An 843,242-nucleotide genomic window follows, 5' to 3' on the forward strand; every position below is an offset into this window, starting at 1 on the left:
TGTGTCATAGTAGCTGTTCAAATGCTGCAAGGGAGAGAGTGCTACAATTAGTGCACATATCAAACACTGCTGCATGTGGGCTGCTGTTCACGTGCATGTACACACGCAGGAGATTTAGCGAGGCCACACATAGCTACTAAACATGCACAGTAGGGGCCGCATGTGGCTCTGGTAAGTGGTAACATGTTAGTTAGGGCATGCAGGAGTAAGCAGTTAGTAACGCCTTAGGGTTCAAGAGTTTTGGGGGGGGTTTTGGCTAGTAGGTGCCGCTTTCGCTTTAAGCCCAAACTATTGCATTAGAGTACAGATAGGGAGCATGGTAAATGAGGAGGGACACAAAGCTTGTAGTTGTTGTTTGGTTATTGGCCCACCCATTGACTGCCAATGGCCATGCTAATCCCCATGGCCATATCCACCCAGTTCCTGCCCCTCCCTGTCCAAAACACCTCTTCATGGGAATTCTTTGAGCTTGCTTTAATCAAGCCTTACCATCAAACTTTGCAGTGTTTTCTCAGAGCAGCCTTCAAGAGTTAAGGACTTAATTGGAGCTGTAAACCCGCTAATGGTGTAATAAAAAATGCCTTAGGTCTGCCTTCAACCCCTATGTGTGTCCTTCACTGAAGTCCTCTTAAATCTACATTCCTTGTTAAAACACAGCAAAAGTGTTCCTCTTCTGATTGTACCAACCATGACAAAGACCATTGTGTGGAAGGCTATGAGAACTCACCTATTTGCTCATTAATTAAGGGAGATGGATTGATGGGAGATGATTTCAGGTCACCAAGTGACGGTTTTCCACCATAGACTTTCCTATAGCGAAAAATGTGTTTCAGTTGCTTAAGTCCGGTTTCCTCTAGGGAAGTTATCCGGGACTACAACTCCCAGAGTATTACAGCAGTGTGTATGTTACTTTAAAGCCTAGGTCTTGCAGTGATGACTCAGAGTCATATGTTCCCCCTTTCACCTGTCCCACCCACCTTATGACTGTGAACCTGGTCTACCACTGAAGGCGGTTCCCATCTGGACACAAATGCACTATATTCTTGACACAGACCACAGCGTGGTTCTCCAGAACTGCACTCAACACAGCTATGCATTTACCTTGTCATGTCCCTCCTGCCCCACTACCCTTCCCCTCCCTTTCGCATCTGCCCGAGTGCCTGGAGACCATGCACATGGCATTGGTGCGTGGCACGCGTTGCTAAGGGGCATACCTCCTTAGCTGGTGTTTCTCACCTCCTTCCGTACCAGCTCTGTCACCTGCAGCAGCTGTCTCCTCTCTGCGCTCTCAGAGGTGTGGACAAACAGTTCGCGCGGAGCCCGGTTTTGCTCAACTCGCCGCTGCCACACGGTCGGAACCTCCCCTACCAGGCACTCAGGTAATTCCTCCTACACCCACCACCGGCGTGCCGCCTCCTTACATCAACGAACACATACGCAGTATGCACTACGGTAAAGGTCACTTTATTTAGGTCTTCGTGGCTTATCCATTATAGGTGTCATGTCAACATTTAAAGTGACCCAAAATCCCCACAATTTACCCCATCCATTCTGCAGTATTACTGCCTCCGCTCCAACTTTCCCAGTGTTCTTTGCAAAGCTGGATTGTATCATGACATAAAGTGCTGGCTTTTGTGGGAAGCGGCTTAAAGCAAAATTAAATGGACTCACCTGGCAGTGGCACTGGCCGAGGAAGATCGAATTCTTGTGTACGCTGAAGCCCAAGGGAAGAGGATCGACTTCCACTGTGCCTTAGCTGGCACTTCTTGAGGGTAGCCTACTAGCTAGCTGCTGTTACAAGAGTGACACAGGCTTGCACGCAGAACCGCCACAGCAAACGTCCTGCTGCAAAGAAAGTTCAGCTTTGGACAAAAACCCAGCAGCACCGAGATAGTGACGCCGCCTGGTAACTTACAAAAGCGATTACAAAGCAATTTGCAACTTGCAAATGTGCACGGCCCGGCTCGCCCAGGACTATGATGTTACTTACAATTCACTGGAAGCGGGCCAGGCTGAGGCAGCTGCCCCGCCTCCTCCCAGCCCGGCTGCTCCCATTGTTTTGTTAAATAGTAACATTGCTGGCGCCATGCTGTTGCAGCAGTTGGCTCAGGGGCTGCTGCAGCAGGCACTGTGAGCACAGTTGACTGCAAAGGCAATCAATGTAACTTACGTTACTTAAAGTAACGCAAGTTACATTAAACCAAACCAGCCCAGGCGTGGGCTTCAGAAACCGGCCCCCGGAGCCTCGCCCGCCTCAAAAATGATTTTGGCCCGGCCACGGGCCGAATGGCCGACAGCCTAATCCCACCCTGAGTGGTAGCTCTAAGGAGGATGTGCACCCCATTACCTCAAAGTGGAATGATAGAGACCATGTACAAGATAGGGATCTTCAAAGGGATTGGGCAGTTCGTTTCCAGGACAGAACTAATCAACAGAATCCGGATATATCTAATAGGCCTTTTTTTTACATCACGATGCAGAGGACGAGGACACTTAAGAGGACAAGATCCCAACTCCCCCAGGATTACCAGGAGTCAAGGGAGGGGGGAGATTTCCCCCACAGAAATATTAGTGATCAATCTGTCTACTCATGTCCTGTCCACTTGTGAACTCCAAGTGCTTCAAAAAGGACTTTGTTTTGTACCCATGGCGCATTGTTGCCCTTTTTAAACGTGCATAGAATTAGCCCAACTCATGCGTAAGATTAGACTCAAACAGCATTTTGGTGATCTAGATGTTGGAGAGTGCCTCACCGATGCCACCGGGTTACATGTAAAAATTGAAATTTGATCCTACTAATATATCTGCAGAGCCCATTTTCTTCAAAGGGGCTCTGTCATAATGATGTTGCGTGCCTGGAATGTTGGCTTGTTTGTGAGACAACATTCCAGGTTGGCACAGTTGGTGGTTAAGCTGGGCTCGGTGGCAGTGTGCTTCGGGGTCGGCCAATAAAGGCACTTACATTCGTTATCCCTGAGGTGTCTTGCATTTCTTCACTGGCGACCAGGATGGGAGCTATTTAGAGGGACAGACCCCGCACAGCTACCTGCGTGTGCAAGCCCTGGCATTGGCGGATCGAGCAACGAGGGCAGGATCTCCCTCCACGGCGGATTGCACCCCGCGCCCCTACATCCCGAGTGAGGTGCCAGGTGTTTCCTGTGTGCCGTGAGCCGCATAGCATAGGTGGCCAAAACAACATTTTGGGGTGTGTGCGACGCAGCGCGGCGCGTGTTGTGGCTCGAGGAAAGGACCCAGAAACGCGGACACGCTGGCAGCGTGCACTGGCGTTGCCTAGCAACGACAAACAAAGGTCGCACTGAGGGGAGCGCGAGCACTGAGAGGCGGCAGTGGAAGCAAGGCTGTTATTCAACGAACCGAGGTGAGAGGGATCCGCAGCCTTAGAGGCAGAAGGCACTATAGCCGGGGAAGCAGGAAATGTGAATGTGAAGGCAAGGCACGCCTTTCATATGGGACAGCAGAAGATGTTAATGTGAAGGCAAGGCAAGCCCTTCATCTGGAAACCGTCTAATGGGCAAGGCAAACTGTAAAGGCACGTTCTGCAGCTGTGCACTTTTGGTCATAGGGAGAGAGTCCAGTCTTGGGCTGCAGTACTTTCTTTGCTATTTTGGGCAGCGTGTGTGAAGCGGCGTGGGCATTTGGTTGCTGCAGGGAGAATCACGACCAGAGAAAACGTGATTGGCTGGGGTTCCAGTGAAAGGGAGTGAAGTGAACCTCACTGCTACCATGCAACACACCAACACCGGACCCCCTCTGGCTTTCCTAATGGCCCCTGGTGAGCTGCCAGTTTCTTGGGATCAGTGGGTAGACGCTTTCGAAGTGTATTTGAGGGCCAGGTGGAGCCAGGTATATTGACTATGAGAAGGTCGGCATAGAGGGTTTGCGGATTTTCAGACATTTACCAGGGGAGGATGTGCACATACCAGGAAGTGGAGAGGGAGAGAGAGTGGTGAGCGCGTATGAGACTGCGTTGAAGAAGTTGGAGGGGCGATTTGGCTAAAGGATTAATGTGGTGCTTGAGCGTTACCACTTCATCTCCAGAGCACAGGGGCTTGGGGAGAACATTGACTCTTATGTCACCACGCTGCGGACACTGTTGGCCACGTGCAGGTTCACTGGAGCCCAGGATGAGTACATGGGGATCAAATAATGATGAAGACCAGCAACTCCAAGGACAGGGAGAGGCTGTGGATAGAGAGCGATCCCCCCTGGAAAAAGTGATTGAGATCGCCAGGGCAATAGAGGCGTCACATGCAAGCGTCCAGATTGTCACAGAGAAGACAGAGAGGCATGTTCAAGGAGAATCTGTACAGGCGGTCTTGCCATCGTACCGGAAGGGCGGTGGCAACGTCAGAAGGAAAGCAGAAAAAGCTGAAGGGCAAGGGCCCAGGATGAACAAAGGGAACTGGAGTGGCAATTTAAAGGAGGCCTGCAAGAGGTGCGGGTGGTCCAGTCATGCCACGGGAGCCAAGGATTGTCCGGCCGGAGCAGTCGAGTGCAGGCGATGCAGGACCAGAGGACACTATGCTAGGATGTGCAGAGCTAATATGGATGAAGGGGGTGTACAAGGAAAACAGACAATAGGGATGATTGAATCTGATGGGAGTGCAGTGTGTAAAGAGGTGGTTGAGAGCAACGAAATGAGTCAAGGGGTGATTTTGCATGTTGAATGCCTGACCAAGAAAGGGCCATGGGAAGTGTTGACAGTCAATGGAGAAAGTCTGGAGATGTTGGTAGATTCCGGATCTCCACACCCCATGATTTCCCCTGAAATATATGTGGAGAAGTACGGTAAAAGAGTGGCAGATCTCTACCCTCCCGCCCCCAATATTAACCCCAGTGCTTACGGGCAGGTGCCCATTAAGGTTATGGGATATGTGTGGGTGCAGATTGAATTTAAGGGGCGCAGCACACAGGGTAAGCTCTACGTGGCGCATAAGGGTGCCAGTGTTTTGGGTTGGGATGAGCAGGCTGCGTTGGACATTGAAATATGCCCAGGCAAGAAGGTACCGGTTTTGAGTGTGGAGGAAGGGCCTGAAGTGGGATTGTCTGCGCAGTATTTGCAGAGTAAATATCCTGAAGTGTTTGCTGAGAAGTTGGGGATGCTACATGGATTCTCTCATCGGATTGTGCTGAAGAGGGGGGCAGTACCCAAGGTGCATAAGGTCAGAGGAGTCCCTGTGTTGGCCAGGGAAGGGTTGAAGTCTGAGCAGGCAAAGTTGAAGGCTGCGGTTGTGATAGAGGAAATTGAGAGCTCGGAGTGGCTATTTCCTGTTGTATTGGCCAGGAAACAAGATGGAGGTTTGAGGATGTGCATCGATCTGAGGGAACGTAATGCCAGCATTTTGGTTCATCGCATCCCTTACCAAACATGAATGAGTTGCTTCTGACGATGGGGCAGGCAAAATGGCTTTCTACCTTTGACCTTCTTGTCAGCGTACCACCAAATTGATTTACACGTCGAGTCGCGGCCATTGACCTCTTTTGTGACATCATTTGGCACTTACAGGTTTTGCTGCATGCCTTTTGGTTTGGCTTCGGCCTATGCTGTTTTTCAGCAACTCATGCAAGAGTTGTTTGGGGATGTTGCTGGGGTCAGTTATTTCCAGGACGCCGTTTTGGTTGGGGCAGGAGTAGGAGCGAACATGATGAGAGGGTGCACCAGGTTATGCGGGTCCTACAGCAGAAAGGATTGACAGTGAAGATATCCAAGTGTCAGGTGGGGGTGCCTAGTGTGTCATATCTAGGGCATGCTTTGGGTGTTGATGGGGTGAGGCCTAAAGATGAGCTTGTGAATGTCATGAGGGAAGCTCCGTCTCTCACGAGCAAGGAGCAACTTAGGTCCTTTTTAGGTTTGACTGAATACTATGTAAAATTCATTGCATGTTACGCTGAAAAGACAGTGTGCATGAGGGCACTATTGAAAAAGAATGTTAGATTTGAGTGGTCCCAGGGGTGGCAGGATGAATTCGAATTGTTGAAGAGGGATGTGGACGAGGCTCCATCCTTGAGATCTTTTGATCCAAGGAATAGGACCGTGCTTACGGTGGACGCTGGTGAGGTGGGTGTAGGTGCAGTGTTAGAGCAGTGGCAGGATGGTGTATGCAAGCCCATTGCTTTTGCGTCTAGGGCTTTATGGGAGGTGGAGGGGTGGTATTCGGTCATCGAGAGAGAAGCCTTGGCGGCGATGTGGGCCTCTAAACATTTCAGGACGTTTTTGTGGGGGATCCCGTATATGATTAGGACGGATCATAAGCCTTTGGTACATGTGCTCACGACCAGGGGGGTGGCGTCTGTGTCTCCCAGGATAGCTAGATGGGTGGTGGACTTACAAGAATTTAATTTTAAATGATTCAACAGCTATTCAACAAATGATAGCACTGGTAGTAGAGGAAGCAGTAAATGAAGGACATATAAACCAAAAAGAAGCAGAATTCCCAAGTCCACCTTTTCTCAAGATCGCTGCTTTTTATGCCTTACCAAAAGTTCATAAAGGCTTATCACCACCACCTGGCCGAACAATTGTGGCCGGCATAGAATCTATCTTGGATCCTCTCTCACAGTTTATGGATTTTGTTCTAAAACCGGAGGTTTCAAAGATGCAATCTTTCCTGAAAGATACCACTGCTGTTCTCAATTTGGTCAAAGATCTTCGATTTGATCCTAATAGACAGATACTGGTCACACTTGATATCGAATCATTATATACAAGTATTCCTCAAATGGAGACCTGTTGGTTATTGATTAATTGTAATTAGATTTTGGAAGAAAGAACTCCACCCATTGAATTACCTCGCCTCTTCCTTCTACAACTAGCAGTATTTGCTTTAAAAATAAAAAAAATACTTCCTAATACATGAAGTGATTTAACAGCTGTCTGCAACTGCTATGGGTTCTACTTTTGCCCTATCGTTGGCCAATCTATATGTGGCAGATTTCGAGACGCAGTATATTTATGTTAATGCTAATCCCTTTAAGGACCAGATCTCCCTCTGGACTCATTACATTCATGATACCATCATGATTTTCCATGATGACCATACAACATTTGAGGAATTCATGTTCTGGGTAAACAGCGGAACAGGTATCTAAAATGTACTGCTAACACCAGTAAAGAAATGGTTCATTTTTTAGATGTGAAAATTGGTGCCAAAGATGGCAAGTTAAAAACCACTGTATTTAGAAACAAATACGGACAGAAAGTCACTTCTGTAATATACAAGTTCCCACCTAAAGAGTTTACTGGACAATATGTCCTTTGGACAATTCCTCATATATAGAAGAAATTGTTTGGAGCTATCTGAATATAATAATCGGGCAGCTGTCTTAACATTGCGTTTTCAAGAGAGACGGTATCCCCAAAAACTTTTGAAACACAGAAACAACGGGCAAGAAATATACCATAAGATATTACATTACTGTAAGACGAAAGACCTACTGAGGACCAGAAAATGATGGCAGTACTTAGTTATTCTTCAAAAGTGAACGTACTTAAGAGCTTCTCTATTTGTGGCCAACCTTAAATGTGGGGACTAATCGCCTTCCTATACCCAGATTCGCCATGAAAAGATGAAAGAACTTACGAGACAATCTGGTACAGTCTTACCAACCTAAACCAGTCTTAGAATTACAACCAACTCTGTGGGATACTAGTTGCCCACTTGGTCACTCTCCTTGTGGTGTTTGTTCAGTCTGCGCTCAAACATCCCGCACAACTACTATTGATTTGGGTTTAAGATCCCCCTGGAGACAACAGCAATTCATGAATTGTAATACATGTGACGTGGTGTACCTTATTACATGCCATTGTAATTTAAGAGTACATAGGGATGACCAATAGGCCTGTAAAGAAAACAATTATAGACATAAATCGTGCATTCACACCAAACGCATGAGTGCACCTCTAACTGAACATTTTCATCAACATCACATTCTGAGAATGATCTCGGATGGACTGAAATGGAGAAAGTTTTCTGTCCACCAAGAGGGGGAGACATGCATACAATTCTCCGGAAGAGAGAGCAGAGAGGTATTTTTCTCAAAATAGATACCATGGGAATAAATGAGATTATTAATTGTCAGAACTTGGCAATGACTAAACATTCTGGAGACAAGGCACGTACCTGTGATCATTCTGAGTGAAGGACTGGTTTACAGTATGGTTCGTTTGTTTGTTTATTCACTTTTTGTGCGCACCAGACCCAGGGGTAACCGGCCGCAATGGTAAGAAGATGCAAAGCTTACATGGTTACAACATAGCATGATGTATAGTATACAATACAATAAAGGTCTCTAGAACACAAATAATTAAAAGATATACAGTGTACAGGTATGGTCAATCAGAATTACAGAAATGTAGCGTAAAGAATTGCTGCAAACGATTACAGTAGGCGGTAGGTGGCACAGGTCAGCTAAGGTCAGTAGAGGTGAAGGGTTGAATGACATTTTTTCTGAAATTAAGGTATGGCAAGTCCACTCTCAGGGATGACAGTGTCACTACTTGCGGTAGTGAGTTCCAGGTTTTTGCAGCCTTTACAGGGAAGCTATTTCCTCCGATCGTGGTGAGTCTGAAGTTAGGTATTGTCAAGAAATTAGAATTAACAGCTCTAGTCGGCCTGAGAGATGTTCTCCTGTGGAATTTGTCAATCAGGTATCTAGGGGCAGAGTTATTAAGGGCTTTGTGGGTCAGGGATAGCATCTTGAGTTTTATTTTATTGTCCGTCTTGGTGATGTCCCCTTTAAGGCTTTTAGTCATGACCACGTCATGACATGCTCCTAATAAAAGGAGCCTCAGCCAGAACGTGCAGTTAGCAGTTACCCTCGGCCCATCACAGCGAAGACCGTGTGAAATCAGCTCTACTGTGACAAGACCACACAGACCATGAAGAATCCAAACCCACTACTGCATACTCAACCCAAGAAGATGGAGTAATGAGGCTCAAGCCTCGGTATCCAATAATCACAGCTGATGGATCAAATCTATCATTAAGAAGAAGAAAGACAGACGTGCAGTTAGTACAGCAGCAGACTCCATGAATGGAAAACAGTGTCCGAGTCATTAATTGCATGCAAAGTTGTGTGATCACGGCAACCTCCCATCGACCCGGCAAGTTCAGGTGCCTCCGGCAAGCCCGCAGCACTGTCATCTTCTGCGTGCCCACAGCACTGGAGTGACTACGAGGCCAGCCGGTCCCAGCCCGATAACAAACAGTATATATAGAACAAAGTGAAAAAAGCACATCTTTGGTGCCATGATGAGAAATCCGGCCTTCTTGATCTGTAAGAGGCCGTGTGGTACAATGTCTTCAAGGGCATAACATCGTTTTTGATTGTCATAGATGTTAACAGCAAGGATGAGTTATGTTGTATTTGATTTTGCTGCTGTTTAAAAAAAACAAATAAGGGGTGGATTATAGAATTTTAAAAAACGGCGTTTAGGTTACGCTGAGGAGGCTGTATAAAATATAGAGTACTTTAAATAAAAGAACAGCCCAAAACGCCCGTATGCGAAGTTTGCACACATTTCGGTGCGCTCAAACGTCATCAACCAATGACGTCACTATGAATATATCAGCAACGGTCTGAGACAAGGGACACGGTAATGTTATTTTTAAAACGCGCATTGAGCATAGTACTGAGAGACTACTTGGGGTGAAACCGAACTCCACTGTTGCTTAGTTACCATGCATATGCACACAACATCCGTAATGTTGCGACTTCCGTGCACGATCACGTGAAAGAGTATGTTTTTTCAAGATGGACGTAAATATGAGTCTAATACGTAAAATCACGTGATATATGCCCACATTTCCGCCAACGCACGAGAGCAAGTGTTTCAGGAAGCTGTCGGGGATGGCGCTCTATTAAGAGTGGCACAGGACACCCAAAAAGGGTTTGGGTGGTTGTGCCTAAATAAAGTGGACAGAGAAGCACACACACAGCAGAAAGGAAAGAGAACGAAGAGTAGGCAAGAGTAGCAAGGAAAGGTACAGAATGAATTCCCTCTTGGGGTGTATGCAGATATAGGAAAAGAGTATTCCACGAACCTTAGGAAATACTCAAGCCTTCTGCACAGTTTGCTATAACAGAGGCCCACGCTGTTTGCTCATGACTTGGAACAGCAGCTATGGGTGTCTGTAATGTAGAAACGAGACAAGGGAAGGGGCAGAGGTTGACTGATGGGAACCAACAGACAAGCTCTGTACAAAAGGGTCTACAAACAGGACAAGAGAAGATACTTACAGACAAATCCAGGAAAAGGAGGTTGATAGCAAACTCGCAGAAGGAAATGAAGGGAAAGTCGTGTAACAGGATAGGATAGCAGAGGACAATAAGGAACAAGGTTGAGAGCTCAGAGGAGCAGGAAAGCAATGAGCAAGCCCACAGGAGCAGGGCTGTAAGGTAGAGAGCCCAGAGGGAAAGGGCTTAGGGCAGCAGAGTAAAGCAGGCTGCACGGCAAGGAACCCAGAAGGACCGGGCAGCAAGGAGTGAGCCCTGAGGGGCAGGGCCGCTGACCATAGAAGATTGCAGAGGACTGTAGAGGGCTGCTAGGCCGAGAACCCAGCGGAAAAAGGTAGGTAGTAAGCAGCGGAGCGTGATCAGCTGCAAAGTAGGAAGCCCAGAGGACAAGGGCTGTAGGCAGCCGGAGTGAGGCAGGCTGCAGAGCAGGGAGCCCAGAGGACAAGGGCTGAGACTGGAAAGCAGCAGAGCGTGATCAGCTGCAATGTAGAAAGCCCGGTAGGGCAAGGGCGGAGGCTGGAAGGCAGCAGAGCGTGATCGGCTGCAATGTGGAGAGCCCGGCAGGGCAAGGGCGGAGGCTGGAAGGCAGCAGAGCGTGATCAGCTGCAATGTAGAAAGCCCGGTAGGGCAAGGGCGGAGGCTGGAAGGCAGCAGAGCGTGATCGGCTGCAATGTGGAGAGCCCGGCAGGAAGCAGAGCGTGATCAGCTGCAATGTAGAAAGCCCGGTAGGGCAAGGGCGGAGGCTGGAAGGCAGCAGAGCGTGATCGGCTGCAATGTGGAGAGCCCGGCAGGGCAAGGGCGGAGGCTGGAAGGCAGCAGAGCGTGATCAGCTGCAATGTAGAAAGCCCGGTAGGGCAAGGGCGGAGGCTGGAAGGCAGCAGAGCGTGATCGGCTGCAATGTGGAGAGCCCGGCAGGGCAAGGGCGGAGTCTGGAAGGCAGCAGAGCGTGATCAGCTGCAATGTAGAAAGCCCGGTAGGGCAAGGGCGGAGGCTGGAAGGCAGCAGAGCGTGATCGGCTGCAATGTGGAGAGCCCGGCAGGGCAAGGGCGGAGGCTGGAAGGCAGCAGAGCGTGATCAGCTGCAATGTAGAAAGTCCGGTAGGGCAAGGGCGGAGGCTGGAAGGCAGCAGAGCGTGATCGGCTGCAATGTGGAGAGCCCGGAGGAGCAGGGCTGTGAGGAAGAGAGCCTGGAAGGCTATGGCTGTAGGCAGCGAAGAGTAACAGGCTGCAAGGCAGGGTCCAAGCAGGAGTGATGGTAAACAGCATACAAAGATCCGTAGAAAGACACGAAAGGTGGAGGAAGGTCTCTCAATGCAAGAGGCTGAGCCACTGCAGGCAGCAGCCTTTTATACTGCCTAGCCCAGCACAGAGGCAGGCTAATTGGTTGCACCCGGCTAAGCACACCTGCAGACAATCGGCCACCTCCCTCTCTGTTCCTGAGTTGGTGGAAGCAGAGCCAATCCCTTTGGCTTCTGGGGGGTGTAGTTCCTTTGATGACCAATAGGAACAGCCAGGAATCGAAGCTTATAGCCAAGTACATTGTGGTATGCGTAGTTTGTTGGAAAAAATAATAAAGCACCAAAGTCTCGCAAATGGGAAATAAAGTCCCCAAAGTAAATATAGATTGATCCAAGAGTCTGTTGTAAATAAATGATAAACAAATAGTCCATATTGAGCGCAAATGGATGCGCCCATGGCGCAGGCATGACAGTATGCCCCTCTCCAGGCCCCTCTCCAGGCTCCCTGAAGACCGACCTACAAGAAGAATGTCTGTCACACCGTACAAGAGTCTTAATCCAAAAAGGCACATCATGAAGCACCAGAAACGGTTTAAGGTTGCAAGGTGAGAGTCTTGAATGACGGAGACAGTACAAATGTTCTGAACTTTAGATGTAGAAATCAGAAAAGACGAAGTCTTTGGAACACAAACCCCAACTGTGTGTGCATAAAGAGAGGAACTGCGAAAAACTGCTGCAGGCTCCATGATAGATTTTGCTTTGACGGGCAACAGTATGATGCTGGAAGGTGGAGACATAGGTACAGCAGAGTTGGTAGCTTTAGGAAGGTTTTCCAAGACATCCGGAGCAGCCATGACAACGTTAGGGTTAGCCGCAGAGAGTTCAGGAGTCACAGCGGTGGTTTCCCCATGATTAGTAGACAGTTCAGAGGTTACAGCAGCAGTGAGATCTTGAATGGCTATAGAGAGTATCGAGGCTGTAGCAACTGGGTGTGTGGGTGCCATGAGAGAACCATTGGGCTGGAACGCACCTAAGACTGGTAGAGTAGAGTCTGGCAGTCTTAGTGCTATAGATACACCAGCAGGAACGACTGGAGCAGTAGTCTTAACAGGGAAACCCTTCGCTGACTTTGCAACAGTTAGCATGGTGGATGTAGGATCAGGAAGAGAAGGTGCTGCGGGATCAGGTTGTGTAGCAGAGGAATCTGCTGCAGCTAGCACAGCTGCGAAGGAAGTAGAAATCTGGGCATCGGGAGCATCAGAATTAGCAGTAGCTTCAGGAATCACAGTAGCTATAGCAACCTCAAGATTTGCAGCAGGGACTTCAGGAGACTCAAATGTGGCAGGGAGTTTAGGAGCCACAGCATCAGGAAGATCATGAATTGCAGTTGGAAGTACAGGTGCTGTAGCAGCTACAGACAGTTCAGGTGTTGCAACCAGTGGTAGATCGGGTACCACAACCACTGGCGATTCAGGGGGTATCGAAGAAACTGGAGATGTGATTGCTCAGGAGTGTTGTCTGATAGCACAGCCACACTTTGGCAAGCCCCGCTTGCCAACTCAGCATGCTCGGTGTGAACTGCGCCAGTCTCCTCAGCTGACGTCATTCCAGAAGAGGTTGTAAGTGTGAGTACTGGACAATAGGCAAGGGTGAGGGCGGAACCATCCTTTGACTCAGAGGGATTTCCAATCAGAAGACCACCCATGGCTGTGTGAGTGATTTGACCCACCGGAGGAGTTAATTCTTTTCTGTCAGTACAACAACCTGAGTTTCTGTGGCTGGAAGGTGAAAGCGCTGTGTCAGTCTTTAGAAGGGATACATATGCTATATTTAGGTCTTCTATCTGCTTGGTATAAGTCTGTATACTTTTCTGCGTGGCAATTCCAGGCCTTATCATGTCGATCTCTAAAGATAAGATGTCAGGTGTTGGACATAGTGTCAGATGGTCTGGTGACTTGTGTCCCTTCATAAGATTCTTATAATGCAAATAAACAAAGTCATCATAGAGGTCTTCGGTCTTTCTTTTAAGGCGTAGGAGTTGTTCGTGTAGCAGGTAAGTATCATTAGTTTGATCTAAAGCTTCAGAAGCTGGTGTGGCAGAAAATTCGGTTGTAGCAATGGGAATACTGACCTTAGGGTTATTGTGGTTAGTAGATACTGTGGAAGCATTAAGACAACCGATGGTTAGTATAGGTCTTTTGTACCCAGGACCAGATGCACAAACCTCAGGATAATGACTGCCTTGTCCTGTCAAATAAGGGTTTCCAGCATTCTGGGGAGCTTGCCAAGCTGATCTTGCGCATATCACTCTGGCAACAGCGTATTCTGGTTTAGAGTCTCCCACAATGAGTGCTATATCCATGGCTGTTGCGGTGTTAGAAGGCTTGTCAGAAGACGCAGGAGTGTTTTTCACTGTTTGGTTTAACAAGATCTGTAAGAATTCATTATCTTGCTGTAGCTCTGCAACAGATAAGGACTGCGGGTCATAGTCGCAAATGTCATAATAATTGTACATGGAAGAAGGGTCAACTAGCCAGTGAGTATAGTACTGTGCTTGTAAATCTTTGTTTACTAAGGTGAGACTGTCCTTTAGACTAAGGTTCTTGTTTGCTGTCTTTAGGGAAACCATAGGTATATGCAAAGGTTTCTTAACCCGAAAGGAAAGCATCTTTGGTCTGTGTGTGCCTTTCCGGCCTATGGAACAAGACATTTTTGGCTCTTGCATTCTGTCAGGGATGGCACTCTATTAAGAGTGGCACAGGACACCCAAAAAGGGTTTGGGTGGTTGTGCCTAAATAAAGTGGACAGAGAAGCACACACGCAGCAGAAAGGAAAGAGAACGAAGAGTAGGCAAGAGTAGCAAGGAAAGGTACAGAATGAATTCCCTCTTGGGGTGTATGCTTTTTTTTTTTTAATTATTTATTTGTTTATGGTTTTACAAAGAAAACCTTTACAAAGTATAAAAGGGAATGAATAAGAGAGCAGGCAAAAAGAAAAAAGCCGATCAGGAGAAAAGAAGTGGAAAGGGCCCCCCAGGGCAATGAGGTAACAGTTCAGGACTTCGATTAGACAAGCACACCCATCGGCATTTTAGCTGTATTTTGTTAGGATCAAGCAATTTTCCAGGACCCTAATGACAGCCGTAGTGAGCATGACTTCTTGACCAGAGATCAATCTGTCCCAGAAGGAGTCCTGTGTTAAGGTCTCCTCTCTAGAGACGAATCTTCCAAGCAACTGCAATCTTGCCCTCCAGGTACCCTCGCATTCTAACAACAAATGTCTCAATGATTGTGAGTTCGGTAGGGCGCAAGACCTACAGAGCTTTATGGCCTTATCGCCCTGGTTTCTTTTAGCCAAGATTTCTCCAGTGTGAGCCAAATTCAATCTTAATCTAAGAAAATTATTTCGAATGTTCTGATCAGGAAATTTTTGGAGATAACGTGGTAATGTGCCTACTTTTCTCTCAACTTTCAGAAAAAGGTTCGGTGGTTTCAAAAGTCTGACTCCCTCGATCGTGCGGATCCAGTCACATATTTCAAGTTGTTTTTTGATTTTCAGGGGGTTAACGAGGAGTATTTCTGTTGTTAGGTTCAACCTCAATAAAATATCGCCCACTTTTCTCTCCAGACCAAGAAGTTGTTTCGATTTGCCCTTTTTATGATGTTCATTTACGTCGAAGAAGAGGGTAGAAGGTCTGGCAATGATAATGTCCCGATAAAGCGACAAAAGCTTCCAGTCCACACGACAACCCAGGGAGATCAGACCCAATTCAAATCTCAGACTGGTGAGGGGGGGTGCATGCGGGTAGATGTAATACCGCTTTCCACAGCCTACCCTCAATTTTGTTCCATTCGAAGTTCCAAAGTAAAGGTTTCGCTTCTAAACCGTAGAGGAGGACTGGTACCGCTTTACCAATATAGAATTTAACAAGTGGGGATAATGAAAATCTACAGAACTTCCCTTTTAAATTCTTCATCTGAGCCATGATTTTACAGGTCTTTCCGAGGGTGACTGGAAGCAGCTTGCTCAAGGATGGAGATGCGAGAATTTCGTAGCCCAGGTAGATGAGCTCTTCAACTCTGGGAATTTCCATATCATCTAGAGACCACTTCCTAGACTGGAGGTTTTTCCTCAGATGTTTAAATATCAAGATTTTAGATTTTGAAGGATTGATTAATAGGCCATTTAACTTGGCATAGTCGCCTAGTTTGAGGAGGAGCCGTTGCAACCCCAATGCCGAGCCATCTAATAAGACGATATCGTCTGCATAGGCCAGCCAATGTATGCTTCTCCCATTGATCCTCGGTGAAATCATAGATGCCGAGGCCAAAAAGTTTCCGAGGTCTGCCAGGAAGAGATTGAAAAACAGGGGGGCACCTAGGCACCCCTGCCAAACTCCCTTGAGAACCTGTATTACCTCGGAGAGGTTGCCTACATCATCCAGCCTTACCCTGATGGTGGTGTTCCTGTGTAGTTCCATGAGCATGGCCAGTAGGGGAGCTGGAATCCCCCAATTATGAAGCTTCTGCCAGAGGAGTGACCTGTCCACCAGGTCGAATGCTTTGGACAGGTCTACCCAGGCCCCAAAGAGTGGAACGCCCTCCTTCTCGTTAGAGCCTTCACTGAGTAAATTCAGGATAAGGCCATTTAAACTGGTAGAGAGGCCCTTCCTGAAATCCGTTTGATGCCGGGAAAGAATGTGTTTGGTGTCGACCCAGTGTGTAATTTCTTTCAGAAGGAACCGCATGAAAAGCTTGCTGTCAATATCCAGGAGGGCAATAGGACGATAACTTGCAGGGCTAAGCCTGTCGCCCCCCTTGAAGAATGGAATAATTAATGCATTCTTCCATGATGGTGGGAAGATCCCGTTCTCTAGGATTTCCTGAAAAAGGTGATACAGAAGCTTTGCCCACAGAGAGGGCTGATTTTTTAGAACCTGGTAAGTGAGTCCGTTAGGCCCTGCAGCCTTTGATGTAGAAGCAGAGAGGATAAGCTCTTTAATATCTTGTTGGTTGAATGACAGTGTCCAACTAGTCGAAGGTCCAATGAAATCTCTGGAACCTGGATGTTCAAAATTCTTGGTCAGATAGTCGATCCAAGTTTGCTCTGAGACCAGGTTGCAGAGTGAGCTATTACGACCTGTTTCCAACTGATTGAGAGCTGCCCAAAAGCTTCTGCAATTGTTTGCGTTAAGTAGGTGAAGCATCTTTTCCCCGTCTTCTTGTTTTAGTTGATGTTTGTGGTTGCGGGACCAATTTCTATAAGATTGTTTAACTTTCCTGATTTTTTGCAAATTTTCTTGTAGGTCTCCTCTTCCTTTTTTCTTTATGATGCGTATAGATTGACAAAGTGATCTCTTTTGCATGTATATTTCTTCGTCAAAATGATGAATATGTGTTTGTTTCCCTATGGCTTTTATTTCATTTGGTGGACAAATTGACCACACAAATTTCCCAAATTTTTCTGGGTGGAATTCCTCGATCCACAATGGAGCAGGAATTGCTTCTAGCAGTTGGTTCAATTTTTTCCCTCCAAATTTATATTTGGGCACTCTCAGTTTGCCCTTGAATGCAGCTAGTTCCTCCGGGCGAAGTAGATTTGAGGCTCTCTGTTGGACTGGAAACCGAAGTTCCAGACAGGCATGGTCACTACCTCCTTCCCAGTTGAGGGTGAGGGTCGGGCAGAGCAGTGAAAGGCCTGGTGTCACAAAAATATAATCTAATGTGGATTGCCAGGAACCCTGGCGCCATGTATGATTTCCTGTTTCCTTGCCCCCATTTTGCTCGAGAATCCTTTCAAAGTCCCAGGAGGAGAGGAAGTCCTGCCATAGTTTACCCTTTTGTAACGTGGCCAGCTTGCGATGTGCGACCTGACTATTTCTTGGGGAAATAAGGTCTGCGTTCAAGTCTCCTGCAATGAGGATGAGAGCTCTCTCGAATTCGGTCTTCACGACTGTTAATATATTGTGTAGGATTTCTGTGAACTCTTGAAGGTTTATGGTGGCTTGGTTCCAATAGATGTTAATAACCACTAAGGTTGTTATTGAGTTATCTAAGTCAAGCTCCACTTTGCAGGCCTGAATGCCTGCTGCATTATTGCATAGTGGGACAATTTGTTTAATACTTGAGTTTTTAAGGACCATTAAAAGTCCGCCCGCAGGTCTCCCTTTAGATTTTTGTGAGGCCCCGAGACTTAGGACTGTAAAGCCCTCTATCTCTATGGGGTTAACAAGCCAGGTCTCCTGGAATAATAAGATATCAAAATTTTGTAACAGCTTGTTTTTTAGTAGTTTTTTTATTTAGAAAGCTAGAGCCTCTTGTATTCCAGGAGATTAGTCCCAGGCCATTTTGCCTAAAGACTATTTTGTTCCTCACCTAACTTCAGGAGAATTTGAGAAATGATCTCAGGAAGTTTTGTAATTAGGTTTTCATTTAGTTTGAGACCAGGGGTCGGGATCCTTGAGTGTTCTGTCACTGGACCAGCTGGTCCTCCGAAGCTTGGACTGACTTCTCTGTTTGTAAATATGCTGGAATAATTTCTGGCTCTATCTTCCTCTTCCCGCTCAAACACCAAGAGGCCTGATCTGGCAAGGTCGATTTTGTTCCTGATAATTGCCTGATGGGCTCTTCTAGAAACAAGGCCGACCTCCACAAGAAATTTGTCATTCGCCGCTGGAAATTTGACATATTCGATGTCATCTGACGAAAAAAGGAACAGATTGTAGTTTTTTCTAATTTCCGTCAACAGTACTGATCTACAGAGTGATGTATACCTATTAGGTCTTTCCAGTCTTAGCCAGATCCTAGGAATTGAAAAGTCAACTATTTCTGGCTCTGTAGCCCTCGCAGGTGTGGAGAGAAGAGGGCCCTCTAGTTCATCTTCCACTACTCTGATGTGTGAGCGCAGCTCTAGGCTTGACGATTTTCCCAGACCGTTCCGACAGACCGCTTCATTAAGCATGGGCCTAGTTAGTACATTGTCGAGGATAGGCCGAGGCTGGAAGAAGGCGACCGTTGGTATTTCAACTGCCGGTTTCGCAATGGCGTTTAAGCAGGCAGGCGCCGGTCTGGTGTTACTTGAACTTTTTTGCAGGGCCGCACAGCTGATGGTGTCTTTTTGGGTTTTATTTTTTAGGAAGATAGGTGCTAACTTGATGTTCATCTGAGCCGCTTTTGGGCTTTGATAGTTGGAAATTCCACTCACAGGGCTTATTGGCTCAGTTTCTATGGCCATGTTTGAGGTTTGTACCTTAATATTAATTTGAGCCTCCCCTGCTTTTACAGAGACCTCTTTTTTTCCGTTTTTGCCCTGTCCCCTTGTAGTGGGCCTAGAAGAACTTTGGTTTTCACTCTGAGATGGTCCAGCTACTGAGGGTATTTCAGCTTCTAGGTCGGAGGTCTTTTCCTTGGACAATGTGATTTTTTTCAGGAAGGCATTGGTTCCAAATTTTTTTTGGGTTCTGTTTTTTTGATTTTTTGATTTCTTTTGGGTTTTCTCCGACTGTAGGTGAGAGCAAGAGTCTTTTGCAGTAGGCTTCTTTTTTTGCTGGTTCCTTCTTCTTCTAGAATAACATGGGGTTGCAGGATCAGAGATCGTTTCATTGTGTGGGGAGACTTGAATATTTGCTACAATGATGTTTATCGGGCTCTCCGGGATCTCTTCAATGCCTTCCAAGTCAACATTCGCTAGTCTTCGAAATTCTTCTAGAACTGAGTTTGATAATGGAGTGTCATCGAAGCAATCTATGGGGTCCTCTTCTATCTGTAGTTGGTTCTTAGATATAATTTCTTGAATGACCAGGGGGAGGTTTTTTACGAGCTCTTGTGTTATGAGGTTGTTCTTGGCCTCTTCCTTCAGTAAACAGTAAATTTGAGTGAGGTCCAGACCTTGTTTCACTCCCTCTATTTGTGAGTCTTTTATGGTCCGAATCAAGATTGTATTCATGATGTTATTGAGGGCCGTTGTTGTTGATTCGTTCTTTGACACTTCATTCGCAAGTTCCAGTAAGACACCTGCTTGTGTTTGGACCTCTGTTTTTAGAAGTTCAAATACGGACACTAGGGAGTTCAGTACAAAGCTCAGTGCTGTCAACGTATTCTCACTGGCTGTCAAGGGTATCCCTTGTAAAAAAGAGGTACGTCTTTCTTGTGCATCCCGTAGTCTGTTTTCTGGTGCTTTGAGTGGTGACAATTCCGAGGGGCGGAGGCAGTCCGTAGACAAGGATGGAGGGAAGAAATTTTCGCCCTCCTCGTTTGTACAGGAGGACTGGCTGGAAGTGACAATTAAATCAGCTAAATCATTGGTACTCTTGTTTCTTTTTCTTACAAAGTGATCGTTGATTCTGCTTTGAATTTTTTTAGTTGTTAGAGTGTATTCCAGTCCTCTTTTCCAACCTTCCTGAATAAGGGGTGGGGGGACGCAGGATTCAGAAGCCGGATGACTATCAACATGAAAGATGGCTTGGATAACATGAGTGGGAGTCTGGGATGTTCCTGGTAGGGAGGGGGCTGATGCATCAGGTGCAGCAGTACCCTCTCCCACGAGATATGAGCCTTCCTGGTCTACCATATCTTCAAGGAGGGGTGTGCTCCGGAGTCTCATTTATCAACCTCCTCTCTTCTTTTATAGATCAATAAGTAGGAAAGATGAAACCAACCCCGGAAGTAATATTAGACTAGATGCTGCCACTAGATTTGCAATTGTACAAGGTAATATGAAGAACAGTAAAGTGTACCTTATGCGCACCTCCGCGCAACAGCCGCTTAACAGCCCAGGGCCTTTACCCCTGTCGGGCTTAACGCCGCAAGGGTGGCTGTGTCCGGCTTTTGCAGCTGGGAAAAATCACGTGCTGCAGTCACGTGTTCCCCCTCCTGGGAACGAGCGCAAGGCAGCAAGAGTCTCCAAGACTCGCAGTGCTGGGCTGGATGCTCAACACAGTCACACGCGTTCCTTCCTGTAACGTGAATGCAATTGACACAATGACCTTGTGGTGTATGCAGACATAGGAAAAGAGTATTCCACGAACCTTAGGAAATACTCAAGCCTTCTGCACAGTTTGCTATAACAGAGGCCCACGCTGTTTGCTCATGACTTGGAACAGCAGCTATGGGTGTCTGTAATGTAGAAACGAGACAAGGGAAGGGGCAGAGGTTGACTGATGGGAACCAACAGACAAGCTCTGTACAAAAGGGTCTACAAACAGGACAAGAGAAGATACTTACAGACAAATCCAGGAAAAGGAGGTTGATAGCAAACTCGCAGAAGGAAATGAAGGGAAAGTCGTGTAACAGGATAGGATACCAGTGGACAATAAGGAACAAGGTTGAGAGCTCAGAGGAGCAGGAAAGCAATGAGCAAGCCCACAGGAGCAGGGCTGTAAGGTAGAGAGCCCAGAGGGAAAGGGCTTAGGGCAGCAGAGTAAAGCAGGCTGCACGGCAAGGAACCCAGAAGGACCGGGCAGCAAGGAGTGAGCCCTGAGGGGCAGGGCCGCTGACCGTAGAAGGTTGCAGAGGACTGTAGAGGGCTGCTAGGCCGAGAACCCAGCGGAAAAAGGTAGGTAGTAAGCAGCGGAGCGTGATCAGCTGCAAAGTAGGAAGCCCAGAGGACAAGGGCTGTAGGCAGCCGGAGTGAGGCAGGCTGCAGAGCAGGGAGCCCAGAGGACAAGGGCTGAGACTGGAAAGCAGCAGAGCGTGATCAGCTGCAATGTAGAAAGCCCGGTAGGGCAAGGGCGGAGGCTGGAAGGCAGCAGAGCGTGATCGGCTGCAATGTGGAGAGCCTGGCAGGGCAAGGGCGGAGGCTGGAAGGCAGCAGAGCGTGATCAGCTGCAATGTAGAAAGCCCGGTAGGGCAAGGGCGGAGGCTGGAAGGCAGCAGAGCGTGATCGGCTGCAATGTGGAGAGCCCGGCAGGGCAAGGGCGGAGGCTGGAAGGCAGCAGAGCGTGATCAGCTGCAATGTAGAAAGCCCGGTAGGGCAAGGGCGGAGGCTGGAAGGGAGCAGAGCGTGATCGGCTGCAATGTGGAGAGCCCGGCAGGGCAAGGGCGGAGGCTGGAAGGCAGCAGAGCGTGATCAGCTGCAATGTAGAAAGCCCGGTAGGGCAAGGGCGGAGGCTGGAAGGCAGCAGAGCGTGATCGGCTGCAATGTGGAGAGCCCGGCAGGGCAAGGGCGGAGGCTGGAAGACAGCAGAGCGTGATCAGCTGCAATGTAGAAAGCCCGGTAGGGCAAGGGCGGAGGCTGGAAGGCAGCAGAGCGTGATCGGCTGCAATGTGGAGAGCCCGGCAGGGCAAGGGCGGAGGCTGGAAGGCAGCAGAGCGTGATCAGCTGCAATTTAGAAAGCCCAGTAGGGCAAGGGCGGAGGCTGGAAGGCAGCAGAGCGTGATCGGCTGCAATGTGGAGAGCCCGGCAGGAAGCAGAGCGTGATCAGCTGCAATGTGGAGAGCCCGGAGGAGCAGGGCTGTGAGGAAGAGAGCCTGGAAGGCTATGGCTGTAGGCAGCGAAGAGTAACAGGCTGCAAGGCAGGGTCCAAGCAGGAGTGATGGTAAACAGCATACAAAGATCCGTAGAAAGACACGAAAGGTGGAGGAAGGTCTCTCATTGCAAGAGGCTGAGCCACTGCAGGCAGCAGCCTTTTATACTGCCTAGCCCAGCACAGAGGCAGGCTAATTGGTTGCACCTGGCTAAGCACACCTGCAGACAATCGGCCACCTCCCTCTCTGTTCCTGAGTTGGTGGAAGCAGAGCCAATCCCTAGGGCTTCTGGGGGGTGTAGTTCCTTTGATGACCAATAGGAACAGCCAGGAATCGATGCTTATAGCCAAGTGCATTGTGGTATGCGTAGTTTGTTGGAAAAATAATAAAGTACCAAAGTCTCGCAAATGGGAAATAAAGTCCCCAAAGTAAATATAGATTGATCCAAGAGTCTGCTGTAAATAAATGATAAACAAATAGTCCATATTGAGCGCAAATGGATGCGCCCATGGCGCAGGCATGACAGAAGCAGACAGCTTTGTTTGTTTATAGAACTGAGCTTGCACAGGTGAGTTATCCTTTTCCTCGTGTGGCAAATCTGGGTGCCGTTTTAATGTAGACTATTTATAGTGATATTGCCGTGTCTGCAGGCATTGTACATACCTTTACTCACTACATTGGAGCCGATCGGATTTTTTTTATTTTAGTGTGCATTTGTACGGCACTTGTACATCAAGTACATTGTGTTTCAACGCGCCCTCAGGGAGGGAACATGGGAAGAGAGGTACATATATAACCATGAAAGAGTGAGGAGTCCTACTAGGCCTTGTGAGCATACAGAGCGTGGGTGTGCTGTTATATCTAAGGTGACTGGATCCCAGATAAGCGTTATGGGACTGTGTTTTTAAACATGTAATGTACCCGTTTTGCTTTAATTTTACAAGCGCATTCAGTTTACTGCAGTGTAAGAGTGATATACCATGAATAGAGTAGTACAGGTGGTTTTTTTCGTGACCTCTCCGCCCCCGCATCTTTAATTCTGGTCATCGGCATCCTGCATTATTGGGTGGCTGCTATAATCCCGGACTCTACCCTATGACAGTGTCAGAGGTTGAATCTACTTTCTATCTGATTTAGGCGGGTGGAACCAGTACATAGCTGCGACTTGATGAAAACGTGCAAATCGGTTAGGTCTCTCTGCCCTTTGCGACGATATTAGGACATATTAAAATGACTCCCTCTTACGTACATAAGGTTAGCTCTTTGTTTCCAATCTGCTACCTTCCATCCCACTGTTCCAGGCATCGTGCCCCTGCTGGAATCCTTCCAGTCTTCCTGTTCCAGCATCATTTCAAAAAAGGTAGCTGGCGCTCCTCTCCAGAAAGAACATGGCATGATGACCTGTTCTGAGGTGAGAGTTTGCAGCACACGCTTTTTGCTCACTGCCCATGTCAAAAAGGAAGATCTTCCTGGAATCATTCTTGAGTCATCAGGTGACTCCATCCTAGAGTCATCCATGGCTAGTTCAGGGAGATCATCCGAAACCATCCTGAAGTATGTGTATAGGCCGAAATATTCAAATGAGATGACTCTAGAGTTATCACAGAAACTACTACAAGAGGAGTTCTGATTACTTCCAGTGATGATCTTGTATTACTTCAGGATGGGTTTGAAATTGTGAACGATTATTGCAGACAATTTCAGGAGGCTCTTTCTTTCAAACGATTTAGGAAAAGGGGTTTGATTCCTTGTGTGTAAGATGGGTGGAATTACTATAGGGTTAGACTTATGAATAGTGTACTGGAAAACATGGAATTTGCAGCTCTTACTTGCCTTCTTTGCTAGAGCACTCAAATGTCATTAACTAAGGTTTGCTGCATTAGTATACAAAACTACAAATCCACCCCACAATGCCACAAACCAACCTCTAAACTCCCTCATTTCATAGTTCACCTCTAGCTAACATGGCATCACACCCAATAAACTCCCACAATTACAAATCACTGCACTAAAATAAACACTTTCAGTGACGTAAACAGAATCCGTTAAAGGTCTACCTGCATGACAAGATTGCCGATCACTTCACCCAATATCACTATGAGCAGCTAGCAATTAGTTCGACCATTCACCACAGCCAAGAAAACATTAGCTGACCCCCCCTTCCCCCCCAACAGAAATCCAATAGCACAAAAACATGTACCATTTACAAGCGCTACAATTACATTGTAGATCAGTAGCAGGGGCTGACATAGCAACCAAACTCACTTGTGGGGATGTTACAATTCCATATTCTTTTTAAAAAAACATAATTTGACAGATTGCACAGGTGTGTGGTAACATGTAGGTGTTACTTCATTGTCCAAACAGGCATGACAGTCATACTGTAACAAAAACACACTGTTAAGGAGACGTGGTGATAGAGTTCAGCTTGTCAAATTAGATCTGTCCAACAAAACATTAGTAGCAGTCCAATATTTTGCAGTTGTTGCACAGCTACATCGCCAGGAACTGCAACATTACACAGACATTTGCAGATTTAATGCTGTGTCTATCAATTGTCCAGGTGATGTAAGAGGCAGGTTCTGAGGAAGGAATGTAGGAGGAATGAAGAACACTAGCCATCCCTGCCAATAGACTTAGGTTTTCCAGCTTTTGTGAACAGGCATTAATACATTTTGGAATAGTCAGTTTTCAGCCATCAGCTTTCACAAAATAATTCTCTTTTTTTCACTGCATCTTCTTTTTCCAGATTCCACTAGTAGCTGCTTTTTCTCCTCTTCCTTTCTTTATAAAGCCTCAATTTTAGCTTTTCGTTATTTCATCAAATGTTTCATTTGTCTTAATACTGTTTCATGGCTGCGGGTATGAAAAAGGCAAGTTGAAACTTCATTATGTGACTACCAATACAACAAACATTTTGCCTGAGCTGTACACTGGGGTGACTCCCCTTAAGCGCGATCCTATCCACCCCCTTGGGGTTTTGCTTATTATTGCTCTCCTTGGCGCTTTCCCTCCCTCCCCATGCAGCTTCCCACAACTCAGTGTAGCTGCACACATAAAAGTGTGTCTAGGTACATACCCTTGAGAGTGTGCTGTAACCACTATAATTTATACATAGCGGCAAGCTGCGTCACCAATTCCGCATGGTCTACTTATAAAGACCTTGAATGAATAGGACAGAAAACGGATTGGTATTTGCGAATCGCAATCTATCTTGGACATTCTAGATTGGTTCCCCAACCTGTGGACTAAACTTTCATTGCATCTAAGGTATTAAAAAAAAAAATCTAAAGATATAGGAATTTCGATTTGGGGAACCAATCCAGGATGTCCAAGCACCACTAAAAACTTTTAGCACAACGCGCCAGCCATTGACAGGTCTTTCAACCCTTTATCATCAAGTACCATCAGAGAATTGTTTCAAGATATTTTCACAATCAACTTCCAAACCTGGTCACCATACCAAGCGTTCAATTTCAAGGCCTTGAAGACGGCTAAGGTCGAAACAATTCACCTACAGATGACCCGATATTGTTTTACTTTCATTCTAAAAGACTGCATACCTAACTTTAAGGAGGTAGAGTGCGATTCGCCAATACCAATCCATTCTCTGTCCTAGCTGCACACATACTCTGACCTGGACTACGGACACCGAGGGCATTCAACACATAGCACTCTATACTTTAGAGAGTTACTCTAGAGGAAAGAGATGCTGTAAATGAGGTGGGCATTGTGCAGCATTCATCTGTATGTGTGAAAAAAGGGAACGACTCCGCATAGGGACGTCAGATGTACCCTCCTCCCCCAAACAAAAAATAGATGAACCAAAAAAAAAAAGTTTGCTTACCTGACTACAAAGCATGACTGCCTTGAAATCCTTTTCTTCACGTATTTCTCTTCTACTTTCATCGATACCCTCTATCAGCAATATACAATTAACTTCACCAGGAATTGCAAAGGCTCAAATTCCCCATTCTTTCAAATGCAGAGAATTGTCGGAATCAAAAAGAGTGCCATGATTTGAGTTATTATCTAAAAGAAGAAATTAAAAAAAAGTAAATTTAGTATGCACCAAGGATTTGTGAACCAGGTCTGTACCCAAAACCATTAATTTATAGTGGGCTTGCTATGGATGTTCCTACCTGATGTGTCCAGATTTATGAGTGATTGGTGCTTGGTTAACTTCCTCCAAGACTTCCCCCCCATTGTGGCTTTAACTAGTTGCATCTGTTTGCAAAATTAGAGGTGGGTGTTCCGGAGAGGCAATACGTTCTTAACTGCAGAGCTCTTGTACCTAGAATGCTGCAGTAATTTTGTGTGTGTCCTTTAAAAGACAAGCACCCGTTTCAGTTTCTTAAACGGACATATCAACCAGCTTGCAGACAGCAACATGCACAGGAAATAGGAGGGTATGCAGGGACAGAACCCATTACCAAATTGATCTTTACTAGGGCAACCATCAATATTACACCTTAGCAGGAAGGCCTTTGCTAATATGAGCCAGGCACTAATCTCCAGAAGAGTCAGATGTCTCCTCCCACCTAAACCCCCCCAGCCCCTGGGGTGGAGGAATTATTTTACCTGGGAGGGGGGGGCGGGGGTCAGAATAGAAAGGCTTGAAGACCACTGCCATAAGGGAATAAAGTGACCTCCCGCTTTCAAATAGCAAAGCAATTAACAGCACTCTTTCACGCCCATGTCAGAAAACTCCCGCTACCGCACCAGTCCTCTGATACACAAGGCTGCTTAAAAATCCAGACAAGCATGAAAATAGCTCAAAATCGTCTAATGAGAATGAACTGGTCCCATCATTAGAGAAGAAGAAAAAACACAAAAAGCATTCACCCCAGATCATAATAAACAATGATCAAAGAAGATATTTTCAAAATTAATGACATGGATCACTATCCCTAGCAAGCATTCAATAAAGTTGGGCTTCGCGCGTGGACTGGGAACTTCAGCAAACATTCTTCTAATAAGTGTTCTGAAGGCAAAAGCACTTCAAGCCAAAACACGATTAGGTCTAATCTTCGTGGACTTGTTGCAAGCTTTCAACAGGGTGAATAGAGAAATCTTGTGGCAAAAACGGATCCATCGAAGGTGCCTGAGCTCAATTTTACAGCCTATCCAGACTTGTACTCACAGACCTCAATGAGAGTAACGCTAAACAAAGCTGGCCTGTTATCAGATAAGATCGTAACAGCGCGTGGGGTGAAGCAAGGATGCACTATAGTGCCAGCTTTATGCAACTCTACATTGCTGACTATAGGAACTCCCAGGAATTAATTCGAGCCTTCCTGCCGTCATTGGGAAATACAAAAATCCCAAGAATCCTCTAAGTGGACGACATAAGACTGCTTAACCAAACCCCTGTCGGGTTACAAAGACATATGGATAACTTGAAGGTCTACCTGAGAGACAACAACTTGGAACTCAACGAAACAAAAAAAGAAGGTAATGTTTAGGAAAAAAAACAAAACAACACACCACACCACAGTCTCAAACTGTTCACGGGGGTTAAGAGGCTGGAAAACGACACCACTTTCAAATACTTGGGGATAATACTGAACAACAGTAGAGCTGAAACACCAATGCAAGACCATCTACGAGCAAAGATGAGAACTTTAATAGTCCAAACAAAAATCATGAACAGAAAGTTTGGACGTTTCTCATTAATGCCAATCCTGAAATTCTTTAGATTAAAGGTGATCCCAAGTATAGTTTTTGGAGCTGAAGCGATGCCCTCACTTCCAGACTCCATATGGATTAAGCTTGAGGGACTCTTTTGGCACCAAGTGCTGTCATTGCCACAGTCGACACCTATGGTGTTTATTCGACGTGAACTCAGTTTGTCCTCCCTGAAAGCGTCGAAAGAAGCGGTCTGATGCTATACAGAAAGATCATTCAACTGGCTGCGAAATCAATTCTGGAGATAATCAACAGAGCAATGTTGAACGATGAAAACCAAATGCTCAAAAATGGAGATCAAAGAACAGGAGCTTATTGAAAAAAGAAAATAAATAAATAAATAAATCGCAAGTTCAGAAGGGCACCTCCTCGCAAATCCAGGGAAAGTCAATAAAATGATCCTAGAAATTGATTGGATAGAATGCAGCCTGACAAAGGATCTGCCATATAATCCAAAAAAAGTAAACAAGATTATACCATACCGCGTAAAAATCCCAGACAAAGCTCTAAGAGCAAGTTTCATGAGAATTCACCTGAACTTAATCAGCACAAACGAGATCTTAGCGATCAGGCGACAGGTGGACTCAAACAAATGCCGCTTCTGCATCCAAGATAATCAAATCAAGACAAGAAGGCATCTCCTCCTATCCTGTAAAGGCCTCTCAAAAGAAAGATCCACATGGCTAGGCCAGCTGCTTAATAATGTATATGTTTATGATGAACAGGAATGGTGGGCCCGCTTAATAAGTGGTTAAAAGTCGAACTGGGTCATCGCAGTGGTGGGTTTCTTCAAAATGATTGGCCTGGTCGCATAAGTGACAAAAAGGATCTGACCGATAAAGAAATATTCACTTGTTAGTCTAAGCTGATGAGAGAGTAAATACGCGACTACATAGCTAATGAACTTCATAACTAAGCAAATGCACTGGAGAACTTGAATTGCTTCTTTTTGTAAAAAAAATGTTCACACAACTAAATCATGGTTTCCCCACAGACTATCTGCTCTTTCACCATTAGCTAGAGTAATTGCTCTTAACGATTCTTTCACAGTCTGCTTAAAATACTGCTCTGCAAGAGCTAAGATCACAGTGTAGACCAACATTGCTGTTGGTAGTTTAGGTGCACAGATGGCTGGTACAGTTTGCTCCTGTGTACATGTGCGGGGCGGACTGTGCCATAGAATTGTCTCGGGCACCAATGAAAAAGTGGCCCATAGTTGTAAATGGCAATTAATTGCTTTTCTAACCCTGTTTGAACAGTACGGGGGGGGTGCAGAGTTATGAAATGGGATGCAAATTGTGCATTTTAAAGTATATTTACACAGCAACGCTGGTCAAAACTATATTAACATAGTGAAGTAACATCACCAGCGCCATGGAAGTGGAATTGATATATAGTTTGGAAAAGCAGCAGCATGAAAGAAATTGCGACGTTTAAAACTATTATTTTGGACATTTCCTTTGATCGGAGGTCAACTGCCAGCTCTGCCCCCTTAACCTCTGCCCTCACCCCAGCCCTTGTGGGAACCCCACCCCCCCCAAATTGTTCTCATTTCCACCACTGGATAAGGTGGTAGATGGTGGCAGGCGAATTTGCCATGAAATAAATGCCCTCGGCGTGTGCGGCCGCACGGCCATAAAGCACTTCTGTTTGGGGTTGGGTGGAGCCGAGGATGGGGATACCAACCAAGAAGACACACAAAGATCCGCTGTTGGTGCAACTAAAATCAAAATAGGAAAAAGAAACCCATCAGTGTTTTGTTCGCCCCCGTTGCCCTCCCTTTCCGCTGTGAAACACCTGTGTATGAGCTCGATGTAAATAAAAATACCAAATATACCAGGTGCTTTGTCGAGATGAATAAGCGCCTTATAAATAAATACCTGCCCGTGGAGCGCTCCTTCCTCCGCGATCCTCTTCCTAAGCACGAAGACGACGTCCCACGTGAAAACGTCAGGACGACGTAACAGATACACGGCGTTATGCCTTAAAGGCATTTCAGAAACTATCGGCAAACTTTAAAACAAACACAATGCTAGCGGGTCTCATAGGGACTTTAAATGTGTGATTGATAATGAAAGCAATAGAAGGCCTCCGTTTAGCCTTCTCTTGCACACATTGCAAAGGGGTAAATGCACAATCCCCTCCCCGGGGAATTCCAAATGGCCCCCCATGCAGGAGAAATAAGGAACTGAACTGTTATGCTGGTAATTCGTACCCATATGCGTCTGTCTGCATAAGACACATATCCCCATCTGCTGCACATACCAAATCCTGCAACCCCCTCCCGCCTTCCCCTCCAGCGGGGAGGATAACTAGCCGTTCCCTGTACTGTTCACTGGTGCAGTGGAAGTCCCATTGGTATGGGAGGAACGCACTGTGCCCAGCCCCACGCCATAAAACACATCTCCCACGGGCAAATCGCACATCTGCACGAGAAAAGCCCAAAACCAACTGAATCCACATGAACTTTATCTCACCCCCCAAAATACACAGAAATACCCCATTCCCAATATTGTCTCACCCCTTTGATGCACGTTACATATCCTCAAAAACCACTGAAATTACGAAAAAAACGAAAACTGAATCCGCCTGTACTTTAAGTAAACCTCACCCCTGATGCACACTACAAACCAGCAAAATACACAGAAATACCCCCTTCCCAATATTGCCGCTCTGCATTAAAGTAACAATCTACAAGAGATAACTTTAAGACTTATCAGAACCCAAATAATCAACTATATGCAGTGTTCTGTGCAACGGGGGAATCGCTCCGCAACGCCGCCTTGCCTTCCCTCTCATGCAAAACAGATGACGATGTGAACTCTTAAACCCACCTCGCCTTCCCTCTCATGCAAAACAGATGACGAAGTGAACGCTTAAACCCACGTGATACAGAGCAGCCCACGTGATGAAGTGGACTTTGAAACCCACGTGATGCAGAGCAGCCCACGTGATGAAGTGGAGCCGAGCGTTGCTAGGGTTCTTTTCTCGAATAGGAACTAGAAAACTACCCTTTAGGAAACGCGAATGTTTTGGATTGGGAAGCGCCTGCGTTGGTCCGCCCACATATTCCATAATTAAGAAGAAGAAGGTGAGTGTATGCGATCCAGCTCTTGTAGTGAATTTTATATGCGTTTCTTTTAGCATCCATCAACTTAGACGTTCTCACCCCTTTGTTGTTATATTGTTAAGAGGAGCCCTTTTGCCACCTCTAGGAATGCACGTTGAAGCTGTAATTCCTTGTATTGTACGTATCGCTTGTTGAAATTAAATATTGTAAAGTAGGTGATTTTCTAAGCATCCGGTTTTGAAATTACACGGGGAAGCCTCTTGTTGGTATTATAGACACAGTAGCTGCTCGAAGCTCATTTACGGTAGGGTTCAGGCTCTGCAATGCTCGCAGACGCAGTAACTGCTGTGCAGCTACTACACAGGCCGTGCTCTGGTGTAAGTTACTATATATATATATATATACATGTGCCGGATAATGCTCGCAGACGCAGTAACTGCTGTGCCACTACTACACAGACAGTGCTCTAGTGTAAAAGACTACATATATAATAATATCAGCACAGGCTAATGCTCACAGAGGCAGTAACTGCTGTGCAGCTGCTACACGGACCCTCTGGTGTAAGTGACTATATATATAATACCTGCGCTGGCTAATACTCGCAGATGCAGTAACTACTGTGTAGCTACTACACAGACCCTCCTCTGGTGTAAGTGACTATATATATATGCGCCGGCTAATGCTTGCAGAGACAGTAACTGCTGTACAGCTGCTACACAGACCCTGCTCTGATGTAAGTGACTACATATATAATTGTACCTGCGCAGGATAATGCCCGCAGAGGCAGTAACTGCTGTGTAGCTACTACACACACCCTGCTCTGGTGTAAGTGTCTGTCACAAAGTGTGCAGGGGTGATGGGAGTTATTTCTGTGAATTGTTTGCCGATTCTGTGGCGTAGTATTTATTTATTTTTGTTTGCTTTGAGGACTGTTTCTTTGTACAGTTTGAGTTGTCTTTGGTATTTTATTTAGTCTTGCCTGGTGTATTGTTCTCTCCATTTTGTTTCCATTTTGCAGTTGTTTTTTTTGGGACATTTTTTCAATTCTTCTGTGAACCATTTTGCTGCCAGTTTTTTTGGCGTTGCTTTGAATGTTTTAGCTGGTGCTAATTGGTTAATGGCCTTGGTGATCCAATTGTTGAGTGTGTCTTCTGTTGTATCTATGTTTGTATCAGTGGGATCTCTTTCACCTAGGATGTTGTGGGTTGATAGCATGGCGGCCTCGTCCGCTAGTTTTGTTGCAAAGTTGGGGTTGTAAGAAGATGGTTTGTAGATCAGTAGGAATACTATGTTGGATTGGTGGTTGAGTTCTATCTTGATTTGGAGGGATTCATAGTCTTCCGCGTTGGTTGTGATGATTCAAGATGCTCAGGCGTGTTTTTTGTGTATAATTGCGATTCCACCTCCTCTTCGGTTTTCTCTGTTGACGTGTATTAATTTATAATTGTCATGTATTGATTCGTTCGCGATGGCTTTATAGTTATCTGATACCCAGGTTTCAGTAAGGAAGAGCACGTCTGTGCCTTCTTCGCTTAGGAGGTCATTGATTTTTGTTGAGTGGTTTGCCATGGATCTTATGTTGAGGAGGCTGCAGTGTAGTTTGCTGGATTTACCTTTTGTGTTGTTGTTAGTATTGTTTGTTCTCACCGGTGTGGTGTTGGTTGGGTTTCCGTTCCAGGTGGGTTTTTCGTGGTTGAGTCTTTTGGGTGGGGTGGTTCTTTGTTGGTCAGTCTCTTTGTCGAGTAGACCGATGAGGTTTATGGTGGGGTTGGTTCGTTTCCGTGTGCTAAATAGGATAGCTACCCCTCTGTTGTTCCAGCCTTGGTGATATAGGGGGTGTAGAATGAGTGTGATGGTTTCCAATTTGTTTGTTGTTCTGGTTGGGGTATTGTCCATGGTGGAGACCGGGTTGTGATGGATTATTAGTTGTCATCCGTTTGTGTCCTGGTTGGGTCTGTATTCATGAAGCTTGTTGGCTGTCGATTCGTTGTTGCTGTGCTGTTTTGGTTTACCACGTTGTCGTATGTGGACAGGTAGCGAGCAGTGTAGTCTGTCTTTGCTCTGTTATTTGTATGTCTCCATGGGCCATCTCAGATGTTTGTCGAGTTTTTTTGGGGTTGTGGGATCATGCTGGTCCGTGCCTTCTCGAGTAGTTTGGGATTTCTTATTATTTCTGTTGTCTTTTCTGACTTCTTTGTCTTTCTTGTGGCGAGGCATGATGCATGGGTTGTATTCCTTAGTGGACGTCCTCTTTCGATTGGTGTTTTTCATGGTCTTTTGGGTTTAGTCTTTGCTGTTTGTTGTTTCTTGTTGCTTGTATTTGGTAGGTTGTGGGTAGTTGAGACCTCGGTTGATGGGACTTTGTGGTTCCGTTTGTTTATTGCTTCTTTCTTTTTTGGATCATTTTCTTTGGTTTTTGTTTTTTTTATCCTGGAGGTACTTTTCGTTATGGTTGTTGATTATTGTATTTTGCGCAAAGCAAACATGAATAATGTGTGCAAGAGTGCATGTGAATACTGCCATATATTGGTGCAGTGATGTTGGGGAGAATTCTAATTGCTGTGCTAATTCCCTTCAACCTTAGAGATCCCCAGCTCTTTTGCTGGACTGTAGGATTTTTTTAATTTTAACCCTGGAGTGAGTGAGACCCTTTTCCCACTGCCTCATGTGTTTTGACCTTTTGGATTATGTGTTTTCACTGTTTTTGGAGTCTGACAAACTACATATGCATCTACTTTTTGTATGGTGACAAACAGCACCTTCAGTGCAGTGTCACTGAGAAATCCTTTAGATTTTTCATAAGGTTTAAAATACCTGAAAGGGAAATTGACTTTAATTACCTTTTCTCTTTGTGGGTCCAGCACACACCATCTTAAGTGGAGTGCTGGGGGGTTACCTAGTAGCTCCTTATCCTACATTCTCATATAACATTTGTATGTTGCCCTCCCTACTTTTAAATGGCATGGGGCAGTGGTTTAATTTTTCCTACCATTGTGCTTTTCTACAGCAGGCTGAACCCCCAGCTGCAGTATAGCACCCAGGGGTGACCATTTTATAAAAACGGCCCCTGTCTTCTTTTTTTGCAATTTTCTGTTTGTGAGGTCTTTCTTGGGTTTTACTCTGTGCGTCGAACAGATTGGAGCCCTTTGTTTGTCTTGCCTTTGGCGCACTTCAGCCCTGAGGCCCGCCTCTGTTTCCAGTGTGTCTGGAAGGACAGGATGTGAGGGAGGGTCCCGAAACTCCCCTGTCCTTTGTCTCTAGGAATGCCTGAATGCAACCAGCCCTGAATGGCTGTCTGGCTGGCTGTCCTTTCAGGACAGCGACCCTGATGTGTCATTGACAGCCTAAGCTGTTCATGAATGGGAGAAACCTGCTTAAAAAGTGAGGGTTTCTATGGAAAGAGATCGAGGAGTTTGGGGTCCTATCGGGATTCAAGGTCAAGCTATCCAAATCTTCAGCATTACCCATTAACCTCTCCAACCAGGAAAGGGTCTCCCTCACCCCACTCTCGCCAATCCCCTGGGCCAAGGAAGCAATTGAATACCTCGGGGTCCGGATCTCCAAAGACCCAATGCGACTCTACTCGACCAATATCCCGCAATTAATCAGCGACCTGCAGAACGACCTCAAAAGGTGGAAGCAGCAGGAAATCTCCTGGTTCGGGCGAATCACCGCACCTGATCCCCAGGTGGCTATACCAATGCGCAGCACTACCAATACAAATCCCAGGCCCCGCCATTAAGATTCTACAAAAGAAAATACTAGAATTTGTCTGGGGGGGGGGGGACCCTGAATCAACAAACGTATCATGCTGAAGGGGAAATCACAAGGGGGGCTGGGAGTCCCTGACTTGGCCAGATACTCCCTTGCCGCTCAATTGGCACACGCATTCTCCTGGGTGCAAGAAGTAGACCCCCCGAAATGGCGACAAATAGAGTCCTGGTGCCCGGTTCCACTACCCGATCTCCCGCACCTACCATCTATGAAGCCTCAAGCAAACAGCGGGCCCCTATCTGCCACAACTATAACAACCCATTGCTGGAAAAGCACAGCACGGAAATGGGGAGTACGCTGTGTCCTGGGCCCCATGTCCCCCATTTGGAACCCCGAATTCTCCCCGGGAAATCCCCCAAGGGACTTCCAAGCCTGGACAGCAGGGGGCCTGGCGAAAACTAGCAGATTTTCTAGAAGAAGGTCTGCCCATCACATTCGAAAAGTGCAAAATCAAATTCGGAGTAGGAGAGCGGGAAAGATTTCGTTACACCCAAATCAGACACTGGTTTTCACACAGAAAAACCTGAGAAAAATGCTCCAGAGATCCAACGGCACTTGAACTTACCCTAACAACACCAACCAGCAAAGGCAGAATGTCCACGATCTATCGGCTCCTAGACAGGTCAGACCCTACAAAAAAAGAAAAATACATGACGGAATGGGAAAAGGATCTGGGGCATGAGAGAGCGGTAGAAGAATGGGGGAAAATATGGACTAGATTGCACAAAAGCTCACAATGCATCACAAACAGGGAAGGGGGTTACAAACTGTGCTACAGATACTATATCACTCCTACTCAAATCCACAAAACCAACCCAGAAATTCCTGACACATGCTGGCGCGGCTGCCCGACTCCCGGATCTCTATCCCATCTGCTATGGTCCTGCCCAAAGGCGGAGGCATACTGGAAGGAAGTCCTAAAACACACAAAAGACATTTCCGGACTCTCCATTCCCTGGGACCCAGGAATTGTTCTCTTAGGCGAAACCGGAGATGGAGCATTCCCGATATCGGGACTAATCCCTCGCCTATGCAATCATCTGCTACTAGCCGCAAAAATCGCATTGGCCCGAATATGGAAAGACAAAAGTGGCCCCTCGATTGCCCTATGGTGGGCCAAATGCTGGGACATAGCGCTATCTGAAAAAATCACAGGAATACGAACGGACTTCCTAAATAGAACCTGGAATATATGGTACCCATTTCTGGATTACGCAGCCAAATTTCCAGCCCTTACTAGGAGCCCACTTTACTGAACCCCTGAGATCCCCTAAACACGCCTGAGTCAAGGCGGTCATCTATCTGGGACCAAGATGACCCGTCGTCAATGGCCATGAGACCAGCATCATTCTCAACCCCAACCTACAAACACTCCAAGAGACACTTACTCATGATTTATCATATAATTATTGTGTTGCAATGTTGTGATGAATATATCATCTTGTAAAAACCAATAAAATGTTATAAAAAAAAAAAGCAAATGGTTTTGGGACTAGAGGCAGTCGACCACTGGGAGAAACACCCGACGAAGAAACCGTGAACGAAGCTTGCTGCATCCTCCTGGACCTTTCATTTGCCTGGTGAAGCCCTGCTGCTGTGCTGAAACTCCCTTTTCAGACAGAGAAGCTTCGGAATGGACGACTTCTCCCCTTGGTTACTGGGACCAACTAACCCAGAGATGAACTCCACTGGACCATCTTCCCTGTCTGGCTGTACTTCTTCATTGCTGCAGGAACCAACTGCCATGGGTCGAGTAATTCGTAGTCGAGTGAAATGTCTGAAATCCGGCTGGAAGCTCCAGGAGTCTCCTAAGGACCCTCCAGAAGCAGGACGACCCAGAGCTAGAGTCCTCTTACCAGACCCAAGGAGTGAAGGAAGCCCAACCGGTACCAGAGATCAGCAACAGTGCTGTTTACTAAGCGCTGAAACAAAAAAGAGCCCGTAGCTGCCAATGACCTCCGAAGTACCACCGCAGGAGCCCTACAGATGTCCTCCCTCTTGTCCCCACAACTAAGGCTCAGGAACACAGGGTCTGTAACGCTGTAGCAGGACAGAAGCCAGCTGGACCACTCTTCTTCAAACCAGAGGTACTGTTTAGACTTGGGGTATTTACCTCACTGTCTTGTAGCCTTGCTTTTCTCAGTTGGGAATTGCAGTGGCTTACTTTTAGAGTTGATTCCAACTCTGTTTTCACAGCTTGTGACCCTACAAGTGATTTTCTAACTAACTCTCTATCTTTGTGCAAGCCTTTTGATTCTAAGAAGTACCTCCGCTCCAAAGACTGTTTCAAATTGACTTTGGCTGTCCTGGCTCCCTGCAGACTCTTCTAGCCCACTGACTTTGATATGGTTTGTCCCTCATAGGTAGTAACTTGTTTTAGACTGTTACTGCTAGGAAAGGCTTGTCTAGATTTCATTGGAAGATTTAGTTGTCCTCACATATACTGAGAACCTGTTTAACCTTTTTCCTTCCTTTAAACCTTTCCTTTCTGCAACCTAGTGTGATACATAAATGGCATTACTGTCCTTGTGATTGAAGTTACCCCAGGGTGTAGCAATTGTGTATGAAGCATATCCAAAGATTATCCACTAACTTGCTCTGATTCTGAAAAGTAATTTTAAAGTATATTTACATTGTTATATGAATTGCACGCTTATTTAAAAATTGATGTTCATTAAATAAACAACTATTTATAACTGAAACCTTGAGTGTAAGTGTTACTTGGCTACTTGTATTTACAGATTTCATTTGTACAGCTCTACAGCTCAGTTATCCCTCTTGAGATAGGCCTGGCTGCTCAGTCACACTGCCAACCTGTGTAGTTCAGACCTATACCAAAAGGTGGGTTTACCTAATACCAAGCAGATAAGTCTTGTGTAGTCTCACACAGTGGGACTACACCAATTTGTACCTAACAAGTCAGCATGGAAATGTATTGATTGTGAGGGTGCTGGGTTCCTGCTTTTGACTGGGATGGCAAAGGATTCTCACCCAGTGGGTGCATGCTATGTTTAGGCCTCTTTCTTCCACTTTGGCCCAACATAGTCTCAGGCTTTATCCATGCCACATTGGGGCTTGTGAGGGTGATGGGTACCTGCTTTTGACTGGGATGGCAAAGGATTCTCACGGGTGCATGCTATGTTTAGGCCTCTGGCTTCCACTTTGGCCCAACATAGTCTCAAGCTTTACCCATGCCATGGTGGGGGGTCATTCAGCATAGGTGCAACTAAGCAAAAGCAGAATGACAATCTGTATTGGTCTGCATATCATCCTACAAACTTACTGTTCTGAAGTAATCAGTAAGTCATCCCCAAATCATCAAGAACAAATCTGTTTCATGGCAATGCTCTTGAAGTAATCGGCAGGTCATCCCAGAATCATCCCCAAATCATCAGGGACAAACGTGCAATCTCTTGAAGTGATCAGTAGGTCATCCTAAAAGCATCAGGAACAAAGAGTTTTCTAAAATGGGGATGATGTTAGCATATTCATTAAGTCATCCTAAGCTCATCCCCAAATCATCACCCACCATTCTGAGTTGTTTGCTGATGACTTTAACAGCGTGATGACGTCTGATGATGTGGGAATGACTTCTAGTGTAGTTCGATGATCATCAGATGACCCCAGGATGATCTCTAAAGTCATCCTTTTAGACCAGGGTGTGCCTTTCACAGGTGGGAAATATTCATTTGCATATCAGTCTTTGTCCCGCCCACATGGGCAGTCCAGCACCGAAATGCTATGGCAATTCCTCTCTGAACAAGAGTACCAAAAGCAACCACATACACGTGTTTCAGCCTTGTTGGGCCTCATCAGTGAAGTGAAGCTTTGCCTCTCTGAGCACAGTGAGCAGGGAGTCCACGTCTGGTTGCCCCCAGGTAATTCAGGGTGACCAACCCCAAGTTCCTTGCAAATATTTCAAAAAAGGTAGCTGGCGCTCCTCTCCAGAAAGAACATGGCATGATGACCTGTTCTGAGGTGAGAGTTTGCAGCACACGCTTTTTGCTCACTGTGCCTTTCACAGATGGGAAATATCCATTTGCATGTTCCAGCATTAATCTAAGGATCTCGGCTGCCTAGCTAGGAGTGTAGATTTGTGCGCGCGCGTGTTTCATCTACTCGTGAATCTCTAGAAATGTACTAATCCTATTAGGCGACCGTTGCTTACTTTATTGACGCTACTGTGAAACTATGTAAGCTAAACAGTGCTGTGCATTATTGGCGTCCTCCGCCCCCTTTAGGAAAGTGGCATCAAGGTGCTTTGCATTGCTGCTGTGGCAAAACTAAAACTTTTTTCCCCTTTTGGAAAGTTGCACTGGGGTGCATACATGCATACGTTGTTCACTGCGCATTTCTTGGGCCTTCTGCTCCTGCAGTCAGCCAGACTTTGTGGGTCCCCTGCTTGGTGGGTCCCCTGCTTGGTGGCAATCTTCTGTTGATTGTTTTGCTGTTGATCTGTGCCCTTGGCTGATTAGCTACCTGTGTGACCCCCTTGTCCCCTACTGTTACCCTCCTGCCCACTCTGCATGGCCTGAACTGCAGCCTGCGCTCCCTCCTCCTGCTTGCCTCCTAGCACCCTCTATGGTGCTCTCCGTCTTTCTGGTCTTCTCCAACTGCTATCCTATCCCTCTCACTAAGTCTGGAAAGAAGAAGTTTAAGAGGGACATCCGGGTCTCCAACCCAGGTCTCCCCATCGCTGATGCCTACACCAGTGCTTCTTGCAGACACTCTTACTGACATCCTTTTGTTGTTCCCTCTCATGACCTATGGACCCCTCATATGGTCTGTTATCTCTCCTTTTTCCTACCTCCCATTAATGGTGGAACCCGGTGGGAGGTCCTCTTGGCTTCCTTCCACTCCTCCAAGACAATTATTAATGTCTATCTGAACGGGACCGTCTGGTTTGTGGGCCCTGGACCAAATCTCCTCCTTTTTGATAGGCGCTTCCCACGTCTTATCAACTTCCTCCCTTCTCCTGCTACTCCTTCCACCACCGCCCTGGCACCCTTCTCTTCCTCTGCCCGAACTCCCCTGCAGGGCATATGTCAATCTTTACCCTTCATGTAAGTCTTTCAACTGCGACAACCTGCTCCACGTCGCTACTCTCAATTCTCACTCTGCTGTCAAACACTCCTGTGACATCTGTCACTACCTTGCACAACTTCTCCTGGATGTCCTCTGTCTCACTGAGATGTGGTTCATTAGCTTTGACACTCTCCTCCCTGAGGGCTAAAAGTTCCTCTCTGAGCCCAGAACCAACCGTCCTGTTGGTGGAGTAGCCCTGATCTTTCAGGAATGGGTCCTGCCTCTGTCATCCCTATGCTCCAGCGCATCCCTGATCGCGTGCGCTCCCTTGCAATCCTACACCAGCCATGCGTCCTTGCTCCCCTGTGGGCCCTTACCTTCGCCTTCCACTGTCCCTTCTCCCAGCCGTTTCCCTGTCACATTGTGTATTGCTCTGTGCTCTTCCTTTTTCTAGGTTTCTTTCATCGACTGCCTGTTTTTGATGCCCTGTTATCCTGATTGTTGTTTAAATCATACTGCCCTGTGTTCTGTTGTGCCCTTTCTTCTTCTAGGTTTCCTTTTCTGTCGACTGCTCTGCTGATTACTGTTCTCATCGAATTGCCTCCATTCTTGTTCTCGCTCTTTCCTCTAGGTCCCCTTGTTTTGTTGTTCTTTAACTTGGAGTTCTACTTCTTGGTTGTCTCCTCGCATTGTACTGCCTGCATCCATCTTGCATATTTCTTTCTTCTAGGTTCCCTTAGTCGTCTGCTCTGTTAATTTTTTAAAAAAATGTTTAATTGATTGCTGTGTCCACTCTTCCATCTAGGTCCCACCTTAACTTAATTGTCTATTGTTTCTTCTGAGTTGTCATTGTCTGCTTGCTCCCCCTCCTTATGTACCAACCCTAGTGTTCTCCGCCCCCCAACCCCTCTCTTGCATCCTCTATGGTGCTCTCTCACCTATCTTCTCTAACTGCTTTTCTGTTGACTATCATATCCTTCTCATTGTCTGAAAGGCTCAAGTTCAAAAGGGATATTCTGGTCTCCAACCCAGGCCTCCCTATCCCTGATACCTACACCAGCCCTTCCTCCAGACATACCCCCGCTAACATCCTCTTTGTTGTTCCCTCTCCAGGCCTATGGACCCTCCATATGGTCTCTGTGCTCTCCTCTTCACCCATTAATGGTGGCACCCGGTGGGAGTCCCTCCTGGCCCCCTTCCACTCCTTCAAAACCATCATAAACGTTTATCTAAATGGCACCATCTTGGTCCAAAGCCCTCTTACCAACCTCCTCTTTGATAGATGCTTCCTGTGCCATTTATCAACTTCCTTTCTTCTCCTGCTGTCCCTTCTTTCCTTTCTCTGACTCCTGTGCCACCTCTTTGGCACACTCTACTGCTTCTCAGGCCGCCCTGTTGCCTCCCTCTTCTGCCATCCTCCTCCTTGGCTACCTTGCCTTCTCTGCCTATCCTCAGGCTCTTTCTACACTTCATCAGGGCATACCCAGACCTGCCCCCCCCCTACCCCCAGGAGTCTTTCAAACATGGCAACCTGCTCCACATTGCAACTCTCGCTCAGCTGTCAAACACTCCTCTGACATCTGCTCTCTCGCTCGCTCTCATCTCGAGTCTCCTGAAGAACTCAACCTGGATGGTCTTGTTCTGACCGAGACGTGGTTCACTGCCAGATCTCACGAGTTTTGACATTCTCCTCCCTGATGGCTACAAGAGCCTCTCTGCGCCCAGAACCAACCAACCCGGTGGGGGTGTAGCCTTGATCTTCCTGGAGTGGATCACTGCCTCTATCATTCCTATGCAGGACTACTCCTCCTTTTGAAGGCCTGGTCTGCAGGCTCTCTCTCACTGTGGCCACTATCTACCAGCCGCCTGGCCAGGTAACCTCCTTCCTCTCCGAGTGGGTAGATCTCGCCTGCTCCCTCCTTGCCTCTACCTCTCAACTTCTCCTTCTCGGAGACCTCCGTATCCACCTGGATGCTTCCTGTGCTTTCTTTCTCTCTCTGCATGGATGTTCTGATTTTCTCCTCTCTTCCCCTGGCCCCCCCACCTTATCGGTCATCCAATCCATGAAGCGTGTCAGTTGAGGCTTCGCCGCCACTTTCTCTCCTCCTTCTGCACCTTTGGCTAACTCGCACCCTGACACAGCCCTTTCTAACCATCACTGCCCCATCTCTGACACTCTTGATGTACTTGCAAATCCAAGTGCAACTCTTGGTACGACTCGGACCTCGTCACTCTTACACGCAAGTGTAGGGTGGCTGAGAGGAAGTGGAGGGCAACAGGTACACCCTCTGACAAACTGGCCTGCTTTCTTCTCCTAAGGCAATACAGACTCTCTGTCCTTGCTAAGAAGAGCGCACATCCAAGCCCACGTCTCTGCGGCATCTAAAAAATTATCTGAACTCTTGAAAAAAATCTGCAAGGCACTGGCCAATACTGCTGCAGTCTCTACTTCTCCTGTCTTCTCCCAGGCCCTCTGCACGGCCCTGGCTTCTCATTTCATCACTAAAACCTAGGACATTCTGTCCACCATCTCCTTTCCTGCGGCCGCCTCTCCTCCTCATTTCCTTTGTTCACCCCTGACAACATTTCTGGACAAGTCTGATCTATGAAAATCTCGTCAAAACGGTTTCTTCCCTGTTCTTCCAAAACCATCAAGGACCACATTGACACCCTTGCTCCTGCCGTGGCCGATTTCTGCACTATCGCCACTGGAACCTTCCCCTCCCCTCTAAAGCACTCCCTTCTTAAGAAACCTGCTGATCCCTCCTGTCCTGCCAACTCATTTCCTGGGCAAACTCCTGGAAAAGCTGACCATCTCCCAGCTTAACCATCACACTGAATCTGTTGGATGTCTCCATAACCATCGGTCTGGCTTCAGAGCGGCCAGAAACACTGAAACTGCTCTCCTGAACATCCGTGAAGACTTGCTCTCAAACCTCGATTCTAACCTTCCTTCTGTCCTCATTCTTCTCGATCTTTCGATATGGTCAACCATGCCATCCTGCTCAACCGGCTCTGTGATAACCTGGGTATCACTGATAAGGCCCTGGCCTGGCTGACCTACTTTCTCACTGATCGACCCTCCCAGGTCCAACTGGGGTCTTTTCTCTCTCTCTCTCCCTCCCTGTGGTGATCGCCAGATATTTCTTAATACCTGGCACCTCTTGCCCACTGCATAGCTGCACTCTGTTCCAACTTCCAGTGCTATGCAGATGACACTCCGCTCTCCTTCAGGCTCCCCTCAGCCACTTCTACGCCTTCTCTCATTCCTTGCAGTCTGTCTGCAATTCAGGAGTGGTGTGCTTCCAATGATCTCTGCCTTAATGCCAGTAAGACTGAGATCCTCCTTTCCTCTCACTCTGGCTGCCCACCTTGGACCCTCTTCCTTCTCCTTCCTGTGAAGCTAAGAACCTCAGGGTCATCTTCGAAGCCACACTCTCCTTCGCTTATCACATCTCTGACGTCTCTAAGAAGTCAAACTACCAGCTGCACCTCCTCAGAGGAATTCGTCCCTTCCTCACTTTCCCTCAGCTCACTGTCTCCAGAGCTCTGATTCTCTCTAGGCTGGACTACTGCAACAGCCTCTCTAAATCTTCCTGCCTCTACACTTCGTCATCTAAAACTCATCCAGCACAGTACTGCAAGACTTGTCCTTGGCCTCAAACCCAGGGATTGCATCTCTCCAGCTCTGAAATCCCTTCACTGGCTACCAGTATTGGCAAGGATCAAGTTCAAGACCCTTTGCATTGTCCACATGGCTTTCTGGGGCCTGGGACCACACTACCTCCAGCTCTCTCTTCCTAAATATCTGCCTTCTCGAGCTCTGCGCTCTTCCACCTCCAACTCTCTGAGGGTCAGTCACTTTTCCAAACAAAGAGTTGGGGGCTGATCTTTCTTCGGCTGGGGCCTCCCTGCTTCTGAAACTCGAGCAGAACCATCTCTGTTTCCGGAAGCAACTCAAGACCTTTTTCTTCTGCCTTCTCTCTTCCTCTCCCTGGCTGATCACCTGCCTGTTCCATGCACTGGTCCCCTGGTCGCCCCCTGAATTCTGGCCCAGGTCCCTGCCTGTCCAGCTGCAATCCTGCACTGCCTCTTGGCTCACCTGCACTTGTGGTGTGTATCTGTAACCCTACAGTCCCCTCTCTTGCACTTATTTGCCACCCGTTGAGTGATGAGTACCCGCACTTGCCACCCGTTGGTTCACTCATGTTGTTTTCTCCATGTCCCGCACTTCTCCCTCCCCCTTCCCTGCTCTTGCGCGATTTGAATGACACAAGACCTAGTAAGATCGTTGTTTGTCCTCCCCTTGTTTCCCCCCTCCTTGTCTTTTCGCACATAGAAACACTTGTGTACAGGTGCGTTATAAATGCCATATCATATCATGCAGGCCTACTCCTTTGAATGCCGGGTCTGCAGGCTCTCCATCTCTCCTGGCCTCGCTAACTGTGACCACCATCTACAGGCCACCTGGCCAGGTCACCCTCTTCCTCTCAGAATGGGCCGACATCTCCTCTTCTCTCCTTGCATCGATCTCTAGACTTGTCCTACTTGGAGACCTCAGCATCTATCTGGATGCTTTCAACCCCTCTGCGGGGCTCTTCCGCAATCTCTGCAACACTTTCTATTCTACCCTCTCGCACAACACACTCTGCCGGGCACACCTTGGATGTCCTCAACTCTTCTGACATCCCCCTCTCCCCACTCTCTTGGACTGACCACTTTCTGCTCTCCTTGCATCTGAAGCTCTGTCCTCCCAGGTGAATCCTACCACTACACTACCATAAACCTTCTCGGTCATCCGACCCACAAAGCCTGTGTCAGTGGAGGCCGTTGCCACTACTTTCTCTCCTCTGCCACTCCTGCAGCTGACTCCCTCAGACAGATGCAGGGTAGAGAGGGCTGTGTCAATCACGAACATTCTTGATGTTCTTTCCCCTGTCATGAGAATCCGCCTGAAGCCTACCTCCAAGTGCCACTCTTGGTATGACTGTGCCCTTGCCACTCTTAAACACAAGTGTAGGGTGGCTGAGAGAAAGTCAAAGGCATTGGGTACATCCTCTGACAAACTGGCCTATTGCCTGCTCCAAAGGCAATACAGACTCTGTCCTGTCTAAGAAGAGAGCCCACATCTAAGCCTGCATTTCTGTGGCCTTGGACAATACAGACAAACTCCTCAAAATCTGCAAAAGAAGTTGACCAATCCTGCCACAGTCTCCACCTCTCCTGTTCTCTCTGGCTTCTCACTTCCCTACCAAAACCCAGGACATCCTGTCCTCTCTCTTCCCTCTACCTCTCCTGTCCCCCTTTGGGCAGCCTCTCTCTCGCCTTTCTTCTCCTTTTCTGTAATCACTCCTGATGACTTTTCTAGGCAAGTCTGATCTATGAAAGTGTCACCTGAGCAGGTGCTCCTCTGCTCCTCCAGAACCATCAAGTACCACGTTGACACCATTGCCTCAGCCATGGCTGATTTCTGCAATCACTCCTTTGCCAGTGGGACTTCCCCTCCCCTCTAAAGCACTCCCTTGTGCACCCCCCTCCTGAATAAACAGTCTACCGATCCTTCCTGCCCGGCAAACTATCTCTCCTTTCCTGTGCAAACTCCTGGAAAAGCTGGCCATTTCTCAACACTGAATCTGTTGGTTATCTCCATGCCCATCAGTCTGGCTTCAGAGCAGTAGAGGCACAGAAACTGCTCTCCTGAACATCCCGACTCTAGCCTTCCTTCTGTCCTCATCCTCCTTGATCTTTCCTCTGCTTTTGACAGTTAATCATGCCATCCTATCCGTGGTCTTTGTGAGAACCTGGGCATCACGGATGAGGCCCTCAAATGGCTAACCTCCTTTGTCTTCGACCGTCCCTCTCTGGTCCAACTGGGGTCCTTTCTTTCCACTACCTCTCTCCACATGTGGTGTTCCCCAGGGCACCAATCTCTCACCCTGACTCTTAAATGTCTGTGGCCCCTTTGGCCCACCTCCTCTCTACCTCCTCTAACTTTCAGTGCTATGTGAATGACACTACGCTCTCGTTCAGGCCCCCCTCTGCCTCTTCTCTCTCGATCAATCCTGACTGTCTATTAGTGATTCAAGAATGGTGTGCCTCCATGCATGCGAGACTGAGATCCTCCTCATTGGGACTCCCGCTTTCCCTCTGGCCGCCCTCCTTGGGGCCCCTCCCGAGGCTCCTTCCTGTGAGGCAAAAACTGTGGTGTCAACTTCGACTCCACTCTCTCCTTCTCTCCCCACATCACGTACATCTTTAAAATCCCACTTTCAGCTGCACCTCCTCAGACATTCTTTCTTTTCTTACTTTCCCCCAGAAGCTCAATGTCTTCAGAGCCCTCGTTCTTTATAGGCTGAAGTACTGCGACAGCCTCTTTCTCAACCTACCTTCCTCTACTCTCCGCCCTCTGCAACTAATCTAGTACAGGACTGCAAGACTTGTCCTTGGCCTCAAGCCCAGGGATTGTGTATCTCCAGCCTTGAAATCTCTCCACTGGCTCCCAGTGGCTGCAATAATCAAGTTCAAGACCCTCTGCATTGTTCACAAGGCTTTCTGGGGCCGGGGCCCATGCTACATCCAACTCTCTTTTCCTAAACATCTTCCTTCTCTGGGCCCTCCTCTCAGCTACCTCCAACTCTTTGACGGTCGGACGCTTCTCCAGGCAAAGAGTGGGAGGTGGGTCTCTCCACCCCAGGTGCCTCCCTCTGGAATGGCCTCCATGCCCCTCACACTTGAGCAGGATCACCTCAGGTTCCGGAAGCAGCTCAAGACCTTCCTTTCTCTCTCTGTAGGTGGTCAATGTGCGAACAATGAGAAGGAAAAACAACGGAAGCGAAAGAACAAAAACTATCAGACTCGAGACTTACAGGTGAGGTGGAAGTGAGCTGCCTTATGGGGAGGGGGCACAGTGATGTGCACTTCAAATGTAGGTTCTCCGCGAGGGGGACTTTAAGTAGAAGTTTATTGCCAGGGGAGATGTGCTGCATAGGGTACTACAAGAGAAACACAAGGAGTTGGTGGCGTAGATGTATGATATACTTGCCGAGAGACAGGTGGGAAATTGGCTTGTTTTTGGCTGTGAATGGGGCTCTGGATTAAGATGAGGGCAAAACCTAGAATGGTCTTGAGGTTGACGATGTGGGCGGCATAGGAAAGGAACGAGTGATGCTCTACTCAACCTGCATCCAAAAAGGAGGAAGTGGTGTGGTTGAGTAGGTGGGCCAGATTCTGGGGAGGGGCATGAATGGGCTTGACACTTGGTTTGCTATCTTCAGTGGCTCTTTCTGGCATTGTGGCTTGACTAGGCAATGAGATGGGAGAGCCAGGGATTTCTGAGCTATGGCCGATCCAGGTGCTCTAGCTCTTAAGGTCAAACAGGAGCCGAGACCGGGAAATAACACTTGAAATAGGAGAGCTCTGTGTCCGGGTTTGGGGGTCATAGAACAGAAGCTGGAGTGACAGAAAAGGGCTGCTAGGGGCTGAGAAAAGGGGTGCAAGGGAACTGGGTGGCAAGTAAAGGGGGCTGGTGTCTAAGAATGGGTGCGAGGGGGCTGAGGTCCAAGAAGAGGTGTGAGGGGCTGAGAAAAGGTGCAAGGGGCCCAAGAAAAGTGGTACGAGGAGGCTGAGGGGCAATAACAAAGCACCATTTACCTTTGAATTCGCCACTGCATAACAGGAGCACGCTCGACTGACTTCCTGCCCATCCCGGCCGCCTGATCTCCTTTGGCCCCATCCCATCCAATAAATGAGTGACTGGGGTGGGACAGGAGGTAAGGCAGCCGTGACTACACAAAGTCGGACAACCACGTTCCTGTTGTGCGTTCGGCACTTTCTTTCTTTCTTTCTTTTTTTACATCTGAGTTTGCGGGCAGCTGGAAGGGGCTTGTGGCCGGCCCCTGCTTTGGGCAGGCACTGAACCGAGGTGAGGGTCATGCCAGTGCCCAGGCTGGCCCAAGACCCTCTCAGTTTGCCCAACTCTAGCAATGCCTGGAATAATGAAAAAGGCATACTGGTCATCCCTGACAGAAATAGCCACACAGTACGTTAATAAATGGAAATCTTGAATCCAAATTTGCAGGCAAATTAAACAAGATGCTATTTGACACGACTCTTTTATATTCGTGTTGTCTCGTCAGTTGCACTAAAACACACAATTAAAAGCATACGTATTGTGATGGGCATTACATAGAACTGCATTGCGCTCTAATCGGTGCCAATAGGTACAATTACATTTTTATACATGCCTGCTACAGGTATTTCATCCAGCTGTGACTGACCTTTTTTAATATTTCATTTATATTGTCAGTGTTTCCTTTTCTCTTAATAATTGTATTTACAAATAACAATAATTGAGCAAAACGGATCCAATACGTATGGCAAACCCATAGCTCAAACTCAATGCATGTTGTAGATGCCAGTAATCTTAAATCAAAAGAACTGATGAAAAAATAAAAGCAACACCCAGGAGTGGAGTAGGGTGCCCCTGATAACATGAAGCCCCCTGGCAGCCCTAGCCCCTTGAAAGATGCTCCTCTGGCCCATTGCCCCTTTGCGCTTTGGCTCCCAGGTGAGCCACACTAATACTTGGATGCTCTGGTCATTTGCCCCTTTTGTCCCACAATGCTCGCTCTCCTCTGGTCCCTTGTGAGTTGCTCCTTTTTGTCTATTGCTCCTCTAGTCCATGGCTCCCTGATGAGTGGCCTTCCCCCTTTTTTTTTATTTTTAAAAATGGAAGCAAAATGCTTCATTGTTCTCTATGCTTTTAATGCCCAGTGCACTTTGAAAGCCCAAATTCCCTCGCTAGCTTAGTGTGTCCATGTAATCAGTCAGCACTGATTGAAGAAATATATGGTAATAATATCCACTTCGGAATCTTTCTTCTTCCCACCCTATGCAACAATACATCTCAATGTACAACTCCACCGAAACACTGGTTCCACAATAAATGTATAACACCCGAAGGTTAATTTACCATAAACGCCAAGCTAACCTAGCTCGGATACACCTACACAACCTTTTCCACTCTTCACTGCCTGACAGACGCCACCGACAACCACACATTGCATTAGCAACCTGGAGTGCACTAACCATTACTTCAGACCGCTCACACAATTTCTAAAACTTAAACCCCATAGTGTGCTTTCTTTTGGTATCTGCGCCCATTAATATTGCAACAAAGAAATCTTGTCTGGCGGATCCTGAAGCTTCTAGAAACTGTACAAATTGCAGTTGTGCTATACAAGGCTTAATAACCTAGCATAATGGGGCATATCACTCATTCACCTTTGGGGCAAAGCTTTTGATGGCCAAACAACTTCGGTGACTGTCTGCAAAAGAGGAGTAGGTTAATGTTGGTTCTGCCATATTTCTCCCCACACACCCTGCTATACTCAAATCGTTGCATTGACTGGCTGGTGAGAACATATGTCTGCATTTCAAATCAAGTGATATGGGACTGAAGGAAGACCAGTGCAACAATAATAAAATTATAGGTGACATTCTCAGGGGCCACTACCAAAGGGGGACGAAGGTACACCATTTTGTCCCTAAAATCCTTAAATCTGCCCGTTTGTTAGGGTGTCTATTTATTTTCAAATAGTGCAAGCCTAATCACTTATAGGACTTGATTTTGCCTAGACCACACACTGTCTAAACATTGATGCATGCTCTTTAACACACTCTGCAATTTATGATCTTGACCATATACCGACCAAGCTTTACTTGGTACAAATATTGAAGTTTTGGATTCCAAGGCCTACAATAATGCTGTCTTATAGGATTGGCTTTTAAAATGCACAAATACCACAGTAAAGCAACCTAATGACGGGCAAATCCATATTGAAGCATTTTAAGCCAAAACAATCACATTTTAGCTTCATTTTCCAGGTCCTGAATGGAAAACCATTCGCCCCAAATGCAAAATAATGCAAGACTACAGCATCTTCCTTTTTAACACCATTGTCCTTCTTTCATCACTAAGTTGTGTAATAAACTGTTAGGTATGTAGATTATTTGTTACGAACGTGCAGCTTGTTGTCATTCATGATAACATTTCACCATCGACATAAAAGACAACCTTTTTATTTTTGCATTTTAAGTTGATAGACATCATGTATATAAACCAATCTTTAGATGGCAGTTACAGACTTCAACTATCTCAGATTGCTGGGTAAATAGTGCAAAAAGTTGATCATTGCGCTAATTTTTTTTCCTGGCGGATTTAAAGAAAATGTTTGGAACCATAGTCTCGGAAAGCACAGGCCCTTGAATCAGTGTGGCTCTCAGCACTCCAGGACTAGTAGAATTATTTGGGGATGGCATTAATTCTGAAGTACATTCATATGTAACAGGCAAGCGTGGTGATGACGCACACTGATCACAATATTCTTTAAAAACTGTGAAGCCCAATTCTAGTTTTTTCGCTGTTTTGTTTGTTTGCTTTAGGTTTTTATAAGCCAATAAAAATAAAAAATAAAAATAGTGCTTTGAGGCCTTTCAGTTGGAAATGTTCCCTGACACGAGAGAGGTTCTGCTGAGAAAACGATTGTTCAGGTGCTGGCTACACTGTGTCTGTGTGGCACACCTTTGGTGTGCTTTGGACAATGGGCAGTGGCTGATCATCCGAGCCAAGCAGATTCTAAATTTGTCTTGCAAGAAAGACATCAAGAATCTCCATGTGGGCCTTTGAACTAAAGGTACACATTTGAGAAAATGTTAACTTTTGGTATGGCGTACCATTTACATTGCAGATATTCTAGGCAGTGAGAGAGCTAATATGCCGTCAGGCTTCATATGGCTTCATATGGCTCTCTCTGGCCAAAGGCTGGTTGGTTGATGGGTTGTTGTCTATTGAACTCTGTACTTAGCCTCTGACGGTCTCAAAGAACTCCTTGCGTTCGCGTGTACTGACAAAAGGACGACCATATGGTCCTTATAGAGAAGCTGCTGTGAGCTTGTCTACATCTGGCCGAGACCTGGTGGGTGAAGAGGGACTTGATGGTGTAGATTTACCACCCCTGACTTGAATGGATGCTATTTAATCTCTGCATTTCCATCTCCCCATTGCTTAATGCGTCCTTTCCAGGTTATAAATTGGTACCCTGGAATGTGCCGGGTTTCCAAAGACGCATGGCTGATTCGGATTGGATAAGCTTTATTCATGGCTTTGACTTGGTCTGTCTGCAGGAAAGACTAGGTTGTTGACCTTGGTAAGCCCCCAAATTAGTTTAAATTTCACAGATGGGCCACAACTGGCTTTGATCTGCAATGCATAGAAACATTCACTAAGGAGTGTGAGGGGGGTCAGTAATGAGAGGCGGACCCAAAGTTGCAATGTTTTCAACATTAGCCATTTTATTAAAATAAAGGGGTTTGGATAAAGGCTGTAATGTCCCTATCCTAAAGAGTTTCTGTGCCCAGTGAACTAAAACTAAAGATCAGCCTGTGCCTCATCGTCAAAATTATGCGAATTGTCCTTGTTTCTATAACGTATTTGGCCCTCACACTAAAAACAATCAAAAGGTGCAAGGTAAATGTGTCTGCTTTAAATTCAGCAAAAGTGTGCATAAACCAAATACGTAAACCCCGCTCTTTCTTCGCTCGAGAGAAAAAAAAAAAAATTCCCTGTATCCAGGGGATGATTCCCTTCCCCTGAACTGTCTCTCCACTGGCTCCCGGTAGCTCGGAGGGTGACCTTCAAAACCCTATGCATATCTCACCGAGCAATGCATAAAACCGGACCTCCATACCTTCAGGACAAATTAAAACCTTACCATCCACCACGCACTCTGAAATCAAGCTCTGCCCGCCTCCTAGTGATACCAAAAACCAACAGTCATGTTGGATGGATCATCGTCCTCATCCTTAGCCCCCACCCTGTGGAACTCACTTCCGACTCACCAAAGACCTCATGTCCTTCCGCAAATTACTGAAAATGTGGCTCTTCCCTTAAAAATCGACCCTCAGAACAGACAGTATAAACAACCACAATAAGCAGAAACCCTAGGCTGCCGATTCCAAAAAAGAAAAAACAGCATAGAATCTCGATCGAGAAAATGAAAAACTAAAACTGCCATGTTCAATTAGAACATTATAAACTGAGCAGAACGAACAAAGTGGATGCGAGGAATGAAAGGGGCTCAGTGGATAACTGATGCATTGAACAAAACGAATGAAGTGGATGAAGAGGTTGATGTGGATGAAGAGGTTGATGTGGATGAAGAGGTGGACGGGGCGGATGAAGTATATAGAACAGACTAAGTGGATGAAGCAGATGGTGCGGATGGAGCGGATGGAGAAATTAAAGTATATTAACGGAAGTGGATGGAGCGGATGAAATGGATGGAGTGGATGGAGCGAATGGAGTGGATGGAGCAATTGAAGTATATAGAACAGAAGTGGATGGAGCTGGAGGAGTGGATGGAGCGGGAGGAGAGGAATGAATGGAACCAGAATGAAGGAAACGAACCGGGTGCTATAGTTGTAATTAGAAAGAGTGCCTAATAGCGTCACCGTGTTAATGTTGAATCTACAAAGTGTACCCCATTGGCATCACTGGGTTAAAGTTGAACTTAGAAAGGGTGCCTAATGGCGTTACTATGTTTAAAGTTGAACTTAGAAAGTGCGCCCTAATAACGTCACTGTGCTAAAGTTGAACTTAGAAAATGTGCCTAATAGCATCACAGTGTCACAACTGAACTTAAACTGCGTGCCCTAATTGCATCACTGTGCTATATTCCCAACATCATTGAGTATCCCCAATAACGTCACTGTGTTAAAGTTGAACTTAGAAATATGCCCCAATAGCGTCACTGGATTACAGTCGAATTAAGATGGTATCCCCAACATCATTAAATGTGCCCTAATTAACGTCACTGTCTTAAAAATCGAATTTGGAAGGTATTCCCAACATCATTGAGTGTGCCTGGTCGCTTACACTTTACTGATTACCACAATATCACACTACTACGCTTACTCTCTTCTATACACCACCATTCAACTAGAACACAACAGTACTATGACACATTCGGTAAAGCTGTTCTCATACTAACATGACTCATCAAACCACCCATCATCCTAATCAAACAGAGCTAGCTAGTACATATCGGCTAGCTTGGGCGTCTCCTCAGGCCTAACGCAGCCCGAACTCAGTCTGGATGTCCACCCTCCAGACTGAACACATCCAACTGATCTCCTCAGCACCACACCTACCGCTAAGAAGCAGCTATCATGCAACAACCACAGCAGATGCACACATACCTGGTGCGCCCACGCACTTTACGACTCTCTCTCTCTCAACTGACTTTAACTACGGTTCCCGAGGGCGTTCAACCTACCAGCGCTTTGAGATCATACCGATGGTACATAAGGCGCTATACAAATGCAAAATAACATAACATAGAATATTGAAAATGTTCTGTTCAAACAAGTCTTTAAGTATAGTAGACATGTCACTTTCACACAACACTTTCTTAAGCATGATGAAAAGTGTCTTTTTCCAAGCAATGGTGTTTGAAAGGATGGCAAAATTGTCTCTTACACAACAGATTCTTAAAGGTGGTCTCCTCGTATACTCTCCTGCCAGGAATCCTTTCACAAAGTATTTTCTTTTCACATACTCTAGATGGATTACCTGGTGTCCTCCCCTGCCTGGAATCCCCCTATGGGCTTTGTAGATCCCCCCCCCCCCTGGTGTACTCTCTTGCCCGGTATCTTTCCCCCAAAGGCTCTCTGCCTGTTGCACCCCCCCAGCCCCCATATTGACATTTCATATATGGAGAGTTGTTCAAGCTTTGTTAACATCAATATTTGATTATTTGTGTTCATTGGCTTGTTGCAATACTTGTTCCAATCTTCCCCATATTGACATCTCATATATGAAGACTTGTGCACAGTGCTCCAGATAATATTTTGAGGTGGGAGTATTTTACTCCCTGTTTTTAAACTTTGAGAATAAATGTGATTTTAAGACAGTAAAAATGACTTTTCTCCTTTGCAAGAGAGTAAAATGCATGTGACATCCAGCCGACGCATGCACAAACTGTATGGAAATAATTACTGTACGGCAGCTTTCTGCATTGTGACAGAATACACCTTTCATTATTTCTTTAAGGTCTGGCCATTTGATCTCTCCTGTATATACTTAAATGTTGAAATCACAAAAATCTAGCCAATGACATAGTAAAGCAAACATTAACTGTATTGTGTGTTTTGAGGTTCGATAGCAGAATTGTCATTTGATGTTTAATGAGTCCTCATTTTCTGGAGCTATTACTACCTAATGGTATGCCAATGTTATGATACAACAGTGCAGAAAGGCAATGTCTCCATGCTAAATTCTCCATCTAATCTAATGGTGAAATGGTTATTTATATAGCGCTTTTGGCCAAGCGCTGTACATAGAATTATCACCAAACCAAAGTCGGTACTCCTTTATCGACCTCGAAAGGATGAAAGGCTGAGTTGGACTTGCCGGGATTCGAGCCTGCAACCTACAGATCACGCACAGATTGCAGCAATGAGTGCTCAACCGGCATTTTACAGCACATCTTTTGGAAAAATATTCGATTAAAACATGTATCTGGAACCAAGAATGTCTGTGGCAATGTTTTTTTTAAGGTAGCCCCATATTACACTGTGTGAGTAAATGTAGCAAGCCAGCACAAACCCTCAAATTAGTATTTCACGGTTTAAACATGACAAAATACCAACATATAATATTTGTTAATGTTGAGCAATAACCTGATGGAAGCTTTATAACAAGCTCCTTACTACAACTAATCAACCTACACCTCCATGAGAATTAACAGAACAAGCGCCTCAAGACCCACCAGAACACCCTACTCTAACCGACTGATGGTCCCTAGAGTAAAACAAGCCAGGACTGGCGGGGCAAGCTTCCCTTACATTGCGGCGAGGCATTTGAACTCTACTCTCGGAGCTGAACCCTGCCTTCCGCAAAGCACTAAAAACTTGGCTATTTGTCTAACCACCAAACTGCTGATTTTGCCTGCAATATATGTTGGACTGTATGTTTACTTGTAACTAAGCCACGTTCCTCTGTAACAGCGCCACGATGCCCACGGGCTGCTTGTGCGCTTTGGCTTTATAAATGTAAAATATTCTTTTTCTGAAGCTCCGGTACCACAAGTGCCTGATGGAAGCCTGGATTTCTCCAATTGAAAAAAGAAAATGTGGATCCTGCTGTTCCCGCTAACTTTTGGCCTATAACCAACGTGCCGTTTTTGTTTCAGATTCTTGATGACATTTCCTATCAGCACTATTATTAATTCATTGAGCAACAAGAAATACTTGGGACGTGTCAATCTGGTTTTTGCTCAAGCACAGTACAGCAACTGCTTTGTTGGATTTTAAGTCTAATATCGCAAAAACTAACGGTCACTTTTGTTGCTCAACTTATTAGCTGTTTTCGATAGTCGGATCATGACCTGATTGATAGACTTGTCAGGATAGGGAAATGCTCAGATAATGCTGCAAAGTGCCTTAGTTCTTTTCTTGGGCCCAGACAAGCTAAAGTTATTAAAAATGACCATCGATCCTCCCCTGTGTTTCTTACCTGTGCTGTGCCTCTGGGATCATGCCTTTCTCCTCTATTTAAGGTTTGCATCAGGTTATGGAACCTTTTGGATGGTCTGGGTGTTCAGGTCGCCAATTATGTGGATGACACCCAGATCCTCCTTGAACTTTCCGGGGTTTATTCACAGGATGTGGCCAGGGTTAATCAAATCTTTTTGGCGATTGAGTCATGGACGGCACTGAACTCCTTAGCCTTGAATGATTATAAGTCTGAACTGATACTAGATTAAAGAAAATGGATTCTCAATATAGCCAATTTATGATTGCGGGCAATGCTATCCCTGTTGGCCAGCACTAAATTGTGGCACATCTGAGTTCATAGTGCTTGTACATGACTAGACAGGTATGGGCGTATCTGCCACAACAATCTGAACAGAATAGGGCAGTAGTGGCTTTTGACACCATCAATGCAAAACTAGGTTATTGTAACAGTCTCTTGGTTGACACTTCATAGTCAAATATTAAAAAATTGTAAGTCATCAGAATGGTGCAGTCTGTGGGCTTGAGAAGGCGATATCATGTGTCCATGGCCCGCCAAAAGCGACATTGGCTTCCTGTGGAGCAAAGAGTGAGGTTTAAAGGTATTAACCTTTGTGATCAATCCTGCAGCTCCCTCACTAAAACCCTGCCTAAAGTCTCCTCCCAAGTGTCCAGGGAAAGGCAGACTCTTCCTGATCCTGTCCTTGGGGGTGGTGTTCTGCGGGAGGATAGCCTGAGAGACCAGGCCAGTGGGGAGATGTGTGGGATGAGGCAGAGTGTATGTATTTAAAAGGTAAGAACCTTTTTTACAGGTACCAAGGCATGTAATGGCTTATTGTCGTTATGGTGTATTTGAACCACACAATAAGGTGGTAAGGTAGCTCAGTGGGTTGAGCGCTCGCTGCTGCGATCTGACCGTGATCTGCAGGTTTGCTGAGGTCGATAAATGAGTACCAATTTCGGTTGGGTGATATTGAATGTAAATATGTGCTCTGTAAAGCGCTTTGGATAAAGGCGCTATTTAAATAACACATCATTATTATTAAGCCCTTTGATGTGGGTAAAGCTGGTGTGAAGTCTCTAAACATCCTAGCAAAGAAAAGACAGTTTGAGACTTCTATGCTTAAAAATCCCCCTTACTCCCAGAGGTTCTGTGAAAGGAAACCTATAAATATAATGGCTTGAACAAACTGCCTTCCCCATTTCAAGTGAACTCTTGTTATGTTTCCGTAAATGCATTTAAGAGAAGTAAATCTGCATTTAAACAGAAAGCTGACAAAAAAAGCCTAATTCTGTTAGTCCCAACCAAGTCCAATAATTCCCTAAATACTGGGATGAGGAAGAGGGCTCAAGAGCAATGTTGCAAGAAAAGTCTGCTTGTGGCTTATGGCCCACACCTGAGGAAGTAGAGCCTTAAAAGGCCCCCCTTAGGTGCAGGCCATTAGAAGTAGATAGAGAAGAAGTAGCTGCAGAGGAAGGAGAGCATGTTGTTGGCAGTCCAAGCAGAAGTTGGCAGAAAGAAGGGATGTCAGGACTTTGAACACACAGATTTCAGCTGCCTTTCCTGAGAGGGGCCTGTTCTACCCCCTCAAACCCCCCCCCCCAAATCTGAAGTGCAGAGGTTGTGCTGCAGAAGTTGTGAAGGAAGACAGATTTTCCTCATGTGAACCTGATTGCAGAGATTGCCCATCAAAAAGCGTGGCTGAAAGTTGGTGTACAGCCGAGGGTCCGAGGAGCGAGACGAGCTCCGTGACTGCGTGGAAGGAACAAAGACGCCTTCACCAGAGAATTGTGTATGTTCAAACAAAGCCAGAAGGGACCAAGATAGAAGCAGGTGAGTGTTACTGAGGGTTCTGATCCCTTGCATGAACAAGGGCAGGCAACTGTAGCCAAGCAGAATCACTTGCGTGTGAGTGAAGGCAGTATAAAACTGACTGTTTATTCTCGGACAATGGAAAGCCACAAAAGTAGCACTCGCGTATCAACTTTTTAAATAGCACTTGTGTAAGAGTAAAACACTCATAACCATGTTAATTGAATACTAAAACAGCAGAAAACAGATGAAAGACTGGTTGCGTGTGCTTAACTGGGATTCTGAGGTAAAGGTTACAGAAGAGTCAATTGTGAAGCAGTTGGAAATAATGTAGCACTGAAGTGAAGTAACTGAGCGTTGATAATTGTGAGTTCTAGGGAACAAGCATTGTTATGTTAGCAATTCTTATATATCGCACGTTCACCCGAAGGTATCATTTCCCAAAGCCAAGAGGGGTAGAAGTATTGCCAAAGCCTAAAGTGTTGTACAAACATTGTTTGAAGTCAACAAGGCATACATTTAAGCTGCTCTGGTTGACGCGAAGTGAACGGGCGAATGCAAGGTTGTAAAAAGGTGAAGCTTGCTGATTGTGACGGTTTCCTAAAAGTTTGTATAACTTGTGTTGCTAAAGCCACAAGGAGGAAAATTAGAATTGGATGCTTGAAAGCATTTTGGTGGTTGGTGTTACAGAAAGACAGTAATGGCGAAGAGGCTGCCCTTCTGAAAGGTGAATGTTCAGAAGAAGAGTGCCTTGCTTACTTGGAAGTGTTGAGGGGCAATGAAGTGAATCTTGTCGTTTCTGAAAAGTTGTTCAAAAGTACAAACTGCTGAAGCTGTGGTAAATTGATGATGCAGAAAGGCAAGTGGCAAAGAGACTGCCCTTCTGAAAGGCGAATGTTCAGAGGAAGGAAGAGTGCCTTGCCTACATGAAGGCGCTGAGGAGCACTAATGTTAATATTGCCTTTTCTGATGAATTGCTAAAAGTCACAATGTTGCAAACTAGTGAAACTGTGGTAAAATCTTTGGTTGTCAGTAGATTTAAAACTTCAGAAGCGCAGTTGAATGTGGAAAACTATCCGGCAGGCGAGTAGACCCGCATGGTGAATCCTTGCAGAAGTTAACCTGCTATGAGAGTAATCCAGGTGGAAGCAGAGGTGCTGTGAAGTCATTCTGACAAGGATATAATCTGCGATTTATGATGCTAGAACGAGAGAAATGAGAAGAGCTAACCAGAAGCTGTGTTTCTTTAACCTTGCCAGAAGCTGTGTTTCTTCTTTGACATTCATAAGTTGTGGCAAAGCATCTTGACACAGGACACCATTGATGCTATTTGAAGTGGAAATCGTTATTCAAGGAAGAGAAATCTGTGTGTGGCAAAATACTCAGGATCTGCTTGTCGGAATCAGCCTCTGTCTTACTGGAGGTGCGGCTTGACTAGCGCTCTGTACATTCTGCACACTGTGAGGTACTTTCCTCTGGCGCTCGGTCCCAGCGTGTGCCTCCTGGCGAGTGGGTCTTTGGGGGCCATGAGAGTCGGAGGGTCTTGAGGACCATAACAGAACCAGTCGCTGCAACAACAAAAAAGCAGTTCCAGCATGAGGCCAGGTGAGTGGGGGTGTGCAAGCAACAGTACCAGTGAGGGCGTCTCTGACACTACCATCATGGATACATGGAGTATATTGGGGATCTGGTAAGCTGTGAAGCAGGGGCAAAACGTGGCAGTAGGGCCTTGCTGCCCCATATTGTCCAGTGTTGGCATTTAGGTTTTTTTTTTTTTTACTGTTCAGCTAATAAAGAAGGGTCAAAGGACCTGTGTTCACGCTGTCACACCAGCGACGGAGTATATGGCAACGAGGCATTTACTCGCCAAGCATCTCGCCTATAGTGCCAGTGAGCGACACAGTGCGTCTCCTAGCTTCCTAGCTAGCCCAATAGTCCCACGCCCTCCCCTCAAACCCCCCCCCCCCCTCTTGCTTTTTGTCAACCAAAGTAATTTGCCAGGATGGACAAAGCTAGTGTTGTGGCAGTCGCGAGGGCCATCCTATCTGACAAAAGCAAAAAGGCAAGAGTGCGTACCAGAAAGATGGCAAATAAGAAAAGTAAATGCAAGCAGTCTACAATCAAGTGGGCTTTACGTAGTAAGCAGATCTTAAGACCGGTCCAGCTTAAAATGTCATCACCTGCTAGGCTGGACAAAAGAAGCCCTGTGAGATCACAGATCACTGAGTGCAGCATCCTTTGGCTCAGAGGTACTGGGAGTACCAACTCTGCTTAGCACTTGAACATATCCACACACTATGCTAGAACCAGTTCTGGCAGCAGCCAACAAAAGAATCTTGCTGGATACAGGCTCATGCAGGGAAGGTGTGCTCTGTGCACCTGCGCCTTCACTGCATTTAACTTCTCCAATCTCTATGGCACCCCATTTTCAACTGTCTTTGCAACCTGACTCCAAGGGGGCCCATCTAGTTTTGGGTCAGATCAAGAGGACGAGGGTTTGGCCATGCCTGATAGCTCGTTAACTTTCACAGATAATATTGCAGACAATACTGCACTACTGAGAGGCTCATCCTTTGGGGTTCCAGATATCGACACCCTCTGAGTATCTTTTCAACCCATTCCTACCATTTCAAGTGTTATTGTGGATTGCTCTTCAGAATTAATGTTGGGGTCTCCTGACGATCCTGTAGTGATGTCGGCCTCCCAGTTAGTGCGCCAGTCCCACCCGCAGCTGCAGCCTTTAATGCAATCCGACCTGCCTGATGAAAGCATGAGGGGGCGTCTGTCACGCCTGGACCTGTATACGTGCTCGGTAAACGCAGGCACGAAGTCTATACCAGCAGACCCAGTGACCCATGATGAGCTGATGGACTCCTTAGGCGAAAATGGTCCAGAAAGAATTCTGTGCAACCCACGTTTTTTTTGGTCAATTGCTTAAATCGACTAACTAATGCCTACCGTGAGATGAATCTTCCTCTGTGCTCACTCACAGAGCAAAGGTCAAAAGACATGGCTTATATGGACTAATGTCTGGATATAATTGGCTCAATGACACATTTGATGGCAGATTTAAAGGAGCGGTCCGTCCCGAAGTCTTTGCCTGAGCCTGTTGCCAGTGTAGACACCCCTGCGATGAACGCAAGTGCAAAGGGCACTTCGGAGCGCACTAGTCTTCTAAAATCATGTCCCTGTTCTGGACCGTCTACTACTTCCAAGGAGGATGGGAGGTATGCTCTGGATTAAGCGGTAACTTAGTCCATCTCCCCTGCTCCTCTTCCAAGCTCACAGCCGTTGGCTGTCTCTGGATCAAAACCGGAACAGCAGTCTGCAAACCGTGGGACACATTCAATGACTTCTCAACTTGCAATGCCACAGCAGGCATTGAAACCCAGGGACTTGTATTTAATTGTCGACCCATTAACAATGTCCTATTGTGCTTCAAGGGTCTAACACATGGATACAAGAACTCCTATTCGAGAATGCTAGTCAAAGTTTTGACTGATGTTCTCCGAGTAAATGACATCTTTTTATTGTTTCCCTGTGTGCGTATTCTCTTGGATTGCATGTATTGCACGGGCTGTAATGTCTGTTTTTCTTTTGCAAAGACCCACCTTTGTTCATGCATACTGTTGCAAGGTACTGGCAGATAAAGGAAAAGGTATTGAGGTCTATAAGGATGTAAGGGCCTCACTCTGCCATCTGCATGACTCTTGGCATGTCAGTAATGGCCTTGCAAAACCGGTTGCGGGCTCCAGCGCTGTAGGAGCGGACACTCCTGCTCTCTTCATCTTGGTGGATGGTCTCATTATAGATCTGACTAGGGAAGAACTGGAATCAAGACTGACTTGCCACCCCCCACGCGGCCAATATTTCATGACAAGCCAAGGAGTCAGTCTTGTCCAACACGCTATGCCCATGGGGGTCACTCTAGCCGGAGACCAATTAACTCAGCAGCCCGGCAGTGCCCAGCTGTACTGTGACTAGTGGGTCGGGCTGCAGAGGGAACGATATGGCCAAGTTCAAGTATCTGCTGTACGTCTGCTAAGCAGGAATGTGGCAGGGGTGGCTAACAAACTGGATGATCGTGACTGGTTAATTGGCTAAGAACCTTTGATACATTGTGTCTTGAAGAAACATGACTGTGCAATGACTCATTGCTGGTAAAATATTTTCTGTACTACTGGATGCTGGCAGGCTATGCAAAAGCCTAGCCACGCTGGTGGGAAGTGGGGCCCCTTACAAGTCTGACCAAATTTGGCTGATAACCATTACAGATGGCTAGGGGGCGGATTCCAAGCTCCTCATAGGGAATATCTATCTTCACCTAAAGGAGGAGATGAGTATTATTCTATTGCTCAATGGATGGCTGGTGGATCTCTTGCTAAGTGAATGCGAATCGAGCATGATCATGGCAGGTGATTCTTATGGTAAATTATCAGATCAGGATGCCCTCCGCGAGGCTGCTACTTGAGGATGCTGTGGGGATCCCAAGGAGGAACAAAAACAGACCCCTGGTGATCCACGTGGCACACTACTAGACTCTTGCTTGAATGCCACTGCCCTGGTCGAATTAAATGGGAGGTCTGCCGGTGATGACCCAAACCCCCCCCCCCCCCCACAGCCATTCTGAAGTTCACTATCAGCCGTGCTGGCAGTAACTCTGGTTGATTGTTACTCCTCTTGGAGGGTGGAGCATTTTGAGGTATGCCCTTGCCCAGAAAGCGACCGTGATCCTATAATTCTGGGGTGGAAGATGGAGGCGTCCCTCCCTGCTGCCAAGCCCACTCTTATGGCTGACAATCGGCTCTCAGCTTACCGCTCTAGAAAACTGTCTAAAGCAAAACTGGCAGAGATTCTGGATAATGCGCACCTGGTAAGGAGCGACTTTCTCTCACAAATATTGACAACGGATCCCATGGCAAATGTATTAGCTGGCAAGAAACTGATTACTTTTACCTCTGAAAGGTGTAGGTTTTCTGGAAATCATGGATTAGCCGACCAATCGAGGAGATAGTCTGGGCCACGAAAGGACACAGCATGGTTTCACGCAGACTGTTGCAGAGCTACGTTTGCCCTGTGGACAGCAGCCAGAACAAAGAACACAACTGCTGGGACCAGGCATATGGCTAAGTGCGATTGTAAGAAGCTTTTGAAGCTAAAGAAAACAATCTTGTGAATTGCAAAGCATCCATACGGGATAGATATGTAAGGGGCTTTTCCATGGCTTCTGGGGAGGTTAGGCAGGATGTGATCTGCCCAATATCGGATTGCGAAGGAATGGAGCACTTTGTGGCCATTATGTTTGAAGATGGTGCAAAAAGCGCTCCTTTGGGGAATGAGGGCACAGGCATTGGGTTTTCAATTGGGGAAATGGAGAGCGCCATTTCGGGGACCAAGACTGTTAAGGCACTAGGGCCAGATGGCATCAGGCCAGAAGTATATAAGTGGCTCCCTGAATGGTGGTCCCCAATTCTATTAACACTCTTTAACTCAGTTGCTATGTCAATGACGACTCCTCAATCTTGGTCTGAGTCTAAACTTATTTTTAAAAGGACTTGAGGCTAGACCTGCACTGCAATCGCCCAATTTCATTACTCTACAGCATATCTAAAATGGTTAGGCTTGAGACTTGGGCGGTGGAAAATAACATACTTCCTATCTACCAGGTGGGATTTAGAAGGGGCTTCTGTACAACTGACCATGTCTTTCTCTCAGCCATACTAGATAAATATGTGAAGATCAGAAGAGGCGTGGTGTATGCAGGCTTTTTAGATCTAGCCAAAGCCTTTGCTTCTATATTGAATGCCAGCTTCTCGAGATTGGGAGTTCCTGTCTCCTTATTACAACGGATTGTGCATCTGTACTCGGTCACTAGTGCCACTGTAAGAGATAATCCCAGAGGCAGTCAGACTCATGTGTTCTCCACTAATAAAGATGTGTGACAGCGGTGCCCACTGCCTCTGCTCCTGTTTTGTTATCTTATCAGATTTTATGTCGTCCCAGGCTGCTTCCCACCTTCACCAAATGTGGTAATGTAACCCACCCTTCTGTATGCTGATGATGCTACATTACTGGATCAGACCGCAAAGGGTTTGCCAACAGTCCTTAATCATGCATCAGATTATTTCAAAGACAATTGTCTGAAACTAAACTTGAAGAAAACTAAGGTCATTGTTTTTGGCAAAAAAAAAACACCACCTATAACTGGTGCATTGATATGGTTAAGTTATCTGCGGCTGCCTCGTACTGCTATACATTCTCAAGCAGTTGTCTGTGGTCTGCCCATTTAGCATCGGCAGAAAATCTCCTAAAGACAAGTCAGGATGGGATTAGGAGATTCTACCATACATTTGGGAGTTTCCGATTCGATAAGCGTATTTAGGTTTAGGAAGCCTAGATTTATTCCGCCATACTGTATGGCAGCGAGATCTAGGGACGAGTGGGTTGCACCTCTTTGAACTGTACATTATATATCTGTCTGCGGAAGCTGCTGGGTGTGCTGCGCAGCACTCCGGGACCTCCCCTTGCACTGGAGGCCGGTGTCCCAAATATTGAAGTACAGGCAGAATACAGGTTTCTGGAGAACTAGCAAAGGCATCAACATATGCTACCTATCCCTGGTATAAGAGGTGTTCAATTTTGTGCAAAAAATGGGACATCGCTTTGAAGAATTAAGAGGAGGCCAGATCACAAAACAATATTTGACTATGAAAGCCTGAAGGAGGGAATTTGATCTGACATTAAACAGTATGACAAACCTAGTGTCTCTTGGACACTCGGAGGGCTTGTCGCATTTTTATTACGAGAACTTTTCACAGAGTGTCATTTGCTCCATGGTGCAAAGACTTCTCACTGTGATGATGCGCCTGAATGTCTGCCACTGAGGTCCCGGATGACATGGCTGTTCAATACAAAGCTCTGTACTTGCGGAATTGGGGCGGATGAGTATCTAACTCATGTTTTTCTTTATATGCTGAAAAGTCTCTAGATCTCCCACGTGTATGACTATGGAGCCATTTTAGGGCTAATAATATTAGGCATGTGATTGATGCCATGAATTTTGTATGGTCTTCTGTCGATGGCTGTTTTATTAACAAGTATATCAGAGGTTTTAAACGCTTGGGAAGAAAATGTTAAGCTTTATAGAATTGTGTATATTTTAAAAGCTTAGTTTTTGTATAATGAACTGTATCGTTTTCACTTGTGGCAGACAATGACTTTTTTTAACTGTATTGTCTTATATTCTGATGTAAATGGTGAAAACCGAATTAAGTATTTATCTATCTCTTTGACATTCATAAGTTGTGGCAAAGCATCTTTATACAGGACACCATTGATGCTATTTGATGAAGTGAAAATCGTTATTCAAGGAAGAAGAGACACCTTTTTTGAACATTGGTTACCAGAACTTTCCTTAAGTAAAGGAGCCAAGAACTGATTTGGATCTTTGTTGCAAACCCGTGTTTCCTTCTTGGAACTGAATTTAACTTGAAACCTGGGGAAGGGGAGTTCACCCGGGTTCTGAAGGGAGACTGCAAATACAATTGTTGATGCTGTTGTGTATTTTCTTGTGTAGCGTGAGGTCCATATATCCTTTGTTGGAGTGTTTGTATTTTGATGGGCTGGAAAATTCTCATCGGGGTAGGGAAAGTGAGACGTTTGTTGGAACCTCTAATTTAATAAAATGGCACATTTTGGCAATGTATACACGTTGTCTGCCCCACTTTCTGACCCCTCACACCTTGTTCATAAGCGTTGGTCGGGCAATGTCCTGTTGTACCTTAGTTCTCGTATTTAAAAAGGCATCTATAAGACCAACTCGGCTTTCTAATAAGGGTGCCCTTCTGGCCTGTCCAGGTTTCCTCCTAAAAATGGTTTGGGGTACCAGCTTTGATACATGGGCTCCTTTGCTGTGGAACACTTTGCCTTTTTCTTTGAGGACAATCCCCCTCCTTGGCCCAGTTTAAGAAAGGCCTGAAAACTTTTATTTTTGATAAAGGTAAAGAGTAAGGGGGCTTCGGTTTCAGGAGCTCTAGGGTGTGTGTTTTCTGTTTTAGTCTTGTCGGCACTCTGAGGCCTCTCGGTGTGCGGCGCTATATAACAAAACTAAAAGATAGACAAATTAATATAGGGGCTGAGGAGAGATGGAAGGAAAGGGGCAGGGAGACTGGAGTCGAGGGTGAAAGGAGCAGAAGACCATGGTTCTCAAACAAGAGGCCCACTGGGAAATCTCCAATATTCCCTGCTCTACTGTACCTCCGTTGTCTTGGGTGCTATTAATAGCCGGGTGCTCGTACATGACCTGTCGGGCAGATTTAAAATGCACCATCATACTCGTGTGTCGGGGTTCGGTTTAGTGTGCCAGTTTATCAGTTTACACATTACCAGTCCAATATCCAAGATGGTTTTGTACTGCCCTATTTAATCGCATGTTTCAGTGGGACGATCCAAATTTTGCCCCATTTAAGAATGTTGCTATGCTTGATGTGGGTGTGCCGGAGAGTTCATGGATAGAGGTGAAACACAGATGAGGCTGTGGTCTGGCTTGGCTGTAAGAGCCAAACGCGAGCCACGCTGGAAAGCATCCCACACTTGACTCCCTTCGTCTCCCACATCACAAAACCCATACATGTCCACCTGTCTTCACACCCCCACGACACACGTCCCTATCCCACAAACACAAAACCCATACCGGTCATAGTTCCTACCTACCCACAACACAAAACACATTCCTGCCGTACTGCCTACACATCTGTTCGCAACACAAAACCCATACCGGGTGTCACAATTTTGGCTGATGTGACATCACACACACTTTTTTACGAGGTAAAGCTGTTATTTACGCCCAGTCTGTGTGTTCTAGCCACATATCTTCTCAGCTCTCGTTGATATAAGCATGGTGAATTTATGGTTTTAAGAGCTAAATTAACTGTTTCACAGAGATACTTAAAAAGTACCCACATGACATTATAAACCCATTTTTGACAATTTAAGAACATACTAGCTTTTTCACCACCCGAACTGTAAGACTAAAAGTACCAGAATGTAAAGTATGTTTCCTTAAAATCTCAGAATTTTGCAGCAGTACTTTCAAGAATTGGTCAAACAATAACAAACTGTTTTCGTTCTTCAGTACTTCAACGTTTCTCTCACCTCTCTGTGTTTTACTTCACCCTTGATGTGTTTTGAAAAGGGGTTGACATTTTATTGTTAATAATACCATCCTGGTTTTTATGGGTTGTGTCTGTTTTATCTACCAGTGGAGGATGAAGGGCTGAGTCTGCATGCAGGTAATTGAATTTGCAGTAAGTAGGCTAGCTCCATGTCTCCAGCAAGCACATTGCTCAGTGATGTATCCTTGCTGTATTCATGTCTATTTGCTTTTCCCGGTTTTACATGGGGTTGCGTGTGATATGGAGTACATTTTTGTTTAATGGGCAAGTTTGTTGAATGCAGCAGATGAATGCATTTTGGAACTGAACCGTGTCCAACAAATAGCCAATGGCGTTAAAATTATAGCTGCCTGGAACGTATCGATCACCTATTTTGGTAAACTAGCAACATGTCTTCTTTGCCTGCAGTTTTAGCTTCTGCAGTGAATGCTACTCACTTCTCCTGGCAATCTTGGATTATCAGATCTACTTTCTGCAATGAGATGAGCTTCCATATTATGTTATGTGCCGGCTTAAAACTGTGCATTGCTTGCTACTGCAGTTTTTTAAAAGTAATATACACCATACTACTTTTTTATCAACCATAGACTGATAACATGTTTGACTCAGCCTTTTTATTTCTGAAGGGGCTTTATTCTGCCATCATGATATGGCATTTATAACACGCCTAGTGGTTCAAGGCGCGATGAGGTAATGTCGGGGGAACAGAGGGAAGACGGACACGGTTCTTACTAGGCCAAGTGACATTGAGATTGCATAAGTGCAGAGGTAAGGGGGCGGGGGCAGTGCAGTATATGGGAACAACAGTAGAATAAATAAAGCAACAAGTAAAAGTGCGGCACGCTTGTAGCAAGTGGAAGTGCAGACATCAGGTGTCAAGTGCTGGTAGGGGGCTGTAGGGATACAGAAAACAGTCCCCAAGTGTGGGGGATGCCAGGGAGGCAGTGCAGGGTTGCAACTGGCGGGGGAGGGGAACTGGGGACATGACTTTATTAATCAATTGATTAAGACTGGACTTGCTAAACTGCAGGATGGTTTCCGATGACTGTTATCAATATCTATATTTTGTATCGCAAGCTCCGATGCATTCATCTATAGTTCCTGTATAGCTAGTGCTCTCAACCTCTACTTTCATGCTGCTCCTAGGATGTGCAGGGCCGCTTGGTGAGCAGGGCTCAATCGTCCCCCTCACTGTAGCAATACTCATCACACACGCCCCACCTTGCCGTTCTCTAGCTATTACTTTTCTTTGCTCTTTTGTCTGCATCTGGCGAACATACAACCTGGGGCCTGAGTGTGCCACCTTTTACGTCCCCATCACTCTCTGACCTGCAAGTAGCAAGGGATTGTGCTTACTCCTGCCGCTGCCATTTGCTTGTAAAGTATGTTGACAAACTATGCTCCTGAATAGGAATTGGTAGTTTGAATTTATGCAATGGTGTGGATTATTTGTTCCTAAAGGGAACCTCCAAACTGGGTTCGGTCTCTGGTCAGTTCCACCAATCCACTTGCAGGGCTATTCGTTTTTGACATCCAGTAATTTGACCAAAATAGCCTGTTATAGTACTTTCAAATTCTTAATTTGTCTTGAATTGATGCTCCCAAGGCCTGGAATATCTGCCAGCAATGTCGCAAGCTCAGCAAAAGAGACCCTCTTTCCATCCAAAAACTCATTTAAATTAGATTTATCTTAGTTCTAGAGCTGGCACTTAAATGGCAGACTAGTTATTTTTCTCCTACAATCCCTCATTATCAAAAAGCGTAACTTGCCAGCCATTTCAACAAATCTGTCCTTGGTGGGGGAAAGGATTGTAGTGAAAGACCTTAACCGCAACATCCCCAAACTGACTTTCCGCATCTAGTCCAACTTAACCATATTAAACCATGCAACAGAAAACTTTTGAAGTTCATAGTCCTCTTTTGGAGGACCGGATACTGGGTTCTGGACTGTCTCTTCAGTTTATTTACCCAGAACTACCTGTTACCAGTACAAAAGTCTTCATATAATCACCACCACGGTCTCCTCATTAATAAATCACTGATTTGGAGAACTATCTACTACATGAACTACCACCCTTCAAGTTCCTTGTGCTGTAGCGAGGGCCCACTGTATAGACCGTGGACTTGTCACCTGTGCATCAGGCAAAAAGGACTGACAAACTGAGATATGTTTGAGGGTTTTATTTACAAGCTTAAATAAATCGTAGCGTTGCGCTCTCTAAATTCAAATGCTACACATTTCTGGATAACTATGGCTGAACAAATTATTAAGATGGTCAGGGAGATGAGGTTCTTCAAAGAAAGCTATAAGTAGTATTTCAGAAGTTTTTCCTCCAAGTGGGGCTTCAGGGTCAGGGATTCTTATTCAAAATAACCAAAGGCAAGGCCCTTTCCCTGTTGGTATCAACGTCCCAATGTGCAAATGGAGAATTAGATCGGAACACATGAGTAAGTAGGATAAAGACACTGTGTGTACCCTAAGCAGCAATGCAAGCTATCATTAGAAACACTGAAGGTAGTAATCTTAAAATTATAATGTAAGCCCATCTGACATTTTGTTAATTGTGCAACATATAGAGTAGGCCTCAGGGCAAAAGCAGCTCTGTGTTCCATTAAGAATTAATCGGCCTTACAAGTGCATGGATTATTTCACACAGTAAAATGCACCCAGTTTGCTTCATCTTTCAGAGAGACATACACGTATAAGGTCAGTGGCCTTGGACAGGTTATAAAGCCATGATTGCGATTGGTCAGAACACACAGGCGCAGCTCGTTCCAGGCTTTGAACGGGAAAGCAGAGATTTAATCAAATATTGCAATTTTGAGCAGACCCCATGAGGGAAGATGTAAGCGCGCCACACGGATTTGCTGAGAGTAGGAGGTGCCGCCCATTGCTTTAGAAAATCACAAGATGAAGGGCACAGCCCAGTGAGAACGTGGTAATGAGCAGGAGGGTGCACAATACAGTTGATCAGGGGAAAGACGTACACTTCGCCCTGTAGGGAAACATCCACCAAGGAGTGGGACCACGAATACTGAGGAACATGAGCACCCCAACCAAGAAAGAGATGGGTATTCATGATTACAGAAGCATCGAGTTCATTAAGTATTATATGAAATATAATAGGGAATACATAACATGGCCTGTTACCCATTAAATTGTGTTGCTAAGTAATAGAACTACTCCCGTCCACGTACACAATTGAGATGTGCACATGGCCTCGAAGTAAAAGCCAGAGGCACACACCATCAAGTCAAGCAGACACATCGTAGGAAAGGATGAAGGGTTGGGAAGGGCAACATGTTTCCAACGAGAAGTTGCAATATTAACTGTCAGTTTAACAATCACATGGATGGAAACAGTAAGTTGGTGCCAACCTTTGGGACCCATGAGAAAGTATGTTGAACTGTTCTTTTTTGTTGCCAAGCTGTTTACACCTCACAAAGTGATTGGTCAATTGTGGTGGAAGCAACCCACCCAGGAACACTCGAGATGGATCAACCAAGTTATATGTTGCAACATATCCACCGGTCTACTGTCCAAAACTGTGAGAAACCCATTATTAGTTAATTGTGAAGAGGAAGCCATTGGCATGGTCACGAGGAATAGGACAGCCCTTTAGGGCTAGGCATTGTATAGATTCTTCTATAGCACAGCCAAGACTGTCCAATCGGCGAATGTGAATTTATATGCAACTTGAAACATTGTGTGCAAAAGCAACTCCGCTTCTCGCTATATACATCGCCATTTAATGATGTAATGTTGAATGATTCCTGAATTGTTTCCAGCTGAGGTTGCATGTAGTAAATGTTGTTTTTCTTGCTTCGCGTGAACTTTAATTGGCTCATAGGATTATTTTGATACGTTTTGGACCTACAGTACACCCCTCTATATGCCAATATTCCCCCCTTTTTGCCAAAGGGATTCTGTACAACAGTGTTCAGCATTTCAATACATTTCCATATGGTGACAATCCAATCAAAAATGTCCACCAAGGTGCTTGGGTGCCCAAAACAAACGTCTCTTACATTAAGTCTTTCAAACAGCCGGACGCCTCTCTTGCTCCTGAATGCATTTGGAGGATGCCATTCTTCCCCTGCTCCCTTCTTGTCCTGTGAATAATCTGCTTCCCCGGTACCCTCTGGGCGATTATCCTCTGTTTTTCTTATACAACCAAACCTCTCCCTCCAACTGGTTTTCATGTCTGGGGATTTCTTTTCTATCTGCCGCTATATCAGATTTCCCGCTTCTTTCCCTGTGGTTTCTCCACAACTGTGTCCAGTATGAACTCTCTAGTTTCCCAGATGATACCCCTTGTTTCCCACACCAAGATGGTAACCTTTCTCCCTGTATCGGGTTCCTACAGTTCTCTCCTACTGCCCAAATTGTACCCCTGGTCTCCCTCACCAAGCTGGTAAACTTCCCCTCTAGGGTGTGTGTCTCTCTCTGTTTCTCCCCCCCCCAAAAACCAATTCTCTCACACCCCCCCCCCCCAACAAATTCTTCAACACGTTCCAACCCATCTCCAAGCTTACCAGTCACCAGGGCTTCTTCCCTGTAGTGCTTTGCTGTCCAACTCTCCATTGGATTCTTTCTTACCAGGGCTTCCCATTGTCTGCTGCTTTCTAATGGCCAGTTCTCCCTAGCTCTGTCTTCTTGTTGCCGAGCCTCCCTCCTTGTGCTCTTCCAGGATCTGCCTTCATTACGAAGCTCTTTCAAGGGTTGCCTGGGCTGACTGCTTTTTCCTTGGTGTCTTCTCCACCTCTGAGCCTGTTTTTTCAAGGGAACATACTGCATCTGTGGTGAGGATGGATGGTGCTGTCTCCCGATTGGGCTGTGTTACCCTGTTTAAGTGAAAGTTTAGTTGGCTGACCTAAATCTATATAGTGCTGTGATACCATTTTTGCTTTCTTACTGGCCTCAGTTATGTGTGTCTTCTCATTCCAATTGCCTGAGCAGATCTCTTATACTCCTTGCTGCCTTCTACACGCCTCTGTGTGCCCAGCATGTGTTTTCTTATAACCGAAACATTCTGGCAAGCCTGTGGAAATGCTAGATACATGTATTCCTTCTACCAGGGATTTCCTAGTTGAGAATAGCTAACGTTTATCACAGATTGAAACTATGGTACTTTGTGTCAACAGGTGGTTATCGAGGAGTTTCCCCTCACCTGGGCAGCTCAGGTTTATTTTTCTTCTATAGGTGGAAGACTGGATACATCAACCTTGCATGTGTCTGGAGTGCCTTACTCATGCAGAAACTGTCTGGCAATCTCAGTTGCAGCAACACCTAAATGGTCATAGTCTCCTTCTTAGAATAATACAGTTTTCTCTTAAGGGTGCTTTCTGATCTTTGGAGCTCTCCAATCAGTGTAGGTACAGGCATCCTTAACAGGTATTTGCCCTCAGAAAGGCTGCCCCATCACAGTCTCCCATATACTCGCTTCTGCGCAGGGACCTCAACGGCTAACACTCTGCTTGTGGATGATTCTCATTTCCCAGTGCTGCCCTCAGCCACTTATACTCTTTGAATACTGAAGATGTCTTCAGCTCCCTTAACTAACTTAACCAACCAACCTAAAAATAACATCAAATTTGGATCCACCAATAACACACATATAGAACCTCATAACTGAGTTTGATCATGACCTGATGGGAATCACAGAAATGTGTCTCAACAATAACTATAACAATCACATTGACCTTTCTCCCAGAGGGGTGACCTGCTTTAGCCAAAAACAGGTACAACAAAATATAGGGGTTCCCCCGATTTTCCAAAGAGACATAACTTATAGGCAGCAGAAAAAATGAAGTATCTTTTTGGCCTCTGGTCTTTCTAGTTTCTACAAAGCTAATTACCGAGGGGTAATTACCATTTGAGATTATGGCTACATCACTATTTCATGGTTTGCTGGTTAGATACTTCTGATCATGTGGAGTTATACCAACACCTAGCATCTCGCTTTTATATTATTTACTTTGAAACTTGATTTCGAAAATAGTCTAGTAACGGAAGCACTTCTGTTATAGATGCAAACAGATGTGTGGTCATAAAAAGGTTTACAAAAAGGGTATGCTTGTGGGGTTGGTTTCTCTATTCAGTTCCCCTAACGCTGTCATGCTGTCTCACTAAACAAGCCAAAGGTTTGCCTGCTAAACCAAATGGGAGCAGAGACAGCCCTGCCTGGTACCTCTTGTAAGAGAAAATGGGACAGATTACATTCAGGGTATGACCCTACCCAAAGGCGATTTGTATAGTTTGAGGGAATGACATCTGCGAGAGTGTGAAGGCCTTCACTTTTTAATTTTTATTTAGAAAATGATGCAGTAATTCTGTTTCTGAAGGGGAGGTCTGCTAATCACACACCCTTTCATAATGCTCCATGGCAAAATCGTAGTGCACTCGTCGATGTACCTTTGCTGAAACTGTCTCCTGACGTCCTCGGCACCAGCACAGTAGGTCCAAATGTTACATGGGCCTTCCTGACAGTTGCTGGAATACAAAGTTCCAACAGGCAGAGGTTAGAGTTTTACTAATCTGCACTTCTGATTCAAACTATAATAATTGTGGGCTCTAGCCAGCATGATGGTATGCTAAACGGTAAATATAAACCATGTTTGTGTAGCTACATCATTTGTTACATTAGTGTTCGCTTGGTGACCAGTGATTCATTCATGGCAGGGCAGGTGTGTATTGGGTGTCTCTACAACAGCCATTTAGGACAATGCCCAGGAAGCTGCTTTTGGTCCACCTGGGGAAATCGCCCAACTTCCTTCAGGGCACAGGAATCTTCCCTAGGAGGACCGCTGGGAGCCGATACTTCTAAGGCAGGCCTGACATAACAAAGCCATTCTTACACCAGGGTGCTGATCAATGGAGTCCTTTTGCAGTAGCTTATGGGAAGGAAGTAGAGTTTGAGTAGCCAGAGGAGAGGGTTGGGCCAAGAGAGGGGTTCTATCATCTTGGATTCTGCTAGGTTTCCATACACTTCCTGCAGGCAAATCACTCTGGGCGATGCCAGAAGGCAAAGGACACTTGTTGCAGCAATATTCGGACCTCTGAAAGCAGGCTTGCTTTGGACTAATCCCCTGTAACATATAGCATTTTGCCCTTAGAGGGGAAGTAGACCCTTCTCTTAGTTAATTCATCTTTGGACTCGAAGAAGGATTTACTGGAAATATGTTTGGAATACATTCTATGGCAGACAGCTTTGAAATAGAAGTGAAGACGAAATGCTCCAAAGCAGAGGCAAGCTTTTCGATCTACCCATCTTTAAGGTTTTTGAATTGTAATGTTTTTGACGAATACAGGGTATGAAATGCATTCTGGGTTAGCCCAGAGCAGCAATGGACATTTTTCTTCCTCAGTGATATCTGCATTGGAATGTGAAGTCTGAACACTGTCTGTATTCTTTTATTTCGCCTATGCTAGTTTGCAGTGCTTATAGGGTTGCTTTGAATAAAGGTACCATCTAGTGTCTGATTACATTGTGGAGCCGCGAGAGAGTTATGCTGTCTGTCGCATGAGAAAGGGAATAGTTGACCTCTTCAAGGGACCATTGGTCATTCGGTCGATGATCCATGGGAACTGGCAACAGGTTGAAGCAACAGGTGAAACTTGGAAAATACCATCACGCAGTTGCGCATGGCTTAAAAATGCAAGGCATCCACGCCGTGGGATGGAGAAAGCTTCTTGGAAGGGGTTGGCGCACCATCATCTGGCCCGTTGTGCTTTGAAGATCTCTCTGCCTATTTGGTGTGGAGCTTGGTGAGATGATGGTGTGCCAAGAGTGAAGTATTTTTTTTCTAAGCTATTCTTATTTCTGTTTGTATGTTGATGGCCTTGTGTTGTAGAATTTCAGGCATCTTTGAATCGAGGATGCATGATGCAAGTTTTTTTTCTTTTCTTCTTTATTTGATGTGGGATCCTGGCTGTGTTAAGTGTTTTATGTGTGAGCGCTTTGTGTGACTTTATTGAGGCTGCAGTGGGTGATTTATTGTGTGTAGATCGTTTTAAATTGCTTTCAATATGCGTTCTTTGTTTAAGGACAGTGATAAGAGTTCTTCCGCTGGCGGGGATTGCTCTGATGTTCTTCCTGGCTGGACTAAACGCCTATATTATTCATTAGCTGAAGAGTGGGCTTGTTGCGCTGGGTTAAATGAGCCGTGGGATGAGACTTCGAAAGGTGCTGGGCCAGATGAGGTTGTCTTGTTTACATCAAGTTTCAGTGAAGAAGGGAATTGAATTTGGTGTCCTGGGGAGGAGAGGATGGATCCTCTTGCACGCCTGCAGAACAATGCATCAGATAAATGGGGAACTGGAGGCAGAGGTCTTGCATTTTAGAAAACTAATTGGCTACTGAGAAACTTTTCTTTAATGCAGCAGTTGCAATTAAAAATGTGGCATGACGAGGTTGCAGAGAGAGCAACTGTCAGTTGCTCGATAAAGAAGCATAGGGGCAATGTTAACCAGAGGAAGGTTGCCGTTGTCATTGCTACTGCAGAAACTGACTGGGATCCTGATTAAAAAGGGATGGTGACATTTGGAATTTTACTGATTCAACTGTAGCTCACAGGAGGAAGCAGAAGTTCAAATAAAACAGAATCAAAAGGTTGTAACTGCTAAGCCGGTAACTAGATGCAGGGTTGGCCCACATCCACACAATCAGGGAGGAGGTGTTGTAGATTTGACCACACTGGATGATTAGACACAATGGGAGGTTGATGAGATGATTACTCGATTGAGGCAAAAATAAAAGTTAGGGGAGCCCTTATTCACCTGAATGGTGCGCATATATGATGGAGGTGCTGGTGGCCTGTTAGATTCTACAGATTCCCAATGCGTCCTGCCTTTGTCCACTGACCCAATATACAAGAAGTATTGGGAACTGGGCCTCCTCCAGATGCGAATGGCCACGATTCACAGGTGTCTTTGTTGCACGTAGCTGCTGAGTGTATAACCACAAATATCCTATTACCATGGATTGGCCTAGTGAAGAGAAGTAGTGGTATACTTTGAAGGAGGCAGTTCAAAAAAATCAGAGAACATACTATGAAGGAAGCAGTTCATGAACATGGGGGGTGGTGCCACTGTCGGTTTCAAGTAGAAATATGTTGATCAGAACTGCCCCATCCGCATATAAAAGTGTCATTATGACTTTGTTATTGGGCATACGGCAACTGATGCAGTGGTAGATGCTATTTGGCGATTAGAGAGTATTAGGAGGTAAAATCATCAGTTTGGAGTGAATGCATTAACTTGTATACCAGTTATTTTAGGCAAATTTGAAAATCTCTCCGGCGCATGCGCCTTTGGCCACAAAGCATGTGTCTGTGAAGCAATAACGCATTCCCGGGGGTCATAAGGAAATTTCAGACACAATGAAAGAATATGTAGAGGCAGATGTATTGCGCCCAGCCTCTACTGCTTGGAACAATCCTGTCTGGCCTGTGGAAAAAGGGGGAGTGAGCTGGCGCATGACTGTGTACTATAGAAAATTGAACAAATGTACTCTTCCTTTTAGTTCCTGCAGTCTCAGACAATGTCACTCTGATTGAGAACCTACAGAAGTTTGAGGGAACCTGGTACACTGCGTTAGATTTGGCAAATGCCTTTTTCCATGTGCCAATTGCAGAAGAATGCCACAAGTTTTCATTTTCTTGGGGTGGGCGTTGGTACACCTTCACAAGATTGCACGTGGGGTACTTGCATAGCACAACATTTAGAACAAGTAAGCCTGACATACAAATCTCACATTACATTGATGATATCCTGATTCAGGCAAAGATTAGCGCAGTGTGCTAAATCGCTTGGAAGGAAACATTGACTGGTTGAAGAAGGAAGGTTGGGAGATTAACCCTTGGGAGATTAACCCTAACAAAATTCAAGGGCCAGCTGAGACTGATATTTTTGGGAATTCAATTGCATAATGGGCCCCCGAGAGATGGTGCCAAAAGCCAGACAAAAGATACTTCAATTTACCACTCCAGTGAACAAGAAACAAGCTCAGCAGTTCATAGGGCAGCATATACCACATTTAGGGAAAATCTTGGCCCCACTTTACAAAGTGACGCGAAAGAAATATGAATTTGAGTAGTGTGAGGAACAGCAAAGAGCATTTGTTTTGGTAAAAGACATGGTGCAGCGTGTCCTCGATTTGTGGCCTTTGAAGTCAGGAGTAGTGGAATTGAATGGGTCTATACAAAATAATTATGCTAACTGGATTCCTATGGCAGAAGCAAGACAATTAACTGGTTCCTTTGAGATTTTGGAGTCGCAAAGTCCCTGAAGCGGGTGATAAATATACTCCATTTGAGAAGCGATTGCTAACATGCTATTGGGCTCTTTTTGACACTGAACTGACAGTGTGTCATGATGCATAGATCTGGCCCGAAATTCCAATTGTGCAGTGGGTCTTGAGCTCTCTTAAGATACTGGACATGCTGAGGAAGCCAGTATAATTACATCGAAATGGTACATTGAAGACAGAGCAAAATCAGGAAAGGGTGGGGTTACAGAACTGCATGAGCATGTGGCTAATCTACCACCCACAGACTACATACCGCAGGAAGTGACAGAAATACATGGTTCTCCAGTGAAATGGGGAGTACCTTATGGGGATTTGACAATGGAGCAAAAAGAACATACCTGGTTTACCAATGGCTCTGCTCGCTACATAGGAACTGTGTGCTACTGGAAAGCTGTGTCGTATAATCCCAAGACAAGAAAGATCTTAACGTCCGGTAAAGGAAAGCACGGTAAATTTGCGGAACTCTATGCAGTATATCAAGCTTTGAAACAAACACCTGGTCAGTGTCATTTGTACAGATTCATGGTCAGTGGCCAATGTGCTAGCTGTGTGGTTGCCAACATGGCAAAAGAATGGGTGTAAATATATATATATATATATATATATATATATAGAGAGAGTTGTGGAGAAAGGAACTGTGGCAAGCTATTTAGGAAATGCTATCACAAAGTGAAGTAACGGTGTATCATGTGGATGCACAATGTACTACAGACTCATTAGAATGCTGGTTCAATTCTGTTGCAGATGAACACACCAAGATTTCATCTGTGGATGTAGAGGCTTGGGAGGTTGATTTGGAGGGTTTGGGCAGGTGGGCTCACCAGAAATGTGGACACCTGGGAGAAAAAGCTACTTGCAGGTGGGCACAAGCTCGGGGGATCAATGTCCCTTTAGCGGTAGTGAAAACAATAATTTTGCAATGTCCTGTGTGTCAACCTCAACAGCATAGCCCATCCCTCACATTGTCCAGGGTACTTTACGAAGAGGCAAGTTGCCGGGGGAAATTTGGCAGATCGGTCATATCTGACCTATGCCAATTAGTAAAAGTTGCCAGTATGCATGCACAATTGTGGGTACATAAACTGGATATTTGATGGTACTGTCATGCAAGAGAGCCACACAACTGAAAACTATTAAATTGTTAGATCAGATTACCTTATTGTCATGATGCCTACCCCCGGAGCACCAGGCCAGGCCCAGCACCCCCGGAAGCAGGCATCATGCCCTCGGGTAAAAGCCCAGCGGCCCCTTATAGGGGCTCTTTGGACTCAGTCCTGGCGCCTTTGGCGCCAGGCTTATGTTGGACATCAGTCCTGGCGCCATAGGCGCCAGGCTCATAAAGGGAGGTGTTTTGTGCACTTACCTGGTGCAGACCATGCTGCACGCTTCAGGCCTCCCTGAGACCTGAAGGGGACTATATTTTTTCATAGGGACTATTTTTTCACTCTGGCGTGGCCAGGGAAGGATACATACCTAGTTGGGGAAGGATACATACCTGGGACTTCTTTGGAGGCTATTTAAACCACGCCCAGACAGCAGCTCATGCTTCGCGTTGTTCTGCTTCCTGCAGCTTAACGCTCACCGTGTCTGCTCCTGGACTCCAGCCACGCCCGCCTCGAACCTGGAAGACCTGCAAGGAAGGAAGAGAAGAGAAAGGTGAAAACCAAGGACTATTTCAAACTTCTTACCTGCATCCGGAATCTTCTCGCCAGCATCCCTGAAGAAAGACTTCCATTTAAAAGCATTGCGTTGCTCGCTGCAGCGCCATGCTTCACTCACCTGTCCTCGAGACATCTCCCGGCTCCATCGCGGCTGTCCGCATCGGACGCCACATCTCTGCACCTAGGGGAGAGAGGAAGAAACAAAAGGTGAGCAGAAGGAACACAGAAGGAAAGCCTGATTAACAGCCATAATACTTACTGGCTTTTCTTCCACATTTCGGGTCGGCGCCGCCCCGTTGGCAGGAACCGTACCCCGGGCCCTATGGGGAAAGGACAAGAGACATTTCTGGGGAATGATAAGGACATTTAGAGGGATCGCCCTCATCACTACTCACCTCGGCAGTTTAACCCCTCGACGCATCGCCTTCATTCTGCACCTGAAATAAAGGACGGATCACAGGTTAGAAAGACAACATAAAGGGGGCCTCACTTGAACTTTGAACTTTCATACTTACGGCGCATCGCTCAGGAAAGTCAAGTGGATTTTGCCAGCGCCATTCTGAAAACCAGTGAAGTAACTGGACGAACACGTGCCCCTGCACCAGAAGCAGGATGGAGAGTTCATCCTTCCAAACCATAAGGTGAGCTTAAACCGGGGTTTGGAGGAAGTTAGAGAGGAACGAAGGGGGAAAAGGGGGGAGCTAGCACACTATTCTGCAGACTGTTAATCCCCTTTCTCATCTGCAGAAGGATATTCCTACGGGCCAGGCAAGCACGATTTGGAGGTCCTGTCCAATCGGTGTTCCGGGTCCTGCGCATCACGCTAGAAGAGGCCACAGCAATCCAGACTAGACCAGCGCCCCCGTGGGAACCAGGTGAGCGTTACACTTATATTGCGTCAGGCCCTTGCAAGTTTAGAGTGACAATCGCACGGCTTTAAGTTGATTCAGGAGTAAAACATTAAATGGCTTTATCATGTACCATATCGCCCAGAAGCGGCAGGTTTCATTGAGAGAATGAATGGCTTCTCTCCCGCGCCCCCCGCCCCCCGAAGCTCATTGTCTCCAGAGCTCTGGACCTCTCTAGGCTGGACTACTGCAACAGCCTTTTTCTAAATCTGCCTGCTTCTACTCTCCGTCCTCTAAAATCATCCAGAACAGGACTGCAAGACTTGTCCTTGGTCTCAAGCCCAGAGATCATATCTTTCCAGCACTGAAATCTCTTCATTGGCTCACAGTGGCGGCAAGCATCAAGTTCAAGACCCTCTGCATCGTCCACAATGCTTTCTGGGGCCGGGGACTCCAACTGAGATATCTTCCTACTCGGGACCTCTGCTCCTCCAACTCCAAGAGGGTCAATAGCTTCTCCAAGCACAAGTTGCGGGCAGATCTTTCTTTGACTGGTGCTGCCCACAGCCTCTTTGAAACTTGAGCAGGACCATCTCTGGTTCCGGAAGGACCTCAAGACCTCCCTCTTTGCTTCTGCCTCTCCCCTGCTGATCTCCTGTCTGATCCATGCACTGGGCACCTGGCCACACTCAATGTGGGCCCAGATCCCTGCCTGCTGCAAGCCCGCACTGCCTCTTGGCACCCCCCTGCTCTTGTGGTCTGTATCTGTAACCCTACAGTCCCCTATTAGACACTCTTTTGCACTTATGAGCAACCGCACTTGCCAACCGTTGGCTGCACCACTTGTTTCCGTTTTCCTTGTCCTGCACTTCTCCATCCTCCCATCCCCCCGGCACTTCTCCCCTCCATGTTCCCTTGCACGTGCACGATCTGAATGTCACTAGGCCTAGTAATATCGTTGTTTTTTTTGTCCTCCCTCTGTTTCCCCCTCCCATGCCTTGTCGTTCCTTGAAACACTCGCGTATAGGCGCATTATAAATGCCATATCAAATATAATAAAGAACAATTGCGTAAATCAGGCAATGGCAGTTTGGTAGGCTGGCGTGATTGTGTGTTGGCTGCTAAAATTCTGAATAACGGGCCATCAGCTGAGAATTACATCTTTTTGATGTGCCTGTTAACACCTGCAGTGCAGATGCAACCTAATTTAGCGAAGTAGATTATGGTTTACTGGGAGATTACGCCAGGTGCTTTAGCTCCATACCGTGCAACTCTAGAGTCTGCAGGAGTAGACTTGCATGATCACCAAGAAATCCGATTAGAACCCAAAGCTGTAATAGTCGTTGAAACTGGGATTGGAGTACACATTCCCCTCAGAACATTTGGGATTGATTGCCCCTAGATCTGGATTAGCATTGAAGGGCATCCAAGTATTGGGAGGAGTGATAGATGCTGATTACCAAGGAGAAATCAAAGTCATTTTAATGAACAGTGGAGATCAAATGCTGCCTATCCATGTTGGAGACAGGATAGCCCATCTGATTGTCATAGCTATAAAATTGTCCATGATCAGAAAAGGGGAGCCCCTTACAGTGTTAACCACTTGTGGGGACCGTGGTTATGGCTCATCAGACCGCATGGTACTGGTAACTAAGGTGTGGGTAGAAAAACCAAGTGGCCCACCCGTACCCACAGATGTCATAGCGTCAGGAAAGGACCAAATAGTTTTAGTTATGTTATTGATCATTTCTATGGTGCCTTTTACCATTGGTATGATCTCAAAGCGCTGTGGGTTGAATGCCCTCGGGGACCACAGTCCAGGTCAGTGGAGAAAGTAATGGGTGTGTGTGCGCACTCCCTATGTGTGCAGCTAGGCCGGCAGAAGTCGGTAGCTGCATTTCATTGTTTGTGGAGATGTGGGTGTTGTATGAGAACAGGCACTATGTGTGCAGCTAGGCCGAATTTTTCATGGGTAGCTGCCTTCTAGTGGAGTCCTGGTTATGAGATTATGCGTGCAGCCTGGCAGGAGCCAGTGATGGAACCTGGCATGGAGAAAGGGGACTATATACCCGCAGACAAATGTTATTTAAGAGAATGATTATCAACACTGATATGTCTTTTCTGGATTTGCTTTACAGAGTCTGTGTCTGGCTGGTATAATTGTAATACTACATGGACGCCATTCAGAAAAGTCAAACTACACTTCAAGCAGTCGTTTTTGCTCAGCCAACCATTGCAAGTATGACGATGCAGAGGAATGATGTTCGTGGGTCGCCTAATGCGGACTCTGATAAACTAGACCCAGAAGGCATGCAAAGTGTTGAGGATAAACCAAGAACAAGCTGCACAGCAAATATATTCACTGATGCGTACCCAAACGGAGAACATGTGGGCATATCTCACACGGAAAGTCTTGAATATATCGTATTTTTGTTTGACGGATGTGGATGTGCACATTGCAATGGACCTACTGACATGTCTGGTAGTGGTACCAACACCTGCTTCAACTTTGAGACACCTTTTTGGAATTCTACATAATTACTCTTTAGTGGAGGCATCCGATGTGCGACAATCGTATTCTGTCGACAATTATTACAAATTCTGCCGGGAAACAAACCAAACATGGAGGAACATAACCCAAATAGTGACTTAAAATATCACCAAAGGTGATGTCTGCTTTATAATGACTTGTCAGCCAGAAGAGGTTGGCAGATGTCATTGGATATGACCAAAGATGCGAACCCGACTTTGTTTGAGGAGCAGCTGTTTTCTTGCACTCCAAGCAAATGCACCAACGCTGGTAACACCATGATTTGTAATCATACAGTTGTAGCTGATGGTCATTTAAACCATGTAAAACCTTCCAGTTGGATGACCTTTTTCATGTGTAAATATAACCTATACTTACATTTCAGCTAACCTCATTGGCGGACCTTGTGCACTAACAGACTTGCCCTAATGATGTTTCCTTTGCAGCCGGCACTACCTAGACCCAAAAGATCCTTTTTTGAATCTATATGGCTATCCCCAGACTGTGATTTAAATGTACACCTGTTATCTGAAGGTCAAGTCTTAGCTCTTGCATATTCATTGGTGTGAGTTTAGGGATTAGCTGCTGGGGGCTATACATCTTTGATTGTTAGCATGTTTAGTAGTTAAGGGGTTAAATCCAACCTCTCAAGCCTTAGAAGAATCCCCCGTGCATTATATGCCCTGTTCTCTACGGCCATACACATGTCAACCTCAGCAGGGCACTGGCTTAGCCGAGGGCATTCCGGAGCGCCCCACATTGAGGCAATAAGCCTTTTAGTCAGTCCCAGCGTTACAAACGCTTTTTTACAGTTGGTAAATCTTGCCTTCCCCCAAATGACTAGCAGCACAATTTACGGTTCTCTCGGCTCATCGGACGCAATGACCGCAGATAATCTCTCAAGACATTTCCCCGAAAAGATCGGGATCAGATCACTCCCACAACACGTGGAGAAAAGTGCCCGCCATCCTCCCGTATTTTAGACTACGATCGCGGTCTGTCCTACCCCAGGCAAATAACACTGTGCCGGAGTAGTAGACCTGGTGCAGAATCTTAAATTGTATGAGATGAACTCTAGCTGACATCCCAATTCCTCTGGGAAACACAGCGCTTCCACCGATTTCTCTGCAGCGAATGGACCAATATCTCTATCCCATCTGTCCCTGAGGCAAGTTAATTCCTTAGTCGCAAACGCAGTGAGTACTTGTTACAGAGTGGAGGCAACCTTGGGATCTATGCGTTCAGGAAGGATATTGGCGTCTAGGGGGGAATGCTGTGGGACCTCATTTAGCGATGAGAACTGAGCGCCCATGGCATGTGTTAGTTGCATATATCGAAAACACTCCGTATTCGGGCGTTGGTGCACTTCTCGCAGCGTCTCAAAAGGGGGGAGGGGAGGCGTCCCTCCTGCACCACATCCGCTAGGGTTGATATTACACAGTACTCCCAGATCCAGAAGTATCCCATTTTGATTGTCTCAAGCATGTATGCATTGTTCCTGAGGGGCTGAACCAGGGTGGATTTACCCCCCACCCAACGTGTGTATGTGCTTCAGCCCAAACCTGCTGAGTGTCGGGTCATATGTGGGGGTGCAGACTGCAGCCTTTTGCCCCCATAAAGTACTTGTATAGGAGGTTTCCCCTTCATACAGCCTCTTTCTAGTTTAATATGGGGTAGTCTGGGATCTACTTGTAACCATCATTTACCATGCTTTGTTGCTCAGCCCAATAATACTGTTGTATGTCAGGTAGGCCAATCCCACCCTCCCCCACTGAGCGTTGTAGTGTTTTCAGGGTGATGCGTTGTTGCCCTAGTTCTCCCCCTCACGAACCACTGCTCCCCTCCCCTCCTCCCCCCAGGCTCAAACTGAGATATAGGGCAATGGGCCCCTGGCCGAACTAAAAAAAACACAAAAAGCTGGTGTGGGCCACTTGTTTGGCCAATTTGAGCGGGTTTGATGAGTTAGTTCACTCTGCGGCTAGTAGTTTTGACCATTGTTGTTGAATAAATTACCTTTTTAAAAGGCACAATTTTCATCACACTATCGAAAAAACTCTCCCATGGTTACTATTCAAACAGTGTCGCAAAAGGAATGAATAGCCATTTGAAATTTCGTTGGCGCCCGAGACAATTTTATGGTCCAGTCCGATGTGTCAGCTTCCAGACCCAATGTTTGCAGTTCCGTGAGATGTGGTAGAGCTACCGACTCGATCACTCTCAACCCCTCAGGTTATAAGTTGTTCCCTTGAGGCGCTATATAACTACTCCTAGTATGCACTGAATTTGTTAGCTATGTTTGCATCTTCTGTTAGAACATTACTCTTGTCATGCAACGCCTATAGAGCCAGTACCCATCTCTTAACATCTTGCCTGCTCTAGCCCTGGATTCATGGGACTGTGCTTAACCCAGTATGCTTGCTTAGCGTTTTCTAGTGCTACATTGCACAGCTCTTCCTGGGCCTTTAGAAGTGCCATCTGAGTCGTTGGGGACCCTGTGACCAGGAAGTCTTGTTCTGCCACCATCGAGGCAGATTCCGCCTCCCTTATTACTAACTTATGCTGATTTTGTTTTGCCGCCACCAATGAAATTGATTCCCACCCCCCGCACCCTCCCCCTGAGAACTGCTTTATATTCTTCCCACAAGGTAACTGCACTAACCACAGGCCCTTCATTCGTAGTAAAGTATTCAGATGTAGTGTTAGATAGTGCCTGTGTGAATTCAGGGAAACCCAGGAAATACTTATTCAATCGCCACCTTGATGTGGGTTTTGCATGCCCACTTTTAAGTTCTTTGAGAAGCAGAGAGTGATCCGATATCCCTCTGGCTCAAAACCCTGCTGAGAGAAGCTCATGACTATCAGATAATTGTGGGATGAAAAAATAATCCAGTCACATTATAATTGTGAGTAGAAGTATTTGGGCACTCGGTGTTGAGTCCACTTGCGCTACACTTAGATACTTTCTGGTGTATTTGTTTAAAAACATTAATTTTACTGATTGGCTGCAAGATCATTGGTTGTGTAGGTGTTGCCCACACCTTTTACAGAATAGTAATTGTGTGTTTCCCAGATACCTTGCACAAGAAACAAAGAGGAAAGCGTGTTCCTTGTATCTTTGTTTGTAAACCATTATGTTCTTTATTAATAGGTTGATTTCAGTGGTCAGCTGACATGTGTTTTGACCTCTCTGGGGTCTTGATCAAGGCCAGTAAGTTTGGGTCCATTAACCGGTTGGTTAGGTTGTTCCCGATGATTGGTTGAGATGGATATCTTCCACTAGTGGTACTTGTGGGCTGTGTAGAGTTGGGCCCAGCTGAGCATTTGTCTGGCCAGTTGGCCTCCAGCTCCTTGATGAAAACGTCCGGATAGCACTGCTGGCGTTGTGAGACTGACATTTATAATTGTGAGATGAAAAAAGAATCCACCCTCGACATTGACCCATGAGCCCCAGAGAGAAATGAAAACTCCTTTTCCGAGCTGTGCAGCAGTCTCCAAGCATTTTACGGACCCAATGCCTAGGCATGTGCACAGTTTAGTGGAGACATCATTGGTTTCTGAAGATCATTGAGCAAATCTAATGTGGGGGGGAGGGGTATGCATACACTTCTACAATGCCTCATACAACTCCCCACAGTCCCGACCTCCGGACCCCCTTCCCTGCACCCCCACTCGAGCAAAACAAAATGTCCCCAGGAATCCGGCCGTATCTCTGTTTCAAAGGGGATCCTTCTATGTACAAGAATCGGTGTCCCTTCTCCCCTATAGAATCCTGCATGAAAGGCTGATTTGTAGTTGGTTCTAGTGAAGAATTTGCATTCCGCACCTGCCAGATGGGTTTCTGTAAGCAGGACAAAATCTGGCGACTAACTAAGACTGCAGCACCAGACTGCGTTTGATACTGGAGCACAGCCCGCTCACATTCCACGTCAACAAGGAAACCACTCCATCATGTATCATCTTCCCCCGATACCCTAGATCAGAGGTCTCACATTGGGAGAACCCTGCCCTCCATATAAACTCCTGGAGGTAAAGAAGCTCCTACCCAACACCCGCCGCCAAGGCCAGGCATTATAGTTAAACCAACCAAATAAAACTACCCTAACGCCCCCAACCCCCACACTTAACCCTGAAACACCTGTCGCCCTAAACCCGCGCCAGACGTACAAAAGCAACCTGAATCAAACATGTGTGGGGTCTGCTGAAACAATTAAGGCACACAAATTTCCTCTTTTTGCGCTCATAAGCGCATAGGCTACATAAGTTGGAATTGCACACATTTTTATAAAAGATTGATTGCGCCTGAGTGAACTAAAACCAAACACACAGAGTGGGCCTCTTCGTCATCCGTTGTTTGCTGCCCCACAATCTTCACAATTGTCCTCAAACGCCACTGCCCCTGTGGGTTCAGTGAGGCAGAGGTTGTCGCCTGCTCCCGTGCTGGTCGCTGGGCTCCTTTCTGTGATGCTCCACCTGGTTCGCACTGGATTTGGGTCTCGTAACAATCCCACACCTCTCGTGGACTGTTAAAGAGCAGGACCTTCAACCCATGATACACCTTCTCTTGTGCAGGAAAAAAAAGATCTTATCTGATGCCACGAGAAACCAGCTTCTTCTTTATAAAGTCAAAGGATTGCTGCACCTCTGGTGTAATCCGGGAAAAATCCAATCCTAGAGCCATTATATGTGATCACTATTCAGGGCGGAAGGCTGCTAGGGTGGACCACTTGTCACCGTAAATTGATCCATTTTGCACTGTTGAGACTGTTTCCTGAGCTTGTCCTTCACCTTGTTGTCTTGTAGGACGGTCATATTGAGGTGCCCGTTGTGAAATCACCCTACAGGAGGATAGATGCAGCTACTATTGTTAAGACCTCTGTGTATGTGCCACTGGAGCCCAGACCGGCCTCGCTCATAATGCTCTGCGGGCAGCTCCAGGGACACCAGAGAAATGTGTGCTGGCACCCACAGACACCACTATGCTCTAAAAGGGCATCCGTAAAGAGGAAAGTCTAAAGCAGCAGGCTCTTTGCACAGCAATATGGCCTCCCAGAGTGATGTAGGACCTGCAGTGTCTCTCTCGAAGTGCTCTGCTAATTGCTGCTTTCCCACAGCACAGAACGATAAAACGCAAGTCAGTAAGGCCTGTGGTGCCCACAATGGAGGGAGAGCTTGTCTGGCGGGGAAGGGAGAAGCACACAAAAGATTAGCATAGGTGTGGAGGACCCCCGCCAGTCTGTCCGTGCTCACGACCAACAAGCTCCCACAGTGAGCAGCTGCTCTGTATGCCATGCACTGAGCCGGCCGCCAAAGGAGGTGTCGGCGGTCCGCTGCCATGGGTCTGCTCACCTTGATTGGCGAGTGCCAGGGCTCCAGCCTCTGCCTGCAGCCGCTTTGGGATGGCCGCCGGCCCAAGGAGCTGCTACCCTTCATCACCGGTCTCCAGGATCCCGCACCCCAAGTGGTGCAAGGAAACGCCAACGGCTCTCGAGCAAGTTGGATCCTGCAGGTGCAAGGATCTTCACCGTTTAAGGGCTTCCCGGCATCAGTCTGCTGCGAAGGATCGTGGAGCCAGAACACTCTATCTTGCACCGTGCAATATGCATAAAAATACTGTAATTCCAACCAGGATATTTATTACCTTACTGGGAATTCTAGAAACTAACGGTTCACTGCCAAGTTGCCAAACCCCTATGTTGGAGAACGTAATCCTCTCCTATTCACGTTTGTGTGGCATCTAGATAGTTGGGCTCCTTCTCTGCACGGTGTTGCTACATCACCCAAATTATGAAATGAAGATGTTTTGAAGAGGCACTGTTCCTCCACCTGGCCCACCGTAATGAAACATAGTGACTCTTCAGCCCCCTTTCTTTGCTTTTTAAAGACATTTCCTTAAACATTGACATTGCTGCTGAAATGTTTTGTCTGAACACCCTTGTCTATCAACCCCATGGAGTCCTTTATTCTCAAAATCTATCTGTGTTTTTTTTACAAGGTTGGTTCTATAGTGTTTTTAATTAGTTGTATACCACTGTACTCCGGTTGTTTGTGTTGCAACTGCATCAGGTCACTTCCACCCCCCCCCCCTAAAGAGTAAACCCTGTCCTCGTCCCACTTGTATACCTATCGGGCTGTTACCGTTCCATTTTTATGATTGGGATTACTGCTGGTTTACTTGTATTGTGTGGCTGAGTAGGCGTTTAAAACATTTATCACAATCCGTCTCACTGATGAATAACCCAGTCACTCTTACGAGGTCAAGAATAACCCCTTCATATGTTTTTTATGGAGTTTTTAAACAGAAAAAAACTTTAATCATTTTAACATATATTCTACAAAGTCAATAATTCCAAATTGCACAGCAAGTTGCTGTTATGTTGTGTACGTATATTTTAAACCAAAAAATATAATTCTTCAATTCATCATGTGGAAGAGATCTCAACATTCAATTTTAGTTTTCTCATAACGTACATGATCAATAATGTACATGTATGCATGCAGATAATTCTGTGTACAATGCAAGCAGTACGACTTCAGTAAAAGTTTCCCTAATGAGATGCTTCCCGTTGACACCACACTATGCGTTTCAGGACCCTCTGTCCACAAACGGAATTCCAAAATCGTTCATGTTAAGTTCATCAGTGAATTGTTTTAGTTGTAACTTGGTTCCCTTCCAGACAAGCAATATATCGTCTATGTACCTTGCCCTTGGAAGTGCTCCTTTCTTGTAAAGTTTATTAGTGTAGACAGCAGTGTCTTCAAAGAGCCCCATGAAAAGGTTTGCCAATGCTGGCACAAATTTGGTGCCCATTGCTACCCCTTGCACTTGCCCATAGTACATGTCATTGAAAATAAATTTGTTATATTGCAATGTAGCCTTCAGCATTTCCATGAGCATATTGCGTTGGTGGTAGTGAGATGCAGAGACATCTCTAAATATGTATTCAATTGTCTTAAGTGCTAAATCCTGTCTAATTGATGTGTATATGGCTAAGCCGTCTAGTGTGACCAACACACAGCCATTTTCCCAATTTATTGCAATGTGTCAAGTACACTTGTAGAATCTTTTAAGGTATGAAGGTAGTTGCTCTACAAAAGGTCTGATCAGAACATCAATATAAGCGGATAAATGTTCAGTGGCCCACCCTATGCCCTGCAGTATGGTTCTGTCTTCAGGTATCTTTTCAAACTCTTTTGTATCTTGGGGAGAAAATACATAGTCGGATGTTTTGGTTCCTTTATTCTTAAAAAAACTTGTTCTTCCTCAGTAATCTGACCTTTCCTATAACAATTGTCAGTCAGTTCCTTCAGATGCACCACAACCATCTTCGTGGGATTCCCCTTTAATGTAATGTAGCTGAGTAACTGAACACTGGTAATATCAGTGGGCGGTGACCGCACGATTACTCAAACATGTGCAGATGACACATCTAGCGAACACGCGCTCTAAGATAAACCTTATAATAATACATGCCAGTACTGTTTAAGACAATTGTCCATACATAGTCTGACAGAGTAATTCTAATGAGGGGAATCGTGGTTGCTGACATTACGCAGCCTATCAAACAGTGGCAGATCATATGTGCAAAACGGCATGTAGTAATATGGCTGCAGACCTATAAACAAATAAATATATTGTGAATCGCCATACAATGGGCTGTTTAAGATAGTAATTTGGAAATTCGTATTCTCAACACAGCATGACCAGGGATTAACCCTTTTACTGAAGATGTTTAGAGGGGAACCAAGTATGCTATTTAGCTGAACTGGTGAGTTACACATGCTAACTGCATTTTAAAATAATCTGGAGATTACTTATTTTTTGTAAGTCAATTGAACAAGTGATTACTAATTATCCATTATATTTTCATTTTTCCTTACCTACTGAATCCTACCCTATTCCACTCCCTTTTTGTCTGTGATACACTGTTTTACACATTTTGTCCTTTTAAAAAAAAAAAAAAATCTTTTTTTTTTTTAAATGTGAGCTTGTGATATTTTATGTCTGGTTTTGAGAGAGGTTTAAACCGAAACATGCGTCAACCAGGACTTTTTGAAAATAGCAATGAGAGGACTTTTTTGACACATGAAATGGTCTTTTGTGAAGTAAAATCAGGGATACCAGTGAATCATTAGCAACTAGAATTGATCAATAAGTACAAATAACAATTTGTATAACTTGATTCGGAACCAAAAACAAAAAGATTACCAAATATATTGCCGAGCTCAGCGTGCACTTGGGGAACACCATCTGGGACATTAAATGCTTATATGAAGGAGGAGGTACAACTTCATGGTGTTCTAAGTAGCGGCGGGCTGATTGTAATATTCATTTACCAACGGCGCAGTGATGAACTCCATAATACCCCTAGCTATTATTAAACAGTACATAATTATGTTAATTAACTATTTAGGGTAAAATGTACACGTACAATGTCTAGTTTTAGCGTCAAACCGGACCTTAATCCGGCACATCGTTTATCATCAAGCATACAGCACACATACCAACTTTAATCGCATAAATATTATGGAAAACTTTGCATACATTCTTTTTTTTTTCCTCCCCATTGTCTCTGTAAAGATGAGCAACCGTCTCGAACGACGTATCTCAGTAATAGAAGCGTAACTTGCTTATGTTCGGTTTCATTTTGGTGGATCTTATCAATTCTTTGTGGATATTCAACACATTTTGTCCTTTAAATTGTTAGCACGGGGGATTCAAGGACAAATAACGAGACCCGTTATTGTGTGTTCCCGGCTTGCCAAAGGAAGGTTTCGTTTTTGGGACCAAATGCCACAAAAATTAACAGTATTATTTTCTACTTTCAATTACAAGCTGTTCAGTGAAACTAATGAAATATTTCAACTATTCCACATAACAAAATATTTACTACCATTTTTAACAGTCTCAAGGCGTCTTGTCCCACCTCGATTTGGGCTACTTCAACACATGCAGCTAGGAGAGTTGCGGAACATTGACACCACACATTGCTGTGTGCTCATGGCATCCACCAGTCATGTGCCCTGGGCATTTATGTATTGTTTGTTAAAAGATGTCCTGAAGAGATGGCCATCCTGCAGCAGTGGGGTGCAGATCTGTCTGCCCATATGGTTCAGATCGGGCTAGGTGGTGATTGCATTACTGTTGAATGTTTTTACAAACATGTGCCAGTCTTTCTTCAATGTAAAGTCGGGCAACCCAATCACAACGAAACCAAACAGTATTGTGCCTGTACACATCCAAGCCATCTCCTCGCTTTTCAAAAAATAGAATTTGAATACACACCATGAAACCCCGCTTTTCCAACTCAAACCCAATACAACTTCTGAAATTCTGTCCATCGGTTAAATCATGTCACCCTTGGGACTCTGCCACCTATTGCAACATTACTCAATGCATCTGCTTCCCAACACATGATAAGTATGTATTGCTGTTTGTTAATTAGCTGTTCGCTACCCACCTTTAGTGTGGATCAAAAACTCTCAAACTCATTTTTACAAATCATCTCTGACATAGAGAGATGGTAACAGCGCGAAATCTGATGCATGGATATTGATGGATAAAAAGCGGTGAGTTGATATGTAGAGATGGCATTGGCAGCGGACCAGGGGCAAAGGGGTATTTGCACACCAGGCTGTCTGGACTGTTGCTACCAGGGCTACAGGTGCAAAGGGCAAACAAAACAAGAAGGAGAACATCTTTAAAATGTCAGCCTGCCTAGAATGAGCTGAGTTTTGAAAGGCTTTCTGGCTTCTCTGAAGATGTAGTCAAGCAATCGCCTTGATTTCAGCAATGCTGCAGGAGCGACTGCATGTCCTCCACAGTGAGATGGAAATGAGCATAGACCACAGGCGCATGTTCATAGTGCACATCAGCAAAGTATGCATTTAAATGACATCTATTGTCACCCTGGATGCCAATATTGGCTAACACTGTGGCCCATAAACCTTTGGTCTGTTGCAATCCACAGCCACTTACCAAGAATCCTACTTGCCAAGGAAGTTGGACTCCATATCTTACAAGAGTTTTTCCTTGCTTTGATCTGTGTGACTGCTTCTCCTCTGTTATTTGGACATCTCTGAGCACTTGTGAGCTAATTACAGCACCATGAATAATAACCATGAATATTACAAGTGTGGTCATTTGTGGTACTCCCTTTTGGGCACAGTTGAATAATACGCACAGAAGGGTGTAACAGTAATGTATACTTACTAGTAGAATAATACCATTACTGGTCACATTTTATGCACATAATAGTGAATAATGTACCTTTTTTAAGCATTTCCCGTGAAAGGCTGTGAGAATGTGGGCATCTGAGATGCCATCCTTTTCACCCCTTTACGTGGCACTTTCTAAGTGTTTTGTAGGAAAACGCCTGTGCTTCCTTGAAAACCCAAATACATATTGGTCACTCTTACTCCGTCTCCATATCCCAGGATGACACCCCTCGCATTTCCTTCTGCTTACATGAATTCAAATATGCAGCAAAGTTTACAAGAAAGTACAACATGTCAGCATAATAAATGCCACATCCACTCAGTGCCTTTCACTGTGTTGTCCATGTGCAGACCCCATAGCTTCAATTACGGCTTAAGTTTAGCACAAGATGACGGTATCCAACCCATCTGTTTTGCATGTGTAAATGTGAGAAAAAGGATAGAATGCATCAAGATATTAAGTTTCTCTGTCATTTGGCCGAACGCCGTCGAGGGGAACTGAACTCCATGGACCTGGTATGGTGATTATACACCAGGACATTGACTGCACCCATTACGAGAAGTGGCAACCCCTAAAACCCAGATGGGATTTTTTTAATGTTCTTTACTTGTCCAGCTTTGAAAAAGGCCATTGGCCGAACACATGCCGCATTCTGGGCACACTACATAACTATCCTCCAATAAATCAGTGAATAAACGTTTACAAGTTAACTGGTGCAGAAAGCGTGGTGGCATTATTGATATATCTCCAGAAATCTATTTACAAATGAAATAATAGGTTAGAATGTAAATTAAATATGGCACTATTAATTTAAGGCCAATGATGGTGTATAATGTAATACACTCTACACTCACAACAGCATCTAATAGAGGTGTTTACATGCCTTTCATGATACAGATGATACAGATTACCACAGAAGTATAGGGAATGTGTTATACTTACCACTGATAGGAGACCAGAGAACACTGACAGAAATCCCCCGAATAATTTCCTATGATATCGAGTTTTTTCGAAAGGAACAAAACATGTTGGGTCAAGTAGTCTTAGTTTTAAGGCTAAATGTATTAGAATTGAATTAGCACTCCAGCGCTTTAGCAAAAGCTATTAGACTTTGTGCTATATAAGAACTATTGTTATGTGCAATATTGTCTGTGTTGATTCATTATGTTTTAGATTAACAAATTGTATTGTTTTAGTAGATACTGACTATAGGAAGCACTTTTTGACTTGTCTGTATTTTTAATTGGTATACTTTTTTTTTTATAGGAATATTAATAAATTGTTTATCATGTAAAGAAGGCGATGGAGAGCAAATTGAATTCTTTTCACTCTTTAGTCTTCAAGTTGTGGTCTGCTGTATCCATGATTTATAGCATTGTTATAGTTTAACTATAGTTTAACAATAGTTTATATTTTTTAACCAGGACCGACCTAAGTGTATTTATTTCTGGTGTCCCTGTTAGTATTAGAAGATGTATTGGGGGGGATTTTTATTTTTTTACACAATAGATCTATGCTCAAAAATACATTCCCGATTGATTGGGCCAGTAAAAATTTCTGAGTGAACTTGCCCTTTACCGTCTACGAGTGTCCCTGCTTTGTAATACTGTCCTATTTTACAAAGGGCCATTTGAGCCTTATTAGCTGCGATCATATTAACTTGAAAGGGAACGGTCTGTAGTTTCCTGAACTTTTTATGGGAATTTTAGAGACTTGCTTTTGGCTGACCTTTTCTAGCTCAAGAGTTCTTAAATTTTGAAGCCTTGCAGATTGTTTGATCCATAAACCTTGCAGGGTTGTTAACAATCCCATTGTATATCTAATTGGATATTGGGCGATGCGTTCGCTACAAAGAAGCGCTTACTATCCACCACTATTTCCTCTTAGATTTTTTAAAGAACACTGTATCGTGTGGGATAAAGACCTTTCTTTCGGACCATTCCTCATAAATCTGAATTCCTAATTTCCCCCACGCCGCCAGGTTAGTGTTTTAGGGAGGTCTCCAAGACACCATGGCTATTCAATTGTACGTGTGTCTTTTAGAAGCATCCTAATAGACCTGACCTCATTACAAATGTACACTGACAATACTTAGTTGATCTTTATAGTTGGCAGAAACCCAAGTAACTCACTAAGAATCTCCTATTAATGGTGCAGTTATGTTATGTTACTGTCACGTGTAAAAAAAAAAAAAAAGTGCACATACACCCCAGGGCATCTTGGCCCTGACTCGGACAAGTATGCAAACATGGCTCAGCTAAAACAGGTACATTTTTAAGAAACTTCTTAATAATAGGTGCTGTGGCACGGAGCTCTCTGGGATGAGAGTTCCAGAGTTGAGCTGTGGCAACAGAAAAGGACTGGCCACTGATGCAGGCAAAATGAAACTGAAGGACTGGAACCAGGCATGTGTCATCGGAACAAAGCGTCCGCACAGGAACGTAAGTGTGGAACTTAGCCTGTGGTATTCGGCTCCATAGCCATAAAATGCTTGGTGGACAAGGCAGAGAGTCTTAAACTGAATACGTTTGACAACAGGGAGCAAAGGAAGGCAGTGAGGAACAGGAGAAATGTATGCGCCCCTGGGCGTAGAAGTGGCTTCTCTGGCCGCAGAGTTTTGTAACGCCTTGGGCCACTGGATCAAGTAGGTTGGCAACCACAGGTGTGCGGATACACATAGACCCATGAAGTCTGGGTGGACAAAGCCTACAGGTGCCGCCCCCCTGTCATATTTAGTTGGGATATGACAGCCAGGATTACACCATGTCATCTCAGAAGGGTGAGGGCCAAACGTTCCTACCATGGCCAGCCTAATTAACAAAAGCGCCATAGATCCACCCTGTTCTTTTATTTAGCCTTGCAGATGGAAGGCTGCAATTTACATAATTAACAAACGAATATTGTACTTCAAATAGGCCCACATGAGGCCGGCCGCAGAGGTTAACAAAGCAGAAAGGCAGTGTGTCAACCTGAAGCCAGCCCCCGCCCTTGGTATCAATAGACCTTGAAATGTCATGTCTGGGACTGAGTGTATTACAGTAGTGATCCCCACAGGGTGACCACATTCAGAAGGTACGAGTATGTGGATTGACGGCGCCAGAAAGTCTGGTCCCTCCGCAGCTTCAAGGGAGACCTGCCGCTTTAATCGGGAACAACAGAGTTCCATTGACCAGAGGGAATCTTTGATCAGCAACATACATGAAGAAGGGTGGGGCTTAGTATTACATGTTTTCAAGTTTTATTAATATACTTTCAGCCAAAAGGGTTTGTAAATATACATACAACATAAATCGCAGCCAAGTATACCAAATTGCACAATTAAAATCACATTAGTTTGCTCCAAAAGGCCCTTAAAAATGTCCACAATTTGCAGATAAAGACACAATAAAATAGATGATAATCACCTAGCATGAATTTACAGCATACATCAGAAATGTTGGTAAAATCAAACATATAATTTTAACTGTATATATCGTTAATATGGCATGTGTACGGTACCCCGCATTTCTCCCAATGAATACACTTAGTGCATTTGCTGATACTAGACGGCAAGATTTTAATGGCAATCCCACTTCAGTTTGTCATCAGTTAGGACACCCAAATATTTGTGTGGACTTGTTCTAATCTCTTATCACTCAACTTCCACACATAATTCTTGGGTATCTTTTTTGCTGGAAAAATCATCACCTTACTCTTGTCGATATTGATGGTCAGGCTGTTGGCAGAGGAGTGCACAGCTAGAGCGTCAAGCATTTGCTGCAAGCCCGTAGCCGCGTAATCTATCAGCAGCAAATCATCGGCATAGGCCAACCTGCCAATCACAGTTGTTCCCACCTTCTTTGGATTGGCCCTGATTGTTACCAAACCCCTTTTCCATATCTGCCAAGTACAGATTAAAGGGTTGCTGCCACAATGCATCCTTGTTTGACGCCACTACTGGCGGGCAACATTGCGGATAGTCTCCCTGTGGCATTCAATCGCAAATGGACATTTGTATCGGAATAAAGCAACATCAGCATTTTTAGCAGGCCTTTAGGGATGTTCCATCCATTTGAACTTTTGCCAGAGACGGTTCCTCATCACCGTATCAAACGCAGCAGAGAAGTCAATGAATGCACAGTAAAAATTGAGCTCTCTGCGCTGCCATGCATGTTCTATAACCGATGTCAAAATCAAGAGGTTATGAGCGGTAATTGCCTTAGATCTGAATCCTATTTGATTAGAAGGTAAGATTTTGTTTTCAGTTATCCATGCATTTAATTCGAGAAGCAGGACAAGCGCAAAAATGTTTGAGGGAATGTCTAACATAGCCAACATACGAAAATACGCCCGGTTATCCCAAGATCCTTTCTTAAACACTGTAAGTAAGTGACTTCTAGTCCATGACTTGGGGATCATACTCGGTTTGCCTATTTGTGTGAATAGTAAATGTAGAGCCGCTGCCCATAGTTCAGGCTCCATTTTCAGCAATCGGTTACAAGCCCCGTCCGGGCCAGCCGCCCGAGAATTATTAAGCTTTTCTATTATCACTATTAAATATTACACTGACACGTTACATTCCCAACTTTCAATCGGTAGTGGAAAAATGTCTTTTACATCTTCAGAACAGCCAAGGGTAGCTTTAATATAGGCACTCCATTGCACTTCTGGGATGCAATTTATTGATAAATCTCGGTTTTCTGCTTTGCAACAATTGCCAAATCCCTAAGGTGTTTTTAGTGAGTGCAAGATTGGCGATGTTTTGCCATTACTCAATCTCACACTGCCGCTTGTGCTGTATTAACTATTTTCTAGAATTCTTTTTCACTTCACGAATAATAAAGGATATAGACTTGGCCTCTATTATGTTATTGCGTAGAGCTATAATATGCGTTCTCACTACGCATGGTCTTTTTAGCTGCCCTTACCAACTTATAATTTCCTTGCCTTTGGGGACCAAGTTTATTTGATCTTTCCATACTGGTTTTGTATCGCCGTTCCAACAGCACCTGCGTGTGCATGATATCCATCATTGTTGTGAAATTAGTTAAAATCATTTCATTAGTGTTAACCCCATTGGGTCCCTCTGATATAAATTGTGGGACCAGATCTTTAACTACCCTGTTTGCAGAGTCTAGATTTTGTTGATGCCAATGTACACGGTTACGACCCTCATTAAGATAAAATTGACCATTACGATCATAATCGACACTTTTCGATCTAATATTTGAGACTGCTAATAAGGAGCATAACATGAGGTGATCACTCTCCTCACGACTAACGACACTCATGTCTTGAATTTTCGCTAGTCCACCATTATTAGCAAAAACATAATACAATGTGGCAGCAGACCTACCATCTATCCTAGTGGGCGCAGAACCCACATCACTAGGGGTAAGCCCATTGAGTTTAAGTTTATGGGAAGCCAACAGCTTAATCCCTTGCTTATTAGGTTTGATCTCAACTGTAGATGACAAGATCCTGTTATTGCAAGGATCTTGCACTGGAAGTGCACTGATCCTTGCATTCAAATCTCCCACCAGCCAAATGGGATAATGGTGGTTAAACTGCTTTAATATGTCTCCAACTACCTTTAGATTCTCTCTGCTTCTGACCACTTTCGGGGGGGGGGGTCATATATATTCATCAATATGACCACAATGTTTCCAAGGGTAAGCTTTGTGACTAGTTTGTTGGAGGAAGATTGTTTTAACCTATTTATTTTCCCGGGGGGTTTAACTATTGCCAACAGTCCACCTTTTGGTCTCCCTTTTGGCCCTTGAGTCACTACCTGGTGAACAGTGCTGTTCTCATCGAATTGCACCTCAGCCGTGAGCCATGTTTCGTGTAAGGCTACGATTGAGAAAATATCTAACATGACAGCCCCTCGGCTTCAAACGGATGCATGTGTCCTCTTGCTTTCCATGAGTACATTAGGTCCCATTTATCAATGTCATCGACGTTCCTCAGTGAAATAAGGTTTGAACGCTGCGGGGAGCCACTGCCAATAGTCATCAAGCACGGAACTGTTCCTGGCCATAGCCGAAGGGTTTGAATCCACAGAGACTATTTCAGTAGCATGTGTCTTGGAGACAATAGAACCATTATTGGCCAGTTGCTTCTTAGATTCACCCTCGTTTCCCACTCCTGGCTGCACAATTATAGGTGCCGTTGGAGATTTATTTTGACAAATGTTTCCCATTTTAGGCGGGCGGTTTATAATTCGTGGAAAGGACACTAAGGTCACAGTGTAACCAAACCTCAATATATCAACTTTGTAGCCCATAACATAGTTAAGAGCAGTATCAGAATGAAAATATATGTTCGTGATCTATTTATTTGTAAGTTCGACTTGGTCTACGATCCGTATGTCTTGGGGTGAGATTACCCTTAAAGGTACGATAGCCTGAAAAATGCTCATGAACGCCCTGCTGTTTAATGGTATCTACAAGCCATCGCAAAAAATGTTTGAGTTGCAAAGCCCTCGGGTGACTCCCATTAGCTACAGTTATGTTATCTTCAGGATGTCCCTGTTCCTTAGCACTGTTGTTTAACAGCTTCCTTAGCTGGGTCAGAGTGGATTGGGCATGGTAGGCAGTCTTTAACAACCTCTGGTTTACACCTTCTGTGTCAGCCATTTTTTGAATGACGGGCAAAGATTGTTCAACCAAAGGCACTATAGTGTTACCAGCTGTTAACCCATTAGTCTCATGAGTATGGGTGTCTAATTGGTCGGCACTAACCTCGCCCCGGGCACATGCAGCTACCAGATTTTTTGCAACAGTTTTCTTTATGGGTGGTAATTTGTTTTTGAGCAAGAAGGTTTTTTTGCTATACATGAAGGCATGGTGCACATGGGGTAGTCTACCCTTTCCATTTTGTTTTTGCAATGGTCGGCAGCTGCCTTATTAGTCTTGTCATTTTTTAGAGTATTAGTCATATTGTGTATCTCTGTGCATTCTGGGAACATACTAGTACTTCAGTGGCAAACAGAACGATTTTTAGACCTTAAGCTTTGATGGATCAATAATGATTGTATATCAAGTTTAGTTTACAATCTTTCACATTTGGGAGCAGGTTCTCAAACGCATTAAACATGTTGTCAGAGGACATGCTCACCTCATCCCTGCTGACATTTAGACTCTCACACAGTGCATTTATGGCTTTTGAATGTGTGTTTAACTTGGTGCCATTACCAACACCCTTTGGCATGGTAATGTTTCTATTTCGGGCATCGATCTTGCATATAGCGCCAGTAGGATTTGTATTAGGCTCAAACTTAAAAAATGGGATTTGCAGCTGAGCATTAATATTCAGCCCTTCACCGGGAGCATGCACGATAGTAGGTGGTGACGACATATAGGGAGTTGATACAGCATCAACAAAAGATATTTCTTTGTTGTTTCCCATAAATTCAATGTTAAGTTCTTCTAGCATGGAACTAGCAAGATCGATATTGGTGTCAACTGTGAAAGACAAACCCGGGGACTCTGTGTGCACCGTGGCATTATGTGTGTGCACATTACCTACAGTATTGGGGATTTTCTGCTCACTAGCAGTAGGTTTAAAAGACTCTTAACATACATGTCATAGAGGAGATGTCATGTTCTGCAAACACCATATCTGATTTTACTTTTTCCACTGGATTGGCAGGAGCAGCCAAGGACATGTCTGTATTTCCACAAATAACATCACTAATCAGTCTAGAACTAACACATCCCAAATCATTAGTGAGCGTGTCTACTAATTCTTTTGTCGCTACATTCTTCATAATAGATATTGATGATGAAGTCTGCGATATGGATGGCAACAATTTTGTATAGTTTCTGTCAATTGTTTACTAAAAGTCAGATTCTTTTTAGGATGAGAGATCACTTTTGGTATGCATATATGTCTGTTTCGCAGCGCCTTATGTGTGGCGAGCTCACATTCCATGTCAACCATGCTGGATCTCTCTTTACAATATCGGTGGTGGCTTAAGTTGTATGAGAAGTTTGTTATATAAGAACCTAATTCTCTCAAACCACTGAAATACCGGTCGTTTGATTTAGCTTAGCGTAATCTTGCTATTGCCAACCAGTGGGTCTGTAATATGAAATTCCAACAGGAATCGACAACTAGCAAAACCGTAGTTACTTTTGTCACAAGCTACCTCCAATTAACATGAGCGTAACATGGCAACACTAGTTAGACGGTGCTAATGATATATGTTCACAATTCATGCGATAGCCCGCATGACAGAGTGTAAAATTGCCATAGCTGGACAGGCTAAATATATACGTGTCGAATCAGACCAGTTTAACAGTCAACAATCGGGCTAACGGCTGACTGACTGGCTGGTGTGCTGCGCTGTGAGCAGCGAACAGGCACTTGCTCTGAGCGCGCACCACACCTTTTTGTGGGCTTCTGGGAAGGGGGCGGAGCCAATTTCTAAAAATGAAAATAAAATGAGTATTTAGACTCTATATTTATGGTTGGGACCACTAAATTGTATATTGTTCAAAAGTCCATAGACGTTGCATTCCACTCCTAAGTGTACCAAATCGGAGGTGTGGCAGTGTCGGCTGTCTTCTGGAGCGTGATCCAAAGGTCCCAGCCGACCAGCCACTTACAGAGCCACTTACATGTTTTTACCCCTTACCTTTTCTGTTGCAAATCATTCTGGTTATGACCACATGCATACAGGAGATTGTTGGTGTGGACCCAGGATTGGCCCATTTGGCTTTAAAAGAGGGCTGAGCCTCTCTTTTGGGGGAGATCTGAAGGATTTGCAAGGAGTAGGAAGAACTACTCTGCGTTGGACCCTGTGTGCCTTACATCTTCTGCCAGTGAAGGAGGGCCAGGACCTCCAAGAGGGAAGCAAGATACCTCCCTTAAACAGCTCCCATGGAACAGAGGGAGATGCTGAATCCAGAGGACCTTCCAGCAGCTCCATAACCAGTACCCAGCCACCACACCGCGTGCCCTGCTAGGCTCTGCAGCAAGCTTCCTATGTGGGAAGTGGCAGAGTCTCTGAACCAAACCAAGGACAACACAGCTGCCTGCAACACTCAGCTTTGGGCTGTCCGCCTTAAAGGGTGACACAAGCCCAGTGAAGAAGCCAAGTGCATCAACAAACATCTATTGACGTCTGCCTTAAAAGACATTTTCGAGCCAGTCAAACCCCTTGAGCTGCAACCGACTGCACCGCTGACTGTTACGCCGCAGTCGCTAAAGCCGTCCGAGACACATCGACCAGTGCCTACCAGCACTGACCCAATGATTCCTGACCCCCAAGCCACCGCGTAGGCCAGCCTGCAGCCACCTGTCCAGCCTTGCTTGCCGAACTGCCATCCGCCCGATACCCGCAGCTGTGTCCCGGCTTGAACTCTGTCGCAGAAGCTGCAAAGCACCCTGCAACTGACTCGATACTGTCGAGCACCAAGAACCTCTACAAGTAGTGCTCCAGATAAGATTTTGAGGTGGGAGTATTTTACTCCCTATGTTTAAACTTTGAGACTACATGTGATTTCAAAAGAGTAAAAATTAGCTTTCTCCTTTGCAGGAGCCAAATGTATGTGACTTCCAGCCAATGTGTGCAAAAACTGTATGGAAATCATTACCATGTGGAAGCTTTCTGCATTACCTTTCATTATTTCTCTAAGGTCTGGCCATTTGATCTCTCCATTGCATTTTTAAATGTTGAAAACACAAAAACCTAGCCAATTGCATAGTAAAGCAAACCTGAATTGTATTGTATTTTGAGGTTTGATATCAGAATTGTCTTTAGATGTGGAAGTCCTCATTTCCTGGAACTGGTACTACCTAATGGTATGCCAATGTTATGATACAACAGTGCAGAGAGGCAACTTCTATACCTAATTTCATGGTCAAATTGTTATTTATATAGCGCTTTTGGCTGTACATTGAACAGATTTATCACAATTATCACCAAACGGAAGTTGGTACTCCTTTATTGACCTTGAAGGGAAGAAAGGCTATGTTGGCCTTGCCAGGATTTGAACCTGCAACCTACGGGTCCCGCACAGATCACAGCAAGGAGTGCTCAACCGGCTGAGCTATCTTATTGGCTAACATCCTTCAAAGGTCTGTCAACGGAGTATAGACTGAACTATAATAATCACACTGCCTAGATGTTGGACGAACCATGCACAAAGCGCTACATAAAGTTAAATACCTATCTGGATTATCAGAGGGACAGGTTTTGCTGAGTTTCTATTTCATTTACAAATGTAACTTTCATTTGTTTTTGAACAGCGCTTGCACTTCCTGGAGAGTCTGGTTTTGGAGGTTTTAATTTTAGTCTTGAAGATTTCAGACGCTCTTACACCTGTGATTGGTGTAATGACAATTACTCGCCCTTCAGCAAAGACTGCTGCCACTGACCACTTCTAGTAGTGTACCCCATTGACTGCAAGGTTGAATGGATGTAAACTAGACTGTGCATACTCGTAATTTTATACTGTTTTTTTAATAATTAGAGTGTATATTAAAGTATAGGTGTAAACCTGATCTGCCTCCGCATGATTATGCACAAAGCACAGGAACTCTGAAAAATGTAATTGTGAAATACTGCTTTGCTTTCACGGGGGGGAAAAAGCATAACTTGTGGACCTCCCCCTCTGCTGGCGGAAATGTGGTGCAGAAGGCACGTGGGAGCATATATGATGCGAGTGTCCGAAAATTTTGAACTATTGGGCCGGGAACAAGGATGCGCTTAACCAAGTTCTGGGCTTTGATCAAGGGGGCAACAAAGGTCTCGCGATGCTGGGCCTGGGAGGGTCTCTGGCTGCAATCAAGACTAAGGTGGACTGCAAGCTCTATGTAATAATGATGATGGCGGCGGCAATGGTACTAGCTTGCCGATGGAAATCAAAGGACCCGCCAAATGACTATGAATGGGTGGCAAAGATATGGAACTTATTGTCACTTGAGTGGCTCACGTACTCCATTCATGGGGAGCATCTAAGATTCAGGTCGGACTGGGCTTCCCTATTGGCGTATCTGGTCGATGGTCCGAGGCAGCGCTGGTGCCCCCGGAGCATGAGACTCTTGGGCACAATAACCGACGCCCCCGGTGACAGTCTCTTAAAGGGGCTTACCCATTTTGATCAGTCTATCCTATGAGTTCACGAGGGGGAGGAGGGCGGGAGCTGACCAACTGAGAAGCGCTGCAGCACTGGACTATTCTCGAACCCTGGGTTGGGTGGGAGGTTGAAGGGGGCGGGGGTGTTGGGGTTCTTTTGTTCTTTGTTTGGTTTGATTATGGAAATGCCGATAAAAATTTAATTGAAGAAAAAGCATAATTTGTTACAAAAGATTAATTTATTTTATTTTTATTTATTTTTTATTTTTCCATCTTATTAATTATACAATCCTAAAATGCTAGGAAAACAAATATGCACACTGCTTCCGATTGCTCCAGGAGCATCTACACCCAACACAGTTGAAGCTGAACAGAAAGAAACCATTCCCTTCATCACTGTGTGCGTTTTCTTTTTTTGAAAGGCTTCAGAGAAAAGAATTGTTTCACAAGCTTTTCTCCATGGCATGCAATTGCATCCATGGAGATAAAAATCAAAAGAAGCGTTCTGGTTTCTGTTGAGTAACCCGACCATTGCACTGCCCTCGGCTCTAAACCTGTGCATAAAATCTACGCAGGAAAACAATAAAGCTGTCATATTTACAAGATCTTCATGCGTAAAAAGGCCTTGTGTGACTCTTATCTGGAGGCCTGTCTACAAGGTACATTGTCATTCTGTCCCCCTGGTCCTTCTCTGAAGGCCACTAGTGACATTTTACGACCCATTGCTCCCTTTGTGTTGAAACCAAGTATCCTTGAAGTATTGCGATTAATTACTATACCGACTACCGTCCTGTCAGTATCCAGAGTGCATTCCTTTTCCTTCTTTGAAACGGTCTGTCCCCTGCATTCCTTTACAGGGTGGGTTGTATTTCGTAGTGTGCCTAGAACTGTCTGTTGTGATAATAAAGTACATATTTTTTATACAAACTTGAATGGAATGGACAGTCCCTTTATTCAGTAATAATTGCATTTTCGCTGTGTTGCAACTGACCAACGATCCACAACCTTGCTGAGATAAGCCTGCCGTTTCGTCCACGTTACCAAAATTGGTTAAGGAGGTTTAGAATTAGCTTGTGTTTTCAATCTGTTTGGATCCATTTTAGTGTACTAGAGATGTGGGGCTGATTGATGGTTTAGAAACAGATGTTCATCCCTGGACCACTGGTGCCCCACAAGTTGATTGGCAGGGAGGAAGATACTGCAGTACCTCACATAAGAGTATTAAGTTGGAAATGGCCATTTTGGCATATCGCACTGATATCTGGTGATGGAGCCTGATATTTTAATCCCCAGATCCTTTACCAATGGGACAGAAGTAGCGAATGGATCAAGTGAAAGATTCCAAAAGAGGCTAGTCTATTGAGCACATGCTGAAGAGGGGGGGGAGGGGCACCACCTCCTCCTCCTCAGTTTAGCTTCAGCCAGTTGTTGCACATCCAAACTCCCACGGCCTCCAGTCAGGCCCTAAGCCTAATTGCAGTCTCAGGAATTGAGTTATCAAGACGACCAAGATTTGAGTGTCGTCTGCATAAGAATAACAACGGAAGCCCTGGGAGAGGATGAGTTTGGTGAGAGGTTGAATATAGATGTTGAACAACACCGGGGATATGGCGGACCCCTGAGGGATGCCACAAGTGGGGGCAGAATGAAAGGGTACAAGAGAAGGAAATTGTGAACGCCCAGAGAGATCAGATGTGAACCAGGAAAGAACGGCACCCGAAAGGATGGCCTCCGCGAGGCGATAAAGCAGGACCCCATGGTTGATCGTATCGAAGGCGGCAGAGGTCAAGCAAAATGAATGCACCACTGCCGCCCTGATCATGCAGCTGAGCGATATCGTCTATGGCAGAAGTCGGCACACTCTTGCTACAGTGTCCTGGTCGAAAACCCAATTGAGCAGAATCAAAAAAGGAGTGTGCCACCAACAGGAGCTTAATTGAGGGCAAACTAAAGATTCTAAAAGCTTTATGATAAATGGAAAGAGTAATTAAGGGTGGAAAATAGCAGGAATGGTGAGATCCAACAGCATTTTTCAATAGACCTACAGCTAAGGTGTTTGAGAGCAATAGGGATTTGACAGTAAGGAATGAGTTAACTGCCTGAGTAATCTGGGGGGCTAACCAAGGTATGGTAACCTTCAATATATTCCATGTCTTAAAATCGCGGCAAAAATGGCTGTGTATACAAATGGCGCCACAATCATGTAAAGGATGCGGGGGCAACCCCTGGACCCATTATACCATTTAAGGGGAGCGGGGGACACCCCCGCAACCCTTGCTCCCCTTAAATGGTATAATGGGGTATACATTTACCGGGTCAAACCACTGCATTTTTAAACCAGCGAAAAGTTTGCTGCGATTTTATTACCTGATACCGTTCAACATCGACAAAGGGTTGGGGTCAGCAGGAGAGGCCGGCTTTGGCCTGATTGTGGCAGCAGTAACCACCTTGGGGGTAAATATTTGAAAGGAGGCCCAGCACTGCTGGCCTGGGGAGATGGCACAACTGTCCTGTGTTTCCACAGACCTTAGTCATGTAGAACAAATATTTTCCTGGATCTTTTATGTAGGAAGTAATTTAAAAGAGAATCGCACCAAGATTGAGAGGGAGAAATAACCTGAGAAGAAACTGACGAGAAAGAGCGCACAACTCTAAAAAGCTCTCCAGCTCTCTAATGTGGGATATCAAGGCCTAAGAAAATCTCTTACCAGACAGTTTAAATTGGTCTTGGACAGAGCAACCATAATAATGTTGGGTTTAAATAGAAGTGACAATATAGCCCCTGCCATGGAATCACATTGGTGGCCCCAAATTGTTTAAAGGATTGACTTGAAAAATGGTCCTGAAATCTACGACCAACCTGTTACTTTACTACCAACCAAAGAGACTGTTTCAAGACATGAAGTCTGAAGCATAAGCCTGCCAACAAAGTGAATATGGCTCCAGTCCTCGCTTGCTTTCGGAAGGATTTACTGTGTGATCTGAAACAAAAATTCAAAAGTCGATTAATTGGGGACTGAAATTCTTGGGGTTAGCTGTTGGATAAATGCCATGATTTGTTTGTCCCTGTAGCCAGAAACCTGGCAGACCTGTCCCCCTTTCAGGGATTGAAATAGCTGGGAGCTATCTAGTTCCTGCTTGTAGGCTAGAAGAGCCTGGTTAGCTTGACACCAAGATCTACCAGGAGCTACGTTTCACTCCCCAAGACAACTGCTGCAATGCAAACTTACCTATGTGACATTAACCCAGTGTGTTTGGGAATGTGCGCAAAGGAGCATTGGGGTACTTCTAGAAGACCTTTTAAAGCGTACTGGGGCATAATTAAGTGACAAAAGGTGTATTATGTCCCACGTGTAGTTGGATTTGCAGAATTCTGTGTACCCTTGCTCCCCAGACGTAACTCTTAGGTACTGGGTGATGCCTATACCTTTTTTTTTTAGATTCTTTTAGCTCGTGCTCATCACATTTTTACGTTGATCCATGTCTTTGACTTTTCATCTGGTCGAACATGCCATATCTTCTTGAGCTTAATTTATTGAATAGGTCCTGTGACTTGGCTTTTCTATCGTATCTCAGTTTTACACCTTTATGTGTAAAGTAAGGGCCAAGCTCAAGGGCCCACAACAGAGAAACGTCTTATCACCCCAGGTAGTGGTTTTAGAAGGGGGAATTACCAACAGAACTTTCCCCATGGATCGCAAAGTCCGAGTAGGCTGATGACTCGCAGTTCTAGATGTGAAGTAGGTAGGAGCAAGGCTGTGAATACATTTGAAGACCAGACCTAGAACTTTAAACTGTATTCTCTGCCGTACTGGAAGCCAATGAAGGCTCTTCCGAAACTCTGAGACCGATGTTCTATGTGGTAGTGTGAGAAAATCAATCGCACTGCGGAATTCTGTGTAACGTGAAGCTGGTATTTGGGTATACTGGGCAACAGGTCATTGCAATAATCCAATTTGGTGTTCTATCGTATCTCAGTTTTACACCTTTATGTGTAAAGTAAGGGCCAAGCTCAAGGGCCCACAACAGAGAAACGTCTTATCACCCCAGGTAGTGGTTTTAGAAGGGGGAATTACCAACAGAACTTTCCCCATGGATCGCAAAGTCCGAGTAGGCTGATGACTCGCAGTTCTAGATGTGAAGTAGGTAGGAGCAAGGCTGTGAATACATTTGAAGACCAGACCTAGAACTTTAAACTGTATTCTCTGCCGTACTGGAAGCCAATGAAGGCTCTTCCGAAACTCTGAGACCGATGTTCTATGTGGTAGTGTGAGAAAATCAATCGCACTGCGGAATTCTGTGTAACGTGAAGCTGGTATTTGGGTATACTGGGCAACAGGTCATTGCAATAATCCAATTTGGTGTTCGTAAGAAGATCCCACCAAAATTGGATGATCTTTCTCAGAAATGAGCGGGGGTAGGGGTTTGAGGTGTTTCATCTGGCAATAACAGGCCTTGATAATTTGATTTATCTGTAAGTTACAACTAGTACTGGACTGCCAGATAACACCAATATCTTTTACTGTCTGTGTATAATTGGCAGCCAACCAACACGGGGGTGGGGAGCACATTGGTCAGTTTCTTTTTAGGGCCCAGGACGATGATCTCCGTCTTAGAGGGATTCAATTAGAGTTTGTCCAGCATTCATATTAGAATTGTTTCCAGTGCATTTTAGTATGCGCTCAACTACCTCTAACTGCTGTGTGAGCAAGGACCATATCACTGTGGTAAGGGCTGTCAAGGAATCGGGGCTCCTTTCCTCCTTTTTTTTTTCTTCTTTTTTTGTAACTTTTTTTTCTTGCACATGGTACAGTACATCGAAAAGAAAGTGGATTATTCTGCTCCTGAGGTCTATCAACCCAGTGGGCCATAATGATGTGGAAAGAAAACTGCTTTGTTTGTCAACTCCTATAGCGTTGCATAAACCTTTAAATTTTGTGAAAACAGCTTTGAAAATTCGATCAAGGCTCACTCAGTCTTATTAAGAAGCAATATGTTCTTTTATGTATTTTATGCTGCTGAACACCACTGCATTTTATAATTGTTTACTCATTGCAATATTTTATTGTTGGTTTTATTGGTTGTTGGTACATAATTGTGTATTATAACTTAAAATAACATTGGATTTTTTTGTAAAGCTTGGATTTTTTTATTTTTATTAAAATTATATAGTTTATTTCTAAACTTTTCATTTGCGTGTATTAGATATTCTCACTAAAAGACAAGCATAGCAAATTCAAAGGAACATTCATCCTAGAGCTACTGTATCTTCTTTTGTTATGTTCTTCCAGAATTGAACAATCGTATATACTAGTTTTATTTTTTCCCAACAAAATTTGAGCCCATCGTTCTTTTGGGTCCAACTGTAATGTAGATGTCCAGAACATTACTTTAAAAAGATTTCACTTTTCGGTTAGTGGCTTGCATTCCATTATTACATGGAAGAGGGATTCTATGTTTTTCATTTCTTTACAAAATCGGCAAAAAGGCTTGAGTAGTCGAAATTTGCTTCGTTTTTGATAGTTCTCGCGTTGGAAGTAGGTTGAGACGGAGTCGTACGAACAAGTCTCGAATCGCTTTATCTGGAAAGAGCATTAGGTATTTCGGCAAATGGTTGATTGGCCTTATCTCACATTCACAATTTAGGTCCATTTGGTATCTTTAGATGCAGCGTAGATAGCCAGTCGTTTAGCATTATTCTTTTTTTTGCATGTTGTGGACGTAAGGTTAGCATTTCAATCGAAATATCAGAGCTCCGCAGGTGATCTTCCACAGTGCTTTTCCAGTCATTCAGGGCGTGGTTGTTAAAGGCAGCAGAATTCGTACGCAAGATATGAATGGCTGGGATTTTATCTTCAATCAAGATTTTCCTGTACAGATCTAGTTGCTTCCAGATCATTATAGATTGCAACGACTGCGTAGAAATGTCATAGCGTGTACGTGCAATGGGGAACGAGGGAGGCAGCAATAGTACTTTACGCCAGAAGATTGATTCTAGGTGTTGCCATATTGTGGTTTCGAGTTTGCTCATTGATGCACCTCCATATGCTAGAATTGCTACCACCTTTTGCCTAAAAAAGGCTACTGTTGGTTTCAAAGAAGACTTTCTGTACTTACGCTGGATGAAAGCGCCTTGTCTGGCTAAAGCATGTGCTTTTGATTTCAGGTGTTGAATCCATTCTGCCTCCGATTTTGTTTGGTTAATCCACATGCCCAAGTATTTCATTGTTTTTACTTGTGATAGTTTGTTTTCCAGAAACCAGGTGAATTGCGCCTTCGTCCGTTTCTTGGTTAACGGCATCATTTTCGTTTTTTGGTTGTTTTTTTAATTCATTCAACCTCATGTAGCTTTCCAGTTGATCGAGCCATATCTGTAAACCCCTTGGGCTTTTGTTGAAAATAACAATGTCATCTGCATACATCATCTGAGGCATTTGAACAGTGTTTAATTTCGGGGGATTACGAGTTGGTATCTTCATATGGTCATCGAAGTCTGAGGTGAAAAGGTTAAAAAGGGTGGCCGCAAGGGGGCACCCTTGTTTCAGCCCATTCCATGTTTTGATCGGCGCTGTTACTATGCCGTTTGTTGTCATGCGAATTCGAATACTGGTGTTGTTGTATAATGGTTTGATAGGCTCCACAATTTCACAAGGACATTCCCAGGATTTGAGTTTGTCCCATAATGCTTGCCTACTAACCATGTAGAAAGCAAGCAGCAGATCAACAAATACTGCGTATATCTGAATTTGGTCTCTTATGGCCTCTCGCTTTAGCAGATTTGATAAAAAGAGGTTGATGTTGGTGCCGACTTTTCTGGTGAATCCTGTCTGTTTTATCGCTTGTTGGTTGTTCCTCGCAGCCCAATTGGTTAACTTTTGTAATAAGAAGGAAGCGAAGATTTTCCCCAAAGGGTCTAGCGGAGCGATAGGGCGGTAATTGCTCGGGTTCTTTTTATCGGCTTGCTTAAAAAATGGGGACAAGTATCGCTAATTGCCATGTTCGAGGTATGGCATTTGACTCCACAATCAGATCGAATAATTGTATGCACAATTTTGTCCAATATTGAGGATTCTGTTTAAAGACTGCATTGGGCAGCCCATCCGGTTCTGGCGCATGGGGCATATTCAATTTGTTGATAAGAGTTAACATGTCTTTGTGGGTATATTTGAGTATCCACTTGTTTATTTGTTTTCCAGGTACAATATCACATTTGGTACCTCTTTCCTTATATAGCTCTGTGAAATGGCTGATCCACATTGCTTCCGGTACATCTGGGATTGTTCTGGCATTGATATTCGTTTGTTGGTTAAGGATATTCCATACATTTCTGGAATTTCTGTTCTTTAAGGCGTCAAGCATGTTTTCCGCATCTTGTTGAAGTACAAGAGATCTGTTCGCTTTAATCCAGTTTGTGTACTGTTGTTTTTTGACCCTGATCATTTTATGTTTGTCTTCTTCAGTGCCCTTTACTATAGCTCTGATCTTCCTCTGTAATTCAGATTTCTTTTCCTTAATCTCCGGATTGAAGCAGTGTATATGTTGTGATCTGTCATTACTCTTAGTAATTGTTTTTTGTTGAAAGGGGCTTAAAAGCCATTCGTAGTTTCGTTTATCTGTCCCTTGCCGAGTCATCATTAGGAGGCTATCGGAGAGATTTCCAGTTTGGTTTTTGGTCATTCGTAATCTGGTTAGCCTTCCATCGGGTTCTACCCAAAGCAGTGCACGTTTTGATCTTATTGGATTCACCATGGACTAAGTTACAGATAACATCCAATGGTCACTCTTGCCGGAATAGATGGTATCAGTTTTGAGGAGCTTCTCTTCAATCCCTTGAGAGGTGTGGATGTAGTCAATGGTCGCTGTGGAAGATCCTCGTGACCAAGTGGGCTGTTTTGTCCCACTTTCATTTAAGGGGGTGGCCGTGAGACAAACATTTTGATAATCCATTTCTTTGGACCATCGCCGTGCTCTTGGTGTCAACTGTAATACATTGTATCTGACTCCTAGTTGGTTGTAGAGGTGCAGATTCAAACCACTGGATATGATAAATTCGATCTGTTGGAATCGTGCAGTGGCGTTGTCAATTGCCATGAAGACCGTGTCTATGGTATAGTTCGCTCTTGATCTATTATCGATGTAGTCATCGATGTGCCATTTTGAGGGTAGATTTCTCTCTTCCGCAACTCTAAAGGATGTTGGGGTCTTCTTTTCATCGTTTCTTGTTACTTGATTTGTTCTGTACTCATATTTGCGTTTCACATTTCTATTGTAACCATTTTCTTCTTTCGTATGCTCATTGTATTTGCTGCAAAGAAAGCCCAGTTGGTAAATAGATTTTTATGTAGCAAGATGTCATCCATTACAGTTTTGACGTGTAGATCAATCCATACAATATTCAGGGAGCGCTCCTCCAACAACTGTACCAATTTCAGGTCTCTCAAGCGTATACAATGTAACTGAGTAATAGCATGTAGCAAACGTAAGATGTTAGTTCTGTTTAATATCAATCCATCATTGAGTTCTGAGATTTTTTCTAGCTGTAGTCTGTTTGTACTTTTCTTGTTTTTTGCATCTATAAAGACGGGTAATGTCAATTGATTGTTATTCAGTGAATGTTTTGACTTTGACTCTTGTCTTTGACTTCTTGGAGTAGCAGATGTTCTATTCTCCGCTATTGACCTCTAATTTTCAGAGGTTAGGTCAATAATTTCAGATTGTTTCTGTGTGTAACATCCAGGTCATCATTTGAAATATCTTCACCAGAGAGATTTACATCTTTATAGCCTAGGTTGTTGTTAGGCAGAAACCTGTGCAGTTCCCTCTGGGACCACTGCAAAAGATTTAAGACTACAGGTGTTTGGCAGTAAACCAACTTGGTAGCAGTCTGTACCACACAGATTCACTTGGTAGCTTTGGCTGAGCAGTCAGACTTCCCTCAAGAAGAGTTGGGCAGTATACAGAGCATACATAATAGGTACAGAGGCACAGTAGTACAAGCAAACACTGACTAGAGCTTGGTGTAAAAGTATATCATTATTTATTTGAAAGACACACTTGTAAATTACACTAGCACAAAAAGGTAAGTAAGTTCAAAACACAGTCACTACTACTATATGTACATCCCTGATTACTTGTTGGACAAGTCTTAGTTAACACCACTTATTTCCAGACAGAGGTGAGCGCTTAACGTTAGATGGCACTCCAACAAGTTGGTTAAAAAGGGAGGGAAAAAGGCAGAATTTAGAAAGCAGCAAGGCAAAACACTTTTCAGAGAACCACAGCAAGTTTTAGGAAGGCAGTCTACTGAGGAGCAAGGAAGTTCAGTTGCCAGGCCCACTTTAGGGAGAGCAAGGCGAAATATGCCCAAGATCACACAATGTCAAAAAGTCTTCAAAAGTCTTTAGAGGTGAGTAGAAAAGGTTTTGCTAAGTTCAGAAAAGTTTAGTTAGGGTGTCCCAGGCTAACCCAGGTTCGAGAGCCGAGGGCTAAATCTACCTCGTACAATTGGTGGCAAGGGAAGCCAGGCGGAACACAGTACCTTAAATGGAAAGGATCCTCCAGCGGGAGCAGTTGTTCCTGGCAGTGGGTGCAAGTCACGGCGTCGTCCAGAGGAAGAGAAGATCTCGATGTGGAGGAAAGCTGAAGGTCGTTGCACTGCCAGGGAAGAAACCAGCCGCGGAGTTTTCCGGTTAAAAGGATGTTACCCTTTATTCGCGGTAGTGGTAAAACGTGGTATCCCGGTTGCCGGGGTGCTTGGCACAGGCAAGGCGGCCACGAGATGATCCAGGGAGGTGAAAAAGAAGGCAAGACTGGTTATCCCCACCAGTCAAAGGAAGAAGACTCTCCGGACTGGAGATCTCCTCTGTCGTTGGGAAGTGGTGAGACGGTTCAGCAGGGCTCCACCGGTGGTGTCGTCGTTGCAGGTCGGCTCAGCTTCTCCCTCTTCGGCTTCTTAGGTCCTGAGGCGACTTCTGAAATTCCAGTCCCCAAAGCCCTGCTTTTATGCAGCAAACCCCCATTCACTAGTCCGAGCTGTCACTCAAACATGCTAAGTGGTGAGCCGGGGGGCTCACCACTGGGCCAATCACACGAGTGCGACTTGAGTTGCCAAGGCAACTCAGTCCAGGGTGCCTAAATCCCCCTCCCACACATCCTGTAGACTCAGACACAGTGGCACCACTTTGGAGGGCTTCTGTGCAGAAGCCTGCCAAAAGTGGAACAAAGGCTCGACTTGGGTTCAGGGTTACTGAAGCGAACACAGATGCCATTTTGGCCGCAAGTTCTGGCAAAAAATCCCAACCGGTGAATTAATATTAAATAAATAAACCGGCGGTATCTTTAACATTGCACCAAAAAGTGGTGCATTAAAATCAATGGGAAATCCCATTGGGAAATATTCAGCTGGAATATTTCCGTGGTATCCACTGCCACCAGCCAGAAACTCGGCGAGGGGGGACGGGACAGTACCCCCTCTACAACAGACCCAGGGGCAATCTAATTGCCCCTGCCAGTACTTCCACAGTATGATGGTTTGTACTGGTTTTGTTCACAATTTAAGACTAGTAAAGTCAATGGTGACTTTACATGCCCAGGGAGACAGTAGTCCGTCCCAGGGTACGGAGTCTATGTTTGGGGGTCACTATGACACCCCTGTGTTACTGCACTGAGGGTGCTGTGTAACACACATTCAAAAACCAATGATAGCCTATGGGGAAAAATACCCCATAGCCCATGAGCACATAACAAGTCAAGGAAACACACTCAAATCATGTCCAAGAGTGAGGGTAAAAGAGTCTCACTCTTGGCAGGAGAAAAAAATAAACCCTAAAAATCCAGCAAAGTTGCTGGGGGACTCACTAGGTTAGGAAATTCAGCCTAAACGGAGAATTCTCCCTAACACTTGTCATCTGTTATGTCTTCACAAGAAAGGTTTGTGCTAACCGAGTCTTAAGACCCATCCTCATATTGGTCAATAATTATTAACGATCCGTTATTTCGGTTTGAATCGTTTCCACTCGTTGATAACTTTGCCAACTCTTGGTGTGTTGACCGATTATTGGGCAGTTCTTGGAGAGCTTGGTTATCTTGCTGCGTTACTTGGGGCATCTGAGGTACTTCTGGTTCCGCCACAGGTCTAGATAGTGCATTATTTCTTTGATCAGGCGGGAGAGTTTTTTTATATTGTTGGTTATTTAAAGCCGCTTGGGGTAGAGAAAGATTTTGCAAGAAGGCTCTTGAGCCTTTCTGTTTTCATTTTGCTTTCGACTTTATTTCTTTATTTGTTTTATTTTGAATAGTCTTAGGCATGAAGATATTAAAGGTGTCTTTCGGTCTCTGTCCTTGTTCCATAGTTTGTGAATTCTATGGGCATTTCTGTAGGACTTCAGCTGCTATGTCCCTATTGGTACAGATTTCATCTTTGTTTTGAGCAGATGTCACTTTCATGAGGCTGTCTTCTTTATGTCCTGCATTTTCAGTTCTATTTATTTTCTCATTACTGGACTTATTCATTGGTTGCTTCATGACAGGGAGTAGAATTTGGTCTGGTACTCCATTCTTTAGCTGCTGACTTAGTTGATTGTTGTTTTTCTTAATGGAAGAGAGCTCGTCAACCATGTTATGGAGTTCAGCATGGACAGTAGTGCACTGTTCATCTGTGATTTTTCTGTTCGATCATTTCTTGCTATTTCGAATAGTCGATTCTGCCACATCGCACTTGCTTCGGCTTCAATATTTATGCGTTCTTATTTTCTGGACATAAATGCTTCTGCATACATTTGTTTACAGTGAATAAGTGCCAGCAAGGTGGCTTGATTCTTCATGGTCTCAATATTGGTTTCATGTAGCTTTAAGAATGGAATCAGAGCTTGAGTGGTGGTTGCTATCAGAATGTTCTGTAGGTCCATCATTGTTGTTGGAATTGGATCCTTTAAACATCCACTTGTTGAGCTGCATTGACATTTGTCGTTTGGTTTCACAGGGGCTCGTAAGGCTTCCGTTGATTGCTATTTCAGGTTTTCCTTTTTCATTGTTTCTGCTAGTAATCGGTTCTCATTCTGACAAATTAGTGGAGAGGCATGCTGATTCCGTGGTTGCCGAGGAGGGCTAATAGCCGTCGGTGTTGAAGTAGGACGTTTGCCTCTGAGTTCCTTGTCACAGATCTCACAGAAAACCTCTTTCCTTTTCTCGCGATTACTCATGAGTAGTTTGATTTCCGTGATATCAAGTGATAGGCGTGCTGCGCGTGTGATTGGAGTCTGGTTAGTTAATAACATTATGTTTTCGCATTTTAGTCTTCGATCTTGTTTTTTTTGCCATTGTTGTATCGCCAATATGGCTTTCTTTTTTTGTGTCATTTCCCACTTGATGGGTGGCAATGAGTAACTCAGGTCAGAGTCGTGATCAAACGAGTTGATTGATGGTCAGATCACTGGATTATTGATCTGGGGAGTTGCTTTTGTTTGAGTATTTGGCATAGGTTTCGATGGCTGATGTAACAACATGACCTTACTTTTGTTATTAGTTATTTTGGTCAGCAACACCTTCAACGTTGTGTCAATTGGACTATTATGTGCCATATCAATGGGATCAGGACGCTCTGTTCCTACGTCTTGGATGTCAAAGGATTCGGCCTCTTCCTTCTGAGGGCGGACATGTTTGGTTCATCGCCTAATTCTTGAATAGGGTTGAAGTCAGCATGTGTATTTGTATTTTTTTATTATTTGTATTGCGCACCAAACCCTGAGGTAACTGGGCGCTTGAGAAACTTACAGGCATGTACAAGGTGTGGGCATAGATTCAAACATTAAAGATAAACGATGGAAGAAGGACCCTGGTTACAGGTGGGTCGGTGCTTAAGAAAGGAGGCGAATAGTCACATACGAATAGGAAGAATAAAAGATGAGTTAATTCTTAAATAAATTGTACATATGCAAGGTAGCGTTCTATTGATGAGACTTGCTGCTCAACCAATTCTTTATATTGGCTTTGAAGGTGAGAAATGAGGGTTCTTGTCTGAGAGGGGTGGGAATGGAATTCCATCGTTTGGCAGCTTATACTGGGAAGCTGGCTCCTCCCTGCTGTTTTTAGCTTGTGTCTTGGTACTATCGGGTTATGTGAGTGAGCTGATCTGGTAGTAGGAGTGGGAAGGTGTTTGCAGAACTTATCAGCCAGATATTTTGGGGCAGAATTGGTTAGGCATTTGTGCGTGATAGCTAGGGTGCGTAATGTGATTCTATCCCGTATGGGTAGCCAGTTGACATTCTGTCTGTGACTGGAGATGTGGCAGGCTCTAGGGAGGCTGAGTGCTGCTCTCAGAGAGTTATTCTGAAGTACCTGGAGTTTGCTTAGGTTTTGTTCAGAAGAGCCCAGGAAAAGGGTGTTACAGTAATCAAGTTTGGAGAGCGTAAGAGCTCTGGCCAGTGTTAGGCATCTATTTGTTGACAGGTAGGCTTTACAACTATAGATCAGTTTGTTGGTTTAGGCAGTGGAAGATACTAGGCTGTTTACCTGTTTTTTGAGGGAGAGAGTTGAGTCAAGGTAGACCCCCAGTGTTTTTATTTCTGTGGAAACCCTAATAGTGTTGCCATCAATGACGAAGGCGGAGTAGTTGGAATTGAGTTTGTTCAGGCGTGCCTGAGTTCCTACGATCATTAGCTTTTTTTTTTCGTCATTGAGACACAGAACATTAGTCGCAATCCAGGCCTGAATTTCGTGGTAGATGGTGTTTAAAAGTTTGGAATCCTGGTCATAGAAGCCAGTAAGGGGGATGAGGACTTGGGTGTCATCTGCATAGTTGGTGTAGATGACACCCAAGTGGTCCAGACGGTCAAAGAGTAGCTTTGTAAATATATTATACAGTGTGGGCGACACACAAGAGCCCTGAGGTACGCCACATAGGATTGGTGTAGGGTCAGCTGAAGCTGATGGGGAGAAGACTCTGGTAGTCCTGTTGGATAAGAAAGATTTTATCCAGTCAGAAGCATTCGTGGAGAAGGCTGCTGCTGTGATGAGATGTTTGGTAAGGATCTGATGGTCGACGAGGTCGAAGGCAGCGGAGAGGTCAAGGAGTAGGAGGATAGAGAGCGTACCCTTGTCCTTTGTCTCGTCCATTTGGATCTTTAGGTCCAGAAGGGCAGTCTCAGTTCCATGTCTGGGTTCTGAAACCTGATTGTCTGAGGCCAAGGAGTTAGTTATCCTCGGTCTAGGGTCCACAGATGTCATCCGGACTGAGGGTGTGAGATGTTGAATTACCTCTTCAAATTCAGTGCCAGTTGGTTCCATTAATATCGGATTTGGGGTATTCTGTAGGACTTCTCTCATTTCTATGTTGTGCGTCTGTCACCAAATGTTTGCTTTGATCATTGGTGTTTGCTGTTTGGGGCACGGCAGGCCCCCCACTGGGGACCGACGAGTTGCGACTGTCATATTGGTCTTCCCGAGAGTGGGCAGGTGAATTCATTGTGTGTCCCTCCCAGGCCAGAGCCGTCAGCGCCGCCAGAGCAGTAAGCTCTTCCGCACTAGGCTCCCTAACATCAGACACGTGAGCGTGTACAACTTCACAGTCATTCTGCGGCTCAGAGTTAATATGGATCACATTGTGTGAAATGTTTAGCGGTGGTAGGAGGAAATCGGAGACCAAGAGTGTTTTTAGGTGTTGACGTGTTAGGGGACCATTAGGGAGAGCCATCTTGGTGGGGGGGCGGGACGGGGGCGGGAAGAGTATGCTAGGTCAGCAACTTAAAACAATCCCGATCTTGACGGTTCAGAACGTACTCACCCGCTGGGCGTAGGCTGATGGATACTAATGTGTAGAGTCTTGCCGTAAAACAGCGCCTCTTCGTCTCGCCCGCAGAGCCGACAGACCACAAGACTCTGCACCCAACTCCACGGCTGCTCCGCGCGGCAGGGGTCGGGTAATGTAGAGAGTTAAACAAGCACAGCAGTAGAGAGAGGACTCCAAGAACGTAGTGCAGGCAACCGGCACCACAAGACTCTGCACCTGACTCTGCCGACTTGGATCTCGAAATAAAGCTATGTGATGATGAATTTGGCTCGAAGTGGCAGTTAAGCAGATTTATTAGTGAAGATTGGTTTCAAACCCACACCCAACTCCACACTGCTTCCTTCTTTTGATCTCTGGCACACACAGAGAACCCTGGAAGAAAAGAAGCAATGAATTCAGAATTAGCACCCAAACCATACCTGTTAGCTGTTCCAAAAGAGGCAATTTAATTATTTTTTTCATATTTCTTTTTTTTTGTGGTGAGAATTGTGCAGTCCTTTTTTTTTTTTTTTTTTTTTTTTTAAATGAGCATCTTATTGGTGGGTAACACACACACTGATCATTGTAATTAGTTAATCTTGCAATGTACTGTGTAGATGGGGATGATAATTGGGAAACAGTATGGTTTCCTGTATTTTTCAATTTTTTGTGAGATAATGAAGTGGGGTCTGCGTGTGACACACCCAGCTCATCTGTTTTATGGGAGTTGGAAAGAAAGTGGAAACATTTCACTACCCCACCTAGATATCCTTATGGTTTATTGGGAAGCATAGAGCTCGATTTTAAAAACAGCTGCCCGAATCAAAGTTAATTATTGTCTTCACAGCAGAGGTCAGAAACAGAAAGTTGTCCCTCTTCGTAATGAAACTTGCGATCTGATGGCGAAGTACACCTCTTTGCAAAAACACCTTCGTTATTGATCTGGAAACTCTGCAGCATTCAAATTAATCTGCTGAGCAATCTCATGGGGTCAGCACAAAAAGACTACTCCCTGACCTGTGCAGCAGGCACATTCTCTCAGCTTTTCTTTTGTTTACATTTATTATTATTACATTTTTTTTACTGTGGTTGGAACCTGTAAATTGCACACGTCTCTGTGACAGGACCACTAGGCCCCTTGGTAGTCTGGCATTAGAACCTGTGACCCATCCATCTCTATATCCTGCACACAGACACTCTGGGATCTCTCTATTTGGCTTTTAGGTACAGTCGCCTTGCAATATAAAATACTGACATTCACGTGGAGAACATTTGAGGAAAAGAGGTCTGCCTTGCCTGGAGGTAACGTTACTGGCCCTTTGAGTTCTTGTGTAGCGGTGAGTGGTCCTGGCCCTTTAAGTGAGAATGCCCCTACCATTGTAAACTCAGTGTAGCGGGGCAGGGATTGTACCACGCACCTTATAGGGGAACAGGGGTAGGCAGGCAGGCACACCATATACTTTTTTCTGAGGCTTGTGGAATCTGCTTAGATCACATGCTGTGTGTGCATAGGCCGACATCGAGTATTACAGTTTGTTTTTCGAAATTCGAAAATGGGCGTCGACACAGGGCGTGCCAGTAATACTATCCCTAGTGTGACGTCCACTGTACCCAAGATCCCTCACGCGTCTAGGATCCTCAGATTGTTTTTTTCCACCATACTGGTCGGAAGCATTTTGCGGAGTCCCCTGGCCTTAGCCATATTCTTGCTAAAATTAAAAAAAATAATCTATTGACATCCTTCCCCACCCCAACGTCGAACTTCGACACTCGACGCCGGCTGGAGAAGAAATCGACCGTCGGCTGCTGCACGGCGGATTTGGGCCTCGGAAGGCCGCTGGCCTCGGCCCGGGCCTGGAAGGCCGCTGGCCTCGCCCCTGCAAGTAGGGAGAGTGGGGGGTGGTACATACTCTACACTCTTGGTATATAGGTACACCTTCTACATTTCCTACACTTAACAGCCCGCTGCCTCAAGGTGCGTATGGAGGGTACCCCTTTTCAATTCTGCCCCAAGTGCAATCGCAAATACCCTTGGGTCGACAGGCACGCCACGTGCAATCTCTGCTTGCCGAGGGACCACCCCGAAGCGAACTGCAGAGCGTGTAGTAGGTTTAAACCTAAGACACTTAAGGACCGTTCGACGAAGCGTTGGGCCCACCACGCCAGCCAGGCGGCCATGGCAGCGGAGGGCGCCTTCAGCGATGGCAGCGACGCCGTACTTTCGGACGGCGAGGGTATTACGGCGTCGAAAGACAGCCGAGCGCAGGTCCCCGACCTCGGAAGGTCGTCCGGCAGGGCGGCTATGGGGAAGACCCCCGGCGACACAAGCGCTTCACATACTACACACACTACACACACTAAACACACTAAGTCCAACCGAGACTCGACGACGTCGAGTTCTCGGAAAGAGGCACAGACAGAACGGTCCGATTCGGTGTCCTCTGGGCGCTCTCGATCAAGATCGCTGCATGACTCCAGGCAATCATCCACTCTTGCCAAGAGTGCCTCGCTCCCTAGGCTAACAGAAGTTCGATCGTCGGAAGACGAAGACGACTTCCACCCCCAGGCCGCGCTCCAGGAGTCTGAGCCCGCAGTTAAAGCCAGCGAAGCCCCACGCTCGAAGGACAGGGACACCTCTCCCGATCCTCGACGCCAGGCGTCGAAAAACTCCGGAGCCACTAAGGGACAGGGAAAACATTTTTCTACGCACGGGGAGGGGGGAAAACAGCAGAAGAAACTACCTGTGCATTCTTCCACACCTGTGAAACACTCCACCCCCCCTAAACAGACAGGCAAGCCCAGGTCTGCTGATAGGTCCACAACCAGCAAAGCTACTCAAGAGAAATCCCATAGACTTGCTGAGAGAGTCATTGCCAGTTCCAAAAAATGGTCCAGTGAAGACATAGATAGGGTCATGTCAAGAATGTCTTCTTTGGCTGATTTTTATGATAAAAATCCAGAACATTTCCTTTCGTATGATCCACAAGGGGCCACACCCTCAGGCTCTACTGATCCTATCCCCCTGAGTAAAAAGGCCCGGTTTGAAACTCCAATGAGGTCAGAACCCTTCGAGGTACAACCTTACGCAAGACCATACTCACGGTATCAAGGAGAGGCTTCCTTTTGTGAGGACCAAGAATTTGGTATGATAGAAGAGCAAACCGGGACGGGCTACTATGGGGATGAGGACCAGGAAGAAGAAGAGGTTGACCGGGAAACATACAGAGTAGATTCCCGGGTAGTGAACGAAGCCCCGGTTACCGACTCCCCGGTCGATAACCAACCCCTCCTAAATGAGGTTCTCGCTCGCGCAGCAGAACATTTCCACATTGACACACACGGTGTCCAGGAGGAAAGGGACTTCGCAGAAGAGTTAGTGGGAGAAAGGAGGCCTGTTGCCCAGAACATCCCTATCCTTAAATCCATTCAGCGGAGAATAGATCCGTCTCTGGTGAACCCAAACCTCACCAGAGCAGTCAATCCCAGGGTTGAAAAACTTTTCAGGGCGGCACAGTCTGACCCTCTCTATATAAGAGGACATCTGAAGCCAGACTCCCTAGTTGTCACCAACACTCGTAAGAGGGCTGGGACACCCTTGTCTTCGTCAGAAGCTCCTCCCGACAAGGAGAGCAAAAAACTATACGGTTTCGGCAGGAAGGTAGCCTCAACGTCCGCCTATCAAGCAAGGATTGCGAACTCCACCACCCTGTTGGCCAGCTACAACTGCCATCAGTGGGAAGAAGTCGCGGGCACTCATAGCCTCTGCTCCTGAACCGTTAAAGGGCCAATTAGCTCGGATTTCCGCAGAGGGGAGAGCCGTGTCTGGTTGCATTTTGAAAGCAACCTTCGACGCCGCGGACAACGCAGGCAGATTGATAGCGGAGGGCACTGTTATCAAGAGACATGCATGGTTAGGGCAGTCTGGTTTTAAAGCAGAAACCCAGGCATCATTGTTGGACAAACTGGTGGAAACCGATCTGTTGTTTGGTAAGGCGGTCGAAGACGCACTTAAAAATGCCAAGGACGAATACGAGACACTCAAATCCCTTGGCCAGTTAACCAATAAACCCTCTAACCAGAGAGGGAATAGTAATTTTCGTCGCCCACGCGGCCAAAATTCCCAGAGAGGATCTAACTATTCACAGGGGCAGGGTACACAGTGGAACAACAACCAACAGTCTACCCAGGGTTACGGCAGAGGTAATAGGAGAGGTCGTGGTAAAGGCAGAGGCAGCCCCAGCAAGGGAGGCGGCATGCCTCCACCAAAGCAGTGACGCTCAGTTCAGGGTCCCTTCTCACGCAACCCCAGTAAGGGGACGCATTTCAAACTTCACCCAGGTTTAGGAAGGGATCGGTTGGCGAAACAGTGGTCTCAGGCAAGTGGTCAGTGGGACGATCTAGTGGTCGTTTCGCCAACATTGGTACAAAGCCTTCACTGGTGGACAAGAGAGAATCTCGCACAGGGGAAACCCTTTTACGATCCCGAAGTACAGGCAGTAGTCACTACAGATGCATGTCTGACGGGGTGGGGAGCTCACCATCTCCACCACACAGCTCAGGGTCTCTGGTCTCACTTAGTGACCAAGAACCACATCAACCTGCTAGAGCTTCTGGCAGTATTCAGAGCGCTTCAGGCGTTCGAGCCCCACCTACTAAACCTGTCAGTGCAAATCCGGACGGACAGCACTACAGCCATGTTCTACCTGAACAAGCAAGGAGGGACTCGCTCGCCAAATCTGTCCAAGCTTGCCCAGAAAATCTGGATATGGGCACTCAGACAGAACATCTTCCTGTCATCACAACATGTTCCAGGGGAGCTCAATTCCCTAGCGGATGCTCTGAGCAGAGACTCCCTTCCAGAGGAACACAAATGGGTTCTTCACAGAGAGGTCGTAGAACATCTCTTCTCTCAGTGGGGTTTCCCCACTATAGACCTATTCGCCACAAGCGAAAACAGACAATGCCCAGGATTTGCATCCAGGTTCCCCCAACCAGACTCCCAGAGGAACGCCCTGTGGATGAACTGGTCAGGGATGTTTGCGTACGCTTTTCCACCAACTCCTCATCAGGAAAGTGGTGAACAAGATGAACAGGGAATCGATGACGCTCGTCCTAGTTGCTCCCATGTGGGCAAGACAACCGTGGTTCCCACACCTACGCAGGATGGCGGTGTGCGAGCCCATCAAACTTCCAGCCTGGTACAACCTACTGTCCCAGCACCAAGGTCAAACAGTGCACCAGCAACCGAACTCAATGAACCTGGCAGCATGGCTCGTGAGGTCATAGAGTTTGGACACCTCAATTTGCCACAGAGGTGTATGGACATCCTAAAAGAATCTAGGAAACCAAACACAAGGCACTGTTACTTTGACAAGTGGAAGAGGTTCGTTATCTGGTGCCAGAATAGACCAATGAACCTAGTTGATTGCACTCCTTCCACTATTGTTACATACATGCTTCACCTGCTAGATGCAGGATTGGCTTTTAACTCACTGAAAGTACACCTGGCAGCCCTGTCTGCTTACACCACTTCCCATAGCAAGGTTTCGTGGTGGAAAGTACCAGTAGTTAAAGCCTTCATGGAAGGAGTAAAGAGACTTCACCCTCCTATTTCAAACCCACCACCAGGGTGGGACCTTAATGTGGTGCTGGCCAAGCTCATGGGCCCCCCTTTCGAAACCATGCATAAGAGCAGTCTCAAACGCCTGACTTATAAAACGGCCTTCTTAGTAGCTATTACTTCTATAAGAAGGGTCAGTGAAATTCAGGCTCTGTCAGTGCAGGATCCCTTATTTACTGTCCATAAAGACAAACTGGTTTTACGCACACACCCTAGGTTCTCACCTAAATTTATATCAAAATTCCATGTAAACCAGTCCATCGAGCTTCTGGCTTTCTTCCAGAACCCGCAAAGCTCGGCTGAGGTGAAATTACACACCCTAGATGTGCGTAGGGCGGTCCTCTACTATGTAAATAAAACCAGACCGCTAAGAAAAACAGATCAACTGTTTGTCTCCGTAGCTACAGGCAGAGAGGGGGATCGAGTCTCGAAAGGTGCTATCTCGAAGTGGATTATTAACTGTATCCAGCTGTGTTACTCACTCTCTGAAAAAACTGCCTTTCACGCCAAGGGCCCACTCTACTAGAGGCATTGGGGCCACTCTGGCTTTCATTGCAAATGTACCCCTTGACACCATTTGCAAAGCAGCTACTTGGAGCTCTATTCACACTTTTACTCAGCATTACTGCGTTGACACACATTCCAAGGCAGATACACAAGTGGGACAAGCGGTTCTAAGACACTTATTTGCTCATGACCCTTCTCACATCCCACCTCCTTCTTCTGGTACTGCTCGCTAATCTATGCACAGCATGTGATCTAAGCAGATTCCACAAGCCTCAGAAGGGATACATTACTCACCGTAATCGTATTTCTGATGCTTGTATCTGCTTAGATTCACATGCGACCCACCCTTCCTCCCCTCTGAGAGAAGGCGCATGATTGCTTGCTGTCTTACCTTTCTGTCTATCTGCTTGGATTATCTGTACTCGCGCTACTCCTCATGCTACCTCATGTCAGAAAAAATACAATCTGAGGATCCTAGACGCGTGAGGGATCTTGGGTACAGTGGACGTCACACTAGGGCTGGTATTACTGGCACGCCCTGTGTCGACGACCCATTTTCGAGTTTCGAAAAACAAACTCTAATACTCCGCAGCTTCCACTAGATGTCGGCCTATGCACAGCATGTGAATCTAAGCAGATACAAGCATCAGAAATTCGATTACGGTGAGTAATGTATCCCATATCTTTACTGAAAGTTTGAACCGGCTCTTATCTTTCTCCAGCCCCGCTTACCTGGGTCCACGATCACCCCGGTGAGCCCCGTTGGGACATGCAGAAGGGAGGAAAAGATTACGGCTGGGTTTTCCCCAAATACTCTTAAGGAAAGAAGATGCAAGGTTAAAGTAACTTGCACACAAAAGGAAAGGGGGGGGGCAAAGGCATGCTGGTGTAGGGTTCTTTCAGTTGTATGCTTTCTTATACATTTATCTTCCGGTACACCAGTAGACACTATATACAATTAACTTAACCCTCAGCAACTGCATATCTAATAACAACTTCACCAATATAAAAATGGTCCTTTCAAATAGTTCTCTTAAAAAAGAAAGTCTTTATAAAAAATATATACAAAGTACTGTATCAAACACTATATTTTAAAACGCCTTACTTCAGAGACAGCCTGGATAGGGCTATCAAGTTCCTTGATGCTGCTCTTTCTTGATGTTCTTCTGTGTTGAGTGGTCTTGATGCTCTCTTGAGATGGTTCTGGCAAGCAGTTCTGCTTTGCAGGCAGTAGGCAGCAGCAATAGTGCATGGGGGCCCCCAAAGTCTTTTGTGTAGCTGGGCAGCTTATGCAAGATGAAGCTCAGCAATCTGAGGCAGCGTGCAGAGCCCCACACAATTCTCCTCCACCTGGGCAATGTCTGTCTGTAATTATGCACAGCTCAGGAGGGCTTAAAACGTTGGGTGTTCCCCTGCTGTGGGGAGTGCCGTTACTTGATAGTGCTCAGGGCCAGGCAGTGACAGTTGGCCCACCAGGACTCTGTTAGACGTGGCCCTGGTGGAGGAGAGTTGTGTGGGGCTCCCCACGCTGCCACGGATTGCTGGGCTGCATCTTGCATAAGCAGCTCAGCCATATAAAAGACTTTGGGGCCCCCACACACTATTGCTGCCTACTGCCTTTAAAGCAGAACTGCTTGCCAGAACCATCTCAAGAGAACATCCAGACCAGTCAAGGCAGAAGAACATCAAGAAAGAGCAGCAGCAAGGACCTTGAGACAGCCCTGGCCAGGCTGATTCCAAAGTAAGGAGTTTTTATATATAATTTGCATATACATTTGAAAGACTTTTCCACATTTTTAGAGAACTATTATAACAGACTATTTTTAGATTGGTGAAGGTGTTAGATGTACAGCTGCTTAGGGTTAAGTTAATTGTATAGTGTCTTTGTGATTTCCTCTTTTTATAACAAACAAAAAAAACAGAACCCTGCTGGTGTACTGGAAGAGAAAAGTATAACCGTACACCAGCATTCTTTTGTCCGACTTTCCTTTTGTGTGCCAGTTACTTCAACCTAGTGTTGTCTTTCCTTAAGGGTATTTGTGGAAAAATCCTGCCTTAATCGTTTCCTCCCTTCCCCATGACCCAGCATGGCTCACTGGGGTGATCTTGGACCCAGGTAAGCGGGGCTGGAGACGGTAAGAGGCAGGTCAAGTATTCAGCAAAAATATATAAGTATATTGTGTGCCTGCCTACCTGTCTCCCTAGAAGGTACGTTGCAATGATCCCCTGCTACACCAGCACAACAGAAACTTAAGAATAACATGTCCTGCCTTTGCACAAGGGGAGCCTTTTGTTGAATGTTGGGGTGCAGGCGTTTGTGGATTCATTCCCTTAAGAGAGTCACCTCTTGCACTGGGGAATGTACTATTGAATTGAAGCTGTGATGCAGTGTTTCCCCCGTCACCGTACAAAAGCCATGTGTTTACTCATTAAGCTGATAGTTAACAACATGGTCCCTTTAAGGGAACGGGGCTCGGAGACTCAAAGCATACTTGCAGCACAGCAGCCTTTTTTCCCCCTCTTTTTCCATGGCTAACTTCAGGGCTTCGCTCCCACTTAAGGAGGCTGTTGGAAGGTGTCTACAAGACTTGCATTGCCCGCCCATGTGGAACGAACGATCCGAGAACATCTTTTCTTACTACATCCTACGTGAACCAGTACAGACAAGAAAAATATGCTGCATTTCCTTGTGGCACTCCTGCTGCAAACCTGCTTGATCAAAGAATGCAGCACTCTGTTTATGGCAGCACAACACTCTCGGGTAAACTTTGCTGCCTCAAATAGCGTCTTCACTCACCATTAGTGCAACACTGCAAAAGCCATCAGCCTGAGCACTAGAATACACACACTGTCTGTTAGGGAGACTTTTTGTGCAACCCTCTGACGGCTGTGTGACCATCTAAACCGAAAGGTAGAACAGTGTTTCACCCAAAAGGAAAGGACCATCCTGCTTCCATGTACTTACCGCTGGTCCCTCTGGCATCGCTAGCAGCTTCCTGTATCCACGTAATCGCTGGAATCCATGCCCCTTCCTACATGGCGGCATTGAGACACCAACAGTCGCGTTCGTGCCCAGCCCAAGATGGCGACACACACGTTTCTGCTGACACTCTACATTGAGCTTAGATGCGAACATTCGGTATGCCTCAACACTAAGGTTTCCTTTTAGTTCAGCGCTCCTGCATTCTTTCTTCCTCGTCTTCTCTGGACCCTTCATTTTCTTCTTGCTCCTTTCCCTTGTTTGGCCCTTTCTCTGCTCCTTTCCATGCTTCCATCTTTTTGGATATTATTGTTACCAGACTTATCAGCTGTCAAGTTCCTCCCGCACTTAAGATCGCAGATCATCAACTCTCTATCTCGGATTCATCCAAGGGTTTTTCCCAGGCTGGTTTTTTCACCTTTGTATGAGATCCTCTGCCGACATCATCCGCTTGTTCCCATTACACAAGCAGGGTGGCGTCCAGAGAGGACCTTCCCTTTCTTCACGACACTCGAACAAGAATCAAGCAGCGGAACTGCTAGCTCAACCTCAACAAAGGAACCATCAGAAAACAAGAAAAGAATTGGTGCAAATTCCTACAGCGCATCTGACCTTGCCCTGCTCAAGTAACTGCGTGCTACACGCAGGCGACTGATCAATACTGCCAAGGCCAGCTACTCCCATAACACCATAGCCAAAGCAAAGCCCTCTACAAAGCCATCAAGCACTGCATCAACCCTCTGCCCAACCCACCCGTAGTACACTCCATCAAAATATCCACTGCCATTAACTCTTTCTTCATCAACAAGATCAACATGATCCACCAAAGCCACAACTGACAGCACATTACACATCCCATCTCGCAAAACCACAACTACCTGGACAACTTTCAAGGCCATAACTATGGAAGACCTTACTGCCACCTTAGCATCCCCTGAGGCCACATTATATGCAGATGACATCCTCCCTGCCTCCTCACTCGAGGCCCTTCTGGCAGAAGCACTCATCCCTTATCTGACAATCAGCAACAGCTCCCTAACTCAAAGCGCCTTCCCCTCGACCCTCAAGACCGGACACATCCTCCCACTTCTTAAGAAACCAATAATGGACCCTGACGATCTCGGCAACTACTGCCCCATTACCCATCTTCCCTTTCTAGGTAAGATCCTTGAGAAAGCAGTAGCCACACAACTCCTCCAACACTTTGAAGCCAATACTCTTCTTGAGTCCTACCAATCTGGCTTCAGACCCAGATGCAGCACAGAAACGGCTACCATCCAGGTGATCCACGATGCCCTTAAAATCCTCGATGATGGCAATCCTTGCCTACTAGTTCTCCTTGACCTCTCAGCAGAATTTGACACAGTAGACCACCTGACACTCACCGACAATCTACAGCGCTGCATGGGGATCAGCAAGAACATCCTCAGCTGGTTCAAATCCTACCTTGCACACTGCCAACAGTTTGTACAAATGGATTCTTCCAAATCACCTACTCTACCCATCACCTGCGGAGTCCCGCAGGGATCCATCCTGTGTCCTGCGATCTTCAATCTTTACATGGAACCACTCGGAACACTCCTCTCTCCACACAACATCCACATCCACCAATATGCAGAACTACCCTAAAAAATATCCTCCATTAAAGACGTCCACAGGCTGAAAGCCTGCCTCGTATTGATCCAGTTCTGGCGGTCTAGTGCTTACCTGAAGCTCAACCCCTCCAAGACTGAATTCTTACTTTTGACCAATAACGCCAACACCATGACATCCAGACCTGGCTCTTTGTTATGAACTTTGAGGGATTTACACCCAGCTGGCCCCCTGTGCGAAGTACATTGGGTTCAACATCAACAGATGCCTCGCATTCAAACAGCACATTGCAAGGAAGACACAAACGGCCTGGTACCAACTTTCTCTCTGGCAGGAAATCAAGCCCTTTATCCCAGAAAACAACGCGAGATCTGCTGTCCAAGCCTTGGTCCTCTCCTGCCGGGATGGTGAAAGTGCCCTTTTGGAAGGCCTTCCGACGACTACCCTGGCACTCCGGAAATGTGTCCTCCAGTCTGCAGCAAGACTCATTAAAGAACTCTGCAAATTCGACCACCCACGCCAACCCTCATCAAACTGCACTGGCTCCCACTTCAAGCCCATATCATCTTCAAATCCTGTTGGATCATCTACAAGGTTGTCGTTCTGAAGTCCCCAAGCTAACTCGCTGAGAAATCGGTATCCCCGGAGGCCTGCGATCTGCCAGAAGTATAAGAAAATGTGCAGACTTGAATTACAACGGTGCTGGAAAGAAAGAACCAGAAGACCAGCCTTCTCTGTCTACACTCCAAGACTCTGGAACCTCCTCCCCGTCAACATCAGACTTGCCCCATCACTTCTACAGTTTAGGAAAGAGCTCAAGACCTTCCTCTTCAAGGAATGGGTCCTCCTTAATAGCTAGGGCCACACACGCAGACTCCCTACCCTACCTGTGAGACTGTGATCTGCTCCCCACTGCCCCCACCCCCATGCTCCCAATTGCCCACCTTTCTCTGTTCTTTCGCCAGTGATTGTAAAGCGTTCTGTTGCTTCCCAGAGCTAGGTCTGCGGTCAATAAATACCCTAATAATAGGAGGGGATGGGGAACGGGTGTTGGTGGAGAGATCTGGGGGAGGGTAAACCCTGCCGAAGTAGCCATTTCCAGCCCTTGGAAGGCGCACCAATTCAGCCTACAAAAAGCAGCCGTTTTGTGATGCAGCCATTAACGGGCAGGAAATAGACCTATAACTACCAGAGCAGAGACTCCAATTTTAGCTGTAACAAAGTAATACAATTTACTTTAGGGCGAAAGGCTTGCAGTGAAGTATGGATCTTTCCAATAGTCTTTCCCCCCCCCCAAAGAACACCCTGCACTATTATGCTGAAAAAATACACACTTTTATTGCAAGGTCGCTCTTAGGATAGCTATTTGTTTAAAATAAGTACTTGGGGAAACTTAGCACACAGTAGAGCATAATGCAGTTATAAAAACAGTAATGGTCAGTAAAGACCATCCTCTCGACCTTCCAATGCAAACCCCTTACCTGATGGTAGACACTATAGATATAGACTAAGAGAGATGGGAAGAAAAGGGAACGGGGAATCGTACACAATGGAAATACTCATGTCTTCATATACAGGAGCCAAGGTGCCACAGAGAAATTGGTCCTTTTTTGCTGTAGGACAAAGTAGTATGAATAGTACATGTGCACACTACACAGTTGTATAGCTCCTAGAGCGAGGAAATGTGAGTGCACAATTTTCAAAGAAGCCGGGATGGAGGAGCTACTAAAGTTCAGGGTAGGTTTATGCTTACACTAGCTCAACTAATAAGGTCATATTGCACCCTAAGAAGGGAAAACCTAGGTAGTGTTGTGGAAAATTTCCAGTGGATTAGTGAACAATGTATTTGAGGGCAAGCAACAGGACAACAAAAAACCAATGACTGTGCGAGATGTCGACACAAGTGAGAAACCCCCGTACCCCCGTACCCCCTCCCTCCACACACCTTTCTCAAAAGAACACATGCATATCAGTAGAAGGGGAGGAATCTTACTGAAACAATAATAAAAGCAGGGAACAAAGCCCCACTATGCAAGTCTTTGTCTCACATGCTGAGACTGTTATCAGGGAGGACAGCATAAAGTGATATATTTAGTGGAGCTGGATATACTTCTCAGAGGTTCACGCACATTCTGAGGCAGGCAAGCATGCTTACAATATGATGACATCTGTCTGCTATAGCCGCTTTTACTAATAAAGCAGGAGGCTAAAACACAGCTTTATATGCCGAAAGGGAAACGCGTTGGAAGCAAAAGATGTGGAGGCGAGCATGGCTAGACACTAGGCGAAGAGCCTTCATCGCAAGGAAATGCCTAGTGAAGCTGTGATAAATCCTGCAGCGTCATCCCTGAACCCCAGCCTAAATTCTGAACCCATGTGGCCAGGGGAAGGCAGCCACTACCTGATCCTGACCTTGGGGTGGCATCCGGAGGGAGGATCACATGGGAGGAGATGGTTTTCAGAGGGAACTGGTGACTCACTTGGGGGAGACACAGTATTCTTCTTATCAGAATGAGAATCCTATCATCCCCAAATATCTAATGGCATTCTGTCACTGCGCAAGTCCCCCCCCCCCGTGACAAAATCCATAGAACATTCTATGAGAAATCACCTAGACCAAGTTATATACTTTGGAGATTCATTAATCAACTGTGACATCCTCTAATTATCATGTTTCTGTCCTAGGTAAAAGTCCTAAACCCGATACTAACTCCCTTATTCACAAAACATGTCCAAACTCTCATTCAGTTCACAAATCAATCAGAACTAAAGAGACATGAAATAGCCTTAACCACTACAGCCTTCAAGATCCATAATGCCTGTTGTACTGGGACGAGGAAGCGGGACACAGTTTGAGGATCAAAGGTGCTACTAACAGGAATGTGCGGTCTAGTTGTTGGAAGTCAATGCACTTGAGCAGGACATTTAAACGTACCACAGCCTGGGGAAGGGGTAGCAGAGGCAGAAGCAGTTGGAAAGGCCGAAACGGTTGAAACTGAAGCAGGAGAGCGAATGCCAGCAGAAACCGTTGCAGGAAGAGAAGGGATGCGGTTTTGTAGAGTTCGTCGGCAACGGTGAGAGAAGCCCAGCTGTGTGGGAAATGTGCTCCTGACGCGAGATGCTCAGAGGGTGCTGGAGGACAAGGAGACCCGATGGAGCTGGTGGAGCTCCAGAGAAGGGCTGCGCAGGTGGTGGCAGGTACCGGAGAGCCGTCCACAGGAGTGCCAGTCAACAGATTGTCCGTTGCAGCAGCCAGTGAGTTGACATGCAGGACAAGGTAACCCTGGGGCTCTCCGAGCAGAATGTTTACCTAATAGCAGACAATTCTGAATACCACGCAAGCAGAATTCAAAGTCAAAACTGGTGCAATTCTCATTTTATGAACAGTCAACTTGGGGAAATCTGTAAACCATTTTGCCAACAGCCAATAGACCATAAAGAAGAAGACTACAACAAGGAGGTAAAAGGGCAATACGGGTGCAAGCAATTTTCCTTTCCTGAGACATCAGTTTGGGGAAATCTGTAACCCATATTGCCAACAGTCAAGAGACTCTAAAGATAAGCAACCATTGTTCAACCCTGCTCACATAGGATACTGGTATGGAGCACCTTAGAACAAATATTGCCACTAACCGAACAGACTAATCGTAGTAATGGGAGTTTGTTCTTCCTGGCAAGCGAGTAAACCAGGAAAGGGACCAGTTGTAGTTAGTCCTGGCAGGCGAGTATACCAGGAAAGAAACAGTCGCTTTGAGGAAATGTGGTTGTGGTAAGAATGTGTTGTGGAAAGAATCTGTTAACTTTATCATCCTGACAAACTGCTGCATCACAAAAGGCAGTTGCTGTGCTATCCTGACAAAGGTATTCCATGGGAAGAATAAATGTGATATACTAATATCATCTTTACATCCTGGGAAGGATACTGTGTGGAGAAAAACAATTGCATAAGTGTTTTTGTGAAAGAGACATTAACTTTACCAAGTGGAAGGACACATTGGATGGAAAAGACATTTTGTGTTGAACTGAACAGAACGTTGTTGAAACAGAACTTTTTCAAGGGCTTTCCTGAATTGATCCAGGGGAACAGAATCAAACCCTGGTCACAAGGAGTACTTGAGCTATACATTTGAATGTGTGCACTGTTTTTTTTAAACTGCAGTCCGATATATTTACTTTGTGCCTTTTAGCTATATGTCTTGGTGTGAGGGTCAGATACATTTGGACTATAGGGCATCCTTCTTTAGTTTTAGTTTGCTAGGTAGGAACATCCTCGTTGGGATTGGGATAGATGGGCGTTTAGCTCGCTCCTCTTTACTTTATATAAAAATGGCAAACATTGAGAAAACTACAGCTTTGTGTCCGTCTCGCATTTCTGATTCCTCACAGAAGCGTAAAGCCGCACCTTGTACGGACAAGACACAGTAGTTTAAACATGGCAGTTTGCAGAACCTACTCATTATTGCTAGGGGAGTACATAGCATTTTCAGTGCCAGACTTTGGGGGGAAAGTTCAACACAAAATGTCTTTTCCATCCAATGCGTCCTTCCACTTGGTAAAGTTAATGCCTCTTTCACAAAAACACTTATTCAAAAAACCAAAGCAATTGTTTTTCTCCACACAGTATCCAGAATTCCTTCCTATATGAGACCTTCACTTCAGTCTCATTACATACATCTTTATGGGAGCAAACATCCCATTCCAGCATATCATAACCTATTATTTATTCAGTAGCATGAACGTAAAGTACTTGGGCAGCCTGAGAGACTTCCGAGCAGGTGGCGCATGCTTGATAATAGAGACCCTTACAAGCCATCATCAGACAGGACACATCATCAGACAGGACAGATTTAGGATTAGGACTTGCTAGGGCTGGGCGATATATTGGGTTTTGGAGATAAATCGATATATTTTCAAAATCGATATAGGATGAAACAATATCGCCAACATAGAGATATATACATTATTACATATACTATATTTTTATTTACATTTAGATATTTACACTGCTGTGTGTATTCTCAAACAGGAAGAGGAACCCTGTATTTGCTCTTTAGTTTGATAAATGAATATAAATAAAGGTGTTTGTGACATCCCACATGTAGTTGGCTTACAACTGAGCATTTAACCCACATAAACAATATCTGTGTGTGTGTATATATATATATATATATATATATATATATATATATATATATATATATATATATAATGACAATACAAGGCAAGTTACCAGATATGTCCATCATCAACTTAACATCACGTGATTTCTCGCCTGAAGAACAAGAAGTACTGAAACTAGGTTTAAACTTTTGCCCTTCCTCTCCCTACAACTATGCTGAAACAAGAATAGACTTCGATAGATATATGCGCAAAATACGCCTGAAGAAATTCTTTGCCATCAATCCCTCTAAGCCAAAGAGGAAGGAACCCTTGAGTGGTTAGGCCTCTGTGGTAATAGAAGACGCACATATATTACGAGATCTCATCCATCTTGAAACCGAATGGCTAGACAATGAAGATATAAGTGACCCACAATGGGACCTTATGGATATACGAACTGATTGGCCCAGTAAAAGCGAACTAAAATCGAAGTCACGCTTTAACCCTATGTTCAATCCAGGAGGGAACATTGAGGCCTTCCAAGATCTGGTCGTAAGAGATTTAAAGAAATTCAGAAAAACAAAAATTGACACCAAAGATAACCTTGCTCGCTGTGAGCGGGAGATCCTGTCCAATATATGTAAATTGGATGACTATGTAATAAAACCATCGGACAAGGGCACCAACATAGTCATAATGAATCGGCAAGATTATATCAATGAAGCCAACAGACAACTCAGAGATTCAGAATGTTACAAGTTATTGGACATTGATCCCACAGCACACATGAATGATCAACTATTCGAGCTATTGAGTAAATGAAAAGAGAGAGGCTTACTTGATGAAGACATGTGCAAATACTTGCATCCAAAATTTCCGATGATGCCCACTATTTACTTTTTGCCCAAGGTACATAAAAATAAAAATAAACCACCAGGGAGGCCCATAGTTGCACTCTGCGGAGCACTTTTAGAAAATGTGTCTAAACTAGTGGATGAAACGCTAGTCAGATTTGTAACACGTTTATAGTCATACTTGAGAGACACTAAAGACTTCCTGAATAGAATAGACGGAATACCTTGGGGAAAAAACGTATTTGCTGGCTACACTGGATGTGGTCTCCCTTTACACATCCATCAAACATACGGATGGCTTGAAATCATGGGAGTATTTCTTACAGACCAGATCACTAAACAATTTAGAACATGGGAAGATGATCTTAGAGTTGACCAATCTGTTTGACGAGCAATAGTTTTCTGTTCAATAAGAACTTTTATACACAGTTGCAAGGAACAGCCATGGGAACGACTTTTGCTCCCTCATACGCCAATCTAACTATGAGCTGGTGGGAGAAGTTTACAGTCTGGACCCCCTACTAACAGTCACTATACAGATAAAATTGTACTCTGGCTACGCTGTATAGATGACTTGTTTGTAATTTGGGATGGACAGACTGTTGAATGGTTGGAGTTTAAGTCACTAAATGTGAATGAACTAAACTTACAATTCACTGAGTGCCACAGCAAGACTGCTATCGTTTATTTAGATATTCTTGTAACTGCAGCACAAGGTGAAGTTGTGACTGAACTCTACCGCAAACCCACAAGCTCCAACGTACCCTTACATGCAAAAAGTAACCATCCCACAGCCCTCAGCCCTCAAGTGGAGCATACCCTATGGCAAATTTATTCGAATAAGACGCAACTGTTCCAAACCTGAAACTTTTGATAAGGAATGCAGAAACATGGCTTTGAAGTTCCAACAAAGAAGTTACCCTAAGAAAGTGCTGGAAAGGGCGTACAAAAAAGCATGAGAAAAGGATCGCTCTACCTTTTTGATGTCTAAAGTTCCTACCCTGGCAGACCCAGATGAAACAGACACAAGACTCATCTTGACGTATAGCAAAGCCTCTAATAACATACGCCACATAATGCAGAAACACTAGCATATACTCCAACAAGATGAACATCTGGGAAGTATTTTGGGTAAAAACATCAATATAACTTTTAGACACTCTACCTCGCTCAAGGGTAACCTAGTATCCAGCTTTATGAGCCCTAAAACCATCTTAACAGGTCAAGGTTGTCTTAGTGCCAATTCAGAAGGCTTTCAGAAATGCATGAAATGCAAGGCGTGTAAATTTGCCAAAAATACCAAAAACTACCTGCATCCGGTACTACACAAAAATAAGATCATAAGATCGAGGATCACCTGTGAAACAGAGTATGTTGTGTATGTACTTACCTGTCCGTGTGGGGAGTAACATTGGTAAATTGAAAAGGAGGATACTACAACATATAAGAGCCATAAAAAACATTGCCCCCACATACCCCATGGCCTTACATTTTCAGGAAAAACACGGAGGGACACTCAAAGGTTTTTCCTATTTTGGCATACACACTGTCCTGAAAGCACCGCGAGGAGGTAATCGGGAGCTTCTCCTCAGACAATCTGAGACCAGATACATCCTAGACTTGGAGACAAAGAAACCAAAGGGCCATAATCTGGACGAAGAACTTTTATACTTTCTTGGGCACTTGAGCACAATGATCGTATTTGTATTTGAAACCTATCATGAAAGTACCCTGTATAGATTCTAGATACATTTCTAGCATGTTCTTATCTTTCTTCTTCTTACAGAGACTTCTCATACTGACAATTTTTAACAATAATCTTTTGTAACCTTTAGTATAATCTTAAGCATGTCTAACGTTCTTTACACTGGTGGTTTTTAAGGAATTCATTTTGAAATTGTTTAATTGCACATAGGGGCTTATATAAGGTTGTAGCAGGATAGCTTTCACATTAGCATTTAGGATCGAGTAATCATCAATTCAATATTTCACTCACAATAAGTAATTGAATGAATTTTAGATTCTCCCTCTTTTTGCTATCTTATTTTATACTTCCTTCTCTGTATATGGTGAGCAATGTTTTTTGCTTTTACATTTGGGAACACAGGCTAACTGGAAGCTCAATAATTTTAAGCACTCTATTTATTCAGTCCACCTCCCCTTTTAACTGCACATATGGCCAGTAAAAATCTTAGGTGTTTTATAATGTATTAAGGTTTTCTACGGTGCTTTTATTTGCTTTTAACTTTGTACTCCTATAACATCTAGCTCATTGAGTGATGCAAAATATGGTTCGTCTGTCTTAATATTACATGCGCTAAGCACTTTATGTATCCCCATTTAGGGAATATTACCGTTTAGCTGCTAAATGCACTCTGCACTTTATCAGTATTAATCTGAATATTGCATATTTGCACAGACTGTACTAATAGGCATTAACACTTTAATAGGTAACTCTCGACATAGGGAATACCAACATTTAGCTGCTAAATGCACTTTGCACTTTATCAGTATTAAGCTGTATATTGCATATTTGCACAGACAGTAAAAATAGGCAGTTGCACTTTGAGAGGTAATTCTCGACATAGGAACCTAAATATGGCATTACCACGAGCACTATGCACTTTAACTTAAGCACCTAGTATCCTTGTGAGGACTCCATCTAATGTGAAATATACCCAACACCTTTAGATTCCACTGGTCAGTTAATACATTAAACTTACATCAACTATTTTTTAAAAGGCATATGGTCAGACACAGACCTCTCATTGTGATGGCAACTCCCCGGACTTGTGGGGCTGGACTCAATGGTTACCCTCAACACGAATATACTCGATCTGTGTGTCCAATTCATTTAATTGTGCACAGCAACAAACGTTTAAATTGCCGTATGCCTTCCCGTATTTGGAACGCAAATGGCAAATGTATGCAAAGATACTGCACAACATACATTGCACGTAAGCCGTAGCTGCAAGGGTTTATTTCTCATATTTTGGAAATAATATCCAGGTTGTGCAGTGTTAACGTCAAACAATGTTTATAAATGTGGCATATCGTTTGACCATTTTAATGACATTTATGCTTTCTCCTTTGTATACATTCATTTGAAACTACAATGTTGTATCAAAATTGTACAATGTTGTATCATGTTATGTGCAATGTTCAAAGATGGTGGCTCCTGTCAACAGGCAGGCTTTATGAGTGCGTCGTTCCATACATTGGAACCATAGAGAGTAAACCAGTTTTTAAGTGTTTCCTCTGTGTTCATACCCTGAACGTGATCAAGCAGTGTGTTTGCCGCGAAACGCGTCGTTTTCGTGTGTTTCTTTCTTTGTCCTTGACATTATATTAATTAAAGAAATATAATTTTCTACCTGGCAACCTGGCTTCCTGACTCAAATGTTTGGTGTGGATCGCACACTCTGAACTGCTTTCTGGAGTGCACTCCATTCACTTTGTACGGCTGTTCAAGGGTTCTATCTCTCTCTCTATTTATCTCTCTCTATCTATCTATATATATATATATATATATATATATATATATATATATATATATATATATATATATATATATATATATACATATATATATATATATATATACATTCATTCAACCCAAAAATATTGAGATAATGACTCGTGCTATGAGTAAGATCTGGCTAATGGACACACCCAAAGGTCCCAGTAGACCCTCAAGCCAAGACCCAAATGTCCAGGAAGTCTCCGGACTGATGTGAAGGATGCTTAGTGTGGTGAAATGTGGGTAACATGTCAGTAATATTAGTGGCGAAACTGGGTATGATATAGCACTTGTTGTGAGGTGCTGCTTCATCGCCGTTGAGGTGACAAATACGGGGGCTAGTGACCTTGCCAGTTGCCGCTTTGTTCAGAGCTATTGGTTCTTGGGAGCTCTTCCACTGGATCGCAGAGCATACTGTGATGAATCCGATGAGGTCACTCCTTCCCCGTCGGTGATCTATCCTGCTGTGCTCTGGGGACGGCAGCCGCTACCTGACCCTGGGGGCTACTTTTGAGGATTCCCCCTCCATTCCCCATGCCTTAATGGCATATTGTCATACCTTCCCACACATACTATAAGGGGTACTGAGAATGCGTTCCAAAACTCTGTATACAAGTCCTCAAGAAGTGACTTCCCTTGCCCTCTATTCAAAAGTACTGTAACGAGGAAGTTGAGCCGAGTAATGAAGAGCAATGAAGGCCAAGAGACCAAGCTGTGCTCTCTAGTTGTTGCTAGAGCATACTTGATGCTGGCACATTTAAACCGCTGAACTATCTGACGGAGAGACGCTGGCGGGGGTATTCTTGCCCTCTCTGTGTTGACCGTTGTGCTGGTGCGAGGTCTGTGGAGCCAACCGACTTGCAGGAGATGGTATGCTGTGAGGACGCCAGAAGAGGAAGAAAGGCTCCCAAGTGTTCACGGGTATCGAAAGTCAGCCTCCATGCCACCTGAGCACAGGGAAAACCAGAGCAGGCAAGTGGGAGCTGCGAAGGGCACAGAAGCCACTGAGCAGACGTGGCAAACCCGAAGATGGGGATCGGGACGCTGAAGAGCCGCTGCACGATTGCCGCGGAATAACCAATACACGTGACAGAGAGCCGGTGAGTCCACCCAAGGGAAGCGTGGACACTGAGGCATTTCGACAGTCCTATCAAAGACAAATAAAAGTAAATGAGGCATATGAGGGAGAACGAGAGATTCAATATTTCTTAGACAGAACAGAACAAATATAAGAGACTGTCCAGTTTGCAAGTGTGCGCAGTGTATATATGAGAAAAGCCCTGGTAGGAGAGTATACCAGGCAGATGCAAGTGTATTCATATAAGAAAACCCTAGCAAGAGGGCACAACTGGCAATGTCAAGTTGAAAACTGTAAAGTACATTGCAGGAGAAAACCCTGGAAAGCATACATTAGGAATAACCAAACACTGCTGATATATGGGGAGACGAAACCTGGCAGGAGAGTACACCAGGTATCCTACCAAGATTCAAACTAACAGCCAAGTTGTTTTGCATACCAGTTGTTTTGTTGATCAAAAGAAACTTAAAGAACTGATATTGTTAAAAATATAAAACCAAGTGAAGAGAAATCCAGGGGAAGGGAACCATGCTCTGGAACTGTAAACGTTATCCTTCTGGAACATTTGCGTTGGAGTTACGCATTTCTTCTTTGAACATTTGTACACCACTCAAGGCCAAGGACCTTTCCTTTACACCTGAAGAGTTGATTTTTAGAATCTGAGGGCCAGAGTAGTTGTTACTCATCACTCCATTCAGGTCAAGGATAGAAGACAACGACCTTGGAGATGATAGAACTGCAAGAATCAATGTTCGGCCTTAACTTCCAGCCCCCTGAGTTCTAGACTCAGGCTTCCTCAAAGAGGGGCTCTTTTCCACAATGTACTTCTCTGCTGTTTCGATTGGGACGGACAGAGGTGTCAATTGAATAAAAGAGCGGGGAAAACACGCACCGCCATTACCAATGCTGCAAAGGAACACAAACAATATTACACCGTTGTTTGAGAATATTTAAATAACCAAACAGCGGAATAAGGCAATGAAATAACTAGTAAGTATTGGAGCGGGGCTTCCCCGGAATGGATCTATGAAGATAAGGAGTAAGGCTTTGTGAATAGAACCGTGGAAGAGATACCCAAAAGAAAAAACAGTATGAACCAAAAACAGACCTGAGTAGTGGATTCTGACAGTATTGAAAATAGTCCTTCTTTGAAGACAACGGTAGGATAAAATAACTAACAGGGATATTAGTATAGGGAAGTAACCCGGGCGGCACGAGGGTCGCACTAATGTCGGGTTGGTGCAGTATCAGGAAAGCGTTTGGCTGCACTTTGATGGTAAGTGTTCAAATTAATCCAACTATCAGTAACAGGCAATCAGAACCAGTTCCCACAATACAGTAGATTGAATGAAACAAAGAGGGTGTTAGCTGAACTCACCCAGATACCGTGGAGCGGATTCCGTGGAACGGATCAGCGCGAAAAGCTTCGGGTGGATGTTCGCCGGTAGTCTGCGGATGGCAGCTGAAACAGGAGGAGTCTGCTCGGTGACTACCAGGCGGAATGGAGCCGCGAAAGGCTATAGCAAGCAAAGAGAAGTCCAGTAGCGTTCCGTGTTCAGAATCAGGAAGGTACGACGGAGACCAGGGGAGCGAGAGGAGCAGGTCAAGAGCGGTCCGGGTCAAAAGCCGTAAGTATCAGTAAACAGTTCCAATGAGGGGGGAGGAGTTTCAATCCAATAGCCAGGCGAGGGGTCGGAACCAGGAAGGCAAGATAGAATTCACAGGAGATAGGAAGGACGTAACCGCGGTAGCGAACAACGCTAATTAGCAGAAACGAGTACCCGCGAAAGACGGCGATTTAAAGCTGTATGAGGGCATGTCTTACTGTACGTCTTTCATGTACAAGCCGTGTCAGCTGACACGGGTTCCGCCGTTGTTTATGCAGGCGCCATGGCAACCTGTACCGGCTCCACAAGAGCGTGCAGATGGGCTGAATGCTGCAAAGAACGCTGCGTGGGAGCCCGAAGTGTAACAGCATCCTCCCCCAAAGACACCGGCAACCCTCGGGCGTAATGAAATTCCCTCAACAGTTGTGGGCAATGTAGATTAGCTAAAGGCTCCCAAGTACGGTCTTCAGGCCCATAACTTTCCAATCCATGAGGTAAAAAACCATACCCCTCGACGTTCTGCAGTCCAGGATGCGTGAAACCTCGTACTCCTCTTCGCCCTCCACCAAGATCGGTGAAGGACGCGCAGGCAGGCGAGTACCCCGGAGGAAAGGTCTGATCAGGGAGACATGAAAAACCGGGTGAATGCGCCATGAACGCGGCAGAGTTAATCTGACCGCCACAGGGTTGATCTAGGTAGAAAGGAACGTTTGCCCGCAATCCGCAGGTTACGGGACGACAACCAGACCTTCATACCGCTTTGATAACAGGGTGCTGGAGACCGATGCGCATTTGCAAATTTTCTGGCACGGTCCTGAGCTCGGAGCAAATGACACCGTGCATCCCGATGAATCCGGTCCAGATCTCTTACGCAGTCTCTTGCAGCCGGATTAACAGGTGGCAATACGGGATCGAGTGGGGAGTGCCCTAGGCTGACCACCGTAGAGAGCAAAGAAAGGAGAAACACCCGTAGATGAATGCATGGAATTGTTATACGCGAACTCGGCGTAAGGCAGAGAATTGAACCAGGATTGTTGAAATTGGAGACCTAAACATCGCAGGAACTGCTCGATGGTAGCGTTGGTCCTTTCGGTCTGCCCATCAGTCTGCGGATGGTATGCCGAAGAGTATCTGTCCTCAATGCCTAAAGAGGTCATAAGAGCCTTCCAAAATGGCGAGGTAAATTGGGACCCACAATCAGAAACAATGACCGAAGGTAGTCCAAAGAAACGAAAAACATTTGTCCTGAATAGTCTAGCCAATTCAGGAGCTGAGGGTAGGCCGGAACAAGGGATGAATAGAGCATATTTAGTGAAATAATCCACAACCACCCAAATGGTGTTGTGCCCCTGGACGTCGGGCAACTCCACAATGAAATCCATCGACGCCATCTGCCAAGGTTTGTACGGAACAGGCAAAGGCTACAGCAACCCCACTGGTTTTGCTCTGGAGACTTTGCATTGGGTGCATATGGCACAGGTCAAAATGTAATCCTTTACATCACGTGCCATGAAAGGCCACCAGGCCCAACGTCTCAGTGCCTCAAGGGTTTTCTGGTTTCCTGGGTGTGCCGCAACTAAAGAGTTGTGAGACCACTGGAGAGCCAAGGTTCGAGCCTGACCTGATGGAATAAAGACGCGTCCTTGGATAAATGGCAAACCCTGAACCACCTCCAGGTTCAAGTCCACGATTTCCGATGGATGGGTTGAAACCCATGCAAGGATCAATGAACGTAAGGACGGTTGAACCGAACACCCACAAACAACCTTATTAGGTAGAAGGGGGGGGTGCTGCGGTCTGTTGGGACTATTCACTTGGATGAAGGCGTGAGAGGGCGTCAGCAGAAACTTGGGCTTTGGCAGGGCGTTAGGTGATAGGAAACTGCTACTGCGAAAAGAACAAATGCCACCGTGCTTGTCAGGCCGTAAGGCATTTCATGGATTTGAAGGCCAATAAACCACGGTGATCAGAATACACCGTTACAGGGTGTTTGGCCCCCAGGAGGTGATGTCTCCATTCCAAGAAGGCATCTCGGATAGCCAAGAGTTTGCGTTCCGTAATGGAATAGTTTCTTTCATAAGGCGTCAACTTGCGTGAGAAGTAGGCAATGGGATGAATGTCACCCGAAAGGGGACAGGATTGTGACAACACAGCACCGATGGCATAGCCCGAGGCATCAGCCTCCACAAAGAAAGGGAGATCGGGATCAAGATGTTTGAGAACCGGGGCGGAAGTGAAGGCGGCTTTTAGCTGGTCGAAAACCTCCTGAGCCTCGGGGGACCACACATAAGGCACCTTGGCACTGGTCAAAGAGGTGAGGGGTGCAGAGATCTCTGAAAAGCTGTTAATAAAGCGCCTATAAAAGTTCACAAATCCCAAAAACGATTGTAGAGCTTTGACCAATTTGGGTAACGGCCATATTAGATCGCACTGATTTTTGATTGACTCATACGAATCCCGTTGCTGGTGAGGTCATAGCCCAGGAATTCCACCTCTGAAACGTGAAATGTACACTTCTCTGCTTTTACGAACAGTCTGTTTTCTCTCAGACGTTGGAGTACCGTTTTGACATGTAATACGTGTTCCGTTAGATTTTGGGAATAGACCAGAATGTCATCCAGGTATACCACTACGAATTGATCAAGGATGTCATGGAAAAGATCGTTCATAAACGCCTGGAAGGTGGCCGGGGCATTGCAAAGCCCAAAGGGCATTACCGAGTATTCGTATAGACTGTAACGCGTCTTAAACGCAGTTTTCTGTTCATCCCCAGTTCTCATACGGACGAGATTATACGCCCCTCTGAGATCTGGTTTAGTGAATACTTTTGAGGATCCCAATTGATCAAGGAGAACAGAGATCAAGGGAATGGGGTACTGGTTCTTTACGGTAGCTGCATTTAAGGCACGATAATCAATACAGGGGCGTAAATCTCCCTCTTTGGAACAAAAAAGAGCAGAGACGCAAATGGTGATTTCGAAGGACGGATAAATCCCATGGCCAGAGCCTTGTCGATGTATTCTTTGAGTACTGCGTCCTCTTTGAGAGTGAGTGAATACACCCTCCCAGCTGGAACCTTTATCCCGGGTATCAGGTCTATTGGACAATCATAAACCCGATGCGGGGGTAAAGTTTCTGCCATCCCCTTATCAAAGACATCTGCATAGTCTGCATATTGAGAAGGTACCACAGAGGCGACGTGATTAGAAACGGCTCCGATGTGTAGAGATGGGGACACCAGTGCCCTGGCAGGACTATCTTGGCTGATTCCAAGCAGGGAAGTGCACCGGGTATTACAGATGGCGGAAGGAAACTGGATCTGAGAGGTCGACCAGTCGATGACAGGATTGTGGAAGTGCAGCCAGTGAATACCCAGGATGACTCCGTAGGCAGGAGCTTTAATGACATCGAAAGATATCTCTTCAGTATGGCCATCGTCTGTACTCATAAACAAGGGAACCGTCTGATGGGTTACCAGTCCAGAAACCAGTACTAATCCGTTCACTGTCTCTGGTATGGCCTTGCGAATCAGTGGTATTCCAGAACTGGAGGCAAAGCAGTGGTCGACATAATTGCCTGTTGCTCCCGAGTTCATCACTGCCATAGCCTGGAAAGAAACGCCATGACTCCCGGAAAACGTAACAGGTAGTCGGACTAGTTGTACCGAGTTTTGCACTGGGGAGTCCATGAGTGGTCTTCCCGACATAGGGACTCCGTCTATTGTCGGGGTTTGGCGTTTCCCGCCTTTCTTTTGGGTTTCTTGGGACAATCGGGCAGTAAATGATCGGAAGCCCCACAATACATGCAGAGATTGTGCGATCTACGGTATTCCCGTTGAGCAGGGGTACGTGGACCCCTGACCACACCAATCTGCATAGGCTCTGGCACAGTAAGTGCCGGGGCGATCGTATCCGCAGGAGGCGAATTAAACAAAGGTGTTTTCTTTTCTCCCCGTCTTTCAGCCTTACGGGCATCAACCTGAAGGACTAAGTCAAGCAATTCCCCAAAGGCCGTGGGAACCACCGGACCAGTGGAGAGGATGCCCTTCAGTTCATCCGAAAGGCCTTGATAGAAGACCGCAGTCGTCTTCTCTTTGGGCCAATCCGTTTCTGCTACCAGCTGATTGAAACGGGCCATATAAACCAAGAGGGGGTTGTTCCCTTGCCTGTCTTTTAAGAGTTCCAAATCAGTGGCTTGAGTCGTGTAACGTGTGTCAAACACCTTACTCATCATAGCCAGAAGAACATCACAATTGTAATGAGCATGACTGTTCGATTCTAGCAAAGGATTAGCCCATGCAGCCGCAGTGCCTCTCAAATGAGACAAAATAAAAGCTGCTTTAGTTGTGGAAGTAGGGAACGAGGCAGGACGGCACAGGAAATGCAGTTTGCATTGGTTAATGAAAGTTCTGTATTGTTTGGGATCACCCACAAATCTTTCTGGAGGGGCCAGAGGGAACTGTGTTGTAAGCATAATAGGGTTTGATTCCTGCTGGGAAGGAGGGAACCCAGATCCCGAAGCAGAAGCACCGGCACCCGCCATCTGTGGGGCTGGAGTTGTAACCAAGGCCTGAATGGCGTCCATACGTTGGCGCAATGCCTCCTGTGCGTTGGTCAAATTGGATCGTAGATCCGTGACCATTTGCACAATTTGATTCAATGCATCGCTGGCCTCCGTGGACATTGTAAAGGCTGCTAATTATGTTACTCACCACTCCGTTCAGGTCAAGGATAGAAGACAATGACCTTGGAGATGATAGAACTGCAAGAATCAATGTTCGGCCTTAACTTCCAGCCCCCTGAGTTCTAGACTCAGGCTTCCTCAAAGAGGGGCTCTTTTCCACAATGTACTTCTCTGCTGTTTCGATTGGGACAGACAGAGGTGTCAATTGAATAAAAGAGCGGGGAAAACACGCACCGCCAATACCAATGCTGCAAAGGAACACAAACAATATTAGACAGTTGTTTGAGAATATTTAAATAACCAAACAGCGGAATAAGGCAATGAAATACCTAGATAAGTATTGGAGCGGGGCTTCCCCGGAATGGATCTATGAAGATAAGGAGTAAGGCTTAGTGAATAGAACCGTGGAAGAGATACCCAAAAGAAAAAACAGTATGAACCAAAAACAGACCTGAGTAGTGGATTCTGACAGTATTGAAATAGTCCTTCTTTGAAGACAACGGTAGGATAAAATAACAAACATGGGATATTAGTATAGGGAAGTAACCCGGGCGGCACGAGGGTCGCACTAGTGTCGGGTTGGTGCAGTATCAGGAAAGCGTTTGGCTGCACTTTGATGGTAAGTGTTCAAATGAATCCAACTATCAGTAACAGGCAATCAGAACCAGTTCCCACAATACAGTAGATTGAATGAAACAAAGAGGGTGTTAGCTGAACTCACCCAGATACCGTGGAGCGGATTCCGTGGAGCGGATCGGCGGGAAAAGCTTCGGGTGGATGTTCGCCGGTAGCCTGCGGATGGCCGCTGAAACAGGAGGAGTCTGCTCGGTGACTACCAGGCGGAATGGAGCCGCGAAAGGCTATAGCAAGCAAAGAGAAGTCCAGTAGCGTTCTCTGTTCAGAATCAGGAAGGTACGACGGAGACCAGGGGAGCGAGAGGAGCAGGTCAAGAGCGGTCCGGGTCAAAAGCCGTAAGTATCAGTAAACGGTTCCAATGAGGGAGAAGGAGTTTCAATCCAATAGCCAGGCGAGGAGTCGGAACCATGAAGGCAAGATAGAATTCACAGGAGATAGGACGGACGTAACCGCGGTAGCGAACAACGCTAATTAGCAGCAACGAGTCCCCGCGAAAGACGGCGATTTAAAGCCGTATGGGGGCGTGTCTTACCATAAGTCTTTCACGTACAAGCCGTGTCAGCTGACACGGGTTCCGCTGTTGTTTATACAGGCGCCATGGCAACCTGTACCGGCTCCACAAAGGAGCGTGCAGATGGGCTGAATGCTGCAAAGAACGCTGCGTGGGAGCCCGAAGTGTAACAGTAGTGCTTTGGACACAGGACATCGACAGACCCTTGGTTTTGTCTTAGGTAGTGAAATGCCTCTAAGAGCAGGGAAAGAGAGGCATTTTCCAACCCCCCCTTTGTTTCAATAAAGTTTCTGGTCAAAACCATAAGTCCCCTGTTTCCACGTCTCATTCCTGGCTCCTTCAGAGTACCTTTTGGGGGATGTGTTGTGCGATCCAGGGGGTGGGGTCAGGCACTGAAGGTGGTACATCAGAAGTGAGGTCTGAATAGTTTCCTCTGGGGCTTCGACCTACTGACGAAGGAAACTCGGCAATAGCTGCCGCTGGGACCTCACTGCGTGGTAGAAGTTCAGAAGCTGTGTGGTCCTGGATCAGCACGTGAGCAAATTGGATGATTGAGGGCCGCACCCTTGTTTTATGATACTGGCCATTCCGTTCCAGCGGCCCTGGAAGGGTCTGACATCGGCAAACTACCTACAACATCTCTGGTGGAGTAGTCTGTTTGCTGTGGGACCGGAGCCAAGCCAAGGACGATCGGTCGACGCAGAGGTGGTTTCGACTGGGGTGGCCATCTTGCAACAGTGTGCTGCATGAATCCAGGCCGGGATCCCAGCACATTTGACCGCTGTGTGTGTAGTTAGGAGGACCTGTAATGGGCCACACCACCTAAGCTGGAGCACAGATTTCCACTGATGGACCTTCACCAGGACCCGGTTTCCTGGCTGTAAAGTGTGGCAGGACTCTGTAACTGGTTCAGGCAGGGCTTCATGGGCCTGCTCGTTGAGAGATCGTACAGTTTTAATCAACATGAAAAGTACCATCCTCTAAAGGCAACCTTTGGGTGTGGGGGACTGCTGGGTTGAAGCTCCCTTTCTCATGGAATGACCTGTGAGAATTTCATGCGCAGACAGTTTGTGTTTATGCTGTGGATTATTGTGCATGGTAAACAAAGACGGGGCAAAGCTTGCAGCCATTTCAACACTGTCTCTTTACACGCTTTAGACAGCCTTAGCATTGGAGCGTTCTACATGCACGCTAGACTGGGTGATGAGCGCAATGTAATTGTTGAGCTATTCCTATAGCTTTGCACACTTCTTTAATAACTTGACCAATACAATGGTTCCCTTGGTTGCTGTCTATACTGAACGGCAGTCCGAATCTGGGTATAAACTCTGCCAACAGTTTTTTTGCCACTTTAACAGCGTCTGCCTTTCTACATGGGTAGGCCTCTACCCACCCAAAGAATACATTTACCATCACTAAACAATAAATAAAGTTCATGCAGGTCGGGAGCTTCATGAAGTCTGTCTGCACGTGCAGGAAGGAATCCTCTGGTACTGGACATGCAGACAGCCTCATGGGTACCATTCTCGCATAATTGTGTTGTAAACACGTAACGCAGTTCTCACAATATCCTTGAGCCATAGAGGCTAAACCAGGGGCCATCCAATCTCGATTCAATATGGTAATCATAGATGTTTTACCTGAATGGCTTAAGCCTTGAACTTCAAGGACCAGGTAGGAGAGGAGTACCTTGGGTGGCACCAGGCTGCTGTCTGGGGAACACCACAGGGAGTCTACTCCATAATTACAGTATTGTTGGGTCCAGGTCACCTTTTTGGCTTTGGAGGCTTGGTTTTGGAGAATTGCCAGGCTGGAAAAGGAGGCGATCAGTGACCTTGGGACTGCAACACAAACAAGAATATAATTGGAAGAAAGAGGCCCATTTAAGACAGCTGAACAAGCTGCACCATCTGCTAGTGTATGTCCTTGGGCTGTGAATGACTGATGAGAATCATGTCCTTTACATTTAACAATAGCTATAGCTGCAGGATGTAACCAGGTATTCAATAATGCAGACACATTTTCCATTCAATATTGGGGTCCCAGTAGATGTTAAATAGCCATGCTACTTCCAGTCGTGTTCAACCCCATGAGCATACCTGCAGTTGGTATAGATGGTGGCTGATCTATCCCGGGTCAAGGCACTGGCATTGGTGAGAGCTACGAGTTGAGCAGCCTGTGCAGATATGGGTAATCAATATGCTTCTACAACAGCATAGGGTGTACATACAGAATAACAAGAGACCAATTCCCTAGTTTCTGTGACACGGATGCACGAGCCATCCACAAAAAGGATAAAATCGGGGTTGAACAGTGGCACACATGATAAATCAGCACAAGGGGTTTGGGGACCTAAGCGTCTCCACAACAGCCTGATATTCATGTGGTTCCCCGTCCTGCGGGGTAAGCAGCAAAGAAGCAGTATTCAGGACTGAACATCGGTTCAAGTTTGCATAATCAGCAAAACAGAGCAACTTTTCATAGAAAGATGGGAGTTGGACACATGCTGTGTCTTCCCTATAAGCAATACTGATAACACGCCACGGGGAACTGAAATTGTGACAGGATGACCTTGTACTAGTGAGTCAGCCTTTTCTATGAAGAAATTGCCAGCAGTGACTGCTCACAGACAAGCCGGGAGTCTGACGGCTGCTGGATCTAAGGCTACACTGTGGGTAGGACACGGGCCGATGCTTGTCGCCATGTAAGTGGGGCAACACATGTTTAGCAAAACAGTTGCGTTAGTCGCAGTTACAGCACTAAGGGTTTACTATAATTTGGCAAACCTAAAGGCGTAGCCGTTGCGAGTGCTTGCTTATTGTGACCAAGGCATCTTCTGCTTCCTGAGGCCATGGATGAGGCTCGGGGGGGGGGGGGGGGGGGGGGGGCGCTCGAGGGAGGTGCGGGGGGGGGGTCGAATTGTGAGTGAGGTTTTGAAGGGCCTTAACTATGGTTACATATCCGGGACCCCCTGTCTACTCTACTTTAACTGACCATCCAGAGGAACCCTGTCATCTGCTTCCTGGTCTGGGGCTTAGGGACTTTCTGGATCGCTGTAATCCGATCATGGGACTAATGTCATAACCCAGCTGAAATGTTATGGCCCAGGTATCACACACGAGGCACACAACTGTAACTTGCGCTGTAAACAGAATGAGAGTTATCCTTGCATGCGACCAGAGAGGGGAAAGCTAGGAGCCGGTCGTCTACATACTGCAGCAGCGTTGACGCTGCTGCGGACTGAACAGAGCCAAGGGCTCTTTACAATATGGCAGAACAGGGTACGACTCTGTATGTATCCCTTTGGACGATGAGTGAACATATACTGGGTGGATTTATGACTAAATGCAAACGGATTCAGGCTGTTGGGATGGATAGGTATGGAGAAAAATGCTGAACACAGATCTACAACAGTGAAGTGCTTAGCAGAGTAGGGAATGCATGACACGGTGGTAGCCAGGTTAGGTACAACAGGAAAAGCTTGTAGCGCGGCTTCATTAACCTCTTTGCCTGGCTTCCTTGTAGGCAGAATCAGTATATTGCAGGGACTACGAGTTGGTGCAACAATACCTTGTTGGATAAGGGATTCCATTACAGGATGAATGCCTTCTTCAGCCTATTGGGGAAAAGGGATACTGAGGTACAAATGGCAGGGGCTTGGTAGAATTAGGGTATTTTTTACTGGCTCCGCATTGACCATGTGACGAGCGTTATTTGCATGGGTTGGCCATAATTTGCCTGGGACTCGGACCAACAGTCCCTGTCGTGAACATGGTGTGTGGCCCGATCTCAAGGGTTCAAATGGTCTCTAGGGTTCAAATGGGTATTTTCCTGTAATACTGCCAGCAGCTGATGCTCTCTGAGCGGGGATGTCAAGTTAAATACACCATAAGGAGAACCGTGAGTAGAACAATTTAGCTTACACAATAAATCTAATCCAAAGAAATTCACGGGAGAAAAGGGACTCAGCAAGAATGCATGGTGGTCAGAAATTTGACCTATTGTGACCAAGCATAGTAAACACAGGCTTATGTATTTGCATACCCTCTATACCTATCAGAATGCATAATTTGTGGAAACTGAGGCTTTTAATGTGGAGTGTGATGCTCCCTTTGGCAACCAAAGATGAAATCTTTTGACCAGCAATAACACAATCCATATACAGCGTAGTAGAATCAATCAGTATGAGTGGTGCAACAAGTTTGGAGACCCCTTGGCAATCCTAACCGTCTGGAGTCTTTTCAGTGGAGGCCGGGACCTAGTAATTCCGCCTGGATGCAGTTGGCTGTCCGCCTCAACTGTCATACTGAGGTTTATGGGGCACTCAGCTTTCCAGTGTCCAAACTCTTTGCTGTAATTATACTGATCACTGTACGAGTTTGTGTAATACCTCTCAGCAGTTTGCCCTGGTTCATGTGATGGGGTGCTCCTCTCCTTCTTCCCTGTCCTTGCCCTTCTGGAGTGGGGCTGAACCCTCCCTTACCCTGTGAAAATTGTAAATCCTGTATCTGCAATGCCATAAGTTTAGCTTTAGTCGTTTTTCTGTCTTTCGACTTTTTCCTGGAAGTGCTGTGCAGCCAGTAAAAACTCTACCAAACCCTTTCCTTCCCACTCTATTAGCACTGTTTTAATTCCCTCCGATACCTTGGGTTGCAAACCCATAACAAACTGAGCCGCCACAGCTTGAGGCGCTATTTCTGCTTCAACGATCCCAGAGTATTGTTAAAAGAATAGTTTGACGCTCAAGATATTCTGCAGGATTTTCACCCTTGGCTTGCTTGCATGCATTCATTTTAGAACAATCGGTCTTTTGAGGGCAGATTTCAGTGATAGTTTAAACCAGCACAATAGTTCATGTTTTTAGGTCCCTGCAGGTGGCAGGTTCTTCTGCTGGCCAGTTGGTGCGTACTTTCAGCAGGGTAGATGTATCTGTGGGCAGCACTGCTCGCAACAATTGATTGCGATCACCCCACGTGGGTTGATTTGAATCTATTATAACCTGAAGCTCCTCTTGGAATTTAACTTGATGCTCTTGTATCGTTGTGAATTTCTGAATTCTATTGAACAAATTGGTGGCGCTCGAGGGGGCATGTATTGTATTACACTTGTCCTTTATATAACTCCAATTTTACCATTATTCTAGTCTCAATTCGCTGTTAGTGGGAACACCCTAGGAGGACCGAAGTCCAGAGTGTTGGAGGTCCTGGGGGCACGATTATGGAGCGCGTGTGCATTTGGCCGAAAAAGGCTTTGCCGGGTTGGCTAGGCTCTGGTAGAAAAGCAACCCATGTAGTCAGGCATGTAGATGGGTGCAAAAAAGAGCAGGGGTGGGGTCAGTGCTAGAGACTCGCTGTGTGTTCAGCGTACCCAAATTTATCGTAGGTCTGCGCTGCATTCTGCTGTCAGAGGTGTTGAGGCGTAGTCTGGTGTAAGTAGGTTGACGATTTTATGTGAACAGCACGACTGCATTTTTGTCGTAGTCCTTGCTGTATACTGATGTGTGTGGTTAGCCATGCCTGCGGCAGTGGAGTGGTGTAATATCATACCTTGGAGGCGCTTTGATGTTAGAGCGTCCGCTCAGGTATTTGGTCTGTTACTTAATGGTTTTAGCACTGCCGCAAGAAACAAAGTATCGCCTCCTCCAGTGAGGTGTTTGAGCGGGAATGCTCCAGTACAGGTATTGCCCGTCAAAGACAGGAGCCCTTCAAACGTGGCTGAGGAAGGCAAAACAAGTTTTGAGATCTGGTCTTGTATTTCAGGGCTGAGATTTTCTTGGGGGTCTTTCAGTTCCCAGGTCTTGGACTGTCTCTTAGTAGCTTCGGTATCCCAGTCTAGATAGCTATCCCATTGCCCTTGGTGTAGACGTGCACTTTTATTTTTGAATGCCTTAAGTAGGTTTGTTATCTTATCTAAGTTAAATATGCCTTCCCTGACGAAGTGTCTAGGTGACTCACTCTGTGTATATTCGTGCCATTTACCCAGGTACTTGCATGCTTTCGGCGAGTAGTGAGTAAACATGAAGTGTGCTGGACTTCCTTTAGAAGGAAGTGGCACTTGTCTAGACTGACCTGAACCCATTCTCAAAGGGTAAGACAAGGTATTACTTATTACAGATCCATGTCCGTTCCTAACTCGGTCTGCAGCAGGACGTTATTGTGGCGGATTTGGTACGGCTCATAGCTGACTGCTCTGCCGCATCTATCCAGAGGCTTGGGTATCACCACCTGACCTCCCTACCCCCGCACCCCCCCCCCACAGACAATTCAGTGACACTCGCAGGTGTTAGTCAGATTCAGATGATTTCTGGTTCACAGCCTATATCCCCCGTTACGCTAACCACAATGCAGATCAGTATTTCAGCTTGTTTCAAAGACGTGGATTGATGAGAGTCAAAGGCAAGACCCATAATCTGTTGAAACAAAGCCTTTTTACAGCTTCCATACTAGAATAGGGGAGAGTGAAATCTAAAGCAGGGTCGCATCTGAATTGCACATTTAGGGTTTCAAGTATCGAGGTACTGGTTTAGACAGGACAACCATGGGGCTTGCATCCAAAAGATTTTCTTAAAACCTACATAATACAAGTTTCTTAGCCAATAAGTTAAATCACTCTTGAAGACTCAGCAGGATTGCAGCAAAAAAAGGGGATATCCCCCAACTGTGAAAATATTTCCTTTTAAAAAGGCAATAAGGGCAATTGACAATGATAAATGACCACCCATCATCAAGCGCTTCCATAAATTGTCCACAATCACAGCACTAGAAGAATAAACCAACTTCTCAAAATAAAATAAGCAGCGCTGTGCCAAGCACGTTACAATCAAGTATTAAAAGTCAGAGTTTCAAACTTCTGTTTTACATATGCGACCGGTCCTGTTTCCTAATGGAAGACCTGCACGAGGACCAATCTCCTCCAATGTATGTAAGCAATTCAGCCTAAATTTTTTAAACCATACTCTGATCGCGATGGGGGCTTTACCGCAGAAGGCAGCGGGGCATGGAAACCAGATGAAGTGTTCAAGTATTCTCTATAACGTTTTTAATTTTGTGAACTGTCCCAATGATCTATCTTCCATTCTTTTAGCTTTTTTGTAGTTGGTTTCTCTGTATCCTGCTCAATAGCAGCCTCAGTTATTAATTATTCACACGTTTTCATAAATTTCTTCAGGGAGATATCCAAATCATCTCGGTATACCTCACCCAATTTATAAAGAAGTGTAGATCCTTTGTCCTACTTGATTTTAAAATACTGCCTCCATTTATTTTGTTTATAAGTAAACCACCAAGAGGTCAGCCCTAGCTTTAGTCATAACTCCAAAGGGCACTGATGGAGGAAGATCCAGAACTGACCGCCATATTTTACTTTAAAGACTCCAAGCTATTGCTTAGTCGTAATAGGTAAAAAGCCCCTGGCCATTATCATTGGTGTCACCATAAACGTATAAAATTCTATCACGGGGAAGAAAGAATATAGGCAACATTTTGCTTGACTCTTCATTTGGGTGATAAAAGTCAATCCTTGTTATAATTTCTATGTGGTTTCCTGAGGCAAATCTAAAACCCAAACAAACCAAGGCCTGAACCTCATCAATTCTTTTACCATTGATACTCCAGACGAAAGATTTATACTTGGACTTTTTATTGTAAACTAGCAAAAAGTACCCATACTCCGCACCGGTTCTGTAGACGGACATAACATTTTCATCAATTGTTGAAAATCAGTGATCCTGTAGGTCGCTGTTCCGAGTCGCATATCGCTTGATGTGCTTTGCACTCAAAAGTAAACTGCAATGAGAATGGGCGCGTATGGCTGGCTGAAATACCACCGAGCAGACAATGCGAGAGTTTGCTTGCTGCAGCATAGTGGGAACTTCTGTGCGCTCTCCCCACCTATTGCCTCACTCTGGCGCAGTGCAGATATCTCAGAAACAGTGCGTGTTAGGGCCTTGAAACGTAGTTTTTTTAGTTTTGTTCCTTGCGCCAAAATGCTTAAAATTAGCTTTGTCTGGTCCTTTTACGACTACATTGATGTTTCGCCAATTTGAGGTAAGTCTTGTGTAAATGAAATCTGGGGAAAGGGGTGAGGTGTCCAAATGTCATATAGCCTGTAATGTCCGGAGGGTTCTAACTGGTAACTATGCAAAATTTGATGTAGATTAGTGGACTTGTGTGAGGAACAAACTAACCTATATTCTGCTTATTCTTAGAATATTGTCCCACAACATTGAGTGACCTTTGCAAACCAATAGGTGTAACATCGAGTAACAAATCGTCCGCATAAGCAAGCCACCCTACCACTAAGGTGCTCAATCTTGGTGGAAGATTTGCTACTTTCTGTAATGATAGAGGAAGGTTGAAATGTACAAATTAAAGAGTTGGCGCCAATACACATCCTTGCCTTAATCCTGTCTCAACCCTAATCTCCCTAGACAAAGCCCCCTTAGTGGTTAAATGAACTGTGCCATAAAACAACAATAACATATTTGGAATACAACAATAACCTATTGAAAAGGCCCGATAGAATCCCCCAGTCAGAGAGTTTACGCCAAAGGTGACCGCCATCTACCCTATCAAAGGCAGCTGACATATCTATGCTTGTAGAGTAAAGCGTTTTTGACCTATCATGATTGGCCTTCCTCTGACGCAATGTAAGAACCAACTAATTCAAAGTCGTGCCCATTCCCCTTCTAAAACCTGTTTGAAAAACAGAGTCTGTAAGTACTATCCATCCACTCCACAAGATCTTTTGGGATAATGCCAGCTAAAATCGCACTGAGTCAATTAAGGAGAATAGACGATCGCTACAGGGATGTTGTCTTGAGCCCTTTTTGTACATTGGTACTATTATTGACTTGTGCTAGGATTTAGGTAGAGTTAAATTATGTGCTATTTCTCCAAACAGAATTAACAAAATATGTGCCCATAAATAAACTCTTCACTTAAGGACCTGATTAGAGACGTCATTTGGGCCACTTGCTCTGGAATTCTTTTATTTCCCTATGGCAATTACCAAATCATGAAGATCACACTTAAATTCCCTTGATGTTTATGACAAACCAACCTCAATCCCACACGCGAGGGAACAGTTATAGAGCAACTTGGAAAAATGTACCTCCCGATCTCCAGCATTGAATCTTTCATGGATTCACATGCTGTGAATATTCCCTGTCGTCAGCTGGGAATTCCTGGTTACTTTAATTTAGTAATTTTCCTATGGGAAAAACGTGACCCCTTGAGTGTCCCATCGACGTAGTTGTGGGTGCTTATGGTCCCCACCAATAGGACGTTGAGTGTGTAGCTCTGCCCCAGTAGCTTCCCCTCAGATTTCAACTGTCTTTTGAGCTGGTGGGATTGCTTGCGTTCCTCTCTCCTTAGAGAAAATTACGTTCCTCAAAAGAATTAATATATCTTCAACTTTTTCTCCATCCGGAGCAACCGACGGCTAAATATACAGTCCCGTTCACGACCATGCAGATGTCTGGACCGAAAAAGTCCTTATTCAGGCCTTGTTACACTTGTGGCCTAAAAAATGTCTACAAAGGCGACAGGCATGCAGATTGTCTTTACTGCTTCTACCCTAACTATTCCGCAGAGGAATATGATACCTGCCAGGGTTTTTCACAAAAATCCTTAAGGACCGAAACCGGTGCCTAATTTGTTGACTTAACGAAGGAGCATACCCAGCATCGGAAGGGGGTTCGTCAAGGAGTGGGAGAGCTGACAAGAGATCGCCATCACGTCAGAGATCCAAGTATGAGGAACCGTTGGCGAAAAAACAAAAAAACAGGTGAGCCAAAATCGTCCATTGGCCACGATAAGGCCAAGCACTTCTCCCCTGTTAAAAAAACACCAGGTAGTGGTGAGGGGTCCCATACCTGGTCTAAACACTCGTCCAAGGTCCCGTCGAAGAAGACGCTATCGGAAAACCCGAGGGATAAAGGCTCACGCCCATCGACAAAACCCAAGTCCGACCCGTCGAGAAGGTCCTCTCCAACGACGGACAAACAGATCCAAGTCATTCACGAAGACCTCGTCTTTGTCTTCTGCAAAAAAGAATCACCACTTGTCCTCGGAGTCTCGCAGATCCTCCCCTGGACAAGTCGTCCACAAGGCACCCTCCGACGACCAAATAGTTGTCGACATTCACTCCAAAGATGACATCGACAACGGGACATCACTCGTCGACGACCACCTTGTCGATGACCAAAAAAGACAAATCATCCAGGAGTAAGCCTACACAGCCTTCAACCCAGTCGACCACTATTATGACAGAGACCACGGTGCAACCCATACAGGACAGAATATCATCCGCCAAGGGTATACTAAAAACCCTGACAAGGGACTCGGAAGATCATGCACATGTTCCTCTAGGAATATCTCCTATAAGTTACCCAGACATCATGCCTGGGGACATTTTACAGCATGAAATCACTTCAGATTTTGAGGCCTCCACCAGAGAAGTGTCCAGGGGTCACGGACTTCGATCCTGAGGAAGGTACTTCCCAGCCTCACAAACCCTCTGATTGCCTACCGTCAAAAGGAGAAGACACACCTCTAAGAATTCAGACACCTACTCTACCATCAACACCGTCTGGAATGGGAGGTATGAATCCACAATACCCACTACTAAACCCACAATCCGTGCTCTCCCTGCAAGTGCTTTCCACACTACAGTCACTATTGGGGCAACTCAATGCCAGGCTTCCACTCCAGCAGCCACAGACAATCCAGGTATGCAGAAAAGACCAGGGTACGCTAGGTCAGCAGCATCAGAGATCCAGGCAACCCCTCCACGGAGAAAGACAAACGTCCAAGAGCTCAATTGCCTCCTAGACCACACAAGGCCCAACAATGACTGCCTCAGGGGCAGACAGGTGGGAGGAAATTTGCCGTTTTTTTCTCAGCAAGTGGCAAGCAAGAACAAAAGACACGTGGGTGCTAGATGCCATCCAGCACGGTCACTTGTTGGAATTCAAACGCCCACAAATCCTGTTACCTCCTCAAACCCACTCCTTCAAATTCTACAACAGAGGTGTGTCAAATTTTAAAGAAACGGGCAATCAAGAGTTCCTCTTTTGGCAAAGGTAAAAGGAGTATACTGCAGGTACTTTATCGTCAGGAAACCAGACTGGAAGTGGTGTCCTATCCTGTACTTGCGAAAGTTAAACAAAAGCATCAAAAAGCAAAAGTTTAAGATGGTGGCACTTCAGGACGTCATAAAGGCTATACAACCCCGCGAATTTCTGGCGGTGTTCGACCTCAAGGATGCATACTTCCACATCCCAATACATCCAAGACACCGGTATTCAAGGTCTGCAAAAGCCATTGCCAGTTTTGAGTACTTCCATTTGGCCTAAAATCAGCACCCAAGACATTCACAGAAAACAGGGCCACCACATCTTCCCATATCTAGACGACTGGTTGGTTTGAGGTTCAACATATCAGCTAACCCTGTTTTCTCTGAGACAAACGGAAGCTCTTCTCCAACAACTGGGATTTGCGATAAATTACACCAAATCTTGCACATGTCCCTCAAAATGTTTGGTGTTCCTGTCGCTCAATTCCTCACGAACCAAAGCCTCGTCAGACCCTCATCAGACAGGGTTATCAATTTTTTCACCCTAACAAATTCCTTCACTCCAAACAAGCTAGTCACGGTGCACACATACATGGCTCTCCTACGGACCATGTCTTTCTGCATCCCGCTAATATCTGATTGCAGGCTACATATGCGACCAGTGCAAAGGTTTCTAGCTACCAGATGGTCCAAACCCAGGGGTCCTGGTCAGACAAGATTATCATCACTCAGACTTGCACAAACACACTAAAATGGTGGACATACCCCTACAACATCCCGAAGGGGATGCCCCTTGTGGAGCCCAGCTACCATCTCACGTTTGTGACCAATGCCTCCCTGGCAGGATGGGGAGCTCACCTGGACAAACACCAAGTGAAAAGCCTATGGACCCTCGAAGAAGCTGTCCTCCACATAAATGTGCTGGAGCTGCGGGCAGTACATTGGGCCCTAAAATCATTCCTCCCGCTAATCAAAAATGTGGTGGTACGAGTCCTCACGGACAACACAACCACAATGTTTTATCTGCAGAAACAAGGCGGAACACGGTCAAACACCCTGTCCCAAGAAGCACAGACCATTTGGCACTGGGCCATTCACAACAACATTCTGCTTCAAGTCTTCCACCTCCCAGGGATAAAAAACAAACGGCTGGACACCCTCCGTAGGGATTTGTCGCAGTCCCACGAATGGCAACTACACAACAACCAACTATCCAAAATATTCTCGACATGGAGTCATCTTCCTCTGGACCGCTTCGCCACTTAGATCAACAAGCAGTGCAAGAAATTCACGAGCAGGACCCCTTCATCCCGACTCTCAAGGGGACGCGTTCTCATTCCCATGGACCGGCATGTTCGCATATGCGTTCCCGCTATTCTCTCTCATCAGGAAAACAATCCATATGATTCGCAAATATCACTGCAAAATAATCCTAGTAGCACCGTACTGACCCAGACAGACGTGGTTCTCGGACCTCCTCCAAATGATGGCAGACCATCCAATCCATCTAGATCGCACGCCAATCTCCTGTCGCAGAACGACGGGTTGATCCTACCTGTTCACGAGGAATTTGGCCACTTAAATATCCCTCAAGACTCCACACAACCACAAATGGAAAAGGTTCTGTACATGGTGTGCGCAGCAGCCCAACTTTCAACCACTGTCCATAAAGCCTCAACAGGTTCTTCTCTACTTGCTCAAATTGGCAAAAGAAGGTCTAGTGATCTCCTGTATAAAGGTGCAGTTAGCAGCAATTTCTAGATTTACAAGGAAAAGAGGATCGCCTCCTCTTTACAGCGACAGGCTACTCAAACACTTCTTAAAAAGGCTCTTTCGTACTTTTCCTCCAAAGAAAAGGATTCCACTGGTATGGAGCCTGAATCTCGTCCTGTCTGGTCTTACGAAAACTCCTTTCGAACCTCTATCATCAGCACACATCAGATTTGTGACCTGGAAAGTGGCATTCTTAGTAGCCATTACATCATCTAGACGAGTTTCGTAACTACAAGCTTTAGTAGTAGATCGCCCCCCATCCCGTATCTCCCGATTCGCGAAGGACAAAGTGATACTTTCCACCAACCCTCACTTCATTCCAAAAGTGCCATTTGTATTTCACACAAATGCAACCTTAACTCTGCCTACATTCTTTCTAAACGCCACTTCCCCAGCAGAGAGAGCCCTTCACTCTCTGGACGTGAAAAGTGTGTTTAAAATACTATCTTGACCAGACAAAATCATAAATCATTTAGAACTACTAAACACCTTTTTATCGTCTTTGGCCCTCGCCTTTGGCCCATCAAACAAGGGAAAATCCATTTCAAAACAAGGCATCGCCTGGTGGATATCCTCAGTGATTTCCTTCTACGACACGAAGGCCAACAGGCCTATGCGAACTGCGGCTAGATCGCATTCTACAAGGGCCATGGCTGCCTCTGCCCATCAGACATTTGCCAGGCCGCAATATGGGCAGTGCCTCATACATTTACCAGGCACTACTGTTTACAACCACAGCACACTGAAGACGTGCAGATGGGACGAGCAGTCCTTCAACGGTTGTTCCAGTAAGGTAAGCCCTCCAGCTTCCGGGGTATTTTCTTGTACTTCCGTTTGTATACTTCTCGCATTAGCGCAGACAATTGGAATGTTTGCCTGGTTTAACTCATCCTAACATGTATACTGCTATAAAATCTATTCACAGCATGCAAATCCATGAAAGATCCAATTTATGAAAAGGGAGTCGTTTCTTACTTGTAACTCATTTCTCCAGTGTTGGTATCTTTCATGGATTCACATGCGCCTCCAGCCTACCCCTCCAGGCAAACATCCTCTTCATGGGCATATCCTTCAACTGGAGTGGTTAATATCTGAGGGGAAGCTGCTGGGCGGAGCTATACACTCAACGTCCTATTGGTGGGGACCAAAAGCACCCACGACGACGTTGATGGGACACTCAAGGTGTCAGGTTTTTTCCATATGAAAATGAATTACTAAATTAAAGTAACCGGTATTCCCAGTCTGACGACTGGGAATATTCACAGCATGTGAATCCATGAAAGATACCAACGCTGGAGAAATGGAGTTACAGGTAAGAAACTATTCCCTTCTGCTTCCCTGATAGTTAACTTGGGTTGACCTTTGAAATAATTCATGACCAATAGGTACCCTCCGCATACCCTGATTATCATGAGAGATTAGCAATTTCATTGGCTTCTGATTTGCCTCCCTCTTTCTTCCCCACCTAGAGCTTTGTCAGACCTTATTTTCTAAATATCCCACCGCATTGATCTCTTGCGGTCCCTTATCAACAAATCAAATATATGTGCATGCTTTGCATCAAAGGGACGTTGCAGCCAACTCATGTCGGATGCAATCAAACCCACCCAACTGCCCAATGCAACGTAAGCATTTTGTTATTTTTTTCATGCTGTGACCATCTAGGCAAATCATCCTGAACTCTCTAATTAAACTCCTTATATTGGTACCAACTTGAGTATTCCGGTTACTTAAAATACTTTATTGTGATACAATCCAGAAATTGGATTTTACACAACTGATATCATATATATAATAACTCAGGAGAACACAATTAATAAATTTCATATACATATACACAATGAATTCCATAAAAACAACCATATAAACACTGGCTAAACACCCAACAATATAATGGTGTCATATCAATTGTTCCTTCAATGAAAATGACCGCTTTTTCCCACGATCCCATGTATCAGCAATAAAGAAATCATTTTATTCTGGGGTAGGGGGGTTATTGTCGCTGGAATAAGTAAGTAAGGGCTTTATTTGTGTCCATACCCTAAAAAGGGCTAACTGAAAACTTAAGGAAACTGGGTTCAAACATCCATACCAAAACGCTTCATCTTTTATAGCATCATAATTATGGACCCATTTTCCATAAGCATTCATATATATTGGGCCAAGTTTTGGACACAAAGTTAGAACATGCCGCGCAGATTCCAGCGCTCCTGTCCCCTGACATATTCTACAAGTCCTAGTCTCCCAAGGGATTTTTAACCTTGGCCCAATTATAGTAAGAACCGGGAGCTGGTTCGTTCTTAATTGAAGCAAAAAGCATCTTACTTTAGGCGCTGGGGATAACAGAAGGAATGCCTGGGGTCTTAAATATCTGAGTGACATGGGAGACAGCTTCGTATCCCTTAAGCTTGCTTAAATGTTCTGAGTTCATACACCAGTCCCACTCGTTAAACTTATCTTGAAATGCTCTTTTCTGATGAATGTAAGGCAAGTGTTTTAATTTTTCATATGGCCAATCAATCTCCACAAACAATGATTCATTCAGCTCTTTGTATGAACAACCTTTAGGATGTTTTTCTAGGTCGTAGCTTTGTCCTGCCAACCTAAGCAGTTTACATTGAGGGTTTGCTAAGGCTTTCAAATAAAAAGAACCTTGTGCCCTCAGTGCCATTCCTCTCAGCGAGATTAGGCCCAGTTCCAATCTTAAATATTGTACTGAACATGAGGGTCCTAAGCCAAAAACACTCCGCCAATAGCATCCCTCTAAGATGTTTAACCACGTCAGATCCTGCATTGCCAAAGCCTCCAGACCATATACCACGGCAGGAACAAAGCATTGTAAATACAGTTTCATAATGCCAGCCATACTAAAGCCTGCAGTGCCCTTAGCAAATCTACAGGCCTGATGGGTTAGCAGTTTCGCTCTCCTCTTTTTGGTTCTAACAATGGCTTCGTAATCCGAGGGCACCTTAAAATCCAGCCCCAAATATGGGTATTGCTCCACCACCGCAATTGTACCCAGATTGGTATCAATCTCCGATCGTCTCGGCCCTTTTCTTGCGATCGCCATTATTTTTGTGTTTTCCAAATTTGCCACTAATCCTAGTTGTGCTGAATATACCTGCAGTTCATTGAGTACGTTCTTAATACCCGTTAATGTGCGATCAAAAAGGATCAGATCGTCTGCATATAGCATTCCCGTGATAGGTGTTTTATTCAGTTTAGGTGGGCAATTAGATTTTAATGCCATACGGTTCAGCAGGTCTGCTATATATAAATTATATAGCATAGGGGCAGTTACGCATCCCTGCTTTACTCCCATGTTAGTACAGATCTGTGCTGATAGCTCACCCCTGTCATTAAGACGAACCCTTGTTGAGGTATTACTATACAGGGCTATCTATATGTTTACGATCCAACTTGGGCACTCCATTTCCTTTAACTTGAGCCACAGTATGTCCCGGTCTACCAGGTCAAAGGCACTGGTAAAATCTACAAAAACCATAAAGAGTGTAGCCTCCTTACTGCTGGTGGTGTTATTAATCAGCTGATCTAGGACTCTGATGTTATGAGTAGTACCTGCCCCTGGCCTAAAACCCGTTTGTGCAAAGTGTAAAATCTGTCTTTGTATGGCCCACTTTTCGATCTCTTTGAGGACCAAGGTATTAAATATTTTACTACTCACGTCTAGCATCGAGAGTTGGCGATAATTAGCGGGTAGAGTACGCTCCCCCTTTTTATAGACTGGTATCAATACAGACTTCTTCCAAGTAGAGGGTATTTGGCAGGTTCTGCATATCCTAGAGAATAGAGTAAGTAATATCTGCGCCCAGTTATGTGGATCCTGCTTCAATACTACATTGGCCAGACCATTTGGTCCTGGTGCATTTGAAGATTTTAAATTCAGTATAGACGATTTAATACACCTATAACTAAGGGGGAGAGGCCAATTTGAAACCCCCGTAAAACAATGCGAGTTGGATATAGTATCTCTATAGAACTTATTAGAGATATATTCGACCCATTTTTCACCAGAGATAGGGTTTAACACCTTCAAATTCTGTCCCCCCCCCCCGCCCGTGCCGGTATTTGCCATATCCTACGACTATTTTTACTACTGAGGGCTTCCGCAAACTTTTGCCATTGAGTTCTTTTTTGGGACTGACGATACCTTTTTAACCAACTACGATATTTACGTTTAATCTGCAGTGCCTCAAAATTACTCAGATCACCAATAACATTAGTGATTTTACTAGCTCTTTAGTATCTTAGAGCTCATCGCATCAAGCGTTTCTGATCTCTGTTTGCGTCAAATGTAAGAGTGCCCCCACTCTTCCAGCTTATCCGCGGGGAGGGAAGTGCTTTAAACATAGAGTGTGTTAAATTCGTAATCCAATTTTCAATTTCCTCGGGACTCATTCCCCACATTAGCTGCTTGATGGTCTTATGGCTAGGGAATGCAATAATATTCATTTTTTCAATATGTCTTTGGGTCCATCTAATCCTATTTCCCGCATGATTTGTTACCAACTGTCTAGTAGAGTCCACCTTTATCAACTCCCCCCGCCCCCCCTTCTACACCCAATGTGAGAGTTCCATGGTCGCTAAAGTCATTAAGCTTGATATTTAGGAGCTTAACGTATGGGAGAAAGCACTCTGATACAGCCATATAGTCAAGCACGGAGCACTTATTCCCCACTGACCAGGTCGCTTTCCCTGGTATATCTCCCCTTACACGACCATTTAACATTGTCAAATTCCACTCTTTAAGTATATCTAACCAAAGTCTCCCTTTGTTGTTACTCTTAAGCAGGGGCATATCTCACACATTCTGAACGTAAGGATAGTTCCCACTACCCTCTAGATCACAACATTTAGCATTCAAATCGCCTCCGAGTATAACTGCCATGTTATTTCCTCCCATACTCCAGGCGGTCATCACAGTGTCCAATTTATCCCCAATAGCTTCTGTGTAGTGCTCCCCCGGGGGGTCATAGATGTTAATTATCAGGACCTCCTTACCGTCTGCCCAGCCACCTGGAGAATTTATTTGGATAGCCAATACATTTCCTCCTGGGTTATCCATGTAGATCAGTTTAGGGTTATAGGAAGACTTAGCACCAATTAACAGACCCCCCTTGGGTCTTCCCCTTTCTCCTCTAACTGCACCACATTGGAAAATTACATAACCATCAAATTCCAGTTCAAAAGTAACCCAGGTTTCTTGCAATAAAAATAAGTCAGCAGATAGTAATACATTACAGGACTGTCCCTCATTTAACCAGGGGCTATATCCCCTCGTATTCCAACTGATGATAGAAATAGTTGTCTTTTTTTTTTCTGTGCAAACATTCCTTGTAGCCACTCCCACCCTTGTGCATCACTGAATCTTTGAGCAATTTTAGTGGTCGCAGGAACCCCAGAGCTAATGGTGCAGGCACAGGACATTTTTTTTACATTTTTCTTCCCCTACCAAAATTGGTATGGGTACATCTAATTTGTATTCCAAGGACGACCAGTTTGCCCTTATCATAGCCGCTGTCTCGGGTAAGCAGCTGTGGATTGTTGTAAGTTTTGTTCCCTTTAAACGCGAAGGTTCCACAAAGTCGACATCGCTAGTGTTCAATATACGTAATGAGGGTATTTTTGAGAAGAGGTCAAGGAGTGTAGGTCTATTTAGTTGGATACCCATTTTCTCCCCCTCAATGGGAGCAATAGTTACTTTTTTAATATCCAGTTTCACAGGCACTAAAGGATCCTCACAGCCCAAACCGGGCGTTTTAGTGGGGTTATGTTGTGGACGGGACACCTGTTCCCGTCCGGCCGGAGATCAAGGATTTTGCGTAGCTGTGCCTGATTCAGTGCAGGTTGACAGCTAGTCATCCAAATGTTGGCTAGTATGTCCCTGTTGCTCATCCATTAGCCAACTGGTTAGAGTGCCCGCTGTGCGGGCTGATCTTCAGCCCTTTTACGTTGTTTTTTAGATACGTTTTTTTACTGAAGGTCGTGGGGTGGAATTACGGGGAGGGGAGGAGGAAGAGGGAGAAGGTTATTGACTTTATCCTTACTTTTCTTTGTCTGTCTTCTCTGTTTTCTAGAGGGCAAAGATCTATTTTCCAACTCCCCCTCACCCACATGTATAGATCTAGGTTCCTCCTCGGTTGTAGTTTCCTTATCTGAGGTTGGTGCTGGGGTTACCCCATCTCGTTCCTTTATTGGAATGGCAGTGGGTAATATTCCTCTTAGATCGATACAAGGAATGTTAGGTTTTTTGACCGGTGTACTCAACAGTTTATAGAGGGCAAGAACCACTCCCCCCTGAGCTTTTTGATCTTTGTGTATAGTACCACATAGTTTTAACAAGATTTTAATAGCAAAATTAAGTGTTGTAATTCCAGTTTGTGAAGTTTCATGGGTACTATACTCCGTTGGTATAGGATTATGCAGGGAATTTCCAGATTCAAAGGCCATATTTGGACTGGCCGATAGTCTCGGCGACTTTGGTGAGGTTGTCGGATTTGTTAAAGGTAGGAAGTGGTAGTCTGTTTGCGAAGCAGCGGGAACACGAGTAGGATATACCTCTTCCCCTACAAGCGGAATTTTTACAACGTATTCCGGTTACTAGAATTCATTACCACCAGATTTTTACAAGTGGAGGGTGTGCAGTAGTCTTTTACCCCAAGTCAGAAGCTTAAGTTTCAGAACCAATATTGCATAACCACTTTTGGTATTACGCAAGACCACGAGTGAATCCATTATCTCCATCATGGTGTTAGTTATGAAGACACAATCAAGAGTAGATTGGGAAAACTGGCCAAACCAGGTAGCCTGGCATCCCCAGTCACCATTGGCATTCTTGTTGATCCTACCCATATCCCATTTCTTAATAAATGTTGACCATAATAAACCTCTAGCACCTTTCTTTTCTAAGGAGACCAGACATTTTAATTCATCAGAGGCATAAAGAAGACAAACCTCATTCTCCAAACTAGCAGGATCAGGGCAAAAACAATTAAAATCCTCTGCACATATGACCATCGATAAAGGATATGATATCCACTCTAACAATATTTTTACTAGTTCCGACCTTATTACGTCTTCATAGCGCTGAATGGTTTAATGTAAACATTAATTCATAAAAAAAAATTCTTTACTAAGCCCATGGTGTCGGATAACTTCACAGCCAGAATAGAATCAGATTTTGACTTCCACAGTTCAGGTTCCCAATTAGAGGTATAGTAGATGGGCGGCCACTGTCTCCCTCTCTTGCCTTTTTCGTTAAAGTTGTAAAACCATCTATCACTGCAGTCTTGGTTAACCAGGTTTCTTGAAAAGCCAGGAAATCAAACTCATTCGAATCTTCCAGTATTTTAACATTCATAAAACTGTTAAATTCCCTTGTAGTCCAGCTCAACAAAGGGATTAAACCTGGGTTGGAATCCTCGAAGTGGTTGCCTGAGATTCCTAAGTTTTAGAGAGCCATCCCCATTCCTGTTACGTGGTAAGTGGGTCTTGAAAGGCAAATACGGCTTCTGTCCCCGAGAATCAATTTTACATTGTACACCCAGATGGTTAAACTTGCCTAAACCCTCCCCATATGTAATTTTACAGTATCCAGGTCGCTCCTACCTTCCTGTTTGGGTAAATAAGTATCCTAGCCTCTCTGAAGAAATTCCTCCTGGGCAGCAATCACTAATCCCTATGCTAATTCCAAAAAAAGTGCACAGTTCATTCATTGGTACTGCTCTCTTGGCACTGTGCACCTGGCGACCCACTGTCCCCCGGGCCCAGGTACCTGCTCACCCTGCCACCCTTCGCACTGGTGACTGTATCTGTAACCCCTACAGTCCCCCACACCCCTTTTTCTTCTTTTATGCACTTATCAGACTTGCCCAGTTCTGCTGCCGTAAACACAGCTCTTGCCACTTGCTGACCGCACTACCCCTGTTTATTGCTTCATTATCTATTTATTTGTATTTATTATTATTTATCTGTTCTCCTCTGCTCTGCATTTTCCACTCGCCCCCTTCCACGCACTTGTCCCCTTTCCCTTTCCCATGCACTTGCACGTTCTCAATGTCACTGGGCCTAGTAAGATTGTTGTTTTGTTCTCCCGTTTCCCCTCCCTTGCCTTGTCGTGCTTTGAAACACTTGTGTACGAGCGCGATACAAATAAAATCTCATATATCATATCATTGAAGAAAATCCTCTTGCGGTAATTCGTAGAGGAATATTTTTAAAAATTGCCATAATTCTGGACCTATTCATTGGTGTTTCAATTTCATTCCGAAAAATAGAGATTTTAATACGGCGTGGTGGATTAGCATTAACCCCCCCCCCCCCCCCGCCCGCCCGTCCAAATGTATACTTATAGTTAATTAAAGGAACTTCTTCCCTCTTTCTCAAGCATGGATCATCTGCACCTTCATTGCCCATACCCAAACGCCCTGCCCAACTTCTCACAGTGGTTTCCCCTAAACCAACATTATGGGTAATTACATTGCCCTTTACAGAAATGTCTGGGCTAGACAACATTTTAAATGAATCCTGGGACTCTAGATGTTTTGTCGGGGTGTTTGTGCAGAAAAGAACGTCTCCTTTCTTTGCTATTTTCTTTTTTCTTGACCCCACCCCCACCCCCCCTGACTTTTTCTTACACACTTGTAAATCAGTGACAGGATCTTTTCCTAAATCGATGAAGCTCTAGCCTAGAAGGATGGGGAATTTGTACCTTGTTTATGGTAAATGCAGTGGCATTCGAAGATGGTATAGTTTAAAAAGGGGTTGAATGAAGAGTTATCCTCCAATTGCTCGCTTGCCTGGGTTCTCTGGAGATTAGTCCTCAGAAATGAATGCGGCCCCCGATCGCCTATACAGCAGCCCACTTTTTTTGATTTTTAGTTTTTTTTTTCTCTGACGATTTCCCTGGTTTTTGTTTATTCCACCTGTTTGTTTTACCACCAGACAGTCCTGTAGGTTGTGGGGGGCGGGGGAGGGGATTTAAACTCTCAGCTGGAGGATCAGAATGACCCTGAAAATCATTTAGTTTATATATTGGGCCCTTCCTGTCTCCTTCAGACTAGATCCTATGATCCATTAAAATATTCTTTTTGTCTTTTAGGGTAACTGTGTGAGGCCTTACTTCCAGTTTTATGTTGTCGTAGAGTCTCACTAGAGCTTGGAGCACCAAGGTGAGTGCTGAAATGGCACTAGCCCCTCCTCCCCAGGGTCGATCTGTCTTTAAAGAATGAATCCTCTCCTCTGCCTTGTGAATGATGCCCCGAACCAGAGAGACTCCACCAGGTCTCCATTACAGAACATTCAGCTCCTTCCGAAGTAGTCTGATAGTGGACAAATAAATAAGGAGATGCACTAAGATTAGTAGCAGGAATGTACAAATCCAAAATGTAATCTTCCAAACTTAGGCAAGCACTATTAGTTATCATGTACCTCGTTAACATCGGGTCGCTGTAAACCGGTCTTCTCATGCCCCACATTATCTGTAGTTTGCTGTAGATCCATTACATGTTGAGGCGAACTACCATCCGTCCCTCGCACAGGGTTTTTCCTGCACCACTTGACTGAATTTTCATGCTTGTTTGAGGGAAGAACGCAGTTATTTTCTATCTGGATGAGGCAGGAGTTACTCGTGCTATCTTTCTTCAAAACCTGAGATACTTCCTTGTCCAAGGGAGTGGCCTCTTTACTCCTTAAATCCCCCCCCTTCATTATTAGATGCTATGTATAGTTTAAATCTTGAACAATTTTTTGGCGTGGGAATTTAATTGATTGATGCTCATTAATTAGCCATCAAGACACCAATAGGCAACCAAGTGAAAGTTGTAGTCACATGGTACGGAGCAACTTCTTAGCTTATAACAACTTCAAGCAGACAGACACAGGTCGTTCACAATTATTAGGTCTCAATCTGGAAAGCCGGGCGAGACAATCCATAGCAATCCAGTGAAAGCGGAGGGAAAGTTCCTACCTTAGAGGCTCTCGATAATCAGAAGCCTGGTGTAGCTCCAAGGGATATCAGAGAAACTGAGTCAAACTGCAGTACAACTGCACTTGATACCGCCACTTCGCGATGGAGCTATGTGCTGCCCGCAGTTTTTACAACCAACTTCCTCCTCTGCCTCCATGCTCACAGGGACCAACATCCGCTTCCTCTGCAGTACAATTGCAATTTAATCGCTACTACGCCAAAGTATACAAGTATTTGATACCAGCTGCGTTCTCACATGTTGAGATAGTTGTCGGTGAGGACAGCATAAAGTGATAGCTGGTGGAGCTGAATATACTCTGAGGTTCTCAAACAGCCTGAGGAAGCGAGCATGCTTGCAGTATGACTTCCGTCTGCTAAAGCCACTTTTCCTAAGAAAGCGTGAGCCTAAAACAAGCTTGCATATGCCAAAAGGGAAACCCGTCAGAAGCGAGAGATGTGGAGGCGAGCATGGCTACACACTAGGCGAAGCACCTTCATCGCAAGGATATGCGCAGAAAAGTCTAAAGCCTCACCTTGCACAGACCAGAAACAGTTGTTTAAACATGGCAGTTTGCAGTGCCTACTCAATATTATAATGCAGCAGTGTGCTAGGGGAGTACATAAAACTTTAAATTCCAATCTTTTCCCCCAGAGTAGCAAGGAAGTATATGCTAACTTAACAGGTAGGGGTGTAATACAAAGGTTCAGAAATGTACAGAAGTAGTTAAAAATCCAAGTCTTGGTGGAAAACTCCAGGGACCCAGGAAAAATCATGCTATTCGAGGAAGCACCTTAGATGGCTACTTTGTAGGGATTCCCAGTGTTTGTGAAAGTGTCCCATTGTTTCCTATGGGGCAAAGTCTGTAGGTGACCCGCAGTCATGGTGGAAAGCCATTTATGTCCCAATTCTACCCCACTGGTGCTGGGAAGGCAGCAACCTACCCCGCTGGGACACAAGACCCTCAAGTAGAGTTCCAGTGACAGGTCTGAGAACCAGCAGCCCCAGGAAGTAAGAAAGCGCAGGATTAGGACCATGGCCATATGCGGCTGAAGGGGTTCTGCAGAACCCAATGAACACTAAGGCTGATATTTTGGATAATCCACCAACCCAGGACCCATAAGTAGTAGGTACTTACTGTGGTAGCTCCCAAAAACACTGCTCAGGAATGGCAGAACAACCTAGTGAGTACAGGTCTTGCTTTGCAGGTCAAGTTGCAGGACCTGGTCACCCAGAGAGTTGCACCCTGGCTCGACAAGGATCCCAGCAACCCAAAATGAGAAGAATCTACCTTCAAAGGAATGGTCCCCATCAGTTAATGGTGGAAACAATTTTCAAGATGACTCGAGGAAGACCGAGGAACCCGGCCAAATAGATTCCGGCGGCTCAGTGGAAAAGACTGGGTAGCTAGACCGTAAATTACTGTCTGACGGACACAGTTATGCCAACACAGGATGGCCCAAACTAACAGAGGTGGGATCAGTGGAGTAACTTTGCTGAAAATGTTGGGGGGACCATGACCTCTAAATGAAAGGTCCCCTGCTAGATGAGTGGAACAAAATGGTGTCTCACAAAAGTTGGGGACGGGGGGCACAAATGCCTTTGTCCGCCCTACAATTACGCCCATGGGTGGGATAGTGGTGTTCTAGAGCCATTGTGGATGGCGGCAGCTTCCTACCCAGAGGCGCACAACTAAGGCGGTAAAACAAAGAAGCAGCAGTATAACAGCTAAAGGTGGTCCCATCATGGAGACTCTAGCCAATATGACATGGAGGACCAGGTGGAGGACGAGAACAGTCCAGGAAGGACATCTAGCAGCCAGAAATCAAAAACTGAACACAAGGAAGGACACAGGACACAGCCAGTATTGCTATTCCTGGTCTTAAAAAAAATGCAGCACTGCTTCATGGCATCCTCCAGCAGGCAAGTAAACCTGCAGAAAACTAGCCAATTTTATGGTGCAGTTGGGATTTCCCTTCGACCTCCCGATGCACTCATGAGCTGGCTGAAGCCCGCCCTGAATGGCAACCGGGCCACCTAAGCAAATGTTTTAGTGGCTAGCCAGTCTGGTTAGCCCCCAAAAAAATACAGGCCCACTGCCACAGAATGTGTAGTGGCCTGCCTAGGGCCATGGACTGGTTTAAACCAGTCCAAACTACAATAGCTGGTGTAGGGCTAGGCTCAAATTGAGACTGTTTGTGCCCTTTTGCCATTTCAAGCCTACTTGTCGTTTTCCCCCTAAACAAAGAAAAGCCCCCAAAACATAATGTCGTAGAGCAGGGCTTAAAAAATGCCTTATACCTGAAAGGTGACAAAAGGGTTACATTGGGTTAAGAATGCAGTGAATCAGCTTGCACCCCTGGTGAAGCCACAACTAAATTACAGCTGCCACCATCTACTGCCTAAGATCAATCTAGGGTGATAATAATTGATGTATTTATTTTTACATTTGTTACGCACGCAAACCCCGAAGGCATCCAAGTGCATTACATCCAGTTACTTTCACTTAAGGGAGAGAAAAGGGGTGGGTGGGCAAACGGGGAAGGAAATGCATAGTGTCTGAGTGTCATTGGTTTTAGGCAAAGAGCCAGGTTTTGAGTGCTTTTCTGAAAGACCGGTACAATTGTTCTTCTCTCTGGTGTGGTGGGAGTAAGTGCCATTGGGTGGCAGCTACGGCAGGGAAGCTGGCTCCTCCACTTTTGGCACGCTTGGATGTGGGCACGACTAGCCTGTGGACGTATGCTCTTCTGGTAGGTCTGGAGGATTGTACTTTAGTGAAGCTTTGAAAACAGTAAGGGGGTGCAGAGTTAGGTAGGATTCAGTGCGTGATCGAGGGAGTTTTGAAAATGATCCTTTCCTTGATAGGATGCCAGTGGGCATTGATTGATCATATAAACAGAGGAGGGGGAGAGAGACTTTGAAGTGGTGGTAGAGGATCATCAAGAGGGGTGGAGAGACACACAGGAGTCAGGGCGACACTAGGAGGAGGTGGTAGGAGTACATCAGGATGTGGATTGAGGAAGGGATACTTTCTGGTGGATGTAGGGGAGTGCTAGGAGTTGGAAGGCAGAGAGTATCAGCAGATGGTTGAAGATGAACGCCAGGAGTGGTAGTAGTAACATTTCTGGCAGACAGGAGAGAGAACCCAGCCAGTCAAAGTAGGAAGATTTGAGATGAGGGGTTTAGCCCCAGGCAGGAATTAGGTTGTGAGGCCCCAATCTGAAAGGGCCCAGTCCACGGTGGGAGAAGGATTGAGCCTGACGTGTGGCGTCAAGGAAGAGTACGACCAGCACACGAGTAGGGAAGTGATGAAGAGGGTAGGAGTCTGGGCATGGAATTGACTGGCTCTTTTAAAAGCCGTCCCTGGAGAATGGTGTGGAAAACCCTTTTAACACAGGACTGAGGGTTAAGTGGACGAGAATGCAAGAAGCTCAGCGAAGAAAGATGTCGGAACCCTTTAAGCCCAAGATTGCAATACCAGGGGAGAGAGGATCCTTAGCAAATAAGAGAAGAAGGGTGCTGTAAACCCTTTGACCTGAGCTATACTGAGCTGGGAGAATACCACAGGCAGACTGCCCTTTAAGATAAAGGGACCAAAAGGTGTGTGAACCACCCATATTTAGGCTTTCATGGGTGACCCGAAGACCCCTTTAGCTTTCCTGGTTGATGTTGTAGCACATTGTTTGTTGTTTGGACCACCCAGTAGTATAGTCCCAAATAAAATTTGAAAAATAGCATTTCTGTCTTTGCTTGTTTATTAATCCTTGTCTGCGTTATGACCTTACCCGACATGTGTATGTCTAGACGGTTTATTCTTTCACTTGTCAATCTTCTACTGGTGTGACCAGGTTCTAACACTCCTGGAGAGGAGTTGATAATGAAATATTTCCATTGTGTTTTTTTTTTTTTTTTTTTTACTTCACGATTCTGAATATATCAATGTGTATATTATCCTTTGCAAAAACAGTAAGTAGCACATTCTGGGTTTTAATAGAAGCAAGTAAATAAGATCCTGAGACAGAGCGACCCCAGAGTGAAGGGGTGCATGAAATATACTTGGGATTGGGGTAAAGAAGTAGACTACTATGAGAAAACAAAGAATAGAAAAATTAGGCACTAAGAAAGGGAAACCTGCAAATTAAGGGGTTTCCTTTTTCAACTTTCCCTTTGATTTCAATGGATACCCCAACATATTTATCTTTGTCTTGGTATTCTGGCTGATTCTGGGGTGAGTGTGGTCTGTTTAGCCTCACTCACCTGCTCAACTTGCTTTAAGAGGGTACACTGCTCAGTCAGCCTTAGGGCTACCAATGCAGGGAGAGTTTTTCTCCAATTTGCTTTTTCCTGTGTTTTTTACTTTGTAACACAAGACACCTTCAGTGGAGTGTTGCAGGGATACTTTGCTTCCCTTTACTTTTTGTTTGGTAACATTTCTCATGCCTTTTTGGTGTGCCTGGGGCAGACTGGTGGCAGTGAACCATGTTTTGCATTTGTTTCCGGTGCACTAGTGTGTATTGTTTTTTTTTCCTGTAATAATGCCATTTTGGGCAGATCTAAAATGGCGGCGTTTTGTGTTTCTAAGTCCTGTACCTTTATCATCTTGCTTTTTGGAGGACTTCCTCCCCTCTAAGTTTGGAAATCCATAAATAAGGGCACACACTTTTGCGGGATCCAACCTTGGATTCCCGGTCAGTGCTTTGTGTGACTGGAATGTTTGAATCTTGGATTTGAACTGGCTGGTCCCAAGCCACACTTCTGCAAGGGAATGCCTGTTGCTGGGTAGATGTGTGGCTGACCATGATTGTACAGCCACTTCCTGTTTGAATGGTGTGGAGCATTCCTATTGATGGTCTGTGGAAGCCCTCAGCCTGTAGTTTGGATAATAGAGGTTCTGATGCCATTTTGGAGGTCTCCCATTGGGGCCAAGAGTCCAAATAAAAAAAATGCTGCTCAGAAAAGCCTAAGTTCTGCTGTTGAGGGAACGCACATTGCTAAAGCCAGCCACTGGGGATGCTTTGGACCATCTTTAATGATGAAAGAAGACCACCATCAGTGCCTCCCTTCCCTAGGCTTGTGGGCCTTAACATTCTTGTGTCCTGCACTGCTGTCGGTGGCCTTCAGAAGGATCCCTAGAGCATCATGGGGACTGACTATCTATTGAAGGAGCATCAACACTGCATGGGAAACCCAGGCACCTTTGTATCTATCCTCATCTATCCAGCTCTGAAAAACTTCCTGTAATCTCTGCTCTGTCTCCTCGACTAACCTTGTGGCTCCTCACCCTTCCTGTGTCCCCTCTCACTTTCGCTCCTTCTCTTTTTGCTCCAGTTGCATGGAATTCTCTTCCCCAGGATATCTGAGAAACTGTCTGCATAGATTTGTTCAAAACCAAATAAAAAGCCTACCTCCTCCCCTCCGAGTTACCCTCTTAACCTACCTCTCATATGCCTGCTAGCTAATCTGTCTCCTATAACCTGCCTCTGTCCCTCACTTCCTCTGCCTCCACTCTAGCACCCATCATGGTCACATCCCCAGCACAGCTGGCCGTACCGCCTACCTGCACTTAAAAATCTTCATTGTCCTTAAACTATGTATGTCTACTTATGTATTGTCCCCGGTGACTGTTCCATTTACTCCCCTCTACAACCTGGTCGGAATGTCCCTCAAACTCACCCCATTGTAAGAAGCTCACTGCTTCCTGTCAAATCTGATTTTTATCAATTGTACATTCATGATCAAAAGAGCATTGTTCCTCTTGTAAATAAATAAAATAAATATCACCTTGATGCCTGAGGTTTAGCAGATCCTCCATTTGTGGCCCAGGATCCTTGTCTCCTGCAGAAGCTTCTGTCCAGATTCACGAAGGGCCTGTGTTTCCGCACTGCCAAGATCCAAGCCTGTCTGACCCTGATTGGGTTTCATCACCAACTCACTGCACCTGCAATGTCCTGGGATGATCCTTCATTGTGAGAGTAGCAGTGGTTGTAATTCAAGGTGGTCTCTCCTGTCCAGCTGGGGCATCTGTGGAACCACGTCTACTGTGAGAGATTGGAACCGCCACTAGCCAGAACCAAACATGACACCAGCTTCAACCACTGCACCTGGAACCCCTGGAACACCTGCAACAGGACCAGTGACCTGAGTAGTTGGCTCCAGTGAGTCTTACTTGCCAGAGGCTGATCGTTTTTAGAATTGAGTTTGGGGGGCAAGTGTACATGCCACTCTTGGTACCTTTTCTTGTCCTTTTTGGATTCGATTCAATGGGTGCAAAGTCCAATCTCTAACACTACCCTTACCAGACCGTGGGCAGTGGAGTTCTGGCTGGGAAATCCTTCCTGGGGACCCTTCAGTGTGTAGGAATTGGCAGTCACAAGGATCCCCCCCTTTCCTTTTTTCTTCTTTTTGAGAAACCGATTTGACCTAGAAGTGTGCTTTTACTTTTAAAGAACTTGCTTGTTCGCTTTAGCCAAGTCCTGTTAAAGGGGGAGGGGGGGCTTTAGTGCTTCTTACACCCCTACCCATGTACTTACCTATGGACTTAATCCTTTAGAAAACTGGGAACATACTTATTATAAACTGTGTAATTGTAGTGTGTTGTGTAGTCCCCCCCCCCCTTTTTGGACTACCTCGTGTGTAATATATACTACCCTTAATATTTACGTGCATGTGTTGTGGCCTGATGAATAGTATGCTTCTATATCTGTGTGGACCTCTATTAATTGTACATGCATACCAAATTCCTGATCTTCAAAAGCATCACTGCCCAGCCTGTGTTGCCAAGAGAAATTGTGGTTAGAGGCCTTCCTGAAGGGTGGCCTTCCTAACCCCTACACCAGTGTTAGTTTTGAAAATCTCTCCTAAAAGGAGAATACTAGAGGGCGGAGATGGGAGAACGACCTGCCTGGATAAAGAGAGATCCTGGAGCATGTCATGAAAGACAATGGAATCATACAGTTGGAAGGTAAACCTAAAGATGAGATAGAGACCGTATTGTTTGGGGAAAATAATCGTAGAAATAGAGAATCTAGCATCAGAATTCTCATGCTGGGCAAAGCAACCTAATACTGTAAAATAGGAAATGTGGAGATCTAGGAGTGGTGTGAGGCTGCAATAGTGGCATATTAAGACACAGAGGTGTGACAAATGAACCTAAAAAAAAAATGGGAAGACGATCTATAGGGCAGGACTTGGGCAAATTACAGGAACACTCTGAGGTTGATAAAGAGGAGGGATGCAGGTGTTGAGACCTGGTTAGAGTGGTGGAGACAGAACTGAGTTCCCCCGTCCCCCTGGTTCCTTATGGTTTTATTGGGCAACTCTCCCAATTACCCACTCTCTTAAAGATCAACTCAGAAAATATTTATTTTGGCTTGGGCCACATAAAAGTAGCGCATCACGGGTAGTGATTACACCTCCCAGAGTCTAATATAGATGTTCTTGTTTTGTTCGCTCAGTCTTGCAAGTCGAGGTACAGTGGTTTTGCTGTGGGCTTATCGCAATTGTTCAGCTTTTCTTGTACTTGCATGACGCGTCAAACAAGCAAAGGCACTTAGTCTGGTGCACAAATGTACCTGTTGGCAGTTGCACAGCCTCTGTTAACCCCTTGCAAAACTGTCTCTATAGCCTAAAATGACTCTACCGTGTAGTAATTAAAATAACATTAGAGTAGGTGGTGTCTTGGTCCAAAAGTCAAACAGCACATGGCTGTGCCTCTGGGTGTTGCTGAGTGAGGGTTGGCTGCAGTGCATACTTGTTGGCAGGTGCAGAGTATTCATTGAAGGCAATGCCTCCTTTTTAGTTTTTTACATTTCACACACTGCCTGGCAATCTGAGGACCTGGTTAGGTTTATAGACTTTAGGCTCTTGTGGCTGTTAACCTCCTCCCCTAGGGGCCAATCAGATCTTGTCATCGACCAATGGCTTCTTTTTTCTCTTTCCAGCAGTAGTCCTTGCCAGAGAACTTCCATGGGACCAGGACCTTCTAATTTGCATGTTACAGACCATTTGTATGCGTGTTTGTGCAGAAATGTGAGACCCTAAATCAAACTAATATTGTTACAGGGATATGCAGTTTGTTTCCCATAAGGAGCTAACGAAGAAATTGTATCCATATACCTGGGATGCTAACTATGCTTTTTTTGTACAAGCAAAGTGCTCTCTGGCTTAATAAAATAATTGTTTTGCGAAGTATGACGCGATACAGCCTTATCTAATGCGCTTTCCTAAAAAATACTATGAGGTGTAACTGCTTTTCCGCTTCAACCTTTTACTACACAAAGGAATTAGGGCAAGGCAGGGTCTCCCTCAGCCCTTGGGAATTTGTCGTTTTTGTAAAGAAAGTGATTGTTTAGAAACTCTGAAACATCTATTCATGACCTGTGCAAACTTAGATTAAATAAGAAATAGGCATTTGGGGCACTTTGTTAAAAATCTAAAAATCTGTATATGTTGAAGAGGAATGTAAGGAAGGCATGGTATCAACAGTAAGACAGTCACAAGTGACCACAGTTCAAGGGTGTTTATTGAACTTCAAAAAGGGTTTGAAAAATGCCCATCTAATCCTAAATCTACAGATGGGAGCATGCTACGACGATCCACTCTTAATGCAGTCCTAGTGGTGTCTTGTCAAAATAAAAGGGCCTATACTAATAAACCTATTGCCAATCCTTACCTCTAAATACAAATAGCGTGGGAACCAATGTTATGTAAAAGAAAGAAGTGATCAAAAAATGTGTCGGGATGTTCAGGCCGTTGGCCTCCCTTCCCTACGTTTGCAGCACAGGATAAAGCAGTACACTCAAGCTTCGCGCAGTCTCTGGTCTCTCTGGCACGAGGGCGCAGTTCGAACATTAGCATCATGGCCTTTTGTGCCCAAGTCTCTTTGCCTTCCAAAGCCTCTTCTTGCAGAGGGCCCGATGCGATGCAGAAACAAGTTCTTTTCCTCTCTGAATTTCACACGTACTCAATATCTTGGGCAATTATTCACCCCGGACTCCCCTCAGCCGGGCTCAGTGTCATGATGCCTACCCCCCGGAGCTCCAGGCCAGGCCCAGCACCCCTGGGAGCAGGCATCATGCCCCAGGGTAAAAGCCCAGCGGCCCCTTTATAGGGGCTCTTTGGACTCTGTCCTGGTGCCGTTGGCGCCAGGCTCATGTTGGACATCAGTCCTTGCGCCATAGGCGCCAGGCTCATAAAGGAAGGTGTTTTGTGCACTTACCTGATGCAGACCATGCTGCAAGATTCAGGCCTCCCTGAGACCTGAAAGGGACTATTTTTTTCATTGGGACTATTTTGCCACTCGGGCGTGGCCAGGGAAGGATACTTACCTGCAACTACTTAGGGGGCTATTTAAGCCACGCCCAGACAGTAGCTCACGCTTCGCGTTGTTCTGCATCCAAGCAGCTGAACGCTCACCGTGTCTGCTCCTGCATCTGGTCTCCAGCCACGCCCGCCTCGATCCTGGAACACCTGTAAGGAAAGAAGAGAAGAGAAAGGTGAAAACCAAGAATTTTATCAAACTTCTTACCTGCATCCGGAACCTTCCTGCCAGCGTTCCTCAGAAAAGACTTTCATTTAAAAGCACTGCGTTGCTCGCTGCAGCGCCGCGCTTCACTCACCTGTCCTCGGGAATTCTTCTGGCTCCACCGCGACTGTCTGCTCCGGTCGCCACATCTCTGCGCCTAGGGGAGAGAAGAAGAGACAAAAGGTGAGCAGAAGGAACATATGAGGAAAGCCTAATTTTCCGCCATAACACTTACCGGTCTTCTGTTGGTGGACCATTCCTCATTTCGGGTCGGCGCCGCTTCGTTGGCAGGTACCGCACCCCGGCCCCTATGGGGAAAGGACAAAAGACATTACTGGAGGAATATAAAGACATTAAGAGGGGTCACCCCCATTGCTAACTCACCTGAGTTTACCATCGGCAATTCAATCCCTCAACGCATCGCCTTCATTCTGCACCTGAAATAAAGGACAGATCACAGGTTAGGAAGGCAACAGAAAAGGAGGCTCAACACTTGAACTTTTGTAATCTTCATACTTGCGGCGTTCCGCTCGGAAAAGTCAAGTGGATTTTGCCAGCGCCATTCTGAAAACCAGTGAAGTAACTGGACAAACACGCGCCCCTGCACCAGAAGCAGGATGGAGAGTTCATCCTTTCAAACCATAAGGTGAGCTTCAACCGGGAATTTCGGAGGAAGTTAGAGAAGAACGAAGGGGTTAAGAGGGGAGCAAGCACACTATTCTGCAGACTGTTAATCCCCTTTCTCATCTGCAGAAAGATATTCCTACGGGCCAGACAAGCAAGATTTGAGGGTCCAGTTCAGTCGGTGTTCCGAGTTCTGCGCATCATGCTCGAAGAGGCCACAGCAACCCAGACTAGACCAGCGCCTCCGTGGGAGTCAGGTGAGCGTTACACTCAGATCCTTTTTAACACAATGTTCAATCAGTCTCCCTCCGCCGGATTCGGACCAATTTAATTTACTTTAACTCAAACTTGCTTTATCCCGAAAGCTTTCAATTGATCTCCCTCGTTCGGGCTTGGACCAACTTTCTCTATTTTGTCATCAACTTGCTTGGCAGTATCAACATCGAAGACTTTCAATTGTGCACTGGATTTTGCTTTACCCGTGCAGGACCACTTTGATGTACAGTTCTTTGCCACCCTTTCTCAACTCTCAGTTGGATACTTCACAAGACCTTCGAATGAGCACACCCGCAGTGCCGGACCACTCTGCCAAGGGTAATTCAAAGTTCAATCTCTCATCTGTTGTTCAATTTTACTCGCATTGGTTATCACATGCGTTTCATACACTTTTCGCTTCAGCGCTCACCATACAACGTTGCTGCTTGCAAACTTGGTTTCAACACAGACCGGTCTGGTATCAGTCTCCCCAACTCACCGGCTGTGTTGCTTTCACTGGCACTGCTTTGTTGTAGGAGCCAAGGACAGTACCACAGCGGCAGGCAAGTCTCTCCACCTTAATTATCGACGAAGCAGGGCCCTGTGTCCCTCCGACACACAATGCAGCATTCTTCAGCCTGGTTTCTGGGTCTTACGATTTCTATTCTTGAGGTTTCGTAAATCGTCAAAGGTCAAAGGCACTTCCCTCCTTGCGATCCCCTTCTGTTTTACTGTCTTTCTCCTCGTTTTAAACTGCTGTCTTGCAACTGCTGCTTCCTTGTGTGCTTTGCCTTGCTCAGTGTGTGCTCTCGTGCTCAGCCTTTTATCTGTGTGGGGAAGTGTAATGGAAGTCAGATGTAATGGAAGTCAGATGTGTGTGTAATGGTCAGTAATTGTCTGACCCTGCCTGACCATTGTATTGGGACAGGTCAGGTATACGGCTCGGGTGTTAGTCCATTTTCTCTCATAGCGAGCTGTCTGTGAGAAAGTGTTTGTGTTGTAAAGTTGGGGGGATGGCTTTGAGTTCCTAAGTATCCTGTTACAGGGAAGGGGATACCACGTCTCGCCATCCTGTATCCCACTCACCGAAGACCCCTCACCCGGTCCTTCTGCACTGGGCCACCCCCAGGAACTGCATCCAAAAGTGTGCTGGCCATCTGGATGACAGATCCCTGTGGACTAGCTGGTGAGACGCCTTCAGGTTTCTCACAGGAAGGAATGCTGGAAACGCCTTTTATTTTGGATTGATTACTGCTGCACCAAGGACGGAGTCTTAATTATCTCAATTTTGAAATAAATGTGTTGCCAACCTTGCTTGCTTCTTGGCAAGCTTGGAAAATCTGATAATGAGATATAATTTACTTAGTGCTGGCAGGAGCATGGAGCCTTGCTGAGCAGTAACCCTACGTCTTTAATCAAGGCTCTAAATCTGGACATGCCTCCACCATGCACGATCAATGGTGCAACACCTGTACCCCATGGAAAAATCACAGCTATTTTTGCAACATGTGTGAGGTGAAAAAGTCTCCTTGCAATTGTCTTGCTGCGGTTCTCCAAGCACAGTGAGTAGTGTGCTTGGATTTGGGGAAACTATTACTCAGATTGCTAATCGGGATGATATGTTACCTGTTGATAATAATTAATTATTGGATACGTACATTGAGTTTCAGAATGAAGTGATTGCTGTGAGGAGATGTACAATTAAGGAGGTACCTGAGAGAAATGTAGTTAATGTGTCTGAGCCCAATTTATCAGCATCACTGTTTTGGGAAAGAATATCGCAAGAACTGCACAAACAATAAGCAGTGAAAATAAGCGATGAATCATCTTCAATACCTAATGCTCCACATATGAATCAAATCGCAATATGCCTGAAAGCACTAATGGCTGGATGCATTTTAATACAAGCATCACAGAAGAAGCAGCAAGTACTATTGGAAAGAATACTTGAGAGGGTGGATGTTAGCCTGGTAATGGATAGTCCTGGCTTGGCTGCACTACACTGTAGTGTATTATAATTGCTTAGTTGAGTGGATTTCTGATTAGATTTCTCTATTTCCAATCTTGTGGAAATAGTCAAACGACAGCAAAGTGTGAATAAATCGGTTTTAATACATCCGAGGGTGAGAATTACTTTAATTTGCACTGCAATATCGATGGTTAGTGGATTGCAATCTCAAAAACGGAACAGGAAAAAGCAAAACAATAGATGGTCGAGGAAAAGGACAAAAAAAGTCAGCAAACCTCCTAAAATAAATACATAAATAGTTAAAAGTCAAGGATAGACGTAAGCCACTTGCCCAAACTTCCATCATGAGAACTGTCAATGATGGAGATCAAAGGGAAGTTTTTACTGCAGGACAAGAAGCAGCTGAAAAATAAAGGGAGTGGAAAGCCTACAAAAAAGCTCTACCGACTGGACAATTGGGTCACCGGCACTAAAGATAGGGATGAGTTATGTGAGATTATTATGTCTCCTGACTGTTGGCTTCATGACCAACCTGTAACGCCCAAGCTGCGTTGGAGGCAATGGTTGAAGAATCGATTTATGATAATACTGGGAGCTAGCTGCAGGCCGGATGTTGCCCTGATGGCCGGAGGAGGAGACGGGCGAGGTGTGGCGTGGAGCACCTTTAATTAGCACCAAGCTCTGAGCACAAGTGGAGCTGGCTGCTGGGCGGGCTGTTGCCCTGCTGATTGCCTGACTGCCTGCAGGCTGCCTGTTTGCTTTGAGCCCGGAGCGGTGGGAACTCATTCGAGTACAGGTGCTTAGAAGTAAGCAAGTTAGCGTGACTGGGAGCTGGCCGGGTACCAGCTTTTGCCGTTTACCATTTTGCTGCTTGCGACACCTGCAGGGACGGGACCCACTGTCTCAACGTTTTGTGTGTTTTGGGGAGTTTTGGGCTTTCTGTCATTGGATTCGTGGTCATGGTCAATATTTGTATTGGTCGTTTCCCAATTAGGCTCAAACTCACTGGGGGTAACAGTCCTACAGTGTTAGTCAGGTCTTGTCTCCCCAAATTGAATGTAGATGATCTACCGCGTAGGCTGAAATGGCAGCCTAATCACCATGAGAAGCTTTTGAAGGACATAATTCGGGGGAATTAGCGCAAGCTAGATATTTTGTTGGTCGAGCAGGGGGTCCAGGGATCAATTTTGTCTTTTTTTTTTTTCTACTTTAATGTTCTACCTGGCAGGTACTTTTACGAACATGGCAAGTGAAGGGAGTGAGATTTATTCATTTATTAGGATTTTTAAAGCGCGCATCAGCCCAGAGGCATTGTGGCGCTGTTACAGCAGGCATGTTTAGATATAACAGTAGGAAAAATATCATATCTGGTTACAATGTAGTAATGCAGAATGTACAAGAGCTCAATGTAATCTGTTTGCCAGATTAAAGGACCCTCTAGCTTCTAGAAGGGATATTGTTTGTGACCGAAGAATTTTCAAGTAGGTTATTGGGGAAAGACAATGGGATATCGAAGCAGAAGCCTGGGATGAATGGGTTAATGCGTCTTCGAGGAATGATTCTAGATGCTTTTGGGAGATCGTAAACAATGGTCCTTTTTTATAGATTCCAGCGGAATGGCGTGGATGCCACGGTCTCGGATGAGGCATGGGTGGATCATTTTACATCTTTGTGTAGTGCAGGCCCTGAAGAAGTTCTCCATGAGTGGCTGTCAATCTGGTCAACGTCAATGAATTTGGGTGGAGCTCTTGGTGAATGGACGAACTTCTCTTAGAGGAGGTTCGATCTGCCTTAATTTGCTAGTTTAGAAATGGGGCCCCAGGATCCGGTAATATTCCAGCTAACTTTTCTTTGTGAGCCGATCTTTGGGACCCTGTTTTGACCGTGGGTTTTAATGCAATTTCTGCTAGGTGCATGGTCCCGGTTTCTCAGTCCTAAACTGCATTCAACCGATTTTATAAGAAAGGGCCCAGGTAATCTCCAGCGTTTTATGGGCCCTCTGTCTTCTTGATTCGGTCTGCAAATCTTTTGGGCGGGTCCTATTAAAGACACTTCAAATCTGGGCTGAGAGTGTTGATATTCTTTCCTCCATCCAGCTTGGTTTTAGACCAGGTTTGGGAACTTCGGAACAGTCCCTGAATCTTTATTTGGTGGTGGCACGTTCATTGTTTATCAAAGAAGAGCCTATTTCTCTTGCCTTCATGGATCTGAGCACGCTCTTTGATAAGGTCAATCGTTTGAAGCTTTGGCACGTGCTCAGATCCATGAATTTCCCAATTGTTCTGATAGACTTGTTAGTTAAACCAAGGCTTGTTTGAGAGGTCGGGCACAAGGGGGTTGCACAGCCTTTTTCTCTGTGGAGCAGGGCGTGCGTCAGGGCTGTGTCCTGGCGTCTTTGTTATTCTGCTTGTACATTAATAGATTGTATGGAAATTTGTTAAAATCAACCAGACATTCCAAGGCTGGGTAGCAGGGTGCTTCCCCTGCTAGCATATGCGATTACACAGTACTTCTGGCACTTACTCCTCATGCATTAAAGCGGCTAATTGATGCTTATACCTCATTTATGATTTTGCTAGACTTTAAAGTAAATGTAGGCAAATCGGCAGTGATGGTTTGCCAAAGAGGAGAGCATCCACTTCAGTTTGAAGCCATGTTTAGCAGGGAAGAGCCGATACCTAGAGTCCAAAGTTTTGATTATCCTAGTGAGATTTGCCTCCAATGTTCGCCCTGAACTGCATGTGTGTAAACAAACTGAGATTTAAGCAGGCCATGGGGGAGTTGCTAGAGCAGGTACAACCGGTTTATTTGACACTCGGAATATATAATGGGAATGCGGCCTAAGTCGCAAGATATGGTATGGCCTTGTGGGACTATAGCAATGTAAATTCAATCCAGGTGGTCGAGAATATATTCTTCAAGAAGGTACTGAGGCTTCCGGGTTTGGCAGCCAATTTTGCAGCTCATTAGGAATTGGGGTGTATGTTCATTAGTGACATCATTTCATCCCAGCCAGTATGCCATTGGCTCAGACTTTGGGGTAATGCAAATGCTGTTTTGTCCCAGGAGTTAATCACATTTTTGGTGAACAAGAATCCCATCTGAAAATCCCTTGGTTGAAGTTTGTTAAAGCCAAGTTGGCAGATGTTAACTTAGTTCATCTGTTTCCCCCCCAGGTATTCTTTCGGCTGGCCCTCTTGGAGGTTCGAAATTAAGTGTTTGCCACCATCTAGTGGAGGAAAGAGTCTGGAGAGATATTGAAACCGGCTAATAGAAGGCATATGATCATTGGAGGGCCTGCAATTCAAAGGTATTTGTTATGGGTAGTGAACCCCTCTCTGCGCGTCCCTATAACTGGGGTGCGTTTTAACTGCATTTGTTTGAGATGCGGCGACAGCCTGGTCCAATGACACCTTGATTCGCTCTTATCTTTTGTGTAACTCACCTAGAGAAGATCTGGCACATTTCTTATTTTTTTGTCCTGCATACTCTGGGGGGGGATCACATTAAAATTAGTTTTGTGGGACATGGGGTTTTTACAGTTTGAACCTGCCTTATTATATCAGTTGTGGGCTGATTCACCATGTATGGGTTGGGCACTTTTATTATATTTAAAGAATGTTTAGGTTTAACGAAGTGTTTACTGAACTCACTGGAAACATGATTTATTATTATTTGAGTTTTTTATATATGAACCTTGTTTTATATTGTTGTTCAGCATTTATATAACGCCCTATATATCATTGGTATGATCTCAAAGCGCTTGTAGGTTGAACGCCCTTGTGGACCGCAGTCCAGGTCATTCGAGAGAGTAGGGTAGGCTTGGGTGCACTCAATATGTTTGCAGCTAGTGTGATTGCCTGATGGTAGCTGCATCCTAACATTAGGTGGGGTGCTAGTGAGGGATCAGTCGAATGTGTGCAGTCGGGTGTTTGGTCTCCGAGATTGCATTCTGGCGGCATTAGGCCTGTGTAGGATGTTTGTGTGCAGCTAAGCCGATTGTGTTAGTGGGGTATAGCTGCGTTCTAGCAGGATGTTGAGGTACTCATGGAGTATTGTTTGTATGTGTGCAGCTAGGCCGAAATTGATTGAGGGGTATAGCTGCACTTTGTGTGTTGGTGTAAAGTAGAGAGTGAGCATAGCGGTAGGAGGGGTGAGTGTCTGGATTGGATGATTTACTTTTACAAGCCCACTATTCCTGGATTACATTCTGGATCTGGACGAGCTGGCAGTGGTTTCGCGATAGCGTTACTCTGAGGTAGATTCACAGATGGGGCTGTGGTAAGTTATGTTTCGCTCGGTCAGAGGGTCCTTATTCATAGAGTTAGCACTGTGTCTTTGCAGTCCATTTTCCAGGTCTCTGGTTGTGGTTTATGGTGGGATGCAGGGTCAGTCTAGGCAGAATACTTGGTTATAGGACAGGAGATATCTATCTTGCACCAACGTGGTCACAACTGAGGCAGTGATGCTAAAGGACAGGCTGGACGTTTGTCAGCCGGCTGTGACATTAGTCGGCTGGCTGTAATTATTTTCCAGAGTAAGGTCGTTGAAGTCATGAATCATAATGTTGGTGGGTTTCACCGGCCCTACATGGACCTAATCATGGTTTACGGAAAGAGCCAGGTTTGTAGAGCTTTGCGGAACGCCATTTAGTCTTGGATGTCTCGAATGAGCGGAGGGAGAGTCGGACCAAACCTGAGAAAGCGGCCCCTCCAATCCTAGTTCAATTGTAAGCTGGAATCGTTAGTAGGAGGGCAGTGCTTGACCTCTGGGTGTGTGCTGGGAGGTAGGGTTTAATCTGCTCTTGTAGGTAAGCTGGGCGGGTCATGTGCACTGCTCGGTGGGTAATGCACAGGATTTTGAAAGTGGCCCTTCGTCCAACGGGGAGCCAATGAAGGGTGCAGAGAGCGGGGGAGATGTGGTCCCTGTGTCCCAGAGCAAGGAGGAGTTTGGCGGCAGCGTTTTGGGCTCTTTGGAGTTGAAGTTGGTATGCCGCTGCACCCAGGTATAAGGAGTTGGCATAGTCCAGTCTCGACATCACAGTGGACATTATAGCGGCGAGTCCGTTGGGGCAGGTGAGATAAGGGAAGATGCGTCTCAAGAGTTTGAGGTGGTAGTGACAGGATTCTGATACTTTGTTGATCTGATGGGAGAGGGTTAAGCCAGAGTCCATAGTGCAGCCAAGATTTTTGTTTTGACTATATTGGAGGTGGGGGGGGGGGTGCCAAGAGAGGGGGGCATGGGAGAGGTTGCGGAAGAAGTGCGGCCTTGCCACACACCTTGATTTTGTTTTATTTGGGTTCAGAAGGAGGTGGTTTCTCGTCATCCATTGGTCAGTATCTCTGAGGCAGGCTTCATGGTCGGGGCTTGGGTTAGGGCTTGTTTTGGGGATTCTCAGGATAATTTGGGTATCGTCAGTGTAGTTGTAGCAGGTGAGGTTGTGTGTGCGGATGATCCCCGGTAGAGTTGTCAGAGGTTGAAAGGGAGAGCAGAAAGGCAGGCCGCTTGGGGTACTCCAGTGTTCATGGTGCGAGCGGTTGAGACAAAAGGGGAAATGAAAGTGATTTGTTTCCTGTTGTTGAGGAAGGAGGCAATCCATTTGATTGCCGAGCCTTGGATTCCTGTAGAGTGGAGTCGGTCAAGGAGGATAGGATGGTTAACCTTGTCAAAGGCTGCTGACCGATCAAGGAGAACCAGCGCTGCACAACCCTCCGAGTATGCCGCAACTTTGAGATCCTCCCAGATCGAGATCAAGGTGGTTTCTGTTCCATGGATCGTCCTGAAGCCTGATTGAGCGGGGTCGAGTAGTTTGTTGGATTCTGTGAAGCGGTTGAGTAGAGCGTACGCAGCACGGTCAATGAGTTTCGCCAGGAATCTGATGTTGGAGCTCGGCCTGCAATTCTTGGGGTCAAGGGGGTCGAGAGATGCCTTCTTTAGAAGCGGTTTGACATGCGCTATTTTAAACGCCTCAGGAAAGATCCCAGCGGTGAGGGAGTCATTTAGTATGGACCTTGCTAGTTCTCCTGCAAGTCGAGGAGAATATTTCTTTCAGAAAAGAGGCAGGGTAGAGGTTAAGGGGGGGGGGATCCAGAGGGTCTGCTGCCAGATAGATCAAGGAACTCGTCTCTTAAGATGGGGTTGAAAGAGTCGAAAGATGGGATTGCGGTAGTTGAAGCAATGGAATCCGGAGGGGCTGGTGTGGGGCAGGGGATGAGGGCGGAAAGTTTGGTATTAAGGGTTGCCATCCTGTCTAGTGATGTGTTGTAGAAATGCAGCTAGAGGGAGTCGCAGAGGGTTTGCGTGGGCGATGTCTGGGTAGTGGTGCAAGTGGGTTTCACGAATTCGGAGATGATCCTGTGGAGCTCTTAGCTGCTGTTGCGACAGTTCAGGATTTTTTTGTTGTAATTTTCGCCTTTCTGAGCTCGGATTTGTAATTATGGTGGTGGCGTGCAAACATATATCTGCTGACAGTAGTTTTAGATGTTCGCTATTTGCGCTCAAGAATTATTTTGGCTTTTGAAAGTCTTCAGGTGAGGAGTGAACCATTTGGGGGACGGTCCATTGCGAGAGGGTGCTGGGCGTGAGGGGGTCAGAGGAATTAGTGATCCTTTAAGCCAGGAGTCAAAGGATTCGATGGTTGAGGGTCTATCTGAGGTCGCCGGTGCTTGGAGACTGTGTAGCAGGGTTTCAGCTAGGTCAGGTAATAACCTGACTTTTTCAGTATTTATGATCATGGGCGAGGCCCGGGAGAGTCGTGGGTGGAGGGGGTGGTGTGTGGACAGAGAAAGGGATGCCGGAGTGGTCTGTCCAGATGAGCGGTATGGGACTAGATACAGACACAAGGTCATAGGAGCTGAAGATTGCATCAAGGGTGTGACAACCGGAGTGGGTTGGACCAGTGGTATGTCGGGAGCGGTTGAGTGCCTCCAGACACATCGAACAAGATATTGAAGTCACCCAGTAATGTGAGTGTTGGGTTGTTTACCTGAATGGTAGCTAGCGAGTCACAGAGATTGTTGGCAAAATGTGTGTCATATCCAGGGGGTCTGTATAGGAGTAGGAAGCTGTTGATGGTTGAGAGAGTTTTACTAGAAGGGATTCAGTTAGCATTGCATATCTGGGTTTTCGGTGAGTGAGATGGCGAAATTAGGTTTGTAGAGGATCGCTACTACGCCACCTCTGGAAGGTCTGTTGTGGGGGATAAGTGAGTAGCTAGGGGGGAAAGCCTTGTGCGCGACTGGTTCATAACCGTCGTTTCATTGCTGAAAATTAGGTCAGGATTGTCAGAGATTTCTTGCCACAGAGCAGGCATTGAAAGGAAGCAGGAGAGGTGTAGTTATTTTGTTGACGCTCGTGGCTAGAAGGGCTTGTTTGGATGAAGAGGCAGGGGGTAAGGAGATAGTCATTGCGATGGAAGGTGTGGTCGGATCAGTCTCGATGGCTGCGACTGGCTGCAGATTTGTAGTGGGGGTTGGGGACATAAGTGCTCTTTGAGCAGGGTGAGTGGGTTTGGTCGATGGGGAGCGGGAACAGTAGGCGGGCGGTGGTAGTTATGTGGGAGATGTGGTGGGGAGGATCAGGGAAGGGAGACAGGGCGGTGATTTGTGCACCTGTGGTGTGCAGGGTCAGGAAAGTTGCTGCTTGTGGATAGAGTCTGGAGGGTGCTAGGGGTTTCGGTGTACTGGCTAGGAGGTCGAGTTAAAGAGGGTGCAGATGGGGGGAGGCAAAGGGGGGGCCTAATGGCAGGGCTGGAAAAGGATAGTAAGTTGAACCGATGAAGAGCAGGTGAGGTATGGAGAGACGAGGGAGAGGGCTGGTCTGCTTTTCCGCGCTTATTGCGTTTGGATGCAATAGGGTTGTGAGAGAGGGTAGGTGGGTCGGAGGGAAAAGGGGATGAAGCAACGGTTTTAGAAAGTGCAAGACGTGCTGCTTTGAGATGGAAAGGGTTTGAAGGGTGAGGTATGAGGGGGGAGGGGTTGGATGTGTGGGTGATAGCGCGAGAGGGTTTCACAGGTGAAGAGGGGGAGTTGCTGAGCTGTGCGGAGTTCGGGGGGTGGAGTTGTCTTCGTGGGTCTGTGCTGTGAAAGACGCTGGGATTTCGGAGGAGTGGTGTTGGTGGAGAGGAGGTGTGGGACTAGTGTGTGTGGGGGGAATGGATGGAGTTGGTGGAGGGTTGGTGTGGCGTGGAGCTTTACACAAGTGGGCAAGTGTTAGTACAGGGGGCAAAGGGGTTTTGGCAGGGGTGTGGTATGCTGAGGTTGGTGGGACTGGTCTGGGGGGGTGGGAGTTCCTGCGAGATCCCACGAATGTCGCGGTAGTGGCGAGGTGCTCTTGTTTGGCACGCCAGAGAGCTCCTCTGGCTTGAAAGTTGGAAATAGCGCTGGGTGCATGAGTGGGGGCTAGGGGGGTCATTCTCAATAGATGCCTGGGGGTAGAGGGAGGGCGAAAGGGGGGGTTGGGTTGAAATGTGTGGGATGAGTGATCATTTTGGCATCTCTATAAGCCTTAACTTAAACTATATAAGTGATAATGGTTCACTGAAGGGTCACCTACAGGTTAACAGCCAGGGGAATAGGCTAAGATGGAACTATGGCCACATTTGCAAGATTAATTACCTAATTATAAGACCCAGAACTATTGAGTTACTATGGGGGAATGAATGGAAATATGATGGTAAATAGACTGTCTGAGTTGTTGCAATTGAACTTGGAAAAAGACCACGAGGAAATCAGCTGGTTGTGCAAATGCTAGGTACAAAATGATCTCCACATACAGCTATTAGAGAACTTAGAAGAAGTATTAGTAAGGTTCATAGTAATTTAACTGCATCTGTTGAAGCAAAACAAAGAACTATAACTCATCTAAACACAAAATACAAGAACGGGTTGTGTTGCTACAAAAACTCCTTGTATAATGTGCAATGGCAATTAATGTACTTCACAATAAGAAGCAACGATATCACATTTTGGAGATTGGTAAATATTTACCGTAACCATAGCGATCAAACAGTGATTAGCCCAATAAGTGAGATTCAATGGGAAAAACAAATTAATGAATCATATTATATCCACAACCGCTCTGATGCAAATTGTGGTGTGAAAGTAAGAACACATTGTCGATATCCGTTTGATGAAGATTACTTTTATAAATGCATTCTGGACCTTCGTTCATTAGTTGCTACTGGCCCTGATGGGTTAATTGAATAAAGTTTTTTGGAGTTGCCCCGGGCGATGGACAAATCTTTTAAACATATTCTATAAACGGATATATACAATTGCCATAATACCTAGTGCCTTGAGATTATCTTAAATTATACCTATCCATTAGAAGGGCCCAAGAACTGACCCCACTAATTATAGACAATTGGCTTCACAAGACGTCATTGAAATATATTTCAGAGTTTGATTCTATGTGAAATGGTTGCAAGTGAAACAATTGTTACCTCCAAATCAGACTGGCTGTAGAGCTGGTCATGGAACATACAATAACATCTGGACCTTGACATGGACCTTGACATTTTCTATATCTAATGTAAAACTGGAATCCGGGGACAAATTGTATCTAGCATTTGTGGATTACAAATCTGCTTTTGATGCTGTGGACAGGAGCAGGTTGTGGCGGAAGCTGGAATCCTGGGGCATGCCATACCATCTGTTATGTTTCACTGTATAGTTGTCTTATAAATGATTTGTCGGGATTCGCCTAAATGACAACGGAGAGTCATCTAAATGCATTTGCACTAACGACAAATTGAAACTGGCGTATTGGCACCCCTACTGTTTAACGTATATATAGCTGACTTCGATAACCATGTTAAATGTGCGAATAACTACCCACCAAAAATCAATAGTAAGCATTGTTCGGAAAGACTTCTCTAAATGCGACTTTCAAATGGATTGTGTACACCCACGTATTCCTTATCTTTGATATTCTCCAGCATTGGATCGTTCATGGATTCACATGCTGTGTGTGGATTCACATGCTGTGAATATTCCCAGTCGTCAGGCTGGGAACCTCGGTCTCTTTAACCTAGCGTTTTCCTATGGAAAACTTCGACACTTTAGTGTCCTATCAACGTCCTTTTTGGGTGCTTTAGTCCCCACCGATAAAACGTAGGCTATAAATAGCCCCGCCCCCGCGGCTTCCCCTCAGATTTCAACCGTCTCCAAACTGTTGGGATCACCTCGTGTTTATGTTTTTGCACGTGCATGTGCTCTTTTGCATTTTGAGATGGCTTCTGGGGCTCCGAAGAAATATCTGTTCCGGCCCTGTGCGACTTGTGGGTTGAAGAAGGTTTATGAGGGTGACTGGCATATGGATTGCCTCTACTGTCTTTACCCTCATCACTCTGCTGACTCTTGCGAGATCTGTAGAGGGTTTTCGCAAAAGACTCTTAAGGACCGCAATCGGCGGTTGGTTTGTTGGCTTAATGAAGGCACCTACCCGGCCTCGGAGGTGGGGTTGGTCCGGAGCCTGTCCTCAGAGTGGCCTGTGCAGTCGGCGGAGCATTGCCGGGCGGCGTCAGCCGAGCCTCTGGCTAAGAAACCTTGTCTTGCTCCTGTGTCGGAGGTGGGGTAGAGCGGTAGAACCTCTTCGAGTAAGCAGCTGTCGAAGTGGGCTTCTTAGTCCAAGCATGGTTGGTCGGACCATTCCCGAGGGTCTGATGGTAGGCCCGAGAAGTCGGCGTCGCAGGAGAAGGCCAAGAAGGACTCCTCGTCGAAGCATGCCTCTTCGGGGGACCGTCACAGGTCGTCCTCTAAACACCGGTCCAGCGCTGCCAGGCTCGCCTGCAAAATCTACACCACAGGTGGCGGTTCCGACGACTTCCGCGTCGACGGGGTTCCGTTGTCGACGGTTGCTCTCCCATCTACAGTTCCATCATCGACGGTTGTGTCATCGGCTACGGCGACAACGGTGTAGGCGCAAGGCCCAATGTTTTTCTCGTCGTCGAAGATGGACACGGACGGTTTGTTGCCGACGAGTGAGGCTTGGCAGTCTTCCGCTTTTGACTCGCTTCTGCCGGACACATTCTACATCAGGAGCCAGCAGTTTTTTCTGTCATTGGAGGTGGACGACGACCGGGAGCCGGTGTTGGGCCCATCGGCCTTGGGACTGCAGAGTGTTGGACCATCAACGTCGGTGGGTGTGGGTGCTGGTCCTGCTAGTTACCCACTGCCGAACCCGCATTCTATGCTCTCGCTCCAGGTTCTGTCCACGCTGCAATCATTGCTAGGCCAGCTGGATGCGAGGTTGCCTCCGCTGAGTGGGGTCCCGGTGGGGCCTGTCATGGAAGTGGCTGGTGTTCCGCCGTGTTCATTGGCCACGGCTGGGTTGCCGCGGCCTGTGAGTGAAGATCGTCCATCGTGAATTAACGGAGTCGGATAGTGTGCCTCGAGACACCATGTCTACTGGTTCGTAGTCGCTGACGAGGGTCCATGCGTGGGATACGGACGGGGAGGTGGAACAGCCCCGCAGTCCGGTGCAGCCTTCCCCTCCCAATGATGTTGGGGCGTTCCACGCCATGATGGCAAAGGCGTGTGTGGAATTTGGGCTGACGCTTGAAGAAGAACGGAAGGAGTGTTTCCTGTTCGATCACATGGCAAAGAGACGAAAAGCGGTATTCTCTGTGCCTATTCTGGACCACGTGTGGCAGGAGGGCCTGCGCACGATGCAGCATCCCTTTTTCGGAACCGGCTGTCAAAGGGAGGCTGGAGAAAAAGGTTTAGGCCCCAGACTCTACCCCGAAGTGCTTAGTGTCACAGCCCACTCCTGAGTCTGTGGTGTCGGCGGCGGCCAGCTGTAAATCCCGGGCAGTGAAGCCAGGAGACAGGATGCCTTCGGGAAGAAGGTTTTGACTGTTGGGGCGATGACGGTGAAAGCGGCCAATTCCTTAGTGATCATGGCACGCTATGATCGTGAGATGTGGCATCGGCTCGCACCTATTTTGGAACATCTGCCGGAGTAGCACTGCAAGACCGCCAGCCATGCTTTTGGTGCGTGAAGGGGAGGAAGCTTACAATCACGGTAATATTGCTGTGGACCTAGCAGAGTCCGGCTTTAAGCAGATTAACAACGGCGTTGTGCTGCGTTGCCAAGCCTGGCTTAAGTGCACAGACTTTCGCCCGGAGGTGCATTATAAGGTTCTGGACATGCCCTGTGAGGGGGAGCAGTTGTTTGGCTAGAAAATTGATGAGGCCCTGAAAGGGATGAAGGAAGACACAGAGACTGCTAAGTCATTGGGGGCTTTGCAGAGTGGGTGCTCTTTTTGCTCCTTTCGACCATCCCGGGGGGCTTCGGGTAATGCTCGGTTTGCTTCGACCAGAGACCAGGGTTACGGTCGGTCAAGTTATTCATCCCAGGGGTATCGGACAGCGGCGCAATCGGTGCAGAAGAGTCAGGACTTTCAGGCCCAGCGGAAAAGGGGTTTGCAACCCTCCACCTCTAAGAGGAGGCAGTCTAAACCACAGCAATGACTGCATTCAAGACAATCTACTGGGGGGCAGGGTGGCGATGCACGTGGACGAGTGGTGCAAGATTACATCGGACCGTTGGGTGTTGGACACAGTGCGTCTGGGCCACTCGCTGGCGTTCAAGTGTTCCCCGGTTTCCATTCCTCCAGTGTACGCCGTGCAACCACACCTTCACATCCTGCGGCAGGAGGTTGTGCTTATGCTACAGAAAGGGGCTATAGAATGGTTCTGGTGGCCGAGAAAGGCCAAGGGGTTTATTCCCGCTACTTTGTGGTGAAGAAACCCAACGGCAATCGGCGGACCATTCTGGATCTTCGGGTGTTGATGTTGAACAAGACTCTGCAATGCCTGAAGTTCAAGATGCTCACTCTTCAGGAAGTTATCCGGTTGGTGCAGCCGAACGAGTTTCTGGCATCTCTGGATTTACAAGATGCATACTTTCACATTCCCATACGTCGACGGCACCACAAGTTTCTGCGGTTTGTCATAGGCGAAGATCATTACCAGTTTCGGGTACTCCCGTTTGGTTTAAAATCGTCCCCCAGGACAGAAGTGTTTGGCCCCAGTGGCGGTGTGGCTCCGACGGGAGGGTCATCACGTATACCCATACCTGGATGACTGGCTGGTACGAGGCTCGTCATCAGGGGAGGCACAAAGTCTAGGGGCTACCATGCAGCTGTTGCAACGGCTAGGCTTTGCCGTAAACTTCGAGAAATCCTTTCTGTCACCTTCCAAGGACGTGGTGTTTCTGGGAAGCTCCTGCGAAGGGCAGCAGAGTGGAAGATCGGCGCAAGGGTGTCGGTCCAGACCTACATGTCGCGGCTGGGGGCGATGGCGTCCTGCATTCCTCTGTTGCCAAACTGTCTCTTCATTAGGCCAGTACAAGAGTTCTTCACGGACCGGTGGGCTCAGAGTCGCGGCTCTTGTTGAGATAAGTTGGTAATCGACGGCGCTCTGGTGGAGGCTCTTCGCTGGTGGCAGTGCTCGGAAAATCTGGTTCGGGGCATGCTGTTGCTGGAACCGGAGTTCCAATTTACAATTGTGGCGGATGCCTCTCAGACAGGATGGGGGGTGCATTTCGGCGGCTCACAGGTTCAAGGCCTGTGATCTCGGGTGGAGTCTCGGTTCCACATCAATGTGCTCGAGATGAGAGCGGTACATTGGGCCCTAAAATCGTTTCTGCCACGCATATGCGGTTCAGTGGTGAGGGTGTTGACAGACAATACCACCACAATGTTTTATCTCAGGAATCAGGGGGGGCACGCATTCCAGGGTGCTGTCGAAAGAAGCACAGGAACTTTGGCATTGGGCTCTGTTGCACGATATTGGCATTGTGGCGTTTCATCTGCTGGGAGTGTTGAATGTGGAGGCAGACGCGCTCAGCAGGGATGTAGGCCAGCTCCATGAATGGCAGCTGAAGGAGCAACACATGCCCATGATCTTCCAGAAATGGGGCCATTCTCCGTTGGATCTCTTCGCAACGAGGGAGAACAAGCAGTGCAGGGAGTCCGCCAGCAGGTGGGCTCACCCGAGTCTCTGAGGGATGCGTTCTCGTTCCCATGGATGGGCCGCTTCGCATATGCCTTTCCTCCATTTCCGCTCATCCGGCGGACTCTCCAGTGGATTCGGAGATGCCCATTCCATGTGATTCTGGTGGCTCCGTTCTGGGCCAGGCAGCCGTGGTTCTCGGATCTTCTTCACCTGTCAGTGGCAGAGCTGATTCGGTTGCAAGTGATGCCAGACCTTCTGTCTCAGGACAAGGGTGCAGTGCGGCACCAAAATCCGGGATCCCTCAGCCTGACGGCTTGGCTCCTGACTACTCCGAGTTTGACCTGCTAAGGGTTTCCAGTGACTGTCGCCGGATTTTGGAGGCGGCAAGAGCACCGTCCACGAATGTCTCCTATGCATATAAATGGAAAAGTTTTTGTGTGTGGTGTAAGGGCCAGCCGGGGGTGGACCCTTTGAACCTTTCCCCTGAACAAGTTCTTCCCTACCTGTTGCAGTTGGCGAAAAGGGGACTGGGGACATCATCCAATAAGGTACACTTGGCAGCGATTTCTAGATTTACTCGGAGGCGACATGAGGCTCCTCTGTTTAGTGATCGCCTAATCAAGCATTTCTTGAAGTGTTTGTTTCGTACTTTTCCTCCGGTCAAGAAGTTTGTGCCGGTGTGTAGCCTTAATGTGGTGCCTTCGGGGTCTGATGAGACCGCCCTTTGAGCCACTGTCGATGGCTCCTTTGCAGTTTCTGTCATTGAAGGTGGCTTTTCTGGTGGCCATTACTTCGGCCAGGAGGATATCAGAGTTGCAAGCATTGTTGGTGGACCCCCCCATACTTGAGGTTCTTGAAGGACAAGGTTGTGTTGGCTACCAATCCGCACTTTATCCCTAAAGTGGCAACGACATTTCACAAACTCTCTTCTATTGTTTTGCCCTCGTTTTTTGCTTCAGCATCCACGCCTGCAGAACGGACATTGCATTCGCTGGACGTAAAGAGGGCGTTGAAGTTTTATTTGAATCGTACTCATGATTTCAGGAAATCTAAGCAGCTATTTGTGGATTATGGGCCGTCTGTCAAGGGACAGGCCATCTCCAAGCAAGGACTGGCTCGTTGTGTGTCCTCTGCGGTTTCGTTCTGCCGCACTAAAGCTGGGAAGCCTTTGGGAAGGACTCCGAAGGCACACTCGACGAGGTCTACGGCTTTGTTGGCAGCATTCTGGTCGGGGATTCCGCTGGTGGACATTTGCCAGGCGGCCTCCTGGGCATTGCCGCATACCTTTACCAGACATTACTGTCTGGGCCAGCAGCATGGTGATGATGTGCTGGTGGGACGGGCGGTCCTGCAACGCCTGTTTCAATAAGGTAAGCCCCGCAGCGTCAGGGTGTTTATTGTTTGAACTTCATCACTGTATGGGGTTATTGGTCTTATGTATGTGATTCTGTTTCTGTATTGGTTTGCCTTTGCACTCCACCATGCATGATTGGTACTGCTATGTAATCTATTCACAGCATGTGAATCCATGAAAGATCCAATTCTGGAGAAGGGAGTAGTTTCTTACCTGTAACTCCATTTCTGCAGCGTTGGTATCTTTCATGGATTCACATGCGCCCTCCGGCCGCCCCTGCAGGCAAACCTGGTTTGGGTTCCTCTACTTTGGAGGTTAAAATCTGAAGGGAAGCTGCAGGGGCGGGGCTATTTATAGCCTACATCCTATTGGTGGGGACTAACGCACCCAAAAAGGACGTTGATAAGACACTAAAGTGTCGAAGTTTTCCATAGGGAAATGCTGGGTTAAAGTGACCGAGGTTCCCAGCCTGACGGGGAATATTCACAGCATGTGAATCCATGAAAGATACCAACGCTGGAGAAATGGAGTTACAGGTAAGAAACTACTCCCTTCCAATATCTAGCTTTGCTGCTTCGGAAAAAAATTTCAGCAGGGGGCACTGTGCGTCGAATCCTGTCGACTCGATGACCCTCGGAGGCCTCTGTCTTGATGTCGACGTCACCGAAGGTATATGTAGCAGGCACAGCACCCGTTAGCTACAGTTCAGTTTTTCTGCGCTTACGCTCTCGGATACGGTATGCTTCGTTCCCCGAGAGGAAAATCTTCAATAATTTCTTCGAGAAAATTTAAAATCTTCGAGAGATGGCTTCGTCATTGGCGTCTTCCACTCCCAAGTCAGGCTTCAAGAAATGCTGTGACTGCGTTGCAAAGATGTCCGTTACAGACCCACATAGAATATGTCTGTCGTGTCTGGGGTCGACTCATCCTGTCATCGGAGTGTGAGGACTGCCTGTCCATGACGGCGAAAACCCTCCGAGAGCACAGGGTGAAGCTTGCGGCAGGTAGGTCCCAAAAGTCCCCTTCGACCCTATCAAAAAAACAACAGACCTTGGACCGAGTCGAACAGTTTCTCCTCGCTGCAAAAAGACCAAACGATAGAAACTGCGCCATAGATCACCATCTTCCTCGTCTTCCAGTTCATCACCGGAACGGGTCATTTGTCCCACTAAATCTGCCTCACCGGCCCAGTGGGAAGAGTTTAGATAAAAAATGTTAAGGTGTTGTAGAACGCGGCCTTGACCCCTCGACTACACCGAAGAGCCATGCTCCAGTCGAACGACCTCACAAGCATAAAAGCTGTACGTCTTCGGACCCGGCGGGCAAGACTCATCGAGAGCGGTCAAAAGACCCCTCGAGTCGAGGAAAAGTCCCCTCAACGCTGAAAGACTCGGCGCCATCAGGGTCGATAGGTGCGTCATCGACGCCATTGGTGCCGAAAACTAGTGAAAAAACATCTACGCTTCGAGCACCGAGCTCCTTGACGCCTCATATGTCGAAGCTATCGACGCAGCCTTCGAAACGTCGGCTACAATTTCGGCTCCTTTGACCACTTATATTATGACACATACTACAATGGAGAAGATGTATACTCCTTTTCCCAAATCTGACTTTCAAGTTCCTCTCCTCTATTAATGAGGATGCAGAGGAATCCTCTGACGAATCTAGACCTTTTGGTCTACAGTATGGGACACCATCAGTGCACCATCAGTGCCTGAGGCATTAATTTCAGAAGAATCTCGAATAAAAAAATGTACAGGAATGCCTCCATGATGCCAGTGGGTTAGACGCCTCACCAGAGGTGGAGTTCGACAGGGCAGACCCCGGTGATCATGCAGAAGTAACATACAGGCAATTGATGTCTAGGGTTATGGAATATATGGGTTGGTCAAGACCAGCTAGAGTCTTTGAACAAGACGATTTAACTGATATCTTGGACAGGGGACCCCAAGAGGAAAGTCTTACAAAGGCGTGTAGCTAGCAACTGGCAGCCACTTGTGGTTATTCCGGCCGTCAACAAGAAGTTGACTTCAAAATATAGAGTTTCAAACTTGGATCCATTTTACTTGTCAAACATCCAACACCAGAGAGTCTGGTAGTTCAAGGTGCCACCTCAACCAGTAGGCAGAATGCCTACCCTACAATTCCACTCGATAGGGACGATAAGCGTTAAGATCCCCTGGCCAAAAAAGTTCGGCTGGGAGTATGGCCTTGAAATTGGCTAATGCTATGTGCACGCTGGCAAGGTTTGCTCACACCCTTTGGGAGTGCATTTCCATGGCGCCCGACCATTTGGGAGGAGCGAAACAGGTTTTTAAACTTTGTCAAGGATAAGAAAGATCAGTGGCGTAACACAAGATCTGCCCCCCCCCTTCCCGCGAGCCATGCTGAGGGGACCCCCCCAGCCCCAACTCGGCAGCAAATCACGGGTCGTGCCACACTCTGGCCCGGCCTAGATTAGCACGCTTGCGCAATACGCATGAACGTGCTGCTGACGGGGTATGCCGCAGACTGCACTAGGAGAAAGATATAAATGTGTTTTAATGCAATATACAGCACACCGTCTGAGAAAAATTGGCTAAAAAAGCCAGTGTTTGCTATTGTTTTGTAGGGTAACACCAATCCAATACATGCAAGTTACCAACAGTGCACAGGAACATTAATGATTTGCTATTAAAAATGCATGCCACAATGAAAACCTGTCCAACTGGCTGCACAATGTAGACCAGTGTAGACACGTAATAACATTACAGTAAAGCATGCCAGGCCACATTTAGACATACCTAGACTGGTTGCACCAAAATGCCAGTCGAAGCAATAACACTCATCAAGAAGAGAGCACACATTCAAGACTGCGTCTCTGCGGCCTCGAACAACACAGCCAAACTCTTTAAAACCTGCCAATCCTGTTGCAGTCTCTACCTCTCCTGTTCTCGCAACAGACCCTCTGTACAGCTTTGGCCTCTCACTTCTCCACTAAAACTCAGGAAATCCTGTTTATCTCTTCTTCCTCTCTCGGCCCCCCTTTGGCCATCTCTCCCTCTTCTCCTCCTTTCTCCTCTTTCTCTCTAACACCTGACAAGCTTTCTAGACCAGTCCCATCTATGGAAGTGTTGTTGAAACAGGTGCTCGCCCGCTCCTCCAGAACCATCAAGGACCACCTTGCTCCGGCCTTGGCCGATTTTTGTAATCATTCTTTTCCCACTGGAACTTTCCCCTCTCCCAAACTCTTGGAAAAGCTCTCCATCTCCCAGCTTACTCTCCAAGCTGAATCTGTTGGTTGTCTCCATGACCATCAGTCTGGCTTAAGAGCTGCTAGAGGCACGGAAACTGCTCTCCTGAACACCTGTGAAGATCTGATCTCTAACCTTGATTCCAGCATTCCTTCTGTTCTCATGCTCCTTGAACTTTCCTCTTCTTTCGACACAGTCAACCACGCCATCCTGATCATTCGACTCTGTGAGAACCTGGGCATCATGGATCAGGCCCTGGAGTGGCTGACCTCCTTCCTCTTGGACCGCCCCTCCCAGGTCCAATTTGCCCCCTTTCTCTCTGCCACCTCTCTCGACCTGTGGCGTTCCCCAGGGCTCTATCCTCTTACCCTGGTTTTTCAACCTCTACTTGGCCCCTTTGGCCCACCTGATCTCTACCTTCACCTCTAACTTTCAGTGTTATGCGGATGACAATTAGCTTTCCTTCAAGCTCCCCTCGGTCTCCTCTCCTCTCTCGCTCATTCCTGGTGTCATCTTCAACTCCACTCTCTCTCTCTCTCGCTCCTCACATCTCGGACGTCGCCAAAAAGTCCCACTACCAGCTGCACCTCTTCAAAGGGACTCTTCCCTTTCTCACTTTCCTCCAGAAGCTCACTGTCTCCAGAGCCCTGGTTCTCTCTAGGCTGGACTACTGCAACAACCACTTTCTCAATCTGCCTTCCTCTACTCTCCGCCCTTTGCAACTAATCCAGAACAGGACTGCGAGACGTATCCTTGGCCTCAAGCCCAAGGACTGTATCTCTGCAGCTATGAAATCTCTCCACTGGCTCCCGGTGGCTGCAAGGATCAAGACCCTTTGCATTGTCCACAAGGCTTTATGCGGCTGGGGATCCACACTACATCCAACGCTCTCTTCCAAAATACCTTCATTCTCAAGCCTTAAGGGTTAGATGTTTCTCCAGGCCTCTGGAATGGCCTCCCTGCTCCTCCCAAACTTGAGCCGGACCACTTGAAGTTCCAGAAGCAGCTCAAAACGTTCCTCTTCTCCTCTGCTTTCTCTCTCTCCCTCCCCTGCTGACCTACCTGTCTGCTGTACCAACTGGTTGCTTGGCTACCCTCAGTCTCACTGAGTCCAGGCTCTTTCTTGATTAGTCACCCTTGCACTGCCTCTGGCCCTACAACGCAGTTAGGGGCTGTCACTGTAACCCTACAGTCCCTTGTTTTCCTTGCACAACCCAGAGCCGCGCTCCCCTGGCTGCACTTACTCAGAGCATTGCTGCCCTGTTTTCCCCTCCCCTCTCCCTTGCACTTCTCCCCTCCCTTTCCGCTTGCACTTCTCGTTCTCGCACTTGAACGGTCTGAATGACCAGGACTAGTAAGATCATTTGTCTAGTCCTCCCTGTTTTCCTTCCCTTGTCTTGCCGCGCCTAAAAACAATTGTGTACAGGTGCGCTACATATGACGTATTATAATCATATCATCATTTTATCACAGATGCCCAAAAAAATATACAATGCCCCAGTAAGAAACGGCTAGATTGGCAGAACCCAAATGCCAGTCTAGCCAGGTAATTACACTTCGCAGGACTGCTTTATCAGAAATGCCCAGTTAAAAAAAGTCATACCAAACTGAGGAATGACTAGACTGGCTGCACCAAAATGCCTCTCTAGCCACTAATACCACAATCCTGCCCCCCACAAATCCCCTCTCCCTCCCATCACCTACCCCAACCTCCAAAATCAGCTCATTGGCCCAGAATTACCTTCACGCGCCTCTTCCTTGTCCCAGTGCTTACGTATGAGGCTCATTGCCACATAGGTAAGCACTGGAATGAGGAAGAGTGGGACTAGGAGTAATGAAGATTACATGTAGCTAAGTCAGGCATTACCGTCATGTACCTCTACCTCATCCCAGTACTTGTGTATGAGGCGATCCCCCCCTCCCCCCCCCCTTTGAAATTGTGGGCTATGTTGACTTGACCTGGCTGACCTACAAAGCAGATGCTGGACAGGAAAGAATACAGATGGGTTTCACAACAAGGGCCCGGCCCGGCAATTACTAACGTACAGCATTTCACTGTTAGTACCTGCATTAAAATGCCACATTTCTTAGGTCATTGAAATTGTGATGTGGGTTTAGTACTTGCATGCCAGGGGAGTGATTGGAAGGGTAGAGAGGGAACAGGAGACCAGTCATTCTCACAGCAGTCTATCAGTGGGTGCTTTCAGACTTAAAGGAGAGATTTAACTGCTTGTAACATTGCAGCTGCACTAGAATAGTCTCATTAAAATTGCGTAAAGAAGATAGATACCCCCTCACAAATAAGTTTGCTCCTCCCCCACCACACGTGAAGTTAGCACCTCTCCCGACATTTTAAGGGTTAGCCCCCTGAAATGTAGGTTTTGTTGTGCCCCTGAACACAAGCACACACACCAATTACCATATATACACAAGCACACCCAGGCAGCCCACCCGTACATTTAAGTGTGCATCCTTTCACCGTACACGCACACCCAGCGACCCATACATTTGTGGGCATTCTTTCACCATACACTCACATGCACACGTCATGGGTTTGAGAGGAGCCATAATACTTCAAAAATAAATTTTCTTTTTGAAGTCACTGTGACTTCATTAAGAAATTATTTTCGTTAAGGACCGAACCATAACGGAAATAATTTCTTTATGAAGGCAGAGTGACTTCAAAAATAAACTATTTATTTTTGAAGTCATAGAGCTGCCCCCACCCCATGACATGAAGGCCTCCAGCGTAGGTTCTTAATCTCATGGGGTGGGAGTAACCCCGGGACTTCAAAAAGAAAGTTTATTTTTGTATTCCCTCTGCCTTCATAAAGAAATTATTTCTGTTACAGAAATAATGGCAGAGTGAATTCAAAAAGAAATTAAAAAAAAAAGAAAATATTTGCAAACATTTTTTTTTATTTTTTTCATTTTTTTACTCCAAGTGGGGCCCCCTCCCAGGACATGTGGTCATGGGGCCCCCGTACCGCGGGGGCTGCAGGGGCTCCTGTTACGCCAGTGGGAAAGATGCGATGTGCGAATCCCTCCAGACTGGTCTCAACTCTGCTGACGGTATCAGCAGAGCTATGGCAGCAAGTACAATTAAGTGCAGGTTTGCCTGGTTGAGAAAGTCAAGATTTGCTCCAGACGTACAATCCAGCCTTCTCAATATGCCCTTTGATGGCACTCCTTTATTTGGAACTAAGGTTGATGAGAGTTTGGAGAAACTGCTAACTTCTAAGGCAGCAGCCAAATCACTTGGTGCTGCAATCAGACAACCTCCAAACCACCCCATGGGTACGCCCTGGGGGTAGGTCCTTTCGTCAGTACTCCACATTTGGAAGGGGCAGAGAACAGCCAGCTCAAAGAGGACAAAGAAGATTCCCACGCAGTGGACAGAGAAGAAGTACTAAGACCACAACCGCAGCGGCTGCCTTACCTTCAACCACTGCGTCAGCCGCCCCAAAACACCTCTGGGGACTTAGTTCACAAGACTGCAGTGGGAGGCAGACTGTCACAGCATCTGACAGAATGGCAGTCTATTACTTCAGATGCATGGGCATTGGAAACAGTTGCCCAAGGTTACTGCCGTCCTTTTCTGCAAAAACCTCAGTCATCCTCCGGGGAACAGCTCTTTGAAAGTTCACCCTGCACTTTCTCTATTCTTTACTTTCACGGATGCGGCTGTATGAGCGGCTGCAGCTCTCCCTCTTCTCTCAGCCTCGGATTACCATCGCACTGTCAGCACGGACACCAGAAAGGTAAGCCTTACATTTTGGGCTCCCACGAAGCGGTGCGTGACAGCGCTGTGATTTGGACACTAATATTGCTCTGACTTTTGCCAGCATAGGCACATTTACAAACCTGAAGTCCCACATTTTCGTTTGCTTTGTTAGCGCTCTATTTTCACCTCAATGTTGTATGCCTGACCATGTTGGTATTGAAATCTGCCATTCCAAGATGGCGTGCTTACTACCTGCACCGGAGTGCGCGGCATGGTGGTGTTGGAGGCTGGGGATTGGCTATAGCCCTGCTCATCTGGGCCAATCGGAAGGCCGGCAGGCTTGGCCGCCCCCCCACCCCCTCACAAGGCCCTGACTACCCCTGTCCACCACGGTATGCCTATGCCTGAATACCCCCCTTGGTTGCCAGTGAGTGTGTATGCATCCGCCCCTCCGCCCCCCTTGGTCGCCAGCGAGTGTGAATGCATCCCACCCCCCTTGGTCACCAGCGAGTGTGTATGCACACCCCCCCCCGGTCGCCAGTGAGTGTGTATGCATCCCCCCACACTCCCCCTGGTGGCCAGTGAGTGTATGCATCCCACCCCCCCGGTCGCCAGTGAGTGTGTATGCATCCTTCCCCCGCTCCCCCCCCCCCCCGGTCGCCAGTGAGTATGTATGCATCCCACCCCCACCCCTGGCCACCATTGAGTGTGTATGCATCCTTCCCCCGCCCCCCCCCCCTCCAGTGAGAGTGTAGGCATCCCCCCCCCCTGGTCTCCAGTGAGTGTGGGCATCCCCCCCCCCCCCGGTCACCAGTGGGTGTGTATGCACCCCCCCCCGGTCGCCAGCGAGTGTGTATGCACCCCACACCCCCCCCTGTTCGCCAGTGAGTGTGTATGCATCATCCACCCCCCACCCCCCTAATCGCCAATGGGTGTCCCCCCCCCATTGGTCGTCAGTGTGTGTGTATGCATCTGCCCCCCCCTGGTCGCCAGTGAGTGAGTATTCATCCCAGCCCCCTCCCCCCCCCACCCCCGGTCGCCAGTGAGTGTGTATGCATCCCCCCCTTGGTCGCCAGTGAGTGTGTATGCATCCCCACCCCCCCCCCCCCTCTGGTCGCCAGCGAGTGTGTATGCATGCCACCCCCCCACCAAACTGGTCACCAGCGAGTGTGTATGCATCCTCCCCCCCCCCCCCCCGGTCACCAGTGGGTGTGTATGCATCGCCCCCCCCCCCCCCTGGTCGCCAGTGAGTGTGTATGCATCCCAGCCCCCCTTCCCTCCCCCCTGGTCGCCTGTGTGTGTATGCATCCTTCCCCCCCTTGGTCGCCAGCGAGTGTGTATGCATCCCACCCCCTCCTCTAGGTTGCATGGTTGCCCTCTTGAACCCTTTCCCCCTCAGCGGGGCGAGGTTTATTGGTTCAAAGGCTCCCAGGGACCTGACTACATGTATGTGAGTAGTCGCCACCATACATTACTATCATTGCTTCCATGCTAATGCCAGTTGATCAAAACTATATATCTGTATGCTCTTGCCGCCTGCAACTTGGGATTGGCATAGTGATTGTATATGTAGAATTCTCACCTTTGTTAGTATGAAGAGTGATATTATGTAATAGCAGCTGTCTTCACATACTTTACCTATTTATGACCAGTTTACAAGCGTAGGTTGCTGCCATGCAACATGTGGCTGCCACCATGTACTTGCTCACTGACAGACCCTGCATATATATATTTCTGAGGCTTGTGGAATCTGCTTAGATCACATGCTGTGCATAGGCCGACATCTAGTGGAAGCTGCAGAGTATTACAGTTTGTTTTTTTCGAAACTCTAAAAGGGGCGTCGAACTAGGGTGTGCCAGTAATAATATCCCTAGTGCAACGTCCGCTGTACCCATGATCCCTCACGCGTGTAGGACCCTCGGATTGTTTTTTTCCGCCATACTTGTCGGAAGCATAATCGCGGCGTTCCCTGGCTTTTAGCCATTTATCATATAATTATCAAAAAATCCCTGTTCTCGAACATTACGTCGAAGATCGCTGAAGATCGACGTCGGTACTTGAGACCGAGTAAGAACAGCCGTCGCGACTACACAACAGACTTTGGGCCTTGGAAGGCCTCTGGCCTCGGCCCGGGCCTCGGAAGGCCTCTGGCCTCGGTCCTGCCAAGTAAGGAGAGTGGGGGGGTGGGTATACACACACTCGTTTTCCTACATATACCCACCCGCTGCCAGATATTGACATATGGAGAGTACTCCATTTAAATTCTGCCCAACGTGCAACCGTAAGTTCCCCTTGGTAGATAAACATAATACCTGTAACCTGTGTCTTCCAAGGGACCACCCCGAGGCAAATTGTAGAGCTTGTAAGCTCTTCAAAGCCAAGACACTTGAGGACCGCTCCACCAAGCATTGGCCCACTACGCCAGGCAACTCGAGGCCATGGACGCAGTGGGTTCCTTCAGCGATGGCAGCAACGCCGCCGAATAGGACGGCGAGGGCACAGGGGTGTCGTCGGGCACCCAAGCGCATGCACCCGACCTCGGAGGACTGACCGGCCGGTCAGTTATGGGGACAACACCCGGCTGCAAGAGCGCTACCCACACATCTTCCACTAAACACACTCACACCACCCGAGATTCGACACGCGTGTCGACTGATCGGCAGAAGAAGGCACAGAGAGAGCGATCTGCAGAATAGGTGTCCTCTGAGCGTTCCAGGTCACGGTCGCCCCATGACACACAGCAACCGTCCACGATTGCGAGAGTGCCACATTACCTAAAGTCACTGAGGTATGGTTGTCCGAAGACGAATCTGACCTCTACCCCCAGGCAGCACGAGATTAAAGGCCCATCTTCCAACACTCCCGAATCTCGTGATCCATCCTCTGAATCTCGACGCCAAACGTCGAAAGATTCAGGAAAGTCCAAGGGGTCAGGAAAACATTCCTCTACACATTGGAAAGGGGAAAACAACATAAGAAAGCCTCTGAACACCAGGTTCAGAAAGAGAAACACAAACAGCCTTTAGAAAAGTCCAAGGCCCCTGACCCTGTCACTAGACCAGAAATTGTCCCTCCCACTCCTCAGGAACCACAGCAGGGAAGGGTTATTCCAAGTTCCAAGGAATGGAACTCGGAGGACATTGACAGAGTAATGAGGAGAATGTCTTTTTTTGTAGATTTCTTTGAAAAAGACCCACATTACTTCCATAGTTATCAGAGTACTCCTGCTACCTCTGCCCCTTCGGGATCCAAAGACCCTCAACCTCCTACTAAGAGACTCCGTACTGAGACTCCAGTTCAGGGGCTAATTTCAGACCCTTTCAGTGTTGAACCTTACCAACAGTATGGTGAGGATTCAGAAGTACAAATGCTAGACGACCAGGCCGGGGTCGATTACTATGGAGATGAGGAGGACCAGGAAGAGGAGGAGGAAGACGAGGCGGAGGCCTATAGTCTCGACTCCCCTATTCCCAAGGACCCCCCTTTGAATGATTCACCTATTGACAATCGGCCTTTGCTTAATGAAGTTTTAGCCAAGGCGGCAGCCCATTTCCAAATTGACACTCGGGGTGCCCAGGAAGAGAGATTTTGCAGAGCAAATTCTAGGGGATAAAAGGGTTCCATGTAATAATGTCCCCTCAAAAATATCGCCATGCAAAAATGTCGCCGAAAAATGGCCGTTTTTTGTGGGGACATTATTTTTCTGTCCCTGTCCCCATATATATGGTCACCCATATAATATCGCCACAACCTTTTCCCGGCGATAATTATATACGGCGACCATATATATGGTGATAATATTACCTGATACTGATAAAAGATCCATTGCCCAGGCTATCCCCATTCTAAAATCTATTCAACGTAGAATCGATCCTTCTCTGGTGACCCCTAATCTTACTCGGGCAGTTAACCCACGAGTAGAAAAATTATTCAGGGCTGCTCCCTCCGACCCACTGTACATAAGGGGTCAGCTAAAACCCGACTCGTTAGTGGTTACAAGCACCAGGAAAAGAGCGGGAACACCATTAGCATCTTCGGAAACTCCCGCGGACAAAGAGAGCAAGAGAATATACGCTCTAGGTAGGAAGGTGGCATCCACGTCGGCATACCAAGCACGCATTGGCAATACCACCACTCTGCTAGCAAGCTACAACTGCCACCAATGGGAACAGGTAGCTGCCCTCATTGCCTCCGCACCAGAACCTCTAAAGAGCCAGTTGGCCCAGATTGCGTCGGAAGGAAGATCAGTGTCCGGATGCATTCGCAGGGCTAACTTCGATGCAGCAGACAGTGCAGGGAGGCTGATGGCAGAAAGCACTGTAATTAAACGACACGCTTGGCTAAGGCAGTCGGGGTTTAAACCCGAGACCCAAGCCACCCTCATAGACATGCCGGTAGAACCTAATGTCCTGTTTCGGAAAGCAGTGGCGGAAGCGCTGAAAACGGCTAAGGACGAATATGACACCTTAAAGTCCCTTGGCCAACAAACAAATAAGCCCACAAACCAGCGGGGAACTAACAATTTTTGTCGCTTTTGCGGCCAAAACTCCCAGAGAGGGTCCAATTACTACCAGAACCAAGCAATCTCGTGGGGCGGCAACCAACAAGCTACCCAAGGTTTCGCCAGAGGTCAAGAGGGGCCGCGGTAGGGGGAGAGGCAGCCCAGGTAGAGGCGCTATGCCTCCCAATAAACAAGTGACGCTCCGGGTCCCTTCCCATGCATCCTCAGTAGGGGGGCGCATTTCCATCTTCACCCACGCATGGGAAGGGATCACTTCGGACAGATGGGTGCTGTCCACAGTGTCCGCGGGATACTGTATAGAACTACTGGAACGCCCCGCAACCATCCTCCAAGATAGAAGATACACTCTTTGGAGCACCAAAGAATCCTCCTCGAGTAGATCGCCATTCTTCTTGCAAAGGACGCAATAGAACTCATCCCGGGCAACCAGGTAAACAAGGGTATTTATTCAACGTACTTCCTTGTGCCAAAAAAATATCTAACGATGCGCCCAGTATTAGACTTACGCCCTGCGAACAAGTATGTCAAGCCACAAAAAGTTCGCATGACTACACTCCAGGAAGTAATCCCGTACTAAAAAGAGATTACATGGCAACATTGGGTATGAAAGATGCTTATTGTCATATTTCCATGCTCCCAGCGCACAGAAGTTTCTTGCTCTTCAAGGCAGACAGCCAGCCCTACCAGTTCAAGGTGCTGCCCTTCGGTATAGCATCAGAGGCAATCCCAGTGTACCCTTACCTGGACGACTGGCTCATCACAGGGGAAACCCCCTTAATTAGCAGATCAAACATTCAAAGAACAATCAACCTCCTCTGCCAATTGGGCTTCTCAATCAATGGGAAAAAATCAAAGACACCAAAGAGGGGTTGGCCTTTCTATCCGAGGAAAGAATTCGGAATCTGTTACTGCAAATTCCTCAATGTCAGTCCGGTCGCCAGATAAGGGTGCGCAAAGCGATGTGTTTACTAGGCATGATGGCATCATGCATTTACCTGGTTCCCCACGCGCGCCTGCGACCCATGAAGGAATGGTTGGCGAAACAGTGGTCTCATGGAAGTGGTCAGTGGGACGATCTAGTGGTCGTTTTGCCAACACTAGTACAGAGTCTTTGCTGGTGGACAAGAGAATCTTGCAAAGGGGAAACCCTTTTACGATCCAGAAATATAGGCCGTAGTCACAACAGACGCGTCCCTGTCAGGGTGGGGAGCACACCTTCACCACACAGCTCAGGGTCTCTGGTCTCACACACCGGCTCAGAATCACCTCAACGTGCTAGAACTTCTGGCAGTCTACAGAGCGCTTCGGGCGTTCGAACCCCACTTGAGAGAATGCAAATGAAGAGAGCGGAACTGAAGGCAATTGGAGTGGGTGACACACTGCACAAACTGAAATACCTTAAACAGAAATGTTATGAGAAGGGCGATAAAGCCGATGCATTGTTGGCGGGTAGGATTAGAGCAGAGAGGTGTAAGCAACATGGAAGGGCAAACTAGGGACAAACCGGAGGAGATAGCAAAATGCTTTGCATGATTCTATGAGAACCTGTATGAAACGGAGTGCCCAGATGTCGCTCTAGAGTCAGCAGACTACCTAAGGGCTATTGACATGACTGGCCTTTCTGAAGCAGAGGTAGGCTTGCTTGAGAGCCCAAACACTACGGAGGAAGTGCAGGAAACTATCAATTGACTCGGGAAAGCTCCAGGTGAGGATGGTAACACGACAGGCTTTTTCATAAGCAAGGTTTGCAAGCTCTCTCCTTTGTCACAAGACCAAATTAAACAATAATATACTAGAGACGGGCACTGCACTGAAATTGTTCAGTAATGCATTAATCACAGTGATACCCAAAGAAGGGAGGTACCTGTCCAATATCATTGTTTAACGTCGATGAGAAAATATTTGAGAATATTAGCCTCCCGCCTGGAAGGGATAATGCTGCACCCGGACCAGGTTGGCTTCATTACCGGGTGACACGGAGCAAATGCCATGCACAAAACCCTGAATCTTTTGGAATACATACATAACGAAGAAGGTGATTACGCATTAATCAGTCTTGACGCTAAAAAAGCATTTGAATGGGTGGAGTGAGGGTTCCTATGTGCGGTGCTTTGCAAATTGGGCTTCGGAGACCAGATGATACGAGCAATCGGCTGGTAAATGCAGAGCCCACAGCGTGAGCAGTAGTCAATGGGAAGACATCTATGGCGTTATGCCTTGAGAGGCACCAAACTGGGGGGCCCACTGTCCCCCCTTCTGTTTGCTCTATCCAGAGAGCCATTGGGCATCAAAATCAGGCAAGAGGTGCAGATAGAGGGCATAATGGTGTGGGATATAGAATATGCAGACAATGGCCTTTTCGATATTAAAAATATTGCTAGCTCAATCCGGGGAGTGCTTCGGACTCTAGTGACTATGGGCGAGTGTCAGGATTTAAAGTGAATAGCAACAAGTCTGTCCTCTTCCCCTTCAATTGGGGTGAGTGAGACCAGGTGGAAAATATAGGGGAATTTGGGATCCCGATTGAGAGGCAAAACATAAGGTACTTGGGTGTACAGATCACTGGAAAACTGGATGACCTATATGCGATTTAATTACCCCCCCTCCCCGACTTCCTGATGGTGCACAAACTCTTCAAAGATGCGGAGGCGTGGACAATGCTCGCCCTATCTTGGCTCGGTAGACTGAATGCAGTCAAAATTACACTGCTCCCTAGGGTCCTGTATTTATATTAAGCACTGTTGATCGCAATGCCAGATATCCACTTTGCAGAGTTGAAGTGCAGGGGATCAATAGATTAATATGGAATGGACAAAAGCAAAGGGTATTCTACAAGATATTGATGCAACCAAAAGAGAATAGGGGGGGGCGGGCTTCCCGATATGCAGACGCAGCCCTTCAGATAAGGGGGAGTATCGGCCACTTTTACTCTAAAAAATAAAAATACTCCCAACAAAAAATAGGAAACATACCTTGTGCCCCTGTTTTCAACCACACAGCTCCATGGGATATGTTTGGACCAGTAATGCAAGTAGTACCACAGCAAGAAACTACTGTTATAATTGCCTCATGTGCATGAATAACTAGGTTCAAAGAAATAATTATTGGCAAAAAAATATCAGTTTTCCATTTAAAACTTATTTTTCCCACTTATAAAATACTCTAATTGGGAATTTGAATTACATTTTTACTCCCTATAAAGACATTTTACCCTCAACTTTAAAAAATAGAGTAAAATACTACCACTTCCAAGTCTTATTTGGAGCACTCTGCATGCGTATTATAGAGCAGCCCAATTCAGAACAATAGTCCCCCATTTAAGAGTGGATGAACAAACAATGGGTACAAAGACAGTGCTCCGGATAAGAATTGGAAGTGGGAGTATTTTACTCCCCATTGTTTACAGTTGGAAGTAAAATTATTTTTTTAGGGGGTGAAAATGTAAGCCTAATTCCCAATGGGAGTATTTTATAAGCAAGGAAAAATATGTTTTAGCTGGAAAACGGACATGTTTTTATAATAATGACTTATTTGCACGTAGTTATGCATGCACATTAAAATATACATGTTTACTTCTTCCGATCAGCCAATAATAGTTTCTTCCTGTGGTAGTACATGCACTAGTGGTCCAAACCTATCCATGGAACTGTGTGGATGAAAGCAAGGGCCAAGGTTCTATGTGTCGGTTTCCTATATTATGTTGCAAGTATTTGTACTCCCTAATTTTATTTTTGGTGAGTATTTGCCTATTTTTAGGGAGTAAAAGTGGCTGATACACCCCTTATCTGTAGCGCTCCAAATGGACAATCACTGGTTTCGACAGGTAACTTTGGGCGTATGGCTATGGGTCCCGCCAAAAGCGAATTCGCGTAAAGTGTATGGGCATAGGATTTTAGGTCCGCTGTGGACGTTATGGAGAGGGACAAAGGAGATGGTAGACCTAACGTCATGGCCATCCCCGATTATGGGCCCCCCCCCCCCCCAATCAGGGATGACATACCGGACCCATCTTTTTTCCAGGACTGGTACGAGGCAGGGCTTGAGAGAGTTGGGAAAGTGGTTAAAGGGGAAGCATTTGTGGATATAGGGATGTTGGAAGAAGTTTGCATATAGGAACATTGTCGGTGTTCAAGTACCTCCAACTTAAAGGGGTGCGGAGGCTCCGCAAAATGGAAAGAGATGCTACAAAGGGGACTAACTGCAACTGCGAAGATGCAGAGTACTGGGACGTCCACGAAGGGATTGGTTTCAAATCTATATCGGACCCTGCGATCTGCACTCAGAGGGAACATAGAAATGCATAATAGGAGATGGGGGTGGGGAGAAAGGAACTGGGGATTGAATTGGTTTTGGAACAGTGGCGAATGTTATGCACAAATGCCCATAGAACGTCTATTGCATGCCGGTATAAGCTGCATGGCATCAAATTATTGTACAGGGGCAATGGGACCCCGTACGTCTCTCGAAGTTATTTCTGGAGGTAGACCTTGGATGCTGGAGGAGATGCAGCCAGAAGGCAGATTATTGCCACATGTGTGCATGTAAGGAGGTACAGTAGCTTTTGGAAGGAGATACTTGGTTGGATAAAGAGCTTAGATGGGATAGAGAGAAGTCTGCATCCTACATCTGGCTGGAAGTGCGGGAAGATGGGTGGAGGAAAATACTGCATATGGTACACTTTCTGTTGCTGACTGCCCGTGCATGCCTCGTTGGCGTGGGGGGGGGCGGGAGGTGGAAAAGGGCAATAATAATAATAATAATAATAATAATTTGGCATTTATATAGCGCTACGAACCCTCAGGTATCTGAGCGCTGCTTATTATTACCCACGGTGTGTAGTGCTCATTTATCGACCTCGGAAGGATGAAAGGCTGAGTTCGGCCGATTCGAAACTCCGTTGGCAGACTCTGCACCTGATGTCAAAGCGAGCGCTCTACTCGCTGTGCCACTTGACCTAGCGAACAACGGTGGGCCTTGAAAGCCAGGGGTATATATGAGAAGGGATTCCTGACTGGGTTGTTGAAAGGCGAGCGACCGTCGAGGGTAATGGAGTGGTACACCCTTCTTACCAAGTATAGCTCCAAGGGTGGAATGCCTGTGTAGCATATGGATAGGTGTGTGTTGAGTCAGCCTATGGACATTGACAGATTAACACAGCAGCGTGGTGAACTCGTGGACGGGACTCTTGGTGAAAGCAAACACCTACTGTTGAGAGTTGTTAGGTTTGTTAAAATGGTTAAAAAAATAAAAAATCTGCAGTTGTTGATGTTCCTGAGATAGCTTGTCATGCAATGTTACGGCTGCAAATGAACAATACATTTTTTTTTAAAGCATATGAAAGGGACTAGTCGAATAACATTGCCCATTTATCATCATTGAAGGATTTGAAGTACTTTTTGAAGCAGTCATTCAAACCTCTGACCCCAGTGAACTATGTGAAAATTAATCAAAATGAAGAATTGTGCCATTTTATGATGCAGTTTTGATTGCATTGTCTGCCGTTGTTAATTGTAACTGGCGCTTGGTCTGTTTGACCTATAACTAAGAGTATGTAGACTCTGTTCTGGATCTCTGGAAAGTAACCATCATTTAAACGTCTTGCTTAAAACTCGCCACAAACTACCATACAACAAATGTGTCCATGACTTAAGTTGTATTAGGGATGATGCCTTTTGGTCAGATTTAACCTCTGCAAAACAAGGGGGGTCTGGGAATCTCTCTACCAGCACGAACACAGCCCAATGACCTGTTCTTGGGTGAATAACCCCTGGGAGAGACTCTACCAAGTCTTTAGCTCACTGTCCCTTTCACAGAGAAGACATGTCCCTGCATATCAGTCTTTGTCCTGCCCAGGGGCAGTCCAGCACCGAAATGCTAGGCAATTCTCCTCTGAACAAGAGTACCAACAGCAACCCCATACACGTGTTTCAGCCTTGTTTGGCATCATCAGTGAGGTGAAGCTGTGCCTCTCTAAGAACAGTGAGCAAGAGGTCCACGTCTGGATCGCCCTGTTAACTTAGAGTGAGACCCAAAGTTAATTTATGCAAAACAAGGGTGGGGTCTGGGAATCTCTCTACCAGCACGAACACAGCACGATTAACTTCTGGTGATCATTAATAGTTTCTGAAATTTTTGTTTATTTTATGGAAAGAAATATTGAAGGAATTAGTACTATGAAATGTGCATATTTCTTTTATGATTGGATGCGTTTTTATATTAAATGACAAATGAAATGTTCTTAATCTTGACAATGTATTTTTAGATGGATATTTAGAAAGGAGTTATTTTATGATATTTAGTTGCTACATCATATTTGGTATTGTTTAATGTAATTTATAATTGTGTTGAAGGTTTAAATGTTAACTGTAAAACGCTAAATCATAAAAAAGATTCTAGGCCGTTGTGTGAATTTAGGATGAGAACTTGGCTATTGTGAAAGCCAAATGTAATACTGTGGGTGAGAGCACTGGAGTTTAGTCCCCCAGAGCAGTGCATGCTTCTCGCTGTACACTACTCACCTGGTGGGCGGATGTAAGGGGATGGGGGGGTTCAGATTTCAACTCTCTGCGTCTGCAGAGTCTGCAAAGAGTGGCACCCAGCAACCTTTGCTTCTGCTGTCAGCCTGGTGCTATCCTTTGGTGGGAACTGGAGTACTCTGACTTTTACGGCCGATCTCCTGCAGCCACAATGTCCCCTATGCTAGAGTGGGATTGATCGGGTGCACTTTCTGGTAACTCTGCAGGTGTTGTTCTGTGGTAGGGGTGCTCTGTCCTGTAGCTGTTGTGGGCTGTTTGGGCACTCTATTCCGTGGTTTTAATGCCCTTATTCTGGAGCAGGAGCATGACCACTAGGTTCTGCTTCCTCTAACCTGCACCCCCCACCTCCCACCAAGTCCCGGAGTGTGCCACACTTTCTTTGTGATGTGCCTGTCACCACCCACCTGGGCTTTGGAAAAGCTGTTTCGCAAACCTCCCTGACCTGAAATTAGGTCCTTTTTTTTCCTCCATTGCTATTGCCGTCTTGGGGCAGAGTATACTTTCCCATGTGCTTTTCTGCAGCTCTGGTGCTGCTATCCTAGGCTGTTGGATACATTATTGCATGCTTTCTTTTGTTAATTGAACCTGAGCACCTTTAGAGATCTTTGATGTAGCACATATATTATTATTCCTGATGTGACCCATTCCATACCTCATTCATACATAATCTCTGTTCTTGAAAAGACCCTCTGAACTGGAAAACCATCTGTCTTTGCACATCTAAGTAGTCTCAGCCCTTGAACGTCTGACCTTACATATGGTGGCAATCATTGCACATATCCACAGCTCTTGCTCTTAGTGTGGGTACTTGCACATCAGTCCTTGCTAATGATTAATGTCCTCCTGGCTACCACGTCTCTTCGGTCCTTGTGCATATCTCAGTTAGTGTACATTATTCCTTGAAATTCCCACACAGCTCCGGTGCCCCTCACCCCTTCTCCGGTCTTCAGTCCCGCTTCTCTTCCTCAACCCCTCTCTCCTGCCATGCATGCATGTTTTATCGTTGACTGTATCATCAGACCTTACCTGTACCTACCCTCAGTCCTTGTGTATCCTAAGCCCTTGCGCATCGCTAGTTTTTGTGCATATCCCTTCCCATAACCACAGGCCTTGCAGGCTTCCATGGTCCTCTTACACACCCACCATCATTGCACATCAGGCCTTGCTCTTCTTCTCAGCCCTTGCACATTATCTCAGTCTTCGGCCATCATTCCCCTTCAACATAATCTCAATCATTGCACATAATCTATCATTGCATGTATCCTCAGATCGGCTGCACACCGGTCCCTGCGTGTATCCCCAGTCATTGCACAGCAGTCCTTGCATGCATCCTCAGTTATTGCATACCAGTCCCTGCATGTATTCTGTCATTGCACATCAGCCCGTGTGTGTATTCTTAGTCAATGCATGTGATGGATGGCCTAGCTTTTTAAATTTATATTAATAAAATGGTGCAGGTAATTCTATTTCTAAAAGTGAGGCCTGCTAGCCAGAGCCCCCTTTCATACTGCTCCATGCCAAAATGATGGTGCACCCATGTGCCGTCTCCGGACTACCCCAGCACCAGTCCTGCAGTGGAAACCAGGCAGGCTCAAAGGTCACTTGTGCATTCCTGTCAGCGTTCATGATTGGGAGCACTGCCGATTTCATGGTAGTGGGGGGCTGAGTAGGCAGTTTAGCCACTACTCCTCCCTGTTCTCCTGTAGGGCAGTAGACCTTTCGTAATAATGTACACCAGTCCTTCCTTGCATGTACCCTCGAGTATAGCACATCGGTCTTTGCGTATATCCTCGATTATTGCGTATATCCTCGATTATTGCACACAAGTTCTTGCTTGTATCCTCAGTTATTGCTCACCCATCCTTGCTTCTTCCTTTGTTACTGCACGCCAGTCCTTTCCTATATCCTTGGTCATTACACACCAGTCCTTGCATATGGCCTCCGTCGTTCCGTATCGGTCCTTGCTTATATCCTCAGTAGATGCGTGTCAGTTCTTGTGCATATTCTGGGTCGTTGCCGGTCCCGGGTGTTACCATCTATCCCTTTGCCTCGCTTTCCTGCTCCCTCTAATGCTCCTTAGCATTTGATTGTCACAGATGGTTGTTCGGTGCGCTTGTAACTCCACAATCTATCAAGCCACCAACTTAATCCCTCGCTTTATCCTAGTGCCCCAAAGTGATCCCCACTGACCTTGAATGCTACAATGTGCCTGTGACATTATCTGCGAAAGAAAATCCCATTTACAGAGATGCATAATGGATGTTTTAGAGCGATAATTGCAGTTTTCCTGACAGGTGTGACATCCAAAATAAATGTGAATTCCCGGGATTTGTTGGTTGAAAATGGCAACATTCCAATACACTTTTTTATATAGAGCTATTCAGTTCACAGCGAAATAACAACGTATTTCAATACGTAGTCCTTTAACTAGTCATAAGAACATGTCTAATTAGCAGAGTAGATGTAGTCGACAAAACCTACAACTGTGGATTCCTAAATTGCAAATCCAGCTTCCCCGCTTGACAGCACTGTGTGATACTGAGAGGTGGTCGGCTTGGCAATGGTAAACTATACCTTGTTGGACGGTCTGCCATGACCAGCCATTGTTGGTGATGGTATACCATAGCTGGCAATGGTAGACTGTAGTTGGTGATGGTCTGCATGCAGCAATGGTCAACTGTGTCAGGAAATGGAGCTGGCAAATGTGCATGACCTTAACAAAACGATGCCAATACGAAAAGTGCCAAATACTGTTATGCTAAGAAACCAGGCATTGCAGCCAAACACTCCTAGATCTGCATCCTTAGATATCAATAGCATTCATTCCAGCTCACCCATAGGTTGTGCTAAGGCGCCACCTAAATGAGCCAAAACTAAAAAAAAAATAAAAAACCTTTTTAGTGCATCAAAGGGTGTTATTTTATAACATAGCTAAATCTACACGCGTAAACTCTGTGCCTTTATGCCTTGTCAGCATGAGCGCCGAGTACGTAATGAAAAGGGTCAGACCTGCCTCCTCAGCTTGCTCTTAAGCAACAGGGGCAGGAATGTCACTTTGCCCCCATGGAGCTCCTGAATGTTTGGACAAGGCATCCCTCACATGCTCCACACTGAGGAAACATACCCTTTTACAGATGTGCGGGGCGTTTATCAAAAGCTCCTGCTTCTGAAGAACCTATGAAGGCACTGCACCTGTACGCTCACGCCATAAAAAATAAAACCTGCTAGGGAAAAAAGGCAAAGAGATTTCTTGCAAGGAAAACAAGTTTTAATCGCACAAAAATAAGGGTGCAAGCAAAGAACTCTGCCGCTCGAACGTTCTACTGAAAACTAGTACAAGCAGAAGTGTATAAGGCAATACATAGTCATCACTTTACAGTAGATGCCCGCAGGGCTGGTTGGTGGGACCCTATACATAGGCCTGTTCCATAGGGGATGCCAGGCTCCGATTGTCCTGGCCTCGTTCGTCCGTCTTCCATCACGTGGTGTCAGCTGGACTCTTCTCTCTAGGGACTGAAGGTCGTGCTCCTCGTAAGTTGCTATTAGAGTTACTATTGCAAGAGAATGCTACTCTATCATTATGGCAAGCACCTGGGAAACTGTGTTTGTTCAGATCTTTTATGGCCACTGGTGTTATGGTTGGTGGTCCGGGGTCACCTACTATCGCGGAATTCAGGGGTCTTTGACTGGGCCAGTTGTGGGTGCCATTACTATTGGTGGGCTGGGTCTGGGTTGGAGGTCTGCTGGTGGCTTGCCTGTGATGAATGTGCGAGGCGAGGTGCCTGGTGCTGTCTCGTGGCCTTGCAGGGTGCATTCTTTTTCGGCATAACAAGTATTTGCAACAATTAGGGAACAAAGGGAAGCTTCTATGGGAATTAGCAGCGCAGGTCCTTCTACCATCAACCCTTGGGCCTGTGCAGGTTTTCTCCATCGAGCCTATGTTTATTGCACGGCCATGCAGGACTGAATGTGTTTACCATTACTACAAAATGGCGTCTCTTTATATGTGCACACTAAGTCAGTCAGTCCGATAGCTTTTATTCGACACACTTGTCATCATGCCACAAATACACATAATAAAAACAATGTAACCCATATGATACCAATAGCATGATGATCATAAAACAATTCATAAATACTAATATAACAGTTATACTAGCTGAGATTCGCTAAAAAGACCTTGGTTGGGCACACAAAAAATACATAATTTTCAGTTTTTTTCCATTCTCTCATTCACCCTTCATCCTCTTCCCTCTGTTATACAAATAGTTACTCAATCCCTCGCTTTGCACTCTTTTATGATTTTGGCCCTTAGACACCAGGCTTTGGTAAGGTATGATGCCACACAATATACCACCTTGATAAATGCCGCAGATACCATACGTATTAAGTAGGGGGATTAGGAACTTGCGTCGCGCTACGCAATAGGCATCACAGAAAAAAAAGGAAGTGGGACAGCGTTTCCTCTACCAGTCCACACACAGGGCAATTCCCATCTCCATCAGGGACACACTTTGTACCACAAGCCAAATTCAGATGGGAGACGCTGTACCTGATGTACAGATTGCGAGACAATGTAGGGTTAACCTTGTCTAAATAGCTTTCAAACCCCAAGCATGGCTTTGAGGAGAGCTAGGTTTAGTGCACTTGCTCAACAATTCTGCTTCAATCAGGCAACGGGAGATATACTTTGCTTTTATTCGATCCCCAGGGGAGATACCATGGGGATCCAGCCAGAGAGCTGACAATCCCATCCGCCCCATCCATTTTATTTTTCTTTCATAACTTGCTGGAACCAAGACAGGGAGCTAACTCCTTCAGTCTCCAGAATATGGCTTACAGCTTCTTGGTTTCTATGCAGCTCTGGGACAGAGAGTGCCTGTCCAAAGCTTACCTCTCCTTGAATAGGCCTGAGTCCCAGTTCCAAATATATTGGATATTCGGGCTAGATTTGTGCAACCCCGGGAGTTTCTTTAGGAAAGATCTTTCTGCCAGGCCCAGCTTTTTACAATCTGCATTGCCCCAGATTCCTGCCCCATAAATGGCTGATGATCTAGCCTGTGTTAAGTACATTTTAATTGCAGGGGAAATAGGGCCTTGACATGGCAGTAGAACAATTTCACTATTTCTGCCCCCAAATGCTTCATCCAAGAGTTGGGGCTTATTTCAGATGCCACCCCCCCTATCACGCCCATCCTCAAGGCCACTTACTATACTCCAGAACAACAGTGTGTCACCCGAGTCACCAGCTTCCTGCAATGCTTTCCTTTTCTGCCGTACAAAGTCCTTTTTTTTTTTCCTATTTGTCATAGTTTAGTAGACTGACCTAAGTGATTTAAGCTCTGTTTTGGCCGTACCTTGGCTACTTTTTGGGCAATTTAGGATGGCACTCTTTGCAATCCTGCAATCCTTGTCATACCAAGGGCAGGATTTGGTAGCATATTTCTTTATTGCCTTGTTAGATTTTGTGACAAAGGGTTGAAGAGTCTTGGTCAAACTATTGTATATAAGAGCAATATCGGTTTCACCCAATTCTAATTGGGAGCACTCCCTTATTAACGGGAGGAGTGCTTCATAGATCTGGGGTTTAGCTGCATTTAGATCAAGATTAGCCCATGTTATCCCATGTTTCGATAATCGCTGGATGGAAATAGGTACCCAATTAAGACTGGGATCATTTGAGCACTCTTCATGGGGGCCCCAGCTGGTTAAATTCAGGAGTAGCAGCTTATGGTCACTCCCCTCTGTTCTCAATACTTAAAAATCTTTCATCATGTGCCATAGGTCCATTGACACAAATATGTAGTTCATGTGCAAGGAGCCACCGTGCCCCTTAAGCGTCGGCTTCGGAGGTTGGTCCTTAGGAAAACGTCCGTTACAGTCCGTAAGCCCCAGCCCCAATAATGCGGTAGCACCACTAAGTGCCGATTGATGGGCTCTGAGGTGGCGGAAACAAGTGGGGGTATATCCCAGGCCTCGTCTAGATCATCCAAGGCCCCCTCCATATCTAATAGAGGCTCTATTTGGATGTTAATATCTCCCCAAAGATAATACAATGATTTGAATTAGCTTGACCCAGCCTGGTCAATACAAGGTCTCTGGCCAAGTCAGTAGCACTAGTTGGGGGCCTAAGAGCAACTCTATTGTACAGATTGCATATAGAAACCGGGCGGTTCAGATGCTATAGATTCGATTTGGAAATCCAGAGCTGTGGTAATCCATATGGCTAGCTCTCCATACGGCCTGGCCTTAGGACCCTTTTTAGCTGATACCTGGATAGCCTCATATCCCTGAAAACTAGATGGTTTAGTTTAGTTTTGTTTCTTTATTTATACCGCGCGCCGAACCCTGAGGTAACTGGGCGCCGGAGGCTTAGAGGAGGTTACAACAGAATATAGACATACAAGATAATAACAGTAAGTGCAGTTGACCGGGTTACATGGTGGTCGACAAAGGAAAAGAGTACATTAATTAGTGTGTCAGACAGCGGTGGAATTCTTGTTGGCGAGCCAGGACTTTGTTTTTGCTCTGACGGTCCAAAAGGAAGGTTCTGCTCTAAGGTTCAGCGGTATAGCGTTCCATTGTTTGGCGGCTAGGCACGGGAAGCCGGAGCCGCCTGCTTTTTTTAGGGAGAATTTGGGGATAGATGGGCAGTGAGAGTACAACATTCTGGTTGAAGTGCGTTTGAAGAACTTGTCTGACAGGTATTTGGGGGCGTCGTTAAAGAGGCATTTGTGGACGATGACGAGAGATCTAAGCATGAATATGTCTCGTACAGGGAGCCAATGGGCATCTTGTCTGAAGCTAGAGATGTGAGTGCCGCGGGATACTCGGAGCGGCTCTGAGGGAATTATTCTGCAGCACCTGCAGTTTGTTTAAATTGCGTTCTGAGGTACCAAGAAAGAGAGTAGTGCAGTAGTCCATTCTTGAAAGCACTAGCGCTCTGGCTAGCGTAATGCAACTGGAAGGCGAGAGGAAGGGTTTGCAGGCATTGATGAGCCTATATATATATATATATATAAGCTGTGGAGGAGGCTGTGGCGTTCACCTGTCTTTTGAGCGAGAGTGTGGAATCTATATCGACCCTTAGAGTTTTAATTTCTTTGGCCACAGTGATTGGGTTACCGTCTTTGTTGATAGAAGCGTAACGGGGGTCCAGTTTGTTTAGCCGTGGTTGGGAGCCAACGAGAAGAAGCTCCGTTTTCTCGTCCTTGAGGCATAAGCCGTGTTCTGCCATCCAGGCTTGGATCTCCAGGTAGAGGTTGTTAATCCGTATGGAGTCCTCTTCATAGCAACCTGATAGAGTGATGAGAACCTGGGTATCGTCGGCATAATTTGTGTATGTGACACCCAGGTTATCAAGGCAGTCGAACAATAGCTTTGTGAAGATATTGTATAAGGTCGGCGAGACGCACAAACCTTGTGGGACGCCACAGAGGATGGGGATGGGGTGGGCTGAAGCCCCCGGTGAGAAGATCCGGGTGGTTCGGTCGGGTAGGAAGGATTGGACCCAGGCGGTCGCATGGCTAGAGAAAGCAGCTGAGGCCGTCAGATGTTCCGTGAGGATCTGATGGTCGACTAGGTCAAAGGCTGCCGAGAGGTCAAGCAGCAGGGGAATGGCTAGATTGCCCTTATCCCTTGCCTCGTCCATCTGGATTTTTAAGTCCAGGAGGGCTGTCTCTGTTTCGTGCCTTGGTCTGAAGCCAGATTGTCTAAGGCCCAGGAGGTTGTTCTCGCAGGTAGGCCACTCTGTCTAAAATCTTTAGGATGTAAGGGGCGGTGGTAATTGGCCTGTAGTTGGTTGGGTTGTTGGGGTCTAGGTTTTTTTTTTAGAAGGGGCATGACCTAGGCCTCCTTGAGGCTGCTAGGGACTGAGCTCGTTTTGAAAGAGCCGTTGATTAGGGCTGTTATGAAAGGGGCCAGAACTTTGGTTCCTTCCTGGATGATGGGAGCTGGGCAGGAGTCCCCTTGGCATCTGGAGGACTTGAGGCCTTTGATGATGGTTTCCACTTCTTTTGTTGACACCGGGATTGAACGAGAAGGGGGGGGCATGTTGGAGTTTGAGGTGGGTGGTGGTGGAGGGTTTGCTTTTTTGGCTAGGCTGAGCTTTTTCTGTTCAATTCTGGATTGTAGCATGGCAATTTTGTCTGCCAAGGCTTTTTGGATCCTCACATCAGTCTGCGTCTTTCACCCAGGTTTCTGAGGGTGTGGAGGTGGACTCTAGTTCCCTGAGGATGGTGAAGAGCTCTTTTGTTTTAGATTTGTCATTCTCAATTCTGTGGTCATAGGTCTCTTTTTTGGCCCTGAAGATAGAGGTTTTGAAGGTGGTGGCCGCTATCGTGAGTAGTGTTTTGTTGGCCTGGTTGGGTGTTTTTCTCCAGGTGGCTTCTGCCGCACGTTTGGCGTTCCGAAGGATTTTAAGCTTGGGGGTGAACCATTTGTTCAGGTGGGCTGCTGGTTTAGCTTTAGTGAGTTTGATAGGAGCGATGATATCTACTGCTGATTCGAGTGTTTTATTATAGAGGTCAGCAATTTTATCCACATCTAGGTTGGCGTAGTTTGCGGGTGCAAGGATGTTGTGGATTAGAGGGCGAAGGCTCTGCAAGGTGATGTTGCGGTTATTCCTGGTGAGGGTTTGCGGGATAGTAGCTGGGGGGGTGTTCAGTTGCGTCTTCACTTGGATGGAGAAGGAGATGGCGTGATTGTCTGACCATGCGATTGGTTCATTTTTAAGGATGGCTGTGGAACAGTTGTGATCCACCAACCAGTTCAAGGTTCTGCCTTTGTTGTGTATTGGGGCTGTGATCCTGAGCTTGAACCATAGGTGGGAGATGGTATTTTCCAGAGAGAGCGCATTGGCGTCCTTAGGATCGCTGAGGCCTAGTTTGAGGTCCTCTAGTAGGATGATTTGAGATCCTGTTTTGGTGTTAGTGGTCAGGAGGCCAGATATCTCTTCCTCAAATGAGATGAGGCCTGGAGGTCTGTATATGAGGTGCATAAGGATGGTTTGTGTAGCGGAAAGTTGGAATTTAACAGACAGAAGTTCAGCGGACCGGAAGCTGGTCGGAGGGGTCATTCTAAGGCCAAGGGATGTTTATCATATCAAAGCCCTGCATAAGATCACACCATTCCTGATCTACTAAGTGCTTCTTGAGCCCGGCTATATTCCAAGAGATCAGGCCGATAACTTTCTCCGGTCTGGGCTCCTTGCACATATGTCGGTATGTAGGTCATTAGCCTTGAGGTCCACATTCCTAGCTCTGGGTGGGGCCAATATCGGCCTCTGGCCATTAGCGGTGGGGGACGTGTGGGCGGCAAGTGCCAGATGGGTCGCTCCTCGTTATACTGGGTCCCGACTGTGGGTCTAATAGATATTCTAGAACCCTTCTGGGAATAAGTCCTCGCATGTATAGACAATCGACCATCCTTTACCCATGCATTTTTCAAAATGACCAAAATTGTATCATTGCCAATCAGGGACGTCCTCTGTCTTACACATTTGGCTATATCGCTTCTGATAATTGATTTACAGCCTCTTGTTTCTCTTAGGTAATGGATGACCTTTTTTACCAGGCCTTCAGAATTTTCATATGCCCCTGGCCCTAGTGTTCCCATATTATGCAAGGTAATGGATGGTCCTGTCAAGTTGGGTCTTACACTAGATGGTAGCATGGCAGCCACCCCGCCCTGGTTGGAGTGGTGCCCCCTCCCCCTCGCATGGACCCCAGTGGTATCGAGTTTAGCTCTGAAAACCCTTGTGGGATGCCCATAAAGGGATACAAGTGTGTGGGATGGGATGTGCCAAATGGCCACCACGTCATCCCTCCCCACTGCTGGATTATATGCGGCTCTGTGCGTGGTGTTCACCAAGCCAAGTACATTGTGTGGCCTGGCTCCCCCCACGCCCAGCCACCTGGTGCAGCCACTCTGGCTACTCCGGTTACACTGCCCCCCCGCCCCTATTTTGCCTGCCAGTGGATGCACTTTGAGCCGTGACATTTGTGCATGGCTTGTCGAATTTGTCAGTTGGGGACGACTTGGAATCTTATTTAAAACTGGTGCAGAGGTTGGTCTTGTGGTCAACCCATCCCTGAAAGACGGCAGATTCACCCAATGCATCCGAGCCACTCGCAACCCCTCCACTTTCAGAAGTGACAATGCCTTCAACTACCTCCGTCTGGGTCCCCATATCAATACCCATGGGGGTCTTAAATTTACACAAATTCTTCCTCATATACTGTGCCCCTTCATTCTGACTCAGTAGGGCAGTATCAATGGGGATAGTATCAATTCCACCCATAGGTAGATCCTCCCTCAGGACCTGATAACGATTTGCTGTGGACACCATAACTTGATTCTCCCCTTCCTTATCGTTCAAAGAGGACGAGAGGGCCTTGGGGGCCCCCCCCTCTGCCGTGTTCGGTAGTTATCACAGCCTCCTTGGTGGGTGAAGGGGGATTAAAAAATAGTCTGAATTTTTGTGCAGCTCTATTACTTGGAAACATTCCTCCCCTTGGGTGGCAATGGGTAGCACATCATTCTCCCCCCCCACCCCACCTGCCCCTCAAAGGGGCCTATTTCATATTTGCCCATAGGATCTTGGTGTTTTCTCAGTTTCCTCTGCCTTTGTAGATGTGCTTAAGCTATGGGCCTTAGTATGGGGCCACACTTTCAGGGAGAATATCGGTGTCTTCCATTGCCATTCTACAACCATTGCCATTCTACAATTCTGGGCCTCTGCTGTATTTTTATTTTGTGGGTTTTTTGTTTTCTTAGCCATCGGGCCTTTGATGTCGTAAAATAGCCCTTTAATTTCTGTAATAAGGATATTGACATCATTCATGGGCTCAAGCATTTTTTGCACACTTTTACTGCACCCCATGGGAGAAATAGATTGCACAGCCTTCCATTTAGTTATAGAGCTTACAACTATACAAATATATAAAAACAAGGATAAAAACGCAGATGACTGAGCAAATAAGCCCCAGTAAAAAGAGTCAAAATCCAGAAAGAAAGAGCAATTTAAAAAGTCTTTTGTGGGGCGTGCTTATACTGTTTCTACGGGTGGCTTCCAGACCCGGGCTTAGGCCAAGTTAGTAGGCGATTAATCCATAATCAAACCAGTCAATCCACCCCATCGCATTGATCCGGGCCTCCTCACTAATCCATTCAATAATCCATCCAAGGGGGCAAGCATTCTCCTTCAGTCGTGTGGGCAGGGCATGCCTTGACAGCTTGAGGAGCTGCTTGAGTCCGACACTTCCCCCATCCCCCCCCCACCCCTGCCCCTCCCCGCATTCACTGGGCTCAAGCGCTCCCGGTATAAGCACTAACACACATGTCCACGCTGCTCCCGGCTTCCTGTGGTTTCGGTGCTGGCATTGTTAGTCTGTTAGTCGAATAATTTAGACCAGTTGAAAATGGAATGGAATTGGAGGACCCCACAGTGCTTCCTAGGTTAGACACAAACCCTTCAAAGTAACTAGGACAGATCCCGGCTCTTCAGCCTAGCCAGGGATTAGGAGTTGAGTGCAAACAAGTCAATATGGTAATGGTTGCCGTAGTGCTGTGTTGCAGGTATGCGGCTATTAAGTGGATAGCAGAAACAGTGAAAACAGCAAAACTCGCATACAGCACTGGGTCCTCCTCACTCCGACAACCACCAGACAGCACCAGACAGTGGCGCCCTTCACACCGGCGGGCTTATACCGCAAGGGAGGCCCGCTGAGGGATTTATACCCTCCTCTTCCTCCTTGCTCGCTTGTGTGGAGGGGGCGGGGCCAAAGTGAAATGCTGCTGCTGGGGGACAGCAGACGGCGGCGCCCTTCACACCGACGGGCTTACTAAGTCTACCCATCTGCAATTCAGGCAATATTTTGTTGGTGCAGTGTTTCTTAGCAGAGCCCTCTCCCCCATGGTACAACGTACGTCTATCTATGGGACTCGCCTCACTCTAAAGCGCCTAGGGGGTGGGAAAGGTTAATTTCCTTCCCAACATTCCCTCCTTCATTACTTCTACAGTAACTAATTCCCCTGGATATTTGCGCTCATTTTCTCTCCTTACCGCTGCTTCATATGGTGGTGTTCCCTTTATTGGCATCCAGGCCCTACATACATGCCGCAGGCTTTTTTCCGCTTGTGCATTCTCTTCAGGAGTACATGTCATGTAGATGCATCCCCTGCTAAATCTACCCACACTTCTTTATAACTCTCACGGTCAGGAGGAGGAACAATAATGGTTGGGTATAATCTCTCTACCTCATCTCCATAGGGTATGGGGACCATGTGGGGGATAGGCTGGTCAGTTTGTATTTCTATCTCTTTTGTATTATGAGGTAGTTTTGAAACGTCAATTGAAACCATCATCATTGCGCTACTAGGCACTGCTTTGGCTCAACAGCGGAGTCCCACTTGGCACATGCAGACAAGAACCAGGATGAACACTATGACAGGAGCCGAGCTGATATGATATGATATGATATGATTGGGTATTAACCTGAGGTTTCTAAGCGTTGACCCGGAGTTCGAACCTCTGGTGGTCCGTGTCATGATGCTTGCAAGGCGAGCACGTTGCCCCTGAGCTATCCTCCCGAGCATCTTCACAAGTGCTCCTAGCCTGGATGGCGCAAAGTCGGAAATCGTATCAAAACAATCACGTCCTTGGACCCAAGCTTCTTTTTTTCATGCGCACCCACAGGTTGTGGACTGCCGCCACTATGTGGGCCAACAATCCATTCTCTGCATCTTCGGGAGGTATGAATGTGATGTGCAACATGAATCCCCAATCTTTTTGCACACGCTTCCTTCCATCGCCGTCAGCATATCTAGAACGTAGCGGTTCTGCATCGTAATCAGCCTTAGGACACGCAGCTTGACCTTTATGACGCTGAGCCCTTGCTCAGTATGATTTGCCAGCTGGACCAGTTCCCAACGTACGATCTGCAGCCACTTAGCATTGGCTTGTGCGCCGGGTAATAGCAGTGATACAAAGAAAGTCTTTGCAGAGGTAAACAGTCGATATTCTGGTTCCATGTCATTTCATTGCAGGATGTTTTTTCGCAGGGTTTTTTACTGTGAATTTTTTAAAGAAAAAACCCATCGAATTTAAAAAGAATTATTTTTTGGGGGTATTCCCCCTAAACCCCTCATTCCCTTTAATTTGTTATCTATTCCCAAACACCCACACCCCATATATATAATTTTCTAACCCCCCCCTAAAACATTCAATGTTTTTTTTCGTAATAAAATTCACGGTATAAAACCCTGCGAAAAAACATCCCGCAATGAAAGGACGTTGTACCGATATTCTTTGGGTATTTCTTCAAGCAGTGCAGATGAGTCTTTTGATAGTCTCTTTTTTTCTTTGTAGTTTGTCATACTGACTCTTGTAGGGTGAGACACGAAATTCTGGCGGTAGTATTGGAGTTTGTTCGACTGCTGGCGAAACTGTTGGTTCTTCGCCTGGAATCGCCCCCCCCCCTTTCAGGTGTTCTTCTGCAACTACTAGTAGCGCAGAGTGTATCGTGGCCAGCGAACAATAGCCCCTCCATGATGGTGGGGGGGTCCAAGGACGCTTGTTGGCCCCCAACCCAGGAGTAGTCCATCAGGGCTGCCGTCCCTCTCTTCATGTCTGGAATGAGCAATGTTCTTACATCGTTTGTTGTAGCCGACAAAGACCATTCCTTCGCTGCGAAAGCACAGCTCATAGTTCTCCTCTCGGTGCACTTTCACTGGCTTTTCCATTGTTGCAATCCATGTCAATTTCGTGACGTGTTACTGTCCATATTTGTGCACATGTTTTTCCCACAAATGCCACTGTTTTCTCTTCGTACCCCAGGAGGCCTTCAGCTCGGCAACTGAATGTCATTTCCTGCCACTTGTTGTTTACATATTTCGCTCCTTCAATCCCTAAATATGGCTGTTGTAAGCAGTTGAGGTTGTTCTTGCCTTTCAGAGCATCTGGATCGACATGTTCTAGTCGCACGCTGTGTGCCTGGAAGGTGCCTTTTAGTCTACATAGTGCAATATGGACTAGGCATTGTGTCTTTAGAATTGGAGCTTCCTTTGGTACTAAAACCTTGGGTGCCCCTGATCCGTGCGGTATCAATGAACATACATAGCCGCTAGTGTTTGTTGTTTGTCTCTCTACCGCACTCATGTCAGCATACCAGGCGTTTGAATGTCTTCTATCTTCAATTGCATCTGGACCTTAGCCATGGTAAGCATCGTATTTGGGGCTACACAATTGTGTTTTTTTTTATTCAATCATGGCGCGATGCATATCTCCTTGTTAATGTACTACTGCTAACCATGCTACTGTTACTAATATTTGTGCTACCAAAATGGTTTTTGATTGTGGGAAATAATATTTCTAACATTCTGCTCATGCACACACTGTGGACACTATTATTACTCCTTTGGGAGGTATTGTGCATATGTATAGTTGTGTTGCTGGTTTCATTTGACAATGCAGTTGCGTTTAGTGGTGCGCTTTCATTCATGTTCACCCTTTCCCCCTCTTTTAGATGGCTTGCCACAATAAATTCCTAACATAAACATAAGTATGGTGAACAGTATGGCAGTGAAGCGCAGGCCACAATCGTAAGAATATAATCTAGTAGAACTAATAACATTTCTATCTCTATGCAATGAATAGTTCAACGTTGAGTACTCCATCTTCTTACTCCTGTAATGGGAACAAAAACGGGTTGGGGAGAGTAGGAACGGGGAAGGGAAAGGGAAAGGGGAAGGGAAAAAGGGGTGGCCAGATAATGAGAGAGGTGTTAACTTTTTAGTTAAAGTGCTTATACTTGTAGCAGCAATGCATGTCTATTTTCAGGTAGTCGTTACTTATTACTCAATGTGAGGTAGATAAGTCGTTCAGTTTAGGATACCGGGGAGGGGGTTGCGGGTGCCCTACCAACATCCGAGAGGTGTATCCAATATCGAAGCCCTTTCACATTTACTGCGAGAGGGGTGGAAAACACCACTTCATAAGGGCCATGAAACCTAAGGTTGTTGCACTTCCGCACAAAGCGCTTGACATATACTAATTTACCGGCAACAATGGTTAGACGGGTGTGGTGTCTGCGGCATGTTGCTCAGCAGTGTGTAGTGTACTGTCTGGGCGAGGTGGTGCGATTTGTTGCGAGACACATTGATTGCACGTGTTAGATTTGTGAAATGGTCTTTCTCGCCCAGCACTGCTGCAGCTCTGTGGGCATCTGATGCCCTCCTTACTGGGGAGATGGGGTGTGCGCATGCGCCTCCCTGTTACTATTTCGTGGGGTGAGAGGTGATGGTCTTTACTTGGTTGAGTACGCAAGTTGAACAGGGCTAGGGGCAAACAATGCACCCAGTTCTTTTTTAGGGTGGTGCAACGTTTGGATAGCTTACTCTTGAAGTCGTTCATTCGTTCCACAACGCCATTTGCCAGTGGGGTGTGATAAATTGAGCACATCCAGTGTTTAATGCCAAGTAGTACTGTGCTCTCCTTGAAGAGCTCATTGAAAAAATGGGTGCCATTATCGGTCCTCAAAACATCACACGCACCCCATCGAGGGAGCCCCTTACGGACCTGAAATTTGGCAGCACATTTGGCATCTGGGTGTGCTCAAGGACCAACCTCAACCCAACAGTAGAAGGGGCACTCTACAACAAAGAGATATTGGGCTCTGTTACGTCTCTCACCCATGTCTGCATAGTCGATATGGAGCTTGCGGAATGGCCCGATGGGGCGAGGCAGAGTGCCTTGCAAACGTGCAGAGTGTCATTCCGTTGCTGAACACTTGACATGTGCACTGTATGACCATCGGTGACTGTTCCTGGAGGTTTGATATAAACCAGTGCTCTTGGGCTGTGGGAGGGATAGTGTAGTTTCTCAAATGCTCTCTGTAATAACTCAATGGGCATTACCGCTTTGCCTGTGCATTGTTGCCTCCATAAGAGATCAGTGGGTGATTGTGTGCATCCTCGTTTGAGCCAAATGTCCTTCTCCACCTGGGGTGCTCTACATTGGAGTTCTATTATTTGTGCTGTGGGCAGTGCTGTGTAGGGGTCTTTCTTTGCTCGTGCCGAAGGGGTAGTGATGACGTACTCGGGTGTGGGAACTGGGAGAGACGCTTCCATTTTGGCTGCCACATCCGCGACTGCGTTGACCAAAAAAATTCTGTCCGTATAGTTGTTGTAGGTGGTGCATTTGACGACTGCCACTTCAGATGGCTCTGTCAATGCGGAAATAATAACGCTGCATGTTTAATAACGCTGCATGTTGCACGGGAGAACCGTCCGCCCGTTGGAAGCCTCTCCTTTTCCAGCGCGAGAGACCAGCATGCACTGTCGTAGTGACATATGCAGGGTCTGGGTAGATGGTCACATGAGTCTTTTGATGCTCTAAGCGCTTCTATGAGCGCTATAACTTCTGCTGCTTGTGCTGAGTAGTGCATGGGTAGTCTCTTCATTACTAATGTTTCATATTACCCAGCTTCTAAGCGCACTACTGCAGCCCCAGTATGTCTTTGGCCTGTCTTTTGCTTTGGGGATGTCCTACTCTTCGCCCTCATATGTGACGCATTCATGTTGCTGCAAGTCTTTGTATGTGCACGCTTCCGTTAGGAACGTGGCAGGATTTACTGGTTTGCAGCGCACTACATGGATGTTCGGCCTTGAGATGATGATCTTGTATGCCAACGCTCTCTGGCTGGTCAGGGTGGACTTCGATCTCTAGGATCGCAAACACGGAATGTTGCATCCCATAACAATTGTGGAGCTTTTCTCTATGGCAAAGGCTGCTGCAGTGAGAGCTTGTTCGCATGCAAATTGTCCTTACATCACTGAATCTAACGTACAGCTGTAGTAGGCCAGCGGATTATGGCCCATTGTGCTTGTCTGTGTCAGCACTGCAGTCATAAGTGTGCCATTTGAATGTGAAAAGATGTTAAATTCCTGTAGTCTGGAGTGGCGAGAAGTGGGGCTGTGGAAATCACTTCTTTTAAGTCATTGACGTTTTGTACCATATCTGCTGTCCATTTTAGTTTATAGTTTATGGTTGCCCTTTTGTGCTTCCTTGAGGCCCTGTAAAGGCGGTCTCATGTACGCTGCATAGTCCAGATGCACTAGATGCCAGGAATTTCGGCATGTCTTTTACTGTAACTGGCTTGGGCATGGTGCGCACAGGCGCTGCCCTGTCTGGTATGATTCTTTTGCCGTCTGCTGAAATGAGCTGTGCTAAGTAGAGTACTTCAAGCTGGCAGTATTGGAGCTTGGCCTTGTCAACCTTGTACCACTTGCGTGCTAACAGTTGCAGTAGGGTAATGGAATCTTTACAGCAGCTCTGCTTACTGTCACTGCAAACTAACAAGTTGTCCAAATACTGGATGACCGTGTTCGGCACATGGATGTTACCCAAGTCTTCATGCAGAATCCAATTGAATATGCTAGGGCTCTTGCAATACCCCTGGGGCAAACAAGTGTGAATGCTGTGAGGTACTGAGAGTCTGGGTGCAATGGCATCGAAATGAAGGTGTTCTTTAATTCGAAGTGCATCGCTTCTTTGGGGATGTTGCACAAGATGGAGGCAGGGTTCTAATTAAAGGAAATTGTTTTGTACTATGTCATTAAGTGGGCGGAGATCCTGGATCATTCACCAATTGCCCCTTTCGCTTTTTTGACAGGGTATATGGCCATACTGCATGGTGAGGTAGAGGGCACTATTATCCCTTGGTGCAGTAAAGCCTGTATTGTCTTTTATCCCTTCTGCCTCCCTGGATAGTGGGTATTGTTTCACTCGTGGTAATACTGCTCCATTCTTTAGTGTGATGCGTACTGTGGTCACTTCCTTGAGTAGTAGTCGTACGTCATGTGGGTTAGTTGTCCACAATTGTGTTGGTACATATTCTGTCTGCCTGGACGAAGGGAGGTGGTGCGACAATGGCTATCAGGGGGGCTCTGCACTCTTCTGTACTGCACCATAATATCGCAGGGATGCAAATTTCAAGTATTATCTCCCCGTTGTTGTCATTGTCTTCAAACAGTTCTGCATCAGTCAATTCCTTGAGGGGTACGGTGGGATCAATGCACAATACAGTGCGCTACTGGCACCCATGGCTGTCTGTGCCAAGAGCAAAAAATATTTTGTCAGATAACAATCCTTGTAGATCTAGGGACAGTATGGTGCCTGCTACTAACTCTGGGGACACTGCAGGGCAGAAAATGAAATCAGTTGGCATTCTTCAGCAGGCTTTGGTAATTTGTGGCACTGGATGCGCGAGCACTGTTATGCCATAGATGAACATATCTGGGTCAACAAGAATGCCTCGCACCACTATATCACGTCCCATGGCATGTATTACGAGCATCCCCCTCATTGCGCGCATGCCTGGCATGGTGCAGGCAATGCTGTTGTCAGTGAATGAGATAGTCATGTTCAACTTGCTAAGCAGATCCCTGCTGAGCAAGTTGATCAGAGCTCGGAGTATAGTAGGGGACTGCGTTCCATCCTTCCTCAAAGTCTTTTGTATATGGAACCGTTAAAACAGCCCCAGAGAACCCCTGCGTGTTAGTTTTGTCAGATAGCGGGAAGTCACCTTCCTTGATGCATGATTTCTCAGCAGAAGCAAGAGACTAGGTATAATACCCAGTCATACAGCCGCTCTCTGAAATCCCAATCCGGGTTTGTGTTAATTGCGAATTTTATGAACATTCAATATGAACCTTAAGGATCATTTTGTAAATAAATTCAAAAATAATGTTGTTTTCCAACGATGATTTTATCAGTCAAATCAAAGTTCATTTTTGAAAAATAGAGAGTAGGGAGGGCCAGGGATCTGGGTATAAGCTTAGTGCATCTCATATGGTATTGAGGTCATTCTGGGAGTCGGCCCTTGGGGAGACCATAGTTCTTCTGGCTATAACTATATCCCATTCCTTGTCTGCTCCTGCACTCCCTTGAGAAATGCCCGCACTTCCCACAGTTCCAACATTGCCCCATTCCTCCCCCTCTGGGTCCCATTCCTCTGCACCCTCCTCCCCTGGATCCTCTGAACCCACCTCTGTCTCATTGCTGTCCTCCTTGCCACTGCGGACTGGGGTATTGCGGTTGTCTGCCCCACTGTCCTTGTCATCCTACAGCCCACACCGCAGCTATTCTGGCGTTTGTAAAGCTGGGGGTATATTCTCCCTCTTCTATCTGAGTTGGCGTTGTCCCGACGCCACCACAGCTACTTTAGCTAATTTGTTTTGTACCAGTTTCGCTTCCTCTGCCTGTCTCCTCTGAAGCATTTCTTTTTTGCACTCTTTTATTCTTCTACAATAATGCACTATGATGCTTTGAATTTCAGGCCACCCCTTCGCCTCGACCCCCACAATTTGGTCTAGCGCCTTTTGCACCTCTTTGTGCAGACCCTGCTTTACTATAAAATAGAAAAAGAGTATTGGTCCCACGCGTTTCTTGTTTCTGCCTTCCACATCTCTTGAACCTTAAGAATGAATTGGGCAGCATCCTCATCATCACACATTGTAGATTGCATAATGGACTGCAAATCTGGCATGTCCGGGAACGCTTGCCGCAGCACATCTACACTTTCACTCTAATCTTATTGAAGGATGCTCCATCATGAGCATCGTGGCTGAGGTTTACTCCTGGGTACCCCTCTTTAATCCACACATCGGCAACCTGATCCCCGACCACAAATAAGCGCTTCATGTCTCCTACTGCTAGGGGTACCCCTGCCGTTTTGGTTTTTCAAAGGGTATATCCATTTCCCTGCGCCCGCTGTAATGGCTGGAAGTGTCTTTATTAGGTTTTTCTTGTCCATCTGTGCCCATGGCACATAATGTGGTCTCCGCTGGCCCTTGTGTGTTAGGAGCATTTGCATTTTCAGTCTGCTCCTCCCACCCTTTGTCGCACTTTGCTTTTTTCTTGCTACTGCCATCCGGCCAAACCTCTCAACCTTCTGTCCCATAAGCTCTCTACTCTAGGGGTGCGTTGAGGTGCTTGCTCTGCCTGCCCAACATCTGCATCGTCCTCAACCGAATCGAACGTGCTCCACTCCTCTTCATCTCCGTTATGGGACCAACATTATCATAAATCAAGCCTCACCATCTCGTTCGACGTTGTATGGTTCGTATGGGCGCGTTGTCTATCCTGAATAAAATAAAAAATCTCCTGGCTTCCACTCATCTGTCCCCTGCTGCGCTGGTGTATCTACCTTGGTTACATCACATGCCGCCCACAGTCTGGCTAGTTCTGTGCGCGTCGGCACCAGTGCTATTTCTAGGTCTCTTGGATTAAAATCTGCGTGCGCTGTGACATCTGGAGGGGAGACCTATGGGGCAGTGGGGCTGTCGCCGGGGTTGATACATTGGAACTTGTTGACACATACTTTGGGTTTGTGTACCCCACTGCGGGGATGGCCTGCTAAAGGATATGTTCCCGTATTTCCTGTCGATGCGTTTCCATCTTTGCTGGGACCTGCGCCTTTGCTATTGTTGTGCGCCCCTCCCTCCCCCTCCTGCTCCTCTGTATCTTCAAACCTCTTCCAGAGGTTCAATATCTCCCTTCTGTTTTGCAATTGTTTCCCTTTGTATTTTGCTGTCAAAAAGATGGACATGTGTTCCAGCATACTTCTGTCATAGGAGCCCTGCTCTGGCCAGGAGCGGGGCATCCCCCCCCTCCCCTAGTTTCAGTCACCCACTGGTTGTGATATTTCTTCATCCTGTCGCAGTACAACGGCAGGGCCTTGCACATGTACTCTATCAGCGTTTCTCCACCCCCATGGTCGCGTCTGTTGTGTGCTTTCTGGTGGTCCTACGCCTGTGCTAATGCGCCACACACTGTCAAAAACATGTTCACTTTTCACCCCCCTCCTCAATAAAAATCTTTTCGAGGGGATTGGGGCCTCCGACGTATTCCATATCTATGACAGTAATCACCACAGCTGTGCTGCTTCGGAAAATCTTTCTGCATCCTGCGTCGATGACGTTGATACGCCGTCCTCGAGGACCTCCTCCGACGGCCGACATCACCAGATGTTATAAGTAGGACGCACGACGCCCATAGCCTCAGTTCCATTTTTTCCGCGAACGTGTTCGCTTCCGAGATCTCGGCACGCCTCGACTCTTCTGAGTTTTCTGTTCTTTCGGTTCTTCGAACCTGTTCGTATTGTGTAGTATAGTGATGTCTTCATCTTCTTCTACCCCGCATCCGGGTTTTAAGAAGTGTGGGGACTGCGGGTCCAAGATGTCGGTGACGGACTTGCACGACGCCTGCCTCTGGTGCCTCGGGGAGGCCCACGACACGGATGATTGTCGACTGCCAGTCGCTTACGTCCAAGGCCTTGCGGGAGCGTAAGAAGAAGCTGTCGGTCGGTAAGGTGTCCAAGCCCCGGAAAGCGAGATCCTCTGGGCTTTCGACGGATGATTCGAGGGGCGACTCTACGCATCGTGTTCGGTCCGGGAGGTCTCGGTCCCGGAGTAGGTCCCGCCATTCCTCTGCCTCTTCGAGGCACTTGCGGAAGCGCTGTCATCGGTCGCCTTCCAGGTCCTCCTCTGAGGTCGCCGCCCGTCTGCGGGTTGCTTGTCCCACCAAGCATTCGACTCCTGCAGAATGGGCTTCATTCGGTAAGGAGATGTTGGCGTTTCTTGAAACGCAAGGCTCCGGTCCGTCCGCGCCTCCGAGAGGGGTCGGCCGTGACCGTGCTAGAGACACCGCTCGTCAGCCTTCGGGCTCGAGTGGTCGGCACGATTCGCGGGAGAGGTCCCGCTCGAACAAGGGGAATCGTTCTAGCCATGCCCATTCCAGGTCCCGGTCCTCGACGCCCTCGAGACCGCGTGCACCTGTGAAGTCTTTGGAGAAGACGTCGACGCCTGTGGCGCCGAGGTCATCGATGGACTGTCTCGAGGCTCCGCCTCCGAGGAAGTCGTCGACACCTAGGCTGTCGAGAGACACCTTGGACCCGCAGTCCCCACACTTCTTAAAACCCAGACGCTGGGTGGAAGAAGATGAAGACTTCACGATACTACACAATACGAACAGGTTCGAAGAACCGAAAGACCGAGTCGAGTTACAGGCACTTTCAGTTAAGCCACCCTTCACTGTGTTTCATAAGGACAGGGTTGTCCTTGGAGTTTGTCCTTCCTTTCTTCCGAAGGTGGTGTCGGAATTTCATTTGAGCCAGAAGGTTATTCTTCCGGCATTTTACCCTCCTCCACATCCTGGTAAGGATGAGGAGAGGCTCCATAGGCTGGATCCTAGGAGAGCTTTGAGCTTTTACATTTCACGCATGACCCGGGTCAGAGTGGACGATCAGCTCTTTATTGGTTACGCTGGAAGGCGTTTGGGACAAGCTGTTACTAAGCAGACTTTGTCTCGATGGATTATCGTGGCAATTTCTGAATGTTACCGCTTGGCGGGTAAGGACCCTCCGGTAAGCTTACGGGCCCATTCTAATAGGGGTATGGCTGCCTCTACTGCCCTGCAGAGGGGTGTTCCTATATGTAACATCTGTGATGCAGCCACCTGGGCTTCGGTCCATACTTTTGTACGTCACTACTCCCTTGATTCTATCCATGGGCAGGATCTGGCCTTTGGCAAGGCGGTCCTTTATTCTGCAATTAGATTGGGCATTCTAAATTTGTTTATTCTAAATTCTTTTTCCCATCTCCTTACGTTGGTACTGCTTTGGGAGTCTGTCATAAATATGGAATACGTCGGAGGACCCAAACCCCTCGAAGAACAAGTTACTCTCTTACCTGGTAACGTTCTTTCGATGGGATGGTCTGACGACGTATTCCATATCGCTCCCTCCCTGCTCACCCCGCTGCAGAATTTCTTATGCGATTGCAGCTTACGTGTCCGCAAGGGTTTCTGTGGGCATACTGGCAGAAGATTGGTGCCACACGTTCTGGGAAAAAACTACAACTGAGGCTATGGGCGTCCTGCGTCCTACTTATAACATCTGGTGACGTCGGCCGTCGGAGGAGGTCCTCGAGGACGGTGTATCGACGTCATCGACGCAGACACCGAAAGATTTTCCGAAGCAGCACAGCTGTGGTGATTACTGTCATAGATATGGAATACGTCGTCGGACCATCCCATCGAAAGAACGTTACCAGGTAAGAGAGTAACTTGTTCTTCTCCCTCCCCCCGACCCCCTTTCTTCCTTTCAGTCTCTTACTCGCACAACCCACACTGCACGCCTCAACGCCCCTTCTGGGCCTTCTTCCTACACAAAGAAATACACAAATAAAGCAAACTAAAATAACAATCACTACTATGCCTGAGCCCTCTAATTATACGGGGCTCCTATGTGTTTCCTCTTTTCTTCTTTGTTAAACAATGTTTGTGGTGCCACCTTCCCCCCTCAATCAGGGAGGCTCCATGTCTTCCCGTTTTCCTTTCCTTATCATTGTCCTTAAAAAATTTATAAAAACAACAAAGAAAACAAGCCACATGCATGCCACACTCAATTTCAATCTCTGCGTGTTCACACTTCCTCATACAGCTGTCCCCCACTTCTTATCCAATGCAAGGCTATACTCACGTGCGCGCGTTCACCCAAACTCCTCTGTTCACGGGGTTCCCGCAACACTGGCCTGCACTTCTCCTTGGGGCTGCGCCCGCTCCAAAGAGCAGACGGGATTCTGCAAAGACGGCTCCTGTACGGCCACTTGGAAGTACGTGTTTTTGGGACTGGTCACTGTAGGTGGGTGCGGCCCTTCCGGAGAGGCTGCCTGAACACCTCGGCAGGTACAGGGGGTGCTGGGGATCACGTCTGAGTCACCAATTGAAGGCACGCCCCTGTACGCTCACACCAGAAAAAATACAACCCGCTAGGGAAAAAAGGCAAAGAGATTTCTTGCAAGGATAGCAAGTTTTAATTGCACACAAATAAGGGTGCAAGTAAAGAACTCTGCTGCTCTATAGCGTTCTGCTGAAAATGAGTGCAAGCAGAAGCTTATAAGGCAATACATCGTCATCACTTTTCAGTAGACGCCCGCGTGGCTGGTTGGTGGGACCCCATACATGGGCCTGTTGCATAGGGGATGCCAGGCTGCGATTGGTCCCGGCCTCGTCCGTTTGTCTTCTATCACGTGCGGTCAGCTGGGCTCATCTTTGTCGTGCTCCTCGTAAGTTGCTATTACAGAGTCACTATTGCAAGATAATGGTACTCTATCATTATGGCAAGCACCTGGGGAAACTCGGGGACTGGCACAGGGGAAGGAACACGATCCTGCTGACCCACACATTATTTTCTCCATTCATATCGCTCTCTCTGCCCCCCAAAGGTTTCCACCCTCGCTTTGGACTATCATTTATTCCTCCTCGTACTACAAAGTGTGTCATTATGGGATAAGGTGAAATGGTTGTGTTCGTTCAGATATGACCACTGGTGTTATGGTTGGTGGTCAGGGTCACCTACTATTGTGGAATTCAGGGGTCTTCGACTGGGTTATTTGTGGGTGCCATTACTCTTGGTGGGCTGGGTGGGGGTTGGAGAACCTGCTGGTGGCTTGGCTGTGATGAATGTGCGAGGCGAGGGGCATTGTGCTTTCTCGTGGCTTTGCAGGGCGCATTACTTTTCGGGATAACAAGTAATTGCAACAGTTAAGGAACAAAGAGAAGCTTCTATGGGAATTGGCAGCGCACGTCCTTCTACCATCAACGCATGGAACCTGTGCAGGTTTTCTCCATCGAGCCTACGATTACTGCGTGGTCATGCAGGACTGAATGTGTCTACCATAACTACACAATGGTGTCTCTTTATATGTGTGCACTAAGTCTATACATCTGCAATTCATACAATATTGTGTTTGTGCAGTGTTTCTGCACAGTCCTCTTCCCCCGGTACATTGCATGTCTATCTATGGGACTTGCCTCACTCTAAAGCACCTAGGGGAGTGGGAAAGGTTAATTGCCTTCCCAACACCTGCCAGAAACGCCTTGCTAGTGTTATAAAGTGTCCCAGCTGCTCATGCCTCATGACCACTGAACAGCAAACCCTTTATTATTTTCACAAATACACCACTAACGGGCAGCCGTGTATTGGCTGCAGAAGGGACCCTTAACAGCTTCAGAGTGGCCCTTTCATCTAAAAATCTCGGCTTTGCTTAAATGTAGATTTTGTGATGTGCATATTATACATAACGAGATGTCTGTCTTTGTCAAACTGTTAGTACAAGCAGATCTGTTTATTGTAAAGTCTCTTCTGGGTATGTGTCTAAGCCTTGAACTTAGTAAGACCTACAGTATAGTTTACAGGGATCAGTTGTAAAGTTGTCCAACGTCAGGTGTGAAATAAACATTCCTGGCTTTTAGGCTCTTATGTTTCTTCGGGACTTGTGGTCGGGTATTTCTAATGCGGTGTGTATAGGAATGCAAAATGATGTGTGCAAAAAAAAACAGGATTTACAGAAAATGGCTTTAGAGCTATTTTTGTCAATCTGTTTAATGAACATGAGTGTTAATGGAAGTAGTGGTTTTAGGTGCGGAATGTGGGCTGTGGTTTGTCCACGTGTTTAGCTTTGGTGGGATTTACATTTCTCGTATTGATCAGATACTTTGCATGTAAACATGTAGGCATGGCCAGGTTATCCATAATAGGTGATGGTGTGCGATTTCCCCACACATTATTGAGGAGCCTAGCCAGCCCAATGAAACCAATAAGTGCTCCCTGAGCTTCAACAAGCAGCCAAGAGAGCACTCATGGCCTGGCTTTAACTCTACAGGTAAACGCGGTTTACCTTTGCCAGTTTAGCATCCCAGTGCACATGCACAATGGGCCATGCGTTGTGGGTATTGCTTACACAGCCTTGCATGGTCCAATGGGGAGGTAGGTGAGTATTGCAGGGCCAAATGTGCTAGGGGGGACTCCTGTACCTCCTCGCACATTTGTAGGGCCTGGTGCCGCACACATCTACAGGAACATGGAAGCTATCACTGCTTCTTGGTTCCTGTTTGCCTGGGACGCTGGAGCCTGGAGAGCATCGTGGGAGGCCATGTGATGTAGAGGTGTTTGGAGCCCGGAACAAGGTTTCAAGTAAGAAAAATGTCTGTGTACATGAATGGCAGGGTTTGTGTCTGTAAGTACGCATGTGAAAGACGGTGCATGTTGTGTGGGTGCACATGTGAATTAGAGAGTGTATATGTTGATTGACATTGTGTGCTTGTGAGGAATTTGACCATCCGCACAGTGGGTGTGTGCTCGCCTGGGTTTTTTGAAATTTTAAAAGAAATTGAATGATGGTAGATGAACCTCTGGAAAATGTGTGGGGCTAATCAGCACACCTTTCCCTATGCTCACTGCACGACCTACACATAGACCCTTGTACTCTGGGTGGACTGAGCCTACAGGTGCAGTCCTCTCTGTCATATTCAGTTGGGATCTGACAGGTGGAGTACACAATGTATCTCAGAAGGGGGAGCGGCAAACCTTCCTCTTGCCATGGCCAGCCTAATTAACTATCAAAGGCTCCATGGAGCCGCCCTGTTCCATTGTCCGTTCTGCTGGTGGTAGGTATGCATACTAATCACAGTTAATTCAAACTGGCCCATGTGGGCCTGGTCACAGGACTGACAAAGGAGATGGGGAAACCCCTAACAACCTTTGATATGCACTGTGTCAATCTGAAGCCAGCTCCTGCCCTAAAGTATCAATGACAGTGAAGTGTCATGTCTGGGACATGTGTTTACAGTAGGAGAACCCACTCAGAAGGTACGAGGTTGTTGTTTACAGGAGACAGCAAGTCTGTTCTCGCCGCAACTTTTAGGGAGACCTGCCGCTTTAATCGGGAACCACAGAGAGCTCAATTAACTAGAGCAAGACCCGTTGATCCACAACAGACAGGAAGATGGGTGGGACTAAGTATTACATGTTTTCACCCCTTTACTTTTCTTGTTGCAAAGCACTCTGGTTATGACCTCGCACATACAGGAGATTGTTGGTGGGGACCCAGGATTGGTTTATTAAGGTAGGCTTAGCCTACACCAATCACTGGGGCCCATTTGGCTTTAAAATCACTCCCCTCTTTTGGGTTGATCATCTGAAGGCGTCGCCAGAAGCAGGAAAGAAGAACTTGGCATTGGACCGTGGTGAAGGTACAGTCTGCCTTAAATTTTCTGCCAGTGAAGGAAGGCTAGGACATCCAAGAGGGAAGCAGGATCCCTCCCCTAAACATCTGCCAGGGGACAGAGGGAGATACTGAATGCAGCAGACCCTCCAGCTGCTCCAGAACCATTACCCAGCCAGCAAACAGCGTGACCTGCTAGGCTCTGCGGCAGGCGTTCTAGGTGGGAAGTGCCAGAGAGTCTCTGAACCAAACAAAGGACAAGGCAGCTGCCTGCAACACTCTTCATCTTTGGGCCATCTGCCTTAAAGGACGACATGAGCCCAGCGAATAAGCCAGGAGGAGTGCATCGGCAAGCATCTACCAGCGTTCACCTGAAAGGACCTTTCTGGGACAGTCCAGCCCCTCGAGCTTCAACCGACTGCACCATTAACTGTTGTCGCACCGCAGTCGCTAAAGCCGTCTGAGACGCCTCGACCAGTGCTTCAGAACCGCCGACCAGCAGTGAGACGATTCCGGACCCAAAGCCGATGTGTAGGGCAGCCTGCATCCGTCCGTCCAGCCTCGCTCGCCGAACTGCCTGACGGCTGATACCCGCAGCTGTCTCCCGTATTGAACTCTGTCGCAGAAGCTGCAAAGCAGCTTGAAATCGACACGACCCTGTTGAGCACCAAGAACTTCTACAAGCACAAGGTACATTGCGGTTCTGTCCCCCTGATCCTTCTCCGAAGGCCCCTAGTGATATTTTACAACCCATTGCTCCCTTTGTGCTGAAACCAAGTATCCTTGCTTGAACTATTGAGATAAATGACTTAACCGACTACCCTTCTGTCAGTATCCAGAGTGCATCCCTTTTCCTTCTTGAAACGGTATGTCCTCTGCATTCCCTTATAGGGTGGGTTGTGTTTTGTAGTGTGCTAGAACTGTCTGTTGTGATAATAATAAATTAGATATGTGTATACAACCTTGACTAGACAGTCCCTTTTATCATTGGATAATATTATTTTTGCTGTGTTGCAACTAACCAACGATCCACGACCTTGAAGAGATAAGCCTGCTGTTCCGTCCACGTAACCAAAATTGGACAAGGAGGTTTATAATTTGCTTGTGTTTCCAATCTGTTCGGATCCCTTCTGGTGTACTAGAGGTGTGGGCCTGATTGATGGTTTAGAAACCGATATTCATCCCTGGACCACGACGCACCGGAAGTTGATTTGTCAAGTGCTTGTGTGAATGCTGAGCGGGGAGCAGTCCTCCAATTGGGGGTGGGGGGAGCCTACATTGGTGGGTGACATTTTTTACTGGCATTAATAGTAAAAAAAAATTATGATTTTTTTTTCTTACGTGGCCTACATTGGTGCAGCTAGTCTGGGCCATGTTTTCTTTCAGTGGCATGGCATTTTTTTTTTTTTTTTTTACTGCCAAAAAGCCAGCATGAGTATGTTCTTACGTGGGGATGCTGGCATGCATTAGTGCGTCCAGCATGGACATGTAAGGCCACAGCCATAAAAAAACAAATGCTTTTTATACCCCAAAATTGTGAGCAAAGGCATAATGAAAGTGCGTTGGAGGATGCTCCTGTGCAATGTTGGTGACTTGGCATCTATTGGAATTTGTAATGTGTTATCCTACAACACGATTGCAAGCTATGTTGCTTGTTACCCAATTTTTCACAGGAAGTGTGCTGTAAAATGCACCATTTTCATTCATTATTTTGTATGTTTTGTTGGCGGGAGAACCCCATATCGCCCGGAAACTTGGGCTCCCTCGCTACACTTAGTTGCTCATGCTTGTTCATGGGAAACCTTTGTCTCTCCAATTAAAACATTCACCAGATAACACTAGGTGTTTATTGTTTTCTTGTCTGGTTGAAGTGAAAAACATGTACCTCTCCTAACCAAGAAATATAGGGTGAGGCATGGCTGCACTTCTGTGATAGCAACACCTGCACAAAGCAATGTACCGGAGTGGTCCTTAGGATACCTTAAAAAAAAAAAAAGAATCACCTGCTATAACTAAACACTTTAACGTAATTACAACTTTTGTTGCAAATTGTGATACTTTTACTGCATTAGTGTTAAGGTTTCAGCAAGTGCACAAGAACAAAAATCGCCCCCTGAATGAAAATAAAGAGTCGGCACCCGTGATCGTCTGTCTGTGTGTCATGGGTGGGTGCGTGTGTGTGCGCGCCATGGGTGGGTATTTCAAAATCAGGCGCCTGTTGTAGCTTAGTTATGTTGATTTATTCCGCACCGCTACCAACCAGAGGCTGTATCCAGTCGTAGTGACGCCCATTTGCGCAGTGGCTATTTGACCTTGTCTAGTTGAGCCTGAAAATCTTATTTCCGTTGAGTAGCGTCTGGAAGAGTCTGAATATTGGGTGCAGGACACGGAATGTTTGTCAGGTACAGAGGGTGTTTTGAATCAAATCGTGTAATGTCTAGTTTGTCGTGCGTTGTTGTTTTCTTCGTTCTGCTCAGGCCTCGGGTTCGATTTCATGTTTAGTTGCTAAGAGGGCGTCTTTTCGCAGGCTGACTGAAAACCCTTGTTTTTCATTCCATTTCACTTCTGTATTTTCAGGTATGAGTACGACGATGAACCTTGCAGAGTTGACTGAGTCACTCGAAAAAACACACGTGCCGTGCTCTTGGAAGCAGCTCAGGTAAGAGGGGCCTTCATTGGTGCGAAGACCTTTATTGTGCAGAAAGTGCACTCTAGTTTTGTCGACTATTGTGCATATATCGGAAATGAAGTTATCGATTTATTCGTATTCAGGACGATAACAATTCCAATACTAAATCGTCAGCGATTTATATATCCATGCAATCTGATCATTTTGCATATTTTTCGGATTGGTGCCAACAGTTCGCCATGGAAATGAAGGTTTTATTTTCGTAACAATTTTATGATGTATTTCTAAGGTTACAATTCACGTAAAGCATACTTATATATAGCCAAACATGAAATATTTATTTTATTTATTTATATATGTATAACGTGCCGAAAGCTTGCAAGCATCAGGGTGGGACACAGACACAGAGACTGAGAATTCACAGGACAGTACAAGTGAAAAGTGAAGTAGGCCCAAACGTGCGTAGTGTGGTTTTCAGCTGCTTTCTAAATGATTGGGTGTTGCTTTCAAGCTTGAGATTCTTTTTTGATGTATTCCGCAGTGCTGGTCAATAGGCCGCCAGGTCCGAGATCCGGCATCACATGTCTCTGCCTCAGCCCTGACAAGGCCTTGCCGGGCACAGCTCAGTGATCGGATCTGCTTTGCGCTCCTTTATCCAGCCGTCAATGCCGCGTCACCTCGCCTGTTTTCTTTCTTCTGGCCTGAAAGGGACACCGGGAATCAAGGCGCCATGACTATCACTGGGGTGTGCTGGGCACACTATTGTTTTCCAAATGTGATGATATTACACTTTCATAGAAAATAAGTCATTTTCAAACTCCAAAATGCTGCTTAAACTTGCGTTCACTAGTTTTCTATGAAATTTGTATTCTTTTTTTGTTATTTTTTTGTCGGACTACCACACAAATACCCTGTAATGTTTGTGCCCCTTCCTTTGTGTATTACCACAGGTTATATTTATAAAGATGTTATATGCTTGGCAAACTTCTTAATCACAAATAAATGCTTCGGTTGTGCTGACAGCAGTTATCAGGAAATTAAACTGTGGGTTCGTGAGTTGCCAACTTTTGATTTTCACTACAGGGGCAGAAATGCTCCCAGCTCTGCCCTTATCATAAGCAAGCTAGCCTTGAAATATTTTCCATTTCCAGTAATCCACGTCGTCAAGGACCAGATTTCCGAAAGTACGCCACCTTTAAAAACAGTACATGATGATCTTTTCCTTGCCTGGTACTCAACTTTCTATTAAAGAACGGGCCTCAAGCCCAGCTCTTTAATGCCACTAACTTTGGCCGCACATAGACCTGGGCTTCTGCTTTGCATGGGTGCATGCACCTTGCAAAAGAAGCAATCCCGAGTATGGGTGCCTCAGAACAGACACGAGCCCCCGGTAGTGTGCTCGGCTGTGCTTCATCTTCAGAGAGGTGACACATATGTATCGAGTATTCCTTTCTATTTTTTTTTTTTTTTTTAAAGAAAAAAAGAACAGTATTCAACTGCTGCCCTTCCGAATGCAGAAAGAGGGCCATAGTGTCCCTCAACCGCAGCAAAGCGTTACAACAACTGTTAATTGCGGGGCACTGGCCAATTCCATAGGAGGCCTGGGTTCATCAGTGGTAAAACAGACCACAAAACACTGGGTTCTTTCTTTTAAAGGGGAGGCCAGCTCCGTCTTGCACACGGTCCAGGACTTTGCTGAGCCGGCCCCAAATGTGTAACCTTAAGCTTGCAAACTCAGACGCATGCTGACCGTGTTAGCAATAAAGGAATGTTCGTTCAAAAATGGATGGTTCGAAGACAAACGCAGGTGAAGCGGTAAACGACTTTTGGAGTTCATATGGAGCCTCTTCAGAGCTTTAACGCACTAGTTAAAGTGCCATCTAGGTATGAAACATGATATTAACGTCTATTAGCACCCTAGGGGAGGGCGGGTACCAAAGTCTTCCCAGCCAATTAGGGATTTCAGAATGCAGGCCTTACCTCATGGTAATTCCCATGTTCCGAGCCCCCTGTGCAGCGTTTGTTTCATTTTCCCACCGTCCCTCGCCCCCAAATTCCATCTACCCGCCCACTTTGATTGGGCATGTAAATCTGCCCCGCGATGTTATCTGACCCATTAATGTCCCTGCCGACTGTCGAAGTTTATTGGTCAAGTACAAAAAAGCTAAAAATGGTTGATTTTGTTTTGTCAAGGCTATAACTGAACAAAGAGCAGATCTGGAAGGTCCGTGGAACAGAGAAAGAAAGCTTCAATGCTGGCGAAGTCAAAAGGGCTGCGAAGCTGCAGGTCAACTAGGATTGAAGTAAGGGGCAAGTGGCTGGAAGAAATGGCTATGTTTGGGACTATCAGAGTCCCTTTCAGTGTTGGAAAAAGAAAAGACAAAAATCACTGAGAGATAAAAAGGCTAATAGAATGATCGGAAAGAAAGTGACTTTAAAAACTTAAAACTTGAAATCTGTATGTTTATAGAAGTTTCATTTTGCAAATCAAATGATGTAATTTGGTTTTTAAAATGTATTCTCTGTATGTTTAAAAAAATATTAGAAATGAAACTCCAAGCCATGTTTAAGGGATCAAACATACGCGCCAAGAGTTTTCTCGGTATCCAGGATACATCCTCCTGTGTGACTCTTACGTCCGATTCGAACATGACCTTGAGGGGTCTTCAGCTTCCATTGGCTTTCTTTTCCTGTGTTGGCATCATATTGTAGCCCTTTTCTGAGTTTGACCCTCTTTTGGTGTGTGCGCTCCGTGCTGGCGATATGCCCTGCTGGTAGCCTGTCCAGGTCTTTAGACATGAAAGGCCTATTGATGGTGGGTGAGCCTTTTGCATAAACCCGCCGAGGCACATGATTGCTGTCTCGGCTCATTAATGAGGGGTTAGGCTAATGACACAGTCTGCAAGGTCACATGGCACACCGTAAACGCCTGGGAGGGACACATGGGTTGTGTTATGAACAAAGCTCCTTTCTGTTTTCCTGCAAGTAGAGCTTTAAATGCACAGCTTTTTATTGCGTCTGAGCCACCTAATACTAGTACAAAGCCCTTTAGAGCTCGCCAACGGTTTGTGATCCCAATATAGTGCCCACAGGCTGGCTGATCTATACATTGAAAAACATGTAAGGCCAACAGCCTGCACAGGATAGGAACGGTATCCTGAGGAACGCCACCATATCCACTGTTCTTTGTTATGGATGGGGGGGTGGGGTCGGGGGAATAGCCATATTCGGGGTGAAATGTATAAATCGGTGCATATGGTAAACCCCCACCATGCACACACATTTAATGATGGTTTGTAGCACTAAGTCACCTGGCTGCAATTTCATGGTGCCTTGTTACTGATGCTGGTCTTATGGACAATTATTGCAGGGGTGAGGTAGATGATGATTAGCTGATCAGTGAGTAAGGTGATTGTTTATAGGTGAGAGTTCTGCAAACTTTGGCTCGTGGACTGTCTTGGACTACAACTCCTGTCAATCCTAGCCAGCGTAGTCTGTGTTGTGTGACCATGGGAATAGTAGTCCAAACCATCAAGAGAGCCACAGGTTGCAGACCTCTGTTTGAGGTGAATCCATCAGTGCGTATATGGGCATAGTTTGGATCTGCTCTTGAGAATGGGTGAGTCCTCCTTGCCAAGTGACATCCGTGGTTTCATGAAGAGACCGAAACTAACTGGTTGATATTGGTTATTTTGACCAGAATAGTTCGAGACTCGGGTAACTGAAAAGAAAAAAAAAACGAAATGCCCTAGCCACTCAAATTATGCAGCCATGTAATAAAGAACTGGGTCAAAATTAAATGGTGTGACAAAAACCATATTAACTTGATTACTAGCACAGAAAAGGAGTTAATTTGTTAAGTAACCTGACAACATTAACAGTAAAACAATTCAATAAAAAAGGCTTTCAGAAGCAGAGTTAAATGCTCCCTATTTCAGGATTGTCTGACGAGATACAGTAGATTCCTGTAACTACAGAGTCTTATTTTGTGGGGAAAATATGGTAATCTGACACCAGCTTGGGGCCTGGCTAGTGCAGCTACGTGCTTACCATCTGAGGGAATACATAAAAAGAAAGACAGATGCCAGTGCAATAAAGGATTTTATAAAGTGTAGTGTTTTGTTTAGATGTCCTGTGTGAGAAAATCCAATCAGCGCACCATGGGGCTATATGGAATGTCAAAAGTAAAGTAAAGAAAAGAAGGGAACAAAGGAATAGAACTCCCCTGTCCAGGAATGGGCTGGGCAGGGGAGGGGAGAGAAAAGAATCCAGTGGGATTTAAAAAAAACAGTTGAAAAAGGACAGTTGGAGGAGAAAAAGTAAAGGAGACAGACTTACCTGGTGGGTCGCTGTCTTGAGCGACTCCCTGGGGCCTAAAGCCATCGGGCATTGCATGGGGGAGCCCCCCAGAGACTGACTCCAGGGGGCCTGAGCTGCTATGCCGGGGGCAGCTCGGCTGCCCCAGGTTGTGGAACCTGTCAGCCCGTCTGGGGACCAGACAGGACGTGCCCAGTGACATTCAGGGGCCAGGCAGCGTGGCAAGGGCTGCCTGTGCCCACAGCCTTTCCCACACCATGTGTGGTGGGTGGCCCAGACAGGGCTGTTCAGCAGTGCTCCCAAAGGGCCATCTCGTGGCCAGCGAGGCGGGCAAGTCATCATCAAAGTTCTCCTAGGCGGTGTATGGAAGGTGCGTCTTTGGAGGTGAAGCGATGGAGAGCATTAAAGCCTCCTCCACCCAGGAGGGTGGAGTGGTTAACAAAAGTCCCGGGTTGGCCTCAGTGGCCAACTCTGGTAAAGAGGGAGGAGGAGGTAGAGGAAGTCCAGGGCTGCTCCGTTGAGCGGCCCAGGTGAAGAAAGGCACGGATTGCTCAGCAGAGCAGCCCAGGTGAAGGCAAGTGGCCCACCCCCTGCGTCTAACACGCATTGCAGAGGGGGCAGGCCCAACAATCTATTGGGCAGTGGATCGCAGCAGTGAGCATGGGGATGCCGCTGAAAACAAAATGGGGCCCGCGTGCTGCCGTGATGTGGGCCCCAGGCAACGGGGCCCCCACAGCATATTCTCTAGGCCGTGGGTGAGTTAGTCAAGTGTGGGCGGGTTTCCGCTCCCACAGGGGGCCACCCAAGATACCAAAAAGAGCATGGTGAGAGCAGAAGTCCCCATGTCCAGGATGGGGCCTCTCTGAAGTAAGAAGAGGGAGCCAAGCCCCATCCAGAGGGGTCAGGCCCCTTCCAGTGACATCGGGGGGACAATCCCACAGTGCCACAAGGACAGTTCTCAAGGTACTGTTCAGGGGTGACTGGCTGCAGCAGTCACCCCATTGTGATATAGCGTTTTATGTTGTAAGTCAATGTATATATGTATGAGAAGTTATGTGTATTTATTTAATGTTATGTAGGGTAAATGTTAAGTGGGGGTAGAGAGTTGGGATAAGTATTAGTGGGTATGTTAAGTAGGTTGACAAGTTAAGTAGGGCAGATTGTAAAGATGGCCATTGTTTTGAATAAAGGGTAGAGGGGAGGTAGTCTGGGATGAGGTAGCATGATTGGGTGGTTGCCTGCCTGAGGCCGCCTAGAAAGATGGTATGACCCACCGAGGCCATCCTTTGGCCTCACGCTTCATGTGGGTGTGGTACCTGAGGTTAGGAAGAGGATTGGTTGTGTCAGACTCACCCTAAGGGTCTTTAATGCCCCTCCAAGACAGGGTGAGCAGACATAGAAGGTCCCCAGTCAGTATGGAGCTCATGCAAGAAAACTCTTCGGGACATGTTTAAATGTTAAGGGTGTTTTCACTCTGGTGTCTGCCTCTCTTAGTGACCTAAGAGCTCAGGATGTAGCCCATAGCCTGTACTAGCCATTTTATTTGCAGGTTGCTTACTGCCTCACAGGAACAGCTGGTCTGGGATGGTGGGGTGGTTCCAGTTCTGTCCAGGGGTATGTTTTATACAGTACGCTCCCAGGCCAGAAAAAAAACAGGGGCTACAAACATGTATTTGTAAGAAGCAATGTCAAACAAATACAATAGTTTGTCATTAAGTAAAACCATTTGTAATTTTTTTTTTTAAAATTAGAAATTTTACGCAGAAAAGCATGTGCTTCAAATGTATTAAATCATAAAGCGGAAATCTTTTTTGATCTGTTAAGGATTTTTCAGTTTAAGAAAATATATGGGCCACAGTCCCCGCTCCTCCTATTAATGCTCCCTCTAAACAAAACACCCTCTCCTGTTATAAATAAATTGGGCAGTCTCCCAAAACCCCTAACCCCCAGCCTTAGCAAGTGCCACTTTTTCTAACAAATGAGTTGTCAATCTTTTTGTGCTGAAACTCTATTTTTGGCTCGTTACGTTTGAACCAAAAAGTTTCGATAAATGTCATCAATTGGAGCGCATGTTGCTGAGAGAGCTGAACCAAGTCCTCATAAATTGCAAGGGGTTAGTACGATTTACAAAATTGCCTCTACATTCTGCGCGGTCTCAGAAGGCGGTGATGCAGCTCCACGCCAAGCGAGAGAGAAGAACCGGTCTTCTGGTCAATCCCCAGCCTGGGATTTCGTATCATTATGTTGATGATTTGACTGTTTAGATTAAAGTGTTCTCTCTAGGAAAGTCTCTGTCGCGCAGTGGGAGGAGGATCCGGGTTCCCAGTGTCCTATGGTGAATGATCGTTGTTCTTTACGCCTGTCCTGATGAGTCTTTCATTGTTCTCTTAAAGGGCCTGTCATCATTATATTGTTGTGTAGAGCTTCCATAGGAAGCCATTAGAAACGATTCCCTCTATGAATGCTAGATCTTCCTACCGTGATTACATAGCAGAGGTTATGGAATTCTGGATCTGCTTCTGTGACCTCACAATGGGGGTGGGGAGAGGTATTTTCTTTGCCAAAAATTTCTCTTCTCCTTTTTGGGTGTCTGTGGGATGGCAGGGGACCCCTGTTGTACTTCTGGTCCCTGGAGGCAGAAAAGGGACGTATGTGTCCAGTGCCGGGGAATGAGGGGCCACCCTATGGAGCTCAAGGGCACATGCCCTTAAGCCTGGGGAGCTGCCCACGGGTACAGAGAATGGGGAGGGGGAAAGAACTAACAATAGATGAGGGGAGAGGCAGGAAGCCCCACACATAGATGTGAAGTGGTTGTCGGCACAGCCAGGTCATTTGGGTGGCCAGTAGCCATAATCATGGCATGGCCCCAGGGCATATTTGCCCAGTATAGGCAGGGCTGCAAAGAACACCAGCTTTTCTTTTGTCAGGATCCCACCCGCCCCTGAAAAACGTACATTTGGGCAAGCACAGGACAATGGTCGTTGTCCGAAAGTCGTGGAACAGAAGAACAGGGAAGGCTGCATGGGCCTGGAAGGAAACTGCCATCAGGCACAGGAGTGCTCATCAGCCCATTTACAGCTCCCAACAAATAGATTTGGGAGCACCATGCGAGCAAAGGACAACTTCCAGTTCCTGGCCCAAGTGCCCAAAAGTACAGAACTAGGAAAACGCTGCACACCTGTTTGTTGGGTAATACCCTCAGTTATGTTTTATTAGTATTATGTTTAATAAAAAGCCATGGCCTTTTTATTGCCAACACAAAGCAAGTTCCTGTGTATTGTTTTATGTATTTACTGTTTAGGGTGCATGTTCCCATAGAGCTATCGGTTCCACAGTTTATGGGCATACAGAATACAATGACGAGTAGCTTTGAAATTCGGGATGTAGTGCAGTGCTGAGTTCTTTGCTCTCCTCATCTGTCAGATGTCTCTCGGAACCACTCATTGGACTGGATCCCGTTGATTGATGGCTGCCCACCTATAATAGATCGTGCAGGAGAAAGGACTGCGCCGACTGCCACTGCAAGGTCTTTACAGAGATTCCCGCAGGAATGCTCCAGGGTCTGGCTTCAGCGGCGTTTCCTTCCGCCTGCTTGCCCCTTTTTAGAGCCGTTCATCAGGTAGGTTCATACTTGGGTGATCATTTTGGTTCAAAAACCTTGGATACAAAAAATGTTGGTGCAATGACCTGGAGAATACGAGAACGTCTTAAAACCATGTACAGTAAAAAAGCAACACCCATGGAACAGAAACATACACCGTTATACTAACCAAATGAAAATAAGCCATACAATTTGGAAAACGTTCTCCGACCAGCACGCCCTGGGGATTTGTTTATTAATGTAGGTACTCTACTGGCGAGATAAGTGATGGGGGCAAATAAATGTCTCCCGAGCGCACACCCACATCGAAATCAAGTTAATGTGAGGAATGCGAGGGAAAAGGAGGGGTAGAGTAAGAGAAGCGTCGGGTGAGTTGCGAGGATTAGGGCTGGCTTCCCCGACCAGGGGTGGACTGGCCTATATTTTTATTTTTTTACATTTATATAGCGCACCAAAACCCTGGGGTATCAAGGCGCTTTAACTTAAGAATATGGTTGCAGTACAGTTACATTAAGTGCTTTAGGTTAAAGGATTACTACAGATTGGTGGGCAAATACGTGGTGCCAACCACATGTTACACAGCGGCAACAACACACAGATGCAAGAGTCAATTCAGGGAGCATAAACATGATGCCTACCCCATGTTGCATCTGTGTGTGCTGCCGCCCCGCAACATGGGGTAGGCATCGTGTTTATGCTCCCTGAATTGACTCTTGCATCTGTGTGTGCTGCCGCCCCGCAAAAGTAAAGAAACAATGGGTAAGTGCAGTATAGCAGCGGGGTGCACGCCGTCGCGCGTCCTGGAAGTGGACAGGGAGTAGACTGGGCCTTTGGTGTGGGCCTTAGGTGATTTCCCGAAGGGCCTCTGCACCCTGGGTCTTTTTTGTGTGGAATTTCCAAAATGTTCTCATAGGAAAAGCATTGGGCTTGCTGGAAATGCGTCATATGGGGCCACTTCGAAAATTATTTCCAGGGCCTCTTTTGGTGCCCATAAATTATTTCCAGGGCCTCCTTTTAGTTCCCAGTCCACCTCTGCCCCCGACGGTAAAAAGGCAAAAAAAAAGAAAACGGAAAAAAATACACAATTCACAATTGATGTCACGAAATGAGTGACAGATCAACATAAACACGATATTGTTTAGATCGTAAATAAAGCAAGCGAAAGGCAGCACCTTGAACACTTTTTTCACCGGTTAGTTCTGTGGGTAGGCCTTGCCCCTGTGGTTTGGAGGTCGAGCTGCGTTTGCTAGGAACTGGTGCATTCTGCCTGGCCATCGCAGGGATGGTGGAATTTCTAGTCACGGACGGCACTTGGCAGCGGTGCTCTGCTCTGATAAGCTGATTAGCGCCCGAAAATGGGTCATTTTCCTAACCCAGTCATGCGTGATTATTGCCCCTAGTATGAGAACTGAAGCCTCCCAGGGAATGTGGCACTTAATTGCGTATAGAATTTGAAAACGGATGGGTCTTTGTGTCTTGCTTGGGCCGGCACTGTCACTGCCTTAATTGGGGGTATAGGTGGGCGCCTCGCTGCTGGGATGTCCCTGTCTTGGCACGGCTAAGGGGCCCGGGCAGCGCTGCTTAGCTCGCGCTCTCGGTAATAGTTAAGCCGGTGAAATATCTCCCATCGCGTGACGCCTTGTTACAGAGCCAGGCTGCGTCTGCGGGTCTGAGACCATCTCACGCTGCATGGCTTGCATCACATGACCCTACGGTAAAGCTGGAGATTCTGTTAATTCGCAGGCTCCTTGCACTCGCCCATCAGAGCCCTGGGGAACAGAAGTTCATGAGCGCTGAAGGACGCTTCCTGGGCTCTGCACTCCACTGGCTCCGAGCTTCCTTGCTGCTCGGGCCCCTAAGCACTCTGTGCTCTCCATTACCTCTAACATCCCTCGATTCTGGGGACACCACAGGATCCTGCATGCTCCCGGCACACTGTGCCCACCCTTCCATAAAGGTGCTCCCCCCTATTTTTGATGTTCTGTAAGACCCTGGATACTTCTGCTTACCCACGCCGCGAGTCCTAATTCTGGACCCTTCCCCTTCCTCCTCCACTTTCAACCACTGCACCCTGAAACATGCACAGTCTCAGCTCATGGTATGAGCAGTCGGAGGAGCCTCCCCTGGCACTGCATTGCTGGGAGGCAGTGCCCCGCGTGCGCTCAGACAGCCTTAGCAGCACAGGATCCACTGGGCGCTTCCAGCTCCGCCAACGGGTGGCCGAGCTCATGGCATGTGTGGAAGACATCAGCTCAGATGAGGAGATCCAAGAGGAAGTTTCGCGCACCCTGGATGAAGCTTTGCTCATCTTGGAGAAGAAGCTGCCCCCAAAAATCAAGGAGTTCAGGTTCTGTATCTATCAATGAATCGTTCTGTTCGTGTTCCAAGCTTGAGAATTTCAGTTCTGTGTCCGGTGCCAAGCTTAGGAGTTTCTGTACATTATGTTGTCGGTTCCTTGGGAGTTCAGGTTCTGTATCTTGCACTAAGTTTTGAAAGTTAAGGCACTCTAACTAGACTACGACTTGGGGCTTCTTGTTCTCTATTTGGTGCTAAGGGTTTGCAGTTGGTGTTCTGCACCTCATCTGTAAACACTGGGGTTCAGGTCTTGTGTCTTTGCTTACCATTGGGAATTCAGGTTCTGTGTCTAATAACAAGAACTTTTCTCTATCCTTCACCGAACCTGGGGATTTCTAGTCCTGAATCACACAGTTCTGTGTCTACTGTAAAAGCATGCGAATTCAAGTTATTTTTCTAGTCCAGGGCTTCCAAGTTCACGTTCTAAATCTAGTTGCTAACCCTAGTATTGAGTCTGGTTCTAGTGACAAGACAGAGTCTGCATCTTGTGAGATTGCTATCTGTGTGTTCAGGTTCAGTATTTAGCTTTGTAGCTGAAATATTCAAGATTCTGGCATGGCTCCCAGTGGTTCAGATGTCATATCTAGTCTGAACATTGGGATTGCAGTTTGTTTCTTGTGTGGAGCTTTGGCAATGTGTGTTCTGTATCTAGTTAGAGCCTTGGAGCTTTATCAAGTTGAAGCCTTTAGATTCAGGTTCTGTGTCTACTCTGAGCCGCGGATGGTCGGATTGTCTGTCTAGTGCCAATGGAGCTCCTTTTTCCTGTGCGTTATGGTGTGTGGTAGAAATGGCGCACTCCTGTGATGGAAGAAGAGATTCAATGGAAGGGGCGTTGCACCCCCGAAGATACTTCCACCTGCATGTGATACTTATATTCTTTTATCCAATCTTTTGTGTAGGGAATGATTGGGCATACGCTACCTATACCTTTGAATTAACCGGTCCCAATATGACCTTCACATTACAGTCTCCATTCGCATAGATTAAGTACTCTTCGCAACAATCAGTGCACTATGTCAATGTGTCTGATAGGCAAGCCACTTTGTTACTTGCAGTTAGTAGTCTAAACTTCTAATAGCTAGCACTGCTTCTATACATATTTCTTTCATAATGAGCCTTGAATGACAGCCTCCTGCAATGTCCTCTAACCTGGGGCACATGGTAAATGTTCTTTGCACAGAATTAAATGTCAAACACTTCACACAGTTTCTATGAATCGTAGATCCCGATTCCCACACCTTGTCATCCTAGGCAGAAAAGTAAAGCTGAGCAGAGGTACTTGGGACCTAAGCACAGTGTGCCAGAGGCGGACGGCCAGGGTGAAGGTTCTGGAAACAGATCCCAGCTCTCGGAAAGTTAGCATGCACAGGGGTACTTGCCATTGTGAAAGCAAGTACTCTATGGATATAGGATGCAAGACAGTAACCAGCAGTTGTAGTTCGTAGAAACTCTGAAAACAATTCAAAAGCGGGTAGAAGAAAAATATGCAGCTGTACCTGAAACTTGGGAATGCATAAATGAGTGATGGGGCACATACATTCATAATGGGTGTAGGGAAGCTGCACCCAACTAACTGCTTTACCGGTGTTCAGATAGGCTACCTGGGCAAGCTGCTTTCTCCCTTCCCTGCCTTGCCAGTGGGAGTGGGACGCCCCTAGGGTACTGCTATGTCGCACTCCGCATCATGCACAGAGGTATGAATCATTTCCCCCACAATTGTGGCAATTATTGGGTAGGGATTTTATTTATTGGATATTTGTAAGGCGCCTATACAACAAATGTAGTTTCAAGGCACCCCAAGACAAAAGGGGGGGAGGGAGAAAGATAACAGGCCTACTAGGCCTAGTGACATTCAGATTGTGCAAGCAAGTGCAGTAAAGAAGTGCGAGGGGGGGTGCAGGTCTGTGTGAAAAGCGAAGTGAGTGGAAGCGGGAGTGCAGGGTAAAGAGGAGAGCGTGCAAGTGAACAAAAGGGGGTGGGGAGAGGGTGACAGGGGCTAAGTGAGTGGCAAGGGTGTAGGGGTTGAGGGTTCACATCTTAAGTGCAAGGAGGGGGGTGGACTGGGTGGGGAGGGGGCAAGGGGGCTGGTGCCCAGTAGAACTCAAAAGGAACCAGGCAGCCAGTCACTGTGACAGACGGGGATGTTAGCGGGGGAGGGGGAGAGACGAGGAAGAAGAGAAAACGGGAGGGTCTTGAGAAGCTTCCGGAACTAAAGGAGATCCAGATCAAGCCTGAGACGGACAGGGAGACCATTTCAGAGGGCGGCTCCTGTGGAGGAGAGATCTACCACCCCCACTCTCTGCTTGGAGAAGCATCTGATCTGCAGAGTTGGAGCTAGAGAACCGAAGGGCTCTAGCAGGGAGGTATTTACGGAGAGAGAGTTGGATGTAACGGGTCCCAGACTCCAGAAATCCTTGTGGATGATGCAAAGGGTATTGAACTTGATCCTAGCAGAAACCAGGAGTCGGTGGAGAGATTGTATGGCTGGAGAGATGCAGTTCCTGGGCTTGAGGCCAAGAATACGTCTTGCAGCCCTATTCTGGGTTAATTGAAGGGGCGGAGGAAGGATAGAGGGAGATTGAGTAAGTGCAGTTCCCCCACTTTTCCTCAAACTGCCCGCTGTGACTGCCCATCTAGCTTCAGTAGCCCTCGTGGCCCATAAAGTTATTTAGTGGAGCCCCGTTTATTGAGCTCATTATTACTACCACCGACAATTTGATACAAGCCTTGAAAAAGACCCATGTTGGCTCGAAACACATGTTGGCTACAGAATTTAATAAATACACCTGGAATAATACTAGGCACAAGTGGCTAAAGCACTTACACATTAACCACTATGCAAGACTCGACTCTCATTTATCATAATAGCCCAGATTCATAAGGGTCCATCGCTTGGTTCGAGTGCAGTTCCCCCACCAAACCCAATTTGAACTTCAAATAAGATGTTGGGGCCCTGTCTTTTCTGGAATTACTCACCAGCTGCAGGACACACCAGTAAACACTGTGGACAAGCGTAGTGATCTACACATTGTAGAGCTCCTCCCTTTCTTCTTGAGATTGAGGAAGAGGCTGTTGCAGTCGTCCAGCCTAGAGAGAACCAGCGCTCTAGAGACATTGAGTTTCTGGGAGAAGGTGAGGGATGGGTGAATGCCTTTAAGAAGGCACAGCTGATAGTGGCCCTTCTTGGCAAGGTCTGTGATGTGAGGAGAGAGGGAATCGAAGATGACACCAAGGGTTTTTGCCTCACAAGAGGGTGAGGGGAGGGGACACATAGAGGGCGGCCAGAGGGTAGGAGGTAAGGAGGGAGCTCTGGGGTCCCAATGCGAAGGATCTCAGTCGTACTGGCATTAAGGCAGAGATCATTGGCTGCACACCATGCCTGAATAGCAGTCAAACAGCAATGGATGAGAGAGGAGGAAGTAGAGGGAAGCTTGAATGAGAGCTGCATGTTGTCTGCATAACACTGGCAGTGAAGAGGGAAGGATGAGATCAGGTGGGCCAGGTAGATGTTGAAGAGCCACGGCAAGAGGATAGAGTGTTGAGGGACACCGCAGGTGGAGAGTGCGATAGGGAAGGGAAGAGCTCAGTTGAACCTGGCAAGGTCGGTCAGAGTGGAAAGGGGTCAACCAGTCCAGTGCAAGGCCTGTCATACCAAGGGTGTCACGGAGCCGATATGTCAGTGGCATGATGGACCGCGTCAGAGGCATAGGAAAGATCCAGAAGGATAAGAACGAATGGGCAGTTGGAATCAAGATTTGCGAGCAACTCTTCATGGGTGTTTAGGAGAGCAGTCTCCGTGCCACTATATGCTCTGAAGCCAGACTGGTGGTCGTGGAGACGACCAGCCGATTCAGTGTGTTGGAACAGTTGGGCGATGACCAACTACTCCAGGAGTTTCCAGGGAATGTCATAATGGATATAGGACGGTAGTTAGCAGGGCAGGAGGGGTCGGCAGAGGGTTTTTTGAGGGGCGGATGCACAAGGGAGTGCTTGAGGGGTGGTAGCGGGAAGGAGCCAGTGGCAAATTGGTGTTTACGGAAATAGGCCAAGGCTGGTGCAAGGGAGGCAATATTGTCCTTGATAGTTCTGGAGGAGGAGGGGAGCACCTGTTTGGAGGATATTTTCATAGAGAGTACTTGTCTATAGATCTTGTTCGGTGCTATGGGTAAGAAGGAGGAGAGTAGGAGGGAAGGGGAGTGGGGGACCAAGGGAAGCCTGAGAGCTGAGGAGGAGGAGGGGGAAGGAGGGTAGCAGAAGAGTAATCCATAAATAAAAAAACTGGAAAAAACCGATGGTAGATGTGTTCGAATTTCGGCTGTACAAACATTTCGAATACATCTACCATTTGCTGCGATTACAGTGAACAAGGAGACTGGGGGTTGCAAGCAACATACAACTTAAAGTAAAAAAAAAGGACCCTGTGGCGCGTGATTCCCCTGCATGGAGGTGAAGGGAACCAGCATCGCAGAAGCATGGTGGAGGTGGCGGCACATTGAGAGGTGTGTTGCCCAAAGGGAAGTAAGGGGGTAGGTGGGAGCGGGTTGTCGGAAATGTCCGCGGGAGAAAAAAACAAAAGTTATTTTCAAAGAAAGAACTATTTTATTTTTTATTTTTTTGTCCTTCGGACGGTTCGTTATCTAACAAATCACGGATATCCAGTAGAGGAAAGTGAGTACAGGATATCCTGAGTTTTGCTTAAGAAGTCGAAGGCCAGAAAAGTACAGAGGGTAAGGGATCATCACAGCTTTGTGGATCCCCCACCGTGTTTTATTTGGGCTTTCAAAGGGGATGCGCTTTGTGTACTGAAAATAGTAAAAATGTGATTTGGGCTCTGAGCAGAGACCCTCAAAATCGTGCAGGCACTCAGATTTTTACTTCTTTTCCTCTGCCAACTGGCACATATCCTGGTGTGCCTTCTCTGTGGCAGATAGTCAGGACAGTTCACAAGCTTTCCTCAGTTGCTTGGTCTCCACTGCAAAAGAGCTGCACTCCAAGAGTGAGGACACAGGGTGGTTTCCTTCTCTATAAGCTGGAGCCAAGGTCAGACTTAACTGGCTGAAGGTGGCAACGTTCACAGCACTTTTTCCATGGTGCAATCTGTTCGAATTTTCCAAGTCCTTATTTAAAGTCTTTGTTGTTGTCCAAACTGCTGATAGGCACCCCAGTTCATTCAGCAATTGGCAAAGCAAGGGTAAAATGTCAAACATTGGAAAGAGTCCTATAAGAAGGCAAAGAGAAATCCTATGAAGGAATTGCAGACCACTAAACACAAACCTAAGCCAGACGAAACAATATTATTGATGATATACTATACAAATGAAAATAATTCATTCGTTCTTTCAAATGAAGAAACATTGACATAATTCCTTTTAAGGTCTTCATGTAATGGCAGCATATGCCAAACAGTACAGAAAGTATGCCCTTGCCTGAAATAAAGCATGGATAATAGTTTGAACGTGTTTGGCTCACAACTTATAGTTGCCACATTGTCCTGCAGAGTCTTGGCCAACACAGTGAATCTTCCTTCAGATTTGAAGGGTGATTCAAGCTGTGGGGGTGCTTCAGGACACTGAGCGCAGTGGTTGCACTCTTCAGATGGGTGAGCAACTGTAGCTTCAGAGCAGGTGCAACGCTGCTCAGTGAAGCGGTCTTTGACTGTCATTCGCTGCCTCCTTCCAATCGAACTTCAAGACTGTTGAGCTCTGAGCGCAAAGTAAGTGACTAGGTTTCACCCTGTCGGAGCACCTCACGGAATGTTCCAAAAAAAGAAGCTGATATGAGGTGTCAAATGGGCCTGGGGTTTTCCAGAGGTCTTTTGGTGCTATTTTTAAGGAGATTTTAGGAAATGAGTTTGAGGGAGGGAGCCTCTGAGACTAGATCTATTTATGAGAGGCACGGCCCACTCGTGGGAGAATGGGGAATGGCTAAGGCCAGATAGAGCTGTGTCTGCTGGATGTCTGTTGGCTTTCGGTTTCCTAGAAGGTTTAGACATCGCTGACCTGATCACCTCTAAACAACTAGACTTTCTAGCAATAACTGAGACCTGGCACCATGCAGCTGTACGACCTTCCCTCTCACTTGCCATTCCCAACAATTTTACCATTCTAAGGCTTGACAGAGAAACCTCCAGAGGTGGTGGTATTGCCTTCATTGCCAGAACCAATCTAGGACTAAGAGTTTCAACACACCCTCCTTTCCTTTTGGGGAATTGGTGACAGTTAAACTGACACTCTCCACCTCGCGGACCATAACTATGCACCTGTTATACAGACCACCTTAACTCATGGTTCAACCCAAATCTTAAGGCTTTACGAGCAGAAAAAAGGAAAGTTGAATGCCTCCGGAGAACCAACCCGACAGCACTAAATAAGGACAATCTTATGAATATTGCAGCAAAATATAAATCTGAGATTCCCCAAACCAAATGTAACATATACAATGACAGGATTGACAAAGCCAGTTCAAGTTCATGAGAACTTTTTGTCATCTTAACAGATCTCAAATCCCTGATTCCTCCTACCGACACATGCATCAAGGATAAGACTTGGTGTACAAATATTCAAACGGCACTGTCCAGCAAAATAACCCTGTTAAAAGAAAAAATTGAAGCAAAAAACACATCCTCCCTAATTCCCTGCCACCAGAGGGTTCTCTGCCTGACCTTACCAAACCTCCTAACCGATTCAAATTTGCCCCGGTTTCTATCCAGGAAGTGGTGAACATCGGAACTTCCCTCAAACCGTCTAGATACCAGGGAGACACTTGCCCGGCTTCCACAATCAAAGAAGCTGCTAGGGACCTAGCCCCATTCATCACAACCTTAATTAATTCCTCATTTGACTCCTGCACCGTCCCTACGAATCTTAAGGATGGGTCGACCTGCTTTTAAAGAAACCCTTTCTTGACCCCAACATCCTGACTAATTACAGACCTATAACAATGGTCCCATTTCTGTTAAAAATCGTAGATGAAGCGGCATACCTTCAGATACAGACTTTCCTAGAGACTAATGCATCTTCTGGGGCTCTGCCAGTCAGGATTTAAACCCAAACATGGCACGGAAACAGGATTGATCTGAAAAACCAAATAGACGACTTAAATGATAAAGGGAAAATGGCTCTTCTCCTCCCACTAGACCTCTCCGCTGCGTTTGATTTAGTGGACCATAAAGTGCTTTGTAAGCACTTATCTACAGCTCCCCACTTCTCACTGGAAGCAACGGCTTGGATCCAATCCTTTCTAGACAATCGCTCCAGAAGTCTTTTCTCCCTCGGCAGCACCAATCACCTGCAGAGTTCCGCAAGGTTCGTGCGTATCGCCCACGATGTACAATATTTTCACAAAGCCCCTGTTTGATGACCTAGATAATCTGGGTGACACAAACTACACAGATGACACCCAGATCCTCTTACCTATGTCTGGCAATTATGACTCTGACTCTTCCCTGCTGAACAAAATACAAAATAGATCTCATTATTCAGACATGGATGGCCTCACATGGCTTCTGTCTGAATGATGAAAAGACCGAACTCCTGCTCATTGGAGCACCAACCAAACTCAGCACTCAGTTTCAATTATTTACATTGACGGTATTGATATTAAAATCGCCAAGGATATTGAAACATTGGGCTTCCACCTAGCTTCAGCATTGAACCTACATAGGCAAGTCAATGCCACTGCCTTGGCTACATGATATACTTGTAAGCTCATCCATGCCTGCAAACCGTTCCTTTCTTCAGCTAGCTGGATTATGTTAGCCAGAGCCCTAGTTCTTTCAAAGCTAGACTATTGTAATGCAGTATATCTTGGTTAAAGCAAACATAACATCAATAAACTTCAAATACTATAAAATAATTCTCTTCGAACTGCGCTAACTATCCTGAGAATGCAACATATCTCAGAGGACAGACGCACTACCAAATTGTTATCAGTCAATGACGGAATACAATTTAAAGCTTTAACCCGTACCCACAAATGCTTAGCCAATTCAACCTCTAAATACCTAGTGGACACATTTTTTTAAACGTCTCTGCTGGTCCCACCATGACCTTGTATTCACATTGTCTCAAGGTCCCCAGATATAATCTTAAGAAGGGAGGGGGGAGTAGCTTTCCTGTCATAGCAGCACAGCTGTGACAGACTTAAGATCTGACGCGTCCTTCTTTAGCTTTAGAAATAAAACAAAAAGGTGGCTTTTTGCTAGGGATCCAGAACTAGCATCAGTTGGCCACCTTCTGTTTCTCGTTGAGAACTACATCACTACTGCATTTATAGCTTTGCAAATTGTATATGTACATTTTGACTTAAAAGCATGTAAAAAAAAGTCTATGGACATGTTTTCCTGTAATTGTATATTCATGTATCATATACTATGTGACTTGTAACATGTAACTTTAAGCAACTTGTAATGCGCCTATATACCTCTGGGTTTAGAGTGCTATATAAATAAATAAAAAAACAAATGAATCTATCCTGCAAGCATGGGCTGTGAAACAATATACTGGCTTCAAGCAAGATATGAATAGTTGGGACTCCTTCAAAGGCATCCTTCATTTTCAGAGGAGGCTTTCACTTCTCTTTTTCCCATGACCTCAAAGTCGAGGATACACAAAGGATTTCCTATTCAATAGTTGGAGGGCGATGTTCTTGCCCAGGGCTAAAGATAAGCATCTTACCTGCCTATTTTATTCCCTAAAGTCAGGTCAATACTTGCAATATAAAAAACTGGGAGAAACTTGTATGTATGCATGTATATTACTGACCCTGTAGGCCATACCAGTGTACAAAAAGGCTGTTTTGATAGGTTTTCTGCAGTTAGTTGCAGTGGCTATATGATTATTGTTCTTGTAAAAACAATCACTCGTTTATACTAACTTCATACTCAAATTTATTTCATTTACAAAAACAATTTTTATCATTAAACCCATGCATTACATTACGCAGTACATCCGCTTAATATAATCAGAAAGAAATGGTAGAATTAAATGTTTCCTTCTTCTTAGTTCTCTTACATTTCATGTAGTTACTTATTATAGTGTCTGATGCTGTTTTGAAAGTATACGTTTCTTACCTTGAAATTGCTTTATTCTGAAATGATCACATATCAAAAAGACAGCATCACAATTTCGTTTGTATTTGTTCATTTAAAACGATCAGATCACTTCAGAAAGCAAAATCTTAAACAGAGCATATTTGAAGTGAGCCGTGTTTGGGGTTCACAACCCCTTGTCAAACGGCTAAAATTTAGTGAGACTTTTAGACCACAAACGCATGCACTACTAGGAGTATTCCTTAAAGCACCAGTTTCCAGAAAAGGCAATTTTTAAAAGCAAATCTATCCCCCTTTTCTCTGTATCCCAATATTATAAACTTCAAAATGCCCCCAGTAATATTTGACATTAAATGAGACTGCATAATTATCCAAAACCATATTTAGTTTAGCAACAAGAAAACCTGAACTCATTTGGCTCAAAGGAAATTGTGATAACCAGGGATGATTCACACAGGAATCATGGCCTGCGACCCTTCTCATGTGGCCAGGGAGACGCAGACGCTTTCTGATCATGACCCTGGGGGTGGTGTGCTGCGGGAGGATCACGTGGGGAGGGTGGTAGGGGGGAGCAGGCCAGGGAGAATGGGAAATCCCATTGTATAACTTTCTCCAAGACCCGAACCTTCTAATAGCCTATGGAAAAGTAGAAACTTAGAAAAACCAATTTTGATATTGTGGACTTCAAGTCCCACAATTCCCAAAATACAGAGATGAAGAAGAGGACTGCAGAGGCACAGGATTGCAAATTGCAGTCAATTAGGAATAATGACCCACACCTGAGGGAGACTGGAAGGCATAAAAAGCCCCCTCAGGCGCAGACCATGTAGAAGAGCAGTAGCAGAATGTGGAGTTGTTTTCCTACCTCCACGTGACAGCAGAAGTCAGCTGTGAGCCGAGACGCCGGGACCACAGTCGTGTGTCAAGTGAATGGCAGTCCTGAGAGGGTTCCCAATTCTGGCGTTGTCAGCTGCAGAGGTTGCGCAGTGGAAAGCGCACTATTTAGCAGTTTTTCCAACTGTCAGCTGAACACCGATGGCAGGAGTGCTCTGGATAGCTCCGGTAGAGCTCTGATATTGGCAGACGCGGGCAGCAGGAAGCCTTAAAGGAGAGGCTGCCGGGCCGCGCAGGGAAACTGAAGCAGAAGACCTAGAGGTGGCTAACGGACGCGCGCAACAGACCTGGTGAGTTCACTAACATTTTGACCTCAGAGCGCTCCGTAACCGCGCGCTGGCCAAGTGCAGGGATCTGAACCTTAGAACAGAGATAAACAAAGTAACATTAAAAAGGAGGAAACATTTTGAATACCGAACTACTGTGAAGCAGGTTAATTCTTCTGTTATGAACCAAGCTGGGGGTGAGGGGCGCTAGAGAACCTGCAGCCAAGATGGCTGATTCTCCTTGACCTCTGCGTCAGACCTGCCACGAGGGGAGGAAGATCTGCAACTCATCGGGGTCTGAGTGAGCCCATATGCGGAGAAAAGCTTTCTGAGCAGTTTAACATCTGATGCGCCAAATGTGTTGACTGTAGGTGCACCAGAAGTGCAGATCTGCAGTGATTAGGCCCCGGAAGCGGGCGGCTTGGGTGCGCCGCTCGGTGCGTATTGCAGGCAAGTGCCAGTGCGCGGCCTGGGGGCAACTCCTGGAAGCTACAGTCAGAAAATAAGCCTGGCGGGAAGCCAGGCGGGTGCAGGAGATCCCAAACGAGTCACACCCTCCCGTTGCCGACAGCCGGTAAAACGGAGGCAGCCTGCAACGCAACGTTATAGCCTTGCAGGGAAGGCTAACCGACAGGAGAAAGTGGGCGCCGGGGAGAAGGAAGACACCTGCTGTGGGTGATGGCGCCTAGGAGGACCTGGAGGTGGCCGATCAAGGCGAGTGGGCCAGGTGACCGTCAATCTAGGTGAGCAGAGGGAGAGCATCGGCCCCAGCCCCATAGTACCGTGCTGACCTAGTGAAGAGTGGTGTGTAGCGCGAACCCTACTTGCCTCAGTGGGGTTCCCCTGCCAGGAGCAACAGTGAAGGCGATCCAGGGGGGCTGGGGTGAGAAGTGCGGAGTCTGCTCCAATGACTGAACGTCCCCGCAAGGGGCACTGGCGAGGCGGAAGAAACAGCAGCGGCCGGCTGTAGTGCTGATGCGAGCTGACGAAGCTCTGACATGCATATTTCCACACTGACGCCCCCTTCACCCCTGCCTCCCAATCCAGCGAGGAGCAGCAGCGAAACGCTAGACTTGAGCGGGTGTAACACAGCCTGCCTCCACGCCTGGAGACCCCACACAGTGTGGCTGGGGGCGAGGAGCCAGCCCCAATGAATAACTCTGAAACTGGCAGCCCGGGCCCTCCCGTGGTTGGAACATCAGCGCAACACTTCAGGTCCCACAGGGCCCGCGGGGAGCAACGCCCTCGACCTCAGGCCTCACAGCCAAGACTCGTCAATCTCTAGGGCCTAAACCCTTGCCCTTATGCCCCAGGCCCTGGGTCGTACAAACTACGGCGCGATGAAGGGCCAGGGGGGGGGGTTAGGCGAAGGGTGGGGGCGGAAAACGGCGCGAAACACAAGGGCAGGGGCAGCCAGGTGGAGCCCCCCGCCCTGTGTTGCCATAGCAGCAGCCACCAAAACAGGGAGAGGGCAACCAATGGGGGGCCAGGGGAGGGCCGCCCCCCCCCCACTATCATAACAAAGGGAAGGGGGGTATAAGAAGGGCCCAGTATGAGAGGGAAAGGCACAACCAGGTAGGAAGCCCACCTCACTCGGGTAGGCTTCTTAGGTCCTGGAAAAGGGGAAAGGAAATCGTTTGAACCATTGCCTTTTTGTTTTTGTCCTTCCCCCACCGGCCAAACTTGCGTTAGCCGTGGAGGAGGGGGAGGTGACGGGGAGATCAAGCAGTGTATTCACTGGCCAGCCGGGATTGGGTACCTGGAGGTGGACCAGCTGGAGAGCCTGGGGAGAACGTAGAGAGGACGTGCGGCCGGGTCCAGGAGTTTGGAGGACCGGAGAGGGATTCGCCGCATCGTGAGAAGAGTCTGGGGAGAAGGTAGAGAGAGCGCGGCGGTCACCAAAAGCAGGGAGCAGTGCATCGGCTGCACCCAGGAACTTCCGCACACAAAGGTAGGCGAAGCCGGAAGGAGGGGCCAGCCCGGAACATTCGCGGGCACCCGCTTTAATACTTTCACTTCTGAAATCGTTCGAGGGAGGAAGGAATAGCGGGGCGGGGCCCGGACACTGAAGCGGTTTAAAGGGGTAGCAGGACTCGGATCACAGGTGCCCGGCAGAATAGTGGAAAGCGAAGACAATTATTTAAAGGGACAGTGGCATCTACAGGGTTTGGGTAAAGAGCTTAAGGAGACAGGAAAAACAAAAAACACGGTGCACTGGGGAAAGGCAGCACAAGACTGAAATTTGGCAAAAAGAGGCTGCAAAACTCGAGAAATAACAGCAGAGAAATACAGAAAATCGCAGGCAAGACGGCAGAATGGCAGAAGAAAGAGCCAAAAGGGCAAGAGAGTTTAGCGAATGGGCCAAGATGGCGGAAAATGAATTCAGGGCCCAATGGGTCCTGGACACCATACAGGAGGAGGAGAGGGCAAAGGAAATGTCGCCTTTGCTAATGACGGAATCCAGCAGTGAATCAGAGTCATCAAGGAAGGAAGCACTTCCACAAGGGCAGAAGAGGGGGAGAGAAGAGCCAAGGAGAACGCAAGACCAGACAGAGGCACCTAAGAAGAAAAGAAAGGAAAAAAACAAAGGTACTGTAAAAGGTGGGGACAAAATTGGGAGGCAAATTGTGATTGTTATGCACCTGCATCACTGGTATGGGTAAGTCGCCCAGAACCAGTGACGGGGGGGGGGGGGGGTAGAAAGCAGAATATGTACAGGGAGGAACAGGGAGATTCCCCCACTGACATAGAAAGCAGCGATGATGAGGAGAGGGACCACCTGAAGGCATGGGTAAAATGGAAGGGGGTGGTGAGTAAGGAAAAGCAGAAGGGCTCTGGGCTGGAGGGAGCAGGCAAAGGTGCAGGGGGGACGCCAACGGTACCCAGTCCGCAAGGGGCACCGCCGGGACCCAGTCCACAGGGGGCTCTACCCACCACACCCGTGGCACCCATGGGACCTACACCAACGCCACAGGCAGGGAACACCCCTCGGGGGGTGGAATCCCCCAGGGTAGCCCCGGCAGCCACAGGAGACAAGGAAGGGGGGTCAGCAATGACAAAATATATCGGGCCTACAATGGGGAAGGATGCGCAGGGAAGGTCAATGAAAGCGATGGCATGGTACATAAACGATAAAGTTAAAGAAAAAATGTGTAGGAAGGAGTTCATAGACATTATTTCCCTACTAGAGTGCCAAAAGAGAGGGCTGAATGTGTCAGAGTACATGAAAGAAGATGAAAAAAAATATACTAAGGAGGGTGACAGTGGTAAAGAGCTTTGAGAACTGGGTAGAAGCTTTACAAATAATGTCCACTATCGTATTACAAAAATACCCAGAGGACGGAGTGGCATTGGTTACATATCAACAAAGGGTTTTGAAAGTGTACAAAGCATTTGGGGTGGATGCATAGAAGGAAATGGACTGTTACCCAGACATAGGGTGGGACGGGGAGAATTATAATCTGTACATTTTTAATGTATTAAAAGAAAAATGGGACCACAGGGACCACAGTTCAGGAAGGCAATAGGGAAAACCATACTGAGAGAATGATAGAAGCGAAGACAGGTACAACAGGGGATACGACAACAACTACAGGAGGACAAGGGAACAGAATTTTCGGGGCAGTCAATATGAGACACAGAGGGTGGCAGAGTAGCATGCCACCAACGGCTAAAGGGGGTGGCTGGGGAGATGTCGGGGAAAACACCCCCCCCCACCCTCCGCCCAGTGCTGGAAATTTGAAAGCGGGGTACCATGCAGCTGGGGAAAGAATTGCAAATTCAACCACAAGTGCGAGAAATGTAGCGGGGACCACAGCAGCGCAAAGTGCACTAGGACAGCAACAGCCGGCAATAGAAGCAGTGAGAAGCGTAACTAGGGGCTGGGTGGAGAAGGGGGGCTCACCGGGGGAGCCTGAAAAGATTCAAGAACAAGAGGCTGATCACAGAGCATACCAAAGTCAGAAGGGCAGACAAGGGGGAATTCTTGAAGTTTTCAAGGGAACGGTTATCTGGCGCTCGCCTATCAACCAGGAGGGAAGGATGGCTCTGGGGCAATGTTATGCAACTGTACGACAAAGGAGGCCCTCACCTGGGAAGGCATGGGTTCCAAGAATAAGCACTGGAGGAGAAGGAAAGGTTAGCCATGAGGCTGACTGGAAAGGGCAGAAATGGCCACGTGCATGGCAGGAGATAGCATGGTCAAAAAAAAAATATATTTTTTTTAAATGGTTGGAGACCTTTCCGTTATGGGTGGCATTATGTGCTTGGGAGGTTGAACCATACAACAAGGAGGTGGCACTATGGCCAGACGCCAGAGAGGGAAAAAAACACCCACACCAGAAAAGGCATGGGTTCCACTAATGGCACTGGAGGTAAAGGAAAGGTTAGCCCTGAGGCTGACCGGAAAGACCAGGAAAGAGCACGCTTGCAGAATGTGCTGGGGTAAGCGGGGCATTTTTTGGAGCGAGCATTGACAGAGGGGTTTACAGGCAACATCTGGAGGGCATTAGAGGAGCAGGTTTGTAAATAGGCGTACTTTTGGGGGGGGAACCTGAGTGGCCGGGGCAATGCCCACTCAGGTGTGGCGGCACGTGTCCAGGAGCCGATGCCCGAGGGAAACAAAGACTTGCCAAGACAAAGGATGGCATCTGCAACCCTGGACACGGTGTGCCCAAAAGCACACCTGTTGGTATATAATTTTGGTTTGTGTCATTTCTGTAGAAAAATAAATGCCTACGGCCAATAATGTGTTCCACAACAAAACTGTCTGTACTCATTCCATACTAGGAGATAGGAACCAAGAGCAGGGGGAGGCCCACACTACTCAGCCTATGCCCCAGGCCCTGGGTCGTACAAAGTACGGCGCGATGAAGGGCCTGGGGGGTTAGGTGAAGGGTGGGGGCGGAAAACGGTGCGAAACACAAGGGGAGGGGCAGCCAGGTGGCACCCCCCACCCTGTGTTGCCATAGCAGCAGCCACCAAAACAGGAAGGAGAGGGCAACCAATGGGGGGGACAGGGAAGGGCTGCCCCCCCACTAGAATAACAAAGGGAAGGGGGGGTATAAGAAGGGTCCAGTATTAGGGGGAAAGGCACAACCAGGTAGGAAGCCCACCTCACTCGGGTAGGCTTCTTAGGTCCTGGAAAAGGGGAAAGGAAATAGTTTGCCCACCCAACCCACCCTACAATGAGGGAAGGAGGAGCTGGAACGCCGAGTACTCACTTCGGTACATGGTAGAGGCCGAGGGAAACATAGACTTGCCAAGACAAAGGATGGCATCTACAACCATGGATAACAGTGTGCCCAAAAGCACACCTGTTGGTATATAATTTTGGTTTGTGTAATCTCTGTAGAAAAATAAATGCCTACGGCCAATTATTTGTTCCACAACAAAACTGTCTGTACTCATTCCATACTCGGAGGTATGAACCAAGAGCAGGGGGAGGCCCACACTACTCAGCTTATACAAGCCTGGGCAAAACACAGACGGTAGAAAGGTTGTCAGATGGGGGGCGACCCCCGGAATGCTGGTGGGCTGCTGCGGCAGGGGCGGTTACTCCTGTTAACAGTGTAATTCGCTCAGTGCTAACCCAGCAGTCACCAACTAACTCTGGAGGGGAAATCGGATGTACTTTACACAAAGCAAGCAGCAAGTACAGCCCTGCAGGGTCGGCACTGGTGAGAAGGTAGTGTGACAACTGGAGGTCGGCTCCCTGTGGGACATAGGGCAGCCCCTGGGGCGGCAACACAGAGTGCGGACAACACACAGGGGCCAACACTGTCCCCAGGCTAGTTGAGGAGCACAGAGCCACGCGTCTCCCCAAACACTCGAACTGACTCTGAGCTGACCGGGGGCTATAAAGCGTAACCTGCATCGCGACAGGAAGCTGCCTTGGGAGCGCCCACGCACTGCACGCACCCAACACCGGGGATACCAGACAGACCCTCCCTAAAGCTATATGGCGAAGGGAAACAAGCAGCAGTCCCGCTTGCCGTGTACCCAAAAAGGACTACAGAGAGAAGGCAACAAGATAATGGAGTCCCAAGGAATCCCTCCTGTGCTGACAGCGGAGCCACATGCGAAAGCAGCAGAGGAACCTAATTGTAGCACCCCAATGACAGAGCTGGGACAGGTGCTGGCCGAAATGAGATCGGGCTTTGCCTCCATTAATACAAAGCTGGATGGAATGGCATAAAAAGTCGACAGAATGCAGGAGCACATCGACAAGGAAAACAGCAGGTTCTCTGAGGTCGTGCTCCGGGTCAGCGCACTTGAGGACACCAGCAATAAGACGACACAAGCGATCCGGGAGACCATCGGAGACCAGAACGAAGATTTGGAGGCGCGGTCACGTAGGAATAACATTAGAGTTAGAGCAAAGAAACATGGAGGTCTTCATGGAGGACTTTATCATGGAGGACTTTATCAAGTTCGTGCTACAGGGACCATAAGTGTCCTCTAAATTCCTGGTGGAAAGGGCACACCGGGTGTCACAGATAACTGAGGCCAGGCCAGAATCCCTGTCTGATAATTGCACGGGTTCTGAATTATCGGGACCGAGATACCATTCTCCGCAGAGCAAGGGAACTCTGCGACTTCACATACGAGAACACCAGAGTGTCCTTCTGCCCAGACCTCACCCCTGTAGTTCAAAAAGCCTGCCTGTCCTTCCTGGCAGCGAAAAGAGCGCTCTGTGACCACGAGATACAATATTCAATGCAATATCCCTCCAGCACAATGGACAGACCCACTTCTTCACAGATCCCGGGGCGGTACATGACTTCCTCGAATCCCTTCTGAAATTATCCGCAGTGGCAACCAATGCTAACAGTTGGAAGTGATGGGGGAGGGGAGTTGCTCCTGAGTTTTTTTTTCCGGAAACTTTGATCAGGCGAGTTACTGTGCAGACGGATGCAGACTGCAAGGCATCCCCGATGGGTTTCATAAACAGTTGCTGGAAAATGTAATGAAAAGATCCCGTTGCCTGTGGAAAAGGTCTTCGAGGTCCTCCCCTCGGGGTCTGAAGTTGGCAGAGGTCACTTGGGAGACGGTGTCCAGCGCCCCCGGGCTTTAGCCCATGGTAATAAGGTTATTGAAGAGTTATGGGTGGGGGGGGTCCAGTCACTGCAGTTTGGGGGCGAGCGGTGGGGGGTGGGAGGGATGGTTTGAATCGGGTAAGAGGGGGGAGGCGTGTTTGTGGGAGCCGTTGGTTTAAGTTTCTTCAAAAAGATTTGCATCTCAATGGATGGTTCAAAAGTCAGTCCTCAGACTGGTTGGGCCGGAGGGATGGAATTACCTTTCTTCCCAGCCCTCACCCCAGTCATGATGAGTAAAGTAATAAGCTGGAATGTGCGGGGACTTGACAACCTGCGCAAGGCCCTTAAAGTATTACAGTACTGTGAGTGACAGGCCAGAGTAATTATGCTGCAAGAGACATACCCGCTGGGGAAGGGAAATGCTGTGGTTGCCAGGAGGACTGCAAATATTATACCTCATACTCTGCATGCTCGGCTGGGGTGATGACAATGGTGCATAAATCGCTAGGATTTCGAACAACTGACATAGTAGTCGACCCCCACGGGAGATATGTCATTGTTGCAGGATGCTGAGGTAATACGTTGATCACTCTAGTAACATATACGGTCCAAATGTGGGCGACCCTGAGTTTTTTTAACTCCTTGGTGAGGATATGCCATAAGTACACACACACTAGCATTGTGTGGGCGGGGGACCTCAACATTATACTTGACCCAAAGAAAGATAAAACAGGGGGGAAGAAACAACGCTCCAGAGCAGCGGAGGCGGTTCTGAATGGCATGTGTGAATTGGAATTAGAGGATGTTTGGAGGCTGTTAAGGTTGGAAGGGAGGGAATTCTCACACCATTCAATGGCCTACAACACCTCGTCGTGTATAGATTATATACTAGCTTCCCCTTACCTTATACACTGGGCAGACGACTGTATACTGCTCCTGAGGACACTCTGACCATTCCCCAGTATTGTGATCCCTACGACCAGAACTGGAAATACCTCGCCCCTGCTTGAGGTTTAAACTGGCGGCACTATCCGATGTGGTGTTTAAAAGTGAGGTCCACAGTATAGTCCAGAATTACTTTCGGGAGAACGTGGGGTCGGTATCCAAGATGAGCTCTATATGGGAGGCATTCAAAGTGGTGCTTCGCGGAGGGTGTGTGTCCCATGAACTAGGAGTGTTAAAACTAATTCGGAGGCAACTAAACGACTGCGAGGCTGATGTCAAAAAGGGGGAGGCTGATGTCAAAAAGGGGGAGGTGGACGGGGGAGACGTACCGGGTTCACTGGCTAAGCTAAGGGAAGTACTGGACCGATTCAATGCTCTAGCGGAGCAGGAGGCTGAATACCTAGCCCATCTGTCAATGGTTCAGAGATATGGACAGGAGGGAAGACCGGGTAGACACCTGGCAGAAATGGTGAGGCACGAAAGGTGCTATAAGGAAATTACGGCAGTGAGAACGGGTGAGGGGAAGGTGGTGGTGAAGCCGAGCGCGATCGCTGATGCATTCCGCTGCTATTACGAGTCCCTGTATGCTATGTGGGGGACATTGCCGGAGGAAGTTCTGGGAGAGTATATTAGTGAAGCAAATCTACCTAAACTCAGTGGGGAGGCGAGGGAAGCTCTCGCAACCCCAGTTACGGTTGGCGAGATTCTGAGTGCTGTGCACGCCTTCCCTTCCAAGGCACCAGGCACAGACGGATAACGTCCACATTTTACAAGGAATGGGGTTCTGAGGTAGCGCAGCATCTTCTAGAAGTATGGGTAGAGGGGTTGTCAGTGGGCCATCTCCCCCTATGATGCGAGAGGCAGTGATAACACTAAAACCTAAGGCAGGTAAGGACCCCCTAGAGTGTTCCTTATATCACCCGATCTCCTTGTTGAATCTGGACACAAAAATATTCGCTAAGGTGCTGGCGGACCAACTGCTTCTGCATGTCTCACAAATCATCCATATGGACCAATCTGGGTTTATTCCAGAGAGGTCGACTTCCTTAAACCTTCGCCGTCTGATTGTATATTTGGGTCAATCTGGGCTAATATTGCAATCAGGGGCAGTGTTGCTGGACATGGAAAAAATCTTTTGACTCTGTGGAGTGGAGCTACCTCTTTGAGGTGCTGCGCCAGTTTAGAGTCCCAGAATACTACCTCTCCGCAGTGCGGGTCCTGTATGCAGGCTCCAGTGCCCAGATCAGCATTGGAGGCACACGATCTTGTATCTTCAAGCTGGGGCGGGGCACCAGACGAGGATGCCCACTCTCGCCTTTACTCTTTGCAGTGGCAATCGAGGTGTTTGCAGCCCGATTGCGCAGATTCCACAGCCACAGGGGCTTGGCAATGGGGGGGGGGTGGGAGTTAGTAAACTTATATCGCTCTATGCGGACGATGCGATCATCTACCTTAGGGACCCCGCAATCAATCTAGCCCCACTGACACAGGAAGTTGCAAGGTTCGGAGAGGCCCCAGGATTAACAGGGCCAAGACCTCTTTATTCCCCATAAATGAGAGCACGGTGCAGCCACCAAACACTCAGGGATATGGATGGGAACAGCGAGCAGTCACATACCTGGGGGTGCATGCAAGTAGGGACGCCGGCACATTGCTAAATGACAATCACATCAAATACCTACAAACACTGCGTGGATAGGTGGTGCGGGCTCCCCCTCATGGATAGAATAGCGGTCGCCAAAATGATAGTGGTCCCCAAGCTACTTTACATCTTCCAGAACATTCGGTATGGCCGGGGATTGGCTACTTCAAGGAGGTGCGATCCCTGCTTATTAAACTTGCCTGGTACTCAAAAAGCCCCTGCATCAGCTGGGAAGCTATGGCCCTGCCCTGGGAGGAAGGGGGTAGGCATGCAAGATGTCGAACTGTACTTCCTGGCGGCACAACTGTTCTTTGTAACGTTCTGTATGCCGGAGGCCCGTGCAACACTGCACGTGCGCATAGAGCAGCGCTCGGTATACCCATCCTCTCCAGGGAGTGCTGATCTCGGGCAAGGTAACCGACAAATGTAGATTTGACCCGGTAGCATGCACAATGCATGCATGGAAGAGAGCTCTGAAAAGACTCTGGGTGGATCACCCATTCGACCCTGGCATCTCACTCTGGAATATCAAGGCTTTGACGCAGACTTGCGATGAAAATATCATTCAGGATTGGAGGGAAGCGGGCATCACCCGCCTGGAGGACATGTACCTGGATCGAACATTTGTCACCAAGGAACCGTTGGTAGAAAAGATGGGAGGGGGATTCCGGGGCACACTGCAGTATTTTAGGATGAAAGCAGCGTTCAGGGCGTGGTCCCCAGTGTTCCCAGAAATCCTGTATACCACTCCGCTGTTGAAATACATGAGGTGCTCCCCCCAGGTGCAAAGGTGTGGTTTCAGCGCTTTAAAAACTAATCCCATCTGAGTCGCCCTGTGAAACTTTGAGATGCAAGAGTAAGTGGGAGGCAGACTACTGGGTATCCCTTAGACAAACAATGGGCGGTGGTCTGCGGCACTGCACACAGGGGCGCTTTTGACTCCCGGGTATAACTAATCCAGCTCAAGGCGCTTCACAGAGCATATATCTCCCCAGCATGCGCACACCAATTTGAGAACACCAAACCAGCTAAGTGCTTGAGATGCAAATCCAACCCGGCTGACCTAATACACATGTGGGCCTGTGTGGAATTACGCTCATTCTGGGAGGGAGTGGCAGAAAATATGACAGAGATGCTGGGGCAGGCAGTGCCATGCAACTTGCTGTGCTGTATGTTTGGGTGGCTTCCCGGACTGCCAAAACAGTACCGCAGACTTCTGTCGACCTGTATGATAGCCGCTAGGAGGTGTGTCCTGATAAAATGGACGAGTGCATCCCCCTGTCCCTGGTGATTGACAGTATGGTTGAAAGATCTGGTATGGCTAAGCGACACGGATAAAGAATATGCAAATCTCTGTGGGCCACAGAACCGGCCCAAAAATATCTGGAGCCCCTTTACTGCATACTAACTATCCCGGGATATTGCCTCGGATTGAGGGTCGTCAACACATAGCACACCCCATGAGGGCTCCCTTGTCAAACAATGCATGTCTCAATGCGGATCGATCTACTGTCTGTACGTTCTATTTTGTAATGTGGGGGAAATCAGAAAGAATGTTTGACGCAATCACCCAGTACTCAATGTCGTAATGCAGTGTAACCATGTTTGGCCTGTGCTGATGAGATGCAAATCATTTAATAAATAAAGTTTAAAAAATAAGTAAATAAACCAAGCTGATTTAAAGAGACACAGATGGCAGAATGAGAACTTAATTATCATACCAGAAGAGTGTGATTATGACATTGTGGGGTATAATAAGAGCCAACAACAAGAAAGGGCAATATCCATAGAAAGAAAAGACAAACCATCATTGCCAAAGCCAAAAGAGAAAAATACCCAGGCAATTAAGAACCTGAATTGCCCTAGCCAAAAGAAGGCAGTTGAGAATTTCAGTGTTGGTAAAAACTATTGCTCATATGAAAGAGGTTCTTGGAGAAAATGGCTTAAACCCACATTGCCAAAGAAGTGTGAAAGCAGAACAGAATCCTTATCAGCAGTTGGTCAATACAAAAGGGGAAAAAGTGGCATGAAGGTTGCCCTTCTGAAAGAAGAGATTTAGGAGTGGAGTGTAACCTGCAGAGAGTGTGGCAATCACATAGGTGTAACATACAGCCTCAGTGTGGTTCTCGTTTCCCTTGAAGAGTTTCTAATACTTGATGTTGTGGAGCAATAAACATTGCTAACATGTTTGACCTTAACTGTTACCACAGAATGCCTGTACCAACACTTAGCCTGAGGTTCTCCCCCTTGGCTCCCCTTAGCACTTCCCTCCTGGGCCCTCCTCCAGCACTTGTCCACTTCTCTGCTCCTCCTTCCATCCCCATCCTCTGCACTACTCCTCAAAGCAGTTGCTCAACCAAATTCCAAAAGGCCTAGTAGGACCACATCTGTATATTTACTGTTTTTGCCATTTATCATTTCCCCTGTTGCCTTCCCATTTAGCCTTGTGGCGCTTTGAAACCCAATTCTGTTGTATAAAGCGCCTTACAAATGCTCAATAAATAAGTACCTGCAGGTAGAAGTTTATTCTGGCCAGGCAGGGGAGTAGACCAGGTCAGAAAACGTAGTAGTATTGTGATTTGTTCTGGCAGCAGAGTACACCAGAGCAGAGAACTTTGTCCCAGTAGGCCTGGCAGGTGAAGGGATCTGGAGGAATCAATTGAAGTACTGTGGTATGGTTAACAATCTTGAAGTTGAAGAACCACCACTGTGTTTTTTGTGTGAATTAATGCAGAAGCATCCTGACAAATTAATATAATTGAAACAAGAGATGTGTGAACTGCTGCAGAAGTATTTAAGATTGTCAGACAAGTGGTTGTGTGAACTGGTGCAGAAGTATCCTGACAAAAGATTTTTTTTGCCAGTGAAAAGGGGACATTTTGGTTGAACATTTGTGAACTGTTGGTTACATACAAGTTAGAACGTTGTGTTATCAAGTTAGAACAAAAGAGAATTGAAGTGGAACTTTGTTACGAGACAGAATTTCCTTTACCTTTTTGGACCTGTTAAACAAAATCCTGCTTGAATCTGGGAAAGGGGAATTCACCCAGATTAGGAGTAACAGTAGTTATATGAATGTAACTGTTATATTTGTTGATGTTGAACTGCCATATATTATCTTGTTAAGTTGGTGTATGTTTAAGTGTGAGGGACAGAATCCTTTTGTTAGTGTTTCCTTTAGTTTATTTTAGGCAGGTAAATCCTCGTCAAGGTAGAGATAGTGAGGCATTTATCCAATCTCTTGAGTTAATCAAATGGCATCTTTTGAAAAACCTTCACAAAGATGTCCGCCTCACATTTCTGACCCCTCACATAATGCTGCACTAAATATATTGTTACTAACAAACACACGTACATCTAAACGCAGACCCGAATCATCCTCCTCAATCAATAACAACCTTCCAACTAGAAACACTGTTTGGATACCAAAGCAATGTCTTTAGTCATACCTTGGATTCACAATTCTATGGCCTGGGTGCCAACATCTAGCCAAGCCCATGTGTTTTCCTCAAGTATATTGTGGGAGTGAAATTGGCTCTAAACATAAAAATCAAACGAGGACAACCACTGTTCAGAAAATGGTGGTCCTTTAAGAGGGCTTTTCTCAAAAAATGGTCATGTTTTTGAATATTCAATGTTACATAGGAGAAAAACACAGGGCCTGGACGTCTTCCTATGCCGTTAGTACCAGGTCTTACAATCGTAAAAGCTAGGTATGCCTTAGATGAGGGCATTGCTTTGGTATTTGATTCATGTTTCAATTTGTATTTGTATTTATTAGTCTTATAGACCGCTTTATACCAAATATTTGCTAGGTTGTTATTGATTGCAAATGAAAGTTTGTGTTTGTAACAGTATATTTAGTGCAGTAGTCCATGTGAGCCAAATGTTTGTTTTTTCTGCTAATCTAATCAACATCTGGTTTGCGTAATTATGTGGTGTCATATTTTATGAAAATTTAATACTGGGTACATTTTAAAAATTGTACTACTGAGATGTAGAGAATATTAAGATATTTATTTAAACAAATATTTTTATAGGAAAAAATGTGATGTTTTAAGCAATACTCAAAATAGTCCTTATGTTTGTGTTCTAGAAGTGTAATTGAGTTTAAAAACTTTGACCAGTAGATGTGACCCGGAAAACACGTCACTTCAGCTTCACTTTATAAATATATTTAATTGATTGATGCATTTGAATTGATTGTGCGTTTGTTATAACTTTATTAAAATTGAATATTACAATTCATAAAAGTACATAGTACATTTTTTGACATATTAATAAAACAATTCATAAAAAGGCACAACGCATAAAACCACAGAAATGCATAAAACCACAGACCCATATACCTTATGGCTATTAAATCAAGGCATCTAATATAGCATGTCTAAGGCCAATGGCTTTTTTTCTCTTTTTTTCATGTTGTAAGCCAGGAATGTATTAGCAATAGGTTAAATTGACACCCTAGTATCAACCCGACGTTGCAGATACATTGAGGTTTTTAGGTATGGCTATAATCCTGACGATGACCGATTGATATTCCAAAATATTTTTCTCTGCCGTCACACCTTCAGCAAAGTTGTCCCTTTTTAACTAAGATATGCCTCTTAGTTAATAGTTTAATTTGTACTGTGGTCAAAGGCAGGGCAGAGGACCAAAAGTTGCCCATACTCATAATTGTTAAACGGTTTAAGACCTGATTGCACCACAGAATTTTATCGGAACCCTGTTCAAACATAATATGCTCTAATATTATGTTAGACAATACCGCCTTGGTATTTGACGAGCAATAGCCATAGCTTCAGTGGTGTGCTTTCCCATGTTTGAGATATAGGACAAAATACCAAGTTCAGTATATAATTTATAACCAGAGGAGCATTTAGGAAGACCTAACCTCTTACGACAAAATTGGTTTTCTACTGTTTGGATCTTCTGTGAATCCTCCAAGCCACACACCTCCACACCAAATGTAACAATTGCTCTGACCTGAGCTGTGTAAATACCAATAATCGGCACGGACTGCCGTCTGTAAAGAGTCGAGTTCATTGATTGCCCCAATACTTTTGTCCTCTTTCTATCGGTGTTGGAGAGATTCTAAGAGCCTCTCAATTTTTTCGCGAACGTAACCTCTATATAAGAAAAGGACTCGCTTCCTAGTATTCATTGATCGGGGCGGTGGAGTAGATAACATTCATATTCGGACGTGTTTTAAAAAAAATTGTATTTATAACTTCCACTGATTTGGCTGCGTTAACTTTATTAAATCTAAAGATTCCATGAAATTCACATACCTATTGAAACATTTTTTGCATACACCAGGACTGGAATACTTCTAGAGCCTAAATGTGGAACATCCACTTGCCCATCCAACAGAGCAGTATCTAGGTTATTGCTGTATAGGGCGAACAGCACGGGTGCCAAAACGCACCCCTGCCCTACCCCTCTTTTGATCCTAAACCAAGGCATACATTCTCTGGATTGCCCTACCCTAACAGCTGCCCTGTTCTCTCTGTGAAGTTCGATCAGGACTCTGACCATATTTTCTGGTATGCCCAATTCACATAGTACCCTCCACAGCTGAGGCCTATCCACACTATCAAAGGCTGTGGAGAGGTCCATGAAAGCAACATAAATGGGCTTAACCTTAATGTGAACAGAATTGGCAAGCATCTGTATAAATTCAACAGCTGATTCACAGTGACAAGACCTTCATAGAAGGTTAGTTGTGTATCTGTTTCTCCACTTACTCTCTAAATAGTGCAGTAGGGTGTGTGAAAAAAAATCTTAAACTAACACTTAGAAGAGATATTGGTTGTTATCAGCATGGAAGAGTTGTTACCTTTTTTATACATAGAACTTCATAACGTGTCCTTCCATGCATTTGGGAAAACCTTAAATTCCAAAATTCTGTTAAAAATAATAAATAAAATAACAGACCAAAAGCAAGGGTCATATTTAAAATATAATCTGATGGCACTCTATCAGAGCTTGGTGCTTTTCAAGCTCTCTGTGCCTGGAAAAACTTCAGCACGCACTCCCAAGAGAATCCCAACACAGGGATGATGCGTTCCTCTACTAACATGAGAGCGGAAATTATATTCTCTTTCAGAGTTTACCATATCTCTGTCTTTTGGAATATTTTGGTGTCAGAGTAAAAATCTGACAAATGGGCTCCCCAGAAGTCTCTAGGTACTGCACTTATTTCTTCCTGACCACCCATAAATTGGTAGTTGCCTGGATTCACTAGCTCCCAGAATCTCCTAGAGTCTTTGACACACAAGGCTTTCAGGAGCATGTTCCAAGAATTGTCCACCAGCTCATTTTTCCTATTCTTAATAGATATTTTAATATATTGAACTTCTCTTCCCAAGCTCTTCAGTATCAACTGGTTTGGTTTTTAAGGTAATTAGTAAGTTTTTCCTAGCTAAATTACAATGACAGTCAAATCTACTAGTCTAACTTGCACCCACAAATTGATCTGTCGGGGAATGGATGAAGTCTTCCAACTCCCCAGAGAATATGTTGGCCACGAGTTGTTAGCAATTCGTCCCATAAGAGATTCTTTATAAAGTTACTTTGATTGTTCGATACCCATTTGCAAATGAAAGGGGCTTTCTCATGGCGCCATCGTATAGTCTGGCAGTTGGTGCCAAATGACCCAGTAGACCCTTTTGGGATCTCATGCCAAATATCTACTATTTATACCACCCTTTTTCAGTTTCAACGTGAGAGGGAGGTGATAACTCTTCAGTCTATCCTTTACCCTAAAATCAACTATATTAGGCCATCAAGATACTGTATACAGATGGAACAAATCCGACTCTTACCCAAGTGTCCTACAATGGTCTGTTTGCCAGTTTGGTCTGAGGGTAGACAGCCATTCACTGCTCTTAGGCCATGCTCAATCAACCACGTCCCTTGTTGTAGTTCTGCTCTGTCAGTTCTTTTATCAACTAGCACCGGGTAATCTATACCAAGAACCTGGTCACACTGTGTATCATATGCCAGTCCCTCTCCCATTCAAACATTAAAATCACCTCCAAGTATCCAAATAATTATTTCATACATAGATTCCATCAGGTTTTGCATATGTTTATAAAAGGTTTTTAAGGAACCCTCCTCCAGCATTATCCTTTGCATTAAAAAAAAAAAAAAAAGAATTCACAAAACCATACTGAGCGATTTTATGTCGCCAGGACTCAGTTTCCCACTGTAACACCGCACCCTCGTTACAAACCAATTCTGGGGTTTGTGCCAGAGAAATAGACGAAAGAATTGTTAAGACACCTATATTTCGTCCCCATATTCTTTAAGATGGTGGTAGGGGGAAAAAGAGGAATATCCCTCCAAAGGAAAGATCATCCAGGTGCCAGGTCTCCTGAAGCAGGATGACCTCATGTTTGTTAACATATTGGATATACTTGTTGTCAGAGGCCTTGTGTAGAACCACAGCTACATCCCAAAAAAAAAAAAACATTAAGGTGGTCTGCATCTAGCTCTGTTATGTGCGTAATGACCACCCTTGGGCTGCAATGTCTCATCCAGGGTTGCGAAAGAGCAAGATTCTATCAGGTTATAGCACTCTCATCTGTTAGTTGGACAAGGAGATGTCTTATTTAGGGGTTGTCTGGTTGTGTTCAGTTTGGAGAAAATGATAAGCAACTCTATCTGAATAGTAACCGTGTCATGCCTAATAAACCTTATGTCTATGCCATCATTTTGAATTATTTGAAAAAAGCGAGTGAGCCACAGATAGATAAGGTTTCTTTTACTGTTCATACTGTCACTACAGCAAAGACACCCTCTATCTTCAAAGCTACCATAGACCAGATACTCAATTGGCATGGGCCATTTAGAGGGAAAGATCCCTGGCATCACACACAAAACATGTAGACAACTGTGCAATGGACACTCCAAGTGGCTCTTGATCGGGTCAAGCAAAAATGCCCCAAAACACACAATGGTACATGCGTTCTTACAATCTGATATGGAGAAGGCCTATGAGTTCAGGGGATTCCATGTGATTATGTTCATACCTCCACCTGCGAGGCTAAGAACCTCAGGATCATCTTTGACTCCACACTTTCCTTCTCCGCCCACATCTCTGATGTCTCTAAAAAGTCAAACTTCCTACTGCACCTCCTCAGAGGTACTCTGCATTTCCTCTCCTTCCCCCAGAAGCTCATGGTCTCGCAAGCTCTGGTTCTCCCTAGGTTGGACTATTGTAACAGCCTCTTTCTAAATCTACCTGCTTCTACTCTCCTCCCTCTGCAACTAATCCAGAGCAGGACTGCAAGACTTGTCCTTGGCCTCAAGCCCTGGGATTGTATCTCTCCAGCTCTGAAATCTCTCCATTCGCTCCCAGTGGATGGCAGGATTAAATTCAAAACCCCTCTGCATTGTCCACAGGGCTTTCTGGGGCCTGGGTCCAAAATACCTTCAGCTATTTCTCCGCAAATACCTCCCCATTCGAGCTCTTCGCTCCTCTAACTCCCTCAGGGTCAGTCATTTTTCAAAAAAACGAGTTGGGGGTAGATCTGTCTTCGGCTGGAACCTCCCTGCCACTCTAAAACTTGAGGAGAACTATCTCGGGTTCCGGAAGCACCTCAAGACCTTCCTCTTTGCGTCTGCCTTCGCTCCCGCTTGCTGATCTGTTCTCTCTTGGCACCGTGCACCTGGCCACCCTCTGTCCTCCGGGCCCAGGTACCTGCTCACCCTGCCACCCTCCCGCACTGCTACTGGGCCACCCCTTGCACTGGGGTCTGTATCTGTACCCATACAGCCCCCCCCCTTTTTCTTCCTGCACTTATCAGACCTACCCTGTCTGCTGCCTTAAACCCAGCACTTGCCAATTGCCGGCTGCACTACCACTGTTTGTTGCCTTTATTATTTATTTATCGGTTTATCCGTTGCTCCGCACTTTCCACTTCTCCTCCTCCATGCACTTTCTCCTCCCCCTCTCCCATGCACTTGCGCGTTCTCAATGTCACTGGGCCTAGTAAGATCGTTGTTTTGTTCTCCCCTGTTCCCCTCCCTTACCTTGTCGCGCTCTGAAACACTTGTGCACGAGCGCGATAGAAATGAAATATCAATATCAATACTTATTCTGCTAGCAGTCATTTTATCTGCAGTTTAGAAAATTGGTTTATCTTTTTTTAGGAAACATCACTTATCTCCCTTTCTTTTTGACATTTTCATTCGCAAGTTCCTTTTCATTTTTTTAGTTTTTCATTTGGAAAAACGAACTATACACACTGTACTTGTTTGCGTAGGACTGCTTAAAGGACTTATCAATTCTGCAGTAGCTTTTAGTGCAGAATTACATTTTTGGGATTCTGTTCTCATCGCCTAACTCTGTGGGTCACTGTGAGAAACCTGAGGATATTCTCCTAAGTAGACCTCTGATCCCTTATTCAGGTGGCTAGGGGAGGGCTGGCGATCTCAGATCCCAACCCTGGGGGTGGACCAGCGAGGGAGGATCACCTGGGTAGGGGTGCCCGGGGTTATGCGCGGAGTGGGGGAAAGCCCCAGGTGAGATGTGTTATTATGCAGAGGAAGAGGAGATGAGAATAAGATCTTTGAAACCTTTGTAGGCTGTACTACATCTATCTTCCTTCCTCCCTATGAAGCTCCCCTATTAGAATCTCACAACCCATACACCTCTGGTAAAATAATTATAAACCCAAACCCTGTCACAGTAGGAAACAACCTCTCTCAGAATCCTTGTTTACATGTTGCCCACCTGAATACTCCTGGTCATTCGCACACATCTCTCTGATAATTCATTCCTGAACACCCAATCTATCTTGACAAAACACTACTGTTTCTGTGATCCCCTCTGTTGAGTTCTCGATCCCAGCTACCCGGTTTGCTTCACAAACCCTACCAAAACCACCTTTCCGAGATCACCAATAACCCCTCTAGTGCGAGGGTTATAATCCCATACGACCCCTCTTCCTCTCTAGATCCAGTAGGATACTCGGATACTCTACCCTCGCTCCCCTTTCCGACATGAGCACTTTCACACACTACACAAGACAATGGACTAAGTCCCCCTGAGCGATCGTCTTGGGAGGATAGCTCAGGGACAACACGCTTGTCTTGGAAGCAAGATGACGCAGAGCAACACAGGTTCGATCCCCGCGTCCGCGATTAGAAACCTCTGGGTATTAAGCGCATTATTAATAACCAATTACAATTACAAACCTATTTACCCGACATGTCCCAACCCAAGGGCCAGGCAGAGTCAGGCAATTGACCAAAATCACACACACCTGACAGCCCTTTCTTTTCCTCAAAGGGATAAAAGGTGGAACACAAGAGCGCAATACAAGCAAGGCAGACCGCACGACATGAGAGCTAACTCATCATGGCAGTTCAAGAGGAGGAGAAAGACGGCGCAGACCGAGAGGGTGACCAGGAGAGAAAAAGACCTAGCCCTTTCTGAACAAGGCCTGTGAATCCTCCACAGAAGGAATCATAAGACCGCGAACAATAGCCAGCGTGTGTTGCAGCAGATGTCCCTTCTACGCTGATAACCAAGCTGGGGAAGGACACTGGTCTGTGTGGTACCAACCTTGACTCCAAGGATAAAGAAAGGCAAGCGTTTCATCACAGCCGGTGAGTCGAGGGGTGAATCGATAAGAAATTTTGTTGAACAAAAAGTAGCCAGCGGCTAATTAAAACATTGAAAGAATTAAAGATACGATTGAGGAAAGAGGGGGTAAACCAGAAACAGAGGAGCCCGACACCACCTCGTTGCTCAAGCAGGAAACTCTGGCCATTACCTGATGGTAGACACTACCATATCCAGAAGCCCTTGGTAAAAGGCGAAAGAAGGTCAAAGTGGTCATAGAGGGGTCTTGTAAAATCCTCTGTACCGTCGCAAGTCTTTGACCGACAGATGATTGCGAAGCGAAGGGAAATGAATCCTGCTTGGTGAAATGAGTGCATGAACAATGTGTTGTTGGCAAGAGTTAACCCAGCGGAGGGATGCTAACAAAAAGGGTTGAAGTCTGAAGAACTGGTTAAAAAGACATTGATTTGTGAAAGTACAAAAAGCCACAGTAAACCTGAAGGAGGGAGGTGAACATCTGAAAGGGGTCCGAGCCCGAAAGAGGAAGATCTGGGGTGGAAAATTATCGGCCAAAGTTCATTGAAAAAGGAACTGTTTAAGTTGATTTGTTGAATACGATTTGTGAAGGGTCAACGCCTGGAAGAGGGGGGACCCAGGGGTGAAACCATTGCCCAAAGCTTGCGTGCAACTGAACTTTGTATTTTGTTTGTTGGATACAACAGGTCTCAAAGGCAAAAGACTTTTGTTAAGAAACTTAACCATCGAGGAACCCGATGGCTGGAACGGAACGGAACTGTTGGCTCGTGCTGAGAAAACTTGAGCGTGTACTGTGCTAGCTGGAAAGGAACTGTCGGCTCGTGCTGAGAAAGCTTGAGCATGTACTGTGCTCTAGGGTCCCACCTTGTCCTGTGCAGAAAACGTGGGGAAGGGAGATCCCTGGCAATCGCATCCAGACTTATTATTTGGAACACTTCTTTTGTTTATTGAAACCCTATCCCACACTCTTACTATAATTAGTTGTAAGGAATTGGCAACAGGGTTTTGTTTAGTATAAGCCCTTTTATTTTGACACAACGCCACAAGGACGGTCTTATTTTTCATTTGATGGTCAACGCTTGCTCCCATCTTAGATTTAGGTTAGGCGTTTTTCCACCCTACATTTATAGTTCAATAAACACCCTTAAACTGTGATCAATTGTCTTTCTTCACTGTTGCCACCATGAGTTCCTTACAGTCACCTAAACGTTTTCCTGACTTCCATGGTTTTCTGACTTCCCTTTAGTGGATAGAGGGACTCAGCTGAAGTCCTGCGGCCTCTGCAAACCTTTTCTGATGTGCTTCCCTTAGTAGCCCATGTCGCTGGCAGGGAAGGGTGCATTTTTTAAACATCATATTTGGTGTCCAGTGATTTTATCACACTAAACGTTTGTTGTGGAGTAGGTTGCAGGCAGCTGTAACTTCGTTTTGGCTAGACCATGTTGTAGCATTTTCTGCCACATTAGTAGCCCAATTTTAGCCATTGGGCTACTAATGTATTTGAGGCCTACTCCCAGCTATTTTGTTTTGTGGCATTTCATTATGTATTGGGACTGTGAGGCATGGCTGAAATGTCTGTTCAGTTGATGTAATTACATTCTACAAAGGCACACTGTTTAAGTTTCAGCCACTGGAAACTGGTTTCTAGTCCCAGATTTCCCATTCCACATGCTATGTGGGTGCTTTTATGTTTTGTGGCTTTTCTAGACAGCCCTGATTAGCTGGCCATCTAAACCTTTGTGTACTGCAGTGAGCATTATTAGTGAATTGGCTTAGGACAGCCCCTGAAGTGTTTATCAGTGGGAGAATCTGTGCACTCCTTGGATCTTTTCCTGAACTCACCCAAAGACTGCTATGGAGATGGGTGGTTATTGCTAATGTTCTTTAAAAAGGATCTGTTTCTTGGATGCAAAAGTGAAATTAGTGACCTAACCAGTCTCTAGGATCCAAAAACAGACCATGGGGCAGTTAATAGTCGATAGTACCTTCTTACCGTTCTTGGTGGTCCGACAGTATCTAACAATGCCTGGAGAAGAGTTGCAATCGGATCGATCTCAGTTCGGGTATGTTGGATTGTGTGTGCCCAACCGGTTCTGTGCTGTTCAAAGGCTGGTTTTGGCGAAGCAGGTCGGGTGCTCCAAGGATCTGTTTGCAGTCAAGCCAGGTCAAGTCTGGGTGTAATGGCCGGGAACGGTCGATGAGTGATGCTCCAGCGGTTCAAGTCGGCAGGCAGCGATAAACTAAATGTTGGTCCTGCTGCCCCATGTGCATTTTTACAAAGCGGCAGTTTGAGGGCAAGTCAGGTCGAGTCGTGGCGTAATGCCTGGTTCCAGTCGGAAAGTGACTCTCCAGTGTCTGGTTTCAGCATCGAGAGGTTGTTTCAAGCATAGCAGTTGACTGGCTCAGCAAGGGCATGATGCAGGCACTGTAGTTCACACTTTTGCAGGAGGACCACAAACTAGCACCAGCGGGATCCCTCTGCGTCTACGGCATAGAGCACAGCTTTAACAGCAGTTTGACTGGCTTTGAGGCAGCAGAATGGAGAGTCTTAGCTTATCTGTTTCTCCAGATGCTCCAGGAGCTCGAGGACCGTATTAGTCCAGCCTTGGGAGATTCTGGTGCAGAGCGGCAGGTCATGGTCCAGCGCAAGAGTCACCCGCATAGTGCCCTGTGAGTGGTTGGGGGGGGGGGAGGGGCGGGAGCAGAGCTCTCCTCTACCTTGGATTTCTCCTTCACCTCAGTGGTTGAGGGCTTTGGAGGTTTATTTAAGTGCACAGAGCGATCAGTTACTGGCCCCTAGGATTAACTCTAAGGGCGAAAGTCCTCTCCTAAGCCTTTAGGCATAGTTTGGGCTGAACGCCAGATATGTGATCACTCTTGTGTGACATTTAGTTCTCTTGGAGACATGAAAAACCACTCTATCTGGGGAGTATACCCTGCCTGCTAAGTCCAGGGCTCTGACGTCAGAGACTCTCCTGCAAGACACCAAGCACAGCAGAGTTGTGAGCTTGCTGGAGAGTGCAGTGCAGGATAATTCCGCATTGGGTGACCAGAAGAGGAAAAGGTTGTGGACGGTATTCACGTCCCAGAGCCTGAGGCAACGGGCCGGCGGTGGCACGGTCAACCGGACATCTTTAAGCCTCCTGCACACTAAGTGATGCTCGCCGACCGGGGAGTTGGCATATCTCTTGAATGTTGCGTGGGGCCAACTCTCCCCGATGAGGCTGAGAGCCTTGCACGAAATGCCAGGGACTCGCCTCGCCCTGAATCCTCCAGACTGCCAGGGTCAAGGACCCGCATTGCAGGTGGGTATGGTGCTTCACGCTCGGACCTGATAGCATATCCCGAGTAGTAGGATTTGAAAATCCGAACAAAGTTCCAGAAGAACTGGATACCAGAATTGAGAGGTCCAAACTGGGGCTACGAGTACTAGCTCTGCTGGCTCCTGACAGGACTTCGCCAGGGCCCTCACTATCATTGCGAAGGGGAAAGTATAAGCGATCCCTTCGCTCCACCTCTTTAGTGCAGGAAGCCATCCGCAGCTGCCGCTGCTGGGTCAGGCCTCCAGCTGAAGAATACTGGCAGCTGGGTATTGAGCTGGGAGGCGAAGAGGTACTTGGTTAGAGGACCCCACCTTCGCTGCAGGTGAAGGAAAACCTGACTGTGGAGTTTCCAACTGCTGTAAACGGACAGGTGGCGCGAATGCCAATCCTCCACTTCGTTCCTCAGAATCCTTGGCTAATTCTGCCAGAGGCCTCGACCTGGTGCTACCCAGATGATTGATGTATCTTACTGCAGAAACGTTGTCCATCTTCAGTACCAATTGACTTTGCCTCTGGCAAAAGAAGGAACTGTGAAGGAACCTGCGAGGAGCTCCAGGCAGTTGATATTCATATGCTGGGGGCACCACACCACCCCGCAACATAACCCCCCCCCCTGTGGTGACCAGACCGCTTCGCTCCCAGGATGTGCGGCTTGCGTCCGATTCTATAGATTGCCATGCCGTTCCAGGCATCCATGTGTGTCGACCACCAGTGCAGCTTGGTTCTCACCTCGGGCAACAGGGCAAGCTACTGCGAGTAGGAGTTGCTGCCCTTTCAGTGTCTGCAGCTCGCAATAATGTAGTGGCCCTAGGAATATGGCCTGAATTGATAACGGGCCAATCACTCTTGCCAACTCTCTGAGAGATCGTCTCCTTCTGCAAGAGCCTGCGTATCTCGCGGCACGTGATGTGCACTTTGCAGGATGGGATCCGGAGCGGGCAGTCCTTGGTTTCCACAATGAAACCCAGGATCTCTAGTCACCTTGAGGGGACTAAGGCCGATTTCTCCCACTTGATGAGAAATCCCAGGCCGTGGAGAACATCTACGGATGCCTGGACCTGCTCTCAGGATTGGGCTTCGCTCTGGGATGTGATAATGTCTTCCAGGTATACTATGAGCCTTATGCTCCCTCAGGTACGCAATTGGTGGCTGCATGAGCTTGGTGAAAGCCCAGGGTGCCGACGAGAGCCCGAAGTGCAGGCTCATGCATTCCCAGTCAAGCCCCTTCCAGTTGAACCTCAAATGCCTCACATCCCGTTGACAAATTGGCACTGCCATATAGGCGTCTTTGAGGTCTAATCGGACCAGCCAGTCGCCGGGCCTGAGGATTTTACTGACCATATGAATCCCCTTAATCATGAATTGCCGATAGAGATCAAAGTTGTTTAGGGCTCTGAGATTTATCACAAGGCAGACCTTCTCCTTTCTTTTAAACAGGAAAATTGGTCTGAAGAATCCGCCTTGATCTCTGCATGGGCGGATCGCGCCCTTCCTCTGCAGACTGCGCACCTACTTGTCTAGCGCTGCGCTCTCTGCTCTTGACATCGCTATGGGGATTGGCTTCAGAGAAGAAGTTGATGTGGAAACAACCTTGCAGTGTCTCTGACCCAAACATTTCAAGCGGTACCACACTTGCGGGAATCGCGTTTTCCTGCAACCTATTGGCACTTACGGTGCAGGCTCTACAAAGCTGAGACCCACCCGTAGTTTGCTGTGCCGGTTGTCTCGCTGCTCTTCTCCAGCCGTGACCCTTGTCTTTCCCTTTGGAGGGAAAGGTGGTGTCGGACCTGTCCTGCCAGTGGGAGTGAGGGTCTCATGCTTGATGGGACCGTCTCTCCAAGGAATAGCGGCTGGAGGAGCGTTCCCTGCCTCTTCCAGCCCGAGAGAAAACCTTTGTCGAGAAGACCCTCTTTATTGAGGGTAGTGCCTTCTCTAAGGCGGTGAAGGTTCCAACAAATGTAGCAATTTCTTTGACGAAAGGATCGCCGAATAGTAATCCTTGGGCGTCCGATTCTGATTTGGTAGTTGAAAGTTCTCCCAGTTTAGGGTCCATTTTCATGAGTATGACCTTCCTTCTGTCCCCCGGTATGGCCCAATTTGCGTTGCCATGAAGGCAAAGTGCTTGTTGTACCTATCCCGACAGGGTGACTGGGTCTATTCCCTTTCCTGTCCCAAAGTCTCTTCAGATAGGTCCAGGATTTTGGCAAGTGGGCCAGTAATGTCCAGAACTTTGTCCTGGTAGGATCTCTAGGCTCTAATAAATCCCGTTTTTAGGGTTCTTGCAATCTTTACAGAGGAAAGTAATAATTTTGGTGTCCAGCTGCGGTGTGAGTGCCACATTTCCATCAATGTCTGAGCGGGGGCATTCTGCCCCAAGTGTCGCTCAGACTTCCTTATCTAGGGTCCATCAGAGCCTGGTTTTGTTGTATTCCCCCCACTCTGGGGGATGGAGCCCAGTTCGAGGATCTGGGATGCATCAAGTCCTCTGGGACAAATATGGGTTCAGAACCGACCTGCCCCTTCAGAGGCAACCTGAGAATGGGGCCTGCCACATTCCCCGATGTGCTGGGCTACAGACCATCCTTGTGGTAATCTTCATCCTCAGTTGTCTGAGCATATGGTCGTTATCGGTGGCCTATTGCTCCTCTGGGTTTGAGGGTCTGAGTGTGGAAGGGGTCTCCTGAAGGGGTCTCCTTCCTTTCAAGAAAGGCTTTCATAAGCCTTGAAGGCATCTGAGATGGCTCCCGTGGCTGGCTCTGCTTGGCTCGGGCAGAGAGGAATCCTTCCCCTTATGAGCCGGTGTACTTCACCCCCTGTCAAAGTGCTCTTCCTCTTTTGAGAGCCCTCTTTAGCTGTGCCTGGGACACTCTTGAGGTGCACCTCCATGTTGAAGCTGGCCGCTAGGGCCAAATCCTTTTCAGGGCAAACCTCCTCGTCCTGTGACCATTACTGGACAGCCTGAGGGGGATGTACTCCTCTGCCATACTAGATAACGGGCTTTGTTCTTATTCCTTGCCTTGCATTTTTTATGTGCTTTCTGGGCAAGGTGCAGAGCTGCCTTCTTATGTTTTCATTTATATATATATATATTTCGGAGGCTTGTGGAATCTGCTTAGATCACATGCTGTGCTTAGGCCGACATCTAGTGGAAGCTGCAGAGTATTACAGCTGTTGTTTTCGAAATTCGAAAAGGGACCTCGACAGGGCGTGCCAGTAATACTGTCCCTAGTGTGACGTCCACTGTACCCATGGTCCTTCATGCTTCGAGGTCCCTCAGATTGTTTTTTTTTCCACCATCGTAGACGCACGCTATTTCACAGAGTTCTCCTTTCGGCATAACGCCATTGATTTATACAAATTGGAGAGAGTTTCTCTTCCTAGCCTTTATATCTTCCATCACCTACTATCGATAACATCCGACAGCGGTGAAGAAAATGACAGTCTAAGACGCCCATCGGCGGATCTGTCCGGCCTTGGCGGGCCGCTTCAGCCCACACAGTAGGGAGAGAGGGGGGGGGACATTTGAGAATGTATTTACCCCTTTTTGTACATTATTCTTGCCTAGCTGCCGTTTCATTTTATTATGGATAGAGCCCCTTTCAAGTTCTGCCCTATGTGCAACAAAATGTTCCCATGGGTCGACAAGCAACTGGTGTGCAACCTTTGTCTCCCTCGGGATCACGTCGAAGGGACCTGTCAAGCCTGTAAGCTCTTTAAACCAAAGACGTTAAAGGACAGTTTAACCAAGCGCTGGGCCCACCACGCCAAGCAGGCTGATGCCACCATGGACGTGGAGGGGACTTACAGCTGCCGCATTTTTCCGAAGGCGATGGGGATACTTTGGTTTCCCAAGCGCAAGCCCTCGACCCCAACAGACAGGCCGGTGGCCTTGTTAGGGGTACGACACCCGGCAGCATCGGCGCTCACACAGCCCTGTACACTAAGTACACATCCAAGGGCCTGAGACTCGACACGTTTGAACAAAGGCCCACGCACGACATCTAGGCAGAGGTCCACAGAATCCCTGTCCTCTGGGCACTTGTGGTCCCGATCGCCACATGACAGGCCCCGACTGTCGAAAGACCGCACAGATGTGACTAAACCCATTCTTGAAGGTTGCACGTCAGTAGACGAGACTTCGAATTATTCCACAGCCGAAGTTCAACGTTCTTTGTCAAATGTCAAAAAACCCTATACAGGCGGGATTATTTGGTTTAAAAACACATCCCATCGAGCCTTATAAAGGGGAACGAGTTCAAGAAAGTCTTCTAAGACCCCTCCTAGGGAAAGGTCCCCACACAAAGAAAAGGATTCGCAAGTACATGGTTCCTTGTCTACAGCTCTAAAGAAAAAGGGCCAGCCTTCACCTCAAGTGCCAGTCACTTCTAAGGATCAGGGGCTTCCATTGTACCATATGTCTGTTCCTAGCTCTGTCCAATGGACATGTGAGGATATTGATAGGGTCATGAGAAGGATGACCTTTATGGAAAACATTTTTGAAAAAAACCCAATTCTTTCCAGAGTCTTCAGACCACCCCAACAACAACAGCTGCCTCTAGTTTTCTGGCACCTGTATCTGCCACTGCTTCTCAGCCCCCCACAAAAAGGTCTCGTCCTGACACCCTGACTATTCCATCTCAGCAGGACCCTCCAGTCATTGACCTGTATGACCCAGATACTGACACTGAGGACTTCTATGTTACTTGAGAGGCCGCAGATCCTTACTATGGATATGATGATGAGGAGCCAGACATGTATAACATGGACTCTCCCGTCAACCAGGATCCTCCCGTGGCATATTTGCCTATAGATAACCACCCACTACAGAATTGCATGCTCATCAAGGCAGCTGAGTACTTCCAAATAAAAACGCAGGAGACTCAACCAGACAAGGACTTTGTTGATGACATTTTAGGAGATAAGAAGGCTGTCACTCAGTACATTCCCATCCTGCAGTCTATTCAGCGGAAAGTACAACCCTCACTGGAAACTCCTAACTAGACGCGGGCAGTTAATCCCTGCATCGAGAAGCTCTTCCGCCCTGATTCCTCATACCCTCTCTATCAGGGGACAGCTCAAACCTGACTCTTGTAGTTACAACAAGGAAGAGAGCAGGAACACCCCTAGCCTCTTCTGAAGCACCTCCGGATAAAGAGAGCAAGAAGCTGTACACAATGGGAAGGAAAGTGGCCTCTTCGGCTGCTTTCAAGCACGGATGGCTAATACCACTCTTCTGGCGAGTTTTAACTGCCAAAAATGGGATGAGTTGTCAGCTTTATCATCAGCCCCTGACCCCTTAAGACACAATTGGCCTTTGTGGCTGCAGAAGGCAGGGCAGTTTCAAGCTGCATTTTGAAGAGTACCCTGGACGCCATGGACAACGCGGGCAGGATTATTGCAGAGGGAAGAATTATTAAGCGTTGTGCTTGGCTACGCCAGTCCGGCTTCAAGCAACAGACGCAAGCCATGCTTCTTAATGTGCCCAATGCACTCTTTGGAAAGGCCGTTGAAGACGCCTTAAAGACTGCTAAAGAGGAATATGACACACTAAAGTCATTGGGCCAGCTGACAAATCCACTGGCCAGAGAGGCAATAGTAATTTTCGTCGCTCACGTTGACAAAATTCACAGAGGGGTTCAGGCTACAATCAGAATCGGGGAGCATCCTGGGGCAATAATCACGGCCAAGCCTCACAAGTTTACCAAAGGGGGCAGCGCTGATCCCGTGGCCGGGGAGGTCCTCCTTGTCTAGAGGTGGAGCCACACCTCCAAAACAGTGACTACCCTTTTCAGGTGCCCTCCCATGCCTCTCCAGTAGGAGGGCGTATTTCAAACTTGACCCAAGCAAGGGAGGAAATCACCTCAGAGAAATGCGTGCTATCCACCGAAGCGGGCGTTTATTGTTTGGAGCTAATCGAGCCACCCCGTGACCATCCCCCGTGCCAAAAGACTCACTCGAAGGAAGAACGCATCCTTCTCGAGGAAATCGCAATTCTGCTCCAAAAGGACGCCATAGGAATCGTCATGGCAAACCAGGTACACAAAGGTATTTATTCAACCTACTTCCTTGTGCCAAAGAAAATCGAACAATGCACCCAGTATTAGACTCGCGCACCGAGGCAAGGACCACTTTGCCACAGACGTCTCGTCTCTTCTCCCGTTTTCCTGTGCCTTCAGCGCTTTTTCTGCTTGCTGATTTTGCTGCCTTGCAAGAGGTGAAAGACTTTTAAGGACTAATATCACGATATATATATATATATATATATATATATATATATATATATATATATATATATATATATATATATATATATATATAATTTAGTTTAAGAAAACACACTAAATATTTATGTTTTACTTGTTCTAGTCTTTAATTTTTGGCCACGCCCCCTTTTTCGGCGTTTGCCATAAATTGGACAACGTGCACGCACCGAGGCAAGGACCGGAAAGGACCACTTTGCCACTTCGCCGCGGCGTCATGTGCTTGTGTGTCCAGGCCATTCCTTGCTCCACAACCGAACCGAGCTATTAAAGCCCAGGGCTTAGTTCCACTGAACGGGCCTCATTTGAATGGAGGTTTGTGTTTGAATTTCTCTGTGCAGTTACCAAGTACGAGTGAATTACTTGTCAGGCAGTGTTGGATTGCTAGGCATTGCATTTGGGTTGTTTTCGTTGAACATTATTTAATTTGATCGTTTAGCGGTGAACATCACTTAAATAGCATTTGCATTTTTGTTCACATTTATGTTGCAACGCTTATACTCGCTAAAATCTGATATGCCTGCTGAACTACTCGCACCGCAAAGAAAGGGAGGGGGAGGAGGGAATGTAAAGGGAGGTGGCTCCATGCGCATATCGCGCAAAGCAATAACACTTACACCTGTGACTCGATGTGCTTCCCTTACTCCCTCACGCGATATTCGCAAATTTTTCCCAGATTCGTTTCTACCTCCTATAACTTTAAATGTGCCCGCAAGTCACAACATTCTGCAGACAGCCATACCGCCGTGCAACCTTGATTCAAGGTTACAGGCCTCTGATGCCTTGAGCGCGGAGGCGGAGATTGAGATTAACATTGAGACAAAAAAGGTTCCAGCAGTATCAGATGAAACATTACTGGGAAACGTTTGGGTTCCCCCCCCGTCTTCCCCCAGCAGAAACTCCGACACACGGGATTGTCGATGAAAGCCCTGATACCAGCCATGTAATACCTGACATCTCACTACATGCAGATGCTTATGACCTTTCAAATAAATCAAAGACTTGCTCTGCCTCAACACTGAGCATAAATGGCTCGGAGTTTCCGGGGTCTCCCGCTGTCTCCTTCGTGCACCCTACACCAAGTAGGAGTACAGCCCCTCGATCGGAACAACGTGAATTGAATCCAGTTCCCCCTACCATGGTAGAAATTACTTTATCGGCTGTAAACATGACCATAGCAAGCCTTTTCAAACTGTTTGAAACATTAGAGTCAAAATTAACAAGGCAAACAGAGTTGATGCAAGATATTTCTAGCTGGATTGCGGAAGAATTAGCATCAAAAAAGAAACAAGCACTAGAAAATGAAAAACGGGGACTTAATATCCCTTATGCAAAATCATCTGAAGTCCCCACGCGAACCTCAAATGAAAATTTTTCAGCTGTTCCGTTCATTGAAAATATTATATTACCCGTGTTATCTACAGAGCTGATCTCTGACCCACAATCTGATCCCCCAACTAGAAATAGAGTTAAGAAAAAACAACTCTTGGATCAGCATAGAACAAAATTCACGGGAAAATATATCGGATTCAAATCAAACACTGATTGAGGAAGGACATTTCGAAATATTCGCTAAAAACAAAAAAACACAGCAGCCCAAACAAAAACATACAATAAATATGAGAAAATCAAGATTAGGGAGAAAGAAACAACAACAAGCGCCAGCACCCCTAAAGAGTAAAATAAATGAAGCAACAGAGAATAAAGTGAATGGTGATAAAGACTGCGGCGAAAAGGTGTGTGAAAATGCTCCTATTACTTTCGAGGGAGATCACACGCTAATGCATACACCCCTAAATGACCTAATCAAAGCACTAAATGAACATCAGAAATCTGTCAGTTTAGGAAATGAGGTCAACCCCGCAGCAATTAAGGATGTTATTACAAAAGCACCAGAAGAACAACAAACTGTGCAAGTTCCATTGACAACGAAAAACTGAATTAGTGATCCAAATAATGATCCTAATTATGAACAACTTAGGCAGGACATTAGAAAAGAAGTTGAAACATATTTGAATATGTTAAAATTAAAAGAAACTAGTGTTTGCAACCACCTTCCACAGGAGCTCCTGAGACCCATTTTGGCTGAGGCACCTGCGAGTAACAAACAGCTCTCAATGATCAATACGAATGCGAAAAATAACTTCAGTCATAGAGCTATGTGTGCCGAGATGGTGCTAATGAAGCAAGCTAACCAAATCGAAACAATATATGGAGAATCATCTTTCAAACCCGATGAGGCTCCACCCAACCAACAAAGAGTATTCAATCGAGAAGCAGTGGATGCATATATAAATGCACAACAAAGAAATGGTAATTCAAGAACTCAGTTACCTGATAAGATCTGTTCTGGTGTAATGTCAACCATACTCCAAAATCATGAGAACCAATTCCCAGCGCTTGACAAGAGAAATCCAGAATCACTTAGAGATCAGACTGAGTTTCACAACTTAAGCTCCCAACCCGATTGTTTCACAGTACATGAGAAAAGGGTGGGATTTGCTGCGACGCCGACTGAAGACATGACTCTGAATGATAAAGCACAAGCCTCAAAATACTCACTGCAAGAACAGACTCGCATTGAAATGTCGATCAAACCTTGCTTAGAAGAGTACTTTGGAAAGAAATAATGCAGTAATGGATTTAAGGGATTACATCAGAACAACCCAATGACATCGTTGTCTAACAGAGCTTCAGAACAAAGACAACAGAATCTTGAAGATTGGCCAAAGTCCATCGGCCCTAAAGAGAGTAATGCACAAACCATGGACACCAAGCATCAACAACCCCGAGACAAGAACGTAGACCACTTAAATAAAGCTGATAAAAAGAACTAGCAAATAAATCGACTGAGAAGAGATATTCATTGATTATGAAATGACGTGCTGCACCATATGCCACTTACGATCTGTGTAGAACGAGTGTTCTAAACATATTTGAAGATATTCCCGAATTGGAGGACGTATTAACTGCAGACATAGATCAGATTGAATTCCTGAACAATGAGGATCTTTCGATTGTACGACTATGGCTAACATCAAGAGTAGTATTGAATGCCATATGGAAAGCTAAGATGGAGATTTTTAAGATCGGCTTCATAATCGCCCAAGATCCGCATGCAAGAGGGCAAATTGACCAGCAAACTGCTCAGGCACCTAATCATGCACTTCAAATCTACCAAACAGCTGCAGTAGAGTCCTTCATGCAAAAAAGAGCATAACAACCAGCCAATTGTGTCCAGAAAATCTGTCTTGCCTCCTGGAACACCCGTGGACACAATCATTTACAGGAAGAGAAAGGAAATTGCTTGGAGGATTATGATATCATAGCCTTACAAGAAACATGGCTGAGAAACACTCCTCTTTGGAATAATCACAAGGTTATATTGTCACCAGCAGCCAAAGCAACTACGGGCAGACCCATTTCAGGACTACTAGTGGCATTTAAACTAACCAATGGCCTAACCGTCAAGCCTTGGGCAACGCCAAATGATTTCCTCCAGCTGGTAAGGATCAATTTACAGAACTTGCTGATAAAAATGTACAGAAATCCGGCGGGCATTACAGATGATGCATTTTAGTGTGCATTGACATCACTCTTGGATCTAATCTTGGCCACTCCAGACATCGCGGCCACCATTATTATAGGGGACATTAACCTAAATTGCATATCTAAACACATACAAAAGAAGTCAGCACAAGTTGATAGGTGGATTCGATTTATGGCAGACAGAAATTTCAAACTGGCCAACGGATCCTTACCTGGAGATGTACCCCCGAGAAATACTTGGCATTGCGGTGTATCGACTAACATCATTGATTATATCTACGTAGATGAAAACCTATTCAGTCAAGCTACCAATTTTCATATTGTAGAACAATTTAACAGTGACCATCATCTGCTCTCACTAACATGGACCTGGCACTATCAAAAAGCTTCCGACTCACAAAGCAGAATGAAACAAAGTGTGAGGGTGAATAATGCAAAATCCAGATTCAGATGGACCGATAAAACTTTGTATATGCTAGGAAATTACATAGATGCGTGCAGGCAATATGAAAGCTCTTACATTGGCACCTTGAATAAATATAGAACTGTGTTTAGTACAAATGACCAACAGGCCTTTTATCATAAACATCAGTTTGAGCAGGAGGTGAAAGATCGAAAAACGGCATGGAGAAGAGAAAAACGTGCAATCCAGCTACTACCTCGAGTGGAACAGGGGCAGGCTATTAGAAGAGCAAAGACCAAATACAGAAACTGGACTCGTGGAAGAGCAGCTCTCTTGATTCAGGCGGACAGCGAATGTATGCTGCGCAGTATTAATAATAAAAGTACTGCTGCAACATGGGCTCTATTAAATAACGCCCAATATGACAAGCAGAATCATGCCCAGATCAATGGAGTATTAGAATGGCAATGGATACATAATTTCTCAGAACTATATAGAGATGTCACCTATTCGAACATACATCACGAATTTTCCAGAACGTAGAGTTCGCAACAACATCTATAAGAGAACTGATAGCGCGATCTAGTAGTTCCAGAGCTGCAGGTCCGGATTGTCTGAGCAATGCGATGTTTAAGGCAAATCCGACTGCTTGGGCTGTCATCCTAGAAATTTTTTTTAGAGCAGTAATATATACCAAAACCATACCTGACTCTTGGCGAACTTCGATTGTGGTGCCCATTTTTAAGAAGGGTGACAGATCCAAGCCGTCAAATTATAGGCCCATTGCCTTACCCGACGCACCGGGCAAGATCTTTGCAAGAATTGTGCTCCAAGAATTTAATGCCTGGTCTAAACATGAGAAAAAATACGATCCTTATCAAACGGGCTTTGTTCCAGGAATGGGCACTAATATCAATTTGATCTGCATAAATGCTATCAAGAATCAAGCCCAAAGCATTAGTCAGCCTATCTACCTGGCATTTGCTGATTTTAATGCGGCCTTTGAGTCGGTCTCACGATCGTTACTTATGGCCAAATTATGCAAAACAAATTGCCCTGAAACCCTGAAAGACATTATTCATGCCTTACACTCACGCATGTCTATACGAATAAGACTGAATGCTGAAGGGCTCCTTTCGTTAGCAATTGAAACTGCCAGGGGCCTGAAACAGGGATGTATAATGGCGTCCGCGCTATTTAGCTTCTTCATTTATGACATCCAAGAAGTTTTTTCAGGACAAGTCACAGATGCCCCGAAGTTAAATGGTAGGTCCATAGCTGCTTTGTTGTATGCAGATGATTTAGTTCTCTGTTCCAAGAGTCCTATGGGGCTACAGACATTATTAACTCTATTGACTCAGTATATACAGACCAACTTGCTGAGTGTAAATCTTGAGAAAACAAAAATTGTCATGTATGCCCCGAGAATAACAGCTCGCAATACAAAGGTTTGGACCATCCAGAACATCTCGATTAATGTTGTGAGCCAATATGTTTACTTGGGCATGACCCTGATTTTGTTGACTCATATCAAGGGTAATCTACAAGTATTGCAACAGAAATTACAAACCTCGATATCTCAAAGAAAATCATAATGAGGAGGTATGGGAAATGTTCTATCTTGCCGGCCAGGACCTATTATGTCCAAAAATGTACTCCTGTTTTGCTGTATGGTAACCATGAAACCACTTGAAGGTAGAAGCGTCATTCTGGAGGCAAATACTACACCTACCTCAAGCGGTTCCGGTAGCATGGATCCGCTATGAGTTGGGCTTAATCTCTTTGGTAGCGCAATATCATTGGCGCATGTGTACTTTATTCAGAAAGTGTCTTCTGCACAATGATGACAGAACCCTCCTAAGAATATTGTCATCTTATTTGTTGCAGTCTGAACATGAGTTTGCCAAAAAATGGTTACAAAGCGTATGTCATATACTAACTACTGCAAATGCTACAATTGAATTGCTTGTTAGAAATCCGGCCAAAGTAAAATGGCACATCTACACCAAAGACTGGATTCAAACAAGAGAACGATGCATGACCTACAAACACTTTGATGGCGACTGCATGATAGATAAAAAATTTCGATCCATCTCATCTTACTTAGTGAGAAGCCCGTCTTTGGCTGTAAGATCAGCAATTATGCGCCTAAGGTTCAACTTATGGCCCACAAGGGCAGTTTTAGCCAAAAGACGCATAATTCAAGCATCGAATAATATTTGTCGTTATTGTCAGCTAAGTGATGTGGGGGAAACACTCAAACATCTCATCATTGAATGTCCTTAGCTGGTATCTCTAAGAGTGACACACTTTGCAGATTTGCATGCCTTTTTGGCTGATGTGAATCAAGATTTACGTTGGAAAATAATTGTATCAGCACGTTTAGTAAGAATCAGAATCGCAACTGTTAATTTTTTGAATGCTTTAAACCTCTAGTATCCATGAAAGGAAGATCAAATTCACTTCCACGATGATGAGGAATGAGAAATGAATTGAGAGCAGCAAAAAAAAATTGTATGGTACACTGCGGTCAGACTATTTAGTATTTAGTGTTGCAATTCCTCCTGCATTCCTTTTCCCAGATTGTAATTTCTTTTTACATTGTGCTTGTTGCACTTATATTTCACCTCTTGAAATTGTGAAATGTGTTCTTAATCCTCAACTTTCAATTTTCAATTTTTTATTTGTGTTTTCAATCCTCAATTCTTAATTGTTAAACTCTTGCAATTTTAACTTTTGTAGAGAGAAAAAGAAATGACTATGTAAATTTCATTTATTTTCTATAAAATTTTGTAAGTTAATTAACTATATACAATTAAAAAAGTTTTTTTTTTTTAAATTAGACCTACGCCTGGAAAATATCTATGTGAAGCCACAAACATTCTGCGTGACTACGCTACAAGAAGTAATCCCTTTATGTTAAAATGGGGGAATTACATGGCAATATTGGATATGAAAGAATCTTATTTTCATATTTCAATATTCCCAGCGCACAAAAGATTCTTGCGGTTCAAGATGGCGAACTAGCACTACCAATTCAAGGTGCTACCCTTCGGAATAGCATCCGCACCGAGGATATTCACCAAGGTACTGGCAGTGGTGGCGGCGCACCTGCGCAGGGAGGCAATCCCAGTGTACCCTTATCTGGATGACTGGCTGGTTACAGGGGAGACTCCCCGGATTTGCAAGCAAAACGTTAAAAAAACTATCAACCTCTGTCAATTGGGCTTCTCGAAAAATGAGAAAAAAATCGAGCCTAGTGCCGAGCACAACCAAACAGTTTCTAGGAGCTGTAATAGACTCAAAAGAGGGGTTAGTTTTCCCATCGGAGGAAAGAGTCCAAAGTATGTTACTGCAAATACCTCATTATCAGGCCGGCGGCCAGATAAGCGTATGCAAAGCTATGCATTTGCTAGGCATGATGGCATCTTGCATTTACCTGGTTCCGCATGCAAGCCTGCGCATGCGACACATGCAGGAATTGTTGGCGAAACAGTAGTCTCAGGCAAGCGGTCAGTGGGACGATCTAGTGGTCGTTTCGCCAGCACTAGTACAAAGCCTTTGCTGGTGGACAAGAGAAAATCTGTTGAAGGGGAAACCATTCCACGATCCATAAGTGCAGGCGATAGTTATGACAGAAGTATCTCCCGCGTGGTGGGGGCTCATTCATCACCTTCATCACACAGCTCAAGGTCTGTAGACTCGTGCTACGGCGTAGAACCACATCAATCTGCTGCTACTACTAGCAGTGTTATGATATGGCATTTATAACGCGCCTATACACAAGTGTTTCAAGGCGCGACGAGGCAAGGGAGGGGGAACAGAAGGAAGACAATCGGCGATCTTACTAGGCCAGGTGTCATTCAGATCGCTCAAGTGCATGGGAAGGGGGGGGGGTGAAAGGGAGAGGGGGAGGGGAGAGTGCAGTACATGGGATAATAGACTAATAACAGAGTAAGTACGGCCAGCTGGTGGCAAGTGCAAGGGTAAGTGCAGACATCAGGTGTCAGGTGCTGGTAAGAGGGACTGTAGGGATACAGCGACGGTCCAGAGTGCGGGGGTTGCCAGGAAGGGAGTGCAGGTGTGTGACGGGCGATGGAGTGGACCTGGGTCCGAGATCATAGGGTGGCCAGGTAACCAGTGCAGTTTCAGCCAGGGGTTCAGCAGGGGAAAGCAAAAGCAAAGAGAAAGGTTTTGAGGTGCTTCTGGAACCAGAGATGGTTCTCCTCCAGTTTCAGTGAGGCAGGGAGACTGTTCCAGAGGGAGGCCCCAGCCGAAGAGAGAGATCTACCGCCAACTCGTTGCTTGAAGAAGCGACTGACCCTGAGGGAGTTGGAGGCAGATGAGCGAAGAGTTTGAGAAGGAAGATATTTAGGAAGAGAGAGTTGAAGGTATTGAGACCCCAGGACCCAGAAGGCCTTGTGGACAATGCAGAGGGTTTTGAACTTAATCCACGCAGCCACTGGGAGCCAGTGCAGGGATTTCAGTCCTGCAGGGATACGATTGCTGGGCTTGAGGCCAAGAACAAGTCTTGCAGTCCTGTTCTGAATAAGTTGCAGAGGTCAGAGACTAGAGGCAGGCAGCTTTAGAAAGAGGCTGTTGCAGTAGTCCAGCCTAGAGAGAACCAGAGCTCTGGAGACAATGAGCTTCTGGGGGAAGGAGAGGAGAGGAAAGGAAGAATACCTCTGAGGGTTCAAAGCCCAAACGTTCGAGCTACACCTGACGAACCAGGCAGTGAAAGTCCTCACAGACAGCACTTGAGCGATGCTTTACATTGACAAACAAGGGGGCACACATTCTCCAAATCTGTCCAAGCTAGCGCAACAAATTTGGAAATGGGCACTCAAACTGAAAATATTCCTATCATCTCAGCATGTTCCAGGGGAACTCGACTCTCTGGCCGACTCTCTGAGCAGAAATCCCCTACCAGAGGAACATGAGTGGCAACTAGACTCAGACGTCAAAGAGCACCTCTTCTCTCAGTGGGGTTTCCCCACAATAGACTTGTTTTCTCCAAGCGAAAACAGTCAATGCCCAGACTTCGCGTCCAGATTCTCCCAACCAGGCTCCAAGGGGAATGCCCTATGGATGAACTGGTCAGGGAAATGTGCTTACGCTTTTCCCCCCAACACCTATCATGAACAGGGTGGTGAACAAAATACTTAAGGAACAGATGACGCTCATCCTAGTAGCTCCTATGTGGGCAAGACAACCTTGGTATCCACATCTGCACAAACTGGCGATGTGCAATCCCATCAAACTCCCATACAGGAACAGACTGCTCACTCAACACGGGGGACTAACAGTGCACCCTCAACCTCACTCTTTGAACTTTGCAGCATGGCTCCTGAAGTCATAAATTTCGGACATCTTAACCTATCACAAAGGTGTATGGATATCCTAAAGGAAGCACGAAAGCCTAACACTAGACACTGTTACTTCGACAATTGGAGGAGATTTGTAATTCGGTGCCAGTCTAAACAAATTAACACCATACAATGTACACCATTGCACATTCTAAACTATATGCTCCTCTTGCTATACTCGGGGTGAGTATTCAACTCCTTAAAGGTCCACCTGGTGGCCTTGTCAGCCGACAACACCTCCCACAACAAGATTTCATGGTGGAAGGTACCGGTTATCAAGGCATTCAGGGAGGGAGTAAAGAGACTCCACCCTCCAATCTCAAACCCCCCACCAGGATGGGATTTCCAATGTAGTACTCGCTAAACTCATGGGACCTCCATTCGAGCCGATGCACAAGTCAAGTCTTAAACACCTGACTTACAAGACTGCCTTCTTAGTGGCTATTTCTTCCATAAGAAGAGTTGGTGAATTACAAGCATTGTCAGTGCAGGATCCTTTTATCATCATACACAAGGGCAAACTGGTTTTACGTACCAATCCTAGTTTCTCCCCTAAGTTCATCTCTAAACTTCATGTAAACCAGTCCATTGAGCTCCCGATCTTCTTCCAGAGCTCAGAGTGCTCAGCTGAGGTTAAACTCCACACACTTGATGTAGGGAGGGCGGTCCTTTACTATGTAAACAAGACCAGACTGCTAAGAAAAACAGACCAACTGTCTACGTAGCACCAGGCAGAGAAGGGGATCGCATTTCCAAGAATGCTATCTCCAGATGGATAGTCAGGTGCAACAGCTGTGCTATTCACTGTCAGACAAGACCCTGCCTTTCACGCCAAGAGCTCCCTCCACAAGGAGCACAGGAGCTACGCTGGCTTTCGTTGCAAATGTCCCCATAGACAGCATTTGCAAACCAGCTACATGGAGCGTAGTACACACTTTCACTCAGCACTACTGCATTGACGCACATTCCAAGACAGATACACAGGTGGGACAAGTGGTTCCAAGACATCTGTTCGCCCATGAATCTTCTCAAAACCCACCACCTTCTCCTAACTCTGCTCGCTAATCTATGCACAGTATGTGATCTAAGCAGATTCCACAAGCCTCAGAAAGGATACATTACTCACCGTAATCGTATTTCTGATGCTTGTATCTGCTTAGATTCACATGCGCCCACCTTTCCTCCCCTCGGAGAGAAGGCGCATGGATGCTTATGAGCTTGTCTGATACATGTCTGCTTGAATACATCTGTACTCGCGCAGATGCAGCGCGCTAGGGCTTTTATATGATGCAACCCAAATCCTATCATGCATCCTACTGTCAAAGATGCCAATTTCGAAACCTTGACATATAAACAGAGTAAAGTTGTACTTATCTCTTGCAGTGATCAGCAAATAAAGAGGAAGTAGAGGAAGGGCTGCATTTATTTGTGGGACCATGTGTACGCTGAATTGGCTGGTTTAGGTCACATGTTTGGTGGCCATAGTTCAATGATTTAAGGACCTCTGTTCATAGAAGCTCCAAGTTAGATTGGGACTTTTTTGGAACATTTTTCTTAGAGGATTTCAGCACATATGCAAGTTTTGTTTATCTGTGAACTTTTGCTTTGCTAATATCTTGCTTCTGATGTTAATGCTAAATTAAAGAAAGAGCAGCATAATGCAAGCCTCCTGTCTGGACACAGAATACACAATCATTCCACAGCTGAACTGGGCCTAGAGGTGTTGACACGTGTAATATCAAATTTGATGCGGCTCTAATGAACCATGCCTTAACGTAGGCCTGGATTATATTTAGAGTTTACCCTGCCACTAGCATGGGCTGCTTATAGTACTCATTGTTTTGGTACATGGTTGAATATCTTAAGTGCAGCCCTGCACTCCAGAGACTTGGCTGTCTCTGCGGCTGTCAAATGGACACCTGTGACCTCTCTGGTGGAGCAGGCGCTGTAGATTATGATATGGATGCAGCAGGACACAGAGCACACTATGCTTTTGGCATGGAGCCTAGGAAAGAGGAATCTGATCAGCAGATTTCCCTTTCAGAGAGGGAATTACCTGCATAATTTTATTAGATTAATACAAATCCAAAAGGCAGGTGCTTCTACACTCTTGACAAATGACACTCTGTCACAATCTGCTGGTTATTGAACCCCTAGACCTGTTTTCTACATTGGTTAACACTTTACCTCTGCTTTTCTAGGAACCATATAGGCCTAGTACTTCCCTCTTAAGATATAAATAGATGCAAACATTTATTTGAAGTAATGGGTTGTGGTGTATGTGTGCATGTCTGGGCTTAATTATAATTTGGTACCATCCCTATCCCCTCTCCTAAGAGTAAAGCCTGACTTCACTACCCAATGAGCATTTGGATTCACGTGAGGGATACTATTTTCCAGGGTAAAACCACCTGCACTCCTGAAGAAATGCCTCTAAAACTAGCAGAATGAGGGACCAAGTTATGCATTTAGTGTAACTCTTAGGTCCTGTATCCAGTATTTATCCTTAAGAGTTCACATCATCCATTTAGTCTATGGTTTAAAAGTTCATTTCCTGTATTTAATCATGGTTTTGTGAGTTCTGGCTTTAAAACTATAGGTTCTGTAGCTACTATCGCTCATCGGGAGTTCACATCCTTTATCCAGCTCTCATTCTAGGCAGTCAATGCAATGTTTTTATACCTAGCTGTGGGAGTTAATATTCTGTCTCTTGTGTCAACCTTAGGTCAGTTTTTTTTTTTTTGCATTTAGTCTGATCCATGGGAGTTCAGTTTCTGTATCGGAGCTAAGCATCAGAAGTTCAGGTTCTGTGTTTATTGGCAAGCCTTGTAAGAGCTCCGGTTCAGAATCTGGTGTGATCCTTGGAAGGTTGGGTTTCATCTGTCAGGGAGTTTTGGCACTTCAGGTTCTGTTTCACGTGCTAATCCATAGAAATTCAGTTCGGACCTTGGATGTTCAGGACTTATATCTAGTATGAGTTTTGGGAGTTAAATTTTGTTTGCATGACTAAGGCTTTGAGTTCCAGCGTGTAGGATTGTGGGCCTATCGTTGTTTTGGATGGTGTGGGAAGCCGGAAGAAGGGCCCGGACCAGAGGACATTGTTTAAACATAGTTTTATTTAAAGAAAAAGAAAAATGCCTCATGGACCCATATAGCAGGTCGGAAGAAGGAGTCAGAAACTTTAAGGATATTGTAGTGTTTTTAGTGAAATTATATAGATGAGGCCTAACTTTCCCTATCGCTAAAGGGGTCACCCTGCCTATCTAATAGAACCAAGGGTGCTTGTCAGTCATCAGGAATCCCAAAGTAAAAATGCCCTTGGTCCAAACTTAACTCTACCTGACCCTACCACCCAGATGAACAACTTGGACTCATCCAAGAGAAGAACCCTATTCTCTCGGGTTGGTTATTTCTTCAATAGTCTGTCTCTGTTTCACCTGTTTGCTATCTTTATAATCTTCTTCAATAATTCTTGAACACTCCTGACCAGTATGCTTTCTTTGTGCCTCGAAACACATTGTGTATAGACTCATTATAAATACCCAATAATTAAGATATGCTGTAAGCATCGAGTCTTTACATACTTTCTCACACTCTTGTCTCTCATGTTATAGTCTATCTCCTGGGATCTTTCTTTAGTGCTTTCTCTTATGTTCTTATACTCTCTTGACTTTTGAGACTCTCCCTTCCTCCCAGAGTAGTTGTCTCCAGTCTCTCTCTCTATTACCCTTTTGGGATTATTGATAATCGCTTTAATAGCTCTTTACTTTGCCAGTTGAATAGCTTTACCCCTCGTGCCTCCTCTTTGGTACTAGGACGAGTTACTCTTCATGCACATTATTCTCTTCACAGGGTTGCTAGTTATTTGCTGTAAACACCTTTTACATTGATAATTAAACAATTGCCTTCCTCTGTACTCGTCTTTATGAGTTTAACTCCCAGTTTTCCTGTGCTATCAAGTACTTTCAGGTGAGTATAGAAACCTTGCAGGAATTGGCACTCGCTCGGGTATTCTTCTCGGTACGTGGTTTCTTGATATGATATGGCATCTATAACGCGACTGTACACAAGTCTACATTGATAATAGGGACAACAAGACAAACGATCCTACTAGGCCTTGTGTCATTCAGATTGTGCAAGTGCGACAACAGAAGTGCAAGGGGAAGGAAAGGGGAACGTCCAAGGAAGAGGAAAGGGGGGAGGGCAATCAGGGCAGTATGGCTCTGAATGTGTGCCAGGAGGCAGGGGGGCTGTATGGGTTACAGTTACAGCCCCTGAGTGCGCGGTAGGCGAAGAGGCAGTACAAGTGAAGACTGTCGTGGAGAAGCCTGGTACCCAGTGAGACGCTAAGGGAACCAAACAACCAGTCGGTGCAGCAGACTGGGAAGTTAGTAAGGGAGCGAGAGCGGGAAGGCACAGGAGACCAGGAGGGTCTTGAGCTTCTTCCGGAACTTCAGGTGGTCTGGCTCAAGTCTGAGAGGGGCAGGGAGACTGCTCCAGAGGGAGACACCTGCAGAGGCGAGAGATCTACCCCCACCCACTCCCTGTCTGGAGAAGTGTCTGACCCTCAGAGAGTTGGAGGTAGCTGAGCGAAGGACTTAGAAGGAAGGTATTTCGGAAGAGCGAGTTGGATGTAGCGTGAGCCCTGGCCCCAGAAAGCCTTTTGGACGATGCAGAGGGTCTTGAACTTGATCCCTGCAGCCACAGGGAGCCAGTGGAGAGATTTCAGGGCTGGAGAGATACGGTCCCAGGGCTTGAGGCCAAGGTAAGTGTTGCAGTTCTGTTCTGGATAAGTTGCAGGGGGCGAAGAGTAGAAATAGGCAGATTGAGAAAGATGGTGTTGCAGTAGCCCAGCCTGGAGAGAACCAGGGCTCTGGAGACCATGAGTTTATGGGGGAAAGTGAGGAAAGGTAGAATACCTCTGGAGGTGCAGCTGGAAGTGGGCCTTTTTGGCAAGGTCTGTAATGTGATGTGAGGGGAGCTGGAAGTGGGCCTTTTTGGCAAGGTCCGTGATGTGATGTGAGGAGGGAAGGAGAGGGTGGAGGTCCCAAAGAGGGTGGCCAGAGTGAGAGAATGAAAGCAGGAGTCCCAATGAGAAGGATCTCTCTCTTACTGGCATTAATCTTACACACCAATCCTGAATCGTGGATAGACGGTCCGGAATGAGCAAGCGATTAAGGAGAGGAGGCTGAGGGAAACCTGACAGAGAGCGGAGTGTCATCCGTGTAACACTGAAAGTTAGAAGAGAAGGTGGAGATCAGGTGGGCCAAAGGGTTCAATGTGATGTTAACGAACCAAGAATAATGAAAAAAATACCAATTTTTGTTTTTGGGGGCAGGGGTTGTTCCCTCAGCCCACTGTTTACCCCATGTTGAAAACCTAATTGAAACCCCACATATATAGATTTTTTTTAATTCTGTATTTTTAGTTTTTCATTCTGTATTTTTTAGTTTTTCATTAATTATAATTTCATTCTGTATTTTTTATTGGGTATAATCACTGGATATCGGGCCTAAGGGGCCAGATAGACATTGAAGAGCCAGTGTGAGAGGATAGAGCCCTGGGGCCACCAGATTTAGTGGGAGAGAGGTGGTGGAGAGAAAGGACCCAAGTTGGACCTAGGAGGGATGGTGCAGGAGGAAGGAGGTCACCCACGCCAGAGTCTGATCCATGATGCCCAGGTTCACACAGTCGGTTGAACATGGTGGCGTGATTGACCATGTCGAAGGCAGAGGAAAATCAAGGAGGATGAGGACAGAGGGAGAGGTGGAGTCGAGGTAGAGAGCAGATCTTCACGGGTGTTCATGAGAGCAGTTTCCATGCCTCTGGCTGCTCTCAAGCCAGACTGATGGACATGGAGGCAGCCAACAGATCCAGTGTGGCAGGTAAGCTGGGAGATGGACAGCTTTTCCAGGAGTTTGCCCAGGAAAGGAGCGATGGAAATCGGGTGATAGCTTGCGGATATGTAGGATTGGCATAAGGCTTTTTTTAGGAGGGGGTGTACAAGGGAATGCTGGAGGGGAAAGATCCAGTTGCGAAAGAGAGATTGCAGAAATGAGTCCAGGCCGGAGCAAGGGTGGCAATGTGGTCCTTGATGGTTCTGGAGGAGCAGGGGAGCACCTGCTTGGACAACACTTTCATAGATCAGACTTGTCTAGAGATATTGTCAGAGGGAAGGAGGAGGGAGGGAGGGAGGGGCAGCCAGAGGAGGCCTGAGAGAGGTTGAGGAAGAGAAAAGCGAGGACGGGATATCTTGAGTTTTAGTGGTGTAATGAAAGGACAAACGTACAGAGGTCCTGGGGGGACAGGAGAGGTCAATACGGCAGTAGAATTGGCCACTCATTGCAGATTTTAAAGAGTTTGGCTGTTTTGTTAGAGCAGGGGTCCCCAACCTTTTGTGCACGGTGAACAAAATGTGTATCAAATGAAATGGTGAGCAACCTCAATATTTCGATTGAACATATCGTCTCTCAGTTGGACAAATGATTGCTACACAAATTAGAAATGTAATTAACTTATGACTACTTATAGAAAAGTTTAATTTGAAGTACTTAATAGTATTGGAAATTTTGCAAAGCCTTTAACTTCATTTGATGTTAAGTGGTTGTTTACAGGAAATGTTGAGGACATTCAGTGGTCAGCAATACATTTTTAGACACATAGGACCAGTCAAGTTATTCAAAAATATAATAGGACTAAATAAACATTACCAGAGGTTTCAGATTCTCGAGCTAAACATTTTAAAGATATTTAGTTCAAATGTTGGGACAGTAAAATTGGTCACAAATGGAACAATGATTTTCAGGTGTACTTTGGGGTTCTGCCAGGGGATTTTCTGGAATCGTTATTGGCAAATGGTGCACTCCTAAGCATACAAGATCAACAATACTGTCCAACAGTCATTGGTGACTGGATTGTGGATTGTTTCGTCTTCAGGAAGGTTATGAAACTTTGCATTTCTGTTTGAACAAAGAGTGAACACTATCTGCTTGAGTTGATTTTCCAATGGCCAGGTTAGGAACCAAGAAGATGATGCCCAACAGCCAGAGGAGCTGGTTGTCGATGCCTAAACTCAACAAGGAGGCATTGGAAATAATTACTAAATCCTAGGAAAATAAGATATTCTTTAACATTTCAGAGGCCACTGGGGAAAGTATCAGTTTGAGTCATTGGTTGAAACTATCTGGGAGAGAGCTATTGGCGAACAGCATCCTCAAGTTCAGGAGGTCCAGGTTATAGAAAGGGATGCCCCACCCATGGTTCGATGCTGAGTGTAGAATCTTGAAAAGAAAATTCAACCACGATTTAATGAGTGGTGTGTAGATGGCTGGTCAGATTTATAGTTTTCAAAATGGCATATAAAAAATTGCCAAATGACAAAACAAAATGTGTTGAGAAACAATGAGAGCTTTTTCAAAGGACACCAAATTGTTTTGTGTTTAAATCAGTTGTCGAGGCAGGCATTATGCCATCTCCTTGGACAGGTAGTCCTTGGTCCACCAGCCCCCCCCCCCATGGTTAGATGCCAATTTCCACAGTGGATATTGCTAGGAAGATATTCTCCAAATGTTTGTTGCTCAGACTGGAGGAGTAGACTCAAAGTAACAATCTTTAAGGCCTCTGAAACAGGTTTCGGGAGAGGGCTTAGTATAGTGGACCACTGCTTCACTCCGAGCACCATGTTGGAGAAATCCGGTAAGCTTAAGGGAGGGAGATTTATTTTTGGTTTGTTTCAGATTGAGAGAAAACATTTGGTTTGATAGACATAGTGTGGTGTAATTTACATTGTATTGGGGCCCTTCATGTTTTATTAAATCTTATCTTATTTTATTAAATCTTATCCAGCTGTGATATGCAGATATCCCAGCGTCTGTCCGCTATTGTCAGGAATGGCACTCTGTCAAGAGTGGCACAGGGTACCCAAGTAGGGTTTGGGTGGCTGTACTGAGGTAAGGTAGCAGATAAGCACACACAGCAGGAAGTTCAACAAGAAAGAAGAGTAGGAAACAGTAGCTGTGAGCCAAAAGGGGCAAAAGATACAAAGGTACAAACAAACTGGATTCCCTCTTGGGGTGTATGCTGAAATGGGAAAGAGTGTTCCACAAACCTTAGGAAACTCCAGCCTTCTGCACAGATTGCTATAACAGAGGCCCACGCTGTATGCTCATGGCTGGGAACAACAGCAGTGGGTGTCTGTAACACTGAAAACGCGACAAAGGAAGGGGCAGAAGTTGCCTGCCGGAAACCAAAATGCAAGCTCTGTACAAAGGGATTACATAAGACACATGAGAAGACAAGAACAGAAATATCCAGCGAAAAGGAAGTCAATGAGCAATCTAGCAGAAGGAAATGAAGGAAAGGCAGTTAGACTGAAATAGATAACCTAAGGTGGAGTACAGAGGACTCAAGGAAGAGAACAAGGAGCAGCAGTCAGGAAAACAGAAGGCTGCAAAGTAGGAAGCAGGACTGCAGTCAAGAGTGGCACTAGGTGCAGGCAAACTGTATTGGACTGCGGAGGACTGTAGTAGGCTGAAAGGCAGGGAGTCCAGAAGAACAGGACAGAGAGAGATTAGTAGTAGGCAACAGACAGCCCAAAAGAATAGGGCCGCTAGGTAGGGAGCACAGAGGAGCAGGGCTGTAGGCAGCGGAGGGAGACTGGCTGCAAGGAAGGAGCCCAAAGGACACGGGCTGGAGGCAGCAGAGGGAGACTGGCTGCAAGGAAGGAGCCCAAAGGACACGGGCTGGAGGCAGCAGAGGGAGCAGGCTGCAAGGAAGGAGCCCAGAGGACACGGGCTGGAGGCAGCGAAGAGGTGCAGGCTGCAAGGTAAGGAGCCCAGGGAACAAGGGCTTGGAGACAGCAGAAGGTTGCAAGCTGCACTGTAGGGAGCCCAGAGGACAAGGGCTGTAGGCAGCCGGAGTGAGGCAGGCTGCAGGGCAGGGAGCCCAGAGGACAAGGACGGTAGGCAGCCGGAGTGAGGCAAGCTGCAGGGCAGGGAGCCCAGAGGACAAGGATTGTAGGCAGCCGGAGTGAGGCAGGCTGCAGGGCAAGGAGCACAGAGGAGCAGGGCAGCAAGGAGTGAGCCCAGAGGAGCAGGGCCGCTGACTGTAGAGGTCTGCAGAGGACTGTAATAGGCTGCAAGGCAGGAAGCCCAGAGGACAAGGGCTGTAGGTAGAAGGCAACGGAGCGTGATTGGCTTCAAGGCAGGGAGCCCGGAAAGGGCACTGGAACAAAACAGGATAATGCAGGAACAGCATACAAAGTAAAGGGTCAAGGCAAACAGGAGCGGGGAGAACTCAAGATGCAAGACACTGTGCTCCTGCAGGCAACTGCTTATATACAGCCCTGCCCTGTTCTGAGGCAGGCTAATTGACAGCACCTGTAGCAGCACACCTGAAGACAATCTGCCTCCTCCCTCTCTGGTCCTGAGCAGGTGGAAGCAGCACTGGCCGCTAGGGCTTCTGGGGATTGTGGTCCCAATAACGATGAATGAGAATAGCCAGGAATTGAGGACTGCAGCCAGGTGCTTTATGGTAAATGTAGTTAATTGAATAAAATAAGAAAGAACCAAAGTTGAGCAAATGGAAATAAAAGACCAAGGCGTGAAAAGGAGTTGTTCAAGGTGTATTAGGAGGATAAATGAGTACCAAGTAGTCCATGATGGTTGCCAGTGCGTGCGCCAGCGGCGCGGGCATGACAGCAATACAAGATTGGGGAATTAGACATTGTTTTTCCAGACCAATAAAGGATGTTGTTCGGCCGCAATGTATTACTTTGTGATTCTAGTACTTCTCTTAGGAAAGTTAATCCACCCTCTTTGAGGGGTGCATTTTACAGCATGCTTCTTTATGCCGAAGACGCAGCTATTTTGGACTGAACCCCGGCAGGTCTCCAACAGGGCATGCTAAACACAAATGACTATTTTGGGATCTATAGTTTGAAATTAAATTTGATAAAAACAAGGATGGTGGTGTTCAGAAAAAGGGTGAAAACTTGTAGCTAGTTTTTAAATGAGTAGTCGATGAAGATTTGGTTAATTTCCTGTTAATTTTCCTGTTAATTTTGTGTGAGCATGGACATAAATGGCAGCTATGTTTCATATAATTAATTGTAATGATCCAGGTTTTATATATAGCTTGTTTGGTATGTTAAAGCTGCTTTTTTTTGTTCTTGTTCTTTGACAAGTTTATGAAATATGATACATGTTTTTAAATATTTCTAACTTAATGTAGAAATATGATTAAATAAATATTGATTGAGTAATGTTGGTCATTACATGGTATGCTTTAACGGTCACTTCGCTGGGGCTTTGGCGGTTACTCCTAAGAATTATGTTGGCCTGTAATGGTAAATAGTACATTGTAAAGGTCCCCTGGCCTGTTACATTGGTGAAAAGGTGGTTAGGAATAAAAATAATACTTTTCTGAAGGATTCAGAGCCTATTTTCTCTGCCCAAAGGGATTTTAAACAAGCCTTAGTGGCAAACATTGGTCAAAACTGTGAGCATTTGATGACCACTTCATAGAGGGTGCGGAGGTGTTAACTAAGTATTTTGATTCATTGGCTTGTTAATTTAAATTGATTAAAAGTAAATTAATTGTATTTGAATATAGTGCAAATTAATTATGAAAAATGTGGCATACATTTACCTTCTCTGCCCACATGCCAGATGGGCAGAGTATCAAACAATGACAATTTCTTCACCAGGACACTATGTAATAATACATTTAGTTTGCAAAGGTAGCCTGCGCCCCTCTCTCGACAGAACAAGGCCTGATAACCTGTTCAGTGGTTATTAACCACTTGAGAGTTCGCAGCCACTGCTTTTACTCACTGTGCCTTTCACAGATGGGAAATATCCATTTGCATATCAGTCTTTGCCCTGCCCAGGGGCAGTCCAGCACCGAAATGCAATGGCAATTCCAACCTGAACAAGAGTACCACCAGCAACCCCATACACGTGTTCCACCCTTGTTGGGGATCATCAGTGAGGTGAAGCTGATGCCTCTCTAAGCACAGTGAGAGGGAGACCACGTCTGGTTACCCCCAGGAGACCTAGGGTGAGCAGGGAGTCCAGACGTGGACTCCCTGCTCACTGTGCTTAGAGAGACTCAGCTTCACCTCACTGATGATCCCCAACCAGGCTGAAACACGTGTATGGGGTTGCTGATGGTACTCTTGTTCAGAGAGGAATTGCCATAGCATTTCGGTGCTGGACTGCCTTTGTGGGCGGGACAAAGACTGATATGCAAATGGATATTTCCCATCTGTGAAGGTACAGTGAGCAAAAAGCAATGGCTGCGAACTCTCAATGTGGTTAATAACCACTGAACGGGTTATCATGCCTTGTTCTTTCGAGAGAGGGGTGCCTGCTACCTTTTTTGTATTTTTGAAAGGAACTTGGGGTTGGTCACCCTAGGTTACCTGGGGGCAACCAGACGTGGACTCCCTGCTCACTGTGCTTAGAGAGGCTCAGCTTCACCTCACTGATGATGCCCAACAAGGCTGAAACACGTGTATGGGGTTGCTGATGGTACTCTTGTTCAGAGAGGAATTGCCATAGCATTTCGGTGCTGGACTGCCTTTGTGGGCAGGACAAAGACTGATATGCAAATGGATATTTCCCATCTGTGAAGGTACAGTGAGCAAAAAGCAATGGCTGCGAACTCTCAATGTGGTTAATAACCACTGAACGGGTTATCATGCCTTGTTCTTTCGAGAGAGGGGCGCCTGCTACCTTTTTTGTAATAATACATTTAGGTGGCACTAAAATTTATTTTACTAATAAATATAATGCATGGTAGCATCAAACCAAACCTCACTTGTAAAAAAAGCAGTGCATGCAAATTATTGAATAACGGAAAGTTGGATATGCATGCCACTTATTTGTCCATTATGCTCCTACTAGCTGTACAAAGGAACATAATATGACAATTTTCTCCATGACACAAACATGGTTCAATTATTGTACTCATTGTACTCATTCATTTGGCAGCTGGGCAAAGTATCTGAAGAGGGCATTGTTTTAACAATGACACTGCTATAATAAGTAAGGACGTTTGCCGAATAAAATAATTTGCATGGTGGCAACAAACACAAATCTTGCATGCATAAAAATAAGCCAGCTGCCACCACTACAGGCTTATTGGCCAACATTCTTGCATAAGCCAGGACTTTGTCCTGGCTATATTGCTACCGAGGTCTCATCACTTCAGCACCTCATTCTAGGCCTCCAGAGCAACTCGCGAGCAGGAATGTATGGTGTCACGTTGGCGATCACTGTGTTAGAGGCTGCAGAGACGCGGGCTTGGATATGGACCCTCTTCTTGGAGAGGACAGAGTCTGTATTGCCTTTTGGAGCAGGCGGCAGTCCAGTTTGTCAGAGGGTGCGCCTAAAGTCGTCCTCTTCTTCTCAGCCACCCTGCACTTGCGTTTCAGTGCGGCACGGTCAGAGTCGTAACAAGAGTTGCACTTGGTAGCAGGCTTCAGACAGATTCTCATGACAGGGGCAAGGATGTCCTGAGTGTTGGAGATATAGAAATACATCATAGAGAGGGCTGTGTCAGAGTTCGTTCGAGCCGCAGGAGTAGTAGGAGCAGAGAAAGTAGAGGCAAAGGTGTCCACGCTCTTCATGGGCCGAATGACTGAGAAGGAAGGGGCAGTGTTGGGATGGGCTTTGCTTGAGGGGCAAGAAGGTTCAGGTGAGAGGAGAGCAGAACGTGGTCAGTCCAAGAGAGGAGTGGTTGTAGGGTTAGAGATGGGGGCGGGAGGGGAGATGTCTGAAGAGATCAGAATACCCAAGGTGTGTCCAGCAGAGTTTGTCAGGTAGAATGGAAAGGGAGAGGGAATCGCATAGGTTGCGGAAGAGCCCGAAGGAGGGATTAAAAACAGCCAGGTGGATGTTGAGGTCTCGGAGGAGGAGAAATTGAGGTCGAGGCAAGGAGAGAAGAGATGTCACCCATTCTGAGAGGAAGAGGGTGACCTGGCCTGGTGGCCTGTAAATGGAGGCCACAGTCCGAGAGAGCTTGCTGTCTAGGCATTCAAAGGAGGAGCAGTCCTGTGTAGGGATGACCGAAGCAGGGACCCACTCCGGAAAGATCAGTGCCACTCCACCTCTGGGCCCTTAGAAAGGAGAGTCTCAAAACTTGTGACAGAGCTGGAAGTGAACTATATCTCGGTGAGAGCGAGGACATCCAGGTCAAGGTCTTCGAGGAGGTGTCAGATATTGGAGGAATGTTTGACAGCAGAGCGAGAGTTGAGAGTAGCTTCGTGGTGCAGGTTTCAACATTTTAAAGACTTCTGGGATGAGGTGCAGGAGCGAGGTACATGCAGCAGAGGCGATTGAAGGGCCCAAGAGTGGGCAGAGGCAGTAGAATGGGGTGGCATAGGGGACAGGGTGGGGGAGGAGGTGGGTGGCAGAGGGGCCAGAGAGGTGTTAGGAGTGGCCAGAGTAGGGAGTAAATGGATGTGATGTGGGAGACGTCAATCAAGGAGGAGGAGATTGGGCTGAGAGCCCTGGACCATGACTGTACCATTTAGATAGACAATGATTATTGTCTTGGAGGATCGCATGGGCGCCATTAGGACCTCCCACCTGGTGCCACCATAAATGGTAGAGGAGACGAAATGACAGAGAACGACGACCATGTGGGTGGTCCATAGGTCTGGAGAGGGAATGACAATAAGGATGTCAGTGCGAGTCTGTCTGGAGGAAGCGCGAATATGAGTATCGGCGATAGGGCGGCCTGAGTTTGAGACCAGGATATCCCTCTTGAATGTTATCCTTCCATACTTAGTGAGAGGGATAGGATAGGAGGTAGAGTAGCAGTTTGAGAAGATGGGAGAGATTGAGAGCATCATGGGGGTGCGAGGAGGCGAGAGGGGAGAGAGAGAGACAGGAAAGAGGCATAGCCAGCCCACAGCTGTGCACCACAGGAAGCACCAGAGGGGTCAGGGTCACACAGAAGGAGGCCCACAGGATGCAAGAAGCAGGCAAAAAAACCATAGGAGCAGTAAGGACGGAAGACTTGGAGGTGGACAGCGCACTGCAAAAACACCCAGATTCGACTTTCCTAAAAAGGAGGGGAAAAGGCATGGTTTTAACACAATAGCAATGCAAGAAATGTGACTTTCCTGTAGCGATATGAAAGATTGCTAAACAAAGAGGCTCACCGAGATGCTTGGGTGGTGTGATAAGAGAAATGAGAGGAATTAGAGGGTTTGGTCAGTTTAGTGGGGTTTAGTGATTATTGCCCCTCCTGTCCGCACCGCACCTACCTTGTGAGTCACAGCAGGTTGACTGCTGCAGGCTTCATGCTTACCCGGCTGACACCGGCAGACACTAACTGGAGCTGTTTCTGAGGTAGCTGTCCTTTGCCTCAGGGTCCTTTGATGCAGGGGGCTGCAACGGGCAGTGGACTGCTCTATGAACCTGAATAAGTGGGGCATCAGGTCTAATCAGACCCTGGGGAGGAGTGGGGTGGGGGAGCAGGAAGCGGGAATGAGGGCATCTAGTTTACAAGCCGCAGAGCAGCAACAGAGGTTCAAGGCTCACCGGGGATACTCAGCCGGCAGGAAATGCGGCGACTTCTTGCTCATTTTTTTCGTTGGCGTCCCGTTCTTGGCTTCCCATCTGGCTGCTGCCTGCTACGGACGCGCAAGACTGGGAGCTATGCTTGCTGCCAGCCGCTCTGACCACCACGATTCACTCGTGGTCACGCCATCACCAGATTTTGGACACCTCTTCTCTCTCGGGCGGCAGGTTCCCCGTTTCCTTGCCCACCAGCCTCCCAGAGTGCCTTTTTGGCAAGCCTCTGGTAGCGGGCTCCGTGGCTTGTCTCGACTCTGACCCGTCTTGGTGCGATCACGTTATAGGCCTTTTCCTGCTTCTAATATACTCTCTCTTCCTCTCCTCTACTACTCTCAGTTAAGGGCAAGACTCTTAAAGAGACATCATCTTTAACGTACCATGTCAGTTTTTCTTCAGCATTGCTGGCAGCCACATATACGGATGTTGCATTTTTACCAGTGGGCCGTCCCATATAGACTGATAATGTGACTGAAACAAGGAGTTCCGCACCGGAACAGGAGTCCTTGTCCCCTAAGGGGGAGTCACTCCCAGTGAGGTTCCACTTGCCCAAACTCCTAGGGAGGTTCTTGAGGAGAAGGCTAATCTCTCTAGCTTCAAAGGCAGTAGCTCCCCTTAGAGGAGCAGGATGAATACCCTTGATTCGTCACACCCTACTACTAAATGGAGGTCCCTTCCTAACAAAAATAAAGTAAGGTGCTTGCCTATAGTCAAAATCAGAAGTAGTCCTCGGTCCAAACCTATCCACTAAACTGGCCCTACCACTTCGCAAAATGTGAACGAAACTAGGCGGAGTGCCTTGTGCTCTTGGTTCTGCCCAAAGGCGTCTTTCAAATGGATTGTCCTCCCACATATTCCTTATCTTTGATATTCCCATATCAAGCTTGCTGCTTCGGAATTATTTTTTCAGTAGATGGCGCTGCGCATCGATGTCTGCCGAGTTGATGTACCTCGGAGGCCTCTGTCTCGATGACGACGTCATCACGGGTATAAGGAGTTGCGCGCAGCGTTGGTTGCTCAGTTCCGTTTTTCCGCACTTCATGACCTTCGGGAATATAACGCTCGGTTCTGTGAAGCAATCGAAGAACTTCAAGTGTTTCTGTGAAAAATCCTTGGATCAAAATGGCATCTCATTGGCTCCATCTACGCAACGATCTGGGTTAAAAAAATACAGAGATTCTGGTGCAAAGATGTCCTTGACAGACCCACACAGAGTCCGTCTGTGGTGCCTTGGTGCAGAGCATCCATTCTCGGAGTGCGAAGAGTGTTTGTCGATGACGGCAAATGCCTTAAGGGAGTGCAGATGGAAGTTGGAGAGAGGTAAGCCCCAAAAATCCATTACCCCAACCAAACGCACCTCAGATGAGTCGAGTCCGTCGTCTCCTTGACGTAAAAAACACTCCCGTTCACGATCTCGGAGCGGATCGCATCATTCATCTGCTTCGAGGCATAGTAAGAAAAAGCGTCATAGATCGCCTTCCACTTCATCCTCCAGTTCACCTGAGAGAGTTAGATGTCCCACCAAGCTCCCCGGCTCAGTGGGAGGAATTTATTAAAAAGATGTTAAAGGTGTTCTAGAACGCATCCTTGCCTCCCTCGGAGACACCTAGAGGCGATACCCCAGGAGAAAAACCTGGTAAACATAAGAGCCAACCTCAGCAAGACATACTCCTTGAGAGCGTGAAAAACCCTGGAGTCGAGAAAAAGCCTCTGTGACGTACAAGACGCCGCCACTGTCGACTCGGATGTCGAAGCCGAAGACCGTCATCGATGCCCTCGGCGACTCCATCGAAGGAGAGGTCATCAACGCCTCGAACATCGACCCGTTTGATGCCCATCGGTTCAATACCCTCAACGACTTCATCAAAGACGTGGATGTCAGTCGATTCTATCGACGACCTCGAAGCCAATCGCGATTCCATCGAGGCCGATGACGTCCACGTCGACAATTACGAGTATATCTCCACCTGTAATGACTGCTATTGCCCCTTCTTCGTTGGAAAAAAGTTATATACCTCTGTACGGTTCAGATTACTTTAAAACGTTATCCTCAATTTATGACGGGGGAGAGGATTCTGATGCAGAAAGACCCTTTGGTCTGGAGTGTGGGATGCCTTCGATACCAGAAGAACTGGTCTCAGAAGAGGCCAGATTGAAAGACCTGCAAGTCTCCTTGCAGGAAGCATGCAGGATTGATACTTCTCCAGAGGTTGATTTTAGTAAGCCTGAACCAGGGGATCATGAAGAGAGTAAATACAGGACACTTATGAATAGGGTGATGGAATATATGAGGTGGTCTAGGCCCACACCTGTATTCGTTCAAGATGACCTTACCGACATACTTGATAAGGGACCACAAGAAGATCATATCGTCCCCTTTCACAAGGCCTTACAAAAGAAAGTGTCTACCAACTGGGAAATGCCGGAGGGGATCCCTGCAATCAGCAAAAAACTGACAGCAAAATTTAGAGCATCAGCTGCAGATCCTCTATACTTGTCAAAACACCCAACCCCAGAAAGCTTAGTTGTTAAAGTTGCAACTTCTTCAGGAAAACAGACTGCATACCCTACAATCCCACAGGATCATGATAAAAAGTTTGATGCCATGGCCAAGAAAGTTTTTTATCGGCATGCAGCATGGCCTAAAAGTCTGCTAATGCCACATGCACGCTGGCAAGAGTTAGCTTAACCCTTTGGGAGTGTGCTTCAGTGGCGGCTGACCGTCTCCCTGAAGGGGAGGAGAGAGACTGTTTCTTGAGCATTATCAAGGACAGAAAGGACCCTATGTGTGAGTCTCTCCAGACCGGTCTCGAGTCTGACAGCATTAGCAGGGCCATGGCGCTAGTACGACAATCTGCAGATTTGCTTGGTTGCAGAGGTCTGGATTTGCTCCTGACGTACAGTCCAGTCATCTATTTGGTAAGAAAGCTGATAACAGTTTGAATAAGTTGCGAACTGCCAAGGCGGCGGCCAAATCCCTTGGAGCTATGATAAGACAAACTCTGAACCGCCCCACAGGTGCGCCCTGGAGGGGTAGGTCTGTGATAGAGCAGATGGATATGGACAACTCCGTACTCGGATTGACTTGAACTCTGTTTATTAATCTAACTTTCGTCACTTTAATAGCCAACTACTCAACAGTTCTTATGCAGCCTTTGACTCTGTACTTTGTCAGCCAGACTTTCTCTGCTTTGGTTTGCCCGGTGACTGCGGTGCTTGTTAAAGAAAAAGAGTCTTTAGGCCTTTGTTTGTACGCTTTCGTGTCCTTTCACAACTGATCCAGCCAGATCATTGACTTTGCCTTTCTTGTAAATTTCCCTTTCAATCTTTTGCGTGGCAGAAGGTGCGGCACCTGAGGGGTTAATGACGGATTGCAGTCCAGCTCATTCGCTATCAACGGTTTTCCCCATAAGCAGAAATTAATGAAGATGTTCTCTGTTCTCCCGTATTAGTTCTCTCTCTCTGTTCTTCTTTCATTTTAGCTTTCATTTCGGTGGCTCATACAGCAAAACCATCTTCTCACCTTTCGTGTTGTCTGTCTCTCGCCGGGAGCTTCCGAGGAAAACCGGCCCCTCCTCGCACCACACGTACCAGCTGATTCACTGCGTTCCTTTCGTTAGACACACTGAGCCTGGATCGGCTCGGCGCTGAGCGTCTCAGGCGGTCTGTCTTCTCGGAAGGCTTCTGGGCAGGCCCCGCACCCGCAATGGTGGGGGCTGGATTGGAGCTCTGTGGCTCCTCTCAGCTGTTCTGGCAGCTCAGGTGGGTTTCGCGGCATGTGATCCTTCCCCGCAAGGAAGGGGCTGAACCAGAGCTACGTCACAACTCACAGCTGCTCTGACAGCCCCGCCGTCTGGGCCGTGTCGATCGTGTGTTAACAGCTGATCGGCTGCGTTTCTTGTCAGTCGCCTGGCCTTCCCAACGGCTTTCCGACCTCTTCGCTCACATTGTTTCTCTGTACGTCTTCTCCACTCGGCTCGAACAACTTATAACTACAACTTCACGAGACGCTCAACAGGAGCGTATCTCTGCTTAACTCTTGGGGCAACCTTTTGTCAATAAACCCATTCATAGACTACATCCTCTTCAGAGGAAATCCTTTCCTCCTCACTCTTCTCCAAAGTCTAAAACAAAAAAAACATAAGTCCAGTATTAAAGAAAAGCACCTTTTCTTGAAATCTATCTCTCTCTCTCTCTCTCTCTCTCTCTCTCTCATTGGACCACTCCCATGTCTTTCCAAGAGAGAAGACCCTCCCTTCAAGACACTTTGACATCACACCATCAGCTCACTCTTCCTGGATTGCCGACGAAACAAAGGGATTTAATTATTTAATTGGCTCTGAGCTACTTCATCTTCCTCTGCTTCATCTCAATATCCTTCCGCTATTATTCTGCATTTGGAAAAGGCAGAGGACAGCCAGCTCAGATGCCAGAGACGTTTCCCCCGTGGTGGACAGGGTTAAAAGTTCTAAGACCGCAACAACAGGTGCTGCTTTACCCTCGGCATCTGTGTCAGCCGCCCCAAAACCTTTCTGAGGTCTTACATCACAAAACATCAGTAGGAGGCAGGTCAACTCAATATCTGACAGAATGACAGGCTATTACTTCAGATGCTTGGGCATTGGAAACGGTTTCCCAGGGTTACTGCCTGCCTTTCCAACGCACGCCTCAGTCATCCACCGGGGAACAACTCTTTGACGTTTCCCGCTCCTTATGCAGGAGTTCCTGGACCTGTTAGAGAAAGGTGCTATAGAACCGGTACCTGCAGCGGAGAGGAACAAGGGTTGGTGCTCCCCATATTTTCTCATTCCAAAAAAGGATAGAAGAATGTGACCCATCTTGGACTTGCGAGAATTGAACAAGTTCCTCAGGAAAGACAAGTTCAAGATGGTTACACTTTCTCAGATCCTTCAGACCCTCCAACTTTAGGATTGGTTGTTTTCTCTGGACCTTCAGGATGCTTACTTTCATGTGCCAATAGATCTCAAGCACAGAAAGTACCTGAGGTTCGCCATTGGCAACTCACACTATCTGTTTCGGGTTCTGCCATTTGGGCTAACCTCTGCCCGAGGGTTTTCACCAAGCTAATGGCGTTTGTGGCAGCAAGTCTCAGGAGAGAGGGGATTCACGTCTACCCTTACCTAGACGATTGGTTGATCAGGACGGGTTCCCCGGAACAAGCTCTGGATCATGTAAACTGTTTGCCACCCCCATCACAAGCTAGGCTTCTCCCTCAACTTCAAGAAGTCCCACATGATACCATCAAAAAAACTCCAGTTTATTGGAGCAGTCCTGGACACATCCCTGGGAAAAGCCTCACCACCAGAGGAGAGGGCTTAAAACATTCTTCAGATGGTGACAAAATTCCAAAATGCCCAATATCTTCCAGCCTTCGATTGTTTTGACCAATTGTTTGTGGGATACACAGGTCATAAACTGGGCCTAGCCATCACCAAGCAAACCATTTCTAGATGGATCATTCTAACTATTGTAGAATGTTACAAATTGGCAGGTAAAGACCCCTCAGAGCATCTGCTGGCTTATTCAACCAGGGGTATCGCAGATTTATCAGCTCTTCGAAGGGAAATTCCAGTAAGACATTTGCGCAGCTGCCACGTGGACATCTGCACACACCTTTACAAGATTCTATATCTTGGATTCGGCAAGGCAGTATTGAATTATGTGCATACTTAAAGAATTACATTTTTACTCCCTCCTCCTATATATATTACTGCTTTGGGAGTCTATCAAAGATAAGGAATACGTAGGAGGACACAATCAATTCGAAGAACAAGTTACTTACCCATGGTAACTTTCTTTCGACTGGATGTTCCTCCCACGTAGTCCTTATCGCCCCTCCCATCATTCCCTGCAGTAAAACCTCCCTTGTAATTGCATTCTGCACTCTCTCAAGGGTAGTAAACGTCTCATCCTGGACATTGTCTAACACTTCAAAACTGAACTGAGCAATGGATGCTGTGTGCCTCTACTTATACCCGTGATGACGTCTTCATCGAGACAGCGCCCAAAAAATTCTGAAGCAGCAAGCTGGATATGGGAATATCAAAGATAAGGAATACGTGGGAGGAACATCCAGTCGAAAGAACATTACCATGGGTAAGGAACGTGTTCTTTTGGGCCAGGAATCCCTCCTGGGTTTGGAACCACTGGTTAGAAGTAACAGTTCTTCTTAAAAAAAACGGTTCTTATCACTTATCAGACTTATCAATAGTTGCATACATTTCCCAAATTCGATAATAGTCTTACATTCCAGCAAAAACAAAATGCCCAACTGTCTTTAGATGGAGGGATATTTCCCTGATCCCTCTCCACCATTTGTGTTGGTCCCTTCCTACTTGGTTCCAATATTGGATGCCTACATGCTCTCCTCGTATCTGTTCTTCGCTTTGGCTCCCTTGGGTTTGTCTGTCCCAAGTTCATTGGGGTATCAGTAACCCCTTTCTTCTTGTGGCTCTTAGCTCTTGTGGGTTTCTGTGACCTTCTGGAGGTTTATTCTATTCAGGTCTCACAGGTTTCTGTAACCCTTCTCCTTCTCTCGTTCAGTCTCTCTCTCCAGGCCTGTGTGACCCTAGTATGGTGTTAAGACAATCCTCTCTTCTGCCTCACTTGCTGTTCCTCTCTCTGCCTTCGATCTGTTCAACTCTTGTACCTTCATCTTCCCCTCTGCGTTGGCCTCTCTCTGCACCTGTCATGATGCCTACCTCCAAGGAGCCAGGTCCGACCCAGCAACCCCAGAGGCAGGCGTCATTTCCCCCAGGGGAGTGCCAGCGGGCCCAAGCTGGGGCCCTTTGGACGCAGTCCTGGCGCCTTAGGCGCCAGGCTCATGTTGGACCTCTATCCTGGCACCTTAGGCGCCAGGCTCATAAAGCTAGACATGTGTTCAAGTGTTTTAATGTGCACTTACCTGATGCAGACCATGCTGCCTCATCCAGGCCCTCTTGAGGCCTGGATGGAACTACTTTACCTGTGGGACTACTTTCCACCCGGGTGTGGTCGGGGAAGGATACACACTTGGAACTTCTACCAAAGCTATTTAAACCACACCCGATCAGCAACTCACGCTTCGCGTTGTTCTGCTCCTCGCAGTTGGACGCTCACCGTGTCAGCTCCTGCATCTGGACCTCAGCCACGCCTGTCAGTATACTGGGTCACCTGCAAAGGGAGACAAAAGACCTTACCTGCTAAATCAGCACCACGGAGACATCACACCGACGATCCTGAAAAGGAAGACATCATTTTAAAAGCATTTCGCTACGATCGCTGCAGCGCTGCATTTCACTCACCTATCCTGGACGCCACCATCTTCAGCAGCGATCATCCGGATCCACAGCCACTTCACAGAGCCTAGAGAGAAAAAGACAAGAACAAGGTGAGAGAAGGAAGGGAATAGGAAAAGCTCAGTTTCCTTCTAAGTCTTACCTGTTGGGTCATTCCCATTTCATTTCGGGTCTTGACGCTTCCAGGCATTTTCCGGACCCTGGCCCCTATGGGGAAAAAAGACAAAGACATTGAATGAGCGACTGCAAAGACATTACCAAGCGCTCATCCAGAACTTACCTGTCATTTACTGGAACTGCACGTTTCACTTCGGGTCGGCGCCATATCTCCGGCATTCCGAACCCCGGCCCCTAAGGGGAAAAAGACAATGAACATTATTATTAAGCTTGGACTTTTGAACTTGCAACAGAACTTTTACAGAGCCTTACCTGAATAGTCAAGCTTACCTGAACTCCCATCAATCCTCAATCCAGTGACGTAACTGGGTTTCAACGCGCCCCTGCATCAGAAGCAGGATGGAGAGCTCATCCTTCCTGACCCTAAGGTGAGACTTCACGGGGAATCGTGGAAGGGTATTGTGGAGGGTTGGAAGAGAGTGGGAGGCTTGAGCATAACTCAGTCAGTAGGTAATACTCCCTTTTCACGCACAGGGGAATATTCCTGCGAGCTGGAGAAGCCAGAGTAGAGGGGCCCTTCCTGTCCATCTTCAGAGTCCTGCGCTTCACCATTGAAGAAGCATCAGCACTCGAAGCCAGACCTGCGCCTCCGTGGGAATCAGGTGAGCGTTACAGCACCACAGCCAGCTCTGCTGTTCAACGGGCCGCCACCCCTCGCCGACGTACTCACATCTGAGGCTCGCCTTTGCATATGGTTTCTTCCCCCCCACTCAAGGGCCGTTGGTTCTTTATTCTTGCTCTTGTAATGAGGGTCGTATTGTTCACCACAGGTGTAAAGTTCAGCATTACCTTGAGACAAACGCATAGAGGTATTGTCAGTATCACTCACTGCCATGTAGGCAGATATTATCTTGTGTATAGGGAGTTCCCCATGGGAATGGAAGTCCTTGTCCCCTGGAAGGGAGTCAGGCCCAGTGAGGTCCCGCTTTCCCCAAACCCCTAAGAATGGTTTTGCCTAGCTGGCTCACCTGCCTGGCCTCAAAGGGGAGCGTCCCACTAGGGAGGAAGGGACGAAGTCTCCAGATCAGTCACAATGGGCAGTTTCTGTGTATATCTTTGATCTTTTTCCTGGCCTGCCTTCCTGGTACCTTTCTGTTTTTTAAGGAAAATATCCAAAGATGGAGGAGAGTCTTGTAATGAGTAAGTGGGTTGGTAGTCTGGGGTGGGAATGGCTCCTTACGATGAAACATAAATAGGTGAAGCAAAGACTTTAGTAATGAAATGGCCCGTCTATTGAGAGGAATAATTGTTTCTTGTAGTGAGGGGGAAGAGCGATGACCCCTGTAGTGAGTGGGGGAGCGGTGACCCTCAGTGTGGGGGTGGATGTGTAGCCCTTTGTAATGAAAGGGTAAGCTCTTTCCATTTTTAGTAGGAGGCCGGGTGGTGGCCTTTAGTGGGAGGCATGAAGTGTCCATTGATGTGCGAGGAGGAGCAGTGGCCATTGAAGTGTGGCGGAACAATGGCCATTGTAGTGAGGGGAGGTGGTTATTAGTGCCTGTATCTCTCAATGCCATTGTGTTCCGTCTCTTGGCTCTTCTGTGTCAGAAATAATTCCTTGTGATGGGGCACCACATAATGTGTAGTTTCTGGTGCACTTGTTCCCTTCTTCTGTCCGTGTTTTGGGAAGCATGTATCTTGTTCTAAACCACCCTATAACACATCATTGTATTGTGTGCTGTTCTGGCCAAAGATATGTCATTGTATCTGTTGATCAACCAGACCTTTACTGATGCCTCCATGGATCTGACATGCTTTCTGCACTATTCTCATTACAGGCTCCATCTGGTTACCTGGAACGTGGGAACTGCCTCTCCCCCTGATGACGTCTCAAGCTTGCTGGAGATTGACAATGATACTGCAGTGGACATGTTCATTATTGGGTGAGCATACATGCATGGGTACATGCACATCTAGAGGTAATTGTGACCATTCTTCAGAGTGAAATATGAACCACTGCACCCTGATGTCCCTTTGTCTTGTGGTATTGGTATCTGATCTGTCGTCAGGCTTTCCTTGAAGTTAATTGGATGTGAGTGCCAGATTAGACAAATGTATGCTTGTTTGGAAAAATGGAGCAGAAAGCTCACAAAATACAAAAATAGATTACAGCAAAATCAGTGATACAATAATCAAGTGGTAAATCAAGAATTTGAAAAGGGTGAAGAGGCAAAAGCAAGAGTGCAGAAAATATTGAGCATTTAAAAAAAAAAAAATCAAAAGTATCAATAGTGCACTCTGTAGCAAGCTTCTGGGTTTGAGCCTACCGTAGAAATACTCTTTACTGGCAAGCATGAATAAGTTCTCTCAATTAAGTTAAATCTAATTTAGATGTCTCCTTAACCTGAATTGGCTTTGTTTTGTTAGTTTCACAGCTTTCTTGCCCCACCCCACCTTCCCACGAAGATTCTTATTGGAAAATCACGCTCCATCTTTGTCATAGGCACCACAGCAAGATTACAGGTGACTTGGGGCACAGTCTTTACCTGTATCTAATGTGAGAGAGTCAGCAGACACACAGTTACCATAAGATATTCTTCTTGGTGTATCCTGGGCAGTGCTTGCCTCTAATTGGCACAGAAATGTGCAGAAGAAAGGTGCTTTATGTGCCTACAACACCGATGGGTCAGGCTTCTTATCCGAAACTCACTGGTTTTAGCATGAGAGCCAGGCAGGAACATGGAGTAGGGCAAATTCCTAATAATTTCTCTCTAAATTAGGTCTTCTTTGGGACATAGATGACCTAATTAAGAGTGTCCAAGGCATAATAAATAACCAATCAATCAAGACGAATGGCAGCAGGAGACACTTAAGCATCACAGTGGAGCTATCTAGAGTTAAGTCTTACCCTGGAGTAGTCTTTGTCCTCCAAGCTCTTGTTGCAAATGTTAAGTACCACTACCATTAAACATTGAGAAGCTGCCATGCAATCACGTGATTGGATTGTTGGTGGTGCACCCAAGGCAAGCCTATTCGCCCCACATCCCAGCCAACCTCTGGAAATGCTGGTCAAACTAGCCAATAAACATAGTCTATCTCTAACAACCTAGAGGCCAACCCTGGATTAAAACGTTTTTCTATACAAAATATAACATATTTGTTCCCTTCAAATGACAGTATAAAACGGAGATAATAACAATGAAAGTGAACCTTTATCCCCTTTATTTTTTATGGAAAAAGTGTTCTTAGCCCTGTGAAAAAAGAGCCGTAATTTGCGACTTAATTTCTGATGCTTGTGAATCTGCTTAGTATCGCATGCTGTGCATATAGTCTGACATCTAGTGGTAATCTTGGAGTATTGCATCTTTTTTTTCGAAGATCGACATGGCCGTGACTTTAACACTATCCTTAACGTGATGTGTATTGTACTTTGAGGAGTCAGAAGTGTGAGGTGGACAAGTAGATGGTGAATATAAATGGCTAATTGTAAGAAAACTAATAAAGAGTGATTAAAAACACCTCGGTTTCCCTAAACTAACAAAGATTTCCCTGCATCCTAAACGAAGACTAACGGAAAACACTTTAAAAAGGTTTTTGTCCCTCACTTATATATGCAAATAGAATTATACAGATGTCTTATGGCCAGTCAAAACTTAACACAATAACAGTTATATTCAAACATAAATTAGTTGACAAATGTCCTTGTAACCTTGGTCAGATCCCCTTGCCCAGGAAAGTAGGATTTTCCAAACTAAAGTTCAAATCAAGAAAGTGTGTTTCAATAGCAAAGTTCTGTTTCAAATGGAACGCAAAGTTTCCTTGCTCTCCAAAAGTCTTTCACTTGGCACTTAAATTTGGTGAAACAAGATTGATCACTCTTCCACAAATGATAGTTCAAAGTTTTCATAAGCTCATATTTCATAAACAAAAAGACTTTGTCTTCACCCTTCTTCAAAGGATTTAATATCACCCCTCTTATTTGAAGCATTAAGTTTCACATTTCCTCTTCATAAACTACAATGTCTTTGTCAGTGTCAGAATGGGCTTTACCACAGTTCATTTTAACACAATAGTGGGGTTTCCACTTTCTTTCTACTGTAACCATAGACCACAATGCATTACTTCAACATCTTCTTCCTGGTCCACAAACCTGTCAGGACTAACCACTAAAGAATCCCTTGTCATGATTCGACGTTTCAGTCCCTTTTGGACTACGTGGTCCATAAAACACTGCTATATCCCTTCCAAACTATATCCAACATGGCCGACGCTAGTGCATCACTACCGCTCTAGTGTTTCCAGGAGTTCGCCAGTTCCTTGAAAAGAGACATGCCCCCCGCGGCGACTTAGCGTTTCAACGCTAACTTCCCGAACTTCGGCAAGTATGGTCGAACTTTACCTTGTGCTTTAGTACCTTTCTCTTCCAGGTTTTGTTCAAGCCCCCTTCTCTTCCTTAGCTGACTTATTAGCGCTCGTCCTTCTTTGGGCCTTGCCGCCCTTAGCGCTTATCCCTTACCGCCTTTGTACATGTCCTGGTTCCTTCCTGGCTTCCCTCCTCCCGAGACTCTGCAAAATCTTGCTCTTCCTTCCTGGAGTTGAACGCATACTCACCTCGGTCGGATTTCACCTGCACGCTGGCGACGGAGGATACGCGACCGTGTCTCTACAAGACCCGAGCTGTCCGGAAGAAGAAAAAACCCGAGACCAAGACTTCGAAAGATAAACAGGTGAGATTCCAGGCAAAGTGTGACAGTTTGAGACGCCAAGGATTGAATATTGATTCTACTATGGAAGCAGCCGTTCAGGACCTCATGAGCGGTATGCAAGAACTGACAACTGAAGTACAGAATTTAAAAGCTGAAAATGCAGCATTAAAACAACTTGTGCTCTCCAGGGATTCGACGTTCCAGGAAAGTGCCATAGTAGGGGGTATTGTGGACAAATATGATGGAACCACCAAGGCACTGCGTTCCTTCCTTGACTCAAGTTTAGTGCACTTTACCTTCAAACCTTACTATTACTCAACACCGAGGGCCAAGGTAGGATTTATAATCTCCCACCTTTCGGGAAACGCATTGGCCTGGGCAACACCCTTAGTAAATGCAGGGGAACCACTCCTGGACAACTATGAAGGATTTGCGGTTGCCTTTAAAACTAAATTATTGGGAATTACCATCTACACAGGCAGCGGTTGATAGCTATACAAAACCCCTGAATGTGGTAATTTTGCACAAAAAGGATGGGGAAGTGGTCACAAATATGTTCAACTGGTTTTTTATACACAGTAAAACTTGTATATTCACAGAAAAAAGTGACACGCATCCAATGTGTTGATTCTATCAAAATTTGAATACAGTATGTACCTGTGAATACACGGTTGAGTTTGAACAATTGTAAGAGAAAGGGTTTAAACTTGGGACATGGTACATTGCCATGTAATATCTAAACACCTTATTGAAGCAGGCTATGTGCCAGGTAGCGATAAACAACCTGAATTACTACAATTGCGAAAAAAATGCTTTGTGCAAACAAAGTGCCCTAAATACTAAATAAATGCCCTTTGTGCAAACAAAGTGCCCTTCATACTAAAGAAATGGCAACACGTGTTTCAACCAAAAAGGCCGTCCTCAGGGCATACAAATACATATGCAGCTTGATAATTCGTCCAAAGACAACTTGTTGTGATTGTACTGGATTAATTCTTGGTTATATTTGTGTTAGTTGAGGAACGAGTAATTCTCAAAAGTTTAGCTGGCCAGGTCTGTAAACGATGTTGCAGTCAAGCCGTAATTGTTGCTCGACTGGTGTGCCGCTGATGCAGCAGAAATGAAGTATAGCGCACGTATTTGGCGTGCTTTCCCTTTAATAACGGCCGTAATCGGCATAGGCTCCTGATGTTCGTGTGCACAATGGCGGGTTGTTTCTTCAATGCCTTTAAAACTATGTTTGATTGACCAGAACGGGTATACAGTGCCCAAGAGAAATTATTGGAGTTCCAACAAGGTCCTCAGGATATGTTGTCATACGTCACCCGCTTCAAACAATTGACCAAGGAGGCTGACTGGGCTCCAGAAGCCTGTTTCACTCTGTTCCTCCATGGATTGAATGACGAGATCAAGGATGAACTCGCCCGGGTGGCCCGCCCAAGTTCCTTCCAGGCTTTACTGGATTTGTCCTTGGAAATTGATTTCCGCATCCAGGAAAGGAAGGCTGAAAAGAAAAAAAAAACACGTTCCTTGCCAGCAAGAGCCCCCTTGGATTATACCAGTCCTAAGGAGACAGTGTCTAATCCCGCGCCGGATCCTGAGCCAATGCAACTTGGCTCCTTACGGGGACCCATTTCTTCACAAGAAAGGACTCGCAGAATCAATGCTGGACTTTGCATGTATTGTGCATCTGACAAACACCTTGTAAAAAATTGCCCTATAGCTCCACCTAGGCGTTCGGGAAATGCCAGCTCCCGATCTTGAACGAGCCCAGCTTTGGGAGAAAGATACGTGCTCCAAGTCTTCTCCAAGCAAAACCAGTTAACCCACAAATAGCCTGGTGATTCTTCTGGTGTCTCTGTTAATCACCAAAAAAGAAATGTATTCCGTCCTGGCCGTGGTAGACTGCGGAGCAATGGGCATATTCCTTGACCATGATTGGGCTCTGAAACACCATATTCCCCAGAAGGCCAAAGACATCATACAGGCAGTCGAAGGTATCGATGGAAAACCATTATCTTCAGGGCCCATAACTCAACAAACCACGGAACTGCTACTAACTATAAACAATCACCAAGAGATGTTGCACTTCGACATTATATAAGCTTCTTATTACCTGATGGTGCTAGGCATGCCTTGGCTTCAAAGACACAATCCATATATCAACTGGGCAGCAGGTTCCTTGTTCTTAGGATCAGAATATTGTCTTTCACATTGCCTGTTTCAAGGGGCACAACCCCCTTCCTCGGAAAACTGGGAGTCTAAGAAGTCGTCCATTAGTGTGTCTAACATCATCCAGGTACTGGAGTCTTACCAACAATTCTCGGATGTGTTCTCATCAGATATCGTTCAAGCATTACCCCCCACCGACCTGAAGACTGTGCCATTGAAACCGACGACTCTGCAGTCATACCATTCGGAAGGATGTTCATACTTTTGGAACCTGAGAAGAGAGCCCTACGTGAATACTTGGACACTAATCTTTCCAACGGCACTATTCGCCCATCGAAATCCCCTGCAGGAGTGTCCTTGTTCTTTGTGCCAAAGAAAGATACCAAGGAACTTCGACCCTGCTTGGACTACCGGGGGCTCAACCAATGTACACCTAAGGGCCGTTACCCATTGCCACTCATCGCAGACATCCTGGAAGCAGTCCGCAGAGCTGTTATTTTTTACCAAACCTGATCTTTGGGGGCGCCTACCATCTGATCCGCATAAGAGAAGGTGATGAGTGGAAAACTGCCTTCAGGACACCCTTCGGCCATTTTGAGTACTTAGTGATGCCATTCAGTTTATCTAATGCCCCAGCAGTGTTTCAACGCTTCATGGACAGAGTATTCTCAGACATGCTGTTCCTCTTGGTCATCATCTATCTGGACGGCATCCTGGTGTATTCCAAGAATCTCGCAATACATCAAGAACATGTGTCTCTGGTCTTACAACGTTTACGAGAGAATAACCTACTCGCCAAACCAGAGAAATGCATTCTTCACGTTCCTACTGTTCGCTATCTGGGATTTGTCCTAGATCCTCAAGGAATTTAAATGGATCCTGCCAAGGTCGACTCAATCTTCTCGTGGCCCACTCACACATCAGTGAAACAAATGCAATCCTTCCTGGGACTTGCAAACTTTTATCGGCAATTCATTCCTACCTTTTCTGCTATTGTACTGCCTGTAGTTGAATTACTGAAGAAAGACGTTCCTTTCGACTGGACAAAAGACCAAGAATCTGCCTTTCAAAAGTTAAAACAAAGGTTTACTCAAGGACCCATCCTGGCTCAACCTGACATTAACAAACCCTTCCTCGTGGAAACCGATGCCTCAGATTACGCCATAGGGGCTGTCTTCAAACAAGAATCGGAAGATAAAAAAGAACATCCCATAGCTTATCTGTCTCGTACTCATAATTCCAGTGAAACAAATTACTCTGTGTTGGAGAAGGAATTGCTTGCCATCTGTCAGGCTTTTACCGAATGGCGTCATCTGCTCTTGGGTGCCAAATATCCGATTCAAGTCCGGACTGATCACCGGAATTTGCAAGTTCTTCAGTCATTGGAGTGCAGAAACAGTCTTCAGGCTCACTGGGCCTTTTTATTTGCGCAGTATCAGTTTCCGATAAACCATGTTCCAGGTGTAACCAACATCATTGATGACGCTCTGTCCAGACGGCCTGACTATGAACCTGAGGAACCCTGTGCCCTTCCAAAGATGTTTCCCGATTCCGTCTTTATTGCCCAGGCAAATTCCTTATTGGATAATATCCACTCAAACTCCTCTTTCGGATCTATGGAAGGAATACCTTAAGACAAACAGATGGGTACTCTCGGCTAAAGACGGTTACCTTTTTTAAGGATAAGAACCTAGTGGTACCTACACAAGAACTGAGATCGAAGATAACCCTCTGCCATGATACCTTCCATTCAGGACATCAGGGCATATCAGCATCTCTTAGACTCATTCAGAGGAACGTTTGGTGGCCCAGAATGTCCGAAGATATAAAGATGTAGATCCAAGCTTGCGCAGTCTGCAGTCAGAATAAGTGTGACAATAAGTAACCAGCAGGACTTCTGCCTTATCAGACCGACCTTGGGCGACTATTGCTACTGACTTCATCATGGAGCTACCTCCATCCAAGGGCTTCACGACTATAATGGTTACCATCGACTTGTTTTCCCATATGGCCCATTGCACTCCCTTGGAAAAGCTACCTTCAGCACAAGAAATGGCAGGGTTTTCCTCAGCCATATTTTCAGACTTCATGGCCTCCCTTCTAAAATCATTTCTGACTGGAGCCCTCGGTACATCTCACAATTCTGGAAGTAGCTATGCAAAATGTTGGGCATTCAACGTGCCTTATCTTCAGGGTATCATCCTCAAACCAATGGGATTACAGAACGAGTCAACCAAACACTCAAAAAATATCTACGATGTTTTGCCTCCAAAGTACAGGATGATTGGTCTGTCTTGATTCCCGTGGCTGAATTTGCTTACAATAACTCTGACCATGCTGCCATTAAGACCAGTCCATTCTTTTGTTCCTAAGGATTTCATCCATCTGTTTTACCTACAGTTCTGCCTCACTCCACCCCGGTTCCATCAGTCGATTCCAGGATAGAGCATTTGGTCACAGTACACAAGGATGTGAAAGGACATTTGGAAAAGGCCAGGTCCTGGTTCCTTCCTGGCTTCCCTCCTCCCGAGACTCTGCGAAATCTTGCTCTTCCTTCCTGGAGTTGAACGCATACTCACCTCGGTTGGATTTCATTTGCACGCTGGCGACGGAGAATACGCGACCGTTTCTCTACAAGACCCGAGCTTTCCGGAAGAAGGAAAAACCCCAGACCAAGACTTTGAAAGATAAACAGGTGAGATTCCAGGCAAAGTGTGACATCCCTTTCCTGGTCTACTTGCCTGCCCGGATAAATCTGTCATGATCCCAGCACAGAAATACAGATCCCATTCAGAAATACGTGAGAAGCAGGGAACATCATTTCTATTAGTGGGTCAACAGTGGCTTCAAGCCTGGCGCAAGAGGCATTTGCCACACTCTTAGCATTGTACCCATAGGCTCATTACACTTACATAATCTTCCCTATCTTCACCATGGCCGCCACTAATCCCATAAGGTAACACACAGTGCATTCTACACCTGTAGCAGAGGGAGCTACTTAAGCCCTGCCTCCGCCAAAGCTCTTGCTTCGCGTCTTCTCCGCTGACAACGGGTAACGCTTCCAGTGATCTCCTGACAGAACCTGTCAACAGAAGAAAACGAATCAATGATATTAGTTCCATAGCAAAATCAACAGAATAGTAGAAATACTGTAAAGACTTACCAAACCGAAGGTTTCCAGGAATTTTCCACTGTAATATTCGAAGTCTCTGCATCTCCTGTCAGAAGCTCTGTCGCAGCCGCAGCATTTCTTCTCTTAGCAGCCTTTGTCCGCAGTCGCAGCGTATTCTTCCGAAAGTTTCCACAGCAGTTCCCTGCATCGTCCGAAGGTATTTTCTTCCACAGTTTCTCCGAAGACCTGCAAAACAAAGGTATTTAATGAATGAATGAACTTGTTAAAAGAAAAGAAAAAAGTTTCATACATGCTTACCTGAAGTATCAGCAAGGCTTTTCTTTGCTTGTTTTTACTTTGCTTGTTTCTGAAGGCAGCTATTACTCTGTTTCTTTTTGACGAACTGACATAATTTAATATTCCCTAAAAAAGGAGTATAGCTACAGCCATACCACAGACTAAGCCCTTGTTAGGGAACCACAAACCTGCAAAGGATAAAAGTGAATTCTAGCAAGAGAGATCTCTCCAAATTAGGGACCATTTCTAATTTGATTAACTATAGACAATTATTATTCTTACCAAGAGACTTTCCCTTGATACTTAAAAGAAGCTTTGGATGCTATACAGATAAAAGGCTTTTGACACCATTAACCCTCAGAATAGGTCATCTACCCAACGCGCCCCTGTAGAATACAGGATGGAGAGCTCCACAACACAAAAGCACAGGTGAGAAGGGAAGGTCATTTTCAAAGTACACTTCATCACAGTTATCAGTTTGTGAATGGGAATTACAATAGTGGTTTTGTTATAATTGTTGTTTCCACAGAACTAGTGCCCAGACCACAAGGTCCTCGGCTGAAGAGGAATTACGCTCCTGCAGGGACTTACGGTAAGCGTTACAGAACGCAAAGCCGTACTTACACTCCTCCACCTGAGCGTAATGGAGAACTCAATAGATAATTTATCCCAACTTCTGGGAGAGCTCAGAGCAGAGGTTTATGCAGCTTGGTCTGAAACCAACTCTCTTAGGAGAGAGTTGGTATGGTAGTTAATAGGGAGCGCACTGAGGAATTGGGTCGCCAGTTGCTACAGTCCCAAGCAGGGCAGGCACCACTCCCTGGAGGGGGTTCACAGGGTCAAATTCCCACTTCCAGTCCTCCACTACAAGTAGTCTTACCCGGAAATATTCCCCTAGCAGCCCCTGAGAGATTTACAGGAGATACACAGCGTTTTGCAGTATTTATTAACCAATGTAATTTACATTTTCTATGTAGACCTGTGGTTTTTCCTTCCGATCAGGCCAAAGTGGCATTTGTGTTATCTTATTTGGGAGGACATGCTGCAGATTGGTCCATACCCCTAGTGAACAGAGATTATCCATTACTGAGGAACTATCCTGGTATTCGGCAGGAATTAGAAAAACGTTTTGCTCATCCCGCTCAAGGTCAGGCCTTAGATAACGAGTTTCTTTCTTTACGCCGAGGTAACCAGGAATTGTTGGCTTATATAGCCTCTTTCCGTAGATTAGTAGCTGAAACTAATTGGCCTGAGGGGAAGAGAACCACACTTATTCATCGAGGCCTGAGAGGAGAACTTAAGGATATTTTGGCCCAAGTCGCGAATCCTCCTACAGGTTGTGCCGAATTCATAGATCTAACCATCCAGTTGGATCACCAATTACAGAACTGACGCTCTTATCGGTCTAGATCAGAGGTAAAATCATTTTATGTTCGTTCTAGAGACTCTGGAAATCGTTCAACGACTGAAAGTCACCCTGAACCCATGCAGTTAGGGGGAGTTTGAGGTCCCATCTCTAAAGGAGACAGAAGAAGACAGCAGAATGTATGTCTCTATTGTGGCTCAGCCCGTCCTCAATTGCGAAACAGTCCAGTGAAATCACCATGGAAGCCAGTGGGAGCCGTAGACAAGGGGGATAGAAAAGTCACAGAAGATGAACAGCAGGAAAACTCCAACGCCCGACATGTATAGAGGTCGACTTGTCGAGCCAAAAAAAGGAAATTCAGATCTCTCATTTCGTTACTCCGGTCATCCTAAGTAGTGACCTTCAACTGTCCAAGGTGTATGCTCTGGAAGTATATGTGGACGGTGGTGCGATTGGAAACTACATGGATTACGAACTAGCAGGCAAGATGGGTATTAGTATACATCCAAACGCTCGCTGTGGTAGAAAATGTCACTGCGGTAGATGGAACACAATTAATATCCGGACCAGTGACTAAATGTACTGAAGTTTGTAACTTGCTCTGCCAGGAAGGACATCGGGAAAATATATCTTTTGACCTGATTTGTGCTCCACACTTTAAAGTGATTCTAGGAATTCCATGGTTAGAAAAACACAACCCACGGATTGATTGGCAAGCCAAGACTATTGTTTTCACAGAGGAATGCAGGACTTCCTGCTATGTTCAAGGCAGAACCCTGAAGAAAGGGTTACCAGAGATTCCTTACAACACACCCACTTTAGGGATGATAGGGACCCTTCCTCCGGAATATCAAGTCTTTCGAGAGGTATTCAAAGAGGAACAGGCTAATGTGCTGCCACCTCATCAACCATATGATTGCCAAAATCGATTTGATTCCCGGTTTAAAAACCCTGTGCAGCAGAATCTATACCCTAACTGAAAAAGAAAATATTCATTTGAAGACCTATCTAGACAATTATCTGGCCAATGGGTTCATTCAGCCCTCTAAGTCCCCAATGGCATCTCTTCTATTTTTCGTGCCCAAGAAGGAAGGGGACCTTTGTACCTGCCCAGACTACCGTACCCTAAACCAGATCACTGTCAAGAATCGATATCCACTTCCACTTATCCCAGTACTGATATATCAAGTTAAGGATGCCAAGATTTTTACTAAATTAGACCTTAGAGGAGCCTACCACTTGGTGAGAATCAAAGGAGATGAATGGAAGACTGCCTTCCGCACAAAATACGGATTATACAAATATCACGTCATGCCTTTTGGTTTATGTAACGCCCCAGCAGCCTTCCAAAATTTTTTGAATAACGTTTTATGTGAATTACTTGACGTCTGCACTGTAGTGTACTTGGACGATATTCTTATATACTCCAGGTCGGTCCAAGAACACATAACCCATGTAAGAGAAGTCCTCCAGAAACTAAAAAAACACAAGCTGTTTGTAAAATTGGAATCATTTTATTTTCATACGACCTCAGTGGATTTCCTGGGATTCATATTGTCACCCAAAGGAATCCAAATGGATAACAGAAAAGTCGAAGCAGTTCTCCATTGGCCTTCTCCTACCTCAGTGAAAGGAGTCCAAAGTTTTTTTAGGATTTGCACATTATTACAGACGCTTTATTGCAGGATCTTCACAATTGGTCCACCCGATAACTTCATTGCTATGAAAACATAAGACCTTCTCCTGGACCACGGAAGCAGAAGAGGCCTTCCAGATATTGAAGAAACAATTTACCACAGCTCTGGTGTTGAAACACACTTAACCAGTTACCATTTCTAGTGGAAACCGACGCGTCCAGTGCTGCAATGGGAGCAGTACTATCCCAGAAAGACCCAGAAACCGGACAGCTGCATCCAGTGGCCTTCTGGTCCAAGAAGTTCTCAACAGCTGAATTGAACTATAGCATCACAGACCAGGAATTACTGGCAATAAAGCATGCTTTCAAAGAATGGAGACACCACTTGTTAGGGGCCCGACATACAGTTACTGTCTTAACAGTTCATCGAAACCTGCAATATTTGTGCAATGCCAAGGCTCAATCATCACGACAGCTCCGTTGGGCGTTATTTTTTATAGAATATGATTGTTATCACATACCGCCCAGGGGTACGTAATGGTAAAGCAGATGCCTTGTCAAGGATTGGAGAAAAAGAAGAGATTCAAAGCACCACAGAACCTGTGAGCATAATCCCCGAAGAAAAGATGCTGGGAGTCACTGGATCTCCCGAAGAAGGCTTAAAAGCATAAATTCTACTTCAGTTAACCTCATATGAATTAGAGCCTTAGGAATCAAAAGGACCTAAATTTAGTCTTCAAGAAGGTCTTTGTTATTTCCAGGGTCATCTTTACCTACCCCATCTGGAGTTACAAAAGAAAGTTATGGCCGATTACCATGGAGCACCCTTGGAGGGTCATCCTGGGATCGCTAAGACCACGGTCAAGATCAGGAGACGCTTCTGGTGGTCAACATGGCGTAAAGACATCAAAGATTACATTCAAACTTGTGGAATTTGCGCTCAGAACAAAAGTTCAAAAGAGAAACCAGCAGGACTACTGCAACCGTTGCCCGTCCCACCAGCGCCATGGCATACCATTTCTGTGGATTTTATTACGGAACTACCTCCTTGTCAAGGATATAACACTATTTTAGTTGTGGTGGACTTATTTTCCAAGATGGCGGTTTTTATAGCCCTAAAGGGACTCCCAACTTCTGCAGTCTTAGCAAAGGTGTGTCATCCGCCACCGCCGTCGTGAGTGGCGGCTTCTTCCGCGTTGGAGACTACAGCGTGGGGGAAGGTTTTAGTCCCTTCTTAGTGTTTGGTGGCCGCTCATTGGACAGACGCAGGACTGCCGGGAGGTTATCTGCCTCCTCCTCCCAGACAGTCCCTGCGTTGCAACCTTGCTGGCTATGCTCCAATGCTTTTCGGGTTCCCTCGCTCAGTGCTGTCTCTGCTGGTTTCCGTCCTTTTGATTCCAGGATCCAGCAGTCTGTTCTATCTGCGCTCGTGCTTCGCGTCTCCTGCGTAGCGATTGTTCTGCCTCTCACTCTCCGCTGTCGCGTCCGCGGCAGCGGGCTGGTTTCTCTCCCTCTTTCTGCTACTGCTGCTCTGGCGGTGGGTTAGTTTCTCCCGTTTTCTTCTGCTTCTCTCTCCGCAGTAGGGACTCCCCCTCTACTGGCTTTTCTTCCTCCCTTCTTTCTCCTGTTTTTTTTTTTTTAATTTTTTTATTTTATTGTAAGACTTCAACTTGATAAGATATATCATGTTTTTGTTACAATTCGGTAAGTCGGGGAGACGGATGACGAGCTCATCTCAATCGCACCTTTCATCTTTTCATTAGATGTTACCAAAGTTCTGGTAAATGATTCCACTCTATAGTCATACAGTTATCCGATTGACTAAACCATCCGATGAGTGGGCGCTGAGCTTAGAATTTCATCGAAGAAATTGATTAAATTGCAAGACAACTTGATATTGTGTCCTGCCACTGCATAGTCCCACCAATCGTCTTCCTCGTTAGTTAGTGATTTAAAGTCCTTTAGATGTGTTTCGCGTAAGTTGGTTAGCGAAGGACATACTGCTGCTAGGTGTTTTATGGACTCGATTGCTGATGTGCTACAAAAGCGGCATTTGTTGTCGGTTGCGTCTTTGTTCCTACGCATCCAGAGCATCTCGTTGGTGTTTAGAGCATTTAGGCGTAGCTTCAAAAATTGTGCCCTATGATGTCGCGAGGGACAGTGTGTGAGGAATTTCGGTTGGCAATGAAGCTTGACTATGCTTCTTGAGGGTAGCGTGGATTTAAGAGCTGAGCGGTTGTTATAAGTTGTAATCCAATCCCAAGAGGCTAATTTTTTTTTAGCATGTTGGGGACGTTGGATTAGCTCTTCCTCGGATATGCCTGCTTCAATTGTAATCCTATTTAGCTTACTCCTCCATAAATTGATCAACACATTTGACGTCACATCTTTGCTTGGTTGAAGGATGTGATCAGCAGAAGTAGGAGAGCCAAGTTGTATCTTACGCAGCAGTGATAGAGATTTCCAAACTACTGACATATAGATTGAGTTTAAGGCTAACTCATATCTTAATGCTGATATTGAAATGTAGTTTGGAAGATTCAGAGCCCGTCTCCAGAACTTTCCTTCCAGTCGACTCCAGACATCATAGTTAATATTCAGCGCAGCTTCACTCCCGAAAGTGATTGTTGGGACAACTTTTTGTAGATAAAACATTATGACGGGGGTGATGGAGAATTTCCCGTAATCAGAGTTAATTTTAGCCGCTTGAAGGCTTAAGATCTTTGTTTTAGCTGTCAGATCTTTAATCCAAGCAGTTTCTGAAAGTGAGTCATTGATCATGACGCCTAAGTAGCGGATCGACTGGACGACCTCAAGTACTTGTTCGTCTATGTGCCATCTAAATGCTTTGTCTTTTCTTGACATAGATCGACCGATACACAAGATCTTTGTTTTCTCAGTGTTTATGGTCAGCTCGTTTGCAGATAAGAACTCTTTCAAACGAGAAAGAAGGTGCTGAAGGCCAATTTGGGTTTGATCTACCAGCACTATGTCATCAGCATAGATTAGATGGTTAATGACCCGGCCATTGAGTTTCGGTGGAAAGCAGTGAGTGGATTTCAGCCAATCTGGTAGATCAGCAATAAAGAGTTTGAAGAGGTCTGCTGCGAGCGGACATCCTTGTTTGACGCCTCTGCACGTTCTTATTGGTTCTGTGAGGTCTCCTTGTGAGTTAATTCTGATTCGAATGCAGGGCAATGATTGGTTCTAGCAGATGGTTCGGGCAATCCCACAGATGTAATTTTGCCCACAATTTGGACCGATTGATGACATCGAAGGCTTGACGAAGGTCAATAAAAGCAAAGAAGATTTTTTTCTTCGCCTCCATTGCTGACAGTTTCAGGAGCGATAGAAGTGTGAGGTTTGCGTCAGTTCCCACATTCTTCGTGAAACCTGTTTGTCGAGGATCGAATTTACCAGATGAAAAAGCCCAATTTACCAATTGTTGACGCAAAAAGGTTCCGAAGATCTTGCTAATTGTATCCAGAAGGGCGATTGGGCGATAGTTCACAGGATCGGCCCGACAGCCCTTCTTGTAGATTGGAACCACTATGGCTTTGGACCACGAAGATGGAGTCATCTTGCGGAGTGCAATCTGAGAAAAGAGTTCCTGAATGAATACGGCCCAGAGTACTCTATGCTTTTTCAGCGTCAAATTTGAGATTTGGTCAGGACCAGCAGCTCTGGAGTTGTTGAGTTTAGAAATTGCAAGCTCAATCTCATCGCATGAAGGTGTAATGCTCCAACTTGAGCTTGATAAGGTGGAAGGCATAAATACTTCGGACACAGAGTCTCCATATATTGATGTGAAGTGGTCATGCCATTTTTCGCCAGATATTTCATTGAAAATTGATGGATTAGATTTCGTGCGACCTTTATTTAAGATAGCCCAAATGTCGCGAATATTTCTATGAGCCAGTAGTTTTAACATAGTTTCTGCGCGTCCTTGATCAATTATTACAAGATGTGATCTTAACCAATTGCGATAGACTTGCCTGCGCCTCTTTATCTCCATAACCTTGGAATTTTGGTCACGATGTGTTCTTTTGATCAACTTAATATCTCTTCTCAGTTTTTTTTTTTGCTTCTGCAATTTCCAGACTGTATAGATGTTTCGGAGTTGTTCCAACAACTCTTGAGTTAAGATTTATCTGGGTGAAATCTGACAAGAGTGGAGTGTATTCGACGGTCTGCAATATGTGCAGGGTCCGGCTTATGTGGTTGATCTTTGGACCATTTACTCTCAGTCTATTTCCTGCAGCAGTTGATTGGAGTGGAACTGGATGTTTTTCTGGCGAGTTACCAAGGTCCTCCCACCAGACTAGTCGCAACAAGTCATGATCACTCGATGTCGTTGGCAGCACGTTTAGAGAGGTTGCTTTTTCGAGCACATCAGACGAGGCCCAGATATAGTCCAACGTGTTTTTCCGATTCATACTGTGCCATGTGGGATTTGCAGGAGAATCGCCTCGAATTGTTCCATTTAACATGTAACAATTGCGATCTAGAAGATCTTTCGCCCAGAGTTGTCCTCTCGAGATAACACCAGAATCTGGGAGCCGAACATTTGATTTCGAAGAGGGCTCAAATTTAAACCAGCTGCAGTTTAGATCCCCGCATATTATTACTGAAACATTTTCGTGCTTCAAAAAAGTATGATCAATTTCAGTCATAACAGATTCGATGAAAGCTGTAGATGAGATCATGGCGGGATTCCAATAACCATTTACGATCAAAATATTAGAAACCACGGTTTTTGATGAAGATTTGATTAAGGTGCTTTGCACGAACGGGTTAGGGTTCGTGGATTTAACCAATGACCACTGATTCCCAATTTTTAGAAGAGTTATTAGACCTGCAAATGGTCTTCCTTTAGAGTTCTTTTCAGCAGGATTAATTAGGATGGCAAATCCATCGCAAATAGGTGGATCGCGTAACCACGTTTCTTGTAAGCATATGATAAAGACTTTTTCTAGGGATTCCTGGAATGTGTTGAATAGATGTTTGAATCCTCTGGTATTCCATGATAATAAGATTAACTCCTGCTTGGTAGTTTGTTGTCGTTGTTATTTGCATGGGCCTTGTGGATATCTTTTGAAGTTGTTGGCTCTTCTTTCAAAAGATTGGTGCAAGGCAGCGTCTAAGATGTCAGGAGAGGAGACTAAAGACTGACGTAGGGCTGCACGCACAGCAGCTCCGCGGTTTGCCTCAAGGGCCATCTTAGATGCAGATGACGATGTTATTCCCAGAGCAGATGGTTCAAGAGTGAGATCGAAGCCGTACACCAAGAGATCTTCATTTGCTTGGAGTAGCATGTTTTTTACTGCTGCAGAGGAAATATGCAGTAGCACATGATCAGAGGCTGATTCAGATACGTATTCCACAATTTTGATATCGTCAGATGATATGGCTCGCAGCGGTGGAATACAAGCGAGCAATTTCAAGATGTTTCTTCGGTTTAGATTGACTTCATTTCCGTCTGAGTGAACATTTTGGAGACGAAGTTTCCACTTGCAATTTCTGGCTTCAGGATTTCCAAGGTCTGACATTCTTTTAGTTGGAGGTACATGCGATTTTAATTGATTTGATGTTTGTTTGGGATTTAACCTAGCACTTAGCGATTTTTGCTGTGCCTTATTTGGAGCAGAGGTAAGCTGATTAACAGCTGAGTTTACTTGTGGTAGCTTTGTGCGTTTGCCTGCCTCTTCAATTCTCCTTAAGAGATCATCAGGTGGTTTGACAGTTTGAGGTTCTTCAGAAGTAGGAGTGGAATTTCCAAGGTCGTCCGAATAGGTTGATAGATTACATAAGTCAATTGCAGAAGCTGAGGAGCCATGATCAGAGGATGACAGACTCGAATCAATCCGCCTGCGTTTTGCCGCTAACTTTGGCTGGTTCAATTTGGTACGCGGTGAGGATTGTTGCTTATTGCCATCAGTGCTTTTGGTAGATACAGTAAGAGATGGTCTTGAGAATAGGCTTGACTTCTTTGGAGTGGTAAGATTTCTTACAAACTTGTTCGTAATTTGTTGTGATTGTTTCGGTAGAGTACTTTTTACTGGCTTTGGTGTGTATACTTGTTTTCTGCGTGGCTTTTTCAGTTTGCTTTTTGTCGTGGTAGTAATAGATTTTGCTGAGCCCTTTATGATGTTAAATGAATTTACAGCCATAGCGGTTGGATTTGCTTCTATTTTGCCAATTGAAGATGCTTGGGGTTCGAGATTATTCACATGTATGCCTGTGTCCTGAATAATTGGCACTGTTTTTAAAGCATCATGAGTTGAAAATGGCAAGCTCGGAGCAGAGCCAGATTGTACAGGTTCAAGTGAGGCTGTCACTGAAGCTCTGATTGGAATAGAGTCAACAATTTCTGGTGACGTGTCTCGAGTCGAGTGATCAAGAGCTCGGGTGGGTGCATTCTTCCGCATCCACTTCACTGAGTCTAAGAGACCCTCCATTAAAGCATCATTTTGACAATGATGCCTTGCAGCAAGATCGCTCAGCCTGTCCTGCCATCTCGTGGCGGTCTCGGCATTGATTGTCATTTGGTCTTGAAGAAAACTCGAGAAGTGTTCTAGCTTGTCAATTTTAGACATTAGGTTGCTTATTGCAGTGCCTTGATCGCCGATTGTTCCAATAAGTGATTCAAGAATTTTTGTAAATGGAGCCAAGGCAATCGCCGAAGCAGCCAGTACATTATTATGAATTTGAGTAAGGGCTTCAGTTGCGATCCCAGAAGCTTGTGGTTCGAATTCTTGAAAAGACGAAGAACAGTTTGAGTTGTCTAGATTATATTGTGGTTTAGTTGATCCATATTTCTTTGCAGGATTTGTAGATTGAGCTTCTTCGCCAGAATGGGTGTTTATGGCATGCGGAGTACTTGCGTTCTGAGTGGAGTGTCCCAGTAGAGGAAGTTTGATGTGATTGCTTTTCCTCTTGAGCTCAGCTACTCTTTGTAGGCGGCTAGCACGCGCAGCTGCACTCCGCTCCAAGTGTGTAGACAGTGGGTTAAGAGACGGTACTGACGGATGGATGGTATGTTCAATATTGTTACCATGTTGTTGATCGCTAGTGATTAGCGTGGAGGAAAGTCCTACCTCCGGTGCTTGACATGCTAGACCACTGTTGTTCTCATGGTCTGAAAGATCAGGAATGATTCCTGAGGACTGAGGACAGTTTGAATTGACTTTCAAACTGCTGCGGATATTTTCCTGATGTAAAGGAATTGCAACAAATGCTTTCGAGGTTTGTGCCTTCAAAGGTGTTAGTGATGGTTTGGTAGTCACAGCATTGTTAAAAGACGAAATCTTTGTCACTGGATGATCCAAGCCTGGATTGGAAATTTTCAGCAATTCCTCATCGGATACCAGATTTGAGGGGGATCCTTTATCTTTCCAAGGGTCAGCCTCAATGGTTGCTTTGCCTGAGTTGAGAGATGAGAGAGTCGCCGGAATCCTTGTCGTTGGTTGGAAAGAAGGTGTAGAACTTGTGTCTGACAAGGAAACCGAAATGACAGATACAATGTGAGCCGAATGTGGCTGATCGACTTTTATTATTTTAGGTACAGAAGAATCGGTGGTACTGACATGCTCACAGTCACATGAAGCGTCAGTAAGGGGTGGATTGTTGATAGGTGTGAAAGTGCAGGAACTGGATGACACTGAATTGACTTGTGGGGTTTGGAGGGCACCTGATTGAATATTAGACTGTTCTGAGAGACTTGGTGCTTCTTCAGGTATAAATGGCTCATCAGAGCACAAAGGTGTCAAAAGTGACAATGGTTGACTGGCCCCAGTCATTATTGGACTTGATAATATTTGTGATTTGTTAGCAGCCAGTAACACACGTCCTGTAGATTTGCTTACCTTGATTCCAGCCGTACCTTTCATCATCGACCAAGGATTTGTCGAACGACGTTGTTGTGTAGTTTTCTTCCTTGTTTGCGGGCCTTCTGCTCGTAGAGTCATTGTTAATGTCACTCGAACAGAAGCAGCAGTGAAGCAGCAAACAGCCAAACAGTAAGATCCTTGCAGTCTCCCTTAACGCACAAGTTTTTACCTTATTTCTTCTTGTCGGGATCAAAGAGGTCACACCTCCGCAGTCTCCCGTATATGATTTCCGCCGCCAAACAGCCGCACAACAGCACAGTTAGCGGCCTTGTCACTGCCGGGCTTAACGCCGCTCAGCTGAATGCGGGCGCGTTTTAAAGGAACTTCTGGTCAGGTGATGAGTCACGTGTCCACCAGTTGGCTCCGCCCCCTCCAGGGAACGAAAAACCCACAGCAAGAGTCCGTGCTGACTCGCAGTGCAGTGGTCCAAACGTGACTTTCCAAACGATCGGTAAGATCTGAAAACAGCTGCTTTTGCACAACGGGAAAAACGCGCCGCTCAGCTGAATGCGGGCGCGTTTTAAAGGAACTTCTGGTCAGGTGATGAGTCACATGTCCACCAGTTGGCTCCGCCCCCTCCAGGGAACGAAAAACCCACAGCAAGAGTCCGTGCTGACTCGCAGTGCAGTGGTCCAAACGTGACTTTCCAAACGATCGGTAAGATCTGAAAACAGCTGCTTTTGCACAACGGGAAAAACGCGCCGCTCAGCTGAATGCGGGCGCGTTTTAAAGGAACTTCTGGTCAGGTGATGAGTCACGTGTCCACCAGTTGGCTGCGCCCCCTCCAGGGAACGAAAAACCCACAGCAAGAGTCCGTGCTGACTCGCAGTGCAGTGGTCCAAACGTGACTTTCCAAACGATCGGTAAGATCTGAAAACAGCTGCTTTTGCACAACGGGAAAAACTTTCTCCTGTTTTCCTGCAGTTCTTTTCCCTCTGGGCCGTGCCCCTCAGTCCAAGCTGTACTACAGCCAGCATTCTCTCCGTTCCTGCTGGTGTGCCTATTTCACTGGGTCCATTGGATGTTTTCAGCCTTCGGAGAATCTCATCTCCTTCAGCCTGCAAGTTTGATCCTGCTACCGCCTCCATTCCCGCCTACTTCACCTTGGAACTATTGGACTGTTTGGAGGACTCTCTTCTCGAAGGGTTTTCTACCCCAAGTGGGGTTTTCCCTTCTTCCGGCTTGCTCCGAGAAAAGGAGTCCCGGGACGGCTGTTTGCCAGCAGTCACTGTGGCTTCTTTCCATGACAAGCAAGTGCTTCTCAAGAAGGAAAGAGACTATCTGAGCTGCAGAAAACTACAGGACACCGACCACTCTGAAAGCTCAGGTGAGGAGAGTTTGGAGAAAGGGGAGGAAGAAGGGGTTTATCAGCTCAAATCAACACAAGGTGTTCCTGGAACAAATTGTGCGTCTTCATTGATTTCCATCTACTGTGCTCTCAGATATGGGAAGCCAATTTGTATCCCAATTCTGGAGAAAATGTTGTGAATTGGCCAAGATTAAAGTGCGCCTATCTACCAGCCACCACCCACAGACTGACGGTCAAACAGAACCAATCAGACCCTTGAACAATATCTTCGATGTCTCCTTCACCAGATAGATTGTTCTTGGGTAGATGTCCTCTGGATCGCAGAGTATGGTTATAATAACTCGGAACATACTTCACGGGCTGTTCTCCTTTCTACACTCTGAATGGTTTACATCCTCGGACCTCCACTTTCGATCCCCTTGAGTCTTTAGAGATGCCAGCAGTAGAGTCTCCATGACAACATTACCAGAGTACAGGAAGAAGTTCTATGACATTTGGCTACAGCAAAGGAGGATCAAAAGAAATTTCAGAGACTTCGACGAGTCACCATAGTATAAGGTGGGAGACGAGGTTTGGTTGTCTTCCAAGAACATGGCACTCAAAGGCCCATGTAAATTCCAACCAAGATTCATAGGCCCATTTCCAGTAGAGACTTTTGTTAATCCTGCAGCAGTAAGACTAAAGTTACCCCCTCACATGCAAATTCACCCAGTTTTTCATGTCTCTGATCAAACCACTGAATCCAGGGACCAGATTACAGCCATCACCAAAACCCCAAATTGTCAAAGGTGAACTAGAATTCATAGTAAAAGAAATTTTAGACTCTAAGATAGTTAAAAAGAAATTGGTCTACCTGATGGATTGGAAAGGATTGGAAAGGTTTTGGCCCACAGGATAGGACTTGGGAACCTAATTCAAACATTCATGCCCCCAGACTACTCCAAGTTTAATCAAAATCGCCCGACTAAGGCAGGACCGGAGGGTTCATCCTTGGAAGGAGTCTTGGGGGAGGGTGGAGTTTAGGGGGGTGGTGGACTGTCATGATCCCAGCACCGAAATACAGATCCCATTCAGAAATACTTGAGAAGCATGCAACATCATTTTTATCAGTGGGTCAACAGTGGCTTCAAGCCTGGCGCAAGAGGCATTTGCCTCACTCTTAGCATTGTACCTATAGGCTCATTACACTTACATTATCTTCAACATGGCCGCCGCTAATCCCAAAAGGTAACTCGGTGCATTCTACACCTGTAGCAGAGGGAGCTACTTAAGCCCTGCCTCCGCCGAAGCTCTCGCTTTGCGTCTTCTCCGCTGACAGCGTGTAACGCTTCCAGCGATCTCCTGACAGAACCTGTCAACAGAAGAAAACAAATCAAAGATATTAGCTCCATAGCAAAATCAACAGAATAGTCGAAATACTATAAAGACTTACCGAACCGGAGGTTTCCAGGAATTTTCCGCAGTCCGCAGTAATATTCAAAGTCTCTGCATCTCTTGTCAGAAGCTCTGTCGCAGCCGCAGCATTTCTTCTCTCAGCAGCCTTTGTCTGCGGTCGGAGCGTATTCTTCCGAAAGTTTCCATAGCAGTTCCCTGCATCGTCCAAAGGTATTTTCTTCCACAGTTTCTCTGAAGACCTGCAAAACAAAAGGTATTTAATGAATGAATTTGTTAAAAGAAAAAAAATTGTTTCATACGTGCTTACCTGAAGTATCAGCAAGGCTTTTCTTTGCTTATTTTTACCACGATTGTTTCTGAAGGCAGCTATTACTGTTTCTTTTTGACAAACTGATGTAATTTAATATTCCCTAAAAAACGAGTATAGCTGCAGACTTACCACAGCCTAAGCCCTTGTTAGGGAACCACGAACCTGCAAAGAATAAAAGTGAATTCTAGCAAGAGAGATCTCTCCAACGTAGGGACCTTTGTTAATATGATGAACTATAGACAATTATTATTCTTACCAAGGGACTTTCCCTTGATACTTAAGACGCTTTGGACACTATACAGACGAAAGGCTTTCGACACAATTACCCCCTCAGAATAAGTCATCTACCCAACGCGCCCCTGTAGAATACAGTATGGAGAGCTCCACATCATAAAAGCACAGAGGAGAAGGGAGGGTAATTTTCAAAGTACAGTGCATCACAGTTATCAGTTTGTGAATGGGAATTACAATAGTGGTTTTGTTATAATTGTTGTTTCCACAGAACTAGTGCCCAGACCACAGGTCCTCCGCTGAAAAGGCATTACGCTCCCGCGGGGACTTAAGGTAAGCCTTACAAAATCTCCTAACACTACAAGTACTCTATGATGAGGTTTCTTTCAAACTTCAGAAAAGTCTTTGATCAGCAACATTGAACTTCACAACTTCCTTCATAAGTATACAACACACATTGATGGGGTTTGTTTCTCTGATTTGTCTGCCACAAACCATGCAGGTTATATTCCTCTCCCCCGATGATGATTGCTACAAGGAGAGTTTCTCTCCTGCCACCTTAGCGTTCCTTCAGCTATATCAAGCGTACAGCATTCCAGCTAAGGAAACTGCAAAGAATCCAAAACGCTGCGGCCCGCCTGCTCATTAGCCTCCCTCCCAGAGAATACATCAGCCCTACCCTAAGAGTCCTCCACTGGCTCTGTATTGGTCGATTCACTACTTTTAAAGCCCTGTGCATCACTCACCGTGCCATCCACAACAGTGGCCTGGAATTCCTCCAAGACAAACGCTCCACAATAGTGGCCCGGAATTCCTCCAAGACAAACGCGCTTGCTACCCCCTCTCGAGGACACTCTGATCCAGCACCTCTCCTAGTTGTCCCACATTACAACTGCATCAGACTTGACGGATGGATCCTCCTCCTCCTCCTCCGTCCAAGCTCCGATCTTCTGGAACTCTTTGCCCCTACACATCTGCAACATTAAAAATCACTTGGCATTCAGAAACGCCCTCAAAACCTTGCTCTTTCCTTCCTCCTCTTGAAAATGTCTCACACTCTATACTACTGATAAGTGCACAGAAGCACTGCCCAAACCCGACAACACACCTATCCGCTCAAACCTCCACAGATGCCGTCAGCGTTTGTAGTGGCACACCGTGATAAACTCTGTGCCCCAACAACTTGCCCCAGACGATCGTACATCACTCCCCATCCCTCCGGTCCCCTCTCCCACTGCTCAGGCTCTCAATCTAGGGACACCACAGCTGGCGAGACCACCCAATCGTGCTGGACCTAGGAAAATAACATCGAAGATTAACTCCATCTGAGTTTAAGATATGTATGCCTTGCACCACGTCTGTGCACTCAGGCCGCAGGCACGTCCCCCCATCCATGAACTATAGAATGCAGCTATGGCTATGTAAATCCGGTCCCACTCGCATAGCCGTCCACACTGAAACCCCGGACGTACCTCAACACCTCTGCCATGTGTATACAACAGCGACAAGCTACGAAACACGTCGGTCTAGCAGGGCACACATCGAGTCTCTGACACTAGCACTCTATCCTAAACCACCAACAGCACTGGCACATGTGTCTGACCTACGGGCTACTTACTGGAGCTTAGCCAGCCCACTTAAGTCCTAACTAGCAAAATGCACACACGTATCTTAAAGGTTAACTCTTTGAATTTCCCAAACATGGACTTCGGTGCCCAAGGGCATTCCAACCACAAAGTGCATGGAAGCCATACAAATGGGGAAAGGGTGCTATATAAATGACGAATACAATACAATACAATGCAACTAACTGTTGAGAATATCTTCTATTTAAATGTCTCTCTTTAGGAAAGTTACCCCACTTTTCAATTGACATTCTTTGGCTTAGACAATGCTGATTCACAATGGCCCTTCTTTGGCTTAAGCAATATAGGTTTGAAATTGACCTTCTTTGTCTTAGGCAATGCTGGTTTAAATATGCCCTTCTTTGGCATTGGTAATGCTGGTTATAATCTGATTCAAATATCGCCCTCTCTTTACATTGGCCATAAAGGTTATAGTCTTTCTTCGTTCGATCTTGTATTTTTTTTTTTTAACACTATCTTTATTAGCACACTTGGAATCACATTGTCACATTACAACAAGATAGTAGCAACAGTAGAGGAGGTAGCGCGGGAGGTACATGACGGTTACAGCGGATGGGGTTCAGAGGAGTCGCCTGGTCCCGACATGGTCCGTAATAAGTATAGTCTCAGTGGAGCCCATATGTCCTTAGGCCGGGAGTTGAGTGGTTGCATCCGTATCCATTGTTCCTCCCTGTCATTTGTCCACACCACATCCAGAATACGTTTTGCCAGCAATAAACACAATTTCAAATGTACTTGTAGCAGGTTTGGGGGGGCATCAGGGATATGAATAGGCACAGCAGGGGGGCAGTTTCGACAGGCTCACATATCTCTGATAACATTGTGCATACATCTTTCCAAAAAAGGGTTAACATGGGGCAGTCCCAAATCATGTGGAGATATCTAGCATTTGGGGATCTGCAGCACGGGCATGCCTCGGTCACCTCACCTGAAAATGAATAAAGCCGGTTCGGAGTGTAGCAGTATCGATGCAACACTTTTAGTTGTATCAAGCAGAATCATGAGTTATGATACCCTAGGTGTCTGGGATCACATATCACTCCACAGCTCATCACTAATCCCAAGTTGGAGGTCCGATGCCCACTTGTCTCGTGCCTTACAGGAGGAGATGTCAGAGTGGGCCTGGATCAGTTGGTATAGGGTAGACACACGGCTACGGGTGTCATGTGTAGAAAGGACAAACCCAAGGAGAGGATCTTTGTCAGGTTCCACCAGGAAGGTAGGCCACAGCTTCTTATATGCTTTCCTCAGGCCAGCGTAGTGCAGCCACTGAGAGGGTCTCTCCTGCCTCGAGCCTGGTATCTCGGCGGCCTGAACGAAGTTACCCTCTGTGTATAACGAACCCACCGTGTGATATCGTTGTTGTGACCAGATTTTCCGGAAACCAGTGTCTGAGGGTGGCATTGAGGGAACGCAGTTCCAGAGAGTAAGGTTTTCGTGATAAGGATTCGGGACACCCACCGCAGCCCTTATTTTGCACCATGCCAGTGTGGAAACACTGGCAGGGTCAAATCTGCAGTCATCTGCGAAACCCATTGGGAAAACTAATGATCAGAGGTCCCTGTTCCCCGCCAAGTGTCTCTCCAATTGGTCATGGGTATGGGAGGTGCCATCACTGAACGAGGCCGCTGAAAATTGTGCCTGTGCGGTCAACCATTATCGCTGGAAGTCCCCTCTCCCCCTTCTCATGTGATTGGGTTAGTGTCCCATTTGAGCCGAACTGCATCAGAGTGCAAAACAAATAAATCTCACTGTTCAGCTCTTGAAGAAAATGTGCGCAGACCATAGGGGTATATTGAGAAAAAGAGCTTAGGTAGTACAATCATTTTTAATGGCGCTATTTTGCCCGCAATCGTGATGGCTAGGTTTGACCATGTCATGAGCTTGTCTCACAGCTGGGTCATGTAGCTGGTGTAATTGTAATCGAGATAGTTGCGTGTCACTGTCACCCCCAAGTAGCGTATGAACTATGGGTCCCATTTGAAGCCTAATAAGTCTGAAGGGGGAGTAGTTGCGTCTGTGAGGGCAATGAGTTTTGATTTTGCACAGTTCACCCGGAGACCTGAAACCTCCCTAAATAATAGGATATCTTGCATAATGGGTCTGAGTTGTACATCAGGATTGCGGATATACAGCAGTGCGTCATCCGCGTAGAGGGAAACTATTTTTGTTTCTCCCGCTATTCTTATCCCTCTGTAACTATGTCTGAGACGGAGCGCGCCCGCTAACTGTTGTATAATAATAGCAAATATTTGAGGGGAGAAGGGGCAGCCTTGGCGGGTGCCCCTTCCTATCTTGAATTGTGAAGTGGTAATCCCATTTGTGCTAACCCTAGTGCAGTATAAAGAAGGTGCGCCGCCAAGAGGAATTGTAGTCCAAATCCGCATTTCAACAACACAGTATATATGAACTGCCAAGACAAAGAGTGAAAAGCTTTTTGAATATAGAGTGTGGCAGCTATTGCCTGGACATCAGGATTGGTGCACGCTAGTATGTTAAATACCCACCTTGGGTTCAGTGCTGTGGACTTCCTCGGAATAAATTCTGATTGATCCGGATGGACAATATATGGCATCGCTGGCATCAGTCGAGTAGCCAAAACCTTTGCAAGCACCTTAACATCAGTGTTAATTAGTGATAGAGGGCGGTAGGAGCCACATTGATCGACTGGTTTGTTCGGCTTCAGCAGTACCATGATCACCGTTCCCGCATGCTGCCGGGGAGTACCTGCGACACGAAAGATTCTTGCCACACCTGAAATACTTGGGGCGAGGCGAGTGTCCCTTTGACCTGTTTATATAGTTCGGCCGAGGGGCCATCAGTACCCAGGGACTTGCCAGTTGGTAGACTATCAATTGTCTAATTTATCTCTGATAGTGTTATCGGGAGTGGCAGCAAATCTCTTGTCTCCCTCGAGAGTTGACTGAGTGGGAGGGCGTCAAGGAATGCGTTGATATTATCGGTAGAGCATGTGTCTTTGTTGGAGTAAAGATCGGTGTAAAACTGGGTGAAGAATCAGTTGATGGCAATGGGTGTGGATTGTATCTCCGGATGTATCAATAATGAGGGGAATGCACTTACCACCGTTTGCACTGCGTGCTATATGGGCTAGCAGCTTGTCCGGCCTATTCCCCTCCCCATATTTCCTGGCTAGCAGAGTGGCTTAAAAAACGTCACTTCTTTTTCGGCATGTGCTCTAAAGGTGTCCAATGCTTCCTTGATTTGGGCTAGGGTAGCTGTAGGGAAGTCAGCCACAAGACCCTGTTCCAGTGCTCTCAGGTCTTTCTCGTACTGTTCTATGCTGCGCTGGATCACTTTTAGGACGACAAACGCTGATGCCATTGCAATCCCTCTAATGTAGACCTTAGGCCTCCCAAACCACCCCGGTAGAGGGCACGATCCTACATTTTTCTGTAATAGAAACAAAAACGGTATCTAGGAGTGCTGATGGTTTAAACCGCCATTTGTTACGGGACTTGGAAAGTGTTGGTAGTCTTAGGGTGACGCTGACCGGGGAATGGTCAGGGTAATTGTGGGGAAACCAGTGTGTAGTCGAGACTCCCCCTAGTAGTGTGCCTGATGGGAGACACGTGTCAATACGGGAGGAAGAGTTGTGGACTGAGGAGTAGAAGGAACATGAACAGACGTCGGTATGTAAAGTTCTTCAAACGTCCACCAGTCCCAGTGACTGCATACCTTGCTTGATAACTTGGGCGAATCTTGTGAGAGCCTTTTGTGAACATAAGGATCTGTTGAGTTTCAGATCAAGGATAGTATTGAAGTCTCCCCACAGACAAGGGGGATAATGGGGATAACGGACAAGTTCTTCCATCACTTCAGTATAAAATTGTGGGTTGTCTATGTTCGGGCCGTAGATATTCATAGGTAGAACTTCCTCCCTCCAAGTAGCCCATATACCAGCACATACCTGCCTAATGCGTCTATTTTCATATGTTTACATGGGAAAGGAAGGGATCTATGCCCAAAGTCATCACCCCCTGGATTGAGAGGAGTTGGAGGTATTTTAACGATTCCCATCCAGTTTCAGGCAAAACACTTGCATGACATGAGTTTCCTGCAGGAATAATATATTGGCTTTGTGCATTTCACAGTAGAGTTGTATTTTCCGGCGCTTAATTGGGTTCCCTGATCGTCACACATTCCAGCTAAGGTATGTTATGTCCCCCATTTCAACTTAGATATTGTAGTGTTCCCCCTTCCCGGGCCATAATATTGTTGACGTAGCAATTCATCACACTCCTCCGTACCCACTCCCCTCCTTGTTGCAGACATAGTGTGCTTCAAGTGCTTTTTAACTTGCAATCTTCCCTATTCCCCCCCCACAACCCCAATAGGGGCAATGTTTACCCTTTGAGAATCTTCCCAACCAGAAACCCAACATTGCTTGGGGTCATAGGGCGTGGAGGGGCTCAAAGTCTTGGTTTGGGGGCCAGGGATCTACGAGCACGTTCGATGGCGAATTGCAGAGATAGTGATGGGTTACCCAGTATCGTTAATAGGGTGGTTTCTATCCACTGCTCCAGGAGGGACTCGGAATTGCTCTCGGGATCCGAATGTTGTTGCGTCTGGATCTCGATTCCAGGTCATCGTTCTTCCTTTCGACCTGGAGCACCCACCTAGTAAGGGTTGCACGTTCCCCTCTCATAGTGGATACCTTGTCTTCCACAGAGCCCACTCTGACCTCCTTTTCAGACAGGTGTTGGTTGGCTTTGTCAATGCAATATTTTATAGAATCTATAAGCACTGTAGCGAAACCCTCTTGCATACATGCCATCATACGTTGGGTCTCTGAGGGTTCAGATAGTGAGGCATCCGTATTCGTGCTGGAGGAAGCCCTGGTCATCTTGCGCAAAAGAACGGGCATTCTGCAGTGATGGAGAGCGTCTCAGGGGTTCCACGTGCCCCAGTTGCGCAGTGTTCACCATTTAGAGTCTTGTCTGTCAGTGTTTATCAGAAAGTGCCGGGGTAATTCCTCAGTAGGGTTTTGTGTGGTGAACTTGTTCTGGTGACTGCCAAGGGGCCTGGCATGGGACCTGCCTGCCGGAAAAGTCATATTGTTGCCATGCTGTCGGGTAAATAGTTGGTAGGCGGTGACCGCAGGATGTTGCGTGTCAGTGCTACACACCGTGAGGCCAGTCCTCACACTATGAAAGAGTCTGCCCTCCAGTTCCAGACCGATGGGGTCAAGCGAGCAGACACAGGCGGGCTGCCAGGCAAACGGCAGAGGCAAAGCTAGGGGCCTGGTAGGCGGATGACTGTGAGGCGCTGGGTGGGCTACTAAGTAAACGTATGGCCCTCAGTTATCTGGTAGGTTGCCGGGGGCCCAAAGGACCAGGCAGCGAGATAGGGCCCAGCAATGCCAGAGGAGGGACTGCCAAGGCCCCCTCGTTCTGGAGTGCCTCTCGTAATGGGCTCACCTGTATTGAAGGGGCCCCCGGTGAGGCGCAGCTCCGGAGTCTCAAGGTGGCTCGGAAGCACGCAGCAGGCACTCCCCCACCCCACCTCCCCCCAATGCAGGCCTGCAGGACAGAGTTCTGGCCCCGCCACCGGGATCCCCCGACATGGGAAAGGATTGAGCGGGTCCCGCACCTGGGAGACCCAGCTGTCTCAATCCTCTGTGGCCACCCCTGGCAGGCCGCGGTCGTAGTTTCCTTCTCTCTCACAGCAACTGAAGCGAGCACCACGCAGGCAACAGCTGCAGATCCGCCTCGAGGGGTGGCACCCCAGATGGAGTGCCCCTTCAGTGCCACGTTCACTGTGTCCCAGAAGAGGGGAATTTTCTAAGGATCGGGATCCGTCCAACACTGGGGCAGGAATCCTGCCAGAATATAGGGCGCTCGAGTCTGCATAGGAGACGGCTCAGGCGTTCGTCCCGCACTTCCGTGCCTAAGCTGAGCCGTAACTTCAGGCGTTCACCCCGCTGCACAGTGGGCACACAGGAGAGGCAGACCAGGGTCAATGGATCGCTGGTACCTTTAGTGGCACTTAAGTCGAGATTGCGGTTGTGGTGAGATCAATGCAAGGTAACTTACAGCCTTGTGACGGCGCCGGGTGTCAGAGGTCTAATGAAGAGATGTCATCTTGGCCAGTGCGCAACAGCGCCCCCTCCATTCGATCTTTCTTAATATCACTATCGCTCTAGAAATGCTTTAAATCATTGGGTTCGGGGGGCGCTGTTGAGCAGCCAGCAAAATGGCTGCTTGGCCCAGTAGCTCCGTGTGGACCTGGCACGAAACCGCCATCATCGGCGGTTTTCCTACATCTCTCCTCCCGAAAACAGCATCGGAGTGTGTCCGACACCACCCCCACCATTCGGCTTCTTTTCCGGGAAGAATCACGGCCCGTGACTTCAGCCACGACTGACAACAGTCCGTGGCCTGGCCGCGTGTGAGGCTCCTCATTATATCGTGCCCCCTCCCCGTGTGGAGGCTGGTGCCTGCGGCCGAGGAGGGCGCCGCACGCTAACGGATCATCGCCCCACCTGGCCCAGCGCCACATCGAGGCCGGCGCTGCTGCAACTGGGGCCGCGGGGACTCTGCTGAGACCGGCTGGTGGCCGCGCTTTGGCCCGAGGGGCGGAGCGGCTTTCCAGCTCACCATCGGAGGCTCGCTGCTGCCGCCCATCGTCTCTGCCCTGCCCCAATCTCGCCGGCCTGGTGGCCTGCTGGGCGGCCCGGGTCAGGTGCCGTACCGGGAGCGGTTTGCTGGAGCCTCCCAACGAGCCCTCTACTCCGTGCCTCCGGCGCACCCTAGCCTGGGCTGCGGCCCGGGAGGCAACCACACCTGCTTCAACGGTAATATGAGGATCGATCCCCGCGAGCTGGTCTGTACATGCTCGCGGGGCAGGTGAGGAGCTGGGGGGGGCCTGCATTTGTCTATCTCTGCCTTGTTCTGCCGGCCCCTCGTGGATTCCATCACCGCTGCAGCACCCATCATACCACGGCCCCAACACTGTATATGACTACTGCTCAGTGCTGGGAGCGGGTAGCAGGTGCTTCCATGCGCCCATTTAGCATTGTTATTTGGCCCCTTGGCGGGGTCTGGCTCACTGGCGGAGCCTCCTTAGATGGACAATCTGTGCCCACATTCACGCTAGCGCACTGCTGCACTGGCAGGATCCGGGGGCCCACCCCCCTGGACTAAGTGGTCGTACACTTCTGAATACAGACACTTGCCCCATTGGACACTCTAATCAGCATTGCCACGTCGGACTGGGGTACTACACAGACACCCTCCTTATATCCAGCGCTGGATGCACTGAAGGCGGCAGCTGGCCACTGAGAATTGGCTGTACCTACTACCACCCCTTCTGCCTCCTGGTGCCCCCGTTATCCCCCTCACTGCCACGGTTTCTGCTCTCTGGGCACCACCAATCTGATACACACCCTTGGCCACCCATATCGCCTCAAGCATTACTGGCACAGATACTACTGTGCCCTGACCTGCACTAGGCATGTCTAATCGGTCACGAGGAACTGGCAAGGGGGGGTGCTATGGATAAGTTCGCTAAAGCTGTGCCAAGGGCTGATGCCGGAAACACGCCACCCACTCAGGAGGAACCCGAGGCCAAACCACATCCAGGCACACTGGGCTCCGATCTCCCCACGATGATGGAATCCATGGCCAAGAATTTCGCCTCTTTCCATGAGAAGCTAGATGATATCAATGCTAACGTCGCCTCACTCAGATCTCGAGTTGACCAAGCCGGGACTAGGATTACTGAAGCGGAAAATAGAATAGGCGCAAATGAAGACGCAATACACACACTCCAGGAAACGGTCGCCACCCTATCCCATGAGATGAAGGGTGTGAATGCGAAATGCGATGACTTGAGTCCCGCTCCCGTAGGAAGAACCTACGCATAGTCAGAGTCCCGGAGAATGCCCTTAAGGGGCACATGGAGGATGCAGTCGAGAATCTACTTAAGGAGCTGCTGGGCAACCCCGCCTTATCCCCATACTGCACAGTTGAGCGTGCCCATCGGGCCCCATCGCCACGTCCCAAACCAGGCGACTTTCCCAGGCCCATCATCGCCAGAATTCTCAATTATAGGGACAGGGATCTCATTTTTCGCGTATTACGTGAAAAGGGGACTTGCGCCTCAATGCCCACACCATCAGGATTTTCCCCGACTTCTCCGTGGGAGTGCAACAGGAAAGGCGTCAGTTTCTTGGCGTCAAAAAACTACGTAGAGAGCGCAACATCCCCTATGCATTACTGTTCCCGGCACGACTCAAGATCACATACAAAGAAAAACTGTACTTTTTTACGGTCCCAGACGAAGCAGTGAAGTTCGAGTCGCAGATACCTCTCCATAACTCTGGAGGAGCCCATGCAGACAATGACTGAGTACAATCTGGCGTTATTCCTTGGTGCCCATATCTATTTGATAATGTTTGGTCCCCATGTGCTGATGGCAATAACATTCATTTCTGATGCTTGTTAATCTGCTTAGAATCACATGCTGTGCATATGGTCCGACATCCAGTGGTAACCGCAGTATTGCATCTTGTCTTTCGGGGACCGGAAGGGGACGTCGGCATAGGTGTGTCTGTAACACTATCCTTATTGTGACCTGTGGTGTACCCAAATCCCTAACGCACTGAGGTCCCTCAGATTGTTTTTTTCCTCCAGATAACTGGTCGCCCTATAGCGAAGCTCTTACTAGAGACATTGTTTATCTTTACTGAATTGTCGGTTTATTCCCCGTTAAGTTACTTCGCCCAACAAGAACATCTTCGACGAAGACTACGGGGAATCGTCTCCGGCTGTGGATTTCGGCGCCTAAGATCCGGCGGACGGATTTTCCACGTGGTCGGGCCCTCTGGCCGACCCATACAGTAGGGAGAGTGGGGTCAGGGTGGCCATATTGTCGGTATGTCTTTCCTCCTTTCCCCTCTTTTCCCTGTTGGTCTGGTCATCCTTCCCTTTGGCTATGGAAAGGACTCCTTTTAGATTCTGCCCTAAGTGTAGGGTCAGATATCGTGTAACGCCTGTCTCCGCCTATAACACGACGAGAAGCGGTGTGCGACGTGCAAACTCCTTCGGCCTAAGACCCTTAAGTAGCGCCGTGTAAAGTGGTGTGCCGTGTACGGTATGTCACGCATGGAACCCCCTTGCCCCCACCGTGTCACCCGCTGAAAGTGACGGGGGTACTTCGGATGACCAAACGTCCGTTTCGGATGTTATAGACCTCGAGGCGGACGCTTCTAGGTCCGCCACGCCCGTCCCTGACCCTTTAAGGCTTGACTCTGGTCTTGCTACAGGGACAACACCCGGCGACAGGGGCGTACAAGCGCATTGCACTAAGCACACAACCCCTACGCCGATTTCGACGTCTTCGTCGAAAAAGGCGAAAGCGCCAAAAGGGCCGCCGAAAACTTTGCCGGTTCCCTCGGATCGTTCAGATCCAAAGCCTTCCCCGCAGCAGCGTTTTGCGACTGGGCAATCTAAATCAGCTAAGGGCGCTACTCCGAAACCTACATGCGTCGAAGCGCGGGAGCCCGACCCTTCGACGCTCTATAAGGCCTCAGCAGGCCCGAAAACTACGGCTAGGCCTCTACCCGGAAAACCAACTGCTAGGCCCTCTAGTGCCGCGGAAGGTATTACACCTGCCGATAAATCATCGGAGCCTTTGTCTCACAACGATTCAGCGACTATCGAAAGCAGCATCGGAAGAATTACGGCGGCGGTGGGCCTTAATCCGGTTCCGCCTAAGGTTATGGGACAAGCCGCGGAAAAGATTTCAGCGGATTGGGTTCCCGATTCTGATGACGCTTACGAGGATAGTCGAGAGCCTCTTTCCGACACCCTTAGAGGCTCCTTTCGATGCCACAGTGCGGAGAACTTAGTTTCTCCTCACGTAGGCCAAATTGGGTCCTCTAAATCGACTACAGAAAAATTTGAAGGGTGTATGGATCGGCTGGAGCGGATTATCAGTTCTTCTGATCATCCTACCCCGAAAAGGGCTCAGGTAGACCCTAACCTTCAAATTCAGGAAGATCAGTCTCATATTTTCCAACAGGAAGACATAGTTCAGATGGACACATATAGAGACATCTATAATGAAGAAGAAGAGGCTTCTTTTCTCCAAAACTATGAGGATCAACAGGATACTACAGACAACTGGGAGGAAACCCAGCACGAAGGTCAGGACCCATGGACACAGCAAGATCAGGACTCTGATGTTTTGTGCCTAGACTGTCCTCCGTCCACCCCGGCTCGCCAGGCCTCTCCTGGGAAAGCAGTGGATGAGGCTTTGGAAACAGCCAAGAAGGAGCATGAGACTATAAGGTCTCTGCATCAAATTACACAGAAACCCTCCTCCCAGAGGGGTAATAACTCTCGGCGGTCCTTTTGAGGGCAAGCCCGTGCTGGTCAAAACAACTATGGCACGGGTAACTTAAACACAAATCAAACCTCTGGAAGCCCTACTTACTACCCCTCAAGGGGTCAGGAACGAGGCAAGGGTAGAGGCAGAGGCCCCAATCCCAGAGGAGCCGCAGCCTCTGGTCAAAAATGACCACCAAGTCCAGGTCCCCTCCCATGTCACCCTGGTCGGGGGGGCGATTAACATCTTTCCTCCGGGCATGGGAGGGGATAACTTCCGACCAGTGGGTCTTAAAGACGGTCGCCCACGGTTACTGCATGGAATTCGCCCGACCTCTACAGTTCAGACCGCCGCGCTCACGGTGCCTTTCACCGGACCATCTGGAGATCCTGATTCAAGAGGTGGAAGCACTGCTGGAAAAGGACGCCATAGAAGCCGTCCCTATTCTTCAGGGAAACAAGGGTATTTATTCAGTGTACTTCCTTGTACCCAAAAAGGAGATCACCATGCGCCATGTTCTAGACCTGTGCCCAACTAACAAGTTTATAAAACCCCAGAAGTTTCACATGGTAACACTGCAGGAGGTGATCCCATTGCTGAAACAAGGGGACTTCATGGCAACATTGGACATGAAAGATGCATACTTTCATATTTGAATGTTGCCAGCACACAGGAAATATCTAAGATTCATGATCCAGGACCGACATTACCAATTCAAGGTACTCCCCTTCGGCATCGCCTTGGCGCCAAGGGTGTTTACCAAAGTCCTGGCAGTGGCAGCTGCACACCTGCGCAGACTATCCGTCCCAGTTTACCCTTACCTCGACGACTGGCTCATCACGGGGGACTCGTTTGACGCTTGTTTTTCGAACACCCAAAAAACAGTAGATCTCCTCTACAGCCTGGGTTTCTCAATCAAACAAAAGAAATCCAGTTTAGTCCCCAGCCAAGTAAAACAATTTCTGGGGGCTCTAATTCGGACAGAAGAAGGTCTTGTCTTCCCCTCCATCGAGAGGGTTCAAAACATGCTTTCTCAGATCCCTCAATATGTAGCCAGTCGGGATGTGACGGTACGCAAAGCCATGCGTTTGCTAGTGATGATGGCATCATGCATATACTTGGTTCCACACGTGCGGCTCTGCATGCATCCCATGCAAGAGTGGCTCAACAGCCAGTGGTGTCAGGCCAGCGGACAATGTGAAGATCTGTTAGTTGTCTCGTCAGCCCTCATTCTCTCTCTGCAGTGGTGGTCAAGAGAAAACCTCTTGAAGGGGAAGACCTTCACCACCCCTGCAGTGGAAGCCACTCTCACGACAGACGCATCTCTAACAGGGTGGGGAGCTCATCTGCTTCAGCAGACAGCACACAGAGTTTGGTCTCCTCAAGTAGCGTCCAACTATATAAAGTTACTGGAGCTGTTAGCGGTGTTCAAAGCTTTGAAAGCCTTTCAGGTGCAACTGCAGGGGAAGACAGTGCTGATTCTAACGGACAGCACTACAGCTATGTATTACCTTAACAGGGGGGCACTCACTCTCCAGGGCTATCCAAACTGTCCCAGAGCATTTGGATATGGGCACTCAGACACAAGATGTTCTGTTGTCCCAACATTTTCCAGGGGAACTCAATCTTCTAGCAGACGTACTCAGCAGAGATCTCCCTCTGCCCGAAGAATACGAATGGCGACTGCACGAAGACATTGTGTCCAACGTCTTTGCAGAATGGGGTTTCCCAGAGATCGACCTGTTCGCTTCTCAGGAGAACACCCAATGCCAAGACTACGACTCCAGGTACCCCCAGAACCGATCCAAAGGGAACGGTCTCTGGATAACATGGTCGGGGAAATTTGTCTACGCTTTCCCCCCCCCCCCCCCCCCAACTCCTCTTCTCAACAAGATAGTGCACAAGATGCACCAGGAACCAGTTACCATGATACTGGTGGCCCCCATGTGGGCCCGCCAACCCTGGTTCGCTCATCTGATGGAAATGTCCCTCTCCCCACCAGTCAAGCTACCCTGCCCGTACAACATGTTGTCTCAGGACAGGGGGGAGACCCTACACCCATGCCCACAAACTCTGAATTTAGCAGCCTGGCTCCTGAGATCATAGAGTTTGGACACCTGCAACTCCCTCAGAGGTGCATGGACATACTCGGGTAAGTGAGAAAACCTAATGCACGTTATTGCTATGCCAGCAAATGGAAACGTTTTGTCATCTGGTGCAATTCCAAGGGTGTCAATCCCATCGATTGCTCACCCTCACACATTGTGCTGTATCTAACCCACCTGTTGGACTCTGGGTTAGTCTTCAATTCCCTAAAGGTTCATCTGGCTACTCTATCAGCCTACACCACATCACAACAAAAGGTATTGTGGTGGAAAATACTGGTGATTAAAGCCTTTATGGAAGGGGTTAAGAGGATTTATCCTCCCATCTCTCACCCAGCCCCTGGATGGGATCTGAATGTGGTTTTGACCAGGCTCATGGGAGCTCCATTTGAGCCTCTACATAAAGCCAGTCTGAAAGACCTGACTTATAAGACAGCCTTCCTTGTGGCTATCACTTCTGTCAGAAGGGTTAGCGAACTACAGGCTCTTTCTGTTCTAGACCCTTTGTTACAGTCCACAAAGATAAGGTAGTTCTGCGCACACATCCCAGGTCTGTGCCTAAATTCATCTCGAAGTTCCATGTGAACCAATCAATCGAACTACCCACTTTCTTCCAGAACCCTACTAAAATGGCTGAAAGAAGCCTTCACACACTAGACGTGCGCAGGGCAGTCATGTTTTACCTGGAAAGAACTAAACCACTAAGGAAGACTAAACAATTGTTTGTTTCAGTGGCAGCTGGTAGAAAAGGGGATCCTGTCTCTGAATCTGCTATCTCAAGGTGGATTGTCAAATGCATCACACTATGTTACACTCTTGCTAAGAGAGAACTGCCCTTCAAGCCTAGAGCACACTCTACTCGAGGCACTGGGGCATCCATAGCATTCATTGCAAATGTTCCTCTTGAGTCCATTTGCAAAGCGGCAACCTGGAGTTTTGTACACACCTTTACAAAACACTATTGCCTAGACACTCATTCTAGGTCTGATTCTCAGGTGGGACAAGCCGTACTAAGACATCTTTTCTCCACTGTTCCTTCTCACAACCCACCTCCAACTCTGGGTACTACTCGCTAGTCTATGCACAGCATGTGATTCTAAGCAGATTAACAAGCATCAGAAGACATGCATTACTTACTGTAATGGCATTTCTGATGATTGTATCTGCTTAGATTCACATGCGCCCACCCTTCCTCCCCGCTCACTATAGCCTTGGGCTCCCTCATGGCAGAAAAAATGCAATTGGAGGGACCTCGGCGTGTGAGGGATTTTGGGTACACCACACGTCACGATAGGGATAGTGTTACAGACATGCCTATGCCGACGTCCCCTTTCGGTCCCTGAAAGACGAGATGCAATATTCCGCGGTTACCACTGGATGTCGGACCATATGCACAGCATGTGAATCTAAGCAGATACAATCATCAAAAATGCTATTACGATAAGTAATGCATGTCTTACCTATTTATGCATGGTTCCCTGATGCACACAACTAGGCGCCTAGTCGGCTCCCACCCCACTGACATTACTCACTCATTATCCTAGTACCTGGAGCCGACTATATGTGCTGTCCCATTCTACTGCCAACCTTTGGCCTGTCCAGCTTATTGGTATCAGGGATCAAGTGACTGGTACAGGTACCGCAGACGCTCGCACGGTCCAAGTGTTTCAGAGCGCGACAAGGCAAGGCAGGGGAACAGGTGAGAACTTAACAGCGATCTTACTAGGCCAAGTGAAATTGAGAACGTGCTTGTGCATGGGAGAGGGGGAGGGGAAAAAGTGCATGGAAGGGGGGAGAGGTGGAAAGTGCCAAGCAGAGGAGAAACGGATAAATAACAATAAATAAATAAAGGCAACACACAGTGGTAATGCAGCCAGCAATTTGCAAGTGCTAGGTTTAAGGCATCAGACAGGGTAGGTCTGATAAGTGCAGGAAGAAAAAGGTGGGGCTGTGTGGGTACAGATACAGACCCCAGTGCAAGGGGTGGCCCGGAGGCAGTGCGGGAGGGTGGCAGGATGAGCAGGTACCTGGGCCCAAAGGACAGAGGGTGGACAGGTGCACAGTGCCAAGAGAGGACAGATCAGCAGGGGAGAGGGGGAGCGAAAGCAGAAGAAAAGAGGAAGGTCTTGAGGTGCTTCCGGAACCAGAGATGGTTCTCCTCAAGTTTTAGAGTGGCAGGGAGGCTGTTCCAGAGGGAAGCCCCAGCCGAAGACAGAGATCTACCCCCAGCTCGTTCCTAAGAAAAACAAATGACCCTGAGGGAGTTGGAGGTAGAGGAGCGAAGAGCTCGAGAGGGGAGGTATTTGCAGAGGGATAGCTGAAGGTATTTTGGACCCAGGCCCCAGAAAGCCTTGTGGACAATGCAGAGGGTTTCTGAATTTAATCCTTGCATCCACTGGGAGCCAGTGGAGAGATTTCAGAGCTGGAGAGATACGATCCCAGGGCTTGAGGCCAAGGACAAGTCTCGCAGTCCTGCTCTGGATTAGTTGCAGAGGGCGGAGAGTAGAGGCAGGTAGATTTAGAAAGAGGCTGTTACAATAGTCCAAGCTAGAGAGAACCAGAGCTTGGGATACCATGAGCTTCTGGGGGAAGGAGAGGAAAGGCAGAGTACCTCTGAGGAGGTGCAGTCGGAAATTTGACTTTTTTTAGAGACCTCAGAGATGTGGGCGGAGAAGGAAAGGGTGGAGTCGAAGATGACCCCGAGGTTCTTAGCCTCGCAGGTGGGGGTAGGAGGAGGGCCAAGGGAGGCCGCCCAGAGAGTGAGGGGAAAGGATGGTGAAGGTGTGCCGATGAGGAGGATCTCCGTCTTGCTGGCATTCAAACAAAGATCATTGGCGGCACACCAATCTTGAATGGCAGTTAGGCAATCAGAGATGAGAGAGGGAGAGGAGGTGGCAGAGGGCAGCCTGAAAATGAGTTGTGTCGTCAGCGTAGCACTGGAAATTTGAGCAGAAAATGGCAATGCAGTGGGCGAGAGTTGCCAGGTATTGGTTGAAAAGCCAGAGCGAGAGGTTAGACCCCTGGGGAACACCACAGGTAGAGAGGAAGATAGATGAAAGGAAGGACCCAAGTTGGACCTTGGAGGGTTGATCTGAGAGGAAAGAGGTCAGCCAAGCCAGAGCCTGATCAGTGATACCCAGGTTTTCACAGAGACTGTTGAGCAGGATGGTATGGGTGACCGTGTCGAAGGCAGAAGAGAGATCGCGGAGGATGAAGACAGAGGGAATGTTGGAGTCAAGGTTGGGGAGCAGATCTTCACGGATGTTCAGGAGAGCAGTTTCTGTGCTTCTGGCAGCTCTGAAGCCAGACTGGTGGTCATGGAGACAGCCAACAGAATTGGAATGAAGGTTAAGCTGAGAGATGGCCAACTTTTCCAGGAGTTTGCCAAGAAAGGGAGTAATGGAAATTGGGCGATAGTTAGCTGGACAAGAAGGATCAGCTGTGGGTTTCTTGAGAAGAGGATGCACAAAGGAGTGCTTCAGAAGGGAGGGGAAGGATCCAGAGGCAAAGGAGTGGTTGCAAAAATCAGCAACGGCTGGAGCGAAGGTGTCAATGTGGTCCTTGATGGTTTTAGAGGAAAAGGGATGAACCTGTTTTGAAGAGGCTTTCATAGATCGGACTTGTCTAGCAACCTCGTTAGGGGTGAAAAGAGGAAAGGACGAGAAGGATGGTGGGAGGGTGGCTAAAGGAGGGTCAGCAAGCACAGATGGAGAGGGAAGAGGAGGGGTGTGGGTGGAGAGGCTGGACAGGATGTCCTGTTTTTTTTAATGAAGTGAGAGGCAAGGGCATTGCAAAGAGCCTGGGAGGCAACAGGAGGGGTAGAGACTGCAGCAGGGTTGGCCAGCTCCTTGCAGATTTTAAAGAGTTTGGCCGAGTTGTTAGATGCCGCAGAGACACAAGCTTGAATGTGGACTCTTCTTGGTGAGGACAGAGAGTCGGTATTGCCTTTGTAGCAGGCGACAGGCCAGTTTGTCAGAGGATGTCCTCCATTTCCTCTCAGCTGCCCTACACTTACGTTTAAGTGTAGCTAGGTCAGAGTCATACCAGGAATTGCACTTGGCTTTGGACTTCAAACGGATCCTCATGACAGGGGCAAGAGCATCAAATGTATCAGAAATTGAAGAGTAGAGCAGAGACAGGGCTGTGTCAGGATGTGAGACAGCCAAAGGTGGAGGGGGGGAGAGAAAGTGGCGGCAAAAGCCTCAACTGACACACGCTTCATGGGCCGGATGTCCGAGAAGGTAGGTGGCAGTGTTGGGGTAGGCTTAGCTTGGGGGGAAGAGAGGGAGAGATGAGATGAGAGGAGGGAGTGATCGCTCCAGGAGAGAGGAGTGGTCAGAGGGATGGAGAGGGGGAGGTCAGAGGAGATCAAGACATCGAGTGAGCCGAGCCAGAGGGGAGGATGGACAGGGAGAGGGAGTCGCAAAGGTCACTGAAGAGTACAGAGGAGGAGCAAGGAGAGTCTCCGAGGAGGAGGAGTTGAGTGGTAGAGTCCAGGAGGGAGGAGGAGAGGTCTGCCCACTCAGAGAGAAATGAGGTGATTTGACCAGGAGGCCGGTAGATGGTAACCACAGTAAGAGAATGGGTAGGCGAGAGAGAAAGCCTACAGCAAGGCATTCAAAAGAGGAGTAGGTCTGAGTGGGAATGATAGAGGCAGGAATTCACTCAGGAAAGATGAGGGCTACCCCCCCCACAAGACCAGGAGGATCTGGGTGCTGAGAGGATCTTGTAGCCATCAGGGAGGAGAGTGTCAAAGCTCGTGACAGAGCTGGCCGTGAACCATGTCTCAGTAAGACCAAGGACATCAAGGTCTAGTTCTTAAAGGAGGTGGCAGATGTCAGAGGAGTGTTTGACGGCAGAGCGAGAGTTGAGAGTGACAAAATAAAGAAGGTTGCCAGCCTTAAAGACCTTCCGGGGAGGGGTACAGATCAGAGGTACGCCCTGTGGAGGAGAAAGAGCCCTAGGAGGGGCGGAGGGTGGAGGAGGAGGAGGTGAGAGAGGGCAAGTTAGCCAAGGGGGGAAAGGAGGGACGGCAGGAGATGAGAGGATATTGATGAGGCGAGGGAAACGCCTATCAAAGAGGAGGAGATTGGCCTGAGGGCCTTGGACCATGACAGTGCCATTTAGGTAGACATTAATGATGACTTTAGAGGAGTCGAAGGAAGCCATGAGAACTTCCCAGCGAGTGCCACCATTAATGGGAGAGGAGGAGATAGGGCAGAGCACAGAGACCATATGAGGAGTCCATAGATCTGGCGAAGGAACGACAAAGAAGATGTCGGTAAGGGTCTGTCTGGCGAAAGCATTGGCGTAGGTGTCGGCGATAGGAAGACCAGGATTAGAGGCCAAGATATCCTTTTTGAACTTCTCCCTACCAGACTTAGTGAGAAGGGAAGGATAGTCAATAGAGAAGCAGTTGGAGAAGAAAGGAGAAACAGAAAGCGCCATTGGGGTGGAAGTTAGGAGAACATGGAGATACTGGGGGGGCTAAGGCACGTAGGTGTGAGACAAAGGAGAGTGGTGAGGTCACTGGGCTGGCAAGTTACAAAGAAGAAACAGTATACAAGCAAAATACAGAGAATTTCGCAATGGGCAGCAAGATTTGACTTTTTAGCACAAAGCAAAAACAGCAAGATTTGACAGCAAGATTTGACTTTTTCAATCTTGGAATCGGATGTTAGCAAAGGGTTTTAGGAAGCACTGCGCAGCAGGATGACAACATGGGAGTAACAAGCAGAAAGAACAGTGATAGTCAAAGGCAGTAGAAGTGAGTCCATGAGATGGGAACTAACCCATAGTTCTGGAGGTGGCAAAGTCAAGGCAGTCCGGATTTCTTAGAGGAGTGAGGTGGCAGCATCATTGTGGTTAAGGTGCAGGGAGGACCCCAATTAGCGTTCCTGAAGCGGACAGGGAGCAGACAGGGGCCTTGGAAGTGGGCCTTTGCTGAGGGGGCCGGCTGAAGCCTGCCAGTCCCTGATTGGATGGAAAAAACACTCAGCAACCAATGGGAGTGCAGCACAGGGAGAGGTGATTCAGCACAGCCTGCCTACACAACAAAGAAAACCACGGCAGCCATCTTGGAAGGGCCAAAAACAGTCAAATAAGCAGCAATAGTAGGAAAAAACTTGTGCTTTCAAAATAGCAACGCAGCTCGAGGTATTAAAAAGCTCAAAAAATGTCTGCACGATGAAAATGCCAAATAAAACAGTCCTTTCCAACAATATTATGCAAATTTCCTCTATTTTATTTTCTTTTTTTTCAAATTTCGATTTTTCAGGTTCAATAATTCCCCCTGTTGGCGGAAGGTGGTGAGGGAGGGGGAGGAGTTGGTTGGGGAGTTATGTTAATAGTGGCAGAGGTAGACCAGCAGACCGCACTACACCGGGGCACCCTCAGATCTATAGCACTGACTTCAGACACAGGCTGCGACGGCGCAGCTGGGATGTGCCCTAGACTCTTGAAAAACCCACTACTATAATGTCCTGGAATGTCCGGGGCCTGAGCAATCGCACCAAGGCCCGTAAAATCATGGCCTATGTCCAAAGACACAGTTGTAAGATACTACTTCTACAAGAAACACACTCAGAGGGCCCCCTGGCAATGAACATGGCATTATCCTGGGGTCCTAACGGATACTACACCTCCTACTCCTCAAGGGCCAGGGGGTGCTGACTATCATCCATAAATCAAATTTGTACTGCACATTGACCCAGACGGTAGATATGTAGTACTGCATTGCACAATCGTAAATAGATAATATCTCCTCGTGAACCTATATGTGCCTAATGTGGACACTCCTGACTTTGTGGATAGGGTGGTGTCCATACTTGTGGGAATTCCAATCATCTGGTGGGGGGGCATGAACGTCATTTTAAATACGAGCCTGTACAGAACTGGGACGGCGCCCAGGTCCCTATCCGGCGCGGCGCGCAGGCTGCTGGCACATTGCTCAACATCCGTGACGCCTGGAGAGTGCTACAGCCATTATCACGCGAATATACTCACTATTCCTCCGTACACAACAGTTCTTCCAGAATCGACCTATTCCTGGTGTCAAGCGAAATAGTGGGGAGGATAGGGGGAGCGCGAATACTGACTCGTACCCTTTCAGATCATGCCCCGATCACCCTATCAGTGGAATTGAGAATGCCCGTGCCAACATTCAACACATGGCGATTTTAAATCGGCTGCGCTGTGGGACATTGTGTTGAAGGCCGATATCTAGGCTGACAGAGTCCTTTTTTGAGTTTAACACTCCGCAAGCCACTACTATTGGGGAACGATGGGACGCCTTCAAGGCCTTCATTAGATGTATGTCCATATCCAAAGAGGCAGGGGTTCTGAAGACAATTAGAGCGGCCCTCAGCCGCTCCGAGGCCAGACTGCGGGAACTGGAGCGGGAGTGTGCAACATCGGCCAACCCATCCACACTCGCCCTAATCAGTGATGAACTCCAGGCATTCAATGCACATGCAACCAGAGAAGTTCCATACTTTAGCCGCCCTCTTGCTGTGCGGAGGTATGGGGAAGGCGATGGGCCTGGTAGAACACTAGCTGCCCTGGCAAGGGGGGAGTGGGGGCAGGCCCAGATCACTTGCGTCAAAGACAGACAAGGCACCACTCAATTAGCGAACCAGCAGATTCTCGACGCCTTCGCCGAGTTCTACACGAACCTCTACTCTCAACCCCCCGAACATAGCGAACAGCACATGAAGGATCTCCTTGACCAAATTCCCATGACTAGTATCTCTCCTGCCACTAGGGACCAATTAGACGCCCTGCTCCGCATAGACGAGATAGTTACCGCCATCTCGGATCTCCCCAAGGGTAAGGCTCCCGGGCCCGACGGACTCGCGTCCAAATTCTATCAGGAACACATTGACATACTGGCCCCCAAGTTACTGGAGGTGTGGGTGGAATCGCTCCGAGTATCTGCCCTCCCCCCCACCTTGCGCAAAGCAGTAATTACGGTGCTACTTAAACCCGGCAAGCCCAGCGAGGAATGCAGTTCCTATAGGCCCCTTTCGCTAATGAACCTGGACACTAAGATCTTCGCCAAGGTTTTAGCAAACTGCTTCCTCCCAGTTATGACATACATGGTCCACGAGGATCAGGCAGACTTTGTGCCAGGGAGATCCAACTCTCATAATATCAGGCGACTGCTTAACGTTATGACGTTATGTCACAGATAGACCAGGGCTCAAATGCGGTTGCTGTCACACAGGACGCTCAAAAGGCATTCAACATGGTTTCTTGGAAATATATGTGGGGGGTGCTGGAGACAATGGGCATTGGCCCCAATATAATTAAATACATCCAGCTCCTGTACACCTCCCCAGTGGCCAGGGTACGGGTCAACTCCCTAACGTCCGCCCTGATCCCGCTCTCTAGAGGGACCCGCCAGGGCTGCCCATTCTCCCCTATCCTGTTCGCCTTGGCTATAGAGCCCATGGCAGATCACATTAGAACACGCCACTCCCACAGAGGGATTCGACTAAAAGACACTTCCAAGATTATATCTCTTTATGCGGATGACGTATTATTATACGTCAGGGATCCCTCCGTCCACCTGGATCCAATATTGCGGGACATCACTCGTATTGGCACTCACTCGGGTTTCACAATTAACTATACCAATTCTGAGATCTTCCCACTCACTAGCTCTACCCAGCGGCCGGGCACCGAATATCCACTATGCTGGTCGCACACTGGAATTAGATACCTGGGGGTCCATGTGTCCCTCACTAAAGACACCTTGCTGGCCGACAACTACCAAGGGTGGCGAATCTCGCCGAAACCAAAATGGCACACTGGCGACCTCTCCCATTGTCACTCGCCGGGAGGCTTTCACTTATCAAGATGGTGCTTCTTCCCAAGTTTTTGTACACATTTTGCAATGTACCCATCTGGCCAGGGGGGACTTACTTTGCGAACCTACACAAGATGTGTGCGCAGTTCCTGTGGCATTCCGGGGCGGTACGCAAGAAATGGGCGGCCATGACCCTACCATATGAGAGAGGGGGGGATTTACTGCCCCCGACCTGACATTATATTGGCTAGCAGCTCAGACCCAATACGCCTCTCACTGGTATCCGGGCACCACCACCCCACCCGCACGTCAATTTGGAATCCCTTGCAGCAGACGGCATTAATGTAATGACACTCATATTGCATCGACAGTACATACCTGACTCGACCATAGACCGAGTTGGCACCACCATACATGCATGGGGTAGGTTATTCAGAATGACTGCAGAGCAGTACCCTTACTACAAGTGGCTCCAGGGCTGGAGCCTATGCATGATGCAGCCCTTTCGCAACACTGGAGCTCACTGGGGTACCAGGCATTAACTGACTTCTACCCTGACGGGCAGTTTATAAATCCAGACATGGAGGTCGGGCCACTCCAGGTCGGCACTAGAACTGTTGCAATACTACAGGCACTGTACTGCTTTCCGTGCCGCATGGCCCGACTTCCCTGATGAGCCCCCCCGACTCCCATGGGATCGCATTCATCGCTAACTCTGGAGGTGCCCGAGGCGTCTCCTCGTATAAGCTGCTGCTGGCAAGCACCCCAGCTCAGTCTTCCAGGGCGCGGGACGTGTGGGCGGAGGAGCTGGACTTGGAGGTCTCCGACCATTTATGGGGGAAGATGTGCTCGCACACCAATATAGTCTCCTTTAACTTCCGCTACCGCGCCATGCAGTTGAAGCTATTGCATAGGCTGCACTACACCCCACTCAGGATCTCCAGGTTCACGCATACTGGTCTACACTTATGCCCCTGGTGCAATATGGAAAGAGCTGATCACCTACACATGTTCTGGACATGCCAGAAACTGGGGGAATTTTGGGAAAGAATACTTGCGACATTGTCAGAGATCATTGAAAGCGTTGTTGACCGGACCCCTTGGGGGTGCTGTTAGGTGTGTGGAAAGCCAGGAGGGCTGGGTGCATGACTACATTTTTAAACCTAAATTGTATTCTGGCCAAGAAATGCATTCTCCAGAACTGGAAGAATCCCTCTCCCCCCACATTTCAGAAATGGCTGAACTTGCTTACCTGGTCCCGGAACTGCGAGGAGGAGTACCTCGACATGCTCCCCAATCACTCACGCCACAAGAATATAAAGACTGCATTCAACAGTTATCTCAACAACCAGGAGGAGAGTGTGTCTGAGAGCGGCTCCTCCCAGGTGCCTTAGCGTGGTGATTGTGTAAAATTGGACATTACTACGTTTTCTTTTTATCTCTCCTTATTATTGGCCTGAGTTATGGTATAATGGTCTTATGGCAGTCACTGCGTGGCTCTATGTACTTATCAAATGTAGAGGATTACTCCGGTGTTTGTGCTTGTTGTATGCCTCTGCCACCAAAAATAAAATATAAAAAATAAAAAAAATCATTAGGTTCATTTTTCAAAATGTTTGTTAGCAGCCAGCGGTCGACTCCGGAGTTGCCCTGTGGTCACCTAACAAAGGCCAATTCACCAGTTTCTCACTGAGCACCTGCTCACACCACTGCTTTTGCAACGCCTGCGGATCCTGAGCTGCTGGCAGCTCCGGTTGCACTCCCGCGTCACACACCGGGAGTCTGTCTTGTTCCTCTTATACTCTGGTGCTCGCCGGCCACCGGAGTAAGGTACTGGACAAGGAGAGCCTCTCTGTCTCCCTGGACTGTCTTTCTAAACACTGCTTCCCGCTGCACGACTTGTGCACTTCAAGTTTCCGACTTCTACGACTCTCTCAGCACCCGTAATCTGCTATAAACACAGCAGCGGTTCTGGCATCTTCATTTCTCTGCCTCTGCTGCTGGCAACTCCTTCGGCTTCTTCTTTTACTTCTCCTGATGACCTACACCTGAAGGGACTTTAAATATTCAAAAGTCCCGCTCAGGTGTGGGTCATCAGAACCACTAGATTGCATACTGCAGTTCTGTCCCTCTGAGCTCCTCTTCCTCGTCCCAGTACCTAGAGTATTATGGGACTTGAAGTCCCTAATGTTTTGGTTCCTTTTTACATACTTTAATTCCTTATGATTTAATGATCCATAAAATGTATTTTCAGAACGAGGTTTTAAAGGAATAGAATGGTGATCCTTGAATTTATAATTCAAACTTGGGATGAAATTCCATTTATCAAGAGATGGTATTAGTTCCCTGTTCCCTACATGTATTATTCCCACAAAGGCTATCCTTGACCCTGAGGACCATCAGAATTATCGCCCCATTGCCGGCCTTCCTTGGCCGGGAAAAATCTTGGAAAAGGTAGCCACAAAGCGGCTGCAGAATTATGTTGAAGATGAGGTTCTTCTTCATCCTTTACAATCCAGCTTTCTCCCCAAATTTGGGTTGGAAACAGCACTGATGGCGGTATGAGACGAGTTGTTGAAGGCAGAGGATTTAGGTAAACTTTCCTTGCTTGTAATGCTCGACCTATCCCAGTAGACCATGGCATCATGTTAGATCGCATAAAGAATATAGCGAATGTGGACGCATGTGCCCTGGACTGGCTCGCCTCATTTCTCCCCTTCTATTCAACATTTATCTTTGTCCACTAATGGACATTCTCGAGAATCATCTCAGGTTCCACTCTTATGCTGATGATACGCAGCTGTACATCAGTATAAAAACTCCCTTGCCAAGGTAGGCAGGTGTCTGGAGGAAATGGGAGGTTCGATGGCACAAAACTGGCTACAGCTCAACCCCAAGAAAACTGAGGTTATTCTGTTTGGACCTAATTATCTATTGGAGGGGAATAGTTGCCCGCCCTCACACTTTTCTGGGGTCCAGACTTAAATATGCCTCTAAGGTAAAAAAAATCTAGAATGTATCTGGCAGAGTGACCTGGGTTGTGACGGACAAGTCTCAGCTAAAGTACAATCTGTTTTTTATAACATCCGCCTGCTGCGACAAGCACTCCCCTATGTACCCGAGACTGACCGTGCTCTGGTTGTGGGAGCCTTAGTCAATTCCAAACTAGACTACTGCAACAGACTCCTTGCTGGAGTCTCGGCTAAACGGTATACACGCATTTCGGCGAATGGATTTTCATCGTGCGACTTCATCGCCGAAAACACGTTTTTAAAAAAAATATTTTTTGGGGGGTGTTTTATAGGGGTTGGGGTATAATTATTAAAGTTGGGGGGGGTCAAACAAACAAACAAAAAAACTGGGTTTTTGGCGATGAAAAATCTGCAATGAAAAGTACCACGATGTAAATTCATTCGGCGAAATAACGTAGAACCGGCTAAACAGATCCATTGCCTACCTAAAAACACCTCAATCTCAGGCCTCCGCCGCTCCCTTCGCTGGTTAGCGGTAAATTCAAGTTTGGTGTATAAATGTATCAATGGTCTGCCACCAAGCTATTTAATTAACAAACTGAGCCTGTACTATCCTGCTTGGGCCCTAAGGTTGGAAGAAAACATCTGCTTACCATCCCAAGGACAAACTGTGTTTCAAGAGGAGACTGCAGATTTTCATTTGCTGGTCCTAGATTGTGGAACAGCCTCTCATTGAACAGCTCCCTCCTGGGCTTTCCAGCAGGTCTAAAGACCCACCTTTTCGAATAAAAGCTTTATCCTTTTACTTTGAATTTCAATGGTACCAATGTCTCTATGACTAAGTTCCCACTTAGTCTTTTGTTCCATTTGCGCCAGGATTCGATTTAGTTTGGTATGTGCGGGTTTACAAATGACTCAAATCAAATCGACCATAGGTGTTTCCAGAATTTATATCTTGAGGAAAGGAGGGAAGGGGGGGAAGTCTTAGTATGACAACAAGCCATTAAGTATTCCGGTATTACAGGAACCTTGCCCTCAGAAGAGGATGAATACTGCGTCCCTCCCAACAGAGTCCTCCCATTCCCTTGAGTCCTTTCTCCTTGCAGGTGATCCACCCGGATAATACCACCCATAGGGTTAGGATCAGGGTCGTACTGGGGCATAAAAGTGTCTCTGACGCCAATAAAAAATCAGTGGCACACGGTTGCAAATGGCAATTCATTCCTTTTGTGACAGACTGTTTGAGTAGTAAACAAGGGGGAGGTTTTTGATCAAATGTGATGCAAGTGGTGCATTTTAAAGAATATTTATTCAGAAACACTGATCAAAACTACTAGCTGCATGCAGAAAAAACTTAATAAACTGGCCCACGTGGGCCAAGAAAGTGGCCGACTTTGACCAAAAAAATGGGCCCACACTAGCATTTTGTGTTTTTGGTTCGGGCATTGCCCTATTTCAGCCCAAGCCTGGTTAGGATCAGGTTTGCGGCTGCAGTCCCCTGGCCACCTGAGAGGAGGTTTTAAGCAGGGATTCCGTGAGTACTCCACAGGATTCATCACAGTATCCAAGATCCTTCACGTGGCAAAGGCCCCCTAGATAGATAGTTTTTTTTCTGTCATTCTGGTTGCTTGCTTTATGCGTAGCTCGTGTTTCGATTAATTATTGCTGTTTTGTGCGTCCTTGGCGCATCCATCAACAGACTTCTTCTTCAATGACTGTTCGATGAACCTCTTCGACGGTTGTTCCTGTTTTGCCTTTCTGCAAACTTTTGCTGCCTCAGTCGACTCGACGCCTGGTTTTCGTGTTGGCCTTCAGGCTTTGGCCTTACAGTAGGTAGAGCGGGGACCCATTTTTCCTTAGCCATTTCTCTTCTGAGAATTACTTTTCTTTCTCTTTCCTCCTCTTCTTATTTTTCTCGGCTGTCTCCTTTCAATTCTATTATGGAGAGAACTGCTTTTAAGTGTTGCTCTTCATGCAACAACACATTTCTGTGTAAAGACACTCGCAAGGAGTTTTAACTCTTTAGGCCTAGGACGGTTAAGAACAGACTCACCAAGTGGTGGGCGGCCTACGCCATGCAGGCCGAGAGTCACTCTCATGCTGTCGCCTCGGACGAGGATTCCTCAAACAGCCATGTTAGGCAATATTGTATGCAGTACCCTTTGGGTGCACTACAACAACCCTGACCTCCTGGCAATAGGAACCCAACCTTTGGTATAAGTCTGTACTACACAGGTTGGTAGTGTGGTCAAGTAGCCAGGCTTATCTCAAGAGGGGTCAATGTGAGCTCTAGGGGAGTTGCACAGAGATTCACAGTGACAAGTATTAAAATAAACTCTTACACACAAGGTTTCTTGATTAAACAATTATTAGTCAGTCAGTTAGAATAAGCCTCCTTCAGAAGGGAGCAATATAAAGCAACACACAAATACACTTCAAATTACACACTCTGTTTTCTAAATCAGCAAATACCCATTTGGGATGGCATACAGATACTAGCTACACCCTCAGGTGACTTCAATAGCTAGGGTGCTGTTGACATTAATATATCACTGTTGCATTTAGAAGATTTGAGAGGAGTGTCAAAGAAAAGAGGGTTCAGAATAAAACAAGTATTCACACAATTATTCTTAACCAGGTAAGTACTTTCAATAACCCCCGAGTGCAAAGTCAGTTAACCCTTTCCTGGAAGGAAGGCAAAACACATAAGCAGAGGAGAGAAGAGTCATTCAGGGAGCCAGGCCAGCCAATGTTAAGTTAACAAAAGTCAATGTGAACTGAAGCACTTCTTGCAGGTAAGTAGAAAGTCTTGCACAATGTTTAAAATGTCTTTGTACGATAGAAGAAATCAAAGTAGGTTCACAAGCTGTTAGGCCTGTGGGTAGTAGAAGATGCAAGCAACTCTACAAGAGCAACCAAGACAAGTCTCAACTGAGATCAAGCAAGGTGGCACAACAAGAGGTATGTTTTCTTAGAATTTACAGTACCTTTAGGTTGAAAAAAAGTGCAGCAGATGGCTTCTGTTCCTGTGCAGCTCTGCAGAGCCTGGTGTTCCTGTGCCTCAGTCGTGGGGACAAGAGGGAGGACTTCTGGGGACTCGTGCACTGCAATGGGATCGTCACCGAACGCAACCGTTAATTTTAAAACAAGTGGCACTTCAGTGTTTCAGCTCCTCACGTCTACCGCAAATGGCAACACTGTGGTTCCTGGCTGTCGAGATGGACTTTCCTTGCATCTGGGGTCCCGCACTCTGTTGAGGGGGTTCAAGCTCAGGCAATCCTGCTTCCTGAGAGTCCGGAGGATCTTCCTGGAGCTCTTGGCCAGCTTAAAAGCACGCACACAAACTGGTGTTCCTCTCCCTGGCTATTCGGTTCCAGCAGCAACTGCAGAGAAAATTTCAACCAGCTTCTAGAGGATGTCCAGGTGGCTTACTTTGGAGTTGATTGGTCCCAACAACTCAAAGGGAGAAGTCGTCCTTGCAGGGGCTTCTATGTCGATACGAATTTGGAGCTTCAGCACAGCAGCATGGCTTCACCGGGTAAACCAATACTCCAGGAGTTGCAGCAGGCGTTTCTTCCAAGTTCTTCTTCAGATTCCTTTGTTCAGTGGTCGACTCTGCTTTCCAAGCCAAAAAGCCTTGCCTTTTATGCAGGTTTCTCCCATTCATTCCAGCCTAGCTGTCAGTCACCCAGTCACCCAGCAGGGGGGCTGTCCTTGCCGGACAGCCAGCCGGCCAATCAAGTACAGGGAGTTTTGGGCACCTCCCTCACTTCCTGCCCCCGCCAGACACCCTGGAGCAAAGACGAAACGAACAAAGGGACCAAACCTGGTTTGGGGCGCATAGTAAATCTCGGAAGGACCTTTCCACAAAGAAATGGCAAAAAAAGAAGACAAGGCCATGTTGACAAAATTGGCACCCTGGGGTGCTTTACAGTGTAAATGCTGGTGGCAGTAGTAAAAAGTAAACCACTGCCACCAGCCATTCATCGAGGAATGGGTAACATAAAAATGTTACATTAGAAGCTAGACAAAGGGGATACTAAGTAACCCCTCCGGCGCCCTATTGTAAGATGGTGTGTGCTGGGTCTAGAAAGTTACAAATGTAAGTAAAGTCAGTTTCAATTTACTGCACTTGGAAACAGTAGTTTATCCAAGAGAGGGTATTTAAAGCTTGGGGAAATCTGAAAGACTTCCCTGTGCGACTGCACTGAAGGTGCTGTGTGACACAATGTGAATGATGATGCCTATGGAGTTTGTCAGACTCCACAACCAAAAGAAACAGTGTTCAAAATCACAATAAAATACATGAGAGAGTGGGGAAAAAGGGTCTCGCTCTCTCCAGGTAAAAAATTAAAGTCCTCAAAATCTAGCAAAGTTGCTGGGGGACTCTAAGATAGAGAGGAATTAGCACATTTCTGAGAATTCTCCCTAACACTCGTCCCCCCCAGACTAAGGGACAGGAGGATTTAATCCATCCCTGATGAATCTCCTTACTCCAGTCGGTCATGCTTTCTGGAGAGACCATCAGCATTTTGGTCATTACACTCTTAACTGTTTTCTATGGTAAAATAAAACCGCTGTAGGCTGATTGACCATCTTAACAATTTGGGATTCTCCCCCTACATCTGCATTAACCATCTCAAGGGTTGGTGGTCCGTTTGAATTAAAAAAGTGGATCCATACAAGTATGGTCTCAACTTCTTCAAAGACCACACAATGGCAAAACATTCACGTTCTATGGCTGTCCACCTTGTTTCAGGGTCCTTCCGTTTTCTACTGATGAAGCAGATTGGGTGTTCCCTGCCTTTCTCATTCAGCTGACTCAGAACTGCACCTATACCTGTAGTGGAAGCATCAGTTTGTACAATAAAGGATTGTTTTTGTTTTATTTATTTTTAATGTGCGCCAGACCCATGGTTATCAGGGCGCAGAAGATACATGAATACTTTTAGCTTAGGGTTACACGGTTATATACATACAATAAGAATCAATACACCAATACATACATAATTCCACAATAGTATTCAACATAAAAAAGGCATTGTGCTATTTATTTACAGATAGGGACTGGTGTTCTGGAGTGCATTAGTGGTCATTTTTCTTTGAGCCACTTAATGATGTTATGTCTGAAGTTCAGATAGGTTTGGTCTGCCCTCAAGCAGGGGGGGGGGGCGGTAGGGAGTTCCAAAGGTATGCAGCTTTAACTGGGAAGCTACTCCCACCGGCTTTAGTAAATTTGAATCTTGGTACAGTCAGTTTGTGTTGGCAGTTTTGTGGGCCGGCTGGAGGATTTTCTATTTCATCTCTCTGAGATAGCGGGGTGCAGCGTTGTTTAGGCACTTGTGTGTTAGCGAGGCAGTTTTAGCAGGATTTTGTCATTGGTAGAAAGCAAGTTATCCTGTTTCCTTGCCTCTGAGATGTGCCCTTTTTTTAGCTATGCCCAGTGCTGCTCTAAGGGCATTATTGTCGTGGCCACGGAAGTGAGGAAGCAGTGACCCTGCGGGGTACCCGTACTTCAAGACTGCTCAACCGTAGACATGTAGACCGTAGAGAAATACACCTTTTCCCCAAAAACACGGCCTGCAGGAAATATACAATAACTGACACGGAGAGGGTTTGGGTAAAAAGTCAGGAGCAGCAACAGAGCTAGGGGAAAAAACAAGAACAAATGCACCAGTTCAATAACAAACACCAGATAGTGGAAGCTAACCGCACCCCCCTTAGCAGCCCCACTCTTACCTGCTTTCCGGATGGTAAAGACGTTGGACCTACTTGACAGGGAGAGGAAACCAGGTGCAGGTGTAGTTTAGAGAGTTGTAGCTCCAATTATCCAAAATGGTTTCTGAGCGTTGTAGTCCAGCAATTCAAATGGGTTCTGGATGTTGTAGTCCCCACAATCCAAAATGGAAGAGTCTCAAAATCCTAACCCGAACGGCACGAGAGTGCAACTACTAATGTCCAAATAAATCCAGATGAAACAGCAGAGCGTCCAATCAAACCAGCACTGGAAGTAGCACGGGAGTGACAAAGAAGTCCAGGTGTCACCAGTAAGAAGAGGCAGTTGGAGGGTGCAGAAAGAAACAAACAGCAGTGTGTCCAGGGAACATTAGTGTAATGTACGTGCGTGGTCTAGCAATCAAAACAACTTGTGTGCCCAAAATAAATAGCAAATGTGGTAACCGTCGGAAAGAAGCAGGTCTCGGCAAAGAAGTAGAACGATGCAGCCAGGCGGAGTAACAGTTCAAGCAGATGGCAAAAGGCAATGTCGAGGACAGGCAAAGGTTCGGCAGCCGGGTAATCAATCGAGGGGACGGACCAGGAGCCAGAAATCAAGAACGGAATAGACAAAAGGCAATCCAGGAAACAGTCCAAAGTTCCAAAGTTCTGGGAAATCGGCGATACAAAGTGCGACTTAATGGGACGTAAATACTCAGTTAAGGAGCACCTGAGAGGCGTTCCTTAGCCATAATTATAGTCCTATGGGGGATGACGGGAGGCACGTTGTGTGTGGGTTCCGGAGAATGCTGGGAATTGTAGTTTCCTGAGCGCCGATGTAATGCCAGGCGCCAGGGCAGTTTCCATGCCTTCCAGGCAGAGGGTCTAAATGAGGCGCTGGCCAGCCGGGTCGTGACAATTATTCTGAAGAATCTGAATTTTGCTGACAATGTACTAATTGGCTCCAAGGTAAAGGGAGTTACAATAGTCCAATTTGGACAAGATCAAAGCTCTGGCCAGAATGGTACAACTATTCCTAGATAGGAAAGGTTTGCCGGCTCTAATTCGCTTGAATGTGTATGCAGAGGTGGTATTTAGGAGCTTTCTATTGGTTGTAGTCAGTAGCTCTCAATACTGGAGCTTGATAAAGGGCTTTCTTAAGTCCTTCAAATGCCTTATTGCACTCCTCATTCCAACTGACCTTCTTGGGGAATTTGGGTGAGATCACCACATTCAAGGGAGAAGCTATGGTCCCATAGTTCACAATGAAGTTCCTATAGTAACCTGTGAGACCTAGAAAGGCTCTCACTTGGGTTTGAGTAGTAGGGGTGGCCAGTCCTGTACAGCTTGTACCTTGGTAGGAAATAGCCTTATTTCACCTCCTCCTTCCTCATGTCCAAGCTAGACCACTTTACTCTGACCAATTTGAAATTGACTTGCCTTTATGGTCAGATTGGCCTTCTGAAGAGCCTGCAATACATATCCCAGGTGGTCAATATGTTCTTTCCAAGTAGGGCTGAACATTGCAAAGTCATCCAAGTATGCCATGCAGAAGTCCTCCATCCCATTCAGAACATGATTAACCATCCTTCGGAATGTAGCAGGTGCATTCTTTAATCCAAAAGGCATAACCATAAACTGGTAGAGGCCTCCTGCGGTTGAAAATGCAGTTTTCTCCTTGGCATGGTCTGCCAGAGCTATTTGCCAATAGCCTGAGGTTAGGTCAAATGTACCGAGGTACTTGGCTGAACCAAGTTTGTCCACCAGCTCATCTGTCCTAGGTGAAGGATGTGCATCAGTTGTGGTGACTGCATTCAGAGCTCTATAGTTCACACAGAATCTCAACTCCTTGGATCCTGCCTTTGGCACTAGTACAAGAGGACTAGCCAATAGACTTGTAGATGGCTCTATTACCCCAAGATCAAGCATCATCTTGACCTCTTCCTTTGGGTTCTTACATGGTCTGACATCCTGTAACCCCTGCTTTTGACAGGTAGACAGTCACCAGTGAGAATCTCATGCTGGCCCCAAGGGGTCAAGCCTGGTGATAGTGAAAACAGAGGGGCAAACTGATTTCACAGAATTTTGCACTCCTCCCGTTGTTCCAGTGTCAGATCAGAAGAGAGATTAACTCCTTCTATCTTCCCATCTAAAGGTTGTCCCCTGAGGAGATCAGGTAGAGGCTCACTCTCCCCCTCCTACTCCTCCTAAGCAGAGGCTAGAAGCAAAGCTTGCAGTTCTGGTCTAGAGACATAGGCCTTTAGGTGGTTGATATGAAAGACTATGGGGGCCTCCTTAGGATTGCCTAAGTCCACCAAATAAATGACCTCTCAAGGTTTTCCCACAACCTTAAAGGGTCTAATCCATTTTTCCTGTAAGGCCCTCTGCATTGTAGGTACCATAACTAGAACTAGCTGGTCTTGATTAAACTCAACCATGTTGGCCTTCTGGTCAGGCCAATGTTTAACCAGAGCCTAAACTGCTTTTAAGTTATCAGAAGCTTCTGTCATCACGTGTGTCATTCTCCTTCAGAGACCTAACCTATAGTCAGTGACTCTCACTGGCTTGTGGGAAGGAGCACTTTCCAACCCCTCCTTGATTAGGGCCAATGGACCTCTAACCGGATGACCATAGAGGAGCTCAAAGGGGCTGAAGCCAACCCCTTCTTGAGGGACCTCTCTATAAGCAAAGAGAAGGCATGGCAGTAGTAAGTCCCACGTTCTTCTGAGGGGTTCTTCTAAAGCACATATTTTGCTCTTCATAGTTCTATTAAACCTCTCCACCAACCCATTTGTTTGGGGATGATAAGCTGTTGCGAACTTGTAGGTCACTCCACAGTTTTTCCACATGGCTTGCATGCAGTGGGACATAGAATTGGTCCCCCTGTCTGAGATAACCTCCTTAGGAAAACGTACTCTGGCAAAAATACCAAGGAGGGTCTTAGCCATTGCCTGAGCAGTAGCAGTCCTCATATGTATGGCTTCAGAATACCTGGTAGCATGGTCTACCACAACCAATATAAATCGGTTGCCTGAAGATGTGGGAGGGTCTAAGGGAACAACAATGTCGATTCCTTCCCTCTCAAAAGGGACTCCCACCACTGGGAGAGGCACAAAGGTGCCACGTTCTTGGCTCTACTCTTGCCAGAGGTCTGACAAGTGTGACAGCTTCTACAGAATGTATCTACATCAGACCCCATCTTAGGCCAGTAGAAATAAAGAGAAATCCTTTCTTTGGTCTTCTTAAAACTTAAGTGACCAGCTAAAGGAATCTCATGGGCTAACTGTAGAAACTGTGGCCTTCCCTCATGAGGCACTACTGTAATCCCCTGGGGTAGACTCAATAGGTTCACTGTAGAGGACGCCATCCTTCCATTATAACCTGTGCTTCCCTGGCTCTGCAAGCAAAGTCTGCAGCTCCGGGTGGTCTTTAGGATTCAGATCTCCAACAGGGGAAGGTCTTCTTCCAGCTCTGTGTCATCAGTAGCTGATTCACCATCCTCTGGTTGCTTCTCACACTCAGCCTCAGCTGGTGGAGGGGTCACAGGTGTGACCTTGGACTGTCCTCTCGGGGATGTCCTGGTTTTGTGCACAGGAGGGCTGCATTTCCTGTTTCCTGAGACCTTGGGTTTCCGCTTTCTCTTTCTTCCTGGAAGTAGAAGTTTGCTCTTCCTGCGGACTGGGTGTTATAGGTTCTTCTGTAACAACCCACTGAGGTCATCTATAGTGAGCTCTCTGGCCTTCCTAGTCTGTTCCTGCTTCCTTTTACTGGGAGGCCTGGGGGCGATTGATACAACTTGAAGAGTTTTTAAGTCATTCCCCAACAGGACTCTCCCAGGCACCTCACTTTGTACACTGACCTGTATTATTAGTCATATTGTTGTACTGGATGAGAGCTGGCAGTATTGGAACCATCAGGAGAGGGCCTCCAGCAAGCTTTGTGCAGCCTTTGGGTGCCTTAGCAACATCCTCAGGTTTGAAAAAGGTTTCGTCCACCACTGGGATACTGGCCCCAGTGTCTCTATTGGCAGGGGTCTCCTGACCATTTAAAAGTACACTGTCCTTGTAGTATTCTTTTGTGTTATCTGGAATAGAGTTTTGCACTGGTCTTCACTTTCCAGCCTCATGCAGCCTTGCTAGTACCACTAAGCACCACTCCTTCCAGGCTCCAGTGTGTCAATACGTTGCCCCTGATCCCTTTGCCTTTCCCCCTGGTGACACTGTCCATTACTTCCTTGATGCACCAGTTGTCTCCCTATCTGCATATATCCAAGGACTTTACACCTATCCTTTCCTGGGCCCCTCTGGTTCTCGCTCCTGGCCCTTCCCTACTCCTCTCGAGTCTAGAGGTCTCTTTTCTTCTCCACTGGCACATTGGCTTCTCAGTTAACCACCCCTCTCCACAAACCATGGCACCCCAAGCATGTTGTTCCTATCCTCCCACGTGACCCTTCTACTCCTGGCCGTGTGTCTCTACCTCCGTTTTCCCCCTACCCAGAAACTATTGATTCTTATTCCTTGGAATGTTTGTTTCTCCTTTTGTGGGCACCTCTGCGTAGCTCCCCACCCTCCATGACACTTTTTTTCAATTCCTTACTCCCCTGCCAAGCCTCTTATCGTGTCCCAAATTTGCTTCTCCTGCTCAGAAGCACCTCTCATTGTCCTCATCAGGACCAATTCTCCCTTGCTTCCTCTGCACATTCCCAAGTCTTCTCCCCAAACCTCTGTGTCGATGGCCCCATACTCCCTTTCTTTCCCCTCCCCGTACTTCCTTTCCTTACCCTCCCTGGACTTCCACCCCCAAGCCCCATATCCTGGACCCTGCTTCTTCTCCTTAGGATCCCCCTTCTCTTTATTTTTATTTTTTCATCTTTCTCTCCCTTTCCCTTCTGTGCATTCCTCCTCCTCTTCTCACAGAGCCTCTTTGCTTCCCTTTTTCCATTGCAGTGCTGTACCTCTATCCCCTGGTACTTAGTCTCCCCTACATAGAGCCTGGAAAATTCTCCTTCCCTGACCTCTTTTCCTTTTGTGGATACATTAGCCTTTCCTTATTTCCTGCCCTGCACTCTTTTGGCTTTAGCTTCTCCTTCACCATAACTCACAGCTTCTTCTTTCCTGGACTTAAAGTTCACATTCTCTAACTCTTCACTTCCCCTTCCCTAGTCCACATAGCTTCTCACCCACCCTCTTTGCTCTTCGTCAACTGCGCCTTTATTTTTTGTCCATGGACAACTTCTAATTCCTCTATCCCCTTGAATCCCACAGACCCTCTTCTAGGCGCGCTTCCTTCTTCTTGGTGTATCCTCCTTTTGGAACCTTTTGGTTTACCGTCCATGGGTATCTTTGCTCACTTTCCTACTTTTGAGCTCTGTGCTTCCCTACTTAACCTGTTTCCATCTAACCTCTTCAAAATCCCTTTGCTAGGCCTCTTCCAGGTCCCTTTGTTTATCTTCCTTCCTCGTGGCTGGAGCGAAATAACATTCTAAACTCGACAGTGCTCTAGATCCTGGAACGTTTTGCATTTTTGGGTATATCCTGTGATTAACTGATAGCATCCCATAGAGACAGAGCTGACATTTTTGGCATGCAGTTCAATACAGAGGAGAGGGCTCCAAAGTTTCCTTTCAACCATGTGGTATTGAGATATACTTTATTATAATCTTTTTGTGCCTACAGTATAACCACTCCAGGATTCTACTTCTAACTTTGATTGGTTGCAGCCTTACAACTCTAAATCTCACGGCATGTCTTGCACCTTTTCTTTTCTTGAGTCCTGGATATTTTTCAGTTGAGAGGTCCAATGAATTAAAATCTAACGATAGAAGTACAGAGGAACCATGTGAATACTCGCAATTGCATTGTCAAAATAAACTGTTGTGAGTTTGCCACTTAACCTGCAAACAATTCATGGTTCTGTCACAATTATCCTCGTCTTTCCTTCAGGGTGTCCTGTGGCAGCCTTGGCAGACATCACAAGGGGTTGGACCTTCTCATTTCAGTTGCAGTATGCCATGGCACCAACAGTAGTGGTCTAGTGTTTGACCAATATGACCAACCTCCTGTTGTGGGGAAGATCTGCTCTTGTATATTCAGAATGGAAGCTGCAGTTCTGACACATTACAACACTTCAAACATACCTCCCTGCAGATTGACGTTGTTGTTCCTTCCTGGTTTCCTAAACCTGATACTTCCTTTTGTCCTACTTTGGCCTTGCCTTCCTGGTCCCTCTTTCAAGACTCCACTCTTCACCTGCATCTAGCCAGCCTATTTCGTGGTCTACTTCAAGCTGTGATCTGTCTGTTACACAGCAACGTTTAAGGTCAGTACCTTGTCTGCTGCCAATTAGGAATCTCTGTGGAGGCTACCTGCCCTTCAGGTGTCCATCTGTGGGCACCGTGGCAGCCAGAAGGGAGGGCCCTTACCTGGACTCTTCACGCTCCTGTCCAGGTTCTAGGAAAGGAAAGTCTCTGAGAGGTTCCATTTGACATCGACTAAGGGGCCACCTGTTACCACAAGAATTACAAATTCAAACCCTGCTATTTTTATGGTTATTATTGTTTTCTATGTCCTTCACCATTAATGGGGGTACTCCACCTAGTTTTACCAAGTGTTGTATTTTGCGCCAAGGAACCCTCACTAGGCAGTAATTATTAATGATGTGTTTGGCTGTTTGCTTAGTTTACAGGAAGTGAACTCGAAGATCATTCGCTTCCTGTCTGACTTGGCCTTCGATGACCCCTGGAGCCTTTTCATCATGGACACTCTTGCACCCCTTGGTTATGTGAAGGTAACGTTGCTATTCTTTCCTCATAAACTCAGGCTATGCGAGGTCCCCTCTTCTAGGTGTAGACACTAAACATATTCAAAACTCACTTAGTTTTTGTTTTTGTTATGGACAAAGCGTTTATCCACCCCATCTCCTTTCTGTGTACATGGGCCCCTAGATCATCTCTGTGTTGGAGCTCGATAAATCCCATTAATAAGCACACTGGGCCACACATGAGAGAGCGCAGAGAGAAAACGATACATTCCCACAGTAACAGCATAAAACATCAGTGCTTACACTCGCCATCAACTCTAATGAAGCCTCAATGGCTCAACGCTTTAGTTGACTTTCCTGAGTCTCTTGATGACCTCTAACTAGTGATTTTCTGATTTCTTTTTGTTTGTTTTTGATTTCTAACAATGAGTTTGCTCGTGAACAATCTAACAGTGGAGAGTGAAGTGTCACTGTGAGTGGGAAGCGACACAGGGAGCTGTCCCTGGAGCTTGACAAGTTGCACTAATAAAAAGCTATGAAATTCAATGAATAAACTTTGTTAAAGGGACGTTGTGGTTACATGTCAAACCGAAACCCCCCAGAAATTTGACCGTTATGGTAAGCTAAGCAACCATAACTCGCGCCACCACAGTGCACTGCTAAGACAAACACCCAGTACATGGAAGATGACATCACAAATGTAATTGATGACATCACTGATAACATCACGTATCTGGCCCACTTGTTTTTGTTCACTGACATATCTAGGCTAAAATTGAAAAGGTGCTATATATATTTCTTCTTAAAGTACTTTACGTAGGGAGGATCCACCTGGGATGGAATCTCCTGGGTGTCTAGGCGAGACCACTTAGAGGGGGAGTGAGTAGTAGGGGCATTTACAGTGGCCTGAGAGCCATAGGGAGCTGTAGTAGGAGGAGTGTTTTGCATGCTTTGGAAAGCTGCTGGGTTTTTCTCCAAAAAAACGCCAATAAGTCATCCTCCTCATGACCATGTCTGTATCTTCACATGTCCATTGTGCTGAGCTCGGAATGGACATAGGGCCTAGTGAGGAGGTAATAGGGCCTGGTGTGGAAGTTAGAGGGCCTGGTAAGGACTCTTCTTCAGAAGGAAGTGAACCCTTGTGTGGTTGAGAACCCTTGTGATGCTGGGAATCCCTATCCTTGGATGAGGAAAGGGACCTATGTTTATGAGGCGTCTTGTAAGAGTGCTTCTTAGACTCCTTTCCCTTGATAAGCCCCCTCTGGATGTGTTTTTGGCAGCGTGGCTCCTGAAGTCATAGAGTTTGCACATCTTAACCAGCCACAGAGTTGTATGCACATCCTAAAGGAAGCAAGAAAACGTAACACTAGGCACTGTTATTTCGACAAGTGGAGGCAATTTGTAGTTTGGTGCCAGTCTAAACAAATAAACCCCATAGAATGTACTCCATCTCACATTCTAAATTATATGCTCCACTTGCTAGATTCGAGGTTAGTCTTCAACTCTATAAAGGTCCACCTGGTGCCTTTATCGGCTTACACCACCTCCCACAATAAAGTATTGTGGTGGGAGGTACCAGTCATTAAAGCATTCATGGAGGGAGTGAAACAATTCCATCCTCCCATTTTTAACCCACGGCCAGGATGGGATCTCAATGTAGTACTTGCAAAGCTCATGGTGGAACCCTTCAAGTCGATGTATAAGTCAAGTCTTAAGCACCTGACCTACAAGACTGCCTTCTTAGTGGCAATTACTTCCATAAGAAGAGTTGGTGAATTACAAGCATTGTCAGTGCAGGATCCTTTCTTTATCATACACAAGGACAAACTGGTTTTACGCATGCATCCTAGGTTTTCCCCTAAGTTCATCTCAAATTTTCATGTAAACCAGTCCATTGAGCTACCGGCCTTCTTCCAGAACCCCTCCAGCTCAGCTGAGGTTAAACTCCACACACTAGATTTAAGGAGGGCGGTCCTTTACTATGTAAACAAGACAGGACTGCTGAGGAAAACATATAAACTGTTTGTCTCCGTAGCACCAGGCAGCGAAGGAGACTGCATTTCCAAGAATGCAATCTCCAGATGGATAGTCAGATGTATACAACTGTGCTATTCTGTATCAAACAAGGCACTGCCTTTCACGCCAAGAGCTCACTCCACAAGGAGCACAGGAGCCACTCTGGCTTTCATTGCAAATGCCCCCCTGGACAGCATTTGCAAAGCAGCTACATGGAGCTCGGTACACACCTTCACTCAGCACTACTGCATTGACACCCATTCCAAGACAGATATACAGGTGGGACAAGCAGTTCTAAGACATCTGTTGCCACTGAACCTTCTCACGACCCAAAATGGAACACACTTCCCGTCGCCATAAGGGCCGAACCTTCTTTCACTGTGTTCCGCAAACAAGGTCAAAACTTGGTTTTTCAACCAGGTTCACAACGTTCCCAAACCTTAAATTACATCAGCCACCACTACTATTACCATTGTACATAATCATGAAACTGCATGTTTTGCCATTACCTGTACCAACCTAGGATTATCATTCTTTTATTATTATCATGTAAACGTATATCCATATATTGCCCATTGCTATGACTACTCAACTTGTTTCATCACTATGTCAGTTATAATTATTTGTTAAGCTGTGTAACCCTATTATATATAAAGAACAGCGCTCAGTTGCCTCTGGGTCTTGATGCGCTATACAAATAAATAAATACAAAATACAAATACCACCTTCTCCGAACACTGCTCGCTAATCTATGCACAGCATGTGATCTAAGCAGATTTTACAAGCCTCGGAAGGGATACATTACTCACCGTAATCGTATTTCTGATGCTTGTATCTGCTTAGATTCACATGCGCCCACCCTTCCTCCCCTCGGAGAGAAGGCGCATGGATGCTTTGAGCTTATCGGATACATATCTGCTTGGATACACCTGTACTCACGCTGCACTTCATGCTACCTCATGTCAGAAACTAAACAATCTGAGGGACCTCGACGCATGAAGGACCATGGGTACAGTGGACGTCACACTTGGGATAATATTACTGGCACGCCCTGTCGACGTCCCTTTTCGAATTTCGAAAACAACTGTAATACTCTGCAGCTTCTACTAGATGTTGACCTATCCACAGCATGTGAATCTACGCAGATGCAAGCATCAGAAATAAGATTACGGCGAGTAATGTATCATATATATATATATATATATATATCAATGCAAAGTGGTCTTATATAGCACCCTTCTGCCAATATTGTAAGAAAGGGGGGTGACGAATTGCATGCATTCCCCCTGTGAGGCTAGGGAGGTGACCCCCTCTCCGCAAGACCCTCCCTAGGGGTTGAGGCAACTGGAACCTCCCCCGGAGAGTCCCCCCCCCCCCATCTCCCAGGGACAATGACTTACATTCCTGTGAGGAACTTCCTAAGTCAACTAACATTGCTGCATATATGAGACTATCTTCTATGAAGAGTAGTGTGGGAACTTTACGTTTGGTTGAAGACAATGTGAAAAGAAACATATATGGAAGGAAAAGGGAAGATACCAGAGATGTGTATTTAACTACGATGCGTCAGAGCAGGAGGAGAGTGCTATGCTGAGGGGAAGCCCGCTCCCCCACCGACATCACGCTGTGTGAAGGTGGAGTCAAGCCATGTCACAGAGCCCGTGGCTTTCGAGGAGCAAGAGAAACGCAGTGGGAGATACCGGAGGCCCAGCGTATGCAACCACAAAGGAAGCTGTACAAGAATGAATACAGAGGAGAGGTACCTGGCAGTGGCGTGACTACCCTTGCAGTTGGGCAGTACCACTGATGGTCAGCACAAAGAGAGAAGGATAGCTTGAGCAGCATCCAATCACACCCGAAGGCAGGTACCCGACGGACTGAGAATGGGAACTCAAGTAGCGAGAAGAGAGAAAAGCAGCACTCAAGTGTGGGCTGAGCCCTGCAACCCTTCCCCGCACAACGAAATGTACTGGAGGAAGCAGGAAAAGTAGGAGGCCACCAGGGAATCATTAGGTGCATGAAGAAACTCGTCCCAGTCCTAAGGACGAGAACGAAAGTATAACGTTGAGTGACTGGAACTGTAAAAAGCAGAGAAAGCAAATAACCCGGTCGGGGGAAGACTGGTGTCACTTGAAGAGAGGCTCGTCCCAGTCCTGAGAACGAGATCGTATTGAAGAAAGTAGTTTACAAGGGATGAAACACACATATGAGAGAGAGAAAGAATGAATGAGCCCAAGAGGGGAGCCAACCGAGCCTGGGAACTAAAACCCTGGGAGGAAGGGTAAGAACCCTATATCTGCAGAGTTGAAGGCTGGTGAAAGTGCAAGCCAGAAACGCACAAGGAGAAAGACGAGATAAAGCTTGCCAGTGAACAAGAAAAAAGAGCAGAGAACCTCTGAGAGAGAAACCTTGGCAAAGAAAGCCAAAAAGAGAATCAAGACATACATAGTTTAGGAAAGCCTGGGCGAAGAGACGGGGAAGAACATATGTGATAATGAGTGTGAGGAACTACTGGAAGGAAAAGTACTTCAAAGCAAGGGCCACCACAGAAAGCACAAGACCCAAGAGTCGTTTAGAAGAACTACAAGAGTTGTTAAGAAAGACTATCCGGGGAGATTACACTAAATTATATGAGCCAAAAAGAAACCTCTATAAAAAGACTATCCAAGAAGAAAAGACCAGGGGAAGAAGAGACCTTCTATTGGCCTATTTACTTTAGTTATGTAGCCCCTGTTTTCCCCTGGCCTGGTTGAGCATAGTATTATAAATACTCTGGGCCAGGAATGGATGACCGACACCACCCAACCATCCCAGACCAGCTGCTCTGGTGGGGCACTGAGCAACCTGCAAATAGGTGACCAAGTTCTGGGATGACTAACCGACACAGACACCTGAGTGAACATTATTTAGAGACCCCAAAGGAGTCCCTCTTTATCAAGCACACCCTTATTCTTGAAACCTAGACCCTAGGATTTCCCATGTACGGCCAATGCTGCGCTGCCCGGGCCATACATGTTTCTGGGGCCCGTCCGGTCTGGCCCCTGGCCAGGCTGATGGGCACCATGGCCCACGGGTGGCCGAGCTGCTCCTGACATAGCAGCTCGGTCCCCCTGCTCATAGTCTCTGCAGGGGCTCCCCCATACCCCACCTGGTGCTTTTTAAAGGTTTAAGGCCCCCAGGGGGCCACAAGCCAACAATCCCCAAGGTAAGTGTCCCTCTTTCCTCTTTCTTTTTTTTAACTGTCCTTTTTAAAATCTTTCTGGATTCTTTTCTCTCCCCTACCTAGCCCATTCTTGGGCAAGGGAGTTCTTTTCTGTCCTTTACTTTTAACATTCCATCCAGCCCCATGGTGGACTGGATGGTTTCTTCCAAAACACACACAGAACATTTAAACAAACACTCATTACACTTAAATAAAACCTTGTATTATTACACTGTTGTCTGTGTCTTTCTTTTCTGTGTTCCCTTGGAGGACCAGCATGTAGCCCAACTAGCCATGCCCCGTAGGGCCTCGGGCTACAGTTATATTTAGTGGTAGGGTCAGATAGTTTGGATGGAAGACATATTTGCTTTGGACTTCCTGACATCTGACTAGCAGATTTAGTTCCTTTAGATAGGCCGGGTATTCCCTTTAGCACTAGGGAGAAATGGGCATTATTCTTATAATTCTCATTAAAAGGAGTATAAAATGTCATTAACGTGTCAGACTCCTTCTTCCGATCCACCACAGGGGGGCAGATTGTTAGAGTGGGACGGCATATGCAGAAACCTGGGGTTTTGATGGATGCAGGTATCTGGGCTTGTTAGCCATATGGACACCACCTGGGTTGTGGTTTGCAGAAATTGACAGAACAGTTGTTGATAGAAGATGAATAGGGTCTGAGTCTGAGTACACTAGATCTGGCCGGTCGTCTGCAGATATGTGGGAAATGTAAGGATGCCAGATTTTAGTAGCGAGGAGTTAGTTGAGGGGTGAAAGTGGAGATCTTGGAGGGAAAGGGGGCAGAGGGGTTGGGGGCGTTTGTTGCTTCCTAGCTCTTGGTTGTAGATTTAAGAGAGAATCCGGTACAGACAGGTGTCACGGCAGAGGATCCATAAATCAAACTGATTTCCCGCAGATGGTAGTGCGAACAGTTTTGCAATTGTTTGCTGTCAATTAGCTCAAGTTTCTGGTGCATAGTTTTAAGTTGATTGCTATTCTCATTCATTTCTTCGAAAGTGATTGGTTTAAACCAAGGTTTGAGTTGTTTCCTAAAAATCAGGTGGTGAGATGTTTGAGGAGGGTGTTGCACTGTTCAGTAGTCAGAACTGAAAAAGAGAATCCTCCTTGTTGTTTCTAATTTAAATTAGTGACTAGTACTAATACAGCATTGCTGGACTTAAGTGTTCTGGAGGGAGCACGATGTTAACTTACTTTTGTTGGTGGAAGCGCCCATTCCACGGTATGAACAACGGGAATGCACAAGATTTTGAAAATAATCCTTTTTTGATGGGCAGACAGTGGAGAATACATAATGCTGGTGTGATATGTTCAAATCGATTTATTTTGTGAAGTAGTCTTACTGCTGCATTTTGAACTCATAGAAATGTCCTCATTGGATAATCCTGGAGTCCGAAATAGGGGCTGTTCACAAAGTCTAGTTTGGATAGTATTTGAGAAATGATGGCCATGGCCCTGTGGGTGAATGTTACGTAAGGTAGGATTCACTGTAGCATGCGCAGCTGGGAGAAATGGCTTCTGGCGATGGCTCTGGTCTTTGATTTAAGAGTTAGGGTGGTGGTCATTGTGGTTGAAAGATTCCTTATGGTGTTGGACAGAATTGGGCAACGACCATTTTGACAGGCCAAGGAATTGTTGCAGAGTGAGAACCTGCAGGATTGCAGAGCATCGGTTCTGTTTTGCTAGGATTGAGTTTTAGTCTGTTTGCTGTCATGGAGAAATAGTTCTATATTATATGTATAATAATAAACATGAATGTAAAATTAAATAAAATCGAAATAATTAGTGAGAAACGTTGCTTTTAAGGATACTTGGGTAATTGCCTGGAACACCAATTTCAGAATGTTGCATTTCTAAACATCTATTGTATGCAATGGGATAGTACCAGGTTTCCCCGATGTTCACTCTTTACTTGACCCCACGCCCGATTTTTCACCAGTAGCACATTTTCAGTAGTAGGATGAATTGACATTTCTACCACAGCTTATTCTTCACTCTTGCCTTGTCTGTCACTTCACTTTTGAGTGCATCCCTTCCTTTCTGAGGACATAACTTGTTTGTTCCAGCCCCGCTGCCCAATTCCTATTCTCTATAATCTGTTCTACCTGCATATTCTGTTGGTACCCCTTCCCACATTAACACAGTCCCTCGCCATGCCCTTCTCTGCCTGTTCTGCCGTTTCTGACGCTCACCCAGTGCTCCTTCATTTGCTGCTTTCCTAACTGCGCCCTTACTCTTGCCCCTGGTCTGGTGTCTCTTGTCAATGCTCCCTTTCCCACCCTGTCCCTTTTTCTGTGCTAATGTTCTGCCTGCACTGTGCACCTATTCCTCTGTCCATTTGCTGGCCCAATATCATCCCATCTCAGAGACCCTTCTGTGCACCTATAGTTTTTATTGTTTTAATTAGTCCGAAGTCACATCCCCTTTCCTCCATACTTGTCACATTCCTTCTAGAGGGGATGGGGTTGGAGTCAAAAACATCTCTAGGTATGAAGATTATATGGTCTCCATATGTGCAGACCGAACATTCTCAGGCCATTCTCCCCTATATCTGGAGAGCTCTGAGTGACCTCTTTCCTCTGTATGAACAGATCCCACACCGGCTTCTCTTATGCTCTGACCTCCGTTTGCTCAGTACTTGATTTCAGAACTTTACCCTATCTGTCTCCTGCCACTCCCATTGTTGTCCATCTCTAGAGAGCCTCCTCTCCTCTGTGAAGCCCCTTTCCAGCTCTCTCCCCTGTGATATGTGCTTCTCTGCATACGCTAACCTTTCTTCTGTAAGTACAATACTTCCCTCCACGTGCCTAGCTTACTACACCGACCCCATCTCCTCTGCATGTAAATGACTTACTCATGCCTCTCTATCTTATTTAGGAGACTTGCTTTAGCCGCTCTAGCCTGCATGCAACAAACTCCTACCAACCTTTCAGGTCTATATATGCAGATCTTTGTCCAGCCTCTCTCACCTGAATGTACAGAGTTGTGCCCAGCATCCACCTTTTTGTATGTACAGAGGTAGTTTCAGCCTGTTTCTGTATGTAGAGTTTACCCGGGTTTCTACCTTGCTCCAGCCTGTCTCTGTATGCACACATCTCACCCTGATCTACCATCTCTATGCATATCTTTTGCCTTCTGTGTTCTTAACTGTTTCAAGTTTCCTTCAGCTGTGTACAGTTTGTACCATTTTCTCTTCCCATGCATATAACTCACACCCGCCTCTCTCCTCTGTTTGTACAAGCTCACACTGGCTTCTTTACTCTAAGTGCAGAAGAGCTTGCTTTGTCCTCTGTACTTGCATCGGTCACTCTCCACTTTATGTACTGACCATGCTGTTGCCCCTCTTTACTCAAACCAGCTTCCATCATTCTAGAAAGATCCCACTCCAGCCTATCACGTCATGTACTGAACTCTCTCCGGTAGCTCATCTGTATGTGCATTGCTCACCCAGACCTGTCTCCTCTGTATGTATGCAAAACTTTGTAGCTTCTCATTGTTTGTACATGTTAGGAGAGTTTTCCTAAAGTCTCACTTGGAGGTAAGACTTTAGTAAGCTATCCCAGTGGTTTGTAGATCCCCAACTCTTAGTATCAGTCTGTACTACTGCTGGAACCTTGGTAGAGTGCAGAGCATTTAGGCTTAGCTGTAGGTAACTACACTGAACCTAGTTAGTAATGTATATCAAAGAAACACTTGCACATAAATTTACATTAAAATATAGGTTTATATTTACACAAGAATCACTTTAAAATACTTAGCGCAATAAACCAAAACACTTAGTAATACTTAAGGATACTTTTTAAAAGCCACTGCTTAGTTTGTAGTTGCTCGCGGTTACGTTTGTTACAGCTTTTGACAGTAGTGACAGTTCTATCGTATTATCGGTAATAACTGCACCCGCAATTTTTTGCAGAAATACAGTAAAGACATTTACTTGGGATACACATACAAGATGGTGACTTTTGAAATGAAAAATTGTTGGTTAGTGCAACACTGGCAGTTAAGGTTTTAGAGGCAGTTTCTTTGCAAAGCAAGTCTTTAAGGTCCAAAACACAATCCTAGCTAAAGGCATTTTCGGAGAGTGCTTCAAATCTTGACAAGCAGCAGAATACGAAAGTTGCTGTGGATACTTTACAGTCTCTAGTCTCTAAGATGAAAGAGGACACCATCAACGTTTGAGACCCTGTTAAAGAATTGGCTAAAGGGACACAAGCAGCGGCTTGAGTCGGAGGTAAGAGGGTGGGTTACCTGGACACCTCTATGTGCACTCCAACGCTCTGAAGCGACTTCACGGATCAAGGTAAGCAATAGCTTACTCCCCACAGTACCTTAGGTTAGGAGAAAAGATTGTGGTTGGATTTGCCTCGATGTGGCGGTGCTGGACCCATCCTCCGGATTCCTTGGTCTGATTACGAAAGGCAAGTCAATGGACGGTATCTCTCAACAGCAGTCTTGAGGGAGCACCCGGCTCTCTGCTGCTTCTACCCTCTGTATATACAAAGTTCACAATAGCCTCCATTTCCTGTATTTACCAAACTATTGTCCACACTTTCTTTTTTTAATATACAAAAATAGCCCATGTAGATGTCTCCATTCTGGTATTCCATGTATTCTATGTCTAATATCTATGTAATTCCTTTCAGATAGCCTGCCTCCGGCTCCAAGGTCTCCTTTTGCTGATCTTTGTGAAGCACCAGCATATCCCCTTTATACAGGACATTTACACCAACTACACCCGCACTGGCATCTACGGATACTGGGTAAGACCGACATTTAATGGTACGCTCGATTTGTATATCGGTACCCCTATGGTTGAACTTTGATTTCTGTGTTTCTAGGGTGTAATCACTGAAATAAGACTATTTAAGTGTACTGTCGAGGGATCCCTGAATTGATTGTACCTGGGAAAGTATTCCTGGGCTGTCTGCCCCCGGGGGATTGTCCCTTGAAGACAAAGTTCAGCTGACCTATGTGTTCATTGGCAAAGCATGTGTTTGCTTACTATTCCATGTGAAGGAACAGCTGATCTTGCTGTCTATAGGGAGAGAGGACTTGAGGAGAGTGTCCTATGAGAGAGGATTTCTAGAATGAATTCCATCGTACAAAATATTCTGGAGTTGGGTTTCCCATGGGGAGGAATTCTAGGCCTGGATTTTTATGTCCTAAACATTGTGTTCTCCTAAGCTGTCTGGGCATCTCTAGTGCTCTCCAGGATGTGAACCCACAGCTGAGTTCCGAGACCTACGTACAAGGCTCAAAAGTAGATTTTCTCCAGAGGTGTTTGGTGGGGAGGTAAAGGGTCCCTAAGCAGAACGGATTATTCCCTGGAAAGGGACTCGTAATAATGGATTTCCTTAGAGAGAGGTCCATGAACTAAGTATCCTGCTTAAGCAAAATGTCCATCAGAAAAGTAAGACGGTCCCCCTCATCCCTGCAATGCCTGGAGAGGGCTAGGTGGTATTTATTGCCCTGGATTGTAGGTAGTGAAGTACAGGTTGGTGTGTGTGGCTCATGTATGTGCTCGGGGCAATGGCAGTGGAGTATCCTTGCGTGTGGAAGCACTGCATCTCCGTCCTACTTGTGCGGAAGTAGATGACGGTTAGCCATAGTGTGAGCTGGAGCACTAAAGGGGGAGGGGCTTTTCTTGTCTCTAGGAGGCTAGTTAGAATAAGTGCCCAGGTGTTTGGGTGTAGCTCTTCAGGACAGTCCTGTCCGTGCTGGGAGGGATGGGTGTGGTTATTGATTTTTAGTATAGGAGAGGCAAATGAACAGTGGTGTAATAAGGGAATCCTCAGTACAACGTAACTGAATGGTGAGTGCCCTAATATAGGAGCGGTATAGCTGAAGAAAAAGAAATATGAAAATATTACATCTTTGGAAACAAGAACTGTGCCAAGATTACTTTGCACCCAAATGTTACAACGGTGAAACAAGAGGCGAGGGCTGGAAGGTAAGAATTAATCTTCACCTCCGCTATACCTCACTTGCGATGCCTGATGATGTCGAAACATGCCTGGGGTTGCTTGTGGTCTCATTCAGAAGGGATGTGATGAAGCAGGTTGGGCTGGACTGCCCCTTACGGGGATGGGGGTGGTCAGGACCCAGCCTGATTTGCATATGGTCTTTACCCTTTCTGTAATGGCTTGGCAGGCGATTAAACCATGGTCTGGTGGGTTACCTAGAGCAATGCCGGAGGTTAAGATTAAATCTAAACCTTCCAGCCATCACTTTTGTTTTGCTCAAATGTTATAAAACATATTAGCGTGTACTTTGCCCCTTCCTCACAAAATCTTACGGTCCATTTATGAGGGATCTGAAAGTACCTCATCCAATTTATCGGGCGAGTATAAAAAGGAAAACTACCAATGGGGAACGTTGAAGCTACCACATTAGCTTAAAGTTGAGTATTGATCTAAAGATTTTGAAACGACTTATGCAGACAGGATTCAGTGAGTAATCGAGGAAGTAAAACACCCTGTCGATTTGGGAGTCCCCACAGCTAGAGCATACTCTGACCATCTGAGAATTAAATGGTATGGATGTTCTAGTGAAGCTACCTAAACTTCACTCCTGTTAATTGTTGGAAATGGGCCGTTTTTGATAGACTATATTGGGATATATGTGATTTCTCCAGGTTCTTTTTTCTTCATGCTCGATTTCATCAATTTCTCAAGGTTTTTTTTTTTTAAACCTTTTTGCTGCATATTGATGCGGGGGAAGACCCACCTGCAGCCCCCTCACCATAATATAACCCCAACCCATCCCCTCACCTATTTTTCGGGCAAAATGCACTAAAACAAATTCGATGATATAGGCCGTGGGAGAAAAAAAAACTGTGCTGTAAACTATCTATACGGAACAAAAAGGTGATGGCTGGAAGGTTTTGAATTAATCATAACCACGGGTATAACTCTGGGCAACCCTCCAGACCATCGTTTTCCAGCCTGCCAAGCCATTACAGAAGGGGGAAAACCATATACGGTACATTGGCCACGTCTAAATCAGACATGCTAATTTTGCTTTAACAAATAGTTAATTGAATGGGCAATTACGCATAATAATAATTCAGCACCACATGCACAAATCAACAAGTGCTCTCCAGCTTATTCAAGCAATACATCAATGACCTCTCCCCTACTTGCTGTTCGCCATTTCCTTGGAAACACTTGCCTGCATACTAAGAGGGGCGGATGAAATGTGCAAACTATAACTGAGTTAGGAGCATGGCACATACTTATGGTAATGCCACTGTGGTCTAATTACTTTGACCAAACCTGACACCAAAATCCCAGAACATTGAAACCTACTCTCTCATTTAGAGACTGGAAGACTAGAATTCATCTTCTTTCAGAGAAAGAAGCAGAATTGAACAGTTGCTGGTCACCTTTATAATGCTGTGGGGATACGCCTTGGCGCCAGCAGGATATGTTGGCTGCACCGGTGATCGGGGGCCCTGGGAACCGCGGGTCGGCTCCTCCGCTCTCGGCTGTCATAAACGCAGAGAGCGAGGGAACGCGAGCCGCTGCTCGGAAATGCGGCGCATCACAGCTGCACTCACCTGACGGGGGGGCCCGACCCCGAAGGAGGGGGACGAGGGCGCAGGCACTCCATGGCGGCGTGGAGTGGGGGCGACCGGCCCTTCAGCGTGGCGTGCCCCGCGGCGGCCCCGGAGCGGGTTGCGGCTGGAAGGCACCCAGAGCACGCCCATACCCAACGCGATCGCGGTTGCATTCACGTGATCGCCTCCGGCGTTTTCCAGGTCTCGGGGAACAGGAAATGGTGTACGCTAGCACGGCAGCCTTTAAGGGAGGCGGGACAACCCCTCAGCAGCCAATAAGGTGTAAGCCAGACAAGGCTGATGCTGATTGGTGGGGACTTAAACCTAGGGAACCCTTTAAAAGCGCGCCAAATGAAACTGAGGTGCTTCTCTCATTTTCCAGGAAAGAGAAGAGGACGAGGAACGAAGATCGGAGTGGTGGGCCTATCCGGACACCACGAGATAGGACAAAGTTGGGACTTGCTTCAATCTACATTGGAAGGGCCAAACACTGGTGAAGGAAACCAGAGGACGATACTCTTTGTTTTATTAAGGACCCTTTACCCATTAGAATAAATATTGTTTTAGCATCCGCCTGTCTCCTGAAGTTTCATTATCACACTGGCGACGAAGGTGGGATACCGACAACATCATGGAGGCACTGATCAAAACGCTATCGGAGGGGCAGCAGCAGCTGCAACAATTAATACAGCTGCAAACCCAACAGGCGGCTGCCGATAGACAAGCCTTCCAGCAGGCCATCCAGCTGCAGGGCACCATACAAACCACAGCCCAGGACAAACAACACGAGACCATAGCGCGTCTCACTGATGTGGTGGCCAACGTCAGAAACCAACCATTGGTGCCATCAGCTCTACTCCAGAAATATAAGGAGGGGGAAGATCCTGCCTTCTTTTTTACCAGTTTTGAGAGGATCGCCAGGAATGCGCAATGGCCTCCGGACCGTTGGGGACAGTATGTCGCCCCCCTGCTATCCGGGGTGATGCAGGGTGCCTATCAGGCGGTTAACCCCAATGGCAGCACTCCCTACGGAGAAATTAAGGCCGCAGTCCTGGATCGTCTAGGCCTAGATGAAGAGGCTTACCGGATACAGCTGAGAGAGACCAGACTCAGGGTGGGGGAAAGCCCGCGCCAGCTATACTATCGTATAAAAGACTTGGTCGAAAAATGGCTGCTACTTCCCACCCCAGCGAATCAACCCGTCCTCGACAAGATCATCCTGGAGCAATTCATCGAAGCCCTACCAGGACAGATGCAGAGGTGGGTTAGACAGCATCACCGGCCCTCCTTGACTGAGGCGGTAGATATCGCCTCAGCATACCAGAAGGCGGGTCACCACAAGATGCAGCCAGCTGGAATAACAGCCCGGATAGCAATCCCGATATCCGACCCCCTTGCATTCCGGAGTGGTAGGACCCTACATACGAGGTGGAGACACGCCGACGACAGCTCCAGAAAACCGGAAGCCAAAAAAACAGGAGGTGAGGAAAAACACCCATTGGCAGCACCAGGATACAAGCAACCGCAATGCTACGAGTGCAATGAATGGGGCCATATAGCCAGGTTCTGCCCTAGAAGGAGACCAGCCGAACCGATGGACATCGGATACCTGAGCCCTGGGTCGGAGGAGAGCATCCCGGGTCCCTATGTGGTGGACATCCGGGTGGATGGCAGACCATCGCGCGCTCTACTCGACAGCGGCAGCCAGCAGACCGCCATATCACCAACCGTGAGTAACGCTCCCTATTTATCTAATATAACAGTACCCATTAGATGTATCCATGGGGATGTAAAGCGGTATCCAATGAAGAATGTGGTGGTAGAACTAAACGACACAACCACTCCCTTGAGGCCTGCCGTGTCTGCCTGCCCCGGTAGTTATAGGGACCGACCTGCCTGGCTTTGAACAGGCCATTAATGCCCTGGAGGGAAAGAGAATTCCGCGCGATTCCGGCGCCCCAGCGTCAGACTCTGCTTCCCTGATCCCTGTGCCAGGACGGAAAAGACGAACCCGGATGGAATGGTGTCAGGCTAGTTACATGACCAGACCCATCGATTGGAATTTGGAGGAGAATGAAGACACCCTTAGGGGGGAGACCCTAACTGACCCAACCCTACGGGTAGCACGAGAAAGGGCAACACAAGATGGGGAACCCGATCTAAGTAAGGGACCAGGGTTCCTATTACGCCGGGGTTACTATATCGAAGATATAAGGGCGAGGATGAAGTCGCCAAGGAGCAATTGGTACTACCAAAAAAACATTGTGCCATAGTTGTACAACTGGCTCACAACCATCCCTGTGGCGGCCATATGGCTTCCCTCAAGACCCAGCAGAACCTATTGAAGCGGTTTTACTGGCCAGGCATATACGGGGAAGTGGCGCAGTTCTGTAAAAACTGCCCCACATGCCAATTGACCAGCGGTGTCCTACCAGCAAAGGCGCCACTACAGAAAATGCCTCTCATAACAGTTCCCTTCCAGAGAATCGGCATGGATATTGTCGGTCCCTTGGAACCTGCTAGCAGGGGGTATAGATATCTGTTAGTGATCGTCGACTATGCCACCCGATACCCGGAAGCGTTTCCCCTAAAGGGGACATCCGCCAGAGTTTTGTGTGATCAGCTTATTCCGTTTTTTGCACGAGGGGGGTTGCCTTCGGAAATAATCACAGACCAGGGTACGAATTTCATGTCCGCCCTCCTACTGCAAGTATGTGAGAATCTCCAGATCGAACAATTGAGAAACTCTGTATACCGTCCCCAGGCCGATGGACTGGTTGAACGGTATAACCAGACGATCAAGAAAATGCTGAAGAGGGTGACAGGGCCGGACGCGAAGAATTGGGATCGGGTGTTGCCTCTGGTGTTGATGGTATTAAGGGATACACCCCAATCTTCCACTGGTTTCTCCCCCTTTGAACTGCTATTCGGAAGACAACCCCGGACGATATTGGATCTGGTTAAAGAAGAATGGGAAGCCAGCGAAGAGGTATCACTCACTGAATACACTGAGGAGCTAAAAACCCATCTGACAGCTCTGCGTACCTTGGCCGAAGCAAACCTCAGCCAGGCTCAAACGATCCAAGAGAAGAACTATAATAAAGGGAGCCTAATGAGGACCTTCAAACCCGGAGACCAAGTACTGGTACTCCTGCCTACGTCTGCAAACAAGCTATTGGCCAGATGGAGAGGGCCATACAAAATCACGGACGTGCTCAGCCCAGTGACTTATCGGGTGCATCAACCGGATAGGACCACAACCGACCAGGTTTATCACATCAACCTTCTGAAGGAGTGGAGCGAGCCGAGTCTGAGTGCCTTCACAGAACCCGAGGAACCAGAATCGGAGGAAACTGTGAACACCGTTCCTGACACCCTCGAAGCCATCAATTGGGGCGATGTCCTCTCCCCGAACATGAAATCAGACGTCATGGACAAATTATTCCCCTATGCCGATGCCTTTTCTACGTTGCCCGGTTGGACCAGAATATTGGAACACGGGATCAACACAGAACCCGGAAAAACCATAAGGCTTAGGCCATATCGAATCCCCGAAGCCAGGCGAAGAGTCATCAGTTCAGAAGTAGACGAAATGCTGCGGATGGATATCATTGAGCCATCCAACAGCGTATGGTCATCCCCCATAGTTCTGGTTACCAAGCCGGATGGGTCCGTCCGCTTCTGTATGGACTACAGACAACTAAACACAATTTCCCAATACGAAGCGTATCCTATGCCGCGGATGGACGAGCTCTTGGAAGGCCTCGGAGCGGCCCTCTTTCTAAGCACCCTAGATCTAACCAAGGGATATTGGCAGATCCCCTTGCGTTCCCAGGACAAGGAGAAAACCGCCTTTTCCACACCAAGGGGACTTTATCAATACAAGGTTCTGCCCTTTGGACTACACGGCGCCCCCGCCACGTTCCAGAGGTTAATGGATATCATCTTACGACCACATGACGGATATGCAGCCGCTTATCTGGATGACATTGTGGTGTATAGCAAGTCCTGGGAAGCCCATCTGAACCATCTCGAACTAGTGGTTGCCGATCTGCATAGGGCTGGTTTGCATATAAACCCAAAGAAAAGCACGATCGGAACCCATGAAACCAAATACCTGGGGCACATAGTGGGTGGGGGTGTCCTGAAACCACAACTATCCAAGACTCGGGCTATACACGATATTCTGACTCCCACCAACCGGAAACAGATCCGAGCGTTCTTGGGGCTCGTTGGATATTACAGGAGGTTCATTCCTGACTTCTCCTCGGTGGCTGCCCCCTTGACTGATGCTTTGAGGCTCAAAGGTGTTCCAAACCTAACCAACAACCCGAGCGACCCGGAATGCCATGAAACTCCTGAAACATAGGATTTCATCGAATCCTGTACTTTGTTGCCCGGACTTTCAAAAACATTTCTACCTACAAACAGACGCCTCGAACCAGGGTTTAGGGGCTGTACTCTCACAAGACTGGGGGGGATGCCCTACGTCCTGTGTGCTTCATCAGCCGGAAGTTGCTGCCTCATGAGGCTGCCTATTCAACCATTGAGAAAGAATGTTTGGCCATCCGATGGGCCATCGACTCCCTTAAGTACTACCTATTGGGTCGCCGGTTCACCTTGTACACGGACCACGCCCCCTTGCAGTGGCTTGCGCAACATAAAGATACCAACCAGAGGGTGCTCCGCTGGTTCCTCTCCCTCCAGCCTTTTGACTTCCTCACGTTGCACAAACCGGCCAGGTTTCAGCTGGTGGCCGACTACCTGTCTAGGTGTGCTTCCCGGGCCGAACGGCCTGGGACTGGGGTGGGGATGTGTGGGGATACGCCTCGGCGCCAGCAGGATATGTTGGTTGCACCGGCTGCACCGGTGATCGGGGGCCCTGTGAACCGCGGGTCGGCTCCTCCGCTCTCGTCTGTCATAAACGCAGAGAGCGAAGGAACGCGAGCCGCTGCTCGGAAATGCGGCGCATCACAGCTGCACTCACCTGACGGGGGGCCTGACCCCGAAGGAGGGGGGACGAGGGCGCAGGCACTCCATGGCGGCGTGGAGTGGGGGCGACCGGCCCTTCAGCGTGGCGTGCCCCGCGGCGGCCCCGGAGCGGGTTGCTCCTGGAAGGCACCCAGAGCACGCCCATACCCAACGCGATCGGGGTTGCGATCACGTGATCGCCTCCGGTGTTTTCCAGGTCTCGGGAAACAGGAAATGGTGTACGCTAGCACGGCAGCCTTTAAGGGAGGCGGGGACAACCCCTCAGCAGCCAATAGGTGTAAGCCAGACAAGGCTGATGCTGATTGGTGGGGACTTGAACCTAGGGAACCCTTTAAAAGCGCGCCAAATGAAACTGAGGTGCTTCTCTCATTTTCCAGGAAAGAGAAGAGGACGAGGAACGAAGATCGGAGTGGTGGGCCTATCCGGACACCACGAGATAGGACAAAGTTGGGACTTGCTTCAATCTACATTGGAAGGGCCAAACACTGGTGAAGGAAACCAGAGGACGATACTCTTTGTTTTATTAAGGACCCTTTACCCATTAGAATAAATATTGTTTTAGCATCCGCCTGTCTCCTGAAGTTTCATTATCACAAATGCACATCTAGTTACTGACTTGTCTGGTAATCAGAATGCTTAGGTTATTCTGAGAGATTGGTCACCTTGTCTTCAGAGATCTGTGGTTTTGATTAGAGAGAAACGTGCAGCTCTCACAGGGCCTCCTGAGCTCCCTGACGTTGATCACAAAAGCATACTGCATCATAATGACCAAACGCTTTAACAATTTCTTTTGGCTGGGTGCTAAACAAGAATATTGATAGAAATGTAGCAAAAAGAAAAGTCAAAATGAGTGCTCAAAATAAATATCAAACCTGGCAGCATTAAAATGGATGGTGAAACTGCAAGACAAGGAACTCATACTGCAGTAAAGTAAAACCTAAATAGGCTGCATTCAATGACATTATACCAAAATCCAGCCACCTTTGCCCCCGCATAGAGGCAAGCAACATTCTGGCACATCTGAGAAGGGCCTGGTGGTATATCCATTGGAGAGTGAACAACTGAGCATTGAAAGTGACAGCAATGATTGGGAAAAAGCTGCCATCTGCATATAGATGGATCTCCTGGAAATTAAAAGGCTGAGAGTCTTACACCAAATACTAAACCATGGAATACTGGAATTGTGGAAGGATATGTTAAACATATTTAAGGAAGATATATAGTTCTATCTATACCAAACTTATTTCTAGAAGCCACGCTTAGTGTTGGAGATATAACAGGGAAAGTATTGCTTTATGGGAAGTGCATGAGGAACTTTGTAAAAGAAGAACCTGTAATGTTGCGAGATTACATCTTCCTGGAAACAAGCTCAGAATTTCTCTTTACCAATATCATGAAGTCCTGGAAGAAAGTTCTGCATCAGGAGTTCTCGGGGGAAGTCTGGAACGACTCCTCATGGTAGGGGGCTACAGGGGTCGCAGATGACAAGGCAAGGTAAATCCTTCCCCAGATCCTGCACAAGGCGCATCCATATTGTACCATGATCACAATGATTTAACACATACACTTGAGCCCCATCCCATTTCTTCCATACTGCATGGGCGTCCCTCACTAGGGACGGGAGACTGAACCTTTTTCACCAAACGAAACCTTCTTTCCCTTTAAATTTAGAGGCGTGCGGGGACACGGCCCCGGAAGCATGCGCTCCCCTGACTCCGCCCCCCAGCGCCACTCCTCGGTCCCCTTTTCCGCGTCGATGGGAATGGGCCGATTTCACTAACGCTCATGGGTTTGGCTCCGGCCATGTAATACCACGCGCTCTTCCCCGGATACTTTCTGTCTTTTTATCTTTTTATCAATCAGGTACTCAGTCCTCTGGTGCCATGCTCCTCCCTGGCGCATGTCGACTTCAGCAGGCTTCAGCAGGTGTCCAGCCTGCGAGGGGCTCTTCCCTACATCAGATCCCCACGCTCTTTGCCTCCACTGCCTTGGCCCCGACCAAGGATGGGAGGGGTGTACCGCGTGCAACGCACTGTCTTCGCATTCTCTGAAGAACAGACTAGCTAGGTGGAGGGAGCTCTTCGAGAAGTCGCCTCCAGAGGACTTGAAGGTCAGACATAGGTCAAGGCCCAAGGGAGGGCCGCTCTTTTCCAGTGCACCCTGCAAGGGTGACTCCTTCCCAAGGAAACGCCCGAGCGGGAGGAACCTCTCCGGTTCTCAGATCAGCACAGGTACCGAGGCTAGTTCAACTACCGGCTGCCAGGACAAGGGGTCCGTAGATCCTTCCGGAGGCAGTGCTGAGGGACCACAAGGTTCTTTTACCGGGTGTACACCCGAGGGGCTATGCCCTTGTACCTGCAACATGGCCGAGGGGACGCCTGTACGCAGTACTACCGGTGACTCTGCCGAGGGCGACACGCCTACACGTCTCGGCCTGAGGTGCAGGGATAGGTCTCGTGCTCCACCGAGTGCTGCAGGACGCCGGGCCCAGTGAGCCAAGCACCACGGCTTCGGCACGTGGCATGCAGATCGACAAGATGGCAGACGTGCCAAACAAGATGGCCGCTTATCCTATACCACCCTGAAGAACGGAGCAGGCGGGAGAACGAGTTACAAGGTGGGACTAGTGCCAACCAGGTACGTGGCCTACAGCTTATCCATCAGCAGCGCAGGGCAGATTTCCTCTGCAACCAGCTAGACAGAATACGCACCGGCCCCAGCAGCTGCCCGCTATCCCGTCAATATCACCTGCCACCCCACCGGCCTGCGAGGACAGGTTCTTTGAAAAGTTCCTCACACTCATGAGATCTCCTCAGATGGGGCCATCCTCCGGGATGTTATCAGGGACATGCTTTCTCCGGCCCGACGCCTTCGCCCATAGTCATTCCTCCTTTGGCTCCAGCGCCGCAGGCCCCAGGGCAGCCACGGCTGCTCATGCCGGCTCCTTCAATTCCGGCTCCCTTGCCTCCCACAGTTCAGGCAGTTCCGTAACCGGCTACGGTCTCCACACATCAGCCCTCGGCGCCCAGCACCCCTCCACCCACACCAGACCAGCGAGACACACAGGTGGACACAGACGAGGAAGAAGACCCCAACACGCCATCGTCGGCCAAAGCCTACCACAAATGACTTGCAGGGCTGGCAGAGTAGTTGGGCCTTCCTCAACTCGAAGTGGAACAACTGGAGGCATGAGTACTTGCCGAAGTCCTCACTCTACGCCCCACGGCTTGAACAGGGATTCCGATGCAGAAGGACACACTCGCCTTGGCCAAGAAGGAGTGGCTCAAACCCCACTTGGTCCAGCCGGTCAATCGACGCCTGGACTCCAAATATAGGCAAATGGAGGGGGATACACTCTTGCTATCAGCCCACCCTCAACCACACTCTTCGGTGATTGCTGCGGCGTCACTCTACTCAAAGCCTCAGTCGTCCTCGGACACTTCGTCCTCGGGGCTTCGCTGCATCATTGTGAAGCCAACGCGGATGCCATGCATGCTGGCAGTAGTTAACCATAGGCTTTGGTGGGAAATAGCCGACTTCCTTCCAGAACCTCTGCTGCAGAGCAAGTCATGCTTCAAGGCAGGACTGGCAGAGGCTAAAATGGTGGCGCAAGACACCATGGACTCCACTGTGGCCCACATAGACAACTATGGCCGGGCCATATGCATCGCCGCGGACTTGAGAAGGACTGCCTGGCTTTGGGCTACTAAATTCAACCCAGACGTCCGGGAACACATATTGCACCTTCCATTCAAGGGTGGCGACCTCTTTCACTCCACCACCGATTAGGAGCTAAATAAAAAGAAAAACAGTTCGCAAACTGCGAAGTCTTTATCCTTACGAAGGCCACACCCAAGGCGTACACCCAGTCACAACAGCGCTCCGACAGTGGGCAGACGTTTGGAGGGTTCTGTGGCTTCCCAGAACGGAGGTCCAGGTAGCCTGACCGTTCTCCGAGTCAACACAGGCGTAAACAACAAAAGGGGGGGGTGGGGTTTAAGGGCTTTTTTCTGTCCCCCTCCTCTGCAACAGCCTCGGAGGGAAAGAAGGAATGACGCGTCCCTTCAGGTCCACGTGTCTCCGGTTTGGGGGCAGGCTTGCCCTTCATGCACAGTTTTGGGGTCAGAAGTTGGCGGACCCTTGGATCCTCTCGGTAGTATCCACGGGGTACCACTTACCGATCCCTTCCTCTCTTCCCTCCTATCCTCAACTCCCACAGATTGGGACAGCAACTCTGTTGGCAGAGATTCGGTCGCTTGTCGAGAGCCAGGCAGTGGAAGAAGTTCCAGCCTCCCAGCGAGGATTGGGCTTCTACTCCAGGATTTTCACCATACAGAAGAACCACCAGGCTGGCCTGAGAGTTGTGTTGGACCTTTCCACCTTCAACCTCTCCCTCCCTCTTCAAAAATTCAAGATGGTTACGCCAGCACTCATAGCGGAGACATTGTGCAGGGGAGATTGGATGTGCTCCCTGGATCTGAAGGACGCTTATTTACACGTCCCGATTTGGCAGCCGCATCACTCCTTCCTGCGCTTCAGGATCATGGGCTGCCATTTCCAATACAAGGGGGCTACCCTTTCGGCCTCAACTCGGCTCCCAGAGTGTTTACCAGACTCATGAATGCAGTGGCAGCCCTCCTCGGGGCCCATGGCCACCATCTCTACCCCATACCTGGACGACTGGCTCGTCAGGGCGAAATATCTGCAGGCGATGCACCACGCTTCCTCCGTACTTATGAGCACACTCTACGACCTGGGATTTTCGCTCAACCTCAAGAAGTCTCAGCTGCAGCCTACTAAGAGACTGACTTTCCTGGGCCTCATCTGGGACACAGGTTCCGAGAGACTTTTCCCCTCGGAAGACAAGATCACACCCATCAAGAGGGCCACTACTCACTTCCTCACCCGAGAAGTGACAACGGCTTGGTGGTACCAGCATTTATTAGGCCTCATGGCAGCAGTCCTGCCGGCTCTACCCCACACGAGACTCGGGATGACGAGATTACAGCTGCACTTCGCAGCACCATGGAATCGGGAGTGGGACTCCCAAGCGGAGCTTATCAACGATCCTCCTTCTCTCCAGTTGCACCCCGCATGGTGGTCCAGGGACTGCAACCTGCGGACGGTCAAGCCTTTCCAGCAGCCGGCCCCGCAGGTCACCATCACTACAGACTCCCCTCTCGAGGGCTGGGGTGCCATTCTGGGCAGCCACAGTGTTCATGGAGTCTGGACCCGGTAGGAGCAGGAGTCCCATATCAGCTGGCTGGAGCTAAAGGCCATCTGGCTAGCGCTCGGAGCTTTCCTCCCGCTCATTGGGGACAAGGTCGTCCTCATCCAGACCAACAACTCCACCAGCATGTACTATGTCAAGAAGCAGGGGGTACCAGGTCCCCTCCACTGTACAGCCTAGCTGTCAGCATGTGGGAATGGGCCCTGGAGAACATCATCTACCTCACGGCCGTCCACCTTCCGGGGGAGTCCAACTTGGTGGCAGACAGGCTCAGCAGACGGGGAGCGGACAGTTACGAGTGGCAATTGAACGATCAGGTGCTGCTGGAGATCTTCAGCAGATGGGGGCATCCTCAAGTGGACCTTTTTGCCTCCTGGGGCAACAAGAAGTGCCAGCAGTTTGTGTCCTGGCAGGGACAGGCCCCCGGCTCCCTGGGCGACGCATTCAGATTCAGTGGAACAGCATGACTGCATATGCCTTCCTGTCCACACCCCTAGTCCACAGGGTGATGTGCAAGATAAAGGAATCTTGTCACCTCAGCATCTCAGCCTCTCAGAAAGGCAGCCCATTCACCTTCTGACGGGTACAGCTCATCATCTGGTGCAGCAGGGGGGCAGGGTCATGCACCCCATGCCACATAAATTAGCCCTTGCAGCGTGGTTCCTGAGCAGGTCACGCTGAAGCACCTTAGCCTATCACAGGCTAACCTAGAGATCATTCAGGGTGCCAGGAGCAAGGCTACCAGGAGCCAGTACAAGAGTAAGTGAACTAGGTTCTGTCAATGAACGGATTCTAAGGAGAATGACCCCCTTACGTGCACGTTGGACGATGTGCTTTCCTTCTCTGCTCACCTGGCTCACTCGGGCGTGCAGGTGGACACATGCTGCACGTATTTGGCAGCCATAGGGGCCTACAGAAATTCGGAGGTCTTCTCCTCTTCCAACCCGATAGTCAAGAGACATTTGTCTGTCCTCTCCAAACTCTACCCACCCATCAAAAAACCACACCCTGTGTGGGACCTTAAGGTACTGTTGGGCGCCTTGGTGCACAAGCCGTTCGAGCCAAGGGCGTACACGGACATCAGGCTGGTCACCATTAAAACAGCCCTGATAGTGGGTCTCAACTCTGCTCGTAGAGTCAACGAGATCCAGGCTCTGGTGACTTCAGAGCCTTATACTACTTTTCACAAGGATAAGGTGGTCCTGAGGACACAACCAGCGTTCCTACCTAAGGTACCCTCCGCGTTCCATCTAAACGAGGAAATAGTCTCACACACGGTTTGCACTGTCTGGATGTCAGACGTGCTCTGAAATTCTATCTGGATAGGACCAAGGGCTTCCGCAAGTCAGACGCACTGTTCGTCACCTTTGGCGGCGTGGAAGGGGGGGGTCAAGGCCCTGGTATCCGGCATCCTAGGCCTCCATAACCCGGTGGATGGTTTTGGCCATCAAGTAGGCCTACGAGGGGCAGCACAAGCCACTGCCAGCTAACATGCACGCCCACGCTGTCAGAGCCAAGGCCACGGCCATTGCATTCCAACGGCAGGTCCCATGGCAGGTCATCAGCAGGGCTTCGGCTTTCTGTAAGCATTACCGTTTGGACGCTGGCTCTAAGTAAGAAGCTGCTTTCAGACAGGTGGTTCTAGGGAATCTTTTCTTAAGGGCCTCCTCTTCACCCTAGGGCTACATTAAGTTGTTATCGCCCATGCAGTATGGAGACGGGACGTAAGAGTAATTAATAGTTAGTCACCGTAGTGACTAATGTACTCTTAGTCCATAGTCCCATTTCGTTCATACGTCCCACCATCCTCCCCCACCCCCTAATAAAACTGGTGTCATTAGGCAATGGTAAATATTGTCAACGCGTCAATGGGGGACTGAGTAGTGGCTCCGGTGGACAGAGTCAGGGGAGCGCATGCTCCCAGGGCCGTGCCCCTGCATGCCTCTAAATTTAATGGGGAAGAAGGTTTTTTTCTGATGAAAAAGGTTCCGTCTCCTGTCCCTACCGAGCGACGCCCATGCAGTATGGAGTAAAGGGGACTATGGAATAAGAGTACGTTAGTCACTACGGTGAGTAACTATTATTTTTTTGTATATTTATATTTGTGTTGGAGACGACGCAGGACAGAAGACATGCTTCCACATTCTAGGCTGTTTTTGGGAAAGTGTGCCCAACAATTGACAATTCATTGGTAAAAACGTAGTTCCTTTTGCAAATGTCTTTTTAGAAGCAACATCAGAATAGGTTGAATCGAAAAATCACCAACATAAATGGCACAAACTATCCCTGTCTAACATATGTTAGATTCTGGATGGGATACTGAAAGTCTGGATCTGGTAGCCTATATAAAGAGTGACCACCCATTTAAATCAAGTGGTAGTGTTCAAAGCTAGCTTCTAAAAGGAGCTGGGACAGTAACCGAAGCAAAGCGTATAAACACATACTTTCTGAATATCCTACACAAATCAGTGACCTAAGCAAACCAGGTATTTGATGCAGGAAGGGAAAAATTAACAAGTGGAAGAGTGTGAAGAAACAATTTGCTCAAAGGGGTAAGAGGATGAGAAAGTAGCAACGATAAGTGTGATTACAAATGTTACTGCAAAGTAATGATAGTGGGCTCTCCTGTAAATTATTATTTTTTAAACTTGTGTACATTTTTTACTAGTAAGTATCTAAAAAAGTTACTTAAGTGTATAAATAATGTTCTGATGTGTGTTAATCTGCTTAGAATCACATGCTGTACATATGGTCCGACGTCCAGTGGTAACCGCAGAGTATTGCTTCTTGTCTTTCGGGAACCGAAAGGGGACATCGGCATAGACGTGTCTGTAACACGATCCCTATTGTGACGTGTAGTGTACCCAAAATCCCTCACGCGCCGAGGTCCCTCAGATTGTTTTTTTCCACCCAGATAACTGGTTGTCCTATTGCAGAGCTCTTTCATAAGAGACATTGTTATATTCTTGTTTATCGACTTTGTCGATTATCGCCTGATAGTAACTTCGATGGTACTTTCTGTGCTGTGTCGAAGACAACAAAGGACTTTCAACGCCTGTGGTGGACTTCGACGCCTAAATCTGGCGGCAGAGCCATCCAAGTGGCCAGGCCCTCTGGCCGGCCTACACAGTAGGGAGAGTGGGGTCAGGGTGGTCATATCCTTTCTGCTATGTCTCTCCTCTTTCCGCTCTCTGCCCTCTAGGTCTGGGCATCTCCTATATTCGGTTTTGCCCCTCTTGCAGGGCCAGATAGCCTTGGAAAGACGAGCACGATAAGAGCAATAATTGTCTACTCCTTGACCACGACGAAGCGCGGTGCGCAGCCTGTAGACTCCTTGGACCTAAAACGCTTAAGGAGCACCACGTTAAGCGGTGGGCCGCCTACGGCATGTTGCGGGCTGGATTTTCTACCCCCACCGCCGCACCCGCCAAAAATGACAGGGGTACTAGTGATGACCAGGTATCCATGTCGGATGCCTTTGACCTCACGACAGACACCTCTAGGTCCGTCACACCAGTCCCCGACCCCGCTAGGCCTGACACGAGTCACGCTATGTGGAAAACACCCAGCGAAAAGGGCATACAAGATCGCCACACTAAACACCCGACCCCGGTTTCGACGGTAGCCAAAAGGAGCTTTTGGCTAGCGCTATTGGAGACACATTTCGGCGCCATAGGGAGGAAAATGAATACTTTCCACCCTTGGACCCTTCTGGTCTGTCTAAATGGACCAAATAAGAATTTGAAGGGTGTATGGACCATTTGGAAAAGTTTGTCTCACTTTCAGAGCAACCTACACCCAAGAGACCCCGGGAGGACCCTCTCTTTGGGCCTGCTTCTAGATTTCCTAGAAATTTTGGACCTTCTCAAGAACATCACACTTCTATCCACCCAGAAGAGGAGATCCAGATGGACACTTATCAGGACATTTATGATGAGGAAGAGGATACTACCTTCCTACAAGACTACACTGTGTATGACCAGGCGGATCCCGCGGAAGTCTGGGAAGAAACTCACCAGGTTGAGACGGAACCATGGGCGCTCCCTACTCACGACCAGGACACGGATGTCCTATGTTTGGGTTCCCCTCCCTCCACTCTGGCCTGCCAGGCTTCCCCAGTGGACGATCAGATGGCATTCAATGCCATCTTAAGAAAGGCAGCAGATTATTTTAAAATTTCCACCCAGGAGGCCCTACCTGAACAAGATTTCATGGAGGATATTCTTAAAGAAAAAAAAACCTCCAGCCAAGCCATACCTCTCCTGAATTCCATTAAAAGAAGATAGGCTCCTTCCCTGGTCACACCAGCCCAGACTAGGGCAGTAAACCCAAGGGTGGAGAAATTATTTCGGCCATCGCCTACTGACCCTACATATATTAAAGGCCACGCCACCCCTGACTCCCTCGTGGTTGCCACCACCCAGAAACGGGCGGGAGTACCCCTTGTCACGGGAGAGGCACCTCCCAATAAGGAGTTTAAAAGACTGTATGCCTTGGGTAAGTGAATTACCACGGCAGCTGCTTTTACCACGCGCATAGCAAACACTACGTTGCTTGCCAGTTATGCCGATGCACAGTGGAACCTTATACAAGAAGGTCTCCAGGAGGTGCCTGAACCCACAAGAACCAAATTACTCCCCATCGTGGCCGAGGGCAGGCAGGTCAACCAAAATGTACTAAAAAACACTCTGGATACTGCAGAGACGGCAGGAAGATCCCTAGCTCAGGGCACCCTGCTCAAACTGCACGCTTGGCTCCAAAACTCTGGCTTCAAGCCAGAGACCCAAGCATCTCTTATTAACAAACCTATCGAGGAGTCTAATCTCTTTTGGTAAAGCAGTCAACGACGCTCTAGAGACTGCCAAAAAAGAGCATGAGACTCTTAAAGGATAGTTCCGGGACATTTTTTTTATTGTCCCTACGGGTCGGCCATGTGTTTTGTAAGCATAAATCGGTAGATCGTAGGAAACTTTCCTATGGACCTTACCCGACTTTTCGCCCATTATCGCACTCGAAATCAGCCTCCATTTTGTGATAATCCTATCATTCCGCCGCATCGACCTGGCTCACCTGCCTTTGCGGCACTAAATCAAATCCCCCGCCCCTGAAACAGACTTTATCAAAACATTCATATTCCCCGCCTCTATCCGTGACGTGACTGAGCTGCGTAGGCAAACGCGCCCAGGCGTCTTCTACGCGACTCCACACAGACCCCGGAAATCAACACAGATCAGCTCACAATACAGCGCACCACAATTCGGAATATGAAACTGTACTTTGAAATCAAACCGCAAGATTGTAAATGTGGTAAAGTACATTTATTTGACATCAAATGTTTAGAGAATATTCAGCGATTTGCATTTTTATTTGCTCATGTTCCAAAAAGTTCGTATTGAGGAACGCGATGGTCCTTTGCTGTACACAGGGTCTTAGAGCATCTCACAATACAGCACCACAATTCGGAATGTGAAACCGTGGTTTAAAAGCAAACGGCAAGATTGTACATTTGGCAAAGTACGTTTATTGGACATCAAATGTTTAGAGAATATTCAGCGATTTGCATTTTTCTTTGCTCTCGATCCAAATTAGTTCGTCTTGAGGGAAGCGATGTTCGTGTGCAGTACACAGGGTGTTGGTTTACGATAAAAATAAGCTCTTCTGTCGCACTGATAATCGCATGGCTGTTCCAACAACGAGGCACTAGGCCACCACAACGGTAGGTATGTTGCATCTAACCGTTAGTACCGCGTAAGGGCATACTTGTACTTGGCGATCGTCCCATAAAATGGTCAGGGTGGTAACGTTGTTCACGCGGAGAAGCAACTGGCGGCTGTAGAAGCCGTCCGCCGGTGTCTGGTACTCGTGACACAGACAGTAGTGAATGATGTACCTAAAAACATAAAAAATGAAATTAGTCTCACCATCAGATCCTTATTAAAATTATTCATTTCATAGCGAGGACAGCGCTACTGGGTGTACACAAGTGTTTAAAGGCGTGGCGAGGCATGGAGGGGGGGGGGAGTGGAGTACAAGGTAAGTAGCATAAAATAATAAATAAATAGGGCCAGCTGGTGGCAAGTGCAAGGTAAGTGCAGAACAAGTGCTGGGAAGGGGGGGCTGTAGGATACTGAGACAGTCCCCCAGTGCAGGGGTTGACAGGGAGGCAGTGCAGGTGGAGAGTGGAAGGGCCCAGGACCGAGGTCGCAGACAGTGGACCAGTTGTAGCAGGGGAGAGGGAGAGAGAAAGCAGAAGCAAAGAGGAAGGTTTTGAGGTGCTTCAGTAAAAGCAGATGTTTCTCCTCCAGATAGTGCGCGGTAGAAAACACTATGCCACATAGAACGAACAAGTACAACTGAACCCGTCTTTAAAGCCACTGTATAGTAATGAAATTGCGGTATAAACTCATCAAAAGTTACTTACATTATATTTGCATTTTCCATTGTGTCTCTGTGTAGGGCAGACCCGAAACACCACTCCTTCTTTGCCGACGTTACTTCTTCTAATGAACGTGGCTCATCGTTTCGTTTCTGAAATTTTATTCATTATCTTTTCTTAGTCTTTCAGGATGGTCCCGGCCTGTCAAGGTCAAATCACAATAGAACCTTATATTGGGTCGTGGGCCGTTCCGCCACCCGAGCAAAACATCAAAGCAGCTGACCTTCACTTTGAGCGAGCACACATTTCTAGTTAGCTCCAGTTAGTGTAAGGGCATCTTGTCTGCGTGCCTTTTTTTTTATTGTCCCTATGGGTCGGCCATGTGTTTGTAATACGGAAACATTCTATAATGTTTGTAAAAATGATTTATATTACTGTTTGGTTTAATTGCAATGGGCCTGCAACATGAGGAGACTCGAGAGAACAGACAATCGAATTACAATCATTTAAACCGTGATGTGTATTTCTCAATGAGCTCTGCTTTAGGTGGACATGGAACAGAGGCAATGTTGGGTGGCAATGCAGTTGTCCCCTGCATAGGTTCGTTCACCACTCCATGTATGTGCCTATCGAGGACATCTACGATAAGTCTCTCAATAAACTCATATTGCATATCCTCAAACACTGGTTTGATCACCCATTGTTTACTTCTTTTAGTGAAGGCCTTATTGTAGCGAAGCGTCCCTAAAGTTCCGGTCGTCCTACTTTGTTGACGGCCAACATTATGGTTATGTGCCAAGACCGCTAGAAGAGTCCGATTTATCATGCCTTCCATGCCAAAATGCAATCTTTTGGGCCTGTACTTTAGGCACATATTGTGGAACACCTCCAAATCTCCTGTGTGGCAGAATTCCGTGAGTCCCCTCAAATCTCTTGTTATAGTTTTATCAAATACAATCTTTTCAATGGCCTTGTGAGTGGGTGATGAAGGAATCAACCACTTCTTCTTCCGTGCCTCCTCTGTGGACAAATGGCCATGTTCACATTTGTGGAAATGCTCATTTGTCGACCATCGATGTACGTTGCTACAGTGCAACATTACTGACCGCCATTTTTCCAGTAGAATTTCCAACGACCCTTCACATGTTTTTGAGCTCCACCAAAGATGGTTGCTGATTGACTTGGACCACTGTGAAATACCTTGCATATCTTTTTTTTTTCCTGCAGCCGACAATTTTTTATTGATTGATTTTGCAAGATGCCAAACGTCAAATTGGTGATTTATATTTTTGTACTGTTCTCTCATTGTCTTGGCAATTGAAACGTGTCTGTCCGTGGCTATCAGGTCGATCACCATTCCCCGCGATTGTAGTTCTTGCAATGATGCTACAAAGCCAACTTTCTCCATGGCCACTGAGGATGTACTTTGTGACACCTGCACGACCACCGAACTCACAATTTTCTTACTTTCCATGTCCTGAAAGTGGTAGGTGCAGTACTTGGCTGAAAATCCTGGACTGTCGCATTGTCCATCACCGGCTAGCCTGAAGCGTTTGCCCGCGAATGTACTTTCCATTGACATTTTTTCCATTCTCCAAGCTTCGCTGATGGCTGGAAATAGATAATCGGTTTGGTATTTGTAGAACTGACTTTTCGCAATGAAATGGATTCCCACAAACTGAAAGAAATACTGTAACTTTTTAAAACTTGAACCACTAAAAAGTGCGGCCGCTGCACAAAGTAGATTGCCTGCTGGCAGTTGCCCCAGCATGGGTTGTGCAGACCATGCGAACGGATGATATTGTGTACAGGTGGCATGTATTTTAAGGTTAGTGCCTCGAATTGCACGAGTCACATTAATCAATGGCTCCCCACATACTTCCCCACCAACCCAATGCCCACATTTCATCATCATCATAATAATATCCATCAAACAGCTATCGAATACAATGAATTTGGCCTCTTTCCTTATACTGTCACTCTGCATCCCAGCTGGTTCGGCCTGTAACGTTGAGGACATGTCACTCGCATGAAAGGTACAATCTCTGATATCGTCTTCCGCTATGCTGAGTGATATTGATGGTGTTTCATTGTCGTCCACTTCATTCTCTTCCATTGCAACATCTGTTCCTTGTCCGGAGATGGGAGAAAAAAACAATGTCTTCAACTTTCGCGTGCTCTTATTTTTTGCGGGTGTGGATTCTGTGAATTGATCTACGACTGCATCCAAACTACCAGGAGGACATTCACTATCAATGGCTGGTGGTGGTATAGCTCCGTTGTCAATCACTTCATATTCTTCCCATTGGCACGATGCATCTCCAGTCTCAAGTCCCTGCCAAAAGGTTTGACAAGCAACATCTCTCGTTCGCTTCACTGTCTGTGTAGATCTAGTTCTTACACCCACTCGCAACTAGAGGACAGATTAGAAAAGGGATGTTCAGTTTAAACACAACTTACAGTATTGAACTATTGACAGTGAAAGACAACATAATATAGTGAACAGGACACTAACCTTCTTTTGCTTTCTTTTCTTTGAAACTTTCTTTCCTCGAACTTCAACATCTGGACGCTGTTGCTCCGACTCGTGTGTGCATGTCTCCACTTCCTCTCGCGCTGCAACGACTATACTTTCATGATAAGCACATCCATCACTCACTGAGGCTCCATCGACTCGCTGAAACATAGAACTTTCATTAGTATGTATAATAATATTGAAAACACAAAATGTACTTGGGGACCAATACCCATACGTACATCTCAATAGCAAAACACGAATGAACGCATTGTGTAGAACATTCAAACGACAATAGTTCACGCATTGTTGATCTAGTTAGATTGAACTGTCAAGATCCATACCTCGGGCTCCGCATAGACTTCCATTGATGATATTATTGAAGATGAGGCTTCAGCAACTCCCTGAAACACAGTAATTGCATTAGTATGGTTTTGTATTTTGTTTAAAAGAACATAAACTTTCTGCAGGCGTCAACGGCTCATCTAAATAGACCTGCACAAATGATCAGTTGTCTAAAATAAATAATGGATATCTAAATATGATTCGATTTGCTCCATCGTTGGAAGTGTCACCACCCAGAGATCTGCATCAACTACTAGGGGTGATGTTCTTGTTGAAGAAGCTCCGTCAGCACCCTGAAACATAGTACTTGCGTTAATAAAGAAGGAAGTATAGCGGATGTAATCACGTCATTTGATCTCGCATGATTGATCTGTCAGTATCCATACCTCGAAATGCATAAGAACATCAAGGGACGCTGTAACTGCGGTGCACACTTCTGCAAGCTGTTGCGCCGACCCGTAACTGCATGCTCCCCCTTCCTCTTGGACTAATGCTCCATCGACTCCCTGAAACATAGGACTTTCATTAGTAATGAACACAATATTGAAAAAAGAAGACACATAGGAGGGCGACGACAGAAGGACATACCAATGGCTAAAAACGAAAGAAACATTGTGTGTAACAATCACGCTACAAGAATGCAAGATCTGATGATCTCCATCGATGGAACTGTCCGGAAACGTACCTCGAGCATCTGAGTGACATCTACGGTTGTCGTCAATGCGTTGGACTCCTCAGCATCTCCCTGAAAGACAGTACTTGCATTATTTTGGATAACAATAATTATAACTGAAAACAAAGACTAGAGGACGAGTACTGTGGTGTACCATTAGGTAAAATAATTACACGATCAATTAAAACTATTGATTTACATGCCTAAAACAAGTCAGTGTCAGAATAGCTAAGTAAGATTACCCGATAGGCGCTTGAAGTGGCTGATGACTGCAATAACGACACGGATGGAGAATCTTCAGCCTTCATATTGAGTGGATACATAAATGGGGAAATTATTGTTAGCTAATGCTACACACTACCGCAATGCCGAGAGATAAATACGTAAACTTGACTCACCAGTGGAGGGATGTGGACGAATAGAGTGGGAATAGCGGTTGAGAGCAATTTTCGCCTCGCTCGCGGTGTTTTCGTCCTTCTTAGCAATGATGTGGAGTACATGTCTGGGCTAAAGTGCCTGCTGCAGATGCGGTATCGATCACCCCTCTTGTCCGCAAAGACTTCTAGGACTCTACTTTCTATCTCAGAGGCTGGATATCCGCAATATCGGACCCATTCTCTTATCTGATTTATTGTCTTAGGGAAAACATGCATTATAGTACCTTCAGATTTGTTATGGGTCTTCGAAGGGCAACCGCCAATGGAACAGGCAGGCATTATGGAAAGTTCTGAAAAGTAAAGATCAACAATTCTCTATGAATACCAATGTGTTAAAACATTAAATGACACATAAAAGGTTCAATGCAAGGTCCGTTTTGGTTCTTGGAACTATACACGTTATTCACATGCGGATAAGTATTTCAATAACTTTCAAAAAATAGAAAAAGTAATTTGACTAAACTCAGAACATGTGACTAGTTCCTTGCATGTACTGTCGTGAACGAAAAGAAAACATGGATGCAATTTGATGACTACTAGCAAATAGATATAAATTAAAAAATTGGACGCAAAATGATTATGGTACATGGACTTACCTTGACGAACAAACAGTTAGATGCAGGGATCAGAGTAGTTTCTTGTCGTAGAACAGGGAGCAGTTCACAGGTTGCAAACTGACGAGTTTGCTCAAAGTGGTCACGGAAGTTCACAGAGACGAAGAGCAGATAACCAGCACCTTCACGGGTTGACTAGCAAAGCGCAAAGAAGTTCTCATTAGAAATATGAAGTGGGTTATAAAGAATTCGAAACAGGGGTGTGTTTGTGAATGAATGACGTGTATATGTCGTGGCATTATGCGGTCTGCAGGGGGCCGTCCAGCGTGAGGGGGGATGCTTGGCAGGAGACACGGGGTCTGTAGGTAGACATGGGAACAACAACCCATGCTCTATAGACCACTTTGAAGTGTACATGGTCTTTGGCACCTCTTGGCCTTTATCGCTCCCTGACAGCTCCACTTGCCAGCACAAGTACCCCGGTGCGAACTGCCTTTGATAGGGCGGGGGGTGGATCGGGGCGGTGGTCGTGCAGACAAGACACAGGAAGACTCGTGAATGGAGACACACTTATGTGGATTGCAGGGGGCCGTCCAGCGTGAGGGGGGATGCTTGGCAGGAGACACGGGGTCTGTAGGTAGACATGGGAACAACAACCCATGCTCTATAGACCACTTTGAAGTGTACATGGTCTTTGGCACCTCTTGGCCTTTATCGCTCCCTGACAGCTCCACTTGCCAGCACAAGTACCCCGGTGCGAACTGCCTTTGATAGGGCGGGGGGTGGATCGGGGCGGTGGTCGTGCAGACAAGACCAGTTTGCCGCAGGGCCTCACCAAGGAGAGGCCATCTAACTGAATGTAAGAGGATGGCTGCAGGATCTACTACATGGAATGCAGGGGGGTGAGTTTATAAATACCTCACCCTCCCAGGAGAATATACACTAGATTCATTTAAAAAATCAAAACAACCATTGTTAAAATATATGTTGGGCTTTATTTTAGATTTTAATTAAACATAAATAATAAACATTACACATTGTAAAGTTGAGGTTGCAGCACATCGAGGGAAAATCCGCGGTATTGTCCACTGTCACTGGGGAAATGTTGTCTAATGGCAAGTACCGCACAGGCAGGTATTACTCTCCGAACGCGGTGTCCGAGCCTCCCGTGAAGCCACCAAGTGAAGCAACGATAGGCCACCAGCCTGTACCACCTGTGAAAAAAAAAGATGCAAACTGTATTAAACTGACCAAACTTTCTTATCAATGTCGATTCAGGTAACACATGTCATTTTTCTTAGAAAAAAATTATATCTAGAAAATGCACTATATGGAACAAATTTACATGCGTTCGAATGATATGTAAATGTAATTTTATATGTGGGAGACGACCATGAAATAGTGGTGGCATCACTGACATCACAAACAGAGTATACTTACTCGTTACTCGGATTACGCGGACGAACAGTGCCGCGAAGTTCGTGCATAAGCACCATCATCATCCTCAACACGGTCCGTGAGAGGCAGGCTTCCCTGAACTCTGGCAGCTCGGTGATGCATTGCGGACTTTGCTCGCCTTCCTGCAGACTTTGCTCGCTTTCCGAAATGTAGGCCAAGCACCCGGAATTTTCACGGCAGCAGCAGTTCTCCTCCTCAGTTGGCATTAGCTCGCACCGATTGCACGTGCACCAGGTGGAGACGCCGTCCATGCGACATGGTCCAGGCTCTTCATCCGTTGACTGGTCCTCCCAACTGCCGTCCGAATCCCCATCGTTTTCGCGTGCTTGACTTTCCAGTAGTTCTTCCTCGGTGTACTCGGGCTCGTACATATACGCCATTATTGTGGCCATTGTGCGGTAAAGATAGTAAAATAATTTACAGAGATGGTACAGGTGTTCACACGGGCTACAAGCGGCGAAGGTAGCTGACCAGAGCACTGAAACGAGTCACAGAATACTCAAAGTAACACAGAGAGAGGAATGGAATCGAAAATCTGCTGCTGTGTGTTGTGAAACGGTCTGTTTATACTTATTGGGGAAAGAGGCGTCCTGCCATTTCCATGGCAACACGTCAATAGCTGAGGCGCAGCGATTGTTGACACGAGACGTGCTTGAAATGGGCAGTACGCGTCTGCTGATGTCAGGCTCAGGGGCGGGGGATTTGATTTAGTGCCGCAAAGGCAGGTGAGCCAGGTCGATGCGGCGGAATGATAGGATTATCACAAAATGGAGGCTGATTTCGAGTGCGATAATGGGCGAAAAGTCGGGTAAGGTCCATAGGAAAGTTTCCTACGATCTACCGATTTATGCTTACAAACACATGGCCGACCCGTAGGGACAATAAAAAAAAAGTCCCGGAACTATCCTTTAAGTTCCTTCAGCAAATCACCCAAAACCCCCCCCCCCCCCCAGAGGGGAAGCGGTTCCCGCCGGTCCTTTCGAGGCCAATCCTGTTCCGCACAAAACATGTACAATACGGGAAATACCTGGAACTCAGGACAAGCATCCAGCACCCCGCCAACCATCCACCTAGGGGTCAGCGGCACAGGAAAGCAGAGGCAGAGGCCCCAACTTCAGGGGAGCCATTGCCTCTGGTCAGAAATGACCTACGGATCCAGGTCCCCTCCCATGTCACCCCGGTGCACTTAACATCTTTCCTTTTGGCATGGGAGGGGATTACGTCAGACCAGTGGGTTCTCAAAACGGTCGCCCACGGGTACTGTGTGGAATTCGCCCGACCGCCCCCACAATTCAGACCGCCCAGAGCACGACGCCTGATGCCAGACCATCTGCGAATCCTGATGCAAGAGGTGAAGGCTCTTCTAGAAAAGGACGCCATAGAAGCCGGCCCTATTTTTCAGGTAAACAAGGGTATTTATTCAGTGTACTTCCTTGTACCCAAAAAGGACCTCACCATGTGCCCTGTGTCAGACTTGCGCCCAGCAAACACATTTCTCAAACCTCAAAAGTTTCGTATGGTAACCCTGCAGGAAGTAATCTCACTGTTGATACAGGGGGATTACATGGCAACACTGGACATGAAAGATGCATACTTTCATATTTCAATGTTGCCAGCGCACAGAAGATATCTAAGGTTCATGATAGAGGACAGGCACTATCAATTCAAAGAACTCCCCTTCAACATTGCCTCAGCGCCAAGGGTGTTTACGAAGGTCCTGGCAGTAGCGGCAGCACACCTGCGCAGACTATCCATCCCAGTTTACCCTTACCTCGACGACTGGCTCATAGGGGACTCTTGGGAAAGGTGCCTATTGAATACTCAGAAGACAATAGACCTCCTGTTCAGTCTGTGATTCTCCATCAACGAGAAGAAATCCAGCTTAGACCCCAGTCAAGTCAAGCAATATCTAGGGCCTCTAATTCGGACAAAAGACGGCTTCGTCTTCCCCTCCAACGAGAGGGCTCAGAACATGCTTTCTCAGATCCCTCAATATGTAGCCAGTCGGGAAGGGATGGTACGCAAAGCCATGCGGTTGCTAGGTATGATGGCGTCATGCATTTATTTAGCTACCTATGCGCGGCTGCACATGCGTCCCATGCTAGAGTGGCTCAACAGCCAGTGGTGTCAGGTCAGCGGACAATGGGAAGATCTGGTAGTTGTCTCGCCAGCCCTCGTTCCCTCGCTGCAGTGGTGGTCGACGGAAAACCTCTTGAAGGGGAATACATTCACCACCCCCGCAGTAGAAGCCACTCTCACGACACACATCTCTCAAGGGGTGGGGGGGCTCACCTACTTCAGCAGACAGCGCATTGAGTGTGGTCCCCACTGGTAGCATCCAACCATATAAATCTGTTAGAGCTATTGGCAGTATTCAAAGCACTGAAGGCCTTTCAGACACCGCTACAAGGGAAAACAGTTCTGGTCCTGACAGACAGCACCACAGCCATGTATTACCTAAACAAACAGGGGCATACACTCTCCAGGGCTATCCAAGCTGTCCCAAAACATTTGGATGTGGGCTCTCAAACACAAGATGTTCCTGATGTCCCAGCATATTCCAGGGTAACTCAATCTCTTAGCAGACATGCTCAGCAGAGATTTCCCACTGCCCTTACAGTACGAATGGCACCTACACAAAGACATAGTCTTCAACGTCTTTGCAGAATGGGGCTTCCCAGAGATCGGACCTGTTCGCAACTCAGGGGAACGCCCAATGGCAAGACTACACCTCCAGGTATCCCCAGAACCGCTCCAAGGGGAACGGACTCTGGATAGCATGGTCAGGGAAATGTGTCTACGCTTCCACCCCCCGACTCTCCTACTCGACAAGATAGTGCACAAGATGCACCAGGAACCAGTTACCATGATATTAGTGGTCCTCATGTGGGCCCGCCAACCCTGGTTCGCTCATCTAATGGAAATGTCCCTCTAAACCTCCCACCACCCCCCCTGTAAGACTAACCTGCCCGCACAACATGTTGGCTTAGGACGGGGGGGGGGAGATACTACACCGATGCTCGCAAGCTCTGAACTTAGCGACCTGGCTCCTGAGGTCATAGAGTTTGGACACCTTCAACTCCCTCAGAGATGTATGGACATACTCAGGGAAGCTAGAAAACCTAATACTCGTTGTTGCTATTCCAGTAAGTGGAAACGCTTTGTCATCTGGTGTAATGCCAATGGCGTCAATCCCATTCACTGCTCGCCTACCCACATTGTGTTGTACCTAACTCATTTGTTAGACTCAGGACTGGTTTTTAATTCCCTAAAGGTTCATCTAGCTGCTCTCTCAGCCTAGACTACGTCACAACTGAAAGTGTCATGGTGGAAAATACCTTTTATTAAGGCTTTTATGGAAGGGGTTAAGAGAATTTCTAACCCAGCTCCCGGATGGGATCTAAATGTGGTTTTAACCAGACTCATGGGATCTCCCTTTGAGCCTATGCATAAAGCAAGTCTAAAAGACCTTAATTATAAGACGGCCTTCCTAGTGGCTATCACTTCTATTGGAAGGGTTAGCGAACTACAAGCCCTTTCAGTTCTAGACCCTTTTGTTACAGTCCACAGGGATAAGGTGGTTCTGCGCACTCATCCCCGGTTTGCACCTACATTCAGTTCGAAGTTCCATGTGAACCAATCACTAGAACTACCCACTTTCTTCCAGAATCCCACTAGCATGGCCGAGAAAAGCCTACACACACTAGATGTGCGCAGAGCAGTCATGGTTTACCTGGAAAGAACTAAACCACTGAGGAAGTCAAACCAGTTTTTCATTTCAGTGGCAGCTGGTAGAGAAGGGGGATCCTGTCTCTACATCGGCTATCTCAAGGTGGATTGTCAAATGCATCACACTGTTACTCTTAATAAGAGAGAACTGCCCTTCAAGCCTAGAGCACACTCTACTCAGGGCACTGGGGCTTCCATAGCATTCATTGCAAATGTTCCTCTTGAGTCCATTTGCGAAGCGGCAACCTGGAGTTCTGTACACACCTTTACAAAACACTATTGCCTAGACACACTATTCTAGATCTGTTTCTCAGGTGGGACAAGCAGTATTAAGACATCTTTTCACTACTGTTTCTTCTCACAACCCACCTTCAACTCCGGGTACTGCTCGCTAGTCTATGCACAACATGTGATTCTAAGCAGATTAACAAGCATCAGAAGACATGCATTACTCACTGTAATAGCATTTCTGATGATTGTATCTGCTTAGATTCACATGCTCCCACCCTGCCTCCCTGCTATGGTGGAAGGAACATAGACGTTTTACTACTTTCTCTCTTTATCTATTCTCACAATAGCCTTGGGCCCCCTCATGGCAGAAAAAATTCAATCGGAGAGACCTCGGCGCATGAGGGATTTTGGGTACACTACACGTCACAATAGGGATAGTGTTAGACACGCCTATGCCGACATCCCCCCTCGGTCCCCGAAAGACAAGATGCAATACTCAGCGGTTACCACTGGATGCCAGACCATATGCACAGCATGTGAATCTAAGCAGATACAATCATCAGAAATGCTATTACAGTGAGTAATGCATGTCATCCACGACGACCATCACCTCAGTCAACCCGGGCGCTCTGAATGCTTGTATTATTCACCAGTATAACACCCATGTTTTGAGTTTACACCACTTCACTCACCCTTGCCTGCCGCTTATAATAATCTAATAATTTAGCATTTATATAGCGCTACGAACCCTCAGGTATCTGAGCGCTGCTTATTACCCACGGTGTGTGGTGCTCATTTATCGACCTCTGAAGAATGAAAGGCTGAGTTTGGCCCTGCCGGGATTCAAACCTGCGTCAGCAGGCTCTGCACACATGTCAAAGCGAGCGCTCTACTCGCTGTCCTATTGGACCGGTAGAACTTACCTCCTTCTGCTCATCTCTCCCCACTCCCATTGCCCAGTAAAAAAGCCCTTACACTTGCATGCTTGTTCATATTGCACCATCAGTGGACTCTATCTCTGTCATGGAAAGATAAAAGGGACTAGTTCTCAAGCACCTATTTCTTGTTTTCAAGGAGTTCATTTATTATTGGGCAAGTTTTCCTTCTGTGAATGGATGCTTGCCTGTCGGCATCATTTCATGAACTGATTAAAAAGAATTCACACTCCATATGATCTCCTGGCAAGCAATGGTGATAATCACCAATATGGCGTGCTGTAACAGTGCTGCTGCCGTTGGTAGTGGACCTTGCTGTGCTCTGACCTTTACCAGCCGATTATTCCCCAATTACTTCTTGCAGGCCTTGGCTATACTTTTACATGCTGTTCTACCCTCCAGTCATCGGGAATAATTGTGCAAGGGCCTCTTGAGATCAAAGATTGTAAAAAAACAAAAGTCCATGTGGCAGCATTTTCGTTTTCTTTTGTACAATGAAGAGTAGATATATTGTATCTCTCTCTTTCGGCTTGCGTGTGACTTGCAGCCTGCGACTGCTTCAGCGATCTGTAGTTATATTTAGATAAACAACAATGTTCTTTGGGTTTTTTGTGCAGTAACCCACAGGATACTTCTGTTGCCAATTCCAGTATTAACCAGTCTGCCACATAAATGAGTCCTGCGCAGGGAAACATGTAGACTACTTTGAGTTCTCTGTTCATGCTAGCACTTGCTTCCTGCAGCAATAGCCACTTTTTTTCTCATACTCGCTAAGCGTGACGGTTGTAGGAGTTTCCGATGACTGTGTGCTTCATGCATTGAGGCTTGGAGTGCCATTGCATGTCTGTGGGCACCGCACACATGCGTGGTGGCTTTTCATATAATGATTCATGGGCATTAAGATTCCTTTGAAATTGTTGTATTTTGTTGGGTCTACCAAAAACCGGCGGAAATAGCCAAATTTCATGGTGGAGGGCATGGAGTTCAGTGATGGCCGCCGTTGCTCCTGCATGCCACCCAAATACCCTGAGCATTGTGCATGTCAGAGATGAATGAAAAGTTACTATTAGGGGAGTTTTCCTAACGTTTCCTTGGAAGAAGACTTTATAAAACTATCTCTTGGTAGGCAGGCCCCAACTTCTATTATAAGTCTGTACTACTCAAGACCCTGGTAGTATGTCAGAGCAGCCAGACTTATCTTAGGAGGGGAAATATGAGCTGTAGGGAAGTACAATGAACTTAGTAAATACATAGACCCAAATAAACTCGTACACACTTGTAGTTACAGTAAAATTGATATTTATTGTATATGCACAAGGTAAAAGGTAAAATGATATTCAGGTAGGTAAGTACTATTTTAATTAATCAACACAATAGAAAACATAAGCAAAGGTTGGGGCCGCTGAGTTAGACCGCAGTCTACATTGTATTTTCCTGGCGAGAGGAGGTGAATCGTGAAGCGCAGTCTTTCTTCCCTGCTGACTGCAGAGGCTGGCCCTTATTACCCAGGGGCCATCGCGAAGCGGTACGCGTAGTTGGGACCGCTGAGTTAGACCGCAGTCTACGGCAGTCCACGGACTCCATGGAGTCAATGGAGCAGACTGCCATGGGCTCGCGCGGACAACGTACCAAGTCAAAAGACACAGGGCTCAGAAATCTCCCGACAACTGACTTGCAAGAAAGCCCATCCGGGCGGATTCTCAGAAGTCGAAGTGCCCGGCAGGCCGTTTAACGAAAGGCCACAGAGATAAAATACCAGCGACCCACGACCAACACAAGATTGCAACCATCCAAGGCTCCAGCCATGAAGATTTGTGCTCCGAACACTCGGATCACTCCGAGGCCCAGGGCTCGATGTCAGACTCAGACCCTAACAGCAGTCTGTCGTCACAGAGCGGCATCGTCGACGCAAGCCCGGGGCTTCACAAAGCAGCCTTCACGCACCTGCCCCTGAATGGAGTATACATTGCACAACCTACCATCAACGAGGACCTTCAGAGAACCGAGAGCGAATCTTTCAGTGACCATCCGGGAGTGGAGCGGCAGAAAAGAATCGCATTCGACCAAGAACCACTCGAAGACGCTCGTCCCGACCGGCAGCCCTCCGCTGAGGCGAGTGGTGCCCTGACTGAAGGTGCCCAAGGGCACCTCCGGCGGGAATCCAGTCAGCCGGCCGGGGCGCAAATTGCGGTGCAAGAACCGCTGACACTGAGTGCGCCTGTGACAGACGACGCAACCCCACATTCAAAGGACAGCATGACCATAGCCCTGCCACCATCAGAAACTAATAAAATGTCTATGATTCTAACACAACCGATAACACAGGCAATGATACATGAGGAGCCTGTGATTCATATAGAAAGCGCCAGCAACAATGAGTGCAATGACGAAACTAGCCACCTGAACAACCCAAAGGGCCTACTTGTGGAACAACAGACTTCTATGATCACCGACACATCAGGATCATGTGGAGTGGAAAACACTGCAGTGGAAGTGCTGTCGCGACAGACTAGGCTCATCGCTGGCCACTCCAATTTATACCAGCAAAAGAGAGAAAAAGCCCAGGCAATCTACAAAAAATAAGTTCTACACAAAAAAAGGGCCAACGACTCAGCTGATCCTATGACAGCTAAAGCCCAAGAAAAAAAGCAGTTTTCTCTGTCTAGAAAAACAGACGGGAAAGGGTGCTTTCCCAAACCCCCAAATGTCCACAGCTCTGAAGGATTTTTTTTACTAAACAATTCAAAAGGAAATTAGCAACTGAGGCGGAACTATCGGACGCAGATATAGTGGACGCGGTCCACGACATTTCACCTGCATCTAAACAACGCAAAAAGGGACCTGAAACCCAGGGTAAAGAACGCATAGTGGCTGAAACTAGTGAACCATCAAACACACCGGACATACCGATCATCTCCCCATCACTGTTGAACGAATTAAAACAGACGAACATTCAACTAAAGCCTCTTGAAATAACTATTGAGCCGGAGATATCACCAACAATTAAATCTATTGGGTTATCGGGGTCAACGAAACCAAATGGGACGGCTCAACCCCGAACACCGACACTAAAGCCCGGCCTATCCACTCAACCAGACCTAGCCACACTGACCAAACTCTCTGCACCCATCCAAAGGAGCCTCAACTATGTCACACAGACTGAAATCCAATCAGTACACTCAACAAAATAACCCAGGACCCCTGCAACCCGCAGGTAAAAGATACTCGTACTCTAGGGACACAACCAGAAAAAGCTGGTTCAAAGAAACAAAGACCTACGACCAGGGAGAGACTTGTATGGACACATTCAAGATCACCATAAAGAGGTCGTAACACCGACCAAAGATAGGAGAGTGAGCGACACGTTCTCAAGTACACCCAAAGACCAACCCCCAAAAAACCCAGAAATGTTGACCATATTGTCGGCCATTACCATCACCCTTGCACCTTTCGGGAAATTATGAGTCTATAAACGACTCCATCAAGGACTCAGTCACAGTAACCGCAATGATGCACACTAAATTCATCTTTGTAGAAGGCGTTATTTCAGCCTTAGAACACAAAACGGCGGAGAGAGATAGTCTTTGGGAACAAAGATTAATGACTTTAGAAGAAAGACTCAAGCATCATCAACAAGATCCTCCCTTGTCTTCACACATTAAGGACCAATCCCACGCTGGAAAAGAGAGACAGCCAGTGGTTGAGAAAAACAGCAACATACAGATAAGGCCTTTGGCTGAAAATATAACAACTCTACCAACATCAAAAGGCACTACCAAAAAGGCATCAGTGGTCAACGCAGTATCGACCTAGAGGGAAACGCAGCCCCCCTGCTCGAAATGCAAAAAAAGAATACCATTAAAACCCTGGCAATATTCAAATTATCCAGATCTTCAGCTGTCCCACAAGTAAAAACGCCAAAACAAACCCATCAAAAAAAAACAACTGTCTTGAAAGACTCCCATGTGGCTGACCAGTAGGTAACAGAACTTGACAAGTCACCAGTGACTTCTAAAGAGTTCATGGCCAGCTCCTCGTTGATGAATCTAACACAACATCCAGAAGAAGAAGAAAACGTGGATGTCTTCTACGAATCTATAAATGTGGACGAAGTAAGCAAACTCCAGCAGCAACGACAAATAGACTCCACACCAAAAAGTAAATCACATACAGAACAGACATAAATCTTCAGCAGACCAACCCCAAAAAGGTCGGAAAAAAACGAAGATTCAATCTGAAAAAACAATCTCAAACATGGAACGAAAATCAAACGAGGCAAGAGCAAATTATCTCACATAACTCACCAAGAGAACAAAAACGGCAAACTGGCGAATCAGACCTGAAACAAAATGACATCCAAAGCAAGCACAGGAGACGAACATCAAACTCAAACACAACTCGTACTTTCAAAATGGAGCAATTGACACCAGGTAGAAATTACATGGTGCTAAACAGAAAATCAGTTCTGGAAATACTGAGAAAAGTGCGAAAGGTCAGTGCACTAAACACCGAAGACTTCATACTGATCGAACCTTATCATAAAGACAAAAAAGCGAAAGCCTATTTACACATAAAGACAGCAGCGCTTTACGACATCATAGAAGAAGTCTACTCTGACCTGGAACATCTAGGGTTTACAATATCAGAACTCACAAAGTCCCATCCTACCACAGCCAAAACACGATCACCAAACAAACCACCCACTTTGAAAAAGCACACTATAGATCGGAGACGGATAAATACCATGTTCCCAGAAGAAACAAACAGATGTATGAACCAAGATACCGGACTTTCCACAGCAGACCCAATCCGGAGAGACACAGAGAGGAAAAAACCCACTATCATCGGTTTGAAAACCAAGACAATGAAAGAAGAGGGAGACGGTGGTCAGATATACAAATGACTCTAAGAAACCAGATGGCCAGGAAAGCACACGGCATCCCAAGAACAACCTAAGAGGAGGGCCAGAGAGATAAGAACTCCAATTCGACATCTGAAGATACCATAGCAGATAAGAACTTCCATAATACCAACAGTGCCTCCGGACCATGGAACTGGCTAAAAGACTTCTTGAAAACGAAACCCACAAAATAGCAGTGAAGAGATAAGAAGAACATAGACGAAATTGGCGTCTTCGACCAGAAAGACCAGTCTTCAACAAACCTACTCACTATGGGATCGTGGAACACACACGGCCACGAGCACCTGGCTAACCCAGAGGCCAGAGACTTAGAAACTTTGGACATCATCTGTCTCCAAGAAACATGGCTGCAGGAAAAACCAGTGCTTGACGGCTACCAAATCCACCTATCGCCCGCAGTAAGAGGACTCCTAGGGCGACCCTCGTCGGGCATCTTAACGGCACTGCGATCAGGCTCAGGAATTGCCATGGAAAAAAAGGTGGTTGAATCGTATGGAATCCTGGCATCCTTCGCGTCATGGACGATTGCTACCACAAAAGCACCGAGGCAATGTCCAGTGAAGCTGGGAATAATTAATCTTTACTGGAATCCACAGAGAATGACAATCACCAACTTTTGTACGGAAGTAGCCGACGTACTGGATAAACTCCACACTGAACTGAAAACCAAGAAAATTATCACCTGTGGCGATTTAAATGCAAACTGCGACACACTCTACAATGCCGGCACCCAAAAAAATGGCAGATCCTCGAGGTCTGGCAGGGGAAAGGCATGGATGGCCCTCATGAAGGACAGAAATGTTCATAACGTTCCACCCACATGTGGAAAAACCCTTCCCTCCGGACATGGGAGCGTAAGAACTCGGCAGCAACGTTCAACTATATTTTCATCTCTCAAAACCTACTACACTACATTGAATAATTCGAGGTCCACTGTACCAGTCAAAGTGATCATAACCTACTCCACATGACCTTTAACGCTTTCTGCCAGCAAGAAAACAGGTATAAGCTAAATCTGGAACAACATACACAACAGATCCGCCTGAGATTAACAGCAGCAGACGTAACGGCCATAACGCACAAATACAATTCCATTAGGGGAAAAAGGCCACTCTGAACCAGCACTTGCGAGACCGAATTACCTACCACTGCTGCTCCCGTACAAACTGGACTCTACGACGGGCCGAGTGGTAAAGAAGAACAGAAACCACGAATATGACCAAATTGTAGTGGCCAAAAGAAGGGAAATAAGAAAACTAAAATGACTCAAAGGATGGAAGAATGAAGCTGAGCGAGGCAATAAGACACTACAAACAATGGCTACGAGGTCATAGAGCAGTCCTTTACCAAATCGACGCTGAGAAAACGGCAACAATCTTAATCAGCAAAAATACCAGAGATTTTTGGCAATTAGTAAAAAGCAAAGACTCCCCGGCTATTAACCAGTTAGTTAACGCGGTTTCGGAGAAAGACTGGATAGTCCATTTTCTCAGCCTCTTTGCCTCACCAAAGTCTAACGCAATGACGCCAATATTTCCAGAAGAAAACACTTGGGTTCACCTTACAGGTATCGATGACATCAAAACCTTAATTGCAAAACTAAAAAGATCAAGCGCCCCTGGGCCAGATGGCCTTACCAATATCGACCTCAAACAGAACCCGGACGAGTGGGCAACTTTTATGAGCAAAGTCTACCAGCAATGTAAAACAGCCAAACAGATCCTGACATCCTGGACAGAAGCGGTAGTGGTACCAATCTTCAAAAAAGGCAAGCGCGATAATCCATCAAACTATAGACCAATAGCGTTGATGGATATAATTGGTAAAATCTACGCGTCTTTGCTATTACAGAAATTCCAACAGTGGGTGAAAACATCCCCATGTTCAGACCAATTCCAAACTGGTTTTCTGAAAGACACGAGTACCAGTATTAACATCTTGCTTCTCAACATAATAAAAAGCAACATCATGACAGGTGCGCCATGAGTGTTTTTGGCGTTTATCGATATGTCACAAGCGTTCGACAAAGTCGACCGACAAAAACTGGGGACTAAACTCTCTCAATGGAATTGCCCGACAGAAATTTTAGAACCAATAATAGCCTTACACACTGATACTAAAATTCGAGTACGGCTGAGTCAGCAGGGCCACCTCTCAGAGGAGATCAAATCTGAAAGAGGCGTGAAACAAGGCTGCCCACTAGCTCCTGCCCTCTTCATCGCCTACACTGATGATTTTTAACACTCAGAAGAGGCCGTCAGATCTTTTCCACCAAAAATAGGAGGTCAGCAAACCTCTCGCATCCTATACGCCAACGATTTAATTCTTCTGGATCAGACGCAAGTGGGGCTACACCGGCAAATATCAAACCTAGCCAAATACACCAAAGACAACGACCTGGAAATTAATACGGAAAAAAAACAAAGTTCTGATCCTGGAAAAAAAGCAAAACGGGAAGAACAAAAGTCAGTGGACGCTCAATAGCAGGTCAATAGAAGTCGTCTTGCAATTTAAATACCTTGGCATAATGATTGATTCCTCAAACAGTGAAAAAGCAATGGTACAAGCCCTATGGAGTAAGACTAAAAACCTCACCAGCCAGCTGAGGATGGTTGACAAAAGATTTGGGAAATTTTCCTTAATACCCGCAATAAACTTCTACAAATCGAAACTGATGCCAACACTGACGTATGGCATGGACGCATCACTGAATATTCCATCATTGATATGGCCAAAAATAGAAGGTCACGTATGGAAATCAGTCTTGGGACTCCCCAAATCTACTTCAACCCCAGCCATCAGGCGAGAACTGGGACTAATGTCACTAGCAGCCTCAGTCGAACAAAAACAAATGCAGCTCTTACGGAGGATTTTGATGCCTGACAACCTGCCGATCTACAAAATCATAAATAATTAACTGGAAAGTGGCCGATGCAAAGCCTTAAACACATGGAAGTATAACTTGAATAGCAGACTGAATGACTTGGCGTGCTCTCACGAAGACCTGATTACGAATCCAGATCGAATAAAAACCAAAATGGGACTCGACTGGATATTGACATGCGAGAAAACTGCCAACCACTTGCTGACCCATCTTCCGCCATCAACAAACAAGTTAAAAGTCCCGCTAGCATATTGCTCGAAATTTCCAAGTAAAGCGCTGCAGAAAATGTTTATGCGGATACGCTTAAACTTACTACCTACCCAGGAAATCCAAACAATACGCGATCTCTCAACATCAGACAAATGCAGATTATGCAAAGAGGACTCGGAACGGGAAACAATACAACACCTGTTAATGTATTGCAAAAAAAACAGTCACCTGCGGATCGCATTTCTGATTCCGCTCTTCGCCGACTCACAAATTTGAGAGGAGGAAATTTTGTGGAACCGCCTGATTGCAGGGGCGTCAACAAGATACACCACAGCGGCAGTGAAAATTCTAGAAGCAGCCATGAAGATGATCACAGCTCAAACAGCATCTGAAAGAACGACTGATCATACAGTTCCATCTTCGACGCCGCCACCTCCTTAGTTTCATGAAATAAGAAATGTAAACTCTCCTTTTCGAACTTCGTTGATAAACTCGCTTGCACGATTTCCTCCTCCTCTTCTAAAAACTCGCCTTTTTGTGAAGGGACTCTTGTAAAAACCTTTTTGATTGCACACAAGTAAATACAAAAATAAATAAAAAATAAGCAAAACTTCAGGTGAGTAAACCAATTGTAGGGAATTATACAGATCATGAACACAGTTCAATCAATGGTGAGTAAAATCACTTGTTCTAGCAACTCAGAAAATGTTCTGCTGTGGAAATACAAGGGTTATTCAACAGCAGCAATACCAGTTCAATACTTTAAAACACTAATACATTTAAGAGGCTTTAAGGCTTTAGCAGTCCAACCTACCTAGGTATGCTTTCTTCAAAGTCAGATTGGAGGGAAAGCATGTAAGGCAGAGCAGCAGAAAAGGCACAGTTTCAGAAGATTCTTCAATTACAATTAAGTAAGATGCTTTTCTGGGTCAAAAAGGTTTGAGACCTTGGGAAATGCTCCCTATAGGAACACAAGCTTTAGGCATAGCCAAATGGTATGGGCAAACACCCAAACACTGCAATCGACACTCGAGCAGCACAGGAGCGACAAAATGTCTTGAGGTAAGTACTACCGCGAGTCCCAGATTACCTGAGGAGTGATAAAGATGCAGCTAGATTTTCACGGTGCGGCAGAGGTGGACCAGTCTCCTGTTCCCTGGTTGCAGGGATGAAAGGAGGCACTCTGGAAGGGATGTTGCAGCAGTAGTCCAGAGAAAGCACTCTCAGAAAAGGATTCCTCATGCTCCAACATCGGTCTGCAGTTTTAGCACCTTTTCCCAGGCTCCAACGATGAACATTTACCACCAGGTAAATCTGCCTCGATTCATCAGTCTTGCACTCTGGTGAGCGGACTTTGAGGAGGCGGATCTTGTTAAGGAAAAGCTCAAAAGGATAAAAGGTATACCTTGAACAGTGGTTGAGGAAAATAAAATAATATAAAAAGGAGAGCCCAAAGGGCTCCGAGATACACTGCACAAAGGGCAATAGTGACCACAGATGCTTTTTAAAAAGTATGGAGGACAGCATTACGCCATAAAATAAAGTAAAAACGCAATGAACAGGGTTCCAATGGTCGGATCAAAAAGAATGAATGAGTGGAAAAAGACTCCCCAAATTGAGGAGAACAAGAAAAAGGTCCAGTAGTCCAGCAAAAAGTGCTGGCGGTCCCACGGGTAAAGGGAATTTGGCACAATAATGATACATCTTGCTTACAGTTACCACGTGCAATGGGCAGCAGGCACTGCGCTCTGATGAGATTCCGCAAGAATGCATCACTTTCTCAATCCATCTGCCTCAAGGTCCGAAAGGGATTGGAATGGCTAGGAATAATCAGATTGAAGTATCAGTCAGGCTATTTCCTTTAGACATTCGATCCACTTAGAATGGGCCTGTTAGTAGGATGTTTCAAACTCCCTCCTTCCCATGGCTGTACACTTCATGAAGGGGTTATACAAATCTTTGATTGTTTCCACAAAATATAAATATTACAGTACTTTTTTTAAATGGAAAATGTACAAATTTAACACCAAATTTCAAAGTGGCAATAATACTTTTGTCTTGAAGCAATGCACGGAAATGTTTTTCTGGGAAAAAAATACAGGAAGCCCAATAGACATCCATAATACAAACGTTTGAAATGAAATAGCTTTAAAGATTAAAAATCATTGAGATAATTAATTTTTGCTTTTGTTAATCTGTATTTATAGAGTGATTGAACGTCCATTGAAGCCTTGCTGGTTTCTCTCCATGACGAAGAAACAATCTTCTACCTTTAATATCTGGCATATGCCAGCCAAAAACCAATGGTTTGCCCTGTACTGAGTTTAAAGACTAATTAACTTTTTTCATAAAACAGAGTCTTCTAGATGGAAAGCTAATATACTCTGAAAGCTGTTGGAATGCTTTAGTTATATTAGTAGCACTTTCAAAGTGTCAGTGTTAAAATGTCAGTTTTATCATTCATCCTTGCCTAGCACATGGGGTACTGGCCATTGAGGCTGCTCCTGAACGCACATATTTTTCATCAGTGAATGACAACTATTTTGAGCAGTCTGACTGCTATGCACTGCCACCCTGCTGGATTGGCCTCACTCCACTCTCTTCCATTAAACACGCTCACCCACATCCCCTGAAGTAAGTAAAAGGAAATCGTGCTCCCTTGCCTGATGTCTCTGTTCCACAGACCTTCCTCTCCCGACCATGTCTGTGTTTTCTACTTAACAGAAGAGAAAAAGAACTCTGCCTTAAGCTCCCTTCCCTCCTTCTGCAATTTTGTTTTTTAGCCTTTATTTTGTGAGGGGATATTTGTGCATCCTACTCCAAATTGTTTTACACCTCCCGTCTCTCTTTTTTAAAAAAAAGGGACCATTCCCAGGGGTACTAACAGTGATAATCTGGCAATTGAGCCATTTATCACCTAACTTGACATTTAATAGATTTTCATGTTTCCTTTATTTGCAGAGTAGACAACATTGTATGCAAGTCAAAGATGAACACATGTCCTGAGCATGTGTGTGTTAGTCTACTTTCTGTATTTGTTTCTTGTATTAGAGCCATCAGCTAACCTGCATTTCTTCATACAGCCTTCAGCTTGAGTTCCTATATTTATAGAGCACTGTTCTTTCATAAAAATATTTGTATTATTGATGTAGGACAATAACATTATTGCATTGACTAGTGAACAGTACTAACGTCTATTCTGTTCCAATGCATACTAACTATTCAGCTGTACCTTTCTAAAACATATTCATATAAAGATGAGGAGAGGCAGTCGAACCAGGAAAACGAGAGAGGTAGAAGGGTAGCCACTCGGTACAAATGAAAACAATCTTATGATTGCTTACATCCTCATTCTGAATGAAGCGGGCATAGAGGCAAATCACCGAAAGAGGCATGTTGTACCTTTCTCCATGTCCACCCAATTTCTTTCTGATTTCCTGCATGGAGCAAGAGCCCTGTGTGGAAACTCAGAAGCAGGGTTTATCCATGGTGTTTACCACACTGTGCTGGGAATCCTCATTCTGATCACTGCGGGTAGTCCTGATTCCTACTAATTATGCCAACGTTTCCTATGACTGGGAAAAAAAAACAGTCTACAGGAATCTATTGGCAATAGCGACTGACATGTTTATCATGGTGTGCAGAGCTCAGTGCTGATTCACCTCAAGCAGCTGTGAAAGGTCTGCCCGAATACCGTGCCTTTCACTGTTTCTTCGGGTGATTCAGGAGAGTCCAGCGAATGGAACAAGTAAGGTAGACTTGTTGGTGGTCTGGCTCCGTCAGTTAATTTTTTTTTTTTTACATATTGAGAGTGACCCTCTTAATATGAGCCAGATAAATCCAATAATTCCAAATTTAAGGATCATTTTCAACAAAATAGCACATTTTCCATGTATGCCTACATGGAATTGCATTTAGAACCTTGCACCACTCTCCCTGACAATACTCCAGAATAATGCAGGCAACCACTGTTAATAAGGTGGTGGCAAAAACATTTTCTTTAAATCTGCCGACATAAACATTTTTTTTTAGTGATGAGTCCCCAAAAACCTATCAGTTTGTGTAGTTAACCACTCCGCCTCATACCACAGCATTGACATTACTGGCCATAACTTCAGTTAAGTTTAAAAAAACACAAATCATAAAATGAACCCCTGTTCCTTACATACATGGGAATATAGCGCCATCATCCTGATGTCCTATGCATGTACAGCAATCGGATGGAGAACTTCAAAATGTTGCATCGCCATCAAAATGACTGCTGAGAGTGCAGTGATGCTCTTGTGAATGTGAAAGAAAGGAAAATCAAATTTGGGTTTGATCTTGGGCCCTTCCTTACATACTTCATTAATTTGTCAGTGCCTTAAATGAAAATTCAAAGATATTGAAATGCTGAAAGAATTAAGCAAAATATTCACCTTTTTTTTATTTCTGTACAATTTTAAACTATTTTAAAGGATGAAAATTATTATTATTTTTTTTTTTTAAATCAATGCCACAAAATTCAAACACACTCATTGGGTTTTTGCCAATTTTAAAATGTGCACATTTTAAAAATCTATGTATTTTTTAAAGAATTTCTAGAAACTTTTTTTTTTTCAATGGAACTACAAACCGTTAATTGAATTTTTTTTTGTACATGAAATTGAAGTAAAACCATACTAAAATTGTTATCATACACTTTTTTTGTTTTTACAAAGTTTACATTTTTAAAAGCAATCAAACTATTAATTTAAAAAATGAGCTAACTTCTCAATTTGTCCTATTTGAGCATTTCTTTTAGGATCATGTACACATTAACAGCAAATAGGATTATCTTCCGAAATATGTCGATTGCACTGCAGTGGGTGGGATAGCACATGGTAACAGTATTCTATTAAGACACACAAGGTTTACATCCTATATAGTAAAGTTGGACTGGTCTCCCTCTTGTCAAAGTATGTGGTGTTTAGCTAATAACAATGCCAGTCCTGCAAACACCTTTTGACTTGGTGCAGGCTTCACAGCCATCATCAACAAAGAACCAGATAGTCAATTGGATCACACAACCCAAAGTTCTAGTGATATCACTAACAACTTTGACCCAGAATGGCTGAACTACAAAACATTCCCAAAAAAAGATCCAGCATGAATGAGAATTTATGGGTGTATAATTTGGATGCACCACTTTCATCGTAATTTAATATCTTGCCAAGACATTGTATTTGATTGGACTGTATTTCATATGTGGAGAAAACTTTGACAAGATGTAAGGGTGTACATATAACGCTCACACCACAATCAATACACCCGCTAGAGTAAATAAGGCCAAAGGCGATCTTGTAAGGAAAACAGGTTTAATCTTACAAATGAAAATGGTAGCAAAGGACTCTGCTGCCTGAATGTTCTTCCCCTGTCCTGTTCCTTCCTGCCAAAGTGGTTTCAAGCAGGGGTTTATATAGGTCCAGCTTGCCATGGTGATGTCACTGGAGCTGGATCATGACTTCAACCCAATCCGTCCTTTTTCCATAATAGGACTGCTCTAGAGCCGCCTTTCTTCGTTGTCAGCGGTTTTGTCAGACCGTACTGTTCTGCAGTTTGCTAGCTATGAAAAAACACACTGCAGCTCATGCTTTCCTCCATTTTGCTAACTATGCAAAAACACACTGCAGCCCTGCAGACTTTTACAAACTTTGAGACCTAGCCCAAGGAAGACTACACCTTGTTATCCATGTACAAACGTATCTCATCCAATATTCCACTCACCCTGTTCACGTTATCTGGGTCTGTAGTTTCCTCCACAATTTAGAAGCATATTTTATCTCTAAATGCACATTGCCGCGCAACACATGCAAATCCTACTCTTAACCCGCATGGACCCTTGACGGACAGTGGACACCAGGTTAGTCAGTTTGTACTTCGGCCATAGCGAAGAACACTGCACACTAAGCCTGTGGTCTATTTAGATCCCACAGGCCGCATTCCTTCTGGGGAGGAAGGGAGTTTGACTCCTCTACAGCACTAACTAAACTTTAACAATGCCTAGGATCTGACATTACAAATCTATCCAACTAATAGTTAATTGTGCCTTATATATCCTTCTGTAGACAAGAACTACCATCTTCAGTGCTCACCTATGTCTATGTGTATGTGATTATGCTTGCACGAGAGAGCCTTCACAGTGCCCCTCCTCCCACTAGTCCATTATAGTGCCTTGAAGATGTCTTGCTGATCTCTAAAGCGCTTCGGGGTTCGGGAGGACCCTGGTTCCTTCACAGCAAAGACAACAAGCCACCCTGCACCACCCTGCTTGTCGGAGGTCTGAATCCCCAGCTCTTGTTCCACACGTTATTTTTTTTATTGGTTTGGGTGTGTAAACATTAGAAACCGAGAGTAAATGCCAGTAACTTAGCCAGTAGTGTAGCTTCCTGCACCCTCTCCAGTGAGTAATTGGTTAAAATGTGTAGTGTCAGTAGGAATGTCAGGAAATACTGCTCATCTGCTATATTACTATGGCTCGAAGGTGTGAGTATCTGATTACTCCTATAATTACATTTCTAACTCTGCCTCTGTCCTCCTCGAAGCTCAAAAACATTCCTATTGTGTTTAGGTCGCTAAAGGTGTGACCCTTAGATGCCTGCTCGCTAATGGGATTCACCTCTGGGAATAAAGCCAAACCTTCAATACTCAGCATAAGATTATTTTTCAGTAGTTGAAGCACCATCGCCACACCAATAAAAGTATAGACCACAAATACCATCTCTCGCCGTTCTGTTTATCAGGCTGCTCAAGGTATGGAAGAGTATCCAATGGAATGTAATATGACCTTTCAGTCTTGATATTTGGATCAGTGTTATCCTCTATATTCCTGGACACAGGATACTGCAGCTGGGCAGCTTTATAATACAGAACCAGATTAGGTGCTGCCAAACTCTACTTAGTGGCTGTAAATGTTAAGATTTCCAAGCTAAGGTTTGAAAGTCGCCCTGCCCCTACTTGCTCAGATAGTAATGCTCTGCCTCTCCTAAAGACATCCATGCGTGGCATGCATGGAGCAGCTCTCGGATAAGCAAAGCAGCTTTGGGAGAACCAACGTCTTTGCCAGCGCAATGCTGTGAGCCAGAGACCCAGCAGTTTAATCCACCCACTTATCGTGGCCTCCACCACACCCAAGGTTTAATTAAAAATCATGTCCTCTATTGTCAATGTAGTCCGTTTCTGTTACGGGGGGCGTCGATCTGAACTGGCCAGATGTTGTCTCCACCAGTGAGATGCGTAGTGCCGAGATGACGGACTGGACTGGCCCACCCAGCTTCGTTTGTTTGGCTCGTAGGAATATCCTTCTGTAATGGAGAAAGGGAATTAACCACCTGTGGAGTTTGAGCGCCAACCCCACCTTCCCCTCTCCCGTAGTTCTTCCCACAGGTCACTTTTGGATTCCCTCTATGCTCTCACCTGATGGTTTGGAAAGATGAGCTCTCCATCCTGCTTCGAGCGCAGGGGCGCGTAGATGACCAGTTTATTCACTGGCGTGGAGGAGTTGGTGAGTTCCAGAACGGTATTGACTCGAAGAATGCTGGCAAGATGCCGTAAATCTGTAGTTCGTAAGAGTTCAAAAACGTCTGACCTTCACTCTGTCCAATTCCTTTTAGGTTGCTGAATTGCCCGTATGAAGAGTTCCACGTGGCAACCGGTAAGATGCAGGTAAGGGTTTATATTATCCGGCTCAGTTTGATAAAATGGTGTCAATGTATAACATGTGGCTTTTCCCCATTCAGGCGCTGATGTGGTATGAGATCTTAGGGATTGATACCTCCGGTGGTAAAACCAGGTAAGTCTATTGGGAAGAAATCGGTTTCCCCTGATTGCACCTTGCTGTTCTGTTCCCCCATAGGGGCCGGGGCGCGGCGGAGATGCTGCGGAGGCTGCCCCGACCCGAGATGAGGTAAGTACCCCCTGTGGTAACTCAGGTAAGTCTTGGGGGGGGTAACTTGTACAGTCTTAGAGTATCCCCTTGGCTCACCTTGCTGTGTTTGTCTCCTTAGGTGTCGGAGAGCGGCCACGAGATGGAGAAGAGCGCGATGGAATGCTGAAGTGCTGCAAGGCAGGTGAGTACAGCGCGGCGCTGGAGGATGCGAAGCGATGCGCTTTTAAAGACTTCTTTCTTCCAGCTCCGTGGCGTGATGGATCAGGATTCAGGTAAGGATTAAAGGTAAAACTCCTGTTCTGACCTTTTCTTCTTCTTTCTTCTTGTTTCCAGGAGCTCCGGACTCGAGGCGGGCGTGGCTGAAGACTGGAAGCTGCTGCAGGCACGGTGAGCGTTACGCTGCAGGATGCAGAATAACGCGAAGCGTGTGCTGCTGTCCGGGTGTGGTTTAAATAGCCTTGGAAGTAGTCCCAGGTAAGTATTCTTCCACAGCCCCACCCGAGTAAAAAATAGTCCCTTAGGTAAAATAGTCCCTCCTAAGCCTCATTTGGCTTGTGGCTTCCAGCAGCATGGTCTGCATCAGGTAAGTTTGCAGCATGGTCTGCATCAGGTAGGTTTTCTACTATGAGCCTGGCGCCCATTGCGCCAGGACTGACTCTATTCTTATGAGCCTGGCGCCTGCACCCAAACAGCCCCTAGCTTGGGGTTTTTGGGCTTGCTCCAAATGGCATGATGCCTGCTTCCGGGGTTGCTGGGCCTGGACTGGCTTCCCGGGGACAGGCATCATGAAAGTTTCAGTGCCTAAATATTGATTCAGAGACAAATGAAATGGGGTGCCCAATGCAAGTGGATCAGGTTGATTTGGCCTGGGGGGAAAACCTGTATTTTGGACCAGTAGATTTGTAGGCCACTCGCCTTTCCAAATTCAGCTCCCATATTGATTGTTCTAAATGGGTCTCCTGCAGGATCATTCAATTATAATGGGACATTATGTGCGCATCGCGAGATGATAGATTCAGTGCCGTCGATTTGATAAATACCACCACCCACCACTTCTCACAATATGCGTTCTCACAGCTTCCCTACTGATATGCTGGGATGAGGGCTCCATCACCAACAAATGAACAATCAATCACTGCGAGCATACTCCATGCTAAATGATCTAGATGCAAGACTATTCACATTTACAGAACCATTGTATTTGTTTAGAGTAATGGAATTTGGCTCCAGAAGTACAGATAAAATGCTAGGTGATCCAAAGGTTGAGATAAGTATAGCTATGCAGCTGAATCAAATGCCTTCCTAGTGTTCAGTGTGGCTGCCACTGACCTTGATTCTGGAGCTCCAAGACACATCACTTCATAAAAACATCTAATGTTCCCACTCGTGGATCAGCTCGGGATGATGCGCCTCATCATTGGCTACAATAATGTTAGTGAGGATCCTACTATCCAGACGAATAAGGCGTATGTGAGCCACACAATTTGGAGTCCGTAGGCAGCCTGGGGATCGTGGTTATAGGCTTCAATTAGCGTGGTTGTTACTGCATAACAACCTATTCTAATGGCTTTGATCGTCTGGGTGCTAGTATCCACGCCAAACCCTTCTCAAAGTCATTACCTATACCATCTTGCCCGGTGGTCTTACTCAAGCTAACTGTCCCTACTGCTGCCAAAATCTCTTGTGCCCTTGTCTGGGAGGACTCAAAGGAGTTTGAGCAAATTATGTCATCTAAGTACATGTGGACTTCAACTGAACAATCTGCATGTACACTATCCTTTCATATTCCACAGACAAAGACTGGTATGTATCACCATCTTTGTGACGCAGCAAAATGTAAGCATCTCAGATCAGTTCAATCTTGCTATCACCACGCTTGTCCTTCATCAGCCAAGTGTGACAGTGCCCTGCCTGACTCTCAGGTTACGGCTAGGGGGTGCACCCAGGGTCTACCCACAAAGAGATGTAGGTCCTGTGGCAGGCACTTGGGTACTGGCTGCCTGTAAATTCAAAACAACCAATCCTGTTTTAGTCAATTATCCCATGCACCTCTGAAACATTCAGGATCGGGGGTCTCAGTAGGAGAGTCAAGGTTCCTATACAAAAGACTGAGATTGGTAGAAGGGTATGGAGTCTGGAGAAAGTAGAGGTTCAGAAAAGAAACTAGTTGAAACCAGAGGAGCTGAGAGGAAGAGGCTGCTTTGGAAGTGCTTGGAAGATATGGAGGTGATTGGGACTGGAGAAGGGAAGGACAGGAGAAAGATTGGAAATAGCAGCTGTTTAAGGCGGAAGTGGAGATAAAGGAGAAGGTGGTGAAGTATCGGGTAGTAGTGACGAGGGACCAGGACGAGGTGGTGGCAGAGTCTGAGGAGGTGGTGAGACATTTAGGAGTAGAGTTACTGGAACAACAAGAGAAACATCGGGAGGAGTAGGAATGATGTCAGGTGTTGGTGAGAGAACAAGAGAGACCTCAAGTGGATTTGGTAAGGGAGGCATCAGGAGGTGGAGGAAAGATATCAAGAGGAGGCAGTGAAATATCAAGAGGTGAAGATAGCGGAGGAAGTGGAGGAAGTGGTAAGAGACCCAGAGGAGGTGGTGGTGAAAAATTAAGAAGAGGAAGTTGAGAGATGTGAGCATGAAAGAAAAGCTGACAAAACAGGTGGTGGGAGTGCCATTGGTGGAACAAGGCGAGTAGCCTGGAAAGGCTGAGTCCCGGAGGGAAGGTACCTTAGGTACACTACACGACTGCTCAGCAAGTATGGGACTGGCGGATGGACGTGCATGTAGAGATGTGACAAGGACTTGACAGGAGTTGACCGTAAGGAACATTGTAGTAGAGGAGGATAAAGGCTAACAGAGGATGGTCCAAGGAATGAGGTGCTTACAAAGATGGGCAGAGTGTAGATAGGGTGAATTTGGTGGCAGTAAGTAAGGCCATGGCTAGAAGAACTACTCTTCAACCCAGCCGGCCAACCAAAGAACAGCAGGTGTAGCTTGGTGACCTCTTGCCTCATTCCCTTGGCGCCTAGATCCTGATGTCTGAAGTTGTGACCCATGGAATAGGACCCCACATAGAAGCTGAAGAGACAACTGGAGCGTACACTTGTAAAATGGTGCATGGGATACTTTGACATGCTGGATGTTGAGTGACTAATTGGTCTTGCTCTGTTTTTGAGGACAGTACAGTTGTGTTTGTTACTTGGCTTGCTTTTTTAAATTTGTCTAAACATCTCAACAAATAAGTTAATGGGTTTGTTTCTGGGCTCAGCAATCCTTTTGTTGCATTAGAATGTTGCTGTCTTTGAGCTATGGCGTATCAAACAGTACTGAATGGGGGATTTTTCTCATTTTAAAAATGTGAACCCCTCATTCCATGGATTCCAGACAGGTCACACCTTTTTATTTGTTAGGGGAATGAGGGCATGGTGAGAATAAACTTTTTTGTGTCCAATATCATTCCTTTCCCTTTGTCTCAACTCTCAGCCTGTCCTGCAATTCATGCTAAAATTAAGCAAGCAGCCTTTGCCATTTCCTGAATATAGAAGCGTACTAATGTGGCAGAAACAGAAACTTGGGTTGTGGCTGTTTTCCACAGTCTGTTAGACGCATTGGTGTTCTGCAATCTCCAATGAATTCAAGAAAAACCATGTAACTGATCATTGGGAAACCGTGATAGGAGAACTTTGTGCGTGTACTGCACCTCACCATTGATGGACTCAGACTGACTCTGTTGATGTGTAAAGAACCCCAGACAGGCACACCCCTAAGGTTCTGCTAACCCTAATACCCTGACAATCTAGCTCACCAATGTTGTTAGTTTATGATTAAAACTGTTGATGTAGTTGCGCCCTAGGTTTTTTGGAGGCCAACCTTGCAAGAGTCAAAGAGGGCATTGTGCCATAGACTCTCTCGATGTCTTGCAATAACTCACAAGAAAGTGGGTGTCAGAGCTAAACAAGTAAGTGCCATAAATCGCAAGGTATAGACCCTCCCAGCCCCCAAGTACACCCAACTGCACAATTCCATGAGTTATAACTGTTGCACCAGTGTCTGCAGAGTCGTCGGCCGACCTCAGTTGTCTCCTATGAATCTCAAATGCTCTCCTTCGTTACCTGCAGAAGTTCTTCCTTCACTGCCAAGGATTCTGTTCCATAAGACTCAGAGATATGACTCCATAGCTGAGGCCCTAGCTAGACATCTCCATCACATGGTTCCTTCATCAACTAGAGGCTGCCAGATAAGGAATATTACCAGCCCATTTTATGTTACCAGAACTGGCAGTCTAGACATGGTGCCTTGTTCATCCTGTCTCGGGCAGCTGTTATAGTGCTTCTGAGTCTCCATGCTGCGATGTCCACAAATGAAATGGTATGAGACGTCCATCCTCTGAGAGCATCCTTCTCATTTCAATAAACAGCCCCACAAAACTCTGACCAGAGACCTCAAGGGAAGAAAATATTTCACAGAAAACTCTAGAATATCCTTTGAGTCAGTTGGTCTGCAGTTGGACAACTTCGCAAAGGATTTTTCAATCTCTATCTTGCTCCCAAGTCCTCCGTTTTAGATTAATTGGCAGAACTGCCCATCTATAAACTCCCCACCAACGTGGACTCTAAAACACTTGACCTTTGTTCCCTCAGTCGTTAGATAGATCTAAGCAAGTATTACCTCGCCCTATTGAAGTTTGCAGTCAAGAACAATACCTTGTTTCTGAGCCCCCTGTCTTTGCTTCTTTTAGTGCTGGTACATCATTCGGGCACAGAGAGAACATGCTGCCCATAAAATGTCAACTTGCAGTGTTAAGATTGTAAAGCCAGCACAATGGCTACCTCCTGCTAACCATGTAAATCATGCGCTAGATAGCACCACATGGCTCTTGTGGTACATCCAGATAACTAGATGTGAAGGCTGTTCTTGTAAGCTGCTTGGTTTCTCAGTTCAAAACAAAAGTTCCAAGATGTGGGAAATCCCGTCCCCTGTACACTCTCAATGGCCAAAACTCGGCCAAACATTTATAACAAGAAGTCATGCATATGCGTAACAGACAATTTTAGAGGAGTTGTAAACAGTAAAGTGTTCGTAATCAAAACAAGTTCGTATTTAAGAGAGAAACATTTCCAACAGGTTCCTTTGTTCTTTACAGATGCTACTTTAATGGGAAACCCAAGGCGTTTCGAGCTAGAGAGCTCTTCATCAGGGATTCCAGTGTGTGAAGTTTTACTGTAACTTGACAAAAATATTATATAATCAATTTCACAATTTCAATGAATACTTTTTGTATTACATATCTTTATAACTGAGATCAAAAAAATGTTCTGGTCTTATGTAAATCCTACGGACGTAGTCCTAATCTGTTCATCAATAGTACCCAGTATTCTAAAAAGTGAAGAGAACAAAGAAAAGACTCATAAGATATCTGCACTCCTGGTATGTGTGATATATACTTGTAGTCAAAAAAGGGGGTGGGGGTAAAAAGACATCATTACTGTGTCTTACCGCTATCGTAGTGATCTAAAGGGGTAAAAGTGAGGAGGTAGTGCGCCTAGGTTGGCCCCTACTTGCTGCTGTTAGAGAGTATTTGTAAAAAATGACAATGTTGTCTGAGTCTTGGGGCAAGCCTTCAGGACCAATGAAAAGAAAGGGACCACATTGTCCTCTCTTACCTAAATGCTCTTATGATGTCATTAGCTGGTACTCCGGAGTATGACAGAGTATCTCAAATTCATCACCCTCCATCGCTACTCCACAAGCGTCATAACCGGTCTTTCTACAAGCACAAATATGGGCAATGTATCATGTTAAGCAATTATTAAGCTATTCTAAAACGTAATGTTAATCTAAACTAACTCACACCTTACTGTGGAGAAGTGTTGAGGGAGCCCTTAGTAGGGTAATAACATCTGGGATCCCCGCTGTTGCTCGCGCGCAACTCGTCAGTCACCCGATCTGTGAAATGTGTAAAAAAATATATTGGTCCATGATAGGTGAAACCTGGAATCAAAAATCTCATATCTTGTAAGGGCAAGAACCTTCTTATTACTTACTAGTGAATCTGGTGTGGACCGTTCTTCAGTGTGTGGTTGCTATGATGCTGTTCACCATTGTCAAAAAAGGCTGATGCTATAAACTGAACGTGCGCATGGTGTAATGACATCGCACACGCTACCCCGTCATACGACAACAAAGGTAATACGCATATAGCGGTTGACTTGAGAAATGTCTCGACTGAATTGAAAGGACACAATTGTGTATGTCTCAAAGAAACTACAAACTGGTGGCAAAATAGAATACAAATAAAGGAGAAGGGGGAAAGGAAAGGTTGATGTTTGTTAAAACATTAAGTATTTGTAAAAAGGAGGATCAGTGTGGTACTATAGTTGGGTAGAGTAATTCAATAATCTCCTTCAATTGAGTCATGTGGCCATTGGAGTTGTCACTGATGAGAAATTAAGTGATGGCACCATTCGTCATTTTCAGTAAGCCTATAGTAGATTGATCAAGCTTGTGATGTTTCAATCTTGAACAGAAATATGTATATATGTACATTGTACATATGTCGAGTCTGTCATGAACTAGTGTAGACAGACTCGATATGGATAAGGCAGTGATGTCTAACAGCGTTCATAGTACATCAAGGGTCTAGTGTATCCCAACTCAATCTCGCAGTTCGAATTTGAGATTGGCTGATGTCATGGTGCTTTTGATCTAATCAATAATCCACCATTGTAGATAGGTGATTTTTAGAGGTAAGGCCCTAGGAAGAATTCCTCATTCAACCCCAGGGGACTGGTAAAGTCCAAATGGTAGATCCAATAGAATTCTCTCTCTGTGCAAGTTTCTTCTGTAGGTCCCCTCCCCTACATAAGGGGTGGATCACTTCAAGAATCACACATCTCATCTGTGCTACTCCATGCCTGGCTTCTTTAAAGTGTCTGTAGATGGGTGATCTCATATTGGCTGTCCTAATGTTGAACTTGTGTTCAGTCCTGCAATCTTTTGATCACCTAATAGTCTATCCCACATAGTATATACCACATGGGCATTAAAGAGCATCAATGACATTTTTGGTGTTACAGGTCGCGAAATGACATAACTTGATTTTCTTACCCGTATTAGGGTGATGGATGTGGTCTCCTTTGATGATATTAGAGCATTGTTGGTAACTGAGGCACAAGAATTTCCCTGGTTTTTGTTTGTAATACCATTTGTGTAGGTTTTTTCACTCGTTCTGCTTTAATAAGTGAATCCCTGAATTTTTTTGCTATCTTGTAAGCTCTGGGAACAATTTGTTAAGAAATAAATCTAGCTTAATGAAGTTCCAGTTCTTTCTGATGTTTCTCGTAACTTGATGAGATTGTGCAGAGTACCTTAATGTGTGGATCATTCTGCTACCTTCCTTCTTGGGTTTAGTTCTCAGGAGTTCTTGTCGTGTTGACTTTCTACCAGTGTGATGGCATTGTCTAGGATATCTGGTGGGTAACCATCTTGAATCTGCCTGACATCAGGTGATATTCTTCTTGTAGTGTATTGGTGTTTGACACTATTCTCTTCGGCCTAAGAAATTCACTATATGGGAGACTTTATTTAAGATGTTTAGGATGAAAGCTGCTTAATTGTTAACATCTGTGGGCTTTCGATTAAATGGTAGTGAAATTATCATTTTGTTAGTCACCATAACGTCTAAGAAGTGAAAATGTGGTTCTTGTACTTCAAGTGTGAACTTGAAATGCTCATGACAATGGTTTAAGTACTCAAAACATTGCTGTAGTTCCATTCTGCTACCTTTCCAGATAGCAATGCCATCATCAATTTAATGTTTCCAAAATAACAGCTTGGCACTCCAGGATTCATTGTTAAGGATGTATGTCGTATCAAAATAGTATATGTAAGTGTTTGCATATGTTGGAGCCACAAGTGATCCCTTTGAGGTCCCTGAAATCTGTAAAGTATTTCCTTTTGTATCTGAAGAAGTTATTGTAAAGGATGATGTTAATTAATTTGATCGCTAGTACTTTGTTAATGTTCACATCTTCATGACTCAATAGAAACAATTCTAAGGTTTCTATTCCTTCCGTGTGCGGGATTGAGATGTATAGACTGGTTACATCCAGCGAAAACAAAATCCGTTCTGGTTCAGACAATTGTAGAACACCTAAAAGTTGCAGAACATGAGGTGTGTTTCAGGTAGGTGGAGGTCAGGTGTCTTTCAGGTAGGTGGAGGTCAACTGTACCAACGGTTGTAAAGCGGTGTCCAGATAAACTGCTAGAGGGCTAAATACACAGTCCGTACCAGCCACAATGGGACTTAACGGTGGATTAGAGGGGTTCTTGTGGATCTTGGGAAGGGCATGAAAGTCAGGAGTTATGGGGTGTTTGTTGAGCAAGTACTCTCAGGTGTGAGGTGTTATCCACTCTAGGTCCTCTGCCTTTGTAATGGTCGTCTCAATTACGGTAATTATGGTTGTTGTGGGCCTCATGGTCTAGTTCAAGTTATGTTCTAGTGTCCTGCAATAGCTTTAGTTATAAACTGTGGAATCCGTTATTACGAGTGCCCCGCCTTTGTCTGCGGGCTTCATAATGATGGAAAAGTCTTCAGCAAGTTCTTTTGATAACCGTGTTTGGCGTCTACATAGATAGATGTCCTTTGTCGTTTTCAATTTAAACGTATCAATGATGGGGTTATTCACTTGTGGGGTGAAAGGAACTCTTCGGTTTCATTTCCAGGTAGTTAATCGAAATCTGATTGTTCTTGTGTTAATGGCAAAGAGTCAAAAAAGACCTTAAGTTCCATCTTTCTTATGAGCTTGAAGAGGATGATCTCGTTTTCAAAGCTAGAACTGTTATCCACCGTCTTGGGAACTTTTGTTTTGCATTGCTTACTTTTAGGGTCCATGTGACAGGACTGTTTATTCTCCCCTGCTCCTTAAGTCTTTTGAATTATTGACTAAGTTATCTTATTCTGATTTACATGAATTTAACATTCCAAATTAGGTGTGCGTTGTAGATCGCTTTGTGGTTTCTCAGTTCAGCCAGTTGCATGTTAATGGCTGAGTTGCTTTGTTCATTTGTGCAGTCCATTGTGGATCTCTGTTTAATAATATTTAAATGTTTGCAGCATACGTTAGTATAGGCTCTGTAAAAATGGAGCACACTGAGAATTGCACTTAAATGTCATTTTTCTTGTTTCATCAGGGTAACAAAGGTGGGGTTACCATCCGTATGTGTCTGTATGGGCACATGGTGTGCTTCATGAACTGCCACTTGCCTGCCCACATGGAGAACTCCAACCAACGTCTGGATGACTTTGAGAGAATTTTGGAAGAGCAGCAGTTTGACGACAGTGTGCCAACCATCCTGGACCATGAGTAAGCCAGTAATATACAACCAATCATTTTAATGAGCAGTTCTGTGCATACAGAATTTGCCAGACTCTGTTATGCACAGGGCTGCACACAGTAACTTCATTGCAAATTGATAGGGCAGAGTTTCTTTCTGCTACCTTCCCTCCATAGACATCTACACAACCCCCCAAACTCTTGCTATTGTTTGTGTACTGACCTGAATTTTGAAGGTAAGTAAAGTCTTCTTGCTTTACTTACTTTGCATACCTCATCTATTTTGGGGGCACTGATGAGTCCCTATGGCTATCGCTACAGGAGGACCATGTCGCCCTTTAAGAAATTCTTTGTTGGTTTGAAGATACACACATCACTTTATATTGAGGTGTGGCAGAGGTACTTTGCATCCCTTTTTCTTTTGTTTTTAGTAACATATCTGTTACTTGAATGATGTGTCCAAGATAGCTGGTGGCAGGTGATATTTTTCTACTGTGTCTTTTATTTTTCTTGCATGCACTTTAGCTTTCACTCCATAATGCAATTTTGAGTACCATATACTCTAAAAATGGCTGTGCCACATGTTTTTTATCTGGTCCTTTGGCTATCTGGTCCTTTGGCTATCTGGTCCTTTGGCTATCTGGTCCTTTGGCTATCTGGTCCTTTGGCTATCTGGTCCTTTGGCTATCTGGTCCTTTGGCTATCTGGTCCTTTGGCTATCTGGTCCTTTGGCTATCTGGTCCTTTGGCTATCTGGTCCTTTGGCTATCTGGTCCTTTGACTTACGTCCTGTGCACACAGATCCACAAATTCCATATAAGGAAAGGCCTTTTCCCCAGCATAGTGGTGTTTTGTTTGTGGCCGGATGTGGGGGCTGAGGCTGTCTGGTCCCAGTCCACATCTTGGCCAGAGTGCGTCTTTTGCTGATGTGAAGGCAGGAGGATGCCCATGAGTGGACATCCCCTGCCAGTTTGAATAGTGCAGATCCTTAGCATTGGTGGGCTCTGGGTGACCCCAGCTCAAATTAAGGATAAAAGGAGGATTCCTGCAGCCATTCTCCGATCGTCTTTGGATTCAATACCCCTTTGAACACCCATGGACGTCCCTTATAGCCAACCAGCATTTTCTCCAGCCAGGTCCCGACGATGCCCTGCTCATCTGTGCTGACATCCTGAATACCCTCATTGGTGCTTCAAACTTTGGACCGGAGGGAACAACCAGTCCTGACCCCCTGCTTGAGGATCTTGCCTTAGGAAGCCTTTGGAAATGACGCAGGACCATCCTGTGGACTGACCAGCTCCCTCCTGGGCCTCTCTGCTGCATTGGTCAGTGTTCTGAGTTATGACTTGGGTCTCTGCAATCTCTCAACTTGTGAGGCAAGAATGATCCCATGCGGTTGCTGCTTTCCATAATGAAGGGGGGCTTTGCAGGACCTGCTTCTTTGTCTCTCCCTCAAGGGTCACCTTCCATTGCCTGAACGCAGTGAGCTTCACTGTAGCACACCTTTGTGCCCTGGGGGTCTCCTAACTCGGTGGGAATCCTAGGTCTTCACATTGTCGTGCCTGGATCATCAAGTTGTCCAGTTATAGAACTGTTTCACCAGAGCACGGAACCGTGTCGGAGTAAATTCCAACACTGAAATTGACATCTACATCCATGTCCCGCGAAACAGGACCTTTTACTGAATTAAGTGGGCCCAGCGAATTAAGGAACTCTAGGGGTGCTTCCAACTTGAAGCAGAGTGAGGAAGCCAAGCTTGCATAGCTGTTCTCTACCCGGTCTTCACAATACTGTTTTAATGGGTATAAAGTCATATCCCTACCTCTCGCTTGCCTGCTCGTGGTCTATTGAGTTCTGACCAAGGGGTGCCCCCCTGGACTTTCCCTAGAGTGGTTGGATTGAGAGAGGATCCCTAAAGAACTTGGCTTACCTTTGTTATTGCATTCTTTGAACACTTGCACTTACCTGTTGGCTTTGTCAAAGCTTATTCTGCTTCTTTTGAAGGCACCTTACTCTCTACAAATAGTTAATTTGAGACTTGTGACTCTTAGTGCACTAGCACTATTCACTTTAGCATGGAAGGACTTTTTAAATGCTAGGGGCCTTCTTGTATAAGGCATTGTATTTGTGTTTCTACTGTTGCTCTCATTACTTCCATAATTTGAACTGTTTCTGCAATGCTTATGTTTTTCACTAACTTCACTGTATACGTTTTTACTTGTGTACCTCATCTGAACTATATTTGACTCTCTTCAAAGTAAACCGATGGTGCTCTTTAGTATGAGCACTCCATGGTAAATGTCTATATGCATAGTGTGGAGTTAGATATAGTACTGGCCTATTATTTTAATTGCAAAAAGTCTTGAGAAATGTCTGTCTTGGGCCGATTAAGCAATGCATGAAGTAGCACTGCCCTGTAAGACAAAGGCAATTTTCAGGAGCAAAAAGCTTGCATTGCAGCTAATTCGCATACCCACAATGCCTTGCTGATGTGGCTCTGAACAGATGTGAACTTCCAGTGATGGTTTCTAGGTGGTGTTGTGGCATGTGTGGTTATGGGGGATTTAAAAAGGCTTGAACAAATCTTTCTCCTGAAATGTGAAAATAGGATAGTTAATTTGAGCCAAGTCACTAGTAGTCCTTGCTGGAAGTTCATCTCCAGTTTAGAGCCACTTCCGCAAGGCATTGTGGGTATGCAAATTAGCCCAAATGCGAGCCTTTTGCTCCAGGCAGGAAATTGTCTTTGTCTTACAGGGTATTGCTAAGTTATACATAGCTTTACCAACCAAGACATTTCTCAAGGCCGCCAAACTGAATACCGGTTTCACTCTTATTAAGGATCATCAGTGCAGTATGTTCTTGACAGCCTTGTGGTTGGAGCATTGGGTCATGTTTACCAAACACCAAGAAAGTTATGATTGGTTTAAAAAGGCTTTGGAAAAAAAAAAACCTTTCCCAAAGTGGGAGCCACCCCCTTTGAGACTAGGGAGGTCAGCTTGCTACGCGAGACACTCCCTAAGGGATTGGGCAAGTGGGACCTCACTGGGGGTGATCCCCTCCTTTAGGGGACAAGAACTCACAAGTGAGAAAATCTGTAACGCCTCCCTTAACAATAATGTCCCAAAGTGTTGTTGCATACATGGGGACTGCTAACAATATTAAAGAAAGGGGGACATTTGAATATGCTTAGTTTGGCCGTTTACCCCTCCCTGAAACTGGAATCCCAAGAAATTCTGTCTCTTGTCACAGAGATGGACATATAAGGGAAATACCCTTACCTGGATTACTGGGGCCAATGGGGAACAAGTTGACTGCTGGGAGCCATCCAACCGGCGATAGACCGTGCAGAGCAGAAGCTGCTGCTGTGGGGCACAACCAGCACATTCTGGAGGAAGGACCGTAATGCATATGTGGTGGGCTGTGAGCTCACGGAACGCTGTCAAACCTACGAGCACTGGGTGCCACAAGCTCCAAGGTCTCGAGTGGAGCGAGACTGAGCCAAAACCAAGTCGGAAGACGGCCATGCCCGAACCATGTCAGCCAGCAGAAGAAGCAGGGAACTGACAACCCGAGAAGCCTGGTTCCACCGCAGAAAGTGCATCTGCCTCCCTAAAAGAACGGTGCCATGAAGAAGCAGGTACGCAGTTCTCAGATGCCATTTTTGTCTTTGTTGGAGCAGAAGCTCTGCCATCTTTTGCTGGCTGCTAAAAGTGGAGAAACACACTTGCAGTAGGCAAATGTTTGCGATACCACTGAGGTGCCACAGTTCAGATAAATCATGGGGGCAGGAGAAATGTGAGGTTGCCTATGTGCAATGGCAGAGGGTCCGTTTGTGAAGGAAGAGATAAGGGGGGTGGTGGGGCCTGTCTCCACCAACATGCCAAGATCATTTGTGTTCTGGGAAGGGAGGCTATGCAAACCTTTCACTACGTAATAAATTGCACACAATGACTGATTAACTGCAAACCTTGAGGCTGTGTCTAGACATTGTTAATGATCAAAAGCAAAGAGAACATACATTGAAATATGTACACATTGTTGCTTGTTCTTGCATAAGTTTGCCAAACATTATGTATGCAGTTTTGAGGACTAAGAGGCAGATGGGACAACCAACATTTGTGCATAATTCAGAAACCGGACGGTGTGTTTAATGTTAGTTTATTCTCTGCGTGCAGCAGCTCCTCCTGAATGCCCCATCACAAGCGAGAGACCAGGATGTGAAAAGTAACCTAACAGAAGTGGTGGCTTGTGGACTCAGGATATTTCTGAAGACAAGCCGACAAGCTGCTCACGAGCCAGAACCGTGGTCTGACACTGGGATAAGTTTGTTCACCTGCTTCCCCCACTGCTGCACACGTGCCATTTTAAACTTGCCATCATCTATAAAGCATTCTCGCTTCTGAACGGGGGATACCTGTGTTTTGAAAGGAGTTTGTTTTTAGTTAAGGGATTATTTTTGGTTTGAGTTTTATAGTTTGTTTCGTTCTCTGATGCATTGACACCAACCCCTCCCTGTGTTGTCTCTAGGCCGTTGTGGCAACCCTCTCCCTTGTTGTCTCTGGAGCGATTTTCACTAGTTCTATTCCCTCAAAGAGAGAATAGGTAATACCCAGCGGACACGCCTGCAGGTATGAGAAAAGTGGTCCTCAATGTTAGATACAAATTGATACACTTTAAATATCTGCACCAGTTCTATCGCACACCGGCCCTAATGCTTCGACTTTTCCCTGACACCTCGGATAGTTGTGCAAGATGCCACAGCGCACCAGCTGACTTCCTGCACTTGGCGTGGGAATGCTCACAGATCTGTTTTTTGGGGGACAGGTGTTTGAGACAGTAAGCTAGTGGGGGAGAAGCTGAACCCACACCCCCTGACAGCATTACTAATTCACAACAAACTAACCCCGGGGGTATGCAGAAGGTGGTGGGTCTGCTTCTACTCTTGGGTAAGACGGGTGGCGATGACGTGGGGAGGGATGCAATTTCCAACTATGAGCCAATGGCACGCTGATATACTGTATTGTAATGACATGGAAGTAGAATACAGTAAATTACTGAATCATTGTGGTAGCCCCATAGACATATGGGGCCCATACATAGACTAATTAATAGCGCAATCACAAGAATCGGAAGGTAGTTCACTGCAGACCTCAGGCTCAGAAAACATTGTCGATGTGCGGACTGGTGTTGCATAACGTCCCATGGATAAATGAGAAATGCAGTAAAGACATAATGTCCCCGCAATGTGCTGTCTGTACTTAACGATTGTAGGATAAGCACATGTGAAGCTGTGTTCAAATCTATCCACAACATGCTCTGAATTATTGCACTGTAAATTGAACCACTGTTTGGGATCACGGTTTGAAAGTTGGCACAAATGTGCCGGTTATGTTAAGAAATTCTCATAAAAAGAGTTTAAAAAAATAAATCTCCTCCTGAATGCCCCATCACAAGCGAGAGACCAGGATGTGAAAAGTAACCTAACCTAACGTAACCTATATATGTATATATGTCTGAAATAATGCCAACAGTGATGCACATGTATGGTTTGTATTTAGATCAAAATGATCAAAAGACGCATAAGCTGTTGACACTGCAATTGGCTCAGTTTTACTGACCACAGAAGCAAGACCCTGCGGGATCAGGTGCAAAAGGAGGGCAGCAGGGGGGCATTCAACAGACCTCAGAGAAATGTTGCCCCATTCAGCCCAAGACCCGAATATCAGCCCCCACAGGGTTCTCAATGCCACTTTTGCAAGGGTGTGGACACTGTAAAGCAGAATGTTTACTACATACATGCAAACCCCTTCAAATTCATATGGATGGTCTATTCAAACTCAGCAGACACGCTGGTACCCTAGGCCACTTACACAGTAGCCACAAGGGCCGCATAATCAAGGACCTCCTGGTAATAGTAAAAATGTGCAAAGGCAACCCCAATATCAACCTAGCCAATTAAATCCACAGTGGAAAGTGTAACCTCCCAAACCGCGTTAACCCTGGAGCCACTTAACCACACAGGCATTGCTGCTCAGCACAAGTACCCCTAGAGATCTCTTGGGTTTGGACTGTCCCAGCGCCGTGACAATCTACTGCAGGCCACACGGCTCATACATTCTTCTACCTCAAGACCATGCATTAGCGATAGATTTGTACACAGCAGTAGAAGCATCTTCTCAAGCCTCATATACTCAAGTACTTGCCAGATCAGGCATTTTTGCCCGATTGGCTTCCACAACATATATGGACCACAGGCCCAAATGATGCGGGACTTAACACTTCCTGTGAACCTTTAAAAGAATGTCACTTTCCCAAAAGTGAAGCAATACCTTGTTACTCCTCAAGCAATACAAGGAGTTGAACCTGTTATCCACAACTTATTGACACAAGGTACACGTATACACTGTATCTCCCTGCAATACCCCAATATTCCCTGTGCGGAAGGACGGGGCAAGTAAAAGAGTTAAGATGAAGGGTAGTACAGGACTTAAGGGCGATTGATCAGATTGTAGCCCCTATGGCTCCATTGGTCCGTAACCCACATACAGTCCTTTCAGCAATTCTGTCAGGCACCAATGTTTACAGTGTGACTGACTTAGGCTGAGCATTGTTCTCAGTACCTGTTGAACCCCAGTCCCAGTTCTTATTTGCCTTCTCCTTCCAGAGGGGAGGAGGGAGGGAACAAATACCAGAATTTTGAAATGACTTGGAATGGGCCTCCCCAAAGGTTCATACACTCGCCTACCATCTTTTCAAGGATTTTGCATGCAAACACAGCATCTCTTTGCTTTCCAGGAGATTCCACACTCATTCAGTATGTTGATGATTTGTTACTTTCCTCCTTGATCAAGAAGCGGCACTGAAGGATGCACATTTTTTGTTAACTAAATTGGCAAACTCGGGTCATAAGGTGAATCCATCAAAGATCCAGTTGTCAGTCTAAAATAAAATTTCTGGGACACATCTGTACGACTGGTCATCAGGCCTTCGATCCGGCCAGAGTAAATGTCATAATGACAATTTCTTCACCACACCCAAATGCTGGATTGAGATTTTCTTGGGTGTCATATGGTATTGTCGGGCTTGGTTTTTGGACTATGAAATTTTGGCATACATTTTTCAAAATACATGCAAGGTGGATGCCCCAAATGAAATTGTCTGGACACCGGTTTTAACAAAGGATTTTGAAGCATTGAAAAAATGCATTATGTATTTCCCTGGTTTACTGTGTTAGATGTTTGTTCTGTACTGCCATGAGCGGTCTGGCATAGCATCTGGAGAAGTCGCTGTTATTGTTGAATGAATTTGTTGTTTTATTAGCTCAGTTGGCACACGGTCCCACCTCAGCCCAAGTTTGAGATTGTGCTATCTGCATGCCATCTCTCATCAGCAGATTTGTCATCATATACACAGACAGCACATGTGCATAGGGTGTGCAGCTCATTATTTTGGCCAAATTTGGAACGAACGAGGGTTTGTAACCTCAGCAGCAACACTGATTCTTAATGGCCCCTATATTGCAGCCCTTCGTGATGCTATCCTGTTGCCCACCAACATAGCAATTGTGAAGTGCTCTGCACATACAAAGGGGGGAGACAGAGTGTCCAAATATTATCCAGCAGCTGACGACACAGCACAGGGAGTGGCCCTGTGGCTAATTCCACCGACATGTATGTATGTATCTGTATATATATATATATATATATATATATATATATATATATATATATTTATTTCTGAGGCTTGTGGAATCTGCTTAGATCACATGCTGTGCATAGGCCGACATCTAGTGGAAGCTGCGGAGCATTAGTTTGTTTTTCGAAACTCGAAAATGGGCGTCGACACAGGGTGTGCCAGTAATACTATCCCTAGTGTGACGTCCACTGTACCCATGATCCCTCACGCGTGTAGGCCCCTCAGATTGTTTTTTTCCGCCATCCTGGTCGGAAGCATTCCGTGGAGTTCCTGGCACTAGGCATAATATTGCTAAAATATTGGTATATTTGCCCCATTTTCTCCAGCCCAACGTCGAGTTTCCAACAGTCAACACTCGACGCCGTCAAAGAGAAAAAATCGACCATCGCCAGCTGCACAACGGATTGGGCCTTGGAAGGCCTCTGGCCTCAGCCATTCAAGTAGGGAGAGTGGGGGGTGGATACTCTACACTCGTATTTATATGTATACACATCACATATAGATATATTCCTACTCTTTAGAGCCCGCTGCCGATAGGTGCGTATGGAGGGTACCCCTTTCCAGTTCTGCCCAAAGTGCAACCGCAAGTACCCTTGGGTTGATAGGCACGCTACGTGCAATCTCTGCCTGCCAAGGGATCACCCCGAGGCAAATTGCAGAGCGTGCAGCAGATTCAAACCAAAAACTTTGAAAGACCGTTCCATCAAGCGTTGGGCCCACCACGCCAGGCGTCAAGAGGCCATGGCCGCGGAGGGTGCCTTCAGCGACGGCAGCGACGCCGAACTTTTGGACGGCGAGGGCATTACAGCGTCGAAAGACGGCCACGTGCAGGTCCCCGACCTCGGAAGGTCGTCCGACAAGGCGGCTATGAGGAAGACCCCCGGCAACGCAAGCGCGACACACACCACTTCCAAACCCACAAAGTCCCACCGAGAATCGATGCCGACGTCGAAGTCTCGGAAAGAGGCACGAAAGGAACGGTCCGAATCGGCATCCTCTGGCCGTTCACGTTCCAGATCGCCACATGATGCCAGGCAAGTATCCACCATTACCAAAAGTGCCTCACTTCCCAAGGTTACCGAGGTTCGATCGTCAGGAGACGAAGACGACCTCTTTCCCCAGTCTGCTAATCCTGGGTCACAGTCGAAGGGTCGAAAAGCTCAGAGGGCCCCAAGAAGCAGGGCAAACACTCTTCTACTCACGGGGAGGGGGGGAAACAGAGAAAACAGTCTGTCTATCCCCACACCACTAAAGCAGTCCACTCCACTGACACAGCCTACCTCTAGGGCAGTTCAGACTAGGGAAACCCCAATTAGGATTATTCCCAGTTCGAAACAGTGGTCCTGTGAGGACATAGATAGTCATGTCAAGGATGTCTTCTTTAGCTGATTTCTATTCTAAAGATCCAGAACATTTTCTCACATATAACCCCGACGGGTCTACACCCTCAGGCTCCAAGGATCCTGTCCCTATAAGTAAAAAGCCCAGAGTCGAAACTCGGCCTTCTGATACCTCTTACTTGCACCCTTATTCTCAGGGTGAAGAAGATCCTTCCGTTTTTGAAGAGACGGATATGGACATGATAGAGGAACAGACAGGGACAGATTACTATGGGGGCGACGAGGAACTGGAGGAGGAGGAGAACGACCCAGAGATGTACAGGGTAGATTCACCAATTGAAAGGAAACAGCCGATTACCGACTCCCCCGTTGATAATCAACCCCTCTTAAATGAGGTCCTATCTAAGGGTGCAGCTCATTTCCATATCGACACACAGGGTGCCCAGGAGGAAAGAGATTTTGCAGAAGAATTGGTGGGAGAAAGGAGACCTGTTGCTCAGGCCATCCCTATCCTTAAATCCGTCCAAAGACGGATAGACCCCTCGCTAGTAAACCCCATTCTCACCAGGGCGGTCAATCCCAGGATTGAGAAATTATTCAAGGCGGCGCAATCAGACCCTCTCTATATAAGAGGGCATCTGAAACCAGACTCCCTAGTCGTTACTAACACCCGCAAGAGGGCTGGAACACCATTATCATCTTCAGAGGCTCCTCCAGATAAGGAGAGCAAGAAGATATATGGGTTCGGCAGAAAGCTTGCCTCCACTTCCGCCTACCAAGCTAGGATCGCTAACTCCACCACCCTACTGGCTAGTTATAATTGTCACCAGTGGGAGGAGGTCGCTGCACTTATAGATTCCGCACCAGAGCCCCTAAAGAGCCAATTAGCACGAATCTCAGCAGAAGGAAGATCAGTATCCGGTTGTATTCTGAAAACAACCTTTGACGCCGCCGACAACGCCGGTAGATTAATAGCAGAGGGTACTGTTATTAAAAGGCACGCCTTGTTACGGCAGTCTGGTTTTAAAGCTGAGACCCAAGCATCTTTATTGGATAAACCTGTGGAGACTGACCTATTGTTTGGTAAGGCGGTCGAGGACGCGCTTAAAAACGCCAAAGACGAATACGAGACGCTAAAGTCTCTAGGTCAATTGACCACTAAACCCCCAAATCAGAGGGGCAATGGGAATTTTCGCCGCTCAAGAGGTCAAAACTCACAAAGAGGGTCTAACTATTCCCAGGATAAGGGTACGCCATGGAATAATGGCAACCAACAATCCAACCAAGGTTATGGCAAGGGAAATTAAAGAGGACGTGGTAGAGGTAGAGGCACCTCCAGTAGAGGCGGAGGCATGCCTCCACCAAAGCAGTGACGCTCAGTTCAGGGTCCCTTCTCATGCAACCCCAGTAGGGGGACGCATCACCAACTTCACCCACGCTTGGAAAGGGATAACATCGGACAGATGGGTGCTGTCAACAGTATCAGCAAGGTACTGCATAGAACTTTTAGAGCGTCCCCGTAACCATCCTCCACGACAAAGAATACATTTGTCGGAACACCAAAGGATCCTCCTAGAGGAGATCGCCATACTGCTACAAAAGGACGCGATAGAACTCGTCCCAGGACACCAGGTAAACAAGGGTATTTATTCAACCTACTTCCTTGTGCCAAAGAAAGATTTGACAATGCGCCCAGTTTTAGATTTACGGCCTGCAAACAGATATGTCAAGCCCCAAAAATTTCGCATGACTACTCTCCAAGAGGTAATCCCCCTCCTAAAAAAGGGGGATTAAATGGCAACATTGGACATGAAAGATGCCTATTTTCATATTTCCATGTTCCCTATGCACAGAAAGTACTTGCGATTCAAGGTGGACAGTCGGCACTACCAGTTCAAGGTACTGCCCTTCGGAATAGCTTCGGCACCAAGGGTTTTTACCAAAGTGCTGGCGGTGGCGGCAGCACCGGTGTACCCTTACCTGGACGACTGGCTCATCACGGGGGAAACCCCAGTAATTTGCAGTACAAACATTAAAAAAACTATCGACCTTCTCTTCAAATTGGGCTTCTCGATAAACGAGGGAAAGTCCAGTCTGGTGCCAAGCACCTCCAAACAGTTCCTAGGAGCAATTCTAAACACACAAGAGGGGTTGACCTTTCCATCAGAGGAAAGAATTCAGAAGATACTGCTGCAAATTCCACAATATCAGACCGGTCGTCAGATAACGGTACGCAAAGCAATGCGTTTGCTAGGCATGATGGCGTCATGTATTTACCTGGTCCCCCACGCGCGCCTGCGCATGCGTCCCATGCAGGAGTGGTTGGCGAAACAGTGGTCTCAGGCAAGTGGTCAGTGGGAGGATCTAGTGGTTGTTTCGCCAACACTTGTACAAAGTCTTCACTGGTGGACAAGACAAAATCTGTCCAAGGGGAAACCTTTTTACGACCCAGAGATACAGGCGGTAGTCACAACCGATGCATGCCTGACAGGGTGGGGAGCTCACCATCTCCACCACACAGCTCAGGGTCTCTGGGCTCCCTCAGTAGCCAAGAATCACATCAACCTGCTAGAACTCCTAGCAGTATTCAGAGCACTTATAGCGTTCGAGCCCTACCTGCAAAACCTGTCAGTGCAAATCCGGACGGACAGCACGACAGCCATGTTTTACCTGAACAAGCAAGGAGGGACTCGCTCGACAAAGCTTTCCAAGCTTGCCCAGAGAATTTGGATATGGGCACTCAAACGGAACATCTTCCTGTCATCTCAACATGTTCCAGGGGATCTCAATTTTCGAGCAGATGCTCTGAGCAGAGATCATCTTCCAGACGAACACGAATGGTGTCTACACGGAGAGGTAATACAAAATATCTTCTCTGTGGGGTTTCCCCACTATAGACCTATTCGCCACAAGCGAAAACACAGAGTGCCCAGGATTTGCATCCAGGTTCCCCCAACCAAACTCACAGGGGAACGCCCTGTGGATGAACTGGTCAGGGCTGTTTGCGTATGCTTTTCCACCAACTCCTCATCAGGAAGGTGGTCAGCAAGATGAACAAAGAATCTGTGACACTCGTCCTAGTTGCTCCCTTGTGGGTGAGACAACCGTGGTTCCCACACTTACGCAGACTAGCGGTGTGCGAACCCATCAAACTCCCGAGCTGGTACAACCTGTTGTCGCAGCACCAGGGTCAAACAGTGCATCCTCAACCCAACTCAATGAACCTAGCAGCATGGCTCCTGAGGTCATAGAGTTTGGACATCTCAACTTACCACAGAGATGTATGCACATCCTAAAAGAATCTAGAAAGCCAAACACGAGGCACTGTTACTTTGACAAATGGAAAAGATTCGTTATCTGGTGCCAGAATAAGCAAATCAACCCAGTTGATTGCACTCCTTCCACTATTGTTACATACATGCTCCACCTACTGGATGCAGGTCTCGTTTTCAACTCAATGAAGGTGCACCTGGCAGCTCTGTCAGCATACACCACCTCCCATAACAGGTTATCGTGGTGGAAAGTACCTGTGGTTAAAGCTTTCATGGAAGGAGTAAAGAGACTTCACCCTCCTATTTCTAACCCACCACCAGGTTGGGACCTTAACGTGGTACTAGCTAAACTCATGGGCCCCCCATTCGAGCCCATGCATAAAAGCAGTCTCAAACACCTGACTTATAAAACGGCCTTCTTAGTAGCCATTACATCCATAAGAAGAGTCAGTGAAATTCAGGCTCTGTCAGTGCAGGATCCTTTCTTTTCTATTCATAAGGATAAACTGGTTTTACGTACACACCCTAGGTTTTCACCTAAGTTTATTTCTAAATTCCACGTAAACCAGTCCATAGAGCTTCCGGCTTTCTTCCAAAATCCACAAAGCTCAGCTGAGGTTAAACTACACACCCTTGATGTGCGTAGCGTGGTCCTTTACTATGTAAACAAGACCAGACCGCTAAGGAAAACAGACCAACTGTTTATCTCCGTAGCCACAGGCAGAGAAGGAGATCGCATCTATAAAGCTGCCATCTCTAGGTGGATTGTTAACTTTATCCAACTGTGTTACTCCCTGTCAGCAAAGACTCTGCCTTTCACGCCAAGAGCCCACTCTACTAGAGGCATTGGGGCCACTCTGGCTTTTATTGCAAATGTACCCCTTGACACCATTTGCAAAGCAGCTACTTGGAGCTCTATTCACACTTTTACTCAGCATTACTGCATTGACACACATTCCAAGACAGATACTCAGGTGGGACAAGCGGTTCTAAGACATTTATTTTCTCATGAGCCTCCTCACTTCCCACCTCCAGCTAACACTGCTCGCTAATCTATGCACAGCATGTGATCTAAGCAGATTCCACAAGCCTCAGAAGAGATACATTACTCACCGTAATCGTATTTCTGATGCTTGTATCTGCTTAGATTCACATGCGACCCACCCTTCCTCCCCTCTGAGAGAAGGCGCATGGATTCTTGTAGTCTTACCTTACCTTTCTATCTTCTTGGATTATCTGTACTCACGCTACTCCTCATGCTACCTCATGTCAGAAAAAATACAATCGGAGGGTCCTACACGCGTGAGGGATCATGGGTACAGTGGACGTCACACTAGGGATAGTATTACTGGCATGCCCTGTGTCGACGCCCATTTTCGAGTTTCGAAAAACAAACTGTAAAACTCAGCAGCTTCCACTAGATGTCGGCCTATGCACAGCATGTGAATCTAAGCAGATACAAGCATCAGAAATACGATTACGGTGAGTAATGTATCATATATATATATATATATATTTCTGAGGCTTGTGGAATCTGCTTAGATCACATGCTGTGCATAGGCCGACATCTAGTGGAAGCTGCGGAGTATTACAGTTTGTTTTTCGAAACTCGAAAATGGGCGTCGACACAGGCGTGCCAGTAATCCTATCCCTAGTGTGACGTCCACTGTACCCAAGATCCCTCACGCGTCTAGGATCCTCAGATTGTTTTTTTCCGCCATACTGGTCGGAAGCATCTTGCGGAGTTCCCTGGCCTTAGCCATACTTTTGCTAATTATTGAAGTTAAAATTATTTATTGACATCCTTCCCCACCCCAACGTCGACCCTCGACACTCGACGACGGCTGGAGAAGACATCGACCGTCGGCTGCTGCACGACGGATCTGGGCCTCGGAAGGCCGCTGGCCTCGGCCCGGGCCTAGTAGGCCGCTGGCCTCGGCCCTGCAAGTAGGGAGAGTGGGGGGTGGTACATACTCTTCACTCTTGGTATATAGGTACACCTTATATATTTCCTACACTTACCAGCCCGCTGCCTCAAGGTGCGTATGGAGGGTACCCCTTTCCAATTCTGCCCCAAGTGCAACCGCAAATACCCTTGGGTCGACAGGCACGCCACGTGCAATCTCTGCTTGCCGAGGGACCACCCCGAAGCGAACTGGAGAGCGTGTAGTAGGTTTAAGCCTAAGACACTTAAGGACCGTTCGACAAAGCGTTGGGCCCACCACGCCAGGCAGGCAGCCATGGCAGCGGAGGGCGCCTTCAGCGATGGCAGCGACGCCGTACTTTCGGACGGCGAGGGCATTACGGCGTCGAAAGACTGCCGAGCGCAGGTCCCCGACCTCGGAAGGTTGTCTGGCAGGGCGGCTATGGGGAAGACCCCCGGCGACACAAGTGCTACACACCCTACACACACTAAGCACACTAAGTCCAACCGAACCTCGACGACGTCGACTTCTCGGAAAGAGGCACAGATAGAACGGTCCGACTCAGTGTCCTCTGGGCGCTCTCGATCGAGATCGCCGCATGACGCAAGGCAATCATCCACTCTTGCCAAGAGTGCCTCGCTCCCTAGATTAACGGAAGTTCGATCGTCGGAAGACGAAGACGACTTGCACCCCCAGGCCGCGCTCCAGGAGACCAAGGCCGCAGTTAACACCAGCGAGGCCCCACGCTCGAAACAAGGTACCTCTCCCGACCCTCGACGCCAGGCGTCGAAAGTCTCTGGGGCCTCCAAGGGGCAGGGAAAACATTTTTCCACGCACGGGGAGGGGGGGGAAACAGCGGAAAGCACAGCCTTCCACTCCTGTAAGACCATCCTTCCACCCTAAGCAGACAGACAAACATAAATCTACTGGGACATCAACATCCAGCAAGGCTACCCTTGATAAGTCCTCTAAGTTGCCTACTAAAGCCATACCCTGTTCCAAAGAATGGTCCAGTGAAGACATAGACAGGGTCATGTCAAGGATGTCTTCCTTAGCTGATTTTTGTGACAAAAACCCAGAACATTTCCTTTCGTATGACCCTCAAGGGGCCACACCCTCAGGCTCCTCTGATCCTATCCCCCTAAGTAAAAAGGCCCGGTTCGAAAGACCTGAACCCTTCGAGGTGCAGCCTTACTCTACTCCATACTCTACTCCACACCCCAGATACCAAGGACAGCCTTTCCCTGAAGGGGACCAGGAGTTTACAATTATGGAGGAACAAACCGGGACTGAATACTATGCGGATGATGAGGACCTGGAGGAGGTAGTAGACGAGCAGGAAATTTACAGAGTAGATTCCCCGGTAGAAAGCGAAGCCCCAGTTACCGACTCGCCAGTTGATAACCATCCCCTCCTTAATGAAGTTTTCGCTCGCGCGGCAGAACATTTTCACATCGACACCCACGGTGTACAGGAGGAAAGGGACTTCGCAGAAGAGTTGGTGGGAGAGAGGAGGCCGGTCGCTCAGACCATCCCTATCCTTAAATCCATCCAACGTAGAATAGATCCATCCCTGGTGAATCCTAACCTCACCAGAGCCGTCAACCCCAGAGTCGAAAAACTTTTTCGGGCAGCCCAGTCTGACCCTCTTTATATAAGAGCACAGCTTAAACCAGACTCCCTAGTGGTTACCAACACTCGGAAGAGGGCTGGGACACCCTTATCGTCATCAGAAGCTCCTCCCGACAAGGAGAGCAAAAGACTGTACGGGTTTGGCAGGAAGGTAGCCTCAACGTCCGCCTACCAAGCAAGGATTGCAAACTCCACCACCCTGTTGGCAAGTTACAACTGCCATCAATGGGAAGAGGTCGCGGCGCTCAAAGCCTCTGCTCCTGAACCGTTAAAGGGCCAGTTGGCTCGGATCTCGGCAGAAGGGAGAGCCGTGTCTGGTTGCATATTAAAAGCAACTTTCGACGCCGCGGACAACGCAGGAAGATTGATAGCAGAAGGTACTGTTATCAAGAGACATGCGTGGTTACGGCAGTCGGGGTTCAAAACAGAAACCCAGGCTTCATTAATAGACAAGCCGGTGGAACCCGATCTATTGTTTGGGAAAGCGGTCGAAGACGCACTTAAGAATGCCAAGGACGAGTACGAGACTCTCAAATCCCTTGGCCAGCTTACCAACAAACCCCCTAACCAGAGGGGGAACAGTAATTTTCGTCTCCCACGCGGCCAAAATTCACAAAGAGGCAACTATGCCCAAGGACAGGGTACACAATGGAACAACAACCAGCAGTCTACCCAGAGTTACGGCAGGGGTAACAAGAGAGGTCGTGGAAGAGGCAGAGGCAGCCCCAACAAGGGAGGTGGCACGCCTCCACCAAAGCAGTGACGCTCAGTTCAGGGTCCCTTCTCACGCAACCCCAGTAGGGGGACGTATTTCCAACTTCACCCAGGCTTGGGAAGGGATCACCTCAGACAGATGGGTGCTGTCAACAGTGTCCACAGGATATTGTATAGAATTACTGCAGCGTCCCCGGAACCACCCTCCACGACAAAGAGTACACTCCTTAGAACATCAGAAGATCCTTCTCGAGGAGATCGCCATTCTGCTAGAAAAGGACGCGATAGAACTCGTCCCAGGAACCCAGGTAAACAAGGGTATCTATTCAACTTACTTCCTTGTGCCAAAGAAAGATTTAACAATGCGCCCAGTATTGGACTTACAGCCTGCCAACAAGTATGTCAAGCCCCAAAAATTCTGTATGACCACGCTACAAGAGGTAATCCCCCTCCTAAAAAAGGGGGATTACATGGCAACCTTGGATATGAAAGATGCTTATTTTCATATTTCCATGCTCCCAGCCCACAGAAAATACTTGCGCTTCAAGGTGGACAGTCGCCACTACCAATTCAAGGTACTGCCCTTCGGGATAGCTTCAGCACCAAGGGTATTCACCAAGGTACTGGCGGTGGCAGCTGCACACCTACGCAGGGAGGCAATCCCAGTGTACCCTTATTTGGAGGACTGGCTCATAACGGGGGAAACCCCAGGAATTTGCAGGTCAAACATTCAGAGGACTATCGACCTCCTCCACGAATTAGGCTTCTCTATCAACGAGAAGAAGTCAAGTCTGGTGCCAAGCACCTCAAAACAGTTCCTAGGAGCAATCCTAGATTCTCAGAAAGGGTTGACCTTCCCTTCGGAAGAGAGAATTCGGAATATACTACTGCAAATTCCACATTATCAGTCAGGTCAACAAATAACGGTACGCAAAGCAATGCGGTTACTGGGCATGATGGCGTCATGCATTTATCTGGTCCCCCACGCGCGTCTGCGCATGCGTCCCATGCAGGAATGGTTGGCGAAACAGTGGTCTCAGGCAAGTGGTCAGTGGGACGATCTAGTGGTCGTTTCGCCAACACTCGTACAGAGCTTACACTGGTGGACAAGAGAGAATCTCGCAAGGGGAAAACCCTTTTACGATCCCGAAGTACAGGCAGTGGTGACTACAGATGCATGCCTGACTGGGTGGGGAGCTCACCATCTCCACCACACAGCTCAGGGTCTCTGGGTCTCACTCAGTAGCCAAGAACCACATCAACCTGCTAGAGCTTCTGGCAGTATTCCAAGCGCTTCGGGCGTTCGAGCCCCATCTACTAAACTTGTCAGTGCAGATCCGGACGGACAGCACGACAGCTATGTTCTATCTGAACAAACAAGGAGGGACTCGTTCGCCAAATCTGTCCAAGCTTGCCCAGAAAATCTGGATATGGGCACTCAGACGGAACATCTTCCTGTCATCACAACATGTTCCAGGGGAGCTCAATTCCCTAGCGGATGCCCTAAGCAGAGACTCCCTCCCAGAGGAACACGAATGGGTCCTTCACAGAGATATCGTAGAAGATCTCTTCTCTCAGTGGGGTTTCCCCACTATAGACCTATTCGCCACAAGCGAAAACAAACAATGCCCAGGATTTGCATCCAGGTTCCCCCAGCCAGACTCCCAAGGGAACGCCCTGTGGATGAACTGGTCAGGGCTGTTTGCGTACGCTTTTCCACCAACTCCTCTCATCAGGAAGGTGGTGTACAAGATGAACAAGGAATCGATGACGCTCATCCTAGTTGCTCCCATGTGGGCGAGACAACCATGGTTTCCACACCTACGCAGGATGGCGGTGTGCGAGCCCATCAAACTCCCAGCCTGGTACAACCTACTGTCCCAGCAACAAGGTCAAACAGTGCACCAGGAACCCAACTCAATGAACCTGGCAGCATGGCTCCTGAGGTCATAGAGTTTGGCCATCTCAATTTACCACAGAGGTGTATGGACATCCTAAAAGAATCCAGGAAACCAAACACAAGGCACTGTTATTTTGACAAGTGGAAGAGATTCGTTATTTGGTGCCAGAATAAACAAATCAACCCAGTTGATTGCACTCCTTCCAACGTTGTAACATACATGCTCCACCTGCTGGACGCAGGTTTGGTTTTTAACTCTCTGAAAGTACACCTGGCAGCCCTCTCAGCTTACACCACATCCCATAACAAAGTATCGTGGTGGAAAGTACCAGTAGTTAAAGCCTTCATGGAAGGAGTAAAGAGACTTCACCCTCCTATTTCGAACCCACCGCCAGGATGGGACCTCAATGTGGTGCTAGCTAAGCTCATGGGCCCCCCTTTCGAACCCATGCACAAAAGTAGTCTCAAACACCTGACTTATAAAACGGCCTTCTTAGTAGCCATTACCTCTATAAGAAGGGTCAGTGAAATTCAGGCTCTGTCAGTGCAGGATCCTTTCTTTACTATCCACAAAGACAAACTGGTTTTACGCACACACCCTAGGTTCTCACCTAAATATATATCTAAATTCCATGTAAACCAGTCCATCGAGCTTCCGGCTTTCTTCCAGAACCCGCAAAGCTCAGCTGAGGTGAAACTACACACCCTTGATGTGCGTAGGGCGGTCCTCTACTATGTGAATAAAACCAGACCGCTAAGGAAAACAGATCAACTGTTTGTCTCCGTAGCTACAGGCAGAGAGGGGGATCGCGTCTCTAAGGGCGCGATCTCGAAGTGGATTATCAACTGTATACAGCTGTGTTACTCTCTTTCTGAAAAAACTCTGCCTTTTACGCCAAGGGCCCATTCTACTAGAGGCATTGGGGCCACTCTGGCTTTCATTGCAAATGTTCCCCTCGACACCATTTGCAAAGCAGCTACTTGGAGCTCTATTCACACTTTTACTCAGCATTACTGCATTGACACTCATTCCAAGACAGATACACAAGTGGGACAAGCAGTTCTAAGACACCTGTTTGCTCATGACCCTTCTCACATCCCACCTCCTTCTTCGGGTACTGCTCGCTAATCTATGCACAGCATGTGATCTAAGCAGATTCCACAAGCCTCAGAAGGGATACATTACTCACCGTAATCGTATTTCTGATGCTTGTATCTGCTTAGATTCACATGCGACCCACCCTTCCTCCCCTCCGAGAGAAGGCGCATGATTGCTTGTAGTCTTACCTTTCTGTCTATCTGCTTGGATTATCTGTACTCACGCTACTCCTCATGCTTCCTCATGTCAGGAAAAAAAAATACAATCTGAGGATCCTAGACGCGTGAGGGATCTTGGGTACAGTGGACGTCACACTAGGGATAGGATTACTGGCACGCCTGTGTCGACGCCCATTTTCGAGTTTCGAAAAACAAACTGTAATACTCCGCAGCTTCCACTAGATGTCGGCCTATGCACAGCATGTGAATCGAAGCAGATACAAGCATCAGAAATACGATTACGGTGAGTAATGTATCCCATATGCGACAGTCTGGTGAATGTGACACAGTCTGAGGAAGTTGCCAACATTGGCTACAAAAGAGAAGGCCAGGTGGGAAAAGAAGGGAGCAGTGAAGTATTGAGGCGATTTGGAGACAGGAAGGGAAACTATAGTACCTCAAAAGGCACTTTCAGTTGGCAAGAAGTGTGCATGGATTATCACATGTGAATGAACTTGCCATTTAGATGGTGAGCTCCAGGGTCCCTAACGGCAGCATGTCAGACTGTTTGTCAATGTTCCACCTCCCACCAATTTAATCCGGGGCGAGCCCCGGCGGCCCCTTTTGGGATGGCACTGCTCGCTGCAGGCCTATTTCAGGCCCTACAAACTGAATTTGCCCCCTTTTCACCATCTGATAACTCATGCACCTACCTTCTTATAGTGGTTGACTTATTCAGCGGATGGGTCGAAACGTACTCTAGCAAAAGGGACGACACCCAACCAGTAGCTTTGCGCTTGTTGCAAGATTTTATACCGACGTGGGGAATCCCTGTCTCTATAGATAGCGACAGGGACCTCCATTTTGACAATGGTTTAACATGTCTTATTTGTAAAGCAAAGCAGCAGGAGCACGCTCATCTCTCCCACTGTCTGATGATTGCATGCTGCAGTGTTTTATTTCCTTGACCTCTGCCCTCCAGTCTCTTAATTCACATTTCTCTGCCTCCTTTTGAGAACAGCCGGCCAAGACACTGCATGACATACAGCTTGAAGCTCTTATTTTGGTTCGAAGTCCACACCCGAAAATATACATTGGAGCCCAGGTGGAGGGGGGGGCCTTTCGTGCACCCTTGCATCACCACCAGCAGATGCCTTTACAGACTGCATCTGACGTTTGGTGTGCAGGAGTCTCAGCAGCTACAACTTTGCATTATCATTTCAGAAGCAGGAAATGGTTAGATGGACATTGGAAGATAGTGGTCCGTAGTTGAGCGGTTATAACCATCCGCAAGTGTCAAGTGTTAGGAGCAAACGGGTGGGAAAAGACCTTGTATAACTGTTCTTCTACGTAGAAATAGATAGTAGCAGCGATGGGGATGAGGAAATTGTACATTTTCCTAGTAAGCATTATCATTGTCCTGTTCTCAAAGAATATTGTATTTGGTGCTAGATTTGTTGCATCTATTCCATGTCAAACACTACCACTTGGTTATCAACATAGGCATGTAGTGATCAAATGGTCAGTGCATGAATGTTATTAGAATTGTGAAAGGTGCCTTAGCCCACGCTCTACACGCATACCAGTTTTAGCAGTTCCCAAGAGCAGCCCTTTTTGGGAATTTCTGCTAGCTTGCAGAAAGGGGGCAGAAAGTAGAACTGTAGGCACACCGACTCCCTCAGATGGCACAGCATAATCTGCAAAACGTACAGAAAACATACATTTCACTACAATGGTCAAACCTGTTAGGTGGGAATGTGCATTTGCAGTTAGTTTTAAACTCTATCACAGTGAGATTACCCGCCATTCCCATATTTGTGAGGTTATCACCTGACATGGTTGTACTTTACCAGGTTGCATAATTTGCTGCTCTGAGTAGACAAACTCCAAATGGGGACAACACTGGGTTTGGATCCAAATACCTTATCCACAGTTTGAGGCACATGATCCCACCTTACCCACATATCCATAGGAGAAAATATATGCAGAATAAATGTACTCAAACAGAGGACAATAGCCCCTTAACATTGCATGCATTGGCACAGCTACACCTGATGGACCTGCAGCCTATACGCTCCACCAGTAAGCCTGAGTCAAGAACAGGTAAGGATCTGTGCCACCACTGGGCCATTGAACCTTTGGGGGGGAGGTGGGGGCATAGGAATAAAATAGAAAATGAAGGCCTGTCAGGTGACATTAGCCATTGCATTGACAGGGATCATCATAAACTCCCTTGATAATTGTGCCCATGCTAAGCTATTGTCTTCATTAGAAGGTAAGGCGTACATAAAATAGGCCTACATAACTGCTTCTGAATTGAATATGATTGATTTCTAGGTATGCAGCCACTTGCTACACCATTCCAAAGAGAAGTATTGTAAGGAAGGCATGCTATCAAAGTAAGACAGACAAGTGACCACAGTTAAAGGGTCTTTATTGAACTTTATCAAAAGTGTGATAAACGACAATCTAAACCAAAATCTGATATGGGAGCAGGCTACGACCATAAAATAATAATGCAGTCCTAGTGGAGACTCGGCAAAATAAAAGGGCCTATGCTAAAAAAATATTTTCAATCCTTACTGCGAAGTTACAAATAGTGTGGGGTAATGTTCATGAAAAATAAAGAAGTGTTCACAACATAAGCCAGGATGTTCAGGCCGTTGTCCTCCTTTGCCCACGTTTTCAGCACGGCACAAGGCAGTTCACTCAAGCATAGCAAACTCTTGGGCTTCTTCAGTACAAGGACACTGTTTCATTACAAGCATCAGGGCCTTCTGTGCTCAAGTCTCTTAAATTATCAAAGGCCTCTTGATTCAGAGGGCCTGATGTATCAAACAAACTAAAAGTTCCTTTCCAAGTATTCAAGTTGGCCAATTCGCTCTTCACCCTGCATTCCCCTCAGCCGACCTCAGATCTCTTTTCTACCACAATCTTTTCTCGGGTGACTCATGGTTCACCCTGGATACCCTCAGTCGGACTCGGACCAATTGCAGTTTGTATTAGCTATCAAAGACTTTTGAATGTGTGCAGGGTTTGGCTTGACCGTTGCAGGACCACTTCGATTTCACAGTTCACAATTTAACACTCAGTTGGTGGTAGGAAAGATTTCTCTTTACTGTACCTTTCCTTCCATCTTTATGGAACCCCCAAACATTTTGCTTTTATTTTTTAATCTGATCTGTACTTTTTGCAGTACACTGAAGCCGGAAGCTTCACTGCACTGGCCTTTGCTCATATGTTATGGGGAAACTGATATGTCCTTTAGGCTGTCAGTAGTGGGAAACCTTGTTTCCCTTGTGTTACTATGTTACTACTTTTGGTTACTTTCGTATTACTTGTGGTTACTTTGGTATTACTTGTGGTAACTTTTTTATCATTGTGCACAGCAGCTTACACTGCAGTACAATGGGGTGCATTTTTGTTTTGCCCTAAGCTAACACGCAGAGGATTTTTGATTACTCTAGGTGTGCTAAAAGAATAGGCTGGTGGCAGCAGTGACTTCCCCCACTTTTTGGGGAATTTTGTTTTAGCTTTACTTCTTTTACCGCGTTTGGCTACTAACTGTGGCTACTGGTCAAACATGGCCGTGCCACGAGATTTTTCTCCCGTTCTTTTGCCATCTTGTTCTTTTGCCAGGAAAAGCCTTATAAGGACTTCCAGTGGCCGGGAAAGCAGGAGCTTTTGGCAGGCTACTGGAGGGCTGTGCATGTTTGCTGGCAGGATGTGGGCTGGGTCAGTCTGACTCCAATCCACGTACGAGTTTCAGTGTGTACGAGTGGTATGCATGAATGTTCCCGCCAGTGGTACTTATTGGAACACTGCTGGGGTGTGTGTGTGTGTGGGCTAGTCCTGCTATTGGCTAGTGGGAGGTTCAGCTCTTACCTGACTTTTAGGATAAGGGGACCCCTACACCCATTCTTCAGAGATCCTGGAGAAACCTGAAGGAGCCAAGTATCCTATCCAGCTGTGAGACCCGCAAAGAGACCCGAGACCTGACTGAAGGAGGCCTGGCAACCAACTTCTGCTGCTGTCCGGGAGCAGCCCTGTCTTGCTCTTTAGTAGTCCTGCAAAGGTGCTACGACCTTTGGAGTCAAGGGACCATCCATTCCCAACGTCTGCTTGGTGCCCTGCCAAAGGAAGCCTTCGGAAGTGCCCTGGAATCATCCTTTGGCTGACAAGCTTTGTTTTTGGGCTACCGTGCTGCCGGCATCACCGTAAACAGATATGACTTGAAACTTGTGGATCCTCAGCTGGCCCTGCATGACTACCCCCTGTGAAATTTTGGAATCCTAGCATCAAGAGGACCTGAGATAGAAGGGAAAGTCTGACCGTGGCTACTGAATCAGTTTGCATCGAAGTGTGCGATGCGCACAATCCGAAAACTGCTTACCTGACCCTAGTCCAGCCCAGAGATGGGTGCTGCATCAAGTTCTTCTGCATTCTTCGACCGAGAATCCTTGCACCAGCAAAAGACCGCAACCAGACTTCAGCTTGAACTTGCAACCCCTGGTAATCACGGATTTCAGCTGGAAAAGCAATGTAGGATACCCTTCCTTTGTTCTGCCAAGTCTGGGGAAGATTCGGAGTAAAGGGGGGATAATTTACAGAGTTTCTAACCTACCCCTATACTCCCATTACAAGTTAATGGGCTTATAATAAACCTTATTTCGCATGGATTGTGTCCTCCCACGTATTCCTCATCTCTGATATACGTATCTCGCCAACTTCGCTGTTTCGGTAAAAAGAAATTCTCGACAGAGGGCGTTGTGCATGATGTCATGGCGTCGATGTCCTTCGAGGGCCGCCATGGCGATGTCACCAGTAGTATAAATAGCTTGTGCTGGGCCCGTTGGCTTCAGTTCCGTTTTTCCGATAGCTTTGCTTCGAGTAATAACGGCGTGCTTTGTTTTTCTTCTGAAAAATGTCTTCTTCTTTGACCCCTTTTAACCCTAAGTCAGTATTTAAGAAATGTCACGACTGTGGGGCTAAAATGTCGATAACAGATCCTCACCGTGTCTGCCTTTGGTGTTTGTGTTCCAGCCATCGGACCGACGACTGCGGGTCCAGTCAGTCTGACTGAAAAAGCTCTCCAGGAATGCAGAGGTAAATTGGCGGTATGGAAGGAAGCTTCAAAGGCTACTTCGAAGAAGTATAAAAAGTCTGGTGAGTTTAAGGACTCCACTCGGCATAAACATTCGAAGAAGTCCCGGTCGAGGAGTCTGTCGAGACAATCTTCTTCGAAGAAGAAGGCGAAGGAGAGACACCATAGGTCTCCCTCTTCATCATCGGATACCTCTACAGAGGTTATAAGATGCCCGACTAGGTCGGATTCCCCAAGTAAATGGAATACTTTTAGGGAAGAGATGATACAGATCTTTGAGAATGCGGCCTCAACCCCCTCAAGAGTCACGCAAGAGCCAGACCCCGGACGCTCCTTTGGACGACTCATGAAGGTCAAAAACGACTTTGGCGAAGACAAATAGTAAATCGGAGACTCGACATACTCGACCCGACAAAGGTGTTGAGGGTATCGACTTGTGAGTTGAGTCCGTCTCCGATACCGGCGAAGAAGCAAAAAACATCAAAACCTTCGATGTTGTCGACGCCATCGGCTCCGATTGCTTCGCCAAAATCAAGAGATTTATCGAAGACGCCATCAACGGTATCTTCCATCGAAGCACATACCGGTTCAGGAGAAAATATTCAAACCTGTATCGAAGATTGACTTTTTTAAAGTCCATGTCCTCAATTTATGAAGAGGAAAGTGCTTCAGATGAGGATATTTCTCAATTAGGAGTGAGGTTTGGCACTAGAGAGGTGCCTGAACAACTAATTTCTACCTTTTTAGAAAGGAAGTTCACTGGCTCCCTATTCGTGACAGAATTAAATTGCGATCACTCGTCATTACACATAAATGCCTCTCCCTGACAGCACCTCAATATCTATCAGACAAATTCACAAGACCGTGTTCCACCAGACGGACCAGATCACCATAACTACACCAACTGAACATTCCTAAGTTTAACTTGAAAACAGTAGGTGGTGTGAGTTTCCCTGTGCTAGCTGCGAAATGTTGGAACTCACTCCCCACGGACATCAGAGCGGATTCCTCCTTTTGGTCATTCAGAGCCAAAGTGAAGGACCTACTTTCCACCCAGTAATACTACTCCTGCTCCATTGTGTATCATCTGTGTTGCCCACCGACTCGGACCATTCTGTAACCCGGTCCCATACTGTATTTATTCTGTAGCTATTCCTGTCACTTACAATATTGTATGTGTAACCTTCTGCCTTAGCTCCACATTGTTACTGATGTGGTGGTACAAGTCTAATGCGCCCTGTTACCCCAGAATTTGGTTGCGCTATAGAAATTAATAAACTAAACTAATTGACCCTGAATCAAAAATGAAAGATCTCTGTGACTCCCTCCACTCTGCCAGTGGTCTTGATACATCACCAGCGTTGGATTTTGGTAAACCTAACCCATCAAACCATGCTGATTGAGGGTATAGAAATCTTATGAACAGGGTCACTGAGTACATGGGTTGGGGTAGGGCTTCACCAACTTTCGAACAGGATGGCATGACAGAAATCCTGAACCACGGTCCCCAAAAAGACCCTATTTTACCTCTTCAGTAGGCCCTTCAGAGGAAGGTGGTAGCTAACTGGGAAGCTCCAGAATCTGGTGCTACTGTCAACAGGAACTTTGCTAGGAAATATAGACCCTTAAACAGTGACCCTGACTATCTCGGCAAACATTCTACGCCTGAGAGTTTGGTAGTCCAGGCTGCGACTTCGACCAGACAGTCTGCCTATCCCTCTATTCCCCCGAATAGAGACGATAAAAAAGTGGATGCATGGGCTTGCAAGGTTTTTACCTCTGCCAGTATGGCCCTGAAGTCCACTAATGTTACCTGTACCCTGGCTAGGTTTACTTATACCCTGTGGGATTGTGTTAGATTGGCGGCTGATCGTATTCCAGAAGGCGAGGAAAGTGAAGGCTTTCTGAACTTAGTTAAGGATGGCAACGAGGCAATGGGAGAGTGTCTTCATTCAGGACTAGATACTGCTGACAGCATCAGCAGATCCATGGTTGCAAGCAGTACATTTGCGTGGTTGAGAAAGTCGGGGTTTGCACCGGACGTGCAGGCCAGGCTGCTCAACATGCCCTTTGACATCTCGATGTTGTGCGTCAGCAAGGCAGACAAGTCTGGAGAAGCTGCAGACCTCCAAGGTGGCGGCTAAATCCCTTAGCGCCTCTGTTCGGCGACCTCAACAACCTTATTCCGGCTCATCTTCCTGGAGAGGTTGTTCTTTTCGCTTCTATTTCTCAGTTGGTAGAGCAAGAAGACAGGCTGTACAAAGGGGGCAAAGATGATTTCCTCGCGGTGGACGAGGTAGGGGCGCTAAATCAGCCCCAGCAACGGCATCTTTACCCTCAGCTACTGCTGCAGCCGCCTCTAAGCCACTCTGAGGCCTTGACCCACAAGACCCCGGTGGGAGGCAGAATCTCTCAGCATCTGAACTAATGCTGGGGCATTACTTCAGATGCTTGGGCACTGGAAACAGTAGCTCAAGGTTACGGTCTTCCTTTTCTAAAAAGGCCTCGGGATCATCCACCGGAAACCAACTCTGTCAAAACTCCAGATCCGCTCCATGTGCATGAAATCTTATCCCTGCTAGAGAATGGTGCAATAGAACAGGTACTTGTGGCGGAGAGGAACAAGGGTTGGTATTCCCCTTATTTTCTGATTCCCAAGAAGGACGGAGGATTAAGACCCATCTTGGACTTAAGAAACTTGAACAAGTTCCTCAGGAAGGACAGGTTCAAGATGGTGTTGCTCACCTGGTCTCTGCGGAGGTGTTGGGGCACGGTTACAGCCCTCCCTGAACTTGAATCACCCCCTTCAGGCCTCTCCCTCAGTAGGAAAGCTGTGAGTGGTGGTACATGGTGATACTGATTCTGCTTAGAGATAAGAGTGTGTGAGTGCGCCAATCTGTGATTGTTGTACCTCTCAAACCCATAACCCCAAAGTACGGTTTCTGTGAGCATACGCTGGCCCATAAAGCTCACCTGTGAATTATGGAAGATAAGCTCTCCGTCCTGCTACTTCTGGCAGCGGCGCGTCGAATGGGATCTAGTTCCTTCACTGATCCCTGATAAGGATTAGTCCAGTCCAGCTGCGACTATGCTTCTCCTTGTGATTGGTAAGTCTTTCTTGAGCTCTTGTGATGCTGTTCGTTCTGTTTAATGTCTTTATATGTTGCTCCTATTTATGCCCGCAATAATGCCTCTCTTCTGTTTTCTTCCCTTAGTTGAAAATGCGGCCTCAATGCCGCTGTGAGACGCGAGACGCGGCCGGATGGAAGATGGATGCTAACGCAATGTTCGACAGCAGGTAAGTGATGGTTTAAGGAAAGGCGCGAAGTATGGCGAAGCACAACCTTAAACTGACTGAATTTTCGATGTCTAACCTTGTCCTCTGTTTTTCCTTGCACGCGCTGCTGTCGACGATGGAGCGTGTCGTGCTACGTTTCCAAGATGAAGATTTCCGCGTTCAGGAAAGTGTAAAGATGAGTACTTGGTTCGCCGAACAGATGTACAGGTAAGAACAGCTTCCCCCCGTTGGTAAGTATGGCGACAGGAAGCAGGATCTTCAAAGGTAAGTCTGACCTCCGGCGACAGTGAGCGTTACGCTGCTTGCAAGTGCAGAATAACGCGAAACGTCTGTCTTGAGGATCGGGCAGCTTATAAAGCTGAGATTGTGGGCCCGCCCATTAGGGCCGGCTTACCAGCCACACCCTGCCACTCCTAGAGAGTGAGCACATGCAAAGGCAATCCATTAGCAGCCACACCCAAGAATACATTTGAGGCTGCTTAATGGATGGAATGTTCAAGGTTAATGCATCCTGCTTAATGGATGGAATGTTCAAGGTTAATGAATCTGAAGTGCTATGTCCATAATAAAGGCTTTTTGGTGTTAAATGGATGTTCTTGTTTACTTTTGTTCATGAGACAGGCGCCAGGACAGTGTCCACCCAGGTCTCCTGTGCATGCGACCCCTGCATGCCTGTGCCTCTGACTTCATGACCATGACAGATGGTTACCCTTTCTCAGATCCTTCAGGTTCTCCAACTCCAAGATTGGTTGGCATCATTGGCCCTTCAGGATGCTTTCATATGCCAATCCATCTCAAGCACAGAAAGTACCTGAGGTTCGCGGTTGGCGGTTTTCATTACCAGTTTCGAGTTCTGTCATTCGGGCTGACCTCCGCCCCAAGGGTTTTCACTAAACTGATGGTATTGGCAGCAAGTCTCAAGAGAGGGGGGAATTAATGTCTACCGCTATCTGGACGACTAATTGATCGGGGCTCGTTCACCCGATCAAGCTCAGGAACATCTCAGTGTCACCTGCCACTCCCTCCACTGACTGGGCTTCTCCCTCAATTTCAAGACGTCCCATATGATACCATTCCAAAGACTCCAGTTCATCGGGGCAGTCTTGGATACTTCCTCTGGGAAAGACTAGCCTCCCGAGGTGAGAGCTCAACACATTCAGCAGATGGTAGTAAAATTCCAGAATGCCCAACATCTTCCGGCCTTCGATTTTCTGAGGTTGCTCGGTCTCATGGCATCCTGCATTTTCCTGGTGCCAGAGGCACGATTGAGAATGAGATCCCTTCAATGGGTTCTCAGAACTCAGTGGTCCCAATTTTCAGGGAACATGTTGGATCTTCTGCAAGTTTCGAGCAGAGTTGCTCAAGACCTAATTTGGTGGGCTTGCAAGGACAACTTTCTCAAGGAACATCTTTTTAGCAACATGGCCGGAGATAACTGTAGTGACGGACGCCTCACTCACAGGTTTGGGGAGCCCACACCAACAAACTGACAATCAGCGGTCATTGGTCTCCATCGGAGTCCAAACTACACATCAACCTTTAAGTGCTGAAGGTCTTCCTGCCCTCTGTAAGGGAAAGAATGTCCTGATAATGACTGACAACACAGTGGCCATGTACTACCTCAATAAGATAGGAGTCGTAGGGTCACTACCACTGTGCAGAGTGGCAATGCAGCTCTGGTTCTGGGCAATACAAGAAGGAATATCTCTATTGGCAATTCACCTAGCCGGAGAGCAGAACATAGCGGTGGACGCTCTGAGCAGGAAGAGCAGTCTCCCGCGAGTGGGAACTAGCTCAGGAAGTCCTTTGTGAGATCTTCACCCTTTGAGGAACCCCTCAAGTGGATCTGTTCGCTACCAGTGTCAACCGGAAATGCGATCAGTACTGCTCAAAGGAATTTCCTCCAAAAGGAGCTCTAGGGGACGTGTTTGTAGTGGACTGGGAATTTCCACTCCTGTACGCGTTTCCTGCAGTCCCCGTTATTACTCATTTAATCAGGAGGTTGAGAAAGTACAGGAAAACCATGATCCTAATTGCCCAGATCCTAATTGCTCTGGATTGGGCCAGGAGGAAGTGGTACCGGGACCTTCTGGACATGTCCATCTGCTCTCCAATACGCCTTCCACAAAGAGAGGATCTTCTACCCCAAGAGGAAGGTCGGGTTCTCCATCCAGAGGTCAAGTCACTCAGCCTTCACGCATGGTTTCTGAGAGGCTGAGATGTAAGGATTGGGACCTCCCGGATGACGTAATGGAGATTTTGCTTTCGGCCAGAAGGCCAGCAACCAAATTCTTGTACCGGTCTCGTTGGAATAAATTCAGTAACTGGTGCAAGTACAAGAATGTGGATCCTTTTCAATGTGGCACTCCTATGGTGCTTTTTATTTTTTTTCCTGCATCTGGCCAATCGGGGGCTCCAGATTGGAACAATTGAGGGATACCTGGTGGTGCTTTCCATCTTTAAGCGCTCTCCATCTTTAAGCGCTCTTCTGAGGAGGTTTCTTATTTCAAGATACCATTAATTGTCCAATTTCTGAAGGAACTCACGAACATGTACCCTCCAGTACCATTTCATGACTCTGCTTGGGATTTAAACCTTGTGTTAAAGTTTCTAACATGTATACCCTTGGAGCCTTTACATTCCTGCCCGTTAATGCTTTTAACACTGAAAACTGCTTTTCTTGTAGCACTAACATCAGCCGGCAGGGTAAGTGTGTTGCAGGCTCTTACATGCAAATCTCCTTATACTACTTTTCATAAGGATCCTTGGAGTTAAACCATCATTCTTGCGGAAAATAGTTTGACTTTTTGTCGCAAAAAATAACACTCCCAACTTTATGGCGAGAATGTCAAAATTTCGCCATGATGACCGACTTTTCGTGGGTTATACCGGTCCTAAATTAGGAGTAGCGGTAACAAAACAAACTATATCCCAGGGGATTACACTTGCTATTGGGGAGTCTTACAGACTTGCTGGAAAGGACCCGCCGGAAGGGCTTGGAGCTCATTCCACGAGGGGCATGGCAACTTCTGCGGAATTTCAAATGGGTGTCCCTGTGATTGAAATTTGCTCAGCTGCAACTTGGGCATCAATTCATACCTTTGTTAAGCATTACTGCTTAGACTACTCTTCGTCTCAAGAAGGCCTTTTTGCCAAGGCAGTTCTTCATTCCATTCACGATCAATCTAAATAGTACTCCCTCCTCCAAATTGTCACTGCTTGGGAGTCTATCAAAGATGAGGAATACGTCGGAGGACACAATCCATTCGAAGAACAAGTTACTTACCAACTGGTAACGTTCTTTCGACTGGATGTTCCTCCAACGTATTCCTCATCGCTCCTCCCAGCCTACCCTGCCATACAATTTACGTGAATTTTGCACTCTGCATTTTCCTGAGAACTTGCAGTCTGGGGGTACGCCTGGTTAGTTCCTCAATTTATGGAACGAAAAAACAGAACTGAAACTAACGGCCGCGGTTCGAGCTACTTGAAAACGCCACAGCAGCCCTCGAGGGACATCGACGCCATGACATTGTGCACAGCACCCTCTGTCCAGAATTATTTTTCTGAAACACAAAGCTGGCAAGATACGTATATCAAAGATGAGGAATATGTGGGAGGAACATCCAGTCGAAAGAACATTACCAGTTGGTAAGTAACTTGTTCTTCTAACACTTTTGGCTTTGCCATTGCTTGCTTATGCAAGACTTCTGACTGTTGGGGCTACTTTTGGGCATTAGTCTAACTTGAACCCTAAGAACACTTCACTGGACCTCAGAGACCCTAACTTCATTTTTTCCTGCATACTTAGTTCTGTGGAACTGTATCCCGAACTATAGGGCATAAGGCCACAGGCAAGTTAGGGCTGGACCATTCTAGCTAGGGATCATCTCTGCGGACCTTTTGTGCATAAAACTTGTGTAACCTTTCCTTTGCAGGATTATCTAATTTGTATTCTGCCTTATAACCAAGTGAATGTATATATGTATTTAATTTGAAAGTGTTGTGTGATATGTCTACCTGCTTGCAGTCATTTTTCGAATGGATTGTGTCCTCTCACGTATTCCTCATCTTTGACACTTGTTGACCAGCTTCAGCAAAAATATTTCGGCAGAGGGCACTGTGCGTCGATGGCATTGAGTCGATCTCCCTCGAAGGCCTCCGTCGAGGATGATGTCATCGAAGGCATATATAGCACGCGCAGCGCCTGTTGGCCTCAGTTCCGTTTTTCCGCAACAGCTTCGAGCGAAATTCGGCGTGCCGAATCTTGTGACGTCTTTGTTACAAACACTTATCGATAATGTCTTCATCATCAACACCGACGACTCTGAAGTTTGGTTTCAAGAAGTGTCAGAGGATTGCGGGTCAAAAATGTCACTCACTGACCCACACTGTGTCTCTTTGTGGTGCCTCGGAACGGACCACGACACCTCCGACTGTTCGAAATGACAGTCCATGACTGGAAAAGCCTTGCAGGAACAAAAGGGGAAGCTGAAGGTAGGGAAAATCCCTAAAAAATCTACCTGATCCGCGAAACCTTCGACTGAATCGTGAGGCGACTCTTTTCGGAGGAAGAAGGCCAGGCAATCCAGGTCAAGGACTGGCTCAAACCACTCGTCTTCGTCCTCGAAGAAATCGAAGAGAAGGCACTGTAGGTCGCCTTCATCAATTTCATCGTCGGATGTTTCCCCTGATAGAATTGCTTGCCGCACTAAGAAGTCCACTCTGGCCGAGTGGGAAGCCTTCAGGGCTGAAATGCTAAAGATATTAGAGAAACAAAAAAGCTGTGCTCCTACCGATCCTTCGAAAGAAGCCCGTTAGGAAAGGTCTCATCCGAAATCCTGCACGCCCTCGAGTCCAGGAAAAAGAGGTAGTCTACGCCATCGACACCTTAGACGCCGGTGGTGCCTTCGACGCCCGCCAATCCCTCGACATCGATGCCGAAGCCTTTAATGCTAGTCGCGCCTTATTTGCCAGCTGTGCCGTCAGTGCCAAGCTCCCTTCCTAAGTCAGCGCCAATAAAGAAAGCATTGACGACTTCGACCTCGAAGCCAATTATTGCAAAACCAGACAAAATAATGCTCCACTACCTAAAAAGGATTTCTTTAAATCTCTTACTTTGATTTTTGAAGAAGAGGAGCGGTCGGAGGATGATAAAGCCCCATTTGACTTGCAGTACGTTACTCCCAATGTACCAGAGTTTTATTTCTGAAGAGTCCAGAATGATGGACCTGTATGACAATTTGCAAACAGCAAGTGGGGTAGATCCCTCTCCCAAACTTGAATTTGGGAAGCCAGAGGCTGGGGAGCATGCAGATGCATCCTACAGGAAGCTCATATCGAAGGTGGTGGAATACATGGGTTGAAGTAGGCCTCCATTGCCTTATGATCAATACAACCTCACTGACATTCTGGACAAGGGTCCACAATCTGATCCTATTTTGCCTTTCCATATGGCATTGCAGAAAAGGGTGGCTAGGAACTGGGAGACTGCAGAGTCCAATCCGGCAGTTGATAAGAACCTGACTAAGAAATACTGCTTTTCCAGTAGTGTCTGGTGATGCAGGCAGCTACTGCTTCTTCTAAACAAGCGGTTTACCCTACCATCCCTCCTGATGGGGATGACAAACGAGTAGATGGATGGGCGAGGAAGGCATTTTCTGCAGGGAGCATGGCACTAAAATCTTCCAACTCCACTTGTGCCCTCGCAAAGTTTTCATACACTCTATGGTATTGTATTTCCATGGCGGCAGAGCACATTCCCGAAGGGGATGAAAGAGACGGCTTCTTAGCTATTATTAGGGATGGCAAGAATCAAGATTGGATTCTGCGCAGAGCATCAGCAGAACCTTTGCCACCAGCACTGTTATGCGCAGATTTGCGTGGTTGAGAAAGTCAGATTTTGCACCTGATGTGCAATCTAGACTTCTCAACATGCTTTTTGACAGTTCTCACCTTTTTGGCAACAAGGCTGGAGAGAGCCTTGAAGTTGAAAACCTGAAAGGCAGCAGCCAAATCTTTAGGCGCCGATATTCGGTAACCTCAGCATTTTCGTCCTAGTGGGCAACCTTGGAGGGGGTAGATCTTTTCGCTACTACTCCTCAGTTGGAAGGGCGAGAGGAATGGCCAGTCAAAGAGGCCAGAGAAGATTTCCTTGTGGTGGACAAGATAGAGGTGCAAAGCTAGCTCAAGCAGCAGCATCCATACCATCGGCCTCTGCATCAGCCGCTGCAAAACCACTCTGAGGTCTTGCGTCACAGTTCACCAGTGGGGGGCAGACTGTCTCAGCATCTGGAAGAATGGCAAGACATTACTTTCGGATGCTTGGTCTCTGGAAACCGTATCCCATGGTTATTCTTTTTTTAAAAATTAGCATTTTTAAAGCGCTCACACAGCCCGGGGGCATCGAGGCGCTGTTACAGGAATATGCCTTAGTTGCGTATTGATAACGCGCTTAATACCCAGAGGTTTAAGCGCGGACCCAGGGATCGAACCTGTGTTGCTTTGTGTCATCTTGTTTCCAAGGCGAGCACGTTGCCGTTGAGCTATCCTCCTGGGACTTTGAGGATTCCGGATCCGCTGCTTGTGCAGGAAATTTTAACCCTGCTAGAGAAAGGTGCTATAGAACCAGAGGAACAAGGGATGGTACTCCCCATATTTTTTGATACCCAAGAAGGACGGAGGAGTGGGATCCATCTTGGACTTGAGATACTTGAACAGGTTCCTCAGGAAGGACAAGTTCAAGATGTTCACACTTTCTCCCTCCAACTCCAGGATTGGTTGGTGTCATTGGACCTTCAGGATGCTTATTTTCATGTACCAATCCATCTCAAGCAGTTGGCGGTTCTCATTATCAATTTCGAGTTCTGCTATTCGGGCTGACCTCCGCCCAAGGTTTTTCACCAAACTGATGGCGGTAGTGGCAGCAAGTCTTAGGAGAGGGGGGGATTCACATCTACCCCTACCTGGATGATTGGCTGATCAGGGCGCGTTCTCCTGAGCAAGTCCTGGATCATCTCAATGTCACCTGCCACTCTCTTCACAGACTGGGCTTCTCCCTCAATTACAAGAAGTCCCATATGACACCTTCCCAAAAGCTCCAGTACATCGGATCTGTGCTAGATACATCGTTGGGAAAGAGCTTGCCATCCAAGGTGAGGGCTCAAGACATTCTTGAGATGGTGACCAAATTTCAGAATGCCCACAGTCTACTGGCCTTCGATTTTCTGAGGTTGCTCGGCCTCATGGCATCCTGCATTTTTTTGGTGCCAGAGGCTCGCCTGAGAATGAGATCCCTTCAATGGGCTCTAAGAACGCAATTGTCCCAGTTCTCAGGAAAGATGTCGGACAGTCTTGAGATTCCAACCAGGGTCTCAAAGGATCTTCTGTGGTGGGCCTGCAAGGACAATATTCTGAAGGGAGAAACTTTTTGGCAGCCATGGCCTGAGATTACAGTAGTGATGGACGCCTCACAGGGTGCGGAGCCCATGCCACAGATCTGACAGTCGGGGGTAGTTGGTCTCCATCGGAGTCCAAACTACATATCAATCTTTTGGAGATGAGGGCAATCAGACTAGCACTGAAGGCCTTTCTGCCCTCTGTACGGGGAAAGAAATGTCCTGATAATGACGGACAACACAGTGGCCATGTTACTACCTCAAAAAGAGAGGTGGTGGAGGGTCACTACCACTGTGCAGATAGGCAATGGAGCTCTGGTACTGGGCAATTCAAGAAGGAATCTCGTTATCAGCAGTTCACCTAGCCGGAGAGGAGAACACTGCAGCAGACGCTCTGAGCAGGCAGAGCACAGTCTCCCACGAGTGGGAACTAGCTGAGGAAGTCCTTCAAGAGATCTTGACCCTTTGGGGGAACCTCTTCAGGTAGATCTGTTCACGACAGAGGTCAACGGGAAGTGCAAAAGATATTTCACCAGGAAATTTCCCCCAAGAAGAGCTCTACGAGACACGTTCGTAGTGGACTGGGAGTTTCCACTTCTGTATGCGTTTCCTCCAGACCCGTCATACCTCATGTAATTAGGAGGTTGAGAAGGTTTGGGAAAAGCATGATCCTGATTGACCCGGATTGTGCCAGGAGGACCTTCTGGGCATGTCAATCTGTCCTCTGATGCGTCTTCCACAATGAGAGGACCTTCTTTCTCAAGAGGAGGGTCGGATTCTCCATCCAGAGGTCAAGACTCTCAACCTTCACGCTTGGTTTCTGAAAGGCTGAGGTATAAGGATTGGGACCGCCCGAATTACATAATGGAGGTGTTGCTTTCGGCCAGAAGGCCAGCAACAAAGTCTTTGTACCGTTGCCGTTGGAATAAATTCAGCAACTGGTACAAGGTAAAGAATGTAGATCCTTTTCTATGTAAAACACTGGATGTTTTATCCTTTCTTCTATCCTTAGCTAATCTGGGACTCCAGATTGGTACCATTAAAGGCTACTTAGCGGCGATGTCAATTTTTAAGCGCTCGTCGGAGGAATGTTCCTTATTCAAAATTCCACTGGTGACTGAATTTCTGAAGGGGCTCACTAATGTGTTCCCTCCCTCTCCTTTCCAGGTTCCGGTTTGGGACCTTAATCTGGGTTTAAAATTCCTAATGTGTGCACCCTTTGAATGTAGACACACATGTCCTTTAAGGTTATCACCATTCAAAACCATCCTATTGGTAGCTCTGACATCAGCCTGTACAGTGAGCGAGTTGCAGACACTTTCATCCAAGCCACCCTTCATCATCTTCCACAAGGATAGGTTTGTTTTAAGGATCAAACCTTCCTTTTTGGCCAAAATCATTTCTTATTTTCATTTAGGTCAGAAATGTGTTCTACCTTCTTTCTATCCCCCAATGCGTCCTGGTAAGGAAGAGGAAAGACTACATAGGTTAGACCCCCGGAGAGCGTTAAGCTTTTACATTTCAACAATGTCTAAGTTACGAATTAATGACAAACTCTTCAGCGGATACACAGGACATAAGTTGGGTCAGGACTTATCTAGATGGATAATTCTGGCAATATCAGAATGTTACAGGCTGGCAGGAAAAGACCGTCCTGAAGGTTTAAGAGCTTGTTCCATCAGGGGCATAGCTACATCTACAGTCCTTCAAAGGGGCGTACGAATTGGAAACATTTGTGAAGCGGCAACATGGTCTTCCATCCACACGTTCACTTAGCATTATTGCCTGGATTTCTCCCTTGGTCAGGATGGTACTTTTGGCAAGGCAGTCCTTCACTCGGTCCATGAAAATGTACGAGTTATAATTCTACTCCCTTCTCCAAACCAAAAACTGCTTTGGCAGTTCTTTATTCCATTCACGATAAATCTAAATAGTTCTCCCTCCTCCAAATTGTCACTGCTCTGGGAGTCCATCAAAGATGAGGAATAGGTGGGAGGACACAATCCATTCAAAGAACAAGTAACTTACCCCTGGTAATGTTCTTTCGACTGAATGTTTCTCCCATGTATTCCTCATCACCCTCCCATCCTACCCCTCAGTAGAATTTCCCGTGCTATTACAGCTTCCGTTCCATCAAGGCTGAGTACGGTCACTCCCGTGTTTACAGGTACCTCTGCTGCAAGAGGAGGAAAAACAGATCTGAGGCCAACGGGCGCTGCGCGTCCTATATATGCCTTCGATGACATCATCCTCGACAGAGGCCTTCAAGGGAAATCGACTCGATGCCATCGACGCACAGCGCCCTCTGCCGAAAGGTTTTCTCAGAAGCAGCTGGACCACAAGTGTCAAAGATGAGGAACATCCAATCGAAAGAACGTTACCAGAGGTAAATAACCTGTTCTTCTATAGTGTGTTTGGGCCATAATTAAATAACTGTATTTTTATGCATCCTGTCTAAGTGTAATTTGTGATTCCCATTGTGTGGCCTCATTGTGGACCCTTTACAAGCTTACCCCCTCTGAAGAACTTAGCCTAGACCGCCTGTCACTGCTACATAAACTGGTTTGGCTACAGCTTCCCAGAGTTGTTCCGGTCACAATATAGGCTGGCCATACATCTGTCCAGCAGGCAAGGGTATAGAAAATCAGTCCTAACAGTTGGATACCTAACAGAGACCTTCAAATGAGCACCCACGTGGTGCAGGACCACTCTGCATATGGTATCCTGGGTTGCCTCAGTTCAATCGCTTGCAACTGTGGTCCTATCACAGACTGGTCTATCAGTCTCTCTGACTCACCGGCTGTGCTGACTTACTGGCGCTGCTTTGTTGTGGGAGTCAAGGACAGTACCACGGCGGAAATCGCTCCTCCCGCCCTGGCTATCTATGTGGGAGAGCCCCAGGTACCTTCGACACACAATGCACCTTTCTTCAGCTTCAATTCCCTGGCCAATGTTTCTTGTTCTTGAGGGCTTGTGAAAGTAGCGGTTTTTCTCCGAAAAGGCCAAGGGCAATTTCCTCCTTGCAGCTTTTTCTGGTCTTGCTGTCTTTCTCCTCATATTAAACTGCTGCTTCCTTGTGTGTTTTGCCTTGCTCAGAGTGGGCTTTCGTGCTCCGCCATTTATCCGTGTGGGGAAGTGTGATGGAAATCAGGTGTGTGTAATTATTTATCAGGTTTCTCACAGTATACTCTTGTTGCTGTCTCCGACCTAGCACTATGGAACTACTCCAATTTAGTTATGGGCCCCACAAATTTGACTACCTCTAAGGGCCTGAATAAATGGTCCAGAACGCTCAAAAGTACACCCTGTGTACCGCTTCCCTCTTTGTGTAGAGATAAAGGAGGACGGAGCATACTGGGTAATACAACAGAGTGTAACTTTACAGTGGAGTTAATTGCAAATGGCACTGCCTTACTGACAGACAATATGGGTACAGATACTCTCAAAGACAGATGGACCAATACCACAGATCCTATATTACGCTTACTGAAAAGGCAACAATGGTTTAGGAATGTGCAGACCTCCAATGTCATCAAGCAATATTCCTATAAAGGGAGCAATAGTAATGGGGATCTGGTGAATGGCAATGTTCCCCTCACCATGTTAGTGTGGCAATATCACTGCAACAGGAACAACAGTCATATTCTAACCTGTGTTGTGTAAGTACTACTATTCTTCTACTACCACAAGGGGTGTTTTGGCTCTGCAGGACAAGAGTGTATAAGGCCCTAACTTCCCCATGGATGGGACAATGCACCCTCAGTGTTTCCCTGGTTGCGGGTGTATAAGGATCTCGCCCCTCCTCCGGAATAATGGGAAATGCTTGCCCACTGCATAAGAGGAGTGAAGAGGATGCACTTGCAATCATGGATACTTAAAATATGGCGAGATTGTAAGAGGGGGGAGTAGGGTGGTTATTTGCAGTGTTCGGAGGTTGCACATATGCCACAGCACAAATTGGTGCTGCTCTCGTAAGACACCAGGCAGTGCTCGAGTTAGTAACGAATGAGACAAACTACATGCTGGATGCTCTGGCTCAGGAACTGGGCGAAATTAGGACTATGGTCCTACAAAATAGATTGGCCTTTAACATGACCCTGGCAGCACAAGGAGAAGTCTGTGGTTCCATTAAAGAGTTAATGTGCTTACATAACCAGTAACGTACAGCAGGAACACGACCAGGCGACACACATCAGGGAGCCTGCCCACATCCCCACAGACCACTCGATGCATTGGTGGACAGCATTCACAAGCATGTTTGGTGGTTGGCGTAGAAAATGGTCATGTTTCTCCTAGGAAATCATACTCTTATTGGCAATAGGTTGCTTGTTTTATATTCTTCTATTGATCCATACACCCATGGGCCTCAAAGCACTCACAAGACAGATACAACAAAACACAAAAAGAAGCAGTCATCAGGAAGCAGAGTTTCACATTTCAGATAAACCATGGGGGAAGGAGGAATGATGTGAGGTTGCATGTGAGGATGGGCGAGGATCTGTTTGTCAAGTAAGAGATAAGGAGGGGGGTTGTCCCTGCCAACAAGCACAAGGCATTTGTGTACTGGGAAGCAAGGCTATGCAAACTTTCGACTACGTAATAAATTGCTCACAATGACTGATTTAAAGCAAACCTTGAGGCTGTGTGCAGACATTAAAATTAAAAGCAAAGAGAATTTACAATGAAATATGTACACATTCTTGTTCTTGCATAAGTTTGCCTTATGCAGTTTTGAGGAATAAAAAGCATATGGGACAACCAACATTTGCGCATAATTCAGAAATCAGACGTGTGTGTGTGTGCGCGTTCATTTATTTTCTGTGTATGCCAGATCCTCCTAAATGCCCCATCACAAGCGAGATAACCGAATTTGAAAATTAACCCAACACTGAGCTTCACGGCACTCCGACAAGCACCCAGACTGTTGAGAAAGCAAACCAAGTGTCAAAGAAGGCTGGCGGGTCTATAAAAACCCAGAGATTAAGAATAATACCCACAAGCTGTGAACCCCAAGAGCCATAACCTGTGAGGGGTTATTAGAAACCAGACTGCAATATACCAAAGTGGGTGAAGTCAAAGGCCGCAAGCGGTAAGAAAAGTCAGAAAGCAAAACCAATACACAAAGGGGTGAACTTGAAAGAGCCTGAAAGAGATGACCCACGAGAGGTTCACAGAAACGAGAGATTAAGAGAAATACCTTAAAAGGGTTTAGAGAAGTGAAACAACCCGAGAGAGAGGAAAACCTGTCCGAGAGGCCAGCCTGGGCTAAGAATCCGAGCCACTCCCCCGCAGGGGGAGAAACGTGCAGCATCCCAAAACCAAGTCGAGGTAGAAGGTCCCCCTTGAACTACAAGAAGTTAATAGAGCGAGAGACAACCTTTGAACAGCTGAAAAGCCTACAGATCCCAGAGACTTGTTTGTCCGGCTCCGACTGAGTTGGTGCCCACTACACAGGCTGCCCGCCCTGCAGCCTGCTGTCGGGGAGCTCCCTGCTCAGTCCGCCTGTATTGGTGGGAAGATTCCTCTATCCCCTCTGGACTCGGCTGTTTCGGCCAACATTTCGGCAGGCAAGGCCAGGCGGAATTGCTGATGACCTCCATTCGGCCTCACACTGGTGGCTCCACTCAGGGGTCCGACCCCGTGAACCAGGCTTGGTGCTGGGCTGGAGAGTCTTGGTTACTCTTGGGTATCAGGAGCAGGGGAGAAGCCCCAGGGTCACATAGGCACTGCGGACACGGACCCATCACCACGCTGGATGGAAGTGGGCTTCTCCCCACCCCTAGGGCCCCACAGACTGGCTTCTCTGGTTTTGACTCTATGGTAATACACTAAGTACAGGGCATATGGCTCGGTGAGCTTAGTGAGGGGATTGGACGCCTTGCTCAGTGCTTTGGTCATGCTGGTTCTTCGTTGGCTATCCCTTTCCTGGAGGCGTCCGAGTGTGTAGGGTGACCGCCATGGCTAAGGCCAAAGCCCAGAAATCGTGGGACGTAGCCTCAATGCTGCAGAACCAGGACCGAGGGAGGAAGTACCTCACCACAGTTGCCCAAGTACATGATGACCGGTCACCATCAGCTAACTCCCAGTGGGCCACTTGCAGCACTGGCTGACGGAGATCAAGGGGCAACTCCAGTGGACCTTATTTGAGATGACTGGGAAGATATCCTCTACGGACAAATGCCTGGACGAGACTGAACCCCGGATTGGGGATGTGGAGACTACCTTGTGCAAACAGTCATACAAGGTCAGTGAGTGGGGCCAACGCATAGAGGTCTTGGAGGATAAGGTGCATCATATCGAAACAAAGCTCAAGGATTCTGTGAACCAGTCCCGCCGCAATAATATACAAATCGGAGGGTTGCCGGTGGCGATGTAGGTCCGAAGGTTGTAAGACTGTTACCAGCCTCTTGTCACATCCTTGGGTCCGCACCAGAAGAGCCGATCAAGCTCGACACAGAGTCTGTCAGTCTGGCTCAATGCGGCAGACCCTTGTCCCAATGGCCTTACCTGTGTCCATTTTTACAAGCTTAAGGAGAGAATTCTTACAGGCGCCAGAAAGCTCAACAAAATTCTCTTCTGATGCTCCGCTCTGGCCCTCTATCAAGACTTGGCGGGTGCCACTCTGGCCAAACAGAAAGCTGTTAGACCCCTCATGAAATGGCTTCGGGAGAGGAACTTCCATTACAGATGGAGGGGTTTTCACACAGACCTTAACTTTACCTATATGAACCGGCTTTGGACGATCACCACTCTGAAGGAGGCTGAACAACTTCTCTCACTGAATCGAGTGGGAATGTCTCACAACTCGAACCCTGTAACTGCACTACCAGAGGCGCCCTGTGCCATGGAAGGCCCCTGGTCCAAGGTAGGGAGGAATCACAAGAAGAAAAAAGCGCCAGACTCCCAGGCCGCCCCCATGAGGCCGCTGCGTCTAGCTTTGTTTTCCACACTGAGCAGACGATGATGCCCGAACCATGAAATGCTGATCAGCAATGCTGTTGCCCCAGGTTCTCACTTGTTTTAACGACACAAGCGATCTCTATTACCTATTCAGTGCTATGCCTCTCCTTGTCGCAGGTTACACTGTGATTATAGTTCAGTCCCTTTACGATCTTGTTTTAGTTTAATGTTGGGATTTACAATGATGTGTTCATGGTTGTGGGATGGATGAGGGAATAGGGGGGTCTGTTTTTGGATGTAGAATTTGGAACTGAAGGCGTACACCATTTTCTGGAGCTTACTTCATAGCAGGACAGGCTTGTTTCTTGCGTTGGGTTTAGACCCTTTTTTATCTGAATGTCTGGACCAGATAGACCTACTCAGGATTGTACACTACCCATTTTCATGTATACTATCCAGGGTTTGTGCTTACCGATCAAGCGGTCAAGCACAAGTCAGTGATCACTAAACTGATAGATCTCGCCCTCTCAGGTTACCTTTTGTTCCCTTAGGGAGCACTACAGAAGATTAAGACTACAGGTGAGAGCATTAAAACCCCTTTGGTATCAGTCTGTACCACAAAGATTTAGGTGGCAGCTGTGGCTGAGCAGTGAGACTTATCTCAAGAGGGAGATGAGCAGTATTCAGGGTTTACACACTAGGCCTACAGTACTATGGGACAAGGAAACACTGACCAAAGCTTTGTATTAAAAAGTAGATATACATTTATTTTATACACTTCTAATAAAACACATTTATCACAGTCATCAAGTAAGTTAAAATTAAGTCAAGGAAAAATATACACGCTCCCTAGCTAAATTGTAGACCAAGTGAACCAGAGTGAAAACTGAGCAAAACTGCACAGTGAAAACCACACACAAGGTATTCTCTAACAATTTCTCACAAGGGAGGGAAAGCACAAGTTATATAGAATTAGCTTCTTACACACCCTAGAAACACTTCCCATAAGTTTGTGAACCAGTTTAAGCAAGACAGTGCATCAGTATAGAATATACTTAAATGAAAACTGAGCAAAATGGCATTACTCCTACGTCCCGTCCCCTTTCCTCCATACTTGTGGGACATCTCTCCGTCCTGTGGGACGGGACTGGAGCACTTTGTAAAAAGCATCCAAATTTTTCCAAAAATGTGTCCTTCCTCTCTTTCCTGCGCGGGGCCCGGCACGTGGCCGTAACCCCGCCCACCTTGGCTCCGCCCCGCGCATCGCCCCTCAGTCCTTTTCTCCGCTCGATCGGGGCCAGAAGCACTTGCATCCTCGGAAGATTTTCTTCCCTGTTTTCCTCTCTGGCTCTCGCTAGCGTTCGTCTTCTGGTCGTTCTATGTCTTTTAAATTAGACTTTCCAGACTGTTCTTCGTGTCATCGTCGCTTCGCGAGGGCGGATCCCCATCCTCTTTGTTTAGAGTGTTTGGGTCCGGAGCACCGTTGGGACTCCTGTTTTTACTGTGACTCCCATTCGGTCCGGGCACTTCAACATCGGTTGGAGCGGTGGGAGGAGGTGTTCCGACGGGTTGCCAGACATTTCGTCGAAAAAAATTGGTCGACCAGACAAATGGTCGAACCAATTTGGTCGAAAACCAAATGGTCGAATTTTTTTATTTTTTTATTTTAACCCTTTTTTTTTTTTTTTGGGGGGGGGTCCCCCCCCAACCCCCTTTTTTTCTCTAAAAACCCCTTTATTAACTAAACGAAAACCCGAAAAATAAATATATAAATAAAAAAAAAATGCGACCATTTGGTTTTCGACCAAATTGCGTCGACCAAATTGCAGTCGACCAGTTTTTTTTCGACGAGTTGACTGGACACCGTTCCGACGCACTCCTCCTTCTCATTTTCAGGCGTTCATTGACGAAAAGAAGAAACGCCCGGTAAGTTCTTTACTTTTCAGAGCACCCCGCCGGGGGGGATACCTTCCCAGGTTCCTCTCGGGCCGGGAGGGGCGTTGTACGCTCTGTCACCGGAGTTCGCCCTGATGTGCCCGTCGGGCCTAATAATTCTACCAGAGTTTTCTCCGAGGGTCTCCGTAAGGGGCCTGTGTACACCGGAATATCTTCCGAGGCCCCTCCTGTGGGGGCTGTGTGTAGACCCAGTTCAGCTGAGTCACAGGGTACCGGAGCTTGCTCTGAGGCCTCTCTTTCGGCTTCCCTTAAAAACAAGACCGGGGTGCGCCCCGAGGCCTTGGCTAGGCTTGTGTTTACCGAACGGAGGCTATTACCGGGCCTAGGCCTGAGGTCCCTCGTACAGAGGCTAAGGCTACCAACAGTTCTGAGGCGGTGAAAGCGGTTTCTCACCGTTCCCGCTCTTGTGGTGATACCAGATCTGTTGAGGGGGCAAAGAAGCAAGGTTCTTCTGTTACCGGCAGTGCCGAGGCCCTTCCTTTGAAGGCTCAGTTGGCGGTTGGTATGTCGCAGAAACATTCCAGGCCTCATAGTACCGGCTCTGCCGAGGTTCCTTATGTTAAGGCTACAATTAAGACCCCTGATCCATCGACAGGGACCCCTGCCTCACCTCCTCGCATGTCGCAGTTCCCCTCAGATGCCGGCAAAATGGCAGCCGTTCCCACCTCGACCACGGTGGCCATTTTAGGTACTACCCCTACAACTACGCCATCGGCCCCTGGTGTAGGGTTCGGTCCTTTGGGTGAACCTAAGGTCACTTGTGCGTACCCTTACCGGCCCATTTATGATTGGACCACGCGGATGCCTATTCTGCACAATGTTTCGTTGCCCGCAGGGGCGGGCCCTTTGATTTATGTGGATACGTCAGCCGAGGGCCCGGTGTGGCACCCTTCTCAGTTATGTCCCTGGATTTGTCCACCTCATGAGAGGCCTCCTCAGGTTTCGAAGCAATCTCCTGAGGACGCTTTTTTCAGCAAATTTCAAGCGCTTATGCGCACCGACCCCATGAGAGAGTATTTCAAAGGGCTTTTTAAGGAAATTTGTCCACCATCGCCCCTGGCCCCACTCGTTCCTCCAGTGGTTCCGCCGGCGCCTCCTTTGCCCTTGAGGCCTGCCCCTGCTCTTCCGCCTCTGCCACCGTTGTCCCCAGTGGACAAGGCAGTGCCTGACACGGTTCAGCAGGATCCTGACCTGTGACCCTCAAGGCGAGCAGGACAGCGAAGACCTTCCCCGCTCTGTCAGTGCTTTTCATGACCGGGTACTGGACATGATGACATTCCTAGATGTTCCGGTTCCCGAGGCACCTGCTCCACAGGAGGGCGTGCTTTCTGGGGCGTTCACCCTTTCTCCTTTGGAGCGTACCGGCCTTTTCGTGCAGAAGGATGTTTTGGCCGAGGTCCGAAGAGTCTGGAGAAGCCACACTCAGGACTTTTTGTCAATAAAAAGATTGACGCGAGGTACAGGCTGCACTCTTCGGAGGAAGTGGCCTTGTCGTCTTGTCCGCCTCCCTCCTCCACAGTGGTGGCTGCGGCCACGTTGCAGTCCAGACCTGCAGCATCCTCTTCTACGACGGCTACTCAGGTCTTGGGAAAGGAGGACAAGCTCCTGGACTCCCTAGGGAGGTAAATCTTTGCTAATTCGGCCTTGCAGCTCAGGCAGGCCAATGCCGAATTGATTTTGGCGGGAGCTAACATGCGGATGTGGAAAGGTCTGTCGGAGTTTGAGGAGCACATTCCGGTCGAGAATTCGGAAGGCTTCAGAGGGGGCCTTTCCGATGCCAGGGTCTTGGCCCAGGATCTCCTGGAGGCTGCGGCTCATCACGTAGACACCTCGGCTCGGGGCATGATGCTCGGGGTTGATACCTCGAGGCAAGCGTGGCTGCATGCCACTAAGTTTTCGAAGGAAGTGCAAGACAAAGTGTTGGATCTTCCGTTCGATGGTAAGGAGCTTTTTCATTCTTCTACTGACGTAGAGCTCACCAAAACCAAGGATAGCACTCAGACGGCTAAATCATTGTCTGTTCTGGTCAAAGCTCCTTTCAAACCTCAGAGACCGTTATCGCAGAGTCGACCTTCTTCTGGTTTCAGGGGTTTCCTCGACCGCAAGTCGCGCAGAGTGGATGCTCCTGCGGGGAATAACCGCCGTAGACAACAGCGTACGCGGTTTTTCTCCCGCTCCTCCGCCTCTTGCTCAGGTTCAGGTGGCACCACCACCGATAAACCTGCCACATGAGGGTTTTCCGCGCTCGCACGAGACCCCGGTGGGAGGGCGCATTCCGTCTCATTGGGAGGCGTGGCAGACCATCACAGAAGGCAGATGGGTCTTGTCAGTCGCTTGGGCGGGTTTCCGCTTACCTTTACCCCCTACCCCACCCCTCAACCCTCCATTTCAGCCGTTGGGCTCGCCCTCCCTCAACGCCGAGGTTCAGAAACTCCTAGACCTCAGGGCTGTTGAACCCGTTCCCTTTGTGGAGCGAGGGGAGGGCTTCTACTCCCGGCTGTTTACGGTGCCCAAACCCAACCAGGCTGGCCTGCGCACCATCCTAGACCTTTCCCAGTTCAACCTCTTTCTACCCCAAGAGAAATTCAAGATGATCACGCCTAGCCAGATACGCTCCTCTTTGCAGATGGGCGACTGGCTCAGCGTAGTGGATCTTCAGGACGCGTACATGCATATCCTGATTTGGGCTCCACACAGGAGGTATCTCCGTTTCTCTTTGGGAGAGGAGCCCTTCCAGTTTCGGGTGCTTCCTTTTGGCCCCAGCTCGGTGCTGCGTGTCTTCACGAAGATGATGTTGGTGATTGCGGTCCCTCATACAGAGGCTAAATCTACCAACATTTCTGAGGGTCTGACAAGGCCTTATCGGTGAGGGTTGTTTCTCACCATTCCCGCTCTTGCGGCGGCACCAGATCTGTTGAGGGGGCAAAGAAGAAAAAATCTTCTTTTATCGGCAGCGCCGAGGTCCTTCCTGAGAAGGCTTTTTTGGCGGTTGGTATGTCGCAGAAACATTCCAGGCCTCATAGTACCGGCTCTGCCGAGGTTCCTTGGGTTAAGGCTAAAGTTAAGACCCATTATAAATCGACGGGGACCCCTGCCTCACTTCCTCACGTGCCGCAGTTCCCCTCAGATGAGGTCAAAATGGCGCCCGTTCCTGCCACGACCGCTCATTGCCAACAAGGTGGCGGACAATGTGGTGTCAATGTATTACATCAACAAGCAGGGGGAATAAAGTCTTTCCCCCTCGTGCACCTGCCATTCAAATATGGGAGTGGGCCGTGCTTCATGGTGTCTGGCTGCTTGCAGTACACATCCGGGGCCAGCTGAATATCTCAGCGGATGCCCTCAGCCGGCGGACAGTGGTCGGCTACTAGTGGGAGTTGAAGGCGGAGGTCCTCTCATGGATTTTCTTGCGTTGGGGAACACCGGAGGTGGACCTCTTCGCTATGGCAGTGAACAAGAAGCTTCCTCAGTATGCCTCCAGTGGGGGGCTGGGCGCCTCCTCTCTGGGGGATGCACTCGAGATTCCATGGCACAACATGAGAGCTTACTCCTTCCCGCCTCTGCCTCTAGTTCACCGGGCAATTTGGAAGTTGAAGAACTCGGTGAACTGTTCTCTTCTACTGATAGGCCCGTGGTGGCCGGCCAGGTTTTGGTTCTCAGAACTCCAACACCTGTCGGTGTATCCGCCGATCAGGTTATGGGTAACTCCCGATCTTCTTCACCAGGGGGAGCAGCAGCTGTGGCACCCCTCCCCACAATCGATCAACTTGACGGCATGGTGCCTGAGTTCAAGTCTTTAGAGCATCTGAATTTGTCTGCGGATAACATGCATATTATCCAGGCAGCCAGAAAACCCTCGACCAGATCTCAGTACATGAGTAAATGGCTCAGGTTCTGTCATTGGGGTCTAGAGAAGAAATTGGATCCAAGGGGGGCCACGGATGTCAAGGTGTTGTCCTTCGTGTCCTCCCTAACAGAGTCAGGGGTCCATGTCATGTCATGCAGGACTTACCTTTCAGCGGTTTCCGCTTATCTTTCCACGGATCAGTGTTCTTATTCTCTGACTAACCCAGTGGTAAAGAGGCATTTTGCTGGTTTAACACGCCTTTACCCTCCAGTTCGTAATCCGCACCCGCCATGGGACCTGAAGGTAGTCCTGCCGGCGCTGTGCCATAAACCCTTTGAACCAATGGATACAGTGGTCCTTTTTGGTCGCCGTCACATCGGCAAGGAGAGTGAGTGAGCTCCAGGCATTGTCGGTAGAGCATCCTTTCTTGGTCTTTCACAAGGACAAGGTAGTCCTTCGAACTAGTCCGGCTTTTCTGCCGAAGGTAGTGACTGAATTCCATCAGAATCAATCGGTTTCCCTACCGGTCTTCTTTCCGAACCCCGCCTCTGAGGCGGAGAGGGTTCTACACTGTCTTGATGTCCGAAGAGCTCTTAAGTTCTACCTGAATAGGACTTCCGGGCTTAGAAGTTCTTCTCAACTTTTTGTGACTTTCGGCAATCCTCAAGGCAAGCAGGCGTCTAAGGCAACTATTTCTAGGTGGATTGCCACCTGCATCACGGAGTCTTTCACTGTCCAAAGCTGAAACCTCCTTAAGGTATTCATGCACACCTGGTGCGGGGCAAGGCAGCTGCAGTTGCTTTTCAGAAGTATGTTCCCTGGGAGTCCATCGCTAGGGCAGCTACTTGGGCCTCTCCATCTGCTTTCTGTAAGCATTACTGCCTCGATATGAGTTCTAGAGCTGATGCTCAGTTTGGTCAGGCTGTGCTGAAGAACCTTTTTTCAGTGAGGGGTATTTCCATCCACCCATAGTTCCTGTAAGCAGTGCTTGGGAATCTCCCACAAGTATGGAGGAAAGGGGACGGGACGTAGGAGTATTACCAGGTTACTCACTGTAGTGGCCACCTTACTCCTAGTCCTTAGTCCCCTTTCCGCCATACGCCCGCCCGCCGTCCCCTCTAATAAGGTTCCTCTGTTATTGGTAATGGGTCTCTGACCTGGCAAAGAAAAGGACTGAGGGGCGATGCGCGGGGCGGAGCCAAGGTGGGCGGGGTTACGGCCGCGTGCCGGGCCCCGCGAAAGAAAGAGAGGAAGGACACATTTTTGGAAAAATTTGGATGCTTTTTACAAAGTGCTCCGGTCCCGTACCACAGGACGGAGAGATGTCCCACAAGTATGGAGGAAAGGGGACTAAGGACTAGGAGTAGGGTGGTCACTATGGTGAGTAACTTGGTAATTCACAAGGTTTAGCAATGGGAAGAAAAGGGTAGTTATCAGAAGCACCAACACAGTTCAAGTTGAGAATCAATCTAAAGAAGGCAGATCTAACAAATGTAGCCAGAGTCAATAGGCCTGTGCCAGTCAGTGGTACAGGGCAAGGGCCCAGGAGCAAAATGTTCTTGTAGCTGCAGTCAAGTCTTTGGTTAATGATTTTGAAAAGGTGGATGCAGAAAGTGAAAGACAATGTTAAGAGAGAGGGGCGGCTAACCCAACCAGTAGGTATAGGATTTAAAACACCTTTAGTGCTACCGCGAAGAAAGGGTGGCCTGGCGGAACAATGTACCTTTAAAATGAAGAAGTGGCTCCTGCGGTGGCGGTTGTTCCTGGTAGTTCCTGCAGTTCGGGGGATCCAGCAGAGGAATAGAGGCTCTCGTCGTAGAGGAAGGTTCGAGTTACTGCACTACCCAGGGATGAAACCAGCCGCGGTGCTGCCCGACGAATAAAAGGTACGCTCATTTAAATCGCAGTCCGGGTGGACTGGTGCCTGGCTATCCGGCCTCCGAGTACAGGGTACTCGCGATTCGACCAAGGCAAGTCCAGGAAGCTGATTGGCAAACTGATTGGCTCCACCAGCTCAAGGGAAGAAGGCTCTTGCAGATGAAGATCTCCTCTCGTCGTGTGGAGAAAAGTGGTGAGGCGCTGCAGCAGGGCTTCACCGGTGGTTCAGTCGTTGCAGATGTCTTTGGCTTCTCTCCTCTTCGGCTTCTTAGTTCCAGTGGCGACGTCTTGCTCTTCCAGTCCTCAGGACCCTGCTTTTATGCAAAAAGATCCCCATTCATACAGCCTAGCTGTCACTCACACAGTGGAGTGGTCATCTTGGCGGGAGATCCTCTAGCCTATCAGGATAGAGTGCAACATGGGTTGCAGAGGCAACCCTGTCCAGGGGTCCTACTCCCCCTCCCACACAACGGACCCACCCCAGACTCAGTGGCGCCGAAAGGAGGGCTTCTTGGCAGAAGCCCGCCAAAAGGATGAACAAAGGATCCCCGACCTGGGTTAGGAGTTTAGAGAAGGACACGAGAAAGAAGTTATATTAAAGTTCTGGCAAATAAAACCTATTGGACTAAAGTTAATATAAAAATAAACCGACGGTATGTTAGAGGCCGTCAGAAAAAGTGGTAGCCTCGAACAATGGGAAAAACCCATAGGAAAATATTTGCAGTCGAATATTTATGGTAGTAACCACTGCCATCAGCCAGAAACTTGAGAGAGGGACTGTACGGTACCCCCTCGAAAATGAACATTAGGGAAAACTATTAACCCTTTCCAGTACCTCCATAGTAAGATGGGTTGTACTGGTTAAGTTCATAAAAATTGACTAGTAAAGTCAATTGGGACAGTAGTCAGTCCCAGGGTATGGAGTCTATGTTTGGGGGTCGCTAGGACACCCGTGTGTCACTGCACGGAAGGTGCTTTGTAACACATGTGAATAAAGATGGTTCCTATGGGGTTGAGAAAATCCCATAGACATTAAACACAAAAATAGCCTAGAACACACAAAGCAAAAATGCCTAAGAGCGGGGAAAAAGAGTCTCACTCTTAGCAGGTAAAAAGAAACAAACCCTTCAAATCCAGCAAAGCTGCTGGGGGACTCTATAGGTAAGGGAAATTAGCCATAGAATGAGAATTCTCCCTAACACTCAAACCCCCAGACTAAGGGACAGGAGGATCTAAGCCACTCCTGGATGAGTCTCTTACCTCTAGTTGGTTATAAACATCCTAGACTAGAGAGACCATCAGCATTTTGGTGGTGACATCCTGACCTGTGCTTAATGGTAAAATCAAACCCTTGGAGGCAGATTGACCATTTTAGCAGTTTTGGGTTTTCCCCTTTCATTTACATCAACCATCTCAAGGGTTGGTGGTCTGTTTGAATGATGAAAGTAGATCCATACAAGTATGGTCTAAACTTTTTCAAAGCCCACACAATGGCAAAACATTCTCTCTCAATAGTTGCCCACCTTGTTTCAGGTTCCTTCAGTTTCCTACTGATGAAGCAAATGGGGTGCTCCCTACCTTTCTCATCCAGTTGACTGAGTACTGCACCTATACTTATATTGAAGCATCTATTTGTACAATGAAGGGTTGGTGGTAGTCGAGAGCGCTGAGAACTGGAGCTTGACAAAGGGCTTTCTTCAGGCCTTCAAAGGCTTGATTGCACTCCTCATTCCATTTGATCTTTTTAGGGAATTTAGGAGAGGAGATTACATTCAGGGGAGAAGCTATGGATCCATAGTTCTCAGTGAAATTCCTGTAGTACCCAGTGAGGCCTAGGAAGGCTCTCACCTGGGTTTGAGTAGAAGGGGTTGTCCAATTTTGCACAGCTTCAATCTTGCTGAGCAAAGGCCTTATTTCACCACCTCCTACCTCATGCCCAAGGTAGACCACTTTACTCTGACCAATTTGGCATTTGCTTGCCTTTATGGTCAGATGGGCCTGTTCAAGAGCCTGCAAAACATACCGTAGGTGGTCAACATGTTCTTTCCAAGTAGGGCTGAACACTGCAATGTCATGCAGAAGTCCTCCATCCCATTCAGATCCTGATTAACCATGCTTTGGAATGTAGCAGGTGCATTCTTTAGTCCAAAAGGCATAACCTTAAACTAGTATAAGCCAACTGGGGTGGAGCATGCAGTTTTCTCCTTGGCATGGTCAGTCAGGGCTATTTGCCAATAGCCTGACGTGAGGTCAAATGAGCTGAGGAACTTGGCTGAACTAAGTCTATCCACCAGCTCATCTGTCCTTGGCAAAGGATGGGCATCAGTCTTAGTGACTGCATTTAAAGCTCTATAGTCCACACATAATCTCAACTCTTTGGATCCTGCCTTTGGTACTAACACAACTGGGCTAAACCATGTACTAGTAGAGCGCTCTATTACCCCGAGATCAAGCATCTTGTTGACCTCTCCTTTGATGTGGGTTCTTACATTTTCTGACATCCTGTAACCCCTGCTTTTGTCAGTTAAACAGTCACCAGTTTGGATATCATGCTGGCACCAAGGGGTCAAGCCTGGTGCTAGAGAAAACAGAGGGGCAAATCGATTTAACAAAACTTTGCACTCCTCCTGTTGCTCAGGTGTCAGATTAGAAGAGAGATTAACTCCTATTTTCTCATCTAAAGGTTTGCCTCTGAGGAGGTCAGGTAGAGGTTCACTCTCCTCCTCCTCTTGAGCTGAAGCTAGAAGCAAAGCTCCCAGTTCTGGTCTCGAGACATAAGCTTTTAGACAGTTGGTGTGAAAGACTCTAGGAGCCTCCTTAGGATTGCCTAAGTCCACCAGATAGTTCACCTCTCCAGGTTTTCCCACAACCTTGAAGGGTCCCATCCATTTGTCCTGCAAGGCCCTCTGCCTTGTTGGGACCATAACAAGAACCAGCTGGTCTTGAGCGAACTCGACCATGTTGGCCTTCTGGTCATGCCAATGCTTGACCAGAGCCTGACCTGCTTTCAAGTTATCACTTGCTTCAGCCATCATGAGTGACATTCTCCTGCGAGTCCTATCACATAGCCAGTGACTCTGACTGGTGTGGGGGAAGGAGCACTCTCCAACCCCTCCTTGATCAGGGCCAATGGACCTCTGACCGTATGGCCATAGAGAAGTTAAAAGGGACTGTAACCCACTCCCTCCTGAGGGACTTCTCTATATGCAAAGAGAAGGCATGGCAGTAGAAGATCCCACTTTTTCTTAAGGGGGTCCTCTAAAGCTCCTATCATGCTCTTCATGGTTCTGTTGAACCTTTCTACCAACCCATTTGTCTGAGGGTGGTATGCTATTGAGAACTTGTAGGTAACTCCACAGTTTTTCCATGTGGCCTTCATGTAGTGGGACATAAAATTTGACCCCCTGTCGGATATTACCTCCTTAGGAAACCCAACCCTGCTAAAAATACCAAGAAGGGCCTTAGCCACAGCCTGAGCTGTAACCGTCCTCATAGGAATTGCTTCAGGGTACCTAGTAGCATGGTCTACTAAAACAAGTATAAACCTGTTGCCTGAAGAAGTTGGAGGATCAAGGGGACCAACAATGTTGATTCCTACCCTCTCAAATGGTACTCCCAGCACAGGGAGAGGCACTAAAGGTGCCACGTTCTTGGAACCGCTTTTACCAGAAGTTTGACAAGTGTGGCAACTCTTGCAATACTTATCTACCGCAGCCCCCATTTTAGGCCAATAAAAGTACAGAGAGCCTTTCCTTGGTCTTCTTGAAACTCAAGCGACCAGCCAAAGGTATCTCATGGCCTAGTTGCAAGAATTGGAGTCTGTTCTCTTGGGGCACTACAAATCTCTTGTAGTCTCCAGGGATTGACTCTGTCGGTTCACTATAGAAGAGGACATCTTCCCAGTGTAACCTATACTTCCCAGACTCTTGCCCTTCAAGCTGAGAAGCTGCCTGGTGGCGAAGACCTTCCAGAGTTGGACATTCTCTTTGTCCCCTACTGAAGCCTGCCCTGTTGGGGCCACCTTCTGCCAGTAAAGACTGCAGCTCAGGATGGTCCACAGGGTCAAGATCTCCAATGAGTTCCTGGCCTCCTACTAGATCTGAATCTTCAGGCTCTAGTTCAACCACACAGGGTTGTACCTCACTCCCAGCCCCAGCTGGAGGAGGAATCACAGGTGTGATTTTTTGACAACCTAGGAGATTTCCTGGTTGGCAGCACTGGAGTGCTTTCTGCTGGTTTCTTCTTTGAGGTCTTGGGTTTCCCCCTTGCTTCTGGTTGTTTGGAAATAGCAGTTAGTAACTCCAGTGAAGTAGGAGCGATTTCTTTTTCTATCATCTCCTCAGGAGAGCCTCTGAAGGTCCTCTCCCTTGCAGGTCTGGTAAGCTCCTGTAATCTCTTACTAGGAGGTCTGGGAGTACTTGACACTACTCCCAGGTCTTTCAGATCATTGCCCAACAGCACCCTTCCTGGTACTTCAGATTGTACACTCACAGGTATCCTGACAGTCATTTCATTGCATTGGATGAGAGCTGGTAATTGGGGAAGCATCTGCACAGGCCCTCCAGCTAACGTGGTGAGGCGTTTGGGTGTCTTAGCAACATCCTCCACCTTGAAAAAAGATTGGTCCACCACAGTTATGCTGGCCCCAGTGTCTCTAATGGCAGGGGTTTCCTGACCATTGACTAGGACACTGTCTTTATAATACTCTTTAGTATTAGGAGGGATAGAATTATACACATCTAAATTATGTTGTTCCCACAACCCTAGGGATACTAAAGATACACTAGCTGAGACTCCAATGGGGTCTTCAGCTAGTAGTTGAAAGTTTCCACTGACCATATGTACTTCCTCCTCTGGAGCGAAGGCTAAGGAGACAGTATGGACCCCTGAAGGTTTACCCTTACATCTGGGATCCCCTTTCACATGATCAGTAGAGCCACAAACATAACATTTTCCAAATGTCTTTATGAATGGTGGCTTGTTCTGACCTCCTTCTGGTCTGGGACCAGAAGGTGTACTAGCCTGATTAGGTTTCCCTTGTGGCTTACCCTTAGAATTTTGTTTGGGGCCCTCTTTGGAATTGGAATTATTTGAATTCTCTTTGTTGTCTTTCTTAGGCTGCTTTCCCTCATCCTTCTTCTGAGTTACCCCTGAATCCTTGTGAGTAGCTGTAATGCTCACCTGGTATCCACGGGGCGGTCACTCAGTCGGTCCTGGCCTCTTAAGACCTCGAACCCTTCCCTGGAGGCTATTCGACTGGCGACTGGGCCTGAAACACAGGATTGGTAGAGTTTAACTCCCTATTGTCTGTGTGCTTGAACCCCTTCCTCCCCGGGTCCAACCCTTCCCTTTGATCCACAGCTCACCTTGTTTTCTTGGATGGTGCGCTCTCCGTCCTGCTTTCAGCGCAGGGGCGCGTTGATTGATGCAGGCTTGTTGGGGCCTAGTTACTTCACTGGCGAGAGTCCGACTGGTAAGTATAATGAGTCTTTGAACAGTTCTCTAACTTCGTTCCTTTCCTTCTTAGATGGCCAGCGTCCAGGGATGGCGGCGTGCTGCTGAGAGGAGTGGCGCTGAAGGTGAGTGAGAACGCGATGCGCGATGCACCCTTTTCGTGTTTGTATTGAACTGAGTTCTTTTTCTGTGTCTTTTAGGTGCCGCAACGTTGTCAGCGTGGATGCCGGTTATGAAGAACAAATGCGGTGAGTAAGCGCAGTATGCGGCGCCTCTAGATGTTTTTACACTAACCTGGAGTGTCTTTTCCCCCTCGCAGATGGATGAGAAGTTCCAGAGACACAGTTCCCCCAGAGCGGCTGGTATTCAGGTAAGCGTTTGAAGCTCGCACTGTATTTAAAAAAAAAAATAAGCAAAGAGCTGTAAAATGCTTACTAATGCCTTTTCTCTGTTCTTTTCCTCTTCATTAGGAAGCGGCGTGCCGGGATGGGAATGACACCGCCGAAGATGCCCGCAGAACAGAAGGAGCGTTGAATGATGGGCAGAAGGGCTGCAAGGTAAGGCTGTTCCTAACGGTGTTCTTGTTCTTGCAGGAGCTGAGCGCAGAAGAAAGATGCAGGCCCACTGGAGACCGATCCGAACACAGTGATTGTCACGCTGCAGGTGCAGAAAACGCAAAGCATGTGCTTCTCAGCCTGGGTGTGGCTTAAATAGTCTCTGGATATCCCATTGCCTCTGGGCTGAACCACACTCAAAAGACTAGACCGCACATGCAGTTCTGGGAACCGAAATATGTGGGGGCATCCATCTTGTCCCCATCAATGCATTACAAGTCCAATCCCCAATGGTATCCTATGGGATTGAGTGAGTCTGGTGGCACAAGCGCCAAGTCTGACTCCAAGTGAGTCTTTGGAGGGATGGAGAGGCCCTTGAGGGCCATGTAGGCGATCGTGGCCTGGCTCCAGCCTGACATCTTGGAGGGCTGGGGACAAGAGGGGCAGGAATCATGACAGTAGCCCTGTTGGCGACCCACAAGTCAGCAGCCTTAGCTAGTTTCTTAGAATCTAATTCTTTTGAATCAGCCAAGTTCTGTATGAGCTCAGGAGAGCAGGCATCATAGACAGACTCCATCATAACAAGATTTCTCATTCCTTCATAAGTGTTAACTCTGTAACCCTTAATCCATCCCTCTAAGTTCTTCAAACACTCATTCACCCAACTAGCCCAAGGAGTACTATCATGCTTTTTGAGGGTCCTAAACCTCTTAAGGTACTGGGAAGGCGTCTTCCCAAATCTAGCTATCAAAGCTCGCTTTACACATTCATAATCCATCCTATCCACCTCCCCCAACTCCATTACCACATCCGATGCAACGGGGGGAGCCTAGAGAATAACCAGGGGATCAACTGATTCCCTGTGATATCCTGGAGCCCATGATTGTATTCAAACATAGCAAGCCAATCTAATACATCCAACTTACCACAATCTCTTTAGGCATCCAGGGTATTTTTGGACTGGAAGATCTAGAGGATTCGGGGAGAGAAGCATTTTCCAAAGACAATTTCTTCATCTCAAGCTCATGATTGAGCTCCATTTCTTTGAGCCTTAGTTCTCGATGTCTCTGTTCAGTTTGGGCACTAATTCTTTTGAATTCTAGTTAAAGTCTCCTTTTTTCTAGTGAGATAAATTCAGGACTTAATGTGGGACCTGGTAAAGGCCCAATAGCCACAGGTTGAGGCCTTTGAGCAGGTAGAGGGCCAGAGGGGGTGACATTGTTATCCTCCTCTTCCTCACCTGTCTCAACAATAACATCTTCAACATTATCCTCATTACTGTTTGCTACATTTGCTGGAGTAGTGGGCACTACAGCACCACTATCCAGACTTTGTTTCTCTAACAGTCTATCAATCGTTTGTAGTTTCTTGCCTTTGACAGGAAGACCTTTCTGTCTATACAGATCCCTTAAATAATCAGCAGTATTAGTAAGGAGGGTCTCCTGGCTGTAACTTTCCATACTTTTGACTTTGTTTTAAAATAAACTTTTTGTGATAGTTAGCCTTGTGGTTATTTGAACCAGGGTACTAGCAGAACTCTAAAATGTAAATCCAATACTGCCACCAGTGTTAGGCAGTATCCTGTGCAGTTCCCTTAGGGAGCACTACAAAAGATTAAGATTAAAGGTGAGAGCAATAAATCCCCTTTGGTATCAGTCTGTACCACAAAGATTTAGTTGGTAGCTTTGGCTGAGCAGTGAGACTTATCTCAAGAGGGAGATGAGCAGTATTCAGGGTTTACACATTAGGCCTACAGTACTATGGGACAAGGAAACACTGACCAAAGCTTTGTATTAAAAAAAGTATATGTATATTTATTTTATACACTTCTTATAAAACACATTTATCACAGTCATCAAGCAAGTTAAAATTAAGTCAAGGAAAAATATACACACTCCCTAATTAAATTGTAGACCAAGTGAACCAGAGTGAAAACTGAGCAAAACGGCACAGTGAAAACCAGACACAAGAGATTCTCTAACAATTTCTCACAAGGGAGGGAAAGCACAAGTTATATAGAAATAGCTTCTTACACACCCTAGAAACACTTCCCATAAGTTTGTGAACCAGTTTAAGCAAGACAGTGCATCAGTATAGAATATACTTAAATGAAAACTGAGCAAAATGGCATTTCACAAGGTTTAGCAACGGGAAGAAAAGGGTAGTTATCAGAAGCAGAAGCACCAACACAGTTCAAGTTGAGAATCAATCTAAAGAAGGCAGATCTAACAAATGTAGCCTGAGTCAATAGGCCTGTGCCAGAGTCAGTGGTACAGGGCAAGGGCCCCGGAGCAAAATGTTCTTGTAGCTGCAGTCAAGTCTTTGGTTAACTATTTTGAAAAGGTGGATGCAGAAAGCGAAAGACAATGTTAAGAGAGGGGCGGCCAATCCAAAAGGTAGGTAAAGGATTTAAAACACCTTAGTGCTACCGCGAAGAAACGGCGGCCTGGCGGAACAATGTACCTTTAAAGTGAAGAAGTGGCTCCTGCAGTGGTGGTTGTTCCTGGTAGTTCTCCAGCATGGGGTCTGGCATGGATTCACATGCTCATGAATATTCCCCGTCAGGCTGGGAATCCTCGGTAAAGAAAAAATCAGTATCAGTTTCGTTTCTGATCTGTCTTTCTTAGTAACCAATCACTGGTCTCTGGGTCATACTGCCCCCTGCCAATGACTGCCCTCTCCCTAAGCCCCGCCCCTGGCAGCCATCCTCAGATTTTTACCCCACGTTCAAGTGTTGGGAGTCCTCGTGCTATAACTCTCGAGCATTTACTGCGTTTTGCGTTTTTTCAAGGAGTTTTATCTCATTTTTTCGGTCAATCGAGCCTCAAGCTCCACCGTTTCTACTTCCGATCAACGGGGACCCGTTTCGGAATTTTCTACACCCCTCAAGGGTGAAGTTTTCGTCGAGTTACGCTTCTTGGAGGATTCCGGAAGATCTGAGGCCTACCTCGTGGACATGGCCCAGGACAAGGGAAGCTCGACACCCGGATCCAAGCTGTTCAGGAACTGCCCTGGAACCAGATTACAGAATGTTTTCAAGGAGGATGAGCATTCGACATGTCTCTACTGCCTTGACGAAGACAAGACACACGTGGAAAAGGACTGTGCGTTTTGCAAGAACCTGTCAGAACGGACTATGAGGAATCGTCAGACCCGCCTCGCCAGCTGGCTGGAGAAGGGCCCAGCAGGTGAGAAGAAGAAGTCCGAGCAGTCTTCTAAGTCCTGTGAGGGCGCCCCGGCGACGGGGGCCCAACAGAAGGCAAAGCACTGCGAGTCCGCGGGCACCGGGAGCGGCAAAGGGTCGGGCTCCTTGGCTGCTAGGCAGGGTGCACTTTCACCGACACCATCAACCACGAGCCAACGCTCTGGCTCGGGAAAGAGAAAATCCGAGAACCCGGCTAAGCTTCTGGAGAGACCCCGGTCGATCTCGAAGGGATCAGCCGAGGGGGAGCGAGGCGGTGACCCCTCCCCCAAGGTGAAGGCCTCAAGCGCGGCGGCCCTGGCAAAACCTGTGGAGGCTAACCCAGTGGAGGCGACCTCGGGGCGCAGAGTTTCCCTGCCGCCACGGAGGGAATCCTCTTTTCAGCCCATCGATAAGACCCCGGTGTAAAAAGAGGGGGGGAGGGCGGTGGCCCCGTCACGGACACGGATACATCCTCTGAAGAGGAGCAGGTTGAAGTTGTGAAGGGCCTCAACAAGAGGTTTGAGGAGGTCCGGTCCCACGGGGGGAACCCCGAGGAGGCGGACGAAGAGAGCGACGGTGGCGCCGACGAGACTCCCGTGGAGGAGGAGCAACCACTGAGCCTCAGGACAACTCAGTGGCCATTTTGATGGCAATCCAAACCTTATGCACAGAGATAAGGACGAGATTGCCCCTCACCCCAACGGATGACCCAACAGAACCGAGCCTGTCGGGAAGCCCTCCGAACAAGCAAAGGAGAGTTCACCCCCTTCCCACCCTGCCTTTCCAGCCCTTGCGGCCCGCTCAGCCTTCATCTCCTTCCCCTGGTCCTAGGGATGACACGGGAACGGATACGGCCACGACGGGGACGGATGACGACGGTGGTGACGACAGGATGGTCCTTCCATCGCCACTCCCTCGGGCCTCCCCGCCCGACGAAATTGGCTCCTTCCACGCCATGATTGCCAGGGCATCCGAGGTTTTTCAGTGGCGCGAGGCCAAGAGGAAGACGGTCCTCGCAGTACCATTGATTGACGACATCTGGGAGGAGGGACTTGCTATCCTGAAGAACCCGTCCACGACACCTGCCAAGAGGGACCGTTACGAGAAGAAGTACCGGGTCCCGGATTCCGCCCCTTTGTGCCTTAGTGCACAGCCGACCCCGGATTCGGTCGTCTCGGCGGCGGCCAAGAAGAAGGCGGCGGGGGCGTCATCCTCAACTTCAACCTCCCCACCTGACGGCGAGGGGAAGAAGCTGGACGCCATGGGACGACGAGTCATCTCGTCTGCAGCGACGACAATTAAGGCGGCCAACGCCTTAGCGATTGTGGCCTGCTACGACAGGGAGCTGTGGTACAAGATCGCTCCCCTGCTGGACTTCCTGCCGGACAACAAGAGGTCGGAGGCCCTGGAGATCCTACAGGAAGGTGAGGTGGTGTCGGACCACACCATAACAGTAGCCACGGATATCGCTGACACCGGATTCCGCCAGTTGGGCAAAAGTGTTTGCCTTCAATGGCGGGGATGGCTCAAGGCAACTGATTTCCGACAGGACGTGCAAACCAGAGTGTTGGACATGCCCTTCGACGGGAACAACCTGTTTGGGAAAACACTGGATGAGTCACTTCAGGCCATCAAGACCGACACAGAGACGGCTCGGGCCTTGGGAGTGTTGCAGCAACGACGACCGCCCATTCGGAACGCCAGAGGCAGACAGGGTGCCTCCAAGGGATCCGGCGGCGGCTCTTCAACATACCACCAGGCGGCCCGCTCCTCGTCGCAGGAGGCCTACAGAGGATGCGGCAAGTCAGGAGGATCTCGTCGTCGCCAAGGTGGCAAGGCCGCCTCCAAGCAGGACTGAACCGGCCGTAGCGTCGGGCCCCCACCTGAGCACCCCGGTGGTAGGCCGGCTGGCGAAGTTCGTCAGCGTGTGGGAGTCCATCTCCACCGACCGTTGGGTGCTGGATGCCCTGGCCCCCCACAGGCCCACTCTTGAATTTGTGAAGAAGTGCCCCCGCATTCCTCCCGTGGCCAGGAAGGAAAAATCACATCCCTCAACTGCTGTTAGAAGTAAGGGCGATGCTCAAGAAAGGTGCCATCGAGCTCGTCCCAAAGAGGCTCCGGGGCTCCGGATTATACTCAAGGTACTTCCTCGTCAGAAAGAAGACAGGCAGTTAGCGCCCCATCCTGGACTTGCGGCGGTTAAACAAGTACATCAAGGCGCAAAAGTTCAGGATGGTCACACTCCAGCACGTACTGGGACAGCTGGAGGAGGGCGACTTCCTATTGTCGCTGGACTTGGAGGATGCTTACTTCCACATCCCCATTCTAAAAGGACACGGAAAGTTTCTCAGATTCATAGTCCAGGGGCGGCACTACCAATTCAAGTCCCTGCCATTCGGGCTGAAGTCGGCTCCCAGGGTGTTTACCAAGTGCCTCGCACCAGTGGCGGCGCAGCTGCGCCTGCGGGGGATCCACGTCGATTGGCTCATCCGGGCAAGAGAATTCGCCGTCGGACACACAGCGGAGAACGTCCAACTTCTCACGGACCTGGGATTCTCCATCAACTGCTCGAAATCCCACCTGGTCCCGTCACAGGTCGCACTGTTTCTGGGAGCCAAGCTCGATACAGTGGCGTGACTGGCCTCGCCATCGGAGGAAAGGACGAAGGCCATCTTGGGCAAGGTGCAGCACCTGCTGGCCACGGATGTGGCCAGGGTGAGATCCATGAAGTCCCTGCTCGGAATGTCCTCATGCATCTACCTGGTGCGCCTGTGCAGGTTACGGATGCGTCTATACAAGAGTTCCTCGACACCCGTTGGATACAAGCGACGGGCAGCTTCGAAGACAGGATCCCGCTCAACGAGGCTTTCTGCCAAGCGATCTGATGGTGGGGCACCCGCGCACATCTCGCGGCGGGCAAGGACTTTCAGACCCCGGTTCATCAGGAGACGGTGACGACAGACGCCTCCCTGGAGGGATGTGGAGCGCACATCGGAGATCTGTATGCGAGAGGCCTTTGGCTCCCGGAGGAGAGGTCATGCCACATCAACATCCTGGAGCTCCGAGCAGTGTTCTGGGCCCTCAGGTCGTTTCTCCCGTCCCTCAAGGGCAAGGTGGTGAGGATCTTCACCGACAACACCACTACGATGTTCTACATCCGGAAGCAGGGAGGCACCAGATCCCCAGCCCTGTCCAAGGAGGCCCAGGATCTGTGGCATTGGGCCGTCGGCCAGGGGATGTTTCTGGTGCGCTTCCATCTAGCAGGAGTAAAGAAAGTCATTGCCGACTCACTCAGCAGGGAGCTGCGCTTGTGCCACGAGTGGGAGCTGCGTCAGGATCAAGTGGATCGACTTTTCCAACGATGGGGCAAACCCCAGATCGACCTTTTTGCGACGGCGACGAACTCCAAGTGCCAGAGGTTCGCCAGCAGGTTTCCCCAGCCGAGGAGCATGGGTGATGCTTTCTCGTTCCCCTGGGACGGCCTGTTCCTGTATGCGTTCCCCTCGTTGCCGTTACTGCTCCGACTCATCAACCAACTCAAGAGGTCCCGGTGCAGGATGATCCTTGTTGCACCGGCGTGGCCGAGACAGATCTGGTTCCCGGACCTTTTGGACTTGTCAGCGTCCCCCCAGTCAGACTGTCGACGGATGCAGATCTTCTCTCCAGAGAAGGAGGCGCCATCCTCCATCACGACCCAGAGTCGCTGAACTTGCAGGCCTGGCTCCTGCAGCACTAGAGTTTGGAGGGTACGATATCCCGGCGGACTGCAAGGAGGTGCTTTTAAAGGCCAGGGCGTCCTCAACTCTAAAGTGCTACGGACACAAGTGGAAGAGGTTCTCTGTCTGGTGCCATGCACAGAAGATTAACCCTCTGCGAATTACGGCCCCTCAAGTGCTGCCGTACCTGCTGTCGCTGGCCAAGGCGGGCTAGCTCACGCTTCCATCAAGATCCATCTTGCAGCAATTTCCCGTTACACCAGAACTACGGGACGGTCATCCCTGTGGTCTCATCGCCTGGGGAAGGAATTTATGAAGGGACTGTTCCGATCGTTCCCGCCGGTGAAGGCTCCGGCCCCGGCGTGGGAGCTCACGTGGTGCTGACCAGGCTCCTGGGGCCGCCATTCGAGCCTCTGCATTCAGTTGAAATTTCTGTCATGGAAAACAGTGTTCCTTGTGGCCATCACCTCCGCACGACGAGTGGGAGAGATCCAGGCCCTATCCTGCAAGCCTCCATACTTGACTTTCCACGAGACGAGGGTGGTGCTGAGGACGCACCCCTACTTCACGCCCAAGGTGCCGTCTGACTTCCACCTTAACAAGCCCTTGGTGTTGCCAGTTTTATTCCCGTCGCCTTCGTCGCCGGCCAAGAGGACTTTGCACTCGCTGGATGTAGCTAGAGTGCTGAAGTTCTACGTGGACCGCACAATGAGTTTTCGGAAGACGTCACAGCTTTTTGTGAACTTTGGACCTGTGAATCAAGGGAAGGCTCTCTCGAAGGCTTCCATTTCCAGGTGGCTCTCCGGCTGCATCATGCACTGTCATCGGTTGGCAAACCGGCCGTCCGAGAGCCCATTCGATCTGAGCGATCGCTGCTACTACGGCGTTCTTGTCTGGTGTGCCCCTGCTGGACATCTGCAGGGCTGCTATGTGGAGGTCGATGCACATGTTCACGAGATTCTACTGCGTCAACCGGGATTCCAGGGAGGAGTCCAGAGACGGCCAAGCAGTGTTGCGCAACCTGTTCACCAGAAGCCTGGTGAGGAGGTAAGAGTTGCTTAATGTTGAGTTTATGTACTGCTTAATGTTGAGCCTTGCCACTTCCCGTGGTTGTGCATGTGTGTACTGCTATGTATTCTTATATTCATGAGCATGTGAATCCATGCCAGACCCCATGCTGGAGAAGGAACAAGTTACTTACCTGTAACTGTTGTTCTCCAGCATGGGTCTGGCATGGATTCACATGCGAACCCTCCCTCCTAACCCTCTGCGGCTCTTCACTTGGTCATACTGCCACTTTACGTGCTACCAAATCTGAGGATGGCTGCCAGGGGCGGGGCTTAGGGAGAGGGCAGTCATTGGCTGAGGGCAGTATGACCCAGAGACCAGTGATTGGTTACTACTAAGAAAAACAGATCAGAAACGAAACTGATACTGATTTTTTTCTTTACCAAGGATTCCCAGCCTGACGACGGGGAATATTCATGAGCATGTGAATCCATGCCAGACCCATGCTGGAGAACAACAGTTACAGGTAAGTAACTTGTTCCTTCCTGCAGTTCGGGGGATCCAGCAGAGGAAGAGAGGCTCTCGTCGTGGAGGAACGGTTCGAGTTACTGCACTACCCAGGGATCAAACCAGCCGCGGTGCTGCCTGACGAATAAAAGGTACGCTCCTTTAAATCGCAGTCTGGGCGGACTGGTGCCTGGCTATCCGGCCTCCGAGTACAGGGTACTCGCGATTCGACCAAGGCAGGTCCAGGAAGGCGATTGGCAAACTGGTTGGCCCCACCAGCTCAAGGGAAGAAGGCTCTTGCAGATGAAGATCTCCTCTCGTCGTGTGGAGAAAAGTGGTGAGACGCTGCAGCAGGGCTTCACTGGTGGTTCAGTCGTTGCAGATGTCTTTGGCTTCTCTCCTCTTCGGCTTCTTAGTTCCAGTGGCGACGTCTTGCTCTTCCAGTCCTCCGGACCCTGCTTTTATGCAAAAAGATCCCCATTCATGCAGCCTGGTTGTCACTCGCACAGTGGAGTGGTCATCTTGGCGGGAGACCCTCCAGCCTATCAGGATAGAGTGCGACATGGGTTGCGGAGGCAACTCTGTCCAGGGGTCCTACTCCCCCTCACACACAACGGACCCACCCCAGACTCAGTGGTGCCGAAAGGAGGGCTTCTTGGCAGAAGCCCGCCAAAAGGACGAACAAAGGATCCCCAACCTGGGTTAGGAGTTTAGAGAAAGACACGAGAAAGTAGTTATATTAATGTTCTGGCAAATAAAACCTACCGGAGTAAAGTTAATGTAAAAAATAAACCAGCGGTATGTTAGAGGCTGTCAGAAAAAGTGGTAGCCTCGAACAATGGGAAAATCCCATAGGAAAATATTTGCGGTCGAATATTTATGGTAGTAACCACTGCCACCAGCCAGAAACTTTAGAGAGAGGGACTGTACGGTACCCCCTCGAAAATGAACATAAGGGAAAACTATTAACCCTTTCCAGTATCTCCATAGTAAGATGGGTTGTACTGGTTAAGTTCATAAAAATTGACTAGTAAAGTCAATTGGGACTGTACATGCCCTGGGAGACAGTAGTCAGTCCCAGGGTATGGAGTCTGTTTTGGGGTCGCTACGACACCCCTGTGTCACTGCACGGAGGGTGCTGTGTAACATGTGAATAAAGATGGTTCTTATGGGGTTGAGAAAATCCCATAGACATTAAACCCAAAAATAGCCTAGAACACGCATAGCAAAAATGCCTAAGAGTGGGAAAAAGAGTCTCACTCTTAGCAGGTAAAAAGAAACAAACCCTTCATATCCAGCAAATCTGCTGGGGGACTCTATAGATAGGGGAAATTAGCCATAGAATGACAATTCTCCCTAACACCTTTCTACAAGAGACCCACCTCCTGAGGGAGGATGAGGATAGATTTGCCCATAAAAGTTTCTCGCCTTTTTTCTTTGCCTCAGGCAGAACTAAAAGACTAGGCATTGCGATCTTGTTTGACAGGGCTACTCCCTTAGTAAATTCGGGTGTTCTTAGGGATTCTAATGGGAGATGCATAGGGGTCATCGCCCTATTCATGGGGAACGCCTTCACCTTTCTCTCAGTCTATGCACTCAATGATGGGCAGGACCTCTTTCTTTACAATCTCATTTGTAAACTTCAGACCTTCGTGGAGGGCTCCCTTATCATTGGTGGCACTTCAACGGTATGCAGTGATAAAATCGTGGCAAAAATGTCGCTTGTAAAAAATAAAAAAAAATAACGCAGCAAAAATTCAGTGGTTTGACCCGGTAAAGGTGTACCCCATTATACCATTTAAGGGGAGCAGGGGTGTCCCCACCCCCCTTAAATGGTATAATGGTTGCGGGGGTGTCCCCCGCATCCTTTACATGGATTGCGGTGGCAGGAACACAGCCTTTTTGCCGTGATATTTTGTAACCACAGCCATTTTTACTGCGATTTTAACTCCTGAAACCACTTCAACTTGGCTCCCGTTCCTAATGTTGACAAGACTCTGCCTGCTACTAGTGGGTATTTTAGGAACTCATTAGCTCTCATAAAGGTCCTCTGAGAACTAAACCTGGTTGACATATGGAGGTTTAGGAGTCCTTCTCATAGGGACTTTGGCATTTTTCACATGTACACAAGGGAAATTCACAGAGCGACACACTTCTTGCTTCTTAGTCTTAAGTAACCATCATCCCGGATTCCACCATTATATATTGTGGCACTTTCAGATCCCGTCCCAGTATCACTGTCCCTTTTGATGCGAGACCTCCCTCCCCCCACCTCCTCAACCCTGGAGATTGTATAACCCAATACTTGGGGACCAGGTCATCCGCCAAGTGATTAAAACCGCAATACTCACATATTTTGAGACCAACCTCACTGGAGGAATGCCCTTCCAGACAGTCTGGGACGTGATGAAGTTGGTCGTTCGGGGGAGTTATTATTAGCCTATCTTCGTCCTATTCTAAAGCGAAGACACGTTTGAGGGAAGAACTAGAGGGGATGACAAAACTAGGGAGACTGCACACAAACTCACGGGTTCCCTTAAGGCATGGCGCCACCTGAAAATCGCCAAATCCAAGCTGGAGGCCCAGTTGGCAGAGAGAACAGCACAGGCACTCTTGAAGTTCAAGCAGTATTACTACACCAGAGGCAACAAGGCTAACAAGATTCTGGTTCACAAACTGAAAAAACATAAAACCCGGAATAATATTTGGGTGCTACAGGATGAGGTGGGTTTGTTTCGGTTGGCAGACTACGACTGGCCTGGGTTCATAAATACTACAGAGCATCCATCATTGCAATAAGTTAGGTGAGGGATTTTGTTTTACTTCAATAAATATCAGAAATGTTGAAAGTTGTCAGCGTCCTCTCTGACCTACCACACTGGCCTCTGCCCATACGTGGTCTGTATTTCAATGGTAAGGCTGAGTAATAACACAAATATGTTCAAAAGGCTACATTTTATTTTTTGTTTCTTTTGTGAAGGAGTTTCCACAATGCTCCTCGTGGGCTGGTGGGGTTTCTCCCCACCCTCTTGACAAATTCACATCTCACAGAGGTGTCTCTAGGGCCTCGGTCTCTCAAACTTCGCTTTAGGTTTTTCCGTGAGCAGGGGTCTTATCAGTATTCACTTCTGGTCTCAGCATTTGCTTCAGGCCTTTCCCAGACCTTAGGTTTCTTAACATTCCCTTCCGGTCTATGCCGGACCCTGACTTCGTCAGCATTCCCTTAGTCTCTCCCAGAGCTTGGCATTCTCAATGTTTGCTTCATGAATAATGGATATTCCTCTTTGCCTCATTTAGGGTCATTTTCAGTCAGACAATATTCTGCCACACTCCTGCCATATGTCTGTTTTATCTCCTCCTCCACAGGGGTTGCTGGTGCAAAGCCTCCAACTCTGGTTCTCCAGTTCCCCCAATGGCTTGGGAGGTGCTTCTAGAGTTCACTAGTCAGCCTCTGCCTGGGGCTTAAAGGTATGCGCAGCTCACAATCTCTCCTTCCAAAGCCTCCAAGCTTGTAATCGATTCTTCCGGAGACCTGCTTCTCAGCACTCCTCTCTGGCACTGACTTCCTCCAGGATCATTCCTTCAGTGCTCTCCCCTTGTATCCATGGAGAAAGTAGAGGCACATCTGCTTCCTCTGGGATTATCCTCCTTACTTCACTTTTCCAGCCTCTCTTATGCACACCAGGTGGAGAGGGCGTTCTAAGGTTCTCTCTGATAGGTTATTCCCCTTTTGCTTTTGTATTCACATCTGGGATTGGTCATTCCATCTTTCGCTCTCACCTCTTCTCAGTGTATATTTGGTCAAGATGTGTTATTGGTTCATTATTTGATTTCTATTATGATTAATAACAGCCTACGAGGTTCCACAGGGATCCGTGGGGTGCAGCACCATCTTAGAATCACTTCATTTCAGAGCCTCTGCGGCAATCCGTTGTCACTGATACCTGGCATACTGATGTGTTGTTGTTGGAGTACAGGATCCTCAATTGGCCCCTTGCCTCTTTATCTAGCTTCAACCTAGTGTGGTTTGCAAACACCGCAGGTTGAAGCATAGCGGGCTAATAATTGTAGGTTTGCGCAGGTTCATGGACAGTTGGGATCGCTCACAAATGCCTACTGTCAATTAGGGCCCCTGGGTCCAAGATAAATCAGTGGTGAGACAGCAAGTAGGTGAGATCCCTTCCCATTCAACCTCTACGAGGAACTTTGAGTAGTGTCTCAACCACCCAAGTCTCTTTTGGTTTTCGCTACCCGCACATGTTTGGATTGGACGTTTAGGCAATTCCCCACAATGGACATCGCTGGCCGGTCTTTGGCTGCGCGTCGCTGGCCAGTTACCTACTTTTACTTGTATGGGTGGTCGCTGTCTGTGTTCAGATCGTTCATGTTTATTTTACCTGACTGGTTAAACTGTTTTCATAGTTAGGCTGGCCTCACTCCCCCCTTAGGTGGATGCTTAGTCTGTGTGTATTATGTGGATTGCTCATCTCTGTACATAGCCAAGAAGGACCAAACAGCCTGGCTCCAAATCTACACCCATCGCAAAATCAAACCCTTCATCTCACTGCAGGACTTCCAGACCGTAGTGCAAGCACTTGTGGCCTCACACATCGATGGAGGAATGCCCTCTCGAGCTAGGTCCACGCTTTAAACAAAATTAAATTATTAAAATGGATGGGTCATATCTGTCTGCTCATGGACTGCTAATTCTTTCAATATATGGATGGCTGGTCCCTGCATGTTTGTGGCTGGCTGTCTACCTATATGTATGTAGACGGTTGGTCTATCGTTATGTGCAGTGCATGCTGTTTCTTTGTGTGGATGACTCCTCTGATCTTGTGTGTGTTCTGCCTTGCAATATAAAGTGTTGTAGACTCAGCATTTTTTACCGAGAAGCTTACTTAGTTTTATTAAATATGGCTTATTTCTCTTGGTTTCTGAAAAGCCTGGTGTTCTGGTTTGGAGATCTGAATTTCCGAATTGCTGATTTCGGTATGCATTTTGTTCGTGAGGCAATTACCAGCGATAGGTACAGCTTGTTGTGGGACAAAGATCAGGTAAGACCTCCCCGACTTTCATTATATTTTGCCCTTACTCTGTGACAGTGGAGTGTTTCTTATAGTGACTACATGCCTAGAGAACATAGATGAAGGTAGCAAAGGCTGGCAGAAAACCTACAAAATTGTTCTTTAGAAAAAGGAAAGAGTTTAACTCTCATATGAAATTTTGTTGCTTGGCGTATCCTTTCCCTAGATGGACGTGAATTAGAGAAAAATATTCTATTCTTATGTGAAGGACTCTCCAGTTTCCACAAGAATAGTAATGAGTGGGATGATAATATAAACTTGCACAGAGAAATGGTTTAATGCTGTTAGTTCAGTTTTCAAATCAAACAAAATCCGGTGCCGATGTATTTCCACGTTTTGCTGCCCCTAACATTGCACAGGTATGTTTTTATACTGGTTGCCACTTATTAGACTTGTTATGTTTAGGTGTTTGGACACATTATTCACCCAATGATTTACATGTAATGTTTAAAGTGACCCTGCCGAAAATGTGACTTCCCAGCCTCTGTGTTGAGTACTCTTTTCCACTTGGTGCAAGTATCTATCTGCTTCTTCGCCCAAATGTATTACCCTGTAGATAAATGGGCCGTACCATTACTTTTAATTCCTTGCATACTTTATGCTGCAGCCTGTGGTGTTTAAAGTGAAAGATATTTTTTTTGTATTTAAGTTATGTCCAGGTGTGTGTTTTTAATTTTTGTATTCCTCATTCCATCGTGCGACTACCATCTGATGGTGTGTATACTTAAGTGTTTGGACACAGTACCTGCAAAGCATTTGGTGAATAACTGGGCCCTGCCTAAAATGTAATTTCCCATCACTGGTGATGAGAGCTGTTTTCCAATGGGTGTGACTGTTTCTAGTGGATCCTCATCTTTGATATACTCCGAAATCCTACTTGCAGCTTCGGAACTTTTCACAGCAGAGGGCGCCGTGCATAGTCACCAACCTTGTGTCCCTCAAGTGCCTGTCACACAACCGAACAAAACAGATACATACATTTACCCTTAGGAGAAATAGAATATCATTGATTCAATGACCAGTATGATACAGGGAAGTATTGAGATGCCTTAGAAATAGACAGAAGGATTGAGAATAATCACAAAAAAGTTCCCTATTTGTATTTGTATGTGTATTTTGTTTATTTGTAAAGCGCGCAAGGCCCGAGGGCAATTATAAAGTCCAAACTGGAAATGGTTTTGGGCCTTATGCCCAAAAGTCGTCAGTTCCAAAGTCGATACTTTACAGGTAGGTTTATAAAGAGATGTGTAGTGCCCGTAGTTATGATTAATAGGACTCAAAAGGTTAGATGAAGTTTGAATAAGTACTCCACTCCATCCCATCCCAACACACTAGGTAAGGTCTAGAGAGGGAGCCATGACCACATTCCTCCACCAAAGGCCGGGTTAGGGACAGGTCTTTAAACCCCTGTGTTCCTATGGAAGACTAAGGAGGGGGATAGCAACAGGTATGTAGACTTACCCCCCTGAATCCCTGTTTTCTGGGACCAATTGTTGAGGTTCTGGAATCGGTTGTAGGCTTTCTCTTCTTGTGTTGCTCCATTTGTGAGGGTCGTCTGGACGTCTCGTCTGCAGGGCTTACTCTCGGTCAAATACTTTATTTTTGGTCTGTCGTGCTGCTTGGGAAGAACACCCATTGAAGGAAAGGAAGAATTCTGCTGGACAGACAGCCACAGGACACCTTTGGGACACAAAGACTGAGTTTCTTAAGGGGGTCACTGCGTTCAGGTGATCGTCCAGCGGGGAAGAGAGAAACGGGCCCAGCAGGGCTTCCCTTGATGCAAGAATGCTGGAAATGCAGAAACAGTCAACGTATGGCACAAGCTGAAAATCTACAAAGTTCCAAGGCTCGGAACGGCAACGGAATTGGTAGCTGAGGAGAGAGCTGGACACTTCTGAAGGCTCAGCAGGCACGGATCCTCGAGTAGGGATTCAGACTGGTTGTTCCTACCTGTCTAGGGTTCAAAGCTCCAATGAGTGCCTCGAGATCAGGACAGAGGAGCAGGGCTTCACCGAGACAGCACTGTAGTCGATGCTTGTTAGCTGTAGGGGTCGTCTTCCAGTCGTTAGCAGGTTTCTCTTCAAGTCTTGGCTCAAACAATGATTTGTTGAATGGCTGCGGGAGCTCTTATTTTATCCAGCCAAGTGACTGGGAGCAAACCCAAGCCCACCAATAGTAAGGATCTGCACCATTGAAACTGACAGTGGCTATCCAGTCCCGGATAGCCACTGGCCACATCAATCTGCCTAGCAACAGACATTTAGCATCATGGATGTGGATTGGGACTAGACAGTCCCAGCCACTTCCTCTAGCCACACAATATAACTGTCTGTTAGCCCATGAAAGCCACAGCATTCCCAGGTAAAGGGATTACTATATAAGGAATTTCTTGACCTGAGATGGCAGAAAGAAAGCCAAAGACGAATATGACCAAAGAACAAGCGAAAAACCTTGTGGCAATGCCCATCTTTGGGTGCTAGCCGCCTTTAGCGGCAAATGCAAAAATGCATGAGTAAAATGTACCAAAGACAGTAAACATTTCACAGCTGTCATCGGCTTGTCTTGGGCACATTGTAAAAGTAACCAAATAGCAATTAAATGAAAAGATATAAGGATACAGAGAAAGTTGATATGTGCAATTGTAACAATACAAGAATTCACAAAGAGGGATAGTCTCTCAGTATTGACAGTCTTAGGGACTGGTCAGTTTCCCCATAAGAATGAGAAAAAGTGAGGGAAGTAAAGAGAAGGCTTTACTCGCCTCCAGAAAATGAGGAAAAGGTTCAAAACAAGCAAAAAGAAAGGGTGTCCCCTAGAAGTCTATGGAGGGAAGCAGCAACAAAAAGAAAAGTGTGTTCCAAACAATACCCCAGAGTCACTTTAAGGAGAGTTGCATTGTCAATTCAATGTACCATAGGATGTAATGGGGGAAAGTAATGGTGCAGATGCTGCAATGCTCAACCTCCAAGGCAGCCACAGGAGACCCAAGGGAGAGTTCCAGAGGTCGTAAAATGGACCCCAGATGAAGTCGCAGAACTGTCTCGGGGAATCCAGGTTAGGACTTCCCTCCCAGGAATTACTACCATCGACCAGGAGAAGACCCAGGGGAGAATATCATGAATAATCACCTTTCCTGGCACCCCAAGGCAGGGATGTCAATTGAGGGTCACCAGAGGTCGCAAGAGCGACTTCTGCCATTTCCCCCAGCGCACTCTGGCATAATTCTGCGACCTCTGGACTGGCCTGGTGCTTGCTTTTTTTTAAATAGTTTGTTACAAACTATTTATAAAAAACGAGCAAGCTCCTGATGCCACCGACCCCAGGCCTGGCCAGAGGAAGCAGAGAGCCGCGCGGCGGGCCAGGGCGAGCAATGGTTGCTAAGCATAGCGTGCCGGTGCCTTCAGGTCTATTACTTGAGCGTTGGTTGCTTAGCAACTAAACCTCGTCCAGGCCAATGGCTGAGGCAGGGAAGCAGTCAGAGGAGAAGAGGGATGAGTGCAGTAGCAAGCCAGCCAGCCACACTGAGGACCGTGCGCGGGCGAAGCAGGATATTGCGGCAGGAGTCGGAGTGGTGCAGGTTTGTTCTATATAGCGACTCGCGAACACTGAGCTTTTTGAGATGTGCATGCTTGCACCTGTTCCAGCTTCATGTTGATGTTAAGGAAGCTGGAGTTTGCCTGCTGTGTAATGTGGGATTTACCAGACCGTAATTTCACAGTGGCAATACCACATGAGTGACATCACATGTGGTTATGCATTTCTCTGGAGGTAATCGCAAAGCAGGCAGTCTGTAGGAGTTTGGGCATTTAAACACATACTTTATCTGAGAAAATCAGGCTATATTTTCAAATAGCACCTGTTTTTACCACTGTTGTCAAACTCGTAATGAGGTCCTGCGTTTCTTCCTCTCTGCTGTCTGGTTCTGAGTGCGCATTCAGGAAGGAGGCTGTGTGTGTGGCACTTTGCCTCACTGAGTTCCAGGTGCTCCAGCAGTCTCTCCTCTTGCGGACGTCTCTGAGAGACTGCGTGTGCTGTCTACACTGCACTCTCAATGGCAAGGCGGCGTCTGCTGCAGAGTGTATGCCCTTACACCCTTCACTTGCTTTCTTGCCGAATCTCAAGGCTAAAGAAATCCAAGGGAAGTGGTTATCAGGGAATGCTGATGTTATGGGTAGGAAATGCCCGCATTGACCTGGCTGCCACGCCATTGCCTCCCCCAGTTATGAACGGCTGTGAGGGGAGTGTGATTTATGCAAACATTGCCCTGATTAAACAAGAATGTTGTACAAAAGTTACAATTCTGGTTTTGCAACTCTGTTGAACCCAACTCTCGAAATGCTGGCAGTGCACACGTGTGAGCAAAGGCACAATCGATGTCCAGAGTCGTTGCTCATTTTCCTTTCAGCACTGGGGTCTCCACACTCCATGCACCTGTACTGTGGAGAATGACAGCACATGACCCTCTTCATTTCTGATTATCAGTCCGAAGACCGCATATATAAGACCGACGTTGCAGAAGGGAGCTTGTAATGGCTGCCCTCGCATGGTCACACTTATGCCCCCCCCCCAATCCTCTGGTTAACTCAACCTTGGCCAACAGTGCATTGAGCCGGCGTTACAGCTCAGTGCCATCACGTGCCCACGCAGACAGAAAAAGCTCATTGGCCTGCCAGCCTGGAAGAGCACTTTGGACCTCATCCTATGGCATTATGTCCCTATGCTCACTTTACGTCCCATATCGAGAACTAGGGGAGGGGTTGTGGGGGGAGCCTACAGAACCAGTCACATACTTTTTTTTAGGTTGAGGCTCGAGTGGCTCATTTTCTAATAGCTATAGCTGGTAAGATAGCTCAGTGGGTTGAATGCTGGCTGCTGCAATGTGAGTGTGTGATCTACAGGTTGCAGGTTCGACTCGCAGCAAGGTCAACTCAGCCCTTCATCCTGCTTCGGTTGATAAATGAGTACCAACACAGGTTGTGTGATATTGTATGTATAGTTCTAAATGACTTGCTTAAGCGTAAGTTCTATATAATAAAACATCATTATCGTTTGGCCTTGGACGTCTGCTTGCATTCAGTGATTTGGTAATATGGGCCAGTACGCACTTATATTAATGCATATGGTGATCCATTCTTGTATGAAATGTACATCAATTTACAGTGTTTATCGTGACCATATTGTTCGTAGTGTACTTAGAAACAATGCTATGTGATGCCACTCCCGGTGATGCCACACGGGAGCATGGTCAAATGACACCACTTCCTGTGATGTCACTCCGGGCATGGTCAAATTCTTGGGGGCGTGACATTGTGATGTCAGTTCCGCTACCGCTGACATTTTGGTGAAATGATGTCCCTGCCCCAAGGCAGATACCCCATGTAGGTGGTTTCTGTGAAAATGGTCCCGGCAGCGAGAAACAACCCGATGAGTAAACAGCTCTTTCCCCAGTTTGAGTATTCAGGATTAGTTTCCCTAGCATTTGAAACCTGGACCAACGAAGGGCCCAGCAACCATGGAAACAAACAGACTCCTGCCAGTATCTCTACTTTCAACTCGGGAGTGAAAAATCCAGCGAGGGACACTTCCAGGAGAAGCGGGAAGCCTGGAGAAGCAGCCCCCTGCAGCAGGGCGAATAAAAGAAGGCAGCAACATGTTAGCAAACGGTAATAGGACAGACCACGGCTGGTAGCACCCTCAGACATCCCAGAATTAAGATCTAGCTGAAGGGTGAACTCTCAGCCCCTCATTAGACTTCTGCAGAAACCTGCAGCCAGGCGAAAGTTATTGGCGGTAAACAGTGGGATGCTGCGATAAAAAAGCCCAGAAACGGTTCCAAAGTGGAGGGCTTGACCCAGCAGATGTGGGGAGTCACCAGAAGTCTTCAAGACATCTGGATTGGACTTCTAGCAGCAGAAGAACCCACTTGGGAATATCTGCAAACCACTGTACCTTGTTAGTGAGTTTTACAAATGGCAAAATCTGGGTGAATCGTGGCACAAATCCTCCTTCTGCTACCTCCAAGTTACAAGCAAGAGAGGCAGTTGGGGGCAGAGCACAAACCTAAATATCCCTGTGAAAGGGTCATGGTCCCAGACCAGCTAGCCAGTCACAAAAAAAGGCTAGGGGCAAAGTCTGAGATGACCAACTGTACTTTTTGGTTACTTTGGCTGACATTCAGCCAAAGCCACCCCCTCAGGAAGTTTGGGGGCCAGTTCAGGGACCTATACTAGCCTAAACCAATTGGGACCAATATGGAGGCCACCATGATGGGCTCACAGAGAGCCCACATGGTCAGAATGGCCATTTTGAGACCACATTGGGGTCCCCTAGACAAAGTGAAGCCCTAGAAAACAATGGTCGGGAACAGGATTTAAGAAAACCCATTGGTACCCCAATTGCTACCAAAATGCTACATTTGGCTACCAGTGCAGTAACATTGCTTTCACCCTTCATGAAGCCAAAATTAAAGCACAGCTACCACCAACCTATTCCCTAAAACCAATCATACTAGGGCAAAAATGTAGCCTGATGGGGCACCAGGGGGATTAAACATCTCATGGGTCTCAACTGCATATACCTTTTTTTTAATACGGTATAAAGTGACTTAATGGTAGGGGGACTTGAGGAGAAGTCCCTTTTGACCACCAAAAAGAGATCAAGGAACCAAAATAAATAGCAGAGAAAAGCAAAAAGTTGAGGGACGCAAAAAAGTAGCCCTAGAATCCACAAAATAGGAATTCTTCCTTAACACATGGTGATGTGCTACAAGCGCTCGCACTCCTGACCCCCTTATAATTGAAAGCAATGATGATCATCCTTTTTCTACCCACATTGGTGGCCCTAAATCCCCACTATACCCCACTGGCATCAAATGCAGTCATTATATTAAATGTGCAAAGCACTGCCTCATTTTTGTCCAACCAAGTTTATACTTTGTGAGCATAGTTAAAAAATGCACCACATAACAACTAAGCCCTCCATTTATTATGACTTGTCTCTAATGCATTTCTCATTTCTTATTACTTTTTCCTTTAAGCCCTAAAACATAGAATGTCAAATTCCAATGTTGCAAAATCAATTGAAAAATAAAAGGCTTTCTCGGGCATCCACAAACTCTGGGCCATCACTGAAATACCACACTAGCACCTCCCGCACCCTCATTACTACCACCATACCTGATGAACCTCCCTCCCTTTCCCCCATATAACATTTTAAGTGTGTCTTTAGAATAATATCAATCTGTTTTTACTCTCATCAGGAAAAAACACCACCATTTTCACATGGCACTTTTTCAAAACTGAGAAGGCTTCACTCAAGCATATTGGGAGATATGGAAAGGTTTTGGGTGTCAGGGACCCCACTCTTTACCACATTTTAAAATAAATTACTGGATGGATTTCCACCGAACCATCAAAAGAATGGACTACTGCACATCCTGCTTCTTTTAAAAATTCCAACCAGCAATTTAGGCCACACAACTGTCTTTTTATTGCATATGTAATTTATGGGAAAACCAATGCAAACGTTTTTTTAAAACACTTTTTTCACACTTTATCTTTGTTTTGCACCATTGGACAGATGTGAACCAAACTTCCCGTTTTGGGAGGTTGCAACCAAACAGGTTTTTGGGAAAGTTACATGCAGATGTGTACAATGGGTCAAAAGGTATTTTACCAAAACCAATGGCACATGAGTTTCACTTTCAGACTGTAGCCCTACAATATGAAATAACAAACTTGCCTTCTCATATGGCCCAGCATCTAGATGGGAGGTTGATGTTCGTGCCCTCTGCTTGTATTCAGGCTGTCAAACACACATTGGCATTGGGATTGCTGAGGTGAGATGCACATCCAAAAAAAACATAGAGGCACTCCATTTTCTAGATGGGAGTAATTTAGTAGAAGGTGCCTAGGTGAGTAAGGAAATTGCCACTCATAAACAACGCTTCCATTTCTTTGCAGCTTACTGATGTCACAGATGGCTGCAAGAACGTACCAACAGTTCAGGGTTTTTTATTGAAATTTTGGAGAAGGGTTTAACTCCGGCCCGTCCCTCTCGTCTCCCTCCTTAGCCCAGATGTCTCTAAACTCCAAGATGGTGACTAGAGTTTGGTAACCCGTTCTATCTAACGGCTGACTAGCTGGATATGATGACATAAAAGCAAAAGCCTTATCTAGCTTCTCCCTTTGGAAACAATCTAGGTGGATCCTATTCAGGTGTCCCACAAATGTACCAATGGTCTTCATAATTGGAATAAGTTCCTCCCATTGTCCAGGTTCTTTTGTCCTTCCCTCTCATGCCCTTCTCTTCTGGGCCCTCATCTTATGTTTCCTCCCCTTCCTCCTTCTCTCATCCCTCTGCTTCCTCCCACATCCCTCCCTTCTCTTTTCCGTCCCGCCAACATTCTCCCTCCTCTCTATTCCGTACTTCTATCTTCGACTCTACTCCTCACTACCCACTGCTCTCTACTACTCTCTCACCTTCCTGTTCTAATACCCTCTTCTCCCAGCTCTACTAATCTCTCCTCCCTGCTCCACTACTCTCTTCTCATCACTAATGGGGGAGTTTTCCTAAAGTCCTACTGATAGTAAGACTTTAGTAAGCTATCCCAGTGGTTTGTAGATCCCCAACTCTTAGTAACAGTCTGTACTAGTGCAGGACCTTGGTAGAGTGGCAGAGCAGTCAGGCTAATCTTAAGAGGAAGATGTGAGCTGTAGGTAAGTACACTGAATCTTAGCTAGACAGGCACAGCAAATAAGCACTTAAACTTATAGTTATATAAAAAGTACATATTTATTATATCTACACCAGAATCACTTTAAATACAACATTTATGCTAGAACACTTAGGAACACTTAGGAATACTTGATAATACACTTCAAAGGGCACTTTCACTTTTGTGTTTGTGGTCATATTTGTAGCAAATTAGAAAGGGAAAAGACAATGTTATCGTAATATCTGTTACTGCGCACTCATGTGGGTTTCAACGGTTTATGCATTCGCTCTGCAAACACATATAGTAAAGTCACTTAAAGGGAGGGAAATGGCTAGTTAGTTAGTGTAACATAAGCTTAGTTCAAGGTTCTAGAGATGGTTTGTGCGCCTAGCAAGTCCTTTAAGTCCAAAAACACAACCATAGCTAAAGGCAGTTTGGAGAGGGCTTGAAGTCCTGACAAGAATTTACGAAGAGTTCCTGTGGATTTCTCTCAGTCTCTAGTGTTATAGAAGCAGCAAGTTAACAACTAACAAGGGAACCCTTAAATTGGACTCGAGGGGGACTCAAGCAGCGGCTTGGGTCTGAGGTAAGGGGGGGTTGCCCTGGACACTTCTACTTGCACTCCAACACTCTACTTGCACTCCAACACTCTGGAGCAACTTTTTGGAATCAGGTAAGCAATACCCTTTTCCCCATAGTACCTTAGGTTATAAGAAAATGTTTGTGCTGGATGCTCTGCAGTGTTGTAACTCTGGAGCCAACCTCCGGATTCCTTGGTCACATGACTGAAGGCAGGACAGTGGACGGGATCTCCCACCAGCAGTCTCAAGAGAGACTGCTGTAACACGACTTTCAGCAACTTCTTGGTTAACTCTGCGGTTTTGGCGCCTTTTCTGCAACACCAACCAAGGACACAGATTGCCCAGTCAATCTTCTTAGCTTCCTGCAGTCCCACACTCTGATGAGGGGGTCTGGGCGAGTTGGATCGGATCTCCGGAGTGTCCTTTTGGGATCAGCAAAGATTTAGACGGATTCGGCCTTTCCACGACGATGCACTCGAAATGGGCAGCAGGTCTCCTGGGGTTCTGCAGCTCTGGAAACTCCTAGGACCTCCGGAGATGGCTCGTTTCAAAGTTCGTCTTGGGACTGGTTGTTCCCACCAGCCAACGGGAAGGCGTCATCCTCGTTGGAGCTCCTCTGTCGCACAGAAAACAGGACAGCAGTGGTCACTTCACTGTTTTGCAAAGGGTCTGCAGCCGTCTCTGGTCATCTTCTTCTGTTACTTTAGCTTTCAGTGGTCGACTTGCTTTTCACACCAGAAGCCTCACCTTTTATACAGTTCCAGTTCACACTCCTCTGCAATCTCTCTCAGCATTTTACAGAAAGGGGCGTTTGGCTGTCAAATCAGGACAGACGACCCCCTGTGGGAGCTGGACCTATTCAGGCCCTCTGTCAGACAAAGGACAGGAGGATGGTTGGAAAACTCCTTCCCCATTTCCTTCCTGCCCAGACACTCTCGAGCCTAGGCAGGGACACCCAAGGGTTCCCGCCAAAGGGACACGGACGCACGCACGCACGCACGCACGCACACACACACACACACACACACGCGCGCTCGCACACACACACTCGCACACACACTCCCTCACACTCACACTCCCTCACTCTTCCCCGGGCCAACCTCTGACTTCCTTTTCCCCAGGGGCCAGGTTACATCAAGCATATACTGGGCGTTAAGCATGCCCACTTTTGAACACGGGCCTGCCAGCGTTTGGAAATGGCGGCCCACTCCAGGTATAATTAACTTCATAGTCCATGTGTGGATCAGGTGGAGTGTCCATATTGACGGTTTGATGTGCGTGAGGTTCCCCTACCTTTCTGCGTATCGCAGCGCCTCTCTCCAGTGAGTCGCTGGTTAGGGATGTCCTTGCTAGGAATCCTGGTATTCGCGGCCCTATGGCGAGGGTGAAAGAACCCTTGCCAGCATAGTGCACAACACGTATGGGATAAGAAGCAGTATTTTCATCATTTAACCAGGCACAGGTTGGAGGCACAGGGACTGGGGCCCTCCCACACCCTACCTCTAGGGCAGGACTGGCTCTGGCAAAAACCCTGGTAGGCCTTCTAGTTCAGGTTGACAGTGGTTTCCATCCCCTCTTGAACTGCTCAGGTCACTGACCCTGTCAAGTGGGTGATGGAGACCGCTCTCAAACTGGGGTGGGAGGCCTACCAGAGTTTTCACCAGTGCCAGTCCTGCCCCAAACGTGGGGTGTGGGAGCTTCCATGAATTATGTAATACCTTCTCTTGCACAATGCTGGCCAGTCTCTTGTCACGTAGGACGTCAACATCCAGCATGCTTAGCAGCAGATTAACAAGCGAGCAACCTGACCAGGAGAGAAACAGCAGAGAGCTGTGCCTCGAAGTAGCCCACACAAGTCCAGTGGGTATAGTACACTACGGGACAAGAAAGAAGGATAGAACTAGAGCAGGTATTTCGTAGCGGCCTACTCAGGGTGCCATGCAAATCTCAGAGATAATTACTACTTCTGATGCTTGTGAATCTGCTTAGAATCGCATGTTGTTCATATAGTGCAACATCTAGTGGAGATCTCGCAGTGTGACATCTTTCTTTCGAAAATCGGAAAGGCCTGTCGACATAGGCGTGGCTGTAACACTTTCCCTAACTTAACGTCTAGTGTACCAAAACTCCTTCACGCATCGAGGTTCACCAGATAGTTTTTTCTGCTTTTCCGGTTGGCCACACATGCCTAGAGCTATTATAGAGTTTATATTGCTTTTTCTACTTGTAAGTGGTTCGCGCTTCATTTCTTCGACGTCTACTCAACAACTGATCCTGCCTCGCCGATGGTCTTTCTACTGACGACTCAGCAACTGATTTCCTTGTGGCCTTGGCCCTCTGCCCCGGCCTCACAGTAGGGAGAGTGGGGCCCTATTTATTACTGACTTTCTTTTTAGAATGCCTAATTGTTGCCCCTCTTCTTTCCATCAGTCAGGCTGCTGTTTCTCTGTTATGGAGCGGACACCCTTTAAATTATGCCCGTATTTCAACGGCATATTTCCCTGTAAAGATACCCATTGCCTGTGCAATCAGTGCCGACCTCGCCGAGCGGCGTTGCAAGGCCTGTAAACCCTTTTCGTCCCAAAACCTTAAGACAGGTGCCAGCGGTGGGCGGCCTATGCTATGCAGGCCAAGTCACTCCACTGCCGTAGCCTCGGATGAGCTGAGTCTGTCAGTATCCGCGGCTCTGATTCAGAAGCCATAGACTTAACTGTGGAACCTACGCGTTCCTGCGTGTTATCCCCAGCCCTGACAAGCGTGCCACTGGCAGTGCGATGGGGAGATCACACCCCGTCGACAAGGGCACCCACGCTCCACCTAAACACACAACCCCTACTCCTTCCTTAACGGATTCGCCGAGAAAACCTTTGATGCCCGCAGGCCAGTCGAATGTTTCGACATGGCCTACTGAACCTTGTGGTTCAGCACCGTCTGCACACCCACCATCGAAGCCTGCCCATGGCATGAAGTCTTATTCTTCGGCGGGCGCTCCCATTAAATCTTTGGCCCCCAATGTGGTAGCATCAAAAGACGCACTGAAACGTGACCATTCATCCAAGATGCTCCTGAAGCTTCCTGAGAAGCTCTCTAAAGCCAGTTTACAGGGTTCTGACCTTAAAAAGGCTTCCCCTTTACCAGGGGGGGTATTCTCCAGCCTCCTCCCCCTCTTTCCATGGCTCTGGAGCAGGACACTCTTCCAGCTGCCCAGCCCTTCCCTCCCACTGATGAGTCAACCTCCTCTGGGTAGACTAGAGTACAATTTGAAGCATGTATGGATAAAATGTGAGAGTTGATCAACTTAACGAACAGTTCGGTGATATCCTCAAGAGACATAGGTCTGTGGTTTCTTGTCCTATTCCTCTCAAGTATGAGGCTCCTTTCGCCAGGCACACAATTTTCATCCCCAGATGCACAACGTTCAAAGGAACCTTGTGAAGATGTGTTCCTGGACGACAAGGATGACCCTGACCAGGACATGTATTCTGTTCCTGACCCAGATCCGGCACCTTGAGACCCTGTCTCACAGGACTCTGACTGGGATCCCGCTGATGAACAGGGCACTTGGCACACTACCCCTTCCGATGATCCTCCAGACAACCTCTTTTCGGACACTCCTCCTGTTGTGCAACCCAGGGATTTGTCGCCCATTGACGACCAAATGCTTTTTAACAACCTTCTCAAGAAGACAGGTGATCATTTTAAAATAGTCAGTCAAGAAGCCGTACCTGACTCAGATTTCTTGGAGGAGAGGATAACCTGAAGCAGGTGGTCACGGTTGCTGACACGCACGCACGTACGCTCTCTCTCACACACCCTCGCTCTCTCACACACTCTCGCTCTCTCTCACACACTCTCGCTCTCTCACACTCTCGCTCTCTCTCACACTCTCTCGCTCTCTCACACGCTCTCGCTCTCTCTCACACTCTCGCTCTTTCACACACTCTCGCTCTCTCACACACTCTCGCTCTCTCACACGCTCACTCTCACACGCTCACTCTCACACGCTCACTCTCACACGCTCGCTCTCACACGCTCTCGCTCTCTCACACGCTCTCGCTCTCTCACACGCTCTCGCTCTCTCACACGCTCTCGCTCTCTCACACGCTCTCGCTCTTTCACACGCTCTCGCTCGCTCTCACACTCTCTCACACGCTCTCGCTCTCACACTCTCGCTCTCACACTCTCGCTCTCTCACACACTCTCGTTCTCACACACTCTCGCTCTCTCTCTCAAACACTCTCGTTCTCTCTCACACACTCTCGCTCTCTCTCACACACTCTCGCTCTCTCTCACACACTCTCGCTCTCTCTCACACACTCTCGCTCTCTCTCACACACTCTCGCTCTCTCTCACACACTCTCGCTCTCTCACACACTCTCGCTCTCTCACACACTCTCGCTCTCTCACACACTCTCGCTCTCTCACACACTCTCGCTCTCTCACACACTCTCGCTCTCTCACACACACTCTCGCTCTCTCTCACACACTCTCCCTCTCTCACACACTCTCACACTCTCTCACTCACACACTCTCTCACTCACACACTCTCTCACTCACACACTCTCACTCTCGCTCTCTCTCACACACTCACTCTCTCACACACTCACTCTTTCTCACACACTCACTCTTTCTCACACTCTCACACTCTCACTCTCACTCTCTCACACTCACTCTCTCACACTCACTCTCTCTCACACACTCTCACACACTCTCTCTCACACACTCTCACACACTCTCACACACTCTCACACACTCACTCACTCTCACTCTCTCTCTCTCACTCTCACTCTCTCTCACACACTCTCACTCTCTCACACACTCACACTCTCTCTCACACACTCACACACTCTCTCTCACACACTCACACTCACTCCCCTCGAGTAGAAAAGATGTTCCGCCCAGCGCTCTCAGACCCTCTGCATATCAGAGACCACTCTGTCCTGGACTCCCTGGATGTTGGAACCAACAAGAAGCGAGCAGGAATGCTGCTATCCTCGTCGGAGTCCCCTCCAGACAAGGATTGCAAAAGCTGTCCGCTCATGGCAAACGTGTCACCACCTCTGCTGCTTTTTGTACCTGAATCGCCAATAACAGCACGCTCCTTGCGAGCTATCGTGATTTAAAATGGGCACTCGTACAGGACGTAGAACGTCCCGGAACCAGCCAGCACCCACCATTTACCTATGGTCGCTGAAGGACGGGACGCCAAGTCACAGAATATTCTAAAAAAAACTCTGGATTCGGCTGAAACAGTGGGATGCATCCTCACACAAGGGACTCTTCTGAAGCACCAGGATTTAAGCCAGAGACCCAGGCTTCCCTCATCTCAAAGCCGGTGGAAGATTCTGCTATTTTTAGTAAGGCGGTCGATGAGGCCCTGGAGACCGCTAAAAAAGAACACAAGACTCTCAAATCACTTAACCAGATCTCAGCCAAACCCTTTGTCCAGCGAGGGGCATTTAATACCTGCCAGTCTTTTCACGGGCAGTCTTTCTCCCGTTCCTCCCACGGGCAGTACGGGTTGGGGGAGCCCCTTGGCTTTCCGGTCAAGGTACCTCCAGCAGCTTCCTGTCCTCACAACAGCAGGGATTTCGACTCTGGGAGGGCTAGATTGAGAAACTCTGCAGCCAGAGGCTCCCCTACCCCAACCAGCAAATGTATCTTATTTATTTTATTTTATTATTTATATAGCGCACAAAACCCAAGGGTATCTAGGCGCTTGATTGTTTACAGTGCTTCAGGTTACAGAAAGGAAGCATATGAGGTGATTACATCATAGATGAAAGTACAGAAGAAATGCATCACACGCAAAATGCAGAGGAGAGTTCAAAGTGAATACATTCATGGAGCCTTACCCCATGTTGCAGGGCGGCAGCACCCACAAATGCAAAATGTCAATTAGGAGGGCAGATACATGGAGCCGTAGCCCATGTGGCAAGGCAGCAGCACACACAAATGCAAAATGTCAATTAGGAGGGCAGATTCATGGAGCCTTACCCCATTTCGCAGGGCGGTAGCACACACAAATGTAAAATGTCAATTAGTAGGGCCGATACATGGAGCCGTAGCCCATGTGGCAGGGCAGCAGCACACAAAAATGCAAAATGTCAATTAGGAGGGCAGATTCATGGAGCCTTACCTCATGTCGCAGGGCGGCAGCACACACAAATGCTAAATGTCAATTAGGAGGGCAGATACATGGAGCCGTAGCCCATGTGGCAGGGCAGCAGCACACACAAATGCAAAATGTCAATTAGGAGGGCAGATACATGGAGCCTTACCCCATGTTGCAGGGCAGCAGCACACACAAATGCAAAATATCAATTAGGAGGGCACAAACCGCCTTACCGCAAGCGTACTCGCCCGATGCGTCCTGGTAGCAGACAGGGGCCTTCGTTGTGGGCCTTAAGTCGTGGTGGCCGGCTCCCGTCTCCCAGTTGCTCTGATTTGCTTAAGGGCCAAATGCAACCAGTAGGAAGGAGGGTGCCAGGCCCAGGCAAGAAAGCAAGAAGTGATGGAGTGGTCATGTTTGAAAGGCCAAGTAATCAGTAAAAGATGCCTTCAAAGTGGCATAAATGCAGAGAAATCGATAGAAGGCACAAAATGCTGCACCTTCGGTACTTGCACAGCAATTTCTTTCATTTTAAAGGTGGCATTTCGTTTACCCCAGTATCCATACATGATGTAGGAAGCGTGGTGGAGCAGGATGGAATGCCCCAAACGTCGTTGCATGTAGCGAAGATGACGTTATCTGGCCAAAAGGCCCCCGACCGCACAGAGTCCATAGTTCCTGGTACAAGGTCCTCCAAAACAGCATGGGGCACACATTTTCCACCTGTAGCTTCGTTGTAGTAGAGATTGATTCTTTCCAGTTGAAGATCACTGTTGCCATGGTATGTACCAGTGACTCCGCAATACGGGGCCCCCTCCCATGTCTCCCGTGTCGGGGGACGTCTTAACATCTTTTACGCACGCATGGTAGAGGATCACTTCAGATCAGTGGGTACTCAAGAGCGTCGGCCACGGGTACTGCATAGAATGTACTGCATAGAATTCCTACAACCACCCTGTTACCATCCACCCAAGAGCAGATGACTGTCGGCAGAGCACCTGCAGAGCACCTGCAAATCCTGCTGGAAGAGGTCCAGATCCTTTTAGACAAGGGAGCGATGAAGGTTATCGCAATCTAGTGGTTGTCTCGACAGCCCTCATTCAGTCTCTGTAGTGGTGTTCAAAGGAAAACCTTCTGAAGGGGAAATCCTTTACCGCCCCTGTAGTAGAAGCCACTCAAACCATGGACTCATCCCTGTCAGGATGGGGAGCACACCTAGAACAGACAGAATGAGGCATGTAGTCTCCATCACTAGCTTCCAAACATATCAGTCTGTTGGAACTACTGGCGGTGTTCAAAGCATGAAAGCATTTCTGACGCATTTACAAGAGAAGACAGTTCTTGTCCTCGCAGAGAGCACCACGGCCATCTACTTTCTGAACAAACATGGGAGCACTCACTCTTCAGGACTATCCAAGCTATCCCAGAACACTTGGAAGTGGGCACTCAAACACAACATGTTCTACTATCACAACATGTTGTCATGCGCCGTTCCTGGAAACACTGGTCTCGGTGGAGGGTGGGTGATAAAGTACGCTTGAACCATATTCTACAGTATAGTCTACTCCAAAGATGGCCCCCTGTGTAATATAGACGATCACTTCCGGGTACTTGATGCGTTGTATCCGTCTCTGATTCTACGCTGCTCGTACTGGTCTTGCTAGTGCTAGCATTTTTTGCTCCGCTGCTACCTCTCTTCGAAATTGTGTCAGTATCAGTCCTTTCCTTTTCTTTAGGATCTGATACCGTTCTGTCTTTTTTCTCCCGCATCCTCGTACGCGCCTCCCTGCGGGTTTCTGTGTTGTTTCCCTGGCTATTTACTTTAAGCGTTCATTTCTTACGCTATTGCTTTCACCCTTTCTCTTTCTCTCTCTACCTTCTGTATATTTGTTTTTCTACTTCTGTTACACCCTGTACTCGGGTTTCACTCATTTCAGCTCCCGTTTTCAAGGAGACACTTGTGGGTGATCATTGGTGTACAGGCTAAGTATTCTTACCTCTGACTCGGAGATCCTTCCTTACTTTTCACTGTTGTCCTGTCCGCTGCCTCTTCCGTCTCTGGTTTACCTTCTGTTCAGCCTTTTTCCTTATCTGTATCGCTGGTCTCCCATCCTTGGGTACTTGATTCAGACTGTATTAGGATTGCCTTCCTGTGCAGCCTTCAGTGGTTGCCTTCTGTGGATCACCGGAGACCAACCCCAAGGAAGTCCATTGACACAGACAAGTGTCCACTTAAAGAACTTTCTTCCACACGCAAAGCAGAAAATCTTTATACAAGTTCTTCACTACTCTGACAGCATCAGAGTCTTCACCTCCTACCAGGGTTTTTTACGCCAGAACTGGCTTTTTTCCTGAGATATTTTTTGGGAGCTTGCTCCTCGGGGTTCCCTGTGAGCCTGAGTCCTCGCAGGTCACGGTGGCCTCTGAGGGAGCTCTCCCTTATTTGCACGTTAAGAAAGAAAGGAAGCCTAAAGAAACTAAGAAGGCAAGGAGAAAGAAGGTGTCAGAGGATTCCAACTAGACTTTGGAGGACTCGGGTGAGGAGAGGGAACGGGGCGGTAATCTAGTTCCTGACGCATGTTCCAAAGGAATGCAATTTTCTGGCAGATGTGCTCAGCAGAGACTTACACCTACCCGTAGAGCACGAGTGGCACTTGCAAGAACATATTCTACTCAACATCTTTGCAGAATGGAGTTATCCAGACATTGACTTTTTCGTGACTCTGGAGAAAGCCCATGGCCCAGATTATGCCTCCAGGCATCCACAGAGACGATCCAAAGGGAACAGTCTCTGGGTATCATGGTCCGGGAGATTTGCCTATGCTTTTCCCCCCTGATTCCCCTTCTCAACAAGATAGTGCACAAGATGCACCAGGAACAAGTTGCGGTGATCCTAGTGGCACCAATGTGGGCCTGACAGCCATGGTTCTCTCAACTCATGAGAATGTCCACACCTTCACAGGAAACTGCCCTGCCCATACAACATGCTCTCACAAGACCTAGGGAAGACACTGCACCACTGCCCCCAAACGCTCAACTTAGCAGATTGGCTCCTGAAGTCATAGTATGTGCATCTCCACTACCTCAAAGATGTATGGATGTACTTAAAAAGGCACGCAAGCCTAACACCAGACACTGTTACTCCAGTAAGTGGAAACGTTTTGTCATTTGGTGCAATTCTAAGACCATCAACCCTTTTGACTGCCCACCTAAAAATATTGTCCTTTATCAAACACACCTATTAGACTCAGGGCTTGTTTTCAACTCTCTAAAGATCCACCTCGCTGCCTTCTCTGCGTATTCCACATCTCAGAGCAAGGTTTCATGGTGAATTCCTGTAATCAAAGCTTTCCTGGAAGGGATAAAAATACTTCACCCTCCTGTTTCCAACTCAACTCCTCGCATGGGACTTGAATGTTGTTCTAACAAGATTAATGGTACCCCCTTTTGAGCCTATAAAACTGCCTTCCTAGTGGCCATTACCTCTATAACAAGAGTTGGTGAAATGCAGGCTCTCTCAGTTCAGGACCCATTTGGGACTATTCACAAAGATAAAGTGCCATTGCGCACAGACCCACGTTTTGGCCTAAATTCATCTCGAAGCTCTGCCAGAATCAATTAATAAAACTTACATTTTCTTTCAGAACCCAACTAACTCAGCTGAAACAATACCTCGATACACTAGATATTAGGAGAGCAGTGGTATACTACCTTGAAAAGACTAGACCATTTAAGAAAGACACACCAATTCTTTCTCTGTGGCAGCTGGTAGAGAAGGGGAGCATGTCTCAAAATCAGCTATTTCAAAATTAATTGTTAAATGCATCACACTATGTTACTCTCTTGTCAAGAGAGACTTACCCTTTACGCCTAGAGCTCACTCTATAGTGCCCCATGTGCCTAAAGTAGTCTTTTTTGCAAATGTTCCTCTAGATTCTATTTGCAAAGCAGCAACCTGGCGTTCTGTTCATACTTTCACCCAACACTACTGTTTGGACACACACACTCTAAGTCTGATTCTCAGGTGGGACAAGCAGTGCTAAGACGTTCTCTTTGTTACTGCTCCTTCACACATCCCACCACCATCTACTGGTACTACTCGCTAGTCTATGCAAAGCATGTGAGATTCTAAGAAGATTTACAAGCATCAGAAGTCATACATTGCTCACCGTAATCGTATTACTGGTAATTGTATCTGCTTAGATTCAAATGCGCCCACCCTGCCTCCCCTCTTGGATTAGAAGGTACATATGCATTTTATACCTTCTTGCGTCTGTACTCGTGCTTCTGCAAGACCCTCACAGCAGAACAAAAACAACTGGTGCAACATCGACGCATGAATGATTTTGGGTACACTACATGTCACGTTAGGGACAGTGTTAGTCAAACCCATGTCGACATCCCTTTTTGATCTTCGAAAGAAAGATGCAATACTCTGCAATTTCCACTCTGTCGGACTATATCCACAGCATGTGAATCTAAGCAGATACAATCATCAGAAATACGATTACGGTGAGTAATATATGTCATCTATGACAGGGCTGGAGAGCTAGCCCCAGGACAAACTGGCATAATCAACATTACGAGAAACCCTAAAATGAACTGGACATTGGCTCTGAATGCAGCGGTCCTCCAGTCCCTAGAGCTGGCAGACCTGTGTACATGAAAGGATAAGGGTTTAACCAATTTTATGTGTTTATTCATCTGTACACCTCCCCTGTGGAAAGAGAAGCTACCGATTGGCATGGGGAGGGAGAGAGCCAATGGATGGGACAGGTGGAGGACAAAAAAAGGGAAGGGCGAAACCTGCAGGAGTGGGTTGTTCGAGTGTGGTCAAGGGCGAAGGAGGACCAACAGACCAAGTGGAAGAAGGACAGTGCAGAGGAACATGGAGAAGGATTATTTGTATTTGTGTATTTTATTTATTTATATTGCGCACCTAACCCCAAAGGGGTAGCAAGGCGCAGAGGCAACAAGAGGATTGCAAAGCTTGGTTACATACAGGGTAATGAAGTCCAGCTGTGGTTACAATGCTGGACACGCCAAAAAGAAACAGCGCGCGCCGAAGAGGCATGGGTTACAGAAATATACAACATAGGCGATACTTTATACACTACATCGGTTGTCTAGTGACAAGGTAACTGCACTGATCAGTTGGCAATCTAAATATACATATTTACAATCATAGTAGTGGAGTGTCAGGGCAGCGAGAGAGCATGAGGTTATTAAGTGTCATGAATCTTGAGCCAATGGATGGTCTTAGTTCTGAATAGGTGGTAGGGGAGGTCCTCCCTGCAAGGAGGTGAAAGGGAGTTCCAATATTGTGCTGCTTTAACCGGAAAGCTGTTCCCACCCGACATAGAATGCTTAAACCTGGGCACCCGGAGGAGATTGGAATTGGTCATTCTAGAGGGGCGAGCGGAGGTGGGTCTGGTGAATCTAGAGATAAGGTATTGAGGGGCTGCTTGGTGGAGGCATTTGTGGGTCAGGGAAACAGATTTGAGGAATATTGTGTCGTTGGTAGAAAGCCAGTTGACAGACCTTCTAGTATCAGAGATGTCGGTTTTCTTTGGGATACTGAGGGCCGCTCTTAGGGCATTATTTTGAAGGATCTGAATTTTGTTTGTGATATATTTGTTGCATCCTACATAAAGTGCGTTGCGATAGTCCAACTTGGACAAGATCAGAGCCCTGGCTAGGGTGAGACAGTTAGACGGAGAGAGAAAAGGTTTGGCTGCTCTGATGAGTTTGCATGTGTAAGATGTGGCGGATGCCTTAGCATTAACTTGTTTTTTAAAGGTGAGAGCGGAGTCTAGGTAGAAGCCAAGGGTTTTTACCTCCTTGGCTACCGTGATCTTATTGTTGTCAATTACGAAGGAGGAGTAGTTTTGGTCTAGTTTGTTCAGGTTATGTGAGGACCTGTTTGTCATCATTCAGACATAGACCGTGTGAGGCCATCCATGCCTGGATGATGAGGTACACTTTGTTGACGAAGGCCAAATCCTTGTCATAATCCCCCGTCAACGGGATGAGGATCTGTGTATCATCGGCATAATTAGTGTAGGTGATACCCAGACCATCTAGATCATCGAAAAGGGGCTGCGTGAAGATGTTGTACAGGGTCGGGGAGACGCAAGATCCCTGAGGTACGCCACAGGTGATGGGTGTTGGGTCGGCTGCTGCTAGTAGGGAAAAGACTCTCATCGTGCGGTTATTTAGAAAGGATTGGATCCAGTCAGTTGCCTCTTGAGAAAAGTGGGCGGCTTTTTGAAGGTGGTCGCATAGGATCACGTGGTCGACCAGGTCGAATGCAGGCGAGAGATCAAGAAGAAGCAGTAGTGCCACTTTACCCTGATCTCTCAGCTCATCTATCTGTGCCTTGAGATCTATGAGTGCGGTTTCGGTGCCGTGTTGAGGCCTGAAGCCCGATTGTCTTACTCCTAAGAGATGGAAGTGCTCAAGGTAATGTTGGATTTGTTGGTATGCTATTTTGTCGAGGATTTTAAGAAGGAATGGTACTGTAGTGATGGGACGGTAATTAGTGGGAGTAGAGGGATCTAGATTTGGTTTTTTAAGCAGGGGGAGGACCCATAATTGTTTGAGATTGTTAGGTACGCTGCCTGAAGTGAATGACGCATTTATTAGTTTGGTAATAAATGGTGCGAGATCACGAGCCGCATCCTTTATCAATTGTGCGGGGCATAGGTCCCCATGGCAATTCGAAGGTTTGAGGGTGAGGATGACCTTTTCTACCTCTTTAGTAGATACTCTGTGGAAGTTAAAGTGAGGAATGTGCACAGGGGGGGTGTCTGAGTAGGGTGTCTCTTTTTAGGGGTGGGGATACTGGGTTTGGTAGAAGAGAGAAGGGAGTCTTTTTTTTAATGTTTATCTTAGTCTTGAGAGAGGAGATTTTGTTAGCTAAGGCATTTTGTATACCCGTGCACCAATTTTTGTCCTTGAGGCACAAGTCAGGAGCTTGGATGGGAGATTCAACCTCTTTTAGTATTGTAAAGAGCTCTCTAGTGTTGGATTTGGCTTTTGAGATTCGAATACTGTAGGACGTTTGTTTGGCCAGGATGAATTCTTTTTTGTAGTGAGAGGCTAGTTTACTCAAATGTTTCTTATTTTTTTCTGAGGGAAGTGATCTCCAGATTTTTTCACAGCGTCGCTTTTCTTGTCTGAGGGCTTTAAGATAACGAGAAAACCATGCGTTGATGTGTTTTCTGGGTTTGCTTTTTTTTTACTTCAGTGGGGCTATGGCATCAAGAGAAGAGAGCGTGACTCTATTATATATGTCTACCATCATTGAGGGAACTGTGTGGTCCGGAATGGCATTCAAGGTCGGTGCGATTAATGGGATCAAATGTTCAGGGGTGATGTTCTTTTTATTTCTAGTCTGAACAGCTGGAGCTATGCTGTCAATTTGCGCTGGTGTCGCTTCTAGGGTGAACGAGATCAAGTAGTGGTCTGTCCAGGGCTGTGGGAGTGTAGAAGAGATCAAGACTGGGCAATTGTGCACAGCTAGCCAGTCCAGTGGTCTACCTTTGGTATGAGTGGGCTCTGTGATCTTTTGGGTAAAGCCTAGTTCCTCTCAAGTATTATTAATTATTGTGGCGTTATCATCGGTGGGGTCGCTAAAACCAAGGTTAAAGTCACCTAATACGATACTTTGTGAGGAGTTCTTAAGTTTATTTGCTAGGATGTTTGTGAGGTCTTCTTCAAAAGATCCTAAGGGGCCAGGTGGTCGGTAAATGAGGTGAATGGAGATGGATTGTGTATTAGATAAGGATAGCTTTGCAGTTAAGGATTCACACAATCCTATGTTGGCTGGTGACTCAATGGTCAGAGGGATTTTAGTTTTAGCTATAATGGCAAGGCGCTGAGATACGTTCCTTTATTTGTTTTCCCTTTGAACTTGCTGCCGCTCCCCCTCCGAACAGCACTGCGAGCACAGGGCTCTTGCTGTCCAGAAGGAGGCGGGGCCGTCGAGGATCACGTGACTGGCACACGTGACTGCCAGCTGTGCTACTAATCTGCCGGGAAGCCGCCCGAGCGGCGTTGACTGCAGGCATTTAATTGCCTACTTGTGGGAGCTGAAGAGCGCTGAGATACGTTCCTTTATTTGTTTTCCCTTTGAACTTGCTGCCGCTCCCCCTCCGAACAGCACTGCGAGCACAGGGCTCTTGCTGTCCAGAAGGAGGCGGGGCCGTCGAGGATCACGTGACTGGCACACGTGACTGCCAGCTGTGCTACTAATCTGCCGGGAAGCCACCCTCGCGGCGTAAGCCCTGGTGGTAGAAGGGCTGGTGCTGTTTGGCTGTTCGGCGTGGTCGGCTGGAAATATTGTCTTCACGATTCATCCAACTCTGAGTAAGAAAACTATAATTAACTATTATTTAAGCCGGTCTTTGGGGAGGAGAGACGGACTAAGGCTGCTCCTTAAGCCATCGGGCGTTCCCTAGACGGCATAGTTATATATGTATCCATTGACCAAGCTAACTATTTAGGTACTGCTCTTAGTCCCTTTCAAGATTCCTGCTCGACTCTCTACTTTTAAAGATTTTATCTTATCGGATCATCTCTTTTAGCAGCACCTACTTACCCTGTTTTTACAACTACTTGTTTATTCAAAATTTTACCCTAACTGTATAGTACATTTGGTGACTGTACTAGTATAAGGTGATATGCGTACCTTAAGAAGTACAAAGATGAATGGCCCAATATTAGTCCAGGAAAATGTTGAAACCCAGAAACAACAATTAATGGGTAGTACGCCCCGAAGGCATCACCCTGTTAGTGCCTCTAACCTTAATAGGCATACATCTTCAGGTGATATAAAACGCTACTTCTTTGAGACAAAACCCCTATCCTGTGACTTCACTGGGAAATCAATTGATTCTTGCTTTAAGTTTACTACAAACGCCCAAGGCTCTAATGCAAAAAATTCTTTGGGAGTTTCTGATAACACCCTTATTAAAGAGGGTGACATCCCCCTTTTAAAAGAGCCTCATACAATGCCTATAATATGTGAAGCACCAGGATCCCCAGGCTCTATTATCGATCCCAATAGAAATCAAGAACCTCAAATTCCACGTCCGAACCTTTTAGGTCCCACCGGGGGGGTCCGAGGTGGGAGTATATTACCACACGATTGTCATGCTCCCCCGCCCCTCCCCCTGATTAAAAGCGGTGCTGGTTTAGCTGACTCTCAACCTGCAGTAATTGAACTGAGTTCAAACTCTTCTCTTTTGGCAGGAGACGATTGTCGGAACTCACTAGAGCTACCTGAAGTTTCTTTCATATACTCAGACGCAGCACATAGTTTAGTCGCTTCATTTGCTGCTCCCACTCCTAGACGCATTCCGGATGTTCCGGTCCTACCATCTGATGGCCCTATTTTGCCTCCAGCTATTTCCCCGTCTATTTTGATTGAGTCCACGTTGCATGCCATGAATTTGGCCATTTCCTCTCTTTTTAAGCTGTTTGAAACACTCGATCGAAAACTGCAGACACATGATAAACAGATTGAGAAATTATTACATTGGCAGGCAACGCTTAAATACAGTATTGAAATGAATACCCGAAAAAAACTAAAATTAAATTCTGAGCAATCACTGATCCTTGATAAATCCCCCACCGAGCCCATTACACAAACTCTACCTATGAAGTTCACGCCCTTACCTGCCTTTTCAAATGTAATTCACGACGATTTCTCATTGCTCCAAAAAATTGAACCATCAAAAGATAAACCGCTCTTAGACCCGATAGTGCTCGAAGACAAACAAGTGTTTAAGATATTCACATCTAACGGACCTAAACCACCCGAAATTACATCTAAACCAAAAAAGAACCCGAGTAGTAAAAAAACAAAAAATGTTAAAGATATAACTAAAACGACAACCTCAGCAACTAAAGCCTTTATTAAAGCCCTATCCTTGCCTAGGAAACATACCATCATGGCTGCGGAAGCAGTACAAAAAAAATATAACACCTTGGCTAATGGTAAGAAAAATAGTACACAGCCAACAGCATGCCCGGCCCAGATAGTAGCCTATGGCCTATTAGATGCATTGGTCGAGGCTGCTGTACATGATAAGGTGGTAAACTCACAAGCTTCACTTTCCCTAGTACCCTTATGTCCTGCGGTACAAGTAAAAGAGTGTGATACCCTTGTAGCACCATCATCTTGTTCTCCTGAGCTGATTATAGATAAGGATGCTGAAGCCAGACGGAACGAAATTAGAAAGGAGATTGATCACTATATGACCAAACAACGACCCTCGAATGTCCAAGTAGAGATACTGAAAGACCCTAACATTCGAGAGAGATCCCATATGACAGATCATACAGAAAAGAACCATGTGGCACAACCACTTATTACGCCCTTGATCTCTGGGTCACCTTCTTCAAAAAAAATGTCTGCTCCCCTCATAATTACTACTAACTCGGCTGATACAGCTTCTTCCATACAACCCATAATTGATGTATCCGAAATATCCATACAACAAGTAATTAAAACCGCAGTACAAGATTACATGACTAACCTAAACAAAAATGCTACATTACTTACAAAGTCAGAGGTTGTCCAGCATACCTTACATTCACAATCAAAAGATCTGAGTCGTTATCCAGCTGGCCCTGTTGCAAAGATTAATATACATCCTCAACAACAAAATCACTCATTGGGTACAAGCTGGCCGTACTCTGACAAGTTTTCGTCTGTACCATCAAAAAATTTGAAAATACCATCCAAACAACCGCTATATCCATTGATCATTCGGTGCAGAGATTTACCTTATGCGAAGTATGACTTAAATCGCTCTAGTATACTTGCAATTTTAGCTGAAATCCCTGCGTTAGATGATCTGCAATCCTCCGATATTGATTTGGTGGAATTTATCTGCGATAATGATCTTTCTGTTGCACGGTTTTGGGTGTCCTCACGAGTGGTGTTAAACACATTGTGGCTTGCTAAACACGAAATATATGAACTAGGTTTTGAGCTTCTCACCGATGTGTCAAACCAAGTTCCTTTTCCTGCGGTGCAACATCTTGCAATGCAGCCCTATATTTCTAACCAGAGACAGGGCTTATGTGCTCAGTCGAGTAATCAAAATTATTACCCAATGCTACAATCTATATCTAAGCAGTCATAACTAACCTTGCAACACCTCCCACCATTTTTATCTATGATAAGTTGGAATACTCGAGGACATGGGCATTTACTGAGGAATAGTTCTAATGAGATATCGAAGCATGATATTATCTTATTTCAAGAAACTTGGCTCACGGAGCGACCAGTGTGGGATAACTTTGAAATAGTCTTTAATCCAGCAATAAGATCTATGAAAGGTCGGCCCATGTCCGGTCTCCTTGTGGCCCTAAACAAGTCCTCCGAAGTTGTTCTAGAACACCAGTCTGCTCCAAATCGATACATTCAACTGGTAATCATCACAATAAGAGAACAAAAATATGCGATTGTAAATATATATTGGAATCCAGTTGCAATATCCACTAAAACATTTTTTAAAGATCTGGAAGAGTTATGGTCAGAGATTATTAAACTCCCTATATACCCGCATATTATTTTGGCAGGCGACTTAAATTTACACTGCCTGGATGTTCTCCATAATCGCAGAGATAGCAGACTGGTCTTATGGAACACCTTTATCGAGTCAAAAAACTTGGTTATGTTAAATGGTTCATGCTCGGCCGATAGTCCACCACATTATACGTGGAAAAGAAGTCATTCCGGTGCAATTATTGACTATATTTACGTTAATCGTGAACTATTCTTTGATATTAAGTTGTTTTGTGTGATCTCTACTGAGGACAGTGATCACAACATATTGAATGCGAAATGGCACTGTATGGCTCCACAGCGAAAAGAGGAGATATACAATACATACCATCCTCTACTAGTGAATAGAGGTATGAATAGACTTCACTGGACTGGACCCAACCTGACAAAATTTGCCAGAGTCTTCGAACAATCAATTGTGTATGAAAAGACACTAGGAACCAACAAGTCACTAGAGTATAGTGACTTATTGCATACATTTGCTACAACAAATAAGGTGAAGACAAAGTACTTCCCTTTGCATTCTTTTAACAAGGAAGTACAGCAACAAAAGTCCTGGTTTAGAAGAGAAAAAAAAAGTAGTTTTAGCTTTGCCCTCCCAAATTAAATGGCAAGCCCTTAAATCATTGAAAACAAAACATAAAAACTGGATGAAGGCCCATCGAGCTACTCTTTATCAAATTGATGGAGAATGCATGCTCCAAAAGATGGGCTCAAAAAACTCTGCGCAAATATGGGCTCTAATTAATAAGACTAACCCTAATACGCAGATTTCACTACAAATCAATGATGTGGCAGAGGCTCAATGGGTTGAACATTATGCAAATTTGTATGCCTGTCCTGAGACTACAAACTCATTACTTAGTCAGTGTGATCCAGGAGCTTTTACCTTGCAATTCTCAGTAGCAGACATCTTATTTTACATTACCAAATCTAGTAGCTCACGTGCTCCCGGTCCAGATGGGATATCTAATTATATGATGAAACAAGATCCGAACCTATGGGCAAGGATTTTGTATCAACTTTATACTACAATCATACGCACTCAACAATTGCCTAGATCATGGTCTCTCTCAATTATTGTCCCGGTGTTCAAGAAGGGTAATAGACAAGATCCGTCAAATTATAGACCGATTGCCCTTCTTGATACACCGGGCAAGATCTTCGCCCGGTTGATTCTTAGAGACTTGCGAGCATGGATTGAAACTGCTGGTAAAGCTGATGTATTTCAAACCGGATTTGTTGCGGGAAAAGGCACGGCAATAAACATTACAGCAATTAATGCGATTAAAGCTAAATGTGAATATCTCAACCAGCCCTTGTTTATAGCTTTCGTAGATTTTAAAGAGGCTTTTGATTCAATCGATAGACACCTGCTAATTAACAAATTGATCAAAATGGGCTGCCCTAGTTCAGTGGTTAAATTGATTGCGCTTCTTTATACAAACACCGCAATTCAGATAAGAACCACTTTAGCTGGGCATCTAACTACTAAAATTGCGACAGCAAGAGGTCTGAAACAGGGCTGTATTCTGGCAGCTACTATTTTTAACCTATTTATATTGGACATGGGTAAGAATTTTATTGATATCAACTCAGATGCCCCAAAACTTGGGCCGCATCAAATTGCATGGCTATTATATGCGGATGATCTTATTTTATTTTAATCTCTAAAACGCCGGCCGGTCTACAGCGGCTACTACAAGGGCTTTCATTGTATGTGCAAAGAAACCATATGGCTATTAACTTAAGCAAAACACAGATCATGCAATGTTATAATAATAAAAAAAAATGTCGCCCCCTAAAATCGTCCGTCTGGACTTTTCAGGAAGAGATTATCTCTATCACCCCGCAATACAAATACTTAGGAGTGATTATTAATAATCTGAAGTGTGACACCCCCTATGTGCAGGATATAAAACAAAAATTGCAAACATTAACAAGTCAAGCTAAAGTCCTTTTGCAAAAATTTGGTAAATTCACATGTTCGCAGATATTGTTATATTATACGCAAAAAGTTTTACCAATAATAACATACGGCTCAGAATGTAAATTACCAAGAGACCGTACGTTTTGGGATCGACTGGAGGCAAAATTCTGGCGGTCGGTGCTTAAGTTACCGAATTCAACACCAGGGCCTTTGATACGATATGAGTTGGGTGCTCTTTCAATGTTTGTATTTTATGCATGGAAACTGTGTTCGCTAATGAAGAAATTTCTGCTGTGCACTAATTGTTCGGATTTATCTTATATATTGGCCACATATATGTTGAAATCCACACACTTTTTTCCCAATAAGTGGAGAAATTCTGTTACCAATCTGTTAGTAGAGGCCGATATAACCATTGAACTGCTTCTAACTAATCCCAATCGTGCCCAGAGAAAATTATATCAGCATGACTGGATCTGCACTTTAGAGCTTTGCTCACAGTACAAAGATTATTGCAGCCTGCCTTTTGGTACGAAAAGAATGAGAGTTGCAGCCTCCTATTTACTTAAATTTCCCTCGCACCATTTTAGAAACAACTATCTTCGATTTAGATTTAATTTGTGGCCCACTAGAGAAATTTTAGCTCGAAGAGGTCAAATAACAAAACAAGAAAATAAATGTCGGTTTTGTCAATTACCAGAGTGCGAGGAAACTTTAAAACATTTGATAGTAGGTTGCCCCTCACTAAAGGATTTACGTTGTAAATATTTTAAAAAACTGTACGAAAACTATACCTGTTTAACTAAAGATGTACTGTGGTCTAGAATATTCTCCTCACCTCTCCAAGCTGTTCGTATAGCCACAGTCCAATTTCTGCTAGCCCTAAATCTTGAGACGAGCCCCTAAATAGATGACATGTGTTTTCAACTAATACCTCCTTGCTGGTGGATCACTAGTGGTTCCAATGATGTGGAATTTGAATCTATTTGGATTGATTTTAGATGAAAACTCAGATGATGTATACATATGAATTGTGATTTTATTATTTTTTTTTTGCTGTTAATGAGAAACAATTGAAGGTTGAAGTGGTGAGTTTGTAGGGTTTTGTTGAATGCAGATTTTGAGCTTGATTCTATCCTGTTTTAATTTGTGATCAATTATGTTATATATTAAATTGAAAGGTTGATTTTCAACCAACCAATAAAATAAAAAAAAAATAAAAAAAAATAATGGCAAGACCTCCGCCTCGAGATGTGGTACGATCGAGTCTTAGTAGCGTGTAGTCATCTGGTAAGGCTAACATAATTGCGGGACCTGCTGTTGCGGAAGGAGTGTGCAAAGTGATGTATTGTTTGGTGAGAGAAAGTGGGAAAGTGGTACGTGTGTGTGTGTGTGTGTGTGTGTGTGTGTGTGTGTGTGTGTGTGTGTGTGTATGAAAAAGATGAGTTACCCTAGTAGATAGTGCGTGAATAGGATGACGAACAGTGTAATGAGGGTGACTGCAGATGGTGTGTGTGAAGAGTAGTAGTTATTTAGCGAGCAGAGATTAGTACTAGTACTGTGGAGAGGGGTGGTAGTATGGAGTGAGACTAGTACTGTGTAGAGGGACCATTGGAGAGGGAGAGAAAACTGAGAGTGGGAGCAAGAGGGGTAGGAGAGTTGAAAGAAGGGTGTTCTGATTAATAACATTCCGATAGAAGCTAATACGGTGCAGACATTTAAAACAAAAGTAAAGATGCTAGCAAATCGGGCCAGGCTGATTTGCAGGAAATTCTGCTGATTCTCTCTAATCAAGATTATGGAATTTTATGAGCTCAAAGTCACTGTCAGTGATTTATGGTGCAGAGACCCTTTTGTATATTCCAGACTGGTTATGGCCTATGGTTGAAGGCTTGTTTTGGAAGAGGGTCTTGAACCTTCACAAGGCAACCCCCATCCAAATGAGCAGGAAAGAATTGGGACTGATATCCTTGAAGGCACGAGTCGACTGGGCCTCATTGGTTCTTTTTAGAAAATGCACTCTGGAGGATTCCCCCCCCTACCCTCTGGATTTTGGGTTTATTAAAGAAAAAAATGGAAGAAACTCGGGGCATAAAACTTCAAAAATAGGTGCAAAAATGCAAGGCCTTGATTGATAGTGTTTGCTCTTCAGAAGAGGACCTCGGAAATAATCCTACCAAGGTAAAAACGAACCTATGGAGAGCTGACTGGATCCATACATGTGAAGAAGCTAACAAATGTAAACTATTCTATCACCTGAAACATGAAGTCGGGTCCTATGAGTTTTTACTGAAATATTTGGGACATTTCCCTATGATTACATCCAAGCCCAGTTGATGAGGATACGGCTAAACCTTATGCCCACAAAAGAGGTCCTATTGGTCAGACTAAATTCACGCCCAACTAAATGTAATTACTGCAACGCCCCTGGGGCTTCAGGCTTGCTAAAACATATGTTGTTGTTTTGCACAGCCTCGACTGATTTGGGGACCAAGCATTTTAATTTGTTTCTAAACTGGATGAGTACTCTATCACCAGATGAATGGTGGCAGCTGCTACTGACACGTCTTTAGTGTTGGCTTCTGTACGATTTTTAGGTGTTTTTTTTAAACCAAAATAATGATACGACCCACTAATGTATGGGGCTGGGAAGTTGACAGTTGAAAAGGGAAAAAGCTGTTTTTATATAACACGTCACAATGTACTGTACTCATCTCATCGTGCGATGGAAGGATGGTTGTTTTTTAAATGCAAAAAGTTTGTAATAAACCAAATGTTGCAATAAAAAACAAAAAAGGTGAAAAAGGATATACAAAATCAGAATGAGGAGTACAAAGGCACGAAATGAAGGGATCAAGTGGGGCCTAATTATCCATTAGAGAGTCTAGATTAGGGGCCACATACATTTTTCCCTGATTGAGATAGTGCTGCTTTCAACCCGGCGAGTGTCCCTTCCGGTGCAGGCATTGTTATCTGAGCTACTGCTCATTTTGGCCACATCTTGCTTTAACTTCAAATTAAAACTTGCAATTTGTCGCTTTTTGGCATGTCTCTATGCCCCCCACCCACAGAACCCCCTTCCTGATCTTCCCCCCCAACGGCCACCCCACCCCTGACCCCTGATTGGGCACAGCTCCTAGATTGTAACACAGAGGGTTTCATTCCCTCGCCGGCCCACCTCACGGCTTATCCAGCTTCCGCTTTCAACCCTTTGAGTGTCCGTGCCAGCCCAGGTATTATCTGAGCTACAAGCATCACTGACTGGACACTGGATTGGCTGACCTCTTTCCTCACTAACAGCCCTTCCCAGCTGCAACTGGGCCCTTTGTCCTCCACCACCACCCTCTCTACCTGTGGCATCCCCCTGGGATGTATCCTATCAGCATGGCTCTACAATACCTACCTCGCCCCTCTTGCTCACCTGATTTCCTCCTCCTCCTCTCCTCATTTCCAGTGTTATGCGAATGACACATAAGTTTCCTTCAAACTTCCCTCTTCTTCCTACTTACTCTTATGTCCCGTCCCCTTTCCTCCATACTGTATGGGCGTCCCTTCCAAGGGACAGGAGACAAAACCTTTTTCACCAGAAAAAACCTTCATCCCCTTTAAATGTAGAGGCGCGCGGGGGTGCGGTCCAGGGAGCATGCGCTGCCCTGACTTCGCCCTCCGGCGTCACACCCAAGTCACCTTTTCCGTGTCAACGGGAACGGGCCGAATTCACCAGCGCTCCTGGGTTTGGCTTCCGCCAGTAATTCCACACACGGATACTTCTTATCTTTGTCTTTTTTGTCTTATCTATCATTCAGGCACTCGGTCCTCAGGCGTCGCGCTCCTCCCCGGCGCATGTCGACTTCTACAGGGTTCAGCAGGTGTCCATCCTGCAACGGGCTCTTCCCAACTTCAGACCCCCATGCCCTCTGCCTACGTTGCCTTGGCCCAGACCACAGTTGGCAATCCTGTTCGGCGTGTGACTCGCTGTCATCGAAGGTGCTGAAGAACAGACTAACCAGGTGGAGGGAGCTCTTCCAGAGGTCGCCTCCAGAGGATCTGAAGAACTTTGTGAAGCATCGGACCAGGTCCAAGGTAGGGCCGATATTTTCCAGCGCACCCCAAAAAGAAGACTCCTTCCCAGGGACTCTCCCGTGCGGGAGGGACCGGCCAGGTTCTTCTACCGGCACATGCAGCGAGTCTGCTGCAGTTACCGGCCTTTGGGTTGAGGGACCGGAAGGTTCTTGTACCGGGTCTACACCCGAGGGGCTCTGCCCTTTTACCAGCACCATGGCCGAGGGGCTATGCCCTAATACCGGCAATACGTCAGAGGGGGTGCCTAAACGCGGCTCTATCGGCCCTCGGGTCGAGGGTGTCACACATACTGGGCCGAGGCCTGAGGAGCAGGGTAGGCTTCGTGATCCACACACAAGAGTCTTGGACGAGGCCAAGGCCCAGCGGGACGAGCACCATGTCGCAGGCATGTGGCAGGCAGCTCGACAAAATGGCTGCCGCGCCAGAAAGAGACACCAGTCCGATGCCATTCCAGGAATTCAGCGAAGAACGAGTGTCAATGTGGGGACTGGCCTTAACCAGGTACATGACCTACAGTCTACCCTTCATTTGCGCAGAGCAGCTTTCCTTTGCGTCCACATGGACAGGGTATGCAGCGGCTGAGGCAGCCCCCTGCTGCCCTGTCGGTACCCTCTGCCACCTCTTTGGCCTTTAAGGAGGTGCTCTTCGAGAAGTTCCTCGTCCTCATGAGGTCTCCTCAGATGGGGGTTATCATCAAAGACGCCATCAGGGAAGTCCTCCCTGCCATGCTAGCGGCACCACAGACACCTCCATCGGGACTCCAGGCCCGGTGCAGCCGCCTCCTCCGGCTCCACAGCCAACTCTGCAAACTCTGCCGCCTCCTCAGCCTGCGGTCTCTGTACCCCAGCCTCCGGCGTCATCTACTCCTCCTCCTCCACAGGATTCTCCAGATCAGCAGGATACGGACGAGGAGGAGGACGCGGACACGCCATCCTCAGCCAGGGCCTTCCACGAACGTCTTGCTGGCCTGGCGGAGTACCTGGGCCTCCCCCAACCCGAGGTCGAACAGCTGGCCGAGGGGGTTCTGGCAGAAGCCCTCAGGCGACGCCCCTCTGCCAACACAAGGATTCCACTGCAAATCGATGTAGTCTCCCTGGCCAAGAAGGGTTGGCTCAAGTCCCACTCGGTCCAGCCGGTCAATCGCCGCCTGGACGCCAAGTACAGGCAGATGGAGGGGGATACACTCTTGCTCTCGACCCATCCTCAGCCACACTCCTCAGTGATCGCTGCGGCATCACTATACTCCAAGCCTCAGTCGTCTTCGGCCTCCTACTCTGCGGCGCTGCTAGGCAAGGAGGAGAAGATCTTTGAGGCGTACGGCAAGAAAATCTATTCCAACGCGTCCTTGCACCTCTGTCAGGCCAACGCTGATGCCATGCTGGCTGCCGCCAACCTGAGGTTATGGCGGGAAATTGCGGGCTTCCTCCCGGAACTCCCTGCCCAGTGTCAATCCTGCTTTAAGGCGGGGCTAGCTGAAGCCAAGCTTGTGGCGCAGGACCTCATGGAATCCACAGTGGCTCATATCGATACCTCAAGCCGTGCCATCTGCATTGCCACGGACATGAGGAGAAAAGCCTGGCTCTGGGCAACGAAATTCAACCCGGATGTCCAGGAGCGCATCCTAGATCTACCGTACAGGGGGGGGCCCCTCTTCCACTCCTCTATGTACGAAGAGCTGGACAAAAAGAACAGCTCACAAACGGCAAAGTCTCTGTCCATTCTTACAAAGACCACGCCCAAATCGTACGCCCAATCTCAGCAGCGCTCGGAAAAGGGTCATACATATGGAGGGTCCCGCGGCTTCCAGGAACGCACATCCAGGCAGCCGGACCGCTCGCCGTCTCAGAACCGACGCAAACAACAAAAAGGGGGGAGGGGGGGTGCAAGAGCTTTTTCCAGTCCCCCTCTTCAGCATCAGCCCCCGAGGGAAAGAAGGCATGACAAGCCCCTTCGGGTCCACGTGTCTCCTGTGGGGGGGAGCGGGGGCAGTCTTGCTCTCCATGCACAATTGTGGCGCCAGAATTTCGCGGACCCCTGGATCCTCTCCGTAGTGTCCACGGGGTACCGCCTTCCTATCCCAGCCTCTCCTCCCCTCCACTCCCACAGGTTGGGACAGCAACTCTTTTGGCAGAGATCCGGTCGCTAGTAGAGTGCCAGGCAGTGGAGGAAGTCCCAGCCTCCCAGCGAGGCTTTGGCTTTTGCTCCTGGATTTTCACCATTCAGAAGAAGAACCAGGCTGGTCTGAGAGTTGTGCTGGACCTTTCCACCCTCAACCTCTCCTTACCCCTGAAAAAATTCAAGATGGTTACGACAGATTTTAATACGGAGACATTGGACAAAGGAGACTGGATGTGCTCCCTGGACCTGAAGGATGCGTACCTACACATCCCGATTTGGCAGCCCCATCGTTCTTTCCTACTGTTCAGGATCATGGGCTACCATTTTCAATACAAAGTCCTTCCATTTGGCCTCAACTCGGCCCCCAGGGTCTTTACCAGACTCATGAACGCAGTGGTGGCCCTCCTCAGAGCGCAGGGCCTCCACATTTACCCATACCTCAACAACTGGCTCGTCAGGGTTACATCTCCGGAAGCGGTGCGCCACTCTTCCCATGCCCTTATGAACACACTGCACGATCTGGGCTTCTCGCTGAACCTCAAGAAGTCACAGCTGCAGCCTACGCAGACTGACATTCCTGGGACTCATTTGGGACACATGCGCCGAGAGGGTCTTCCCGTCGGAGGCCAAAATCTCGGCCATCAAGAGGGCCACCGCCCACTTCCTCAGTAGAGAAGTGACCTCGGCATGGTGGTACCAACATCTCCTGGGTCTATTGGCGGCGGTCCTGTTAGCCGTGCTGCATACAAGACTAAGGATGAGAAGGATTCTGCTGCACTTCGTGGCCTCATGGAATCAGGAGTGGGGCCCGCAATCCGAGATCATCATCGTTCCTCCATCTCTCCACCTGGACCTAACCTGGTGGTCCATGGACTGCAACCTACGGAAGAGCAAGCCCTTTCGGCAGTACCTCTCTGCAGGCCACCATCACCACAGACTCCTCGCTCGAGGAGCCACCCTGGACAACCTATAGGTCCACGGCACCTGGACTCGACAGGAGCAGGAATACCACATCAATTGGTTGGAGCTGAACGCCATCTGGCTAGTCCTCAGAGCATTCCTAGGACTTCACAAGGGCAAGGTTGTCCTCATCCATACAGACCACTTGACCAGCATGTATTACGTCAACAAGCAGGGAGGCACCAGATCCCCTCCTCTGTGCAGGATGGCGATCAGCATGTGGGAATGGGCCCTGTAAAACGTCTCTCGGCATTCCACCTCCCGGGGGAATCCAACTTGGAGGTGGACAGGCTCAGCAGGCTGGGAGCGGACAATTGCGAGTGGCAGCTAAACAGCCGCGTTATTCAGATCTACAACAGGTGGGGTCACCCCAAAGTGGATCTCTTTGCAACCTGGCACAACAAGAAATGTCCCCAGTTCGCATTATGGCAGGGTCAGGGCTCTGGCTCTCTGCGCAATCCATTTCACCTCCAGTGGACCGGCATGAAAGCCTATGCCTTTCCGCCCACCCCTCTGATCCTCGGGGTAATTTGCAAGATCAAGGAGTCCCATCGACTCCTCATCATTCTGTTAGCAACATGATGGCCTGCCAGGCCAGGCCAGTGTTTTCGGAGCTCCTCAGCCTCTCGGGGGCGCCCCTATACACCTTCCGACGGGCCCAGCACATCTTCTGGCACAGCAGGGGGCAGAATCATCCACCCTGCACCAGGGAAACTAGCCCTCACAGCGTGGTACCTGAGCAGGTAACGCTTTGGCACCTTAGCCTCTCACGGGCCAATCTGGAGATCATACAACGCACCAGGATTAAGGCCACCAGGGCCCAGTACAAAAGCAAATGGACCAGATTCTGCCACTGGGCAGACTCTAGGGGAATTGACCCCTTGGCCTGCAATTTGGACGACGTGCTCTCCTTTTTCGGCGCACCTCGCTCATTCGGACGTACAGGTGGACACCTGCCACACATCTTGCAGCCATTGGGGCTTACAGGAACTGGGAGGAAGGCATTTTTTCCTCCTCCAACCATATCGTCAAGAATCATGACTGGGTCTCGCTAGGCTCTACCCACCCGTCAAGAGACCGCACCCGGTGTGGGACCTTAACATAGTGTTGGGCGCCCTGGCGCACAAACCATTCGAGCCAATGGCGTCCGTGGACATCAAGCTGGTCACCATCAAGATGGCCTTACTAGTCGGTCTTACCTCGGATTGCAGAGTCAGCGAGATCCAGGCGCTGGTCACCTATGAACCGTATACTACCTTTCACAAGGACATTGTATTCATGCAGACTCCCAACGCTCCATCTGCATTTCACTTGAACGAGGAAATGGTCCTTTCTACGTTCTTTGCCGATCCCAAGGATGAAGCACAGAGTTCTGCACTGCCAGGATGTCAGGCGTGCCCTAAAATTCTACTTGTACAGGACCAAGGGCTTCCGCAAGTCGGACGCCCTGTTTGTCACTTTTGGAGGCTCGAGGCCAGGCTATCAGGCCTCTAAGGCCTCCATATCCCGCTGGATGGGCTCTGCCATCAAAGAAGCATATGAGGGCCAGCACAAGCCACTCCCCACCAACCTGCATGCCCACGCAGTCAGGGCCAAGGCAACGAGCATCGCATTCCAGCGCCATGTCCCTTGGCAAGTCATAAGTAGGGCCGCCACTTGAGCCTCTCCCTCTGATTTCTGCAAGCATTACTGTTTTGATACCGGCTCTAGATCTGATGTGGCTTTCGTACATGCGGTTCTCAGGAACCTATTCGCTTAAGGAGGGTCTCCTTTCCACCCTGGGGCTACAATCAGTTGTAATCGCCCATACAGTATGGAGGAAAGGGGAGGGGACGTAAGAGTCATTATAAATTACTCACTGTAGTGACTAACGTACTCTTACTACATAGTCCCCTTTCCTCCATACGTCCCACCAACCTCCCCCCTACTAATACTGGTGTCATTAGGCAATGTTAAATCTATTGTCGACGTGTTAATGGGGACTGAGGTGTGGCGGCGGAGTCAGGGCAGGGCAGCTCATGCTCCCTGTGCCGCACCCCCACACACTGCTAAATTTAAAGGGGAAGAAGGTTTTTTGTGGTGAAAAAGGTTCCGTCTCCGGTCCCTTCGAAGGGACGCCCATACAGTATGGAGGAAAGGGGACTATGGACTAAGAGTACGTTAGTCACTACAGTGAGTAATTTATAATCTCTCATCCCTGACTGCCTGTCCGCCATTCAGGTATGGTTTGCAGCAAGTGATCTGTCTCTGCGCCAGTAAGACGGAGATCCTCCTCATTGGAACACCTGCGCCCTCTTTTCCTTCTACCCTCTGGCTACCCTCTTTGTGCCCCCACCATTTTGTGAGGCCAAAGAATTTGGGGTCATCTTTGACTCTTTCTCCTTCATCCCTCACATCATGGACCTTACATAGAATTCCCACTTCCAACTCCACCTCCTCGGAGGCATTCTTCCTTTTCTCACTTTCCCCCAGAAGCTCCATGTCTCCAGAGCTATGGTCCTCTCCAGGCTGGACTACTGCAACAGCCTCTTTCTCAGTCTTCCCCTTTCCTCCCTTCGCCCCCTCCAGCTAATCCAGAATAGGGCTGCAAGACTTATACTTGGCCTCAAGCCCAGGGACTGTACCTCTCTAGCCCTAAAATCCCTCCACTAGCTCCCGGTGGTGGCAAGGATCAAATTCAAGACCCTCTGCATCATCCACAATGCCTTCTGGGGCCTGGGACAACGCAATCTCCAACTTTCCCTCCCTAAATACTCCACTGCTAGAGCCCTCCCTAAATACTCCCCTGCTAGAGCCCTATGCTCCTCTAACTCCAACTCTGTCTGTCAAACACTTCTCATAGCAGAGAGTGGGGGGCAGGTCTCTCCTTGGCTGACGCCTCCCTTTGGAACAGTCTCCCTGTGCCTCTCAGACTCAAGACAAGACCTCCTTAAGTTCCAGAAACTGCTGAAAACTCTGCTCTTCTCTACCTCTTTCAATTTTTCCCTTCTCTGCAAATAACCTCACCGCCACTGTGACCGGTGGCCTGATCCGTATGAATCCCACCTCATCCCTTGCCCTTCCTCTCAGGCAAGACCAGCATCCCTGCCCACCAACACCCACCTGATTCCGCCCCCTCCCCACCTGCCCACTGCACTGCCCTACCGGCCCCTGCTTGGTAGCCTGAGGTACTCCTCCTTGGTCCCCCTTTAGCACTTCGCTCCCGGGCCCCCTTCCAGCACTTGTCCACTCCCCTGCTCCTCCTTCCATCCCCCATCCCCTGCACTTCTACCTCAATGCACTTGCACAGCCAAATACCACAAGGCTGAGAAGGACCAGGACTGAATATATTTTGATCTTTCCATTGATATAATTTCCCCTGTCTTCTTCCCATTTAGCCTTGTGGCACTTTGAAACACAAATCTGTTGTATTGAGCGCCTTACGAATGCTCAATAAAATAGAGCTCATTTTACCTGCATTTTGCCTTAACTGAAGGAACGATTTTGCATTTCTCTGCTTTTCAGTGTCTCTACGCCCCTCCCAACCGACCCCTGATTGGGCCTAGTGCCCCATTTAAGCCAACCCTTCAGGGCAGCCTCTGCCCAGGCAGCTACTGCCTAAGGGACCAAAGGCAAATGGCAGCTCTCAAAGAAGCAGCTCCAGTCTGTGTTTGCCCGTGTTCACCTGGGAAGCCAGCCACCGTCAACCAGCAGAGAGTGATAAGATAAGTGTGGTCCCACCCAGACCACACTTACCTTACCAGTCGCTGCTGGTTGACAATTACTGTACTCCAGTAAAGCCCTAGCACTCTTTCTACCTTACACAACGTAGCACACCGATGTTAGCCAGCCAATAAGTCGTTTTCCAATCAATGCTGTGTCCCATTTATAGGTGTTTTCCATTTACTGCTGTGTCGCAAATGTAGGCCTTCCCCACCCACTTCCCAGGTATTTCAAATCTGTGTCGTCGATATTCTGCTGTCTCAAATTAATGGTCGTCCCACCCCCTCCAGCACTGTGTGCCAGTTCGAGGGGGGTCTCCATACTACTGCTAGGTTTCTAATCTAGGTGCTTTAACTCTGATGCCCTATCCAAATCTAGATGTTTTTTTTCCCATTGCTGTTTTGTTCCAACTCTAGGAGTGTCCACAGTTCTAGGTGTTTCCATACTACTGTGTTTAATGTCTGGGTGTTCTTACATTTGCTGCTTTGCTCAACTTCTGGGTGTTTTGTCCATTGCTGCTTTTTTTCCAATTCTCGGTGTCTCCCCTCTAGCACTGGTTTCAGTTCTAAGCGTTTCCTTGATGCTGCTGTTTCTCCAGTTCTAGGTGTTTCCCTCTAACACTATGTTGGTAGGCCATGTCTCGCATTTGGCCCTGCTGTGGTGGGAGCCATGTCTCGCATTGGGCCCATTTGTGTTGGCAAGCAGTGTCTTGCATTTGGCCCATCTATTTTGGTAACCCATGTCTTGCGTTTGACCCATCTGTGTCGGTGAGCCAAATCTTGCTTTTGGCCCATCTGTGTTTGGGAGCAATATGTCACACGGACGGTCCCGGGGCACTGGGAACACATCACCCCTGGAAGAACCTGTGGGGGTGGTAATTGCTACACACCAGAACGTATTATAGGGGAAGGGATATGGGCCACAGTTACTCAGTGCCGCGGGGATATGAAACGGAACTGCCACTAACTTACCCTACTAAAAATTCACCCTTCAGCATACACCTTCTCAAACTCTGAACAAAATACAATCATACCTCTACAGCATAAAAAACTGCACGCACTACACAACACTACAACAATGAAACAAACCACATGTAGCCTCACCCAACAGCACATAGCAACTACCAACTGAAAAACACACCCACGCTCAGTGAACTGTCAATTGAACTGAAGCTGCCAACATCACAGCTTTCTTTCTCTTTTCTCCCGCTCAGTCCTACTAATTTACACACCTCCCCTGTGCTTTGCAGAGCCACCAGAGCGCTGCAGAACCACGCAGATGGCAACAGTGCACGATATAAGAACCTATAACGTAACATAACATTGTTATGAAGGATGTTTGTCCATAGGCCATCACTACCCGGGGGGGGGGAGCGAGAGAGGAGAGAGAGGGGAGAGAGAGAGGAGAGAGAGAGAGGGAGAGAGTAGAGGAGGGGGGAGAGAGAGAGAGAGAGAGAGGAGAGAGAGAGAGGAGAGAGACCTTAGCGAGCCCCTTTACGATTCTTCTAATAAAAACCTTGTAACTGTCTTCAAGAGGCCATCTGTGACACCCTGTTGCATCAAGTATTATTAAATGTACAAATCCAGATTAGTGGAGGAGATTTTATATTTTGTGTGGCATCCCAGTCCTCCATGGAAATGAAAAACTTAATTCCAGGAAAAAAGTGAGAAGAAAAGTTAAATATACATTTTAATTAGACCCCCATATTTACAACAGTGATATTCTTCATGGGCTACAGATAAAGCTTAACCAAATAGTAGTCAATTGAGCTATTTAACATGCAATAGATGTTTCTTGCCAAATAATGGCATGTTAGGACCAGAAGAGAGCTGCATTCAGAGATAGAGAGCAGTAAATGGCAGATGCCTAAGGCCTTCAAGGATATCTATTAGATTTGTTTGATCCCTAATGGTGGCCCGCAGAGGAGAATTTCTATTTCAAAGAACGTCTGGTGCGAAAGTCCCCTTGTCTGATTAATGTTAGGAAGTGCTAGGGAGAACAAAAGGGAAGGCTTAGTCTCAGGAGAAAGTGAATGGGGTCAACCGTCCACAATTAGTCCATACAGTGAAGCACACAATAATTCAATTTAGATGGCTGTTAGGAAAGATTTCCATTTGTGTAATTTTCCCTCCAGTAGTGACCCCCCCCCCCCCTCTAACGTTTTGCTGTTGTCTGACCATCCTAGCCTGACATTTGCCAGTGGAGCAGAGCCTTCTGCTGCACTCATTGGGTTTTCGCTCACTTTGTTATGGGGAAACTGACATGCCCTTAAAGACAGTCAGTACTGGGAGACCTGGTGGGCTATGGACTGCAACCTACGGAAGGGCAAGCCCTTTCGGCGGCCCTCTCCACAGGCCACCATCACCACAGACTCCTCTCTCAAGGGCTGGGGAGCCCCATCAATTGGTTGGAGCTGAACGCCATCTGGCTAGCACTCCGAACATTCCTACCACTTCTCAAGGGCAAAGTTGTCCTCATCCAGACAGACAGCTCGACCAGCTTGTACTACGTCAACAAGCAGGGAGGCACCAGATCCCTTCCTCTGTGCAGGCTGGCGATCAGCATGTGGGAATGGGCCCTGTAAAATGACATTTACCTCTCTGCAGTCCACCTCCCGGGGGAATCCAACCTGGAGGCGGACAGGCTCAGCAGGCTGGGAGCGGACAATTACGAGTGACAGCTAAACAACCTTGTTATTCAGGAGATCTTCAACAGGTGGGGCCACCCCCAAGTGGATCTCTTTGCCACCTGGCGCAACAAGAAGTGTCCCCAGTTCGCATCCTGGCAGGGTCAGGGCTCCAGTTCTCTGGGCGTCGCATTTCACCTCCAATGGACCGGCATGAAAGCCTACCGCCCACCCCTCCTATCCACAGGGTATTTTCCAAGATCATGGAGTCCCATCGATTCCTCTTCATTCTGATAGCTCCATGGTAGCCGGCCAGGCCATGGTTTTTGGAGCTCCTCAGCCTCTCGGAGGTGCCCCCTAGACACGTTCCGACAGGCCCAGCACATCTTCTGGCACAGCAGGGGGGCAGAATCATCCACCCTGCGCCAGGGAAACTAGCCCTCACAGCGTGGTACCTGAGCAGATAACGCTTCGGCACCTTAGCCTCTCACAGGTCAATCTGGAGATCATACAGGGCGCCAGGAGCAAAGCCACCAGGGCCCAGCACAAAAGCAAATGACCCAGATTCTGCCACTGGGCAGACTCCAGGGGAATTGACCCCTTGGCCTGCAATTTTCCCTTAGCCTTTCACTTTGTTGCAAGTTCTTTGCAACATTTTACCAGTGCACCAAGTACCTTGCAGTACAGTGCACTGGGGTCTTCCTTTCGTTTATAAGGCACTAGACGCCCTCAAAGGATTTTTCGGTAGAAGTACAGATGTGCCTTGGATTGAACTGGTGGCAGCTGTTATTTTTCATATATTTTTAACCCTTTCTTTCGGTCCATATCGCATTTACCGCATTGGGCCCTGGACAGTGTCTTGGCCCCAAAATGCCCATTCCACAAGTTCCTTTGTTCTGTCCTTTGGCCATCTTGTCCCTTTGCCTTCCCCAGGTCGAGCAGACCCGGGACAGTCCTTATTTGGTCATGCATTCTCCAGTGAACACCAAGCTTTCACTGGCTTCTGCATGCCTTGTTTGTGTGCTTCCAGTATGTGGGCTGGACTGTCTAGTTCCAGTACACATCCTGGGTGCCAGAGAGTCTGGTGTGCTGGGAATGACTGGGACCACCGTGGTCCATCACGTCTGGCATGGCTGTACATGAGCAGGTCTCTCATTGGATCCTCGTTGTTTTGGCGCGAAGGAGATTCTGTATAAGAGAAGGGCCCAAACACCCATACCAGGTAGATCGCTTGAGTTCTCACTGAACCTAGGACAGGATCCAAGCATCCTGAAACCAAGAAGTCGAGTCGAGGAACCACTGGTGACCCGCTGGAAGGTTTGGCACCCTGAGCCCGCTGTTGTCCCGCAGGACCCCTCTGCCTCTGATTGAACTTAGGTCTGTAAAAGGCACTTCGACCCATTTGAATAGTGGGACCAACTATTCACGACACCTCCACCTTAACCTGAAAGCAAGCCTTCAGTGTTCCCCGGCCAACCAGTGAACTGACCAGCTTGCACGAGACCTTTGCTCTGGACCGCTGCCGCCTCGGGTTGACTCTTGAGACTTTGGAGATCGTAAGTACTGGGTATAAGGCACTCTCCGACTGGCTTTCGTACACTCAGGCTCCCTAGGTCTGGAATTAGAAGAGTATGCCTGACCCCAAGTGCACGCGGTCACCGTGTTGCCCAGCCGTGGTGACGAACTTCGAGGGTGCACTGCTGCTGTGCCCCCCTGTGCCCTGAGACTAGCTGCAGTGAAATCGAGCTGATCCCTTCCCCAGTAGAGGAGAAATCACCACTGTCCCGCCATGGAATCATCCCTGGAACTCAGTCACTGAAAGCCACAGAACCGCACAATTGCAGCATTTGAACCCGCAACAAAAGTGGACTTGACTGCCGAAGTTTGGTCCGGAGTGCGCCTTGGGTCGGTGAGTACTTGCAACCCTTACCGGTGGCCCCTGGCACATACATACATTTTTCTGTTCCAGGAGCAGAGTACAACCTTTCCGAAGATGAAATGCAGCAGGCACTAATGCAGACCTCTTCAGGGCACGTCACCAGATGGGGGAAGGTGAATTCCAGTGACGACTACCGCACACGGGCAACTGAAGGTGTCTTTCCAGTCGTGGTTGAAGACCTTGCAGAACAGGCTCCCTTGATGCTGGGAAGCTGAAAATTGGTAGGAAGGTAGACTTGTGGTAGACTTGGTAGGCTTGTGGCAGGAGCTGGCAACCACCGATGTTCTGGCGACGACTGAGGTAATCCCACTGGAGAGCTGGTCAGTCCACTGGGTGGTCCAGGAACTTTTCCAAAAGCTCAAGACTGCAGGATCCTTGAGAATGTGTTGAGACTGGTTGGTCCCAGAAGTCCAAAGGTTGAAGCACCGCAGAGCGCCTTTGCAGATCAGGTAGTCCAGCAGGGCTTCACCAGGCCAAGCGCAGGAAGGGATGCCAGGCCTTTTCGGGAGTCGTCCACGAATCTTCCGGGGCTGCAGGAGTCCTCTTCTTATCCTAAATCATGACAGGAAGGAAGTTCAAGCCCACCAATGTTAAGGATCTACACCATTCAAACAGCCACAAGTGGTCCAATCAGGGACCACTGTGGTTTCCACTCATGCCCCACACCCAGTCTCTCTGACACCAGAGATGTGGAGTGGGACCACACAGTGGCACCCACTTCCTGAGACACACGCACACGCACACGCACACACTCACACACTCTCTCCAAGTGTAAAAGAGTAGGGTGATACAATGCAGTACAGCAGGGACACATTTGTAAGATGCTGCGTTTACTGTTAAAACGTTACCAAAATGGTAAAAAGGCAATAAGCAAAATGGAAACTTCCCACTACTAATAGTCTGAATGACTGATCAGTTTCCCCATGACAAAATGAGCAAAAGGCCAGGGGAGTAAAGCTGAAGGCTGCAATTCCCTGTAAAAAGTCAGGACTGGTTCAAAAGCAAAACGTTTAGGATATGGAGGTAAAGTTGCCTAGACAAAAAATGTCCTAACCATCTATCTATTGCTTGTTAACTAACTCTTACACACTTCTACTTTTTAAGCGTTATGTATAGCTTATGAGGGCTAGCAAAGACTAAGTCATGACGTTAAGGATGAATGTCAATTCACCAAAATGCTGAGAGTAGCGGAAGCCCAATCACATGACATTGGCCTCAATGAGGATGCAGTATGTTATGTCGCTTGAATTTTGACCCTGATGTCATCACGGTAATTGACATCAGTGGTGGCAACAATCAGTGAAAAATTATTAAAATAACAAATAGTTGCTAAAGTTGACAATTACTAATTTTAGTTGACGACTATATATTAACGAGAGCGCTGCCTTGATCTACCATGAATGGTTAGTTTTTATAGCACAGACTAACTTAAATCACTTGATTTCAATTTTGTCAGGCAGAAATAAAAATCCCTGCAAGGCAAAGTGATTTACCCAGTATCACACAATCTAGAAAACGGAATAAAAATGTGTCTGTAGTGATCTGCTAAGTGCAAGGGATGGTATACGTTATTCTTCTGTTAAGATTCATGAGCGCCACTGGGTGAATTTTTCATATTTACACATATTAATAGAGTTTATAATAGCTATGTTAGTAAAATGAATCCCCTAGCTCAGAGCTTGCTCTACTTTTGATGCTATTTGGTCACCAGGGGTACCAAGGCACATGGTACATCTGGTAACCCCCAATCGATGTAATTGCCGCCTAAAAGAAATATTTTAACTCAACAACCCACCTTCTGTTGAATGACTCCTATATACCTGATTGAGTGTGTCTTCTTTTTTAAGGCACCCTTCCCCCCTCACGCAACATCTGCCATTTTGATCTTAGTTATATTCAAAACCACCTACACTGAATCTTGCTGTGATTTATTAGCCAGCATCGAAGGATTGCATAGTGCTGAGAAGGTCATTATTGCATCACTCTGGTTATATAGTGTGGGCTGTGGTGCTCGGGCACACTCTGCTTGCCACTGTTTGTCTCCTGGAAAGATTTATGTTGTATAACGATTAATGATAAATCCACTTTAATTCCTCTTTTCTTTCTCGGCATGGCACAAACCGTTTTTCTAAATGTGTTTACTACAAATCAGTTTTGCAACACTCCTCCCACAGGTAACATCCCAAGCATGTAATCGTAAGCAGCCAGCACCAGTAAGTAAGAAGTTTGCATTTCACTGATGGTCATGGGTGCTCAGTCTTTAAATAGTTATGTGCATAGAGTGACATTACTGTTGATGAAATTACCTTGGTGGAACATTCCACCCCAAAGAGAAAATGTGGAACAGGTAACGAGGGAAAGGCTAACAGTGGGAATGCTGCGTACTGCCGATGAAGTCTGTGAGTACATGACATGGAATTGTACATAGATGGGAAGAAGCAGAATGTTCTATATCAATGGGCTTGGAAATCTTTGGATCTATGTAATTTACAGTCAAATGAATACAAGGTGTTTCTCTTACATTTACATGTCAACATACCTTATTTTCCTAGTTGAATGTTGCCAAGAAAAATGAAGGGCTGCTTCGAGACTTCAAGGAAGGCCCTCTGCAGTTCAAACCCACCTACAAGTTTGACCGGAATTCAGACGTGTATGATACCAGGTAAGGAAGCTACAGACTGAGGCTCTGACACCTGAAAGGGAAGCTACTAACTGAGTGTGAGACAAAGAGTAAGGACTTTCTTAATTGATGGTGTAGCATTTGGTAAGTTAGCTACACAGAGAGTGGGGCATCGGGTAAGTGTTTGGGAGATTTATCAGTTTTATGCTTAATCCCCTCTCCTAGTGAGACCCCCATCACTATTTGCTGGACTTCTCAAATTTTTCTTTCTATCCTGAATGAGGGAGCCTTTTTACCCCCTCATTCATTCTTATTTGCTCTGACTTTTGGAAATCTGTTCTGTATTTTACTTTATTCTATGGAGTCCACGTTCCTCCATATCTCTTTGAGGCATCTGTGTTTAACTTTTGCAGCACAAAGCACCCTAAGTGCAGTGTTGCTGGGGACCCTTTGGTTCTCCTTTCAGATTCTTTACTTTTCCATAAGAACGACTGTTTTTAAGGAAAGAAAGATACTTGGCATCCTTCCTAAAGCTTTATCCTATGAGAGATTATCATGCACTACCTTATGTGGAGTGCTAAGGGGATACCTAGTATCCCTCTTCTCTCTGCCCCTGTGTCTTTATAGTCACAATGACAACCCTACAGTTATGGCTTGTGGCAGTGGACGTGTTCTACCAATGTTTGTGTTATTTGTTACTGCAGACTGTATTCAGTCTCGATTGGGCACAATAGGGTCATCTATGTTCTAAAATAGCGGCTCCTTTTTTTTTTCACCATTTCTAGTGTGGCTGTCCTTTGTTAGCCCTTCTTCTACCATTTTGGGAGGGGGGACGTCTGTGTGCGTGTTTTGCCTTTGGCGGGAACCCTTTGGTGTTCCCGCCTATGCTCCAGTGTGTCTGGGAAGGAGTTTAACACTCTCGTCCTTTGTCGGCCAGAGTGCCTGAATGGAACCAGTTCCCACTGGGGGCTGGCTGTCCTCATTAGACAGCCACCCGCCCCTTTCAGTAAACTGCTCTGTTTGCATAGGAGTGGGTGGGAAATCCGAATATAAGGTGAGGTTCCTGAGCTAGAAGGGAAGTCGACCACTGGAACAGAAGACCCAAAGCTGAAGGTGCCCCGAGACGCCTGCAGACCCTTCCATTAACCGTGAATCGCTGTCCTGACCCAGTTTTCTCATCGACCGAGGAGCTCTGAAGAGGACGACTTCTTCCCTTTGGCTCGTAGGACCGACCAGACCCAAGATGAACTACAAATCGAGCCATCTCCCTATGTGCTGTGACCTTCCAGGGCTGCAAACCGCGAATAACAGGAGACCTCCAAACCATTTGCAGTGCAATGTCTTGGCATGGACAAATGTGCCCATAAATTTGGTGAGCTCCTCTTGGACCTCCAGAGGCACGATACCATGTATCTAAGTCCCCTCTCCAGAGTGCAAGACTGAAGAAGCGAGGAAGATCGACCGGGCGATAATAGTCCTTTGTTGGAGCTGATAAAAAGGCGCCAAAACCGCAGACCGGCAAGAGAGACTGAAGAAATCCAAGCTGAGGATCATTTATCGCGACGGCTGGTGTAACATCCCATTCAGAGTCCTTCCTTTCATCACCAGACCGAGGAATCCGGAGACGAGGTCCGTCACTGCTGCACAGGAAAGAATCTAGCTGCATTTACTACTTCGATCCTAAGGTACCGTAGGGCTAAAGGTAGAACTTACCTTAAGCTGAGAAGTCGCTGCAGTGTGACTGGACTGTGTTACAAGGTGTTTGGGTGTCCACCCATAACTCTGGCCTAGGCTTGACAATTTATGCTCTATTAGGGTGTCCTTCGCAGGGTCCCTATAGCTTATGCTAAGCATTTTTATTCTAATGACTAATGTATATTTTGCCTTTTCTGCTGCTACATAAGACTTTTCGTTCTACTCCTACACTGACTTTGGCTACTTAGGGATTGGATTTACAAAGCATTAGAAGCCTTGAAAAGTATTACTAGAAAATATAATATTGCTCAAGTGTGAATAACCATTCTTTTCCTTCCCACAGACTGTCTGCTGTGACTTTACTACCTGAATACCATTACTGTTTCTCTGTAATCTATGCGAGTGTGTGGTAGTACCGATAATACCGTAGAACTGTCATTAGTGTCATTTTCTGCAACAATTGTAACCCCAAGCAACTACAATTAAAGAAGTGTGAGAAACCAGAGGGTGTCTCACTCACTAGTCCCTGAGGATATGTCATCCAGGTGGCCAGGACACGGCCATCGCTTTTGGATCCAGTTCCTAGGTGTTGACCAGTGTGGGAGGATCCCCTGGGTGAAGGGTCCTTTGGGAGTGGGACACCTAATGTGAGACGCGGTATCCCTTTCCCTCTAACACTTTCAACCCCTCCTACCAGGCAGGCTACTGGGGGACTTTAACTCCACCCTACACGCCCCCCCACCCTACACACACTGCTACACAGACAGCCCGCTTTGGGAGAAACAAACTACTACCCGAGCAATGCACCTAACCTGTCCCACTACCATGATCAGCCAGAGTCAGGCAATTACCTTTGACAACACACACCTGACTTTAATTGAACTTCCCCACACAGATTAAAGGTGGAGCACGAGAGCACACTTTGAGCGAGGCAAAGCATGCAAAAGAGCAGTTCTTCCCAGGCAGCAGATGAGCCGATGAAGAGAGTCGGCAGACCGAGAAAGGAGAGCAAGGAAGGAGATACTCTTGACCTTTTTGACAAATGATCGTTCTACTCCTAGGAACTTGAAAGCAGCATGTGTAAGGCCAAGAAGGGAAACTAAGGAATCCTGCATTGTGTGTCCAACATATCCGGGGCCTTCCTGCATGACTGGTCGGGAAGGAGCAGCAGCAGCTGCTGTGGTGGTATCGTCCTTGGCTCTGAGATGAAAGCCGCAGGCAGAAAAATCAACACAGCCGGTGAGTCGAAGAAAACTGTACAAGGCCGGTCTGTGTTAAAGAGAAGGTTGCAAGCAGCAACATTGTTACATGAAAGAGCAAACGTTGAAGCGTTTGATGAAAGACGCGGTTGAAGTCCGGACGGCTGATGAATTGTTTGAACATTTAACGTGAACTAAGATACAAGATAGCAGAGTGGTCTGGCACTGTGTGTGTGTGTGCCCAATCGAAGGTCTCTGACTGATGTATCCTACAAAGTGGCAAAAGGAACTGTAATTTGTGAAAACGAAGTAAGAATAAATCGAAGTGGTCCTGTGAGGGTATAAGTAAAATCCATTGCAAAGTCGAAAGTCTTTGGTTATGAATAAATGCATCAAGGTCTGAGCCCGGTTGAGAGAGACCTATTGTGAATTCATGTATTAAAGGGATCCGAGCCCGGCTGAGGGAGACCCACAGTGAATAGTGCACCTGAGACTTTGTAAGCCTGAGACACCTGAAGAGAAAGGAACTTTGATGTTGTTTGTATCCAAGGCATTGTATGAATGAGACTTGTGAAAGGAAATAGACTGTCACAGAAGGCCCTGGATTATATCCTGAACTGCATCTTTGTGCTGGAGAAGCCAGAGTCTGTGCTAGGCTCAAGTGTGCCACCTTGCCCTGTTCTGAAAAGGTGGGGAAGGGAAGCTAATTGTCCGGGGGTCCTGACATATTGTTTCTTGAACACTCCTTTCTTTTGCATACATCATTTTCCCTCACCATTTGTATTTTGAAGTAAGGTTTGGCAATCGGCTTTTTAGTATATGCTCTTATTTTGACAGAGACTCTACTAGGACTGCGTTATTATTATTTGATGGTCGTAGATTGCTCCCATCATTAGATTTAGGGTTAGATAGGCGTTCAACCAACCCATTGAAGTTCAATAAACATCCTTGAACTGTGATCACTTGTGTCTGTCTTTACTGTTTGATACCATGCCTTCCTTACAGAAGTCACCTTTTAAAAGTGTGAATAATTGCTATTTGTATTGGTTAGTCTAAACAAGTATTTACTTACCTGCCTTGTGTATATAGAATAAATATGTTTTACTATAACTTTAGTGTGTAACAGTTTCTCTGGACTATTGTATTTACTGAGTTCAGTGTACTTACCTACATCTCACTCACATCCTCCTCATAAAATAAGCTTGGCTGCTCTGCCATTCTACCAAATCCTTTGGGTAGACCAGGCTTATACTAAGAGTTGGGAACATGTATACCAAGTGATAGTTTTAAGGAGTTTTACCTCAAGTGGAATTTAGGAAAACTCCCCTAACAGTAAGTATGTTGGTGTACACAGTCTGTATGCCGGTAGAAAAACATTGGTAGCCAAAAAGCCAGCGGGAAGCACACTGCCATCACTGAAATGCTGTGTATTGTTTCTGGTCACCCGAAAGATGAGTGATAATTGGTGGAGCCTTGGTTCACCTAACAGATAAGTGGTTCTGGAGAGGAGCAAATATGGGTGGGAGGTAGTTTAGAGGAGGAGGTAGAGGGAATGGGGCATGGGAGATAAAGAGGTGTTCATGCCTCCCCATGTGATGATGTGCTGACAATGGTGTTAGAACGGCATTATGTATTTATTTTTGTTATATTTATTTGAAGAACAGGGATGTCCTTTTTTTTAATCAGAAATGACTTAAAGTAACACACTTACAGGTGGTAGAAGAATTCCCACATAGGGTGACTGTACAATAGCATAAAGAGAACAAGTAGTGATGCAGTTAGAGGATGTAAAAAATTGGGGCATATACCGGGGGGGGAAAAACAAACCTGTTTTTACGAAAACAGGAAAAGTAACATTAACGTAGGGGGTCAAGCACTTCAAACTAAAGAGGAGTACTAATTATGCAAAATAGCATTATTAAGTGTCACTGGAGGCAGGGTTGGGGTCATTTAGGGAGGATGGGCTAGAGGCCAGGGGGAGCTCCCTCTTTAGGGTAATGGCCCAAAATGTCACCCTCACAATTACGACGGCCGAAAACGGCGACTTCTTTTTTAGACCCCCCCTTACACCACATATGTATGTGGTGGGGGTATATGATATAATATTAATATGGGGGTTTCCCCTGCATATATATGTGGTGTACAGGGGGTTTAAAAAACAAAACAAAAAGTCAGCATTTTTGGCCGTCGTAATGACGGTCGCAGTGATCAAATATGACTTCCATTATTGAAGAGTTCAGCGTGAGGCAGCAGACAGCAAGCCAGTGACAAATTGCAGTGAGATAGTTTGTAATCTGTTCCGAGATAGCTGGCAGAAAAGGACACAAATATTTAACTGTCATCAGCAAAAAGGTGATGATAAAAACAAAGGATGAGATCAGTCAGCAGAGTTATAAAAGGCTAGGACCATGGGTCCAAAGACTGATAGTTGGGGGGCGGGGGGACACCGACAGGGACAGTGAGTCCCAAGAGATTTTAAAGTATCAACCTTCCAAGTAGGAGGCGATCCAGACAGATTTGCGAAACGCAAGGTCCTGGAGAGTGAGGAGAGAGGAGTGATCAATAGTGTCAAAAGTGGCGAAATGGTCCAAAAAGTACAGAAGTTTGGAGTGGTGAGCCTTAGAGAGAAAGTTGGAGACCTGCATTAGTGCAGTCTCCTTAAAGTGTTTACTACAGAAGCCAGATTTAAGTGGATCTCCAAGGCCATTATACTCAAAGGTACTTAGTAATCCAGTTGAAGACCACCCGCTCAAGGACTTTTGAATAATGGACAGAGAGAGATACAAGGCGATAGTTGGGACGTTTGGGTTAGCAGGGGATTTCTTCAATAGGGTTAAGACAGTTGCAGATTAGAAAGAGGCAGGTAAGAGTCCAATGGAGAAAGAGATTTTTAAGAGCTCGGAGAGATGCGGGCAAGAGATTGAGACATTCTTTGATGTAGTCAAGCGGAATGCTGCCAGCACCGAGGGTCGCTGATGTGGGTCCCCCTGCATCTCGACATGGATGTTGTAAGGTTGGTGTGACACCAGGTAAGGAAGCTACAGTCGGAGTATCTTCGCTATATGTCAGCATCCGGTGGGGGTCGGGGGCAGGGCAAACGGAGATACCTCAAAGCTATATCCCCAACCCTGAAGGAAGGGATGCACTGGCTGAAGGAACAAGGCGGTACAGCAGCCCCCCCTCCCACACCCCCAATGGCAAGGAAGAGGGATAAGAAGGAGGGTTGTAGTAGGAAATTAACGTTGACCTAAAAAGAGAGCAGTTTTAGCAAGGTTCTTGTGTTATGTGGCGGGTCAGAAGGACGAGGACTCTTACAAGATATTTCAAATGTGTATTTATTAAAGAAAAATGCCTAACTTTCCCTACTTCTATGGGGTGCTCTCTACCTAACAAAACTAACTACGGTGCTTGTCAGTGAATGTCTTAAAAGAATATGTCCACCCCCCAACTAACCCTAACTGACCCTACCACTATTTTAACAACTAAAGACAGAAGAATGACTCCCTTCTCCTCTGTTTTGCTTTTAGCAAACATGTGTTCAATAGCTGATTTTTAAATAGTCTCTTGTGTTCTTTGTTCAGTTCATACAGTTCTCTGAAGTCTTCCTTAAGCCTTGGTTTCTTCTCTTAATTGAGTATCTTTGATACTTTGTTGATGTTTTCTTCCTTGACAATGGTTTTCTTTCGCTGCACTTTTCTCCATTATTGTTACAAAGCTTTATTCTCTCCTTTTCCCAGGATACTGTTATTCAGCCCTTGAAATTCTCTCTTAAAGTTCTCTTCTTTCTTAAAGAGTTCACTCTTTTTTTTCATCTGTATTATATCTGTCTTTGAACATATATTTTGATGTATCCTTCTCTTCCAAATTGTTTCTTATAACCTTCTTATTGATGTTCTCTTTACTTGGACTGTGCTGAGTGCGAATGCTGTTATAGTGATTCTCATTCACTACTCTTTATCTTGACTGAGACAAGTATAAACCCTCTTGTAATGATTCTCCTCCACTTGTTAGTGTCTCTTTGTCACTGAGGGATGAACACTGTTGTAATGATTTTTGTTCACTATTCTTATTGTCTCTTTATTGTCACTGAAACGAGTATGAACATTCTTGTAATGATTCGCTGTCTCCCTTTGGTTCTCCCATTTTACCCATTACCCGACAACCTCTGGGAAATACGTCCACAGGATTTCTCTTCATTAGAGTCTGACTCTCGTCTTTGCCTGCCCGACTTCATTTTGTTTGTTTGATTTCTTGTCCTTTGTTGCTTCGTTTCAGACGGCGCTCCAGTAACCCATATACCGGTACATCACGTTGCTTCATCTAAGTTGTGGTCTCTGCATTGTTGTAAGGGCCTCTGGTCAGCAACGTTTTTTTCGTAGTCATGCCACCACTTTTAGCTGCTTTCCCTTTCTGCTTATCGGATGTGCTGCGTCCTGCTCTTCAGCTCCGGCTCGCCAGCTAATTTTAACTTCCCGGCCTTCTTGGCGTTCACTCTCCTCCCCTTTCAGTTCTGATGTATCTGTGGGCCTTCCTCTGTGTCTCTCTGCTTCCTGCAGGTTCTCATCCTCTTCCTTATTCCTCCTCGTCCCAGTTAAATGGTGTTTTTCATTTAAAGGGACAGATACAGTTTCTGATTTGCAATAACACACCTTTGTTCTTTCCTCACATAAACCTTGGCAAAATATGTCTCAAGAGGTGATATTAGAGGGATCTTTAGGGAGTTCCTCAAATGAATAGGAGTCTTTGTCCCCACAGGAGGGAGTTCCTCCTGATGAGGCTCCGGACACCTCTACCCGTAGGGAGGGTGTTGCAGAGCGGGCTTGCCTCCCTAGCCTCACACGGGGTATGGGGGAGGGGCTCAATTCCCTCAATTCATCACAGGTCTTAATCTGGAGTTTAGCGTGGAAAGGCTGGGAAAAGGCAAGGTTGTACCTTCCTACAGCTTTTATCAAAACATGAGGTAAAAATGTATAAAAAATGAAATACATTATGGTTGGAGAGAAATTGGCCATTGTGAATCGGCGTACCTCAGGAGGCCAGGATTCACAGTCCGCAAGATGAGACTGTTGAGGAACCCGCATCTCTCTTTATGTTCCACTTTTATGCACAACTGTGCCTTCGGAAATGAGGTGTGCGCGGTGCAGGCTGGCGCGGATTAGCAAAAAGGACTTGCTGCACTCTCCTCTGTCGGAAAGGAAAGACTTCAACAATGGAGCCCTTCTAGTCTCCGTAATCCCCTTCACCGTCTTTGGACCTAAGGAGCCCCCAGTTTCCACGGCAACAGGTGGGTCCTCTGATAGGAGGATGTGGGTCCTGTCTGTCTTTGGGGTCTTGTATTCCTAACAGCATGCCCTACGCAGCCCCTCCTCCCACCCCCCCAGGGAAGGCCATTGCCAGAAAAAACACCTGGTTTCTTTGGGTCTTGCATTCCTAACACTAAGAGCATTGCATACAGAAGGTGTGGCATCAAAAAGTGACACTACAGATTGAGGATGCAATACTGGGTAAGGAAGATACATACGGAGGGTGTAACATGCGGTTAGGAAGCTATAGACTGATTGTGAACACCTGACTGGGGAATTGGTGGATTAAATGGTTAATGTGATTGAAGTCATCAGATGATGTACTATAGGGGTTAGTACCTTTCACCCATTTCCAAAAAACAACACTTATAGGAAGTATTAAAGTTCAGGCAGATCTGTTATCAAGTAACTGGTTTATTCACTCCTCACCACACAATTGGATAGGTCACATGAAGATGACAGTTGAAAGTCCAAGCCCCAGTCTAGCCCTTCAGATTCACACATACATGGATTTAAAACTACAGTGTAAAACTCTAACTGAAGAACATATGCCATTGGGGTTCTACCATGGGATGCAGGGAGCATAACTTAATCCAAAAATGCACTTCTATTAAGAGAGTTATAGGGGTTTGGCTAGTTTGGATCGGTAGGGACCTGGCCTACCTCCTTCCTTAGATCTTTTCTACTATGGAAAGACCTTTGCTGCACAGATTTCCACTGAGTAGGAGGATTTGTAGCTGGCCCCTGACTAGGAAAGCCAAGTATACGGTTAAATGGCTGCTTTGACCATCAGAACAGTGTGAGACTGAAGTTTGATAACTACTGACTCAGCAGCATAGGGTTTAAGAAGGGACATAGTGCACGCATAGTTTAAAAACTTGGAAAACCACTTGTGGGGGGTGTCCGATCTTTCAGATGCTAGATGTTTGCCTCTACCATCATTGGATCTTCAAAGAGATTACTACAACTGGAGTCTGTCAGCAGTTGGGTCATTTATTTAAGAAGGATTGCCATTGCCTTGAATGAATACAGAGCATCCGCAAGTGGTCCCTCTGGTATGTCATAGTTCAGCCTGGCATCTTTCTTTAGCAACAGGTACTCTCCTGCCAGACTTGTTCGCACAGTGCAGGAGGCATTTAGGGACCAGGGATCGGGCCATGCATGTGTGGAGGATAGAAAACCGGATGGCCTTGGTCACCACCCCTTTTACTGGAATACACTGGGCAGGTTGCGGTAGCCCCTAGTGATGTACACTCTTCTACACCACCTTCGTCCCACAGCTGCTACCAAGCACACAAGTAAAATGTACCCTTCTGGTGCAGAGTAGGAATGGTGGAAGGTTATGTCATCTTTGGCTTGAGCTGCAAATTGGTTGGGAGGGCACATAAGTGATATTCTCTCTGTGACGATTCACGGGATCTCGTCGCTTCTACCCAGATGGGAGCCCTGCCCTGTGAAGTTAGGGAGGTGAGCCTGCTATGCAACATTCCCCCTAGGGCTGGCGGTCAGCTGGACCTCACAGGAAGACTCCCCTCTTGGGGACAAGGAGTCCCGATCTGTAAAGGAAGTCCCTGCCCCACTTTCCTATTAACCCCCTCACACCATCACTGCCTCAGAATACACAAGCTGAACAGACCACTGTGTGCTATTGTGATACCACTTCCAATATTAAAACCCAAGACAGATCCTGAGAATATGAGTAATGCTGATTGATCCTCTATGGCAAATGGGGAATACTGTGATTAGTAGGAACAATGGAGTAAGAAAGTATACTCCATAGAAAGAGAAGGACAACGATCCTCCGCTGGGGAGCACCCAGCTAAGATGCATAAAAACCAAAGCAGGACCTGTGTTAGACACCATCCAGGAAGATACTCCACAGAGAACAAAGCAGAGCAGGAAAGGAAAACCCTGCAAACTTTCCTCGATATTGCATGATCCCAACCCCACAGGAAGAACCAGTGATGCCAACCTAGAGGTAACGGGAATGGTGGGAGACGTGCGAGGGGCCACGGGCAGACGCTAAACAGCAGAGCATCATGAATACCGAAAGGTTAATCATACATGTCCCAGTACCTGTAACAGTAGTAAAGAGTATAACGAATACCGAGAGACTGATTATACTGCTCTCAGTAAGTGTGAAAGCATCAGCGTATGTATCGAATCCAAAGGGACTTTTGTCACAGTGGTTATAAAGGGAGTAAAGATGGGGAAGAAAGTCAAGACTGGTAATACTTGTCTGTCGTTGGGAAGATGAAGACCATAATAAAGAGGATCAGAAAAATCTACATGGTGGTTCCCAAAAAGGGAAGTACTTACAAGACAACGAAGTGGTAAAATTAAACAGACACTGGCCTCTGGGGAATGAGAGACTAAAATAAAGTACAAAATAGAGATATTGATGTAAAGGCAAAACCAGTGGAAGAAAGGTCAAGAACCTTGAGTAGGTAAACAAGGAGCTGTAAATAAGTCAAGACAGGGGATACATGAGAGAATGTGGAAGAGTCCCCTTGAAGAATTAAAGGAACTGATTAACTACGTTACTGTCAGACCTCAGCTCTACCTCCCCTGTCTCCTCACCTGAGTCTTCAGATGATATGTCCTTGGAAGCGATCTCCTCCTTCTGGCGGCTCTTCTTGTTTGGTTTCTTGTCTTTAGGCTTCTTGATCTTCAGCTCGTGCAAGTAAGGTCTAGCCCCTCCGGAGGCCACCTTGACAGAGATGGGAATCTATCCTTGGGGAACCCCGGGGGGGGCAGTCTCCAATTCCAGGGAAAAGGCCGGAAGGCAGAAAAAACCCTGTAGATCTAGTTTGCAGGAAGTGGTTGGGTAAGATAGTCCGAAGACCCAAGTACTGAGTGAGCAGTTCCTCGCTGAGGTTTGTGTGAGAAACGCCAAAAGCAGCCATGGTAAGAATTACTGGATACGTATTTTAGAGGGTGGATCACAAATGTCAACAAGAGATATGATGGATAGAAGGAAAGAGGAAGAACAGGAAGAAAAATCGATCCAGAAGTAAGAGAAGAGTAGTCCCCCAAGAAACAGTCCGAAGTAGAGCAAGAGGAAGGGAAAACCCTGGGAAGAACATGAACTCAGAACGTAAATGCAACAGAAAAGAAAGCCCTAGAGTGAAAGGCGATATCGAGTGAAAATAGAAAAACGCTACAATATAGAAACGGAAAAGATAAATACGCAGAAAGGCAGTATATAGCAGTAAGGAAGAGGTATCCAGAAATGGCCAGATGTCGGATACCAAGGAAAGTAAAAAGTAGGAGTCGTCGCGTAGCGCCGTGGAGGTGAACGATCCCAAGAGCGGGTCGCTGGAGTAAAGAATGGCGGAAGAACACCTGAGTAAAGAAAGTAAACAAACCAGAAGGAAGAAACAGAAAGAAAGAGAACGAATGAAAGGCTAAGAGAGCTAGAGCGAACAGTGAGATCGAAAGGAGTATTCAAAAGAGGGGTACAATAAGCACAGAGTAGGATTAACGAGGAACAAGAGGGAAAAACAAGAATCACAAAGAATACTCGGAGCGTCGTAGGAAGCGAACACAGATGCAACGCACCGGCAAGTGGGCGGAGCCGGAATTTATAAGAGCGTCCGCCATGTTGGGTGAGGACTGGAGCGGTGAAACACAATGGACATTAGTATCTCCAATAGTTCCACAGTTTCCAGTCACGATTCCTGACAGTATACCCCCTCGTTTACCTGGTTGGAGTTGGTGAAAGATCCTCAGTAACCTGGGGGCATGAATGTGACTCTTGGGTTCCCAGGTTCATTCATCGACCGGATAACCCTTCCAATGGACCAAGTATTGTACTCTGCCCTTGCGATACCTGGAATCCACTAGATAGGCCACCTCATATTCGTCTGGGATTGAGACTACCTGAGTCTGCCCTCTGTGAATTGGTCTTTGAAATGGATCTTCTTTATGCTTCTTCAGTAGGGAGATATGGAAAACCGGATGTACTCTCTTGAGGTATTCAGGTAATTTGAGTCTGTAGGCTACTGGGTTGACCTGTTGCAATATTGGGAAGGGACCCAGATAGCGAGAGGAGAATTTACCAGTGTGCACCCATTTGGGTAAGAATCTGGTAGATAGCCAGACTAACTGACCGGTCTTCCACTCAGGGTTGGAGCGTCTGCTCCTATCGGCCCATCTCTTTTGTGACTGTTGACTAACCAAATGTGCCTTCTTTGCCACCTCCTGTACTTCATGTAGGTCCTTTAAAACTGCATCCAGGGCCGGAACCTTGGTAGATGGTGAACTCGACCAGGGCAGATGTTGGGGATGGTAGCCATATGTACAAAAAAAGGGCTCATTTGGATAGAAGTATGGACCAAATTGTTATAGGCAAACTCAGCCTGAGGGAGAAACCGAAACCACTCTTCCTGCTGAGGACTACAAAAACACCTCAGATACTGCTCTAGACTAGGGATGTAACGGTATTACGGTATACCGTTAAAGATACCGTGAACCACTTAATTGAACAATAATAACCGTCACATTGTTTATACCGGTATATGAAAAGCACACTCTGATTTGGAAAGGCTGCAGTAAGCAAGGGCTGTGCAGTCTTGGTCTTGCACTGTTGGATGTGCCGTCTGCTAAGTAGTTTCAGTTGGAGCAGTTTTTAATGCCATTCCATAAACCACACATGCCTGACACAAAATCAATATGTTAGCAATAGGAAGAATAAATACAGTGCCAAGAAGGAAAAGGGTTTACTTTGGGTTGGCGGTTTGGGGTTTATATATTTATAATGGATAATGTTTTCTAAACATATGACAATGGGGGATTCCCCTGGTTCCATCATTGAATTTACATATAATAAGTCACAGTGCGAAATTTACTCATCTCTGTGGGTATTCCCTGCTGCCATACCAAAGTGCAACATGTCCGTAATTACTGAACACCTTTTGGCCCTCAAGTAAACTAAAGGCTGTAACGTAAAGAGAGAGTGCGTGTGTGCGTATGCGCACAAGCGTATACTACCATCAGACTCCATTGATCTGTGGCATGCAGGTTATCAAGATGGCAACATGTTCATCTTCACCAGTAGCCAGTGGGGGGGCTAAAAGCTGAAATGACCACTTAAGAAAAGCTATTCAGTTTGCTTTGCCAGGCGCAGCAGGGCCCCCCCCCCCCCGCCCGCCCCTCCTCCTCTCCACACGTGTGTTTGTGTTTGGTGGAAGCAAGGGGTGGCATTTCAGTGGAAAGTATGTTGAAAAGCCCAATTCTGGCCCTGGGTGCCTGGTTTTGTTTGTGATGATAAATCTGACAATTTGACCTTTTAGAAAATATTTGTTAAGATTAGTTAACTCCACCTGCTATACCGCGATAACCATGATATACCGTCATTTGGCAAGAAGGTTATTGTACCGTCATAAAACTAATACCGTGACACCCCTACTCTAGACTGGTATTCAGTCTCTCTTTGTCCATTGCTTTGAGGGTGATAACCCTAAGAAAGGGCTCTATGGATTCCTAAGATCTGGCAGAGGGTGGCCCAGAATTTGGAGGTGAACTGAGGGCCTCGATCCGATACTATGGTCCTGGGCAAACCATGGAGGCGAACAATGTCTCTTAGAAAGACTGCAGCAGTCTCTGATGCAGAAGGGACTTGTTTGAAGGCAGAGAAATGGGCCAATTTACTGAATGAGTCAACTGTAACCATGATTACTGTCATACCATAGGACTGAGGGAGATCCACGATAAAATCTGTGGGGATATGTTCCCATGGACGTTCTGGTAACAAAGGTTGTTGCAGTAATCCGATAGGCTTACCCGTCTGATATTTGTTAGCAGCACAAACAGAACAAGTACATACGTACTGGTATAGATCCTTACGGAGAGTAGGCCACCAAAAACCTCTGCAAAGTAATTTGTAGGCCTTCCTAATACCCGGATGGCTAGATAAAGGAGTATCGTGACACCAGGAAAGGACTTGGTTCTGTAGCTTCTTAGTAGGGATGTAGAGAGCAGTATCATGGTAATAAAGCCCATCTTTACCTTGAGTAATCGACGAAGGTAGATCTATACAAGATTGATATTGAGGAACCAAGTCTTGCAAAAATAAGGAAGTAGTGGCTAGTATCTTCAGATCTGGGAAGACCAGTTCATGACCTTGGTAAAGACCAGAGTCTTCCCCGTAACTACGTGACAAAGCATCAGCCTTCTTGTTTTCAGTACCAGGTATATAGGTAATTACAAAGTCGAACTGCAAAAAGAAATGGGCCCATCTTGCGTGACGTGCATTAGTACATTCCATTTGCTGTATGACTCTAAGGTTGCGATGATCTGTACGGATCGTGAAGCTGTGAGCTGCACCTTGCAGTAGATGGCGCCACTCTTGACATGCCAGCTTAACTGCCAAGAGTTCTCTTTCGAGAACCGAATAGTTGCGTTCACTACTGGTCAGTGTCTTGGAATAGTATGCCACTGGATGTTCTAGATCATCATCTGCCCTCTGAAGTAGGATAGCAGCCACTGCTCCAATTGATGCATCGGTTTCTAAAATTAAAGGCCGGGTCTGATCCGGTTGAATCAGTACTGGTGCTGATGTGAACTTCCTTTTGAGTAACTGAAAGGCTTCTCTGGGTTCTTTATCAAGGACAAATTTGACTCCTTTCTTGAGCAGGGATGTGAGGGGTAACACAGTATTGGAAAAGTTGGGAATGAACCGTCTATAAAAGTTAGCCAGTCCCAAGAATCTCTGTACCTCCTTGATGTTGGTGGGTTCCTTCCATTCCCAGATGGCTTTGATCTTATTTGGATCCATCTCAACGCCCTCATTAGACAGAATGAATCCTAGATAAGATACTGAGGTAGCTTCAAACTGGCATTTTTCAGGTTTCACCAGCAACAGGTTGGATAGTAAACGCTGTAGCACCTTCTTGACCAGTAGACGGTGATCTTGTAAAGTCTTAGAGAATATAAGAATGTCGTCAAGGTAGACTACTACCACCAAAAAACAACATATCGGCAAAGACCTTGTCCATAAATCTCTGGAAAATGGCTGGGGCATTTACCAGACCGAACGGCATCACCCTATATTCAAATAGACCAAATGGAGTACGGAAGGCCGTCTTCCATTCGTCTCCCTTCCTTATTCTTAATAGGTGATAGGCACCTCGCAGGTCAAGTTTGGTAAAATACATCGCTCCTTGAACCGCCTCCAGGATGTCTCATATCAAAGGCATGGGATAACGATCACGGATGGTTATCTTGTTCAGACCCCTGTAAACAATGCACGGGCATAGTTCAGAGGAGTCTCTCTTCGGAATAAAGAACAAGGAAGCGCCACATGCTGACTTAGACTCCTGAAGGAACCCATTCTGATGATTGGCGTCTTGGTAGTCTCGAAGAGCACCCCTTTCACTGAGTGACAAAGGGTACATTCGTCCAAAGGGCACTACTGCGTCAGGTATCGGGTCTATGGAGCAATCTTCTGCCTGTGAGGAGGTAAACGCCGGGGTAAAGTATCCAGGAATACTTCTGTATATTCCAGATATTGGAGTGGGACTGAAGATATGGTCATAGCACTGATGACATTGGCCTTTCCTTCAGGTTCCTTCCGATTAGGAGGCTCCATGCAGTTGGAACCGCAAAATTGAGTTAAAGCTTATCTAGTTGGAAGTCCAATTAATGAGAGGGTTATTCTTCCTCAACCATGGAATTCCGATTACCAGAGGGAAGTGCGCGGCTCTGATGAGATCATGTATTCTTGATGGCCTCCCAGCCCCATCCTCAGGGGAATGGTCTCTCTTGTTATCGGACCCGAGGACAACGGTGTTCCATCCACTCCTTCTACAGGAACAGGTCTTGTCTTGGGCTTGGAGGGGACCATAGGCTCCTTGGCCCAATTTAAATCTATGAAATTGCCGGCTGCTCCACAATCCAGCATCGCCAACACCTCAGTGGGCTCAGAATCGGATAGCCACAATACAACTCTGAATACCATCAGACTATTATCTTCTGAATCCCCTATTGATCTTGAGTTGTAGCAAGGGTAGTAGGTAGTTCCCCTGATACTTCCCTTGCAGCAGACCGGGGGTTGGAGTTTTCCTTCCTCCTAGGTGGAACTTCGGGACAGTTCCTTAGTAAATGCTTAGAGGAACCGCAATACATGCACAATCCCGGTTCACGGCGACGTCTTCGCTCTTCCGGTGTTAAGGGTCCTCGAGTTGCTCCTATCTGTAGTAGGAGAGGATCTGGGAGCCGGAGATTGGGAAGGTAAGCTGACAGTCTGAGGATAGCCGCGGATTCTTCTTCTTTCTTGTCGACGTTCTTACAACCTGAACTCGATATGTAAGGGCAAAGTCATTAAATCTTGAAATTAAGTCGTTTGTGCTACTTGTGCAAGCTCATCCTTTGTCGTCATGGAGTCCCCGTCTGAATATAGTTTGCTTGACAGAGCCTAGGCCAATCCGCCTTAGCTGCCAGTCTCAAAAAAGCAGTAAATGTACGTCTGGACGTCCGTGGTTCCCTGACGAACATCTAGAATCGCCTCCAGTGAGGTGTACAACACTTCAGGTCTGTCAAATCTCTCCTTAAAGGCATCAACAAAACGATTGTAATCATTCAAGGAAGGATCATTTCCTGTGACCAATGGTGTGGCCTAGGATAAAGCATTACCAAAAAGGTTTGCGATGATGAAGCCAACTCTGGATTGCGCCGTCTCATATGCATTGGGTCGGAATGTAAAATACACCTTACAGGCGTCTAGGAAATCCTTGAGTCCTCCTGGATGCCCGTCATATTTGTCAAAGGAGTGTCATAGGAGGCAAGTCACCGTGATCATCTTGATGTAACACCACCTGTTGTCGAAGTGCTACATTCTCGGTTCTCAAAGCTTGCACCTCAACAGTAAGGTTCTGCATTGCGGCCACCAATTCCTGATACTGTTCCAAGGACGCCATGGGTATCGCTAGGCGTTGTATGCTGTCAGACCTCAGCTCCACCTCCCCTGTCTCCTCACCGGAGTCTTCAGATGATATGTCCTTGGAAGTGATCTCCGCCTTCTGGCGGCTCTTCTTCTTGTTTGGTTTCTTGTCTTTAGGCTTCTTGATCTTCTGCTCGTGCAAGTAAGGTCTAGCCCCTCCGGAGGCCACCTTGACAGAGATGGGAATCTGTCCTCGGGGAACCCCAGGGGGCCAGCCTCCAATTACAGTGAAAAAGCCAGAAGGCAGGAAAAAAACCTGTAGATCTAGTTTGCAGGAAGTGGTTGGGTAAGATAGTCCGAAGACCCAAGTACTGAGTGAGCAGTTCCTCGCTGAGGTTTGTCTGAGAAACTCCAAAAGCAGCCAAGGTAAGAATTACTGGGATACGTATTTTAGAAGGTGGATCACAAATGTCAACAAGAGATATAATGGTTATAAGGAAAGAGATAGAACAGGAAGAAAAATCGATCTAGAAGTAAGAGAAAAGTAGACCCCCAAGAAACAGTCCGAAGTAGAGCAAGAGGAAGGAAAACCCTGGGAAGACCAAGAACTCAAAATGTAAATGCAACGGAAAAGAAAGCCCTAGAGTGAAAGGCGATATCGAGTGAAAATAGAAAAAGGCTACAATATAGAAACGGAAAAGATAAATACACGCAGAAGCATGAAAGGCAGTGTATAGCAGTAAGGAAGAGGTAGCCAGAAATGGCCAGACGCCGGATACCAAGGAAAGTAAAAAGTAGGAGTCCTCGCGTAGCGCCGCGGAAGTGAACGATCCCAAGAGCGGGTCGCTGGAGTAAAGAATGGCGGAAGAACGCCGGAGTAAAGAAAGTAAACAAACCAGACGGAAAGGCGGAAGAAACAGAAAGAGAACGAATTAAAGGCTAAGAGAGCTAGAGCGAACAGTGAGATCGAAAGGAGTATTCAAAAGAAGGGTACAATAAGCACAGAGTAGGATTAACGAGGAACAAGAGGGAAAAAACGAGAATCACAAAGAATACTCGGAGCGTCGTAGGAAGCGAACACAGAAACAACGCACAGGCAAGTGGGCGGAGCCGAAATTTATAAGAGCGTCCGCCATGTTGGGTGAGGACTGGAGCGGAGAAACACAATGGACATTAGTATCTCCAATAGTTCCACAGTTTCCAGTCACGATTCCTGACAGTTACAAGGAACTATCTCAAGATCGACTGTTAAGGCAGAGAAGGCCTGTCCAGGAGAAGGGAGTCATTCTTCTGGAACCCTTTTTGTTTTGTTAGTTAAGTGGTAAGGCCATAGTAGGGTCGTTTTTTGACAGATCAAGGACTATTTTGCTTTGGATGACCTCACTGGTGACTAGTACCCTAGTTAGATTATGTTAGGTTTGGGAAAACCCCTGTTTGGTAGGAATAGATAGGCGTTTGTTTTACTATTTATTTGAATACAATTTCAAGTGGAAATGCCACCTCTTTGTCCGCCTCCTACTTCTGACCTACCACACTTCCTAAATTAGAAGGGCGGTGGACTCTAGACATTTGAGTGTCAAACAGGATAATGTAAATTTAATTTTCTCCCTGCCTTTTAGCTAGTGGTGAGCCTTCCGGTGCTCATATGCATGATCTTTCCTCTTAAGCCCCCAAACCAATTTTCCAGCCACAATCTGAATGAATTGAAGCCTCGTATGGTGCGGGAAGGGAGGCCAGCACACAGAGAGAGCATTAGCATAATCGAGGCAGAACTTACGGCAGCTCCTATGACCTGAGCTCTGTTGTCTCTGGCCATAGTCTCTTAGGGATGGAGTGATTATTTCTCAGCAGCCACACCATTTTCATTTGGAGAAGCAACTTCTCATCACTGCAAAAGGAGTGCAGGTCATACTGTGGTCAAAGATGAACTCCATATTCCTGAGCCTGGCACTTGGGGGTAGGGTTTCATTCGGGCGTTGTTGGGTTGCTGATTATTGTAAGGGACATCCCCTTTTGATCTCCTCTGTATAAGACCTTTTGAGATGCAGGTAACTAGCCCACATCCAGCACCGAACGTCCTGTAAGCAGGTCTGAATGTTAAACATGTTCTGCTCTTCTCCCACTGTCCTGAAGTACATTGTATTGGTATATAAGTGGACCACAAATAAAGGAAATCATTCACACAATGGCAAACCCCACTGTGCAAAGCACGTTGCCAGAGAATATCTGTTGTACAGCACAGATACGCACACCAACATTGAAGAGAATATCCAAAAAGGGCCAACATCGCAAACTGATGGTGACGCGTTTGGAAGCTACAAACTGAATATGTGACCTAAAGTTAGCAAGCTACAGACCAGTGTATGTGGTAGTAAATTGGATTACTAAAATGTTGACTGTGACACAAGATAAGGAAGGTGAAAACTGAGATTTTAGCATTAGGCAAGGAAACTACGATTGCTGTATTACATGTCATTAAGGTAGAGATAAAGGATGTGACATAAGGTAAAACGTTTGAGGTGAATGCCCTTAAAAGATGACGCACCAACGATGGCACACCAGGTTAGCAGCTGCAAATCTCGGGTGCATGATATTAAAATATTCCACACTGAAGATGTGACACCAGGCACGAGCCTAAATACTGAGACTCTTATGTTCGGAAGATAGAATCTGAATGTAGAGTATAGTGATACTGTACATGGTATCCTACATTTCAAAATCTGATGCTTCCTGTTTTAAACTGAATTGTGATACCACAATGGAGCTGATGGGTCACTAAATGCAATTTGAACTCTGGTAGCTCTGGCAGTGAAATGAGTTGGCTATTACGGAATGGTTGGGTATGACGGAATTGATGGGAGCACTAGAAGGATGTCTTGTAATGCTGGACGGACTGCAGTGACACAGAAAAGTTTGTCACTGTTAGGTTAGTTGGGGTGCTTAGTAACGAAGGGACTGGTAGTTGGTGTAGCATTTGGCAGGACTGTGGAAGGGGTAGCTGGATGCTGGATGGATGTACAGGTGCCAGGAGAGATGGGCATCCTTCTGGGAGAATGAGTAGTTGGTTGTGTTGGAATGTGTATGGTGTTTGAGGGGACAGGTGGGTAGTTTGATAGGCTGGATACCTGGTGGTAACGGTGGTGTGCTGAAAGGGCCAGTAGAACTCTTGAGAAATGCCAAGGATTTAGAGGGCGGACACGATGCTAGAGAGACTAGCATGACACTAGAGGTTTGTGGGTAATGACGAATGCGTATGATGCTGGAGAGAAATGCAGGTGCCAGAGCAAAATGCAAAGGGGCTGGTATGAGGACAGGTATAGTGCCAAAGAGACACACGTGCTAAAGCGATGGGAGCATTCCGATGTTGAGATGCTCGCATCCAGGTGTCAGAATCAAGTCTTTGAAATACCTATCTCGCGCTATACTAGATCTAAACCCTGTACAATCTTAACCTTCAATAATTACAGATGGTTGTAATATTCTATACCAGGCAAGAACTGCTGATCTCTTAGCACATTATCAAAGCAATACAAAAGGACATTTGAAGAGGCCCTTAAACGATAAAGAGAAGGAGTGGGGGTAGTGCTTTGATAATCCAGATTTTGATGTTTAAGTGGTTCCTCGCCAGCTGTGCCCCTGCATGCTGGAGTGGCTAAGGCAGGAACCAATTGTAGGTATAATTGACGTTTCTTGGGCACTAGAGCCCTATGAAAGTGGAAGTATTAATAAGTGTATAGTAATAAGTATAGCAGACCGGAAACCCTTAAAGGAACTTTCCTGAGGCCTTACGATGTGTGCCAGTTTTACTGTGCTGAGACAATCCATGTATGAATTTCCTGTTTTTCTGGATGCATGGCAGACAATTATAAATGTCTGTCTTCATGGACAGCCAGCGCTTTAACGCTGCATCATGAATGGTTTCCACAAAAACGGGTCTTGTGTTGATGGTAGGTGTTTATTTTGGATATGTAATGATCCATAAAACACATGCACGCATAGTAAAATACACGAAACATCATCCTTCAATCACATTCTTAAAAATTTCATATACACCAGAAGCACAGTATGGTATCAAAAACCACTTCATAGTAATCACATTGCAATATCATAAAGTTAATCATGGCTCTTTTCCAGGAATGGTGTAATAAACAAATTTAAACACACCAATTACAACTATTAGTGAAAGTAGCAATAGAAAAGCAGGTTGCTACTGATGAAAGCCAGGACCCTTCAGAAGACTGTAAATAATGTTTCCGTAAGTCTTTATATATCGGACAAAAATCACCAAGTGAACAAAGGTTTCAACAGCACCGCAAAAACAAGTGACACTGATTGAAGGCCCAATAGCTCATCTACTGGTTACTGCCTTGACTTATTACATTGAATCTAGCACTGGTCAGTCGTGACCTATGATAAGAATTGGTGACAGTCAAGTTCTCCAGCATGGGGTCTGGCATGGATTCACATGCTCATGAATATTCCCCGTCGTCAGGCTGGGAATCCAATATTCCCCGTCAGGCTGGGAATCCTCGGTAAAAAAAAACCAGTATCAGTTTCGTTTCTGATCTGTCTTTCGTAGTAGTAACCAATCACTGGTCTCTGCGTCATACTGACCACAGCCAATGACTGCCCTCTACCTAAGCCCCGCCTCTGGCAGCCATCTTCAGATTTTTACCACACGTTCATGTGTTGGGATCCTCGTGCTATTGCTCTCGAGCGTTAGTTCTATTTTTTCACGTTTTTTCTCAAAAACTTCGTTTTTTTCGGTCAAAAGAGCCTCAAGCTCCACCGACTCTCCATCCGATCAACGGGGACCCGTGTCGGATTGGTCTACGCCCCTCAAGGGTGAAGATTCTTCGAGCTACGCTTTTGGAGGACTCCAGAAGTTTCTCAGGCCCATCTCGGTCATGGCCCAGGAGAAGGGAAGCTCGACGCCCGGAAAGCTGTTCAGGGTCTGCCCTGGATGCCAGCTGCAGAATGTTTTTAAGGAAGACGAACACTCCTTTTGTCTTCACTGCCTACATGAAGACAAGACGCACGTGGAGAAGGACTGTGCGTTTTGCGGCAACATGTCGGAGCGGACCATGAAGGACCGCTATCAACGTCTCGCCAACTGGCTGGAAGGGAAGAGCCCGTCCGGCGAGAAGAAGAAGAAGAAGAAATCCGAGCGGTCTTCTAAGACTTTTGAGGACGCCCCGGCGACGGGGGTCCAACAGAAGGCCAAGCACCGCGAGTCCGCTGGCACCGGGAGCGCCGAACGGTCGGGCTCTACGGGCACCAGGCAGGGCGCACCCTCCCCGGCACCATCAACCACGAGCCAACGCTCTGGGTCGGGTAAGAGGAAGGCCGAGCACCCGGCGAAGCTCCTGGAGAAGCCCCGGCCGAGCTCGAAGGCGGAGGGGGAGCGAGGCAGTGCCCCCCCCCTCAAGGAGAAGGCGGTGAGCGCACCAAGGGTGGTGAAAGCCTTAATCCATCCGGCCAAGGTCTCTATCGAGACAGTCGCGGCGGCCCTGGCTCAGCCTGTGGAGGCTACGCCGGTGGTGGCGACCTCGGGGCTCAGAGTCTCCCTGCCACCGCGGGGGGAGTCCTCTTTTATGCCCATCGACAGGACCCCCGTGAAACCTCCGACGGAGAAGAAAAAGGGGGGGCAGGAGGTCGCCGTGGATTCGGCCTCAACCTCTGAGGAAGAACTGATCGAGGTCTTAAGCCACGGCGTTGGCGTGGAAGAAGACCAGCCCGTCGGGAGGGATGCCGACGCAGGAGACGACGACATCGTCGAGGGTACCGACGGGGCCCCTGACCGCCCGTCGGATTCCCCTCTGCCAGTGCCGCAAGACAACTCGGCGGCCATTTTGTTGGCTATACAGTCCTTATGCTCAGAGATAAGGACGAGGCTGCCGTTACCAGTGGAGGAACCACTCCCGTCGGGGGACCCGGAACCAGGCCCTTCGGGCAGCCCCCCTCCTAAGAAAAGAAGGATTCACCCTCCACCTCCTTTTCAGCCGTCGCGCCCCGTTCAGCCCTCCTCCCCGTCCACGACTCGAGGGGATGATACGGGGACTGACACGGCCGCAACGGGTACGGACGACGAGGTGTACGACGAGGATCTGCCGTCGTCTCCTCCCACCCGGGCTTCCCCGCCCGACGAGATTGGATCTTTTCACTCCATGATCGCCAGGGCATCCGAGCTCTTCCAGCTCTGCCCTGAGGAGAAGAAGAAGGAAGGTTTCCTTTATCAGCGGCACGAGGCCAAGAGGAAGACTGTCCTCGCGGTACCTCTACTGGACGATATTTGGGAGAGGGCCTAGCCCTCCTCAAGAACCCATCCACGACACTGGCTAGAAGGGACCGGTACGAGAAGAAGTACCGGGTCCCGGACGCGGCCCCCTTGTGCCTCCGGGCGCAGCCTACCCCGGACTCTGTCGTCTCCGCGGCGGCCAGGAAGAAAGCGGGGGGGGGGGTTGCGGCCTCCACGTCGACTTCCCCGCCGGACGGCGAGGGAAAGAAATTGGACACGATGGGGCGCAGGGTCATCTCGTCTGCAGCGACGACGATTAAGGCGGATAACGCCTTGGCTATCGTAGCCCGGTACGACAGGGAGCTGTGGTACAAGCTGGCTCCCCTGCTGGACTTCCTACCGGACGACAAGAGGGTGGATGCCCTGGAGATCTTGCAGGAAGGTGAGGTGGCGTCGGACCACGCCATCACTATTGCGACAGACATCGCCGACACTGGATTTCGCCAGTTGGGCAACGGCGTGTGCCTTAGGCGGCGTGGATGGCTCAAGGCTACTGACTTCCGTCAAGACGTACAGACCAGAGTCCTGGACATGCCGTTCGATGGGAACAACCTGTTTGGGAAGACAGTGGACGATTCCCTTCAAGCCATTAAAGCGGACACGGAGACAGCCCGGGCTCTCGGGGTTCTCCAGCAACGGCGGCCGCCCTTTCGGAGCGGCGGAGGCAAGGGCGCCTCCAAAGGTTCTGGCGGCGGATTTTCCACCTACCGTCAAGCGGCCCGTTCGTCGTCTCAAGAAGCTTACAGGGGACGAGGCAAGTCAGGCGGACCCCGCCGTCGTCGCCAAGGAGGTCAAGGCGGCAAAGCCTCGTCTAAGCAGGATTGAACCGTCCGTGGGGTCGGGCCCCCACCGAAGCACCCCGGTGGGAGGCCGGCTGGCGAGCTTAGTCAGCGTGTGGGAGTCCATCTCCACCGACCGTTGGGTGCTGGACGTCCTAGCCCAGGGCCACGCGCTCGAGTTTCAAAGAAGGTGCCCGCGCGTCCCCCCTGTGGCCAGGAAAGAGCTTCACGTCCCTCAGCTTCTCCGGGAGGTAAGGGCGATGCTAAGGAAGGGCGCCATCGAACTCGTCCCAAGGAGGCTTCGGGGCTCCGGAGTTTACTCAAGATACTTCCTCGTGAAGAAGAAGACTGGAGGATGGCGCCCCATCCTAGACCTACGACGGCTGAACAAGTTCATCAAAGCTCAGAAGTTCCGGATGGCCACCCTCCAGCACGTCCTGGGTCAGCTGGAGGAGGGCGACTTCCTGTCGTCGTTGGATTTGGAGGATGCCTACTTCCATATTCCCATCCTAAAGGGGCACCGAAAATTCCTCAGGTTCGTGGTCCAAGGGCGTCACTACCAGTTCAGAGCCCTTCCCTTCGGTCTACGGTCGGCACCCAGGGTATTCACCAAGTGCCTTGCACCAGTGGCGGCGCAGCTGCGCCGAGAGGAGATCCACGTCTACCCCTACCTGGACGACTTGCTCATCCGAGCCAAGACGAGGGAGCTCGCCGTGGAGCACACGGCAAGGACCGTCCAACTTCTCACGGACCTGGGATTCTCCGTGAACTACGCCAAGTCCCACCTGGTACCCGCGCAAAACGCACTGTTTCTGGGAGCGAAGCTCGACACAGTGTCCCTTCTGGCCTCCCCGTCGGAGGAAAGGACCAGGTCCATCCTGGGCAAGGTACAGCGGATGTTCCGACGCGGCCAAGGTGAGGTCCATCAAGTCCCTCCTCGGAATGATGTCTTCTTGCATCTACCTCATTCCCATGTGCAGGCTCCGGATGCGCCCGTTGCAGGAGTTCCTGGACGTGTGCTGGATCCAAACGACGGGCGGCTTCGAGGAGAGGATCACACTCGACGAGAGTTTCCGCCGAGCGATCCGGTGGTGGGGCACCCCGCGCGCATCTGACGGCGGGCATGGACTTCCAGACCCCAGACCACCAGGAGACAGTGACCACGGATGCCTCCCTGGAAGGGTGGGGAGCGCACACCGAAAATCTGCACGCGAGAGGCCTTTGGCTCCCGACGGAGAAGTCCCTCCATATCGACGTCCTGGAGCTCCGTGCAGTGTTCTGGGCCCTCAGGTCCTTCCTTCCGTCCCTCAAGGGCAAGGTGGTGAGGATCTTCACCGACAACACCACCACCATGTTTTACATCAGGAAACAGGGCGGAACCAGGTCCCCAGCACTGTCCAAGGAGGCGCAGGACCTGTGGCATTGGGCCGTCGCCCAAAGGATGTTTCTGGTGCCGTTTCATCTGGCAGGGATAAAAAACACCATCGCCGACTCACTCAGCAGGGAGCTGCGCTCGTGCCACGAGTGGGAACTACGGCAGGATCTAGTGGATCGCCTCTTCCGACGGTGGGGCACACCCCAGATCGACCTGTTCGCGACGGCGACGAACTCCAAGTGCCGGAGGTTCGCCAGCAGGTTTCCCCAGCCGAGGAGCATGGGCGATGCTTTCTCGTTCCCCTGGGCGGGCCTGTTCCTATACGCGTTCCCTCCATTGCCACTACTGATCCGGCTCATCAACCAGCTGAAGAGGTCACGGTGCAGGATGATCCTCGTCGCACCTGCGTGGCCGAGGCAGATATGGTTCCCGGACCTTCTGGACTTGTCAGCGTCCCCGTCAATCAAGCTGCCAGTGGACGCGGATCTGCTCTCCAGGGAAGGAGGCGCCATCCTCCACCACGACCCTAAGTCGCTGAACTTGCAGGCCTGGCTCCTGCAGCGCTAGAGTTTGGAGGATACGACATACCGGCCGACTGCAGAGAGGTTCTTGCAAAGGCCAGGGCGTCCTCGACTCTTAAATGCTATGGACACGAATGGAAGAGGTTCTCTGTCTGGTGCCACGCACAGAAGATTAACCCTCTAAGGATTACGGCTCCCCAAGTACTGCCGTTCCTGTTGACGCTGGCCAAAGCTGGACTGGCACACGCGTCCATCAAGATTCATCTTGCTGCGATCTCCCGATACACTAGAACCACGGGGCGGACGTCCTTGTGGTCTCATCGTCTGGTGAAAGAGTTCATGAAGGGACTGTTCAGATCGTTCCCGCCGGTGAGGGCTCCGGCCCCGGCGTGGGAGCTCAACGTGGTGCTGACCAAGCTCATGGGACCTCCGTTCGAGCCTCTGCACTCGGCCCCGTTGAAGTTCCTGTCGTGGAAAACAGCGTTTCTTGTGGCCATCACCTCCGCACGACGGGTGGGAGAGATCCAGGCCCTTTCCTGCAAGGCCCCGTACTTGACTTTTCACGACACGAGGGTGGTGCTCAGGACGCACCCCTCCTTCATGCCCAAGGTGCCGTCGGACTTCCATCTCAACGAACCCTTGGTGTTGCCTGTGTTTTTCCCGTCGCCTTCGTCGCCGGCTGAGAGGACTTTGCACTCGCTGGATGTGGCTAGAGCGCTGAAGTTCTACGTGGATCGCACAAAGTGTTTTCGGAAGACGTCACAACTCTTTGTGAACTTTGGACCTGTCAATCAGGGGAAGGCTCTCTCGAAGGCTTCCATTTCCAGATGGCTCTCCGGCTGTATCATGTACTGTCACCGGTTGGCAAACCGACCGCTGCCTGGCCGTCCGAGAGCACATTCCACCAGAGCGATCGCAGCTACCACGGCGTTCCTATCTGGTGTGCCCCTGCTGGACATTTGCAGGGCTGCTACGTGGAGGTCGACGCACACCTTCACGAAATTCTACTGCGTCGATCGGGATTCCAGGGAGGAGTCCAGGGTCGGCCAAGCAGTGCTGCGCAACCTGTTCGCCTGAGGTGAGCCTGGTGAGGAGGTAAGATTGCTTAATGTTGAGTTTGATGTGATGCTTAATGTTGAGCCTTTGCCACCTCCCGTGGTTGTGCATGTGGGTACTGCTATGTATTCTTTATTCATGAGCATGTGAATCCATGCCAGACCCCATACTGGAGGAGGAACAAGTTACTTACCTGTAACTGTTGTTCTCCAGCATGGGTCTGGCATGGATTCACATGCGAACCCTCCCGCCTACCCCTCTGCGGCTCTTCACTTGGTCATACTGCCACTTCATGTGCTTCCAAATCTGAAGATGGCTGCCAGAGGCGGGGCTTAGGTAGAGGGCATTCATTGGCTGTGGTCAGTATGACGCAGAGACCAGTGATTGGTTACTACTACGAAAGACAGATCAGAAACGAAACTGATACTGGTTTTTTCTTTACCGAGGATTCCCAGCTTGACGACGGGGAATATTGGATTCCCAGCCTGACGACGGGGAATATTCATGAGCATGTGAATCCATGCCAGACCCATGCTGGAGAACAACAGTTACAGGTAAGTAACTTGTTCCTTATGGGGCCATCCTGCCGGAGGGTGAGAGTGGTAGATATTATTGTACCGTTGAATCATGAAGACAAAGATCATCTCTATTGCCAGCCCAAAGTGCCAGGAACATTGTTTTGAGTGCTGAAATGGGGACAGTAGCAAGACTTGACTGGTTGTTAAAGCAGGAACCGACGTCCACAGACCAAGGGCCTTTTTGATGTTTGCCAGTCAGCCACTCAATCTTCTGGTAGTTATCCAGGGAAAATATATGCTTCAAGAAATGGTTTGTAAGACAATCCTCATCTGACCACTGCAAGGAATACCAGAAGGAAATCTATCGGCAGCAGAATGTCAAATATAAAAGCCTGCCCTGTCTGGAGGTGCGTAATGTAGGCTGCAGTTGATGCACCCTCAGTAAACGAGACAGCAAGGTGTTCTCCTCAGATTGAAGCCCCTGTAAATTGCTGGTACCCCATAGTTCACTGCCATAAGCACACGGCCCCCACTCCCTTTTGTTTTAGAATCAGTTAATATGTGTGGAACTGAGTAGTCGTGCACTTTTGGCAAATCTAAACAGATAATGAGTAGCATGTTTAATCTTCGTCTCCTTGCATAAATATCCTTCCATATAAGAAGACCGTTAAAATAATCATGATGCTGACAGAAGGTTAATTTGCAGTCCCATAGGAAAACCTTCGGGTTGTGCTGCATGCTGGATGAAAACCATATGACAAAACATTTCTTTTTGTTCACTTTAATTCCTGATTGGTTCATAAAATTCACATACCTTCCACCAGGATCTGCAGGGACTTTGGTGTTCTGGCTATGAGATCGGCATTGTCTGCATAATTCGGGACTGACCGCTTTATCCGCTAGCAACAAGTTACATCTGTGTGCAGTTCATCCAGGCACAGAGGAAGATAGCTCTTATGATCCAAGAATGTCTGTTTTGCACATATTTTGGAAAGGAAGGACCATTGAGGCTACCCATGAAGATATCCCACCCACCACCTAACTCTTTAACTACGATTCTAGAATACAAAAAGGGTACAAGCTGGAACCTTGGTTCACTGGTGGCATGAAGGTAGGTTGGGCACCAGCAGTTGCAGGAAGACATGGGATGACCCATCGTCCACTCCTGCTCCAATAAACCACCACTACCCTTCCAATACATTTGTCCCAGGGGAGAAAGAGCATCCATAACCCTCTAGATTTACATAGTTGCAGAGTGTCCCTCCATTTGCTCCCCAATCTTATTTAATTATGGACATAAACGCATTAAAGCCTACTGAACTCACAGCACCCTGATGAAAGCCCCCATGAATGTATGCAAACTTGATGGCAGGTCTTGGCTCAGAGCAGCTGTTGGGTTGTAGATCCACTCATAAAACCTTTAAAAAGCACCTGTCTTTTTATGTATTCAATAGGAAATAATCATCAGAAAATGCTGTTAAGCGATAAATGCCAGCTGTCCCTACATTAAGGCAACAGAGCATTAGATAGTCCATTCTGTTCTCCATGGCAACAGATGCAGCAATATAGAACCCTCCAAGGGTTAAGTGGAGTAGACTGCATCCATAAAAAAGATAGAAATGCAGAGTTTACCCATTAAGAAACCTGAAGTCGGGAGACCACCAGGGGGCGCAGGCAGTATGGAAGCCTGTGAGTCTAGCTCCCCGCAAACTGCCATGCATGAGCGATTTTCGTAATCTTTCCCAGCCCGCATGAAGTGAAGAACTTGCTACGGAGTAAGAAGAAGAGGTTGTGACCATCAGGCTCGCGTCTCGCCGCAGAGTAAGCAGCGGTTATAGTCGAGCGACCGTGTGGCGGCGAGGCCCCCCCCTCCATTAAAGAGGCCTCCAGCGAAGACGTGGCGCCGGACAAGAAAGCACGGTCGTGCTGACTCCAAACAACATCGCGCCCCGGAGCGGCTGGAGACGCAGCGACGGGACCGTGCCCTTGGGGAGATTCCTGCTTAGGTAGGCGCCTGGTTTGGAGAGCGGGCGCCTCCTGTGTCGGAGCACGTACCGCTCGTGAGGCCGCGGCCGTTAGATGCTAGCCCCGGGCGCAGAGTGACCTGCAGCAACTTTGGGAGCTATGACGCCTGTACATCTGAGGGCCCGACACTGGTATCGGGGGTCTGCGGCTGCGGGGGTTGCTGAGGAGTGGCGGCCCTTGGCAAAGTCACCATCCTGTCATCACTGGAGCCGGGCGGACTCTGGGGGGCCCCTCTAGTCCCGCGGACTGCGCGGAGCGGTCCTTGGCTCGACCCAGCACAAGGTAAGGGCATGAGCCCAATCCACGGGGCCACCCCCCCCCCCATCCCCCTGCACTCAACCCTAGTCGCCTCCCTCCCTGGTCGGTGCCCACTTCACGGGACGTGGGCGGGGGGTAGAGGTGGGGGCCGGCGGTAGCGCCGTGAGGAAGGAAAATCACTTGGAGCATTTGCGGACCGGCACGTCCCCCGCCCGAACACTATTTGGATCCTCCACAGAAAGGGGACACGCTCTGGTCGTTGGCTCTGGGGGGGGGGTGCTGGATCCCTCTCTGCTGGGCGCTCTAACTGTTTTTGGGAAACCAGGCAAAGCACCTCCAGGGGGTACCTTTAAGGAAACGCTCCTCCCGGTGAGGCTCTGTTGGAGTTGTGGTGTGGGTTGGGGCCGGGAGCCGCCTAACCCGGCGGGCCATTTCAAGATAGTAGCATCAAAGGAATGGCCTCCAAGTGAGTAAAGAGAGCCAGAGTTATCTGATCCAATCATCACAACATGGCGGCGGCCAAATTGGGGGAGCCGGTCTTGCAGCTCTGCATGCAACCAGTTCCAGCTGTCACTTGAGTGGAGAAGCTGCAAAAATGCAGGAGAGTCCCTCAACAAATGGCAACATCCGCCAAAGCAGACATACGCCTCCTCTTCGAGGAAATAAGAGCATTCAGGACAAGCATGACCTCGGCGGTCAGTATGCTACAGGACAAGGTCCACAAGATCGAAGAGAAAGTGGAGGCCCAAGAAAACTACCAACAGTCATTGGACATTGTCGAGATGCGAAACGAAGGAAGATTCCAGGAACTGGAACAACAAAATCGAGACCTGGTGGCTAAGGTCGACGACCTGGAAAATAGAGAACGTAGAGCGAACATAAGGATACAGGGCCTTAAGCAACCTTCAAGGGAGACTCCAGCCTCCCTTGAAAGGAGAGTAAAAGCCCTTATTGCAGCTATTCTCCCCACTCCGTTGGTCCCAGCACTGGAGTTTGAAAGAATACATAGAGCTGGAGGCCCCTCAGGTGGCCCAAGATCGATATTGGCAAGATGCCATCATTATAAGCATAAACTCAAGATACTCCAGAAAGCAAGGGAACTTGACAATAGTGAATTTGAAGATTCCAGAGTTAAAGTATATCAGGATTTATCAACAATCACCTTGGAAAACAAGAGCGTGCCGCCCCCTCGCGGCCTGGCTGCGAGACAAAGGGGTCAGGTACCGGTGGAATCATCCCTTCGCACTGGTTTTCACCTACAACAATGAAGAGTATCGAGCTACCTCAGGGAAGAAAGCGGAGGGAATTTTGGAAGGCCTGCAGACGAACCTCAATCAGGAAAGAGGAGGGGAGACTCCGTCATCATCGCAGGCAGAGCGGGCCCCAAAGGGTCCTTGGCGTCAAAAAAGCAAATCCAGAGGCGGCAAAAAATTCAAGAGGCTGAACACCCCATGATCCGGGGGCAGGAGAGGTAAAAGATGAAGAGTAAGGCTCAGCACCGCAGGAGAACAAAATCCGGGCTGGAAAGTTACTTTAGCGACAATTATGCACTCGCTTGTTGGCAATAGCACAGTTGGACTATAGCATGGACGGTTTAGTGGAGGGCACCCGTTGGTGGCCCTATGTTATCACTTGGGGCGTCTCTGATGTTATGGGGGATGTCTATGTTCTTCTTTCACTCTTTTTCCAGTCTTTTCTATCTTCTAATCTTCTTGGGGGGGAGGGAAGGGGAGGGATCCCCAGGGCTGTTCTACTCAAGGGGACCAATGGAGTCGAACACTGCACTTCAAAAGGGCACAGTAGCATGTTGGGAGGAGCTTTTCATGTTAGATTCTGCATTGGCTTGCACCGACGACATCAATGGTGGATAAAACGATTAAAGTGGGGTCGCTGAACGTAAAAGGATTGAATTCTCGCCGCGTAAAAGATCCATGCTGCGGCGAACATTTCATCAGGCCCGCCTGGACATTTTATTTGTCCAAGAAACCGAATACAAACTTGCTGGAGAATCTGACATCAAGGGTAGCGGCATAGAAGGATCGATATGGGCATCCGTTCCCGAGAAGAAGGGAGGAGTGGGTATGTTGTATCGTTCCACTCTAGGTCTCTGCATCACACGCGTTAGAAGGGACCCTCAGGGCGCCTTTTTGATTGTTCAGGGAGAGTTGGCCTCTTCTGCAGTAACACTATGTTCAGCATATGCCCCAAATGTGCAGCAGCTATCCTTTTGCAATGACATATTGGCGGTGTTGGAGGGCGAGAGGGAGGGCCTTTTCATTTGTGGGGGGGGATTTCAACCAAATAACAGATCCATCTTTAGACTGGCGGTCTTTTCGCCACGGCACGCGCCCCCCCCCCTGTCAATTCGCAGTTTCACACACTGATCGCGGAGCACCATGTCATTGATGCCTGGCGCACCGTACATCCCTCCAAGAGAGCATACACCTTCTACTCACACCCACACCAAACCTACACACGCATTGATTATGTACTATTAGACTCCAGCTTGGAACGCCAGATCAAAGAGGCCGACATTGCTGTAGTAGGCTGGTCAGATCACGACATGCTGATCGGTGAATTGGGCCTGGGGGGCCAACGGCCGTCGGGGAGTAGTTGGGTGTGTAACGATACATTGTTTAAGGACAAAGTATTTCGGGAAGTCCTAGTTGAGGAAATAAAGGACTTTTTTATAAGGAATGACAAGGATGATGTCTCTAGTCACACAATCTGGGAAGCTGCGAAGGCAACCATAAGGGGACTTTTGATAGCACAGGGCGCCTCAGTCAAAAGACGAAAGCTGTTAGAGGAAACCCGGGTCACGAAATTAATCGGTGAAAAAGAACGAATCCTAATAAATGGGCAGGGAGATCTCACTGGGACAAGGGCAGAAATTAGGGCTCTCCGGCAAGAATTAAGACATATGGGTTGGCAAAACCGTGACCAGCCTCAGATTTGTTAAACAAAAATATTTTGAAAGGGGGGGATAAGGCCCATACACTACTGGCAGCAAGACTCAGGAAGGAAAGAGCAGAAAGGGCCGTACTTAAAATTAGATCATCCTCGAACACAATCTTAACGAATCCATTAGAGATCACATCACGGTTTGCTCAATTTTACAAACAGCTCTATGCTGCAGATCCACCACCATCTCTCGAGAGCACTGCAAAATTCATGTCCCAAATAGTCTTCCCTCCATTAGCGGAAGCGGATGTTGAACTACTGAATGGCCCCATCACGGCGGAGGAGGTTGACCGCGCCATAGGAACCCTGAAAGCGGGCTCCGCTCTGGGCGCAGACGGCTTCACCCCTGCTTTTTACAAAATTTTCAAGGGCGCCCTAACTCCATAGCTCTTCAATAGCATCATGGAGTCGGGCAGTGCTCCTCCATCGTTTACGGAGGCCAGAATAATAGTCCTCCCTAAAGAAGGGAAAGAGAGATTGGAATGTGGCTCTTATCGGCCGATCTCGCTCCTAAATGTCGATGCGAAGGTCTTAGCTAGCATTTTGGCCAGGCGGTTGAGTACGGTGTTGCCCAAGCTGATACACAGCGACCAGACGGGATATGTGGTAAACCGCCAGGGGGCGGACAATGTTCGCAAAACCATAGACCTCATGGCCTCCGCTCTGGCTCAAGAACCTGAACCCACGCTGGTCTCGATCGATGCCGAAAAGGCTTTTGACCGCGTGGAGTGGGGATTTATGGCACGTGTTCTTGACAAAGCGGGCTTGGGTCCAGAGTGGATCCGAGGGGCCAAGGCACTATACAAAAACACCAGAGCGAAAGTCATGGTAAACGGGTTCGCATTCCCAGATTTTGAACTGACCAGAGGGACAAGACAGGGCTGCCCCCTCTCTCCCTTGGTTTACATCCTTGTCATGGAACCACTTGCCCAAAACATCAGGCAGAAACCAAACATTCATGGTTTTGTTAGATATGGTTCGGAATATAAACTTGCGTTGTTCGCGGACGACGTACTCGCTTACATTACCTCTCCAGAGGAGTCCATACCAACACTTCTCCATGAGATAGAATATGGGGCGCAATCTGGATTCCGCATAAATATTAACAAGACAGTTTTTCTTCCCCTCTATGAATTTTAGCCCACCTGTTGCGGCCACCCCCCAAACATGGGGTTTTCAATTGGCAGTCACAGAACTTAAATATTTGGGCATAACGCTCACCAAATATCTTCGAGACCTGTTTCCAACAAACTATAAATCCCTGTGGACCACAATCCGGAACCATCTGGGCAACTGGGGCAAGCTAAAGTTGTTATGGGCTGGAAGAATGACTGCAATTAAAATGAATGTTCTGCCGCGACTTCTCTTCCTTTTCAATCACTGCCGATTCTCCTCCCGCGTACCTTCCTGAAGGAGATAAAAAATGGCTTGCTATCGTTCCTTTGGGACAAAGGCAGACCTCGTATTGCATATTCAACCCTAATTTTGCCAAAGGATAAGGGAGGTCTGGCTTATCCGGACATTTCTTCCTACTACGCAGCAGCAGTGCTTCGCATAATGGTGGACCACACTAGAGTATCGAAAAATAAGCAGTGGGTGACCCTGGAAAATGGCATTTTTTACCCCTGTATCCATGGGCGAATGGCTCTGGGCTCCTGTAAAAACCATGCCACGCGGAGCAAGGGACCACCCCCTCCTAGCAGCAGTCTGGTCCTTGTGGAACGAAAAATGCTCTGCTACGAAGGGAGTGACGACGTGGCCATCCCCACAGATTTGCATCTGGGCTCCCCCAATCAGAGATGGCATAATAGATCCCCTTCGTTTTCAATCTCAATATGAGCAGGGACTGGTTAGAGCAGGACAACTGTGGCGGGAGGGCTCCTTTCTGGCGAAAGACAAATTGGAAGAAATGTATGGGGTAACCATTGGGCCCCTTCCGTATCTCCAGTTAAAGGGAGTTCTTACAGATCGTAGATGGAAAGATCAATTACAACGTTCCTTAACACCATTTGAAACTATCCTGAATACACACATAGGCTCCAAGGGTGTTGTATCAGGTTTGTACAGAGCACTCTTGGAGAGAGGAAACCTTCCCGAGCCCAAGGTTAAAGCCAAATGGGACAGAACACTAGGGTGGGTAGATAATCAGGAAGGATGGGAGGCCATATACAGGGCAGTCTGGAAGTCTTCCATAGCGATGCAATATAAAATGCATAACTGTAGAATATTAGTACAGTGGCACCTTACCCCCACCGTCCGGCTAGAATGTATCACGGGGTGGCCCCTTATTGCTGGCGTGGTTGTGCACAAATCTGCACTTATTGGCATCAATGGTGGGCGTGCCCGCACATCCAGCTGTATTGGAAAGAAATCCTGGGGTGGATCCATGAGATTGAGGGTATTCGGAGGACCCCCGCTCCTCTGTTGGTGCTCTTCGGGGTGGAGGAGGAGGAGGAGACACACACTCTCTTACCGCATATGCCGAGGAATCTCCTGTTGGCTGCCCGGGTTTGTGTGACAGTTAGATGGAAGGCGCCCTCCCTCCCGACTAAGGCAGAGTGGCTTCATAAAGCAAATTATGAAATGGAGAGCCTCACGGCTATTATGAAGGAGACCAATACCCACATAGATCAACTGTGGCTCCCGTTTCTGCAATTCTATAGAGAACCGAATCACATAATGTTGCAATCCCGCTCCATACACCTTTATACGATAAGTTGAGGCTCCCCATTGACCATGTAACTTCACGCCACTGTTGCCCATTTGCTTCCGCTGCGCGTAGTGTCACGACCGAATGATCTTTCTCTCTGTTTTGTGAGTAGCCCTGAGTAGGACAGGGGTGGAGGGGTGGGAAAGGGGATTAGGCTTCTGTCTTCTGTACTCTTCTTCTCATTTTATGCTTTTCTCCATCTGTCTTTCCTTGATCCTCTTTTTTTTTTTTTCTTTTCCTGTTACTGCTTGACGTTGTACGAGGGTCATTTTCCTGATATTCCTTCTCTTTACAATCTTTATTTTGAAAATTGGAAAATGTTCTTGATGTGACTGCATTGGTCGACGTGCTCGGTTGGTTCCATGTTTTTCTTATTTGGGTCTTTGGCCATTGTAACACTTGGTCACAACAAAAATATATTTAAAAAAATAAAAGAAACCTGAAGTCTCTCACAGTTAGGGTGCCCCATGGCACTGTTATTCTGAGCAAGCCTTCTCGTAAAGCTAGCTGTGTGGTCTTCACTGGTAGGGGGGAAGCCTCCTTTGTTTCTAGTGGGGTTTAACCTACTATACCAAGGGCTGTCCTTACAGGAAACCAATTAATAACTCTAGTGCAAAGCCCAATGGTCAGACATTGTTTGAGAGAGTGGGTGGCATTTGATGTTCACATATATGGTCCTGGATTTGTCTGCACCGACAGCGATGACTACAGTTGTGAAAACCAGATATGACCGGTTTGTGAATTTGTTTGGATCGAAGTTTGAATCCACACTATATAGAAAGCCCAGGAACAAGCCTGCCAATGTTGATCATGGCAGCCGCCCAATGATTGGGTGCCAAAAGTTTGAAAGAGTGCACCCTGTAGTTGAGAGCACAGTTACCCTCTTCGTCACCAATCGTTCACATAACTAGAAGGAGGTTATCCTTTAAATGGCAAGCCTGGGGGTGAGACTCAAAGCAGAGGGATATTTTTTTTAAATAACTGTTCTGACAACAAAGCTCTTCCCGATATTGGAAGACACACTGGAATTTTATCAACCAGCAGGAGCCAGCAATCCTTTCCCTTGGCACAGAGAGCATGGCTGAGGCGAATGCACTTGGTTACCCCTGCTCTCAGAAAAGTCTTGTTGCCCAGTCAATGAACAGACTTTGGCACCAAAAGACAGAAGCAGGACCACTGAGGGCATCAACAACCAACAGATACCTTAACCCGCGATTGGTACCAGAGGCAAAGAAATTAGGTACTATCTAAGTAAATCCTAAATGAATCTTAGGACTTCAACAAGCCCATCTCCGACCTGAACTGGTTGCATTGGACACAGTATCTCCTGACACCAGAGCAGCACCTTCAATAAGCCAGGCAGCTGCACCATACCATAGAACCAACTGTAGTTCTCACATTCAGCACAGCTCTGCAGCAGTCAATTTTCACCACTGGATCCGCTGCTGGACAACTGGTGCACTAGAATTGCTCCTGTTGACCTCTCATCTTGCAAGCTGATTGCTGTTGACTGCCACAAATCAGAAATTACTGAGGTTATCTGACCATGATGTTCCTTGTACTCGGAGTGCCTTTAGCAAGGTACCCAAGTGAATTCTGAAGCAATATCCTATCTTTAACATTAGATTGTTTAATTAACATGGGGCCCTAGACTCACCATCGTGGACCATACAACGTCAAGACCAGCTTTCTGCTCAGCCAAACAGAAGGTTTTGCCAAGTAGCCCCTTATCCTGAACACAGGGCTGGGAGAAACCTCTTAGGATATAATAGCTTTATATAACAGGAAGCTGTGTCTGTCGCTCCGTCATTAGGGTGTAGTCTAATGGTACTCCGATTATTTTGTTTCTTTAGTAAAGTTGAAATAAAGTGCCTGAGCTATGGTGAAGGCGTCATGATATGGCATTTATAACGCTCCTATACACAAGTGTTTCAAGGCAGGACGAGGCAAAGGAGGGGGAACAAAGGCAGGACAGAGACAACCGGGGAGGGTAAAAGTGCCAGGGGAAAGGGGAGGGGGCAGTGCTGTCCATGGGATCAAAACAATAGCAAGATGTGCAGGTGGCAGGTGCAAGCGTATGAGCAGACAGCAGGTGTCCAAAAGTGCAGGTAAGGGGACTGTAGGGTTGGAGATACAGACCCAAGTGCAAGGGTTGCCGGGAGGCGGTGCAGATGTGCAACTGGGCGGGCAGGGACCTGGGCCCGAACTTGGAGGATAGCCAGGTGACCAGTGCAGTATCAGACTGGAAATCAGCAGGGAAGAGGAAGGTCTTGAGGTGCTTCCGGAACCAGAGATGGATCTCCTCAAGTTTCAGAGAGGCAGGCAGGCTGTTCCAGAGGGAGGCCCCAGCCAAAAAAGGAGGCAAGGGAGGTGGAACAGAGGGAGTACAGAGAGATGGGTTGCCAACATGTTGGGTTGCTAAACTGCCGGTACGTGTTTTTGTTCCTGCAAGATAAGCAGAAGTTATTTTATCTCCATTTGGGTTAAACATAGTTTGTCCATCCATATTTTTATAACCGTATAATAACTATTCCAGTTGTCGGCATCCACTTTGGAACCCTAAATGTCTTGATGTCAAAAGATCATGCAGGGGTCTGAGAGATGCATGAAAGCGTAGTAAGACCTAGAGGAACCTGTGGTGCTCCGTAGTTGGGTGTTATGTAGGATGTTGTGCAATTGCCCATGCAGACATGCACCTTTTACTCCGAAATAAATTACATCAGCCAATAAACGCATTCAATTGTGGTTCCTTCTACCAGCTTCAGTATTCAATGGAGGATGGAATGATTGATGGTATGGAACAGAATTGGCAAATTAAGCATCGCCAGTAATGATGCTTTTCATACGCTGGCCGACATTAATCAGTGTTGTCTTTTCTACTATGCCAGCAGACAAATGGAAGATTGCCAAATCCCCAGCGCATTTATCGCATCCAGATATGTGCCTAGTTTAGCAATTGAGACTTTCTTATTCTAGGTTAGACCAAAAGCTGGTCCTTTTCTAAGACCAGTATTATGTTTGCTTGTTAGGGCAAAGCCACCCCAGAAGCATACAGTGGACCTATTCCTCTAATCTGTTTTTTTGTGTTGGCCATTCTTAACCATCACATTCTCTTCTTAGAACATGGTGCATCTTGTAATGGTATTCGTGGCGCTCTACCTTTGCAACAGTGTGCCGACTAGATACAAAATGTATCAAGGATGCCTCAAGCTTTCTGTACATGGGCAAGCAAATATGTAGTAGTGTTAATGATCTGCCGTTCAACATTTTCCAAATGTTTCCATTCAATTTCAAATTGATTCAATTTGCTTTATTTCGCCAACATTTGCCATCAAAGCACAGTTAGCAATATCACAAATCACACAAGCATCAAACAAAAAGTTAAAATATCAAGAGTTTAAAACATCCATCATGGGAGACTAAATCAAAGTCAAATTTGCTTCAGCTAAAAATACAACCTCATTATAAAGTGGCACAAGCGCTGGGCATTCACCGCATGATCCCTCATGGAGGGAGGAGCCCTCTTACTGACCATTCAGAAAACACCTAAAAACATGGCCTTTCATCTAAGTGATCTTTCCTCAGCCGTTTAAATAAATAAATGGTAGTTCCCTGAAGTTCATTAATACAATTTTCTCCCCATTTCCAAACTTGGGATAAATAATGGCCTACTGCAAAAACCACATCCATATGCGTGGTACTCTTGCATAGTCCTTCTGCTGAATGGTGATCGTTTACGTTGTTTTTTCAAGCATGCTATCAGATTTCTTTACCCATGTTGTGCATATTTTGGACATGTGAATAAAGTGTTGAACCGGTTCTTTAAAAACTAGGCAGAAGGGGCACATTTGGGATGTCCCCGGTTTTTAAGTGTTGGTCAGTATTGCCAACGGTAAAATACCCATTCTCAATTTAAAAAGTGTGCGTTGACGTGGGTTACTAATCTGATGCAGGTATAATTCATACTGGCTCAGGTCCTTGGTGCACAGGTAAGCTAAAGTGAGGCTGCTGCATCTGCAATTGTTAAATGTCTCTTGTACCATTCAATCACCAAAGTTTTTTTAACAAAGCATTAGGAGGTATATTCATCTGGTTTGGCTGCCTCCACCATTGACATACGCCACGCACAGCTCATGACATTCACATGTCTTACCCACGCTCAGGGAACCACTATTTGGGAGATTCAATATATCCAGTAAAGCTTCTTTGTATTTGGATAAGTTTGAGTTTGACAACAGGGGGGGGGTTCACTTTCAGTTAGTCTATAGTTTGCCAGTTGAGTTTGAGGTGTATAATCTCATTTGAAGCTGATTTCGGCAGATGCAGCACTTGCATTCATATTACTTTTGCTACACACATAAAATGGGAAGGGCAATGTTCCACATTGCAGCTGAGAAAACTCTGGTGCGCAAGCCAATGTTGATTCAGTGGTGAACATTTGCTGCAGACCTGTTTGCAATAGCTGTACACCCAGCCCGCATTGAATGGCCTGACTTTGGGGGTCATTACATGTTGGCCGGTCTGGTATTAACGTGCTGTTAATAAAGTTTACCAGCACGTTTCCGCACTGGCCAACTACAAGTTTGCCTGTGAGGTGGCCGGAATGACCTCCAGCTAAAAGCTGCAGGTCATTTTGCCACCTTACTAGCAAAAGTCGCCAGTATTAGAGGCCCCGGTAATACCAGCACTGTAATACAGGCAAACTTCCACATTGAGTCAACGGGGAGTCACACCGTCACACCGTCCCCCAGGCACTCGAAATCCAGCAGACATTATGCCGGACCAAATGCTGGTAATGGTATTACAGTTTGTCAGTATCCTGCCGGTTTTACCGCCAAACCAGTAATGAGGCTCTTTGTCTCCCATCTTCTCCTGCCTGTTCAGTTCCTTATTCTTGGTTCATTCACATCAGCTGGTTCATTGTTCTATTCATTGGTTGCCTGTGATAGGTATGAGTATCTGGGTGTCGTCAGTGTGGGTGTCGACAATCTCCTAGTTATGTCTGGTGGCAGTGGACCTGTTCTCTCAATTATTGTGTAGTTTTTATACCGCAGGCTATGTCCATAGCCTCTGTAGTGCACAATAGGGGCACCCAAGTACCAACTTGGGGCTTCCTTTCTTTTTTCACCTTTACTAGTGTGGTTGTTCTTTGTTAGCCCTTCTACCATTCTGGGAGGGGGAGGACAGTGCGTGTGTTTTGCCTTTGGCGGGAACCCTTGGGTGTCTCCACCTAGGCTCTAGAGTGTCTGGGCAGGCAGAAAGTGGGGGAGGAGTCTTCTACTACCAGAGTGCCTGAATAGGACCAGCTCCCACAGGGGTCTGGCTGTCCTGATTGGACAGCCAAACGCCCCTTTCTATAAAATGCAGAGAGAAATTGCAGAGGAGTGTGTGCTGAAACTGTATAAAAGGTGAGGCTTCTGTAGTGAAAAGCAAGTCGACCACTGGAAGCTGAAGTAACCGAATAAGACGACGACGACCAGGGACGCCTGCAGGCCCTTTGCAACACTGAAGCGACCACTGCTGTTCTGACCCTGTTTTATGTGCGACAGAGGAGCTCCAAAGTAGACGGCTCCTTCCCTTTGGCTGGTGGGAACAACCAGTACCAAGATGAACTTTGAATTGGCCCATCTCCCGAGGTTCTTGGAGCTTCCAGCACTTCGGAACCTCAATGCCAGGAGACCTACTGACCATTTCGAGTGCATCATCGAGGAAAGGCTGAATCCATCCAAATCTTTGCAAAACCTGTAAGGACACTGCAGAGATCTGATCCAACTCGCCCAGACCTCCTCATCAGAGTGTGGGACTGCAGAAAGTGAAGAAGATTGACTGGGTGATCGGTGTCCTTTGTTGGTGCTGCAGAAAGACGACAAAACCGGAAAGTGAACCAAGAAGTTGCTGGAAGTTGTCCCATGTTCTCCCTCGAGACTGCTGCTGAGAGAACCCAACCATTGTCCTGCCTTCAGTCAACAGACCAAGGAATGAAGAGGTCGGGCCAGAGCTGCAACATCACGGAGCATCCAGTACGAACATTTTCTTCTAACCTAAGGTACTGTGGACAAAAAAGGTATTGTTTACCCGATTCCAAGAAGTCGCTCCAAAGCGTTGGAGTGGACCTAGAGGTGTCCAGGGCCGCCCCCTCTCACCTCCGACTCAAGCCACTGCTTGTGTCCTTTCGAGTCCTTTTACTGGTCTCCCTTGTTAGTTGTTAACTTGTTGCTTCTATAACACTAGAGACTGAAAGAAATCCTCTGGAACTCTTCATATTCTGCTGCTTGTCAAAACTTTTAAGCCCTCTCCGAACTGCCTTTAGCTAGGGTTGCGTTTTGGGACTTAAGACTTACTGGGCGAATAAACCCTCTCTAGAACATTCAAGCAGGCTAATGGTGCACTAAATAACCATTTTCCTCCCTTTAAGTGACTTTACTATGTGTTTGCAGAGTAAATGTATTACTGTATGAACTATTAAAAACCACAGGTGCGCGAAAAACTGATAATACGATAACCTTGCCTTTTCCCTTTCTAACGTTGCTACAAATGAAACCGCGAACAAACACAAAAGTGAAAGTGCCCTTTGAAGTGTATTCTCAAGTATTCTAGTGTAAACGTGGTGAAGATCGCATTGAGGGTGTGATCTCCAGTGTGGGTGGGTATGGAGATGCGTTGTCAGGTTGAATGCTTCTAGGTTGTCTGTGAAAGATCGGGTCATAGGGTTTGAGGGTGAGTCAAACCAGATGTTTAAATCCCCTAAAATGGCACGCAGTGTGTTTTGGTGTGTCAGTGAGTCGTGACACCAAGCTGCTAGCTCCTTCCTAGGAGTTCCTGGAGTCTTTCTATCATCTCCATTGTGAGCCTGCCTGGAGGCAGGTACATAGACTGCAGCACACGCAGAGTGTGCAGTATGCGCAGTGTGTTTTTGTGTGTTGGCGTAGCAGCCTTCTGCTCGCCTGACAGAAAACAGCCATTTGGGGTCTTGCAGCTGCTGAGGACCACTACAACTTGCTCCCATCAAGACAGCACTCAGCCTTAATCCTCACTGGTAAGAGATACACTGATGCTGTGGTTCTAAACCGACCCATTATCTTCCCTCACTGCTGATTTGGTATCCATCTTTAGTCTGTACCTGAGTGGAGATCTGTGTTCCCGGATCCCGTGTGTCCTTCCCCAAATGCTTCAGCTCTGTGCAGCTGTACCCAAGCTGAAGCGCTGTGCAACTTCCACAATTGCCACGCGAGCCGCATTGGCCTTACAAGGTTCCCCGACCCTACAGATTTGTTTGCCAACAATGGTGGAGGGTGACATAACAGATAAGACTCTTACGGGCACTGACTCTAAGCAGTTGACACCGTCCGCTGCTCAGGAAAAAAAAAAGTCGCTCAGTCCGGGCTTCTCCACAGTGAACTGTGAAGCTAATAGATACATTGGACAAAAAGAAGCATGGTGCCAAGATCACCAATTTCTATCCAGTACAGGGTTCCAACAAGCAGAACGAGGTAATCGATCTCTGCTCTAAAATAGACGAGGAGCTAACTGCATATGTTTATTGTCTCGGCTCAAAGACCATTGAGACAGTTGTTAAAGCCCTGATTGTACCAAACTTAAGTGACTATCCGGGGTATCCAGTTAAAATGTAAACAAAAAAAAATTCGAATGACAAAAATGTCAAACATTTTGCCGAACATTTTTTTTTAGCATGTGCTCTTTTTAATTTGTTTTTTGTTTGTTTCGAGAGTAAAAGAAAAGGGTTAAAAAAAAATGGGGGTTGGGAGGAACCCCCGCATTTCAAACCAAAACATTTTTTCGGTAACTTTTTTTCGCCATTTTGGCATTTGAAATTATGTAATTCGAAATATTCACTATAAACCACTATCTCGGTTTCGCAATGAATCCCGCAAGCTCTCCCTTAGAGAGTGACTCCTTCTTGTTCCTTCCTCCCAGTTCGGCTCTGAGGGAGCTTCAAGAACAATAAGAACAAGTTAAACAAAATGACCGAACACAATTACCCAAGGGGGTTGGTCCCTTTCATTCCAAACCTGACCACTAGCAATCAAACATCCTTCGCGCAACCTTCTTTGGAACTATTGAAAGAGTTTTGATGTATATACGAGCAAGCACTCACAGGACTGTGATTTTGAAGCTGATAATCTTGAGGACATAACCCTACATACACAAGATGGAAACGTTAGCAGCTCCTCAGCCACTATGTTCTCAGTTTTGGAGACACTGTTGATGCAACTCTCTAATAAAAGTGACACCAGGTATTCCAAGCTAAACAAACTGCACTTATTTTGAAAAGGTCGTAGCATGATTAAACAGTCTTCATAAGTGCATGAATGCATTTATCGTCCTTACTGACAAAATTGGCAACGTCAGTAATCTAGTAAGCTCCTCCCAGGACCAAGCGCAACAACCTGCAGTGAATCATAACTGGAAGAACAGCGGGACTGACTTGACTCCAATGCATGGTATCCATGTAAAAAGAGGAAAGTGGCAAAGCAGGCTGCCATGTCTAAACACCTCTCTGGGAAGATCAAGAGAATCAACAAAAAACGGTATACAGTCATTACATCGAAGTACTTTTCATCGTTGGACTTTTCATCGGCACTTTTTCATTGACCAAAACTTTTTTTTTTTTAAATATTTTTTGGGTGGTGTTTTTTTGGGGTTGGGGTATGATTATATAATTATGGGGGAGGTCTGGGGGGGTACCCCCCCTCCCCCCAGAAATAAAAAAAAGGGTTTTGGTCGATGAAAAGTCCCACGATGAAAAGTACTTCGATGTAATAACCTAGAACCCAAAAAACAGTCCCAAGTATATTTAGCTGAGGCTAGAAATGATAAGCGTCCTTTAAGTAATTCAGAGATAACCACAGCTGGAGCCAACCTCCCTCAAAAGAAATCCTAAGTGGCTTCCACATCCCTTAACTGGGTGTCACATTCTTCACTAACAATTGAGGATGACTGCGCAACAGCCCCAAACGAAGGTGAAACAGCACAACAGCATGTGAAGCCGGTCGAAGTACTTGTTCACCCTAAGTCTCATATTCAGACAATTTCGTCTACTTGTCACAATAGAGGTCTTCCCCATCAATCAGGTGTCCATAGGGTTGGGACGGAACTGCTCTCTGAAGCCTCTAACACAATGCACCAAGTAGACTTGAGGGGCATGGAGAATGCTGATAATCCCAGAACGAAAGTCCCAGACATAGTAGACACTGTTAGGGCCCTGAAGATCCAGAGTGTCTTCTGCAATTCACAACATGTCTTCCTGAACCAATCGCGCATAATGGACCTGCTGCATAATGTCATCCCACTATGATACATCAACAGTGGGCATATTGATATATTTGACTTACGAGAAGATGTCAGTTATGCCACTTCAATTGTTTACTTCTTCTATGAGTCCACTCTTTTGTATATTCTGGTTCAATGTTTTTCCCTCTACAAACTCGGCTATGAATGCTCTATGATCGAAATGAAAGATCCCCACTCTTATGGACCCGCTGGTATGTCACGCAGGGAAGCAGGCTATAAAGGTCGACTACCTATGCAACCTAATCCTGCTAAAGAACGACACACCAACTCAACCAACATTGCACCCGAGTCTAACTCCAACACATCCCTTACAAGACATGGCACAACCAATGAGGGGATCAGCAACAAAGTTGACTAGTCTAAAGACGAGTCACATTGGTCATGGCTGGCCAATATGGTAGAAAGACGTGGTGACCTGCAACCCTAACCTTGGCTGAACACCTCAGTTTCTTTTGCTAACTTGGAATACTCATGGCTCTACCCACTTATTCCGCGAAGATGGTCTGTTGGACAAATTGACAGTTTGAACATAATAGCTCTACATGAAACATGGCTGGCTAACACGCTTGTTGTGGATTGGTGCACCTGTCAACTTGCCCGCTATACAGGGCACTAGAGGACATCGCAAAGTAGGGTTGTTATTGAGTGTAAGAAAACCTCTTAGATTGGAAGACATTACACATCCCTGTGCGAATATTCGAATTGGGAAAGTGCTCTTTCCCCAAGACACGAGCCTGCCCCCCTACCCCTAAATTCAAACTCGGGAGTTCTTCATAATTATTATCTGCGTACCCCCTTATGACAAGTGCCATTTGGAAGTGATGAGGGAGCTTGAGGACACACTTGGTCACATGAACAATACAAGCACAATATTGGTCTGCAGTGATTTTAATGCAAACATTCAATCTATTGCCTCTTCTGAGGACAGGGACATGTGCTGTGATCCACTGTCCCTTAGAAAACCTCTTAGATTGGAAGACATTACACATCGCTGTGTGAATATTCGAATTGGGAAAGTGCTCTTTCCCCAAGACACAAACCTGCCCCTCTACCCCTAAATTCAAACTCAGGAGTTCTTCATAATTAATATCTGCGTACCCCCTTATGACAAGTGCCATTTGGAAGTGATGAGGGAGCTTCAGGACACACTTGGTCACATGAACAATACAAGCACAATATTGGTCTGCAGTGATTTTAATGCAAACATTAAATCTATTGCCTCTTCTGAGGACAGGGACATGTGCTGTGATCCACTGTCCCTTAGGCCTAGATCAATCCGGGCAAAATAGGGTCTAAAGTGGGGATGCTTGATGGCTTTGGCTGGGCTCTCTATGGTTAATGGAGCCATCCCATCAGATTCCCCTGCTAATGTTGTCCGTTACCCGTGTGAGTGGCATTGCAAGTAGTATATTGAATTCTGTCTGTTACTAATCGTGAGACAATGATTGATGACGTGTGTCGCACTGCCATGAAAGCGTTCATTATACCTTGTGAGAAACCTGAAGGTCTCATTCGCTAGTGCCCAGTGATCTGTCATCCAGGTGGCCAGGACACTGCCATTGCTATTGGATCCAGGTCCTGTGGGTGGCCAGTGTGGGAGGATCACCTGGGTGAGGGGTCTTTGGGGCGTGGAAGTGGGACACCGAAAGGTGGGGCGCGGTACCCCCTTGCTTATGACCCCTTTTCCCCCATCCTACCCTGTAGGATATCTAGAAACTCAGCCCCTCTCCCCCCTTTCTTGACAAAACACGTTCTCATAGATCAATTAAAATGAAAGGCAATGGACTAACACCAGAGCTGTATACCAGACATGTCCCAACACAAAGGTCATGCAGAGTGAGGCAATTGCTGATAATTACACACACCTGACTTCCCTTCCCTTTCCCCATAGTGATAAAATGCAGAGCACGAAAGCACAAGAAGAGCAAGGTAAAATGCATGAGGAAGCAGCTATTCCAGGACACCAGTTCAAACGGAGGAGAAAGGCGGCGAGACCTGAAACAATTAGGAGGGAATTGCCCTTGCCCTTTTCAACCCAGACCCGCGAAACCTTCGAGAAGGGAAACGTAAGACCGGGAATTGGAGCTGGCAAATGGTGCGAAGGATGTCAGTGGTACATGGGAGCCTCCCGCGCTGATAGCCAGGACGGGCAGAAGCAGTTGCCATCGTAGTACCGTCCTTGACTCCGGAGGCAGGAGACGCCAACAGAGTTCGGCACAGCAGGTGAGTGGCAAAGATCTAATAATAAATCGGACTGTGTCAGGCTCAAGGCTGCGAAGAGCAACATATGAAGAAAGAAGACTCATGGACAAATGTCCTTTGTAAGCTCAAATAGTTATCAGAGTTCGTGGTCTGGCGCCACGTGGGCGCCCATTTGAAGAACTGACTGGTGCCTCGCTCCTGAACAAGGAGAAAGTGTTGAACTCAGAAATCCAAGTGGTCCTGCAGCAGGCTAGGTTAAATCCTTTGCATAGTCGAAAGTCTTCGGTTGACGTAGAAACTACAAGTACCAAGAGGCCCTATTAGGGGAGGCTGGTGTGAGGTGTCAAAGTGGTCATACGAGGGTCAAGCCAAACCCCTTGTACACTCTAAAGTCTTTGGCATGTTGTGGAGGCAAATGTGAACCCGACTGAGGGATGCCTGCAAATTAGGGTGAGCAGTAATACACCTGTGAACATTGTGAGGACAAGTATGAACCCGACTGAGGGATGTCCCCAGTGATTGGTTGGTCTAGGCCCGATTGAGGGAGGCGAATGTTGAGAGAAGGATCATAGCTCTGCTGAGGGGGAACCAAGGGTGAAGAGCAATCACCCGACGTGAAGAATAGAAGGAACTTTTGTTTTGTTGTTTGATACATCAGACCCTCTGAAGCAAGAGACTTTGCATGAAAGAGACTTGGACACCGTAGGTCCTGACATTGAGAAAGGAACGATAAACTTGTGCTGGAGAAGCCCGGGAATGTGCTGTGCTCAAGAGTCCCGCCTTGTCCCGTGCTAAAAACGTGGGGAAGGGAGACCCCGGCCATCACATCCTGACCTATCATTTTGTGAACACTTCTTTCTTTTCTTGTGAACATTATCCCACACTCTTTTGTGACATAGCGGTAAGGACTGGCAATAGGTTTTTCTTACTATAGGCACTTTTTATTCGATTAGACTCCACTGTATTATTATTTGATGGTCATAGCTTGCTCTCATTTTAGATTTAGGTTTAGATTAGGTGTTTATTTCACCCATTTTACAGTTTAATAAACACCCTTGAACTGTGATCACTTGTGTCTTACTTTGATGCCATGCCTTCCTTACACTCCTCATAGTAAGCGTAAACCTTCCAGGGCTATCCACCTGCAGTACGCAAATTGGTCAACTGTCCATACATTGTACTCTGAATCGGATCTCTTGGAACGACCTGAACATTAAAAAAGTGCTACCTTTAGTAATCCATGCTCAGTGTTGTCTGCAACCTTAGCCCTTGATGCATTTTGCAGCCTTGGTGGAGAGTATTAGTGCTACGGTTAAAAGTAAGCCTGTCAGTAGGGTAGGCACCATTATTAACAAAAACATAGGCATCCCTATGATAGGGCTATACGTGACAGCAAAGGAGCCCTAAGGAGTGAATTACGCACTTTAGCAAAGATTGAACTGGACCCTATTGAAAATAGTTGAAAAAACAAAGACATAAAAAACAGATACTCTAAATGGTTGAGAAGACCTAAATATCTGAGTGCAGTAGGTGGAAAGCCCTGGTCTTTGCATTCCAAACCAATGATTCCTGTGAGCTCTGGCGGATTATTGAAGAGGGTGCCTTGAAGAACAGGGAAACCAGGGATCTAAATGGTGCCTCAGAATTAGCATGGAAGTTGCGCATTGAACAGGCATTTGGAGCCGTTCAGGGGGGGAATGGAGTGATGACTAACAACGATCCATATGGTCCTACCACCACACCCCTAGAGACATTTGCAGACTCATTGGTGATATAAAATCCTCCACGGCACCTTGGCCTGACAGAATTTGTAGTTCCCTAATCAAATCTGCCTCCAATGTTTGATCTGAGACGCTGCATGTGCTTTTTTGTTCCATTAGTGTTACCCAGAAAATCCCTTCCTCCTGGTGTGATAGCATTGTTGTCCCCATCTTTTAAGAAGGGTAGTCCAGTTGATCTAGACAATTATCGCCGATTGGCAATGTTGGGTGCTCTGGCCAAGATTTGTGCTCTAGTATTCTTACTCGAATTGGAATCTTGGTCAGAAAGCTGTAACATCATCCCATTTAACCAAACCGGTTTTCGGAAGGTATAAAATACCAATACTAATACATTGGCTCTCACCACAATTATCCAGTAAGCATGCATGGTAAGACATACCACGGTCTACGTGGCATTTATCAATTTTAGTGCTGCGTTCGATACCCTGGATCACAATCGACTCTGGTGTACATTAGCTGGGTGGGGCATCTCCCCCCCTGCTTACTGAGCACGCTAATCTCCCTGCATCAGCACACCCGAGTTAAGATCAGGGTGGGCCAATATGGTAAAACCACTGAATGGATAGCAAAACACAGATGCCTGAAACAGAGCTGTATTCTTGCGCCCATACTTTTCAACCTCTATCTTGCAGACTTCCTTGACCAGCCCTGCCTCGATTCCACAGAAATTGGACGCTGTTCCAATGAAATGGCTGGGCTACGCAGATGATATTGAAGTTCTTGATCTCACACCACGGGATTTGCGGCCTCCCTGAACAATCCGAAGGAATATACTGATTGAAATTCTCTGGTGATTAACACACTCGCGACCAAAATTATGATATTTAGCCTGGTCAGAAAAGGGGCAAAGGGAGCTAAGTGAGAGATGGGCGGAAAGCCCATTGAAGTGGTCAACACATTGGGCCTCATTACGACCCTGGCGGAAATCGTGGTGCAATATGCACCATGGAGCACGGCGGAAAGCTGCCGATAGCGGCATGGGGGTTGGCGGATTTACCGCCCCATTCCGACCTTGGCGGGGCGGTAAATCCCCATTCCCCATTTTACCCTTCCCCCATTCCCATTTTTGCCCCATAGGGTATAATGGGAGTGGGGAAGGCGTTAATTACGCCACCGTAAAATACGGTGGCGTAATTAACAACAAGGTCCCGTAGCGCCATGGATTTCTCCGCCCGGAAAAACCAGGCGGAAAACGCTCCATGGCGCTACGGGAACTCGTAGTAGGGCGGACGGGTCCGCCGCGAATACCGCTGGCGTAAACCCACTCCGCCAGGGTCGTAATGAGGCCCATTGTCTCGGGAGGATAGCTCAACGGCAACGTGCTTGCCTTGGAAGCAAGACGACACGGAGCAACACAGGTTCGATTCCCGGGTCCACGCTTAGAAACCGCTGGGTATTAGGCCCGTTATAAATAACCTATCATATCCTACAAGTACCTGGGCCTGCACCTTGATAGTAAACTACGTGGCACAGCAGATTTTGATCACGTCCGCACCAGAACTTCCATTTCAACCTGCACTATTAGCTCCTTTGCAAATAAAGCCGGAGGGTTTTCGATTGATGCATTGCTCAAGTTCTATCAAGCCAATGTGTACCTTTATGGAGCAGATCTAGGGCCGATACAAAATCTGACCAAAGTTAGCAAACTTGAACCTACCCTATTGAAAAGGTTGCTTGGATTGCCACAGCGTACTGCAATTGATATGATATATTCTTGGAGTACAACTTGATGCCCATCGCCTTAAGAATTCAATTTTTCTGTCTGGTCACAGCCTGGAAACCTGCCAATTCACCGGCCCAGACACTCATAAGCCTTACACACAAGGTTATATCCAATACAATATCACTAATGCCACTTATCAATCTGGCCAAAATAAACACACTCCAACCATTGCCTACAGCAAAGTGGCCATGTTCTGGGCATGACATTAGGCACCTTTTAAGAACCGGCTCAAGGCCACACTGAATGAGAGCAGTTATGAACAGTCTATAGTTAACTTAGCAACAAGGAACAATGCGTCTGAATTTCTTCTGTACATGCAAGATCAGACTACATCACCCACATATATCAAACAATTTATCGGCAATTCCCTTGTGTGGGACTAAATAAAATTGAAATTCAATACTGTTAGGACCAGGGAGATAGAGGGTGCGTGGTACAGTATTACGAGGAGCAATAGGGAAATGTGTGGGGTAGGTGTCCTTGAGACGGTAAAACATCTTCTGTTCAATTTTGAGGCCCTGTGGATACTAAGACACACCACATAGCTGACTCTGGGTATGACAGATGCTGAAAGGATGAACAGAGGTGGGGAGATGTTTCTAAGTTGGAAGAATTAAGCATGTCACATCTAGATTACCATCTTGTGGAGGAAGATTGCATCTATTTTGGAAATCTGTAGATGAACGGTTTGCTGACATTGGGTAACACCCATCGTTTATTAACCCTTCTGACATCTACATTTGATTACTTTCTTCAGATTAATTGTACGTTAGGATGGATTTTCTTTTCCTAAATGAATTGTATGCTAGAATGTATGTTTTGATGTTTTTTTTTAACTTTCTTTCTTTGTTGTGTGTAACAGTAAAGCAAATCAATAAAAAAAAGTCAAAGTGCCCTTTGAAGTGTATTCTGAAGTATTCCAAAGTGTTCTAGTGTAAACGTCTAAAGTATTTAAAGTGATTCTGGTGTGTGTGTATATATAATTGTATATAAATTATACATGTAAGAGTTTATTTGGTGTGCATGTGTAACTAAGGTTCAGTGCACTTACCTACAGCTCACATCTTCCTCTTAAGATAAGCCTGACTGCCACTCTACCAAGATCCTGAGGTAGTACAGACTGATACTTAGAGTTGGAAATCTACAAACCACTGGGACTGCTTACTAAAGTCTTACTACCAGTAGGACTTTAGGCAAACTCCCCTAACAGTGATAACAACTTTATTCCATAGTGGAGTGAGAGGTGTGGGGGTTGGAGGTTGGGCGTGACCTTGGGTGCGAGCCGCGGTGGTCAGTGGTACAGAGAAGATTTCTGAGTGATCAGTCCATGATAGGGGACGTTGGGCAGCGTCGATATGTTTGCGGTGGTGAAGATCACATTGAGGGTGTGATCTTCAGTGTGGGTGGGTGTGGAGATGCGTGTTCAGGTTGAATGCTTCTAGGTTGAATGCTTCTAGGTTGTCTGAGAGATTGGGTCATAGGGTTTGAGGGTGAGTCAAACCAGATGTTGAAATCCCCTAGGATGGGAAGTGTTAGCTGGAGGTTGAGGATGGTTGTCAGAGCATTGCATAGTGTCTGAAGTTATTGTTCGAGGGGATTGGGTCCTCCGACGTATTCCATATCTATGACGGTAATAACCACAGCTGTGCTGCTTACTGTCATAGATATGGAATATGTCGTCGGACCATCCCATCGAAAGAACGTTACCAAGTAAGAGAGTAACTTGTTCTTTTAGCCCGTTGGTCTGTAGATGAGTAGGAGGCTGTGCGAGGCGGAGGGTGAGGTGAGTGTGAGTTTTACCAGAAGGGATTCGTAGTCTGTGGTGTTGCCAGAGTTGTCCTTAATTATTAATGGTAAATGGTGTTTGTATAGTACTGCAAGTCCTCCACCCCTTCGTGATCTGTTCCGAACATGGTTGCGAATGCCTCGTGCACAGTGGGCTCATAATAGTCAGCGAACCAGGTCTCCGTGATAAGGAGGACATCTGGGTCTTCCTCTGTGATGAGGTCAAAGATATGGAATTTGTTTTGGAGACTGACCTGGTGTTGATGAGGGTGCAAGAGAGTTGGTGGGGTATGCTTGCAAGTGCTGGACGGGTCGGATTGGAAATGGGAAGTGGAGGGGGGTAGTCGGGGGCTGGGGAGGATGTGATCCCAGGGGGGCGTTAGGGTAATGGGGTTGGTCTGGGTGGGTTGGAACAAAGGGGTGGGCGGTGGAGGGTGTGAGGAGGAGGCATGGGGGAAATCGAGGTGGACCGGGGGAATGGGAGAAGAGGGGGAATAGGGTTGGGACCAGGTTGGATGCCGGCACAAAGGGTTGGGCCCTATAGTGAGGTGGCAGGGTTTGAGATCTGGGTTGGAGAATCGGAGATTCTAGGAGGGGCCTGGGTTCACCTTAGTCTGGGCCTTTCCTTGACTTTCGGACGACCCATGGGGTGTGGATGATAGTGGGGGTGGGGGGCTGTGGTGGTTGGGATTTTGGCCATGGCTGCTCTTGCTGCGCTAAGAGAAGGGACGCGTGGGTTGGGGGTAGGGGTGCTATGTTGTTCAGGAGAGGTGCGAGCAGAAGGTGTAGCCGAGTAGCTAGCGGCCCACTGGTGCGCCAGCGTGCAGCTCTGATTTGTCCAGTGTGGGGCATTGTGTCTAACCTGTGGGAAGGTACATCAGATTATGTGACTGAGTAGAGGGGGCACGTTCAACTGGGGTACAACACTAGATGTGTACTTTCCTGACCTTGGTGCAAACTAGTCATGGCAGTTGGAGTGGGTTTTGGGCCCCCTGGTTGAATGGGGGGTGCACCTAAAATCGGGGTACCACAGTAGACTGTAAAATGTAGTAGCTCCTATATTTGGGACACTGGATTGAGAGAGAGTGAGAGAGAGAGAGAGAGAAAGAGGGAGACGCATAAATTGGCATTCAACAGTAGACAGTAAAAAGCAGTAGTTTTGCAACACCTGGATAGTGGGAAAACGCCTAAAAGGGGGGTTTCAACGGTAGACAGTAGGAATGCACCTGGATATCGTGAGAAACGCCTAAATGGGGGTTGCAACAGTAGACAGTCAAATACAGTGGCTCCTTGATAGAGGGAGAAATGCCTAAATGGGCCTTTAACGGTAGTCAGTAAAATGCAGCGGCGCTTAGTTTTGGGACCTGAATGATACATCATATACCAATACAGGCATGCATTGATTGGTTTATGGGCCACTGAATGGAGGTGGGCAGATGTTGGAGTCATGCATTATTGGGCTTGAAATTATGCACATATCTGGTTGAGTTTTGCCAGGAAGTGTGGATGAGATGGATGCATGCATTTGAAAATGGTGCAGCGATTTGGAAAGATGCACCCATGTTGCATGGATGAGGGTTCGGGGTGGGGGGCGGGGCAAATTAAGAGGTACAAGGTTTCACAGAATGGGGCAGCTGGATGCATATGTGGAAGGCACAGCTTTCCCTGCTTGATGTTTATGGAGCCCTGGACTGAGGCAGTCGGTTGGTTTCATTCTATTCCCTAAGTCTATCCTTTTTTATGCATCCTGACTGCTTCCTTGTAAGACAATGAGAGGTTGAGACTGGGCACAGGGAGTTTGATTTGTCTCATATGGTGACGGTCATATTTGGAGAATATGTACTGTTTGCAAGTTAGGCATAGCATGCCTTTTTGAACTTTGAGCAATCCGACTGCTATTGGGACTGGACAATTATACTTTCTGCTGGGAGCTCCCTAACAGGTCTCCCTTTGTTGGGTGCCAGACTGGTAGGTCGTCTAGCATGCAAACCATGTACAACATGTAGCATGTCACCTTGAGGTGGGAGGGGGGCGCAGGGTTATATTGTTCATGCTGGGTAACACAACCTGTCTGTGCACGTTGCCATGTGATACATCCCGGGGGCACCATGAATTTGAGGTCTTGCTGCCAGAAATGCATTAACCTTTTTCTTTGCTTGCAGAGGGAAGAAGGCTCTGTTTGTGTTTAAGTAAGAACAACTGTGATCTCTGATCTGTTTTAAAATTAAGCTTGGAGAACTAAATCTCTAAGCTTTGCCTGATTCTGATTCTAACCTGTGCCTGTAGCATAAAGCTGCAACGTCCTCTGCTCTGAGACTGTGATGGTTGGACATGCTCTAGAACCTGCTGTATTTCACACTCGAGAGATGAAGTACTGGGTATAATCCTATGTGCCATGCCGTTTTGGAACATAGTGATAAACGTCTTCCGGGACGGTCTCTATGCTGTGCTAATCCAGCAGGCGTTCTGTTTTATGGAAGGTGATTGGTTGGCATTTTTCTATTCAAGGAGTTGTAGGGGGGCCAACAATCTTTTAAAAGCTCCAGGCATATTTGTGAAATGTGACACCTGGCAACTAAATTGCTTTTGCACTATACATATAGTGTAAGTTTAAAATGAGGTCAATAGATGGTGGCCCCCATACATATCCACTTGTGAGACCTAGTTTATCATAGTCTTGCTCTGCATTCAAATTAGTAGATATGTGATGGGTTTCCTGCTGCTAACATCTTATGGAATCAGCCCACTGATTCTGCCACAAGGTTGTGGGATGTATGCACTCCGAGCAGAGACTTTGCAGCTTGCAAGGGACGGTCAATTTGAAGCATGGCTTGAGCTCTGGGAGGCCACTGACCTGGTCATCTACTGCGCAAACCTTACATTTGCCAGAGTGTGGATTGCGAGGGTGGTAGAATGGCTACGGGGAGATATTGGTTGAGTGCACAGTGAAAAACAGCACATATTGTTAGGATATTTTGAATGCTCTAAACCATGCGAAGCACATAAAGAATGGGCAGTTGGAATCCTTTTTCGAATGATGTAGCTTTCTTGTGCATGGGATGTATTTAGATGCTAAGTTTGCATTAGAGTAATGTGGAGACTTTAGTGTTCCATACACAGATGTATGTGCCTTAGTAGAAATATGACAAAGGCAGTGGCATTTTGCATGGCAAATGTGTTGAAGTCTTGGTATGTATTTGCCATTTGAAATAGCTGTAGTGTACATGGGATGTGTTTCAGGACCTCATTTTGCATCAGAAGCATGTGGAGACCTGGATACATATGATCTATGGGGGAGGGGGGCCTCATTTCAGGTGGATGTGAATAAGAGTGCATGTGAGAACTATAGTGTGCATGGGATAGTTGTGTGTGCCTTAGTGGGTAGCCTTAGGCACAGTCTGTATGTGGTTATTTGTAGTGTTCTTTGCACGACAGTAAGGTCCTGGGTGGCATAGGATGAATGTGGTGCCATGGAAGAGAGATGGGACATGTTTGCATAGCATGAATGTTGGGTCTTTAGAGTGCCTGCTGTCGATGAGGGAGTGTGTGTAATATTTTGGCCGCCTCAGTTTTCATGGGACACATGGAAGAATCTGTATGATTCGACCTAGATGTTGGTGTAGTGTGTGCGGGTGTGTGGTTGTCGAGTGTGGCATTTGTGTGGGGTAACTTGTTTGTGTTTGAGGCTGGTATATTGTACCATTTTGGTACTGGGACAGAAGTCCGAAAACTCATTGCTTTTTGGGATGGATGCTGTATGCATCACTGGTGAGTAGTATAGAAGTGGGGTAGCTTGTTGGTGTTTGGGATGTATCTGTGGGCATACTTGTGCATGGGAAGGATGTGGGTAGCTTTATTGATGCATGGGATGCCTGTAGAGTATGGACCTGTGGTTTGGGTATTGGAATATTACTATGGGAGGCCTTCATTGTGCTCCTTGTACCTTGTGCCTCTGGTCTTCTTACTAAAATTCTCTCAGGGAATCAATATTTTACTAGTTGCTGATTGTCTTCAAGCTGACGGTGTTTGTTTCTTCCCTAACCTTTCATTTAGCATTTGCTAGGCTACTAACAAAGGTACAAGACTTTCTCTGGACGCGCTGACATCCATGTGAGAGACACTGTGTTTACCTGGGTTCTAGCTGCATATTGCTAAATAGGGACCTGTCTCTGTGAATGTATGTTGAGCACAAAGAAATACTTGTACCTTGTAGACTTAGCGACCAGCTGTCCTGATGTATAGTGACCAGCTTTCTTAATCCTTAGTGGTAGATCCTCATGATTTCATTGGATGACTCCTCTCCCGGGCTTGAGGCTCCTGCTCTAACTTAACCTGCAGCAGGACTTATTTCTGCAGAGACGCTTTTCAGAGAAGCCTCACTTCCCAGGCGAGGACAATTCATGGGCATATACCCCACAACGTCATTTCAACTCCCACCCTTTTGGGTATCTCAACAGACCACCAGGGTGGACTGGGAGCAGTTCATTGCTTGATCACAGGAAAGCTGTGGGGAGCTGCGTGATGCTGGTGGGGTCTGTGCTCCTTCATACCCTCCCATTACAACTCCATTCTACTAATCTTGTGCATGTGAGAGTGTAACCTTTGGATTGACATCTCAAGCCATTGCATTGCCATGTTTGTAGTGGGAAGAAGCGGAAGCCTGCTTGGACAGATAGAATTCTTTGGAGACTAAAGAGTCCAACACAGACCACCCCAGAAGAGGAGGATGCCGAACAGATGCTCACTGTTACTTTGGACAATTACAGAAGCCACATGAGCTACGGAATCAGTGACCACAAACCAGTGACTGGGACCTTTACAGTTCAGGTACACATTATATGCCTGGTGTTGAGTGAGCTTGTAAGGGTTTTTATAGTGTTGCACTTCGACTTGTAGTACACTAATTGCCTACTTTGTTTATCCAGTTGAAGCCACTCGTATCTACGCCACTGGTGACACTTAGGCCAGAGGGTGAGTGGAATGCAGATTCGGATGGCCTGATCAGCTACTCCCTGACGCCAGAATTCCCAAGCAGTACATGGGACTGGATTGGGCTGTACAAGGTGATGTTTGTTTCTATGTATCCTCTGCTTTGTAGTACTGTTAAATCATTGAATGCATGTTCATGCATCATTTCACTTGGTAACTTTATTTAGCATGGATCTGTTGTAAATTCTTGTATTTTGCATTGACCCACTATCTAGATGTTCAATACATACGAAAGAGGCCTAAACACCCACAAGATTTGCTCTCTAGGGGGATGTGCAGGAGAGGCACAACTCACCACCACTGCAGATTAGAAAATAAAAAAATGTAATCGGGACAAGACATAAGACCTCATTAGGAGTTTGGAGGTAGCCATGCCATGGCTGCCTCCAAACTCCGGTCCGGGTTCCCTGAATGGGGAAATACCGGGCCATTCCGACTTTGGAGGGCCTGGTATTTCCCCATTCAGGGAACCCAGACCATAATTAAAAATATTTTTTATATATGTTTTTAAGAAAGTTTCTATGTAAAACTTTGAGGAAATGAGGCTCAAAGTCAAACATTTCAAGCACTAGAATGTATCCATTTTGTTGGATGAATGAGCCCCCTGTGCTTATGTTAAGCTCTGCTCTCACTGCACTAATGAAGCAAAAGCCACCTACTGAGAGCTTTTGCTTATTACAGCCGGAGAGCAGAGAATGCCATCAGGCTCCTTCCAGCCCTGGGCTGCTGGTGAGTGCTTTTTTTGTTTTCTTCCTGCTTTCCCGGCAATTATAAATACCACAGCGTTGTATTTATAATTGCCGCCCCTTCGTACCAGCAATTATTAATACAAAGCTGTTGTATTTCTTTTTTAATCACTTTATTTAGTTTTATACCATAAACATTACAATCCATGCATAAGCAAGTATAAAAAATCAAACAATCAAGTTATCTATCCAATTTATAATAAACCTAAATCACAACCTTATTCCATACCCACCCTTGAGACTCAATAATAAGCGACTACAAAAACCACAAGACCAACATAAACTCCTCCACCCCCTCAACATATAACCCCACTAACTGTTACCCGTAACTACAATACCCAACCTAAACTTACCCATAAAGATCATTAAAACTTTCCCATCTTTCCATATATTCACCCTCTCGATTGAATCTGGTTGATTGAGATTTCTCAAAATGTGATCGTATTTGCAGGTCGATCAACCAATTCTCAAGTTTTTTTTTACTTTTTCCTAGTCTTCCACACTTTCATTATTTGTTTAGTTGCCATCAATAAAGCTCTATCAATCCAATATAAAGAGTCACAGGCACTTTCACACCTACCCTCACTCAAAAGAAAAAGGACTGCCATAACAGTTCTCAGAAATTAGATATTTTCCACAGTATCAATTCTGTCTAATATTTCTTTACAAAAAGTTTACTACCCGCCCACAGTCCCAAAGCATATGTAATAAAGTTCCCTTCATAAGTTGGCACCCCAACAAAGATCACTATCCAACAAACCCATCACACACATCCTCTCTGGTGTCCAGTATATACGACCCAAAATACGTTGGTGAATATAGCGCAAGCTCAGGGCCATCCAAGCACTTTGCCATTCTTTCACTGACAGATCTCTCCCCATTTCCGATACCCAAACTAAACGTAATCAAGCTAAACGTAATTTCTTCCATGACTCCTTCATGCATTTCTCATTCGGCATTAACAAACTGCCATGGGTTTACCCCCCCGTGCCAAGGCCTTTTTTGGTGATTTTGGTATTTCGCCATTCAATGCCTTCTTACGCTTTCTGTTTCATTAATATAAGTCAAACCCATACTAAGAGGAGCATCAAACACTTAACATATATTGGGTTTTCTGTTCATTGGTCCATTTAACATTTGTTGCCTTTCAATCATTAATTGCGCTAAAGACCTATATCTTCCCCATTCCATTGTACCCAGTCCATATTGCTCCACTAATTCTGCAAAAGAAAGAATTTTCTCATCCTTCCATATATCCTCAATTTTTAGTATACTCTGTTAGCCCAGCTTCTCCAATTTAACATTTTGTTATCAATGTGGAACCCCGTGTTAAACCAAATGGACGCTCCTCCATACAAAAATATATCTTTTCCACGTCCCAGGATCCACTCTAACAATGCAGTTTTTTGTTACGACTACTGAATCCAATTTTATGCCTGAATTTGGCAACTTCCCAAATGAATATAAACGATCTAAAGAAAAGGGTTTGTTTCTCTCTTTCCATAGTAAGCCAACATGTTCATGATCTCCTCCCCTCTACAAAATAATAAGAGGCTTTTTTAAGCAGAAACCTCTGTAATATTCTTCCAATACAGGATATCCAAAGCCCCCCTATCTAACTTGCCGAATCATGATAAAACGTGGAATTCTAGGTCTCTTACCTACCCCCCTTGCCCCCAATAAAAAGTCAATAAATAAGCTGTCAATGCGTTTAAGCCCTTTCTTGCTACATTCCATAGGGAGCGATTGTATAAAATATAAAACTTTAGGTAGGACCATCATTTTTATAGCATTTACCTTAGCCCAAAGATTCAGAATCTGTCGATCCCACTTGCGTATATCCCCTTGCAAAATCTCAGTCAGTTTGTTAATATTAAAACCTACCATCCTTTTTGTATCCCCAAGTATTTGCCCATTGACAATTCCAGTCTATTATACCTCTGTTCAAAGGATTAACTTTAAGTGGAAAAACAACTGTTTTTCCCCAATTGACTCTATAACCAGATAGTAGACCCACCTCCTCTAACATGTTTCCAGAGATTCCCCCCCACACCCCCTCTGGATTTGTTAACACAGTAGTCAAATTATCCGCACATGCCAGAACTTTAACTTCCCTATCCCCCACTCTCCAACCATGAACACCCCGTTCCTGTCTAATGTACGCTAATAACGGTTCTAGGGCTAAATTAAACAAAAAGGGTGAAAGTGAACAACCTTGTCTGGTTCCCATACCCAACTGAAACGCCAGCGACAACTCATCATTAACCCATATACTTAGCTGAAATTCCATATTCCAGTGGCATTTAAAAACTGAAGACCAAACCCCATTTGAATTGGGGAGTAATTCAGAAATGACCAACTCACACAATCAAAGGCCTTCTGGGCATCTAAACAAATAAGAAATATCTCTTCGACTTTAGGAGTCAGCTGATCCCATTATATCTAATCAGTTCCTAATATCATAACCATACCTATCTCCCATGAAACCCACTTGTGAATAATCTATCAGGTGTCCTATATATTTAAGTAGTCTGTGTCCAAAATATTTGTAAACATTTTAACATCAACATTAAGTAAAGAAAAGAGCCTGTAATTGCTGCACTTAGTGGTATCTTTTCCTTGTTTCGGAAAGGTGATCACCGCTTCTCGCATTGACGGACAGAGAATCCCCCCCCCCCAACTGAAATTGATTATATATTATATAATTTACATAAGTCTGGTGCTAGAGTGGTACTAACAGATCTAAAGAATTCAACCGGCAACCCGGCCATGCCCGGAGATTTGCCCAAATTAAGTTGATTGATAGCTGTACCCACCTCAAATACAGTAATTGGTGCGTCTAACGCCTCTCTCCCTTTTTCAGATGGACATGGAATTTCTATTTTTGCAAAGAATTTAGCTATCTCACTTTCTTCAGTATTTAATTCTTCTGAATAGAGAGAAGCGTAATATATGACCCTTCAGTTTAATTGTTTAATTTATTTGCCAATAAACACCCTCCTCGCTCCTCTTCCTCCCAAAACCTTTCATAAAATATATACCTTTTTCAGCTTGTCTCTGTATTTCATCCTGAAGCTTCTCTCTTGTTCTATCCACACTAATATTTATCTTTTTTATTCTTGGATAAAGCATATTTTCCCTGCAAACCCCCTAATTCCATCTCCAAATTCAAATTCAGGGGAAGTTTAAGGATTTGGAAACGCTGTTGTATTTCTAATTGCTGCGCCTTTCGTTTAAGGAAACTCGCTGCAATTATAAATACAATAGCGTTGTATTCATAATTGCTTCACCTTTCGTACCGGCAATTCTAAATACAACGATGTTGTGTTTTTAATTGCAGCGCCTTTCATTTTCAGTCTCCCGGGCTCCCCCAGCTCGGGGGAGCCCAAGAGACTTAAAGCAAAAGTGCCGGCATTCATAAATACAACTGTTGTATTTATAATTGTTGTACCTTTGTTTTAAATCTCCTGGGCTCGCCCGGGCCTGGGGGAGCCTTGGAGGCTTTAAACAAAGGTTGCAGCAATTAGGAAGACTTCGCCCGGCCGCTGGCAGAGTCTTCATTATTGCAGCAACTTTAGTTTTCAGTTTCCCGTGCTCGGAAAACTTGAAGAAAAAGTCACAGCCAATATGAAGACTCTGCTGGTGAATTATTTATAATTGCTGTGCCTTTCATTTGGTTTTCTGTGCTCCCCTGGGTGTGGGGAGCACAGGAAACATAAAAAAGAAAGTCATGGCAATTAATGTGGCTCCCTCCTCTTCATGTTAAGCTCTGCTCTCTGGCAGCAGTAAGCAAAAGCTCCCGGTAGGGGGCTTTTGCTTGATTAGTGCTGCAAGAGCAGAGCTTAACATGAACAGGAGAGACGGTTTCATTTAAAAAAAATTGATGCCTCCATTTAATAAAACTTTGAGCCTGATTTCACCAAAAGTTTACATAGGAACTTTCTATAAAAAATATTGTTTATATCTAAATTATTATGGCCCATCTTTTGCGACAATAACATTTTTGAGTGAACTACCCCTTGGGGCAGGGTCCATCTGCACTGATAGCCATAGCAAATGATCACTGCCCACAAAGTAGATGAGCTAAGCAAGATAAGTGAAGTAAAAATACTTATTTTCAGAGTAACTCCTTATTGTTTATAGATTCTCCCATAGTCTGTGCAGGCCTTGTGCCAACCCCTTTGAAGTTCTAGAAAATAAAAACAAGTTTGAGCCAAAACATGTCTTTCGTCACTTGATCCATTGGTCGACTTTCCTACGCTGAACAGTATATTAGTAAAAATACACGTTTATCTTACTGTGCAGAAAAAATAGTAATGCACACGCACTGATCGAAAATTAGTGTACTGCTATTTCTTTGGATGTGGCCCATCCAGGTTAGGGTCACTGGGAGTGTTCAGGGTCAGGTGGTGCCTCCGAGCAACAAGGTTGACCAGGGGAGGTTTGTGTGTTCCAAAGTCAATATTTATTCCAAAGGGAATGGACTTGGCCCCTAGAAATAAATGTCTGCTTTGTATAGACAGTCTGTAAGACCTTGTGGTTCTAGGAAAGCAAACATGAGAACTAGTTTTAGATGGCTAGATTCACCAGTGGCAAGGACAGTCTCTGGGTAGGCCATAACGATTCTGCTGGTGAAAATAAAGGTTTTCAAGCAATAACGACAACGTAAACCATGCCAAGGTTGATGCCTGAATGGAGAAAACTTTAACCGGACACTGAGGCTTGGTGAAGCTGATAGTTAGCTGGCACAGCAGATCTTCACTAAGATAAAACCGCTCTGCAGCCGCTGCTGAAGAAGAGTTGCTGACGCTGCGTTCTGTGCAGACTCTTCTGACAGGTGTCATCTCTGCTTCAGTGCACTTTAAGTGCAAACCCTGCATCATAGTGGTTGTTAAGGCAGGCACTCCCTTTGTACCTCCCTAGTGCTTTTACTGGTTTCACTGGTGCCATGAACCTATTTTTGCCTAAGTGAGGTTATTCTAAAGCCTCACCTATGACGACTGTGGCTCATTTTTTTTTAATGTGCTCCTATAGTACTATTTAAGGCTACGAAGGCTGGGACATTATTTCTATTTGTAAAATCGTTAATGAATTTTACAGACCAGTACATGCTAGCAAATGACCGCAAATAGCCTAAAACTATAGTTAAGAGGATCAAGGGAAAGAAAGGAAAAATGAAAAGAAACCAATCAGAACAAGCATGGAATCCAAGCTGAGTATTTCCTATGGGTAGAGCTCCTGGTCAGGTGCCCCTTCACTTGATTGTGAGCTGACAGCATGTACCATGCGAAGTTACGATGGGAGGCACCCAATGGGGGGTGTTTTCATACAGAGCAAGCCATTTCCCCCGATGCTCTCAAATAGATCTTCCTTCTAAGTTTCTGGGAGACTAGCTCTAGGAGGGTCAATCCGAAGATTTTAACCAACTCTGCAATTTATTTATATAGTGCTCTCTATATATCATTGGTATGACCTAAAAAGCGCTCATAGGTTGAGCACCCTCGGGGACCGTAAGGGAAGGTCAGTTGAGAGAGCAGGGTGCTTGGGAGCACCAGTTATGTGTTCAGCTGATGTAATTGCCTGATGGTAGCTGCATCCTAGCATTAGGTGTGGTGGTATTGAAATCTGTTGAATGTCTGCAGTCTGGAGGATGGACACCAAGACTGGGTCCTTATGCTTTAGGATTGTGTAGGACGCTTGTGTGCAGCTAGGCTGGTTTGTCATGGGATATAGCTGCGTTTCATTAGAATGATAGGTGTTCATGGGGTAATGTTCGTATGTGAGCAGCTAGGCCGAATTGATCGAGGGGTGTAGCTGCACCCTAATTGTGTGATGGTGTAGAGTAGAGAGTAAGCATAGTAATATAGGAGGTGAGTGTTTGGGTGGATTTATGATCTAAGGAGATCAATATTCCGGAATTCAGGCATGTGGTTGCTTAATAGCGAATCAATAAGCGTATTCCGTGGTGACATTGCTCGTGATCTCATTGAGCAATTAGTCATCGGCTTGCTAGGGTTCAATCGCTTCGGATGGTCGTCGTTGGTATTACGGAAAGAGACACGCTTTTAGAGCTTCAGGCACTTGAGCACATACTTTCCAAGCTTTACTTGGTAAAAATATTTTGGCTTTCAAAGACCACACTTATAGTGATTTATTTCAAAATAAAACAAGCACATGGTAATGCACCCTGGCAAAATGTGAATCCGTATAGAAATATCTTAAACAAAATAATATGATTGTGGCTTTATTTCCAGACACTGAATGAAAAACTACAAGTTCCAAAATGCAACATAACCAAGTCTAATCTTCCATTTTACCTCTTAAAGAACATGGCCAGCCACAGACACACCCCTCCCATGCCTGCTAACAAGTTTGAGTCTACAGTCATTCATACACAGATCGCGATCGAGCTGGCTGTTTTGGCTGCTTGGCAATGGGTTTTGTATCCTAAGCAGCCTATTCAAATAAATAATCCCCATGTAGCACCTGAGAGATGGCGCAGTGCAAGTTGCACTGGCTTGATATCAACAGGGCTCAGGTCCGAGCCCCAGGAGGGGGTAACATTTTAAAAAAAGAAAAGGATTTTGAAAAAAGTTGTCTTCTTGGAAGGGTATCCTGGGTCGGATAAAGTAAGAACGATGACGGGTTGCCTTGAAAAGTAAGGGAATGTCGTACGGTTTAGTTTGCGCCCACTTTGACCTCTGGATACAGCCCACATGGATTCTGGCGTTGCCGTTGATGTAATGAGGTTCTTCTGGCACAGGAAAATCCACATATATTAGAGCTATTCAGTATTGTAATACTAGATGGCAGGAGTGTGCCAAACATGAAACCCTTTAAGCGACCTGGCTTCAATAAGTGTTTGAGCCAAGTGACCTTTCTTTGCCCCACAGGGGAAAGATATTTTTTTTTAAAAAACCTCCTTGCGTTCTTTACCCCATTTGCCATGCTACCTGCCTCACGTTTTGCTCGCTCTCGCTGTGGACATATGACCATTTTGTGGTCACTATCGCAGGGCTCTAGTCAGGGCAGTTTCTAGTCCATTTGGTGCCCATGGCGAAACACTAGGAATGCGCCCCCGCCCCCACAACTCATCCCGCGCGCCACTCCCACTACACCCCACGCGCCACTCCCAAACTACGCCGTTCAGTAACTCCTACCCAAAGTCAAACAGTCCGTCACACAAAGAATGAATTGCCATTTGCAACTGTTGGACGCTTTTTCACTGGAGCCCAAGACAATTGTATGCCCCGGTCCCACTTAGGCTGCAGATAATGAGGACTGGGCACACCAAGAGACCATGAATATGGCACAGGGTGCAATATATACAACCAACAAAGAACACAAGATGCTGAAGGGGGTTTAGAGGCAACCAACGCCAAAAGGGCAATGACGAGGAGACACCTGAACCCAATAAACAATCACATTAAAATTCTTTGAATGGGAATCAAGTGTATGCTTTGATACAGTAAAGGCTGACTTGTTATGGACCCGGATTATTTATTCATGCAATGTTTGTCGGGTGCAGGTATCCGACAAACATTGCATAAATAAATAAATTATCCGTGTCCATGTACCAGACAAACATTGCATAAATAAATAAACCAGGTCGTGGTTTAAAGAATATTTACTGAGCAACACTGGTCAAAACGATTATCAGCATAATTACTCTTCACCAGTGCCATGGATGTAGTTTAAAGTGTAATTGATATAGAGTCTGGCAAAGAAGCAGCATGAAAGAAATAGCGCCGCTTTAAACTATTATTTTGGCCATTTTCTGGGCTTGCAGGGACACACCATGGGCGAAACGGGTCTCCATTTGTACCGTGTCGGGGCCCACGGTGCGTCCCTGCAAGGCACGCCCACTCCCCACAGCCCACTGCACCTCCCCTCCCATCACGATGCCAGCAAGAAACCAGACAGTGATTAATGGCCCACTATTAGCAGTTTCCTGCCGGCATTCTGATGGGAGGGGCTGCCCTTACCTGCAGGACGACCTCCAGTTTTTTCATTGTTGTGCTTATGCTGCAACCACGCCCCCCACTCCCCGCACTAAAGTGGTCAGAGTGAGCCTCTGACTCATGTAATGTCAGGGCAGCGCCAGCACCTGACCTGCGGAACTTTTACCACGGAAATGCGCCACCCGACAAACTGGGGAATTTGATCCCCTCCAGAGGCTCCAGGGACCGGGGCAATTGCGCCCCCCAGGGCTATTGCGCCCCGGGCAGCTGCCCGTCTCGTCGGGCCAAGAAACAGGCCTGGCTCTAGTGAGCATTGCAATAGTGTGGTGAGGTCGAGGAGGGCAGGGAACGGGGGGGGTAGGGTTGGGCGCGCCACTAACAAAAGTCTTGCTACTTCGCTCCCCTCAAATGCGGTGCACCCAATTACATACTGTCTCATTCGCGCCCCGAACTGCCCACACCTGCCCCGATCTACTTTTTGCTAACATTAGTGGCAGATGGCATTTTAAGACATAACAAAAAAAAGAAAACTGCAGAATCATTGCAGATGCAGGAAACTTATCTAATTGAGCTCTTTGCAGGCGCTCTGGGGCAATATATGCACAATCCTAATTTGCATATTGAATGCACCAACATGCGATTAAATGATTTGCCCGGGATCAACCACTTTGGTAAAATGGTGTAACCGGGATGTGGACAATTTAAGCAACTGAGCACATCTTCCCATGTTTAGTTGCTGTAGATATTAAGGTTTTGCTGTGCATTTCATGTGCTTAATAATTTATTTATAGCAATGCCTTGGAAGCAAACCACATTTCATAATTAACTTGCCTTTCATAGTTAACTATACACTATATATACATTGTCGCAGAAATATGCTGAGCAATACGAGTATGGCTTTAGTTGTATTCTTCCCATCCTGCATGCAAAGTCACAATAGCACCATGCAGATTAATGTGAGCCTAACAAACCCCCCCTTGGGTTTTAAAGCGATAGTCATTATTTCATAAAGCATGCAGCAATATTTATTTACTTATAGTGCATTTGTAAGGCGCTTACACATCAAGTGAGCATTCAGAACGTGCAAGTGCAGAGGGGGGGGGTGGGATGAGTGCTAGATGTTTCACAAGGGAAGTGCTGGGGAGTGAGCAGCTGTAAGTGCCTAGGTGGAGTGGTCAGCCGCCAGTAAGTAAGTGCAGGCCTGTGGGGACACGGACCAGTGGGTGCCAAAGCAAAGTTCTAGGAGGGGTGGAGGCAGTAGGCGATTGGGTGTGGGAGGCCAGGACCCGGAGGACACATGAGGGCCCTGGTCACCAATCTCAGCAACTGTGGGATTTAGCAGAGGAAGGGATGGAGGAGGTGAAAAGGATAGTCTTGAGGTGCTTCTGGAATTTGAGGAGGTCCGGCTCAAGACTAAGAGGAAGAGGGGGCTGTTCGATAGGGGGGAGCCTGCTGGGTGTAAGGAAGGCATGGTATCATGAATGAAGACCGACACAAATGAGGTACAGTTCAAAGATGGGGTGGTAGAATGCCTATCTAGCCCTGAATCTAAGGATGTGAGCAAGCTCTACCACCAAATAATAAATGATGCAGTCCTGATAGTGCCTTGTCAAATCTAAATAGCCTAAATAAAAAAAATAAACTATTGTCAATCCTTAAACTGTAACAAATGCAAATGTGTGTGGGGGGAAAAAGGTGTATGCAAAAGAAAACAGTGTATCAGGATGACCGAACAGTGGGGTTCCCTTCCCCAAATTTTCAGCACTGTACAAGGGGGCACACTCGGGCTTTGGAACAATCTGGCTCCTTCGGCTCAAAGATGCAGTTTGGGACATAAGCCAGGGCTTTCTGTGACAGTCTCTTTTCAAAACAGTCTCTCATTCGCAGAATGCCTGGACACACACCAAACCCTCTTTAGGATCTCAAAGTTCTCAAGGCTCAGGTTCACAGTTCATACTGGGTCTCCCGCGGTCGGGCTCGGACCCTTTAGACACAGTGTTTGTTTACAGGTCTCCCATGATCGGCTCAAACCTTTAACACCGGATTTAAAAGTTCCTGTAGGTCTCCTTCAGCCGGGCTCGGTTCTCGCAGTCGCAACACTGGTAGGGGATTCCTTCACCTAAACTTCAAATCCCTTAAATTCACAGTCTTAAATGTTCTTCTAAACACATACTTTCGATTGGGCACTTTCACTATACTGGATCACTGTGTTACTCTGTAGCATCTGTCCACAAGTTATAGGGAAGGTGCAGATGTCTTCGGGGTTGTATTTTCACTACATGTCCCATAATGCACCTTTCCTTATGGTTAAATAGTGGATTTCATGTTCACAAAAAAAAGTCATATTTCGGACTCTGACAAGTTCTTGCTTCAGCCTCACGCTTGCCGGGTTTCCCCTCACTCAACCTCACCAGCCACGTGAAAAGACTTGACGGTCTGAGGTCAGGGTCTCGCCGCCGGCCCCTCTGCCTCCCTGGGGATCAACATCCGCCCAGGAAAAGCAGGACTGGCCTGGATCTGTCCTGCTGCGGGCAGCTCTTCTTGCTCTTTGGCGCTCTCCCCAGGCTGCAAGCCTCCAGCCACACTGGGTCAGCGTTTCCGGCGTCTAGCTTTTCCTTAGTCCTAGTAGCAAGTGGGGCTGGGAAGGGATCCCCCTGCTGGACTCAGCCACGCAGCCTCCCTTCAGTTCTCCCAACTGCTACTCTCTGTTCTGCCAGGAACTCCACCTTTTATACACCTGGGATTCTTTAACAGGCTGCAGGTGTGAGTTCTGGTCTGGGTCTGCCTGTCCTTGCCTGACTATTAGTGAGACACTCAAGTATTAACATGGAGCAGTCTGTCTTCTGTCTCTCAATGTGGTTTTGAGTAATCTTTATTCTTAGTCGCCTCCTCTTCTTAGTGATCTTTTAAAATTGGGGCGGGGGAGTTGTGATGGAAAAATTGCCCTTTAAAGGCAGAATGGTTGTGATTGTGATAGAGCGCTTGACCCTGCTTGGTCTCAGTGGAGCAGGGCCACTGCATATTACTAGAGGTATTCTTTCTGGTTGTAGTACTATTCTTTCTGGTTGTAGTACATGGGTAACTCAGTGGGGTAAGGGAATTATGGGAATTGTAGTTTCCTGTCGTAAGGGTAGATGCTCATGTACGGACACGTGAGAAAAGGAGGGATTTATTAAATGCCCATTGGGTTTAGAAGATGGGTGACTAGTTTACCTTTAAGGGTCAAAAGATGGTTTGATTTCCCATGGGGTTTTCTCTTCCCCTTTTCTAAGTTAAAGAGTTGAGGGGCGACCGGATTCTGCTGACCATATCCTCCAAAGACAGAGGGGATATCGGGTAGAGGCGTGTCGGACAAAAGGGGTCAATACCGGGTCTCACCTGGGGGCATTCCTCCACCTGTCCAGGTGATCCACCCGCACTGGTCCACCCCCAGGGTCTGGTTCCAAAGGCGATGGCTGTGCCCTGGCCACCTGAACAAAGAATCCCTGGGGTCTATATGTGAAACCACCTTCGGGTTTCTCACATGAGGAAAGAGATCAGCCAGCAGCTTGATGTTTAGCAAAGCGCTTAACACACAGAGTTGGTGCCGGAGAAGCGTAAAGATCTGGAGGGAGAGTATTTAGTGAGAGCAAGTTGTAGATAGCGTGGTCTCTGGCCCCAGACAGCCTTGTGGGTGATGCACCCTTCTCACTTCTGATCACTCCCTCCCATTTCTAAAGGGACAAACGTCCCTACTAATAGCCCCCCCCCCCATCCCACTCTCCCTCCCATTAGTGCTGAATGGCTCACAATGAAATGCTCTGTTGACACAGAGCAACGTGACAGCCCCTCTGCTGCCGGCAGCTCCTTGGGAAATTGTCCTGGCAGCGGGACACCTCTACCGTTCGGAAAGGGTAAGGTGTCCTGCTGCCAGGACAATTAACGCATTGTCCTGCCAGCGGGACACCTTTCCCATTGGGCACCCTCATTGAGGTGCAGAATGGGAGAGATGTCCCAGTGACAAATGTTTGGGTGTGGCTCTCAAAAGAGCCTCTGGGGGGGCAGCTTCCACCCCACTCCCCTGCTCGGTACGCCCCTGGTTCTTGTCTTATCACTACTCTTCCCACTCAATGTTTTGCATGTTCCTCCCTCTTCTTCACACATGAACACTAGTTATTTTTCAGCACTCTTCTCCAGATCTCAAATGTTTCTATCTACCCTTCCTTCCTCCTTAGGCCAAAGCAGTTGCGCTTTTGTCTCGCCTCCTGTCCTCTGTTTATTTAGTGTTCATTATATGGTACTTTTAAGGCCCCCTCGCTGCTGCCAACGTTCTCAGATTTCATTGGGAAGAGATGAGATGAAAACGGGCAGTATTTTGGACCGGTTTACATCGACAGCCCACACCATGCCCATTGAATGACTTGGGTCATTAACGAAGTTGCTGCCGCATGTGCTTCCAGCCCCTAACTTTAGAAGATATCACCCGTGCCTACCTAAAACGCCACTTTTTGCAACAAAAGGCATGGGCAAAGTAGCTTGGGCAGAGGAGCAGTCAGCATGTAGCAGGCATCGGTATCCAGTGATATATTCGCTTGGGCGCACTGAGGCCTATGGGCGTGTTGCCCATTATAAAAAACAAATAATAAAATAACATCGAGGGTGACGCCTAATTTTTTTTTTTTTTAAGGCACTATCCAACACTTTCCCCAAATATTCGAGGACTGGAGTTTTTTTATATAATTGCACCAGTTCTACAAAAATGTTGGGGTGGGTGTTTAGTGCCTTTAAAAAAGAATTGGGTTCACCCTCGATGTTCTTTCCAGCGATTATATCACATATAACCGTAGCATCTTTTTTGCCAGGAGTCGAGTTACAGGTGTTCGTAAACAATGCCCAGAAGCAATGTCAAACTCCAGGTTCGATGCTGAGCTGGCATTCTAGCAGTTCCCCAGCAGAAATGACTGTTATAACCCTATAGAGTGACTTGGTGTGCACCAAGTTGCTAAGCGCTCTCGTTTTTCTCTGCAGGTTGATTTCAGACATACAAATGACTATGTGACGTATGCTTGGGTGAAAGATGACGAAATTTCCTTCAGTGAGGAGGCCACTCAGGTGAGAATAATGTGATTTTCCTTGCTACAGGGCTATGTAGGTAGCAGAACATTCGAGGGGATTGGGTCCTCCGACGTATTCCATATCTATAACCGTAATCACCACAGCTGTGCTGCTTCGGAAAATCTTTCGGCGTCCTGCATCGATGACGTCGATACGGCGCCCTCGAAGACCTCCTCCGACGGCCGACGTCACCAGATGTTATAAGTAGGACGCACGACGCCCATAGCCTCAGTTCCGTTTTTTCTGCAAACGTTTTTGCTTCGGGAATCTCGGCGCGCCTCTACTCTTTGGAGTTTGTTGCTTCTCGGTTCTTCGAACCTGTTCGTTTTGTGAAGTTTCTTCTTCGTGAAGGATGTCTACCTCGTCTTCCACCCCGCGTCCGGGCTTTAAGAAGTGCGGGGACTGTGGGTCCAAGATGTCGGTGACGGACTCGCACGACACCTGCCTCTGGTGCCTCGGGGAGGCCCATGACATGGATGACTGTGTCGACTGCCAGTCACTCACGTCCAAAGCCTTGCGGGAGCGCAAGAAGAAGTTGTTGTTGGTAGGTAAGGTGTCCAAGCCACGGAATTAGAGGTCTGCGGGGCTTTTGACGGATGATTCGAGAGTCGACTCTCCGCGTCGTCTTCGGAAGTGCAGTGGGTCTCGATCCCGGAGTCGGTCTCGCAACTCCTCTGCCTCTTCGAGGCACTCCTAGAAGCGCCGGCATTGGCCGTCTTCCCCGTCCTCATCCGAGGACTCCACCCGTCAGCGGGTCGCTTATCCCACCAAGCAGGCGACACCGGAGGAATGGGCTTCTTTCGGGAAGAAAATGTTAGTGATTCTCGAATCGCAGGGCACCGGTCTGTCCGCGCCTCCGAGTGGGGTTGGTCGTGATCGGTCGAGAGACACTGCTCGCACGCCTTCGGGCTCGGGTGGTCGGCACGATTCGCGGGAGAGGTCCCGCTCGGACAAGGGGAATCGTTCTCGTCATGCTCGTTCCAGGTCCTGGTCCTCGACGCGCTCGAGACCGCGTGAACCTGTGCAGTCTTCGAAGAAGACGTCAACGCCTGTGGCGCCGAGGTCGTCGACGGACTCTCTCGAGGCCCCACCTCCGAGGAAAGTCGTCGACGCCGTTGGCGCCCAGGAGGTCGAGAGACACGCTCGGGGCTCCGCCTTCGAGGCCTGTGTCGACGCCGTCGATGCTGTCGGCGCTGCGTCTGACATCGACGCCGATTCACTCGACGTCTTTCGAGTCTGTGGTGTCGGAGGTACCCCGTGGCACGGGGGAACCCCCTAGAAAGGCTCTGGCCAAGGTCATGCATGGCTTTGGTTCACATTCTGTGCCTTCTTACCGCCATCTTGAGTACATTTCAGAGGTGGATGAGGGCTCTGATGATGGCATGGTTCCTAATACGGTGCCGGACGAGATTCTCTCGGGCCATAGCCAATTTGAGGACCTGAGGCAGTCCCTGCACGATGCTAGTGGGCTGGACACCTCTCCGGAGGTGGGTTTTTGTAGGCCTGAGCCTGGCACCCATGCCGACTCCTCGTAACGGCGCCTTCTGTCTAGGGTCACCGAGTACTTGGGATGGTCTGCTCCCCCAGGGGAGTTTCTTCAGGATGACCTTACGGATATCCTCGACCTTGGTCCACCAACTGACCCGGTACTGCCGTTTCATATGGCTCTAGGAGGGTGGCGGCGGCGGCTTGGACTGCTCCGGAGAGTCTCCGGGCAGTGGGCAAGTCTTTGCCGTGAAAATACCACCCAGCCAGTAGCAACCCCTGCTACTTGACCAGGCACCCAACTCCGGAGAGTTTGGTGGTGCAGGCGGCTATGGCCCCGGCAAAGCAGGCGTCGTATCCAACCATCCCTCCTGATAGGGACGACAAGCGTTTTGATGGCTGGACGAAGAAAGTTTTCTTCAGGGGGTATGGCGCTTCAGGTGGCCAACTCCGTATGTGCCTTGTCTCGTTTCACGCACACTCTGTGGAACTGTGTTTCCTTAGCGGCCGAACATATTCCCGAAGGGGACGAACGGGATGGTTTCCTTGCTATGGTCCAGGATGGCAAGGACGCCATGTGTGAGGCCGTTCAGTCGGGTTTGGACATGGCAGATTGCGTCATCCGGTCCATGGCGGCGAGCACCGTAATACGGAGGTTTGCGTGGTTGCGGAATTCGGGGTTTGCTCCTGATGTGCAGGCCCGGCTCCTCAACATGCCCTTTGACGGTGAACATCTTTTTGGCCGCAAGGCTGACGAGAGCCTTGAGAGGTTGCAGACCTCCAAAGCTGCAGCGAAGTCGTTGAGTGCTGCAGTTCGACAACCTCCGCCTTTTCGTCCTAGGGGACAGCAATGGAGGGGAGGTTCCTTTCGTTATTACACATCCTTTGGTAAAGCGAGAGGAGCTGTCAGTCAAAGGTTCCACCGTTGGAGTGCCAGAGGTGGAAAACAAGGTACTCGAGGTGCCAAGGCCGCTCGGGCAGTTGCCTCTTTGCCCTCAGGCAATGCCGCAGCCGTTTCAGCTCAGTCATGAGGCCATGTCCCATGGTTCGCCGGTTGGGGGAAGGCTGGCGCAGCATCTTGTAGAGTGGCGTGCCATTACTTCAGATGTGTGGGTTCTGGAGATCATAACCCACGGCTACTGCCTTCCCTTTCAGCAGAGGCCTCACGACAATCCACCAGGGAATCTCTTTGAAGAGTCCGGATCCGCTCCTTGTGCAGGAAATTCAAGCCCTGCTGGAGAAAGGCACCATAGGACTGGTGCCTGTAGCGGAGAGGAACAAGGGATGGTATTCCCCTTATTTTTTGATTTCGAAGAAAGACGGGGGATTGAGACCCATCATGGACTTGCGCGGTTTGAACAAACTCCTCAAGGAGGGCAAGTTCAAGATGGTGTAACGCTCACCTGACTCCCACGGGGGCGCTGGCCTGGTTCGCGCTGCTGTGACCTCGTCTAAGGTGATGCGCAGGGTTCGGAAGACTGACTGGACCGGGCCCCAGATCTGGCTTGTCTGACTCGCAGAAGTATCCTTCTGTAGGTGAGAATAGGGGGTTAACTGTCTGCGGGGTAATGCAATCGGCCTCCCACTTACCCCTCTCACCCTCCTCAAAACCCTTCTGTGCTTCCCCGTAACGTCTCACCTTAGGGTCTGGAAGGACGAGCTCTCCATCCTGCTTCTGATGCAGGGGCGTGTTGGTATCCAGTTACGTCACTGGATTTTCGGATGGGTGAGAACCAAACTTGCTTGGCTTCCAGGTAAGTTTTTCTATAAGTGGTTCCCCTTGTGTCCATGCATTAATGTTCTAATGCTAATGTCTTTTTCCCCATAGGGGCCAGGGTACGGAATGCCGGGGAACAGGCACCGACCCGAGGTGAGCGGTGAAATCCTTGTGGAAATCAGGTAAGTCTTTAATGAGTGTTTTGGTAATGTCTTTTCATTCACTCATTAACGCTGATGTCTTTTTCCCCTTAGGGGCCGGGGTCCGAAAATGCCCGGATGCGGCGCAGACCCGAAATGAAAAGGGAATGACCCAACAGGTAAGTCTTGACATGGAGTTTTAGCTTCCCTTTTCCCTTCTTTCTCTCACCTTTGTTCTTGTCTTTTTCTCCCTAGGCGCGGGGGCGCGACTGCGAATCCGGATGGTCGCTGCTGAACATGGAGGCGCCCTGTAAAGGTGAGTAGAATGCGGCGCTGCAGCGATCGATGCGATGTGCTTTTAAAAATAAATGTCTTCCTTTTCAGGATTGTCGGCGAAATGTCTCTGGGATGCAGATTTAGCAGGTGAGGCCTTTTCCTTCTTCTGTTCTCTTGTTCCCTTCCTTTGCAGGTGATTCAGGATGCTGGCAGGTGTGGCAGAAGTCAAGATGCAGGAGCAGACACGGTGAGCGTCCAGCTGCTAGATGCAGAACAACGCGAAGCACGTGTGGCTGATCGGGTGTGGTTTAAATAGCCTTGGAAGAAGTTCTTAGAATGTGTCCTTCCTCCAATCAGGTATGTATCCTTCCCCGACCACGCCCGGGTGGTAAATGAGTCTCACAGGTAAAGTAGTTCCTTTCAGGCCTCAAGGAGGCCGGGGTTCTGCAGCATGGTCTGCATCAGGTAAGTGCACCCAAACACTTTCATAATGAGCCTGGCGCCTATGGCGCCAGGACTGACGTTTTCTATAAGCCTGACGCCATAGGTGCCAGGACGCTGTCCAAAGGGCCCCTATAAGGGGTTGCTGGGACCTTCCCCGGGGACTTGATGTCCGCTTTTGGGGACGCAGGGCCTGAGCCGGCTCCCCGGGAGCGGGCATCGTGACAGATGGTTACTCTCTCTCAAGTCCTCCAGGCCCTTCAACTTCAGGACTGGTTGGTGTCTCTCGACCTCAAGGACGCTTACTTTCATGTGCCGATCCATCCCAAGCACAAGAAGTACCTGAGGTTCGCGCTTGGCGACTCGCACTTTCAGTTTCGGGTCCTGCCGTTCGGATTGACCTCCGCCCGAGGGTTTTCACCAAGCTCATGGTGGTGGTGGCAGCGTATCTCAGGAAAGGGGGGATTCACGTCTACCCCTACCTGGACGATTGGTTGATCAGGGCGTGCTCTCCCGAGCAAGTCCTGGATCATCTGTCAGTCACCTGCCACTCCCTTCACAGGCTGGGCTTCTCCCTCAATTTAAAGAAGTCCCATTTGACGCCAACACAGCGGCTCCAGTACATCGGAGCAGTGCTCGACACATCGCTGGGGCAGTGTTTTCCTCCCCACGTGAGGGCTCTTCACATTCAGCAGATGGTGCACAAGTTTCAACATGCCCAGACGCGCCCGGCGTTAGAGTTCTTGAGGTTGCTCGGCCTCATGGCATCCTGCATTCTTCTGGTGCCAGAGGATCGACTGCGGATGAGATCTTTGCAGCGGGCACTCAAGATGCAGTGGTCACAATCCTCCGGCAGGATGTCTGACCCCGTTCAGGTGCCGCCCTCGGTCGCCCAGGACCTTCTGTGGTGGGCCGTCAAAGGCAATCTGATGAAGGGGGCTCCATTTTGGCTTCCCTGGCCGGAGGTGACGATCGTGACATCCCTCACAGGATAGGGAGCTCATGCCAACGAGTTGACAGTCAGCGGTCGTTGGTCTCCGTCGGAGTCCAGACTCCATATCAATCTGTTGGAGCTGAGGGCCGTCAGGCTAGCCCTGAAGGCTTTTCTGCCGACTGTGCGAGGAAAGAATGTCCTGATCCTGACGGACAACACGGTGGCCATGCACTACCTCAATAAAAAGGGGGGGGCAGGGTAACTTCTTCTGTGCAGGGAGGCGATGCAGCTTTGGTTCTAGGCAATCCAGCAGGAATTTTCGAACTCAGCAGTTCATTTGGCCGGAGACGAAAACGAGACAGCGGACGCTCTGAGCAGGCAGAGCGCGATCTCTCACGAGTGGGAGTTGGCTCAGGAGATTCTCCTGGAGATCTTCGCCCTTTGGGGGACCCCTCAAGTGGATCTCTTCGCCTCCAGTGCCAAACGGAAGTGCGAGAGGTTCTGCTTGCGGGAATTTCCTCCAAACTGAGCCTTAGGAGACGCGTTCATGGTGGAGTGGTCATTCCCACTGCTGTACGCGTTTCCTCCAGTCACCGTCATCCCACAAGTACTGCGGAAGTTACGGAGGTTCGGTTCCCGGATGATCCTCATTGCTCCGGCGTGGGCTCGGAGGACGTGGTACCCGGACCTTCTCGACTTGTCCATCTGCCCTCCACGTCCTCTTCCCTACCGAGACAATCTGTTCTCACGGGAGGGGGGGGTCAGGTTCTCCATCCAGAGGTCAGATCCCTCAACCTTCACGCTTGGCTTCTGAAAGGTTGAGGTATAAGGATTGGGACCTCCCTGAAGACTTGATGGAGGTGTTGCTCTCGGCCAGAAGGCCAGCAACAAAGTCCCTGTACCTTTGCCGTTGGCTTAAGTTCTGCGACTGGTGCAGAGTTAAGAATGTGGATCCTTTTGCATGTGACATTCCCATGGTTCTGTCTTTTTTGCTTTCTTTGGCCCACAGGGGCTTGCAAGTGGGTACCGTTAAAGGTTACCTGGTGGCGCTGTCCATATTTAAGCGCTCGTCTGAAGAGTGTTCCTATTTTAAAATTCCTTTTAATGTCTCCGTTTCTGAAAGGGCTCACTAATGTGTTCCCTCCGTCACCTTTCCAGGTGCCCGGTTGGGATTTGAACCTTGTTCTCAAGTTTCTTTGGGTGCTCCATTTGAGCCTTTGCATTCATGCCCTTTGAGACTGTTGACTCTTAAAACTGTATTTTTGGTTGCGGTCACTTCCGCTCGCAGAGTGAGTTACAGGCACTTTCAGTGAAGCCACCCTTCACTGTGTTTCATAAGGACAGGGTTGTCCTTGGAGTTCGTCCTTCCTTTCTTCCGAAGGTGGTGTCGGAATTTCATTTAGGCCAGAAGGTTGTTTTATCCTCCTCCACATCCTGGTAAGGAAGAGGAGAGGCTCCATAGGTTTGATCCTAGAAGAGTGTTAAGCTTTTATATTGCACGCATGTCCAGGGTCAGAGTGGACGATCAACTCTTCATTGGTTACGCTGGAAAGCGTTTGGGGCAGGCTATGACGAAACACTTTGTCTTGCTGGATTATTTTGGCTATCTCGGAGTGTTACCGCTTGGCGGGTAAGGACCCACCGGTCGGCTTGCAGGCCCATTCTACCAGGGGTTTGGCTGCCTCTACTGCCCTACAGAGGGGTGTTCCTATTCGTAACATCTGTGATGCAGCCACCTGGGCTTCGGTACATACTTTTGTACGTCACTACTCCCTCGATTCCATCCGTGGGCAGGATCTGGCCTTTGGCAAGGCGGTCCTTTACTCCGCAATTTGATTGGGCATTCCAAATTTTTGTTTTCTAAATTCCTTTCCCACCTCCTTGCATTGGTACTGCTTTGGGAGTCTGTCATAGATATGGAATACGTCAGAGGACCCAATCCCCTCGAAGAACAAGTTACTCTCTTACCTGGTAACGTTCTTTCGATGGGATGGTCCGACGACGTATTCCATATCGCTCCCTCCCGGCCTTCCCTGCTACAGAATTTCTTATGCGATTGCAGCTTAGGTTTCCGCAAGGCTTTGTGTGTCTGACTGGCAGAAGACTGGTACCACACGTTCTGGGAAAAAACTACAACTGGGGCTACAGGCGTCATGCGTCCTATTTATAACATCTGGTGATGTCGGCCGTCGGAGGAGGTCCTCAAGGGCGGCATATCGACGTCATCGATGCAGGACGCAGACGCCGAAAGATTTTCCGAAGCAGCACAGCTGTGGAGATTAGTCATAGATATGGAATACGTCATCAGACCATCCCATCGAAAGAACGTTACCAGGTAAGAGAGTAACTTGTTCGTCTCTGCATAGCAAGAGAATTTATTTTTCAGTTTTCTTTTTATGAACAAATAATGCATTACAAAAAATGTTAAAATCTGAAATCCTGCTGTGCATGCTTTTAACCGGTTATGCCATCTGTTGTCTGCGCTGGCCTTCTCGTGCCCTTTTTTCTGCAGCTTGCAATGGAACTTCTCTAGCTGCAGAAATGTGGCTGCATTTTAATGGCCAACCGTCTCCTGAATGTGGCAATTCTATGTATGTGTGGCATTTATGAAGTGTGAACCTAGCGAAGAAACTGCAAAGTGGGCAGCACCAGGGGCTTACAATTAGAGTGCAGAGGCACTGGGATGGGTAGCGGAAGGGGGAGAAATAGGGTTCTCCAGCATTGGATCTTTCATGGATTCACATGCTTAGAATATTCCCCGTCGTCAGACTGGGACCCCTCGGTACACATATAAAGCCGGTTTCCCTAGGAAAAAACTTTGAAGCTTTTGTGTCCTGTCTACGTCGTTTTGGGCTGCTTACGCATGCCCCAATAGGACGTAGCGGTATAAAGGCCCCGCCCCCGCGGCGCCCTTCAGATTTCAACCGTCTTCCAAAGTAGTGGGATCACCTTGCGTCTTCTACTATTTTGTCTAGGTTGTTTTTTCCTAATGTCTGGAAAAGCTCTTTTTCGCCCGTGCGCTACATGCAGGCTAAAGAAAGTGTACGAGGGGGGTGTCATATGGACTGCATATATTGTCTCCACCCTCACCATTCGGCAGACAAGTGTGATATCTGTAAGGGGTTCTCCAAAAAAAGACCAAAGTCGGCATTTGGTGGCCTTTGAACGACGGAGCGGGGGCGTACCCCCGTTCGGGGGTAGGCTCCACGCGAAGCTCGGTCTCAACAACAAAACCCTTGGGGGCCGCCCCGCCGTTCAGCATTGGTTGAACCCCCGGTGAAGAAACCGTGCCCTGCGGAGAAAGGTTCTTCGGAGAAGCATTCCACAAAAGAATCTTCACAAAAAGGGAAACCGTCGTCATCGTCCTCATCGAAAAAAGAGAGAAAAGAGAAGTCAAGGTCCTCCTCAGGTATTCATCATAGATCATCCTCGAGTCGAGAGTCTGAGAAAACACAGGTCGAGTTCAAAAAAGGCGGGAATGCCTCCAGGAACTGTGCAGATTCCACCGTCATGGACGGGAGGGCGGTCGTCGACCACCTCGTTGCCAATGATGCAGTTAGTTTCGTCTGGTGTTCCGCCGCAGGTGACGGCAACGATGAATACGGTGACGGCGGCTGATCAAAGTTTAGCCTCGTCGAAGGAGATTCCACAGGAGGCCTGGCGGCCGGAGGTGTACCCGGTTTTGCCGGAATCCTTGCTGCAGCAGGAGGCGGCCTTGTCCATATCCTCTGTGGACGACGAGTGTGAGGGGGTAGCTGGACCGGCAGAGCTGGGTTTACAAGGGGTTGGCAGTCTGACTCTTTCGAGCGGGGGAAATATCCCGGTTACAACCCCGTTGCTTAATCCTCAGAATGTTCTACGTTGGAAGTTCTTTCTACATTGCAGACCTTATTAAGGAAGCTGGATGAGAAGTTACCTCAGGTGCCAGCTCCGACGACGCCAGACATCGACGAGCCGGGTCCTTCCCATCGACCGGTTCCGACGGTGCCGATGGCGATGCCGGCCCGTGAAAGCCTCCCGTGTGCACGGCCAGAGGAAGGAGAGCTGCCGGACTCAGAGTTGGACAGGAGGTCCATATCGGATATTTCGTTATCCCCCTCGAGGGATCCAACCTGGTAGTCGGAGGCGGAGCTCGAAGCTCCAAGTAGCCCAGCTCAACCGTCGCCTCCAGATGACATTGGGTCTTTCCATGCCATGATGAGAAAGGCTTGTACCGAATTCGGATTGGCCCAGGAACAAGAGAAAAAAGACTATTTTCTGTTCGACCATATGGGGAAGAGAAGGAGGTTGGTGTTCTCAGTCCCCATCCTAGATAATGTGTGGCAGGAAGGTCTACAGACAATGCGTCATCCTTTCTCGGAGGCCGCAATCAAAGGCAGACTAGAGAAGAAATTTAAGGCTCCCGAATCCACTCCCAAATGCTTGTCCTCTCAACCAACCCCAGAGTCGGTGGTGTCAGCAGCTGCGTCAAGAAAGACAAGATCCCAGCATAAATGTACCACTCCTCTGGAGAACGAGGCCAGGAGACAAGATGCCTTTGGCAAGAAGGTGTTGTTGGTGGGTGCTACTACGGTGAAAGCGGCCAACTCTCAGGCTATAATGGCCAGGTATGATAGAGAGATGTGGCACCGGTAAGCACCTATGCTAGAACATCTCCCAGACGAACACAGAAAGGCTGCGATGTTACTCGTCCGAGAGGGGGAAGAGGCCTCTAATCATTCTATAAATATCGCTGTGGACCTGGCAGAATCAGGATTTAAACAGGTCAACAACGGGGTGGTTCTACGGAGTCAGGCGTGGCTTAGATGCACCAACTTCAGACTTGAAATGCAGTACAAAGTGCTGGATATGCCCTTTGAGGGAGACCTTCTTTTTGGCGACAAGGTGGACGAGGCCTTAAAGGGCATGAAGGAGGTCTCTGACACGGCGCGTTCTCTGGGTGCCCTCCAGAGTGGAAGAAATTTTCGTTAATTTCGCCCCTTTAGAGGAGCATCAGGGAACTCGCGGTTCTCAATATCAAGAGACCGGGGATTCAATAGACCGACGTACTCCTCGCAGGGCTACAGGCGGGCTTCTCAGATCATGAAAAGACGTCGGGACTATCAAGCCTCTAGGAAGAGGACGGGTTACTCCTCGTCGTCGAAAGATAAACAATCTAAAGACCAGCAATAACGGGCATCAGGACGTCCTGGAAGGAAGGATATCGCACTGTCGACGAATGGGAACAGATAACCACAGACCAGTGGGTATTGGACACTGTGAAGCTCGGGCATTCCTTGCAATTCAGAAGCAACCCCCTGCACATTCCACCGGCGGTTTCGGCTCAACCCCATCTGAGCGTGTTGAAACAAGAGGTACTGCTTATGCTACAAAAAGGGTCTATAGAATTGGTACCTCTGTCGCAGAGGGGTCAGGGAGTGTATTCCCGATATTTTGCGGTGAAGAAGCCCAACGGAAAATGGCGTCCCATTCTCAACCTTCGAGACCTCAACAAAACGTTGAAAAATCTAAAGTTCAAAATGCTCACACTTCAGGGAGTGATCCGATCCATTCAACAAGGCGATTTTCTGGCGTCGCTGGACCTTCAGGACGCGTATTTTCACATACCAGTGCATCTATGACACAGAAAGTTCCTAAGATTTATGGTCCGGGCGGACTCACTACTAGTTCACAGTGCTTCCTTTTGGTCTAAAATCCTCCCCCAGGACGTTCACAAAATGTTTGGGCCCGGTTGCAGCATGGTTGAGAAAACAAGGGCATCACGTCTACCCGTACCTCGACGACTGGTTGGTGAGGGGATCGTCCCCTATGGCCACACAAGTAAGTCTACAAGCCACCATGCGGCTTTTGCAACGACTAGGATTTGCAGTAAACTTCGAGAAGTCCTCGTTGACTCCTTCGAGAAGCTTGGTGTTCTTGGGGGCACAGTTCGAAACCCAGTCAGCATTGGTAAGACTGTCCGTGGACAGGATCCACAGACTCAACCAATTAGCACAACAATAGAAGGTCAACACCAGAGTGTCGGTGAGGAAATATATGTCGATACTGGGCGCGATGGCGTCGTGCATCCCTTTGGTCAACAACTGCCACCTTTTCATGAGGCCAGTTCAGGAGTTCCTGGCGGAGCGATGGACCGAGACCCAAGGACTTTGGACGGACAAACTGGTCGTCGACGACTATCTCCTACAAGCTCTTCGATGGTGGCAAGACTTCCAAAACCTATCCAGGGGTGTACCCCTGCAAGAACGGGAGTTCCAAGGTACTATAGTGACGGACACATCGCTGACTGGGTGGGGAGCACATATGGGTACCCTCCAAACGCAAGGTCAGTGGTCGCCGAAGGAATCGCTCCTGCATATCAACATACTGGAGTTGAGAGCAGTGTGTTGGGCCCTAAAAGCATTTCTGCCGCACATAATGGGCTCGGTAGTGAGAATATTAACAGACAATACGATGACAATGTTTTACTTAAGGAAACAGGGAGGTACTCGCTCCAGATTTCTTTCCACTGAGGCTCAAAAAGTATGGCAGTGGGCTCTACAACACAATATAACCATCGTAGCCCACCATCTTCCGGGGGTAAAGAACGATCAAGCGGATTCCCTCAGCAGGGAAATGGACCAAATACACAAATGGGAACTGGATAACCTTCAGCTGTCGGGGATTTTCAGGAAGTGGGGCCATCCTCCTCTGGATCTCTTTGCAACAAAGGAGAACAAAAAATGCAAACTGTACGCCAGCAGGTGGCCGCAGATAGGTTCGCTGGGGGAGGCGTTCTCCTTCCTGTGGACGGACAAGTTTCTGTACGCCTTTCCCCCGTTCCCTCTCATACGGAGGACCCTGCAATGATTTCACAGATACAGATGTCGAGTGATCCTAGTGGCTCCTTATTGGCCGAGACAAGCATGGTTCTCCTACCTGCTACAGCTGTCAATCGCGCGGCCGATAACATTTCGGAAAGTCCCGAACCTCCTTTCCCGGGACAAAGGAGTAGTGTGGCATCACGGCCCGGACAGTCTCAACCTCACAGCTTGGCTCCTGACTTCTCGGAGTTTGGTGCCCTGAGTATTTCGTCAGATTGCCGCCGAATCCTGCAAGCCGCGCAAGCTCTGTCCACGAACACTTCGTATGCATGCAAGTGGAGAAGATTATGCGTGTGGTGTCAAAATCAGCCGGGGTTACAACCCCTGAATATAACTCCGGAACGGCTTCTACCATACTTGCTGCATTTGGCGGAGAGTGGGTTATCGTTTTCGTCGATAAAAGTACACCTAGCAGCCATTTCAAGATTCACGTGGAGAAGAGTCGCCCCCCTTTGTTTAGTGATAGGCTAATAAAACACTTTTCCACCGGTTAAATGCTTTCCCCCAGCCTGGAGTCTTAACTTGGTGTTCGCGGGTCTAATGAGAGCCCCCTTTGAACCGATGGCTTCCTTGTCTATGAAATTCTTATTGTGGAAGTTGGCCTTCCTGATAGCTATCACTTCAGCACGACGTCTCTCGGAGATACAGGCATTAGTCATAGATCCGCCATACTTGAGGTTCTTTAAAGACAAGGTAGTGCTGGCGACTAACCCGCATTTTATTCCGAAAGTTCCTACTATTTATCATAAACATTCATCAATTGTTCTACCTAGCTTTTTTTGCAACTCCTTCATCGGCTGCAGAAAAAGCCCTCCATACCTTGGACGTGAAAAGAGCTCTAAAATGTTATCTTCATCGGACTCAGCAATTCAGGACCATGCAACAACTGTTTGTAGTTTATGGTCCGTCGACGAAAGGAAAAGCAATCTCAAAACAAGGACTAGCTCGATGGGTCTCGTCGACTATTGGTTTTTGTCACTCCAAGGCGGGGAAACCGCTAGAAGGATGTCCGAGAGTTCATTCCACGAGGTCAACTTCGTCTTCGGCGGCGTTGTGGGCAGGGGTTCCGCTGACGGACATTTGTCAAGCGGCGTCCTGGTCGGTGCCACACACATTCACACGCCAGTATTGCCTCGATCGGCAGCATGCGGACGACGTGCAGATGGGAAGAGCAGTCTTGCGTCATCTGTTTCAATAAGGTAAACCCTACTCAGGGAATTGGCCAAAAATATATATATATTTCTGAGGCTTGTGGAATCTGCTGAGATCACATGCTGTGCATAGGCCGACATCTAGTGGAAGCTGCGGAGTATTACAGTTTGTTTTTCGAAACTCGAAAATGGGCGTCGACACAGGCGTGCCAGTAATACTATCCCTAGTGTGACGTCCACTGTACCCAAGATCCCTCACGCGTCTAGGATCCTCAGATTGTTTTTTTCCGCCATACTGGTCGGAAGCATCTTGCGGAGTCCCCTGGCCTTAGCCATACTTTTGCTAATTATTGAAGTTTAAAATTATTTATTGACATCCTTCCCCACCCCAACGTCGACCCTTGACACTCGACGACGGCTGGAGAAGACATCGACCGTCGACTGCTGCACGACGGATCTGGGCCTCGGAAGGCCGCTGGCCTCGGCCCGGGCCTAGTAGGCCGCTGGCCTCGGCCCTGCAAGTAGGGAGAGTGGGGGGTGGTACATACTCTTCACTCTTGGTATATAGGTACACCTTATATATTTCCTACACTTACCAGCCCGCTGCCTCAAGGTGCGTATGGAGGGTACCCCTTTCCAATTCTGCCCCAAGTGCAACCGCAAATACCCTTAGGTCGACAGGCACGCCACGTGCAATCTCTGCTTGCCGAGGGACCACCCCGAAGCGAACTGCAGAGCGTGTAGTAGGTTTAAGCCTAAGACACTTAAGGACCGTTCGACAAAGCGTTGGGCCCACCACGCCAGGCAGGCGGCCATGGCAGCGGAGGGCGCCTTCAGCGATGGCAGCGACGCCGTACTTTCGGACGGCGAGGGCATTACGGCGTCGAAAGACTGCCGAGCGCAGGTCCCCGACCTCGGAAGGTTGTCCGGCAGGGCGGCTATGGGGAAGACCCCCGGCGACGCAAGCGCTACACACCCTACACACACTAAGCACACTAAGTCCAACCGAACCTCGACGACGACCACTTCTCGGAAAGAGGCACAACTAGAACGGTCCAACTCGGTGTCCTCTGGGCGCTCTCGATCGAGATCGCCTCATGACGCAAGGCAATCATCCACTCTTGCCAAGAGTGCCTCGCTCCCTAGATTAACGGAAGTTCGATCGTCGGAAGACGAAGACGACTTCCACCCCCAGGCCGCGCTCCAGGAGACCGAGGCCGCAGTTAACACCAGCGAGGCCCCACGCTCGAAACACACAGATACCTCTCCCGACCCTCGACGCCAGGCCTCGAAAGTCTCTGGGGCCTCCAAGGGGCAGGGAAAACATTTTTCCACGCACGGGGAGGGGGTGAAACAGCGGAAAGCACAGCCTTCCACTCCTGTAAGACCATCCTTCCACCCTAAGCAGACAGACAAACACAAATCTACTGGGACATCAACATCCAGCAAGGGTACCCTTGATAAGTCCCCTAAGTTGCCTACTAAAGTCATACCCTGTTCCAAAGAATGGTCCAGTGAAGACATAGACAGGGTCATGTCAGGGATGTCTTCCTTGGCTGATTTTTATGACAAAAACCCAGAACATTTCCTTTCGTATGACCCTCAAGGGGCCACACCCTCGGGCTCCTCCGATCCTATCCCCCTAAGTAAAAAGGCCCGGTTCGAAAGACCTGAACCCTTCGAGGTGCAGCCTTACTCTACTCCATACTCTACTCCACACCCCAGATACCAAGGACAGCCTTTCCCTGAAGGGGACCAGGAGTTTGAAATTATGGAGGAACAGACCGGGACTGAATACTATGCGGATGATGAGGACCTGGAGGAGGTAGAAGATGAGCAGGACATTTACAGAGTAGATTCCCCGGTAGAGAGCGAAGCCCCAGTTACCGACTCGCCAGTTGATAACCAGCCCCTCCTGAATGAAGTTCTCGCTCGCGCAGCAGAACATTTTCACATCGACACCCACGGTGTACAGGAGGAAAGGGACTTCGCAGAAGAGTTGGTGGGAGAGAGGAGGCCGGTCGCTCAGACCATCCCTATCCTTAAATCCATCCAACGTAGAATAGATCCATCCCTGGTGAATCCTAACCTCACCAGAGCCGTCAACCCCAGAGTCGAAAAACTTTTTCGGGCAGCCCAGTCTGACCCTCTTTATATAAGAGGACATCTTAAACCAGACTCCCTAGTGGTTACCAACACTCGGAAGAGGGCTGGGACACCCTTATCGTCGTCAGAAGCTCCTCCCGACAAGGAGAGCAAAAAACTGTACGGGTTTGGCAGGAAGGTAGCCTCAACGTCAGCCTACCAAGCAAGGATTGCAAACTCCACCACCCTGTTGGCAAGTTACAACTGCCATCAATGGGAAGAGGTCGCGGCGCTCATAGCCTCTGCTCCTGAACCGTTAAAGGGCCAGTTGGCTCGGATCTCGGCAGAAGGGAGAGCCGTGTCTGGTTGCATATTAAAAGCAACTTTCGACGCCGCGGACAACGCAGGAAGATTGATAGCAGAAGGTACTGTTATCAAGAGACATGCGTGGTTACGGCAGTCGGGGTTCAAAACAGAAACCCAGGCTTCATTAATAGACAAGCCGGTGGAACCCGATCTATTGTTTGGGAAAGCGGTCGAAGACGCACTTAAGAATGCCAAGGACGAGTACGAGACTCTCAAATCCCTTGGCCAGCTTACCAACAAACCCCCTAACCAGAGGGGGAATAGTAATTTTCGTCGCCCACGCGGCCAAAATTCACAAAGAGGCAACTATGCCCAAGGACAGGGTACACAATGGAACAACAACCAGCAGTCTACCCAAAGTTACGGCAGGGGTAACAAGAGAGGTCGTGGAAGAGGCAGAGGCAGCCCCAACAAGGGAGGTGGCACGCCTCCACCAAAGCAGTGACGCTCAGTTCAGGGTCCCTTCTCACGCAACCCCAGTAGGGGGACGCATTTCCAACTTCACCCAGGCTTGGGAAGGGATCACCTCGGACAGATGGGTGCTGTCAACAGTGTCCACAGGATATTGTATAGAATTACTGCAGCGTCCCCGGAACGACCCTCCACGACAAAGAATACACTCCTTAGAACATCAGAAGATCCTTCTCGAGGAGATCGCCATTCTGCTAGAAAAGGACGCGATAGAACTCGTCCCAGGACACCAGGTAAACAAGGGTATCTATTCAACTTACTTCCTTGTGCCAAAGAAAGATTTGACAATGCGCCCAGTATTGGACTTACGGCCTGCCAACAAGTATGTCAAGCCCCAAAAATTCCGTATGACCACGCTACAAGAGGTAATCCCCCTACTAAAAAAGGGGGATTACATGGCAACCTTGGATATGAAAGATGCTTATTTTCATATTTCCATGCTCCCAGCGCACAGAAAATACTTGCGCTTCAAGGTGGACAGTCGCCACTACCAATTCAAGGTACTGCCCTTCGGGATAGCTTCAGCACCAAGGGTATTCACCAAGGTACTGGCGGTGGCAGCTGCACACCTACGCAGGGAGGCAATCCCAGTGTACCCTTATCTGGACCACTGGCTCATAACGGGGGAAACCCCAGGAATTTGCAGGTCAAACATTCAGAGGACTATCGACCTCCTCCACGAATTAGGCTTCTCTATCAACGAGAAGAAGTCAAGTCTGGTGCCAAGCACCTCAAAACAGTTCCTAGGAGCTATCCTAGATACTCAGAAAGGGTTGACCTTCCCTTCGGAAGAGAGAATTCGGAATATACTACTGCAAATTCCACATTATCAGTCAGGTCAACAAATAACGGCACGCAAAGCAATGCGGTTACTGGGCATGATGGCGTCATGCATTTACCTGGTCCCCCACGCGCGTCTGCGCATGCGTCCCATGCAGGAATGGTTGGCGAAACAGTGGTCTCAGGCAAGTGGTCAGTGGGACGATCTAGTGGTCGTTTCGCCAACACTCGTACAGAGCTTACACTGGTGGACAAGAGAGAATCTCGCAAGGGGAAAACCCTTTTACGATCCCGAAGTACAGGCAGTGGTGACTACAGATGCATGCCTGACTGGGTGGGGAGCTCACCATCTCCACCACACAGCGCAGGGTCTCTGGTCTCACTCAGTAGCCAAGAAACACATCAACCTGCTAGAGCTTCTGGCAGTATTCCGAGCGCTTCGGGCGTTCGAGCCCCATCTACTAAACTTGTCAGTGCAAATCCGGACGGACAGCACGACAGCCATGTTCTATCTGAACAAACAAGGAGGAACTCGTTCGCCAAATCTGTCCAAGCTTGCCCAGAAAATCTGGATATGGGCACTCAGACGGAACATCTTCCTGTCATCACAACATGTTCCAGGGGAGCTCAATTCCCTAGCGGATGCCCTAAGCAGAGACTCCCTCCCAGAAGAACACAAATGGGTCCTTCACAGAGATATCGTAGAAGATCTCTTCTCTCAGTGGGGTTTCCCCACTATAGACCTATTCGCCACAAGCGAAAACAAACAATGCCCAGGATTTGCATCCAGGTTCCCCCAGCCAGACTCCCAAGGGAACGCCCTGTGGATGAACTGGTCAGGGCTGTTTGCGTACGCTTTTCCACCAACTCCTCTCATCAGGAAGGTGGTGTACAAGATGAACAAGGAATCGATGACGCTCATCCTAGTTGCTCCCATGTGGGCGAGACAACCATGGTTTCCACACCTACGCAGGATGGCGGTGTGCGAGCCCATCAAACTCCCAGCCTGGTACAACCTACTGTCCCAGCAACAAGGTCAAACAGTGCACCAGGAACCCAACTCAATGAACCTGGCAGCATGGCTCCTGAGGTCATAGAGTTTGGGCATCTCAATTTACCACAGAGGTGTATGGACATCCTAAAAGAATCCAGGAAACCAAACACAAGGCACTGTTACTTTGACAAGTGGAAGAGATTCGTTATTTGGTGCCAGAATAAACAAATCAACCCAGTTGATTGCACTCCTTCCAACGTTGTGACATACATGCTCCACCTGCTAGACGCAGGTTTGGTTTTTAACTCTCTGAAGGTACACCTGGCAGCCCTCTCGGCTTACACCACATCCCATAACAAAGTATCGTGGTGGAAAGTACCAGTAGTTAAAGCCTTCATGGAAGGAGTAAAGAGACTTCACCCTCCTATTTCGAACCCACCGCCAGGATGGGACCTCAATGTGGTGCTAGCTAAGCTCATGGGCCCCCCTTTCGAACCCATGCATAAAAGTAGTCTCAAACACCTGACTTATAAAACGGCCTTCTTAGTAGCCATTACCTCTATAAGAAGGGTCAGTGAAATTCAGGCTCTGTCAGTGCAGGATCCTTTCTTTACTATCCACAAAGACAAACTGGTTTTACGCACACACCCTAGGTTTTCACCTAAATTTATATCTAAGTTCCATGTAAACCAGTCCATCGAGCTTCCGGCTTTCTTCCAGAACCCGCAAAGCTCGGCTGAGGTGAAACTACACACCCTTGATGTGCGTAGGGCGGTCCTCTACTATGTAAATAAAACCAGACCGCTAAGGAAAACAGATCAACTGTTTGTCTCCGTAGCTACAGGCAGAGAGGGGGATCGCGTCTCTAAAGGCGCGATCTCGAAGTGGATTATCAACTGTATACAGCTGTGTTACTCTCTTTCTGAAAAAACTCTGCCTTTTACGCCAAGGGCCCATTCTACTAGAGGCATTGGGGCCACTTTGGCTTTCATTGCAAATGTTCCCCTCGACACCATTTGCAAAGCAGCTACTTGGAGCTCTATTCACACTTTTACTCAGCATTACTGCATTGACACTCATTCCAAGACAGATACACAAGTGGGACAAGCGGTTCTAAGACACCTGTTTGCTCATGACCCTTCTCACATCCCACCTCCTTCTTCTGGTACTGCTCGCTAATCTATGCACAGCATGTGATCTAAGCAGATTCCACAAGCCTCAGAAGGGATACATTACTCACCGTAATCGTATTTCTGATGCTTGTATCTGCTTAGATTCACATGCGACCCACCCTTCCTCCCCTCCGAGAGAAGGCGCATGATTGCTTGTAGTCTTACCTTTCTGTCTATCTGCTTGGATTATCTGTACTCACGCTACTCCTCATGCTTCCTCATGTCAGAAAAAATACAATCTGAGGATCCTAGACGCGTGAGGGATCTTGGGTACAGTGGACGTCACACTAGGGATAGTATTACTGGCACGCCTGTGTCGACGCCCATTTTCGAGTTTCGAAAAACAAACTGTAATACTCCGCAGCTTCCACTAGATGTCGGCCTATGCACAGCATGTGAATCTAAGCAGATACAAGCATCAGAAATACGATTACGGTGAGTAATGTATCCCATATATCTATATATATATATCTATATATATATATATATATATCTCAGTGCGTATGAAAGTTAGTGTCATTATTGTTGTTGCTAAACTGCCCTGTGGTTGCTATTTGAAAAATAATTATAATAAAGGAGGAATGTATGCTGGGGATAAGGTTGCATTGCATTCACACCACCATCTCAGGATTACTGCTTTACAGTCTATTCTAAGCATGTGAATCCATGAAAGATCCAATGCTGGAGAAGGGAATAGTTTCTTACCTGTAACTCCATTTCTCCAGCATTGGTATCTTTCATGGATTCACATGCGCCCGCCAGCCTCCCCTGAATGCAACGTTTACATATTGGTATTACCCCCATTCTACTTTGGAGGGGTTAAAATCTGAAGGGAGCCGCGGGGGTGGGGCCTTTATACCGCTACGTCCTATTGGGGCATGCCTAAGCAGCCCAAAACGACGTAGACAGGACACAAAAGTGTCGAAGTTTTTTCCTATGGAAAACGGCTTTATGTGTACCGAGGGGTCCCAGTCTGACGACGGGGAATATTCTAAGCATGTGAATCCATGAAAGATACCAATGCTGCAGAAATGGAGTTACAGGTAAGAAGCTATTCCCTTCAGTGGAGGGATATGACATTGGGAATATGTTCTTTGAAGAGTAGGGTAGTCGGGTCCTTCCTGAAGTGTAGAATGAAGGGTGTGGGGGGCAGACCTCAGCCTAGCAATGTTTTGGCTTCTGGTGATGCTTTGGCTCCTGTAGATGGTGAGTTGACCGCCAGATGTCTGACTGTACTCTGGGTCTCAGCTCCTGCTCTTAAACTAAAGCATTAGCATGGTAATGGTGCCAAGGCAAATCACTTCACCTGGTCCCAGGCCATTATCGGGCAGTAATCTCCTCCAACTCTGTTTTTTTTGTTTAAATAATGTAAACTAGCCTGCTGTTTACACGCTCTTCTCTGCTTCTGGGCTACCCATTCTTGGAGATTCTGCAAACCTCGAAATTGGAGAACCAAAGGAGGAGCCAGTTTGTTGAAAACTCAAAAAGAGAAGTGCAAAGGGTACATTCATGCCCCAGGCAATGGCACAGAGACAATGCAGGACAACTCTGATAACTGTGGCCGAAAGGGCACCATTCCCTGAAACTGATTAAGAGCATGATTCTGGCTAGTAGTAGGTAGTGTGGGACTGAGTAAGAGTTTAGAAGTCCTGCTCATCCACGTATTCCAGCAGGGCAGTGGTCGTTTATCCACAGAGAGGTGATGTCAGCAGCATGTGCCTACAGAGTGTTCTGTTAATGTGTGTACTCTCAAGAGGGTAATTACACTCTTGCATTATTGTACTTTTATTTTTCAGTATCTTTTCATTGAGACATGTTGTGTAAATGCATTATACCTCAAGATTATACTGTGGGTTGTGAAATGGAAGATGCATGCAATTTAGTAGCCGTAAGTATGTATACCAATGAGACTTGTCTTGTGCCTTTTCCTTATGACCATGAAGCTACAGGAAAGGTGGCGAAAGACAGTGCTCTACCTCGCGTATAAGTAAGCTTTCTGGATAATGAGTTGGGCATTCTGGGAAGAAGATGAAGCAGTGTTAAACTGAGTCTCATCGTGAGTCCCTTTTTAATATAAGGGGATTCATCATGGTGAAAATAAGCTTTGTTAGGGTGTAATCAAAATGTATCAAATGCGTAACATGTGTTATAATTAATTGCACTTGTGGAAGAACTTAAGTTATAGCTCAAACACTGTCTAGTGAAGCTGCTACTATAACTTCATGTATAATGCATTTACATAGTACGATGACAGATTTGGAAAAATAAAGACTAACAAAAGGTGTGTGTTACACTACAGTAACAGAGTGTGGGGCGTAAGGCGATGAAACGCCTATATTTCATATTCTACTCCGAAGGGCAACATGTGTTGGCAAATAAGTTATGTGAGTACGTTCCCAGTGGACATAGCCGGGGCACCCACAGAATTCTGCCCCTTGTTGCTTCTGATGAGTCTTTCTTCCTTTTCCTGGTTCTGCAGGTTTATATCGGTGCTGATGAGATCCCGCTGGAGGGTGGAGAATTTCTCCTGTGTTACTTTTGCCACAACATGCAGAGCCTGACTGGCATCAGTGAGCCCTTCCAGGTAAAACATCAAGTCCATCGAGTGAAAGGTGCAAATAGGCCAACAGAAATATTGGTACACATTAACATTAAGGTGGCGGGTGGGGCAAATAGGCTTCCTGTCGGCACACTCATTGGTTACTTTGATATGTGTGTAGCAAATGGGGGAGGTGGGAATGGGCAACATGTCACTATAATGACAGATATGTTATTCATTGGTAGACTTGACTTTAAGACCATTGGGAACAGATCCGTACACTCATTTCTAACCTCTAGAGCAAGGGAACGTATGTGGAGCGGGTGTATCAACAAAACATGGATGATGCAACATGAACAATGGAAACCCATCCATTCCCAATAACTATCGTCCCATTACGACAGTACCGTTCCTGCTCAAAATCCTTGACAAGGTAGTGTCCATCCAAATCCAACAATATTTGGAATGTAACCACCTCCTAGGAGTACGTCAGTTAGGTTTTAAACCGCAACACGTAACGGAAACTGCACTGATTGACCTTAAGGCACAAATAGACACCCTGAGAGACAACGGTAATACAGCACTACTACTGTTGCTCGACCTCTCAGCAGCGTTCGACTTGGTTGATCACAAGACTCTCTGCCACTACCTGGACTCTGCCACCCACTTCTCACAAGAAGCCATAGGATGGATTCAATCCTTCTTAGATAATAGAATCATGCAGGTCTTCGCACCCTCAGCAGCTGTGGACCCCATACCTATTACCTGTGGTGTGCCTCAGGGCTCATCCGTTTCGCCCACTCTGTGCAACATCTTTACGAAGCCCCTTTTCGATGATCTAGATGACCTTGGTATCACCTACACTAACTATGCGGATGATACACAGATCCTCATCCCGTTGACGGGAGATTGTGACAAGGATTTGGCCTTCGTGAACAGAGTGTATCTCATCATCCAGGCATGGATGGCTTCTCATGGACTATGCCTGAATGATGACAAAACGGAACTCCTTATAGTCAGAAACATGGCAAATCTCAATAAATTGGGCCATCTCTATTCTAATTTCATCATAGACAACAATAACATTACAGCCAAGGAAGTTAAAACTCTTGGTTTCTACCTAGATTCTACTCTTACCTTCAAAAAACAAGTAAACTCCATGGCCTCGGCTACTGCTTACACCTGTAAGCTAATCAGAGCAGCTAGGCCTTTCCTTACACCCAATAATTGCATCACTCTAGCAAGAGCCCTGGTATTATCCACATTGGACTATTGTAATGCCCTATACGTAGGATGTAACAAATAAATTACTAACAAGATTCAGATCTTACAAAATAATGCTTTGAGAGCAGCTCTCAACATTCCCAAGTAAGCCCACATATCTGACCTCAGAAGATCCAACAACTGGCTCTCCACTAAAGATAAAATCTTCCTCAAATCAGCCTCCCTTACTCATAAATGTTTACAAATGGCCGCCCCACAGTAACTTACCACTAGATTCCTGCGACAGTCCACCAACCGCACCTCTAGAACAGCCACTGCCAACCTACTTCGAGTGCCTAGATTCAAACATACGAAGACGGGTTGTAGTAGCTTTCCGGTCAAAGCTGTCCAAAATTGGAACTCACTCCCACCCTCTTTAAGGGAAGACATGTCTTACCCACGTTTTAGATCTAACCTTATCCTATGGCTTAAGGAACATGACATCTGACCTCTTACCACTAGAACTGTATATAATTATTGTCTGTCTCCTGCCACCACTTGCTTACCTGTATGATATCTGCCTGCACTGTTTATTAATGTATTGTAACGCACAGCAATTGTAACCTAAGCTGAACAATCCTCTTTTGCTTTCTGCGCCCTAATACCTTCGGATCTGGTGCGCATTATAAATAAATAAAACAAAACAAATTATTGCTACCTTTGAAAATTGGGCGGGTATGTGTATGGGATTTATAAATGGCACATCTAGCTGGGAAACAAAGAAGAGGGTGGGTATGGATGTGGCTGTAGAAGATGTGTATGGGGTGGGTAGGAGGACCTGGGATAAAGGAGGCTCCTTTAACGGGCAGAGGTGTGTTTGAATGAAGCAATCAGCAATTGGTAAGATGGAAGGAAGACTATGGTTATGTCCTTCCTGAAGTGTGGGACGGATCAATCCAATCAGATCTGTTTGTGAATTATTCCAGAGGCTGCATGCGTAGCCAAGCACAAAAAGGCCTCTTTATTAGTTTTTGCACTGCTTTGTTTCAAGTCTAGAAATGTCCTGGCTTCTGGCTGTGTGTTTGCCTCCAGAGATGGTGTGTTCCACTGTCAGATAATTGTGTTTTGATTGTGACTGTTTTGTAGATGATTCAGACTGTCTTGAACATGATGCATGTTTTAAGAAGTAGCCAGTGCTGCCCCTTGAGGATAAGGGTGATGTGGTTGAATTGTCTGCCTTTTCCTAGTTCTGTGATGAGGTATAATACAGCTTGCAGGTGGCCCTCAGTTGGGTCAAGGTGGTATCTTGAACCTCTGCAAGTATGGCGTTGGCCCCATCCTGGTGGTAGGTGACTAGGGCTTGGCAGACTGTTCTGAAACACTGCTCTTACCATGCTGTTTGGGTCTACTTGCTGATATTTGTTTTGAAAGGGAGATTTTGTACTGGATGAGATTTGAGGTTTGAATCCCTCAAACCTCATTTCAATCAGTCGCTTCTAGACTTCGGAATGCTTAGGTGGGTTTCTTTGGAGAAATAATTCAGTCTTTGTCATAATGAGCTGCATTTATGTGTCATCCAGACTGGGGCCTGGGGGGGACTGACAGTGCTTGAATCGATGGATGTCATTGATGAAGTTGACCTTTAGGTAAAGCTACATGCCTTCGGCATATTGATCAACTTTGGTGTCAGTAAAATAATCTTCCAGAGGTTTCATGCAGAGGTTCAAGTGGACCAGAGTTGGGAGTGTTTCTTCTACAATCCCTCCCTCAGCAGGTATGGGATCATTTGGGACCTATCTGGATGAGCTGGTGTCTGTTGGAGAGGTAGGAAGAGAGCCACTGAGTTTGCCTAAAATAACTATAGCCTGGTCTCCTTTGTCCAGGATATGCATGGCGTCATTGATCATTTGGATAGTGGTGGTCTCCGTGCTGCACTATGGTAGGAATATGGATTGGTAGTCCTGTGGGAGATTGTGCTATATGATCCTTTCACACAGTTGAATTGCAATGATCCTCCCAATCATTTTGCTGGGGAAAAATAGATGCATGATGAGGCTGTAGTTGACCTTGTCATCCCGGTCAAGTATGAGCTGGCGACGTTCTGTCCTTTTTTCACTGTATCTGGGAAGATTCCTTGTGGGAGGGATACATCAATGACATTGATGAGCGGTGTAAGTGCATCGCCTGTGATGACCTTCCCCACAGAGGAGTAGAGGATCTCATCTTTGTGGCTGGTGAGTTTGAGTGCAGCAAGGGTGTTCTAATAGAATAATTGTCCGGAAATGGTCCATCATGGAATGGTGCGGCTGGTATGAGCGGGATGTCTGTTGTATGTTTGGAGAGATCAGGGCTTCCCACAGGATGAAACTCTAAGGCACTGTTCTTGACTGGTTCATCTCTTTCCTTGCTGATGGGGTCACATTTTCACATTTTGTGTCCATGCCCCCTATCGATCCCACTCCAATCAAGTATGGGATGCCACATGGATCCTCCTTATATTTCCTCCATCTCAACTTGTATGTTGAATTCCTCGGACACACCCTTAGCAACCACAATGTCCATTTTCACCAATACACAGACAACACAGAAATATACTTCTAAATCTCCTACCCCCTCACAACCCTACACCCTCAAAACTGTGTCTCCACCATCACCACCTGGATGACCACCCACTTCCTCAAACACAGCCCATCCGAAATAGAATGCATCCTAATCTGACCCTGCCAACCCGCCTGCCCCCAATATCCAGGTGCCAAACCAACTTCAACCCCTGGATCAAGGACTCCCCACAGACAACCTATGCATCCCTCTCCACACTTATCAATCCCTAGGCTTCACCATCAAGCCCGAACAATCCTTCACACGGCACATAGCTTCTGACACCAAAACATGCAACCTTCAACTGCACCCCTTTCCCAACATGAGACAGTACAAACACTAGTTCTGTCCAAGCTGGACTAAGAAAACACTATACTCATTGTACTTCTCAACAGCACTATTGCCCCCCCACAAGCCATATAAAAAGCAGCAGCAAGACTCCTCCTGCACCTACCCAAACACTTGCACATCACCCAACTCTCTCCCACTAGCTCCCATGTACCCTAGAGAATTACTTTCAAAGGATCCGCACAGTACACAAAGCCATCCTCCTTTACACCCCGTCCTACTTTCACAACAAACTGAAACACGCCACCCACACAAACAGACAAGCCAACTAATATTGCCTACTCGTTCGACTCTGCAAACTAACCTGCACAAATAAACCAGCATTTACCCGGTGAGCACCAAGAGTTTGGAAAGCCCTACCATTTCACATCTGTGCCGGACACTCCCATCACTTTCCAAAGAAGTCTAAAAAAATCTCTTTCCCCCACTTAATTTAACTAGACCACCTTCCATGCCATCCTCTGTCTATCCCGATCTTCCTTCCTGCCCATAAAATATTAGAACTTCCTTTTCACCTTCTCCCTTTTGAACCTTGTAAGGCACTCTGAGACCCTCTGGGAAGGCCAGTTCTGGACAACATTAACATGTTGCCTTGCCTGTGAAAATGATGTTGATGGTACTGCATTGATTGTGGATTGCACTTTTGTAGGATATGAAAGGGGCGGGGGGTAACTCAGTGCTTCACATGCTGGAATATCGCTCTGATCTTGTATGCTTTCATGATGATTTTTGTATAGTAGTTTGCTTGAGCAGTGGTCATAATCATTCACGCTAAGTGGAGGCTCCTTGGGATGAGGAGGTGATCTTGCTGTTGGGATTTTCTTCAGAACCTTTTTGTCTGGCTATGGTATGCTTGCTTTTGAGTTCTTGTCTGTACCAAGGTATGAAGGACTTCTGTGTTTTCTTTTTATCAGAGCTTCAGTGGTTCATCTCAGTTTGAGGGTGGTTGAGTACCATATTAGAAACATGGGTATCATGTCTGCAAAATCATTGCGATCTCTGGCATAGGGAGCATATCTGGGCATTCATAACTATTGACATTGAGGAATAGATGGGACAAATGGGAATCATGTGGACACTATCATTGTCACCTGTGGCATTGCAAATGGGAAAGGGGACCTTAGGAAGGCCACATTGCCGCCTACTTCAGATGATGAGGTGGGAATTGGAAGGTAAATATGGGTGCTTAGGTGACCGATTTAGATGGAAGATGCCCTAAATAGCAATCTCTTACTCAAGGAAGAATATCTGGGTAGTGGGATCAGTAGCATTCTGCCAATCTCCTGAGGAAAAACTGCAGTATAATGTCCAACATTCAAATGGAAAAAGCCATGGAAGGCTGCACTAGAATCCAAAAAGCAAGGTCCAGAAGATTTCAGGCACTGGAAGAGAGGGAGAATGGTTTGTTGTAAACTGCACAAAAGCTGCACATAAGCAGCAACACCTCCACTATTGCCTGGCACAAACAATAGCCTTGTTCCCAGCTTGCATTATAGCAGCCATTCTGTACACAACCCAGAGGTATTTCTGTTTTCGATATTGTCACAGAGGGCACAAGAATCTCTCCAAGTCTCTCATATGGTTCAAGGGTTTTATTTGCCCCTTCAATGTTCTCACTCCTCCTAGATCTTGCCTCCACCCTTTGATGTTACTTCTCCTCCCTCCACACTAATACTCTCGCCTCCAAACTACTATACAAACTCTTCCTACACTCAGTACCATCCATTTCGCAAAGACTCCTTAGACTAGCCTGTGATTCGGCTGCACGGCTCTGTGTGTTGGTTACTTGCCTGTTCCCCACGAGACTAAAATACTTTCCGACTAAGGCGATGCTGTTGCTCTTCCAACCACTAGCCAACTCTGACTTGAGCGGTGCTTGTAAGCAACCCTAGCAAGCCTCGCAAGTGGCCTGTGCTTACAGATCTTTCTTGTTCTTAAGAGGGAATTGCGTGAGTGCTGAACACGGGATTGATTGTAATATTAGGCAGCTCTAAGTAGGACCTGTTCCCTTATGTGGATCTCTTGGTGTTGGAACCTTATACCTGCATTTACTCTGGTAAACATTAAACAATTGGGACTGGCAGAATTCCAGGGGTTCTGATGGTTCACCCATTTAGCCCCTCCAGGTTACTCTTCATCTAGCTGGTGGGCTTCCTTTGTCCCCAGAGCACCTCTACACCTCTGAGAAAGGACATTAGTGTGATTTTAATACACCACAATGGGCTATGACCGAAGGGAGCAAAAGTCAAAGCTCAGATACTTGTTTCTAGGCATGACAAAAGGTAAGGGAACTCCCTCGAGAGTGTTGGTGCTGTGGCTGTAAGGAGGCCATGGGACAATACAAACATTGGATAAGTGAAAGTACTTATGGATTTCAGCAATGTTTTGCCACAGATACTTTTTTGTTACTCCCTGTACATCAACTATGATTTTAGAGTTCCTGTCTATGTACTGCTCTGTAGGGCAGGGTTTTCCATATGAAATGTGATTATGATACGGGATTGCTCAGCTATTCATTTGACTACAATGAAGAATTGACTGTTAGTGACAGTGCTGCACACATTTTATTTTCAAGATAACAGTTGAATATATTGATATGCCTTTTGGATTAATTAAAAGCAAATTTATGTCATTAAATATTAATTTGGAAAACCTGACCTGTTTGAGTCCTTTGAGAATGAGAGTTGTGCATCACTGGTCAGTGATTAGTTGATTTATTTACAACAGGCTGGAAAGAGAAGCACTAGAGTTATTGTGGCATTTTGCACAATCCCATGGGGGGAGGCTAGGGGGAGGATTTATGTAACCATCTACCCTAATGGCAGAACAGTATGTCACCCAAAAGGCAAGACCATACGCTCCAATGATAGCTGTAGCAGAGCAGTCAGGCTTAACTTCAGGAGGGAGAACAGCTGGCAAGAAGGTACAATTATTCTCAAAAGTCACCACAAGAGAATACACGACACTGGTATGGTGAAAGATATATGCTTTTATTACAAGGTCACGCTTAGAGAGGAAAATAAGTACTCGGTGAAACATTACAAGGAATGGAGCATAGTGTAGTTGGGTTAACAGTACATTGTCTTGATCCTGATCCTAAAATACAAACCCCATACCTGGTGGCTGAAACTATACATATATATGGTCAAGATCCTTCCCAGATCGCCAACTCTACCTCACTGCTCTTCAAAACTATTCCTCTGCTCTTGACTCTGCCAAACGCAACTTCTATCTCTCTCTCATTTCGCTTCGATCCTCCCAACCTAGGTGCCTCCAAAAATCCCTCAACTCGATTCTCTCACCTCCTAAACTCTCCTCCACTTTTTCTACAAATGATCTTGCTCTTTACTTTTCTATAAAAACTTCTACCATTCACAATACCCTCGCTTCTTAACTTCAATTCCCTTCTCCTAATCACTTTTCTTCATCATTCCTACCCTCCTCTTCTGCTACTATGTCTTCCTTTGACCCCACCAACCCAGATGAGATTCTTGCCCTACTCCTCATGGCTAACCCTTCCTGTGCCCCCACTGTCCCCGCATATTGCGAGGCACATGGCTCCCAGTGTTGCTCTACATCTTGCTTCCCTCTTCTACTCCTCTCTTGACAATGCCACTTTTCCCTCATCCTATAAGACGGTACTACCCAATTTGATTGAATTTTAGTGATCGAATGGTACATCTGACCGAATTCGGCCAGTACCATTCGATCGATTTCATTCAATCAAATTGGGTAATAAATACTGAACATGTGGAGCGGGTGTTGCAGGGGTGTCCCCCGTTCCCCATGTTCGGTATTTTGGGTGGTGGGGGGGGGGGGGGGTGCAGAAAATTGGAGGCGCGGGGGACAGGAAAAATAAGTGAAAAGGGTCTGAGGCGCGTTAGAGGGACGAAACTGACACCGCAGTGTCTGGAGCGGCAGCGCACATCCAAAAGGTCATTGGGGGAAAATGTATTGTGGGGACATAGATTTGCAAGGTTTGGCCGCAGTAAAATTGCATTCACCCTGAAATTGACTACAGTCAATTCCGCTGTGAACAATTCTGCCACGGCCAAATCACACAGATCCTATAAGACAGCTCCTGTCAACCCTCTCCATAAGAAACCTAGTCTAGATCCTAACTGTCCTGCCAACTTTCATCCTGTTTCTCTTCTACAACACTATTCTAAAATCCTGGCGCGAGTAGTATTCAATTGACTCACTTAGTTCCTTGATACAACCTCCGGAACCCTCTTTAAACTGGCTTCTGACCTCTGCATTCTACTGGTGACAGCTCTCCTTAATGTCAGAAAAATCATCTCTTCTGCATGTCATGCGAACCGTTCATCCATTCTTATTCTTCTCGACCTCTCTGCTGCCTTCAATACTGTCGTCTATTCTGACATTATCTCTATATCATCTCACCTTTGCATCATAGATGAGGCTCTCGCTTGGTGTCCTGGAACATCCTTACGCCCCCTCTCAATTCCTTAGTGTTGGAGTTCCCCAAGGGTGCGTCCTTGGACCACTTCTCTTCACTCTTTATCATTCACCTCTTGGTGCCCCGATCTCCTCTCACAACTTCACATATCAACTCATCGCTGACAACAGTCAGATCTTTTTCTCTTTTCCCTCCTTATCCGATGAGCTGTGTGAAACATTTCAAACTCTTTCCACCATCAAATATTAGATGACGTCTAACTCGCTCATGCTTAACTCCACTAAGACTGAAATTCTCTACTTCTCAGCCAAACAGGTCATCTCTTCCTCTCCCCTTCTCTTCACCCTTGACTACCTTCCTTACTCTGCTTTCGCTCACAACCTTGGTGTCATCTTCGATCCCTCACACAACATCTCGCTCTTCATCTCCAAATCTGCCTCTGCAGCCAGACTCAACCTCCTTAATATCAGAAAAATGTCATCTCCTTCCTTTCAATACTGCTAAGCAGCTAATCACCTACTTAGTCCTTTCTATATGTGACTACATTACCAGTATCCGTTATGGCCTACCCAACTAAGCTTTTTCATCTCTGGACAAAGTCTACAATTTCACAGTCCGCACTCGTTTCAGCCTTTCTCGCTTCATCTCCACCTTTGCTACCCATCGCCAAATTAGTGCCAAGTATAAACTTCTTCCCATCTTCGAAACTATCCACGGTCTTGCCACACCCTACTTATCTGCTTATCTCACTCTCTACACACTCATTACGATAATCGGTGGCTCATCTCCTTGCCAATACTGAAGCCTCCTGGGCTCCCTCTCTTTTCCGCCCACTCCCACTCCTCACTCCTGTACTCTGGAATGCTCTTCCTCTCTGTACTACTCCAACTCCCAATACTCAAAGCCCTCCTCCTTTCTGAAGAACCTGCTTCCTAGCACTCTATGCTAATCTATCACCCTACTATCCTCTCTCCCTACCCTTCACGGACAACTCTACATGACTTTTCAGTCCCCCCTCCACTTTAATTTAGCACTTCCTCCACCATCCCGTTCCTATGTCTTCCTGCCCTGTCTTCGTCCCTGGTTTGTTTCCACCATTCCCTGCATCATCTGGTCTTCAAGTCCCATTCTCTCACCCCATTGTCAAGGACCAATGTCCTCCACTCTCTTATCAATGTTTAATTCTGTATGTGTTTTTGTGCCAAAAATGCATTGCTTTCCCTGTGATTTCTATAAACGGACTTCCAGAGGTATGTTAGAGTGGACCCCTAGACAATGATACGAACAGTAATGATCATCATAGCCAGGGTCCATAGATGCCACACAGAATGTAGTCATAGGATTACTACTACACTCTAGGTGAGAGTATTACACTTAATAAAGATGCACCCAGCACAGTGGTAAAATGCCCCCCAACTAAGGGAATTCTGATTTTGGGCATATTGTGCCCATCTCGCTTTTTGTCAGTCTTAGTCCCAGTGATATAGAGCCCATCTAGCTACTTGGCAATCTTGTTACAGCAAGTACTCACCCTCACCCCGAAGCCTCCAGAGCGCCCACCTTCCTGGACCAGTTGCAGTACCTGCTTACACTCCTGTCGGCAAGCATCCCCAGCGTCTGTAGAAAGGGGCTATAACAAATCACAACAGGCAGGGCAAAAAATGGGATTAACCAATCAGACACTTTGAGTGATCAGCCTAATCAGGAGCACTAAAAAAGCATTGTGACACAGAGTGAGCTGCTGACCTCAAGGGGAAGGGGCAGAGACTGACAGCGAGCCTGCTGGGGGCTACTTATCGGACAGTAGCCAGGGCCAGGCAGAGGAGAGACCACAGAGCCTACTCAAGACTATATCTCATACAGTGGGTGGGAGAGACCAGAAGAGAGGTAGAGAACCGGGGTGCATAATGTCCAACACAGCCAGGAGGGCTGCCAAAGTCCAGGATATCGCTATTTAGGCCCTCAGGGGTCTCTTACACTTCAAGGAAGGAAATAATAGCAGCCCACAATGTAAAAATGTATGTCCAAAGGTGGGAGTCTAACATATAGATTAAACAATCTTACGTCAGGAATAATTACTAAGTTTCAAGGCCTGGTTAAGAACTCCACAGTCCCTAGGGGAACCCAGTTCAGGTAATTATCCTAGAACAGGAGTCAGCAACCTTTGGCTCCCCAGATGTTTCGTACTATAACTCTCATCAGCCTTTATATAGTCGATGGTGGGGGATCATGGGGGTGGTAGTGCAAACAGGAGGAGAGTTGCTTATTGGCAGGTATCCTTTCCCCCCAAAGATTCACTGTCTGAGGTGATTCCGTCACCAGGACTTCTGTCAATGTTCACACTGTCTTTCAGTATAGCACAGTTGGTCTTCACTGTCTATACTTCATTGGCTTGAGGTACTACTTCTTCCAAATTTCCCCATACTGACAGCTCATGTTTGAAGACTTGTTCAAGTTCTGTCTTTCAGCTTCTTCATTAACATTCCTTTGCTTGTGGTAATACTTGCTCCAACTCTCCTCATATTGACATTTCATAGATGAGGGTTTGTGCAAATTCTGCTATTCAAAATGAGTTCTTAATTGCCCACATGCCTGTCGGTACGCCCTGGGGTCCTGAACATCTTTGGCCAGACTTACCAGTGTCTGGTAGCGTCCCTGAACCGTGGCGCACTGCTGCAGTGAAGCTTTCGCTCAGGCACAGCGTTTTCAGCTCTGCAGACCTTTTCTGTGCTCTCCAGCCGGCTCCACATTCACCCGCTGGTAATACTGCTGCAGCTGGACACGACTTTGTTGCAGGTAGCTCCTCTGTTGCTGCAGACTCCCCAGCATTTCTCCCACAGTGCCTGCTGTGTCTTTTGTTGCCTCGCGCCATGCCGGTAGGTAATGCTTACAAGCGGCAGCTTGGAAGCGCCTGCCTTCTTCTGCAAAGTTCATTTCCATGCTGCTGCCTTCTGCTGCGGTCCTGCTTCCCTCTTCGTACGTTCGGTTTCTCTCTTCTCGGACTCCTGTTGGAATGCACAAGCCATTTTTAAATGTCCTCTGCACCCGAGTTTCATTGCAACAACCAGTCTGCATGTTCAGCTTGGGGTTTCCTTTGATCCACATTAACTCCTTTCTCTTCTCAGTACTTGAGGCTTTGTGGGAGTTGGAGCCCATATGATCTCTAGGACCTTGAAAGTAATATTGTTTAGGATTTCTTTTCAGAACAAAAACATGAGAGAGGAGTTGTTAACTGAACAAAATACCATTCATGCTTCATATACACATGTGTTTTGCCGGAAGGGGGTTTCGGGTTTTACAATGGGAGTGATTTGTAAAGTGGCAACAAGTCATCAGGAATTTAGGAATTATAGTCTCTTATTCTCTCGGAAGGGATGAATACGGTGTCTCTCCTGATTGGGTCACCACCTTTCCCTGACAGCGGTCTCCTCCCATGTGATCCTCCCTCATAGCACTCACAGGGTCAGCATCAGGTAGCAGTTGCCACCCCTTGACCACATGGGAGGATATCTTTGACTGGGGATCAGTGATAGCTGTGCAGGAATCATCACAGGATTCTCCCCCTTTGAGGCTAGGGAGGTGTGCCCACTCCGCGAGACCCTCCTTAGGGAGTCTAGGTAAGTGGGACCTCACTGGGAGAGACTCTCCACTTAGGGGACAAGGACTCCCGTTCCTGTGAGGAACTCCCTAAGCCACACAGCTTAGTAACATACATGGGACCAATTGCTACAAAGACTAATTCTGAAGGTAATGCTGGAACCTATTAGCATGAAGAAGGAAATGAGAATATTTTTAGAGGTCGTTAATAACTGGGACCAGTGGAGGAAGTTGGAGAAGCAAAGGGTATCCCATACCAGGGAAGCTCTCTGACTAACACCCGCGTAGGAGGCTGACCACAGAACTGTGACGGAACCTGTGACTTTGAAGAGCGGCTGAATGCCTGAGTAAGATGCTGGAGACCCAATGTATCCAACAACGGGAGAAATGATGTCTTGCATGAAAGCAAAGTCCTGCTGCAGGTGGTGGCGAGACCACGTCTCAAACGTGGTGGGCAGGGTGCCCAACCAAACACGCAGAGACCATTCCCGGATGAAGTGTGAGCAGCTTGTGTATGGCGCAAGGGAAGCAGAGAACGGGAGACCAATGAGAACGCAAACGAAAGTCATTGGGAACACAAGCAGCTTCCCAATCACCCCCTCCCGATACGGTAGGGGACAGCCGGTGAAGAAGGCGCGACCAAGAGAAGGAAGGAGAAACCCAGCACCGCAGAAGTGAATGTGACCGAACTCAAGAGCCCGCAACGTTCCCCAGCCCACAGCGGTGTAATAGGGAGGACGGGAGAAGCAGCAGGTGGCTGGGGCAATGGAATACTAGAAGAGGAACTCATCCCAGTTCTCTCAAAGAGTGATTTAATATAAACCTATGTAATTGGAACTGTATAAAGCTGAGAAGGAGAACATTGAATAATCCTGGATGGGGAGTCAATGAAGGTTCCAAACCAGAACCTAATAACAAATGGAAAATACTATGCGCATCAAGCTGCAAAAATAAGTAACTCTGACACAAAGTCTGGTAACGGAGGAGGAGAGACAAGTTTCTTCATTACAGAAAGTGGCGATAAAGAGAGAATCCATAAGTGGGGAAATATGAAGTTGGCAGAAACCACAACCAAGCTGAGAGAACCTGGATCAATAGACTATGGGAAGTCTAAAACCTCTAGCCAACAAGTGAGAAAGTATCACGAGGAAGATTGTCCTAAATACATTGTTAAAGAGAATATCCAATCCAAGAATGTTGTAGAGGAATTACAAGAGTTAATTCAAGAAATAAAGAAGACGATTACTAAAGATTCTGCTGGATAAATAACCAGAATAGACATTGATATAAGATGTCATCGGAAAATACTGGTATATCGGGACAATTAAGCCAGTTTCCTAGAACTGTTTCAGTTTAGTTTCTTAGTGGTAGGGTCATGATAGAACTAGATTTGGGCAGCGAACTTTTCTGTCTTTGGGACTTCCTGATGACAGATGAGCACCTTTAGTTCCTTTAGAAAGGTAGGGAAACCCCTTTAGAATAGGGAAAGTTAGGCCGTTCTCATGGATCTACGTTAAAATGCTGCAGTGGAAAAGATAGAGGTGGAATACAGCAAAGTAGAAATCTTTCCATTACAAAAATGTTGAATCCGCTTTCCCCTTACCCATGACCTCCACTCCCTATTTACCTTAGCTTGTTGCTACATACCTTCTCTCCCGTCTGATCCTCCTCTCGCATTTCCCTCTGCGATGTTTATCTCCTACCCCTAAAGTGCGTTGGGACGTCTGTCGCAGGGTTCTTTTTTACTTTATTAATCATCGCCGCACTCTTTCCTTTGTAAGCAGGGGACACCCCTGCAGCCCCCAAATCCCATTATATTGAACATGGGGAGCAGGGGACACCTCCGCAATCCCTATTCAGTATAATGGGATTCAGCATTTTCTTTTGTGCCGAATGCGCATTTACTGCACATTTGGCATTTTTAATTCAACATTTTTGGGCATTACCGTTCTCTTACCATTTAAATAAAGGTAATATGGAAATGTCCTCCAAGAGTCTGACTCCTTCTTCCGACCCACCACGGAGTGCTTTAATTGTAGAAAAGCTCCCGAGAGGAAACATGGCAAAATCTCTAGGTAAAGATGCCGTTATTAATGCAAGCCAGGCTAGTCCACGTTCTTCCCAAAAGGTTCAAACGAAAAGAATCCAGCACCAGTGGAAACCATAAAGTAGAGATTTAGTACTGTGTTCGAGCCTCAGCAGCCCCATGAGAAGAGAGACAGAGCAGGTTTCAGCCCCCAATGCAAGGCAATTGAGAAACACAGTTGCCAAACCCAGCGACCATCGAGCTCGGGGACCTGGAAGGTGAGTATCCTGAATAACCCATCAAGCCAAGGCCCAGAGGAAAGTACTTGCTGTCTTTGGTCCAGGAACATCAGTTCCAGTGAGGTGAAAGACCCCCGCTAAGTACCAAACTTTTCTTACAGGGTTAGATCAAGTATCTGGTCACCCAGCACCTTGAATCATGGACCAATGACGACCCTGAAGGCCCAAAAGAAAAATATCTGACCTTTTTCAGAGTGGGACTCGCCATCCAGACGTGAATGCAGAGAAGGAGTTATTTCAAGGAGGACAGAGGAACCTGTGCAAGACCGATCCCATCAGCTCAGCAGGCAAACATTGGCACCACTCAAGCAGAAATTGCCCCTGCAGCAGGACAATGGTGGAGATGACTCAAGATATCCCAGAGAAGCAGATGTGGCATGGTGTTGTGGTCCAATAATCTTCGACATTGGCAGCTTCCAGCAACAATACAATCTAGTGGTTCAGGGGAGTACTCAATAGCTAATTAAAGATCACTCATGGTGGCTATAATGAGGGTCCCCACAATCATTTGAATACATAAATGAAAACCCACTTCAGACACAAGGATAGTTGGCAGTAAGGAGTAAAGGCTGCCGCCCCCCACTTCATAAAATCTACATGGAAAAATGACATTGTTTTGTTTCCAATTGGTATGCCGCACAATTCTCTGATTAAGGAGCAAGGTTTTTAATGTTTGGGAGTGGTCTATTTGGATTATGTTCTTTCATGAATAGATCATTGGAATCGTAAATTGTGTGACAAGTGAGTTGCGTCCTGTAAAAGACCCCTCCAGTGAAACATGCATGTTGTTGCTTTTTAAGGGTATTACAATACACGTATAAAGCATTTTAACTTTTTACTTCTAGTTATTTTTCAGGGCACTTGGTAGATTGATATCTAGGAACGGTACTGCAGGCTTTTTTTAATGTCCTTTCTTTTCTCACCTGATTACTTGTAAATAAGAGCTATTTGCTGTGGTTACATTTTTATGGTGAACCATTTATGTGTGTAATTTATAATAAATGAAGTAAACGTTTTTTGATACCTACGAGGTTCTTTGGTTTCAAATGTATATACAATGTCTGTAAAGTTATTGCTGTGCCCCATAAAATGAGACTGCAGGGCCCCCCAAAAATGGAATTCTGCCCAAGCACCTCTCACCAATAAGTGTTGAGCATGTGACTCTGTTCAGCATTCACTTGAGAAAAGTACTGGATGAAGTATTGATCATATGATTTATTTTTAGTTTGATAAAGGAACTACTTACTAGTCCTTCCCCAGAGCTTTGTTTGTTCTCTTTGGTCACACATTCTTCCAAGATTCCATTATTAGTAAGTTCTTTATTCTGGATTGAATAGAAAAATTCATAAAAGATGCATCACACGCAGCCATTAGACGCAAACAACTGTAAAGGATTTAACAGAAAACATTAATTCACTAATTCATGATATCACTTACAAAGCACAATTTCATGCTATTGAAAGGAAAAGAGGGCCGTCCAAGTCCATAAAAGATACATCATACACGACCATAGACACCAGTAATTATAAAAATAATTAGACATAGAACAATACTTAATTCATTACAATAACACTTACATAGCACAATTTCATACTATTAAAAGGAAAAAAAGAGGAAAGAGGCTGTCCAAAATCAATACACAACTTTTTCCCCCCAGCCTAAAAACTACAAGCGGCAGTTCATTTATAAATTTGCATGTATAAATATACAGATTTAACATTATATAAATCCCAAAGAGCACCTTGACAATCATGAGGTGTATAAAATCAGCTCATCTAGTTCCATCATTACTACTTGCAATTGCAGCTAGACTTTGTCCCCTTTCTCGTGCTCGCCAAGCCTTCCTTGTGTGTAAAGATAAATTCCAGGCTACGGCTGGCGATGCTGCATTCAGCAAATAGTAAAGTGCTGGCCTGTGTTGGGTAAATCCTCTTCCTAAAAAAAGTGGTAGCAAATACTTTTTCCTTAGACCACAGTATGCTGCACAAAAGGATAGAAAGTGTACAAAATCCTCAAACCCAGTATGACAAATGGGGCATTTGGATTCAAATTTGAACTTCACCCAACTCTAAGCGCACCCTTGTGATAGGTGCCCTTTAGTCTTCTAAAAAGGCCAGGCCTATCTCTTAATGTGTCGCAAAATGTGGCGCTGACGTGGGTAAGCGCAACAGAGATTTCACAAAGCCATTTTCCTCTTTGTAGCGCACCATAATCTCCATATCGCAGCACCATATTTAATTGCCCCTATGATGCGAGCAGTGTCTGTAACTACAGAATTAAATCCATAATTAAATTTCAGTAATACGCTAGAAGTTTCAGAATAGCACTCAGCCATTCCAGAAATGCATTTATTCCACATGAAAAATGTTATTTGCATCTTGCTTATATTTTGAAGAGTAGTTGGCTGCATGGGGCCGGCCTAGTACTTGCAACTCGTCTTGCATGGATTTTACATTTAGGCATTGTATAGGTAATGAGGTTATGCAGCCTGGAACGGTTCCACGTGCTGATCCACCCTCCTGTCATCTCCACCCTACTGCACTTACCCTTGCCACCTGCTGGCTGCACTTTTAATTGTCTTTATTTATCTTACTGTTATCCTATGTACTGCACTGTCCCCTCACCTTTTCCCTGTGCACTTTTCCCCTTGCCCCCTCCCCTGCACTTGCACGATCTCAATGTCACCTAGCCTAGTAGGATCGCTATCTGTCTTCCTTCTGCTTCCCCTCCCTTGCCTCATCGCGCCTTGAAATACTTGTGTATAGGCGCATTATAAATGCCATATCATATCATACTGGGTCTCAGCACTAAGGCAGGGGGCAGTCACATGGATTCTCACCTGCCTACCACAACTATAGTTTTACAGTGCCACCAAGGGGGTAGGCACCCAGGCACTGGCAACCCCCATCACTCTTACTCATGCTTGGGATCACACAAAAGGCAAAGGGATGGCTAAGCCACTAGGGAAACTCCTTCTCATAAGGCTGACATAGTATGGAAATCATTCAAGCCCCCCCATGCCAGATCCACACATGCAACGAGAGAATTAGAGCATCCTTTTTAAGGGAATATTGCTGCAACAATCCAAGGACCTTGATGAGCAAAGACATACATTCTCTTCCTTGGTGCTAAGGCAGGTTGAAAAGCTCCACTGTGCGCCGTGCACCTGTGTTGCTTGCATAAGTCCCAGGAGTACAGCGTTTCACCCAGTCGTAGAAGAAGTGGAAGAATGCTTTGCGTCCGTGAGAAAGAAGCCACCATTCTCCTGACATAACTATTTTTACAGGCAACCCAAACATGCACATTCTGTGTGATTGTGAAGCTCTAATGGGCACATCTAGATTATCTGACTTAGCAGAGGATTTTTTGACTCTGAGGACATGCACTAATCGAACCAAGAGACCCAGATTAACACAGCTGGGGCAGCAGGAATGCACACAGAAGAAAGAATACCACACCTGTCCCTGCTTTCATTTAATTCCAGGATGGAGGTAGGGCCTTATGTCCTTTCAGGCCAGCCCCTTTCGGAGCCACCTAACTGCCACCTTGTGGTGCAATTACAAGGGAGCACAATCCCCAATAAGTAGGTATCTTGTACCACCCAAGTGGAGGGGAGGCTCTACTATAAAAAAAAGAAGCCAGTGTAGTCTGGCAGTGTGGGAAGTGAGTAAGAATTTAAGGAAGGAGTTTGGTGGAGAGTGGTGTGAGAGGGGAGCAAGAGGTTGAAGGAAGAGTTTGGACGAGGTTGGAGGAAGAGTGTTGCCATCAGGGGAGGGAGAGTTGTGGGGGAGTGAAGGTGTAACATCAGAAAAAGAAAGTTGTAAGGAGCTCAATGCGATCTAGAGACTGATTGCGTGGGAGTTTGGTGGAACCATCAACAGATGTGGAAGCAGCTGGACAATATTCATATCCGTGGCAGAGAGAGCGGAACTGCGAGGGAGCACCATCATTGTGCCTGATAAGGTGGGAGAAGAACATGTATCGCTTTTAGAAGAGAGAACCAGCAGGTTGGTCCAGGGTTGAAATTGGAGGAGGCGGGAGGAGATATGAGATTGTGTCCTGTCACCAGGGATCAGGGATCTTGTATTAGAAGTGGTTGGTGAGGAGATGGCCCAGAGACCACTGCTCTAGAGCTAAGGACATGGAAGTATTGCAGGCTGCTACCCCAAAACCCTTTGAAAGTAAGTCCATGCTGGAAAGACTCACCCATTGCCTCTATCTCATGGAGGAGACATACAGACTGGTTCGACCCGGAGCATTCTGGCCACAGAAGGCCTAACCTCGTACTAAATAGTCAAGGTTTCGGGAACTCTGCCAAACCCACTGCAAGAAGAGAAAGGCAACGATAATCAATAGAGCATTCAAAAAGCAGTTGATGAACCCCCTCGGTTTATCTTCACAATTTGTGGCTAAAAAAGTTTTTTTCCTGGAGGCATCCCTTGTTTCCACCACACTGATTTCATGTTGCCAGCCAAATTGCCCTGCCCAAAACCTAAGAAAAGCTATTTGCGGAACATTAGGGGCCATCTTGGAATGCTGTCTCCAGCATATGTTTTGTTCCGCGTATTCCAAAATATTTACACATGGTTTCATTCCCTGACTGCATGTGCATTTTTATATTGCGTTTATGTGATGTTAGATTATTATTTGTTTTAAAAAGCACCTCGCAATATTGCAATATTTTGTGTATGCATTGGCTAGGAATGTTAGAAAGTGCTAACGTGACTGAACTCTGTTTGCATTCACAAAATGTTACTTTATATTTGTGAATGAACAAAGGAATGCAGAATTGTGACAAGGTACGTATTGTGCAGGTATGGGAATAGGTTTCTCAATAATCACATCAACTCCTGGTGGCTGCTGTGAGGGGTCAGAAATGTGACGGACCACTTGGTAAAGGTTTTTCATGATGCCATTTTATTACTTCAAAAGGGTTTGACAAACACCTCACTATCCTTACCCTGAAGAGGATTTTGCTGCCTATCGAAATAAACTAAAGCAAACACTCTAACAAAAGGAATCTGTCCCTCACACTTATACATACAACAAATGAATAAAGGGAATATACGGCAGTTCAAATATAACATAAATAACAGTTATGTCCAACATAAACCAAATAACTATTTCTCCTTGTATTTCTCCTTGTAACCTGGGTGCGATCCCCTTCCCCAGATTCAAAGCAGGATTTTCAGTCAACAGTTCAAAATAGGAAAGTTCTGTCTTGGGACAAATTTCTAATGATAAAGTTCTTCTTGCTCCAAATGTCTCTCACTTTGACTCTTACTCGGACTTTGACCAACAGTTCAACAAGATGACAAATCTGTATTTCTCCACTTGTAGCAAAATGTTCAACACAACTTCTTCTCGGGAAACAAAACACTTCCACAATTAATCTGTTCCCACTGGTAACCCCAAGCCCCCCTAAAATGCAGTCTACCATTTTCACTTTTTTCCTTTGGTAACCCAACTCCCCTTTGCGCAGAGGGGCATATTGGTGTGCCAATCTGGCCCCAGGGTGCCCAAACCTTACTGCCCCACCCACTGGGGGGCCTGTCCCACAATTTTCGGGGGCCCTATCCCCCCTTACCCCAAATGGGTGGTGGGGGCACCTCATGCAGGCCTCCCTGGGCCTCCTACAAACGGCTGCGTGAGGTACACCCCCCTCCATTTGGGGTGGGGGGGAGAGGGCCACCATACATTGTGGGACAGGCCCCCCAGTGGGTGGGGCAGTAAGGTTTGGGCACCCTGGGGCCAGATTGGCACACCAATGTGCCCCTCTGCACCAAGGCAAGTTTGGTAAACAAAGAAAGAAATTGAAAATGGCAGGCTGTACTTTAGGGGGGGCTGAGGGGTACCCTACACCACCAGGGAATTTTGTAATGTGAAGGGGGGGGTGCACCTCTCCATTTCAATTTGTCCCCCTCCATGGGGGCAGATGATCAGCCATCTGTCCCCAGGGTTCTGCACATATGTGCCCCCATGCTTTGGAGGCCGGGGGGGAGAGGGCTGCTTACTGTAAGCAGCCCCCACCTCCCCTCACCCCCCACAGATCCCTGGTGTCTAGTGGGCATTGCTGGGCGCGGATCGAGCAATCTGCGCCCAGCAAAGTTTTCACAAAAGGTGTCGTTGGAAAGGGGAGATTCTCCCCTTTCCAACGACCCCTCCCTCGATCTCTGGCTTGAAATACAGCGGGAGATCGAGGGAGGGAAAGGTGCAGACTCACCTTTCATTTTCACCGCAGCAGCCCGAAATGGCTGCTGCAGTGAAAATTAATTCACGCCAGCGTGCATTACGCACGCTGACGTGAAATTGAAGGTAATCCAGCCCCCTGGCAGTGAGGGGGGACCTCCCCCTCACATAGCCTGCGGGTTGGATTACTGTTTTGAGCGATCCCTGCTTGCAGGGATCGCTCAAAACAATGTGCCAAAAAGGACGAGCTATTTCGTCCTTGGCACTACCGAGGTAATGTCAAGGACAAGATATCTTGTCCTTGGCACTTAAGGGGTTAATATTGCCTTCTTTTGGTTTTGGCAATGAGTTTGACCGTTTTAAGTACAATTATAAAGTTCTTGTGTATTCACAAAGTTCTTATTTTGCCACTTTAGCCTCTTTGTATCAGTTCGATATTCCTATTTACCCTCATTCTGACACTGTAACTTCTTTATATCAGCTTGGTATTCAAAGTTATCATTAACGGGCAGCAGGCGATTATGGAATGGTCCGGGGTTACACAATAGTAGTAATCTCACTGGTTGCTGCATTTGCATCTGCTCGCTCTGCTGCCCCTGCCACAGCGCCTTCTACTTCCTCTGCTTCGGTCTGCATGGCACACAGCTTTGCTTGAGTTCCCATGGCCCATTCCGGTCGTGAGAGGAGCACGTCCTTGCTCCAAGGATACTCCAGTGCTTGCCTGCCACTGGAGTATAAGTTATAGTGGGAAAAGCTTTTCAAGATAACGCTTCCTGCTGCGCAACCTCTGCATGCAAGGCCATCAAAGTAGGAGACTCTCTCAGGATCGTCATTCGCTCTGGATATAGCAGCGGCTCTGGCGGATCTTCTTTTCTTCTTCTTCCTCTGCTGCCACTGCAACGTGGAGTCTCTGCAGGCACTCTACCATCTACTTCTCCTAATGGTCTGCCCCTGAGGGGGGCCCTTTATACTTAGAAGTGCCTCTCAGGTGTGGCTCATTGGAACCACTAGTGCCTCTGCATCTCTCTTCCTCATCCCAGTACTTTGGGCATTGTGGGACTTGAAGTTCTCAATGTTCAAATCACCTCTTTTATTCTGAATGTTTTCAGATTTACCTACTTCACTTCTTCCATTAATTACATCTTCAAAAGGAGTTTTAAAAGGACTCTGTGATTTGTTCAGATTTAAAGGAGAGTTAGCTTTATCAGAACCCAAGATGTTAATGTTCTCCTGTGCACATTTAACATTCACCTGTTGACTACAAGAGTTTTTACCACTATGAATGTGGGCAACTTTGTGTAGGGGAGACTTACCCCTGATAAATGATTGATTATGACAGTTTTCACAACCATCAAGATGGATAGCTTTGGGAAAGGAAATATAAAGGCTTTCAGAAAGAGTACAAGAATCGATAAACTCCTGCTCTAAATTGATTTTCCCTTTTCTCTTAGTTTCGACAGACTAATCATCTAGTGCAGAAAGAGCTTGAAAATGGCATATTGTTTTTCTCTTTTTATAAATATTTCTTTTTGCACCATGCCATGATGTCTAATAATTCTAAAAAACACTCTTTCCGGGGGCATTGCAAGCAGAGGAGTTTATCGATTTTGGATTCTTTCTGAATACCTTTATTTGGCAAATACTTGAAATATGGCATAGTTGCGATAAAGAATTGAATATGCTTTTTTAGTTGACAGTTTATATACATTGGCACAAACGTTGTGGATATCCAGGTTCTAGATTTTTACAGACTAGTGGCCTGTATGAATTGTAAAAGTGATTTTTTCTGTATATGCGGATTTGTACATGTATGCTTTGCACTTTTTTTGCACAATACAGCAATGAGTCGATTTTGCACACTGTAAAAAAACTTTAAGAATAATGGATTGTCTATAGGAGTACTTGCCTTGTTTTAAATAAAACATTTTTCAAAATAAAGAATATATATGATATTATGAATTGAAATTCAGCACTGACACGTTGCATTCCTTTATCACTGTCTGAATCCTAATGTGAATTAATTGAATGAATTGTTGTTCCCCCATGATGAAGGGGACACCCATCCTTTTGTTTTAGTTTACGTGCACCCTACACATGTTATATTTCATCTTGTCATCTCCAGAGTAACGGGAAGGGGATTTTTCAGGGAGCTGGCCACTTTTAAGCCTCTCCTCCCTGATGTCCCTAAATTCAAGATCTGATCCATTCAACTACACCAATATCTATAAGATGTGCTGTGTGGTTAGAGGACACTTGGAACTCTAGTTCTCCAGCATGGGGTCTGGCATGGATTCACATGCTCATGAATATTCCCCGTCGTCAGGCTGGGAATCCTCGGTAAAGAAAAAACCAGTATCAGTTTCGTTTCTGATCTGTCTTTCGTAGTAATAACCAATCACTGGTCTCTGCGTCATACTGACCACAGCCAATGACTGCCCTCTACCTAAGCACCGCCTCTGGCAGCCATCTTCAGATTTTTACCGCACGTTCATGTGTTGGGATCCTCGTGCTATTGCTCTCGAGCGTTAGTGCTATTTTTTCACGTTTTTTCTCAAAAACTTCGTTTTTTTCGGTCAAAAGAGCCTCAAGCTCCACCGACTCTCCATCCGATCAACGGGGACCCGTGTCGGATTCGTCTGCGCCCCTCAAGGGTGAAGATTTCGTCGAGCTACGCTTTTGGAGGACTCCAGAAGCTTCTCAGGCCCGGACATGGCCCAGGAGAAGGGAAGCTCGACGCCCAGAAAGCTGTTCAGGGTCTGCCCTGGATGCCAGCTGCAGAACGTCTTTAAGGAGGACGAACACTCCTTTTGTCTCTACTGCTTACATGAGGACAAGACGCACGTGGAGAAGGACTGTGCGTTTTGCGGCAATATGTCGGAGCGGACCATGAAGGACCGCCATCAACGTCTCGCCAACTGGCTGGAAGGGAAGAGCCCGTCAGGCGAGAAGAAGAGGAAGAAATCCGAGCGGTCTTCTAAACCTTTGAGGACGCCCCGGCGACGGGGGTCCAACACAAGGCCAAGCACCGCGAGTCCGCTGGCACCGGGAGCGCCGAACGGTCGGGCTCTACGGGCGCCAGGCAGGGCGCACCCTCCCCGGCACCTTCAGCCACGAGCCAACGCTCTGGGTCGGGTAAGAGGAAGGGCGAGCACCCGGCGAAGCTCCTGGAGAGGCCCCGGTCGAGCTCGAAGGCCCCATCGGAGGGGGAGCGAGGCAGTGTCCCCCCCCTCAAGGATAAGGCGGTGAGCGCACCTAAGGTGGTGAAGGCCTTAATCCATCCGGCCAAGCCCTCTATCGATACTGTTGCGGCGGCCCTGGCTCAGCCTGTGGAGGCTACACCAGTGGTGGCGACCTCGGGGCTCAGTCTCCCTGCCACCTCGGAGGGAGTCCTCTTTTGTGCCCATCGATAGGACCCCCGTGAAATCCCCGGCGGGGAAGAAAAAGGGGGGGCAGGGCCTCGTCGTAGATTCGGCTTCAACCTCGGAGGAAGAGCTGATCGAGGTCTTAAGCCACGGCCTTGGCGTGGAAGAAGACCGGCCCGTCGGGATGGATCCCGACGCAGGTGACGACGACATCGTCGAGGGTGCCGACGGGGCCCCTGATCGCCCGTCGGATTCTCCTCTGCCAGCGCCGCAAGACAACTCGGCGGCCATTTTGTTGGCTATACAGTCCTTATGCTCAGAGATAAGGACGAGACTACCGTTGCCGACGGAGGAACCTCTCCCGTCGGGGGATCCTGAACCGGGACCTTCTGGTGTTCCCCCGCCCAAGAAAAGAAGGATTCACCCTCCACCTCCTTTTCAGCCGTCGCGCCCCGTCCAGCCCTCCTCCCCGTCCACCCAAGGGGATGATACGGGGACTGACACGGCAGCGACGGGTACGGACGACGAGGTATACGACGAGGATCTACGGTCGTCACCTCCCACCAGGGCTTCTCCGCCCGACGAGATTGGATCGTTCCACTCCATGATCGCCAGGGCATCCGAGCTTTTCCAACTCTGCCCTGAGGAGAAGAAAAAGGAAGGATTCCTTTATCAACGGCGCGAGGCCAAGAGGAAGACGGTCCTCGCGGTGCCTCTACTGGACGACATTTGGGATGAGGGCCTCGCCCTCCTCAAGAACCCTTCCACGACGCCAGCTAGAAGAGACCGGTACGAGAAGAAGTACCGGGTCCCGGACGCGGCCCCCCTGTGCCTCTGGGCGCAGCCTACCCCGGACTCCGTCGTCTCCGCGGCGGCCAGGAAGAAAGCGGGGGGGGGGGTGCGGCCTCCACATCGACTTCCCCACCGGACGGCGAGGGAAAGAAATTGGACGCTATGGGACGCAGGGTCATCTCGTCTGCAGCGACGACGATTAAAGCGGCCAACGCCTTGGCTATCGTGGCCCGCTACGACAGGGAGCTATGGTACAAACTGGCTCCCCTGCTGGACTTCCTACCGGACGACAAGAGGGCGGATGCCCTGGAGATCCTACAGGAAGGTGAGGTGGCGTCGGACCACGCCATCACTATTGCGACGGACATCGCCGACACTGGGTTTCGCCAGTTGGGCAACGGCGTGTGCCTTAGGCGGCGTGGATGGCTCAAGGCTACGGACTTCCGTCAAGACGTACAGACCAGAGTCCTGGACATGCCGTTCGTTGGGAACAACCTGTTTGGGAAAACAGTGGACGATTCCCTTCAAGCCATTAAAGCGGACACTGAGACGGCCCGGGCCCTTGGGGTTCTGCAGCAACGACGGACGCCCTTTCGGAGCAGCGGAGGCAAGGGCGCCTCCAAAGGTTCCGGCGGCGGTTTCTCCACCTACCGTCAAGCGGCCCGCTCGTCGTCTCAGCAGGCCTACAGAGGACGAGGCAAGTCGGGCGGACCCCGCCGTCGTCGCCAAGGAGGTCAAGGCGGCAAAGCCTCGTCGAAACAGGATTGAACCGGCCGTGGGGTCGGGCCCCCACCGAAGCACCCCGGTGGGAGGCCGGCTGGCGAGCTTCGTCAGCGTGTGGGAGTCCATCTCCACCGACCGTTGGGTGCTGGACGCCTTAGCCCGGGGCCACGCGCTCGAGTTTCAAAGAAGGTGCCCGCGCGTCCCCCCCCGTGGCCAGGAAAGAGCTTCACGTCCCCATCCTAGACCTGCGACGTCTGAACAAGTTCATCAAGGCGCAGAAGTTCCGGATGGTCACCCTCCAGCACGTCCTGGGTCAGCTGGAGGAAGGAGACTTCCTGTCGTCGTTGGATTTGGAGGATGCCTACTTCCATATTCCCATCCTAAAGGGGCACCGAAAATTCCTTAGGTTTGTGGTCCAAGGGCGTCACTACCAGTTCAAAGCCCTCCCCTTCGGACTACGGTCGGCACCCAGGGTATTCACCAAGTGCCTTGCACCAGTGGCGGCGCAGCTGCGCCGAGAGGGGGATCCACGTCTACCCCTACCTGGACGACTGGCTCATCCGAGCCAAGACGAGGGAGCTCGCCGTGGAGCACACGGCAAGGACCGTCCAACTTCTCACGGACCTGGGATTCTCCGTGAACTACGCCAAGTCCCACCTGGTACCCGCGCAAAACGCACTGTTTCTGGGAGCGAAGCTCGACACGGTGTCCCTTCTGGCCTCCCTGTCGGAGGAAAGGACCAGGTCCATCCTGGGCAAGGTACAGCGGATGTTGGTTTCCGACGCGGCCAAGGTGAGGTCCATCAAGTCCCTCCTCGGAATGATGTCTTCTTGCATCTACCTCATTCCCATGTGCAGGCTCCGGATGCGCCCGTTGCAGGAGTTCCTGGACGCGTGCTGGATCCAAACGACGGGCGGCTTCGAGGAGAGGATCACACTCGACGAGAGTTTCCGCCGAGCGGTCCGGTGGTGGGGCACCCGCGCGCATCTGACGGCGGGCATGGACTTCCAGACCCCAGACCACCAGGAGACCGTGACCACGGATACCTCCCTGGAAGGGTGGGGAGCGCAGACCGAAAATCTGCACGCGAGAGGCCTTTGGCTCCCGACGGAGAAGTCCCTCCATATCAACGTCCTGGAGCTCCGTGCAGTGTTCTGGGCCCTCAGGTCCTTCCTTCCGTCCCTCAAGGGCAAGGTGGTGAGGATCTTCACCGACAACACCACCACCATGTTTTACATCACGAAACAGGGCGGAACCAGGTACCCAGCACTGTCCAAGGAGGCGCAGGACCTGTGGCATTGGGCCGTCGCCCAAAGGATGTTTCTGGTGCCGTTTCATCTGGCAGGGATAAAAAACACCATCGCCGACTCACTCAGCAGGGAGCTGCGCTCGTGCCACGAGTGGGAACTACGGCAGGATCTAGTGGATCGCCTCTTCCGACGGTGGGGCACACCCCAGATCGACCTGTTCGCGACGGCGACGAACTCCAAGTGCCGGAGGTTCGCCAGCAGGTTTCCCCAGCCAAGGAGCATGGGCGATGCTTTCTCGTTCCCCTGGGCGGGCCTGTTCCTATACGCGTTCCCTCCATTGCCACTACTGATCCGGCTCATCAACCAGCTCAAGAGGTCACGGTGCAGGATGATCCTCGTCGCACCTGCGTGGCCGAGGCAGATATGGTTCCTGGACCTTCTGGACTTGTCAGCATCCCCGCCAATCAAGCTGCCGGTGGACGCGGATCTACTCTCCAGGGAAGGAGGCGCCATCCTCCACCACGACCCGAAATCGCTGAACTTGCAGGCCTGGCTCCTGCAGCGCTAGAGTTTGGAGGATACGACATACCGGCCGACTGCAGAGAGGTTCTTGCAAAGGCCAGGGCGTCCTCGACTCTTAAATGCTACGGACACAAATGGAAGAGGTTCTCTGTCTGGTGCTACGCACAGAAGATTAACCCTCTACGGATTACGGCTCCCCAGGTACTGCCGTACCTGCTGACGCTGGCCAAAGCTGGACTGGCACACGCGTCCATCAAGATTCATCTTGCTGCGATCTCCCGATACACCAGAGCCACGGGCCGGACGTCCTTGTGGTCTCATCGTCTGGTGAAAGAGTTCATGAAGGGACTGTTCAGATCGTTCCCGCCGGTGAAGGCTCCGGCCCCGGCGTGGGAGCTCAACGTGGTGCTGACCAAGCTCATGGGACCTCCGTTCGAGCCTCTGCACTCGGCCCCGTTGAAGTTTCTGTCGTGGAAAACAGCGTTTCTTGTGGCCATCACCTCCGCACGACGGGTGGGAGAGATCCAGGCCCTTTCCTGCAAGGCCCCGTACTTGACTTTTCACGACACGAGGGTAGTGCTCAGGACGCACCCCTCCTTCATGCCCAAGGTACCGTCGGACTTCCATTTCAACGAACCCTTGGTGTTGCCTGTGTTCTTCCCGTCGCCTTCGTCGCCGGCTGAGAGGACTTTGCACTTGCTGGATTTGGCTAGAGCGCTGAAGTTCTACGTGGACCGCACGAAGTGTTTTCGGAAGACGTCACAACTCTTTGTGAACTTTGGACCTGTCAATCGGGGGAAGGCTCTCTCGAAGGCTTCCATTTCCAGATGGCTCTCCGGCTGTATCATGTACTGTCATCGGTTGGCAAACCGACCGCTGCCTGGCCGTCCGAGAGCCCATTCCACCAGAGCGATCGCAGCTACCACGGCGTTCCTTTCTGGTGTGCCCCTGCTGGACATATGCAGGGCTGCTACGTGGAGGTCGACGCACACCTTCACGAAATTCTACTGCGTCGATCGGGATTCCAGGGAGGAGTCCAGGGTCGGCCAAGCAGTGCTGCGCAACCTGTTCGCCTGAGGTGAGACTGGTGAGGAGGTAAGATGCTTAATGTTGAGTTTGATGTAATGCTTAATGTTGAGCCTTTGCCACCTCCCGTGGTTGTGCATGTGTGTACTGCTATGTATTCTTTATTCATGAGCATGTGAATCCATGCCAGACCCCATCCCCATGCTGGAGAAGGAACAAGTTACTTACCTGTAACTGTTGTTCTCCAGCATGGGTCTGGCATGGATTCACATGCGAACCCTCCCGCCTACCCCTCTGCGGCTCTTCACTTGGTCATACTGCCACTTCACGTGCTTCCAAAAATCTGAAGATGGCTGCCAGAGGCGGTGCTTAGGGAGAGGGCAGTCATTGGCTGTGGTCAGTATGACGCAGAGACCAGGGATTGGTTATTACTACGAAAGACAGATCAGAAACGAAACTGATACTGGTTTTTTCTTTACCGAGGATTCCCAGCCTGACGACGGGGAATATTCATGAGCATGTGAATCCATGCCAGATCCATGCTGGAGAACAACAGTTACAGGTAAGTAACTTGTTCCTTTTTTGCAAAGGCTGAAAAATCATACATCCTGGCACTGATCCCTGTAATACTACCTTTTAAGGGACAGCATTCTCGTAGAGGGTAATGGCATTTTCACTAAATTTCCACAAGGCTACGGGGTTGGTGGTGTGCTTTTCCTCGCAGGGAAATGTGAACAAAAATCAAAGAAAACGTCACTCCTGCCTCGCCCCATGTCCTATACTGAGGTGACCTCTCAAACTGACGCAGTTTCTTTTTAAAATAAAAGTATAGGAACAGTAAAACTTAAATAAAGTAGAGGAGCACCGCTCCCGCTCACTTCGACCACTGCCTCCAGGCCCAATTACGGCAGACTAGGAAGAAAGAACTGGTGGTTATACCAGTCCTAGACAACATCCAACTTCAGTTAGAGCATAGAGGAGCTGTCTCACTGTTATTATGTAATCTCTTTGTGGCTTTTTATACCATGCTATATACCTTTCTAGGCTGTAATAAATTGAGATCACAGGCTTTGTTCTTTTATGCTGTACAGATTGGAAGTGCTGCGGTACAAAAGTAATAGTCATGTCACCATGGTCATCTTATCTCCTAGCCTGTTGCATCTCTCAGGGATTTGCATTGACCCCTCCTCATTTTACATTTATCCCCTGAAATTTAGGCAACATTGTGTGTTCTTGTAGACCAAGCTTTACAACTACGGAAATTATACTGATTACATTGGGCCCATATGCCTAGGGGTCCCTCCCTCCTCAAGACCCTTGTCATGAATCAGGACAGTAGACTCGTTTGAGTCCCATTTAACAAAGGTATTCCAATCTTCTCGGTTTCCAGTTATAACTCTTAGGCGCCACCATAAATATCTAGACAATGTTTTATTTTAATTTATTTTATTGTTCATTTATAACGCGCTTAATACCAGCGAGTGGTTTCTAAGCGTGGGATCGGGATTCAAACCTGTGTTGCACTGCGTTACCTTGCTTCCAAGACAAACGCGTTACCCCTGAGCTATCCTTCCTCCCCAAGCCTCAATGTGTAGTTGACACAAACATGCATTAGTGATATGCAAACTGGACTATGCTAATGAACCTAATCTGCGTCTCCTGAAGTATGCTTTAGTTAAGCTATGAAGAGTGCAGTCTTTTGCAGCAAAGACCCTTATTATTGGCCATGTCACACACCAGGCAGGGAAGCTCTGTTTCCCATGACAAAGGAACAAAGAATCATATCTTAAGTCCTCTGTGTAGCTCACAGAGCAATCTACCGAAAGGACCCCTAGCTACCCATTTACTTTCTTTGAGGTGCCCCTGCCTGGCTCCACAGTGCTTCAACGTATGTCTGCAGTTATCGCACCTGAATCGACAGTGATCCTGATTTAAAGTGTTTCTTTCCATTGTCCTCAGATCCAGCCCGGCCATTCACTGCTGGTGAAGGAATCCAAATCAGAAAATGTTGCTGAAACAGACTGGCCTCAGAGTTCTGAATCGCATGAAGAACTATGAAGAGATAATCCATTCCTTTCAGTTGGCTGAACTATTTACACTGCCTTTTCTCCTCTTTTCTGGTTGTATGTGTATCCATTGCAAGGAAATAAGAGTGGAGGGCCAGAGGACAGGTAAGGGTCTTAGTGCTGGTGGAACTCTATGTGCATGTAGGGCCCTTTCTGCACATCGAATTCTGTGTGATGGTAGAACTCATAATGCTGGCAGGGCTCTCTGCAAAAGTAGGAATCTGTATGTCGAGGAGGAGCTCCATTTGAAGGCCAATCTGTGTTCAGGTATGGTATTATGTGCCTTTGGGGGTCTGTGCGCAGGTTAAGCAGATATTTAATTTGGGACAGACCAGTGACTGGAAGATGATGGCATGATCTTATGGACAACTTATCTTCCCTTTTCTGTCAAAATGAGGACAATTCGCCTTTCATACTCAAATGAGCCTGAGATGCAGTAACATAACAGGCACACCTTTTTGTCTTACTCCTCATAAATGCCATTTTATCCTGGAAACTGTTTAGTTTAAAGCATTAGGATGTGTGATGGACAAGAGAGAGTGCTATCCTCTCTCCCATGTACCTCCTGTTCAGGGACTGCCTGTTCACATGATACGACATGGGGCAGGTTGGATAGAGCCCCATTCTCTCTCCCCAGTACCTCCAGCTCAGGGATTGCCTGTTCACATCAAAGGATATGGGACTGGAGAGTTTTCAATCATCCACCTCACCACTACATCCTCACTTGCTTGGAGATAGTCTGTGCACACTGAAGGATACCTGGCTACAGTGAATTGTTCATGTTACCATTACATTTCACATCTTTCCACGCTATAAGGTGTGTGGCTTTGGTGCATCTTCCCCATAGCCATCACAGCAAACCTCGGAAAATGCCTGGCCACAACATTGGACATGGATCTGGAAAGGATTTTGAAAAGCTCCCATCTCACCTCACACCCTCCAGAAATTCAGGTGGCCTCTACATCGGATGTAGGACTGGAGGTGAATCACCTTCTTATCCCTCACAGGAGCATGGAGGAGTATCACCATCATAGGAAATGGGGCTTGGTGGAATCCTACCACTTCACCATCCATTAGGGCTTCTGTGTGTGTGCGTCATTAGATATTGGGGCTAGGGAGGATCTACGCTTCACCGCTAGACAACATCTAGCTAAGCGGAAAATGTGTGTGTTCCACTGATTAATGTAGGAACACCAAATGTTTTTCTTGGAAAGTAAAATGGTCCACATTTTCTTAACCAAACTTGTACTGCAAAATGCAGGGAGAGGCCAACCCTCTCTTCCCCCCGAAACCTTCCCTCACCTCATACCCCCATTGACCCACTCTATATACCTGAACCCTACTTACCGTCTGACTATTTGTGTAAAACATTTGGTCAGAAGAAATTCAAACAATTTACTTTTGACCAAAGTGGTAAGTACCTTTGCCACTGGCAATGGAGCTGGAGAGGAGCCTGTGATGCTAGAGGAAGCACTCTTCTCCTGGCCCACATGATGGTTTGTTGCCAATGTCCTAAACACGAATGTATCAGAGGCAACGGCAAATAGGTTATTTGTGGCTGAGTGGACTGAGCACCCAGTTTTGTCTTCTGGTGCTGATTGCTTGATGGTGTCCTGGGCAATCGACTCAATCTTTGATTAATTGGCCATTTCCTGTTAGACACTCATGGATATCGCTGAGTGCTAAAGACATTCCCCCTCTGCTTACTCTTTAGACATCTGACACCACTCCTTAGCAGTCTGGTCCTTCCCTGGGGTCGCCATCTGGGCATTAGCAGGCGGCAAATCATATTTTGGGCAATGAAATACCTCTTTAGTCCCTCAATTAATAGACCTGGTGTAGACGGCACACACCATGTGACTGGACGTAGGGTAGCCAATGTGCAACACTGAGAAAGCACACACATGCCCCTGGAAGCAGTGTGAAGCCCTAAGGAAGCTCACACCACGTGAGCCTAAGCCAACGTACAACTCTGATTCATCTCACAGCCTGGCTATCATATAGCCAGCAGGCTACTATGATGACTTTGGTGCTAGTGTTAGGTTGTGTAAGAGAAAATGTGTTCCCAGATTTGACGTTTTATAATGTTCTAATACAAGGCCCTGTGTTTACTACCATATCACTTGTACTGGAACTGGCTAAGTGGGAGAGGACTGAATCCACATCTTTCTGAGATTTTCTGGAAGAACAGCTGCAGATCCTGTAATATTGTGTAGAAGCAGTAATACGTTTCTTATATTTATTTAAAGACCGCACTGTTGAGCAGTTCACATGGTAAGAACAATAATAGTTGGAGGAATTCCTGGTATTTGAAGGAGAGTATTGATGCCTGATCCTCACGCAACACGTTAAAAATGTCAGGCAATCGACTTGTGGACTGCATGTGGATGTGAGAAGGGCCTTTCTCAGAACATTGGGAAATCCATTATAGGTGTTTTTCAGGTTGAGGTTTTGGGAAGCATTGTATTTTGGGCTTCTAGGAAAAGGATATGTTTAAAATTCTACTGGTTTCCATTTAGTGAGTCATGGATTCCTGGTTCAAAATGATCCGCAGCTGCAGTAGTACCTTGAAAACAAATTTCTGAGGCTTGTGGAATCTGCTTAGATCACATGCTATGCATAGGCCGACATCTAGTAGAAGCTGCAGAGTATTACAGTTGTTGTTTTCGAAACTCGAAAAGGGACGTCAACAGGGCGTGCCAGTAATACTATCCCTAGTGTGACGTCCACTGTACCCATAGTGCTTCACACGTCGAGGTCCCTCAGATTGCTTTTTTCCGCCATCATTGTCTGTCGCTCAAAGCAGAGTTCCTTACTGTCCTTTCTTAGCCGTTCCCCTACAAGACCTTCGGTGACGGCTTTGAGGACTACCTTTGTCGACGACTGCTGGAACTCGTCTTAATGAACTTTTCAGACGGCCTTGGAAGGCCGCTCCAGGCCTCGGCCCTCACAGTAGGGAGAGTGGTTCATTTCTTAGTTACCCTAAGAGAATCCATATTTCGAAGGGACTGTGTCCTCCGACGTATTCCTCATCTTAAATATTTGTTCCCAGCTTGCTGGCCTCGGAAAAAAATTTCTGTAGAGGGCGCTGCGCATCGACGTCCGCCGAGACGATGTCCCTCGACAGCCACCATATCGGCGCCGACGTCACCATGCCCATAAATAGCCGCGCGCAGCTTCCGTTGCTCAGTTTTGTTTTTCTGCGCTTCGTGGGGCCTCGGAACATCGTTGCTCAGTTCATTCAGTTAATATCTCGTAGATTACTCGAAAATACCATCTCGTTCTCGATGGCTTCTTCATCGGAACCGACTACTCCGCGATCCAGCTTCAAGAAATGTCGAGATTGCGGCCAAAAAGATGTCGATTACAGATCCACACAGAATCTGTTTGTGGTGCTTGGGAGCCGAGCACCATTGTTCGGAGTGTGAGGACTGCATGTCCATGACGGCGAAAGCCTTGAAGGAGCGTAAGGGGAAGCTCGAGAGAGGTAAGTCAGTCAAAACCTCCTCAAAAGTTTCGTCGGCTGAGTCGAGACATTAGTCTCCTCGCCGTCGAAAACATTCACATTCACACTGTAGATCTCGAAATAGCTCCCACCATTCGTCGAGATCGAGACACTCTAAGAAGAGACGTCGAAGATCCCCTTCGTCATCTTCCGCTTCCCCAGAAAGGGTCTCCTGCCCCACTAAACATAGCTCTCAGGCTGAGTGGGAGGAATTCAGGAGGAAAATGTGAAGCGTCTTCGAGAAAGCGGCCTCGACCCCCTCGAAGACAGCTGAGGGTGATAACCCGGGTGAGAAGCCCAAAAAAATCGAAACGCCGCGAGTCGCAGCACCCGGTGAAATATTCCACCCGAGAGCGCCTCGAGCCATCGGGGAAGAAGGCACCGTCGTCGGAGATTCCTTCGACGCACAGATCGGCGCCATCGACGCCGTTGTCGAGGGGTTCCTTGGCGCACCAGTCGGTCGATTCGACACCTTCGATGACTATGAAAGAGAAAGCCAAGGCTACCTCACAGCCAACGACGATTCCAAGAGCCTCCGACACGACTCTGAGGTCGTCGACGTCCTCGAGTAGGATCCCGATCCTCTCTAATTCCTCGAGGCCTCGTCCGGTTTTCTCAACGCCGTTTTCGGTGTTTTTGAAGCCTACCACATCGGCTCGACGCCGTTGTCGAAACATCGACGTTTTCTCGTCCAATAATGACGAGTTTGGCCCCTCCTGCTTTGCAAGTAGGATTTACACCATTTCAGGGGTCAGAGAATCCTGGATTATCTTCCATCTTTGAAGAAGGTGAGGATTCTGACCAAGAAACCTCTTAGTTGCAGAGGGCCACTCTACCTGTTTCAGAAGACTTCTCCTCTGAGGAAAAAAGATTGAAAGCCCTGCAAGAGTCATTGCATGAGGCAAGTGGGCTGGACACTTCCCCAGAAGTGGAATTTGCTAGACCAGACCCAGGGGAACATGCAGAAACACCCTATAGAACCCTGATGGCTAGTATCATTGAATTTATGGGTTGGTCTCCGCCATCACTCATTTTTCAACAAGATGACCTGACGGACATACTAGACAAAGGTACACAGGAGGATCCTGTGGTTCCCTTCCATGCAGCCTTGCAAAGGAAGATTTCTTCCAACTGGGAGACTCCAGAAGTTATCCCTGCAGTCAATAAGAGGTTGTCAGCCAAATACAGGGTAGCTGAGGCTGACCCTGAATACTTATCGAAACACCCGACTCCGGAGAGCCTGGTGGTTCAAGCAGCAACCTCATCAGGCAGCAGGTCCACTTATCCTACTGTCCCACAGGATAGAGATGACAAAAGGTATGATTCCATGGCAAAGAAAGTCTTTTCTGCTTGTAGTATGGCGTTGAAGTCCATCGACGCCACCTGTACGCACGCCAGGTTCAGTCACACACTGTGGGAGTGTGCTTCATCAGCGGCTGACTGCATACCTGAAGGAGAGGAAAGGGAATCCTTCCTTAACATTATTAAAGATGGCAAGGATGCCATGTGCGAGTCACTTCAAACTGGCATCGACTCTGCTGACAGTATCAGCAGGGCCATGGCGGCAAGTAAGACAATCCGCAGGCATGCGTGGTTGCGAAAGTCTGGCTTTGCTCCGGATGTACAAGCCAGACTTTTGAACATGCCCTTTGACGGCTCTTCTTTATTTGGTAAAAAGGCTGATGACAGTCTGGAAAAGTTGCAGACATCTAAAGCAGCGGCAAAATCGTTAGGAGCTGCAATTCGCCAAACTCCTTTTCGCCCCTCAGGATCCTCTGGGAGAGGAAGGTCCTTTCGCTATTGTTCCGCATTCCGGAAAGGCAGAGGACAGCCGGCTCAAAGAGGCCAAAGAAGATCAAACCGAGGTGGACGGACCAAAGGTACTAGAGCCGCAGCAGCAGCAGGTGCCTCTTTACCCTCGGCATCTGCATCAGCCGCCCCCAAACCACTCTGAGGTCTTTCCACATAAAACACCTGTAGGGGGCAAGTTAACTCATCTGGCGGAATGGCAGGCTATAACGTCAGATGCTTGGGCATTGGAGACAGTTGCCCAAGGTTACTGCCTACCCTTTCTACACATCCCTCAGAGTCATCCACCGGGGAACAGCTCTCTGAAAGTTCCAGATCAGCTCCTCTTGCAGGAGATCGTAGACCTGCTAGAGAAAGGTGCAATAGAACCAGTACCTGTAGCGGACAGGAACAAGGGCTGGTACTCCCCCTACTTTCTCATACCAAAGAAGGACGGAGGACTGAGACCCATCCTGGACTTATGAGAATTGAACAAGTTCCTCAGGAAGGACAAGTTCAAGATGGTAACTCTCTCTGACTCTTCAGGCCCTCCAGCTCCAGGACTGGCTGGTATCTCTGGACCTTCAGGATGCTTATTTCCATGTGCCAATTCATCACAAACACAGGAAATACCTGAGGTTCACAATTGGCGACTCTCATAAATTTCGAGTTCTGCCATTTGGGCTGACCTCTGCCCCGAGGGTCTTCACCAAGCTAATGTCGGTAGTGGCGGCAAGTCTAAGGAGGGAAGGGATCCACGTTTACCCCTACCTGGACGATTGGCTGATCAGAGCCATTTCTTCGGAACAAGCTCAGATCCAGCTAAATTATGTCTGCCACTTCCTTCACAAACTGGGCTTCTCCCTCAATTTAAAGAAGTCACAGATGATACCATCTCAGAGACTCCAGTTTATTGGAGCGGTCCTGGACACTTCCCTGGGAAGAGCCTCGCCACCAGAGGTGAGGGCTCAAGATAATCTACAGATGGTCAACAAGTTTCAAAATGCCCAACATCTACCAGCCTTCGACTTTTTGAGGTTGCTAGGCCTCATGGCATCCTGCATTTTTCTTGTGCCAGAGGCTCGCCTGAGAATGAGATCTCTTCAGTGGGCACTGAGAACTCAGTGGTCGCAATTCTCAGGGAGAATGACGGATCTCCTTCGGATTCCGGACAAAGTAGCCCACGATCTTCTATGGTGGGCCTGTCCAGAGAATATCTTGAAAGGAGAACTGTTTTGGCAACCATGGCCGGAGATAACCGTAGTCACAGACGCCTCACTCACGGGGTGGGGAGCCCATGCCAACGACTTGACCATCACGGTCGTTGGTCTCTATCGGAGTCCAGACTTCATATCAACCTGTTGGAGCTGAGAGCCATCAGACTAGCGCTGAAGGCTTTTCTGCCATCTGTACAAGGAAAGAATGTCCTAATAATGACGGACAATACAGTGGCCATGCATTACCTCAACAAAAGAGGAGACGTGGGATCACTGCCACTGTGCAGAGAGGCAATGCAGCTCTGGTTTTGGGCAATCCAAGAAGGAATCTCTCTATCGGCAGTTCACCTAGCCGGAGAGAAAAACTTGACAGCGGACTCTCTGAGCAGGCAGAGCACAGTCTCCCACGAGTGGGAGCTAGCTCAGGAAGTCCTTCAAGAGATCTTCGCCCTTTGGGGATTCCCTCAGGTGGATCTGTTTGCCACCAGTACCAACAGGAAGTGCGATCTGTTCTGTTCAAGGGAATTTCTCCTGAGAGGAGCTCTAGGAGACGCGTGTGTAGTGGACTGGGAATTTCCACTCCTTTACGCATTTCCACCAGTCCCTGTTATTCCTCAAATGATCAGGAGGTTGAGAAGGTTCAGGAAGACCATGATCCTAATTGCCCCAGACTGGGCCAGGAGAACGTGGTACCCGGACCTTCTGAATATGTCCATCTGCCCTCCAATCCGTCTTCCACTCAAGGAGAATCTTCTCTCGCAGAAGGAGAGGTCAGGTTCTCCATCCAGACATCAGCACCCTTAACCTTCACGCTTGGCTGCTGAAAGGTTGAGGTCCAAGGATTGGGACCTCCCTGATGATGTTATGGAGGTGTTGCTTTCGGCCAGAAGACCAGCAACAAAGTCTTTATACCGCTGCCGTTGGAACAAATTTTGCAGCTGGTGTAGAGAGGAGAATATCGATCCTTTCTCATGCGGTACGCCAACAGTGTTGTCCTTTCTACTCTATTTGGCAAACTCAGGCCTTCAAGTTGGCACTGTCAAAGGCTACCTCGCAGCGCTATCGATCTTCAAGCACACTGCGGAGGAACCATCGTATTTCAAAATACCCTTGGCATTGCAATTTCTAAAAGGATTAACTAATGTCTATCCTCCAAGACCTTTCCAGGTTCCCTTATGGGATTTAAACTTAGTCTTAAATTTCCTAATGGGCACTCCCTTCGAACCGCTTCACTCTTGTTCGTTGAGGTTCCTTACCCTTAAAACTGTCCTATTGATAGCTCTAACATCTGCTAGGAGGGTTAGCGAGTTACAAGCTCTATCTTGTAAACCCCCTCATACAATTTTCCATAAGGACAAAGTTGTCTTACAAGTGAAGCCTAATTTTCTCCCGAAAGTGGTTTCTGAGTTCCACATTACTCAAAAAATTACCTTGCCTGCTTTCTACCCTCCTCCCCACCCAGGGAAAGAGGAAGAAAGGCTACATAGGCTGGACCCAAGGCGAGCTCTAAGCTTTTACATCAGCAGACTGGCTAGGATTAGGCAGGCAGACCAACTATTCGTAGGCTATTCAGGCCACAAGTTGGGACTGCCCATAACAAAACAAACCATTTCTAGGTGGATCATTTTGGCCATTCTGGAATGTTATAAACTGGCAGGGAAAGAGCCCCCCCCCAAAATCTTAGGACTCATTCAACCAGGGGTATCGCAGCCTCTTCGGCCCTCCAAAGAGGGGTACCGGTCAGAGATATATGTGCGGCTGCCACATTGTCGTCTGCACATACTTTCACAAGATTTTACAACCTGGATTCCTCCTCTAGTCAAGAGACCAGATTTGGTAAAGCCGTATTACATTCGGTTCATTCCTGAAAGGGAAGCATGACAGTCTTACTCCCACCTCCAATTACACTGCACTGCTATGGGAGTCTATCTAAGATAAGGAATACGTCGGAGGACACAATCCCTTCGAAGAACAAGTTACTTCTTACCTTGTAACGTTCTTTCGATGGGATGTTCCTCCGACGTATTCCTTATCGCCCCTCCCATCCATCCCCACAGTAATTCTTCCCTTGTGGTTGCAGCTCACGCTCCTTCAAGGTGATTAGCCAATATATAAAAAAAAAAAATATATATATATATGTATATATATATATATATCTTATACTACAAAACGGAACTGAGCAACGGACGCTGTGCGCGGCTATTTATGGTCATGGCGACGTCGGCGCCGATACGGTGGCTGTCGAGGGACATCGTCTCGGCGGACGTCGACGCGCAGCGCCCTCTACAGAAAAATGTTTCTGAGGCCAGCAAGCTGGGAACGAATATCTAAGATAATGAATACGTCGGAGGAACATCCCATCGAAAGAATGTTACAAGGAAAGAAGTAACTTGTTCTTCCCCCTGTACCCACTTTATTTACCAGGCTGCCTTCCCCACACACAATGGAGAATACACCATTTAAATTTTGCCCATCTTGTAGCTGAACATTTTCCTGGAAAGACTTGCACCTGATGTGCAATCTCTGTCTTCCAAGGGACCATAACGAAGGCCACTGCAAATCTTGCAAGCTCTTCAAGCCCAAGACTCTTAAGGACCGCAAGACAAAGCACTGGGCCCCACCAGGCCATGCAGGGCGAAGCCGCCATGGATGTTGAGGGTGCCTCCAGTGAAGGCAGCATCGGCATCTTTAGTGACGACGAGGGCGAACAGGATCCATCGGATGCCAGTGTGCAAGCCCCTGACCCCTTCAGGCAGGCCGGCCGGCGGCTCTGCTACGGGGACGACACCCGGCAGCACTGGCACAAACATACAGCATTACACAATGCACACATCCCACAGCCAAAAGTCGACCTCAACGCCTACTGGAAGACCACACATGGCGTCAAGGGGGAAGTCCGGCAGTTCCCTGTCCTCTGGGCCATCACGCTCGCGTTCGCATAACGACAGGCCCCCGAAATCCACAAAGTCAGGTTCTGACGCTGTGTCCAAAACCTCCAAGTCCACACTAGCCAACGACCGAGTGTCGAAAGATGCGTCGATGGGCCCACACGCATGCCAATGAAGGACAGTCAAAAGATGCGTCGAAGGCCCCTGCGAAGTCATCATAAACCTCAAAAATGTCTGAGCTCATCAAAAAACACATGCCGGACAAGTTACTAAAGGGTTGGATGTCGAGAAAGCACAAGTCCTCTAAGCAAAAGGAGGGCTCTAGTTTAGGGACTATGACCCAGGCGAGGGGACCATTTCAGGGGCTATGAGGCACAAGAAACACCCTGCACCCGAGTCAACACCCACCACTCCTACCCCATCTGTTGTCCCAAGTTCATACCAGTGGTCTGCAGAAGAAATTGATAGGGTCATGAGGCGTATGTCTTCATTAGCCAATTTCTTTGACAGCTACCCAGAGGTTTGAGTAAACCTTCAGGGCACTCCACCAGCTAGTGAGGCCGCACTTCTAAAACCCCCTGCCAAAATAGCCCACACAGACACCATACAAATATCCACCCCTCAGCAGGACCCAGGTCCGCTTTCTTACTATGACTCCACTCAGGACTTCCACTACACTGGAGCATATACCGACACTGAAGACCAAGGCGACATGGGGGATATAGACCAGTTTTATGACGATGAAGACGTCTACGTCATACAGTCACCGGATCGTTCAGACCAACCAGTGGCAGACTCACCGGTCGTCAACCAAATTCAATATAATGATATGCTCCTAAAAGCAGCAGAACATTTCAAGATAAATACACAGGAGACCCAGGTAGACAAGGACTTTGTTGAAAACATCTTGGGAGATGAAAAGTCCGCTACCCAGTTCATTGCAATTCTCCAATCTGTACAGAGGTGAATTCAACCCTCTTTAGTGACCCCAAACTTTACACAGGCTGTAAACCCGTGCCTTGAAAAAATCTTCCGGCCAGCTCCCTCAGACCCCCTTTACATCAGGAGTCCATTAAAACCTGATTCATTGGTGGTTACAACAACTAGAAAGATAACGGGAACACCTCTAGCCTCTTCAGAAGCACCCCTGGACAAAGAAAGTAAAAAGATTGATATTTTTGGTTGAAAAGTCACTTCCTCTGCAGCCTACCAGGCGAGGATTGCCAATAACACCACCTTTCTGGCAAGCTACAACTGCCAGAAGTGGGACAAATTGGCCGAACAGATAGCTTCAGCCCCAGAGCCCCTTAAATCACAACTCTCTCTCTCCACTGCAGAAGGGAAAGCTGTTGCAAACTGCATTCTCAAGAATAATTTAGATGCAGCAGATAATGCAGGGAGGATAATAGCTGAGGGCCCGCTTATCAAATGCCACACTTGGCTACGCCAACCTGGGTTTAAGCTGGAGACACAGGCTACTCTTCTTAAAATGCCAGTAGAACCAAACGTCTTGTTCGGCAAGGCAGTGGAAGAATCCCTCAAGAGTGCCAAAGAAGAGTATGATACCTTAAAGTCACTGTGCCAATTTACTAATAAACCCTCCAGTCAAAGAGGTGGTTATAATTTTTGCCACTTTAGGGGGCAAAACTCACAACGGGGGTCAGTGTACAAACAGGGTCAGAGCTCATCCTGGGGCCCACCACAGGGGCAGTCTTCGCAATGTTTTCAAAGAGGACAGAGAAGATCCCGCGGGAGGGGTAGATACTCTCTTCCAGAGGCGGCTCAACACCCCACAAACAAACACCAACCGCTACAGGTTCTTTCCCATGCCACTCCAGTAGGACGCATATCATACTTTACCCACGTTTGGAAGGGAATCACCTCAGACAAGTGGGAACTTTCAACTGTGGCAGGCAGTTATTGTATAGAACTGCTATAGCAACACGCCAACCATCCCCCAAGACAAAGGACCACTTCCAAAGAACAGCCTATCCTATTGGAAGACGTGGCAGCGCTGCTATTAAAGGATGCGGTTTAAGTTGTCACTGTGAACCAGGTAAACAAGGGTATCTATTCAATGTACTTCATTGTGCCAAAAAAAAATCTCACAATGCGACTCGTATTAGATATGCGCCCTGCAAACACCTATGTAAGACACAGAAATTCTGTGTGACAATGCTACAGGAAGTAATCCCACTGCTCAAGCGGGGGGACCACATGGCGACCTTGGATAAGAAAGATGCATACTTTCATACTTCAATGTTCCCAGCGCACAGACGATTTTTGTGTTTCAAGATGGCAAACCAGCACTACCAATTCAAGGTGCAATCCTTCGGCATAGTGTCTGCTCCAAGGGTATTCACCAGGGTACTGGCGCTGGTGGCGGCGCACCTACGTAGGGAGTCAATCACAGTGTACCCTTACCTGGACGACTGGCTGATCACAGGGGAAACCCCACAAATTTCCAAGCAAAATTCCCAAAGAACGATCAGTCTACTTTTCCAATGGGGTTTCTCAATCAACGAGAAAAAGTGAAGCCTTCTACCAAACAAGACCAAACAGTTCTTAGGAGCTGTCATAAAAACAGAAGAGGGTCTAGTCTTTCCATCAAAGGAAAAGAGGACAAAACATACTGCTGCAAATACCTCAGTATCTTGCCGGTCGCCAGACAACCCAACCCAACACAAAGCAATGCGTTTGCTCGGGATGATGGCATCATGCATTTACCTGGTCCCACACGCACGATTGTGCTTGTGCCCAATGCAAGAGTGGTTGGCGAAACAGTGGTCTCAGGCAAACGGTCAGTGGGACGATCTAGTGGTCGTTTTGCCAACCCTAGTACAAGCTCTACGGTGGTGGACGAAGGAGAATCGGTTGAAGGGAAAACCCTTCCACCTCCCAGCGGTGCAAGTGGTTGCTAAAACAGCTGCATCTCTCACCGGGTAGCCCATCACCTTCATCTCACAGCGCATGGTCTGTGGACTCAAATCACAGCCCATTACCACATCAACCTGCTAGAACTTCTAGCAGTGCTCAAAGCGCTCCAACCCTTCAAAACATAACTGACCAATCAATAAAAATTCTCACAGACAGCACCACTGCAATGTTCTATACAGCACCACTGCAATGTTCTATATAAACAAGCTGGGGGGCACGCATTCACCAAATCTGTCCAGGCTAGCACAGAAAATATGGAAGTGGGCACTCAAGCGCGGCATGTTCCTAACATCTCAACATGTTCCAGGGGAACTCACTACTCTAGTGGACTCACTAAACAGAGATCCTCTACCAGAAGAACACGAGTGGCAGCTCGACAAAAATATTGTAGATTACATTCTCCAGCATGGGGTGTGGCATGGATTCACATGCTCATGAATATTCCCCGTCGTCAGGCTGGAAATCCTCGGTAAAGAAAAAATCAGTATCAGTTTTGTTTCTGATCTGTCTTTCGTAGTAGTAACCAATCACTGATCTCTGCGTCATACTGACCACAGTCAATGACTGCCCTCTACCTAAGCCCCGCCTCTGGCAGCCATCTTCAGATTTTTACCGCACGTTCAAGTGTTGGGATCCTCGTGCTATTGCTCTCGAGCGTTAGTGCTATTTTTCACGTTTTTTCTCAGAAAAATTTCTTTTTTCGGTCAAAAGAGCCTCAAGCTCCACCGTTTCTTCATCCGATCAACGGGGACCCGTGTTGGATTCGTCTACGCCCCTTAAGGGTGAAGATTTCGTCGAGCCACGCTTTTGGAGGACTCCAGAAGTTTCTCGGGCCCATCTCGGACATGGCCCAGGAGAAGGGCAGCTCGACGCCAGGAAAGCTGTTCAGGGTCTGCCCTGGATGCCAGCTTCAGAATGTCTTTAAGGAGGACGAACACTCCCTTTGCCTTTACTGCCTACATGAGGACAAGACGCACGTGGAGAAGGACTGTGCGTTTTGCGGCAATATGTCGGAGCGGACCATGAAGGACCACCATCAACGTCTCGCCAACTGGCTGGAAGGAAAGAGCCCGTCAGGCGAGAAGAAGAAGAAGTCCGAGCGGTCTTCTAAGACCTTTGAGGGCGCCCCGGCGACGGGGGTCCAACAGAAGGCCAAGCACCGCGAGTCCGCTGGCACCGGGAGCGCCGAACGGTCGGGCTCTACGGGCGCCAGGCAGGGTGCATCCTCCCCGGCGCCATCAACCACGAGCCAACGCTCTGGCTCGGGTAAGAGGAAGGCCGAGCACCCGGCGAAGCTCCTGGAGAGACCCCGGTCGAGCTCGAAGGCCCCATCGGAGGGGGAGCGAGGCGGAGACCCTCCCCCCAAGGAGAAGGCGGTGAGTGCACCTAAAGTGGTGAAAGCCTTAATCCATCCGGCCAAGGCCTCGATCGAGACAGTCGCGGCGGCCCTGGCTCAGCCTGTGGAGGCTACACCAGTGGTGGCGACCTCGGGGCCCAGAGTCTCCCTGCCACCGCGGAGGGAGTCCTCTTTCATGCCCATCGACAGGACCCCCGTGAAACCTCCGACGGAGAAGAAAAAGGGGGGGCAGGAGGTCGTCGTGGATTCGGCCTCAACCTCTGAGGAAGAGCTGATCGAAGTCTTAAGCCACGGCGTTGGCGTGGAAGAAGACCAACCCGTCGGGAGGGACCCCGATGTAGGAGACGACGAGAACGTCGAGGGTGCCGACGGGGCTCCTGACCACCCGTCGGACTCCCCTCAACCAGTGCCGCAAGACAACTCGGCGGCCATTTTGTTGGCTATACAGTCCTTATGCTCGGAGATAAGGACGAGACTGCCGTTACCACCAACGGAGGAACCGCTCCCGACGGGGGACCCGGAGCCAGGCCCTTCAGGGTGCCCTCCCCCTAAGAGAAGGATTCATCCTCCACCTCCTTTTCAGCCCTCGCGCCCTGTTCAGCCCTCCTCCCCGTCCACGACACGTGGGGATGATACGGGGACTGACACGGCCGCGACGGGTACAGATGACGAGGTTTACGAGGAGGATCTCCCGTCGTCACCTCCCACCCGGGCTTCCCCGCCCGACGAGATTGGATCGTTTCACTCCATGATCGCCAGGGCATCCGAGCTTTTCCAGCTCTGCCCGGAAGAGAAGAAGGAAGGTTTCCTTTATCAACGGCGCAAGGCCAAGAGGAAGACGGTCCTCGCTGTACCTCTACTGGACGATATTTGGGATGAGGGCCTCGCCCTCCTCAAGAACCCATCCACAATGCCGGCTAGAAGGGATCGGTACGAGAAGAAGTACCGGGTCCCGGACGCGGCCCCCTTGTGCCTTCGGTCACAGCCGACCCCGGACTCGGTCGTCTCTGCGGCGGCCAGGAAGAAAGCAGGGGGGGGGGGTGCGGCCTCTACGTCGACCTCCCCGCCGGACGGCGAGGGAAAGAAATTAGACACAATGGGACGCAGAGTCATCTCGTCGGCAGCGACGACGATTAAGGCGGCCAACGCCTTGGCTATCGTAGCCCGCTACGACAGGGAGTTGTGGTACAAACTGGCCCCCCTGCTGGACTTCCTACCAGACGACAAGAGGGCGGAAGCCCTAGAGATCTTGCAGGAAGGAGAGGTGGCGTCGGACCACGCCATTACGATTGCGACGGACATCGCTGACACTGGATTTCGCCAGTTGGGCAACGGCGTGTGCTTTAGGCGGCATGGATGGCTCAAGGCTACCGACTTCCGTCGGGACGTGCAGACCAGAGTCTTGGACATGCCGTTCGACGGAAACAACCTGTTTGGGAAAACAGTGGACGATTCCCTTCAAGCCATCAAGGCGGACACGGAGACGGCCCGGGCTCTTGGGGTTCTCCAGCAACGGCGGCCGCCCTTTCAGAGCGGCAGAGGCAAACGGGGTGCCTCCAAAGGTTCCAGCGGCGTATTTTCCACCTACCGTCAAGCGGCCCGTTCGTCGTCACAGGAAGCTTACAGGGGACGTGGCAAGTCAGGCGGACCCCGCCGTCGTCGCCAAGGAGGACAAGGCGGCAAAGCCTCATCGAAGCAGGACTGAACCGGCCATGGGGTCGGGCCCCCACCGAAGCACCCCGGTGAGGGGCCGGCTGGCGAGCTTCGTCAGCGTGTGGGAGTCCATCTCCACCGACCGTTGGGTGCTGGACGCCCTAGCTCAGGGTCACGCGCTCGAGTTTCTAAAGAGGTGCCCGCGCGTCCCCCCTGTGGCCAGGAAAGAACATCACGTCCCTCAACTTCTCTTGGAGGTAAAGGCGATGCTCAAGAAGGGCGCCATCGAGCTCGTCCCAAAGAGGCTTCGGGGCTCCGGAGTTACTCAAGATACTTCCTTGTGAAGAAGAAGACGGGAGGATGGCGTCCCATCCTGGACCTACGACGACTGAACAAATTCATCAAGGCACAGAAGTTCCGGATGGTCACCCTCCAACACGTCCTAGGTCAAATGGAGGAGGGCGATTTCCTGTCGTCGTTGGATTTGGAGGATGCCTACTTCCATATTCCCATCCTAAAGGGACACCGAAGGTTTCTCAGGTTCGTGGTCCAAGGGCGTCACTACCAGTTCAGAGCCCTTCCCTTCGGATTGAGGTCGGCACCCAGGGTGTTCACCAAGTGCCTCGCACCGGTGGCGGCGCAGCTGCGCCGAGAGGGGATCCACATCTACCCCTACCTGGACGACTGGCTCATCCGAGCAAAGACGTAGGAGCTCGCCGTGGAGCACACGGCAAGGACCGTCCAACTACTCATGGACCTGGGATTCTCCATAAACTACGCCAAGTCCCACCTGGTGCCCGCGCAAGACGCACTGTTTCTGGGAGCGAAGCTCGACACAGTGTCTCTTCTGACCTCTCCGTCGGAGGAAAGGACGAGGGCCATCTTGGGCAAGGTGCAGCAGATGCTGGTTGCGCACGCGGCCAGGGTCAGGTCCATCAAGTCCCTGCTCGGAATGATGTCTTCTTGCATTTATCTCATCTGCCTGTGCAGGCTCCGGATGCGCCCGTTGCAGGAGTTCCTGGACGCGCGCTGGATCCAGACGACGGGCAGCTTCGAGGAGAGGATCACACTCGACGAGAGTTTCCGACGAGCGATCCGGTGGTGGGGCACCCGCGCGCATCTGACGGCGGGCATGGACTTCCAGACCCCCGGCCACCAGGAGACAGTGAACACGGATGCCTCCCTGGAAGGGTGGGGAGCGCACACCGAAAATCTGCACGCGAGAGGCCTTTGGCTTCCGACGGAGAAGTCCCTCCATATCAACGTCCTGGAGCTCCGTGCAGTGTTTTGGGCCCTCAGGTCCTTTCTTCCGTCCCTCAAGGGCAAGGTGGTGAGGATCTTCACCGACAACACCACCACCATGTTCTACATCAGGAAGCAGGGCGGAACCAGGTCCCCAGCCCTGTCCAAGGAGGCGCAGGATCTGTGGCATTGGGCCGTCGCCCAAGGGATGTTTCTGGTGCCGTTTCATCTGGCAGGGATAAAAAACACCATCGCCGACTCGCTCAGCAGAGAGCTGCGCTCGTGCCACGAGTGGGAACTACGACAGGATCTAGTGGACCGCCTCTTCCGACGGTGGGGCACACCCCAGATCGATCTGTTCGCGACGGCGACGAACTCCAAGTGCCGGAGGTTCGCCAGCAGGTTTCCCCAGCCGAGGAGCATGGGCGATGCTTTCTCGTTCCCCTGGGAGGGCCCGTTTCTATACGCGTTCCCTCCATTGCCATTGCTGATCCGGCTCATCAACCAGCTCAAGAGGTCACGGTGCAGGATGATCCTCGTCGCACCTGCGTGGCCGAGGCAGATATGGTTCCCGGACCTTCTGGACTTGTCAGCGTCCCCGTCAATCAAGCTGCCAGTGGACGCGGATCTTCTCTCCAGGGAAGGAGGCGCCATCACGACCCGAAGTCGCTGAACTTGCAGGCCTGGCTCCTGCAGCGTTAGAGTTTGGAGGATACGACATACCGGCCGACTGCAGAGAGGTTCTTGCAAAGGCCAGGGCGTCCTCAACTCTTAAATGCTATGGACACAAATGGAAGAGGTTCTCTGTCTGGTGCCACGCACAGAAGATTAACCCTCTACGGATTACGGCTCCCCAGGTACTGCCGTACCTTCTGACGCTGGCCAAGGCTGGACTGGCGCACGCGTCCATCAAGATTCATCTTGCTGCGATCTCCCGATACACCAGAACCACGGGGCGGACGTCTTTGTGGTCTCATCGTCTGGTGAAAGAATTCATGAAGGGACTGTTCAGATCGTTCCCGCCGGTGAAGGCTCCGGCCCCGGCGTGGGAGCTCAACGTGGTGCTGACCAGCTCATGGGACCTCCGTTCGAGCCTATGCACTCGGCTCCGTTGAAGTTCTTTTCGTGGAAAACAGCGTTTCTTGTGGCTATCACCTCCACACGAAGAGTGGGAGAGATCCAGGCCCTTTCCTGCAAGCCCCCGTACTTGACTTTTCACGACACGAGGGTAGTGCTCAGGACGCACCCCTCCTTCATGCCCAAGGTGCCGTCGGACTTCCACCTCAACGAACCCTTGGTGTTGCCTGTTTTCTTCCCGTCGCCTTCGTCGCCGGCCGAAGGGACTTTGCACTCGCTGGATGTGGCTAGAGCGCTGAAGTTTTACGTGGACCGCACGAAGTGTTTTCGGAAGACGTCACAACTTTTTGTGAACTTTGGGCCTGTCAATCAGGGGAAGGCTCTCTCTAAGGCCTCCATTTCCAGATGGCTCTCCGGCTGTATCATGTACTGTCATCGGTTGGCAAACTGACCGCTGCCTGGCCGTCCGAGAGCCCATTCCACCAGAGCGATCGCAGCTACCACGGCGTTCCTATCTGGTGTGCCCTTGCTCGACATCTGCAGGGCTGCTACGTGGAGGTCGACGCACACCTTCACGAAATTCTACTGCGTCGATCGGGATTCCAGGGAGGAGTCCAGGGTCGGCCAAGCAGTGCTGCGCAATCTGTTCGCCTAAGGTGAGCCTGGTGAGGAGGTAAGAATTGCTTAATGTTGAGTTTGATGTAATGCTTAATGTTGAGCCGTTGCCACCTCCTGTGGTTGTGCATGTGTGTACTGCTATGTATTCTTTATTCATAAGCATGTGAATCCATGCCAGACCCCATGCTGGAGAAGGAACAAGTTACTTACCTGTAACTGTTGTTCTCCAGCATGGGTCTGGCATGGATTCACATGCGAACCCTCCCGCCTACCCCTCTGCGGCTCTTCACTTGGTCATACTGCCACTTCACGTGCTACCAAATCTGAAGATGGCTGCCAGAGGCGGGGCTTAGGTAGAGGGCAGTCATTGGCTGTGGTCAGTATGACGCAGAGATCAGTGATTGGTTACTACTACGAAAGACAGATCAGAAACGAAACTGATACTGATTTTTTCTTTACCGAGGATTCCCAGCCTGACGACGGGGAATATTCATGAGCATGTGAATCCATGCCAGACCCATGCTGGAGAACAACAGTTACAGGTAAGTAACTTGTTCCTTTTCACTCAGTGGGGCTACCCCTCGCTAGACTTGTTCGCAAGAAGACAAAACAAACAATGCCCAGACTTCGCATCCAGGTTTCCCCAACATGACTCCAAGGAGAACGCTGTGTGGATGAGTTGGTAAGGGAAATTTGCCTACGCTTTTCCCGCCCAACTCCACTTATCAGCAAAGTGGTGAACTAGATTCTCAAACAAATGACATTAATCCTAGTTGCTCCTATGTGGGGGAGACAACCTTGGTATCCACACCTGCGCAAGCTGGCGATGTGCGACCCGATCAAACTCCTTCTGCCTGTTCAACATGCTCACTCAGCACGGGGGAACAACATTACACCCTCACTCTATGAACTTGGCAGCTTGGCTCATGAAGTCATAGTTTGGACATCTAAATCTACCTCAAAGGTGTATGGAAATCCTCAAAAAGGCACGTAAACCAAACATCAGACACTGTAATTTTAACAAGTGGAGAAGATTTGTAATTTGGTGCCAGTCAAAATAAATAAACCCAATAGAATGTACTCCATCACACATTCTTCATTACATGCTTCACTTATAGGGCTAGTATTTAACTCAATAAAAGTTCACCTTGCGCCTCTATGCGCGTACACCACTTCTCAGAGTAAGGTGTCAGGGTGGAAAATCCCTGTCATTAAGGGATTCGTGGAGGGAGTAAAAAGACTCCACCCTCCTATTTCAAACTCGCCGTCACACTTGGACCTCGATGTATTACTTGCAAAGCTCATGGGACACCCCTTTTGAGCATATGCATAAATCAAGCCTTAAACACCTCACGTATAAAACAGCTTTCCTGGTGGCTATCACCTCCATAAGAAGAGTCGGTGAACTGCAAGCTTTCAGTGCAAAACCCTTTCTTTGTGATCCACAAATACAAATTGGTAGGAAGAACACACCCTAGGTTTTCACCTAAGTTAATTTCCAAGTTCCATGTCAATCAGGCCATGGAACTACCAGCTTTCTTTCAGAACCCAACAAGCTCAGTTGAGAAGTAACTCCATACACTGGATGTAAGGAGGGTGGTCCTTTACTATGTAAACCAAACAAGACCGTTGTTTGTCTCCATAGCTCCAGGCAGGGAAGGAGACAGCATTTCCAAAAACACCATCTCCAGATAGAGCGTAGCAGAGCTGTATGCAGCTGACTATCCATCAAGCAAACCACTGCCTTTTACACCAGGAGCTCACTTCACTAGGGGTACAGGAGCTACTTTGGCTTTTATCGCAAATGTCCCGCTGGACGCCATTTGCAAAGCAGCTACATGAAGCTCAGTACGTACTTTTACTCAGCACTACTGGATTGACACTCACTCTGAAGCAGATGCTCAGGTGGGATAAGCGGTGCTAAAACATCTACTTGCCGCTGTACCTTCTCAACCCACCACCTTCTCCAAATGTTGCTTGCTAATCTATGCATAGCATATGATCTAAGTAGATTCCACAAGCCAAGGGATACATTACTCACCGTAATCGTATTTCTGATGCTTGTATCTGCTTAGATTCACATGCGCCCACCATTCCTCCCCTGGAGTAGAAGGTGCATGGATGTTTTCTGGGCTATATCTGATGTATAATCTGCTTTAAGTACTCACGCTACATTTCATGCAACCTCATGTCAGAAACAAACTGACTGAGGGACCTTGACGCGTGAAGCACCATGGGTACAGTGGACGTCACACTAGGGATAGTATTACTGACACGCCCTGTCGACGTCCCTTTTCGAGTTTCGAAAACAACTATAATACTCCGCAGCTTCCACTAGATGTCGGCCTATGCATAGCATGTGACTCTAAGCAGACACAAGCATCAGAAATAAGATTACAGTGAGTAATGTACCCCATATAGTCCTCGATCCAACCAATAAACAGGAGAGCAGCATGGCCCACAAATGAAGAGAAAAATAGCAGCATGCTCAATCACTTTTGTGCAAGTCACAAAGATATGCCAAAAACGGTTTGTAGGGAGAGTGCTTTGGTAAACAACTTTTTATTGAATTTCTGACAATATCTCAGTGGGCAAAGTCTGTGCAGAGGAGTTGATATTAGGCACTCATGATGCTGTTTGATATTAAAAAAAGAAAGTAATCTCAAAAAATGTTATATGGTTAGTTTATGAACACATTCTTAAATGTACAAATGATCCCTACAAGCTTCAAAGTAAAAAGTAACCTACATCTGCTAATTGTCATGATCTTCAAGCAAAACAGGAGATTGCAGGCAACAATATCTCTCGTCCATTCACTAACACATGTAGTAGCCATCAGTGCCAGGCAGTTTGGAGAATGCAGTACAAAAAACTAGATTACATTAAAAAAAACAAGCAGTTAAATCACCATGGTGAGCAAGTTAAAACAAACCTAACAAATACTCTAAATAAACCACCTATCTGTATTTCAAGCCCAATCACTTCGACCTCGCCCCTCCCCCCAGGGAAAAAATCTATCCATCAATCCATTCTTTTGAGGACTTAGAAGGTATATCACCTGCTACGATACTACTTGTAGTAGTGGATAATCCATGTCCAGGAAGACAGTTGACACACCTTCCACCTCCACTGTTAACATTTTATTTAAAGGAGGAAGTCAATGGGCCATCAGTTGAGTCGTTCTACAGCAGCAGGGCATGCAGATTAGACTAAACAATTATAATGATGACGGACTCACCACATCCCACACACTGTCTTTCAACCACATGCCTACTGCCCCTGAACTAAGTCTCCTTAAAAATGGTTATTATGGAAACCAACACGTAACCCACATCCTTTTGACACCCATCGAGAATCTGTTAATTCTTTTAGTATAAAAAAAAGTTACATTCTTCTTGTATTACCCCGCTGTTAGCCCGATATAAATTCTGCTGGTCTGTGCCTACGTTCCCTTTTTTGCCCAGCCCTTTCTGCAGTATAACTTTGATAATAACTTATATTTATATTTAAAATGTATAAAGCGCAACTAAGGCCCGAAGGCGTCTAGGCGCTGATGAAATCGGAGGGGCAGGCTCAAATGCTCAATGCCACTAATTTAACAGGGCTGAAGAAAATGATTAAGCAAATGTGGCTTCAAAGATTTCCTAAAGGGAGAGTAGTCGGCCACAGTTCTTAGATCAAATGACAGATCATTCCATAAACTGGGTGCAGCACAGAAAAAGAGCTGCCACCCAAGCGTTTCCGACAGAATTTGGGGATCCTAAGACGTTGATGTGAATCCGAACGAAGATATCTCATTGGGCAGTATTTTTGCAGCTTATTGATCAAGATTTTGTGAGTTGTCCACAGTGCTGTCCACAATGCTTTTGAACTCAATGCGAGCCGCTAGTGTAGGCGACATAGCAAGGGCAAGGAAGGGGTCAAACGGGGAGCCCTAAGCGCCAGATGAGCTGCAGCTTTCTGCAAAACTTGCATCCCGTGAATCTGGTACTTGGGTTGCCCCAAATAGATGACATTACAGTAGCCAAGTGAGCTAATTACACTGGATGTCACCAGGGTTGTCCGATTTTCAGCAGGAAGCAGGGGGAGAATTTTCCTTAAGGCTTTTAATCTACCAAATCCAGCACTGCAAATGGCAGAGATCTGGGCTCCACAAGACCATTAGGTAGGAGTTTAACTCCAGTAGTGTGAGTTCCAGAGATGGTCTTTTACCGGGCACCAACCACCAGCACCTCTGTCTTACCGCCATTCAATTGCAACCAATTAGCTGCCATCCAGATTCCCACTTTCTCAAGACGGTCTTGCAGCCTCTCAGGGGGAGCAGTCTGCGTGGAGTCTAGCCGAAAGATAAGCTGTGTATCATTAGCATAGGAGTAAAAAAGAACTCCAAATGCAGTGATAAGATAGGCCAGAAGCCGTATATATAAATTAAAAAGAAGCAGGGAAAGAGCCGACCCCTGGGACACTCCACAAAGTAGCTCAACCCGGGAAGAATGGCAGTTCTGAAAAGAGACAGTTTGAGAACGACGTGTCAAAAAAGAGCGGAACCAGGCGAGAGTAGCGTCTGATATGCCTGCTTGCTTGAGCCTGGACAGCAGAATCCCATAGTCCACTGTATCGAGGCCGCAGAGAGATCAAGGAGAATAAGGACTCCAGTCTCTCTGCGGTCGTGAAGCATCGCAAGGTCATCCAACAAGGAAATCATCACGGACTCCGTCCCCATCTTGTGGCGGAAGATGGCCTTCAAAAAGAGGTGATCCTTACCTTCAAGACCAATGCTATGTTTTATGTAAACAAGCAATGGGGAACCATGTCAGTCTTCCCATAGTGGACCTGTGCAAATGGGCCACCTCTCATCTTCCTCATAGCAACGCACCTGTCAGGAGTTGTTAACACAAGCAGATGCTCTGAGCCAACTGTCTTATTTGTTGAACGAGTGGTCCTTGCATGCAAACGTTCTGCACCTCTCCCTTTCGGGAATGGTAACTACTGATGGTAGACCTCTTCTCAAAGTGCCACATGTTTGGCCCATGGATGAGCATTGACCCTTGGTCGCTCAGTGATGCCATTTTGCTTCCTTAGGATGGTTTCCTGTACTATGCTTTTGCACCTCCCTCCAATTGTGAAAGTGCTGCACAAGTTCAAACGGAGCCGGAGATGCCCTGCTATTCCTGACTTGCCTGTTTCTGGGACTGTTTGGAACTGTCCAAAGCAGGGCCGATGGCACCCAGATAAGTGGGATCTGCTATGCCAGCAGGGAGGCAGTGTTCAGCACCCGTCGCCACAATCCGTGAGGTGGACTGCTTGGTTCCAGAGGAGTTGGACTTGGAATCATCTTGTTCTCTCCAAAAGGAATCTTGAGATCGTTTAGCCATCCCACCAGGTTCCCATGAGACACCAGTATAAGAGGGTTTCTGTCACTGGGATTTAGGAGTAGTTGGATCCATGACAGTTCTTCCTGGGTCATGCACTTTCATTCTTTTTACTCCTAGCCCGTTGAAGTATTCAAGGTCCAGGTCATAGCTATAGGAAATTGGGGTCAACAGGAGCTACTCTGATTAATGTTTTTTGTGAAAGAAATCCAGTAACTAGGAAGCACTTGAAAGACTTCTGCAGTTATTTCACTCCCTATGGGGGCTCCTTGCATCTGAAGATGTTAACATTGCACTCTGTTTTGGCACATAAACTGTGACAAGGCTATGGCTGTTGTGAGTCTGGTGACCTCTTTAGTTGGCTGATGCCTCAATCAATTGGCAAATAATTGGCTTTCAGCCGGGTAACCCTACACAGTGTTCCACCATGACAGTGCTTCATTTGTACCTAAAGCCTACTTGGCTTTTTACCTCAAATGAGGAAAATGTGTTGCTAACATTTGTTTTCGAAACCCGACCTTGGCCCTGGAGAGTTTCCTTCATGTACTGGATGTACGTAGAACACAACTTTTATCAGCGGCGTACCAAAGAGTTCTACGCTTCCAATAGGCTTTTTGTGATTTGTGGGTGTACATCCCAGGATAGAGCAGCAACAATAACTTTCACTGGGTGGTGTCTTGCAACCTTTAATGCTATTTGGTGAGTGGTCTGACTTCTATCTCAGGCGTGCTTTCTCACACCATCTGATGAAAGGGGGTTTCATTGCCATTCTACTGCCATATAACTCTGGAAATCATATGGAGGGCAGGGACACGAGCAACTCACTCCACGCTCATTTTGTCTGCATACTGTTCACATTAGCATAGGCCACAGCCAGCCATATCGGTGTATACTTGTACATTCTGTCTTCTCTGAAAAGGGAACTCCTGTGCACCGAGTGTAACTCTTCATAATAGGTAGCCATGCAGGTGAGGTCACTGACTCTCCGAATGCAACCTCAGTTAATCCCATGAGGAAATATCAGCCCCTAAATTATATTGTCCTTTTCAGATGTTTCATATTACAATCGTAAACCTTCAGCTGGTTTCTCTGTTGGCCACCTTGGTGTTGTGCAAGCTATCTCTCTCCACCATCTGCACACATCATCCCTCCCTTTGCTAATGCACGCTAATGCAGGAATCATGTCAGGTAACCTCTCATGCTTGTGCTATCCCTTTATACTCCTTTGTGCTCAGGATGAGGACAGGACCAGGGTATTCATTGCACAAAATTGAATGAAGAAATACCAGGTCTCATGCCTGGGCTATGTCTGTGCATGTAGTTTCCTCACGTATGCTTCACACGCTAACCATCAGTTATTTCTTTTCCCTGCAGCCAATGGGACAGGGTGTCTTAAAGCATGTTCCAGATTTTGTGCTGTTGCCTTTCTTTTTTCAAAAGCTTTTTTCCACACAGGCCTTTCATATTTTGCCCTGCAAGCATGAAATGTAATGCTGCTTGTTCGGCATGTGTATTTTCCCACCCCTGATTCCCATGCTATTGCTATAGAGTATTTTGGACAGATAATAGATTTTGGGATTCACTTTGCCTTCAATCCCTTTGCGCTCGGCTTCTGAAATGGGGGGAAAAAATCTTTCACAGACTTATTTCTGTCTTATTAGAGATTGGTACACTGAAGAGCTGGGTCTGTCTTTATTACATAAGCACCCTAACCAGCTGCCCAGTTATCACATTACCCAGAGGAGCTGTTGGGGTGGAGTTCTGGTGTGTCCTCCCTTTGTATCAGGATCAAATTGGAAGTGTCCTTCCAACATCATTTGACCTCTTGAGGCGAGGTGCACCCTGGGCATAAGACCAGGTTACTACCTGAAATGTCATCTCAATTACCTATATTCAGTCTGCAACCTGAGGTTTCTTTCAGGACTCATTTTCTAGGTTGACCAGTTCTGGATTGTCCTGAGATTCCTTAAACATCTCATGAAGGGTCCTCTATGCACAGCTCCAGAATTTCTTCTGAGGTGCCCTGGCCTAAAGGTGCGCAGGGGCAGAGTGTCAGTCCTCTTCAAATCCTGTCATAGCACATTCCTACTCTTTACGTACGTGCATCAGTGATCTGCCCTGCATATCCAGTGTGAATAGTTCCTAACGTGCGCAGTCTGAGTGATTGCAAAAGAGCAGCCAACCCAAGATTGCAAAAGATTAGTGTCACCTCCAATAAGGAATGAGGACTCCATCCTCCACCTCATGGGCCCGCAGCCTTCATATTCTGACCACTGATTCTATGCCTCCCATCAGTCCATTCCCGCTGGGCCTTTTTGGACCATTGACAAAATCATTGAATTATATACCTTCTAGACCAGAAACGACTTCTCTCCCCGATATTTGTACTTGTAATTTTCAGGCTGGAAAGGAGGGGTACTGGTTTTTCTATCCCAGCTGAACTTCTTTCTCAACCTTGCATAAAATGGACAGCTGTTCATAGCTTCTGGTCTCGTTTACCACAAAAGCCTTTTTCAATTCTGTATCAGTTTCCAGGCCCTCGAACAGTTCCTCCAAGGCTATCGAGCATTCATTGCGCTTAACCTCTTGTCATGGGATGGGGTCATCTCTTTTAGCAAGACCCCTTGCTCCTTCCTTCAGACGATTTATTGCTTGAGAGTTTTCATTCCTTCATGAGAACCCTGGCTTCATCACACACCTTTATAAGTTTAACTCCACTTCTGTGCAGTCTGTGGCCCCACAGAGCCCAACAAAACGTATTCCTCCTCCTATCTCAGATTTTCTTAATCGCCTCTAGGAATTTCAGTTCCTATGATACCAGTGGCAAGTTAGTCATCAGCGGTTTAGCTGTGGGTACTGCTACTAGCGATCCTTACATTGATCCTCCCTCAACTCCCGATAAAGCTACAGACAAACTGCCTTCTTCTGCTGTGGAGTTCTTCGAACACATGCTAAGAAGCAGTGTTCCTATATTTGAAGAATACAGAATTATATCCCATGTAGACAGGGCTTCTGGCAGCAGGCTACACAGGAGAAACCCTATTCCCACTGGAAAAACATCTGTTTCAGCAGGCAAAGAAAACCTGGGAGAAACCTAATTCAGTAGCACCTGCAAATGGAAAACTGGACACCAAGTATCAGTCTTTACTGGAGAAGAAAACATGCCTTGGCACACATCCTCGGTACACCTTCAGTAGTAGCTGCCTCTCCTACTCAAGCCAAATCCCCAAAGCTTTATCATATACTCCTCTGGCAAAAATAGGCAAGCGATAAAGCAGTATTTGAAAGAAAACGTACCTAAACAGTGCTATTCATTTTAGGCAAATTCAAATGCATTTCTAGCAGCGTGTTGCTGAATGTTGCATATTGTGCAAAAGAGTGTCCACCAGAGCTGCAACATCCATTTCAGTTGCAAATGTCTGCTGCAAAATGGGTTGTCTTGACTTATTAAATCGGTGGCAAATCAAGCAGACGCAGCCATTATGATTTGTTGTTTGAAGACATGCTTAGCACTCGGGTGCTAAGCTTCTTCATGATTCCCAAGATGATTTGCCATCTTATGACACCCAACTATTTTTCACAGCCTCTGGAGAGGCTACTAAAGTGAAAATAACACACTTTAAAATCTTTGGTGATGATATCCAAACATACCACTAGAATGTCTACTGGATCAGGTCAATAAAAATGTAATTGTTCCAGCTCCATGCAAGCCTTTCATGGCCTTCAAAAAGATCTCAAGACCGAAAGAGATGAGACGGATCCTTAATTCAACATGAAAAACACCAGCACACCACTGAAGGGCTTTTTTCTGGATCCTTAGTTTCCAGCTGCAAGCCTAAGGTGTAATTGGTCGCAGAGGGTTCTTTCTTGGGAAAGACCTTTCGGATGGAGAGTTTTTTTTAAATTCCAGCTTGGAAGAACATTTCTTAAGACTCCTGGATGTTGTCTGTTGTGGGTCATTGATATCCACTTCCACTATCTCCCCTTTTCGCTACTCTTCTCCATCACGCTCACTCAGTATGGGGGGAGAGGTCACTAAATGGTTGCTCGTTTGAGTAATAAAGCCCTTTTCACCACTGGAGGCATCACCGGCATTCTTCCATATTCCTAATGGTGGATATCACAACTTTGCACCTGGGGCCAGGAAGTACGCTAAGACCAGTTGTTAGTGTTTTTTACATTTTATTAAAGGGTTCATTTCCGTAATAGGCATCAGTTCCTTCCTCCTCCTGAAGCCCTATGCGCCCACTTTCTTTGCCACAGGTTGTGGGTATATCCCCCTCTGCCATGAAAGCAAAAGTAGCAGTTCAGGCAGTTGCAGCGGGTTTGCATCTCCCCTCTATGGTGCTTCAGGCTCTAGGGTGACACAAGCCCATCTTCTTGGTCTAATCTAAATGCAAGCTGTTTGGTGGCCTTTATCCTATGGTTCACTGTACTGTATTTTCTTGTCAGCAGGCTGGTTAGTGGACATACCCAGCAGGGAGAGCTACAGATGGATGTCTGGGGTCTATTTGAATTATCTTCTGGTCTTTCCTTTCCGACCTCTCTAAAGTCTCGTTAAACTCCACTAAATTGTACATCCTCCCATTGTCTGTTAATGCCTATTGCCAATCAGGCCCACCAAAATATGCCTGTTCTTACTAGCTAACTTTGCATTCTCCTGCAGGTCTGTTTCCCGGCCGTCTGCTGTTTTGTCTCGACTATCATCTCTCTCTGATGTTATTAGCCCACTCTTCTCCAAACCTCCTTTAATACCCCTGGCACCTGCTCCTCATGTTTCCTTTGTTCCTCATCTTTACAGTCCATCTCTCTTTCTGATACCTTCTGCGTATCACTACCTGCTTCTACTTCCGCCTCACCATCGGTGTCAGTTCCTTCTGCACCCCTGTCTTCTTCCACTCTCCTAGCTTGATATTTCCTCCTTCTGCCACCTTCCTTCTTTGGATGTTGCGCATCCTCCTCCCCTGCCTTAATGTTTACCACCACCCCCTTCAAGCCTTCACCCTCCAATGTTATCAGCTCATCCTGCTGCTTTCCTCCTGTGATATCACTACCTCCTTTTTCCTTTCCACCGCCTTCCGTCCACTCCCCCCTATGCTGTTATCACTCCCTCCTACTGTTCAGCTCCCACCAACTCCTACTTTTTACTATCATCCTCCAAAGTTATCCTCTCCTCCTTGACCCACTTTGCTGTCACCACCTCTTCTTGCTCTCCAGTGATGCCACTCCTCTATCTCGCCAGCCTACACTTCTTCCCCTGCTCTATTTTCTTCATGTTCTGTGCATGCCATTTTTTCAAAATCAATAATGCGTATCTAGTGCTCCAGTCCCCTTCCCCTTCCTTGGGATGACATCCTAAATGTTTAGATTGAAGGGGACTGGGGATTAGGAAAACAGTAATCACCATAGTAACTAACTTGTACATTTATCCTGAAGAGCTCCAGACCCTCAAAACACAAAGCAAATCCATCTGCCCAATGGATCTTCTTATGAAAAAACCTCCCATCATTTAAAACACAAGGCAATTGTTGTTGGACCCAATTAAAAGTTGTTGGGTTGTTGTACCCAATTAAAAGACGTACGTGCTTTTAGATATTTCATATGGATAGAAAGGCACTATTTTGCCTAAAGTGTAGTTGAGCTTTAAAGCCTGTAAATTCTGTAGATTCTTTCTACACTTTTTCATTACGATTGATCATTAAATGTATTTGTCTATGGCTTATGAACTCAGCTCGTAATCAAGGCCAGCTCCCTCAGGACTTTAAATACATGATAGCCACGCTTCTCAAAAAGCTGGATGCTCAGTGCCTGCCTAATTACCGGCTGCATGTATGGTCTCCAATGTGCGGCCAGAGCATTGTAAACAATTATAACCAGCCATTGCTTGACTCCCTTTGAACAATGGCAACACTGTCTCCTAAACAAATACCAACCAGGCTTAGGCTGATGGAGGGGGCACTGAGACCATGCTTGTGGAGATCCATGAGGATTTGCTTTCAGCCAGTGAGCATGGACAGTCTGTGCCTTGGTTCTTGTTAGTGTCGCCGGCCTGCAACACACTATCATGACCTTCTCAATAGATGTCTTAAGGGGGCTCTGGGAAGCTATCTTTTAGTTCACATTATTCCTGCCAGACATGACATAGCAGGTGAAACATGTCTCTGCTTGCCTCCCATATGAAATGGGGGTCATGTGGGTGTTGCCCAAGCCTCAACGTTGTCCCGTTTTCTGTTTAACAAAACTGCCCCCCCTGGCAACCATCTTCGCTAAACACGGATGGATTTGGATTCAAATGTATGCTGATGAAATTAAGCTTCACAGCAATTTAAAAGAGTAGGCTTGCGACACCTGGCGTTGGCAGTTTGTCTGCTACATGTTCAGGAGAGGCTGTCCACAAATCGTATTATTCGTCAATACTTAGATTGAGATTCTAATTAGGAGTTTGCATTGGCTGTGTGCAGTGGCATTCAAATTGTCCCCTGTATTATGCATATGTCTGAGCCAGATTCTGGGTGCCATTTTCTTCACAAATCTACCATTTACCCTGCATGTTACCGGGTGCAATAAATGTGCCTTCTGTCACCCGAGGCTCCTGTGAGGAATCCGTCTACTCCAACCCAACCCTGAGATGACCCTAGTATGTGCAGTAATCTTGTGGGATCTAGGCAGTCATGGCAAAGGCAATAAACGACAAAGGTCTCAGAACTGGTAGTAAAATGTATCTTCAACTTGAAGTGGTTTGACCACATCACTGCCTCTATGCAGACTCTTCATTGGATGCCAGTGAAGCACAGTATAGGCTTGATTCTCTGCCTCATGCTTAAAGCCTCCTGTGACCCCAAGATGGGATACCACACCAAACTCGTTTTCACCACCATTACATTTATAAGTGTTTTTGGTACAGATCACTGGCACCCCCTTCTCCCCCATTTGCGACCCATTTCCACCTTGAGCCCAATCTCCCCTGATGCATAAAGGACTCAGAAAATATTCATGATCATGTTCCCCTGTCTACTGCTCCTGTCTTGAGGCATTAACCTGACCTATTCATAGTGATATCTGTTGCACCCACACAACCTCCTGGTGCTTGCACTCTGAATCAGCCCTAGGTGCCATGAAGCACACTAAAAAACACTGTAATGTTTGTGATTTGTCTCCCATATTGAGCAGCAGATTCTGCATTATCAACTACTCTGCTTGATTGCTTTAGCTGCTGAAACACAGCCATAAACGTAACATGGACTTGTTTCCTCTAGCACTCCTCTCATACGAGGGACGAACTTGCAGCCTTGATTGGGATACCATTCAACCCTACACAAAAAGTATTGATATTGCTCATGTGTGTTGCCCATGGGGCTATCCTTATTTATTTAGTCACATACAGGCCCACGTGGAGTTTTAAGACACTATCTTGTGTTTAATTGTTTTTATACCTTCCATCTTCTACTAAAAACAGTAAGGGTACACGTTTAAATATATTCTTTTCATTGGAACCAGCAAGGAACAGGTCTTCAATAAATACTAGTATTCTAAATTGGATCAAATAAACCTCAATAGCTTATCCTATGTCTTAATGTAGGCCGTATAAACAAAGAACAACAGATACATCTTCGTGATGAAGTATGAATATGCATCTACACTTATTCAATTAAACCATCTTCCAGTGCAAACCACAGACTATATTCAGTGAAGCTAGTGCAAAATTTATTGCATGAAATTGCATAGTAAACCAATCGCCAATAATTATCACAATATTCATAAATCATAATACTATACAATAAAAACATGGCAGTGCTAGGAATATGTAATACAGTACATGTAGAGTCAATTCATTATTTCAATAAGTGTACAGTTCATAATATCAAGACTTATTCCTCATCTAAATACAATCCTAGTGTATACAATATATATATATTACATATTCCGAGCATTGTCATGTTTTTATTGTATCTTGCGATATTTATTGGTTTACTATGCTGTTGTGTGTAATAATGTATACTAGCTTCACTGAATATAGTCTGTTTTGCATTGGAAGATGGTTTAATTAAATAAGTGTAGATAGATATTCTGACTTCATCATGGAGATGTCCTTGTTTTTTTAAGCTTTGACCCTGTTTTTCGTGGGCATTTTTAGGGTACCCTGGTGTATAAACTATATATATTAAGGTAGGCTATATGACACTTTTGTGAGGCCAAAGTGATGGGTGATGCCATTTTTCCTAATCTGCAGGCTTTTTGTATGTTTACCTGTTCTATCATAATGCAATGCAGTGAAATTTGAAGTGGCCTTTTATAGCACACTACGATCTCTCGAAGTATTATCGAAACATGAAACTTTATCCCTTGAATAGCAACGCACATATTCACTATATAGAACCATGTTATGCATATTCAAGGTCATTCCAGCAGAGGTGGGACTTCCAGTAAGTATTAGCTAGACTCTTCAAAGCCCCTGCAATAGCCAAGATGTGGCCAAGAACTGTTGCCTAGAATGGGAGGGATAATGCATCCTTTAAAAAAGAACTGCATCTTCCCTCACCTGCTTCTAAATTGGGAAGCAAGGGCCAACAAGGGCAATGTTTTAATAATTATTATTAGATAAGTATTCATATGAAATGTTTACAATTTTTAAACACTGTCACTATTTCTGCTGCTACATGACCCTTAGGTTTTCCTGGCTGTTTTAGCAATGAACCCTCCACTCAGAAGCATTTGTATTCAGTCTTCTCCAAGTCTTGACCATTTCTAGTTGTAAAAAGGAGCAATATATTGTGGCTCTTTTTCTACGCCACAGAATTACAACTGGTCTGGGGTACCCCTTTTCTCATTCCATACGCACAACAACACACGGTGACCGGTGTGCACTTGTAAGGCAGTACTCATTAATTGCCTCTGGACCAATTTGTACACCTGAGGTAACTTAAATCGTGTGTGAGACTGGGACCCTCTTTTGTGCCCTTAGACCTGCTCCACGGACCTTGTTGCTGAAGGCAGGGATTCCACGTATACTCCAGTAGCACTATACTTCATTCAATCTCCTCACTCAGTACAAAATCATGTGACTAGGGAACAGGCTAATGTGTACTTCTGAGACATCACACAGCTTGTGACTAGGAGCAGGGATGCCCACTTCCCCTCTGACAAAGCACAGACCGTGTCACTGGGAGCAGGAACAGCCCCTTATGCTCCTGAGATCACGCTCTGCATGAACTTGGTCAGGAGGCGAGCTTCCCATGGTGTACACCGAAGCATATCCAACATCTGGCTCAGTACACGGCAGCATGCGCTTGTGTGATGTGATGTGTGTGCTCCTGAGGGTAGAACCCAATTTTTTCTGAGGCAGTTCACATCCATGAGCATCCCTGAGTCAGCACATGCCATTTTATTTGGAAACCTTGTTGTTGGGTGTAGAGATGCCCATGTGTGCCCCTGAGGGAACACCCTATATAATTGGGGTCTGTGTGTATTCTCAAGACCCTGCATACCATGTAACTGGGAGTAGGGTCACCAGTGGGGATCTTCGAGACAGCAAACACCATGGGCTTGAGGGCAGGATCAGGCTGCCTTTCAGTGCAGCTTTTACCAAAGCTGTATGCTGTGTCTTATGCTTTCTGTTGTAAACAGCATGACTATTAAAGTTGTACATTTCCTTTTAATTAAGTTGTATATTAGAATTTACTTTACATTTTCAAATGTTAACATCATTTTAATGGGCTGAATGTATACATGCATATTGAAATACAATGTTATGTTTTTATTTCTAGAAATACCTGCACTTGTCCTATATATTATTTATAGATTTAGGAATAAACTGTACATTTATAACCGACAGATAACAAGCAGTCTGCATCCTTATGGCCTTAATGCAAGCCCCAAAGACTGAAGCAGCTATATGGATTAACTTAATCCAGCTAGACAGCAGAAAGGCTGAGAGTAATATAAAGTTCCAAAAAGGCTTGACACGCACAACTGAATGTAAGACAACCCTGCCAAGGACATTACTGTCTTCTAGAGGACACGTCCATAGCTGTACTGACATACGAAAGTGAAGCATTGCATCGTGGCCTTCACGTCCCACACTGCAACCAGTGGGGACGCATCCTAGGATAAAGTACTTTGATATCTCAAGTTGGAAATGATAAATTTTTGCGAAAATGTTTAATGTATTTTGGATTCTGTACTGAATTGTCAAGTAAACTGTAAAAGCGTTTGTTGTCTCCATGTTATTTCAAAAAGTAGACCACGTTATAATACCAAGCCCTACATGTGGAAGATGAGAAGAACTAATGCAAATAATCCTGTTTCTGATGTTTGTTAATCTGCTTAGAATCACATGCTGTGCATAGGTCCGACATCCAGTGGTCACTGCGGAGTATTGCATTTTGTTTTTCGTAGTCGAAAAGGGGACGTCGACAAGGCGTGTCTGTAACACAAGCCACGTCTGTCTACAAAGAAGGTAATGTTAATTCAGTCAATCCTGTGCATGGAGAAAACATGGCTACTGCAGTCGTGTGTGTGAAGATATTAGAATTAATTCAACCAAGCATGTGAGGGGGGGAACGGAGGGAGTGGGAAGGTATATGTGTATAGAAATGGTAATTTAGCCAGACCCGTTTACAAAGATAGTTGGGGTAATTGATCCAAGCTAATGGGTATAGAGAAAACTGAGCCAGTGCAGTCGATTTCTGTATATATTTGGATGAAAATCCCATATATGTGGCAGGTGCTGAGTGATCCAGGTGCCTGGAATGGCCACTCACTATATGAGTAATAAAGAAAAAATCAGGATGGGAGATCGAAAAACGGAAAGATTTGTGGATTAATTTATTTAATCTCAAAATGGTAACATAGTGTTAGGTATTGCTTATTTTGCAGCAAGCAGATAACAGACAAATTTAACAATTGGACAAATGGGGGTACTGCTGCGTACCAACCTCTTACATATTTAGGGTATTGGCCTCATATTTGTGCACAATCTCTAGAAGACAATTCGACATTACAATATAAACAAGAGTGAGTGCTGCCAAGGACTACTGATGGTCCATCGGTGTCCTAAAACAGAACACACAACAAGTGTAAATGAAAAAATGGACAAGGTGTTGTGTCGTAGATCGATGGTGTAGTGTTTCGGCCACTTGTAGCTGTAGATGGGAGCTAGTTGATGGCGTGGCCTTCTTCAGGATGGGGATGAAAAGTTACTCTGTCCGTAAGGCATCTGTTAGATGGAGAAGGCTGTTATGATGGATAGTGATCTCTGTGAAATGCTTGTTTTATAATTTAAGTTGCTTATTAGCGGCTGATTAATGCCAACAAGTATAATGAGGAGTGCAGTTGTATGGAGCGTACTATCGAATGGAATGATGCAGCGGTAAAACTGTTGAGGAATCTCCCTCAGCATAGTACAAATCCAAAACTACATCGAAACTCGCAACCTCCTGGGCCTTCACCAATCAAGCTTCCGCCCAGGCAATGGCACCAAAACGACTTTGTTGGATCTTAAAATCCAAATGGATCAAATCAGAGATAAGGGTGACCTAGCCAGCCTTCTCCTATTGGACCTCTTGGCGGCATTTGATTTAGTGAATCACAACATCCTGTGTCGGCACCTAGCCAGTGATGCCCACTTCTCCAATAATGCCATAAACTGGATTGAATCATTCCTATCCAGCCGCTCAATGAGTCTTCTCCACGACTGCAGTGCAGCGCCTTCTACCCCAGTGACATGCAGTGTCCCACAAGGATCCTTTGTCTCTCCCACATTGTACAATGCATTCACAAAACCTCTGTTTGACCGTCTTGACAAATTGAGTGTCACATACACAAATTACGCTGACGACACCCAAATACTACTATCAATTACTGGTAACCATGACACAGAGACCAAATCCCTGAATGTCATTGCCCTTGCCATTCAAGCCTCGATGGCTCAACACGAACTCTGTCTTAATGACAATAAAACAGAGATTCTGATCGTAGGTAGCCCCTGAAGGCTCAAAAACCTCTCACCATCATACACATCATTTGACATAGATGGCAACAGTATCATGGTAGCCAAAGAAGTCAAAACGTTAGGGGTATACCTGGACTCATCTCTAAACCTCACCCGACAAGTAAATGCCATCTCCTCATCCTATACGGCCAAACTCATAACTGCATGCAGACCTTTCTTAACTGCCAAAAATTACGTCACTCTGGCCAGAGCACTGTTCCTTTCCAGGATCGACTACTGTAACGCCATTTTCGCAAGCTCCTTGGCATTAAACCTCAAGAAACTTCAGATAGTTCAAAAGAATGCCATCAGAGCAGCACTCAATATCCCTAAATCAGACCACATAACCACCTCCAGAAGAAACATTCACTGGCTCCAGGTAAGAGATTGTATAACATTTTAAATACTATTACTCACACACAAATGGCTATCCAATACCGCCCATGCTATCTCTCAAACCAGATCCTCCTGACCTACCCGATCTGCCTATATTGGGCAACTGACCTTGCAAAGATTCAAAAGACAAAGAGCATGAGGCTCCAGCTTCCCCGTTATCGCAGCCAACTATTGGAATGCTATGCCCCTGGCACTAAGGACAGACCCTTCACTATGGTCCTTCCATAGTAAACTCAAAATCTGGCTCTTCAACCATGACATCTAGTATCTACCCCAGCCTACCACCCAGCAATAGGTAGCCCCTTTGCCTGTACTCTGCAGACAAAGCAAGCACAGTGGATCTAGGAAAGTGTATTATGCAAATGTAAGAATGTATTGAAACGGAATAAGATTGAAACGCAACTGTAACTTTTGGCTGTAATGTAACTGATCAAGCATGCTTGGTCATTACACATGTAATCAATGCTGTAACTGTACAATCAAGCTGTATAATGTAACCATATTCTTAAGCACAAGCGTGCAGATGGGTTAGGTGCACTATATAAATGTAATAAGTAAATAGGCACATCTTTATTGCTGTGTAGGTTATCTAGCTTTTACAAATTGTACAAATGTGTTCTATTATCTCAAAGGAAGCTATTTAATTTAATGTTTTAGTTTTAGGGTGGCGATTGCCTTCTTTCCCTTAATGCCCATGGTCTGCTGCTGCTCACTGCATCCATCTGTAGTCCACTCTCTAGCTCCATTACCCAGTAGTATTTAAACTGGTACGGCGCACACCCCTAAGGCATGCCCATCTCTGCCTGTCTCTGCTGGGGTTTGCGCAAAATCATGAATGTCCTCAATCATCTAGCACAAGCACAGACACTACTGCCGAATTTCTCTTTGGATTATGCCTCAATTTAATTTAAAGAAATGTATAAAGCGCAGCTTAAAGGCCGACCTCATCCAGAGATTGAAAATCTAATATAGCTATCACTTGATGCTTTCTAAAAACCTTTGCATGAAAAATCTTCACACCAATTCTATTATGACTCCTCCACCTGGCAAATGAAGGCATTACAGAAAAGACCCTCAATGCCTAATGCTAAGTGCCAGACCTGCGTAAAAACAAAAACAGTTTATCCATGATTTAGTCTTCCACCCGAACCTACATCGGCTGTTCTTAATGGAAACATGGATCCACGATGACAATCCTGCTATATTAGCTGATCTTACAACAAATGAATAAAAGCATATATCAAATCCTGTACCACTGAACTCTGGACGTATTAACTGTTATATTTAAATCTAATCTTGAAGTATCTATCACCCCTTTCTCATCAAAGTCAAAACCAGAACATTTAGCCTTCCAATATACTCAGATTATTCAGATTAGATCACGTTCCTATTAATTTATAGACATCCAGGTCCAACAAAATACTTTTAATGAGTTATTAGACTCTCTTGTGGACCTTTTTATGGCAAACTATAAGTTAATAGTCCTGGGTGACTTTAACATCTGGACTGAATCTAAAGCTGATAAATCTGCCCTTCACCAAATCGATTCACTTCAAGATCTTGGTATCTCAGAGTGGGTTAATTTTCCAACCCATAAAGCTAATCATACCTTGGACCAAATCCTTGCCTGGACCCGCGAAGTATCAGCCACTAATGGTATCCTGGACAGACTATTTTGGTGTCCCTTTTCTAATTCCCGTCATACAGCAAGTGGAAAAACGCCCTTTTCTAAACCATCCCATTATCATATGGGCCTGGGACTACAACTACGGCTGATAAGTGGAGATCGCCCTGCTGCTCCTACATTTAGAAAAGATGAACAGGCAAGCCACATAGACTACATCTTTGCGGAGTCATCTAATTGGAAAACTATAAAATCACTGAAGGTATTCCCTTGGATTGTGAGTGGCCATGACCCGGTTTGCCTTGGGCTAGGTTTTAAAACTACAGTAATAGAAGAACTACCCTTCTCTGTCATTACTTTCTCTAATGACAGAAGCCACATTTAGATGGTCTTGATGCTCCCATGATATTGTGCCCTTATTGAAAAATTGCCAGCTGGAGGTAAAGTATGCTAAGGTCACATTAGAGTTATTCTACCAACCCCTTATGAATGACCTCCATCCTATGGTGACCAAACTAGCCAATCAAATTAAAAATGATGCCAGAAAATGTAATTCGTGGTATAACAGAATGTAGAGTCGCAAAATCTGTGATCCTGCAGAGGTAAAAGCTATAAACAATTCAGTACGTACCCTGCTCCTCCCCACAGCCTATAAACAACTAATTGGAAAAAAGAAACATACTGCAGAGATTGAGAGATGGGAAACTTTGATAAGAGTCACAGGAACAAAGACTCTCGTAGCTTTTGACATGGAATCTCCGAGATGTCATCTAATAATGATGGATGTCACCATGAAGCTGAGACTTGTATTACTAAAGACAAATGGATTTTGTACTTTAGTAATTTGTATAGCTAGGAGATGGTAAACCACCTCCAATTTATGAAATTAACTAAATGGAAATATCATGCTTAGAATCTCTGAGATAGAGGTCGAGAACGCATTCAAATTGCAAAAGCTGGGGAAAGCTCTGAGCCCGGTTAGAATCCACATTCATCAGCCACAATGTTGATCCCCTTTTTAACATGTTTTTTAGCAGTTTGCATACGGCTGATTATACCACTTGCAGCTGGAAAACAGCCGAAATGGTTCCGATATATAAAAAAAGGAGACTAGCAATCCCCGGGGAATTACAGGCCAATCAGTTTGATTGGTAGTTTAGTGTAGGCACATGGGAGTTTTTCAAATTAGTCTGGAGAATTGGGCACAGGATATTAATTTCAGATTTACAAGCTGGTTTTAAACGTGCGACTGATATCATTGATCAGGCATTTTGTATGTTTAAGTACATATGTGGTTTTTAAAGAAGGAACCATTATATTTAACTTTAATAGATTTTAAAACTGCATTCTATTCAGTACATCAAAATACATTGTGGGAAACCCTAATGAATTTGAAGATCGCCAGATATCCTTTGCTCCATTCAAAGACTTTATGAAGGAAATACAGCAGTCGTTGGATTTGGGCAGGTTGGGAAAGAACAGGTGCCTTCCCAGTGGCCAGTGGGGTTTGTTAGATGTGTTTTATCCCCTTTACCTTTCCTTTTTTTTTATATTAACCATTTGGTGCTGAATATTTGAATGCTAAGGTTCACACCCCCCCCCCCCTCCAGATCGCCAAAAGAAAGGTTGGAATTTTGCTTACATGCTGATAACCGATTTAATTTCGAAAATAAAATAGGGCTGCAAAATCAGGTTGATATCCTGTAAGATTTTTGTAAAAAGATGGCTTAACAGTGATCCACGAAATGACTGTGGTGATGACATGTAACCCATACTGCAAGTCCAAGACCAAAATTATAATTGATGGAAAGTGCTCCAGGAAGTTGAGCATTACAACTACTTGGGTTTAAGATTTCAAAAGAACTTAAAATGAGCGCCCAGCGAAAGAAGATTGAACTGTTAAGAAGTTGGTCTGGAGATACAAATAAACTAAATCAACGTTTAGGATATCGAGCCCCACTGACGGTTCCAGAGATCTATAAAGCACAAGCAGTCCCAGCTGCACCATATGCAGTGAATTATGGGGCATTGAAGGTGTCAGATCCTTTAACGAAAACAAAGTACGTTTGTGAAACAGGTTTTGAGTTTACCCACGAGTACCCCCACTGTGTCTGTTTTTAGAAGCGGGACTAACATCTGTGAAGTTTTTTTGCATAATACAAATCTCTTATTTTTGGCTCCATTTGCACAAATCTAACAAATTAAGTGACTACAAAGAGATGTTATGGTATGTGGTACTCTCCTTGAGAGGTCAATGGGGGTTCTGGTTTCGACATATACACTCTATTATACAGGATAGATTATGCTTCTATGTTGGATAAGAATATCACAAACACAGTTGAAATGTACAGGGACATCAAAAATAAAGTTGATACTTTGTGGCAATTGGATAGCTAAACCCAGTAAAACTACAAATCTTTCCAGATTACATTATATACAAAACCGATTTAACCTCGGAACTAATATCTAATGGAATTTCCCCTATTTTTAATAGAGTATTCTACATGCAATTTCAGCTTAATATACTCCCGATGGCAAAGTATTTGTATAGGTGACTTTTGAACTATTGTTTTTCCCCCCCCCCCCCAATGTGATTGAATCTGCAACTCATTTCTTGCTGGACTGTCTAAACTATTCAGCCTTACACAGAACATTGTTATTTCTAGTCTTCTTTAATTATCAAGTCTAATCTTCACATGATGCTATAACGAGGTTGTCTTCACGGTTTCGAGTGACCTGGCAAAGGTATGCCAGAGTAGGTCCAAATGAACTCATGTCTGAACTCTTTATTTTTATTTATTTTTGTTGCAGGAACAACTAGATGAAGATTTCTGTAAATAACTTATAATTATGATTTTAATAATTGGTTTCTACTGATGAAACTTTTCAATTATTGTAATGATGTGTGTGGTTTCTATGGGCACATTCCAGAAGTAAAGTAGAACAAAACTAAACAAATAAAACAATAACTTCTGGGATAATTGACAAATGAGCTTCACCTTCTCTCATCAAACCACGGCACCATCAGAAACAAAATAAGAAATGGTTTGCTCAAGAATTAAACCTCCTTTGCTGCAAAGTAAGACATTTAGAGAGACAAAGGTGCAGCGTAAATAACAAGGTGAACCTGAGAATACTTAAACAGTACCAACTTGTTTATTAAAAAAAGATTGCATTTTTATGAAGACAAAATTGACTGTACTTCAAATACTGCAGGGAAGATGTTTGCTGTTGTAAATGAAATCGGCAATGAACCTGATACATTTCAATAATCCCATCACAAGGTTTGGCCAAACAGCAGCTCATTTCACTAACAAAATCGACAAATTTACAAACCGCTTATCCATAGCAATAATGCAAAACAAATTCTGCAAGCGGAACCGGCAGGTAGCAAAATATCTGGCAATATATTTGACACCTTTTGAACCTAGATATCTCTCATCTTACACTAATTGTCGCATCCGCTGAATGCTCTGGCTCCCCTGGGGACCTACTTGCCCCCAGAGTAGAACTCTTTCCTCTATTACTAGAGGCTATACTTCATTTATTCAATACCTCCATCACTTCAGGAATTTTCCCAGATGCCTGGAAAGGCTCTGAGATTAAACCAATTTTCGCCTCATCTCTCAACTACTAATAATTAGAAAGGATATTAGTAAGTCAGAGCCAGAATTATGTTGAGAATACAAACTTATTAGGCAAAGACCAGATGGACGTTAGACCCTTACACAGCAATGAACTAATCACAACCTCTGTCCTGGACTATCTGAGAGAGAAAACGGACGGAGTAATAAGAGTGCAATAACATTACTGGATCGGTCGGTGGCATTCCATAGCATTGACCACCAGATCCTACTTGACAGGCTTCATAAACTAGGGTTTCAACGCAACGGCTGTCATGATGCCTACCCCTGGGGAACCAGACCAGGTCCAGCAACCCCGGAAGCAGGCATCAAGTCATTCTGAGCAAGCCCAAAAGCCCCTGTTAGTGGCTGTTTGGGTGCGGTCCTGGCGCCCATGGCGCCAGGCTCATATGGAGAATCAGTCCTGGCGCCATAGGCGCCAGGCTCATAGAAAGGAACTTAACTGATGCAGACCATGCTGCAAGCTTACCTGATGCAGACCATGCTGCAGAGCTCCAAGCCAAATGAGGCTTGGAAGGGATTATTTTACCTAGGGACTATTTTTTACTCGGGTGGGGCTGGGGAGGAATACTTACCTGGGACTACTTTGGAGGCTATTTAAACCACGCCCGAAGAGCAGCACACGCTTCGCGTTATTCTGCATCCTGCAGCGTAATGCTCACCGTGTCTGCCAGCCTGCATCCAGTCTTCTGCCACGCTCGCCTCTAGTCTGCAGCTCCTAGAAAGAAGGGAAGAACAGAAGGGGAAAGGTTAGAATAAAAGCAGACCTTCGATCCTTACCTGAATTCCGGATTCACCGCGCCTTCGAGCTGAAGAAAGAAGCATATCACACGCGCCGCCTCGCCTTCGGCAGCGCCGCATGGAACTCACCTGCCTTCACAGCATCCTCACGATCCACCGCATCATTCTGCACATTCCCGCTGCACTCTGGCACCTAAGGGGGACACAAGAACAGCAAAGGTGAGCCAAGGGAATGAACTGAGGCAATAGTAACTACCCCCATAGACTTACCTGATTACCGCCGGGGGTACTATTCCTCTTCACGGGTCGGCGCAGCCTCCATTGCATCCTCGCCGTACCCCAGCCCCTAAGGGGAAAACAAAAGGACGACAAGGTGAGACAAAGGGAAAAACAAGGGGAACTCATCTCACCGCAATAGACTTACCTAATTTTACCGCCGGAGGCATTATTCCCCGAACTTCATATTTTCTCTCCATACCTGAATAAGGGAGCAAGCAGCAGGTTACATCCCGGCCATATTTTGTTGAACTGTATAGGATAAGTTAAATCTTTACCTGAACTCTGTCAGCTACCACGAGGAACTCTTTGCTAGGGTCAAGCTGCAACTGCAAGGAATTGGACAAGAGTGGATGTCAGACATGTGAACTCTTACGAGCTACAGATTATCGGAGTCAACATTGTTCTGGAACTCACCAATTCCTTCAAGCCAGTGAAGCAACTGGTTATCAACGCGCCCCTGCGCTCGATGCAGGATGGAGAGCTCATCTTTTCAAACCCTCAGGTGAGGCGATAAGAGGGGACGTCAATGGTGCTCTGTGGGGAGAACAGCGGAGGTGGGGGGGGATTACACTCAACTCCAGGGGTGGCTAATTCCTTTTCTCCATTTGCAGAAACATATTCCTACGGGCCACGCAAACGAAGCTCGGTGGGCCAGTCCAGTCCGTCATCGACGCCTCTGTGGGAGCCAGGTGAGCGTAACAGAACACAAAGCCTACCCACAAATTCCCACCCGGGCGTTATGGATACCTCTGAGACTGACCAATTGGCCCAATTACTAGGGGAATTGAGGACTAAAGTGTGTTCCGCCCGTCAAGAAACCAATGCTCTTAGGAGAGAACTGATATTGTCTAAGGAGCGAACTGATAACCCTGCTAGGCAACTGTTGCAAAGCCAGGCTGGAAAAGCGCCCCTATCTGGTTCCGGGGGAAATCCAGCTCCTGTGTTATCAAGTAACCCTGTGCAAATAAACCTACCAGGAAATATTCCATTAGCTCCACCAGAACGGTTTGCCGGAGACCCCAAAAGGTTCGCCGTATTTATGAACCAATGCCGCTTGCACTTTTTATGCAGACCTGGAGCCTTCCCAAACGATCAAGCCAAGGTAGCCTTTGTATTGTCATATCTCAGCGGCAGTGCAGTCGATTGGTCAATTCCACTAGTCACTCGGGATGACCCAATTCTTTGGGATTTTCAGGGCTTTCAAACGAGCATGGAAAGACTATTTGCCCGGCACTCCCAAGGGCAGGCCCAACGAACTTTTGTCCCTACGACAGGGTAACCAGGACCTTCGATCCTACATCGCGACCTTTAATAGGCTGATAGTGGAAACTGAATGGCCTGAGGGAAAACGAATCACGTTATTTCATCGAGGGCTTCGAGGTGAACTCAAGGATGTCTTGGCTCAAGTCGTGAATCCACCTCAAGACTGCGCTGAATATATAGACTTAATGGTCCAGTTAGATCACAGACTTCAGAACAGAAAGGCTGATCGAGCCAAGTTTGAGAATCGTGTGTTGGTAAAAACCCACGCTAATCCCAAAGGAGCAGATGCTTCAGAACCCATGCAAATCGGAGGGGTTAAAGGACCCTTAACCCAGAAGGAAAGAGAAAGGAGACAGCAAATGCAATTGTGTCTATATTGTGGAACTTCTAGGCATTTCCTACGGGACTGCCCTGTAAAACCACCTAAGAAGGTGGTAGGAGCTGCTGATAAAGGCCATATGGAGTCAGACTCGGAGAAACGACCACGCCCGACAAGCGTAGTGGTCGGCTTGCCGAGCTTGAAGAAGGATACTCAGACCTCGCATTTCATCATACCAATGGTCTTCGTAGATCCAGGGCAACCATCACGTATGCACGCAGTAAGGGCATACATTGATAGCGGGGCCATAGGAAACTATGTGGACTATGAATTGACTTCCAGGATGAATCTACCTCTCTGCCGAAAAACCACCTCAGACGTCATCACCACAGTCGATAGAACTGAAATTGCCTCTGGGCCTGTAACTCACTCCACCGCAGAGATTGGGTCAGGATGGGAACCGAGAGACTATTGTGTTCGATCTAATCAAAGCCCCACAGTTCCAAATAATACTGGGGATACCTTGGTTGCAAACACATAATCCTTGTATTGATTGGCGAGAAAAGAGAATAACCTTCCCGGATTGTGCACAAACCTGTTACCCAAAGAAAAATCAGAACGCAGGCCTAGCCACAGTAACCACAGCAGTCATGCAACTACCTCCAGAATACCAAGAATTCCAGGATGTCTTCCAAAAGGAACAGGCCAACACCTTACCTCCTCACAGATCGTACGATTGTCAAATCAATCTCATACCTGGTGCACAACCCCCTTGTAGCAGAATCTATGCCCTTACGTAACCAGAAAACCTTCACCTACGACAATACTTAGACCAGTACCTTGCCGATGGCTTTATTCGCCCATCCAAGTCCCCTGCATCTTCAGCTTTGTTCTTCGTGCCAAAAAAGGAAGGTGACCTCAGAACGTGCATAGACTACCGCGCATTGAACCAGATAACTGTTAAGAACCGATACCCATTGCCTCTGATCCCTGAACTACTAGACCAAGTGAAGGACGCTTGTATATACACTAAATTAGATCTCCGGGGGGCATACCATCTGGTACGAGTAAAAGAGGGCGACGAATGGAAGATTGCTTTCCGCACTAAGTATGGGTTATTCGAATACCAGGTGATGCCTTTCGGGTTGTGCAATGCACCAGCAGCCTTCCAATACTTCATGAACAATGTCCTTCGTGAACTCATTGACGTTTGTGTTGTCGTGTATATCGACGATATTCTAGTATACGCCTCTTCAGAATCTGACCATGTGAAGCACGTCCGAGCGGTCCTTGAAAAATTGCGCCAGCACAAACTATATGCAAAACTAGAAAAGTGCGTTTTTCATGCCACAGAAGTTGAATTCCTTGGGTTTATCCTGACCCCAAAGGGAGTCCGAATGGACTCACGAAAGGTGGACGCAATCCTTAAGTGGCCATCACCAAGCTCAGTCAAGGGAGTACAAAGCATGCTCAGCTTTGTCAATTTCTACCGCAGATTCATCTCAGATTTTTCACATGTCGTACATCCCATAGCAGCACTCCTGTGGAAAAACAAATGCTTTATATGGACTGAAGAAGCTGAAAAAGCCTTCCAAGAGCTGAAAGCGAAATTCACGTCTGCACATGTGTTAAAGCACCCGCGCCCTGAACTTCCATACATTGTGGAAACCGATGCATCCAGTCCAGCCATGGGAGCTGTCCTGTCTCAAAGGGACCCTGAAACTGGCCAGCTTCACCCAGTAGCCTTTTGGTCCAGAAAGTTCTCGGCACCTGAATTAAATTATGCAGTTACCGACAAGGAGTTATTAGCCATTAAATCCGCCTTCAAGGCTTGGCGGCACTATCTTCTTGGTGCCAGGCATACCATTACTGTGATCACCGATCACCGGAACTTACAGTATTTAAAAACCGCCAAGGCCAAATCGTCACGTCAACTCCGATGGGCACTGTTCTTTGCCGAGTTCGATTTCGTAATTACCTACCGACCAGGTTGTAAGAATGGTAAAGCTGACGCCCTATCCCGAATAGGTATGGGAGAGACAGAAGTGAACTCAGAACCAGTACCTATAATTTCCGAACAAAGGATTCTTGGCATGACCACTCTACAGACACTAGAGGACATTCAGGTTAAAGTCCAGCAACTCTTTAATCCTACAGCTCTGCAGGACTGGGTAAAGAAAGGCCCGGACTACTCGGTCACCAGTGATCTGCCTTATTACCAAGGGCGCCTATTTCTGCCACACAAGGAACTACAAGAGTTAGTCATTTCCCGTTATCATGATACCCTAATGGAGGGACACCCAGGTATTGCAAAAACTGATGCAAAAATTAAAAGACAATTCTGGTGGCCCACCTGGCGAAAGGATATTAAATTATTTTTGATGTCTTGTGGTGTTTGCGCCCAAAACAAAAGTCAAAAGAAAAAAACAGCTGGACTCTTACCACCATTAGACATTCCGCCTGCACCATGGCACACCTTATCGTTAGACTTTATTACTGACCTACCTTCTTGTAATGGGTTTAACACCATTCTTGTTATTGTGGATCTTTTTTCCGAAATGGCCCACTTTATTCCTTTAAAGGGACTACCTTCAGCCTCAATCCTGGCCAAAGAATTCCTCAAACATTGTTTGCATACATGGATTTCCGTCCGTATTGGTCTCTGACCGGGGCAGTCAATTCATTTCACATTTTTGGAAAAAATGTTGTCAACTGGCGCAAATCGACGTGAGGTTATCAACCAGTCACCACCCCCAGACCGATGGTCAAACGGAGAGGACCAACCAGACTCTTGAACAATACCTGCGTTGCATGTTACATCAGACTGAGAGTAATTGGAAAGACATTCTTTGGATCGCCGAAAATGCATACAATAATTCAGTACATTCTGGAACTGGACAAAGTCCCTTTTATACCCTATATGGGCACCACCCTCGAACCTCAGACCTTGACTCACCCCAACACCTAGAAATGCCCGCGGTGGACCATCTACACTCCACGATTACACAAGCCTTTAAGGAAGCAACTGCACATCTAAAACAGGCGAAGGAGACATATAAGAAAGATGCTGATCGGCATAGGAGTGATACTCCACAGTACCAGATAGGGGACCAAGTATGGTTGGCCACTAAACACAAACCGCTCAAGGGAACGCGGACCTTTAACCCTAGTTATTTGGGGCCTTACTCTATTAAGGCCATTATCAACCCGGTGGCCGTTAAGTTGGACTTACCTGCTAATATGCAAATTCATCCTGTCTTTCATGTGTCACTTTTGAAGCCAGTGCAACCAGGGACAAGACTAACCAAGCCGCCAGATCCCGTCCTTATAGACGGAGAACCCGAATTTGAAGTTAAGAACATCCTGGACTCCAAGATGGTGAAGTCAAAACTTTTTTATTTGATTGACTGGAAAGGTTATGGACCACAGGAAAGGTCTTGGGAACCTAGTGACCACGTACATGCACCTCGGTTGGTGAAAGGATTCCACCGAAATTTCCCAGACAAACCAAAACCTCGGGGAAGAACGACTTTAGGAGGGGCCTTGGGGGGGAGTGCTGTCATGATGCCTACCCCCGGGGAACCAGACCAGGTCCAGCAACCCCGGAAGCAGGCATCAAGTCATTCTGAGCAAGCCCAAAAGCCCCTGTTAGGGGCTGTTTGGGTGCGGTCCTGGCGCCTATGGCGCCAGGCTCATATGGAGAATCAGTCCTGGCGCCATAGGCGCCAGGCTCATAGAAAGGAACTTACCTGATGCAGACCATGCTGCAAGCTTACCTGATGCAGACATGCTGCAGAGCTCCAAGCCAAATGAGGCTTGGAAGGGACTATTTTACCTAGGGACTATTTTTTACTCGGGTGGGGCTGGGGAGGAATACTTACCTGGGACTACTTTGGAGGCTACTTAAACCACGCCCGAAGAGCAGCACACGCTTCGCGTTATTCTGCATCCTGCAGCGTAATGCTCACCGTGTCTGCCAGCCTGCATCCAGTTTTCTGCCACGCCCGCCTCGAGTCTGCAGCTCCTGGAAAGAAGGGAAGAACAGAAGGAGAAAGGTTAGAATAAAAGGAGACCTTCGATCTTTACCTGAATTCCGGATTCACCGTGCCATCGAGCTGAAGAAAGAAGCATTTCACACGCGCTGCCTCGCCTTCGGCAGCGCCGCGCAGAACTCACCTGCCTTCACAGCATCCTCACGATCCACCGCATCATTCTGCACGTTCCCGCCGCACTCTGGCACCTAAGGGGGACACAAGAACAGCAAAGGTGAGCCAAGGGAATAAACCGAGGCAATAGTAACTACCCCCAAAGACTTACCTGATTACCGCCGGGGGTACTATTCCTCTTCACGGGTCGGCGCAGCCTCCATTGCATCCTCGCCGTACCCCGACCCCTAAGGGGAAAACAAACGGACGACTAGGTGAGACAAAGGGACAAACAAGCGGAACTCATCTCACCGCAATAGACCTACCTAATTTTACCGCCGGAGGCATTATTCCCCGAACTTCATATTTTCTCTCCATACCTGAACAAGGGAGCAAGCAACAGGTTACATCCCGGCCATATTTTGTTGAACTGTATAGGATAAGCTAAATCCTTACCTGAACTCTGTCAGCTACCACGAGGAACTCTTTGCTTGGGTCAAGCTGCAACTGCAATGAATTGGACAAGAGTGGAAGTCAGACATGTGAACTCTTACGAACTACAGATTATCAGAGTCAACATTGTTCTGGAACTCACCAATTCCTTCAAGCCAGTGAAGCAACTGGTTATCAACGCGCCCCTGCGCTCGATGCAGGATGGAGAGCTCATCTTTTCAAACCCTCAGGTGAGGCGATAAGAGGGGACGTCAAAGGTGCTCTGTGGGGAGAACAGCGGAGGTGGGGGGGGGATTACACTCAACTCCAGGGGTGGCTAATTCCCTTTCTCCATTTGCAGAAACATATTCCTACGGGCCACGCAAACGAAGCTCGGTGGGCCAATCCAGTCCGTCATCTCGGCCCTATGCGTCACCTTGGTGGAGACCGCAGCTGTCCAGTTCTGATCGACGCCGCTGTGGGAGCCAGTTGAGCGTAACAACGTCCTTAAATGGATCCAGTCTTTTCTGCTGGATCGGCTTCAACAAACTCATGCCTGTTTCTCGCTCACCTATTCTGTTTAATCTATATCTCTGCCCTTAAATGGAGGCTCTCCATCCATCAATCTGGTGTTACCTTTTTTAACTATGCCGACAACACAGATTGTGGTCGACCTAAAAGAAGGAGATGATATCTTATCAGAGAAAAAAAACTACCCGAGTAAAAACCCAAAGTTAAGAACCGAGGCATTACTATGCATAACAAGCTTATGCTAAACAGTCAAATCATATCAGTGACTAAATTTTGTGCTCAAAAACATGATCATGTTCCCACTGCACTCCTTACAATGACTTTCTGTAAGTAGCCAGATCCTCTTCAAAAGCATGTGCCTTGTCCACAAAAGCCTCCAATACCCCAATACTACATCTCTGGCTTTGAAATGTAACCTCTATGCCTCCACTTGCCTTGTGAGACTAAACTTATCAAGGTCGTACGTGGCCTCTCCTCTATGTCTCCCGATCCGGTTCCCCCTTCGCATGAACTTTGATGTTCTCAGTTTTGATTTTGTCAACAAAGAAAGAAGACAATTAGGCTCAATATCAGTGCAGGGCTACCTCATGTTGCTGCCCCGCCGCCACCTTCTGTAGGGCTGCCTGCAACTGCATCTTGGTCAGTCTTCCCCTCCCACCGATGTTGCGGCTGCTATCTGTCGACTTAAGTCACCCTCCCCTCAAGATGCGATCCCACTTAGCATTATCTAATCCACCTTTTGACTATGGCAGTGAACACTTCACTGTTGACTGGGGCGATTTCAGCCCCCCCTCAAACATGCTACGGTTATTCAATTGGTGAAAAAAAACCTCACTTGACCCTTCTATTCCAGCGAAGTTCCGGCCCATCTCTCTACTCCCCTTCTTTATGAAGCTTTTGAAATCTCTAGCTTGTCCTCTGCTCACCACCTTTCTCTAAGAATCCTCTTTCTTCTACTCTTTGCAATCTGGTCTCCGCCCGGGGTGGGGAACCGAGAGCGTCCTGGTCTCTGTTATGGATGACCTAGCATGGACCCATGACAAAGTCGGCATTAACCCTCTTTTGCTGCTTGATCTTTCGGCCGCCTTTGACACCATCGATCATGGTACCCTGCTGGGTCACCTATCCAGAGCCGGCCTCTTGGGCTCCGTCCTGGCATAGTTCACCTCCTTTCTCGCAGATTGTCATCAAACCCTCTCACTTCCCCTTTCCTCTTTTAGGCGGTTAATCTTTTCTGTGGTTTCACTCAAGGGTCTGTTATTTCCCCAGGCTTTTTCAACATCTACATTCAACCACTGACCAAATTGATCTTCTCCCACGGCTTCCTCTGATTGTCTTATGCAGGCGATGCGCAAATCCTGGTGCACTTGGACTTGTCCGTCTCTGAGTCAGTGGCTAGGTTCCGGGTGTGCCTTGATGTTGTGGGAGAATGGATGTAGAACAACTGGCTCAAATTGAATGGAGACAAGACCGAGGTGCTGGAAGTACGCCCTTCCATGGCTTCCTCTCCCTGGACCCCTGATTTCTGGCCCTCCTCTCTTGGCCCTTTTCCAAAGCCTGTCACTACTGTTAAAGATCGTGGAGTGAAACTCTCTTCCTCCCTGTCTATGGAACCCCAGGTTAGCGCTGTCTGCCAACAGGGTCATTTTGAAATCAAACTCCTACTTTGGGGTCTGCCTTTTAATCCTTTGCACTTTCACGCACCCGTGGTGTCTGCTTTTGTTTCTTCCTCTATTGACTATTGCAATTCTCTCTTTTTGTCTCAACCTGCTCATATTCTGCAGAGTCTTCAGGTTCTTCAAAATTCTGCTGCACGGTTAGCTACAGCTACTCCTCGTTGCTGCCATATCTCTCCGGTTTTGACCCAACTCCATGGCTCCCTGTGATCAAGCATATCCATTTTAAGGCTTTATGTTTGGTTAACCGTGCCTTCTATAAATGCGGGGCCGAATATCGATGGGCTAAATCCCAGCCCTATGTTCCTAGACGGGCCTTACGCTCCGCCGATGCCTGTCTGCTGCCTGTTCCAGCAGTGAAATACTCCCGCATTGGAGGCTGTGCATTTTCCATAGTTGCGGCCGGCCGGCCTCTGGAATGCTTTACCCTGTTTTCGCAGAGCTACCTCCAACCATCTTGCCTTCGTAAAGCTTTGAAGACTCAACTTCTTTAGCCAGCATCCTCTCATCCTCTTGCTAGGTTAGCACCAAGATGCCCTCGCGCGATTGTTGCGCTATACATTTGCCAATCAGATCAAATCAAGATCTAATCAGGGCAGGAATCCTAATATTCCAAAAGACCGGAAAGAAAGGTAGGGTGGCTGTACCTTTCTGGTTCAAGCGTCCACAATTTGGAATTTGCTTCTAGTGTCGCTCTGCAGAGAACCTAACTTGCTGCTCTTCCGGAAACATCTTAAAATGTACCTTTTTTGACTAAACCGATTCAGTTCCATTTATGGCCTGCGTTGATCGAATCCTTTCAAGCTCTATAGCGCCAAGACCCCTTCAGGCAATTTGCTGCGCTTTATAACATTCTTTTAACATAACATACCTATGCTTTACTGGGTGGAACCAAAATGCTTAAACCAATCCAAAGGCCCTATAATGAAACCCTTGCAGGTGCACACACTGAAACTATTAGTGATTCCATTAACTCCTTCCCCCAAAAATATAGAAAGGGGCTGGCTTCTGGGTTAAAGTTGGAGTTTGGAAATAATCAGAGATTTCTTGGCAGAGCAAAGGAGACAGCAAATGTAGTCTGTAAAACCCACCCATTGAATAGGAGAACAGATGGCCCTGGTCATGGATTTGGTTCAACAACACCTTAAACAAGCACACTACAAACAAAAGAACATCTATGATTTTGAAGACCAAGTTTCAAAAACATGAGGTGCAATTTAAAGTACTTGCGCACTTTACCACATCAAAAATTAAATTACCATCTCTGGCAAGGTGCTCAATAAGTGACAAGACAAATATGTTTTCAGTTTTGTTGTTGTAGTAGTAAAAATAGTGTTACAAAACCCAGTCAATCCCTATCCTCTCTGACTCCCTCAGGCACTCCCATGATGACCTGGTGTTGTAATCCAGTTGTTTGTGTGCCCTTTTCCTCGAGACGATCATCTCACAACCTTTTCCTCACTTGCCTGCCTCTTCTCCACCCTTCTCTATTCCTCTCCATCTTCTGATCTTACTGCTCTCTTCCCCATCTCCTGTCTCCACCCTGATTTTATCTGCTTCCCAGGAAATATTACTCCTTCCAAAACTTCCCCCTATTATCCTGCCTCTCACTTCCCTATCACACACACTGACACCTACTGTCAACCCGCTCCCATTCTGTCCCTCCAAATATACCTTCAATCACTCTCACATACAATCTGCCAAATTGCTACCACTCCCTCAGTATGAACACCTTACCTTAACCCTCATTGAATACTCCAAATGTTCACCTGCTACACTCTACGCTGTGGTCTTTGTTCACCTTCTCTGCTTCTGACCTCAATTGTACACCTCTGACTGTCAACTGACTCTGCTGGCTTTTTACAGCCCCCCTTCCTCCCTAAAAGTGTCCCGATGCTCCCATTGGTTAGCTGAATTAGCTGCTCCCCTTGGCAAATCTCTGTCTGAGCTATCCCTCGAGGTCTGGGATTTCTCCCTCTAGCCCTGGCCCTATACTGTCTTAAGCTTTGCCATGGGGTCACTGTGGTTGTTTGTTTTCTGTGCCTCCCATTCACTCAGTAAGTTGGTGGTCTAACAGGGTTTTAGGACTGTTCCTAGTCTCCCCTATAATTAGGCTGTCTCTTGGTAGTCCCCACTCTGCAGAAGCTGCCCCATTGTTCCTCTGTAAGCAGGCGCTGTTTTGTGGGATAGTTGTTGGGTTTCCCATTCAGCTCCAGGAGCTGAATGAGGAAGCCTGGTCTGTTTACATGGGGGGAACCAGTCCATTCCTCCTGTTTCAGGTTGTGTCTTGTTCATTGGGCCCAGTTACATTGTCCTACTTTTTCTCTTAATGGTGTGGATTCCCAGGAACTATATTATCCATGGTAGGTGTCTGGGTAATTGGGTGCATTCTGGTCGGTGGAGTTTGAGAACCACCTAGAAGAGAAGAGAAGAGAAAGAGACCTGGCCAGGACAGGGGCTGGTGGTTATTGGGCCAGCGAAATGGACACCTATTTGCATACATGGCTTCGGGCATGTAGGAGGACCGGGGTCCTCTCAACTCTCCCTCACCCCTTTCACAGGGCCATAACCATGACTTAGTCACATAGCCCAGTAGAATGGACCCTTCCGAGTCACTGAGGTGATGAGCTACCTGAATTACTAAGTGAATGAGTACAGCAACTAGAACAGAAGAACCCTTGACGGAAATCATATACTATATAATAAAAGGCCAGATGTATGTTGGCCCAAAGCCGTCCTGCCTGCTTTATCTGTTATCACCGCTAGACGGAGCGGTTTCCTTATGCATACAACAAGAAGACTTCAAGTTCATCTTCCAGGTGAACAAAATGTGTATTTCAACAATAACATTCAATTAGCTGCAGAAACGGCCCAAGACAGGGATACCACTTTAACAGCATACTTCAAGTTGCATACACTAAGAAAATATATACATTTTTTTTAAAACATATAAACAGAAATTCATTTGATTAAGCACTATTTCTATAACAAAATAAATTGCTTTTTTTAATGTACTTATGTATTATGTAATGATTCATTATAATATTTCTTTGTATGTATTATTATATCAGTAATATTCTTCATGTGCATTTTAAGCTTTATTTGACTTCAATTTACTTTATTTTATGTTCTCATGTCTACTTCGAATCATGCTGCACGTGAATTATATTACTCTGAAATCCCTCAACATTATATATTTGATTCCAAAACCTGTAAGTGGAATCAGGACAATGAGGAGCAGATGCCACAATTGATTGTATGTATAATGTCAAACTTTCAACAGATTCTGAAAGATTTTGTTTGAGGTTACTACTCCGTGTAAAAGGAGCAAGATCCTTTACAAAAAACGTATTTTGTTCTATTGTAATAAATTATGTTAAAATACACCACATAATATATTTCCACTTTGAAAATGTCTTCCTTTATGCACATTAGCCTTTTTCCACTACTAAGATATAAATTGCCTAAAGGAGTGGAAAGAAGATGAGGAGCCCAAGGTGGAGGCAGCAATTACCAAGAAATCCTAAGAGCTGTTGATGCAAGAAGGCTGAAAATGGAGGAGCAAACATCGGTATAAAGGGAAAAAACTATTTTAAAAAATCAAACAAAAGAATGACTGATTTAGAAAGACCGCTTGACCCACATGTGTGCGCGCAGGGCAAGTCCAGACCCAGAGGGGGAGTTGCAGGAGTGCCAGGCGAGAGTGTCACTGTCTGTCTGTGTGTGTGTGCATGTGAGAAGTAATGTTTGTGAAGGGGAGTGGTGGGGGAAACTAACAGAGTAGTGTGTTTGTGGTGGGGGAGCAATGTGGAAAGTGGGCTTGGGGGGTGAAACCCGCCAAATTGCAAGAACACCTGCAGGCATGTGCTTTTTCTGGCTTTTTTTGGGCTGCACAAAATCAACCTAAATAAATTGGTCTTTTTTTATGTGCGGCCTTCAAAAAGTGGAATATTCACATAGAACCACAGGCATCTTGCTGTACAAGTAGAAGATCCTCCCAAGTTCCAAGAATACACTTGGAACGGCAACGACTGCAGCAAGGTAGTACTGGAGAGACCTGGTCAGTCACCAGTTGGTCCAGGGACACTTCCGAAAGGGTCGAGACTGGTTGTTCCCATGGATCCAGGGTGTCGGAGCACTGACAAGGGCGTGCTTCAGATCAGGCAGAGGAGCAAGTATTCACCTGGAGTTGATACTGGTCAGATACAGGACTCGTCCTCTGGTCACCTGGCAGCACTTCATTGAGGACCTGGTTCCAACAATGATATCCCAAATGATTGCAGGATCCCTCCTTTTATCCATGATTGAGTATGGGAGCTCACCCCAGCCCACTAGTGGTAAGGATCTGCACAATTCAATCATGGATAGCCACTGGCCACAACATCTGACCAGCAACAGTCATTCAGGCAACTGGATGTGTACTTGGACCGGACAGTCACAGCTTTCCCAGGAAGAGGACATTCCATGCATGGAATTTCCTGACCTGAGACGGCAGGAACAAAGCCAAAGAACAATATGGCCAAAGGAAAAGCAAACACCTTGTGGCACGGCTGTCCACATTTAGAAGCCCTTTGCAGTCAAAAGGTTGGGTGGTTGTAGCATGAAGGAGATGATATTGGCATGTACACAAAGTGTTGTCCTGGCTATATTCTATGGCTTGGAGGCTGACTGTGCTGGAAGTGCCTCGTGGTTGACCAAACTTCAGTAGAAAATATGGCTTCTAGTTCTGTGTTTGCCACTATGTATGCCGGAAAACAGGCCTCACATCCCTTGATGCCTGGTTAATGATAAGGAGGGCACACTTTTATTTAAAAGGCTGCTCCTGCCCCTCGTGTCCTTTATTGTCTATGCTAGGAGAGGTTCTGAAAAGCGGGAAGAAGCACACCCTACATCAATTTAGAACGGACGAGAACTTCTTTCACACAATAGATGGGAAAATAAATTGAGATCTAAACTTTCATGAGATCACAGAACAGCTAACGACGACAAACGGTACATTCTGGGATAGACGTAGACATTACAAGCATGTGAGGAAGCTAAAGACACTAGTTGGCTTCGCCTCTACCATAGTTTTTTTACAGCCGACCTCAAGAAAATATATTAGAATTCCCTTCAGTAAGGTATAGAAGTTTCATGTTGATGAGGATCATCCAGTTACCTATATTGTCGATGCTGGGCCTACGTTTGGGTATACCTGTACAGCGTAGAACTTGCTGATTATGCAAGACCTCTCGACTGGAAACAATACAACGTTTACTGAGTGCAGTAGTTGTGAGGACCTGCATAAGAAATATCTACGAAAGCCTGTACAGAACTTGGACATTATGACTAGAGAATTCTAACTAAGATGCTTGCAGGTACCTGTCTTATCTTTATCACTTGTAATCATTGATCTTTGCTATGGAATAGAAGATGCGTAGACTGCACATTATTGAGAGGTAATTAAATATCTTTGATTGATTAAATGAATGTTGAAAATTAATTATGACACCAACTGGTTGCATCATATAAATGGTGCAAGTTTTACCTCTACACGTTCAAAAAATATTGTGATATATATGAACTATGTTGTGAGGTAAAATACCTTTTTATTGATGTTATATGGATTTTATCTGCTTGGGTTGAATTATTTTAAAGTGCCTAAGGTACAATTATAAACGGTATCACACTATATTAAATTAAAAAATATATATCAAATGCAAAAGTGCACAAGTGAAAATGTATAAAGTTCGGTAGAAAAATATCCGCTGCCACCAGCTCACCCTAGGCACATTGTAAAATTAACCAAAAAGCCGTTCTAGAAAAAGTTATAAGAATACAAAGTATCCTAACTGCACTTCACTTTAGGGTGATGTGTGCAATTATAACAATGCAGGGCATTTACAAAGAGAGACATAGGGCCTCCTTACGACTTTGGAGGTAGCCATGCCCTTAATAAGGGCTGCCTCCAAAATCGTGTCCGGGTTCCCTGAATGGGGAAATACCGGGCCATTCCGAGTATGGAGGGCCCGGTATTTCCTCCTTCAGGGAACCCGGGCCCGGTCCTTCCCCATTCCCATCCGAGCCTTCATAGGGCTCAATGGGGATGGGGAGGGAGCTAACAACGGGCCCATTATGAACCGGCCCGTTGTTAGCTCCCTGGTCGCCTCGCGGGACCCGCTCTGGACGTCTGCTAAAACCAGACGTCCAGAGCGGGTCCTGCGAGGGGACCTCGTAATTGTGTGGAATGGGTTTAACGGCGCCGGCACCATTACCGGCGCCGTTAAACCCATTCCGCACAAGTTATAATGAGGCCCACAGTCTGTTAGTACTAATAGTCTGAAGGACGTAACAGTTTTCCCATAAGAATCGGCAAAAATACAAGGGGAGGAAAGCAGAAGGTTTTACCTGCCTCCAAAAAGCCAGGAAACAAAGAAAAATGAAAGGGTGTCACGTTCTATTGGAGGAAAGCAGCAAAAAAAAAGTCTTCCCTAACACCAGCTGAGGAAAGACATGTATGCATTGCTTTTCAAAAAGTTCGAGGTTTCTGAGTGCTCAGTTTTTGAGCATGGTGTGTGAACCATAGAGCGGGAAGCAGAGATGGAGTGAAGCCTGCACTACTGCTTGCCACCAAGTTCATTCAGAGGAACAGCAGTCTTGGCTAGAGAAGAGGACCTTTGCAGAACCAGGTGGCTGCTATGGCAGAGCTGCCGTATTACAAAATTGTGAGCCACCATTGTTGCCACCTGCAAGAGAGCAGGGGGCAAACATTGATAGTAAACAAGTATGTCAGCTTCCCCGGTAATAGGGTCGGCACTGAAAGCCATAAACCTGTTCAAATGATTAGTAAACCAATTGGCCTACAACTTAAAATATAAAATGAGGCCACTCTTTATGGTTGTGTGGGAGTATTGCGTGTGAAAGATAGGAAGTCGGGAGGGGGAGACTAGAATCCAGTAGGGAGTGAAGAGGAAGGAAAGGGAGGCATTGAAGAGGGGAGTGATTTTGTTTGGAAGGAGGGAAACGATTGAGGAGAAAGTGAAAAAGAGTGCTTTCAGAGGGTGCAATGAGGGCCAGGAAAGTAACCCTGCGTTGGCAAAGTCAAGAAGGACAAGAGACAGGGGGGGTTCTTGACGGCGAAAGACAAAGCCTAAAAGGCTTGTTGATCTGGGGTGAAGCACTTGCAGAGCGCATGTCTACACATCACTTGGGGAGGGAATAGAGAAGACATGGGTGTGGCTGGAACTGGTGGAATTGGGAAGTTCACCAAAGAAATTGATCAACACGTACCGGCCCTTTTTACTAGGAGAAAGAAACTGGTGGCATGTTGCTCTTGGCAGGGGTGGGGGCTTTAATGACAACGATCTGAAAATGCATCCAGGATCAAGTGCAAAGAAATCAATGGTCACCTGGCCCAAAGAAGAACCCCCTCTCATCATCCTCTGCAACAAGAGACTCCAGAGAGACCGGGAAACCTAAGGAAACGTGAGTGACTTTGTTTTAGAGATAACTGTTCTGAACTTTTATCACGGGGTGACGACCCCATCAGAGACTGCCGCTGGCCCTTATGAACATTCCCCGCCTTTATTCAGTGCTATAGCCCCTCTCTACGATTCGTTGCGACACAATCTACATTGGTTACACTTTTATTCCTGCCCTGGTGTGTACAGCACAATAAACGTGTGTGTTACACGAAAAGCTGCCCTTTGAATCCTTTGTCGATCCCCTGCACCTTCAGAGTATAGGGAAAGAAGGGGCCATTTAGGTGTGTGTGTAGGTAGGTAGGTACATAGGTAGGTAAAAACGAGAGAGCATCCAATCAAACTTCTGTATAGAGAGATGGTAGGGATGAATCAGCCAAGCGCGTGTCTATGGAGAAAAGACTGCCAATGCACTCAATCAAACCTTTTTATACAGAAATGGGAATTCAGCCCAAGCCTGTTTGTGTTGAGGAAAAAGGGGTTCCAGTGGAATCGAAGCTGTTGGTATAGCAATAGTATGGGTAATTCAGACAGGCCTATATTTGTGGAGAACAGCAGCAGGTGTTTGGGGGGGGGGTGATGGTGGTGGTGCAGTGCAAATATGTGTGCGGGCGACAGTTATCCCTGTGGAGATCAGCTGTTTTGGTGCCTCCTCACCTTGGACCTTGAACTTCACGTGTCCGACCTCTGTGGGGGGCTGCCTCCTTGCTGTGTTCGCCTGCAATAAACCTGAACATGGCCTTGGATGGGACACCCTCCTTGGCCTCCCATGTTCAGAAGATCCCTATGAAGTGTCACTACCTCCTCAGCACGCTCAAACGCATCCTTCCGTTCCTAAACACGACGCCTAAAGACGAGGTAACTAGGGCCCTAGTCCTCCAACACGTAGACAACCGTAACCACCTTTATTTGAGCCGTCCCAAGGGCCTGGTACTTCAACTAAAAGTTATTCATAGCAAAGCGGCTCGACAGAGCCTGATACCTTGGGACAACATCACCAGTGTCTTTGCCTCCTCTCCCTCCTTTGCCTCCTTTCCCTCTTCTCTGTCCTCAGATTCTCCCCATAGAGGGAATCATTCAGAACAATCTGTGAGCAGCAATACTGTGACAAGAAAATATAGGGTTGGAAATACTTGATGATACTAGTTTATTGTGAAGGAACAATAACAGGATGTTTTGAAAATAAGGAGCAACGTGTGTAAACATCTGTGATTGATCAATGTTACAACGTGTATAAATAATGTGTCTGTAAAACCAATTAGTGAATGCACTAAATTCACGTCATAACTTGTGTGTAAACTACTGTGCCTTGAAAAGCACGGGTACGGGAGAAACATAAGCACGTGGCCTCCATCTGGAGAATGTTGGCACCAATATAAATGTGCAGCACATTAACACATTAACATTGGTGGAAATAAACCCCAAAAAGTGGCTTACAGTTAATGGATGATTTACTTATTTTTATAGAACTACAGCACATGCGCAGAATTTCACCTACCTATTTCATAAAATATTCTAAATGTTTCCCTATGTTTCATTTGACTTTAATCAACTTCTCCTCCTTATTTAATGAACAATAAAGCAGGGACGAGCATGTATTGAAAGATCTTGCATAGTCAAAACCAGTGCTCCTCAAAATGGGTGGCTTCACAAATGGAAAGTGCTGGGTTGCAAATAGCCACATGTATACCGCAAATTGCACACATTGCAATCTCTTTCCAGTTGCAAAGTGGCGTAGGTGGAAAGTACTTTTCTAAGCTATTTTCCAGCTCACAAAGAAATATCTAAATAGTTTCTATTCGCTCATGTGGGGCGCACGTCGAGAGTACATGTGAGGTGATTGTACTTTTTTTAGAGAGGGGACTCCCTTCCCATGCACCAAACATGGCAGAGGGCTCTCCCAGAGAGGCCAATAAGGTTGGAGCCGGGGTAATCGCACGTACGGAAAGTCTAACATGTATGTGGCCAAAACCTTCAAGCTCCAAGATGGAGCTTGACTGTTTGGCAGTTACTATTTCCACCAAATCATCATAGACTTACCGCCTTCCCATCAGACAAGACAATGAAAGGCTCGATGGTATATTCTATGCATCTCTCGCTTCAGCCCGTGTCCCGCAACGTCTCCATCGCTCTGGGTCCACACAGAAAGATCTCGCACATTTTTCCTATTGGGGCAGACCGGCCTATAATGTTATTCAAGAGATTTCCCAATAAGCAAGTTCTCCTGAGAGCAAATATGGGTTGGGAAATGCTAGCCACATCTTGGCTCTTTGACAGGTAATCACTCGTCCCCATCCCTATTGAGCTAGAAGAGGCAGTCGGTATTTTGGAAAGTCTTCTGATTTCCAAACATCCTTCCCGCCTACCAATCTCACCAACAGATCACAGCTCTTTGACTCCGACCCACCCAGTGCCCTCACACCTATCTCTTTATATGCCATCTGGCCAACTGATACAGAGGAGGGTGTGCCAGCATGACGTTTCCCAGAGGCCTCTTAGGTGGGAAAATATCACTCCTGCATAACATATCGCCGAGCCAACTACCCCATCTCTGCTGGTCTGCACTACCTTTTATGAATTCAAGTTTCTCCATAGGCAATTCCCATAGGAACAAAGCATATGCGGGTGACTCTTATATTTATTCAGGGGTGCTTTCAGACAATGTTTAAGTCTATTCCCTTTTGCAATCTGCACTCCATGTTTGCCTTTCTGTGTTGTTACATTGCATTAAAGTAAGAAGGCGAAGAATTTGACTGGGGGCGAATAGCAAGATATTAATCGAACAGAGCTGAATAGCTATTTTTCAGCTGGAATTCAGCCGAATACTTACACAAAGCCGATGTTTGGTACAACCCTACTATGGAGAAAAGAAGGACAAATGCATCCACACCCATGTTTGTAGATGAGATACCGGCATTGCAAGCAAATGTGTGTACACGTGGAACTGAGTGAGGGGTTTGCAAAGACGTGTGTGTATGGAGCAGGGGTCCGCAACCTTTGACACTCTAGAAGTTTTGGATTAAAACTATTACCAGGCCTCACCATCATAGTCAAAGGAGATGGATGATGGGAGTTGTAGTCAAAAATATCTGGGAGCCTAAGGTTTCCAGACCCCTACTATAGAGGAAAGGGGGACCAATGTAACTATGCTGATTTGCATAAACCATACAAAGACTCACACATCCATACCTCGACACAGGTAGCTAATGGATCAACACGTTTGCAAGGTACAGTGATGTTGCTGCAATGAAAACACTGCATACAGAGCTGAAAGACTACAGGGTCCACTGTCCTGTGTTCAGAGATCAGAGTATTGGGTGCAACCAAGCCTGTGTGTATTCAGGAAAGGAAGAGGGGTGTGAAGGAACTAGACTTGCTACTGAGAAAAGGGGTTACCAAGGCAACCACACTCGTTTGTAGAGAGGAAGGTGCAAATAATGGAACTAGCCACCTGTGTCGACGGAGCAGATTGTTCGGTGTACATCAATGCTTAGTTTCCTTGGACCATATGTTCGATAACGAAGTGTGTTTGCATTAGCTCACCTGTTCAGTATGCACAAAGGTTTAGTTGTGTAGTTTCACTGGACCACGGGACTAATGTGACACGACGTATATATATGGAAAAGAGGCGCTGTTGCAAATAGGGGTGTTGAGGGGTGTGAAAGACCAATAAAATAAATACACCAAGCCTATGTGTGTAGGGGAAGGAGGGGCTAATATAACCACACCTTTGACTGCCTGTGTGAGGATGTGGAATTGCATTCGCTTTTAACTCGAATCTTCATTCCAGTGGAGAGTGGTGGCAGTGAATGAACTAGGTTCTCCAGCATGGGGTCTGGCATGGATTCACATGCTCATGAATATTCCCCGTCATCAGGCTGGGAATCCTCGGTAAAGAAAAAAATCAGTATCAGTTTAGTTTCTGATCTGTCTTTCTTAGAAGTAACCAATCACTGGTCTCTGGGTCATACTGCCCCCAGCCAATGACTGCCTTCTCCCTAAACCCCGCCCCTGGCAGCCATCCTCAGATTTGATAGCACGTAAAGTGGCAGTATGACCAAGTGAAGAGCCGCAGAGGGGTAGGAGGGAGGGTTTGCATGTGAATCCATGCCAGACCCATGCTGGAGAACAACAGTTACAGGTAAGTAACTTGTTCCTTCTCCAGCATGGGGTCTGGCATGGATTCACATGCTCATGAATAAAGAATACATAGCAGTACACACATGCACAACCACGGGAGGTGGCAAGGCTCAACATTAAGCATTACATAAAACTCAACATTAAGCATCTCTTACCTCCTCACCAGGCTCACCTTAAGCAAACAGGTTGTGCAGCACTGCCTGGCTGACTCTGGACTCCTCCCTGGAATCCCGGTCGACGCAGTAGAATCTCATTAAGGTGTGCGTCGACCTCCACGTAGCAGCCATGCAGATGTCCAGCAGGGGCACGCCAGACAAGAACGCTGCGGTAGCAGCGATCGCTCTGGTCGAATGGGCTCTCGGACGGCAGGGCAACGGTCGGTTTGCCAACCGGTGACAGTGCATGATGCAGCCGGAGAGCCATCTGGAAATGGAAGCCTTCGAGAGAGCCTTCCCTTGGTTCACAGGTCCAAAGTTCACAAACAGCTGTGACGTCTTCCGAAAACTCTTTGTGCGGTCCACGTCGCACTTCAGCGCTCTAGCTACATCCAGAGAGTGCAAAGTCCTCTTGGCCGGTGACGAAGGCGACGGGAAGAAAACTGGTAACACCAAGGGCTCGTTGAGATGGAAGTCCGACGGCACCTTGGGCATAAAGGAGGGATGCGTCCTCAGCACCACCCTCATGTCATGAAAAGTCAAGTATGGAGGCTTGCAGGATAGGGCCTGGATCTCTCCCACTCGTCGTGCAGAGGTGATGGCCACAAGAAACGCTGTTTTCCACAACAGGAACTTCAACGGCGCCGAATGAAGAGGCTTGAATGGCGCCCCTATGAGCCTGGTCAGCACCACGTTGAGCTCCCACGCCGGGGCAGGGGCCTTCACCGGCGGGAACGATCTGAACAGTCCCTTCATAAATTCCTTCCCCAGACAATGAGACCACAAGGACGCCCGTCCTGTGGTTCTGGTGTATCGGGAGATCGCAGCCAGATGTATCTTGATGGAGGCGTGAGCTAGTCCAGCCTCGGCCAGCTACAGTAGATACGGCAGCACTTGAGGGGCCGTAATTCGTAGAGGGTTAATCTTCTGTGCACGGCACCAGAAAGAGAACCTTTTCCACTTATGTCCATAGCACTTGAGAGTTCAGGACGCCCTGGCCTTTGCAAGAACCTCTCTGCAGTCAGCCGGGATATCGTATCCTCCAAACTCTAGTGCTGCAGGAGCCAGGCCTGCAAGTTCAGCGACTCCGGGTTGTGATGAAGGATGGCGCCTCCTTCTCGGGAGAGAAGATCTGCGTCAGTCGACAGTTTGACTGGTGGGGACGCTGACAAGTCCAGAAGGTCCGGGAACCATATCTGTCTCGGCCACCTCGGCGCAGTCATTGGCTGGGGGTAGTATGACTCAGAGACCAGTGATTGGTTACTACTAAGAAAGACTGATCAGAAACGAAACATACTGATTTTTTCTTTACCGAGGATTCCCAGCCTGACAACAGGGAATATTCATGAGCATGTGAATCCATGTCAGACCCATGCTGGAGAAAAACAGTTACAGGTAAGTAACTTGTTCCATTTGTGTGATTAACAGACTAGAACCGTACACACAATGTTATTCCAGTTTGTGCAGTAAACTGAAAGTTTGGGGTGAAGGTCCCCTGGCTGTACCTGTGTGCATGAGCCAAATGAATGCTTTAAAATTGGTAGTGCACTGGCCTACAGGTACCTCTGGGGATTACCTGTTGGTTCTCTGCATTCTGGGTCTCTTTTCTGTGTTACCCTGGGTTCCTGCTCTCTTATTTTTATTTTGGCATTTGTTGAGCGCACAGAACCCGGGGGCATCTGGGTGCTGGTTACATGGAAACCTAGTTACAGCAAGGTTGCATGGAAGGAGGTGCATTAGGTACATTGATTACATTAATTACAGGTAATGATTACAAGAGAGTAAGTGGTGCATACATGTCTGCAGCGATATATGCGTTCCTGATCTGGGTTGAGACGGTGGTGCCAATTTTGGAAATGTTACGATGAGTTGAATTAAGTTTGACGGTTTGATCTGCAGTTTTTTTATATTGCGAGTATTGGTGCCTGCAAAGAGGGAGTTGCAGTAATTGATCCTGTATAGTATGAGGGCTCTAGCGAAAGTAATGCAGCTGTTGGTAGACAGGAAAGGTCTGCAGGCATTGATTAGTTTTGCAATGTATGCTGCTCCTGAAGTGTTAGTTACATGTCTGCTTAAAGATAGAGTAGAGTTGCGACAGTAATGGTGTTCCTGTTGGTTTTGTAGGAGTTGTTGAGTGTATTTAGCAGAGATTGCATTTCAATGAGGAATAGTTCTGTTTCGTTTTTCGTCATTAAAGCATAGGCCATGTTCTGCCATCCGGGCCTGGATGCTTTGGTATAGTTTGCTGAGTGCGCTGGAGTCAGTGTTATAGTTTCCGAGAGATGGGTAGGAGGATTTGGGTGTCGTCAGTGTAGTTAGTGTACGTGCTCTTTTAGAGGAGCGTAGGGTTTTGAGGTTCGGGGTATACCGAGTTAAGGTGGGCACTTGGTTTGAGCTTGCGTAAGCTCAGAGGTGCTACTTTGTTGATGGCTTTGTGGAGGGTTTGGTTATAAAACTCGACCATGCTGGCAAGGTTTGTGTGTGTGTGTGTGTGTGTGCTGTTAGCGGGAGAAGTAGGGACAGTATGTTGGCTGGAGATATGTAGCAGAATATTTGTGGGAATGATTAACCTCTCCCTTGCATGCCTCCCCCTTCTTTCCATCTTTCCACAACCCCCACATCTCTTTGACAGAAGGACATATTTATAAAGCTATCGGTATGTTATTCCTCCACTCTTAAAAATGTTATGTCCGTTTTAGTGTTATGTTTATCAACTTATATAGGGATTCATGTTTTTTAAAGGAACTATTTGGACACTTTTTCCACAAATGTTCCTATAGGAGTACACCCAAAACCCTATTTAAAGGGGCTGGCCTTGCTTGCACAGTTCAATATGGCACCCCTTGGAAAAAAGGAGAGCACCGGAGACCCAAAGGGAAAGCCAAGGCAGCAGAAACACAACGCGGTTGTTTTTACATGCCGCAGTGTTTCTGCCTAAATCTGATTTCCCATTTGGGGCTTTCGGGCTCCCCACGGGGCCCAAGAGCCCCAAATGGGAAATCAGATTTAGGCAGAAACACAACCAAGTTTCTCAGGCTCCTCCGAGGCGGAGGAGCCTGAGAAACTTGGAAAGAAAAACCTCAGCGTTTTCAAACACAACTGTGTTGTATTTATGTTTGCGGTCGCTTCAAAAGCGACCGCAAATATAAATACAACGTTTTTAAAGCTGCTGTTTTATTTCTAAGTTTTCCGGGCTCCTCCAGCCCGGAAAACTTAGAAAAAAAACCGCAGCTAGTGTTTATTTTTATTAAAAAAATAGAACTTACCGAGATGCAGCTGCAGCTTTTCTGCCTGTAGTCTCCGGTCCCCGTCCTCCGCGTACAGCACCAATGAAGGAAAAACCACCCAGTGGTAGCTTTTGTTTACTACAGCTGGCTGGCTTTTCCTTCATTAGTGCCGCAAAAGCAAAAGCCAGCACAGGTGGGCATCCATTTCACAAAATGGATGCGCCCATGTACTCGCTTTAGCAAATTTTGAGCTTGAATTGCTCAAAATTTTACATAGGGACTTTGAAAAAAAAATTGGCAATCGTTTTTTTTTTATATTGCCTATCTATTTTTAAAATAAAAATGTTTGACCGAATCATTACTTTAACCTTTTCCTCGCCAATCCAACTCAACCACCCACATCCAACCAGCAGACCACCGACACTACCCCCCTTCTCATTCAGAGACGTCAATGAGACAGAAGTCACTGCCATAATGAAGAACATCAAACCATCCACGTGCAAAGGGGACATCAGCTCTGCATCCCTATTCAAGGAATGCGCTGATCTGCTCACTCCGTTCATCACGGCATTCATCAATGCCTCTTTTGCCACAGGATCGGTTTCCTCTAACCTAAAAGAAGCCTGGGTTCTTCCCCTTCTAAAAAATAAAATCACTAGACCCACCCAACCCCAATAACTACAAACCCATTACCACCGTACCCTTCTTGCTCAAGATTCTGGACAAAGCAGCATACCTGCACATCCAGGAATTCCTAGAATCAAAGAACATCCTGGGTACCGGCAATCCGGCTTCCTTCCAGGTCATGGCACTGAGACTGCCCTACTGGACCTTAAAAATCAAATGGACGATATCAGAGACTCTGGCAAACCTGCCCTTCTACTACTATTAGACCTATCGGCAGCGTTTGACCTACTGGACCACAACTTACTATGTCAACATCTCTCTTCCTCAGCCTTCTTCTCTCCGAATGCAATCACCTGGATTGCATCCTTCCTTAAAAGTAAAGTCATGCGTGTCTTCTCGGACTTAGCAGCTGCTTACCCAGACACCATACTCTTCGGAGTACCACATGGCTCCTGCCTATTGGCCACATTGTACAACATTTTTCCCATCTCCCTGTTCAATCTAGTTAACTCGCTCGGCATCATGTACACTAATTATGCCGACGATACTCAAGTCCTCATCCCACTCTCCGGCAACTATGAAAATGATTCGAACACCATTAACTCCATCTACGACACCATACGCACATCGATGGCGGAAAACTGTCTCTGCCTGAACAGGGACAAGATGGAATTACTACTCCTATCCACCACTGACTCACGCATCATCCTGGACACTAAATACCAAGCTTTCACCATTGACAACATTACCATCCCAGTCTCCCAGTCAGTCAAAACTCTCAGAGTTTACTTAGACACAACCCTTACCATGTCCAGACAAGTTAGCGCTATAGCTACCTCTGTAGCCTACTACTACAAGCTCATCAATGCCACCAGACAATTTTTTTATCCACCACCAATTCTCTATCAATTGCACGAGCCATCATAGGCTCGGGGCTAGACTATTGTAATGTACTCTACACAGGAACCTTAGCAAAAAACCTGGACAGATTGCAAACCATTCAAAATAATGCCCTCCGCTCAGCACTGGGCATCTCCAAAAGGGAACATATCTCTGCAGCCAAACAACAAGCACACTGGCTGCCTGTCCGCCAACGCATCCTGTTCAAGACACTTGCCATCACGCATAGATGCATCCGCCACACTGCACCTCCCTACATTTCCCACAGAATCCTCCTGCCGCCGGCTGCAAGACCTATTAGAACCCCTTATACAAAACTACTGCCGGTCTCAAGAATTAAACGTGCAAGAGGCGGTGGCGCTAGCTTCCCATTCATTGCCTCTAGACGCTGGAACTCTTTGCCCCACTCCAACAGAAGTGAGCCTTTACATCTCGCCTTCTGCAAGGCCATCAAAAGCAGTCTGTTTGTCTAAAAGTTATTCTGTATTATCGCAGCTCAAATGTAGCCCTGCTCGAACGATGTAACCAAGAAGGGCGATTGTAATCAAGCCTCTTACCTAAATATTGTGAATAATACATGTATGCGGGCCAATGTAACCAATGCCCACCTCTGTGTTGCAACTAAGACTTCCTGTAACAGCGCCTCGATGCCCCTGGGCAGTGTGAGCGCTTTATAAATAAAAATAGAATTTTCCAAGTTTACGTTTCTCCCAATTGACTCTCCTCTTCCTCGGAGTGTCTGCACAACTGCAGGCAAAAGGGTGAGCTCATTTGCCAGCTCTTGGGTATACCGTTGTTTCATCAACATTATACCGTTGTTTCATCGACAGGCATTTTTACGACTGCCTTTTTTTAACGTGGACACCGTTACGAAAAAGTCATCGAAATTTTGGGGAGTGGGAATGGGCAGATAAGGGGTTGGGGAGTCGGGAATAGTTGAAGGGGTGAAGGTGAAGGTGCTATGCCCGGTCTTTGTTTCTGTGACGGTGTCCGCAGGGCCGGTCTTTGCATCAGGTCATGCAGGTGGCTGCCTGACGTGTCTGCCTGTAGGGGGCACCATCATGCATGATTGATTCAATGCTGCCTTCATCATTTAATTTTATTGTACAAAGTCAACTGAAATACACTAGGCTTTGGTTAATGATACACAAAAAGCAAAGTGCTACTCCAGTCGAGATCAAATCATCAAAGACTAGTCCCTCTGTCTGTGCGGGCACTGCATGATGCTGCCAGCAGCAGCGTGGGCTGGCAAAGCCAGGGCTAGCAGTGCACCAGGGGTCTCTGCACTTGGCTGTCGGTTGGACTGGGGCATACAAATAAAATGGCCTCGTTATGTCTGCTATAAAATGACATTTGAATACTCTGCAGTGCACAACACCTAGCAAGTGCCCGTCCCCAATAGCTGCTGATTTACATAGACAGCAAAGTTCACCCGGGCGGGGTGTAATGTAAATCACACACGTGTCGTGTGGCACTGAAATGTGGGTGAAAAACATTTGGCAGTCGTCGGTTTGAGGAAAGTATGTTTTATTTCATGAATGCAGGAACTGTGGAGCACAGGCGCTTGCGCTTAATGTAATTTGCAGCCCATGCTAAAGACGCTACACATTCTCACACTGAATGCCTGTGCCATGTTTGCAAGAGCAGCATCACAGGTTAGCTCCTGAGGAGCACTGGTAAAAATATAGGCACAGATGTGCATGTTTACCAGCATTCAATGGCAAGGTGACTGCATTACCCAATGATGAACAGAGAGAGAGAGACACACACAGTGTTCCCTAGCAACCCCAAAAACACAGAATGCTTTGCCACCTGGAGTTTTTGGCATGCCCACAACTGGGGGTACTGCTGGAGCTACATTTGCTTGCCATTGATTCAAACGAAATGGCTAAACAGATGGCATCTGATGCCGGACAAACCACAGGCCATTTCCAGGGCTAGCCATTGGATATTAGCATATTGAAAACCAGCGGTAGTGACGACATTTAAATGAACTGCAGTATGGGTGCACCTTAAATGGGGGTTATATTTTTATTATACATTTCTACCACTTTTGTTTGTCCGCAGTATGGAACATGGTTCAATAACACATCCTGTTGGATAGCTTAATGGGTTGAGCATAGGCTGCAGTGGTCTAATGGTAACTTGTAAGCCTTACGTTCCAAATCCAGTAGTACAACTCTGGGGTTTATTAAATGAGTGTCACTGGTTTGTGAAATAAGAAATTACAGCTATGTGTCTAGAAAAGCTTCTGCTAATGCTATACACAGTGTGAAAATTAGACCATATTATTAACAAGATGGATCGTAGGGACGAGTTTTTAATCAAGTATTTTATTAGAGGAAATGTGTAAACCGTAAAAGAGAAAAAATAAATAGTCATCACATAATGAATGCATAAATAGTGTTGCTTCTTATTTTTAACGGCATATGGATACTTCAGGGTTCCGGCCTACAGTTATTATCTGGGTTCGTATTTTTAGTTTCAGCTATTTGGAACCACCTATCAGCGCAAATTATTGCATTGGAGTGCATATAAAATGAAGCTAGAATGTGAGGAAAGGCCCACAGCCTCTGAGCGTCGTTTTGGTTATTTACAAATCCACTGACCCCCCATGGTAATCCCTATGGCAACCAAAGCATTGACATGATAGGTTATTTGTAACGCGCTTAATACCCAGAGGTTTCTAAGCGCGGACCCCGGGATCGAACCTGTGTTGCTCTGTGTCGTCTTGTTTCCAAGGCGAGCACATTGCCCCTGAGCTATCCTCCCGAGACATACCCCCCCCAAGTGAAAGGACCTAGTTCAGTGCCAGGATTTATTTCAGGCAGGTCAGCACTGAAGTCTTAGGACAGGAGACTGGCCTCTGGGTCATGCCACTGCTCTAGATGGGAAGCTTTTAAGATCACTGCGATAGAGGTAGGTGAACTGTGATTTCCGAGGCCTCTGTAGTTTACATGGGTGGTCAATGCAGGCTGAAGGACTGTGCGTACCCTGCGAAGGCCACTTTAGTACAGGAACGGCATAAGGGCCTTTCAACTCTTTCAAATTTTAGTTGTCATTTTTGTGGGGCGCCAAAGATGCTTCCCGCCTGGGGTGCAATCTGGTCTAAGAGTGTCCGCTGGAACACCGGAGCATCCTAACTGTGGCAGAAAATGGAGCTGGTCTAATAACATACCAAAGACTTGAGGGGAGGTTAAGCAGAAGTGGCTGTGGAGAGCAGGGCCCAGAAGTGTCCAGAATTACTGAGCAAATTGTAGCCGATGTGACGCAGACAGGGGGCTGCATCATCTTGCGATTATCTGTCAATTGTGGGATCAGGAGGGGCGTGCCCCACAGAAATGCAAGGCTACAGAGAAACCACTTTACTTTGAGAAAGGAGCTTTTTTTAAATGTACTCTCAGAATGTTTTGCCATACCTTTTGTCTTCAGACATGTTTGGTCATTTTGGCACAAAATTTGATTGAGTTTAGTGCTTTGGTGTGCTTTTGAGAACCAAGTGGGCTCTCTTGTGACTGTCCGTCCCACCCAAAGACACAATGGGTCTAGGCCGCTCCCAGAGCTAGTCTCTTCCTGCAGTTGAAGCATCCAAACAAGTCATTTTCAAGCCCCAGTGCTGGACCAAAAAGAGCATGGTTATATTTTTTCAAAGTGGCTCCATGTTACACCCTGCAAGGTGACAAGGTGCAGCCCAGCATAACTCCTCAAATATGTGCACAGAGGATGGGCCGCACGTATGCATACATTCCCAGCATGTAGCAGGTGGTGTGGGAATTAGAGGCTAGATGTTCACTGAGTGTGTGACATGACGTATAGGAGGTGCTCACCTGCCCCCCTTATCCTTGGATGGAAATGGCTTCCCGTGAGGCAGTTTAGTTACAGGCATTCTGCTTGCTAAGATTTCCACCGCCAGGTTGGCTGACTTCCAGTTCTGTGTACACAGCTAGGCCGATCCCCAAAAGCCTTATCCAATCTGAGAACCACCAAAGGGCATGTCGCAAGGCTACAGGTATTTCGTTTACCTGAACAGTTGATTTTTGTTCGTCTTTGTATTTGTCCTTGTTCCAAGGTTCTCCATTCCTCCTGTTTATCCCCAGTGTTGTTCCTTTCTGATTCTAACCCTGTACCCCTGCCCATTTATTCTACACTGATCCATCTGACTATTGACACTTGCCTTCCACTATCCAGTAAGCTAGTCAGTAGACACCCTGAAAGCTAGAACGATCTTGCTGAGCACATTCCTGCTGGGACCTGTAAGGAAGTTGTTTTTTTTTACCTTCAGGGACTTTCCTCAATCCTGGTTATTCCACTTTGGGCATCCGTTTCAAGGGTGAAAAAGAAGATCTAGGTGAGAAAGAGAGTGTAAGAAGGGCAAGAGAGTTAACCCGAGGGGAGAAACCTTTTGGTGATAATAAGAGGCAATAGACAATGCAGAACATGTGGCTACAACAGTGTGGGGGAGAGGACATCTAGGATCGGTAGAATGTTGCATGGCTTCAAAGAAGAAGGTGAGAAGAGGAAGATAGAGGGAAGATTGAGGGGGTCCAGGGGAAGAAGGAACTGACCAAGATCAGGGGTACACACCTGGTAGGAAACCGACCAACCCAGTGTTGCTGGTGACCGTGTGGTAGAGTCTGCCAAAGGCACCAAAGGGACTGGACTCTGCCACTTCCAGTCCTAGAGTGGTTTCGTCCCGCATCATCAAAGCTTGGAGATATGGCCTCTAGGCCCAACAAACCAAAGGTGGTGGAATCTTCTACGGTGGAGACTGACATGCAGACAAGTGCAATGAAGAAACAGCCAAGCATCAAAGACAAGAAAGAATCCTTGGGGTACTGAAAACACCAATGACAGTGAGAGACTTTGTTTGCCCACTGGCTGGCTGAGTCAAAGGGGAGAGAAGGAGGGACTGATGGACTACTGTTCTTCAGCAAGTTGGAATTACTCGCCTTTGTTTTCTCTAGCCATTAAAGTGTACCCTAAACTATTGTCATGGTTACTTTGTAAAGTTTGTGAAATTGTGAAACATTGTGTCCTGTATTCTCTGTGCTTCGAGTTGCTTGTTAAATCCTCAGCTGTAACACCCTTCTCTGTTCTTGCAGAGCCAAGTGCAGCGAAGGTGCAAAAATGTCAGAGGCGTGTTATACATTATATTATCTTCTTGTAGCATGTGTTCTCCTGACCCCCTTGGCTCTGGTTTCCTCTGCTCCACTCTGGAATAAATAGCCTTCTTTAGGAAGGGATGACTTAGCTGCTCAACATGGATAGTTCTAGACAATAGCACATTTGTGTATACATGCTCATCATTTGGAGATGCAGATGGCAAAGCATTGGGATCACAACATGCTGAAATGAAATAAATAAAGTCAACAGAGCAGCAGTGTGAACCGTATCACCAGCTTCTAGATATTATAGAACTAAGGAAAACTAAAATGCAACACTATTATTAAGTGTGAAAAGATATACTTCAACACAATGTAAACACAATTATGCCAAGCACAACATGTGGGTTTGCCAGACAACCAATTAATGTTATCTTTATATTATGTTAAAAGGCTTTCATACAGCACCAAATCACCATCATGGTAGTATCAGAGACTCTAAGCTTGTTATTGGAGTGGCTTGCTCACCCGCCCCAGGGGTATTCGGAGCATAGCCTGCTGGAAGAAAGAAAATGAGAGAGGTGAAGATTAGAGGATGGGAAAGTAGGAAACAGATGCTACAAACGAGAGGGATACAGCGGAGGAACAATGTGTTGTGATATCATGGGCACGTGTTAGTCCTGTTTAACCATGGTTCTGCAAAAGGGAGGAGCAAATATATCCTAAAAAGTTGTGATAATTGGGTTGTATTTCCAAGGCAGATTTGTAGAATTATAAGTTGCATGAGGGGCTCGAGAGTATGCTAAGAGAATCCTGGAAGTTTGGTGGCTTATTTGCCTGGGTGTCTCTATACTTTGTACCCCAGTACAAACTCCAGAATGTTAATTCTATGACTGCCATGTGTGGCATAGTCAATGTATAAAATCAAATGGTGTTGGTGATTCAAGGTAAGGGATGGAATGGTCAAACTGGTACAGTAAAATGAAAAAGGCCTGGCAACTTGATGTCAAAAAGGTTATTCTTAAGAGTCTGTTCAATGTCAATGACAATCCACATGGCTCAGGTGGTGCTCCTTCCATGGATGCTTTCTCAAGTAAAATAATGTCTGTGGAAGGCAATAGAGCCATGATTTCTTTAATTCACTGCATAGCTTGGCTAAACGGGCCTTAAGGACCCCATTGAGCCTCTCCACAAGTCTGTTTGCCTGCAGGTGGTAAACTGAGCACAACCTGTTTTATTCCTAACATGGAAGTAATTTTTGCAAATAAAGAAGTGGGTTCCATTGTTGGATTTTAGGACCTCGCAAATTCCCCACAGGGGACACACCTCTCACCAGAAATCTCACTGCTGAATCAGCATTAGGATGTATGCAGGGATCAACCTCAAGCCATTCAAGAATGGACAAGCCACTACAATTACATATCTGAAATTACTGCACCTTGTAATCATGTCCACAAAATCGATGTGGAGCTCCTTCAATGGACCACAGGGCCTGGGCAAGACCCTGCTCACCGACTTCATGGTATTCCCAGGATTGAACTACTAGCACACTGCACAATTCCCTACAAATCTACTTTCCTATTCTTATAAGTTAGGGATAAACCAGTCCTCCTTGAGGCCTGCTGCAATTTGCTGCTGAGAAGTATGCGATGCGTAGTGTAGTTCTAGAGCAGAAAGAAGCATCTCTACAGGCATTACTACCTTCCCTGTCACCTCCTGTCTCCAGAGCAAATCTGTGGGGGAGAGAACCCATCTTCTCTTTTTCCAGAGCTCCTGTTCTTCTCTTGGGGCTTTCTCTTGTGTCTCTATAACCTGAAGCACCGGGACGGTGGTGTATGGGACCGGTAACTGTACCTGCTCGGACACGGTTTCCATTTATTTTCTGGGAATCTGCAAATGGTAAATATACTGCTTCCTTCGTGCCTTATCTGTGGCTTAATTCACAAGAGCTATTGGATTAGTAGAGTTAGTATGGGCAGGGCATTTAACTAAAGCTATCTCTGCTGGAAAAGTTAACGCTTCAATTAAGCAGCACAGCATGCTGGACAGGGGACCTGTCAGACCTCCTAAGCCCTCTTCTTTGCCACCTTGATAACCTCAGTGTACAGTGGAGGTGACATACGCAGAGCCAGAATAAAAAGTTACTGCCTTCCTCTTACTCATTTCTAGCACCTCTATAAGTGCCACTAGTTCTGCCGCTTGCACAGAATAATGAGAAGGCAACTGTCTCTACTGTCTGACCTGATATTCCCCATCCACGAGGCCCATGACAGCTGCACCCGTTTGCCTTTCACCAGTGTCCTGATTTGTAGTTGAAGACCCATCAACCAAAAGTTCCTCACCCCACTCCAGGGAATCTTCTTTCACATTCACCCTCTCTTCCTCTTCTCCTTCATAAGTGGTACAAACTTGAACAATGTTCTCAGGTTTCTCTGGTTCAGCTACAAATGTTGCAGAATTGACTAGGTGACACCGCACAGGATGCATTGATGCATTTGATAAAATTACCTCATACCCCGAAACTCTTTGGGTCGTCAATGTCGATATCGACTTTTCCAAAATTGCAAAAACTGCATGCTCTGTGTATAGTGTCACTGGGCAACCCATAGTAATGGAGGAAGACTTTTGAATTGCAAAAGCTGCTGCCGCCAAAGTTTGCTCACAAGAGAACTGTCCCTGCATCACTGGGTTTAGGAGTCTGTTGTAGTACGTTAAAGGTTTGCGGCCTAGGCATGTTTGCTGGGTCAGGATCGCTGTCATAACCTGCCTGTTTGAATGGGAAAATAAATAAAATGGCTTCTCGTAACTCAGGGTCACCAAGACTCGAGCATTCCTGATCGCAGCCGTGAGTTCCCGAAAGCAAGTTACCATTTCTTCAGATCATTCTGCGCTTCCTTGAGTGCCTACAGTAAGGGCCTCATGTAACTAGAGTAATCAAATATCCATGATCTACGATAGTTACAGAGCCCCAAAAATTGCTGCATCTGTTTCACAGTGACTGGATGGGGCATATTCTGAACTGCAGTGGCTCTCTCTGGTATTACCTTTTTTCCTGCAGGTGATATTACTTGCCCCAGATATACTACCTCTGTCTGGCAGCACACAGTTTTTCTTTGTCCACATTGTGCCCCTCCTACGTGAGCAGAGTGAGGAGCGTTATTGATTCTCCTTGACACTGCTCCTCTGAAGTGCTACAGAGTAATAGATCGTTCACATACTGAATACTGGACACATGTAAGATCCCCGAATCCATCTGAACCACCATGTTAAAGATGCTCTTAGATTCGCAGTGTCACTGGGGCAACCTTGTGTGCTCGAATCTCTGACCACGATACATAAACTCTGTGAGGTACTAAGAATTGGGGTGAAGGGGAACAGAGAAAAATGCCCTTTTTATTAAAGAATAATAATAATTTGATCACTGTGAAGTGGGTCGACCCAGTAGGAATGTTACAGAGAATGGTGGCAGGATTCGGTACCACCAGAAATTCAGCCTCACAATATTATTGAGGGGTGCAAATACTGCACCATCCTCCAATTCAACCTCTTTGTTTTATTCACAGGGTGGATAGCCGTCTTGCATGGGGACAAAGAAGGTTACATTATGCCTTGTTTCAACAATGCCATAATGGTCTCGTAAATCCCTTTGTCCGCCTATCTAGACATGAGCTACTGCTTGACCCATGGTAATATTGTGCAGAAGCACCTGACGCATTCCGTGTGCCAGATGGAATTACCAATAAACGATCTCAGACCCAAATAAACAGACAGACTCAAAGAATATGGCAAACTACTACTTTATTATCAGCTCAAATAAAGTACGGAAACCTGGTGAACAAACAAACTGCAGCTCACACACTCTCAATTATATATGAATTATACAAAGGCTTTATACTTCTGTGTACATCAGCTATGGCGTCATCTTACGTGGCAAATAGTAAAACCTATCGGGTGGAGGGATTGGTTAAGGGAACATATATACTATTTAGGTGTTAGTAACATAATTGGCTGCCCCTTATGTGGTAGGCGTGCCTCAAACTACTTCTAAATACATATAACACAGATTAATAGCAGAAGGACAGCAACGGATTGGCTTCTGCAATATTGTATAGTACACTGCTACATGAGCTCTTGTGATTGCTTGGCATTCTCTCCTAACCTCGGATTTTAACAGCATGTGAGCAAAACGAAACCCAGGTGCAGGGAATAACATCAGTCTACTACCCACTCAGTCAATTAGCCTACCATATCTCATCCATTCAGGCTTCTTCTTTGTAGTTGACCTTGCTGACTGTTCTCTTCTCTGGGACTTTTAAGGGAGTGTAGGTACATCACTATCTTCAGTTAGAGCCTAATGAATAGGCCTCATTTTCGAGACTTGCACCACATGTGAGGAGACCACGATTTTGTCCATCTCAACCTTTTATTTAATGCTTTTTAATTCAATTATGCTGGATGCTATCACTCCCCTTGGCCTCTGGAGATGTGGTTCTTCCATCTCACATACGCTTTCTGCGTCTTTAATTGTCCAGTGCTTGGCACTTGCAGATGTTTTCTTCTGTGCCTAATCTAATAGAAATATGTCATGCCTGCATAGCCTATCCTCTTTGACTCCCCTTGTGCCTTGCAATTATTCCTTGATGTGGCATCATTGATCCCAGGCCAATAGACATTCTTTGTTCCCTGCACAAAGATGTTTTTCCAGACCCTTTCAGCTCTGCAGCCTTGGTCCCTCTCGGAGGTAGTTTGGTCAATCTTAACACAAGTCTGACACCCTTCTTTTTCTTCATGGCCACTTTTATTGCGTTATTTCTTCGTCTACAGAAAGCTTCTACCTTGCATTTCTACGTATATACATTTATTGATTCTCTTATCACTTTTCTTCTCAATTAATATGATTTCTTCATTTCTGCATACACATTTCTCTTAGTACTTCAATTACATCTTTATTCGTTAAGTATTTGCATTTAATTTCAGAGCGTCCTCATGTCTTCTCTTAATGATGTCACTTTGATCTGGTCTCATTTCTTATAGCTCTTCTATGTCCAATGGCGTATGTTTAGACATCCTTCTACCATGTCAGTGCAAGGGTACATTCGATAAGGTTGTCTCTCGTATCTTCAATGCGGTATTGGGATGATACCTGGTGTCGCACACAGTGCTCTCTTGATGCTATTCCAGTATGACAGAGGTAAGGGGGTGGGCACTAGAGATGACGTGTACATCTGCCTCTGTACATTATCGCACCGGTTTCAATTTTATTTGCACTGCTCCAACACTCTTTAGCAGCCTCACATCATGAGGATTGCTGGTCCGTAAATTCTCTGGCACCTTTCCCAAATCCTCCTTCGACTATGGCGATGTACTTTTAATGATGAGCGTGGTATGTCCCTCTGCTCTATTGCTATCTGGCAAGGTACCCTAATTTCAAAGACCATTTCACCTGTGCCTTCAGTGTCTTCGAACAATTGCTTGTCCGACACGTCCCTTAGCTATAAGGTCAGATCGATGAGCCACTCTCCGCCTTCCTCATCTGTGCCTGGGAGAACCACCCTGTTCTTCATGTTCACTTCAGCCTCTAAGAGAATCATAACAATGGTGCCTACTGTTACCTTCTGCGGCACATCTGGCTAAAATAAAAACTCACTCGGTACCCACCAAGTCTGATTTCTGATCCCCGAGACCCAACTCAACAAAACCATCACCCCATAAAAAAACAATGATGAATGTACAGGAACCCCTCTAAATGTGCTGTTGCTACAATAGGCCAGAAAACGCACTGCTTCCCTTACCAGATACAACCCCAGAGTCGAACATACAATACTTTCCTCTGTGAAAGCAATCAACATCTGTAGCTTACTCAGGATGTCCCTTCCCAAAAGATTTGCTGGGGTGTCCGTACAATACAACAAAGAGGCAGATACATTTCGAGTACCTACCTTAATACAAAGATCTTTAGTATAAGGAACTGACAGGATAGCCCAAGAGAATCCCTGTTTGTCCATTGTTTTGCCTGACAAGGGGAACTCTTCTTCCTTAATTCAAGATTTTATAGACCCTGTGTCGACCATGAATGAGAAACTTCGGTCACCTACCTGCACACCTATCCAGGGTTCCTCTTCTGAATTGATGGTAACAGACATGACTGGACACATCAGAGACCCCTGTTAGCTGTCCTACTCTTGGTACATATTAGCACTGGGGAGCAAAAAAGGCCTCCCTCCAAAAACACCTGCTCCATTGTAATGAGTAACTGTTTCTTGGGGTAAAGGATTTTTCTCCCATGTCTGCAGCAGTGCTTGTGCTGGCATGGTTGGTGGGATCCCAAAGGTCTCTGCAGCCCCAGTCGCTGGGTTCTGTTCAACCCGTGCCTGCTGCGATTACACAGAGCCCGGGGCATATGGCAGGGTCGGGGATTGCATCTGCTGAGCTCCCATGTTAAAATAATGTGGCCTGTCACGACAATCCCGTGACACATGTCCCAACCTTCCACATGACCAACACTGAATCCCATAAAACCCTCCATAATTATTTCCCATTGGCCCATTAAACCGGGGACCCATTTCTCTGACCCAAATGTGCCACTTCCCCGTGGAAATCCTCCCCTGACCCTTGGAAGCTCTCTCATTTGCCTTGGACTGGGAGCATACCCATCAATTCACCCCTGTGTCATACCCACTATACTCTGTCCCTGTTGTCCTAATTGCCATGTTGTCCCTCCATAGAGTTAGTAATTACTGCCCCTTCCAAACAAATCTTCACCAATTTCTTCTGAACAAGCTTAGCCTCTGTTTTTAACCTGTTCTATACTCTCCTTTTCTTTTTCTTGCCTCCTTTCACAAAAGTGCACGTGTGCTTGAATTTCTGGTCAACTTTTGGCCTCCATTCCTACCACTTTATCTAGATCGTGTTGAACGTCCTTGGGTAGTCCCTTCTTTAGCAGGTGGTAAAAATCACCACATTCTTTTGCCACGCTTCTCCCATTTCTGGCCTCCACATCTCCTGAATCAACTGGATGTGTTTGGCAGGATCATCCAGTTTCGTCATTTTAGCTAGACTCAAATTTATATCAGGCGTATTGGGATACATAATCCACAAGGCCCCCATACTTGTGTGCTGCAATTATTAAAAGCCACTCCCTCATGGGCATTTGTATCCAACTGAACTCCCGGATACCCTGATCGCCTCCAAAGCTCATCTGACTGCTCCCCCATTAGGGCCGTGAATAAGCTCTTCATGTCCCCTATAGCCGACATGACACCGACAGTGTGTTTCTTTAATGCATAAATCCACTTACCCACCCCTGCAGTGAGTGAAGGGAGTGTCTTCCTCAAGTTATTCTGGTCCATGTGTGGTCTCTAGTTATAATATGCCTTTCCCAGGCCCCTTTGAACCAACGGAAACTGAGTTACATGGAACTGTTTTTACTGGGGCTTCCCCCATTTCTCCCCTACTACTTGCTACATCCATGTGAGTACCCTGGTATGTCCTATGGTTCCATGGTGTGCTTTCTATTGCTGCTACTGGAGCGGGAGGGAGGGAGACTACATCCTGCTCTCCCTGCTCAACATCTGATCCCCATCCCTTTTCATCTTCTACTCTGGCTACTACTTCCCCTGACCCTTCTACAGGCACGGAAGCATAATCAGCACTACCATAGAGTGCCGTCTCGCATCCTCCCTGCTCAGTCCCTGTGCCTGTGACAGCACCCCTGTTCTCCATATCCACCTCAACCACTTTGATAACTGAATTGTCCAATCTAACAAGAACCTGCCCATATCGCCACCTTCCTTCTTCTAAATCTCTTACCTGTCTTCTCACTTCTTCCTGCTCTTCATCTCTTTGCTGCCGTAGCAGCACTTCCTCTTCCTCCTCTAGCCTTAGTGCTTCGTTCATTTCTTCCTGTTTTTATGTCTACACCACTCTTCGCAGCCTATCCTCTATCGTATAAGGAAAAGGCCTAACCTCTTTTTTCTCTCTCGTTTCCAATCCGTCATCCACTCTCCTTACTACCAGCCTCACTTTTTCTCACTTCCTCCACCCTTAATCTATCTGCTAACCTAGTAAGTTATCCCATTCCTGCTTTCCATTTTCAACCTCTATGCAGCCCAAACCATTGAAGGAGTTACCCTACCACTTCCTTCAAAATTCCAATTCTTAGAAATCGTAACTGGTGGAGGCGTTACCTGTGTCCGTCTCGCAACCACTGGAGTAGCAGCTGAGGAAAATGGTGGTACAAACTCAGGGTCTGTGTACCCCTCTGCGGGTGATAAAGGATAACACCCATATGGGTGCAGTGCAGAAGGAATTCCTGCACCCTCCTTTTTTGGCCATCCCTCCACAATTTCAACATTATGGCCTTTACCGCCTTTTTCATACATGCTCCATAATTCCAAGATGTTTAACCACTTCTCTAATTTCGAGCCCTTGTGCTTTGTAGTCAAAAAGGCATGCAGGTTCTCAGATATCCCCATATCATAGTTTCCCTCAACAGGCCAAGAACTGATAATTTTCCCCTTACTTTCCCGCAACCACTCCCTGTGGTATTTTACAATTTTTGCGCTATAGCCGTGCAACACCTGGCACAAATCATTGAATGGAGTTTCCATACTCCATCCTAAGTTATCAAAAATAATTTCACAGAAAAAATGTCGAGTCGAACTTGCAGCACAAAATATGTTCAACCAAAGAACCCCTTTTTTCCCCTACCCAGTTTGTCGTTCCACACAATCACTCACCACACTTGTTTATGCCGCAATTACCTCACTCATCTACTTACTTGAATTCTACTTCTCCCTCTCACACAAAGACATCATGTTATCAAAAACACTCATCAGACAGTATGTCCGAGATATCCCCACCACTCAAGCATATGAGGAGCACAATGCTTTCCACTACAGCACCGTCGCTCTCGCTCGCTCTTCTTTTACTAGTACGTCCTTCTCTACTGCAAAACCATCTTTTCCTGACTACAGGAAGTTTCCCCTTCACTACTTTGACTAACCAAGAAAATCGAGGCGAGGGCTGCGTCCGCAGAGCTAATACAAAAGAATGTTAAGGCCTACTTCAGAAAGGTATCTACAGTTAGACTAACCATAAGATGCCACCCCACCTTCAGGTGATGGCTCCAGCCAACCAGAAAAGCAAACTAAAGGGTATCAGGACAAACCCACACTGGGCATGCTGGGTAGGATACCACCTCACAACTCTAAAATAACAAACTAGGTAAAAAATATATACAAGGGACTTACAACGCAAGACAATTCACTCACTCCCTCAAAGCATTCACTCTTCTAACCCCCGTAATTTCAACTACCTTTGTACACACACTCCAAGTCTACCCTTACCAATCCTATAAATCAAAGAAACAACCCTCTTTTACTCCCTATTTCCTTCTTGCTTTACCTCCAAAAGTACACTCGCATGTACTTGAGGCGCTCCGATATGGTGCTCCGTCAAGTCGTCCTGCACAGCTGGGCCAAGGCACCACACCTCCTGGGAGCAGACGGACCATTATTTATTTTAAAATGTTTTTATTGATGCATTTGTAATACTAACAGCCCACAAGGCACATGTTAAGCATACAGATTAGAGCAAAGTAATGCCGATGTGGTCTTAGCAAGCAAATGCCACAATTAACAGTGGTTAAATAACAAACATTAAACAGATAACAAAGGCTGGCATGCCTTTCATAATCAACTTGGCAATGTTCCAGATCAAGTGACAGCTAGGATTAGGCAGTTTGATTGGACAGTGAGAATAATCACAATCTGACTTGGGGCGGAGGGGTGGGAGGCCAAGGGCCTCATTACGAGTTCGGCGGTAGCCATGCCGCTCTTGGCGGCATGGCTGCCGCCGAAATCGCGTCTGTGTCCGGGTCCTCGGAATGAGGACTTACCGGGCCATTCCGAGTTCGGATGGCCCGGTAATTCCTCCCTCCAAGGACCCGGACACGGTCCTTCCCCATTCCCATCTCAGCCCCCATAGGGCTGAATGGGAATGGAAGAGGCAGCAAACAACGGGTCATTACGAGATGGCCCGTTGTTTGCTCCCTCTTCCCCTCGCGGGACCCGCTCTGCACGTCTGGTAAAGCCAGACGTGCAGAACGGGTCCCGCAAGGGGAACTCGTAATTGGGCGGTACGGGGTTGATGGCACCGGCACCTTTACCGGTGCCATTAACCCCGTACCGCCTGACTCGTAATGAGGCCCTAAGTATCTATTTATCTATTCACTAGCAAAGGCAGATTTAACAGTGAGGTTACATTCAGGGTGCTTTATGTTCCGATGGATGAAACATTGCAATGTTTAGCATTCTCCAGGCTTCAAAGTTAGTGGTGAAGCCTCCACCATGTGTCGGCATCTCACACCAAGGCACGCTTTAGGTCCAGCTTCAGACCTGGTCTCAAAGTCCCTGCACCATGCTTCGTATTGTGGGCCTTGTTTTATTTTCTATGCCATGGCCAGGCGCTGTTTAGCAAGTATGCAAGCAAGGTCCATAACTTTAGTAACATGTTTGTATTTGCTAGGTCTGGGATAAATGCCTAATAAACATTCAAGCGTAGTCCATTGATATCGAACTCCAGTGCCTGTGCATGCCTGTTTAACGCATGACCAGAGGACCTGTGCTTTACTGCATTTCCACAGTATGTGTATTAGGTCAGCATCTTCCTGGTTGCACCAGGGGCAGGTCGACGGAGCGTTGGTGTTGAATTTGGCCACTCTACTAAGGGTCATGTATGTGCAGTGGAGCACATTGACCTGGATTAGTCGAAATCGTGTGTTCCTGGATACTTTCTTTGTCAAACCTAGGGCCCATTCCCATTGTTTGTCAGTGATCTAAGAACCAACTTTTACCTCCCAACGTGACCTTAACTTAGTATCTCAAAGCTGGTCAAATCCAGCAGATATTCATACATTCTAGAAACAGGCTTCCAGCCATCACCCAGGGCATACATCAGGGCTAAGAAAGTGTCCTCCTTTGGTTCAGCATGCCATTCCTCCCAGTTGGTTCTAGAAACCTTCATTAACCTCACGTACCTCAAAATTTGGCCCTCTGGAAGGCCCTCCCATCGTGTCAGGCTGTCCAAGTCCCTGAGCTGACCTTTCTCATACATGTTGCCCCAGGTGTATACCCCCAGTGCCTCCCATCGCCTCAATCTTCTGCCTGTGTCCATACATCAGCCATCAATGGGATGTTTGATGAGTAGGGGTGCCGTGAGTGGAGTAGTTTAAGGCTTTTAACCCAGATCTGTCTGCCTAAATTCACAATCAGGGATCGGGGGTTAATGCGGTTATCCGGGAGCCACAAGATCTCTTTGAGGTGAGCACGTCTCGCCAGTGTTTGGAGTTGTTCAGTCTCAGATGTGTGGTTGTCTGACAGCCAGTGAGCAACAAAGCTAAGCTGCGCAGCCAAGTAGTAGAGCTCCAACTTGGGCAGCTGCACCCACCATCTTTACATAGAAGGCACAATGTGCTAAGTGCTAGCCTATGCCTTTTAGGGCCCCATAGAAAATCTTGAAGGGGGCTGTCAAGAGAGCGGAAAATGCAGGTGGTATGTAATAGTGGACGTTTGTGAAACTGTACAAAAATCTGGGAAGGACTATCATCTTGACTAATGCTACCTTACCCATAAGAGAGAGAGGTAGGCGGGACCAGAACGTCATTGGCTTCTTCACATCTTCTGCAACCTTGAGTGTGGTGTGCATAAGTGTGTTCATAGGTGTGTGCGTGATCCGGATCCCCAAGTACCTAAAGGAGTGTGTCTCCCAGCGCACCCCGGATCGGGCCGGGGGCCCTCATCTCTCCCACACAGCCCCGCCAGAGGGAAGAGACAAGATTTCTGTTTGCTAAAAAAGGTTCCGGACATTGCTGCAAAGTCGTCACGGAATTCCAGTAGGATGGGTAGGTTGTGTTATGGCTTGCATAAGTAAAGCAGAAAATCAGATGCATATAACGATATGAAGTGCGTGGTTCTACCTATATTAATGCCCGCCACCATTTACTCTCGACGTAAGTATACCGCTATTGGCTATAGTAAAAAAAAGTATACAGTATGGCTGAGAGTGGGCACCCCAAGCGTGTCCCCCTCTGTATGTGCAAAAGGTTCCAAAAATTGCTCACCCGACTTATCTCTTGGTGTTGGGGAGGTGTACAGTAGCCTCACCCATCGTATGAAATTCTCTCCGAACCCGAAACCCTGTAATGCTGCAACCATCCACTTCCAGTGCACCAAGTCAAAAGCCTTGATGGCATCTAAAGATGCCACCACACAGTGATCGGTGTGGGAATTGATTACGTCAATGATGTTCTGTATGCGGCAGAGATTAAGGGTGCTGTTATGGCCAGGTACAAACCCGGTTTGGTCGACATGTATCAGAGAGGGAATAGATTTCCAGAGGCGAATGGCCAGTATAGTACTGAGTATTTTCATATCAGTTAAGCATGGCTACGTAGCGATAAGAGTCGCACCACTAAGTGGGTTTCCCAGGTTTTGGAATAGGTAACACCAGCATTTCGCGCAAGGTGGCCAGAAGCATGCCGGAGTCATATGCCTCCTCAAAGACTTTTAGTAGCACCGGGGCCAGAGTTGAGCAGTATGCCTTATAAAATTCAGTCAGAATGCCTTCACTACCAGGCGCTTTTCCAGTGGAGAGGGAGGCAATCACCTTCCACTGTATTAGGTTGATCAAGGAAGACTCATTGGTTGCTAGAGAGCCTGGAAGTTGGATCATTGAAAGTGCCTCAACTATGTCAGAAGGTGGTATTTGAGCTTCATGCTTGTATAGTTGGGTATAATAAGTGGTGAAAGTGTTGTTAATGGTTGTGTGGGACCGCCACAGGACGCTGCATTCATCATGAATCACCGTCGTCAATGACCTGGGTTTTTCCCGTTTGCATAGTCAGGCCAAAAATCTTCCGGATTTATCCCCGTCTGCGTGCATCTGGGCTAGTTGTGTTACATAGTCAAACTTGGACAGTCTCTCCCACGCCAGCAGGCAGCGAGATCGAATCTCTGCTAGTTCCACTTCAGTCGACTTCTGGCCAGGTTTTAGGGCCTCCAAAGTAGATATCTCCTTTTCCAGTGTCTCCAGTTCCGGCCCCAGTTTCCTGCGGATGCCCCCGGCACTGTAACCTCCCCTCTGACCACCACCTTGTTTCCCAGATCACTCACCAACTATTTACTCTGCCAATGTTGTCTTTCATCAAATTTACTAGGGTTTCGTGCAATGTTTCCTTAACCAGAGGGTCCCTCAAGGTGTCTGTGGTCATGCGCCATGTGGGAATGGGGGTTTTAGGGTTACCAAGCTCCCATGTAAGGACAAGGGGCGCGTGGTCAGACACTGTGCAGCCCACGTATTTTGCACACAAGAATTCGGGTAGTTGTTCAGTTCCTACAAAGAAGTAGTCTATTGTGGTGTGCAATTTGTGGGGAGGGAGCGAGTAGAACGAGTATCCCCTAACTCCTGAGTGTAGTTCCCTCCAAACACCGACCAGGTGCAAGACATCCAGCACAGCGTTCAGGCCAGTGGCACCCAGTGAAGGGACGCCTCAGGGGTCGGGGAGGTTCTATCTAGTGTGATATCTCGAATGCAGTTAAAGTCAAAACCCCACAAAAATAAGATGTCACACTTGGAGATTATGCGATTGCATAGTGTTTGGATATGTACCGGAATATAATGATTTGGGAAATAGGAGTTCATAATACACATTTCTCTATTGCCCAGATATCCCCTTAGGATCAAGTAGCAGCCCTCCCTATCCTTGTCTAGTTCTAATAGCAGGAAGGGCAGGCTCCCATCCAGCCATATGAACAGTCCTCTTGCAAATTTAGAGAATGGGGCTCCATAGCCCAGCCCCCTCCAGTGGTTAACTACCTGGTCTTCGCCTTCTGGCAGTAAATTAATTTCTTGGAGTATGGCTATGTCTATTCTCTTTCGTGCAAGTACGATTTCACCCTATTCCTGCATATGCAGGACCCCAGACCCTGCACATAACAAGTCAGTAATTTAAGGTGGATCATGGTCAAGGTATAGGCGGTATTGTCTAAGCAACACTCACAGAGTTGCTGCATAAGAAGGCACATCAGACAAGTAGCACCCCTCAGACATTATGCAGTGTCCAGTCTTCCATCCCCAATAAGCATTTGTGTCTTAGTTAAATAGGACCAAAATCTGCCTCTCCCACATATCCCCCATCTGCCAGCAGTATCGTGTTGCAAGCCAAGAAATATAAACAGTGCAAAGAAAACATAACAAGAACAACAGGACCCCCAAACGGGGGCTGCAAACAGTGCCCAACAGAGGTATACCGTTCGGGCACACCCGGTTCCCCATAGCACACCAGGGCCATAGGGTTGCAGGTGAAAGGACCAGCAATGGGCTGGTATCCATCGTCCATATGGACCGGGGTTGTCCAGTCTTCACCCAGTGGGCATCTGTGCCTGCTTCCACCGGCAAACCGGTATACCAGTTACATGCCTCTGTACAGGAGAGTATGATAAGTTCGATTTGGGTTCTGTCCTGCTCAGTCAGCCACAGTACAACCACACTCCGATGCTCTGCCTGCTAGCACTGTGAGGCACCTGTCTCGTGTGCGGGATGCACACTCTTTCAGAACTGCATTGATCCAGGTGACATTGTCCTCAGGCCGCCGTAGGCATCGGATCTAATCCGTATTCCGTGGGCCATCAGTGTCTGCCTTGGGCTCAAGGTTGTTATGCTCCAACCATATGTTCGCTGCCTCCGGGTTTCAAAGAAAAGAGCCCTCCCATTATATAAGAACTTCAACCTTGCCGGGTATATAAGCATGTACTTGAGTCCTAATTGGCGGAGCCTTGCTTTGATGTGCGCAAATGTGTTCCTCCGCTGCTACACTATGGGTGTGTAGTGGGGTTAGATGGCGATCATTGCGCTGCCCTTCTGGATCTTCCCACTGTATCTGGAGAACTGGAGGATCACTTCCCAATCTCTTTCATTTAAAATTCTGGCTATGACCGGGCGTGGATGGGACCCCGGTGGGGGCTTTTTCTGAAGGGAGCGATGAGCACTTTCGAGAGGGAAGCCCTGTGATAGGTTCCCAGGTCCTATTTCCTGTAGCAATAGGTTTTCTACATAGTTGGTCGGGTCATGTCCCCCCGCTCCCTCTGGCAACCCCAGCACCCCTATGTTATTTCTACGGGATTTGCCTTCCGCGTCTTCCGCTCTTTGTTCCGGCATGGCATTTTTAGGTTCCGGTACCTTCATCCGCGAGGCCAGATCTTCCCTGGTGGTATCAATGTCCTTTAACAGCGACTCAGTTGTAGTCACCCTCTCTGCCAGTGACCGTATCATGCCTCTGTAGCTGCATGTCTACCTTCACCTCTTCTATTTTGTTTTCCATAGAGGATCTAAGTGCCCCAATTGCGACCAGGACTTTGTCCTCCTGAGGATTGGGTTGCACTGTTGAAGTGACAGACTGGGTTGGGTCCGTGGTCAGAGCCAGGTCATAGGGTTTATGGTGGTTAGCAAAGGAGTCCATGATCATGCCTTTCCCTTTGTTTTTAGAGGGTGACTTGGCTAGGGTTGTGGTGCAGGCCACGCCAAAACCAGCACATGCGGTAGTAGGCTGCTGCAGCCCCGCAGACAATCTCTGCACCCTGCAGGTGGGACAGAGTACCCAGTCCTTTTACTGAAAACAAAACAGAGTGGTACCTTTCACCGAAGAACCCAATACCAAAAATTTTAATTAGATATATATGGGGTAGTGGGGTAAGGGATTAAAAGGGGTCGGGATGGGGTTGAGGTGGCATTATAAGGCTAAAAAAACTGGGGGTTTGGAGGTGACCCCCAAATTTAAATAAATACAAAATTAGGTGTTTTTTGGTATTATGGTTGCGATGAAATGTACTACTCTGAAATTTGAATCAGTAAAATCACCTATAACCGTGGGACAGTAGTGGAGCGTGATGGTAGGGGTGATGCTGGGGCGCAAGGGGCCCATACGTTAATCGCAGGTGAGCAATCCCACCAATGTGTCAGTATGCGTGACTACACTGGGCTCTCTGATTTGGTACTCATGCAGGCCGCTAATGTCGGTGGACGCACTAAGTGTGCAGTCTTTGTACAATAACCAATGTAGGGCAATCTTGTAATTCCAGTATTCGGTGCGCAGGTCCATGTAACACTTCACCACCTCAGGGCTTTAGAAGAGACAACTCTACTATAAGTGGCAGGAGCTATCCCATGGATTGTGGGCACAGGTGTAGACCAACTCACGCTTCAGTGGCCTGCGGTGCAACAGAGTCAGCGCTGTGTAGTTCAGATGTAGTCATTCAGCGCACCGGGTTCACTCTAATTGAGGGTTGCTGAGCACCCCCTGGCTCGTTAATGGTAGCACTGGTGAACGTCTTATATTCGTTCCAGAGGCGGAGTGGAGGGCAACCAGCAACACGTTGGCAAGACGGGAGCGCAGGTTTCAGGACCCGACCCCTGTGTTAGCTCGTAGTCAGGCACATAATAGACTGTCAACCTGCCATTACGAGCGGGTGTCGTCTCCCAATGTGCGATGGTCGGGTGTACTTCCCCGACAGTGGTGGTTCAGGATTTATGTAAGTGGCACCCACAGGGGGACTGCAGAAGAGCAACCCCAGTACCCGCTCTATCATCCACCGTCGCCACTCTTCACAGGCAGGAGGCTCTCCAGCCAGCCTCCAGAGAGCAGCACGACACAGCGTCCCGGTCTCAGCGCCACCAGAGCTCGGGTCGGGTCCAGGTCTGCTGCTCCATTTGAATTCCCCAAGGTCTTGGAAGCGATATGCACACAGAGAAAGCAAGGTCATTAGCTCCCGGCTACGTCTCCCACAGTGTATCAATTATCATCAAGGGACCAGGCCACCATCTTGTGACACCGTGGTCGGGGCCTGCCGAGCCCCACGGGCTCTGATTTTTGTCGGACTTGAGCTCAGAGTGCAGGCGCAGTGGTGAGGTTCAAGAATTTTGTTAAAGAAAGGCGATTTTCTAGCAATTCAATGCAGCAGCAGGATCATGTAAGCCTTTCTAGCCTTAACCTTTAATTGCACATGGTTCGCATAAATATTTCAAGGGATATGAAGAAGGCTGGGTACATAATTTCTCTTTGAGTTAGCAATACTATCTCCTTCTCCAGGTCACTGGTTTCATTGGAACACTGTAATCTAAATAACTGCCTTTTTATTGCACATAGTACATCTGAAAATACAATTGAAACTCCTGGTTTCCCATTACATTAGCCTTGGGCATTGACTCACCCCGTGTTTTACTGCTAGTTGAAACAAATAGTGAAACCTTTCTGTCACGCTCCCATGCAGCAGGAGATTACCTCTGTAGTCTGTGATATTTGTCAGACCATAAAACTCATGGCAAGTTTCTGCAGCTGAGCTGACACGCGAAGGTTGTGAAGTTACTTATTCACCTGTCCCTGGCCTCTGAAACCTTACTGAATCAGTTTCTCAACAGTCAAAGTTCACTTTACAAACAGCCCCAACAACCGTGTTTTGATTCATTTGTAAAAAGCCCCCTATATTGAAATTCATGAATTCCCATGCATTTGTAACAATGTGCATGTATGTTTAAGACCTGTTTTTTTATACCACATCCTCTTCCTTGCATGTACATTAAAACCCTTCTTCCTCTCTAAGTTTCCATGTACTTCAAAGCATCCTTTGTGTGAATCGTGTTTGTTACATTTGGTGGCTTTAACATTTTATCTTTCTGCACCCGTCTAAGCTAATATATATCAGTTCTAAACAAAACGTAACACTAAAAAGTAACATATCCCATCCACAATTAACTGCACTCGATATATATAAAATTGCAACATTGTGCTCAGTTCGCCGCACCCCCAGTCATCAATACAGCGCATGCAACATAAACCCCCCCTTGCTCGTGGGGACCTTTCCTGACCACCCCAACAGCATTTTATTGAACTGCTAAAACTGTTGTTCTGCAACACTTTACAAACTGCATCTTATAGTTTGTTTTTAATCAAAACAGATTCTATGTCGATTATATATATCACTAACTGAAAGATCTCTTATATTAAATTAAGCAAGAGATCAGGTATTAAAGAGGATGACAGTGTGTGGCCATGTATTCTACGAAATAGAAGGACCCCTAACTTTTGAAAAAAGGATGTTGCATGATACCTCAGATTTCAGTGAACTTATAATTGAAATCGTCCTTCGATCTCTCAATCCTAGTTGGTCATTGAACTACTCTGAGGCTTGCAATATTCTGATAACGTATGTTAGAGGGTGCTTCATCCCACTGCTTAATCTGTTAAGAAATATGTGCCAGGGCCCAGATATTTTCTAGCACATCTGGGACACATCAGGCCAGGCAACTCCTGGCCCACTGGTGCCACCATCCATGGCTATGTCCCAAAGTGTCAGCATATTTAGGGTAAAACCTGCAACTCTTACAAGCTATTGCGGGTGATGGATGCACTACCCATGGCAGATGTGCAATTTATAGACAACGATCGACATAAAATAACACAGGATACTACTTTAAGGCAAATGTTTGTGTGATTCTTTAAACACATCATCATTGTTAACATTTTGCTTGGATTCAATAGGTGACAAGTGGAACATGTTGACCATCTATCCACCGAAAACAAAGCAAACATGCTTTCCTCCTACGGTAAATTAATTGACAAATGCAGGAAAAATCTTTCCTGAACTGCTGAACTTGCCTGTCAAACACTGCAGCAAAATATGTGTGTATAGTGTGGCGCTCATGGCAGACACTCCTCTAAGGCAGTGGCCTTTTCCCTGGCTTTGCCCCTGTGTTGGTGCTGCTGGCTGTTGACTGTCCTCTTGTTGTCAACCCACACTGCTTTTACAGACCTGTACCATTGCCATGCAGGATGACTGGAGCACCCAGCATTGTCACCTTCCAACGTGTTATCCATGAAAGCTAGCACTGTCGTGTCCATCTGGGTCATTAGGTTCAGGAATACCAATGAACCGGCCCAGGATGAAGAGACTGCACCAAGTGCACATTGTTTTCCTTGTTGTGTGACAACTACTGAATGAGAGTTAAAATATGAACGTTTCCAAACACCACAGTCGGAGATAATAAGTGCTGGGGCTCAGAAATAAGTGCCGGGTCTGAGCCCTGGTATACACCCCCCACAAATGTAGCATTGCTTTAGCCCTTATATTACATGAAAACCATAAAGGTGTACATTATCACTAGTTTATATTGCATTTAAAAACATTGATTGACGGTTTTTGTTATTTAATCACAGGGTGGGTGAAATAAGTAAAATGAAATTGGCAAAGCTAGCAGTTTGGACTTGTTTACAGACAGCGGTCTGCCCCCTCCCCCCATTAATGTATTTGTTTACATTGCACAATGTTTATATATTGCAGTTTTCCATTAATTATTCCAATAATATTGGCATGCGACTACTAGTCTTCACCTTTTTGAATACCAAAGAAAAAAACATGAGACAAGTTAAGTACTATAATTTAGGGCTATGTGCCGGAGTGATGCATTACTCAGAAATCAAGTGGCTGAAGACACTTGGTTAATGAATTATGTGTGGCAATTATGATGGTTGATGAAACTCCTTTTAATGCAGTCTGGCCTCTTGGCTGTATGGAGGCTCTAGATGTAATGTATTCTAGCGAAGTTAGAAATACCCCCTTTGACTAGAAAGGGTAAACCGCAAGTAATCATAAAGATTAATATATAACTCATATTGTTTTCATAAACCATATGAAGCACATTTACACACAAAAAAGGAGAACAATTATCATCCTGCGATTCAGCTACAAGCAACACCTTTTACGCTCCATGCATAGAATCCTCCAATCGTTAGCCCGGGTGTCCGTTCGCACTCTTGCTATAACCACAAAAGTGATGGGTGGAAGGTTTTGACTTAATCTTAACCACTGGCATTGCTCTGGGCAACCTTCCACACCACCGTTTTTAGCCCGTCTGCACCATTGCAAAAGGAGACCAGCCATATGCAAATCAGTCAGGTACTGCCACCAATGGTAGCAGCCCAGCCCGAACTGCTACGCCAAGTCCCCTCTGCACGGAAACACGAGCAACCCCAGACATGTTTCGGCCTTGTTGGGCCTCCTCAGTGAGGTGCAGCTTGGTTCCCTATGGCGCAGCGAGCAAGGGACCCACGTCTGGGCATACCCTCTCTCACATAGTGAGACAAACTGTAACCACAAAAGTGATGGGTGGAAGGTTTTGCTCCTTCATCACGCTGTATACGTATACGTCAATCAAATACTGTTCGTTTTTTGCTGCTGACTTTATCCAGCTGGTCAAGTTAAATGCTGTATAATTATTTCTGGTGTGGTGGCGGGGGCTGAGAATCCTTTTCTGTTAATATATTGTGTTTGTTTTTCCAAAAATTTGAAAATGTGGAGGAGGGGTTTAAAGCCTCGCCCCTTCCGTGGCTGCAGTTGTGGGAAAGCCATGAGCTATTTTAACTCTTTCTGTTAGTATGGTGAAGAAGACCAGACTCCTTAGTGTCACTCACTTTAGGGAGAAAGCAGGGTGCCGGTTCCCCATGACTGTCCACTCCGGGATGTAGGAAGTGTCTCTGTGAGGCACTCTGGTCTTTCCCATAGTTTTCCAGGGCTTAAATGTGCATCTGCAGGTCACTAGTCCATTTCCGGTTTTCCTTCTGCAAAAGAGCCAGATTACAGGAGATGCAGGTTTTCCCGGTTTTTCGGGTATGGGGTTGGGCATTCATCCTGTCCTCAGAGACCTGACTATGATATGATATGGCATTTATAACGTGCCTCTACACAAGTGTTTCTAGGCGCGACAAGACAAGGAGGGGAAAACAAAGGGAGGACAAAACAATGATCTTACTAGGCCGTGTCATTCAGATCGCGCAAGTGCGGGGAAGGGAGAAGTGCCAGGGGCGAGGGGAAGGGAGAAGTACAGGTAACTCAATAAGTGCAGCCAGCGAATGGCTCATAAGTGCAAAGAGAAGGGACTGTAGGGTTGCAGGTACAGACCCTTAAGTGTTGGTGGCGTCCAGAGGCAGTGCGAGGGCAGCTGGACATGCAGGAGCCTGGGCCAGAGTTCAGAGGGTATCTAGGAAATCACTGCGTGGAGCAGTCAGGTACATCGGCAGGGGAGAGGAAGAAAGAAAACGGATGCGAAAAGGAAGGTCTTGAGAAGCTTCTGAAACCGGTGGTGGTTCTGCTCAAGTTTGAAAGAGGCAGGCTGTTCCAGATGGAGACCCCAGCCGCGGAGAGGGATCTGCCCACAACTCTCTGCTTGGAGAAGTGTCTGACCCTCAGAGAGTTGGAGGTGGATGAGCGAAGAACTCGAGAAGGAAGATGTTTAGGAAGAGAAAGTTGGAGGTAGAGACTATGGTCTCCCGAGCATTCTTCTTCAACCTAATCCACAGATATCTCACCCAGATCAAAACAAGATTTTTCCTCGGACGATGAGAGAAATTCTAGTAGTTATACTTGTACTTGGAGTTTTTCCAATTGAACCAGGCATTTTGGGGTCCCTGTTAAGGAGAATTTTCATTTTTAGTGCTTAATTCCTCCCACCTTAGAGACCCCCAGCTCTTTTGATGGACTTTAAGACTTTTTAATCCTGGAGTGAATGAGACCCTTTTCTCAATCCCTCATGTATTTTTGACCATATTTGGATTATTTGTTTCTTTTGTTTTTGCAGTCTGACAAACTCCATAGGCATCTACTTTTTGTATGGTGACACACAGCACATTCAGTGCAGTGTCACAGAGAAATCCTTACTCATAAGGTTTAAATACCTTTTCTTGGGTGAACTACTGTTCCCAAGAATAGCAAAGTGAAATTGACTTTACTTACCTTTTCTCTGTGTAGGTCCAGCACACCCCATTTTATGTGGAGTGCTGGGGTTACTTAGTAGCCCCTTATCCTACCTACTCATATAACATTTTTTATGTTACCCTCACTACTTTAAATGGCTGGTGGCAGTGGTTTAATTTTCCCACCATTGTGCGTTTCTATTGCAGGCTGAACCCTCAGCTGCAGTAGAGCACCCATGGGTGACCATTTTGTCAAATTGGCGCTGGTCTTCTTTTTTTGCCATTTTCTGTTTGTGAGGTCTCTCTTGAGCTTTACTATGTGCGCCAAGCCAGGTTTGAGACCTTTTTTCATTTTGCCTTTGGCGAGCTTCAGCACTGAAATTCGCCTCTTGCTCCAGTGTGTCTGGGAGGGCAGGAACTGATGGAGGTTCCCGAAACTCCCCTGTCCTTTGTCTTTAGGAATGCCTGAATCCAACCAGTCCTGATTGTCTGGCTGGCTGTCCTAGCAGGACAGCCACCCTGCTGTTTGAATGACAGCTAGGCTATGCATGAATGGGAGAAACCTGCTTAAAAAGCGAGGGTTTTGGGACTGAAGACAGAGTCAACCACTGGGAAGGACACCCTGACAAAGAAACCATGAACAAAGCTTGCTGCATCCTCCTGGACCTTTGAATTGCCCGGTGAAACCTGGCTGCTGTGCTGAAACTCCTTTTTCTGACCGACAAGAGAATCTCTGGAAGGAACGACTTCTTCCCTTCGGTTAATGGGACCACCTAACCCAGAGACGAACTCCACTGGACCATCTTCTCCGACTGGCTGTACTTCTTTGCTGCTCCAGGAGTGCCAGGGGTCGAGAAATCTGCAGTCGAGTGCAACGTCTGTGATCTGGCCAGAAGCTCCAGGAGTCTCCCCAGGATCCTCCAGAAGAAGGATGACCAGAGCTCGAGTCCCCTCTTCCGAGTGCAGGACCCAAGGAGTGAAAGTAGCCCAACCGGTATCCAAGATCTGCAGCGGTGCTGTTTACTGCGTGCTGAAACCGCAAAGTGCTGCTGATCCGAAAAGAGACCGTAGCTGCTGCCGACCTCCAAATTTCTGCTGCAGGTGTCCCCAGGCGTCCTCCCTCTTGTCCCCACGCTTGAGGCCCAGGAACCCAGGATCTGCATCACAGCAACCAGACAGAAGCCAGCTGGACCACTCTTCTTCTAACCAAAGGTACTCCTCTGACTGGGGGTACTTACCTCTGTGTCGTTAGTTTTGTTCTTCTCAGTTGAGACTTGCAATAGCTGCTTTGCTAGAGTTGATTTCAGCTCTAACCTTCACAAGTGTAACAGCTTGTGACCCTACTGAGTGATTTTTCCTGAACAAACTCTTCAACGCTGTGCAACACTTTGACTATCTAAGAAGTGCCTCAGCACCATAGACTTTTGCTCCAATTGACTTTGGCTGTCTTGGCTCCCTGCAGATTCTTCTATTCCATTTGACTTTGATTCTTACTGTCCCTTATAGGGGATGCATTGGTTTAAAACTAATATTGCTGGGAAAGGTTTGTATCTAGACTTCATTGGACGATGTAAGGTGCTCACATGCTCTGAGAACCTGTTTAAGCTTTTTCCTTACCTTCACCTTTCCTTTCTACAAACCTCAGAATCTACAAAGTTTACTAGTTATATATAAATGCAATTACCGTCCTAGTTAGTGAAGTCACCTCAGGGTGTAGGAAGTGTGTACAAAGTATCTCTAAAGAGTATCTACTAGCTTTGTGTTGATTCTGAACACGTATTTTAAAGTGTATTTGTTGCATATATTGCCCCTTTTAAAGAATGCTTATTTAAAAACAACTATTAAATAAATAAATAATTATAACTAAAACCTTGAGTGGAAGTGTTACTCGGCTACTTGTATTCGTGGATTTCATTGCTACAGCTTTCCAGCTCACATTTAACCCTCCTAAGATAAGCCTGGCTGCTCAGTCACACTACCAACTTGTGTAGAACAAGCCTATACCAATAGGTGGGTACCTAATACCATGAGGACAAGGGTTGTGTAGTCTCCCACAGGGTTACTACATCAATTCTTGCCTAACAGTTCCAATAAGGGTCCTGTAAGTGTTGCTGGGGCCCCCCTGTTACTGTTCCCTAAACAAGTGCATGGGACCTGATCGCATATCAGCCTCTCTTCCTTGTGGCACTCTCCCATGGTACTAGAATGGTCTAATGATGTAAGGAAGGCATGGCATCAAAGTAAGACAGACACAAGGGATCACAGTTCAAGGGTGTTTATTAAACTGTAAAAATGGGTCTGGTAAATGCCCGATCTAAACCTAAATCTAAAATGGGAGCAAGATACGATCATCAAACAATAATAATACAGTCCTAGTGGAGTCTAGTCAAATAAAAAGGGCCTATACTAAAAAACCTATTGCCAGTCCTTACCGCTATGCTTCAAATAATATAATGTTCACAAGAAAACATTTCCTAAATCTTCACCTTCAAGATATGGTTGAAGTACCCCCTGTGGTAGAAAGGTCTCGCTTGCAATTCAATTAGTTTCGCTACATTTTCTTGAGTCTAATTTGGGCTTGCATCTGATGGGTCGCTAACTGGGCAATGATGTTGGTTTGGTTGGCCATTTCTTCCAGAGGTGTAAGAGTCCCTTCTGTGGATGGTTCTGAATCAGAAAAGAAACCATTCTTGACTCCTTTAGATAAAGTTTTCAAGTCTTCTGATTCTTCCGATTCTGAATCTGCCAATGCAATGGAGTTTTTAAAATGTATTTCAAACCCTGAGGGCCCCATGACAGATGGCAATTGGGTACCAAAAAAAAGGTTTGGAAGGGGAGAATGGGGGTGGGGGGATAAAGAGCACTAGGTCTAATAAAAGTAAAGACGGGTCGAACTTTCAATGTTACTCGATCCCACTGTTGTATATTCTAATGTGAGAGAGGAAGGGTGACTAGTAACACTTGAGTTTTAAAGAATAGATCCTGCTGTCCAGTCGGGATACAAAGTTGTGAGAACAACACCTCTTTTATTGTGGATACCCGGTCAGATTCAAGGAGTCCAACAATTTTATTTTCCCCTTTTGGTGGTACAACAATTATCAGAATGGATCTCAAATGTTATCAGCTGAATCATATCCCACACTGACACCATATGTAAGGAAGGCATGGCATCAAAGTAAGACAGACACAAGTGATCACAGTTCAAGGGTGTTTATCAAACTATAAAAAGGGGTGTGGTAAACACCTAATATAAACCTAACTCTAAGATGGGAGCGAGCTACAACCATCAAACAATAATGATACAGTCCTGGTGGAGTCTAGTCAAATATAAGGGGCTTATACTAAAAAACCTATTGCCAGTCCTTACCACTATGCTACAAAATAGTGTGAGATAATGTTCACAAGAAAAGACAGAGTGTTCACAAAATGATAAGTCAGGATCTTATGGCCGGGGTCTTCCTTCCCCACATTTTTAGCACAGGACAATGCAGGACTCTTGAGCACAGCACAATCCTGGGCCTCACCGGCACGAGATTAAGGTTAATTTTCCTCGATATCAGGGCCTTCGGTGCCCAAGTCACTTTTATGCAAAGTATCTTGCCTCAGAGACCCTGATGTATCAAAATAACAAATAAACGTTCCTGCTGCTACTCTTCACAGTGGGCGACTACTCTTCCACCCTGGATCCCCCTCAGCCAGGCTCTGATCCTTCTCTCAACAATAGCCTCCCTCAATCAGTGTCAGAATTTTCAAGTGAAGGACCTTGGCTCACCTGAGTTTTCTTGGATGTTTTCTTCTTGGGTGTTGGCTTCTCCTTTTTTTAGAGGTCCGGGTCTTGTGCAGAAAGGGGCGAGCCTCCCCTGACGCCACCATGCTGGTTCTCAATGACCAGATAGGCTAGTGCCGGGGAAACTGCCCAGCTACAGGAAAAATCCTGCAAGGGGAAAAACCTGAAAGGAGTCTTGATCATTCTGACTCGATGAAGCAGATTCAGGAAGTAGAATATCCTGTCTTGAAGATGCTGATCCAGGAAGTTGTTTCCTTTCCTCCGTGACAAGGAACAGGTAAGAGCACAACAGGACTGGACAGTATGACAGAGGATCCAAGGCAGTGTGTTGACAGAGCGGTAAGAAGGTAATACTGGAAAAAAGGAGAAGAGCGTACAAACAACGGTAGCGCGGCCAGGAAGGAGCAGCGCAGCCAGAAAGGAGCAGGCACACAGGAGGCAGCATGATCAAGAGGGATCAGCGCGGCCAGGAAGGAGTGAGGAACACAGAAGGCAGCCTGACCAAGAGGAATCAGCGCGGCCAGGAAGGAGCGAGCAAAAAGCAAGAGCGGTAGCAACCAAAAATGAGGAAGCGTTGAGCTCTGAGAAAGCAAGCAACAACCGAGCGTTGAGACGTGGGGACTCACTCTCAGCCGGTACTTAAGTCATGACACATCGGAGGCACCTGAGAGCCTAGACCGCTGCAGTAGAATGGGTCACCAGTGGCGGCGGCCATGTTGGGGCAATACAGCGTCAGACTTTCCAGGTGGCCCAGAAAGGCCGAAAGGCATGGGTCATGACAATCGGGTTCAGACCAACCATTCAATGAGGACATCCCTCAGTTGGGTTTACGTTTGCCTCACACAACAGTTCACCTTGTTTTCTTAAAAATGCAGGATTCACTTTCACTTTATCAATCGTGAAACTATTTTTGTAGTGTATGTATTATCTGTGTTTGTGAAAAATTATATGTGGGGAGTACAATTAGACAACTACGTGTAAGAATCAGGGAGCACATGGTACACCTCAACAGTCAAGACAACAGGTTGCCACTGACCGTTCATTGGCAGGAATGCCATCAGATTGCAGACAGGAATGATTTGAGATTCATAGGCCTTATGCGGGCGAAATGTGGCAAAAGAGGGGGGACCTAAAACTGAAACTTAGAAGAATGGAATCTAAGTGCATATGGCCCTCATTACGACCCTGGCGGAAATCGAAAAACGATGGCGGAAATGCAATACCGCCATCGAATAGCGCTCGGTGCGACTATGACCCGTCACCGCAAAGTACGATGCCATTAGCGACACCGTAGTGAACGCCAACGCTAACTGCACCAAGTACGCGCGCGCGCGCCATGCCAAACCGTAATTACCACCATGGCGCAAGGGTACGCGAATTCCGACCCTAGCGGACATGTACCTAACGCCATCAAGCACGGCGGAAAGTACCATTCCGCCATGGTGAGAAGTACGGCATCGCGAATCAACCGTAAACGGCCCCACTGAGTGCCTGTACACCGCTCCCTGGCCACATAGTACAACTCCCCGTAGGTGCAATGAAGTCACAATGCAACCAGTGAAATGTACAAGTCACCCATGCATGCCAACGAACAAAAGAATCTCAAGAGGGGCCAATGGGAGCTGCAGGGCACAGATGGCACGAATACAGAAGCCATTCCAATGGACATGACCACAGTCCCCCACCAAGAAACGCACGCAAACACAGGCACCTGTGACCAGCAATATTCCGAAAATCACATCATTCCACCAGTCCACCTGGCTGACCGGCATCTGTTACACAAAACCTAATCCCCCGCCCCTGAGCATGACATCATTCAAACAGTCATATTGGCAGCCCTCATCCCTGACCTCACTGGGCTTCGTAGGCAAACGCGCCCAGCACAGTACCACGCAACTATACTCCGAAGCTGGAACCCAATGCAGATCTCCTCACAATACATCGCTCCCCAAATAGGAATATGCCACATCACTTGCAAAGAAGAACGCTACACGGCCCATATCAGAATAGAAATTTAATGCACAACAAATTCACCAAGCCCATACAGCCATTAGGCCATGAACTCCAAAACACATTTCACCATTGTGGGCTGCATCCGCAAGAAATGACCAGCTACTTCTTGTGTGACGCCCTGTTCCTTCATGGTACACAGAGCCACATTCTCGTACGAAAAGGCAACATGGAAGCGCACAGAACCGCAGGGCCGTCCCAATGGGGAGGCACTAGTCCAGCTGAAAGGCCGAAATGTTGCTCCGAGCCACTAGTACTGCGTAAGGGCATGTGGCCCATTGGCGATCGTCCCATAAGATTGTAATGCTGCTCCACTGATTAACACGAAGCAGCAGGTGTCGGGAGTAAAAGCCATCTGCAGGAGTGGCATACAGATGGCAGTGGCAAAAGGGGAGGAGATACCTGTCAACCAAAAGAAAAGAAAAAGAACAGAATGGCCATCAGAACTACATTCGAACAACTCACTTCAATGATCACACTAAATCCACAGCCATATGCATGCTAGCCCACTCCAAAGGATCATCACCACCCCAAAACCACTTGCGACTCATAACTATCTATATCGAGGTGTAAACACCATCACAAACGAGTGTACCTGTGCATGCGTCTGTGAAAACAGAATCCATCAGATGGGATTGGTAACGTGCATGGACACAAGTGTCTGAGGGCGCGTCGAGACAGGGAGGGCTCAACAAGGCCAGATAGACGATGGTCCCACTATGGCAGCCCTGCATCACATAGAGCAGGGGAGGCGGACAGATTCCAAGAAGCCCTGTACATGGCAAACACTGTATCAAATCATCTGCCCATGCATCCATTCATCATTCCCTCATCCCGTAATGATAACGCCTGTTTCCATACTCACATAACATGTGAGAATTCCATTGAGTCTGTGCGTTATGCAGCCTGCAAAATCCACTGTGCCCCAGCCCGTAATTCCAGTGTTGTGAAGTAACATGTATTTGGGAACGTCCGGCCTCACCGTCCACTTCGCTATTGCGCATCCCAAACTATTCATATCAATCATTGCATCCTCGCCATGGCCCCTGTCCCAAGGACATTGAACAATAGAACGTTATATTTGCAGTCAGACCTGTGGGCATCTCCTCGCCGCTAGCTGATAACCGAAAGCGCCGCCCTTCGAATTCCTCATTTGCAACATCACGTCGAAAAGGCATCTGTGGCCGCTTGAAATCACAAATTAATCCATCTAGTGCGGCTGTGTGTGAAAATGGCAACTGCCTTCACTCACAAATGGGACGCCCCGCCCGTCGTTGCAACTCGGTACAGTGATGCATGAGGGTCCACCGTTACTCGAGTACTACGTTCCACTGACCCTTCACAAGTCTGTTCGCGACTGCAAAGATTGTATGTGAAACAATGGGACCATAGCCGAATGAACATATCAACCAATGTTACACGGCCATCGGGTACAAATACATGATTGCAATAGCAAGATGCCATTCCTCGAATTGCAGCGTTGTGTGCGGGACGTGCTCGGCCAAAGGGGAGAGCAGCTTGCACAGGTGGAATGAATCACCACAGGTGGAGGCCATACAGCCTGAAAACACATAAATTGCACACCCAGTCTCCTCCCACAACCACACCCACTCCGAAATGCTACCGGCAGGACTCGCGATGTTGGCCCTGGGGGACCTGATAGCACTGCAAGTACTCCAACTCCAAGAAGAAGACGAACACCAACTACAACCGGCCGCACGGAGGAGACGCAGGAGGAGGAGGAAGGCAAGGCAGGGCCAGCAAGGGCCGCCAGCACAGCCACTACCACCACGCAGGCAGCCCGCAATCCCACGCCTCCGAGCACATCCGTTCAACCTCACTGATGAGCAGATCCACACCCTCTACCGTTTGGACCGGGACACCATAGCCGCCATTGTGGACATGACACAGGCTGACCTTGTCAGCATGATAGATAGCCCAACCGCCATCCCACCCCTACTGAAGGTGGTGTCTGTACTCCACTTCCTGGCCACAGGCACCTACCAGCACACAGTCGGACAGTTGCATGGCATTTCTCAGCCACTGTTCTCACGGACACTATTGCAAGTGCTCGATGCCCTCCTGCAGCACGCAGACGACTACATCTCTCTACCACGCTCGGAGCAGGAAATTACCAACACAAAAGTGGGATTCCATGCACTTGCCGGCATACCGGGTTGCCTTGGTGCCATCGACTGCACCCATGTGGAATTGGTCGTCCCACATGCCATGGAGGCCCAGTACCGCAACCGAAAACAATTTCATTCTCTGAATGTACAAATGGTGTGTGACTCCAACAGGATCATTACACATTGTTGTGCCCGATTCCCTGGATCAACCCATGATTCTATGGTCTTGAGGAACTCAACAATACCACGCTACATGGAGCGACACGCAGGGTACAGATCCTGGCTACTCGGTGAGTCTCATTTCATGCATGATGATGTGGGGTATGTGATGCGGCAATGACCTGGCAGGAAGGGGGGGGTGCGTACGTAGCAATGGCATTCCACATAATTCGTTTATCGTCCACATACAGCTGATGCCAGATATCCACTGAAGAGATGGCTCCTCACACCAGTCCGGAACCCACGGGACCAGCATGAGGAGGACTACAACCATGCCCACTCACGTACCTGTGTAGTCATTGAACAGGCATTCGGCCTACTGAAGACTCGTTTCCGGTGCCTCAGCAGGTCTGGCGGGGCACTCCTGTACCGCCATGAGAAGGTTGAAAAGATGGTGATGGCATGTGTCATGCTACACAACATGTGCGTACGTAGAAATGTGCCCATGCCCCCTGACGCAGAACTGCAAGCACCTGAAGATGGTCATGATGAGGGTGGGGATGTGGCAGCACCTCAAGGAGTCCGCGAGGCACAGGAGGGCCGTGACATTCGTCAGCATCTCATTGATGCATGCTTCTAGCACTCACGCCTGGTGGCTGATACATGGACACGGGACTCGTGGCACTGTGTGTGTCTGGTACATGCACAATATGGACTGTACGCCTATGATGGCCTAGTACACAAAGATCATTGTCCACACATCTCATTGGTTGATCGTGCATTGTTTATGGCATATGTGATATCATGTTGAACACCCTATCGACCCGCCACCCAAGTGAGCCCAACACACCCCCTCCACCCTCCTATCTCCCCCCCGAACACCAGTGTCCAAAGATGCTCATTGTCAGTGGGCAGTCGCTATTGCAAGCCCCCTCTGCGGGTATCAGGGGCACCCCTGCCTGTGGAGCGCAGGTTCCTCCCAGATCTACGTTGGGGGCTGCCCTGGACGGAACTTGCAACGGATGATGTCTCTGCCTGCTCACGTCCATGCATGTCCCTAAGGGTTTGTGAGAGCTCAGTGAGCACACGGCGCACTGCGGCAAGTTCGGCACATACGTCTTTGGACGTCGCATGCAGTTCCCCCCTCAGGCTCTCGGTGCTTCTCTCCATTTGGACTCTCAGGCTCTCGGTGCTACTCTCCATTTGGACTCTCAGGCTCTCGGTGCTACTCTCCATTTGTACTCTCAGGCACTCGGTGCTACTCTCCATTTGTGCCCTTAGTGTCTCTGTACTTCTCTCCATTTCTGCCCTAAGTGTCTCAGTTGATGTTTCTATGTCTGCCTTAGTGCCCCCACATTCATCGGCATGGTCCTTGAGGAGCGTGGCCAGTTGCTGCTGTTGCACGATTAACTGGTCGAGGGACTGTTGCCTCTGCTGGGCCATGGCCATTTGCGGTGGTGTCACAGAGTGGCTGTTCGCCTCATGTTGCCCTGCCACAGGGCTTGTGGGGGATGGCCAGTCGTCGTCTTGTGGGTGCCCCTGCGTGGTATCCTCATGGTGTACGGGATGGAACAGACAGGGGGATTGGGACAGGTCATGGATGGATCTGACTTCGACATCCCCGTCTTCTGTGTCGGAGCATGCTGCCATTAATGGGGTGTCACCTATGGTGCTGCTGCCACCAGAGGCAGTGCCTTCTGTGGCATCCATTGGGGGGACCTGTGGTGCTGCTGTTGTGGGCATGCTGGCTGCTGGGGTGCCTGTTGATGTTCCCTCCTCTGTGCTGCCACCTGATTTGTGCTGCTGCCGTGTCTTGATGCGTGCAGCTGAGGTGGAGGGTCTTTGGCCGTTGGTCTTGGCCCTCTTTGCAGGTGTGCTGGTAGGGGTGTCCTGAAGCTCGTCGTTTGGATCGGACCCTGTGGTGGAGTAAAGGAGGGCGAGCGTTATTAATGGGTCTGTGGGAATTGGAATGGCAATGTATCACATGCATTGGGGTGGTACCTGAGGGTGATTTGGGTCGGGGCCTTGGAGGTGCTTTCATTTGTGTGTGGAGTGAGGGTGCAGTTGTTTGGCAGCCTGCAGTTAGGGTGTGCCTGCTGCACGTGTAGTGGGTGTTTTTGGGGTTTTTAATTATTTATGTATTTATTGTGAGTTTTAAAGTGCGCAATCAGGCCAATGTGTGTGTGGACGTTCTCCTGGCCATGTGTTGCTGTTGCGCTATGTGGACACATGTGATTCACATGATTGGACATTGTGGATTTGGCATGGTTTTATTTGGGCCACCTACCGGATTCTCCGGATGTCTGCACTCCTTTCTCCATCCCTCCGACTCCCTCTATGCTCTCCATTCCAATGGTGGAGGCACAGATTTCTTCCCAGGGGGTCAACTTGATGGGTGATTCCGATCCTCCCCCGGTGGCTGTGGCAATGTTGCGGTTGGCAGAAAGTATGCTACGGACGCGTATCCGCAGGTCGTCCCATCGCTTTCTGCATTGCTGTGGGTTGCGGGGTGCGGTCCCCACCGCACTTACCCGCTGTGCCACCAGGGCCCATATGGCCTTCTTGTTCGCAAGTGCCGTCCTGGTCATTTGCGTGGAGAAGACGGCGGCGGCATTCTCCTGGAGGGTCTCTGTAAGCACGGTGAGTTCCTCACGGGAGAAGTGGACCTGCCGCTTGCGGTCGCACGCTTTCTTCGCTACTTTTCCCATTTTTCTTGGTTTCGCTATGGTGGATGACGGGTTGGGATGTGTCTCAGGGTAGTGTTTTTAGTGGTTGTGTGGATTTTGTGGTTTTATAGGTGTACGGCGTGTTGTTTCCCGTTCCGGGCCCATGTTTTTACTTCCGTTTCCGTATATTTACGGTCACCATACTTTCCGGTTGGCGCTCACTGCGGTGTCCGCTAAGATGGGTGGCGGTATTGCACCTAGGGCGCCGTACGGCGGCGGTGTGGGCCGTTTTGGGGTCATTTCCGCCATCGCGGACTTTGCACTTCCGCCATGCCGTGGTGCTCGTGCCCGATGGGTCGGAATGGGCCGCACTTTGCTCCATCGTGCAATGGCGGAAACGCTATTTACGCTGTGGCGGTCCGGTCAGTCACTTTCCGCCAGGGTCGTAATGAGGGCCAATGTCTTTTACAGTGTGTGAAAAAGGATTAAAGGCAGAACACGAAATTAATGTCTTTTTGTAAACAACAAGCATATGCATGTGACTGTGTACAAATGGTATCAAGTATTAGAAGGGTCAGGTCTGTGTGCAGCACCCAACCAACCATTGCTAGCGTTATTATTTCTGGGAAGGTCAAGATGGAATTTGAGAACCAATTTGGTCGGCAGGGGAATGCCTGAATACAATTGATGAAGTATAAACATTCCGGCAAGGAGACAATGGCTTACCGAACAGAAATTAATTAATCAGCAAAACCCAGCGCTGATGCTCAAATCTACACAAAATAAGCCTTAATGGGCAGGAATGGTTAAACTTGAAATGACAAGAGTGTATATTTTCATATCACATATTTTTAATTTTGGATGTTAGATACTGATGAGTAAGAGCGGTGTGATAATATCTATTAGGTGGAGTAATATTTATAATCCAATAAAATGAGATAACAAGACTTGGGCAAAGGACAACTACTTCAGTTTTCTGCATCATAGATGCTTATATCAACGTGGCAAAATTCCTAATATATAAGAAAGGACACACGTATAACAACAAGAGTGCACAACTCTTCCCCTTTCTCGATTGTTTAATGCTTAAGAGTCGCGCGACATGTCATCCCAACGTCATGCGCACGTACGCAAGATGTCACACGTCAATACAAAACATAAATAAATAACTCATATGGCGCCGGCGTGCTACCACACGCCCGGTGCCTGGGAACAAACCCAATGGAAGGCCTTGGCCAGTGAAGGTAAGCGGGGTGGGGAGAGGGGAGATACCTACAATCGCCGCTTACTAGATAAGGAGGATGAACAATCATTGCACCATACGCATAGACACACATTCCCAGTACATATCAAACTGGAAATTCTAATGCTGTAGCTGATATAACGATCACTGTTAGTAGTAATCACACACTATATCAGTGCCATTAGTGACACATATCAGAATGACAATCACCCTATTTTCTTTACAGGATAACTTATCCATGATTGTCACACATGAAGGACCAATATAATCATATCGGAGAACCAGAATCTAAGCGATTTATGGATCCATATGAATTGTTGGCGGTTACCTATGGCACCAGTTGAGCACCAGCATCAAGTAAATATAATCAGCTATCTCCTAATCATGATAATATATCCCATTGTTAGGTACCGCAACCAAGACCAATTGGTAAGATGCCCCAATTCAATATCAAGTGATCTGAATAATTTGACACAAACAAATTGGTGCTTAAATAATATGGCATGCCACGTGGTTGTTTTACAACACTAAGGGCCTCATTACAACCCTGGCAGTCCGGGAACTATGCTACTGGTAAGCATGCCAGTACCGCAGTGCCCGGACCGCCAGACTATGAGTTGTGGTCGCGGGTGCCGCACAGCTCGCCAAGTTTTTCCCTGCGGGCTTTGCGGCACCCACGAGCACAACTCAACTGATGCACCGGCACCGTTTATGGCGGTGCCGGTGCATCCGACGTCCCCATCCCCATTCAGCCCTATGGGGCAGAATGGGGATGGGGAGGCCCTTGTTTCCGGCACCCGAAAATGGGCAATTTCCGGGTCCGCCAAACTCGGCATGACAGGGTTCTTGCCCATTCACGGGTGCCGGAAAAAATGCAACTCCGGTTTTACTGGCACGGCTACCGACAGAGTTGTAATGAGGCCCTAAATGTTTAATGACGGGGAAGTCTTGTAAACACACCTAGCACAGGTTGTAGGGTGCTGCTCACAACTGAGCCACCTAAACAGTATAAGTAATGCACAATTATAATAATGATGATGAAGCAGTAGTGAATATTGAGAACCTCGAATTCGCACTATTATCTATGATGGAAAGAATATCAGCACTTACTGTGTGGTAATTTATGCCATAACCATTTCTGTGTATTTTCTCCTATCTCCCGACATCTTCCTACATTGGTATGTTATATTTACTTTATTAATTTTTGATTTGATGAAAATTGTTCTGTTATTTAATTTCTGGAATTTTATGTTATTAGCTTTTGATACACTGACATAACTGTACAGCCTTGAGAACAATCAAGTGTCGAAACACGTGTCGGCTGATCACATGGAAATTAAACTGGCGAGCATAACTCAATAAACATTTGCGATTATTTCTTAATGTTTTGAAGAGAGTTGTTTTTGGCAGAGCGCTGGTTACCAGCACAATACATTTAGTCCAATATTCAATTGGGAGGGGTCAGGGTAATACCTGTCAGTGTGGAGACACAGCTAGCCTATGTAATTAACCGAAGGGCTTGAGTGCACCGACAAGACGGTTATATCCTACACAACTTAAACCATTTGACAATACAAGAGTTAAAATTCTTAACTTGTGAAAACTACATCAAAGAATGGTCAGGTGTGCCTAATTGTGATTCCGAAAGGAGGTCTGAGCTCTATCCTTTACTTTCATATGGGAGTACAATTATATGCCAATCTTTAAACCTTTAAGGTGATTGTTCTCACAGTGAATGAAGTAGAAGTGAAGTTGTTAAAGTAGAAGCAGCAGCATTAAAAAATCATCCTGACAAATATAGCATTGTGAAGCCTAAAACTGTAACCAAGAGAATACTAACTGTTAACCAAAAACTGTGTATAACTGGTGGTTGTGGATATTGCATTTCTTTTGAACTGTGGCAAGTCTTCTTGAGGAGGTGACAAAGCATTGTGGCCAGGATTACCATTGGTTCTCTGTGGAGAATGTGGAAAGTGGATTTTCCACCAAGGAGAGTGGATATTTCACCAAGGAGAAGAGATTTGCTATCACTGGAACTTTGGTTAACAAACTGTCACATTGACTTTTAATTATCAAGAACTGATTTGAGACATTTCTTTTCTTTGGTTGAACACTGATGGTTGCCTACTCCAAAGTCAATACTGACACTCCATTTGCTCCAGGAAAAGGGTCCACATCCAGGCTCGAGTCACTGGTGCATCCAACAACACGGCTGAACTCTTTCAAATCTACAAGGAACTAGCCAACCCTTCCACGGTCTCCTACTCGCCTCTACCCTCCCAGGACCTCTGCAATGCACTGGCCACACACTTCACTGCATACATTCAGGACATACTGAGCACCCTTGCTCCCCTCTCCCCTTACACCACCCCCCTGCCTCCTATAGCCTTCCATCACCCCTCTGTCTCTCTCTCCTCCTTCTCTCTTATCAAGCCTGATGAGGTCACCAGAGTTTTGCGCTCCATGAAGGTCTCCTCCAAACAGGTCTCCCCCCTGTTCCTCGAGAACCATCAAGGACAATATTGTCTCTCTTGCCCCTGCACTTGCTGATTTCTGCAACCACTCTTTTGCTACTGGATCTTTCCCCTCCTCCCTCAAGCACTCCCTTGTGCACCCCCCCTCCTGAACAAAACCTTCAGCAGACCCATCTTATCCAGCCACCTGCCAGCCCACATCTATCATCCCCTTCCTTGGGAGACTCTTGGAGAAACTGGTCTTCCTCCAACTGACTCAGCACACTGAACTTGTTGGTTGCCTACACGTACGTCAATCTGGATTCTGAGCATCCAGAGGCATGGAAACTGCTCTTCTGAACACCTGTGTGGAACTGCTCGCATCTTTTGATTCCAACTCTCCAGCTGTTCTCATTCTACTTGATCTCTCCTCTGAATTTGATACGGTCAACCACTCCATCCTCATAAAACGACTCCACGATACCCTAGGTATCTCGGAGCGGGCACTGGACTGGCTGACGACCTTCCTCAATGGCCATCTGTTCCAGGTTATTCTGGCTTCTTTCTCCTCCCCCACCTCTATCTCCACCTGCAGTGTCCCCCAGGGTTCCAACCTTTCTCCCTGGCTCTTTAACACCTACCTTGCTCCGCTTGCAAACCTCATTTCCACCTTCTCCCCCAACTTCCAGCAAGACTGAGATCCTTCCTATTGGGACTCCTGCTCCCTCTTTCTTCCCCTCACTCTGGCCATTTTCTATGGGCCCTTCCCCTTCATCTGAAGCCAGAAACCTTGGAGTCACCTTCAAAGCTCTCTTTCCTTCCTCCCTCACATTCAGAACCTTGCCAAGAAGGCCCACTTTCAACTCCACCTCCTCAAAGGAATTCTTCCTCTCCTCACTTTACCCCAGAAGCTTGATGGCTCTAGAGCTCTGGTTCTCTCTAGGCTAGACTACTGCAATAGTCTAGCCTCCACCAATAGGACGGATTGGTACTCCACGGAAGTGGAGATGAAACAATTCCGCCGGAAAGTTAGACTGAGTAACTATTTCCGAGAACAGGGGGAAAGCGAAACTGTAACTGATACAGGACTGAGGGTCCCTTCTGCCTTACTCCATCAGACAATCAGGTGGCGGAGGAAATCATCCTATTTGAGAAATGTGTCATGAATGATCTAAAAAAACTTCAGAGCACAAATCACCAAGTTAGAAACAACCTCTCTAACGAAGAGAAGAAAGCTTTGGAAGAATTAACATCCAACCCTAATCTGATTATCAAACCTGCAGATAAAGGGGGAGGGATTGTCTTTTTCTCATGGACGCGTTACAATCGCATGGCCCTGGATCTCTTGGAAGATACCCAAAGTTATTGTCCCCTGAGAAAGGATCCTTCATTAGACATAGAAAGAGAGATCAGGGATGTCACTCAATATGCAGCAGATCGATCATGGATAACGAAGGAAGAACTTGAATATTTAAATCACTCTGAGAAAAGGACTCCCTCCTTCTATAGCCTCCCTAAGGTACATAAGGATCAAACACAGCCACCAGGCAGACCGATTGTGTCTGGTTGTGGCTCCATTTTGGAACCGCTGTGTAAATTCATAGATCTATTTTTGCAACCAATTAGCAAACAAACTGACACATATCTGAAAGATACTACAGCAACTATAAAAATCTTTGAGGGAGAACCGTTCGATGCAGACCAGGACTTTCTAGTCACGATGGACATTACTACACTCTATACTAATATCCCTCAGGAGGAGGCAATAGAGATAGTCCACCTTTTTCTCACCCATCAGGCAACCCAACACAGGGTTCCAGCGGCTTTCAAAATAGAACTAATGACGATTGCACTACAAAGGAACTTCTTTGTTTACTCAGGGCAGTTCTACCTGCAAACAAGAGGCACGGCAATGGGAGCAGCCTTTGCCCCCAGCCTTGCGATCTTGTTTATGGTGGCCTTTGAGATGAGATATGTTCTCTCAGAAAACAACATCTATAAACCACACATTAGAAAGTGGTATAGATATATTGACGATGTCATTGTCCTGTGGAGAGGCAACATTGAGTCCCTACAGGAATTTTTTGCTTACTTGAACTGCCAACACAACACTATTAAATTCATGATGTTACATTCTAAATCGACAATTAATTTCCTGGATTTATGTATCAACGTGAAAGTTGGACATTTGGCATGTACTTTATATAAGAAAACTACAGACAGAAATACTTTTTTACATTTTAACAGTTTTCACCCTAGATCTCTCAAAGAGAATCTGCCATTTAGTCAATTTCTTAGACTTCGAAGAAATTGTACTGAGATTGCTGATTATTACACACATGCCAACAAATTAGCAAGTGATCTTAAGGAACGAGGCTACCCGAAGAAATTGGTATCCCATGCCCTTAAGAGAGCAAGATTCACGCCTCGAGAAAACTTGCTGGAATCCAACTCGAGAACACAAAATCAGGATCGCATAACATGTGTCACTACTTATAGCACACAATCATTTGCAATCAAGAAGACACTCTTGAAATATTGGTCCATGGTGAGTAACTGTCTCCAAGATAAAGGCAAACCTTTGTTTGCATTTAAAAGATCGAGAAACTTGAGGGACAAACTGGTACATTCTACCAGCCACGGCAAACCCAACATAAGTCATAGAATTCTTAGACCGTTGTTGGGACACTTCCCTTGTGGAAACTGCCGGGCTTGTAAATATACAAAGAAAATGTCCAATTTCAAAATTCAGGAGAGAACATGGGACATACGCTTTTTGTCGAATTGTAAAACAGCCAATGTCATTTACTTCATCCAATGCCCATGCGGACTGAGATATGTGGGTCAGACCACAAGACCAGTCCACATAAGGATCAACGAACACCGATCCAGGATTAAGTGTAAGAATCACCAAGCGCCAATGGTGTCTCACTATGTGGCCTTTGCCCATACGCCTGAGGACATTCAATGGTGGGTATTGGATACTGTGAAAAATAGTTCCAACCCTAAGAGAGCATTGAATGACAAAGAGTCTAGATGGATCCATCGACTGCGAACTCTTGATGAATTGAGAGGTCTGAATGAGGAAACCCCCCCTATCAATTTTTACATTGATTTTGGATACCCCCCAAATTTATCCTTCACTTTGGCGTGTGACTTTCCGTGGGCTTTTCCGATGCTTAGCCCGGTTCATGTGGTCACTCCCTTCTCATGTTATCGACTATGACTGCACTGCACTTATAGTAGCCCCGTAGAAGTAATAGCTCCAAATCACCCAGGTAGCCACCATACAGACTATACGGTTTTCCGTCTGCAATGCGCATTATTTTTCGACTTTGCATTAAGCGGCCTGGCCCGCTTGACCGCTGTGCTACCATCACAAGCAGGGTGCTATTCCCCCTTCTGGCCACTACCACTATAATGGCGCACTTTTTCGGCGCCTGGACTGCATACCCAGTCTCGAATTACGCCAGTAACGTGGTTGCTCAGGCGCACGCCACACAACTCGATGATCTTTCATCTATGCGTTTGCATATATAGCTCGCTTAACTCAATCAGGGCGGCACTACTATATTTTGGACATCATTGCCGTGCGGACCTTTTAGCCTCGCACGGCTGCATCGGTGAGACTGCTGAAACTGTATGACGATGACACGCGCTGTTTTTCATCCCGGCACACCCACATGACAGCCCTGCTGTGCTTACCGGAGTTCTCTTCTCTCATGGGATTTGGGTGAGTATGAATGATTAGAGGTCATACTTGCTGCCGTTGCTCCCTGTAGTCCCCAGCCCACACCTTAGTTGTGGGCCACATATAGTGAGCACTTTGCCTTACTGCATTATTCTGGCATTTGTTTTTCTCGACTTTTAGATGCACATATTCAAGATGAGCAACGAACGATCCATTTGTTGCGTGCACACATGAATACACGCTACTTTTTAATGACCAGTATTAACCACGGCTTCAGGTCAGTCTCTTCTTTTAGTACATTTACTGTCTAGATACTGTCTACCACTTAGGTTTTAGGAACATGATGCGAGAGAACTTGACATATTTTTCGGGTTCTACTCTTGTTTCCTCCCTAGAAAAGTGATGTGTGCATTGGGCCCTTTGCACCTGAGTGTCTTCAAGCAAGCTGATACCATAAAATTCTAATCCAGCCAAGCCGAGATTTGTTTCCAGGCACTTCTTCTATTATTCCATCTGAGGTAAATTTACCCTCCATGGTGTGGGGCACATTACCCAGATCCGGTGATGTTATTACACCGTTAAAGTTTCCTTGCCTGTTGCTATCAATAAGTCTTGGTCTATATATACTACCTGTTTCTCTGACTCAATTTAACTATACACAGACTGAAGCACTTTTTATTTTTTGGATTATGGGCACACATTTCTGCCAGAAGCACCATTCTCTAGAACTTGACTTTCTTCTGGCTTTGGGTGTTAATCTCCGCTTTTCTTCCCTATCCTCACCGGAGGTATTGATCACTTTTGTTCATGACTTGAGTTTCTCTTCTTTTTTTACATTTATTTCCGACAGGAATTGAAATGTTTTTAATCTTTCATTAGCCATCTACGGGTGGCTTTTTAACCTGAATTTTTGCCCCTTCCCTTTTCCCTTTTCTGTTTTTTCCATAGGAGTTAAAAACCGTATACATCTGACCTTTGGTCCTGAGGAAGGCGTTTTCTGTTTAGACCTCTACGCCGAAACGTATTTGACCACGCCTGACTGACCTCTTTGGCTGACAGCAGTGGCCACTGTGCCTACATGTATTAGGCCAGTTCACATATACGTATTCAATTATTATTGTTTTTTTTATGGTGCATGATTTATTCTGATGCCGATAATATGATTATATTATGTTATGTATTCAAAATTGAGCCCGCTTCCAGATAATATTTTGTTAAATGACATTGAGGCTCATGCACAAAAGATTGTTTTATGTTTTTCATTAAAATAACGAGAAATACTATTTTGTCTATGATCAAGATTCTGTATTGTGTCAAATGTATATCTTCAAAGTAATCTTCTGATAACATCAATGACATAATTATATGCAAAGAAGAGGTTAAACACACATAACTTAGGAGCAATAGATCTAGTCTGTGGTAATCCTTGCTTAAAACAGTTTAACACACAAACTGAGGTTAGAGAAAATAAGGTGAGCATCGGTAATGGATATACCGCATCACCATTACTTTATACCCTGTGGGGACACAATTTTGTGATTTTAGACTACTGCAATAGCCTCTTCCTCAATCTACCCTCCTCCTCTCTATGACCCCTACAGCTAATCCAGAACAGGGCTGTGAGACTTATCCTTGGCATCAAGCCCAGGGACTGCATCTCTCTAGCCCTAAAATTTCTCCACTGGCTCCCAGTTGCTGCAAGGATTAAATTTGAGTCCCTCTGCATCATCCATAAGGCTCTCAGGGGCTGGGGGCGATGCTATCTACAACTGGCTCTCACTAAATACTCTCCCTCCAGATCTTTACGGTCCTCCGGTACTAACTCTCTGGCAACCAGCTCTCTGTCTAGTGAAGTGCTTAACACACAATCGCTTTCCTCGCTGGCTCCCTCCTATGGAACAGCCTCGCCCCCTTACCCTTCGTCTTCAGCCGGATCGCCTCAAATTCTGGAAGCTCCTCAAGACCTTCCTTTTCACCTCCTCCTTCCCTTCCTCCTTCCTCTGCTAAACCACACAGTTGCTGAGATTGGTGACCAGGGCCCTTATGTGTCCTCCTGGGTCCTGGCCTCACACACCCAATTGCCTTCAGCCTCCGCCCGCTCCCAGCACTTGCCGCTCCCAGCACTTTCGTTGGCACCCACTGGCCTATGCCACCACAGGCCTGCACTTATTTATTGGCAGATGACCACTCTCACCAAGCCACTAACAACTGCTTACTCCTTAGCACTTCCCTCATTGTTAAACCTAGCACTTACCACACACTTCCTCATCCCTTCTCTCTCTCTCTCTCTCTCTATGCACTTGCACGTTCTGAATGCTCACAAGGCCCAGTAGATCCGACTCTATCTTTCATTGTTATATTAGCTTCTTTCCCATGTTCCCTCCCTGTTGCCGTGTGGGCGCTTTGAAACACATTTTATCTGATGTATAAGCACCTTACAAATGCACAATAAATAAATAAATAAATAAATAAATAAAACACTAACAGAACTGTCCTTGAATCCTGGGGAAGGGACCATCCCAGGACATTAGAAGGTTATTCAGAGACTTAGAATGTTGTTCATATGATGTTGTATTTCCATATGTTTTCTGTGTATTTATTGCTTAGTGTGAGGGCCGGTTATCCTGTGTTACAATGTTTCCCCTTAGCTTTGGTTAGGCAGGGAAATCGTCAGCAGAGTGGGGATAGTGAGGCATTTATTAATAAATGTTTGTTAAGAATAAAATAGCATATAATACCAAATCATCAAACAGTTGTCAGTCTTGCATTACTGACCCCTCACAACACGGAAGAAGGACACCCCTTCATTGTTTGTGATGACGCACTGAAGCAGGAAAGGAACTGTGAATGGCCAGAAGGTAACTCCTATGTAAGGGTATGTGTGAATCCTACGCCGACGCGAGCCCTCTGGAAAAGACCCCCTGAAGGGGCAGAGCCACGCTGGGTCACAGAGCCTGCTGGAGCGTGGAGAGTGCGGCCAACGCTAGTGGACGCCGGCAGGCTGGTATTTTCTCTGACCATGATGTCCAGGTCGGGGAAGGAGGTGGAAATGGAGAGGCCCCTGTTTCTACTGGTGGTGCAACCACAAACCGGCCACAGTGAACTCAGAGCCCACCAACCAATGCTGATACCAGCTCGCTGGGGAGAGTCCAAATCCCTGAGCTCTACGCCCAAAGGACTTTGGTTGTGGAGGCCAGCAGCAACTGCGAAACGATCGCTCCCACTGAAAGATTACTGCTAAGAGCTATGAATACCGCAAATCCAGGCTGGGAGAGCCGACAAGATTACGGGAACCTGAGACACCCGAGCGGGCAAGTGCCCCATGCGCCTCAGAATGAAAGTACATTCATTCAGCTTTATTTGTCTAAAAATATATCATAAAAGCAATACAATCATCAAAGCAGATTTATGAAACACAAATGTAAAACATAAAATCCTATGACCATCATCATAAAATACACAAATATCAAAAGGGACTGCCAACCTAAAAAAGAGCAGTCAAGTTATCACTAAAAATAAATGTGCATCATCGCTGACTAAAATCATAACAACAGCATTTAGGTAGCTTGAGGTAAAACAAGAAAGGATTCTATTGTAGGAAACAAGGTAACAAAAAAGATCCAATAAGACAAAGAAATTGTTTTAAGGGAAGCATCCATTCGCCTTTCACTACTCTAGACCACAGGGAATACTATCAAGTCCCATGCTTCTATGCCAGTATGTCAGGGGTACAGAGTGACCTACCGAGAGTGAAAGCTATCCCTTTAAATTAAACCAAGGGTAGAGGGTTTTCCTATATCCCATGTCAGTCATCTAGCAATGTTTCACTAAATACATCTAATCTACAGTCACATTTCATCTTCATCTCCCCATTTCCAATAAGTACTGAGACGAAGAAGCGGTGACCGTCAGCAATGAGGATTACCCATAGAAACAACACAGGAATACAAAGTGAGGCCTACTAGGTAACACCTTTGAATTGTCCCACTAATAGAGTCAGGCAAGGTCAGGCACTTTATTCTGACTATTCACATCTGACTCCACTTGACTCTTTACACCAGTATAAAAGGCGTGGTTCTGCCCAAGAGTATGAGCGAGCTGGAGTTTCTGATGCGACCAGGAGAGCCAAGGAGCAGGGAGCTGTGGTGGGAGATGCCTGGAGAGTCCAGAGGAGAGCGGCATGCCGAGACGCTGGCCCAGTGTGTTTGAGGGGCTGCAGTGTGCCTAGAGAGCTGTGTCTCCAGAGAGCCGGAGTGAGGCAGATTGTGACCTATTGGCAGAGTCCAGAAAAATGCTCTTTCCCTTGGCACTTGTGCCAGTCCCAAGGGTGTCAGAGGGGCAGGTGGTGAGACCCTGACCTCGACCCGACCCAGTGTATCCCAATGAGACCGCTCACCAGCACTGCGCTTCCCGGTGAGTTTCATGAAAGTGAAGATAGAAACTCGGGATCGTGCGGATGGCTGGAGCAGGAGTGGAAGCAGTCAACATTTGTAAGCAGCACGAAAGTAAAGAAAGCAGAAAGAGAGAAGGTAAAGAAAGGGTGCAAGCAACCCGAAACAGGAAAGAGGGTGCGAGTGACCCAGATAGATTGGAAAAGCAAGAGAAAGCAGAGAGGGTGCGAGTGACCCTAAAGCAGGAAAATAAGGTTCGAGTGACTCAAAGGCTGAAAAGGGAAGGTGCAAGAGGCACGAAAAAGAGAAAGGAAGCTGCAAGGGTGCACAACCAAAGGAACAGAGTAACAGAGTGTGCCAGGGGCACGATAAAGACAAGAGGCATGTGCAAGAGGCACAGTAAAGTAAAAAGAGGGTGCAGGTGTGCAAAGCAAAAGGAAAGAAAGGTGAAAGAAGAAAATCCAGAGTGGAAAGGACACAGGAGGGAACGGTGCCAGAAGAAAGGTACAAAGTACAAAGAGAGGGGTCAGACATAAGAGTGGTCGTGCAGGGGAAGAGCCAAAGCCTGGCGTTTTCGAAAGTCTATGACACTACCCCATGGAAAGAACTGTGTGTTAAAAGGGAGCATCCTGACAAGGTGAAATTTTGTTTGAAACTAGAGGGCCCTAGCCTTGGGGAAGGGGACCTTAAAGGCCCACTAAAAACATTGTTGAACTTTGTGAAGAGAGGCCTAACCTAGGGGAAGAGAGGCCTAACCTAGGGGAAGGGAACCCTGAGAGGCCTAACAAGAACTGTACACGGAAAGGTGCATCCTGACAGGAGACATTTTTTTGAGGATAAAAATTAAAGGGTCCTACGCTTGGGGAAGGGAACCCTGAGACGCCCACAAGGACATTGTGAACTTTACAGGAGAGGCCTAGACATAGAAGAGGGAACCCTGGGAGGCCTGAATGGAACTGTGAATCCTCTGTTGAATATTTTGAACCATGAGAAGCCCGAAAAGAACTGTGACATTTTGTTTTGAAACCGGAGGGGTCCATGCTTGGGGAAGGGGAACCCTACGTGGAAGGTTCCAAGGCAACCCTTTTGAGCTGAACTATTTTTTAACTGGCAGAACTACACCTACTGGTAAGGCTACCTGAAACCAGCTTTGGTTTAAATTTTCTTTTTAACCACCATTTTTCCTCTAAGCCTTTAAGAAGGCCCCCTGTCACATTTGGTTTAAAAGTGAGGGCAAGCTTAGGTTTGGACACAGACGAACTTTGGTTTTGGACTTACAGACATTGACGTCCCTTAGAAGCATCAGTTGAGGGACCAATTCCTTAGAGTTAGGGCCAGGTAGGTATTACACCAACACCACAATGTTTGATAAAAAGGTTTTTAAACTGTTACTTTTGAGTCTGTGTCTCTCTTGATACCATGCCTGTCTCACACTTCCCTGACGGTCGACCTTGTAGTCACCATTCAAACTGCCCAAGTTAGTCCAGAGGTCATCCAGCCCCATTTTAAGCAATTCATTTTTTAACATGATTGAACCAGGGCAATGAATCCCCGTCTTGGTTGTGACAGCAAATAACTTGGTGCCTCTCTGTAGGTAGCCAAATGGGGGAGAAGTCCAGATCCTGCCCCAGTAATACAGCAACATAGCTCTGCAATAAGATTCTATACGCAGCATGCCGGTCTCAAGGAAGACTAGAAGATTCGGGGTGCTACTGTGTAAGCAAAGGATATTTGTCAAGTATCTATTTTCGATAGTTGATAAAGTCTGACACCTGTGAGAGAGGCATGGTATGACAAGGAGGACACTAACACAAAAGATGCAAAGTTGTCAATTTTTATTTAAAGTGAAAGGGGTTGAAAACTGCCAGTCTGGCCCTATAGCTAAGATTGGAGCGCGCTCTACCATCAAATAAAAGATAAACAGTCCTAGTCAGTCGTGTCCAAAATCATAAGATTTAAACTAGAAAACCTAACGCCTCCCGTCACTTCATTACAATAAAGGTGTGCCGGGCATTGTGATTCCAAAAAGGAAAGTCAGTGTTTAACAAAAATGTCAGAATGACAAAAAATATGTATTACTATGTCTCCTCTTTCCCACGTTGTATAGCACGTGGGTTTGGGTGGAACACTTTGCACTCAGCCACAATCTGGCTTGCAGATATACGTTGGCAGCCTGCTCTGCCTTCCAGAGCCTGATTGGGTTTGCAAATTGCCAGTCACAAATTGGAGGGTTCAACCTCTTAGGTTTCCCTTCTCCCAAGTCCAGGTTAACCCCCTTGTCCTCTGCATAGTTTAAACAAAACAATGTCTCTCACAGGGACGTCATTTCACCAAAATGCCAGGGGTAGCGGAAGTGACATCACAGTGCCACGCCCCCAAGAGTGACATCACATGAAGTGATGTCATTTGACCACACCCCCACCGGAAGTGATGTCATTAGACCACACCCCACAGGGAGTGATGTCATTTGACCACGCCCCCAACATGACATCACAGAAGTGGCCCCATAAAGCATTATCCCTCAGCGCACTAAGAAAAAAAATGGTTATGATATCAGTGTATTGTGACATTTCATACAAGAATGGATCATTATATGTAGCAGTGTCAAGGTCCATGTTGCCACGTGAAGTGTATGAACCCCAATCCCCTCTTTATGTGGATCTGCCCTGTTATTTCAACAGGACTACAGAGCGAAATCCTCGCCGCCCCTATGAGATAATAGTAAAGCTATACAACTTTAAGAATAAAGAAACTATGCTTAATGAGGCTAGAAAGAAAGGTAAAATAGAATTCATGGTCAGCACTGTATACATCTATCAAGATTCGGTCCAGGCTGTCCTAGTTGGGCGCCAAGCATTGAAGCCATTAATGGAGAAATTACAGAAGCAGGCCATTCGCTATAAATGTACATACCCATTCGCCTGCTATTCAAATTAAATGGAAGGTTCCATGCCATCTTTTCTCTTGAGAGTGGCTCAGAAACTCTTAATGTTGATGTGGCATAAAGCATGTGCTCATTTTAACCACAAGGAAACAAGCAGAGTCACATGCAGGAGGCCCAGAATGAATGCTAGGAAAAGAGACCAGGATAATTGTCTGGAATCTTCACTCCTAAGGTTAATTCTGGCGATCTGTGTGACTCTGTGAGCAACATCTAGGATCTGGATGGGGCTTCTCCTTTTCCATGATTACACATGCATCTAGGGAGTTAGTTTGAGCAGGATGCGTAGTACCGGGAAGGGTGGCGTGAGTGATTCCCTATTGGAGGAAAGTTGTTTTCAGTTTTGATTCATCTCTGTGGTAGTTGAATCTTAGAGGAAACTGAACCATATTTTGAAATGGAGTCCCGACGAGGTGACAAAGAGTCCATTTGTGAGTTAAGTTGATGTCATCAGAGGAGGTTTTTAGGGTTATAGGCACAGATTGTACTGCTATGCCAGGGTTATACTCATGAGGCGCTGATTACACATGAGCCCCCTTCTTTAACTTATGGTAAATGACTGGCAGCCATAATTTTTTTTAAATATTATGGAATGGGTTATGATGGCTGATGTTTTTTGGGTGTTTGAATAATCAGGGGTTTCAACAAATAAAAGGACTCAATTTCTCAGCGAACGTAAGAGATTGTGAAATAGGGTTGCAGCACTGCAAGAGGCTTTCTTGAGGAAAGGTAATCAGGGCAGACTTAAATACAGTGGTTTCCCCCCGCGTGTGGTGCGCACTGCTGCAATGCTGGGTGGTTCGTTTGGTTTTTCCTGAAAGCCTGCCTGTCGCACAGCCCGAGGACCCAGCAGCGATGCCACAGGCCAGAGATACCCAGAAAATATGTTTGCAATTGGGGCTATTATCAGAATTGTAAATAATGCATTTCAAGTCTCGACGCCCAGTGCCATGAGTTTTACAATGCTGAAAAGAGCTGGGTCCTTAAAAGCTGAACATATGCACTCTTGCTCAATTTGAATTTGCGTATTTATAAATACATGTATTTTATACCAGGGCATTTGATGCAAAACAGTGTATTAACTCTAAAAGAAACAGCGAAACAGCTCTGTGCTGCACCTGAATGTATAAGTATCTGGTATCTGAGCGCTGCTTATTATTATTACGCACGGTGTGTGGTTATTTATTGACCTCGGAAGGATACGTCAGCAGGCTCTGCATGTCAAAGCGAACGCTCAACTCGCTGTGCTATCGGACCGGCTGAATCATCATCAGGTTCATAGCTTAGTATTGGTGGGGAGCTCTCAGTCAGATATTTCCTAATAAAACATGCAGTATACCCAGGAACTAGTGGTATTCTGACTGCATCCAAAAACGGAGGAAGTGGGATGGCGAAAAAGGGTGTCTGGGTCGAGGTAACTGGGCATGGCATGGAGCGGGACTGTGGGACAGGCAGAGTCTGGGCCCGGAAGATGGAACGGAGGCCAGGGACTGGGTGGGTTGGGTTCAGGTAGGTTCCGCTGGCCCTGATGTGGGATGGGGGCATAAAAGAGGGGGCTGGGCATGGAACAGTGGTGCTGCCACTTGGCAGGGGGACCATTTATGGGTAGTGCCCCATACAGTGTGAATGGAACCTGGATACTGGCCCTAGGCCAAAGGCTCGGCATGTGCAGGCATCAGAAAGCACGAGGTCGCCGCGTGATCATAGGCAAGGGTGGCAGCAGGTATTCTAACTCATGGACAGTGCCCTCTACAATTACTAACCACGAAACTAACCACGGCCCGCCCCCCTATCCCCCCACCCCACACACACACACAACGACACCGGGCACCCGAAGTTTGGTGCATCAATGTTTAATGCCATAACGACAGTAATAGTATAATACAGCGCCTTTGCTTCCAATCTATGTTCACAGCACATAAAACTGCAAACATGAATACAAAATAAGCATCCCAGCAAAGGGCACAGAGAGCTAATTGTGCTTGAGTTACAAAGACATGCAGAGGAAAGAAAGCTCATGAATGCTTTAGAAAAGAAAGCTCATCCCTCTCTGCATGTCTCTGTGACTCTGCCGTGCTGGTGGTCGTGTGCCCTCGCCTGCGGCATCGCCGCCGTGTCCTTGCGGCAGGAACGCTTTAAAAACAAAACCAGCAAGCTGGCTAGAAACTGCCCTGATCCTGTCATGTGCAGCAATGCTTGTGTTAAGCTCGCGGTGGAAATGATCATACTGCGTGTGCTACTTTTTAGCGCTGCGAAGTAAGTCTCTAGGCCATGTGGGGTCATTTAGCGAGATGAGGATTTGCACACAGAACTCATGCCCCGCGACTTGAAGCGGCTACACAGGCCAGCGATGGGTCATCAGGTTCAGTCCGCCAAAGCAGACACAGACGGACGCTGATGATAACAGGGAACATGAAGTGGCAGCTGAACCATGTATGCTAGGCTGCGGTCCTAGCGATGAAGGGAGGGGTAGGGGTTACTGATATGCTTATGTTATGGATCCAGGCAGCGCGCACCGCAAGCCATCGCCGACGGCGGCAGTGCTGCACCCGGCGGCAGAGGCCCCGCCCCACATACACACACACACACACACACACACACACACGATGACACCGGGCACCCAATACTCACCAGACTTAGTCACGGCACGGCAGCTGGCCTAGCCTGGTCTTCAGGCACGCCGGCACGGGTCACTGGAGCAGCAGCCTGAGCTGATCAGGGAGCGGAGCAGCACGCGCAAGTTAACCTGCAACTAAATCAAAATGGAGGACCAGGACCACAAGCGTCGCAGCACGCTGTGGCCACGCCCCTCCTTCTCTGATTGGTCAACAGCCAGAGGTCGCAAGAGATTGACAGGGGTCGCTGGCCAATCGCCAGCGGTCGCTCTTGCGACCTCTGGCGACCCTCAAATGACGTACCTGGTCTCTCAATCTGGTCACAGTTCAGCACAGGCTCCCCTCATCCAGGCATTTTTTCACATTACTTGTTGGGGTTCCCTTCCCCTAGCTTTTCTCATATCATTAAGACTTTCCTACGTTGGTTTTGAGTCGCTGTCTCCTGGTCGAAGACGTTCAAAACTGCAAGGACTTTTGTTTTCCCTCTGCATGACCACTTCGATTTATATTTGCCTTTGCAATGCATCCTGGTATTTAGAGTTCTCAATTTTACACAAGTTCCCTTTTTAATTGCAGTTTCCCTCTGCCGGGATAAAGACATGCAGAGGCTGTCGATTGAGTGAGTTCCTTCTCGCCGGCCAACTCTGCTACTTAGTATTCATACACAAAGGTTCGAAGCAATGGGTTCATTTTCCCTCGCGGTTCATCTCTACACGCGTAACCTTAATTTCTCTAGGCAACTGTTTCAAGCACTCCGAAACACAAACTGGACTTTCATATCTTCAATCGACTCACCGGTTGCGTTGGGAGGCTTGCCACTTTCCCTTCTTTTGATGTGAAGTCAAGGCTGTTATTCTCGCTGTCTTGGTGCCTCCCCAACTCTGCGGTTCACCCGAGAGGACAGCTCTTAACGTGGTAGCACTTGAAGCTATTTTTCTTCCCAGTTAGGCTGGCTTGTGTAACCCTTGCGGTTTTCGGGATACAATGCTTTCTGGCCAAAGGGGTTTCTGGTGTGTAGCTTTGTTCCCCTAGTCCTCTGGCCTGTCACTCTCCTTTGCCTGGTTTGCCACCTCTCTGGAATAATGTCTCCTCTGTGTGCATCGCACCGCTCTGCATTTCTCACCAAAATGTCTTTGGGCTCCAAGTCCCATAATCCTTCACTCTGATTTTGCTCCCACTTCGATAGCTCCCCTTTTTCACACTCTGGCGGTTTTGGGAGTTGTGGGGGGCTTTAATGAGATGCCCATGAGGTCAGGGTCTCACTGCCTGCCCCTCAAAGAAATGGGCTTTAGTCCTATGCCCAGGGGAGGAGCTCTGGCTTGGATGCTGCCAGATAATCCCCAGCTGCCACTGGTTTGGCTGCCTGGAGTCACAATCCCATCGCCACACTGCAGCCTCCCTCACACTCACAGTGTCAGTACTTTGGCAGCCCTTCTCCTTGCAGGGATTCTCCAACTGGTCTTCTCTGGCTCTGGCTTCTGTGCACCATCCAGCATGCCCAGCACACTCAGAGTGTGCCTGTGTGTTCCACCTTTTATACTGACAGGGAGTGTTAATTGGAGTAAGGTGTGAGCAATTGCCCAGCCCTGCCTGACTCTTCCTGGCCTCATTATCGGGACAAAATGGTGACTGCCTATAGGAATGTCTGGAGCATTGATTCCTATGCGCAATCTTCATTCTTCTTGGATGTTTCTTCCTCGCCTCAGTACATGGGTAACTTAATGTGTAAAGGGAATGTTGGGTGTTGTGGTTTCCCTTTGTGACTGTAGGTAACTTGTGTGCGAACATGTCAGAAAAGGAAGGATATCTTGGAAAATAAGAATTCTGGATTTGGTAGTTTTCTAGGGAGAAAAAATGTGGATGTATTAAATGTCCTCTGGGTTATGAAGAGGGGGGACTAAGTTACTTTTAAGGGTTAAAAATAGTTTGGTTTCCCATGGTATTTTCTCTTTCCCTTTTCTAGGGTAAAGAGTTGCGGTCTGACAATATTCTACAAAGACAAAGGGGATGTCGGGTAGGGGTGTGTCGGAAAAAAGGGGATAGCGCCTCTCGCCCAAGGTCGCTCCTCCCGCAGTGCCCAAGGACTCCCTGCCCAGGTGATCCTCCCTTGCTCGTCCGCCCCCAGGGTTGAGATCCAATAGCGATGGCCCGTCTCTGGCCACCTGACCAAAGGATCCCTGGGGTCTACAAGTGAGAACACCCTTGGGTTTCTCACACACCACTTGGGGCCTCCTGCCTAGCTTGGGCTTTGTAGGCCTGAAGAGAAACCTGTGCTGCTCCATTTGTACTGCTCCATTCCTATATTTATTTGTGAATTTCGCCAGTGCCCCGCTATACCATTTCAAGTTAACCCGAGCCCAGGCCAACTTGTTGTCCAAGGTATAGTTCGCAGTGACCCTCAGGCCCAAGTAATCATACTCCTTGACTTTGTCAATGGCTCCACTATTCAACTCTAAAGCCATTGGTGCCTTTTCCTTTCACTTTCTACCCCTGCAAAATCGTTTTCGAGGTGTTAATGGTTAACCTATTTGCATCACAGTAGCCAGAGAAGGCCTTTAATCGTTTTTTTAAGGCACAAGGACGGCATCATCGGAGAACATTAACACCTGAATTATGCTGTTGGCCAGATCTGGAGCATCAGTCAATAATGTTAGGAGCTTTTCAATTACTCTGTTGATAAAAACACAATATAAATTGAAAGCCAGGACGCACCCTTGGCGCGCGCCCATCTCAATGATAAATGCCAGGGTGATGCTGCCATTGTTTCCCCATCTTACAACTACCTCATTGTTGGGATAGAGACTCTCAATGGCTTTTAAAAGGAGAAGCGGTATATCGACATTTAACAGCATCTCCCACAGACTTACTCTGGGGACTGTATCGAACGCTGTTCGTAGGTCGACAAACACAGCATGGAGGCGAATTTTCTTTAGCAAGACATATTTCTTGCAAATTAGGCTTAGCCGCAGACTTTCATCGATGGTGCTTACCCTGCTGCGGAAACCTGCATGCAGGCGGTTAAGCACACTCCTTTTCCACAACCCATGTCTCAAAATGATAAAGTACTGCCCTAGCAAAAACATTCCCACTGACATCAAGTCGAGAAATGTGCCTATGGTTTTGGGGCAGATCCCTTGAGTTTATTTTGAAAATGGGAACTATTTGAGCCTTAACTCAAGAAGCGGGTGCCACTCCACATTCCAACACTGAGTTGAACAGATTTGTCAGCTAAGCTTTTGTGAACAGCCAGGAATGAGATGCAGACACAAAGGAGACATGTTTGTGGTTATGAAATGTTATTAACAAAAATAGGGGTTGGCAAATACCTCACTATTCCTAATATAGGAGGAATTTCCGGACCTCAACTAAACTAATGATTCTATCCAGTGTCAAGATGCACAAACAAAAGGTCTCTCCTGTGCCTGTAATCCTATTCTGGCCCTCACACTCTAAAGAAACTCTAATCTGTAAGGGTATTGACTCTTGAATGCTCAGTGTTCAAATGTTCAAGTTCAATGCAAAAGGTCCAATCCAACAAAAAGGTTTCCAATGTACACTATTCACAGTTTCAGGGATCAACTTCCATCCCCAGATTCCTTGCATCAAATTTCACCAACTGAAAAGAATATTCAGGTTGCAAGAGGATTACTCTCTCCCCTTGATGTATCTACTTCTCTTGGGTTCTCGGCGCCATTCCCCAAGCTTTGTGTTCCTCTTTTATATGTTGCAAATCCCAAGGGTATGTCTCTTCCTAAGGACTCTCTTTCTCTCTGTACAATTTCATAATAGTTCATTAATTCAAGGGTATGTTATTTCCTAAAGTTCTTTGCTATAGGTATTTGGTCTTCATCTGGGGTGCTCTCCCCTCAGGCCCTGTCACACAAATGACTAACTTTCACTTCACCTGGTGCACTTCCCTACCAGGACTTTATTATATAAACATCAATTGTCTCCTGGTATACTGTCCTGCCAGGACTTGACCATATATACACATGCTTAGCTTAACTTCACCTGCTATACTCTCCCTCCTGCTTGGACTTTGTTATACAAATACTAGACTTCACCTGGTATACTTTCGTGCTAGGTCTTTCTTGCACAAACACTTTGTTATGCAAATACCTAGCTTCAGGTAATGAAGGGTGATTGGTTAGGGGTCGTTGACCCCATGACTACCCCAAATAACACCAACATCTTTTATTTTTTTAAACACATTGAGTGGAACAAACACTTTGCTCACTGTGAGAAACCTGAGGCGTTTCTCCCAGGTTATTCCCGGGGATCCTTTGTCCAGGTGGCCAGGGGAGGGCAGTCGCTCTTGGATCCCAACCCTGGGGGCGGACGAGTGAGGGAGGATCACCTGGGCAGGGGGTCCTTGGGGACAATGGGCAACACGCCCTCGGGCGAGACATGGTATTCCTTCTGTTCCGATACACCCCTACCCGACATCCCCTCAGTTGCTATGGGATATTGTAAGCAGAGGGCCATCATACCCCAGTACCTTTCTGTAAGGAAAAGGCGAAACCATCAGGGAAAACAAGGACCATCCCTAAATCCCTCTTTCCCCGAAACCCACTTTTCAACAACCCTACATTCAACCCCCTTTTCCTGACACAAATCTACAACAGTGTTATCCCTTTTTTGTGGAACATCACAATTCCCATATTCCCATTCCCCTATTGAAATACTCAAGGACTGGGATGAAGAAGAGGCAGATGGGAGTCATGGGGATTACCCATAGGACTCAATGGGCAATGGATTCCTAATGGCAGTCTCCATGTTGTCCTGATAATGAGGTCAGGCAGAGTCAGGGAGGGAGGGACAACTGACTCCAACCAACTCTAGCTGGGAGTACAAAAGCCGTAGCCATAAACAGCATTTTGAGTGAGCTGTGGATGCTGAGTCATTGGTCTGGTGAGCACATGGGAGGCTCCAATGTGGAGTAGAAGCTGTGCCTCCAGGAGGCCAAACCAGGGGCAGCTGGGGACACCTGGTGGCACCCACATCAGAGCTCCTCCCCTGGGCCAAACCAGAGAACCCAGGTCTTTGAGGGGCAGGTGGTAGGACCCCGACCTCAAGCAGAAGATCCCCTTTTTGCTCCTAATGCTCCCAAACTGTGAGAGTGCCGTTTTGGGGAGCTGAGGAAGTGTTAGCAAAATATGCAGTGCAAAACCATTTATTTTGAAAACTGTCGAAGAGGAGTCTGAGCCCGACTGAGGGAGACATCTGAGGAGTCTGAGCCCGACTGAGGGAGACCAGTCAGGAGTCTGAGCCCGACTGAGGGAGACCTCTGAGGAGTCAACAGCGAGGCAGAGCATGAGAGAAGGCTGTACTTCCAGGGCAGAAGCAAAGGAGGCGAAGGAGAGCGAGAGACCAGGGGGCTGAATCCTGGAGGCTGGAGGGTGAAAGCCCTGGTATTACCCAAATTGACCTTTTACAATTGACCTTTTGCACAATTGACCTAATTATAGTGGTCCTAATTGACCTTCTGCACAATTTACCTTTATATTATTTTAGCTATTTTATATATGTATTGGGTTGGTTTTGGATTATAAATAATATAAGGGGATTGGGTGGGGGGTTGCAGGGGTTTTTCATTCGGGTGGTGGGTTGCGGGGGGTTTCCCCCCGCATATATGCCCTAATTGACCTTCTAAATTAGGTCAATTCTCCCGAGGTCAATTGTGAAAAGGTCAATGAGTATACAACCGAAAGCCCTTGGTCAAGAGACTGCTACCGCCTAGAAGCCAAGAGAGCTATGCAAGATAGCCCAGCAGAGAAGGAGGAAGACAGCATACAATGCTTCAAGGTCACCCATGGGCCCTCCCGGGTGAACGGCAGAGTTGGGGAGTCGCTGAGGCAATAAAGTGTAAAAGCGTCCAACATCAAACAGATTGCGAAAAAGGGAGACTCCTAAATTCAACCATTGACTTAATTGAAACGGCGGAAGTCCGGTCTGTAGTTTGGAGTGCTTGCAACATTGAATGTGAACTTTGCTTTATAACATTTCAAGTACCAAAAGACCTTGCATTTAATAAGTTGTGAATCGAAGTGGTCCTGCCACAGGTCAAGCCAAACCCTGTGCACATTCGAAAGTCTTCGATACTTGATTGAAATTGGTCCGAGCCTTGCTGAGGGAGACTAATTGTGTTAAAAAGGGATCTGAGCCCAGCTGAGGGGGATCCGGGTGGGCCGTGAGTCACTCGAAAAGAATATCCTGCGAACATTGTGGCTAAGGGATCTGAGCCCGATTAGGGGGATCCACAGGGAATGAACATTGTACTACAGAGATCTGAGCCTGACTGAGGGGGATCCGGGTGAATAGTGAATCACATAAAGTGAATACTTGTGAAAATCCAAAGACAAAAATAACTGATCTTTTTTTTTGGTTGCATCAGGCCCTCTGAATGAAGAGACTTTGAGAAGCAAAGTGACATGCATACAGAAGGTTGTGATGCTAATGATCGAACTGTATCCTCATGCTAAGGAAGCCAGAGACTGTGCTACGCTCGAGTGCACCGCCTTGTCCCGTGCTGAAAACGTGGGGAAGGGAGGCAAACAGACTGAACATCCTGACGTATAATTTTTGAACACTTCTTTCTTTTGTCAGAAACACTATCCCCCACACTATTCGTATTTAGAGGTAAGGATTGGCAATAGGTTTTTTAGTATAGGCCCTTTTATTTTGACAAGCACCACTAGTACTGCGTTATTATTATTTGATGGTTGTAGCTTGCTCCCATCTGTAGGTTTAGGATTAGATAGGCGTTTTTCAAACCCTGCTTAAGTCAATAAACACCCCTGAACTGTGATCACTTATATCTGCCGTCTTACTGTTGATACAACAATTTCCTTACATCACTCAGTATGTTCTTAAATTGCTTTCTTGCACCAGTATAGATCTCTGTGCATCATTTACACATGTTATTCCTGGTCCCCCAACCCTCTGGATCATCTCCAAGCAGGGGACCCATTCAGCCATGCACTCATGGTAAGAAGGTACACAACTTATTTTATTCACCCCAAGGCACCAGCCAAAACCCATCCATGCCAATAACGTATTGTGCATCGAAACCTGATGCAAGCACTGCAGGATATATAGACCCATTGGGGCCATAGTCAATGCCACCAGCCATAACCATTTTTTGCATGGCATTATGCCACGTTATGACTTGCACCATTCCCAACATGTATCCAATGGTGAATTGAGGGTCCACGCACCAGCACTGCCTAAACTGGTGCACCGACACTACCGTACTATGCACCCCATATACATCACGCTCATACAGGGCCTTCCAGTTACTCTGTTTTGGGGCAGTCACTAAACGAGTATTAACACTGATTTACCCCCAGTTTACTGCACGCAGACTCAATCCTATACTAATCTCATCCTGTTTTTCCTCCCCTCCCCCATTTTTCCCCCTCTCTCTTCTGTGCTACCCTTTACCAATCCATCAATTGTTCACAACCTATGTACCAGGAATGGATATATGACCATGACTTGTGGAATCCTATAATATGTATTTCACATTGATTCCAACCTTGTTCTTCACCAATCATTGCAACCTGTCACTTTTATGTTGTCAATAACCCCTCACTAAATACCACAGCCTTGATAAAGACCCTTTTGGTTGAAACACGTGTTGGCTGTTTGGCTCTTTGAACACTGCTTATTCGTTTTGAAGATTGTAAATACAACGTGTCACGAATACAACAGGCCTGACCTACGTCAGGCACTAAAAGACTGTAAAATATGAAATGCGCCTTCACATTATTGACAAATAAAGCACTGGAGATAACTCTTGATAATCTCTGTACGCACAAAGCTGCCTTTGGTTATTCTTTTTCCACTTAGTGTGAGAGTGGGCAGGTGTCTGGGCATGAGTGTTAGCATGCATGCATGCATGTGTTTGTATGTTGGGAGGTGGTTGGGGCACGGCAATTCAGCTCCAGTGACCATTACAGGCATCGATAGGCTGTGGCTTCAGGCTCATGCAAGTGATTTACTGTCACCATTACTTAGGCAAAATAACCCGAAGAGGGGGGCATTACTGGTATGGTAATGCCCCATGAGCCATAGTTAGAAGCCCGAGCGAAGCAAGGGCTTTAACAAAGCCCCAGGGTCATTACCCTAACGGTAATGCCCCCCCTCCAAGGGTTATATTGCCAATAGTACCCCGGCACGTTGTACCGGGGTACTAAGAGCATTTTTCCTCAAGTTCAGAAATGGCGCTGCAGCCGTTTCTCGAGCTTGAGAATAAAAAGCCAAATAAAATGGCTACCAGGGATCGGGGAGAAGGGACTACACATAGTCTCTTTTCCCTTTCCATGGCGGCCACTCGCGGGAAAGAACTCCGGGACACTGCACCGTTGGAGCCTTGTCGGGCAGGTTAACAAGCTCACTGACCCTCGCTGGATACTAATGGTATAGATAGGTTCTGTAGCAGCTTTATGCATGTGATTTACAGTGACCATTACTTGCATAGACAGGATGCGGCTGCAGCCTCATGCATGGGATTTTCAGTGACCATTACTTGCATAGATAGGATGCGGCTGCAGCCTCATGCATGGGATTTTCAGTGGCCATTACACGCATAGATAGGTCATGGCTGCAACCTCATGAAAATGGTGTAAAGGGCTTGTGTGCAGTGTACCGTTGGAGATGGCATTTACTCGGTTTTTCAATATGTTTCCTTAGAAAAGCAACTGTAAATGTAATGGCTTCCCCCCCATTTTTCCAAAAATAGTGCTATTAAATGCACCATTTTAACACAGCATTTTAAACATTTTCTCAGCAGAAAAAGCCTCCTCCCCCAAACTCCCATACACTTTTTTAGGGCTCCATCGCTACTCTTGGTCGCTCACCCTAAGTTGGGTAAATATTAAGGCTCATGTACTAAAAGGGGACACCCCGGGATAAACACTGGAGCCATAGTAGGTATACCCGGAACTTCAAATGTATTTAACTAAATAAGACTAACCATGGGTATGTCACCGCAGAATTGTATTACTCATGCAAACTTAGTCCATTTTTTAAAATTTTAATTCAATTTGTATACAAATATATATATACCTATTTACAATACATATGTTCAATTCATTCATGCATTAAGAAAATTAAAAAAATCTGTAAAATGTACCTCCTACACACAATCTCATTATGTAAACTCCTCTGTTAAGTTATGGTACTATATTAGAAACACATCAATGGCCTCCTATTCCAACAGCTGTTTACTTATAATGAATGCCATTAATCCAGGATAGTATGCTCAGTACAGATCATAACGCTAAACACTCAACATGTTTCAGTTCCTAACCCCTTATTAGAGAACCTTCATCAGGAGTACAGGTATTTTCCAAATATTCACACGAGTTCATTCAAAAGAAATACTGTAATGGGTAAGCAAAATGTTCCTTCTTACTCGTTCTCCTCTCTTTCTCACACTCACTCAGAATTTGTTATTTTTATATGTAAAGAAACCATATTACTTTTGTGGCACTACTTCTTCTGCTCTTTTAACCCTGCCCCTCGCCCCGTGTAGGCATCCCTCTGAAAGGCCCCCTCATACTACCAATTGTGCACACACTCCAGTTGTGAGTATGCCTCTCCCACACCCGCTGATGGTCGCCGAAGGAGGCTCTCAGCAATTCAATAGGAAGGAAGTTTCTGGAAGCGTTTAGTCAACACACAATCGCCCAGTTAGTGGCCGCAACATATCCGAACCGAGATATCTCACAAACAGGAAATATTTCCAAGATGTCCTGTGTGTTTTGAGAGATGCTATAAATACCTCTTGATAAGAGCCATTGTCCATTCCTCAGGCACTTCCTTAATTTTTCCAACAGTGGTGACACCGGGATAACAAAATATCCATATTAATCAGCTAGTGCGGACAGGCCGGCACAGAGAGGCCTGACTTATGTTCTCCTCAAGGAGAGATGTTCATCAGGAATGAAAAGTAGGAATGCGAAGCAATCCATGTAGTGCTGTACCCAATGCAGAGCAATGCATGCAGTGCTGTACCTAAAGCAATGCATGCAGTGCTACACCCAAGGCAGAGCATTGCATGCAGTGCTGTACACAATGCAAAGCAATGCATGTAGCGCTGGACCCAATGCAAAGCAATGCATGTAGTGCTGTACACAATGAAAAGCAATGCATGTAGCGCTGGACCCAATGCAAAGCAATGCATGTAGCGCTGTACCTAAAGCAATGCATGCAGCGCTGTACCCAATGCAAAGCAATGCATGTAGCGCTGTACCCAATGCAAAGCAATGCATGTAGCGCTGTACCCAATGCGAAGCAATGAATGTAGCGCTGCAACATCATTCTCTGCTTAGTCTGGCTCCAGGGGCCTGTGGTGACTATGCTGATACAGGCTGGACACCCAGGTTCTATGGGTGCCCATCCTAAGGGTGGTGGTGGGTGGAAGTAGCTGGACCTTGTGAGGTGACCATACTGGCGCCTGGTACAGGTAGAGCCTGTTGAAGATCGTGCCCATGGACTGGGCCATGTGGGTCCTTGTAGTTCTAGGCTGGTGCACCTTCGTTTTGGGGGTCATGGGGGAGCAGGGACGGTTTCAGGGCTTTTCAATAGTTACAAATTAAAGGGCCCTCAATCCTCAGGGAGGCCTCAGCAGCTGCTCCCATGTTGCCAGTCAGCAGTCTTATAATAAGGCAATAGAAATAGATTCCTTTCTATATTATTTTCGTTCTGGGGGTTTAAATGTATGCTTTGCCGCACACACGTTACAAGCTTCATTTGCTGGAGCCTCTCAGGGCTGCCGCAAATGAAGCTTGTAACGTGAGTGCTGTAAAGCGCATATTTAAAGCAAAGAAAAACACCCAGGTATTAATATCCACCGATTATCACAAGATGGCCAGCCAGCAGGGAGCTGAAGCACTAAATGCCCACTGAAAAGCTATACATTCTTCTTTGTCAGCAAGAGGCAGATGTGGAGGAACCGGTGCTAAAAGACAGCGAGGCGATAGTCAGTGGGCATTTAGTGTTTCAGCTGGTTTGCTGTCTCATGATAATCAGCGGCTATGAACCCAAACCCCTGGCTGTATTTGTCTCCACCATACTGTATGCACCCCATGGGTGCCACAGGCTGTTTTCCGCTCTAAGCAGGGGGGAGGCAACCATCATGTTAAAATGGGCCCTTGCACTTCTTCAGCTTGTGGGGGAGACTATATGGAGTGACTGGTACATGACGTACTAGAGCAGACCGTACTGTGGGGCAGGTGCTTGGGACTGTAAAGGGTCATCGTGTATGCAGTTTAACATTTCTGCCGCAGCCTGTCTCTGATTTCTGGCTATGCAAAGATTTTTTTTGTTGCCATCATGACCGTCACCCCTCCCCCCCCGCACCCCTCCCCTCCCAACACCATGCAGGTTTCAGCGTGTCTCTGGTTTTCTCTTGGGTTGCTTCAAACCATCCACCTTCCAGGAGAATGTTCTTTTCTGTCCTCCACACCTCTCAACTTTTTTGCAGCAGGCCTAGGGATGGATGTTAAGCCTTCCATACTGGCCCACCAAGTTGCATTTGACTCCCCGAACTGCTGTATAGTGCCTGGTCCTTGGCAAGCCTTGGTTGGTTTTCACTACTTTGTAACCCCACCAGCGTTTCTTGAGATTGGCTGCCATGTTGATGATTGATTCCTGAACAGTATAGGCCAATGACTATCTTTGTGGATGTTACAGAGGTCTCGGCAGAAGTGGCTGCTACTCGGGTTCAAGACTATCTGATAAAACATCATTTTCTCTTCCTGGCCAAGCCGGGATTAAGGCTTTTTCAAGGAAGCGAACAGCAATCCCCAGATGATAGGATGATGATGTCGTCATCATGGTCAATTAGTCCACTACCCTATACTAATAAATCAAAGGTTCCAAATGTTGCGGAGACATGAAATCGCCAACTCTATGCTTAAGAGTCCATCTCTAAACTAATCCAACAGGACAAAGTTCCCAATTGTTCTTGAGAAGACTCCCTCAGGAGCTCCGGACAGTCACAACTTCTCCATCGTACGCTCTTCTTTCGCCACTGGTCTCCAGGAAGTTTGTTTCATCACTGTTGCTTTTTAGATCGCAACTGGCCTTGGCCTAACTACCTTTAGTGGTAGGTTAATTCCCCTGTGGGTTTGTCACATTCACAAATTCACTTCTCTTCATGCTTTTCATGACAGGTCCCTCCTGGACCTTGGCATCAGGCTTTACAACAGGTCCCTCCTGGACCTTGGCATCAGGCTTTACAAAAGGTCCCTCCTGGACCTTATTTTCAAGGTTCACAACAGCTTAAAAGGGCATTTCATGGCAGCTACCCCGCCCCGCCTATTCAAGGTCATTGTCAAGGTGTCAATATTCGGTCACTCTCCTGCCGTGGGGTGCCATGGATCAGGATTCACTCCATTCATATGGGATGCTGGTGGTAATCCTAAGAATGTGCCCTGCCTATTTTCACTAGGGATGGAAAGATGCTCAAGTTTACCTTTAGACAAGTCCCCTCTTTGGGGATCACCAGGTCTTCACAACCTCCAGAGACTCTCTCCAGATCTTATGGGCCTTCACTGACTTCTTCCAGGTAGTGGTGGCCTCCAGATTTCTCCTGTGTTCTGCCTTCTACCAGGTGGGAAGTATCGCTGTCAGTCTTCCTCTATAGTTTCCCGCTGTATCAAGAGAACAGTGTTCCGCACACCTACTTGCAATGGGATTCTCATCCCTACTGGTATTTCCCAAGCCCTTTTATACAGCCTGTGTTAGGGGAGTTCTTTCAAGACTGTGTCTGATTGGGTATTTTCTTGGCTCTTTTTAATCCCTACTTGGGTTTGGTTAGCCCTTTTAGAATTCCCAGTTGCCCGCATCATGTTCTTATTATTCCAGGCTCTGTATTGATTAATCACCTCATAGAATAATGTTCTGATAACACGTGACCACATTGCCTTAAAAGCATTGGAAGCGCTCAATGCCATCTTGGATTTCATTTTGTCATGCGCAACAGGTTTGAGGCTTCTTGTTAGCTCTCCTGTCCGCGGGCTGGCCTCAAACGCACAGCATTAGGATGCGCAGGTCTTTGGATCACTCCAGGGAAGACTACTACTCTGATTGGGTTTCCACAGTGTGGCTCTGAGAGTTCCTTGCTTCACCACAATTTTGCGGTTCCACTCCCAGAGCCCTTTCTACTTTGCTTTGTGCATTCTTGCTTCTTGAGTTCTCACATTTAGCAGCAAGGTCATTAAATTCCTTGACTGAAAGTCCTCATATGGTTCCTCCCTTGGTCACAGTCAACTGGTTCCATTTCTGGAGCTGCTCCAACTCGCTGCCATGTATTCTGATGGTTTGGCATTCTGCATGTAGTCACCTTAGGGCTTCCTTGGGTAAAGGTTCTTATGCTTCTCTGGGGAATAGCGATCCGGTGGGATCCCTACTCATCCACCCTCTGGGTGATAGTACCTATCCATTCCATCCATCCATCCATTCCATCCTGGTTAGCGGCATGACCAACCTAATCTCTGCTGGCTTGCTTCTCTTCCCCCCTACCTTCCCCCACCTTCCCCCACCATATTAGATTGAGGAGTTCAGGCAACTCCCCACACTGCGTACAGCTTAATACCGTGAAAACAAAGTGAATTATTTATAGACCACCTGAACGGTCTACTCGTGATCCGAACCCCCATGTCTCTTTTGTGAACAGGTCATCTTCAAGATGAAAGTGCAACATCCGTATGCTTGTCTAGATCAGGACCTGTCACTAAACTCTGAGGTTAACACAATCATCAACAGTTTTCTTCCACGTTTGCTGCCTTGGTAAGCCTCTACGTCTGGTTCCTGCCGATGATAAACGGGCACCATCGCAAATTCCAGGCAGGTTTATTGTGGCAGTCGCCTGGCCGGACTATAGAAAAGGGAGATTCGGAGACTCCCGGTGGTTGAAAAAACGTTGGTCAGACCGTTTAAAGGTCTTCAGAGTCTGGATCATGTATTCAGAGACTGACGAGGGATACCCCATCTCTTACGCATCATCTGATTCAAATTCACTTGCTTAACCCACAAGTATGGATTTGACGAAGTTCTGAAGGACATCAAAGCTAGGTTTTGTCATACGCTTAGGGAAGGCTCAAAGATCTTCCAGGGCACATCTTCTCCGAATCCCCAAGGCAAGGCATCCCTCGACACCTTTTGCTAAAAAGCTTCCACGATAATGAGCAATGTTCTCTATTGTATTACTTGCAAATCTGTTCATTGGATACATCTAGGTTAGCGAGAGCGTGCGGTGCGCGCCCAACAGGGGTAGGCTGCCACTAACCATGGAGCCTGTAATACTTTATTGAGCAGATCAGAAGCCTAAATATATAAAGGAAGTCAGAAATCTATGCAATCAAAGCAAACAGAACCCTGACTATGCAGCATAGTTAGGGTTAAATCAAGCATAGACAAAAAATCATGAAGCAGCATCAAAATTTCACCTTAACCAGGCAATTCAGCGGTCAAATAATGTTGGGTTTCTCAGCTGAGCCTTGAAAAGGACCACACTAGGTCAAAACACGTGTTGGCTTGTGGGCAAAAGTGTTTACTACACTATTATATGGTTACCACTGGGTGTCAGCTCAAATTTTAAGACATATGATTTATGACTTGAATTTGTATCCTATTAGCATTTTGGCAAGGAAATTATGTACAGATGCAAATTATGTGGAGAAAACTGATGATCGAAACGATATATCAATTTGGAGATAAAAGTAAGCGCACTCATTGATCTGCAGTGGTAATCCTTTTTTAGAAGCGACTAGAGATTTATCAATGCTTAATACATTTATTTGTGGATAGCGCATGGGGTTAGGCGTACCGCATTATCCTGTTTACACCCACCCAAGCTGCAGTCTTTTAGTATACAGTACTCTTTCCGTGCGCAGCTAAACTAAGGACAACGCAAACCTTTCATTACACATCTAGGCTTGTGTCATAGAGAATATGGAAGCAGTCCTGATGTGTGTGCTTTCTGATTGGGTAAACTCACTCCATCGTTTCCCTTCAACGGGAGCCCCGTGCAAGATCCAGGCACAGCTACAACAGTCATGCTCCTTAGCGGGGTCCTGTGCATGCAGGTCCTCATTGGCGAGACCGCTTGGGAAACTGAGACGAGAATGTCCCCTCACTCTCCCCTCCACAAAGGTGGTGCAGTGCCTTGTGAGCATAGACTATGGTTTTGTAAGAACCCGCAGGATGAAAAGTAAAGAATGTTAGCTCTGGTGCTTTGAGTCAAATGTGATCATTCTAATTCGGAATAACAGTTGTCATGTCCACGTGCATTTGAAAGAAATGGAGTCCATCAGTTTCTGTCTTAAAGGCTATGGACAACAAGTTCAAAGCCCTGCTTATTGGCCGTGGGTGCTTCTTCTCCGACTTGCCTCTGCCATTGTGTAATGATGGGGGTTGGACAAAAGCACAGATCTGGCAAGTTCTATGTTGACAATTGTTATTTGAGAATTGGTGCAGTCCAACTGGTGAGGACTGCACAATACTTCTCTGCTTGGTATTAGGTAACCCACATTTTAATATAGGCCTGTACTAGTTGGTAGTGTGACTGAGCAGCCAGGCTTATCTTAAGAGGGATAACGTGAGCTGTAGAGCTGTACAATTGAAATCAGTAAGTACAAGTAGCCACGTAACACTTACTCACTTAAAGGTATATATAAATATGTATTTATAATATACACAAGGTTTAAATAAGCATGCTTTGAAAAGCGTTATCTACTAGTAACATTCAATCAAAGTTTGGATTCAGTTTTTAAAAGACGAAAAAAAAGTTGGTAGTTACTTTTCTTATGCTAACACATGTTCCAGCACACGGAGTGACTTCAGTAAAAGTCAGTATTGCACTTTTGTTCGGTTTACCAATTCAGTTATTGGGCCTCATTACAAGTTCGGCGGTAGCCTTGCCAGTAAAATCGGCAGGCTGCCGCCGAACTTGTGAATTTTACCGGCGCCCGGAATGGGCACTTACGGGGTCATTACGGACCTGCCGGACCCGGTATTTGCCCATTCCCAGGTGCCGGTAAAAAATACTCGCCATTTCCATTTGAGCCCCATATGGCTCAATGGGAATGCGGAGGCTGGATGCACCGGCACCTTTCAGAATGGTGCCGGTGCATCCGACATGCTCTGCTCGCGGGTGCCGGTCCGCCCATCAGGTCCGACCTGTCGGGCAAAAAGGCACCTGCGAGCAGAACTTGTAGTTTGCTGGTCTGGTAACTATGGTACCGGCAAGCTTACCAGTACCATAGTTATCGGACCGGCAAACTCGTAATGAGGCCCAATGAGTTGTTTAAGGAAGGAAAGGTTAGAATAAGACTGAGAACATACTTTCAACAGTTTGTAACACAATTACAATCTCCTAAAGGGAGGAAAGTTAACTTTTATCCCAGAAATAATAGTAACCACAATTGTAACCACCTATGAGGGAACAAGTACGGCCAAAGCCAGTAGGTTCGGAGAAGGGCCTTTAGGGAGCCAGGACAGCCAAAGTCAATGGACAAAGTCAATAGTTCTGATGCACTTCTTCTTAGTTAAAGGCTTGACAAAGTTAGTAAGTTCTGAAGCAATCACAGTAACTAAAGTGAGCTACTTAGTAGAGAGCACAAGCTGTTAGGTGGTCAGCTCTAAAAAGTACTTTGCAATACAGGAAGCACAACTTTGGCTAAAAGGTGAACAACGCAAGCCCCACAGTACCTATGATTCGAAGAAAATGTTCCAGCTGGATTCCTCCTTGCTTCAGCTTTGCAGACCATTGTTCCTGGATCTTGGTCGTGGTGACGAAAGGGAGGGCGTCTGGCGGGCTCCTGCAGCAGTACTTGGTAGAGGGACTCCTCAGCAACGGATTTCTTTGTTTCACCTGCACTTCATTGTTTTTGCGCTTTTTCCTCAGCGTCAATGAAGAACGAATCTCTCCGGTTGGAAGAAGCTTTCTCCCTCTGTCCTGGACTTTGGTGAGGGGACTGTGGATCAAGAGTTCCTGTTTCTGTAGGGTCCTCTGGATGCCCACAAAGATTGGACCGGATTCGGCCTTTGCAAGATGATGCACTCGTCAATGGTCACAGGAAACCTGGAATTGGGCTTCTGCAGCTCTGGTGAAGCACAGCAAGCCAGGGGTTGCGTCAAATGGAAGCGTCTCTGGAGGCTAATTAGTCCCATCAGCCCAAGGGAGGAAGTCGTCCCGTATGGGTCTTCCCAGTCGATGTGAAAACAGGGTCAGCACAGCTGCAGGGTTTCACTGGGCACGTTGTGGTCCAGGATGGTGCTGCTGGCGTCTCATCACGTCTTCTTCGGATGTTCCTCTGCAGTGGTTGACTGCCTCTAGTCCCCAAAACCTTGCTTTTTATGCGATTTCCCATTCATTCATAGCCTATGCTGTCAATCACACAGCAGGGTGCCAATCGGGACTGGTTTCACTCAGGCACATCTACAGACAAAGGACAGGGACGTTTCGGGACCCTCCCTCACTTCCTACCTTTCCAGACACACTGGAGCCTGGGCGCGCTTCAGGGCTGAACCCCGCAAAGGCAAAAACATTCAAAGGGCTCAAACCTGTTTCAACTAGCAGAGTAAAATCAAAGAAGGAACTAAACCAGAAAATGGTGAAAAAAGAAGACATGGGCCATTTCGGGAAAATGGTCACCCATGGGTGCTGTACTGCAGCTGAGGGTTCAACCTGCGGTAAAAATACACACTAGTAGTCAACATAAACCACTGCCACCAGCCATTTAAATGTATGTTAGCGTAACACATTATTTTACATGAAAAGTGGGATGGGGAAAGTAACCCCCCAGCACTCAACATAGGGTGGTGTGTGCTGGTCCCACAGGAGAAAGGTAAGTAAGACAGGGGTCATCTTACTATTCTTTGGAACAGAAGTTCACCCAAGATAATGTATTTAAACATTAAGAGAAGTCCAAGGGACCTCTCAGTGGCACTGCACCTAAGCTGCTGTGTGTCACTATACAAAAGGCAGATGTCTATGGAGCTTGACAGACTCCATAAAACAGTAAAGCACAAAAATACTAGTCAGGATAAACACATGAGGAGTGAGAAAAAAGTTCCACTCACTCAGGAGTAAAAAAATCATAATTCCTAAGTCCAGCGAAAGAGCTGGGGGTGTCTAAGGTTGAAGGAAATTAGCACATAAATGTAAATTCTCCATAACAACCTTTCTAGAGAACAAGGGGACTTGTATTGATTCCCTAGGCAAGACGTTCTGCCTGGTTTCTGTCCTGGTCTTCAGACAGGCCAGTGTGCAATCAATTCAAGACAGATTTTGCGTACGAATCCTGCTGGAACTACAGGTGCTTAAAAGTTAATCCTAGCACAATGTAGTGTGTGTTTGAGCCCAGAGTGCAGTGAAAGGCGTTGATGTGGTCTGACATATTCCCTGCACAGCAATCAGGCAGAAGCAGCAGCTAGGCTGGCTAACCGCCAGGACTGTCCATTGGTGTCAATCAAAAGACGCAGGAGAGAGCGGCAGGGTTAGCACGCCAAAAGAGCAAGCAGAGCGCTGTAGTCAAGTAAAGTCAAAAGCAGTATTTTTCCTAAGAAATCTCAAAAATAACAGGATATATCCCTTTCATCACTGCAATAGGGTGGTAGCCACTTTTGCCAACAGGCTTGTTTCGCACCTTGTACAAGGATTGGTCAAGGTAAAGCTGCAGAGCTACCCTTCCAAGGGAACATTGTTTTCCCGCCCTTCCACCCTTGCGGTGCTTAAGCAGTGTAGCAGTGCAGTGATGGAAGAGGTCATTTTGGGTTATCTCCAATAGACCACGCACAAGACCTTGATTAGCACCCACTTTCGGTATCCAATGATCATATTGCAGGAAATGATAAAGAATGAATTGACAAAGATGAAACACTATTGCAAGAAATAACAGAGTGGGTAAAAAATACCTACGAGGCAGAATAAATATCAAAATAAAGAAAAGAAAATATAACGATAGGGGTGGGTTTTAGGTGAGAAAAAACAGATTTAGGTTAACATTTTGAAAAGGGGGAGGGAGACAAGGAGAGTTTAGGAGTAGGAGAGGTAAGGGGGGCTCGCCCCTCCTAAAGGCATTTCAATATTTGTTCATGCAATATTTATTACACTTTGTAATTACACGTCACTGTTATTTCCGCAATAAAATCAGAGTAAATGTTCACTTACAGGTGGTTTCCATTCTGCCCCTCCCAGCTGTGCAATGGGAGCCCCTGGTGAACATCACCATCAACTACTTCATCCTGGCAACTGCCTTCCCCAGGGAGGCTTCTGCATCAGTGTTTGCCACATTTACCAATTCTTCAAAAGACGCCCTGATGGAATTTTAAACAGTTATGCTCATAGTAGCAGTAGGCAGGACAACAAAGAGGCAAGCTGGTTGTCATGGACATGTTTTGTTAGGCATCAACAGAACAAATCGGGAAAACAACTGCACACACAAAAATGCCAAATTCGATAGTGCAAGAATAACGAAAACCCAACTTTAAAAACACTGTGTCTCCTGCACTCCTTGACTGACATTATGGGTATTCGGGTGTGGCAGGGAGCATCCCGCTTCCATACAAAGGAAAGCGAGGGACAAAGCGTTTAATAATCAAAAATGAAGAGAAAAAAAGAAAAGGACCCTGTGGCAGAAGTTCCACCTCTCAATGGGGAGGCGGAACTCGCATCACAGGGTCCGCGTAGCAGCGAAGGAGTACAGGTAAGTTGGGCGCTGGAGGCAAGTATGGGTGTTTTAAGGGTTAGGCAGGTGGAGGCAGCGGGGATGGCGGCCGGTGGTAATGTGTGTGATTATTTCTTTAGTGAAAATTTCAAATTCGTTATTTTCGGATTCAAAGTTTTCATAATCGAAAGAATCACGTATATCCATTTGTTAGAGTGGCATTACCGGCAAAGCTAACATGGGAGTCTCTCATGTGGGATTACTAGCATTTATTGGCACAGCCAGTAATTACATGTCTTCTTACAGTAGCAATACTGGCATTAAGGGCCACAGACATGAAAATACCTTAGACTGGCAGAATAATGGCATACATTGTGGACAATAAAAATACCATAACAATGGGCCTCATTACGAATTTGCCGGTAAAAAAATAAGATTACCGGAAAAGCCGGTGCAACCGTGTCCATGTAGCGCTGCTGCCGGAATCTACGGTAGATTCTGAGTCAGCGTGCACATGCATTCCAGCATGCCGGTAACGGTTGCACTGGCATGCCAGTAAGGCCCCCCCAAACCCCTCATACTGGCATCATCGATGCTGCAGGCACCGCACCGGCATCCTTGATGCTGTAAGTACTGGTACCACGATGCCGGTAATACCGGCACCGGAAGCAATGTCATTGTGCCAGAACGGGAAATGCACCGGCGGCCATCTTTTAAAAAACGCAATCCATTGCAATCCTCCGCCTACAGCACCTGGACCAGAGAACTGAGCAATGTGGAAGCAAGCAGAGGAAGATGGCTATGAAGCAAGGCACAGTCCGTCACAGAAAGCCAAGGTTCAGCGACATCGACCTGCGCCGGGGAGCCCAACTGCGCAAGAAAGCTGTGTGGGAGGAGGTTGCGCAAAAGGTCTATGTGGTGGGACAACACCCCAGACTGTACGTGACTGCAGAAAGCGGTGGGACGATCTCCGACTGCGAGTCCACAACCTGATCTCTGCTAATCAAAGCCAGGGCCTGGGCACAGGAGGTGGACCACCATCCCCAATAAAATTTGCCACGTGGGAGGAGACGTGCTGCACAGTGATCATTATGGAGGGAATTGAGGGCATTGGTGGTGCCGAGACGGGAGTCCCAACATCGGACGATGCCGGTGAGTGACCCTTAGTGTAATACCAAAGTCGCAACACACACCTCCAACCCCAACTACAATGGAAAAGTCGCAATGGTGCATAGATGAGAGCAAACACATGCTCCATCACCCCCCACCTAAAGCCACCTCCGACATAACCACAATGTCCCTGCCACAAATACACCCAACAAACCCCACTGACACAACCCACATGAGTCCCCAATTGCCAACGAAGCACCATCTGCATGCGCACACACACATACACATCACCGTACAGATGCAGGCCTGACCACTGTGCCATCTCATGGCATGGTGCACACATCACCACCGCCAATTGCACACGTGACCCACCAACCATGATCAGGCACACAGTGTAAACATCAATGCATCTACGCACATAATGTGAGCACAACTGTCCCACATCTAAACAACACATGCCACACAGCCACTGAGGCATGACCACAACATGCAAACCACAAGACAACTGTAGGCCATCCAACAAACACCATGCACAACATGACTGCACCAAAAGGATGTTCAAACACTGCACACCCCATTCCTGTATGCAACATGGCTGCCCCTCCAACATGTCCATGAGAATGCACAGGACTTGGAATGTGCTAGCATCGATGTATGTAGGATGTATGATGACCCATGACTGATTCCCTGCCTCACTGTCCCCCACAGGCACAGGAATAGACAGCGAGGCAGAACACGCCCCAACACCCAAAAAAGCAGCTGCATGTTGGAGCTGTGGTGATGACAACGCCTCCACCAGCCAGGGGCCTTCAACCTCAAGGGCAGGACTGAAGCATGCCACAGCTTCCACGCCACAGCCCACCAACCAAGAGGACACACAGGCTGCTCAGCAGTCTGAGCAGGAACAGCCTACCCCCACCAAGGCCCCCTGCAAAGACCCACTGCTGCCAGCAAGGCACACCAGCCAAAAGCCACTCCTGACATGAAGGCCATGCGCAAAACAAGCACATCTGCCGCACAGGAACCACCTCAGGTGAAACTGGGATCCCCAGTGGCGAGTGACGTGGAGGAGACACAATCAGTGGCCACAAGTGAGCAGGGTGAGGAAGCACAATCTGCCCAACACAGTGAGGAGGAGGAGGTTGGCAGACCCCCCAGACAACAGCACGCATGACGACCGCGAAAGTACGCAACCCATGCAGGCAACCCCACATTACTCTCCAGTACATAGCTCAGCTGGACACAGCACAGTGGAGGAGAGTACCCCTGACAACACCATGGAGGAAGCTGTGTACAGCCCTGGGAGCTCACACACCCCACTTCCTGTGCAACCATCTGCTGCACAACACATCCAGGATCTGGAGGGGCAGCTAGCCCGCATGGAGGGGTGGCAACAGGCCATGCAAGACATGGTTAGGCAATGTGTAGCAGATGGCGGGGCAACACGGCAGGCCATGCAGGATGCCCTGCAGGAGAATGCCAGGATGGTGAGCCGGGCCATGTACCGCGTAGCCCGGCATGTGCGGGAAGGGATGGCAGCCATGACCCAGGCCATCACTCAGTTGGCAACCGCTATGGCAGAGCAGAGTAATGCCAACACTGACCCCAAACCTGCTCCATCATCGAGCACGACACTGGTGAGTTCTACACACACAAGCCTGGTGCGTCGCTCCCTGAGATGTATGCGCTGCACAGACACTCAACCCCCTCCTCCGAAAAGGGGGCGCAATTAGTTGGACTCACATGTGCATGTTGTGAGGGAGTAGTGGTGGAGTCGTGGGGGCATTTGGAGGGGTTGTTGGGTTTTGGGGTGCTGGGGTTGGGGGTATTGGGTGTTGGGGTATTGGGTATTGGGTGTTGGGGTATTGGGTATGAGGGCACAGGGTGTGGGGGTAGTGGGGTTGGAGGTTGTGGGGGTGAGGGTAGTGGGGTTAATTTGTTTGGGATAGTGGTGAACTTTCAGCAATGCCAATATGTACATAGTGATTTTCTGTTCAACACAGCTGGTGTGAGTAAGGAAAACACATGACTGGACTTTGCTTCTTGAGTGTGTGTCAATTTCATTTTGTCCAGTGCCCAGTGTGCCCCATTCCCACTGCCTTGTGTTCCCTAGTCCATCAAAAGTATTGTTCAATCAAATCTTGGCGTGCCGCATGTCCTTCATGCACATTGTGCCACGGGGGATTTCCAGCATCTTCCCCATCCTCATCTTCAGGTGGTATCAGGATCATGTCAGGGGGCAGGGGTACATTGCGCCGGATGCACATGTTGTGCAGCATGGCACATACCAACACTATCTTGCCCACCTTCTCCGGCCCATAAATGAGTGCCCCACCCAGCCTGCTGAGGCAATGAAACCGGGCCTTCAGCAGCCCAAAAGTCCGCTCAATCGTGACACAAGTGCGTGCATGTGCATGGTTGCAGTCCTCTTCGTGCCTGTTGACTGGTTGCCTGATGGGGGTCAAGAGCCACAGCTTCAGGGGATACCCAGCATAACCTGCACGGGAGCAATGGAACGTGTACTGGTGATTAATTCGGTCATTCCTTGTGACCACTGCCTGTACAGTGTTCATGATTACATGCAACAGATCATTCATGACTGCACTTGACATGTTCCTTATTGAAAGACCCAGGTAAGTGTACTTAGGGATGACCAATGGTTGGGGGTGTGGGGTGGGTGCTGGTCACGTCTCAGGGACCTTTCCATCAGAAACAGCACTCACACAAATGAAGGCAAAAGGTCCATGATGTCCTCACAGCTGATGGATGTGTTGCCAATGCAAATGGACTGTGCATGTACAATGCATCATGACACTTTTGCCTGATGTGCTTCATGATACACAGTGGTTTCCAAATTATGCATTCAACTTCTTGATGTCACCATGTACATGTCCAGCAACGCCTTCCCCCATATGACTAAGGCACACTCACATTGGTGGTATATCCACCGGTGAAGGGTGAAGGTTCTGTGGTAAGGCTGTGTGGGTACTGGCATGGTGGAAAGGAGGTAATGTGGATCAATCCTGCATGACTCAATCATATGTTAGTGGTGGTAACTGATTGATGATTGACATAGTTACCATGCTTGACCCATTGCATTTGGAAGTGTCGCATACAGTTTTTGGACAGGTAGACTGGTCTGCTGTGTATCTGTGTGGTGGGTGCAGTGACTGAGATTTCCCTGTGTGCCAGTTGGATTTAGCTCAGGCATGGCAGATTGACCCGTGATTTACTTTGCTGCGCTCATGTATTTCATGCTTTGTGAGTGCAGGGTTGTGCATTGTGGTACCTGTGGTTCATGTGTAATGATGTTCCTGATGCATGTACTGGTGTGGGCACTGTGTAAATTGCTTCCATGTACACACAGCTGTGTAGGCATGCCACATCTTCACCCATTGGCCGTGTCCCACATTCTGTTGAATTCACCAGGGTCAGAATTGTAGGCACCCAGGATGCTGTGTGTGGTCTCATCCTGTGTGAGGCCCAATGACTTGAACTATTGGCGACCTGGCATCTATTTGTTTGTTTGTGTTACCCCAAACACCGATTGTATATTGGAAAAAGTGTGTTGTAAAATGCACCATTTTGACTGAGTATTTAAGAAAATGTGATGCAATAGGAGAAAACCTCCCCCCACCCGCTAATCAGATGGTTCGGGCTCCCTTGCTATGCTTGGTCGCTCTGCCACATTCGGGAACAATATTTATACGCTTCCAATAAGAAAGCTTTGTTGGGGATCTGGGGGGTGGGTTTGGTGGAGGTGGCGAGGGGGGGGGTAGATGCATATCATTGACAGAAGGGCCTAGCGCTGTCGCAAAAGGGGCACTGTGCTCTTAACAATAGTGGCCCCCCAGAAGAACCCGCCAGGGAAAAGAGGGCTGACGGTAGAGTAACCAGGCTGGCTGCAGAAATGAATCCTAACCCAGGTACCCCACCTATGAAAGGGGGTGTTCATGGGTGGAGGGGGCCTTTGTAGGGTCTCTTGCCATTGCAAGGTACCTAAAGTGCGAGCAGAATTTCCTCTGTGCAACATAACAGAGAGTGGCCCTCATTACGACCCTGGCGGAGTGGGTTTACGCCAGCGGTATTCGCGGCGGACCCGTCCGCCCTACTACGAGTTCCCGTAGCGCCATGGAGCGTTTTCCGCCTGGTTTTTCTGGGCGGAGAAATCCATGGCGCTACGGGACCTTGTTGTTAATTACGCCACCGTATTTTACGGTGGCGTAATTAACGCCTTCCCCACTCCCATTATACCCTATGGGGCAAAAATGGGAATGGGGAAGGGTAAAATGGGGAATGGGGATTTACCGCCCCGCCAAGGTCGGAATGGGGCGGTAAATCCGCCAACCCCCATGTCGGTATCGGCAGCTTTCCGCCGTGCTCCATGGTGCATATTGCACCGCGATTTCCGCCAGGGTCGTAATGAGGGCCAGTGACTTATACTCCCCCAGCCACGTAATACCATGTTGCAGTGATATCTTACGCGTCTCGGTCACATACAAAGTGATTCTGACGCATAATGCAGCATCTCAGCCCTGCATCGCAGTGGGGGTCGTGCCCTACTGGCAGTGACCTCCACCAGTAAACGGCAACCCTGGAGATGCCTGTGTGCCTACGTCACGTGGAGCAGAGTGGAAAGACCGCTGCTGCCTCCCCACCCGCTCTGTGTATCAGAACTGCAATGCATATCCGCTCACATTGATTCTCAAACCGGTGGAGATACTCGAGTCTTCATGGAATATCCGCTGGTTTTTGCCCCTTCTAAAAAACAGGTGGCGTCCGCAGGGAGTCATGTAGGTGCCGGCTGCCCTGTACGGCCAAGGCTCGCGGCATTTCAAATGTGTGATGCGAATGGGTGCAATTCTTACACGTAAACCAGGGGTCGCCCAGATGTCTGTATTATTTTTACACCCATCCAGAAATAGAATCTTTATTGGCCAGAGAGGACTGCTTGCATGTCAGTCTACACACAAGCACTGCCCTGCGGGCGATAGAGGGGGGTCAATGAATAGTCACCCTGTTGTCTGAATGATGCATTATTGTGTCCGGTCACTTAAATATGGTGTCCAAACCATGCCCTTCTGAGTCCGGACTTCAACGATATCATAATGTACAGGGCCTCATTACGGCTTTGGCGCTGCAGTGTTCCTTTGGCGCTAATTCCGTTACTGCCACTTTTTTGGGCCTTAACGGAATTGCAGCCAATGTTACCGCACGGCCGAATTCCGAGTTTGGGGGTGAGTGGAGCATTCACCGCCAGCCTTAACTCCACTTTCCCTCCAAAAATGGGTAGATTTACTGCAGGGGAATTACTGATCGCCGTAGATCCGCAATAAATCGCCATGACGTACTACGGACTCCAAAAATGAAGATTAACACCGCTTTATCACCACTCGTAATCAAGCAGTAAAAACATTGGTCCGAGTGGCGGTAATAATAAACGAGTTTGGTGGTAATTCCACAGAAAAAGTGTGGAATTTCTGCATACCACCATACTTGTAATGGGGCCCATATGGGCCTTATTACGAGTTTTCCGGTAACCCACTGGTAATTCCGCCAGGATTCCAGCAAACTAACCCTACCGTTACCGACACTTGACATCCCGGCAGTAGCGGGATATTTTAGGTCCCGGCAACGGCAGGAAATCCCCATTCCATGGAGTGCCATAGGATTGCCGTAATTACCGCCACTTGTAATAGTGGTACCAGTAAATGCTGCATTTTTTTGCTTTTGGGGCCAGATTTACTGGCAGCTCATGGTTGGAGGTAAATCTGTGCCCCCACCGGCAAACTTGTGTTTCCCCAGTACGGTAAAAATACCAGTGCCAGAATTACCAGCATTTTACTGCACCAGGGAAACTGTAATGACGCCTTATGTCTCAGCTTTATAAGAGCGTTATTCGTCCCTATGTCTCAGCTTTATAAGAGCGTTATTCGGCCCTATGTCTCAGCTTTATAAGAGCGTTATTCGGCCCTTTAGCCCACTGCGCCAGCTGTCTAAGGTGCCCGCGCCATGCAATGCCACTGTGCAGATGTCTGCCAGCAGTGGCGCATCTATACGGCACAGCAGCCCTCTGGCACCAAGGCAGATATCGTGCCACCCTTTTATTTATTTATTTAAATGCATAAAGCGCACAGGCGGCCCTGGGGCATCGCGGCGCTGTGGCAGTAGAGCTTACTTTTCACACAGGCTAAAGAGGGAGACGAACTATGAGGAAGTAGCGAGCCCTGCCCTTGGGGTGTACTTGGGCAGTGACCCCTGAGGGCCCTAAACATATTTTATGTGTCTGCATGGACGGGACAGAGCCCCCAAGGATCCCCCCTCCCTGCATACGTGACCCCCGAGGCAGCCGGGAC

The 843,242-nt window shown here is 46.9% G+C and overlaps 2 protein-coding genes across 10 annotated transcripts; one reads left to right on the forward strand and one right to left on the reverse strand.

The window, feature by feature from the left end:
* Positions 1–17,844: 17,844 nt before the first annotated feature.
* On the reverse strand, positions 17,845–30,547 carry LOC138488452 (uncharacterized). 4 transcript variants are annotated; one of them, XM_069615417.1, is made up of 4 exons: positions 30,480–30,547; positions 26,100–26,281; positions 25,805–25,989; positions 17,845–24,813 (listed from the first exon to the last, which is right to left on the reverse strand). In XM_069615417.1, exon 4 carries the CDS (start codon positions 20,093–20,095, stop codon positions 17,846–17,848), a length of 2,250 nt encoding a protein of 749 aa, XP_069471518.1. In that variant the 5' UTR covers positions 20,096–24,813; positions 25,805–25,989; positions 26,100–26,281; positions 30,480–30,547; the 3' UTR covers position 17,845. The 4 variants fall into 4 exon arrangements, with proteins under 4 accessions (XP_069471518.1, XP_069471517.1, XP_069471519.1 ...); XM_069615416.1 differs by lacking the exon at positions 30,480–30,547 and adding an exon at positions 29,526–30,473; XM_069615418.1 differs by lacking the exon at positions 26,100–26,281 and having other exon boundaries at positions 30,480–30,542.
* Positions 30,548–30,609: 62 nt separating this feature from the next.
* Positions 30,610–727,770, forward strand: INPP5K (inositol polyphosphate-5-phosphatase K). Of its 6 annotated transcripts, XM_069615421.1 has the most exons (17): positions 30,650–30,736; positions 46,306–46,382; positions 184,539–184,672; positions 244,336–244,417; positions 327,842–327,946; positions 388,701–388,809; positions 398,662–398,778; positions 454,165–454,337; positions 523,790–523,901; positions 570,832–570,941; positions 625,444–625,470; positions 627,925–628,108; positions 628,207–628,344; positions 641,985–642,068; positions 663,426–663,530; positions 693,800–694,011; positions 727,393–727,770. In XM_069615421.1, the coding sequence occupies exons 4-16, from the start codon at positions 244,338–244,340 to the stop codon at positions 693,896–693,898; spliced, it is 1,443 nt and encodes a 480-aa protein (XP_069471522.1). In that variant the 5' UTR covers positions 30,650–30,736; positions 46,306–46,382; positions 184,539–184,672; positions 244,336–244,337; the 3' UTR covers positions 693,899–694,011; positions 727,393–727,770. The 6 variants fall into 6 exon arrangements, with proteins under 6 accessions (XP_069471523.1, XP_069471522.1, XP_069471524.1 ...); XM_069615422.1 differs by lacking the exon at positions 46,306–46,382 and having other exon boundaries at positions 30,610–30,736; XM_069615423.1 differs by lacking the exon at positions 184,539–184,672.
* Positions 727,771–843,242: the final 115,472 nt, after the last annotated feature.

Source organism: Ambystoma mexicanum, chromosome 9, assembly GCF_040938575.1.
Source record: "Ambystoma mexicanum isolate Mex_15411 chromosome 9, UKY_AmexF1_1, whole genome shotgun sequence".
Taxonomy (NCBI): domain Eukaryota; kingdom Metazoa; phylum Chordata; class Amphibia; order Caudata; family Ambystomatidae; genus Ambystoma; species Ambystoma mexicanum.

Coding starts and splice junctions, on each gene's coding strand:
- INPP5K (XM_069615419.1), top strand. CDS start 254,384: ATGCACAGTCTCAGCTCATGGTATGAGCAGTCGGAGGAGCCTCCCCTG. Junction 327,947..388,700: donor GTGGACATGTTCATTATTGG/GTGAGCATACAT, acceptor CTGTTTGCTTAG/TTTACAGGAAGTGAACTCGA. Junction 523,902..570,831: donor TGTTGTGGGACAAAGATCAG/GTAAGACCTCCC, acceptor TTATTTTCCTAG/TTGAATGTTGCCAAGAAAAA.
- LOC138488452 (XM_069615417.1), bottom strand. CDS start 20,095: ATGAGACTCCGGAGCACACCCCTCCTTGAAGATATGGTAGACCAGGAA.